Below are 1,153,433 nucleotides of genomic sequence, written 5' to 3'. Positions count from 1 at the left end.
AGGAAGATGGACATGGATGTTAGTTCAGGGCCAGGCTTCCTCAGCAAAAAGAGGAGGATTGGCAGCATTTAGCTCAGGGCTAATCTTCCTCAAAAAGAAAAAAGCACCTCTTTAAAAAAAAAAGAAAATGCTTTGAGACAAATGAACTCTGAAACATAGTATACCAAAACCTATAGTTGTAGCAAAAGCAGTGCTCAGAAGGAAATTCATAGCTTCAAAAGTTTGCATTAAGAAAGAAAAAAGATCTCAAACTAATAACCTAACTTTTCACCTTAAGGAATTATTAAAAGAAGGGTAAGGTAAACATAAAGGTAGTAGAAGGATGGAAATAAGATTAGAGTAGAGACCAATGAAACAGAATATAAAAACAATGGAGAATTGATGAAAGCAAGAGTCAGTTCTTTGAAAAGATCAACAAAACTGACAAAACTTTAGCTAGACTGACAAACAGAAAAAGAGAGATGACACAAATAACTAAAATAAGAAAAAAATAGAGACATTACTACCAACCTTACAAAAATGAAAAGGATTATAAGAGAACATTATGAACAGTTATATGCTAACAAATTACATAAACTAGATGAAATGGACAAATTCCTGGAAACACTCAAACTATCAAAATTGACTCAAGAATAAATACAAAATTTGAACAGGCCAACAACATGTAAAAAGATTGAATCAGTAGTCAAAGACCTGCCCAGAAAGAGAATTCCAGGACCAGTGGCTTGCTTGGTGAATTCTACCAAACATTTAACCAATTAGCACCAACCCTGCTCAAACATTTTAAAAACACGGAAGATGATAGAATGCTTGCTAACACATTCGATGAGGTCAGCATTATGCTGATACCAAAAACAGATAAAGACACCACAAGAAAAGAGAGCTATAGAACAATACGCATTGTGAATATAGATGTGAAACTCCTCAACAAAATACTAGAAAGTCAAATCCCATAGCATGCTAAAAGGATCATATACTATGACTAAATGGGATTTATTTCAGGAATACAAGGGTGCTTCAACATAAGAATATCCATCAATGTAATATGCCACATTATTAGAATGAAGAAAAAAACCACATGATCATCTCAACTGATGCAGAAAAAGCATTTGACAAATCCAAACCATCGGAAAATTTAAAGAAAGTACTCAACAAACTAGGGATAGAAGGTAACTTCCTCAATGTCATACAGGACATTTACTAAAAACCCACATCTAACAGGTATTCAAATGAAAGACCGTATTCAAATGTATTCAATGTATTAAAATGTATTCAGTGAAAGACTGAAATCTTCCTGTCTATGATCAGGTACAAGACAAAGATGCCCACTTTCTACTTGTATTCAAAATTGTACTGGAAGTTTTAGCCTGAGTAATTAGGCAAAAAAAAAAAAAACGAAAGAAAGAAAGAAATTAAATGTTTTCAAATTGGAAATAAGAAGTAAAATTACCTCTGTTAGTGCGTGATATGATCTTATATAGAGAAAATTCTTTAAAAAACCCATATTTTTAAAAATATAAACATTTATAAATGAATTCAGCAAAGTTGCAGGATACAAGATAAATATGCAAAAATCAGTTTTATTTCTATACACTAACAGTGAACAATCCTAAAAGGAAATTTACAAACAATTCTATTTAAAGTTGCATAAAAAATAAAATACTCAGGAATAAACTTAGCCAAGGAGGTGCAAGACATGAACACTGAAACTACAAAACATTGCTGAAAGAAATTAAGGAAGATCTGAATAAATGGAAGACATACTGTGTTCATGCATTAGAAGACTTAGCATCGTTAAGATGGTAATACCGCCTAAGGCAATCTACAGATTCAATTCAATCACTATCAAAATCTCAATGACCTTTTTGCATAAATGGAAAAACTGATCCTAAAATGCATTAATATGAATAGAGGACATCACCAAGATGGCAACACAAAAGACTCCTAAATTTCCCTTCTCCCATGGATGCATCAAATATACAGTTATACACTGGTCAATTTCCTTTGAGACAAATACAGAAACTAGTTCATGCCTACACATTGGGTGACTGAGAAAATGCCCACATCAAATTGGTAAGAAAAGCTGAGACACACTCTCAAAACCCATCCCAAGCAAAGCACCTTACAATCATCAGGCAACCCCCAACTACCAGCTTCTCCCTCAGGAGAGAAAGGTTTAGACCACATGTCTCACATCTCAACTTTTAAGGCTGCCATCTGAGGGATGAGCCTCAAAATCATCTATCATCTCTAAGAGCCAATGGGGATAGCATTCACAAGTCCCACAGGACCACAGGAAACAAAAAAGCTGTTGTTAAATGGGCAGAGAAGCACTTGCCACAGCTATTTCCTGAAGTTCAGCACAGAGGGAGCAGACAAAAAGCCTACCTTCCAGTTTTTCCCTAGGACTTTGATGATATAGTTTCCTAGCTCTCTCAGCAGCTGGGAGCAGCTGCTCCCTGGCTCCTAATTAACCTGTATCTAGCTGTTGACTAGGATCCTCCTCAGAGCCAGAAGAGCCACTGGGAACTTCCCCCACCTTCTCCCTCCAGGGTGCTCCAACAATAAAACCAAATCACTACCTGTACCCTAGAAAGAACTTGTCCACAAACCTAATACCTCAAGTTTTACAGCTACCAAACCCGAGGGACTGGCTCCCAAATCACCTAACTCTGACAGCCAATGGTGCTTGCATTCAGAAGTCCCACAGGACTATAGTAAAGAAGCAGTTTTTACATGGGCACACAAACATTCCCTGAGGCTCTACATCTTGTCTCAGCACAGAAGGAACAGGCAAAAATATTCATCTCCTAGTTTCTCCCTGGAAGGGGTTTGACTACATATTTTCTCAACTGCTGCCTGAGAGTCCAGCTTCTAATCAGCATGCATCAAGGTGCCGACTGTGGTCCTCCTGGGAGCCTGAACAAACTGGTAGGCATTTCTCCTGCATTTTTACTCCGGTTCACTCTGAAAATAAAATCAAGTCTCCAGCTTCTCCCTAGAAGGAGCTTGTCCACCGATCTACTACCCCAAATTTTGTGGCTGCCACCTGAGGAATGGGCCTTCAAATCACTTAGCTCTGATAGTCAACAAGACTTGGCATTCATGAGTCCCACAAGACCACATTAAACAAAAAAAGACTTTTTCAAGTGAGTGCACAAACACTTCCTGCATCTATCCCCACTTTGAGCTCAGTGAAGAGGGAAAGGCAAAAACAGTCATCTTCCAGTTTCTCCCTGAAAGAGATTTGACTGCATACTTTCCTAGCTTCTGCCTGAGATTCATATTTCTAATCACCCTATATGTGAAAGCTGACTGGGGTCCCCCTGGGAGACCTATAGAGCAGGTGGCACATCCTCCACTGTCTCCGCTGGCTCACGCCAACAGTAAAACCAAGTCTCCAGCTTCTCCCTAGAAAGAGCTTGTCCACACATCTAGCACCCCAACTGTCATGAGAGACTGGATCTAAAATCACCTAGCTCTGGGGGCTGTGAGGGTTTGGCATTCATGAGTTTCCTCAGACCACACAGAACAAAGACGAAGTTGTATTTGGTTGCACAAGGACTCCTAGTGACTATTCCTCTTGGTTCAGCACAGAATAAGCAAAAACACCCAGCTCCAGTTTATCCCTGATAGAGGCTAGACTAATTTTCCTAGCTGCTGCCTAAATGTTGGGCTTCCAATTATCCTGCATCAAGGAGGTGAAGGGGCATGCAATGTGTAGTCCTCTAGTAGGCTTAACAGGTGTATAAGCATTTCCCGTGCCTTAGAGAAACTGAAAACTTGGCACACACTCAAATACAGGGAGCCACTAAGAACAAAGCGGTTAGCTTCGCAAAAGTTTGAGAAGAAAACAAGAGCTTGAGCTGGGCTGACTGACAAGGTTCATCTTCCACATGAGGCTAGTCTGTCAAGACTGGAAGAGGTAACTGGTTTATCTAATGTGCAGTACCAAGACAGAGAGTCAAGGAAAAGAAAGAAACAGGGGAATATGTTCCAAACCAAAGAACAAAATACATCTCCAGAAACTCACCTTAATGAAAGGGAGATAAGTGATTTACCTGATAAAGAGTTTAAAATAATGGTCATAATGTTACTCATCAAGGTCAGGAAAGCAATGCATGAACAAAGTGAGAATTTCAATAAGGAGATATAAAATATTTTTAAATACCAAACAGAAATTAGAGCTGAAGAAAACAACAACTGAACTAAAAATTTCAATAGAGGGGTTCAGCAGCAGAAGAAAGAATCAACAAATTTGAAGACAGGGCAGTGGAGATGATCCAATGAGAGTAACAAAAAGAAAAAAGGATAAAAAAGAGTGAGATAGCTTTAAGGACTTAGAAGACACCATTAAGTGGACCTATATATGCATTATAAATTTTCTTGAAAGTGCAGAGAGAGAGAAAGGGTCAGAAAGCTTATTCAAAAAAAATAATAGCTGAAAACTCATCAAGATCCAGGAAGCCTAAAAAACACCCAACAAGATGAATCAAAATAGAGCCACACTGAGATAGAGTATAATTAAACAGTCAAAAGTAAAAGACAAAGAGAGAATCTTAAAAGCAGCAAGAGAAAAGCAACTTGCAACACTCAAGGGAACCTTCTTAAGACTATTAGTGCATTTTCCACAGAAACTTTGCAGGCCAGAAAGGAACATGACGTTATACTTGAAGTGCTGAAAGAAAAGAAAACTGCCGACCAAGAATATTCTACCCAGCAAAGTTGTCCTTCAGAACTGAGGGAAAGATAAAGAGTTTCCCAGACACACAAAAGTTGAAAGACTTCATTCCCACTAGACTGGCCTTACAAGAAATGTTAAAGGGAATTCCTCAAGCTGAAATGAAAGGATGATAATTATTAACATTAAAACATATGAAAGTCCAAATCTTACCAGTAAAGGTAAATATGAAACTAAGTTGAGAATACTCTAATATTGCAGTGATGGAGAGTACAATAGTTATAACCCTAGCATAAAAGTTAAAGTGAAAAGTATTCAAAGTAACTATAACTACAATAATTTGTTAATGCATACACAATATAAAAAGATGTAAATTGTAACATCAAAAATACTAAATGTAGGGGCAAAGGAATGTAAAAATGTAGAGCTTTTGTATGCATTAAAAGTTAAGTTGCTATTGGCTTAAAATATTATAAATATAAGATATTTTATGCAAGCGTCCTGGTAACCATAAGGAAAAAACTTATAGTAGACACATAAAAAATTATGATAAAAGAGTCAAAACATACTACTATGAAAATTCATCAAATCAAGAAAGAAGACAGCAAGAGATGAAAGGATCTCCAAAACAATACAAAAATATTTAACAAAATAGCAATAGTAAGTCCTTCCCTATCAAGAATTACTTTCACCACTAATGGATTAAGGTCTCCAATCAAAGCACATGGAATATCTGAATGGATTTTTAAAAAGATACAATGATATGCTGCCTAGAAAATACTAACTTTTAGCTTTAAGGACACATGCTGACTGAGAGTGAAGAGATGGAAAAATATATTCCATGCAAATAGAAACCAAAAGAAAGCAGAAGTAACTGCACTTATATCAGACAAAGTAGACTTTAGGCCAAAAACTGTAACAAGAGGCAAAGAGGATCATTATATAATGATAAAGGGATCAACTTATCAGAACAATATATCAATTGTAAATATCTATGCACCTGTTATCAGAGCTCCTAAATAAAGCAAATATTTACAGATCTGAAATTAGAAAGAGCAAAACAATAATAGTAGGGAGAAAGTCAAATGCAGTATGACCTCACTCATGAGCAGGAGGTGAAAACAGCAACAAACAATCACATAAAGACAAAGACTGGATTGGTGGTTACCAGAGGGGAATGGGGGAGGGGGGAGGGCAAAAGGGGTGGTTAGGCACATGTGTGTAGTGATGGATTGTAATTAGTCTTTGGGTGGTGAAAATGAGGTAATCTACACAGGAATCGAAATATAATGATGTACACCAGAACTTTATATAATGTTATAAACCAATGCTACCACAGTAAACAAAAAATAGTAGGGGACTTCAGTACCCCACTTTCAACAAAATCAATAATGAACATTGGACGTCTACTACACATTAGACCATAATGAAGGTCATATATGACAAACTTACAGCTAACATCATACTCAATGGTGAAAAACTGAAAGCTATCGCTCTAAGAACAGGAAGAAGACAAGGATGCCCACTGTCGCCACTCTTATTCAACATAGTGTTAGAAGTTCCAGCCAGAGAAATTAGGAAATAAAAAGAAAGAAAACATATCCAAATTGGAAAGGAATATTAAAAGTGTCAGATGGCATCATTTCATACATGGAGAGCCCTAAAGAATCCACCAAAAAATATATAAAAAATAATCAATGAATACAGTAATGTTGCAGGGCATAAAATCAACATACAAAAATCAGCTTCATTGGTATATACTAGTAAAAAACTACCATAAAGTGAAATAAAAACTACAATCCCACTTATAATCCCAACAAAAAGAATAAAATGCCTAGGAATACATTCAACCAAGGAGGTGAAAGACCCGTACATTAAGAACTATAAGACACCACTATAGAAAGCAGTATGGAGTATCCTCAGAAAATTAAGAATAGATCTACCATATGATTCAGCTATCCCACTGTTAGGTATTTATCCAAAGAACTTGAAAACACAAAGGCATAAAGATACATGTGCCGCTATGTTCATTGCAGCATTATTCACAATAGCCAAGACTTGGAAGCAACCTAGGTGCCCATCAAGGGACGAATGGATAAAGAAGATGTGGTATTTATACACGATTGACTACTACTCAGCCATAAGAAATTATGAAATCTGGCCATTTGTGACAACATGGATGGACCTTGACGGTTTTATGCTAAGTGAAATAAGTCAGAGGGAGAAAGTCCAATACCATATGATCTCACTCATAAGTAGAAGATAAAAACAACAACAAACAAACACATAGTAACGGAGATTGGATTGGTCGCTACCATAGGAGAAGGGGGGAGAGGGTAGGGCAAAAGGGGTGATTAGGCTCACATGTGAGGGGATGGACTATAATTAGTTTTTGGGTGGTGAACATGATATAATGTACACAGAATTGGAAATATTTTACAATGTAAATCTGAAAGCTATATGATGGTATAATGCAATGTTACTGCAATAAAATAAAAAAATAAAATAAAAACCTCCCAAAACTATAAGACATTGTTGAAAAAAGTTGAAGACACAAAGAAATGGAAAGATATTCCCTGCTTGGATTGGAACAATTAACATGGTTAAGTGATACAAATTATCTAAAGCAATCTACATATTCAGTGCAATCCCTAACAGAATCTCAACAGCATTTTTCATGGACATAGAATCCCAAAATTGATGTGGAACAACAAAATACCCAGAATAGCCAAAGAAATTCTGAGAAAAAAGAGCAAAGCTGGAGGTATCACACTCCCTTACTTCAAAATATACTACAAAGCTGTAGTATTCGAAACAGCATGGTACTGGCAGAAAAAGATGCACACAAATCAGTGGAACAAAATGGAGTGTGCAGAAATTAACCCACCTATTTATAGACAGCTACTTTTTGACAAAGGAGCCAAGGGCATACAATAGAGAGGGGAAAGTCTCTTCAATAAATGCTGTTGGGAAAACTGGACAGCCAAATGCAAAAGAATGAAATTAGACCATTATTTTACACCATGCCAAAAATTAACTCAAAATGGATGAAATACTTGAATGTAAGACCTGAAACCATAAAAGTCCTAGAAGAAAACAAGGCGATAAGCTCTTTGACATAAGTTGTGCCAGTATATTTGTGAATATGTCTCATTAGGCAAGGGAAACAAAAGAAAAAATAAACAAACGGGACTACATCAAACTAAAACACTTCTGCACAGCAAAGGAAATCATCAACAAAATGTAAAGACAGCCTAACAATGGGGAGAAGATATTTGCAAATCATATATCCAATAAGGGGTTAATATCCACAATATATAAAGAACTCATACAACTTAAAAACAAACAAGACAATCAAAAAAGGGGCAGAGGATCTGAACAGACATTTTTCCAAAGAAGATATACAGATAGCAATAGGCACATGAAAAGATGATCAACAACACTAATTATTAGAAAAATGCAAATAAAAACCACACTATATTACCTTGTGCCCATCAGAATGGCTATTATTAAGAAATAACAAGTGTCGGAGAGGATGTGGAGAAAAGAGAACCGCTGTACAATGCTGATGAGAATGTAAATTAGTGTAGCTGCTCTGGAAAACAGAATGGAGATTCCTCAAAAGATTAAGAATAGAACTGCCACATGACCCAGCTATTCCACTTCTGGATATTTATCCAAAGAGCATGGAAACACTAATTCGAAAAGAGATATGCACCCTATGTTCATTGCAACATTATTCGCAATGGTCAAGACTTGGAAACAACTTAAGTGTCTATCAACAGATGAATGGATAAAGAAGATGTGGTACGTATGTGTGTGTATATATAATGGAATACTATTCAGCCATAAAAATTGAAAACTAACCATTTGTGACAACACAGTTGGAACTTGAAGGTATTATTCTAAATGAAATAAGTCAGATGGAGAAAGACGAATATCATATGAATTCACTTATATGTGAACAAGCAAGCACATAGATATAGAGAACAGATTGGTGGTTACCAGAGGAGTAGGGGAGTGGGGTGGGGGAAGGTGTAAAGGGGAAAATGGGCATAGGTATACAGTGACTGACAGCAACTAGACTTTTGGAGGTGAGCATGATGTAGTCAATACAGCAGTCGAAATATAATGATGCATACCTAAAATTTATAGAATGTTATAAACCAATGTTACCTCAATAAAAATAATTAATTACTTTATTAAGACAAAAAAGTCAATATACAAAAATCAATTGCATTTGTATACACTAAAAACAAACTATGAGAAAGGGAAATTAAGAAAACAGTCACATTCACAATAGCATCAAAAGAACAATATACTTAGTAACAAATTTAACCAAGGAAGTGAAATAGCTGTACACTGAAAACCAGAAAACATTGATAAAAGAAAAGAAACTGAAGAGGACACAAATTAATGGAAAGATATCCTGAGTTCATGGATTGGGAGAATTAATATTGTTAAAACATCTGTACTATCTAGAGTGATATTCAATACAATCCCTATCAAAATTCCAATGGCATTCTTCACATAAATAGAAAAAACAATGTTAAATTCATATACAACTACAAAAGACCCGGAATAAGAAAAGCAGTCTTGTGAAAGAAGAACACAGCTGGAGACATCACATGTCCTGTCTTCAAACCATATTACAATGCTATTGTAATCAAAACAGTATGATATTGTCATAAAAACAGACACATAGATCAATGGAGCAAAATAGAGAACCCAGAAATAAACCGATGCATATATGGTCAATTAATTTTTTACAAAGGGCCAAAAATATACAATGGGAAATTGATAGTCTCTTCAATAAATGGTGTTGGGAAAACTGGATGCCTATCTTACACCATACATAAAAATCAACTCAAAATGGATTAAAGATTTGAATGTAAAGACTTGAATGAAACTGTAAAACTCCTAGAAGAAAACAGAGGATAAGCTCCTTGACATTGGTCTTGGCAATGATTTTTTGGGTTTGACACCTAAAGCAAAGGCAAAAAAAGCAAAAATAAACAAGTGGGACTACATCAAACTAAAAAGCTTCTGCACAGTAAAGGAAACTATCAATGAAATAAAAAGGCAACCTATGGAATGGGATTAAAATATTTTCAAACCACGTATCTGAAGACAAGGGTTTAATATCCAAAATATACAAGTAACTCATACAACTCACTAGTCAAAAAGCAAATAACCCAGTTAAAAGATAGACAAAGGATCCGAATAGACATATTTCCAAAAAAGACATACAAATAGCCAACAGGTCAAAGGTATTTAACATCACTAATCATCAGGGAAATACAAATCAAAACTACAATGAGATATTATTGCACACATGTTAGGATGTCTATTTTCAAAAAGACATGACATAACAAATGCTAGCAAGGATGTGGAGAAAAAGGAACCCTTGTATACTGTTGGTGGGAATGTAAACACTGGTACAGTCAATACGGAAAACAGTATGGAGGCTCTTCAAGAAATTAAAACTAGAATTATCATATGATCTAGCAATCCCAATTCTGGGCATGTATTGAAAGGAAATGAATTCATTATCTTGAAGAGATATTTATACTCTCATGTTAATTGCAGCATTCTTAACAATAGTGAAGGTATGGAAACAACCTAAGTGCCCATCGATAGATGAATGGATAAAGAATATGTGGTGTATATATATATATACACACACATACACACAATGGAATATTATTCAGCCTTAAAAAGAAGGTAATCCTTACATTTGTAACAATGTGGGTGATCTTTGAGGGCATTGCACTAAGTGAAATAATTTGACAGAGCAAGACAGATACTGTGTGGTGTTACTTATATGTGGAATCTTAAAAAAATGTTGAACTCATAGAGACAAATAGAATGGTGGTCGCCGGCAGCTGGGAGGTAGGGGAAATGGAGAGAGGTTGGTAAAAGGGTATAACGAGTTATGGATGAATAAAGTTTTAGGATGTAATGTATACCATGGTGACCATAGTTGATAATACTGTATTGTATAATTGAAACTTGCTAAGAGAATAGAACTTAAGTGTTCCCACAAAAAAAGGTAAACACATGAGGTGATGGATGTTTTAACTTGAGTGTGGGAATCCTTTCACAATGTATATGTATATCAAATCACTAAGTTGCACACTTTAAAGATATTACAATTTTATTTGTCAATTATACCTCACTAAAGCAGGAAAAAAAGGATCAATATGGATCCCTATGGAATTGCAGAGGACCCCAAATAACAAAAATGATCTTGAAGAAGAAAGGCAAAATTGGAGGAATCATATTTCCTGATTTCAAAACTTACTACAAAGCTACAGTTATCAAAAAAAAATGTGGTACTAGTATAAGGATAGACATATAGATCAGTGGAATACAACTGAGAGTCCAGAAATAAACCCATATATCTTTGGTCACTGATTTTCAACAAGGCTGCCATGACCATTACATGGGGAAAAAAAGTCCCTTCAACTAATGGTGGTGGGACAACTAGATAGCCACATACAAAAGAATAAAATTGGACACCTACCTTACATCATACACAAAAGTTTACTCAACAATAAAGACATCAGGAATATGGTGGCATAGGAATTTCTATTGCTCATCTCCTCCTAGAAGCATCAATGTGAACAGTTATCTGCTCACAAAAATACCTTCACAAGAGCCAAGGATTCCAGGTGAAAGACTACATGGGTGAGGGATTTCTGGGTAAAGCACAGAAATAATAAAGGATGCTTTGAGGAGGGTAGGAAAGATAGATTTGCACTACCCAAGTACTCTTCCCTCGCTCCTGGGCAGCCCAGCACTCAGAGAGACAGCTTCCACATGGGAGAAAGATAGTAACAGGAGTGCCTGACTTCATGTGGACCCCAGAGTGGATTTGAACCCATCACCCAACTCCTTGTCCAGGAATGAGCCACCACACCAAACTGCTTAATTTAAATGACATGTTAGAAAGAACTTCCTGAAAAGGGCAATCCAAGATGCTTATTGATTCTTCCTCCCAAGAAAAGTGTAGGCCCTAGAGACAGCCCCTGTTTGTTGGGATGTAGTCTCCACAGCCATGACCTCTGCTACCAGTCCCACCTCTTAAGAAGGCCAAAGTCCAGTGCTGTGGAGGCATGAATTCCCTGGGTCTTTGTGAAATGAAAGCTGGCTCTTGGAAATGAGGGAATTATTACTATAATTTTTTTTCTTTTTGTATTGAAAAAATCATCTCTAAGAGCTTTAAAGAAAATATATTTATAACAATACAAATGGAAGTGTCTCATAATCCCACCACCCTAATACCGCTGTTTATATTTGTTTATTCTTTCCCACATGCATACATGTTTTAAACGGGCTGCAGCCAGTATGACTGGGACATTTGGTGCATGATATTTTTATTTACCATTCTAGCATAAGCATTCTGCCACATACTTTTGCTACTATTGCAGTCTTCCTAATTATGTTTTCTCAAGGTTGCGTAATGTTCCATTCTGTTGATGCACCAACATTAAGTCATTCCCCTAATGGTAGACCATTTTGTTTCCATTTCTTTACCAATAAGGCTACAATAACCACCCCTATGCGCATAGCTCTTCTGTGCCATTTGGGCTCATTCCTTGAGACAAATTTCTGTGGATTAGAATTCCTGGGTCATAGAGTTTGAGCTTGTTTATGGCTTTTCCTGAATATTCCCATAATGCTTTGCCAAAGAATACAAAAAATCATTTCCAAGGTTTCTAACAGTATGTGAGTATTCCTGTTTCTCCTTTTTTTTTTTAAAGAAGATTAGCCCTGAGCTAAAATCTGTGCCAATCTTCTTCTGTTTTACATGTTGGATGCCTGCCATGGCATGGCTTGATAAGTGGTGTGTAGGTCCACACCACATTGGAACCAGTGAACCTTCCACCACCAAAGCAGAATGTGCACACTTAACCACTGTACCACTGGGTTGGCCCCTGAGTATGCCTGTTTCTAGACAACTTTACCAGCACCAGATATTATTACTTAGAACTTTTTTTTGCTCCTGAAGTCTTACTAATATGCTAAGCTTTCCTAATTTGGAGTGTAGTGGTGGCATAGTTGTTAAGATCACAGGTTCTAGAGACAGGCTGCCTGGGTTTGTACCCTGGTTCCAGCACAATACAAGATGTGAGACCTGAGGAAAGTTATTTAACTTCTCTGTGATTCCATTTCCTTACTGGAAGATGAGAGTGATATTAATATCTAGCTTATAAGGCTTTTGTAATAATTAAATGAATATATGTAAAATGCTTAGAATACTGCCCTATACACCATAAAGCACTATGTGTTTATATTACTATTATTATTTATTTTAGCAATGTATCCTGGCTCAGGATTGGGCTCTGTATATTCGGGGGGACCAATAACTCTGCTTGATTTCTTCCTTCACAAATTGATGTGCATGGAAGCTTTTCTTTTTTTGCTAAAGAAATAAGGTGGAGTTTTGTGCTGGACCACCACCAGAAACAGAAGAAGAGGCAAACAGGAAGACAGAGGGAAATGACAGTATCTGCCCCTAGCCCCTTGGGTTGCTTTTTAAAACTATTTTATGAGATACTTAAAGCAATTCTGGGCCCTCCAAGCAACAGGCATGGTATGTCTTATAATTGGAGAGAGAGCCATTTTGCCAATCTCTGCCAAGAACACAAAACTACTTTGGTATTTGAGGATGGGTGGTTTGAAGAACATTAGAGGACAAACTTGGCATAGATTTGTGATTTCATGGAAAGAATTGGTAGCATAAGCCACAATTAAGTGTCACGATTCAGAATATGGAGTAGAAAAACTTGAGTTCGTATGTTTCTGAACCCACTTGAGACAATACCCTGATGAAAAGACAATATTATTAGCGGAAACTTTGAGGGATGCTTAATTCTTGCATAAGCAGCTGTGAGCTAAGAGCCCCCATCAACTGTCCCTAATGTTAACATGACTTTATTGTACTCACAGACTCTTGAGGCCAGCAAGATGGTCAAATCTTTTTTCCAAGTGCTTGGTTATTATTTGCATTTATTCTGGTATGAATTATTTGTTCATGTCATTTACATGTTTATCCATCAGATTTTTCTTGTAAGTTGGAACTTGTTTTATTTTTTATTGCTTGTGAGGAAGATGGGCCCTAAGCTAACATCTGTTGCCAATCTTCCTCTTTTTCTCTGAGGAATATCATTGCTGAACTACTATCTGTGTCAATATTCCTCTCTTTTGTATGTGGGATGCCACCACAGCATGGCTTGATGAGCAGTGTGTAGGTCCATGTTGGGGATCTGAACTGGTGAACCCCAGGCCGTTGATGCAGAGTGTGTGAACTTAACCACTATGCCACCAGGCCAGCCCTGGAACTTGGTTTTTATGCAGCATAATTGTCTTTATATGATATAAGAGGAGCAGACTTCAAGAGAGGTTGAAATTAATCCCCTCCACTCAGTGTCTCAGACCTCAGAAGGCAGCAGTCTGGAGAGAAGAAGCTGGTAAGTCATTATTGTCAGGCCAGGATGAACTATTCCCAAGCAAGATAGGGGAAAACAAAGTCAAAACCTTGCTCTGAATTTCAGAGTTTGGCTAGGCAAAGGCAGGAAATATGATGTTACACAAAACCATGGTAGTACTAGGGTGGTGTCTGGCATGTGATCCAAAGGAGCTGACATTTGAATGGCTTTAAGCTAAAAAGAAATTTTACACTAAGGGCCCAAGCATGCAATATCAAACTTTTCTGAGCCTATTAAAGTCATTCCAGTAGACTTAAGAACTATCCTAACTGGTAAATATGCCAGGTTTACTCAGGTCTGTCATGATTAATGCTCTGATCTCCTTTCTGCCTTTCTAAATATCCAAATGATACCTTAATTATCAATACCTTTAATTGACAGCTAATACTTCAACTAACAGTCAAGAACTATAGAAATGGGAGAAAGGATCAATATGGGGCAAAGGGAAAGGAAGATACACTGGTTTTCAGATTTTAGGTTTGCAAATTTAGAATGATAGAATCATAGGTTTTAGGAACTAAAATTCTGGTTTTCACATTATTATATATCTGGAGAAGCATTTAGTACAACCTTCTCTAACCCGCCTCCTGCAGAATTTTACAAATGAGGAAAATGAGAACTGACTGATTAAAAGCCACATAATTGCTAAGTGGTAGAGGAGAAATGAAGGGATGAGACTTTGCCTATGTCACAATTTTTCTAGGGTCTGTGACCTTGATTCTCTGCATTCAATTTGAATGAATGACTTTTAAATAACATTGTTATTTACATTTTCATTCATTTTTGTACATCATTAGGAGGAGGTTTGGGCTGCAGGAAGAGACAGAGGACGAGAACAGCCAGCTTTCCCTTTGACCCTGTAGTGTTCTGGCTTGTGCCTCTGCTTCTATAGTAAGGGGAATCTGAAAACATATGAGTCCTCTTCCCACTAGGCTTTTGAGCAGTGTCCCACCCTCATGAAGGGGCCCCACATCTACTTGAATAGTCTTCAAAAGCCTAGGAACACAGCTGTGTCAGTAGTGTCTTGGGACATAGGAGGAACGGAATACACTTAGGTAGACATAATCACCCTATTTACATTCCCCCAATCTAGAGCCTCTGCTGGGCTGAAGGCAACTACAAAAACCAGGTTAAGAGAAGGCATAGTGCCTGCTTGCCAGGAGGCCCTTTCACCTCCAATATACACACAGGATAAGATCGAGGAAACTTAAGTAGAAGAAACCTAAGGCAGGATGATACTGGAAAAACATCTACTCTGGGAATCATGGGACCTAGGCTCTAAGCTGTGCTGTGCTACAGCCTGACTGTGTGATCTCAGGCAATTCTCCTCCCTGCTTTCAGCCTCAGTCTCCTCATATGTTTTAAAATATAGAAATATCTTTGCTTCTTCTTGGTCTGACATACATAAAACAGCCAGTAAAATGTATATCACAATAATAGCCAGAACAATGCCTGGCACAATAATTATTTCCTTATCTGTCCTCCATCTTTATTTCCTATCTAGGATGTGAGTCCCTTGCTTCTTGCACCTACCTAATACCTTCTCTCTTTAGGCTTGGAGCCCTGCCTTACACTCACGAGTCTTGTGCCAAGGGCCTCAGTCCAAATTGTGGCTTTGAGAGTGGATCAAGTGATCCCCAAATTCCCTTTGAGTTCTAACAATCTGGTTCTCTGTGGAATTGAGTCTCTTTGATTTATGGCCCATTTAGTGCCTCTGGCACTTCTCTGCCACAAGATAGGCTCATTTCTCTCTTCTTTATATTTCCCTCCCAGGACAGTTTACCTTTCTCTGAGCCAGCCTGGTCAGTCCACTAAAGGCCAGGTCACAGTCCACAGGCCCCAGGACTCAGGTGATAGTTATCTTGTGCCTGAGTACTACGGAAAGACCTCCAGTCTAAGTTACCTGTCCGCCTCAAGCAGTCACTTCAAGATCAGAGTCCCCTGGTCCCAGCATTTCCAACATGTATCCCTGGCCTGGGGCAAGACTGTCAACTTGGCCAAGACTTTGGCCCCCAGCTTCAAGGTCTGTACAGGCATACCTCAGAGATATCACAGGTTTGGTTAAAAAACACCACAGTAAAACAAATAGTGCAATAAAGCAAGTCACACAAAATTTTTTGTTCCCTAAGTGAATATAAAGTTATGATTACACTATACTGTAGTCTATTAGTTATGCAATAGCATTACGTCTTTTAAAAACTATGTATATACCTTAATTAAAAAACACTTTATTGCTAAAAAAATGCTAACCATCATCTGAGCCTTCAGCAATTCATAATCATTTTGTTGGTGGAGGGTCTTGCCTCGATGTTGATGGCTGATGACCAGTCAGGGTGGTGATTGCTGAAGGTTGGGGTGGCTGTGAACATTTCTTAAAATAAGACAACAATGAAGTTTGCCACATTGATTGACTCTTCCTTTCATGAACCATTTCTCTGTGGCATGAGATGCTGTTTGATAAATTTTACCCATAGTAGAACTTCTTTTCAAAATTGGAGTCAATCTTCTCAAACTCTGCCAATGCTTTATCAACTAAATTGATGTAATATTCTAAATTCTTTATTGTAATTTCAGCAGTATTCACAGCATCTTCACAGGGGTACGTTCCATCTCAAGAAACCACTTTCTTTGCTCATCCATCAGAAACAGCTCCTCATCCATTCAAGTTTTATCATGAGATTGCAACAATTCAGCCACATCATCAGGCTCCACTTCTAATTCTAATTCTCTTGCTATTTCCACCACATCTGCAGTTACTTCCTCCACTGAAATCTTGAACCCCTCAAACTCATCCATGAGAGTTGGAGTCAACTTCTTCCAAACTCCTGTTAATGATGATATTTTGACCTCTTCCCATGAATCACGATTATTATTAATAGAATCTACAATGGCGGATCCTTTCCAAAAGGTTTTCAATTTACTTTGCCCGGATCCATCAGAGGATTCACTATCTATGACAGCTATAGCCTTACAAAATGTATTTCTTAGATAGTAAGACTTGAACATCTAAATTACTCCTTGATCCATGGGACGCAGAATGGATGTTGTGTTAGCAGGCATTAAGGGACATTAATCTCATTGTACATCTCCATCAGAGCTCTTGGGTAACCAAGTGCATTGTCAATGAGCAGTAATATTTTGAGAGGAACTTTTTTTTTCTGAGCAGTAGGTCGCAACAGTGAGCTTAAAATATTCAATAAACCACGTTGTAAACAGATGTGCTGCCATCTGGGCTTTGTTGTTCCATTTATAGAACATAGGTAGAATAGATTTAGCCTAATTATTAATGTCCCTAGGATTTTCAGAATGGCAAATGAGCATTGGCTTCAACTTAATGTCACCAGCTGCATTAGCTCCTAAACAAGAGAGTCATCCTGTCCTTTGAATCTTTGAAGCCAGGTATTGACTTTCTCTCTAGCTATGGAAGCCCTAGATGGCATCTTCTTTCAATATAAGGCTATTTCATCTACATTGCAAATCTTCTCTTCACTAAATATCCTAGCTAGATCTTCTGGATAACTTGCTGCAGCTTCTACATCAATACTTGCTGCCTCGCTTGGCACTTTTACATTATGGAGATGGTGTCGTTCCTCAAACTTCATGAACCAACCTCTGATAGCTTCAAACTTTTCTTATGCAGCTTCCTCACCTCTCTCAGCCTTCATAGAATTGAAGAGAGTTAGGGCTATGCTCTGGATTATCTTTTGGTTTAAGGGAATGTTGTAGTTGGTTTGATCTTCTATCCAGACCACTAAAACTTTCTCCACATCAGCAATAAGACCGTTTTGTTTTCTTATCATTCATGCGTTCACTGGAGTAGGACTTTCAATTTCCTTCAAGAACTTTACCTTTGCATTCACAAGGTGGCTAATTATTTGGCACAAGAGGCTTAGCTTTTGACCTATCTCAGGTTTCAACATGCCTTCCTAACTAAGCTTAATCATTTGTAGCTTTTGATTTAAAGTGAGAGACGTGCAACTCTTCCTTTCACTTGAACACTTAGAGGCTGTTGTAGAGTTATTAACTGGCCTAATTTCAATATTGTGTCACAGGAAATAGGGAGACGTGAGGAGAAGGAGAGAGATACAGAAATGGCCAGTTGGTGGAGCAGTCAGAATACACATTTATCAATTAAGTTCGCCATCTTATATGGGCACCGCTTGTGGTGCTCAAAGCAATTACAATAGTAACATCAAAAATCACTGATCACAGATCACCATAACAAATACAATAATAATGGAAAAGTTTGAAATATTGCAAGAATCACTAACCTATGACACAGAGACACAAAATGAGCTAATGCTCTTGGACAAGTGGTGCTGACAGACTTGTTCAATGCAGGGCTGCCACAAACCTTCAATTTGTAAAAAACACAAGAAAATGAGGTATCCCTGTACTTTCCCTCACCTCAATATCAGGATTTGCTCCCCACCTCCAGTTCTAAGTACTCAAGAGTCTCCCACTCTTTCTCTCCAATTCCTTAGGAAAACCTGAGCTAAAGAAGGAATCAAAACTCATTCACACTGAAGCAGTAGTAGCTATTAACATCTATAAGTGAGAAAGGAAAGAGAAAGGAGTGCTACCTTCAATCAGTAATTAAAGCCTTTCTTAATTTAACAACTCACAGGATAGAAATAAATAAAATATGGTTGTAGTGAAGATGAGGTGGTAGGGGAAGACTCAATGTCACAGAGAAAAAGATCAGCAGTGACTGTTTAAATCATTTGTGTCCCAGTGAAGAGAAAATATTTTTCCAATGTTACACAGCATTTCACCCAACATTTATCGTGTCTGTACTGTTCTATATTTAGCACTGTGCCAGGCACTGCGGGGTTCTTGAGCTAATTTAGATACAAGGAGCTTACAGTGTAGTAGGAGATGCAGTCACTAGGCTGAATTAATAGTTACATTAACAAGTTTGGATAAATTGTTATGTTCATATAGAGAAAACAGATAGTTATTTCAACTTAGGAATTGGAAAGTTTTTGGGAGTATGACATTTTCACTGGGCCCTTTAAGGATTTTAACAGTTCAAGACATTCACTTTTGGCACTTCAGAAAGGGGCAACAATGTGAGTAAAGGAACACATTACTCATTAATAGAGGATTTATTTAGGGAATGAGAAGTAGCTCAATGTGTTTGAAGGAAGGGTTGTATGTCATGAGGTATAATGATAGCTATGGCTGAGAAAGAAGGAAGGCCCCAAAGCTGGAGGCTCTAAAGGGTTGGTCCAAAGGGCCTCAACTTAATTTGGTAGGCAATGGGAAACCATCGATCCAGGAAGCCATATAATCAGAAATTTTAAAAATACTAGTTAAATCTATACCCAGTCCTGATGGTCTAGTGGTTGAGATATGGCTCTGTCACCACCGCAGTTCAGGTTCACTTCCTGGTCAAGGAACTATACCACCCTTCTGTTGATTGTCATACTGTAGTGGTTGTGCATTGCTGTGATGCTGAAAGCTATGCCGCCAGTATTTCAAATACCAGCAGGGTCTCCCATTGGTGGACAGATTTCAGCAGAGCTTCCAGACTAAGATAGACCAGGAAGAAGGACCCAGCTACCCAATTCTAAAATATTTGACCATGAAAACCCTATGAATAGCAGTGAAGCATTGTCTGAAATAGTGCCAGAAGGTGAGAGGATGGTACAAAAACAATGGACGTGATTACAATCTGCTGTATACAGTGCCATTATGAGTCAGAATCAACTCAATGGTGCTAACAACAAAGCCAAACCCATTGCTTCCTATGTTTTTTCCTCTTGGTCATAACACAACTATTCATGTAATTGCTTAAGCCAGAAAATGGTGAGTCATCCTTGCTTCTTCCATCTCCTTTATTATCCTCATCCAACATAGTAGCAAGTCCTGACAATTCTATCTTACAACATCTCAAGTCTGTCTTCCTCTTGCCATCTCCATTGTTACTTACCTAGTTCAAGCCAGCATTATTTTCCCCCAGATTACTGCAATAGCCTCCTCACTGATCTCTCCACTCTACATCTCACACCATCCAATCAACTTTCCACACAACAGCCAGAGAAGACTTAGAATTCACATTAGATATGCCACTCCCCAGCTTAAACCTCTCCAATGGTTTCCCATTGCAGTTAGGATAAAATAAAAAAAAAATTACTCCATGATCTTTAAAGCCCTGAATGGTGTGGCTGCTTCTAAACTCAATGACTATCCTACAATGCTCATTCACCCAGTCCTCCTTTAGTTCCTCAAACAGACCAAGCTCTTTTGAATCTCAGGTCTTCACACTACCAAAAAAGCTATTCTCCCTTCTATGCCTTGCTGGTTCATCCTCATCCTTCAGGTGTAAGATTGAATGTGATGCCTGTGCCTTCTGTCTTGCAAAACAGCTCTTGAAATAATTCATTGATTTGACTAATAGTTATTTTATTCTTTTCTGGACCTCAAATGAACAACTTCGAACTAATAATATTCTGAAGTTCAAGGCATATTTCTATTATTAATCCTTATGAGAGTCCCCTCTTATTTCATTTTATTTCATGAAGTTTCTTCACCCTCTATCCCCACTCACATTCCCCTCCACTTGATAGGTATTCACTTCAATGTGTGCAATATATGTCCTTAGATATATTTATATCCTTATAAATTTTGTATATTCCATATATATATATTTATTCTTAATTTACGTAAACAAAATTGTGCTACAGATCCTGTTCCGTTTTTTATTTTTTAAACTCAACATTATGATTTTTAGTATCTATCCATTTTGCTTTAGGTAAATACATTTAATTTATTCTCACAGCTGCACCATAACCTACTTATTCTCCAAGTGGTGGATAATTAAGTTGCCTCCAAACGCCTGCTACCACAATGTTATGATGATCATATGTGTGTTTCCTTACAAGTGTTTACTAAAGTTTCTCTGGACATATACCTAGGAATAGAATTGCTGAACTATAAGCTATACACACACTTTCAATTTTAGATTGTCATTTCTGACAGTATGGCAGACTAGATATCCTGACTTATTCTTCCAAATGAAACAACTAAAATGCTTTAGAATATTTTTTAAATATTTTAAATGTATTTTGAGGCTGGCAAAAAATAAGGAAACCACAGAGGTCAAAAGTAAAATAAAAACATGAACCCTGGGAGGTAAACAAATGCCAAAACTGGCATCTGCTTGAGGGTTACTATTAAACCCTGGTTACATAGGGACAGAGAAAGTAAATTCTATGGCCTATCTGTAGTAGGAAGTCTAACAAGAGGCCCTTGCATAAAACTAGGACACCAAACGATGAATGAAAATAAATCCATTGTGTAGAAGAGAACAGAAAGAAAACTTGATTGTCTCGATCTTGGCACTGTGTGGAATGATTTGAAAATTTTCCTCAGTAATTTCATAGCCATAAGCTGGCTTTCATAGAACTTTGATGTCTGAATTCATGCTATCTGAGTATCCCAAAAAGTCTCAAGCAAAAATTTAATTTGAAGTGTTCCTGAATTGGAAGTGTCCCATATATCTGGCAGGAACTGATTTCAACTCAAATCCTCTCTGGAGAAATGCCTCAAAGAATTTCCAGAGACAAAATTCCCAGGATAATGAGACTCTCTCAGGCCATGAGTAGAAATAATAAAAAGCACAGTTAGATCTCTCACGTTTTTAGATGCTGGAATTGTCAGACACAGTGTATAAAATAACTAAAATGATTTAATGTTTAAGAGATAAAAGAGAAACTTGAAAATGTAAGTAAGGAATAAGGGACCATAAAAATTATACAAGAAGTTTTGAAAAAAATCCGATATAACTTATAGAAACAAAAAACATAAAAAATTGGGGGCCAGCCTGGTGGCATAGTGGGTAAGTTCATGCCCTCTGCTTTGGTGGCCTGGGGTTCACGGGTTCAGATCCTGGGCGCGGACCTATGCACTGCCCATCAAGCCATGCGGTGGCAGCATCCCATATACAAAATAGAGGAAGATGGGCACTGATGTTAGCTGAGGGCTAATCTTCCTCAGGAAAAGAGGAAGATTGGAAATGGATTGGCAATGGATGTTAGCTAAGGGTCAGTCTTCCTTACCAAAAAAAATCCCCTAAACATTGACATTAAAAATTTAATGAACAGGGGCTAGCCCCAAGGCCAAGTGGATAAAGTTCTGCGTGCTCCACTTCAACAGCCCAGGTTTGCTGGTTTTGGTCCCTGGTATGGACCTGCTCCACTCATCCATCATGCTGTGGAGGCATCCCACATACAAAAAATAGAGGAATATTGGCACAGGTGTTAGCTCAGGCATAATCTTCCTCAAGCAAAGAAAAAAAAAGGAAAGATTGGGAACAGATGTTAGCTCAGGGAAAACATTCCTGATGAAAAAAAATAATAATAATGAACAGATTAAATCAGCGATTGGGCATAACTGAAGAGAGAATTTATGAACTGGGAGATATTTCAAAACAAATCATCTAGACCACAATACAGAGTGATAAGCAATTAGAAACTATGAATGATGGGTTAACAGACATGGAAGAAAGAATGAGCTAGACTAACATATGTCTAACTGAAGGCACAGAAGCAGGTAATAAAGACAATAAAATGAAGCAACATTTGAATGCAAGAAACTGTACATTTTCAAGAATTGTTGAAAGATACCAATACTCAGAACCAAGAAGCCCAAAAATCTCCACCAGGATAAATAGAAAGAAATCTATATCTAGAAACATCATAATAAAACTAAGAAACCCACCCTCCCTCAAAAAGATAAATCTCAAAAGCAACCAAAGAATAAAGACAGAGACTACAAAGAAATAGAAGTTAGACTGATGGGGGACTGCTCAAAAGCAACAATGGAAGCCAGAAAACAGTAGAACAGCTCCAAAGTGCTAAAAAAAATCAATCATCAGTCTAGAATTATACATCCATCAAAACTAAATCTCAAGATCAAAGGTGACTTAAAGACATTTTCAGACAAATAAAAACAAAGGGTTTACTACCAACAGACATTTTCTAAAGAATGAAATTTAGGTGGATGGAATGTAAACCTAGATGAAAGATATGAGATGAAAGAAAGAATGATGAGCACACATTGGCAAATATTGAGGTAAATCTAAACATGAATTGATTGTATAAAACAAAACAATAATGTCTAATATAAGGGGGTAAAATAAGATTGAACTAAAATACTTAATAGAAATAGCATATAAGTTAAGACTGGATGGCTGGAGTTAAAGTATTCTAAGATCCTTTTATTTTTTAGCAGGAGGGTCAAAACATGAACTAAAAATAGAATTTGGTTAAGTATGCACGTTAAAATAGCCCAAGTAAACACTAAAAGATTAAACAGAACATATAACTGTCAAATGACAGAGGGAGAAAAAGTAGAGTAAGGAGGAAAATCTCCAATCATTCCAAAATATAGTAATAAAGTCAAGGGAAAAGGAGAAACAGAATAAATGGGACAAATAATAAATGCATATAAATAAACAAAAATTATCAGCAATCATAGTAAATGTAAATACATAAATTTATCTTATTAAAAGACAAAGGTCATCAGACTATTTTTTAAACCCTGCTATAAGCAGTTCAAAAGAGATAGCCCTAAAACATAAGGGCACAGAAAAGGTAAATGTCAAAGTACAGAAAAAGATGTAACAGGCAAATACTAACAACAAACAACAAATGTTGGTGTGGCTATATTAATATCAGTCAACATAGACTATAAAGCAAAAAAAATTAGTGGAGATAATGATGGTCATTACATAGTGACAAAGGGATCAATTCACCATTAAGATATAATAATTCTAAACTTATATATATCTAACAATATATGCTCAAAATTTATGAAGAAAAAATAAAATGATAAGAAGAAATTGACAAATTACACCATCACTGTGGGAAATTGAACACATCCCTTTCAGTATTGATCAAGCAGACAGAGTCAGTAAAGATACAGAGGCCTTGAACAACATCATGAACAAATTTGAACTACTGGATTTATATAGAACTTTGCACCAAGCAATCGGAGAATGCATATTATTTTCAAGCATCCATGAACATTTATGAAAATTGACCATGTGTTAGGCCATAAGACTAACCTTAACAAATTTCAAAGGATTGGCACCCTGCAGCTCAACAAAATGCAACTAGTTTAGAAACCAATAGGAAAAAGATAATTCAAGATACATTTAGAAATGGAAAAACATCCCACTAAACAACTCACTCATGAGTCAAAGAAGAAATCAAGGAGGAATTTGAAAATATTTAGAACTGAAAAATAATGAAGATACTTATAGAAAAACTAAAGCAGTACCTATAAGGAAATTTTTAGCTATAAATATTTACATCAAGAAAGAAGAAAAGATGGACAGCTAATCTTCAAAAAATGAGCTAAGAGCATACAATGGAGAAAGCAAAGTCTCTTCAATAAATGGTTTTGGGAAAACGAGAGCCACAAGCAAAAGAATGAAAGTAGACCATTCTCTTTCACTATATGCAAAATTTAACTCAAAATGGACCAAAGACTTAAGGATAAGAATTGAAACTATAAAACTCCTAGAAGAAGTATAGACAGTACACTCTCTGACATCGGGCTTGGAAGGATCATTTTGAATACCATGTCTACTCTGGCAAGAGAAACAAAAGAAAAAATAAACAAGTGGGAGTTCATCAGACTAAAGAGCTTCTACAAGGCAAGGGAAACTAGGATCAAAATGAAAAGATAACCCACGAATTGGGAGAAAACATTTGCAAATCATATATTCGACAAAGAGATTAATCTCCGTAGTATATAAAGAACTCACACAACTCAACAGCAAAAGAAAACAAACAACCTGATCAAAAAACGGGCAGAGGATATGAACAGACATTTCTGCAAAGAAGATATACAGATAGCCAATAGGTACCTGAAAAGATGCTCAACATCACTAATCATTAAGGAAATGCAAATCAAAAGTACACTAAGATACCACCTTACACCCATTAGAATGACTATAATAACCAAGGCTAAAAATAACAAATGTTGGAGTGGTTGTGGAGAAAAAGGAACCTTCATGTACTGCTGGTGGGAATGCAAACTGGTGCAGCCACTATGGAAAACAGCACGGAGATTTCTCCAAAAACTAAAACTGGAAATACCATATGACTCAGCTATCCCTCTACTGGGTATCTATCCAAAGAACTTGAACAATTAAAAGAGACTTATGCACCCCTGTGTCCACTGCAGCATTATTCACAATAGCCAAGGCATGGAAGTAACCCAAGTGACCACTGAGTGATGATTGCACAAAGAAGATGTGGTGTATATATATATATATATATATATATATATATATACACAATGGAATACTACTCAGCCACAAAAAAGACAAAATTGTCCTGTTTGCAACAACATGGACGGACCTTGAAGGTATTATGTTAAGCTAAACAAGCTAGATAGAGAAAGACAAACACTGTATGATTTCACTCATATGTGGAAGGTAAACAGATGGACAAAGAGAATAGATTAGTGATTACCAGGGGAAAGGGGGGTGTGGGGTGGTCATAAAGGGTGAAAGGGCACACATAAGGGTGACTGACAAATAATAATGTATAACAGAAATTTCATAACGTTGTAAACTATCATAACCTCGGTAAAAAAAAAGGAAAGAAAAGAAGAAAGGCTCAAATTTAATGATTTAAGCACTCAACTTACGTTAGAAAAGGAAAAAGTAGAGTAAGTTGAAAGAGAGTAGGGAAGGAGGAATAAAGCACACGTAATTTCATGAAGTATTGCCAGATTGTTCTCCAGTTTACACTCTGACAAGTAGTGTGTGAGTATTCCTATTTCCTCATATGCTCATCAATACTTAGTGTTTTCCGCCTTACTAATGTTTGTCACTTTTATCTGTACAAAGTGGTGGTTCATTATCTATTCACCAAATAAACTGAATGTCTTTTCATATACCAATGAGCCATTCAGGTTTGTCTTTTTGTGAATTATTTTATTCTATAATTTTCCATTTTTCTATTTGATTTTGAGAGATATATAAGAGAATCACAAGACTGGTGACTGGATGTGGGGGATTAAGGGAGAGAGGAGTCAAGGATGAGGATATCAATTTGGACTTCTCTGAGTTATTGCTTCTTCTCACTAAACAGCCCTAGTTCTACTCTCCATGGGTTATGATATCCAGCTCATTCATAATTTGACTTTTTGTCCTCTGAACAAGTTCTGGTTTGCTAATATCCTTCTAAAAGAGTAAGCAAAGCTCTCCAGGTCACCTTCTCATTATAGACTTCTATAAATTCAGATTTAATATAGCCATATCATTAAATGTGGATTAACAAAGCAACTAGAACACACCAATACAATGGAGAAATGGTAGAATTTTCTCTATTTGAAGTCCGTAGTATTCTTCTTTTACAAACTGATCTTAAGTATCTTTTGGGCTGTGCATAACACCACTCTCCCTCACTACTTAGAACCTCTAGTCTACACAGCAGCTGGCCACTAATTCTGAAAATATTTTATGAGGCATATCGTCTGGATTATGAGTAGAACACAGATTAGTGAGACCAGGAGATGGGTTACTTCTTCCTAGGAAGCAGGTAGATTCCAAAAGAGAGAATTTGGTTCCCCAAACATGGACTACACTTCTTTCCATTCATCTATTTCAGAGATGTTTGCCATCAGTCATAATACACTGCTGCTTATGAAGACCACCCCTTTCCCTTGGGATGCAAGTCAAATTATATGCTCTACCCATGGTGAGTCAAAAGAATCCTTCAAGAAAGACAGCATAAAGTAGTAATTATGAGCCAGGCTCTCAGGTCAGTCAGACATATGGATTTGAATCCTGTTTCCATAACTTGCTATCTATGAAATCTTGGGCAAATTATTTAACTTCTCTGAGCCTCAGTTTTCTCACCTGGAAAATAGCACCAATTTCTTTGGAATGTTCTGAAGAGTAAATGAGGTATTGTGTGTATTAAGATCTTTGAACAAAATTAGTCCTCCATGAGCATTAACAACTTTATACTATTGTTATTCATTGATATAATAGTGCATGAACATAAAGCAGAAGTAAATTAGGCAAGAAGAATAATGAAGTAGAAGGAACACTGGTCTGGAGTTAGTAGACCTGGGTTCAAGTCCCGGCTCTACCACTAAAACCGAGTATAGAAATATAGACATGAAGGACATGTTTCAACAAGGATGAAGAGTACAATATCTGGAGCATAGGTTTTGTGGAAGAACATGGTAGGATGGTGATCTCATGGAGAGTCTTTAATGCCAAGTTTGGGGCTTTGTAAGAAGTCAGGACGTGACTGGTTTTGTGCTTTAGGATTGTATTCTTTAAGCAAACTGGAGGCTGAATCTGCAACCAAGTTTCTTTACCTTGTTGAACTTTCTACAGCTTATTGTAGTCTTTAGTTTGTCTTGTTACTCACCATTTTAGCCATGCATGCATCTACACATTCATGCCCAATACAGTCTTCTTCTCTTTCCTCTGTAGATGAAACTCCAGCCCGGAGCCGGATCCACTCATGTTCATACAACTTTCCTAGACTGGATGAATGAAAAAGTTCCAAGGTTATAGTTAGTTTCTCCACATCCCAGAAAGAAAGATTCTCTATCCCAGGATAGTGTCTTTCCCTGGCTGCCCTGTCCTGGCCTGGGCTCCACCTGCCATCCTGAACATCTATCTAATCAGGGCCCAGGAGAGCTCATAAATAAGGTCCTAGATCCTAAACTTTTTCATACTGAAATGTTTGGTTCTGTTATCACAGTGTAGAGTTGATTCCTCCTGTCTGTTGCCACCTCCCTCTTCCCAATGTAAGGGAAGTAGAGAAAGAAAAGGCCACTGGGAGCTACTCTCCAAGTGGGTATGAGAAGTCCAACCATGGAAGTTGCCCAGAAAATCCCCATTATCTTTCATTTTATTTAATACAGTTCTTTAATTGGAAAAAACAAATTTTTATTTCTGTTATATTTTTGACATTTTTATTCCACTGGAGCTACCAGGGCCTGAAAGGGGTCCAAGGAGACTGAAGTGATACTCATAGCAACCAATCACTTCATTGGTTGCCAAGGAAACACACTTTGTTGATAAAGGCCTGATAGAGAATCAACTTCATAGTCAGAGAAGGTGCACCTTGCACAAAGCTGACAGCTAGTTCCCAGGAGGCCATGGGGCTCAGGCTACAGTAATCCTACTTCTTTCAGTTTCAGAAGAAAAAAGAAACAAATAGACAATTTCTCTCAGAAAGACAGAAAAACACTGTGACTGTGGACCCTTGGAGTCTCCTCCAGGCTAATCAGAGATTCTTACCACATGATTGCTGTCTTTTCAGGACCTTGTTCACTGTGCAATTCATAAGGCTTGGCTCCTGCTCTTAAAAGAGTCCTAGAACATAAGTACATGCCATTTTTGGAACTGAACCTAATTTCACAGAGGCTCTATGGGCATGTGGGAAGAGTAATTAACTAGGAGTCAATAGTCTCAGCTGATAGTGACAATTTGTGAGACTCTTGGTCCAGACTCTCTTTGGGAGTAAGTCTCTCCATCTGACAAATGAAAGAAAAGGGAATTGAATTAGGTGATCTCTGAGGACCCTTTGAACTCTGATGTTTTCTCAGTCAATAATGTCTCATTAATACCCATCCATCCTGAGGTTAGCTTTGGTGTTCTAACAGAAATGAGAAGGGAGAACAACAAACCAGTCCCTCCTTCACATGGACTGTATGTACATTTCCACCTCTGATGTGCATTTCTACCCCTTCAAATAAGCTGACTTGCCATTCTTTGTAGAATCAGGTCTCCCAACTTTGGCTGAAAAAATGTAAAGAGAGTGGGGGTGGGGGCCATCCCATGAAAAGAAAGCAAGAGTTTTCCATGAAATGAGCAAGGAAGCGGGAAATTGTTAAGCTACGGAAGTGATTTTGCTTGCTACTGACCACCCCCTAGGTCCCTTTCAAAGTTTATGGGGAAGGAGGAAGGAGGAGGAGTGGGAGCCAGAATAAGGGATGCAGAACAGTTCTGAGGATGAACTCCTGCCATAGTGACTCTGAGATTTAGGGAAAATTCTGAGGAATCAACTTTCTAATGGGCTTTCATCCTTTCATGCAGTATATAGAGGGTACCCTAAGCTCCACAAAGCTGGGGAGACCAGTTATTGACATTAGGTTTATGTAAAAGCAGCTAAGCATTTTCAGCATTGCAAAGGGCTTGTTCTCCATTATCTCACCAGATTCCTGCTACTAGCTTTCCTGAGAGATTAACAATTTCAAACCTCCATAGCTTAAAGTGGAAAAACTGAGGCTCAGGAAAGGGGAGTGATTTTCCCAAGGTCTGGAGCAGGGGCTAGGCTCTAGATTCACCTTCCAATACACTATGCTGCTTATGGTCCTTGAACCAGCCAACTCTATCTCTTCCTTTTAATATTCCTCAGTCACCAACTTGTCACTAATATCTAAGGCCTCAAGCTACAAAGCTCTCCGTAGCATTCTATTGTCCCCTGACCCAGTGCCCCCAATGGGCGGGGCTCCCAGAAGTCTGGGGAGTGAGGCTGACCTAGGTGTCAGGAGAGGGAGAGAGAAGGCCGTACACAGGAGTTAGAGGTGAGAGGTTCTCGAATACAAAAAGAATATCACTGAATTTAGGATGTGCAGGCTGGAATTTAGGACGTGTGCCTAGAGACCATCCAGCCAAGAGTTCTCATGAAATGCCCAAAATGTCTAAGGGGATTCATAATATTCCCAGCAGTAGAGGGTAAGAGGTGGTAGGAACAGAGTATAGGGTCAATTATTCACAATAAGTAGTGCATCAGAATCACATGGTGAAGTGGAGAAAAACAGTACAGCTGCATGCTCAAGGGAATTTGGTTTCTAGAGTTAGCACTTAAAAGAAAAATTAAGACTAGGCAAAATTCCCGTAAAAATCCCTTAAATCACCAGGACCTAGGTGGGCACTTAGAGCTCCAAAAGCAAGGTTTAACTTCTGTTTGTTTCTCTGTACATTTTGGTGTAGCCTCTCTTCCTTCCCTGGGTCAGTGGAGACCAGTTTAAATTGGGAAAAGGGTGACAGTGTAAATAAAGCATCTTGTCTCCCTTTGCCAAGTGATATACAACTAAATTCCCATAAGTTAAATGTGTGGATGATGTAACAGCACTATAAGAAGGGGAACTTCTCCCCCTACTCCACCTCCACATACACTGGCCCTGACCACAGCCCTCCCTGGGGTTGGCCCAACCAGAAGAGGCCCCAATATCATGCACATTCCTTTCACCTCTCCTCTCACTTTTCCTGATATCTATCACAATCAACCACACAGAAAGTCTATTGTGCCTGTGCTCGGTCCTGGGCCCAAGATCTCATTAAATTTGCATCTTGCAACAGCCCTGTAGTAGCCTGATCATGACTCATTACCCTTATGTTACAAAGGAAGAGACTGAAGCCAAAGTCACACAATGCCAGTGGCAGAGCTGTCTTGGTTTCCATTTATTTCAGGGCTTTTTTTTTTTTTTTTTTTTACCTACTATTCTCTCTCTGGACATGTAGAAGAAAAAGAATAGCTGCAAATGTATGGAGCACTTATTCTTCGCCAACCTCTGTTCCAAGCAATTTACATTCATTAGCTCAAATGAGAGGATAGTTGATGGTATATGCAGAATGAATTGTAGAAAAGACTAGGGCAGAGGGCATCAGATAGAACGCTGCTGCAATTGGTTAGATGGAATAAAAGTATGTAGTAGGAAACTGGTGGTGGAAATGGAAAGGAAAACAGAAGTAAGTGGGAGAGACTTCCATTGGATTAGCTGGAAAACAGCAAGATCCTAAGGATACAGGACACATAAGTTTTGATGGATGAAAAGAGAAATAAATGCGTCCTCTAAAGAAAGGTTCTGCCCAAATTGCTATCCAGCATCTGTGAAGGCTATCCAGCATCTGTGAAGCTAGCTAGTTTCTGGAAGAATCTCAGGCTAGTGTAGAAACACTTCAGTCACCATACTCCGGTCTATTTCTCCCTAAAGGTGGAACTTCTCTCAGATGTGGGTATTCATTGGAAGCTCCAAATGCATCTCACTCCCGTCCATCTGCTGGCCATAAATCCTGCTCCACAGTCCCTCAAAATTCCATCAGTTTTCTCTTCTGCAATGGGTGTGTCTTGGGGAAAGAGGGAGTTTGGCAGGATCTCTTGCAGGATTCTGGCTCTGCGTAATCTAAGTGAGGAGGTCCCCCTAGCGTATCCAGCTCCATCATATCTTCCAAATGCAAATTTACATGTACATCTCAAGTTCAACATGTTTAAAACTTGCCCTTGATTCAACTTCCTTGAGTTTCTTGTTTCTATGGACAGTCTCTCCATTCTCCAACCCTCTCCTCAAACTCTAAGCCTTGGAATCATCCCAGACTTCTATTTCCCTCTGGTCCCCCACATCAAATCAATCACAGAGCCCTGTCAATTATCCTGCTGCAGCAGAACTGACATCAATGTGTGTCTTTTCATCTGCACTGCCCAAGTTAAAGCGCTCATTACCACTGATCTGGATTATTATAACTGCTCTTCCTGCCACCTCTCTCTCACGCTTTTGATATATCCTGCACCAAACATCCACCTACTTATTGAACCCTTATGATGGCCTGTATACTAAACTAGTCATGGAGACACAGAATTAACAACAACCTTGCCCTTAAGAACCTTACAATCTAGTTAAGGAATATGGGTGTAAAATCAATGCAAAAATAAGCCCCTAAAAGTGTTACATTGGAAGCGTGAATGAAAATGCTGTAGAAACATAAAAGAAGGAAATAGAGGTAATATTTCTGTTGTGGTTGTTGAAGAAAAATACTTGAAAGGAAGGCTTCATAGAGGAAGTGACACTTGAGTAAGATCTTAAGGTTATGTAGTCGACCTGCTGGAGGAGGGGGGGCAAAGCATTGTAGGCAAAGGCAAGAACATGCATTATGATATGAAGTGGCAATACTGGGACTGTTGAGCAGCCTGTGTGGTCAAAACACAGAGGCCTTGCCAGTATGGCAGGGGATAAGACTCAGCTGGACCAGGCAGAAACAGAAGCCCCTCCTCGAGGAAGTGGGGGTGGGGAGAGGACTACACAGTCTCCTCATACAAGATTCAGGCTCAGGGGGCTGTCCAAATGGAAGTTTGTTTCCTGGCAACAGAATGAGAGACCAAAAAGTGTGTCCAGGGGTCTGCCAGAGCGAGATTCTCATTAAGCAGCCATTTGAGTAGTGAGCCTAGCTAATTGTGCCTTGCCCTTTCCCCCAGGGGCACAGTCAGGATTGGCTTCAGTCCTCTTCCCACCAAGATCTACCATCAGTTAGCTCTGCCTGCCTTTCCACCTGCATCTCCAAAACTTCCTCATCTCTACCCTGTGCTTCCCAGGACCTGCCTGAGCTTTACCCCAAGGGAATATCTGGCCACTTTCTCCTCCAGATTTCCTCAGCATTTGGCAAGGTACAGATCCAGAGCACACCAAATTCTTTGCTTTTACTCTCTCATCCCAAAGTACTCTCCCTCGGCTGAAGCCCCTTAGCCTTGCTGGCTCATTTTGTGTTGTGTGTGTGTGGTGTGATATTTCCACTAGCTTCTTCAGAGCAGAGTCTCTGTGCTTTCACCACTTGGATTCTCCATAGTACTCAGCACAAGGTCTTAAAGATTAGAAAGATCCAGTGATGTTTGTCAGCAAATGACAATGGGACTGAACTCTCAACCCAAATCATTGCTGCTTGCTCTTCCCCATGTCCTTGGAATATAATGCCTATCACTGCAAATGGGCCAGAAATTCTCCCAAAGCTTACCAACCCATGCCCTCATCTCTCAGTGGTCCCCTCCCTCATTCCCCATTCCCTTCAGAATCACTTAGCTGGAGATCTTTCCTTGCCTTGAATTTTCCTCTTTGCTGAGGATACACAGCCTCTGTCTGTCTTCCTTAGGGTGCCCTAGCTCCTGCCTATCTCTCTACAGTGGCCCCAACCCAGCCCCGACCCCCATCCTGGTCACCTCCCAGCCCCCTTCTCTGCAGCCTTTTTCTCTAGAGCCTTTTCTGCAGCCCCTCCCTCCCGACCTCTCCCAACCTCGTCGTTGCCCTGTTGGAACTATGCCAAATTCCCTCCCTTCCCCTTGGAAGCTCTCCTGTAGCCCATCCTCAGGACCATCTTAGGGCTGGAGGCTCTCCCCAGCGCAGCCCTGTCCAATCCATCACAGTCCGATTCAGCCCGCCCTCCCGAGATTCATTCCCTTATTTATTAGGCAAGGAGGAGCTTAGTTCGGTGGCCAGCGGGCAGGCTACAAGGAGGTTCGAAACCCTCCAGCAGGCAAGACAACACAATCTCTGATCACTGGGCTGCTCCGCGCCCTTCACGCCAAAGAGGCGGAGCTCTAACTCCTGTGTAAGGCCTTCTCTCTCCCTCTCCTGACACCTAGGTCAGCCTCACTCCCCAGACTTCTGGGAGCCCCGCCCATCGGGGGCACTGGGTCAGGGGACAATAGAATGCCACGGAGAGCTTTGTAGCTGTGGCAGCCCCGCCACAGCTCTCGCTGCAGCCGGCTTCTCACAGGCTAGAACTGCAACCCAGCAGCCCATTCCTCCTCCATCCGTTGGGCAAAGGCAGTGCAGTACAAGCCCCACTGCTTGCCACCCATGCTCCAGATCCGGCCAGCCTTGGTGCTTGGCTGCCTGCAACAAGGATCAGCGCAAGGTAAGTAGTTGAGGACTGGAGAAGGAACAGGTGACCATTGCTCTCTACAACGTGGTCAGGTTCCCCATGGGAGGATGCACATAGGGGTGTTGTGGGGGTCAGAGTGAGAGAGGGAGCGTCCCAACGCCGACTCCACCTCCAGTAGCTTCGAAGCCCCACAAAGCCAAAGCCCTGCTCTCCCACCATAAACTTGGAGGTATGGACATCACTTTCGAGGTGTGAAAACCGCTTCTTTCTTACCGGACTCACTGAGAGTACGTGCTGGGGAGTCAGATCCTGAAGGTGTAGAGTGCCGCCGTGGGGCTCTGCAGGGCTGGGTTCACCGCAGTTGAAGAAGTGCTGCATGGCCAGAGGCGAGCCCCTCCTGGATGATTCCCCAGCCCCGCTAAGTACTCAGAGAGGGCATGAATTTTGCTTTGCTCCCTCCAGTTCCAGAAGCTTTTCTCCACTAAGCCACAGTTTATTCATCAGTTAAATGAGGCTACCAAAGTCCACTCAGAGTGCTACTGTAAGGATCACAGGAGGTAATGTATGTGAAAAAGCACCGCACAGCTCTTAACACACTATAGTCACTCACTTTTATTTCGCTTTCCTCTTGACCCTTGAACCTTTGAATAATAGAAATCTGGCACATTTTCTGTGGGGTCAGATTCTTGACCTCCTAGGCACAAATCATGCTGGAATTAGCTACCTCAGAGACAGAGGCTTGCAGACAAGTGAAGGTGCGCTGGAAAGCTCCAGAAGAAAGGGAGAACCTGCCAGTGAGAGGAGAAACTCAGGTGACTCAAGAATTCCAAGAAGAGGAAGAGTCCTGGAAAGGAGGAGATGCCAGCAGGGAGATAAAACCTGAGAAAGAAGTGGAATCCCAGGGACTTGAATAGGCTCCCCTATAGTGCCTTGCCCTTGGAATTCCAGGAAAGAGGATGAGGCCCCAGGAGAAAAAATAGACCCCAGAAAAAAAGGGTGAAGCCTCCGGGATTTAGAAAGGATACTGAAAAAAAAAGGTGCCACAGAGACATAGTGGACAGTGAATCACAAAAGACTAAGAAACCCCAGAAACCCAGGAGAAGGATAAGATTGCAGAAAAGTGGTGAAGCCCCAAGGATGCCAAGAAGAGAGCATACGAGAGAGATGGGATTTCAGAAAATAGGTGGGGCCCCAGTGATGCAGGGAAGTTGCAAATCTATCTCTATATAATTGAGATATTGAGTCTCCAGGGACATAGAGAGCATATCCTGGGAGAAAGTTAGGACTCTATAAAAGAGGAAGATGACTGCTAACAAATATAGGGTTTATTTTTGGGGTGATGAGAGTGTTCTACAAGTGATTATTTTGGTGATAGTTACACAATTCTGTGATCATGCTAAAAAACATTGAAGTGCACACTTTAAATGGGTGAATTTTGTGGTATCTGAATGATGATGTAGGGAAAAAAGAAATTTTCTTCTACCCTTCTAGGTTCATTTGGCTGGTCTAGGAGTTAAATTGACATGAGACAGATTAATAGGAGAAAATCAAATTTAATTGCATTCATACAGGAACCCCACATACATGAGAGGGCCAGAAACCTCACATACATGAGAAGTTTTGAGACAAAAAGGTAAAATGAGGTACATAAGCCATCTTGAGCTAAGGAATGGGATAGGGGCCTGAGGTTTCAGAGAGGAGGAGGGTAATTCACAGGACAATAAGAAGAGCAGATGTTCAGTAATTAGAGATTTGTTCTGCCATACAGAGAGGTCATAAAAATGTATTTCTGGTAATAACTCTTATTATGGGCAACTCCCTCAATTTAAATTATTTGAAAGTGAGGTAAAAGTTTCTCCAGTCCACAGTGTCTTGATTGCCTTCTTGCTCAAAATATTCCACATGCCAAAGTGGCACATCTTGGAAAGGCTTGTTCTGAACCTCTTCAATATCTCAATTATATAGAGATAGATAGATAGATAGATAGATAGATAGATATTACAGAGCGAGAGAGAAAGAAAGATATGAAGACAGACAGATTTAGGGACGTAGTAAGGAGAGCCCCAGAAAGAATTTGGGCCCTCAAAACGACGGCCCAAGATATAGAGTAAAAAGACACTAGGAGGGATAAAGGACCCCAGAAAAAAGGTGCCCTGCAAAATTGATGGGACACAAAATGGGTAACTCCAGTAATTTGTGGCAAGTAAGTTGAAAAAAGAACTACAGAAAAGGGATGAACTCACAGAGATGTAAGGAGGGGTTTCTAGGCAAGAAACAAAACTACCTAGGGTACTGGCCCTGTGGCTGAGTGGTCAAGGTCACGTGCTCCACTTTGGTGGCCCAGGGTTTTGCCGGTTCGGATCCTGGGTGTGGACCTAGCACCGCTCTTCGAGGCATGCTAAGTTGGCATCCCAAGTAACTCAACTAGAAGGACCTACAACTAGAATGTACGACTATGTACTGGGGGCGGGGGGGGGTGCTTTGGGGAGAATAAGAAGGAAAACAGAGAAGATTGGCAACAGATGCTAGCTCAGGTACCAATCTTTTAAAAAATTTTTTAAAAACTGCCTAAAAGTGGGGGAGCCCCAGAGCTGCAGGGAGGGGACCCTAGGAGAGAGATAAATTTTCCAATAAGAGTTGAAATTCCAATGATTTGGGAATGGAATTCCAGGAAAGAGGATGAATCTCAGAGACCTGCGGACTGTGACTCTAAGATGGTTATAGATAGGACTTCAGAAAATGGCAATAGCACTAGAGATTTCTTAAAGGTATTATTTAAAATAAAAAAAGAAACACTCAGGACAAGAAGGAGTACATCATAAAAGTCTGGGGTGCCAGGGACTTGGGAAAGAAAGTAACTTCAAGAGAGAGATCAGTGCCCAGAACAAAATTAGATGCCTGGGAAGGAAGAGCAATTCAGCAAGCAAAGTGGGCCCCTGGGACTTAGGGATTGAGACCCAGAAGAACAATGTGGCCATTGAAGAAGAGGCTTTCAGAGAAGGAGTTTCACAGCAGAAGAGGGGTGAAATCCCAGCCTGGTCTCCAAATTTTACCATTTTTTCCCCCAGCCAGCTGGACTGAGTTGTCTGTAGTTTAAGGCTGTGATAGATAAGGAGATCCTTAAAGAGGGGATTGGGCTAAGCCGCAACCCCCAGCCTCAGGATCTTTATTAAAACCTTCCCTGTCCCCACCTCCTCTCTTCCCTTACCTCAGGTACCCACCCTGGACTTAATCTCAAAGGGCTTATTGACCACTGTATTTTAAGTGATATTTGAGCACAGGGGCCTTCTTGCTTTGTTCAGATTTCAGCTGCTTAGCTACTAGCCTGAGGTTTTTTACTCCCTTCTCATTTAAGGTTCATTTTATTTCTGTTTTAGCTATTTCATTAATGTATCATTATTATTATCATTACAATTACCATTGTCAGCACACACTAGATGTGTTTATATTTAAAACCTTCTAAGGAGAAGTGACATCATGTAATAAGACAAAGTTAAAAGTGGTGCATTATCTAGTTCTGTGTTGAATTTGGGTGTTCTGGAATAATTCACTTTTCCAATATGGGTCTCAATCTCTTCATCTGAAATTTTCTATATTATTCTGTGATTCTATAAATCAATTTCTGGGCAGTGAATTTACTCATCTACCTCGGGTGCCAATTAGAGGAGTCAAGGTAACTGCTGGCACTCAGGGCAGCCTATTCTCCCTAGTAGAATCCCAAGAGCTCCCCAGGTAGCCTTACTGCCAAATCATACTAGCATTTCAGGCTGGGTCACCAGGGTCTCCTGAGAATCCAAGCTTTGGTGTAGGTGCAAGAAGATTCTGCTTCCACATTGGGCTTGGTGGTCTCAGTCACTGATGCCTCCTCTCTGTATTATGTCAGTGAGTGAGACAAGTGGCTGTTTGGTTGCTTATACCTGCTGGTCTCCACTCAGAAGAAAGATAATGTGTCTGGGAGGCAAACTCTGGGGTGTCTTGGGTACCCCATTATGTCCAGTCCTGAACTCATAGCCAAGTGACTTTAGGTGGAGGACCAGGAGAACCCCGAGGGTCTTCAATTAGTTTGCCCAGAATATCTCTCCTGGAGGATTACACTTCAGAGATGCAATGCCCTCTCAGTTGCTCCCATCCCACAGGAATCCTAATTTGTTAAATTGGTCAGCTCAGCCAGAATTGTTTACAGAGGATGCTGGGTAAATTCCTCCTCCCTTTCTTCTCTCTCTGCCCTACCCAGAAACTGTACATTTGGTGGTGGTTGCTAAGGAATATTGGCCCCTGTGGGGGACTGCATTGCTGCACACAAACTCAGAGAAAGAGACCCCGAAGGCCTAAGGTTTGTTGATGGATTTTATTGGAGACCTAAAAGTCTAGGAATTATTTGGGTAAAATTTTAAAACTAGTACTACTATTTAGTTTATGGTAAATGCCCTGTGTATGAACATTCTGAGCTTGACTGATCCCTGGGCACACTCTTTAGCTCAGGACAGGGCTATCCTTAACCAAAGGAATGAACCTACCAGATACCTTCTAGGGTATCTGGTATCAATAATAGGTTGAGAGAGATGGGAGTAGGGTGAGTGGAGTGGGGCAGGGTGGGAGGGGGCCCAGGGAGCAGGAATATGGACAATGTCTTCATTTTGATTTCGATTTATAAAGCCCACCCAGATCATATATGACCCCTTCCATCACGGGTAGTTAACTTTGAACCTCCCCTCCTGTTCCCCACTCCACAAAGCCCTCCTCCTGAAGCTATTCCTAAGACAGCTAGCCCAGACAGGAGTGAAATGAAAAAGGACCAAGGTAAAAACACAAACTATTTTTATCATTCAGTGGTGCTGAACCACCCTTTGCTATCTAAGCTTTTATTATGGAAAGTGGGGTTTTTAAGAAGACTCCATTTTATTTGGAGGCTTCTTTTATTTGGAGAAGGCTTTATTTTATTTATTTGGCCTCTGGGCCGCATTTTTCTCCCTGGAAATGAGTTGTTTTCCTCTGGAGTTATGATACTGTGGGCTGCCCACTTAGTCTTCTTCATCAGACAATGCTTAGGTGCTGGACAAAGAAACAAGTAATAAAACGTTGGAGCTTCTGGGGTTTTTTAGAGGAAGAGGGGTGGTATGTATGAAGGGGATCTATTTATAGATACTGGTTTTCAGAATCCCTTTTAGGCCCTGACTTCTGGTCCATTGTGCATGTCATCTTGGAAATCCTCTACCCTGGGAACAGGAATAGGGAGGCCAGTCATCTTTGTCCAGGCCACAAAGCTGGCAGCTGGCCACACAGGCTGCTTGGCTGCTGTTTGTTTTGGCAGAAGTCATTCTACTTCCAAGGACCTAGGGGCAGGTGACTCTTCAGAGGCCAATAGGCATTTGAGGGTGGTGGAGCAGTGATAGAGGCTGGAGAGACTGAGGGTTCTCTCTAGGGACAAAGAAACAACTGGGGATGGTTGTGAACCAGTTTGCCTAAGCCTGTCTAAATTTTTTCTCCACCCCCTGTGAGAGAAGCACTCCCTCTTCCTTAGAGATAGATGTGGGAGCCAGCCGATGAGACTGGTGGGAGCCAGGAGATGCAGGCCCAGTCCTCTCTGATGATGCTCACGAGTCACATCACCTGAATCCAGGGTCCCCCGCTGGGCCCTGGGCCCCGTCAACCTACCTCACAGGGTTGTTGTGAGGATGCTACCAGATCATGTGCCCAATACAGAGGAGGGCTCAATAAATGTCTCTTGAGCAGATCCATACATATGATAGTGCTTTGCAAACTAAAAAGCTCCATACCAAATGGTAGAGAGAGTCAGGTCACTCTGTTGTGCAGCCACATAAAAGATGTGATTTTTGCCACCCATTCTCGCCCTTAACTCAAGATTAAGGCATGGGAGGGAAATGCAGAGAATAGGAAAAGTTGGAAACAGTAAATAAAGGAATAAGAGAACAGTAAATAAAAGGACTTAGGGCCAGATGACTCTCCAAGGGCCAGTAGGTATTTGAGAGTGGCAGTGAGAGTACAGGTGGGAAGGACTCAGAGCTCTTTCTAGGGACAGAAGAACAGAATTCAAATGAAGCTTAGGTATTTACTTCAAGGCCCCAGCTTCTGTTTACACACTTCCAATGATGGGTAACTGTTTTCCTCCCAAGGCAGCTTGTTCTAATCATAATCAGCTCTAACTGTTAGAAAGTACTTCCTTGTATTAAGCTGATATCTGCTTTAAGTTCTACCCTTTGGTGCCATATAGAAAAACGCTAATGCCTTGACACCAAGTGAGCATTTATAAGTGTCTGTTGACTGACATATGAGCAGGTGCTAAGGAGGAATAAACTATCTCCTGTGTTTTCAGGAGCCAGTCAGCACAGCCTTAGGTTTACTGAAGGCTTGATAAATATGTGTTGAATAAAAGAATGAATGACCACCCCAGGGTAGGCATCACTGCTACAAACTCTTAGGTTGAAATGATCCATTCAAGATCATCTGAATCTTTCAACCTATCTCTCAAGGAACTCTAAGCCATCCCATAGGATCCTGAGTCTTCACTATAACCACTTATTTGTTCAGTGCCTTTGGGTTACATTGTAGTCTTATAGCAGGAAGAGTAATCTTCTATTGATCCACCCTCATTCTCTTCCACATTCCAAGGCTATGATGAAGCAAAATACAATAAAAACTGGCAGTCTAGAGTGGAAGATGACACTTAAATCCAATGTGTAACAAATGCTCAAATATAGAGTGTTGTGGGAGCCCAAAGCCAGGAGTATTTGAGTCCACTTGGCTGGGAGAGGCTGGAGGAGGAGATTCTAAAGCTGAGTCTTGAAAGATAAAGGAACTTCACATATAAATGAGGTGAGAGGAGTGGGTGTTAAGGGGGCAGGCAGTCCAAATAGAAGGAATATCACGGAGTCCTGAACATACATTCATGAGAAGTGGAAGGAGATTGCAAAATGCCTAAGTCTTCCTAAATGGGGTCCTGCAATTTGGTTGGGGGAGGAGCAAATAATCACTGCTAATTCAGTTTGATTCTGGAGGTGATCCAAAGATATATCCCACTTTGACAATTATTTCACAGGCAGCAGAGCATAACAGTTAAGAGTGTGGGTCCTAATGTCAAATAACCTGGGTTTGAATCCTATCATACTGTGGTATAACTTTGGGAAAATTACTTAGCCTCTCTCATTCTGTTTTTTCATCTATAAAACAGAACTAATGATAGTACCTACCACATAGAATTGTGAGAACCCAGTGAGTTAGTGTATTTAAAGTGCTTAACACAGTTCCTGGCACATAATATGTGCCCAATAAATTTTTTAAACCATAGCTGAGCCAATCTGGCCTTTACAGAGCACTTATCCTATGCCAGATACAGTGATAGGCTATGCTGTCAGGGGAGAAAGATTGGAGTCAGATGTGGATTAAATCTTTAAATTGTTCACACATGGGGTGAGGCATGGGGTGAGGAGGGCTTATTACAGAGTATGAAACAAAATGCAACTAATCAATAACATATGAAAGAAAAAAATCAAGTTGTGTCATGGAAAATTAAGTATTCAATAAGGATCTTGAAAGACAGATAAGATCAAGAGACGTGGAAGTATACCAGATTGAAGGAATCCCATGGGCAAAAAAGTAGAAATGGAAAATACAAGACACACTGAAGAAATGAGTGTTTCAGTTTGATTGGAGAAAGGGATTTTTGGAATAGAGAAAGATAAGACTGACCTGTGAAACAAAGACCTATGTGTAGAAAAGAAATTCCTGGAAATGGAATTCAGCAATATATTAACAGTGACTGTATTTGAGCATTAGTACTCTAAGTAATTTCTTTCTTTTTTATATTTTCCAGGATAAGCATGCATCACCTTCATACCAAACAAAACAAACCTCCAAGACTATATATTTTATTTTTTTCTTAAAGAAAGGAGAATTGTGTCAGGTTATCAAGGGAGATTTGAAGGGACATGTAAGTTGGTATAGTAGAGGCCTGGGTGTCTCATAACCACCAACCCCACAAATCTGCCACTTTGGGTAAATCTGTGCTTCAGTTTCCACATGTGTAAAATTCATTCATTCATTCAACAAATGTTTATTGAGCACCAGCTATGGGCCAGGTATTCTTCTAGGTGTTGGGGATATAGCAGTGAACAAAACAGAGAAAAATCCCTACTCTGCTTATATTCTAAGCTTTAAGATAAGGGTCTTCTCATTTTCACCATGTGAAATCTTCAATACGCACCCCCTTCCTTGGATTCCATAAGGCCCATTGGGGTGCTTTATTCTCCATAGGCCCCAATGAGGAACCGATGTGTTCGTCCCTATGCCTGTCTGCACACCCCTAAAAGGTTCCTATTGACACTTCCTCAGCTGCTCACACTTTCAATGATACCTACCCTCTTCCTTCACTCTAAGCATTACTTTCTAAAACAACCAACAAACACACCTTCATTTCCCCAACTCTTCCCAAGAGATCAGGTCACAGGGAGGAGGGTCCAAGGCTTATCTTCACCTGTCGTGGGCACATGCCCTATTGCCCTTGGTGACCTTTCTCAAATGCAGCTTGGGACTTAGCTGAGCACCTGTGACAGGCACAGTATTTGACTGCCTGGTAAAACCACTACAAAGAGCTGGAGTTGTAGATGGGCAGCTTTGCCCTCACTACAGATCCCCAAGTTTCAGAGAAACAAGCTAATAACAAAGTTTGTCTCTCAATTCATAAGAAGCTTCTGAAAGGAAGGCCTGGATCCTAATTTTAATTCTCTCATTGTTTCCTTATTTCAAAGTTGAAAGTGTTGATAAGAGGGAGTATCTCAGCTAACGAGGAGTTTCCTGGGAATATCCCAGGGTGCAAAGGCTTAAGGTGGCCAGAGAACTCTAAGTCTACAGTGAACATTCCTATACTTGTATCCCAAAACCTAGAGCAGAGCTCAGTAACCTTCAAACCCTATGGGTAATCTCAGACTTGCCATCATAGTGATGGTAGGTGATGGGGAGGCGGATGGTCAGAGAAAGGAGAACTACAGGTGTAGCCCAATGTAGGGTTCTCCCTGCTGTCACTGAGGGCGATGCCCTGAACCTAAGTGACTTGCTGAGAACAAGGAACTAATCATCTCAACATTCAGCCAAGGTTTGCTTCTTTTCTTCCACACCATGCCCTTCCTTAGCCCTTTCCACAAGAATCTAAGACCAAGGACAGTCTTATTGTCCTACATTCCACCCCAGCTACTTAACCTTTCTGTTTCTCAGCATCCTTAACTGTAAAATGGAAGTAGTAATGGTAACAATTCCACAGAGTTAAAGAGAAGATTACACGTGTTAATCTAAGTCAGTGTCTAGTGCATTGTATTAGCTATTATCATTATTGTCATCAATATTCTAGTGAGTGGGATTTAATGAGTCCAAGCTAAGTTTTGAGACTCAAGGGGTATCTGAGGATAGAATGTTACTTTAAGGAAAGTATACCGCCTCAACCTCTGAGAGAAAGAGATTTCTCTAGGCCTTAGGAGTGGCAAAATATCATCCCACAAGAAAAAGTTCAATATTCCCTCTTTGGAGCATCTACCATCTTTCCTAATTGGCAAATAACCCATACCTGTCTAGACAGGAGAGAGGAGAGCAAAAAGAACACCAGACTTCACCCTGATGCCACCCATGACAAGGTGGGACCTTAATCTCTCTGGGCTTCAGTTTTCTCAGATATCATATAGAATAACGATACTAGCTTCACTGGGTTGTGGAGAATATCATGGGATATAACAGAGGTGAAAATGGTTTTCAATGATAATGCATGCCCCAAACATAAGGTCTTAACGGGGGCAGAAACTAACCGCTCCTGCAGCAAGAAGGATTTAAGCCATACTTAAGGAAGAACTTCCTGATACCTCAGGAAGTCTATCATTGCAATGGGTTAGGGGGAGTGGAGAAAAAAGAGGCAATGAAAGCCTTTGTAATCAGAAGCCCTTCAGCTCTGGCTGTCTTGGCTCTAGTATAATCTTTTCTCCCAACAGGAGAAACATCTGATTTCTGACAATCACTTCCACATTGAAGATCCCAGCTCTCTTTGGTTGCTAGACAGCCTAACACTATCACACCCAGCTTATGTTTGCAATCAACCTAATGTGTTCCCCCTTTCCTTCCTTCTTTCCTTCCTTCCTCCCTCCTTCCCTCCCTCACTCCCTTCCTTCTTTCCTTTCTTCCTTTCTCTTTCCCTCCCTCCATTCCTTTCTTTGTAAAAGTTTTGTATTATTCCCTGATAGACATCAAAGACTGCAATCCTGTATGGTAAACTGTAAAAGTCAATCACCTCTCCTTCTCCTCAGAACCTCCTTCCTGCCCTGTCTCAACACTCCTCGTCACGTCCCTTCATATCATTCTCTAGGTCCCTCTCTTGGAAGATGGATTAAACTTTGATGGTGGTTTCAGATTTGAAATTTTATTGAATCTTCTCAGGGGATGGGGGAACATCATCCTCAGCCCTCTAGCTCCCAACAGCCTGCATGGACTTCACCAAGGCTAGACTATTCCTTGAAGGTGAAGGAAGAAACTTTGGGAACTTCGTGTAACAGGGAATAGGAAGGTGCAAGCTTTTAATGGCCTTCAGTCATGGCAGGAGCAGGTAGCATGAGATCTAGCGTTTAGTCCTGCTAAAAGGCCACTGACTTGCTAGGTGACTTTGAGACAAATTGCTTATCCTCTCTGGACCTCAGCTTCTCACTTAATAAAACACTCCTACATTTCAGAAAAAGTTGTCTTTGCTCTGCCTTCAGATAGCTAGTGAGTTTTTGTTTCTCTCCTTTGGATACATCTAGAGACTAATTGAACTTTACCATCCTGTGCCTTTAAGGTGAGGGAAAGAGGGACAAAAAGGAGAAATAATGCTTTTTGAGCACCTACTATATGCTAGGTAGTTCATGTGGTTAGGATTATTATTGGTCCCGTTTTACAGAGGAGAAAATGGAGGTTTTGAGAGCACATAGTAAGTACAAGAATAGGAATTGATACCCAGAGCTACATGATTTTCCAGCCCAAACAGGCAGTGGTCAATATAGAAACTGGTATCACAAATGGCTGCTCTGACCACTAGATGAAAATAATTTTGTATGTGATTTTGGTCAAGTCACTTCCCCTCTCAGCTTCATCTTCTTCATCTGTATAATGGTGGTTGAGTTGGGTTGGATTGGGGAAGGGGAAGAAAATGTGTTGGGCCACATTATATCAAAGATTTTGTGAAGCATTGACATTTTCTAAGTCTCAGGTGTTATGAATATATTCCCCATGCTCAGGTCCTTTAGGATGCTTGGTGCTGAAGGATATAGGCAGTGAGAAAGGTCACCTTCCAGGAAGACATATGGTTTCTTTCTCTCCAGACATCTAAGCTGAGAGCAGGTTGTCAACCAGATCAGAGAGTGGATGTAGGGCTCTGGGCTAGGTGCCAGGTGGGGAATTGCACAATAAGGGGCATCAATCATGGGGCAGGCAAACTGGGTACATTTTTTCTCTCAAAATGTCTTGTTTCAGGCAGTATTTACAAAACTTGTCTAATCTTTGCAATCATTGGAGTGGGAGTTCTTCAACTTACAGACTTCAAGACATCTCCCTCGAATATTCTGAGCCAACAGATTTGAGGTAGGAGTGATTCCCACAACTCTGAATGGTCCCTTGTACATGGAACAGACCTCCTTCCACAGGGTCCTCAGCTAAGACTGACTAACAGTCATCAAAAGGGATATTAATAAATCCAAAATAATAGAAGGGAAATCACTACAGAAATCACAAAAAGCAATAAAAAAGCCAAGTTTCTTAAGTGTAAGGTTTTGTTTTATTGCGGTAACATTGGTTCATAACATTATATAAATTTCAGGTGTACATCGTTATATTTCAATTACTGTGTAGATTACATCATGTTCACAACCCAAAGACTAATTACAATCCATCACTACACACATGTGCCTAAACACCCCTTTCACCGTTCTCCCTCTTCTCTTCCCCTCTGGTAACCACCAATCCAATCTCTGTTTCTATGTGAGTGTTGCTGTTTTTATCTTCTGCTTATGAGTGAGATAATATAGTATTTGACTTTCTCCCTCTGACTTATTTCACTCAGCATAATACACTCAAGGTCCATCCATGTTGTCACAAATGGCCAGATTTCATCATTTCTTATGGCTCAGTAGTATTCCACTGTGTATATATACCACATCTTCTTTATCCATTCATCCCTTGATGGGCACCTAGGTTGCTTCCAAGTCTTGGCTATTGTGAATGATGGTGCAATGAACATAGAGGTGCATGTATCTTTATGCAGTCGTGTTTTCATGTTCTTTGGATCAAAATCCAGCAGTGGAATAGCTGGATCATATGGTAGTGCTATTCTTAATTTTCTGATAAAAATTCATACTGTTTCCCAGAGTGGCTGCACCAGTTTGCAGTCCCACCTGCAGTGTATGAGAGTTCCCTTCTATCCACATACTCTCCAAGACGTTTTATTCTTTGTCTTGTTTATTATAGCCATTCTGACTGGAAGGAGGTGATATCTCATTGTGTTTTGATTTGCATTTCCCTAATAGTTAATGATGTTGAACATCTTTTCATGTGCCTGTTGGCCATCTGTACATGTTCTTTGGAAAAATATCTTTTCAGGTATCTGTTCAGATCTTTTGTACATTTTGTACTTGGGTTGTTGGTTTTTTTTATTATTGAGATGTATGAGTTCTTTATATAATTCTGATGTTAACCCCTTATCAGATATATGGTTGGAAATATCTTCTCTCAATTGTTAGGTTGTCTTTTCGTTTTGTTGATGACTTCCTTTGCTGTACAGAAGCTTTTGAGTTTGATGAAGTCACATTTATTTCTTCTATTGTTTCCTTTGCCCAGTCAGACATCGTACTTGAAAATATGCTGCTAAGACTGATGTTGAAGAGCATACTGCCTATGTTTTCTTCTATAAGTTTCATGGTTTCAGGTCTTATGTCTAAGTCTTTAATTCATTTTGAGTTAATTTTTGTGTATAGTCTACTTTCATTCTTTTCCATGTGGCTGTCCAGTTTTCCAAATAACATTTATTGAAGAGACTTTCCTTTCTCCATTGCATGTTCTTGACATCATTTTTGAAAATTAGCTGTTCATAGATGTGTGAGTTTATTTCTGGGCTCTCAATTCTGTTCCACCGATCTATGTGTCTGTTTTTGTGCGAGTACTATGCTTCTTTGGTTACTATAACTTTGTAGTATATTTTGAAATCAGGGAGTGTGATACCTCCAGCTTTGTTCTTTTTTCTCAGGATTGCTTTAGCTATTCTGGGTCTTTTGTTGTTCCATACAAATTTTAGGATTCTTTGTTCTATTTCTGTGAAAAATGTTTTTGTAACTTTGATAGGGATTGTATTGAATCTGTAGATTGCCTTAGGAAGTATGGACATTTTAACTATGTTAATCTTCCTATCCAAGAGTATGGAATATCTTTCCATTGCTTTGTGTCTTCTTCAATTTCTTTCAACATTATTTTGTACTTTTCAGTGTACAGATCTTTCACCTCTTTGGTTAACTTTATTACGAGGTATTTTATTGTTTTTATTGTGATTGTCAATGGGGTTATGTTTCTAACTCCTCTTTCTACTAGTTCATTGCTAGTATATAGAAATGCAACTGATTTTTGTATGTTGATATTATACCCTGAAACTTTACTATATTCATTTATTATTTCTAAAAGGTTTTTACAAAATTCTTTAGGGTTTTCTATCTATAAAATCATGTCACCTGCAAATAGTGACAGTTTCAATTCTTCTTTTCCAATTTGGATCTCGTTTATTTATTTTTCTTGGCTTATTGCTTTGGCTAGGACTTCCAATAGTACGTTAAATAGGAGTGCTGAAAGTGGACATCCTTGTCTAGTTCCTGTTCTTTGAGGGACAGCTTTCACTTTTGCTCCACTGAGAATGATATTAGCTGTGGGTTTGTCATATATGGTCTTTCTTATATTGAGGTACTTTCCTTCTATACCCATTTTATTCAGAGTTTTTACCATAAATGGACAATGTTTCTTGTCAAATGCTTTCTCTGCATCTATTGAGATGATCATGAAATTTTTATTCTTCACTTTGTTAATGTGGTGTATCATGTCAATTGATTTGCAGATGTTGAACCATCCCTGCATCCCTGGAATAAGTCCCACTTGATCATGGTGTATGATCATTGTAATGTATTATTGTATTCGATTTGTTAGCATTTTGTTGGTGATTTTTGCAGCAATGTTCAGCAGTGATATTGACCTGTAACTTTCATTTTTTGTGTTGTCCTTGTCCGGTTTTGAAATCAGTGTAATGTTGGCTTCATAGAACGAGTTAGGAAGCTTACGCTCCTCTTCAATTTTTTGGAAGCGTTTTAGAAAGATAGGTATTAAGTATTCTTTGAATATTTTGTAGAATTCACCTTGGAATCTGCCTGGTCCTGGACTTTTCTGATCTGGGAGAGCTTTGATTACTGTTTCAATCTCCTTACTGTTGATTGCTCTATTCAAATTCTCTATTTCTTCTTGATGCAGCACTGGAAGGTTGTGTGAATTTATCCTTTTCTTCTAGATTACCCAATTTATGGGCATGTAGCTTTTTGTAGTATTCTCTTATAATTTTTTGTATTTCTGAGGTGTCATAATTTCTTCTCTTTTGTTTCTGATTTTATTTATTTAAACCTTTCCTTTTTTTCTTAGTGAGTCTGGCTAAAGGTTTGTCAATTTTGTTTGTCTTTTCACAGAACCAGCTCTTAGTTTCATTGATTTTTTCTATTGTCTTTTTAGTCTCTGGTTCATTTATTTTTTTACTATCTCCTTCCTTCTACTGATTTTGGGCTTTGTCTGTTCTTCCTTTTCCAGTTATTTTAGGTACACTGTTAGATTGTTAATTTGAGATTTTTCTTGTTTCTGGAGGTAGGCATGTATTGCTGTAAACTTCCCTCTTAGAACTGCTTTGCTATATCCCATAGATTTTGGCATTTAGATTTTCATTTGACTCCAGGTATTTTTTATTTCTCCTTTGATTTCTTCATTGACTCAATCATTGTTCAGTAGCATTTTGTTTAATCTCCATATATTTGTGGCTTTCCTGATTTTCTTTCTGTGGTTGATTTCTAGTTTCATACCTTTGTGGTCAGAAAAGATGCTTGGTGTTATTTCAATCTTCTTAAATTTATTAAGACTTGTTTTGAGGCCTAATATGTGATCAAGGCTGGAGAACATTCGATGTGCATTTGAAAAGAATGTGCATTCTGCAGTATTTGGATGGAATGTTATGTATATGTCTACTAACTCCATCTGGTCTAATGTGTCATTTAAGACCAACATTTCCTTATTGATCTGTTTGGATGATCTATCCGTTGGTGTAAGTGGAATGTGAAAGTCCCCTACTGTTATTGTGGTACTGTCTATTTCTATTTTTATGCCTGTTAATAATTATTTTATGTGTTTAGGTGCTCCTATGTTGGGTACATAGATATTTACAAATGTTATATCTTCTTGTTGGATTGTTCCCTTTATCATTATATCGTGCCCTTCTCTGTCTCTTGTTATGTTTTTTTTAAGTCTATTCTGGTTGATATCAATATTGCCACCCCAGCCTTCTTTTCATTGCCATTTGCATGAAGTATCTTTTTCTGTCCTTTTGCTTTCAGTTTGTGAGTGTCTTTAGGTCTGAAGTGTGTCTCTTGTATGCAGTATGTATATAGGTCTTGTTTTTTTTATCCAATCAGCCACTGTATGCCTTTAGATTGGCACATTTAGTCCATTGACATTTAAAGTAGCTATTGATAGGTATGTACTTCTTGCCATTTTTTTACTTTTTTTTCTGGGTGTTGTAGTAGTTCTTCACTGTTCCTTTCTTCTTCTCTTTCTCTCTTCTCTTGTGGTTTGATGGCTTGCATTAGTATTATGTTTTACTTCCTGTCTCTAGATTTTTTGTTCATTTATTATAGGTTTCTGGTTTGTGATTACCATGAGGTTCATATATAATAACCTACATATATAGCAATCTATCTATCTATCATATCTAACCTCTTTTGTGTGTGTATGTGTATCTGTTACCCTCTTATCATGAAAGTAGGTAATTTTAGTACTTTTGTCTCTTGACCTTCATACTATCTTCACAGGTGGTTGATCTGCTACCTTTACTGTATTTTTGCCTTTACCAATGATTTTATTGCTGTTTTTGATGATTTTCTTATGCTTATTTGTGTTCTTCTCTTTCCCGCTTAAATAAGTCCCTTTATCATTCTATGTAATATTGGTTTCTAGCTGATAAACTCCTTTAATTTTTGCTTGTCTTGGAAACTCTTTATCTCTTCTTCCATTCTGAATGTTAACCTTGCCGGATAGAGTATTCTTGGCTGTAGGTTTTTTCTTTTTCAACACTTTAAATATATCATGCCACACTAAGGTTTCTGCTGAGATGTCAGCTGATAGCCTTATGGGGTTTCCTTTGTATGTAACTGGTTGCCTTTCTCTTGCAGCCTTTAGGATTCTCTCCCTATATTTAATTCTTGACATTTTAATTATAATGTGTCTGGATGTGGAACTCTTTGGGTTTATCTTGTTTGGCTGCCTCTGTGCTTCCTGTACCTGGATATCTGTTTCCTCCCTTAAGTGAGCAAAGTTTTTCATCTATTATTTCTTCAAATAGATTCTCTGCCCCTTTGTCTCTCTCTTCTCTCTCTGGGAAACCTATAATATGAATGTTAGTGCACTTGATGTTGTCCCAGAGTTCCGTCAGACAGTTCTTGCTCTTTTTAATTCTTTTTTCTTTTATCTGTTCAGCTTGGGCAATTTCCTCTAGTCTTTCATCCAGTTTGCTGATCTGTTCTTCTGTATCATCTACTCTGCTATTGAGTCCCTCTAGTGAATTTTTCATTTCCAGTATTGTATTCTTCATTTCTGATTGTGTCTTTTTCCCATTCTTTGTTGAAGTTCTCACTGAGTTTGTTCATTCTTCTCCCAAAATCAGTGAGCATCCTTATGGCTTTTTGTTTGAACTCTTTGTCCATTAGATTGATTATTTTGTTTCATTTCATTCTTTTTCTGGGATTTTGTCCTGTTCCCTTACTTAGAACGTATTCCTTTGCCTCCTCATTTTGCCTCTTTCTCTGTGCTTATATTATATCTATGTACTAGGTAGGTCAGCTACATCTCCTGATCTTGGAGAGGTGGCCTTATGTAAGAGATGCCTTATGAGGTCCAGCAATGTGCTTCTTTCTCATCGCCAGATCCAAATATTCCAGGGGTGTCCCCTGTGTGGGCTATAGGTGTCCTTCTGTTGTGGCATGGTTGTTCTTGCCGTAGTTGTGCAGGGATGCTAGGCTATCCCCCTGGCTGGCTGGTTGTAATGCTCAGCTGTGTGTGGCTGTTATGGACACTTCAGTCACTTGATTGGTCATGGGGAGCCCAAGCAGAGTTTGCTGCAAGGTCTAATAGCACATACCTACTGCAGATTTTCTGTTAAGGGAGTAGGCCCTCAGCATGGCTGATTGGTAGGCTCAGAGGCTCACAGTTGTTGTAAGGCTCCAGCCTGCAAGGATATTTTCAGCTCTTTCAGGATTGCAGCTGAGTGGGGCTGGCCCCAGGCATGGGAGCACTCAATTGTTTCAGGCTTTGCAAGGTGGGCCTCAGCTCCTATGTGGCTGTTTGAGAATCACAAGTCTTCTGCAGCTGACAAGGCCCACCACCCACAGGGATGCACATAACATCAACACAGTCCTGCCCCATGCATTCACCATGACCCCCCCAAAGCTGACCCTCTACCCCACTGCAGAGGCCCCACACACTCCACCAATGCCACACACACTCCACCTGCTCCTGATGCACACCTTGCCCTGCTGAGACAGACCCATTTGCCTGGCTGCAGGGGAGCCAGGCACCCAGTTTATGCAGGCCCACAAGTTGCCTGAGGGCTTGCTGTTTGATGGGGACAGTCTGCCTGCCCAGGCTGATCTGGATTAAATTGGTGCTCTAGTGGGTGGGGCAGACCCTGGGCCAACAGGCCAGGGGAAGAGCTCCAATGGCCTCTGCCAGCATTTGTGTTAGCACATTTGTACTAGGTCACAGTAATGGCTGCTGCCAATGTCTCAGTCCTTGGAGAGGTCTCACCTCTCACCAAGATGCACCCAGAGCCTATCAGCTGAATCTTTTTTCACCAAAGGACTGTATACCTTTCTTTCCGGTGATTTTAGATTGCTTTCTGAAATGGGTTAATTTGCGCATGAGCCCTTTAAGAGCTGGCTTTTTTCCCTTATGTCCAATAGCTTTTCTGGGCATATTCCCCATTGTTTTTAGTAGCCTGCACAGCCAGATATGACACTTATCTCAGTTGTGCTGAGTTCAAAAGATGTTTATAGCAGTAATGCTCCCCTACTCAGGTCTTCCACTCCTCCAGGGAAGGTTGCATAGCTTAGGATTGCTCCAAGCTGGCCATGAAGCACCACATCTTGTGAAGGTGGCTTTTTTTCTCTCCAGAAAGGAATTTCTTCCTCATCCACCTCAGTCAGGACTGTCCTGTGTTGTGGGGGTTCTTTTATTCCAGTTTTAATTTCTCTCTCATGGGTAATTGTTCCAAGAGTAGTTGTAAATCGGTTGTGTCTGTGGGAGGAGGTGAGTTTAGAGTCTGCCTATGCCACCATCTTGATGCCAACTCCCCTAAGTGTAGGTTTCTAAACTTACAAATCTTAATAAAAATGTCACAAGCCCTCAAACTCCTGCCCAAATTGCTTACCTCTATCCCCATCAATAGGTAGGGATAACTTTCCTGGCACCTTTTCTCTGAGCTCTAAGTTAGTCTACATAGCAAGCACCACTTTACTTCCTACTTCATAGGAATGGTCTTTTCCTAAGACCAACTCAAAAAAGTCACTTCAGATTTTCCAGATCTCAGGCCCCTTCCTGAAACTTCTGCTTTCATGTCTGAGAACAAATTCTAAGTAGCTAGTGATTGAGCTCTAGTGATTGATCCTCTTGAACCCCAGTGGAGGAATCTGTCCTTTCCAAGATTAGGTATATGCCTCCCTCACCTTTGAAACCTTCTAGGAACCTGACTTGAGTGAAGTTCTTCCTTCTTCATACTCCCACCACCAGCTCCACCACCACCCCAAAGGTTCTTTCCAAAGTCCACAGGACTCACATTATAATAATCTTAGAGAAAACAATTTGCTTATTAATTCAAGCTCATCAGCATGTTCAGCTTTTGGTTTATGCTTTTGTGACTTTACTTAGGAAGTCCTTTCCTGCCCCTTGGTCACAAAGATATTCTCCTAATATTTTGTTAACTTTACAGGTTTTTATTAACTTCACAGCTTTAATTGTTAATATTTAGAAGTTTAATCCATTTAGAATCCATCTGTGTATGTAGCACTAGCTATGGATTGGGTTTTATTTTTCTTAATATAGTGAGCCAGTTTTCCCAACATCATCTATTAAATAACTCATTCTCTCCCCATTCCTTTTGTTACAATCTTTATTGTATACTAGGTTTCCATTTGTAAACAGATCTATTCCTGAGCTCTCTCTTCTGTTCTATTGGTCCATCTGTATGCTCTTGAGCTAATATTACACTATTTACATTACTATGGCCTTGTGGTATGTTTTTATATCTCGTAAAGCAAGCTTCTTACTTTTTACTGTTCTTTTTTAAGGTTGATTTAGTTGTTCACCTTTATTCCCCACATGAATTTTAAAATACACTTATTGACTTTCTCACAAAATGTAACTGGAATTTTGATTGAGATTTTATTGACTTTTAGATTAATTTGAGGATAATTTGGAAAGAATTGGGAGGGTATGGGTGTTTATTTTTTAAATTATCTTCTATTGTCCCTTATTAGAGTTTTAAAGTTTTGTAAAACATAGAGGTTTTATGTTAATTCTTAGATAATTCATAGTTTTGTTGGTATTGTAAATGGTATTTTTATTACATTTTTGGGTTAGTTATTGCTAGTATAGAGAAATGCTATTGATTTTTTTTAGGTTGGCCTTATAGCTAGAAAATTTACTGAATGCTTTTATTGGTTCTAATAGCATGTCTACTGATTTTGATGGTTTTTCTAACAAGACAATTATATCTGTTACAAAAATGACATTTTATTTCTTCCTTTCCAATTCTTTTACTTCTTGTTGATTTTTCGTTCCTTCTACTGTTAGCCAGGATTTCTAGCAGTATATTAAACATTCTGAGTAATAGTGAACCTTCTTGTCCTATTCCTCATATTAAAGACAATATGTCTACTAGAATTTATTCATTAAGTATAGCGTTTGCTGTAGGTTTTTGTTGTATAGGCTTTATCAGGTTAAAGAAGTTTCTTTCTATTCCTGGTTAGCTAAGGATTTTTAAAAAAAATCATCAACACGTACTGAGCTATCTCAAATGCTCTCTTCTACGTCTATCATGATTATGGTTTTTCTCTATTAATATGGTGGAATACATTGATAAGTTTTCAGATATCGAACTATCTGTATTTCACAGTTAAATCTTACTTGACATGATGTACTTTTTAATATGTCATTGGACTTGTTTAACTAACATTTTGTTTAGGATTTTTGTGTATATGCTTACAAGTAAAATGAGCTTATAACTTTCTTTTCTTGTTTTGTCCTTATCTTGCTTTAGAATCAAGATCACTTGAGCATTATAAGAGACTGGGAAGCTTTAATTCTTTTTCCATTTTCTGGAACAATTTGTATAACATAGGAATTGCTCCTTAAAATGTTGGTAGAACTTACCAATAACTGTCTGGAACTAAGATATTTGTGTGTGTGTGGCAGGAATGTCTTTGACTATCATTTTATTTTTTTTTAATTCTTGGTCTAAAAGTTTTCTATCTCTTCTTGACCAATTGAGTCATGTTATATGTTTCTAAAAGTTCGTCTGTTTTATTTAGGTTTTTAAAATTTATCAGCACACTGTTCATAATACACTTTTATTTTTTCAATCTCTGTTGTTTTCAATATGTATTCCCCCTTTTGTTTATATTTTATTTATTTGTATTTTCTCTTTTTTTCTGATCAGTCCTGCTAAAGATATGACGTTTCAAATAAATTTTATCAAAGCACTAAGTTTTGGTTTTATTAATATTCTTTATTTTTAAATGGAATTGTTCTCTGTTTCATTCCTTTCTGCTCTTATATTTATTATTTTACATGTTTATTAGGTTTTATTTGTTGCTTTTCGGGGGGAGGCAGCTTCGTGTTTTGAATGATTAGGTCATTTATGTTTATTTGTATTATTTCATATTTTTTTCTATGATATAAGTTTTTAAGAAATTCCATGTAAGAATTATTTAAAGCTTCAGATGAAAGTGATAATATAATGAATTTAATATATTGACAACCCAAAAGAAAAAAATTATCATGGTTCAGTTTTTTTTACTAGAGAAGAACTAATTTTGAAAGCAATGTTTATATATTTCACTGTCACCATGGTTCCAAGAAGTATGTGAATTGTAATAAGGGATTTTGTTTTTAACTTTTCTTGTTTCCAGAGAAATGCATTTATAGTTATAAATGTCTCTAATGTTTTAGCTGTGTTCCACAAATCTTCAAATGTAGCTTTTTGTTGTTGTTGTTATTAGGTTCTAAGTATAGAACCAAGTTTCTATACATATGGGATTTTGTTGTATGTTTTTGTAATTTTAAATTTTATTGACTACATGTGGACAGCATATATCCTGTATTTTATTAATTCTTTCAAATTCATTGAGGACCCCTTTGTGGCTTAAAAGTAGTCTGTTTTTCATCAATATTCCATGTGATCAAAAAGAAAGTATATTTTCTGTTTGTGGGGTGTAGAGTACAAGCTTAATAACCACACTGTTTATGTCTTAATAGCTCTGCTTGCTTATTTATTTTTTAAACAGCTTTAATGACATAGTATTAATATATATACTATACAATTAACACACATACAAAGCAAATAACATACATACCATAAAAACTACCATTTTAAAGTGTACAGTTTAGTGATTTGTAGACTTGTACGTCCATCACCAATACCAAATTTTAGAATATTTTCATTACCAAAGAAGAAACTCCATGTCCATTAGCCATCATTCTGCATCTCTCCCCTATTTCCCTCAGCCCTAGGCTACCACTAATCTACCTTCTGTCTCTATGGATTTGCCTAATTAAGACATTTCATATAAATGGAATCTTTAGTGACTGACATCTTTCACCTACCATAAGTTTAATCAGTGTAGCATGGGACATTATTTCATTCCTATTTATGGTCGCATAAAATTTTGTTGTATGGATATACCACATTTTATTTATTGATTCATCAGTTAATAGGCATTTTAGTTGTTTCTACTTTGAGGCTATTATGAATAATGCTGTTATGAACATTCCTGTAGAAGTTTCTGTGTGGATGTATGTTTTCATGTCTTTTGAGTATACACCTAGGAGTGGAATTGCTAGGCCATATGGTGACTCTATGTTTAAACTTTCAGAACGTGCCAGGCTGTTTTCCAAAGTGGCTACACCATTTTACATTCCCACCATCAGTGTATATGTGTTCCAGTTTCTCCACATCTTTGCCAATGCTTGTTATTAACTGTTTTTTAAAAATTATAACTGGGCTTTTGGTTTGCATTTTCCTGATAGTTAATGAGGTTGAGCATATTTACACGTGCTTATTGGCTATTTGTATACTTTTTTTAGAAATATCTATTCAAATCCTTTGCCCATTTTTAACTGAATTATTTGTCTTTTTATTGTTGAGTTGTAAGTGCTCCTTCTATATTCTGGATACAAATTGCTTATCATATATGTAATTTGCATCATATTTTGATGTGCTTGTTGTAGAAGTTTCTGAGAGGGATATTTTTACATCTCAAACTAAAATTGTTGATTTATCTATTTTACCTTGCAGTTCTGTCAGTTGCTTAGTATGTTTTAAGCCTATATGGTCGCAAGCCCCTATTTAAAAACTTCTTCATTCCGCTTAAATCAATGAATTTACTTCTCCTCTTACTTCCAACATGTAGCCTTACTTCCTATCTCATAGAAGAAATAGGAGCTATCAGATGGGAATTTTCTGCTACTAAACATCCCTACAACTACATGCATACTCATCTTGTCTCTCCATCCATCCTTTCACCATGGAAGAGGGGCCTTTCTTTCCATTCAAGGTTGAATTTTCCACTTGGGATCTAGATCCTAATCCCTCCCACCTTCTCATAAACTTTCCTCTAAAAATCATGCCCTCTTTCTCTTGTCTGTGGTTTCAACACTTTCCTCTCTACCAGATCTTTTTTTCCAGCCTCTGAACATGCTCAGGTCTCTATTATATTAAAAAAAATTCTTAATTCCATGTGTCTCTTCAGCTACCACCTTATTTTTCCTTCTGAATCAAACCTCCCAAAGAAAATGTCTACACTCTGTTTTCACTTCGTTGGCCAGTCACTTCTCAATCCACTCTAGTCAGTCTTCTGTACTCAATACGCTACTACAACTGCTGACACCAAGGTGAACAATGACTGATTTTGTTCTAAATTCAGTGGAGAGCTTTCAGAACCATTTTTTTTACTTCTCTGCAGCAATTAACCTCTTGTCTTCTCCCTCCTTTTTAAAACATTCTTTTACCTTGGTGTCAGTCATATTGAACTGATTTGCGTGCCCCAAGTATGCCTTCCTTATTTACGTTTAGGTCTCTGAATATAATATGCCTTTTGCTTTGAATATTTTTCACTTACTCCCACCCAAAACTTCTCTTCACTCACCCTATACCTGGATAATTCTACCTGTCCTTTTGGTCTCACCTTAAGCATCACTTTCTATGGGAGTTAGAATTAGCATGACACTCCTCTGGGATCTTCTAGAAACTTGTACTTTCCTCCTTTCTCCTAACTCAGTACTCATAATACTAAATAGTAGTCATCTTCTTTCTTATCTGCTTCCCTCAGATAGCAAGAGCTACCTGAGGGGAGAGTGGGCAGAGCAAAATGGCGGGGTGAGCTGACCCGGATTCTCTCCCCTCCAAAATACAACAAAAGATTGGAAGAACTGAATTTCAGAGAATAAACATAATGCCAGCTCATTAGAGACCTACAATACCAAGAAGGTGGAGATCATAAACCTTGCAGACGGCCTCAGAGGCACTGGAACGGTAGGAGAGAACATCGCTCCCTCCCCTAGAGTCTGCGATTTCTGCGGCGCGGGTCGGGAAGGAGCGGGGGAGGGGCCGTGTGACCGGGGGATCATCCAGGACTCCTGCCGCTGATTCAATGGAGACCCGCTGCCGGGGGGAAAGCTTCCATCCACAGGGACCCTATAAATCAAGGGCCTTGGGAGACCAGAGAACAGAACTGATATGAACCCAGACCAGCGCGTGTGAGTAACAGCCCCTCCCCCACAGCAAAGCCAGTGGGCGCAGCCATCTTGCCCCAAGGCGGAGAGCTAACGTGCCGCTCTCGACCTCCATCTAGTGGCGACAGGCTGTAACTGCAACCAAATTCTACCACCATGAGAAAAAACCGCTCCTCTACCATCCAGCAATTTATAAAAGCCCCAGACCAGAAGGAAAACAATAAAAACACAGAATTAAGTCCTGAGGACTTGGAATTAGGTAAGCTAAGTGATAATGAATTCAGAGCAGCTATAATCAAAAAACTCAATGAGGTAGAGAGAAAGATAGAGAAACAAGCTGAGTTCTGGAGTTACTTCACAAAAGAGATTGAAATCATAAAGAAGAATCAAACAGAATTACTTGAGATGAAAAACACAATGGACCAGATAAAACAGAATACGGATTCCCTGAATGCCCGTGTAGACAACATAAAGGAGAAAATCAGCATAATCGAGGACAGACAGGCTGAATGGCGCCAGACAGAGGAAGAAAGAGAACTAAGAATTAAAAAAAAATGAGGAAAATCTCCGAGAGATAATGGATTCAATGAGGAGTAAGAACATAAGGATCATAGGAATTCCTGAGAATATGGAAAAGGAAAATGGAGCAGAAAGTGTGCTTAACGAAATTATTGAAGAGAACTTCCCAAATCTAGGGATCAATGGAGAAATGTGTGTAGAGGAGGGTTTTAGATCTCCTAGATTTGTCAATGTAAAAAGACCAACCGCAAGGCACATAATAGTAAAGTTGGCAAATAGGAATGATAAGGAAAGAATACTCAGGGAAGTAAGAAAAAAAAAGAGAATAACCAATAAAGGAGCCCCTATCAGACTGTCAGTGGATTTCTCTACAGAAACCCTACAAGCTAGGAGAGAATGGAGTGATATATTCAAAGCTTTAAAGGATAAAAACCTTCAGCCAAGAATATTCTATCCAGCAAGAATTTCCTTCAGCTATGAGGGAGAAATTAAATCTTTTCCAGACAAACAAAAGTTAACGGAATTTGTAACTAAAAGCCCTCCATTACAAGAAATCCTCAAGAAGGCTCTCATACTTGAAAAAAGAAAAAAGGGAGAAAGGGGACACAATCCACAGACTAGGGAGACCGATGGATAGAACCAGAACAGGATAGCAAATATTCAACTATAGCATTAGGGTAAAAATAAGGAAACTACCAAAACAAGGACGATCTTAGCACTCTAACTACAAATTAATAAGACTAGTTGGAATAAAAAATGAAAGTAATTATTTAGGAGGGGAAGAGCAAAGGGTCTAAATCAGTATTGGTCGAGTAAGTGAGAGACCACCAGAGAATAGACTATATTATACACGAGATTCTAAATACAAACTTCAGGGTAGACACTAAAATAAAGTACAGAACAGAGTCACAAATCATAAATAAGGAAAAATCTAAGAAACCCAGCATAAGAAATTGCAGTATTAAATGGGTAGTCTAAAGCACACAGGAAAAGAAACAAGGTAATGACCGACAGATTGACAGCATTAAGTCCACATGCATCAATAATCACTCTCAATGTGAACGGATTGAACTCTCCAATAAAAAGACACAGAGTAGCAAAATGGATTAAAGAACAAGATCCAACAATTTCTTGCCTCCAGGAAACACACCTCAGCCCCAAGGACAAACACAGGCTCAGAGTGAAGGGATGGAGGACAATACTTCAAGCTAATAGCAAGGAAAAAAAGGCAGGTGTTGCAATTCTCATATCAGACCAAGTGGATTTCAAAATAAGACAGGTAAAGAGAGACACAGAGGGACAATATATAATGATCAAAGGGACACTTCATCAAGAAGAAATAACGCTTATAAATATCTATGCACCCAACACAGGAGCACCAAGATTCATAAAGCAACTATTAACAGACCTAAAGGAAGATGTTAAAAACAACACAATAATAGTAGGGGACCTCAACACCCCACTCACATCAATGGACAGATCATCCAGACAGAAAATCAACAAGGAAATAGTGGAGCTGAATGAAAAACTAAAACAATTGGACTTAATAGACATATATAGATCACTCCACCCTGAAGGAGCTGAATACACCTTCTTCTCAAGTGCACATGGAACATTCTCAAGGATAGACCATATGTTGGGAAACAAGGCAAGCCTCTACAAATTTAAAAAAATTGAAATAATAACAAGCATCTTCTCAGATCATAGTTCTATAAGGCTAGAAATTAATTACAAGAAAAAAGCTGAGAAAGGCACAAAGATGTGGAGACTAAACAACACACTACTGAACAAGCAATGGATCATTGAAGAAATTAAAGAAGAAATAAAAAAATACTTGGAAACAAATGAAAATGATAGCATGCCATACCAACTCATATGGCATACAGCAAAAGCTGTATTAAGAGGAAAATTCATTGCAATACAGGCACATCTTAACAAACAAGAAAAATCCCAAATAAGCAACCTTAAAGCACACCTAACTGAACTAGAGAAAAAAGAACAAATGAAGCCCAAAGTCAGCAGAAGGAGAGAAATAATAAAAATCAGAGCAGAAATAAATACTATTGAAACGAAAAAGGCAGTAGAAAGGATCAATGAGACAAAGAGCTGGTTTTTTGAGAAGATAAATAAAATTGACAAACCACTAGCCAGACTTACAAAGAAAAAAAGGGAGAAAGCTCAAATAAACAAAATCAGAAATGAGCGAGGAGAAATAACAACAGACTCTGCAGAAATACAACAGATTATAAGAGAATACTACAAAAAACTATATGCCAACACAATGGATAACCTAGAGGAAATGGATAAATTCTTGGACTCCTACAATCTCCCAAAGCTCACTCAAGAAGAGGCAGACAATTTGAACAGACCAATCACAAGGAAAGAGATTGAAACAGCAATCAAAAACATCCCAAAGAATAAAACCCCAGGACCAGATGGCTTTCCTGGGGAATTCTACCAAACTTTCAGAGAGGATTTAATACCTATCCTTTTCAAACTATTCCAAAAAATTAGGGAAGATGGAACACTTCCTAACACATTCTATGAGGCCAACATCACGCTGCTACCAAAACCTGACAAGGACACCACGAAAAAAGCGAACGACAGGCCAATATCACTGATGAACATACATGCTAAAATTCTAAACAAAATTTTGGCAACCAGAATTCAGCAATTCATCAAAAGAATCATACATCAGGATCAGGTGGGATTCATACCAGGGACACAGGGATGGTTCAACATCCACAAATCAATCAACGTGATACACCACATCAACAAACTGAGGAATAAAAACCACATGATCATCTCAATAGATGCAGAGAAGGCATTTGACAAGATCCAACAGCCATTTATGATAAAAACTCTGAACAAAATGGGCATAGAAGGGAAATACCTCAACATAATAAAGGCCATATACGACAAACCCGTAGCCAACATCATACTCAATGGGCAAAAACTGAACCCCATCCCCCTGAAAACAGGAACGAGACAAGGATGCCCTCTATCACTACTCTTATTTAACATAGTACTGGAGGTCCTGGCCAGAGCAATCAGGCAAGAAAAAGGAATAAAAGGAATCCAAATAGGGAGGGAAGAAGTGAAACTCTCGCTGTTTGCAGACGACATGATCTTATATATAGAAAACCCCAAAGAATCCATTGGAAAACTGTTAGAAGTAATCAACAACTACAGCAAAGTTGCAGGGTATAAAATCAATTTGCATAAATCAGTAGCATTTCTATACTCCAGTAATGAACCAACAGAAAAAGAACTCAAGAATACAATACCATTCACAATCGCAACAAAAAGAATAAAATACCTTGGGGTAAATTTAACTAAGGAAGTGAAGGACCTATATAATGAAAATTACAAGACCTTTCTGGCAGAATTGGATGACGATATAAGGAGATGGAAAGACATTCCATGTACATGGATTGGAAGAATAAACATAGTTAAAATGTCCATTCTACCTAAAGCAATCTACAGATTCAACGCCATCCCAATCAGAATCCCAATGACATTCTTTACAGAATTAGAACAAAGAATCCTAAAATTCATATGGGGCAACAAAAGACCCCGAATTTCTAAAGCAATCCTGAGAAAAAACAACAAAATGGGAGGCATCACAATCCCTGACTTCAAAACATACTACAAAGCTACAGTAATCAAAACAGCATGGTATTGGTACAAAAACAGGTGCACAGATCAATGGAACAAAATTGAAAGCCCAGAAATAAAACCACACATCTATGGACAGCTTATCTTTGACAAAGGAGCTGAGGGCATACAATGGAGAAAAGAATGTCTTGTCAACAAATTGTGCTGGGAAAACTGGAAAGCCACATGTAAAAGAATGAAAATTGACCATTCTTTTTCACCATTCACCAAAATAAACTCAAAATGGATTAAAGACCTAAAGGTGAGACCTGAAACCATAAGGCTTCTGGAAGAAAACGTAGGCAGTACACTCTTTGACATCAGTATTAAAAGGATCTTTTCGGACACCATGCCTTCTCAGAGAAGGGAAACAATAGAAAGAATAAACAAATGGGACTTCATCAGATTAAAGTGCTTCTTCAAGGCAAATGAAAACAGGATTGAAACAAAAAAACAACCCACTAACTGGGAAAAAATATTTGCAAGTCATATATCTGACAAAGGCTTAATACCCTTAATATATAAAGAACTCTCACAACTCAACCACAAAACATCAAACAACCCAATCAAAAAATGGGCTGGAGACATGAACAGACATTTCTCCAAAGAAGATATGCTGATGGCCAATAGGCACATGAAAAGATGCTCATCATCGCTGATCATCAGGGAAATGCAAATCAAAACTACACTAAGATATCACCTTACACCCGTTAGAATGACAAAAATATCTAAAACTAATAGTAACAAATGTTGGAGAGGTTGCGGAGAAAAAGGAACCCTCATACACTGCTGGTGGGAATGCAAACTGGTGCAGCCACTATGGAAAACAGTATGGAGATTCCTCAAAAAACTAAAAATAGAACTACCATACGATCCAGCCATCCCACTACTGGGTATTTATCCAGAGAGCCTGAAGTCAGCAATCCCAAAAGTCCTGTGCACCCCAATGTTTACTGCAGCACTGTTTACAATAGCCAAGATGTGGAAGCAACCTAAGTGCCCATCAACAGACGAATGGATAAAGAAGATGTGGTACATATATACAATGGAATACTACTCAGCTGCAAAATAGAACAAAATCATTCCATTTGCAATAACATGGATGGACCTTGAGAGAATTATGTTAAGTGAAATAAGCCAGCGAGAGAAAGATAATCTGTGTATGACTCCACTCATATGAGGAATTTAAAACTATGGACCAAGAACAGTTTAGTGGATACCAGGGGAAAGGTGGGGTGGGGGTGGGCACAAAGGGTGAAGTGGTGCACCTACAACATGACTGACAAACATTAATGTACAATTGAAATTTCACAAGATTGTAACCTATCAATAACTCAATAAAAAAAATAATAAAAAACAACAGCTACCTGAGGGCAGGGACTATCTACCTTGTATGCTCAGCAGCTACTACAGTGCCTGGTGTGCAATGAGTTTTCCAGAAATAATCTCCTGATTAAAACAATGAATGAATGCAGTAGCCATAATATTTATTATAAGCATATTTATTTGCCACGACTTGGGGTAAAATATGTTCAGCTTTAAAAAGAACAATTATGTCTCATATATTTTACAATATACTCTAAAAAAATGACCCCATTGTCTCTGCGGCTAGCTCGAGATCTGTTTGAGGAAGGGCACACTGAAGAAAATAAAATAATTCATCATTAATCCATTTCACAAACATTTCCTAAATACCTTCCATGTAACAGGTCCTGTGCAAGCTATTTAACATGCATTATTTCATTTAATTAAAATTGAGTTGTAAAAATTAGAATGTGTCTGAGGGCATTTACATCTCTGATAACTCAAGTTTATGAAATGTGGATAGTGTGGTAATGGGCATTGGTTTCCAAATTCTTTTGGTAGCTGATCTATTTTTATTTTTTAATGAATCTTTAAGCAAACCCTAATAGATAAAAGGACCAAAAGAAATAAATGGATTCTTCAAGCCATTTAAATCTTCTCTCTTTGGTTGATTGTAACACATCCCTGAGAAGCCTCAGGCTCTGAGGAGCACAACATGAAAACCACTGCAGTGGGCAACTGAGAGCTCCAGGTTCCAATGATTCACAGAACTAAAATACTGGGGTGGGCCACCTATACTACTATTTTCCATTGTCCTGATTCATTGCAGTTTTCCAGAACAGCATTGTTTCTTCAAATCCTGGGGCTCCAGTGACTTCTGTCCATCCCTAAATTGCTTATCTCTTTTTTAAATCTTTGGTAAAACATAGATAACATAAGATTTACCATTTTAACCATTTTTAAGAGCACAGCTCAGTGGCATTAAGTATATTAACTTTGTTATGCAACCATTACCACCATCCATCTCCGGAAATTTTTCATCGTCCCAAATTGAAACTCCATACTCATTAAATAATAACTCCTAATTCTTCCCTCCCACTAGCCCCTGCCAGCCACTATTCTACTTTCTGTCTCTATAAATTTGACTACTCTAGGGACCTCATATAAGTGGAATCATACAATATTGGTCCTTTTGTGATTGACTTATTTCACTAAGCATAATGTCCTCAAGGTTATCCTTGTTGTGACGTTTATCAGAATTTCCCCTCTTTTTAAGGCTGAATAATATTCAATTGCATGTGTATACCACGTTTTGTTTATCCATGCATCCGTTGATAGACATTTGGGTTGCTTTCATCTCTTGGCTATTGTGAATAATGCTACTGTGAACATGGGTATATAAATATCTGTTCAAGTCCCTGCTTTCAATTCCTTTGGGTATGTATCCAGAAATGGAATTGGTGGATAATATAAGTCTATGCTAGTCTTTTTGAAGAACCATCATACTATTTTCCACAGGAGCTGTAAAATTTTATATTCCCATCAGCAATGCACAAGAATTCCAATTTCTCCACATTATTGCCAACACTTTTAATTTTCTGATTTTTTATAACCATCTGAATGGGTGTGAGGTGGTATCTCATTGCAGTTTTGAATTGCATTTCTCTAATGATTAGTGACATTGGGCTTCTTTTCATGTGCTTATTGACTATTTATATACCTTTTATGGAGAAACGTCTATTCAAATCCTTTGCCCATTTTTTAATCAGGTCATTTGTTTTGTTGTTGAGTTGTAGGAATTTGTTATACATTGTTGATATTAATTCCTAATCAGATATATGATTTGCAAATATTTTCTCCCATTCCATATGTTGCCTTTTCACTCTGTTAATAACGTCTTTTGAGGCACAGAAGTTCTTAATTTTGATGAAGTTCAACTTGTCTATTTTTTCTTTTGATTCTCATGCTTTTGGTGTCATAGCTAAGAATCTATTGCCAAACCCAAAGTCATGAACATTTACTCCTATGTTTTCTTTTAAGGGTTTTATAGTTTTAGCTCTTATGTTTAAGTCTTTAATACATTTCAGTTAATTTTTGCACATGGTATGAGGTAGGGACCGAATTTCATTCTTTTGCATGTGGCTATCCAGTTGTCTCAGCACAATTTGTTGAAGAGAACATTCTTTCCCCATTGAATGGTCTGAGTGGGATTGTTGAAAATCAATGGCAGAAGATATATGGGTTCATTTCTGGACTTTCAATTATATTTCAATGATCTGTCTGTCTATCCTTATACCAGTACCACAGTTTGACTTCTGTAGCTTTTTAGTAAGTTTTGAAATTGAGAAGTGTGAGTCCTCCAATTTTGTTTTTCTTTTTCAAGATTGTTTTAGCTAATTGGAGTCCCTTGAGATTCCATGTGAATCTTCTGATGAACTTTTTTATGTCTGTAAAAAAATATCTTTAGGATTTTAATGATATTGTATTGACTCTGTAGATCACTTTCAGTATTATTGACTTCTTAGCAATATTAAGTTTTCAAATGCATGAACACAGATGGTTTTTCCATTTATTTGTGTCTTCTATAATTTCTTTTATCAACATTTTGTAGTTTACACTATACAAGTTTTTCACCTCCTTGGTTAAGTTTAATCCTAATCATTTTCATCAATTTGAAATGTTTTCAGTTCTTACACTTTTGCTGTATCAAGTAGAATCACTTGTTTTTCACAATGTACATAGCTTTTTAAATATATTTTTGACTTTGTATTTCTTTGTATTTGACTTTGTATTTGACTTTGTATTGTGTTTCTAGCAGTTACCAAATTTTTCCTCTTCTAGAAGGTGGGTGGTGGCACTCCCAATGCTACTCTTGGCTCTCATATCAGTTCTGCCATGGATATCCTGTGTGGTCTCACGCAAGTCCCTTCTACTCTCCAGGTATCTGTTTCCCCATGTAACATTAGGAGGTGAGGGGCAGATGAGAACAGTGGTTTTCAAAATGTGTTTCAATGTTCCCAGGAGGTGCTTCTGAGAATATAGAGGCCATAGTGGGAAGATAAAACAGAAGGTTTGCTTTTACTGTTTAATATATTGGATTTCTGCATAACACTTTGTTTAAATAAATTATTTTTTTCTTTGAAATTGGGAAAGATAGTTAAAATTGAAAGGCCCTTATATCTCTGCAATTCTATGTTCCTAAGTCAGTACGTGTGATGAGGAGATTATAAATTGGATGAAGGGCAAATACTTTTGTGGAAGAAGGAGAGAGATGAGGCAAGGCAAGGAAAATCAAGCTAACATACTTCTTTGGAGCTTCCCCCGCCCCCTTTTAACACTCAGAAAGTTTCCAGGCCCCTGGAAGCTATTCCATGGCTCAGGAAGCAAGGCCTTAGCCCTCAGAAATTCCCATGACCACTTTTTCTTCTGGAGAACCCCACCCCTCTAGTGGCCCCTATTATCAGTGACTGACTCTAGTGCTTGACTGAGGAGGTAGCTCGCTGGAAGGCAAGCTGCTACTGAACTCTTGTCTTTGGCCTGAGGACTTGGACTGGGTGTCTCTTAGGAAATAAACTCATCCTAGGCATCCTCTTGCCCTCAAACGTACCTCAGAAACTGACCACAGGCCTGAAAAGTCCCTGGATTGGCCTTCAGCACAATAAGCAAAAAGCAGGACAAGAAAATAGACGTGGGCAGCAGTACTATTCTGAGGAGGCTTTTTAACCAATGCCTTCTCATGTACTCTTGCATAGCACATATATCCATCCTTACATATGCTCACACACATACACACTTGTAGATGCACATGCCTCTGTTCCTACACACTAATTCATATATACCCACTTATACCTAGGTTTGTACATTATTCCCACAACAACACATATCCCTAAACATACCTTACTACTACACTGACACACACATGCTCATGCATCAACACCTATACACATAACTACCCACATGCACATGCAATCATGTATACAATCCCTGAGCTCATATACACACTGTGTACCTCCATACCCAAGGTCACACACACTCACATTTCATGCTCACACAGATATTCATACACCTGCTCACACACACACACACATACCTGTATTCATAAGCACAGACACACTCTAGCTCCAAGCCACACCCATGCACGTGAGCTCACATACCACTTTTATCACATCTCCTACATCTGTACATACCTATGCTCATATACACACTCACATCTGAGTTCTCCCTATCACACACACACATTTCCATGCACATAAACACTCATATGGTTACTTCTACACATACACTCTTGCCCAAGGTTTCCCTTTTATTTCCTTTCTTATAAAGAAGTAATGAACTCAAAAGAGGTGAGTCACTCAAGACCCCTCATGTTGCCCCTTCTAAATATCCATTCTGTGTTTTTTTGGTTGTTATTGTCCTTAGTGCCTTAGAAACAAAAGAGTGCTGGTCTTCAGCTCTGAGCTGGTGAGATGTTTCTTCTCCCTATTCTCAGTCCCTCCCTCAAGTTGGTCCCAGAGTAGGATTGGGCAGGCCAAATGCCCTCCATTGCAGGCCTCTGAGTGGCCCATTACTTCTCTGATCTAGGCAATCTCATAGGATCTTCAACTAGAAAGCCAGGAAAGTCTTTGCAATCCCTCTCTCTGTTCAAGTTAGCCTTGGATGTATTATTTAAGGAAAGAGAAATTGATGTTGACCTTTTAGGGTCTCTGTAAAAGATTATTTCACAGCCTCCTACAGAGTTTAACATCCCTCACTCTCAGGAGGTTTATTCTCAAGTCTGACTCAAAGCCTCACACTGCAGCCAAAGTCCATTTCTTTTCTAACAGTGTCTGTAGAGAAGGAAACTAGTTGCCAACTTCCTCTATATAAACACAATAGACTAAAACACTCTTAATCTTTTGGCCTGGCCTTCACTGAGTAAAATATTGGAAATGGCAGATTCCAGGTGATTTGTGGGATAAGATGCAAAGAGAGACCTCTTAGCCAGAGAAAAGCTTCAATTTGAACCTTCACTCTGAAACATGAGAGATACACCTCTTCCAGGTTTTTGCTCTAAGGATTTGCATTATCCAAGAGGAGTCCACATAGGTCAGGGCATAAACCAAGAACTGATGTTCAGGTGTGAGATGGATGGGATTTGAGAAGCAACAGGCCTTCCTTATCCCACACAAACCCCTCCATTTTGATTAGCTCCATGTGGCCCTTGGTCAGCATTGCTAAGTCCCTACTTTCTTCATTCCCATCCTCCACTCCCATCTTTCGCCCACCTCTTCTCACAGTAACATCCAAGAACCGAATCAAAATGATTTTTCAAAGAATGTGACTCTTAGGATCTTGCTGATGGAGATTGACTAACCCACCTCAGCAAGTTTCACTGACCATCTACCCATGAATGCCCCAGAAGAGCAGGTTGGTAGGCAGGGGATTTAGAGTCCCTGGAGATGCCTTCAGGTAATGCATGCCTAGCTAACAACCCCACTGCCTTCCCAAGTCTTCCAGTTCCTGCTGGTATATTATCAGCACCAAAGGGCTCCAATTCTGACATTCATGAAGATGGCATTGGGATGTTTTCTGAGCTGATAATACCTGTTTCTCACCTTGAGCCAGGTTTCACCAGAAGGCCTTACACAGGAGAACATTAGCTATTTTAAGTCCATTATCAGCTTATGATTTCTCCACTTAAGAAATTATCTTGTCCTGATTGCCCCCTGGTCCTTCCCATTGGCCCCTGTGCTTGAGGAAGGCCAGTGCTCAGTCTGTGGGGCTCCAGGCATCTCAATGCATGCCATTATCCAGCCCCAGGGAAAACATGGCAGTGGGGCTAGCTAACATGGCTGACCTGGCACTTCACTTGCTCCCTCTCCTGAGTTTATGGCTTAATCCTACCACTCTCAATGTGCTCTCTTCATTCGGGCCACTCTCATAACCATGTCCAACACTGAGACCACAAAGAAGTTCATAAAGAGGGCAGTATATCACCTTGGACTTTCTGTAGGCAGACATTTGTTTCAGTAAATTATTCCCAATGTTAAACAAGCACCTCTGATGTGCTAGGCACTGTGCCAGAAGCTGGGGTGGGTGGCATATAGAGAAATCACTGGCCCTGGTCTGTGCTCCTTAGGACCTTTTTGGAAAGGGAGGGAGATAAACCAAGTCCACATAGAACACAGGACAAGATAGCAAGTGATCAGTCCCCTCAGAAAGGCCAAGATTAACCATTGTGGCAGGTTGGAAAAGGGAGACCTCACTCTCAGTTTGGAATCAGGGGTAGCAAGAGGGAGGGTAAATCAGGGAGAGCTTCCTGAAGGAGGCAGCATTTGAGCAGATCCTTGAAAGATGGGGAGAATTTCTTCAGGAATAAAGGGAGGGGAGGGCATTCTGTGTAGAGCGAGCAACTTAAGCAGTGGGATAGAGTTGAAGAAGTATGGGAAGTAAAAATGAATAACAAGTCGACTCGGAGTGTTACTACATGTTCCAGAGTTGCAAGAGCTAAGGCCAGAGAGATGTTTTGAGACCAGATCAAAAAGGGGATCTGAATGCCAGATTGAAGAATTTAGACTTGATCCTCCAGACAATGAAGTGCCACTGCTTTTTGAAAAGGAGAGTGACGTGATTGGAGTCGCACCTTGGAAGGGCCTCTAATGGCTGGGAGTTGGCATTCAGAGACAATGAGAAAGGGTTAGGTTAAGTCTAAACCCTGTATCTATGGCTGCCTTATAAATTTCCTTTGTAATCAATTTCATGGGCCCAAAGCAGTTTACATACCTCATTAGGAAACCCTGGTGTGTATGTGTGTGCATGAGGAGTTGTATGCATATGCATGTACAAACCTCCATATGCGTATATGTGCATATTTGCTAGTATATGTGTATGTATGTGTACATAAGCATGCACTTGCGTGTCCTGTATGCTAGCTTATCAATGTGCATGCATGTATAAATAGAATGCCCAGATCTCCATGCTTGCTTGTATGTGTGTGTGTGTGTGCACCTATATAGGGATATGTGGGAGGATCTATGTAGGAAGATATGTGTATGTATTTCTGTGTGAATATGTCTTACAAATGTCTGTCTTCACGTGCATGTTGGTATCTGCATCTGTGTGCATATACTCATGTGTATGTGAATATGTATCTTGACACATGGTTAAGTTTTGATTATCTGCATAGTAGCCCCTTTTGTATTACACAGGATGGATTTTCAGCTGCTTTCCCAAGTGGGGAATGCCGGTCTTCACACCACCCAGCACTCTCATGACCCATCTCTGTCCACTGCCATCTGCTGAGGGAATGTACATCCTTTTTAGTATTTGCTTCCACAAAACAAAACTGGAAAGTTAAAACACCCTAGGGTCCACTCTAGAGACTGAGACCTTGTTCTGGGATCTCCAAGCCCATTGGGGAACTAAGGCTTGATTAATTTAGGTTGCAGAAAGGACCAGACCAATGCTGGGTACTGTGAGAGGCAGTCAGGGGGCAAGGCCTACTGATTCTGTTAACTATGACATGGGAGGACATGATAGGAAGCTCTTGATAAAAATGGGGAAAATCCAATGTGGGGTTCAGCCCTGATTGGAAGAGAAAGCCACAAGCCTCAGCATTTAGCATGCTCTCCCTTGGGCAATGGTTATTGGCTCCCACTCACCAGTAACCCCAAGCTGCCAGTGTTTGGGCCCTATACACTTAACCTCTCCTCCCTTAGATTTGTCCCTCACCTCAATATTGTCACAGCCTTGACTCTCAGCATTGCCTCAGCTCCTTTCCTCTCAGCACTCCCACACCACCCATGTGGTAGACAGGATGATGGCGTCTCTAAGAGATCCACGTCCAAACCTTATAATGTTCCCTTATGTGGACAAAGGGACTTTGCATGTGTGATTAAGTTAAGGATCTTGAGATGGGGTGATTATCCTAGATTATCTGCATTAGCCCAATCTAATCATAATGTATCTGGTCATTATAAGAGGGAGGCAAGAGGGTCAAAGTAAGATAAAAGGTAATTTAATGATGAAAGGAGAGTTTGAGAGAGAGAGAGAGAGAGAAAAAATGGAAGATTGGAATATGCTATGATGCTGGCTTTGAAGGGAAAGTAGGCATTTTCTAGAGGCTTAAAAAGGCAAGGAAACAGATTCTCCCCTAGAGCCTCCAAAAGGAATGCAGCCCTGCTGACCCATTTTAAACTTCTGACCTCTAGAACTGTAAAAGAATAAATTTTTGTTGTTTCAAGTCACTGAATTTGTGGTAATTTGTTAGACCAGCAATAGAAAACTAAAACAAACTCCTTCAATATTGCCTGGGCTTTCTCTGCCAAGAATTTCCCCAGACTCTCCCCTCTTAGTGTTGTCTGAGCTCCTTCCCCCTCAGTGTTGTTCTTGCCCCTTTCCTTTAGCATTGCCCTAATCCTACTGCCCCAACCCCTCCCTGCTCAGCACTGCCCTACACTTGCCTTGGTTTCCTTAGTGGCCCCTGCCCTCAACCCTAATTCTCTCTGGCTGTCTTGACTCAGTGTCCTTCCTACAGACCCCTGCAGTCTGCAGAGCTTCGTGAGGAAGGATGTGGAAGGAACAGGACTGCTTTTCTCAGTCACCACCAGGGCCTATCAAGGTTGATGGAAGGTGAGGAAAGGGCAGTCCTGCCAGGCCCCAGCCTGATCTGTTTACACCTGCCTCTTCTTCACACCACTGCCCTGCTCTTAACTTTCCTTGGGGCCAAGCCAGTGATTTCCTACTGTGAGTGAACTCATCAAAGGAGGCCCTGTCCCAGCCACTCATTGTGAAGGTCTCTGGGTTCTCTGAGGGCTTGAGCAAGGTTCCATCCTGGCCTGAGGACCTTGGCAGCCTGGCGTCTATGTTCTGTGGACTCCTGGCTGCAAGAGTCACTGGCTTAACCATGAGAAAGGGGCTCAGGAAGGGAAGGTCACAAGAGAAACAAACAGATCACAGGAAATACAGGGAGAACTGAGGTTCACTCAGTGGGTGTCTAAAAGATTGGGAAACCAAGTTCAGGGCAAAGAGATATGGGTTTACATTGTAGTATCAGGGGTTGAAGAGATCCATCCAGAAGACTTCATGACCAGTAAGATTGTTCAAAATCAGTGTTTCCCAAGCCAATTTCCAAAGAATGAATTCCTGTAGATGTTATCTGTTATTTTGTGGGGGGAAAGGTGGTTGTCCAGTGGCCAAGTAAATTGGGAAGTATTGGTTTAAGAAAGTGAAATGAGTTTCTTTACTGTAGAATTTCTCTAAGCCATGAATATATTATGTATGACAAAGGGATCAGTATTGAATGCAATACTTCCCAATTTATTGATCTTTGAGAACCCTGGGGGCTACTACTGTTGCTATGTCATTAAACAAAGATCTTCAGAATACAATTTTGGCAATAATCTTTTAAACTTTTGAAATCAAAATGACATGAAAAGGAATTAATCTTCTCTCCTCATTCCAGAAGGCCAAATTATGGTATCTACCAATAAGGTTCTTGAATTACCTACATGCTAGCTGACTGTATAGTTATAGTTTCCAAATGTCCATGAAAGGGAAATTAAGGAAAAACAAGAGAACAGAAAGCCTGATAAACAAACTTCCTTGCCTTAAACTACTCTGAACCGAGCTGAATAATCTCAGCTACTTTAGCCTCCCTTGTGGGATTCCATGAACATATCATTCTCAATGGTCTCTGTTTGTCATTTCTATAGGTAGATGCCACTGGGATATCTCCTACAGCTTGCTACTAACTGATTGATAGTCTTAAGGATATGAAAGGGAACCTTGGATCCAGAAAGGTTAATACACATGTTTTCACTATACAAGGAATTGAAGGCCAGGATCGCCTTAGAACCTACACTTTATGAAGGTCCTTTTTAAGCCCTTAGACCTGAAATGGCAGATAATGCAGTATGAATTCCCATGTCCCATACCCATGGCACATATCACAAATCAATCATAATACTGTCTCCCTCTGATTTTACACACAGCTTTAGAATCCTTCTCCACACAACCTCCAGGTAGCTGCTACCCAGTGATCAGAGCTTGCAAATGAAGGTAAATCTTTCAGCCAATTCTGCCCTAGACAGAGCCCTGTCACTAATGTTTTAATTGGGTAGGGAAGACATCCGAAAGGAGAATGAGCAGCCAAGTACTGAGTACCCTACTGCTGGGGCAAAAGGTAAATGTCTCCCCTTCCCTTCTAGGCCATGAGAGCCTGTACAGTATGGTCCAAACCAATCTGCACAATCTACCCCAGTACGCTACCCCCAGGACCACTGAGGACTGCCTTGACCCCACATCTCTGAGTCAGGTGTCCAAGAACAAGCAATATAAATTCACCTTAAAGCACAAGAGCAAAGTAACCAGTGTACTGGAGAGAGGTGAGGGTTGGGTCCCTGGTGCTAGATTCTGTGTGACCCCTAGGAATCCAGAGACAATATGTGGGCCCTTTGCTCCAGCCACCCCCACTTGTCTTATCCATTTGGTATCTCTAGCCTCTGCCTCTATCCCCACAGTGCTCCCCTGCCACCAGTATTCCTCTGACTGCCATCCACCTCGTCCAACTTCTTTTGGGGGAATGCCAATCCTATGTATCCTGACTGTGACTCTTGCCCACCTTCCCACCCATAGAACTTAGTGAGAAGAGAAATCTGAAGAAAAGGAAGTCTTTGTTGTATTTGGCCCTGTGGAAAACCCTAATCTAACCTTAGAAAGCTCCATGGTACAATCACTAGAGGAAGAGAATGATCACAAGCCCTGTACCCTGGATCTGTCTACACTGTGCCTAACAAGCCACCTGCCCAAGCCTACCTTGGTAAATCACATTTGGCCACAGTCATAGAAGTTGTGGCCTAAAGGTTGGGCCTAGGTGACCCCAAAGATTCCAAAGCTATTTTAGATTAAGGCTCAGCCCCCTCAGTCAACTTCTCTCTGCCTTACTATAAGGCATCCCAATGAGACATCCATAATTTCCATACATCCCACTCTAGGGGCTTACCCAATGACCTGGCTCCAGTGGACTATACACATCTTCTCAGGCAAGAGTTCTTCAGCCTGACCTAGCACTCGACCAATACTTAGATAGACGTGACAGGCAACTGTTTACAGGAGGTGATTTGATGGAATTTGCCAATGCCTCCTGCCCACCACACAACCCTTTATACCATCACAATGTCTGGCCTGTTACCTTTAAGGTCATCTGGCCAAGCTAAGACTGAGTACCCTATCTGGTATATTAGAGAGTAGAGTTTTGCATCAAGTAAAAGACTGGTCTAGGAGAATCTATAAATAAAGGAGACATATGGGTACCTGGGGAATTGGAAGGCAAGTATGCTTTCATGCCCCAGAAAACCTTGGGAATTGGGTTACAGGGCACTAAGGAATCTGCTCAGAAATCTTAGGATCTTCCCAGGACATATTGATGTTGCTGTTCAATGAGGGCCCAACCACTGCTGGCATTTTCCGCTGCTCAGCGAATGCTGAGACATGCAAGGAGATAAAGGAGAAGCTGAATTCTGGGACCCAGGTGTCCATAGCTGGAATGTCAGTGTTGTGGCTGCATCTGTCTTGACTGTGTCTGCCTGTGAACATGTGATCTACTTCAAGGACCACAAGAATGCCAGGAATAAAACAAGACCCCTATTCCATCCCTACCCCAGGCACGTGGCCCTGAACTATGTCAACCTCAGCTTCCCCAGAGCTGCTAATGTGGGCAGAGAGCCAAACTCATCATTGTGTGAACCAAGTCTCAGATCCTCAAGTGGCAGGGAGTGGGGATGCTAGACAGTCCTAGGGCAGAGGGCAGCATAGGTGAGAGAGGCATCCATTTTTCCATCAACTGTCCCTCTAGCATGGGCCTAGGCCCAGGAGATGTGTATTTCATAAGAATGAATTTGATTTAGGAATTCCTGTGCAATATTCCTGACAGTGTGCTGTCCTTGGGCATATACAGCAAGTGTATGACAACCACGGAAGGGTGCATTACCAGGAGAATATCTCGTCCCAACAGAGGTTAGGTCATTTATCCCTGGTTCATCCCTGGGACTTGGAGATGGGGAGGAAAGAGTTCTACAGATGAAGAAAAAAGTAAAAAAGAGGGAGGGAATGTCAGTTGTCAGTAGTTCAGATATTCTCCAACCAAGGTTCTTCATGCAGCATGTATAGTTCTATTTCAAGCTCTGCACCAAACTGGATGTGTGCCCTTGGACAAGTGCCTTGCCTCCTCTATTCTCAATGTCCCCCCACCATTGTACATTAAGAACAGGTGAGGAGATTCTCCAAGATTCCAGACAGCACTAGTGGTCTGATATTAGCCAAAAAACAGGGGAAAGGAGTGTTAGCTGGCCCTTCTTCCCTACTCCCCACAAAGACCCCACAAACGCACACATTAAATTGACCTTCCTCTTTCCTGGATTGTCCTCCATTCTCTGGACATCATCTCCCACTGACTGTCCAGATTGGTAGTTCAGCAGCCTGAAGGCAACTGCCTGCTGCTAAAATACCTCCTGAAGTGGCCTCCTGAGCCACATCATGGCCAACTCTGAGGAGAACCAGATGACAGTCTTCAACCTAGCCCGGTATGTTGCACCCAACATGCTGTGGTTGCACAACCCCAAAAGTCCAGAGAATGAGAGCCAGACCATGGACAAGGTAAGGAGCTCACTGTTTCTTCCCCCATTGGATCCTGCAAGCCACCTCTCCTCTCTACAGAGCCTCCTGCTCTTAGTCATGAAAAAAGCACAAGTTTGGCCTGGGGTCAATCCCAGCATTGCTGCCTCACTAGCTGTATGAATTCTGACACATTGTGTGACTTCACTGAACTTTAATTTCCTCATCTCTAAAATGGAACTTATAATAGAGTCCCTTGGAGAGAGAAAACATGGTAGATGTAGAAGGACTTTGAAACTCTAAAGCTGTCCAAACAAAAGTACAAGTGATTTTTTTGTCTCTCCTGCCAGACAATGAATTTCCTGAAACCAGGGACCTTCCTTTATTTCTTTGGGTCGTCACACTCTCACGTGGCATCAGACACAGAGCAGGCACATCTTAATGGATATTTGAGAAATTAAGGAATAAATGTTGTATAGAAAAATGAGTCAGTCATTGATTATGTGAACTTGGATAAGTCATTTTACCTTTATCTCTCCATTTTCTTTTTCTTTGTCACCCTCTGCTTTTATTTATTTACTTTTAGTTTTTTATTATTTTTTTAATTGCAGTAACATTGGATTATAACAATATATAGCTTTCAGATGTAAATCATAATATATTTCGAATTCTGTGTAGATTACATCATGTTCACCACCCAAAAACTAATTATAGTTCATCCCCTCCCATGTGAGCCTAATCACCCCTTTTGCCCTCCCCTTTCCCCCTTCCCCTATGGTAACCACCAATCCAACCTCCATTACTATGTACTTGTTTGTCATTGTTTTTATCTTCTACTTATGAGTGAGATCATACGGTACTTGACTTTCTCCCTCTGACTTATTTCACTCAGCATAATACCCTGAAGGACAATCCATGTTGTCACAAATGGCCAGATTTAATCATTTCTTATGGCTGAGTAGTATTCCATTGTGTATATATACTACATCTTCTTTATCCATTCATCCCTTGATGGGCACCTAGGTTGCTCCCAAGTCTTGGTTATTGTGAATAATGCTGCTATGAATATAGGGGTGCATGTATCTTTATGCCTTTGTGTTTTCAATTTCTTTGGATAAATACCCAGCAGTGGGATAGCTGAATCATATAGTAGATCTATTCTTAATTTTCTGAGGATACTCCACATTGCTTTCCATAGTGGCTGCACCAGTTTGCAGCAGTGTACGAGGGTTCCCTTCCCTCCACATTCTCTCCGACATTTGTTAATTTCCTGTCTTGTTCACTGTAGCCATTCTGCCTGGAATGAAGAGATAGCTCATTGTAGTTTTGATTTGCATTTCCCTGATAGCTAATGATGTCGAACACATTTTCATATGCCTGTTGGAGTGGAAAAAAAGAGAATTATGAAGTGAGGGAGCTTCCAGGAGAGGGGGCTGAAGCTCATCTTGAGTATGGACATGGATGTGGGAAAGGAGTATGGGTACAGTGGGAGATTTCTTTGTGGTCTCATCCTTACACTGTGATGCCCAGATAGTCATTACCCTCTATTTTCTTTCCTGGCACATTATTCAGAACATGGCTTTGTCTTGAATTCCAGCTCTGAAACTTCTTGGCTACGTCACCTTGAGCAAGTGGCATCACCACACTGAGCCTCAGCATGCCTGTGAATGAGACTTGAGCTGAAGTATTGGTGAGGGCTTTTAATGGAATGAATATAAGGTGACTGGTATAGTGTTGGACTACTGGGAGGGGCTTAGTAAAATGGTAGATCTTTCAGAGGGGATTCTGGGCTCCCATCCCTACTTCCTCTCCTATCTTTTTTGTGTATTCAACCTTCTGGAAGACTAAACAACGGTTTGGGCTGGTTGAAAAAAAGAGACATCCAGGGGCTGGGCTGGTGGCATTGCAGTTAAGTTCGTGCACTTCGCTTCAGTGGCCCAGGGTTAACTGGTTCAGATCCTGGGCACAGACCTACACATCCCTTATCAAACCATGCTGTGGCAGGCGTCTCATATATAAAATACAGGAAGATGAGCACAGATGTTATCTCAGGGCCAATCTTCCTCAGCAAAAAGAGAAGGATTGGCAGTAGATGTTAGCTCAGGGCTAATCTTCCTCAAAAAGAAAAAGACAGCCACCCACAGATTCCAAACAAAGAAAGCCCTGCAAAGAGTTAAAGCCTATGCCTCATGGATCTACTGTTACAAAAAACTTCAAAGCTGGAATCTTTACAGTTCCTAGTCCACCCTCCCCAAGTTACAGCTGGACCTCAAGAGAGGCAGCTTTCTGCCTGAAGTAACAGCAAATAAATGGCAGAGTTGGTTCCAGAGCCCAGGAAATGCTGTCCCATAAGCTCACAATACATGTCCCACTGCCTCCTGGGAGAAGATGACCATGTTCCTCATGGTGTCTATATCCCTTCTCCATTCCCTCCTATCCTGTCTTAAGATTTATAGCATACACTTAGCTCTGGGAGGGAGGTCCAGGTCACAGAGGCCAGAAGCGGGGAGGGCATGCACTGTACCCATACTCCTTCCCCGCATCCATGTCCATACTCAAGATGAGCTTCAGCCCCCTCTCCTGGGAGCTCCCTCACTTCATAATTCTCTTTTTTCCACTCCATCTTAGCCATGCCTCCTGGTTTCTAGAAGACTTTCAGGCTTCACCAGTACCCCATGATGAGCCCCATGTTAGCTAGTGAGAAAAGTATCAGCAATATCCTTGATTTTCCCTGTGCCTTTGGGTAAATCTGTTCCCCTTCTCTGAATTGAATTTTGCTCATCTGGAGCCTGAAATTAATCATCTCTTTCCTTCCCAGTACATATGAATAGTGAGAGTTGAGTTCAAGCCAAGAAACATTTAATAAGACCTGTCTATAATGTGTCAGGTATCAGGGACATAGAAGTAAAATAAACATTTTCCCTCCCCTCAAGAAGCTCACAGTTTAGTTGGAGGATTAAGCAAAAGAGAGTCATAAAGGCAGAACACTGTGGAGTTTGGGTAGGTGAGGCTTCTGAAAATTTCTGAAGTTTCTGGAAGGTGGTGAGAGAAAGAAAGGAGTAGAAGCTGCCATTAGGAAGATTTATTCTCCACTTCCTGCTTCCCAGACAGCTTGAAAGCAGGTTCCCTTGGCCCAAAGTTCTTTCACAGCTAGGAGTTGGTAGGGGACAAACAGATGGAGGTAGCACATGGGGCTCACTAAGTGCCCAAGCTTTGGCCTGTACATTGCAGATCTGGAAGATCACATTGTCTATAGCCTCAGTCATGTCTAACTGACAGGTGAAGCATGATCTGCTGACAAAAAGCAGTGTGGTTGAAGGGAGAGAGCACTGAACTGAGGAGATGGACACCTGGGTACTAGACCTAACTCTTTCCCTATAGTGGTTCAACTGTCTCTGGGGTTCAGAGGTCCCCATCTGTATCATCAGCAGGGAGGGCAGGTTGAGCTAGGGTTCTTCATTTTTTGTGTAGTGTGTGTGTTGTTTTTTTTATTAAGGTTATGAAGGTTAACATCCTTGTGAAATTACAGTTGTACATCATTATTAGTCTTGTTGTAGGTACACCACTTCACCCCTAGTGCCCTCCCCCCACCCCCCTTTCCCCTGGCAACCACCGATCAGTTCTCTTTGTCCATATGTTAACTACCACCTATGAGTGGAGTCATACAGAGTTCGTCTTTCTCTGTCTGGCTTTTTTCACTCAACATAGTACCCTCAAGGCCTATCCATGTTGTTGTGAATGGGACGACTTTGTCCTTTTTTATGGCTGAGTAGTATTCCATTGTATATATATATATATATATATACCACATCTTCTTTATCCAATCATCAGTTGCTGGGCACTTAGGTTGGTTCCATGACTTGGCTATTGTGAAGAATGCTGCGATGAACATAGGGGTGCATGGAATTTTTGGAATTGCTGATTTCATGTTCTTAGGATAGATACCCAGTAGTGGGATGGCTGGGTCATAAGGTATATCTATTCTTAGCTTTTTGAGGAATCTCCATACAGTTTTCCATAGTGACTGCACCAGTTTGCATTCCCACCAACAGTGTATGAGGGTTCCCTTTTCTCCACAGCCTCTCCAACATTTGTCACTCTCGGTTTTGGATATTTTTGCCATTCTAACAGGTGTAAGGTGATATCTTAGGGTGGTTTTGATTTGCGTTTCCCAGATGATTAGTGATGATGAGCATCTTTTCATGCGTCTATTGGCCATCCGTATATCTTCTTTGGAGAAAAGTCTGTTCATGTCCCCTGCCTATTTTGTAATTGGGTTGTTTGATTTTTTATTGTTGAGTTGTGTGAGTTCTTTGTATATTATGGAGATTAACCCTTTGTCAGATAAATAACGTGAATATTTTTTCCCAATTAGTGGGCTGTTTTTTTGTTTCAATCCTGTTTTCATTTGCCTGGAAGAAGCTCTTTAGTCTGATGAAGTCCCATTTGTTTATTCTTTCTATTGTTTCCCTCATGTGAGGGGTTATGGTGTCCGAAAAGATTCTTTTGAAGCTGATGTCAAAGAGTGTACTGCCGATATTCTCTTCTAGAAGACTTAGTGTTTCAGGCCTAATCTTTAGGTCTTTGATCCATTTTGAGTTTATTTTAGTAAATGGTGAAAAAGAATGGTTGATTTTCATTCTTTTACATGTGGCTGTCCAGTTTTCCCAGCACCATTTGTTGAAGAGACTTTCTTTCCTCCATTGTAGGCCCTCAGCTCCTTTGTCAAAGATTAGCTCTCCATAGATGTGTGGCTTTATTTCTGGGCTTTCAATTCTGTTCCATTGATCTGTGCATCTGTTTTTGTACCAGTACCATGCTGTTTTGATTACTGTAGCTTTGTAGTATGTTTTGAAGTCAGGGATTGTGATGCCTCCAGCTTTGTTCTTCTTTCTCAGGATTGCTTTAGCAATTCCGGGTCTTTTGTTGCCCCATATGAACTTTAGGATTCTTTGTTCAATTTCTGTAAAGAATGACATTGGAATTCTGATTGGGATAGTGTTGAAGCTGTAGATTGCTTTAGGTAGTATGGACATTTTAACTATGTTTATTCTTCCAATCCATGTGCATGGAATGTCTTTCCATCTCTTTATGTCGTCGTCGATTTCTTTCAAGAAGGTCTTGTAGTTTTCGTTGTATAGATCTTTCACTTCCTTGGTTAAATTTATCCCAGGGTATTTTATTCTTTTTGTTGCGATCATGAATGGGACTGAGTTCTTGAGATCTTTTTCTGTTAGCTCATTGTTAGCATATAGAAATGCTACTGATTTATGTATGTTGATTTTATACCCTGCAACTTTGCTGTAGTTATTGATTGCTTCTAGTAGTTTTTCTATGGATTCTTTGGGGTTTTCTATATATAAAATCATGTCGTCTGCAAACAGCGAGAGTTTCACTTCTTTATTGCCCATTTGGGTTCCTTTTATTTCTTTTTTCTGCCGAATTGTTCTGGCCAAAACCTCCAGTACTATGTTGAATAAGAGTGGTGAAAGTGGGCACCCTTGTCTTGCTCCTGTTCTGAGAGGGATGGGTTTCAGTTTTTGTCCGTTGAGTATGATGTTGGCTGTGGGTTTGTCATATATGGCCTTTATTATGTTGAGGTACTTTCCTTCTATACCTATTTTATTGAGGGTTTTTATCATAAATGGATGTTGGATCTTGTCAAATGCTTTCTCTGCATCTATTGAGATTATCATGTGGTTTTTGTTTCTCATTTTGTTAATGTAGTGAATCACGTTGATTGACTTTCGGATGTTGAACCATCCCTGTGTCCCTGGTATAAATCCCACTTGATCATGGTGTATAATCTTTTTGATATATTGCTGTGTTCGGTTTGCCAAAATTTTGTTGAGGATTTTTGCATCTGTGTTCATCAGTGATATTGGCCTGTAGTTTTCCTTCTTTGTGTTGTCCTTGTCAGGTTTGGGGATCAGGGTGATGTTGGCTTCATAGAATGTATTAGGGAGTGCTCCATCTTCCTCTATTTTCTAGAATAGTTTGAGGATAGGTATTAAATCTTCTTTGAATGTTTGGTAGAATTCTCCAGAGAAGCCGTCTTGCCCTGGACTCTTATTTTTGGGGAGGTTTTGATTACTGTTTCTATTTCTTTACTTGTGATTGGTCTATTCAGATTCTCTATTTCTTCCTGATTCAGTTTGGGAAGGTTGTATGAGTCTAGGAATTTATCCATTTCTTCTAGGTTGTTCAATTTGTTGGCATGTAGTTTTTCATAGTATTCTCTTATGATCCTTTGTAATTTTTCAGTATTTATTGTGATTTCTCCTCTCTCGTTTCTAATTTTATTTATTTGAGACTTCTCTCCTTTTTTTTTTTAGTGCAGTTGGCTAAGGGTTTGGCGATTTTGTTAATTTTTTGGAAGAACCAACTCTTTGTTTCATTGATCCTTTCTACTGGCTTTTTTGTTTCAATATCATTTATTTCTGCTCTAATTTTTATTATTTCCCTCCTTCTACTGACTTTCTGCTTTGTTTATTCTTCTTTTTCTAATTCCGTTAGGTGTCATTTGAGGTTGTTTATGTAAGATTTTTCTTGCTTATTGAGGTGAGCCTGTATTGCAATGAATTTCTCTCTTAGAACTGCCTTTGCTGTATCCCAAATAATTTGGTATGGTGTGTTTTCATTTTCGTTTGTCTCCAGATAATATTTGATTTCTTCTTTAGTGTCTTCAATAATCCATTGTTTGTTCAGTAGCATGTTGTTTAGTCTCCACATTTTTGGCCCTTTCCCAGTTTTATTCTTGTAGTTGATTTCTAGTTTCATAGCATTATGATCAGAAAAGATGCTTGACATTGTTTCAACCCTCTTGAACTTATTGATGCTTGCTTTGTTTCCCAAGATATGATCTATCCTTGAGAATGTTCCATGCGTGCTTGAGAAGAATGTGTAACCTGCTGTTTTGGGATGAAGTGTCCTATATATAACTATTAGGCCCATCTGATCTAATTTTTCATTTAATTCTATAATTTCCTTGTTGATTTTCTGTCTGGATGATCTGTCCATTGGTGTTAATGGGGTGTTGAGATCCCCTACTATTATTGTATTGCTATTGATGCCTCCTTTTAGTTTTGTTAATAGTTTCTTTATGAATTTTGGTGCTCCTGTGTTAGGTGTGTATATATTTATAAGTGTTATGTCATCTTGGTGGAGTGTCCCTTTTATCATTATATACTGCCCCCTTTGTCTTTCTTTATCTGTTTTGCTTTGAAGTCTACTTTGTCTGACATAAGTATGGCAACACCTGCTTTCTTTTGTTCATTATTAGCTTGGAGTATTGTCTTCCATCCCTTCACTTTGAGTCTGTGTTTGTCTTTGGGGCTGAGGTATGTTTCCTGGAGGCAGCATGTTATTGGATCTTGTTCTTTGATCCATCCTGCCACTCTGTGCCTTTTGATTGGAGAGTTCAATCCATTCACGTTTAGAGTGATTATTGAAACGTGGGGGCCTACTGTTGCCATTTTATCACTTGTTTTCCGGTTCTTTTGCATTTTGTCCTGATGGAGAGCTGTTACTTTGTGTTATTGTCCTTCTGCTTATCTACTTCGTTCTGGATTTTGTAGCCCCTTTCCTTTTATTGATTTTTCAGGAATGAGGTTCTTCCTGAGCATTTCTTGAAGAGGAGGTTTTGTGGTGATGAACTCCCTTAACTTTTGTTTATCTGGGAAAGTTTTTATTTCTCCATCGTATTTGAAGGATATTTTCACTGGGTAGAGTATTCTTGGCTGCAGGTTTTTGTCCTTCAGAGTTTTGAATATTTCATTCCAATCTCTTCTAGCCTGTAAGGTCTCTCCTGAGAAATCTGCTGATAGCCTTATGGGGTTTCCTTTGTAAGTTATTTTCTTCTGCCTGGCTGCCCTTAGTATTTCTCTTTGTCATTGACTTTTGCTAGTTTCACTACTATATGCCTTGGGGTTGGTCTTCTTGCATTAATAAAGTTTGGAGATCTATTGGCTTCTGTCACATGATGTTCCATCTCTCTTCCCAAGTTTGGAAAGTTCTCAGCTATTATTTCTTTGAACAGGCCTTCTGCCCCCCTCTCCTTCTCTTCTCCCTCTGGTATACCTATAATCCTTATGTTGCATCTCCTAATTGAGTCGGATAATTCTCGGAGAGTTTCTTCATTTCTTTTTAGTCTTAGTTCTCTCTCCTCCTCTGTCTGCAGCATTTCTATGTTCCTATCCTCCAAATTGCTAATTCTGTCCTCCATATGATTGACCCTACTGTTCAGAGAGTCCAGATTTTTCTTAATCTCCTCCGTTGTGTTCTTCATCACCAGTATTTCTTGTTGTTTCTTCTTTATAGTGTCAAGCTCTTTTGTGACATAGCTCCTGAACTCATTGAGTTGTCTATCTGAATTCTCTTTTAACTCGTTGAGTTTTTTAATAATGACGGTTTTGAAATCATTGTCATTTATGTTATAGATTTCATTGTCTTTGGGATTGTTTTCTGGGTGCTTATCATTTTCCTTCTGTTCTGGAGATTTAATATATTTTTGCATACTGCTTGATGGTGTGGATTTGTGCCTCTGCATAGAGATAGAGTTTAGTCGCTGCTTCCACTTGTTGTGACTGGTGTGCGGGGGGCAGCTGTTTAGACTGCACCAACCAGGAACCCTGTCAGCTGTTACTGACTGGACCTGGACCCCTCCTCATAGTCACAGTGGTCCTGTGGGGTCCCTTGTCGGTTGTGGGGGCAATCACAAGGGAGCCTCAGGCTGCTGGTGCCTACTGTTGCAGCCCACTTAGATGCACTCCCTCCTTGTGGTTTGCAGTGGTGTTGTGGGCTTTCCCAGCAGCCAGTAGCAGGATCACCTATAATCGCCGCTTTGTCCCTAACAGAGCCCATAAGATCACACTTGTCCACTATAGGTCCCAGCAGAGCTATGGGTATCTTCTGCAGTCTGTCGTTAGCTCACCTAGCTGTGCTACTTTTGCCCCAGGGCCTTCCCGCCTTGTGACTGTCAGTCAGGACCTCTCCACTAGTGCTGTGCAGAGGCTTTCACTGAGGCTGCTGTAGGAACCTGGGCTACATAGCCATTTCACTGGAGCTCCACTCTGCCCTACTCCACTCTCACGGGATCTCTGGGAGCCCTTTGCCTCATCTGGGACACAGCCAGAGTCCGTGGGCCTGGCGGTGGCTTGTAAGCTGCTGCCTTGTTGGGAATTCTGCTCTAGGGAGCTTCTTGGTGTTCCGAATGCTGGGCGGGGCCTTCCTGCCAATGGTGAGCAGAGGCCCTCTCTGCTGGGGGGGGTGACCCTGGAGTGTCCCCCAGGCCGAAGAGCTGGGTGTTGGAGCTCCACCCAGTCCCCAAGCACATCCACGGGAAGTCCGGGCACCCCCTGCACTGACCCATGCACTGAAGACCATGGACCCAGCAGCAGCTTGTGGTCTGGTGCCATGCCGGGGAATCCACCCACAAGGAGCTTCCCTTTGTCCTGGATTCTGGGCATGGCCTCCCTGCTAATGGCAAGCAGAGGCTTTCCCTGCCAGGGAGGTGCGGGCCCCAGAGCCTCCCCCTGGGCCACAGAGCCGGGCACTGGAGCTCCAACCGTGTCCCCAAGCACGTCTACGGGAAGTCCAGGCACCCCTGCACCAACCCGTGTGCTGGAGACCATGAGCCCAGCAGCAGCTTGTGGTCTGGTGCCATGCTGGGGAATCCACCTGCTGGGAGCTTCCCTTTGTTCTGGATTCTGGGTGGAGCCTCCCTGCTAATGGCGAGCGGAGGCCTTCCCTGCCGGTGGGTGCAGGACCCTGGGGATTCCCCCTGGGCTTAGGTGTAATTGTGGGGGGCTTGGGTAGGGCTGTTGTCACCTGTTTCCACCGTCGCTCCGCTGGTGAGTGCATACTCCCGCCCTTGGTGTGTGGCGATGCTATGGGGGAGTCCACTGGAAGAGAGCCTCCTGCAGGAACTGGGCTGTCTGGGGGCCAGGGGTCGGGGGTTGGAGAGTTTTCACCTATTTCCACCTCCTCCCAGGGGGAAGTCCGTCCACCTTCCGATGTATAGTAGCACGAGACTCTTAGGCGTCTTGAGATGCTATCTGGATATCCTTTGCTAATCGGTGAATGTCCAGTTAGTTGTGGATCTGACAGGGGAGAGACAAAGAAGACCACTCACTCTGCCATCTTGGTCCCGCCCCCTAGGGTTCTTCATTTTTAAACTGTGCTTTCAGTACGCTGGAGTTCTCGGTGGTAGCTTAAGCAGAGTGAGGGGTTGATAGGGAAGTAAGCAGATGGTTGTCTGGACTGAGGTCTTTAACCTTAATAATCCTGCTTTGAGTTGCTTTCATAGGCATCCATGTATGATATCATTGGAAGAAGAGTTTCTGAGGCTGTACAAATTGAAAAGTATTGGGCTAGGAATGACTTTTGAAGATGCTTCTTTTTGGTTTTACTGCACTATGGGTTTAATTCTCTCTGTGTAAACTTGAGTAGATTCCATAACCATTCTGAGTGGGTCTGTGGCTATCATTTCCTCTTCACAAGGGGAAAGGTTGGCACACACCTGCAGACCCCAACCTCTTCACCACCCAAGACACTATCATCATTTTTCCTCCACTGGGATTCATGTTTAAGAAGATTTTGTCTGTCAAACACGCTGAATTTATTAATAATCCAACTTCCCACTTTTTTATTACTCAAAGATACGTATAACTGCCAGTCAGAGCCTCTGATCAGCATGAGATAATCTGTCCTTCTGAGCCAAAAAAAAGGATCGATATATGAGTGAAACTCATGATGTAGCCTTATTGTGGGCAAATATGCAATTTCCACTTGTTCTCTTGCAATATTGGAAATTGCTCTCCACTACCCATTGCTCTCTTCGAGAGTCTGGGTTGGGATTCACCAATGAGGAAGAGATGGTTTCTAAGATACATTTCCAAGCTTTGCAATGCCTAAAGGAGTGGTGGAAGGGACTCTGGGGGAAGAGTTTAATACTGCCTACATGGGGATAAATGGTGCCAAAAGGAGAAAGAATATGGGGGTTCAGGCAGAGTCAGCCTCCACTATTTCATAGTGAACAGCCAAGCCAACATGGCTCCTCTCTTCCTTCCCATCTGCTGCCTCCTCCTTCCTACTTGCTCATCGTGCTTGAATCACCATTTGCAGTGCTGAACACCATCAAAGGATTTTATGAGCTTCAGCTTCAGGAAGACAAAGACAAATAAGTAGAAGCCAAGAAGGAGACTGAACTGGAGGCCCAGCCCATCCAGGTAGAGGCAGAGGCCAAGCCCTTCCAGGAGAAGACCAAGGAGTAGGCTCAGCCAGCAGACACAGACTGAACTTGCCCAGGAACAGGCCAGTGTACAAGCCTAATCCATTGAAGCACAGACTGAACCAGTTGATGTAAACACTATCCTGGCCCAGGTGCAGGCCAAGCTGGCCAAGGAAAAGGCCCAGACAGCCAAGGAAAATGACAAGGCAAAGGCAAATGCAAAGATGACCCTGGCACTAGCAGAACTAGTTGAGGTATAAGGCAAACTGCCTAAGGTTAAAGTAAAGCTGGCTCTGGCACATCCTGAACTTCCCGAAGTGTAGTCCAAGTCACACAAGGCAAAGGGAAACTGGTCCTGGCACTGACTGAACCAGTTAAGGTACAAGCAAAAATATCCAAGGCAAAAGCCAAGATAGCCCTGGCAGTGACTGAACCAGCTAAGGCACAAGTAAAGGCTGCTAAAGTGCAGGCTGAACACACTGAGATGTGGTCCAAACTATTGGAGGTGCAGGCTGAGGCACAAGCTGAAGTGGCCAAGGAGCAGGACAAAGCATATGAGAAGCAAGCTCAACTAGCTGAGGAGCAGCCTTAGGTCACAGGCCAAAAAAGCTGAAGAGCAAGCCAAGTTACAGGCTGAGGCATAGGTGGAACCTGCCAAGAAAGGAGCAGGACCTTTCAGGGAACAGGCCAAATCAGCCCAAGATCCAGATAAGTAACAGGTTATGGCAAGCCAGGTCAGCAAAGAAGGAATTCAAAACTGCCAATGAACAGACTGAGCTACAAGCCAAACCATCCAAGGTGCAAGCTGAGCCCACTGAGGTCTGGTCTGTACCATCCCAGATGCAAGCTGACGCATAGGCTGAAGCAGCCAAGGGGAAAGCTGAACTAACCAAAATGCAGACTGATGCACAGACCAAACCAGTTGGAGAGCAGGCTGAAACAGGTGAAACAAGCTGAATGGCAGGATCAACTAGCCAAGAATCAGGCTGAGCCAGATGAAGAGCAGCCTGAGGCATAAGTTGAACTAGCCAGTGTAGGTTCAAGTAGCCAAAGAGCAGGCTGAGCCAGATGAAGGGCAGGCTGAGGCACAGACCAAACCAGCCGAGGAACAGGCTCAACCATCCAAAATGGAAACTAATCCAGATGAGAAACAGGCGGGGGTGCAGGTCAAGCTGATTGAAGTTCAGGCAAAGGATCAGGCTGAACTAGCCAGGATTCAGGATAAACTAGATGAGATACAGGCTGAGCTTGGCCAGGCACAGGCCAAGTCAGCTGAAGAAAAGGTCAGAGAGCATGCTGAGATGCAGACCAAAGTAGCTAAGGCACCAACTGAGTTGACTGAGGTTCAGGCCAAGCCAGCTGAGGAGCAGAGCAAAGAACAGCCTGGACTTGGTGATCCAACCAAGGCAGCAGACCAAGCCATCTGAAAAGCAGCCTGAGAAGCCAAGGCACAACCTGAGCCAGCCACCACTGCCCTCTCACGATCAGAGCCTGTTGTTCATCCCAAGGAATCAAGCCAGGCAGCACTAAAACACAAACAGCTACATTGCCATCACCTGACAAGTCAATCAAGCATGTCCAATTTATCCTCAGAGATGGGTCTGAGGCACCAAAAAGCCTCCTTCTCTAAGATGAGGTTGTAGATGGAATAGGCCAGGGAGCCCTCACAGGCACGTGCTCAAGAGCTGAGCACGAGAGAGTACAAGTTGATGCCTGAGTGCAGGGTTTGCCTGTTCCACTCTGCTTCTCAATGGTGGCCTTCTAAGCAATCCCAAACCCCAACTGACCACAAAGGCCCTGAGAGGGCCTCACAGCCCATTATTCCCTTAAGATAAGTGGTTAGGTAGATAACGCCACCACAGTCTATTCAATTCCCTAAGCAAGTTATAGGTCTCAACCATCTTCATTCCAATCTTCCTTGACCCTCATCCTTCTCCCTCCAGACTGCCTCCTTCCCATATTGCTTGACCTATATCCTCATTCCTATTCCCAAGCTACCTGCCCACTCACTCCTCATCTACCAAAAGAAGGAAAGTTGAAATTATGCTCATGATTACCTGAAGCATGTTCTGGCCTTTGCTTGTTAGCAATGTGATCCTCTTCCCTAAATGGTTAACAGATTTTACTTTCAATGATTTGGCCAAGCTGATGCAGGGAGTGAGAACAGGAAAGAAAAAAGCACATTCTTTCTCTCAGGTCTCCCTTCCTTCATCATCACCGCATCATCAAAACCCATCATCACTTCAAGACCACTTTTAACTCCCCAGGGCACCCCCTTCCACATGTATGACCTGGACTTCAAAGTGACCCGTTCTGATTTACATCTCACTTGCATGAATTTAATTTTTTTTACTGAGGTATAATTGATATAGAAAATTATATTAGTTCAGGTGTACAATATAATGATTCAATATTTGTATATACTGTGAACTGATCACGATAAGTCTAGATAACATCTGTCACCACCCATAGTTACAATTTTTCTTCTTGTGATAACTAAGATTTATTCTCTTAGCAACTTTAAAATATACAATACAGTATTAACTATAGTCATCATGTGTGTACATTACATGCCAAGGACTTATTTATTTTATAACTTGAAGTTTGTACCTTTTGATTGCCTTCACCCATTTCACCCATTCCCCATCCTCCACCTCTGGCAACCATCAATCTGTTCTCTGTATCTAGGCGTTTGGGTTTTTTTTCCTCTTTTCCTTAGATTCCACATATAAATGAGATCATATGGTATTTATGTTTCTCTGTCTGACTTATTTCACTTAGCATTATAGCCTCAAGGTCCACCCATGTTGTTGCAAATGGCAAAATTTCCTTCTTTTATGGCAGAATAATATTCTGTTGTCACATTTTATTTATCCATTCATCCATCCATGGACAGTTAGGTTGTTTTCATGTCTTGGCTATTGTAAATAATGCTGCAATGAACATGGAAGTGCATATATATTTTCAAATTAGTGTTTCGGTTTTCTTTGGATAAATACCCAGAAGTGAAAGAGCTGGATCATATGATAGTCCTATTTTTAATTTTTTGAGGAACTTCCATACTGTTTTCAATAGTGGCTGCACCAATTTACATTCCCACTAGCAATGCAAAAGGATTTGCTGTTCTTCACATCTTTGCCAACACTTGTTATTTCTTGTCTTTTTGTTAATAGCCCTTGTAACAGGTGTGAGGTGATATTTCATTGTGGTTTTGATTTGCATTTTCCTGATGATTAGTGATGTTGAGCATCTTTTCATATGCCCATTGGCCATCTGTATGTCTTCTTGGGGAAAATGTCTATTGAGATTCTCCACCCATTTTTAAATCAGATTGATTTGTTTTGTTCTGTTGCTATTGAGTTGTATGAGTTCTTTATATATTTTGGATGTTAATCACTTATCAGATATATTATTTGCAAATATTTTCTCCCATTTGTTATGTTGCCTTTTCATTTTTTTTTTTTTGATAGTTTCCTTTGCTGTGCAAAAGGGTTTTGGTTTGATGCAGTCACACTTGTTTATTTTTGCTTTTGTTGCCTTTGCTTTTGGTGTCAAATCCAAGATATCTGCCAAGACCATTGTCAAGGAGCTTTTCCTCTAGGAGTTTTATGGTTTCAGATCTTATGTTCAAGTTTTTAAACCATTTTGAGTTAATTTTTGTGTATGGTGTAAGATAGTGGTCCAGTATCATTCTTTTGCGTGTGGCTGTACAGTTTCCCCAGCACCATTTATTGAAGAGACTATGCTTTCTCCATCATATATTCTTGGCTCCTTTGTCATAAATTAATTGACCCTATATGCATGGGTTTATTTCTGGCCTCTCAGTCCTGTTCCATTGATCTATGTGTCTGTTTTTATGCCAATACAATACTGTTTTGATGACTACATCTTTGTAATATAGTTTGAAATCAGGAAGCATGATGCCTCCAACTTTGTTCTTCTTTCTCAAGATGCTTTGCCTATTGAGAGTTTTCTGTGGATCCATACAAATTTTAGGGTTGTTTGTTATATTTATGTGAAAAATGCCATTGGAATTTTGATAAGGATTGCATTAAATCTGCATATTGCTTTGGGTAGCATGAACATTTTAATAATGTTAATTATTGCAACCCATAAGCACACAATATCTTTCCATTTATTTGTGTCTTCCTTTTCTTTCATTAATGTCTTACAGTTTTCAGCTTAAAGGTCTTTCACATTCTTGGTTAAATTTGTTCCTATATATTTTATTATTTTTGATGCAACTGTAAATGGAATTGGTTTACTAATTTCTCTTTCTGATAGTTTGTTATTAGTGCATAAAACACAAAGATTTTTGTATACTGCAACTTTACTGAATTCATTTTATTAGTCCTCACAGTTTTTTGGTGGAGTCTTTAAGGTTTTCTATATATAATATCATGTCCTCTGCAAATAGTGACAGTTTTACGTCTTCCTTTCTGTTTTGGATGACTTTTATTTGTTTTTCTTCCCTAATTTCTCTGACTAGGATTTCCAATACTATGCTGAATAAAAGTGGTGAGAGTCGGCATCCTTGTCTTGTTCTTGATCTTAGAGGAAAAGCTTTCAGCTTTTGCCAGTGGAGTATGATGGTAGCTATAGGTTTGTCATGTATGGCCTTTATTATGTTGAAGTATGTTCCCTCTGTATTAACCTTCTTGAGCATTTTTAATCAGGAAACTATGTTGAATTTTGCTAATTGATTTTTCTGCACCTATTGAGATACTCATATAATTTTTATCCTTCATTTTGTTAATGCGGTGTATCACATTGATAGATTTGCAGATGTTGAACCATCCTTGCAGCCCGGGAATAAGTCTCAGTTGATTATGGTATATTATCCTTTTAATGTATTATTGAATTTGGTTTGCTAATATGTTGTTGAGGATTTTTGCATCTATGTTCATCAGGAATATTGGCCTATAATTTTCTTTTCGTGACATCTCTGGTGTCAGGGTAATGCTGGCCTCATAAAGTGAGTTTGGAAGTGTTCCCTCCTCATCTATTTTTCAGAAGAGTTTGAGAAGGATTGTTATTAATTCTTTAAATGTTTGATAGAAGTCACCAGCTAAATTATCTGTCCTGTACTTTTGTTTGTTGAGAGGTTTTTGATTACTGATTCAATCTTTTTGCTAGTAATTCGTCTGTTCAGATTTTCTATTTTCATGATTCAGTCTTGGTAGGTTGTATGTTTCTAGGGATTCTTCCAGGTTATCAAATTTGTTGGCATATACTTTTTCATAGTAGTGTCTTATGGTCCTTTGTATTTCTGTGGTATCAATTCTTATATACCTTTCATTTCTGATTTTATTTATTTGAGTTCGCTCTCTATTTTTCTTGGTCAGTCTAGCTAAATCTTTGTCAATTTTGTTCATCTTTACAAAGAACCAACTCTTAGTTTCGTTGATCTTTTCTATTGTCTTTTTCGTCTCTATTTCATTTATTTCCCCTCTGATCTTTGTTATTTTCTTCCTTTTACTAACTTTGGGCCTTTTTTGTTCTTCTTTTTCTAGTTCCTTGGTGTGAATTTCATTTATAGTTTTAAAAAACCAACTCCTCCTACCCCCAAGTCCAAGGAATATTAGTTAGCTCAGGTCCCAAAGTCAACTCAAGAGCCCTCCAGGTACACTTTCCTTACACACAGTACCTCAGTCCACCCAAAAGTGAGCCTGACCAGTGCTGTCAATGGTTTTTGTGTCTTGGCATCCCTTTTGATAATGTAAAGAGCAAGGTGTCCCCGACCAGTTGACCTTAACCAACAGGTCATATTGACACTGCCTCCAAAATAACTCTTATATTAATCTTTTCCTCCCTGACTCCATAGTCCTCTTTCTGATCTATATTGTCTGTACTCTCAACTATTGCCACAGCCTACTCACTGTCTCTCCAGCCCCATTTTGGTGTCACTGTTGTCTGTATTGGCATCAGATAATCTCTGGATAATAGAGCCACCCACAGAGACTTGGAATTGGCTAAAGTAAATAAAATCTACGTTCTTTCGTGATTCAATTTTAAACTTAGCTGTACCTCATTTTGGACTTCCAAGATACACCAGATCTTTTATGCATATATACATCCACTCACCCCCTTCCTCCTCTTGGAAAAAAATATGTTTTCCTCTGTCAGATCCTATCTCCACTGTGAAGCCTTTCCTCTACCCACTCAAATAGAGATAGCCACTACCTTTCCACTCTCCATTGTGTCCTCGCCCCTGGAACAGAAGTTGTTATTTGGTATTAAATGAGTCGTGTGTATATTGCTGTCTTGAAACTTATTTTTTATGACAACTTCATTTACCTGTGAACTCCCAGTACCTATTGCTGGGCATGTAGAACAATCTAATAAATGTGTTCAGAAAATGAAGAACCCCTTGTCAATCTTTAAGACCAAGTAAGCTGGTGGAAACAGGGGAAGGGAAGTGCTCCTTCAGAGTGGGTTACCATGGGAGTAAGGAGAGATCTTTTATAGGACAATGTTCTCTGGTGGGGCTCTAGTGCAATTTGTTATCTATCCGTGAGGGTAGAAGAATGGTTTTTTCCCCTATTCCTCAATATATTCCAGACCTACCAGCCCCACTCTCACTCAAGAGAAGCCCACCAAACAGGAATGTGGGTATGAGTGGGATGAGTTGTTACTTTTCTACCAGTGCTGAAGGCCATAGCTAAGATACAGTATAATTACAATGGGATATAGGAGAGGAAGCAAACAGGCAGAGCCTTGGACTTATTGGAAGATCCCAGGCCTTTGACATACCCTACCCAGTACTCCCCCCAGAAGTAACTCAACAATCATAAAAGAATTGTGAAAGTCAGAAAGAAGGCAGACTGACTAGGGGCCTCAGGTCCTGATGAATGACAATATGGTGAATTACTTGAATTTTCTTTTTATTTCTCATATATCCCAGACTAGGCACTGCAACCAAGAACTGCCAACAAGCATAAACAAAAAAAAAATGGATTCAAAAAAAGTCTATTCTCTCTGGTCAAATGGAAGGGAAAGGGGCAGCAGAGAAGGACAGAAACCATTTTATTGTATTTTTTTACAATACCAACCATACAACAGCCAACACCATGGACAATCCCCTCTTCCCTGCAGTGCTAGCAGAGACCAAGTAGGGAGTCTCATTTCACACTCTTCACTCAGTGTCAACAGGCAGGCCTTGGTAAGCTCTTTCTGCCCCCACTGATGATGCCAGCAGAGACAAAGCAGGGAGTCCTAAATCCTGCTCTCCACCTAGTGGCAGCAGGTGGGCTCAGGTAAGCGTCTTCCTCCCATACTGGCAGTGTCAATAGAGACAGAACAAGAAGTCCGTCTCCTGCCCCCTACCTGGCAGCAGTAGATGACCCAGGGTGGCACTCCACATCCCTACTAACTCATCAGAGGAGACAGAAGGAGTTTAGACTCCTCCCTCTGCTCAGTGGTGGTAGGAAGTACCTCTCATTCTTACAACTAGAGAGTAGAAGGAGAATCTAGGAAAAGAGAGATAGAAAAGGAAATTCATTAAACTTGTGTAGGAAATACTGGGCAGACATCTAACAGATCTCAACATGAAACTGACGAGAATCAACATCCAAAAGTTTTAAGAACAGATCTAAAGTATGGAATTTCACTCAGAGGACTCTAAATGGCATACAAACTAAGAAGACTCAAAAAGAACTGAAAAGTCTTTGAAATCTAAATCATCATTGAAGCCACGGTTCAAAAAAGTTGGAAAGAGAGGGGTTTTGGAAGATGGTGGCATAGAAGGATCCTGAGCTTGCCTCCACCTATGGACACAAGAAACCTATGACTGCATGTAGAATAATTTCCTCTGAACGAGATCTGGAAACTGGATGAAAAGAACCTCCACAACAAGGGACAACACAAAGAGGGGTGGAAGAGGCAGAGACAAGTTCTGCTGAGGAAAAAACCATACCTTCTTGCTGCACTTCCTGGTCAAGAGCAATCTCAAAGGTGCAGAGCTTTTCCCAGAGGAGTGAGGAATTTGAGCTCCACCTTAGGCACCCCAGCCCTTAGATCCAACGTAAGATAGATGAGATCCCAGAACACTTGGCTTTGAAAATCAATAGGAAATATGCCTAGGAAAATTATAGAACTTTAGGGAAAGGAAAACCTGCTCTTAAAGGGCCCATGCACAGACTCACTTGACCCAGAAAACAGCACTAAAATATCAGATAGGAAAGTGCATAGTTCATTGGCAAAAGAGACTCACTTTACTAAGCTAGGAGCACATCCCAGAGAGGCAGGAGGCAATTGGAGCCCACGCCAGGGACAGAGACACCAGTGGTAGCCATTTTTGTGACCTAATTTAGATGCTGGCAGGCACCATTTTGGACTCCTTCCCCTGGCCTGTTAGCAGAGGCCTGTTCCACACACTAGAGTACCCCCAGGCAATCATGCACAGCCAGGCAGCACATGCAACAACCACAAGGACCTGCCCCACCTACCAGCAATTCTGCAGCAGACTTCCTCCACCAGGCCTCACAACCAGCCACACAGGGAATCTTCCCTGCACACCAACATGCCTGGGGCTGAGGCAGCTGTATGTCACCAGTGAGTACAGCTTGCCTGCACCAGAGGCCTTCCCCACCCACCAGTGAGCAAGCAACAGCCACACACCACTGAGTCACAAACCCAGCCTCACTAGGGACATCCCCTACCTACCAGTGAGCTAGCAGCAGTTGCAGGCCCTACAGCCAGCTGCACCACCAGCCACACCACTGCCCTGTGCCACCCACCAGTATGCCTGATTGACTTGAGTGCCACAGGGCCACACACCCAGCCACATCAGAGGTCTGCAACAATACCAAACCCCTTGGCCTAGCAACCAGACACACCAGGGGCCTGCCCCACCCACCAGCAAGCCTCCAAAAACTGTATGATTCTGGACCACACAACCAGCCTTGTTAGGAGTCTGACTCACTCACCAGTGAGCCTGCAGCAGTTGTGTGCCACCAGGCCTATGCAGCAAGCCATGCTGTGGTACTGAACTACTCAATAGCATGCCCGCAGCAGCCACATGTGACCAGGCCTTGCAACAAGCCAGCCAGAGGACTAGCTCTGCCTACCCATGTGCCCATAGCAGTAGCAGCCCCACCACAACAGAACAGCATATGCAGCCCCCACAGAGAACACCCCTGGAGCATTTGGCATAAATGAAGAAAGGAGAACACACTTCTGGGCCCCATAAAACATACCCTACATAAGGCCTCATTTCCAAGATCAAGAGATGTACCTAATCTACCTAATACATAGAAACAAGCACAAAGAAGTAGGCAAAATGAAAAGACAGAGAAATATGTTCCAAATAAAACAAGAGGAGAAATCTTCAGAAAAAAATTAAACAAAACAGAAATAAATAATCTATTTGATAAAGAGAACAAGGAATGCTCACTGAACTCAGAAGGATAAATTAACACAATAAGAACTTCAACAAAGAATTAGAAAATATAAAAAAGAACCAATCAGAGCTGAATAATACAATAATAGAAATGAAAAATTTGCTAGAGGGAATCAACAACATAGTAGAAGACACAGAAAAATGGATCAGCAAACTGGATGAAAGAGTAGAGGAAATCAGGGGCTGGCCCAGTGGCATAATGGTTAAGTTCATGCACTCTACTTCAGCAGCTCAAGGTTCAGAGATTCAGATCCAAGGTGCAGACCTACACACTGCTCATCAAGTCATGCTGTGGTGGCATCCCACATACAAAATAGAGGAGGATTGAGACCAATGTTAGCTCAGCAACAATCATCCTTAAGCAAAAAGCAGAAGATTCGCAATAGATGTTAGCCCAGGGCCAACCTTTCTCAGCAAAAAAAAAAAAAAAAAAAGGAAAAAAGAAAAAAGGAGGTAATCACCCAGGCTGAACTGGAAAAAGAGTTAAAAGAATTAAAAAGAATGAGGACAGTTTAAGGGACTTCTGGGAAATCATCAAGTATGCTAACATTCACATTGTAGGTGTCGCAGAAGGAGAGAGAGACAAAGGGGCAGAGAAATTATTTGAAGAAATAATGGCTGAAAACTTTCCAAACCTAGGGAAGGAAACAGATATTCAGGTATAGGAAGCCCAGAGATTATCAAACAAGAAGAATCCAAAGAGGTCCACACTAAGACACATTATCATTAAAACATCAATGATTAAAGATAAAGACAGAAACTTAAAAGCTGCAAGAAAAACCAACAAGTTATGTACAAGGGAAACCCCATAAGGCTGAATTTTCAGCAAGAACCTTACAGGCTAGAAGAGAGTGGCATGATATACTCAAAGTGCTGAAAGGCAGAAAAACACAAGCAACAATGATCTACCTGGCAAGGTAATCATTCAGAATGGAAGGAGCGATAAAGAGTTTTCCAAGCAAACAAAAACTATAAGAGTTTATCACCACTAAACTAGCCTTACAAAACATGTTAAAGGGACTTCTGTAAGTGGAAAAGAAGAGTCTACAAATAGAAATAAGAAAATTATCAAAAAAATTACTGGTAAAGGCAAATATATATTAAAGATAGTGGATCAACCAACTATAAAGCTACTATGAATGTCTAAAGAAAACGTACTAAAATCATCTATATCTGCAACAAAAGGTTAAGGGACATGCAAAATTAAAAGAGGCAAAATATGGTCTCAAAAACATAAAATTGGGGGATTGAATAATGTAAAGCTTTGAGTTTGAGGTCAAACTAAAGAGACCATAAACATAATGTAGATTGCTATATAAATAGGTTGTTATATATAAACCTCATGGAAACAAAGAAGAAAAACCTATAATAAACATGCAAAAAATAAACAAAAAGAAACCCAAACATAACACTAAGAAAGTTATCAAATTGCAAGGGAAGAGAACAAGAGAAGAAGAAAAGAACAGAGAAGAACTACAAAAACATAAAAAAGTAACAAAATGGCAATACGTACATGCCTATCAATAATTACTTTAAACATACATGGACTATATACTCCAATCAAAAGACACAGGGTGGCTGAATTGATAAAAAGCAAGACATGCATATATGGTGCATACAAGAGATACCCTTCAGACCTCAAGAAACTCACAAAGTGAAAGTGGAGGGGTGGAAAAGAAGCTCATGCAAATGTTAATGAAATGAAAGCTGGGGTAACAACAGTTTTATCAGACAAAATAGAATTTAAAAACAAAATCTGTAACAGGAGACAAAGAGGGACACTACATAATGTTAAAGGGAACAATCCAGGGGCCAGCCCAGTGGTGCAGCAGTTCAGTTCGCATGTTCCACTTCTCAGTGGCTGGGGGTTCTCTGGTTCAGATCCCAGGTGCAGACATGGCACTACTTGGCAAAAAGCCATGCTGTGGTAGGCATCCCACATATAAGGTAGAGGAAGATGGGCATGGATGTTAGCTGAGGGCCAGTCTTCCTCCACAAATAGAGGAAGATTGGCAGGAGTTAGCTCAGGGTTAATCTTCCTTAAAAAAAAGGGAACAATCCAACAAGAGGACAGAACAATTATAAATATCTATGCACCCAACATAGGAGCATCTAAATATGTAAAGCAGTTGTTAAGAGACATAAAAGGAAAAATTGACAGTAACATAATAATAGTAAGGGACTTCAAAACTCCACTGACTTCAATGGATAGATCATCCAAACAGAAGAGAAATAGGAAAACATTGGCCTTAAATGACACATTAGATCACATAGATTTAGTACATATATTCAGAACATTCCATCCAGAAACTGCAGAATACACCTTCTTTTCAAATTCACATGGAACATTTTGCAGGATAGATCACATATTAGGCCACAAAACAACTCTGGATGAATTTAGAAGATGAAATAATACCAAGTATCTTTTCTGACCACAAAAGCTGAAAACTAGAAATCAACAAGAAGAAAATTTGAAAAGACCACAAATATGCAGAGATTAAACAAAATGTTACTGAACAAATATTGGGTGAATGAATAAACCAAAGGAGAAATTAAAAAATACTTGGTGATAAATGAAAAGAAAAATACAACATACCAAAAATTTTGGACTACAGCAAGGATGGCACAAAGAGGGAAGTTTATAGCAATACAGGGCTACCTCAACAAAAAAAAAAAAAAAGAAAAGAAAAATCTCAAAAAAACAATCCGACAGCACAACTAAAGGAACTAGAAAAAGAACAAATGAAGCCCAAAGTGATAAGAAGGAAGGAAATAATAAAAATCAGAGTGGAAATAAATGAAATAGAAGATAAAAAAATAATAAAAAATCAATGAAACTAAGAACTGGTTCTTTGAAAAGATTAAAAAATCCTGACAAATCTTTAGCTATACTCACCTAGAAAAAAAAAAAGAAGGCTCAAATAAAATCAGAAATGAAAAAGGAGAAATTATAATAGACACCACAGAAATATAAAAGATTATAAGAGAATACTATGAAAACCTATATGCCCACAAATTGGATAACCTAGAATGGTCAATAGGCACATGTAAAGATATTCAGTGTCACTAATTATTAGGGTAATGCAAATCAAAACAACAATGCATCACCTCACACCTTTCACAATGGCTATAATTAAGAAGACAAGAAATAAGTGTTGGAAAGGATGTGGAGAAAAGGGAACCCTCATACACTGCTAGTGGGAGTGAAAACTGGTACAACCACTATGGAAAACAGTATGGAGTTTCTCAAAAAGTTAAAAACAGAAATACCATATGATCCAGCTATTTCAATACTGGGTATTTATCCAAAGAACATGAAATCAACAATTCAAAGGGTTTTATGCACCCCTATGTTCATTGCAGCATTATTCACAATAGTCAAGATTTGAAGCAACCCAAGCTCCCATCACCTGTTGAATGGATAAAGAAGATGTGGTATGTGTATACAATGGAATACTACTCAGCCATAAAGAAGACAAAAATCATGCCATTCATGACAACATGGATGGACTTTAAAGGCATTATGCTAAACAAAATAAGTCAGACAGAGAAAGACAAATACTATATGATTTCACTCATATGGAAGATAAACACATGGATAAGGAGAATAGATCAGTGATTGCCAGAGGAGAAGGGAGTTGGGGGAGGGTGAAAGGTATAAAGGGGTACATATGTTTGTGACAGATAAAATCTAGACAATTTGTGGTGACCATGATGCAGTCTATACAAAAAATGAAATCTATTAATATAACCTGGAATTTACAAAATATTATAAGCCAATATGAGAACTCTAAGATGTTGCATTTGTAGGAAGCTGCTTTCACTCTTAGGGATGGGAAATAAACAGAAGAAGTTAGAACTATTACAACTTAAAACCAAAAAACATGATGAGATTGACATCAGCGTCATGACAGAGTGATCTGTTCCCTTAGTCTCTTCCCTCTAAGCTACAACCAAATGGACATTCATTAACCAACAAAGGATTCCCTACAAAAGCACAATAAGATGTCTGAGAGGTCCACATAGCCATACATCTGAAGGTGGGGGTATGGATCCCCAGGAAGAAGTGGAAGGAGGTGAGCAGATCCCTTCCCCCACCCCAGTGGAAGCAATCTAGGCCACAGGTCCTCACACATCAGCTGGTGCCAAATTGTAAGAGGAAGCAGGGGTGCATGACTGCTTCTGCTTTCAGAGATGCAGCTTGGCCCATGGGAATACTCTACACTGAGTGGCATGGCTCAGCTCCTTCATAGGTGCCCCCACCAAGTGCAGCAGCCCAGGTGAACTGCCTGTGAGCACAGAGTGGGTCTGCATGCATGAAAGAAAGTGTCCCTCCCCTCCCACCTAGTGGAGCAGCTGAGCCAGTCCCAGCAAAAGCAGCGATTCTGCACCAGAGCATCTGCACATGCAAGTGTGACCTACCAAATGGCTGCAGCCAGCAGGCAAACACAGATAAATCCTATTGGCACAACTTCAAGCATACATGGTGGGATCAGAAAACACAGCTCCTATGCCCCCAAGAGGTGGCAGGTGCAATCTGTGACCTGATACTACCACTATGCACCAGCAAAGGAACACTTCATCAAAAACCATGAATAACTACATTAAGACTCTAGAGCAGAAGGAAAATGACAAGGCTCCAGAAACCAATCCTAAATTCACAAAAATGTACAATCTAAATGACAGAGAATTCAAAATAGCTGTCATAAATAAACTCAATGCATTACAAGAAAACTCAAAAAGTTCAATAAACTCAGGAATAAAATTAATGAGCAGAAGGAATTCTTCACCAAAGAGACTGAAACTCTTAAAAAAAACCAACGAGAGATTCAGGATATGAAAAACAAAATAAGAGATATAAAACAATCTAGAAACCTTAAAAAACAGAGCCGACATTTTGGAGGACAGAGTTAGTCATTTAGAGGACAGAAATATAAAAATGCTTCAGGTGGAGGAGGAGAGAGAATTAAAGCTTTTAAAAAATGAAGAAACTCTTTGAGAAATATCCAATTCAATTAGAAAATGCGACATAAGGATTATAGGAATTCAAGAGGAAGAAGAGCAGGTGAAAGGAGCAAAGAGCTTGTTCAGAGAAATAATAGCTGAGAACTTCCCAAGCCTGGGTAAGAAACTGAACTTAGAAGTATATTAAGTTAATAGAACTCATAATTACATCAATGCAAAAAGACCTCCTCCAAGGCATATAATAGTAAAACTGGAATAAGTCAATGACAAAGGAAATATATTAAGGGAAGCAAGGCAGAAGAGAATAATCTACAAAGGAACCCCTATCAGGCTTTCAGAAGATTTCTCAGCAGAAACCTTATAGGTTAGGAGACATTAGAATGACATGTTCAAAATACTGAAAGACAAAAACTTTCAGCCAAGACTACACAATCCACTGAAACTATCCTTCAGACATGATGGAGAAATAAAAGCTTTTCCAGACAAAATCTGAGGGAGTTCATCACCACTAGACCTCCCTTACAAGAAATGATCAAGGATGCCCTCATACCTGAAACAAAAAGGCAAAGGTTTACAAAGCCTTGAGCAAGGAGATAAATAGACAAAATCAGAGAATTGCAGCTCTCTATCAGAACAGATTAGCAAACACAATTATAACATAAAAGATAAATGGAAGGAAAGCATCACAGATAACTATAAAAACTTCATTTTAATTGCAAACTCACAACACAAGACAGAATAATTTGTGACAACTTAAAGGGGAAGAGGAAAAGGGTGGAACAGGCTTAGGCTGAAAGAGATAAGAAGCTGTCAGAAAATGGAATATCTCATCTAGAAGATCTTTTATACAAATCTCCTGGTAACTACTAAACAAAAAAATTAGAGCAGAGACACAAATCACAATAAAGAGAAAACTGAGAAAACAATCACAGAAAACCACCAAACTAAAATGGCAGTCAGAAATACAAAGGAAGAGAAACAAGGGAAATATATAATAAATGGAAAACAAGAGATAAAATGTCAGTATTAAGCCCTCATATATCAATAATCACTCTAAATGTAAATGGATTGGATTATCCACTCAAAAGCACAGAATGGCTGGATGGATTAAAAAACAAGGTCCAACAATATGTTGCCTTCAGGAAACACATCTCAGCTCTAAATACAAACAAAGGCTCAGAGTGAAGGAATGGAAGACAATACTCCAAGCAAATGGCAAGCAAAAGAAAGCAGATGTTTCCATACTCATATCAGAAAAAGCAGACTTCAAGATAAAAAGACCAATGAGAGAAACAGGGCCAGTACACAATGATAAAAGGGACTTTTAACCAAGAGGCCATGACACTTATTTATATATATACGTCTAACACAGGAGCACCAAAGTATATACAGCAACTATTAACAGACCTAAATGGACAAATTGACAGCAACACAATAATAGTACGGGACCCCACAATCCCACTTATATCAATGGACAGATCATCCAGACAAAAGTCAACAAGAAAATAGTGGATTTAAATGAAATACTTGAACAGATGGACTTAATAGATATAAATAGAACATTCCATCCACAAACAGTCAAATACACATTCTTCTTAAGTGCACATAGAACATTCTCAAAGATAGACCATATGTTGGGAAACAAGGCAAGCCTCAATAAATTTAAGATGATTGAAATCATATCAAGCATCTTTTCTGACCACAATGCTATGAAACTAGAAATCAACTACAAGAAAAAATCTGGGAAAGTCACAAATATGTGGAGACTAAACAACATGCTGCTGAACAACCATTGGATCAATGATGAAATCAAAGGAGAAATAAAAAAATAGGTGGAGACAAACGAAAATGAAAATACATCATACCAACTCCTATGGAAGGCAGCAAAAGCAGTCATAAGAGGGAAATTCATACCAATACAGGCCCACATCAACAAACAAGAAAAATCTCAAATAAGTAATCTTAAACTACACCTAACAGAAGTAGAAAAAGAAGAAAAACACCAAAGTCAGCAGAAGGAGGGAAATAATAAAAATCAGAGCAGAAATAAAGGAAACAGAAACTAAAAACAACAGTAGAAAGGATCAATGAAACCAAGAGCTGGTTCTTTGAGAAGATAAACAAAATTGACAAACCCTTAGCCAGACTCATTAAGAAAAGAGAGAGAAAGCTCAAGTAAATAAAATTAGAAATGAAAGAGGTTAAATTACAATGGATACCACAGAAATACAAAGAATTATAAGAGAATACTATGACAAACTATATGCCAAAATATTGGATAACCTAGAAGAAATGAATAAATTCTTAGTCTCATACAACCTCCCAAAACTGAATCAGAAGAAATAGAGACTATGAATAGACCAATCACAAGTAAAGAAATTGAAAGAATAATCAAAAACCTCCCAAAAAACAAAAGTCCAGGACAAGATGGCTTCTCTGGAGAATTCTACCAAACATTCAAAGATTTCATACCTATCCTTCTCAAACTATTCCAAAAAATAGAAGAAAACAGAACTCTTCCTAACCCATTCTATGAAACCAACATCACCCTGATACCAAAATCAGACAAGGAGAAGACAAAGAAGGAAAATTACAGGCCAATATTGCTGATGAACATAGATGCAAATATCCTCAACAAAAAATTGGCAAACTGAAAATAGCAACACATTAAAAGGATCATACACCATAATGAAGTGGGATTTATACTATGGTTGCAGGGATGGTTCAACATCTGCAAATCAATCATGGTGATACACCACATTAGCAAAATGAGGAATAAAAGCCACATGATCATCTCAACAGATGCAGAGAAAGCATTTGACAAGATCCGACATCCATTTGTGGTAAAAACTCTCAATAAAATGGGTGTAGAAAGAAAGTACCTCACCATAATAAAGGCCATATAGGACAAACCCACAGCCAACATCACACACATATGGGGAAAAACTGAAAGCCATTCCTCTGAAAACATTAAGAAGAAAAGAGTGCTCACTCTCACTGTTCCTATTTGACATTATACTGGAGGTTTAGGCCAGAGCAAGTAGACAAGAAATGCAGGTATCCACATTGGAAAGCAAGAATGAAACTCTCACTGTTTGCAGATGACATGACCCTATATAGAAAACCCTAAAGAATTCACCAGAAAACTATTAGAATAGTCAACAACCCTGCCAAGTTGCAGGGTACAAAATCAACCGATAAAAATCAATTGCATTTCTATACACTAATGATTAACTAGCAGAAAGAGATGTCAAGAATACAATCCGATTTTCAATTGCAACAAAAAGAATAAAATATCTAGGAATAAATTTAACCAAAGAGGTGAAAGATCTATGCACTTAAAACTATAAGACGGTATGGAAAGAAATCAAAGATGACATAAAGAAATGGAAAGACATTCCATGCACACGAATTGGAAGAAAGAACATAGTCAAAATGTCCACACTACCTAAAGCAATCTACAGATTGAATGCAATCCCAATGACAGTCTTCACCGAAACAGATCAAGGAATCCTAAAATTTATATGAAACGACAAAAGATCACAAATAGCTAAAGCAGTCCTGAGGAAAAAGAACAATGCTGGAGACATCACACTCCCTGACTTAAAAACGTGCTACAAAGCTATAGTAATCAAAACAGCATTGTACTGGCACAAAAACAGACACACAGATCGATGGAACAGAATTGAAAACCTGGGAATAAAACCACACAACTATGGACAGCTAATCTTCAACAAAGGAGCCAAGAACATACAATGGAGAAAGGAAACTGTCTTCAATAAACGGTGTTTGGAAAACTGGACAGCCACATGCCAAAGAATGCAAGTAGACCATTATCTTACACTATATACAAAAATTAACTCAAAATGACTAAAGGCTTGAATGTAAGACCTGAAACCATAAAACTCCTAGAAAGAAATATAGGCAGTACACTCTTTGACAAAAGTCTTAGCAGCAGCTTTTCAAATACCATGTCTACTCAGTCATGGGAAACAACAACAAAAAATAAACCAACGGGACTACATCAGACTAAAAAGCTTCTGCAATGCAAAGGAAATCATGGACCAAATGAAAAGAGAACTCATACACTGGGAGAAAATATTTGCAAATCACATATCAAACAAGAGGTTAATTTCCAAAATATGTAAAGAACTCATACCACTCAACAACAACAGCAAAACAACCCAATCGAAAAATGAGCAGAGGATATAAACAGGCGTTTTTCCAAAGAAGATACACAGATGGACAATGGGAGCATAAAAAGATATTCCACATCACTAATCATTAGGGAAATGCAAATCAAAACCATAATAAGATATCACCTTAGACCTGTCAGAATGCTATAATTACCAAGACAAAAAACAAAAAATGTTGGAGAGAATGTGGAGAAAAGGGAACCCTCATACACTGCTGGTGAGAGTGCAAACTGGTGCAGCCACTATGGAAAAAAACAGTATGGAGAATTCTCAAAAAATTAAAAGTAGAAATAATATAGGAACCAGCTGTCTCACTACTGTGTATTTATCCAAAGAACTTGAAATCAACAATTCAAAGAGATTTATGCACCCCTATGTTCATTGCAGCATTATTCACAATGGCCAAGATGTAGAAGCAACCCAAGCTCCCATCAACTGATGAATGGATAAAGAAGATGTGGTAGACACATACAATGGAATACTACTCAGTCATGAAAAAGACAAAATTGTCCCATTTGCAACAGCAAGGATGGACCTTGAGGATATGATGTTAAGCAAAATAAGTCAGACAGAGAAAGACAAACTGCATTATTTCCTTTGTATGTGGAAGAAAAACAAACATACGGATAAAGAGAACAGATTAGTGGTTACCAGAGGAGAAGGGGTTTGGGGTTGAGTGAAAGGGTTAAAGGGGCACATATATATGGTGACAGATAAAAATTAAACTATTGGTGGTGAACATGATGCAGTCTATACAGAAATGGATAAGTAATAATCTACACCTGAAATTTTACAATGTCATAAACTATTATGACCTCAATAAAATAATAATAATAATAATAATAAAAGAAGTGTGGAAAAAACAAAAAAAAAATGATTAAAAGCTTGAAGGTAGTACTTGTGGAGTTGAAACTCAAATATTTCAGGAGGGGATGCTTCTTGGCTGGTGCTAGTGTCTCTGAGCTTAGAGGAGGGCTGTTGGGGCAGGGACACAACCCCTGAGGAAGGGATACTGTTGGCTAACACAAGTGTTCCTGAGGAGATTCTAATGAAATGAGTTCCTCTACTGCTGGAAAAACTGTAACTGGACTCAATCCCTGCTTTGGAAATAAACCAAGGTTGCTGAGGTGAACAGTGTGGTTTGATGTTGCTCACAGGCACAGTGAGGAGAGAGGAAGCCCACAAACTGCAAACAGGAAGGAGCAAGTAATTCCCTTTTTCCTCCTCCAGACTTGCAATCTCAGTCTAGTGCTCTCTAATGGCAGAGCTGGAAAAAAAGAAATGTAGTTTGCAGAGCCCCAGCTCCTGTATCATACAGAGAATAGATAGGTACTTTAGAGCTAAAAGATAATACAGCACATGTAGTTACTTCTATAACTTATATATAGCTTACACAGTACATGTAGTTAGTTAGAAATTATTACAATTCAATTAGGATCATAGGGTTTTTGAATGTTAAGGTAAATTACAAATCATCTCATAGAGTTTCCCTACTTTTGAAAGTCTCATATACTGGAAAATTAACTAATTAGCTCAAGATCATAAAAGAAATATATGGAAGATCCAAATCTAGAATGTAGATTGACAGACTCTTGGTCCTTTGTTGTATTCTGTCATTTTAGATATTTCCTCAGTTGCTAAGTCCCATGTCTCCTTTGGACTGCTAATTTTTCCCTGACATCCACCATTATGTCATGCACCATGTATCTTGAATGCCTATTTGTCGAATAACAGAATTTCAACAAATGTTCATGTATGATTTTCACTTAATAAATATATTCAGCCCTGAAAAAACCAAAAGCACAAAAAAACACATAGGAGAAAATCTTGCTATCTAGGGCAAAAAGTTCTTGAACTCGATGCCAAAAGCCCAGTCCATAAAATGAAAAATTAATAAATTGAACTTCATCAAAATTCAAAACTTTTGGTCTATAAAAGTCCTCATTAAAAGGATGAAAATACAACCTACATATTGGGAAAAGATATTTGCAAAAAACATATCCAACAGAAGAATAGTGTCTAGAATATATAAAGCACTCCTAAAATTCAACATTTAAAAAATCCAATTAGAAAATAGGCTAAAGACATGAAAAGACATTTCATCAAAGAAGATACACTAAGTTAAAATAATCACATGAAAAGACATTTGACATCACTAGCCACTCGGGAAATGAAAGTTAAGGCAAGATATCACTACACACCTATCAGAATGGCTAAAATAAAAATATTGACAATAGCAAATGCTGAAAGGGATACAGTTAAACTGGATCATTCAAGGGAAGAGAAATGGTACAACCATTCTGGAAAACAGTTTGGCAGTTTCTTGTAAGACTAAACATGCAACTACCATATGACTCAACAATTTCACTTTTGAGCATTTATCCCAGAGTAACAAAAATGCATATTCACACAAAAACCTGCACACAAATATTCATAGCAGCTTTGTTTGTAATAACAAAAACTGGAATTAGTGTATATGTCCTTTAAGAGGAGAATGGTTAAACAAACTGTGATACCATGGAATAGTACTCAGCAGTAAAATGAACAAACTATTGATACACATAACAACTTGGATTCCCTTGAGGAATTATGGTGATTGAAAAATAGTCAATTCCAAAATGTTGCCTACTCTGTGATTCCGTTTATACAACTTTTTTTTTTCTGGTGAGAAAGATTGGCCCTGAGCTAACACCTGTTGCCAATATCCTCTTTTTGCTTGCGGAAGATTGTCACTGAACTAACATCTGTGCCAATATTCCTCTATTTTATGTGGGATAACATCACAGTGTAGCTTGATGAGTGGTGCTAAGTCCAGTCCTTGGATCCGAACCATTAACCCCAGGCCGCCAAAGCAGAGAACACAAACTTAACCACTATGCCACTGGGTCAGCCCCTATACAACATTTTTAATGATAAAACTTTAGAAATAGAGGATAGATTAGTGATTTCCAGGTTTTAGGGACCTAGGAAGTGCAGGAAGGAGGTGGATAAGATTATAAAAAGGCAACATGAGGGATCTGCATGGTTTTAGAACTGTTTACTATCTGTGGTGGTGGATATATAAACCTACACAGGTGATACAATTGAATAGAACTTAAGACACACACATATGGATATACACACACAAATAAGTACAACTAAGGAAATCTAAAAAGATTGACAGATTGTATCCATGCTAATATCCTTCTTGTGATATTATACTGTAATTTTACAGAATAGTATCATTGGGGAAAAGGGCAAATATTTTAACAAAAGAACTCTCTGAATTATTTCTTATAATTGTGTATGAATCTACAATTATCTCAATAAAAATTCAATTTAAAATAGACTGTCTAGAAGAGTTGGCCCAGTGGCATAGAGGTTAAGTTCATGCACTCCACTTTGGTGTCCCTGGGTTTGCTGCTTCAGATCCTGGGCACGGACCTATGCATTGCTTATCAAGCCATGCTGTGGCAGGTGTCCCACATATAAAATAGAGAAAGACGGGCAGAGATGTTAGCTCAGGGCTAATCTTCCTCAAAAAAAAAAAGAAGTAAATTTTATAGAATAGACTATCTAGAGACAATTGACATAAATTCAATAGGGTTTGAAGGTTAGAAAGTAGTACATGTATCATGATTAATATCCTGATTTTGATGATTGTATTGAAATTATATAAAATGTCTTTGTTTATGGAAAACACAAAAATAATTGAGGGATGATGGGGTTCAGATTGGCAACTCACTATCAAATGATTTAGAGGAAAAGCTATTTGCAATTTTTCTCTATGTTTCATATTGCCTGTAAGCAATACAATTTAAAGACACTGTATATTAATGAAGCAGAAGACTTAATACTGTTTAAATCTATAAGTTCCAACCTTTATACAATTACTACCTTGTTGTTAAAACCTCAGTCAACCCAGAACAAATGCTGTGCTGCTGAACCAGAGCTTAAGTGTTCTAAATTGATGAGATTATCACATTTTTTGCATAAAACTTTTGGTGCCACTGGGTTGTCCACCTAAGTAGTCACACAAATTAGCCATCCCATTATGAAAGTTCTGATAGTATTATGATCTAGATTTAGAGATCTAATTTATGATTTAAAATTTCTGGAAGCTGCAGAGGAAAATTATTTATTTATATAGTGTTTGTGATGTATCCCATAGCTTCTAGAACAGTACCTGACACATAGTAGGCATGAAATAAGTATTCATTTAATAGATGAATGAGTCAAGCCTCTGAGAGAGGGTAAATAATGTAAAAGCGCAAGAGCAGTGTCCCTTCTAGTATACATTCTCTGGTTTTAAACAGGATGGAAACATTTTCATTTTATTAAGCCATGAAGTTGTTGAGAATTTGGTTTGCTTGATGAGAGGACTCTGCTATTTTATTAATGTTAATCCTCAGTATCCAAAATCCCATTCTAAATAAATACTTAACATCACAACAGCACAAAGGTCTATGTAAAGTAAATATTCCAAAGTCCTTCAGGGGTTAAATAAGAATCAAAAAATAATTATCATATTGTGAAAAAGAATAACATATGGAAAACGTAAGCAATGGGGTTGGGGAACTGCTGCTTCTTTAGCAGGTATTTATTTTTTCAATTTTTATTGAAAAATAATGTTTTACTGAATGATCCTAAAAGGTAAAACCAAAAAACTATTTCATATCTAGAATTATTTTTGTTTCACTTTTTTATCATTTAAAATTACTCAATTGCATTACTAAATTGTATTTAACATTTTAAAAGGCTACACACTGTATGCTTACATTTATGTGTCATCAAGGAAAATGCAAAACCAAAGGGATAGAAAACAGATCTGTGGTTGCCAGAGCTTAATGGTAGGGAGAGCTGTGACTGCAAAGGGGTACTAGGGAACTTTTTGGAGGATGATGGAATTGTTCTGCATCTTGGTTGTGGAGGTGGTTATACAACTTTATGCATTTGTCAAAACTCATAGATTTCAGAAAACATGAATTTTAAAAAATATGGGGGCACAGAAACAAAATTATATGCTTTGCAAGAACATAAACAAAATAGAAAGATTGTCTACTGCAGGGGAGAGGTGTGCAGGGGAATAGGAATAGTGATGGAGATAAAGAGAAGCAAATAAATACCATGAGAGGGACTTAGTTCAGATGAATTAATTATGGTGTAACCAAACTGAGGTGTTTGATTAACTCAACCATCTATACCTGAGGTACAAAAGAATATAACAACAACAGCAACAACAAATCTCATCAGGTTATTTTGGCAGGCCGTTCCTGGCTCCCAAAAGCTGTCCCTCTTCTCACCAAACACCTCTGACTGAATCTCTAATATCAAACTTGACTTTTGCCAGGAGAGATTGAATAGCCCTAGCCCTGCCCACTGGTATGCAACATCATATTTACTTTGCTGCTGAATTTTATGCTCCCAAGTGCTAAGGCTGTGTCTCTCAAAACTGGGTTTGCAAGTAGTGGTACCCCCATCACACATGGCTCAAGAGCTCAGACATCAAGAATCCCAGACACAGACACAATCATGAAGAGGTGGTCAATTTACCCCTGTGCAGGCCCCAGTCAGGTTGTGGGAGTGTAAACTGCATATCTGAGTATGAAGCTGAAAAGATTTAAATAAAGTTCAATCATATTCTAGGTTCTATTCTATGTGACTCTTAAAGTCCTTATTTGTGATTGAGATTCCCTAAACAACTCCAACAATACTCCTACCCCCAATAGCCTGGATATTTGGATTCTACTGCCTTTAGGCAGTCTTTCAGAAAGTATGAGCCTCAAAACTCTATTCCTTACTCCTGCAGAGTGTCCTGGAACCCAAGCACCCCTACTGCAGGTCTAGATACTTTCAGAGTAAAAGGAGAAAGAAATCACAGGTCCTAAGCTTCCCAGTGCCAGATATTCATCACTTGAACTGGACTCTACCTTAGTTTTCCTGCAAGTTTCCCAGTCTCTTGGGATTTTAACACATCTCTGAACTCTGGTCTGCTTTGCTGGGACTCTGACACCCAGCCTCATCCTTGCCAGTCCTTTTCCAGAGTCTGGAATCTGCTGCCTGTGCCCTTAACCAATGATTGGTATCTTAGTCCTCTGGAAACTTACTACTCAGTCTATGCCTTCACACCTTTGGTTTTATTTGATCTTCACACCAGTCCTTGGAAGACCAAGGATGATCCTCTATCCCCAATATACAGGTAAAGAAACTGAGGCACTGGAAGTTCAAGTGATTTGCCCAAGAACACACAACTAGGAAGTGGAGAGAAGAGAGGCTTAGTGAGCTCATACCTAGTAGTGGTTTTTTTTCCCCATGAAAGTAGAGTTGAAATCCCCATTTGTACTTGTGAGATTAGGTGATGTGGATGGGGATTTGAGAAAAAAAGTGCAATTTTGAAATAACAATTCTAAAGCATGGAAAGGGATCAGATGAAGAATGATTAAAAGAATATCTGAATAGCATCTAGGGTCCTGCTGAAGTTGAAAGTACTCCCAGGGCTGGGGAGTTAGTCCTTCTGACATACTACCACCACCTCAGCCAGCATGAGTTGTGGCGGTCATATGTTTATCAAAGGAAAGAGGAGTTACAGGTTCCCAGTTTTCCAGAAGGGTAAAAACAATACAATTAGAAAAAATCAGCTATATAAATTCTGAAATATGTCACAACTGCATTTATTAGGAGACAATAAAGAAAAAAATCACTTTTCCAACAAGAAGGAAAATTTTAAAGTTGAGAATTTTGTTATAATTCAAGTAATAGCTCCACTTCAATTATTTCCCATTTAACAGGTTTTACTCACAATTCATAAGCCTCACTTTTTCAAAAGTTTCTCTTCAGTGCTTTTGACACTTGATGTAGAATAACAATGTTTCTGACTCTGAAAAACTTTTGGCATTTTCATAGATATCAAAATTGCAAATTAGTCTCCTATTATGATCTATTATAGTTCAAGCCCAAATTTCTATTCAGTCAAGACTCAACTTTATTCATATCCAGTAGTTCTTTTTGTGCAGTGGGGATTGCATTTATCCATAATTGCCTCTGCTGGTTCTTTTTATCAACTACTTAGGAAACTTTATGAGAATCAATGCCAGTTATAATATATATATATATATATATATATATATATATATATATGTCTTTCAATGCTTGTTATGGGCTAAATTGTGTGCCCACCCAAATTCACATGTTTAAGCCCTAACCCCCACTACCTCACAATATGGCTGCATTTGGATATAAGATCTTTAAAGAGGTGAAGTTAAAATAAGACTGTTATGGTGGGCTGTACTCTAATCTGGCTGGTGCCCTTATAAGAAGAGAAAATTACTTCATGATATATGTAAATCAAACCATCATGCTGTATGCCTTAAACTTATACAGTGATATATGTAAATTATTTCTCAATAAAATTGGGGGAAACATTTAAAATAAAAAAGAAGAGGAAATTTGGACATGCAAAGTAGCATCAGGCATGCATGCACACAGGGGAAAGACCATGTGAGGACACAGCAAGAAGGCAGGTATCAGCAAGCCAAGAAGAGGGACCTCAGGAGGAATCAAACCTGCCAACAGCTTGACATTGGACTTTCTAGCCTCTAGAACTGTGAGAAATAAATTTATCTTGTTTAAGACTTCTAGTCTGTGGTATTTTGTTATGACAGCCCTAGAATATTAATATAGTTTTAATTACTATAGCCTGATAAAGAGTTCTGTTCACAGTGAGTGCATAATAAATGTCATTAACTGCCATTTCAGAATGTAACTCAGTAAGAATAGAGTTAGAATATGGATCCTTTAAAATGATTATTAAGGTACCGGCCTGGTGGCATAGTGGTTAAGTTTGCGTGCTCCACTTCGGTGGCCCAGGTTCATGGGTTCTAACACAAATGTAGACACTGCTCATTAAGCCAAGCTGTGGTGGCATCCCACATACAAAAAATACAGGAAGATTGGCAACAGATGGTGGCTCAGGGCCAATCTTCCTCACCCCCACGAAAGAAAAAAAGAGATCATTAAAAGATACCAGAGGGCCAGCCTGGTGATGCAGTGGTTAAGTTTGCACATTCCATTTCAGTGGCCCGGGGTTTGCCAGTTAGGATGCTGAGTGTGGACCTACGCACCACTTGTCAAGCCATGCCACAGTAGGAATCCCACATACAAAGTAGAGGAAGATGAGCATGGATGTTAGCTCAGGGCTAATCTTCCTCAAAAAAAAAAAAAGATACCAGTTATTGTTCACCTCCTCCCTTCTTTTTTATCAGTTGTAAAATTATGAAGTATAAAGTTGTCTTAAGTTGGGTTCCCACAGAACAGAGACAAGGATATGAATGCAAATAATTTGTTTTGGAGAGGTGATTCCAAGAATCACTGATAGGGAAGTGGGTAAAGTGAGACAGGGAAGAGAATAGAGCCAATAAAAGTTAAGCTATTGAACAGGTTACTGTTCTGTGCTCAATCTGGCACTCAATTATTTTGAGGAACTCTGGGAGACAGTGTATTTCATGCTTCAGAGTGATCCTACCATAAACTGATTATCTATCCTTGGTTGAGGGCAGCTTCCAAGAGCATTAACTCTCCAGCATTTCCAGCCTCCCCTGCATATAAACCAATTGTGCTCTCATGGGAAAACAAAAATACTGTCAGAGACTTTGCAGTAAACAGCCTTTAATGTGAAAAGGTGGGTGCCCAAAGGACATGGTGAGAGCACTGACAATATCTGCTGCTATCATACATACAGATTAATATATAAAATATATATAAGTTAAGAATAATTATAAAGCTAACGTGTAATAAAGTTAAGAAACAACATTGCAGGCACGTTAGTTTATTTTTGAATTCTACATCAATGAAATAACTTCCAAGGTATTATTTTGTATCTGGCTTCTATCACTGAACATTATTCTTATGAGATTCATCCATGTTGCATTTAGCTATAGTTTGTTCACTTTCAATTAGGCATAATATTCCATTGTATAAATATGTATCAATTTATTTACCCATGAATATTTTAGTTGGAACCAGTCTTTTCCTATAAACAAGCTATTATGCAAATTCTTGTACATGAGTTCTGATCCATATATGCAAGAGTTTCTCTAAGGTACAAACATAAAAATGGCACTGCTGGGTTACAGAAAATGGGCAAGTACAACTTAACTAGATAATGCCAAAGCTTTTCCCCTAAAGCGGTTGTTTCAATTTGCATATCCACCAATCAGTAGTGTATGAGAGTTCGTATCATTGCACATTCTTGTCAACACTAGGTTTTGTCCATTTTCTACATTTTGGCATTTCCCTGATAACTAATGAGGTCAAGAATTTTTTATTGATCACGTTTGTTTCCTCTTCTGTGAAGTGCCCATTTTAAAATAACATTGTTTGTCATTTTCTGATTAACTTTTAGGTGTCTTTGATATCTTATGGATACTGGCCCACTGGTGCTTATTTGTGTTTCAAATATTTTCTCCCAATGTGTGGCTTGCATTTTCATCTTCTTTATTGGATCTGTTGATGAGAAGTTCTTAATTTTCATGTAATTGAATTTAACAATATTTTCCCCTATATGGTTTAGTCTTATTTTTTCCTGCTTAAAAAATCCTTCTCTACTCCAAGTCACAAAAACATGTCCTTATATTATACTCAAAAAGCTTTATTTTATAATTCACACTTGAGTATTTATGCAGAACTTATTTTTGTAAATGATATAAGATAGGTGGTGCAATTTAATTTTTTCCATGAGGATATTCAACTGCTCTCACATCATTTATTTAAAAGTGCATATCCACAGATATGCCAAAAATGTAGGAACATATTGAAAGAAAAACAATATCAACCTATAATATACACCCATAGAAATATCATTCAAAAATGAAGACAAAATTGGGACTGACCACATCGCATAGTGGTTAAGTTTGGCTCACTCCACTTCAGCAGCCTGGATTCAAGGGTTCAGATCCCAGGTGCAGACCTACACCAGTCATCAGGCATGTTGTGGTGGAGATCCATATATAAAGTAGAGGAAGACTGGCATAGATGTTAGCTCAGGGCTAATCTTCCTTAGCAAGAAAAAAATGAAGGCAAAATGAAGACTTTTTCAGATATAAAAGCTGAAAGAATTCAACACAAGTAGGCCTGCATCACAACAAGTGTTAAAGGAAATTTCTTAGGCATAAGAAAAATGATGCCAGATGAAAATCTGGATTTACAGAAAGAAATAAATATCATTAAAATGCTATTTGTAAATATGAATAGAAATGATAAATATGCAAGTAAATACAAAATATTCTTTTGTATTTTAAAATCTCTTTAAAAGATCACTGCCAGAGTGACATCACACAAAATGGCATAATAGTAATCTCTAAAGCCCAGTCCTTCCACCAAAGCAACATCTGAGCTCAAAAGACAGATTGGAATAAACTAATTCAGAAAACTGGAACCTAAATAGAGACTTATAACAAGTAGGGAAATATCGGATGAAGGGAGAGGTTGGCACTCTTAGTTAAGAAACACATGCATAAACAACCCAGCATTCCCCATTCCTCAGTCCCATTGTGGCTCTATAGAGAGTAGCCCACAATCTTGAAGCAGTTGGCTGTTGCCAGAGCAGGTAGTGTACATTGTACTCCAAAAATTGAGGGTTGTGTGCTTTGGTTTGTCTGGTTGTGTCCTGAGTGACTTGTACAATTGTTTGCCTTGGTTATTGCCCTTTCCTCAGAAGCAGCTTTACCCTGCAACATCTACCAGAAAATTTAAAGTGTGCCTTTCCCCCCATATTTGAATCCAAACATTTAAAAAACATCTTTGTCAGGTCAGTAGCTGACCACAGAGGTAATGGAAGAGAAACTTCAGTGACTATACACAAAAAGGAATACATATTTTGCAAAAATAGTTTAGAAAAATCACAATGGATGGCTCAAGCCGTCAACAAGCAGAAATAAACAATCCCTGAGGAGATGAAAAATCAGATTTCCAGAGAGAGCACATTATACTACTCAAAATGTCCAGTTCTCAACAACAACAAAATATTAAAAAGCATAAAAGAAACAGAAAAGTATGGTCCATTCACAGAAAGAAAAGAATTTGACAAAAACTGTCCCTCGGACATTTGAGCTACTCATTAAAGATGTTGTCAACTGTCTCATTTATATTCAATGAGATAAAGGAAAAGGGGAAACAAACCAAAAGAAAACAGAAAAATAGTGTATGGATAACACAAGAGTATGAAGAAAGAGAAAGAAATTATAAAGTGGAACCAACCAGAAATTCTGGGCATAAACAGTACAATTACTGGAAGGAAAAAATCACTAGAGATGTTCAACAGTAGATATGAGCAGGCAGAAGACAGTCAGTGAACTTGAAGAAAGGGCAATTAAAATCATCAAGTCTGAAGAACAGAAAAAGAAGAATGAGGGGCCAGCCTGGTGGTGTAGTGTTTAAGTTTGTGTGCACTGCTTCAGTGGCCTTGGGTTCATGGGTTCAAATCCGAAGTGTGGACCTACACCCTGGTCATCAGACCATGCTGTGGCAACATCCCACATACAAAAAATAGAGGAAGATTGGCACAGATGTTAGCTGAGAAACGATCTTCTTCAAGCAAATAGAGGAAGATTGGCAGCAAATGTTACCTCAGGGCCAATCTTCCTCACCAAAAAAAAGAAAGAAAAGAAAAAAATGACGAAAACTGAAATAGAGCCTGAGGGACATATGGGATGCCATGAGGTGTACCGACATACACATCATAAGAGTTCCATAAGGATATGAAAGAGAGAAAAAGTGGCAGAAAATCTATTTGAAGAAATAATGGTCAAAAATTTGCCAAATCTAATGACAGAAAAGAACACAAATCCAGGAATCTCACTGAACAACAAACATGATAAGGCCAAAGAGATCCACATCAAGACATATTATAGTCAAATTGTCAAAACCCAAAGAAAGAGAGAGAATTCTAAGTGCAGAAAGAGAAGCAAGTGGTCATGTACAAGGGCTCCTCAATACAATAACAGTTGATTTCTCATCAAAACAATAGAGGACAGATGGCAGTGGAATGAAATGTTTAAAATCTTAACAGAAAAAAAACCCCAAGAATTCTATAATAGGCAAAGCTATCATTCAAAAGTGGAGAAATTAGGACATTTCCACATAAGCAAAAGCTGAGAGAATTCATTACTAGTAGATCTTCTTTCCAAGAAATACTAAAGAGAGTCCTTCAGCCTAAAATGAAAGGACATCAGACGGTAACATGAAGCTATAAGAATAAAGAACACTAGTAAAGGTAACAATATAGGCAAATATAAAGGTCAATATTATTGTGCTTTTGATTTGTAACTCCTCTTTTTTCTTATATGATTTAAAAGGCAAATGCATAAAACAATAATTTTAAATCTATTTGAAAGACCACACAATATATAAAGATGCAACCTGTGACAAGAACAACATAAAGAAGAAGAAACAGACATGTATAGGAGCCGAGTATTTGTATACTATTGAGACTAAGCTGGTATTATACAAAGTAGGTTGTCATAAATTCAAGATGTTAATTGTAATCCCCAAGGCAACCACTAGGAAAATAACTTAACAAAATATAGAAAAGATAGAAGGGAATAAAAATGTATGCTATGAGAATTCAACTAAATACAAAAGAAGCAGTAATGGAGGAAATGAGGAACCAACAACCTATAGCATATACAGAAAACAAATAGCTAAATGGTAGATGTAAATCCTCCCTTATAAGTAATTACTTTAGATGCAAATGGATTAAATTCTCCTACTAAAAGTTAGAAATTAGCACATTGGATAAAAATACGTGATTCATCTATATGCTATCTATAAGATACAAAGACACAAAGAGGTTGAAAGTAAAACAATGAGAACAGATAGTCCATGCAAATAATAACCAAAAGAGAGCTGTAGCAGCTATATCATTATCAGACAAAATAAACTTTAAGTGAAAAATGGTTACAACAGACAAAGAGGGCATTATATATTGATAAAAGGGTCATTCCATCCAGAAGATTATAACATTACATATTATAAAATATACATGTCTAACAACTGAGCCCCAAAATATATAAAGCAAAAATTGAAAGACTTGAAGGGAGAAATAGAACTACAATAATAGTTGGAGACCTCAACATCCACTTTCAACTATGGATAGAATAATCAGACAGAAGGTCAATAGACCAAATAGAGCTAACAGACATACACCGAACACGTCACCCACAACAGGAGAATATACATTCTTCCCAAGTGCACATGACACATTCCCTAAGATAAAAAATATCTTAGGCCACAAAACAAGTATTAATAAATTTTAAAATATTTAAATCATACAAAATATCTTTTCTGATCACAATATTCATTGAAATGAACAAAAACACAATACACAAAAATTTATGGGATGTAGAGAAAGCAGTACTAACAGGGAAATTTATAGCTATAAATGCCTATATTCAAAAAGCTTAAGCTCTCAAATCAGTAACCTAACTGTACACCTTAAGGAATTAGAAATAGAAGAGTACACTAAATCCAAAGCTAGCAGAAGAAAGTAAATAATAAAAATTAGAGGGGAGATAAAATAGAGTATAGAAAAATAATAGAATCAATCAAATTGAAGTTGATATTTTGGGAAGATGTAAAAAATTGATAAATATTTAAAGAAAAAACAAAAAAGACACAATTAAAATTAGAAATGAAAGTGGAGACATTACTATCAACCTTACAGAAATAAAACGGATTATAAAAGAATATTACGGACAATTATAGGCTGACAAATTGGATAACCTAGATGAAATGGACAAAATCTGAGAAATATGAAAATTATCAAAGCTTAAGAATAAATCAATCTATAACAAGGGGATTAATGTAGTAATCAAAAACCTCCCAACACAGAAGAGCCCAGCACCAGATGGTTTCACTGGTAAATTCTACCAAGCATTTAAATAAGAATCATAACCAATTTTTCTCAAACTCTTCCAAAACTTTGAAGTGGAGAACATTATCCAACTAATTTTATGAGGCCCACATTACCTTTATACCAATGCCAAATGAAAACATCACAAAAAAAGAAAGCTATGGGTCAATATCCCTGATGAATAAAGATGCAAAACGCTCAAGAAAATACTACCAAACAAAAGCCAGTAGCATATTTAAAAGATTATACATAATGACCAAGAGTGTTTTCTCCTAGGAATGCAAGGGTAGTTCAACATACAAAGACTAATTAATATTATAAACTATATTAATAGAATGAGGGAAAAAATACATGATCACATCAATTGATGCACAAAAATCATTTGACAAGATCCATCACCCTTTCACCTTTTTCAAAAAAGAAAAGTACTTAATAAATTAGGAATAGAACTTCCTCAACATGAAAAAGTCCATATATGAAGAACCCACATCTTATATTAGACTCAATGGTGAAAGACTGAAAAGTTTTCCCTCAAGATCAAGAACAAGGCAAGACTGGGCACTATCACTACTTCTTTACAAGAGTATTGAAAGTTTAGCCAAAGCAATTAGGCAAGAAAAAGAAATAAAAGGCATCCAAATTGGAAAGGAACAAGTAAAGTTATGTGTCTGCAGATGACATGATCCTATTTGTAGAAAACTCTAAAGAATTCACAAATAAATTGTAAAAGCAAATAAATATCAGCAATGTTTAAGGATATACAGTCAACATGCAAAAGCCCATTATATGTGTATATGCTAGCAATGTACAATCTGAAAAGGAAATGAAGAAAAAAATTCCCATTTTCACTTTTTGAGAAATCTCCATACTGTTTTTTCCCATAGTGGTTGCACCAGTTTGTATTCCCACCAGCAATCTATGTCTGTTTACAGACGGCTATATACTTGCATCATCATGTAGTAGAGACAGACAGAGAGAGAGCAAGCTCTCTAGTCTCTTCTTAGAACTAATCCCATCATAGGGGCTTCACTGTCATGACCTCATTTAAACCTAATTACTTCCCAAAGGTCTCACTTCCAAATATCATCACATTAGGATTAGGGCTTCAACATATAAATTTTAGGAGAATACAAACTTTTAGTCCATAGCATGTATCAAAAGTAAAAGAATAGTAAAAGAAACACAACAACAACACTAATTAAAAGGAAACTGGAGAGGCTATATGATATGAGACAAAGTAAATTTCAGGCCAAAGATTATTGGCAAGGACAAAAGGAGGCATTTCATAATAATAAAGAGATCAACTTATTAAAAAGTTCATAAATTTTTATGCATCTAATAAGAGAGCTTCAAAACACATGAACCAAAACCTGATAAACCCAAAAGGAGAAATAGAAAAATCCACAATTATAGTTGGAGATTTCAATACCTCTCTGTTAATAATTAGTAGTACAGATAGACAGAAAATCCATAAAGGTATAAAATATGAGAATACCACTATCAACCAAAATTGGTCTAATTCACATTTATGGAACACTCCACACTACAAACACAAATATATACTCTTTTTCAAGGGCACAGAGAACATTTCCCAAGATAGACCATATTCTCAGCCATAAACAAATTTGATAAGTATAAAAGGATACAAATTATACAAAGTGTGTTATCTGACAACAACAGATTAATTTTTAAATTAATGAGACAAATATAGGAATAAATCTCCCAAATATTTGGAAACTACATAAGCACACTTTTAAATAAGTTTTGAGTGAAAGAGGAAGTAGAAACAGAAATTAGAAAGCTTTTTGAACTGAGAGAAAATAAAAATACAACATATTAAAATCTGTGGATTATTGCTAAAACTGTGCTTAGAGGGTAATTTTTAGCACTAAGCATTATTAGAAAAAAAGATCTCAAATTAATACTATAAGCTTCCACCTTAAATAGAAAAACAAATTAAATCCAAAACAAGTAAAAGCAATAAAATCTTAAATATAACTGCAGAAATCAATAAAACTGAAAACAGAAAAAATAGATAAAATCAATGAAACTTAATAGTTCAATGTCTTTGATGACCCTATTGTAAGATCAAGAAAAAGAGAGAGAAGATACAAATTACCAATATTGGGAATGAAAGAGGGGACAGCACTACAGATCCTACAGATATTAAAAGAATAATAAAAAAGTATTATAAACAACTTTGTGCCTTTAAACAAATTGAACCAGTTCCTTGAGAGACAAACTAATAAGCTCACTCCAGAAGGAACAAATAAATTGCATAAGCCACTAGCTATTAAAGAAATTGAATTTGTAGTTAAAAAATCTTCAAAGAAAGCTTCAGGCCTAGATCTCTTCACAAGTGAATTCTATCAAACATTCAAGGAAAGGTTAATACCAATTCTATTCCATCACTTCCAGAAAATAGAAGAGAAGAGAACACTTTTCAAATCATATCACGAGACCAGCATTGCCCTGGTACGGAAACCAGACAAAAATGTTACAGAAGAAAAGGAGGAGGAAGACAAAGAGGAAGAGGAAGAGGAAAAGGAGGCTATGGCAGCTACAGACAAATATCTTTTGTGAACACAGACATAAAGATTTCCTCAAAAAATAATAGCAAATTGAATCCAGCAATACATAAAAATGATAGTATATCTTGACGAAGTGGGATTTATCCCCAAAATGTAACTCTGGTTCAACATTGAAAAGTGTTTCATCAGTATGCCTGGTAATTTTGTGTGTTTGCTTGGTGTTTTTATGTGTGTGTGGGCTTCTCATTTTCCTTGGAATTGTTTTTGTAAAATTCTTTTAGGTTAGATCAAAATTCTATTCTTTCAGAGAATATTTGTATTTGCTACTGCCAGGTGCTGGGGACTCAATTATTCTGTGGCCACTATAAAATAAATTCAAGGCTTGCATTTTTTCTTCCTGGGTAATGTAAATTTGGTCTGAAAAGCCACGTGAAGGTCAAGTTTGGTTACAATTTATCAGGAACCCCTCGCCACTTCATACCAAGCCCCTTTCAGTCCCGTAAGCGTGGGATATATCAGATTCATTTCTGGTTCACCTTCACTATAAGAGGAGTATAATATGATTATCAGGCTTCCTGTTAGATTCTTCACCTTGGATGGTTCTTGGATATGTCTTCCATCTCCAGTTTCTGGTACTAGGAGCTGTGAAATCAATGCTTAACGTTTGGCATGTACCATTAGGTCAAAAGCAGCTTCAGTGTTGTGTCCTTCCTTCACTTACAGTTTTGGACTGAGAAACCTGTACCCCTTGTCAGCTTCTCCAGACTTTTAAAGCAAGTTTTTAAAAAATATTTTTAAGGTTTTAGTAGGAGTCATCCTATATTCTAAGTCAGCTACTTTACTGGCAGCAGAAATCTCCCTTTCTCGTTTTTATCTATGCCTAGCTTGTGGTCTTATGTGGCAAAACAGACAATGAGGAAGTGGAACCACAATTTATTCTTTTCAACACTTGCCCAGCTTTATATTGTTTGAAATGCTGTCTTAATTTCTTTGAGTTTCTCACTGTTTTGGTTGTAGGTCTTCACTTAGTAACTGGATATTTGAAAACTATGTCAAAACAAACAATTTCATTTTTTATTCCTGGCCATCTCTTGGTGCCTATAACTGCTTCTCCAAAAATGTTTGTCTATTTCTTGTTCTTTCTTTTTCTCCATCCAAATCTCCTTTTTATTTTCTTTCATGTCACTACTTCTCCCCTCATATGGTTGATAATTCCAAGGAAATGTTGGTCTTGAGTAGGCCATGTCCCCAAGCTTAGAAGACTGCTATGAGAGTTGAAGATGTGGGTAGTTCCCAAGGTATGGCTAAAGCAGATCCAGCATCAGTCCGGCTTCCCTGATACCTGGGAAAAGAGATCTTCTTAAGATATGATAAGACTAACAGCCTTAATTCTCCCACCACTCACACCAGAAGGCCCACCTTCCAACCAGTAGAATCTCAAATAGGTGAAGTCAATCCCCACCAGACATCAGGAAATAAAAGCCAATATTACAATAATAATTACTTACAAAACTAATATTAACATAAGCATTTACTGCATGCCAGTTATTTTCCATGCACTAATCCTCATAACAGTCTTATGAGGTACGTATTTTCTCCACTTTACAGTGATATTTAGAGAAAGGAATGAGCATGCTTAGGGTCAGACTGATATCTGCACCAAGTTTACCTGATTTGTAAGCTCATCCTCTTTTTAGTTTTCTTCTGAAAACTGTTAAATAAAGGGAAAGAATTATCCTGCCTTTCATGTATAAAGTGCACCATGGGGTAACTAAAAAGTAGATAAGGGGAAGTGTCTCTTTATAAAAGTATTGAAACTAACAACAAAAGAATGATTTAATTGGGGACAAAGATTGCTAAACATTTTCTCTTACAGGCCAGTTAGTAAATATTTTAGGTTTCATGAGCCATAGAGTCTCTGTTGCTAACACTCAGCTCTGCCACTGCACCACAAAAGCAGCCATAGACAGTAAATAAAAGAATGACCATGACTATGTTTCAATAAAACTTTATCTGGCACTGATATTTGTCTGAGGCAGTGATAGTAGTTGTGAAAGCAAGATTCTGAACAAAAACATTAAAAGAATAAATGAAGAATAAGATGTCCATAGGGGGCTTGGGGGAAGTTCTGACAAATTCTTAAGAATCTAGAGGGTCGTGTGCATGTGTAGGGCTATGCATATGTCCATGAAAGATTTCACAATGCCCTAATATCTCACCTATGATTGATCTTGCCCCTCAACAAGGGATGGAAAAATTATAGGTTCAAGGCATTTCAAGAAATCTCTGTCCAATCTTAGCTAACTGCTTAATCAACTGAGCAGAGATTTTAGTGGCTACACACAACAAAGAATACAGACTTTACATAATTATTTCAGAAAAGTTAATAGACAATGACAATAACAACAAACAGTAACAACAAACCCTATAGAGAGAATTGGGAAATCTAATTTCCAGAGTTGACACATTTTATTTTTTAAAAATCCAATTTGGGGCAAAAATTATGAAACATTCAAATAAACAAGACAGCCTGGCTAATACACAGGAAAAAAGTCAATCAATAGAAACTGTCCCTGCAGAAGCCTGGAAGTTGGACTTACTAAACAAAGGTATTAAGTCAGCTACTAAAAATATGTTCAAAGAACTAAACTATGTCTAAAGACTAAAGAAAAGTGCCATGATAATCTCACACAAAATAGAGAATATCAGAAAAGAGACAGAAATTAAAAAAAAATAAAATAGAAGTTCTGGAGTTGAAAAGTATAATAGCTGAAAGGAAAACTTCACTAAGAGAGGTGCAGCAGAAGATTCAAACAGGGAGAAGATAAAATCAGCAAACTTGGATAAAGGTCCATTGAGATTATACATGTTTAAAAGCAGAAAGAAAAAAGAATTAAACAAAAGATAAACAGAGTTTTACAGACCTGTGAGACACCATCCAGTATACCAACATATGCATAATGAGAATCACAGAAGGAGAGGAAAAAGAGAAATGGCAGGAAGATTATTTGAAGAAACAAAGGCCAAAAGATTCCTAAATTTAATTAGAAACAATAATCTACACATCCAAGAATCTCAACAAATTCTAGCTAAATTTAAAAAGACCTACACCTAGACCTATCATAGTCAAACTATTGAAAGCCAAAGTAAAAGAGAGAATCTAGAAAGCAGCAAGAGACAAATGACTTATCACATAAAAGGTATCCTGAATAAAATTAACAGCTGCCTTCCCAACAGAAACCAGAGAAGAATAAGCAATGGTATGACATATTCAAAGTGCTGAAAGAAGATGCCAACCAAAAATTCAATATCTAGTAAAAATATCCTGCAATAACAAAGGAGAAATTAAGATATTCCCAGAAAGCAAAAACCGAGAGAATTCAATGCTTGTAAACCTTCTATACAAGAAATACTAAGTGAAATCTTTCAGGCTGAAATGAAAAGACACTAGATAGTAACTAGAATCTACACAAAGAAATAAAGAGCATTGTAGAAATCTAATACATGAATAGATATAAATGAGGATATAAATATATTTTGTTTATAGTATTTTTCCTATATTATTTATGAGACAACTGAATAAACCAATAATTATAAAGCTGTCTTGATGGGCTTATAATGTATAAAGATGTAATTTGCATGACAATAACAGCACAAAAGAGAGACAAGGGAACGGAGCTATATACGAGCTAATACTTCATAAGCTATTGAAATTAAGTTAGTATTAATCTGAACAAGATTGGTTTAAATTAAGATGTTTATTTTAATCCCCAGGACAACAATTAAGAAAATAAAAGACACAGTAAAAGAAACAGGGGAATTACAATGGTGCATTTAGAAATATGTATTTAACACAAAACAAGGCACTAATGGATGAATGTAGGAACAAAAGCCACATAAGACATAGAGATAAATAGTAAAATGGCAGATATAAATTTTACCTTATTAGTCATTACACTAAATATAAATGCACTAAACACTACAATCAAAAGGCAGAGCTTGGCATATTGGACACACACGCCATGATCCTACAATATGGTGTGCAAAAGAGACATATTTAAGGTTCAAAGACACAAATAGGATTAATGTAAAAGGATGGAAAAATACGCCATGCAAACAGCAACCAAAAGAAAGCTTGAGGAGCTATATTAGTATCAGACAAAATAGGCATTAGGATGAAAATTAGAAATTAATAACAGAGGAAATTTGGGAAATTCATACATATATGGAATTAAACAACACGCTCATAAATAACCAATAAATTAATTAAGAAATCATAGAAATTGGAGAGTATTTTGAGATAAATGGAAATGAAAACATAACACATCAAAAATTCTGAGATGCAGCTAAAGTAGTGGTTAGAGGGAAATTTATAGCTGTAACTGCCTATATTTACAAAAAGAAAAATTTCAAATCAATAACCTAATCTTCAATATTGAAAAACTCAAATAAGAAGAATAAAATAAAAACAAAGGAAACAGAAGTAAAGAAATAACAGTAAATATTAGAAAGGAAAAAATGAGATAGAGAATAGAAAAACAATAGAGAAAATCAACAAGAGCAAAATTTGGTTCTTTGAAAAGATCAACAAAATTGGCAGCCTTTAGCTACATTGCCAAGAAAAAAGAGAGAAGGCTCAAATTACTAAAATCAACTATGAAAGAAAGGACATTACTACTGATCTTATGGAAACAATAAAGACTATGAGGGAACTCTATGAACAATTGTATGCGAACAAATTAGGTAACTTAGTTTATCTCTGGACAATTTCATAGTAAGACACAAACTATCAAAACTGACTCAAGAAGAAATAGAAATATGACTATACCCACAACAAGTAAAAAGATTAAATTAGTAATAGAATATCTTTCCATAAAGGACCATCCAGGATTACATGTCTTCACTGATGAATTCAACTAAACATTTAAAGAATTAACAAGAATCCTTCACAAACTTTCCCAACAAGTCAAAGAGGAGTAAATACTCCATGAATCATTATACGATTAGTATTGCTCTGATTCCAAAACCAGACAAAGATATCACAAGAAAAGAAAATTACAGACCAATATCCCTTATGAATATAGACACAAAATTCCTTAACAAAATACTAGCAAAGTGAACCAGCAACATAGAAGGATCATACACCATGACCAAAGGAGATTTTGTCCAGGAATGCAAGGTTTTTTGAACTTATGAAAATCAATCAATGTAATACATTACATCACTGGATTAAAGGACAATACCCACATGGTTATCTAGACAAATGCAGAAAAATCTTTTGACAAAACCAAGCACCCTTTCATGTAATTAAAAAAAACTCAACAAACTAATAATTGAGGAGAACTTTTATGAAAATCTCACAGCAACCATAACCGTGAAAAACTGAAAATTATCTCTCAGGATCAGGAAGGGGACAAGAATATCAACCCTCACAACTTCTTTTCAACATTGTACTAGAATTTCTAGCCAAGGAAATTAAGCAAGAAAAAATAAATAAAAGGCATCCAGACGGGAAATGAATATGTAAAACTATTCCTATGCGCAGATGACAATATCTTAATGAGAAAACCCTAAGTGACCTATAAGAAACTATAGAGCTAACAAATGAGTTCAGCAAGATTTCAGGATACAAGATCAATATGCAAAAATCCATTGTATTTCTACATACTGTAGCAGCAAACAATAAAAAACGGAATCATTTACATAGCATCCAAAAGAACAAAATACTTAAGAAAAAATTAATAAAATAAATGCAAATTTTTGCACTGAAAATTACAAAACATCATTGAAAGATATTCAAATAAATGGAAAGATATTGATGTTAATAGATCAGAAGATGTATATTGTTAAGATGGCAATATTCCCCAAATTGACCTAAAGATTTAATTCAATCGCTATCAGAATCCCAGAAGACCTCTCTGCAGAAATTCACATGCTGATCAACCCTAAAATTCATATGGAAATACAAAGGAATCAGAAAAGCCAAAACAATCTTGAAAAATAAGAATGAAGTTGGAGAAATCACACTTCCAGATTTCAAAACTTATTACAAAGCTGCAATGATCAAGATTATGTGGTCAAGATGGCAGCATAGGCAGACTCTGAACTCACCTCTTCCCAAAAATGTCACCGGGTAACAGCTATTCTTGGAAAAGTTACCCTGGAGAGAACACTGAAAACTGGATAAAAAGAACTCCCACAACAAGGGGCAGTCCTAACTGAGGCGGAAGAGGCAGAAATTCCTTCTGGAGAGAAAAAAGCCACCTTTGTGAGCCATGAACCATGACAACTGGCCAGGTGGGAGCCACTCTAAGGTATGCAGCCATCCCTGGAGAAGTGGGGAACTTAGCGGGGGCACATTACAGCTATAAGCATCCTTCAGACTCAGCACAGCTGAGACGAGTGTCCTACTATCTGGCTTCACTGGCTATTAACTGCAATGGGGTAATATCCCCTGAAAAGCTAGCAGAGGAAAGCCCAAAAAACCTGGCTCTTAAGGGGCCCATGTACAAATTCACTCATCTCAGAGAGCAACCTAAAGTCGCCAAAAAGAGAGCTGCACAGTCCTTTGGTGAAAAGAGACTCACCTGGTACACTTTGGGTGGCCCTTAGTGAGAGGTGATACCTCTCTAGAGGCTCAGACTTTGGTGGCAGCCATTGCTCTGACCTAGCACAGGTGTGCTGACACAGATGCTGGCAGATGCCATTGAAGTTCTTCCCTGGGCCTGATAGCCCAGGGATCTGCCACATCCACTAGAGCAGAGATTTAAGCCAGTTCAACCAGGGCAGGAAACCCACCCTAAAGACAGGCCCCAGCCAACAGCAAGCCTTCAGGCTACTTGTTGGCCTGCATAGACTGGGGGCCTGGATTCACTACAGGGAGGGAAACATTTCTGCCTCTGTGGTGCAGGGCCTGTGTCAGGATGAGGCGAACTGTGGGGGGCATCGGTGGAGAGTGTGGGGGCCTTTGCAGTGGGGTGACTGGGTATGCCCCAGGGGGCCAGGAAGTGTGCATAGACCAGGGCTGTGTTGACAGTGTGTGTGGACCTGTGGGGAATGGGGTTTATCAGCCACAAAGAGAATTAACGCCACCTTCCAAACTCTGAAACAATTGGGTACTTCCATGCATAGGGTCAGTCCTACACAGCTGCAATCCTAAGAGAGCTGACAACAGCCTTGCAGGCCTAAGGCCTAGAGCAACTGTAAGCCCCTGAGCCTAGCAACCAGCTACACTGGGTGCCTACTCAAATAACAGGAAAAATGCAACTGGAATGTGCTATTACATCTTGCAGCAAACAGTTCTGGGGCTCCCCAAACCCAATTTACAAACAGCTGGCCAGGGAGGGAAAGACTAGACTCCCTGGGTAACTGCAGTAAGAGCAACCCTGCCACAGCAGGACACAAGTAACCCAAATGGGGTCATTCATGGATCATTCGGACTGGTGATGAGAGGGAAGCACACTACTAAGCCTCAAAAGGCATCTCTTACATAATGCCACTTCTCCAAGCTCAGAACATAGCTGACTCACCCAATACATACATGTAAGCACAGAGAAAGAAGGATAATGAGGAGGCAAAGGAATACATTCCAAACAAGGGAACAGGACAAAAACTCAGAAAAATAACTAAATGAAACAGAAATAAGCAATTTACCTGAGAAAGAGTTCAAATAAAAACTCATAAGGATGCTTACTGATCTTGAGAGAAGACTGGATGAACACAGTGTGAACATCAACAAAGTATTGGAAAATATAAAAAAGAACCAATAAGAAATGAAGGATAAAATACTGGACATGAAAAATTCACTGGAGGAACTCAATGGCAGAATAGGTGATACAGAAGAACAGATCAGCAAGCTGGAGGTAAGACTAGAAGAACTCACCCAAGCACAACAGAAAAAAGACAAAAGGATTAGACAGAATGAGAACAGTCTAAGGGAACTATGGGACAATATCAAGTAACTAACATTCGTATTATAGGTGTCCCAGAAGGAGAAGAGAGAGGCAAAGGGGTAGAGAATCTATTTGAAGGAATAATAGCTGAAAATTTTCCTAACCTAAAAAGGAAATAGACATCTGAGTTTAGGAAGCACAGAGAGGTCCAAACAAGATAAGCCCAAGAGGCCCACACCAAGACACATTATAATTAAAATGTCCAAAATTAAAGATAAAGAAAGAATCCTAAAAGCTGCAAGAGAAAGGCAACAAGTGAAATATGTAGGAAAGCCCATAGGGGCCAGTGGACTTCTCAGTCAAAACCCTACAGGCGAGAAGAGAATGACATGACATATTTAAAGTGCTAAAAGGAAAAAAACCTACAGCCAAGAATACTCTATCCGTCAAGGTTGTCATTCAGAACAGGAGAGATAAAGAGCTTCCCAGACAAGCAAAAATTAAAGGAGTTTATCACCAAGAAACCAGTTCTACAAGAAATGCTTGAAGGGACTTATTTAAGTGGGAAGTGATGACCACAAATAGGGATAAAAAACCGTCAAACCCTCCCCCCCAAAATAACCCAGCCAATAAAATCACTGGTAAAAGTAAAAACATGGTAAAGGTAGAAGATCAATCACTTGTGGAGATAATATGAAGGTTAAAAGACAAAAGTACTAAAATTACCTATTTCAATGATAAGAGGGCAATGGATACACACACAAAACAAGAGATTAGACATGACTTCAAAAACATAAAATGTGGGAGGAGGGGAGTGAAAAAGTAGAGTTTTTAGAAAGAGGTAAAGCTAAAGAGTCTATCAACTCAATGTAGACTGTTATATACATAGAGATTATATAGGATCCTCATGGTAATCACAAATCAGAAACAATACATAAGAAAATAAGTAAGACAAAAGAAATAAAACATATTATTAAAGAAAGCCATCAACCCACAAGGGAAAAGAGCAAGAGAAAAAGAAAGGAACAGAGAAGAACTACTAAAACATGCAGGAAAAAAATTAACCAAATGGCAATAAATACATATTTATCAATAGCTACTTTAAATGTCAATGGACTAAATGCTCCTATCAAAAGGCATAGGGTGGCCAATTGGATAAAAATCTAAGACCCATATATATGCTGCATACAAGAGACACATTTCAGACCTAAAGGCACTCACAAACTGAAAGTGAAAGGATGGAAAAGATATTCCATGCAAAAGGCAAAGAAAAGAAAGTGAGGGTAGCAATCCCTATATCAGACAAAACAGACTTTGAAACAAAAACTGCAACAAGAGACAAAGAAGGACACTACATAATGATAAAGGGAGCAATCCAACAGCAAGATGTAACACTTGTAAATATCTATGCACCCAACATAGGAGCACCTAAATATATAAAGCAATTACCAACAGACATAAAAGGAGAAATAGACAGTAACACAATAATATTAGGGGACTTTAACACTCCACTTACAACAATGGATAGATCATCCAAACAGAAGATCCATAAGGGAACACTGGCCTTAAACGACACATTTGACCAGATGGACTTAGTATATGTATATGTAGAACATTCCATTCAAAAACCACAGAATACACATTCTTTTCAAATGCCCATGGAATATTCTCCAGGATTGATCACATATTAGGCCACAAAACAAGTCTCAATTAATTTAAGAAGATTGAAATAATACCACGCATCTTTTCTTACCACAAAGTTATGAAACTAGAAATCAACTACAGGAAGAAAATCAGAAAAGCCCCAAAAAGATGGAGATTAAATAAAATGCTACTGAACAACGATTAGGTCAGTGAGTAAATCAAAGGAGAAATCAAAAGATTCCTGGAGACAAGTGAAAATGAAAATACAACATGCCAAAATCTATGGGATGTAGCAAAAGTGGTTCTAAGAGGGAAGTTTAGAGTAATTCAGGCCTACCTCAACAAAGAAGAAAAATCCCAAATAAACAGTCTAACAGTGCCTCTAAAGGTACTGGAAAAAGAACAACAAACAAATCCCAAAATCAGCAGAAGGAAGGAAATAAAAATCAGAGCAGAAATAAATGAAATAGAAACTGAAAAAACAATACAAAAATTAATGAAACCAAGAGCTGGTTATTTGAAAAGATACACAAAATTGATAAACCCTTAGCTAGACTCACCAAGAAAAAAAGAGAGAAGGCTCAAATAAATAAAATCTGAAATGAAAGAGAAGAAATTACAATGGACACCTCAGAAATACAAAAGATAAAACAATACTATGTAAAGCTATATGCCAACAAATTGGATAATCTAGAAGAAATGGATAAACTCTTAGAAACATACAACCTTCCAAAACTGGACGAAGAAGAAGTAGAGAAGTAGACTAGACCAATCACCAGTATGGAGATCGAAAGAGTAATCAAAAACCTCCAAAAAAATAAAAGTCCAGGACCAGATGGCTTCCCTGGTGAATTCTACCAAACATTCAAAGAAGACTTAATACCTATCCTTCTCAAACTCTTCCAAAATGTTGAAGAGGAGGGAAGGCTTACTAATTAATTCTATGAAGCCAACATTATCCTGATACCAAAACCAGACATGGACAACACAACCAACGAAAATTACAGGCCTACATCACTGATAATGATCAATGCAGAAATCCTCATCAAAATACTAGCAAATCGAATACAACAATACATTAAAAAGATCATACACCATGATCAAGTGGGTTTCTTTTTGTTTGTTTGTTTGTTAAAGATTGGCACCTGGGTTAACAACTGTTGCCGATCTTCCTTTTTTTTTTTTTTTTGCCCAAAGATTGGCACCTGGGCTAACAACTGTTGTCAATCTTTTTTTTTTTTCTGCTTTTATCTCCCGAAACCCACCCCCCCCATACACAGTTGTATATCTTAGTTGCACATCCTTCTAGTTTTGGGATGTGGGACACCGCCTGGCCTGATGAGCAGTGCCATGTCTACGCCCAGGATACGAACCCTGGGCCGCCGCAGCGGAGTGCGTGAACTTAACCACTCAGCCACGGAGCCAGCCCCTCAAGTGGGTTTCATTTCAGGGATGCAGGTATGGTTCAACATCTGCAAATCTATCAATGTGATACACCACATTAACAAAATGAAGAATAAAAATCACATGATCATCTCAACAGACGCAGAGATGCAGAAAAAAACATTTGATAAGATACAGCACCCATTAAGATAAAAACTCTAAATAAAATGGGTATAGAAGGAAAATGCCTCAACATGATAAAGGCCATAAATGAGAAACTCACAGCAAATATGATCCTCAGTGGAGAAAAACTGAAAGCTATCCCTCTAAGAATAGCAACAAGACAAGGATGCCCACTGTCACCACTCTTATTTAACATAATATTGGAAGCCCTAGCCAGAGCAATCAGGCAAGAAAAAGAAATAAAAGGAATACATATTGGAAAAGAAGACGTGAAACTGTCACTCTTTGCGGATCACATGATTTTATATCTAGAAAATCCTAAAGAATACACTAAAAAAATTTTAGAAATAACAAATGAATAAAGTCAAGTCACGGGATATAAATCAACATATAAAAATCGGTTGTATTTCCATACATTAACAATGAAGTAGCAGAAAGAGAAATTAAGAACACAATGCCATTGACAATTGCAACAAAAGAATAAAATACCTAGGAATAAACTTAACCAAAGAGGTGAAAGATCTGTACACCGAAAAGTATAAAACATTGTTGAAAGAAATCGAAGAAGACACAAAGAAATGGAAAGACATTTCGTGCTCTTGGATTGGAAGAATTAACATAGTTAAAATGTCCATACTTTCTACTGCAATCTATAGATTCAACGCAATCCCTTTCAAAGTTCTAACAACATTTTTCACAGAAATAGAACAAAGAATCCTAAAATTTATGTGGAACAACAAAAGACTCCGAATAGCCAAAGGATTCCTGAGAAAAAAGAACAAAGCTGGAGGTATCACACTCCCTAATTTCAAAATATACTACAAAGCCATAGTAACGAAAACAGCGTGGTATTGGCACAAAACCAGACATACAGATCAATGGAACAGAATCAAGAGCCCAGAAAAAACCCACACATCCTTGGACACCTAATATTCAACAAGGGAGCCAAGGGCATACAATGGAGAAAGGAGAGTGTCTTCAACAGATGGTGTTTGGAAAACTGGACAGCCACATGCAAAAGAATGAAAGTAGACCATTCCCTTACACCATGCACAAAAATCAACTCAAAATGGATTAAAGACCTGAATGTAAGACCCAAAACCATGAGACTTCTAGAAGAAAACATAGGCAGTACACTCTTTGACATTGGTCTGAGCAGCATATTTTCAAGTACCATGTCTAACCAGGCAAGGGAAACAAAAGAAAAAATGAACAAATGGGACTACATCAAACTAAACAGCTTATGCACAGCAAAGGAAACCATCAAGACGAAAAGACAACTAACAATGGGGAGGAGATATTTGCAAACCGTATATCAAATAAGGGGTTAATATCCAAAATATGCAAAGAGCTCACACATCTCAACAAAAAAAACCCCAACAACCCATTTAAAAAATGGGCAAAACATCTGAACAGAGATTTCTCCAAAGAAAATATACAGATGGCCAACAGGCATATGAAAAGATGTTCAACATCAGCTATCAGGGAAATGCAAATCAAAACTACAATAGGGTATCACCTCACTCTGGTCAGAATGGCTATAGTGAACAAGACAGGAAACAACAGGTGTCAGAGAGGATGTGGAGAGAAGGGAACACTTGTATACTGTCAGTGGGAGTGCAAGCTGGTGCTGCCACTATGGAAAGCAGTATGGAGTATCTTCACAAAATTAAGAATAGATCTACCATATGATCCAGCTATCTCACTGCTGGGTATTTCTCCAAAGAACTTTAAAACACAAATACATAAAGATACATGTACCCCTATGTTCATTGCAGCATTATTCACAATAGCCAAGACTTGGAAGCAACTAGGTGCCCATCAAGGGACGAATGGATAAAGCAGATGTGGTATATATACATAATGGAGTACTACTCAGCCATAAGAAATGATGAATTCCGGCCATTTGTGACAATATGGATTGTCCTTGAGGGTATTTTGCTGAGTGAAATAAGTCAGAGGGAGAAAGTCAAGTATGGTATGATCTCACTCATAAGTAGAAGATAAAAACAATGACAAACAAAAACATAGTAATGGAGATTGGATTGGTGGTTACCATAGGGGAAGGGGGACGGGGGAGGGCAAAAGGGGTGATTAGGCTCACATGTGAGGGGATGGGCTATAATTAGTTTTTGGGTGGTGAACATGATGTAATCTACACAGAATTCGAAATATATTATGATGTACATCTGAAAGCTATATAATGTTATAATCCAATGTTACTGTAATTAAAAAAAAGCAATTGAAGGGACTTGACATCTATTGTGTGCTAGGTACTGGGTTTATGTCCTTTCTGTAAATGAGCACTTTTAATGTAGATTAATGTCAGTCTGGGCAATTAGATCCAGATCCAGAAAAGAAAAGACTAGAACAGAGCAGTAGCATATGTGTAATCAACCTGGGGTTCTCCTTGTTCTTTCTTGAATTTACCAAGCACGTGCCTGCTGCAGAGCTTTTGTACAAGCTATTTCTTATGCCCGGAATGTTCTTCCCCCAGATATCTTAATGGATCATCCCTTCATTTCTTTCATGATTCAAACGCCACCACCTCAGAGAGGCCTTCCCTGACCACTTGATATAAAACAGCATAGGGGCTGGCCCCATGGCATAGTGGTTAAGTTCACATGCTCTGCCTCAGCAGTCTGGGGTTCTCCAGTTCACATCCTGGGCGTGGACCTACACACCACTCATCAAGCCATGCTGCAGTGACATCCCTCATAGAAGAACTAGACGGACTTACAACTAGTATATATAACTATGTACTGGGGCTTTGGGGAGAAAAAAAAAAGAGGAAGATTGGCAACAGATGTTAGCTCAGGCCCAATATTCCTGACCAAAAAAAAGAGAGAAAAAACAGCATATATTTGCCCCTTCCTCTGTATCCCTTTGTCCTGCATTGTATTTTTTTACCGCGGTTACAACAACATGATGTACTATATACGCATTTATTTGTTTACTGTCTATATCCCCACTAGAGTGTGAGTTCCACGAGAGCAGGGACTTTATTTTGTTTACTGCTGAATCTCTAGTGCCTGGAACATAGTAGGACTTCAATAAATATTAACTGGAAGAATGAGTGTTTTCACTGACTACACATCATGGCTAGGAAAACAGAAATTGTCAACTTATGCAATAGGAATATAATAATCATGAAGAGGATGATGACAGTCCCTTTCTACTCAGTGCTGATCCTATTGCATTGTACTGTATGCTATATTTGTGTCCCAGAGACCCTGGGTCAATGTCTAGAGGGTATTGAGCAACTAGAGAGACAGCTAGAACCCCGGTCTCGGAAGTAACAATTGAAAGAGCTGGAGTTGTTAGACCTGGAGAAGACTCAGTGGGCATGTTTCTATTTTAGATCTGTTACAGAACTACGAGAGCAGAGAGGGTCTGTGTGGTCTCTGGGAGCAGAGGAAAGACTAGCAGATTGAGCAATTTCAACTTAACGGAGGAAAAATATCATGATGTCTATGGATGGAATGAGCTGTCTTGAGAGAGTGAGAATCTCGTTACTGGATGTGTGCAAGCTGAGGCCCAATGTTGTGGATGCAGTTGATTGTCCCCAAGCATCCATTCTCCTCTTTTTCCTTTTAGTAACAGAACAATCGGTACTTTTGTGTACTTTAACTGGGTACACATATAGCTGCACAGTTCCAGACTACATTTTCCAGCCTCCTTTGAAGCTACATGTGGCCAGGAAACTAAATTCAAGCTGATGGAAAGAGAGCGGAATTGATGTGAACAACTTCCATGTCATTTCCTTAGTTTAGTTTCTATCTGCCTTATATGTGCATGTGTGTATGCTGTAGTTATGTGTCTGTATATGAGATATGCGTGTGTGGCTGTGTAGGAGGAGTGAACACATTGCCATGACCACGAAAGTGTGTGTGTGTGTATTTGAGGGCATGTGAAGGTATGGGCAGATATATGTGCTGTTGATATGTCTGTGTTTGTATATGAAAGATCTATGAGTTTACTACTGTGTGTGCGCATGTGTTGGCAGTGTGGATGTAAGTTGTGTGTGTGTACGTATGATATGTAAGAATCTCGTCGGTGTACAAGGGTCTGTATGCATGTGGTTTATATTCCTGCATCTAGATATATATAGGTATGTATTATGGATATGCATGTGTGTGTGTTTGTCATAAGGATCTTTATGGATCAGCATGCCCATGAAGTTTCCCTTCTCACACTTTTTTCCTAGAAGACCTAGGCTTCAGAACCCTGCCCTTCTATCATCTCCACACATCCATGCCCCACCCCAGGGTTTTTCCCATCCTAGTTCAGGCTGACAGGATAGTGGATTCAGAGTTAATTGAACTAAATCATACCTAAATCTTCTACATTGCAGCAAATCATATGTGTATGAAGGTCCACATGTTGACATGGCTCTAGGTGGGTATGTGTGCATTGGTGCACGTATGGGAATAAGTCACTATGAAAGAGGGTAAATAGTAAAGGTCTGCCTTTATGGATGCATGATATAGGGTATGCGGTAATTAACAAGGGTATGAACTCTGGAGTCAGACTGCCTGTGATCAAATCCTGGCTCTTCTACATACTAATGAAGTAATGGACAAGTGAATTAACCTATACATGCCTTGTTTTCCTCATTCACAAAATAATAATAAAAGTACCTACCTTTTGGGTTCCTGTCACAACTGACTGAATTATAGATGTAATAGAAAGCATTTAGAATGATATCTTGCACAAAATAAGCACTGAAAAACTATTGTGTATTACTACTACTACTATTTAGATGAATGTAAGGCATCAAAAGTTCACAGAATCCCAGAGGAGGCAGGGTCCATGAAGACTATCTAATCCAAAGCACAACCCAATGTCTGCATTCCCTCTGAAACATCACTACCAAGGGTTATTGACAGGAGATGATAGACCTTAGTGAATGTAATAACCTAGTGAATATGAGTTCAGGTTCTAGAGTCAAAGAGCCTGAGTTTGAAACCTAGCTCTCATCCTATCCCATGACTTTGAATGTGATAGTATATTTATCCTCATGTGGCTGGAACCATCTGGTTATTTAAGCCTTAACTCAAAAGTCATGTCCTCAGAGATGTCTTCCATTGGTCATCATACCTAAGGAGGTCCCAAACCCTCTCTCCAGGTACTCTCAATCACATTCCTCACAGCACTTATAATTATTTAATACTTATTTATTATGTGTCTCTCCCACTAGAATATAAATTCATGAGGTCAGGGACCTTGCAGCATTTTAAAAATATGGCTCCAAAATTCTTTGACAGTACTCACATTGAGAGATGGAGTCTATGTCCCTTCCCCTTGAAGCTGGGCTCTGTGATTGCCTGAGTATCAAAATAGCAAAACTGTAACTGCTTAAGTTTGGGGGCTTATAGCCTAAGAAGCTAGCAGTTTCTACTTCCTATCTCTTACAATAAAAAGAGTAAAAAATCCAATTGTCCATCAATGGATGAATGGATAAACAAAATGTGATGTATTCATATAATGGAATATTTTTCAGCCATAAAAATCAAGGAAGTATTGCTACATGCTACAACATGAATAAACCTCAAAAACAGTATGCTAAATGAAATAAGCCTGACACAAAAGGTCACATCGTGTATGATTCCATTTATATGAAATATACAGAGTAGATAAATCCATAGAGATATGAAAAGGATTGATGGTTGCCAGAAGATGGAAGAAAGCAGTAAGAGGAAGCGACTGCTTAATGGGTATGTGGTAGTTTTCATTTGAGGTGATAAAAATGTTTTGTAACTAAATAGAGATTGTTGTTGCCCATTGTGAATGTACTAAATGCCTCTGAATTTAACACTTTTAAAAGGTTAATTTTATGTTGTGTGAATTTTGCTTCAATTTTTAAATTAAAAAATAGAAAATAAACAATTCAATTAAAAAGTGGGCAAAATATATAAACAGATGTCTTATCAAAGAATGTATACAGATGCCAAATATATACAGATAGCATGTGGAAAGGTGCTCAACACCATTTGGGGCTAGGTAAATGCAAATTCAAACAATGAGTTGCCGCTACTCATCAAATCCAAAATCCAAAAAACTGACAATACCAATTGCTGGTGAAGATGCAAGACAATAGGAAGTCTCACTTCTGGTGAAAATCTAAAATAGTACAGCCACTTTAGGAGACAATTCGTCAATTTCTTACAAAGTTAGTCTTACCATACAATTCAGCAACTGAGCTCCCAATGGCTAAAGCTGGAATAATTTCAGCAACAAAATAAGGCAGTATTGAGTCATCATCCAAATTTAAAATAAATATCCATGAGTAAATATTGATATAAATAATTGATTGAATAATAAATGAGGGAGAATAAACAAATCCCTCATACTAAAGGATTCCAAATAAAGATAACTCCCCAATCCTTCAGAGTGGCAATGAATACTGACTTCCTTCCATAGAGTATAATATGGAAAGGGGGAGAAAAAGAGTAAATTCACAGTGAAGAAACCTAAAAAGTTTTGACATTATGTCCTGTGTCTTTTTTGACATAGCCCATCATTTGTGGGCCTTTCTCTTGAGCACATCTTTACTTTCTGACAATACGTGCTCCAGGTTCATCTTGTATATTTCTTGCCCCAGTCCTAGAATCAGTCACTTCTTTGATTATTAAGGAATTTATTTTTTTTTTGAGGAAGATTAGCCCTGAGCTAACATCTGCTGCCAATCCTCCTCTTTTTGCTGAGGAAGACTGGCCCTGAGCTAACATCCGTGCCCATCTTCCTCTGCTTTTATACGTGGGATGCCTGCCACAGCATGGCTTGCCAAGCAGTGCCATGTCCGCACCTGGGATCCTAACCGGCAAACCCCAGGCCACCAAAGTGGAAGATGTGAACCTAACCACTGTGCCACTGGGCCAGCCCCGAATCGGCCATTTCTTAAAGGAACCTTGCTTCCTTTCATAAAAGAGTGGTTTAGAAACAAAGATCTGGGTGCTTGTGCTATTTGCTACTGGGGTGTTGTTGCTCCTAGGCACTCTCAGCTGATAGTAAAAGGAGATATATGTGTGTTTACCACTTCTACCACACATCTATAAGTATTTCTATATGCATTCATCTGTATATATATTAATCTAAACATAAGATCATATTATCTCCAACTTTAATTCATTACCACATGGATCATTTTAGCCTTTTCCTCTTGCTTATCTGTAATCTCCCGCTCTAACAGTGGGAAATCTGCCTCCCATCATCTGCCACACATTTGCTAAATTGTTTGATTGTAGTATACAGGTCATCAGAATTGTAACCCATACCCCTGTGGGACACAGCTTTATCAACTAGAGTACAGTGTTTATATGAAATTTCTTTTTCCTTTAGTCTTGTAGATTGCACTCATTTGAAAAATGACTTAGGTCAGTAAATTTTTTCTTACCCCATTCAGTAAGATTGTTTCAAACCTTGTAATAGAATAGATTGTTTTGTCATATTTTGAATGCTATCCTTGTATCTTCTGAACTCATAAAGATATTTACTATTTTACATAAACTAAGGTTTATTCTTTCTGTAGTAGAGATTTACAATATTTGATAAAAACTGTCATGTGTCCACCAGTACAGTATCATATAGCACAGTTTCACTGCTTTTATAAATTCCCATGTACTTCACTTATTTACCTATCTACCATCTTCTGAACCCCTGGCAATCATAGATCTGTTTACCAGTTCTATAATTTTGCATTTTCCAGAATGTCATGTAATTGGAACCATACAGTATGTGGACAACACAGACTGACTTCTTTCACTTAGGAATATGCATTTAACATTCATCCATACCTTTGCATGGCTTGATAGTTCATTCCATTTTATCACTTAATAGCATACCAATTTATGACTGTACCACAATTTGTTTATCCATTTACCCAAAGAGCATCTTAATTGCTTTCATATTTTGGTACTTATGAATAAGTCTGCTATAAATATTTGTGTACAGGGTTTTGTGTAACTTATCACAGCTGATTTTAGTCTTAATAAACTGGCAGAGGTAGTACCTAAAATATGTACTGTTGATAGTATGTACCATTAATAAGACATGATGAGAATGAGACTTTAACTCTTTTATATTCCTCCCCAAAACCTGTAATGCCAATCTAATTATGAAAAAAACATAAGATGCATCTCAATTGAGGGAAATTCTGAAAAATACCTGACCAGTACTCCTCAAAACTGTCCAGGTCATCAAAAACCAGGAATGTCTGAAAAACTGCCACAGTCAAGAGGAACCTAAAAAGACATGATGACTAAATGTATTTTGGTGTCCGTGGTGGTATCCTATAAAAGAGAAATGACATTAGGTAGAAACTAAGGAAATCTAAATAAAGTATGTATTTCAGTTAATGATAATATATCAATGTTGGCTCACTAATTATGATATGTGTATCATACCAATATAAAATATTAATAATAAGGGAAGCTTGGTGCTGCTTATATGGGAACTCTCTGCACTATCTTCATAATTTTTTGTTACTTTTTTGTAACTATTCTGTGAACCCGAAACTATTCTAAAACTAAAAATTTATTTTAAAATCTTTGGAATACAAAGGGTTGTCACCTAGAATTTTAAAAGTACATTTGTGTTTTAATATTCTCATATATATTTGAGAGGATTGGCAAGAAAATAAAGTGTCATAATGCTAAATGATTGTCAAAAATTAAAGTCTTAGACACAAAGCTTGTAAAAATATACTTATTAAATAATATAAAAGTAGAAGAAAGAAAGATGTTAAAGATCATAAATGAATAAGATTAAAACACAATGGAAAAGATCAAAACAGCCAGAAGTTGGTTCTTTGAAGATACTAATAAATCACACAAACCTCTAGCAAGGCTGACCAACAAAGATAAGAAAGCACAAACAAATTTTATGAATGAAAAAGGGCATAACCATGGATATAGTAGAGATTTAAAAATCACACTTGTATGAACATTTTATGCCAATAAACTTGAAACAGATATTTTCCTAGAAAAATATAGTTTACAAAAAATGACAATAATAAATAGAAAACATGAATGTAACCATAGTTATAAAAGAAATTGACTCAGTTGTTAAGGCTTAACACATACACAGTTTTACAAACTAATTCTACTAAACTGCCAAAGAGTAAACCCAGTTATATAGATACTTTTCAAGAAAAGTGAAATAAAATGAATAAACCCTAATTGATCTCAGAATGCTAGTATAATCCTGGAAAAATCAGGCAAAGACATAATGAGAAAGAAAATTTACAGGTCAATTTAAGCTGTAAACTGGATATAAGACTCCAAAACCAGATATTAACAAATCAAATCCTGCAATGTATATATCTTAATAAATAATAACTAATTTTTTATTATTCCCATAATTGCATCATGATTTAACTTTTTAACTTTTGTGTTTGCACGTAATTCACTTTAGTAGATTGAAGGTGTATAGGGGTGTGTGTGTGTATCCATCTCAATTGATAAAAGCATTCTATCAAGTTTTATACCAATTCATGATCAAAGTTTTTAGCAAACTAGGGATAGAATAAAACTTCTTAACCATATAAATGATATCTGTGCTAAAATGCTACAGCAGACTTCATACTTAATGGGGAAATGATAGAGGCATTCTCTGTATAATCATAAATTAGACTGGATATTCACTGTCACTACTTCGACATTGTACTGGAGGACAAGAAAATGCAACATAGCAGTGAAAGAAGGAGAAAAATAATTCTATTTATACATAGTATAGTAAAAATAAAAGCAATGGAATGGTAAACTCAAATTCAGCTACCTTTAGGGCATGCATTTTCACAGAGTGATATCGCCCCCAAGAGGCAAAAATTGATTTGGGGGTGTGAAAATATTTTAGTCTGGTAAAGTGAAATACTTTTTCACACTATTTTGTAGGTAGCTTGACTCTGTGATTTAGTTCTAACCAATGAGATCTAAATAGATGTCATCTGGGACAGAGGTGTTCTGTGACGCTTTTTCTGTACTAATTAAAGTAGATAAACACGGCTGGCCCCACTCTTGGACCTTTACTTTTCCTTCCCAGTACTAAAGAGATGGCCTCTTATGACCACAAGGCAACAATCCAACATGCCAGGGATGGCCCAGCAGAAACATCAAGGGGCCCGCCCAGTGGTGCAGCGGTTAAGTGCGCACGTTCCGCTTCTCGGTGGCCCAGGGTTCACCGGTTTGGATCCTGGGTGTGGACATGGCACCGCTTGGCACACCATGCTGTGGTAGGCGTCCCACATATAAAGTAGAGGAAGATGGGCACGGATGTTAGCTCAGGGCCAGGCTTCCTCAGCAAAAATAGGAGGACTGGCAGTAGTTAGCTCAGGGGTAATCTTCCTCAAAAAAAAAAAAAGAAAAAGAAACATAAAGATGATCTGATCCCTGATGACATCATTGAGTAGCAACTACCTCCCTCTAGATTTCTTGTTATGTGAAAAAAAGGGTCTTCTATTTTCTTTAAGCTACTGTAAGTTATTCTGTAATTTTCTGCAAAATGCACTATTTTTCACAAGTTATTTTAGGATATAACTATAAGAAATTTGAAAAATACAAAATATAAAGAATCTCCATATAACCTTCATCAGTTTCCCAAAATATTAACATTTTACCATGTTTGCCTTTTCACTCTCATTCTCTCTCACTTGTGCACTCTTTGTCTCTCTCTCTCTGTGTATATATGTATATATTTTTTAATATAATTCATGTTTTTTTTCCTAAAAACAAGGACATTCTCAAATCACCACAGTATAGTAATTAAAATCAGGAAATAGTAATTAAAATCAGTTAAAATTAAACTTTCCTGATTTTATCGCATTGATATAATACTATTTTCTAATCCAGGGGTCAGCAAACTAATGCCTATTGGCCAGCTGCCTGTTTTTGTAAATAAAGTTTTATTGGAACATAGCCACATCCATTCATTTATGTCTAATATTCGACTGCTTTCACACTATAATTACAGAATTGGGTAGTTGCAACAGAAACCATATGGCTGGGCCAGCCTAGTGGCACAGCAGTTAAGTGCACACGTTCTGCTTCGGTGGCCCCGGGTTCGCTGGTTCGGATCCCGGGTGTGGACACAGCACCACTTGGCAGCCCATGCTGTGGTAGGCGTCCCACGTGTAAAGTAGAAGATGGACACAGATGTTACCTCAGGGCCAGTCTTCCTCAACAAAAAGAGGAGGATTGGCAGCAGATGTTAGCTTAGGGCTAATCTTCCTCAAAGAAAAAAAAAAAACCATATGGCCCTCAAAATCTAAAATATTTACTATCTGGCCCTTTAAGAAAATGTTTTCAGACCCCCAATAATCTGTAAACCTTATTTAAATTTCACCAACTATCCTAAATGTCTTTTACAGCAAGGAAAAAAAAGGGAATTTTTTTTCTGGTCCAAGATCCAATCCATTGACACACATCACATTTAATTGTAATGTCTCTTTAATCTTTTTGATCTGGAACAGTTCCTCAATCTTTGACTTTTGTACCTTAGTATTTTGAAATGTATAGGCCAGTAATTCTGTAGATTTTACCTCAATTTGTGTTTGTCTTATGTTTCCTTCTAGTTAGATTGACTACATTTTTGGCAGAAATACTGCAGAATTAATGTTGTGCCCTTCTCAGTGTACCATATCAGGAGGCAAACGATTTGTTCCATTAATCACGATATTAAGTTTGATCACTTGGTTAAGGTGGTGTCTGCCAGATTTTTCCACTGTCATGTTACTGTATTTCTCTTTGTAATTAATAAATATCTAATGGAAAGATAACTTGAGACTATGTAAATATCCACTTTCTAATCATACATTCACTCACTGATATTAGTATTCATTGATAATTCTTGCCTGAAATGATTATTAGTATGATGATGGCCAATTTTTCATTTTTCCAAATCAATCTTTCCTTCTACATTTTATAGTTAAAATTATTTTTGGGTTTTTTTAAAACTACTATATTGAGATATGATTGATATGTAAAAAGTTGTACATATTTAATGTGTACAACTCAATGAGTTTAAGTTCAGACCCATGAAACCATCACCATGAAGGCCATAGACATATGCATCACCTTCCAATGTTTCCTCCTGTCTCTTTTATTATTATTTTTGTGTATATAATAACATAATAGCTGCAATTCTATTGTAAAGCTGTTTCATTTCTCTACTATTTATTTACTTGTTTACCAAAGTGTGGACTCATGGATTCTAATCTTATTGTATGAGTTATAATCTATTACTTTAATTATTTATTTTTATGCTCAAAATATCCTATATTTCTCCAGTAGGAGCCCTTTTATTTATTTAGCCTTTTCAGATAGGTATCTTTTAAATTATTTTATTGGGGTCACATTGGCTTACAATGTTGTGTAATTTCAGGTGTACATCAGTATATTTCAGTTTCCGTATAGACTGTGTCATGTTCACCACCAACAGTCCAGTTTTGTCCAACATACACATGTGCCCCTTTACCCCTTTCACCCTCCTCCCACCCACTTGTCCTCTGGTGACCACTAACCTGTTGTCCTTATCTATGTGTTTGTTTATCGTGCATATATGACTGAAATCATACGGTATTTGTCTTTCTCTGTCTGACTTATTTCGCTCAGCATAATACCCTCAAGGTCCATCCATGTTGTCGCAAATGGCATGATTTTCTTTTTTTTATAGCTGAGTATTAGTCCATTGTATGTATATACCACATCTTCTTTATCCATTCTTCTGTTGATAGGCACTTGCGTTGTTTCTACATCTTGGCTGTTGTGAATAATGCTGCTGTGAACGTAGGGGTGCATATACCTTTTTGAACTTTTGCTTTCATGTTCTTTGGATAAATACTCAGTAGTGGGAGAGCTGGATCATATAGCATTTCTATTTTTAATTTTTTTGAGAAATCTCCATACTGTTTTCCATAGTGGCTGCATCAGTTTGCATTCCCAAGGGCAGTGTGTGAGGGTTCCCTTTATTTCAAATGCTCTCCAACACTTGTTTCTTTTCTTGTTAAGTATAGCTATTCTGATGGGTGTGAGGTCATATCTCATTGTAGTTTTTATTTGCATTTCCCTAATGATTAATGACGTTGAACATCTTTTCAGGTGCCTGTTGCTCATCCGTATACATTCTTTGGAAAAATGTCTGTTCATATCCTCTGCCCATTTGTGATCAGGTTGTTCATTTTTTTGTTGATGAGTTGAATGATTTCTTTATAAGTTTGGAACTTAGCCCCTTGTTAGATATGGGATTTGCAATTATTTTGTTCTAGTTGGTGGGTTGTTTTTTCGTTTTGTTGATAGTTTCCTTTGCCTTGCAGACGCTTTTTAGTGTGATATAGTCTAATTTGTTTTTTTTTCTTCTGTTTCTCTTGCCTGAGTAGACATGGTATTTGCAAAAGATACTCCTAAGACCGATGTTAAAAAGTGTACCACCTGTATTTCCTTCCAGGAGTTTTATGATCTCAGGTCTCACTTTCCAGTCTTTAATCCACTTTGAATTAATATTTTTTATAGTGTAAGATAGTGGTCTACTTTCATTCTTTTGCACGTGGCTGACCAGTTTTCCCAACACCATTTACTGAAGAGATGTTCCTTCCTCCATTGTATGTTCTTGGCTCCTTTGTCGCAGATTAGCTGTCCATAGACATGTGCTTTTATTTCTGGGCTTTGAATTCTGTTCCATTGATCTGTGTGTCTGTTTTTGTGCCAGTACCATGCTGTTTTGATTAGAGCTTTGTAGTATATTTTGAAGCCAAGAAGGCTGATACCTCCAACTTTATTCTTTTTTCTCAGGATTGCTTTGGCTATTCGGGTTCTTTTGTTATTTCATATAAATTTTAGAGTACTTTGCTCTATTTCTATGAAGAATGTCATTGGGATTTGGATTGGGGTTGCATTAAATCTGTAGATGGCTTTAGGTAACATGGACATTTTAACTATGTTTATAGTTACAATCCATGAGCATGGAATGTCTTTCCATTTGTTTATGTCTTCTTCAATTCCTTTTGATAATTCTTATAGTTTTCAGTGTACAGGTCTTTCATTTCCTTGGTTAAATTTATTCCTAGGCATTTTATTCTTTTTGTTGTGGTTGTAAATGGGGTTGTATTCTTCATTTCTTTTTCTGCTCATTTGCTGTTAGTGTATAGAAAGCTATTGATTTTTGTATGTTGATTCTGTACCCTGAAACTTTACTGTGTTCGTTGATTATTTCTAATAGCTTTTTGGAAGATTCTCTAGGGTTTTCTATATATAGACTCATGTCATCTACAAATAGTGACAATTTTACTTCTTCATTTCCTATTTGGATTTTTTAAATATCTTTTCTTTTATTGAGGTCATAATGGTTTATAACATTGTGTAATTTCAAGTGTACATTATTTTTTATCAGTTTCTATATAGACTGAATCATGCTCATCAACAAGCGTCTAATTTTTATCCATCACCATAAATATGTGCCCCTTTATCCCTTTTGCCCACCTTGCCAATCTCCTTCCCCTATGGTAACCATTAATCTGTTCTCTTTATCCACGTGTTTGTTTATCTTCCACATAAAAGTGAAATCATGCAGTGTTTGTCTATCTCTCTCTGGCTTAAGTTTGCTTAACATCATACCCTCAAGGTCCATCCATCTTGCTGTAAATGGAGAATTTTGTCTTTTTTAATCACTGAGTAGTAGTCTATTGTATATATACCACATCTCTTTATCCATTCTTCAGTTGAAGGATATTTGGGTTGCTTCCACTTCGTGGCTACTGTGAATAATGCTGCTATGAACATAGGGATGCATAAATCTCTTTGGATTTTTGATTTCAAGTTCTTTGGCTAAATCCACAGTATTAGGGTAGGTGAATCAAATTGTATTTCTATATTTAGTTTTTTGAGAAATCTCCATACTGCTTTCCATAGTGGCTGCAACAGTTTGCATTCCCACTCTCCACGTCCTCTCCAACATTTGTTATTTTTTGTCTTGGTAATTACAGCCATTCTGCCAGGTACAAGGTGATATTTCATTGTAGTTTTCATTTTCTTTTCCCTAATGATTAGTGTTGTTGAACATCTTTTCAAGTGCCTGTTGGCCATCCATATAGCTTCTTTGGAAAAATGTTCATATCCTCTGCCCATTTTTTGATTGGGTTGTTCGTTTTTTGGTGGTTGGGTTGTATGAGTTTATGTCTTTTGGAAATTAACCCCTTGTCAGATATGTGATTTGCAAATACATTTTCCCAGTTGGTGGATTGTCTTTTTGTTTTGTTCATGGTTTCCTTTGCCTTGAAGAAGTTTTTAGTCTGATGTAGTCTGATTTGTTTATTTTTTCTTTTGTCTCCTTTGCCTGAGTAGACATGGTATTTGAGAAGATGCTGCTGAGACTAATGTCAAGGAGTGTACTGCCTATATTTTCTTCTAGGAGTTTTATGGTTTCAGGTCTTACCTTCAAGTCTTTAATCCATTTTTGAGTTAATTTTTGTGTATGGTGTGAGATAATGATCTACTTTCATTCTTTTGCATGTGGCTGTCCAGTTTTCCCAACACCATGCACTGAGGAGAATTTCCTTTCTCCATGGTATATTCTTGGATCCTTTGTCAAAGGTTGGCTCTCCATAGGCATGTGCTTTTATTTCTGTTCCACTGATCTGTGTGCCTGTTTTTGTGCCAGTACCACTCTGCTTTGATTACCAGAGCTTTGCAGTATATTTTGAAGTCAGGGACTGTGATGCCTCCTGCTTTTTCTTTTTTCTTAGCATTGTTTTAGCTATTTGGGGTCTTTTGTTGTTCCACATAAATTTTAGAATTCTCCTTCTGTTCTGCTATGTTACTGTAATTCTTCATGGTGCTTCATGAATTAATCCTCTGCTGGTAATTTTGTCATAATAACTACCTTTCTCATTTGGGTATAGCTTTGGTTACTTTTGGTTTTGTGCTGCTTCTGGTTGTATTTGAAAGCCTACATTTTCCTCTCTCCACTGCCTCTGCCAGGGGCGTCATCTGTCCTTTCCTTGTGCTGCTTGTGCCTCCAGGGCTGCTGGTGCCTTTGCTTTAGTCTGTAGTGTCGCGACTGTAGTCACCAGGCTACAAGCACTTCTACTGCTTCCAGGGTCACCTGGGTCTCATGTTCCTCCATTGGATTTCTGCAGGCTCTCCCGGGGCTTGAATGCTGTTTCCCCATGCACCAGCTGTGCTCTGATCCTGCGTAGCCTGGGGTTCTGGTTGTGCTGCTGCTAGGTGTGCTAGATTCACAAGTGTCACTGTCACTGCCGGGTGCCTGGGGACCCAGGGAATTGTGTGCAGCCCCCACTGCTGGTGCAGCTGGTGTTGGGGATGCCGCCACTGGGGGCTGGGTCACTTGGTTCTGCTGTGGTTCCTGAAACCTCTGGTCATAGCTGCCACCACTAGGGAGGTGCAGGGGCTAAGCAGGGAGAATTTTTCGTCATTATTGGCTGTGCAGCCTCTGGTCTCTAGTACAAGCCGGTATGTTTTTAAAATTCAAGTCAGAGCATCCCACCCCAGCCAGGAAAATCCATGTTTTTATACTATCCCCACTGTTAGAATGACCTGGCTATTGCTGGGGAGGGGGGATGGTGCATTCTGGATCTGCTGGTAGTCAGACAGGGAGCAATCTGATCGCCCTCTCCAACCCCACTGGGACTGTTCACAGGCACATAGGCTAAGTCCTCTGGCAGATGGGCAGGGAGCAAGCCAGATGCCTCCTCCATCCCTGCTGGACGACTCAAGCAAGCTGTGCCTGTTTTCTTGATGGCATGTGGGCCAGTGTGGGGATCTGTGCACTGGATCGCTGCCGCTAGGGGAGGGGGAACGGGGCTGCTCCCACAGTTCCACTACCTTCCAGAGGTCCAATCCACCCACTTTCAGTTGTATAGATGCTTGGATCTCTTGTGTGTCTTGTTGTGCTGTGTAGGGAATCCTCTGTTAGTCAATGGAGTTCCCATTAGTTGTAACTTAGAGGGGAGAGATATCACCCTGCCATGATGATGATGTCACTTTCCAGTGGGAGACCTTTAATACTGGTTCCTTTATCCTTTTGACAGACACTTATCATTCTTTGAAAACTGCTTACTTTCGAGCACAAAAAGATGTTCTAGGATCATGTTGTATTTTTTCTATTCTAGCATTGGAACCAACCATTTCTACAAGGAGCCCTGGTTCCATTTAGTGGGGAATAGTATATAGAAGCAAGATCTGGGTGCTAGGTATGCTATTGCTACTCGAGTGTCAATGCTTCTAGGTACTCTCAGTGGGAAGACCTATCATACACACACACACGCACACACATATATATTTCATAAACCATATATTCATACTTATGTATCCAATTCCAATCCAACACCATGAGGTTCATTCTAGTCTTCTCTATTTCCATATTTATAATTCTCTTCTCTAAAATGAAAAACCTATCCCCAATTACCCATAATATATTTGCAAAGTAATTTGAATATACATAAATTGATTTTGGAGTGTTAACCCATAAATTTGAAAAAAAAACCTATTAACTGAAGTTCAATGTTTGTCTACACTACTTTTGTATTTATCCTGAGAGAATACAGTCAAAATACTGTGTTTGAAACTTATTTGGATTAGTCCTTTTTCTCCCTGTTCAGTCTGGTTATGTTATCCATTCTTTTATTATAGTAAGAACATTTAACATAAGATCTACACTCAACAAATTTTTAAGTGTACAATACAGTATTGTTAATTATTCATTTGAAATACCTTTAGATTCATTTGTTCCTGTTTATATTCCATTTTTAAACCTCCATCTTTGTTAATTTTGTTTCATTTTTTGAATATGTGAAATATTAACATGGTTTGAAAAATCAGAACTATACAAAAAAGTACATTCAGAGTAATGCCCCGCATTTTTTCTACCCTATTCTCATTCCCCAATCCATTACACCCTATTACCACCTCCCCCCCATAGTAACCGCTCTCATTAATCTCTGTTTTACCCTTACCGTGTTTAATTTTGCACAAGTGAAGAGATGCATGTATATTTTCTTATTTCTCCTTTTTTCTTGTATAATAGGTAACATACTATGGATTTTATTTTGCATTTTGTCTTTTTTTTCAGTTAACTATATGCTCTGGAATTGCTCCATAAGGGTTCATACAAATATTCCTCCTTCTTTTTCTTTTACAGATGTAATACTCCATTTTGCGGATGTACTATAGTTCATTCAACATTTTCCTATGTATGGTCACTTAGGCTGTTTCCAATATTTTCAACTGCAAATAAAGCTAAAATAAATAACATTATGCATACGTATTTTTAACTTACTGGAAGTATATGCCTAGAAGTGGGTTTTTATATCAAAAGTCAAATGCATATACAATTTTCTTAGATATCATCAAAATCAACTTAAAAAGGTTTGTACCAATTTGTGGTCCCATTAGCAATGTTTGAGACTGTTTTTCTACAGCTTTACCAATTGACTGTGTGTATATATATGGTAACAGTTTTATTGATGTATAATTCACATATCTGCCAACGCACAGTGAACTATTCAATGGTTTTTATTATATTCACAGAGTTGTGTAAACATCACCACTTTCTAAATCCAGAACACTTTCAACACCCCAGAAACTACCTACACTTTACATATACCTTAGTTGTCCCATCCAACCCCATCCCTAGGCAACCACTAATCTTTCTGTCTCTATAGATTTTCCTATGCAAGACATCTCATTACAAATGGAATCATATAATATGTGGCGTATTGTGATGGGCATCTCTCATGTAACATAATGTTTTCAAGGTTCATCCATGTTGTCTCATTAGCCTTACTTCATGTCTGTTTATGGCCAAAGGATATTCCACAATTTATTTATCCATTGATCAGTTGACAGACATTTGGGGGTTTTGCCTCTTTTAGGCATTAAGAATAATGTTGCTATGAACATTTGTGCACAAGTGTTGGTGTGGACATATGTTTTCATTTCTCTTGGCTATACACATAGCAGTAGAAATGATGGGTCAAAGGGTAACTCTGTTGAACTTTCTGAGGAACTGCCAGGCATTTTGGTATCAAAGTAATACTGGTCTCCTAGTTGGGAAGTGTTCCTTCTTATTCTATTTATTAGATGAGTTTGTGATCAATTGGTGTTAATTCTTCTTTAAATGTTTGGTATAACTAAACATAAAGCTATTTGGACCTTGGCTTTTCTTTGTGGGAAAATCTTTTATTATTAATTCAATCTCTTTACTTCTTATAGGTCTATTTAGATTTTCTATTACTTCCTGAGTCAGTTTCAGTATTTTGTGTCTTTCTAGGTATATTCCCACTTCACTTAAGTCCTCTAATTTATTGGCATACAATTGTTCATAGTATTCCTTTATGACTCTTCCTATTTCTGTAAGGTAAGAGGTAATGTCCCCTTTTTCACTATTGATTTTAAGTAACTTAAGTCTTCTCTCTTTTTCTCTTGGTCAGTCTAGCTAAAGGTTTGTCAACTTTGTTGATCTTTACAAAGAACCAACTTTAGGTTTTCATTGATTTTTCTCTACAGTTTTCTATTCCTTATTACATTCATTTCCACTGTAATATTTATTATCTCCTTCCATTGGGTCGCTTTAGGTTTCATTTGCTCTTCTTTTTCCACTGTATTACAGTGAAATATATTTAGGTTACTGATCTGAGATCTTTCTTCTTTTTTAATATAGGCATTTAGAGCTATAAATTGCACTCTAAGCACTTCTTCAGCAGCATCCCATTAATTTTGGTGTATTCTGTCTACATTTTCATTCATATCAATATATTTTCTAATTTTCCTTGTGATTTCTTCTTTGACCCATTGGTTATTTGTGGCTGTCTTGGTTAATTTCCACATATTTGTGAATTTCCCAAATATAACTTCTGTTAATGATTTCTAATTTCATTCCATTATAGTTTCAGAACAAATTTTGTATTGCTTCAAACTTTTAAATTTATTGAGGTTTGTTTTGTGGTCTAGCATCTAATCTATGCTGGAAAATATTCCATATGGATGTGGAAAGCATACATAGTCTGCTGTTGTTGGGTTGGAACGTCTATAGATGTTTGTTAGGTCTAGTTGATTCATAATGTTGTTCAAATCTCCTATATCCTTGCTTATCTTCTGTCTAGTTGTTCTTACTGTTATTGAAAATGATGTGTCTCCAATAATTATTGGTGCATTGTCTATTTCTGCCTTAATTTTTGTCAGATTTTGCTTCATATACTTTGGGGCTCTGTTGTTAGATGAATATATGTTTATAATTATTATATCTTCCTAATGGATTGATCTTTTATCATTATAAAATGTCCCTATTTATCTCTAGCAACATTTTTGCTTTAAAGTCTATTTTGTCTGATATTAGCGTAGCCACTCCAGCTTTCTTATGGTTGCTGTTTACAGACATTTCTTTTGCCATCCTTTTACTGTCAATCTATTTTATCTTTGAATCTAAATTGCATCTCCTGTAGATAGCATATAGGTGGATCTTGTTTTTTACCCAGTCTGACAATCTCTGTCTTTTGATTGTATCATTTAATCCACTCCCATTTAATATTATAATTGATATCTGCCAATTTACTTTTTTTATATGTTTCACATTTTTTATGTTCTTCTGTTCATTCTTTAATGCTTTCAATTAGGTGAATATTTTCTAACGTAAAATTTTAATTTCTTTAATTATTTTATCAACTTCTCCTTTTCTTAGTTATTTCCATAGGGATTGCTTTAGGGCTTACAATATATACTTTAGCTTATCAGAATCTATTCCTATATAATTCTATTCCGTTTTCCCCAATTTTGTGCTATTATTGTTGTACATATTATAGCAATATATAACAATTCATTGCCTTATTTATTAGTTTATATAATTTATGCCTTTTAAAGTATGTATTTATGGATGTTGATATTTACCATTTTTGGTTCTATTCATTCATTCATGTGTATTTATGTTATCATTTCATTATTCCAATACAACTTTACTTCCACCTACTATCCTTTAAAAATAATTTTACCACTTTATTGACATATTCTATTTGATAAAACACTCTCATCATACCTTCTTTTACTACTTTAACCACGATTTTCTTTAGTTCTTTGAATATATTCATAATGGCTACCTGGAAGGCTTTGTCTGTTAAATCTAACATGTGGTCACTCATAGACAATTACTGTTAATCGGTCTGATTTCTTTATATAAGTCCTACTGTCCAGTTTATTTTCATGTCTTATAATTTTTTTTGGAAACCAGACAGTTTTGATAACATGTTGTAGCATCTCTGGGTACTGGACACTCCCATTAGGGCTTGTTATTTTTATTTGCTGTTTTACTTGTTTAGTAACTGAATAGTTTCAGTGAAGTCTATTCCAAACATGCACAATGTGAAGTCTATGATGTTTCTCCTCAGGGCATACAACCTTGGGTATGCCCACAGTCACTCTGGAATGACAGTGGTTTTGACAGGGTTCTCTCTGTCTCTCTTCATGACTACACTCAGTTGTTAAGCCCCACTAATTTCCAGTTGATGGCTCTATTGTTTTCAACAAAGTCCTGGGGCATAAATTGCTTCATAGATTAATCCAATCAAATTTTGGCTCCTTGTGAAGGGACAGTTCCTGAGGTTTGTGTTTGAGGTATCTTCTGACCCCATGAAGGCTCTTTCCAGCTATCTTTCCTGTTTCTCTCCAATACACTAGCGAGCTTACAGTTTAGGCAAGTTTTGTATTGTGTTAATGTCATTAGCCCAGCCATAGCTTATTGGACCGGGAAAATATGCCTGACCCAAAGATGGATTTTTACAACTTCAGTGCCATTGACAGTTGAAGTTTCATGGCATTAGAGTTCTGCTCAACAAGGGCATCCCAGACTGTATGTAAACTAAATAATTCTCTTAAATCTTCTCTCTTGAGGACATAAGAGAGAAACAATCTCCAGAATTTAGCATATTAAGGAAACTCAGAGATACATACCAAATGAAGGAGGAAGAAAACTCCAAAGAAAGAGAAGTAATGTGTTTGATAGTAACTGCATCATAATGGCAGATTACTAGAACAGAGAGCAATAGATGCTTCCTGCTGAGTGGACAAGATATCATCATGCAAGCTATGATGTTTCAGTTATCCTGAGTAGCATTCCAGTCTCCATGAGGCCTACCTGTTCAGAGGCTGAGACTTGCTGATTTCCTCACTTCCCTATTCATGGTCACAATAAATACTCATTAATTAAGATAATTTAAAAAGCTTAATTATGATGGCCAAGCATGACTGGAAGAAATTTGACAGTGATGACTGAACTATGGCATCTACATATGGAATGTTCCTGATTTGTGATAGCTATTGTTACTTATGTTAGGCAGAAGGGGAAAAAAGTACAATGGATAGAAAAGGTGAGATTTAGAAAAGGAGAGTGAGAGTAGTACAAGCTGTTTAAAGAGATAGAAGAAGTAGCAGAGTATTGGCATAAGTCTTGGGCATAAGTCAGACAGAACCTGGAGAAGTCATATTAGAGTAGTGATCTGTGGAAGTTTGAACAGGCAGAATAAAAAAGTACTCTTTCTGTGACTTTGTCCAAGGTTAGAGATTCAGTGTTACTTCTCATCTTCAAAGAAAATCTTTAAAGGAAAAAGCAGAAATCAATTGAAGAGATGGAACTTATGGTTTAAAAACTACTGTGGAAAAAAGAGGAAGAAAAAAATAAATAATGTTGGTGTGCTCATTTCATTTTCTGTAACATTTATGAATGGAGGAGAGGGGAAAGGAAAATGGAAAATACATGAGAAATATTCAAGTGGAGCTTTCCAATAAAGATTTCTTATCATATAGAATATGTGTGTAGGTCTGGGGGAAGAAAGAAAGTGTTGGGAACCCTGATTTATCATATCAGCTAGCATGAATCTGAGAGACCTGTTTGCAGTAATTCTTGGAAATATAGAAAAATATATGCCCTTTAACCAGTCAGAGATAGAGCTTACTTAGAAATGTTTCAAGAGAAAGATGACCAGGAATGAGGAAACTTTAAGAAAAGGATTCTACTGAGTAGGCCAAAGGCAAAGACCATGCTCATCATCTTAAAAAATAAAGTAGTATCTTAATGTTGTGAAGTATTAGAGCAGAAAATGCTTTAGCGGCCATCACATCCAATCCCCTTCTTTTTTGTATATGGGAAAACTAAATTCCAGTGAGGTAATATGACATAGAAAAAAGCCATATAGTGAATTAGAGGCAGAACAATAACTAGGACCCAGGCTTCCTGACTGCTTGCCTGGTTTTCTTCCCAATGTTCCATAATGCCTACCTACATGTTAGGAGACTTTGTGACTTGGCTAAGAAGTAATATAAAGCAGTTAACAGTCTTAATAAAAGTTGTCCAGATTAGACTTTAGATTGAACAATATAATTAAAACTAATAAAAATAAAAATGTAGCAAAGGGAAACTACCAGGTGCTTCTAATTTAAGAAAAAAGCAGAGTTGCAGCTGGTATGGGATCCATGTGTTATGATGTGACTCAAGAGGCTTTTGGAGTACAATAGGTCATCATATAGAGTGAAGCTGTAAAAGAGAATAAGGAATCTTAGTGCATTATGAGAGACGAGTCTGGAAGATGAGTTGTTAAAAAGAAAGAAAACATTTAAACCAGTTGTCCAAGGTCAATTCAGGTCACACAAAAGGGAAATAGGCACAACTGGACCAGGTTTATGACCCAAAATAAACAGACAAATTACACAACTAAGAACAAACTGAACAAATGGAAGAGAAGAAACTACTAGACGTTCTAAGAGAAAGAGAACGCAATTCAACAACAGCAGCAGAAAGCTTCAAAATGAAACAGAGGACTTGTGATTCTGGCCAAGATAAAGTAGCCCCTCCTCCAGGTACTCCTTCTTACAAGTAGAAAACCCTGAAGATAGCACAACAAACAAGCATAGAAGAGTCTGAAAGGTGGAAAGAAAGATAGGATACCTAGGGACCTTGAGACTTGAAGAACACCATGGTGGGTTTCTGAATTGCCTAGTTGTGTAACAGACAGCACTGTAGAAGCCACCATCCCAGAACCACCAACAAACAAAGATTTAAAAAAAGTTCCAGGAAAACCTGTTTCCTTTACTCAAAAGATTGGGGACAGGGTAGCCTAACAGAATAAAAAAGCATTTTGGCAATACCCACCCACTACAGTCAAACACCAACAGAAAAATTGATCTCACCCACTGAAACTTCAATGGAACAGTGCAAGTAGCCTGTTGAAATTCCAATTTCCCTGCCCAATGTGTTGGCAGGACCCAGCTGATCTTCCTTCCTCCACCTGGCAGAAACAGGTAGTGCTCTGATTCCCCTGCCCAGTGGTGTTGAGAGGCTGAGCATGGAGTTGATTCTTCATCTCCTGTCCTGCAGGGCAGGTGCCTAATTTTTATGCTGGGTAGTGTTGGTGAGGCAGAGCAGGCATCCTTGTCTTCTTCCTGATTTTAGGGAGAAAGCTTTCAGGTTTTTGTCATTGAGTATAATGTTAGCTGTCTTTTTTCTGTGGGTTTTTTATAAATATTTTCTTTTTGAGGATGTTTTCATATTGAGGATGTTCCCTATTTATATTCCTAGTTTGTTGAACGTTTCTATCATGAAAGAGTGTTGTATCTTGGCAAATGCTTTTACTGCATCAATTGGGATGACCCTTTTTTTTTCCATCATTTTATTAATGTAGTATATTACACTGGTTGTTTTTTATGTGCCACCCTTGCATTCCTTGGGTAAATTACACTTGCTCATTACGTATAATCTTAATGTGCTGCTGGATTCAGTTTGACAGTATTTTGTTGAGAACTTTTGCATCTATATTCATAAAGGATATTGATATTTAGTTGTCTTTTCTTGTGGTGTCTTGTCTAGCTTTGTTATCAGGGTAATGCTGGCCACATGGAATGCATTAGGAAGTATACCCTCCTCTTCTACATTTGGAAGAGTTTGAGAAGGGTTGGTGTGAATTCTTCCTTAAATGTTTGATTAGATTCCACAGTGAAGCTATCTAGTCCTAGGATTTCCTTTGTTGGAAGATTTTTTTTTACTAACTCAATCTCTTCACTTGTTATATATCTGTTAAGATTTTCTGTTTCCTCTTGAATCAGTAATAATACTGGCTTTTTATTTGCCTGTATAGATATCCTTATTGTTGTTCTTTACTTCTTTGTATAATTTTGGGTTCTGTCCAACATCCTTTCATTTAGACCTGAATAATTCCCTTATCAGTTCTTGTAGGGTTGGTCTACTAGTGATGAACTCCCTCAGTTTTTCGTTCTCTAGGAATGTCTTAATCTCACCTTCTTTTTTGAAGTATAGTTTTGCTGAACATAGAACTCTTGTTTGACAGGTTTTTTTTTTCTTTCAGCACTTCAAATATGCCACCCTACCACTTTCTGGAGTCCATGGTTTCTGAAGATAAATTGGCTGTTTCCTATTGAAGATCACTTGTGTGTGATAAGTCACTTCTCTCTTGCTGCTTTAAAGATTCTCTTTTTGTCTTTGGCTTTTTACACTTTTGTAAAATTTATTATTTTTTCCAAACTAGAAATACAGGGGAAATTCCTCAACTTGATGAAGAGCATCCACATTGTATCCACAGCTGACATGATATTTAATGGTTAAAGACTGAATGCTTTCCCATAACATCGGGAACAAGTTAAGGATGTTCCCTCTTACCACTCTTCTTAAACATAGTAAAGGACGTAATAGTAACATTACATAGTAATCACAGTAGGGCAAGAAAAAGAAACAAAAGCATACAGAATGTGAAGTAAAGAATAAGGCCATCTTTATTGATATATGACATGATAGCTTACATAGAAAATCCCAAGAGATCCACAAAAAACCTCTTAGAATTGACAAGGAAGAGCTCACCAAAGTCAAAGAACACAGTATTAATGCACAAAACTCATTTTCATTTGTACATAGTAAAATGACGGTGTCAAAATCAAAATTAAACACATGATACCATTTACAATCACTCAAAAGAAAATGAAATAGTTATAAATGTAACAAAACATGTATAGAAACTGTAGGCTGAAAATTACAAGTGCTGATGAAAGAAAGCAATGAAGACCTAAATAAATGGAAAGACATTCCATATTCATGGATTGGAAGACTTACTATTGTTAAGATGGTAGTACTTTCCAAATTGATCTACAAATTCGATGTAATCCCTATCAGAATCCCAGCTGACTGACTGTAGAAAGTGACAAGCTGACCCTAAAATTCATATGGAAATTCAGGGGACCCAGAATAGCCAAACTAATCTTGAAAGAGAAGAATGAAAATGGAGGGTTCACCCTTTGGTTTCAAATTTTACTATGAAGCCACAGTAATCAAGACAATGTGGTACTGGCATAAGAATAGATATATAGAATTGAGAATCCAGAAACAAACCCTCACCTTTACAGACAATTAACTTTCAACAAGGATGCCAAAGAAGGGGGAAAGAATAGCCTTTTCAACAAATGGTGCTGGGAAAACTGGATATACACATGCAAAAAAATGAGCTTGGACCAGCCACACCTCACATCATATACAAAAGTTAACTCAAAATGGATCAAAGACCTAAATGTTAGAGCTAAAACTATAAAATTCTTAGAAGAAAGTAAAGGGGAAAATCTTTGTGTTCTTGGATTAGGCAATGATTTCCTAAATATGACACCACAGGCAAAAGCAAAAGCAAAAAAAGATAAACTAGATATCATCAAAGTTAAAAATTTTTATGCTTCAGAGGACACTATCAAGAAAGTAAAAAGACAACCCACAGAATAGAAGAAAATATTTTTAAATTGTATACCTGGTAAGGGACTTGTACCTAAAATGTATAAGGAAAATTTTAATCTTATTAATAAAAAGATAAATAAGCCAATTAAAAATGGGTAAAGAATCTGAATACATATTTCTCCAAAGAAGATATCCAAATGGCCAATAGGCACTTGAAAATATGCTCAACATTGTTTGTTATTAGGGTAGTGCAAATGAAATCACAATTAGATAGTACTTCACACCAACTGGGATGGCTATAATTAAAAAAAGATAAAAATAAATGTTGGCAAGCATGTGAAGAAATTGGAACCCTCATACATTGCTTCCAGGATTGTAAGATAGTTCAGCCATTTATTTGTCTATTTATTTATTTATTGCTGAGGAAGAGTCTCCCTGAGCTAACATGCATGCCAATCTTCTTCTATTTTTTACTATGTGAGCACTAGCACAGCTTGGCCACTAACAGAGGGGTTGTAGGTCTGCACATAGGAACCGAACATGAGCTGCCGAAGTGTAGCATGCCAAACTTAACCACTAGGCCACCAGGGCTGGCCCAGTTCAGCCATTTTTGAAAACTGTTTGGCAGTTCCTCAAAATGATAAACATAGATTAACCATATGACTCAGCAGTTTTATTCCTTGGTTTACATCTAAGAAAATTTTAATTATAGGTTTACACAAAAATTTTTACACAAATAATACTGCAGCATTATTCATATAGCCAAAAAGTAGAAACAACCCAAATATCCATCAACTGATGAATGGGTAAACAAAATGTAGTATATCTATACAATAGAATATTATTCAGCTATAAAAAGAAATAAAGTACTGATGTGTGCTACAATATGAGTGAATCTTGAAAATACGCTAAGTGAAGGAAGCCAGACACAAAAGGTCACATAGCGTATGATCCCATTTATATGAAATGTCTAGAAGAGATAAATTTATACAGAGAGTAGATTAGTGATTTCCTAGTGTGTGTGTGGGGGGGGCGGTGGGGAAGTGACCTTGGATTAGACAGTGGTCTGTTAGATAAGTGTGCAGAGTTTCTTTTGGGGGGTAATGAAAATGTTCTAAAATTGATTGTGGTGATGGATGCACAGCTTTGTGAATATATACTAAAAGCCGTTGAGCTTTACACTTCAAATGAGCAATGGTGTGAAGCATGAATTATATTTCAATAAAGTTGTTTTTTTAAGAAAAACTAAACATGCAGCCACCATAGACATAGCAATTGCACTTCTGGGCATTTATGCAGATAAATAAAATTTATGTTCACAAACAAATTCTGTACATGAAGGTGAATAACAGCTTTATTCATAATAGCCAAAAATTGGACTCAGTCCAGATGTTCTTTGATGGGTGAGTAAACAAACTGTGGTACATCCATACCATGGAATATTACTCAGCAATAAAAATGATGAACTATTGGTACATGAATGGATGAATCTCAAGGGAATTATACTGTGTTTAAAAGCCAAACCTAAAATGTTACATATTATATGATTACATTCATTTAACATTTTAAGAAACACAAAAGTTTGGAATGGAGAGCAGATTAATGGTTGCCAGGTTTTCAGGACTGGGACATGAGGGAAATGGGTGTATAAAAGGGATATAAAAATAAAAGGGATATAAGGGCAACATAAGGAATCCTTGTAGTGATGGAACTATTCTGTATCTTGGCTGTGGTTGTGAGCATACAAATTTACATATGCAATACAAATGTATAAAACCAAATACACACACAGAAATGAGTACAAATAAAATGGCAAAGTCTAAATAAGATCTGTAGATTGTATCAATGTCGGTATCCTAATATCAGCCATGGATGTGATTTCCTGAGAGACAGCCCTGCCTCTCTCCCCTGTCCAGTCCCAGCCCTTTGACTACATCTCCTTAATTTACAGGGCTATATGCTTCCTTGAAGGACAAGTGTAGTGGGGATGAGGGGAAGCTAGAATGGCCTTTCTGGTTAACATCAAATAGCTTTCTTGTGCTTCATTGTTTGTTTGTTATAGAGGATGCACTGTTTTGAAAGATGTCCCTGCCTGGCACCAATGGGCCCTGCTGATTGACCCACTTGGCTTTGAATCCTTAGGTGAAGGTAAACACAGACTTCAGCTCTGAGATGAAGCTGGAGCCTTTGAGGGCTGAACTGCCTCATGTTTGTACTTACTCAACTGGACAGCTTGTCACCCCCTCTCCCACAAGTAAGCAGTAGAAGGGCACACATTTTTTCATAGCTCTGATGGCTGGTTCTGCATGTAGGGCCTAGTATGTGTTCCCCAGCTGCTGTCCGTGCACTTGGAAGTAACTTCATCTAGAGAAAGGAGTTGGCAAAAATAGGTGCACAACACCCTGCCTTCTGTGATTTCCAGGTTGTGGCAGATGCCTCACCTTACCCTTCTTGGTCATCCAGGCAGCTTTATTTATCCAAGTCCCCCTCTCCTTCTCCTCTCGTTCCTCCTCTTCTCACTCGTCCTTAGTGACACTCATAATGATTCTTGGATCATAATGAGTCGATGCATGTTGGCACAGACTAAGGGAGACCACATGAATGCCAATGACATCAAGGACATACAGACAGCTGGATAGAAAATATTCAACCACCACTGTGAGAATAGAAAGAAAATATATATAATAAGTCACATGCAGGTTAAGGTCATGTGAAAAATATCTTCCTTGATTCATTCCACTGAATTCTTCAATTCAAATTACACTATTTCCTAGTTTTTACTCCATTATTTCAGACTTCATTTTAATGAAACATTTATTGAGTCCCCACTATTTGCCAGGTCCTCTGCTAGACATTGTGTAAGATAAAAGGAAACCTGATTTCTATTCTTGAGGCACAAACAATTGCAAAGGCTACACTTCAATTTAAATTAAGAAACGAATCTGTAGATTTGACTAGATAAAAAAAAGAAAATCTTCTGTGTGCTTAAGTTTGTATGCACATGTGCACACACATACACCATAAACAAAGCTGACAAAAGGGAGGGAGGGATAATCAAATTATCTATAAAAAAGGATTCATTTTGTTATCATGAAAAAAAGGCCAATTCTCCAATTTAAAAAATGGCAAGGGACACGAAAAGGCAATACAAATAAGAAGAAACACCAGTAAACATAAGAAAAATGGTCATTGATACTCAAAAAAGTTAATATTAAAATACTTCATTCATTAATCCAATATGTAATAAAATAAAAGAAGATTGCTAGAATTAACCAAGTGGAAATATAAATTAATACAGCCTTTTTGGAGTGCAGTTTGGGAATATGCATTAAAACTTTAAATATACATTCCCTTGAATTAGTATTCTCTTTCCTAGGAATTTATCCTAAAAACATAATAAAACTATACCTATGAGGTTGTTCAACATCGGATTGTTTGAAATAGTAAAAAATTGGAAACAACTCAAGTAGCCCTTAGTCAAGAGTCAAATAAATAAATTATATGTGGAATTCTATACAATCATTTTTAAAAAATCAAACACAGTAACTAATTTCCCTATTACATAAACTTCTTATAAATCAGTAAGTAAAAGACCAACAACCAAATAGAAAAAGGAGAGTAGAGAAAAGTTTCATGGGAAAAGAAATACAAATACACATTAAACATATTGAAAAGATGCTTATTCCCACTCAATTGTAGAACAACAAAGCACTATTTCCTCCAATCAGATTGGTAAAATGGAAATGTTTGATAATGGGCAGTGTTGACAAGGAGTAAGGAAACACTTTCATATATTGTTACTGAAAGCATAGATGACAAAAATTCTTTGGAGGACAATTTGATAATCTCTCAACATTTATGATGCCCATACCCTTTGATGTAGCAATTCCATTTCCAGGTGTCTATCCTGTAGATGTACCTGCACAAGTGCACAAAGATGCACATACAAGATTAGTAATTGTAGAATTGTGCGCATTGGCAAAAGACTAGATATACCTAAATGTCCACCAATAGTAGACTATTTAGTATCTTATAGTACATCATACAATGGAATATTATATACTCATGAACAAGAATGAGGCTATTCTCTATCTGCTGAAATATGGATATGTACACAATATTCCTGAAAAGATTAATAAAATCTTGTTGATTCTAGGGAAGTGATTGGGATTTGAAGTCTGAGATAGGAAGAGACTTTTTATTGTTTGCAGTGTTTACATTTTTAAAATTGTACACAGTTTTAATCAATGTAAAAGACAAAGTTATAGATCTTTATATATCAATATTCAAAGATAAACAAAAAGTATTAAATTAAAAAACAAATTATTCCACAGTTTGAGTCAATATTTTTAAATATACACACACACAACTAAAAGTGATTAGGTACATAGAATAAAAGCTTAAAAGGATAAAATATTGACAGAAGTTAACTCAGTGATTAAGATATGGGTAACTTTAACTTTCTTCTTTGTTTTTCTTTTGAATTTCTATAACTTTATATAATGAGCATGCATTAAATTTATGAGTAAAAGCAATATGTACTAAAAGAAGAGAGATTAGACAAACTTGGGGAAACAATGAGAAAATAATGCAAGACATGACAATAGTCCTTCCTTTGGCTTGAAAAGCATATCATTATCTCCACTGTATTGATGAGAATGTGGGGACTCAGCAAGGTGAATTAATCAGGGTTTACCTGAGGAAGACTTGACCATAACCCGAACTAATGGACAATTTGTGCTTTCTGGCTTTGGGTTCATCTTTCCTGGGAGAGGTCAGTATGCAGCTCACATCTTCTATACAAATTCTGGGGCCAGACACCAGAGAAATATGACCTCTAGGGTTCCTCTAAGGAGCATGGGCTGGTGGAGAGCTCCTAATGATCTGCAAGGCATTTTTACATAGGATGAGGAGAAACAAAACTCCAGCCAGGGCTGCTGCTAGCATATATGGCAGCTTTGATCAAATTAGATAAAGCCACCCCTTCCTCAAGTAAAACCTTTTTTAGTTAGGAAATTATTGCACACCCTGAACAATGCTACAATTTTCCAAAGCCCTGGTGGCGGCACCCTGGCTGTGGATACACACATTCCCCACACTCTTACCTGTTCACACATCTCCTGAATGTTGAGTCTCATATGCCATTGGTCATGCATACACTCATCATCACCTTCCATCCCCTATTCTTGAAGTGAGATGACTCTGACAGGATTCCAAGTTGGGAGGGGGCAGGAATTAGATCTCTGTGAGTATCAGTCAGCAGAAAGAAGTCATCTCAGGAAATGCAGCAGAGATAAAGCACAGCTGTTGCAAGTGTGAGGGTCAAGGGCTGGCATGGGTTCTGAAAATAAGGGCAGCTCATGGTCAATTCTTATACCTCCTTCATTTTTCTTGCTTCTTAATTGGTCAAGATGTACTCTACAATATTTAATAGAAACAGTAATAGAATAGAAACAGTATCCTTTTCTTGTTCCTGGGTTTCATGAAAAGGCTTCTAAAGTCTCACCATTAGGTATGATATCATGCTTATATTATAGATTTTTATTTTTTATTTTATTTTGTGTATATCTTTTAATATTTCATTCTATTCCTAAATGCTTAAGTTTTTTAAAAATCATGAATGAGTATTGACTTTTATCAAGCACTTTTTTGCTCCCTTGAGATCATTATAGAGTTTTCTCCTTTAATCTGTTAATCTGGTGTTTTATCAGATTTTTCTGATGTGGAACCATCCTTGCATTCTTAGAATAAACTCCTTCTGCCATTTTTCATACACCAGTGAATTGAATTTGTTAATATTTTACTTAAGGGATTTTTTAAATTTATGTTCATAAGTTTAGTGTCCTATTGTCCTTATAAAATAATTTAGGTGGCTTTCTTCTTTTCTGAAACAATTACTAGAGATAAGATATAACCTTTTCACTAAAATCTTTGTAAAATTCTCCTGTTCAACTGTCTGGACCTTCGATCTTTCTTAGAGGGAGGAGGTTTCTGATTACTGGTTGAATTTCTTTAATGACTATTGGTTTATTCAGGTTGTCTTTAGCTTTTTGAGTAAATTTAGCAAATTTTTTTTTTAAAGATTGACACCTGAGCTAACATCTGTTGTCAATCTTTTTTTTTTCTTCTTCTTCTTCATCCCAAAGCCCCACTAGTAAATAGTTGTACATTCTAGTTGTAGGTCCTTCTGTTTGTGCTATGTGGGATGCCACCTCAGCATGGCTTGATGAGTGGTGCCATGTCTGTGCCCAGGATCTGAACTGGCAAAACCCTGGGCTGGGGAAGCAGAGCATGCGAACTTAGCCACTCAGCCACAGGGCCTGCCCCGCAAATTATCTTTTTCTAGGAAATGATCCATTTCTTCTCAGTTTTCAAATTTATTGGCATGAAGTTTTTGTAGTATTTTCTTATTTAAAAAATCTCCAATCTATCTTTAGTTATGATGTCTTCATCTTTCCTAAGACTGCTTTATTTATTCCTTTATATTTTGTCTTGATTTGTATTGCCTATGGTTTATCTACTTTATTAGTTTTTTTTCAAAAAAACTAGATTTTGGTTTAGCAGGTGATGTCTAATTTTTTAGAGAGCTAAAAAACATTTTTTTAATTATTTAACTGCTTCTATTCCCTTTCAACCCACTCCTATCTGGCTATTCTAACCACTGTCGTCCTCAAACTGCTATTGTCAAGGTCACAAGCAATTTTCATGTGGCCAAATTAAATGAACACTTTTATCTTCCTATCTCACCCAGTTACTCAGCAGCAATCAACCAATTTAGCAACCTCTCCCCGATTTGTCTCTCCACAGAAGTAACCACTTTAAAATCTTCCAGTGGATTAATTTGGTATTAATATCAAATCACCTCTGTAAATATTATACTTACATTGCTATTTTTAAATTGTTCCTATTAACATTATCTATTGGTTTTCTCCTATGGAAGATAATAATTTAGCTCTCCTTCCTATCCCCGCCCACAGACATACACACTTGTCATCCCTCCTCCCTTTTTCGTTAGATCGGTAATACCATGCGTTATTTTGACCATGTGTGTTATTTAGAGAGGAGTTATGGAGTGACTTATGTCTACCTTTTCATTTCTGCACAACTTTTTGTTTTCTCTGGAGTTGATAATTGTTTGGGGTTTCGTCTTCTTGTACTATCACTATTTCATCCCAAACTCCCTGCCAGTTGTTTACATCTCTTCTTAATATGTTTAGACACACAAGGAATTTGATCAATTCATCTTCTTGAAAAAAATTCCCTGGGAGCCTTCTGATCTGCTTTTATATGGAATGGTTGTCCTCTATGCCCGTTGCATACCTGTCATCCTAAGATATCTTTTTATCAACAGGATTTCGTTCACTATTCTGCTGTGTTGGGCATCTTCTTTTCTACATTCCCTGTCTTTGTTTATTCTGTTTGTTTATTCAGTGGACCACATCCTCCAGTACCTTCCTGAGAAAAGGTGTGTTGGAGGAAAATTATTTGAGACCTTTCATATCTAAAAATGGCTGTTTTCTTAACATCACATTTGACGGACAAGTTTTCTGGGTAGAGAATTCTATTTTTGGAAATCATTTTTTCCTATAAATTTGAAAGCACTGATCTTGAGAAGTTTGAATCCAATTTTATTCCTGATCCTTCCAAGTGATCTTGTTTTCTTCTCTGGACACTTGTAAGACACTTTTGTCCTCGTGTTCTAAAATTTCACAATGATATTCTTTGCTGTGGATCTGTTTTTATTCATTAAGCTAGGAACTTAGTAGGCCCTTTCAATCTGGAAACTTGTGTCTTTTAGTTGAAATTTTCTTCATTTATTTACTCAAAAGTGTCTTCCTGTTTTCTCTGTTCTCTCATTCTAGAATTCCTTTTATGTAAATGATAGTCCTCTGAAATGAGTTTTCTAATATCCATAAGATCTCCTATTTTCCATTTGTGTCTTTGCTCTTCTTTCTGAGAATTTTCCCCAACATTATTTTTCAACCCTTGCATTAAGTCTATAAAAGTTTTATCGTCTTTTTAATTTCCAAAATTCTTGGGATTATTTTATTTTCTGAATGTTTCTTTTATACCATATTTATTCTTGTCACGTAAATGCAATGTTTTCTCTTAATAATGCTCTCTTTTTGTCTTCCTGCATAATGTCTATTTCTGCCAAACTGCTTTCTCCTGTTTGTGTTGGTCTCTATCTTTCATGCTCAAGGCTTTCCTCAGATGTGTGTGATCCTTGCCATCCATATTTAAGAATGTGGCAATAAAATGCTGATTAGAAATTCAGAATACATGGATGGGGCTTGTCAACTGTGAGCTTTAGTCCAGGCTAATCTGGCTGGGATTTTTATTGGGGACCTTCTGTTGATGATATACTTAAGTCTTTCTTCTTGGCTGGTCTAATTTCCAGGGGAAGACTCCTCTAATCTCCCACCTTGAAGGGTGAGGGTATGCCCACTAGCATTCTGGGAGCAAGCTGAATAGGGGAAGAGTGCTAGGGATGGGGTGGAGCTTCAGCATTGAGTATGCATAGCTTCACTTAATCACCTTGTTTTCAGTAAAGCACTCTCATCCTCAGCTGTGCCTCTCATGCTCCAGTATAGAGACCCTCTGTTTTGCCATCTCCAGAGAATCACCCTCCAGTTTTCTGTTTGGATGGGGAAGAGATAGCTCTCTCAGAGGCGTGGACTTAGGGAGAGGAATCTAGGGATCTGAGTGTTTCTTAGTCTTCCATTAATACTTCTCATGTTTTCCCTACCCCCACTTTTAAAGATACCTAGAGCCTCCAATTTCTGCTTCAGCAGTGTAAATGGGGTTGGTCCTTATCTCTCCTCACTGCTGGCTTGGAATTCATCTTTCTCAGATCTTCTATTTTTCACTCATCCATCTGCTTTGCAGCCTACCAAAACTTTTGTTTTCTTTTATCCAGTTCTCCTACTCCTGGTGAGTGTATGCCTTTAAAAATCTATTTATTATGGATATTGAGATTTGAGGAAGGAGGTAAAAATAGATGCATGTATTCAATATGCCATCTTCACCTGAAAGCTGCTTCCTACTTCAGTTTTATTTTCTGGCTCTTCCTACTTTAACTTGTCTTCAAATGGAACTATCCGAAGCTGGGTGCTAGCCCCTTTTCTCTATATATGCATTTTTTCTGGGTTATCTCATCCAGACTTGCAGCTTGAATTTATATATTGGTAATGCCCAAATTTCTATCTCTAACTCAGACCTTTAACTTAGAAGCTTATCTAATATGTTGATAGGTAATGGTAGATTGTGTTAACTATTTTGGGGCTCACATGTGTATTAATAGGGATCCTTTGGAGGTGATGCCTTAATTTAAAAGGGGAACCTTAATGAAGAAATGTTCAAACACTATGGTAGTATAGTAGGGGGAAATTTAAGACATGGTAAAGTCCTCTTGCACCTCTCAAGTCACATCATGTGGGCAACCAATTACCCAGAGTTAAATGAAAATTTGTTGAGTGTCTACTATTTGTGAATCACAATGCCAGAATCTAAATGGTGGTATAAAACTGTGGAGGAAGGATGACCAAGAAAAGCTAACTCTTCAAGGCACTCCAATATATTACAAGAGACAGATAAATAAGTTATAATAAGTTTCAAGGAATTATAATACAACACAGGCACTAAGTAGGTTTTCAATGTTTGCTGAATGAATGAAAGAGTAAGTGTTCTTTGTGTGTATAATAGTCAGTATAGACAAGGTTATGCTGCCTGGAAGCATAGCCTGGAAGTGACACATTGCACTTCCACACACATTGTATTGCCTATAAAAAGTCACACAACCCCAACCTAATTACAAAGGAAGCTAGAAACACATATATTTGATAATTTTTGCCTTGTTGGGGTATGTGAACTAAGTGTTGTGGGAGTACAAAGTACAAAGGAGGGTAAAACTCATTCTACCTGAGCAGGCACATCAGGGAAGGATCCAAGTAGAACCTTAGTGTTTGATTAGGATTTGGACAGATAGGGGTCAGAGTTAAAGTGTTCTAAGCAGTGGAAAAAACATAGCAAGCATAAATATGAAGATGCTCCTTACATGCTCATTCTGTGTTAAATGTGGGGAAGGGACATTAGATGATACTCAGGAGATGTATAAACAGGAGAAGAAGATATTGTTGACTTCCAGTTTAGAAATTCTGGAATGACTGAGCCAGCAAGCCCCAAGGAGACCATATAATACACCCGTTTAACCTCACACATCAGAGAGACTGAGGCCCAGAGAGCAGAAAGGACTTGCTTAAATTGTTGCAATCACTTGTTGACTGATCAGGTATTAGAATCCAAATATCTTCACCCCAAATTTCCTTAACTCAAAAGGAAACAGAATGGCCAGCACTTGTGTTCTGTTCTGTATATCATAATATACGTCTCTCATCCTGGAAGCAGGAAGCATCCAGAGTAGTCCCACTATACCTAGAAAAATCATTTTTCAAGCCAATCTGGCTACTGAAATGTCAGGAAATTTCCATAATCATGATAAATTGATTTATTATATACCGTGTGCTCCCATGCTGTCAGATGTCCCTTCTCACCTTTGGTGGTTCAGTGCCACTGGATTTTGAATATTTATTTGTTCAGACCTGGCTTTGGATCATATTTTGTTTTGCTGAGTAGATCTCTCCCTATGTTGCTGAGTGGAGAGCTGCCAGGGTGTTTGAAGCCACCTCACCATCTGTTCCAACTTTCACTCCTATGTTATCAGAGAGTGAGGAAAAGGCCAAAGGTGCCATTGTGCCCTCAGAGATGTGGAAGCAGAGTGGGATCACTTGACTGCTGCCAAGTCTGATGCCAAACAACCAGAAGCATTAAAGCCAGGTAGTTTTCACCCCCGTCCCGGAAAAAAAAAAGCTTTAATTCAGAGGCAGTGAACTTATATAGCCCCTGACATTGTCTGAGACAGGAAAATGGCATTAGAGATGTGGGGGACTAATTGGATGAGGAAAGACTTTGGGAATTCTAGGCCTCTGGTTCGGTTTCATGTCTACCTGGTGTCAGCTTCTGCTAGCTTTCCTTTGTTTCTCCTAGTTAGAGTCACCAATATCCACTCATCTTCCCAATCTGCTGTCCTACTTTTTGTTTTAAAACAAAAAGCATATTTTTATTGTGGTAAATTATATACAATATAAAATTTACCATTCTAAACATTTTTAAGTATTCAATTCAATGGCACTAAGCACATTCACAATGTCGTATAACCATCACTATTATCCATCATTCCAAACAGGTACTTTGTAACCATTAAGCAATCATTCTTCATTCTTCCCTACACTTAGACTCTGATAACCTCAATTTTACTTTTTGTCTATATTAATTCACCTATTTTAGATATGTCATATAATTGGAATCAGTGGAATCATACAATATATTTCCTTTTGTATCTGGCTTATATCACTTACTGTAATGTTTTCAGTGCTCATCCATGTTGTTGCATGTATCAGAACTTTATTTCTTTTTATGGCTGAATAATATTCCATTGCATGTATATACTACATTTTGTTTATTCAGCCATCTGTTGATGAATCTTTGGACTGTTTCTACCTTTTGGTTTTTGTGAATAATGCTGCTATGAACATTGGTGTACATATCCCATTCTTGAACAAGTCCCAACCTGGACTGAAGGTGGTGAGTCAGTGGCTTCCGATAGTAGGACTGTGGCTTAGTTTGCACATGTTATTGGAGCAAATTCTGAGAAACTTGGAAGTGTCTGAGTCACAACTACCTTCTCTCCATTGGCTCATACTAGGCATCTGCCTCAGTGTCTGTCTTGGCATGTTTTCAAGGTGGTAGGCAAGTGTTGTAAACAATTAGAAATATTAAAAGCACAGGGCACCAACAATCAGAAAGCAAGCTGATCATAAAACTGGAGGAGGGTAATGAAAGTCTTCTGGCTGGCCTAGGTATAAATCTTTTAGTTGCTGGGGTGTGAGAAAATCTAGGGAGTCCTGGAAAAGGGGCTGGAGTGGCCATGATGGGAAGGAAGACTAAAGACCCTGGACATTTCCCTACTGGCATTGAAGTGTTTCAGTATTTTAACAGCTGGTATGGCTGTACTAGTAAATTGTGTCTAAATACAAGTTTGGGCATGTCCATCCTGGACACCCAACCTAACCTGGCCCTATTCACAAACTCTTCCAAAAATAGAGGAGGGTACAGTCCCAAACTCATTATATGAGGCCAACATTACTGTGATAACAAAATCAGACAAAAATATCACTAGAAAAAGAAAGCTAGAGATCAATATCATTGATGAATATTGATGCAAAAAACCTCAGCAAAATACTAGCAAACTGAACCACCAACATGTAAAAAGAATTATACACCATGAACAAGTGAGATTTGTTCCAGGAATGCAAGGTCAATTCAGCATATGAAAATAAACCAATGTAATACACAATATTAATAGAACAAAGAAACAAACCACGTATCATCTCAATAGATTCAGATAAAACGTTTGCCAAAATACAACACCCTTTCATGATAGAAACATGGAACAAACTAGGAATAGAAGAGAACTTCCTCAGACATCTACAAAAAACCCACAGCTAACATCATACTTCATCGTGAAAGAGTGAAAGCCTTCACCCTAAGATTAGTAACAAGACAAGGAAGTCACCTTTTGCCGCTTCAATTTAGCATTGTGCTTGAGGTTCTAGCCAGGGAAATCAGGCAAGAAAAAGAAATGAAGTCTATCTAGGTTGAATAGTAAGAAGTAAAACTATATTTGCAAATGACATGATCTTGCATATAGAAAATTCTAAGAATTACCCCCAAATTTAAACATAATATTACCATATGATCCACCAATTCCACTCCAAGAGAAATAAAAGCATGCTCATACAAAAATTTGTACAGGGAGATCTCGTCAAGATGACGGTGTGAGCAGACGTTGAACTTGTCTCCTCCCACGAACACAACCAGGTTACAACTATTTTTGGAAAAATTACCCTGGATCGAAAACTGAAAACTGGATAAAAAGAACCCCAACAACAAGGGACAGTCCTGACAAAGGCAGAGGAGGCAGAAATTCCTGCTGGAGAGGAAAAAAGCCACCTTGGGAGCAGCGGAGCTTCTCAGCTGCCCAGGCGGGAGCCAACCTAAGGTAAGCAACCCTCCCTGGAGGAGTGAGGTCCGGAGCGGGGGTGATGCTGCTATAAGCATCCTTCAGACTCAGCCCAACTGAGATGGAGGTCTTACTGTCTGGCTTTGCTGGCTATTAACTGCAACGAGGATACCCCCAGAAAAGCTATTGGCCAAAAGCTGAAAAGACCTGGGTCATCAAGGACCCATGCACAAACTCACTCATTGTAGCAACCTAAAATCACCAGAAAGAAGGCTGACAGTCCTTTGGGCTCTGGGGGCATCTTGGTGAGAGGAGGGACCTCTCCAGAGACTGAGACATTGGTGGGGGCCATTGTTCTGAGCTGGTCCATGTGTGCTGACACAGACCCCAGTGGGTGCCATTGAGGTTCATCCCTTGGCCTGTTAGCCTAGGGGTCTGCCACGCCCACTAGAGCACAAATTTAATCCAGTTCAGCCAGGGCAGGCAGCCTGCCCTAGGGATCGGCCCCACCAAACAGCAAGCCCTCAGGCTACCCTTCAGCCTGCAATGACTGGGTGCCTTGATCCTCTACGGGCAGGCAAGGGTGACTGCCTTTGTGGGGCAGGGCCTGTGTGAGGACCAGGTGAACTGTGGGGGGACATTGTTGGAGAGGTGGGAGCCTCTGCAGTGTGGCGTTGGGGTACGCTCCTGGGGGTTGAGAAGGGTACACAGACCAGGATTGTGTTGACGGTGTATGTGGTCCTGTGGGAGGTGAGGCTAATCAGTGGCAGAAGCCCTGTGCTTCACAAATAGCCAGAAAAAGGATCAGCCCTACCTTCCAAAGCCAGAAACAATTGAGTACCACCGTGCCTAGGGCCAGGCCCACTCAGCTACACTCCTAAGAGAACTGACAACAGCCTTGTAGGCCTGAGGTCTATCACCACTGTAAGCCCCTGAGCCTAGCAATAAGCTACACTGGATACCAACCCAATTAAGAGGAAAATTGCAATAGGAGTGTGCTGAAAGACTTAGTAGTGAACAGTGCTGAGGCTCCCCAAACCAGGTTTACAAACAGCTGGCCAGGGAAGGAAAGACTAGACTCCCTGGGTAACTGCAGTGGGAGCAACCCTGCCACAGCAGAAGGACACAAGTAACCCACAAAGGAGTCACTCCTGGTTCTTATGGACTTGTGATGAGAGGGAAGCATGCTGCTGGCCCTCATAAGGCATCTCATACATAAGACCACTTCTCCAAGATCAGGAGACATAGCCGACGCACCTAATACATAGAAATAAGCACAGAGAAAGAGGGATAATGAGGAGACAAAGGAATACTTTCAAATCAAGGGAACAGTACAAAACCCCAGAAAAAGGACTAAATGAAACAGAAACAAGCGACCAAATTGACAAAGTGTTCAAACAAAATATTATGAGGATGCTCACAGATATGGGGAGAAGAAGGGATGAACATAGTGAGCACATCAGCAAAGAACTGGAAAATATTTAAAAAAACAATCAGAAATGAAGAATACAATACTGGAAATGAGAAATTCACTAGAGTGACTCAGTAGCAGAGTAGAGGAGGCAGAAGAATGGATCAGTGAGCTAGAGGAAAGACTAGAGGAAATCACCCAAGCAGAACAGAAAAGAGAAAAAGAATTAGACAGAATGAGAACAGTCTAAGGGAACTCTGGGACAACATCAAGCATGCTATCATTTGGATTATAGGTGTCCCAGAAGGAGAAGAGAGAGACAAAGGGGCAGAAAATTTATTTGTAGAAATAGTAGATGAAAATTTTCCTAACCTTAGGCAGGAAACAGTCATCCAAGTTCAGGAAGCACAGACAGCTCCAAACAAGATAAGCTGAAAGAGGCCCCCACCAAGACATATTATAATTAAAATGTCCAAAATTACAGACAAAGAGGAATCCTAAAAGCAGCAAGAGAAAGTCCACAAGTGACATACAAAAGGGAAGCCTATCAGGCTATCAGCGGACTTCTCAGCCAAGACACTACAGGCGAGAAGAGAATGGCACGATGTATTTAAAGTGCTAAAAGGAAAAAACCTACAGCCAAGAATACTCTATCCATCAAGGTTGTCATTCAGAATGGAAGGAGAGATAAAGTGCTTCCCAGACAAGCAAAAATTAAAGGAGTTTATCACCAAGAAACCAGTTCTGCAAGAAATGCTGAAGGGACTTATTTAACTGGGAAAGCAATGACCACAAATAGAGATAAAAAAATTATCAAAAAAAACAAAACAGCATAACAAAAAACAAGGCAATAAGATCACTTGTAAGGTAAAAATATAGTAAAGGTAGCAGATCGACTACCTGTGAAGATAATATGAAGGTTAAAAGACAAATGTATTAAAATCACCAATTTCAATGATAAGAGGGGAATAGATAGACACACACTAAACAAGAGACTATATATGATTTGAAAAAAAAATGTGGGAGGAGGGGAGTGAAAAAGTAGAGCTTTTAGAAAGAGGTCATGCTAAAGAGTCTATCTACTCAATTTAGACTGTTATATGCATAGAATATTAAATAGGACCCTCATGGTAATCACAAATCAAAAACTTATAACAAGCAAGAAAAAAAGTAACACAAAAGAAATCAAACACATTACTAAAGATAGCCATCAAACAACAAGTGAAGAGAGCAAGAGAAAAAGAAAGGAACAGAGAAGAACTACTAAAACAGCCAGAAAAAAAAGGGACAAAATCTCAACAAATACATATTATTCAATAGCTACTTTAAATGTCAATGGAATAAATGCTCCCATCAAATGCCATAGGGTGGCCAATTGGATTTAAAAACAAGACCCATGTATATGCTGCATACAAGAGACACACTTCAGTCCTAAAGACACTCACAAACTGAAAGTGAAAGGATGGAAAAAGATATTCCATGCAAATGGCAAAGAAAAGAAAGAGAGGGTAGCAATTCTTATATCAGAGAAAATAGACTTTAAAACAAAAACTGTAACAAGAGACAAAGAAGGACACTACATAATGATAAAGGGAACAATCCAACAAGAAAATATAACACTTGTAAATATCTATGCACCCAACATAGGAGCACCTAAATATATAAAGCAATTATTAACAGACATAAAAGGAGAAATAGACAGTAACACAATAATAGTAGGGGACTTTAACACTCCACTTACACCAATGGATAGATCATCCAAACAGAAGACCAATAGGGGAACACTGGCCTAAAGGACACATTAGACCAGATGGACTTAGTAGATGTATACAGAACATTCCATCCAAACACCAAAGAATACACATTCTTTTCAAATGCACGTGGAACATTGTCCAGGATTGATCACATATTAGGCCACAAAAAAGTCTCAATAAATATAAGAAGATCGAAATAATAGCATGCATCTTTTCTGACCACGAAGTTATGAAACTAGAAATCAACTACAGAAAACCAGAAAAGCCACAAAAATGTGGAGATTAAACAAAATGCTACTGAACAACGATTGGGTCAATGAAGAAATCAAAGAAGAAATCAAAAAGTTTCTGGAGACAAATGAAAATGAAAATACGACATGCCAAAATCTGTGGGATACAGCAAAAGCTGTTCTAAGAGGGAAGTTTACAGCAATTCAGGCCTACCTCAAGAAAGAAGAAAAGTCCAAAATAGACAATCTAAATGCTCCTCTAAAGGTGCTGGAAAAAGAACAACAAACAAAGCCCCAAATCAGCAGAAGGAAGGAAATAACACAAAACAGAGCAGAAATAAGCAAAATAGAGACTAAAAAAATAGAAAAAATTAATGAAACCAAGAGCTCTTTCTTTGAAAAGATAAACAAAATTGATGAACCCTTAGCTAGACTCACCAAGAAAAACAGAGAGAAGGCTCAAATAAAATCTGAAATGAAAGAGAAGAAATTACAATGGACACCAGAAATGCAAAAGATAAAACAATACTATGAAAAGCTATATGCCAACAAATTGGTTAATCTAGAAGAAATGGATAAACTCTTAGAAACATACAATCTTCCAAAACTGGACCAAAAAGAAGTAGAAAATTTGAATAGACTGGTCACCAGTAAGGAGATCGAAACAGCAATCAAAAACCTCCCAAAACACAAAAGTCCAGGACCAGATGGCTTCCCTGGTGAATTCTACTAAAAATTCAAAGAAACTTAATACCTATCCTTCTCAAACTCTTCCAAAAAATTGAAGAGGAGGGGAGGCTTCCTAATTAATTCTACAATGCCAACATTTCCCTAATACCAAAATCAGACAAGGACACCACAAAAAAAGAAAATTACAGGCCAATATCATTGATGAACATCGATGCAAAAATCCTCAACAAAATACTAGCAACTCGAATACAACAATATATTAAAAAGATCATACATCATGATCAAGTGGATTTCATTCCAGGGATGCAGGGATGGTTCAACATCCACAAATCTATCAACGTGATTCACTACATTAACAAAATGAAGAATAAAAATCACATGATCATCTCAATAGATGGAGAGAAAGCATTTGACAAGATACAGCATCCATTTATGATAAAAACTCTAAATAAAATGGGTATAGAAGGAAAATGCCTCAACATGATAAAGGCCATATATGACAAACCCACAGCAAATATTGTTCTCAATGGAGAAAAACTGAAAGCTGCCCCTCTAAGAACAGGAGCCAGACAGGGATGCCCACTGTCACCACTCTTATTTAACATAATATTGGAAGCCCTAGCCAGAGCAATCAGGCAAGAAAAAGAAATAAAGGAGATCCACATTGGAAAAGAAGTGAAACTGTCCCTCTTTGCAGATGACATGATTTTATATCTATAAAAACCTAAAGATTCCACTAAAAAACTTTTAGAAACAATAAGGGAATACAGTCAAGTCACAGGACACAAAATCAACATATAAAAATAGGTTGCGTTTCTATACACTAACAATGAATTAGCAGAAAGAGAAATTAAGAATACAATCCCATTTACAATCGTAACAAAAAGAATAAAATACCTAGGAATAAACTTCACCAAAAAGGTGAAATATCTGTACACTGAAAACTATAAAACATTGCTGAAAGAAATCAAAGAAGACACAAAGAAATGGAAAGATATTCCATGCTCTTGGATTGGAAGAATTAACATCATTAAAATATCCATACTTCCTAAAGCAATCTATAGATTCAACGCAATCCTTACCAAAGTTCCAACAACATTTTTCACAGAAATAGAACAAAGAATCCTAAAATTTATGTGGAAGACAAAAGATCCCAAATAGCCAATGGATTCCTGATAAAAAAGAACAAAACTGGAGGTATCACCCTCCCTGATTTCAAAATATACTACAAAGCCATAGTCACCAAAACAGCATGGTACTGGCACAAAAACAGACACACAGATCAATGGAACAGAACTGAGAGCCCAGAAGTAAACCCACACATTTATGGACACCTAATATTAGACAAGGAAGCCAAGGCCATATGATGGAGAAAGGAGAGTATCTTCAATAAATTGTGTTGGGAAAACTGGACAGCCACATGCAAAAGAATGAAAGTAGACCATTCCCTTACACCATGCACAAAAATCAACTCAAAATGGATTAAAGACTTGAAGGTAAGACCCGAAACCATGAAACTTCTAGAAGAAAACATAGGCAGTACGCTCTTTGACATCAGTCTGAGAAGCATATTTTCAAGTCCCGTGTCTGACTGGGCAAGGGAAACAAAAGAAAAAATAAACAAATGGGACTACATCAAACTAAAAAGTTTCTGCACAGCAAAGGAAACCATCAACAAAACGAAAAGACAACCTAACAAGTGGGAGAATATATTTGCAAACCATGTATCTGATAAGGGATTAATACCCCAAATATGCAAAGAACTCATACAGCGCAACAACAAAAAAACCAACAATCCAATTAAAAAACGGGCAAAATATCTGAACAGAGATTTCTCCAAAGAAGATATACGGATGGCCAACAGGCATGTGAATACATGCTCAACATCATTAGCTATCAGGGAAATGCAAATCAAAACTACAATGAGGTGTCACCTCACTCCGGTCAGAATGGCTATATTTAACAAGACAGGAAACGAAAAATGTTGGAGAGGATGTGGAGAGAAGGGAACCCTTTTTCACTGCTGGTGGGAGTGCAAACTCGTGCAGCCACTATGGAAAGGAGTATGGAGTGTCCTCAGAAAATTAAGGATAGATCTACCATATGATCCAGCTATCCCACTGCTTGGTATTTCTCCAAAGGACTTGAAAACACAAAGGCATAAAGATACTTGCACCCCTGTGTTCATTGCAGCATTATACACATTAGCCAAGACTTGGAAGCAACCTAGGTGCCCATCAAGGGTCGAATGGATAAATAAGATGTGGTATTTATACACGATGGACTACTACTCAGCCATAAGAAATTATGAAATCCGGCCATTTGTGACAACATGGATGGACCTGGAGGGTATTTTGCTGAGTGAAATAAGTCAGAGGGAGAAAGTCAAATACCATGTGAATGCACTCATACATAGAAGATACAAACAACAAGAAACAAACACATAGCATTGGAGATTGGATTGGTGGTTACCATAGGGGAAGGGGGGAGGGGGGAAGGCAAAAGGGGTGATTAGGCTCACATGTGAGGGGATGCACTATAATTAGTTTTCGGGTGGTGATCATGATGTAATCTACACAGAATTCAAAATATATTATGATGTACATCTGAAAATAAATAAATAAATTATAAAAAATTTGTACAGGAATATTGATAGTAGCATTATAATAGCCAAAAAGTGGAAACAACTCAAATTTCCATCAACTGATGATTAGATAAATGAAATGCATTATAGCAATAAAATGAATTATTCAGTCATAAAAAGGGTGAAATACTGATTCATATTACAATATGTATGAACCTTGAAAAAATTATCCTGAGTGAATGAAGCCAGATAAAAAAGGCCACATATTATGTAATTTCATTTATATAAAATGTCCAGAATAGGCAAATCCATAAAGACAGAAAATAGATTAGTGGTTGTAAGAGCTTGTGGGAACCAGAAACGATGGTAGAGAGTGACTGTTAATGAATAAGAGGTTTCTTTCAGGGATAATGAAAATGTTCTTGAATTAGTGGTAATGTTTGTACAACCTTGTGAATATATTAAAATCCACTGAATTATGTACTTTAAAATGGTGAAGTTTATGTTATGTGAATTTTATCTCAACATAAAAAAGGAAATAAAAGAAACTATGATGATGATGCCTTATCAAACAGAGAATATTATGAAGGGATGTAAATTATAAAAAAAGAACCAAATGGAAATTCTAAGGTTAAAAAATAATAACTTGCAGCTTCTGTGAAAAATGACAGAGTGGTTCCTCGAAAAATTAAACATATTATGACCACACAATCCAGTAGTTCCACTTCTAGATATATACCCAAATGACTGAAACAGAGGCTCAAACAGATATTTTTACATTAGTCTTCATAGCAACATTATTCACAATAGCCCAAAGGTGGAAACAATACAAATGTTCATCAACAGATGAATGTATAAACAAAATGTGGTATATACATACAATGGAATATTATTCAGCTTTAAAAAGGAATGAAATTCTGATATATGCTACAACATGAATGACCCTTGAAGACATTGTGCTAAGTAAAATAAGCCAGACACAAAAAGACAAGTGCACGCTTACCTCATTTTATTGTGCTTTGCTTTATTGAACTTCAAGATACTGCATTTTTTACAAGACCCTCTGCCAGCAAAAAGTTATGACTTGCTGAAAGCTCAGATGGTGGTTAGCATTTTTTAGCAAAAAAGTAATTTTTTTAATTAAGGTATGTACATTGTTTCTTTAGACATAATGATATTGCACACTTCATAGACTACAGTATAGTGTAAACATAACTTTTTTTAAAGAGATTTTATTCCAAAACTACTCACAGCAGGGAAAAGAGCTGAGTTATATTCTTTTCCCCCTCTCCTGCTCCCACAGGGAAGGATTGGCCCTGAGCTAACGTCTTTTGCTGATCTTCCTCTTTTTTTCTATTCCCCAAAGGACTAGTGCATGGTCGTATATCCTAGTTGTAAGTTGTTCTAGTTCTTCTATGTGAGCCACTGCCACAGCATGACAACTGATACATGGGTGGTGTCATTCCATGACTGGGAGATGAACCTGTGCTGTCAAGGTAGAGAGCATGGAACTTTAACCACTAGACCATCAGGGCTGGCCCAGATATAACTTTTATATGCACTGGAAAACAAAAAAAATTCATGTGACTTGCTTTGTTGTGGTATTTGTTTTATTGCAGTGATCTGGAACTGAACCCACAATATCTCCAAGGTGTGCCTTTATTGTATGATTCTACTTATATGAGGCACCTGGAATTGTCAAACTCATAGAAATTGAAAGTAAAATACTGGTTACCAGGGTTGGGAGGAGGAGATAATGAAGAGTTACTGTTTAATGGATACAGAGTTTTAGTTTGAGATGATGAAAAATTTCTGGAGATAGATAGTGGTGATGGTTGTACCACAAAGTGAATGTACTCAATACAACTGAACTGTATGCTTAAAAATTGTTGTGCTATGTAGGGAATCCTCTGTTGGTTAATGGATGTCTGTTTAGTTGTAACTTAGAGAGGAGAAAGAAAGGGAACAACTCACTCCGCCATGATGCTGACACTACTCCATAAATTGTTAAAATAGTTGTTTTATGTTATGTGCATTTTACTGCAGTAAAAGAAAAACAACTGAAGTGAAAAATTCACAAGAGGTGCATAACACTAGGTGTGAACTGGCAATGAAAGAGTAAGTAAACTTGAAAATAGACTGATAGATATTATGTAATCCAAAGAACAAAGAGAAGGGGGAAGGGGCAGAGCAAAATGGTGTGGTGAGCTGACCCGGGATTCTCTCCCCTCCAAAGTACAACAAAGGATCGGAAAAACTGAATTTCAGAGAATAAATCTAATGCCAACACGTTAGAGACCTACAATACCAACAAGGCGGAGAACATAGACCTTGCTGACGGCCTCGGAGGCGCTGGAACGGGTAGGAGAGAACGTCGCTCCCTCCCCTAGAGTCTCCAATCCCTGCTGCGCGGGTCTTGGAAGGAGCAAGGGAGGGACCGCGTGACCAAGGGATCATCCAGGACTCCTGCCACTGGTTCAGTGGAAACCCACTGGCGGGGGAAAGCTTCCGTGCGTGGGGACCCCATAAACTCAGGGCCTTGGGAGACCAGAGAACAGAACTGATCTGAATCCAGATTGGTGAGAATAGCAGCCCCTCCCTCACGGAAAAGTGCACTGGGTGCTGCCATCTTGCCGGAAGCCAGAGAGCTCAGAACATGTGGCTCTCGCCCTCCATCTAGTGGCGACAGGCTGTAACTGCAACCAAATTCTACCACCATGCGAAAAAACCGCTCCTCTACCATCCAGCAATTTATAAAAGCCCCGGACCAGAAGGAAAACAATAAAAACATAGAATTAAGTCCTGAGGACTTGGAATTAGGTAAACTAAGTGATAATGAGTTCAGAGCAGCTATAATCAAAAAACTCAATGAGGTAGAGAGAAAGATAGAGAAACAAGCCAATGATCTCTGGAGTTACTTCACAAAAGAGATTGAAATTATAAAGAAGAATCAAACAGAATTACTAGAGATGAAAAACACATTGGACCAGATAAAACAGAATACGGATTCCCTGAATGCCCATGTAGACACCATAGAAGAGCAAATTAACATAATTGAAGATAGACAGGCTGAATGGCTCCAGACAGAGGAAGAAAGAGAACTAAGAATTAAAACAAAACGAGGAAAATCTCCGAGAGATAGTGGATTCAATGAGGAGTAAGAACTTAAGGATCATAGGAATTCCTAAGAACGTGGAAAAGGAAAATGGAGCAGAAAGTGTGCTTAACGAAATTATTGAAGAGAACTTCCCAAATCTAGGGATTGATGGAGAAATGTGTGTAGAGGAAGCTTTCAGATCTCCTAGATTTGTCAATGTAAAATGACCTACTGCAAGGCACATAGTAGTACAATTGGCAAGAAGGAAAGAAAAAGAAAGAATACTCAGGGAAGTAAGAAAAAAGAATAACCTACAAAGGAGCTCCTATCAGACTTTCAGCAGATTTCTCTACAGAAACTTTACAAGCTAGGAGAGAATGGAGTGACATATTCAAAGCTTTAAAAGATAAGAATCTTCAGCCAAGAATACTCTATTCAGCAAGAATTTCCTTCAGCTATGAGGGAGAAATTAAATCTTTTCCAGACAAACAAAAGTTAAGGGAATTTGTAATTAAAAGCCCTCCATTACAAGAAATCCTCAAGAAGGCTCTCATACCTGAAAAAAGAAAAAAGGGAGAAAGGGGTCACAAACCACAGACTAGGGAGACCGATGGATAGAACCAGAACAGGATAGCAAATATTCAACTATAGCATTAGGGTAAAGGTAAGGAAACTACCAAAGCAAGGACGATCTTATCACTCTAACTACAAATTCATAACACGAGTTGGAATAAGAAATGAAAATAATTATTTAGGAGGGGAAGAGCAAAGGGTCTAAATTAGTATAGGCCAAGTAAGTAAGAGACCACCAGAGAATAGACTACATTATACACGAGATTCTAAATACAAACTTCAAGGTAGACACTAAAATAAAATACAGAACAGAGTCACAAATCATAAATAAGGAAAAATCTAAGAAACCCAGCATAAGAAATTGCAGTATTAAATTGGTAGGCTAAAGCACACAGGAAAAGAAATGCAGGAAAACAAGATAATGAGTGACAGATTGACAGCATTAAGTCCACATGCATCAATAATCACTCTCAATGTAAACGGATTGAATTCTCCAATAAAAAGACACAGAGTGGCAAAATGGATTAAAGAACAAGATCCAACAATTTGTTGCCTCCAGGAAACACACCTCAGCCCCAAGGACAAACACAGGCTCAGAGTGAAGGGATGGAGGACAATACTTCAAGCTAATAGCAAGGAAAAAAAGGCAGGTGTTGCAATTCTCATATCAGACCAAGTGGATTTCAAAATAAGACAGGTAAAGAGAGACACAGAGGGACAATATATAATGATCAAAGGGACACTTCATCAAGAAGAAATAATGCTTATAAATATCTATGCACCCAACACAGGAGCACCAAGATTCATAAAGCAACTATTAACAGACCTAAAGGAAGATGTTAAAAACAACACAATAATAGTAGGGGACCTCAACACCCCACTCACATCAATGGACAGATCATCCAGACAGAAAATCAACAAGGAAATAGTGGAGCTGAATGAAAAACTAAAACAATTGGACTTAATAGACATATATAGATCACTCCACCCTGAAGGAGCTGAATACACCTTCTTCTCAAGTGCACATGGAACATTCTCAAGGATAGACCATATGTTGGGAAACAAGGCAAGCCTCTACAAATTTAAAAAAATTGAAATAATAACAAGCATCTTCTCCGATCATAATGCTATAAGGCTAGAAATTAATTACAAGAAAAAAGCTGAGAAAGGCACAAAGATGTGGAGACTAAACAACACATTACTGAACAAGCAATGGATCATTGAAGAAATTAAAGATGAAATAAAAAAATACCTGGAAACAAATGAAAATGATAGCATGCCATACCAACTCATATGGCATACAGCAAAAGCTGTATTAAGAGGAAAATTCATCGCAATACAGGCACAACTTAACAAACAAGAAAAATCCCAAATAAGCAATCTTAAACTACACCTAACTGAACTAGAGAAAGAAGAACAAATAAAGCCCAAAGTCAGCAGAAGGAGAGAAATAATAAAAATCAGAGCAGAAACAAATCCTATTGAAACGAAAAAGGAAGTAGAAAGGATCAATGAAACAAAGAGCTGATTTTTTGAGAAGATAAACAAAATTGACAAACCCCTAGCCAGACTTACAAAGAAAAAAAGGGAGAAAGCTCAAATAAACAAAATCAGAAATGAGTGAGGAGAAATAACAACAGACTCTGCAGAAATACAGCGGATTATAAGAGAATACTACGAAAAACTATATGCCAACAGAATGGATAACCTAGAGGAAATGGATAAATTCTTGGACTCCTACAATCTCCCAAAGCTCACTCAAGAAGAGGCAGACAATTTGAACAGACCAATCACAAGGAAAGAGACTGAAACAGCAATCAAAAACATCCCAAAGAATAAAACCCCAGGACCAGATGGCTTTCCTGGGGAATTCTACCAAACTTTCAGAGAGGATTTAATACCTATCCTTTTCAAGCTATTCCAAAAAATTAGGGAAGATGGAACACTTCCTAACACATTCTATGAGGCCACCATCATGCTGATACTAAAACCTGACAAGGACACCACGAAAAAAGCGAACGACAGGCCAATATCACTGATGAACATAGATGCTAAAATTCTAAACAAAATTTTGGCAACCAGAATTCAGCAATTCATCAAAAGAATCATACATCAGGATCAGGTGGGATTCATACCAGGGACACAGGGATGGTTCAACATCCACAAATCAATCAACGTGATACACCACATCAACAAACTGAGGAATAAAAACCACATGATCATCTCAATAGATGCAGAGAAGGCATTTGACAAGATCCAACAGCCATTTATGATAAAAACTCTGTTCAAAATGGGCATAGAAGGAAACTACCTAAACATAATAAAGGCCATATATGACAAACCCATAGCCAACATCATACTCAATGGGCAAAAACTAAACGCCATCCCCCTGAAAACAGGAACGAGACAAGGATGCCCTCTATCACCGCTCTTATTTAACATAGTACTGGAGGTCCTGGCCAGAGCAATCAGGCAAGAAAAAGGAATCCAAATAGGGAGGGAAGAAGTGAAACTCTCACTGTTTGCAGACAACATAGAAAACCCCAAAGAATCCATTGGAAAACTCTTAGAAGTAATCAACAACTACAGCAAAGTTGCAGGGTACAAAATAAATTTGCATAAATCAGTAGCATTTCTATACTCTAATAACAAACTAACAGAAAAAGAACTCAAGAACACAATACCATTCACAATCGCAACAAAAAGAATAAAATACCTTGGGGTAAATTTAACTAAGGAAGTGAAGGACCTATATAATGAAAATTACAAGGCCTTTCTGAGAGAATTGGATGACGACATAAGGAGATGGAAAGACATTCCATGTACATGGATTGGAAGAATAAAAATAGTTAAAATGTCCATTCTACCTAAAGCAATCTACAGATTCAACGCCATCCCAATCAGAATCCCAATGGCATTCTTTACAGAATTAGAACAAAGAATCCTAAAATTCATATGGCGCAACAAAAGACCCCGAATTTCTAAAGCAATCCTGAGAAAAAACAACAAAATGGGAGGCATCACAATCCCTGACTTCAAAACATACTACAAAGCTACAGTAATCAAAACAGCATGGTACTGGTACAAAAACAGGTGCACAGATCAATGGAACAGAATTGAAAGCCCAGAAATAAAACCACACATCTATGGACAGCTTATCTTCGACAAAGGAGCTGAGGGCATACAATGGAGAAAAGAAAGTCTTTTCAACAAATGGTGCTGGGAAAACTGGAAAGCCACATGTAAAAGAATGAAGATTGACCATTCTTTTTCACCATTCACCAAAATAAACTCAAAATGGATCAAAGACATAAAGGTGAGACATGAAACCATCAGTCTTCTAGAAGAAAACATAGGCAGTACACTCTTTGACATCAGTATTAAAAGGATCTTTTCAGACACCATGCCTTCTCAGAGAAGGGAAACAGTAGAAAGAATAAACAAATGGGACTTATCAGACTAAAGAGCTTCTTCAAGGCAAATGAAAACAGGATTGAAGCAAAAAAACAACCCACTAACTGGGAAAAAATATTTGAAAGTCATATATCTGACAAAGGCTGAATTATCCATAATATATAAAGAACTCTCACAACTCAACAACAAAAAATCAAACAAGCCAATGTAAAAATGGGCTGGAGACATGAACAGACATTTCTCCAAAGAAGATATATGGATGGCCAATAGGCACATGAAAAGATGCTCATCATCGCTGATCATCAGGGAAATGCAAATCAAAACTACACTAAGATATCACCTTACACCCATTAGAATGACAAAAATATCTAAAATTAATAGTAACAAATTTTGGAGAGGTTGTGGAGAAAAAGGAACCCTCATACACTGCTGGTGGGAATGCAAACTGGTGCAGCCACTATGGAAAACAGTATGGAGATTCCTCAAAAAATTAAAAATAGAACTACCATACGATCCAGCCATCCCACTACTGGGTATTTATCCAAAGAGCTTGAAGTCAGCAATCCCAAAAGTCCTATGTACCCCAATGTTCATTGCAGCATTATTTACAATAGCCAAGACATGGAAGCAACCTAAGTGCCCATCAACAGATGAATGGATAAAGAAGATGTGGTACATATATACAATGGAATACTACTCAGCTGCAAAACAGAACAAAATCATTCCATTTGCAATAACATGGATGGACCTTGAGGGAATTATGTTAAGTGAAATAAGCCAGCTAGAGAAGGATAATCTGTGTATGACTCCACTCATATGAGGAATTTAAAAATGTGGACTAAGAACAGTTTAGTGGATAGCAGGGGAAAGGTGGGGTGGGGGTTGGGCACAAAGGGTGAAGTGGTGCACCTGCAACATGAATGACAAACATTAATGTACAACTGAAATTTCACAAGATTGTAACCTATCATTAATTCAATTAAAAAAAAGAACAAAGAGAAATAAAAAATGAAAAAAAATTGAAGAGTCTTAGAAAAATGTGGGACACCATTAAGCCACCAACCTATACATAATGAGAGTACCAAAAGGAAAAGAGGGAAAAGAGCAGGAAAAGTATTTGAAGAAATAATGACTGAAAACTTGCCAAATTTAATGATAAAGGGTTAATCTATACATCTAACAATCTCAACCAACTCCAGGTAGGATAAGCACAGATACTCTCTCGCACATATACAACATTGTAAAAATGCTGAAAGACAAAGAGAAAATCTTGACAGCAACAAGGGGAAACCTACTTGTCACATACAAGGGATTCTCAATATGCTTAACAGCTGACTTCTCATCAGCAACAATGGGAGACAGAAGGCAGTAGGATGACATATTCAAAGTGCTACAAGAAATTTTAAAAAAATCAAAGCTGTCAACCAAGAATCTTATATCTAGTAAAATTGTCTTTCAAAAATTAAGGTGCCAGGACTAAAAGCTGGAAAGGATATGGAACCACAGGAACTCTCATACATTGCAGGTGGGAAAGCAAAATGGTCCCTCCGCTTTGGAAGATAGTTTGGCAGTTTCTTATAAAACTCAATATAATCTTACCATATGATATAGCTATCATGTTCCTTGGTATTTAGCCAAAGGAGTTGAAAACTTATGTCTACACAAAAACCTGCACACAGATGTTTATAGCAGCTTTATTTATAATTGTCAATGCTTGGAAGCAACCAAGATGTCCTTCAGCAAGCAAATGAATAAACTGTGGTACAACCAGACAATGGGATATTATTCATCACTAAAAAGAAATGAGCTATGAAGCCATGAAAAGCCATGGAGGAAACTCAAGTGCATATTACTAAGTGAAAGAAGCCAATCCGAAAAGCTTACGTATTGTATAATTCCAACTATATGACATTCTGGAAAAGGCAAAACTATAAAGATGAGAAAAATATCAGTGGTTATCAGAAGTGGAGTGGGGGTAGAGATGAATAATCAGAACACAGAGGATCTTTATTGTGGTGAAAATACTCTGTATGATATTATAAGGACGGATGTATGTCATTATAGTTTTGTCCAAAACCACAGAATGTACACCATGAGTGAACTTTAAGGTAAACTTTGGACTTTGGGTGACTACAGTGTGTCAATGTAGGTTCATTGTTGGTAAAAAAAAAAAAAAAAAGGGCACCATTTTGCTGAGTGATGTTGATAGTGAGGGAGGCTATGCATGTGTAGGCGCAGGGGGGTATATGAGAAATCTCTATACCATCCTGTCAAATTTTTCATAAACCTAAAACTGCTCTAAAAATAAAGTTTTTTAAAATATAAAGATATTCCCATATAAACAAAAACTTAGAGAATTTGTTGATAGACAGGCTCATCTTACAAGAAATACTAAAGAAAGTTCTTCATGCTGAAAGAAAGTGATTCCAGACAGTAATGTGAATCCACACATAGAAACAAAGAGCACTATTAAAGTTAATTTTATAATAAAAGATAGTATAAATGCATATTTCTTCTCCTTTTTCCTCTTAACTGATTTAAAAGGCAACTGTATAAAACAATATGCATATAATTTTATTGTTGGGCCTATAATATATAGAAATGTAATATATTTGACATATGTGACAATATATTGTTGACCCGAAGGAGGTGGATAGCAGCAAAGTTGTATTAAAGAAAAAAAAACAGATGGCAACTTGAATGCATATGAATAAATGAAAAATTTATGGAGCTGTCTAAATTTTAGATAATTTGTCACAAGCCTATTTCTATTTGGGAAAGACCGAATTCTGCCACTGCTAACAAGTCCCCTACCCTCCCTTCTCCTCAGGAATGCAGATCTGCTCTGAAGAGTTTTTCACTTGCCTTAGAACAGCAAGTTAAGTGGCAGCTCAACCAGCCTTTTGCCAGGTTTTTCTATTTACATAGACCCAAAACCCACCAAAGAGAGCCCTGGACCAAAGAAGGTAAGGGAGAAAGTTGGGCTCACAGAGAGAAGCAAGGCAAGGGGCCTGGGTTAAGTCAGAAGTTTCCCTAAAGAGATCAACGGACATAGAAAAATAGTGAGTGGAATTGACACTTCCTAAACTCCTTTGACAAGATCCAAACCAAGGACTATAAGAAAAATTAAGGGTGCCAGCCTGGTGGCATAGTGGTTAAGTTGACATGCTCTACTTTGCATAGGCCTGCGGTTCGTGGGTTTGGATCCTGGGTGCAGACCTGCACACTGCTCATAAAGCCAGGCTCTGGCAGATTCCCACATACAAAATAGAGGAGGATTGGCAACAGATGTTAGCTCCAGGCCAATCTTCCTCACCAAAACAAAAAAAAAAAAAAGAAAAGAAAAATTAAGTTATCCTGGGAATAGGAGACTTTCTGTTATGAATGAGTAAACTGGCTGGGAGACAGAAAACAAAAGGTCAGCATAATAATGTTTTTTTGAGAGTAAATGCTACCAGAGCATTTACATTTACAGCACATGAGTCTGTAATTTCGCATGGTTATAAATGTTCTGAAGAGCCAGGTAATGTATTTAGTGAAATTGAGCTGCTAATTCATACAGCAAGTATTTATGTAGAACCTATGTACTGAGCTTGGTCTGGCAATGGAAGAATCCAAGATGAGAAAGACATAGCCCCTGTCTGGAGGGATTGTACAGTCAGGTTGGGAAGACACAACACAGATGCTCATATGAATGACTGCTACTCAGTGTAAGACCAGTCTTGAGCTGGAGTCAGGGGAGGAGGAGACAATATGGTACATGAGTGAGGAGGAGAGGGCAGGCAGGAGGCTTATGAGGGAAAGGGAGACTGAAGCTGGTTCTCGAAGATTAGATGTTGGAATTGATGGGGTACACAACATACTCCTCCAAAATATGGCACCTTCGCACGTTAAATATCTTAAACTGAAGGAATTTTAAAAATGGCCATGCAACTTTAGGAAAGTTGTTTAACTTCTCTGTGCTTAGTTTCCTTCACCATCTATAATAAGGGGTAATAACAATATTTACCTCATAGAAGCATAGTGAGGATGATTTAAAATATATAAAGTGTTTAGAACAGTATCTTACACATTATAAGCCATAAGTGTTAGTTATTATAGGCGTGCATTTGTGTGTTTGTGAGGTGGAGACGACTTTAGACAGGGTGGTAAGGGAAGGCCTCTATGAGCTGGGATCTGAATGATGAAGAGCCATGGGAAATTCTCTGGAAAGAGCATTCCAGACAGTGGGACAGTTAAAGGCCCTGATACTAGAATGAACTTCGGATATTAATGGAACAGAAAGAAGGACCAGGACCAACCTGGTAGGAGAAGCTGAGCAAAGAGGGTAGGAAATGGGTAGGGATTTCTGGCAGGCGACTAGCAGCAGAGGGTAGAAAGACCAGAGATCTAGTGAAGAGGCCATGACAATGGTCTCAGCAGCAGAGGAGGAATAAAGTAGATGTGGCACTAAAAAGCTATTTAGGAAATAGAATGGAAGACAGGAGGATTGGGAACAGGGACAGGGTGAGGGGAGAGGGAATTGTCAAGGAAAAATATCCAGGTTCTTATTTTGGGAAAATTAGTAAGTAGTGGTGCCACCAAGTGGGGGGTGGACATAAAAGGATGAGCAGAGTGGGATGAGAATAGAGAGAATACATTTGCTTATTAGACTTTCTGAATTTGAGGCTCTAAGAAACATTAAAATCTTGCCTGTCACTCCAAACTGTGTAACCTTGGGCAAGTTACTTACCCTCTCTGGGCCTTAGCTTCCTCATCTGTAATAACTGCCCTTACCCCAGAGATGTTGTGAAGATAACATGAGGTAATAACTCTAAAGCACATTGAACAGTGTCTGGCATAGAGTAAGTGCTTCGTAAATGTTAATTATAATTATTATTACAAAAGCATGTAGGCATGAGCAAGCTTGAGATGTTGAGGGGCTGGCAAGGGTCTACTATGCCTGGAATGTAAACTGCTGGGGGGAGATAGATCATGATGAATAGAGGAAGATAAGGCAAGTCAAATTGTGAAGAATCATAAATATTCTCTAGGCTAAGGAAGGGAATAGATGTTCTGAGAAAGCAACAGGGTTGGAGCCCTGCATTTTAGCTCTAGAAAGAGATCTAGAAGTAGTGTGGCCTGTTTCCTTAAGATCCTGACTAAAGACTTCAGGAAACATCACCTGTGCACAGACATGTAAATAGTAGGACAGGGAACTTTCTTTAGGAAGAAGATGGGAAGCAAAACAGCTAAGACAGTAAGGGTGACCCATAGTAGACTGTGTATAGGTCTGGGGCAGAGGCAGGAGATAGTTCAAGGCCAAGTCCTGCCACTGTGACTGTAGACAAGTGCCCTTGATTCTTGGGCCTCAGTTTCTCACTCTGTAAAGTGGGGACAAAGGATTGGATCCAGGAATCTCTCTGGTCCCTTCCTGCTCAGACATTGTAATTAAGGGATATAGGAAAGCACACAATGGAACGCTACTGAATGGCAGAGAAGGCCTGACCCAGGCCTTGAAGGCCCATGGAAGAGTCAGGAAGCAAGTTCTAGGCCCATATCTGCCCGACTGCTTGTGTGACCTTAGATAAGTCCCTTCTCTCTCTGGGACTCCATCTGTACCAGGAAAGTGTTGGTCTATTGTAGCTTCTAGAGCAGTGACTCTCCAAATGTGGTCCCTGGAATAGCAGCATCAGCATCCCCTGGAAACTTGTTAGAAATGCAAATTTTCAGGCTCCACTTCAGACCTACTGAACCAGAGACTCTGGAGATGAAGCCCAGTAATCTGTTTTAAGAAACCCACAAAGTGACTCTCATACACACTAAAATTTGAGAACCATTGTTGTAGGTGTTTTCAAAATGTTGCAGTGAGGGAGCCCCTCCTTTTTTCAAGTTGTAGTCTATATACAACTTGATGAATTTTTACATGTTTATACCCTGTAACTACCACCCAAACCAAGCATATTTCCATAACCCCAGGTTTCCTTGTGCTCCTTTCCAGTCAATTCTTCCTACCCCAGCTCCAGACCATTCCTGCTCTAGAACTTCATACAAATGGATTATATGATATTTTCTCTTTTGTCTCTGCCCTCTTTTGTACAACATAATGCCTGTGAGATTCATCCATATTGTTCCATGCATCAGTAGTTTATTTCTATTGCTGAGCAATATGCCATTATATAAATATACTATAGTTTCATCCATTCTCTAGTTGATGGATATTTGGGTTGCTTCCAGGTTGGAGTTATTGCAAATAGTACTGCTATGTCTTTTGGTGGACAGAAGCACTCATTGCTCTTGCATAAATACTCAGGAACACCACCTTCCCCTTTTTTTTAAATTAAATCTTTGTGTGTGTGTGTGTGTGAGGAAGATTGGCCCTGAGCTAATTAATACCTGTTGCCAATCCTCTTCTTTTTGCTTGAGGAAGGCTGTCACTGAGCTAACATCTGTGCAATCTTGCTCTATTTTATGTAGGATGCCTTCACAGCATGGCTTCATGAGCAGCGCTAGGTCTGCACCCGGGATCCAAACCTGTGAACCCCAGGCCGCTGAAGTGGAGTGTGCGAACTTAATCACTATGCCACCAGGCCGGCCCCAAATCTTTTTATTTTGAGATCATTGTAGATCCACATACAATTATAGGAAATAACACAGAGAGATCTCATGTACCATTTACTCACTTTCCCCCCCTCGTAACATCCTGCAAACAATATTACAATATCACAACCAAGATAGTGACATTGACACAGTCAAGATAGAGTATCATGTCGCAAGGATCCTTCATGTTGCTCTCTTATAGACAAAGCTACTTCTCACAGGCCCCTCTCCCTTTCCTTAACTTATGGCAACCTGTTCTGTTCTCCATTTCTATAACATTGTCATTTCAAGAACGGAGAATTTTGAGAAATGGGTAACAATACTATAGTGCCTTAAAAGAGCACAAATTTATTACCTTACAGTTCTAGAAGCCAGATAGAAGTCCAAAATGGGTTTCAGTGGACTTAAACCAAAGTGTTGGCAGGGCTGCATTCCTTTTGGAGGTTCCGGGGGAGCATCTGTTTCTTTTCCTTTCCTTTCCTAGTTTGTAGTGGCCACCTGCATTCTTTGGCTTGTGGCCCCCTCCTCCATCTTCAAAAGCGAGACACATAGCATCTTCAACTCTCTCTCACTTTGAGCCTCTTCCATTTCTTAAGGACTCTTGTGATTACATTGGGCCTACCTAGATAATCCAGTATCATCTCCCTATCTTAAAATCCTTAACTTAATCACACCCTCAAGTCCCTTTTGCCACATAAGGTAATACATTCACAGGTTCCATGGACATTTTTGGGGGGGCCATTATCGTGCCTACCACATCCATGTTCTTGGAAGAAGAAATCCACCTGTCTTCCTCTTTTTTAGAGAATTATTTATATGTATGCAACACAATATACAAAGCATATGAAAGCAGACATCTTCTGGTTGAGGTTGGAGGACACCTAGATCTCCTTCATTCTTCAAGGCAACAACAATTGGGACTATCATTAGCAGAAATTCCTAAGGCTCCCTCTGATACTGATGTTCTCTAGGTCCCTAGAACTCTATTTGCTACCTTAGAATTGAGGCTGGGCAAGTATCTCCTCTTCTCAGTACGTGTCTGTTCTCCCACAGGCCCCCGGTGGGAATGGTAGGGAGAAGGTATAGTATAATAGTTAAGAGCACAGGCTCATGAACTAGATTCCCTGTGTTCATATCCTGGCTCTACTACTTCTAATCTTTGTGACCTTGGACAAATTAATTCATCTTGTTGAGCCTCAGTTTCTCCATCTGTAAAATGGGATAAAACAGTATATCCTCAGGGTAGTGGTTCCCAAATTTGTCTGTACATTGGAATCATTAAATATACTGATGCCTGTGTCCCACTACTAGAGATTATAATTTGATCTGAGGATATGGTCTGGGCTTTGGAATCTTTAAGATTCTAATGTGCAGACAAGTTTAGGAATCACTGCCTCAAAGAGTTGTTGTAAGGATTTAAAGCTCACAGCATACATAACTTACTTTTCCTTGCAAGTATTGGCTGACCAAGAAGGGAGCTGGTAAGCGAAAGAAAAGGCCAGATCCAAGACAACCTGGAAGGCTTATTTGGGTCTTAGTTTCCTTATCTGTAAAAAACGGATAACCATATCTAGGCTACAATATTGACATGCTTTATAAACCATAAAGTGTCACCCAAAAGCTTTTGTACATACTCTCCATCCTCACTCCATACTCCACTCCCCACCACCTTTTGCAACAGGGATCAAGGTAATTTCTTTGACCTTCGTTGGCACTGCAGTAAGTAAGGGTAATAGGAAGTAGGCAGCAATCCTGAAGGCTTCCTGACAAAGAGGCGGGACAGGGCCTGACCACTTCAGGAGGAGTCTAGAGACACAAACCACCCTTCACAAGCAGCCCCAAAGCCCGACGGCCAAGTGAGCCCAGGAGCATCACACGGTCAATGCAGGGCCCACCTACACTGGAAAGATTGGTCTGGAGCTGTGTAAAGGACATAGGCTATTAAGTTAGACAGTCCTGTGCCAATGGACAGTTATTCTACTTTTTCAAGCCCATTTCTTCCTGTATAAAATGAAGACAGTCATATCCACTCCCCATGGGACTGAAGTGAGAATGAAATGAGACCAGAGATGGGAAGGTGGCCTATAGAGTGGAAATTACAGTGAAGTTATCTTACAGCCACCCACTCATGCCACAAAAAAAGATCAAGTCACAGTAAAGTCTTCCTAAATTTTATTGGCACTGAAATAGAACATGAGTTGAGCATAAACCCCTCCAAAACAATTTTTAAAAACCCAAAAAATACACACAAAATAACCTGAATACAAAATCTAACTTTCCCCCCCCCGCCTCCCTGGGGGTAGCCCTTAAGGCAGCTACATTACCCTAAATTCCAGGTTTGAATTTAGCCAGTATAGGGCACATCACCAAGAGAGTGTCAATATAATTCACAGCAATGCACGTAAGACTCCCCAAGGTCATGCAGGGGGTGGGGGAAGGAGAGAGGGATCGAAGCCATAGTCTCTGGGCTAGGGATATTGCATAGAGGGACAATATGGCCCCTTGAGGACTGAACTCTGGGGAGAAGGAAAAAGAGAAAAGTAAAAATAAAACCAAATACCAAGTAATTTAAGAATGGATTGTATGACCTATAGTGACAGGTGACATCACCAATACTGAAAGCTTCTTACGTTAATGTTTCTGGCAACATATGCTTTTATAGCATAGTATATGCCTCCCAGGTGTGGGGGTAGTACGGGAATGAGGCCAAAATGATCCTGCTCCAAGACTAATATCTTCTAAGGGTGCATTAGCAAGAAACACAGAAATCAATATTGAGTTAGATGCCACTAGAATATATAATACTGGTAGAAGGAAAAAGAGCCCACACATGAGACAGAACGAGGAGGCCGCTCCTGGGTTGAGAGCAAGGAGTGGGGGTATGGAAGGGACCAGGCCAGAGTCGCCAACAGCTCTCTGGTTTACAACTCCAAGGGACAGGACAGTTGGTGGCAAGACCTGGGCTAGAGATTTGTCAAACAGGCAGGGCCCAGTCACCACCTTGGAGCGGGGAGATGGGAAGGGGCTATTAGGCACCTGAGGGGGTCAAGTAAACTGTGGGATCTGGGCCACGGGCTTCTCTCACCATACTCAGCTTCTTCTACCCACTCACCATTGAACCAACTGACATCAAGCTCCAAGGCTCAACATACTAAGGCCTGGATGGCCCCGAAGCAAGAGTTGTGGCCCAAGTGGCTCTGATGGGAGAAGTGGCCTGGAACCTCTGGCAGGGAAAATACTGAAGCCAGGTGTGAATATTTCCTCCCTTTGGCAAGAATCCTGGATGGGCCTGGCTGGGTTTTTGGGTAACCATCCCTACTGTTCCAGCTGGAGGGCATTTGAGGATTGGAGTGGGGAGGGGCAGATCCCAAGAAGGGAGGAGGAACCCAGAATAATAAGTAAGGGATACCTCTGCCATTGAGCTCACTTGGAACAAGCCTAGCCTCCCATAAAGCATTGGGGCAGGATCTTCTACCTAGCCTTGCCTGAACAGAAGGGCCAATGTCCTTCTAAGATGTTGGTGAAGCCTCTTGAAGACATTATCTCCCCCATCTCACCTTAGGGAGAAACTGAGTCCCTGAACTCAGGGACAAGGCTTATTTAGGACTCAGTTTGTAACAGGCCCAATCTAGGAGGTAGAGAGAAGAATAACTCAATAACTTTTTAGCCTCCAATCATTACAAAGTCTAGATAACACTATAAAGAATGGGCATTGGGAGGCCTAATCCTAGGTCAGTCGACATCCTAGAGCATATAGCCAGGGCCCTGCCTCCTTCCCTAAATCCTGTGATGTTCCAGTTCTGCAAATCACAGGACCCTGAAGAGGAAGGCAGTAGTGGGGAAGGGGTTAGGGCTAGTTTTCAACTTACTCCACACTTGACCCTGGCAGAACAATAATAAATGTGGGGATGATTCCCCAATCAAGTGGAAAGTGCCTCTGAGCTGGGGAAGTGGTCTCTTCTAGAATGCTAGGTTGAATGGGACAAAGAGGGAAAAGAGGGTCCCATTGGCACCAAGTGGGCCATTTCTTTGCTCAGTGAGGGCTGAGGGGCTAGGTTTGGTCCCATGGCTACACTCAATGCTTGGCATGACTCCAGGGCTGCTCTAGTTAGTGGCTCCAGCACAGGGTGAGTTAGGTGAGAGTGTAAGAGTGTGGGAGCAAGGAAGAAGGGAGGAGGGGTCCCTAGAGGCTGGGTGCCCATTACATGGACTCAAACTCATCGATGCGCTGCTTGGTGTTGCCCTGCCGAATCTGGCGCAGGGTCTTGTATTTGTCTCGGCCCAGTCTCATGTTCTCAGCATGGATCATGTCATTGGCAGTCTTCTTGGACTCATCGCGGGCGTTGGCCAGCTCTGAAGTGAGGGCCTGTGAGGATGCAAGGGGATGAGGGGTTAATGACTTCCTCTCATTTTACCTCCCCTTATTTAACTAGATCTTTCTTTCTCACTTGTTTTCTCTTTCTTTCTCTTCTTTCTTCTTTCCTTTCTCTCTCTCTCTCTCTTTCTTTCTCCCTCTCCCTCTCTCTCTCCACCCCCACTTACCCCTCCTTTACACACACACACACACGCTTTTTTTCTTTTTTTGGTGAGGAAGATTGGCCCTTAGCTAATATCTGTTGCCAATCTTCCTCTTTTTCATGTGGGATGCCACCATAGCATGGCTCAATGAGTGGTGCTAGGTCTGTGCCTGAGATCCGAACTTGTGAACCCTGGGCTGCTGAAGCAGAGTGTGCAACTTAACTATTATGCCACTAGGCTGGCCCACACACACACATTTTTTGAGAGCCATTTCTACCAGCCCTGTTAGGACTGCAGTGGGGCAAGAATAAAACAAACAACACAAACTTAGGGAACCAATTAATGACAGGTATTCCCTGAGAGTAGAACAATGTATCAACAATTCAGGTAGGAATTGTGTCAGCTAAGTATTTTCTGAATATAAGAGGTAAATGGAATATGGATGGATGATGGGGCAAAAAAAATGGGGAAGAGGTGGCCTAGGATCTAACTGATAAGAGAGGGGTGCCTACCCTTAAAGCTCCCACTTGAAAAAGGCTCAGGATCCCATACAGCACGGAGATAGGCTCCTCTACCTATCTCCTCATGGTGATCTAGGGAAGGCCATGGGCTACTAAGTCAATGCACATGGTCTCCTTGACTCTTTGGCCCTGCCTGGATACCTTCAGGTGCTTCTGGACACGCTCATTCTTCTCCGCCTCAGTGGTACGTTCCTCCTCACTGCGGTCTTTGGCCATAGCGTCAGCCCGCAGGTCAGCGCTGGCCTCTGCCCCATTCTCATCCTGCTCATCCTGGTCATTCTCAGCAGGCTCTGCCACATGAGGCGTACTCATGGCAGTCTTCAGCTCAGCCCGGGTCTTCTCCAGGTCTTCTTGTACCATCTGAGCCTGTCAGTAACAGAGGGAGAAAAGGACTGGCAGTCAGACCAGGCTAACTTGTGGCATCCTATGTGTGCCTAGAACAGCCCAGCAGGAGGCAAGCACCAGGCAGGCCATGTCACTTCATCTGCCTGATCCTTAGTTTCATCAGCTGTACAATAGTAGCAATTGTACCAAGTTTCCTGGGGCAGTGGAGAATTCTGGGAAGTATTTGAGAAAGCCTGACCTCCTTCTTCCATGATGCCCACTGTCAAGGAAGGATGGAAGGTGGAAGGAACCCAAACCTAAGGAATCCAAAGAACTGAAATATATATATTCCCACAATGCTTTGCTCTGAGCACTGTGTCTTACCTTCTGCTGCCATTCCACAGCCTCACTCTCTTTCTTCTGTCGGGCCACCTCCAGCTGGGAGATCCGAGCTGTCAGCTCCGCCATTTCCAAGGCCTATGGATAAATTGGAAGCTTGTGAGAGCTGGGCCTTCTGATCCTCAGGGCCCAGGTGTCTTCAACCCCAGTTCCCTTGGAAAACCAACAGGGAACCTGCTGCTCCCTTGCTTGCTGTCCTGGAGGCTTTTTTTACCACACCTCCTCCAGGAAGCCTGGAGGACCACTCCTATTCTCAGATCTACTATCGCACTCGATTAAATCCAAATCATTTCCTTGTAAATCAGAGCTCCCCAGCTAGACTATAGACCTACTGAAGACAAAGAACATGTCATCTCTGTCTCCCCCTCACTTCTCTCCCTCTTCCTTTCCCTCATTTCTCTTCCTCTCCCTCATTTCTCCCCGTCTTCCTTTCCCTCTTTTCTCTCCCTCACTTCTCCCTTTCTCCCTCATCCTCATTTCTCTCTCTCATTTCTCTCCCTTTCCCCTCTCCCTCTCCCTCTCTCAGTATTGCCCACTGCACAGTTAGGGCCTCAGTAAGGCTTTTGAAATCACTATGTCAATGCCTGAATTCGTAGACCCTTCTCTGTTATCCTAGAATGCTCAGGGCCACTAAGACTTCCCAGGACGAACATAGGAAAGATGCTCAAGTATCACAATGTGATCTAAACAAGGGAAAAATGCTTATGCACACCCTCACTTGGGCAAATCTCCCAGAGGAACCTTCCCCTGAGAACTAGGTCTTAGTTTGCTGCACTCCCACTCCAAACAGTACAGAGACAGAGCATATGTCAAGGAATTTGGGCCACAGGTTCTTCAATTCTGAGTCACAGAACCCTTGGAAATTGTGATGACAGTACAATGCTCACCTTCCTCCCCTGAAAAATGTATAGGCACATAGTTTTACATGATTTTAGGGAGCAAACCCTTCAAAAAAGAGACAGAAATGGGTTCTCATCCTTACTTAGCCCTAAGTGTGTAATCTCTGGCAAGTCTCTTAAACTTCTCTAACCCCTGATTTCTTTATCTGGGCATATTATCCCATATGGGTTAATCCCATAGGGTTATTGGGAAGAAGAAATAAAGTAAGCAAAAGGGAGAAGTTGCTAGCATAGCTTGTAATGCACAGTAGGTAGTCAACCAAGCGTGAAGCTCTTTCTTTCCTCCCTCCCTTTCCTTTGTCAGGTCATCAGCTCAGATCCCCAAGGACTAAGAAAGCAGAATAAAAGTAAAGGTTAGGGAAGACTGTTTATAAAGGCCTCTGGGCCACACCAGTAACTTCTCAGTTTGCTTCTGAATGAGCTATCTGCTAGAGGCCTGTAGGGTGGTACCCTGCTGGAAAGAGCCAGCCCTGCTGGCAGAGGTAGCTGTGAATAGGTAGGCAGAGAGGGGAGAAAACTTAGGTCCCACAATCCTGGCCCATTTTGTAGCTTTACCAGCTGTTCCTGGGTCTTCTTCTGGTCCTGGGAGGCCTGCAACAGGGCCTCCTTGGCCTCTTCAGCTTCTTGACGCTCTTTGGCCAGTTTTTCAGCCTCGCTCTGGGCACGCTTCCGCTCCTGTTCAAGTTCCAGAGCCCTGCGGGTCTGTTCTTCCAGTTCTGAGAAGAGAAGGAGCGGAAATGTAGTGAAGAGTGCAGAGATGAAGAAAGGACACCTAGCTTCCTTCCTGGAAGTGCTTCACCCCAGGGCACAACTGGCAGAAAGCTCTGAGCACTCTTCCTCTCGGCTTACTTCATCTATTCTATAGCCACGTCTGGATTATATGGCCTGAGTCTGCAGCTGAGGTAGAAGGGTCTCCAGCTCATAGAGTCAGGCTCTGGGATAACCCAGTCTCCAAGGTGACTGCAAGCCTCACCTTGCTGAGCCTTCTTAGTCTGCTCCTCAATCTGCTTCAGCCTCTCCATCAGTTCTTCCTTCTCCCGTTCAATCTTCTCCTTCTCCTTTTCTGCCATCTCACGCTTCTTCTTCTCATTTTCCAGTAGAGCACTAAGAAAGGAGAAGAAGTGATCGAAGATGATAGCAAGGCCACATGGAAGCACTGGGATCTCCAATGCTTCCTGGCCCTGGACCCTCAGCCCCAACTCATCCAACACACTCAGGGCTTCTGAGTTGGGACTACTTTGCCTTATCTCCACATCTTTGTCCTCATATTATAGCCCCACATGGGCCAGTATGCTCAGGGCCCGGTCAGCTTGTCCCAGAGTGAGGACATCCAACCTGGATTCCCAGTTCTGCCACTAACCAGTGAGTAACCAGTAAGTGACCTTAGCTATGTCATTTCTTTGCTCCCCTGGGCCTAGTAAGTCCTGCCCTATCTCATGGACTTATAGGGAGACAAATTTTGGCTCTATGCTGGGATACTGAGCTTCAAGTCTGCTGATCTCTATGGCTAAAGCATCAGTCCTTAGGCCTAACTCTGCCTGCCCTCTGAAGCCCAGCTCTAGAATCCTTCTTCCCAGAATTTGTTGCAAACCTAAAATAAGTACTTGCTTTTTCTTGCCCCAACACCTCTTCCAGGAGGTCTTCTTTTCTCCATTGGCTAGATGTCTTTTCTCTTTCTAAGGCCTCAGGATACTTGGCCTGTCTTTCTCCATAAAACTTCTTACCACCTCACATACTGTATAATTTGCTTATTTGTTCTGTCTGTCTCTTCCCACTAGAATGACAGCTTCATGCGAGCAGGGATTTTGTCTACTTTTTTCACTGCTCAATAAACTCTTGAGTGAATGAATGACACAGCTTTTGTACCTTGAACAGTTTTATATGTATATGCTGTTTTTCCTTTTTCTCCTACTAGATTGTGAGGTCCTTGAGGGTAGGTTTCTGCCAGATTTAGTTCTGCAAACTGCCCCCAATCTCAGAAAACATTTTCTGAATAAATATGAACCTTGGTGTCTAAACTCTCATACATGGAATCATTTTCCAGTCTACTACCAGAAGCCTCCTCCAAATTCTTTGTGACAAACTACAACGCTCTCAAACCTTAACATATATAGAAATCACTTGAGATCTTATTTATTAAATAACTCATTGAGGTGAAATTCACATAATATAAAATTAACCATTTTAAAGCAAACAATTCAATGGCATTTAGTACATTCACAATGTTGTGCAACCACCATATCTATCTAGTTCCAAAATATTTCCATCACTCCAAAGTAAAACCCCATACACGTTAAGCAGTTTTTCCCTATCTCCCCTCCCCCAAGGCCCTGACGACCACCAATCTGCATTCTGTCTCTATAGATTTATCTATTCTGGATATTTCATATAAATGGTATCATACAATATGTGATCTTTCGTGTCTGGTTTATTTCACTCAGCATGACGTTTTAGAGGTTCATACACATTGTAGTATGTATCAGTACTTTATTCCTTTTTATGGCTGAATAATATCCCACTGTATGGCTACACAATTTGTTTATCCATTCACCCACTGATGGACGTTTGGGCTGTTTCCACCTTTTGGCTATTATAAATAGCACTGCTATGAACATGTGTGTACCCGTACTTGTTTGAACACCTGTTTCCAATTCTTTTGTGTATATACCTAGGAGTGGAATTGTGGGATCATATGGTAATTCTGCCTTTAACTTTTTGAGGAACCACCAAACTGTTTTCCACAGCAGCTGAACTGTTTTACATTCCCACCAGCAATGTACATGAGTTCCAATTTCTCCACATCCTTGCAAAGATCCGTTATTTCTGTTTTTATTTATTATACCCATATTAGTAAGTATGAAGTGGTATCTCACTGTGGTTTTGATTTCCATTTCCCTAATGACTAAGGATGTTTCCATGTGCCTGCTGTCCATTTGCGTATCTTCTTTGGAGAAATCACCTGGGATCTTAAGATGTACATTATGAATCAGTAGGTCTGAGGTAGGGTCTCACATCCTGCCTTTCTAACAAGTTCTCAAGTTGATGCTGATGCTGCTGAGCCTTGCTGCACTTTGAGTAGCAAGGGGCTACAGTGCATAGAAGCTTCGTAGGGAAAATTCTGGTAGCTTTGCCCAATTCTACTCAAAAAACCCTACAGAGCCAAGGTTTAAATGTGCATGGAGCCTTCTACTGCCACTATACTGGTCACATTGCCTGGAGCATCTCAGAGTCCGCCTACAAGTAATGGCATGAGAATCACAGAAAATGGAGAATTATGAAATGCCCCTCCCTCCTATAAGCCTCTGAAATCCTAGGCTTCTGATGCCTATTTCCTGGGGATGGGGATGCCTGAGACTTACTGTCATCCCTGTACAGCTCTCTCTCTCTCTCCCCTTAGTCCTGGGATGGCTTCATGTCCTGCCTTTAGCAGGCTTGGAACCTTTGAGAAGCTTCCTTGCCATGGCCCTGGTCCTACTCCAGCTTCACAGCACCTACCGCTCCATCTGCTTCTGGTGCTTCTCCTCCCGGGCCTGTGCCTTCATCTGCTGCACCTCGATGGTATCAGGCTTGCGGCGGCGCATGTATAGCTCGTGGTTCCCCATGCACAGGGCCAAAATCCGTTTGTTAATCCTCAGCCGGGGAGCATAGAAGACAAAATCCTGTTGGGAAACCAGCAATCAGAAAGAGTTTGGAGGGACAGATGAAGGTGAGCATCTGCCTTCTGACAAGCTAAATCCAAAAGCACTGGAAAGATTATTTAGCCCAATTTTCTCACGTTACAGATAGAAAGACTAATTATCAGAGTGGTGAACTGACTTGCTCAGGGTCAGACAGCAGATTAGTGACAAACCCAGGACTAGAACCCAGGCTGCTTGACTCTGAAACCAGCGCTCTTTCCATCAAACTACAATTTCTTTCAACCTTTGCTTATGAAAAGCATCCTAAAATATCCTCAACCCAGTTGAAAGACAGGAACTGACTTTATCTGTTAATTAGGGATCTGCTAGGTCTCAGGGGTCTCTCTTAGAGGCCCAACAATCCCTGTATAATATAGCCTGGTGAGTGCAGTATGGGTGGCTGGACTGTTTCTGCAATCTCCTGAAAGCATATATTAGACCTAGCCCTTTAAATCCTTTTTGGAGTAAGGCAAGTTGTAAATACATAAGTGAATACATAAATCTTCTGAACATCTATTGTCCTGGTGGTTGTTGTTTTTTAAATAAGCCCTTGATCTCGCTGGCTTTGTTACTCACCTTTTTCTGATGAAAGTTGAGCAGAGCAGCAGTTAAACACACACACACACACACACACACACACACAAATCCAGGGAATTTGAGTTTGTTACTACAAATACCACTGGACGAAGGCCATCAGCTGATAGACTAACCACCAGCTCCTCTGTCACTGAACCCAAACTGCTACCATCTCATATAGCTTGGGGTTCAGAGGAAGAAACACAAGCTCTAGAAGTCAAATGACCTAGATATAAATCCCAGCTCTAGCATTTTTAGCTGTGTGATCTTGGGCAAATCACTCCATCACTCTGAACCTCAATTTCATCAGTTATAAAATGGGTATACTACTACCTACCTGACAATGCTGTTGAGGGTTTAAGGAGAAAACATACATAAAGTGCCTAGCAGAAGTTCAGATACCTCAGGGTTGGAGAAGAATGGTTGAGGACTCATGAGAAGGGTCTGGCTGAGCATAGCCATTGGCCCTTGTTGGACACAAGGTACACCAGAAGAAGAGACCCTCATCTCAACTTTCTAACTTACTCCCAATCACTAGCTTTCTGGTCTTATCAGCCACAGGCAACTGAGTAGGTGAGAAGTGTGGCAAGCATGTTAGAGGAATGACTGGACCCAAAGCACTTTTTTGTTCTTGGGTTGCTTTGGAGAAAAGTCTTGAGAAGACAGCAGCAAAGTTATACCAAAAAGCAAGTTTGGGGGATCATGTCTGGATCTGGACTTCTATTGCCTCTTTCCTTTCTCCACAATTAAAGATAAATCAAGTACACGAACAGTTTCTACTTTCTGGGGCCTAGGGGCTTTAAAAGATAAGATGCACTCTGTTTCCACTCCAGAGCTTCAGGGCATCAGAAGACAGTGGCTAAGAGGCAGCACTTAGACTGCATGTGGCTCTCCCTCATCCACGCGTCTCCTGAGACACAGGTAGCAGGGTGGCGCCAGGTATAGGATGTCTCCCTGGTCATTTTTGGCATCAACATCCCCTTCCATCACCAATCTCCTTTTGTGTCTCCTATTCCCACTTACATCAAAAACAAAACAAAACAGAAAAGGGAGAGAAAAATACAATATGATTGCTCCTAGCATTATCCCAGTCTTGGCAAGTACCCATCTTGGCCAGTGGGAGGAGTCACTTACCGGGGCTTTTTTGTCAATGGGCTTGATGACAAATTTCTTGTCATTGAAAGAGATGTTCCTGATTTCACTCCAGGGGAAGCCTATCTTGGGAGTCAGTCTGTAGAAATTGAGACCACGAACATCAGGACAAAGGCAAGACAAGAAGGACAAAGAGGGTTGAAGCCTTGCCCTACTCCCCATCAACTTCTCCCTTAAGGAGGTAGATTCATTGCCATCTCAGCCAGTGTCATCACATGCCATCAGGTCAGTTGCCAGCATTGAGGGTGCACAAAGAACCTCTTCATACCACAACCAAATTATTATCCTTTGTCCCAATCTCTGAGGTTTGTTTTACTGTATTTTTTTCTGAGGCATGAACCTTGAAACAATCTCTCACAAGAATTTCCAGCCCTATTTAACTGGGACTCTTCCATCTAAGGTTGTAAAAGTTGGGGAGAAGGTAAATAATGTGCTCCAAGATTCAGAAATTACATGGAACAATAATCTACTTATCTCCATCCTCACCAAGAGCAGACCAAGGAAAATAAATAAGCAAGTGAGATAAGGCTGCAGCAAGAGGGATTATAGGTCAAACAGCACTTAATCATCACATGGAAGTGGGATTAATTACAACTCTTGACAAGGTAGGTTCTAGGCCAGTGCTGTCCAATAGAAATATAATGAGAGCCACACATGCAATTTTAAATTTTCTAGTAGCCACATGAAAATAAGTAAAAAGGAATAGGTGGAATTAACTATAATAACAGCTCATTTAACCCAGGATATCCAAAATACTATCATTTGAACATGTAAATCGATATTTTTAAAAATACTAATGAGACCTCTTATATTCTATTTTTCACATTAAATCTTTAAAGTCTGGTGTGTAGTTTACACTCATAGCACACCTAAACTCAGAGTAGCCATATCTCAAGTGGTCAATAGCCACATGTGGCCAGTGGCAACTATAGTGGGCAGTGCAAGTGTAGTCAATGCAAGATTTAGAGGCCTGAGGGAGGTTGTGCAATCATCTGGACTGGTCTAAACTAGGCAGGAAAAAAAACTACCCAGGTGGGACCTAGGAGGTACATTCCTACTACACGGTGAGAGCTAGGCGTCAGAGTGGCCCAAGTAAACTAAGAGAATTCTGAGCTATACCTGTCATTCTGCTCATAAATGTTGAGACCCAGGGCATCCACCCCCAGCCACAGTTCTGAGCCTTTCTTGTTCTTGATGCTGAAGTAGTTCACACCATACATCTCCAGATCCTGGGCAATCTTCAGATACTCCAGGACAGCATCCTCCCTAAAGAACAGAGTGGAGGGTTATAGAGGAGAGCCTGTGAATCAGACTCAGGGAGATAAAAAGCCTATCTGCTCTGCACTTCTGACAAGGATCTTGCCATGAGGGGTGGGAAAGGGGATGGAAGGTGAGCCGATGGTGGCAAACAGAGCACAACACAACTTTTGCCAAGAAAAATTTGCTGGCAGGAGCCTAAGGTTTGAGGTTCCCAAGGGGAATAGGGATGGGCTGACCCTTGCTGGCTTTTGACATGTTAGCTATCATAGAAGCCTCTTATACAGGAACATTTTTAGCACAGCCCAGATGGGGTGGTGACAGCAAAATGATAAGATTTGTTGCTCAACTAGACAACCTCCCAATGGTTTGCCATGTTTAGAGTTTCTTCCCCATTTACTTTTTTGAGGAGGAGCCCCTGGGTGGTCCAGAAGCTCCCTAGGGATCCTAAGGTCCCCTCTATTTCTTTATGGTCAAAACTGTTTGGACTATCAGTCACCATCATTTGCAAAAACTAAAGCTTTATAATGATCCTGATTTGCTTTCTATCTCTAATTTCCTCTGTAAACTACCTTCCTGTCCCTCTCTCTCCAACATGCTCCAGTGTCCGTAGTCCTTTGCCTCTTCTCTTCCCAGAACCAATTCTCATTCTCCCTGCAAGAGCCCACATTTGGTAGGACGGGCTTACCTCAGCATGCCTCGGTGCTCCTCATGCCACACCTGGATCCGCTCCTCCCACTGGTCCTTGTTGAGTTTGTGTTGCTCCAGAACCCTAGAAAGAAAATGGGTAGTTAGTAGTTTAAAACACAAAGTCCAAATGCAAGGGTAAAGGGAAGCCCACTTAGCTCTCTAAGGGCTTGACGCAAAGAGGAATGTGCAGTCAGCCCAGTGAGGTCAGACTGAAATTACAGCAGGAGGTATTAATTAGACATAGGGAACTGCATGAGAAGTAGGAGAGATACAAGAATGGGTGACCAAGAAAGACAATGGGAACACCTTCCTTGTACTTTTAACCAGAAAATCCAATAACGTGCTATGGTCTCCAAGCAGAGCAGTAACGTATCAAATCTGTGCTGACTTGTGGGGCTAAGAGTAGGTGTGGGCCTCACAGAGGCATGGAAACTTTCTCCTAGATCCGTGTGGGACCAACAGTTTGTGTTTGTGAGAATATTGCTCAGGGATGAGATTACAGTCTGTGGCTACAGAACAAGAACTGAGCCCAAACGGCTTTGGGAGAAACTAACTGGTTCAGTCTCCCAGATCTACTAGATCATAAGGCTTGCTTCAAATATGTCATCTCAGACATAACAGCAGTGACTCAGGTAGAGTCCCAGGGCACAATCACTATCCCTAATACCTCTAGGTGAGTTGTGCATATAACACAGTTCCAATGGGACTGAGTCTCCCAGAATGAAGCAGAACTTTTCCTTCCAATCCAAAAGCCTATGAAAATGGTCACTGGACACAATGGGGAAAAACCTAGGGTTAAAAAAATCAAGAGACTAGGGTTCCAGATCTGGCTCTGCCTCAAATGAGCTGTGTAAGATTGGGCAAGTCAGAGCGAACACCTCTGTACCTCTATTTCCTTAGCCAGGAAATAAGGATAATGCCCACTTTATTCATTTTGTGTGTTGTCATCATGCTAAGACAAAAATAATGAGTGTTTGAGAGAGCTCAACTTTGAAGTTTACAAAAGCAGAAAGCTCTGTACACTGGTTGTCAATATTAAAAGGCTGTTTGAGTTCCCCATATCCCTGGCTTGTGTATTTCTCTTTCTCTCTCTCTCCTGTGAACTTCTGATATAAGAGGTCTAAATCAGTGAAAAAGATTGACAAAATAGAACAGGGGAGGGGAGAAATCCATCCATCTCTGGTTCTCTGGTTTATAAGCATCTGTTTCCAGGGTAATGAAGTTCTATAATCAGGCAAACAGAGGGGGGAAAAAAGCTTTATATATTGAAAGTCAGAGAAACAACAATAGAGTATGGTGCCATAGGCGAATGTCTCTCTAAGCAGTATAACATGGTCTTCAGACAGATCCTAGTGGAGAGGAACAGATCCGGCAGACTCTGTGTAACAGATATCGGTCAGCCTTGGGGTGCAGTCCCCTATAGCCAGGATAGATGGCCTGGGCACCACCTTACCTCTGCGGCAGCAACTTGTCCCCAGCCAAGTAACCAGACTTGTGGACTTCCTTATTGAAGTCACCATACTTGGACTGGACAGCATAGGAGGCCAGCAGCACAGCAGTCTCAGGTGGACAGTAAATATCATCATTGAGAATGCCCTCCTTCACTTGCAGGAAGAACAGGCGCTGTGTGATGTCCTGGATCAATTCCTCGGATACATCCTCTGGGTAGAACTTGGCACGGAACTTGAAGAGCAGGGGGCTTTCCTTCCGCACATCCTGGGCAGTCACCTGGGAGCAGCAGGAGTTATGGGTTCTCAAAAAATAGACTTTGTAGGTGGGGGAATGGCTGCAGGGTGGGGAGAAGACACTAAAAAGTCATTAATTTGGGTAACCCCAAAGAGCAGGGTGGCAACTCTCCTGGTAATTCAGAAAAAAGACATGTTACTTTAATTGGGGACCCAATCCCATGTCCATAATTGCTTCCTATTGGGGATTTCTTCCTGAAATGACCTAATACCCACTGATGATCATAAGCCCTCAAGCCACCATCACCTGACAATATATCCAAATGCCCCCAATTCTGAGGCTAGGCTTAAGAAAGCTCCTCTTTTAAGGCTCCCCTAACTCCATAAATTAGCAAAGTAAAAATCAGGATGTATGACTGAGGCCTGGGAATTGGCTAGGCAAGAGCACAAACTAGATTGTTTTTCAAGGCCTGAAATTGGCTCCTAACAGCCCACATTTATCCAGCAAAAGTCTCCACTCTTTGGGAAAACAAGACTTTGCTAGCAGAAGGTAGGGCACTAATCACCTAAACACAATCAGGAAAACAAGCCACAGGACAGTATGAAGACCTCCAAGGACAAAATAATCCAGTTTAAGTATACTCAGATGGAGGACTGCCATGTTCCTGCAGACAAGCTGCTTGGAGATAGAGAGCTTGAATGGACCTATACTCAAACTATCCCATTTGGAGTTCAATTGAGATAGAAAATCAAGAAAGAAGGAATCATCTGTGTGGTGTTCAGGTATCAGTTGAAGGTAGGGGAAGGGACAAGACAAGATCATGAGACCTTCAAGTCTTTCCGGATCAAGAGTCTGTGACTCTCATTTTAACAAATCTCCTAAAGCCCTTGAGTTTAGAAAGAAAAAAAAGATACCAAGCCCCTCTTGAAGAACCACTAATGGCTGTGGTCTAAAATAAGTCAAAGTTCAAGACAGAGCTCCCAGTAGGGTCCCTTCTTCCTTGGACCCTAGCCATTCTTGCTGTTAGAAGTCAAAGTGGAGACAGAGCTAGAGCTTCACCTTGGCTGAGTCCTCTGTCCTTATTCTCATCTAGTGATCAACAGACTGCCCAGTGAAAAACATAGCTCTAGGTGTCCTGGATTTGCCAGCTAGCACGTTACCCTCCTGAGCAAAATCTGGTGGAAGAATGAATTCCAAACCCAACAGTAGGGTAAGCAGTTACCTTCTTATTGAGTTTCAGCCAAGTGGAGAAACCCTTAGTGTCCTGGTATTGCAGACCAAAGAACCAAACTTCCCTCAGGCCAATAGTTTTCACCACCTAGAAGGGAAAACATAAACCAATCATTGATTGAATGGCTGTCTTGTGCCAGGCACAGAGAACACAAAAGTGAAGCCAACGTGGTCCCTGACCTTAAAGGACATAAGGTACCCAGGGTCTGGCAAGAAAATACACCTGGGCAGCAGTCAAGAAGTGATGTCAACATCTCTCTGCACAAAGTACTTCTGATAAAGTAGGGAACAAATCTATTACTGATGAGCACTACCACACACCAATAACTTTATATCCATTATCTCCTATTTTCACAATAGCTCTACTATATAATTACAACTAAGCTCATTTTACAGATAGTGAAAGTTAAGGCTCAGAGAAGTGAACATTCAGGTAGTGAGTAGCAGAATCAGGTATATTTAACTCTAAACCCATTCAAATCCAGTGCTTTCTGCCACCTCCCTCCCTCTATTATGCCATGCAGCTTCCCACTCCCAGGATGGATTAAAGGCTGAAGATTGTTAGCTTAACTCCTGCATCTTGTTCTCCTGGGTTTCTCCTTTATCTGTAGCAACTAGGAATAATGCCCACACCCTTCAGACTGAGTACCATTTACGATGCCCCAAGAAAGAATGTTTGAGGACACAGAACAGGGACTATGGTATCTATACACCCCAAAGCTGTGCTGTGCCTGGGGGCTGCGAAGCCTCTCTCCTGCCCTGATGAGAGCCCAGTCATGATTCCCCTTACTACTTACACAGGTTGAGAGTGGGGATGAGGGTGGAAACAGGGTGAGTACCTTAGTGTAGTAGCTGAAGGGCCCCCTGGTATTCTGGGTCTCTTGGCTGAGCAGTGGGCAAGAAAGGGAGGCCAGCCAGGAGAAGACAGATGGGATCTGTTTTCCAGTCCCTGACGTTAGCATGTTAATGGTTCTGGCTGGTGGCTCATCTCCAGCATGCCCACCACTGGGGATGGAGGCAATGCAGCTGAGCCACACCCTAATGAGGTCATGCCGGCATCAGGCAGTCTTCTTTATCTTTACTTTTTTGGGAGGTAGGAAGTGGGTTGGAAGTGGGGGAATGAGGTGAAGAAATTTACCTAGAGACAGAAACATAGAAACAGGGAACAAGAACTCAGTGTTACTCATGTCCTTCCTTGCAAATAAATCATTATCTCCCCTCAACACATACATACCCCTCCACTGAATCCATGAAGTTTCTACTATGTATCCAAAGCCAGGCCCCATAGTCACTCACAGAACTTACTCTGAATCTAGAGCTTCAGAGGCCCCAAGGAAAAAGTAGCTCATACTTATTATCTATTATGTGTCAGGTACTGAACACTGAACAACCCTGAGATAGCTATTATCTCCATTTTATAAATGAGGAAACTAAGGCTTAGATAGGCAACCTTCCTAAAACTGTAGTGTCTACACTAAAATCCTGATGGGTATGACTCCAACACCTGTACCCTTTCTTCTCTAGCATGCTATCTCCCAATGCCAAGGGCTCATAGGAGCTTAGGAGCCCAGGGGTTCTCAAGTGACTAACTGCCTTGTCTCTGTTGGCCAAGATATCCCAGCCAAATAATGAACTTTGGCCACCTCTGCATCTAAATATGATTCCTGGCTCTCCCACTAAGTTCAGTCAACAATCGCTCTGGAGAGAAGGCATATCCCCAAGTCATCAACCTTCATTGCTTACTGGGGTATGCACGGCAGTCACCCTTCTTCCATAGTTTGAATCAGGTACCAGGAAATCTGAGTGGAAGTCTCACTTTTGTCTCCAATTTGTTGTGCGATCTTAAGGCAGCACAGTTCTCTTTCTGCGCCTCAGCTTCCCCATCTATCCAGATTCCCCATCTACTATAAGTGGTATGGCTCAAATGGCCTCTTTTTTCTCTCAGGTTCTATCATTCTACTAATTAGGTTATTTGTAAATGACTAAGAAATACAATCCCATTTCCCACCTATCTCTTGCTGACTTGGGTAACTAGTAACATATTTAGAAGAGATAAATGGGGTGCGGGTGTGAGGAAAGATCAAAAGACTTCCAGGATTCAGTAAAAAAGGTGAGTCCCTGAGTCTAAGTCAATAGGCAGTAGGAATTGCCAGCAGGTTTTAGATGGAGAATATAAAACGCTCATGTTGAAATGCGATACTGGCTTTTGCAGAGGACAGAGGGGGAGGGTACAGACAGGAAAGATTTTTTAAAGCACCTCTTATCTCATCCCAGATCTAACATAGGGCCCAATTAACAGTTCTAATAACTTTCCACAGAGTTGCAGAAGACTAGTGTGCCCAGATACAATTGGTGGGGAGAAGTAAGTTGCAAGAAACAATTCAGTCATAGGAGAGAAATAGATCCATTGAAGATGCTGAAGATGGACCATTAAGGCACAGCTAATGTGGGAGTCCGACTGGGAACAGAGCTGGTAGAGCAGCAACTGGCCTTTGCCTGTAAACAACAGCCCAGTTGTAGAGGCTCAGAGACCCAAGGGAATGAAGCAGGCACAGACTATGCAGCCAGTCCCAGAGGTTCCAGGAGTGAGCTCCTTAGCCTCTTTTTGCACCACATTGTCTGTTTCACTAATGGGATGGGTAGGGGTGTAATGAAAGGAGGATCATGGGAACCAAAATAGTTTACAGGATCTGGAGTATCTGAGAAGTTGGACAAAGTAACAGCTAAAGCGATATCAAAAGAAAGATTTCAGGATCGGTAGGGAATTTTAATCTCTCTGAGTACTGCCTCTTTCCTTATAAACAGAGAGAAATCAGATGCATATAAATTTTCCACTTCCTTAGGGTCCAGGGCTTGGAGAGATGAGGAATGTCTCTAAGCCTCCACTGACGTCCCAAAGTGAGGAAGTGAGGGTGTAGGGGGAGGAAATATGGTCTGAAGTCAGAATTGAGACTGAAAAAGAACAAAGAGTAAAACAGATGACCCCCGGAACCCAGGCTATAAGGAAATCTCCAGTTAAGGTCCACAGGGTGCTGGGAATTATTTCATCAGGCAACTCTTGGCCCCATTTCCAACTTGGAAATGGGGCCAAGCTTTGCTTGCTTCCAGCTTTGCTTCCAGCTGAGACATCCACTCCAGAGTAAGGAGAAACTTCAGTTTCTAGTGAGACAGAGTATCTAGGTCCTGGTTCCAGGAACAACATCTGTAGCTCCAGTGACTAGGATCCTTACCATTCCACTCAGAAATGACTCTATGCCTGAGAAAAAAATTCTTTCTTGGCTCCCTTTGACCCCAGACAACTCATTTGGCCTGACCTAGTTATTTCTCAAAGCTGTCTTGGAAGAAATCCTTCAGCAGCAGAAAATAATGAATGCATATACTCAGGGGAAATGGGGGGAGATACAAGTAGATGGCTGGAAGCCAAAATTTCTTTGAAGCCCCAGGTTTAATTTTAATCATTTGTGTAAATTTTATATTCTACTCCTTAAGTATCTATGTTTTAATAATGAAATAGATAACATCTACAAGTAAAATTGATGCTCCAAGATACTAAATCACATTCATCCCACAGCTCTGTGTACCTCCTAGAACCTGCCACATAGATCTAGAGGGACCAGGACCTCAGTTTATAAGATACTGGTTGTGGATTCTATTCAGCCATACAATACAAACCCCCAAAACAGACTGTGGTGTATTTTAGGGTCCAAGAAGCATAAACTGGAAAACTGGGGTCCAGTGAGGGGAAGAGATTTGCCTCTGAGAAAATCCTTACTAACTGCCAGAGGCATCTGGATATAAGGAAGAACCCCCCTTTGCCTCTCTTTTGCATGTGAAGGCTGCATACATCTGAGGTCTGTGGAGGGGAGGGGAGATCAGGTCAATTCCAGAGCTCAGAGCTCCCCTCCTCATATCCCCATACATCTATCTGAGTAAAACAAACTAGTGACATAATCAGCCACTTCAGAAACCCAAAGCAGGATTGGGAAGCAAGGCTGGAGTCTCAAGAGGAAAACTGCATGAGAAATTATGTGCAAAAGTGCATCAAAGCCCAAACACTTGTGGCCCACTGAGATCCCATTACAGGCTTGGCAGCAGCTATGTCAACCACCCACCTGAAAGCAAATCACTGCACAACTGGAAAGTTTTAGGGGGGACTGCAACCATCACTGCTTCTGCTACTCCACTGCCTGTGCTTATGTGGCTATTTGCTCTATAGCACAGAACATACTCAGCTAGGGTTCTAAGTTTAGGGACCAAACTTTCTTCCACTCAGAATGTGAAGAGGCAAAGAAAGAGGAGGTCACAGAGGACACAGCTGATACAAGGCACTGGGAAAATTGGAAATGCTATATGCCTTGGTTCAAGCCACTATACTACTTCGTAGCTATCTGACCTTAAACAGGTCTTTTCCCCTCTCTAAGCCTCAGTCCCTCATCTATAAGATAGGGATGCTACTTTTACAATAATAGATGTTAGTTATTTTATAAAATAAAAATGGAAAAGAAGAAAAGGTTGCTACCTTCAATGCAGAGTCCACAAATTCTAAGGACTTTACTGAGCCAGAAAAGCTTCCTGATTTCATGGCTCCCTTATCTGAACTCCCAGGGCAATTTCCACCTACTTATTTAGCCCTTAATAGGAACAACCAACATTAGAATGCCTGCTATGTACCAGGATTTTTACTTTACTTATTTGAGGATTAAGTAAAACCAGAAAATCTCTGAGATTAGTGTGATTACCATTTTACTGAGGAAAGTAAAGTCCTAAGAGGCTAAATGAGTCATCCAAGGTCACACAGCTAAATAGAAGGACAGAATTTGAACCCAAGGCTGACACCAAATTCTATGCTCTATACACTACCTCCATAACCAACATGAGCCTCGAGGGCATTTCTTTCACTCTTTGTGGGAGGAGAGTTGCATGTACTTTTTTTATACTTCCACAGGTAAGGAACTTCAAGTTCCTTAAGAGCAGAGATGGTATTTGATAGGTCTAGAGACTCTCCTCAAGACACAGTAGAACTTTAGTCAATATTGAGTCAGTCAAGGAATACATGAATGAATGGATGCTCTGAAATTTCACCTTTCTTCCAGAGCTCAAAGACTGTGAGGGGAGGGGGCAGATAAAGCTAGACTAGAACTAGAGCTAGACATCCTAGCTGGGGAGGAGCCAGGCAGAGGGTTCTCAAAGTGGAATGCATCGCGCTGACACCACCCCCTAGTGGCACCTAGGTAATCAAGAGCCTTCTGAAGAACCTCAGGCTTTAGAAGTAGGGGTAAGTGACAGAATCACTGTAGCAAAAGAGTTCTCTCCCCTCCCTAGCTGTGAGCACACTCACAAGAAATAAAAGTAAACCGGAGGAATTCTGGGCCCCACTTCCCTTTCCCACAAGGCCTTGGACCTCCTCAAGCTATGAGTTCCCATTGTTGCCTGTTATTTATCACTGGTGCCAAGGAGAGTGCTTCCTCTCTAGTTGGCTTCCTCTCTGGTCATCACCCAGACTTCTGGGTTCCAGGATGGCCCCAGAGCTTTTGTCAATTCCTCTCAAGGAGTCCAACTCTTCCCTCCTATGGCCCAGTTCCACCAGGAGGGCCTCCTTGAATGATGGGTCTCAAACGCCAGACAGAATGGATGTCCTCCCTTATGCCTCATCAAGTTCGAGAGAGGAGATTATATCCCTCAATGGCCTATGAATATGTACCTCTGCAGATTCTCATCCAGACTTGCCTTGGCCTTGAGAGTGCCAAAAGCTCAATTCCTTGTCTGAGCTCAAAACTTTTTTCCTTATACTTTTCACCTATGGGGTCCCAGCTCTGTCCCTTCTGACCTCACAGAACGTGACTGCCCCCTGCTTCCTATGACAGCCCCTCAGAGACCTCAAGACAGAGGACATATCTTCTCTTGAGCCTTCTCCAAGCCAAAAAGCTTCATTCACCCCAAGCAGAGTAGTGCAGTGGGGAAAAGTATAGTTTTCCAGTCAGAGCTGTATTTGAAACTCCATATCACAACTTCCTAACTACATAACCTAGGTTGTTTCACTTCTCATACGCAGGATCACTGTGAGGATTAAAGCACCTAGCCAGGGCTACTTCATAGTATACGCCAAATAAAGGATATTTCTCAAAACAAAACTGATCTTCTGGATGGGAAGTCATAAACTTCTTAGTTTTCTCCTTTTCCTCTCCCCAAGAAGTATGAAAGTTTCAAGTCTTTCAAGGGCTTTGTTCTGAAGCAGTAGCTTTGAGAACTAGCATAGCAAACTGGCCAGGGCTCCCTACCATCTGGGCTTCCCTTAGAACCACACTCATAGAATGCAAACCAAACCAACACTAACAAAGAATTACCAGGCCTTGTGGCTTTTCAAAGTTAATAAATCTCTTTGCTTAAGGATTTTTCATAATTTTTCATAATTTTTCTAAATTATGCCTTACTCACCCTCCACAGCTATTCCCTTCCAATGCAAATGGACGAAGTCCCCAGTGTTAAGGGCAGGGGATGGCATCATTTGGCCTGAGAGGGGTGGGGTTTAGAACCAGGGCTCTGGGAAGGAACTCAGGTAGAGGCCAAAGGAGACTCTGGGTCCCAGTTGAACCATAAAATCCACACTGGTTGATATTCTCCCCCAGAATGATATTGCTGTCTGAAGCAAAGGGCGTAACAGCCTACATAGCACATGGATACCTTCCCCCTTATGTCCCAGAGACAGTAAGAAGCCTGTGCAGAAAGAGATGTCCTCCCTGCTAGATAGTTCCCCTCCACTCTGGCATTTGCCAACTACTAATTATACTCAAATGAGGCATTTACCTCCTTTTTACAGAAAGGAGTTATCTGAAATCCAAATAGTGGGGTTAAAAATGGGAAAGAAAGAGGTATGAAACACAGAAATAAATGCCAGAGATAAATCTGGTTATGTCTCAACAATTTAAGAGATCGGTTAGACATTGTACAGATAGGGAAACTAAAGCCTAAAGAGGGGAAAGGTTTGTATAAGGAGAATTAGTGGTGGAGCCAGCCCTAGTGCCCAAGATTTCTAAGTTTCTATCTAGGTGCCCTTTTGACTTCACCAGGCTCTCCTTTTAAAAGCTCTCCAATTAAAAACCTGCATGCAAAGGGAGAATGCAAAACCTTAATATAATCAAAATGCTGTCATTCCAGACTAGCATTATAATCAATGAAAGCTGTATGAATGTTGGCACATTAATTGTAGTAAATGTGTGTTTAAATGTTCCTCTGGCTAATTTGTACTTTCACAAATTAAATATCAATGACTACTTATACCATTTAAAACAAAACAAACTCCAGAGAAGAAGCAAGTTCCACCTAAATCCAAAGTTAGATACTCTGAGGATCTTAAGTCCATCTCCCAACTCTAGGTGATTAACAAGACAGGAAGTGTCATGCATTTGGGACCTATTATTTATTACATCTCTATTATGTGCTGGATGCTTCACATAACACTCACTTCCCTATTGGTATTTTCTTATGGTCTTTCTCACCTGTTTCTAATTTATCCTTTTGGATTTTGTATCCTTATAAACCACTGTAACAAGCTTTTTATGAATAAGAAATGAGATATAAATAATACACTCTTTCATAACCCCACATAAAGCCTGTAAGGTAGGTGTCAGACCCACTTTTTTTTCTTTTTTGGATGAGAATACCAACCCAGAGAGATTCAATAACTTTTCTAAGGCCTAGCTAAGAAAATGAAGATTTTGTTTTCTCATCTGTTCAATAGAGCCAGTACTAATTCCAGCACTCACAGGGCTTTGAGATAGTCAAATGATATAGTATACAAAATGCCTGTCACAGTACCTGGCATACAGTTAGTGCTAGATAAATGTTAACTCTCATCTGTATTAGTCCCAGACAACAATTTTCCCACTCTATCATATGACATCAGAGACTCGGGGACATGCCAAAGCTGTCCTCAAATTTATAGCCATCCTTTTCCTTCCTTTTACATGGAGATCTGAATAGAAAACATCCTCCCCACCATCCCCATCTCCATTCTCTCCTTGTTTTTCCCCTTGTGAGTCAGGAGTACTCTTAGGAATAGAATTATCTCATTTGAATATAACCTCTTTCGTCTTTTTTCCTTCCTCTTCCCAACTCCAGCAAAGTTCTCAGACAGTAGAGGGACTCACAGAGCAAAAGAGAAAGAGAAGCAAGAGGGCCTGAAAAATTCATCAAGGTGCCATGTGGTCCCAACATCCTTTACAATGTCAGACTCCCACCTCAGCAGAGGGCTGGTGGGGAAATGGGATAATGGCCCACTTGGAGGGATCCCAGTCTCTGGAAATGGGAGCCCCATTTTCATTCCTGGAAGTTTGGTCACGGATGGCATATTCTCTTGGCTCCTGGAGAGTCTTTGAATGCTGAAAGATTCTGTGGCCCCCATCTGGCTATTATATTGTATAACACATCCTTTCTGATAATGGTGATTCACAGTGAAGGGACCTTTGGGTTTGAAATGGGAATGACCACTTCAGCATTACCTCCATGGCATGACTACAGGAGATAAAGTACCCTCCTACTGTATTCCTCACCCTCAGTCATGTCCTAAGTCCCAAAATTCCTTTGAGGGAAAGGTACACAGAGCACACTACCTCAGGGAGAATAAGTTGGTTTCTTTCTACTAGGAAACAACAAAAAAAAATGTGACAGAGGCCATGTGGTACAGTGACAAGAATGTGGGGTTCAAATCCCAGCCAGATACCAACTGGGTGAAATTAAGTTATTTAATTTCTGAGCCTCCTCATTAAAATGGAGAAGAGATCACTTACATCTTTCAGGATTTAGAGGAAGGCTCCATGTGCTAATATTTTTAGAGTATCTAACATAGAGTTATACCTTGCTCACTTCTCTTTTCTCCCATGTTCAGGACCAGGGATAGTATTAGTCAGGACAACCCAAAGTACAGGCTGCCAAAGTTAACTTTTGCCTCCTTTGTTATTAAGGCTGGGGTCAGCCTTTGTTTTGACCTATCTCAGAGGAGCAAGTAGGAGAAGAGATTCCCAAGAAGCAGTCATTGTGGTGGGAGCCACTAGGAGAAGTGGAAGAGGCTAAAGAACAATGAGTTCCTCTCTTACCTGGTCAAACAGCTGCTTGCCAGTGGTGTTGGGCTGGATGGCAAACTCCAGCTCTGCATCCATTGTGGTCACACGCACATTGATCTAGGATGAGATCAAAGAAGGCAAATTAGTGTCTGGCTCTGTGCTCAGCAGAGCGTGGGACAAGTGTCTCTGTTCAACAAGAGAAGAGAGAACTAGGATGCTAAGAACTGGAGCAACTTAGATATTGGTGGAAAGGAAGGGAGAATATTGAAACAAATAAACAATAACCAAGCCCTGGTCTCAACCAGCTTACTGAAAATAAAAAACATAGGCAGAGAGTAATGCTTACCAAGGGGCAAACACATGAATGCTAATCAGCCTACTATCAAGAGGAAGTAAGTGCTGACTGTACTTCTTCCAGGAAGCCTTCCCCACCTACATTAGCCAGCTCCAGGCCCACAGCATTCTCTCACCTCTGATCTATAGCCTGGATTATCGACAGCACTGCTCTTTGCAGAAGCAAGTTAAGAGCACGATATAGAACACTGGGTTCCAGACTTAGCACTGTAACTGGCTCAGTCTATAACCTTGGATAAGTCTTCTCTCTTTCCTGGGCCTTAGTTCCCCTCATCTGTTCAAGGGTAGTAATGGGAGAGGGGTCAACTACACTAGTTGATCTCCAAGGACCATTTCAGTGCTGACATCCATGGTTCTATATATCAACTTGCATTGTTAATGCTTCCTGTATTTATGTCTCATTGGTGCCCCTAGGCACAAGAGAGGAAGGGGGCCTCAGGAGAGGTAGGTGTGGGCAGCACAGAGGTGTACCAAAGCCAAGTCAGGAGAGGGATAAGGGACAGGGACAGGCCCAGATGAAAATAACAGGTAGCCACAACCAGGATTTCACAGGCACTAGAAAAAGCACCCTCCACCCTCCACCTTTACGAATAGATCCCCTAGCCCAGGTCAACGATAGCTGAAATTTCATCACTAGAGATTTGTTCCATTGGCTGAAAACTTGGTAGTGGTGGTAATAGTAGTAATAGCAACAATAAGCAGCAGCTTTCACATATGGAGACTTACTACTTAGTAGGCACTTCATATGCACTACCCCCATTTAATATCAACAATCACCCTGTGAAGTAGAGAGTATTATCTCCACATTGAGGATGAAGAAATAGATATTTGCCTAAAGTCACATCACTAGTAAGAGGGGAAGACAAGGTTTGAATTCAGATCTAAATCCAAACCTCACAATTTAAACCAATGTGCTAAGCTCCTCTTACATTGAAATGCAAAATGTCTCCCATTAAAATAAATCAAAAATTAATTTTTTAATTGTTGGACATTTTGATTAAGTAATCTATATGGTTTAGCCACAATATGGCTTATTATATGGTCATATAAAATATTTATGAAGAGTATTTCATGCCCAGGGAAAATAGTTCAGTAATATTAAGTAAGGAAGACTAAGCAACAAGATTGCATGAGATCAATTTTGTAAAAAGTATGCATACAGAGAAGATTGGAATCATGCCCAAGTGTTAGTCAAGTCAGGCTTTGTTTTTGGATGGTGATCTTATAAGTGCATTCTCCCTTCTTTAAATTAAAAAAAAAAAAAAGCACTAATCTACATTTTCTAGGATGTTCACATACTACCTATACTATTGGGGGAGAGACTAAAAATAGAATTGTCAAAGAGGCAAATCCCCATGAAATTATCAGTCTTTGATACCTCTGGGCCTTTCCTGAGCACAGGGGTCAGTTAGTGGGGAAGAGGAGGCCAGACAGCCATTTTGCCAGCTAAATAATTCTGATGAGGACCAGGCCCGGGGAACAGCTTTGTAAATAAATCCCACCAGGGAGCCAGGGAGGAAATCTATTTCAGGATTGACAATGGGACAGGAAAGGCCCTGAAGGCAGGAACATGTAAGGCAAGTACCCCAGTGGGAGACAACGGGCAAGGTTAGCCACCTTGACTCAGTGTTACCCTAGGCTCCCTGCCAATCCAGTGACCTCCATAGAATGGGCCCTCATAAGGTAGGGAGAATAAGGCCCAATGGGCCAAAATTTGGCCTCAACATCTAGCCTCAAATCACCCTTGAGCTGGGTCAGGGGAGACCTCAAAACACCAATGACTGAGGGGATAGGAAAGAGTGGAAAAGAGACAGTGGGCTTTTTAGTACACTGGACTTTATTCTCACCTTGGGGTTTCTGTCTTACTTAGAGTTACCTCTCCAGCACCCAAGACTCAGTGGGTAATCACAAGATGTTGGCTAAATGAACAGTACTAAGTAAGGGGATATAAGAAATAGACAGATATAGCATAGTATACAGATTCAGAGGTGGGAACATTTTACATCTTGATCTTTTGTGCCATGGACCCCTCTGCACAATCTGGTCAAGTCCATGGACCCCGTCTCAGAATATTTGTAAAAGCATGAAATAAAGTAGACACAAATAGACCAATTATATTGAAATAGTTATCAAAAGTTAATGTCTTTATTATATTAATAAATTACCTAGCACTGGGTCTTATTAGTTATTACTACTGTAATTTCAACATTGTGCTGAGCATAAATGATATTTCGAGAAATCTACCATAGCTAAATTTTAATATAAAAATATCTTAGATTTCCATTGGTGACAAAGTCACAGGTACTGCCATTGTGACTGCTTTTATTTTGCGTACATTCATAATTGAGAGAGGACGTAAATTCCAGTGAGAGTTTAGTGAAAACTAATATGTAATTTTCCTCCATCCAAGTTCATAGATCCTTCCTACTTTAAATTATATCCATGGACTTCAGGGAGGCCCGAGAACTCTAGGTTAAGGAGATTCCTATAAATTTATTTCCGTTCACCCAACATTAATGGAACACTATGTTTAAGGAACTATGGTCAGAGTAGAGCTGTAGGATCAATCCCTGAACCCAGGAGGGGGTCAGACCCCTCCCCAACAAAGGAAACCTTTTGTGGAAATAAGAAACCAGAGTTCAAAGGGGGTATTTGTACTGGTCTCTAAGGATAAGTTAGAGTTGAAAAAGGGAAACGGTAGGAGTTGGGGGAAGAGCATCCAAGTGCCCCAGATAGGGAAAGCAGCACATGTGATGGCCCAGAAGGAGAGACGGATGCAGATGGCTGTTTAGAAGCAAGCATGCAGCCCTACTCCAGGGTGAATGAGGCCCTCAGAGTGAAGAGCGAGCGGAGAAGCTGGGAAGGTAGGGGGAGGGGCTTCAAGGCTATGCTAGAAAGCTGGGCCTTAATCCTGTCAGCAATGGCTTAGCCAGCCTGGAAGTTGTGAGTAGGGTGCAGGAAGGATCAGAACAGGGGTTATGGGAAGAAAGTGCCCAGGGATGAAATTGAGTTAAAGGGTGGGACTCTAGGGAAACATTTTACAGTCTGGGAGTTCCCTTTATTTCACACTATTGAGAAGAATTTTCAGAGGAAATAAACCAGTATCTCTTGCAGATCATGTCAATCACAGGTCACGTCAATCTAGCATCTTCAGGGTCTGGCCCACAGGCCCAAATATGTAACTCAAATATTTGTTAAAGAATGTTTCTTAAATAAATCAATTGGTAGAAAAAGGACCCAGCCTGGGTTAGGAATAAGCATGTCAGACAGACTGGTGTTGTTCACGCTTCCTCCCTCCTAGAGAGGGCTCTCCTAAAATCTGAAGATGTCCAGTTGGAACATACTTCTCCAGAATCCCTGCTCAAGGTTTCTGCCATTCCACTGTGGCTACTTCTCCAGGGAGAGCAGCCTGAGGTTTCCTGAACTTCACTGTGGAGACAAATAATCTTAGGTTTAAAAAAAGAATTAGAAAGAAAAGCAAACACAAAGGGACTTCTATTCTTGCCACCACTTAACTCATTAGAAAATGTGAGTCATGAGGAGAAGGTCCTGGGTCTGTGCTCTCCTGTTTTCTGTATGTCAGAGGCAGGAGAGAGAAAGGGTACTAACACAACTGGGGCCTAAAGGTGACAGGTAGAGCAGGAGTCTTGATCAAAGATCTCTTGTTCTTCCTTAGACTAATCTGGGACCTAAGTGTGTAAGATGAGCTTCAGGCCCAGACCTACTGCCACACAGGGCCCAGTGGATGCCCACCCTAGTGGGCACCCACTGCCCTCCTTTTAGGCTTGGCCTCTGCAATCTCAATGGGAAGAAGAGGATGGTCTAGTTTTGGAGGCAAGAACCTGAAAATAAAGCCTCCAAAGTCAGCAGAAAGCTCCTAGGCAGCCCCTCAGCTTGGCAGGAGTGGAGGAGTTGGCCTGGGTAGGGTAGCATTTCATGATGTAGTCCCTAGCAGAGAGCTAAATTCCTGCCTAAGCCTGTCCCTGAGGATCCAGGCACAGTCTGAGGTCAAAGACTGTGTCTCTGGAAAACATTAAGGGTTTAAGGAACAAAAAAATGTCTGGGTGTGGCAGAGAGGGTCACCCTCTCATACACACCAGCCCTCCCACCCTTACCCCAAGAACAATAAACCCACTGTTATTTATTGAACAATTGAACACAGACACTTCCCACACCAAGCCCTTCAGTGGACACTAACAAGTCCATCTCAGTGGTCTCCCATCCAAGGCCCTCAACAAAGTGGGATCTCTCCTGTGTCACCAGATGGCTAGCCTGAGAAACAAAAATAACGAGGCCAGATGCTACCTCTGCTTTGGCTGCAGCAGCTAGGGTACTTTGGTCTTTGGGCCTGGCCAGCTTCAAATAAGGGACACTCTCTTTCCCTAGAGACACGCGCACCCAGGTGAGTAGCAGCCAGGCAATAGTGAAAAGATCAGGTCAATGTTTCTCCTCACTTGCCCCATGTCACTGAAGTACAAGGTAGCTTTTTCCTGGAGAGGAGTTTAGGGGAACAGAGGAGAAAACAGAGAGAGTCAAATAATCACAAGTAACTTGCCTGAAGCACAGACCTGTAAGACTGTGGAACTGGCATTACTGGCCCCACTTAACGTATGAAGAAACTGAAGTGCACAGAGGCATGTGAGAGAAGGATGGAAATGAATACTGAACACTGAAGTTACTGAGTACCAACTATGTGCCAAGCCCTATCATCCACAGTCTTATTTAACATCACTGAAGTCCCATTTACTCAGCCAGTAAGTGGTGAAAATGGGTCTTCTGGATATTCCTGGAATTCCTTCCACAACTCCACCTACCTCTCTGATCATGCTGATTGCACTGCTATCTTCAGACACCACCTTGGCAACTATTTTGGCCAAGGCCAAAACATTTTGGCATAGAAAGCTTGGGCACATCTGGGAAGCACTTCTTGGGAAGGCCCCCTCACTTGGGCAGAGCTTGTGAGTCAGCCAGCTGAGTCTGAGCTCAATGACCTCACCCCCTCACCTGCCACCTCCCCATTCTCCTCAAGGGGCCACCCCCTCTGGGCTTTCAGTGGAGCTGCTGGTATGGAGAAGGCAAAGGTAAGAGAAGGAGAGGGGCCAGAGGTAGGACAAGCCCTACACGGGCAATCTCAGAACTTCAGTCTCTTCTTTGGACAGAGAACAGTCACCACGGTGTCACACAAACTGCCTATCTCCATTATTTAGGCTCCAGTACCCACCATTTCCTGCTATCAGAACTGGGGCCAGGGCAGGGCAGCACCTGGTCTGTCTTGCCTCTCGTGATGACAGCACTGCCTCAAGCAGCCTTTTTCCATAAGGGGGAAAACAAGAGTTGCTTTGAATCTATAGCCTAGGAAGCATTCTTCTCCTACCCCTCCTTCTGACTCACTCACTTCCCAGCAACTCTGCCTCTTCCCTGTTGACTTGGAAGTAGTACCTGGTACAATTATCTGCTCTGACTTCTTCCTGACTATTTCCAGACCCTTAACACTGCCCAGCCTGCAAGCCCTGCCTGGGGTTAACCCTTCCTATGCCTTCCTATGTGCCTTTTCCTGGTAATTTCTAGAAAGGAGAACCACAGCCAACTCCACACACACCCATAATTTAATGGATCAGCAGTAATTCTTCAACCACTCCAACTGCTGCAAAGGACATGAGAAGTAAGTGTCCCCTTTCACATGCTTTGGCCCAGTCCTGCCCTCCAAAAGCTCCCCAAGGACCATTTCAACTGAGAGACAAGGGCATATTGGAGACTGGGTATTACTCACCCAGTTATCATATATTTGGGGGAATAACCCCAAACATAACTAACCCCTCTTAGCAATGAGAACATAACTACCTTGTCGCTATGGGAGGAGAGCTCAGGGCAGAGGCCAAAGCTGAAAAGGTCAGAAATAGGTTACCTTAGCAAACTGCAGCTTCCCTATTAATCCAGCCTTAATTGCACACAGCCTTCTGCTCAACCCCAGGCTGAGGTAGAGTCCCCCTCTTCCCGTCAACACACGAAAAGTCATGAAGGAAACTGGCTCCCCACTGTTTTCACCTAACTCCAGGACTTACTTTCAAAATCAGCTCAGCCAAACCATACCCCAGGAGAAAACAACACCCACTCTCCTACCCGCTACTCCAGCCCATCTCTCCTTCCTAAGGTAGGTACAGAGGCTGCCCCACCAGCTCCTTAGCATAGCCGTTTCACCTCTTTACACTTTCTCAAGATTTCAATCCACGCATCCTAAAATCTCATCTGGCTCCTCCAGAATAACACCATTCTGAACTTCTCATCCCTGCTCTTCAAGAGAATAAACAGTCCAGAATCCAAAAACTGTCAGACCTGGAAGGGACCTCAGAGATCATTTGATTCAAACTGCAATATACTGCTTGGAAAACTGAGGTCCAGAGAAGGGGAGGCACTGGCCCAGGGTCATACAGCTGCTAGGCAGTGTGAGAACAAGGACTGAAAATTTGCCTCTTGGTCCACTGGCCTATTTAATAAGCCATAGAACCACTCTGGCACTTAGAAAATAGTAGACACTTGAGACAAACTATTGTTGATCTGGAAAGACTATGTGGAGGAGGCTGGACCAGCTGGCTTCCATGAAAAACTGCAAGCTGGCTCTGCTTGGAAGTCTAGCTTTTGACAGAAGGCAGGCCTAACTTTCAGGCTCTGAGACACTCACCACCACTCATTCTAAGGAATAACAACATGGAAGGAAACTCAAAGATTCCTTGTTTCTAAAATTATTTTGCAAAAACTTGGATAGCAACAGATTGGGAAGGTCCCCAATAGCAGGCACAGCTAAGACCCAAGCTGGAGGTTGGAGGAGGGGGAATGCAGCAGGAAAAGAGGCAGGGAATTTAAGGAATGGATTTATATCCAGGTAGCCAAGAACAACACATTCTTCAATCTCCATAAAACTTTGAAGATGCTGAAATAAAAGAGGAGAGGGCCCATCATTAATAAAGAAAATCTCCCAAGCAGGTGAAGCCCCTCTCTGGGGCCACACCCAACTGGGCTTCAGTCTTTCCTATCAATTTCCTGCTTGGCCTGGCTTCCTGCCTGCAAGTTTCATAGGAAGTATTTGGAGACTGGAAACACAGACCATTTTGCAGCTGCCTGGAGATGCCAATTCTGCACAGAGTACTAGAAGAGAGCTTTACTCTCCCTGCTCAGGAACACATCCCAGCAACCTCTAGCATCACAGCTCTGGAGCACACTGGAGCTGATCCAAACCTCAGCTTGGGTTCCAACCATTGCTCATGGGATTTTTGCCCTGTCCTGTGCTCCTGGGTGTTAAAATCACTGAAGCCAGGATCAGTCAACTATGCATGGGCAGGGAGAGGCTTCCAGGCCAAGTCAAAAAGCTCTGTTTTCAACCCCAGAGCTAGGCTAAGGTCAGCTTCCTGCCAACCTTGCTGGTAAGCCAACGGCCAAACCTGGTACCTGGGGAACCTACAAAATTAGAGCCCTCATCCCAGAAATAATGGTCTCATCTCTTTGAAGAGCAAAACATGGTACAGTAGAAAGAGGTTTTGGAGCCTCTTTGACCTTCCTCTTTCTGAAACTCAGTTTCCGAATTTATAAAACGGGTCTAATAATATTAACCTCAGAACAGGCTTATTGGGAGACTTAAGTTAAAATACTAGACATGAAAGTACTTGGCACATCATAAGCAGAATGTGATGATTGCTAACCCCTCCTTTTTAAGCCATATTATTACACATATCTTACCTCTTAGTAATGATTTAAAACAAAAACATGTTGGACTACAGAGGGCTAGGGGCTGCCCAAAAAGACCTCCAGAGACCCCTTCCAGCATAAAGGTCACTTTCACTTTGGCAGCAAACTCTAAACTGTGATTAGATTTCTAGATGGTTAGACAGTGTGAAGCCATGCACATCAGGTAGACACATATATATCCTTGCATTATGGTAAATTCTTTCTCTCTTCGGAGAGATGGGGATTTCCCCCAAGAAGCAAAGCCCTGGGGGGAAGCAGAACACAACAGAGTGCTTACGCTACCTTGTCCTTTTCAAAGGCTGCCTGATCTTCCGTCCTCATTCTGGGCTCTTCCTCGCCATTTTCTCCAATCATGTCTCACCAACATCCACAAGTCCCCACCCCCTCAACACAACCCATCAGGACCTCCAAATTCCTTCGGCTAGTATCCAGAAAAATCACAAACTAGGTCTGAAAACTGACTCATCAGAATCACCCAGGGAAATTTTTAAAATACAGATTCCCTGGCCTCACCCACAGAGATTCTGATTTATTATATAAGAAGCAGGGCCCAAGCATCAGCAGTTAAGACCTTCAGATAATTCTAAGGCCCAGCCAGATTTGGGAACCTCTGGCACGGAATACGGTTCCCTGAACCAAACAGCCTCTCAAGGCTAGAGAGATGCTTGATAGAAGAGAAACATAGCAAACAGACAGCAACTGCTGAGACATCTGGGCCACTGGACCTGGTGAATGGCTCTCCAGAGTTGAACACAGCCCACTTCCACAAAAGATCAGGGATGCAATCAATCCTGCTACTGCCCCCGAACCCCTCTGCAGCCTGGTCTTCCTATTTGTAAAGTAAGGCAAGGATTATCCTTGCCCCTCCCTATCTAATAACATCATTCCTCACCACCACAGACACTTTTGTGCACTAAAGCAATATTTCTGTTGTAGGAGGAACACAGCTTTGTATTCGGAAAACCTGAGTGCAAGATCCAGCTCCACCAATAATAAGCCATGTGCTCTCCATCTTCCCATAGAGAAACGGGCACAATGATGCCAACCTGGCAGAGTGTTGTGCAATGCTAACGTGGTGTTTCCCAAACTTAACTAATCATAAGAATCATTTGGGGCACTGATTTAAAAACCCAGATTCCTGCATCCACTCCAAACTCTCTCTCCAGACTCTCAGACAAACAGACTCTCCAGAGGAGCTTGGGAAGTAGTAGTTTTGCCCCAGGTGATTCTTATCCTCTGGGAAGCTTAAAAAAAAAAATCAGCTGGCACAGATGCTGTTGTGATGAGATGAGAGGTAGGACCAGAGGTCTGGTCCTCCAAAATGCTTTCGAGCCCAGAGATCCTCATGCAGGGACATTGAGGTTAGGACCCAGCAGAACAGGCTCTGGACCAGGCAGGAGAGGGAAGAGAAGACCTTGGAATTCCAATCAGAAAGCTAAGTGCTTTCTAGAATGGCCAAATCCTCCGTCCATTGTCCAGAGTCTTCCACCATCCTCTCATCTGGTTAAAAATCAGATAGTGGGAGGAAACAGCAGGTACAGATCCCTCACCAGCCAAAACACATTGATGAAAGTGCTCTAATTAGAGCCCCTAATCAAAATGCCTTCTTGAGTTCTCCGCCCCTTAAACGTTCCACAGTCACTCTTTCCCTGGGAGAACTTTCAGGCAAAGAGCAGACCTTAAATGACACTCTCTCTTTCCCGGATGCTCTGGGAACTTGGAGAACAGAAGAGACGTGGTGAGAGGATGCTGTAATTGCATACAGATGTGAGCATGTTGAGCATGAGTGAGGGTGGGAGTCTAAGATGGGTGTGATTAATTAACTGGTCAATTAGCTGGTTCCAGTGCACTGGAACTAGCTCACACTAGGGCTGATGATATACATCTCTTCATAACTGTTCCTTCAAGGACCTCATGTTGGTAGGTTGAAATCAGCCATGGTGAGAATATTTACACCTCAGGGATGCATAAACAGTGCAATCTTGGCTTCACCAAAAAAGTTCGTTGTTAAACATTTACCAGCCATGAGACACATGTGATGTAAACATCCTTAGGCCCATCTTACAAATGGGAAAACTGAGTCTCAATGAAGGGAAACAACTGCCATCTTCTAGCTGCACGATCTTGACCAAGAGCTAGATCTGTCTGACTAGCAACAAATCTCCGGCTCTCCCTAACAGCACCCCAGGGGAAGAGAAAGCCCATCTTGTCAACAAAAAAGTGGCTGACCCAAAGGGCTCCTCCATCAGCTAAAAGCCAAATAAGGCCACCTAAGTGTGCCTGGTATACCACCAAGGAAAGCTGGGGATAAAGAGCCCAGGACTGAGACATGAAGGCAACAATAGACAGTCCCATCCTAACCAGAGGAGGGAGGCTGGAGTCGGGCAGGGAATAAGTTGGAAAGCCCCTGTAAAAACCACAACACATTCTTAAGGTCCCTTCACAAATATCTGACAGACAGTGTGGGCTCTGGAGGGAGGTTCTGGGGCACTGCAAGTCCCTAGACCTCCTGAAGCCTTAGTTTCCCTATAAATAGACCGAGAGTAATAATGCCTAGCTCACACAATTGTTGTGAGGACAACATTATCTCCTTTACTTATAGGAAAGAACCTGGCTTGCCACCTAGCATGTATTAAATGTTTAATTTTAGTTCCTTTCTCTTGCAAACTCATTATCCAATCCAGATTCTTCCAGGGCCACTGGCTCACCCTTATACAATAATAATCCTAGCCTCATGTGCACAGTGCTTTACAGTTTAAAAGACACTTGTCCACATGCACCGTCGCACTAAATTCAACTCTGTATGAAAGGCAGGGCAGAGACAAGCACCATTTTACAGAAGGGAGAAATGGAGGCTCAGTGAGGTAAATAGCAATTTGCTCAAGTGTGAAGGAAACAGCACTAGAACCCAGGTCTCCTCAATTACTAGTACACTGTCCTTTGCCCTTCCAAGTTTCTGTTATTTAAGGATACAAGAGGGTCCTTCCAATGGCTTACTTATCATTTATTGCATCCAAGAAACCTACTGGCCTCTGGCCTCTAGCTCTATCTCAGGATACTATAAGAGGGTCTCTCTTTGGGATGGGAGAAGATCAAGGAAGCACAGGGTGGAGACAGTCTTTCTTGTGGTAGAGGGAGACACACCATTAGCTGGGGACAACCAGCCAAGAACAGTGGGCCAGAAATTGATTCTGGGTCTAGTTCCAGTAGCTTTGGGATAGTCCCTTCCCTCTCTAGGTCTGAGTGTCCCCAACTATACTGGGTAGGTCTTGATCAGTGCTTTTCAATTTTATGACTTTTTTAAGCAGCTTCCTGTCTCTTCACTCTCCCAAACAGAAAATCACATGAAATTTCAAAAAATGAAGTACATAAAAGTAGAACTGTTCTGGCTGAAGGAGGGCTACAGCTCCCCAGGCAGCTTAGCCAAATACAGTTTGCAAACCACTGGACTAGCAGCTTGGGGGAAGGGAGAGAGCACCAGGTCTAACTTGCTAGAATTCATCCTAAGTCCGCCTCTGATTCCTTATAGGACTTAAAGGACCCTCTGGGCTTTAGTTTCCCCATCTGTAACATGAGGTAGTTGGACAAGTTGGACTCTAAAGGCCCCTTCAGCATTGTGATTCCAGGAAAAGGGAACCCAGCAATCCCCACAGTAGAGAATTGTGAAGAGTCCAACAAGAGTAAAGCCCCATCCCTACGCCCTGGAGAGACCCTCAGACTCTAGTGACTCTGAACTTAACTCTTCAGGCAGTTCCTCAACCACTGGGTAAATGGCGGCTGGGTGAGTGGGCACACAGGCAGGAAGGCGGGCGCCCCACCCTCCCTTGCACAGGAAGCTAGCTACATCCTCTTTTCCCCACCCCAGGCAGTACATCTCCAAAGGTCCCCAGCAGAAGTAGTGGGGGCAGGGAGAAGAAGAGGATGGGGCCTGAAAGGAAACTGAGCATGCAAATCACCTCAGCATGCTAGGGAGCCATCTGGGGGGAGGGGAATGACTAGGGCCCTGGGAAAGAGCAAGAAAGAAGCCCCATTCTCTACTGGGGCCCAGCTTCCCTGACAAAACCTTGCCAAAATGGCCTATGGCTGCAGGAGTCATATGGCACGGGCTGGTACAGTAGGGAGCCTGGGCCCACCCCCTCCTTGCCATTGAGTTTCTCCAGCCTGAAGAGCTGGGCCTCATTCACAGGTGTTTACAGTTCTTTCTTAGATAAGAACACAGACATGTCGTGGGAGGGTAGGTGTACACATGAGAGAACACTCGAGAATACAGGGGCTTTTCATGCCTCTCAAAGCCAAGGAGGCAGGCAACAACCTGCATGGCCACACCACCAGCCCTCTTTCCCGAGCCTACCCCCATACCCTGTGACTGGGGCCCAGCCCTCCCCACATCCTGTTCTCAGAGAACACGTGGCTGCCTGGGGAAAGATAATGTCATTACCACACTTCCCCTCCCTGGAGGAGGCTATGGTAGGCTAGGGAGGGGAGATGGAGTTCTCTGCTTGATCAGGCTAAATAATCTGCAGTAAATCTCCCAGTTTTACAGACACGGACAGGAGGGGCGACCAGCTAACACTGGGAGGACTTTCCACAGTGGAGGATCCATGCCTCGAGACAGATGGTAATGGTCCAAAGTACCTCTGAAAAAATGAATTTTCTGGAAAAAACACAAATTGGCAACTTTTCCTACATTTGGAGACTGGAAGACAATATGCCAATGCTCTTCCTTGATTAGTGAACGAGAAGATGCAAAAATACAATAAACTAATTTTTTAAAAAGGCTCCCAAACACCACTCAAGTCTCATTACACATGGGTTTTAGATACCAGTATCAGCATATCTGCTAAAGCAGCATGATTTGAAGACAGTCTTAATGGGCCTAGAGTGGCTTTGGCCACTCCAAAACAGAAAATGACTTTAGACCCATAGGAACAGCTCCCCCAACAAACTCAGAGGAAGAGATGGTGTGGGGGTAGCACAGCCTGAGCCCACTCATTGCTCAATTTTCCTTCACTCCTCTCAGATCAGCTGACTCCGTGGCTCCTTCTTGTCTTCCCTTGCCAGACTATAAGTAGCAAAGAATGTGGCTGAGCATTCCATCTGAATATTCAGGGAGGCCCTCCCTCATCCATGGGGAGAAGTCAGAAGGCAGATGCCATTCCACAGCATTGCCTCACTAAGGAGGCACTGCCTCCACATCACTGCCACACACCTTCTGTGTGGCATGATCCTTGGCTAGGCTTGTATGGGGGACCTTGGCTGACCACCCCTAAACAGGATATCCCCAGTCCCACCCAGCCTGCTTCTCCCCCACACCTAATCTTACAGTCCAATCTAACTCTTGCCCCCATCAAGGAAGGAGGTTTATCACATAGGCCTTAAGAAAATACCAACTCTTAACTCCCGCCTCCAGTAGATGTACTGAAGGCTGAAGAGTGGCCTCATACCTGCCCTAGGTATCTGTTTGTAGCCACTAGCTCAGTCTTCATTTTTGTCATGGTCCTGGAAGCAGAGGTATAGAGCACCCAAAAAAATGCCTTGAGGTCTGTAGAGCTATGATTGTTTAGGAAAACTCTCCAGGAGGGGAGAGGAGTCGGTAAGAGAACAGGAACATGACATCCAGCTTATTAGTTTATTAATTTTGGTCCCTACATTGATTGATATAACTTCTCTAAAAGCTGGCTTTGTATTGTTTTGAGTTGATAAAGCCACATCTTGCCCTCCAAACCACAAGCTCAGCTACCAATTTACTGAGACCAGTAAAAACTGTTTAACCTATCCAGCCTACAATACCAGGGTGTTTAGCACCCCTACCACCACAAACATATAATCTTCACACCCCCTAATGCTGAGGTGAATATGCATAAAACCACTCACCCCTACACACATATACACATCAGAGTTCTCTGGGTGGAGTAAGAAGGCTTTCCTCCACTGTCCTAATTTGGTCTATTTTCTTCAGAGAGCAGCAGGAAAGAGGCCTACCAGAATCTCTATAGAAATTACCCAGCAGCCTCCCCAGTGGCCCAGCAATAGACATTGTTTCATAATCGAAAGTTTACCCTAAAATTTTACCTACAATTCTAGTAAGACCTAGAAAAGCAAATAGAGCCACCTCTTACCTACCTCAAATATTTTATAAAGGACCCGGACACAGTCACATATACACACATGCCGGTTTCATATACCACCAAGTTATCAGACATCCTGTATGGACCAGGCCTCGGGATGATTCTAATTCTTGCACATGTGCCTACATGAAAGAGAGTGAGTAAGCAAGTGTGTGAGATTAGTTTTTGTTGGGGGGAGTGACATGAAGACAAGTGAATGGGTGATTACCATTCTGTACTGCACGGGCAATGATAGAGGTAATCAGAGGGAACTGTGGAAACCTAAAGGGGTACCCAGGCCATAATGGAGAAGGTAGAAAGACAGAAGGTTTCTAAATGAAGAGCTGACCTGTCCTGAAGGATAAATAAGATTATCACAGGAGAAATATGTTAAAGGGAAAGGGAAGTTCATGGTATTCCAAGTAGAGAAACAGCACGTACAAGGACACAGAGACAAGAAACAGGATGTATGCCCTTCAAATACCACACAGAAATATTCAACATGCGAAAACCCTCCAAAAGCACAAAGTTAAGGATCAAGGCCTTCTTTCCCAGCTCCTTGACCCTCTTCCCAGAATCTATCAGAAGAGAATAAATTAGAAACTTTTCCACCACACCACAGTATTTGGTGCTAGCTCACCAGATTTGGGGAAGAGGTGTGCCACAGGCAGAAACAGAAATCCCTGAAGACAAACCCAGACAAGGTGGCCTAATATACAAGATATAGACAGGAAGCTAATTCTGTTCTGCACAGCCCCACCGAAGCACCAGCTTAGCTTAATGAGTACTCCCTACCCTAGCTCCCACGAACCTCGAGGGAACTGCTCTTCAGACCTCAAGGGAGCCTACTACAACCCACTTTCAGTCCACATGGAAAACCTATCTACCTACAGATAGACCTGGAAGGGTGACCAGACTAAGATCTCCCCTGTACCCACACCCCACCACCACACACACACACACACACAAAGAGGAAGTGAAAGCTACAAGCACAGCAAGGGCTTGGGGTGGGCCTCAGCCACAGCTGCCTGGTTTCTGCAAAGGGGCGGGGACCCATTGATTTCACAAACTGTTTTGCCCTCTTAAGCAAGGGTTCCTCTAATCATTTTCTCCTCTGCACATCCTCTATTCTTCCCACCCCATAACCATCTTGTTTAACCTGGGTCTCATATACCTCTTCTCCTTTTCCCCTACTCCCTCATCCTGGGACTTTCAAGGCTCCCCAGAACTGGAGTTCCTCTTCACCAAGCAACAGACACACCCATGCAGATTCTCAGACTATTTCCCCACAACAAGCTGCAGCGGAAGGCACAATGGGGCTTGCCATAAACTACGCCAGTCATTGGCATCACTATTTCAAATATCAGTTTCCTCATGCATTAAAAAGAAAAATCAGATCGTGCAGTTCAGGAAGCACACTTATAAATTAGAGGCAAAGCCTAACTAGGGTCCTAAAATTCTTCGATCTCAAATACTTAAAGAGGATGAAATACAATGAAAGAAATTAAGAGAACTGGGGCATTTATCAAGCACCTTCAATACGCCAGGCACCCTTCTAGGTGTACTTTCACAGTCGTGAGCTCTTTTCTCTCTCATAAATCTCTATGAAGTGGCTATCATTATTGTCCCCATTTTAAAGATGGAAAACTAAGATTCAGAAAGGTTAAATGCCTTACCCAAGGTCATACAGCTATAAATAATTGTTGAAAATGATTCTACGTAATTGGCCTACTTCATTTATCTTATGGCTACCACCCTCCTTTCTCTCAAGTCACCTTGAACAGTGCTGACTAGACCCCCAACCAAAAAAGTCATGGGACAACCTGAGACGACTCTACTTGGAATGCTCACCACTAATTGTCACCGTAAAACCATTTAAGCTAACCTCACTCACTGAATAGCCACAAATTTGCTTCAGTCCTTAAGGGTCAGAAACATCTTTGCATATTCTACAAGCCTTCTATACCATTGGGGAGGTACAGGGCTTTGAGGACATTAGGGAAGGGGAGAGGAAGAGCAGCCCTGGTAAGTGCTATTTACCCCCTTGTGCTCTGGTTATCCTTGGTCAGGAAGCATAGTAATGGAGTCTCCCAGGCCTAGTAGCCTAAGAGTTGAGTGGGCATCTACGATCCTAGGTGTGTTCAGAGAAGGGTAGGCACAGCAGAAGGGAGAAAAGAAGGCATTCCAGAGCAGATCTGGCACAACTCCTCTTAGAACCCTGACCTTTCCAAGAGAGTGACTCAGCCTTGGCACCATGCTCTCTCCATTCCAGGATTCCCAAAGACTAGACATGAATGAGCTTGGGTGCCCAAATAAGCATGTACCCACATAAACACAGAACAGCTAACATAGTGCAAACCCCCAAAACTGGGTGTAACACTACAGATGGAGCTGGGAATGCCTTCCTGTCTAGGTAAGCCTATCATTAGAGCTATACTTTAGTATCACCCCTACAACTCCAAACAGGTTCAGTGTCTTGCTCCAAAAGTACCCAGGATTCCTTCTGTTCAGGCATGGTCTCTCAAGAACACAAAAGAGGCAGCTTCTCAAAAAGCCAGGCCTGATTTTAGGAGGCTAAACAAAGCCAGGGATGAAGTGTGGGGGAAGGAACAGGGAGAGCTAGCCCCAACTCCGGAATTCCCTGTTGAGTACAGCTTTGGACTTCTGTGTTTTTGTTTTCAAATCTCCCTAATTACTACCAACAGCAGCTGAGTACTTAACAGATTTGTGGCCATCTGGGATGTAAAACTGTCTTACATAGGAACAGTGAGGTGCAGGAAAGCATCATCTATCAGGTTCTTTCCACTCCAAGAAGGATACAATTTTAATTCTAACCCCTGGTGACTGTAAGCCCAAGTGTACGCAAGAAAGAAACAGAGTGGTCTGGTTAGTTAGTAACCAACATGGAAGGGCTGGCTACAAGCAGCCCAATCATAAACCAGGATTCAAAGGCCTACCATGTGCTTGGTTCAGGAAAGAGGTGACTATAAAGGAGTCATGAGTTTATAACAAATTGGCATACAATGAATTGATAGTATAAAGCATGGATTAGCCAGCCCTAGTGATCTAGTGGTTAAGATTCGGCACTCTCAGTGCTACAGCCCAAATCCATTTCTTGGTCAGGCAAGCATACCACCCATCTGTTGGTTGTCATACCGTGGTGGCTGTGTGTTGCTGTGATGCTGAAAGCTATGCCACGGGTATTTCAAATACCAGCAGGGTCACCCATGGTGGACAGGTTTCAGCGGAGCTTCCAGACTAAGACAGACGAGAAAGGAGGACCTGGCCACCCACTTCTGAAAAAATTGGCCATGGAAATCCTATGAACAGCAGTGGAGCATTGTCTGATATAGTGCCAGAAGGTGAGATGATGGTGCAAAAAGACCAGGCAGGGTTCCACTCTGCTATACACAGGGTAGCTAGGAGTCAGAATCAACTCGATAGCACTAACAACATAAAAAGCATAGACTACCAGGGGTTGGCAAACTATTTCTGTGGGCCACATATAGTCTCTGTTGCATATTCCTCTTTTTTTCATTTTAACAATGCTTTTTAAAATGTCAAACCTATTCTTACAATACATACAAAAACAGACCTCACAGGCAAGTCTACCAATTTCTAGACCAGACCAAACTGTCAGGCTAGTAATTACACTATCTGCAAGCCCTCAAACCTGGACTAACAGCTCTCTTCACATTCTACTTTCCATAGAAGATGCACAGCAATGGTCTTATCTGAAAGTTAGCCAAAGATAACTGGCCCAGACAATCATACACAGTAGCCTATTCCCTTCCCAAGTAAGGGCATTGGGAAAAAAAAATAGGCAATAAGTTTGGACCACTATCCATCTTTCACAAAGGTTCATTCATATACTGGAAAGGCCCTGGATCAAGTTGATCTAGCAGGCCCCAGGTCAGGGGCTGAGCTATAGATTGCCTGGCCCCTAGGCTTCTGGCTCAAACCTCTGGCCTTGAAGAGCAAGGGGCATGCATGAAGAAGTAAGAAGGGGCCCTTCCCAGCTGGCCTATTAAGGGCTCAAGAAACAGCCCTTATCTATCCCCTTAGAAAAAGTGTGGAAAATAAAAGAAAATAAAGTTGGAGATTGCAAACTCAGTGGGAGAGGGAGCTAAGAATGAAACTAATGCCAACCAAAAAGCTCCAAGGCTAAAGAACTCCGTCAGTGGCCAAGACTGTACATGAGCCTTTCTCCTCTGGACTAGGTTTAGGATCCTCCAGGTCCAGTTAGAACTACTCTCACAAGGGAGTGGTGAGAAGAGCGGGCATTCAGGAGTGCTCACCATCTAACCCCCCACTTCATACCCTGGCACCTCACACTTGTCCCTTCTATAGAAAAAAAGAAAGAAAAGAAAAACATATGTGTGAAAGCATGTGTACCCTAAATGTCAACTACTACTCAGAACTGTGGGCTTCTGGATACAAGGGGTGCCACCGGACAGCCAAGGTTCAAATGCAGCCCTTTCCTCCCCATTAGTTTCCAGATTCTTCCCCCAGGAGATCGAAGGCTTCTAGGGAATCTAGTCTGACTCCAGGGAGTGAACAGAAGAAGAAATGCCTTCAAACCAATTCAGCAGTTATTGAGCACTTGCAAAGTGTAGGGCAGGGTAACAGGCACTGAGAACACACAGATTATGATAAGCTCTTACTTAAAGGGTTCCCCACCTAGAAGTGAAGAGATATAATTATCAGGTCCCACAGAATGCAGTGTGGTCTATAGCCACCCTAAAGCTCCCAGTCACCTTTCTCCCCAAATAAAAAGTTCCTTTGGAGGCTGGTGTGAGAAAAGAAACTAAGATGTCCTCTTGGTGCTGCCCAGTTCTCCACATTAAGCACCTTGTTGTGCTCCTAGGAGAACTTGGAACAAAGTTCCCTTTGGTACCATAGAAGGAGCTTATTCTCTAATTGAAGTACCACACACAAAACCATGTGAAAATAAACAAAGACTACACTGTGATATGGTGCCAGGGCTTGTGAGAGAGCTTGGTGAACTCTGAAGGTACAGGAGCAGCAGGGGCTGGGGCCCAGTCAGGTGTAAAGGCCACCCAGCTGAAGCAAGAAGCAGAGAACAAGCAATCTTCAGTTCCAAAGCATCTTGCCTTGGACACAGAGGAGGGCCCTAGCTAAGCAGTTCTATATGGAGCTGAGGAATGAGGTCACATGGTCCTTAGGCTCTTACTCACCAACTCCCTATAACGTTCCCACTAACTGAATGCCTTGGTGCCCACAACATTACTCACTTCCCATCCTATCCTATCCTTTCTCCTCTGCCACCATTGGCCTGTACAGGTCCAGTCAACTCATGCTCTGAAGAGAGCTGCTTACCTCCTTTGGGTCCAGTTAGTTAATCTGAACCCCATTCCTTCCACCAACACTTGTAGGAGGGGAAGCGCATAACTCCCATCTCATCCAGGCCCAATAACCAAATTTAGAGCCTACCAAACTGAGCTGTCACGGCCACATTCACCTCCAGCTACGAGAGTGGAGTGGGAAGAGCCCTAGACAAAGTCTCAGATCAGCTCAGCTGTATCCATGCTGTACGGGCATTGGCTAGGTCTCCCCTTTCCCAGGCTCAGTTTTCACAAATGTAACATGGAGAGGCTTCGATTAGGGGATGTAGTTATCTACCCTGGCCCAACATTAGAATATCCAAGGGGAGCTCTTAAAAAATGCTGGTGCTTGGGGCCGGCCCCATGGCCAAGTGGTTAAGTTCGCGTGCTCCCGTTCGGGAGCCCAGGGTTTCACCAGTTCGAAAACTGGGTGCGGACACAGGGCCGCTCATCAAGCCATGCTGAGGCGGCGTCCCACATGCCACAACTAGAAGGACCCACAACTAAAAATACACAACTATGTACTGGGGGGCTTTGGGGAGAAAAAGGAAAAATAAAATCTTAAAAAAAAATACTGATGCCCAAAGCCCTAAGCCAGAGCAATTAATCAGTCTACACGTGCTTCCACAAGCTGGCCAAGACCAATTGCATAGGCAAGCTGGACTTCCCCAGTGGATGAGAAAGCAAGGAGCCTAGCTGGCCCCATGCAAAACTCAGCCCTCTGCCTTAAGAAGGGCAGCTCTAACAGTTAAATTCCACCTTCATTCTGACCGCTAGGGCCACTAGGATCATGAGTTCAAACTTCCCCCTTTTCCCAACCTTGCTTCAAAACTACAAGAAAAAAAATTAAAATGTATCAGCACTAGTAAATTCAATCTCACATGCTTTGACATCAAGCGAGCATTATGACTTTTCCTTCTTCTAAAGGACCAGGCATATCTGCCATTATGCACTGGGTTTTTCCATTTGCCCTGTCTGGTCTCAATGGCCCAACTTTAAGGACCTCACACCCTACTTAGAGGAGATGGTGACAAGGGAGAGCTGCTTTTCCTGCTTCCACAGCCTTTGGCTGCTCTAATGACACATTCTCATGTGATGGTGTCACATTCCTGAGAGGTTACCAATTACTTACGACCAGGGACTATCTGGCCGGAGACTACACTAAACCATCTACATCATGATGTCATCTTATAACCTTTCTTCCCCAAGAAATACCTTTCCAGAGCATCTCTTCCCTCCTCACCCAAATCAGGCCTGGACTGACGCTTGCCACCCTCACCTGCCTACCCCTCTACCCAGTTACGCTCCTCAACATTCCCAAGGCCCTTCTGTGAAGGTCTCCCCTCCAAAAGCCAGGCATATCTGACCACTCTCAACCTCTCAGGGCTAACAGAATTGCCATTTGGCCCAGTTACCCACAGAATTGAGAACATTTCTGAGATGTGTGCCACCATCCCCTTACCCAAGGCGCAGCAGACCAGCTTCCACTGTTTGGGGAATGTAACATTTCTGAATAAATGACAGATTTTCAGAGCAGAAATGACTCTCATAGATTAGCCAAACCAACCCCTTGTACAACAGACTACCACCTCCAAAGGGGCAAGAGCTTGGCCAAGTTTGCCCTGGGACTCTAGCAGAGCCCAGACTAAACTCCAGCTCTCTTCAAGTCCAGAAGAGTGTTCTTTTCCCCAATACCTCCTCCATTCAACAACATGTTGGACCAATGTTCATGCTCCTGCCAAGGTACAAACAAGACCCTATGTTATTAGCTAGGTCTAAGCATTCCCCAAACAATTCTTACTTCCTAACAAGAAACACCTATGTGTCCAGGAGCAAGGCAAAGCCAAGTAAGTTATTGGCTCAACCAGGTTGGAAGCTCAACTAGTCTTGAAGGCAGTAGTCTGACACTAGCAAGAAGGGTTACACAGGAAGCCAGCTGCAGAACAAGAGTCAAGCCAGGTCCCAAGCAGGCACAACACAAACAACATGACAGGCGGACGTTCCAACATAGACCCCAAACTACTAGAATTCTCTCTAAACCTTATTCTTGACACATGATATTTTAGAAGAGACTGAAGGGAGGTTGGGCAACCATTGGACCAGGGGAAGGACCTGATGTTTAAAGCTGAAACTTCCTTTATAGCCTCAGAATTCTGGCCTAACCATGACTAGAGCTTAAGTCCAGGCATTTATGAAACAATACTTGTCTCCCCTTTGCATACCCCACCCTATGCAGAGTCTAAAACCAAAGTCTTCTCTCCCACTCAAGTCCTGTCTCCCTTATTCATTAGCTGAGTAATTTTTGCAGAGTCACTTAACCTCTTTGAGCCTCAGTTTCCCCATATGAAAAAATGGGGATAATAATTCCTAACCTGTTAACTGGAGAGAGTTAATGAATATCAAATGACATAATAATATGGTAAAAAGGACTTTGAAAATTATCATGCATATCATAAATGTAGAGAATTATCAGTATTTGTGTCGGGGACCTTTTTTTTTTTTTTGTCCAGACGTGGGGTGCAAAAAGCTAGGAACATTGGAAAATAACTGCATGGCAATGCCAGCCAACCTATAAAGGAATTCCTTTAATTCACATCAGACAAGGCTGTTTTAAACAGGGAACTACTTGGAAAACAGGCAGCTACCCCTAAACTTATAGGAAACTCTCAGCTTCCTAACCCTAGTATTCCCTTTTCTGGGCTGATCAAAAGCTAGAAGTTCCAGAGGAACTTGCCCAGAGAGGTCTCTAATAGCTCTTTCAAGATTTATTCAGTCTTGGCTCTTTCTTCAAAGGCTGAATCCCAGTGGAGTGAGGGGAAGGGAGAACTGTTCAAACCCTTCCTGGAATAACAGTCCATGTAGGGTAATCTTATACATGGTCTTTTCTACCTCCACTCTTTGAAGGACTGCCTCCCTCCCAATCCGAGACTCATAAATTTTTCACCCCTACCTGAGTTCACAGCCTGGAGGGACGGTCAGTGAGGGCATAAATGACCTGGGAAGTAGAAGCCCATCACTTTTCTAGCTCCAGAGGCCAAACTTCACCATTTTCCTTGTGGTTAAGGTCAGTTATCCATATCAACATAAGAGTAATACACTATGGATAACTCAGCAGTACCAATCTAACCACTTTACTTTGGGAGTTTTTTAGAAATATTTACCTAACTAATTACATCTTGTTTGGATTATCAGAAAAGCCAAGGGAGTTTACACTCCCTGGGCTCACATGGCTCAGGACAGGCAGTCCACAGGTAGCTAGGAGAAGAAACTTTTGTTATGGATAGTTGAGAGCTGATTATATGGCAACGAATCATTGGTCCCAAATGGTCTATATATGAGCTGTTACACAGAAGTGAACTTTTCCTGATAACTGAGGCTTACCCTTTTAAAGCTCATAACCATTCTTAATGGTGAGGTGAAAGTCTTTCATCCACTGACACACACTACTGCCTTTGTCAACAGAGGCTGTTAAAACATGATTTAAGCTTCTCTGAGGACTTGAATCCTGTATGCTTGATTTTCTACAGAACTAATATTAGACGGCTTTCCAATGTTATCTTATCCAAGTTTCCCATCAATTCTAGCTAATAAAGCTAGCATTATCATCTCCACTTTACCAATGAAGAATGGGAGGCTCAGGGAGATTAAAGTACTTCCCCAAGGTCACACAGCCAATAAGTGTTGAAACACACATCTTCCTACAAGCCTGACCTACAATAAAAGCCTGGAGATACTTTGGATCCAAGCCTTCTCAAGTAGCCAAAAAATTATTTAAAATGTCCTTTCCTTTCTTTTTCTGGAGTCTGACCTCAGAGCTTTGCTCTCCCTGCCCCACAAGGATTCAGAAAGCTCCAATCACTCAGAATCTGCAGGCAGCTTCCTGTTTGTCTAAAGGGGAAGACAATAATGCCTGCAGTGGCCTATAGGTCTGGCCTAGCCAAGGGCAATCTTTGGTGGAAGAGGCTCCAGAAACTCTGCTTCACCCACTGTGAAAGCCTGGGAACTAAGAAGACAAGAGAAGGGCAGGGCATGCCATGAGTGGGGAGAAGAGAGCCTGCATTTCTGGTAATTCTGCTTCTTCTTGCCTGGCCTGTCTCCTTCAACGTGATCAATATCGCAAGCTAGCAACCTTCTAAGACCAGAAGCAGCCACTGGGCTAGAATTTGTTTCCAAAATACATTATTTATTTATTTGCATTCCACAAATCACTATCTTCCTCAACTCTTCAGCTGGATGGTTCAGCCACATCTGAGCTCTCTGCAAGATTCCACTTTCCTGCAACCTGGACTAGATCCCTGGTAAGTATGAAGGGGGGATTCTAATCCAGCTTCACTGCTTTTCTCTGGGGAAGACTGAAAAGGCATGTGCCCACCAGCACTAACACACACGCACACACATACACTTACACAACTTCTTTCCTTAACCGCAGATAGCTATGGTAGCCAGAGGTCTTCTGAGGAACAGGGTTCTCAGTTAGGTACCGTTTGGAATCAAACTACCCCACACAGGCAAAACCACAGAAGAGGGAGGGGGCCACATTAAGCACAGGAAAGTGGTTTACCCTACCGCCAATTACTCCACTAAGGTCATTTAGGCACAGGTGAAATCACAGCAATCTCTTGGTGTAGGGCCTACTGAGCTTGAAAAGGGGAGCAGCTTTCATTATCCTATCCTTCATCCCAACAGAAGGGTCCACCACTCCCACCCTCTCCAGAAAGCCTTCTCTCTCAGGCAGGCAAGCCCTTTTACAATGTGCTTTTTATTTTCCACTCAAAAAAGAATATAGGACTTTTCATTTGTGTAGATTTTAAGTGTTCCACTCATTTGATAATTTGCTTATTAATGAGCCCATACAGACATTAAAATCAACAGGAAAATATGGCCATCACATAGTTAAAAAACAACAAGTTGCAGAACAGTATGGATTTGTGTTATGTGTGTGTTTAAAGTTACATAAGTCTAAATGCATTAAAAAGTCTTAGTTCACATAACTAACTGGTTAATAGCGGTTCCCTCAGAGAATAGAGTCGGGGCAGAAGACAGGGGATTTTATATTTCTCAGTGTCATTTCATTTCTTACAGCAGATATGTATCAGTTTCATAATAAAAAAACACAAACCAAAAATTGTAAAATAAGTAAAGTCTGTCCTTATTTAAGTTTGCTCTACCAAACAGCATAGAATGTGTCTGTTAACATTCCTTGTACAGTGTCTAGCTCAGCACTATAAGAACAAATGGAAAAAGACCTTTAAAGACAACATGACCTTCGGAGGTTCTCACTATTTTAGGGCACTCAACCCTAACTAGTAGGCCTAAACCTATATCTCTCAAATGCGAGCCACACCCCTCTCTCTGGAATGGGTGAGAGGAAGGGTACCTCCTATTGCTCCCGAAATTAGTCTGCCTTGACTAAAATATGCCCAAATCTACAAAGATATGTAGCTCTGGGCCCTAAGGCAGCCTGGGTGATGGTGGTGGTGGTGATGCCAACAGCAGGAGAACACAGCTGCTAAGTGCCCTGACATGATGTTCTACAGGACTTCCCTGCTGTCCTCCCTGATCTCTGCCTGACTCTGCCCATCCCTGAGCACAAGAGCCAACTCAATGCCTAAACCTCAGGAGCACAAACCTCTCAAGATTATATTACACAATGCAGTCCTGCCTGCTGGCCATGCCACAATGAGCAACGTACATACAAAAAACTTAAAAGACTAGGTAATGCTTCAAATATGTACTATAGGGTCAAACTCCAGATTGCTTCAAAGCCAGATAGAAATGCTTGCAAGGCTGCCTGTTAGAATCCACTAAAAACTCTGATTCGAATATTCCCCCTCAGCATGAACATTGCCATATTATATGAAGATATGGGAAAAGAGAGTAGAAATTGGCTGTGAACAAGCTGGCCACCCACAGCTAAACAGGCTCTCCAAGGTGCACAAGAAGGACAATTCCTCCCCATTCCTTGGCACTACTCAGCTCCATTCTGCCAGGGCCCAGCTGGGTCCACAATACATAATTTCCAGTGGGCCACTAGAATTGTTGTTTGGCTTCTAGTGGACATAGCCAAGGAAGTCTATTGAAGACAATTCCCACTTGACAATAGTAGCTGTCAATGTATCTATTCAACAAATATTTGTTGAGCACCTCCTCTATGCCAGGCACTGTGCTAGGTACGGGGGATACAATGGGTAGAGGGAAACTGTTCCTATTCTCATGAAGCTTACGTGCTTAGTGGGCTAGGGTGATAGAATGGAAATAACACACTCCGGAAGAGTTTTGGCTTCAACTCATGCTTCTGCCCCTGACTCATGACTTTGAGCAAGTCCCTTCCCCTTGTTACTTTATAGTTGACCAGCAGATCTTCCACATATTCAGGTAATTTGCTTCCTTTATAAAACATGAAATCCTAGGATGGATTGAGGGTTTTCAAATGGCCAGGACAACAGCAAGAAGCCATGAGTAGCATGTGGAGAAAACAAAAAGCACACTAGATGGAGGAGTATCCCCATCCAAAGACCTTGAATCTGGCTTGAATGGTTCCTCATAAGCTGTTTGCCCAAGACAGGTGGGATGGGCAGGCCTTTAAAGAACATATAGTTAGCGATGGACACAGAGACTTGTCCTTCTAACAGTGCATGGTGGACTTTTGGCCAGAAAGCCTGAAAGGTGCTCAGTTTTACTGCAGCTTCTATAAATACTTCCATCTCCAGCTGAAGGAATGTTAGGAAACCCTCTACTCTAGTGCCATTCATTTGATGCTAAAGAGCCCAGGAGAAAGTGGCTCCTCCCTCCCCAGCCACTTGCGGCCATTCTTGAGTAGGCCTGTGCTGGGCCAGTTGGAGCCTATTACTCTTACCATTTTACAGATGGAAAACTGAGATCTGGAATGATTTAAAAAGCTTGTATTGGTGGGTCAAGGCCAGCAAGACTTTCTCTCAGGTCTCTCCTCCCTATAGATGCTAACGCACCCTTCCCTTCTCCAAGATGTATTTTTCTATTACTAGGGCCTAGTATGTCCTACCAGGTGTTCATCTAACACTGTTGGATCCCTTGCATATATTACTGCTGCTTCTCCCTCTCCACGGTCACTGACTATGCGCTCTTCAAAGGCCTCCCCATCCCTAACCACCTCCACCTAGACAACAGCTCCTTCTTGAGGCAGGGGGAGTTAGAAACTTTCATATCTACAAGTTTACTGAAGGAGAAAGCCTGGGAGCTCAGATGGCAGCAATAAGATGTGATAAGTATCATAACAGAAATTCTGACAAAGTACAGAGGGCACACAGAAAATGCCACAACTAATACTACCTGAAAGTATTAAAGAAAGCTTCTAGTGAAGATGACATGGAGTGGGGGGAGGTAAAGAAGACACATTTGACATTTCAAGCTGAAAGAAAAAGCATATACTAGAGCTGAAGGATATAAAAGGTATGCCTTACTTGGGGAACCTTGATCCCACAAAGCTACAGAATAGCGTACATGTGGGGACAAGTGAGAACTGAGTCTGGAGACGGAGCGAGGATGGAGCCAAGTATCAAAGGGTTCTCACTATATACCATGCTAAGGGGTTTAGATTTTTTCTTGTTCACATTCACTGCAGTGTTTGAAGTACTGGGAAATGCTGGGAGTAATCTAAATGCGCCCCGACCCCCAAAAGAGGAATGGTTAAGTAAATTATGACACAGCCATTGGATGGATTCTTGTAAAGCCATTAAAATGTTCATTTTTTGAAACTAAATAGCATTTACCTAAGTTTTTAGTGACATGTTAAGTAGGGATAAAGAATTAGGATTTTTTTTACGTACACTGATTGCACGATGGAAAATTAAGGTACATATGAGATGTGACAAGAAATACACATAGACAATAATTGCTATGTTAAATGGTGGGTTTATGGGAGATTTTTCCCTCTATTTGCTGAACTTTGTCATATGCCATTTGGGTTTTATAAAAAGAGGAAATATAAAAATAAAGAACCACTGTTCTTCCATTTCACTCCTCTTTCCTTCCTTCTCCCTTTCTCCCTCCTCCATCTGCTTGCCTACTCTCCCTCACCAATAGCCATTCTAATCTACTACCAATAAATGGAATCCTTAACAAGCCATGTGAGGCCCCTAGGAAGGAAAGGCTGCCAGCAAGGCCGCTACTCTCAGGAGCAAGCTTCTTCGTGACCCAGAGGCCATTCCAGCTCCATGGCTGGGGAAGAATCTTCCACTCAAAAGCATTGCCCAGCTCTATCCAACTAAGCTTTCTCTGGTTAAACTGCCCCAGGAACTTGTTCCCAAAGGAAGGCAGATGCCAAGAAAACTTCTATCTTGCTCTCCCTCCAGGGGCCTCTGGGAAGGTGAAGATCATGTTCATGGCCAACTCCTAGGTGGCTGAGATACAGCCTACAATCCTTGATTCACAAGCAAGCACTGTACAAAATGTCAGTAAGGAGGAAGAAGAAGGGTGAACACAGATCCTGCCAAGGGTATACCATCTCCAGGAACTTGCTTATGCCCCATCAGCCCATCAGGCCCTCATGGGAAATTCAGAAATCCATCTCCTTTGATCTACAGGTATAACACCAAAAGAAACCATATTCACAAAATGCAGGATCAACTGAAGGCTGAGCCCCAGGCATGTGGCAATGTCCCTCACTAGAAATTCCTCCCCTGCACTCCACCCAAGACAACATCACCTAGTTCTCCCCATCCAAGTGCAACATAGACATCAGTGACTCAGAAAGAGGAAGGGGAAGGGGAGCATAGCAATTTAAGACTCGGCCAAAAGCAATTTCATAGCCCTCAGGAGACGGATGTTATGGGGGAAGGGGGTAGAGGAAGTCAAATCTCATTTGCATTCAGTTTTGGTTTGTTTCTTGGTCTTCCCCTTCCCTGCTGGAACAATGACCAATTCAAGGGTCTTCTATTCTTCCTGGAGTCACCAATGACCCAAAATAGGCAGTAACGGTAGTTTGCAGGCTGGACTCCAAGGCCCCACCCAAGGCACTCAGTCAACAATTGTCTCTCCAAGCCAAGATGCCCAAAGCAAGCTCTGTGGTAGGTGGATCCAATACCTCTAAGCAGAGCTCATTGAAATAGAGAGGGCTACTTACACATTGATAGCTGGGCAAAAAAAACCAACACTCCCAACGCCATGAGGAGAGGACAATTTCTCCAAATAGTCATTGCTCTCTGTTCTGTTACACTCTTTCTAAGAATCCCTTACTATCTTCTTTAAGACTGAGCACAAATAATCAGAATGTCAAGAAAATCCAATGTTCTCATTTTACAGATATAAAAACTAAGGCCCATAAAAGTGACTTGCCCAAGGTCACACAGGCAGAGACTAAAAACCAGATATCCTGATTTGGTCCACTATTCTTTTCATTGTACCATTTCTACTAAACAGCATTTTTTAAAAACCATCTAGACAGGTGTCCCAAGGTATAAGTGTCAAAAGCTCAGCTCTTCTAACCTAGGGCTTGACAGCTCAGGACGGGATGGGAAACAGAGGGACACTGGACCCAGCCCACTCAGGAAAGCCAAATAAGAAGCCTAGGCATAAAAAAAGGCATACACAAAGAACTTACTAACTGGAAGGTTTTACCTACTCCAAAGGAATAGTTTCAGATGCTGAGAGCCCCAGCCCGGCCCCACCCCACCCCACCCCACCCCACCCCCACACTCTGAGCCTTTTCAGGCCAAACAAGACTACTCCTAGGCTATCAGAGATCTGGGTAAGAAGCTAGAGGGGGTGACCAGGCAGGGTCAAGAGGGCAAGGAAAGATAAGAAAGCAGGGTGGAGAAATCACAATCATTCCAGAGCTCTCCCTTCTTCCTCTCTCCTCTCCCACTCCTCCCCACTCCCATCAAAGAGCCTCACCTCCTGCTTTAATCTAAAAATGCCCTAAACGAGGAGAAAATAAAAGCTTGCAGGTGGCACTATAAAAACTTGAGGAAGGTGTTCCCTGTACAAAATGACAAAAGGGGACTAGCTGAGGTGGTGAAGGGCATTTGAGGGGGGAGAAAACAGCCAAATAAGGCATACTTGACTGGTAGGGGATCATCAGGAAAAGTTCCAGAAGCTGACGTCGTAGGGAGGAAGGCTTTAGTCATTGGTTTCCTCTGGCAACTGGCCTAAGGCCAGGAGGCAAACTTCCAACTTTAAGAAAATGCCCAGGCTATGGCAGAAAGAAAGGCAACCAGGCTATATTTTCCCCAGGCCCACCTCAGACCCTGCTGGAGCAGCTCTCCAAGTACCAGCAGAAAGGTGTAGTATAACCCTGAAGCAAAATGGCAGATGTTCTCACCAAGAATATGCTAGATACCCCATGGCCCAGGTGCCAAGAAGAGTAAGGAACCTGGAGACGGGGGCTTTGCTCTATTCCAGTTACATATTTCAGATATTTTCATGTTAGTGACAAGAAAATTTCAAAGGTGAGGAGGCTAACTGACTTTTGTTCTCAGCAAGGGAATTTCTGTGGGTTAGTCAATTTCTCAGGAGTATCCTGTGAGGATGTTTGGAGAGGAGTTTAGCTCACTTAAAACCCTTGAAGATAGCAAAGATTTGTACAACTTAACTAATGACACCCAAATTGGCTGTTACCCTGACCCCCACCCTCCAAACTCCATGGAAACATGAAGGAAGGACTCTCTCACATACCTACTAAGGCAACAAAGACAACAAAATTTGTTTTAGTTAGTTCATCCAATTCTGGAAAACTCAAGGTACAGTCTCCCCCAACAAACTCCTTCAGAAGCTTTGCCAGTTGAGACAGGACTGTCGGCTCTAACTTCCCCCAGAAAGGGCAACTTCATCTATGCTCCTGTACTCTGTGGGCTTCCTTCATTTCAGACAAACTCACTTTCAAAAGAGCACTGGCCTAGGGCCACCTGGTTTACACGATATACCAAAGGCTCTACCACCCAGAACGGCCACTGCCCGAAAGTGTATACATCCTTCAAGGCCCTGTTCATACCCCCCTTCTCAAAATCTAAAGAAAATGCCATGTAAAGTACATATTTTTCTCAAACTGTTTTTAAGTGAGTTAAACAGGAGATCTATGAAGGCAGTAATTGTATCCTCCATCCATTTATTTGTATCCCTTAAAGTAAATAGTACTTAATAACCACTCAATAAATGGTGAGAATGCAGCTGCCTGCCTTCTTTCTTACCCATCCTACCTAGCACAGGGTTGGGAGTATTGCAGTTCCATAAATAATTATGATAACTAATATTTGCATAGCACTTATTAGATGCTAGGCACAGTTCTAAGCACTTTACACAAATTGCCTCATTTAATCCTCACAACAAGCCCATGAGATAGGTACTATTATTATCTTTGCTTTACAGTTGAAGAAAATGAAGCACAGAAGTAACTTGCCCAAGGCTACACGACTAGTTGGTCACAAAGCTGGGATTTGAGCACAAGCAGTCTGGTTCCAGAGTCTGTGCTTTCCCACCACTACTCTATACTCCTCGTCTATGAAGGCCTGAAAAGTCCTTTTTTGGCTAGCTACCTGCCCCGGGGTTGGCCTACAACACCTAGAGGTGAGTAGTGAAGGCTGAGGCCAGGAGACTCCAGTCTTTATTCAAATGTTTGCTACAGCAGCAAATATATTCTGCAAAGTGGAAAGGAAAGTAACATAATGTTCTCCTAACTCAAGGAACAAGTCAAGCTGGAGCATTATGTCAGAATACAAAGAGCTCAAAATTTAAAATGGCAAAGACAGAGCAGGTAATTTGGGTGCAGGGTGAGCAGGAAGAGAAAAAAGTCATTCTTAGGCCCCAGAATCACTAAGTCACCCAGTGACTGAAACCTGCTACAGCAGAAGATATTTAGGGGAACTCCACTGCAGCCATATTGTTAACGTAATCACCACAGAGCCAATTCTCTGGAAGTCTCTGTCCCCTGGGTAAAAAGAGTCATCGTTCCAAGATGGGCAAGTCCAGTGAGAGGCCACTAACTTGGGAATCGGGAACATCAAGTTCTCCTTTCAATACTATTACCAACTTAATGTGATCTTGAACAAGCTGGCTGACCCCTCTAGCTATGAATACAAAAAAGAAATAACTCTACTCCATAAGGACTCTTAGGATAGTGAGGCCTAATCTCAAGCAGAACATGGCTGGTCTCCTCTCCTTATCTCTCTTCAGTGCAATGATCTGCCTTCCACCACCCTTCACAGCCAAAGCAGAACACTCACCTTCCTTAGAAGCGCTACAGAGCCTCAGAGGCAAGGTCAGAGCCTGAGCCATCTGCACAGAAAGCAAGCTCTGAGGCCAGCTCTCCACACTTAGAAGGGCTTGCCCTTTCCATGACCATAACAACACTACGGTCAAGTAACCCCCAGCACAGAGGGAAAAAACAATGAGTACCCTGCAGCAAGTGCCATTTAGAAAGCAGATATTCAAAGTTCCTCTCCTACACTGGGGGTTAGGCAAGTTGGATTTTAGTTCCAGCCCTATTACCAGTTCAGTCAAATCACTTCCCTTTTCTAGGCTTTAGTGCTCCTATCTAAAGAATAAAGGTTGAACTAAAAAGATTTTTTTGTTTGTTGTTGTTCTTTTGTGAGGAAGATTGGCTCTGAGCTAACATCTGTTGCCAATCTTCCTCTTTTTGCATGAGGAAGACTGTCCTTGAGCTAACATCTGTGCCAATCTTCCTCTATTTTGTATGTGGGATGCCTCCACAGCATGGCTTGATGAGTGGTGCATACATCCACGCCCAGGATCCAAACCCATGACCCCAGGCCGCCAAAGCAGAGTGTGCAAACCCAACCACCTCGCCACCAGGCCAGCCGCTGAACTAAAAAGTTTAAGCCCAGCTCAGTTGCTCTGTGGTTCAAAACACTCTTGTGAGAAACCTAGACCACCCAGAATGATCAGCTAAAGGGAAGCTTAAGGCTGAGGAAGTCCTGGGTCATCTTAAAAGCAGATGCATTTGAAATGCTGCAGCCCACAACAGTTAGCCTTCTGCTCACCAGTGGTAGATACCTTAGGAGGTGGTTTATGCCTACCAGCTCCTCAGTGTCTACCAATATATCTAACTACCACACTCATGAGGTTAAAAAGAAATCTGAAACATAATCTCTAGCTTCCTGGCCTTTTGGCAGAACTACAGGGGGTCTATGCTGCTGGCAGGCCGTGAGAAGAAAGAGAGGGAAACCTATGAAGTGTTTGTCTGATGCTCTTCAGTCAACCCACAACCTTCACAATATAGTCTCATTTGGTTTCTTTCTTGTTCTTCAGCAAGGGAAGACATATCCCTTTCCCCTCCATAGACTCAAGAAGAAATGACCAGGAACAATCATGCTTGTGTTCTTGTCAGAGCTACTAATGAAACAAACCAAATCCCAAGCTAGAAACTCTCCATTCTGAACTCAGTACCCAGGAAGAAACATCACTCCAGAGGTGTAGGGGGACAAGAAGATACATTTTAGCAAGTAGTGTTCAATTTTGTATTCCCAGCATAACCAAGCACTCAACCTAGCCTGTTACACAGAAGGCACTCAAATTTTGAGGAAAGAATGTCTGACAGAGTAAACATACAGATGAGAGGCTTGAGGCTGTACCATGGAATCTCTCAAGAATGTCAGTGCTGGAAGGGTCACTAGAGTGTGCCTAGTACTAATACAGTTGCCTGATGACAACCCAGAGAGACTAAGGGCCCGAAGAAAGGACTTGCATAAAGGTGCACTTCATTTGGATCATTTTATTGAGGACAGGAAAGATGTTCTTCTTACAGGGAAAGAGAAGAAGAAAAATCTTCAGGTCAGAGTTACTTGCCGTTTCCCAACACCCACCTTCCAAATCAGTGGAGTCCTGAGCTAACCCTCCAAGTGACTGTTCTTGTACCACAAATCAGAACCTGGAATTGAAAAGTTTTTCAGCACTGTCAGGCAAGAAATGAGAGGAAGGATGAACAGCAAAGCCAGTCAATTACGACAAGACTACCTCCTTCACTTGACCAATGGACTGCCCCAGTGGAGAGCACCTTTGTACTCTGTTTTTCCTTTTGGGGCAGAAGAGTAGGGTGAAGCAGCAGGGAGAAAAGATTGTGAGTTGAGAAAGATGTACATGATAAACTCAGTTCCATCTTTGAAAGATCAGAAACAGACAGTTCCAACCTGTAATGATACCAATTTTCAGCCACTCTAGCCATGAAAAGCCCAACCCTGGTAGTGTTGGTAGCCAGATCGTCTCCCCTCTGAGGGCCTTAAGTCTAGAAATTTCAATGAGGGGCACTCCCAGGAAGATACAAAGGGACCTAGACAGACTGTTGCCAAGCAACACTAAGAGATCAGAGTTCAGATTAAATGTAGCTGCCATCTCATCTCATCCAGAAAGAATTGGATTTAAAGTCAGGGAGACAGACCAGAAGAACTCTAAATGTTCCTTCTACTTCCATCATTCACTAAAGCAGTCTCCTGAGAGGAGGAAGAGAGAGAAAAGGAGGAACACCCTTAAAATAAGCTATTGTTATAGGCAGCTAGAGAATAATGAAGAGTTAGCAGACTAGTGGTCTACTACACCATCTCTGTGACCCACTCACAGAGCAACCTTCCTCTCTCCAAGCTAACATGAGAGATATACAGATTAGTTGGTTCCTTTACGGGTCTCATGAAGGCCCTCCTGCCCCACCAGCCCCAGAGGGCTATTCAAGGAGAAGCTTAAAGGAAATCCTCAAGATGGTTTCTATTCTGTCTCTATTATTTACACTTTCACAATGGGCCGAGTGAACTGGAGAACCAAAGAAGTGAAGAGATGCAGGATCCAAAGAGTCACCCTCTCTCATATAACCTCCATTCCTGACCCCTTGCCCAACCCTGAAGTCTGTGGCAGGACTGGTTCAAGGGTTAAAAGACTGAGATTCTTCCTCCTATTTACCAAGTACCACTTTAGTGCCACTCGAGTGGCTTAAGCAATGCTAGGAACGGCAGGAAAATAAACAGTCCACACAACCCCTGTTAAAGTTTAGCTGAATGCAGACCCAGAAGCCTTCAAATACCTCAAGGAGCTGGGCTCTACATTTGCTCACATGGATGGTCTCACCAATGACCACTTGATCACCTTTCCCCTGACCTGTTGATCCAGGGCTAAAACCCCAGAAAACCAAAGAGGTTTTACCAAGACTGACCCTCTGAGACCTAGATTCAAGTCCTAGCTTTGCTACTGACATGCTGCATCATTCTATGTCAGTCCCTCCTGATCTGTGGGTCTCAGTTTCTCCATCTGTACAATGAGAAGGGTTGGACTTGATAGTTGTGAAGAGCCTTTTCAACTCTAACAAACCAAAAACCCAAGAAAACCTTGAAAATTCAAAACAATCTTTTTAGGGAATCCAAGAGAGCCCCAAAGACTTTGTGATCTAAATAAAGTTAAAGAGGGTAGGGAGAGGGAAAGATTTTTTTTTAACAACTGTCTTATCATTATCAGAAAGTGTAGATGGCAGTTAATAAGCTTCTCCATTCTAGCAACTGAAACAGACTCAGGAAACCGGCAACTAGAAGCAGAAACCATGAATTGGTGGGGAGGGGGGTGGGAAAGGAGCATATTTCAACAGATTTAAGAGAGGCTGGGCTGACTAATGGAGACAATTGATTGTAAAAGTGAAACCAACCCCGGACAGACTGCAGAAATGGTTCATATGAATGAACGGATTTGATTCTTCCACTACCCTTCCCTATCTGTCATACTCCAGAAATAGCCTAAAGCACACTAGTGAAAAAGCAGAGAAGAATAAGGGAATTTTCTCCCTTCATCAAAGTTACTAGTTGGTATGCAGTGAACTAGAGTGTGCCCCTAGATACCTCACCATTGGGTTGAGGAGTTGGAAAAGTGAGAGGAGGTAGCCTCAACTCTCACCAGGAGACCACACAAATACCAATGTTGGTTACTTTGCCCAAATTATCCACTTTCTTTTATCTGAGGACCAGGAAGGCCTGAGAACAAGGTACAATATGCTTTGGGAAAGAGAGGGGACTCAACTTCAAGAACCCAATCATTGAATCGGAATAGAAGGTCAATGGAATGAGCATCAAAAGCCTGGGACCCCAATCTTGGTTCTGTCATCCTGTGTCCTTAGGTAGGTCCTTTCCTATAGGCCTAAATATCTTCACTAGTTAAAAAAAAAGAGAGAGTTGTACTAGAGAGTCTCTGAGGTCTCTTTCAGGTTAAGATTCCGTGGTCTTAACAGACTTGATACAGTTATTTCTCCTAAAAGTTGACCATTCCTTAAGCCAAACAGCATGGCAAATTCTCCAAAGCTTCTGGTCTATCAAAATTCAGCCCTTGCCTTCCAATTTGATTCAAATTTCAGTCAATCTGCAAAAAAATACCTTCAGTATTCAGGTACCATCAGTACCCTAGGCCTGACCTCAAAGAGCTCTTACTCCAGTCTCTTTCCTTAACCAGGAAAAGGATCATCATGCTGTCTTCTTGCTACTTTTCACTGAAATGGGATCGTTAAGGCAATTTTGGAACAACTTCCAGGCCCATCAAGTTGCATTTAAAGGTGAGATATCTCATAATTGAGGATGAGAGATGCCATTAGAGAAGAGAGGTCATGAGGCAGAGTCTGTTTTCAGAAATCCACCCACCTATTTAGGCAAAGCCACACCTTAAGAGGAGTCAAGGAGTCAACCACAGAGAGAGAAACCCAAAGAGAGGCTCCTGGAAGAATCTTTATAATCCTCTGTGTTAGCAGAGACCATGGGGGTCTTTTTCCCCTCTCTCTTTTCAAAACCATTCTCTCACTTTGTGTGTGTGTGGGGGGGGGGCAGGGGGAGGGACAAGTGTGGAAAAGCCCCACGTCATAAAACCTTGAGCAATTTAAAAGAGAGATGGTAGAAGCATATACTTGTTGAAAACTTGGTGTTTCTGAAGGACAGGAAAGGCAAGAATCACTTGGCAATAAGGCCGGAATACAGCAACGTGGCAACCAAAGCTCAGCACACCCCCAAAGAACTGGGCCCCCCACCCCTCCTCCAGGGATTCTCAGCCCTTCTCAAGGCTACTAGTCACTACCTCAGCTCTACAAGGCTCAGGTAGTCCTAGGGAGAAGGGTCGGGAGCACTGCTCAGCCTAGGCCAGCGAAACAAGCCACTTGGCTTAAGGGACTCAAGCCAGAGGGGTCACCAGGCCTTCCGGAGCAAGGGAAGGGCCCCAGCAGCCATTTGTCATGACTTGCACAAAAGCAAGCAGGGCTCATTATTCAGGCACACCCCTCCCCCGTCCCCCCCTCCTGGGCATCCGGCCCTCCTAGGCCCTACTCCCAGGAGGCTTCTGCTCTTCTCACAACAGCCAGTGGAGTGGAGACCAATCCTAGAAGCTACCACCACTCTGCAAAGGCGTGGCCCCACAGGAGAGAATCCACACATCACAGAACAGTCCGGCGGGGATAAGAGACACAGAGCCATTAAGTAATGGGAAGGGCAGGGATTTGGTGAGTGGAGAGGAGGAACTAGTCTTCTCCCCTAGGAAGTAGAGCCGACCTCTCCTAAGTCTGGCGCCTAGTGAAATGTTAGCACTCCTTGGTTAAAGCAAGCAGCTTGGATGAGTCCCTCCACAACTTTCTCCTCCTATCCTAGTGAGAAACAGCTGGAGCCGCCTGCGGAGGCTGTGGGAAAGGTGAGTGGGGGTGCGGGATCCGCCCTGAGCAGCTCCCTCCCTCCTCCGTGCTTCTTGGTTCCCATGGCCCCTCCAGGACAGTGACAGCCTTCCCCCAGAAAGGCGCCAATTCCTGGACTGGGGGAAGTGTTCTCCTCCGGACCAGAGTCCTCTCCCCTGTGCCCATGACCCGTCAGGGGCAAGAGGAGAGCTCCGGCTCCCGAGGAAGCCTTCCCTACTCTCGCATCCCAGACGCAGGGAACTGGAATTTGAGAAAGAGGCCGGCCCCGCCCCGTCCACACTTCTACCCGGAGACTCCCTCACCCACGAGGGAGCGCCAGACCAGTACTGCACTCACGCCCCTCCCCACACCAGGCCTCAGCGGAGGGCGCGGCGTCCCGAGCCAGCGGGTGGCTGGCCAAGCCCCCAGCCATCAGCAAGGGGCTACAAGGGTCAACTAGAGGCCCCGGGCCCGGCAGCACCCACCCCCAGCACTCACCGTCTTGGGCATGGTGGCTGCAAAGGCAGTGGAGTTGGCGAAGTTTGGCTGGTTGCTGTCGGGCAGCGGTGAGCACGCAGTACACACGGCTTGGACTCCGGGGGCTGGGGACACGGATCGGGTCCCTCGCTAGCGTCGGGGCGACTGCTCGGCTTCCTGCTAACGGACCACGACTTCACAAACCCCACCCAGGAAAGAGCCGCCCCCGTCGCGCCACCCGCTCCTTTATGTGGCTGGGCTTCTGCGCCGCTCCCCGCCCTCGCGCCCGCCTCCTTGCCGGCCGCCAGCCTCGCCCCGCCCAGCCCAGCCCAGCCCAGCCCAGCCCAGCTCAGCTTCAGCTCAGCCAGGCCACACCAGCCACGTGGGGGCCGGCCTGGGCCTGGGCGCACCAAAGGAGCTTCCACCCCTGACCCAGGCCCACCCTGACCGTCTCCCACCCCCTTCACAGCCCCTAGCCCTCCCAGCCATCCAGCCCCACTCCCAAGCAAGGCCAGACCCTGGGCTGCATGCTGGCAAAGGTTTAAGCAGCCCCAGTCAGCAACTTTCCACTGATGGGGAGCTCACTATCTATTAAAACAGGCCGTTCCCTCTCAAGACAGCTCTGACTCTTAGAAAGTTCTTCCCGTGTGTATCTGAACTACTTTTCTCTGTGGCTTCTGCCCGTGGATCTCAGCTCTGCTGCCAGGGCTACAGGAATCCCCTGCTGTCCCTAACAACTCCTCAAAGGTCTGAAGATCTGATGTCCCCCTGAAACTTTACTTCTCGTGGCTACAGTGCCTCAGGTCCTCCAGCATTTCATCCGTTCTCTTCTGTAGGACTCTATATCCCTTTTCCCACCAAATTTCTTCCCCATCCTTGCTCAACCCTTATTTTCATCAGAATTGGGCTCCTTTTCCCCATATCTGTACTCACTTTCCTTCCTTCAAATCCCAGTCTCCATCTTCTTCAAATTAGTGCCCTCATCCTTTAGCCCCTCCACCAACACATTCACTCATTTATGTGATTCACTTTTCGATAAGGCTATAATTCCCCCAGGTTAGATGTACCCCCAGTCCACTCCCTTGGGATGTGTCTGCCGGCACCCTTTCTACTTCTTGTCAGGGCCACAGAATTCCAGAATAGCAATATTCTAGACTGTAGCAGTTATCTGTTAAGTTTGAGTTTTCGTTTGAAAGTGACTGGCCATAGTCATTTTTTCTCCTATCCACTAGCAACTGTGCAGAGGCATGATTGGAGCATCCTTTGTGAGATAGGGCACCACATACCTCAGGGATGATGAGCCAACTTGGGGCAGTGAAAAGGATATTTGAGAGGGGTGATCTAGACACCTGGCTCTGATCACCATAGCTTTGCCATTAACTTACCCTGTGACCAGTATGTGGGTTTGGTAAGTCCCTTCCCCTCTCTGGGCTTGAGTTTCCCTTCTGTAACAAGAAAGGGTTGGACTCCTGGGCTTCCAAGGTTCTTTCCCACTCTGACATTATAAAAGGATAAGAAAGGAAGTAGACTCCCTAGGACAATAGATGAGTGTAGCAGGGTTGCATAAGGACTAGCCTTCCATTTGCACTCAGCAATGAGCAGTCCTGCTCCCTGTCATCTGCTTTCCTAGCTCAACAGTGTCCATGAGTCAGTGTGCCTCAGTTTCTCTCACTGCTGCCAAGATTCATTGATGTGTGCTAGGGTAAACAAAGGTGCCTACCCAACCCATTTACTCGAGCTGAGCAGTTGGCTCGAGGAATAGCAGCACTCCCCAGAAAGCCTTAGCAGCAAGGGTAGCAATGGATGCCAATCATGTTCCTTGACATTGCTATGGTCCTTTTCTCCAAGAAGTTCAAAGAACTCAGTGATTTCCTCATTCCTGTTCTCCTAGGGTCCAAAGGGGCCTGAAACTAGGATAAGTGCCTAAAGGGGGAGGGAAAGTTGCTTAGAGACTCCAACTTTCATTATCTATTCTGGAAAGTGGAAAGCCCCTGTGTGTCATTCCCATGTGTCCATGCCAGTATCTTCCTCCCCCCAACAAACACACAAGAGAGCTGGTTAGGGAGTGTCAGTTAGAGATGAATGCACTATTTAAAAGGGAAAAGGGGCACAGGAGTCCAAGTGAAGAAAGGGAGGTTAGAGGGTGGGGAAGCTAAGGAAGTTGATGGAAAGAGAGGCCAAGAGAGGATGGGTTTAGCCCCCTGGGGAGGAGAAGAGTGGAAAATGGTAGGAAAGCATAGACTATCAGAGGTGGCTTAGTCCAGCCCCCATTCAAGTCAAGAGAACTGAGGATCAGGAAGAGGAAAGGACTTACCCAAGATCTGGCAACCAGTGTGGAGAATGGATTCAGGGAGTAATAGAGAAGACGAAGAGCTCAGTTAAACTGTTGCGATTATACAAGCAAGACATTTTGAAGGCTAGAACCAGGGAAGTAGCGCCAACCCTCCCCTCCCCACCCCCCAGCAGACAGCAGCTGATTATGGTGATTATGGTCAAGCTTCTGGGCATTGCTTGAAGGTTAGACATCAAACCCCTGACTAGCATGGACCCATCTCAATTAGCCCCCTGTCTCCAGAGCAGAGCAGAGGCAGCTGAGCTGCTCTCTTGTTCTTCAAGTTGGCCAGCGAAACACTCCTTTGTTTCCTACCACTTTGTAAAACACTTTATGCCTATATGGCCACAACTTCTGATACCACCCCCTACCCCCTACCCCCTACCCCCTACCATGATCACATGTGAATTGAGAGTTAGCTCAATCTTTCTGGGGCCAGAGTAATCCCCACAATTAGGTTAACATATGATGAAGTTTATCCCAGTGTTTGTAGAGAGAAGACAAGGGAATAAGGGTTAAGCATTCCCACATGTGTTGGCTACCCTGGATGAGGGAAGTAGGAAGTATGAAGACACTTGTGTTTTTAGAAGAGCTGAATTTGGAAAGTTCAAGGAAAAACAGGCAAGTATTTTTCAAGCAGTAAAGCTAGGTGAGGGCCAATATGCACAAGAGTTGTACAGGGACATTCTGGAGCTGGAGTCCAAGGAAGCTGGAAGCATCTGAGTCAGGGGTTAAGAGATGCAAGAGGAGATTTGACCTGGGCTTTGGGCCAAACATGGGGTCTAGATGGAAAGGCTCAGGATTCCTAGGGGGCTTGGACTGTTCTGGAACTGCAGTAAGTCTTGATGTCAAAGCCAAGGGAATGGCAAGCAGGAACTGCATAAAGCTGATTTATGTGAAAGCCTATGCCAAGCTCAAGAGAGAAATGAGATTGGACTTGTAATCACCTCCCACCCAAGATCTAAGTTCACTGCAATAAAGAAGCTTCTGCATTCTAATTGTCGTTCCTTCTTAGGAGGACACAATAGTGCAGGAGAGGTAATACCAGAGAAGAACTAGGTAGGAAACAATCTTGAATCCCAGGGATAATTTGGATAAAGAAGCACCCCCACCCCAATCCTTGGGATGGTAGCAGTTGAAAGTTTCCTATCACTCAGAACTTTCTGAGGGCTCCTTTTCATTTTCTTCACTGTTGGAAAGTCCTTATTTACATTTAAATTAGATATCTTTTGCTTCACTCAGCACAATTTGCTCTTGGCTGATGCTTCGGGAAGGAATTAACTAAGCCTCAGAGGTTGCTCTTCTCCTTTATTCATAGAAGAGAAATGTGGCAGAGAGATGAGGACAAACATCAGCTTGAGGCCACACATTCTGAGGCTTTCTCTCTTCCTTCCCCTGGGCCAGTAGCCCAAGCACTAAGCTAGCTGTGCCCTTTACACAAACACGAAAATAGGCAGAAGAATATACTTCTGTCTCCTCAAAGGGAAGAGGTCTTCTCTGATGCGAGCTCGGGGAGCCAAGGAGTGAAAAGAAAGATTTCTTGGACTCTCAAGGTCTGGCAGTAGTGCTCTTTTATTTAGAGAATAGCACAGGGACAGGACCCATGGGCAGTGAAGAACTGCTGGCATGTTGACAGGACCCACCGTCAGTAAAGAGCTGCAATGGGTTGAAGGTAAGGCTAAATTTATAAGGCATAGGCATGTGAATTATTTCTTTACAAGACAAAGGAAAGATCATGAAAAAAATCATTAAAATGATATCAGTGCAGGGGGGTCTGGTTATTGGGTGGTCCAATAACTTTGGATAGGAATCAGGTCAGATGAGGTCAGGACATCCTATGCTTCCCCGAGGATGATATAGATCGGTATATAGGACAGGACGCCTTGGACTTCTCTCCCTGGGGCAGCCTTGATCCTCATCATTCTTGGTACAATATGGTGAAAGTACAAATTGAAGCAGTAGGGAAATCTTGCTTTTAACCATCCTCAATCTTCCACCCATTTCTTGGGAACAAAAGCTAGGGTTTGGGTGAAAGGGAGAAGATAACATTAATGAGGTACTTATCATGTGCTGAGTGGTGGAGAGACCATTTCAATATCCAACAAGAACCTTGAGAGGTAGAAATGAGGAAATTGAGGCTCTGAGGAATGAAGTGACTTATGCAAAAGTCACATGGTTTGTTGATGGTGGGACAGGGATTCGGGCCCAGGTCTTGTGAGTCCAAAGTCCACCTTCTTTCCACCAACCTGACCTGTGAGCTTCTCAGTCCCCAGCTGTAACCAGACAAACCTGAGGAAGGAGATGCCTTTTAAGATTCGTATCACCCCTGCGTCTCAGTGGTCAGACTAGACAGCTTGAAATAGCGGGTGCGTAATAACAAACAGCAGTGATACGGCGTCTTGCCAGTATCAAGTGCCTGGGAATATTTATTATTAATCATACTAATGGGCCACAGTGGGAGAGAAGAGAGTTTCCTCTCTGGCTTTTCCTCCAATAAGGCTGAAAGCTTTTCAAGAGTTTCCCCCATCCAGCCAGTATCAATTCAATTTGAGCCAGTGTCCTCTTGGAATATGAAAGCCCTACAGAAAGGGTCTCCCAGCCCAGACCCCAGTAACCAGCAACCAATGACCAGAGACCACACAGATGTGGCCAGTCTGCCTGCAGGGCCCAGAGAGAAAACAGCCCACTGAGCATATGGCCCCTCCATGAGCGGCCCACAGTTCAAACTCAATACACCTAGAAGGAAACCATCCATCTGTCCACCCCACCCATGACTCCCCCAGTGACCAGGTGCCTGCTAGGTGCCTGGTTCTACGTGAGGCTCTGCGAGGGGTGCTCACCCTCTGCCTCCCCAGGAGCTCTCCTTCCCAACGGCTCTGTATCTCTTGGTGGTTTTGCTGTTAGCACCGTCCTTTGTGTGCACCATGTCATCACCTTTAACTCTCCTCTGCCTAACCCCTGTCATCTGGCCACCAAGCCCTGTTCTTTGTCTGTCTGTCCTTCACAGCTTCCCTCCCACCCACCTCCACTGCCAGTGCCCTAGGTCAGCCCTGACCAACTCTTCCTGGTCTCCCTACCTCCAGGCTGCCCCATCCAGGCCATCCTCCACATGGCCACCCTCCACACGGACACCATGGTGATCTTCAGAAACGCAGCCTTCACCTGCGCTCAGAGTTGTCAAGTGACCCCCTCTGCCCGACACACACTTAACCTTTGCAGCTTTTGCTTCCTCCCACAGCTCCTCAGCGCAACATTTCCCTTTGAGCCAGGCTACTCCCACCATGTGCACACAGCACGGTGTGCTCACTCTTGTCTCTGCACAAAGCCCTCTCTTGATCTCTCCTGCCCTCCTTTGCTCTCTGCCTCCCCCCAGCTCCTGTACTGCCTGAGGTCTGCAGTGCTCATCTGGCCTCCTTCCCACATCCTGCTTTGTCTTGTCACTTGCTGCTTTTTGTTTTTTCCCTTTTCCTCCATCCCAGTCTGAGCTGTAGTTGCTCCTGGAAAGGGATCAGACTGTCTTCCACGCAGAAGGAGCCCAGCACACTTCCAGGCATGTCTTTAGAGCTCAGGACAAGTTGTTCAGCTAGGCCAGAGGAAGAGAGGGATCTGCCATTCTCATGTCAAGCCCTGTGGGTCTATCAACTTGTATTATGTCCAGTTCTCTCAGAGCCCAAGTTCCCTCTTACATTGCCTCAATTCTCTGGTTAGGAGACAAGACCAATGGAACAGAGCCTCCTAATCCTATTTCATTACTCCTTCTCCTCCAACTCACAACTCACTGTCTCTCTCTCTCTTTCTCTCTGTCACTTCCTGTGTGTGTCTATGTTTGTATGTGTGCCAGCTCTGCTGCCAGTCTACCTTAGAGAAACATTCTACTGTGCACAAAGAGGTATTTACAAGGATGTTCACTGCAATACTATAATAATTAAGGGAAACAACCTAAACATCCATCACTAGGGGATTGATTATATACATTATGGTATATCCATACAACGGGATGCTGTTCAGCCTTTTAAAAGCATGAACTACCATGAAAAGCACTTTTTTAATCTACTATGGAGTCACAGAACAATATGAATAGTATGATACCACTTATGAATTAAAATGCCATGTCTTTGTACACATTTGTAAGTCCCCAGAAAAGGGGAAAGATGCGCAACAAACTGATATCAGTTGTTATCTCTGGAGAGGGGACTGGGATTAGAGAGGAGAGAAAAGGGAGAATTTTTACTTCTTAATGTATATATTTCTGTATTATTTAATTTTTTTAAATAAGGCTGAATTACTTTTGCAATTATATAAAATGTTTTAAAAAAAGAAATATGAGTAGGAGAAGGAAGAATAGGAATAAGAGATGGTAAAGGAGAAAAAAGGAGGAAAAAGGAATCTGGGAGAGAATGTAGATAGGTTGGGCAACAAAATCAGGATCCAAAGTTTATGGCAAGCCCAAATGATGGTAAAGCTTAAAAGTAGAACAAATGTAAAGATTGTGCTTGAGTCCAAATAGTCAACCTCATGAAGAAAATATGAGAAAGATGTGACTTAGCAGTAGCATGGCTAAAAAGACCTCTGAGGTTTTACTTGATAATAAACTCCGTAGATGTTAGCAGTGACCTGTGGCTGCTAGGAGACTTAATTCAAACCTAGAGAGCTAACATCTAGGATGAAGGGGCAGTCCTGCCTTCTTTCCTGGTCAGACCACATTTGAAGGACTATATCCTGCTGTGTTCCCCCCTTTAAGGGGGAGACACAACACTGGGGTATAGCCATAGGAGAGTGAGCTAGCTGAGGATGGGACTGGGATCTAGGACACATGAGGAACAAGTGGAGGATATGAGGTTGTTTGAGAAGATTCAGGGGGATGCTGTCTATGTCTTTGACTTCTGAATGGCCACCTTAAGAAAGAGGGAACAGATGGTCTTTATATGACCCCAAAGGGCAGATCTGAGAGAAAACTATAATAGGATGCAAGGAAGAAGTTCCTAATGGTCATATCTGTCCAAAACTGGAGAGAGTCACTCAATGAGTATGGAAGTCATAATTGGAGGTGTGTGAGCAAAGGCTGTATGATCCCACACTCTGAGATGTTGAAGAGGAGATTCCTATACTCTGAGTCTATGAAACCAATATGGTAACAACCCTTAAGTGAAAACAAGGCCACTTTAAAATCATTATCTCATTCACTCCTACGAAGAACTTAGGTACAGAGTAGGTATCAATCTTTATTTTCTAGATGAGGTAACTGAGGTTCAAAGAAGTGAGATCACTTGGCCGTGATCATACTACAAGTGGGGACTTGAAATTAAGTCACTTGACTTTATTATTCATCCAGCCATTCATTTTATTCATTCAGAAAATGTGTGTGTGTGTGTGTGTGTGTGTGTGGTATGTGCTTACTATATGCAAGGCACTGTACTAGGCCCCAGGGATACAGACATGAAAAGATAGAAGTCCCTACTCTCACAGAGCTCACTGGCTGGTGGGAGAGACAAAAAAGAAACGTATTATGGAAATGTGTTCTTTCCACCACTCCCCACATCCTAAGTGTTGAGCTATGGGGATCAAAGGCTTCATCTCAGCAAGGCTAATTGAAATCATTGGCCCAGCGTGGAAAGCTCCCATTTCCAACACTCTGAAAAAGCAGCCCATAGGAGAATGGACAAGAGACAGAAGGGAGGATGACTCAGGGGTTTGAGCAGACCCCTCCCCCTATTACTGAGACCTCCATAAGAACACTGTTCAACACCTTCTGCTGTTGGCTAGAGGTGTATATGCTTTATTCATATGCATATGCATTTATGTATATGCAGCAAGATAGCTGCATGATTTTTTGGTATGTGTATGACGGAGAGAAAGTGCCATTTGGAATGCAGCATGAGACAGTATAAAGAGCACTGAATTTGAAACCAGAAAACCTGGTCTTAGTCTCAGTTTTGCCATTTACTAGTTTGATAAATTTAGACAAATCAATTGATTAACCCCAAGCCTCAGTTTTCTCATCTGTAAAAATTGAGGTAATAATAATTGATACTTCCCAGGATTGTTGTTAGAAGGATATATAAGGTTGAACATGAGAAGTCTTTTTGCAACCCATAAAGTACTTGCATATGGAGAAAGGATGATCATACCTATGTGTATTTAGGGTGGAAATGTAGATCCCAGGGTCTTCCTGGGCCCAGATATGCCTCTGTTTGGCCATACATATATTGTTTATATGCTCCCATGCTTGCCTTTTTATGTGTCCATTTACATGTGTGTGTGTTGATGGGCCTAATGTGTATTTCCAAGTCGCAGATATGTGGATTCATTTTCCTGAAATACTTTTTCTCATTCCTTAACCCCTAGACTCAGACCAGAACATATTCTTTTATCTGAGAAATGCAGGTCTCAAACATCCCTAACTATGTTTTGAGAGCCCTTCTCCTTCTTCCACCCCCCCACCCCCCGCCAAAGGAACTTCACCTTTGTTCAACCCAGCCATGCGTGTACATGCAGATGAGAGCCCATATGCAGATGTATCTCAGCAGGAAAAATGCAGGGCCTTCCTCTGGGTTCGACGTGCCCCTCAGAACCAACCACATCATGTGTTCGTGGACCTCCCCAGTAGCTCCAGAGGAAGTGCTGCTGGCTGGTGGGTATAATGCCTCAGTGGAAGAGGAGGAGCTGTTCTCCACTTCCCCTCACACACATACCACTCCCTGACTCCCTCAGCCTCTACTTTTCCAAGGCTTTGGGATTGGGGGCCAAGAGGTCTGGCTCTGCTTTCCTCAGATCAACAAAGCCTTAAATGTGCTGCCAGATGACTGGATCCAAAGATATCCAGCCAATTATTCTGAGTGTCAGAATGTTTGAAAGAAAAGAGAGAGCCCTGTATTTAACTTATGGAAACACTGAATCTTAGAGCTAGCCTGGACCTTCATCACTGCCTAACCCCACCTCTGCCATAGGTGAAAGGGTGAATACAGAAATCAGAATCCTAGAATATCACACATTTAACATCATCTAGGCTACATGTCTCTGTTTTATATGTGAGGAAACTAAGGCCAAAAGAAGCAAATGGACTTGCTCAGGGAAAAACCTAGCTCTCCTGACTCTCAGGCCAGTGTTCTTTCTGCTGGGTCTCCAGATTCAAGAGCAATAAGGGTCAAGCAAGTCAGTGAAAAAGAGAGATGGTCCTATAGTTCTGTTGCTTTGGGGATATCTCCTGAAAATAGAAGCTAAGTGGTTCTTAGGGAGGGGAATACAGGTACAGAGACTGGCTGGTAGGTCTCTCTGCTGAGAGCAAACCTTGACAGAGTACCTACTATGGCTCAGGGCAGGATCTGAGATGCAGGAAAAAGGCAGGCTTCTCTTGTCCAACAACTGATCTGGAAACTGAGGAGGTCTTGTTCCTTCTGCAGACAAGAGTTCCAGATCTCCAACAAAAGCTCCTGAAGTCAAAGGTTGTGGTTTGCATTCTCTCCTCACCTCCCAGAAACTTCCCCAATTCTAGGCATCCTGATTGATGATGCTTGCCATAGAGATGAGATCATCCTGGCTTCTTGGGCAAAGGCCTCTATCTGGATCCACCCACTAGCTGGCTCTGTCCCTGTGCTACAAGTGCACCAGCCCTCTGGTGCTCCACATTTTGGTTGTCTCCAATCTTCTGGGGAGCTGGATCAGCACAGTACACCCAGGGGTTATGGGGTTGCCTGCTGGTTTAGTGGCAACTGCTTCCCATCCCTAAGGCTCTGACCTCATAGACTATATGGGGAATGGAAGTGGAGGTAATGAAACCCCTTCACCTCATCTCATTTACTCCTTTATCATCTCATTTACTTCTACAAGGTGTTCCGCTCCTATCTGCGCTCTCCCACTCCCTAGACAAGGCTGAACGTGGACTGCTTCCACTTCCTGTTCAGTACCATACTTTTTCCCACTTTAAGATCTTTGCAGATGCTGGTCCTTCCTCTTGGTACACTCTTCCTGGAACACTCTTACTCTGGCTATCTGCATGGCTGGCTCCTTCCCTTCCTTTCAGTCTCAGCTTAAATATAACTCCTTTCCTTGCCCATTCTTTTTAAAATAGAATGCCCTCTACCCGTCCCCCCACAAAAAAAGCCCTTTAATCTCAATTTCAGAGATTTTTTTCCTTCACAGTACTTGCTATAGTTTGCAATAATGTATTTTATCTATGTATTTACTTGTTTAATGTCTACCTCCCTGCAATGGATAGAATGACAGAATAATGCACCCCCCCAAAGGTGTCCACATCCTAATCCCCAGAACCTGTGAATATGTTATATTACATGACAAAGAGGAATTAAGGTTTCAGGTGGAATTAAAATTGCTAATCAGCTAACCTTGAAATGAGGAGATTATCCTGGATTATCCGGGTGAACCCAGTGTCATCACATGGTTCCTTATAAGTAGATGAGTGGAAAAAGGAGGCATGAAAGGAGATCAGAATGATGTGATGAGGATTCAACCTGCCATTGCTGACTTTGAAGATGGGGGACTCAAGAAACTGGAAAAGTCAAGGAAGTGGATTCTCTCCTAGAGTCTCTGGAAAGAATGCAGCCCTCCTGACCTGTTTTAGACTTCTGACCTCCAGAACTGTAAGAAATAAATTAGTGTTGCTTTAAGCCACTAAGTTTTTAGTAATTTGTTACAGTAGCCATAGAAAACTATTATACTCCCCATTTGACCATGATTTTGATGAGGGCAGAAACTATGTTCTGCTCGCTATTGTAGCCCCAGCATGCAGTATAGTGCCTGGCACAGAGTAGGATATCAATTAATATTGATTCATTTTAGATAAATGAATGAAACCTGAGCATGCCTTACATATAATCCCTCCATAATGTCCCTAAGTGTGCGGTGGTCTTCCACGTAAGGGGCTGAGTCCAAAAGAGGCCAATACCTTCTCAGCCAGTGCTTGGTAGGAGAAAGAAGCTAGAAGCCTTGGAACACCTACATCTTTTATTTCTCAAAAAAAAGAGCCCTGTGGACTCTATATCAAGCCACTTGTCTGTCCACACAGCAATATACAGGTGTTCTTTTTCACACTTCCATATATACAGATGCTGATTTACATCCAAGAACCTTTTCTGGAGCATCTACTATGTCCCATGTGCAATGTTAGGAGCTTGCTCATATGTTATTTGTGGATAGTGGTGGTGATGGTCTGTTTTCCCACATGTTATGTCTTATTATCTCATTTACTCCTTGCTTTGTCAAGGTAGAGATTCCTAGCCCTCCTATGAAAAGGCTCAGGGAAGTTATGAGCTCAGCCCAAGGCCACACAACCAGTGAGTATAAGAGCTGGAACTAGAATCCAGCTCTTCAGACACCAAACCCAGTAATAATTTTGTTTTTTAAACTACCACCTACTTCTACTGCTCCCTTACACACAATCTCCCATACACTGGACCTATCTTCTTTCTTCCCTTAGACCACATCCTGAACATTCCACCTTCTCCCTCCTGAAGTGATATACCCTGCCTTTTAGCAGCCACTTCGTCTCTACTTTCCTCCTAGTGAGAGGAAGCAGTAAGCTGAGTAGAAAAGTCATAGGATTTGGCATCCCAGCCTAGGTTTGAGTGCTCACTTGGCGACTTATGGACAGTGTGATCTTTAGCACTCTCTCCTCATCTACAGGATGAGGCCCTACCTTTCATTTCCAGCCTCATCTCTCTCTTTGATTTTTTCCTTTTTTTCCTCCCCTAAACCCCGGCACATAACTGTATATTCTAGCTATAAGTCCTTCTAGTTCTTCTATGTGAACCGCTGCTACAACATGGCTACTGACAGGTGAGTAGTGTGATTCTGTGCCCGGGAACTGAACTCAGGCTGCCAGAGCGGAGTTCACCGAACTTTAATCACTAGGCCATCAGGGCTGGTTCTCATCTCTCTCTTTCAATGTAGCTGGATTTATCTAGTCAGGCTGGTTGTCTTCATTTGCCCATGTCTACCCCTACCCCCCCACACACACACAAACACTCAACAATAATAACTATGGTCAATAGTTACTGAGTGCTTATTGTGTGTCAGGCACCTTGCTAAGTACTTGATACACATTATTATCTCAGTTAGTCCTCACAACAACTTGAAATCATAGGTATTATTATCTCCAAGTTATAGATGAGGAAGCTGAAGCTAAGAGAGATTGAGTAACTTGACTAAAGTCATTGGCACCTGAACATGACAAGATATAAGCCCAGGTGCTCTGATACAGAACTCACACTTTTAACTACTAAGCTCACTCCATTATTCTATATTCACACACATACACACACACACACACGCACACCCTGGACATTTATACCTTAGAGACTTTCCTCTAGATACTCCTTCCTCCTGCAAAGTGGATATGGGGAGGAGGAGTAATAAAAGTGGCACATCAGACAGAAGGAACAGAAAGATCACAGAAATTTAGAGATCTGCAAGCAGATTGATGAGGCTGGAGCACTAGGTCATGTGGCAAAAAGGCTCTACCTCACAGATGCCTCCAACTCAACATTTTAAAAAACACTTCTGATCTTTCCTCTCAAACTTGTCCTCCTCTAGAAATCTAAGAGTCATCCTTAATATCTCCTTCTTCCTCACTCTCCCTCCCATTTCAGTCCATTGCCAAGTCCTATCGATAGGCCTCCTAAATAGCTCTCAAATCTGCCCACTTCTCTCCGTCTCCACAGCTACTACTTTGGTCTCAGCCAAATTGAATGGACAACTGCAGCAGGTTTCTAACTGATCTCCCCACATCCTTTGTGGCTCTGCTCCAATCTATTCTCCACAAAGCAGCCAGAGGAATCCTTTCAATATGCAAATCTGGTCATGTCACTCTCCAGCTTAAAAGCCTACAAGGGCTTCTTTCCTTTGCTCTTGTTATGAAGAATAGAATCTTTGTCATGGCCTTTAAAGGCCCTTTATGGTCTGGCTCCTGCTTACCTTTCCAGCCTCTTAACCAACCCTCCCTGTTGCTATTAGCATCCCAGCCAAACTGGCCTTCTTTCTGTTTCTAAAATATATCATGCTTTCTCCAATCCATCCCCCACAAAGATCTTTGCATCCTATTTATTCTGCAGGGGGAACATGCTTCCCTACCCCCACAATTTACCTAGTTAATGCCAACTCAATCCTTCCTTCAGATAAAATATCACATCTTTCTAAAACTTAGTCAAGCTCCCTGCCATATGTCCTCAGAGAACTAGCCAACCTTCCTCCAGAAAACTTACCACAGTTTGTAAGAATACATTTATTTGAGTCTTCAGTTGATTATTGTCTGTCTCCCCAAGTAGACCATAAGTTCCATGAGGGCAGGAACAGTGTCTATTTTTGATCAGTACTGAATACCAGTGCCTAGCACAGTGTTTGACACATAGTATAATTGGTACTCAATAAGTACAAATAAATGAGAAGTGGTAAGTTCACAAAGGGCCTTGCACCTCATGCTAGAGGCCTTTAATGTTATCCTTATGGCAATGAGGAACTACTGATGGTTTTAAAGCAGGGGAGTGACTTGATCAGGTTTTGCTTTTGGAAAGGATAATGTTGCAGGCCAGAAGAAGACAGATTGGAGGGGAAGAGGTAGGATGTGGAATATAGAACTCAGTTTGGAAGGCATTGTAATAGTTCAGGCAAAAATAATGAGGATCTGGACTATTTTATGGCCTGTGGGCCATGTCTCAACTCATTTCACAAATGATATGAGGTAACTTACCACAGAAAAGTAATAAAATTATGAAAATATAAAATTTTTAAATCAGAGTGGTAGATATCAGAATAGGAAGTCAAAACTGAGGAACCCTGTTGATGATGGTGAGAGAGAAGGAGAAATTAGTAAGAATAGAGCATAGACATGGAAATCACTAGAGCTCATACAGTTAAGCTGTGAATTTGGCTCTAAGCATCCTGGACTCCATGTGAAAGGGAGACATAATCAGTCACATAGTTTTCATTGTAGAAAAAGAAAAAGCCGATTCGTTCTTTAGTTCTGGACTAGGATGATAGTATTAGGAATGGAGAGAAAAGGACAAATGTTAAGATGAGCAGTCTCATCTTAACATTCCCTCCCCCATTCCTTGCCCTCCTTGACCCCACCATGCATTTCCTCTATGTTGCAACCACACCTAATCATCCCCAGGTAGGTTCAAAACTGTTTTCCTTTGAGCCTACTGTTCCCTCAGTTTTATTTTTTATTTTTTTCCCCTCAGTTTTATAGTCCTTCTCCACCTGACCAACACCTCATCCTCACAACCCAAGCCATATGTAATTTTCTCTGGGAAGCTGCTGCAACCCCAAGAGAAATTCCTTTCCTTCTCTGTGCTCCTGCTATGCTTCGGACACCCAACTCTCCCACTGTCCTATAATTACTTTGTCTGATTTCCCTGCTAGGCTATCAGCTAAGGAACATGCTTCAAGGAGGCTCCATGGGGGAGAGAGAAAGAGAAGAGAGAACCCTGTGCTATGCAGGCCTGAGAGTGGGAGAGGTCATTACGTGAAGCCCAGAAGACAGGTGGGGAAAACTTCCCCAAAGCAGATTGGAACAAGAACCAGAGCAGAGATCCTGTAGGATGCATTGCAAGGAGGCAGTACATGCCAGGAGTAGAGGGACCTGGGGCCCCTGGCTCCAGAGCAACCTTGGAAGCACACTCTGGGAGGAACGGTCTGAAGGCCTGCCAGCCTGGACCCAGAGTCTGCCTGACTCAGCCTAGACTCAGCCCAGACAGGGGAGGGTGGAGCTGAACCTCCACACAGGAGCTAGGCCTCCTCCCAGCCCCACATCCCAGGGATGAGTCAGGGCTAGGCGTCAACTCCATTACTTGGCAGTTTGGGCCAGGAAAGTGAGTGTTAGTCTTGTTCTGAGATTGAGGATAGCTCTAACTTTCGCATTGTTTTTGTTAATCCTTCTTTATTTGCCCTGGAGTTACAAGTGGTTAAAGAGAGCTAAATATCTGACCCAAGCTTAAAATCCTTCAGTGGTGTTCTGATATCTACAGGCTGAAGTCCAAACTCCTTAGCAGGGCATATTTGACCTGACTCATCTGTTCAGCTACCCATCATCCTGCTCTCTAGTCGTACCAACCAGTGGACTAGATTGGAAAGCCATGTTTTCTGAGTCCTCTGGGCCATTGGGCATGCTATTCTCACTGCCTAAAATGCCCTTTCCTTGCTGGCTCCCCCACCACCACGATTTACCTGAAGAACTATTAATTTTCTTCTAGTCTCAGCTCACCTCATCTGAGAGGTCATCCCTGACCATAGCCACTTTCCCAGGCTGAATTTGGTTCCCCTACCCTGAGCTCCTACAGTCCCTTCAGCTTCCTTTCTCTTTGTAATCAGACAGTGTTTGTGGGAGAAATTAAATACAATGCCCCCAGAAAGGACATATGGACTTATGAGAGTGAGGGAGGTGGTTGGGAAATATTGTATAACTCTGGAATGAAGGGTTTGGGCATCAAGGTGTGCTGAGTTTGAGTCCCAGCTCTGCTACTAATGAGCTGTATGGTCTTGGATCAGTTATTTTATCTCTCTAGGCCTCCATCTTTCCATCTATTTGATGGTGGTATTATAGTACTGAAAGGTATCAGTGGTCCCTTTCTGCTCTGATATCCTAGGATTTTTTAAATGTTGGAGGAAGAGGTAAATGAACCAATGGAAGAGTAGAAAAGGATAAATGAGAGTTAGCCTGCCACCACAAAGGATGTTACAGATTTAACTGGCAAGGATCCTGCGATCTTTTCAACCTGGCAGGTACTGTTTATTATTTATGACATACCATCCAGTAGTGTGTGCACTGCTTTACAGATCACTGAACCATATCACTAATGTTATTCCATTTTACAACAGTCAGTGAGAGAGGCAAAACAAGCATTTAAAGGCTATCCCTGTTTTACAGAGGGGAAAATTGAGGGAGAGAAAGCAGTGGTTATTCCATCAGTGCTCAAATATTTAAGGTTTAAATTCTTGCAGTCACCTTTTGTAGGGTGACCAACCTTTCCAGTTTGCCAAGGATGTGAGACTTTCAGTTTTAAAACCAGAAAAGTCCCAGGCAAACCAGAAAGTTTGGTCATCTACACAAGTAACTAGCCCCCCTGCTCCTAATCACCCTTGAGGCAAAGGGCTGTAGTTGGAGAGCAGAGGGGTAATACCATCTCTTCCCCATAGTCCTGCCCTATTGGGACCAGGAGGCTAATCTAGCCCTGTTTGTTCTCCTCCAAGCTGGATTACATCCGACTGGACTTCTCTTGGATTAGTGGTTCACTGCCCTGGCTGCAAGTTAGAATCACTTAGGGAGATTTGCAAAACTAACTATGCCTGGACCCCACCCTAGACCAATTAAATCAGAATCTTCTGGCTTGTGTGAAGTCTGGGCATCAGTATTTTTAAAAGCTCTCTGGCTGATTCTAATGTGCAGCTGGGCCTAGGAACTACTGAGTCTAGCTGTTCTAAGCTTTAACCATAGAGTAGGTTGGGCCCCTGGATAGAAAAACTACTCCCCAAAGGTCTGCTCCCCTTTTTTCCCTTCTCTGTCTCCCAGCATACAAAACTTCCTCTAGACACTTAGAAGAGGCCCTCTGCAGAAAGCAGAAGCCCTTCCCCACCCCTCCCCTTTTCCTGGCAGCTTAAGGTGATCCCCTTCCTGAAATTATTGGCATTTTTGCAAAGGAATTTTGGAAAGCATTCAATATTTGGAGGACAAAGCACTAATAGTGAAAAATCAGACATTGAGGAGGTCTCCTAAAACTGGGGGATTTGTCTAGGGCCTTTGGAGCCACACTAACTAGGTAACCGCCTACCTATCCAGCGGAATAATGGAGCCCATTTAAACTCTGATCCAGAAGGAGGGAAGAGCTGTGGGAGTTCCAATCTCCTTGCTGGAAGCCCTGCAGCTCCCACAGGTCAAATGCAATGGGAGAAGGGAGGGACTGGTGGGGCAGGGAGGCCAGGCAAGGGAAGAGATCTCTCTGAGGGGCTGGGGGTGGGAAGCCAGGCTGACTGTGGTCTTTGCTTTAACTCACTGCAGGTCCCACTAGGCTTTATTCCCAGGGGCCACTGTCCTTGCCTTTCCCATTAGCCCCAGGCAGGCAGTGCAGGTCCACAACATTTGTCAAGTCTGTGACTCAAAAACTAGAAGGGAAGTGACTTGGAGGGCATCTAACTGTTTCCTTGACCCTCTCTTCACAGACCTCCAGTGGTGAGACTCTTACTTCTCATACCTAGTTAGACAACCTACTCAATCACAAGAGAACTAGGGCATTTGAAAAGCTTCTTAAGCCAAAATTCGTTTCCGTGGAATTTTTATCCTCTCTGGAAAGAGGTTCCAGCTCCTTCAACCATTTCCCTGAGTTAGGTCCACTCCCTCCTAGCCTACTTACTTCCTTCTGAACAGACTCCAGTTTGTCATTTGTCTGTGTGACCAATAACATGCCACGCCCAAAGCTGGACCCTGGAGAACTCTGTCCAATATAGAGATGAACGTATTCTAGAAATGATATTTCTATTAATATAGTCCACATACATACACACACAAACACACCAACCATAATTTACACTGTCTACATGCTGATATATAATCTGCTGTTTTCACTCAACTGTATTTCATAGGTATCTTTGTATGTCAACTGATATAAGTCTATTTCACCATGTTAAGTGGCTGCATAATGTTTCATTGCATGGATGTACCATAGTTTATTTAACTATTTAGCTATCAAAGGACATTTGGGTTGTTTTCAATTTTGTACGATCAAACATTGTAATGGATAACCTTATGCATATATCTCTACACACTGGTGGGTCAAAAGGTAAGCAAATTTTAAGTTTTGGTACATGTCACCAAACAATCCTCAGAGAGATTGTTCTAATTTCCATTTCCATGAAGAGTGCATGCAAGTGCTTTTATCCCCACATGCCCACAAGCACTGGGTATCAGTCATTTTAATCTTTGCTAATATGCTAGACCAAAAAAAAAAATCCCCTTTGTCTTTGTTTCATTTATTTAATTACTAGTGAGGTTGAGCATCTTTTCACATTGTTAGTCATTTATATTTCTTCTTTTATAAACTATTGATTCACATCCTAGGTTCCATTTTTCATGAAGTGTTCTCTTTTTATTATTGATTTATAAAATTTCTTTATATTTTAAGGCTGTCAGGCCCTTGTATGTCAAATATCTTGCAAATATGTCCCCAGTTTGTCCTTTGTCTTTTGACTTTAATTTTTGCAACACAATTTTTTTTTAATTTTTATGTTATCAACCTTATCAATATTCATTTTGTTATTTCTGTCTTGTCCTGCCAAGGTTATAAAAATTTTAATCCATATTTACTTCTAATACATTTAGGCCCTCATTCCAGTTACTATACCTTTCCTCTTCCCTCTTGTACCCTCCATCAGAACTCACCATGTGGTACCAATTCTCCTCTGCTTCATGCTAGGTGACTGCTAGATTAGAGACCATAAACTGAGATATGCTAATAGTTGCCTATGTGTCCTCAAGCTCCCAGTTATGCTGTCCTGACATGTTGATAGGGAATTCTTGGAAGCAAGTGTTACCTCACAGGAATACTTCTCTCATGGTGTCATTTTGAGCATTAAGACAGGTAGGTAAAGGAAATGATTTGGAGGCAAGAGGTTCATGGAAGTAGGTGGTATAGTAGAAAGAATACCAGATTTAAAGTTAAACAAATCCGCATTTTGCATATCAGAACTAGCTGTGTGTTGTGGTCAATTCATATCCCCTCTCTCAGACCCAGTTTCCTCATCTATAAAATGAGAAGACTACCATGTATTCTTTATAGTTATTGCCTATTTGCTATCTTTGTCCTCTCCATCTAGTTTTGTTCACTGTTGTACTCCCAGCATCCAGCATAGCATCTGACAAACAGTAGGCACTCAGTAAATGTTTATCACCTGAATGAATGGACACATGGTAAAGTGTGTGCTGGCAAACAGTAAGCAGTATGTACAGTGGTTCCCCTGCTCTCCTTCCCTCTCAGAATCCCACCAGAGCAGGCCCAGCCATCAGCTGCTCCTCATGAAAGAAAACTCTTACATTTTTTCTCCCTCCAACCTCAGACAGTAAGGAACTGCCTCCTGCTCCCTGATTAAGAAAATGAGGTAGCCAAGAAACCCTGAACTAAGAAGGAGCTCAGGGCAAAGGGGAACTGCTCTCTATTTCCCTCAATTGGGCAGAGCAGGCTGACAAAGAGGCGACAATCTTCTCTGAGGGCTGTACACCATACCCCCATGCTAGCTTAGGAGCCGGGAGCCATGGAGTCTATAACCTTCCTACTTCTCGGAGAGCAAGTTTCCATGCTGGGAGATTCAGATTAGGGTCCTGGCTCTGCCATTTATTTATCCTGTAACCTTGGAAAATTCACTTTCACTTCTCCTTGTCTGTGAAAAATGGAGCTCATAATACTTGCCCTACCTCCCCATGAGAAGCAAATGAGATAACTAGAGGCCCACATATTTGTTATAGCACTCTGTGTGTGCACAGGTATTTCATTGCATCCTCACCACAACTCCACGTGGTGAGTATCATAATGCCTGTATAACAGGCTATGAAACTGAGACTCAAAAGGGTGAAGTAACTTGCCCAAGATCACACAGCTATGAAGTGCCAGAGTTGGATTCAAATTCAGGTCTGTCTGATTAAAGCTGCTCCTACTGAATGCCAGGCACTATGCTAGGCACTAGGAATACCATCATCAATAAGTCCTGGTTCCTCAGGGTACTTATATTTAGTAGGAGGGGCAGATGTGTAAATAGATGATCAAGGCGTAGGGTGATAAATACAATGTCAGAGAGACCATGGGAGAATGGAGAAGGGGTATCTAATCCAGCCTCGCAGAAGCAGAAAAAATGTTACCAAAAAATGGAGCTTGAGCTGAGACTTAAGAGTAAGCAAGAGTTCTCGACACAGACCAGTCAGGGGGAAACTCATGTGAGGCAGAGGGAACTGCATGTAGAGAAGCCAAAAGTGTGAGAGCACACATCAACCACAAAAAATCCTACAGTAATTAAAGCAGTTTGGTACCAAAAGAAAGAACAAACAAATCAGTTGATCAGAATAGAGTCTAGACACAGTCTCAAATACACAAGAGGATATATGGTTATCATCTGTTAATTTCATTCAATGAATATTTTATTGAAAACCTGTGATATGACCGACATTCTATTAGGTGCTAGGAGTACAGCTGTGGTAAAAAAAACCACTGCCCTTATGAACTTACATAACTTACATTCTAGCGGGAGAAACAGACAATAAACAAGTAAATCAGTCTAATATGTAATAAATTAGACGGTAATAAGTGCTAAATAATAAAACAGGGAAGGAAATTGGAGACGTGGGGCCAGTTGCAAATTTAGATAAGGGACATCAGTGAAGGCCTCACTGAGAAGGTGACAATTAAGCAGCAACGTGAAGAAACTGAGGAAACAAGCAGGATATCTGGGTAAAGAGCATTCCAAGCAGATGGATTAGCAAGAGCAAAGGTCCTGATGTGGGAGCTCAGATGTTCTAGGAACAATGAGGAGACCTTTATGGGTGGATCAGAATGAGAGGGGAAGAATAACAGGGAATTAGTTCAGAGAGAATGTCCAGTTAGCAGAATGTGGAGAATGGCAGAGAGTTTTGAAGAATCCAAAGGGAAATATTGCAAGTAAGAGAAGAATTCGGAAAGGTAAGCAGGGGCCCAATCACAAACAGGCTTAGGCATGTGTGTCAGGCTAAGGGCTTTTGGACTTTAACCAATAGGTACTGGGCAGCTAGTGAAGGCTTTAAGCAGAAGTGACACAATCAGAGCTGGCTCTCCACTCCCACCCCAACCCCAAAATATGATAGGTTCCTCTGGCCTATATGAAGGCTAGATTGCCCAAGGAGAATCTGGAAGCAGAAAAACCAAGCTATGGCAATAATCCATGCCAGAGACAGTAAACTAGGGGCAGAGGTGAAGGAGATGGATCTAAGAGACTGTTTTTTCTCCCTTCCTATTTAAGAGGTATTAATAGCACCCTCTCCAGTCTTCCCCACATATACATATTGAGGGAATATGACTAGCTGACCTCTAGGATCACTTCCAGCTAGGACACTTTGGGGTCTTGGGATTTGAGGCTCTTTATTCACCTCCTTCCAGCTCTCTAGCTGGCTCATCAACTGCTGCCAATACTTCCCTCTCTCTCCATGATGCCCCACTCTGGGGCAGTGTTACTATTGTTTTCTCAGGGCTGGTGGGAACTGAAGAAGAATAGAGGGAAGGCCTCAGTTCTTCTATCTTCAACGAATCCTCTGGCATCCTTGGCTGATGGAGGGGGTAGGAACATTCTGGGATATTTTGAAAGCTTCCAAAAATAGCCTCAAGGACTTAGTCAGAGAGCCTTGGACACTGACTGAACATTGGAACTCGCAGTCTTTGCCAAGTTCCCACCCCAGTCTCCATCCTCTTAATGAATAAGCTAGTTTTCCCTCCTTTCTTAGCTGTCTCCTTGGAGGACCCCGCCCAAGCCTGCAAAGTTCAAATTTAGCCCTAAGTCTCCATCCTTAACTCCTCTGGAGAGAGAGCCCAGGGTATAGCAGCTTATTCTCTTTAAAAGTCCTTGTGGGTTCTTGGATGGGAAAGAAAATAAGACAAAGATGAGGAGAGATTGAGACCAAGACACATGCCCACAGAGGTCAAGAAGCAAAGGAAGAGACACTGGGATATGAGGAAAATAAAGAAAGAAAGATAGAATGACAAGGAGAGAAACAGAAAGGATAAGAAAGGAAGAAACAGAGGAAAAAGGAGAAACAGAGTCTGAAAGACTAGAGCAAAGAAGGAGAGAGTCAAAACCTCTCCTTTGGGGGTTGTAAGGACCAGTAAGGGAAAGCAAAGTGGTTTGGCTGAGAAGGTAAAGGAGTGGCTGGTCTGGTGGTAAGGCATTGGACCATATAGATTTAAGATCCAAATCTACCCCTGAAAAGCTGTGTGACATTGGCACTGACTTGACCTTTCTAAAACTCAGCCTCTTTAATAACACAGAACTAATACTTATCAGGCTGAAGTTTTCATGAGGTTTTCAGGAGAATAAGCTATTAGAAACTTTAAGTGTGAGAAGAGTTCCTATTATTACAAATAGCTTTAGAGAATGTCTGACCATTAAGGCTAACACTCCTGGTACAGATGAGACAATCGAGGCACTCTGTACTTTACTAGGTCAGGAACAGGAAGAAAGAGCAAGAAAGCCTGAGAGAGGCCTTGGGAAAAACAGGGGAAACTGGAGCAGGGAATTAAAGAATGGAAATCTGAGTTTATTGTCTTAATAAGATCTGAGATGTGATTAATTTTTTATAGCCATGTTTGGGGTTTGATGGGTGATAGAGAGCAAGTGTAAATATGTCTAGTATGTAAAGAGATTTTTATAACAGAAATCCTTGAAAAGGGAGCATTGCCAGTCCATCAGGGACCCAGGAAGTAGCCACCTCCTTGCCAACAGAAGTCTGGGAAGGAAGCCCTACAAGAGGAAAGGCATCATGAAGTCTCCAACCGGGCCAAATGTCACTCTTGGGGATTCCATGGCTCCCCAGGGCCTATGAGGTTAAGCCTAAGCTCCTTTTTGTAGTATGTAAGTCCTTGCCTTATCCCTCACCATCCCCTCCTCAGCCTCATCTCTGGCTTCACTCCACCCTATTCCCTGACCTACAGCCATATTAAACTTCTGGCCGCTGTGCCGTATATGTACTCTCTCCCTGAGATGTATCCATGTCACCTCTCTCTTTGCTTACCCAAGCTAACTTACTCTTCAAGTCTTAGCTAAAGATCACCTTTCCTGGGAAATCTTCCCTAACCATCCTCCATCCTCAGTCCTGGATCCCATAATTTCTGGTTCATGCTTCCTCCATTTAGCAACCTAGGTTGACATTATTTGTTTCCATGTCTTTGTCTTCCATAAGATAATGATTACTTTGAGAGTGCAGACCATCTATTCTCCATCTTTGTAATAAGAATCATAGCTAACATTTATCTAGCTGTACCAGACACTTTACACACATGAACTCTCACATGAACACCATGGAGGTGGATACTATCAAATAGCTCAGGTCATACAATAAGGTATCATTATACACCCATCAGAATATCTAAAATAAAAAACAGTGACAACATGAAATTCTGATAATGGTATGAAGAAACTGAGTAACGCGTACATTGCTGGTGGGAATGCAAAATGGCGTAGCTCTGAAAACAGTTTGGCAGTTTCTTAAAAAACTAAAACTGTAACTACCATATGACGCAGCAATTGTACTCTTCAGCATTTATCCCAGATAAATGAAGTTTTCTGTCCACACACACACCTATACATGAATGTTCATAAAAGCTTTCTTCATAATATCCAAAAACTGGAAACTACCCAAATGTCCTTCGATGGGTGAATGGTTAAACAAACTGTGGTGCATCCATAACATGGAATAATATTCAGAAATAAAAAGGGAATAAACTATTAAGACACACAACAATTTGAACGGACCTCAAAAGAATTACACTGAGTGAACACAGTCAATCCCAAAAGTTACATATTGTAAAATTACATTCATATAACATTCTTGAAATGATAAAATTATGTATATGGAAAACAGATTAGTGGTTGCTGAGGGTTAAGGAGGGAGTTGGGGGCAGGTGACTGTGGCTATAATAGGAACACGAGAGATCCTTGTAGTGATGGAAATGTTCTGTATTTTGACTGTATTAATGTCAATATCCTGGTTGTGATATTGTACTACAGTTGTGCAAGATGTTATCATTACAGGTAACTGGGAAAAATTGCAGTGGATACCCCTGTGTTATTTCCTACAACTGCATGTGAATCTACCATTATCTCAAAATTGAGTTTATTTTTTTTAAAGAATGAAGTCCTGATACATGTTATGACATGGATGAACTATGCAAAAATTATACTAAGTGAAAAAAGTCAATAACAAAAGACCACACAGTGTATTGATCCATTTATATAAAATATTCAGAAAAGACAAATCCATAGAGACAGAAAGTAGACTAGTGGTTGCCTTCGGCTGGGAGAGGGGGACTCATGTGGGGATGAGAAGCAACTAATAAAGTATACAGGGTTTCTTTTCTTTATAGAAATGATGAAATTTTGAAGCATCCACTGTAATTTTTTTTTGTTTTTTCCTCTTTGCTGAGGAACATTTGCCCTGAGATAACATCTGCTGCCAATCTTCCTCTTTTTGTATGTGAGCCACCACCACAGCATGGCCACTAACAGATGAGTGGTGTAGGTCCATGCCTGGGAACTGAACCTGGGCTGGTGAAGTAGAGTACACTGAACTTAACCATTAGGCCACCAGGGCTAGCTCAGGGTTTCTTTTTATGGTGGTGAAAATGTCCTAAATTTTGATAATGGTTATCATTGCACAACTCTGAATATACTAAAACCCACTTAATTGTACATTTTAAAAGGGTGAAGTTTATGGTATGTGAATTATATTTCAATAAAGCTATTATTTTAAAATGATAAATTCTGTAGCAAAATGGCAGAGTAGACAATTTCAAGCTCTCATTGCTCCACAGAAACATCAAAAAACAAGGAGAAACTTGTCTTTGAACCAACTTTTTTCAGAACTCTGGAAAACAGTCCAATGTTTACATCAGTCAAGTGAACACTAGGTCAAGACAAAAGGTAACTAAAAATGGTAAGAGAGCTTTGTGTGCATATACTTACCCTTGCTTCACCCCTTCGTGAGTATAGCAGCAGTCTTAAAGTGGTGGCAGCCCATGTTCCCAGTGAGGGCATTGGTCTTTGGTTCCAGAGAAAGCAGAGAAGACCTTATTTGCAACATTGTGTTTGTCTGTTCTAAGTTCTTTGGGAGCTATCTGAAGGACTAATGCAAGGAACTTGTCTCTATTTTGCCTAACTCAGAACTCAGACCACCCTAAACTTTCACATCAGGCTAAGTGCAAGCCTGGCTAAGTGTTGGATTGCCCCAGCACAGAGCCAATCTTCAAATACTGGGAGAGGTGTTTGGGTTTTTTTTTGAGGGAGTATGATGATTTTCTTTTGTTGTTGTTTGTTAATGTTTGTTTTTGTTTTTAGTTATTGGCATTCAAGGAAATATCTGTCAAAACACTGGCCAAACATGAACTAAAGGTGTAGAGACGTCAGATACCATACAGGACAAGGAATATGGTATTTGCAAAAATAGTTTGAATACTTACTAAACATACAGACTACTACAGTCTTCAACAATCAACAAAATAGCAAGCCCTGAGGAAGGAGGAGAATCTGATTTCCAGTGTTACCACATTATAATATTCAAATGTCCTGTTTGTCTTGTGTATATCACAAGATATACAAAGAAATGGGAATGTATGGCCCATGCAAAGGAGTAAAATAAATGGACAGGAATCACCCCAGATAAAGTCTAGACATGAGACTTACTAGACAAAGACTTCAAAACAACTATATTAAATATGCTCAAAATGGTAAAGGAAAACATGGAGAAAGAACTAAAAAAAATCACGAAGAAGATGTATGAAAAAAATTTGAGTATCAATAAAGAGATAGAAATCATAAAAAATAACCAAGTGGAAATTCTGGAGCTAGAAAGTATAGTAACCAAAAGTAAAAATTCAACAGAGGGATTCAAAAGCATATTTAAGCAGGGAGAAGTAAGAATCAGTGAATGTGATGACAGGCCAATTGAAATTATCAAGTATAAGAAGCAGCAAGAAAAAAGAATAATTAAAACTGGGTAGAACCTAAGGGACCTGTGGTAAATTATCAAGTGGACCAACATACACATTATGGGAATCTTAGAGGGAGAAAAGAGAGACAAAGGGGAAGAAAGAATATATGAAGAAATAATAGCCCAAAACTTCCCAAATCTAATGAAATACATGAATCTATAAATCCAAAAACCTCAACAAATACCAACTAGAGTAAATTAAAAGAGATCCATATCAAAACACGTGATCAAACTGTTAAAAGACAGAGAATCTTGAAAGCAATAAGAGAGAAGTGATTCATCACGTACAAGAGATCCTGAATAAGATTAACAGCCAAGTAGTCATCAAAAACCGTTGAAGCCAGAAGACAATGGAATGATATATTTAAAGTGCTAAAAGAAAAAAACTGTAAACCAAGAATTCTATATCTGGCAAAACTTTTCTTCAAAACTAAGGATGAAATTGAGGCATTCCCAGATAAACAATAGCTGAGGGAATTCATTAACATTAGACCTGCCATACAAGAAATGCTAAAGAGAGTATTTTAGGTTGAGATGAAAGAACACTAGACAGTTAATAGAAGTCACATGAAGAAATAAGGATCTTTGACAAAGGTCTATAGATGGGTAAACAAAAGCCAAGATTTTTGTATTTTTTATTTTTAACTCCATTTTTTATTTCCTACATTATTGAAAAGACATATGCATAAAAATAATTTAAAAATCTATGTTATTGGGCACGCAACATATGAAGTTGTAATTTGTGAAAAGAATAACATAAATGGACTGAGCTGTACAGCAGCAGGGTGTTTGTAGGCTATTGAACTTAAGTTGGAACAATTCAAATTAGATTGTTATAAATTTAGGATGTTAAATATAATCCCCATGATAACCACAAAGAAAATATCTAAAGAATATACAGAGAAGGAAAAGAGAAGGGACTCAAATGGTTCACCTCAAAAAAACCCAACTGAACACAAAACTAGATGGTAATGGAAAAAAGAAGACACAAAAAATGGATACAAAATACAAATAGCAAAAGGGTAAAGTAAATCTTTATCAGTAATTACTTTGAATTTAAATGGATTAAACTATTCAATCAAAAGAGAGAGATGGACACAATGGTTTGAAAAACATGACCCAACAATATGCTGTCTACAAGATCCTCACTTTATATCCAAAGATATAAATAGATTGAAAATGGAAGGGTGGAAAAAGATTTTCCATGCAAATAGTAACGAAAGGATAGCTGGGTGGCTATATGAATATCAGATAAAATAGACTTTAAGTTGAAATCTATTATGAGAGACAAAGAAGGAAATTATATATTGGTAAAGAGTCAATTCATCAAGAGCATATAATAGGGGCCAGCCCGGCGGCACAGTGGTTAAGTTCACACATTCCGTTTCTTGGTGGCCCAGGGTTCGCTGGTTAGGATCCCAGGTGCAGACATGGCACCACTTGGCAAAAGCCATGCTGTGGTAGACATCCCCCATATAAAGCAGAGGAAGATGGGCATAGATGTTAGCTCAGGGCCAGTCTTCCTCAGCAAAAAGAGGAGGATTGGCAGTAATTAGCTCAGGGCTAATCTTCCTCAAAAACATAAAATAAAATAAAATAAATTAATTATTTAATTTAAAAAAAGAACATATAATAATTCTAAACATATACGCACAAAACAATTGAGCCCCCAAAATATGAGCAAACCTTGACAAAATTGAAGGGAGAAATAGACAAATGTACAAAAATAGTGGAAAACTCAATACCAAATATTGAAAGTGGGGTAGCACTTTCAATAATAAATAGAACATCTAGACAAAAGATAATAAAGAAATAGAGGATTTGAACAGCACTGTAGACAAGCTAGACTTAACAGACATATATAGAACACTCCACCCAACAGCAGCAGAATATACATTCTTCTCAAGTGCACATTGAGCATTCTTCAGGACAGACCATATGTTAAGTCACAAAATAAGTCCCAATAAGCTTTAAAAAGATTGAAATCATACAAAGTGTCTTCTCCAAACACAATGGAGTAAAGCCAGTAATCAATAACAAAAGGAAAATGGAAATGTCACAAATATGTGGAAATAAAACAACATACTCTTAAACAACCAATGAATCAAAGAATAAATCACAGGGGAAATTAGAATATACTTAAATGAAAATAAAAATACAACATACCAAAATTATTAGGATGAAGTGAAGACAGTGGTCAGAGGGAAATTTATAGGTGTCAATACCTACCTATAAAAGAAGACAGATCTCAAATCAATACCCTATCTTTATACTTCAAGGAACCATAAAAAGAAGAGCATACTAAACCCAAGCTAGTAGAAGGAATGATAAAGATTAGAATGGAGATAAATACAAGAGAGAATGGAAAAACAATAGAGAGAATCAATGAAACTAAAACTTGGTTCTTCAACAACATCAACAAAATTGACAAACCTTTAGCTAGGACAATAAAGAAAGAGAGAGAAGACACATAACTAAAATGAGAAATGACAGTGGAGACACTGCTACTGAACTTACAGAAATAAAAAGGATAAAAAAGAATGCTACGAAAACTCGTATACCAACAAATTAGATAGATGAAATAGACAAATGCCTAGAAATATACAAATTACCTGACTCAAGAAGAAATAACCTTAGCAGACCTATAACAAGTAAAGAGATTAAATCAGTAGTCAAAAACCTCCTGACAAAGGAAAATCCAGGACCAGACAGCTTCACTGATGAATTGTACCAAAGATTTAAAGAATTATCACCAATTCTTTCCAAACTCTTCCAAAAAACAGAAAAGGAGAGAACATTTCCTAACTTATTCTGTGAGGGCACCATTACTCTGATGCTAAAGTCAGAAAATGACATCCAAAGAAAAGAAAATTACATACCAATATCCCTTATGAATATGGATGCAAAAATCCTCAACTAGATACTATCAAACTAGATCCAACAGCATATTAAGAAAACTATACATCATGACAAGGTGGGATTTATCCCAGGAATTTAAGGGTCATTAAAGGTAAAAAAATTAATAAATGAAATACATCAGTTTAATAGAACAAATAGAAAAAATGATCATTTTAATTGAGGCAGAAAAGTCATTTGATAAAATGCACACCCTTTCATGATAAAACATTCAGAAAACTAGGAATAGAAGGGAACTTTCTCAATATGACAAGGGACATTTATGAAAAACTCACAGCTGACATCATACTCAGTTTTGAGAGACTGGAAGCTTTCCACTTAAGATCAGTAACAAGACAAAGATGCCTGCTTTTATGGCTGCTATTCAACATTGTACTGGAAGTTCTAGCTAGAGCAATAAGAAAAAGAATAGAAATAAAAAGCATCCACATTAGAAAAAAAAGGTAAAACTATCCTTATTCACAGATGGTGTGATCCTATATATAGGAAATCCCAAAGAATCCACAAGAAAGCTATTAGAGCTAATAAACAAATTCAGCTAAGTTGCAAGGTATAATATCAACACACAAAATCATTTGTATTTCTATTCACCAGCAATGAATAATCCAAACAAGGAAATCAAGAAATCAATTCCACTTACAATAGCATGTAAAAGAATAAAATACCTAGGAATAAATTTAACCAATGAGATGAAATACTTGTACACTGAAACTACAAAACGTTGCTGAAAGAAAATTAAGATCTAAATAAATGGAAAGCATCCCATGTTAATTGATATGGACTTAATATTGTTAAGATGTCAATCTTACTACTCCAACAGTCTACAGATTCAGTTTAATCCCTATCAAATTCCAACAGCATTTTTTGCAGAAATGGAAAGCCAATCCTCAAATTCATATAGAATTGTAAGGGGCCCAAAATAGCCAAAACAATCTTGAAAAAGAAGAAGAAAGCTGGAGGAATTTTTTCCCAATTTTGAAACTTACTACAAAGGTACAGTAATCAAAACAGTGTGGCAATAGCAAAAGTATAGACATAAAGACCAAGGGAATATAATTGAAAGTCCAGAAATAAATGCATACATCTATGGCCAATTGATTTTTTGACAAGGGTTCCAAGACCATTAAATGGGGAAAAATATTCTTTTCAATGGATGATGCTGCTACAATTGGACTTTTCTACATGCAATAGAATGAAGTTGGACCCTGATCTCACACCATATACAAAAATCAAGTCAAAAGTATGACCTAAATAGAGGGGCCAGCCCAGTGGTATAATGGTTAAGTTTGTGCACTCTGCTTCAGTGACCCTGGGTTTGTGGATTTGGAACCTGTGCACAGACCTACATATTGCTCATTGAGCATGCTGTGGTGGTGTCCCATATACAAAGTGGGGGAGGATTAGCACAGATGTTGGCTCAGGGACAATCTTCCTCGAGCAAAAGAGGAAGATTGGCAGCAGAAGTTAGCTTAGGACCAATCTTCCCCACCAAAAAAAAGTATGACCTAAATATAAAAGCTAAAACTATAGAACCCTTAGAAGAAAAGATAGGAGTGAATCTTCATGATCTTGGATTTGATGTTCTTAGATATGATACCAAAAGCAACAAAAGAAAAAGTAGATAAATTGGACTTCATCAAAATTAAAAACTTTTGTACATCAAAGGACATTATCAAGAAACTGAAAAGACAACCTACATAATGAGGGAGAACATTTGCAAATTATATATATGAGAAGGGTTTAATATCCAGAATATATATAGAACTCTTGCAACTCAACAACAGGACAAAAAAAGTAAATTGAAAAAAATGGGCAAAAGATTTGAATGCACATTTCTCCAAAGAAGATTTAAAATGTCAATAAACACATGAAAATATTCTCAACATCATTAGTCATTAGGAAAATGTGAGTCAAGAACACAATGAGATATCACTTAATACCTATTAGGATGGCTACAATACAAAAAAGAATGAATGCTGGTGAGGATATGGAGAACTCACAACCCTTGTGTTCTGTTGGTGGGAATATAAAACAGTATATAGCTGCTATGGAGAACAGTATGACAGTTCCTCAAAAAATTAAAAATAGAATTACCATTTGATGCAGCAATTTCATTTCTGGGTATATACCCAAAAGAATTGAAAGAAGGATCTCAAAGAGATATTTGTACACCCATGTTCACAGCAGCATTGTTCACAATAACCAAAAGGTAGAAGCAACCCAAGGGCCCACCATCAGATGAATGGATAAGTGAAATGTAGTATATGCACACAATGCAATATTATTTAGCCTTAAAAAAGGGAAATTCTGACACATGCTATATAACATGGATGAAACTTGAAGACATTCTGCTAAGTGAAATAAGCCAGTCACAAAAAGACAAATACTTTATGATTCCACATATATAAGTGGTGTGGAGTAGTCAAACTCATTGAGACAGAAAATAGAATGATCTTTTCCATGGTCTGGGGGAAAGGGAAAATAGGAAATTGTTGTTTAGTGGCTATAGAGTTTCAGTTTTGCAAGAGGAAAAGAGTTCTAGAGACTGTTTTCACAACAATGTAAATGTACTTAACACTACTGAACTGTACACTTAAAAATTGTTAAGATGGTAAATTTTATGGTATGAGAATTTTGCCACAATTGAAAATAAAATAAATAGGGGCTGACCTGGTGGTGCAGAGGTTAAGTTTGCATGTTCCGCTTCGGCAGCCCAGGGTTTGCCAGTTCAGATCCTGGGTGTAGACCTATGCACTACTTGTCAAGCCATGCTGTGGCAGGCGTCCCACATATAAAGTAGAGGAAGATGGGCATGGATGTTAGCTCAAGGCCAGAATTCATCAGCAAAAAGAGGAGGATTGGTGGCAAATGTTAGCTCAGGGTTAATCTTCCTAAGAAAAATAAAATTAAATAAATAAATATCAGAAGCTTAGAAAAAAGAATGGAAAGTAAATGTCGGCAAAGTTGTGGAGAAATTCGAACCTTCATACATTACTGGTAGGAATGTTAAATGGTGCAGCCAATGTGGAAAACAATTTGGTAATTCCTCAAAAAGCTAAACATAGAATTACATATGACCCAGCAATTCCACTCCTATGTATATACCCAAAAGAATTGAAAACAGGTCAAACAGATACTCGTATGCTAATGTTCATTGCAGCATTATCCACAATAGCCCAAATGTGGAAACAACCCAAGTGCCCATGAACAAATAAACAGGTAAATAAAATGGGTATACACATACAATGCAATATTATTCCGCCACTAAAAGGAGTAAAGTTCTGATACATGCCACAACATAGATGAACCTTGAAAACATTATGCTAAGTGAAATAAACCAGAAACTGAAAAACAAATATTGTATGATTCCACTTATATGAAATATCCAGAATAGGTAAATTCAGAGACAGAAAGTAGCTTGGGGGTTACCAGGGGCTTGGGGGAGAGGGAGAGCAGAGAGTTATTGCTTAATGGTTACATAGTTTCTGTTCGGAATGATGGAAAATTTCAGAGATAGTTAAGTGGTGATGATTTTGCAACACTGAATGTAACTAATGCCACTGAATTATACACTTAAAATGGTTAAATTGGTAAATTTTATGTTATATGCATTTTACCACAATATAAAATACAAAAAAGAGAGAAAAAGTGATAATAATAGCTACAAGTACTACTCTTATTGCTGTCTTCTAGTGTAACCACATGTGAAGTACCTGCTCCATGCAGGTACTATTTTAGGTACTTGGGAAACAGTGAAGAACATTTTAGTGAGAGGAGATAGACAATATACTAACAAATAAGGAATAAGGAAACCTAATTTATAGCCTCAACACTGTCGTGGCCCTGGCACTATGTGGCTTCTGTTGCCTGTGATTGCTTGATGAGCCCCTGCCTTGGGTCAGGCCCTGGAGACCTAACTCGTAGAACTATGTTTTCCGTATGATCAAGTCCATGGCAATGGGCAACTCCTCTGCAAGCAGTGTTTACCCCTCCGTTCCCTCTGCTCTCTGGATGGCCAATTTTGCCTTGTCCTGAATGAGGTTGAGCATCAAACTCAAGAGCTGCCTTGGAATAACAGAGCCCAGGCCAGGCATGGAGAACTTTGAAGTTTCTGATCCTTTACAATATTCCCTTGGGTCCTGGCACCTCATTGCCTTCATCTTTCCTTGACTCAGTTCCTTGAGTGTGTGGAGAGCTCCTGGTACTGTCTTTCCCCTGCTTTTTATCCAGGACTGGCTGATTGGCTTTCCAACCATCTCCTCCCTTCCCTACCTCACCCCTCATGGACTTTGAAAGTCCAGGGCTCCAGCTCCTGGACTCTCAGCATAGACAAAGTAATGGGCCAATTCAAGCCCCAGTTTAGTTATTCACTGAATATTTGGTGTCAAACAAGCAAAATCAAACGAAACAAGTCATTCATTCCTCAATTTGGCAAACATTTAATAAGTCCCTGCTCTGACCTAGGTGTCAGTAACTTCACTTTGCAGCCAGAATAATGGTAAAAACCATTTCTTGAGCACCTACTGGGGGGAAGACACTTCCCATGGAATATCTCACTGAATTTCCATACAACTCTGTGTAGGGGTGGGGCTTCTCCCCATTTTTCAGCAGAGAAGCTGGGGTTCAGAGAGACATGGCTAAAGTCACTGAGGGGCCCAATGTACCTAGACCATTCCACAGCTTGTGTATACTCCACACAGCCAATGTACCATACACTCTGCCAACACTTTACTTCAATGTACACACCGCACACTTCACCCTATGTTCTGCTTGCACACCTCACATATAACATCTCCCTCTGACATACTGTCTATATCTGGTGTTCCTTGAATACCACACAGAAACTGACATGTACATCCCGACAGACAGACTTTACAAAGACACTGAAACAACTCCTCCCCTGACACTTCACACACATACACACATGCCTGCAAACGCCACACATATGATAAGCCATGCCTCTCATCCACCCACTCAAGGGTCAACATGCCTCTCAGAAATACAGAGTCATACTGTGTTATGGCAATAAAACTAAGCACAGAGACTCTTCGCCCTTTCTGCCACATCCCCCTTCATATATCCCCCCCTCCCAGACCTGCCCAGTCTCCATGCCAAGCTGTCTTCATTTCACCCACATGCAGACTCCACACACAGTCTCATACTCACTTACAGGCCCAGCCCAGGCCACATCCAGGAATTGCTACCTCCTCCTCCTCTTCCCTTGTCTGTCTCCCCAACACGGTGGTATTTGGAGTCACTTAGCAGAAGGTGGCTGTGCAAACAGAGGTCTGCCCTGGACCTTAGAGAACACTAGTTGGTAGGGCAATGCCCCCTTTCACTTGTCCTTGCACCTTGCTCCCGTTTTGATATTGGAGCTTTCCCATATATTTGCCTTTATGGTGGGAGAGGGTGAACCACAGATCCATCTCCTGTGCCTCCTATGTTCCAGATACTCAGCTCAGCGTAGGGAGGAATTGGAGGTGAGGGTTCATATAAAGAAATGGAAGCAGGGTCTTCTCCAGGAGTTCAGGCTTTAGAATGACAATCGAGTACCTGTTCTAAAGCTACTGCTGCCCTCCCCCTTCCTGGAGTTAACCTCCAGTGCCCTGTTCTATGGTCCCTTAAATACAAGGGTACCAGGGTCTTTCTTCACTGCCAGTATGCCTTTAGATGACTCTCTCCTTGACTCTATGTCTCTATTTCTCCCATCTGTCAAATAAAAACCAATTGTGAGTTCTACCTTATCACTATGAAAGATGGAGAATGCAAGGGAGGCCATATCGGGTCTGGTCTAGGCTGGGAGCTTTCTGTGTGGCTGTATCTTCTCAAGGAATCCCTCTCACTCAGAGGCCCTGAAGGGGTTCCTGTGTGTCATTTCTAACACAGACTGATGTGTCGAAAGCAGCGTGTTGTAGTATGATGAATAAACTAGCCGGCTTTGTGGTCATATTACCTGCACTTGCCTCCTTACTAGTTGTGTGACCTAAGGTGAGTTTCTAAATCTCTCTGACCTCAGTTACTCAGTCGTAGAAATGTGGTTAATAATGTTATCTTTTTCACAGAGTTGTTTCAAGGATTAAATGAGAGGCTGCAGGAGTTCCTGGTTCATTGAGAATACTCAATAGATGTTTGCTCAACAAATGAATAAACCAAATAATACCGTTCTACTCAGGCTCAGGATCACAGATCCAGTAAATATCAAATATAATACCTGGTATTCACTGTGTGTCCCACTGGAATGTAAGCTCCGTGAGGGCAAGGGCTTTGTGTCTGTTTTGCACCTCAAGCTCCTAGAATAGTGCCTCGAAAATAGTAAGTACTTAATAAATATTTCTTGAATAAATGAATGAGCAAATTAATGAATACTATATTCCAGACATTGTGTAAGGCATGTGGGACAGAGTTCTAAGACAGACAATACTTGTCTTTATGGAGCTTACAGTCTAGTCATTAAATTGATAATGACTCCAATAATCAAACCTGGGGTGAATGCTGTGAAAAAAGGGGGGAGGATGCTGTGAGAGTGACACCACAAAAGGAATTTCCCAGTCTGAGAGACAGTCTCCCAGAGCCAGTGACCATCTGAGTCTGAAGAAGGAATGAATCAAGTGACAAATAAGTAGAGAAAGTGGCAATGAACTTGGACTATTCAAAGATCAGAAAATGATCAGCATGGTTGGATTGTGCTGAGAAAGGGAATGAGTAGTAGGAAGTGGGATTGGAGAGAGTGGCAGGCCCCAGATCATGTAAGGCCTTGGGAGCCATGGTAAAGAATTTAGCTTGTTGTCCTCATGTAATGAGAAGACCATGGAAGGTTTTGAGCAAGGGAATGGCATGATCTATGTTTTACAAAGGTTATTCTGACTTCCTTGTAGACAATGGGTTGTAGGGGACTAGGGTAGAAGCAGGGAGACATGTTAGGAGGCTAGGGTAGTTGTCCAGGTGAGAAATGATGGACACTCAGACCTAATTGGTGGGAAGTAAATGAGGAGAGAGGTGAATGTATTAGAGATATATTCTAAGTGTAGGAAGACTTGCTGATAGAGTAGATAGTGAGGGAGTGATAGAGAAAGGGGAGACAAAGATAACTCAGGTTTCTGACTTGCTACCTTGGTATATGGTGATGCCATCTTTCTTTAATAAGGAATATTGTGAAGGAACAGGCTTTGGGGTAGAGGGAAACAGAAGTTCTGTTTTAGTTGTCTTTGGTTTATCAGCAAGACATCCAAATGGGGGCGTCAAACATGAGTCTGGAGCCCAGGAGAGAGGCTGGGCCATCTTCAATAGAATTATAAATCCTAGTGTGCTTGGGGAGCCATGGGCCAGCTGTGAGTAGAGAAGTGACATGAACTAACTTTTGTTTTAGCATGATCATTCTGGATGCAAGGTTTAGAATTGACTGTAAGAAGGCAAGGATGGAAGCACAGAGACCAGGAAGGAGGCTCCTTCAGTCATATAAGCAAAAAGTGATGGTAGCTTGGCCCAGGGCAGTGGTGGTGGAGATGGGGAAAAGAGGTTAAGTTCAGTATATATTTTGGAAAAAGAGCCAAGAGATCTTGGTAATAGATTGGATATAAGAGGCAAAGGAAGTGGAAAGGTCAGAGATGACCCCCTTTTGAGGTTTGCCCAATTGTGTTGATGGTGGAGCCATAGTCTGAGCTAGAGACCATTGGGGAAGAGCAGGTTTGGGGAAAAGGTGTTACCCCAGGGGAGCCCAGGGAATATTCCCCCAGAGGGGGAAAGGTTCAGTTTTTTTCTCTTCCCTCCTTGCTCCTTTTACTTCTTCTTGACAATCTGCAGCAACCTTCAAAAGGAGCCTATGCATTGTACATAAAATTCCACTATCAGAGACTCTCTCCTTCATGTTAAAACATAGTGTTTTCTGACCTCTGTTAACACCACACCTTTCCTCTGGGAGATCACATCTACCCTTGGGACTTCAATTGCCATTATTATTCTGATGACTTCCAACGTTCTGTCTCTATCCCTGTACTATTTTCTGAGCTCCAAACCCACATGCCCAACCGTCTACTGGATATCTTTCTCTAGACATCCACATGCACCCCAATCCTACCATGAACCAAATCAAAGTCCTCATATTGCTCCTGTACATCTATTCCTCTGCCCCAGTGCTTCGCAGTTGCATGAATTACAGTCCTGCTATATATTCAGAGTTCCCTGACCAAGGAACACGTAAGAAATCTTTGACTGCTCTTAGTCGCCACATCTAGCCCAACACTGAGTCTCACAGATCTACCTTCTGCACAGTATAGAGTAGTGGTTAAGAGATTGGGTTCTAAAGCCAGCTTTCCCTGGCTTATATCCTAACTCTGCAACTTACTAGTCACTTAAACTTTCTGTGCATCAGTGCCCTCACCTGAAAAATGGGAATGATAATAATAGTACCTGTACCTACTTCATAAGGTTTTTGAGGGATCGAATGAATTAATGCAAGTATAGCACTTAGAACAGTTGCCTAGCACATAGTAAGTACTTAATACCTGTTAGCTGTCTATGATAATGTTGATGATGATAATGATCTCTCAAATATGTTCCCCTCTGTCCCTCCTGACTGTGTCTGCCATAGTGTAGACTCCCATCTTGCCTAAATCACAAGAGCTCCCTAACTTAGCTGCATTTGAACATAATAGATGTTCCATGCACCATCCAGGGCACTGACATGACACAAAAGTTTATTAGATATAATTCCTGTCCTCCTAGAGTCTGGAGAAGCAGTATAATATACAGATACTCTGTCCAACATGGTAGCCACTAGCTTCAAGTGGTTATTAAACTTTAACTTTAGATTCATTAAAATAAAATCATATTAAAAATTAAGTTTCTTAGTCACAGTAACCACATTTCAAGTGCTCATCAGCTTGGAGTCAGGCTACTTAGATTGATATCCTGTTCCTGTTATTTCCAGCTGTGTGACCTTTGGCAAATTACATAACCTATCCGAGTCTATCTTTTCATCTATCAAATGGGACTAATACTAGCAACTACCTTAAAGAGTTGTTGTAAGGATGAAATGAGTTAATACTTGTAAAGTGTTCAGACCAGCGCCTGGCACATAATAATACTCAATGAATTTTACTACTGTAGTTTAGCAGCAGTAATACTAGGAGTATCTCACAGACAGCGGAATTGTGTGTGCACTCACATTTGTGCACACACACACACACGCACACACTCAGAAAAATGTAACATTACCAGTTGATGAATCCTAAGGGCTAAGGATTTGGTCTAGCAGTTGGTGCCATGTGAGTTCAGCATGGTGCAGTGGAACCATTTCTTGGATAGGATTCTGGAGAATCCTAGTTCTAGTTCTAGTAGTGATTCTAGCCATGGCTCTGGAATTCATTTGTTGTGTAACCTGGGGCACATTGTTTCCCCTCACTGGCCTCAGCGGGGTGGTTGAACTGCTCTGGATGGTGTCTCTGCCCTACCAGTTACAGTACCCTTTAAGGGAAAGGGTCCTGTTTCAGATGGCGTAAAGGAGTTAAGATAGAAAAGCACATGGCACATCTGAGGGATTGTAATTAGAGCTGCCATTTATCAAGTGCTAATTCTCCACCGGGCACCACACATTATTTTGTTTAATTCTCACAACAGCCCTATGAGGTAGTCATTATCCTCATTTTGCCAATGAAGAAACTGAGGCTAGAGAAATAGGAGTTTGGAAAGGCAAAGCCACTGCCTACTTTCAGACAACCAACGGTGAGTGGTAGGGTAAATATTCAAATCCAGCTCTGCTCTGTACCAAGACCACATTCTGAACCACCCTGTCATACTGCCTAGGAGGCTTGATGGGAGAGAGTGGGGCTGGAGACATGGGTCAGAGTCACCCTAGTATAATTATCGAGGAACACGGGAAGAGGAGAGACTGGAAACAGGGATACCCACTAAGAGACTGTTGCATGAAGGTGGGAAGTGATGAGGGTCCTGAAGTGAGGTAACAACCTTGGGGATGAAGAGAACAGAACAGATGGAGGACATCCCATGCCACTCTTTCACTCTATTGTCAATTCCTTGAAGGTAAGAACTGTCTTTTTCATCTTTATGTCCCACCACTGCATGTGTTGTCTACCCACACAGACACACACATAGCACAACACAGCACTTTGCGCACAAATCCACTATTGATTAAATGGATTCAATTAAACTGCATTCACAAGACTCAGTGGCTGATTTTCTCTAAGGAGAAGACCAAGATGGCTTCCAGGTTTAGAAGTTGAGTCTTCGGTAGAATTCTAAAGTTGCTTTCCACGGAGTAGTACAGTGCTCAGAGCATGTCTTAACTATCTTGCTTCCTCTACCCTAAGATCTGTCCTTGGCAGGGCCCCAGCTAGAGTAAAGCTGGCCTTCCCTCCCAATCATCTGGCCCTCTGGGCTGGGAATGGGGTTGTTTCTCCTGGGGGCCTCCCTTCCGCTTTTCCTGGCCTGGGCAGTGAGTGCTTCTTCATAGTACTTGAATCAGAGGAAACAGATAGACTGAGGAAGTGAAGAAAAAACAGGCTGCCTGGGCTCTGCAAGCCAATGTAAACACTCAGTGTTTTCCTGTTGTTGCAGCCCAAAGAGTCCCATGACATCATTCCTGGCCTTTCCAGAACACACTGGCTTGGCTCAGCCTGCCAACACGCCCAGGGCTGAGCCCCCCTTCCCAACTAGGGTTAGATCCTCCGGAACTGGAAAACTTCTCTGGGCAAATCATTCCCCTACTGCCCAGCCAGCCACTTAGACCTTTCTGGCCCTATATGGCATAGGAGACTGAAGGCCAGACATGCTGTCCCACTTCCCAGAGGCCGAGTGGCTGATGGGTCAGAGCAAGATTTCCCATACCGGAAAAGTTATTTTACTTCTTTAATGGAGATTTGGAGTCCAGAGAGGGAGAAGAGGGTGTGACACACAGGCCGTAACTGTTTTCTCCCTTCTCTACCCCACCCAAAGGCATACAGGTTCATGTTCTCAGTGTTGGTCACAAATTCCTAGAAACAGAATTTTAAGGGGCCTTTCAAGACCTTGTAGTCTAATCTTCCCATGGCACGGATGAGAGCACTGAGGTCCAGAGAGGGGGAAGGGACTGGTGCCAGTCACATAGTTGGTCAGTGCCAGAGATCTGAACCTGAGCTGTCTCGAGGCAGGATGATATAATTACAAGAGCTCTTGACAGGAAATTCAGAAACCAGGGTTCAAGCTCTAATTCCTCTTTGAGAACTTCAATAAATTCCTCCTTTTCTCTGAGTCCTGGTTTAGATGGGTATAATTCAATTCAAGGCAACAAATATTTATTGAGAGCCTACTGTGCTTAGTAGAGCTGGTGTCTCCTGGGGATGAGAAGAAAGCATGATGAGAGCATTCTCCATTTCACAGGTTGGAATGGAGAGAAAATGAGAGATGGTCTGAATTCCATAAGATACCTAAAGCCTGTGTGAACTCCATGCCTCTGTCTCTAGGCAGAGTCAAACCATAATCAGGGGTCAGGGGTTCTTCAGAGCTGCAGCCCACTCCCCATTCCCTTCACAAGGCAGCAGAGAGCTCTCATTGGGCCAGAGATTTGTTTGCAGAAAAGTTTCCCATTTCTAGTCTCATTTAGCTGGGAAGATTTGCATAGAGAGGTGGTGAGGTCTTAAGTTATAGTCTAGAAAATCAAGCCAAACACATTATGGTAATGCCTATAGCCGGCAGTAATTGGATTTCAAGTCATAGCTGTGTCATGGAGCACCGGCAATTTGAAATAGCTCTAAGTTCATCACAGCCTAGATTAGCAAGTAGAATTCAGAGGCACATTTAGGGAAAAGGATGCCTATTCCTGCACCCAAAGACACACAAGGTAATGTGAAGTCATTCCATTCGCCAATCAATTTAACCACAGCATGGGTCAGAAGAAACACACACAGAAAATATAGACGCATTTAGATACCTGGAGACATACATCCATACACAGATGAAGAAGGCTGCCTACGCACATTGGGAGACACAAAGTAACACACAAACACACACTCTCAGAACATCAGACACATACACACACAAAAAGACACACACACCATCCAACCAGAAGCTAGGAAAAGACAGTTAGCTGTCTGGGAATTCCAGGGGACTACTTTCTGATCTCTCTTCTCATCTTTCTCCTTCCACCCCCGACAATCTTCATGATTCAAATCGTATATTTTTTCTACAGAAGCCTTAGAAAGCCACTCCCCTACCCACCACATCCATACCTACTCCCACTCCCCCACATCAGACTCTCGTTACCTGTCGTTATCTGTTGCTTGGACTACAGCAAAGATCTATCGGGGCTGCCTGATGTCAATATCTTTCCATTAATCCATCTTCCATGAAGCTGCCTGCCAGAGAGAATCTTTCAAGAGCACAGCCATGTTCTTGCCTCATTCCTGCTCACAATCTTTCCTTTCCTCTCTACTGTTGGGCACAAGCCAACCCAGACACCTGGCATTCATCGGGTGACCAAAACCTGGGGGGTCCTTGCCCCTGTTTATGCCCTCTGCGGTCCAGAAAGCAGATAGCACCTTGCCCAGCTCCCTACCCATGCTCACCCTAAGCTCTTCTGCCCCCTGTTCTATTCCCTTGAGCTAGAACCACTCTCTTCTATACTTATCAAAATCTTACCCATGTTATATTTTCCTGCATTGTTTGAATTTTTTAGAAGGCTGACTACATCTTTTGCCATTAAAAATTTTTTTGATGTTTTCGTCCTTCAAGACCCAACCCTAAAGTTACCTCCTCCATGAAATGTGCCTCTAATCTCCCAAAAGTACTGTATTAGAGAACTGAACTTACCCCATTCAGCCTTCACAGATATGTGTGTCTCAGTGCTCAGAGGAAAGTTGATGGGGGAAAAGGATGGGACTCTCTGATGCTAGTGCCTCTTCTGGGGCAGACACTGGCGCTTTTGTGCTGGCACTCTTTTTGTGCTACTGCATTTCCTATAGTTCTGAAAAGACAGACTGACAAAGCCTAGGCCTCTGGACTCTTGGGCCAGCCTTTTTTGAGCTACCCTATTCTAGTCATGGGTTTGAGTCCTGGCACTGCCACAAGCTTGCTGTGTGACTATAAGCAAGTCTCAACCCCTCTCCAGCCTCAATTTTTTCAAGGATCCTTCTAGTTCTGGATTCTATTATTATAAGATGTGAGATTTTATGCAGCTCCTCCTATGAGGATGTCTGATGCTGAGTATGTCCACTATCATTATCACTCTCTCTCTCTCTTTCTCTCTCTCTCCTCCCTGTCTCTCTTTCAACTCTTCTTTCCCTGTTTCCCTCTCTTTTCTGTCTCTCTCTTTTTCCCTTTCTCTCTCTCCTTCTTCTGTGACCTTCTATCTCTCCTCCCTCTTTATCTGTTTCTCTGCCTCTTCCTTTCTGTCTCTCTCTCTTATATGTGTCTCTGTCTCTGATTCTCTCTCTCTGTCTCTGCCCCACCTCCAAGCCCAGGAGGTGAATCTGGCTGAATAACTTCCAACCCAAAACAGCTCTGAAGCTTCCTGAGTGTTGCTGATAAGTAGAGGTAGAAATGAGGTCCTTCTGAGGGCCTCAGGAAGCTCAAATCTACCCCTCTTCTAGGAAGGGCTCACAGAGCTAAAGAAGAAGGCAGCAGGATGAAGAGTCCCATAGCAGGGCCAGATGGCTCTTACCCTCTAGCCTTGCACCCAACAAGAGGGCATTGCCCACAGATCACAAAGGATCTCCATCTCCTAGATGATCTGAGCCAGAGGTTCTTAACAACCATGCATTCCCTCTTCCCACTCCCTCTCCATCATCTTACAGATGTGAAAACTGAGGCCCACAGGCAGGAAACGAATGGCCCACTGCTCCACAGTGAAAAAATGGAAGAACTTGAACTAGAATGCTGATCTCCTGACTCCTAATAAAATGCTCTGAAAATACTAAAAAATCGATTTCAACATCATCAGTTGAAAATCACTTTTCAGAACATTGTGCTAGGAGAAGAGAAGGCTAAGGATAGTGACGGGTGGGGTGGAGACTTGATAGACATCCAGATTGTGAACACTCAAAGACAGAGTCCAAGTCTCCTTCTCTCCAAGGAAAGCCCAATACAGTGTTTGGCCCCAGCTCAGTGATGAATAAATGAGGGAAGGAGCTGCCATCAGGACACTTGGGGGACACTGATGCTTCCTCTGGGTATTTATGTGGAACACTCCAGAAACTTGGAAACCAAAGAATCAAGGGATTTAGTCTCAGTCTGTTCTAAACTTTCTCAATCAAGAGTTCCTCTATCACCAACCCTCATGAATCACTTTCCTCTTCATAAAAGGAATAATGATATCTGCCTCATCTGGTTCCCTGGTGCTTGGAGCAGTTACAATGAAAAAAAGAAGAGGATAGGAAAGAGCTTTGACAAAAACAAGACAATGCTCTGTAAATGTGATGGTTGGGTGCTATGGTGATGTCTCAGCTGGCAATTATGTTCTTGGTGGTGGTGACTGTGGGCGCTGAGTGAGTCATCCTTGTACTCTCAAAGCTGGAGGCCTTGAAAGGGGATAAATGAGGTGAGTCTTCAGTTAAGAGTTTTTTCCATGAAAGGGGGCCAGAACAGGGGTGGACAGAGCCCCCCCCCCCCCACACACACACACATGCACACTATGCCTCCAGATTCCAGCCTCCTAGGGACTAAACAGCCAGCTTAAGCAAGGACTGCATCCCCTCCTCTGCTATTTAATTCTGAGATACGACGTCCCCAAGCCATTGGGGTTTCTGAGGGGCTAGAAATTAGAATCCCAATTTTCTATTCAGTCCAAGTTCTACAGCCAGCCTTAGACTCTAGTTCTGACTATAACTAATTTACTCTGACACTTCAGGCAAATTGCATTGCCTCTCTAAGCCCTTTTCATCTATAGCATTCAGAATGATCTAGACATCTAACATCTTTCAAGAGTCTTGGACTCCTGGGTCCAAGTCTAGAATACCTGGGTTCAAGTCCTAGCTCCATCACAGCAACTGCATGACCTTAGACAAGTTCCTTCCTGGGCGTCAGTTTCTGCAATTGCAAAATGAGGTGTTTGGATTAGATGCTTAGCACTGTGTTTCAAGAGTTCTGGACTGAGATTCAAGAAATCTGAGTTCTAGCTCTAACTGCCACAGAATGAATCATTGTCTAAATTTAGACTGGTGTCATCCCTTCTATGGGCCTCAATTTCCCTATCAGTATCATGAGGGAATCTGAATAAAAGTTATTTAAACACACTCTCTGATTCTAACATCCTGTGGTTCTAGAATTTTATAGGCACTGAAAAGGAAGTGAAGGGAGGGAGAGGCCACACCCAGAATTTCTCATAAACTAGCAGTGGTTGCCCTCTATAGGTTTGACCTGAAAGTGCAGGCCCAGCTAGACTTGACTTGCTGATGTAACTGCTGAAGAGCTGAGGCAGGAGTGGGACACAGAAGACAACTGGATGCTTCACCAGATAGAGCCAGACACATAGACTAGGGTTGACCTACAGACTTCCAGACCCCTCCCTAATGAGAGGGATCCAAATCAAATGTGTGCTGGGAGATTGCATCTTCTCTCCTAGCCACCAGTAGCAAGAAGGGCTTTCCAGGGCTCTACGGAGGGCATGGCCAGTGGAATATTTGCCATGAGTAAAGTAAGTAGGTTTAGGGGGATGTAGATGAATGTTTGGGGGTAGAGTGTGACTGTGCTGTGAGGGTGTGTATGAGAATGAGTTAGTTCCAGGGCTGCGAAGCTTTCACATGTGAGGCAAAGAACTCTTCTTAACATATATCAGGAGCTGCCCAAATTAGATGTTTTTCAGCATCTGCATCTACTCCATGCCCTCCCCAGAGTAAAAGCAATCCGTGCCTGGCCAGAAGACCCAGTATGACCTTAGTATGGAAGTAAGAACCTAAATCAGGAGAACAAGAATAAATACTGGAGAGTGCTCAGTATTCAGGGAAGGCCCTAAGGTCTAGGGGATTTGTGGGCTCAGTCTTGGAGTATCACTAAATTAGGGGCAACCTGTGGACTCATTCTTGCAGGGCATTATGTCCTAGAGGCTTAGGATACATTCAGATATAGGGTTCTGTTACAGAAATAGGGACATACTAAGCCTTTTATTGCTATTGTTCTATAATGTTTCATTATAGAAGTACTAGGCATGTCATGAAACTGTGTACTCCCCTCCACCTTCTCTACTTCTTGCTTAAAAAGTCTGACAATCCCACCCAGATGCAAGAGTGAAGACAAAGGAAGACAGTGTTCCTTCTCGTGTGATAGAGGTGGTTGCAGCTCTAGTTCTGCTCCTGACTCACTATATAATGCAGGTAAAGTCCTTGCCCCTCTCTGGGCCTCAGTTTCTCCACCTGAGACAGAAAGGAGTTGGACTTGAGCTCTCAGGCTTCTCCCAGCCCTGACATTCTACCTGGTTCTTTTTATAATGTTCTGTGATGTTCTCCCTCTACCCAAACGGGGCCCAGCCATTCCCTAAGGTCCTTTCAACCCTAAGGTCCTACCCTACTCATTCAAGCTTACAAGGCTCTTCATAATATCTTAGCCCCATACCCACCCCCTCATCACTGACATCACTGTCATTGCTGACTGCAATGGTATACAGTCTTCTCTACTTTTGGTTGGAAATTCTAATCATCCATTTCTGATGCTGGTGAGTTGACAAAGATTGATATAGTACTCCTCTGAAGTGACAAAACTCCCAGCTCTGCCACTACCACAGTGTGGCCTTGAGAAAATCCCCTCCTTTTGCTATACCTCATTTTTCCCATGTTTAAATTAAGGGCAGTGGGCTAGAATGGTCTCTGAAAGCAGAAAATTGTTCCAACGTCTTTCACTTCTAGGCAATGAGAAGGTGTAGATTGTCTTGGATGTTTTGCCATAATCTTGATCTTTCAGTGCTTCTTAAATGGAAACCTGTCCCCCCACAACCTCCCACCTCTGAAAAGTGCCACAGATTTCCACCACTATACCCTAAATAAGAAAGCCACACTTCCATTCTACTTTCGCAACTCCTGAGCCTGTCTCCTTTACCTCCCCACCAGGTTCCCACCACAAACAAAAAGTTCTTCTTTCCTAATCAAGGATAAGTGTGAGTGATAATAGTTTATCATGAGGAACAGATGCAATAAAGACAACAAATTGCTTTTTATCTTATTAAATGATTTGTCCACACAATTTGTCATTAGTTTGTTATACCACCCCTATCCCTGCTCATGACCATAAGCCTCTCCCAGGAAAACCACAGACAGATCTTGAAATGGAGATGTAAAAGGATATTTTTACTTAGAAGTTTTGTAAACAGAATTATTCTCACAGCTTCAACAACAGTGAGAATTAAATTCAACCTCTTAGCTCAGCCCAGTTGCCTGGGGCACTTCATCAAATACCCCAGTGGCTTGACTTAAAGTCAGACCTCAGGATGTCCCTTCTTTCCCTCTTGGAAGTCAGTTCCAAGAGAGGTGTATGGTGGTAGGCACTACAGAAAAAGCCAGGAGGACAGAGCATGCAGATAGTAGAAGGAGGAGGAGAAAGAGGAGAAGAGTGATGGGGTCCAGGGCAGGCCTCCCCAAGATGCCACTCTGGTGTGCAGATTATTTTGAGCTGAAGCCAATAAAGGCTCAGACTCAGCAAGAACATTCGACCTTTCCCCCCAACTGCCTAAAAGAAATTTAAAATAAAGGGCTGTCCCCAGGACAGGCCATCACCATAGAGAACTTTGGGTTCTGGTAAGGTTCTGGGAGGATCCTTGCTGAGCCCACTCTTATTGAAGTTCTATTTACCAAGCATTTGCTTTTCCACTTCCATGTGGGTTGCCTTCCTCCCCTTTGAAGCCCCAAATCACTACCCCAAATGTCCTCCTTGTCTGTAGCTGAAGATACTTAAACAGGCAGCTCTCGGCCAGTTGGCTGAGTTACTCAGTTTCCCCTGAGTTTCTCCCATCTATACATGCTATTAAACTTTGTTTGATTTTCTCCTGCTAACCTGTCTTCTTAATTATTTTATCCATCAAAAGAACCTTTAGGAAAAGCGGGGAGGGGGAATTCTCCCACTTCCTTGACAAGAGCAAAGAGAAGAGGAGGTGGCAAGGTGGGAATATTCAATAGCAGCGAGGATTGGAGATAGACCTGTTGTGGGTACTGAAAAGTGTTTGGAAAAAGTTACAAGAGAATTGTAAATGAGTAAAATCCAAAAATATGTTAAAAAAAAATTCTGGAAGAGGAAATCACTTGACTATTCTTGCCAACAAATCCAATTTCCTCCTTCCCAATTATGCAGTGTGTGACAATAACATTTCATGTCTATTAGTGACTACATATTGTTAGCATAGCTGAGATAGTGTTGCTAATACTGACTAATATGTTGTGGTTAATGATAGTTAATGCTATATCTAAAATATTATGAAAAAATCACAGAGACAGAAAGGAGAGGGGAGGAATGGGAAAGGATAAAATGGGATGAATAGGAGGTCATGGAGTTAGAGTTCCTCTCTGGGTTCAGACCTGCCTGACCTGTATCTATTTGGAATCTCTGAGAATCTTCAAAGGCCTCCTTATGGCTCTGAAATCTTTAGTCCCAGGAGCAGTATAGGGAGCAATGCTACAATCTGGCTATACCTTGGCACTGCTGGTACTGATTGCCACCAATACTCATAACCAGCTACTGTCAGATATCCATAGACAATTGTTATCGATACTCACAGCCAATCACAACTGATATCTATAGGTGACTGATGTTGATATCTTATCGGTGCCATCACTCAAAAGTCACCCATTTATACTATGGTGAGGGAATGGGAGAGGAGAAGTGGTTGAGAGGGGAACATAGCACCAATCCATGAAGAACTATCCTCTATCTATCCTGGTGACTCCAGGATTAAGAGAAAGGCCCATGGTGTGGCAGGGGGAAACTGATGTCTAGCTGGCCTTGCCCCTAAGCCCCTTCCTTCAAGGTGCCCTATAATGATGGGGCAGAGTCTACCCTTCAGGCCATGACTAGCTGATCCCGAGTAGCAGGGATTGCCATGATCTGGGACTACTCTTGAAGGACTCTTTGCCAAAGCTGAAGCCATAAATCTTTATCTGTAACCAAAAATTGGCATCAGGAAGGAACAGAAGGTGGGGTCCACCCCTCTTGACCTATGGGATCATTATAGTATCCCATTAGGTCTTAGTTTCTGGCGAGCCAGGGCTACAGCATAATAGCGCTGGAAGTGGACCAGGAGAACAAGCACCAGCAAGACACCGGTGCACATGCTCACAGTGGCTGTGACAGCAGCAGTGAGCTTCCTCATAGCAGAGAGGGGGTAGACATCTCTACAGCTAACAGTGGTGAGAGTTATGATAGTCCACCAGAGACGTGTAAAGATGTCTCCAAAGTGGAGCTCACCCTGACTTGGGGTGGACATGCCCAAGAGCTTCCCATAGAAGAAAAGTGAGCCAAAGAACAAGAACTCAGCCACACAAATCAGGAGAAAGGCACACACCTCCTTCCAGGAGGAATGGAGGATATGAACCAGGACTCTTATGGCCAGGAACTTTTCAAGGAAGCCCAGGAAACCAACCAGCTTGAGGACAGAAAGAGAATGACTGGTCCTGAGCATTAGATCAAGATTGGGTTGCTATTCAGCCTTGACAGACACCGCCAATTCTACCAGCATAGGGAACAGACAGAAGATGGTGGCTAGATTGAGAGGGCTACACAGGAAGCACACCTTATCTGGGCAGGAAATGGCCTGAACAAAGAGCTGAGTTCTAAACCAAAGGGCACAGAGCTGTTCCAGGTAGAGCAGATAGGGGGGTACAGCAGTAAACAAGAACATTTTTCTGCTGCTGCTGTTTTTCCCCTACTCCCACCCCATGTCCCATAGGAGTGAAGTTGTCAGAGAAGTAATCCAGCTGAACTTCCATCTCCTGAAAGAAGATGACCAGAGCACACAGAGCAAAGAGTTTGGAGATCAGAGAAAGGCACTGGGGAAAAAGAGGCATGTCAGAAGTACCCCCATTTACCAGCTACCCTCATGTCTCTAACTAGACTCCCACCTTTCTTTGCCTTCTTTTTGGGGGGGATACCTTCAAATTTTCCTGGATGGCTGTAGATTCAGGGCCCAAGCACCATGCCAAGTGTGTGGACATTTTGGCACTTTGGCATGGCACTTTGGGAGTAAGAATGTCTAGTATGGTGCCAGACACTGTTAATGAGTTACCTTGACCCCTAGGGAAGACCGGTGCTGGTCAAGAAGCACTCAGAGCCATGGCTTCCAAGCATTCTGCAGTCCCTGGTCTTCAATGGGGTTCAGCAGAAGGTGCTTATCCATGTGGACATCTTCACAGGCCTCCCAAGACAGGAAGTCCTTGCAAGTCTCCTTGCAGCACTTCCACCAGGCCCCAATAAGCCAACTCCTCCTCTACAACATCCTGACAAATGTCTGCAGGGCAGTGCAGCTGCCAAGTATGGTAGTAGCCCAGCATATAGACAAAGAGCTCAGGATTTCAGTCAAAGAAAAACTTTCAAACTGGTAGACCGTGAGAAGATAGGGTACCAGGTGGGGGTGGTTCAGTCAGCTTGTAGAGGTGGATGCCTGGAAAGGCTTGCATGGTGCTGATATAAGTCTTGTGGTGCATGCCCCACCATGTTCAGGATCACTTTATCGTCCAAGCCCTCCATGGCAAACCCTGAGCCTGCTTCTCTGCTGGCTCAGATCCATCGGCAAGAGGAGGGATGACAGCGGTTATGAAGGGGTCTTCCTGCCTTCCTCTCCCCTCCAAGCCTTGGTCAGGGCAGTGAGGGGACTGAGGGCCACAGAAGTGATGTGGTAGCCCAGGTACCCAAGGCAGGCCATCCCAGGCAGGAAGCTGGGGGTGTCTCTTCCTCCTGGGTCTTCAAGAATCAGAAGGACTGCCAGTTTTCGGGTGTGGTCATAGTGAATAGCCAGAGTCTTTCCTGGGCCCAGCAATTCTAGGTGAAAAAGCAGACTAGCCTGGAAACAGATGTCTTTCAGGGGCCCTTGGGAGATACCTGGTAACTCTGAGACAACAATTGTGCCACGGTATACAGCAGAGGAAGTTACAGACAGGTAACCGCAGACTAAATGGCCAAGATGGGAACAGAGACCTCTCTTAATTCTGTTTGTCACTTTGAAAACTTGGAATGGGAGGGGACAAAAAGAGGAGATGCCAATGAAGGCTAAGTACAGAAGAAGGGGGTGATAGGGGAAGCTGGAGGGCCTTAGAGATCCTTAGGCCTCCACAGGGAGTAGGAGGTGCCTGACTTGAGAAACTGGCTGGGGGTTGGTAGACCTGATAGCAATGATTTTTGACTCCAACTCCCCTGGAACCCGGTCCAGGGCACTCATCAGCAGCACCAGCAGCACCAGCAGCCTCTGTGGATCTCTCTACCGGACACCCTAAAATTGCTTTGGGCTTAATAAGTTCCTTGCCTGAGAATAGAAAGAGGTAAGAACAGAGTGGAGGGGGTGGAAGATAGAACGAGGGTGGGAGGAGCACAGAAAGGCAAACCAGGGAAGTCAAAATGTCACCAACTAGTCACCCCTAGGAACTCAAGGGTGAGTTGGATATTTTAACTGTTTTTCCAAATTGCTCTTTTTCCATTTGTTGTGTTAAGAAAATGCAATTGCCAACCACCCTGAACCACATCAAGCCTCACCAGGAGACCTACGCTTATGACCTTTGCCTTATTTTTATTTCATTTTTATTACTATTTTTTCTTTTCTTATTTATGTTTTTATTGTGGTAACACGGGTTTATAAAATTATATAAATTTCAGCTATGCATCATAATACATTTCCAATTCTGTGTAGATTACATCATGTTCACCACCCAAAGACTAATTACAATCCATCACCACACACATGTGCCTAATCACCCCTTTTGCTCTCCTCCCTCCCCTCTTCCCCTCTGGTAACCACTGATCCAATCTCTCTTGCTGTGCATTAGTTTGTCATTGTTTTTATCTTCTACTTATGAATGGGATCATACAGTATTTGATTTCCTCCCTCTGACATGTTTCACATAGCATAATACCCTCAAGGTCCATCCATGTTGGCCCAAATGGTTGGATTTCATCGTTTCTTATGGTTGAGTAGTATTCTATTGTGTGTATATACCACATCTTTTTTATCCATCCATCCCTTGATGGACACCTGCTTCCAAGTCTTGGCTATTGTGAATAATGCTGCAGTGAACATAGGGGTGCATGTATCTTTATGTGTTTGTGTTTTTAAGTTCTTTGGATAAATACCCAGCAGTGGGGTAGCTGGATCATATGGTAGATCTATTCTTAATTTTCTGAGTAAACTCCATACTGTTTTCCGCAGTGGCTGCACCAGTTTGCACTCCCACCAGCAGTATAGGAGGGTTCCCTTCTGTCCACATCCTCTCCAATACTTATTGTTTCCTGTCTTGGTAATTATAGCCATTCTGATGGGACCGAGGTGATATCTCATTGTAGTTTTGATGTGTGTTTCCTTGGTAGTTAATGATGTTGAACATCATTTCATGTGCCTGTTGGTCATCTGTATATCTTCTTCGGAGAAATGTCTGTTCAGGGCTTTTGCCCAGTTTTTAATTAGGTTGTTAGTTCTTTGTTGTTGACATGTATGAGTTCTTTGTATATTAACCAAATATCCAAATGGTTTTGCAAATATCTTCTCCCAATTGTTAGGGTGTCTTTTTGTTTTGTTGATGGTTTCCTTTGCTGTGCAGAAACTTTTTAGTTTGATGTAGTCCCGTTTATTTTTTCTATTGTTTCCCTTGCCCGGTCAGACATGGTACTTGAAAATATGCTTCCAAGACGAATGTCGAAGAGCATATTGCCTATGTTTTCGTCTAGAAGTTTCAAGGTTTCGGGTCTTACATTCAAGTCTTTAATCCACTTTGAGTTGATTTTTGTGCATGGTGTAAGGGAATGGTCTACTTTCATTCTTTTGCATGTGGCCGTCCAGTTTCCCTAACACCATTATCGAAGAGTCTTTCCTTTCTCCATTGTATGCTGTTGGCTCCCTTGTCAAAAATTAGCTGTCCGGGGCCAGCCCGGTGATGCAGCGATTAAGTTCGCACATTCCACTTCTCAGCGGCCCAGGGTTCGCCAGTTCGGATCCTGGGTGTGGACATGTCACTGCTTGGCACGCCGTGCTGTGGTAGGCGTCTCACATATAAAGTAGAGGAAGATGGGCACGGATGTTAGCTCAGGGCCAGGCTTCCTCAGCAAAAAAGAGGAGGACTGGCAGTAGTTAGCTCAGGGCTAATCTTCCTCAAAGACAAAACAAAACAAAACAAACAAAAATTAGCTGTCCACATATGCATGGGTTTATTTCTGGGCTCTCGATTCTGTTCCATTGATCTGTGTGTCTGTTTTTGTGTCAATACCGTGCTATTTTGGTTACTATAGCTTTGTAGTACATTTTGAAATCAGGGAGTGTGATACCTCCAGGTTGTTCTTTTTTCTTAGGATTCTTTTGGCTATTCGGGATCTTTTGTTGTTCCATATAAATTTTAGGATTCTTTGTTCTATTTCTGTGAAAAATGTTGTTGGAACTTTGATAGGGATTGCATGGAATCTATAGATTACTTTAGGAAATATGGACATTTTAACTTTGTTAATTCTTCCAATCCAAGAGCACAGAATATCTTTCCATTTCTTTGTGTCTTCTTCAATTTCTTTCAACAATATTTTATAGTTTTTGGTGTACAAATCTTTCACCTCTTTGGTTAATTTTATCCCTAGGTATTTTATCCTTTTTGTTGCAATTGTTAATGGGATTGTATTCCTAATTTCTCCTTCTGCTACTTCATTGTTAGTGTATGGAAACACAACTGATTTTTGTTTGTTGATTTTGTATCCTGTGACTGGCTGTATTCATTTATTATTTCTAAAACTTTTTAGTGGAATCTTTAGGGTTTTCTATATATAAAATCATGTCATCTGCAAAGAGTGACAGTTTCAAACCTTCTTTTCCAATATGGATCCCTTTATTTCTTTTTCTTGCCTGAGTGCTCTGGCTTGGACTTCCAATACTATGTTAAATAGAAGTGGTGAAAGTGGACATCCTCATCTGGTTCCTGTTCTTTGAGGGATAGCTTTCAGTTTTTCTCCATTGAGAATGATATTAGCTGTGGGTTTATCATATATGGACTTTATTATGTTGGAGTATTTTCCTTCTAAACCCATTTTATTTAGAGTTTTTATCATAAATGGATGCTGTATCTTATCAAATGCTTTCTCTGCATCTATTGAATTATCATGTGATTTTCATTCTTTACTTTGTCAATGTGATGTATCACGTTGATTGATTTGCAGATGTTGAACCATCTCTGCCTCCCTGGAATAAATGCCACTTGATTATGGTGTATGGTCTTTTTAATGTATTGCTGTATTCAATTTGCTACTATTTTGTCGAAGACTTTTGCATCAATGTTCATCAGTGATATTGGCCTGTAATTTTCTTTTCTTGTGTTGTCCTTGTCTGGTTTTGGTATCAGGGTAATGTTGACTTCATAGAATGATTTAGGAAGCTTCCCCTCCTCCTCAATTTTTTAGAACACTTTGAGAAGGATAGATATAAAGTCTTCTTTGAATGTTTGATAGACTTCATCACAGAAGCTGTCTGGTCCTGGACTTTTATTTTTGGGAGGTTTTTGATTACTGTTGTGATCTCTTTACTGGTGATTGGTCTATTAAAATTCTCCATTTCTTCTTGATGCTGTATTGGAAGGTTTTATGATTCTAAGAATTTATCAATTTCTTCTAGATTATCCAATTTTTTGGCATATACCTTTTTGGAGTATTCTCTTATAATCTTTTGTATTTCTGAGGTATCCGTTGTAATTTCTCCTCTTTAATTTCTGATTTTATTTATCTGAGCCTTCTCTCTTTTGTTCTTGGTGAGTCTAGCTAAAGGTCTATCAATTTTTTTTATCTTTTCAAAGAACCAACTCTTGGTTTCATTGATTTTTTTTCTATTTTTTTGTCTCTATTTCATTTATTTCTGCTCTGATTTTTATTATTTCCTTCCTTCTACTGATTTTGGGCTTTGTTTATTCTTCTTTTTCCAATTCCTTTAGGTGCAATGTTAGATTGTTTATTCAGGATTTTTCTTGTTTGCTGAGGTAGGCTTGAGTTGCTATAAACTTCCATCTTAGAACCGCTTTTGCTGTATCTCATACACTTTGGTATATTGTATTTTAATTTTCATTTGTCCCCAGGTATTTTTTGGTTTCTCATTGACCCAATTATTGTTCAGTAGCATTTTGTTTAATCTGTACATTTTTGTGGCTTTTCTGATTTTCTTCCTGTAGTTGATTTCTAGTTTCATACCTTTGTAGTCAAAAAAGATGCTTGATGTTATTCCGATCTTCTTAAATTTATTGAGACTTATTTTGCAGCCTAATATGTGATCAATCCTGGATAATGTTCCATGAGCATTTGAAAAGAATGTGTATTCTGCAGTTTTTGGATGGAATGTTCTGTAGATATCTACTAAGTCCATCTGATCTAATGTCTCACTTAAGGCCAATGTTTTGGTATAGATCTTCTGTTTGGATGATCTATCTGTTGGTGTAAGTGGAGTGTTAAAGTCCCCTACTATTTCTCCTTTTATGTCTGTTAATAATTGCTTTATATATTTAGGTGCTCCAATGTTGGGTGCATAGATATTAACAACTGCTATATACTCTTGTTGGATTGTTCCCTTTATCATTATGTAGTGGCCTTCTTTGTCTCTTGTTACAGTTTTTGTTTTAAAGTCTCTTTTGTCTGACATAAGTATTGCTATGCCAGGTTTCTTTTCTTTGCCATTTGCATGGAGTATCTTTTTCTATCCCTTCGCTTTAAGTTTGTGAGTGTCTTTAGGTCTGAAGTGTGTTTCTTGTATGCAGCATATAAATAGGTCTTGTTCTTTTCATCCAATCAGCCGCCTTATGCTCTTTGATTGGAACATTTAGCCCATTGACATTTAAAGCAGCTATTGATAAATATTTATTTATTGACATTTTGTTAAAATTTTGTGGGTGTTTTAGTAGTTTTTGTCTGTTCCCATCTTCTTCTCTTGCTCTCTTCCCTTGTGGTTTGATGACTTTCTTTAGTAATATGTTTGATTTCCTTTTTCTTACTTATTTGTGGATTCATTATAAGACTCTGCTTTGTGATTACCATGAGGTTCATATATAATATTATATGTATGCAGCAATCAGGATCGAGTTGATAGTCTCTTTAGTTTGACCTGTTCCTAAAACTCTACTCTTTTACTCCTCTTCTTCCACATTTTATGGTTTAGAAATCATTTCTAACCTCTTATTTTATATGTGTCTATCCATTACTGTTTTATGATTGAAATAGGTAATTTTAGTACTTTTGTCTTTTAACCTTCATATTATCTTCATAGGTGGTTGATCTGCTACCTTTACTGCATTTTTGCCTCTACTAGTGATTTTATTGCCTGTTTTATTTCCTGATAATTTTCTTGTTCTTATTTGTGGTCTTCTCCATCCCACTTAAATCAGTCCCTTTAGTATTTCTTGTAGAACTGGTTTCTTGGTGATAAACTCCTTTAATTTTTGCTTGTCTGGGAAACTTTTCTGTCTCCTTCCATTCTGAATGATAACTTGCCAGGTAGAGTATTCTTTGCTGTAGGTTTTTTCCTTTCAGCACTTTAAATATGTCATGCCACTCTCTTCTAACCTGCAATGTTTCTGCTGAGAAGTCAGCTGATAGCCTTATGGGGTTTCCTTTGTATGTCACTTGTTGCCTTTCTCTTGCAGCTTTTAGGATTCTCTCTTTATCTTTAATTTTGGTCGTTTTAATTATAAAGTGTCTTGGTGTGGGCCTCTTTGGGTTTATCTTGTTTGGAGCTCTCTGTGCTTCCTGTACTGGGGTGTCTGTTTCCTTCCATAGGTTAAGAAATTTTTCAGCTATTATTTCTTCAAATGGATTCTCTGCCCCTTTGTCTCTCTCTTCTCCTTCTGGGACACCTCTAATACAAATGTTAGTGTGCTAGATATTGTCCCAGAGTTGCCTTACACTGTTCTTGTTCTTTTTAACTCTTTTTTCTATCTTTTCAGCTTGGGTGATTTCCTCTAGTCTTTTATCCAGCTTGCTGGTCTGTTCTTCTGTATCATCTACTGTGCTATTGAGTCCCTTCAGTGAATTTTTCATTTCCAGTATTGTATTCTTCATTTCCGATTAGTTCTTTTTTAAATTTTCCAAGTCTTTGTTGACATTCTCACTGTGTTCATCCAATCTTCTCTCAAAATCAGTGAGCATCTTTATGAGTGGTTGTTTGAATTCTTTGTCAGGTAGGTCGCTTATTTCTGTTTCATTTAGTTCTTTTTCTGGGGTTGTGTCCTGTTCTCTTGCTTGGAACATATTCCTTTGCCTCCTCATTATGCCTGTTTCTCTGTGCTTATATCTGTGTATTAGGTGAGTCAGCTATGTCTCCTGAGCTAGGAGAAGTGGCTTTATGGAAGAGATGCCTTTTGAGGCCCTGCAGTATGCTTCGCACTCATCATCAGTCCAGGTGTTCCAGGAGTGACCCCTGTGTGGGCTACAAGTGTACTACTGCAGCCAGGTTGCTCTTACTGCAGGTGCCCAAGGAGACTAGGCTTTCCCTCCCTGGCCAGCTGTTTGTAAATCAGGTTAGGTGTTCCCTAGTGATGAGGATTTTAGGCTGGTTAATTTTAAAACTGCAGATGAGAAGCAGGCTCTGAGGACTGGAATTTGCTTGCCCTTTGAGAGACGTTTACATTTGTAAAGGAAATCTCCATCTGTGGGGGTTGTATCCCTCTGCACCAGGAGGAAGGTGGGATGGTCTTATCTCTGGAAACTCTTAATGGGGAAGGCAATGACTTAAGTTGGTTACTGTCTGGCAACCTCATGTAACTGACCCCCCCCAACCCCCCCCCCCCCGCAACATCCTCCTTTGTCTTTAGCTGAAGATAGTATTTAGGGTGGTGGGTCTGGCATTTACTTAATCCGATTTGATTCTTCTCTAAAAGTTATAGGACCACCCAATAGCCAGACCCCACCTGCACTGATACCATTTTAACTCTTTTTACATAGTCTTTCCTTTGTCTTTTAAAGACATAACTCACATACCTATGCCTTAAATTTAGCCCTACTCTCCACCCATGTTTGCAGCAGCAGCTCCGCATGCCAGCAGCAGCTCTGACTGCCCATGGGTCCTGTCCCCATGCTATTCCACACTATTCTCTAAATAAAAGAGCACTACTGGCAGATCTTGAGAGTCCAAGAAATCTTTCTTTTGATTCCTTGGCTCACTGACCCCACATCACTAGCACAGTTGTACACTCTGTTGCAGTTTTTCTGTTAAGTGAGTAGGCCCCTAGCATGGTTGGTTGCTAAGCTCAGGGCCTTACAATTGCTGTAGGCTTCAGGCCTGCAAGGCTGTTGTCAGCTGTCTCAGGATTGCAGCTGAGTAGGGATGGCCCCAGACACAGGAGTGCCCAATTGTTTGAGGCTTTGGCAGGCAGGGCTTATCCCTTATCCGGATATTTGTGAATCACAGATCTTCTGCCACTGATAGGCCCCACTCCCCACAGGTCTACATATGCCATCAACACAGTCCTGTCTCATGCACGTGTTCCAGCCCCCAGGATCATACCCAGCTGCCCCACTGCAGAGGACCCCACATTCTCCACCAATGCCCCCCTCACTCCACTTGCTCCTCACACAGGCCCTGCCCCTCACAGGCAGACATACTCACTTGCCTGCAGAGGATGGAGGGCACCCAGTTTATGCAGACTGAATATTAGCCTGAGGGCTTGCTGTTGGGTGGGGCCAGTCTGTAGGTCAGACTGCCTGCCCTGGCTGAGCTGGATTAAATTGGTGCTCTAGTGAGTGTTGCAGACCCCTGGGCTAACAGTCCAGGGGAAGAACTCAAATGGCCTCTACTAGTGTCTGTGTTAGCATGCATGTACTAGGTTACAATAATGGTTGCTGACAATGTCTCAGTTTCTGGAGAGGTCTCACCACTCACTGAGATGCACCCAGATCTTACCAGGTGAGTTTCTTTTCACCAAAAGACTGTACACTTGCTTTCTGGTGATTTTAGGTTGTTTTTTGAGATGAGTGAATTTGCACATGGGCGCTTTAAGAGGTGGGCTTTTCAGTTTAGTTTTTCTGAGGGTATTCCCCATTGTAGTTAATAGTCAGCAAAGGCAAATATTACGACACTCTTCTTAGATGTGCTGAGTCCAAAGTATCCTTACAGCAGTAGCGTGCCCCTGCTCAGGTCATTACTCCTCCAGGGAGGGCTGTGTATCTTAGGGTTGCTCCTGCCTGGCCAGCTGTGAAGCTCTACAGCTCACAAGGTCGGCATTTTTCTCTCCAGAGAGGAATTTCTGCCTCTTCCACCTCAGTCAGGACTGTCCCTTGTTGTGAAAGTTCTTTTTATCCAGTTTTCAGTTCTCTCTCAGAGGTAATTTTTCCAAGAATAGTTGTGACCTTGTTATGTTCATGGGAGGAGGTGAGTTCAGAGTCTGCCTATGCTGCCATCTTGACAAGATCTCCCCTTTTGCTCTATTTTTAATGCTAAGGTCTCTCCAGCAAGAGCTTAGGCCTTATTACTGTAACCTGCAGTGTATGTGGAAGCGTTTTCCAACTGAGTCTGCACAAGAGAATACCCAGCTCTCCCTTTTGAATATTCATTCCCCGTCCAAAGTAAATTTCCCTGCTTCCCTTTGTTCGGGGACACCATGACTCTGGAAATGATCCCTCATGGTCTCCTATATGCTGCAAATATACTTTACTTTGTGAGACAACTACTTCTGGTGTAGAGTCTGATTTAACTCACCAGGAGGGAACCCACTTTGGTTCAGTAACAAAAACACCTACCCAGATCAAAATTTCACTTTCCTCTACCCTCTGACAGGCAACCTGCCCAGGCTCCCATGTTTGTCCCTGAGTATAAAAAAGGATGAGGACACAAGCAACCACCTCCCGTCTGGGAACCTCATATCCCCCACCCCCTACTCCTCCTACCACTCAGCCAGTCCTTGCTAACTCACTTGGTTGTTTTGCCTGGTCCACAAACACTGGCAGTAAAAGGACCAGTGGCTGGCTGGGCATTGAGGTGAGAGGTGGTGGCATGTGTGGCATGCCTGGCATTGCTGCTGCCTCTGGATTTTATGACTGCTCCTACATAGAGAGATCTCAGGCCCCAGGACCAGGGTGTGCTTATGGAAGAGCTGGCGAGAAGCTGAGGTTTACCAGGACCCTCTTCTTCCTTCTGTGGCTCGAGGAACAAGTGCCGAGAGGCAACAATCTGACTCAGGGCTATATGTGTTCCCACCTGCTTGTTTAGGGAGGCTGTCTTTGCCCCTGGACATCAGAGAATCAGACAAGAGCCTCCGGCCAATTTTGCCACTCCTCCTTCCTCCCCTGGCTCAGTTCCAGCCCAGAGTGGAGGGAGGGGAAGAGGCAGCTGGAGGAAAAACAGAAAGTTAGGTGGTCAGCCTCTAGCCAAGAGGCCATCTCACAAGACCAGTCAATATTTCGAAGACCTCTCTCCCCCCACCCACCCCCAGTCAGCCCCACTCTAATTCCCCATTCTGCCCTCAGCTCCGTTACAGTCCTCCTATCAGAAGCCTGCAAAGGAGGGAGGGATATGGTGGGGAGGGAGAAGTGAGGACCAGAAGATAGCCTGGGAGGCCAGATGTGCTCCTGGTTATGTCCAGCTGTTTCTGCCCACTCATTTTTCTTCCGTTTTCTCCAGAGGCCTTGGTGCCAAGGATAAGGGTAGGAATGGGAGAAGGGAAGGGGCAGGGGAACAAGCTGCCTCAGAGAGAAGACTTCTTGCCAGTGGCCTATGCCAAGATTGGCAGACTCCAGCCCCTTAAGACAAGCCATATCCCCTCCTCTCCCTCTTCCTAAACATCTGCCTCCAAGATCCTTCCCTGGGAATTGGGCCAGTCTCCTATTTTGTCACTGATGAGAGCTTATTAGTGGAGCACCCAGATCATCCTAAATTTCAAGATAGCCTCCAGCCCCATCCCCATCCTGGGCCCAGCCCCCATGCCTCCCTCCCATCACCAGACCAGAAATTTCTGGGAGCCATGAAGATTCCCGCCACAATTCAACACCCTCCCCAACTCTTTGGGGGGGACATTATTCTACCTACTGCACCCATCTCAACTGTAAATTTCCCAATCAGAACCATGTCTGATTTATCTTTGCAACCCTCCTTCTTGCACTCCTCCCTCCAGCCATGTGTCTGGCAGAGAGTGGGCACTCATCAGTGATTGAATAAGCAAATGTTAAAACCTCTCAAGGCTATCAGATCTCTGAGTTCTCAGAGAACAGACTTCTTCCTTCCACAAGTCTAACCTAAATCCCATCTGCTTTGTTATCTTAATTGGGCGGATGCCAGATCCCGTGGTAACTCAACCTTTTGCTGTTTGCCCCTGGCTAGTGAGGTCTATCTGGAAACAAACTGATAACTAACCCTGCCAATGCAGCCATAGCAGGGGCAGTTAGCCAGGTCTCCTAGGATGATTATCCCATTCTTGAGGCAGGGCTTCTTCCTGTTCCTCATAGGTGAGATCTTTAAAGCCTCTACCATCTGGGTTGCAGAAGAAAGTGGGAGAGTGAATATCCCTTGCAAAAAGACCACCCTCCCTCAGAATGCCCTCCCAGGGCCCCCCTCCTTTAATCTAGTCAGGCCTGCCTGCCCCATTCACCTTAACTGTTCTCTGGTAGTCTTCTATATGTGTGAGGGAGTGGGTCTTGCCCTCCCCAAGCTGGGGAACTAGAAGCCTATCCGAATCTTTGGAGTTTGTTCCCTACACACTGTACAGAGTTGGGCATGTGAAAAGGGCACTGTAAACCCAGAATCTGGCCCCATACCATTTTTGCAAACTCTTATCCCTCTCCATTCCTACTGCTCCCTAATCTCTCAAAACAGCATAAGTGCACCTATCCCCCTGTCTTTCCTTAAACCATTCCTTCTACCAAGAATGTCTGTTTTTTCTTTCCCCTCCTGTCCTCCATTTCTCCAAATCATACACACACACACACACACACACCCTACATCTGTACATCTTTCAAAGCCCAGCTAAAATGGTTCCTCCTCTGTGAGACCTTCCTTACCATCCTGTTAGAATTTATCCCTCCTTCCTCCCCATCACTGCCCAGCAGTTTGTACTTTTATTTAGCACCGACTCCCTTGTGTGCTGGTTGTTTGCTTACTCATATACTTCCCCACTGACTAGTAAATACCTTTGGGGCTTATTCGCCTTGGTGTCCCACCCACCATCCACTCCACTCCCACTCACCACTGCAGCCTTACCTCCATCACACAGTGCCTAGCATCAAGTTTATGGTCAGTCAGTGTTTTACTCACCAAATGAATGGCTCCTGCATCTTTTCCCTAGTCCATAGAAGGCTCTGGAGAAATCTTGGTCCATGTGTTGCAAAGTCTTCTTGCTTCCATGACCCTCATCCTCCTCACCCCCAACTCTACACACATACCTTGTCTCTTGTACTTTTTTCTATATTTATCTTCTGTGGCCCAAAATCCTAACATTGTATCACTTAGATGACTGTTGGAGTACACTTATGTACTTGCAGAATGGTAAAGCTGGAAAAGACTTTAGGGACCCTCATCTGCTTCCCAGTTCACAAAATGAGGAACTGAGACTCACAGAGGGCAAGGGATTTGCTTAAGCACCCTCACCATATTCGTAACCAAGTCAAAACTAAATCCCTGAAAAGTTTTCAGATTTTTAAATTCAGTTTGCTTTGCACAGAGCCACCACCCATTAACTTTGCATAGAAAAGTGGGCAAATGGTGCCACACAGTGACTGAGAGGCTTAGCTTCGTGTACCAGCCTTGTTCCTTGAAAGTGGAATTCCCAGCCATACCCTGCTGTCTCTCTATCCTCTGAAAGAAGAGGGTACAGGGAGGTCACCTTCCAGGAATAATCCACAAGATATTCACATAGCCTCACAATCTGCAAGCAGGAAACAGGACCCACCCATGTTATCTCACATCTTCACCAAGAAAGGTGGGGGAGTAGAGATGGCAGGCGGCTTGGTAGCTAGAGAGTTGGGTTTCCTGAAGGGACTTGGAAGAGGGGATTCAGACCTTACGTCTCTGAACCAACTCTGAAAGCTGTTCCCTGAGCCTGTGCTGTTAGGCTGGCTGTTTACTGAATGTTTCTTTGCTATGTCTGGCCTGTGAAGTTCTGGCTTCACATCCTGGCAAAGGCCTCTTTTGTCAGAATATGCAGATCTGAAGACCTGGTACTCAGGGCCGGAGAGATGGACATTCTCAGATTCTTTCCACAGAGGTTTTAACAAGCTAGTTTGGAGGTTAAGAAGCTGGACCTTTCTCCCTTTGACCATAGAACTGCATTCTGGTTGACCTCCCAAAGCCTCCTTGGTCAAGCTGCTAGCAGGAATCTTCTACATTGTAGGTCAGAGGAAAGGGGGGTTTAGTTTCAGGCAGAAAAGGGAAAGGGCGGCAGGTTTTGTGTCATCTGCCAAAAACTGACACCCTGCCCCATTTGGGAATAAAGATTCTTGGAAGTTCCGGAGAAAACAAGATGCACCCTAGGTCTAAACTTAGGTCAGGGCCACCTGTGTGGCACCTCCAATGAGCCATCATCTTTGATCCTCAGCTGGCCTATGGCTGGATGCCTGGGTAGAAGAAAAGGTGGGGAGGAGTTGCGCTGCTGGGATAATGAGGCTAGGCCCTAGCCCAGTTCTGGAATGAATTTGGAGGCAGATGACTATAAATCAGGCAGGGCTCAATGACAAATCAAGGAAAAGTCCTGGGATAAATGAATCTTTCTTCATTCTTCTCCCATCTGGCTTTTGAGTTCCAGGAATATGTCCAAAGTATGTGTCTCTCAGTGAGCTGGTTGCTGGCAGGCTAGGGAGGGGAAGGGATGCTTAGAAAGCTGGATGAGGAGAGGAAAGGATGATAACGGCATGGAAAATGGAGAGCACTGGAAGATGACAGGGACTTAGGCATGGGGCTGAAGCATATTTTGTGGGCTTGAGTGGAAGTTATGCAGCCAAATGATGTTTAAATGAAATGATCTTAAAAACTGATTTCCTGGTTGGCATAGAACTCCTAGGAACACCCTTCCCCAAGCCAAGGTCTCAGACTACAATTTCTTCCATCTACCCACCTACTCAGGCTCAGAAAACATGATGCCATTGTCCCCTGGAGTTGTCCCTGCACCTAGAGGGGTGCTGAATCTGGAGATGGGATGACTCTAACACTCATTGTCTAAGCCTTTCATGTACATGGAATATTGCATACACTTCAACTACTTTTCAACATCTAACACTCAGAATACAGGGGCAATTCGGCCATGATAGGTTACCACCTAGATGGCCATCTAATTAGAATCCCATAGCTCTATGAGGTTGACAGGACAGGGAGTTATCTCCATTTTACAGATAAGGAAATTGAGGCTCAGACAGATGAAGCTAGAATCCCAGTGCTAGAGGGATCTAAGATCGCTCTAGTCAAAATCATCTTTTGATGCTCAAGTCCCAGTACCTTCCACCCCCTAACGCTTATGTCCAGTGACTAAGTAGCAGCACTTGAACAACTCCAGCAGCTTGGAAATCATTATTTTCTGAGACAGGCTTTGTCCAAAACCCTCAACCTATTAAGTATGGGGCCTTAACTAGGAATCCAGGGTTCAGGATGAATTTGGAGAAGAGCTGGTACCTGATGTTGAGATGCTTACTATTTCCTAAGTTGGGGGCTCTTATGTCGTTTTAGCTGGTTTGCATCAGACATCTTCTTATGTTGTAGCAAGATCAAGACTCAAGGGAGGAGAGAGACAAAACCACCTAAGCAAAGGGGAGAAACAACAACCCATGGAGTGCTGAACATAAGCCTTTATTCTAGAAAGGCATCTAGGCCAGGATGAAGATGGGAGGGGTGAGGTGAAGCTGGGATGGGAAGGAAAGGGGAAGTCTAGCCAACTCCATGGAACCCAGAAAACTTGAAGGATATCTAGCCAACCTGAGATTAGGAGTTTGGGTGCTGATCAAAGTGGCAGCATGGGGGTCTGATTCCAATTTGAGATGCTACACCAGTTGGTGCGCATTGTAAAGACCATTCTGGTTAGCAGCTGCCACATTGTGGATAAATATCTCATCCTTTGCCAGTGATAAACAAATGGCAAGCAATAGGATATATGGGAGTATATGAGGAAGCCATTTGGTGTAAATCTAATTCAGCCTGACCTTGTTTTTCCAAAAGGGCCTGATGTGGCCATTGAGCATGCATTGTATATCTGCTTTAAGCATTTGCTATGGCCCAAAGCCAAGATCAAATGCCCTTAAGATAAAGATGTAACTTCCTCCACATTGAATTTCCTTAAGGATAAGCGTCTCTCACTAGGTTAGAAATTGATTGCTACGCCCACCCCATGACCACCCAGCTCAAGACAGCAGACTTATTACTTGCTGTGTGAATTGCTGTACCAGCTATGGAATCTCATGACTGTTATAAAAGGGACATTCCAATTATATGTGATACATGCTCTTTGAGGGTATATAACCACACTGCACACCCAACTTCTTTGGTGCCCTTCTTTCCTTGGGAAAGGAAGGCCCCAGGATAAATGGTCTTCAGATCTGGCTCATGATAAGCTCACCCAAATTTTGATTTATAGATTGTTTGTGGATCATTTGCATCAACACCAGAATGTCAAAAACTGAAATAGAAAAGAGAAATTCAGCTCCTTTCTAGCTTTGAGCTAGTTTTGGAAATGAGAGTGGGGATGGGGGAATAGAACCACAGAAGCTAGCCCTAGAAATAATGTTGTCAGTGTTGTTATTATATAACTAATAGTCACCATACATAGAACTATTATTAACAGGAAAACTTGGGCCCAGGGAGAAGTTATGGTCTATATGACATTAAAACTAAGTAGACTATTTGGTCATTTTTGGTCAGCTTGATTCACCTGATTGATTCAGTGGAAGACAATCAGCCAGCAGACCTTCTTGGCATGAAGCTGACCAAAGAAACACTTTCTCTGACTCCAGTTTTTGCTTTCCCACCCTTTATTTTTGATTCATGAAGTCACTATGTCTGGGCCTGACTTGGTTTTCTGGTGTTCTCAACTCACCTGGATGCTCAGAGCACAGAGGACTGAGGCACGTCTGTGCCCAGCTCATGCCCACAGCTGTTCTTTCTGCTGATCCTGCCCTTGCCAAGTCTGGACCTCACCTCCAAACAAGAACAAGAAGCTGTGAGAAATAGCTTCGAGCCTACTTTCTCTCTCTCTTTCTCTCTCAGTCCTCCTCTCTTCCCCCCTCTCTTCCTCCCTTCATCCCTCCATAACTCTCTTCTATGGGCTTATGAAGGGCTCTGGACTCCTAACCCAGGGCCCAGCCCTCTATACACTGCTTCCCCTCTGTTATCGGGGGCTCCATCTTATCCATCCCACTTGCTCATCACCTACTCACTGATTTTGGCAGTAACCATCTGTTCCCAAGGTGACCCAAGGAAGCAATGGGAATGGAATTATTTTTCTTTCCTTCTGTGGACTTAGGGAAGCACTGGGGGAGGGGAGAGCTATTTCCATGCTGAGAACAGCAGTTCTCTAGTTCCTGTCAATTTACAAAAACAGAGACTATTTTAAGAGGCAAAATGTTTATTTGGGATAAAATAACTGTAATTCAGGGAGCATAGATTCAGGTAAAAACCCAGATAGTGTCCCACTAGGGAGTAAAAGTCAGGGGTTTTTAAGGGCAAAGAAGGGAGGTTGTATTACTGTCGATGAAAATAATCCATAACCAATCTATAAATGAAAATTTGGGTGAGTTTATTCTGAGCTGAAATCTGAGGACCATGGCCCGGGGCCTTTCTTCCCAAAGGAAGAAAGGGCACCAAAGAAGTGGGGTGCACAGAGTGGTTATATACCCCCAGAGAGGATGTTTCACATAGGATTGAAATGTTCCTTTTACAATAGTCGCGAGACTGCTCTGTCGGCACAGCGATTGATGAAACAGCAGGTAGGTCTGCTGTCTCAGTGAACACAGCAGGGTGGCTGGTCTGTTGTCTCCAGCTGAGTGGTCACAGGTGAGCTGGGTGGTCAAAGGTGAGTGCAGCAATCAGTTCCTAGCCTAAGCAAAGATGCTTATCCCTAAGGAAATGCCAATGTGGGAGGGGGAGGGAAGTTGGACCTTTATCTCAAGGGCCTTTGTTCTGGCCATAGGAAATGTCTAAGCACATATACAGTGTGTGCTCAATAGCCACAGTCAGGCTCTTTTGGAAAAAACAAAGTCAGGCCGAATTAGGTTTATACCAAATGGCTTCCTCATATACTCCAATATATCCTATTGCTTGCCATTTTTATTTGTCATTACAAAGAATTTTAATTGGAGTTGGAGGCAAAGAGCTAGTCTTGGCTAAACATTGATTGAATATTGATTCTATCTTCAAAAAATCCACAATCATCCATCTTTGTGATCAGGATGTCCATTCTCCTGCTGACTTATCAAACAATTGCTTATAAAACAATTAGCATTTTGGCCCAGTCCACAGGTTTGACCCAATTCAAGGTTCAAGAAAGCAGAGCAGTTTCTCTGGAAAGGCAATTCTGCTTCCATTTTAAAATGGCTCCACTAAAAACAATTTTGACTTTTCCTTAGACTACTCCCCTCTTGGAAGGCAGCCCCTGGCGAAGGGGCCTTTGTTGAATTTAAAGGAAAGCAAAGGACTTTCTAAGGAGCAAGGAGAGGGAAATGAAAGGAAGGGAAGGGAAAAGAAAGGTGGCAGGGTCTTTTGCAACTGAGGTTGGCTAACTTGATCCCTAGATTCTTACTAGGACCTCAGCTGAGTTCTGGAGGCCCTAGGGACAGTGAATTGCTGTACCATATCTGCATTCTGTTCATCTTCCTTGGTTTTCCGCCAGGATTTAGAGAGCCATCTTTTGTATAGCTAATGCAATTGAATGCATTTGTGAGTACTCATTTTGGATGCTTGTGGCCAGGGAGTGGCAGACAGGAAGCCAAACATAAAAGAATGGTGGGGAGGGCTGTTGGGGAAGGAGAGGAGTGGGTGACAATTAAGGGACAAAAGAAGCTAAGAAAAAAAAGAGAGGAGGTTGTGCAGAGGAAGCCAAAAGAACAGCATAGGGCTGAACCCATAGCAGAGCGCCCCACCTCTTGTGAGGCTGCCATCTAGTCTAACTAAAGGATGCCACCTATGGTGGATCAGAATTGGCCACCTCAAAATACATCGCTTTGCGTTGATTATTTTCAAGAACAAAAGACTCTGAAAGAAACTTTGACCTCCCCGCTAACTGCCTGAGAGAAATTTAAGATAAAAGGCCTATCGCCAGGACAGGCCATCACCATAGGTAACTGTAGGTATCAGTCGACTGGAGGATCCTTGCTAAGCCCAATCTTATCAAAGTTCTGTTTGCCAAACATTTGCTTTTCAGTTTGCATGTGAATTGCCTTCCTCCTCTTTGAAGTCCCAAACCACTACCCCCAACATCTTCCTTTGTTATTAGCTGAAGATGATATTTAAGCTGGCTGCTCGGCCATTCTGGCAAGTTATGCAATTTTCCTGGGTTTCTCCCATGTATACACATTATAAAGCTTTGCTTGATTTTCTCCTGTTATTCTATCTCATGTCAATTTAATTCTTCGGCCAGCCAGAGGGACCTAGAGAGGGTAAAGGATTTGTCTTCCTCCTCTACACTCCTCAACAACTAAATAGATAGGGCCTGGCTCCTCAGTGAGTAGGAGGCCAAAATGCGAAGACTTTTTTCCAATTTCCATGAAAATATTCCACCAAGAAGGCACCTAGAAGGTACCTATTGAATACGGCCCTGCTTAAGTATGAATTAGTGAGGTAGACTCTTATAGCTAGAAGAAGGAATCTCAGAACCCATCTAGGCCACTGCCCCTTTCTACTCTCCACCACCACCACCTTGGAGCTGAAGAAACCTAAAGGGAAGGTACAACAGCAAGTTAGTCACAGTTATATTCCCCTGACTTGGGGTAAGGTAGAAAAAGGCTGCCTGCACCTTCCCTAACCATGAATCCTTAACACAAAGGAACATTTTCTAAGGGTGGATTTTTGGGCACTCTGGTAGGCTAGAAGGGAATAGATTAGGGATAAAAAGCCCCTTCAATTTTCCTCTAGCCACATCAGAGGATGCTGGAGTAGACAGCTTTAGAGTACAAAACCCCAACTTTTCAAGGGGATCCTGAAAAATGCAAGCTCCCTTACCCCCATCCCAGCAATACAGATCACTCACTGCTCAGGCCTTAACATCAAACAAGAAGACTGCACCATTTTTACCCAGAATCCTGGAAACAGCATATGACAGCAAGCTGACAGTGTGTTCTGAAAAGAAACAAAAAAAAAAAAAGGAAAGGTAATGGTTTAGGGAGGATCTTGGCTAGTCATTTTCCTCCAATCCAGAGGTTCCTGGGTGTTGCTTGAGCAACAAGAGCCAGCTCCAAAAGCCCAAAAGAATTCAATAACTATTTGAGAAGGTGCTTAGAGCTAGAGATTTCTCTAAGGAGGTAATGTGCTGTGAGCAGAGCTGTATGGAATATTTCAAAAATCAACTGTGCTGTGAGCTCAAGACCAGGGCACTCATTTGCACATTGTTCTGCAAGTATATCCACCATCAAACACATTGTTCAGGGCTCTGATTTCCATACTTTAATTTCTCTAAGAAATTGTCGACGAAAGTAATCTATAACCAATCTATAAGTGAAAATTTGGGTGAGTTTATTCTGAGCTAAAATGTGAGGACCATGGCCTTGGGCCTTTCTTCCCAAAGGAAGAAAGGGCACCAAAGAAGTGGGGCATACAGAGTGGTTATATACCCCCAAAGAGGATGTTTCACATATGATTGAAATGTCCCTTTTACAATAGTCACGAGACTGCTCTGTTGGCACAACAATTGATGGACACAGCAGGTCGGTCTGCTGTCTCAAGCTGGGTGGTCACAGATGAGCTGGGTGGTCAAAAGTGAGCACAGCAATCAGTTCCTAGCCTAAAGAAAGATGCTTATCCCTAAGGAAATGCCAATGTGGGGGGAAGTTGCACCTTTATCTTAAGGCCATTTGCTCTTGCCATAGGAAATGTTTAAAGCAGATATACAATGCATGCTCAATGGCCACATCAGGCCTTTTTGGAAAAAGCGAAGTCAGGCCGAATTAGGTTTACACCAAATGGCTTCCTCATATACTCCAATACGTCCTATTGCTTGCCATTTCTATTTGTCAAAATCATGCTTATACATCATCTAGCTTACTTTGCATGCAGACATGCCTATATGCAACCTTCAAAGACCCTCTCCTTCCAACTGCTCTGGCTTGCAGAGAGTAAGGCAAGTTACAATAAATCAGTTTTATAGCTGGAGGAAACTGAGGCCAGCGTGGCAAAGAGACTTGTCTTAGGTGGCAGTATTGGAAATGATCAAACCTAAATTTTCCAAACTCCTAAGCCAGTGCTCTATCCCCTATATTTTCACTCCTAGTGTAGAGGTTGGGGAACATGAGACCATCCAAAACTTGGAGGCTACCCAAAGAATAGGAGAAGGAGGGTTGTGAATATCAGGATCTGAAAGGTAGAGGTGATGTAAAGAAGGAAACCCTCAGGCCTGTGTTCCAATATACAGGGCTACAGCTTCAGGTAAATTCAGCTGCTTGCAATGGATATAGTTGATAGCCTAGGAGAGGAAGACATCCACTTTGCAGAACATGTTCTTTATCTACAAGAAGGGGACAAGATAAGCTTGCGCTAAAGCTTTATCCAGGGCTAAATCTCAGCTGCCTTTGGACCAAGCGAGGGTGCAAGCTGCCATGCCATAGGTCCCTGGCATGAGCCCCAGGGAGCCAGAGAGGTGTAAGAGAATCCAAAACATAGGCTCTTACCCAAAGCCTCGTCCAATCTCAACCATTAAATCCACATTACAAAGTACTTCCAGACATTTTGCAGAGCCCACAGATCCACATCCCAGGCATCCTAGTGAAAGAGCTTCTGGAACTCTGACCTCTAGAGGAAATTGGTCCAGTTAAAGGAGGTGAGTTTGGCATTCTGTAGAACAAGAAAAGAGAGCAAAAATAAGGGAGCCAGGCAACTGCTTCTGCCCTAGGCTATGAGATTCCTGAAACAACCTTTCTCTCCCTAGATACACACTGATTTCTTCCCCCATTTTCTGGGAGGATGAGGTAGAGTGGGCCTCTGGTCAAGGCCTAACCAGGGCAACTGAGAAAGGCAGAGAAGAAAAGGATTAGGATGGGACAGGAGGCCTTCAGGTCCTAGAGGAAAGAAGTGTTGATGCAATTAAGTGGGCCTCAGATGACTTAGGTTTTCACTAAGGAATTTACCTAACAGGCTGAGCCCCAGGAGGAGGGGTGTGTACTTCCTGGGCTTCTTCCTTACCCTCCACCAGCTTCTCTGCTTATAGAAACAGACCTCAGGCCACCACAGGGAACAAAGCATCCAGTTGCTCTGGAGGCCAACTTGGAGCTTCCTGCTAATAGACACTGGGGGTGCTGATAGGCAGAGAAGCAGGTAGGGAAAGGGGATCATAGGGGAAATTAGTTAAAGGTTGTGAGCTCACCTTCACCCTTCACCACTCCTTTATTCTTGTTTATGAAGGGGAAGAGCAAGGGAATGAGGCTGCATAAAATCTGATTGCAGAGGAAAATAATTTTCCTCTTGTCCTCTAGACTACCCACCAAGTTTCCAAACAGAATGATGGCTCTTGCACAAACACCATCTCACTCCTGTGGGAGATGATAGATGTGTGTCCAGGAGCTTTGTGAGCCTCAGCCCCAGCACACCATGCTAGCCCATTTCCATAGCACTCAACCTCTGCCCACAAGCCCAGAGGAACAGGACATAGTACCCTTAGACTCATGGCCCTGAGTGACTCACCACTCTCCTGGCACGCACACACATTGAGTCATCCAAATTTATCATTACATACTGTTGAAAAACAAAATTCAAACAAGTAAATTTGAACATCACATTGGTTTTATTAAATGATTCATGAATCAGGCAGCATCCCATCTAGCAACAAGAAGGGGGCTCCAAGGAGTTGTACAAAATGGCAGGTTTTTATAGACAGATGGAAGGTGGGGTAAGAAGGTATCAGCAAAAGAAAAGAAATGATTATATTGGGGCAGGACATCTCTTTTTAGGGAGAAGAGAATGATAAAAATCTTATCACACAGATTTCCTCTTCCTCTGGAAGATGGGGATGGCCCACGTGACACATTACTTCACCATTGCTAACCAGAAAATTCCAGACTAGTTAATTAAGACTGCATTTCTGGGGAAGGTCAAAACTACAATTAGATCAGATATTAAATCTCGTTTTATTGTCATGGGCTTTAGCACAAGTGATATCATTTTGGACCTGCGTTTTTTCTCTTCAACGATTCCCTCTTTTGATAAGACTGAAGATTGACTGAGAGATGTGATCCAAATTTAAGGCATTAGCACCACTCTCAGCTACCATTCTGTAATTCTTGCAACTTTGTTGATCATTAGTGTGGGATTCATAGGTCATGATATTTTGCTTAATCCTCATGACATTCACAGGTCATGGTTCCAGGTTCATAATCCTTAAATTGGTTATCCTCTTGATTCTTTTCTAACTTTCCAATCTTAGAGAGATCATTTGCCTGGTGGGTAGTGGGTGCAAAAATGCATTTGAAGCTTGAGAGAATGCAATACACCAGTGGGATTTTTATGATAACTACAGACAGGATAATTCCCAATGTGTGGAGTTCACTTCAGAGATATGGTCTCCAAGACCTAAACCAATCAAGATCAAATAAGCCAAAGAAGACCGCATTGAAGAAGTCATCTTTGTAAACCAAATAGCTTCCTCAGTGATCTTATGTAACTGAGTTTCAACTCCTCCAGAAGTGTCAATCCAGGTATAGCCGATAGTGTTGACAACAGCAGACACCTCCTCACTCAAGTAAAAGATAATTAAGGGCATTGTATAATTGATAATCAGGATTATCAAGGACAACTTTGGCCAGAGTCTAAGAATTTTCAGTGGATTCTGCAATATTTTCAAGAACTAAGGAGAGTTTCCTAACCATAGACTCATTCATATTTATTCCTGAGCAGGGAAGTAGGGTACCGCCAAAGAAAGTGAATCCTTAATCATGAAAGCCTCTTGCTAGGTCCTTTCTAAAACAGTTAGGAGTGTAGTTAGATAACCTAAGAGGCATTGCCCAGCTATGCATCAGCCATCTAGACATTCATAGGCCCAAGGAGAATGTTAATTACTACAGATAAAGATAAATCCTATTGGGGCACAAACCACTTCCACTAAGGTGGCACTGTTAATGGATTCATTCACAGGAATTGTTGCATTTGTCTGTTCAAGCCAGGGATGAGTTACATTTTCTCCTAGCCTGAAATAAAAAGTTATTCTAAGTTGCAGAGGTTGTCGCCCTTAGTGATGGCCTGGGAGGTACAGATGATGGCATTATCTTTCCTGGCCAATTCCAGAGTAAAGGAAAGGAAGGAAGGAAAGATAGAGGTAAGAAAAGAAAGAAGGGAAGCAAGGAAGAAAGAAAAGAAGAAAGAGTTTTGTTTAAAGTCAAAAGTCTTTAACTGTCATCTTGGGTGGAAGCAGTTGACCTTGATGTCAGCTACTTCTCTTCCTTGTCAACTTGATTTGGACATCTCCAGCATCTGTACAGGATCAGACGTCAGGTGGAGCCTTCTTTAGCTGTGAGATGTACATCCAAGATTCAAGTCCCTGAAGTTGTGCTGCCACCTGGCTAGTGAGGAGGACCTGGAACAATCCCTTCCAAGGAGATTTAAGCACATTCTTTGTTATTAGTGATTCCAAATCAGAAGAGTGAGAGGAGATTGGAAATAGTTTGGCACAAGGAAGTCAGCTATTTGAGGAAAGTACAAGAATTCAGGATTCAGTCCAGTTTACAGGTATATAACAAAACCCCAAAGACAATTAACAGGACTAAAATCTAATGTCCACAAAGGTGCAAATGTAATTTTTTTCTCTACAATTACCCCTGTGAACATCATAAATGAAACCTCATCTAAAATGGAGTCTGGAGTCCAGAAGAGAGGACTCACGCACATCCCACTCAATGCACAATATAGAACCCTACAGGAAGAGACATATCTTGCATCTCTGAGAGGAAGTGATACTACTTACCACCCCAGCATAAGGAAGAAATTCCTCCTTGCCCAGTAACAGCTCAGCCAATGAGAGACTGCCATGCCTCAACCAATGAAAACTCACTACACTTCCAACTCCCCATCTCCTCAAATGGAATCTTTGTTTACACAACCCCTCACAACTTTATAAAAGAGTATTCCACTCCTTTGTTTCTCCAGACTTGCTTGTGGTTCACCACAGACCACACATCCTGAATTGCAATTCTTTGCCGTCCTTGGATAAATCCATTCTGCTGGTAAAAATAACTCACTGTTTATTTGTTTTAAGTCAACACCTCCAATTTTTTTTACCAAAGATACTCACAGTAAAGCTAAATTTGTTTGCATTAACCTTGGCCTGATTATTTATATAAGTGCACCAGGAATAGTGATTGACCATATAAGTTCTTTTTAAGAATGCTTTGCTGGAATATTGTAAGCAAGGTACCAGGTTGATTTTTCTAAGCAGTTCCTTGAAGCTGCCTGGTCTTATCTGAGTCTATGCACATCTCTCTCAAATATGACATTCCAGTCAAAGCCTTGGAAATATAGCTAATGCTTCCAATTATATCCTGTTACAAGGACAACAGACTCTTCTTGAGCTTGTACAAATAAATATGTTGTCATGTAAATAAGAATACTCACTGACAGTTTCTGAATTCTGGAGGGATCAGGAAGGTCCTGATCTGGAGAACAGTAAATGTTTTATCTTTGTTCACAAAAGTATACGTTACCTAATTGTTGACAGCTTAGGAAAAAAATATTTATTTAAATTTGGAAAAAAAATTGGAGCATCCTCTTTAGCTCATGCACTCCCATGTAATTAATACTTGTGCTGCTTGAATTCAGTTTTTCCATTAGTTCTCTCAACCTTGCCTGATGATTGTGGATGATAGGGACAGTGATAATTCCAAGAAGTTTGAAAGATTTTCATTAAGGCTCATACGATCTGCCCAGGGAAGTGGATGCCTTGGTCACTGGAGATTGTGAAAGGTATAGCCCAAGCTAGAAACACATTTTCTAACAGTTTCTTTGCCACTGTGAGAGCATCAGCCTTCTGGCAGGGGAAGGCTTCAACCCATCTGGAAAATGTACACACAAGAACAAGTACATATTGATAACCCATACTAAGTGGCAGTTGAATGGAGTCCAGCTGCAGCTGTTCAAAGGGTTCAGAGGGAGGAGGTTTGAGGTGTAGGGGAGGAAGACATTTCCTCTTCCCAAATGTGGGCTCGTCTGGCTGGAGAACGAATTAAATTCACATGAGACAGAATAGCAAGAGAAAATTAAACAAAGCTTTATGAGGAACCATGGTCCAGGGCCTTTCTTCCCGAAGGAAGAAAGGGCACCAAAGAAGTGGGGTGCACATAGTGGTTATATACCCCCAAACAGGGTGTTTCACATGTGATTGAAATGTCCCTCCCACAAAAGTCACAAGATTGCCCCGTCGGCACAGCGCTTGATGGACACAGCAGGTAATGGTCTGCTATCTCGGTGGGTGTAGCAGGAGGCAAGTCCAATTGTCTGAAGCTGGGCCGGTCACAGGTGAGCGCAGCAATCAGTTCCTAGCCTAAGGAAAGATGCTTAATCCTTACAGAAATGCCAAAGTTGGGAGGGGGAGGGAAGTCAGTTACAGGAGGTTGCCAGAGAAGCACAACAAAATGCAGATTTAAGTCCTTGCCTTTGGTATTGATTAAGAGTTTCTAGAGAGAAGGTCATCTCTCTTCTTCCTGGTACAGAGAGGGAGGCACCTTTTACAGATAGAGATTTACCTTACAAATGTAAATGTGTCCTAAGGAAGGGCAAGTTCCATTCCTCAGAGCCTCCTTCCCTGTCCCAGTTTATCAAAAGCAATCAGCCTCAAATAATCCTGATGCCAAAGAGACATATCTTGGGGTGGCCAATTTCAGGTCCCTACAGAGGCCTCTGGGGATAAAGGTAGTTTTCCCAAGGTTATGGACCTGACAGGTCAGAAGTTGCTGGTAGACTGTTTTTGAAATTTTATACTAACATATATTCATAATTTGAGTCATCTTAAATCCACTATGATGGTTGAAGGAATGTAAACACTGAAAATGGGGTTTTCTAGAGAGCTGGGAAGAACTAAGTAGCTATTTTGGGTTTCCCATAGCCCTGACTGTTCATTTATTTTACAGCAAATGTTTACCCATCTTAATTTCTCTGATTCAGGAGTAGACTATTGCCATGTTACAAGGACATCAGGGTGGCAAAAATCTGGCAACAAGGAGTCATTTTTTTTGCAGAAACAGAATGGGCTTCACCCACATGTCCCAGAATCTTTATAGATTCAGTTGCTGTTGCCTTTGCATGAAAGTCAACTGGTGCATTTTCCCAACACTCAGATTCAGTCCTTTTAGTGTGAGCTTCAATTTTGATGGTAAACAACATTTTATACCAGGACATATCATATTTCTAGGAATTTCATACAATTTCCAGAACACTTATATACCTATGCAAATACAGCATAAAGAAGGTTGCTAAGCCTTACTTTTTATTTGACAATGTTTCCCATGTCACTTAATATATCAAGTAAGCCTAATTAGTTTAACAAATCTTTTGGAACGTTCCAGGGACCCACTGGAAAAAACCCAAAGTTTCTTCCAGGTCAAAAATGATGAGGACTTTTAGGCTGGTTACTTTTAAAACTGCAGATGAGAAGCAAGCTCCGAGGACTGGAATTTTGCTTGCCCTTTTGAGACATTTGTGTTTGTGAAAGAAGGGGGGGTGACCTTGTAGGGACCCGAAATTGGCCACCCCAGGAGATGTCTCTTTGGCATCAGGATTGTTTTGGGCTGATTGCTTTCGATAAACTGGGACAGGGAAGGAGGCTCTGGGGAATGGAACTTGCCCTTGTTGTGACACATTTACATTTGTAAGGTAAATCTCTATCTGTAAAAGGTGCCTCCCTCTCTGTACCAAGAAGAAGAGGAGAGATGACCTTATCCCTAGAAACTCTTAATGGGGAAGGCAAGAACTTAAGTTGGTTGCTGTCTGGCAATCTCATGTAACTGGTTTAGGGTGGTGGCGACTAACCTTTCTAACCTTTACTTAATCCGATTTGATTCTTATCTAAAAGTTGTGGGACCACCCAATGGCCAGACCCCACCTGCACTGATACCATTTTAACTTTTTTTCATGTTCTTTCCTTTGTCTTGTAAAGAGATGATTCACATACCCATGCCTTATAAAATTAGCCCTAACCCTCAACTCGGGGAGCTCTGACTGCCCGTGGGTCCTGTCCCCACGCACCAGCTCTGCCTGCCCATGGGTCCTGTCCCCATGCCAGTGGGGGCAGCAGAAGCGGCAGCAGCAGAAGCTCTGACTGCCCGTGGGTCCTGTCCCCACGCACCAGATCTGCCTGCCCATGGGTCCTGTCCCCATGCCAGCGGGGGCAGCAGCAGCAGCTCTGCCTGCCCATGGGCTCTGTCCCCATGCCAGCGGGGGCAGCAGAAGCAGCAGCAGCAGAAGCTCTGACTGCCCATGGGTCCTGTCCCCATGCTATTCTATACTATTCTCTAAATAAAAGAGCAGTACTGCCAGATCTTAAGAGTCTAAGAAATCTTTCTTTCGACTCCTCGGCTCACCGACCCCGCATCAAAAAATATTTCATTTTTAGAATTTGCTTTTGGGAAGTATGTTAAAGACATCAAAAGGTTTGAAAATTTGACTAAACAGAATCACAAAAAAATATGTAATAATTCTTAATTATCTATTAGCAAAACTTAGTTCTTTTAATATTAAGAAGACTCAATTTTCCTAAGTAATCAAAGACCTTATAAAGATAGCAAACACAGGAGATTATTTTTACAAAACAAAATCTTTGCTTTCCTTTCATAATCTCTTATAAGGAGCAGACTGATAGTCTAAGAAAACTTTGTCCTTTTAACAGATGAAAGAAAACTAAGTTTAGTTTTACTTAAGCATAAGTATGTTATTGATATTAAAGCTTAATTTTAAAAACTCTTGCTCTCAACAAATTGTTTAGATTACTCAGGAAAACTTCACTAAACATTAGACAAAATCAACCATCATGCTAGGTTATTTTTTGCTGGCAAATTTTGCAACACAGATAACATAATTTGAATAATAAACACCTGTAGAAGTTGTTTTTCTGCATTATATTTAATGTTGATAACTTTAAAAACTCGTCTGTTTTTAATTAAACCAATCAACTTAATATAGCTTTTATTTATTGAAGATTATCCCAGATCACATAAACTTGAAAAGCATTTGAGGTAGTTTCTATATTTTTGAGAATTTTAGGATGCCAATCCTTACAAGTGCTTGATCTTTAACCTATTTAAATAGAGCTATAAGTTAATTTTAGTAATATGATCCAGAGGTAAAAGAAAATATCACATATCCACAATGTACACATACAGACACAGCAGGTAATGGTCTGCTAGCAGATGCAAGCAGAAACCTTATAGTTAATATTTGTGGAGAAGACACTTAAGACTTTTCAAAGTATGTCCAAATACTCTCTCTCTCTTTTTTTACTGCAGATGAGAAACTTCCCCCTAAACTTCGCATTTCAAAGAATGGCTCTTAGTTCCCAGAGAAGATGGGGGTAGAAAATCTACATTGCAAAAGAAAGAATCCAAGTTTTATCCAAGATGGAGTTTTGGGGGCATATTTGCCTATTATCAGAGGTCTAGGGTAATTTAAATATTTTCCTCCCCTAAATGCAAGACAATTCTGTTTCTAACACCCCAATATCTACAAGCTTGTTGAGATGAATAGGGAAGGTTGTGGGATTAGCAAAAAGAGCAGGTGAACTTTAACCACTCTTTAGAGCCAAACCTCTGGCCCTGTAGAGTTTTGAAAGGTTAAAACAGTTGTTTCCAATTTCCTGAAGAACTGGGTTGCTATCTAAATGATATCAAAGGACTGTGACACACCCATCCACCTATTGTTGGAATGTTTCTTTCCCTCTGGGTACATTTAGCTTAGGAGAGAAGGCCTACAAAAATTCCTAGCAGGTTCTGAATATCAGCTTCCAAAGTGGCCAAATTTCTGATCAAAAGGTTATTAAATCCTTTTAAATATCTTGTCAGGTTTCAGCTGAGACAAACAGTAACTATTTCTGGCAGTATTGAACAACACTATTAATTTTGTTGTTGTTGAGGTCATAATAGTTTATAACATTGTGAAATTTCATTTGTACATTATTTGTCAATCACCATATATATGTACCACTTTACCCTTTATGCCCACCCCCCCCCAAACCCCTTCCCCTCTGGTAAGCACTTTACCCGTGTCTTTGTTTATCTTCCACATATGAGTGAAATCATATGTTGTTTGCCTTTCCCTGTCTGGATTACTTTGCTTAACACAATACCCTCAAGTTGCATACATATTGTTGCAAATGGAACAATTTTGTATTTTTTTATGGCTGAGTAGTGTTCCATTGTATACATATACCACATCTGCTTTATCCATTCTTCAGTTAATGGGTACTTGGGTTGCTTCAACATCTTGACTATTGTGAAAGATGCTGCAATGAACATAGGGGTGCATAAGTCTCTTTGAGCTGTTGATTTCAAGTTCTTTGGATAAAGACCCAGCAGTGGGATAGTTGTGTCATGTGGTATTTCTATTTTTAATTTTTTGAGGAATCTCCATACTGTTTTCCATAGGCTGCACCAGTTTGCATTACCACCAGCAGTGTATGGGGGTTCCCTTTTCTTCACATCCTCTCCAACACTTTTTGTTTTTTGTCTTGGTAATTATAGCCATTCTAACAGGTGTAAAGTAATATCTCATTGTAGTTTTGACTTGCATTTCCCTGATGATTAGTGATGTTGAACATCTTTTCATGTGCCTGTTGTCCATCTGCATATCTTCTTTGCAACATCATTAATTTTAGTTTCCCTTTGGCTGTTTAAGGGAATAATGTAGCAGTTTTCCATAAAATCCCTCAGCATCTCATCAACTTTGGGAGAGAGTCATATGGGAGCCCTCCTTTGAAGGTAGGTGTAAGGGCTTAAGAGGATAAGTATAAACTTTGTGAGTGTAGCTGATGTGCATGTACAGGTTTAGTCGAGTGTATACATAGGTAGTTATGTGAGAGTTTGTATGTCCAGGGGTATATAATTGTGGATATTTTATGATAGCATGTGTATGCACATATTATAGACACACACACACTCACACATCTGGGGGATGTGTGTGTCTGATCAAGGAGTAGGTTGAAAGTGTGTATGTAATGGTAGAAATATTGTTAAAGAGAAAAACCACAGGCTCAAAATGGTATCACTTGTACTAAAACCCATGATACCAATCCTAGATTTAATACCTGAACTAATTGCAGTTTCAACTGTGGGGGATGAGAATTAGCCAACCCCAAATGTGTCTATTTGTCAAGAGGATTATTTTTGGCTACTTACTTTTAAGAAACTGCAGACTAGGGAGAAACTCTGAAAAATAGAAGTGACCCTTTGTAAGAGATATTTACATTTGTAAGGGAAATCTCCATTTGTAAAGGTATCTCGCTCTCTGTACCAGGAAGATGGGGATGACCTTATCTCTAGAAACTCTTATCAATGCAGAAGGCCAGGACTGAAATCTGCATAATAACCTTACTCTTGTTTACTGTCATTTTCTGGTAATCTCCTGTAACTGATTCCCCCCACTCACAACATCCTCCTTTGTCTTTACCTGAAGATAGTATTTAGGGTAACAGCTTCCACCATTTTGGCAAGTTGCTTGGTTTTCCTAGTCTCTCCCATGTATGCATGTTATGAAACTTTGATTTTCTCCTGTTATTTTGTCTCATATCAATTTAATTAAGAGCCCAGCCAAAAGGACCCAGAGGGTAGACGATTTTTCTTCCTCCCCTACACAGCCTTCCCCAGGAATGTAATCTTAGTCAACCAGCTTGGAATTTTCGGGTTAGTATCCATGAAGTGATCTGCCACAAGGGCCCTCTACATCCCCCTAAGAGGGAGAGGAAGCAATCTGCATGACAAAACCATTGCCATTCCCTTCCCCAAAAAGAGAAGAAGTCCTGGCCCAAAATAATCCTTTCTTTTCTTTTGCTAATACCTTCTTGCCCTACCTTCCTTCTGCCTATAAAAACCTTCCATTTTGTACAACTTCTTGGAGTTCCTTTTCAGTTTCTAGATGAAATGCAGCCCAATTCATGAATTGTTTAATAAAGCCAAGCTAATAGGTTTATAGCTACAACAGCTCCAAGGCCAGAGGTCCAAAATAACTCCTGGGCCTCCCCTATTATACCCTCTTATGGATCTGTTATCAAAATACTGGCCCAGAAACCAATGCCTCAACTGTAATCAACTGGGACACTGGAAAAGAGATTCCCAAGGTTGCACAAACAATTGGTGGAACCAGAATCTAGGTGTCCTGAGTCTTGAAGTAAAGTGCTAGGCATCTAGTGCAAACTCTTTGCAGATGGGAAAAGTTCCAGGGAGACGAAGAGACTTGCTCAGAGTCACACTGCATGTTAGGGACAGATCTGGGACAAGAATCCAGGGCAGCTGAATCCCAGACAAGGGTTCTTTCAAAACAGTGCTAAGCATCCAACCCAATGCCCAGAAAGAGGCCTATCTAAGCTCATCCAGGTCTTAAGGGAAAAGCCAGAGCTCTTTCCATTAAGGCATACTGCCTATCATGGGGCACAATAGTGCCTTCCCACCAAAGGGAGGAGTGATAAGAAACCTGCCCGTCCTAGCCTCCCATTTCCAGAGGATGGCCTATGCCAATGGTGGTTTAGGGTAGTGGTGCCAGAGCATTCTTCCCTTCCTTCCTCTGTTCTGCTCCCACTCCACATGTGGGTCTCTGCATTCACCTTCTCTAGGGTATGGAAGACATTGCTGAAGCCATGCAGGCTAACACCCTTACCATCATGCTCTTATCAGAGCTTCCTTTATGCAGGTAGCTCAACTCCAAGTCTTGAAGCAACAGCTTGGACACCCGAGAGCTTCAAAAAAGCTGGAAGATACAGTCCCTGAGGTCTTTGGCTCCATTGCCACTCCCACCGGTTTCCTTAATTCAGCCCTCTCTTCCTGCCCTGATTTTTAATTTTCACCCAGGAGACATGGACCTCAACTTAGATTGGAAAATCAGGCAGTGCAGTGTGGGAGTGTGAAAGTGTGTAGTTCAGGTCTTCTCTGAATAGAGGGCCATGGGAACAAGAAAAGAGAACTAGTCTTAGAGTCAGGGGACATGAATTCTAGTCCAGACTCTGCCACTGAGTCCCTCAATGATCTGAACAAGCCTCCTTCCTTCTCTGGGGCTTAACCCTGACCTTCAGGAAACATCTTCCTCCCTCTACCCCACAATCTTACTTTGGTGTCCACTGACCAGGCAATTGGCCACTAAGTCTCTCATCCTACCTGTAAGGTCAAGCACACAATTCTGGGAAATCAATGAAGTCCTTCAGAGAGAGGAAGCTATGCAGTATGTTGAGCTCAAAGGCATAATGGATTTGGGTAGTCAAAGATTTTGTGGGTGTACACAGCTTTCATGGCTTCTTGGTACCCTGGGACAAAGAGCATCTCAAACATGATGTTCATGGCCTGCAAGAGACAGATGATAAGAAAGATAAGGTAGAGATGGCTCACATTACCACTGGTCTGCAGACCACACTTTGAGTAGCAAAGGTTTAGACAAGGAAATATGGATAGAGTAAGATGGGAGATAATTGATGTCAAGATGGTGGCTTAGGCAGACACTGAACTCAGCTCATCCCATGGACACAACCAATTTACAACTAGTCTTGGAAAAATTACCCCTGAGAGAGAACCAAAAACTAGATAAAAAGAACCCCCACAACAAGGGACAGCCCTGACTAAGGTGGAAGAGACAGAAATTCCTTTCTGGAGAGAAAAAAGCCACCTTCACAAGTACCAGCACTTCATGGCTGGACAGGAGAAATATTAAGGTATGCAGCCTTTCCTGGAGGAGAGAAGGACCTGAACAGGGGAGTGTTACTGCTATAAGCATCTTTTGGACTCAGCACAACTGAGATGAGTGCCATAATATCTGGTGTTGTTGATTATTAACTACAATGGGAAATATCCCAAGAAAAGTTATTAGATACAAGCAGAAAAAAGCCAGCTCTTAAAGGACCCACATACAAATTCACCCATTTTTGGAAAGCAACCTAAAATCACCAGAAAGAAAGGTAGACAGTCCTTTCTTGAAAAGAAACTCACCTGATAGGCTCTGGGAGCATCTTGGTGAAAGACAAGACTTCTCCAGGAACTGACACATTGGCAGCAGTGATTATTGTGACTAAGTACAGACATGCTGACACAGATGCTGGCAGATGCCATTGGAGTTCTTCCCTGGCCTGTTATCCCAGGTTCAACACCACCCACTAGAGCACCAAATTAATCCAGCTCAGCCAGGGCAGGCAGCCCACCCTAGGGACTGACCCCATCCAACAGCAAGCCCTTGGGAAACTTGTGGGTGTACATAGAGTGGGTGCCTGGATCCTCTGGAGGCAGGCAAGTGGGTCCACCTCTGCAGGGCAGAGCATGCGCAAGGAGCAGGTAGAGTGTGTGTGGTGTTGGTGCAGTGAGTGGGGGCCTCTGCAGTGGGGTGACTGTGTCAGTTTCAGGGGGTCAGGACATGTGCAGAGGCCAGGACTGTGTTGATGGTGTATGTAAACCTGTGGGCCATAAGCCTTGTCAGCTGCAGAAGATTGCGCTTCTCAAACAGCCACATAGGAGATCAGCCCCACCTTCCAAAGCCAAAAACAATTGGGTGCTCCCATGCCTGGGGCCAGCCCCCCTCTGCTGCAATTCTGAAAGAGCTGACAACAGACTTGCAGGCTGGAGGCCTACAGAAATTTTAATCCCTTGAGCCTACCAACAAGCCATGCTGGGGGCCTACTCACTTATCAGAAAAAGTGCAAGAAGAATGTGCTACTAGACTTTGCAGCTAACTGTGCTGGGGCTCCCCAAACCTAATAAAGTGACTGAAGAGTTAAGACTGAAGGGTCTCAGCCACACACAGCTGAGAATTGCAACCAGCCAGGCAGGGTGACAACCTAGCCTCCCTGGGCACCTGCAGCAAGAGCAACACTGCCACAATAGAAGGACACATGGCTTGTACAGGGGTCACTTCTGGAACATTTGAATCTGGTGATGACAGGGAAACACACTTCAGGACCTCATAAGGCAACTCTTACATAAGGCCACCTCTCTAAGATAAGGAAACATAGCTGACCCACAAAATACATAGATATAAGCACAGAGAAAGAGGCAAAATGAGAAGGCAAAGGAATATGTTCCAAGCAAGGGAACAGGAGAAAACTGCAGAAAAAGAACTAAAGAAACAGAAATGAACACTATACCTGACAAAGAGTTCAAACAAAAAATCATAAGGATGCTCACTGATCTTGGGAGAATAGCTGAATGCTGTGAGAAAACAAAGAATTGAAAACTATAAAAAAGAACAAATCAGAAATGAAGAATACAACACTGGAAATGAAAAATTCACTAGAGGGACTCAATAGCTGAGTAGATGATTCAGAAGAACAGATCAGTATAGCTGAGTAGATGATTCAGAAGAACAGATCAGTGACCTGGATGAAAGATTAGAGGAAAACACCCATGCTGAATAAATAAAAGAATAAAGGATTAAAAAGAACAAGAGCAGTCTACGGGAACTGTGGGACAACATCAAATGCACTAACATACATATTATAGATGTCTCAGAAGGAGAAGAGAGAGACAAAAGGGCAGAGAATCTATTTGAAGAAATGATAACTGAAAAATTTCCTGACCTAAGAAGAGAAACACACATCCAGGTAGAGGAATTACAGAGAGCACTATGTAAGATAAACCCAAAGAGATCCACGCCAAGACACATTATAATTAAAATATCCAAAATTAAAGATAGAGAATCCTAAAAGCCACAAGAGAAAGCTCCATAAGGCTATCAGCTGACTTCTCAGCAGAAACCTTACAGGCTAGAAGGGAGTGGCCCCGTGCGAAAAGGAAAAAATTTACAGCAAATGATACTCTACCCAGCAAGGTTATCATTCAGAATGGAAGGAGAGTTAAAGAGATTTCAGGAGAAGAAAAATTAAAGTAGTTTATCACCAAGAAACTAGTTTTAAACTGGTTTAACCAGGTTAAAGGGGCTTATTTAAGGGGGAAAGAGAAGAGCACAAATATGAATAAGAAAATTATAAGAAGAAAGGGAATAAGATCACTGGTAAAGGCAAAAATACTCTAAAGGTAGCAGATCAACCACATATGAACATAATATGAAGGTCAAAAGACAAAAGTACTCCAGCTCTGCAACCCGGAGGGGAAGCCTCGGAGTTCCGCCCGGGCAGCAGACAAAACTCTCTGTCTGCCATTAGCAGAGGGGTCACGCCCACCATTCACGGCTCCGGGAGAGGCACGGAGAGAATCCCAGAGGGCGGGGCGACCCCCAGCTGCCGTTGCCCGCCCTGTGGGACTAGGGATTGCTGGAGACCTCGGAGAGGACCGGGGCTGGGGGAGGTTTCAAAGGCCGGCTCTGCGACCCGGAGGGGAAGCTCCAGAGTTCCGCCTGGGCAGCAGACAAAACTCTCTGTCTGCCATTAGCAGAGGGGCTACGCCCAGCATTCACGGCTCCGGGAGAGTCCTGGAGAGAATCCCAGAGGTCGGGGTGACCCCCAGCTGCCGTTGCCCACCCCGTGGGACTAGGGATAGCCAGAGATCTCGGAGAGGACTGGGGCTGGGGGGAGTTCCAGAGTCCCAGCTTCGTAGCCTAGGGGGAAACCCTACAGGCTCACAGCAGCCTTAGGGAAAGCCTCTGCACAGCACCAGTAGAAGGCACCCAGCCGCCAGCCACAAGGCTGGAAGACCCCAGGGCAAAAGCAGCATAGCTAGGTGAACTAACCACAGACTGTAGAAGATGCCAATAGCTCTCCTGCGACCCATAGAGGACAAGTGAGATTTTGTGGGTGCCGACAGCAACGGAGCGACAAATATAAGTGATCCCATCCCTGGCCGCTGGAAAAGCCCATAACACCGTTGCAGACCCCAAGGAGAGAGCACATCTAGGTGGGCTGCAACAGTAGGCACCAGCAGCCTGAAGCCCCCCTGTGATGGCCCCCACGGCAGAGGAGGGAATACAAAGGGCCACTGTGGCTACGAGGAGGGGCCCAGGCCCAGTTAGCAACTGCGGACAGGGTTCCTGGTTGGTGCAGTATAAACAGCTGCTCCCCCACCACAGCAGCTGAAACAAGTGAAAGGAGCAACTAAACTCTATCTCCATGCGGAGGCACAAATCAACAACATCAAGCAATATGAAAAAATACATTAAATCTGCAGAACAGAAAGAAAGTAACAAATACACAGAAAACAATCCCAAAGAAAATGAGATATATAACCTAAATGATGATGACTTCAAAACAGCCATCATTAAAATTCTCAATGAGTTAAGAGAGAATTCTGACCGACAACTCAACGAGTTCAGGAGCTATGTCACAAAAGAGTTTGATACGATAAAGAAGAACCAAACAGAAATATTGGAAATGAAGAACACAATAGAGGAGATTAAGAAAAATCTAGATGCTCTGAACAGTAGGGCTGATAATATGGAGGAAAGAATTAGCAATTTGGAAGATGGCAATATAGAATTGCTGCAGGCAGAGGAGGAGAGAGAAGCAAGACTAAAAAGAAATGAAGAAACTCTCCGAGAATTATCAGACACAATTAGGAGATGCAACGTAAGGATTATAGGTATACCAGAGGGAGAAGAGAAGGAGAAAGGGGCAGAAAGCCTATTCAAAGAAATAATGGCTGAGAACTTCCCAAATCTGGTGAGAGAGATGGATCTTCAGGTGACAGAAGCCAATAGATCTCCAAACTTTATCAATGCAAGAAGACCAACTCCACGGCATATAGTAGTGAAGCTAGCAAAAGTCAACGACAAGGAGAAAATACTAAGGACAGCCAGGCAAAAGAAACTAACCTACAAAGGAACCCCCATCAGGCTATCAGCAGATTTCTCAGCAGAAACTTTACAGGCTAGAAGAGAGTGGAATGATATATTCAAAAATCTGAAGGACAAAAATCTACAGCCGAGAATTCTCTACCCAGCGAAAATATCCTTCAAATATGATGGAGAAATAAAAACTTTCCCAGATAAACAAAAATTAAGGGAGTTCATTGCCACAAAACCTCCTCTTCAGGAAATCCTCAAGAAAACCCTCATTCCTGAAAAATCCAAAAAAGGAAAGGGGCTACAAAACCAAGAGCAGAGGAGATAAGTAGAAGGACAACAACAGAGAGTAGCAGCTCTACATCAGAACAGATTAAACCATGGGACGAGAAACAAAGGAAACTGAAGAAAACCGGAAAACAAGACACAAAATGGTAGTGGTAGGCCCCCACATCTCAATAATCACTCTAAATGTAAATGGATTGAACTCCCCAATCAAAAGACACAGAGTGGCAGGATGGATCAAAGAACAAGATCCAACAATATGCTGCCTCCAGGAAACACACCTCAGCCCCAAAGACAAACACAGACTCAGAGTGAAGGGATGGAGAACAATACTCCAAGCTAATAATGAACAAAAGAAAGCAGGTGTCGCTATACTAATATCAGACAAGGTAGATTTCAAAGCAAAACAGATAAAGAAAGATAAAGAGGGACAGTATATAATGATAAAAGGGACTCTCCACCAAGAAGACATAACACTTATAAATATATATGCACCCAACACAGGAGCACCAAAATTTGTAAAGCAACTCTTAATAGAACTAAAAGAAGACATCAACAACAATACAATAATAGTAGGGGACCTCAACACACCATTAACACCAATGGACAGAACATCCAGACAGAAAATCAACAAGGAAATAATAGAATTAAATGAAAAATTAGACCAGATACACTTAATAGATATATATAGAACACTTCATCCAAAAACAGCAGGTTACACATTCTTCTCAGTGCACATGGAACATTCTCAAGGATTGACCATATTTTGGGAACCAAAGCAAACATCAATAAATACAAGAGAGTTGAAATAATATCAAGCATCTTTTCTGATCATAATGCTGTGAAACTAGAAATCAACTACAAGAAAAAAGCAGAGAAAGGTGCAAAAATGTGGAGACTAAACAACACGCTTCTGAACAAACAATGGATCATTGAAGAAATTAAAGAAGAAATCAAATATTATCTGGAGACAAATGAAAATGAGAACAGGACATACCAAACCATTTGGGATGCAGCAAAAGCAGTCCTAAGAGGGAAATTCATTGCAATACAGGCTCACCTCACTAAACAAGAAAAAGCTCACATAAGCAACCTCAAACGACACCTAACAGAACTAGAAAAAGAAGAACAAACAAAGCCCAGAGTCAGTAGAAGGAGGGAAATAATAAAAATAAGAGCAGAAATAAACGATATTGAAACAAAAAAGACAATAGAAAGGATCAATGAAACAAAGAGTTGGTTCTTCAAAAGAATTAACAAAATTGACAAACCTCTAGCCAGACTCACCAAGAAAAGAAGAGAGAAATCGCAAATTAATAAAATTAGGAATGACAGAGGAGAAATCACAACAGATACCAATGAAATACAAGAGATCATAAGAGAATACTATGAAAAACTATATGCCAACAAATTGAACAACCTGGAAGAAATGGACAAATTCCTAGACTCCTACAATCTCCCCAAAGTGAATCAGGAAGAAATGGAGAATCTGAATAGGCCAATCACAAGTAAGGAAATAGAAACGGTAATCAAAAACCTCCCCAAAAATAAGAGTCCAGGACCAGACGGCTTCTCTGGAGAATTCTACCAAACATTCAAAGAAGACTTAATACCTATTCTCCTCAAACTGTTCCAGAAAATTGAGAAAGATGGAGAACTCCCTAACACATTCTATGAAGCCAACATCACCCTTATCCCCAAACCTGACAAGGACAACACAAAGAAGGAGAACTACAGGCCGATATCACTGATGAACATAGATGCAAAAATCCTCAACAAAATTTTGGCAAACTGATTACAGCAATACATCAAAAAGATTATACACCATGATCAAGTGGGATTTATACCAGGGACACAGGGATGGTTCAACATCCGCAAGTCAATCAACGTGATACACTACATCAACAAAATGAAAAACAAAAACCACATGATCATCTCAATAGATGCAGAGAAAGAATTCGACAAGATCCAACACCCATTTATGATAAAAACCCTCAGTAAAATGGGTATAGAAGGAAAGTACCTCAACATAATAAAGGCCATATATGATAGACCCACAGCCAACATCATACTCAATGGATAAAAACTGAAAGCCATCCCTCTGAGGACAGGAACAAGACAAGGGTGCCCACTTTCACCACTCCTATTCAACATAGTACTGGAGGTGCTGGCCAGAGCAATTCGGCAGGAAAAAGAAATAAAAGGAATCCAAAGAGGTAACGAAGAAGTAAAACTCTCATTGTTTGCAGACGACATGATCTTATATATAGAAAACCCCAAAGAATCCACAGAAAAACTATTAGAAATAATCAAAAACTACAGCAAAGTAGCAGGGTATAAAATTAACGTGCATAAATCAGTAGCATTTCTATACACTAACAATGAACTAACAGAAAAAGAACTCAAGAACTCAATCCCATTCACAATCACAACGAAAAGAATAAAATACCTTGGGATAAACTTAACCAAGGAACTGAAGGATCTATACAATGAAAACTACAAGACTTTCTTGAAAGAAATTGACGATGACATAAAGAGATGGAAAGACATTCCTTGCACATGGATTGGAAGAATAAACATAGTTAAAATGTCCATACTACCTAAAGCAATATACAGATTCAATGCTATCCCAATCAGAATCCCAAGAACATTCTTCACAGAAATTGAACAAACAATCCTAAAATTCATATGGGGCAACAAAAGACCGCGAATTGCTAAAGCAATCCTGAGCAAGAAAAACAAAGCCAGCGGAATCACAATCCCCGATTTCAAAACATACTACAAAGCTACAGTGATCAAAACAGCATGGTACTGGTACAAAAACAGGTCCACAGATCAATGGAACAGAATTGAAAGCCCAGAGATAAAACCACACATCTATGGACAGCTAATCTTCGACAAAGGAGCAGAGGGCCTACAATGGAGAAAAGAAAGTCTCTTCAACAAATGGTGCTGGGAAAACTGGACAGCCACATGCAAAAGATTGAAAATTGACCAGTCTTTTTCACCACACACCAAAATAAACTCAAAATGGATCAAAGACCTAAAGATTAGGCCTGAGACAATAAGTCTTTTGGAAGAGAATATAGGCAGTACACTCTTTGACATCAGTTTCAAAAGAATCTTTTCGGACACTATAACTCCTCAGTTGAGGGAAACAATAGAAAAAATAAACAAATGGGACTTCATCAGACTAAAGAGCTTCTTCAAGTCAAGGGAAAACAGGATTGAAACAAAAAAACAGCTCACTAATTGGGAAAAAATATTCACAAGCCACTTATCCGACAAAGGGTTAATCTCCATAATATACAAAGAACTCACACTGCTTAACAACAAAAAAACAAGCAACCCGATCAAAAAATGGGCAGAGGACATGAACAGACATTTCTCAAAAGAAGATATGAATATGGCCAATAGACACATGAAAAGATGTTCATCATCGCTAATCATCAGGGAAATACAAATCAAAACTACACTAAGATATCACCTTACACCCGTTAGATTGGCAAAAACATCCAAAACCAAGAGTGACAAATGTTGGAGAGGTTGTGGAGAAAAAGGAACCCTCATGCACTGTTGGTGGGAATGCAAACTGGTACAGCCACTATGGAAAACAGTATGGAGATTTCTCAAAAAGTTAAAAATAGAAATACCCTATGACCCAGCCATCCCATTACTGGGTATCTATCCTAAGAACCTGATATCAGAAATCTCAAGAGTCCGTTGCACCCCTATGTTCATCACAGCATTATTTACAATAGCCAAGATGTGGAACCAGCCTACATGCCCAGAAACTGATGATTGGATAAAGAAGATGTGGTATATATACACAATGGAATACTACTCAGCCATTAAAAAAGACAAAATTGGCCCATTCACAACAACGTGGATGGACCTCGAGGGTATTATGTTAAGAGAAATAAGCCAGTCAGAGAAAGACGAACTCTATATGACTCCACTCATGGGTGGAAATTAGTATATTGATAAGGAGATCTGATCGGTGGTTACCAGGGAAAAGGGGGGGTGGGGGGAGGGCACAGAGGGGGAAGTGGTGTACCCACAACATGACTAACAATAATGTACAACTGAAATCTCACAAGGTTGTAATCTATCATAACATTAATAAAAAATAAAAATAAAAAAATAAAAAAAAGAGAAAAGTACTAAAATTACCTATTTCAATGATAAGAGGGTAATGGATAGACATACACCCAAACAGAGGTTAGATACGATTTCAAAAACATAAAATGTGGGAGTAGAGGAGTAAAAGAGTAGAGCTTTTAGAAAGATTTCAAACTAAAGAGACCTTCAATTCAATACAGATTGCTACATACTTAGGTTATCATATATAAACCTCATATTAATCACAAACCAGAAACCTGTATCAAATCCACAAATAATTAAGGGAAAGGAACTGAAATATAATACTAAAGAAAGCCATCAAAGCACAAGGGAAGAGAGCAAGAGAAGAAGAAAGGAACAGAGAAGAACTACCAAAACATACAGAAATAAGTAATAAAATGGCAATAAGTATAGACTATCAATAGCTACTTTAAATATAAATGGACTAAATGCTCCAATCAAAGGCATAGGGTGGCTGATTGGATGAAAAAAGCAAGATCCATATATATGTTGCATACAGGAGACACACTTCAGACCCAAAGACACTCACAAACTGAAAGTGAAGGGATGGAAAAAGATACTTCATGCAAATGGCAAAGAAAGCTGTGGTAGCAATCCTGATATCAGATAAAATAGATTTTAAAACAAAAACTGTAACAAGAGACAAAGAAGGGCACCATATTATGATAAAAGGAACAATGTGACAAGATGATATAACACTTGTGAATATCTATGCCCCAATATAGGAGCACCTAAATACATAAAACAATTATTAACAGACATAAAAGGAGAAATCAACAGTAACACAATAATAGTAGGGAACTTTAACACTCCGCCTACACCAGTGGATAGATTATCAAAACAGAAGGTCAATGAGGAAAGATTGGCTTTAAACGACACATTAGACCAGATGGACTTAGTAGATATATACAGAACATTCCATCCAGAAACTGCAGAAAACAAATTCTTTTCAAATGCACATGGAATATTCTCCAGGATTGATCACATATTAGGCCACAAAACTAGTCTCAGTGAATTTATGAGGACTGAAATAATACCAAACATCTTTTCTGACCACAAAGTTGTGAACCTAGAAATTAATTTCAGGAAGAAAATCGGAAAAGCCACATATATGTGGAGATTAAACAAAATGCTACTGAACAACGATTGGGTCAATGAAGAAACCAAAGGAGAAATCAAAAAGTACCTGGAGACAAATGAAAATGAAAATATAATATGCCAAAATCTATGGGATGCCCCAAAAGTGGTTCTAATGGGGAAATTTATAGTAATACTGGCCTACTTCAACAAAAAAGGAAAATCTCAAATAAACAATCTAACAGTTCACCCAAAGGAACTGGAAAAAGAAGAACAAAGACCAAAATCAGTAGAAGGAAGGAAATAATAAAAATCAGAGCAGAAATAAATGAAATAGAGATTAAAAAAGCAATAGAGGGGGCCGGCTCCGTGGTCGAGTTGTTAAGTTCGTGCGCTCCACTGTGGCGGCCCAGGGTTCGGATCCTGGGTGCAGACATGGCACTGCTCATCAGGCCACCTTGAGGCAGTGTCCCACATCCCACAACTAGAAGGACCTGCAACTAAGATATACAACTGTGTACGCGGCGGGGGGGGGGGGGCGTTGGGGAGATAAAAAGCAGAAAAAAGAAAAAGATTGGCAACAGTTGTTAGCCCAGGTGCCAATCTTAACGGAAAAAAAAAACAATAGAAAAAAATCAATGAAACCAAGAGATAGTTTTTTAAAATGATAAACAAAATTGACAAATCTTTAGGTAGACCCACCAGCGAAAAAAGAGAGAAGGTTCAAATAAATAAAATCTGAAATGAAAGGGGAGAAATGACAACAGACATCTCAGATATACAAAAGATTATAAGAGAATACTACGAAAAGCTTTATGCCGACAAATCAGATAATCTAGAAGAAATGGATAAATTCTTAGAATCATACAACCTTCCAATACTGCATCAAGATGCAATAGAGAGGGGCCGGCCCGGTGGCACAGTTGTTATGTTCGCACATTCCACTTTGGTGGCCTGAGGTTTGCTGGTTCAGATACTGGGTATGGACATGGCACCACTTGGCAAGCAACGCTGTGGTAGGCATCCCACATATAAAGTAGATGAAGATGGGCACAGATCTTAGCTCAGGGCCAGTCTTCCTCAGCAAAAAAGGGGAAGATTCACAGCAGATGTTAGCTCAGGGCTAATTTTCCTCAAAAAAAAAAGTGAATTTTAATAGACCAATCACCAGTAAGGAGATCGAAACAGTAATCAAAAACCTCCCAAAAAACAAAAGTCCAGGACCAGATGGCTTCCATGGTGAATTCTACAAAACATTCAAAGAAGATTTCATACCTATCCTTCTCAAACTCTCCCAAAAAATTGAAGAGGAGAGGAAGCTTCCTGACTCATTCTACGAAGCCAACATTTCCCTAATACCAAAACCAGACGAGGACAACACAAAAAAAGAGAATTATAGGCCAATATCACTGATGAACATCGATGCAAAAATCCTCAACAAAATACTAGCAAATCCAATACAACAATACATTAAAAAATCATACACCAGAATCAAGTGGGATTTATGCCTTGGATGCAGGGATGGTTCAACATCCTCAAATAAATCAATGTGATCTGCCACATTAACAAAATGAAGAATAAAAATCACATGAACTTTTCCAATAGATGCAGAGAAAACATTTGACAAGATACAGCATCCATTTATTATAAAAATTCTGAATAAAATGGGTATAGAAGGAAAGTACCTCAACATAGTAAAGTCCATATATGACAAACCCACAACTAATATCATTCTCAATGGAGAAAAACTGAAAGCTATCCCTCGAAGAACAAGAACCAGACAAGGATGTCCACTTTCACCACTCCTATTTAACATAGTATTGGAAGCCCTAGCAATGAGGCAAGAAAAAGAAATAAATGGGATCCAAATTGGAAAGGAAGAAGTGACACTGTCACTATTTGCAGATGTCGTGATTTTATATAGAGAAAACCCTAAAGAATTTACTAAAAAAACTTTTAGAAATAAAGAATATGGCAAATTTGCAAGACACAAAATCAACATACAAAAATCAGTTGCATTTCTATACACTAACAATGAAGTAGCTGAAAGAGAAATTAAGAATACAGTCTCATTTACAATTGCAACAAAAAGAATAAAGTACTTAGGAATAAAGTTAACTGAAGAGATGAAAGATCTGTACACCAAAAACTATAAAACATTGTTAAAAGAAATTGAAGAAGACATAGAGAAATGGAAAGATATTCCATGCTCTTGGATTTGAAGAATTAACATAGTTAAAATGTCCATACTTCCTAAAGCAATCCAAAGATTCAATGCAATCCCTATAAAAGTCCCAGTGACATTTTCCAGGGAAATAGAGTGAGGAATAATAAAATTTATATGGAACAACAAAATACAATGAATAGCTAGGGGAATCCTGAGAAGAAAGAACAAAGCTGGAGGTATCACACTCCCTGATTTCAAAGTATACTACAAAGCTATAGTAACGAAAACAGCATGCTACTGGCACACAAACAGATACACAGATCAATGGAACAGAATCGAGAGCCCAGAAATAAACCCACACATCTATGGACAGCTAATTTTTGACAAGGGAACCAAGAACATACAATGGAGAAGGGAAAGTCTCTTCAATAAATGGTGTTGGCAAAACTGGACAGCCACATGCAAAAGAATGAAAGTAGACCATTATCTTACACCATACATAAAAATTAAGTCAGAATGGATTAAAGACTTGAATGTAAGACCTGAAACCATGGAACTTCTAGAAGAAAACATAGGCAGTATGCTCTTTGACATTGGTCTTGGAAGCATATTTTCAAGTACCATGTCTGACCCGACAAGGGAAACAATAGAAAAAATAAACAAACGGGACTACATCAAACTAAAAAGTTTCTGCACAGCAAAGGAAACCATCAATAAAACAAAAAGATGAAGATATTTCCAAACCACATATCTGATAAGGGATTAATTTCCAATAGAACTCATACATCTCAACAACAAAATCTAACAACCCAATTAAAAACTGGGCAAAAGCTCTGAACAGACATTTCTCCAAAGAAGATATGCAGATGGCAAACAGGCACATGAAAAGATTTTCAGCATCATTAACTATCAGGGAAATGTAAATCAGAGCTACAATGAGATATCACCTCACTCTCGTCAGAATGGATATAATTAACAAGACAGGAAACAACAAGTGTTGGAGAGGATGTGGTGAGAAATCTCATACACTGCTGGTGGGAGTGCAAACTGGTGCAGCCACTATGGAAAACAGCATGGATGTTCTTCAAAAAATTAAGCATAGAACTACCATATGATCCAGCTATTTCACTGCTGAAAACAAGAAAACACAAATGCATAAAGTTACATGCACCCTTATGTTCATCACAGCACTGTTCACAATAGCCAAGACTTGGAAGCAGCCTAGGTGCCCATCAAGGGGCAAATGGATAAAGATGTGGTATATACACACAATGGAATACTACTCAGCCATAAGAAATGATGAAATCCGGCCTTTTTTGACAACATGGATGGAACTTGAGGGTATTATGCTAAGTGAAATAAATCATAGGGAGGAAGTCAAATACCATATGATCTCATTCATAAAACAATGACAAACTAACACACAGCAAGAGAGATTGGATCAGTGGTTACCAGAGGAGAAGGGGGGGAGGGAGGAGGGCAAAATGGGTAATCAAGCACATGTGTGTGGTAATGGATTATAATTAGTCTTTGGGTGGTGAACATGATGTAATCTACACAGAAATCAAAATATAATGATGTACACCTGAAATTTATATAATGTTATAAACCAACATTACCACAATAAAAATTAAAAAATTAAAAAACAAAAAAAATAAAAAAGAAGTATAAGGCAGTCCCCCTGACTGAGTGGGGTTAGGGCTTCCTGGGCTTGGAAGCAGAAGGATAGGTGGTATTTCCATGGGCTGCATGACTTTGGGCAAGACACCTCATCTCTCTGTTCCTTTCTGTATCCAGGAAGAGTAGTTGCTGCCCACCATGCCCTGGCTCCCCAGGTTCTTAGCAGAGTAGAGAAATGACATCTGTGAGGAGCTCAGTGTTCAGGTAAGGGAAAGTCTGGCTGGTACAAGAGGAGGTGGCAGATGCAGGATCTTCCTTCCATCAGAGACTCCCTGGCTCCTGTGTTGAGCTCAAATATCTTTCTCCTCCACCAACTTTTATCCCACAGGAGTTAACACTTATTGCCAAGACCCTCATTAGTTTGGTGAAGAGAGCAGTGATGGCAACTCAGCTAGTGACTCTGAGTAGGGACTGTTAGCCTCCTAGATTTCCTCCAGGGATAGCCTCTTCTCCAGTTTCTCCAGCAGCAGCTGGATGGACCTTGGAGGAGACCGAGGAATTGGCACCCACTCCCTTTTCCAGCTGTGCCTACAGTCACCCTGGGGGCCAGCAGAACCCTCTAGGGAACACAGGCCAGGTCCAATGAGCACTCAGGAACACACACAGGCTGTAGGACACTAGTTCATTTTTTCGTTCATCCATCCCACAAACATTCTCAGAGCTCCCACTCTGAGCCAGACACTATATCCAGCATCAAGAACACTGGTGACTAAGACTCAGTCTCTACAATAAAAGTGCTGTAATACACGAACAAATTATCATACGACTCTCTGTATCATTGTCACACATCTCTTTTAAAATGTGACAGTGTTTAAATTAATAGATACTATATGGACTATACATATGTAAATATGTGCTCTGTTAGGGGGATGTACAGAGTGCTAGCAGAATTTGAAATAGGGAAAGCATACCAAGTCTCAAAGACAAGGGGATATTTGAACTGGGTCTTAAATGACGAGTAGTTTTTCAGGCAAAGGGGATAAAGGGAAGTCCACGTGGAAGAAATGCCATGTGCAAAAGCAGGGGCACAAAAGGGCATGGTGGTTTCCAGAATAGTGAAGAGTTCCATGGAGCTAAAATGTGAGGGAGACTTGAGAAATAGGAACTACTTTCAGTCATATCCCCAGACCTCCAGGGAGAGGAGAGGGGCTAGAGTTTGAATTGATCGGCCAATGGCCAATGTTTTGATCAATCATGCCTACATAATGAATCCTCCATAAAAACCCAAAAGGATGGAGTTCAGAGAACTTCCAGGTAGTTGAACACTTTTATAATAAACTGATAATCTAGTAAGTAAAATGTTTCTCCAAGATCTGTGAGCCATCCTAACAAATTAATCAAATCCAAGGAGAGGATCATGGGAACCTCCGATCTAATGCCAGAAGCACAGGTGACAACCTGGACTTGCAGACTTGCAATTGGCATTTGAAGTGAGGGAGGATAGTCTTTAGGTCTGGGCCTTTAACCTGTAAGACCTGATGCTATCTCCAGGTAGACAGTGTCAGAACTGAGTTGAATTGTAGGACACTCCACTGATGTTGGAGAATTGCTTGGTGGTATGGGAAAAAAAGCACACATCACAGGTGGGTTTATCCCAAAGCACTCTTGTTGCTCCAGGATGTCTAGTGATGGCAGTGCAAGAAACCTCTGGAGGCACTAAGCCAGAGTTCTGTCTTCTCTTCATCGTCCAGACAGGGCTTGAGTTTGCAGGAAAAGGACACTTGTGACCAGTAAGGAGGAGCAATTGAGGAGAACAGGTAGAAGGCAGCCGAAGCTGGGGTGAGGGGGAAGCAAAGGGATGTAGAGAGGAAAGGAGGCCTGCTCCCAGGAGCAAAGTAGGGAAAAAACAGTCACAGCCTGAGCCCCTAGGCCTGGACTCTGTGGCCTGACCTCTGAAGAATGGGCCCAGCCAGCCTGGGGAAGGGTATTCCACCCTAACCAGGTGTCTGACTGAGAAGTACTTCTCATTTCAATTTGAGGGCTTCTAGCTTAGAGCTGGGAGCCTGCTTACCTAGGGGAGGAATACCTCCTTCTTGGGCACTGCCCCCAAGTCTCCTTTCTGTTGTTAAAGCTCAAGGCAGCAAAAAAAGCCCTCAGAGCAGGAAGGAAGAAAGGAGAAGGGCCTCCTGCTTCAAGAGCAATGCGGTGGGGGATTACCCAGGTGCAGCAATGGCAAGGGAGGCCTCTTGAAGATTTGAGGTACTCAAGATATTTTGAGGCTCCTCTTCCATCATCATCTGTAAGAACCAATGTGGGAAGAGGATCCAGACTAGAGAAAGGGTGATGTCTGTGTCCAAGGCCTTCTAGGCAAAGGATTTCATAGGCTCCTCAGCTCTTATGTCTTGACTGAAATCTTCCCCAATAGTAAATTGTCTTACAGCCAACAGCAGCTGTTGATGTGGCATAAAAGACAAGATTAGACTCAAGAAGAAAAGGAAAGGGAAGGAAATACACATTTAATGAGCTCCTACTGTAAGGCACTAAAATCAGAGATTCACCAATGAGGACACACAGGTATCAAAGGCAAGCAAATGGAGTGGTTAAAGTGTGACCTTTGGAGCCAAACTTGCTGGGGTCAAATCCTAGCTCTCCCACTTGCTAGCTGAGTGACTTCAGACAACTGACTTGCCCTCTCAGTGCCTTTACTCTCCTTATCTGTAAAGTGGAGATAACAATAACATGTACCTTAAAAGAGTGCTGTAAAATTTAAATAAGTTAAGGGGGCTCCTCAAGATGGCACTGAGGAGACGTTGAACTCGCCTCCTCCCACAAACACAACCAGGTTACAACAATTTTAGGAAGAATCACCCTGGATTGAAAACTGAAAACTGGATAAAAAGAACCCCCACAACAAGGGACAGTCCTGATGAAAGCAGAAGAGGCAGTAACTCCGGCCAGAGAGGAAAAAAGCCACCTTTGGGAGCAGCGGAGCTTCTCAGCTGGCCAGGTGGGAGCCAACCTAAGGTACGCAGCCCTCCCTGGAGGAGTGAGGTCTGGAGCAAGGGCAATACTGCTATAACCATCCTTCGGACTCAGCCCAACTGAGAGGGGGGGTCTTACTGTCTGGCTTTGCTGGCTATTAACTGCAGCAAGGACACCCCAGAAATGCTATCAGCCGAAAGCCGAAAAGATCCGCGTCTTAAAGGGCCCATGCACAAACTCACTCATTGCAGCAATCTAAAATCACCAGAGAGAAGGCTAACTGTCCTTTGGTGAAACAAGACTCACCTGGTGGGCTCTGGGGGCATCTTGGTGAGAGGAGGATCCTCTCCGGAGACTGAGACATTGGTGGGGGCCATTGTTCTGAGCTGGTCCAGGCGTGCTGATATGGACACAGGTGGGGGCCATTGAGGTGCGTCCCTTGGGCTGTTAGCCCAGGGGTCTGCCACACCCACTAGAGCACAGATTTAATCCAGTTCAGCCAGGGCAGGCAACCCGCCCTAGGTACTGGCCGTACCTAACAGCAAGCCCTCAGGCTACGTTTCAGCCTGCATTGACTGAATGCCTTGATCATCTACAGGCAGGCAAAGGTGTCTGCCTCTGTGGGGCAGGGCTTGTGTGAGGACCTAGTGAACTGTGGGAGGCATTGGGGCAGCGGTGGTGGCCTCTGCAGTGTGGTGGTGGGTTACGCTCCAGGGGGTTGAGAAGTGTGCATGGACCAGGACTGTGTTGACAGTGTATGTGGTCCAGGGGTGGTGAGGCTTATCAGCAGCAGAAGACTTGTGTTTCACAAATAGCCATAAAAAGGATCAGCCTCACCTTCCAAAGCCTGAAACAACTGAGTGCCTCCATGCCAAGGGCTAGCCCTACTCAGCTGCACTCCTAAGATAACTGACATCAGCCTTGTTGGCCTCAGGCCTATCACAACTGTATGCCCCTGAGCCTAGCAACCAGCTACACTGGATACCAACCCAATTAAGAGGACAATTGCAATAAGAGTGTGCTAATAGGCGGGACCAAGATGGTGGAGTGAGTGGTCTTCTTTGTCTCTCTCCCATCATATCTACAACTAATTGGACATTCGCCAATTAACAAAGGATATCCAGATAGCATCTCAAGATGCCTAAGAGTCTCGTACTACTATACATCGAAAGGCAGACGGACTTCCCCCCAGGAGGAGGTGGAAATAGGTGAAAATTCTCTGACCCCCAACTCCCGACCCCTGGACAGCCTAGTTCCTGCAGGAGGCTCTCTTCCAGCGGACTCCCCCATAGTATCGCCACACACCAAGGGCAGGAGTGTGCACTCACCAGCAGAGCGATGGTGGAAACACGTGACAACAGCCCTACTCAAGCCCCCTGTGATTACACCTAAGCCCAGGGGGAATCCCCAGGGTCCCGCACCCACTGGCAGGGAAGGCCTCCCCTTGCCATTAGCAAGGAGGCCCTTCCCAGAATCCAGAACAAAGGGAAGCTCCGGGCAGTTGGATTCCCCGGCACACCTACCTGGCAGGGAAAGCCTCTGCTTGCCATTAGCAGGGAGGCCATGCCCAGAATCCAGGACAAAGGGAAGCTCCCGGCGGGCAGATTCCCCGGCATGGCACCAGACCACAAGCTGCTGCTGGGCCCACGGTCTCCGGCGCACGGGTTGGTGCAGGGGGCACCTGGACTTCCCATAGACACGCTTGGGGACATGGTGGGAGCTCCAGCGCCCGGCTCTGTGACCTGGGGGGAGGCTCTGGAGTCCCGCACCTCCCTGGCAGGGAAAGCCTCTGCTCACCATTAGCAGGGAGGCCCCTCCCAGAATCCAGAACAAACGGAAGCTCCTGGCAGGCGGATTCCCTGGCACTGCCCCAGACCGCCAGCTGCTGCTGGGCCCACAGTCTCCGGTGCAAGGGTCGGTGCAGGGGGTGCCCAGACTTCCTGTGGACATGCTTGGGGACTGGGTGGAGCTCCAACACCCGGCTCTGTGACCCGGGGGGACGCTCCAGGGTCCCACACCCCCCCAGCAGGGATGACCTCTGCTCGCCATTGGCAGGGAGGCCCCACCCAGCATTCAGAACACCAGTAAGCTCCCTAGAGCAGAATTCCCCACAAAGCAGCAGCTTACAAGCCACCGCCAGGCCCACGGACTCTGGCTGTGTCCCAGATGAGGCAAGGGGCTCCCAGAGATCCCATGAGAGTGGAGTGGGGCAGAGTGGAGCTCCGGTGAAATGGCTACATAGCCCAGGGGGGAACTCCAGGTTCCTACAGCAGCCTCAGTGAAAGCCTCTGCACAGCACTAGTGGAGAGGTCTCGACTGGCAATCACAAGGTGGGAAGGCCCTGGGGCAAAAGTAGCACAGCTAGGTGAGCTAACGACAGACTGCAGAAGATACCCATAGCTCTGCTAGGACCTATAGTGGACAAGTGTGATCTTGTGGGCTCTGTTAGGGACAAAGTGGTGATTATAGGTGATCCTGCTCCTGGCTGCTGGGAAAGCCCACAACACTGCTGCAGACCACAAGGAGGGAGCACGTCTAAGTGGGCTGCAACAGTAGGCACCAGCAGCCTGAGGGCCCCTTGCAATTGCCCCCACAACCGACAAGGGACCCCACAGGACCACTGTGACTACGAGGAGGGGTCCAGGTCCAGTCAGTAACAGCTGACAGGGTTCCTGGTTGGTGCAGTCTAAACAACTGCCCACCCCCACACCAGTCACAACAAGTGGAAGAAGCAACTAAACTCTGTCTCTATGTCTCTAGGCACAAATCCACACAATCAAGCAGTATGCAAAAATATATTAAATCTCCAGAACAGAAGGAAAATGATAAGCACCCAGAAAACAATCCCAAAGACAATGAAATCTATAACCTAAATGATGATGATTTCAAAACTGCCATTATTAAAAAACTCAAAGAGTTAAAAGAGAATTCAGATAGACAACTCAATGAGTTCAGGAACTATGTCACAAAAGAGCTTGACACTATAAAGAAGAAACAACCAGAAATACTGGAGATGAAGAACACAATGGAGCAGATTAAGAAAAATCTGGACTCTCTGAACAGTAGGGTGGATAATACGGAGGACAGAATTAGCAATTTGGAGGATAGGAATATAGAAATGCTGCAGACAGAGGAGGAGAGAGAACTAAGACTAAAAAGAAATGAAGAAACTCTCCGAGAATTATCTGACTCAATTAGAAGATGCAACATAAGGATTATAGGTATACCAGAGGGAGAAGAGAAGGAGAAGGGGGCAGAAGGCCTGTTCAAAGAAATAATAGCTGAGAACTTTCCAAACTTGGGAAGAGAGATGGAACATCATGTGACAGAAGCCAATAGATCTCCAAACTTTATTAATGCAAGAAGACCAACCCCAAGTCATATAGTAGTGAAACTAGCAAAAGTCAATGACAAAGACAAAATACTAAGGGCAGCCAGGCAGAAGAAAATAACTTACAAAGGAAACCCCATAAGGCTATCAGCAGATTTCTCAGGAGAGACCTTACAGTCTAGAAAAGATTGGAATGAAATATTTGAAACTCTGAAGGACAAAAACCTGCAGCCAAGAATACTCTACCCAGCGAAAATATCCTTCAAATACGATGGAGAAATAAAAACTTTTCCAGATAAACAAAAGTTAAGGGAGTTCATCACCACAAAACCTCCTCTTCAAGAAATGCTCAGGAAGAACCTCATTCCTGAAAAATCAAAAAAGGGAAAGGGGTTACAAAATCCAGAACAAAGGAGATAAGCAGAAGGACAATAACACAAAGTAACAGCTCTCCATCAGGACAAAATGCAAAAGAACCAGAAGACAAGTGATAAAATGGCAACAGTAGGCCCCAACATTTCGATAATCACTCTAAACGTGAATGGATTGAACTCTCCAATCAAAAGGCACAGAGTGGCAGGATGGATCAAAGAACAAGATCCAACAATATGCTGCCTCCAGGAAACACACCTCAGCCCCAAAGACAAAGACTCAGAGTGAAGGGATGGAAGACAATACTCCAAGCTAATAATGAACAAAAGAAAGCAGGTGTTGCCATAGTTATATCAGACAAAGTAGACTTCAAAGCAAAACAGATAAAGAAAGACAAAGAGGGGCAGTATATAATGATAAAAGGGACGCTCCACCAAGATGACATAACACTTATAAATATATATGCACCTAACACAGGAGCACCAAAATTCGTAAAGAAACTATTAACAAAACTAAAAGGAGACATCAACAGCAATACAATAATATTAGGGGACCTCAACACCCCATTAACACCAATGGACAGATCATCCAGACAGAAAATCAACAAGGAAATTATAGAATTAAATGACAAATTAGATCAGATGGACCTAATAGATATATATAGGACACTTCATCGAAAAACAGCAGGTTACACATTCTTCTCAAGTGCGCATGGAACATGCTCAAGGATAGACCATATCTTGGGAAACAAAGCAAGCATCAATAAGTTCAAGAGGGTTGAAACAATATCGAGCATCTTTTCTGATCATAATGCTATGAAACTAGAAATCAACTACAAGAATAAAGCTGGGAAAGGGCCAAAAATGTGGAGACTAAACAACATGCTACTGAACAAACAATGGATTATTGAAGAAATTAAAGAAGAAATCAAGCATTATCTGGAGACAAATGAAAATGAAAACACACCGTACCAAATGATTTGGGATGCAGCAAAGGCAGTCCTAAGAGGGAAATTCATTGCAATACAGGCTCACCTCAATAAGCAAGAAAAATCTTACATAAACAACCTCAAATGACACCTAATGGGATTAGAAAAAGAAGAACAAACAAAGCCCAAAGTCAGTAGAAGGAGGGAGATAATAAAAATTAGAGCAGAAATAAATGATATTGAATCAAAAAAGTCAGTAGAAAGGATCTATGAAACAAAGAGTTGGTTCTTCAAAAAAATTAACAAAATCGACAAACCCTTAGCCAGACTCACTAAAAAAAAAGAGAGAAGTCCCAAATCAATAAAATTAGAAATGAGAGAGGAGAAATCACAACAGATGCCGAAGAAATACAAAGGATCATAAGAGAATACTATGAAAAAGTATATGCCAACAAACTGAACAACCTAGAAGACATGGCTAAATTCCTAGACTCATACAACCTACCCAAACTGAATCAGGAAGAAATAGAGAATCTGAATAGACCAATCACAAGTAAAGAAATAGAAACAGTAATCAAAAACCTCCCCAAAAATAAGAGTCCAGGACCAGACGGCTTCTCTGGAGAATTCCACCAAACATTCAAAGAAGATTTAATACCTATCCTTCTCAAACTATTCCAGAAAATAGAGGAAGATGGAGCACTCCCTAACACATTCTATGAAGCCAACATCACCCTGATCCCCAAACCTGACAAGGACAACACAAAGAAGGAAAACTACAGGCCAATATCACTGATGAAAATAGATGCAAAAATCATCAACAAAATTTTGGCAAACCGAACACAGCAATATATCAAAAAGATTATACACCATGATCAAGTGGGATTTATACCAGGGACACAGGGATGGTTCAACATCCGCAAGTCAATCAACATGACTCATTACATTAACAAAATGAGAAACAAAAACCACATGATCGTCTATAGATGCAGAGAAAGCAATTGACAAGATCAAACATCCATTTATGATAAAAACCCTCAATAAAATAGATATAGAAGGAAAGTACCTCAACATAATAAAGGCCATATATGACAAACCCACAGCCAACATCATACTCAACAGACAGAAACTGAAACCCGTCCCTCTCAGAACAGGAGCAAGACAAGGGTGCCCACTTTCACCACTCTTATTCAACATAGTACTGGAGGTTTTGGCCAGAACAATTCGGCAGGAAAAAGAAATAAAAGGAATCCAAATAGGCAACGAAGAAGTAAAACTCTCGCTGTTTGCAGACGACATGATCTTATATATAGAAAACCCCAAAGAATCCATAGAAAAACTATTAGAAACAATCAACAACTACAGCAAAGTTTCAGGGTATAAAATCAACATACATAACTTAGTAGCATTTCTATATTCTAACAATGAACTAACAGAAAAAGATCTCAAGAACTCAATCCCATTCACGATTTCAACAAAAAGAATAAAATACCTTGGGATAAATTTAACCAAGGAAGTGAAAGATCTATACAACGAAAACTACAAGACCTTCTTGAAAGAAATCGATGACGACATAAAGAGATGGAAAGACATTCCATGCACATGGATTGGAAGAATAAACATAGTTAAAATGTCCATACTACCTAAAGCAATCTACAGCTTCAACACTATCCCAATCAGAATTCCAATGTCATTCTTTACAGAAATTGAACAAAGAATCCTAAAATTCATATGGGCAACAAAAGACCCCGAATTGCTAAAGCAATCCTGAGCAAGAAAAACAAAGCCGGCGGAATCACAATCCCCGATTTCAAAACATACTACAAAGCTACAGTGATCAAAACAGCATGGTACTGGTACAAAAACAGGTCCACAGATCAATGGAACAGAATTGAAAGCCCAGAGATAAAACCACACATCTATGGACAGCTAATCTTTGACAAAGGAGCTGAGGGCCTACAATGGAGGAAAGAAAGTCTCTTCAACAAATGGTGCTGGGAAAACTGGACAGCCACATGTAAAAGAATGAAAATCTTCCATTCTTTTTCACCATTTACTAAAATAAACTCAAAATGGATCAAAGACCTAAAGATTAGGCCTGAAACACTAAGTCTTCTAGAAGAGAATATCGGCAGTACACTCTTTGACATCAGCTTCAAAAGAATCTTTTTGGACACCATAACCCCTCACATGAGGGAAACAATAGAAAGAATAAACAAATGGGACTTCATCAGACTAAAGAGCTTCTTCAAGGCAAGGGAAAACAGGATTGAAACAAAAGAACAGCCCACTAATTGAGAAAAAATATTCACAAGTTATTTATCTGACAAAGGGTTAATCTCCATAATATACAAAGAACTCACACAACTCAACAATAAAAAATCAAACAACCCAATTACAAAATGGCAAGGGCACATGAACAGACATTTCTCCAAAGAAGATATACGGATGGCCAATAGACGCATGAAAAGATGCTCATCATCACTAATCATCAGGGAAATGCAAATCAAAACTACACTAAGATATCACCTTACACCTGTTAGAATGGCAAAAATATCCAAGACCAAGAGTGACAAATGTTGGAGAGGCTGTGGAGAAAAGGGAACCCTCATACACTGTTGGTGGGAATGCAAACTGGCGCAGTCACTATGGAAGACAGTATGGAGATTCCTCAAAAAGTTAGGAATAGAAATACCTTATGACCCAGCCATCCCACTACTGGGTATCTATCCTAAGAACCTGAAATCAGCAATTCCAAAAGTTCCATGCACCCCTATGTTCATCACAGCATTTTTCATAATAGCCAAGTCATGGAACCAACCTAAGTGCCCAGCAACTGATGATTGGATAAAGAAGATGTGGTATATATATACAATGGAATACTACTCTGCCATAAAAAAGGACAAAGTCGTCCCATTCACAACAACATGGATAGACCTTGAGGGTATGATGTTGAGTGAAATAAGCCAGACAGAGAAAGACGAACTCTGTATGACTCCACTCATAGGTGGTAGTTAACATATGGACAAAGAGAACTGATCGGTGGTTGCCAGGGGAAAGGGGGGTGGGGGGAGGGCACTAGGGGTGAAGTGGTGTACCTACAACAAGACTAATAATGATGTACAACTGTAATTTCACAAGGATGTTAACTTTCATAACCTTAATAAAAAAATTTAAATAAGTTAAGATGCCTTCAACATTTAAAAAGGTGTCTGGCACACAGTAACCACCTACTAAAGAGTAGCCATCATTTTCATACATCGTGTGCCAGGTAGGTTTCTGTAAAATCAAACAATAAACATAGTGCATCTTTCTGGAAGACTAATTTTCTTCCATGGCAAATAATTGTAAAACATTATTTTAATCTTAAAAAATATTTTAGAGTAGAAAATTTTTATGAATCTTTAAGCTAAAACAAGATGTTTAAGTAAATCTAGGGCTTGCCACAGAAAAGTCCCTCAAACTCCCTCAGACCTTGTCTGCTTGTTCGGTACTGTGTGTGCTCAGGGCCAAGCATGGATCTTGTCACTTAGAAGGCACTTTATAAATATTTGTGGAATGATTGAATGAATCAATATGCACCTATCTGTGTCTAGCTGAAAAGTTTTGAGGAACATTATTTGTGAAGGCTTTGGTTACTTTGGTTCTGAGCTGCTTCTGGTTGTATTTGAGAGCATGCACTTTCCACCCTCCACTGCCTCTGCTAGAGGTGTTATCAGTGCCCTCCTTGTGCTGCTCATGTCTCTGAGATTGCTGGTGCCTTACTGCTTATGATGTTGCTGCAGTTTCAGGTGTTGCCACTGGACTGCAAGCACTTCTGCTGCTTCCAGGGTCACCTGGGTCTCATGTTACTCCACTGGCTCCCTATGGTCTCTCCACAGGCTTGGATGCTGCTGCCCCGTGTACCACCTGCATTGCTGCTCCCTGGTTGTCTTGAGGTGCTGACTGCACCACTGCCAGGGGTGATGGGTTCCCGGGTGTTGCTGTCACTGTCGTGGGCCTGGGAACCCAGGGACTTGTATGCAGCCCCCGCTGTTGGTAGAGCCAGTGTCTGAGGTGCCACAACTGCAGGCTGGGTCATTAATTCTGGGGTGGTTCTCTAAGATTCTGGCCACAGGTTCCACCTGTCACTACTGGTGTAGGGGCATGGGCTAGGCAGGGAGAGATTTCTCGTTGCCACTCACTCTTGCAGCCTGTGGTCTCTGGCATGAGTCAGTATCTTTTCAAAATTCAGGCCAGGGCACTATGCCCAGCAGGGAAAATCCAAGTTTTGTATGCTGTCCCTACTGTTGGAAAGATGGGGCCAATGACAATGGAGGGGGTGGGGGCTGGGTCACTCTGCTCTGTGTCCTGAATTCTCAGGGCATGTGTGCTACCCACCAGTACTAGGCAGGGGTGGGGTGGGGTGGCGCAGGCAGGGGTGCTGCTCCCCTAGTTACACTGCCTCCCAGAGGTCCACTCCACCCACCTTCAGATGTATAGATACATGGATCTCCCAGGTATCCTGTTGTGCTGCGTCAGGAGTCCTTTGTTGATCAATGGTTGGTTGTAACTTTGAGGGGAGAGACAAAGGGAATAACTCACTCTGCCATGATGCTCACGTCACTCTCTCAGTTTTGAGGAATATTAAATCCTCACAATAGGCCTGCAAAATATTATATATTGTAATTATCCCTACTTTAAATATTGGGAAAACAAAACTGGCAAATAGCTAGAACTGAGGTTCAAACCTAAAAGAGGATTTTTGTCTAGCACTGGATCCTAGAACAAGTGTCAGAGAGACAGCAAAGCCCAGGACTCTCTCAGTAGAGAAAAGATGCTCATTTGTCCAGTTCTGGACCCAGACGAAAGCAAGAGGAGAGAGATGACGACTCCACTCTCCAGAATTCTGTCCCAAGGGTCTAGAAGCCCCCTTTTCCCTTCCCCAGGTCCTGAAGGGAACTAAAGAATGAATGGTGGGGTCTGAGTCACAAAGGATTGACCTTTCAGAAGCATGAAGCCTTCCCACCAGTGTAGGGATGAGATGAGGTGGGGCCACTGGTGATATGTTGCCCTGGAAAGGACTCCTACATGGGGAATCAGACTACTGCCAGTCAGTTCTGGGTTTGCCACTTACTAGTTGTGTAGCCACAGACAAATTGGTTTATCTCATGGCATCTCACCTATAAAATACTGACCCAAATAAAACTTTCTCTCTCAACCTTTAAGGGTTGTTCAGAGGATCTAAGCTGCTACACTATAAAAACACTGTACTGTAAAGGGGCTGAGCAAGTATGAGAGAGAGTTATTCACAAAGGTAAGTTAGGAGAACCCTGAATGCCAAAGTCATTATCATTCTTCACCTTGAGACACTGGATGAGTTGTAGTTTCTGGAGCAACAAGCAGCTCTCAGCTTCCTCATTGCTATAAATGGCTGTGAGAAGCATTAGAGTGAATGTCAAGAAACCTTTCTTCAGATGTTCATCCCAGGACCACCAGAGAGGGAGAGGTGACTTAAGAAAGGGGTTAGGGGTCATATCATCATGAGAGAAAGAAGAAGTGAGGTCCCAGCAAGGGCAAGCAACACTTGGCTTTGAAAAAGCCCAAATAGGCAGACTCTTTGGATTTCTATCTAGTCCTAGAACTCCAACTCCCACAATGAGTGCCCCCAAATCTGGCTGCCATCCTTGTTGCCCTCATCCTTTCTACCACCCCTTTCACTTTCACATGCTTCCCCTCAGGTCATCTGGGGAAGGAAAAGGGAGATGCTGAAGGAGGCCTTACCTCAGACACAGAAAGCTAAGTCAGAAGACTTGTTTTCAAATCCCAGTTTTGCCACTTACTAGTTAGACAGTCTTGGGCAAGTCACTTTACCTCTCTGAGCCTCTGTTCCTTCCTTGTAAAGTGGGTAGAATAAGGTCTGCATTTGCTGTTTCAAAACGTTTTGAAGGACAAATAAAATGATGGATTGGAAAGTGGTTTGTCAATGGCCACATGCTTCAAACAAGTGAGAGAAACCAGCATTGTCATTGAGACAGAGGCTTGACCAGCTCAAAGTACAGGCCATACATTTGTCTGAATCCCCCTAATGGCCACCAAATGCTCAATGGTGCCATGTTCTCTTTGGAAGTCCCTTCTCTTTTCAAACCATTCAGCAGTACTCCAATTTTGACCATGGACTATCTAACCAAACTTATTATCTACTCATCCACAAAATTTTCTCTATCTGGCTCCCATCCCCATTTTGGTGAATGCCATCACTAGCCAAAAAATTGGCCATAGGAGATACTGCAAAATCATCTTCGGTATTAGGTAATATTAAGTAATTATTGTTAATTTTCTTTATTGTAATTAAATGTCTGATGGTTATGGAAAAATTCATATTTAGAGACACATAATGAGATATTTATGAGTAAAATGACAAGATATCTGGGATTTTCTTTAAAATGTCCCTGCCATAACACACAAAAAAAATGTTACTGACAAAAAAAGGGAGAGAGGCAACTGAAACAAGATGGTCAAAATGTTGATAACTGTTAAAGGTGGGTGATGGGTAAATGGGGATCCATTATACTCTAGTTTTCACTTTGTGTGTGAAATTTTAAAGATTAAAAAGTAAAAAATCATTCTTTATATCTCCCTTCCTTTCCTCCCCACATCTAATTGGGTGTGGTAGGCTGAATAATGCCCCCTTCCCACAAAGATGTCCACATCATAACCCCTGGAGACTGAGTGGCAAATGGGATTTGCAGTTCTGATTAAGTTAAGGATCGTGAGCTGGGGAGATGATTATTCTAGATTATCTGGATGGCCTTAATGTAATTACAAGGCATCTTATGAGAGGAATACAGGAGGGTAGGGTGAGAGAGAGATTTGAAGATTCTATGCTGCTGGCTTTGAAGATGGGGGAAGGAACCAAGAAGCCAAGGAACACAGGCATCTACTAGAAGCTGGAAAAGGTATGAAACAGATTCTTCCCTGAAGCCTCCAGAAGGAACACAACCCTGGCAATACCTTGATTGTAGAATTCTGACCTCCAGAACTGCAAGAGAATAAATTTGTGTTGTGTTTAGCTGAAGGGGAGTAGAATATGACACCCCAAAATGTCCCCCTTCGGAATGTGGATTATTCTGAGCTGAAAGCAATCAAGGCTCAGCAGACTCAGGAAAAGCTTTATACCTAGGCTTTAGCCACTTTAAATAATTTAGATAGGGAAGCTGTACCAGGAAGAAAGCTATTACCAGAGCTAATAATATCTGACATCAGTATGGCAAGACAAACACCTGATTACTAAACATCTGACCTTCTCATCTTCCTGTGAATTGCCTTCCTCCCCTTTGAAACCCCAGGCCCATCCCATTCCTTAGCTCAGATGGTATATAAGCCTGACTGCCTTTGAGCCTCACATCTCTGTGGGGCTCCTGTACAGAAGTAAGAAATTAAATTTGTTTTACTCCTGTTAATCTATCTTTTTATTATAGGGGCGCTCTCAGTCAAGAACCTAGAAGGGTAGATGGAAAATTATTTTTCCTCCCCTACAGGACCACTAATTTTGTGGTAATTGCAAGCAGCAGTAGGAAACAAATACAGTGGTAGTTTCGCATATTTTGCTTTCTGAACACCTTTCTGATCTTTCCAACCTCTCCTCTCCTTTCCATCCCTACTGACAATGCATTGGGCCAGGCAGTTTTCACCTCCTAATCCGTTTTTCTACATCCTCTCTTTTTCTAGTCCATCTTCCTTCACTGCTACCAGACTTCCTTTTGGGAAACACATATTTGATCATGTAACAACTTTTTTTATATAATTAAGAGATTTTTGTTTTTGTTGTTGTTTTTTAATCAAAGATCTCCCAGTAATGGAGCCACATGTTATGTTGTAACTGGCTATATTATAGTCCTTTATGTCACCATTTTTTTTACCTTTTTCTATTTTATTTTTCGTTGAGGTTATGATAGTTTACAATCTTCTGAAATTTCAGTTGTACATTATTATTTGTCAGTCATTGTGGGTGCACCACATCACCCTTTGTGCCCACCTTCCACTCCCACTTTCCCCTGGTAACCACTAATCTGTCTCCCTTGTCCACATGTTTAACTTCCACATATGAGTCAAGTCATACAGAGATTGCCTTTCTCTGTCTGGCTTATTTCACTTAACATAATACCTTCAAGGTCCATCCATGTTGTTGTGAATGGGAAGATTTTATCCCTTTTGATGGCTGAGTAGCATTCCATATAATATACCATACCTTCTTTATCCAATCATCAGTCGATGGGCACTTAGCTTGCTTCCACGTCTTGGCTATTGTGAATAATGCTGCAATGAACATAGGTATGCATGGGTCTCTTTGAATTGCTGATTTAAAGTTCTTTGCATAGATACCCAGTAGTGGGATGGCTGGGTCATAAGGTATTTCTATTTTTAACTTTTTGAGAAATCTCCATACTGTTTTCCATAGTGTCTGCACCAGTCTGCATTCCCACCAGCAGTGTATGAGGGTTCATTTTTCTCCACAACCTCTCCAACATTTTTTATTTTTTCTTTTGGTTATTTTAGCCATTCTAACAGGTGTAAGGTGATATCTTAGTGTAGTTTTGATTTACATTTCCCTCACTGATCATGTAACAACTTTTGCTTAAAAACTATCAATGGTTCCCCACTTAGGGGATATCAAATTCACAGCAGCCTAGCCTAGAATTACCTGACTAGCCTCATCTCCCACCACTCCCGTCCTCCAGCCAACAGGCATGAGGCTTCAGCCACAACCAGCTATTCCACATTCCCCAGGCACACATGCCCATCCAGGCCTTGGAACCTTGGCACTAGCTTTTCTTTTAGACATTATTGCCCATCATCCCACTCTTATCCCACTGAGCTGACTCATGCTCATCCTTCTAGGTCCAGCTCAAATGTCATTTCTTCTGAGAAACCATCTTAATCAGCCTCTCTTCTGTCCCCAACAGAGTTATTTGTCCTTCCTGCTACTTTCACAGGCCTCTATATTTGTCATGATCACACTACTATTTAATCACACTGCAGTGAAGTTCCCTGTTTGTCTACCTTACTACAATTGTGTGAGCTCCCTGAGGACGGGGATTGTGTCTGATTGACCTCCCTGTCCCCAGAGTCTGTATAGCACTGGGCATGTGATGAACCTCAATAAGTGTTTGTTGAATGAATCTTTTTGAATAAATGAATATTACTGTTCCAGTTTTACAGTCCTGGCCTGGGAATATAAAACCTACTGAGATAGAGGTACAAGGGGTCTCTGCTGTTTAACCAAGGCCAGGAGAAGGAAGAGAGATTGCCAATTCAGAGTGGGTCTATGTTGGGGTGCCCATTAGACAGATAGAAAACTGAGTCCCAGAGAAAAACCCAGGATTTCTGGCTCTTCAATCTCTTGCAACCCAGAGGAATGGGGAAGGGAAGAGTGGAGAAGAGAAAGAGGAGAAGGAACAAGGTACCCAATGGCTGTTCTGAAAGTAAAACACAACACAGGAGGCAAGGTGGTCAGCCAATACCGAGAAGTTGTCCTGGAGGTTTGAGGCCATTTGGCCATAGCAGAACAGCAGGGTGCAGCCTGCCTACTTCTGCTGAAGGTCACTGAGGCTCTGTGGGGACAGGCCCTAGTGAAAGTCACAATGCCCACTCCTGGGCTCATGGCCACAGCAGCGGGCATGCTGGATGGCAAGAAGGTCAGTACCCTCTCCCCTACAACCTCCTCTCAGCCTTTCCCCATGGATATGTCCAGGGAGGGCTGCATAACTCACACCAAAAGGAAACCTGGGTCACAAGACAGAGTGAGTGAATGAGTGTTAGTTTCTATGAGTGCTTGGAAGACCCATTTCCTCAGATAAGAAGAAGGTCAAGGGCCTCAGACCTACATGCCTGTCCCTAAAAGCTGGCAATTCATAGAGACAGAGAAACTGTGTAGCCCTTAAGCATTCCTCAGACCCCAGTACCTGCTAAGCCACCTTCACCTCCTAAGTGAGTGCTATGGCTGGATGGCAGACTATCTTTCCCTTAAGAGGAGCAAGGAGGCCATTGCAAAGACCCTTTTAATGGGATAGAACTAGATGGTAGATGGGGAAAACTCAAGTGGTCCCCACCTCCCACTAACCTAATGGCAGCCCTCTTTGGGAATAGCTCCAGGACAGGCCTAAGTGAAGATGGGAGGTAGAGACTGGAAGGCGAACAGGGGGGTTGTCTCCAGACATTAGTTGTCCACCAACTCTCCTCCCCGTGGGAATAGCGTACACTGTGAATTGACCTAGTTTAGAATGTTGCTGCCAAATTCTTCTAGCAGAGCACAGGTTAGATCCAGATATGGAGAAGTTGCCAATCCCACAGTGAGGGCAATGCTTTAGATGGCAACGAGGGAAGGCAATGAAATGGAGGCATGGAAAAAAGTTAGCTTTTGCTTTCCTCTCCCTCCTTGCCTCTCATGGTGGGACAAAAGGCAAGCACCCTGTGTTTGAGACCCACATCTGCCCAATGGTTTGCCCCAGGGGCCTCTGTTTCCTCAGCTATAAAATAAGGGAGAAGATTCTTTGCTTAGGATATCTGTAGAGATCAAGAGAGGTGTGTGAGAAACTTTGTAAACAGTTAAAGCAAGGTACACATATGAAAATTACGATTTGCTTATAAACGCACGAGTTTATTGTTATACAGAGTGGGCTAGTGGAGCTGTTCAAAGACCTATATCAAGTGTAGCAGGGGGCTTTCCATGGGGCTGAGGGACCCAGCTAGGGGAGGCTGTCCTTTCTCTGGGGCCAGGCTGGGTCAGATAGGGAGGAGAGGAAGGAAGCTTTGGTTAAACTGTGTTGCTAGAAGTGAAGAGAGCTGGCCTGGGGACCATCTACCCTGCAGTGGACAGGGATTAAGCCTCCTGACTCTCCCAGGCCTTGTATCCTGTGGTGTTCCTTAGCCTTGCCCTTTCTCTCCTATGTCCCAAAGGGGCCCAGGACTGACTTTTTGGTAAACCTTTGCTCAGGCAGCAGTTTTTCCTCATTCCCTGGCATCCTAGACTCAGCCACCTTCCTAAGGGCACTTGGACCTGCTGCTGATCCAGTGCCCTTCTTGGTGACTTCAACTGCATAGCACAGAAGTTAAGAGAGTAGGCTCTGAAATCAGACTGCCTGGGTTTGAAGCCCACCACCAAAACTTGCAAAGTGTGTGATCTTTGGAAAGTGGTCTACCTGCTTTGAACTTCATTTCCTCCATTTGTAAAATGGTTATAATTATAGTCTTTACCTCATAGGGTTGTTATGAGGAATAAATTGTAGTGTATATAATAATATCTAATTTTTTAAATGTCAAGCACTGTGCTCAGCACTTCTTATTTATCTCAAGTTACAAATGAGAGAAATTGAGGCTCAGAGAGGTTAAGTCACTTGCCCAAGGTCACACAACTAGCAAGTGGCAAAGCTAGATTCCAATCCAGATCATCTGGTTCCAGAGCCCAAGCTCGTATCTGCTCTGCTGGTTTGGTGAATGTCCAGTGTTCAATAAATGACAGTGATTATTATTACTCTTAATAATCATAATAATTTCTGACGGGACAGAATCCCAGAGGAGCTAAAATCAGACACGAGAATGGTGACAAAATTTTAATGCTGATAGAGACCTCAGGGATCATGTGAGGCAATCCTTGCATTGTACAGAAAAGAAAAGTCAGCCCCAGGAAGGTGGAGTGCTTGCCCAAAGACATGCAGCAATTACGGGAAGAGCTAGGGTACATTCCTGTTCTGTTGACCCCCAAGCCCATGCCCTTTATATCCTCCCAGGTCTTTTCCCCCAGCCCCCGGGCCCAGGGACCATTGATAGAGTATGGAGTAGGGATGCAGAGGTGTTCCAGAAGGTACAGCAGACTAGGGTCCCCCAACTCTTCTCCTGAGTCCTCACTTCTCACTGGCACACCTATTGGTGAGATATCTCCAGTAGGCTGCTTCTGGTGTTCCTATACCAGGGGGATACCCTCAGGACAATCCAACAGTACATACAAAGCCTAGCCTAAAAAGATACCAGAACTGTAATATGAGCCTGGGGGGATGGAGAGGGAGGAGCAGTCCACCAGCAGACAGAGGGGGATCTCAAGACTCAAGGAGAAACTGGAAAGATGAGGCACTCTACAAACAAGTTCCCACAGCCAGCAAGATGCCAGCCCTCCTCAATTGCTCAGCTCACTACTACACACAAAGACACCATGTGGGCAGGCAACACTCTGGCTGAGGACAGCCTGGATGCACAGCCCTGGCCTCAGTCCTCAAAGAAGCCCCAAAGATGCAAGAAAGCGCAGTCACAAGTCCAAGTTTTAGGGGCAACATGGAAAGTCATGGGAAATATAACGAACCTAGTGTCAGAAGCCCCGGGTTTGCCTATCTACCCTTGACTCCCGCACCATGGACCCATTGCATGACCTTAGGCAAACTATCTAACCTAGCTGAGCCACAGATATCTTATCTGTAAAATAGACTGATGATCATCTTCCTCCCAGGGCCAGAGAGAGGTTTAAATCAGATAATGCTTATGAAAGCCTTTAAACATTATAAAGTGATCTATAAATCCAAAGACACAATACTAGTGAAACATGCCAGTCTCAGGTGAAAAACAAACAAATTTCAGATTTTGTTTTCTCAAGAAGTAATTTCAACTCTGCCTGCAAGCTTGAAGTCCCCAAAGGGAAGCAGGGTGGTGAGATGAAAGGAGTATGAGAGCCAGGGTGACCACCTGTTCTGGTCTGCCCAGGGCCAAGGGGTGTTCCCAGGACTCAGGACTTTCAATATTAAAACTGGGAAAATCCCGGGGAAACCAGAACATGGTAGTCACCCTAAAAAGAACCCTGGCCAGAAAGAAAGAAGAAAGGAGATGAACATTTGAGTTCTTACTCTGTGCTGGGCACTGTCTAGGGATTTTTCCTCACACTCAAATCCCAGATCTGACATTAACTTACGTTTGGACAAGTCTCTGGGTCTCAGGTAGGATAGGATCTCTGAAGTCCATCTCAATTTGAACATTCTGGGAATCCTTTCATTCAAACTCAGGCGGCATTTAAGGCCCAGGGAGGTAAAGCCCACCCAGCAGACGGGAGGCAGATGAACATGGCCATGCCTCCCCATACCACCCCCAACCCATCCCACTCCCTCTGCTCCCCTATCCCACCCTTCTCTAAGGACTCTGGTAGAACTATATCTACACTTGCTGAACTCCTAGCAGAGTACTGTCATCTGGATTTTCTCCATGAGCATCTGCAGGAACATTTCATCAATCTGAGAAAACATGCTTAGATCTCAGGGATCAAGGCAGGCTAGAGAAGGCCTCACAGGTGTGTGGGTCAGCTTCTTGCAGTACAGTGTGGGCCTGGAACCTGCGGCTGATGTGTGGTGAGGAGGAGGCTTATTTTGAGTCCTAGCTTAGCTCAACTGGGAGCAGTTTCAAAGGCCTCCAGTTTAGGGCAAGGATTGAAATACCAGGACTGGGTGTCTAAGGGCAGAGGCAGAGCACAGGTGGGGTTGTCTCAGGAACAATGGCTGCCCTAGGCACAGGAGTTGGAGATAACCTGAAGTGGCCCAGAATACCTTCAGAATTGTCTGGACAGGGGCCTCAGGGGGAGCTCTTGCTTTCTCCCAGTTTACTGGTCTAGGACTAGCTCAACCTTCTGCAAAGTGAATTCCTCTCCCCCTACTCCCAGTGGAAATGACCCCAGGACCCCCTGGGCATAACTTTTCTCCCTCTTCTCCCTCTGGGCTGGCAGATCCAAGGCCCTCCCTGTCTCAGCTCCCTGTCCACTACCATCCCTACTCCCCAAACAAAGTTCCAGGGGCCAAGAGTAAAGAGGGGGCAGAGTTGGGCAGTTTTCCTGGGAACATTATACCCCTAGGAGCGGGGATGGCAATTTAGGCTTTCTCTGAGAGGACTGGGCTCGGGGAGTAAGGGATAGACAGCAGCAAAAGCCCAGGCTTTGGAGTTAGAAAACCTGGGCCAAAGGCCCAGTCCTGCCATTTACTTATTGGCTGTGTGGACTTGGGCAAATCACTTGTACCTCTTTAAGTCTCAATTTCTTCCTCAGAAAATGGGAGAAATGACAATCTATTAGCCTCAGAGTGTTGGTGTGGACAACAAATGTGTAGCAGACATGGATTTTGTAAATTGTCACAGTCTCTACATATGTTTGCCATTTATTTAATTCTCCTTTATAAGTCAATTGAACAGAACACATTGATTGAGTGCCCACTATGTGCCAGGCACTGTAGGGACTACGAAGATGAAGAATACACGATTTCTGAAGACACACAAAAGCCAAATGTTGCTATGACAAGGTCATAGAAATATGGATATTTTTTTCCTTCTTTTCTACATTTTTTTCCGTAATGTGGTTGTTATTTTTCATAAACAAATGATAAGTTAATATTGGTTGAATATCTACTGTAGGGCAGCAGAATTTGCACCCCAAAATGTGTCTCTTTGGCTTGATTATTTTTAAGAACAAAAGACTCAGGAAGAAACTCTGACCTTCTCTCTAACTGCCTAAAAGAATTTAAGACAGAGGGCCTGTTTCAGGAAGGAGCTATCACCATAGATAACTATAATATAATATGAACTAGGTGTGGTAGACAGGGAGGAACCTAGCAACGCCCATTTGATGAGTCCTCTCCATGTCTCATTGTCTTTGCAAGGCATGGGAAATATTTGTTCACCAAACATTTGCTTTTCCATCTCCATGTAAATTGCCTTCCCCTCCTTTGAATTCCAAAACCACTACCCCCAACATCCTCTTTTGTCTTGGGCTGAAAATTAAGGTGGTGGCTTCAGTCATTTTAGTGAGTTACTCAGTTTTCCTGGTTTTCTCCCATGTATATGGGGTCATTAAATTTGTTTGATTTTCTCCTGTTATTCTGTCTTGTGTCAATTTAATTCTTAGACCAGCCAGAAGGACCTACAGGGTTATTTCTTCTTCCCCAACAGTACTATGTACCAAGCATCATACTGGGCACTTTGCATACATTATCTTATTTAATCCTTGTGACAATTCTATACTGCTCCCCTTATAGGATTAAATGAGATGTTTATAAATCTTTTACATGATTTTACAAATACAGATATTGGACTCAAGAGGTTAAGCCACTTGCTGAAGATTATACAGCCAATAAGTGAGTAGTAGAGCCAGAGGTTCAATCCAGACCTGTCAGATTCCAAAGCCAGCACTCCAAAGCCAAAACCTCCCTCCAGGAGAAATTGCCCTTAACGGGTAACTGAAATACACAGCACACTGTACTCTAAGACAGACTATGTTAAGTTCCAGAATAAAGAGGGAAATTTCTTTATTTTATTTTTTAAAATTTATTTATGTATTTTGTGTGAGGAGGATTGGCCCTGAGTTAACATCCATTGCCAATCTTCTTTTTCTCTCTCTCTCTTTCTTTCTTTTTATTGCCGTAACATTGGTTTATAACATTATATAAATTTCAGGTGTACATTGTTATGTATTTTAATTTCTGTGTAGATTAAAGGTGGAAATTTATGTGCACACAAAGAAGAATGGTAAGTAAACTCAAATGGGACGGGCGTGGCAAAAAAAGAAGCTTCTCAAAACAGCTTGGAACCAACCCTCTTACCAGAAACATCTGGGACTCTGGGTATACAGAGGGTGATCTAAGGAGAGAGGTGGGTCATCTTACAATCAGAAAGAGTTTGAGTGCTCAGTCCTTAGCATCTAGGGGCTCATTAATCTGTTAATTTATTTAAATACTCCTTGAGCACCTGCTCTGCTGTAGGTTTAAAGCTAGTCCCTGGGGAATCAAAAAGAATTAAGACAGTTTTTGACCTCATTTAAAGACTAATTGGACAGACACAGTCACACAAACAGATAATTATAAAACAATGCAAAAAAGCAGAGGTAAAGATACATAGCCACGATATTAACAAAGTACCCAGGCTAGTAGAGGACAAGGAGAACTTTTAATCTCTATGCTTCTCTTTTAGCTTAGCCACACCCAAAAATTGATTGTGGACTACAGAAGAGGACATGGGTGGGGGAGCTGGGACAGGGCTTATGGGGATGGGGTACGGCTTCCCAGATTAGTGGCTGCAATATACCTTGGGGTCCCAAGGTTCTTAACAGAACATAACATAACATTTGATGTTAATAGACCCTATTGGCTGAGCACACATTCAGCATATGTGTGAGACTCTAAGCTAGGTACTTTACCTACATCATCTCATATAATCCTCCCAACAACCCACTGAAGTGAGTATGATAGTCCTCATTTTGCAGCTAGAGAAATCAAGTCTCAGAAAGATTAAGCAACTAGCCCATGTTTATGCAGTTAGTTCAAACTTGGCCTGGAATCCTCATCTGTTAGTCTCCAAAGTTCCTGCTCTTTATTTGATTCTTGAAAACCATGAAAAATATTTCCCAACAGACAAGATATCATACACATGTGTCTAAAATCACAACCCACAGCACACATGTCCAGGGGAAAAAAAAAACAAAACGAGAAGATACTCAAACCCTTCATCTTAACAGGTGCTGCTGACTTGGGGCAGTGTTTAACAAAGATTTATGGAAGCAAAAAAAACATAAATAGAGAAAAAGTCAATTCTTTAACTTAATTATGCCAAGCTAGGCAAATAAATTACAGCCAGGATCACACTTGGCAGTGGGAGCCACTGAGACACTGGTCACCCCACCAATCCCTCTGATGATCTGGCTTCCTCACTTCCCACTCGAAGGCTATCCTGCCAGGACTGGGCATTTGGGTGAGGACACTGAACTTACAAGGAACAGGGTCTCAGCCGACTGCTCTTCAGCTCAAGGTATTATATAGTCAGACTCCTGGCTAGTACTTCCAACCTCTTCATCTGCACCAGGGCTAGGACAGTATTCAGAAAGTAAGAAGTCTTCTGAACAATAATTTAGATTCCAGCAGCTGTGGATTCTAGTGCCAGGCTCAGTCCTTAACTCCCTGAGTGACCTTGGGCTAAGCCATTGGCCTTTCTGGTCATCACTACCCCCTTTTCTCTAAGCTTAGGGAGATAAACTGGCTGGTCTTCTGAAGGTGTTTCCAGCTCCAATAGTCCCCGCTTCTAGGAGAGTTTGCCTTAGAAGTTTTAAGCATAAGAGTGGATCCGTGTGAGCATGCTTCCTCACCACTCCTTCTGAAGTTTCTCTGGCTGGCCAGAGACCAGGAGGTGGAAGTTGCGGGGGATACATCAAAGAACATTATTCTCCGACAGCCTTCGACTTAGAGAGAAACAGGTAAAACTGTGATGAGAGTGGTCAGTTCCTGTTAAGCAAACAGTAGCACTAATAAATCCTGGCCTTTGATCAAAAAGATACTCATGGGAAAGAAGTGAGCAGCTCATAGATTCCACTGTGGGTACTAGGAGCAAATGCAAGTTTGTTTTCAAGTTGCTAAAGTTAAGCAAGGATAGCTGTTTAGGACATCAAAATGCAAGCAGGAAGGAGAGCAAAAGAGATAGATAGACAGCATATTTTCCAGCAATTAACAGAGAAAGTGCCAGACTTCCCTAAAGAAAATTCCTCATCCTGGGAAAGACAGCTTCCTTCCAAAAGGCCCGGCAAGGGCTTGTGATGCTAGACCATTGGGCAGAGTTTTCCAAGGGCAAAACTTTTTTTTTTTTGGTAGGAGTTGGGGTGGAGTGTTGAGGACTCCTAGGAAATGATGGTGCACTGAGGAAATGTGAGCTCCACAATGGCACAGTGGATTTGCTGTCTCTGTTCTGCCCCAAGTCACCGCACTCACCTCCTCCTACTTAAGGACAATGCCCCAAAAGGAGACAAGACAATCTTGCAGATGCATCTTCCTGGGACTCCCCCTTTCCTCATGACCATCTCCTTACCCTTGAAGATGATTTTGCTGACATAGAGCATACTCTGAGGAGGCTTACTCCAGCCCACTTCATGGTGAAGGCTTTGGACATAATACATTCAGAATTGTGCATCCATATTGTCACCAGCAAGTCACTGGCTGTATTCTGGTAGGCCTCCTCTGCATCTTGAGCCAAGAACAGAGGGAGAGGAAGACACAGAGTACAGTAGAAAGTAATCTGTATCATTCCACTGGGTTTTCGGAAGGCCTGAAACCATCCCACCTCCTTTGAGTGGACTTCACAAATGCCTGTGGCTAGATCATCCTATTACACTGAGTCTCAGCTGCCTATACAAGGAAATAAAGATATTACTTTTGTCACAGGCTTATTGCCAGGATTGAACAATATGCGTAAAGTGTTATGCACAATGCCTGGCATACAGTACATACTGGAGTTGCCTTTTTTGACTAGAGTGACATCCCAATTTGCCCAGGACATTCCTGGTTTTAGCACTATAAGTCTCATATATTGGGAAACTCCCTGAGTTCTGGCAGACCAGAATGGTTGGTCATCCTATTTTGGATCCTCTCTTCTCAACTCTCCAATTGAAGGCACATTCTAACCATTTCACACCATCATTTGTTTGACTCACAAACCAATCTACTTCTGTATTTTTCTAATCAAAATCCTAAAAATTTATAAAAAGTACATAGGTCCAACAAATTGCAATGTACTTCTAATGTGCATTCCTCTCAATAACGCTGTGTTCTAGGGCAGTGTTTCTCAACCGAGGTGATTTTACCCACAGGAGACATTTGGCAATGTCTGGAGGCATTTTTTGTTGTCACAGCCTTGTGAGGAGAATGCTACTGGCCTCTAGTTATTAGGGGCCAGGGATGCTACTAAAATCCCATAATGCACAAGAAAACTCCAACAATGAATTATTTGTATCAAAATGTCAATAGTGCTGAAGTTGAGAAATCTTGATCTAATGGATATTATTAGCTCAATAGATGCTACAAAGAAAACTCTGAGGCTGAGTGACATAAGCAGCTCAAGGTCAAAGAGCTGAAAAGTGGCCCAGATAGGATTCAAACCCAAACTGGTTGACTCTGGATCCAGTTCTTTTATTAAAATATTGAAATGTTCTGAGAAATGTTTTGTTTGTCGCCTCATTTGGGTTTATTGCATCCCTGGCATGATAAAACACAGTCTGTGTTAGAGAAGGAAAGATGGAGTCTCCTAAATTCATGTTGTTAGCTTCTCAATCCATCTTAGCCTTGTACCCTGCAGCCTACCCCACCTGCCTCACACACACACACACACATACACACAGGGCACAGGGTATGATGGCAATGAGGATTTGGTCATTGGCTGGGGACCCTGAGAGGCCCGGAGGTGAGTGACAGCTGGGGATCAGGGTGGCGGTGGAGAGGAAGAGTGGAAAGTCCAACCCTTCCAAGATGGAAGTGAGTTATAGAGAGGCAGCAAGCCGATCCCTCCAGGCTCTTGGCATCCACAAGAATGTCTCCAGCCATTGATTCCAAAACCAGCCCCCAAGAGAGGTCACATCTTGCCTTGTAGAGCTCATAGAAATGGCCTGTTGATATAATCTAGCCCAAAGCTCTCATTTTACAGATAAAGAAAATGAAGCCTAGAGAAGGGTCTGGCTCACTCTCTTGATGGGGAAGAGGGACAGGAATACTAGGGTGTCCTGCCAGTGAGTGCAGAGCTCATGTCACCACATTCTCTGTAGTCTCAGGCTTGCAAGCCAAGCAGGCCCTTCCACATTAGTGCTGAATGCAGGCCAATACACCTCCTCACACCTCTCTACCCTTAGTTCTTACCCAGCAGGCTCGCTTAATATCCTGAAATTTGAGGATCCTGAAGCAGATGTTAAGGTGTGGAGGAGGAGAAATATTAGAAAGGAGGAGACTATAGATCCTCCCCCTTCTCCTTTTGACATCTGCTTTACACTGTGCTTCTGGACTGTTGACTCTCTCATTTCAACTCCATCTCCTAGCTTCACTGCCTAGCTCCTATTCCCCCAAAGCCCTTGACCTTGATCAATTTGTCCTCTCTAAAGCTTATAAACAACAAAGCAAAGGAATTAATCTTAAATGTAACATTTTCTACACTCCAGCTAGCCACTGCACATAATTCTGTTACCTCCCAGGCCCCAATAAGCATCTGAGTTTGGGACTCCACTTTACCCTGAGCCCTTACTCCCTAAGAAAGGCAGTTTAATTGAGTATTCCAGCCATCTACTTCCTGCTTACAGAGAAAATGCCTAGTTTACTCTATACCAGTGGGTCTCAAAAGGCTGTCTCTAAATCAACAATGTCACCACCATCTGGGAACTTGTTAGAAATGCAAAATATCAGGCCTCACCCCAGACCTACAGAGTCAGATACTCTGAGGGTAAAGTCCAATAATCCTGGTTTTAACCAGCACCCTAGTTGATTCTGCTATATGCTAAACTTTGACAACTTCTGCCCTGTACTCTTAGGTTAGCCTTACAAAGAAGCAAAATGGTATCATTTTAGAGGTACTAGGAAGTAGAGCCACCAAGAACAGCAGTGCTTTACCCCACTCCAGAGGCCATCCTTCATGTAGATGTGAATGGTGCCGTGTAGAGCTGTGCAGCACAGACCTGCCAGTAAGGGTGCTGTTCCTTTTCCTGCCAATGAAAGAAGAAAGAAACAAATAAAAGCCAAGAACAGAACACCGCATTTCCTATTAGTCCTCACAGTGATGTTCTGGAGCTGGTTCGTACACACCAGAGCCAATTATGTGCATCTCTTTCCAGTTCTTCATTCAGTGATTTCACATTGATAGCTTGAAATCAGCTATGATGAAAGCATTTAAACCTTGGAAGCTGGCAAACAGTACACATCAGAGTTTAAAAAAAATTTTTTTATGAGCCCGTTTATCCTTCCTAGCAGGGCCACCAGGTATATCCAATGTGAGTTGTGTACTGCAACACTGCTTCTCCAGCAAATCTGTACAAAAGTATTATTGCATCATAGTTCTTAGTGGTAAAAAGCTGGTAACAGAGTGAATGCCCAGCAATAGAGAATGGTTGAAAGGATTACAGTATATTCCTTCCAGAGAATATTATGCAACCATTAAAAAGAAATAATTGCAGATGTACCATATGACTTGAAGGGGCTTTAATGAGATTTTGTTGAAGGCAACACGTAGAAAAGTCTTTATGATATGACCCCTTTTTGGAAAACAAACTATGTGCATTTAAACATGCGAATATTTAGTTATGTGCAGAGAAAATATATAATAGCATATCAACATGGCTTATGGGAATGATAAGAAGGAGGATCCTCACAAAAAAGACAGTTCAAAATATCCCCAATATGGTCAGATTTAAGTAGTTAATGACAACTTACATATTCTATAAATCTAAAACTGTTTGGAAGAATATAATTAAAACAATATGAAATTGGGGGGTGGTAAGTTGACAGTAGGCATGGCAGTAGTATCGAGGATTCATCTGGTGTTACACTTCCTCTAGTGGAGCAGTCCCCCAACCCCAGTCAGTAGAGGATCAGAATTTAACAATTCTCAATTCCTTGATGCCCAGTCCACAAGCTCTAGCTTTCCAATCTGATATAGAGGTCAACTGATAAGCAACATAGGGCACAGCTGGGTCACTGGACAGATGAAAACTGAGACACAGAAAGGTGGTCAACCAAAAAGCAACTGTGCTGTTTCAACTCTAAAAGCACCAGCACAGACAGGAGGAAGCTGGATGCTTCCGAAAGGTCCTTGGGCTTGTGCCAAGATTAGACTCCTGAGCCCTAATCCTTTAGGATTTAGCCCTCCAAAACCCTGTATTTATCCTCTTCTATTAGTAGGGGTAAGGGCAGGGGTTTTGACACTTTTCACTTGAGCAATTATCTCCCTTATCTTTGGCACTTTCCTCCAATATCCAGTAAATAACATACATTTCTAGTATTTAATCCCCTTTTCTTGTTACTTCCTTGTCTCCATTTCCAGTGTTTCACGCTCTAGATCGAACCCATTCTTTAGAAGCCTTCCTTGAACTCCTTGTTACTCTCTTATTCCAGTACCTATTTCTTTTTTTTTTTCATAGCTCTTATCATTACATGAAATCACATCACACAGTACTTGTTTTCTTGTAGGTTGTCTCTCTCTTTTCAGTAGAATGTAGGCTCCCTGAGGGCCAGAACTTTGTTATGTTCACTGCTGCATCCTCAGTACCTAGAATAGTGCCTGATTCTTATGGGTGCTCAATTAATATTTATTCAATGAATTATTGATACACAAACACCACTTAGTCCTTATATTTCTTCTATGCCCTTAGGATATTAGAAATTCTTTCACCAGGGTAACAGAAGGCTCTAAAGAAACGTGTCTCTGCTGGAGCTTTGGAGTAACATTCACTCTCCACTATCCTTATAATAACTGCAGCCATGATTCAGATTTTTAGAACAGGTTGTTTTTTGAGAGTTTTTTCCCCATATCTGTGTGGTAAAATTCATTTAAAACTTATTTGGGAAATTTCCAAACACAGGGAAAAATAGCTTTAACAATTGTCAACATAGGACCACTCTTGTTGTATCTGTGCCCTCTACTCTTATCCACCCCTTTTATTAATTTTTCATAGCTTTAATGGGGTATAATTTTTATACAATAATCTGCATATATTTTGATATATGTATAGACGCATGAAACCATTGCCACAACCAATATAATGAACATATCAATCACCCTAAAAGTTAGAACAGTGTTTTGTAAACTGTAGGTTGCAACCCGATAGTCATTTGTGGAATCACTCATGGGGTGACTCATGAAAGACAAATCTGGACAGCCCTATAGCCTCATTTCCTTCCCCCTTTCAGTTGCTTAGCTAAGAGCTGGCTGTGCTGTACTGAGTTAGCTGTGGAAAGACAATACATTTGGCTGATATCAGCATTCCTGGCAGGGAAGGCTCTTTCTAGGGTCCTTGGCATGCAGACCGTGGCCCTGGACATGCACACTCCCTAGCATTGTTTCTGATCTGGGAGATCATTGATACATTTCTTGTTACTTAGAGAAACTAGGTGTTGCCTTAGCACCTTTTCCCAATGTGGAGGCAGAGCTTCTGTTCTCTTGGAATGTTCATAGTGGCACAGTCAGCCTGCTGCCCAAGCAGGCCCCTCTTTGCTGAGACTTCATTCTTAGTGCATATAGAACATCTGTGACTGGACTATGAAATGGAATGAAGAGAGTTTGGGAAACCGTGTGTGCTCTGTTAATTCTCAGCTTGCTTGTAAGTTTTCCCCCAGTAAACGCCTTGTTGTATCTGTACTCAGTGGCACGTCAAAAGCTGGCTCCTCAAATATTACCAACACAGCCTGTTGATAAAACCAAGCTGAGTTTATTGCTTACCAGAGTGGAGGAGAACACCAGTTCTGCAAGGCTTTGGCAGAGGTGTCTCAGAGGGAGGGAAGGCAAGGTTAGAACTTGAGAACTGGAAGTTTAGTTGGAGGTAGCTCTTTCAATGCAGGGACTTGATTAGAATTAAGTAAGGATCATAATAACAGTCCAGGATTGGTGGAAACAGCAAGACAAGGATTTCAAGGTGAGAGATTTAAAGAATTTTAGGGCATTTCAAACTCTCTGTTGATGCTTTCCATTGAAGAGTTAATTGTTGGGTTTATGGGGATGTCCCTGTAATGAACCATTTGCCTGGGCAGGGGAGTCCTGGAAAAGTAAAAGCATGCTAATGAAGACAGTAGAATAGCAAAATCATGTTAATGTAGACAGTAAAGTCTGGTTTCCACTCTCAATGTCCAGGCTAAATATAGGGATAGAAGGTATGGTTCTCAGGTGTTAGTGGCATAGGTCCATGACCCACTTACATGACAGTGATGACCAGCATTTTTCAAAAAATGAACCCAAAAAAACTAGAGTTGAATTTCATTTAGTAAGGGTAAGTATTGTTTTGTGGAAATTTTGTTTCAGCTATACATACGTACACGAAATGAGTTATGAAGTAAAACCTATTTCTTATAATGCATCTGGATCCAGAAATGTTCAAAAGCTACTGCCTTAGAGATATGCCAATAGACCCCTAAAAGTGATGATCCCCTCTCTCAGCCAGTTTGCACTGCTCCAATCTAAACTTCCATGCTAGTAGTAGAGGAGTGTTTGCCTTCGTTAGGGAAAAATATATAATCTCAGAATTGGAACAGAGGCCCTGTTCAGGTAGATTAAGAGTTGAGTGGGGACTTTGAATCTATATGACTGCCTGCCATTTCGGCAGAGAGCTGAAAGAAGTCATGTTGCTACTACAGCACAAAAGATGGAAGCTAGACACAAATAACAACTTCCTACTGTGAGGACTGTTAGAGTCTAAAATAAAACCTTAAGAAAGTAGAGGTTCCCATGTGACTGAGAGACAATCTACTTAGTCAGGGGACTGGATAGGATGACCTCTGGGGCCCCCTCCATTGGGAAGATATTATGATTCTAGAGAGGATCCTGCAACAGAAACAAGCAGTTAACCTGAGATGTGTTATCTGACTATCACCTCCCAGCACTTGATTCTGAGGTATTGCTGGATAGAATAATAATGTGACACAATGGTCAAAGAAGAGCTTCCATTGTCAAGTGGGTCATCTACTTCTCTGAGGAAATTCTGCCAGTTTAGGGCTTTAGAAGGCTTGAGGTTTTAGAAGGACATTAGCGTCTCCCTGACACCAGGCCTGAAACTCCTCAGAGGGCCCCATTTCTTTGGATAAGGCACTATTTTCTCTATTTAAAATGTAAACTCTCCTTTGGCTCAGAATTTCAGCCTTTCATGTTTGTTTTTCTTACTTATCAAAAAGAAGATTGGGTTAAGAAGAAAGTTTGAGAAACAACGCAACACTACCTTAGTGGGAGTTGATATGGTTTGTTCAGGAATTCATTCAGCAAATAAGGATTAAGACTAATTGGAGCCCTGGATGTCTCTGCTTTTGAAGCTTTCATGGTCTGAAGCTGACCTGTCAAGAGGTAAATCTCAGCCCACGTCTGAGGGTTGTGCAAAGAGCCTTGGCTTTAGAGCCACACAAACCTGGGAGGGAATGGCCTAATGGTGCCATCTTTGGCCATGTAGCTGAGCTTCAGTTTTCTCATCTGTAAACTGATGAGAACAAAACCAACTTCACAGAATTGTGAGGACCATGTGAAAGACAAAATACACCAAGCAATAGAGGAGATGATTTTATTCAGGCTATAGCCATAGGGAGAATATTCAAAGAAAAGAAAGGAAAGTTAGGGTTTTACAGAGGCAGGTAAACAAAGGAGCCATCACTTCTTATGGGAGTCATGAGGAAGTATGGAGAGGATCTTATCTTGGAATATGCCAGAGCAATGTGGTCCTTTACAATTAGCTGTTTTTTGGAACACAAAAGGATGGAGGAGTTTCTCAATTGTGGCTTCTTTCTTGGAGCCCAGGACTCAGATAAAGTTCAATGCTGTCAAGCATTTTACATAGCACCTAGCACATAGCCTGGCCCATGGTAGGCATCCAGCAAGTTTTTCTTTCCCTCCCTTCCTCCAATAGAAGGATGTACAAGTGGTATGAGAGTTCAGAGAAGAGCTTGACAGATTTACTCTGTTGGGGGGGGACTGATTTTGACAAAGGATCCTGAATCTTAAAGGACGAATAGTGGTTTGCCAGAAAGAGGGAAGAAAGGAGAGTACTCTAGAGAGTTGCTAACATAATAGACAAAGGCACAGAGGCTTACAAGAGGTGTGCATATTTAGAGCCCAGCTGTAACTTCAATGTGGTACAGGGAGTAATTAGACGTGAGGTAGGATTGAGCCAAATTGTAAAAACCCTTGAAAATCCATTTAATGCTTACTGTTTCAGGAAAACAGTTCAGGAATTTATGATTTTAACAAGATGAGATTCCATTTTATGAGAACTCTTCCCTGCTGTGTTAAAGGATAGAAGCAAGGAGACCAGTTAGGAAGGTAGTACATGATCCAGAGAAGACCAAGGCCTGAACTAGAACAGTGGCCATGAGGATGCCAAGGATAGGACTGATTAAAAAGATAGCAAGTAGAATTTACTAGACAGATTATGTAGTTGTGGGGAGGGGCAGCATGGAGGTGAGGGAGAAGGTGGATAGTAGAGGATGATAGTGTTGGTAACAGTATAGGGTAATATTTCAAGTGCTTACAATATGCCATGCACAGTTCTAAGAGCTCTACACTTATCTTTTTAAACCTACACAATGTCCTATGAGGTAAATCCTTCTTTTTCTCCATTTTAAGATGAAGAAAATGAGGCATAGAGAAGTTAAATAACTTGCTCAAGTTTTCACAGACAGTGATGAAGCCAAAATTCAAGCCCAAGCTGTCTGAGTGCAGAGTGTGCAATTTGGATGACTGTGTGGATAGTGTTGCCATTTATTAGGACTGAAGGATTAGGGAGCACAGATTTACGGGAAAAGTATTTTAGTTTTGGATAGGTTAATATTGAGCGTAGCAGGAAGTTGATTAAATGAATCTGGAGCTTCAGAGAAAGATTAGGACCAGAGCTGGAGTCTTAAAGGGCATCAGCATATAGGTATGTGCTCAGTAGGGGCCTTGGGACTGCCTTATGTGAGTGGGATGGGCAAAAGTGGGAGTGGGGAGTTAGAGGGAGGGGAATGGTGAAACAAACAAGGGGAGGCAGGATCTTGAAAATAAATTTGATCGACTTCAAGATTTCACAGGCAATGCATTAGGCTTGGAGAACACTTGTTTAATTCAAGACCAATGGTACAACTGTAGATGTCCTGCAGCACCACCTAAGAATCCCTTAGTCTAAGCCTAGGGACTCTTAGGATTCTTGAGGATGCACCAGGATGGATTCCATAGTTCCTGTGGTAGGCTGAAAATAATTGCACCCACCCCCTCATCAAAGACATCCATATGCTAATCCCTGGACCCTGCGAATGTTACTTTATATGGTAAAATAAATAAATAAAATAAAATAATGCTACTTTATATGGTAAAATAAATTTAACTGAAGATATAATTAAATTGAAGATCTTGAAATGGGGAGATTATCCTGGATTATCCAGATGAGCCCTAAATGTGATCACATGTAGTAGAGGGAGGCAGAGGGAGATCTTACACAAACAGAGAAAAGGTGAAGTGAAGACAGAGCAGAGACATTTGAAGATGCTGGCCTTGAAGACTGGAGTGATATGGCTACAAGCCAAGGAATGCCAGTAGCCATTTGAAGCTGGAAAAGACAAGAAACAGATTCTCCTCTAGAGCACCCAAAGGGACTAAGCCCCTGTCAGCACCTTGATTTCAGCCAAATTATACTGATTTTGGACTTCAGACTTCCAGAACTATGAGATCAAAACTTCCTGTTGTTTTAAGCCACCAAGTTTGTAGAAATTTGTCATGGCAGCCACAGGAAATTAATATAATGCCTCCTCAAAGCTATCACTACTTAACATACTTGATCCACTAATCCCTAATTCTCAATAGGTCTCAGGCCTCATTTGCCACATATTAGACATGGTGCTCTTGTTACATGCTTTCGTCAAGTTTTCTTGGAACACGTGGAATAGGGAGACCTTCAGCTTCATGGGGAAAGGGAAGGGAAGGATAGGGGTCTTTACCTGAAAAGGACTAGTCTCTAACCCCCCACCCCCACCCCAAAATGTTCATGAATGATTCCTGCAGACCTGGCAGCCCCTTTGACTGGACTGGATCTTGTGGGGTCATATAAGGGGTCTTCCTGTCTTTGCCTGCACATAGCCAAGATCCCAAAGGTGAAAGGGTATCTGGTTTATGGCAGACACCTGGCCTACTGATTGGCATGGCTACTTAGGACAGAGTAACTGTAATTCAAGAACCATGGGCAGACTACATCTTAGGAGAAGCTGGCTGGAGAAAGAAGCACATATGGAGAATGGATTAGAATTTGTCGCTGTAAAATCAAAAAGAGCTACTCACAGTAACATTGTTAAGATTGCTAGCAACAGTTCTCTCTCAAGTGTTAGTTTGGAAAATAACTTTTGTGATGATAAACAAATGGCAAGTGATAGAATATATTGGAGTATCTGAGGAAGCCACTAGTACAAAACTAATTCAGCCTGACCTTGTTTCTCCAAAACGGCCTGCCATTGAGCATGCACTATATATTTGCTTTAAGTATTTTCTATGTCCCAAATACAATATCAAATGCTCTTAAGATAAAGATGCAACTTACCCCACATTGGCATTTCCTTAAGGATAAGCATCTCTCCCTAGGTTAGGAATTGATTGCTGTGCCCACCCTGTGACCACCCAGCTTGAGACAACAGACCTGCTACCTGCTGTGTGAATCACTGTACTGGCCAGGCAATCTCACAACTGTTATAAAAGGGACATTCCAATCACATGTGATACATGCTCTTTAGGGTATATAACCACTCTGTACACCCCACTTCTTTGGTGTCCTTCTTTCCTTGGGAAAGGAAGGACCCAGACTATATGGTCCTCAGATCTGGCTCTTAATAAACTCACCCCAATTTTGATTTATAGATTGGTTATGGATTATTTATGTTGACATTTCTTGGCATAGCCAGTAGAATTTCAGAGAAACCCACTGGAGACCACCTGGAATCTACACTGAACTGGCATTAGGTATCAATAAGGGCCCAATGAGCCCCCCTGGACCACTGCATTCTTCAGGTGATCCTGGTGAGTTCTCCTGAAACCCAGACCTCCTTATTTTAAGTTGATGGTCCAGAGTTTAAATGAGCTGTTTCAAACCTTAAGACTAATTGTCTTAAGGAGGTACCAGTACATACCCTAGGTAAGAGGAACATAGGGGGAATTTCCCAGGCCAAGGGAGCCTAGGGGGAATTTTCCAGTGAATGATGCAGGCTGACCTTTTTAATTTGGCTTTAAATTGGGAAGAATTGTGTTTATATAAAGTCTGAACAAACTGCTTGATAGAGAAATGAGAGATTGGACATGTTCGGCTCCGAAGAAAAGGGACACTGCTCCTCCTGGCTGAAAGGCATTCTCAGGTGACCGAGAACCTCAGCAGGAGTGTTGGAGGATGGAATGCCTTATGACACGTAGTGTTCCCATAGGGAACTGCACTATCATTCATGTTAATTAATTATAGGCTCATCATGGGAAGCTTATATGAGGGTTGGTCACCCAAGCTCTGAGCTCCCATTGAGGTTTTAGGCTGCTGGTGGGAGAAACCAAGGCACATTAGAGAGTGTTTATAACCTTGCTTTAGGGAGTAACACTCACAAGAAGCACACTTCTGACCCACTACACTGTCCTTAGAAGTTGTTCAGATTTTATAACAAAACTAAAAGAAAAGTGGGAAATCGAGCTTCTAAAAAAAGCCCAAGCATTTCCCCAATGGGTGGCCTCCCTCCAAATTCCAGTTGGCTTCATGCTGTGACTTGCAAGTACTTAACGAAAGGGGACTATTCCCACCCCAGATTCCTAAGACAGAAAGAAGGAAAGAAAAAAAATGGGAAAAGAAGATTTTGCAGATGCAGTCTGCTATGAAAACACCCTTGTCCAAAAATCTAAGGAAAAATTTTAAAACAGAGGCTATAAAATCTTCATTGTATCTGTTTATGTGTGCGTCTATATATGTATGTTATAAATGTGATATTTTACCTCTGGATGGTATAATTTCTAAAGAGTTCTATTCAATTGACAAAGTAAGAGCTTACAAAATTTTTTTCTAAAAGCTACTAACCTAAAGGTCTTTCAAGTTAATGTGATTTGAAATAACAAAAGCTTGTTTAAGTTTGTTGGTTTGATGAAAATAGACACATCCTCAAAGTTATCAGCATTGGATATGATGCAGACATGTACCCTTTATTCTATGTTTATTGGTCAAATAAACTGATGTCATCTTTATTACAAAACTGGTTAACAAAAATAACTTCAAATGATGGCTAATTTTGTCTAATGTCTCATGAAGTCTTATAGGCAATCTAAATAATTATTGAGAACAAATAACTAAACAGATGTAAAAAGATGAGTGTTGGGTGAACTTTTAACAATAATTATGTGTTATGGTGCATGTACTTCAAATGGCTTCCAAAATCTCTTTGATAACTTTAAACTTTGAAGTTTTACTACGTTATTTTAATTGATAAAAATTCATTGAATATCTAGATTATCTCTAAATAAGATAAAATATTAGACATCAATTATTAAATACAAGTTTATCTACTCATGGCTTCTTATTACAGAAAAACTAAAAGGTGTTTGGGTCTATTAGTAAACATGTCTTGTATTTTATTAAAAGGTTGTACTATGAAGTAACATGCTTTTAGAAATTATAAAAGGTATTTATAAATTTACCAAGCCATGGAATGTTAATGTAAAAGACAGTTTATAATTACTTACTTCTTAGTTTTCACTGAAAGTTAAAGTTTCTAAGGGTTAAAATTTCTAATATGTGATTAAAGCTACCAGAAATTAAGGAAAATATATTTGTATTCAAGGAAAGGTGTATGTTTTCAGTAAAGAAGGTATAAAGAATGGAAATATTTTGTTGAGAAAGATAAATTTGTCCCAAAGTACTAGGAGGAAAAAAGAAAGGTATAGGACAAATTCTGAATGTAAAAAGAAAGTGACAGAAGGTCGAGGGAAGTAAAACCCTGAGTTTTGTACAGGTCAAGTTGGCTGAGATTGAAATGAATCTAATTAAGTAAATGAGTTTTAATATAAAAAGTAAGCTGGTACAAGAATTAGAATTTAGCTTTCTCTTTTAAAAGGGATAATTTTCTTAAACTCTCAGTCTGCTCTTGATGAAGCAGTTACAAAAGGTTTTTTTGTATTTTTGAGTAAGTTTACCTAAAAGCTAGAAGATCTATGTTTTGTTAAAGTAATTTCCTATGTTCAAAAAGACTGGTCTCTCTATTAAGGTTTTCAGACTGTTTAACTCTCTGCTCTTGACTGTTTCTGTTGTCAATTTGGTTAAATGGATAACTAAGCATTGTTTTACAGTGACCCTTGTTTCACAGCAACCAGATAGCAACCCCTTGATCTTGTTTGAACAAGTGTTTTAAAATCTTTTGATGTTTTTGACAAGCTCCCCATAATTCATATCCTAAATAAAGGATTTATTTTGACCTTATTTGAGAATTTTCAGAGGGGCCCTTGGACTTCTCAAAGAAATTTGTTCTCTCTTCCTATAAAGGAGGGGATACTAATTAGGTTTGTTTGGTATGCTAAATTGCATGGGAAGCATTGTCAAGTAAATGATGATAAACCTTCTTAGGTTATACTATGTAAATAAATATTATTCACTATTTTAACCCTGCTATCTTGCTTCCAACATCACAAGGGGAGAAGATCACAACTGCATTCTGTTATTTTATTTGGTTTACAGATGAGTCTTATTCAAATGATAAGCAAAGATATTACCAAGCTGGATATGCTGTCCAGCCTCAAGAATGCCCACTACATTCTATTAACTCTGCTAACCCAGTAAAAGATTTCCTTCTATAAGCTAAAGAAATTGCCATGGAAGAAAAGAAATAAAGGTGGCAACAAAGGGAGGAAAATTATACTTTTGGAAACTTTCTCACACAGTGGCTCATAAAGCCTATGCTCGTTGTGCTATATGCCAAAAACATAATCTAGGGAAACTATCTCATGACTCACAAGGCCACTTTCCCCTTCCTAAAGGACCCCTTTGAGGTATGGCAATTGGATTTTGTCCAAATGCCACCATCTCAAGGATAAATATATCTCGTAATGATCTGTATGTTCTCACATTGGGTTGAGGCCTTTCCTTCAGAAGAGCAATGACTTTAGGTAAATTATTATTGAAAAGGGTAATTTCTGTTTGGGGAATTCCTACTGAGTTACACAGTGACTAGGGAACTCATTTCATCAGACAAATAATTAAATCTATTTGCAACATTTGGCCAATAATACAGCATTTGCACTGCTCTTACCATCCCTAGTCCTCAGGACTGGTGGAAAGAATTAACGACACAGTTGACAATTGGCAAAGATTCAGAAGCATTTACTCTCTCATGGCCAAAAGCTCTTCAGCTAGTGCTTCTTAATCTTAAATCTACACCTTTTGGTAAACATTGGCTGTCTCCTTTTGAAATAATAGGACAGCCTATGCAATTAGATGAGGAAATATATGAACCAACTTTGCTTAAGAGAGATATATTACATTGTTGTTCAGGGTCTCATTGAGATGCTTAAAAGAAATGAAAGGTTGGTAGTTGGTTCTTTTCTCAGAGAGCTCCCAGACCTTAAGGATCATGGACTATAATCTGGAGAACTTATTTATCAGAAGAGGCATCAAATAAAAGACTTTTTGAAGCCCTGTTGGAAAGGACCACACCAGGATGAGAAGAAGACAGCATCTGTTGTAGACAGCTGTCCCAAGACTCCAGACCAGGCCTGTATTCCCAACCTTATATGCCTTCATTTAAACCTTTGTTATGCTTAAACTGTATACCTATTTTATAATTGTTCCATTTAAGGTTTCAAAATACTATCATACTTAAAGTGATTGATTTGGAACAGACTGGTCTCAAAGGCCAGGCGTTTATTGGGCGGCTCCTAGTGGAATTCGGTGGCTATGCGGAACAAATCTCTGGCCTTGTTTACTGCCTGGATGGCTAAACCACTGCACCCTGAGTTTAGCTTGGAAGCAGGGAAGGATTCACACTGAACTAACACCTGTTCCCAATCTCCCTCTCTTTAAGGCCAGATGGGCTCATTCAGTGCTCCACTGGTACGGCCACCAAGCAGCTATATTTGCTCCTTTGGGGCTAAAAGATGTCATTATCACATAGAAGCTCTAAATTTACTCAACACACCCTTAACCATAGTCAAGCAAGAATAGCCTTATTAAATACTAAAATGTCTTTAATGAAAAAGGCTGTCCTTCAAAATAGAATGGCTTTAGATATTTTAACTGCATCCCAAGGTTGTACATATACAATCACTCAAACCGAATGCTGTGGTTTTATATGTGATGAATCTTCCAATGTGTCGTCTCTCCTAAAGCACATGAAAAAACAGGTGAATGCCTTAAGCGATCCTACACCCAGTCTTGATTTGTGTGGCTGGCTCCCTTCCAGTATCAGTTCCCTTTTTTGATCCAGATTGCAATTCCTATTTCTATTACTTCTTGGAATTCTTGTACTAGTTATAATATTCAAATTAATTGCTGTTTTCTTTACTCAGTGTTGTAAGACTGGCATAGAAGCTAGAGGAATGGTTGTTCAGTGACTTGAGATGGTCAATCGATCCTATAACCCTGGACAAATTTCCTTTTCTGATAAGGACTATGCCTAAGAACTCATTTTAAACTAATGTTTTCCAATATGTTGAATTATTATCACTGTTAGTGCACTTGTTCTATAATTGTGAACAACATAAACATAGAAGTCATAGAAAAGCTCCATACGTTTATGCAACAATCTAAAATTAACTGAAAATTATATAACCTATGAAATGCTTCCTCTGTTAATATATATACCACTGTGCTTGTCTGACTATTTCCACCCAACATGGACAAGTGGGCAAATAAATGAGATAAAAGCCTAGCACCCAGTTACATGATGGACCCAGGGCAGGCTGCAACCACCCTGGCGCCGAGGCAAAATATTTTGATCATCAATGCTTTCTATTAAAAGATTATAGATCAAAAGGTGTAAAATGATAAACAAATGGCAAACAATAGGATATATTGGATTATATGAGGAAGCTATTTGTTGTAAAACTATTTCAGCCTGACCTTGTTTTTCCAAAAGGGCCAGACATGGCCATTGAGCATGCACTGTCTATCCACTTTAAGCATTTGTTATGCCCCAAAGACAAGAACAAATGTCCTTAAGATAAAGATGCAACTTTCCCCACATTGGCATTTCCTTAAGGATAAGCATCTCTCCCTATGCTAGGAATTGATTGCTGTGCCTTCCCGTGACCACCCAGCTTGAGACAGCAGACCTGCTACCTGCTGTGTGAATTGCTGTGTTGGCTAGGCAGTCTTGTGACTGTTATAAAAGGGACATTCCAATCACATGTGATACATGCTCTTTGACGGAATATAACCAATCTATACACCCCACTTATTTGGTGCCCCAGGCTATATGGTCCTCAGATCTGGCTGATAATAAACTCACCCCAATTTTGATTTATAGATTGGTTACAGATTATTTGCATTGATGGTGAGAAGGATTGGGGCAGAGTTCTGAACACATTTTAGCCAATGTGTAAAATCAGAAAGCCTTCAAAATATTGCTTTCCCACCAGAACTCTAGAATCCCAAGGAATTATGCAGAAAACTTAAGCATATCTTTGCAGATACTGAAACCAACCAAGCAGTGGAATTCTGGCAGAGAAAAATCCTACAATTTTCAGCTATGGAAGAGAACCTAGAGATCACCCAGTCCAAGCCCCTCACTGTACATTTGTGAAAACTCAGCAGATTCTTCAGCCCAACTTCAGAAATCTAGATATTAGATATCTGCTCTGTAGTCTTGTTTCAGTGTCCACAGTGTTTTACTGGATCAGGCGCTGATTCATACCAATAAAAACATAAGCGCGTTTCCAGTATACACTGGATGATCACAATCCATCCCCTAGCCGCCAAGGGGCGCAAACTAGCATTCCTCCTGCAGTCCAGACAACATCCCTCACGGCCTGGGACAGAAACCCGTCAGCAATCAGGAAACTACCGGAACCTTGAGGCAGAATGCTTGCAGTTGCTACGGTTGCTTTGAGAAAAGAACACTTCCGGCCAGCGAGGACGTAGTCCCAACTTGTTTGATCGGCCCCCTGCTCTTGCGTTCCGATTTGCCACGCTAATACTGGGAGGCGGGCTTGCGTCGTGGTTTCGCTCTCCCCATTGGCTGCTGGTGCAGCAGCGGTTTAGAGTGAGGGTGGCACGTTGGGCTGCGAGCTGTGTGGAGTGCCGTGGCACGAGCTGCATCGAGCCCAGTGTCTGGAGGGAATCCGGGGCCGGGCAATTTCTGGGTCCCCGGGTGATGGATCGCGTGTGGAGTGCGTGGTGCGGGAAGTGCGTCCAAGAGAGAGGGACGTCGCCACTCTGGGCCCAGCGTATCGTGGTCGCCTGGCTCAGTAAGGCCGAGTGGGATCAGGTGACGGTGTATCTGTTCTCTGACGACCATAAATTGCAGCGGTACGCGCTGAACCGCATCACCGTGTGGAGGAGCAGGTAAGGCGGCAGGTTCAGCCCTCCTGCCTGCGTGCTGGTGGCGCCTTACCTCTTCCTTTGTAGAATTCCTGTAAGGCCATATTCTCCAGTCTTCCCCTAAATTGTCTAATGGTGTCCCTGTGAGAGGTTTGGGCGTTGCCCCTCTCCCAAGTGCCTGGGGGAAAGTCACAGCCTAGCTCTTGGACTAATCCCGTTTGCAGAAAGAATGGGAGTGTGGGGGCCGGCTCCGTGGCCGAGTGGTTGAGTTTGCGCGCTCCGCTGCGGCGGCCCAGGGTTCGGATCCTGGGCGCGGATATGGCACCGCTCGTCAGGCCACGTCGAGGCGGCGTTCCACATCCCACAACTAGAAGGACGTGCAGCCAAGATATACAACTGTGTACAGGGGTGGTTAAAAAATAAAGAAAGAAAGAAAGAAAGAAAAAGAAAGAGAATGTGCCTCCACAGCCCTCTTGTAAAATCTTTGAGCTTTAACTCTTACCTTCTTCCATCTTGGGGAGGGTGCGGGAGGACCATTGTGGCTGAGCCAGCGGTTGAGTAGTAGGTTAGTACCCTTGGGTGGATTTCCAATTCAAATTGTCGCGGGGGGGGAGGTTGCCTACAAAATCGTGTTCGAATGGGGTTCCTCAGTCCAGTTGGTAAGATTGAGTTAGGAGGAGATAAGAGATAAGGGTCTTCTCCAGCTGAATGAGTTGAGGGTTTCGGGGTGAAAGAAAGGGGTATGTCCACCACACTTAATTGTTGGTTGATTGTGGAGCAGTTAGACGTCCTGTGTATACCCTAGACAGCCTCTCATGCCCTGTGTACTATTGGATCCCAGGGACATTATCCTCTCTCTTCCCACCTTCTTGATTTGTGTCTGTTCATGAACTCTTGAGCCAATATATAATCAGAATAGCTTACAGCAACCTAGGTTCTGAGGTGGGTGGTGGATGAGTGTAAGGGACCTTTATGATGGTGCTGGACTGTGGCCTTTTAGGTTAGGCAACGAACTCCCCCTGGCAGTGGCTTCTACTGCTGACCTGGTACGCTGTAAGCTCATGGATGTAACTGGTGGCTTGGGCACTGATGAACTTAGACTGCTCTATGGCATGGCATTGGTCAGGTAAGACCTACATGGGTAGGAGTGGGGGGTGGTTTTGGGAGTGGGGTCTGGGGTGGGAGTAGCATATAATAAGCAAAGCTTGGGTCACCCCATGATTGCTTGACTCGACAACTTTTGGTACCCCCTGTCAACACACATTCCTCTTTTTCCTTTCCCTAGAGCCTTCTCTTTTCTTGGAATGTGAGGTGGGGGTGGCTCAGACCGAGAGATCTCTATGGGTCTCGTCCAGCTTTGACAGTTTGATTTTTTTCCTTCCCCTTTAACTCTTGTCACCCAGAGGAACTTTTCTGAATGGTTACATGTTCTTGGCCAAAATTTAATGTGGATTTTCCAACCTTCCCCCCATTTATACTTAGGAACACTCTTCCCCCTTCTCTCCACGAACACGGAAAGATTGCTGAGTTGTGGAAGTGGAGATGTGGGCCAGTAGTTCCTGACTTAGCAAGTGACACAGAGTGGTTCTAGCAGCCTCATGCACACTGGGAAAAAGGCTGCCACTGAGTTTTCTCATCTGTGAAAGTCCTTGCTCATCTCATACTGTTCCCTTTATCTGCCTGGAGGTCCTCTCTAGCTCTTCTTACCTTCTCCATCATTTAGCTGTGCTCCCCTTCATCATTTGATGTAGTCCTTTGTCCTAGTATTTATAACATATAATGTTCTAGCATAATGTTATGTTATGTTATGATTATCCTAGGCTGAATTCTTCAAGGCCAGAGCAGTGTCTTATTCATCTATATGGCTTCAGCACAGGGCAGACTCTCAGTAAATGTTGGACTGGATGGAAGTTTACCTGCTCTGGCTGACACCAACCATAAGAACAGGACAGAACAGTCAGTGGAAAGGTTGTAGAAATGGGAAGCGTCAGTAACTCAGCAAGGTGTTTTGAAGCCCCACTGGTTTGAGTAAAACAGTTACTTGGGCTGTGCCACTTATTTCTGCCCCAATCCCAGGTTTGTGAATCTTATCTCGGAAAGGAAAACGAAGTTTGTCAAGCTCCCCCTCAAGTTCCTGGCTCAGGAGGTACGTATGATAAGGTGGCCTTGCTCAATTCTCTCTCCCCAGGAGGGCTCAGTAAATGGGGCATGGGGTGTTGTGGGCACACAGTCAGACTAGCTCATCCCACCACTACCGGCCAGGCAAAGCCCAATAAGAACCCCAGAGCCTCACCCTCCAGTTGAAAGAAGCAGACTTACTCTCTTGCTCATGGCTGCCATCTTCAGTGGGCTTTACTGCCTAGCTTGCTGGGAGTGGCCTGGTGAAGCTAAGGCGGCCGAATGCACCACTGAGTGGGGACAGGAAATAGGTGGCAGTCACAGTGCCTGCCCTCTGGGAGCTGACAATCTGAGGGAGGAGACATGCTCAGCCAAGCAGCATGAAAATGCCAGACATTCCTGCCCTGAGTGAGTATGTGAGACATGTAGAGGACCAGAGGGCAGGCAAGTTCTCAGCCATCAAAAGAAGCTTCCTGGAGGAGGTGTGGGAAGGAGGGAGGAAGGGAGGAAGAAGGGGTAAAGGGTACGCAGGGACAGGGACTGGTATAGATAAGGCAGAGGGAGGCTGGAGAAGGTGATTGCTAATGCTCATTCACAGGAACCTCTTTGTTGGAGGAGGGTGGTTGGTGGCTGGGTGAGGCAAATGGCTTTTCTGATTTTCAAGAACACCTTCACAGAGTAGTGAAAAGAATCGGGAGACCTGGTTTATAATCTTGGCTCTACTACTAAGACTGGAACCTCCTCTTGGGACCTCAATTTCTCTATCTGTAAGATGAGGGAAGGCTAAGCTAATTCATGTCTGTGGTCCCTTCTAGCTTTAATATTTTCTAATTTCTACACTCAATATCCTCCCCAACAATCAGGTGAACATTCCGGATTGGATTGTTGAACTTCGCCATGAGTTGACCCATAAGAAAATGCCCCATATAAATGACTGCCGCAGAGGTGAGTCCCCAGGGAGTGCAACTGCCATAGTTAACTGCCTGGGCTGGGTGGCACTGTGGGTAGAGGAAGAGGTTAGGAAGGTCTCCACCTGGGGTCAGAGCCAGGACTAGAGTGAGGCAAGTGAGGCCCTCGCCTTGGGCACAAACTTTAAGGGTTCATCAGAACTCAGTAATCAAGATAAATAACATTTTAATGTGGAAAAACCCACGATGAACAAATACCAAATTTAAGTGAAGACAGGATTGGTATTACTGATTTTTCCTTTTGTAATAAGGCTTGGCAAGGCACTGTTCTGATCCTATTTTGGTATATTGATTATTGAAACTCATCCCTTAGCATTTGTGCCTGAGGAGGGGAGTGGTGGGGGGCAGGTTGAGAGGTGTGAGCCATCAAGTGTTATGAACCCAGGGGTTCTTTGGACACCTCATCCCAACTAAGAACCCCTGCTTCAGCCTAGACCTTTTGTGTGGGGGAAGCAGATCTAGAAAAGATCTCGGGCCAAGGCCATGTAACTAGCTAGTGGGGCTTGGGTCCCTGTTCTCCCACTTTCCAAGCCTGTGCCATTTTTGGCATCCCACATCCAAGTCTAGTTTTAGTTTTTTCTAGGAAAGGTACTGGTGAGCAGGAGAAAGCAAAGAACAGAGGGATAACCCAGAGCAAGAGCGGCCACTTCTGGATATTTGAGATTTGTGCCTTCTAGGAGCCACGCCTCTTCCCTGGGGCCTTCCCATAAGGCTCACAAGATGAGGCTGGGGGCCTGCTAGGAGCTGCTTGCCTGTGGCTGCTCCTATGGCACTGCCTTTCTTCCTCTCCTCCTTTAGGCTGCTACTTTGTCCTGGATTGGCTCCAGAAGACGTACTGGTGCCGCCAACTGGAGAACAGCCTGAGAGAGACCTGGGAGTTGGAGGAGGACAGGGAAGAGACAGATGAAGAGGACCAAGAGGATGATAAAAACATTGTTGTTGAGGATGTCACAGAACAGAGACCAGAGCCTAAGGATGAGGCGAAAGGTGCAGAGCTGGATGTCAGGGCTGATGGAGACAGCGAAGGAAACAAAGAGGTTGATTCGCATTGGGAAAAGACTCTGAGACATAAAGAGCTATATGGTAGGTGTCCTTGCAGGGGCAGAAAGGGGCCCATGAGCCTGGAAGACTCAGGCTTAGGGTTGACACCGGTTGTTTCCCTGGCTCAGCATTTCCTCTGGGGTTGTGGTGAGTGTTAGCTTAAAAAAATTACTGTCACAAGCCATCTTCCTTGATCCCTGTGAAGTAGGAGAGGCAAGAATTCTAGTTCCCAATTTCCAACTCAAGAAATGAGGTGAGAATGGCTCAGAATCCCATCAGGAGCAGGGGGCTGGGCTAGCTGCCCTATCTGTTTCCCTATTCTGTTTTCAGAAAGAGCCCGGGAACTGCTGGTATCATATGAAGAGGAGCAGTTTAAGGTAAGAAAGTGCTCTTGACTTGGCATGTTCTCTCCTGCCTAGGCCATTTCTTCCTTCTTGCCAGCTACCTTAGAGAAGTCCTAAGAAGGAATTTGAAAGAAAAGTGGCAAAGCTTGAGGGAACTTCTCAGAAACAAGAGAAGCAGAGTCCAGTTGGCTGACCCTCCACACCCATGGAGTGGGGAGACGATGGAAGTTTGTGGATAATCTGCCCTACTGGGTGATAGGGAACAACTGGGCATAGGTGGTTGCATAGCCCTGCAGTACTGCAACTGATCAGCAGATGATGTCCAGGAACTTTCCTAGATCAGGTGAGCTTGAGGGGAGCTGTTTTAGCAGGAAGGGAGGTAGCTTAGAAACTATTCAGCTCAATTCTTCCTTTTCACAGATAAAAAAATTGAAGCCATGGATGAGTGAAGGGACTGGCTCAAGGTCACATATGCAGTTAATGATAGAACCTGGATTAGAACCCGGGTTTCCTGATTCCCTTTATTCCTTAGCCCATTGCTTCCCTTCACCCGTTGGCCCTAGGATCTCTGCCCAACTCCAGCAAAATTCCCCCACTGGATATCTTAGCATTGGGGTATCTGGTGATTGGGAGCCACAGGGAATTCAGGGTGAGAGGGAGGAGGAGGAAGAGAAGAAAGTCTGGCATTTGAGGGTCAGGATATTTTTAGTTGCAAGACCAATAGGGGAGTTATGGGCCCACCCCTGCATGTTCTGCCCTATCCCCTGAAGGGAGGTGCTGAGAGGTCCTATGGGAAGGGATCCTGGAGGGGTGGAAGAGGGTTGCCTGGCTGAACCAGCCTTCTGATGGGACCCTCTTTGCTGGCAGGTACTGGAGAAATTTAGGCATTTACCTCAGGCCATTAAGGCATGGAATAACCTGTCCCCACCTGTAGAATGCATCCTGGCTGAGCTCAAGGGCATCACATGGGAGAACAGGTTTGTAACTAGGTAATCAGGGGCTGCCTACTCTCTTGGCTAGAGCATATTAGCCTCACTGAAGTCGGTTTCCACATCCCAGCTTGCCAACCTCTAGGAAATCCCAGAGATAATCTTGATCCCCCATGGTGTGACCCTGCATTCTGTATGACCGTCTTCCCCTGGCCCTGCCAGCTACCAAGTGGGGGTTGCCTGCTCTGAGTCACTAAAATGGCCAAAGGCAGGATTGTGTACTGTCATCCATAACCTGGCCAGCTTTTTTCCTCTCTGTCCAGTGGTATGTGGAGTTCTTGGGAACTAGGAGAAGCCCTTACCCTACCACCTCACTGCCTAGCCCTTGTCCAAGTTTGAGGTAAAAGATATATGGTGGGCACTGCTTGTCTTTTTCTTTTGATCTGCTGTTAGAGAGTATCACTATCCACTGGATAGCTGTGGTTGGGGAGACCAAGGAGGCACCTTCCCAGGGCCTGGCTCCTCAAAACACTAAGACCTTCCCCACTTAGTATGGCCATGAGCCTCTTTTTCCCAAAAAATAATGCTCAGTTCAATCCAGAGCAGACAAACAGTATCTATTCATTCCTCTCCTCCCTAGTTCTTGGGGGCTTGCTACTTAAATTCAGCTGGAAAGATCTTTGGGGAACCCTCCACTAAGAACCTATGAAGGCAGAGCTAGACATTCCCAGCTAGGGAGAGGTTAGAAGGAATCTGGGATGGAGCAGAGAGTATAGGAAGGTGGTGTAGGTGGCAGAGTGGGCTTGGGTGGGCGCCTACAGTGCACGTTGGGATTACCCCTGGAGTCGTCTTCATTGCCAGGATATTAGTAGTTCCAAAGGTGTTTATCAATGTCTGCCCAGCATAGGCTTCTTGGCTGCACCCTTCAGCAAAGGGGTGGGTGGTAACCTCCCCAGCAGCTGGGAAAACTGTCCTTGTGCCCCTAGACAGTAGTGTCTTCCTGGTTGTGCTTAGCAGGCAGCTGGCTGGCTGCTTTAAGTGCTTTTCCTGGATACTGACCTCAGGAGATGGGAGATGGATGGAAGGACAACTCTTTCCTCCTCGAGCCTGGTAGAGGTGGGGATCTGAGCATAATAGCCCTTCAGGCATTGAGACACTTTGGGAGCTCTTGTTCCCCCTCTAGGCCTTGTCACCTGGGAGAGCCTCTCAGGGAACTGCTAAGCTCTGGAGGAGACAGCTGGCTGTTGCTGGTTTCGATTTGAGCTGGATGAGGTTGAGGGATTACCCCTATAGCCTACGCTTTCAACCTCTATAACTTAGTTCTGGGTTCTTGGGGTCCATAGGAATAAGGATCATATTTGGTCCATATTTGATTCCCCAGAGTTTCTGCATCTAGGATCTGAAAGAGGCAACTAGGTAGAGGGAGAGGGGTAGGAGACCAGAAGACTGTCAAGAGAAACAAAAAGACTGAGCAGGAACTAAAGTCTAAAAGCCCTGTGACCCCAGGCATTTAACTCCTCTGTGGGCCTGGGACTTCTCACCATCTGTGTTTTCAGTCTTGTTCAGCTGCTGCTGCCCTCATTATGGGCCTTAGATCAGCATTTGTTTGGTAAATGCTTGTTCAAAACCCACTGATCAGTCTCTGGTCCAGCACCTTCCCCAGGAGGCTGAGGCCTGAGATCCACCTGTAAACTGCCTTCCTTTTCCCCCGTGCTGCTTTAGCCACTTGAGTCAGAGGCTTTACCTGCCTTGGGAGTGGGTAGGGGAGTAGAACAGGGTCTTCTGCCTGCTTCAGTTTGTTTAATTAAATATCCTCTTGCTCCAGGGAGGCTGTGCTGGATGCTTTTCTGGATGACGGCTTTCTCATCCCCACATTTGAGCAGTTGGCAGCTTTACAGATAGACTATGAAGGTAGGGTCCTAGGGCTCACTGCAGCCTTAGGGTTCTGTATTTCTTGGGCAAGAACACCAGGGGTGGCCAGGGTGGCCCTGGACTGGGCATCAAGGGCTGTTTCCTGCCATTCTATAGCCTCTGGAAGCCCCTCTCACCTGAGCAGAACAGGTAGCCCCACTGATAAGTAGTCACTGGGCTATTCTTACACGGCCTGGAATTGGGTGGGGTGGGGTGGAGTGAGGGGAGTCTTCATATTGTGCTATGTTAACTGTGATTTGGCCGCTTCCTAGAGAGCTAGAACAGCAGAACTGGAAGGGCCTTGTGAGGTCATCTAGTCCAACATCCTCATGTTACAGATGGGCAGACTGAGGTCCAGAGAGGGGAAGGTACTGACCCAAAGTCACACAGTGAGTTATTGACAAAGCTGAAAGCTAGAACCAGAGTTCTTTTTCTTTTATACTCTGTTTTGAGTCAGTTGTTGGTTGCCAGATACTAACTAGTTTCTCTCCCCGCTGTTCTGCTCTCCTCTTTCCTCTTATTCTGTGGTGGCAACTCTGTTGTTGTTGGTGATGGGGCTCCCTCTCCTTCTCTCTCACTCTCTCCTTCCCTCCCTCTCCCTCTTCTGTCCCTCTCTCCTCTCCTCCCTCTCTCCCTCCCTTCCTTCTTCCCTTTCCCTCTTTCCTCGTCAATGGGTGTCCCTCACAAACCAGAAAATGTGGACTTGAATGACATCCTGGTGCCAAAGCCATTCTCTCAATTCTGGCAGCCCCTGCTCAGGGGCCTGCACTCCCAGACCTTCACGCAGGCCCTGCTGGAGAGGATGCTCTCTGAGCTGCCAGCCTTGGGGGACAGCGGGATCCGGCCCACCTACATCCTCAGATGGACCCTTGAACTGATCGTGGCTAACACCAAGACTGGTGAGGGAGACTAGCCCTAGCCCCAGGGCCTAATGCGGCCAAGGCAGAAGCATCTACCACTGTCCTCAGCTCTCAGCTGAATAGCATCAGGTGGACACATCCCTTCTTGAAGGTTTAGGTTTGCCCAAGAGGGCCCAGCGGCAGCAGTGGACAAATCTTCCTCCACCATGTTTTTTCTCAGAGCCAACTAAACTGGGCAGGGGCAAAGGGCCCTGAATGCTTTGAGCAATTGGGAGGTGTAGAGTGGGGAGGCTGGGGGGATGAGGGGGGACAGAGTCAAACTTTACAAAGTACAAGATTGGGTGCGGGCTTAATGGTTCCTTCTCCTCAGGCCCTCTCTTCTCTCTCAGGTCGGAATGCCCGCCGATTTTCTGCAAGCCAGTGGGAAGCGAGAAGGAGCTGGAGGCTATTCAACTGCTCTGCCTCCCTTGACTGGCCCCGGGTGGTTGAGTCCTGCTTGGGCTCACCTTGCTGGGCCAGCCCCCAACTCCTTCAGCTGTAAGTCTCTTGAATTCCATCTGATAGGAGGGTGAGGCCTTATAGACCTCAGGGCTGCCCAGCCCTAGAATGGCAGAATTGGACCAGCCCTTGCAAAGACACCTAGTTCCATCCCCTTCCTACTAACAGATGGGAGAACTGAGTCCCAAAGACGAGAGGGGTAGGGTATTCTTGCTTAAGACCGTGCAGCTTAAGACCTGGCTGAACTGAGTCCAGTATGAGAACAAATGAGACAACCCCCTTAGAGTGCTTAGCACAGTGGCCTGTACAGAGTAAGTGCACAGTAAATTGTAGCTGCTGTTTATTATCGAACCCAGTCTTCTGACTCTAAGTCCAGTGCTGTCTCCTCTATTATCTTCCCAAAGTATACTTCTCTATTACATAGGTGCTCAGCAACCTTCAGTGGCTGGCTCCCTATTGCCTTCCTGATGAAGTCTAGGCTTCTTAGCCTGACGTTCAAAGATCTTTCTGATTCTTCCCCAACCTATTATTGGTCACCATACCTCCTGTGGTTTCCCTTTACCCAGTCCACCCTGGGTTCTGTGGTCAAGCTGAATATTGCACTGGTTCCTGTAAATACCTGTGGTTGTCTCCCTTTCCTTTTCTCTGTCATTTTCTGACCTTAAGCCACTTCCCTCATACTCGTGGAAGCCTTTAGCACCTGATTATCTTCCTGCTTTCTGGAGCAATACCTGTTTCATCTGAGTGACCCATCTGACACTCTGCAGCTGCTTAGCACCAATGGCCTTCATTCTCCACTACGCTCAGCTACCTATTTCCATCACTCAGAGCTGTTCCACCTCTGAAAGCTGACATCCCAGCATCCCACTTGGGATCACCACCTCTTGTCCTTCCAGTTCTCACACTCACATCCTGTGACATCTGCTCCTTGCCAGCATCCAGATCTCCATCCCTCCATTTCCTACCTCCCTCAACCTTGCTTCCCCTCGATCCTGTCTGTGGTTGATTACTTCAGGCACTCATTAGCACCCTCAGCTCTGCTCATCCTTGGCATATCTGACTTGCAAAGCCCCAAGCTGGGATTGATCTTCCCCGCTCTGCTTCCCCCACTCCTCAGCCTGGCCAGCTGAGCTCTGCTGGAGAAAACCACATAGCCGTGCAGATTGCTGCCACTGCAGAGGTATGATTTTTAATTTTGGGTCAGGCCTCAGTTCTTTTTGTCTGAACTTTTTCTTGTTTTCTGCCCACTTTCTCTCCCATTTTCTGAGTGTTCTAAACCCCTACCACTCACCTTAAGCACCTCCCCCTCTCCCATTTCACCTTAGCTTCTTCAAGCACATGGAGGCATCTGACAGGGCCCCCTTGACCTGGGGTCCAGCCCTCATGAACTGATATGCAGCTACACTCAACCTTCTCACCAGTCTCAGGATGAGGTGGCCTTGCTCTGTGCCTGTGCTCTGGAGCCACCTCCACCAGCATCACTGGGCCTCATCCCATCCCTTCCCTTGCTCTGCTGGCTTTTGCTCCTCAACCTATGAACATGTCTGAGTTTTTCTCATCTTAAAACTAAGCAACAATAACAACAACACAAGCAAAATCTCCTTTGACCTAGCATCCCTCTGTGGGGTTATCATGAGCTTATCACTCCTTCCTCTCCCATCAAAACATCTGAAAAGAGTAGTCTACACTCAACAATCTTGATTTCCTCACTACCCTCTTACTTCCTCAACTTGCTGCAATTTGGCATTCACCCCTAGAGCTGCTTTGACCTCCTAATTACCAAATCGAGTGGATCCTTGTCCATCGTTGTGTCTGCTGCCTTGACGCTGTTTACCACTCCCTCCTTGAAATGCCTGTGCTTTTTTATTAGTTCCTGTTAAGTGCCAAGGCTTAAATCTTATCTAGCTCAGGCATCTCCAAGATTCAGCTCCTATGTTGGACTGCATATCAGACATCTCCCCTTGGAAGGCCCATAGGCACCTTACTGTGATCAAAAGGGAATTGGTCATCTTACTCCCCACCCCAACCCCGAAGTGATCTTCCTCCTCTGCTCCCTATCTCACTTGGTGGCAGCACCATCTATCCTGTCATGTTGACTCTCTCAAGTACTTCCCAAATCGGAGATTTTGTGTTTTTGTGTCTACTTCCCCTAGTGTCTCCTTCTCTCTATTAGACTAAGCTTTTCAAGCACAAGGGCTCTGCGTTAGCCCTCTGCTGCAGCACACCACATAAGCCCAGGTCCCAAATGGGCCTCAGGAAATATTGAACTAAACTATGCTCTGCTGTCTCATTGACAGCAGTTCTGTCTTAGGTGGGAACTGACTCTGTGCCTGGGCAATAAATGAAATAGGAGTCTGGATGCCAGTACCCTCTTAGTCCCCTGATGCCCCTCATAAAGTCAGAAAGTCTTTCTTGAACCCTGATCGGGTTGAAACCTTTGGGGCACCGTAGTGGCTTTTAAGTAGCTTATAAAAGAAAAGGGTAGCCTGCAGACAGAGTCAGTCAGGGCAAGACCTCCAGGAGATGAGACTGAACCAAACAGCCAAATCTCCAGATTTGTGTGCTCTAGACTAGAAGTGATATGGATGGGTGGGAAATTGGGAGGAGAACCAAAAAGGCCTGGAGAGGTCAGGAAAGCATCACAGACATTTAAGCAACCGAGCAGGAGAAAGAATAGAGGAAGTTTCGAAGTCCAGAAGGAACATGGCATGTGTATGTAATGGGGGGAGGGAGTGAAAAGAGCAGCATGGAGAGGTTTGGATAGGTGGCCTTCAAGGTACTTTCCAATCCTAAGTGCCTGCAGAGTGGAAGCTGCTGGTCTTGGAGAAGCCTGGACCACAGAGATGTTCTCCCAACCCAAGCATACCAGAGGGATGCGACACATGCCAGCAGTAACAGCGGCTCACATGGGTACGATTCCTTGTGCACAGATCCTGCCTTTATCAGATAATCAGTGACTCTACTTCTAATCATCCCATTACAGAGACTGGGAAATAGGATTTCCCTAGGTGTTATACTGCAAGTCTGCAAGTCAGAGCACAGAGCTGGGGCCAGAATCCGGATATCCTGTCCTTACTCCTGTGCTCTTGCCATAGTACTCCATTAGATTGCACCCTTGCAAAAAGCATGTGTTATCAGGCACACACAGAACTTGGTTTTCATTTTCCCCAGAGGAAAAATAAAAGATACAACTAGAAATTAAGTGTGAAGCATGGTGCTGTGTTTTTTGTAGAAGTTATTTCATTTCATTTGACACAGCAGTCTTTGAAAGTAGAATATTAAATCCTTATTTGAGAGATGAGAGACACTGAGGCTCTGAGGAATGAAGTGACTTATGCAAAAGTCACATGGTTTGTTGATGGTGGGACAGGGATTCGGGCCCAGGTCTTGTGAGTCCAAAGTCCACCTTCTTTCCACCAACCTGACCTGTGAGCTTCTCAGTCCCCAGCTGTAACCAGACAAACCTGAGGAAGGAGATGCCTTTTAAGATTCGTATCACCCCTGCGTCTCAGTGGTCAGACTAGACAGCTTGAAATAGCGGGTGCGTAATAACAAACAGCAGTGATACGGCGTCTTGCCAGTATCAAGTGCCTGGGAATATTTATTATTAATCATACTAATGGGCCACAGTGGGAGAGAAGAGAGTTTCCTCTCTGGCTTTTCCTCCAATAAGGCTGAAAGCTTTTCAAGAGTTTCCCCCATCCAGCCAGTATCAATTCAATTTGAGCCAGTGTCCTCTTGGAATATGAAAGCCCTACAGAAAGGGTCTCCCAGCCCAGACCCCAGTAACCAGCAACCAATGACCAGAGACCACACAGATGTGGCCAGTCTGCCTGCAGGGCCCAGAGAGAAAACAGCCCACTGAGCATATGGCCCCTCCATGAGCGGCCCACAGTTCAAACTCAATACACCTAGAAGGAAACCATCCATCTGTCCACCCCACCCATGACTCCCACAGTGACCAGGTGCCTGCTAGGTGCCTGGTTCTACGTGAGGCTCTGCGAGGGGTGCTCACCCTCTGCCTCCCCAGGAGCTCTCCTTCCCAACGGCTCTGTATCTCTTGGTGGTTTTGCTGTTAGCACCGTCCTTTGTGTGCACCATGTCATCACCTTTAACTCTCCTCTGCCTAACCCCTGTCATCTGGCCACCAAGCCCTGTTCTTTGTCTGTCTGTCCTTCACAGCTTCCCTCCCACCCACCTCCACTGCCAGTGCCCTAGGTCAGCCCTGACCAACTCTTCCTGGTCTCCCTACCTCCAGGCTGCCCCATCCAGGCCATCCTCCACATGGCCACCCTCCACACGGACACCATGGTGATCTTCAGAAACGCAGCCTTCACCTGCGCTCAGAGTTGTCAAGTGACCCCCTCTGCCCGACACACACTTAACCTTTGCAGCTTTTGCTTCCTCCCACAGCTCCTCAGCGCAACACTTCCCTTTGAGCCAGGCTACTCCCACCATGTGCACACAGCACGGTGTGCTCACTCTTGTCTCTGCACAAAGCCCTCTCTTGATCTCTCCTGCCCTCCTTTGCTCTCTGCCTCCCCCCAGCTCCTGTACTGCCTGAGGTCTGCAGTGCTCATCTGGCCTCCTTCCCACATCCTGCTTTGTCTTGTCACTTGCTGCTTTTTGTTTTTTCCCTTTTCCTCCATCCCAGTCTGAGCTGTAGTTGCTCCTGGAAAGGGATCAGACTGTCTTCCACGCAGAAGGAGCCCAGTACACTTCCAGGCATGTCTTTAGAGCTCAGGACAAGTTGTTCAGCTAGGCCAGAGGAAGAGAGGGATCTGCCATTCTCATGTCAAGCCCTGTGGGTCTATTTGCTAGTTTGTACATTTACATAGCATTTCATTACAGACTAATAGCTATCATTTATTGCATGCCCACTGTGTGCCAGGCATTGTATGTGAGCTATCTTATTTACTACTCTCAACAACCCTCTAAGTCCGGTGCCATTATTGTCCTCATTTTACTGAGAATGGAAGTGAGCCACAGAGATGAATCACAGAGCTTGTTTAGGGTCCATGGGCCTGTTGTTTCTGTGTTCTGTCTGCTCTACTCACTGCCTTTCAGAGGCAAGTCTGGAGGCTCAGAGACCAAGTTCAAACTGGAGTGTTGGGGTATGAAGTGACTTGAGATTTTAAATCTTTCTTACCTCATCCCTCCCTTTGCTCAGCGTCTTCAAAGCCATGGGGCAGGTCTTGCCAGATGGGGAGCAGGAGAAGCTGCTGCGTATCTGTTCCATTTATAACCAGAGTGGAGAAAACAGCCTGGTGCAGGAGGGCTCAGAGGCCTCCCCGATTGGGAAGTCTCCATACACACTGGACAACCTGTATTGGAGCCTCAAACCAGATGGTGCCAGCTCTGGGCCTGAAGGTGAAGCCCAGCAGCAGGAGGAGCAGGGCAGCCTTAATGATGTTAAGAAAGCTGAGGAGGAGGAGAAAGAGGTCTTGGAAGACCAGGTGGAGGAGGAGGAAGAGGAAAATGATGACCAAGAGAAGTGGAAGGAGGAGACGGAGGATGAAGAAGAAGAAGAAGAAGATGATGACGATGACGACGATGACGATGATGATGACATAGACGATGAGGAAGACAGAATGGAGGTGGGGCCTTTCTCTATGGGGGAGGAGTCCCCCACTGCTGAGAATGCTAGGCTCCTGGCCCAGAAAAGAGGAGCTTTGCAGGGCTCTGCATGGCAAGTTAGCTCAGGTAAGAAGCCTGATACCCATTTTCTCTCCATACCAATCTTCCCTCTCTGGCTAGCTCTTGAGGCTTCCCTCTACGCTAGAGAAGAGATGGAAAGTAGCAGGTGATAGCCAGTGTGAGGCAAGCCTGGGAGGCAGCCTGGTATGTGGATGACAGCTGGCTTCCCTCCCTCTTAGGATGAAGTGTGTAAGTGCTAGGGGCCTAAGCACTGTCATGCTACCCGCTGCTTCATTCAGAGAACACATTTAGAGGGATAGTATGGGTGTGAGCACTGAGCAGCAAAACACAGAAGAGAAAGTGAGAGGTAGGGGGTTGATATGTGTATGATTCTGCATGTGTTTTTTGCATGCAGTGATCTAGGGTCAGGGAGACAAAAAAAGAGCGCTTTCTGCGATTATGTGAATGTATATGTACCCATGGAGGCTGTGTGTGTGAAAAAGAAGGAACCCAGGGGCATTAAGTCAGAGAAAGTGGAAGTAAGATCAGAAGAGTGAGAATAAGGAGTGGTGAGGTTAGTGAGACAAAGCCAAGACGGGGCAAGGAGGGTCGGGCAATAGGAAAGTGGGAGACACATGAATCTGTTCCTGCTGAGGGTGGTCTTTTGATTGCCCTCATTTAGGTTAGGGGGCAGGAAGCTTAAGGCAGGGAGACTCTGAAGGAATGAGCAGTCTGGTGTGTGTCGAGGGGGCATGTGTGTATGCCTGCACACTGAAGGTAGGGGTGGACGTGGGGGCACAGCCTGTGTGATGGAGCCTGAGGGACAGAGGGCAAAGAACTAAGACTGGGTGTGGTGTATTGTGGGCATGGTGAGGAACAATAGCGAGTGAGAGGGAAGGCAGTGAAGGAACTTAGGGGGAAAGGTGGAGCCTTTGCCCTTGTGTGGACATGTGTGTGGAAGGGCTGGGTCATAAAGGCCCTGTGCTTTTATGTGGTGGGTGAGTGCTAGGAGTGGGAGAACATGTTGATGTCTGTGTGTGTGTGAATGGGTGTGTGCCTACACGTGATGGACAAACCAAGGCACAGTGACAGAGAAATCTCTTAGGGCTAAGAGGGCTGTTTGGAGATCTTCGTAAATATTGAAAGGGAGGGGCATTGACATGGGCAAAATTGTGTGTGTGTGTGTGTGTGTGTGTGTGAGAGAGAGAGAGAGAGAGAGAATAGGGGCTGTGAAAAGAGAAGTCATTGTGAAGAAGGCTATATGTGCATCTGTGCGTACATGCACACATGGTCATGCATGTTTTTGGAAGAGGAGACAGGGTTGCTGAGACCATGGGGGACAGGAGGTATCTGAATGAGGGAGAGGACTGGCAGCAGTGAGAGGTGGGGGTATGTGCAAGGGCGTGAGAATAGACAGTGAGACAGTTATTCAGAGATGGGCTCTGTGTGTCCATGCTGTCACTGAGGGGACATGTACAAGGGTGCAGGCTAGAGAGGTAGGGGCAGTTATGTAGGCATGTTTGGGGAAATTAGTGATGGGGAGAGAGGTCAGTGACAGACATTGTGGGGGGTCCCTGTGTATGAAGGTACTTTTGTATGCATAGGGCAATGCAGGGCATTAAGACAGACACAACTTCCTTATAAAAGAGCCAGAGGTCAGGCGATGGGCAGGCAGAGGAAAAGACCCTCCTGAAGGGGGTTCTATGGCTAACATAAAAAGCTAGTCCAGGATTGATACCTTCCAGAAAGCCAAGGACATTATGACAGGGAGAATTCTTTGGGTACCAGGGAGATGTGGGAGGCCAGAAACTGAATCTGTTTGGAGGAGCTCACCAGTTAAGTCTTCACTGGAAAACATTGGATACATTGGTGTAAGAATGGGGATGGGGATTTAATATAAACTGTGTGGAGGGTGTTTAACTGATAGAACAGAGCTGGTGGGTAGTGCCTGACATGGTCCGTTCTAGACTGGGGTATCTCTGTGGGGAGAGGGGCTGGGGAGTGGTTTGTGAATGTGGAAAGGCTAGGGCATTAAAATCTTTCCCTTGCTCCCTTACCATTGCTTCCTTTGTGTGTGCATACACATATGTGGGGATGCAGGGATGGTAAGACTTCTGGTTTGTGTGCCTGTGAATGAGAGATGTGGGAGACAGGGAGTGAAACTGGGAACATTTGTTAAATGGAGGGCTTGGTCTGTGTGCTTATGTCTGTATACTTAGGCGGCGGTAGGGGGTGGGATATACAGTGAGACAGCCCTTCCCCACAGAAGGGATGTTCTTTGTGTATGCATCAGAGGGCAATAAGACCTTGCAGGGGGAGCATAATACCTCTGAAAAAGAGTCTACCCTGAAGTAGTGTGTGGGTGTGTATATCTCTCAAGGCAAAGCCACTAAGAAATGATGTGACATTCAAGAACGCTGGGGGTGTCTGTGTGTAGATGTGTAGGAAATCTAGATCATTCAGATACTCAGTTATCTGTGGGTTTGGGGAGGAGGTGCAATGGGAATTCTGGGGCATCTAGACTTTTCCATATATGTGTGTGTGGAAATAGGGGTGAGGGTGAGAGGTTGAGGGAGTGATACAGCCAGGTACAAAAAAGATGTTGTCCTCTGTATCTGTGAGGACATGTCTGGGGAAGTGGGAGAAAAGCAGAGAGGAACAAAAATGTCTGTAGATGTGTGCATGGTATGTGGTGTGTGGGGTGGTTGTGGTGGAGTGTGTTTGTGAACACATAGAGGGAAAGAAGGTCCATAAAAAGTATATGGGGAAGTGTGGAAGGGGTGGGGAGTACTAAGGTGGAGAGGAGCTCATGAGAAGTGATGCAGAGAGGAGTGAGGCTGGAGATACACAGAGATCCCATGCTAAGCAGGCTAATTGAGGTGGGTGGGTGGACAGGGTAGTTGGGCCTGTGCATCAGTCCGAGAACTAATGCTCTTGCCTCCTCCCTTTCCTCCACAGAAGATGTGCGATGGGACATCTTCCCCTTAGGCCGAATGCCAGGTCAGACCGAGGACCCAGCAGAGCTTATGCTGGAGAATTATGACACCATGTATCTTTTGGACCAGCCTGTGCTAGAGCAGCGGCTGGAACCCCCAACATGCAAGACTGGGTGAGTACCCATGGCAGCAGGATTTCTTACCCCTTTCTCTGCCTCCTGCAGTGGGGAAGGAGGGAGCGTAGGATGGAGGGGGGAAGGGAGGGAGAGAAGGACACAAAGTGGGGTGGGTGGGGGAGATAGCTGTCCCCAGTCAGGGCCTAAATGAGGGACATATAAATTCCAGTCCCTGGCTGAACCCTTGGCAGAACTCCCAGCCCCTAGTGGGGGGAGCCAATGAGGCAGCCATGCAGAACTGGCTTGGCACCCCTCTCAGATTGCATCCAGTTTGTGTGTGTGTGTGTGTGTGTGTGTGTATGTGTGTGTGTGCACATTTTGGGAAGAGAGAGGTCCACAGCCGCCAACAGTTTCACTAAAGGGTCCACCATTCCCAAAAGGTCAAGAACAGATGCTCTAATCCAACTTCTTCATGTCCCTGAGGAGAAAACTGAGGCCCAGAAAGGGGAAGGGATTTGTCCAAAGGTGCACAGAGTAATCAGTAGGCCTCCCCGCACTATCCAGGCATCTTGGTAGCAAGGCCTGCGCAGGGCTCCATGCTCTCCCTCGAAACTCGCCTCTGGATCACAGGCGTGGGAGCCCTTGGGTCATCAGGGAGCCAGGAACCAAGCAGCCCTTGCTGAGGGGCTCTGCTGGTAACACAAAGGAGCCCGTCCAGAGGGCGTGTACATTCCGGAATGCGGGGCCATTGTGACCAGGAGAATCCTGTGAGTACCAGAGAGAGACCTCTGTGGGCCCCTGAAACTGAGAGTCTATCCCTCTGCTTCCTGCCCACTCCCTGGGAGATGAGCCTCTCTTCCTCTGGACATTTGGGGAGAGGGCTAGTAGAACCCAGGGGCCCCAGAAGCAGACCAGGCCCAAGGCAGTGCCATGAACTCTGTCCTAGGCTAGGGAGCAGCAGGCCTCTTGGAGAGGAGAGGAGGCAGCTGGGGAAGCCAGGTGTTCTGTAGCTGGGAGTGGGGCCCACAGTCTGAGAGAGAAAGAGACCACCTCTTCCCTTGGGTGAGACTGGCTTGATGAGCACCAGGGTATCAAGGGTGAAGTGTGGGCAGGTGGAGATGTTAAATCCAGAAGGATGCTGATTCGGCCCAGCTCTCACACCCATGTAGTGAGGAGGCTTCCTCTGCTGGAGCGGTCATGCCTACCCCTGTTCCTTGTCTCAGCTCCACTCCTGACGTGTCTATGTGGCCTTGAGCAAATCCCTTTTCATCTCTGGGCCTCAGTTCCAGGACTAGATCATCTCTAAGGGTTTTTTCAGCTGCAGTAGTGTAACCATGGATCTGCCTGAGGGGAAGGATGATGACTTTGCTCTCAGCTGTCACCCTCATCTACCTGGAAGGACCTTTGACCTGCAGGAAGCAGGGGAAGCAAGAGCGTTCAGAGCAGGGTCAGGGATGGGGAGGATAGGAGCTCGGCCTAGCCCTGCAGTGCAAGCCTTGCTTTGTGCTCCCTAACCAGCTGTTGGGAGTGGGAGGGATCTAGCCCAGCATCCTCTGGGCGCCCAAGCTCTAGGGCCTTGGAAGAAGGCCTGTTAAGGCAGCCACTTTTAATATCTTCCTGGAGGTGGGGTGGTGTGTGTTCCCCTCTTCTACCTCAAGCCAAATAGCTATGCTTTAATCTGGTTTATATACTAGGACTCTGCATAGAGTCTCATTTAAAAAGTTCTGCTCCTTCCCTGCCTCCCTCAACTGAGGGGAGGGCAGAGCCACCCCTGCGGCCCATCTGAAGTAGTTTCTCAGATTTGCTCCAGTTTTTTCTTTGTAAAGCCAGGCAGGAGGGTGGGCCCTTCCCCTAGACACACACACATCAAGCACGCTTAGCCCTTCCAGAGCCTAGAGCTGCCTCCTTCCCTGACTGACCGCACCCCCTCTCTCCACAGCACCCTGGGCCTGAGCTGTGGCATTGGCAGTGGCAACTGTAGCAACGGCAGCAGCAACTTGGAGGGCCTTCTCTGGAGCCAGGGCCAGCTGCATGGGCTCAAAACTGGCCTGCAGCTCTTCTGATGCCCACCTTGGTGCAAGTGTTCATCCAGCCCTGCTGGGGCAACAGCCTTCCCCCCAAACCTCCCACCCCCGATGCTCAATGAAACAACCTGGGAGACAGCCTGCATCAACTCAGCTTTCTACCACAGAGGAATTTTTAATGTTTTAGATTTTGTTTTGTTTTGTTTTGTTTTATAAAACAATAAACAGGAAACTGTTGTTTTAGTGTTTATGAGATGAGGGTGTGTGTGCTGGGGTAGACCAGTGTAGTTCTCCCTTTATTCTGGGGGTTCCACAGAAGGTAGGATCATAACAGGGCTTTGAGTAGGAGCTGGGTCCTGAGGCCCCTTGGGCCCACTGCCCCTGATTGTTTCCACCACCAGACCCCACTCATACCTTCTTCGATTCATTCTATTTTCCCTCCCCTGAGCTATAGTATGGGGCTGGGTCACTCTGAAGCATCAGGCCCCAAAAGATAGGTGTTGGTGGCCATAGAGCCCAACAGCATCAGAGGAATCTGCTCAGAACCTCCCTGACAGCAGGAAGACGCAGGCCTTCCTGATGCTACCCAGCAGGCTTCTGGCTCATTTCCTGCCTGCCCTTGCTGGACACCGAACAGTAGTTGAAAGCCAGAGAGAGAGAAACCTTTCTTTGTCACTTATCCACTCCTTTGCCCTAGAAAAGATACAGACTTCCCTGTGGTGGACATTGGAGCCAGAGAAATGTCTTAGGGACTGACCCAGAGCTCTTCTATGGTCATCCAATTCTCTCAGACACTCCGAGTGCCTACCCTGTATCAGCCCTGAGCTGCCAAGAGACAGGGATGAATAAACCATGTTCTTACCCCCAGAGCCCTCTGCCTTGGGAGAGAGGACAAAGTCATCACTTGTGATAACCTGATGCCTCTGCTAAGTGCCTTAAGGGAGCTCTGGTGTACCACAAGTTCTGTTTTTGTCAGAGATATTTCCAGGGTGGTGTTTGACTGAGGTCAAGTCTAGCTACAGTATTCCCCATCCCCACTCTGGCAAGAGGGATAGCTGGGTGAGTGGGCATCTCTGTGGGGCCACATTTGGGCCCAGACAAGGGGAAGCAAGAGACAGAACCAGGCATCATTACAGCCACAAAACTGGCCCACGAAGTGGCAGAGCCAAGGAATGAAAGAAAAGTGAGGGCTTATGCTATGAAAGTGCCAAGGAGGAATTTAGTGGAAATGTTATGCTAGAGCCCAAAAGTTTTAACAAGTTGCGACCCCTACGGAGTCCCCAACACCTCATAAAGGATATCCTGAATATCTTTGTGGGTATGAGTATATAATCATTTTTCTAGAGCTAATCCACAGAGCTAATCAGATTACCAAAGGGATCCATAAGCCCAGTAGGCCAACAGGGTTAAGATTTCCTCCCCTGTGTGGACCCAAGCATTAGGCGTGGGCAGAGCAGTCTCCTACATGGGTTAATGCAAAATCAATTTCCCTCCAATTCTTCCCTCCTGCCACAATAGCATATGCTAACTTTTTTAGCATCCTGGAATATCAGGGCTGAATGAGCCCTCAAAGAGCATCTAGGGGCCACATCTAGTCAAGGGATTTGCAAACATGTACTCTAGGATGTAGCTCAGCACCTGCTCTGTGGGGAGATGGGTGCTGCAAGCTCTTGGTTCTCCACCACCTCTTTAGAACAGCCTGGATTTTATTTATTGTGTATGTATTCATATCCTATGTAGATTTTTTTTTCAAAATGGGTTTTGCTGCTAAAAAAGCTTGGAAATCAAAGTTCTAGTCTAGCCCCCTCATTTTATGCCTTGAGACACTAAGGCAGACAAAAAGGGGAGGGATTTGCCCAAAGGCACAGAACAAGTTAATAGTTTGGTGTAGATCCACATTTCTTGCAACATCAGTATCACCTGGGTACTTGTTAGAAATGCAACTTATTGAATCCAGGCCTTAATTAGAAAGGTTGAAGGTGGGCAGCAATCTGATTTTACAAGCTCTTCAGGTGATTCTGATGCACACTAAAGTTTAAGATGCACTGGTATGGAGAAAAAACTACCCAAAGACGTAGGTTCCAGACAAGTTCCCTCATTTAATGGGAGCAACCTTGGTCAAATCATGCTACAGTTTCTTAATTTACAGAAGGGGGATAATATTTGCCTGGCAGGCTTGTTATAAGGATCAAAAAAGATAATAGATGTGAAAAGTGCTCTCTAAAACTTATCACGCTTTGTATGTGTGAGTGGTATGGATTCATGCTAGGGTTGGTGGGCCTTGAACTCAGGACTCTGGTCTCCACGTATCCTAGGACAAAGTGCTTTCCCTTGGCCCTCAAAGACTGACCTAATGATGAGCAGGCTGAGCTCATTTCTAGTCCAGGTCCAAGGAGAGTAAGAGCCAAGGGTCCTTGTTGGCTGGAGTCCTCTTGAAACCTGGGATTTATGAGACCAGGTCCCTGGGAAGGGCTGCTTCAAATGGTGGGAGCAAGCGTGGTGGTTGGGGGGTGAGGGAGGCAGGTGGGGGAGGATCGGCCAGGAAGCAACCTTAGCCCAGTGCCCTTGGACCTTTTCCTTCTGACTAGAGATCAGAGACTGATTAGAAAAAGTCTTGGAACTGCACGCATTTAACTGGGGGACAGGATTGAGGGTCAAGGGAAGGGAGCATAGATTATACGGTTATTCAAGAACAGTAATTAAAAGTCACTCTTTCTGATAGGAGATAATTCATTGGTGATGAAGAACATGATTTCTGTCCCTATGGAACTCCCTGTTTTGTACGGGAGTCTGCATGCAAACATAATTATAACAGAGTGACAAGTGCTAAGACAGAGGTATTGTTCAAGATACCTGGAAGACTCCCTAGGGGCAAGGACTAATAATGTCTGGACAAGCAGGTGGGACCGCTTAATGCAGCAGTGAATCTCTAAAGGCAAGACTTTACTAGTCAGAACAAGGAGAAGAAGGAAGGTAAAAGTCTGGAGGGGATAAAAAAGAGTATGGCATGTTGGGGCACCAGAGAAGTGTCCAGGATAATTAGAACTTGGGTTGTGTGAAGAACATGGTAGGTCCTGAGGCCAGAGAGGTAAGCTAAAGAGGGATATGGTCAGACTAGCTGATTTTCCACCTATCATTAGGGAGAAGCATTGGACATTCAATTATCCTCTCTTGGAATTCTAACTATTCCTATCACTCCCCCTAACCTCATGCTGCCACTCTCCTCCAACGAAGTCTTAATTTATTTAAGTGTGCTTTATTTCCTCACTAGAGTGCAAGTTCCAGAAGACAGAAACTCTTTCCTCCTTTTCTGTCCCTCGCTAGCCAAATACAGGCCAGGCCCCTAGTTGGTACTCAGTAAGAACTTGATGCCAGCCCTGGTGATCTAGTGGTTAAGATTTGGTGCTCTCACCACCATGGCCCAGGTCCGTTTACCAATCAGGGAGCCACACCACCTGTCTGTTGATTGTCATACTGTGGTGGGTGTGTGTTGCTGTGATGCTGAAAGCTATATCACTGATACTTCAAATGCCGGCAGGGAGACCCATGGTGGACAGGTTTTAGTGGAGCTTCCAGATTAAGACAGACTAGGAAGACCTGGCCACCCACTTATGAAAAAATTGGCCATGAAAACTCTGAATAGCAGCAGAGCACTGTCTGATATAGTGCCAGAAGGGGAGAGAATGGCACAAAAATACCAGGCAGGGTTCTGCTCTGCTGTATACAGGGTCTCCAGGTGTTGGAATTGACTTGAGGACACTAACAACAACAACAAAGAACTTGATACATATATGCCTGAGAAATGTGGGAGGCAGGAAGAGTAAAGAGACAGAAGAAGAAAAGGGTGGGGAGAGATGAGCACTCTTAGTTCCAAGAAGGATGATAAAAGAAAAAAAGATATTTTCAGAGTAGCACCTTCCAAATAGCCCCTTCCAAAGGCTCCTAGGCTGGGCTCTCCTGTGGCCATTGTGGCTGTCTCAGCCTTTATATGAGACTGGCTTGTGGAGGGGGGGTTGGGGGGGGGTGAGTAGGAGGTCCCAGAGAGGCCTGAGGGAAGAGCAGACACCACTGTGATAAAGGGCTCACAGTGGCCTGGGAGCAATGAGGCCTGGGATTCCAGTCTCGGGGACTCCCTGTTCAGCCTTGGTCAAATCTCTTCAGTTCTTGGAACCTCAGTTCCCACACCTAAAACCTGATGGAGTTGATGCAGCTGAGCATTTCCTAAGTGACTTCTCTGTGAAGTGTAGGGTGCCAGGCCACTTCTAGTTCTGATATTCTGGCTAAGGCCCAGCAGATGATGTCTCTGTGGCCCTGAAGCTATTCAGGGGAGAAATTATAGATTGTTTACACAAAGAAGCCTGGGCCCTGAACCCTCCACTTGGTTCTGAACCACCAGTAGAGGCCCAGCCAAGCCCAGCCCTGTGAGAAACAGCAGTTGACTAGTATTTAGAGCTGTGTTAGTACAGATATGTGTCGCCTAATGACGTTTTGGTCAACGACGGACCACATATGCAACAGTGGTCCCATAAGATTAATACCATATAGCCTAGGTGTATAGTAGGCTATACCATCTAGGTTTGTGTAAGTGTACTCTTTGATGTTTGCACAATGACAAAATCACCTAACAAGACATTTCTCAGAATGTATCCCTATTGTTAAGTGACGTATGACTATATACAAAAATAAGAAGGCATATGCTTACTGTGATAAAATTCAGATGAACTCATTTGGAGAGATCGCTCCCTTTATAGCTTATCTCAAGATGCAAGTCCCAAGGAAGGTAGTTGAATCTTTTAGGAGCGAAGTAGGGTGTGTATATATGTAGATGTGGTATGGCTTTGGTTGTTGATGTTCTTAAAGAAACAGAGCCATTAGTGGTTAGTAGACAAATAGTTTATACAATAAATAAATTTAGTTACAGTTCATTGTTGCCGATGATACAGCATCATGATTATAGGTAAAACAAATTAAAACCTCATGAAGTAGTCATAGCACATTCATGCTAGTGAAAACATATTGCAAAGCACTGCACGTGCATTATAGGGCCAGACAAAACTGGGGACAGGATATATTTTCACTTACCTCTGTTTGGCTTTGTGTATTTTGTCATTGAGACTTACATTATATTTGGGTCAAACAAAAAACCCAAAGAGGTTTTATAAAAGTTTACAACCATTAAACAATATTGTTTAATCCCACAAATGGATAAAGCAAACTACTATAGCTCAATGATACACAAAACAGGATTAAAAATAGTCAATCTGCCTATGTATATAGCTAGCTACAACATGATAGATATTGAATATGCTGAGTCTTTCCAAAAGCATCGACAACTTTAGACAAGCAGCTTCCTGAAATATACTGGTTTGGTTTCCATTGAAAACTAACTGTAGTGCCATTTCAGTTGAAGACTATGCACTCCTCAGTGTCAGACATAAAGAGAAGCAAACTAGGGGAAGGCAGAGAAGGGTTAGGAGGAGACCGGAGAAGTGCTCTTTGCACAGTTTGACATTACTTTCCCTGTGTAGCTCCAGACCTGGTTCGCAGAATAAAACAAAGTGTATTGAAATTCTTGGCCCACAAAAAGGGTGTTTGTACAAAGTCTCATACTTAGAGCAGAGATTAACTGTCACTGAGTGCCTCTTCAAATGAACTCTTCTATGTTAGAAGAAAACTCAGTGCCAAAGGTTAATGGATATCAATGTTTGAATTACTGTATAAATATAATTTATTCTAAAGTAGAAAAAATGGGTTTTAGAAGTATTCTCCTGGAAACTACCAGAGAGGGGAGGGGAGAGAATATACACATATTCAACATATATATATATACACACACACACACACGTGTGTGTGTGTGTATGTGTTTCATTATTTAGAAGAAGAAAAGTTTTATAGGCCATTTCCATAAGGCCTCCGTCATTCTCCCTTCTATACCTTGCACCTTGAGATGTTACCTTTGAAAAGTCTCCTTTTCCTTTTAGCTGTCTTACAGAAACAGTGCCCTTGATTGACCATGCCACTCCAGAGTCACACTTCTTTAGGTCAAAATAAAAACAACAACAAAATCACAACAAGAAAGAAATCATAAAATCTAAGGCCTGAAAAGGCATAGACTTGCTATGAGTTCAAAAACTCAGTGAAAGAATTAAAATTACAAAGCATCTCCTATAAAAGATAATGCTTCTTGAAAACCACACAAAACACTGTGCAGTAATCCCTGCTGAGTGCTTGGAGGTAAGCATACTGAAGGACACACCCTTAACCCCAGGAAAGGAAGCTTGCTTTTATTATCAAGGGAGCCCAGTGAGTCCCAATGCTTCTTTGTATTTGCTGTTTTATAATTACAGACAAAATGGAAAAGTCAAAAAATGTGCAGACCTCAATATAAAGAAGATGTTTCTCTAATAACTTTACTAAGAACCAAGCTGGATTTAAGCATTCATAATTGTACAGCTCCATTTGTAGATTCTTGCAGATGATTCACTAACATTGACACTTTTTACACAAAATACCTTTTGCAAGGACATATTAAATTTAATAGGCTAAAGAGAACTTATGTAATATAATGCTTGAAACTGTACACATAATAGCTGTGCACATAGTAATAAAAAGGCCTTGAAAAATTGTCTATAAACTACTACTGCCCTTTGGAAATAAAAGCTCCTTCATGACCCCCGGGCTACTTCCTTGTGACACACAGTGCCACAAACATCATGGTGAAAAGAATGTACCAAACCTAGTTTCAGATGAGTTTTGTACATTTGTTTCTATACAATCGGGGAAAAAAGGAGATACAATTTGTATCAACAAAAGGTCATTTCTGGTTATTTGAGGCATTGCTCCTAGCTGCTTTGTTTCATATACATTTTATGAGAAGAGAGGAATGACAATGGTTACAGGAAATAAGAAATACATACACTGCCTTAAAAATTATTTCCTGTATTGAGAGGAACTTAGAATTTTTTTAATACTAAACATGAACATGTTCAAGATGAATTGCAGTTGACAAGATTAATCTTGTGCTTCTCTGTAAATTGTACAGCTACTGGATACTGTGGTGCCATTGATGACTTTGATAGGAGGTATGAACTAACTGGCACAAAGGCAGAGTCATCTAAGATTGTCAAATACCCTGATTTAGACATGGGACAAATTTAGAAGATCCAAGAAGTTGAAGGTATGAAATGGCATTTGTGTGAAATGGCAAGCACTTCAGTGGCAACTGTCACTCTCTATGGTCACTGGTAGAAAATACTTTTACACCTCAGTATGTTGCGGGATGGAAAAATCATAGGGTAGGAGATAAATGTGAAGCTATGGTTAACTAGAGAAAAACATTAATTGAGATGCAGTTTTTATCAATTAAGACAGAGACAGAAAGCCAGAAAAGCAGCATGCAAGCCATTATCAAACTGCCAGAAACAACCCTGACTACAGCCTAGCATTGGGAGTGTTTCACAGTAAGAAACATTTATAGGTAGTGTCACACCTTCTTATGAAGAAACAAAAGGCCAAGACCAGGCCTTCTCAACTTTCATGAAAAACTACCATAGAAATTAGCAAGTTCCAGCTCAAGAAATAGTGAGCTGGTCATGGTTCAAAATGTTGAAATATACAATGGGCTCAAAAAGGGGGTTTATTTAGTGCAGCTTAAAAAGAACCAAAAACAATAAATGCCTCTTCTGGAGGCATCTAGCTACAAAGGTTCCCACCCTGAGCAAGATACAAGTTGAACAAATGGCTCTGCTCAACCCAAAGTCCTGCCATCTTTAGTAATGCGTTATCCAAGGGCAAGTGCACCCTCTTTGCATGGATTTGAAGTGCATAACTAAGCCAGCTATTAGCGAAGATGTAACATCCCCTTTTGGAAGCTGCATCCCCTTTTGGAGGATGCCTTTTTCCACATAGAAAATCCCCTGGTTTTGTTTCCTAAAAATATTCTGCTGCACCAATGATCGACCTTATTGCCCAAAGGGTGGATTGCAAGACAAAGTGGATTGCATGGCTATGCCCTGTCCTGCATTACGTTTCATCCTGTGATGTTGAATACTGCGTAGGTCAGAAGTCCAAAGAGCATCCATTAGACCCTCCTTGAGTGCAGCTTTTGTGTTCATCATTTAATGCTTCATGAGTTTGGCCATCTCTATTGGGATAAGGGAAACCAACTGTGGTAGTAAATCCCCTGGTCCTGGTCAAATACTTCTGCGCTAATCTAGCACACAGCTACTATGCCTGGAACTTGAGCTTATCCATCAGCTTCTCTGCGGAAGAAGGCTGCAATCTTATCCCTAACTTGCTGAGGTGAAGAGAGTGAAAAGCTAAGAACTGTCAATAAATCTTGACAAGTAAAAAGTGCAAGGGACATAGAGCTAGCTTGCTGTGGTGACTAAGAAAGCAATATTCAAATATTGGCATGTAATTTCACTTTCAAAACTAGTTGAAATTATGAAATGTGACATAAATCATCCAGTCAGATTTGTGATCTATACAGCTGTAGACTAAGGACTGTGCTGAGACCATCTTCTTATCACCACCATATAAAAGATTATACAGAGATACACATCTTGACTAAATACATACAGTCATACATGCAATATAACTGCTAATAATAGGTTTAAAATGTAGCTCTAGAAGCTTCGATGTGACCCTATAGCTTGGTTAACAAAGATATTGAATGGTCAGATATCCATGCAATAAAGTGTGCATTTACTTTTAAATAGCTTTAAATATTCCTATTAAAAATCTTAAAAGGTTAATTCAACATATGATCCGATCTTGATGCTCTTGCTCTCTAAATTAGATGTATCATTCTTACTCTGTAATATAGAATGTGTGACTAAGAAAACACTGGTAATGGAAGCCCTGGGGTTTCTTGCATTTAGGCCTCTCCCCCTGGGTTTTGTCCTCCATTACCTGCACAGTGCCGTGCAAAAGGGCATGGAACTTGGAGTCAGAGGACTTGGATAAGAGTCCTGACTTGGTCCTTTGCTAGCGGTGTGACCTTGGCAAGTCACTTAATTTCACTGAGCTTCAATTTCCTTGTCTATAAAACAAGACATTAGTAAGACTTACCTCACAGGGTTGTTATGCACTTCAATGACATAAATACTCCGTAACTTGTAAAGCGCAACACAAAATTATTAGTTACTATTATCATAGTATTAGTGCATTATTAGTATTAATATTTATATTTATAGGAATAAGTTCTATGTTACGTCAACGTGCAGCCCTAAGCTTAGAAACAATCAAGGCTGCCAGTTGCTGGGCATCTGCTGTATGGGGATTCTTCTCCATTACTGCAAGGACGATGTTTGAAGGGAAAATATTGCAGAGGTTCTTGTAGGTCTGATACTGGTGCTCTGGGATCATATGCTCCCTGGAATCATTGCACATTCCAACCCAAGGATTCCTCCAAAGCTGCTCCATTTTTTCAGGCATGCTCCGTACCATGACTGGCTCATAGCATGGTTGCATGAGGCTGTTACTCAAGGGATAGGAGTGGTAGCCATAAGAGTCAGTTGCACAGGGCAGTGGGTCCCAGCTGGCATGTTGTTCCCGGCAAAGAGGAGGTCGTCTTTGTCTCATGGGGTTGCTCTCATACAGGCGAGAGTCAGAAATGCTGTCCATCCGAGTCATCACCAGGGCACGTCCTGGCTGTGGGGTTGCCCCAGGGTGGATAGTGGGAGGCATGGGGTAGTCTCCAGGACAGCTGGAGCGTGTCCCAGTTGCTGGGTGCTGGGCATGCAGAACTAAATGGGGAACTGACTGCTTGTTGGGGGCTTGCTTAGAATCCTCTGGGCCATAGCTCTGCACTCTTGTTAAGGCTTCATGGTAACCATGAGGAAAAGGCTGAAGACGGTTCTGAGATGCTGAGCGATGCAGCTTCAAACTGCCTTCAGGATGGGTATCAGCTACAGGCAAGTATAGGTTGTTGTAAGAGGAATAGTTGTCATTTCTGGTATGGCTCATATGACTGTCAGAACACAGGTTGGGATTCCGGGCATACACCCCCCGGTCTGCTTCAGTCATGTAGTACTCTCGATTATGCATGCTGTTGATATTCAGTTTGGAGAAGTCGCCTAACATTGAATAATAGCTGTGGTCCCCCAAGGACTCAAACTTTGGGTATTGCTCAGCATAGTTAATAGAGGTCCCATGGCTGTTGGTAACCAGGATGGGGGGATACTGCATGCTGGGCATGTGCTCTAACGAAGCCTTCTGGTGGGGGAAATGAGAAGATCCTGGCACTGGGCTGCTGGCTGAACGGGTATTGAGTGCACCTACTGCATGGCTTTTGGGGGGTGGGATTGTGGGGACACTTAGGGCGGTCACAAGTGAGGGGACAGAGCTGGCCTCAGGCTTACGGGCAATGGACAGCCATTCCTCAGGCTCCACAGCCACGGACCGAATGCTGGGATCTGATTGGCGCTTGGGGGCCACACGTTTGACTTCTGAGGTTATCTCACCTTTGGCACTAGACAGCCCTGTGCCACACTTGGCTAAGGTGCCTTCGCTCATGGTTTTCACTGTGGACAGTTTGGCACTGATGCGGAGCTCATCAGCCACCGAACGCTGGGGTTGGTTGGCCCGCTCCGGATGGTAGTATTTGCACTTGTGGCCGTAGGTACATTTTTTGCCTGAAAAATAATGCCTTGGGGTAAGACTCTCTCTCATAGTGGTGCAACTCTGTGCCAGAAACTGTTGTATCTGGTCACTCAGGTTATAATTTTACCATTTGGGGTTAAAGGCAGAAAATTAACTGTCCATAAAGATGAGAGACAGACAACACCAAGGAGGCATCACACACTGTGAGGGGAGAGGAAGGAAGTGGAAAGCTGGGGAGGAAACTGCAGTGTGAAAACTAAGAGCTGAACAGCTGAACAGCTTTCATTTCCTGAAATTCACAACTTTGCCTAGGCATAACCTGAATATTAAGGCAGTGTAGAGCAGCAGCAGGCAGTATGATGCGAGTGCAAAGAGCACAGGCTTGGAGGCCAGTCAGACCTGAGTTTCAATTCCAGCTGTGCCACTTACTAGCTGTGTGACTTTGGTAAGTGACTTTACTTTCTGAGCCTCATTTTCCTCTTCTGTAAACAAGGTTCATAATCATGCTTATATTATAGGGTCATTGTGAAGATTAAATGAAGATAATGAACATGAAAACACTCTATGATTTAAATAAATGTTAATCAAACAAAAAACAAGACGTGTGATAAATGATTATCCAAAAAGAGTGAACATCCAAACTAGCCTCAGACCAGGCAGCCCACGTTGCACTGTTAGGCTCACAAACTTTATATCAGACAGACTTGTGTAAGATCATGAATGTACTCTAGAAAACTATATTTTAAAAAAGCAAATAAAAATGAAGTTTGGAAGCAAACTGGAAAGTACAGATGGGAAGAAAAGGGTATTATTAGTTAGAGGGCGCAGTCACCTGCCTGAGAGACACGTCCTTCTTGGGGCCAAATCCAATTTGGCCTTGCCCTTTCTGCTTCTGTGGACCCACGTGGACATTTCTCTGCCCCCAGCAACACTGCTCAGGATGGAAGCAGCTAGCACACATGCACCATTTTAACAAGTGACAACTAATCTTCCCTTCAATTCTAGTTACCTTGTCCTCATGCAGTTTCTAGAATGTTTCTTTAAACAATTAACTGAGAATACAGGAAGACACAGACTAACTCACAGAAAGTGAACAAGCTAGGATTTTCCATTTGAAAGATAAATTTTGAAGAGAAAAGTATTCATAGAGTCCTTATGTTTCCCTTAATACAGAACTCAGTTCTGCACATAGGTACTCACCATAAGGGCATGGTTGTTTCTTGTGCTCAGGAACAACGGGTCTCTTTCTTAAGAAATTTTCAAGGCTTGGGCCATGGCGCCCTAAAGGATCATCTGGAGGCATAAATCTAAAAGCAAGCAAGCAAGAGATAAATGCTTTCCCTTCTGTCCCTACTATCCCTTATCAGGAGTTCAGACCTTCATTACCTCTTGCTTATACTGTTGTCACAGCTTTTTAATTGCCCTTCCTGCCTCAAGTCTATCTTTTGCTAAGCCAGCAGTCCTTCTCTCTGTTCCCAGTTGATAGCAAGAAAAGGATAATTTCTCCTGTGTGTCATTTTTCCATGGACTATATGTTCCAGTCATACTGGCATGCCTGCTGGTTCCCCCAATATGCAACCCACTTTCACATCTTTATAGCTTTATTCATGATGTCCCCTTTACCTCTAATGCCCAACAACTCCCTTTCCTCTGTCTCTAAACTTCATCTCAAATGTCATCTCCTCTGTGAAGCTTTTCCCTATCCTTTTTCATCAACAAAGCAATTTAAGAAATTCTAACCACAGCACTTATCACAACACATTGTGGTTGTCTCTTTCCACCACACTTTGAGCCTCTTAAGACTAAGTCTTGTCTCTTACTCAGCCTTTTGTCCCTATGGAAACTAGCATAATGCACAGTACACAGTAAGTGTTCAGTAGATGTTTATTGAAATGAAATGAAATCTGTTCCTAGTGGTAACTTGGATTTAGGCTATTTAGAGCCTATTGGAAAGAAACGTACTTGTCATTCACGAAAGAATACATCAGCAACCGCTCCTCTATAAACTTCTTCCATTCTGGCTTTTCTACTTGAAGGTCCCGGTAGTTATCATTGGAGACAATGATGCCATCAGAATCAAAAGCCAGTTTGACTATGAACCGGTCATCATAGCAGACGACTCTCCTGCCCTGAACCCTTCTGGATGGCGTGAAGACAAGAATCTTTTCCTTTTCCAGTTTACGTAGGATATCTTGATCTGTTGAAATATGAATTATATGCCACAGAGTAGAGATCATCTTTGGAAATTAACAGCTCTACCTCCATATTACAAATACAAAAGTCGGTACTAGATGAATATATTATTTGCCCTTAGAGAGAAAGTAGCCTCTATTCTTGGCTATGGTAGTAATTTGGATTGTCACTTTTGGCAAGTCAACTTCCCCTTTGAACTTCAGTTTTCTTTTTGATAAAATGAAGGAACAGGATTCAATAACATCTAAGTTTTTAAAACTACCATGAAGAGTGAGAAATAACACTGATATACTAGTATTCTTTTTTTTTTTTTTGAGGAAGATTAGCCCTGAGCTAACTGTTGCCAATCCTCCTCTTTTTGCTCAGGAAGACTGGCCCTGAGCTAACATCTATGCCCACTTCCTCTACTTTATATGTGGGACGTCTACCACAGCATGGCGTGCAAAGCAGCACCATGTCCACACCCGGGATCTGAACCAGCGAACCCCGGGCCACTAAAGTGGAACGTGTGCACTTAACCGCTGCACCACCTGGCCGGCCCCTATACTAGCTTTCTTGATGCTTGTTTTGCCCTTTGGCTGAAGCACCAGCTTTTGACTGCTGAAGAAAACAGGGCAGTGTGCTGAGGATGTGTCTGCCAGGAGGAGAGTAAAGCATCACTCCTAGGGACTTACATTTTTGCCCTCTGCCTGATGGAAGGCCACAACTAAGAGAAAACATCAAGCTGTAGCATGTGAGTATTGACGTCCTTTTTTTGGCTTCTTACTTGCTGAGGAAAGAAAGCTTACAGGCTGGGTTTGAGCAAGGCCAGGATCCACTCTCAGACTGAGGCTGAGGGCCTGTTCAGCAGCTAGCAGACAGCTCCATGGCACAGCTCTGACAGCCATTCACTGGACTTTCTCATTTGGCACATCAGGCAACAGCTGATACTCAGAGGACTGGGTCTATATGCTCTCCAATGCTGTAAAGAGCTAGCTTCACATACTGTTGTAAGTGAATGTAGTGATCCTACTGCCATTAGGGCCACATCATGACTTTTGTGGACCTTAGGCACTTTTGCCTTCATGGGCCCCTTCTTCCATAAAGAAATATTTAAAATTCACTTTACAACTGCATTGGTATAAAGACAAATAATCTAGTTAGATATATTATTACACATTGTTATTTTATTCAATTTTTCCTTCTGATATTAAAAGAAAATAATAAAATTAAAACATTTCCATGGGACCCTAAAAGTTTTATAGGCCCTAGGCACTGGTCCTACTGTGCCTCATGGATAACTTGGCTCTGACTGCCATGGGACATTGCTTTCTCTCTACTCTGCCTCCTAATTTGCAAATCCCACAATAACTTCTATGGTACAGAATGAGATCCACTGTCTACCATGGTTTCTTTAGTCATTTGGAAAACTTAGTCACATTCATAACCAGATTCATCCCACTTTAGTCTGAAGTCTATGCTCAAATAAGAAAGCACTCCTAATTTTCAATTGTTTGCTTTATTCTTTGCCAAAGTGAAGTTGCCTGTATTTAACTGCCATAGGCCACAATACAATGATGGTATTATTTGGGTAAGGAAAAACATGCTTAAAAATATACTTAATATAAAATATTTTAAGTATACTTAATAAACTTAGAAAAATATATAAATTGGGCCCATCAACCTCTACCAAAACTATCTTGCTAGCTTTGCCTCTGGATGAGAAAAAACATCTTATTTGAAATAGTACCTGTAATTGGTGCATCAGGGCGGGATTGCTCCTTTCTCCATGCAGGCACAAATACAGTAATATCTTTATGGCCTTTATCTAAAAACCAATCCACAGCAAGTTGTATTCCTCTACAGGAGAACTCTTCTTTATTCCCATGGCTTTAGAAAGATAAAGAATGAGAGGATAGAGGATTGACAACAGGTAGCAAAGAATTACTCCAAACAGGGTTTTTCTTTGTACCAAGACATTAACAACAGACGTGCTAATTTTGATGGTGCCAAAAATATATTTTTAAAAATAGCAAATCAAATTCTTTTTTATTCAATCACTACAAATATTGCCATTATTATTAAACCTTCACTCAAGGCCACAGATGATTAATAACAGCTCCCAACTTATAGCAGCCCTGGTGGCTATTTCCTATCACTACTTCCATTTTCTCTCTTCTCTTTCTGTTTCCACCACCACTTTCTTTTCAAAGATTCAGATATTCACAATAGATGAAAAAAGAAGAGGTGCCACCAGAGGTCTAGATAAAGTTTATATGGAGGATTAGTTCGAGATGAGTCTTAAGCTCTTATATTAAGCTTAAAAAATAACAGTAACAGCAAGAAAGACACACATAAATGCTGACTGAAAATAGTTATCACATTTAACTAAATATAGCACACCAACAAAAATCACATTCTTGAAAATTTTAAGATGTGGGAAATGATCACAATATAATGCTAAAAGAGAAAAAGGATACAAACTATATACAATGCAAACTGAATTTTGTAGAAGAAAGTCTATGTGTAAGGTTAGAAAAATACGAGAAAACAGATACATCAAAATATTAATAAAAATTCTTCTATGTGAGAGGGTTATAAATGACTTATTTTCTTTCTTTAATTCAAAAATTTCCCCCCAAAAATGAGTATTCTTTTTATAATTAGAACATGATGTTTTTACAGAAGACGTTTTTAGAGAAGATGTTCTATCACAATTAATTGTAGGAATAAACATTGTAAAAACTTAAAAAACCAAACAAAATTCATTTGATTGGAAATTGGAAGAGGGAAAATTAGCAGATGAATTGGGGGAAAATATATTGATTGTCATCATCTTTTTTTTTTTAAGATTTTATTTCATTTTATTCATTTATTTATTTATTTTGAGGAAGATTAGCCCTGAGCTAACTGCCGCCAATCCTCTTATTTTTGCTGAGGGAGGCTGGCCCTGAGCTAACATCTGTGCCCATCTTCCTCTACTTTATATTTGGGATGCCTACCACAGCATGGCTTGTCAAGCAGTACCATGTTGGTACCTGGGATCCGAACCAGTGAATACCGGGCTGCTGAAGCGGAACGTGCACAGTTAACCGCTGTGCCATTGGGCCAGCTCCTTAAAGATTTTATTTTTCCTTCTTCTACCCATAGCCCCCAAGTGAATAGCTGTTATTCTCATCATCTTAAAAACTCACAAAAGATGTACTAGATTTGTGCGTAGTTTGGTCGTGAAAATTCTGTTCTCTTAGCATGGAATCTGGTGCTCTGACACATGTATAAGCCACACTAAATTACAGTTAATTAAACAGCTTGGATGGTAAAAGAACTTGGCATACATGTATCAATTCTATTACAATAAACTGGATATTGCCTGTCAAACAAGACTGATCAAAAGAGAACCATTTTGCTAGAAGGTTAATTAAGACAATGTGATAGGGGCTCTCTTTTTACATTCCTCACTTTCTCATTGGTACTCATTCACTCAACCATAAGAGAAATTAGCTCCAATTATATTATTTCTTTTGGGTGAATTTATACACAATCTCAGGGGCCCCATTAATACCTGCACCGCAAGACTTCCCAGTGTCTTATCACTTTTGAGGCACATGACAAAAATTTATTAGATGCCTTTATTAACATTTCCAAACACATGTTAATCATGTTCAAAAGTTTCCAGTGAGTACCATAAAGCAATTTTACTACTCTAATAAAAGTCAAAGCACTTAAGAAAAAAAAGAAAGGAAAATATATTTAATTGCCAATATACTCCAAGGTAGCCTTAGAGACAGCTACCACTGATTGCTTCTAAAAAGTTGAACAATGGGTAAATTGGGCAAGTCCATGGCTGGTAAAGGATTAAAATTAGATGACCTCAGCATAAAATAGGTGGGAGGAGATGACCAGCTGTAACTTTTCCCGCTGCTATAGTGCTGGTAAGTATAAAATGAACTCAGGAAAATCATCAGAATTGTCATTAGAGGGGGAATTTGGAGGAAGGAGAAGGGATTTCATTTCACTTGGTTCTGTGGTGCTATAAAGTGTGTCCTCCCTAACACAGTTTAAGACTAGAAATAAATATAAGAGTAACATTTACATCGGATACCCTAATTTTATATTGTATACTGGCAAATTCATTGTTTAAAAATATTTTTCATCATTATAAAAGTAATATATACTTATAGTATAAAATGTGGAAAATACACAAAATATAAAGAAAAAACGCTGCACAATAGGGTTTAATACCACCCAGAGATAAACACTGTTAATATTTTGATGCATCTGTATCCTGATATCGATTTTTTAGCATACCGAGAATTATCACGTTAAGAAAAACTGTTAAATACATATAGCATTCCAGTGAAAATATATTAAAATCATGCCATTGGAGTGTTCCATGAAGTGCACCAAATGCCTAGTAGGAATCAGAATTCACATTCAACATTTATCAAGGTGGCAGTGAAGTCCTACATAAGGGCCCGGAATGCAAAGTTTAGCTCTCAATAAATATTTAAGGAAAGAATAAATTTTTAAAAAGTGGAAAATAAAGCTTGGAAGATGACCTGTTTTAGCCCAAACCCACAAAATGTCCTTTTCCAATCTAAAAAATGCTAGGACCTAAGAGACTATCTAAAAAATCTAAAGCCTAGACTTGTAAGTCATAGGATGTCTTGGTGACACTACAGCTCACTTTGTCCTGTAAACTGGCTCACATACATATTATGATCCAGGTTCCAAGCCAAATTCTACCTAGCAGATGGGTCACCGGCCTCTCCCTCTTCACTTTTTTTTTTTGCAGTGTTCAAATATTTGGGCTTCTCCCAGACTTAACAAGTAATATGGCAGCATTTACATTTTAAAGACTTAATTCCCCTGAAATAGATTTTTCCTCCCAAAGGAGACGGCTTTCAGAATGAACATACCCTTTAGGATCTTACCATATATCAGTATGTGAATCACAGGTACATCACTACTGCAAATGTTAAACAAATGCTGTTGATGACAAACAAAGCATCATGATTTCAATGCAGGCTCATTCAACATGCTGAGGAACAACAGATGTTAATATGTAGTTTGTCTAAGAAGTACCAATCTCATGACAAAGTTACAGCTAACCAATGGGGAAACAAACTGAATTTAGATTAAAGGAACTAACAAATTCATAGGCAGACCATGGCACTGAACTTTGACTGTGTGAAATGTGATTGCAGAATAAACGGGACTCATCAGTAACTTACCTAGTCAGACAAGGGAAGAGATGCTAACAAGGACACAGTTGGCAATTTAAAAAAATCACGTGGTCCACTATGCATTATTTTAATACGCTCCTAAAAATAAGGTTGAGTGCTGATTTTTTTTTGCTTTATTTAAATTGTGTGAGGTATCTTTAATTTAGTAAAGCAACTCCTACAAAAGACAAAAGTTCATCTTCCTATTAGTATGACAGTTTGCTACTGGCATAGACTAGATATGTTGAAATGAATTACCTTGGTAATTAATCTCTTCATTATTTCTTACAAAGTAAAAGGGCCATAGAGTGTCCTTCGTAACTCAGCAACCCTTGAATAGAAGTCCAAAAACAAGGAAGATCTTATATCACCATGAAGTCAAAGTCCTCAAAGAAGTCCTGAGTTCTCATCTTCATCTCCCAAACACAACACCCTTATAGAAGGGTAGGCTTTGGGAAATAGGTCTAATCTAAGGTGTTTTGGGTAGTCTGGTCTGGTAAGTGATTGAGTTTGGCAGATGCCATATCTCTTCCCCTCAAGAATCACTCTGGTATACATTATAGTATACTATTAAGAGGGGAGCAGAGTTACTTTCGGTCCTTTGAACATAAAAATCGCTCTCTCCTTTTCACTGGCCCACTGCATCGTTCTGATTACTGTAGTATTGTGTACAGGTCATTTAACTTTCTTGTTACTGTACTTCTAGTTTCCCCTCATTAAAACAGGAGAGATGCCTCGCCTGCTTTACTCACTTTGTGATGATGCTGTCATGATTTAAAAGATTTGAAAAAGGAAATCTGAAAATATATTTTCTGTTACTAGGAAGGATGTCAAATATTCTTAATAACAGTAATAGATACATACTATTGCATGATATTGTCGAAGGAGCATTGGAGTCAGATTCAAGTTTTAATACAAGCTTTGCCATTTATTATTTGTGTAACCTTGGGCAGTTACTCTATCTCTCTGAACCTGTCTCCTCACATGCAAAAATGAACCTAATTAGTCCATTCTTGTAGATTTTTTAGTGAGGATTAAATCACATTGTGCAAAAGCATCTGGCACAGAATAGAGATTTATACAGAATAGAGATTTATAAATGTTAGTTTCATTTCATCCATTTGAAGCCAGAATACAAGTTTAAGTCCTCACTTTACTACTTACTAGCTATAAAAAGTAACCTCAAAGAAGTCATTTAACCTTGCTGAGCTCTAGTTTTCTCATCTGTAAAGTAAAGTTGCTATAAAGATTAAATAGAATTTTATATTAAAATGTACCTCCAGATAGCCTGCAAGCAACTCCTGCATACAGCAATGGTATGGTTCATAAGACTTGCCCCTATCCCCGCTCCCTCATATCTCTGTGGGAGCATCAAATACTCTTCTGTGTGCTGTGGGGAAAACCAGAGAGGCATAAAACAAAGTCCCTGCCTTCAAAGACAATGGGGTAATCAAATGAAAGACATACTAGTCTAAAGCTTTTTACTTAGTTCTGATTGTGTACAGTCTAAGAATTCTAGTGAGTTCATCAAGCAGTGGTGGACTCAATAGGAAACAGGCTCCTGATCACTAGGAAGTTTTAAGCCAAAGCTGGATAATAACTCATTTGAAAAATAGAAGAAGGGATTCCTAAGGCTCTCTGACATGAGATAAAAAGTTATTTGAGAGAGTATGGAATAAAGTATAAAGGCACTGTTAGTTATGTATTACTTTTCTATTGCTACTGTAACAGATTACTGCACATTCAGTAACTTAAAATAACACCAATTTATTCCCTTATAGTTCAGGAGGTCAGAAGTCTAAAATCAAGGTGTTGGCAAGGCTGTGTTCTTTCTTCAGACTTCAGGGAAGAATTCGTCTCCTTGCCTTTTTCAGCTTCTGGAGGGTGACCACATTCCTTGGCTCATGGCCCCTTTCTTACATCACCCCAATCTCCTGTTTCTGTCATCACATCTCCTACTACTCATTCTGATCCTGCTGCCTCCCTCTCTCTTACAAAGACCCTTATGATTACATTGAGCCCATCTTGATAATCCAGGATAATCCATTTTAAGATCCTTATCTTAATCACATCTGCAAAGTTCCTTTTACCATGTAAGATAACATATTCACAGATCCTAGGAATCAAGATGTGTACATCTTTAGTGGGCTATTATTCAGCCTACCATAGGTACTGAAGCTCAGAGACAATCATTGGGATCAGAAAAGTCAGGATGGTGTTTGTGGAGGGTATGAATATAAGGAGGAGGTTACTCCTAAGTTGGGAAATTACATGAACACAAGTAAGGTGGATAAAAATCAGCATAATTTACATGGAGACTGTTAAAGAGACTGATGTAAATGCAGTAAGTGTGAGAGATGCAATCACATGGGAGGAGGGAAAGGTCAGATCACAAAGCCAGGCAAAGGGATCCAAATTTGGTAGAACGGCAATTGGGAGTTACTGCAAGTTCTCAAGTAAGCCCCCAAGTAACATTATAAAGCCAGGATTTTCAGGATGATTGGCCTAGCCAAGTAGAAGTGGGAGAGGGGACGCCAAGAGGAGCAAAGGCTGAATGGTTATGTCTCCTCTGAAGCATCACTGATGTCTAAGCTGCTTTCAGAATACCCGAAAAGACTCTGGCAACAATTTCAAAGGAGACAGAAAAGTCTACAGCCAGATCATTTTAGCCTCTGTCTACCTAGAGGAGTACAAGCCACAGACAACAACGAAAGCCCTCTCAAAGTGCTTTGCAAAGACAATTTCTATGAGTTCAGGGCAGTTTTTAAAAAACAGAGAAAATATACCAGTCTTACCTCATTGCCACATTACTTCCATCAATGACAACTGGCCTCAAATTGTCACTGTTGTCTATTACATCTTCAAGAGACAGTTCAGGGCTTGCAATCTCTCTGGAGCTGGGCCCCCGAGGCACTAACAGACTCAAGTTGACCTGCCCTTCCGAATCACCTTTGTTCCCAAGTCTGACAAGCTCTGCCAATACATCATTAATAAGTGATTCTGGGCCGAGCTTGTTCAGCACTGATTGAATCTGTTCCTCTGCATAGCCCAGCTTTAGAGCAAAATCCATCTTGGCTTGGTATTCCTTTTCCAAGTCAAGCTTCCCATCCTGTAGAATGCTGCTCTGGGAGAAGCTTGGACGATCTAGGCAGGGTGATCTACAGAGCTGGCGGTGTGGCTTGGAGGGAATTTCCTTTTTCTTCAATTGAGCATCTCCAGGTTGGAAGCTGTTGTCATTGATGTTGACACTCTTAAGGCTCATCTGTTCAGGGTCACTCTCAGAACTTATCCACTCTTCAGAATCAGCACAGCCCTGCTCTGTGCTGTCCTCCTTAGGCTGCTGCTTCTCTTCCTTAGAAGCACTCTTCTCCATTTTTGGTGTCTCCACGGCAGCCGTGGCTGTCATCCCGTTCAGTGGGCAGTCTGAAATCGAATCAGCTCTTTTCCTTTTTAGCCTGCTTGGAATCCACGTACAGTGGCATTCTTTTGTGGTAAAACGTGGTGGTAGTGTTGGTGCAACAGTTTGCTTGTTTGGTTTGTTATGTTCAGATGTTACCAGTCCCTACAAATAGATACACATATCATAATTATGTTTATTAAAATTCTTGGGAAAGCATTTTAGAACACAGAGGTTTCTTCCTAAGAAACTACAGGTTGTCTGACATTTTATTTTTCTGACTAAAATCGTTGGACTCACCTTACATTAAAAATATAGAGAGTCTCTAATTCTCTAATAATTCTAGATATGAAAATTTCAGAGTTGGCAACAATGCTGTAATTCACACACACACACACACAGAAGTTAACTGTTAAAATCACAGCTCAAGTTAACAGCTTAATGCAACAACTTTGAGAAAAAGAAGCATGGCATTTCAACAGGGTGCATGAATATATACATCCTTGAAAGGACTATCTCTCTTCCTTTCTGCCAGGTAAGTTTTCCAAATCCTATGCCAGGTCTTTTTTGCTAAAGCTGAACTCCACTCCTGAAGAGCACAACCTCTCCAGTACTACTCTTTACAAAATATCAGGGAACCCCATCTACTGGGGAGACAGGAAAACCATTAAAATTGCTTTCAAGCAATTGAAACAGGCTATAAGGGTAAACAAGTAGAGAACTGTGTGCTCCAGATAAGTTAAGAGGTTTGTGCATACTCATGAATTGTATCTGCAGCCTCTTTTATTTATTGTAATTGGTAAATAAAAGGAGAAAATCAACTCAACTTGCATGAGAGACCAGAACATTTAAAAATATATTGATAACTCCTCACTTACTTCATCTGTGCCCACAGGTTTGAGTTCTAACCTGGCCAAAGTGTTTCCTTCAATTTGAGCCTCAGTTTCCTCATATGTAAAATGAGGACATTGATAGTTACCTCACAGGGTGAGGATTACATAAGATGAAGTAAGGAAAGTGCTTTGAAAAGTGAACAGAATATAGTAGGTTCTCAATATAGGTAAAGGGTTCAACAGATATCACCAGGTGTTCAGTTTAAAAAGAAAAAGACTGACAGCGAGGCAAGGCTATAGACCTGTGAGCACTGATAAACTCTTTAGATAGCAGCTGTGCTCACTAATGTAAAACCAGAGTGTCTATGTAATCAGTGTCCTAGGGTTTTCCACTTATATTTGAATACTATTTGTACAAACAAGAAGAAAAGCCAACAATAGCTATATCTAAGAATAATATGCATAACTGCATGCTCACTTTAAGAGAGCCATGTTTGAAAACATCGCATGCACACAGAACTGACATCTCATAACTGATATTCAGGCAGCATGTAATGACTTCTTTAATGATGATCCTATCACTTATGATTTCAGAATTTTCCCTTAACGAATCAGCCAACAGACAGACATCCATTTCACTTTCACTTCTCCATTAATCTTTGTTATTCAAATTTTAAAGCCTATTTCCTTTATAAATTTCACATTTACTATCTGACTTACATTTTATTCTCTTCAAAATAATTTCTAGTGCACACAGGGCATTGAGATTGTCCTCCCTGCATGTATTCAAAGCTCCAAAGTCACTTAAAAACAACTTTTTATAAGACTAAATGTATATTTTATTGACACATCAGAGGTACCTGGAAAAGATAAATTTGACTACTCTTACCTTGTGGATCATAGAATGTTTTTCTCCTTCTCTACTATATGATATTTTTCTCTGTCCAAATTGACGTTGGTGTGAGCACTGTTACCATGTTTACGTAGATATACAATAGTAAATTTAAACTCAGGGAAAATCTCACTACATAGGAAACCCTCATTGAAATTGCTAGTTATTATTGTGAAAGTTTCCTATTCAGTAAGCTAAAGCAGAAGAGAAATAAATGACCTAGCAAATACAAATTTGGATTTGCATTTCAAAGCCTTAAGCAAGAAGATTTTAGGAAAAATGTTGGTTGTTTGTCCTAAAACCTATGTAGGTGTGTAGGTGTCATGTGTTTCTTGTGTTTATTTTACAATGCATATTTCTTGAAGCAAAGACAGAGGAATGTCTTTTCATTCAAAAGGACAGTCACTGAGCGCCAGACACTGTGATAAACCCCGGGTCAAGGAAGAGAAACCAGAACTGAACCTGTTCTCAAAGAACTCGAAAACGAATAAAAAACTAGGAATAGCCCTAGGAAATGCTGAAACATAATTCTATAGAGAGCGACCATCTCAATTATAGTCCAAGCTGGGACACTTTTGAGGATAAAAGGAACATTACTAATAATTATGTCAGAACAATAGGCATAAACTGAGGATGTCTCAGGCAAACCTGAATGTATGGTTGGTCCTTCAAGTTGCTTGAAAATTTCCATTGACATACAGAAGAGGGAATGTTCAATTCTGTCAGTGGGGTGTGAGATGGGAGTGGTGGTTGAAAGGATTAGGAAATAATTCAAGAAGGATATAACATTTGATGTTATTTTCTGACTCATTAATTAATTAATTAATTAATATTTGGTTAGTGCCAACTATGTGCCAGGAAACATGTTAGGGGCTGGGGATATAGAAACAGATGTGGATTCTGATCTCAAGGTGCTTATAGTGGTGGTGGTGGTAGGGGGGAGACAGACAATAATCAAATAATTATGTAATTCATAGTTACAAACTGTGGAAAGTGATTCAGTGTTAAGAAATATAGGGAGATGTGAGTTGAGCCTTAAAGGAAAGAGCATCAATTTGCTCAGTAGAGAAGAATTTTTAAAATTATAGGTATATGAATATTAATATGATATTGTGCCTTAGTCAACACCTCATGCCTAATATTACTGGTGAGGAGTGATAAATGAAAGCATTAAGAATGGCTAAAGGAAAATATTTTTTCCCAAAAAGGAAGATGAGTAGGGAGAAAAGTTTCAAAGATAATGTTCTAGCTGCTACTTATGACAGGTGTTCAAAATAGTTTTTATCTTTCATTGTTATTGACTGAAAAAATTCACAAATGAGGGTATTAAAGAGTGACGTACTTTGGAAAATCATGTAGTCAGATGAAATTATAGAACTGGATGTAATTTGTTTTAAGAAGGTAAGAGCTTTGTCACCAGATAGCCACATCTTATAGGTACAGAACTCGCTTACAATTTGCTTAAGAATATTATTAAGCAAATGATGACAAATTTGCATTTGAATCTAAACAAGCAAAGAAACATAAGCAGACAAAAGCTGCCAATAGTGACCTCAAGGAATTTCCATGAAGAAAAAAACAACAGTCTTCTCTAATGAGAAGACTGGTCAGCCTAAGTTCTTCCTTCACCCCCTCCTCCCATCCTTTTACTATGAAATACAATTCATTCATTTTGCATTTGCATAGAGCAATTTTCCAAGATCAATCTACAAACTCCACTTCATCTTTTCCAAAATCTGCCAAACAATATCAGATATGGAGACAGAAACATCTGGCCATGTTTACTGAACTAAATCCATTGGTTTAAATGTTCAAAAAAGCCCAATAGCCGCATAGGACAAAGCTATCCAGCCAAGTCAAGAACAGAATAGTAAATTCTCAATGATCTACATGTGGCTAAGCCACTTTATTATTTGTGGTGTTGTTAAATCTCAAGCTGTGCTCTGGGAAGGCATATTTTGTGAGAGACTTAGGGACACCTAATTAGACAATTGCCCTTCCCTTTCTCTTCTAGCAATTTTTTTTCATAATAGGTATCCTCAAAGAAAAGACACATATCAAAAATTATCTACTGTGTTGGATTTTTGGTGGGGCCCAGATAATTGAAAAGTGACTATAGTTCAGTTATCATAAGAACACTAAGCTCTTTTCTTGGTTTCTACTCTCTGAACTATACCCTGGTTTTAGAGTTAGTTAAAAAGAACAAATCCAAATCTTTATTGTATCAAGCCATCATATTTTACTTCAAAAAGGGCAAAGAAAACAAAAGTTATTATGGAACTTTAGTAATAGTAATAAAATACAAACAAACATTTACATTTGCATTGCATATTAGAGTTGCTTAAGTGCTTTCACATACACACTCCCAATCAATAGGGCCACATCATTATGTATCCAACTCAGATTTCGTTTGTTATGACTATAAAGCCCACCTTTAGTTCTCTGTGTCAAGCACATCAACTAAAGAAATGCACAAATCCCAGGGAGAAACAAGTGTAAGCTTTCTCAATGCTTGGGAAGCAAAGGGGGTTGAAAACTTTACTGATTCTCAAAACGAAAAAGTTTCACATGAAGGCAATCTGAGAAAATCCAAAGTCCTCTTCCCATTTTCATTCATATTAAATCAATTACATACAGCAATTATATCATAAAGGAGATAAAGACTTGCTTCACTGCTTCCTCAACCTCCAACTATACCCACTTGTTCATGTGCTCTCGAATGGTTTATAGGTTGTAAGACTTAGCAAAGAAATAAGTATAAGAAATAGCATACTTTCTGTGATTTGTAAAAATGGGATTCTCCTCAAGCAATGAGAACATGATTGTCAGCCTGTTTTTTCACTACTCTCTAAAACAAAATTGGCTTTTCCTTTCTGTTTTTTTTTTAAACTTGTGTTTATCTTCAATGTATTCTCAATGTGATGCATGTCACAGTAAAATTTGTCAAGGTCAGAGCTAAGAATAAATGAACCATTCAAAATTTAGAATTTCATTTCAAAGTTTTGCATGATTAAATGGCCTCAATTCTTGTCTCCTCCCCCAAAACAAATGTTAAAGATTTAGACAAAATGTTCATAGGAAAGTAACAGTTTTTTGACTTTTATTATCCATTCATTCTTCTAGGATTGCAAACATAATAAACACACAATGATTTGATTTCAAAACACTTTATCCCTAGGTTTGAAACTGGGGCTCATTTTCTTGCTACCTTCCACTGCCACTTATTCCATTAGGAAGGACGTTTGTCTGCAGCACATCTAAAACACCTTGCACTACGCACACTCTGTTGCCCAAATTAATGAAAACGACATTGGTAAATGTAACCTTAATTTATATTGGATTTAATCTCCTAAGCAAAAAGCATTTCTAGTGTTCAATTCTCCAGAATAACAAGGAAGCTGTAGGTTATATACTTACTATTTTCTTCTTTCTATATAAAGAACATTTAGAGAAGGATCAGTTGAAATTCATGTGGAGAAGCTGCATCATACACTACAGGAGACGATCTCTGTTAGAGTAACTGTGCAGTGAATGTGTGTTCTCTGGCCACTAGTGATGACTGGTGAGCTGTTATGAAAGTAGTTTCTCCAGAGAACATTCCCACTTCCATGACTCTGGCGAAGTTTCTTATATTTCTTTCTTTCTCTTCTCCCCTCTCTTCCCTTTTCTTTCCTTCCTCTCCATTCTCTTTTTCTCTCTGTGCCACACATTCCCGCCCACAGGACTCTTTTGGTCAAAACCTATAGGAAAATGTGGCTGTGTCATCCTTTACTTAAAGTAAATTGAAAAAAAATAGTGCCTGTATTATGACTTTAATAGCAATAAACATATCTTGAGCATCCCATTCAGTTAATAATACTGAACTTGATCTTTCTTGATTCTCTCAAATTCAATTGGTTTGAAAAATGAGTGGAATAGAGTATATCCTACTTTCTTTCCTCATACTCAAATAATTAGACTAAAATTAGAAAGGACTCAATGATCGGGACAATTCTGAGGGGTAGCTGCAGTATTGCAGCCACAATATCATCAGTTTCAGTCTGGTTATCCCCAAAGATCTCCAAAAGGAAACTTGAAGTGTATTGGAAGGCAAATGGGATTAGGAGGGAAAGTGGGGAGTGGAATAGTCTTGGAGGTTATTAGATTCTCATAAGTCTTAATTCTTCTTATTTCAACTAATGCACTATTTGTTTTCACTTCCTTCCTCAGATAGTTATGTATTGTTTTTTTCAATAGCTATTCTGTTCTATCTAAGCAGTAGCTGCACTTTTGTGGCCAGTGAAGTTCATAAGAAACGGTTTCAAAAATATTTCATAGGCTTTCAGAGTAAGGAACGCTTAATAATGCAATATATGTTATACTAAGTAATATGTCAACCATTTTATGACATAGGCACTCTCCTGGCTGTCCTATGAGCCTAGGGTGCTAGTGATCCTTGAAGGACTCATGCAGGAACAGCCATAGGGGACCTGAATATAGTGAGAAGCCTTCTGCTTTTGGAGCTGGAGTGATATGATCTGGGTTCAGATCTTGCTTTTACCACTTACTAGAGTTGTGTGACTTAATGCAGTCATCTCACCTATGAGTTATGAGTCTGTTTCCTCAACTGGAAAATAGGGATGCTCTTATCTGTCTGCTGAGAGGACTGTTATGAGGATCAAACAAGAAAATGGATGTTGAAAGTATATTATAAACTGTAAAATTGTATAAATGTAAGCTATTGTTACTATTGGTCACAGCAGAGAGAGGCATGAACCAATTAATAAACAGTGACTATTGTAGCAAATTAAGAGTCAGGAGACTTAAGTGTTAGTCCCAACTGTACCACGACTAATTGTGTGATGTTAGGCAAATTATATTACCTCTCTGAGCCATAGTTTCCTCACCTGTAAAAAGAGAATGTTGATGGCACCTATTTCATAGGGTTTTGTAAGGATTAAATGCAAAACAGATATGAAAGCTGTTTATAAACTGTAAAGTTTTATATCATTTGTCCATCTAACCTATTTTCATGTCCCCAGACTTGGTAGGTTGCTTCACCACCAAGTATACTGTTGAAACATGATGTCAAAGTGGTATTTCTCTTGGATTTGCATTCCTCTTTTATCCACACATTACCACTAGGAGGATATCCAAAAACTGCCCTTCCACATTATAAAATCACTATGCCAGTTTCGATCTTTGAAGCTGGGAAGTTCTAATTTTTCACTCCCTCTCTTCATACTATGTGCCCAGCACTGTTCCAGGTGCTGGGGGGTTCTAAAACAAATATGACACAGTCCCTATACGGTGCTCACATTCTAGTAGGTAAGACAAACATGTAAACAAATAGTTATGAACAATATACTGTGCTCTCATAAGGTTGTTTATAAATGCTAAGGGAACACCAAGGAAGGAATAAAAAATTCTGCTATCTGAGGCAAGGGAAGTGAAATTTGAGCTCTCTTTGAGGATTCATCAGGGAAAGGGTAAGGAAATTGTAGAAGACACGCTAGGCAGATGCAATAGCATATGAAAGGGCATGGAGGTGTGAAAGGCCATGGTGGGGTCAAGACTAGTGAGTAATGCTCTCCACACTCTGGATTCTCTCCCCTCTACATCTTCCACTTCACTCCCTCCCTCATTTGTTACAAATCTGTCTCTCTCCCTCACTAGACTATGAATTCCATTAAAGGCAAGAACCATTCACATTCATGTTTGTATCTCTGCTTCCCCCAATCCCAAAACTTACATATTGCTTTGCAAATGGTAAGTCTTCAATAAATATTTTATCAAATGCTTCATCTTTGTACTGTTGTAGCCTCTTACATATTCACAGAAGCCTGCAGCCAGGTTCAGCTGATCAAAATTATAAAAACCATTTGACTTTATATCACTTATATATAATTCTGACTTGTACCTAAATGATGGTGAGGTGGGTTAAAATGATTTCTTGTGAGTCACTTATTATGTAGGGGCAATTTCCTTAAAAATCTGTCTATAATTGACTTTGTATTTAATATTTAATATTAGTTGTTTGGAAAGCACTTTTTTCACAGTAGAGACTAAAAATAGTGAAAAAATGCACAACAACAACTCTCCAAATGTCCAAAAGTTTATGTAATTACCTTTATGCCATGAAATCTTCTGACAGTTATGTAACTTTAAATACTAGTTATGGATGATGTCAACAGGAATGGCACAAAAAAGACCTCCAAAAATCTGCTTGTCAATAAAAGCAATGAGAACACTAACAAAAAATCTTAAAATCAACTTTTACAGAATTCTGGAAATTAACCAAAGCCTTACAATAATCCAAAAAGTGTCTATTCTAAAACCAAAACCAGAACAAAAACAAAAAACAACAAATAACTGGCTGAACCTTGGTAAGAACAGAAAATGTGGCATTTTAATTTGCCCTATTCCCATCTCCCCTCCCCAGATCCATGGTGGCCTTGAAGGCCAACAGCCTCACAACCATAGTAGCCATGAGAACCAGCAACCTAGAAGCCAATAGAGGAATCGGAATGAGTTTAGAGTTCCCCAAAAGTCACATCCCCATAGAATTATCACTATCTGATCTGTTTGGCAGTTCCTTGGAAAACTCGATTCTCAGGCCTTGTCTTTATTTGACCTGACTTAGAGCTTGGGCATATGAACAAATTTTTCCCCAAGGATATTTATCAAAAACAATTGGGGGCCACCAGGTGGCTCAGTGGTTAAGTTCACGTGCTCCACCTCAGCAGCCCAGGGTTTCTCTGGTTTGGATCCTGGGCACGGACATGGCACTGCTCATCAGGCCATGCTGAGGTGGCATCCTACATAGCACAACCAGAAGGACCTACAGCTAGCATATACAGCTATGTACTGGAGGGCTTTGGGGAGAAGAAGAATGGAAAAAAAAAGGGGAGATTGGCATCTGTTGTTAGCTCAGGTGCCAATCTTTTAAAAAAAAAATTAGAGGCAAGTGTTTAACATCACAGCTGCCTTAGGTTGTACTAACAGTTGGAGCAAACAAGAAACTGACCAAAAAACTTAAAAGGAAAAGCTGTGAACTAGATGTCCACAGGGGACATTGAAAATCTCCCACATATTCCTGGGGATCTAGAAGCACATGTGCATGTGCAGGGCTGTGCCTATGCTCAGGAAAGGTATAGAAAGGCATAATCTCTCACCTCTGGCTGACCTTAAGGCTCTGTGTGGCCAGAAGTGAAGGCTAAGGCAAAGTTATCAAATGCCTTCCAGAGTGTTGAAAGTGTGTCCCAACATACAGACAAACTCCCTCGGCAAAGGGAGGGAAGTGTATTGGTTTGAGGCATTTAAGGAAATCTTTGTTGAGCCATTAGCTGAGAACTAAGCTATTCTGAGCAGAGAATTCTGTGGTCACACACAACAAATAATACGGACTTTACAAAAATTACTTCAGACATCACTAAATAACAACTACAACAACAAACACTGGGGAGAGGAGGGAACCTGATTTCCAGAGTTTCCACATTATATAAATAATAAATGTCCAGTTAAATAAAAATGTCCAGTTTTCAACAAAAAATTATGGGACATGCAAAGAAACAAGAAAGTAGGGCTCAGGTGACACTGGAAAGATGGTAGAACAAGAGATTCCCTGTTTGTATCCTCCCTCACCAACAATCATTTGATAGCCATCCATGAACAAAAGTGCCCTTGTGGGAGCTTTGGGATCCAGATAGAAGACTGTGAAAACTTAGTGGAGCCCAAGACCGATGAGTGCCATTTTGAAAAGGTAGGACCATACCCACATGGCTGACTCACCAAATGTGGTACCAGCTACAGACCTGGAAACAGCTCTGTCTCCCTGTGGACTCAGCTATAGACTTGTTTGGCTGTGGTCCAACCACCAGTGCCATACGCCAAAGGACTCAGGAGGAGTCACACCTGCCTATGTCTCAACTATTAGGTCCACTAGCCTCAGTCCCAGCTGTGGATCCTGAAGTAGCCTGTGATCTGGCTCCAGCCCCTCTCAGCCATGGTCCAGGAACCCTTAGAGGCAAGCCCACTGAACTCAGTCCAACTGTAGCTTCTGAAGCAGCCCTGTAACTTGGCTCCAGCCCCTCCCAGCAGCAGTCTGCAAGTAGTCTTCCCAGGAACCTATGGGGAGAAATGCTCATCTGTGCTTCCAAAGATTCTGAAATGGTCCTAAAACTTGGCTCCAGCCCCTCCCAGCTGCAGCCTGGGAGTCCTGCCAGTCCAGAAACCCAGCAGAAGACACGCTAGTCTGTGAGCCCAGAGATCCTAAAACAGCCTTGTAACTTGGCTCCAGCCCCTCCCAGCCATGGTCAGGAAGCATTCCTGCCTGCTCAGGGTCATGCTGGGAGAGATACCCATTGGAGTACCTGGATGCAGACCAACCAAACTTGATCCAACAGCAAATCCTGAAACAGTCCTCTGATTCAGCTCCCACCCCTCCCAACTGCACTCCATGAGTAATCTTGCCTTCCCAGAGACCTACCAGGAGACATACCTGAATATGCACCCAGAGGGAAGCTCATGGACTACAGTCCAACTGCACATCCTGAAAAGGCCCTGTAACTCAGCTCCAGCCCCTCCCAATAGCAGTCAGGGAACACTCCTGCTTTCCCAGGGACCTGGTGAGAGACATATTCATCTGTGCCTCTGGAGCCAGGTCTGTAGACCTCAGCCCTAGCTGTAGACACTGAAGTAGTTCTGGGACTCATTTAGCCCCATCAGCTACAGTCCAGCCAGTCCTGCCTGCCCAGGAATCCACCCAATGACCTAGCAGGAATCCTGCCAGAGATCTGGTGAGAGCCAAACCCATCCATGGTAATAGGCACACTGTTTATGGACCCAATTGTGGAGCCTAAAATGGACGCTTGTACCAGCACCAGACTTACTGAACAAGATCTTGGAGGCAGTTCTATCTACCCAAGGGCCAGACAGGATCCATGCCCAGTTAAGCCTCTGGTAATAGGCCCCCAACTAGAAACCCCATTGTGGACTCAGCAACAGCCACATGACCCAACTCCAATCCAGCTCAATTGCAATTCTGGAGGTAATCCCATCAACCCAGAGAACTAACAGGAAAAGGTCCTTATCTGCCAAAACCAGTCTGTAAAGACCAGAAGAGGTATTTGCTTCTTCAAATGCAAATGTATTCAGGGATCACAAAGAATCAGGCAAATATGACATCACCAAAGGAAACAAAAAAAAGCTCCAGTAACTGACCTTCCCAATGGAACCTATAAATTGCCTGACAAAGAAATAAAAATAATCATTTTAAAGAAACTCAATGCAATGCAAGACAACACAGACAACTAAATGAAATGAAGAAGACAATGATTGAATAAAAAGAAAAGTTTAGTAAAGAAATAGAAACCATCATAAATAACTAAACATAATTCCTGGAGTTGGAGAATACAATGACAGAACTGAAAAATTCAATAGAAAGCTTCAGTCACAGCCTCAATCATGCAGAAGAAACAATAAGCTAACTCAAAGACAGGTTATTTGAAATTACCCAGTTAGAGGGAAAAAAAGAGTGAAGAAAGACTACTTGAATTATGTGACACCATCAAGCAAATGAATATTCGTATCATGGGAGTCCCAGAAGGAGAAGCAAGAAAAGGGGCAGAGAGTTTATTTAAAGAAATAATAGCTTAAAAGTTCCCAAATCTTGAGAGAGAGATGCACACTCAGGTACACGAAGCTCAAAGGACTGCAAGCAAGATCAACCCAAAGATGATTACTCTGAGACACATTATAATCAAATTGTTAAAAGTCAAAAACAAAGAGAGAATTTTGAAAACAGCACGAGAAAAATGACTGATCATATACAAAGGAATCTCAAAAGGTTATGAGCAAATTTCTCAAAAGAAAACTTGCATGCTGGGAGGGAGTGGGATGATATATTCAAAGTACTGAAAGAAAAACACTGCCAATCGAGAATACTATAACCAGCAAAACCATCATTTAGAAATCAAAGGGAGGTGAAGATATACCCAGACAAACAAAAGCTGAGGGAGTTCATCACTAGTAGATCTGCTTTACAAGAAATACAAAGGCAGATCTTCAAGTTGAAATGAAAGGACACTAAGTAACAACATGAAAACATATGAAAGTATACAAACACACTGGTAAGGGTAAATACGTAATCAAATTCAGAATACTCTAATAATGTAATGGTGGTACATAAATCACTTTTTATCTCTAGCATAAAAGTTAAAAGTCAATAGTATTAAAAATAACTATAGCTACAATAATTTGTTAATGGATGCACAATATAAAAAGATGTAGTGTGACATCAATAGCATAAAATGTGGGGAGAGGAGAAGTAAAAGTGTACAGTTTTTGTATGTGGTTGAAGTTAAGTTGTTAGCTTAAAATAGACTGTTGCAACTGTAAGATCATTTACATAAGACTCATGGTAACCATAAGGAAAATCCTCTAGTAGATACAAAAAAAGATAAAGAGAAGGGAATTATGGTATACTACTACAAAAAAAATAAATCACAATAGAAGACAGCAAGAGTGGAAGAAAGGAAAAAAGGAACTACAAAACAGGAAATAATGAAGAAAACGGCCATAGTAAGTTCTTATCTATCAATAATTACTTTGAATGTAAATAGATTAAATTCTCCAATCAAAAAACATAGAGTAGTGGAATAAATATAAAAACAAGATCCAACAATATGCTACCTACAAGAGATTCACTAAAGAACACACATAAGCTGAAAGTGAAAGGATAGAAAAATAATTTCCATGCAAATGGTAACAAAAAGAAAGCAGGAGTAGCTATACTCGGATAAGGTAGATTTTCAGTCAAAATCAGCTGCAAGTTGGGGCTAGCCCAGTGGTGTGGTGGTTAAGTTCACACGTTCCACTTCCATGGTCTGGGTTGCACTGGTTCAGATCCCAGGTGCAGACCTACACACTGCTTGTCAATCCATGCTGTGGCAGGCATCCCACATATAAAGTAGAGGAAGATGGGCACAGATATTAGCTTAGGGCCGGTCTTCCTCAGCAAAAGAGGAGGATTGGCGGCAGATGTTAGCTCAGGGCTAATCTTCCTCAAAAAAATAACCAGTGGGAAAAAAAAGAAGATCACTATATAGAGAAAAAGGGGTCAATTCATCAAAAGAATATAATGATTTAAAATATATATGTCCCCAACATTGGAGCACTTAAATATTTAAAGAAAATATAAACAGAACTAAAGAAAGAAATAGGCAACAATACTATTGTTGGGGATTTCAATACTGCACTTTCAACATTGGATAGATTATTCAGACAGAAAATCAACAAGGAAACAGTGGATTTGAATAACACTATAGACCAAAAGAACCTAACAAACATACACATAACATTTCACCCAACACAAGCAGGATACACATTCTTCTCAAACACACACAAAACATTCTCAAAGATAGATCATGTGATGGGTCTCAAAGCAAGTCTTAACAATTTTAGGAAGATTGAAATCATATCAAGTATGTTTTCTGATCACAATGATGTGAAACAAAAAGTGAATAACAGGAGGCAAATTGGAAAATTCACAAATGTGTGGAAATTAAACAACACGGTCTTGAAAAACTAATGAGACAAAGAAGAAATCAAAAGGGAAATCAAAAAGTATCTGAGAAAAATAAAAATGAAAATACAACATACCAAAACATAGGATGCAGCAAAAGTAATTCTGAGAGGGAAGTTTATAGAGATAAATCAAGAAAAAAGAAAGATCTCAAATAAACACACTAATTTTACACCTCAAAAAACTAGAAAAAGAAGAACAAACTGAGCCCAATGTTAGCAGAAGGAGGGAAACAATAAAGATTAGAGCAGAAATAAATGAAATAGAGACTAAAAAGATAATAGAAAAAAATAAGTGAAATTGACAATTGGTGGTTTGAGAAGATAAACAATTTGACAAACCTTTACATAGAATAACCAAAAAGAGAAGACTCAAATAAAAAAAATTATAAATGAGAGAGGAGACATCACAAATGATACCATAAAAATACAAAGGGTCATGAGACTACTATGAATAATTACACACTGAAAACTGGATAACCCAGAAGCAATGGATTAATTTTGAGAAACATATAACCTACCAAGATTAATCATGATGAAATAGAAAATCTGAACAGACCAATAACAAGTAAGGAGATTAAAGCAGTAATCAAAAACCTACCAACAAAGGACTAGATGGTTCCACTTGTAAATTTTAGCAAAGATTTAAAAAATATTAGTACCAATCCATTTTAAACTTTTCCCAAAAATTGAAGAGGAGGGAATACTTCTAGTCATTTTATGAGGTCAGCATCACTCAGTTAGACAAGGACATTACAAGAAAAGAAAATTACAAGCCAATATCCCTGATGAACATAGATGCAAAAATTCTAAAAAGAAAAAACATTAGCAGACTGAATTCAAGATCACATTAAAAAAATCATACACCATGATCAAGTGGGATTTATCACTGATATTCAGGAATGATTTGACATATGTAAATCAACAAATGTGATACACCACCTTAACAGAATGAAGGGAAAAATCATAAGACCATCTCAGTGATGCAGAGAAATCATTTAACAAAATTCATTCTTTCATGATAAGAAATAAATTAGGTATAGAAGAAATGTACCTCAACATAATAAAGGTCACATATGACAAGTCTACAGCTAACATCATACTCAATGGTGAAAAATTGAAAGCTTTTCCTCCAGGATTAGGAACATGATCCCTCTCTCACCACTTCCATTCAACATAGTACTGGAAGTCTTAGCCAGAGCAACTAGGCAAGAAAAAGAAATGAAAGACATCCAAGTCAGAAAGAAAGAAGTACAATTATCTGTTTGTAGATGACATGATCTTATATTTAGAAAAGCTGAAAGATTTCACAAAAACTGTTAGAAGTAACAAATGAATTCAGTAAAGTTGAAGGACACAAAATTAACATACAAAAATCAGTTGTTTGTATATAGTAACAATGAACTATCTGATAAAGAAAATAAAGAAAGCAATCCCATTTACAATAGCATCAAAAACAATAAAATACTTAGGCACAAACTTAACCAATGAGGTAAAAGATCTGTATACTGAAAACTATAAAACACTGATGAAAGAAATTCAAGAACATACAAATAAATGGAAAGATAGCCTATGTTCTTAGATTGGAAGAACGAATATTATGAAAATTTCCATACCATTCAAAGTGATTTACAGATTCAACAGAATCCCTACCAAAGTTCCAATGGCAATTTTCACAGAAATATTAAAAAAAAATCCTAAAATTCATATGGAATCACATAAGACCCCAAATAGCCAAAGCAATCTTAAGAAAAGATAAAACAGGGGGGCATGATACTTCCTATTTTAAAACGATATTACAAAGCTAGAGTAATCAAAACGCTATGATATTGGCATAAAAATAGACATATAGACCAATGGATCAGAATAGAGAGCCCAGAAACAAACCCATGGATACAGACAACTGATCTCTGACAAGAGTGCCAAGAATACACAATTGGTAAAGGGCTGTCTCTTCAATAAATAGAGTTTGGAAAATTGTATATCCACATGCAAGAGAATGAAATTGGACCCTTATATTACACCATATACAACAATCAACCCAGAATGGATTAAAGACATAACCATAACACCTAAAATCGTCAAATTCCTAGAAGAAAACATAGAAAAATCTCCTTGTCATTGGTCTTGGCAATGACTTTTTTTGGATATGACACCAAAAGCACAGGCAACAGAAGCTAAAATAAGCAAGTGGGACTACATCAAACTAAAAATCTTATTTACAGGAAAGAATGGAGTCCAGAAGAATGAAAAGGCAACCTAAATAATAGGGGAAAATATTTGCAAACCAGACACCTGATAAGGGATTAATTTCCAAAATATATGAGGACCACATACAACTCAATAGCACAAAAAGAAATAATCTGATTAGAAAATGGGCAAAGGACCCGAATAGATATTTTTCCAAAGAAGACATGCAAATGGCCAACAGGTATATAAAAAGATTTTCAACATTATTAATCATCAGTGAAATGCAAATCAAAACCACAATGAAATATCACCTCACACCTCTTGGAATGGCTTTTATCAAAAAGATAAGAAATTGCAAGTCTTGGAGAGGATGTGGAGAAAATGGAACACTTGTGCACTGTTTGTGGGACTGTAAATTGGTGCAGCCGCTATCAAAAATGGTACAGAGCTTCTTCCTCAAAAAGTTAAAAATAGAACTACCAAATGATCCAGCAGTTCCACTTCTGGGTGTTTATCCAAAGAAAACACAAATAATAATTTGAAAAGATACATGCACCCCAATGTTTATTGCAGTATTATTTACAAAATCAACTATATGGAAATAATCTAAGTGTCCATAAATAGATGAATGGATAAAGAAATTGTGGTATATATATATGTTGGTATATGTATATAAGATAATGTGTATATATATATATATATATATATATATATATAAAATGGAATATTGTTTAGCCCTTAAAAGAATGAAATCTTGCCATTTGTGACAACATGGAAAAACCTTGAGGGCATTATGCTATATGAAATAAGTTAAATAGAGACAGATAGATACCATTTGACTTATTTGTGAAATCTAAAAAAAAACCCCAAACCAAGCTCATAGATACAGAGAACAAATTGGTGGTTGCAAGAGGTAGGGGTGGAGAATGGGACAAATGGGTGAACTGTTTTCTTTTTTAAGTTTAAGTAAGTTGAATAAAAATTTTAAAAATTACAAAGCTTCTTTTGAAGAAAATGACCAGCTAATCTTAACATTTATATGGAGATGCAAGCCTGAATAGCCAAAACCAATATGAAAGAGAACAAAGTTGGAAGACTTTACTACAAAGCTATAGTCTTAATTATACTTACTAGCTATTGTACTCTGAGAAATTTACTTAACCTCTCTGAGCTTCAATTTTAACATCTGTAAAGTGGAAATATGCTATTTGATCATATTAAAGATTAAATAAGGCAATAAATGTAATGCACTTTGTAAATGACAGTTCAGTTGAAAAGTCCAATAAGTATTTATGAAATACTTGCTATAAGCCAGCCATTATTTGTGATACAAAGTTATACAAATAGTTCATGACCTCAAAGAGTTTACAAAATTAGTGAGTCACGATAAGTGGTGTAGCATAATGGAAACAGCACAGACACTGTAGTCAGAGACCTATGTTCAAGTATTATCTCTGCTACTTTTCAGCCAAAGGATCTTTGAATTCCCACAAATTCATTGCACTTTAGTTTCCTGATGTTAGGTGGAGATAATGATATTTGCCCTACATTACAAAACGATTTTTGGGAGGATAAGATGATATAAACTATAATAAAACTATCTTTATTATGAAAGTTAGGCAACATATGGAATGTTCTGGGCTCATCTACAGCACACTCAAACTGTCACTGTGTCTTCACATAAAGAAAAGCAGTAGGTGCAGGTGTTGGTATGGACACTGAATATTCCATCTTTCTTAAAAAAAACAGCTTTATTGAGTTATAATTCACATACCATACAATTCATCCATTCGGTGTTCAATTCAATGGTTTTGGTATATTCACAGATATGTGCAACCATCCACAGTCAATTTTAGAATATTTCATCACTTCAAAAGGAGATCCCACATGTTCATAGATTGGAAAACTTAATATTATTAAGATGTCAATACTCCCCAAAGTGATCTACACATTTAATACAACATCTATTAAAATCCCTATGGTGTTGGGAAATAGAAAAATCCACCCTAAAATTCATATGGACTCTTAAGGTACCCAGAATAGCCAAAACAATTTTGAGAAAGAATAAACTTGGAGCCCTCACACTGCCTGATTTCAAAATTTATTATAAAGTTATAGCAATAAAAACAGTGTGGTTGACATAAACACATAAAGACCAATGAAATACAGCAGAAAGCCCATAAACAAACCCTCACATATATGGTTAAATGATTTTTTATAAGGGTGCCAAGACCATTCAATGGGGAGAAGACAGTCTTTTCATCAAATGGTATTAGGAAAACTGGATATCCACATACAAAGGAATCAATTGGTACTCTTACCTTATGACATATACAAAAATTAGCTCAAAATGGACCTAAAAGTAAGAATGAAAACTATAAATTTGTTAGAAGAAAACATACGGGAAAAGCTTCATGACACTGGATTGAACAACGATTTCTTGGATATGACACCAAAAGAACAGGCAACAAAAGTAAAAATAGGTAAATTGGACATCAAAATTAAAAATTTCTGAGCATCAAGAACACAGTTGAGATGGCAGCATAGGCAGACTCTGAACTCATTTCCTCCCATGAACACAACCAGGTTACAACTATTTTTGGAAAAATCACCCTGGATAGAAAACTTAAAAGTGGATAAAAATAACCCCCACAACAAGGGACAGTCTTGACTAAGGCAGAAGAGGCAGAAATTCCATCTGGAGAGAAAAAAAAGCCACCTTCAGGAGCAGTGGAGATTCGCAGTGGAGTTTCACAGCTGGCCAGGCAGGAGCCACCCTAAGGTATGTAGCCCTCCCTGGAGGAGTGAGGTCCTGAGTGGGGGCCCAATACTGCTATAAGCATCCTTCAGATTCAGCACAACTGAGATGAGGGTCTTACTATCTGGCTTTGCTGGCTATTAACTGCAGCAGGGAATACCCCCAGAAAAGCTATTGTACAAAAGCTGAAAAAACCTGGGTCTTAAAGGGCCCATGCACAAACTCACCTGTCTCAGAGAGCAACCTAAAATCACCAGAAAGAAGGCTGACAGTCCTTTGGAGAAAAAAGACTCACCTGGTAGCCTCTGAGTGCATCTTGGTGAGAGGAGAGACCTCTCCAGAGACTGAGACATTGGTAGTGGCCATTGTTGTCTCCTAGTCCAGGCATGCTGACACAGACCCCAGCAGACACCATTGCAGTTCTTCCCCTGGTCTGTTATCCCAGGGGTCTGCCAAACCCACTAGAGTTCAGATTCAATTTAGTTCAGCCAGGGCAGGCAGCCTGCCCTATGGACCAGCCCCACCCAACAGCAAGCCTTCAGGCTACCTCTCTGCCTGCATTGACTGGGTGCCTTGATCCTCTACAGGCAGGCAAGGGTGTCTGCCTCTGTGGGGCAGGGCCTGTGTGAGGACAAGGTGAACTGTGGGGAGCACTGGTGGAGAGGTGGGGACCTCTGTAGTGGGGTGTCAGGTTATGCTCCAGGGGGTTGGGAAATGTGCACAGGCCAGGACTGTGTTGATGGTGTGTGTGGTCCTGTAGGGGGTGAGGCTTACCAGTGGCAGAAGACCTGTGCTTCATAAATAGCTCCACATTCCAAAGCCTAAACAATTGAGTGCTCCTGTGCCTAGGGCCAGCCCCACTCAGCTGCACACCTAAGAGAACTGACAACAGCCTTGCAGGTCTGAGGTCTATAGCAACTGTAAGCCCCTGAGCCTAGCAACCAGCTACACTGGGTACCTAACCAATTAACAGGAAAACTGCAATGGGAGTGTGCTGTTAGACCTTTTAGCCAATGGTGCTGAGGCTCCCCAAACTGGATTTACAAATGGCTGGCCAGGGAAGGAAAGACTAGACTCCCTGTATACCTGCATTAAGAGCAACACTGCCACAGCAGAAAGACACAAATAGCCCACAAAGGGGTCACTCCTGGATCATTTGGACTGGTGATGAGAGGGAAGCACACTGCTGGGCATCAAAAGGTATCTCTTACATAAGGTCACTTCACGAAGAACAGGAGACATAGCTGACTCACCTAATACATAGATATAAGCACAGAGGAAGAAGCATAATGAGGAGACAAAGGACTACATTCCAAGCAAGGGAACAGGGCAAAACACCAGGGAAAGGACTAAATAAAATAAAAATAAGCAACCTACCTGACAAAGAGTTCAAACAAAAACTCAAGAGGATGCTCACAGATATTTGGAGAAGACTGGATGAACACAGTGAGCTTGTCAACACAGAATTGGAAAATATAAAACAGAATAAACCATAAATGAAGAATACAATACTGGAAATGAAAAATTCCCTAGAGGGACTTGATAACAGAGTAGATGATAAGAAGAACGGATCAGTGAGCTAAGTGAAAGACTAGAGGAAATCGCTCAAGCTGAACAGATGAAAGAAAAAAGAATCAGACAGAATGAGAACAGTCTAAGGGGACTCTGGGACAATATCAAGCACACTAACATTCATATTATAGGTGTCCCAGAAGGAGAAGAGAGACAAACGGGCAGAAAATCTATTTGAAGAAATAATAGCTGAAAACTTTCCTAACCTAAGGAAGAAAACAGACATCCATGTACAGGAAGCAAAGAGAGCTTCAAACAAGATAAGCCCAAAAAGGCCCACACCAAGACACGTTATAATTAAAATGTCCAAAATTAAAGAAAAAGAGAGAATCCTAAAAGCTGCAAGAGAAAGGCAACAAGTGACATACAAAGGAAACCCCTTAAGGCTGTCAACTGACTTCTCAGCAGAAACATTGCAGGTGAGAAGAGAGTGGCATGACATATTTAAAGTCTTGAAAGGAAAAAATATACTCCCAAGAATAGTCTACCCAGCAAGGTTGTCATTCAGAATGGAAGGAGAGATAAATAGCTACCCAGACAAGCAAAAATTAAAGGAGTTTATCACCAAGAAACCAGCTCTACAAGAATTGTTGAAAGGACTTATTTAAATGAGAAGGCAATGACCACAAATAGAGATACAAAAAGTTATCAACCCTCCCCCCCAAAAGAAACAGACAATAGAATCACCGGTAAAGGTAAAAATATAGTAAAGGTAGTAGATCAACCACCTATGAAGATAATATGAAGGTTAAATGACAAAAGTACTAAAATTACCTATTTCAATGATACGATAATGGATAGACACGCACAAAACAAGAGATTAGATGAAATTTCAAAAACATAAAATGTGGGAGGAAGGGAGTGAAATAGCAGAGTTTTTAGAAAGAGGTCAAGCAAAAGAGTCTATCAATTGAATATAGATGGCTATATACATAGAATATTATATAGTATCCTCATGGCAATCACAAACCAGAAACCTATAATAAGTAAGCAAATAAGTAAGATGAAAGAAAAGAAATCAAACATATTACTAAAGAAAGCCATCAAAACACAAGGGAAGAGAGCGAGAGCAAAAGAAAGAAACAGAGAACTACTAAAACACCCAGAAAAAAGGTAACAAAATGGCAATAAATACATATTTATCAAAAGGTACTTTAAAAGTCAATAGAGTAAATGCTCCAATCAAAAGACATAGGGTGGCCAATTGGATAAAAAAAAGACCCATAATTGCTATATACAAGAGACACACTTCAGACCTAAAGACACTCACAAACTGAAAATGAAAGGATGGAAAATAATACTCCATGCAAATGGAAAAGAAAAGAAAGCAGGGGCAGCAATGCTTATATCATACAAAATAGACTTTGAAACAAAAACTGAACCAAGAGACAAAGAAGGGCACTACATAATGATATAGGGAACAATCCCACAAGAAGATATAACACGTGTAAATATCTATGCACCCAACATAGGAGCACCTAAATATATAAAGCAATTATTAACAGACATAAAAGGAGTAATAGACAGTAACACAATAATATTAGGGGACTTTAACACTCCACTTACACCAATGGATAGATCATCCAAACAGAAGATCAATAAGGAAACACTGGCCTTAAATGACACATTTGATCAGATAGACTTAGTAGATATATATAGAACATTCTATCCAAAAACCACAGAATACACATTCTTTTCAAATGCACATGAAACATTCTCCAGGATTGATCACATATTAGGCCACAAAATAAGTCTCAATAAATTTAAAAAGATCGAAATAATGCCATGCATCTTCTCTGACCACAAAGGTATGAAACTAGAAATCAACTACAGAAGGAAGATCAGAAAAGCCACAAAAATGTGGAGACAAGAAAATGCTACTGAACAACGATTGAGTCAATGAAGAAATCAAAGAAGAAATCAAAAAATTCCTGGAGACAAATGAAAATGAAAACACGATATGCCAAAATCTATGGGATACAGCAAAAGTGGTGCTAAGAGGGAAGTCTATAGCACTTCAGGCCTACCTCAACAAAGAAGGAAAGTCCCAAATAAACAATTTAAAAGTGTGTCTAAATAAACTGGAAAAAGAACAAACAAAGCCCTAAATCAGCAGACAGAAGGAAATAATAAAAATCAGAACAGAAATAAATGAAGTAGAGACTGAAAAAACAATAGAAAAAATGAATGAAACCAAGAGCTGGTTCTTTGAAAAGATATACAAAATTGATAAACCCTTAGCTAGAGTCACCAGAAAAAAAGAGAGAAGGCTCAAAAATAAAATCAGAAATGAAAGAGAATAAATTACAATGGACATCTCAGAAATACAAAAGATAAGAGAATACTATGAAAAGCTATACGCCAATAAATTGGATAATCTAGAAGAAATGGATAAATTCTTAGAAACAGACAACCTTCCAAAACTGGACCAAGAACATGTAGAAAATTTGAATAGACTGATCACCAGTAAAGAGATCGAAACAGCAATCAAAAACGTCCCCAAAAATAAAAGTCCAGGACCAGATAGCTTCCCTGGTGAATTCTACCAATCATTCAAAGAAGACAATACCTATCCTCCTCAAACTCTTCCAAAAAAATTAAAGAGGAGAGGAGGCTTCCTAACTCATTCTACGAAGCCAACATTATCCTGATACGAAAACCAGACAAGGACAACACACAAAAAAGAAAATTACAGGGCAATATCACTGATGAACATCGATGTAAAAATCTCCAACAAAATACTAGCAAATCGAATACAACAATACATTAAAAAGATCATATATCATTATCAAGTGTATTTCATTCCAGGGATGTAGGGATGGTTCAACATCTGCAAATCTATCAACATGACACACCACATTAACACAATGAAGAATAAAAATCCATGATCATCTCAATAGATGCAGGGAAAGCATTTGACAAGATACACCATCCATTTATGATAAAAACTCTAAATAAAATGGATATAGAAGGAAAACACCTCAACATAATAAAGGTCATATATGACAAACCCACAGCAAATATCATTCTCAATGGAGAAAAACTGAAAGCTATCCCTCTAGGAAAAGGAACCAGACAGGGATGCCCACTGTCATCACTCTTATTTAACATAGTATTGGATGTCCTAGCGAGCGCATCAGGCGAGAAAATGAAATCAAAGGGATACAAACTGGAAAAGAAGTGAAACTGTCACTCTTTGCAAACGACCTGATTTATATATAGAAAACCACAAAGAATCCACGAAAAAACTTTTAGAAATAGTAAATGAATACATTTAAGTCGCAGGATACAAAATCAACATACAAAAATCGGTTGCATTTCTATACACTAACAACGAAGTAGCAGAAAGAGAAATTAAGAATACAATGCCATTGGCAATTGTAACAAAAAGAATAAAATAGGAATAAACTTAACCAAAGAGGTGAAAGATCTGTACACTGAAAAATATAAAACACTGTTGAAAGAAATTGAAGACACAAAGAAATGGACAGATATTCTATGCTCTTGGATTGGAAGACTTAACATAGTTAAAAAGTCCATACTTCCCAAAGCAATCTATAGATTCAATGCAATGCCTATCAAATTTCCAACAACATTTTTCACAGAAATAGAACAAAGAATCCTAAAATTTGTATGGAACAACAAAAGACTTTGAATAGCCAAAGGAATCCTGATGAAAAAGAACAAAGGTGGAGGTATCACACTCCCAGACTTCAAAATATACTACAAAGCTATAGTAACCAAACCAGCGTGGCACTGGAACAAATGCAGACACACAGATCAATGGAACAGAATGCAGAGCCCAGACATAAACCCACACATTTATGGACAGCTAATATTCAAAAGGGAGCCAAGAGCATACGATGGAGAAAGGAGAGTCTCTTCAATAAATGGTGTTGGGAAAACTGGACAGCCACATGCAAATGAATCAAAGTAGACCATTCCCTTACACCATGCACAAAAATCAACTCAAAATGGATTAAAGACTTGAATGTAAGATCTGAAACCATGAAACTTCTAGAAGAAAACATAGGCAGTACACTCTTTGACATCGGTCTTAGCAGCATATTTTCAAGTACCATGTCTGACCAGGCAGGGGAAACAAGAGAATAAATGAACAAATGGGACTACATCAAACTAAAAACTTTCTGCACAGCAAAGGAAATCATCAACAAAATGAAAAGACCAACTAACAAGTGGGAGAAGATATTTGCAAACCGTATATCAGATAAGGGGTTAATATTCAAAATATACAAAGAACTCATACATCTCAACAACAACACAAAACAACAACCCAAGTAAAAAATGGGCAAAAGATCTGAACAGAGATTTCTCCAAAGAAGATATATGTATGGCCAACAGGCATATGAAAAGATGTTCAACATCATTAGCTATCAGGGGAATGCAAATCAAAACTCCAACATGATATCACCTCACTCTGGTCAGAATGGCTATAATTAACAAGACAGGAAACAACAAATGTTGTAGAGGATGTGGAGAGAAGGGAACACTTGTACACTGCTGGCGGGAGTGCAAACTGTTGCAGCCACTATGGAAAGCAGTATGGCGTATCCTCAGAAAATTCAGAGTAGGTCTACCATATGATCCAGCTATTCCACTGCTGGGTATTTATCCAAAGAACTTGAAAACACAAAGATACATACACCCCTATGTTCATTGCAGCAGTATTCACAACAGCCAAGACTTGAAAGCAACCTAGGTGCCCATCGAGGGATGAATGGATAAAGAAGATGTGGCATATACACACAATGAAATACTACTCAGCCATAAGAAATGAAGAAATCCGGCCATTTGTGACAACATGGATGGAGCTTGAGGGTATTATGCTGAGTGAAATAACTCAGAGGGAGAAAGTCAAATACCATATGATCTCACTCATAAGTAGGAGATAAAAACAACGACAAACACACACACAGCAATGGAGATCGGATTGGTGGTTACCATAGGGGAAGAGGGGAGAGGGGAAGAGAAAAGGGGGGATTAGGCTCACATGTGTGGTGACGGACTATAATTAGTTTTTTGGTGGTGAACATGACGTAATCCACAAAGATTTGAAATATATTACGATGCACAACTGAAAGCCATATAATGTTATAATCCAATGTTACTGCAATAAAAACAAAATAATATAAAGAAAATATAACAGTCAACAGAGTAAAAAGGCAACCTATGGAATGGGAGATAATATTTGCAAAACGTATATCTGAAAAGAGGTTAATAGCCAGAATACAGAAAGAATTCCCAAAACTCGACAAAAAGAAAAAAACAATTAAAAAATAGACGAATGTTGTGAATGTGCATTTCTCCAAAGAAGACATACAAATGGCCATTAAGCACATGAAAAGATGCTCAACATCACTAATCATTAGGGAAATGCAAACCAAAACCACAATGAGATACCACCTCCCACTCATTAGGAAGTCTAACAGCCAAAAAATCCAGAAAAAAACAAGAGTTGGCAAGGATGTGGAGAAATTTGAACCCTTGTGCACTGTTGCTGTGAATGTAAAATGGTGTAGCCATCACGGAAAACAGTATGGAGGCTCATCAGAAAAATCAAAAACAGAATTATCATATGATGCAGTAATTTCACTTCTGGTTATATACCCAAAAGAACTGAAAGCAGAGCCTCGAAGACATATTTTTACAACCATGTCCATTGAAGCATCCTGGCATCCCTTGGAGTAATTGTGGGTTTGGTTCCAGACCACTATCATAAAACAAATATAGCAGTAAATTGAGTCACAAAAAATTTTTGGCTTTCTGGGGCATATAAAAGTTATGTTTACACTATACTGTAGTCTATTAAGTGCGAAGTAGAATTATGTCTTAAAAAACGATGTACATACCTTAATTAAAAAACATGTTATTGCTAAAAATGCTGACCATCACCTGAGCCTTCATCAAGTCATAACTTTTTTGCTGGTAGAAGGTGTCATAAAAAATACAATATCTGCGAGGCACAATAAAGCCAAGCACAGTAAAATGAGATACGCCTGTATTCACAATAGCCAAAAGGTGGGGGCAACGCAAGTGTCCATCAATGGATGAATGGATAAACAAATTGTGCTATATACAGTCATGTGTTGATTAACAATAATGGTACATTCCGAGAAATACACTGTTAGGTAATTCTGTCATTGTAAAACATCAGAGTGTGCTTATACAAACCTACATGGTATAACCTGCTATGTACCTAGGCTATATGATAGTAATCTTATGGAACCACTATCATATGTGCAGTCTGTCATTGACTGAAATGTTATGCAGTGCATGACTGTACATACAATGGAATATTCAGCCTTAAAAAGGAAGAAAGTTCTGACAACTGCTACAGCAGAGATGAACCTTGAGGACATCATGTTAAGTGAAATAAGCCAGTTACAAAAAGACAAATACTGCATGATTCCACTTATATAAAGTATCTAAAATAGAAAAATTCTTAGAAATGAAAAGTAGAATGGTGGTTGCCAGGATTGGGAGAAAGGGGTAAAGGGAGTTATTCAATGGATATAGAGTTTCAGTTTTTCAAGATAAAAAACTTCTACAGCTCTATTGCACAATAATGTGTATCTAGTAACAGGACTGTATTGTATACCTAAAAGTCGGTAAGATGGTAAATTTTACATGTTTTTACAATAAATAAACAAATAAATATTTCCAGTGCACATGGCTTGGTGTGACAGGATGAGAAGGAGATAACATGTTTAAACTGAAAAAAATGATCAAGATGATAAATTTTATGTTACGGGCACTTAACCACAACCAAACATAAAAGATGATGCCCTGAAACCTTTAGCTTTCACACACCTATCCCCACATCCTCACTCCAAACCTTAGGCGATCATTAATGCACTGTCTTTCTCTATAGACTTTCCTATTCTGGACTTTCATATGAATGGAATCATACAGTATGTGGTCATTTGCGACTAACTTCTTTAACTTAGTGTATTGTTTTCCAGATTCATCCATGCCATAGCATGTATCAATACTTCATTCTTTTTATTGTTGAATAATATTTCATTTATGGATATAACACATTTTGCTTATTCATTCATCTGCTGATGGACATGGGTTATTACCTAATGGCTATTAAAAATAATGCTGCTATAAATATTCATGTATAAGCATGTGAGTGAACACGTTTTCATTTCTCTTGGGTATAAATGTATCAGTGGAATTGCAGAATTATGTGGTAATTCTATGTTTAATCACATAAGGAACTACCATACTGTCTTTCATAGTAGCTGCACTATTTGACATTTCTACTGGCAGTGCATGAGGGTTCTGATTCCTCCAAATCTTTGTCAACACTCGCTATCTGATTTTTCTTTAATTCTAGCCATCCTTGTGGGTGTAAAGTGGTATCTCATTGTGGTTTTGAGTCACATTTCCCTGATGAATAATGATGCCAAGCATCTTTTCATGTGCTTATTGGCTATTTGCATATTCTTCTTTTGAGAAATGTCTATTCAGATCCTTTATCCATTTTTAAATTTGGTTGTCTTTTTATTGTGGAGTTGTAAGAGTTCTTTATATATTTTAAATAAAAGTTTATTGAGAGATATGATTTTCAAATATTTTCTGCCATATAGAATTGGTTGTCTTTCTACTTTTTTGATGTATTCTTTGGAAGTACAAAAGTTTTTAACTCTGATGAAGTCCAATTTATCTATTGTCATTTGTTCCTTGTGTTTTTTTGCCATATCTAAAAATCTTTTATCAAAAATCCCAGGTTGTGGGGGCTGGCCCCGTGGCTGAGTGGTTAAGTTTGCGCGCTCCGCTTCAGGCAGCCCAGTGGTTTGTTGGTTTGAATCCTGGGCGCGGACATGGCACTGCTCATCAAACCACACTGAGGCAGCATCCCACATGCTGCAACTAGAAGGACCCACAACGAAGAATATACAACTATGTACTAGGGGGCTTTGGGGTTAAAAGAAAAAAAATAAAATCTTAAAAAAAATTTCTTAATAAAAAAAATGTCCCAGGTTGTGAATATTTACCCCTATGTTTTCCTCTAAGGGTTTTTAAAAACGTTTTTCCTCTTACATTTATGTTTTTAATCCATTTTGAGTTAATTTATGTATATGATGTGAGTCAAGGCTCCAACTTCATTCTCTTATTCATGATTATCCAGTTGTGCCAGTACTATTTTTTGAAAAGACTATTATTTCCTCCATTGAATGATCTTAGCATCCTTATCACAAGTCAGTTGGCCATAAGTGTATGGGCTTATTTCTGGATGTTCAATTCTATTATATTTATCTATATGTCTATCCTTTTGCCAGTAACACACTGTCTTGATTATTGTTGCTACTTGATTATTGTAAGCTCTGAAATCACAGAGTGTGAAGTCTTCTAAATTTACTCTTTTTCAGGATTGTTTTGGCTATTCTGGGTCTCTTGCTGTTCCATATGAATTAAGAATCAGCTATTCCATTTCTATAAAAAAGTTAGTTGGAAGACTATTAGGGATTGCATTGAATCTGTGGATCAGTTTGGGGAATGTTGCTATCTTAACAATGTTAAGCCTTTTGATTCATGAACATAGGATGTTTTTCCATTTATTTAGATCTTCTTTAATTTCTTTCCACAATATATTGTATTTTTAAGATTATAGGTTTGTACTTCTTTTGTCAAATTTATTCCTATGTATTTTATTCTTTTTGATGTTATTGTGAATGAAATTGTTTTATTAATTTACTTTCTAATTGAAATTGTGTTGGAACACAATTGATTTTTCCATGTTGAATTTGTATTCTGGAACCTTACTGAACCTGTTAATTAATTCTAAGATTTTTTAGCGGACTCTTTAGAATTTTTTATGTATGAAATCCTTTCAGCTACCATAGAGATTTTACTTCTTTCTTTCCAATATAAATGCATTTTATTTCTTTTTCTTGCCTAATCATCTGACTAGAACCTCAAGCACTATGTTGAATGGAAGTGGCAAGAGCAAACATCCTTGTCTTGTTCCAGATTTTAGGAGGAAAGCATCCAGTCTTTTACCATTAAGTATGATGTTAGCTGGATTTTTTTGATGCCCTTTATCAGATTGAGGAGTTTCCCTTTTATTTAAAGTTTGTTCAGTGTTTCTTTTATCAAGAAAGGTGTTGGACTTTGTCAAATGCTTTTCCTTTGTCTATTAAGATGGTCATGTGATTTTCGCTTTTTATTTTGTTGATATGATGTATAACATTAATTGACATTGAATGTTAAGCCAACCTTGCACCCCTGGGATAAATCTCAATGAATCATGGTGTATAATTCTTTTTAAATGTTTCTGGACTTGGCTAGTATTGCGTTGAGAACTTTTGTACCCATGTTCATAAGAGATATTGGTCTGCAGTTTCCTTGTGATGTCTTCATTTGGTTTTGGCATCAGGATAATACGGCTTTATAAAATGGGCTATAAAGTATTCCCTCCTTTTCCGTTTTTTGGAGAGAGCTTGTGAAGAATGGGTGTTAATTCTTTTTTGAGTGTTTGATAAAATCTAGCCATGAAGCCATCTGGGTCTGGGCTTTGCTTCATGGGTAGTTATTATTACTATTGGTATTATTATTACTATTGCTGAGTAATTCTCTTCATTTGGTATGCCTATTTAGATGGTCTATTTCTTCCTGAGCCAATTTCAGTAGTTTACGTCTTTCTATGAATTTGTCCATTTTATCCGTTATCTAATTTCTTGGAGTATAACTGTCATAGTATTCCTTTATAAGCCATTTTATTTCTGTAAATTTGACAGTAACATCTCCTCTTTCATCTTTGATTCTAGTAATCTCAGTATTTCTAATGGGTTGTTGATCTTTTCAAAGAACCAGCTTTTGGTCTCATTGATTTTGGTTTCAAGAATACTATTGTTATCATATTCTTTATTTCATTAATTTCCACTCAAGTCTTAATTATTTTCTTTCTTCTGCTTGGTTTTGGTTTAGTTTGCTGTTTTTTTCTCCAGTGTCTTAGGTGGAAGGTTAGATTAATGATATGAGATTGTTTTTCTCTTTCTTACTATCGGCATTTACAGCTATAAATTTTTCTCTAAACACTGTTTTAGCTGCATCTCATAAGTTTTGGTATGTTGTGTTCTCATTTTCACTCATCTCAAAGTATTTTCCGATTTCCCTTTTGATTTGTTCTTTCATTCATTGGTTGTTTAAGAGCGTGTTGTTTAATTTCCACATATTTGCTGGTTTTCCAATTTTTTCTTATTATTGGCTCCTAATTTCATTTCTTTGTGGTTAGAGAAAATACATTGTACTATTGATTTATGGCCTCACATATAATCTATTCTTAAGATTGTTGCACGTGCACTTGAGAAAAATGTGCATTATGTTGTTGTTGGGTGAGTATTCTATAAATGTTAGATATTGTTTGTTATTGTATTGTTCAAGTCTTCTATTTCCTTATTGATCTTATGTCTAGTTATTCTATCCTTACTGAGAGTAAGGATCTATTTCTACTTTCATGTCTATCTATTTCTGCTACATGTATACTTGTGCTCTGTTGTTAGATGCATATGTTTATAATTGTTATATATTCCTAATGGATTGACCCTTTTATCATTATAAAATGTTCCTCTTTGTCTCTATTAACTCTTTTTTAAACAGTCTATTTTTCTGAATATTATTATAGCCACTCTAGTTTTCCAGTGGTGCTGTTTACATGAGATATCTTTTTACGTCCTTTTACTTCCAAACTATTTGTGTCTTTGAATTTAAAGTGTATTTCCTGTTGTCAACAATAGTTGGATCATGCTTTTTTATCTGATCACCTCTGCTTTTCTATGGAATTGCTTAATACATATAAATTTAATGCTGTTAATGGTATAGTTTTGTTTACATCTGCCATTTTACTTTTTATTTTCTATATGTCTCATGTCTTTTTGCTTCCTCTCTTCCTCCTTTACTGCTTTCTTTTGCATTTATTGACTATTTTAAAATATCATTAATGATTTGCCAGTATTTTTTGATTTATATTTTTAGTGGTTGTTCTAGGACTTAAGACATACATCTTAACTTATCAGAATAACCTTTGTATTTAAGTTAGCTTAATTCTAGTGATATATAGAAATTTTACTCCTATATAGCTCTATTCCCTTTTTCTCCTTTTTTTAGTATCCTTGTCATATGTATTATATCTATAAATGTTACAAACTCTAGAATATACTGCTACAATTATTACTTTACTATCTGTATTAATTTCCTTTTTTCCCACTCATTTCCTTTGTACTATTATTGGCAAATATTTTACATATATATTATATTTTTATTTGTTATAGGCCCAATAATACATTCTATACATATTATTTATACTTTTAAATTTGAATTTAACTTTTTTTAATGCTTTTACAATTTAAATCAGCTGTGAGAACAAAGAAAAATTTATAGGGTCTTTTATAACTACATAATTGATGCTCTTTGTTCCAATTTACCTTCTGGAATCATTTGCTTTCAGCCTGAAGAACTTCCTTTGTATTTCTTGTAAGGTTAGTCTGCTAGCAAACTCTCTCAGTTTTTGTTTATCTGATAAAGTTTTTATTTTGCCTTCATTTTTGAGTGACAGCTTTGCAGGATATAAGATTCTTGATAGTTTTTTCTTTGACCAATTTAAATATGTGATACCACTGCCTTCCAGCCACCACTGTTTCTGTTGAGAAATCAGTCGTAAATCTTATTTAAGTTCTTTTATTCATAATATGTCACTTTTCTCTTGTTCTTTTCAACATTTTCTCTTTGTCTTTGACATTCAACAATTTTAGTGCGATGTATTAGTTTGTGGGTCTCTTTGTGTTTCTCATTCTTGGAGCTTATTGAGCTTCTTGGATTTGTAGATTATTTCAACAAATCTGGACCGTTTGCAGCCATCATTTCTTTAAATATTTTATCTTCTCCTTTCTGTCTCCTCTCTTTCTGTTACTCCCATTATATTTTTATTGGTGTGCTTAATGGTGTCCCACAACTCTTTGAGAGTCTGTTCATTTTTCTTCATTCTTATTGCTCTTTAAGCTTACATAATCTATATTGATCTATTATCAAGTTTGCTAATTCTTTCTTCTGCTAATTCAAATCTACTGCTGTGCCCTCTTAGTACATTTATTTGAATTATTGTACTTATTAACTCCATGCTTTCTATTTGATTCTTTTTTATATTTTCTATGTCATTGATATTCTCTATTTGATGTAATATTTTCACTATATTTTCCTTCTTTAATCATGCTCTACTTCTGTAAACACATTTATATTGATGTATTATTTTCCTAGGGCTGCTGAAACAAATTAGCATAAACTGAGTCACTTAAACAATAGAAGTTTATAGTTTATGGTTCTGGAGGTTAGAAGTCTTAGAATAAGGTGTCAGCAGGGCCATGCTTCTTCTGAAGGTGTTATTGATGGATCTGCTCCAGGCCCTTCTCCTAGCTTCTGGTAGATCCTTGGTTTGTGACAGCATAACTCCAATCTTCACATGGCATTCTTCTTGTGTACCTGTCTCTGTTCAAATTTCCCCTTTTAACAAGGACATGAGTCATATTAGATTTGGGGCCTACCCTATTCCAGCATGATCTCATCTTAAGTAATTTAATCATCAATGACCTTTTTCCCAAATAAAGTGACATTATGAGGTCTGAGAATTAAGACTTCAGCATATGAATTTTGGGGGGAACTTATTCAACTCATAACAAATGGTTACTTTGAAATCTTTTTCTGTTAAATCCAATATCTGATTGCTCTCACTGTCAGTTTCTGTTTCTTGATTTTTTTTTTCTTTTTGGTGTTTGGGTCATACTTTTCTGCTTCTTTGTATGCTTCATAATTTTTTGTGGGTAACTGAACATTTTAAATAATATATTGTACCAACTTGGGATACTGGTCCCTTCCCCAAGTACTTGTTATTGTTATTTCCTTGTTTATTTGTATATTGACTGGGTAGATTATTTTACTGAAGTCTATTCCCCTACTCCCAGTGTTAAGACTCTGATATCATTCTTCAGGAAGGCACAGCTTTTGGTACATCCATAGTCACCCTGGGATGACAAGAGTAGTAGCAGAATTCTCTTCTCCTCTTTCCCCAGTCACACTCAGCTGTTGGACTCCACTAGTTGCTGGCTCATTGTCCTATTATTTTCAACAGGGTCCTGGGGCATAAGTTGCTTTACAAAGTAATCAAATCAAATTGTAGCTCCTTTGATCGAATAGTTTCTGAGGTCAGTGTTTGATTTTTTTTCTCACCCTAGCAGGCCTCCTCTTATCTGTCTTTCTGCCTGGTTCCCTCCTGTGGGCTTGCCAGCCTACAGTCTAGGTTGTATTTTCATTAGATCTACAAATGTCTTCCCAATTGTCTTTCACCAATTTCCACTGTTCTTGAGTGCACTCTCAGGTTTAAACTTCTCCTTACTTTGTTGCAAACAAAGTCAGTTCCTTTGGGAAACTATTGGGAACTATCTGTTTTATGGCAAAATCTCTGTTCCAGAGCTCTGGATCTGGGGTACATAGAATGACAAACTTCTTTCTGAAAGACATTCTCACTCTAGAACCTGAGTTCTTGGTGTGTGTGGGGGGGTGCAGTAACCAGAGGTCCTTTTGGTTTGCCTCGCCTGGTGTGGAACCACTGCCTTATAAGCTGGGGAAGGGCTATCAAGCCCCAATATTCTCAGTGCACCATGTCCAAGGTAAAGCCACTGTTTCATGAGTATGCGTTGGGTAGAAGAAGGTGTCACTGGCTAATTACCCTGAGGAAATCAAGGAAGGTTTCAGAAACATTTAACTGTTTTTCCAAATTGTTTTCTTTTGTTATGTTAAGAGATGCAATCACCAACTACTCTGAACCAGACTGAACCCCATTGCAAGAGATTAACTGAGAGATGCCAAATGAGCCTACACAAGTGAATACCCACCTCTCCCTTTTGAATAGTCATTCCCTACCTCAAATAAAAGGCACCTGTTTTCCTGTGCTTGAGGAGAGCCATGACTTTGAAGTGATTCCACATAGTCTCCTACTTGCTGCAAATATACCCTACTTTGTGTGACAACTGCTTTTGGTGGAGAGTCTGATTTTAACTCACCAGGAGGCCAACACACTTTGGTTCAGTAACAAAAATTGGTGACCCAGATGGAACATACCCCTTCTTGGTGCTTGTGCCACTGACTTGACATTGCTGCCCCATCAGGAGACCCAGCAGCTACCCTGAAAGTTATTTTAAAGTTATCTCACAAAGTATGTTTAAGTCTGGCTCTGTCTTTTGGAGGCTTGAGGCCCCTCTGGAATAATTAAGGGATTGCACAACCTGGTCATTAGAGAGGTCCAATGCTTTGGATCTGGCAAAACAGGAGTGATCTGGCCCTTGGCTAGTCATGAATGGGGTTTGAGTAGCCTCTAAAGTTTGAGCCTCCTTTGGAGTGATGAAGTGGGGATTCAAGACTCCCCTGAAGTCACTGAGTCTATCTTTTAGGTGTTTGAGGCCCCCATGGGGTCTCTGAGTCTGTCTTTTTGGGGTTCAAGTTGCTCCTGTAGTCACTGAGTCTGTCATATGTGGGCTTGAGTGCCCTCTGGAACTTCTGAATTTGTGTACTTTGTGTCTGTGTCTGTGACAAAAGGAGGGTCCCCTTAGGTGAGGTTAAACTCCCTCTGGAGGTGTTGACTCTATCTTTGCGGTTGGGTACACCTGACATTGATCACTGAGAGTGGGTTCTAGCCCCTCTTATGTTTATGTTGTGTCTGTGACAGGATGGGTTCCCTTAGGTGTGGTTAAATTCCCTTTGGAGATTTAGTTACTTGACTTGGATCTGATTTCAGGTTACTAGGGTGCTAAACCTTCTCTGGGTAAAATCTTGATAAGAAGCCCCTGGGAGGTTGGAAACAGACCATAATAAAAGACCCAAGAATGCAGGGGAGGCTCTCCCAAGTGCTTTACACCATTCTCCAGACTGTCTCTGGCCATGACACCCTTGGCTGGCAGGAATGGCAGTGGTGCAGAGGGGAAGGCATTCAGGATGTGGTGTGGGGCAGGCCGGTGCACTCTTCCTTATCACAACAGCAGTGGAGGGTCCCCAGCTATGGTAGCAACTGTAGCAGTGGGAGGGGCTGGGCAGGTGCCTGGGTGCAGGGGCTCTGTACTCAGCCAGCTTTGGCTCAGCCCAGGGGTCATGAACAGCAGCGATGGTGGTCGAAGAGGCTTGGTGCCCAGTTGCTTCACTGTGGGCTTGGCACTGAGACTAGGCTGGAGTCAGAATAGCTGTCAGTATTACTCTAGTACACACAGTCTTCTAAGCCAGGGATGGTGCTAGCCCTTTCATTTACAGTTGGAAAGCACACACTAGAGGATTGAGGGCTGACCCAGAGGAATTCATAAACCTGACAAAGGGCCTTTTAACTTTCCTCTACTCCAAAAGTAAAGGAAAAGTCAGCCATTCTGTTAAAAGCCAGGAAACAAGCAGATGATGAATATGTCCCCAGGTCAGAAATTCACAGGCTTAGTGAACAGGTTGTGTCAGGGACTAACCCTGGGTAGAATCCCAATGACACTGATGATCAATAAAAGATAGGACATTTTTATGGTCTGCTTTTGAAAGCCATGCAAACAGTAATCCAGCCACCCATTAACTGGTCTAAATTAAGAGAGGTCCAACAAGCCCCTGAAGAAAATCCCTCCAAACTTTTTTTCAGAGGCTGTGGGACTGCTTCAGGCGATATGCAAGTTGGGACCCTGAGGCCCAGGGAAGAACAATGGCTCTTAATACCTATTACATATCTCGAAGTGTTCCAGACATCATGGGAAATTTTAAAAGTTGGCTATTGGTCCTGATACTAATTCTGCACAGCTAGTAGAGGCAGCTTTCAGGGTGTTCAACAACCAGGATGAAGCTGAGGAAAAGAAGGATAAAAAGATGCAGAGACAGGTGTATTTGCTTATAGTAGCCCTTCAGACTGTTCAAGATAACCCAAGGGAGAGGAAGAAGATGCCATGGGTGAGTGATCCTGGCCCCCATCCAGAGACCAGAAGGCCACCAACAAAGTTGTGGGCTAGCCAATGTGCATACTGCTAACAGGAAGGACTTTGGTGGCAGGACTGTCCAAACTGTCCTCAGAGAGGGAAGGGATAGAACAGGTCTGAGTCATGCCAACATCCCTTGACTACAGATGAGATGTGATGGGCCCATGGGGGTCTTTAGTTGGCTCTAGACAACCAAAGCCTTGTCTCCCCCAAGGAGCCCCAGGTGACCTTGACAGTAGGAGGAGAGCATGTTGAGTTCTTGCTCAATACCAGAGCCACATTTTTGGTGTTGAACACCCAAAAGGGAAACCTTTCCAATAAAAAGTGTGACATATAAGGGGTATCAGGAAATAGACCAAAAGGCTTCTGGAGCCCTTGACCTGGGAAATAGGATAAAAAAATGCTGAAGCATTCTTTTCTGCATGTACCAGAATGCCCTGTTCTCCTTCTGGTGTGGGGGGCATACTGTCTGAGTTAGGGGCCTCAGTAAGCTAGGAGCAAGATAAAATATAGATCCACAGCCCTAAAAGTCGGGGAGTTGAGGACACAGCCCTATTGCAAGATACATCAGCACCTGAGAAGGAAGAGATTCCTCTAAATGTCTCAAGCAGAGTTAAATCAGAAGTATGGCCATGAGGACAGGTGGGATGAGCAGCCAGTGCCATGCCAGTAAAGGTAAAATTGAAGCAGATTGATCATTGGCCTTGGGTAAAACAATACCCCTTGAAGCCAGAATCCATAAGAGGAATCTTTCCTGTAATCAATAGGCTTTTAGAACAGGGATTGGTTAGCCCATGGAGATTCCCATAGGACACTTCCATTTTACCCATTAAAAGCCTGGAAACAGGAGAATATATATTTGTTCAAAACCTTAGGGCTGTCAATGCTGGACAGGGAGGGATTTAAAGGATACTTTTGGATCTTCATCCCCCACCACTCCCCAGGTGATGTCTAATCATTCTGTCCTGCCTTCAGCAGGAATCCTGTTAGGTCGGTGTGATATTGTGATTTATAATAATAAATATCTTCATTTCGTTTCTGGCACCGAGCTCACAAAACCCTTGTAATTTCTGATACAATAGGCATGGGGACATCTTTTGCTATAATAGTTACTTTTGCCCTCAGTTCCTGAAATAACTCCAAAGCAACAAAGGTGAAAAGGGAGTCTGTCTTTTGTTATTCATAACAATCCCCTTTCAACCACACTTGAATTTATGTTAATAAGGTGACTTTTGGAGAGCACTTAGGGTGGGGGTTGGTTGCCAGGGGAACCAATTATGTGATTACAGGGTTGGAACTTTCAGCCTATCTCCCTCCCCACACCTCCAGAGTGGGGAGAGGGGCTGAAGATTGAGCTCAATCACCAACATCCAATGATTTAATCAACCATGCCTATGTAATGAAGCCTCCATTAAAATCAAAAAGGATGAGGTTCAGAGAGCTTCTGGGTTGGTGAATGTGTGGAGATTTGGGGAGAGTGGCACGCCCAGAAAGAGCGTGGGAGCTCCACATCCCTTTCCCACATATCTTGTTCTATGCATCTCTTCCATCTGGCTGTTAAATAAGATGTTTTCCTGAGTTCTGTGAGCTGCTCTATCAAATTAATCAAACCCAAAGGAGGAGGTTGTAAGAACCTCTGGTCTGTGGCTGGTTGGTCTGAAGCACAAGTGACAACCTGGACTTGCAATTGGCATCTAAAATGGGAAGCTAAGGGTAATCTTGTGGGATTTGATGCTATCTCCAGTTAAATAGTGTTAGAATTGAGTTAAATATGTTGAACTTCTTAGCCAGTAAGGGATATAAAGTGTCTAAAGAGAAGGCACAAATATCTAAAGAGACTGTAAAGTATTTGGGGTGTAGCATTTCAAGAGGGCAACACAACTTTTCTCAAGAGAGAGAAATGGTAATATGTCAACTTGCTTCACCAAAAATTCATAGGAAGCTCTTGTACCAGCTTCTTTTAAAGCAGGCTTGGATCTCAAGGATCATGTAGTTAGGGGTAGAGGTAGAAGATGAGAAAGCAGGTCTAGATGCTCTGTCTTGTGCCCTTGGTAGCTGAACATAATGCCTGGTAAACAGCAATGACTAGATTGTGCATGCTTCAGAGTTTATGATCCACTTTTATGTATATTATCTCATGTGATCTTCAAAACAATCCTGGAAAAGGGCCTGAGCAGTGTACTATTATTTTCACTTCATGGATGAGGAAACTGTACTTCAAATCTCCAACATGGAGGTGAAATAACTCACATGGTTATTTTTATCTATACTATCTCATGTGATCTTCATAATAATCCTGGAAGGGGGTATAGACAGTTTGCTATTATTTTTGCTTCACAAATGACAAAACTACAACTCAAATCTACTACATGAACATAAAAAGATTTACATAGTTGTCTGACTTAAATCTCCTGTTTTTTCCATTACACCAGGCTTCAAATGAGGTGCCCAAGTTGGAGCACAAACACTCAACCTTAAGATTAAGAGTCTCACATTCTACTAATAATGTCAACATTAATTCAGAGGCATAAACTGAACTAGAAAACTTGAGACTTGGGGCAAAATTTTTAAACCATATTTTCACCCTAGACCCTGACACTTTGGACCTGATTCTTGCCTCTTCTTTCCTTTCATCCTCCTCCCTGATTGATATTCAAGACCTTTCTGTGTCTCATTTGTTACATAATAGTAGAGTCAGTGAGGCAGTTGCAGCAGTGGGAGATTGATGTCAAGTCAGAAAACATGCTCTGAGCTTCTTGATGATCCCTACTTGAGCCACCTCACTGGTCCCTAAGCCCTTTATTTACCTGGAGAACCAAAATATTAAAATATACTATAGTCAGCAAAAAAATCTTGGGATTCAGTATATTTTCTTTGAAATGTCAGACAAAAAAACTGTGTGAATATAGTGTAAAGGAAGATGGCAGCTTGAACTTAATCAGTTAAATATATTTCTTACTTTTATCGCACCTTGCTATACAACCAAATAGTAACAGTCAGTTCGAGACATGCTTTAAAAGAAAAACTACAAATGGCTGTGTAAAAAATTAATCCAAGCTGTCACATACACATGGATTATTTTTTTCTCTAACTCAAGATTTGAAGTGCTTTGAATCATATAGATCCTGGTTAAAACTTTGACTATGCCACTTGCTAGTTGTGAGACCTGTAGCTTTATGCTCCTCATCTGCAAATGGAAATAAAAAACTTACATCAAAGTGTTCTTCTGAGAAGAAAATGAGATAGTGTATATGAAGGAACATTGACTAGAACACAATAGACACTCAGTAGATATTCTTTTTCTTCTTTTTCTTTTACAACCACAACAAGGAAATTAGTAACCATGAAGCTGTCAGAGAAAACTTCAGTCTATTTTGTGGTATTTATTCTATGTAGGGAAAGCTCAGAAAAGACAGACTAGACAGGCTTCAGGTACACATCTAGAGGCTATGAGGTGCTTTCAGGGAATTTCATCTTTGCCCTCTCCCTCTGTCTCACTACAGCCAATTGGTACTCCCAGAAAGTAGCTTATACACTCATCTGGACCCCTGATTTTTGCAAACATCATCCAGGGGACACCTCCTGACTGCTTGGCTCTCATTGCCAGTAGGCCTTATGGTTGAAGTCCCACAGGACTCTATATATTTGGATTCTTTGAAAAACACTGCCTGAGGGCCTGGCCTCCAATCAGCCTGAATCTATGTCCTGACTGAGATCCTCTGCTTTCAGACACTGACTGGTCTTGGAATACCCTCAAGAGCTGCTTGTGAAGCTATTAAAAATAAAATAAGGGCCAGCCCTGTGGCCAAGTGGTTAAGTTTGTGCACTCTGCTTTGGTGGCCCATGGTTTTGCTGGTTTGGATCCTGGGCATGGACATGGCACTGCTCATCAGGCCATGCTGAGGTGGTGTCCCACATGCCACAACCAGAGGCACTCACAACTAGAATATAAAACTATGTACTGGGGGGATTTGGGAAGAAGAAGAACAAAAAAAAGAAGATTGGCAATAGATGTTAGCTCAGGTGCGAATCTTTAAAAAACAATAAAAAGCAAGTTAGTATCACTTGCAATGAGACATCATTTAAAAAAATAAAATAAAATAGGCTACTTGGACAATCACAAAGGCTTGAGAGATAGCCAAGGGCTAGGGCAGGGATAAATAATAAGGTTCATCTCTTACAACAAGCTCCACCTTTCAAGACTGGGAGAAGTGGCTGTTTCATCTAATGCATAGAAACCAACACAGAGAATCAAGCAAAATGAAGAAACAAAGGAATATATTCAAAATGAATGAACAAGATAAAACCTCAGAAAAAACCTTAATGAAATGGAAATAAGTAATTTATCCAATAAAGTGTTTGAAGTAATGGTTATAAAGATGCTCACCAAACTCAAGAGAAGAATAGATGAACATAGTGAGAACTTCAACAAAAATATAGAAAATATAAGAAAATACCAAACAGAAGTCACAGAGCTGAAGAATACAGTAACTTAACTGAAAAAATACACTAGAGGGGTTCAATATCAAACTAGATGAAGCAGAAGAAAGGATGAGTGAACTCAAAGACAAGGCAGAGGAACACACCCAATCAGAGCAGCAAAAAAATAAATAAAAGGAAAAGAAAAAAGTGAAGATAGCTTAATGGACTTATGGGACAACATCAAACAAACTAAAAGTTTCATTATAGGAGTCCCAGAATGAGAAGAGAGAAAGGGACAGGAAATTTACTTGAATAAATATTGGCTGAAAACTTCCCTAACCTAGGGAAGAAAACAGATATACAGATCCAGGAAGACCAGAGAATTACAAATAAGATGAACCAAAAAAGACCCAAATTATAACACATTATAACTAAAATCTCAAAAGTTAAAGACAAAGAGAAAATCTTAAAAGTAGCAAGAGAAAAACAACTTGTTACATAGAGGGAAACCCCCATAAGACCATTAGCAGATTTTTCAGCAGAAAATTGCAGACCAGAAGGTAATGGCACAATATACTTTGAAGTGTTGAAAGAAAAAAATCTTCAAATGAAGAATACTCTACCCCAAAAAGTTATCATCACTCAGAATTGAAGGAGAGATAAAGAGTTTTCCAGACAAGCAAAAACTAAAGGAATTCATTACCACTAAACCAGCCTTTCAAGAAATGTTAAAGGGACTTCTTTAAGCTGAAAAGAAAGGGTGATAATTAGTAACAAGAAAATATATGAAGAATAAATTTCACTGGTAAAGGTAAATATATAGTAAAGATAGTGGATTAATCACTTATAAAGCTAGTATATACATTAAAAGACAAAAGCAGTAAAAATAATTATAACTACAGTAATTAGATAAGAGATACAAAATATAAAAAGATGCAAAATGTGACACCAAAAACATAAAATGTTGGGGGGATTAAAAATATAGAGGTTTAGAATGTGTCCAAACTGAAATTGTTAACTTATAATAGACTGTTATAAATATAAGTTGTTATATGCAAGCCTCATGGAAACCACAAAGCAAAAATCTATGGTAGATACACAAAAGATAATGAGAAAGGCATCTAAGTATACCACTAAATAAAATCATTAAACCACAAAGGAATAGAGCAAGAGAAGAAGAAAAATACCAGAACTACAAGACAGCCAGGAAATAACTAACAAAACAGCAATAAGCACACACACTATAAACAGTTACTTTAAATGTAAATGGACTAAATTCTCCAATCAAAATACAGGGAGTGGCTGAATGGATAAAAAAAGAAGACCCATCTATATGCTGCCTACAAGAGACTCACTTCAGACCTAAAGGCAAACACAGACTGAAAGTGAAGGGATGGAAAAAGATATTCCATGCAAATAGAAATGAAAAGAAAGCAGAGGTAGCAATACTTACATCAGACAAAATAGACGTAAAAACAAAGATTGCAATAAGAGACAAAGAAGGGCATTACATAATAATAAGTGCATGAATCCAACAACAGGACGTAACACTTGTAAATATTTATGCACTCAACACAGGAGCAAGTTAGTATATAAAGCAAATATTAACGACCTAAAGGGAGAAATAGACAGCAAAACAATAATAGTAGGGGACTTTAATACCACACTTACTTCAACAGATAGATCATCCAGACAGAAAATCAATAAGAAAACGTTGGCCTTAAAAGATACATTAGACTAGACAGACTTAACAGATATATGTAGAACATTCCATCCAAAAGCAGCAGAATATACATTCTTCTCAAGTGTACATGGAACATTCTCCAGGATAGGTCACATGCTAGGACACAAGACAAATCTTAACAAATTTAAGAAGGTTGAAATCATATCAAGCATCTTTTCTCACCACAATGGTATGAAACTAGAAATCAATGACAAGATAACTAGAAAATTCACAATATGTGGAGATTAAACAACATGCTACTGAACAATAACGGGTCAATACAGAAATCAAAAGAGAAATAAAAAAATAACATGAGACAAATAAAAATGGAAACAAAACATACGAAAACTTATGGTATAGAGCAAAAGTAGTTCTAAGAGAGAAGCTCATATCAATAAATGCCTACATCAAGAAACAAGAAAAATCTCAAGTAAACAACTTAAATGTATACAATAAGCAACTAGAAAACAAAGAACAAATGAAACTCAATGTTAGTAAAAGGAGAGAAATAACAAAGATTGCAACACAGATAAATGAAATGCAAATTAAGAGGCAATAAAAAAGATCAATGAAACTAAGAACTGGTACTTTGAAAGAAAAAAATAGAAAAAAATTTAGCCCGACTCACCAGGAAAAAAAGAGAGAGGACTCAAATAAATAAAATTAGAAAGGAAAGAGGAGACATTACAACTCATACCACAGAAATACAAAGGATCATGAGAGACTACTAAGAACAATTATACACCAACAAATTGGAGAATCTAGAAGAAATGGATAAATTCCAAGAAACATATAACCTTCCAAAACTGAGTCATAAAGAAATAGAAAATCTCAACAGACTGACTGTTAGTAAGGAATTTTAATTGGCAATCTAAAACCTCCCAACAAATAAAAGTTCATGGCCAGACAATTTCACTGGTAAATTCTATCCAATATTCAAAGAATAATACAAATCCTTCTCAAACTCTTCCAAAAAATAGAAAAGGAGGAAACTTCCAAAGTCATTTTATGAGGCCAGCATTACCATGATAGGAAAATCAGACAAGGATACCACAAGCAAAGAAAACTACAGGCCAATATCCCTGATTGCATATCTTTCCAAAAATCCTCAATAAAATATTAACAAACTGATTTCAACAATATATTAAAAGGATCATACACCATGATCAAGTGTGATTTATTCAAGAGATGAGAGGATAGTTCAACATCCACAAATCAATCAACATGACATACCACATTAACAAAATGAATGATAAAAAGTGATATAATCATCCCAATAGATGCAAAAAAGGATTTGGAAAAATTCAACAGTCATTTATAGTAAAATCTCTCAAGAAAGTGGGTATAGAGAGAACATCCTAAACATAATAAAGGTCATATATGACCAGCCCACAGCTCACATCATCCTCAATGGTAAAAAACTGAAAGCTTTTCCTTTAAGATCAGAAAGACAAAGATTCCCACTCCTACCACTTTTGTTCAACATAGATTTGGAATTCCTAGCCATAGTAATTAGGCAAGAAAAAGAAATAAAAGACATCCAAATTGGAAATGTAGAAGTAAAACTATCATTATTTGTAGATGATGTGATATTATATATAAAAAAACAATAAAGACTCCACCAAAAAACAGTTAGAACTAATAAACAAATTCAGTAAAGTTACAGGATATAAAATCAATTTACAAAAATCTGTTGTGTTTCCATACACTAATAATGAAATATCAGAAAAAGAAATTAAGGTTCTCATCAAGATGGCACTGTGAGCAGACGTTGAACTAGCCTCCTCCCATGAACACAACCAGGTTACAACAATTTTAGGAAGAATCACCCTGGATTGAAAACTGAAAACTGGATAAAAAGAACCCCCACAACAAGGGACAGTCCTGATGAAAGCAGAAGAGGCTGTAACTCCGGCCAGAGAGGAAAAAAACCCACCTTTGGGAGCAGCGGAGCTTCTCAGCTGGCCAGGCAGGAGCCAACCTAAGGTACCCAGCCCTCCCTGGAGGAGTGAGGTCCGGATCGGGGGCAATAGTGCTATAATCGTCCTTCGGACTCAGCCCAGCTGAGATGGGGGTCTTACTGTCTGGCTTTGCTGGCTATTAACTGCAGCAAGGACACCCCAGAAAAGCTATCAGCTGAAAGCCAAGAAGATCCACATCTTAAAGGGCCCACGCACAAACTCACTCATTGCAGCAACCTAAAATCACCAGAGAGAAGGCTCACTGTGCTTTGGTGAAACAAGACTCACCTGGTGGGCTCTGGGGGCATCTTGGTGAGAGGAGGATCCTCTCCGGAGACTGAGACTTTGGTGGAGGCTGTTGTTCTGAGCTGGTCCAGGCATGCTGATACGGACACAGGTGGGGGCCATTGAGGTGCATCCCTTGGGCTGTTAGCCCAGGGGTCTGCCACACCCACTAGAGCACAGATTTAATCCAGTTCAGCCAGGGCAGGCAACTGGCCCTAGGGACAGGCCCCACCTGACAGCAAGCCCTCAGGCTACTTTTCAGCCTGCATTGACTGAGTGCCTTGATCCTCTATGGCAGGCAAAGGTGTCTGCCTCTGTGGGGCAGGGCTTGTGTGAGGACCAGGTGAACTGTGGGGGGCATTGGGGCAGAGGTGGGGGCCTCTGCAGTGTGGCAGTGGGGTATGCTCCAGGGGGTTGAGAAGTGTGCACGGACCAGGACTGTGCTGACAGTGTATGTGGTCCAGAGGGTGGTGAGGCTTATCAGCGGCAGAAGACTTGTGTTTCACAAATAGCCATAAGAAGGATCAGCCCCACTTTCCAAAGCCTGAAGCAATTGAGTGCCTCCATGCCAAGAGCTAGTCCTACTCATCTGCACTCCTAAGATAACTGACATCAGCCTTGTTGGCCTCAGGCCTATCACAACTGTATGCCCCTGAGCCTAGCAACCAGCTACACTGGGTACCAACCCAATTAAGAGGACAATTGCAATAAGAGTGTGCTAATAGACTTTGTAGCCAACAGTGCTGAGGCCCCTCCAAACAAGATTTACAAACAGCTGGCCAGGGAAGGAAAGATCAGACTCCCTGGGTACCTGCATTGGGAGCAACCCTGCCGCAGCAGAAGAACACAAGTAGCCCACAAAGGGGTCACTCCTGGTTCTTATGGTCTGGTGACGAGCGGGAAGCACACTGCTGGGCCTCATAAGGCATCTCATACATAAGGCCACTTCTCCAAGATCAGGAGACATAGCCAACTCACCTAGTACAAAGAAAATAGCACAGAGAAAGAGGCATAATGAGGAGGCAAAGGAATACTTTCCAAGCAAGGGAACAGTACAAAACACCAGAAAAAGAACTAAGTGAAACAGAATCTAGCCAACTCCTTGACAAAGAATTCGAACAAAATATAATGAGGGTGCTCACAGATATGCAGAGAAGAATGGATGAACACAGTGAGCACATCAGCAAAGAATTGCAAGATATAAAAAAGAACCAATCAGAAATGAAGAATACAATACTCAAATGAGAAATTCACTAGAGGGACTCAATAGCAGAGTAGAGGAAGAAGAAGAATGGATCAGCAAGCTAGATGAAAGATTAGAGGAAATCACCCAAGCAGAACAGAAAAGAGAAAAAAGAATTAGACAGAATGAGAACAGTGTAAGGGAACTCTGGGACAATATCAAGCATGCTAACATTCGGATTATAGGGGTCCCAGAAGGAGAAGAGAGAGACAAAGGGGCAGAAAATTTATTTGTTGAAATAATAGAGGAAAATTTTCCTCACCTGAGGAAGGAAACAGACATCCAAGTTCAGGAAGAACTCACAGAGAGCTCCAAACAAGAGAAGCCCAAAGAGGCCCACATCAAGACATATCGTAATCAAAATGTCTAAAATTAAAGACAAAGAGAGAATCCTAAAAGCTGCAAGAGAAAGGCCACAAGTGACATATAAAGGGAAGCCCATTCAGGCTGTCAGTGGACTTCTCAGTCGAGACCCTACAGGTGAGAAGAGAATGGCATGACGTATTTGAGGTGCTAAAAGGAAAAAACCTACAACCAAGAATACTCTATCCATCAAGGCTGTCATTCAGAATGGAAGGAGAGATAAAGAGCTTCCCAGACAAGCAAAAAATAAAGGAGTTTATCATCAAGAAACCAGTTCTACAAGAAATGCTGAAGGGACTTATTTAAGTGGGAAAGCAATGACCGCAAATAGAGATAAAAGAAAAAAATTATCAAAAAAACACAAAACACCAAGAAGAAAAAACAGGCAATAACATCACTTGTAAGGTAAAAGTATAGTAAAGGCAGCAGATCAACTACCTGTGAACATAATATGAAGGTTAAAAGACAAATGTACTAAAATCACTTATTTCAATGATAAGATGGTAATGAATAGACACACACTAAACAAGAGACTATATATGATGTGAAAAACATATAACGTGGGAGGAGGGAAGTGAAAAAGTAGAGCTTTTAGAAAGAGGTCAATAGACTGTTATATGCATAGTATATTAAATAAGATCCTCATGGTAACCACAAACCAGAAACCTATAACAAGCAGGAAAAAAAGTAAGACAAAAGACATCAAACATATTACTAAAGATAGCCATCAAACCACAGGTGAAGAGAGCAAGAGAAAAAGAAAGGAACTGAGAAGAACTACTAAAACACCCAAAAAAAAGAAAAAGTGACAAAATGGCAATAAATACATATTTATCAATAGCTACTTTAAATGTCAATGGACTAAATGCTCCAATCAAATGCCATAGGGTGGCCAACTGGATAAAAAAACAAGATCCATGTATATGCTGCATACAAGAGACATACTTCAGACCTACAGACACTCACAAACTGAAAGTGAAAGGATGGAAAAAGATATCTCATGCAAATGGCAAAGAAAAGAAAGCGGGGGTAGCAATGCTTATATCAGACAAAATAGACTTTAAATCAAAAACTGTAATAAGAGACAAAGATGAGCACTACATAATGATAAAGGGAACAATCCAACAAGAAAATATAACACTTGTAAATATCTATGCACCCAACATAGGAGCACCTAAATATATAAAGCAATTATTAACAGACATAAGAGGAGAAATAGACAGTAACACAATAATAGGAGGGGACTTTATCACTCCACTTACACCAATGGATAGATCATCCAAACAGAAGATCAATAAAGAAACACTCGCCTTAAAGGACACATTAGACCAGATGGACTTAGTAGATATATACAGAACATTCCATCCAAAAACCGCAGAATACACATTCTTTTCAAATGCCCATAGAACATTATCCAGGTTTGATCACATATTAGGCCACAAAACAAGTCTCAAAATTTAAAAAGATCAAAATAATACCATGCATCTTTTCTGACCACAAAGGTATGAAACTGGAAATCAACTACAGAAAGAACACCAGAAAAGCCATAAAAATGTGGAGATTGAACAAAATGCTACTGAACAATGATTGGGTCAATGAAGAAATGAAAGAAGAAATGCAAAAATTCATGGAGACAAATGAAAATGAAATCACGACATGCCAAAATCTGTGGGATACAGCAAAAGTGGTTCTATGAGGGAAGTTTATAGCAATTCAGGCCTACCTCAACAAAGAAGAAAAATCCCAAATAGACAATCTAAAAGTGCACCTAAAGGTACTGGAAAAAGAACAACAAAAAACCCCCAAAATCAGCAGAAGGAAGGAAATAATAAAAATCAGAGCAGAAACATAGAGACTAAAAAAACAATAGAAAAAATTAATGAAACCAAGAGCTGGTTCTTCAAAAAGATAAACAAAATTGACAAGCCCTTAGCTAGACTCACCAAGAAAAAAAGAGAGAAGGCTCAAATAAATAAAATCAGAAATGAAAGAGGAGAGATTACAACGGACACCTCAGAAATACAAAAGATAATAAGAGAATACTATGAAAAGCTATACGCTAACAAATTGGATAATCTAGAGGAAATGGATAAATTCTTAGAAACATACAACCTTCCAAAACTGGGCCAAGAACATGTAGAAAATTGGAATAGACTGATCACCAGTAAAGAGATCAAAACAGCAATTAAAAACCTCCCAAAAAATAAAAGTCCAGGAACAGATGGCTTCCCTGGTGAATTCTACCAAACATTCAAAGAAGACATAATACCCATCCTTCTCAAACTCTTCCAAAAAATTGAAGAGTAGGGGAGGCTTCCTAACTCCTTCTACAAAGCAAACATTATCCTGATACCAAAACCAGACAAGAACACACAAAAAAAGAAAATTACAGGCCAATATCACTGATGAACATTGAAGCAAAAATCCTCAACAAAATACTAGGAAATCGAATACAACAATTTATTAAAAAGATCATACATCATGATCAAGTGGGTTTCATTCCGGGGATGCAGGGATGGTTCAACATCCACAAATCTATCAACGTGATACACTACATTAACAAAATGAAGAATAAAAATCACATGATCATCTCAATAGATGCAGAGAAAGCATTTGACAAGATACAGCATCGATTTATTATAAAAACTTTGAATAAAATGGGTATAGAAGGAAAATACCTCAACATAATAAAGGCCATATATGACTAACCCACAGCAAATATCATTCTCAATGGAGAAAAACTGAAAGCTATCCCTCTAAGAACAGGAACCAGACAAGAATGCCCACTGTCACCACTCTTATTTAACATAATATTATAAGTCCTAGCCAGAGCAATCAGGCAAGAAAAAGAAATAAAAGGGATCCACATTGGAAAAGAAGTGAAACTATCACTCTTTGCAGACGACATGATTTTATATCTAGAAAACCCTAAAGAGTCCACTAAAAAACTTTTAGAAATAAGAAAGGATTACAGTCAAGTTGTGGGATACAAAATCAATGTACAAAAATCGGTTGTGTTTCTATACACTAACAACGAAGTAGCAGAAAGAGAAATTAAGAATACAATCCCATTTACAACTGCAACAAAAAGAATAAAATAACTAGGAATATACTTAACAAAAGAGGTGAAAGACCTGTACACTGAAAACTATAAGACATTGTTGAAAGAAATAGAAGAAGACACAAAGAAATGGAAAAATATTCTGTGCTCTTGGATTGGAAGAATTAATATTGTTAAAATGTCCATACTTCCTAAAGCAATCTATAGATTCAATGCAATCTCTATCAAAGTTCCAACAACATTTTTTACAAAAATAGAGCAAAGAATCCTAAAATTTATATGGAACAACAAAAGACCCCAAATAGCCAAAGGATTCTGGAGAAAAGAGAACAAAGCTGGAGGTATCACACTCCCCTATTTCAAATTATACTACAAAGCCATAGTAACCAAAACAGCATGGTACTGGCACAAAAACAGACACACAGATCAATGGAACAAAATTGAGAGCCCAGAAGTAAACCCACACGTTTATGGACAGCTAATATTCGACAAGGGAGCCAAGAGCATACGATCGAGAAAGGAGAGTCTCTTCAATAAATGGTGTTGGGAAAACTGGACAGCCACATGCAAAAGAATGAAAGTAGACCATTCCCTTACACCATGCACAAAAATCAATTCAAAATGGGTTAATACTTGAATGTAAGACCTGAAACCATGAGACTTCTAGAAGAAAACATAGGTAGTATGCTCTATGACATTGGTCTGAGCAGCATATTTTCAAGTCCCATGTCTGACCAGGCAAGGGAAACAAAAGAAAAAATGAACAAATGGGACTACATCAAGCTAAAAAGCTTCTTCACAGCAAAGGAAACCATCAACAAAACGAAAAGAAAACCTAACAATTGGGAGAAGATATTTGCAAACCACATATCAGATAAGGGGTTAATATCCAAAATATACAAAGAACTCATACAGCTCAACAACAAAAAAACCAACAATCCAATTAGAAAATGGGCAAAAGATCTGAACAGAGATTTCTCCAAAGAAGATATACAGATGGCCAACAGGCATATGAAAAGATGCTCAACGTCATTAGCTATCAGAGAAATGCAAATCAAAACTACAATGAGGTATCACCTCACTTTGGTCAGAATGGCTATAATTAACAAGACAGGAAACAACAAATGTTGGAGAGGGTGTGGAGAGAAGGGAACACTTGTTCAGTGCTGGTGGCAGTGCAAACTGGTGCAGCCACTATGGAAAGCAGTTTGGAGTAGCCTCAGAAAATTAAGGATAGATATTCCATATGATCCAGCTATTCCACTGCTGGGTATTTATCCAAAGAACTTGAAAACACAAAGGCATAAAGATACTTGCACCCCTATGTTCATTGCGGCATTATACACAATAGCCAAGACTTGGAAGCAACCTAGGTGCCCATCAAGGGACGAATGGATAAAGAAGATGTGGTATATATACACGATGGACTACTACTCAGCCATAAGAAATGACGAAATCTGGCCATTTGTGACAACATGGATGGACCTTAAGAGTATTATGCTGAGCAAAATAAGTCAGAGGGAGAAAGTCAAATACCATATGATCTCACTTATAAGTAGAAGAGAAAAACAACAAAAAAACCCACATAGCATTGGAGATTGGACTGGTGGTTACCATTGGGGAAGGGGGGGAGGGCAAAAGGGGTGATTAGGGTCACATGTGAGGGGATGCACTATAATTAGTGTTCGGGTGGTGAACCTGATGTAATGTATACAGAATTTGAAATATGATGTACTCCAAAAAATATAAAAATTAAAACAAAAACAAAGAGAAATTAAGAAAACAATCCCCTTTACAATTGCATGAAAAGGGGTAAAACACCTAGGAATAAATTTAACCAAGGAGATGAAAGACCTGTACACTGAAAACTATGACATTGCTGAAAGAAATTTAAGACGCAAATAAATGGAAAGATATTCTGTACTCATGATTGGAAGAACTAATAGCATTAAAATGTCCATACTACACAAAGCAATCTACAGATCAATGAAATCGCTATTAAATTCCAATGGATTTTTTTCACAGAAATAAAACAAACAATCCAACCACATTTCAAGATTTACAAAGCTATAGTAATCGAAGCGGTATGGTATTGATATAAAAACAGTTATATAAATCAATGGAACATAATAGACAGCACAGAAATAAACTCATGCATATACAGTCAATTACTTGATGACAAAGGAGCCAAGAATGCACAATGGGGAAGGGAAAATCTCTTCAATAAATGGTGTGAGAAGAACTGGACAGTCACATGTAAAGAAATAAAATTGGACAACTGTCTTACACAATACACAAAAGTTAACTCAAAATGGATTATAGACTTGAATGTAAGACCTGAAACCTTAAAATGCCTAGAAGAAAAAAGGCAGTAAGCTCCTTGACATCAGCCTTGGCAATGCTTTTTTGGATTTGACACCAAAAGCAAAGGTGACAAAACTAAAAATAAACAAGTGTTACTACATTAAACTAAAAAACTTCTCCACAGTAAAGGAAACCAACAAAATGAAAAGGCAACCTACAAAATTGGAGAAAACATTTGTAAATCATGTATCTGATTAGGAATTAATATCCAAAATATATAAAGAATTCAGGACCCAACACCATGGCCAAGTGGTTAAGTTCACTTGCTCTGCTTCAGCAGCCTGGGGTTTTTCCACTTCAGATCCTGTGTGCAGACATGGAACTGCTCATCAAGCCATGCTGAGACAGTGTCCCACATAGCAGAACCAGAAGGACCTGCAACTAGAATACACAACTATGTACTGAGGGGACTTTGGGGAGAAGAAGAAGAAAAAAAGAAGATTGGCAACAGATGTTAGTACAGGTGCCAATCTTAAAAAAAGAAAAAGAATTCATAAAACTCAATAGCAAGAAAACAATCAAATTAAAAAATGGGCAGAGGATATGAATAGACATTTTATCAAAGAAGACACACAGATGGGCAACAGGTGCATGAAAAGATGTTCAACACCACTAATTATTAAGGAAATGTAAATTAAAACCATAATATGATACCATCTCACACCTGTTAGAATGGCTACTATCAAAAAGATAAGGAATAAATGTTGACAAGGATGTGGAGAAAAGAGAACACTTGTGCATTTTTGATGGGAATGTAAATTGGTGCAACCACTATGGAAAACATTATGGAAGTTACTCAAAATATTAAAAAATAAAACTACCAGGTCATCCAGCAATTCCACTTCTGTATATTTATCCAAAGAAAGCAAAAACACTAACTCAAAAATATATATGCCCTCCCATGATCATTTCAGCATTATTTTCAATGGCCGAGATATGGAAACAACCTAAGTATCCATCAATGGATGAATGGATAAAGAAAATGTGGTATATATACATAATTAAATATTATTCACCCATAAAAAATGATGAAATCTTGCCATTTGTGACAACATGGATGGACCATAAGGGCATTATGCTAAGTGAAATAAATTAGATAGAGAAAGATAAACACTGAGTGATCTTGCTTATATCTGCAAACCAAAAAAAATAAAAAACTATAAAACCAAACTCATCAATACAGAGAACAGACTGGTGGTTGCTAGATGGGGTGGGGGGAGTGGGAAAAATAGGTGAAGAGAGTAAAAAATTACAAACTTCCATTTATAAAACAAGTAAGTCAAGGGATGTAATATATAGCATGAGCACTGTAGTTAACAATACTGTTTTGCGTATTTGAAAGTTGCTAAGAGTAAATACTAAAAATTATCATTACAAGAATAAAAATTTTGTAGCTATGTATAATAACAGATGTTAACTAGAGTTATTGTGGTGATCATTTTGCAATATATACAAATATCAAATGATTATGCTGTATACCTGAAACTAACATAATGTATGTCAATTTTACCTCAACACCAACAACAAAAATATTATAGCTGAGACATAAAATAGAATTTCTAAAGTCTGGGAGGAAAATCTAGGAAGAAATTGTCTTTGGGAAATTAGGGCTACCAAAAATGTCTATGTACTCTGGAGAATTTTCAAATTTCCAAACATGCCCAGGGTAGGATACGTGCTCAGAAAACACCTTAGGAGACCCAAAGCTTTCAACTTTGGTTGATCTTTGGCCTCAGTGTAAGGAGAAAGGAAAGGATAAGGCAAAGTTGTATATAGCCTGGCTAACTGCTGAAGGAGTGCCCTGTACAAAACCAATCTGCAAAGACCGGGAGAGGTGGTTTACCTTTGTTTTGTTTTTTTAGCTTTTGGAACTAAAGGAATTCCCTGCTCAAACTCAAGCTAAACATAAGCTATAGTAAGAGAGAGTTTAGTGACCACACATGACAAGGAATACAGTCTTTGCAAAAATTGTCTGGAAAATTCACTAAACAAATAGACAAGTGCAGCATTCAACAGTCAAAAACAGCAAACCCTGTGTAAAGGAGAAAATTTTGATTTCCAGAGTTAGTATATTATAATATGTAAATTTTACAGGAAAGTATGATGTATTCACTGGGAAAAAATGGACAAAAACCATCCATAAGTCCAGTGATAGGACTTACTAGACAAATGTTTTAAATCAACTGTCTGAAGTATGCTTAAAAAGCTAAAGGGCAACTATGTATAAAGAACTAAAAGGAATCAGGGAATTGTATATTAAAAAAGTGAGAGTAACAATAAAGAGTGAGAAATTATAAAAAAAGAACAAAATAGAAGCTCTGGCGGTAAAAATAAAACTGAAAGAAAAAATCCACCAGAGGTGTTCATCAACACATTTGAGTAGGCAGAAGAAAGAATTGGCAAACATGAAGATAGGAAAATTAAAGTTATTGATTCTGATTACCACAAAGTAAAAAGAATGAAGAAAACTGAACAGAGCCTAAGGGATCTATGTGATACCATCAAGAACACCAACATACACATTATGGGAGTCCCAGGAGAAGAAAAAGAGACATGGGCAGAAAGAATATGTGCACAAATACTTGGTGAAATTTTACCAAATTTGATGAAATATATGACTCTACACACCCAAGCTTAACAAACACTAAGAAAGGCAAACTTAAAGAGATCCATACTGAGACATTATAATCAAATTGTTGAAAGACAAAGATAAAGAGAATCTTAAAAGCAACAAAAGACATACAACTTATCACATACAGGGTCCTTCATAAGATTAACAGCCAATTCCTCATCAGAAACTATGGAAGTAGAAGATATTGAGATGACATATTTGAAGTACTGAATGAAAAAACGACCTGTCAACAAAGAATTCTATAGGTGGCAAAACTATCCTTCAAAAATGAAGGAGAAATTAAGACATTCTAGATAATAAAAATCTGAAAAAGTTTGTTACCAGTAGACTGTTACACAAGAAATGATAAAGACAGTCCTCCAGGTTGAAATGAAAGGACAGTAGAAATAATGATATCCATTAAACATAATCACGTAGGTAAATATAAAAGCCAGTAGTATTTCAATTTTGGTTCGTAACTTCACTTTGCATTTCCTACATATTTACAAGACAAATACTTAAAAGTAATTATCAACCTAAGTTATTGAGCACACAAGTATAAAGAAATAGTTTGTGTCAACAACAATGTAAAAATGGGGCTGAGCTGTATAGGAGCATATTTTCTAAATGCTATTGAGGCTAAGCTGGCACCAATTGTTATAAATTTAGAATATCAATTATAGTCTCCATGGCAACCACTAATACCTAAAGAAAGACAAAAAAGGAAATGAGAAGTGAATAATAATGATACACTGTAAAAACTCAACCAAACACAAAAGAAGGCAGTAATGAAGGAAATTCGGGACAAAAAGGTGTAAATACACAAAAAGAAAAGAGGAAAATGACACAAGTAAGTCCTTCCTTATGAGTAATTATTTTTAAATGCAAACAATCAAATGGCAGAGATTGGCATATTAGATAAAAAGGCATGACCCAGCTATATCTTTTCTGCAAGAGATTCACTTTAGATCCAAAGACACAAAGAGACTTTAAATGGAAAGAATGGAAGAAGGTATTTTATGCAAATAGTAACAAAAATACAGTTGATGTGGCTATGTTAATATCAAACAAAATAGACTCTATGTCAAAACCTGTTACAAGAGACAAGGAAGGAAATTATATACTGATAAAATAGTCAACTCTTCAAGAAGATATATTTATAAACATATATGCACCAACTAACAGGGCTCCATAATATATGAAGCAAACATTGACAGAGTTGAAAGGAGAAATAAACAATTCTACAATAATAGGAGGAGACTTCAAGATTCCACTTTCCATAATGGATAGAACTAGATAGATGATCAATAAGTAAATAGAGGACTTGAACAACACTACTAAAAAACCCTGATCTGGGGCCCACCCAGTGGTGTAGTAGTTAAGTTCACATGATCTGCTTTGGTGGTCTGGGGTCCACAGGTTTGGATTCTGGGTGTGGACCTAGCACTGCTTGTCCAGCCACACTGTGATGGCATCTCACATAAAATAGAAGAAGATTGGCACAGATGTTAGCTCGGTGACAATCTTCCTCAAGCAAAAAGAGAAAGATTGGCAACTGATGTTAGCTCCGGGCCAATCTTCCTTACACACACACACACACACACACAAACAGATCTAATAGACATATACAGAACGTTTTCAACAAAGTCCAGGATCAGATGGCTTCAATGGTGAAATGCACCAAACATTCAAAGAAGAAATAACAGGAACATTTCTCAAACTCTTCAAAAAAATAGAAGAGAGAACACTTCCTAATGTATTCTATGAGTCTAGTATACCCTGCCACAAAAGTCTGATGAAACATTACAAGAAAAGAAAATTACACAACAATATCCCTTATCAATATAAATACAAAAAATCTGAAAAAATACTAGCAAATCAAATACAACAACATAAAAAATTATGGCAGCAATGAACAATATGAAAAATAAATTAATAGAACAATTCCATTTACAATAGCATTGGAATTAATAAAATACATATGAATAAATTTAACCAAGGAGGTGAAATACTTGTATACTGGAAACTACAAAACACTGCTGAAAGTAATTAAAGATGGCCTAAATAAACAGAACAATATCCTGTGTTCTTGGAACGGAAGACTATGTTAAGATGGCAATACTACCCAAAGTGATCCACAGATTCAATGGAATGTCTATCAAAATTCCAACAGTCATTTTTGCAGATATGAAAAACCTGATTCTCAAATTCATACAGAGCTGCAAGTGGTCCCAAATAGTCACAACATTCTGAAAATAGAACAAATATCCATTGACAGATGAATGGATAAAAAAATGTGGTATATAAATACAATGGAATATTATTTATCCTTCAAAAAGAAGGAAATTCTTCCATTTACAACAGCATGAATGAAGCTGGAGAATATTATGCTAACTGAAATAAGCCAGTCACAGAAGGACAAATACTGCATGACTCCACTTACATGATGTGTCTAAAATAGTCAAACTCATAGAAGCAGAGAATATAATGGTAGTTGCCAGGGGCTGAGGGAGAGAGGAAATATGAAATTGTTTTTCAACGGGTATGAAGTCTCTGTTATGGAGGATCAATAAGTTCTAGAGATTTACTGTACAACATAGTACCTATTGTTAACAATAAAGTATTGTGCACTTTAAAATATGTTAAGAGAATAGATCTCATGTTAAGTGTTCTTATCACAAAAAAAAACCCAACAACTCACAAAAGAACACAAGGAAATTTTTGGAGGTGATGGATATGTTTAGTAACTTGAGGTGTAGTGATCATATGCTTATGTCCAAACACATCAAGATATACACATTAAATGTATTAATTTTTTTGTATATCAATTATACCTCAATAAAGCTAAGAAAAAAAGACACACACATATAAAGAACTCACACATCCTTATTTCAAATCTTAATACAAAGATACAGTTATCAAAGCACTGTGGTAATGGCATAAGGCTAAACATATTGATCAACAAAATAGAAATGAAAATCCAAAAATAAACTCATAAATCTCTGGTCAATTAATTTTTGACAAGGGTGCCAAGACTATTCAATGGGAAAAAATAGTCTCTTCAATAAATGCTGCTGGGACAACTGAATATCATCATGCAAAAGAAGGAAGTTTGGCTTATACTTCACACCATATAAAAAAATTAACTAAATTTTGTTCAATGATCTAAATATAAGAATAAAAATCATAAAACTCAGAATAAAACAGAGAGATAAATCTTCATGACCTTGGATTTAGCAACAGATTTTAGATATGACACCAAATGCACAAGTAACAACAACAAACAAATGGATTAACTGGACTTCATGAAAATTAAAACATTTTGTGTATCAATGGGCATGATCAATCAAGTGAAAAGACAACCTACAGAATGAGAGAAAATATTTGCAAATCATATATCTGATAAGGGTCTAGCATCTAGAATATATAAAGAACTTTTAAAACTTAACAAAAAAAGGACAACTCAATTTTTACAAAATGGGTAAAGGATTTGAATAGATGTTTCTCTGAATAAGATATAAAAAGGCCAACAAGCACTTGAAAAGGTGCTCAACATAATTAGTCATCAGTGAAATGCAAATCAAAACCACAATGAAGTATTACTCATTCACTAGGATACCTATAGTAATAAGTGAAAATAACTATTGGTGAGGATGTGGAGAAATTGGAACCCACATGCTTTGCTGATGGGAACATAAAATGGCTCAGTCACTGTGGAAAACAGTTTAGCAATCTCTCAAACAATTAAACATAGAATTACCTTATGACCTTGCAGCTCCAGTCCTAGGATATAACCCCAAATAACTGGAAACGTACTCAAACAAGTGCGTGTCACACATGTTCGTTGCAGCATTATTTACAATAGCGGAAAGGTGGAAACAGCCAAAATGTTCACCAAAGGATTAATAGATAAATAAATGAATATTATTCAATCATAAAAATGAATGAAGTTCTGATACATGCTATAATGCGTATGAATCTCAAAACATTACACCAAGTGAAAGAAGTGAAATATTCATGAAATATTCATAATATACATGAAATATTTAGTATAGATAAATCCGTAGAGAAGAACACAGATTGGTAGTTGTCAGGAGCTAAGGGCAGAGGGGAATTAGAGAAACTGCTTAATGCGAAGGGGTTTTACCTTGGAGGGATGGAAATGTTTTCCAACTAGATAGAGGTAGTTGCACGACATTGTGAGTGTGCTAAATGATACTGAATTGCTCAACTTTAAAATTATTAGTATTATGTTAAGTGAATTTCACCTTAAAAATTATTTTTAAATGATATATTTATTACATGCTTGCTGTAGAAAAATTGGAAAACAGAGAAGCATATAAAGAAGAAAATAAATATCACTTGTATTTTCTCTATCTAAAGATATTTACTTTTAATGTTTTAACTATCATTATAATATTATTTCCTTGGAAAGTATGTTTAGAATTACAGAAAAATGACTAACATTACCTTTGGAATTAACTCATATATACCGAGGACTGCCTTGAAATGATTACCTACTATAAAGTCCAACCTGATTAAAATTAGTGGCAAAGTCTTCCCTGAGATGAATTAGCATCCAGGTAGAGATTCGCATCCAGATTAAGTGAACTGAAAGATGAAGCTGTGGATTCTCATCTCCCTTTTCTGTGCTTTGGGTTAGAACATTTCCCCCAGGGAGTCAGGGTTCTTTATGTAGGAATGCAAAGACCCTCAACTCTGCTTTTAGGAGCATGATTCAGAAACAATGAGTAGAACTAAGCAGACTGCCTTCCTATCTTCCAGTTCCTATATTTTTGGAAGATGGTAATTAGAAGAACAAAGAAGAGTCTGCCTTGAAATAAATATAACACTTTTACTTCAATCAACATTATTAAAATCTTTAAAAGGAAAAGAATAGGTGAATTCAAGTCAATTTATAAGATTGATGAAAAAAACTGCAGCACTATAGTCTAAAATTAACAGAATTTGGGAGGGAAATGATTATGCCATGATACAGATAAGTTCCCTTAATAGACACCAGAACTTTTTCTACTCCAGATTCCTTTTTAACAAGTGCTAGATGGTGGTTAAATAAGATGACCTTTGAGGTCCTTTTCTACCTCGAGATTTTTTAATTCTCTTAGTTGGTAGTGGGAGAGGTGTCCATACTTAAACCAGTATCTTCACTGTCAACTCTATGTACACACATCACATGCATTCACACTTTCATACCTTAGTAATAATAACAGTTTACATTGTTTAATATTTTTTAATTTACTAAGTGCTTTTACATATGCCATCTCATTGAATCCTAGCAATGGTACTGTGGGATGGATGGCACCATCCTTGTTTTATAAATGAGGAAACAGACTCAGAGAGAGGATTATTCACTTCCCTCTTTTCTCTACTTAGACACTTTACAAGACCCACCTTAGGTACTATATCCTTCATGAGGAAGACAGGGACTGATTAAGATCCAACTTGAATTCATATCACCCTTCCCTGAATTCCAATTGCACTTAAAATGTTTTATTTATTTTACTACTAAAGTGTTATTTCTTCTTTGTCTGTCTTGTTCTGTGTGTTGTACAAAGAACTGTATAGATTTCACAGTTGATGGGTTTGAATCCTGACCTTGCCACATACTAGCTATGTGGCTTTGGGCAAGTTGCCTAAATTCTTTGAACCTGAGTTCCCCTATCTGTGAAATGAGGATGACAATCTCCTCACAAGCTAGTTTTGCATATCAAATAAGATAACAGATGTAAGGTATCTTTCCATACCTCCCATCAGGCTTTAAGCCCCAGGTGGGCAGTGGCCATATCTTAAATCTCTGTTGCCTCTCCAGCAGAGTTGGGTTCTTAGTAAATATTTGATACCTACTTTTTCATGGACTGGAAAGACTTGGAACGCTTGTTTTTGGAAGAGTAGGATTCTTCATAATGCATATAGGCTCATCATCAAGAATCTTTCAATCTAATGTACCTAAATCTCTTTTGCTGGATCTGATTAAAACTTTAACATGCTAATAAGCAAGTTAATGCCTTCCACATTCACAAACCATTTATTTGTCAGAGAAATGGAGTTTCTTTAATTTTAATGCATAGGCTTCCCAGAAACTACACATTTTCTGAAATCATTAATAATGATTTTAGGCAAACTCTCCATTGGTGGCTTTTGTTGTTGCTATGACATCAATAACAAGCAGCTACTTCATTCATTGATGAGATAACTCATTTTAAACTCCTTAAAGCCTGCAATTATATTTATTGGAGGGGCAATTAAAGAAGCATGGGGAAGGAAAAGTAGGGAGCACAGCAGTTGCCACAAAAGTCTATGCTAACACAGTGAATGTGATAAATGATCCCCAGATAAATGGATACCTTCTTATATACCATCCTTTATTATTACTCTTTCTATTGCATGCCTGAGGGTGATAGCTTCAAATATTCTATTTTCTTCCAATGATATTAAAGTGTGTTACAAATACCACTTCTTATATCTTTCATAATCTATGGAGCTCTGAAAGATGTGTTTATATTCTATTTGTGCAATGGCTTGAATGTGGTTAGCAATTTCAGTCTCAAATATGAAGACTTTTTAAAGGAATATAAAAAAGTTGTCTTTATTCATTACTTTTAACATATGTATAAAACAGTAACTCTTTTCTTTTAGATGAGTTACACTTATTCTAAGCCTGGATAAAATCCCTTAGGCAGCTTGGAGTAGTGGAAAAAACATTAGGCTTAAAGACAGACCATAGTTGGATTTCTGGCTGTGTTATACTAGCTATGTGACTTTCTGCAAACCTTTGAGCCTCGGTTTCTTAATTTATTATGAGATTCTTAATTTATTATAAATTCTTTGAGCCTTACTTTCTTAATTTATTACGTGAGGATAAATGATGAAATCTCATTATTTTGAGACTCAAATGAGATGTTAGATGTTAAAATACTTTGAAAATATAAAAGATTATGTTAATTATACCACAATGAAGCTATTATTGCAAGTGAATGTTTATTATGACACAATGCATAAACAATTTGCGTATTTTTTTTCTTTTTTCCTTTTGGGGTGTAAAATGGCATCCTAAAATCTAGACAATTTGAATATTTTTATTATAATTAAAAATAGGAAGGTAAGATGTTGGGGGTGGGCACAGGGGGTGAAGGGGAGCACTTATGTGGCGATCGACAAGAAATAATGTACAACTGAAATTTCACAATGATGTAAACTACTATGAACTCAATAAAAAAAATAGGATCACAGAATGTTGATGCTGGAATAGACCTTGGAGATAATCTAGTTCATCTCACATCACTGTATAGAGGGGAATCTTGAGGCCAAGAAGGAAATGGGGCATGCTTTAGGTTATGCAATTAGTCAGTAGTGAAACTAAGATGGAACTCCTCTTTTTTCCAGTCCCGTGCCTTTCCTACTGTACCACAACACCTCATTGCAATGGTCCTTTTTTTTTTTTTTTAAAGATTTTATTTTTTCCTTTTTCTCCCCAAAGCCCCCCAGTACATAGTTGTATATTCTTCATTGTGGGTCCCTCTAGTTGTGGCATGTGGGACGCTGCCCCAGCATGGCCTGATGAGCAGTGCCATGTCCGCATCCAGGACTTGAACCAACGAAACACCGGGCCGCCTGCAGCGGAGCACGCAAACTTAACCACTCGGCCATGGGGCCAGCCCCTTGCAATGGTCCTTTTTGGATTTTGCTATGAAACTACTGTCCATCCCCAACTTTCCCTTCATTGCCCTAAACGAATATATTAATATGCATTGTTAAGAAGGCTTCTCCTTGAGGAGAGATCACTTTACATGAAGAGAATAACCTAGGAGGCAGTTCTTTCATATATTTTTACCTTCTTGCCAGTATCTTGTCTATTACTGAGTGGCTCCTGGTGCAATAGGTAGGAGAGCCAGGAAATGTGACACAATGGGGGGCATACCATTCTTTCTCAGGAATATGCAGGCCTTGGTCTTGCAAGGAGAAACAAAGAAAAAATGTTACCAACAGTGGTAAGTGTTCCCTTAGTGTTTATTTGATTCCCTTTCGTCTTGCATTGAGATACAATTTTATTGTCTACAAAGTACATTCAATTTATTATCTTAAGTTACTCTCACAACAACCATATGAGGTAGTGATTATTATGCCCATATTATAAATGAAAAACTGAGGCTCATAGAGATTAATTGAATTACCTCAATTTACCTAGTCAGTAAATAAGAGGCAGAGTTGAAATTTCAATTCAGATTCTTTGACTTCAAATCAAGGGATCTTGTCGTTGTACCATGGTTACCTATAATTTTGACATAGTTAATGAATTCTGAAAAATTCATTAATTAATAGTTAATAATTAAAAAGTTAATAAATGTCATGTGGAATAAGCTCTAAAGGATGTAACAATAAAAATAGACTAATATTTCCACCTTTCTTTGAAACCGCCAAAACATTTCTAAATTGTAAAAATAAAAGAGGCTTAAATTCCTTAGACTGAAAAGTGTCCAAGAAGTATGTACATGAGTCTAGAATCACTCAGAATAAACCTTGTGTTGCTGCTTTAGCTAAATAAATTAGATCTTAAAACAGAAGTCTTCATTTCTACATTTACAAAAGATATACCTGCCCTGGAAAATTTGGTTTCCACTTACACAATATATGGAAAAATGAAGAATAAGGAAAAAGAAAAAAAGTCAGAACCATAGCTGTTTCATTGCTGAGAATAGTTGCTTCTTTCTCTAGTTCTAGTTTTTCTTCAGTTGTATATATTGGGATTGCTGAAGCATTTTCTGAATATACTGTGTGAAAAACTTTCCTCAGAAAACTAAAATGAAGTAGAGGTACAATTCTTCATAAGAAAACCATGAAATGATATAGTCATAGTTTTCTCTTAGATAATTAGTCCTCTCTAAGCACAGTGTTAGAAGTCAGAGAGACCTGGATCTAAAACACAACTCTGAGGGGCCGGCCCGATGGCGCAGCAGTTAAGTTCGCACGTTCCGCTTCTCGGCGGCCCGGGGTTCACTGGTTCCGATCCCGGGTGTGGACATGGCACTGTTTGGCAGCCATGCTGTGGTAGGCGTCCCACGTATAAACTAGAGGAAGATGGGCATGGATGTTAGCTCAGAGCCAGGCTTCCTCAGCAAAAAGAGGAGGACTGGCAGTAGTTAGCTGAGGGCTAATCTTCCTCCCAAAAACAAAACAAAACAAAACAAAAAACAAACAAAAAAACACAACTCTGAACTTAATGGCTTTATGACCTTAGGAGAGTTAAATGACCTGTTCAGGACTGTTTTCTATGTGTAAAATGGATTTGATAACAGTACATACATCATAGGCTTGTTATGAGGATTAAATGGGATAACACATGTAAAACTCTTGGTACTTGATTAGTAAAGCTCAATAAATGATAGTTCCTTTTCTTTCACTCCCTCTGAGGCTGATTTCCTGTTACAAATGCCTACGTTCTTTTCAACCTAAGAAGATAATCTTGTTAGTTGTCTTTTTCAGATTTTCACTACTGTTTTGATGAATCAATTTTTCTGAAAGAAAGCTTAACTTTCTTATAAAAGTAGCCTCAGCTTTTCTTATTATAAAATTAATGAGAATCTTCTTATTATAGTCTACACTTTCCAACACACACATGCACGCACAAACACACACACACATCCCCCTCAACAACAAGCAGCAAAGTACTCATCTTTTAACATCACAGACTTTTCCACTACCTGGCACAGAACCTCAACAAGGTCAATTCTTCTTTGGAGGCCTGTAGTTTACACCTGTATTCCTTACTTGTGTGGCTTTTTCATCACATCATGGCTTTTATCTTCTCTTGCTGAGGCAGAAATGTCAAAAAGAGTCCAAAGCCTTGGGGAAGGGAGATTCCAATAAAGTTGCATGAGCGGAAAGCAAACCTATGGTGAAAACTCAATAAATAATCCTCTGAAAGACATTTTACCCATTTAAAGTTCAGTACTATAGTCAGGGCAGTGAGAGATTTGGATCTCAAAGGTTGATAGTTCTTTTCAATAACCGTTCTAATCTGAGGTGTAGCACTTCTTTAGTCTCTTATATGTAGTCACACTCAGAATCTTCCACGGGCCTAAGAGAACATATCTCATGACTGTGGATAAGACTCATCTAAAAGAACAGTAGCACACACACACCCCAACATGCATTTAAAAAATGGATAAACAATGAATTTAAGGAGGGCCAATTTATCTAGACTTTTTATAAAGTAGCAGAATGTTTCCAGTTAGGTCCTATGTACAATTTGCACATTAGGTATGACTATTTCCTTTTGTTGATCTTCTATGTAAAACAAAATAAGATCATAAATCTTAAAAGACCACAATTTAGAATGATGGAATAAATGAGAAGCAATAAAGAAAGTTAATATATTGAGGTATATGAGAAAGTCATTTTGGCTTAAAACTAATTCAGCTTGAACCTTTTTCCAGAATGGCCCAATGTGGCCTGTCTAGCATACATTGTGCATCTGCTTTAAATGTTAAACAATATCCCAAAGCAAAGAATGCTGCCTTTAAAGATAGGGATGAATACCTCCCCCTCATATCAGCATTTCTTTAAAGATAAGCATTCCTTCCCAGAAACCCGGGTCAGATTGACCTGCTGTAGATAGCAAAACATCTTGTGACTGTAATAAAAAGAAAAAAAGTATTCCTGCCATATTTGATGTATGTTTATTGTTCCAAAAAAGTATATAACCAAGCTGCACACCTCACTTTTCTGGAGTTCTTCCTTCCATGGTGGAGGTTGCTCTCCCAGGCTGTAGTTCTCAGAATTGGCTCATATATTAAACTAACATCAATTTTGATCTATAGATTGATTATTGGTTATTTACATTGACATTTCTAAGTGTAATTTGGCAGAATTTCAGAGAAGCCCACCTGAGACCACCTGGAATCTACTTTGAACTGGTGCTTGGTACCAGCACAGGCCCATTGAGCTCCCTAGTTTCATTGCATTCTTCAAGTGCTCCTGAAACCTGGACCTCCTTATTTAAGTCAAAGGTCCAGAGTTTTATATGATCTGTTTTAAGTCTTAAGACTGGATGTCTTAAGGGGATACTGGTACATATCCTAGATAAGAGGAATCTAGGGGGAATTTTCTAGGAAAGATGAAACTAGGGGCAATTTCCTAGGCTGGGGGAGCCTAGGGGGAAATTTGGAGTGAATGGGGCAGGCTCACCTTTTAAATTTAGCTTTAAATTGGAAAGAATGTTATCTACAAGGTCTGAACAAACTGCTTGACAATGAAATGAGAGTTTGAACTTGTTTAACTCCAAAAAGAAGGGACATCAGCTCCTTCTAACTGAAAGGCATTCTCAGGTGACTGAGAACCTAGTGAATGTGTCAGAGGATTGATCCTAGTGATGTGTAGTGGTCCCATAGGGAATTCCATTGTGATCATTCACATTAATTAATTAGAGGCTCATCCAGGGATGTGAGCATTAGGATTGGTTGTCTGGTGCTCTGAGCCTCCGTGGTAATTTTAAACTGCCAATGGGAGGTTGTTCATGGCCTTTGTAGGAAGTGATGCTCACAAGCACTGTCCTTAGAAATTGTTCAGATTTTATGCCTTTGTGTTTTCAAGTTCGTTGGATAAATACCCAGCAGTGAAATAGCTGGATCATATGGTAGATCTATCCTTAATTTTCTGATGATACTCCAAACTGCTTTCCATAGTGGCTGCACCAGTTTGCACTGCCACCAGCACTGAACAAGTGTTCCCTTCTCTCCACACCCTCTCCAACATTTGTTGTTTCCTGTCTTGTTAATTATAGCCATTATAGTAAAACAAAATTAAAGGAAAATAGGAAATTGTGATTCTAAAAGCTAACCAGCTCCTGAATGGGGAGCCTACCCTTGGAACTCTGGCTGCCTTCATGTAGAATATGTATGGAGGTGATACTTGCAAGTGCGTAACAAAATGGGGATAACTGTAAATGGCTGGATCTTTGGATCAACATAACCTGGGATAATTTAAAATAACAGTTGCCACTTTGGGGCTCCTTTGAGCCTCTAAAACTTGTCTTTTGCACACTAGATTTATTAACAGAGATTAAATGCAATCTTTAATCTCTAAAGAGTCAAGCATGCCACCTTCTGGCACAATTGCTCAAAAACTAAAGGTTCCAGAAGTTATAAATATTTACAAAGAACAGCAAAATCTCACTAAGCTTGTTCTGTGTCATGAGAGCTTGGCTTGATAATTGTCAGGCTGGGGGGCCCAAAATAAGGTCATACAAAAATGTAATTGCACCCAATTTGTAGTCAGAGATGGTCCAACAGACATATGGGTTGCAGTCCATTTGTGGTTAAGGTCCTACCAAACTGCTGCTAGCCCCAGGGGAAGTACATTAGCCATTAGAAGGAACATTCCAATTAGATAAGATCATTTAAGAAGTGCCCTTAAAAGCAAAGGCTTCAAAATTCCAAAAAACCTTATTGAAAGTTTTGTTGCAAAAAGCTAATAAAAAAAATTAATTAAAGGGACCAGCCCAGTGGTGTAGTGGTTAAATTTGCACTATCCATTTCAGTAGCTCAGGGTTTGCAGGTTTGGGTGCTGGGCACAGACCTACACACTGCTCATCAAGCCATGCTATGATGGCATCCCACAGACAAAATAGAGGAGTATTGGCACAGATGTTAGCTCATTGGCAATCTTCCTTAAGCAAAAAGAGGGAGATTGGCAACAGATGTTAGCTCAGGGCCAATCTTCCTCAAACACACACACAAAAATTTACAAGAAGTACTTAAAAGAAAACTCTATTAAGTCATAGCTTTACAGACATCCCTGTAAGCTACCTTCAAAGGAGGGAGCAATATGAGCCCCTCCTGGAGTTATGAGACTCTCAGTTTTCTGGGAAACTGCTGTGTTATTCCTTTAAACTGTCAAGAGAAAACTAAAATTAAAAATTAATGGAGTTGGTCAATGCTGCCAGGTATAGTTACTGTTTGTCCCAGCTGAAACCTGACAAGGTTTATGAAAGGATTTAGTGATTTATTATCATATTTTTGACCAAATTGGAAGCTGATATTCAAAGCCTGATAGAATTTTTTATAGGCTTTCCTCCCTAAGTTAAAATAAAACTAAGTACCCATAGGGAAAGAAGAAAATTAGGGATGTGTAGTTGGACAGATAGATCAACCTATAATGTCATTTAAATTACAAGCTAATTTCTGAGGAATTAAGGGCAACTGTCCTTATCTTACAAACCTTTGCAAAATTGGAAATGCAGCTCTAGAGTCAGTTCAAATTTCACCCATTCCTTTCACAAACCTCCCTTATTTATTTTAAAAGATTGAGGGCCAGCCTGGTGGTGCAGCAGTTAAGTGTGCCTGTTCTGCTTCAGTGGCCCAGGGTTTGTTGGTTCAGATCCCGGGTGCAGACATGGCACCACTTGTCAAGCCATGCTGTGGTAGGTGTCCCACATATAAAGTGGAGGAAGATGGGCATGGATGTTAGCTCAGGGTCAGTCTTCCTCAGCAAAAAAGGAGGATTGGCAGCAGTTAGCTCAGGGCTAATCTTCCTCAAAAAAAAAAAGTAAAAAAAAATCTTAAAAGGTTGTAATCTCTCCAGGAGCAATTATTTAGAGCATTGTAAATTCCTAAGACTGAACAAAAAAAGGGAAAGAGAAAAGAAAAATGGCTATAGATGTGCCTTTTCCAAAAATCTAGCATCTTAAGTGTCTTATCCACAAATATTAATAGAAAATACCTTTAGCCATCTAAGCAGATAACCTTAATTTATTCCACCTGCCAGAAACAAAATTTAGACTCAATTATTCTTTCATAACTAGTGAGCTTTGTATTAATGTACCTGATTCATGGCAGTAATTTTAAAACAATAGCTATGGAGTCTTTATGTATGTGTGTCTATATGTGTTATATGTATATATCTTCCTACGTCTGGCTGGTATAATTTCTAAAAGAGCTCTATTTAATTTGCTTAAAGTAAGCACTTATATTAAATATTTCTCAATGTAATAGACTGTAACCCAAATGTCTTTCAAGTTAATGTGATATAAAAAAATCTTTGGTAAGTGAAAGCTTATTTAAGGTTGTTGATTTGATTGAAATAAACATGTTTCCAGAGTTATCAGCATTGGAGGTGACACAGACATGATACCTGTTACAAAATTTTTCAATAAAAAAATAACTGACAATAATAGCTGATTTTGCCTAATGTCTCATGAAGTTTTCTGGGCAATATAAATATAATTATTGTGAATAAGTAAACTAAATAGATGTGAAAAAGATAAAAGCTTTTGCATAAAGAGTGTCATCAGCATCTTGGTGGAGTGAGCTTGCCCGAGACTCTCTCCCCTCCAACATACAACCAAAAGGGGCAACAACATTCCAACAGAAAATATCCTAATAGCACAGGAATCCTTGGAGAGTCACAGCAGCCAAAAGACGGAGGGTGGAGAGGGTGGATACCCCCACGGAGGAGCTGGAATGTGGTAAGAGAGAACTTGGTTCACTCCCCTAAAGACTGAGATCACTGCTGTGGGACATTCCATGAGGGAAGGAGTGGGGGAAGGTAAGTGCTTGCAGGATCACCCAGGACTCCCTAGCTCCCTTGAAGCCTAGAGGGAAGCCCTTTACTGGGGCAAAAGCTTTCAGGTGAGGTGACCTAATCAAGCCAAGACCCCAGGAGACCAGATAGCAGAGCTGATTGGGAAACCCAGGTCTGTGTGCAAAAGAAAGGGCTCACTCAAACTGCACTGTGCCAGGCCATCTCAGCTGAAGGCAGAGGGCTCAGAATATGCAGATCTCAACCCCATCTAGTGGTGATAGGCTGTAACTGCAACTGAATAATATCATAATGGGGAAAACCCATACTTCCAGCATCAGGCAATTCATCAAAACTCTAGACCAGAGGGAAAACAATAAATACCCAGAATTATTTCCAGAGGACTCAGAAATAAGTAAACTAAACAACAATGAATTCAGAATAGCTATCATCAAAAAACTCAATAAGGTATAAGAGAATATAGGGAAACAATTCAACAAGTTCAGGAGCTGCTTCAAAAATGAGATTGGAACTATAAAGAAGAATCAATCAGAAATACTAGAGATGAAAGACACAATGGAAGAGATGAAAGACACAATGGAAGAGATGAAACAAAATACAGATTCCATGAATACTTGTGTGGACACCGTAGAGGAGCAAATCAGCATAATCGAAGATGGACATGTTGAAGTGCTCCAGACAGAGGAGGAGAGAGAACTGAGACTAAAAGAAATGGAGAAAATCTCCGAGAAATATCTGACTCAATGAGGAAATGCAACATAAGAATTATAGGTATCCAAGAAGGTAAAGAGAAGGAGAATGGAGCAGAAAGCATGCTCAAAGAATAGCAGAGAACTTCCCAAATCTAGGGAATGAGAGAGAAATGTGTGTGGAGGAAGCTTTCAGATCTCCTAGATTTGTCAATGTAAAAAGACCTACCACAAGGCATGTAGTAGTAAAACTGGAAAAATGAAGGACAAAGAAAGAATACTCAGGGCAGCAAGGCAGAAGAAAACCTACAAAGGAACCCCCATCAAACTTTCAGCAGATTTCTCTGTAGAAACATTACAAGCTAGGAGAGAATGGAATGAAATATTCAAAACTTTAAAAGATAAAAATCTTCAACCAAGAATACTCTATCCAGCAAAAATATCCTTCAGATATGAGGGAGAGATTAAATCTTTCCCAGACAAACAAAAACTAAGCAACTTTGCAGCCACAGGGACCCCCTGCAAGAAATCCTCAAGAAGACCCTCATACCTGAAAAAAGAAAAAAGGAAGAAAGCAGTCACAAAACACAGAACAAGGAGACAAATAGAATCAGAATAGGATAACAAATATTCAACTATAACATTAGGATAAAGGGAAGGAAAACACCAAAAACAAAGACAATCTTGTCACTTTAACCACAAACTCACAACACACGTTGGAATAAGATATGAAAATAATAACTTTGGAGGGGAGGAGTAAAGAGATTGAATCAGTTTAGACTAAGGACATAAGAGGCCATCAGAAAATGGACTATATTATGCACAAGATTCTGAATACAAACTACAGGGTAGCCACTAAACTAAAAAGAAGATCATAGACACAAAGAATAAATAAGGAAAAAACTAAGAAACACAGCCTAAGTAACTGCAGAAATCAATGGGTAGACCAAAATACACAGGATGAGAAACAAAGGAAACACATGAGAGACAAAATGACAGCATTAAGCCCTCATACATCAATAATCACCATCAATGTAAATGAATTGAACTCTCCAATAAAAAGACTCCGAGTGGCAAGATGGATTAATGAACAAGATCCAACAATTTGTTGCCTCCAGGAAACACATCTCAGCTCCAATGACAAGTACAAGCTCAGAATGGAGGGGTAAGAAGATGATACTCCAAGCTAATGGCAAACAAAAGAAAGCAGGTATCACAATACTTACATTAGACAAAGTAGATTTCAAGATAAGGCAGGTAAAGAGAGATAAAGGGGCAATATATAATGATCAAAGGGACACTCCATCAAGAAGAAATAATGAGGGGGCTAGCCCAGTGGCACACTGGTTAAGTTCACACATTCCACTTCTCTGCAGCCTGTGGTTCACTGGTTCAGACATGGCACCACTTGGCAAAAAGCCATGCTGTGGTAGGTGTCTCACGTATAAAGTAGAAGAAGATTTATATGAATGCTAGCTCAGGGCCAGTCTTCCTCAGCAAAAGAGGAGGATTGGCAGTAGTTAGCTCAGGGCTAATCTTCCTCAGAAAAAAAGAAGAAATAAAACTTATAAATATCTATGCACCCAACACAGGAGCACCAAAGTTCATAAAGCAACTCTTAACAAACCTAAAAGAAGATATCAAAAATAACACAATAGTAGTAGGGGACCTCAACATCCCACTCACAACATTGGACAGATCATCCAGACAGAAAATCAGCAAGGAAACAGTGGAATTAAACAAAAAGCTAAACCAGTTGGACTTTATAGACATATACAGAACATTCCATCCAAAAACAGCAGAATACACATTCTTTTCAAGTGTACACGGAACATTGTCAAGGATAGACCATATGTTGGGAAACCAGGCAAGCCTATATAAATTTTTAAAAGTTGAAATAATAACAAGCATCTTCTCTGATCATAATGCTATAATTACAAGAAAAAAGCTGAGAAAGAGACAAAGGTGTGGAGACTAAACAATATGCTATTGAACAAGCAATGGATCATTGAAGAAATTAAAGAAGGAATCAAAAAATATCCAGAGAAAAATGAAAATTAAAATGATATCATGCCATACCAACTCATATGGGATACAGCAAAAGCTGTATTAAGACAGAAATTCATTGCAATACAGGCACACCTTAACAAACAGGAAAAATCCCAAATAAGCCATCTCAAATTACACCTAACTGAATTGGAAAAGGAAGAACAAATGAAGCCCAAAGTCAGCAGAAGCAGAGAAATAATAAAAATCAGAGCAGAAATAAGTGCTATTGAAACACAAAAGGCAGTAGAAAGGATCAATGAACCAAAGAGCCGGTTCTTTGAGAAGATAAATAAAATTGACAAACCCCTAGCCTGACTTGCAAAGAACAAAAGAGAGAAAGCTCAGATAAGCAAAATCAGAAATGAAAGAGGAGAAATAACAACAGACTCCATAGAAATACAATGGATTATAAGAGAATACTACAAAAAACTATAAGCTAACAAAATGGATAACCTAGAGGAAATGGATAAGTTCTTAGACTCTTACAACCTCCCAAAGCTAAATCAAGAAAAAACAGACAATCTGAACAGACCAATCACAAGGAAAGAGATTGAAACAGGAAGCAAAAGCATCCCAAAGAATAAAAGCCCAGGACCAGATGGCTTTCCTGGGGAATTCTACCAACCTTTCAGAGAGGATTCAATATCTATCCTTTTCAAGCTATTCCAAAACATTAGGGCAGATGGAACAATTCCTAACACATTCTACAGGGCCAACATCACTATGATATCAAAGCCCGACAAGGACAGCACAAAAAATAGATCTACAGGGGCTGGTCCCATGGCCAAGTGGTTAAGTTTGCACGCTCCGCTGCAGGCGGCCCAGTGTTTCATTGGTTCGAATCCTGGGTGTGGACATGGCACTGCTCATCAAACCACGCTGAGGCAGCATCCCACATGCCACAACTAGAAGGACCCACAATGAAGAATATACAACTATGTACCGGGGGGCTTTGGGGAGAAAAAGGATAAAAGAAAATCTTTAAAAAAAAGAGAGGGATCAGGGGCTGGCCCCGTGGCCGAGTGGTTAGGTTCGCACGCTCCGCTGCAGGCGTCCCAGTGTTTCGTTGGTTCAAGTCCTGGGCGCGGACATGGCACTGCTCGTCAGACCACGCTGAGGCAGCGTCCCACGTGCCACAACTAGAAGAACCCACAACGAGAAATATACAACTATGTACTGGGGGGCTTTGGGGAGAAAAAGGAAAAAATAAAATCTTTAAAAAAAAAAAGAGGGATCTACATGCCAATATCACTGATGAACATAGATGCAAAAATCCTCAACATAATTTTGGCAACCTGAATTCAGCAATACATCAAAAGGATCATACATCATGATCAAGTGAAATTCATACCAGGGACACAGGGATAGTTCAACATCCACAAATCAATCAACGTGATACACCACATCAACAAATTGAGGAATAAAAACCTTATGATGACCTCAATAGATGCAGAGAAAGCAATCGAAAAGATCCAACAGCCATGTATGATAAAAACTCTGAATAAAACTGGGATAGAAGGAAATTACCTCAACATAATAAAGGCCATGTATGACAAACCCACAGCCAACATCATACTCAATGGGCAAAAACTGAACGCCATCCCCCTGAGAACAGGAACGAGACAAGGATGCCCTCTATCACCACTCTTATTCAACATAGTACTGGAGGATTTAGCCAGAGCAATTAGGAAAGAGAAAGGAATAAAAGGAATCCAAATAGGGAGTGAAGAAGTGAAACTCTCACTGTTTGCAGATGACATGATCTTATATATACAAAATGTCAAAGAATCCATTGGAAAACTTTTAGAAATAATCAACAGCTAAAGCAAAGTTGCAGGGTATAAAATCAAGTTACATAAATCAGTAGCATTTCTACACTCTAATAGTGAACTACCAGAAAAATAACTCACGATCCCAATACCATTCACAGTTGCAACAAAAAGAATAAAACACCTTGGGGTGAATTTAACTGAGGAAGTGAAAGACATATACAATGAAAACTACAAGACTTTCCTGAAAGAAATTGATGACAACATAGAGATGGAAAGACATTCCATGCACATGAATTGGAAGAATAAACATAGCTAAAATGTCCATAATACCTAAAGCAATTTACAGGTTCAACACAATCTCAATCAGAATCCCAATGACATTCTTTACAGAAATAGAACAAAGAATCCTAAAATTCATATGGGGCAACAAAAGACCCCGAATTGCTAAAGCAATCCTGAGAAAAAAGAACCAAGCCGCAGGCATCACAATCTCTGACTTCAAAACATTCTACAAAGCTACAGTAATCAAGACAGCATGGTACTGGTACAAAAACAGGTGCAGAGATCAATGGAACAGAATTGAAAGTCCAGAAATAACACCACACATCTATGGACAGCTAATCTTCAACAAAGGAGCTGAAGGCATACAATGTAGAAAAGAATGTCTTTTCATCAAATGGTGCTGGGTAAACTGGAAAGTCACATATAAAAGAATGAAAATTGACCATTCTTTTTCACCATTCACAAAAATAAACTCAAAATGGATCAAAGACATAAAGGTAAGACCTGAAACCATAAGGCTTCTAGGAGAAAATTTAGGCAGTACACTCCTTGACATCAGTATTAAAAGGATCTTTTCGGACACCATGTCTTCTCAGAGAAGGGAAACAATAGAAAGAATAAACAAATGGGACTTCATCAGACTAAAGAGCTTCCTCAAGGCAAAAGAAAAGAGGATTGAAACAAAAAAATCAACCCACTAATTGGGAAAAAATATTTGCAATTCATATATCCAACAAAGGGGTAATCTCCATAATATATAAAGAACTCACACAACTCAATAAGAAAACATCAAACAACCCAATCAAAAAATAGGCAGGGGACAGAACAGACATTTCTCCAAAGAAGATATATGGATGGCCAATAGGCACATGCAAAGATGTTCATCATCACTGATCATCAGGGAAATGCAAATCTAAACTACACTATCACTTTACACCAATTAGAATGGCAAAAATAACCAAAACAAAAAGTAACAAATGTTGGAGAGGTTATGGAGAACAAGGAACCCTCATACACTGATGGTGGAAATGCAAGCTGGTGCAGCCACTGTGGAAAACAGTATGGAGATTCCTCAAAAAATTAAAAATAGAACTACCATATGACCCAGCTATCCCACTACTGGGTATCTATCCAAAGAGCTTGAAGTCAGCAATTCCAAAAGTCCTATGCACCCCTATGTTCATTGCAGCATTATTTTACAATAGCCAAGATGTGGAAGCAACCTAAGTGCCCATCGACTGATGAATGGATAAAGAAGATATGGTATAAATATATAATGGAATACTACTCAGCCATAAAAAAGGATAAAATCGTCCCATTCACAACAACATGGATGGACCTTGAGGGTATTATGTTAAGTGAAGTAAGCCAGATAGAGAAAGACAACCTCTGTATGACTCCACTCATATGTGGAAGTTAAACATGTAGACAAAGAGAACAGATTAGTGGCTACCAGGGGAAAGGGGGGTTGGTTGATGGGCACAAAGGGTGAAGTGGTGTACCTACAATACGACTGACAAACAATAATGTACACCTGAAATTTCACAAGCTTTTAAACTATCATAATCTCTATAAAAATTCAAAAGAAAAAAGTTTTTCCATAAACTTTTTAACAATAATTATGTATTATGCTATATGCACTTAAAATAACTTCAAAACCTTTTGATAACTTGAAACTTTAGAGTTTTACTAAAGTAAGTTAAATGATAAAAATTTGCATTGTCTCTAGGTCATTTCCACACAAGATAAAATGTTAGAATTACTAATCAGATTAATCCACCTTTGGCTTAATATTTCAGAGTAACTGGAAAAAAGTTGGGATAATTAATAAACAGTATCTTGTGGCATACTGAGAAATTTCCTATGAGAAAGCACAGGTTTCTAGACAGTCTATATACAAAAGAAGTAGGATGTAGGTTTTCAGTAAAGAAGGCATAAGGAATAGAGACATTTTTGTTTTATTAATAGATAAAGCTGTCCTAAAGTACTAGGAAAGAAAGAAGGTATGGGACAAATTCTGAATGTAAAAAGAAGGTTATAGAAGTTTTGTAGAAGAGGAACCCTGAGGAAAGAGTTTTGTGCATGGTCAAGTTGGCTAAGATTAATATTAATTTAATTAAGTGAATAAGTTTTAATATCAAAAGTGAACTGCTGCAAAAATCAGAATTGCATTTTCTTTCTCTTAAAAGGATAATTTTCTCAGAATTTTAGTCTGCTCTTGATAAAGAGATTATGAAATGTTTTTTCTTTACCTTTGAGTAGTCTAGCAGAAGGGCAGGGATTTTATATTTTATCAAAATAAATTTCCTGTATTGTTTTTATCAGGTCTTTAATCACAGGAGCTAAGGCTTTTCTTATGACTCTCTAATTTTTGATATTTGCCAGAAAATCTGTAATTCTCATCATGGATAATTAAGCATTGTTTCACAGTGACTTATGATACTGTTTAATCAAGTATTTTAAAGCCTTTTGATATTTTTGACAAGCTTCCCCTAAATTCAAATCCTAAAGAAATTCATTCTTTTGACCTGAAAGTAACTTCAAGAATTTCCAGCGGGTCACTGGGACATCACAAATAATTTGTTCTCTCTTCCTATAAAGAGGGAGATAGTAAACCCATTAGGTTTATTTGGTATATTAAATAGCATGGAAAGCATCATGAAGTAAATGATGACAAAACATCTCAGGTTGTATTGTGTGGGTATATGTTAATATAAGTGTTCCAAGAATTATATACATTTTTTAAAAAATCTATGTCCTGGCATAATTCTAGTCACTATATTAACCCTGCTACCTTGCTTCTAGCACCACAGGAGGAAAGTGACCGTGGCTACATTTTATGATCTATTTTGGTTTACAAATGGGTTCTATTTAAAAGATGAACAAAGACATTATGGGGTTGGATATGCAATAACATCCTCAGTGGACATAATTGAGAGTTCTTATTTACTACAAATAAAATAAGCATAGCAAGCCAAATTAATTGCTTTAACTTGAGCTTGTCATTGGCTAAATATCAGGTGAAAAATATTTATAGTGACAATCATTATGCTTTTGGAGTAGCACATGACTTTGGAATGCTGTGGAAACAAGAAGAGTTTTTTAACCTCTTCAGGATAATGTATAAAGAATGGGAAACAGGTTGTAGAATTGTTAAACACTATACAGTTACCAAAACAATTAGCAATTATTAAAATACCAAGGGCATTCCATATCTGATACTTTGGAAGCTAAAGATACAGTTGATAAGCAATCAGCTTTGAAGGCTTAAGGTATCCAGCCTTGAGAACATCTGCTACTTTCTATTAACTCTGCTAACCTAGTAAAAGATTTCCTTCTATAGGCTCAAGAAATTGCCACAGAGGAGAAACAAACATGGCAACTAAAAGGGGGAATTTTTGACATGAGCACACAGAATTGATATGGACCCAATAAAAAAAGCCCATAGTGCCTATTGGACCGCAATTTCCATGCTACAGTATGTACATCAATTAACCAATGGGCATCTGAAAATACGATTTTATGGGGAAAACTATTTTTGGAAACTTTTCTCACAGTGGCTCATAAAACCTATGCTCATTGTGCTATATGCCCAAAGTATAATCCAGGGAAACCACTTCATGGGTCACTAGGTCACATTCTCCTTCCTCAGGGACCCTTTGAGGTATGGCAATTGGACTTTGCTCAAATGCCACCATCTCAAGGATATAAATATATCCTAGTAATATTTTGTATGTTTTTCACATTGGATTGAGGCCTTTCCTTGCAGAAGAGCAATGGCTTTGACAGTAGGTAAATTATTATTGGATGGGGTAATTCCTGTTTGGGGAAGTCCTATCTAGTTACACAGTGACTGGGAAACTCATTTCACCTGACAATAATTAAATCCATCTGTGACATTTGGCCAATAATGTAACACTTTCACTGTGCTTGTATCCCCTGTTCCTGGGACTAGTGGAAAGAACTAACAGCACTATCAAAATTCAATTAGCAAAACCTTCAGAACCATTTAATCTCTCATGGTCAAAAGCTCTTCTGCTAGTGCGCCTCCATCTTAGATCTACTCCCTTTGGTAAACATTAGCTGTCTCTTTTTGAAATAATAACTGTACTACCTATGTAATTAGATGAAGGAATGTATGAGCCAACTTTCCTTGAGGGAAATATCTTACATTATTGTCAGTGTCATTGAGGTGCTTAAAAGGAATGAAAGATTGGTAGCTGATTCCTCTCACAGTGAGCTCCTAGGGGACAAAAACCTTAAGGACCATGGACTATAACCTGGAGAGTTTGTTTATTGGAAGAGACATCAGATAAAAGACTCTTTGCGCCCCAGTTGGAAAGGACCATACTAGGTACTATTAATCAATCCATGTGCTGCAAAATTAAAAGGCATAGACTCACAGATGCACATTCCTTGTTAAAAAAAGAAAAAAGCTTCTCCACCTGAGTGGCTTTCAACTCCCATTTCTGACACTCAACTTTGGCCAATACAAATACCTCCAAACCAGGATGAGAAGATGGCCTCTGTTGTAAATAGGTGTCCCAAGTCTCTTGACCAAGCCTGTATTTCCAAACATTTAAACCCTTGTAATGCTTAAACTATAAACCCATTTTGTAATTGCTACAATAATAAATTTCTAGGTTGCCTTCTTGGTACTTTTTGACTATTTTTCTTATCTACCCAAATACTTCATTTTCTTCCCTCTAACTCTATAAGACAGATTAGAATCTAATTACGAATCCTTTTAATTAACCACAAAAATGCCATTTGAGATTTTTCCTCATATTCTGATTGTTTTTCCAATCCACATCTGAATGGGCCTCTGATGAAACTGTCTTTTTACAATGAGCTTATTCCTTTGCTTCACACAAACATCAGTCCAATTGTTGGATATGTGGCCAACTGCCCCCTTTTAGTACATCTTGGTTACCTTGATGGGTTTCTCCTTTTCAAGGTACATTTTGGAAAGCTTGAAAGCAATTTATTACCATGGAAAGATCTAGTGCCAGTGTTCAGAGTTCATCCAATATTATTAATTATGATTCCGAAAACACAGCAAATAGCTCACAGTATTAATGATATAGAACATAGCTATTCTTTTTCTGTTACTCAGACCATCCAATTATCCACAATATTTGGAATGAAACAAAAGAACCCAGATAGTACTGTGAGAACTATGGAAGGTTTCACACAAATCTGGGATGGATGTGTTTGTTTTACTCCTAACCATAGATCTTTAAGCATACCAGCACCTTTATGCTGGTAACAAAAAAACATTCCAAACAAAATCTATCAGATTTCACTCAAAATATAGGATAGATATCCCTTGAGTCATGTCAAAATACTACCATACTTAAAGAAACTGATTGGTGTGGAACAGACTGATCTTGAAGGCCAGGCATTTATTGCGTGGCTCCTAATGGAACTCAATGGTTATGTGGAACAAATCTCTGGCCTTGGCTACTGTCTGAATAGCTAGGATGCTACACCCTGGGTTTCCTTTGGATGCAGGGAAGCATTATCCCTGAGCTAACAACTGTTGTCAATATTTCTCTCCTTAAGGCCGGATGGACTCGTTCAGTGTTCCACTGGTACAACCACCTAGTGGTTATATTTGTTCCTTCCTTGGAGTTAGAAGATGTCATATCACATATAGAAGCCCTGACTAAGTTTACTCAACAAGCCTTTAATGACAGTCAAGCAGGAATAGCCTTATTAAATACTGAAATGTCTTTAATGAGAAAGGCTGCCCTTCAAAACAGAATAACCTTAGATATTCTAATTGCATCCCAAGGGGTACATGTGCAATCATTCAAACTGAATGTCATTTTTTTATACCTGATGAATCTTCCAGTGGATCATCTCTGTTAAAGCATATGAAAAAGCAGGTGACTGCCTTAAGCAATCCTACACCTAGTCTTGATTTCTTTAGTTGGCTCCCTTCATGTATTGGCTCCCTTTCACAATCTGGATTGCAGTTCTTATTTCCATAGTCCTTGGAATTCTTGTATTAATCCTAATGTTCAAACTAATCACTGTTTTCTTTACTCAGTGTTGTAAGACTGGCATGCCGGCTAGAATGATGATTGCTCAATAACTTGAGATGGTTGATTGATCTTATAACTCTGGACAAATTTCTTTCCCTGATAAAGACTATGCCTAAATTCATTCTTCTAAAGTAATCATTTCAAGTATTAACTTCTTACCAATATTGCTATATCTGTACTATAATTATAAACAATATAACCACAAGAAGTCATGTAAAAGCACATGTACAATGTTTGTGCAAAAAGCTAAAATTAATTGAAAAATTACATTACTTATGAAATGCTTCCCATGTCAATATATACCTCTATGCTTGTCCACTGTATCCAACTACTTCCCCCCAATGTGGATAAATGGGCAAATCAATGAAATAAAAGCCTAGCACTGAGGGACATGATAGACCCAGGGCAGGCAGCAGCCACCCTGCTGCTGAGGAACAATATTTTGATCATCAATGATTTCTGTCAAAAGATTATCAATCAAAAGAGGAAAGTGATGGAACAAATGAAAAACAATAAGGAAAGTTAATGAAGTGAAGTACATGAGGAAGACTTTTTGGTTTAAAACTGATTTGGCCTCAATTTTTTTTCCAGAATGGCCTGATGTGACCTATCAAGCATGCATTGTACATCTACTTCAAATGTTAAACAGTATCCCAAAGCAGAAAATGTTGCCTTTAAAGATAGGGATGAATGCCTCCCTCGCATATCAGCATTTCTTTTAAGATAAGCATTCTTCCCCAGAACCCAGGGTCAGATTGACCTGCTGTATGTAGCAAAACATCTTGTAACTGTACTAAAAAGAAAAAAAAGTATTCCTGTCATATTTGATGTTCCTTTTCCAAAACAGTATATAACCAGGCTGCACACCTCACTTTTCTGGAGTGCTTCCTTCTCTGATGGAGGTTGCTCTCTGTGGCTATAGTCCTCAGAAATGGCTCATATATTAAACTCAACTCAGTTTTGATCTATATATCAATTATTGGTTACTTGCATTGACAAGAGTAAACAATAATTTCCTGATGACTTGAAATGTATCAGATTTCCACCCTGAAGAGAATTTTTTATTAGCTCGCTCATGTTCCAGTTAACTACAAAGTCACACATGCAGTTTAAAATGTTGGCAGAAACAAGAAAAAAACTTGGATAAGATTAGCTTTGAACCCTCTGCTTATTCCCTTCTACCTCACTCTAAAATAAACAAATGAATCATCTTTTTGTAAAATTTAAAATGCTAAATCATTCCACTGAAAACCTATTACCATTTTTAAATTTTAGGTGGTTCAAAACATGTTTCCCATACAGAAGTTAAAGCATTAAACCATGGTCAGGAACAAAGTGTGGCCTAACAAAAATTTGTGGAGGTCCTTATCATTGTCCCTATTCCCTAGCTTTGGGTATTTTACCAGTCTCTGAATATTACTTTTAGTAGTGTGGTGACTATATTTTCCAAACTCCAAATCAGGCCATTAGACCTGATAAATGAGGTTTCTGTGTTGCTTATTGGTGAAAAGTGCAATTCAGGAGATGTAACTTGGATGTTGAAAAAACTGGGACTTCTGGGACACTCTGATGGTTTGGAAGGATAATAGGAGAGAATGCCTGAAATTTAAAATGTCCTGGAAAATTTGGTTACTGTATGAATAGGACATCTGAGTCAATGATATTGGATAGGTGAAAAAAATCAGTTAAAAGTCAAACAGGAAAAATTGGCAATAATATTTAACCTGAAATCATTAGAAAATATATTCCATGGTTCATTTATACATAGATGAATTTCAAGAAAATGGCAAGTAGCATTATGCAAATACATCCCAGACCCTCTATTTGATGTGAAACATGTTCAAGAGTAAGATAATCTTCTGGAGTTGATACCCCATGCATATACTATCAAGATTTTAGGATTACTGCTCAACCTGGCATCACCAATCTGTGGGGATATATATTCCCATGAGGCACTAGCATCTGGGCTGGCCATATCAGCAAATATGTTGTTAGTTGTAGCTCCTTGTTGCCACAGCTATCATGATGAAAGTGTCAACCTCATTTACCTCCATCTACTCCTGAGAGATCCCCTTCTGATTCTATAGTTTTAGTGATTTTATAGATGCAATAATACTGCGTTTGTGGGTAGACAAGAAAAGGATCACAATCTGCCTCTAGAGTCTAGAAGTACATAGAATGAGTCACAGGGTGAGTCTTATTCATCTTTAAGTCCCCTATGCTAAGCCTCACATATAGTAGATGTTCCACAAATATCTGATAAATGGCTTATAAGATCGTCAAGGAAGGACGCATTTTCCTGACCTTCCAAGTTTTTCTTTTTGTCTTTATCACTGAATAGTAGATGTTTCCTTCAGTTGACTGTCATCTTATAGGCAAGCACGATGGGGAGCAATGTTTTGAAGCAGGGGATAAAATTATTCACAGAATGGTTCAAATGTGGATGTGTGTCTTGGAGGAGCTGCTACTCACCTACCTTCCTGTGTGCCCAGGAAGAAGATGGGTGGTCATTATCTCTCTTTCCAAGTGCCACCTATGAAACTCCTGGTCCTTAAAAGAAGCATTAGTATCTTGTAACTTGGCTATTTAGGCTACTTCCTTGTAGAGGGTAATAAGAAGCACAATAGGTGACTATTAACCTTATTTCTCCCTTAGAGTGAAATCTTGCCAGAATATAGAAGGTAGCAAAGAGCGTTAAGAAACTGTGTCAGTCTTCATCAGCTTTCCAGAAATCTAATCGTCACAATGGTCTGACTGAACAGAGAGAAATAGAGAGAGAGAGAAAGGGAGAAAAGCAAATTAAAACAAACGTGATGTAGCAATAGCAAAGAACAAATCCATATCCGACAGGATCCCAAGAATTTTCTAAATTTCATGAGCAAGTTAAAGGGCTACCTATCAGTCTCTGTCATCTGAGGACAGCAGAAACAAGTCTCTATTAGAAGAAGCTGCCAAATCAGTAAAATTGTTTCCTACCTCTACCAGTTGGAAAGAAGAATCATGTCCCTTTGTACAGCTGACAAATCACAAACCATTTTTTCCTTTAATGGAAAAAAAAATCCCTTTGCTCTTGCTCTTGTATATATATATTTATTAATTTTTCATCCTGTATATACCAAGGAATACATGATTGCAATAGACAGTTCATATGTAGTAAATCATTAATGTAGGTTAAGCCAATAAAAGCCAAACAAATCCAAATTGAGACTATTAAGCAGTCTAATGCTGTGTACTAGTCCAATGATTGACTTACTTTGTATATTTTTTGGTGGACTTAGCTTCATACAGCTTTGTTTTATGTTCTCATACAAATATTGCTTTAAGAGGGTCACTAAACCAAAGATAAAAAATGTGCACAATTTTGGAGCCCAATTTGCATATGTATGCAGCAATCATGTTTTTGCATAATAAAATGTCCCATTTGGAAGATTTTATTTGAGTTTGGCCATGTAAGAATAACAGATGGACTGGATATTTTAGTGCCCCAAATCTCTTATTGAATCCAGACAAGCAATAGAATTCAAAGACCTAACATAAATATTGTTGCTGTGCTAAAAGGTAAACAGTGGTGATGATATTCTTGCCACCCCTTATCAAAAACAAATCAACTTTCCAAGAATGTAGAAATGTATTAATTATTACTTAGGACTTAAAGAAGGAGCCCTCAGGCTATAGCCTTCTTTAACATGAGAAAACATGAGAATAAAATTAAAATTTCAGAAAATATATTTTCATAGATTTAATCAGGAAAAGAAACTAAAAGACCAATAAAAATGTGATAGTAATTATAGTTTAAAAGGCAATTCCATATATTTTCCTAATGTGAATTTTAGAACAAACATATGAAACAAACAAGGTAAATACTATTTCCCTCATTAGTTAAATGAGGAAACTGAGGCCCTGAAATATTATGTGACATTCCATGTCATGAAATTTCACACTGATAGAGCTAGAACTGGAATATAGGTCTTCTGAACCATAGTACACTTTTTCTTCTGCCTTCTAGACCATTACTGAGTAGTATTTCTCTGTATGGATATACTACAATCTGTTTATTCATGCACCAGTTGATGAAATTTTGGGTTATTTCAGTTTTACAAATAAAGCTGTTATAAATATTTGCATACAAATCTTTATATGGACATTAGTTTCATTACTCATGATTAAATAAGAGGGTAATGACTGGTTCATATAGTAGTTCTATGTTTAACTTTTTAAGAAACTGCCTAACTGTTTTCCAAAGGAGTTTTATCAATTTACATTCTCACCAGCTCTGTATTTATGAGTTCTGGTTTTTCCACGTCCTTGCTAACATTTAGTGGTCAGCTTATTTTCAAAATTTTAGTCATTCTGATAGGTATGTAGTAGTATCTCATTATGGTTTTAATTTGCATTTCTCTAATCATTAATGATATTGGACATCTTTTCCTGTGGTTATGTGCAATTGCTGTCTCTCTATTTTTTAGTAATCATTAAACTGGTTTATTGATTAAATTGCAATACCAAAGTTAAATATTTAGCTCTCATTTTTGAGAAAAAAAGAATAAGGCATAATTTCATATCTGGTAAAAATATAAATAACATAATTTTTCCTTTGTTAGACCAAATCTAAGAAGACAGGCAAAACTTGCATTCCTAAAAGAGCATGTTACTTTAGTTATAAATTAAATAACTAGGTGGGATTCATCTCCCATTTGACATTTAGTGATTAAGGGGCTCAGATATACTGGCTCACTCATGCCTTGCACAAAGTCATCAGATGATAATTTCGATTTTTATGGGGAAATTAGAGAATTTAGGGTCAGGCTCTGTACCCCATCACACTTATTTTGCCCTCTACCCTTTTTAATTTTTTGTATTTATTTAATTAGTTTTTTTATTGCAGTAACATTGGTTATGACTTTCAGGTGTACAACATAATATATTTTGAATTCTGTGTAGATTAAATCATATTCACCACCCAAAGACTAATTATAATCTATCAGCACAGTCATGTGCCTAATCACCTCTTTAACCTTTCTCCCTCCCTACTTCCCCTTTGGTAACCACTCATCCAATCTCTGTTGCTGTGTGTTTGTTTGGTGTTGTTTTTATCTTCTACTTATGAGTGAGATCATATGGTATTTGACTTTCTCCCTCTGACTTATTTCAGTTAGCATAATACCCTCAAGGTCGATCCATGTTGTCACAAATGGCTGGATTTCATCGTTTCTTATGGCTGAGTAGTATTCCATTGGGTATACCACGTCTTTATCCATTCATCCTTTGATGGGCACCTATGTTGCTTCCAAGTCTTGGATATTGTGAATGATGTTGTGATGAACATAGGAGTGCATGTATCTTTATGCATTTGTGTTTTCAAGTTCTTTGGATAAATACCCAGCAGTGGAATAGATGGACCATATGGTAGATCTATTCTTAACATTTGGAGGAAACTCCATACTGTTTTCCACAGTGGCTGCACCAGTTGCACTACCACCAGCAGTGTATGAGGCTTCCCTTCTCCCCACACCCTCTCCAACACTTACTGCTTCCTGTCTTGTTAATTGTAGGCATTTTGATGGGAGTGAGGTGATATCTCATTGTAGTTTTGATTTGCATTTCCCTGATAGTTAATGATGTTGAAAATGTTTTCATGTGCCTGTTGGCCATCTGTGTATCTTCTTTGGAGAAACTTCTGTTCAGATCTTTTGCCTAGTTTTTAATTGTGTTGTTAGTTTTTTGGTTATTGAGATGTATGTGTTCTTTGTATATTTTGGATATTAACCCCTTATCTGTTACATGGTTTGAAAATATCTTCTCCCTATTGTTAGATTGTATTTTTGTTTTGTTGATGGTTTCCTTTGCTGTGCACAAGCTTTTTAGTTTGATGTACTCCCATTTGTTTATTTTTTCTATTGTTTCCCTTGCCCAGTTAGAAATGGTGTTTGAAAAAATGCTGCTAAGACCGAAGTGGAAGAGCATATTGCCTATGTATTCTTCTAGAAATTTCATGGTTTCAGATCTTACCAGGAAAAAATCTTAAAGACTCTTTCAACTCTAATTTATTTTGAGTTGATTTTTGTGCATGGTGTAAGACAAAGATCTACTTTCACTCTTTTGCATGTAGTTGTCCAGTTTTGCCAACACCATTTATGAAGAGACTCTCCTTTCTCCAGTGTACGTTCTTGGCTCCCTTTGTTGCAAATTAGCTGTCCATAGATGTGTGGATTCATTTCTGCACTCTTGATTCTGTTCCACTGATCTGTGTGTCTGTTTTTGTGCCAGTACAATGCTGTTTTATTTATTATAGCTTTGTAGTACATTTTGAAATCAGGGAGTGTGATACCTCCAGGTTTGTTCCTTTTTTCTCAGGATTCCTTTGACAATTCGGAGTCTTTGTTTTTCCATATAAATTTTAGGAGTCTTCGTTCTATTTCTGTGAAAAACATCATTGGACCTTTGATAGAGATTGTACTGAATCTGTAGATTACTTTAGGAAGTATGGACATTTTAACTAGGTTAATTCTTCCAATCCAAGAGCACAGAATATCTTTCCATTACTTTGTGTCTTTTTCAATTTCTTTCAACAGTTTTATAGTTTTTGGTGTACAGATCTTTCACCTCTTTGGTTAAGATTATTTCTAAGTATTTTATTCTTTTTGTTGCAATTGTAAATGGGATTGTATTCTTAATTTCTCTTTCTGTTAACTTCCTTTTAGTGTATAGAAATGCAACTGATTTTTGTATGTTGATCTTGTATCCTGCAACTTGATTGTATTAATTTATTATTTCTAAAAGATTTTTATTGGATTATTTCGGGTTTTCTATATATAAAATCATGTCATCTGCAAATGGTGACAATTTCACTTCTTCTTTTCCAATTGTCATCCGTTTTAATTCTTATTCTTGCCTGATTGCCCTGGATAAAACTTCGCATAGTATATCAAGAGTGGTGACAGTGGGCATCCTTGTCTGGTTCATGTTATTTGAGGGATAGCTTTCAGTTTTTCTTTGCTGAGAATATTTGCTGTGGGTTTGTCATACATGGCCTTTATTATGTAGAGGTATTTTCTTTCTATACTCATTTTGTAAGATTTTTTTTATCATAAATGAATGATGTAGCTTGTCAATGCTTTCTCTGCATCTATTGGAAAGGTTCATGTGATATTTATTCTTCATTTTGTTAATGTGGTGTATCACGTTGATTTATTTGCAGATTTTTAACCATCTCTGAATCCCTGGAATAAATCCCACTTGATCATGGTGTATGATCTTTTTAATGTATTGTTGTATTTGATTTCCTAGTAGTTTGTTGAGTATTTTTGCATTGATGTTCATCAATGATATTGGCCTGCAATCTCCTTTTTGTCTGTGTTGTCCTTGCTTTTGGTGTCGGGATAATGTTGGATTTGTACAATGAGTTAGGAAGCTTTCCCTCCTCTTCAGTTTTTTGGAACAGTTTGAGAAGGATAGATATTAAGATTTCTTTGAATGTTTTGTAGGATTCACCAGGGAAGCCCTCTGGTCCTGGACTTTTGTTTTTTGGGAGGTTTTTGATTATCGTTTCAATCTCCTTACTGGTGATTGGTCTATTCCACTTCTCTACTTCTTTTTGATTCAGTTTTGGAAGGTTGTATGACTCTAAGAATTTCTCCATTTCTTCTAGATTATCCAATTTTTTGGTGTATAGCTTTTCATAGAATTTTCTTATAATCTTTTGTATTTCTAAGGTATCTGTTGTGATTTCTACTGTTTCTGAAGTTATTTATTTCAGCCTTCTTTTTTTCTTGGTGAGTTTCACTGAAGGGTTGTCAATTTTGTTTGTTTTTTTCAAAGAACCAGCTCTTGATTTCATTGATATTTTGTATTTTTTAACTCTCTATTTCATGTATTTCACCTCTGATTTTTATCATTTTCTCCCTTCTGCTGCTTTTGGGCTTTGTTTCTTCTTCTTTATCCAGTTCCTTTAGATGTACTGTTAGATTGCTTAATTGGGATTTTCTTGTTTGTTGGGGTATGTCTGAATTCCTATAAATTTCACTTTTAAAGATGTTTTTGCTGTATCTCAAATATTTTCTAGTTTTGTATTTTCATTTTCATTTGTCTCCAGGTATTTTTTGATTTCTCCTTTGATTTCTTCAATAACCCAATCATAGCATTTTGTTTAATCTCCACATATTTCTGGCTTTTGTGATTTTCTGCCTGTATTTGATTTCTAGTTTCATACTTTTATGGTCAGAAAAGATGTTTGGTATTATCTGTATCTTCTTAAATTTATTGAGAATTATTTTGTGGCCTAATATGTGATCAATCCTGGAGAATGTTCCATGTGCATTTGAAAAGAATGTTTCAGGATGGAATGTTTTTAGGATGGAATTTTCCATATACATCTACTAAGTCCATCTGGTCTAGTGTGTCATTTAAGGCTGATGTTTCCTTATTGATCTTCTGTTTAGATGATCTATCCATTGGTGTCAGTGGAGTGTTAAATTCCCCTATTATTGTGGTGCTGTCTATGTCTCCTTTTATGTCTGTTAATAATTGCTTTATATATTTATGTGTTCCTACGTTGAGTGCATAGACACTTAAAAATGTCATATCCTCTTGTTGGATTGTCCCATTTGTCATTTGCAGTGCCCTTCTTTGTCTCTTGTTACAGTTTTTGTTTTAAATTCTCTTTTGTCTGATATAAGTATTGCTAACCCAGCTTTCTTTTCATTGCCATTAGCATGCAGTATCTTTTTCCATCCTCTCACTTTCAGTTTGTGAGTTTCTTTATTTCTGGAGTGTGTCTTGTGTCTGCAGCATATATATGGGTCTTGTTTTTTTATCCACTGAGCCACACTATGCCTTTTGATTGGAACATTCAGTGTATGGACATTTAAACCAGCTATTGATAAACATATACTTATTGCCATTTTGTTAGTTTTTTTCTGGGTGTTTACATGTTCTTCTCTGTTCCTTTCTTTTGCTCTTTCTCTCTTCCCTTGTGGTTTGATGGCTTTCTTTAGTATTATGTTTGGGTTCTTTTCTCTTACTTATTCATATATTTATTATAGGGTTCTGATTTGTGAGTACCAGGAGATTCATATATAATAATCTACAAATATAGCAATCTATATTAAGTAGATGGTCTCTTTAGATTGATCTCTTTGTACAAGCTCTACTCTTTTATTCCCCTTCTCTCACATTTTGCGTTTTTGATATCAAATACAATGTCTTATTTTGTGTGTGTCTATCCATTACCCTCAACATTGAAATAGCTAATGTTAGTACCTTTGTCTTTTAACCTTAATATTATGTTAATAGGTGGTTGATCTGCTACTTTTACTGCATTTTTTTCCTTTATCAGTGAACTTATTGCCTTTTTTTGGATCATTTTCTTATTCCTATTTGTGGTCTTCTCCATCCCACTTAAATAAGTCCCTTCGGCATTTCTTGTAGAACTGGTTGCTTGATGATAAACTTCTTTAAATTTTGCTTGTCTGGGAAACTTTTCTGTCTCCTTCCATTCTGAATGATAACCTTGACAGGTAGAGTATTCTTTGCTATGGGGTTTTTCCTTTTGAGACTTTAAATATGTCATGCCACTCTCTTCTAACATGGAATGTTTCTGCTGAGACGTCAGCTGATAGCCTTATGGGGTTTCCTTTGTATGTCACTTGTTGCCTTTCTCTTGCAGCTTTCAAGATTCTATCTTTATCTTTAATTTTGACATTTTAAATATAACGTGTCTTAGTGTGGGCCTCTTTGGGTTTATCTTGTTTGGAGCTCTCTGTGCTTCCTGTACTGGGGTGTCTGTTTCCTTCCTTAGGTTAAGAGAGTTTTCAGCAATTATTTCTTCAAATAGATTCTCTGCCTTTTTGTCTCTCTCTTCTCCTTCTGGGACACCTCTAATACAAACATTAGTGTGCTAGATATTGTCCCAGAGTTGCTTTACACTGTTCTCGTTCTTTTTAATTCCTTTTTCTTTTATCCTATCAGCTTGGGTGATTTCCTCTAGTCTTTTGTCCAGCTTGTTCATCTGTTCTTCTGTATCATCTACTGTGCTATTGAGTCCCTCCAGTGAATTTTTCATTTCCAGTATAGCATTCTTCATTTCTGATTGGTTCTTTTTTATATTTTCCAATTCTTTGTTGACATTTTCACTGTGTTCATCCAGTCTTCTCTCAAAGTCAGTGAGCATCTCTATGAGTGGTTGTTTGAACTCTTTGTCAGGTAGATTGCTTATTTCTGTTTCATTTAATTCTTTTTCTGGGGTCATGTCCTGTTCCCTTGCTTGGAACATATTCCTTTGCATCCTCATTATGCCTGTTTCTCTGTGCTTATATCTATGTATTAGATGAGTCAGCTATGTCTCCTGTGCTTGGAGAAGTGGCTTTACGTAAGAGATGCCTTTTGAGGCCCTGCAGTATACTTCCCTCTCATCTTCAGTCCAAGTGTTCCAGGAGTGACCCCTGTGTGGGCTATGAGTGTACCGCTGCAGCTGGGTTGCTCTTACTGCAGGTACCCAAGGAGACTAGGCTTTCCCTCCCTCACCAGCTGTTTGTAAATCGGAATTGGGGTTCCCTAGCATGGTTGTACACTCTGTTGCAGTTTTTCTGTTAAATGAGTAGGCTTCCAGCATGGTTGGTTGTTAGGCTCAGGGGTTTATAATTGCTTGCAGCCTCAGGCCTGCAAGACTGTTGTCAGAGCTCTTAGGATTTCAGCTGATTGTGGCTTGCCCAAGACATGAGAGCACCCAACTGTTTCAGGCTTTGGAAAGTAGGGCTGATCCCCTTTGTAGCTGTTTGTGAAGGACAGTTCTTTGGCCACTGATAAGCCCCACTCCCCACACGTCCACACATACCGTCAACACAGTTCTGGCCTGTACACACTTCCTGACCCATGGAGCATAACTAATTTCCCACTGCAGAGGACCCCACACTTTCCACCCCCCCCCCACAGTTCCCATGCTCCTCACACAGGCCCTGCTCCACAGAGGTGGATACATGTGCCTGACTGCAGAAGATTGAGGCCAACAAGGAGCCTGAGGGCTTGAGGTTGCGTGGGGCCAGTCTCTAGGGTGGGCTTCCTGCCCTGGCTGAGCTGGATTAAATTTGAGCTCTAGTTATTGTGGTTGACCCCTGGGCTAACAGGCCAGGGTAAGAACTCCAATGGCATCTGCCAGCATTTGTGTCAGCATACCTGTACTATGTCACAACAATGGCTGTTGCCAATGCCTCTGTCTCTGGAGGTCTCACCTCTCAATGAGATGCATCCAGAGTCTACCAGGTGAATCTCTTTTCACCAAAGGACTGTAAACCTTTCTTTCTGATGATTTTAGTTTGCTTCTTGAGATGGATGAGTTTCTGCATTGGCCCTTTAAGAGCTGGCTTTTTTTTGGCTTATGTCCAGTAGCTTTTCTGGGGGTATTCCTTCTTTCAGTTTATAGCCAGGGGAACCAGATATTGTGAGACTTGTCTCAGTTGTGCTGAGTCTGAAGGATGCTTATAGTGGTAACACACTCAGGTCCCGACTTCTCCAGGGAGGGCTGCATACCTTAGGGTGGCTCCTTCCTGGCTGGCTATGAAGCTCTGCAGCTCACAAAGGTGAATTTTTCTCTCCAGAAGGAATTTCTGCATCTTCTGCCTCAGTCAGGACTGTGCCCTGTGGGAGTTATTTTTATCCAGTTTTCAACTCTTTTTCCAGGGTAATTTTTCCAAGATTTGTTGTAACCTGGTTGTGTTTGTTGGAGGGCGTGAGGTCAGAGTCTGCTTACATCACCATCTTGATGAGATCTCACCTGCTATCTCTTTTATGGTAAAGTGTCTATTCAAATATTTTGCCCTTTTAAATTTGGTGGTTTGTTTTCTTATAAGTGAGTTTTAAGTTTTATTTATTTATTTTTTAGGGCAAAAATAAATCATACTGTAATTCAGGGATTTTACAAACCAGAGAAGTATGAATCTAATACTATTACTATAGAAAATATCAACTATGCATTAGAAGAATCTCAATTTATACATGAGGAAATCAAATGATAATAATAACAATGAAAGCAAACCAAAAATTTTCATGAAAACTCAAAGTGAGCAAAACTGTTTTTGGTTTGTGTATAAAAATAAATATGTTCAAAAAGGCATTCACAGATATTAATCATGATAAAGGACCAAGTTGGAAATGATTGGAGTTAACTTATAAATATATCCTCCCTACTCCCAAATCAGTATAGAATCTGAGCTTACTTTTGCTGCTGAAGGAAATAAAATCACAGAAACACATTCTTGACTCAATAATGAAACATTTTGTTTCTTAAGATAGCACATTGCAAAAAAATATTATTTTGCTTTCATTTGTGATAATTAACTTTTCTCTATTTTACACAATATTCAGTTTATATTTTGAATAGCACTATATTTTCATTGACTGGATATGCTAAAGATTTAAATCAGACTGAAAATATGCATTAAGGGGCCAGCCTGGTGCTGCAGTGGTTAAGTTTCCACATTCTGCTTCAGCAGCCTGGGGTTCACCAGTTGGATCCTGGGTGCAGAACTATGCACCAGTTATCAAGCCATGCTTTGGAAGGTGCCCCACATATAAAGTAGAGGAAGGTGGGTAGGAATGTTAGCTCAGGGCCAGTCTTCCTCAGCAAAAGGAGGATTAACAGCAGATGTTAGCTCAAGGGTAATCTTCCTCAAAAAACAGAAAATATGCATTTAGCATTTATATATTATATAAATTCATTTTTGTTTATGTTTCATATGATGAAACACTCTAATGTTTGAACTATATTCAATATTTAGTTTCATAAAGTTTTTAAGAATTATGAATTATGAACACTAAGAAACTGCTGTTGGGGCTGGCCCAGTGGTGTAGTGGTTAAGTTCACATGACCTGCTTCAGCAGCCCAGGGTTTCTGGGTTCAGATCCCAGGCGTGGACCTACATACCACTCATCAAGCCATGCTGTGGCAGCACCCCACATATAAAAGATGGGCACAGATGTTAGCTCAGTCACAATCTTCCTCAAGCAAAATGAGGAAGATTGGTAACAAATGTTAGCTCAGGGCCAATCTTCACCACCAAAAAGAAAAGAAAATACTGTTATAAATACAAAAAGAATGAGAAATAAATATAGAAATAGTGAGATTTTAAAAAATAGCTTTATTGAGATATAACTCACATACCATGCAATTCACCCACTTAAAGTATAAAATTCAGTGTTTTATAGTATTTATAGTTGTACAACAATTATCACTATCTAACTTCAAAAAAAAATCATCATCACCCCAGAAAACCCAGTACACATTAAGTGCCACTTCCCTTATTATTGAATTTTGATAATTATTTATATATTCCATATCCAAGTCCTTTATCAGATATGTGATTTGTAAATACTTCTCCCAAGTCTGTGTGGCTTGTCTTTTCATTATCTTCACAGTGTCATTTGAAGAGCAGTTCTTAATTTTAATGAAGTCCAATTCATCATTTTTTGTCTTTTATAGATTGAGCTTTTGGTGTTGTTTCTAAGAAATATTTCCTTAACTCAAAGTCTCAAAGATTTTCTCCTCTGTTTTCTTGTTAAAATCTTATAGGTTTAGACTTTACATTCAGATCTATGATCAATTTTTGAGTTAATTTTTGTTAATGGTGTGAGGTAAGGGTCCAGAGTCAACGTTCTTTTTTGGGGTTTTCTTTTTGCATACGGATGTTCAATTGGTCCAGTGCCACTTGTTGAGAGATTATCCTTTTTCAGTTAAGTGGACTTTGCATGTTAACCAAAAATCAATTAACCATATATGTGTAGGTCTATTTTTGGACTCTCTAATCTGTCCATTGATTTATATGTCTATACTTTCACCAGTACCACACTGTATTGCTTACTGAAGCTTTATAGTAAGCCTTGAAATCAGCTAGTGAGTTCTCCAGCTGTTTTAAATTGTATCCGTGTTGATATATGTAGATCTATTTTGTTCTTCAATCTTTTGCATGTAGCACGTTTTATTTAATCATTCTCCTGCTGATTGTTTTTTGGTAATACTTGCTAGGTTTTTAAATAGGAGCTCATAAACACTTCCAAATTAGTTTATCTTTTATACTATCCAAATGAGTGAATGAACCTAAAGAGAAGAGTTTTGTTTTTAATTCTTTTGTAGTTCCAAATTACTCACCAAAGTGCTAACCATACAATAAGCGCTTACTTAACACTTCTTGAACGATTGAACAAATTAAATAAAAATTAAGGAGATGCATATGGTAGAGCTTAGCTCAGTGACTTTTCAGAGTACATACACAGAAGAGCTGGGGCATCTTGTACTTCAAATTGAAAAACAACTCTGGTTATTGGATGGAGCCTCAGACTTACTTTTAAAAGATGTTAATTTAGCTATACTATCTTATTTATGTAGCAAGGCCAAGTTATTTAACCTTCTGAGACTCAGCTTTTTCCTTTGTGAAACAAAGAGAATCAGAGTTGGCTAATGGGTTAGACTAGTTAGGTGTTAAATGGGGTACACATATAAAGTATGCTAAATCGCTAGAGATATATTGAGGCAGAAACAGTTACATTCTCCAACCTTTCTTCTCAGAGAGAGGCTTTAAGGCTAGACCTGAAGTGCCTGTAACATTAAAAGTAATTGAGTTCTAGAATTCAAGCTATATATGCCCTATGAAGACAGGGACTTGTGCCTAGAACAGCAGTTGGCCCACAGTAGGTACTCAATATATCTGAATGAATGAATAAATGCATGCTTCTAGCAGTCTTTCTCTTACTCTCATACAGCTTTCATTCTCACCTATAAATAAACATTAAACAAGTATTTAAAAATAAGATTGGAGGCATGCCCTATTATAAGTCTACTAATACATCTCCATCTGAACCTGGAGCTAAAAATACTTATTTTACAGGGCTCTTGAGAAAACAAAAGACATAATACATAAGAAAGTGGCCGTCTCAGTGCCCAATACATTGTCGGCATTCAATAATTGTTAGTTGCCTTCCATCCTGTTCTAGAAGAATTATCTATTCAGTTCCTCAGCAAGAACATACATTTCCTCACTCTGGCCCTTATAACTGCAACTTCACCCTAATCTCTAGAAAATCTTGTAGGAGTAAGAAGAGAATAGCAGTTTGTCCCATATTTCCTTCTTTCAAGCAGAGACAGTGATTGTTTGGGTCTTCCTGAACAATTACCCACTTCAGCTCTCAATCTCCCAGGCCCAGGGAAACCACATCAATTTGGACTAGTTTTAATGTAAGCTCTGGGCAGTTCCATAGATTATTCATTCCTTGGTGTTACAATTAATGTGTGCGTAGGGATTAGCAAGAATACGAGTCCCAATTTTTTCATTCGTCATGAGCTATTTATTTGATTTGTCTTAATAACTTGATTCTTTTCCAGAACCATATTATATCTGTCTAAATTACTGGCCAAAGTAATTTATGAGGATAAAAACAATCTGGAAATTGTAGAAAGGAGCAAAGAAACTGCAGATAGCTACATTTACAAATTATTTTGAAACTAAAAATCTCACAAAGAACATAGGCTAGGAGAAACTTGGTAGTCTCCTAACTCTTTATGGAAAGTGCCACTGGATTTAATTTTCACGTGCAAAACCTACCGAAAAACAGCAGGAAACAACTTGAACTCAAACCATGTTCAAATGACTATAACCCCAGCTCACAGAACAGGAAATATGAACTTAATTCCCAGCTGCCTGGAAATTACTTACAATGTTGTTCAGTTTAACCACACAAAAATCTTAGCTTTTCTTTAGAAACTAACCAGCATGAAGAACTGTAAACAACAGCTGATATGAATAGTTAAGAAAACTACATTTTAGGGAGAGACTTACTTCACAAAGTGGAAAATTTACAACCAGAATATTTTATGAAATAACAAAGGAAAATTCTTTATATTTAAGTCTAGAAGTATCCATGATTTTAAAAAATTGCTTTTAAGAAGCTTAAATAACCTTTGATGGCTGATAATCTACTTCAGGACAACATGAAGACATTTGAATAATAGATTCTTAATCTGATTGCTTACTCTACCTGTAATAACTATTCTTACACTCTCTGTTTAGTGGGAAAGAACTTATCAACTTACTAAGAAACATAATTTATTACATATTTATCATACAACCTTTCACAAATCTCATATACATGTACTCAATTGCTATGCTGAGCTAAGAAAGCATTTACTATTTTAGACTAAGATTGATGACATAAAACTAGACGGTACATGGTGCTTGTTTCCATGTATTCTTTTTGTTGCAGGGATAAACTGCAAGTAAAACAGAAAACAACATTAAAAGTGTTATAAGTACACTAAAAATTTCATTAGATTAGACTTTACTAATGAGCACTAGTGACAAAAAGTAATAAGGCTTTGCTTTAATTATTAATCGGGACAGAAAGAATCTCTTTTAATATAAACAAAAGAAACACGGTATCATACAAGAGAACAATTCTTTTGTTGGTTAACTGTTGGTTAGAAAAGTGGTTTCCAAAGTGGGGTATAAAATGCAATCCACTGGGATACAGAAAGATTTATAACATAATTTTTTATATTTACATTTTATCTCATCCTTTGAATATTTATATTTTGCATATGTGTTATAATGTACATAATATACCAGCATAGTAGTGTATGTTTATAATTTATAAATGAATAAACACACACGTATTTTGTAAACATATAAGTATTCAGCAGCCGGCCCGGTGGCCGAGTGGTTAAGTTTGTGTGCTCCACTTTGGCGGTCCAGGGTTTTGCTGGTTCGGATCCTGGGCATGGACATGGCACCACTTATCAAGCCACGCTGAGGAGGCATCCCACATGCCACAACTAGAAGTACCCACAACTAAAAATATACAGCTATGTACAGGGGGCACTTTAGGGAGAAAAAGGAAAAATAAAATCGTAAAAAAAGATATGTATATAAATATTCATGAATATTTATAAATACACATGAATAAGTAAATGTTAGGGCAGATGCTAAAAGTCTTTTTCTAGTATTTTATTTTAACAACTTTATTGAAATATCTTTGATATATAAAAATTGTATACATTTATCCCACCATTTGTGACAACATGGATGAACCTGGAGGACATTATGCTAAGTGAAATAATCCAGACACAGAATGATAAATACTGCATGATCTCACTTATATGTGGAATCTGAAATAGTCAAATTCAGTTTTTAATTTTATTACTTGTGCCTTCTCTCTTCTTTTCTTAGTGAGTCTAGCTAAGAGTTTGTCAATTTTCTTTATTTTCTCAAAGAAAATAGTTTCATCGATCTTTTCAATTGTTTTTTCAGTCTCTATTTATTTCTGCTCTAATTTTTATTATTTCCCTCCTTCTGTTGACCTTGGGCTTTGTTTGTTCTTGTTTTTCTGCTTCTGTTAGGTGTAGTTTAAAATTATTTATTTGAGATTTTTCTTGTTTGTTGATGTAGGCCTATATAGCTATAAATTTCCCTCTTAGCTCTGATTTTCCTGCATCCCATAAGACTTTGTATGTTGCGTTTTCATTTTCATTTGTCTCCAGGTAGTTTTTCATTTCTTCTTTGATTTCTTCATTGAGCCAACAGTTGTTCAGTACAGTGTTCTTTAGTCTTCACATATTTGTGCCTTTCATAGCTTTTTTCTTGTAATTGATTTCTAGTTTCATAGCACTGTGGTTGGAAAAGATGCTTGATATGATGTCAATCTTCTTAAATTTACTGAGGCTTGCCTTGTTTCCCAACATGTGGTCTATCTTTGAGATACTGGACAGTAATATAATCTTTACAGAGGAGGGAAAGCAAGTCTTCTTATTTAAAAAACTAAACTGATAATAAAATGAGAGGTGGATAATAGGGAAAAACACCTCAAAAAATTGACCTCAGGCTTTCAAGTTAAATACTTGGTATTTCAGGTTAAAAATCCTCCAACTCCCCCAAGATCCAACTGAAAGTAAAACACGGAACTAGATCCAGGAAGGTCAGACAAATGTGGAATTGTTTTCAACCACAGAATTCCACATAGAAAAACTACATATGGAAAGTTTGGGCAAATGTTGATAAAGAATGTGTGGGAAGATATTGTTTTGGTTTTTTAGGTCACATATATGGTTTTTATTTGGAATTATTGGGGTAGATATGCACAAAGAAAATTTGTACATTGGGTCACTGAAAAATTCCATCTTATTTAACTAGAAAGAGTGTGTTTCTTTTAACTAAAAAAGAAAAGACAGACTGCAAAAAATGGAACAGGAACTTGTTAAAAATTCAGGAGTGGTCTTTGGTAAAATCTATATAATTAAAGCAATGAAGTTTTAATAATCTAAAGGGGAACACATATCTAAGCTTAGTACATTTACTGCTATGTTATTTCAATATTTTATACCTAGCATAAATCAATTTTATAGTAACAAACACCTTGCCAACTAATATTGGAAGAAAAAAATTACATGTTTTTAAAAAACACTAATTTTGTGAAAGCTTTTAAGTCATAGTAGTGGGCAATGGCTTTTATCAAAATCATCATATTGGGGTCTCAACTGTCAGCCCACTCTCTACCTTCTCTGCCAGTCAGCATGGGTTAGGCCTAAACTGAGTGTTGTTTGTAATTTAATGCTGTCAGAAGTTGATCACTTGTATAATTCTATTTTAATTTGGCATTTTTGCATTTTTTTCAAGTAGCAGTACAAAGTGAGCTGTCATTATCCAGTTACCAATGTATTTTTGAATCCCTAAAGTCCCCCTGTAAATACTGAAGATTGTCATGAAAAAGGAGAATGTGAGTAGTGGCAGAGTACTAGAATATTTCCATGTTCCCAGAAGCTGTTTAATACATTTTTCTGGATTATGTAAATGATGATATCTGCTACAATTTTTTATTTTGGTGAGGAAGATTGCCCCTGAGCTAACATCTGTGCCAATATTCCTCTATTTTGTATGTGGGATGCTTCCAAAGCATGGGTTGATGAGCCCTGTGTAAGTTCATACCCAGGATCCAAACCCACAAACCCCAGGCTGCCAAAGCAGAGTGTGCAAACCTAACCACTACACCACCAGGCAAGCCGCAGATACAATTTTAAGAAGGTCCCTTTATCTCTTCCTCCAACTTTAGAATAACTTTTGTGCTAGAGAATCATGCATGTTACCAATACCATACTAGTCAATTTTCCCTGAAATATTCCACAGATATCAAGAAATAGCCATGGTGAAAAGCTAAGTATGGTTTATTATATACTTAGCGAAATTCAGAGCTCAAAAAGTGGGTGATTACCATTAACTTTCCACAATTAACAGTAGAAAACACATTTTACTATTTGGTCCTGGAATCGTCCATCATCTCTCACAACTCCACTCCAAGTACCTTACCCTTTAATCACATTTTACTTTTCACAGCTCCTCAAAAATATCATGTCTTATCAAGATTTCCTGCTTTTGAATATTCTATTCCCTCTGAATTGTCCATCTCTCAAACATTCCCCATTTAGAAAACTGCACATCCTTCAAGTCCAAGTTCAAAGTCACTTCTTCAGTGACTCTTTCTGTGGTTCTCTCCAGATAGAGTTAATAACTCATTCCCCTGTTTTCTCACAGTATTTTGCTCCTACTTCTCCTAGAGCGCATATTATATTGGGCTGAGAGGTATAGGTGGGCTAAGTAAATCCAGACATAAAAAGTGGAAGAGAACACTGACCCCACAGACCCGAACCTTTCATTCACTGCCCTGGTATTAGCAGTGTTTCCCTGCATGACAGTGAGGGAGGAATCAGTAGCAGTTGTGCTCAAGAAATAGGGACCTTGGGTTTTCCCACTAGGCTATAGCCCTACATTCTGATTCATAATACAGTCAATCCTCTTTATTTGAGGATTCTGTGTTTTTTAATTTGCCTAATCACTAAAATTTATTTGTAGTCCCCAATTCAAGATTTGCAGCACTTTTGCAGTCATTTTCAGATATGTGCAGACCAGCAAAAAATTTGTGATCTGTAAATAGCCAGTTTTACTTCTCTCTTTCCAAGTTGGATCTTTTTATTTCTTTTTCTTTCCTGATTGTTCTGGCTAGGACTTCCAATACTATGTTAAATAAGAGTGGCAAAATTGGGCATCCCTGTCTTGTTTCTGTTCTTAAAAAGATAGCTTTTAATTTTTCACCATTGAGTATGACCTTAGATGTGGGTTTGTCATACATGCCCTTTATTATATTGAAGTACTTTTCTTCTGTACCCATTTTATTCAGAGTTTTTATCATAAATAGATGCTGTATCTTGTTGAATGCTTTCTCTGAATCTCTTGAGATGACCATGTGATTTTTAGTTTTCATTTCCTTAATGTGGTATAGCACATTGGCAGATGTTGAACCATTCCAGCATCCCTGGAATAAATACCATTTGGTCATCATGTGCGATATTTTTGATGTGTTGTAGTATTTGATTTGCTAGTATTTTGTTGAGGATTTTTCATCTATGTTCATCAGTGATATTGACCTGTAATATTCTTTTGTTGTGTTTTCCTCATCTGTTTTAGTATCAGGCTAATGACGGCTTCATAGAATGAGTTAGGAAGTGTCCCATCCTCTTCAAGTTTTTGGAAGAGTTTGATAAGGAAAGGTATTAGGTATTCTTGGAATGTTTACCTGGGAAGTCATCTGGTCCTGAAATCTTATTTCTTGGGAGGGTTTTGATAACTATTTCGATATCCTCACTAGTAAGCAATTTATTCAGATTCTATGAGTCTAAGATTTTATCTATTTCTTCTAGATTATCCACTTTTTGGTGTATAGCTTTTCATAGTATTCTTTTATAATCTTTTGTATTTCTGTGTTGTCTGCTCTAATCTCTCCTCTTACAGTTCTGATTTTATTTATTTGAGCCTTCTGTTTTTTTCTTGGTGAATCTAGCTAAATGTTTGTCAACTTTGTTTTCCAAAAAAGAGCTCTTATTTTCATTGATTTATTGTTTTTTTAGTATCTATTTCATTTATTTCTGCTTTGATTTTTATTATTTCCATCTTTCTACTGATTTTGGGCTTGGTTCTTCTTTTTCTAGTTCCTTTAGATGTACCATTAAGTTATTTATTTGAGATTTTTCTTGTTTTTTGAGGTAGGCCTGTATTGCTATAAAATTCCCTCTTTGTACCACTTTTGCTGTATCCCATAAATTTTGTATGTCATATTTTCATTTTCATTTGTCTCCAGGTATTTTTTTTTGATTTCTCCATTGACCCAATAGTTGTTCAGTAGCATTTATTTAATCTCCACATATTTGTGGTTTTTCCAGTTTTCTTCTTGTAGCTGAATTCTAGTTTCATACCATGGTAGTCAGAAAAGGCACTTGGTATTATTTCAATCTTCTTAAATTTATTAAGACTTGTTTTGGGGCCTAATATGTGATTTGTACTGAAGAATGTTCCATGTGCATTTGATAAGAATGTGCGCTCTGCAGCTTTTGGATGGAATGTTCTGTATATATCTACTAAGTCCATCTGGTCTAATATGTAACTTAAGGACAATGTTTTCTGTTGATCCTCTGTTTGGATGATCTATTCATTGATGTAAGTGGAGTGTTAAAGTCCCCTACTATTATTGTGGTATTGTCTATTTGTCTTCTTTTATGTCTCTTAATAATTGCTTCATATATTTAGGTGCTCCTATGTTGGGTACATGGATATTCCCAAGTGTCATGTCCTCTTGTTGGATTATTCCCTTTATCTTTATGTAGTGCCCTTCTTTGTCTCTTGTTACAGTTTTTGTTTCAAATCCTATTTTGTCAGATTTAACTACTGCTACCCCAGCTTTCTTTTAATTTCCATTTGCATGGAGTCTATTTCTTCTTGATTCAATTTTGGGAGGTTGTATAATTCTAAGAATTTGTCCATTTTTTCTAGGTTATCCAATATGTTAGCATATAGGTTTTCACAGTATTCTCTTATAATCCTTTGTATTTCTGTAGTATCCTTTGTAATTTCTCCTCTTTCAGTTCTGATTTTTTTTATTTGAGCCTTCTCTTTTGTTTCTTCATGAGTATAGCTAAGGCTTTGCTAATTTTGTTTATCTTTTCAAAGAATCAGCTTTTAGTTTCATTGATCTTTTCTATTGTCTTTTTAGTCTTATTTCATTTACTTTCTGATATTTATTATTTCCTTTCTTCAATTGACTTTGGGCTTTGTGATTTTCTTTCTAGTTCTTTTAGGCTTAGTGTTATATTGCTTATTTGAGATTTTTCTTATTTCTTGAGGTAAGCCTGTATTGCTATACACTTGCCCCTTATTACCACTTTGGCTGCATCCTCTATGTTTTGGTATATTTTGTTTTCATTTGTCTGCAAGGATTTTTTTATTTCTCCTTTGATTTCTTCATTGATCCAATTGTTGTTCAGTAACATGTTGTGTAGTGTCCACATATTTTTGACTTACAACTACAGCTTTCTTGATTTCTAGTTTCATACAATTGTGGTCAGAAAAATGCTTGTTATGATTTCAACTTTCTTAAATGTATTGAGATTTATTTCCCAAAGTATAGTCTATCTTTGAGAATGTTCCATGTGTACTTGAGAACAATGTGTATTCCACTTCTTCTGGATGGAATTATATATATATATATATATAAAGTTCATCTGGTCTAGTTATTCATTTAAGGCCAATGTTTCCTTGTTGATCTCTGTCTGTATGACCTATCCATTGATGTTAGTGAGGTATTAAAGTCCCCCATTATTATTGTGTTGGTTTCAATTTTTCCCTTTAGGTCTATTAAGGGTTGCTTTATATACTTTGGTGCTCCTATGTTAGGTGGATATATACTAATAAATGTGGTATATTCTTGGTGGAATGTCTATTTTCTCATTATGTGCTGTCTACCCTTGTCTCATTATCTTTTTTGGTTTGAAGTCATATAAATATGGATACACCTGTTTCATTTGGTTGCCATTTTCTTGGAGTATCATTTTCCACCCCTTCACTCTGAGCCTATGTCTTTAGAGCTGAGATGAATCTGCTGGAGGCAGCACATTGTTGGGTCTTGTTTTTTAATCCATCCAGGAATGATGTGTCTTTTCTTTTCTGCATGAAAGGAAGGCTGTCCGTGAGCTAACATCTGTGCCAATCTTCCTCCACTTTGTATATGTGATGCTGCCACAGCATGGCCTGATGAGTGGTGTATAGGTCCATGCCCATGATCTGAACCTGCGACCCCAGGGTGCCAAAACAGAGCATGCACATCCAACCACTATGCCACTGGGCTAGCCCCCACTCTGTATCTTTCGATCGGGGAATTCAACCCATCTACATTTATAGTGGTTATTGACAAATGAGGGCTTAATCCTGCCATTTTACCTTTTGTTTTCTGGTTCTTCTATATTTCCATTTTTTTCCTTGTGCTTGTCTACCATTTCATTTTGGTGCCTTTCTGTGACATGATTCTCAGTTTCCTCTGTTTTATGTTTTGTGACACTGCTATAGTGTTTTTCATTTTGGTTACCATGAGGTTTCTATAGAAGATCTCAAAGATTAGATAATTCTTTTTCTGCTGATAACATCTTATCTCTAACTGTCTATACAGGTTCTGTCCTTTTGTTTTTCATCTTCTGTGTTTTTGTTGTCACAAGTTATATCTTTCTGTATTGTGAGTTTTTTACTAAATTGAAGTGATTACAGTTATTTTTGATGCTTTATTTCTCTTTAGCCTTTATGCTATAATTAAGTGCTCACTAACCTATTCTGGTACAGAGTTTCAATTTACTGATTCTATTTATCTCATTGCTCAAATCTTTGTATACCTTTGCCTTTTTATTTCTGGTAGGAGGGTTCCTTTCAACATTTCTTGTAAGGCCAGTCTAATGGTGATGAAATCCCTCAGCTTTTGTTTGTAGGGGAAAGCCTTTATTTCTCTGTCATATCTAAAGGATAACTTTGCTGGATATAGTATTCTTGGCTGAATTTTTTATTTTTCAATATTTTGAATATGTCATTCCACTCTCTCATAGCATGTCATGTTTCTGCTGAGAAATCTTCTGACACCCTAATGGGGGTTCCGTTGTAAGTTATTTTCTTCTCTCTGGACACTCAATAGTCTTTATTTGTCATTGCCTTTTGACAGTTTTAATATAACATGTTTTGGAGAAGGTCTTTATGCATTGAGATAATTAGTTGTCCTATTGGCTTCATTTACTTGTATATCCAGTTCATTCTCGAGCTTTGGGAATTTCTCAGCTATTATTTCTTTAAATAAGCTCTTTGCTTCTTTCTCCCTCTCTTCTTTTCCCAGGATACCCATTAACCTTATATTGCTTTTCCTAATTGAGTCAGATATTTTTCTTAGTATTTCTCCATTTAAAAAAAAATTTATTTCTCTCTCCTCTTCCACATGAATCGTTTCTAGATTGCTATCTTTGAGCTTGATGATACTCTATTTTATATGGTGTGATCTATTTCCAATGCTTTCTACTTTATTTTTCATCTCATTACTTGTGTTCTTCAGCTCCAGGATTTGTTTGTTTTTTTTAAGTTTCAATCTCTTTGGCAAAGTACTCCTTCTTTCCATTAATTTTATTCCTGAGCTCTTTGAACTGTCTTTGTGAGTTTTCTTGTTACTCATTGAGTTTCTTCATGACACCTACTTTGAATTTCCCAACAGTCAGATCACAGTCTTCTGTGACTTCAAGATTGGTTTTTGGAGAATTGTCTTTTCTTTTTGTGTTCACGTTATAGTATCTTTTCATGGTGCTTGGTGATTTATTCCTCTGTCAGCACATTTGTGGTAGCAATCACTTTTCTTATTTGGGTAAGGCTTTTGTTACTCTTATTCTGAGCTCCTTCTGGTTGTATTTGATAGCCTGCACTTTCCACCCTCCACTGCCTCTGCCTGAGGCATTGTCAGTGCCCTCCTTGTGTTGTTTCTGCCTCTGTGGTTGCTGGTGCCTTTTTGCTTATGGTGTCATCAGTGTTGCCACTGAGTCACTGGGCTGACAGGAACTCTGCTGTTTCCAGGGTCATCTTGGCAACATATTTTGCTACTGTATCAGAGGGGAGGGGGAGTGTGGGTGAGAGCCAGGGTCCTGGGGACCTCCACCATGTCTGGGCTTGTTGGGTCTTCAGGCACCGCTGCTACAGGCCGAGGGGATAAATTACAGGTGCCTCTGTAGCTGGGGAGAACTGGAGTCATTGACTCTGTTGCCATTGTTATTTGGTTCTTGCTGAGATCTCTACAGGTTTGGGTGCTGCTGCTCCTGAGTTATCTGGGGGTATGGCAATGCTGCTGTCAGAAAATCTGGGTTCATTGTTGCCACTGCTGCTGGGGGCACAGTCTCTTGAATGCAGCTCTTGCTGCTGGTGGGGCAAGTGTTCATAATGATTGATGTTGCTCTTGAGTTCACTTACATCCTTACTGATTTTATGCCTGCTGGATCTGTCTGATCTATTTCTGAGAAGGGTGTTAAAGCCTCCAACTCCAATCGTTTCTTTTAGCAATCCTATTAGTTTCTGCCTTTGTTGTTAGGCACATACATGTTAAGGATGATGTCTTGGAGAATTGACATCTTTATCATTATATGATGACCTTCTTTATCTCTGATAACTTTTCTTACTTTGAAGTCTTCTTTCCTCTGAAAATAATATAGCTACACTGGCCCTTCCAGCAGCAGGGGCTGCATTCAAGATCTCGATAGCCCTAGCAGCAGCAGCAGTGCCCGTGACCTGAGATTCCAGGAATCAGGTAGGTCCCTGGGACCAGAGGCTGCAGGAGTTTCAGCGGCATTTGTGGCTCAGCCCCTACCCTTCACCAAGCAGTGGTAGGGGGTGCCTGAAACCTGAGCCCTCAGGAGCCATGGTGGTGCCCATGACCCATCCCCCAGCAGTGGCATTCTCCACACTGATTAGTGTTAGCATGGTTTATTTTCCTCCACCCATTTACTTTTAATCTAAGTGTGTTTTATATTTAAAGTAGGTTTCTTGTAGACAACATATAATTGGGTCTTGTTTCTTGATCCACTCTGACAATCTCTGCCTTATAATTGGTGCATTTAGATCAGTGAGTTTCAAGGCAATTATTGATGTAGTTGGATTAATATCTACCACATCCACTACTGTTTTCTATTTGTTGCCTTGTTCTTTGCTCTTATTTTTGTCTTCCACTCATTTTCTGCTTTTTGTGGTTTTAATTGAGCACTTTATAGGATTCTACTTATCCTCTTTCTTAGCTTATCAGTTATACTTTTATTATTTTTCTGGTAGATGTGTTAGAGTTCGCAATATACATTTACAACTAATCCAAATTTGCTTTCAGATAACACTTTACTACTTCATAGTGTGAGTACCTTATAATAACAAAATAATCCAATTCCTCCTTCCCATCTCTTCTATCATTGCTGTCATTCATTTCACTTGTAAATAAGCACACATAAATAATATATGTGTATATATATCATTTATATATATGCTATATACATAAGCACACAATCAAATACATTTTTTCCATTATTATTTTGAACAAACTATTATCTGTTAGCTCAATTAAGAATTAGAAAAATAAAAGTTTTATTTTACCTCCACTTATTCCTTCTTTGATGCTCTTCCTTACTCTATGTACATCCAAGTTTCTGACCTATATAATTTTCTTCCCCTCTAAAGAATTTCTTTTAACATTTTTTGACAGGCTGATCTACAGGCAAAAAATCCATTGAATTTTTGTTTGTCTGAGAAAATCTTTAATTCCCCTTCACTTTTGAAGGATAATTTCACAGGGTACAGATTTCTAGGTTGACAGCTTTTTCTCAACACTTAAAATATTTCACTTCACTCTCTTCTTGGTTGTATTGTTTCTGAGGAGAAGTTGGATGTAATTTTTATCTTTGTTCCTTTATAGGCAAGGTGTTTGTATCCTTCTGGCTTGTTTCAGGATTTTTTAAAAAAATTTTATTTTCTTAAGTCAAAAATGATATGCCTAGATGTACTGTTTTTATTTTGGTGAGGAAGATTGGCCCTGAGCTAAGATCTGTTGTCATTCTTCTTATTTTTGTTTGAGGAAGATTGTCCCTGAGCTAACATCTGTGCAAATCTTCCTCTATTTTGTATGTGGGACGTTGCCACAGTATGGCTTGATGAGCAGTGTGTAGGTCCATGCGCAGGATCCAAACCCATGAACACTGGGCTGATGAAGTGGAGAACCTGAACTTAACCAATGCACCACTGGGTCAGCTCCTAGATGTAGTTTTTTGGCATTAATCCTGCTTGATGTTCTCTGATCTTCCTGGATCTGCTATTTAGTGTATGACATTGATGAGGAGAAATTCTCAGACATTATTGTCTCAAATATTTCTTCTGTTCCTTCATCTCTTTCTTCTCCTTCAAGAATTCCCATTTTATGTATGTTATAACTTTTGTAGTTGTCCCACAGTCTTTTGGTATTCCGTTTTAATTTTTTTTCAGTATTTATTCTCTTTAGTTTTTGGTCTTCAAAGACTATTGATATATCCTCTGGCTAAGCAGACTTTCCTTAGCTTTGTTCAGTCTACTAATAAGCCCATCAAAGACACTCTTCATTTCTGTTTATGTTTTTTTATCTCTAGTATTTCTTCTTGTTTCTTTCTTAATATTTCCATCTTTCTGCTTACATTGCCCATCTGTTTTTTTCCTGCTGTATTCTTTATCCATTAGAGCCTTAGCATATAAATCAGTTGTGTTAACTTTCTAGTCTGATAATTCTAACATCTCTATCATGTAGGATTCTGATGCTTGCTCTGTCTCTTTAACTATTGGTTTCTGGCTGGCATGTATTTTTTCTCAATAGTCAGACATAATGCACTAGGTAAAAGGAAGTGCTATAAAGAAGCCTTTAGTAATCTAGTAAGGTGTGCAAGGTAGGAGAAGCATTCTATAGCCCTATGATTAATTCTCAGTCTTTTAGGGAGCCTATGCATCTGAACTTTGAACTTTATAAGACTTTTTGTTTTTTCTTTCCCCTTAGGGGGGACCAAATGGCTAGAATGAGCTTGGAATAGAGTATTTCCCTCTTTCACACTAAAGGCAAGAACTGGCTGAAGTCAGGTATTTCCCTTCCCCCAGGTCAGTTAGGCTGTGATAATACCCCAGCAAGTTAGGCTGTGATTAACAGGTTTCCCCTAGGGCAGGCCTTGTTAAGAAGAATAGAGGCTCTAGTATATTTCAAAATTACTTATTTTTCTCTCTCCCCTGCTAAAATACACGAGAGGATTTTTCTGATATTTACTGAGGAAACATGGCCAAGCTCCTGGAGGTAAATCTCACAATATTGTTGGAGCCTTGATATGGCTGGTTATTTTTGGCATTTGTCCACATTGAGCTTCTAGCAATTAGTGAATTACATTTCAGGTTTTCCTACCCTGGCAGTTTCCACTCATGAGTCTCTGCTCCAGGAAGTTATGGCTTGCTATATTTGCCTGTCTGTCTCTCCAGTCTTGGAAGCAGTGATTTTCCTTGTGTCCTCCTCTGATGGATATGAAGTTATTGATTTTTCAGTCACTTCATCTTTTTACTTGTTGTTAGGACAGAGTGGTGATTTTCAAACTCCTTACACGTGGAACTAGAAGTCTCTACTGCAGCACTTGAAAGATACTGTTTCACTTTTTGACCTTCATGGTTTCTGATGAGAAATAAGCAGTAATTTGGATCATTATTTACTGTATGTAATGTGTCATTTTCCTCTGGCTGCTTTCCAAATGGTTTCTTCAACTATGGTTTTCCAGCAATTTGGTTATGGTGTGTCTGGATGTGGTTTTCTTTGTATTTCTCCTGAGTTTCTCAAATCTGTAAACTTAAGTATTTAAGCAATTTTGGGTAAATTTCAGCCATCATTTCTTCAAATATTATTTTTCTCTGTGCTCATATTTTTCTCTCCAGCAGGGACACCATTGATATGAATGCTAGATCTTTTGATAATATTCCACAGGGCTTTGAGTTTCAGTTTATCTTTTTCAATCTTTTCTCTCTATGTTCTTCAGATGGCATAATTTCTATTGCTTTATCTTCAAGTTCATTGACAATTTCTTCTGTTATCTCGATTCTGCTATTGAGTCCATCCAGTGAGTTTTTGTCATTTCAGGTGTTGTCTTTTTTCAGTTCTAAGATTCTTTTGGTTATTTTTTCATGATTTCTATTTCTTTTCTAAGGATTGCTATTTTTCTATTTATTTCAAAAGCATTCACCTTGGCCTCATGGAGCATGGTTATAATAGCTGCTTTAAAATCTGTGTCTTATAATTCCATCATCTGAATCATCTCAAGCTTGGCATCTGCTGATCATCTTTTCTCTTAAGAATTGGTCAGCTTTTTCTGGTTCTTTCTATGGAAATAGTTTTGGATTATATCATTGATATTTTAATATCATGCTGTGAAACTCTGGGTCTTATTAAAATCCTCTGAGGAGTATTTACTTTTTATTTTAGAAGGCAATTGACATGGTTAGATGCATACTACAAATTCTGTTTCATTTGATGGGTGGTTGTTACAATGTCATTTAAGTTTTCAAAGCCCTAGTTAAGCTGTTTGTGTCTGCCCTTTCCATGTGCCAATTAGGGGTTTGCCTGAGGCTTAGGCACTGGTTGATATTATACTTCAGTTCTTAAAACATTTGCTATACATCTTTGGGTACGTTCAGTCCATCCACAACTTACAGATGAGCCTGGAGTTGTGCTGGTTCACAAATAGAACTAGGAAATCCCTTCCCTAGCTCTCTCTTCTCTAGAATTTCCTGCAAATTATCTGGATCCTAGTAGCCATTTTCCTGTTTTGTCTGGCTAGAAATCCATGTTGATGGTTTCTTTAGATGAATGATAGGATTCTCTTAGAATTTTATCCTCCACACTTATGCAAGCAGGACTATCCTTAGAGTGAAGTAGTGAGAGAAAACAGGGAAAAAATAATGGCAGGATTCTCCCATTTTTTGCACAACAGTGTCCCTTTCCTGTTTCCTTTGTCCAAAGAGATGGATTTTCTCTCATAGTTTTTAGTGTTTGTGCTGCCACCACAGTGGTGCAGATTTATTATTGTGGTTGTCCTTGGAGAGGGTTTAGAAGAAAAAAGAGAAAAAGAAAACTCAGTTATTCCTATCACACTGTCCATTTTGCAAAATCTTCTATTCCTAATCCTCTGGCCAGGAAGATGGGCTTCTCTCAGAGATGTTGTCTGTTCCTATTATTCAGTTCCCCATTTCAACCTGCATTTGGGTCAAATTTGGGAGACAGAAGAAGAGAAAAGCAAAGAAATTCACTATTATTGCATTGGTTGGTTCTCCAAGTTTTATTTCACTCCCAAATCTGCCTGCTTTTAATTACTTTCCAGTCCTCAGATAGTGGATTTTGTATTTATTCCAGAGGTTTTAGTTCTAATCACTGGGAAGGATATGCTGTAGTGGGCCTCTTCCATCTTTCTCTAGCAGCGGAAGTCTTTATTATTTTTCAAAGAAATAAAAACCTGTGACACAAAAGCCTTTTATATTTACCCACATAATTACCATTTCTGGAACTCTCTGTTATTTTGTTTAGATCCAAGTTCTCATCTGGTGTAATTTTTGTTCATTTGGAAGAACTTTCTTTAACATATCTTGTAGTTCAGGTGTGTTAGAGAAATTTCTACAGTTTTTATTTGACCAAAAATATATTTACTTTACTTTGTTTATTAAGGTTATTTTTGGTGCATATAGGAATTCAAATATGACAGTTTTGCTTTCTTTTGGAGCTTTAAAGATGGCATTCCATTGTCTTTTGGTTTGCATTGTTCCTTACAAGAAATTAGTTGATTTATATCTTTGTTCCATATAAGCAATGTGCTTTTTTCTGCTGACTCCTTTAAATGTTTCTCTTTATCACTGGTTTCACCAATTTGATGATAGTCATTTCAGTGTGTAGCTTTCATGTTTATTCTTCTTGAGCTTTGCTGAACTTCTTGGATCTGTGAACATCATTTATTCAAATAATGCCTGTACTGTCTCACCCTCCAAATTCACACATATTAGACTGCTTGATATTGTATCACAGATCACTAAGAGTCTGTTCAGTTTTTTCAGGATTATTTTAGTCTTCTATGATTCTTTATGGATTGTTTCTACTGCTATGTTTGCAATTTGATCATTTTTTCTTCATTGTGTAATCTGATGCAGAGCCCATCAACTTTTTTATTTCAGATATTGTATTTTCTTAGCTCCCAAAGTTTCTTCAGGTTTCTTTTACAGTGTCCATTTCTCTGAACATAAAGTTCATGTTTTCCTTTATATCTTTGAGAATATTTGTAGCAGCTGTTTTAAAGTCTTTGTCTGAGAATTCTACAATCTAAGTCACTTCAGGGTGCTTTTATATTGACTGATTTTTCTTCCAATTCATAGTCACGTATTTCTGCTTTTCATGTCGGATTGTTTTCTTTTTTTGCTAAGGAAGATTCACCCTGAGCTAACATCTGTGCCATCTTCCTCTGTTTTGTATGTGGGTTGCCACCACAGCATAGCCATTGATGAGTAGTGTAGGTCCATGTCTGGGAACTGAACCCAAGCCACCAAAGCAGAGTATGCTGAACTTAACCATTAGGCCGTGGGGCCAGCCCCCAGGTCTAACAATTTTGATTGATTAGAAGACATTATGTGTTACATTGTTCAGTATCCTGATTTTGTTGTATTACTTTAAAGAATGTCAATGATTTTTAAAGAGCTTGACAGATATAAGAACATACAATAAACTACACATATTTAAAGTGTACAATTTGATGTTTTAATATATATGTGCTCATGATACTATCACTACAATAAACAAAGTTAATATATCCATTACCCTCAACAGTTTTTGCATGCTTCTTTGTTGTCCATCCTTCTTGTCTTTCCTCATATTCCATCTCCAAGCAACCACTTATTTGTTTTCTGTCATGATAGATGAGTTTTCTAGAATTTCGTTAAATGTAATCACATAGAAAATACTCTATTTTGTCTAACTTCCTTTTCTCAGCATAATTAGTTGAGATTCATTCACTCTGTGGTATGTATTAATAGTAATTCCTTTTTATTGCTGAGTGGTATTCCATTGCATGGACATACAACAATTTTCTTATTCATTCGCCTGTTGATGGATCTTTGGATTATTTCCAGTTTTACAATTACAGCTACCATGAATATTTGTAAACAAATCTTTGTATGGGCATAAGCTTTCATTTCTATTGTGTAAATATCTAGAAACAGAATAGCTAGATCAAAGTAAGTGTACACTTAACACTAAAAAGCCCACCAAACTTTTCTCCAAAGTGTAGTACCAGTTGCATTCCAACTAGAAGTGTATAAGCTTTCTAGTTCCTCCACAACCTTGCCAGTGGCTCTTAAGATCAATTTTTAAATTTGATACAGTTTAACAGGTGTGTGGTGGTATCTCGTGGTTTTAATATCATTTCTCTAATAATCAATGATGTTATTTTGTTCAATTGCAACCATGTGTCCAATTGCTATTTGTGTATCATCTTTAGTAACATATTTGTTCAAATATTTTGCCTATCATATGTTTGGTGCTTTGTTTACTTATTATTGAGTTTTGAGAGTTTTATACAGTTTATTCTGTTTCCAAGTCCTTTATCACATATGTGAGTCATACTTTCTCCCAGTCTGTAGTTTGTCTTTACATTCTCTTTAAAATGTCTTTCAAGTAGCAGAAGACCTTAATTTGATGAAGTCCAATTTATCAATTTTTTCCTTTATGAATCATTCCTTGGGTCTCCTATCTAATAAATTTTGGTCTAACTTAAGGACATAAAGATTATCTCCTCTGTTTTCTTCTAGAACTGTATATTTTAATTTTAGGTTTCACATTTAGTTTTATGATCCTTTTGAGTTAACTTTTGTATCCAGTGTGATATGGGTCAACGTTCATTTTGTGTGTGTGTGTGTGGGGGGGTGTGTATCCAACTGTTCCAGCACCATTTGTTGAAGAGAATATTTCTTCTCCACTAAATTTAGGACTTGTTGAAAATCAATCGACCATATGTATGTGGGCCTATTTCTGGATTCTTGATGATCTTCCTTTGATGAATTCATCTAGATTAATGCAATTATCACACTTTCTTGAACAAGTTGTAATAAAGACAGTGTAAGTTTTCCATCTTTACTCTTCATTTTCAATGTTTTGGCTATTGTAGGTAATTTGTAATTCCAAATAAATCTCAAAATCATTTAATCAATTTCTACAAAAAAGCCTGATTGGAATTGCGTTGAATTTATATATTGATTTAGCAAGAACTGACATTTTAACAAAATTGAGTCTTCAAATCCATGAACATTGTATATTTCTCCATTTTATTTAGGACTATTTTAATTTTTTCTCAGAAATCTTGTCATTTTTACTGTAGAGGTTTTGTACATCTTTTGTCAGATTCATCCATCCCTACGTATTTGGTATTTTTAAATGCTATTGCAAATAGTATTGATTTTTCAAATTCTAACTGCTCTTTGCTAGAGTGTAGAAGTACACTTGACATTTTTAAACTGACATAACATCCATCAAACTTTCATGCTTTATTGTATTGACTAGATCCTTTGGTGCAATGCTAATTGAAGTGCTGGGGTGGAAATTTTACCTTGGTGCTGATCTTTGTGGGAAAATATTCAGTGTTTCATCATTAAGTATTATATTAGCTGTATATTTTTTATAGAAGGCAGAGGAAGCCCCCTTCTACTCTTAGATTGCTGAGAGATTTTATTAGAAATGTATGATGGCCTTATCAAGTGCTTTTTCTGCATCCCTTGAGATAATCACATGCTTTTTTCTTTTTAGTCTAATATAGTGAACTACATTGTTTGATTTGCAAACGTTAAACCAACTTTACATTCTTGGGGAAACCTCCACTTTGTCACTATGTAGTAGTCTTTTCATATATTTTTGGATCTGATTTCCTAAAGTTTTATAAATAATTTTTACATTCATGATCACAAAGAATATTTACTTGTAATTTACTTACTATGAGTCGTTTCTCTGATCCTGGTATCAGAATAATGCTGTCCCTATAGCATGAGTTGGCATGCATTTGCTACTCTTCAATATTTTCAAAGTGTTTGTTGAGAATGTATATTATTTATTTCTTACGTGTTTAGTAGAATTCAGCAGTGAAGCTATCTAGGTCTGGAGTTCTCCTCATGGGAGTTTTTTTTAAAATAGACTATTTTCAGGAAATTTTTAGGTTCACAGCAAAATTGAGAGGTAAGTACAGAGAATTCCTGTATACTCTCTGTCTCCACACATGCACAATCTCCCCCAGTATTAACTTCCTATACCAGAGTTGTACATTTGTTATAATCAATGAACTTACACTGACATGTCATTATCACTCACAGTCCATAGTTTACATTAGGGTTCACTCTTGGTGTTGTACATTCTGTGGGTTTGGGGAAATGAATAATGACATGTATTCACCATTATAGTATCACACAGCATAGTTTCACTGCCCTAAAGATCCTCTATGTTCTGCATATTCAAGTCTTCCTCCTCCCTAACTTCCTGGCAAGCACTGATATTTTGATTGTCTCCATAGTTTTGCCTTTTTCATAACGTCATATAGTTGGAATCAAACAGTATACAGCCTTTTCAGATTGGCTTCTTTCACTTAGTAATATGCATTTAAAGTTCCTCCATGCCTTTCATTGCTTGACAGCTAATTTGTTTTTAGTACTAAATAATATTCCATTTATCTTGATATACCACAGTTTATCCATTCACCTACTAAAGGATATCTTGGTTTCTTCCAAGTCTTGACAATTCTAAATAAAGCTGCTATAAACATCCATGTGCAGGTTTTAGTGTAGACATAAGTTTTCAAATCCTTAAGATAAATACCAAAGAGTATGATTGTTGGTCTGTATGGCAAGAATGTATTTAGTTTTTTAAGAAACTGCCAAACTGTTTTCCACAGTTGTGGTAACATTTTGCATTCCCATAAACAATGTATGAGAATTCTTATTGCTCCACATCCTTGTCAGCATTTGGTACTGTCTGTGTTCTAGATTTTGGCCATTCTAATAGATGTCTAGTTGTATATCATCGTTTTAACTTCTTCATATTTCAAGTAGAATTTTGCCAGATTAGAATTCCAGTTGACTTTTTTTCTTACACACTTAAAATACATCATACAACTTCTTTCTGGCCTCTATCATGTCTGAATAAAAGTTGGCTGTTAATATTATTGAGGACCCTTGTATGTGATGTCACTTCTCTTTTGCTGTTTTTAAGATCCTTTCTTTGTCTTTTGATAATTTGACTATAATGTCTTAAGTGGATTTCTGAATTTATCCTGCTTGCAATTTGTTGAACTTCTTAGATGTGTTGATTTATGTCTTCCATCAATCTTGGGAGGTTTTTGGGCATAATTTATTCAGATATCCTCTCTGGTGCCTCATCTCTTTCTTCTCGATCTGGGACTCCAATTATATGCATATTGGTATGCTTTCTGGTGTTCCACAGGTTTCTTGGGCTTTGTTCACTTTTCTTTCTCCTTTTCTCTGTCTGCTCCTCAGACTGGATATTCTCAATTGATCTATGTTCAAATTCATGGACTCTATCTTCTGCTTGTTCAAACCTACTGTTGAACCCCTTTAGTAATTTTTCTGTTTTAGTTACTGTAATTTTCAGCTCAAAAATACCTATTTAGTTCTTTTTCATACTTTATTGATATTCTCTCTTTGGTGAGACATTGTTCTCATGGCTCCCTTTAGGTTTTTGTGCATGGTTTCCTTTAGCTTTTACTTAACATAGTTGATTTAAAGTCTTTGTGTAAGTCCAATATCTGGGCTTCCTTATGGACAGTTTCTTTTTTTTCTCTATATGGACCATACTTTCTTGTTCCTTAGTGCCTCATAATATTTTGTCAAAACCTGGAAATTTTGAATATTATAATGTAGCATCTCCAGAAATCAGGTTATCTACCTTTTCCAGGGTTTGTTTTTGCTGCTTGTTGTTAATTACTTTTCTAAACTAATTTTGTAGTCTGCATTCTTTTTTATGTGTGGCTAGTGAAGTCTGTAATTTGTTAGCTTAGTGTCCAGGTAGTCTTTTGATTCAGTTTCCTTAAACAGTTATAGCCAAAATAAATAAATAAATAAAAGGAAAATATACTCTCCTAGGTTTTGCAGATTGGCTCTGTATTAGGGCACTCCTTCATTGCTTCACTAGGTCATTCACAGGAGGTAAAATCTTAGGGTCTTCTTAGGCCTTTTCTGAGCATATGTCCAGCCTTAGGCATACACATAGCCTTCTTGATTTCCCAGGGAGCTTTTAAAAGTACTTATTCCTCATGTATCTCTTTTCACGGCCTCTTCCTTCCCGGGCTTTTCCTTTTGTCTATTGTTTGTTCTGACTGCTGTCCTTTAACCAAGACTTCTGTGGCCAATCATTGTGCCTTTAAATACTTTTGGAAAATGCTACTTTTGAAGTCTCCACAGCCATTGAAATTTTCTGATTTGGCTGAAACAAATGAAAGCCCTTGTGCTTCAAGGAGCTGACAGAGGTTGAAACTCAAGAACACAATTCTTTGAGAATATGGTCTGTAGTACTTTCTCAGGTACTGGCAACCTGCATTAGGAGTGTGGGCTGTTGTCCTCATGGCCACTGCTCACTAGAGTGTACAGGATGGTAGTCAACAATTTAACATACCACAGCACTCTTTTACTCTAAGAAGCAGCAGCAGCCTATTTCTCCAATAAGCCTCTTTCAAATTGTTGTAAGTTTTTGACTAAATTCCAGAGTTCTGCCAAAGTTGATTCTGGCAGTGTCTGCCAGCTTAGTAGTTGCTTTTCTGGAGGGATAGGGGCCTGGAGTTCTATAATTTGCCATTTTTAGTGAAGTTAGTCCCCTCTAGGCTTGTTCTAAAGCTTTGTTAGGCCAGGCCTGGAACAACCTTTGTTCTAGGACTAGTTTGGCACTACTACTAAGACTTAACTCTTTTGAATACGAGTATGTAACAAGGATATCTCCACTCTAGCTATCAGAATGATAGCTATTTAATGCCTCATAGCTTTGTGTGAGTTCTGAGAAATAGTCATATTACAGATCCTGGTAGGTTTGTTTACTGGGCATGGTTGAACTTTACTCTCCACATGTGCAGCTTTATATTCATTCAAAAATTCAAAAGGACCCTTGACATATTTTCTGAAGCTCTTTATCCCAGTAATTATTTCCTCTTTAGTAATCTTCTCCAGAAATTCCAGTCATTTCATCCTCCCTAAACCCTGATCCCTGGCTTCTCAACTCAGGGAGACCATTGTGCCATGGTTGGGTTATCTCTCTCTGGGGCATAGCTTGGAAAGTGCTTCCATATAAAATTGGGGTGAATATTTTGCTCACCTGATTCTTTTACCTTCTTTCATGGATCACAGTCCTATGTGTTCTGTTGCCCAATGTCTGAAATAGATTTTACTAAGCTCCCCCACTGCTGGTTTTCTTTTTTTATGGTAACAAGGCAAGTTCAATTCCAATTACTTTGTCATGGCCAGAAGCAGAAGGTGACTGTCATTTTTCACTCTTTCTATTTTGTTTGAACTAAGCAACAGCAATAACAACAACAATAACAACAAATGATGTTTTCATGTAATACCTTTGACATAAAAATAATTTAAATTGATTAAGACTTTAGAGGAGTGGAAAACACTGTGATAACAATGTAGCTATAGTATGTGGGAAATTGGAAATATTATAAATGGTTTATATACCTTTTTTGATAAATTATGAAATATTTACCAGCTTTTCCTAAGCTCAGGAGATGGCACTTCTAATGGCAGTGATGGCTGCCATAATCAGATATTTAAATTTCACTAAAATTCCCAGAGACCTGACAGGTAGTAGCAAGGACTGCCAACCGGTTTCCAGTAGGCTGGATATGGCTCACCGATTAATTTTGTTTGAGCAGTACACGGATTCAAAAAGTTGAATTTCAATGTCTTTAGGTGGGCCATACACTCTCCAGTTCCCCTTAATTCTCTATTTTGTTAGATCCCTTGTATCACATATTTGTGTTACCTCACTGTTTTCTGAATTTGAAGTTAGGCTGCCTAGGTTAAAATCTTGATTTCCTACCTTCTTACTTCTATTCTTGTGCAAGTTAACTAATCTCTCTGAGCGTCAATTTTCTCTGTAAAGGCAGGCAGATAATATCACCTATCTCAAAGGTACATACATACATAAAATGCAAAGTACAGTACATGAGGTCTAATATTTGTTAGTAATCATAATTATTATGCCTAGAGAAGGTTTTGCTTAAAGCTAACCTAGCAGCTTAGGAGAGAGAATCCGCAGTCCTAAATTCTAGTCCTGCACCTTTCTTGCCACATGACTGTAGGCAAGTCACTTCTCCTTAAGCCTCAGTTTCCCATCCACACACTGGATGATCTCATACTACATCTAATATTTACATTCTATGATTCTATTTATTTGTGGGCCTCCTTGACTAATATGAGTGAGTAGGAACATTATTTCTACAAATAACAATGATTCTACCTTGATCACAGCTACTTTGGTGGAAGGTACACAGGAATTTTGATTCAGAAAATGTGGACACAAGTTATGTACAAGCCTGTATAACCTCCAGCAAGACACTTCTCTGAGTTCCAGTTTCCTCATCTGTCAAATGAGAATAGTATTTCCTGCCTTCTTCACAAAGTGGTTGGCAGGACTAAATGATACAATGAATATGAACATATTCAGTAAACAGTAAAATGCTTAATAAATACCATTGATTACTTAAAATAAACTCTTTTTGATCTTCATGTCACTCATTTCGCTTCTGGTGTTGAAATGAAATATGGATCAATTCTGCATAGGTCAAACATGCACAGAAAACTAAAAATATATAAAATTCAGTGCAGAATTTCTGCATAAAAATTTAAAGAAATGACAAATTCAAAGTAACCAAAATAAAATTTTAACTTGAAAATTAATTATAAATGCATTAGACACGTCTTCATTTCCATTACATTTCAAACACAGACTTTGAGGTGTTTATCCCAGAACTTACTTCACTCACATTGGCTACATATTAAAAATCTCAATATCTATTATTCTACTTTTAAACCATAATCTCCTATCCTTCTAATTCTCTCACTACAATTAGCCTTTGACCTTATAGAGACCTCTAGTTTCCTAGTGCATTTCTCCAAGTAGCCCTGATTTAACCATGCATTTTTAGAATTTGAGACATTTTCTCATGCTGTTTGCTCTACCTTTTGTCTGCCCAATCATCCTTTAAGTCCCAGCTAACATTTACTTTTTCTATGAGACTTTCACTATCTATACTAGGCACAATTAAGCATACCTCTTCTGTGATCTCAAAAATGTTTCAAAACAGCCCTAATCACGATGTACTATAATTATATATATGTCTGTTGCCTCTGTTAGTCTGTGAGTTGCTCAATAATAGCTAATAATAACTCCATTTATCAAGTGATTATCTGCCAACCACTGTACAAAAGAGCCTTATACATATTATTCCATTTATTTTTTGACTCACAAAAGCTTTATGAGAAATAATATTATCCCCATTTTAAAGATGAGAGAATAAAAGCTTAGTGAAGTTAACTTGCCCAAAGTCAGTTAGTAAGAGTTGGAACCCGAATTCAGGTTTATATGACTTCAAAAGTGGTGCTCTTGACCACTGTGCAATACTTCATCAAGTATATGAACTATGTTTTAATTTTATTCCTTATTATACATATATATGTACATATATATATTCCTTATTACGTATATAAATAGTATGTAGCACACAGTAGATATTTAATATATATTTGCTGAATGAATGAAAATAATGCATGAAAATTAATAAATATACTGGAACACTTAATGAGAAAAAAATGATCCTAGTAATTAGCATTGTGACCATGGACAAGTTATTTCACCTCTTGGAGCTTGTGTCTTCAACTACAAAAAGATAACGGATATTTATTTTACAGTGTTACTGTGAGGATTAGAAAAAATAATGTAAAAAAATAACTAGCATCTAGTCCCCTTCTTCCATTCTCTGTCTGTCATGGTAGTACTAGGAATTTGTTTTTATAGCAAGGAGATGGTAACAAATTATTTTTTATTCCCACCACTAGTAAAGCATCAAGCAAACTACCCCAGCATCACTCAAACTGATCAAAATGATTAAATTTCAAACATTGAAGGGTCAAAAAATAGAGAATCACTGAAGTCAAAACTAAGTCTGCCAGGGTCTGCTGCTGCCGGAAGCTGCCTATTTACAGGGAAACATGACCTCAGAAGACAAAATTACATTCCTTTCAGATGTTGCTGTTAAAATTAATTTTTCCATCAGCTTCATCCCTTAAATTAGTCTTAAGATCTATACATAGGTGCTAACTCCATATAAATGTGGCCAAATGAATGACTCAGAAAACTGAGACAGCCTCTCAGTTATAAAAAAACCCTGGGTTCCAGAACAATTAATTATCCTAAGTTGATTATGTGCTGGGTTGTATTTTGCAAAAAGGAAAGGGATGGCCCTTCCTCTCAAATAAGTCTACTTCCAACCCCAGAATTAACATGACTTTAAAAGGCCTGTAAAAAGGAGCCTATAACAAAAGAGGATGGCAGTAGAAACAAATCCCATAAAATCTACTAAGGCTACATGAACTCATCAAAGACAAGACTGAGAGGGCAGAAAGGTGGGCTATAATAAATTATATTTAGGGAATCAAACCTAAGATACATACTAAGTATCTGCACTTTTGGCTACTTTTTCATTTAGATGGATGATTCCTACATTTCAGTTATTTCGAACCATCTTCACAAATTTTGACATATCTAGGTACCGGCAGTATAATAATTTACTTTTTAAAAAATTGACTCACATTTTTACTTAGCCTTTTCTTAAGCAATGCATTAATGAAATTAAAGGTTCAATGTGATTAGGTAGGTAATGTTTTCCTAATAAATATTAAAATAAATACATAACTATCAAAATTAAAAATATCCATCTAAATACCACTTTAAATCATCTTGGGTGGTATGGATATACACTACATTTTGGGCAACATTACCTTAGGTTAAGTGAGACCACTGTAAGTCTACAAATTTGGCCAATTAACTCACAATCTTACAGAATCACCTTTGGAAGATGTACTTTAATGTTATGCCTAAATAACATTATAGAGGGCTATTCCTAGAATTAGCCACATGAAATGACTAGATACAAAAATTGCTATTGCCATGAAAAGGTTAAAGACATTGCTGATTATCTTGTTTAATATCTACATAAGGTTCCAAAGGAAAATTTACTTTCAAATTTAGTGCCAAAATACTTGGTTACCTCTGTTCTCTTTGATAATGAGAGCTCTGTTATTATGTGCCCCTTTTTGTCGTGGTTGCTAAGGAGCTCAAAGATTCATTTGATGCTCAGCCTTAGCAAATATGATAATATTTATGGCTAGTATGCTGATCCTTTTTTCACTTTACTTGGTTCTGATTTCCTAATTATATTTAATGAATTTTATTTTCATGCTCTATTTTAAACATCTGAAATCATTTTTATAAAGGAAAGTGATGAAAAGTAGAGGGAGGAAACAATATTTCTTGAATGTGTATAACAATCACTGTTATGGGGCTTTATATTATTTACCTTATTTGCCTAAAATGACTGTGAATTACACACTATTTTCTTAAATCTATAGATGAGAAATCCAAGGTTCAGGTAATTTTCTTTTTTCTTTTTTTTTTTGAGGAAGATTAGCTCTGAGCTAACTACTGCCAATCCTCCTCTTTTTGCTGAAGAAGACTGGCCCTGAGCTAACATCCATGCCCATCTTCCTCTACTTTATACGTGGGATGCCTACCACAGCATGGCTTTTGCCAAGTGGTGCCATGTCCACACCTGGGATCCAAACCAGCAAACCCTAGGCCACTGAGAAGCAGAACATTCTAACTTAACCACTGCGCCACCGGGCAGGCCCATCAGGTAATTTTCTAACTTGCCCAAGGTCAAACAGTTAATAAGAGGCACAATTATGAATTGAGACCAGTCTATTTATTTCAACTTCATATTCTTTATACTATACCCTGCTAACATCCACCAAAAGAGATAAGACATCAACTATACAATTAAGAAAAGAAAATAATTTTATTTTCATTTGGGAGACAAATTGGCTACCATAAATACTTTAGTTTCTTGCCTCAAAACTCTAATTTCTTAATCAATTTATTAATTTATTGCTGCTCTACATATACATCTACTTTCTTACATAATCCAAAAAGAGCATAAATCAAGGGCAAGACAAACATCTTTCAGATGCTACCTGTATTTTCTCATGTAGTTTCAAGGTCTAACGAAATAATATTCTTACTCACAACATTCTTTTATTCACGAGGAACTTACCATGTAAAGTTATGTAACTGATGATATACCCACAATAGTTTTCTAAGCTCTCCTCCAAAACACATACACTTAATGCTACAGGATATTTTTTGTTATCTATAAAAATCCTTATATACTAACAAGGAAAAATACCCAACAGATATTAGTACTGTATCTAATTAGAGCTATTCTGATGGCCAATTAAAAAATTGACTAGTATTAATTTGAGAGGCTAAATGGAGAGGTGAAAAACTAACTATAATGCTACAAGTGCTGATTCCAGGAGCAGGCTGGCTGAATTCACTACTCAAGTCTACAACTTTGTTACTGTTTGACCTCAGAGAAGTCCCTTAAGTTTTCTCTGCTTTGGTTCCTTCATCTGTAAAAGGGGGATAATAAAAATTACATCATAGGGTTTTTGTGAGGATTAAATTAGTTAATACATGTAAAGTGCTTAGAATAGTGCCTCTCCCAATGTAAGACTTATATAAATGTTGGTCATTATTGTTAATATGGTAAGTTAAATACAAGCACATTGCATGAAGACTAGATCAAAAGTCTCAAAAACATCTCAATTACAAACTTTCATAAAATCTGACATTTTTCAATATTTGGCTACAATGAATAAAAGCAGAGGAAATATTCTTCATTACTGGTAGCACTATTTTTTTTCTTTATTTTGTTTTTAAAATGCTAATGTCAAATTACTTGGATTAATACCAGGCAAGGTAGGAAAGTTTAGCCTTTTATATAACTCAAGAAATGAATCTAAATAAAATAAAATAACATCTCTGCTTCTTTTAGCTTATAAATGATTGCGTGAGTAGCTGAGCTGTCTGATTTTTCCCTACGAGATCTATGATATGTGAAAATTCAAGGTTGTCTTCCAGTTTCAGTAATTTAATCATTGTCCTCTGAAGAGGCAGACAAGTGTTTATTCTAACCATATTTTCTTTTTATTTAAATTATTTTATTGAAGTAATATTGGCTTATAGAACTGTGTAAGTTTCAAGTGTACATTATTACATATCAGTTTCTGTATAGATTGCATTTTGTTCACCACCAATAGTCTAGTTTTTATCTGTTATCATACATATGTGCCCCTTATCCCCCTTCCCTTCCCCTCTGGTAACCACCAATCTGTTCTCTTTTACCTATGTGTTTGTTTACCTTGCACATATGAATGAAATCATGCAGTGTTTGTCTTTGTCTGCTAATTTTGCTTAGCATAATACCCTCAAAGTCCATCCATGTTTCAAATGGCAAAATTTTGTCTTTTTAATGGCTGAGTAGTATTCCATTGTATATATACACCATACCTTCTTTTTCCAATCATCCATTGATCAGCACTTGGGTTGCTTCCAAATCTTGGCTATTGTGAATAACACTGCAATGAACATTGGGATGCACATATATCTTTGAATTGTTGATTTCATGTTCTTTGGATAAATACCCAGTAGTTGGATAGCTGGAATATATGGTATCTCTAATTTTAAGTTTTTGAGAAATCTCCATACTGTTTTCCACAGTGGCTGCACCAATTTGCATTCCCACCAACACTGTATGAGGCTTCTCTTGTCTCCATATCCTTCCCCAAATTTCTTATTTTTCTTGTTAATTATAGCCATTCTAACGGGTGTGAGGTGATATCTCATTATAGTTTTGATTTGCATTTCTCCAATAACTAGTGATGTTGAACATCTTTTCACGTGCCTATTGGCCATCTGTATATCTTTTTTGGAAATATGTCTCTTCATATCCTCTGCCCATTTTTGATAAGGTTGTTCATTTTTGTTGTTGTTCAGTCGTATGTGTTCATTATATATTTTGGAAATTAACCCCTTGTTGGATATGTGATTTACAAATATTTTCTCCCAGTTGGTGGTTGTCTTTTAGTTTTGTTGATGGTTTCCTTTTCCCTGCAGAAACATTTCAGTCTGATGTAGTCAATTTCATTATTTTTTCTTTTGTTTCCCTTGCGTGAGGAGACATGGTATTTGAAAAGTTCCTGATAAGACTTATATCAAAGAGCATACTGCCTATATTTTCCTCTAGGAGTTTTACGGTTTCAGGACCTACATTCAAGTCTTTAATCCCTTTTGAGTTAATTTTTGCATATAGTGTAAGATAATGGTCTACTTTCATTCTTTAGCATGTGGCTGTCCAGTTTTCCCAACACCATTTACTGAAGAGACTTTCCTTTCTCCATTGTATGTTCTTGGCTTTTTTCTTGAAATTTGGTTGTCCATAGATGCGTGGGTAAATTTCTGGGATTTCCACTCTGTTCCATTGCTCTGTGTGTCTATTTCCTGCCAGTAACATGCTGTGTTGATTACTATACATTTCTAGTATATTTTGAATTCATGGAGTATGACACCTCCAACTGTGTTCTTTTTCTCAGACTTGTTTTGGCTATTTGGGGTATTTTGTTTTTCAATATAAATTTTAGGATTCTTTGGTCTATTTCTGTGGAGAAAGTAATTGGGATTCTGATTGGGATTGCATTGAATCTGTAGTTGCTTTAGGTAATGTGGACATTTTAACTACGTTTATTCTTCCAATCAATAAGCATGAAATATCTTTCCATTTCTTTATGTCTTCTTCATTTTCTTTCAATCATGTCTTATAGTTTTCAGTATACCAATCTTTTAACTCCTTGGTTAAATTTCTTCCTAGGTATTTTATCCTTTTTGTTGTGATTGTAAATGAGATTGTATTCTTGATTTACTTTTCTGATATTTCATTGTTAATGTATAGAAACACAACTGACTTTTCTATGTTGATTTTCTGACCTGCAACTTTGCTGTATTTGTTGATTATTTCTAATAGATTTCTGGTGGATTTTTTAGGGTTTTCTATATATAGAATCATGTCATCCACAAATAGTAAGAATTTTACTTCTTCCTTTCCAATTTGGATAGTTTTCATTTCTTTTCCTTGCCTAATTGCTCTGGCTAAAACTTCCACTACTGTGTTGACTAAGACTGGTGAGAGTAGGCATCCTTCTCTATTTCCTGTTCTAAGAGAAATAGCATTTAGTTTTTCACTAAGGACTATGATTTTAGCCGTCAGCTTGTGATATTTGCCCTTTATTATGCTGAGGTACTTTCCTTGCATACTCATTATATTGAGTTTTTTTTAAATCATAAATGGATGTTGAATCTTGTCAAATGTTTTCTCTGCTTCTATTGGGACGATCATGTGATTTTTTCTTCTTCGTTTTGTTTATGTGGTGTATCACAATGATTGATTTGCAAATACTGAACCATCCCTGCATCCCTGGGATAAATCTTACTTGATCGTGGTGGAAGATCATTTTAACATACAGTTGTAGTTGATTTGATAATATTTGTTTTGCATTTATGTCCCTCGGTAATATTGGCTTGTAACATTCCTTTTTTTGATGTCCTTTTCTGGTTTTGATATGAGGGTAATATTGCCCCCATAGAATGAGTTAGAAAGTGTCCCATCTTCTTCAATATCGTGGAATAGTTTGAGAAGGATAAGAATTAAATTTTCTCTGAATGTTTGATAGAATTCACCAGAGAAGTCATCTGGTCCTGGACTTTGGTTTTCTGGGATGTTTTTGATTACTGTTTCAATCTCTTTACTTGTGATTGGTCTATTCAGATTATCTATTTCTTTTTGTATGATTGTATGGTTGTTTGATTCTAAGAATTTATCCATTTCTTCTAGGTTATCATGTTTGTTGGTGTATAGCTTTCAATAGTATTCTCTTATAACTCTGAATTTTTGTAGTGTCTGTTGTAGTTTCTCCTTTTTTACTTCTGATTTTATTTATTTGAGTCTTTCATTTTTTTCTTAGTGAGTCTGACTATGAGTTTGTCAATTTTATCTTCTCAAAAAACCAGCTCTTAGTTTCATTGATCTTTTCTTTTGTTTTCCTGGTCACTATTTTGTTTATTTCTGCTTTGATTTTCTTATTTCTCTCCTTCTACTGACTTTGGGCTTTGTTCATTCTTCTTTTTTTAGTTTGTTTAGGTATAGTGTAAGCTTGTTTATCTGAGATTTTTGTTGTTTGTTGAGGTAGGCCTATATTGCTATAAATTTCATTCTTAGTACCACTTTTGCTGCATCCCAAAAGAGTTGGTATGTTGCACTTTCATTTTCATTTGTCTCTAGGTATTTTTTAACTTCTCCTTTGATTTCTTCATTGATTCAATAGTTGTTCTGTACCATGTTGTTTAGTCTCCACATATTTGTGATTTTCCCAGCTTTTTTCTTGTATTTGATTTCTAGTTTCACAGCATTGTGGTTGGACAAGATGCTTGATATGATTTAAATCTTAAATTTACTGAGGCTAGCTTTGTTTCCCAACATATGGTCTATTTTTGCAAATGTTCCATGTGCACTCGAGAAGAATTCTGTTGTTTTGTGATAGAATGTTCTCTATTTATCTACTGAGTCCATCTGGTGTAGTGTTTCATTTAAGGCCACTGTTTCCTTGTTGACTTTCTGTCTGGATGATCTATCCATTGACATAAGTAGAGTCTTAAGGTCCCCCACTGTTGCTGTCAATTTCTCCATTTAGGTTTGTTAATAGTTGTTTTATATACCTTGGTGTTCCTGTGTTAGGTGCATATGACTTTTTATGTTTTATGTTTATGTTTTATGACTTCCTGGTGGAATGTCCCTTTTATCATTATAAAATGCCCATCTTTGTCTCTTGTTATCTTTTTTATCTTGAAATCAGCTTTATCTGATATACATATGACTACAGCCATGTTCTTTAGCTTCACATATGCTTGGAGTATCATCTTCCATTCCTTCACCTTTTTTTGTGAGCATCCTTCACTTTTTTTTTGGTCTTTAGAGCTGAGATGTGTTTCCTGGAGGCAGCATATTGTTGGATCTTGTTGTTAATACATCTGTGTTCTTTTGGTTGGTGAATTCAATCCATTTACATTTAGAGTGATTACTGATATATGAGAGCTTAATACTGCCATTTTTATCTTTTTTTTTCCTCTGGCTGTTCTATATTTTCATTGTTTCTTTTCCCCCGTATTTCTGTTTGCCTTTTCTGTTTCCTGTTTTTCTCAGTTTTCTCTTTATTTATGACTTGTGAATCTCTTCTGATTTTTCGTTTTGTGGTTACCATGAGGTTTGTATAAATGGTCTCATAGATGATAGTCCTTTTTTGATCTATGATAGTCTCTTATCTCCATTAGCCTATGCAGTTTCCATCCTTTTACTCTTCACTTTCTACATTTTTGTTTTCACAAATTAGTCTTTTTTGCGTTGTGAATTTGTGATCCAATTGAAATGTTAATAGTTATTTTTTATGCTTTCTTTCCCTTTATCCTTGATGTTATAATTGTTTGCCAACCTATTGTGATATAGAGGTGTAATTTTCTGATTCTGTCTGTCTATTTATCTCCTTGCTCCAAACTTTACAAATGTTTACCTATTTGTTTTAGTTAGGAGTGCTCCCTTCAACATTCCTTGCAGGGAAGGTCTAGTGGTAATGAACTCCCTCAGTTTTTGCTTCTCTGGGAAAGCATTTATTTCTGTCACATCTGAAGGATAATTTCAATAGATAGAGTATTCTTGGCTGATGATTTTTGTCTTTCAGTATTTTGGGTATATCATTCCAATCTCTCTAGCCAGTAAGGATTCTGTTGAGAAATCTACTAAAAGCCTGATGGGGTTTCCTTTGTAGGTTATTTTCTTCTCTCTAGCTGCCCTTAATATATTTTCCTTGTCATTGACTTTTGACAGTTTTAATATTATATGCCTTGGAGAACATCCTTTTGCATTGAGGTAATTAGGAGTTCTATTAGCTTCATGTACTTGCATGCCGAACTCCTTCTCCAGGTTTGGGGAGTTCTCAGATATTTCTTTGAATAAACTCTCTGCTCCTTTCTCCTTCTCTTATCCCTGTGGGATACCTATAATCCCTATGTTACTTTTCCTAATTGAGTTGGATATTTCTTGAAGAATTTCTTCCCTTTTTAAAAAAATCTTAGTTTGCTCTCCTCCTCCACCTGAATTATTTCTAGATTTCTATCTTTGAGGTCACGAATTCTTGCCTCCATAAGGTCTACTCTATTTTTTATGCTTTCATTTTTTTTTCTTAAAGATTGGCACCTGAGCTAGCAACTGTTGACAATATTCTTTTCTTTTCTGCTTTTTATTCCCCAATCCCCCCAACACACAGTTATATATTTTAGTTTTGGGTCCTTCTAGTTGTGGCATGTGGGGCACCACCTCAGCATGGCCTAATGAGCAGTGCCATAGCTACACCCAGGTTCTGAACCAGCGAAACCCTGGGCAGTTGAAGTAGAGCACACAAACTTAACCACTTGGCCATGGGGCCGGCTCTTATGCTTTCTACATTATTTTTTATCTCATTAGTCGTTTTCTTCATATCCAGAATTTCTGTTTGGTTTTGTTTTCTAGAGCTTCAATCTCTTTGGTGAACTATTCCTTCTGTTTGTTATTTTTATTCCTGAGCTCACTGATCTATCTTTCTGAGTTTTCTTGTAACTCATTGAGTTTCTTTATGATAGCTGTTCTGAATTCTCTATCAGCTAGAATGTAGTCTTTTGTGACTTCAGGTTTGGTTTCATTTTCCTTCTGTTCTGCTTTGTTACTGTAGTTCTTCATTGTATTTGATGAATTGATCGTATCCCAGTGCATTTGTGGTATTAGTTACCTTTTCTTATTTGGGTACCACTTTGGTTACTTTAGTTCTGGTCACCTGGGTCACACATTCCTCCACTGGCTCTCCATGGGCTCAGATGCTGCTGTCCTGTGCACCATGTGTTCTGCTGTTCCTGGTTGTCTTGTGTTGCTAGTTGCCATGCTGCCAGGAATTCTGGGTTTATGGGTGTTACTTTCACTGGTGGTGGCCTGGGGAACTGGGGAGTTGTATTCATCCTCATTGCTGGTGGAGCTGGTTTCATGATTGCCATCACTGGGGGATAGATCACCACTTCTGCTGGAGTTCTGATGCTTCTAGTCATGGATTCCCCCTGCCACTGCTGGCAGGGGGTCAGAGGCTTTTTTTTCTGTTGCCACCCCGTCTGCTTCTAGTTGTGCCCATTGACTGCTCTGCATTCATGTGGGCCAGACTACAGCTGCTTGGTGGCATGCCTTTTTACAGGCAGGGCCACTAACCTGGGTGGACAGGTTGAACTTATTTGTGTGGGGCTCCTCCTCAGGCAAGGAGAATTTGTGTGTTAGTGGGGCTGCTGCAGCATAGTGGGCACTCCCATTGGCCAGGCTAGTGACACTCTGCAAGTGCTCAAGCATGGGTCAGGCTGCCCTTCCCTCCATTCACAATCACACTGGTTGCTGTGTGAGGATCCACATCCTGGATCACTGTCACTGGGGAGATAGAGGAGTCCACTCCCCTATTTTCACTGTTTCCCAGGGGTCCAGTTCACCCATTTTCAGATGTATAGCTGCATAGATCTCTAAGCTGTCCTGTTGTGCTTTGTAGGGAATCCTCTGTTGGTTAATGGATGTCTGTTTAGTTGTAACTTATAGGGGAGAGATAAATGGAAAAACTCACTCTGCCATGATGCTGATGTAACGTCTAGCAAGTGTTTATTCTATATACTAAGGTTCACAAAAAGTTCTGTGTAGTTATTGGCGTTATGTGGATATATAAAATGAGGGTCAAGACAGATTCATTCATTCATTTGTAGTTGGAGTCAATTCAGAGCAAAACTTGAACCACAATGAGATATAACCTTACACCTGTTAGAATGGCTATCATCAAGAACAAAGTGATAATGTGTTGGTGAGGATGTGGAGAAAAGGGAATGTTTGTACACTCTTGGTGAGAATGCAAATTCGTTAAACAATATGGAATTTCCTCAAAAAATTAAAAATAGATCTACCATATGATTCAGCAATTCCATTTCTGAGTATATACTCAAAGGAAATGAAAATAGGATATTGAGACATATGCAATCTCATATTTATTGTAGCATTATTCACAATAGCCAAGATATGGAAACAACCTAATTGCCCATCAATGAATGAATGGATAAAGAAGATGGCAAGTCTAGATATCCACATCCTCATCAACATCTGTTACCTCTTGTCATTTTGCTGATAGACATCCTAATGTGTGTGAGGTAATATCATTGTCATTTTAATTCAATTTCCTTGGTAATTAATGATCTTGAGCACTTTGTCATCCACCTATTGGCCAACTGAATGTCTTTGGAAAAATGTCTATTCAGGTCCTTTGCTCATTTTTAAATTGGATCATCTGTCTTTTTGCTATTGAGTCGTATGAGTTATTTATATATTTTGGATATTAACCTCTTGTCAGATAGACAGTTTGAAAATATTTTCTCCTGCTATGTAGGTCATCTTTTCAATTTATTGATTGCTTCTTTTGCTGTGCAAAATCTCTTTAGTTTGATGTAGTCCCACTTGTTTATCTTTGGTGTCTTATCCAAGAAATCATTGCCAAGACCAATGTCAAGGATCTCTTTCCCTATGTTTTCTTTTAGTAGTTTCATGGTTTCAGGTCTTACATTAAGCCTTTGATCAATTTTGAGTTAATTTTTGTGAGTGATGTAAAATAGGAATCCAGTTTCATTCTTACACGTGTGGGTATCCAGTTTCCCCAACACCATTTATTGAAGAAACTATTGGTTCCTATTGTGTGTTCTTGGCACCTTTGTCAAAAATTAGTTGACCATATATGTGTGGGTTTATGTCTGGGCTCTCTAATCTGATGCATTGGTCTATGTGCCTGCTTTTGTGCAAGTAACATTCTGTTTTGATTACTATAGCTTCATAATATAGTTTGAATTCTGAAAATGTGATGCCTACAGCTTTGTTCTTTTTCACGATTGTTTTGGCTATTTGGGGTCTTTTATGGTTCCATAAAATTTTAGAATAGCTTTTCTATTTCTGAGGAAAACGTCATTAAAATTTTGATAGGGATTGCATTGAATCTGTAGGTAAGTTTAAGCAGCTAGTATAGATACACTCATTGTATTAATTCTTCCAATCAAAGAACATGAATATATTTCCACTTATGTGTGTCATCTTCAATTTATTTCATCAATGTTTTACAGTTTTCAGTGTACAGGTCTTTCACTTCCTTGGTTAAATTTATTCCTAAGTATTTTATTGTTTTTGATGCTATTGTAAATGGGATTGATTGCTTAATTTCTCTTTCAGATAGTTCATTGTTAGTGTATAGAAACACAACTGATGCTTGTGAGTTGAGTTTGTATCTTGTTACTTCACTGAATTCACTTATTCATTCCAGCAGTTTTTTTTGTCAAGTCTTTAAGGTTTTCTGGATATGAGATCATGTGATCTGCAGAGCTAATTTTACTTCTTCCTTTCCAATTTTGATGCCTTTTCTTTCTTTTTCTTGCCTAATCACTATGGCTAGGACTTCCAGTACTATGTTGAATAGAGATAGCAACAGTCTTGTTCCTGATCTTAGAAAAACGGCTTTTAACTTTTCACCATTGAGTATGATTTTAGCTGTGGACTTGTCATACATGGCCTTTATTATGTTCATGTATACTCCTTGTGTACTAATTTGTTGAGTGTTTTTATCATGAAAGTATGTTGAATTTTGTCAAATGCTTTTTGTGCCTCTATGAAGATGATCATAAAATATTTTATCATTCATTATGTTAATGTGGTGTGTTATATTTATTGATTTGCTTGTTGAACCATCCTTACATCCAAGAGATAAAATTCCACTTGATTGTAGTGTATGATTCACCTAATGTGCTCTTGAACTTGGTTTGAAAGTAGTTTTTGAGGACTTTTGTATCTATGTTCATCAGGGATATTGACTTACAATTCTTTTTCCTGTAGTGTTCTTCTCTGGCTTCAGTATCAGTGTAATACTGGTGCTGTAAAATAAATTTGGAAATGTTCCTTTCTCTTAAAATTTTTGGAAGAGTTTGAGAAGCATTGGTACTAATTATTCTTTAAGTATTTCGTAGAATTCATCTGTGATGCCATCTGGTCCTGGGCTTTTATTTGTTGGGAGATTTTTGATTGTGGATTTAATCTCCTTGCTTATTATTGGTTTGTTCAGAATTTCTGCTATTCGTGAATCAGCCTTAGTTATTTGTATGTTTCTAGGAATTTATCCATTTCTTCTAAATTATATAACATTAGCTTATAACTGTTCACAGTATTCTCTTATGATCCTATGTACTTCTGTGATACTAGTTGTAATACTTCCTCTTTTATTATAATTTTATTAATTTGAGTCATCTCTTTTTCTCTTAGTTTATCTAAAGGCATGCAAATTTTATCTTTTAAAAAATGAACTCAGTTTTGTTGCTCTTTTCTATTGTGTCTTAAGTCTGGATTTCATTTATTTCTGCTCTGTTATTATTTACTTCCTTATGCTAACATTGGAATTTGTTTTTCCTTTTCTAGTTCCTTGAGGTATAGGGTTATGTTGTTTAGTTGATTTCTTTACTTTCTTAATGTAGGCATTTATCACTATAAAGTTTCCTCCTAGCACTGCTTTTGCTGCCTTAAGTTTTGGTATGTTGTGTTTTCATTTTTGTTTGTGATATTTTCTGATTTTCCTTTTGATTTCTTCTTTGACCCACTGGTTATTCAGAGTTATGTTGTTTAGTTTCTACACATTTGTGAATTTTACAGATTTCCTCCTGTTATTGATTTCTAGTTTCATATCACTGTAGTTGAAAAAGATACCTGATATGATTTCAGTCTTCTTAAATTCGTTAAGACTTTTATTGTGATGTAATAAATGAAATGAACTGTCCTGGAGAATGTTCCACGTTTGCTTGCAAAGAATGTGTATTCTGCTGCTGTTGCATGAAATGTTCTGTGTATGTCTGTTAGGTCCATTTGATCTAAAGTATAGTTCAAGTACATTATTTCCTTGTTGATTTTCTGTCTGGATGATCGATCCATTATTGAAAGTGGGGTATGAAGTTCCCTAGTTTTATTGTCTTGATGTCACTTTTTTTGCCTTCAGGAGTGTTAATTTTTTAATATATTTAGATGCTCCAGTATTGGGTGTGTATATATTTACAATTTTTATATCATCATGATGAATTGACTCCTTTAACATTATATATTGATCTCCTTCATCTTGTTACAGCTTCTGACTCAATGTTTATTTTGTCTGACATAAGAACAGCTACCTCTGCCTCTTTTGGTTTCCATTTGCATGGAATATCTTTTTCCCATCGATTCACTTTCAGCTTACGATCATCCTTAAAGCTTAAGTGAGTCTCTTGTAGGTAGCATATAGATAGGTATTATATTTTTATTCATTCAGCCACTCTTTCTTTGTCTCTTAATTGCAGAATTTAAACTATTTACAATTAAAGTAATTATTGATAGGTAAGGACTTAATATTGACATTTGATCAATTGCTTTCTGATTGTTTTGCAGCTCCTTTGTTCCTTTCCTCCTCTCTCCCTGTTGTTCATTGTGAATTGATGATGTTTGGTAGTAGTATGCTTAATTCTTCTCTTATCATTTGTGTATCTATTATAGGCTTTTGCTTTGTGATTACAATGAGGTGTTCATAATATATCTTACAGACACAACAGTCTATTTTAAGCTGATAACAAATTAACTTTAATTGTATAAAAAAGTTCTAAACATTTACTTGATCCCCTATTTTACTTTGTTAGTGCTCCAAGTTACATTTTTTATATAGTGTATACATTAACAATATATTGTAGGTATAGTTATTTTAAACACTTTTTTCTTTTAACCTGTATTCTAGAGTTCAAAGTGATTTACACACCACCATTTCAGTATTACAGCATTTTGAATTTGACTATATATTTACCTTTACCAGTGAATTTTACACTTTCATATGCTGTCATGTTACTATTAGTGACCTTTTGCTTCAGCTTGATGAACTTCTTTTAGCATTTCTTGTAAAGCAGGTCTAGTGTTAATAAATTCCTTCAGCTTTTGTTTGTCTGGGAAAGTTTTTATCTCTCCTTCATTTTTGAAGGATAACTTTTCTGGGTAAAGTATTCTTGGTTGACAATTTTTTTCTTTGAGCACTTTGTACATATCATCTCGCTCTCTCCTGGCTTGTAAAGTTTCTCCTGAGAAATCCACTGACAGTCTTATCAGGGTTCACTTATATGTGATGAGTCTTTTCTCTTGATGCTTTCAAAATTCTCCTTGTCTTTTATTTTTGAGAGCTTAATTACAATGTGTCTAGTTTAAGATTACATTAAGTTGAAGGTGTTTGGGGATCTATAAGCTTCATGTACCTGTGGGTCATATCTCTCCTCAGTTTGGAGATGTTTTCAACCATTATTTCTTAAATAACTTTTCTGTTCCTTTCTCTCTTTTCTCCTTCTGGGACTCTCATAATGCAAACATTGTTTCATTTTATAGTGTTCAATAATTTATGTAGGATTTCTTCACTCTTTTTCATTATTTCTTTTTTCTCCTCTGATTGGATAATATCAAGGGATCTGTCTTCAAGTTTGCAGATTCTTTCTCCTGATTGATTCAGCCTGATACTGAAGATGTCTACTGCATTTTTTATTTCATTCGTTGTATTCTTCAGTTTCAGAATTCCTGTTTGTTTCTTTTATATTGTTTCTATGTCTTTGTTGAGCTTCTTGTTTTGTCCATTTGTTGTTTTCCTGAGTTCATTGAAGTATCTATCTGGGTTCTGTTAAATTTTGCTGAGCTACATTAAAATAATTACTTTCAGTTCTTTTACAGGTAACTCACAGATCTCCATTTCTGTGGTGTTAGTTAATGAAAAATTGTGTTCCTTCAGTGGTGTAATGTTTCCTTGCATTTTCAAATTTCTGATAACTTTGAATTGATGTATGCTCATTATAGAAAGCACTTGTTTCTTCCAGCATTGTGGACTCGCTTTCATGAAGAAAGTCTTTCACCTGAAGCTGGCTGTGAAGGCACCGGCTGGGTGGGGTGCAGTGTATTTCATCCTGGGAAGGCAGAGAAGCATAGTCTCTGTGCAGCTCCATCAGATGAAATCAACATTGGCAACGAATACAAGGATCTTCTATGCCCAAGACTGTGGAGGTTCTGCAGTGGCAGTGACAATAGGGCTGTTGGAGTCCTTGGAGGCAAAGACTACTGGGAATCTCCATTTTTGTCCATAGGTATAAGTTTTAGCCAGTAGAGATCCCTCTTGGTGCCAGGTTTGGTGAGTTGGCACTCAGAGCAGGAGTGGAGCCAGGGTCTTGAGGCACAGGTATATTTGTTGTGGCAGTGGTGCTGGTGTCTGAGGTAAGGGCATGTTCAGATCTCCTATGGAACCAGAGTCTGGGCCCCTGGGTCTCACCACAGTGACTTGGACTGAGGGGTGGGACACAGTAGTGGCAGGGGCTTTGGGATAACAGAGTGCAGTGGTGGTCTGGCCCCAAGGGGTAAGGTGCAGTAGCAGCATGGCCTGGGGATGGTGGGTCAAAATCCCAACTCTGGCCCAAGGGGGCAGTCACAGAACAGCAGCATGTGCCTAATGATGGCCCATTAAAGCTGCATGCTGAGACCTAGGGAGCATGATGCAGAGTACTAGCAGCTTTGCTCCAGCAGTGGCAGGTAAAAGCCATGACCTGAACTGGAAGGTTGGCCTCAGAGCAGGGCTGTGTAGCCCCCACAATGACAGATAAAAGCTGTGACCTGGGACCCAGGAGCAGGGCTCAAAGCAGCAGTAGCAAAGCCTGGTAATGGAGGATCAAAATCATGACCTGGGATTCCAGGGATTTGGCTCAGAGCAGTTGCAGGTCCAATTCCATAGGTGGCAAGGTGTTATGGTGTCTCAATCCTTGAGAGCATGGCACAGTAGAGATCAGAGCCCCTAGGGGGAGGCCTCACTGCAGTGACAACTCCAGCCCCAGGGAGGAGACATAGTGGTGGAGACTCTGGGAAGCTCTGCCAGCAGGGATCAGCACTGGTGAAGACTGTGGGAGTCCTCAGTAGCTGTGAAGGCTAAAAATGTCCACAGTAGTTTGCCTTGCTAGTGTTTTCTTGCTCCTTTTTCCCCTATGAGATGAAATCTATCCAAAAGGATCCCTCCTGGCAGTGAGCTGATCTGGATCAGGGGATGAGGTTATGCAGGTAAAATGCTTCCTATGCTTTTCTATGCGGCCATCCTCAGTTTCTGAGCTCTGCAGAGTTTCTGCTGCTTCTTCATTATAATTCAAAGCTTTCAGAGCTTTCATCAGTTTAGAGTTGTTTATTTATTGTTTCTGTGGGAGTAACAATTGTTGGGATCTCCTAGCTCTCCATCTTGCTGACATCACTCTAGGGGAATTTTTAATCAAGAATACAATATTTCGATCTCAGTAAGAGAGTTTTGTGGCATTTAAACTTACCCTTGCCTGATCCCCTGTGACCCAGCTTGGTGGCGACTTTGATGACAACAACCTATATTCTTGGTATATGTTCCTAGAACCGTGGGGGTCAAAACACATCTTATTCTCAAAGAGTTGTGGTCATTACTTTTGACCTGTCTTATGGCTCCTTGAAGGTCCAGCTCAAAGGGCTTGCCTTTATTTTGTGTAACTTGGAATTCTACCAGGCCTTAGGCAGTTACCCAGGGGGCATTCATCTAAACCATTTAAAGGCAAATGCATTAGCTGCTGCTTCTTGAAGCAAAGGAGGATAGCTGAGGCCACCAATACAAAAAAAATAAAATACTTGAGAGGAAAGGCTGGGGAATGAAACAGTTTGTGGAATAAAGACTTTAAATAGCTCGCATATACTCCTGGAAATATAAAAGGCCACAAGCATGCCCAGAGCTAGGTGCCTGATCAGAAAAGACATACAAAGGCCCTAAGCACACACCTATGGCTGACATTCAAGCTCCAAGCAAGAAGTAAAAGCTAAGAAGAATTATAAGCTGCCTAGCTGAGTATTTAAGATGTGTGCTAACACATACACAGAGCCCACCTGCAAAGACTGGGAGATTTTTAAAATTTTTGGTTTCAGGCATTTAAGGAAATCACCACTGAATCACCAACTGACTTCACATGGCCACACATGACAAACCAGAGACTTTGTAAAAATTGTTCAGAAAAGTCTCCTAGGAAAATCTGCTACAACATGAAGCAACAACAAACTTTGGGGAGGAGGAAAATTATACAGTTATTCCTTGGTATAAGTATCCATGAGGGGTTAGATCCAGGACCCCCTGTGGATACCAAAATCCAAGGATGCTGATGTCCCTTAAATAAAATGGCTTGGTATTTGCATATAACTTACACACATCCTCTCATATACTTCAAATCATCTCAAGATTACTTATAATACCTAATACAATGTAAATAGTTGCTATACTGTATTGTTGAGGGAATAATGACAAGGAAAAAGAGCCTGTGCATGTTCAGAACAGACATAACTACCGTAGGACTTTTGATCTGCAGTTGGTTGAATCCATGGATGTGGAACATGTGGATATGAAGGGCCAACTGTAATGGCAACAATTGCCATATTACAATATAAAAACCTTTAGTTTTCAACAAAAAATTATAAGGCATGCAAAGAAGAAAGAAAGTATGGCCTATACATGAGAAAATAAAGAAATTAATAGAAACCATCCCTGTGGAAGCCTAAACATTGGACTTGCCAAACGAAAACTTTAAATGAACTATTTAAATATGCACAAGGAGCTAAATAAAACCATGTACAAATAAGTGAAGGAAACCACAAAAACTTTATGCCATAAAATAGAAAATATCAATAAAAATACAAATTGTAAAAAGGAACACAACAGAATTTATAGAGATGAGAAAACCGTAACTGTAATTAAAATATCAATAGAGACTCAGCAGATTTGAGCAGGCAGAAAAAAGAATCAGCAAACATGAAGATGGGTCAATTCAGATTATCTAGTTTGAGGAGCAGAAAGAAAAAGAATGAATAAAAATGGACAGAGCCAGAGACTTGTAGGATACTATCAGGCATAGCAACATAAGACATATTTGGAGTCCCAGAAGGAGAGAAGAGAGAGAAAGGATTAGAAAGAGAATATTTCAATGAATAATGGACAAAGCTTTCCAAATGTAATAAAATACATGATTCTACATGTCCAAATAGCTTAATGGACTCTAAGCAGAATAAAAATCAAAGAAATTTACATGAAACATATTATAGTCAAATTGTTGAAGGCCAAACACAAAGAATTTTGACAGCAGAGAGAAGTGACTCATTATATGTAAGTGGCCCTCAATAAGTTTATTGGCCAACCTCTCTTCAGACATGGTGGAGGCCAGAAGGAAGTGGAATGACATATTTAAAGTACTGAAAGAAATAAATTGTCAAACAAGAATCCTTTTTCCTTTCTTTCTTCTTCTTCTCCCCAAAGCCCCCCAGTACATAGTTGTATATTCTAGTTGTGAGTGTTTCCGATTGTGCAATGTGGGACGCCACCTCAGCATGGCCTGATGAGTGGTGCCAGGCCCATGCCCAGGATCCAAACTGGTGAAACCCCAGGCCGCCAAAGCAGAGTGCATGAGCTTAACCACTCGGACATGGGGCTGACCCCAAGAATTTTATATCTGGGAAAAACTTCATTGAAAATTGAAGGAAAAATTAAGGCATTCCCAGATAAACCAAAACTTGACAGGGGGAGTTCATCACCAGTAATAGACCTACCCTACAAAAATTTCTAAAAGGAGTTATTCAGGTTGGAACAAAAGGATAATATAGAATAACTCAACACTAAATGATAAAATTAAGAAAAACAGTAAATGTAGCTACAAAGGTAAATATAAAATTCAGTAGTATTTCATTTTTAGTTTGTAACTCTTCTTTTTGTTCCTATATAATTTAAAAGGCCAATGCATAAAACAATAGTTCTAAATCTATGTTAGTGGGCACACAATATATAATCATGTTATTCAGGACAATAACAATGTAAAGAGGAAGAGGATGAAGATGTACAGGAGTAGATATTTTGTATACAATTGAAGAAAAGTTGGTATTAATTTAAGGTTGATAGCTATAATTTAAGGTGTTAATTTTAATTCTGAGGCTATACGCTAAGAAAAAATATATATACACAAGAGGAAATAAGAAGGGAATACAACAAGCAGCATGCTTGAAAAGAAAAACACAAAAGAAGGCAGTAATAGAAAAACTGAGGAGAAAAGTTAGACATTTAGTAAACAGTAAAATGACAGAATTTTTTTTATATCAATAGTTACTTTGTGAATGGAGCAAACTCTCCAATTAAAAGGCACAGATTGATGGAACAGATAAAAACATCATGATCAACTATATGCCATCTATAAGAACCTCAGTTTAGATTTTAAGACATAAATACATTGACATTTAAAGCATGGGCAAAGATAGTCTCTGTAAATAGTAACCAAAAGAGTGCTGGGATAGCTATAATATTATGAGAAAAAATAGACTGTAAGACAAAAATTATTATAAGAGAAAAAAAGGACATTATATATTGATAAAAGGGTCAATTCTTCAATAATAGATCATAATTATAAACATATGTGCATCTAGGATGAGAGTCTCCAAAATATATGAAGCAAAACCCAACATAATTGAGAGGAGAAACACAGTTTTATAATATCATATTTGAAGACTTCATAGACAACTTTCCCTAATGGATAGAACTAGACAGAAGGCTGATAAGAAAATGGAAGACTTGAACAACACTATAAACCAATTAAACAAATATATATAAAACATTTGACAAAAAACAGTAGAATATACATTCTTATGTGCACATGGAACATTCTCTGTGATACACCATATGGTAGGCATAAAACAAATCTCAGGAAATCAAATTTACAAGATTAAAATCATACAAAATATTTTCTCAGAACTCAATGAAATGAAACTAGAAACAAATAATAGAAGGAAAACTGGGAAATTCACAAATATATGGAAATTAAACAACATACTATTAAATAACCAATATGACAAAGAAGAAATGAAAAGGAAAATTACAAAATACTTTGAGAGGAGTGAAAACTAAAGCTGAGCATAAAACTTATGGGATGCAGTGAAAGCAGTGCTCAGAAGGAAATTTATAAATGTAATCTCCTACATTAAAAAAGAAGAAAGAGGGGCTGGCCTAGTGGCACAGCAGTTAAGTTCACACCTTCTGCTTCAGCAGCCCGGGGTTTGCCGGTCCAGATCCTGGGTGTGGATCGACGCACTGCTTGTCGAGCCATGCTGTGGTAGGCATCCCACATATAAAATAGAGGAAGATGCGCATGGACGTTTGCTCAAGGACAGTCTTCCTCAGCAAAAAAGAGGAGGATTGATGGCAGATGTTAGCTCATGGCTAATCTTCCTCAAAAAAAAAAAGAAAAAGAAAAAAGTGGGGTCGGCCAGGTGGCATAGTAGTTAAGTTCACGCAGTCCATTTTGGTGGCCCAGGGTTTGCAGTTTTTGATCCTGGGCATAGACCTACTCATGGCTCATCAAGCCATGCTGTGGTGACATCCCATATACACAGTAGAGGAAGATTGGCATGGATGTTAGCTCAGGGACCATCTTCCTCAAGCAAAAAGAGGAAGAGTGGCAATAGATGTTATCTCAGGGCCAATCTCCCTCACACATACAAAAAGAGAAAGATTGTGATTCAATAACCTAAATTTACACCTAAGGAACTAGAAAAAGGATAGCAAACTAAACCTGAGCTAGTAGAATAAAGGAAATAATAGAGTAGAAATAAATAAAACAGAGAATATAAAAACAATACAGAGAATGAATGACAGTAAAATTTGGTTTTTTGAAAAGGTCAACAAAAGTGACAAATCTTTAGCTAGATTGACAAAGAAACGTAGAAAGAAGATTCAAACTACTAAAATCAGAAATGAAAGTGGGGACATTAGTATTGACCAGACACAATAAAAAGAGTAAGAGGATATGAACAACTATACACCAACTAATTTGATAATCTAGTTGAAATTGGCAAATTGCTAAAACATGCTAACTACCTAAGCTGACTCAAGAAGAAATAGAAAATACGAACAGATCTATAACAAAGAGACTGAATCAGTAACTAAAAACTGCTCAACAAAGAAAAGCCTAGGTCCAAATGAGATCACTGTTGAATTCTGCCAAACATTTAAAGAAGAGTTAACACCAATATTTCTCAAACTCTTCCAAAAAAAGAAGAGGATAGAATACTTCCTAATTCATTCTATCAGACAAGAATGACCCTGATACAAAAGATAGACAAAGGCCCCACAAGAAAGAAGATTATGGAATAACATCCCTTACAAAGATAGGTGCAAAAAAGTGCTGAAAAAAATACTAGCAAACTGAAGCCTGCAGCATACCAAAATGATTATACACCATGATCAAGCGGGATTTATCCCAGGAATTTAAGATTTCTTCAACATAAAAAAATCAGTCAAAATAATAAATTACAATAATAGAATGAAGGGGAAAAAACCACAAGATCATCTCAACACAGAAAAGGCATTTGAAGAAACCCAGCACCCTTTCATGATAAAAACGCTCAGAAAACTAGTGATATAATGGAACTTCCTTAACATTATAAAGAGAATTATGAAAAACCTGCAACTAACATGATACTCAATGGTGAAAGACTGAAAGCTTTTCCTCTATGATCAAGAACAAGACTAGGATGTCTGATTTTCCCATAGCTATTCAACGTTGTTTTGGGAGTCCCAACCAGAGCAGTTAGGCAAGAAAAAGAAATAAATGACATCCAAATTGGAAAAGAAGTAAAACACTACATATGTTTTCATGTAACATGATCTTACATGTAGAAAACCCTAAAGAATCCACAAAAATAATCTTGACTAGAGCTAATACATGAATTCAGCATTGTTATGAGGCATAAAATTAAAAGAGACACACAAAAAGCCAAAAATCAGTTGTGTTTCTATACAGTAGCAATAAACAAACCAAAAATGATATTAAGAAAACTATTTCATTTACAATAGCATCAAAAGATATAAATAGTTAGGAATAAACTTGACCAAGGCATTGTAAAACTTGTACATTGAAAACTTTAAAATATTCTTGAAAAAATTAGAGAAGACACAAATAAATAGAAGTACATCTTGGATTCATGGATTAGAAGACTTAATATTGTTAAGAAGTCAATACTACCCAAAGCAGTCTGCACATTTAATGCAATCTCTATCAAAATTCCATAGGCATTTTTTTTGCAGAAATAGAAAAATATCCTAAAATTCATATAGAAACTCAAGGGACTCTAATAGCCAAAATAATCTTGAAAACACAAAACAGAGTTCTATGTCTCACACTTCCTGATTTCAAAACTTATTACAAAGCTTCAGTAATCAAATGCTGTGTTATTGGCAAAAAGACAGACATACAGATAAATGGAATAAAATAAAGAGCCCAGAAATAAACCCTTGTATATGTGGTCAAATGATTTTTGTCAAGGAAGCAAAAATCATTCAATGAGAAAAAGATAGTCTTTTCAAGAAATGGAGCTGGAAAAACTGGTTATCTATATGAAAAGAATGAGCGTAGGTCCTTGCCTTATACCATATACAAAATTTAACTCAAAGTGAGTCAAAGACCTAAAAGTAATGCCTAAAACTATAAAACTCTTAGAAAGAAACATAGGGGAAAAGCTTCATGATGTTTGATTTGGCAATAACTTCTTGACTATGACACTAAAAGCACAGGCAACAAAAGAACAAATAAATTGAATTTCATCAAAATTCTGCATCAAGGGACACTATTAACAGAGTGAGAAGGCAACCCATAGAATGGGAGAAAATATTTGCAACTTGCATATCTGATAAGGGATTAATATCCAGAAAATATAGAGAACTCCTACAACTCAACAACAGCATAAAAACCAAACAACTTATATAAAAGAATGGGCAAAGGACTTGAACATTTTCCCAAAGAAGTTACACAAATGACCAATAAGCACATGATGCTCAATATCACTAACCATTAGAGAAATGCAAATCAAAACCACAATGAAATACCACTTCACACCCATTAGGATGGCTACTATAAAAAAATAAAACAAAGTAAGTGTTGATGAGGATGTGGAGAAATTGAAATCCTTGTACATTTGGGAATGTAAAATGGTGTATTATGGAAACTGTGATGGTGATTCCCCTCAAAATTAAATATAGAATTACTATATGATTCAACAATTTTACTTCTAGGTATATACCCAAAAGTTGAAAGCAGGGACTCAAAAATATACTTGTAAACCAATATTGATAGCAGCATTATTCGCAATAGCCAAAAAGTGGAAGGAAGCAATCTAAGTGTTAATCAATGAGTAGATAAACAAAATGTTGTAGACATATTATTACTCAATTATTACTTTTATTATTATTAGATATTATTTTGCAGGCAAAATATTATTCAATCTTAAAAAGGAATGAAATCCTGATACATGCTACAACATGGGTGAACTCTGAAGACAGTAAGCTAAGTGAAATCAGCCATACTGAAAAGGACAAATATTGTATGATATGATGTACCTAAAGTAGTCAAATTCACAGGGACAGAAAGTAGAACAATGGTTATCAAGGGTTGGGGGAAAGGGGAATGAGGAATTATAGTTTAATGGGTACAGAGTTTCAATATGGAATGATGAAAAAGTTCTGGAAATGGATAGTGTTGACAGTTGCAAAACAATGTGAACATAATGCCACTGAACTATACACTAAAAAATGGTTAAAATAGTAAATTTGATATTATGTACATTTTACTACAATTTAAAAAGTTAAAATTTAAAAATTTATCATGGAATAAAGGATAAATTCCACTTTAGGTATGTATAATCTGTGGTGTCAATGAAACATCCAGAAAGATATCAATCAGGAAATTGGAAATACAAGACTGGAAATGTCCTGGGGTTTGGGAAAAAGATCGGACCTAGTGAATGTCTGTCACATATAGATGGTTATTAAAGTCATGGAATAAAAGATATTGCTAAAGAAGAAAGAGAGGAGAAAGAAAAGAATGTTGGAAAATTGCCCTGGATCTTATTTATCTCTGTATCCCAAATAGTTACCATAAAGCATCATATATTTTAAGGGCTTAGTAGATGGATGTTAAATAAATGACTAAAAAGATAGAGCTTAATTCAGGGTATAGAAAGTGGGAAAAAGACAGAAAAAGGATTACCACAGATGAAGGAGAATGTGGCAATATTTTCTGTATTCTTTAGTTTCCTTGATGCTAAATTCTACATAATGTTCTCAAAATTTGACTTATGAGCTGCATTGAAAATGTTTATATAGTTCTTTAAATTAATGAAAATTCGAGGGCACAAAAGATGCATTAGAGTATCCCTGAATTACTACTGAAATACAAGTGGATGTTATTTAAATGAGGAAATCCACTCTGCAACTAATAGGTTGTAAGCTGATTTGGGGGTTAAAATGGATTATATTTCTATACCACCAACATATTTATTTTTTATTATGTTTTACTTACCATAGTAATCACTCATCTCATCTCTTAAACTCCATCTACCTTAAAAGACATTTACACATTTTAAAAAGGTAAATGTGGTTCTATTACATAAGGAAATCTCCAAAGAAAAATATCAAAAAATACTTAAAATATCTTTAATTAAAATTTAAAAAATAGTTCAATTCAGTGTTCTCAATATGGATTAGGCAAACATCTCAAACATAGAACAAGAATAATAAGAATATTGTCCTTCAACTTGTCTTCAACTTTTATCTATTCACGATAAAACATAGGTAAATACTTTGGTTTCATTAAATACTTTTGTTACCACGTCATATTTTGCAAAGAGAAGTAAATTCAGATACGTAGTTCTAGCACATTAAAACCAGACTTATTTTTATTAAAAATGAAGAGTTTCTTGGCGCTGGCCCTGTGGCAGAGTGGTTAAGTTTGCGTGCTCTGCTGCAGGCGGCCCAGTGTTTCCTTGGTTCGAATCCTGGGCGCGGACATGGCACTGCTCATCAAACCACGCTGAGGCAGCATCCCACATGCCACAACTAGAAGGACCCACAACGAAGAATATACAACTATGTATGGGGGGGGGGGGCTTTGGGGAGAAAAAGGAAAAAATAAAATCTTTAAAAAAATAAAATAAAATAAAGAGTTTCTTTATGTGTACTCAGCCTTTTCTAAAACTCTGCTACTCCATGCAATAATATTAACCTTACTTCAAAGCCATGTTTTTAATTGAGGTAAAACTAACGTAACCTAAAATTCACCATTTTAGCTACTTCAAAGTATACAATTTAGTGACTCTTAATACATTCACAATGTTGTGCAACCATACCACCATCTAATCCCACAACAGTTTATTACCTAAAAATGCAATCTCATACACATTAAGTAGTCAATCCCCATTGCTGTGTCCTGCCAGCCCTATCTAATCACTAATTTCCTTTCTGTCTCTATGGATTGGCCTATTCTAGAATTTCCATAAAAATAGAATTATACCAGACCTTTTGTGTCTGGCTTCTTTTATTTAACATAAGGTTTTCAAGGTTTGTACATGTTGTAGTATGTATCAGTATTTTATTCCTGTTTAATGTTTGAATAACATTCCACTTAATGGATAGATGACATTTTGCTTATCAATTCATCCATTGATGGGTCCATTGATGGACAAACGGAGTCTACAGTTTATGTTGAAAGTCAAAAGACACATAATCCCAATACAATACTGAAAAAGAATAAAGTTGGAGAACTGACACTACCCAACCTCAAGACTTACAAAAAACTACAGTGATCAGAACAGTGTGGTATTGGAAATAGAATAGACAAATATTTCAATGGAATACAATAGAAAGCCCCAAAATACAGTGACATAAATATAGTTCATTGGTCATTAACAAAAGAGCAAAGGTAGTTCAATGAAGAAAAGAAATGTCAGTGGAAAAGACTGTTTAACAAGTGGTGCTAGAATAAGTGGACATCAGCATGCAAAGAAATGAATCAAGACACAGACCTTACACCTTTCACAAAAATTAACTAAAACTGCATCATAGACGTAAGTGTAAACACAAAACTATACAACTTCTAGAAGGTAATAGGAGAATACCTAGGTGACCATGAACCATGCAATGACTTTTTGGATACGATAGCAATAACATGATCTATGAAAGAGAAAATTTAAGGTTGGACTTCAATAAAATTACAAACTTGTGCTCTGTGATAGATACTGTTAATAAAATGAAAAAACAAGTCACATACTGAGAAAAATTTTGCAAATCTCATATATGATAAAGGACTGGTATTCAAAATATAGAAAGAACTCTAAAGTAATCAACCAAAAAACAAACAACCTAACTACAAAATGGTCAAAAGATCTGGACACTGCATCAAGAAGATATATAGATTGCAAATAAGCTGATCATGGTCAGATATATGGTCAGCATTATACATCATTAGGGAACTGCCAATTTGAAGCAACAATGAGATACCACTACACACTTATTAGAATGTCTAAAATGCAAAACACGGAAAATGCCAAATGCTAGCAAGGATGTGGAGCAAGAGTAACTCTCATTCATTGATGGTATGAATGCAAAATGGTAGAGCCAAATTTGGAAGACTGTCAGTTTCTTACAAAGCCAAACATAGGCTTACCATATGATCCAGGAATCCCATTGTTAGGTATTTACTCAAATAAGTCAAAAACTTATATCCACACAAAAATTTGCATACAAATGTTTCTAGCTACTTTTTTCATAATTGCCAAAACTTGGAAGCAACCAAGATGTCTTTCAACAGGTTAATTTTAAGAACAACTTGTACATGCATAAAATGGAGTATTACTTAGTGATAAAAATAAGTGAACTACAAAAAGACATGGAGGAACCTTAAAAGCATTTTGCTTAGTCAAAGAAGCCAGTCTGAAAAAGCTACATAATGGATGAATCCAACTATATGTCATTCTGGAAAAAGGAAATTGCAGACAGGGAAAAGATCAGTGATTGCCAGGGCTCAGGAGAAAGGGGAGAGGGATGAATAGGTGGGCCAAGGGGTGTTTTAGGACAGTTAAACTCTTCTGCATGATACTGTACTGGTAGATGACATTTGTCAAAACCCACAGAATTGTATAACACAAAGAGAGAATCCTAGCCTGAAGTAGAGACTTCAGAGCAATTAATAATGTATAAATATTTTAAAATTAATTATTACAAATGAACCACATTAAAAATAGAAAGAACTATGTGCAGGGACAGGAGATGTATGAGAACTTTGTATTTTTAAAACATATTTATTGAGGACATACTGGCTTATAACATTGTGTAAAGTTCAGGTGTACATTATTATATTTTAGTTTTTGTGTAGACTGAATCATGTTCACCAGCAATAGTCTAGTTTTTATCAGTCACCATACATATGTGCCCTTTTATCCCTTCTACCCTCCCCCTAGTCAAGTCTCCTCTGATAACCACTAATCTGTTCTCTGTATCTATGTGTTTATCTTCCACATATGAGTGAAACCATGTGGTGTTATGTTTCTCTGTCTGACTCATTTCACTTAAAATAATACCATTAAGGTCCATCCATGTTGTTGCAAATTGGACGATTTTGTCCTTTTTATGGCTGAGTAGTGTTCCAATATATACGTACACACCAGATCTTCTTTATCCATTCATCTATTGATGGGTGCTTGGGTTGCTTCTACATCTTGGCTATTTTGAATAATGCTGCAGTGAACATAGGATGCATAAGTCTCTTTGAACTATTGATTTCATGTTCTTTGGATAAATACCCAGTAGTGGGATAGCTGGAATATATAGCATGCCTATTTTTACATTTTTGAGAAATCTCCAGACTATTTTTCATAATGGCTGCACCATTTTGCATTCCCACCAGCAGTGTATGAGGGTTCCCTTTTCTCCATATCCTCTGCAACATTTATTTCTTGTATTGTTAATTAGAGCCATTCTGACTAGCGTGAGGTGATATCTTATTGTAGTTTTGATTTGCATTTCCTTAATGATTAGTGATGTTGAACATCTTTTCATGTGCCTGTTGGCCATCTGTATATCTTCTTTGGAAAAATGTCTGTTCATATCTTCGGCCAATTTTTTTTCTGAGGAAGATTCGCCCTGAGCTAGTATCTGTTGCCAATCTTCCTCTTTTTTCACTTTAAGAACATTAGGCCTGAGCTAAGATCTGTACCAATCTTACTCCACGTTATATGTGGGTCCCCACCACAGCATGACTGACGAGTGGTGGAGGTCCACACCCGAGATCTGAACCTGTGAACCTGGGCTGTCAAAGCAGAGCATGCCGAACTCAACCACTATGCTACAGGGTCAGCCCCCTCCTCTGCCCATTTTTTAATTGTTTTCTTATTTTGTTCTTGAGTTGTATGAGTTCTTTATGTTTTGGAAATTAATCCTTTGTCAGATATATGATTTGCAAATATTTTCTCCCAGATGGTGGGTCGTCTTTTCCTTTTTTTGATGGTTTCCTTTGCCTTGCATAAGCATTTTAATCTGATGCCGTTCCATTTGTTTATTTTTTCTTATGTTTCCTTTGCCTGAAAAGACATGGTATTTGAAAAGATACTGCTAAGACTGATGTCAAAGAGTGTACTACCTATATTTTCTTCTAGGAGTTTTCTGGTTTCAGGTCTTTCATTCAAGGCTTTAATCAATTTTGAATTACTCTTTGTGTATGGTGTAAGATAATAGTCTACTTTCATTCTTTAGCATGTGGCTGTCCAGTTTTCCCAACACCATTTATTGAAGAGACTTTCCTTTCTCCATTGTATGTTCTTGGTTCCTTTGTTAAAGATTAGCTGTCCATAGACATGTCGTTTTATTTCTGGGCTCTCAATTCTGTTCCATTGATCTGGGTGTCACTTTTTCTGCCAGTACCATGGAGTCTCAATTACTAGAGCTTTGTAGTGTATTTTGAAGTCAGGTATTGTGATGCCTCCAGCTTTGTTCTTTTTTCTCAGGATGGCTTTGGCTGTTTGGGGCCTTTTGTTGTTCCACATAAATTTTAGGATTCTTCTATTTTCATGAAGAACGTCATTGGGATTACACTGAATATGTAGATTGCTTTAGGTAATATGGACATTTTAACTATGTTTATTCATCTAATCTGTGAGCATGGAATATTTTTCCATTTGTTTATGTCTTCTTTGATTTCTTTCAATAATGTCTTATGGTTTTCAGTGTATAGGTCTTTTACCACCTTGTTTAAATTTATTCCTAGGTATTTTAAGAGAACTCTCTACATTTTTACAGAATTTTTATGTAACCTTAAAACTGCTCTAAAAAAAGTCTAGTAAAAAGAAACCCTCCTGCTCTTTGCAATACACTGCTATGAAAATGAAATAACAATCCATGAACTGGGGCAAAAATGTGCAGAACACATGTCTCATAAAGTGTTTGTACTTAGACTATATACAGAACTCTCAAAATGCAATAATAAAAAAGAAAACAGCATTGAAAAATGAGCAAAAGTTTTGAACAATTTACCAAAGAATATATGCAAATGGAAATTAAGCTCACAAAAAGATGTTCAACATCACTGATGTTTAGGGCAATGCAAACAAGAATTCAATGAAATTCCGTTGCATCACTATTAGAGTGACTAAAATAAAAAGCACTGATATAATTAGAGTTTGGCAAGAATGCAGAATAACTGGAACTCTCACACATTGCTGTTGTGAATATGAAATGGTTCAGTCATTTTAGAAAACAGTTTGGAAGTATTTTTATAAAGTTCAACATACACTTACCTCATAATCCTACTCCTAGATATTTACCTAAGAGAAATGAAGACACTTATCCTTATAAAACTCTATATGTGGATGATTACAGCAGCTTTCCTCATAATCACCAAAATTTAGAAATAGTCCAAATGTCCCTCAATTGGTGAATAGAGAAACAAATTGGGATATATCCACACAATAAAATACTACTCATCAATAAAAAGGAAGAATAAACTACTAATACTTGAAACAACACAAGTGAATCTCAAAAGCATGAGCCAAAGTAAAAGAAGCCAGACTCAAAAAACTACACCCTATATGCTTCCAGTTATATGACATTCTGGAAATGACAAAATTGTAGTACTGGAGAAAAGATTGGTGGTTTCTAGGGGATGGGGGTAAAGTGATGAGATGAATACAAAGTGGCATGAGGACACTTTTGGAAGTGACATAACTAATTTACACCTTGATTATGGTGGCCATTGCACCACTGTGTGTTTTTTTATAATTCATAGAACTGTATACCTAAAATGGGCAAATTTCAGTATATATAAATTATACCTCAATAAAACAAAAAGTTATTGAGTGCAAAAGAATAAGTACAGCAAATATTGTTTACATAATTTTAAATAGCAAAATAAAATGGTATGTTTTGTGATTATGTAAGTAAATATACAAAGGAAACTATTTATATAATACATGGGGGAACGTGCTCAAAAGAAGGTGGGAAAAGTGAATAAGACAGGAGATGACAAATAAAAGGGATATGCAAAGATATGCACAAAATGAGGGAAGTGTTTGAATTGACAAGGGTGATTAATCATACCAAGCTATGCCCATCTGAGTTATAAAAATAAAAATGAGACCACAGTCCAAGAACACAAAAAGGAGTGGATATGAATACTGATTAACTTAGTACAGTGTAGAAAAAATATAAGTGCATTCCTATGACCCAACAGTTTCACTTAATGCTATCTACCTTAGGGAAACACTGAAACATAAGCAAAAGCAATCCTACAAAATGATACTCACTGGAGCAGTACTTGATATTGTGAAAAATTACAAACCAAAAGTCCACAATGGGAAATGGAAAAATCAACTATGGTATCTCCATGTTATGGAAAATTAAGTAATAGTTTAAAAATAATTAAGTAAAATTATCTGTGCTGGATAGACAAAATAAAGACATATTGCTGTGTAAAAGACAAAATGGAAAATGATATTTTCAGTATGATCTTAGTCATATACTACTAATGCATAAAATGATAATATACATTTTTACAGGTATACATGCATTTAAAAACGCATGAGTAAAAGTCTGAAACGATATACACTAAACTATTAACAGTGGTTTCCTCTGGGGAAGGGACTAGAATTGTGGGTGATGGTGTAGGAAACTTTACCTTTATCCTTAATGCCTGAATTTTTGTAAAAGTGTATTTCTACAGTCCTTTGTAATTAAAACAATAAAATTTTAACATAAAATTTGCTGAGTTTCATTGATACATTTAAGACTCAAAAGTAAAGCTATTACTCAAAAATAAACTTGTGTTAAATAAACTTTGTTTATTAGAGTTAAAGTCAATTTTTAAGTTGATTGCAACTGTGGTAGGCAGAATTGTAAGTTGGCTCCCAGATTTATGCACCTGGTGTAAATGTCCAGTATAATCCCCTTTTCTTGATTGTGGACAGGTCCAGTGAATATGATGTATGCCCTTCCCATGATTAGGTTATATCATATGGCAAAAGTGAAGGGATATTTTCAGATATCTCTAAAGTCCCTAATCAGTTGACTTTGAGTTAATTAAAAGAGAGACACTCTGGGTGGGCCTTACCTAATCAGGTGTTCTTTAAAATAGGATCTAGAGGTCAGAGACTTAAAGGATCAAAGACATTCCTTCCTGCTGGTTTTGAAGAAGCAATCTTCCATGAGTTCTACAGGTGCAAAGAAATTAACTCTGCTAACAATCACATAAGCTTAGAAGAGGGTGCTGAGCCTCAGAAGAGACCACAGCCCCAGCAGACAGCTTGATTGCAGCCTTGTGAGACCTTAAGCAGAGCACTCTGCTAAGCTATGGCCAGATTCCTGACCCATGGAAACTGTAAGATAATACATGTGTGCTGTTTTAAGCTGCTAAATTTGTGCTAATTACTTACACAGCAATAGAAAACTAATACAGAGCTCTACAGTTATTTATGTGTTTACCTACCCACTAAATTGTAAATGTGGAGTTTATATTTAGAATGGGGCAGTGTCTTATTTATCTTTTATCCATGGCATTTAGTATTGTTCTGATACATATTACGCACTCAGTAAATGTTTGCTGAATGAATATTTGTTCTTATGTACTAAGTTAAGTAGTTTAAAACTAAAGTTTGTATATGTTCTGATCTACTTAACTTCTTCAATACAGAAGATTTTTAGGAAATTAATAAAGTATAAGCACTTTCTAATCTACAACTACTATTTAGAGACAGCATTTGGGTTCTGTCAAGCATGTTAGGCTAGGATTTAGGAGACATATTCTAGTCCCAGACCTGCAATAAATAACTATGTTACCAAGGAAATGACTTCTTCAGCTGTGTGACTTCTTTGGGCCTCAGCTTACTCATTTATAATAGAAAAAGGCCAGGCTGGAAGATCTTAACTCCCTAACAATCCATAGATCCTAAGCAGGTTAACCCCTTTAAGGTTCAGGTCTCTCAGTAAACAAAAAGAGGTCAGAAAAACTTCCCTACCTTCCTTAGGTGTTGTGAGGTTGAAATCAAACTAGATACTGAATATGAAAATTATATAAATTATAAATTATATAAAAAGGGTAAGTATTATTGTAACAATCTTACAGATTCAGAAAACCTATTCATGAGGTGACAGAAAGGTGAAGACAGTATTTTTAAACATACATACCTACAATGAAGGAAAATGCCAAGCATATTCAGGACACTATACTGAATAATTCCTGAAATAATTTGTATCCATAAACTTTATATATTAAATCATCAAAAGACATTGAAAAAACTGTTTCCACTTATTCAAATTTGAACTCAAGCTTTCAAACACAGGCTCATGCTGTCAAATTAGAATTTTGATTGTATTGGATTATTATTATAATTTAAATAATGAAAAATATACCTTATAAATTTAAGAGTTAAAGCTTTTGATACTCACTGCTTAGCAATCAGGACTTCTTGCCTAAAAACTTCTTTTCGGGAGAGTCACGACTGAATGATAGGACAGAAAACATGATTCAGAAGAGAGCAAGTGTTGAAAATACCTGTATTTTGTAAAAAAAAAAAAAATGTTTACCTCAGAGAATGAAGAACATCTAGAAATATCAAACAAGTTATCTGTAAACTTGGAATATTTTTATAAGTAGGTTAAAAGCAGTTATTCTATTATTTTAAAAAATATTTCAGTTATTATGATCACATGGAACAAATTTGTCATATTTTGGTATACAAAACACCCCACTCTTATACTAAGAATTTTACTATGCACTGATACTGATATTTTTGAAGATTTAAACCACTGTTGACTTAAGTTTCCTAAGAGACTTCTAATTTTAGTATTTTTATTGTGGAAAAATATATACAACAAAAATTACTATTTTAATTGTTTTTTTCTAATACAGTTTTTTTTTCTGGGAAAGATTCACCCTGAGCTAACATCTTCTGCAAATCTTCCTCTTTTTTTTCTCTTTCTCCCCAAAGCCATAGTACATAGCTGTATATCCTACTTGTAAGTCCTTCTAGTTCTTCAATGTAAGCCGCTGCCACAGCATGGCTACTGACTGATGAGTGCTGTGGTTCTGCACCCAGGAACTGAACCTGGGCCACTGAAGCAGAGTGTGCTGAACTTTAACCACTAGGAAATCAGATTGGCTCTCATTTTTATCATTTTTAAGAGTACAGTTCAGTCACATTAAGTACATTCACATTATTGTGAAACTATCAACACTATTCATTTCCAGAAACTTTTCACCATTCCATACTGAAACTCTGTGTCCATTAAACAATAACTCTCCATTCATCTCTTCCTCAACCCTTGGTAACCACCATTCTACTTCTGTCCCTATGAATTTGACTCCTCTGTGTACCTCATATAAGTAGAATCATACAATATCTGTCTTTTTGGGTCTGGCTGATTTCACTTAGCTTATTTTCTTCAAAGTTCATCCATATTGTAACATGTATCAGAATTTCATTCTTTGTTTTAAAAAGTGATATATTTTTAAATAAGAATTGTATATATTTAAGGTGTACAACATGATTATTTGATATACATATCCACAGTGAAATGATTACTACAGTCTAATATATCTCACATAATTACCATTTTTTGTGATGAGATCATCTGGAATCTACTCTCTTAGCATATTTCCAGTATTCAACATAGTATTATTAAATATAATCATCATTTCTGTACATTAGTTCACTAGACTTAATGATCCTACATAACCACAACTTTGCACCCTTTGACCAACATCTTTCCAGTTCCCCTACCTCCTCCCAGTCTGTAGTAACCACCAGTCTAATATTTGCTTCTATGAGTTCAACTTTTTAATTTTTTTTTATAGATTCTACATGTAAGTGAGATCATATAGTACCTGACTTTCTCTGTCTGCCTTATTTCACTTAGCATAACATCCTCCAGGATCATCCAGGTTGTTGCAAATGACAGGATTTCCTTCTTTCTCATGGCTGAATAGTATTCCATTGTATATATATATACACCAAATCTTCTTTATCCATTCATCTGTCAACAGACACTTGAGTTGTTTCCATATCCTGGCTATTGTGAATAAGCTGCAATAAACATGAAAGTGCAGATATCTCTTCAAGATACTAATTTGATTTCATTTGGATACATACACAGCAGTGGGATTGATGGATCATAAGATAATTTTACTTTTAATTTTTTTAATTGAGATATAAGTGACATACCCCACTGTGTAAGTTTAAGTGTACAGAATAATGACTTGATCTACATATATTGAGAAATGATTACCACAATAAGTTAACATCCATCACCTAATTTAGTTACCAAAAAGATGTTTTTCCCTTGTGATGAGAACTTTTAGGATTTAGTTGTAGCAACTTTCAAATATCCATACAGCAGTGTTAACTATAGTTATGTTGTTTTTTTCTCAAGGTTGCTTTGGCTTTTTGTAGTCTTTTGTGGCTCCATATAAATTTTAGGATTTTTAAAAATATTTCTGTCAAAAATCCCATTGGAATTTAGTAGAGATTGCATTGATTCATAGATTATTTTTAATAGTATGGGCATTTAAACAATATTAATTCTTCTGATCCATGAACACAGGATATCTTTCCACTTGTTTGTGTCTTCTTCAATTTCCTTCATCAATGTTTTATAGTTTTCAGGGTACAGATCTTTCATTTCCTTGGTTAAATTGATTCCTATTTTATTGTTTTTATGCTATTGTAAATGGAATTGTTTTCATAATTTCTTTTTCAAATAGTTTGTTGTTAATGTATAGAAATATAACTGAATTTTGCATGTTGATTTTGTATCCTGCAACTTTACTGAACAAGTTTATTGTAGCAGTTTTTTGGGAGGAGTATTTGGGGATTTTTATCTATGAGATCATGTCATCTACAAAGAGAGACAATTTTACTTCGATTTGGATTTGGATGACTTTTAGTTATTTTTCTCACCTAATTGCTCTGGTTAAAATTCCACTACTACACTGAATAGAAGTTGTGAGAGTGGGGATTCTTGTCTTGTTCCTGGTGTTAGAGGAAAAGTTTTCAGTTTTACACTATTGAGTATGATGTTAGTTGTGGGCTAGTCATATATGACCCTTATTATGTTGAAGTACGTTCCCTTTATGCCCACTTTGTTGAGAGCTTTTATCATAAATGGATGTTGAATTTTGTCAAATGCTTTTTCTGAATTGATTGAGTTGATCATCTGATTTTTATCCTTCATTCTTATCATGTGGTATATCACATTTACTGATTTGTGTATGTTGAGCCATCCTTGCATCCCAGGGATAAATCCCACCATTGATCATGATGTATGATGTTATTAATGTACTATTGTATTCGGTTTGCTAGTCTTTTGTTGAGGATTTTTTCACCAATGTTTATAAGAGTTTTGGCCTGTAATTTTCTTTTCCTGTAGTGTCTTTGTTTGGCTTTGGTATGAGAATAATTCTGACCTTTAAAATGAGTTTGGAAGTGTTCCCTCCTCTTCAATTTTTGGAAGAGTTTAAGAAGTACTTTTATTGGTGTTAATTCCCCTTTAAATGTTTGGTAGAATTCAAGAGTAAAGTCATCATCTGCTGGGATTTTATTTATTGGGAGATTTTTGATTGCTGATTAAATCTCCTTACTCTTTATTGGTCTGTTCAGAGTTTCTATTTTTCTATAATTAATTCTTGAAAAATAGGTTGTATATTTCTAGGAGCATATCATTTTTTATATGTTATCCAATTTGTTGGCATATACACATTCATAGTAGTTTCTTATGATCCCTTGTAATTCTTTAGTATCAGATATAATGTCTGTTTTCATTTCTAATTTTATTTATCTGAGTCTTCTCTCTTTTTTCTTAGTCTAACTTTATAAAGCTTTGCCAATTTTATCTTTTCAAAACCTGACCCTTATTTTCATTGATTTTTCTAGTTTCTATTTCATGTATTTCTGCTCTGATCTTTATAATTGCCTTTTTTCTGCCAACTTTAAGTTTAGTTTTTCTGGTCCTTGGGGTTTAAAGTTAGGTTGTTCATTTGAGATGGTTCTTTTCTCATCATATAGGCATTTATTGCTATAAACTTACTCTCAAAACTGCTTCTAACACATCACATAAGTTTTGGCATATTGGGTTTCCACTTTCATTTGTCTCAAGATAATTTTTTATTTTTCTTTTGATCTCTTCTGGGGCATATCCCAAGTGCACTTGAGAAGAATGCATATTCTACTACTGTTGGATGGAATGATCTGTATATATCTTTTAGGTCTATTCTATATTGAATGAATCTTCTACATTGAATAAATGTTCTATATTGAATCTTCATTATTTCTTTAAATAAGATTTTTGCCCCTTTTCTCTTTCTCTGCTCCTTCTGGGACTCCTATAATGCATATATTGTTTCTGTTTATGATATCTCATAAGTCCCATAGGTTTTCTTCATTCTTTCTTGTTCAAATCTGCTGTTTCCTTATTGATTTTCTGTCTAGATGATAAATCCATTGTTGAAGTTGGATCCTCCACTATTATTGTATTGCTATTTCTCCCTTCAGTCCTGGAACATTTCCTTTAAATATTTAGGTGCACTGATATTGGGTGCATTTATATTTACAATATTTACATCTTGTTTATGAATTAACCCCTTTATCATAAAATAGTAACATTATTTAACTCTTTTGACAGTTTTTAACTTAAAGTCTATTTTGTCTGATATAAATATAGCCACCCATGCTCTCTTTTGGTCATTATTTGCATGAAATATCTTTTTCTATTTCAACCTACATGTGTCCTTAAACAGAGTCTCTTGTGGGCAGACTATTGTTGGATCTTGTTTTCATTTCAATTAGTAACCTTGTGTATTTTGATTGGATAATTTAATCCATTTATATTTAAAGTAATTATTGATAAGTAAGGATTTACTACTGTCATTTTGTTAATCTTTTTTCCAATTGTTTTGACATTATTTTGTTTCTTCTTCACTAGCTGTGTTCCTCTTTGATTTACTTTTTGGAATGGTACCTTTCTCTTTATGTTATGTTTATCTTTTCCAGGTCGTTTGAAATTTGTGGTTAAAATGAGGCTAACATAAAACATGTTATAGTTATAACATTCTATTTTAAGATGATAGATAACAGCTTAAAATCAACTACATACAAAACTCTACACTTTAACTTCCCCTCCTCTCATATTTTGTTATTGTTGTCACAATTTACATCTTTCATATACGTTATATACATTAAAAAACATTGTAGCTATAGTTATTTTTAATACTTTTGGGTTTTAACTTTTATACCAGAGTAAAAGGTGATTTACTCACCACCATTACAGTATTAGAGTATTCTGAATTTGACTATATCCTTACCTTGACAGTGAGTTTTATACTTTCACATGTTTTCATGTTGTTAGCATCCTTTCATTTCAACTTGAATAACTCTCTTTAGTATTTCTTGTAAGGCAGGTCTAGTGGTGATGAAATTACACATTTTTTCTTTGTCTGGGAAAGTTATTCTCTCTCTTTCATTTCTGAACGCAGTCTTGGCAGCTGTAGTTTCTTGGTTGGCAGTTTTTTTTTCTTTTGGCACTTTGAATATATCATCTGTCTCTGCTGGCCTGCAAGATTTCTGTTGAAAAATCTCATGATAATCTTATCGGGGTTCCTTTGTTTATGACAAGTTGCTTTACTCTTGCTGTTTTCAAAATTCTCCCCTTACTTTTGCCTATTGAGAAATTGATTATATTTCTTGGTTAATATCTCTTTGTATTTCATCTATTTGGAGTTCTTTGGGCCTTATGAATCTGGACGTTCATTTCCATTTCCAGATTAGGGAAGTTTTCTGTCATTATTTCTTTAAATAAGTTTTCTTCCCTGTTTCTCTTTCTCTGCTCCTTCTGGGACTCCCATAATGCATATACTCTTTCTGTTTATGGTATCTCATAAGTCCCACAGGCTTTCTTTATTCTTTTTTCTTTTTGTTCTTCTAACTGGGTAATTTCAAATGATCTGTCTTTGAGCTCACTGATTCTTCCTTCTGCTTGATCAAGCTTTCTGCTGAAGCTGTGTAAAAATTTTTCAGTTCCATCATTGTGTTTTTCAGCTCCAGAAATTTCTGTTTTATTCTGTTCTATGGTTCCTCTTTGTTAAACTTCACATTTTGTTCATGTATTGTTCTCGTGATTTCATTTAGTCATCTATCTGTATTTTTCTGAGGCTCACTGGGCTTCTTTAAGAGGATTATTTTGAATTTTTTGTCAGGCAGTTAGTAGATCTCCATTTCTATAGGGTTGGTTATTCTTGTTTTATTGATCAGTTTTGGTGGTGTTGTGTTTCTTTAATTATTCATGATCCATATGGCTTTGTGTTAGTGTCAGAATATTTCAAGATGTAGGCACCTCTCCTAGTCTTTACAGACTCACTTTGGCAGGTAAAGGCCTTCACCAGTCACCCTGACCAGATTCTGGGTGGGCCACCTTGTCTGTAGGTGGGCTTGATGCTGGAATCCTTGGCCTGGCCAGTCTTGTGTTTGGGTCAGTAGGTGGTCAGATCTAGTGCCTGAGTCTGCAGAGGTGATCCTGGAGCCTGGGTCCATGAAGCTGGTCCTATCACCTGAGCCCACTGGCAGGCCTGGTGCTTGAGTTTGTGGTGTTGGGCCTGGGACCTGGGTCTGCCTGGGTGGGCCTGAATCCTTGATCCATGGGAATTGACTAGGCACCAGGGACCACTGGAGTAGGCCTGGAAACTGAGTCTGTGGGGACAGGACTAGTGCCTTTGTTCACAGGGGTGGGCCTGGAGCCTGGGTCCACTGGGGACAGGCTTGGTGCTTGCACCCACAAAGGCAGGCCTAGTGTGGAACTGTGGTGTTGAGCCTGAAGCCTAGGACCCGAGGGGGTGCTTAGATCCTGGGCCAGCCTGATGCTGAAGTGGGCCTTGAGTTTCAGTCCATGGCAGCAGTCCTGAATCATGGTTCCATAGCGGCAGGCCTGGTGTTGAGGTCTACTGGGGCAAGCCTGGGCTCTGGGTCTACTGGAGCGGGCATGGAACCTTGTTCTACTGGAAGCTGGGTCCACAGGGGCAAGTATGGCAATGGTGTGAGCCAGGAGTTTGGGGATGCAGGGGCTGTCCTGGAGAGTCTGTGCACTGGCCTTGCACCTGGTGCCACAGGGGCTGGCTTAGTGCTGGTGTGGGGATGAAGCCTAGGACTTCAGGGGCTGGTCTGGAGCCTTGGGCCACAAGTGCCAGCCTGAAGCCTGGTGTCATGGAGGCTGAACTGGCATTAGGTCAGACGACCAGGTGCCTGAGTCTACAGGGGCCAGCCTGGGGACTGGGTCCATGGGAGTTGGCCTGGCATTGGTGCAGGCCTGAATATTGGGACTGTAGAGGCCAGTATGGAGCTTGAGGCTATGGGGATTTTCCTGTCCCTGAGTCAGGCCAGGAGTCTGGGAATATGGGTACCAGCCTGCAGCTTGTGGCAAGTCAGGAGCCTGGGGCCCTGGGAGCCAGCCTAGAGCCTAGGTTCATGGGAGCTGGCCTGGAGTCTCGGTCTGCAGGAGATGGCCTGTAGGTTGAGTCCACAGGGGCAGACCTGGTATTGATGCAAGCTAGTAGCCTGGGACAGCAGGGACTGACATGATCCTAGGGTGGGCCTAGAGGCTGGGTCCATGGGTGCCTGTGGCTGCAGGGCCAGCATGGCACTGCAATTCACTGGATTGGGCTTGGTGCTAAGTTCTGCAGTGAAGTCAAATGCTCACTTCACTCTCATTCCCCTGTGGGGAGTGCATCTCTCTTTACATTGGGCTGCCTGGACTTGGTGAAGGGGTATGGGGGTAATATGAAACCATCCTTTCTATCCTCTTCAATGCAGATTTTCTTATTTCTGTGCTCCATCCAGGTGCTGTAATCTCTCATGTGGAATCCTTAGTTCTTGTGAAGGTATTTTTGTACATGGATCATTGTTCAAATCAATGTTTCTGTCAGAAGAAGAGCACTGGAAACTTCTATACCACCATCTTGCTGACATCATTCTGTGATTTCCTTCCTTTTTAGTGCTGAACAAAATTCCATTGAATGTATATATCATATTTTATTTATCCATACTTCCACCAATGGACAGTTGGATTGTATCCATCTTTTGGCTATTGTGGATGGTGCTGCTATGAACATTGATAGACAAGTATCTGTTTGAGCCCTTGCTTTCAATTCTTTTGAGTATATACCTAGGAGTAGAATTGTGGAATCATACAGTAATTCTATATTTAATGTTTTGGGAGAACTGCCATATCATTTTCCATAATGTACCATTTTTCATCCCCACCAGCAATGCACAAGGGTTTTAATTTATCCACATTCTCATCAATATGTGTTATTTTCTTTTTTTCTGTTCTTTTTATTTTTTGATAATAGCCATCCTAATGGGTATGAAGTGATATCTCATTGTGGTTTTGATTTGTGTCTCCCTAATAATTAGTGACATTGAACATATTTTCATGTATTGCTTGGCCATTTGAATATCTTCTTTGGATAAATGTCTATTCAAGTCCTTTGCCCATTTTTGAATTGGGTTATTTACTTACTGTGTTGTTGAGTTGTAGGAGTTCTCTATGAATTCTGAATATTAATCTCTTATCAGATATGTGATTTGCAATTATTTTCTCCCATTCTATGGGTTGTCTTTTTATTCTGTTGATAGTGTCTGTTGATGAATGAAAGTTTTTATTTTGATGAAGTCCAATTTGTCAATTTTTACTTTTATTGCTTGTGCTTTTGGTGTCATATCTAAGAAATTATTGCTAAGTCCAAATTTCCACTATGTTTTCTTCTAAGAGTTTTATAGTTTTAGGTCTTTCACTTAGGTTTTTCATCCATTTTTAGTTAATTTTTGTACATGGTATTAGGTGAGGGTCTAATTGTATTCTTTTCTTTGTGGATATCCAGCACCATTTATTGAAAACACTGTCCTTTCCCCATTGAATGATCTTGGCACCCTTATTGATAATCATTTGACCATATATGTAAGGGTTTATTTCTGGGCTTTCTATTCTAGTCTGTTGGTCTATATGTGTGTCCAAAGAGATTTTAAATGATAAGGAATTATTTGTACTCTAATTAGAAAGTCATGAGAAGTAACAAACAAAGGATTGCGCCTATCCTTACATTTTAAGTACTTAATAAATAACTGAGAATTAAAAGTGAAATATTATGAATCCCCAATGGAGTTGTTTACTCTTTTGCAGGAACACAGAAAGTTACACACTCGAGGAGTCTTGCCACTTTCCATTTTGATTCTTCTGTTAAATCAGCCCATTTCCTCCCTGCAAATCTCCTGAGTTCACCTTAGCGAAGGTATCCTTCCTTCCATCTCTACCTTCAGCACTCTTGTAAAATGCCACATCCTCTTCCAGAAAACAAAACTGAATAGTGAGTTCACATCCACTCTAAGCAACAGTCAATACCTTTACAGGAAATAACTAGAACTTTTTTAAAGGACGCAAAAGCTAAACAATCTATCAGCTTTCCTTTCTAACACCTTTACTCTTCTGCTCTTTCAAGCTAGAAACCTTGGAGTCTTGTTTTATAAGCTGAGTTGTTTTATTGATTTTGTAAAAATGATACTTTTTTATTGATTTTGTAAAAATGATACAGAAATACTATCATTGCAGGAATCTCTCTATGTATATATGTAAATAGTGTCAATGGAAGATGGATGGATTGATGGATAAATAGACAAGCATGTAAAATAATTCTATTTAAGGGGATTGTTTTATGTATTTTCCTTAAAAGTATCATGTCTTAATTTCAGACATTATTAATTAATCCCTGGCTTGAATGATAAGGATATTAACATTCTTACATTTACTACTACTGCCCTTCACCCATCTCCTGATTTTGGTTACCTATATTACTATTTTTAGGTTTCCAAGTTTTACAAGATTTTCATTCATTTCTTTAAACAGTAATTTTCACATTTGTTTAGTTAATTTAAAAATGTTCAATGCTCATATTCAGTCATTTATATATTAGTTCTCAAATCCTTAGTTTACTTCTATGCATACCATATTTGGCTTGATTTCACCTTCAAGTAGTTTTTTCTAGAATTTCTCAAAGATATTATGCTCCATGAATTTGTGCATGCTGAGAGAGTTTGCTTATTGTCTTTAAACTCAAAGAAATACGTGACTAGGTAAAAAAGTAGGCCAGTTTTTACATATGTATATATCCATGAAATCAAAACAAAAACCAAGATGATGAACATATTAATTATTACCATCTTCATTACACCCCTTTGTAATTTTTCCCTACCGCTACCTCTGTCCTCAGGAAACAGCTGCTCTGTTTTCAGTCACTATAAAGTAGATTAAGTTTTCTAGAATTTTATAAAAATAGATTTATACACTATGTGCACTTCTTTGCTTTCTTTTGCTCAGAATAATTATTTGTAGATTCATCCATGTTGTTGCATGCACTGGTAATTCATCCTATTTCTACAAAAAATTAATATCTTTGTTAATATACAATCCACATACCAGACAATTCACCCATTTAAAGTGTAAAATTCTATGTTGTTTAGAAAGAAAGATATCCCATACCCATTAGCAGTTAGTACCCATTCTCCCACTGCTGCACCTACTTCACTCTAGGCAACTACAAATTATTTTCTGTTTCTATAGATTTGCTTATTCTGGACATTTCTTAAAAATTGAATCACATAATATGTAGTCTTTTGTGACTGGCTACTTTCACTCAGCATAAAGTTTTAAGGTTCATCCGTGTTGTAGTATGTACCAGTACTGGATTCGTTTTTATTGCCAAACATTTTTTCATTGTTTGGGTGTACCATATTTTATTTATCAATTTATTAACCAATGAACATTTGGATTGTTTCTACTTCATGACTATTATAAACAATGCTCCTATGAACATGTGTATACAATGTTTTTGAACAACTGATTTTAATTTTGCGTCTATACTTATGAAGGGAAGTACTGGATCATATAGTAATTCTATGTTTAGTTCTTTGTGGAACTGCCAAATTGTTTTCCACAGCGGTTGATCTGTTTTACATTCCCAGAAGCAATGGATGAGGTTTCTAATTTCTCCAAATTCTTGCCAACATGTTGTTTTTTCAAATTATAGCTCTCCTAGCAGTCAAAAAGTGGTATTTCATTGTGGTTTTGTTTTCATTTCCCTAATGGCTAATGATGTTAAGCATCTTTTCATATGCTTGTTGGTCAATTGTATGCCTTTTTTCAAGAAATGTCTATTCTAATTTTTTCCTATCATTTAATTGGGTTGTTTGTCTTTTTGTTGTTAAGTTGTAAGAGTATTTTATATATTCTGGATAGCAGACCCTTTTAAGACATATGATTTGCAAATACAGGCATACCTAGTTTTATTGTGCTCTATTGCACTTCACAGATATTGCATTTTTTAAAAATTGAAGGCTTGTGACAACTCTATGTTGAGCAAGTCTATTGGCACCATTTTTTCAACAACATTTGCAGTTTTTAGCAATAATTTTTTTTTTCTTTTTGCTGAAGATTAACCCTGAGCTAACATCTGTGTCAATCTCCCTCTATTTTATATGTGGGTCACCACCACAGCACGTCTGATGAGAGGTGTAGGTCTGTGCCCAAGATCCAAACCCACGAACTAGGCTGTCAAAGCAAAGTGCACTGAACTTAACCTCTAGACCACAGGGCAGCCTCGGCAATAAAGTATTTTTAAATTGAGGTATGTACATTGTTTTTTTAGACATAATACTATTGCACACTTAATACACTACAATATAGTATAAACATAACTTTTATATGTACTGGGAAACCCCAAAAGTTGTGTGACTCTCTTTATTGTGATATTTGCTTTATTGTGGAGGTCTGGAACCAAACCCACAATATCTCCAAGGTATGCCTGTATAGGCTCTAATTATAGGGGTTGTCCTTTCACCTTCTGATGGTATCATTGCAGCACAAACGTTTTAAATTTTGATTTAGCCCACAATATATCTATCTTTTCTTTTTTGGCAAATGCCTTTGAAGTCATAATAAGAAACTGTTGTCTGACCCAGGATCATAAAAATTTACTCCTATATTTTCTTCTAACAGTTTTATAGTTTAGCTCTTACATTTAGATTGATGATACATTTTGGGTTAATTTTTGTGTACAGTGAATAGTAGGGGCCCAATTTCAAAGTTTGTTCTCTGAATATTTTATGATTCCATTTTATCTCCTTTGTGGGTTTGCCAGCTAAAAGTTTGTTTTCTATATGTGTCTGTATTTGTTTAGAGATTGATTTAGGGCTTGTTTAATACATCTTTAACTTAATACAGTCTACATTCAAGTAATATTATATCAATACACACATAGTATAAGACCTTACAAAACTGTACATTTGTTTCTCCCTTCCAAGCCTTTGTGCTACTCTTGTCATATTTAGTTTTATATACATCATAAACTATGGAAAATATTATTGTCGTTTATGCTTAAAACAGACAATTATCTTTTACAGAGGCTTAAATAAAAATAAAATAAAACTTATATTTATGCACTTAGTTAGAATTTCTGGTGCTGTTTATTCTTTTCTGTAGGTCCAGGTTCTATCTGCTATCATTTTACTTATTCTGGAAGGAATGCCTTCAATATTTCTTATAGCATGGGTCTGCTACTTATAAATTATTTTAGTTTATATATATCTGAAAAAAATAGTCACCTTCAATTTTGAAAGATTTTTTGCTGGGTACAAAGTTCTAGGTTGATAGTTTGACTCCTCTAGTATTTTAAAGATGTTTGCCAATATTTTCTTGCTCACATTGTTTTTGATGAGCAGTCTGCCATCATTATTTGTTCTTTTGTATTTAATGTCTTTTTAATTGCCTGTTTTTAAGAATTTTTCTTTATTTCTAGCTTTAAGTAATTTGATTATTATGAGCTTTAGTGTAGTTTCTTTCATGCTGCCTCTGCTTGAGGTTCATAGAACATCACTGGATCCATGGCTGTATTGTTTCATCAAACTTGAAAACCTTCTGGCCATTGCTTCTTCAAATTCTTTTTTTTCCTTTCCATCCTCTCTCTCTTCCAATTTTTATTTCTTCTGGGACTCCATTTACACAAGCATTAGGTTGTCGGAAGTTGTCTTGCAGTTCATTGATACTCCATTCTTTTTTTTTTTCAGTCTTTTTACTCTCTGTTTTTCATTTTGCATTGCTATATCTTCAAGTTCATTAATAATTTCTCCTGCAATGTCTAATATGATGTTAATTTCATCCAGTGTACTTTTCATCTCAGATGTTTGTTTTAATCTCTAGAAGATTGATTTTAATCATTTTACAGCTTCAAAGTCAATACTCACCATGTTCAGTATATTTCTAGCTTCCTGAATATAAGTGATATAGTTATAATTGTTTTAATCTCCTTAAAAATAATACTATAATCTCTAATTATGTGTAAGTTTTAATTTTTCCCCTCATTATATATCATATTTTCTAGCCTCTTTCTAAAACTTATAATTTTTTATTGGATGCAGACACTGAATTTTACTTTGTTGGTTGTTAATATTTTTTATTCTTACAAATATTCTTCATCTTTATTAAAGAATCTTTTATTTATTTACTTGTTTTATTTTTTATTCTCTCTCCTTTTTAAGGAAGATTAGCCTTGAGCTAACATCTGCTGCCAATCCTCCTCTTTTTGCTGAGGAAGATTGACCCTGAGCTAACATCTGTGTCCATTTTCCTCTATTTTATATGTGGGACACTTGCCACAGCATGGTTTGTTAAGCAGTGCTAGGTTTGTGCCCAGCATCAGAACCAGTGAAACCTAGGCCGCCAAAGCAGAGTGCATGAACTTACCCTCTATGCCCCTGGGCTGGCCCCCAGGAATGCTTTCTTGTTACCTGGAAATGGTTATACTTTTATGTCTTAATGTTATCTTTGTTAGGAAGGACTAGAGCAGCATTTGGTCTATGGTTCATTTTTTTCATGACGAAGGCAATACCCTTTTCTACACAATGTCTTATGTGTTATAGAAGTTCCACTCTAGCTGGTGGGAGAAGGCACACTTACATGAACTGTATAAACTACAGTCATTATTCTCTCCTTTTAAGTAGTTCTTTCCCTAATCTTGCAAGGTTTCCTCTCACTCTTGTGCTGACCAGTCCTTAGCTAAATAATCAAGTGAAACCCTCTGAAGATCTCTGTATCTACAGATTCAGAGTTAACCTACTCTCTGGTCCCACGAGGAACCACAGAATCAGTGATGGCCTTTAAAGGTCATCTAATTCATCATTAATATTTTTCAAACAGAAAAACTGAGTCTAGGAGAAATTAAGCAACTTGATTAAGTTTTTTCTTATATTCTCTGGCAGAGCTAGAACTAAGAATGGATTTCTTAAATATTAGTATAGTGTTGTTTTAATTAATTTCCACCATGTTTCATTCAAGATATTTCTAAAATTTGTCCTTTTTCATCTCTAAATTCAAACTATTCTTTAAAGTCAGGTCTAAGGTCTACTTGAAAGGAGAATCTCACTGAATGCAGGGGAGACTTCAGAAAGAAAGACATGCTTTGTAGATGCTGAAGGATGGGTACATATTCATGCAGGCAGATAGGAGTACAAAGGAATGCTCACAAAGGAAATGATATTCACAAAAGCATTGTGGCTTGAAACTACATGGTGAATTCTGGGGAACTATAAGTACCTTGGTATGGATGGAGCAATGGCTATGATAGAGTTCAATTTTCATTTTGTAGGAAATGATTCACTAAAGCTTGAGAATAGATCAGATTTTTATTTAGATAGATCACTCTGGAGTCAGTATGAAGGAGAGATTGAAGAGGATGGAAAAGTTGGGGAGAGTGTAGATCCAGAAACTACTTAGGTGACTACAGCAATCATCCAGGCAAGAGATACCGAGGACTTAAATTAAAGGAGTAAAGGTGTATCAATGGGGAGGGTATAAAAAGAGACTGATATCTATATTAAAATATCTATATCTACCTATATGTTGAGTATTAGATTGTTAGCTCTTAGGATGAACTAAATGTGGAGGTTGGGAAGAGGAATTACCTGGAATGATTATGATTCCCAGATTTCTGACCCCTTTTGGTAATTTGATAAATGATAATATCATTAACTAGAAACAGAAATTTAAGAGGATGAGTAATTTTGAAAGAGAAATATTATGAGTTCAGCATTAGATATTCTAAATTTAAGAAACCAAAGGAAATTTCCAAGTTACGAAGTCAGGTAAGCAGTTAAATATATGTGTGGACCTCATGCAGGAGATATGATCGAGATATATAAATTTAGCATCTATAAGTATGTAGTTTATAGTGGAAGCTGTGGGTGTGACTGAGAACACGCCAGAGAAAAATAACTTTTAGGTGTGGATGGAGAATACAGATGTCACAATAAGACAGTTAGTGAGTCATAATAGTGATTGCTCAAAAGCTAAGCAAAAATTTTAAAGAAGAAAACAGTATAGTATAAAATATGTAGAAAAGTCAAGTCAAAGACTTGATTTTATCTGCATCCTAGCACTAAGGTAGGCACAAGGCAGACGGTTCAGCCATCTTCTAAAATAGCAAAATAAAATATGGTGCATTCTGTCTGATGCATATCACTGCTCTGAATTTAGCATACTATGAACAAAAAAACTATTGATGTTGCTGTGGCAAACCATTAAATAGCTCAATTTACTGTGGAGATACAAGGTCAATGTCAGTTTGTGAAACATTATAGCTTAGTGTTTCCTTCAGGTCAACTTATAATTACACCACTGTATGACTAAACAAATTGAGAGACAAATAATCTTTGAGAATCCTTCTAGCTTTAAATCCTGTGATTTTATCCCTTTGATATTAAGAAACTGGAAAACATGCATGAAATAAACTTTTGCCAACCTCAGAGGTGGAATGAACCATAAAGCAATCTAGTTCAATAGTACACATGATACTTGAATATTCTCTACAACAGTCTTGACAAGTGGGTATGAAGCCTCTGCTTGGATGACTATGGAAACTTAGTTCAGGGACATGCTTCTATAAAAAGAATCAGCTGATTTTAATACACAAGCTCTAAGTAGTTAAAATTTTTAACCTTATATTCATAAGAAAATCCACAAAAAAGTCAAGTCAAAAAATGGACAATGAAAAACCTTTAAAGCAAAAAGGTGCTCACAAAACAGAAATACAAAGAATACAGTTATCCACTGTTATTAGAGTCAACAGATGTAACAAATATTGGAATTCACATCCTAGAAATTCCTGAGAATAGAGCAATGTAAAATGGTTTTTAAAATAAATAATGCTTTAAAACATTCAAAGAGATTTTAAAAAGAAATAGAATTCATAAGGAAATAACAGGTTATTACAAAAAATAAGAGAGGTGGATTTGGAAAAGAAGCAAATATAAATACTAGAAATGAAAAATATGATCATTAAAAAATTCAAAAAAAGTTAAACAGAAGACAAGACACAGCTGAAGACAGAATTAGTGAACTGAAAGCTAGATTTAGTGAAATTAACCAGAATTAAGTAAAAACAGATTAAAAGATAAAAAATATGGAGGAAATGTTAAGAGAAAAAGAAGGATAGAATGAGAAATTCCTTCATATGCTTAAAAATATTGAATAGAGATAATTAGAGAGAGGAAGCATTGACAATTTTGCCAAACAAGACAGTCAGTAGCCCTCCAGTAAAAAATAAGCAGGTGTAAAACATTTAAAAAATAAGTCAAATTCACACCTAGATGCACTGTTTTGAAACTGAAAAACATCAAATATAAAGATAAAAATATTGAGTGATGTCAGCATCATGGCTGTGTAAGGTGTTCCTCTTCTCTTTGCCTTTTTAAACAAATAATTAGACATACATAATCAAGCAAAACCGCCTCCACACCTTATACTAAGAGACCTAAGAGGTTTCTAGCCCACTTAGGCATCCAAAAAAAACAAAGAAGACTTCCTTTAGTAAAGGCTGCAGATTCAAGGGAGTTGGCAAGCCTACCCTACCACCACTTGCAATGATCAGAAAAATATATCTGGAGAGTACAAAACTGGGCAGATATCCATGTGTGAGAGAGAATTTGTAGCACTTCGGCCTGCCTCAGGGGAGATTCCAGCAGTACCACTGGAGTGGGAGAGATGAGTTTGGACACAGAGAAGAGGGAGAAACTCACCAAAGCTGCCCCCCCTTCCAGGGCAACACTGCAAGCGGCTAAACTTTTGGTGTTGGCAGCAGCAACCTCTCCTGTAGAAGAGGTGAAAAGCGGCTACCTCTCCCATGGAGGAGGAAGAAAATGAATGTGGTGAGTGCCTGGCTATCCCAGTTGTGCGGGTTATGGCTGGGGAAAGCTGTTTCTCTCCAGCAGCCTGCAGATTTCTGAGGAGGTACCTCCATGTTTGGGAAGGAGGAGAAAAGGAAGGAAGCAGATAAGAATATCAAAGGACATTAAAGGAATGCATTTCCAGCTGTCAACTTCAGGACTACAGCCGGAAGTCCACACACAAACCTCTGGGAATACCCGACTTGAGGATCTCCCCAGTTCCTGAATGTATCTGCAAGAGTGAGGTCCAGGAGACACAGAGGGCTCTCAGAAAATAGGTCAAGATGGTGGGCAAAGCACAAACCACAAACTTGAGCTATAGCGCCACCTTCAGGAATACGAAAGAAAGGGTTCTCGTAGCCAGACTGTTGAATGCTAAGAATCAAAGAAAACATAAAATAGCTTAATTTAGGAGGTGTCTGCTACTTCAAATGCAAAAGCAGAAGCGAACACCTACAAACAGTATGAAAAATCAAGGAAATATGGTGTCACAAAAAGAAATGATAATTCTCCAACAACTCAAAGGCATAAAATATTGTGATCTAACTGATGAACAATTCAAAATAGCTGTTATGGAGATATTAAAAGAGCCACAAGAAAACTCAGAACAGTTTAATGAAATCAGGAATAAAGTTAATGAACAGGAGTTCTTTACCAAAGAGATTAAAATTATAAACAAGAACTAAACAAAAATTTTAGAGTTAAGAAATCAATGGATGAATGAAGAATGCAATATAGAGAGTATCAGTAACAGGGCAAATTGATGGAAGAAAAAATATGACTCCTAAGATAGGAATATAGAAATAATTCACTTAAAAGAGGAGAGAGAAATAAGATTTGAAAAACGTGAAGACATCCTATGAGAGCTACCAGATTCTATCAGAAATGAATATATTAGAATAATTGGGATTCCAGAAGGAGAAGAGAGGGTGAAAGGGGCAAAGAGTTTAATTAAAGAATAACAGCTGAGAATTTCCCAAACCTGGGGAAGAATGTGGACATACAAGTCCAGGTAGCTAATAAAACACCCTATTATCTCAATGCAAAAAGACCTCCAAGACATATTATAATGAATCTGTAAAAATCAATGATAAGGAATCTTAAATACAGAGAAAAAAAGAAAGTAACCTACAAAGGAACACCTCCTTCCTTTAGGCTATCAGTAGATTTCTCAGCAGAAACTCTCTAGGTCAGGAGAGAGTGGAATGACAAATTCAAGATAGTAAATGATAAAAATTGGCAGCCAAGAATACTTTATCCAGCAAAATGATCCTTCAGAAATGAGGGAGAAATAAAGGCTTTCCCAGACAAACAAAAGCTGATGGAGTTCATTGCCACTAGACCTGCCTTGCAAAAAGTGCTGAAAGGAGTTCTTCAAGCTAAAATGAAAATATGCTAATCGGCAACATAAAAACATATGAAAGTACACAACACACTGGTTAAGGTGAAAAATAGCCAGAATTAGAAAACTGTAACTCTATATTAGGATGGTGTGTAACTACTTAACTATAGTATAAAGGTTAAAGGAAACAAGTATTAAAAATAACTATAGCTACTATAATTTGTTAATGAATACACAGCAAAAAAGGAGGCAAATTGTGATGCCAAAAATATAAAAGAGGAGGAGTAAGACATTGGAGCTTTATTTTCTAAGATGAATGAAGGCAAGTTGCTATCAGCATAAAATGGATTGTTTTATCTATAAGATGTTTTATGTAGATTCATATTAAACACAAGGCAAAAATCTAGAGTAGATTCATAAAACATCAATAAAAGGAAAACAGAGCATACCACCATGTAAAGCCACTGATTTACAAGGTAGGCAGAAACAGAGAGAAAAAATAAACAATGGAAATACAAAAAAAGTAAACAATAAGTTGGCAGTAGTAAGTCCTTACATATCAGTAATCACTCTAAATGTAAATAGATTGAATTAATCAATCAAAAGACACAGAATGGCTAGATGGACAAAAAGAACAAGACCCAACTATATGCTACCCACAAGAGACTCATTTCAGCTCTAAAGACACACATAGGCTCAAAGTGAAGGGATGGAAGAAGATATTCCAAGCAAGTGGAAACCAAAAGAAAGTGAGGATTGTCATGCTTATATCAGACAAAATAAACTTTAAGCCAAAAATGGCAACAAGAGATAAGGTAACTATATAATGATAAACGGGTCAATATTGGCAGATAATATAACAATCATAAACATATATGCATCCAATATCAGAGCACCTAAATATATTAAGCAAACACTAACAAATCTGAACGGAGAAACAGACAACAATTTAATAATGGCAGAGGACTTCAATACCCCAGTGTCAACAATGGATCACAGAGAAAATAATCTACACAGAAAATCAATAAGGAAATGTTGGAATCGAACCATAATTTAGACCAAATGGACTTATATATACAACATTTCATCTAACAGCAGCAGAATGAATGCACATTCTTCTCAAGTGCATGTGGAACATTCCCCAGGATAGATCATATGAAAGGACACAAAACAAATTTTAGCAAATTTAAGAATAAAATCATACCAACCATCTTTTCTGACTACAATGGTGTTAAACTAGAAATCAACAACAAGAGGAAAGGTGGAAAACCTATAAATATGTGGAAACTAAATAACAAACTTCTGAACAATCAATGGATCAAAGAAGAAATCAAAAGAGAAATATAAAAGTATCTCAAAATAAGTAAAAATTGAAATATAGCAAATCTTATGAGATGCTACAAAAGCAGTTCTGAGAGGAAAGTTTATATTGATAAATACATATATTAAGAAATTATAATGATATCAAAAAACAACCTTGGGGCCAGCCCCATGGCTCGGTGGTTAAGTTCGTGCACTCCAGCTCTGGCAGCCCAGGGTTTCCCCAGTTTGGATCCTGGGTGTGGAACTAGCATCACTCATCAGGCCATGCTAAGGTGGCATCCCATATAGCACAGCTGGAAGGACCTACAACTAGCATATACAACTATGTACTGTGCAGCTGTGGGGAGAATAATAAAAACGATTGGCAACAGATGTTAGCTCAGGTGTCAATCTTTAAAAAAAAACACCTAACTTTATACTTCAAGGAATTATTAAAAAAAAACAACAAATTAAGAACAAAATTAGCAGAAGTAAGGACATAATAAAGATCAGAGTGGAGATAAATGATACAAAGACCACAACAACTACAGAAAAGATCAATAAAATGAAGACGTGATTCTTTAAAAAGGTAAACAAAATTGACAAACCTTTAGCTAGACTAAGAGAGAAGACTCAAACATATACAATTAGAAAGTAAAAAGGAGACATTACAACTGATACCACAGAAATCCATAGGATCATAAGAAACTACTATTAACAATTATTTGACAACAAATTTGGTAACCGAGAATAAATGGATAAATTCCTAAAAACACACACTCAGAAAAAAATGGAATCAGGAAGAAACAGAAAATCTGAACAGACCAGTAATGAGTAAAGGAATTGAATCAGAAATCGAAAACCTACCAGCACAGAAAACTCCAGGACCAGAAGCCTTTGTTGGAAAATTCTACCTAATATATAAAGAATAATTAACACTAATTCTTCACAAATTCTTCCAAAATATTGAGGAGGAGGGAACACTTCCATACTCATTCTACAAGTCCGGCATTACCCTGATATCAAAGCCAGATAAGGACACTACAAGAAAACTATATACCTATATCCCTAATAAATATAGATGCAAACATTTAAAAAATAGAAATTCCAATTTGAGAACACATTAACAGGATTATACACAATGTGCAAGTAGGATTTATCCCTGGGATGCAAGGATGCTTGAACATATGCAAATCAATAAATGTAATACATCACATTAATAGAATGAAAGATAAAAATTATGTAATCTACTTAATGGATGCATAAAAAGCTTTTTGACAAAGTACAACATTCCTTCATGATTAAAACCCTCAACAGATTGGGTATAGAAGGAACATGCCTCAACATAATAAAGGCCATATACTACAAACTCACAGCCAACATTGTAGTCAATGGTGAAAACTTTAAAGTTTTTTCTCCAAGATAGGAAAAAAAGTGTTCCCACTCTCACCACTCTTATTCAATATAGTACTTGAAATCTTACCTAGAGCAATCAGGCAAGACAAAGAAATAAAAGACATCCACATCAGAAAGGAAGAAGTAACATTGTAGCATTTGCAGATCATATGATTTTGTGTAGAGAAAATCCCCAAAACTCAACCAAAACACTGTTGGAACTAATTAGAAAATTCACTAAAGTAGCAGGATATAATATCGACGTAGAGAAATCAGTTGCATTTCCATACACCAAAAATAAAACATCTGAAAAGGAAATAAAGAAAACTATCTCATTCAGAACATCAAAAACATAAAATATCTAGGAATACATTTAACCAAGGAAGTGAACGATCAGTATAATGAAAACTAGAAAACTTTCTTGAAAGAAATTGAAGAAGACATAAACAAATGGAAAGACATTCTGTGTTCATGGATCAGAAGACTTAGTATTGTTAAAGTGTCCATACAACCCAAAGCTATCTATAGATTCAATGCAATTTCCATCAAAATTACAATGGTACTTTTTACAGAAATAGAAATAATAACCATAAAGTGTGTGTAAAGCCACAAAAGACTGCAGATATACAAAATATCCTGAGAAAGAATAACAAAGCCAGGAGTATCACACTTTCTGATTTCAAACTATGCTACAAAGCTATAGTTATTAAAACAGTAGGGAACTGGCATAAAAATAGAATCATAGAGCGATGGAACAGAATCAAGAGTCCAGAATTAAACCCTTGCATATACAGTTAACTAATATTTAACAAGGGAGCCAAGTCACCCAGTAGGGAAAGGATAGTCTCTTCAACAAACGGTGTTAGGAAAACCAGATACACACATGAAGAACAATGAAATTGAGCCCCTATCTTATATCACCCACAAAAATTAACTTGAAATTGATCAAATACTTAAACATAAGACCTGAAACCATAAAACTCCTAGCAGAAAATGTAGAAAAGAAGGTCCCTGACATTGGTCTCAGCAGTAATTTTTTGGATATGACACCAAAAGCACAAATAACAAAAGCAAAAATGAACAAGTGAGACTACATAAAATTTCAAAGCTTCTGCACAAAACAAGAAACAATCAACAAAATGAAAAGGCAACCCATAGAATGAGAGAAGATGTTTGCAAATCATATATTGGATAAGGGGTTAATATACAAAATATATAATGAACTCATACAACTCATAACAAAAAATCCCCCAAAATTCAATGAAAAATTGGACAGAGGAACTAAACAGACATTTTTCTAAAGAAAACATACAAATGGACAACAGGTACATAAAAAGATGCTCAACATTACTAATGATCAAGAAAATGCAAATCAAAACTACAGTGAGACATAATCTCAAACCTGTTAGATTGGCTATCATCAAGATGATGAGAGATAACAAGTGTTGGCAAGGATGTGGAGAAAAGGGAACTCTTGTACACTGTTGGTGGGAATGTAAATTTGTTCAACCACTATGGAAAACAATGTGGAAATTCCTCAAAAAATTAAAAATAGACATAACATATGATCCAGCAATTCCACTTCTGGGTATATACCCAAGGGAAATGAAAACAGAAAACAGATTATTGAAGAGATTATGCACTCTCATGTGTATTGCACTATTATGCACAAAGGCAAGATATGGAAACAACATAAATGACCATCAACAGATTAATGGATAAAGAAGATGTGATATCTATAGATATATATAGATATATAAATCTCTCTCTCTATATATATATATGAATAGCATTCAGCTATGAGAAAGAAGAACATTCTGCCATTTGAGACAACATGAATGGACCTTGAGGACATTATGCTAAGTGAGATAAATCAGACAGAGAGAAACAAATACTGTATAATATCACTATATGTGGAATCTAAAAAAGCCAGACTTTTAAAAACAGAGAGTAAAATTGTGGTTACCAGGGGATGGCAATGAGGGGATAGATTGGGCAGATATTGTTTAAGGATGAAAACTTGCAATGAGCAGGAAATAAGTCCTAGAGACCTAATATACAGTACAGTTAACATAGACAACAGTATCATATTATGATCATCAAACTTGCTATGAGACTAGATCATAATTATCCCAACCACTAAAAGGAAGGGGTAATTGTGTGATGTGATAGAGGTGACAATGACAATCATATTACAATATATAAATGTATCAAATTAACATATTGTACACCTCAAGTTTAAACTATATGTCAAATACGTTTCAATTTAAAAAAGAGAAAAATATTAAATGCTATGAGAAGGAAAAGACAGATCGTCTGTAAAGAGATAGCAATTAGACTGACAGCAAACTTTTCATTAGCAACAATAGCTACAGAAAAAGTGGATTATCTTCTAAGTGTTGAGGAAAAAGAACTTTAAGCATAGAATCCTATAGTCAGTCTAATTCAAGAGTGAGGTAACATTCAAAACTTTTCAGATATGTAAAGTCTATTTAAGCTTATCACCAACTGACCTACACTCAAGGAATTACTAAAGGATATTACTTCAGCGGAAGAAAAGAGTAGATAAAAATTAATAAAATGCATTGATAAATATAAACAAGTATAGAATTAAAAATAATTTGAGGAGACTTCAAAGCAAAGTGGAGCTAAAAGGCTACACATAGATAACATTAAAGATGAGAAACCAGGAGGTCAGAGAAAAGTAAAAGCATTCTAGGAAGCTTTTCTTATTCAGGAGGAGGATAAAAATACGAATTTACTTTAGACTTTGTTAGAAACACATGTTAAAATTTAAGTGTAAATGCTAAAAAGAAAAAATGGCATGTATAACTTCCAAACTGAGAGCATAAACAGGGAATGAATAAAACTTGATCAGGCCAGCAGAATCAGGAAATGGAGGGAAATAAAAGGTGTGGTAAATAGAAAATACAAAACAAAATGTTAGAAAAGTAAACAAATACATCAGTAATTATAATAAATGAATATATGTTAAACTCACCTATGAAAAGACTGTGAATAAATTTTTAATTTTGTTATTTTGAAATAATTGTAAATTCACATGAAGTTCCAAAAATATTTAGAGGGAGTTACTGTGTACCCTTCACACGGTTTTCTCCAATAGGAACATAACTGTAGTATAACATCAAAACTAGAAAACTAACATTGATACAATCCAGAGAATTTATTCAGGTTTCACAAATTTCACATTTGTGTGTATAAAATATAATTCTGTACAATGTATTCATATGTGTAGATTCATGTATCCATCACCACAAGCTAGTTATGAAAGCATTTGATCACCACAAGTATCCCTCAAGCTACCCCTTTATACTAAATTCACCACATCCCCTGCCACTCCTAGCCTGGAGACCACTAATTTAGTCTCAATCTCTATAATTTTGTTATTGCAATAAATGTAATTGAATGGAATATACAGTATTTAACCTTTGGAGATTTTTTTCACTTAGCATAATTCCTGTGAGATCCATGCAAGTGGTTGCACCTATCACTAATGTTTTTTTTATTGCTGAATTGTAGTCTATAGCATGGATGTACCACACTTTGTCTAATTATTCACTTGTTGAAGGACATTTGAGATGTTTTACACCTTTTGGATGGAATACAGCTGTTATACATGTTGGGAACATTTTTTATTATATAGATCAGATGGTAAGTGTATGTATATTTTAAAAAGAATCTGTCATACATTTCTCTAGAGTGGCTGTACTATTTTACATTCCTGTCAGCAAGGTATGAGCAATTCATTTTTTCTACATTCGTGCTGCTATTTGGTATTATCACTATATTTTATTTTAGCCATTCTGATAGGCCCCAGAGTGATATCTCATAACTATTTTAATTTGCACTTCCCTGAAGGTCAGTGATCAACACATTTTCACGGGTTCATTGCCATCCACAAATCCTCTTTTGTGAAATGTCTGTTCATATCTCTTTTCCATTTTCTAATTGAATTATTTGTTTTTTTACTGTTGAGTTTTGAGAGTTCTTTCTATATTCTATATACAAATACTTTGCTAAATATGTGGATTATGACTCTTTTATCCTATTCTGTAGCTTGTCTTTTTATCATTTTATCAGAGTCTGTCACAAAGCAGAAGTTTTTCACTTTTATGAAGTCTAATTTACAAATTTATCTTTTTATGGATCGTGTTTTTGGAGTCAAGTTTAAGAAATCTTCTCTTAGACTTAGATCACAAAGATTTTCTCCTATGTTTTCTTCCAAAAGTTTTACAGTTTTTTATTTAAATCTGTCATCCATTTTGAGTTAAATTTTGTATAAGGTTTGAGGTTTAGATAAAGGATCATGTTTATTTGTTTTTTTGTGTGTTTTTTTGCCTGTGGATGTCCAATTGCTCAGTTACATTTGTTAAAACGTTATCTTCCTCCACTGGATTGCTACCGTAGCTTTCTCAAAAATCAGTTGGGCATATTGGTGTAGGCCTGTTTGTGACTCCTCTGTTTTGATCTATTAATCTATATGTCTGTCCTCTGCTAATACCACATTTCTTATTTATTACACCTATATAGCAAGCTATAATATGAGGGAGAGTGATACCTTCCATATTATTCTTTTTCCAAAATTGTTTTACTTATTTTAGTAATTTTGCCATTCCATATACATTTTAAAATAAGCTTGTCTATGTCTGCAAAAAAACTTGCTGGGGTTTTGAAAGAAATTTTATTTATTCTACATAGAAATTTTAGGAGAACTGACACCTTTAGTATGTTGACTGCACATCCAACAACACAGTATCTATTTTAATTTATTTGTGTCTTCACTGAAGTTTTCATCATCATTTTTTGATTTTTAGCATAAACATTCTGCCCGTATTTTGTTGGATTTATCCATAAGTGTTTGATTTTCTTTGGAGCGATTTTAAACAGGACTTTAAAAATTTCAGTTTCTATGTGTTTGTTGTTAGTGTATAGACATGTATTGATTCTTCTTTGTTGAATACTGGGAACTTGCATAATAAACATTAGTTCTAGGAGGGGTTTTTTGGTAGATTTCTTGGGATTTTCCAAGTAGATTATCATGTCATCCACAAACGGAGGAGTTTCATTTCTTTCTTTACAATCTGAAAGCTTTTGTTTGTTTTGTCTTATAGCACTGGTTAGAACATCTAGTAATATGTTCAGTAAGAGTGGTGAGAGCAAAATTACTTCCCTTATTTCTGATCTTAAAGGGAAAGCTCAGTCTTTCACCATTATGTATGAAGTGGGATTAGCTGTGGGATTTTTGTAGAATCTCTTTATAAAGTTAAAGAAGTTTCCCTTTATTGATAGTGTGCTAACAGGTTTTATCATGAATCAGTGTTGGATTTAGTCATAGGCTTTTTTCTCTGTCAATTGATAGGATAATGATTTTACCTTAGTCTATTGATATAGTGGATTACAATAATTTTTTTACAGAGTTATTGAGATATAATTGACATAAAATTGTGTAAATTTAGGGTGTACAATGTGTTGATTTGATACACATATAATGCAAAATGATTACCGCTATAGCACTAGTTAACACCTCCATCCCAACACATAATTACCTTTTTTTTGTCGTGAGAATATTTAAGATTTACTCTCTTAGCAACTTTCAAGTATATAAAACAGCATTATTAGCTATAATCACCATTCTATACATTAGATCCCCAGAACTTGTTAATTTTATAACTGAAAGTTTGTTCCCTTTGATCAATATCTCCCCATTTCTCCCACCTCCCAGCCCCAGGTAACCACCATTCTACTCTGTTTCTTTGAGTTCAGATTTTTAGATTACACATATAGGTGATATCATACAGCATTGTCTTTCTCTGTCTGACTAGTTTTACTTAGCATAATGCTTTCAAGGTTCATCCAAGTTGTCAAAAATGACAGGATTTCCTTCTTTCTCCTGGCTGAATAATATTCCATTGTGTATATATACCACATCTTCTTTATCCATTCATCCATTGATGGACATATAGATTGTTTCCATATTTTGGCTATTGTGAATAATGCTGCAATGAACATGCAGGTGCAGGTATCTACTCAAGGTCCTGTTTTCATTTCCTTTGGATATGTACCAAGAAGTAGGATTTCTGGATCATATGATAGTTCTATTTATTAATTTTTGAGAAATCTCCATACTGTTTTGCATAGTGGCTGCATCAATTTACATTCCCAGCAACAGTGCACACAAGTGCCCTTTTCTCCACATCCTCACCAATGCTTGTTATCTCTTGTCATTTTCATTATATCTATCCTAACAGGTTTGAGGTGATATCTCATTATGGTTTTAATTTGCATTCCCCTGATGATTAGTAATCTTGAGCACCTCTTCATATACCTGTTGTCCATTTGTATGTCTTCTTTTGAAAAATGTCTATTTACTTCCTCTGCCCATTTTTTAATTGGCTTTGGTTTTTTTTTTCTTGCTACTGCATTGTATAAGTTCTTCATATATTTAGGATATTAAGACCTTATCAGATATATGGTTTTCAAATATTTTTATTTGGTTGATTCTTTTTGCTCTGGAGAAGTTTTTAAGTTTGATGTAGCTCCATTTATTTATTTTTTCTTTTGTTGCTTATGCTTTTGCTGTCATCCAGAAATTTTTGGCAAAAGCAATGTCAAGGAGCTTTTTCCCTATATTTTTTTACTAGAAATTTTACAGTTATAGGTCTTATATTTAAGTCTTTAATCCATTTTGAGTTAATTTTTGTAAGTGTTGTAAAATAAGGGTCCAATTTAATCCTCCTGCATGTGGCTATCCAATTTTCTCAACACCATTTATTAAAGAGACTATCTTTTCGCCATTTAGTATTCTTGGCTCCTTTGTCAAATATTAGTTGATCATATACATGAGAGTTTATTTATGAGTTCTCAATTCTGTTCCATTGGTATATGTGTCTACTATTATGCCAGTACAGTAGTATTTTGATTACTGTGTAGTATAGTTTGAAATCTGCAAGTGTGATGCCTCCAGCATTGATCTGCATTTTCAGGATTGCTTTAGATATTCAACGTCTTTTGTGGTTCCATACAAATTTCAAGATTGTTTTTTCTATTTCTATAAAAAATATTTTTGGAATTTTGATAGGGATTGCATTGAATCTATAGGTGGCTTCAGGTAGTATGGCAAATAGTAACAAAATTATTTCTGATCCAGAAACACTTGATATCTTTCCATTTCTTTGTGTCTTCTTCAATTTATTTCATCAATGTCTTCTAGTTTTCAGTGTATAGATCATTCACCTCCTTGATTAAATTTATTCCTAAGTATTTTACTGTTTTTGATGCTTTTGTCAATGGGATTGTTTTATTTCTTTTTCAGATGTTTTGTTATTAGTGTGTAGAAACACATCAGAGTTTTATATGTTGATTTTGTATCCTACAAGTTTACTGAATTCATTGATTAATTCTAAGAGTGTTTTGTGGTCTATAGAATTTTCTATATATAAAATCATATCATCTGTAAATAAAGACAATTTTATTTCTTCCTCCCTCATATGGATGCCTTTTATTTCTTTTTCTTTCCTGTTTGCTCTGGCTAGGATATCCAGTACTATGTTAAATAGGAGTGGTGATTGTGGGCACCCATGTCTTGTTCCTGATCTTAGAGGAAGTGTTCAACCTTTCACCACTGAGTATGATGTTGGCTGTGGGTTTGTCATACATGGCCTTTATTGTGTTGAGTTTTGTCCCTTCTATACTCAATGTGTTCTGCAGTTTTAGCATGGAAGGATGTTATATTTTGTCAAATGTTTTTCCTGCATCTATTGAGATGATAATGTAATTTTTATCTTTCATTCTATTAATGTAGTGTACCATATTTACTGATTTGCATATGTTGAATCATTTTTGCATACCAGGGATAAATTCCACTAGGATACTTTTAACGTGCTGCTGAATTCAGTTTTCTAATATTTTCTTGAGTATTTTTGCATCTATATTCACGAAGGATATTGGCCTGTAATTCTCTTTTCTTATAAAGTCCTTTTGTGTCTTTGGTATAAAGGTAATGCCAGCCTCCTAAATGAGTTGGCAGTGTTCTCACCTAATCAATTTTTTTAGACTTTGGAAAGGATTGGCATTAATTCTTCTTTTAATGTTTCAGAGAATTCATGAGTGAAACCATCTGGTCCTAGGATTTTCTGTGTTGAGAGGATTTTGATTACTGATTCAATTTCCTTACTTGTTATTGGTCTATTCAGATTTTCTATTTCCTCATGATTTAGTCTTGGTTAGTTGTATGTTTCTAGGAATTTATCCATTTCTTCTGTTATCCAATTTGTTGTATAATTGTTCATAATAGTCTCTTATGATCCTTTTTTCCGTGGTATCAGTTGTAATGTCTCCTCTTTCATTTCTGATTATACTAATTTGAGTCATCTTTTTTCTGAGTTAGACTAACAAAAGTTTTGTCAATTTTGTTTATCTTTAAATAATCAACTCTTAGTTTTGCTGATCTTTTCAATTTGTGTTTCTTGTATCTATTTCACTTATTTCTGCTCTGATCTTTGTTATTTTCTTCCTTCTGCTAACTTTGGGCTTATTTTGTTATTCTTTTTCTATTTCCTTGACATATAAAGTTAGGTTGATCATTTTAAATATTCCTTTTTTCCTAATGAAGGTGTTTATCACTATAAACTTCCTTATTGGAACTGATTTTACAATATTTAATAAGTTTCAATATGCTGTGCTTCCACCTTCATTTGTTTTAAAATATTTCTTGATTTCCCTTTTGATTTCTTCATTTATCCATTGGTTGTTCAGCAGTGTGTTTTTTAATCTACACATATCTGTGAATTTTCAGCTTTCCTCCTGTTACTGATTTCTAGTTTCATAACATTGAGGTCCAAAAAGATAATCGGTATGATTTCAATCTTCTTCAATTTGCTAAATTTGTTTTTGATCTAGTATATGATCCATCCTGGACAATGCTCTGTATATGCTTGAGAAAATGTGTAATCTACTGCTGTTAGATGGAATATCTGTAGACATATGTTAAATCCATTTGGTCTAAAGTATGGTTCAAGTCCAATGTTTCCTTATAGATTTTCTGTTTTGCTCATCTATCCATTGTTGAAAGTAGGGTATTGGAGTCCCCATCTACTACTGTATTGTTTTCTATTTCTACCTTCAGATCTGTTAATATTTGCTTAATTTATTTAGGTGCTCTGATGTTGAGTGCGTATATGTTTATGATCGTTACATATTCTTGATGAATTCAACTCCAAATCATTATTTAATGACCATCTTTGTCTCTTGTTATCATTTTTGGCTTAAAGTCTATTTCGTCTGAAATAAGTATAGCTATTCCTTCTCTCTTTTAATTTCTACTTGCATAGAATATCTTTTGCCATTCCTTCACTTTAAGCCTATGTGTGTCCTTAAAGCTGAGGTGAGTCTCCTGTAGGCAGCATACAATGGATCTTATTTTTTTTATCCATCCTGCCACTCTATGGATTTTGAGTGGAGAATTCAATATATTCAAATTTAGAGTAATTATTTATATTTAAGGACTTAGTGATGCCATCTTATTAAAAGTTTTATGTCTGTTTTGTAGTTCCCTTGTTCCTTCCTTACTCTCTTGCTGCCTTCCTTTGTGAATTAATGATTTCCTGCAGATGTATGCTTTAATTTCTTTTCTTTATCTTTTGTGAATCTACTTTAGGTCTTTGTTTTGTGGTTACCATGAGGCTTGCATAACACAACATATATATGTATATTATATATATTATATATATATATAAGTCAATTTTATGCTGACAATTTAACTTGGATTACATAGAAGACTATCCATTTACTCACCTTCATTTTGTTTTTCGTATTATCATTTACATTTTTTATACTGTCTAGTAATAAATTGCTGAAGCTATAGCTATCTTTAAAACTTTGTTCTTTAATCTTTATACTAGAGTTAAGTAGTTAGCATACCCCAATATTACAGTATTATTCTGAATCCTGTATTCTTATCTTTACAAGTTTGTTGTACATTTTCATGTTACAAATTAGTGTCCTTATGTTTCAGCTTGAAGAACCCCTTTCAGCATTTCTTGTAAGGCAGTTTTACTGGTAATGGATTCCCTCAGCTTTTACTTATTAGGGAAAATCTTTATCTTGCTTTCATTTCTGAAGGACAATTTGATGGAAAGTATTCTTGGTTGGCAATATTCTTCTTTCAGCACTTTGAATATATCATCTCATTCTCTCTTTAAGTGCAAGGTCTCTGCTGAGAAATCTGCTATTAGCCTTATGGATTTTCTATATTGTTAATCTGTTCTCAATTTCATTGATTTCTGAAGTGGGAGCTTACATTATTGATTTTAGACATTCTCTATTTTCTCATGTATACATTTAGTGCTATATATTTTCCTGACATAGTGTCTTTTTTTTGGTTTAGTTCTTTGTATTTTTCAATCATTTGATTCATCTTCTTTGATTCATAGATTACTTGTAAATACGTTTATTTGTGCCCAGGAATTTGGTTATCTTCTACTTTTCTCCATTTTAAAATGATATAAAATAATTGTTTAGTAATTCTTAATTTCTTTTGTTCCTCCATAGCACATTTGACAATTTTTAAATTTAACTAACAGAAAACTAATCAAGTTTAATCTGTGTAAAGAAAATGCATTGGGTATATATTTTAACCCATAGAGTTATGATAAACACAGAAGAAAAGGTGAGCAAAGAAGATAGAGTTGAGAAGCAATACAGCCCAGGCAAAAAACAGAATGGAGCATATAAGTCAGAGGTATGGTGTTACTTTGCCATCAGCTAATTTTGGTGAATTAAGTTTTTCTTTTTTGACTTTAGTTTCCTCATTTGTCAAATAAGAATAACACCTGCCATATACTACCCTCAGGTAAGCATAAGGTAAACAGATGTGACACATTTTACAAGACCAACATTAGCCTGACACCAAAACCAGATGAGGAAAACAAAAAAGGAAAATCCCAGGTCAATAAGGCTGATGAACATAGATGCAAAAATATCAACAATATGTTAGCAAATGGAATATAATACATTAAAAGGATCATCCACCACAATCAAGGAGGATTTATTCCAAGGATTCAGGGATGGTTCAACATCCACAAATCAATCAATGTGATATACCACATTAATAAAATGAAGAATAAAAATCACATTATCATCTCAATCGACACATAGAAAGCATTTTACAAGATTCCAAAACCATTTAAGGGGCTGGACCCATGGACAAGTGGTTAAGTTCACATGCTCCATTTCAGGGTTTTGCTGGTTTGTATCCTGAGTGTGGACTTGGCACCACCCATCAAGCCATGCTGAGGCAGCATCCCACATAGCACAACCAGAAGCACCTACAACTAGAATATACAACTATGTACTGGGGGGCTTTGGGGGAAAGAAGAATAAAAGATTGACAACAGGTGTTGGCTGAGGCGCCAAACTTTAAAAAAAAAGAGGTCTACCAGGTGCTACTGAAAAATAGCTGTCTGATGTAGATGATTTAAAAAGAACCACTTAAGGCAAAATCTATCAATAAAATGGGTATGAAGGAAAGTACCTCAATATAATAAAGTCCACACATGACAACTCAATGGTGAAAAACTGAAAGCTATTTCTCTAAGAACAGGCTTAAGACAAGGATGCCCAGTCTCCCCACTCTTACTCAAGATAGTAGTGGAAGTCCTAGACAGAGCAATTAGACAAGAAAAAGAAATAAAAGTGATCCAAATTGGAAAGGAAGAAGAAAAACTGTCACTATTTGCAGATGACATGATTGTATATGTAGAAAACCATAAAGAATCCACTAAAAATCTATTAGGAATAATTAACTAATGCAGTAAAGTTGCAGGGTACAAAATCAACATACAAAATTGGTAGCATTTCTATACACTAACGATGAACCAGCAGGAAGAGAAATCAAGATACACATTCCCATTGGCAATCACAAGAAAAAGAATAAATTTAAACAAGGAGGTGAAAGACCTGTATACTGACAACTGTAAGATATTGTTGAAAGAAATTGAAGACACAAAAAAATAGAAAGATGTTCCCTGCTTATGGATTGAACAATTAACACAGTTAAAATGTTCACATTACTTAAAGCAATCTACAGATTCAGTGCAATCTCAATCAGTCTCCATGACATTTTTCATGAAAATACAACAAAGAATCCTAAAATTTATATGGATCAATAAAAAAACCCCAACTAGTCAATGAAATCCTGAGAAAAAAAGAACAAAGCTGCAGGAAAACAGTCCCCAATTTCAAAACACACTACAAAGTTATAGTAATCAAAACAGTATGGTACTGACAGAAAAACAGACATACAAATAAATGAAATAGAATTGATAGCCCAGAAATAAACCCACATATCTATGGACAGCTAATTTTTTTTTTTACAAGGGAGCCATAAAGATACAGTGCAAAAAGGAAAGTCTCGTCCAAAAAATTGGAAAGCCACAAAAGAATGAAAGTAGATCATTATCTTACACCATACACAAAAATTGACTCAAAATGGATTAAAGACTTGAACTTAAGCCCCCAAATCAGAAAACTCTTAGAAGAAAACATAGGCAATGTGCTCTTTGACAGTGGTCTCAGCAGTATCTTTTTGAATATCTTGCTCCTCAGGCAAGAAAAACAAAAGGAAAAACAAACAAACTGGACTACATCAAACTAAAAACTTCTGCACAGCAAAGTAAACCAACAAAAAAAGGAAAGTACACCCTAGCACCTGGGTGACTATATTTGCAAATCACGCATCTGGTAAGGAGTTAATATTCAAAATATATAAAGAACTCATACAATTCAACAAGAAAAAAGTGAACAACCCAATCAAAAGATCAGCAGAGGATATGAACAGACATTTTTTCAAAGAAATACACAAATGGCAAACAGGCACATAATAAGATGCTCAACATCACTAATTCTTCGAGACATGCAAATCAAAACTGCAATGATCACACTCATCAGAATGGCTAATATTAAAAATACAAAAAATAACAACTGCTGGAGAGGATATGGAGTAAAAGGAGCCCTCACACATTGCTGATGGGAATATAACCTGGTGCACCCACTATGGAAAACAGTATAGAGATTTCTCAAAAAACTAAAATTAGATATACCATATGATCCAGCTATTTAACTTCTGAGTATTTATCCAAAGAATATGAAAACACTAATTTGAAAATATTTTTGCACCCCTATGTTCATTGCTGCATTATTCACAATAGTCAAGACTTGGAAGCAATCTAAGTATCCATCAATGGATGAATGGATGAAGAAGATGTATGTTTATATAATGGAAAAATACTCAGCCATAACAAATACGGCGTCTCATCATTTGCAACAACATGGATGGACTTTGAAGGTATTATGCTAAGTGAAACAAGTCAGACAGAGAAAGATAATTAGTATATTACTTCACTTATATGTGCAAGACAAAGAAACACACAGATACAACGATCAGATTGGTGGTTACCAGAGGAGAAGGGGGTAGGCAGAGGGTGAAAGGGGGCAAAAGCATACATGCATACAGTGATAGATGGCAACTAGACTTTTGGCAGTCAACAGGATGCAGTCCATACAGAAGTTGAAATATAATGATGTACACCTGAAATTTATACAATGTTATAAACCAATGTGACCTCAATAAAAAAGTAAATAAATAAGATAAAATAAAAAGATGTGAAATATACAATGGAATATTAATCAGCCATGAGAAAGAATGAAATCAAGCTATTGCAATAACATGGATAGACCTTGAGGGAATTATGCTAAATGAGATAAGTCAGACAGAGAAACCAAATACTGTATGATAATGCTTATGTGTGGAATCTAAAAAGCCAAACTTGTAGAAACAGAGAGTAGAGTTGTCATTATCAGGGATTGGAGTGTCAGAATTGGGGGTAGATGTTGGTCAAAGTGTAGAAATTCGCAGTCAGGATATGAATAAGTTCTGGAGATCTAATGCACAGCTTTGTGATTATAATTAACAATACTGTAATATGTATTTCATAGCTGGTGAGAATAGATCTTTACTGTTCTTTTCACAAAGAAGAAATGGCAATTACATTATGTGATGGAGGTTTAAGTTAACACTACATTGGTAATCGTACTTAATATGTAAGCGTTATCAAATTAACACATTGTACACCTTAAACTTTTAAAATGCTATGTTGGGGCCAGCCTGGTAGTGCAGCAGTTAAGTTTGTGTGCTCCACTTCAGCAGCTCAGGGTTCTCCAGTTCAAATCCTGGGCATGAACCTATGCACCACTTATCAAGCCATGCTGTGGCAAGCATACCACATATAAAGTAGAGGAAGAGGGGCACAGATGTCAGCTCAGGCCCAATCTTCCTCAGCAAAAAGAGGAGGATTGGTGGTGGATGTTAGCTCAGGGCTAATCTTCCTCACAAAAAATATTATGTCAATTATATCACAACAAAGAAAAGGAGTTGAGAAAGACATACCACGCCAAGAAAAATCAAAAGAAAGCTGGAGTAGCTACGTTAACTTCAGACAAAGCACACTGCAGAATGAAGACAATTATAAAGATAAAGAGAGGCATCACATAATAATTAAGGAGTCAATTTTTCAAGAACACATAACAATCCTGAACATGTAGCATCTAACAACACAGCATCCAAATAACTGAGAGAAAACTGATAGATCTACAAGAAGAAATAGACAAATCCATTATAAGTGGAAACATAAATACCCTTGTATAAGTAGGTCAAAAATCAGTAAGGACATAATTAAACTGAGCAGCACCACTAGTCAACTGCATCTAATAGTCATCTGTAGCATACTTAATCTAACAACAGCAGGATACACGTTATTCTCAAGGTTACACAGAATGTTCACCAAGATGAGTCATATACTGCTTTCAGACCACCATGAAATTAAACTAGAAGTCATTAACAGAAAGATAATTGAAGAACCCTCAAATACTTGAAAATTAAACAACATAATTCTAAATAACACATAGGTAAAAAATACAGAAGTCTCAAGAGAAATTTTAAAATACTTTGACCTAAAAGAAAATGAAAATATAACATCAAAATTTGTGGCATAGTGTGAAAGCAGTACTTAGAAGGAAATTTACAGCACTGAGTGCACATATGAAAAAAGAATAAAGATCAAAAAGTAAATAATATAAGCTTCCAATTTATGAAAATAGAAAAAGAAGAAATTAAATCTAAAGTTAGCAAGAGAGGAATAAAAAATAGAGCAAAAATAAGTAAAATTAAAAACATGAAATCAATAGAAAAAAATCACTGAAACCAAAATCTGCTTTTTTGAAAAGGTCAATAAAATTGAAAAACCTCCACCCAAGTTAACTAAGAAAAAATAGAGAAGATACAATAATTAGTATCAGAAATCAAAGAGGGGCCATCACCAGTGATTCCTTGCATTGGAAGAATAATAGTGATATATTATGAATAGGTCTATACTCACAAATTTGTTCTCCTAAATGAAACTGACCAATTTCTTGAAAGAGACAATCAACTAAAACTCACACAAGAAATAAGTAGATAATCTGAATGTGTCTATATCTATTAAGGCAATTGAATCAATAGTTAATAACTTTTCAAAACAGAAAGCACCAGGCCCACATAGGTTCACTCGAGAATTATATCAAATATTAACAGAAGAAATTATACAAGTTCTTTACAATATCTTCTAAAAATAGATGCAGAAGAAACACTTCCTAGCTTGCTCTTCGAAGTCAGCATTTGCCTAGTGTGAACACTAAACAAAGATATTATAAAAAAGGAAAATTGCAGAGAAGTATTTCTCATGAACATAGATACAAAAATATCAACAAAATATTAGCAAATCAAATTCAACAATGTATAAAAAGAATTATACTCCACTACTAAGTAAGATTTTTTTTCCAGGAATGTAAGGCTGCTTGAACATTGAAAAATCAATCAATGTAATCCATCTTATCACCAGACTAAAGAAGAAAAGTCATATGATCATATCAATAGATGCATAAAAAGTGTCTGACAAAATCCAAAACCAATTAATGATAAAAATCTCTTAGCAAGGTATTAACAGAAGGGAACTTCCTCAATCTGATAATAAACATCTACAAAATTTGATGTTTTCTCCCTAAGATGGGAAAAAGACAAGAAAGTCTCCTCTCACCACTACTATTCAACAGTATGCTAGAAGTCCTAGATAATTCAAGAAGCCAAGAAAAAGAAAGAAAAGGCATACATATTCAGAAGGGAAAATTAAACTGTCTTTATTTTGAGATGACATGATGGTCATAGAAAATACCAAAGATTCAGCAACAACAAAAACCTGAGGGAGAGTGATGCTAGCATCATGGCAGAGTGACTTGTTTCCTTAGTCTTTCCCTTCTAAGACACTATGAAAATGATATTCATTAGCCAACAGAGGACATCCACACAACACAATAGACACCTGACAGATACATGCAGCCATACATCTGAAGGTGAGGGTACTGGATTCCCGGGGAAGCAGTGGAAGGAGGTAATTGGAACCCCTCCCCTTCCCCAGAAGCAGTGATCTAGGGCATGGGACCTCATGCAGCATCAAGCATGTGACTCTGAGAGGAGGTGCGGGAAGGACACACCTCTACAGGAAAGCTTTCACTCTCAGAGTTGCTTCCCAGTCCACGAGAAAGCTCCACACCAAGAGGGTTCAGTTACCACAAGGTTGCCCTAACCAAGCCGAGCAGCACAGGTGGGCCACCAGTGAGTGTTATGGGGGAGTGTGGGCAGGAAAGAAAGTGCTCCATCCCACCATCCCACCTGACACACCAGCTTGGCTGGTTGGCCAGGGCAAGGGATCCCTTCCAGACTGCCTGCATCTGAGTGTGTGAAGCAGCAGAAGCCAGATGCAGAGAACCCTATCAGCACAACCCCAAAAGGACAGGCACAACTGCCAGGGAACAGGCACAACTGCCAGGAAAACACTAGCTCCTGTCCCCCACAGGTGGTGGCAGGTGGAATCTGCAATCAGACACTACCACTATGTGCCAGCCAATGCCCACTCCATCAAACAACATGAAGAAATACATTAACACTCCAGACCAGAAGTAAAATGAGAAGACCAAGAAACCAACTCTGAAGTCACAGAAATTTATGATTTAAATGACAGAGAATTCAAAATGTGTATCATAAAGAAACTCAACGAATTATAAGAAAACTCAGAAAGACAGTTCAATGACCTCAGGAATAAAATTAATGAACAGAGGTAATTCTTCACACAAGAGATTGAAACTGTAAAAAAATAAGAAATGTTGGAGATGAAGAACACAATGAATGAGACTAAGAAAATCTGGAGTCCTTTAAAACAGAGTTGATATTATGGGGAGCAGAATTAGTAATTTAGAGGACAGAAAAATAAAATTGCTTCAGGTTGCAGAGGGGAGAGAATTAAGGCTAAAAAGAAATGAAAGAATTCTCCAAGAAATATCCAGCACAATTAGGAAATGCAATCTAAGGATAATAGATATTCCAGAAGGAGAGGAAATGGACAAAGGACCAGAAAGCTTGTTCAAAGAAATAATAGCTGAGAACTTCCCAAACCTGGGCAAGGAGCTGGAATTACATGTAAATGAAGGTAATAAAACTCCTAATTACATCAATGTAAAAAGACCTTCTCCAAGGCATATATTTGCAAAACAAGCAAAAGTCAATGACAAAGGAAAAATATTAAGGGCAGCAAGGCAGAAAAAAATAACCTACAAAGGAACCCCAATCAGTGGATTTCTCAGTAGAAAGCTAACAGGCTAAGAGACAGTGGAATTAAACATTCAAAATCAGAAAGACAAAAACTTTCAGCCAAGAATATTCTATCATGTGAAACTACCCACAATGGAGAAATAAAAACTTTCCCAGGTAAACAAAAGCTGAGGGAGTTCATCGCCACAAGACCCATCCCTGGTACAAGAATTGATCAAGAAGGCCCTCAAACCTGAAAAAAAAAAGGAAAGAGTTTACAAGGCCTTGAGCAAGTAGATAAATAGACAAAATCAGAAAATTGCAGCTCTCAGAACAGGTTAGCAAACAATTACAACATAAAAGACAAAGGGAAGGAAAACATAAAAAAATAAGTATAATCACTTCACTTTAATTACAAACTCACAACACAAAACAGAACAATTTGTGAGAACAATAATTTAGACAGTGAAGAGGAAAGGGATGGAAACTGCTCAGGCTAAGGAGATAAGAGGTTATCAGAAAATGGACTATCTCGTCTATGAGATCTTTTATAAAAATCTCATGGTAGCAATGAAACAAAAATTAGAACAGAGACACAAATGATAAAGTGAAAACTGAGAAAAACATCATAGAAAATCACCAAACTGAAATGGCAGTCAGAAATACATGGGACAAAAAACAAGGGAAACACAGAACAACCAGAAAACAAGAGAGAAAATGGCAGTATTGAGCCCTCATATACCAATAATCACTCTAAATGTAAATAGATTGAATTCTTCAATCAAAAGACACAGAGTGGCTGGACAGATTAAAAACCAAGACCCAACAATATGCTGCCTATAGGAAACATGTTTTGGATGTAAAGACAAACACAGGCTCAGAGTAAAGGGATGGTAGATGATACTCCAAGCTAATGGCAAACTAAACAAAGCAGGTGTTGCTGCATTTACATCAGATAAAGTAGACTTCAAGATAAAAAAGGCAATGAGAGACAAAGAAGGACCATTGATAAATGGGACATTCCACCAAGGGGACATAGTGCATATAAATATATATGCACCAAACACAGGAGCACAAAAGTACATAAAGCAACTATTAACAGACCTAAGGGGAGAAATTAACAGCAACACAATAATAGTGGGGGATGTCAACACCCCACTTACATCAATTGATAGATCATCCAGACAGAAAGTCAACAAAGAAATAGTGGAATTAAATGAAAAACTAGACCAGATGGACTTAAGAGATATATATAAAACACTCCATACAAAAAAGCTGAATTCACATTCTTCTCAACTGCACATGGAACACTCCCAAAGATAGACCCTGTGTTTGGAAACATTGTAAGCCTCAAGAAATTTAATAAGATTTGACATCACATAAAGCATCTTTTCCAAACACGATGTTATGAAACTGGAAATCAACTATAAGAAAAAAGCTGGGAAAATGACAAATATGTGGAGTTTAAACAACACGCTACTGAACAATGAATGGATCAATGAAGAAATTAAGGAGAAACCAAAAAATATCTGGAGAGAAATGAAAATGAAAACGCATCATACAAACTCATATGGGATGCAATAAAAGTGGTCCTAAGAGGGAAATTCATAGAAATACAGGCCCATCTTAACAAACAAGAAAACTCTCAAATAAATAATCTTAAAATATACCCAACAGAATCAGAAAAAGAAAAACAAAGCCCAAAGTGAGCAAAAGGAGGGAAATAAAAATTAGAGCAGAAATAAATGAAATAAAAACCAAGAAAAAGCAGTAGAAAGGATCAATGAAACTAAGACTTGGTTCTTTGAGAATATAAACAAATTGACAAGCCCTTAGCCAGACTTACTAAGAGAGAAAAAGGAGAAGGCTGAAGTAAATAAAATTAAAGATGAAAGAGTAGAAATTACAACAGGTATCGCAGAAATACAAAAGATTATAAGAGAACACTACGAAAATGTATATACCAACAAATTGGACAATATGGAAGAAATGGATAAGTTCTTAGCCTCATACAACCTCCCAAAACTGAATCAAGAAGAAATAGACAATCTGAATAGACCAAGCACAAGTAAAGAGATTGAAACAGTACTCAAAAATCTCCCAAAAAACAAAAGTTCAGGATAAGATCATTTCTCAGGAGAATTCTACCAAACATTAAAAGAAGATTTAATACCTACACTTCTCAAACTATTCTAAAAAGCTGAAGAAGATGGAACGTTTTGCAACTCATTCGATGAGGCCAACATCACCCTGATCCAAAAGCCAGACAAGGACTTCAGAAAAAACGAAAATTAAAGGCCAATATCTCTGATGAACATAGATGCAATAATCCTCAACACAATATTGGGAAATCAAAGACAGCAATACATTAAAAGGGTCAGAAACGATGATCAAGTGAGACTTATACCAGTGACACAGGGATAGTTTAACATCTGGAAATCAATGTGATACACCACATTAACAAAAAGGAATAAAACCCCCATGATCATCTCAATAGATGCAGAGAAAGTATTTGCCAAGATCCAACATTCATTTATGATAAAAGCTCTCAATAAAATGGGTATAGAAGGAAAGTACCTCAACATAATAAAGGCCATATATAGAAAATCCACAGACAACATCATGCGCAATGGTGAAAATATGAAAGGCATCCCTCTGGGAATAGGAACAAGATAAAGGTGTCCCCTCTCACCCCTCTTATTCAACATAGTACTGGAGGTTTTGGTAAGAGCAATTAGGCAACAAAAAGAAATAAAAAGCATCCAAGTTGGCAAAGAAAAAGTGAAAGTCTCACTGTTTGCAGACCACATGATTCTATATATAGAAAATGCTAAAGAATCCACCAGAAAACTGTTAGAAATAATCAACAACTACAGCACAGTTGCAGGGTATAAAAATCAACATAAAAAATAAGTTGCATTTCTATACTCTAATTACAAACTCACAGAAAGCGAACTCAAGAGTACAATCCCATTTACAATCACATCAAAAAGAATAAAATACCTAGGAATAAACTAGAGCAAGGAGGTGATGACTGATACAATGAAAATTATAAGACATTATTGAAAGAGACTGATGATGAAATAAAGAAATGGAATGAGATTCTGTGCACACGGATTGGAAGAATAAACATATTTAAAATGTCCATAAGAGGGGATCTCGTCAAGATGGCGGTGTGAGCAGATGTTGAACTTGCCACCTCCCACGAACACAACCAGGTTACAGAAATGTTTGGAAGAATTACCCTGGATTGAAAACTGAAAACTGGATAAAAAGAACCCCCACGACAAGGGACAGTCCTGATGAAGGCAGAAGAGGCAGTAATTCTGGCCAGAGAGGAAAAAAGCCACCTTTGGGAGCAGCGGAGCTTCTCAGCTGGTCAGGCAGGAGCTACCCTAAGGTACGCAGCCCTCCCTGGAGGATTGAGGTCCGGAGCAGGGGCGATACTGCTATAAGCATCCTTCGGACTCAGCCCAACTGAGATGGGGGTCTTACTGTCCGGCTTTGCTGGCTATTAACTGCAGCAAGGACACCCCCAGAAAAGCTATGGGATGAAAGCTGAAAAGACCCGGGTCTTAAAAGGCCCATGCACAAACTCACTCATTGCAGCAACCTAAAATCAACAGAGAGAAGGCTGACAGTCCTTTGGTGAAACAAGACTCACCTGGTGGGCTCTGGGGGCATCTTGGTAAGAGGAGGGCCTCTCCAGAGACTGAGACATTAGTGGGGGCCATTGTTCTGAGCTGGTCCAAGCATGCTGCTACCACCGGTGGGGGCCATTGAGGTGCATCCTTTGGGCTGTTAGCCCAGGGGTCTGCCACACCCACTAGAGCACAGATTTAATCCAGTTCAGCCAGGGCAGGCAACCCACCCTAGGGACTTGCCCCACTTAACAGCAAGCCCTCAGGCTACTTTTCAGCCTGCGTTGACTGGGTGCCTTGATCCTCTACAGGCAGGCAAGAGTGTCTGCCTGTGGGGCAGGGACTGTGTGAGGACCAGGTGAACGGTGGGGGGTATTGGGGGAGAGGTGGGAGCCTCTGCAGTGTGGCATTGGGGTACACTCCAGGGGGTTGAGAAGTGTGCATGGACCAGACTGTGTTGACAGTGTATGTGGTCCTGTGCGGGGTGAGGCTTATCAGTGGCAGAAGACTTGTGCTTCATACGTAGACATACAAAGGATCAGACTCATCTTCCAAAGCCTGAAACAATTGAGTGCCCCCATGCCAAGGGCTAGCCCCACTCAGCTGCACTCCTAAGAGAACTGACAACAGCCTTGTTGGCCTCAGGCCTATCACAACTGTACGCCCCTGAGCCTAGCAACCAACTACAGTGGGTACCAACACAATTAAGAGGACAATGGTAATAAGAGTGTGCTGATACACTTTGTAGACAACAGTGCTGAGGCCTCTCCAAAACGGATTTTCAAACAGCTGTCCAGGGAAGGAAAGATCAGACTCCCTGGGTACCTGCGGTGGGAGCAACCTTGCCGCAGCAGAAGGACACAAGTAGCCCACAAAGGGGTCACTCCTGGTTCTTATGGACTCGTGACGAGAGGGAAGCACACTGCTGGGCCTCATAAGGCATCTCATACCTAAGACCACTTCTCCAAGATCAGGAGACATACCGACTCACCTAATATGACGAAAATAGCACAGATAAAGAGGCATAATGAGGATGCAAAGGAATACTGTCCAAGCAAGGGAACAGTACAAAACCCCAGAAAAAACTAAGTGAAACAGAAATTAACAACCTACTTGACAAAGAATTTGAACAAAATATCATGAGGATGCTCACAGATATGCAGAAAAGAATGGATGAACACAGTGAGCACATCAGCAAAGAACTGGAAGATATAAAAAAAAATCAGAAATTAAGAACACAATACTTGAAATGAGAAATTCACTAGAGGGACTCAATAGCAGAGTAGAGGAAGAAGAAGAACAGATCAGTGAGCTAGATGAAAGACTAGAGGAAATCACCCAAGCAGAACAGAAAAGAGGAAAAGAATTAAACAGAATGAGAACAGTGTAAGGGAACTCTGGGACAATATCAAGCATGCTAGCATTTGGATTGTAGGGGTACCAGAAGGAGAAGAGAGAGACAAAGGGGCAGAAAATTTATTTGTCAAGATAAATGTCGATAAGACCTAAAGCCTTCTACAGAGTCAATGCAATTCCCATAAGAATCACAAGGACATTCTTCACAGAAATAGAACAAAGAATACTAAAATTCATATGGGGCAACAAAAGACCCTGAATAGCTAAAGGAATCCTGAGAAAAAAGAACAATGCTGGAGGCATCACAATCCCTACCTTCACAAGATACTGCAAAGCTATAGTAATCAAAACAGCATGGTACTGGCACCAAAAAACCCACACAAATCAATGGAACAGAATTGAAAGCCCAGAAATAAAACCACACATCAATGGACAGCTAATCTTTGACAAAGGAGCCAAGAACATACAATGGAGAAAGTAAAGTCTCTTCCATAAATGGTGTCGGGAAAACTAGACAGCCACATACAAAAGAATGAAAGTAGACCATTATCTTTTGCTATACAAAATAACTCAAAGTGGACTAAAGACTTGAAGGTAAGACGTGAAACCCTAAAACTCCTAGAAGAAACTATATGCAGTACACTCTTTGACATCAGTCTTAGAAGCATCGTTTTGAATACAATGTCTACTCAGGCAAGGGAAAAAAAAGCAAAGATAAACAAATGGAACTACATCAGACTAAAGAGCTTCTGTAAAGGAAAGGAAACCAGGAATAAAATGAAGACAATCCAACAACTGGGAGAAAATATTTGCAAATCATATATCTGACAAGGGGTTAATCTACAAAATATATAAAGAACTCATACAACTCAATAACAACAAAAAAACCACCCGATTAGAAAATGGGCAGAGGATATGAACAGACATTTTTCCAAAGAAGACATACTGATGGCAAACAGGAATATGGAAAGATGTTCAACATCACTAATCATTAGAGAAATACAAATCAAAACTACACTGAGATATCACCTCACAGTAGTCAGAATGGCTATAATTACCAAGACAAATCATAGCAAATGTTAGTGAGCATGTGGAGAAAAGGGAACCCTCATACAGTGCTGGTGGGAATGAAAAATGGTGCAGCCACTATGGAAAACATTACAAAGATTTCTAAAAAAATTAAAAATAGAAATACCATACAACCCAGCTACCCTCATACTGGGTATTTTATTCAAAGGACTTGAAATCAACAGTTCAAGGAGACTTATGCACCTCTATGTTCATTAGAGCATTATTCACAATAGCCAAAATGTGCAAGCAACGCAAGTACCCATCAACTGAAGAATGGATAAAGAAGATGTAGTATGTATATATATGCATGCATTGCATGATGGAATACTATTCAGCCATAAAAAAGACAAAATTGTCCTATTTGCAACAACATGGATGGACCTTGAGGGTATTATGTTAAATGAAATAAGCCAGACAGAGAAAGACAAACACCACATGGTTTCACTCAAATGCAGAAGATAAAGAAACACATGGACAAAGAGAACAGATTAGTGGTTACCAGAGGGGAAGGGGGTTGGGGGGTGGGTATAAGGGGTAAAGGGGCACACATATATGGTGACTGACAAATAATGAGGTACACCAGAAATTTCACAGTTATAAACTATTATGATCTCAAGAAAAAAAATTGAAAATAAGCGATTATAGCAAGGTTTCAGGATACAAAGTTAATGTGCAAAATTCAATTGCTTTCCTAAATACCAGTAATGAATAAGAATTTGAAATTTCAAACACAATGTAATTTACACTACCACCCAAAATGAAATACCAAGGTATAAATCTAACTGCATATGTACCAAATCTATATGAGGAATACTACAAAGTTCTGATAAGAGAAATCAAGATCTAAATAAATGGAGAGATATTCCATGTTCGTGAATAGGAAGAATCAATATTAACATGTCAGTTCTTCCCAACTTGATCTATAGATTCAATGTAATCCCTATCAAATTCTCAGCAAGTTATTTGTATATATCAACCAACTCACTCTAAAGTTTATATGGAAATACAAAAGACCCTGAATAGCCAAAATAGTATTGAAGGAAAAAACGTCAGAAGACTGACACTGTCTGACTTCAAGACTTACTATAAGATTATAGGAATCAAGACAGTGTGATATTGACAACGAAGTAGACAAATAGATCAATGTAACAAAATAGAGACCCAGAAATAGATCCACAAAAATATTATCTTAGACTGCTCTTTGACATAGGAACAAAGGCAACTCAATGGGGGAAAGAATAGTATATTTAACAAATGGTGCTAGAAAAACTGGACATCTACATGCAAAGGATTAAACTATCACAGACCTTATAACTTTCACAAAATTAACTAAAAATGGATTATACACCGAGATGCAGAACACAAGCTATAAAACTCCTTGCAGGCAAAAATACAGGTGACCTTTGATTTGGTGATGAATTTTTAGATACACCAAAAGCATAATCTACAAAAGAAAAAAATTGATGAGTTGGACTTCATTAAAATTAAAAACTTATGCTCTGTGAAAGCCACTGTTAAGAGAATGAAAAGATGTCAAAGACTAATAAAAAATTTTTGCAAAACACGTCTAATAAAAGACATCTGATATGTACAAATAACTCTAAAACTCAACAATAACAAAACAGAAAATCCAATTACAAAATGACCAAAGATGTGAACAGACCTCTCACCAAACAAACTATACAGATGGCAAGTTACTATATGAAAAGATGCTCAAAATCATATGTCATTAGGGAGTTGAAGATGAAAACAATAAGATACTCTTACACATCTAGTAGAATGGTAAAATCCAAAACACTGACAACACCAAATACTGGTGAGGATGCACAGCATAGGCACTCTCATTCATTGCTGGTAGGGATGCAAATTGAACAGCCACTTTGGAAGAGAGTTTCTTACAAAATTAAACACTCTTACAAACAATTCAGCAATCACACTCCCTGGTACTTATCCAAATGAGTTGAAAACTTGTGTCCACATAGAAACCTGTACACAAATGTTTCTAGCTGATTTATTCATAACTGCCAAAATTTGAAAGCAATCCGGATGTTTTTCAATAGGTGAACGGATAACAAATCTGTGGTACATCCGTACAGTGGAATATTATTTGGCCCTAAAAGTAAATGAGCTAGCAAACCATGAAAAGACATGGAGGAGCCTTAAATGTATATTGCTAAGTGAAAGAAGGCAATCTTAAAAGGCTACCTGCCATATTATTTCAATTATATGGCATCTAGAAAAGGCAAAGCTGTGGTGACATAAAAAAATCATGGGTTGGCAGAGGTTCAGTGGGAGGGAGGAATCAGTGAAGCACAGGGGTTATTTAGACCAGTGAACATATTCCAAATGATACTGTAATGGTGGATACATATCATTATACACTTGTCAAACTCCACAGAATGTACAACACAAAAAATGAACTCAACTTACTCTATGAACTTTAGTTAATGTATCACTATTGGTTCATCAGTTGTAACAAATGTACCACAATAATGCAAGATGGTAAGAATAAGGGAAACTGTGTAGGCAAGGAGAAGGGGGAATGTGGCCATTCTCTGTAGCAAAAAATAAGCTAAGAAAAGTGGAGTGGGTATTCAAGACAAGGAGAATGGTATGTTCAAGGGCACAATATGTGTTCTGGGGACTGGAGGGTTTATGTATACCAAAGTAATAATCAGAGAGAATATTAGACAGGTAGTTTGGGGCCAGATTGTGGAAGCCTTCAAAACTGGGAAAAGGGAATGCAAAGTTTATTTAGCAGGTGTTAGGGATTTACAAAGAATACTTTGTCATTATAACTTTCTTCTGTGAGGTGATCTTTCCTTTGAAATCTCAAACTCTTTAATTTAGATTACTTTCTCCAAAGAATATCAAAAGGATTGACAAAAACATAAAACATGACTTTACATTTTTTTAAATATGTAAAACAAGGCTACTAAGAAACTATCTAATGTTTTTCCAAAGCCTAAAAATAAAGCTCTACTTGGATCATCTGTGAGCTCAGAATTTCCCAGTGAAATGGCTGTGAACAATTTCTATTTTTAAAAGTAACAAATTTCATGAAACATTGTTGCTGCTGTTTTTAACAATCTTATTTAACTTTTCCACAGCCTGTGCAATGATAAAAGTTAGCTCAATGCAGATCCTTATTTTATAGTATACTCTACTTGATCCTCAATATAACATATGATGACCTTCTGTTTTAGCCTCAGTTTACCATAAGATATCCCTCAAACATTTCATGACAATTTTGGTTAACCAGTAATTTTAAAGTGTTTCCTTCAAGCCCAGGTTTGTTTGTCCATTCCTTCATATTCTCCATTCCCACCCTATGCTTCTGCTTGGTCCAACCTAGGTCACCAGCTCAATACTAATCAGTGTGGCCAGGAGAACAGAGTACTGTGATCAGACATTTGCATCAAATATATACTGGCTGAGGGGAAAATGGGATGAGCTCTACCAAGCCATATGGAAAATTTCAGTTTTTTATGGGAGATGATGTTAGTTAGGTGACCAAAACTACAGCTTTCTATGGAAAATAAAGAATTAAATGTCCTTATGATGAGTAAGTTTAATTTAATTTAGCTATTTAGAGAATAATGTTAAATAAGGAAGTCAAGATTATAGGGTCAATCATTATCATAGCGCAATTCATTGACATAAATATTTCACTATTCAAAATGGTCATTCAAAAAATAGCTATTGAGAACCTACTGTATTCAGAGAACTGCCATAATCAGTATGAAGAAGCCTAAAGGAATAAATAAGACAAAGCTTGCTTTCACACAGTGCATAATTTAGCTGAAGGAGAAGCATACATATTTGCTACAACAAAAAATAACTCATTTGGAACTAAGCACACAATAACATAATACAAACTCTGTATAGCTTTGCCATACTTTGCTCACTAGTTATGTTCTTGGGTCATTACACATGCTACAATATTTTCATATTGAGTCTTATTGTCAGTTGACTTCTATTGGGATTTCAGAGATGTATGTTCGCACAAAAACTTTGGCTTCAGCACACACACACACATGAATCAGAAGAATTTAGCCATAAAGTACAGTGGTGTTCCATCATGGCTGTACATTAGAAGCAGCAGGGGAGCACGTAGGACAATACTAGATGTCTGGACCCCGTTCCCAGAGATTCTGACTTAACTGGCATGGGGTGGCCTTGGAATTATTTTAAATGATCCCCAAGTGATTCCAACGTATAGTAGAGTTGAGACTACTGATCTAATCTAGCCACTTCATGTTGCAATTGAAGAAAGTGAGGTTCAGAGAAAATATGTAACTTGCCCAAGGTAATATTGATAGAGTCCAATCTCCTGTTTCCTAGTTCAGATCTTTTGTGGATACTTCTATTTTTCTCCTTTTAATGTATAGACATTAAATTCTGTGACACTATCTTTTGCAAGAAATAGAAGTCAGATAGGCAAGCAATTCATAGGATCTTGTACACATATTAAAATAAAGTACATAATAAATTATTTCATTGGAAGTAACCTAATGACTCCATTAGACTCAAACAGCTATACTGTACTACTTCTCCTAGTATTTAACAGAATTCAATAGCTAAGAACAGTACTCTTGTTAGGACAGAGCTCAGACTACTTGAATAATTATAATGAAGTTCTAAGGCTCTCATAGTATTTGATAGTGTTGGGTGAGTTAACAGGAATATTTTAAGAGGGGAGGGATGGAAGAACTTCAGATGTGCAATGAAGTATTAGATATGCAAATCACTACCTACTGAGATTTATTAAGAGTCTAGGTATACTATGCCAATTTGAACAAAGCAATGTTGAACAGTTTATAATGAACAGAGGAATTACAGATAAGGAATTACTGGAATGGATGAGGTTGGTCTAGAGATGAGTTTTGAGGAAAATCTCCTTGGAGGGATATATGTGAACAGACAGAGAAAAGCAAAGGGCATTAGAATTTATGGTAGAAGGAAAGTGTAAGTGAAAATCGGGCAGGGGACAACAAAGAGAACTGATATATACCACTGTTTCTCTCCAATAAACCATCATAGAGTAGAGGGAGTTTACTGAAATGTAATAACTGAGAACAGAGTCATTAGAGAAGAAAATATGTGTGTTTCAGAGGGTCTGTCTTCCACTTTCTTCTCTCAATGCACACTCTAAGTAATCCCGTCTTTGCTCATGGCTTCAGTTACCACATATATGCCAACGAATCATAAATCTCTAGCTGAATAGTCCTCTGACAAAAACTCTAGTGTATGTAACAATTGGTGGTATATATACCAGTGGTTCTGACTCAGAGGTGATTTTGTCCCCACAAAGGACATTTAGAAATGTCTGGAGATATTTCTGGATATCACAACTCAGAGAGGTGTAACTGACATCTAGTGGATCAAGGCCAAGGATGCTGTGAAAAATCATACAATGCACAGGAAAGCCCCACACAATGAAATATTATCTGGTCAGAGAAGGTCAACAGTGCTGAAGTTGAGAAGCCTGAGCTATACCAAGCTAAAATTCCCACAAACTCATCAAACGCAACATGCCCCAATTTTATCTCATCCCACAACACCTGTTCTTCCACCTGGAATGGTTTTCTTAATTTCATTTTGGATTATTCATTGCTGCTGCCACCTTTATATCCTCAATAATTCTTAAACTTTCCTCTCCACTCTAGGCCTAATGACTTCCTTGACCAAGCTTTTTTCACATCTTGCCTGGACTATTAGTCTACTAGTGGGTATGCAGTACAAGCACTTCATGATCTGGCCCTTGGCTATCTTTGCAGGCTTATCTCCTGTGACCCCAGCCACTACCCTTTGCTTCAGGCATTCAAACTGCATATAATTCTCCCAAAGGGTTGCTATATTTCTTGGCTCCAAACTTTTAACAATCTCTTCTTTCTGCCTGAAATGCTCATTCCCTTCTCACCCTCATACTCCCACTTTACCTACTCATTCTTTAAGCTCAAATGTTACGTCTTCTGAGAAAACATCCTTACTTCCCTACATCTGAGAAGATTTAACTACTTTTCTCCTCTTGTTCCCCGTGATACATCTCCCTTACCTTCCTACATCACAATACTCTGCTATTGGTTGTTTATGCATCTGACTTCCCCATTATATTATGAGTACCATGATGGCAGGATATATATATATATATATATATATATGTAAACATAAAAGACGAAAACAGCTATGGAGAAGGATGGTGGTGATGGTTGCACAACATTATGAATGTAGTTAACACAACGAAACTGTGCACATAAAAATGGTTAAGATGGTAAATTTTATGTGTATTTTACAACAATAAAAACACATATCATCTACCTATTAACACATTTGTGTGTGTGTGTGTGAGGAAGATTGGCCCTCAGTTAACATCTGTTGCCAATCCTCATCTTTTTGCTTGAGGAATATTTTCACTGAGCTAACATCTCTGTCAATCTTCCTCTATTTTATGTGGGATGCCACCACAGCATGACTTCACGAGTGGTGCTAGGTCCTCACCTGGGATCTGAACCTTCAAACCCCAGGCCACCAAAGCACAGCACATGAACTTAACTACTATACCACTGGGCTGGCCCCAAAGTATATAGTACAATATTGTTAATTCTATGCATAATGTTGTACAACAGATCTCTCGAACTTTTTCATTTTACATGACTGAAACTTTATACTCATTCAACAGCAACTCCCCATTTCTCCTTCCTCCCATTCTACTTTCTTCTCTGATGAGTTTGACTACTTTGGATACCTCATATAAATGGAATCATGCAGTATCTGCCCTTCTATGAGTGTATAATTTCACATAGAGTAATGTTCGCAAAGTTTGACCATGTTGTAAGATACGTCAAGATTTCTTTTTATATGGCTAAATAATATTCCATTTCATGTATATCACATTTGCTGTACCCATTCATCTGTCAATTGATATTTAAGCTATTTCCACTTCTTGGTTATTGTTAACCATACTTCAATGAACATGAGGCTGCAGATATCTCTTTGAGATGCTGATTACAATACTTTTGGCTAAATAACCAGAAGTGAGATTGCTGCATCATATGGTAGTTCTGCTTTTAATTTTTTGAGAAATCATCATATTGTTCTCCATGGTGACTGTGCCATTTTATATTACTATCAAGAATGCAGAAGGGTTCCAATTCCTTCATATCCTCGCCAATACTTATTTTTTGTTATTTTTTTTATAATGTCCACCCTGATAGGTGTAAGGTGGTATCTACTTGTGCTTTTAATTTGCATTTCCCTCATTTTTAGTGGTGTTTGCCCTCTTTTCATATACCTGTGTGGGAAGCATTCCCCCAATCTAGCTGCCATTGTATTGTGACAAGGTCTGGCAATGGAAGGAGAATCTTGTAAGGCACTTCTCCAGGGAACATAATTCTTTAAGCAGAATCCTTTGTCCTCCTTTCTAAAGCCTATTACTGATTAACGTCTTCCCTCTGTCCTGGAAGCCTTGTAAACACAGGCAGAACTAGCAATAAACGTATCTCAAAGAACAAACAGCAGCCCCCAAGGATGAGGGGGTCTATATTCCGTTAATTATATACTTGCTGCCCTCCTAACTTCTTTGAAGACCCTGAAACTATGTAACCTCTTCCTAAACAATTGATGTGTATGCTGCACATCTGGTATGTAGATAACCACCTTTGATTATCACCTTTAGTCACGCACTGCCCCTCACCTATTGTTCCCATGACGACGATAGTTAGACCACCTCGTGTGATTTTTTCCTATGTAAGTGTACCCTGTCCCCGAAATAAATTGGACTTGCTTGCAACTGCATCGAGTCTCACGTCTAGCACTTCAACTTTCGCCGACGCCGTCTCTCCCGCGGGAACCTGGACTCTGCCGAGGCTGGACCCCGGCATACCTGTTTTCCATTTGTAAGTCCTCTTTGGAGAAATGTGTAGTCAACCTTTTTAGCCATATTTTAATCAGGTTGTTAGCTTATTTTTCTGTTGAGTTTAGGAGTTACATATATATTTTGGATATTAACCCCTTTTCAGATATATGGTTTATAAATATTCTCTCCCATTCTATAATTTGTCTTTGCAGACTTTTGATTGTTTCCATTGCTGTGATTTTTGGTTTTAAGTAGTCCCACTTATATATTTTTGCTTTTGTTGCTTGTGTTTTGGGGTCATATGTAAGAAATCATTGCCAAGACCAACGTTTTTATGGGCTAAATATGTCCCCCCATTTTCCCCATGTTGAAGCTCTAAGCCCCAATGTGATGGTATTTTGAATTTGTTCCTTTGTGAGGTAATTAAGTTTAGATTAGGTCATGAAGGTGAGACCCTCAAGATGGGGCTAGTGCCCCTATATGAAGACAAAGACAGAGATATCAGATATATCCCTTTCTCTTTGTCCCTCTGCCTCTCTTTCTCCCTCTATGTCTCTCTACACACATGCACTGAGGATAAGCCATGAGAACACCCAGCAAAAGGGCAGGCATCTGTAAGCCAGGAAGCAGTCCTTACAAAAAACTGAATCTGCAAGTACCCTGATGTTGGACTTCCCAGCCTCCAAAAGTGTGAGAAATAAATACTTGTTTATGACACTCAGTCTATGGCATTTTGTTATACCCCGAGCTGACTATGATAGTAATTGGTATGAAGATGTGGGGTGCTGATGTAACAAATATCAAAAAATTTGGAATTGGTTTTGGAACTGGGTAATGCATAGAGGCTGGAAGAATATGAAGTGTATGTTAGAAAAAACAAGATTGCTGTGAAGGGACTGCTAAAGGCAATTCTAGTGAGGGCTTAGAAGGAAAAGAGTAGAGTTGGTGAGAAAGCCTCCATTTCCCTAGAGAATACATACATAATCATGAACAGAATGTTGGTAGAAATATGGATGATAATGTCTCAGAATGAAATGAGGAACAATGAAGAAAAGGCAATACTTGTTACAAAGTAGCAAAAAGAACTGGCTGAATTGTGTTGATGTTGTAGTGTTTTTGGAAGGAAAAACTTACACTCAATGAAACTGGATATTTAGCTGAAGAAATTTCTATGCATAATGTTGAAGGAACAGCTAAGTTCCTCCTGATTGATTATGGTAAAATGAGAGATGAGGAGAACGAATTAAAGAAGAAATTGTTAAGTGAAAGTAAATTGGAACTGATGAGAGATTTTCACCTATTGAGGTACATGGGGTAACTCTCTGGGTTCACAATTGATTTGGCTTAAACTAAAGAAACCTGACTTATGGCCTATGAAACATACATTGTACACCTGCTTCAACCACTAAAGAATGCACTCTCTTAAGAATGCATAATTCCCCTCCTACACCCTATTGGTAACTCCCTATTGGTAATGCCCATATTAGTCCCTTTCCCAAAATCAGGGTCATATTGACCTGCTAATTTGTAAGTGAATACCTCTTTTAAACCTTGATGAATGGGTATCCTGGGCATGTTTAATGTATGATTCTTTGTTCTAAAACGGTATAAGAAGGTACTGAAAACCATGCTTCTCCAAAAGAACCATGCTTTTTCCTCCCTGGAAAAGCCTTACCCAGGTCATAATCCTCAGTTTGGCTCAAGTAAAACTCACCTATCTCTCTTATCTATAGAATGGTCATTGGTTATTTTGCATTAACATTTATTTGCATAGTGCAGCAGAATTTTAGAGAAACCCACCAGAGACAACCTGGAATCTACTTTGAAATATTTATTGGTACCACATGGGTCCATTGAGCCCTTCTGGCTTTCTGGCACTCTTCAGGTGCTGCAGTGAGTTTCTCCTGAAGCCTGCACCTCATTACTTGAGTTGTAGGTTCTGACTTTTAGTTGACCTGTTTCAAGTCTTAAGACTAAGTGTCCAGGGGGTACCAGTAGATTTCCTAGGTAAGAGAAACCTAGGGGGGATTTCCAGGCCAGGGGAGCCTAGAGGGAACTTTGGAGCGAATGGAGCAGGTTAATCTCTTTAATTTGGCTTTAAATTGTAAAGAATTGTGTCTATAAAGTCTTAACAAATTGTCCAGTGCTCTGAGCCTCCACAGAAGCTTTAGACTTCTGGTGGGAGAAACTGAGACATGTAAGAGAGTATTCATGGCCTTTTGGAAGTGACACTCACATGCAGCACACTTATGACCCACTACACAGTCCCTGGAAATTGTTCAGACTTTATAATAAAATGAAACTAAAAGAAAATGGGAACAAACACTTCTAAGGCCAACAAGCCCCAGGATGGGGAGCCTCCTCCAGGAACTCTGGCTGGCTTCCTGCACAGTGTGTGTTGGGCAGACACTTACAAGTGCTAAACAAAATGGGAATAACTGTAAATGGTTGGATCTTTGGATCAAGATAACCTGGGATAGGGGGCTGGCCCAGTAGCTGAGTGGTTAAGTTCACATGCTCTGTTTTGGTGGCCCAGGGCTTTGCTGGTTTGGATCCTGGGTGCAGACAAGGCACCGCTCATTATGCCACGCTGAGGTGGCATCCCACATAGCACAACCAGAGGAACTGACAACAAGAATATACAACTCTGTATGGGGAGGCTTTGGGGAGAAGAGGAAGGAAAAAAAAAAGATTGGCAACATATGTTAGCTCAGGTGCCAAGCTTTAAAAAAAAAAGGTCAATAGTACCAAAAGATACATTAAAAGGAAAAAAGATAACCTGGGATAAATGAAAATTACAGTGACCACTTTGGGGCTCCGTTGAGCCTCCAAAACTTGTACACTGGCAATTAGAAGGGAAACTCCAATTAGATAAGATCTTTTAAGAAGTGAATTTATTAAGTCACAGCTTTACAGACACCCTCATAATCTACCTTCAAAGGAAGACTCAATCTGAGCCTCTCGCAGACTTAATAAGACTAAAAGAGATTTTCTGGGAAACTGCTACCCTTAAACAGCCAAGGGGAAACTAAAATTAAAAAATTAATGGAGTTGTTTAATGCTTCCAGGAATAGTTACTGTTTGTCCTGGCTGAAACTTGACAAGATATTGGAAAGGATTTAGTAACTTATGATCAGAAATTTGGCCAAACTGGAAGCTGAAATTCAGTCTGATAGGATTTCTTTTTAGGCCTTTTTCCCTAAATTAAGATACAACTATGCACCCTGAGAGAAACAAGCAAATTAAGGGTAATATAACTGTATGGGCATGTCAGTCTTTTGATAAGTAACTAACCTCCTGTTAATCTCAAAAACTTGTGACCTCTCTGGGAGCTATTATTTAGACTTAGACCACTCCAGATTCATAAGACTAAAGGAAAGGGAAAAAATGGGAAAAGAAACTTTTGGAGATGTAGGTTGCTATGAAAGCACCCTTGCCCAAAAATCTAAGGAAAATTTAAAAAAATGGAAGGTATAAAATCTTTGTTGCATCTCTCTGTGTCTTTACGTCTGTGCCTATATATATATTATATATGTGATATTTTTCTACCTCAGGATGGTATAATTTCAAAGAGCTGTATTTGGCTTAAAGTAAGCACTTACATAAATTATTTCTAAGTGTAATAGAAAGTAACTCAAATGGGTTTCAAGTTAGCGTGAAATAAAATAATCTTTGGTAAATGAAAGCTTACTTAGGTTTGTTGGTTTGATTCAAATAAGCATGCCTTCAAAGTTACCAGTATTGGATATGATGCAGACATGCAACCTTCATTCCATTTGGGTTTATTAGTCAAATAATCTCATGTTATCTCTGTTACAAAGATTGTCAGCAAAATAAATTAGAATGATAGCTGATTTTGTCTAATGTCTCATGAAGTTTTTGTGGGTATTCTAAACATAATTTTGAGGAGGAAATGATTTAGGTAGATATAAATGAGATGAGGATTTACCGATCAACTTTTTATCATTAGTTATATTTTATGGCACATGTACTTAAAATAGCTTCTAAAATCTCTTTGGCAACTTAAAACTTTAGACTTTTTCTAGGTTAAATTAAATGATGGAAAATTCATTGGATACATTATTTTCAAATAATAAAATACCAAACTATTAATTGCTAAACAAGTCTAAGTTTACCAATTACATCTTATTATTATAAAGTAAAGATGTTTGGATCTATTAGTAAACACGTCATGCTTTATTGAAAGATTGTACTATGGAGTAGCATATGTTTTTAGAAACTATGAAAAATATTTATAAATAAGCCAAACCACAAAATGCTAATGTAAAAGACAGTCTATGGTTGTTTACTTCTTTATTTTTCATTAGAAATGAAAGATTATAAGGGTTAAAAATTCAGATTAAAGTATGTAATTAAAACTACTAAAATAATAAAGAAAATATCTTAATACACAAGGAAATTAAAATGTTTTTGGTAAAATATATATACTTGCATGGAATATATATACATACATATATGAAATGTAAATGCACTCTGTTAAAGGAAAAAAGGGGAAAAGCATAGGACAAAATCTGAATGCAAAAAGAAAGTTATAGAAGGTTTGTGGAAGAGGAACCCTGAGGGGAGAATTTTGTGAATGGTCAAGCTGACTAATATTGGAATAAATTTAATTAAGTAAATGAGTTTTAAAATCAAAACTAAGCTGGAGCAAATTTAGAATTTGGTTTCCTCTCTCTTAAAAGGATCATTTTCCTGGACTTTTAGTTTGATCTTGATAATGAGATCATAAAAGGTTTTCTTTATTTTTCAGTAAATCCACCTAAAAGACAGAAATTCCATGTTTTGTCAAAATAATTTCCTATGTCCTAAAAGGCTGAAATCTCTCCATTAAAAGAAGTAAAGGTATTTTTAAACTATTTGCTCTTAGTATATTCTGCTGTCACTTTGGTTAAATGTACAACTAAGCATAATTTCACAGCATCCACTGTTTCACAGTGACACAAGATCAGCAAACACTTGATCTTGTTTGACCAAGTGTTCTAAAACCTTTTGATATTTTTGACAAGCTTGCTCAAAATTCGAATCCTAAATGAACTCCTTCTTTTGACTTAAAAATTTCTCTGAGGAACTGTCATCAGTATCACGGTGGAGTGCACTTGCCTGGGACTCTCTCCCCTCCAACATACAATGAAAAGGGGAATCCTCCAACAGAGGACATCCTAACACAACAAAAAATATCAGAGAGACATGCAGGCTTATGACAGAGGGTGGAGAGGCTGGAAACCCCCTCAGAGGAGCTGGAATTGGCTCCCTCCCCTAAAGACTGTGATCTGAAAATCCAGGAGGCTCTGTGAGGGAAGGGATGGGGGAGGGGAAGTTCATTCATGGGAACATCAAGGAGCCATGAGGCCCCATGCAGCCTAGAAGGAAAACTCCTACTGGGGGTGTTAAGAGCTTTCATGGTGGATGATCTCATCAAGGCAACACCCCAGGAGACCAGATAGTAAGAGCACAGAGAGAAAGCCCAGAGAGCATGCAGGAGAAAGTGCCCCTCTCCCCACCCACTCTACACCCACTCCACTGCCTGGGATCTTGGCTGAAGGCAGAGGGCTCAAAATACCTGGTTCATGACCAGCACTGAGTGGTGATAGGCAGTAACTCCAATCAAATAATATCAGGATGTGTAATATCTGACACACCTCCTAGAGTGATATCAAACACTATCTCAAGTCTCTAAACCAGAAAGAAAACGACAAGTACCCAGAATTCAGTCCTGAGGACACAGAAATATGCAAGCTAAATGACAATGAATTCAAAATAGCTATCATAAAAAAACTTAAGGAGGTAAAAGAGAATGTAGAGAAACAATTCCATGGATTCAGGAGCTACTGCACAAAAGAGATTGAAACCATAAAGAAGAATCATAAGAAATATTAGACATGAAAGACACACTGGAAAAGATAAAACAAAATACATATTCTCTGAATGCTCCAGTGGACATCATACAGGAGCATATCAGCTTAATTGAAGATAGACATATTGAAATGCTCTAGACAGAGGAGGAGAGAGAACTAAGACAAAAGAAATGAAGAAATTCTCTGAGAAATATCTGACTCAATTAGGAAATGCAACATAAGAATGATAGGTATTCAAGAAGGAGAATGTAGTAGAAATCACAACCAGAGAAATAATAGCAGAGAACTTCCCAAATCTAGGGAAAGAGAGGGAAATCTGGAAGAGGTTTCCAGATTTCCTAGACATGTCAACGTAAAAAGACCTACTGCAAGGCATATAGTAGTAAAACTGGCAAAAATGAATGACAAAGAAAGAATACTAAGGGCAGCGAGGCAGAAGAAAATAACCTACAAAGGAATCCGTAATAGGCTTTCAGCGGATTTCTCTGCAGAAACCTTACAAGCTAGGAGAGAATTGAATGACAGATTCAAATGTTTAAAATACAAAAATTTTCAGCCAGGAATCCTCTATCCAGCAAAAATATCCTTCAGATACGAGGGAGAAATAAAACACTTTCACAGACAAACCAAAGCTAAGGGAGTTTGTAGCCATGAGATGCCCCCTACAAGAAATCCTCAAGAAGGCCCAAATACCTGAAAAAAATGGGGGAAAGGGGTCACAAAACACAGAGTAAGGCGATTAATAGGTAGACAGAATCAGAACAGGAAGCAAATACTCAAGTATAGCATTAAGCTAAAGGAAAGGAAAACACCAAAAATAAAGATAATTCTGTCATTTTAACTACAAATTCACAACACAAGATGGAATAAGTTGTAAGAAAAACAATTTAGGAGGGGAGGATGAAAAGGATTGAATTGGTTTGGAATAAGGAAATAAAAGATCTTCGGAAAATGGACTATCTTATACACAAGATTCTGAACACAAACCTCAGGGTAACCACTAAACTAAAAAGCAAAAAAGAGACACAAGTAATAAATGAGGAGAAAACAGAGAAACACATCATAAAAAACTACATAATTCAATGGGTAGACCAAAACACACAGGACGAGATACAAAGGAAAGGTAGGAAAACCAGAAAATGAGAGATATAGTGACAGCAATAATCCCAGCAATAATAATCATAAACATAAATGGATTTAATTCTCCAATAAAAAGACACCAAGTGGGGTGACAGATTAAAGAACCAGACCCAACTATATGCTGCCTCCAGGAAACACATCTCAGATCCAATGACAAACACAGGCTCAGAGTGAAGGGATGGAAGATGATACTCTAAGCTGATGGCAAACAAAAGAAAGCAGGTGTCACAATACTTACATCAGACAAAGTAGACTTCAAGATAAGACAGGTAAAGACAGATAAGGAGAGGCAGTATACAATGATCAAAGAGACACTCCATCAAGAAGAAATAACAAATAAATACCTACGCACCCAACAAAGGAGCACCAAAGTTCATAAAGCAACTACTAACAAAAAAAGAAGATATTAATAATAACAAAATAGTAGTAGGGGATCTTAACACTCCACTCACATCACTGGATAGATCATGCAAACAGAAAGTCAACAAGGAAACGCTGGAATTAAATGAAAAGCTAAACCAGTTGATTGAATAGAAACATATAGAACACTCCATCCAAAAACAGCAGAAGAAATATTCTTAGCAAGTGTGCATGGAACATTCTGAAGGATAGACCATATGTTGGGAAACAAGGCAAGCCTCAATAAATTTAAGAAAATTGAAATAACAACAAGCATCTTTTCTGATCACAATGCTATAAAGCTAGAAATTAATTACAAGAAAAAAGCTGAGAAAGGGACAAAGATGGGGAGACTAAACAACATGCTATTGAACAAACAATGGATCATTGATGAAATTAAAGGAGAAATTTAAAAAATACCTGGAGACAAATGAAAATAATAACATACCAGACCAACTCCTATGGGATGCAGCAAAAGGCATATTAAAGGGGAAATTCATTGCAATACAGGCACACCTTAACCAACAAGAAAAATCCCACATAAGCAATTTCAAATTACACCTAACTGAATTAGCAAAAGAACAACAAACAAACCTTAAAGTCAGCAGAAGGAGAGAAATAAAAATCAGAGCACAAATAAATGCTATTGAAACAAAAAAGGCAGTAGAAAGGATCAATGAAACAAAGAGCTGGTTCTTTGAGAAGATAAATACAACTGACAAACCTCCAGCCAGACATACAAAGCAAAAAGAGAGAAAGCTCAGATAAACAAACTTAGAAATGAAAGAGGAGAAATAACAAGAAAAACCACAGAAACACAATAGATTATAAGTGAATGCTATGAAATCTACATGCAAACAAAATGGATAATCTAGAGGAAATGGATAAATTCTTAGACTCTTACAACCTCCCAAAGCTGAATCAAGAAGAAATAGATAATCCAAATAGAACAATGACAAGGAAAGAGATTGAAACCGTACTCAAAAGCATCCCAAAGAATAAAACCCCAGGATCAGATGACTTCCCTGGGGAATTCTACCAAACTTTCAGAGAGGATTTAATACCTATCCTTCTCAAGCTATTCCAAAAATTTAGGGAAGATGGAACACTTCCTAACACATTCTGCAAGGCCAACATCACTCTGATATCAAAACCCGATAAGAACAACACAAAAAAGGCAAACTATAGGCCAATATTGCCGATGAACATAGACGTGAAAATCCTCAAAAAATTTTGGCAACCCGAATTCAGCAATACATCAAAAAGATCATACATCACGATCAAGTGGGATTTATACCAGGGACACAGGGATGGTTCAATATCCACAAATCAATCAACGTGATACACCACATCAACAAATCCAGGAATAAAAACCACATGATCATCTCAATAGATGCAGAGAAGGCATTTGACAAGATACAACAGCCAATTATGATAAAAACTCAACAATTGGGGATAGAAGGAAATTACCTCAACATAATAAAGGCAATATATGACAAACCCACAGTCAACATCATACACAATGGGCAAAACCTGCATACCATCCCCCGGATAACAGGAACAAGACAAGGATGCACACTATTACCACTCTTAATCAACATAGTACTGGGGGATTTGGCCAGAGAAATTAGGCAAGAGAAAGGAATAAAACGAATACAAATATGGAGTGAAGAAGTGAAACTCTCGTTGTTTGCATACAACATGATCTTACATATAGAAAACCCCAAAGAATCTCTCGGAAAACTAATAGAAATTATTAACAACTACAGTAAAGTTGCAGGGTACAAAATCAACGTACAAAAAGCAGTTGCTTTTCTATACTCTAATAACGAACTTACAGAAAGAGAACTCAAGAATACAATTCCATTTGCAATCACACCTAAAAGAATAAAGCAGCTAGGAATAAATTTAACCAAGGAGGTGAAGGACTTACACAATGAAAACTATAAGACATTACAGAAAGAAATAGATGATGACAAAAAGAAATGGAAAGATATTCCATGCACATGGGTTGTTTGAGTAAACATAGTTCAAATGTCCATACTACCAAAGCAATCTACAGATTCAATGCAATTCTAATCAGAATCTCAATGGCATTCTTCATGGATATAGAGCAAAGAATCCTAAAATTCATATGGACAACCAAAGACCTCGAATTGCTAAGACAATCCTGAGAAAAAAGCACAAAGCACATCAATAGAACAGAATTGAAACCCCAGAAATAAAATTGCACATCTATGGAAAGCTAATCTTTGACAAAGGTGCCAGGAACATACAATGGAGAAAAGATAGTCTCTTCAATAAATGGTGTTGGGAAAACTGGACAACCACATGCAAAAGAAAAAAGGTAGACCATCATGTCATGCCATATGCAAAAATAAACTCAAAATTGATCAAAAACTTGAACATAAGTCCTGAAACCATAAAGTTCCTGGAAGATAATATTGGTAGTACACTCTTTGACATCAAACTAAAAAGGATCTTTTCGAATACCATGTCTTCTCAGACAAGGGAAGCAAAAGAAAAAACAAACAAGTGGGAGTTAGTTAGACTAAAGAACTGCAAGGCAAAAGAAACTAAAATCAAAACAAAGAGACAAGCCACCAATTGGGAGAAAATATTTGCAAATCACATATCTGACAAGGGGTTCATCTCCATAATATATAAGGAACTCACACAACTGAACAATAAAAAAAATACAGCCCTATCAAAAAATGGGCAAACGATATGAACATTTTTCCAAAGAAGATAATACAGATGTGAAATAAACACATGAAGTGATGTTCAACATCACTAAGCATCAGGGAAATGCAAGTCAAAACTACACTAAGATACTACCTTATACCTCTTAAAATGGCTATAATCAATAAGACTAAAAATAACAAATGTTGGAGAGGGTGTGGAGAAAAGGGAACCAACATACACTGCTGGTGGGAATGCAAACTGGTGCAGCCACTGTGGAAAACAGAAAGGATATTCCTCAAGAAACTAAAAATAGAACTACCAAATGACCCAGCTATTCCACTACTGGGTATCTACCCAAACAAAGTGAAATCATGAATCCAAAGCTACATATGCACCCCTATGTTCATTGCAGCACTATTCACAATAGCCAACACATGCAAACAATCCAAGTGTGCCCGACTGATGATTGGATAAAGCATATGTGGTAGATATATACAATGGAATACTACCCAGCCATAAAAAAGACAAATCTATCCCATTTGCAACAACATGGAAGGAGCTGGAGGGAATTATGCTAAGTGAAATAAGACAGACTGAGAAAGACAAACACTGGATGATTTCACTGATATGTGGAATATGAACAAACATATGGACAAAGAAAACAGTTCACTGTTTCCCAGGGGAACATGGGTGGGGCGTGGGCACAGGGGGTGAAGGTGAGCACTTATGTGGTGACAGTCAAGAAATAATGTACAACTGAAATCTCACATTGATGTAAACTATTATGAACCCAATAAAAAAATTAAAAATAAATTTGTGAGAATTTTCAGAGGGCCCCTTGGACTTCTAGAAATTTGTTCTCTTCCTGTAATGAGGCAGATACTAATTAGGCTTGCTTGGTGTGCTAAATTGCATGGGAAGCATTGTCAAGTTAATGATGATAAACCTTGTTGGTTTATATTGCATAGGTGCATAGGTGTTAATCATTACCTGCTACCTTGCTTTCAGCACCACAAGAGGAAAATGACCATGACTACACTCTATGATCTTATTTTGGTTTACAGATGAGTCTTAAAGGATAAGCAAGGGCATTAACAAGCTGGATATGCTGTCCATCTTCGAGAATGCCTACTACTTTCTATTAACTCTACTAACCCAGTAGGGGGTTTCCTTCTATGGGCTCAAGAAATCACCACAGAAGAAGAGAGACAAAGGCAGCAACAAAAGGGGGATTTTTGACACCACTACACAGGTGTGGTTTGGGATCAATAGCAAACCATAGTTCTTATTGGAGTGCAATTTCCACTTTTCCTGTATATTCATTAATTAACCCATTAGGCATATGAAAAGATAATTTTATGGGAGAACAATATTGTTGGAAACTTTCTCCCACAGTAGCTCTTAAAGCATATGCTCATTGTACTATATGTCTTAAATATAATCCTGGATAATCATGGGCCACAAGGTCACTTTCCCCCTCCTAAGGGACCCTTTGAGCTATGGCAATTGTGCTTTGCTCAAATGCCACCACCTCAAGGATATAAATATATCTTGGTAATGATTTGTATGTTTTCACATTGGGTTGAGGCCTTTCCTTGCTGAAGAGCAACAGCTCTAACAGTAGGTAAATTATTATTTGAAAGGATAATTCCTGTTTGGGGGATTCCTACCAAGTCATTCAGTGACTGGAGAACTCATTCCACTGGACAAATAATTAAATCTTTTTGGAACATTTGGCCAATAATGCAACATTTTAACTAATAGTACAATCAAAACTCAATTGTCAAAGCTTTCAGTAGCATTTAATCTCTCATGGCCAAAAGCTCTTCTGCTAGTACTTCTCAATCTTAGATCTATGTCTTTTGGTAAACATCAGCTGTCTCCTTTTGAAATAATAACTGGATGGCCTATGCGTTAGATGAGTAAATGTATGAAGCAACTTTACTTAAGGGAGATATACTACATTGTTGTCAGAGTTTCACTGAGTGCTTAAAAGAAATGGAAGATTGGTAGCTGATTCTTTTCACAGTGAGTTCCCAGAAGACAAAGACCTTAAGGATCATGGATTACAACCTGGAGAATTTATCTACTAGAAGAGACATCAAATTAAAGACTCTCTTCAGTTCCATTGGAAAGACCAGTAACAGGTACTTTTAACTAATCCATGCAGTGCAAAATTAAAGGGCATAGACTCATGGATTCACATTTCTCATTAAAAAAGTCTCCTCCATCTGGGTGTATTTCAACTCCTGTTTGACACCTGACTTCGACTAACCAAGATGAATACCTCCAAACCAGGATGAAAAGAAGATGGCATCTGTTGTAGACAGCTGTCCCAAGACTCCAGACCAGGCCTGATTCCCAATTTCCCAATCTTATACCTCCCAATTTAGACTCTTACAATGCTTAATCCCATTTTATGCTTGTTCTATTTAAGGTTTTCAGAATAATATCATACTTAAAGAAAGTGATTGCTTTGGAACAGACTGGTCTTGAAGGCAAGGCATTTATTGAGTGGTTCCTAATGGGACTAAATGGCTATGTGGAACAACTGCTGGCCTTGGCTATCACCAGATAGGTAAGATGATCATCCTGGGTTTTCCTTGGCTGCAGGGAAGGATTCACCCTGAACTAGCAACTGTTGCCAATCTTCCTCTTCATAAGGACAGATGGGCTCATTCAGCGTCCCATTGGTATGACCACCTAGCAGATATATTTGTCCTTCTATGGGGCTAGAAGATGTCATATCATATATAGAAGCCTTCACCAAATTTACTCAACAAGCCTTTAAGAGTCAAGAGGAATAACCTTATTAAATATTGAAATGTCTTTAATGAGAAAGGCTGACCTTCAAAGTAGAATGGCCTTAGATAATTAAGTGCATCCCAAGATGATACGTGTGCAATCATTCAAACTGAGTGCTGTGTTTTTATACCTGGTGAATCTTCCAATGTGTCATCTCTGCTAAAGCATATGAAAAAACAGGTGAATGTTCTAAGCGACCCTACACCTAGTCTTGATTTGTTTAGTTGGCCCCCTTCTGGTATTGTCTCCCTTTTGTGATTTGGATTGCAATTCCTATTTCTATTACTCCTTGGAGTTCTTGTATTAGTCATACTATTAAAACTAATTACAGGTTTTGTAACTCAGTATTGTAAGACTGGCATGCAGGCTAGAGTAATGATTGCTCAGTGACTTGAGATGGTCAATTGATCTCACAACCCTGGATGAATTTCCTTTTCTGATAAAGATTATGCCTAAGAACTCACTCTTAGGGTAATCATTTCAAGTATTGAATTATCTGTTCAATATTTGTTATAAACAATCTAACTATAGGAAGTCATGTAAAAGCACATGTACAATGCTTGTGTGATAATCTAAAAATAATTGACAAATTATATAACCTATGAAACGCTTCCCCTGTTAATATATACCTCTATGCTTGTCCACTATATCTGACTATGTCCCCCAACGTGGATAACTGGGCAAATCAATGAAACAAAAGCCTACCACTGAGGGACACGATGTACCCAGGGCAGGCAGCAACCACCCTGGCACCAAGTGACAATATTTTGATCAGGAATGCTTTCTATTGAAAGATTATTGATCAAAAGGGGTAAATGACAAGAGTTTTTCACATATTGAGGTACATGGGGTAACTCTCCAGGTTCAAAACTGATTCAGCTTAAAAAGCCTGACTTATGACCTACTCAACATACATTGTATATCTCTTTTAACCATTAAAGAATGCATTCTCTTAAGAATGCGTACTTCTCCTCCAATGTCCTATTGATAATGCCCATATTAGTTCCTTTCCCAAGATTAGGCTCATGTTGACCTACTAACTTGCAACTGAATACCTCTTTGAAACTTTGATGAATATGTATCCTGGGCATGTTTAACATATGATGCTTTGTTCTAAAAAGTTATAAGAGCGTACTGAAAGTCGTGCTTTTCTGGAATGCTTTCTTCCTTCCTGGAAAATGCCTTCCTAGGTTATAATCCTCAGCTTGGCTCAAGTAAAACTCCCCTATTTCTTATCTATAGAATGGTTATTCGTTATTTTGTGCCAAAAGAACTAAAGATGTGATAATCAATTCTCAGCCTGTCCCTAATGCAAAAATGAGAAAGGTGTTTAGGAGAAGCCAAGAATGGGGCCGACCATTTGATAAAGAGATTAGTGTGGGTGTAAACCGCACACCTAATCAGCCACATAAATAGAGGCCAGTGGCATTATATCAGAAAAGACATTGGTAGTTTGAACTAAAGGTGATAGAGAAAGTGGGAAAAAATTAAGGAAGGCTGTCAAACTTCTTAGATCATAAAACACCAGACGATAGAACTATTGGGCTTCAAACATGTGCTATTCTTCAAGATAAGGGAAGAATGACCCCAAAGGCAATTCAGAGATCATCAGGGCTCCCTCTTCAATTTCAAAGTGTGTGTTGGGGGAGAAATCACCTGGACTGGGCAGGTGTGGGCCTCCTGGAGCCTCAGGAGATGGAGCCATTTTGCAGAGAATCAGGGGGTGTGGGCTGCTCAGCAAAATCTGTTAGGGTGCAAATCCTTCCCAGAAAAGCCATGAGGGAAGGGCACAACCCCCAACCCAGTATGTTATGAAGGCTAGACCACTGCCCCAGTGGGTCCAGAGGGCGGAGCATCAAATCAAAGAGATTTATACTTGAGCCTGAAACCTCATGGAATTTGCCTTGCTAAGTTTTAGACTTGATTGCAACCCCTTTCTTCTTGTTCATTGTTCCCTTTTGGAATTAGAATATCTATCCTATGCCTGTCCCACCATTGTATTTTCTAGCTACATTATTTATCTTGTTTCACAAGTTCACATCTTGAGAGAAAGTTTTCCTCAGGATAAATGCTACCTCAAACCTTACCAAGACCTGATTTAGATGATATTTAGATGAGACTTTAGAATTTAGAGTGGATGATAGAACGAATTAAGAATTTTGGGGCTTTGGGGATGGAATGAATGAATTTGCATATGAAATGGACATGAGATTTGGGTGGTCAGGAGCAGAATGTTATGGGCTTTATCTTATGTCCCCCCAAAGTCACATGTGGAAGCCCTAACTTCCAATGTGATTGTAGTTGGAGATGGGGCTTTTGAGAGGTAATTAGGTTTCAATTAATGTTCATGAGAGTGGGACCCCTATAGTGAGATTAGTGCCCTTATAAGAAGAGGATGACAGAGAAAGATCTCTTTTTCCACACGCATGCAAAGAGAAGAGGACATGTGAGCATACAGCTAGAAGGTGGCTGTCTACAAGCCAGGAAGTAGGCTCTTTCCAGAATATGAATCTGCTGGCACCTTGATCTTGGATTTCCCAGCCTCTAGAACTATGAGAAATAAATGTTGTTTAAGCCACCCAGTCTATGGTATTTTGTTAGTGTAGTCTGAGCTAAGAATAACGTCATGAAGCTTTTCCCTACATTTTCTTCTAGGAGTTTTACAGTTTCAAGTCTTGTGTCTAAATCTTTAATACATTTTGAGTTGACTTTAGTGTCTGGTGTAAGACAAGGGTCCAAATTCATTACTTTGCATGTGGATACCCAGTTTTTCTAACATCATTTGTTGAAGAGATCGTCCTTTCCCTATTGTGTATCCTGACACCCTTGACAAATATTGGTTCACTCTAAATGTGTGAATATATTTCTGGGCTATTTTGCTCCATAGGTCTATGTATCTATTTTTGTGCCAGTACCACACTACTTTGATTATTGTAGCTACATAATGTGTTTTGAAAACAGAAGTGTGAGACTTCCAGCTTTTGTTCTTAACATTATGTTGGCTATTTGGGTTCCTTTGTGGTTTCATGCAAATTTTAGGATTTTTTCTATTTCTGTAAAAAAAATGCCACTGGAATTTTGATATGGATTGAATTGAATCTCTATACCATTTGGGTAGTATGGAAATTCTAAGACCATTCAGTCTTGCAATCCATGAACATGGGATATCTGTCCATTTGTCATCTTTACTTTCCTTCATCAATGTTTTGTAGTCTCCAGTGTACAAGACTTTTGCCTCCATGGTCAAGCTTATTCCTAAATCATTATTCTTTTTTGTAAAGACTTTACTTTTTAGAGCAGTTATTGGTTCAGAGAAAATTGAGAAGAAGATACAGAGATTTCCCATATACCCCTTACCCCTACACATGCAAAGTCTCCCTCATTATCAACATCACTCAAAAAACATAACTCACCAAGAGAGTACATTTTTCATCAAGGATGAACTTGCATTGACACATTATAATCACTTAAAGTCTGTAGTTTACATTACGATTCATTCTTGGCCTTGTACATTCTATAGGCTTGGACAAATGTATAATGGTATATATCCATCATTATAATATCATATAGAGTATTTTCACTGCCTAAAAATCCCCTGTGCTCTGCCCATTCATCCCTTCCCCTCCACAAACCACCACGGACCTTTTACTGTCCTAATAGTTTTGCCTTTTCCAGAGGGTCATAAAGTCGGAATCATACAGTATGTAGACTTTTCAGATTGGCCTCTTTCACTTGGGAATATGGATTTACGTTCCTTCACGTCTTTTCATTGATAGCTCATTTACTTTTAACATTTAATAATATTCCATTGTCTGGATGTACCACAGTTTATTTATCCATTCACTACTGAAGGGCATCTTGGTTACTTCCAAGTTTTGGCATTTATGAATACAGCTGTTATAAACATCTGTGTGCAGGTTTTCGTGTGGACCTAACATTTCAATTCCTTTGGGTAAATACCAAGGAATGTGATTGCTGGATTGTATGATAAAAATACGTTTAGTTTTGAAGGAAACCATCAAACTGTCTTGCAATGTGGCTATACCATTTTACATTCCCACCAGCAGTGTATGAGAGTTACAGTTGCTCCAAATCCTCACCAGCATTTGTTGTTGTCAGTGATGCAGATTTTGGCCATTCTAATAGGTGTTTAGTGGTATCTCATTTTTTCAATTTACATTTCCCTGATGGCAGGTGACGTGAAGCATCTTTTCATATGCTTATTTGCCATCTGTATATCTTCTTTGGTGGAGTATCTGTTAAGGTCTTTGGCCCATTTTTTAACTGATTTATTTGTTTTCTTATTGTTGAGTTTTAAGAGTTCTTTGTGGATTTTGGATAACAGTCCTTTAGTAGATGCGTCTTTTGTAAATAGTTTCCTCCAGACTGTTGCTTGTCTTCTAATTCTCTTGATATTGCCTTTTGTGGATCATAAAATTTTAATTTTAATGAATTCCAGCTTACCAGTTATTGCTTTCGTGGCTCTTGTCTTTGGTGTTGCATCTAAAAAGTCATGACCATACCCAAGTTAGTCAGATTCTCTCCTACATTATCTTCTAGAAGTTTTATAGTTTTGTGTTTTACACTTAGGTCTATGATCCATCTTGAGTTAACGTTTGTGAACATTGTAAGGTCAGTGTCTAGATTCACTTTTCTGCATGTGGATGCCCATTTGTTCCAGCAACATCTGTTGAAGAGACTATCTTTGCTCCATTGTATTGTCTTTCTTCTATTGTCAAAAATCAGTTGACTATATTTATAAGAGTTTATTTCTGGGTTCTCTCTTCTGTATAACTGATCTATTTGTCTATTCTTTTGCCAATACACAATTTTCATTACTGTAGCTTTACAGGAAGTGTTGAAGTCGGGTGGCAACAGTCTTCCAACTTTGTCCTTCCTCAGTATTGTATTGGCTACTCTGAGTCTTTTACCTCTCTGCATAAACTTTAGAATCAGTTTATTGATATTCATAAAATAACTTGCTGGGATTTTGATTGGGAAGCATTAAATCTGCAGATCAAGTTGGGAAGATTGACATTTTGGCCATATTCAGTCTTCCTATCCATGAATATGGAATCTTTCCATTTACTTCATTCTGCTTTGATTTCATTCATAAGAACTTTGCAGTTTTACTCATGCAGATCTTGTACATAATTTGTTATATTTATATCTAAGTATTTCCTTTTTGGGAGTGCTAATGTAAATGGTATTTTGTTTTAATTTCAAATTCCACTTGTTCATTATCAGTATATCAAAAAGCAATTGACTTATGTATATTAACCTTGTATCCTGCAATCTTGCTATAATTGCTAATTAGTTCCAGATTTTTGGTTGATTCTTTTGGATTTTCTACATAGATGATCACGTCATCTGTGAACAAAAATAGTTTTATGTTTTTCTTCCCAATCTGTATACATTTTACTTCCTTTGGTTGTCTTATTGCATTAGCAAGAACTTCCAGTATGATGTTGAAAAGGAGTGGTGAGAGAGGATATCCTTTCCTTATACCTGATCTTAGTGGGAAAGCTTCAAGTTTCTCACTATTAAGTATAATATGAACCGTAGATTTTTGTAGATAGTCTTTATCAAGTTGAAAAAGTTCCCTTATGTTCCAAGTTCACTGAGAGGTTTATCATGAATGGGTGTTGGATTTTCTCCCATTCTTTTTCTGCTGCTGTTGATATGATCATGTTACTTTTCTTTTTAAGTCTGCTGAGTTGATGGTTTACACTAATTAATTTTTGAATGCTGAACCATCCTTGCACCCCAGGGATAAATCCCAGTTGGTTTTGGTGCATGATCCTTTTAATGCACTGATTTGATTTGCTAGTACTTTGTTGCAGATTCCTTCAACTATGTTCATGAGAGATATTGGTGTGTAATTTTATTTTCTTGTAATGTCTTTGTTTTATTTTGGCATTAAGGTAATGCTGGCCTCATAAGATGAATTAGGAAATAGTCCCTCTGCTTCGATCCTCTAAAAGAGAGATTGTAGGGAATTGGTATAATTTCTTCCTTTAATGTTTAGTAGTCTTTTATTCTTTTGATGCTATTATAAATGAGATTACTTTGTTAATTTCTATTTTTGGAATTTTTTTTGTTAGTGTATATAAAGGTAAGCAATTTCTGTATGATGATATTTTATCCTGCAATGCCACTGAGTTCAATTATTAATTCTAACGGGGGTTTTTTTGTGTGTGAAATCTTCAGAGATTTCTACATATAAGATCATGTCATCTGAGAACAGACATAATATTACTTCGTCCTTTCCTATTTGCATGTTTTTCACTTCTTTTTCTTGTCTGATTGTTCTTGCTAGGACTTTGAATATCATGTTGAATAGAAGTGGCCTTGTTCCTGATCACTTACAGGAAAAGCTTTCAGTCTTCAGAATTGAGTATGATGTTAGCTGTAGACTTTTCACCTATGGTCTTTATGATTTTGAGGTAATCTATTCCTAGTTTGTTGAGTGCTTTTATCATAAAAGGGTTTTGACTTTTGTCAAATGCTTTTCCTGTATATATCAAGATGATAATGTAATTATCTTTTGTTCTGTTAATGTAGTGTATCACATTGATTGATTTTCATATATCAAGTCATAATGGCATCCTAGGGGAAAATTTTGCTTGGTCATGGTATGTGGTCCATTTAATGCGCTGTTGAAATCAGTTTGTTAGAATTTTTTGAGTATTTTTGCATCTATATTCATCAGGGATATTGACCTGTAGATTTCTTTTCTTGTAGTGTCTTTGTCTGGCTTTAGTATCAGTATAATGCTGGGCTCATAAAATGAGTTTGTAACTGCTCCTTCCTGTTAAATTTTTTAGAATAGTTGAAAAGTATAGGTGTTGAAACCTTATACACTCTTGAATTTTTTTAATTTAATTTTTATAACATCAGTTTCCAAGGAAAAAAGGTATATAAACCATAAGAAAGAAGTTTTTCATGTAAAGTATTTCTTTAGCAAGATTTTTTTTTGCCTTTCTGCAGATATTTTAGGGAAGAAAATGTAAAATCAATATAAAATTCTGATAGATCTTCGATGAACACCTTACATAAATTTCTAATGACTTTCTGGAGAACTACGTATAACCTATTTGATCTGAAATTTGGATTTATAGTTTTTACTACTTTCCAATTTATCAACATTTTAAATATGATAATATATACTTTGTAATAAATTCAAATTAAACAGAATATTGAAAGTTAAAACTAAAAGATCCCTGTCACTTTTCTACAATTCTGCTACTAAAGAATAATCAGTGTTAGTGGCTTCAGGGGTGTAGTTCCAGAAATTTTTCATGCTTACAAGGACATTGTTTTCATGTAGCACAATATCTTTTCTCAAATTTTCTTCTTTTAGTCAATAATATATCACAAACATCATTCTATAAACCTACATTTATACTTGATATTTTTAATTTAACTTACATTATATAGACCTACATTTACATTAATTTATGTATTAATTAAATTTAATTTATATTCCCTGGATTAATTCAGATTTACATCACATTTTAACTTACTCTAGTTAAATGTACTAAAAGTTATTTAAGCAATTCTCATAACATTTCATTGTTTTGAATTTACCACTATTATAAATAATGCTGAAATGAAGATTTAAGTGCATACTGTTGTGTCTATATCACAGTATATTTGTGGGATGGGTTTCTGGAACAGAGCTAATTGAGTCAATTCATAAACATTTAAATATGCAATAACTACAGTTGCTTCTATAAATTTGGCAGGGATCAAATGGTACTTCAGTGGAACATGTTTAGAAAATGTACATTCGACTTTTAGGAGCATTTGGAAAGCCTTAACTTGGCCAGAAACATAGCGAAGTTTTCTATTCTTGAATAATTTGCAAAAATGTTAAGTTTCTTATGAATTATAATTGCATATAAAGATGCTGCACTTACATTTTCCTTAAATTTATGGCTATGTTATTTATATGCCTTCCTATTCTCAGTATAATTACTAGGTAAACAGTTTCAACACGTCATATGAGTATTAGTGTTAAATAATTCTGAGTTCTAAGAATGTACAATGTATAGCAATATCGTAGCTGAGAGATTTTCAGGTTATAAAACTTCTACCTGAGAGCAGTTATCTTGATTTTCAAAATGTAATGTCAAATGTCAAGGACAGATTATTCACTATTGAATTCTCATTGTGTAAGTCTGTAAGGAAACTTAATAAGAAAAAATAGGGTATCTACCATAGAAAAAATTATAACAACAGATTTCAATGCTATTATCCTTTACTCAGTCATGATTAATTTTTACAACTTTGGGTAAGGTTATTATACATACATATTTTTAAATCCTATCATATTTGTATTAATGTCCAAATCTAAATAGTGTATTTCCTTCCTGTACGGGTTTAAAAACACTTAAAATAAATCTTTACAAACATACACACATTCACACACAAGCATTCACACACATATATACTTTATCTATGTCTATCTATATGATTCATATACATATGTGTGTCTCATATTTTATGTTAACATATTGAAAAAATATTTTGTGCAATATTAACAAAATAAATGTCAAAGGTACTTTGAATAAACATAATTGACTAAATGACGCATAAAAAATAAAGTAAAGACTTGTCAATGGTTTTAGCACCCACAGCACAGAAAGACAAAATTTGAGAAACTCCAATAAATGAGCAATAAATTAATTAAAATGTGGAGATTGACATGGGGGAGTGAGAGGTTCCCTTTGTCTCTCCCCTCTAAATTACAACCAAACAGACATCCACTGACCAACAGAGGATCCCCTACACAGCACAATAGGATGTCTAAGAGATCCAGGCAGCTATATATCTGCAGCTGAGTGGAGTGGACCCTGGGAAGCAGTGGAACTAGGGGAGCAGCCCCCACCCCAAACCTGGTGGCAGCAATCCAAGACACAGATCCACATGCAGCAGCCTATGTGACTGTGAGTGGAGGCAAGGGCAACCCAGCCCCACACACCTGAATGCCAGTGGGATGGTTGCAGTCCTGTGTGTATGAACACCCAGAAGGTGTAAACAGCGACTAGCAGTGAACCTACACACACATGAATGCCTGAAGACAGGAAGCAGCAGCCAACAGCAGCCCTGCATGTGCACAAATGTTTGAGGAGCAGAGGTAGCAGCCAGCAGTGGTGCCATGCATGGGTGAACATCCCCAGGAAGTCAGTGACAGCTGGTGCAGTCCCACACACATGCAAACATGCAAACGTCCCACAACTGGCAGCCCTGTGTGTGGGAAGACACACCAGGGGCATTTGGTGGTGGCAGACCGATGTAGCCCCATATACACAAGAATGCCTAAGGGGCAGTGGCCACTACAAAGTGGCGGCCTTGCTCTGAAATGGTCAATGGAGCAGTGGTAGAGGCAGCAACCTGGCCCACACAACTGTGAGCACACAGGGCAGCAGGACCCAGTCCCCAGTGGCAGCACCCCAACATCAACTCCACCTGCAACAGAGGCTGCATACAAGTTCCCAGGATGCCAGGCCTCCACCAGAAACAGTGCCATCCATGGACCCAGCACCCCTGGAAGCAGTGCAACCAGCATACCCTGACAACTGTGGAACAGAAACACAGATAGTGAACAGGACAACAACATCTGAGCCTGCAGAGAGCCAGTGGAGGAACATAATACCCAGGAGACCAGAAACAAAGTAACCAAAGCCATACCAAAGAAGAGAAGGTGATTGCTAACACAAATTCACTGACACAGGACCAATTCATCAAATACCATGAACAACTACAGTAACAATGCAAAACAGAAGGAAAATAACTGTTCAGAAACCAAATCTGAAGTCACAAAAGTTTACAATCTAACTAACAGAATTCAAAAGAGCAGTCACAAAGAAAATCAACAGGATACAAGAAAACTCAGAAGGACAGTTCAATTAGCTCAAGAATAAAATTAATAAACTAGAAGCAATACTTCAACAAAGAGATTGCAGCTCTAAAAAGAAAAAAACAAATTCTGGAGATGAGGAACACAATTAATGAGATAAAAACGTAAGGTAGAAATCATAAAAAATAAAGCATACCTTATGCAGGAGATAATTAGTAACCTTGAGGATAGAAAGCTAGAAATGATTCAGGCAAAGGAGGAGAGAGAACTAAGATTTTTTTAAAAAATGAAGAAATTCTTTGAGAAATATTCAACTCAATTAGGAAAAGTAATATAAGGAAAATAGGTATCCCACAAGGAGAAGAGAGAGAGAAGGGAAGAGAGAGCTTATTCAAAGAAATAATAGCTGAGAAATTCCCAAATCTGGGGAAAGAACTGGACATGCAAGTACACGAAGCTATCAGAAATCCTAATTACACCAATCCAAAAGGACCTTATCCAAGGCATATAATGTTAAAACTGGGGCTGGCCCCATGGCTGAGAGCTTAAATTCACAGGCTCCATTTTGGCAGCACAGGGTTTCACCAGTTCAGATCCTGGTGCAGACATGGCACCACTCATCAGGCCATGCTGAGGCAGTGTCCCACATGCCACAACTGGAAGGACCCACAACTGAAATATGCAACTATGTGCTGGGGGGATTTGGGGAGAAAAAAAGCAGGAAAAAAAATATTGGCAACAGTTGTTAGCTCAGGTGCCAATGTTTGAAAAAACTGTCAAAAGTCCTCGAAACAAAATATTAAAAGCAAGAAGACAGAAGAAAATAATCTACAAAAGAACCCCCAACAGGCTTTCAGCAGATTCCTGATTAGAAAGCTTACAGGCTAGGAAAGAGTGGAATGATGTATTCGACATACTGAAAAACAAAAAGTATCAGCCAAGAATACTCTAAACAGAGAAATTACCGTACAGATATGATGGAGAAATAAAAGCTTTCTCAGGCAAACAAAAGAGGAGGGAGTTCATTGCCATTAGACCTGCCCTACAAGATATCTTTAAGGGAGCCCTCCTACCTGAAACAAAAAGCCATATGCACATGACAGAGGAGCACCAAAGTATATAAAACAACTAGTAACAGAAGTAAAGGGAGAAATTGACACCAACACAATAATAGTAGGGGAATTTCACACCCTACTTACATCAAGGGATAGATCATCCAGACAGAAAGGTAACAAGGAATAAGTGACCTTAAAGGAAACACTAGACCAGATGGGCTTAATAGACATATATAGAAAATTGGACTCCAAAAGAGCAGAATACACATTCTTCTCAAGTGGACAGGGCATGTATTAAAAGGTAGACCATATGTTGGAAAACAAAGACTCAATGAATTTAATAAGACTGCAATCATATCAAGCATCATTTCTGACCACAGTACTATGAAACTAGAAATCAACTACAAGAAAAAAGCTGGGAAAGCCACAAATATGTGGAAACTAAACAACATGCTACTGAACAACCATTGGGTTAGTGAAGAAATCAAATGAGAAATCTAAAAATATCTGGAGACAAATGAAAATGAAAACACAACATACTAAATCTCAGAGATGCAGCAAAAGCAGTCCTAAGGGAAATTCTTAGCAATGCAGGGCTACCTCAACAAACGAGAAAAATCCCAAAGAAGTAATCTTAAACTACACCTGACAAAACTAGAAAAAGAACAAACAAAGCTCAAAGGCAGTAGAAGGGGGGAAATAAAAATCAGAGTAGAAATAAATGAGATGGAGACTAAAAAAACCAATAGAATAGATCAATGAAACTAACAGAAGGTTTTTTGAGAAGATAAACAAAACTGACAAACCCTTAGCCAGATTCACTAAGAAAAAAAGAGATAAGACTCAAATAAATAGAATCAGAAATGAAAGAGAAGAAATTACAATGGATACCACAGAAAGAAAACGGATTATAAGAGAATACAATGAAAAACTATATGCTAACAAATTAGATAACATAGAAGAAATGGATAAATTCATACAATCATACAAGTTCCAAAAACAGAATCAAGAAATAGGCAATCTGAATAGGTCAATTAAAAGTAAGAGATTGAAACAATAATAAAAATACCTTTCAAAAAACAAAAGTCCAGGACCAGATAGATGGCTTCTCTGGAGAATTCTACCAAACATTAAAAAAAAAAATATTTAACACCTATCCTTCTCAATCATTCTGAAATATTGAAGATGACAGGCTCTTTCTAACTCATTTTATGAGGCCAATATTACCCTGATATTAAAACCAGACAGTGACAACACAAAAAAAGTAAAATTACAGGCCAATACTGCTGATGAACATAGATGGAAAATTGAACAAAATATTAGCAAATTGAATACAACCATAAATAAAAAGTGTCATAAACCATCATCAAGTTGGATTTATTCCAGGGATGCAGAGATGGTTCAACATCCACAAATTAATCAATGTGATATACCACATTAACAAAATGAAGGAAAAAAACACATGATCATCTCAATAAATGTGAAGAAAGCATTTGACAAGATCCAATATCCATTTATGATAAAAACTCTAAAAAAATGAGTATAGAAGGAAAGTACCTCAACATAATAGAGGCCATATATAACAAAACTACAGCCAACATCACAGTCGTGAAAAACTGAAAGGTATGCCTCTGAGAAGAGGAACAAGACAAGGATGCACACTCTCATCATACTTATTCAATGTAGTACTTGAAGCTTTGTCCAGAGCAATTAGGCAAGAAAAACAAATAAAAGAGGGGCACAACCAAGATGGCGGAGTGAGTAGTCTTCTTTGTCTCTCCCCCTTCAAATCTACAACTAATTGGACATTCATCGCTTAACAAAGGATATCCATAAAGAATCTCAAGATGCCTGAGAGACCTGTGCTGCTATACATTGGAAGGTGGATGGACTTCCCCCTGGGAGGAGGTGGAGATAGGTGAAAACTCTCTGACCCTCAACCCCCGGACAGCCTAGTACCTGCAAGAGGCTCTCTTCCAGCAGACTCCCCCATAGCATCGTCACACACCAAGGGCAGGAGTGTGCACTCACTGGTGGAGCAACAGTGGAAACAGGTGACTACAGCCCTACCTAAGCCCCCCGCAATTACACCTAAGCCCAGGGCGAAACTCTAGGGTCCCACACCACCGGCAGGGAAAGCCTCTGCTTGCCATTAGCAGAGAGGCTCCTCCCAGCATTCAGAACACTGGGAAGCTCCCAAAGAACAGAATTCCTGGCAAGGCAGCAGCCTGCCAGCCGCTGCCAGGCCCACGGACTCCAGCTCTGCCCCAGATGGTGCAAGACGCACCCAGAGATCCCATGGGCATGCTTGGGGTCTGGGTGGAGCTCCAGTGCCTGGCTCCATGGCCCAGGGGGAAACTCCAGGGTCCCGCACTGCCAGCAAGGAAAGCCTCTGCTCGCCATTAGCAGAGAGGCACCACCCAACATTCAGAACACCAGGAAGCTCCCAAAGAGCAGAATTCCCGGCAAGGCAGCGGCCTACCAGCCACTGCCGGGCCCATGGACTGTGGCTGTGTCCCAGATGGTGCAAGAGGCACCCAGAGATCCCGTGGATGTGCTTGGGGGCTGGGTGGAGCTCCAGCGCCTGGCTCTGCAGCCCAGGGGGAAACACCAGGGTCCTGCGCTACCAGCAGGGAAAGCCTCTGCTTGCCATTAGCAGAGAGGCCCTGCCCATCATTCAGAACACCAGGAGGCTCCCAAAGAGCAGAATTCTTGGCAAGGCAGCAGCCCGCCAGCCACTACTGGGCCCACAGACTCCGGCTGTGCCCCAGATGGTGAAAGAGGCACCCAGAGTCCCTGTGGGCATGCTTGGTGGTCGAGTGGAGCTCCAGCACCCAGCTCCGTGGCCCAGGGGGAAACTCCAGGGTCCCACACCACTGGCAGGGAAAGCCTCTGCTTGCCATTAGCAGAGAGACACTGCCCAGCATTCAGAACACCGGGAACCTCCCAAAGAGCAGAATTCCTGGCAAGGCAGTAGCCTGCCAGCCGCTGACAGGCACACAGACTCCAGCTGTGCCTCAGACGGTGCAAGGGGCACCCAGAGATTCCGTGGGCATGCTTGGGGGTCGGGTGGAGCTGCAGCACCCAGCTGCATGGCCCAGCAGGAAACTCCAGGGTCCTGCACCACCAGCAGGGAAAGCCTCTGCTCGCCATTAGCAGAGAGGCACCACCCAGCATTCAGAATGGTGGGAAGCTCCCAAAGAGCAGAATTCCCTGCAAGGCAGCAGCCCGCCAGCTGCTGCCAGGCTCACGGACTCCAGCTGTGCCCCAGATGGTGCAAGAGGCACCCAGAGATACTGTGGATGTGCTTGGGGGCTGAGTGGAGCTCCAGCGCCTGGCTCTGCAGCCCAGGGGGAAACACCAGGGTCCCACACCACCGGCAGGGAATGCCTCTGCTCCCCATTAGCAGAGAGTCCCCGCCCAGCATTCAGAATGCTGGGAGGCTCCCAAAGAGCAGGATACTGGGAAGGGCAGCAGCCTGCCAACTGCCACCAGCCTCATGGACTCCAGCTGTGTACCAGATGGGGCAAGGGGCTCCCAGAGATTCCGTGGGAGTGGTCTGGGGCTGGGTGGAGCTCCAGCGGACTGGCTCCGTGGCCCAGGGTGGAACTCCAGGTTCCCATGGCAGCCTCAGCAAAAGCATCTGCACAGCACTAGTGGAGAGGCCCTGACTAGCAATCACAAGGCTGGAAGGCCCTGGGGCAAAAGTAGCACAGCTAGGTGAGCTAACCACAGACTGCAGAAGATACCCATGGCTCTGCTGGGACCTACAGTGGAAAAGTGAGATCTTGGGGGCTCTGACAGTGACAGAGCTGCGATTATAGGTGGTCCTGCTCCTGGCTGCAGGGAAAGCCCATTACACCACTGCAGACCCCAAGGAGGGAGCACGTCTAGGTGGTCTGCAACAGTAGGCACCAGCAGCCTGAAGCCCCCTTGCGATTGCCCCCACAACTGATGAGGGACCCCACAGGACCACTGTGACTATGAGGAGGGGTCGAGGTCCAGTCAGTAACAGCTGAAAGGGTTCATGGTCAGTGCAGTTTTAACAGCTGCTCCCCCCCTAGACCAGTTGAAACAAGTGGAAGCAGTAACTAAACTCTATCTCTAGGCAGAGGCACAAATCCACATCACCAAGCAGTATGAAAAAATATGTTAAATCTCCAGAACAGAAGGAAAATGACAAATACCCAGAAAACAATCCTAAAGACAATGAAATCTATAACCTAAATGACAATGAATTCAAAACAGCCATTATTAAAAAACTCAAAGAGTTAAAAGAGAATTCAGATAGACAACTCAACGAGTTCAGGAGCTATGTCACAAAAGAGGTTGATACTATAAAGAAGAACCAATTAGAAATATTGGAGATAAAGAACACAATGGAGGAGATTAAGAAAAATCTGGACTCTCTGAACAGTAGGGTCGATAATATGGTGGACAGAATTAGCAATTTGGAGGATAGGAATATAGAAATGCTGCAGACAAAGGAGCAGAGAGAACTAAGACAAAAAAGAAATGAAGAAACTCTCCAAGAATTATCCCACTCAATTAGGAGATGCAACATAAAGATTATCGGTATACCAGAGGGAGAAGAGAAGGAGAAGGGGGCAAAAGGCCAGTTCAAAGAAATAATGGCTGAGAACTTTCCAAACTTGGGGAGAGAGATGGAACTCCATGTGACAGAAGCCAATAGATCTCCAAACTTTATCAATGTAAGAAGACCAACCCCAAGGCATATAGTAGTGAAGCTAGCAAAAGTCAATGACAAAGAGAAAATACTAAGGACAGCTAGGCAGGAGAAAATAACCTACCAGGGAACCCCCATAAGGTTATCAGCAGATTTCTCAGGAGATACCTTACAGGCTAGAAGAGAATGGAATGATATATTCAAAACTCTGAAGGACAAAAACCTGCAGCCAAGAATACTCTACCCAGCGAAAATATCCTTCAAATACGATGGAGAAATAAAAACTTTCCCAGATAAACAAAAGTTAAGGGAGTTCATTGCCACAAGATATCCTCTTCTAGAAATGCTCAGGAAGAACCTCATACCTGAAAAATCAAAAAACAGAAAGGGCTTACAAAAACCAGAGCAAAGGAGATAAGCAGAAGGACAATAACAGAAAGTAGCAGCTCTCCATGAGAACAGGTTAGCAATAGTTAAATAAAACATTAAAGATAAATGGAAGGGAAACACCAAGAATAAATATAACCTTGTCATTTAAACCACAAACTCACAACACAAGAAGGAAAAGGAAAAAAAAATCTGACAATAACAACCTAGAAGAGGAAGAGAAAATGGATGGAGCATTTTGATTTAAGGACATAAGAGGCTATCAGAAAAAGGACTATCTCATCTACGAGATGTGTTATACAAGAAAGCCAATACAGAAATTTACCTACCTGAATTAGGAATCCAAAAATCATTGGACGAGAAACAAAGGAAATGCAAAAGAACCAGAAAACAAGCAATAAAATGGCAGCAGTAGGCCCCCACGTTTCAATAATCACTCTAAATGTAAATGTATTGAACTCTCCAATCAAAAGACACAGAGTGGCAGGACAGATCAAAGAACAAGATCCAACAATATGCTGCCTCCAGGAAACACACCTCAGCCCCAAAGACAAAGACTCAGAGTGAAGGGATGGAAGACAATACTCCAAGCTAATAATGAACAAAAGAAAGCAGGTGTTGCCATACTTATATCAGACAAAGTAGACTGCAAAGCAAAACAGATAAAGAAAGACAAAGAGGGGCATTACATAATGATAAAAGGGACACTCCACCAAGATGACATAACCTTATAAATATATATGCAACCAACACAGGAGCACCAAAAATGTAAAGCAACTATTAACAAAACTAAAAGGAGACATCAACAACAATATGATAATAGTAGGGGACCTAAACACCCCATTAACACCAATGGATAGATCATCCAGACAGAAAATCAACAAGGAAATTATAGAATTAAATGAAAAATTAGACCAGATGGACTTAATAGATATATATAGAACACTTCATCCAAAACCAGCACGTTACACATTCTTCTCAAGTGTGGATGGAACATTCTCAAGGATAGACCATATCTTGGGAAACAAAGCAAGCATCAATAAATTCAAGAGGGTTGAAATAATATTGAGCATCTTTTCAGATCATAATGCTATGAAACTAGAAATCAACTACAAGAATAAAGCTGGGAAAGGGGCAAAAATGTGGAGACTAAACAACATGCTACTGAACAAACAATGGATTATTGAAGAAATTAAAGAAGATATCAAATACTATCTGCAGACAAATGAAAATGAAAACACGCCATACCAACTTATCTGGGACACAGCAAAAGCAGTCCTAAGAGGGAAATTCATTGCAATACAGGCTCACCTCAATAAGCAAGAAAAATCTTACATAAACAACTTCAAACGACACCTAACAGAATTAGAAAAATAAGAACAAACAAAGCCCAAAGTCAGTAGAAGGAGGGAAATAATAAAAATTATAGCAGAAATAAATGATATTGAAACAAAAAAGACAGTAGAAAGATAAATGAAACAAAGAATTGGTTCTTCAAAAAAAGCAACAAAATCGAAAAACAAATAAAACAGATCAAAATGGGAAAGGAGGAAGTAAAACTCTTGCTGTTTGTGGAAAATATGATTCTGCATATAGACAACCCTAAAGAACACACTGGAAAACTATTACAAGTAATCAACACCTACAGTAAAGTTGTAGGGTACAAAATCAACTTACAAAAATCAGTTGCATTCCTATACACTAATAACAACCCACCAGAAAGAAAAGTCAAGAATACAATGCCATTTACAATCACCACAAAAAGAATAAAATATCTAGGAATAATTTTAACCAAGAGGTGAAAAACCCATACACTGAAAACTATAAGACATTATTGAAAGAAATTGAAGAGATAAAGAAATGGAAAGATATTACATGTTCATGGATTGGAAGAATAAACATATTTAAAATGTCCATATTACATAAGAAATATACAGTTTCCATGTAATCCCAGTCTGAATCCTAATGACATTCTTCATAGAAATAGAACAAAGAATCCTAAAATTTATATGCACCCAAAGCAATCCTGAGAAAAAATAACAGAGTTGGAGTAATCACAATCCCTGACTTAAAAATACACTACAAAGCTATAGCAATCAAAACAACATGGTACTAGCAGAAAAACAGACACATAGATCAATGGAACAGAATTGAAAACGCAGAAGCAAAACCACACATCTATGGATACCTAACCTTTGACAAAGGAGCCAAGAACATACAACGGAGAAAGGAAAGTCTGTTTAATAAATGGTGTTGGGAAAACTGGACAGCCACATGCAAAAGAATGAAAATAGACCATTATTTGACATAATACACAAAAATTAACTCAAAATGGACTAAAGACGTGAAAGCAAGACGTGAAACCATAAAAATCCTAGAAGAAAGTACAGGCAGTACACTCTTTGATGTCAGTGTCAGCAGTATCTTTCCAAATACCATGTGTACTCAAGCAAGGGAAACAAAAGAAAAAATAAGCAGATGGGACTATATCAGATTAAAATGCTTCTGCAAAGCAAAGGAAACCAGGAACAAAGCAAAAAGACAACTTATCAAGTGGGAGAAAATAATTGCAAATCATATATCCAATAAGGGGTTAACTTCTAAAATAGATAAAGAACTCATACAACTCATCAACAAGAAAACAACCCAATCAAAAAATTGGCAGAGGGTGAAAACAGACATTTTTCCAAAGAAGATATACAGATGGCCAATAGGCACATGTAAAGATGTTCAACATCAGTAATTATTAGGGAAATGCAAAGCAAAAGTACAATGAGATATCACCTCACACTTGTCAGAACAGCTAAGAGATGGAAACAAGCAAATATCCGTCAACTGATGAATGGATAAACAAAAAGTGCTATAGCCATACAGTGGAATATTATTCAGCAGTGAAAAGGAATGAAGTAATGATATATGCTATAGCATGAATGAATGTTGAAAATGTTATACTAAGTGAAAGAAGCCAGACACAAAAGGTCACATATTGTATGAGTCCATTTATATGAACTGTCCATGGGGAAATCTATATAGAGAGAAGACAGAAAGTAGTGGTTGTTGCATGTTGTTGGGAGGGAAGAATGGAGATTATCTCCTTCATATATTGGGGCTTTCCTTTTGGGATGTTAGAAATGTTTGTCATTAGATAGACGTGATGTTTGGATAATGTTGTGAATGTCGTAAATGCCACTAATCTGTATGTGTTAAAATGATTAATGCCATGTGGAGTTTACCTCAATTAAAAAAATGTCATTTCTGTTATGATTTTATTAATAATGTTTTTATAGTGATAAATAATAGCAACATTAAAGTTATTTCCTAATATCTAAAATTAGATTAAGCAAAATAGTATGTGCAAACAAACAAATTTTTAAATTATTTTATTGAGGTCATACTGGCTTATAACATTGTGTAGATTTCAGGTGTACCTTATTATACATCGGTTTCTGTATAGACCATATTGTGTTAACCACCAAAAACCTATTTTTTATCTGTCATCATCCATATGTGCCCCTGTACCCCTTTCACACTCCCCCAACCCCTTCCCCTATGGTAACAACTAATCTGTTCTCCTTATTTTCCATATATGAGTGAAATCATACTGTGTTTGCCTTTCTCTGTCTGGCTTATTTTGCTTAGTGTAATACCCCAAAGGTCCATCCATGTTGTTGCAAATGGCAAGATGTCATCATTTTTTTTGAATGTTTGGTAAAATTCACTAGTGAAGCCATCTGTGTCTTGGTTCTTTCCTTGAGGGGAGTTTTGTTTTGTTTTTATTTTTTTTTTTTACTACTGATTCAATTTCTACTTGTTATAGGTCTGTTCAGATGTTCTATTTATTCATGAGTCAGTTTTGGCAGTTGATATGTTTCTAGTAATTGGTGCATGTTATGTAGGTTATCTAATCCATTGGTTCATAGTATTCTCTTATAATCATTTTTATATCTGTAAGGGTTGTAGTAATATCCCCACATTGGGGATTTTAATGTACCTTCCCTTTTTTCTTTGTAAGTTGAGCTAAATGTTTGTCAATTTTATCGATCTTTTCAAATAACCTACTTTTTAGTTTCCTTGATTTCTCTTTTGTTTTTTATCCTAGATTTCATTTATTTCTGTTCTAATCTTTACCATTTCCTTCCTTCTCTAAGATTTGGGTTTAGCTTCTTTGTGCATCTCTAGTCCCATAACATGTAAAGTTAGGTCATTGATTTAAGATCCTTCCACTTCTTTTTTTATTTTTGTGAGGAATATTGTTCCTGAGCTAAAATCTATTGCCAGTCTTCCTCTTTTTGCTTGAGGAAGATTGTTGCTGAGCTAACAGCTGTGCCAATCTTCCTCTATTTTATGTGAGATGCTGCCACAGCATGGCTTGATGAGCAGTGCTAAGTCTGCACCCAGGATCCAAATCTGTGAACCCTGGGACATGGAAGCAGAGCATGTGAACTTAACCACTATACCACTGGGCCAGCCTCTTCTTCTTCCTTTTGACTTTAAATATTTACAGCTATAAAGTTCACTCTGAGTACTACCTTCATTATAGCCCATAAGTTTTATGTTGTATTTTCACTTTCATTGATCTCAAAGAATTCCCTAATTTCCCTGTGAATTCTTCTTTGACACATTTGTTGCTCAAGAGTGTGTTGTTTCATTTCCACAATTTACTAGTTTTCCTTCTGCTGTTGATTTTAATTAGAAATTTTTCCATTACTACTATCTTTTACAATTAGTTGATTTTTTATCGTTTACTGTTTTGATACCCTGGATGACTTTTTTCTAGATATTTTTAGTTCTTTTCCTTTCTGTTTACCCTGGGGATTACAATTAACATATTATATTTATAACAATCAAGTTTGAATTGATATGAATTAGTATAGAAATACTCTACTTACTCCTTTAGAGCTCCATTTCGATTCACGTTATTATTGTCACAAATTACATCTTTACATATTGTGACCATAAAGATGAATTTATAACTATTGTTATCTACTATTGAGCCCCTCTAATAAATTTTTCCTTTCAAGTTACTGTAATTTTTAGCTCCACAATTTCTCTGTATTGATATTCTCATTTTGTTTATACATTTTCCTAGTTTCCTTTCATTCTTTGTCCACAGTTTCCTTTAGCTGTTTTAGCATATTTTTAAGACAGATGATTTAAAGTCTTTATCTATAAGTTCAATGTGTGGGCTTCCTCAAAGATAGTTTCTATTGATCTCTTTTATTGCACTATGAATGGGTATACTTTCTTGATTTTTTGCATGGCTTGTAATTTTTGTTGAAAACTGAGCTTTTTTATTATCATAATGTGGTAATTCTGGACATCATATTCTCTCCCCTCCCTGGAGTGCGTTGCTGCCATTTGTTGTGGGTTGTAATCGTTTGCATGCTTGGTGAGTTTTCAAAATTTTTTTCTAAAGTCTGTATTTTTTGTTGTGTATAGCCACTGTAGACTGTGTTCCATTAGATTAGTGGTCAGCTAGTGTTCTGACAACATTTCCTAAAATGCTCAAGGAAAAAAAAAGGAAAAGAGAAAAATTAAAAATTAGCTCAGTCTTTGCAGATTGGCTTTGCTGAGGCACACTTTCAACACTTAGCTTGGCCATTTTCAATTATGTCTTAGTCTTTATTTCCTGCTTGTGCAAAGCCTGAACGGTAGCCAGAAGTAAAGACTTATGGTCTTCTTAGGTATTTTCTAAGCATGCCTCCAGCTCTGCAGATGCATGTAGCCTCCTAGATTCCCTGGCATAAACAACAGCTTTGAAATTCCATTATCCCTTGAGCATCTCCTTTCATAATCTCTTCTTTCCCAGGATTTTCAGTCTGTATATTACTTGTCTCAACCATTGTCCCTTGCAGCCAGGTTGCTGCAACTAATACTTGTGCATTTAAATACTTTCCGTAAACACTGCCCAGGAAGCCACTCCTGCCCTGGAACTGCTCTGAGTAGAGCACAACAAAAGCATCCCATTGCCCTATCCTTTCAGGGAGCTTCTAAATAGGTCAAAACCTAAACCACAATTCCTTGAGAATAAAGTCTATAGTGCTTCTTTTGGCACTACAAATGTACATCAAAAGTGCAGGCTGCTCATGGTCACCACTAATCTGGAGTGTGGGAAATGGGAGATGGACAATTTAAAATACTGCAGCACTCTTTTACTGAAATGCAAAAGCTTCTTTCTTCACCAAGCCAGCCCCTCACTGTTGTAAATTGTTTACTACATTCCAGAGTTCTGCAGAAGTTGACTCTGATTTTTTTCCAGCTCATTAGTTGCTTTTGAGGAGGGGCCAGACTCTGGATTTCCCTAGTTTGCTATTTTCAGTTACATCTGAATTGTCAATGTTTTAATCATAGTTCAAGCCAAGAAATAAAACCTTAAAATTTGAAGTAATAATGCACACAGACTTTATTCAAAGAGTAAAATAATGAGCTTTCCTTGGAGGAAATGGAATGTTTGATTTATATCTACTTTTATATCCACTTTTATATCTTTCTTTCATCAGCCTCTAAAAGTATCAATCCATATGACAATAGTAGCTTAAGAACCAGCCCCAGAAGAGTAGTCTAGTCCAGTGTTATGCAAAACCAAACATTTATTGAGCTCTGTTTTGGACAGTGGAAAACAAATATGTAGTTCTAGCTTCTATAAAGAACTGAGCTCTCAGTGGGAAAACAACAACTATGTTGAGTTTTTGATCAACTTTATTGATACAACTTATATTTAGTAAATTGCGTCCATTTAAAGTATGCCATTTGATGCATTATGATATGTATGTACCCATGCAACCAGCATGACAATCAAGATAGAGAACATTGTCATCACCTTCAAAAGTTTCCTCACATCCCTTCACAGTTCATCCCTCTCTTGATACCTGGGTTTTGGCAACCACTGATCTGGCTTTTTGTAACTATTAATTGGTTTATGTTTTCTAGAACTTTAGAAATCAAATGAGATCACACAGTATGTATTCTTTTGATGCTGGCTTCTTTCTCTTAGGTTTTTGGGATTCATCCTTCTGGCTGCATTTATCAGTAGTTTATTCCTTTTTATTGCCAAATAATATTTCATTATATGGATATACAAAAATGTATACAAATTCATCTGTTGAAGTACATTTGGTTTCCAGTTTCTGGCTATGCCAAATAATGTTGCTATGAACATTTGTGTAAAAGTCCATGTGAACATATGTTGTCACTTCTCTTGAATAAATATGTAGGAGTGGAAAGGCTGGGCCATATGGAATGTAGATGTTTAACTTTTAAAGAAACTAACAGAGTCATCCAAAGTTACTGTAACGTTTTGCATTTCCAAAAGCAGCTTATGAAATTTCCAATTGCTCCAAATCTTTGTCAACACTTGGTACTGTCAATCTTAAATTTTGGCCATTCCAGACCAACATGTTTTTACCAAACCAAAAAACCATAAAATTAATGAATAAATAAATAGAGTGCTAAAAAGCCTGCTAACCAAAATTAGTGCTAAAAGTTTACTTTATCTTTCTTTATAATCTTCAGTTCAACTCTCTACCTTTTATAGTTATTCAGACCTAGTGAGCTACATGCAAATATTGGTAAGTGAAAATTCCAGTGGCAGTTCTTTTACTGACTTGTCATATGGTCTGTAATTTTCTTTAGTTTTCTTTGTGGTCAATAAATAAGTTGGTCTTTGCAGCAATGAACCTCTCAGAATCTGAAACCTGAATTGTCATCACTCTTAAATGTTGGTGTTCTGAAGTATTCTATCCTTGATTCTCTTCTTTCCTCATTGTGCCTATCCTACTTGGATGCAGTACAGTATCATTAACTGTTTGTGTTCTGTAGCCAAACTCCCTAGGTTTGAATCTTACCTCTGCCAAAGCTATCCGTATGATATTTGACTCCATGTCTCAATTTACTCATTTGAAAATTGAGTACCTACCTGATAAGTATGCTGGTAAGGATTAATTGAGTTCATACATGAAAAGTGTTTAAACAGTACCTGGAACATGTGTTTTAAATATATCAATAGCTGTTATTATTCCCATATTATTATATGCAAAATCTCTATTTCCAGAGATATTATCTTTCTTTTGAGCACCAGACCTTTATTTCCATTTGCATAATACAAATGGAGTCCAAATTTTACATTCTCAAAACTGAACTCAGAAAGTCCACTTATGGCCAAGATGGAATAACAAAGACTGGATTTACCCTACTGTCTGAATCAACCAAGAAAGAAAGTATAATACACAAAACAATGATTTACAAGATGCTGGAATCAGGCAACAAACAAAACTTGATGCCTAAAAGAATGGAAACAAATGAGATGAGCCCTAAATTTGTCCAAGTTTACTGTCTTGAGAGAGTTTCCAGGTCTTGGATCAGGGAGGGAGAATGAAAGTAGAGTCTGATGGACTCTCTGAGTTGAGAAGACAGAGCTTAGAGTCCAGGGAAAACAAAGTGGTTAGAGTTCACAGGGTAGAGTAAAAGAGAGAAGAGAGCTCCACAGAGAAAGAAACCCAGTGAACTGCAGAGAGTTCCACTAGAGTATTGAACAGAATACTTGTAGACAAATCCATGTGAGAAAACTACATGAGGCAGGGGAAAGAACCACCTAAAATGAAGTGCCTAATACACATGCAAGGCCAAGAATAATGCCTGTTACCACCAGCCAGACAGGAAAACTTCATAATCCCTGAAGTATTGGGTAGAGTGCTCTGAGTGGTCTTATCTTAGCTGTAAGAAATAAGTATCCATTGACTGATTACCACTGTAGTCCCATCTTTAAAAAGTCTCAAAAGCAAGTCCCAAAAGGATTAAACTATTTCCAAGTAACTTAACTGTGTCCTATAACAAAGCTAAAGAATATTTCTAGGCATACAAAAATATCCAGCAACCAACAATGTAAAATTCACAAGATTTGACACCCCACAAAAAGTTAACAGACATAGAAAGAAGCAGGAAAATATTACTTATAAGGAGGGCAAAAATCAATCATTAGAAACTGATTGAGAATTGACACGGATGTTATATGTTCCAGGCAAGGAACTTAAGTTCAACAAGTTAAATAGAGTTGTGGAAAGTATAGAAAAGGCCTAAGTCAAACTGCAAGAGTAAAACCATGGTGTCTGAGATTTAAAAATTTACTATTTTGGGGTCAATGGCATACTATACACTGCTGAAGAAAAGCTTAGTGAACGTGAACACATGGCAAAAGTAACTATCCAAAATGAAACAGAGAGAAAATAATTTTCATAATTAAGATAACATCAGTGATATATGGTGAAACCTTCAATGAACTTAATATATATGTTATTGGAGTCCAAAAACAGAGCAGAGAGGGAGATGAAAAAATATTTGAGGATTAAAAGGGAGCTGCTGGCCAGAGAGGTGATGTCAGCAACATGGTGGAGTGAGCTCACCTGGGACTCTCTCCCCTCCAAACTACAACCAAAATGGAATAACTGAATTTCAACTAATACAGAGATTGTCAGAGAACCAAAGAAGCCATATGACGATGGAGGGCGGAGGCTGGAGCCACCCTTGGAGGAGCTGGAATGGGGTAAGAGAGAATTTTGCTCCCTCCCCTAGAGACTGGGATCACTGCCATGGTGGAGGGCCTGTGCGTCCGCGGGATCATCCAGGACTCCCACCAGCCGTGCAGTGGAAATTCGCTAATGGGGGAAAGCTTTTGCATGTAGGGACCTCATAAAGCCAGACCTCGGGAAACCAGAGAGCAAGAGCTGATCGGAATCCAGGTCGGCGCACGAGAGAAATTGCCCCTCCTCCCCCAAGCCGTGCTGAGTGCTGCCATCATGGCTGAAGGCAGAGGGCTCAGAACACACGGCTCTCGACCCCCATCTACTGGTGACAGGCTGTAACTGCAACTGAATAATACCATCATGAGAAAAAACCACTCCTCTACCATTCGGCCATTTATAAAAGCTCAAGACCAGAAGGAAAACAATAAAACCACAGAATTAAGGGGGCTGGCCCCGTGGCCGAGTGGTTAAGTTCGCGTGCTCCGCTGCAGGCGGCCCAGTGTTTCGTTAGTTCGAATCCTGGGCGTGGACATGGCACTGCTCATCAGACCACGCTGAGGCAGCGTCCCACATGCCACAACTAGAAGAACCCACAACGAAGAATACACAACTATGTACTGGGGGGGCTTTGGGGAGAAAAAGGAAAAAATAAAAAAAAATCTTTAAAAAAAAACACAGAATTAAGTCCTGAGGACTTGGAAATAGGTAAACGAAGTGAAAATGACTTCAGAGTAGCTATAATAAAAAAAATCAATGAAGTAAAGTGAAATACAGAGCAACAAGTCAACTAGTTCTGGAGTTACTGCACAAAAGACAATGAAAGTATAAAGAAGAATTAATCAGAAATACTAGAGATGAAGAATACAATGGACCAGATAAAACAATACGGATTCCCTGAATGCATGTGTAGACACCATAGAGGAGCAAATTAGCATAATCGAAGATAGACAGGCTGAATGGCTCCAGTCAGAGGAAGAAAGAGAACTAAGAATTAAAAAGAATGAAGAAAATCTCAGAGAAATAGCTGATTCAATGAGAAAATCCAATTTAAGAATTATTGGAATCCCTGAGGGTGTGGAAAAGAAAAGTGGAGCAGAAAGTGTGCTTAATGAAATTATAGACCAGAACTTCCCAAATCTAGGGATTGAGGGAGAAATGTGTGTGGAGGAAGCTTTCAGATCTCCTAAATTTGTCAATGTAAAAAGACCTACTGCAAGGCATATAGTAGTAAAAATGGCAAAAATGAATGACAAAGAAAGAATACTCAGGGCAGCAAGACAGAAGAAAATAACCTACAAAGGAACTCCTATCAGACTTTCAGTGGATTTCTCAACAGAAACCTTACAAGCTAGGAGAGAATGGCATGACATATTCAAAACATTACAGGATTAAAATCTTCAGCAAAGAATACTCTATTCAGCAAAAATATCCTTTGGATATGAGGGAGGGAATGAATCTTTTCCAGACAAATGAAAGCTAAGGGAATTTGTAAAAAAAAAAAAAAAAAGAGAGAGATCTCCACTACAAGAAATCCTCAAGAAGCTTCTCATACCTGAAAAAAGGGTCACAAACCACAGAGTAGGGAGACAAATAGATAGAATCAGAATAGGATAGCAAATATTCAACTATAACATTAGGATAAAGGGAAGGAAACCACCAAAGCAAAGATGATCTATCACTCTAACCACAAACTCATAACACGAGTTGGAATAAGAGATGAAAATAATAATTTAGGGCGGGAAGAGGAAAGGGACTAAATCAGTCTAGGCCAAGTAAGTGAGAGACCACCAGAACATGAACTATATTATACATGAGATTCTAAATACAAACTTCAGGGTAGCCACTAAACTAAAAAACAGAACAGAAACACAAAACATAAATAAGGAAAAATCTATGAAACCCAGCATGAGAAATTGCAGAAGTCAATGGGTAGGCTAAAACACACAGGACGAGAAACAAAGGTAATGCAGGAAAATGGGATAACAAGTGACAGAATGGCAGCATTAAGCCCTCATGCATTAATAATCACCCTCAATGTAAACGGATTGAATTCTCCAATAAAAAGACACAGAGTGGCAAAATGGATTAAAGAACAAGATCCAACAATCTGTTGCCTCCAGGAAACACACCTCAGTCCCAAGGACAAACACAGGCTTAGAGTGAAGGGGTGGAAAACAGTACTCCAAGCTAATAGCAAACAAAAGAAAGCAGGTGTTGCAATACTTATATCAGACAAAATGGATTTCAAAATAAGGCGGGTAAAGAGAGACACAGACGGACAACATATAATGATCAAAGGGACACTTCATCAAGAAGAAATAATGCTGGTAAATATCTATGCACCTAACACAGGAGCACCAAAGTTTATAAAGCAAGCATTAACAGACCAAAAGGAAGATGTTAAAAATAACAAAATAATAGTAGGGGAACCTCAACACCCCACTCACATCAATGGACAGATCATCCAGACAGAAAATCAACAAGGAAATAGTGGAGCTAAATGAAAAACTAAAACAACTGGACTTAATAGACATATATAGAACACTCCACCCAAAAACAGCAGAATACACATTCTTCTCAAGTGCGCATGGAACATTCTCAAGGATAGACCATATGTTGGGAAACAAGGCAAGCCTCCACAAATTTAAAAAAATGAAATAATAACAAGCATCTTCTCTGATCATAATGCTATAAAGCTAGAAATTAATTACAAGAAAAAAGCTGAGAACAGCACAAAGATGTGGAGACCAAACAATACGCTATTGAACAAGCAATGAATCATTGAAGAAATTAAAGAAGGAATCAAAATATACCAGGAGACAAATGAAAATGATAATATGCCACATCAACTCATATGTGATACAGCAAAAGCTGTATTAAGAGAAAATTCATCACAATACAGATAAATCTTAACAAACAACAAAAATCCCAAATAAGTAATCTTAAACTACACCTAACTGAATTAGAGAAAGAAGAACAAACAAAGCCCAACGTCAGCAAAAGGAGAGAAATAATAAAAATCAGAGCAGAAATAAATGCTGTTGAAATGAAAAAGGCAGTAGAAAGGAAAAAGGAAACAAAGAGCTGGTTCTTTGAGAAGATAAATAAAATTGACAAACCCCTAGCCAGACTTACAAAGAAAAAAAGGGAGAAAGCTCAAATAAACAAAATCAGAAATGAAAGAGGAGAAATAACGACAGACTCCGCAGAAGTACAACAGATTATAAGAGAATACTACCAAAAACTATATGCTAACAAAATGGATAACCTAGAGGAAATGGATAAATTCTTGGACTCCTACAATCTCCCAAAGCTCACTCAAGAAGAAGCAGACAATCCGAACAGACCAATCACAAGGAAAGAGACTGAAACAGCAATCAAAAGCATCCCAAAGAATAAAACCCCAGGACCAGATGGCTTTCCTGGGGATTCTACCAAACTTTCAGAGAGGATTTAATACCTATCCTTTTCAAGCTATTCCAAAAGGTTAGGGAGGATGGAACACTTCCTAACACATTCTACGAGGCCAACATCACACTGATACCAAAGCCTGACAAGGACAGCATGAAAAAAGAACTGCAGGCCAATATCACTGATGAACATAGATGCAAAAATTCTAAACAAAATTTGGGCAACCAGAATACAGCAATTCATCAAAAGGATCATGTGGGATTCATACCAGGGACACAGGGATGGTTCAACATCTGCAAATCAATCAACATGATAAACCACATCAACAAACTAAGGGAAAAAACCACATGATCATCTCAATAGATGCAGAGAAAGCATTTGACAAGATCCAACAGCCATTTATGATAAAAACTCTGAACAAAATAGGCATAGAAAGGAACTACCTCAACATAATAAAGGCCATATATGACAACCCCCCAGCCAACATCATACTCAATGGGCAAAAACTGAGGGCCATCCCCCTTTAAACAAGAATGAGACAAGGATGCCCTCTATCACCACTCTTATTTAACATAGTACTGGAGGTCCTGGCCAAAGCAATCAGGCAAGAAAAAGGAATAAAAGGAATCCAAATAGGGAGGGAAGAAGTGAAACTCTCACTGTTTGCAGATGACATGATCTTATATATAGAAAACCCCAAAGAATCCACTGGAAAACTTTTAGAAGTAATCAACAACTACAGCAAAGTTGCAGGGTATAAAGTCAATTCACATAAATCAGTAGAATTTCTATATTCTAATAATGAACTAACAGAAAAAGAACTCAAGAACACAATATCATTCAATCGTAACAAAAAGAATAAAATACGTTGGGGTGAATTTAACTAAGGACATGAAAGACCTATACAATGAAAATGACAAAGTCTTTCTGAAAGAAATGGATGATGACATAAAAAGATGGAAAGAAATTCCATGTACGTGGATTGGAAGAATAACCATGGTTAAAATGTCCATTCTACCTAAAGCAATCTACAGATTCAACACTATCCCAATCAGAATCCCAATGACATTCTTTACAGAAATAGAACAAAGAATCCTAAAATTCATATGGCGCAACAAAAGACCCCAAATTGCTAAAGCAATCCTGAGAAAGAAGAACAAAGCTGGAGGCATCACAATCCCTGACTTCAAAACATACTACAAAGCTACAGTAATCAAAACAGCATGGTACTGGTACAAAAACAGGTGCACAGATCAATGGAACAGAATTGAAAGCCCAGAAATAAAACCACACATTTATGGACATCTTATCTTCAACAAAGGAGCTGAGGGCATACAATGGAGAAAAGAAAGTCTTTTCAACAAATGGTGCTAGGAAAACTGGAAAGCCACATGTAAAAGAATGAAAATTGACCATTCTTTCTCACCATTCATCAAAATAAACTCAAAATGGATCAAAGACCTAAAGGTGAGATCTGAAACCATAAGGCTTCTAGAAGAAAATGTAGGCAGTACACTCTTTGACATCAGTGTTAAAGGGATCTTTTTGGACACCGTGTCTTCTCAGAGAAGGGAAACAATAGAAAGAGTAAACAAATGGGATTTCATCAGACTAAAGAGCTTCTTCAAGGCAAATGAAAAAAGGATTGAAACAAAAAAACAACCCACTAACTGGGAAAAAATATTCACAAGTCATACATCCAACAAAGGCTTAATATTCATAATATATAAAGAACTCACACAACTCAAAAACAAAAAATCAACCTGATCAAAAAATGGGCAGGAGACATGAACAGACATTTCTCCAAAGAAGATATACGGATGGTTAATAGGCACATGAAAAGATATTCATCATCACTGATCATCAGGGAAATGCAAATCAAAACTACACTAAGATATCACCTTATATCCATTAGAATGCCAAAAATATCTAAAACTAATAGTAACAAATGTTGGAGACGTTGTGGAGAAAAAGGAACCCTCATACACTGCTGGTGGGAATGCAAACTGGTGCAGCCACTATGGAAAGCAGTATAAAGATTCCTCAAAAAATTAAAAATAGAACTACCACACGACCCAGCTATCCCACTATTGGGTATCTATCCAAAGAGCTTAAAGTCAGCAATTCCAAAAGTCCTATGCACTCCAATGTTTATTGCAGCATTATTTACAATAGCCAAGATGTGGAAGCAACCTAAGTGCCCATCAACAGATGATTGGATAAATAAGATGTGGTATATATATATATATATATACACACACACACATTCACACAATGGAATACTACTCAGCCGTAAAAAAGAACAAAATCGTCCCATTTGCAACAACATGGATAGACCTTGTGGGAATTATGTTAAGTGAAATAAGCCAGATAGAGAAGGACAATCTTGTATGACTCCACTCATATGAGGAATTTAAAAATGTAGAGAAAGAGAACAGATTAGTGGTTCCCAGGGGAAAGGTGTGGTGGGGGGTGGGCACTAAGAGTGAAGGGGTGTACCTATAACATGACTTACAAACAATAATGTACAAGTGAAATTTCACAAGATTGTAACCTATCATTAACTCAACAATAATTTAAAAAATAAATAAAACATTTGAATAAGTGATGGCCAAATGTTTCCAAATTAGATGAAATCTATAAAACTACAGATCCAAAAAGTTTGTGTTTGTGGTTGGTACCACAAACACAAGTAATATGCAGAAAAATATACCAAGGCACATCACAATGAAATAGTGCAAAACCAGTGATGAAATAAAAACTTTAAAGCAGTGAGAGAAAAAAGATACATTATGTAGAGAGGAACAAAAATAATGATGAAAGCATATTAGAAAAACTTCAAACAAGAAGACAGTAGAGAGACATTTTAAAGAATAGGAAAAAATATTGTCAACCTACAATTCTAAACCCAGTAAAAATATTTTTTAACAAAGAAGGTGAAATACTTTTTTAAACATACAAATCAACATAAATCATCATTAGCAGAATATACTTTAACAATGTTAAAGAAAATCCTTCAGCCTGAAGGAAAATAATACCAGATGAAAATGTGGATTTACACAAAGGAATGAAGAACACTGGGAATGATGACTATAAGGGAAATTTTATTATATTTTCTTATCATATAAATATCATAGAAGATAACTGACCATTTAAACAAAAATAATAATGTAGTGTGAGGTTTATAACATTTGTTGAATGGCAAGAGGGAAAAATAGGGGGATACTATCATAGCGTTCTAATGCTATATATGAAGTGGTGGAACATAAGTTGAATTTAGACAGTGATAACTTAAAGATGTATACTACAAACTCAAAATCAAGTATTAAAATAATAAAACAAAGACTTATAGCTAATAATCCAAAAGAGGAGAAACAATGAAATAATAATAGTAAATGCTCAATGTATAAGGAGGCAAAGAAAGGGCAAAAGGAAACAAAGAATACATAGGACAAATAGAAAAAAGATAGGAAGATGACAGACTCAAATGTAAAACATATCAATAATAACAGTAAAAGTAAATGACTTCAACAAAGTACTAGAAAACCAAGTTCAACAGCACATTAAAAGAATTATACAATACGAAAAGTGGGTTTTATGCCTGAATGCAAGGATCGTTCACATTAAAAAATCAACGTAATACACAAAACTAACAGAATGAAGGGAAAAACACATGATCCTCTTAATTGATGCATAAAAAGGATTTGACAAAATTCAAGAACTTTCATGATAAAAACAGTCAACAAACTAGGAATAAAAGGAAACTACCTCAAGACAATAAAGGCCATTTTTTAAAAGCCCACAGCTAACATCATATTCAATGATGAAAGGTTGAAAGCTTTTCCTCTAGGATCAGGAACAAGGCAAGGATTCCCAATCTTGCCATGCCTATTCAATATAGTACTGAAAGTCCTAGCAAGAGCAATTAGGCAGAAAAAAAATAAAATGCACCCAAATTAGAAAGAAAGAAGTAAAATTGTCACTGTTCATAACCCACATGATCTGATATGTAGCAAACACTACAGATTTCACAAAAAAAACTATTAGAATAAACAAATTCAGCAAAGTTTTAGAATACAAAATTAACATGCAAAAATCAGTTGAATTTCTATTCACTAACAATGAATAATTTGAAAAGGAGATTAAGAAAACAATTCCACTTACAATAGCATCAAAAAGAATAAAATAGGAATAAACCTAATCAAGGAGATGAAAGATCTGTAAACTGAAAACTACAAAACACTGCTGAAAAACTTTAAAGAAGAAAAAAATAAATGGAAAGACATCCCACTTTCATGGATTAGAAGACAATATTTTTAAGATGTACATACCACCCAAAGTGATCTATAGATTCAATGCAATTCCTATCAAAATTCCAATGGCATTTCTTGCAAAAATAGAAAAACCACCGTAAAATTCAAGGAATCCAAGGAACCTACAAATAGTCAAAACAACTTTGAAAATGTAGAGCAAATTTGGAGGACTCACACTTTCTGATTTCAAAACATATTACAAAGCTACAGAAATGAAAACAGTGTGGTACTCGCATAAAGACAAACAAATAGACCAATCAAACAGAATAGATAGCTCTCCTGTATAAGGTCAAATGATCCTCTATAAGGGTGTCAAGACCACTCAATGGGAAAAAGACAGTCTTTTCAACAAACAGTGCTAGGAAAACTGGATATCCACATGCAAAAGAATAAAGTTGGCCCCTTACTTTAAACCATATACGAAAAACTCAAAATAGATTAAAGACCTAAACATAAGACCTAAAACTATAAAACTCCTAGAAGAAAACATAGGGGAAAAAATTCATGGCATTGAATTTGGCAATGACTTTTAGAATACGATACCACAAGCACAGGAAACAAAAAGAAAAATAGATAAATGGGACTACATTTGACTTAAAAATTTGTGCACATAAATCAACAGAGTGAAAGACAACCTACAGAATGGGAGAAAATATTTGCAAATTATATATCTCATAAGGGGTTAATATCCAGAATATATAAGGAACTCCTACAACTTAACAATGAAAAGAGTCAAATATCTCAATTAAAAAAATGGTCAATTGACTGGAATAGATATTTCTCCAAAAATATTTACAAATGGAAAACAAACGTGAAAGATTTTCAACATCACTAATTATCAGAGAAATGTAAATCAAAATTACAAGATAGCATCCCAAACCCATTACAATGGCTATTATAGAAAGAAACACTGAACATAACAATGTTGGCAAGGATATGGAGAAATTGCAGCCATTGTGTGCTGACGGTGGAATTGTAAAATGGTGCAACTGCTATGGAAAATATTATGGAAGTTCCTCAAAAGATTAAAAATAGAACTATTGTATGATCCAGAAATTACACTTCTGAGTATATATCCACAAAATTAAAAGTAGGATTTCAAAGAGATATCTGCACGCACATCCATGTTCATAGCAGCATATGCATATTAGCCAAAAGGTATAAACACCCCAAATGTCCATCAACAGATGAATGAACAAAATGTAGTATATATATATACAATGGAATATTAATCAGCTTTAAAATGAACGAAATCCTGTCATTTGCTACACCATAGATAAACCTTAAAGGCATTAGGCTGAGTGAAATAAGCCAGTTACAAAAAGACAAATACTGCATGATCCCACTTATGTGAGGTTTATAAAGTAGTCAAATTCATAGAAACAGAAAGTAGAAAGGTAGTTCTCAGAGGCTAATGGGAGGGGTATATAGCGAGCTGTTATTAATTGATATAGAGTTTCAGATTTGCAAGATGAAAAAGTTCTGGAAACTGGTTGCCTAACAATGTGAATATAGCTAACACAACTGTATGCTTAAAAATGGTTAAGATGATAAATTTTGTTGATTTTTTAACATAATGAAAAAAAGTAAATGATCTGAACACCCTCCTCCCTTAAATGGTAGAGATTTTCAAATTGGTCCAGCAATTCCACTTCCCGGTATTTATCCAAAGGAAATAAAAACACTAACTCCAAAAGATATAAACCCACTCATGTTCATTGCAGCATTATTTACAATAGCCAAGACATGGAGCAACCTAAGTGTCCATCGATGGATAAATGGATCAAGAAAATGTGTATGTATATACAATGGAAGGTTGTTTAGCCATATAAAGAAACAAATCTTGCCATTTAGAACAACATGGATAGACTTTAAATGCATTATAATAAGTGAAATAAGTCAGACAGAGAAAGACAAATTCTGTATGATTTCATTTCTATGTGGAATCTAAAAAATAAAGCAAACACACAAACAAAAAAATCTCCAAACTCATAGATACAGACAAGAGACTGGTGGTTGCCAGAGGCAGGAGGTGATGGGTGGGTGAAATGGGTGAATTTGGTTAAAGAGTACAAACTTCCATTACAAAGTAAATAAGTACTTTAGATGTCATGTACAGTATGTTGACTACAGTTAATAATACTGTATTGTATATTTGATAGTTGCTAGGAGAGTGGATTTAACAAGTTATCATCACCAAGAAAAAAACTGTAACTCCATAAGATGATGGATGTTAACTAGATTTATTGTGGTGATCATTTCACAATGTACACAAATATCAAATTATTAAGACATAAATTTTTTAAAATGTGAAACAATGGAAAACTACATCATAGCAATAATAATCAAAGGGAAGCTGAATGGCTATACTAATATCAGACAAAGTAGATTTCAGAGGAAAAAATATTACCAGGGAAAAAGAAAGTCATTTCATAATGATAACATGGTCAATTCATGAAGAGGACACAACAATCCTAAAAGTTTACACATCTAATAACATAGCTTGAAAATACATTAAGTAAAAACTGATTGAACAGCAAGAAGAAATAAGCAAGCCTACAATTGTATCTGGAGCTTTTAATACTGTACTCTCAATAATTGACAGATCAAGTAGGGAGAATATCAGCAAGAACAAAGAATTCTTGAGCAATTCTATGTGACATTAAAAAACACTTCACCCAACAGCAGAACAGAATTCTTTTCAAATGCACACGGAACCAAGACAGACCATACTCTGAGGCATAAAACAAATATCAATCAATTTAAAAGGGTTCAAGCCATACAAAGTGTATTCTCTGACCACAGTGGAATTAAATTAGATAACGATAACAGAAATATTTCCAGAAAATTTCTAATATTTAAAAACTGAATAACACATTTCTAAATAATTCAAGGGTAAAAGAAAAATCGAAGAGGAAAACATAAAGTATTTCAACCTGAATGACAATGAAAACACAATATCAACATTTCCGTGATGCCACAATAAAGGTTAAGGGGAAATCAATGAAATAAATAATAAAAAATGGAGGAAAACAATAAAACCAAAGTTGGTCTTATAAGAAAATCAATAATATTGGTAAACCTCTATTTGCAGTGATTAGGACAACTAGAAGATGCAAATAATGAAAATCAGAAGAGAAAATACATTATTATATATTCTACAGATATTAAAAGGAAAGAGGCAGTACAAAGAGGCAAGAAGAAACTTTTGAGGTGATGGATATGTTAATTAACTTCATTTTAGTGATTTTTAATGTGTGTATACATATGTTAAAATTTAGCAAATTATGTGCTTTAAGCAATTTATCACATGCCAATTATTCCTCAATAAAGCTGTTTAAAAAACTGAATTCAATTATCTTCTTTCTTCCATCCCTTCTAAACCAAGAAACTCTTTCCCTTATGTACCCTAATCTGGATAGTGGAGATAACATCAAACTACCTTCCTGAATTGGAAGCTTCGAAGACATCATTTCTTCTTCTGTCTTTGTAACATCCCGCATCTAACTAGTCACCACGTCTCATTGATTCTACATCAGAGATATCTCTTGATTTGGGACCTTACTCTCCATCCTTCACTAAGACTCCAATCCTCTGGATTATTAAAGCAATCTTCAGAGTGGTCTCCTTGCCAAAAATCTTTCAATAGTTCATTTCATCTTCCATACTTGACTATGATTGACTTTTAAAAATGTGATTCTCGAGCAATGTCAGTGAAAATGGCAGAGTAAAGCACTCCAAATTCTGCTTTTCCATAAAAGCAATGAAAAAATAGGCAAAAATTTCAGAAGCAACTTTTTAGGAACTCTGGAATTTAACCAAAGGCTTGAATAAATCCTTGAAAGGCTTGAAATGTTTATCCCATGAACTAACTGCCTAAGCCTTTCATGTTATGACAACCATGCTCACACTCAAGCTTAGAGGTTCTACCAAAAGTTCCCACCTTTATTTTCCCAGGGCACCTTTCGAAATGACCACTCAAAGTTAAGCTCATGAAAATTAGTGACTGTTGCCCAAACCACCTTATAAGTAATAGGTGCTTGGTACCCTGCCCTCCTCCTGCTGCTCACTGGTGACCTGGGATGGAGGACTATTCTTTCCCTGGCTCCTTTGCACTCTTGTTTGGGAATGTAAGTAATAAACTTTGTAACTCTACTTCCTTTATGTAGATATATTGAAACTGCGCCTTCAATCAACCTCAGGGTTTTCACTACCTCAAAAATGGGAGCTTGGCTGCTGGGGGCACCAACTGCCAGCCCATGAAGCTGGCTTTGCACTTCCTCATTCAGTAGGTCATAATTTGCATAATCTTAACACACTAGGTCTGGGGTTTCCAACACAATTGGCAAAGAGGATGGGAATTTTTATGCAGTTTGTATCCTCATATAATGCCTTTTAGCTCACTAACTTCCTCTCCCAGACTGCTCAATCTCTCTAAGAAGGAACCACTGCTTGCTGGTGGTCTATTGTGTTGCTTTGTGCTACTGTGCATTGCTGCTCCCAGGTGTTGCCACAGATCCCTACCCTAAGTTCTTGGTGCTATAGAAAGTCAGACTCCCCTGCAGAGACCAAACTGTAGGCCCTAGTCTGAGGTGAGTGTGTTTCCCATTAGTTTCTGAACAAGACCCAACTAGGTGTCAGGTCTTGTGGTGACTGTCTACAATTACATGTAAAAGTCTTGGCATTAAGCCAAGGTGAGCTAACTGTGATGGGAGGGCTCTGCCTTTTCCCTCCAGGCAAGGACCAAGGGCACAAGGCTACCAAATCCGGAGAGCCAAGGAGAGTTCTCCTAGATTAGTGTTGGAAGGGAAGACCAGCTGCTGGGCCCACTGCATTGGTAGTCAGGACCAGGATGTTGAGCTTGGAGAGTGGGCTTTAACCCAGGAGAGATGCAACTCTACCAGGGGCATCATGACACCCCAAGTGAGCAAATGCTGCCAAGGCAAGTGCCTCCTATGTTGCTGCATTCCTTGCTGCTGTGGAAAATCACCCCCAACCCCATGGGATATCAGGAGTCCCAACCCTGGTGCAGTGCAGGAAAATGGATTCTTGCTAGATGAGGGACACCAGAGCATGTGATACCAGCTACCCCTAAGTCCCCAGAAGAGGTAAAAAAACTACTAGACACTTCTAAGACCCCTGCTCAGTAGGGCTTGGGGCCTATTGAGTGTGGTGGCATATCAACATGCCAAATCACTGGTACTAGATTCTCAGGGATTGGGAGCTTTCCAAAATACGTTAGCTAACATCACACTGGTGGAGTTGGACCCTGATCCCTAGGAGGTTTATCGGGACACCCTAGAATGAGAGGTGGCAGCATATGAGTTGGAGAAGAGGCAACCTCTTCCCAGGTGTTCCTCATCACTACCCATATACCAAAACATCCAACAACAACAACCAATGTGAATGGGAAACAAAGACATATAACTATACCATGATAGAAATGCAAAATTTTGTCCGAAAGGAGAGGGAGTAGGGTGTCAATTGGCTTTTACAGGTCTTTGGAACTGGCTCTGAGCTGCCACTTGCAGTGGCTGAGATGCACCAGGTGGCTGGAGTAGCCAAATACTCCCAAATTCATAATGTGCTGAAGAACTTCCAGGTGTTGAGGGTCCTTAGTCACAGTGAGGGTGCTCTTGAATGCATTGGGCCACTAGGGCAGGAAATGCAGACAAAGTGATAGAGGGGACTGGCTCTGAGGAAGCGACACCCCACACCTCCAAAGCCCACAGGGATAAGGAGAAAGAAGCTCTGCCCCTCCCAACCTGGAATTTTATGGCTTGGTTCTGGGCCCATCTGCCTGTTATGGTTATTACACATAAGGCTCAATGCAAGCAGAAAACCCTGGATGAAGTGTGCCTCCTCCTACCCCAAATTGGGATGATTGAATGGGTATATCATTTTGCTGAACATGATTCTCCCACAGACCTCCTGACCATTTCTAACCCAGAGGAGGCACCCTTGGGGCTAGAATCTAAAGAGATTTTCTTAAAGGACACTCCCCCTAACTATAAGGCCATGCTGTTACAATTTATAGAACTGTTAGATATAGTACAGCAGGAATTAGACCTAATTGATGTCATAGTTAGACATGAAAAATATAATTTTCCTGAAGACCAAATCTTGCTTGACAGTAGAGGTGAAGAAGCTCCACTGTCCCCTCAGCCAGGAACCTGATGGAGGGGCCCTAGGGGAGATGGGGGCTTTCAGGTCCCTTAACAGTCCTCATTGAGAGGTGGCACCTCAAACTAGCCCTTTCCTTCATGAGATGACCCACAGACGTCTCTATATTGGCAACTCTGGAGATTGTGAGTCCCTAATGACTTAATCTCAGGACAGCTCAAACACAAGTTGAAAATCTTTGTTCAGGCACTGTGAGCTCAAGAGACTGCCTGCCCTACTTCCATTGGCTAATGATGCCAACTCCCAAAGTACCTCAGCCCAGACTGTGGGATCTCGAGTTCTGTACCCTGACCTCTGAGAGTGGCAGCTGTCAAAGCCCCTGCTCTAAGGACACTCCTCTGGAGACAATCGCCCATACACTTCTTTAATTATCAAGTGGGATACACATTAATATTTTATGGCCTCATTGACAATAGAGCCCAAATTACAGTGCTTCCTGAGAACCCCTCTAAACATAAACAAGGGTCACCATTAAATTACTAGGTAGAGAAGTTGAAGGCCTTCAACTTCCATTGGATGTCACTACTGGAACAATCTTTATTAAAAATCTTCTAGTGGTTGTGGCCCCCTTGGCCTTACCTTTTCTTGTTATAGGTACAGAGGCCCTGATGCACTGCCATGTCACTTGGAACAAGCCCAAATTCCTGGCCTTCCTGGTGGGAGCTGCACATTGCGAGCCTGTGAGACTGCCACCTCTGGTTAAAACAGTAGATATTCCCAATATTATTTACAACAGGGAACTGAGGGACTGCAGCCAATAATTCAAAATTTATCAAAGGAAGGAGTCATTAAATACACCATTTCTCCTTTCAATTCTTCCATTTGGCCAGTAATGAAACCCAATACTAATGAGTGGCACCTTACAGCTAACTACCAAATCTTGAATGCTCAGGTGCCCCCTATTAATGTTCCCATTCCCAATATTTTCAAGTTAATTGAAGACATTCAACAGACTCCAGGGGACTACATCACTGTGATATATCTAGTCAATGTGTTCTATTCAATATTGATTGCTGAGGAGTCACAGCCATAGTATGCTTTCACTTTCAAAGGCATATCATACACCTTTACCTGGCTGCCTATGAGTTATCTCAACAACCTGGCTATTGCCCACAATTTTTGCTAACAAGACTTAGATGCAGTTAAAGTGTCTCCTTGCACTGTTTGGCACTATATTGATGACATTTAATCCGGGGCCCCCTGTGGGATGCACCTGGTGACCCATCTACAACAGAAGTTGGGCTATGGCTCCATGTAAAATTCAAGGGCCAACCACAACTGTTAAATTTCTGGTCATTAACAGGTCCTCTAAAGCCCAGGAACTTCCACACGCAGTCAAACATCAATTGTTAACTATTCAGCCTCTCACCACTTTACGGCAAGCCCAATATGTCTTAGGCCTCTTCACATTTTGGCGACAAAACATGCCACACTTATCCATCATTCTTAGACCCATTTATGCAGTTATACATAAATCCTACACATTTTATTGGCAACAAGCTTTATAGATGGCACAAAGATCAATTCATTAAGCCCTCCTCTTCCCCTGACCCCTCCTGGGTTGAAGCACTGGCCACCATGGACTATGTGTCATAGAGCCTATGGACTAAGCATAGCTCCTCCTAGTTGCCCATGAGCTTCTGGATCAGATGGATGCCCCCTACAGTTGCCCATTATAACCCATTAGAATGTCAAATTCTGGCTTCTTATTGGGCTTTGTTAGAAACAGAGGCCCTCATGGGAATGGATCCTGTTCTCCTGTGTACCCACATTTCTACTATGTCATGGATAAAGGATGCTTCCCGAAAGTGGCTAGGCATGGCCATGACCAGCTCCTTGTTGAAATGGAAATGATACCTTAAGGAATGGGATAAACTTGACATGGCAGGTCTTTCCTACTACAGAAAGATGTGGCTTCCTTGCTCCTCAGCCCCTTACCCAAGGACCTTGAGGAACTGGTGACAATGCCCCCATTGCCCAAGCCTCTAGAAACCTGGGATAGCCCCTGGGAATAACTGGTGGAATGAGAAAGGGAGTCCGTGTACTTCACAGATGGCAATGCCACCACTGTATGTGGTGGAGACAGTTGGAGAGCTGCACTGTACCATCCTGCCAGCAGCAACACTCATTTTTCTGTTTTTTTTTTATTTTACTGAGGTCATATTTATTTAGAATATTGTATAATTTCAGGTGTACATTATTACATATCAGTTTCTGTATAGATTGCATTGTGCTCACTACCAATAGTCTAGCTTTTATCCATCACCATACATATGTGCCACTTTACCCCTTTCGACCACCCTCCCTTCCCCTCTAGTAACCACTAATCTGTTCTCTTTACCCATGTGTTTGTTTATCTTCCACATGTGATTGAAATAATATAGTGTTTGCTTTCTGTGTCTAGTTTATTTTGCTTAATATAATACACTCAAGCTCCATCCACGTTGTTGCAAATGGGATGATTTTGTCTTTTTTGTGGCTGAGTAGTATTCCATTGTACATATATAGCACCTCTTAATGGATTCATCAGTTGATGGGTTACTTTCATATCTTTGCTATTGTAAATAATGCTGCAATGAATATAGGGGTGCATAAGTCTCTTTGTATTGTTGATTTCATGTTCTTTGGATAAATAACCACTAGTGGGATAGCTGGATTGTATGGTATTTCCATTTTTAATGTTTTGAGAAATCTCCATACTGTTTTCCATAGTGGCTGCACCAGCTTGCATTCCCACTAGCAGTGTATGAGGGCTACCTTTTCTCCACATCCTCTCCAACACTTTCTATTTCTCATCTTGTTAATTATAGCCATTCTGATGGGTGTAAAGTGATATCTCACTGTAGTTTTGATTTGTACTTCCCTAATAATTAGTGACATTGAATATCTTTTCAGGTGCATATTGGCCATTTGTATGTCTTCTTTTGAAAAATGTCTGTTTACATCCTCTGCCCATTTTTTGATCAGGTTGTGTTTTTGTTGTTGAGTTGTATGAGTTCTTTATCTATTCTAGAAATTAACCCCTTATTGGATATATGATTTGCAATTATTTTCTCCCACTTGATAAGTTGTCTTTTTGCTTTGTTCCTGGTTTCCTTTGCTTTGCAGAAGCATTTTAATCTGATATAGTCCCATCTGCTTATTTTTTCTTTTGTTTCCCTTGCTTGAGTACACATGGTATTTGGAAAGATACTGCTGACACTGACATCAAAGAGTGTACTGTCTCTGTATTTTCTTCTAGGATTTTTATGGTTTCATGTCTTACCTTCAAGTCTTTAGTCCATTTTGAGTTAATTTTTGTGTATGGTGTAAGATAATGGTTTACTTTCATTCTTTTGCATGTGGCTGTCCAGTTTTCCCAACACCACTTATTAAAGAGACTTTCCTTTCTCCATTGTATGTTCTGGCCTCCTTTGTCAAAGATTAGCTGTCCATAGATGTGTGGTTTTACTTCTGGGTTTTCAATTCTGTTCCATTGTTCTGTGTCTCTGTTTTTCTGCCAGTACCATGCTGTTTTGATTACTATAGCTTTATAGTATATTTTGAAGTCAAAGATTGTGATGCCTCCAGCCTTGTTGTTTTTTCTTGGGATTGCTTTGGCTATTCAGCATCTTTTGTTGTTCCATATAAATTTTAGGATTCTTTATTCTATTCCTGTGAAGAATTTCATTGGGATTCAGATTGGGATTGCATGGAATCTGTAGATTGCTTTAGGTAATATGGACATTTTAACTATGTTTATTCTTTCAATCCATGAGCATGGAATATCTTTCCATTTATTTATGCATTATTTGATTTCTTTCAATAATGTCTTATAGTTTTCAGTGTATAGGTTTTTCACTTCCTTGGTTAAAATTACTCCTAGGTATTTTTGTGGTGATTGTAAATGGGATTGTATTCTTGACTTTTCTTTCTGCTAGGTCGTTATAAGTGTATGCAAATGCAACTGATTTTTGTAAGTTGATTTTGTACCCTGAAACTTTGTTGTAGTTGTTGATTATTTCTAACAGTTTTCCAGTGGATTATTTAAGGTTTTCTATATATATAATCATGTCATCTGCAAACAGTGAGAGTTTCACTTCTTCCTGTACAATTTGGGTTCCTTTTATTTCTTTTTCTTGTCTAATTGCTCTGGCCAAAACCTCCAGTACTATTTTGAATAGGAGTTGTGAGAGTGGGCACCTTTGTCTTGTTCCTGTTCTCAGAGGGATGGCTTTCAGTTCTTCACCCTTAAGTATGACGTTGGCTGTGGGTTTATCATATATGGTCTTTATTATGTTCAAATACTTTCCTTCTATACCCATTTTATTGAGAATTTTTATCATAAATGATGTTGGATCTTGTCAAATGCTTTCTCTGTATCTATTGAGACGATCATGTGATTCTTATTCCTCATTTTTTAAATGTGATGTATCACATCAGTTGATTTGCAGATGTTGAACCATCCCTGCATCCCTGGTATAAATCCCACCTGATCATGGTGTATGATCCTTTTAATGTATTACTGTATTTGATTTGCCAATATTTTATTGAGGATTTTTTCATCTATGTTCATTAGAGATGTTAGCAGCACCCCTCTTATCAAAGATTGTAAATCAGTGTTGGCTCTGCTTGCTGAACTTGTGGGAGTACAAACGGCTGTGGAGAGAGCCCAGGACATGCCTCTTGCCCATATTTTTACTGACTCATTGGTAGTTGCTAACAGTCTAGCAGTTGGGTCAGGTCAATGGCAGTAGGACAATTTTCATTGTCAAATCCATCCCATTTGGCGTGCCCCGGTTTGTAGGGACATTGCCCAGGCACCAGTAATAATCAAGGTTACACATGTTTCAGCACACGCAAACACCACCGCTCCAAAGGCCGTCTCTAACCATAACATGGATGCCCTCACCTGAAACCAGGTGACCACCTGTTTCAGGGTCTCAACTGCTGACCCTTTACCAACAACTGCATTGGTTCCACCCACCACCAAAGAACTGCAACTTCCTGCTACTGCCCATCAATCAATCCTGAACTCTGCCATTCTACCCTTTCTTCATCACCACTCCCATACCTTTAATCTCTGGCTGAATGGTCCCATATTTCTTTGGGTCAGCGGGTGTTGCTGCCACATTGACCTGGACTTGTCACTGGGGGGTTCCACTTATAGCAGCCCTTGCCAAACAAATTGTCTTATGTTTCAAATTATGTTCCATCAGGTCTCAGTTCCGAGTGGTGACTGCCCTTTTAGTCAGTGGCAGGTTGATTTTATAGGTCCACTTCCTCTGTCTGTGGGCACTATTCATTTTTCCATTATGTGTTTGGATACTTTAACTGGCCTACTGCTTGCTGTACCCACCAGGAACACCACTGCTAAGCAGGTAATCGCTTTCTTTACTAAATACATCTTGCCTCCATTCAGCCTCCTGACATTATTTGCTCAGATCAAGGATCTCATTTTACTACCTGTGTGACACAACACTGGGCTCTTCACAGGGAATCTAAGGGAACTTTCATCTCCCATATCAGTCACAGGCCTCTGGCATTATTGAATGACACAATGGTCTTTTGAAATCCTTGTTGCTTAAGTTGCAGGGTGATAAATGGACCCTTAAGTGGACTTCTCTTCTGCCAGAGGCACTTTCTACCTTAAACTCTAGGCCATATGGCCACCACTCTCCTCATACCAACTGGGCTCACCCAGCCATGCTATGATTGCTATCACGAGAGAATCTGATGCTTTCACCTTGTGGAACAATATTATTTACAATTTTCCCAACAATTTTGAGTTCCCTTACATATTTAAAATGTTGATCGTTTCACCTTCTAATATTCATTGGTGACCCGATCGGGAACAGGTGGTTAGGTTATAGATAGTTTCAGTCCATTAAAAGAACACAAACCCACTATGCTGCTGCTGGACCACACTTACCAGCTTGATATGCAAATTCCAGCTGGGATTCTAATGTATAGTGGCTTTAGTGGATGACATTTCTCCTAACCGTACTTCCCCATAGGAAGTAGAAATATTAGCACCCAGGCCCACCAAAAGCACAGTGTGGATCTCTAACTCAGATTGGTTGACATCACCAATTAGATGATGGCAACATGGCAATACAATTACAAAACTTGGCCCTACCCTTCTTTGGAGGAGGCCACCAATGAGCTGCTGAGCCACAATGGCCTCCTATAATACATGTTCATATGGGGCAGCCAGCAGGCAGATGCAAAATTATAAAATTCAGATGCCCACTACTCTTAGGCTTACTCTGTGCCTTTTTGAGACATCTGGGTCATAGGGTCATAGGTTCTCCTTGACACCAGGGAGGCAACACTGGAAAGTTGCCCACAATTCCACCCCAGAATAGGGGAATGGTGCTTGTTGGAAGTCAGTCCTGGAGGGGTTGTGCCTGAAATGCCACCAGGTGTGGATATGAGCCAGGTGATTGAATCCCTCTATCTCAAATGGAACCAGTGGCACAAATGCTTAAAGGCCACCAGTCTAGCCCAAACACTCATCGATATCCTGTTCTCTGGGCCCTGGCCATCAAACTGCCCTAATTTTAACCTTAATTGGCTTATAGGCTATGCAGTTCAGAACTGTCTCTGGGAACAGAGGGCCAAACATTAGATTGCTGGGAGCATATAACCAAATTTTCTTTAAAGCAAAGCTCCACATGTGCTCCCAACCTTTATCAGTTACAGATGGAGACCCCCCTATGCCTTGGAGGAAAGCACTGCTTGATTTGCCAGGTGCACCCCTGAGGACCCCTAAAACTTACTGAAAATCTGTGACACTAGTAGCTGCTCCTGACAGTGCAACTTAACCAGGGCATCCTAAATCTATGTGATCCTGTTAGATCCCTTGGCCCCTCAGCTTCCCTCCTGGGTGGCTACTTGGGAAGGTAACCTTCCTCTAGGATGGCCCTTCCACCTGCAAGAATGGTGGAGATGACTATGTCCCAGCCTACAATGCTGCAGAACACAACTTCATTCCAATTGCTGCCACTGCAACCTTCTACTACAGCGGAAGTGACACCCTGGAAGTCATGGCAGCTTATGATAGTGAGCACTCCCTGGGACTGAATACTTGTTTATCTAAATTACCTGGTGACTGGTGGTTTTCAGAGTTAACAATGTGTTTATCATAGGACCCTCTTTATTACTACAATACTACCATACCTCAAGTGTGAGGTGGTACTATGACTGCCAGGCTGCTCTCTGCTGCACCTTTGAGCTTTGGAAGGGCAAGGTATGTCCCAAGTCTCAACCTTACAGGGGCCCCTTTAAACGCTTCAACTTGTTACTTGCCCTCATAACGCCCATTAGACTGGTCCATGTTATGCATCCTACTGGGGGTTAGTGAATTTAATTTCTGTTGGGAGGACACCTCCCAACTGTGGTTGCTACCACCACAGAAACCCCTCACTACACCCTCCAGGACCATGACAGCCACAGGGTAACCTCTTTACACCATCCTGAGGGGACCCTTTCCCACTGTCACCACTCAGGGATCCACAACCCTCTCATTTAAACCTTCCAATATTCTTAATATTTTTGGACAGTGGGCAGAAACTGGAGCTCACTTTTTGGCCACCATAATTAATGGGCATGTTACCAGGATCAAGAGAGGATTTTTCCTGAGTTGGTGGTCTACCCAGCTGATGTATTGATCCTGTCCTGGTCTTCCCAACAGAAGGCACCCTACAGGTCTCTGTGGCTTGCCCAAGACTCTACAGTACTCAATTGCTCCCATACAGGATACATTGCCATATAGTATGTGAAACCTGGCAGGAGCCCTCATATGCCCTTTATAGTCCTCCATATCTGCCCAGGCACTAACACCACATGGATTGAAGGCAGCTATGCTCATCACTATACCACGAATGCCACCACATAGATGAATATGACCTACACCTCATCCCAAGGAATACAATCCTCACGATCTTGGGCCTTGTGGCCCAGCCACCTAGAGTGAATCCCAACTTACTTCAGCTTCCCTAATAAAACAGTTGGTGCCCACTGTGTGTCTGGTGCCCTGGGGTCATCACACATACATGGCTCTCCATATGTGTACTTCTTCTCTCAACTTCCAACCCATCTGCCTCCTTGCCAGCCCTGGGGGAGTTCCAATTGTTGTTACCAATGTACTTTAGTATCCCTGAGACTACCCTTACAAATCACTGAACAGGACACCCAATCCATCTCTCTTTCTGCCCCTTCATGTTACAAGCATGTGATATTCATCCCCATTATGTTAGGAATAGGTCTAGAACTATCCCTCAAGGGAACTGGGTTAGGCGCTGCCACAACAGGCACAAAACAACAAATTATTAAAGCAAACACCAACCTGTCAGCCACCCTGGCTAAAACATTGGGCTGCTACGTCAAAGCCTAGCCTTAACACAACAACAACATGATTCTTCATCGCTGGTGCTTTTGGATAACTGTTTAGTTTTAGATTACTTATTGGCCAAAGAAGGAGGTGTTTGCACTATAAAGGGCATCACCTGCTGCATATATTTTAATAATTCTAAACGAATTCAGGCAAACTTACAGAAGATGGCCCAATAGGTACAAATATTTCATAATCTCATCCAAGTTTTTAACCAAACACATACCTTAACCTTATCCAAATGCTTTGATTTATTCTCTTTGCTGAACCCTAACAAATGGGGAAGTTGGTTACAGATGGGATTTCAAACCATCATTTGTTTATTGATATTAATTGGTATTATTGTTTTACTTAAATGCTTTATGTGATGGGTGACCAAAACCCTGCCAGTGACTTTTAATTTCTCAATCCAGACAGCAATCATGATTTTCCCTAAGACTCATGCCTAGGCATCACAGGGTCAGTTGCGATGAGAAAACAGACATCTTGAGTAGCTGCCTAGGCACTTTATGTTATGACAACCCTGCACCCAAAGTGTGGACACTTAGATAGGAACCCAAGATTATGGTTCCCACCATAAGTTCCCACCTTGTTTTTCCCGAGACATCTTTCAAAACGACCACTCAAAGTCAAGCTCATGAAAATTAATGACTACCACCCCAACTACTCTATAAGTAATGGATGCTTGTTACCTTGCCCTCACTCTTGCTGTTCACTGTTGACCTGAGTTAGAGGACTGCTCTTTCCTTGGCTCATTTGTACTCCCACTGGGGACTTCTAAGTAATAAACGTTGTGATTTTATTTTGTTTGTGTGGGTGTACTGAAACTACATCTTCAATTAAACAACCCAGAGTTTTCACTACCTCAAAAGTGGGAGTTTGGTTGCTTGGGGGGTGCCACCTGCCAACCCCATGTGGGTGGCTTTACGTTTTCTCATTTGGTAGGTCAAAATCTGCATATTCTTAACACACTATCTCTGGGCTTTCCAACACACCTAGGTACAGACTCAGAAACAGCTCTGTGCCCCTGTGGACACAGCTATAGCCCCATTTGGCTGTGGTCCTGACACCAGCACCATATACCAGGGATCCAGGAAGAGTCATGCCCACTTGTGGTTGGAGTCCAGGCCCATGGTTCTCGGTCCCAGCTGTGGGCCTTGAAGTGGCCTGTGGCCCAGCTCCAATACCTTTGGCTGTGGTCCAGGAGCCCCTAGAGGTAAACTTGCTAAACCTGGTCTGAAACAGCCCTGTAATGACTCCAGTCCCTCCCAGCTGCAGTCTGAGAGCAGTCCCTGCTGTCCGAAGGACTCAGCAAGAGATACTCCCATCTGTGCCCCTGGAGATCCTGAAAGGGCCCTATACTCAGCTCCAGCCCCTCTCAGTGGCACTCCAGGAGCAGTCCCACAGGCACAGGGATGCAGCAGGAGACACCTTGTCTGTGCCACCAGAGATTCTGAAAGGGCCCTATACTCGGTGAGCAGTCCTGTGGGCCCATGGATCCTGTGGAAGACACACCCATCTGCACCCCTGGAGATCCTTAAACCACTCTACACTGGGTTCCTGTCTCTGCCAGCTGCAGTCAATGAGCAGTCCTGATGGCCCAGGGTCCCACCAGGAAACAAGCCTGTTAGTGCCTGAGGAAGTAGGCCAGCCAACACCGGTATGACAGCAGATCTAGAAACAGACCTGTGACTCAGATCCAACCCCTTCCAGCTGTGGTCCACAAGTAGTTCTGCCCACCCAGAGACCCACCAGGAGACACACCCATCTGTGCCTGAAGGTAAGTCCATCAACCTCATTCTGACTGCAGATCCTGAAACAACCCAGTAACTCTACTCCAGCCCTTCTCAGGCATGGTCAGGCAGCAGTCCTGCCCACCCAGGAACCTGACAGGAGATATGCGCATCCATGCCTCCAGAGCCAGGTCTTCAGACCTCAATCTTGGCTGTGGACCCTGAAGCAGACTTGAGACTTGGTCCTAGCCCCTCTCAGCCACAGCCTGGGGCCAATCATACCTGCTCAGGGACCCACCTAGTGACTTGTAGCAGCCCTCACAGGGACCTGGTGGCAGCTACACCCATCCACACATTTGGTAACAGGACCACTGTCTAAGCATCCAACTGTGGACACTGAACTGGACTCTTGTCCCAATGCCATGTTACCGAACAAAGTCCTGGAGGAAGTCCTGTCCACCCAGGGACCAGTCAGGCTCTATGCCTAATCAAGTCCCTGGTAACTAGTCCACCAACCACAGACCTCACTATGGACCAAGCAATAGCCTCATGACCTGGCTCCAACAAAGCATGACTGCAATTCCAGAGGCAATCCAATCAGCCTGGGGAACTGAGAGGAGAAGTCTTTTACCTGCGAAAATCAGTTTGTAAAGACTGAAAAAGGTGTTTGATCCTTCAAATGCACAGGCACCAATGCAAGGCACAAATAAATGGAAAGATATCCTGTGTTCTCAGGTTGGAAGAATTAATATTCTGAAAATGTATATACTACAGAAATTGATCTACACATTCAATGCAATCCCTATCAAAATTCCAATGGTGTTTTTTCACAGAAATCCAAAAAAATCCTTAAATTCATACAGAATCACAAAAGACCCCCAAATAGCCAAAGCAATCTTGAAAAAGAAAATTAATGCTAGAGGCATCACAATTCCTGATTTCAAACTATACTACAAAGATATAGTAAGCAAAACAGTAGGGTACTGGCATAAAAACAGATATACAGATCAATGGAACAGAATAGAGAGCACAGAGGTAAATCCACACATATACGAACAACTTATCTATGACAAGGGTGCCAAGAATATATAACAGGGAAAGGATAATCTCTTGAATAAATGGTGCTTGGAAAACTAGTATCCACATGCAAAACAATGAAATTGGACCTTTTCCTCATACCATATAAAAAATCAACTCAAAGCAGATGAAAGACAAACATAAGATCTGAAACTGTAAAACTCCTAGGAGAAAACATAGGAGAAAAGCTCCTTGATGTCGGCCTCGGCAGTGATTTTTTGGATATGGCACCAAAAGCACAGGCAACAAAAGCATAAATAAACTAGTGGGACTACATCAAACTAAAAAGTTTCTGCACAGCAAAAGAAACAATCAACAAAATAGAAACACAACCTACGGAATGGGAGAAAACATTTGCCAATCATATTCTGATAAGGGGTTAATATAAAAAATACATAAGGAACTCACAACTCAATAGCAAAAAAACAAATAACCTGATTAAAAAATGGAAAGTTACTTGAACATTTTTTGTAACAAAGACATACAAGTGACCAACAAGTACATGAAAAGGTGTTCAATATCACTAATCATCAGGGAAATGTAAATCAAAACCACAAGGAGATATCACCTAACACCTGTTAGAATGGCTAGTAGTATAATGATAAGAGATAACAAGTGTTGGTGAAGGTATGGAAAAAAGGGAATCCTTGTATACAGTTGGTGGTAATGTAAATTGTTATTAATATTATGGAAAACAGTATGGAGGCTCCTGAAAAAATTAAAATAGAAGTACCTTACAATTCAGCAATCCTACTTCTGGGTATATGTCCAAAAGAAATGAAATCAGTATCTTGAAGAGATATTTGCACTCTCATGTTCATGTCAGTATTATTCCCAGTAGCCAAGATATGAAAACAGCCTAAGTGTTTGTCAATGGATAAATGGATAAGGAAAATGTGGGAGATGTACATATACATATGTGTGTGTATATATATAAAATTATACATAATGGAATATTATTCAGCCACAAAAGAGAAGGAAATCCTGCCATTTGCAACAACATGAATGAACCTGGAAGACATTATGCTAGGTGAAATTAGCCAGACAAAGGAAAATACTTTATAGTATCACTTATGCATGGAATCTAAAAAAGTCGAACTCATGGAAGCAGAGAGCAGGATGGTGGTTACTAGGGGCTAGAGGGTGGGGAAAATGAGGAGAAATTGGTCAAAGTGTACAAACTTTCAGTTACAAGATAAGTAATTTCTAGGGATCTAATGTACAGCATGGTGACTATAGTTAATGATACTGTATTGTGTACTTGAAATTTGCTGTGTTCTCACTATACCAAAAGAAAAGGTAATTGTGAGCTGATAGATATGTTAATTAACTTGACCATGGTAATTATTTCACAACATATATGTATATCAAACCATGATGTTGTACACCTTAAATATATACAATTTTTATGTCAATTATACCTCAATAAAGCTGGAACAAACAAACAAAAATCTTAAATCAATAACCTAACCTTCCACTTTAGGAACTAGAATAAGAAAAGCAAAATATACCAAAAGCAAAAAGAAGGAAGGAAATAATTAATATTAGAGTATAGATAAACAAAATAGAGCAGAGAAAAACAAAAGAGAGAATCAGGAAACCAAAAGTTGGTCCTTTGAAAATATCAAAAAATGAACACAACTTAGCTATACCAACCAGGAAAAAAAAGAGAAGACCCAAATGACTAAAATCAGATTGAAAAAGGAGAGATTATTACTGATCTTACAGAAATAAAAAAAAAATGTAAGGGAATACTATGAACATTTGTACCAACATATTAAATAACCTAAATAGCCTGCACAAATTCCTAGAAACACACAAACTACCAACACTGACTCAAGAAGAAATAAAAAAATCATAACAGACTTATAAGAAGAGATTGAATCAGTAATCAAAAAAACCTCCCAACAAAGAAAAGTCCACAACCATATGGCTTCACTGTAGAATTCTACCAAGCATTTAAAGAATTAACATCAATCCTTCTCAAACTCCTCCACAACATAGAAAAGGAGGAAAACAGAGAATACTAACTCATTCTACGAGGCCAACTTTAGCCTGCTACCAAAGCCAGACAAGTAATTGCAAGAAAGAAACCACAGACCTAATGATATAGACAGAAAAATCCTCAACAAAATACCAGTAAATTGAACCTAGTAGCTCATGAATATACATCATGATCAATTGAGATTTGTATGATTAATGTAAGAGTGGTTCAACATAACAAAAATCAATCAAGGTAATACACTATGTTAATAGAATAAAGAAAAAAATGATCTTTTTAATAAAAACAGAAAAATAATTTGACAGAATCCAACATGCTTTCATGACAAAAAAAAAAAACACCCTCAAGAAACCAAGGATAGAAGGGAAATTCTCCAACATGATAAAGGATATTTATAAAAATCTCACAGCTAACATCTATGAAAAACTCACAGCTTACATAATACTTAATGGTGAAAGACTGGATAATTTCACCCTAAGATCAGGAACAAGACTTTTCTTTATGAAAGTTATAGCCAGAGAATTAGACAAGAAAGAGAAATGAAAGGTATCCAAATTGAAAGGAAAAAGTAAAACTAACTCAATTTACACAAACAGAAAACCATAGGGGCCAGCCCCATGGCTGAGTGGTTAAGTTTGCATGCTCTGCTTCAGTGGCCTGGGGTTCACCAGTTTAGATCCTGGGCATTGACCTACACACTGCTCATCAAACCATGCTGTGGCAGCATCCCACATAGAAGGACTAGAATGACTTACAACTAGGATATGCAATTATGTATTGGGGCTTTGGGGAGAAATGAAATAAACAAGGAAGATTGGCAACAGATACTAGCTCAGGGCCAATCTTCCTCACCAAAAAGCATACATTAAAAAAAAAGGAAAAACCATAAAAAATCTACCAAAAACACCTATTAGAACAAATAAGAGAGTTGAGCAAAGTTGCAGGATACAAGATCAAGACATAAAATATTCATTGCATTCCTACACACTAGCAATGAAAAAATAAAAATTTAAAAGCTGTCACACTTATAAGAACATCAAAACAATGAAATACTTAGGACTGAATTTAATCAAAGAAATGCAAGACTTGTACACTGAAAACTACAAAATACCATTGAAAGCAATTAAAGAAGACCTAAATGAATGAAAGACATCCTTTGTACATGGATTGGATTACTTAATATTGTTAAGATAGCAATACTACCTAAAGTGATCTATAGATTCTGTACCATCCCTGTCAAAATCCCAACTGCCTTATTTTGCAAAGAAAAAATTGATCCTAAAATTCATAGGAAATTGGAGGGGACCCAGAATAGCAAAAAACAATCTTGAAAAGGAACAAAAATGTTGGAGGACTCAGACCTCCCAATTTCAAAACTTAATACAAAGCTACAGTAATCAAGAAAGTGTGGTACCAGCATAAAGATAGAAATATAGATCAATGGAACAGAACTGGATGATCAGAAATAAACCAATACATCTATGGCCAATTGATTTTCAACAGGGGTGTCAAAGTCATTCAATGTGGAAAGAATAGTCTTTTCACTAATGGTGCTGACGCAAATGGATATCCACATGCAAAAGAATGAATTGGACTCTTACTTCATTCCATATACAAAAATTAACTCAAAATGCATCAAATGCCTAAATGTAAGATAGAAACTATAAAAATCTTTAAATAAAACATCAGGAAAATCCTTGTGACTTGGATTTTGGAACAGTTCTTTAGATATGACACCAAGAGCAAAAGCCATAAAAGTAAAAATTAGATAAGTTTGACTTCATAATTTAAAGAAAAAGAAAAATTTTTGTGCACCAAAGGACACTAAGAAGAAAGTGAAAAGACAACTCACAGAATGAGAGAAATATTTTCCAAAGATTTATCTGATAAGGGTCTAGAATCCAGAATATATAAACAACTCTTACAACTCAACAATAAAAAATACAAACCAAGTAAAAGCTGGGCAAAAAATTTAAAGACATCTTTCCAAAGAAGATATACAAATGGCCAACAAGCACGCGAAATGATTCTCTATATCATTAGTCTTTAGGAAAATTCAAATCAAAACCACAATGAGATACAACTTCACATCTATTAAAAAGTACAGGAAATAAGTTTTGGTGAGGATGTGGAGAAACTGGAACCCTATGCATTGCAAGTGGGAATATAAATGATGCAGCCACTGTGGAAAGCAGTTTAGCAGTTCCACAAATAGTGAAACATGGAGTTACCATATGACCTATCAATTCCACTCCCAGGTATATACCCAAGAGAATTTAAAACATGTGTTCACACAAAACTTGTACATGAATGTTCATAGCAGCATCATTCATAATAGCCAAAAAGTAGAAATAATCCAAATGTGCATCAACTGATGAATGGATAAACAAAATCTGGTATATCAATACAATGGAAAATTATCCAACCATCAAAGGGAATGAAGTACTATTATATGGCACAATATGGATAAATGTTGAAAACATAAAAAGTGAAAGAAGCTATACACAAAAGGCCACATAATATATGGTTCCATTTATATGAAATGTCCAGAATACGTAACTCCATAGAGACTAAAAGTAGATTAGTGGTTGTCAGCGAGGTGGAAGAGAGTGGGGAATTAGGACTAACTGCTGATAACTATGGGATTCCTTTCTAGGGTGATGGAAATGTTCTGAATTAGTGTTGATGATTGCCTAACAGTTAATATACTAAAAACCACTTAAGTATATACTTGAAAATGGTGAAGTTTATGTTATGAAAAGTATGTCTCAATCTTCTAAATACTAAATTAAAAACATATATGATTGTGCTACTTCCTTCTTTAAAAATTTCTGCTTCCTTCTAAGGGAAAAAATAAAAACTCTTTAGCTTGATATAGAAGGCCCTTCCCTATATTGTCCCAATCTGTTTCTGGATTTATCTGCCTCCTCTCTTCAATAACTCAGAACACATAATATCATAGAATATTTGACACTTCTGTGCTTTTGGACATGCCCTTTCCTAACAAGTAAATTTCTTCTTATTCTTTACATTTCAATGTCAGTGCTCCCTCTTCTGGGAATTTTTTCTTCATTGTTCTGACAGACTTAGTCATTTCTGCCTCTGCTTTCCCAGCACTTTGTACATGGTTCTATTTTAGCACTGATCACATTACAATGTACTTATCTGTTTATATACCTGTCTGTGAACTCCTCAAGAAGAGAGAGTATGTTTTATCAACTCTCTATACCCCATTGTTTAGTGCAGTGTTTGGCACAGAATAAACATACAATAAATAGATGAGTGATGAATGGAGAATGATAGTGGTAAGTCTCAATACACAACAGATAAAATAAGACATCTGCATAAATTCTCCATCTAAAAGATATTTGGGAAATGTCTAAGTAAAACAAGGTGACCTGGATGTTTTCTCAGAACTTGTATTTACCAGAAAAATATAATAATCTAATCAACTACATGTAACCTAATTAGAAAAGAAACTGTTGTCAGAAGTCAAATGCTCTGAATGGACTCTAGGTAAAAAGAAAAACAAAGTGTAGTATTTTATTAGAATGTTGGAAGATACTCCAAATTATTCAACATTAAAATGTAAGTGTGATTGTTAGGAATAGTGCTATGAGAGATACAGGTGCACAAAGCCAATATAGCTTTATGACACTAGCCATTGAGATTATCTAATTCAGTGGTTCCCCAAAGCTGGTCTGCAGATAGGCTGCATCTGAATCACCTGAGAAAGTTTCTGTAAAGTAAAGATTGCTGGACTTCATCACCAGAGTTTCTGATCCACTAATTCTGAGATGTAACCCAGGAATCCGAATTTTTTAAAGCTTCCCCAAATAATTCTGTCATACACACAGGTTTGGGAACAACTTCCTTGCCATGAGTCCAGGCATACCCAGTAGCTATGCGATAGTAATTTGGCTTTCCATGTATATTTTCTTACAAGAAGGAAAATGTGCTGACCAGCAGAGTTAAATAATTGGTCTGCTTGGCAGTTGTTACTGTTTTCATTCTAAATTAGCAACTTTACTTTTAATTCTCCCTCGCCTTTACTTATCTATTAAAATTTTCTACTTCATAACATTTTCTGACACTTACCTCTTCATTTTCTCCTAAAAAATGAGAGTAATGGACAATTTAGTCTCAAGTATTATTCAGAGGAGAGGATTAGTTAATTCTAGACACTTGTTTTAACTATTTAAACTAAAATAACACTTGAATCAAGAAGAATAATTCACCAGGATATCTGTAGTTCCAAGTAAAAACTGAGGCATGCAGGTCACCAAAACATCAGTGTTAAATTTTTTTATTCAGAGTTTTTATCATAAATTGATGCTGTATCTTGTCAAATACTCTCTCAGCATCTACTGAGATGATCATGTGATTTTTATTCCTCATTCTGTTAATGTGGTGTATCACAGTGATTGATTTGCAGATGTTGAAACATCCCTGCATCCCTGGAATAAATCCCACTTGATTGTGGCATATGATTTTTTAAAGTGTTGTTGTATTCAGTTTGTTATTAGTTTGTTGAGGATTTTTGCATTGATTTTCATTAGTGATATTGGCCTGAAACTTTCTTTTTTTGTGTTGTCCTTGTCTCATTTTGGTATCGAGGTAATATTGGCTTTGTAGAAAATGAGTTAGGAAGCTTCTCCTCCTCTTCAATTTTTTGCAAGAGTTTCAGAAGGAGACGCATTAAGTCTTCTTTGAATGTTTGGTAGAATTCACCAGGGAAGCTGTCTGGTTCTGGGCTTTTATTTTTCAGGAGTTTTTTGATTACTGTTTCGAGTTCCCTACTGGTGACTTGTCTGTGAAAATTCTCTATTTCTTCTAGACTCAGTTTTGGAAGGTTGTATGATTCTAAGAATTTATCCATTGCTTCTAGATTATCTAATTTGTTAGTCTATGGCTTTTTGTAGTATTCTCTTATAATCTTTTGTATTTCTGAGGTGGCTGCTGTAATTTCTCCTCTTTCATTTCTGATTTTATTTGAGAATTATCTGTTTTATTCTTGGTGAGTTTAGACAAAGGTTTGTCACTTTTGTTTATCTTTTCAAAGAACAAGCCTTAGTTTGATTGATTTTTTTAGTCTCTAATTCATTTATTTTTGCTCTACTTATTATTTCCTCCTTTCTACTGATTTTGGGCTTTATTTGTTCTTCTTTTTCCAGTTCCTTTAGGTGCAGTGGGAGATTTATTTGATATTTTTCTTGTTTGTTGAGGTAGGCCTGTATTGCTATAAACTTCCCTCTTGGAACTGCTTTTTCTATATCCCATAAATTTTGGCATGTCATATTGCCATTTTCATTTGTCTCCAGGTATTTTTGATTCCTCCTTTGATTTCTTCATTGACCAATCATTGTTCAGTAGCATTTTGCTTAATCTCTACATATCTGTGGCTTTTCCAGTTTTCTTCCTGTAGTTGATTTCTAATTTGACATCGTTGTGGTCAGAAAAGATGCTTAGTATTATTTCAATCTGCTGAAATTTATTGAGACTTGATTTTTTTTTAGGAAGATTAGCCCTGAGCTAACATCCACTGCCAATCCTCCTCTTTTTGCTGAGGAAGATTGGCCCTGAGCTAACATCCTTTCCCATCCTCCTCTAGTTTATATGCGGGATGCATGACACAGCATGGCTTCACAAGCAGTGTGTATGTCCACACTGAGGCTCCAAACCAGAGAACCTCAGGCCGCCAAAGCAGAGCATGCAAACGTAACTGCTGCACCACTGGGCCGGCCACTATTGAGACTTGTTTTGTGACCTAATATGTGATCTATCCTGGAGAATGTTCCTTGTGCATTTGAAAAGAATGCATTTTTGGCAGTTTGGGGTGGAATATTCTGTACATATCTACTAAGTCTATCTGGTCTAATATGTCACTTAAGGTCAATGTTTCCTTACTGATTTTCTGTTTGGAAGACCTACCTAGAGCAATCAGTCAAGAAGAAGAAATAAAAGGGATCCAAATTGGAAAGGAAGAAGTGAAACTGTCACTATGTGCAGATGACATGATTTTATATAGAGAAAACCCTAAAGGATCCACCAAAAAACTTTCAGAAATAATAAATGAATAAGGTAAAGCTGCAGGATACTAAATCAATATACAGGAATAAGTTGCTTTTCTACACCCTAACAATGAAGTAGCAGAAAGAGATATTGAGAATACTAACACATTTGTAAATGCAACAAAAAGGAATAAAATACCTAGGAAAAAATTTAGCCAAAGAGGTGAAAGACTTGTACACTTAAAACTATAAGACACTGTTGAAAGAAATTGAAGACACAAAGAAATGGAAAGCTATTCCGTGCTCTTGGATTCAAAGAATTAACATAGCTAAAATGTGCATACTTCCTAAAGCAATCTACAGATTCAATGCAATCCCTATCAAAGTTGCAAAGAAATTTTCCCAGAAATAGAACAATGAATCCTAAAATTTATATGGAACAACAAAAGAAGCTGGGGATATCACACTCCCTGATTTCGAAATATACTACAAAGCTGTAGTAATCAAAACAGCATGGTACTGGCACAAAAACAGACACTCAGATCAATGGAACAGAATGAAGAGCCTAGAAATAAACTCACACATCTATGGACAGCCGAGTTTTGACAAGGGAGCCATGAACATACAATGGAGAAAGGAAAGTCTCTTTGATAAATGGTGTTGGGAAAACTGGATAGCCACATGCCAAAGAATGAAAGTAGACCATTATCTCACACCATACACAAAAAGTAACTCGAAGTGGATTAAATACATGAATGTAAGACCCAAAACCATGAAACTTCTAGAAGAAAATATAGGCAGTACAGTCTTCGACATTGGTCTTTGCAGCATATTTTCAAGTACCATGTCTGACTGGGCAAGGGTAACAATAGAATAAAAAGGAATGGCACTACCACAAACTAAAAACCTTCTGCACAGCAAAGGAAATCATTAACAAAATGAGAAGACAACCTAACAATCAGGAGAACATATTTGCAAACCATATATCTGATAAGTGGTTAATATTCAAAATATATAAAGAACTCATACATCTCAACAACAAAAAAGCTAACAACCCAATTAAAAAATGGGCAAAAGCCCTGAATAGACATTTTTCCAAAGAAGATACACAGATGGACAACAGGCACATGAAAAGATGTTCAACACCACTATTAGGGAAATGCAAATCAAAACTACGATGAGATATCACCTCACACCCCTCAGAATGGCTATAATGAACAAGACAAGAAATAACAAGTGTTGGAGAGGATGTGGAGAAAAGGCAACTCTTATACACTGCTGGTGGGAGTGCAAACTGGTGCAGCCACTATGAAAAACAGTATGGAGATTCCTCAAAGAATTACGAATACAACTACCATACAATCCAGCTATTCCACTGCTGGGTATTTATCCAAAGAACTTGAAAATAAAAATGCATAAAGATATATGCACTCCTATGCTCACTGCAGATTTACTCACAAGAGGCAAGACTTGGAAGCAACCTAGGTGCACATCAAGGGACAAATGTATAAAAAAGATGTGGTATATATACACAATGGGATACAACTCAGCCATAAAAAAGGATGAAATCTGGCCTTTGTGAGAGCATGGATGGACCTTGAGGGTATTACACCAAGTGCAATAAATCAGAGGAATAAAGTCAAATATCATATGATCTCACTCATAAATAGAAGATTAGAACAACAAGGAAACACATAGAGACAGAGATTGGATTGGTGGTTTCAAGAAGGGAAGAGGGGAAGAGGAGGGTAAAAGTGGTGATTCAGCACCTGTGTATGATAATGGATTGTAATTAGTCTTTGGGTGGTTAACATGATGTAATCTACACAGAAATCGAAATGTAATGATGTACATGTCAAATTTATATGTTATAAACTAATGTTACCACAATTAAAAAAAGAATTAAAAATAAATACATAAATAGATTTTTAGGCTAAATTGGAAATAAAAATATGAAAGTACAATAGTCACAAAAAGGCAAGAAAAAAAAGTAACTCATTGTAAATAGGCAAAGCAATCAAAAGGACCAGACTCATAAAAGACTCAGGCATTCAGACTATCAGAAAGGAAATTCAAAATAAATATAATAAATATGTTGAAGGATCCAGCAGAAATGGTGGACAACATGTATGAACAGATGGGAATTTCAGCAAAGAGATGGAAACAATAAAAAATAGTGAAATAGAATGCAAGAAATAAAAACATGGTAATGAAGATGAATAATGCCTTCAAAGGACATATTAGTTTTCTATTGCTGCTGTAACAAATTGCCACAAGATTAGCAGCTAAAAACAACACAAATTTATGATCTTACACTTATGTAGTTTGAAGGTATGACACAAGTCTCAGTAGACTAAAATGAAGGTGTTAGCATGGCTGTGATCCTTTCCAGAGCTCTAGGGAATAATCCATTTCCTTACGCTTTTTCTCTTCTTGAGCTGCCCACATTCCTTGGCTCATGACCTCATTCCTCCATCTTCAAAGCAAGTAATGCATATCATTGACTTTTCTTCCATAGTTATATCTCTCTCTTATTCTCCTCTTATGCTTCTCTTTTCTACTTTTAAGGACACTTGTGATTATATAGAACCCACCTGGACAATCCAGGATAATCTCCCCAACTCAAAGTCCACAGCTTACCAATCTTAATTCCATATGCAACTTCATTTTTTCTTTGCCATTTAACAACATATTGACAATTTCCAAGGATTAGGAATGTTAACATCTCTGGGGAGCCATTATCCTGCCTACTACGAAGTGCTATATCAATTGACTTGATACATCAAAGCAAAGAATCACTGAATTTGAAGATAAGAAAATAGAAATTGTAGAAAATGAGATACAATGATTTAAAAAAAAGAGTGGACAAAAACATAAGATAGCATTCAAGAACTGTGGGACAATATCAAATGATCAAATGTATGTGGAACTGACATACCAGAAGGAGAAGAGAGAGAGAAAATTGAGAAGAAATATTAGAAATAATATAGGTCAAAAATTTTCCAAAAATAATGAAAGAATTAAATCACAGATCCAAAATCTAAAAAGGATAAATACCAAACAAAACAAACAAAAATACTAATCCTAGACAGGTCATCTTAAAAGTAATAAAACCCAAAGATAAAGAGAATATCTTGAAAGCAGAGAAAAAAGACAGAGTAACAAAGATAAAAAGTATACCAGTTTATCATCAGACAGTATGCAAACCACACCACAATCTTGATGAAAGGAAAGATATGAAAAAATGACCATCTTTTCATGATAAAAAGAATCTACAAACTAGGAATAGAAGGGAACTTCCCTAATTACATAAAAGGAATATATAAAAACCCCACAACTAACATTATACTTAATGGTAAAAGACTAAAAGCTTTCCCCCAAGACAGGCAAAACATAAGAATATCCCTTTTGCCACTTCTATTTAATATTGTAAAGGAGGTTGCAGCCAGGTATTTAGGCCAGAAAAAGAAAACAAGTCATCAAGATTGGAAAGAAATTAGTAAAAGTAACTTTGCTTACCAATTACATGATCTTACATATAGAAAACTCTAAAGAATAAAAACAAGCTAATAAATGAATTTAGCAAGATTGCAGGATACAAGATCAATAAACAAAAACCAGTAGTATTTCTACATACCTGCAACAAAAAATTAAAAAATTAAATTAAGAAAACAATTCCATCTACAATAGTCTCAAATGAAATAAAATATTTAGGAGTAAATTTAACCAAACAAATGCAATGTTCTGAACAGCATTTTAAGTGAAATAGGACAGGCACAGAAAGACAAATACTGCATAATTTCAATTATATGTGAAATTTAAAATGGTCAAACTAATAGAAGCAGAGAGTAGAATGGTGGTTACCAGGGGCTGGGGCTACACGTAAATGGGGATATGTTGGTCAAAGGGTCCAAAGCATCAGTTATGGAATATGAATAAGTTCTGAAGATCTAATGTACAGCAATGAGAATATACTCAACAATACTGTGCTGTATACTTGAAATTATATACTTGACATTTAAGTGAGTAGATCTTAAGTGTTCTTATCACACACACACAAAAAGATGATTATGTGAAGTGATTAATAGATTAATTAGCTGATTGTGATTATCTCACAATGTGTATGTACCACAGAACATCAAGTTGTACACATCAAATAAATACAGTTTTTATTTGTCAATTATACCTCAATAAAGAAATAAAAACTCGTACACTGGGATGTCAGCAACATGGCAGAGTGAGCAGTTTTCTTTTTCTCCCCCACTTTGAACTACAGCTAACTGGACATTCATTGATCAACAGAGAATACTCACACAGCACTGCAGGATGCCTGAGAGACCTGTGCTGCTATACATCAAAATGTGGATGGACTACCCCTGGGGAGGAGGTGGGGATAGGTGAGAACTCTCCAGTCCCAAGACAGCCCAGTAACTGTGAGCAACAATCTCCTAGCTGAAGTGCTCATGGCACTGCTGTGGCACTGAGGGTGGGCATGCACATTGGCATGACTGAGGAAACAGGTGACTACAGCCCTAAGCCCCCCGTGATTGCTCTTTGGACCAGTGGGAAAATCCACAGTCCCATTGCAGCCCCAGGGAGTGACTCAGGCTCAGACTCTGAAGGGAGGCCCTGCACACCAAGCACAAAGGCTGGGTGCACAAGAGCAGACGCAGCATGGCTGGGCGAGCTAAATGTCAGCTTCATTCAATGCAAATAGCTCTGCTGTGGCCCTGAGGGGGAAAATGAGATCCAGCAGGACAGTGTGAGCATGCGGTGACAATCCAGAGCCCCAGAATGATCGCTCTTTGGATAGTGGGAAAATCCATGCTCCCACAGTGGAGGCAGGGAGAGTCTTGGCTCAGCCCTGGTGGAGAGGCCCCGCCCACCAAGCATAAGGGCTAGGCAACCCAGCAGCAGATGTAGCACAGCTGGGTGAGCTAACCACTGGCTGCATTAAATGGATATAGCTCTGTTGCAGCACCAAGTGGGCAAGTGAGATCTAGCAGGACCATGCTAGTGAGTAGTGACAATCTGGAGCCCCAGCATGATCACTCCTTAGTCCATTGGGAAAATCCAAGGTCCCACTGTGGAACCACAGAGGGTCTCAGCTCAGCCCTAGTGGAGAGGCCCTGCCCACCAAGCACAAATGGTGGTCGACCTAGAAGCAGACATGGCATGGCTGGGTGAGCTAAACACTGACTGCATTAAATGCACATATCTCTGCTGTGGCCCTGAGGGGGTAAGTGAGATGCAATAGGACCAGATGGCAGCAAAGCTGCGAGACTGGGTGAATAAGATCCTGGCTGCCCCAAAGGGCTATAACATAGCTTCAGTCCATAAGGAGGGAGTGTGTCTAGGCAGGTCTGTGGGAGCAGTCAGCAGCAACCCGAAGCCCACATATGATTGTTCCCAGAGTTGACAGGAGACCCTACAAGGCTACTGTGACCACAAGGAGTAGCCCAGGATTGGTCAGGAACAGCTGAAGGGGATCCTGGTGGGTGCAGATTACACAGCTCCTGCTCCCTCCCCACAGTGGCAGCAAGTGGGAGCAGTAACCAAACTCTATCTCTATGCAGAAGCACAAATCCATACCATCAAGCAGTATGGAAAAATATATTAAGTCTCCAGAACAGAAGGAAAATGACAAGTACCCAGAAAACAATCCCAAAGACACAGAAATCTATAACCTAAATGGCAAAGAATTCAAAACAGCTATCATTAAAAAACTCAATGAGTTAAAAGAGAATACAGATAGACAATGAGTTCAGGAGCTACGTTACAAAAGAGCTGGATACTATAGAGAAGAAACAATCAGAAACGTTGGAGATGAAAAACATAAGGGATGAGATTAAGAAAAATCTAGACTCCCTGAACAGTAGGGCTGATAACATGAAGGATTAAATTAGCTGTCTGGAGGACAGGAATATAGAAATGCTTCAGATAGAGGAGGAGAGAGAACTAAGACTAAAAAGAAATGAAGAAACTCTCCAAGTAATATCTGACTAAATTAGGAAATGCAACATAAGGATTATAGGTATCCCAGAGGGAAAGGGAAAGAAAATGGAACAGAAGGCTTGTGCAAAAAAATAGCTGAGAACTTCCAAAACCTGGGGAGAGAGCTGGAAATCCATGTGACGGAAGCCAATAGATCTCCAAACTTTATCAATGTAAAAAGTTCAACTCTGAGGCATATAGTAGTAAAGCTGGCAAAAGTCAATGACAAAGAAAAAATATTAATGGCAGAAAGGCAGAACAAAATAACCTACAAAGGAACCCCTATCAGGCTTTCAGAAGATTTCTCAGCAGAAACCTTACAGGCTAGGAGACAGTGGAATGATGTATTCAAAATTCTGAAAGACAAAATCTTTCAGCAAAGAATACTCTATCTAGAGAAAATATCCTTCAAGTATGATGGGGAAAGAAAAACTTTCCCAGATAAACAAAAGTTAAGGGAGTTTATCTCCACAAGAACCCTCCTACAAGAAATCCTCAGGAAGGCTCTCATACTGGAAAAAACAAAAAAGGAAAGGGGCTACAAAACCCTAAGCAAGGAGGTGAGTAGAAAGACAAAATCAGAAAACTGCAGCTCTCCATAAGAACAGGCTAGCAAATGGTTAAGTATAACATTCAAGATAAAGGGAAGGGAAACACCAAGATTAAATATAATCTTGTCATTTTACCCACAAACTCACAACACAAGAAAAAGATATGCCAATAACAACCAAGAAGGGGAAGAGGAAAGAGATGGAACCAGCTTAGTCTAAGGAAATAGGCCATCAGAAAATGGACTGTCTTATTTATGAGATGTTTTACACAAACCACATGATAACCACTAAACAAATCATTAGAACAGAGACAAAAATTACAAATAAGGAGAAAAGTAAGAAAACCAGCATAGAAAACAACCTAACTGAAGTGGTAGTCTGAAACACATGGAAGGAGAAACAAAGGAAATGCAGTAGAACTGGAAAACGAGTGATAAAATGGCAGCATTAGGCCCCTAAATTTCAATAATCACTCTAAATGTAAATGGGTTGAATTCTCCAATCAAAAGACACAGAGTGGCAGGATGGATTAAAAAACAACACCCAACAATATGCTGCCTCCAGAAAACACACCCCAGCCCCAAAGACAAACACAGTCTCACAGTGAAGGGATGGAAGATGATACTCCAAACTAACAGTGAACAAAAGGTAGCAGGTGTCACCATACTTATATCACACAAAGTAGACTTCAGGACAAAGCAGGTAAAGAGAGAATAAGAGGGGAAGTATATAATGGTAAAAGGGGCACTCCACCAAGAAGACATAACACTTATAAATATATATGCACCCAATACAGGAGCACCAAAGTACACAAAGCAACCATTAACAAAACTAAAAGGAGATATCAACAACAATTCAATAGTAGGAGACCTCAACACCCCACTAACACCAATGGATAGATCATCCTGACAGAAAGTCAAAAAGGAAATTGTAGAATTAAATGAAAACCTTGGCCAGATGGACTTAATAGATACATATGGAACACTCCATCCAAAAACAGCATGTTACACGTTCCTCTCAAGTGTGCACTTAACATTCTGAAGGATAGATCATCTACTGGGAAACAAAACTCCTCAATTTACGAGAGTTGAAATAACATCAAGCATTTATCTGACCATAATGCTATGAAACAAGAAATCAATGATAAGAAAACAGCTGGGAAAGAGGTAAAGATGTGGAGATTAAACAAGATGCTACTGAACGACCAATGGATCATTGAAGAAGACAAAGGAGAAATCAAATATTATCTTGAGACAAATGAAAATGGAAACACACCATACCAACTCATTTGGGATGCAGCAAAAGCAGTTCTAAGAGGGAAATTCATTGCACTACATGCTCACCTTAACAAACAAGAAAAATCTCAAATAAGCAATCTCAAAGTACAACTAAGAGAACGAAAAAAAGAAGAACAAACAAAGCCCAAAGTCAGCAGAAGGAGACAAATTATAAAAATTACAGTGGAAATAAATGAAATTGGAACAAAAAAGACAATTGAAAGGATCAATGACACAAAGAGCTGGTTATTTGAGAAAATAAACAAAATTGACCAACCCACAGCCAGGCTCACTAAGAAAAAAAGAGAGAAGACTCAAATAAATAAAATCAGAAATGAAAGAGGAGAAATGACAAGCGATACCACAGAAATACAAAAGATTATAAAAGAATACTATGAAGAACTATATGCCAACAAATTGGACAACCTAGAACAAATGGATAAATTACTAGAATCTTACAACCTCCCAAAACTGAATAAAGAAGAAATAGAGAGATTAAAACAGTAATCAAAAACACACCGCAAAATAAAAGTCCAGGACTACATGGCTTCTCTGGAAAATTTTACTAAACATTCAAAGAACGTTTAATATCTATCCTTCTCAAACTATTCCAGAAAACTGAGGAAGATGGAGCACTTCCTAACACATTCTCTGAGGCCAACATCACCCTCATACCAAAACCAGACAAGGACAACACAAAGAAGGAAAACTACAGGCCAGTATCACTGATGAACATAGATTCAAAAATCCTCAACAAAATTTTGGCAAACAGAATACAGCAATACAATAAAAAGATCAAATAGCATGATCAAGTTGGATTTATACCAGGGACACAGGGATGGTTCGACATCCGCAAGTCAATCAATGTGATACATCACATTAACGAAATGAGGAAGAGAAACCACATGATCATCTCAATAGCTGCAGAGAAAACATTCCACAAGATCCAACATTCATTTATTATAAAAACTCTCAGTAAAATGGGTAAAGAAGGAAAGTACCTCAAAATAATAAAGTCCATATATTGACAAACCCACAGCCAACATCATACTCAATGGGGAAAAACTGAAAGCCATCCCTCTGAGAACAGGAACAAGACAAGGGTGTCCACTCTCACCACTCTTATTCAACACAGTACTGGAGGTTTTGGCCAGAGCAATTAGGTAAGAAAAAGAAATAAAAGGAATCAAAATAGGCAATGAAGAAGACAAACTCTTGCTGTTTGCTGATGACATGATTTTATATAGAGAAAACCCTAAAAAAATCCATTGGAAAGCTACCAGAAGTAATCACCAATTACAGCAAAGTTGCAGGGTACAAAATCAACTTACATAAATCAGGTGCATTTCTATACTGTAATAACGAACCAGCAGAAAGAGAATTCAAGAACACAATCCCATTCACAATCACAAGAAAAAGAATAAAGTATCTTGGAATAAATTTAACCAAGGAAGTGAAAGACCTATACAAGGAAAACTACAAGACTTTCCTGGAAGAAATCGATGACTACATAAAGAGATGGAAAGACATTCCATGCACACGTATTGGAAGAATAAACACAGTTAAAATATCCATTTAACTACATAAAGTGATCTAAAGATTCAATGAAATCCCTATCAGAATCCCAATGGCATTCTTTAAAGAAATAGAACAAAGAATCCTAAAATTCAGATGGGGCAACAAAAGACCTCGAATTGCTAAAGCAATCCTGAGAAAAAAGAACAAAGCTGGAGGCATCACAATCTCTGACTTCAAAATATACTACAAAGCTATAGTAATCAGAACAGCGTGGTAGGGGTACAAAAGCAGGCCACACAGATCAACGGAAGAGAATTGAACGCCCAGAAATAAAACCACACTTGTATGGACAGCTGATCTTTGACAAAGGAGCTGAGAACATACAATGGAAAAAGGAAAGTCTCTTCAACAAATGGTGTTGGGAAAACTGGAAAGCCACATGTAAAACAATGAAAACAGGCCATTCTCTTATGCCATTCACCAAAATAAACTTAAAATGGATCAAACACTGAAGATCTGAAACCATAAGACTTCTAGAAGAAAATATAGGCAGTGCACTCTTTGACATCAGTCTTAGGATCTTTTCAGATAGCATGTCTCCTTGGACAAGGGAAACAATAGAAAGAATAAACAAGTGGCAATTCATCAGACTAAAGAGCTTCTACAAGGCAAGGGAAAACAGTATTGAAATGAAAAGACAACCCACTAACTGGAAAAGAATATTTGCAAGATCATACCTGACAAAGGGTTAATCACCATAATATATGAAGAACTCACACAACTCAACAACAAAAACCAAACAACCCGATCAAACAGAGGGCAGGGGATATGAACAGACATTTCTCCAAAGATGATATATGGGGGAATAGGCACTTGAAAAGATGCTCATCCTCACTGTTCATCAGGTAAATGCAAATCAAAACAACACTAAGATATCACCTTATACCCATTAGAAGGGCTGTAATAACCAAGACAAAAATTAACAAATGTTGGAGAGGTTGTGGGAAAAAAGGAACCTCATACACTGCTGGTGGGAATACAAACTGGTGCAGCCACTATGGAAAACAGTATGGAGATTTCTCAAAAAATTAAGAATAGAAATACCATATGACCCAGCCATCCCACTACTGGGTATCTATCCAAAGAACTTGAAATCAACAATTCAAAGAGACCTATGTACCCCTATGTTCATTGCAGTATTATTCACAATAGCCAAGACATAGAAGCAACATAAGTGCCCATCAACTGATGACGGGATAAAGAAGATATGGTGTATATATATACAATGGAATACCACTCAGCCATAAAAAGGATAAAATCATCCCATTCACAACAACATGGCTAGACCTTGAGGATATTATATTAAGTTAAATAAGCCAGATAAAGAAAGACAAAACTCTGTATGATTCCACTCATATTTGGAAGATAAACAAACACATGGACAGGGGCTGGCCCTGTGGCCAAGTAGTTAAGTTCACGTGCTCTGCTTTGGCAGCCCAGAGTTTCACAGGTTCAGATCCTGGGTGCAGACATGGCACCACTCATTAGGCCATGCTGAGGTGGTATCACACATGCCACAACTAGAGGGACCCACAACTAAAATATACAACTATGTGCTGGGGGGATTTGGGGAGAAAAAAGCAGAAAAAAAAAGAAGATTGGCAACAGTTGTTAGCTCATGTGTCACTCTTAAAAAAAAACACACGGACAAAGAGAACAGTTGCCAGGGGGAAGGGTGTTGGGGGTGGGCACAAAGGGTGAAGGGGCACACCTATAAGATGACTGACAAATAATAATGTACAACTGAAATTTCACAATGATGTAGGCTATTATAACCTCAATAACAAACTTTTTTTTTTTTTAAAGATTTTATTTTTTTCCTTTTTCTCCCCAAAGCCCCCCCGGTACATAGTTGTGTATTCTTCGTTGTTCTTCGTTGTGGGTTCTTCTAGTTGTGGCATGTGGGATGCTGCCTCAGCGTGGTCTGATGAGCAGTGCCATGTCCGTGCCCAGGATTCAAACTAACGAAACACTGGGCCGCCTGCAGCGGAGAGCGCGAACTTAAACACTCAGCCACGGGGCCAGCCCCTCAATAACAAACTTTTAAAAAAATAAGAAAAAATAAAACCTCATACCCTTAAAAGTATAAGACATCTCTGAAAGAAACTGAAGAACTAAATAAATGTAAAGACATCTCATGAACATAGATTGGAAGACTTTAAATTGTCAAATGGCAATACTCCCCAAATTGATCTACACATTCAACACAATCCCTATCAAAATTCCAACTACTTTTTATACAGAAACAGACAAGTTGAGCGCAAAATTCTTATAGAATTGCAAGGACCCCTAATAGCCAAAACAATCTTGAAAGAAAAGACAAAGTTGGAGGACTCACATTTCCCAATTTAAGAACCCACTACAAAGATATAGTATTCAAGAAAAAGTGGCACTGGCATAAGGATACATATTTAGATCAATGGAATAGAAGTGAGAGTCCAGAAATAATCTCACACATCTGTGGTCAGTCTATTTTCAACAAGGGTGCAAAGACCATACAATGGCTTAAATAATAGTCATTTCAATAAATCATGTTAGGACAACTGGATATCCACACGCAAAGGAGTATTGAATATGGACCCCCTACTTCACAACATATACAAAAATTAACTCAAAATGGATCAAAGATCTAAATGTAAGAGAGAAAATGATAAAACTTACAAGGAAACAAAGATGTAAACCTTTGTGACCTTGGATTGGGAAATGGTTTCTGAGATACAACACCAAAAACACAAGCAAGTAAAGAAACATACATAAATTGGACTGCATCAAAATAAAAAACTTGTGTGCTTCAAAGAACACTATAAAGAAAGCGAAAAGAAACCTAGAGAAAGGAGAAAAAAAATTTAGCCAGATACCCTATTGGGGCCTAGTATCCAGAATATACAAAGAATTATTATAACTCAACAATAAAGAGACAAAAACCTAAATTAACAAATAGGCAATGGATTTGAATAAACATTTCTCTAAGAAGGATATGCAAATGGCCAATACGCACATGAAAATAGGCTCAATATCATTAGTTATTAGGACAATGCATATCTAAACCATAATGCAATACTACCTCTCACTCATTAGTATATCTATAATCAAAAAGATGGAAAGTAAGTCTTGGGAAGGTTGTGGAGAAACTGAAGCTCTTGTACATTGCTGGTGGGAATGTAAATTGATACAGCCATTGTGGAAAAAGAGTTAGCTGTTCCTAAAAAAATTAAACATAGAATTACCATATGATCTAGTAATTTCACTCCTAGATATATATCCAGAAAAATTTAAAACTATCGCTCAAAAATATGCATGCACATGTATGTTCACAGCAGCACTATTAACAATATCCAAAAGGTGGAAACAACCCAAATAATCACCAGAAGATGAATGGATAAACAAATTGTAATATTTACATACAATGGAATATCATTCAGCCATAAAAAGGAATGAAGCACTGATATATACTACAATGTGGATAAATCTTAAAAACATCATGCTAAGTGAAAGAAGACAGACACAAATGATTACATATTGTATGATTCCACTTGAATGAAATATTCAGAATAGGTAAATTCATAGAGACAGAATGCAGATTAGTGGTTGCCAGGGCCTACGGGAGATATGGGAATAAGGGGCAATTGCTTAATTGGTACAGGGTTTCCTTTTGGGGTGATAAAATTGTTTCGTAACTAAATAGAAGTGGTGGTTATGCAACAATGTAAGTGCCCGAAATACCACTGAACTGTTCACTTTAAGGTGGTTAATTTTCATTACATAAATTTCACCTCAATTACAAAAAGCATAGTGAGATGACACTTTCACATCCACTAGGATGGTTATAACAATTCTTTTAAAGGGTTGGTGAGGATGTGGAGAAACTGAAAACATCATATAATTGCTGGTGGGAATGTAAAATAGTGCAGCCACTGTAGAAAATAGTTTGACAGTTCTTCAGAGACTTCCAAGCCTTCAGAACTGTGAGAAATAAATTTATGTTGTTTAAACCACCCAGTCTATAGCATTCAGTTATAGCAGCCTGAACTAAGAAATTGGTACCAGGAAGTAGGATGCTGCTGTAAAAAAAATACCTTAAAATGTGGAAGCTGCTTGGGAACTAAGTAATTGGTAAAGTCTGGAATAGTTTTGAGGTGCATACTAGAAAAAGCCAATATTGCCATGAAGGGGATTCTGAAGGCAATTCTGGTGAGAGTTCAGAAAGAAAAGAGGACATGTGGAGAGAAAGCTCCCAGCTTCTTAAAAAATACACACATAGTCATGTATGGAATGCTGGTAGAAATATGGATGGTAAAGGCCATTCTGATGAAGTCTCATATGGAAATGGGGAACATTTTACTAGACAATGGAGAAAAGGTAACCCTTTTTACAAAGTGAGAAAGAACTTGGCTGAATTTTGTTCATGTTCTAGTGTTTTGTGGAAGGTAGAACTTGCAAGTGGTAAACTGGATATTTAGCTGAGGAGATTTCTAAGCAAAGTGTTGAAGGAGCAGCTTGGTTTCCCCTGACTGCTTGTAGTAAAATTTAAGAAAAGAGAAATGAGTTGAAGAAGGAATTGTTAAACAAAAAGGAGCCAGAATTTAAAGATTTGGAAAATTCCAAGCCTACCCATATTGCAAAAAATGAGAAAGTATGTTGCGAAAAGAGTACTAAGTGTGTGGCCAAGCAAACACTTGATAAGGAGGTTAGTATGGGTATGACAACATACTTAATCAGCCATCTCAGCAGGAACACTGCCAGTTTGAACTGAGAGGAAGATGGACAGAATAAAGTAAGTCTGTTGGACTTCTTATATTCCACAGGACAGGATGATAAAGCTATTTGGCTGTGCCATTCTTGTGTCATTCTTCGAGAAATAGGAAGAATGACCCCAAAGGAGACTCACAGATCACCAGGCCATTGCCTAGGTTTCAACAGGGTAGACAGCCTCCAACAGAAGCTGTGAGGGTGGGACCCCTCCTGGCAGAGCTGTGGCATGGGTGGGGCTGCCACAGAAAGCCTAGACATGAGCAGAGCCCCACTGACTCAAGGGAGTGATGTTGCCTCATGAGTGGCTTGGAGAGCCCATTGAAACAAAGAGGATTAGTCTCAAGCCTTCAGATCTAATGGACTTTGCTTTGCTAGGTTTTACGCTTGTGTGGGACCCATCACTCCTTTCTTCCTTCTTATCTCTCCCTATTGGAATGGGAACATCAATCTCATGCTTGGTCCACCATTGTGTTTTAGAAGCACATAACTTTTTTGGTTTTACAGGTCACAACTAAAGAGGGATTTTGCTGAGGATGAACTGTATCTCCAGTTTCATCCATATCTGACTTAGATGATATTTATATGAGAATTTGGAGTTGATGCTGGAACAAGTCAAGACTTTTAGGCTGTTGGAATGGAATGGATGTATTTTGCACATGAGAAGGACATGAATTTTAGGGGGGCAAGGGTGGAATAGCCAACCCTGGTGGTCTAGTGGTTAAGATTTGGCTCTCACCACCACGGCTCAAGTTTGTTTCCCAGTCAGGGAACCACACCACCCATCCATAAGTTGTCTTACTGTGGTGGCTTCATGTTGCTGTGATGCTGAAAGTTATGTCACTAGTATTTCAAACACTAGCAGGGTCATCCATGAAGGACAGGTTTCAGTGGAGCTTCCAGACTAAGATAAACTAGGAAAAAAGACCTGGTCACCCAATTCTGGCCATGAAAGCCCTATGAACAGCAGCGGAGCATTGTCTAATATAGTGCTGGAAGGTAAGAGAATTGCACAAAAGGCTGGGAAGGGTTCTACTCTGCTGTACACAGGGTCTCTAGGAGTCAGAATTGACTCAATGGCACTAACAACAAGGGGTGGACTGCTATGGAATGAAAGTTTGTACCCCCTCAAAAGTTCCTATGTTGAAACCCTAATCCCCAAAGTAATGGTAATTGGAGATGGGGGCCTTTGGGATGTAATTAGGTCATGAGGGTAGAGTCCTAGTGATGGTATTAGTGCCTTTTTAAGAAGAGATACAAGAAAGCTTCTTTCTGTCTCTGTTGCTCTGTCTCTCTCGGCTGTATGAGGATACAACAAGAAGGTAGCTATCCACAAGCCAAGAAGCAGGCCTTTACCAGACACCAGATCTTCCAGCAACTTGATCATGGTCTTCCCAGTCTACTGAACTGTGAAAAATAAATTTATATTGTTTAAGCCACCTAGTCTATTAATAGCAGCCTGAACTAAGACAGAGGTCAAAGTTACCATATGAGTCAGCAATTACAGTCCTAAATATGTACCTGAAAGAATTGAACACACATGGTTATACAAAGTCTTATACACAAATATTCATAGCAGCATTATACATAATAACCAAAAAGCATAAACAACCCTAATGACCATCAAATGATTAATGAATACATAAAATTTGGTATATCCATACAATGAAATATTATTTGTCCACAAAGAGGAATAAAGTATTGATACATGCTACAACATGGATGAATCTTGAAAACATTACACTAAGTGAAAGGAACCCATCAGAAAAGGTCACAAATTATATTTTTTCATTTATATGAAATGTCCACAATAGGGAAATCCATATACTCAGAATATAGACTAGTGACTGCCAGCGGGTAGGAGAAGGGAAGCAGGGAGTGACTACTAATGGGTATAGGGTTTCTTTTGGGGTGATGAAAATATTCTGTAATTAAATAGTGGTGATGGTCACACTACACTATGAGTTGACTAAAACTACTTAATTGTACACGTTAAAATGGTGAGCCTCAATAAAAAGTGAGATCATTGTATATCTCAATAAAAATAAGTAAATAAATGGAAACACTGGAAGAAAAAAGTCAACCAAGAATTCTACACCTAGCAAAAATCACCTTTCAAAAGTGGAGAAAGAATGACATTTTAAGACAAACAAAAGCTCTTCCAGCAGCTTCATTACCAGTAGACCTATACTAAATGAAGCATAAAGAAAGTTCTTCAGTCAAATAGAATATAATATCTGACAAAAACCTGGATTTACACAAAGAAGTGAAAATTGCCAGAAATGATTAATATGAAGATAAATTTAAAAGATTTTTTAAAATTATTTTCACAGCTTCTAAAACAAAATTGACCAAACAAAGCAAATATAGTAGCAATGCACTGTGGGTTTATAGCATATGTAAAAGTAAAATCGATGACAACACTTGCACAAAAGATGGGAAGGAAGAATTGAGAGTATAATTTTATAAGGTTCTTGCACTATACATGAAGTAGTATGATATTATTTGAGGCTAGACTGTGATTGAAGATGTATATTAGAAATCCCAGGGCAACCACTTATTTTTTTTAAAAGAGAGTATAAATAATTACACATTAAAGTAAAGGGCCTAAAATAAATCAGTGGAATACAATAGAGAGTCCACAAATAAATCTGCATCTGTACAGATAACTGATTTTTGACAAATGCACCAAGACAATATAGTAGAGAAAGGATAGCCTTTTCACTAAATGATGCTGAAACAATTATATATCCACATGCAAAAAATTGGACTGGGATCCACACTATATATAAAAATTAAAACAAAATGGATCATAGACTTAAACATAAAACCTAAAACTATAAAACTTTTATAAATCTTTGTGACATTGGGATAGGCAAAGACTTTTTAGATATGTTAAAGAGAAATTATTCTGACACTTGTTAAAAATGGCAAGGAAGACTTTATTCAAGAATATTGCTATAGAAGAAAGAGATTAAACTCAGTATCAAATATAACGGGGGCAGCTTGAGATTAATAGCCAATAGGTAGAGTGAGGAAAAGGATAGAAAATTACTATGAGGAGCCTGGTTAGGTGTCAAGGGTGGGGAAAGAGGAATTTGATTAGATATCAATGTCGGGAGAGGAGACACCTGATTGGATATCAGGGTGTAGAGATTCTCAATAAACTAGCTTAGCAGATTCTTGCTAACACTGGGCTCAGTAGGCCAAGGATGAGGCCTATTCAAGAAGAGAGCTCAAAGAGGCCTGACTAAAGTTTTGTCAGGGGAGGAGAAATTGTGTGTCCTTACTTGTGTTCAAGGAAAGAACAGACATTATTCTTTCCTCTAAACAATATAAGTCCATTTCTTGTTTGGCTGCCTTTTGCTCAGTAAGGACCAGCTGAACCATCTGTTGAGACTTGGTAGAAGAGGACATTTGCTGGATGGTGTGACCATCAGGCATTTAATGAAGGGAATCCCTATGAAAAGAAAAAGAAAAACAATGATTAATGGTTTTCGCAGACTATAAACCCAGTTTCTGAGTCCAGAGGGCAACCAGTTAAGAAGATTTCTAGATGTTGTGCTCGAAGAATCTTTAGATAGTGAAGTGAGGACAGCAGTGGCAATCTTATAGATTTCCAAGTTTGCATTTTGAATGTTTTCAGTGATAGCATAGACATCAGAGAGGTTTTGATAAGACTGTCCACAGTCGTTACTTTCTGGAAGAGAGCATGGAAGATGTGACAGTTCAGTAAACTTCCTGAGTGACAAACACAGCAGCAGCTCCAGGCATGAAGTTTGCCCATACATGATCTTCTGTGGTAATGAGTCCTTTGAAATGTATATCAAGTAGTCTAGCTTCAGCTCTTAGTGCTTCTTTAGCTTGTGATGAGGGTGTGGGAAGGCCAGCTACAAGACAACCTAGAGTCCCAATAAGGGTCTGGACAGTCAAGTTTTAGTTCTCAGTGACGTGAAATCAGGAAGGTGGGAGAAAAATTGGAAACTTTAGTTTGGAGAGGTGTAGACAGATATTGAAAGAAACTATAAGAATTGAAAATTTGGTAAGGACTGACAAAATGTGCAAGAGAGCAGGATCCAGTCCAATTTTTAAGTAGGTAACAAAATAAAAACTAAAATGTAGTATATGAAGAAGTGAAAAATAGCTCAAAGACAATGAACAAGACTAGAATCAGATAACCCACAAGAGTGGGCTATAGTTTTCTATTGAAACATAATTTTTTTTCCTAAGGTCGATCCCCCTTTTGATCAAAGATAATCAAAGTAAGATTATCTTTATTTACAAAATAAGTTTGGTCTTATTAGATCTGGCTTGATTATTTACATAGGTGGAGCAAGAAGGATGATTGACCTTTTTAAATTCACTTTGCTGGAAGTTGAGATAGGGCTTTGTAAGTTTGTTTTGCTGGAAGTTCCCATAAGTAATCTCAAATTGGAGTTTTAAAAGCCTCTGGAGACTAGGAAGCCAAGCCATAAACTCATTATCAGATTTCACCTACAATACCTATAGATTTGGGTAAATTCCAATCTTTTTGAGGTCCCTAAAATATTCTAAGGTTCTTGGGGCTGCCGGGAAGTGACCTTCCTCCCCATCTGTATAGCTGAAAACCCTGTAAGTCAAGTACCAGGCCAGTTTTCCCAAGAGGGCTTTGTAGGGATTGGTTCCACAAGGTCAACCTTAGTTCTTTAAAACTGTCTGGTCATATTTGATTCTATGTACATCATTCTTAAATATGATATTTAAGTCAGAGCTTTGGTTATATAAGCAATGTTTCCAAGTATGTCTTGTTACAAGGAGGACAGATTCTTATTGAATCTATGTGAGGAATACATTGCCATAAAAATAAGAATATTCAAGAAGAGTTTCTAAATTCTGAAGTGATCAGGCAAGGAGAAAAGAGAAATGCTTTATTTATGTTTACAAAAATATAATCTACTAAATTGTTATGAGTTATAGACAGCTTAAGAGAAAAGGGTTCCTTATATCCAGAAAATAGCCCATTAAAGTATCAGTAATATTCCAAACAAAAGGCACAATCATCCTTCATTGGTTCATTCAGTCCCATGTAATTCTTGCTCTGCTTGATCCTGGGTTAGCAGCTTTATGAACTCATCAGCATCTGTAGTAGAGTTCCAGAAATCCTGACTCAGTCCAGTGGTATGGTCTCAAAGTTATTCAAGCAATGTCTTCAGAAACCTGTGCCCCAGAGTACCTGGCATGATCCTTTCCAAGAGTCTCTTAGTCCCTTCTTGTTGGAGACAAGCACTCTGGCCTGTAGCTGATTGCAAGAACTTTCAGAGAAACATCAGAGTGAAATGAAAGCTATCTATGGATGACAAAAGGCTTAAAATGGCCATAGTTAAAGATTTGATGAAAGTTTATTGTAAATGAAATTGACAAGGAAATTTGGTTGTTTCTGTGGCATATAACATTTTAAAATAATAACTGGAATTAAGAATGATAAAATTATACTGTTGCCCATTATCAAGTAAAGTAACACCAGGAAATATCATGGACAGTGAGAGTATTAAAAATTTCAAGGAAATTAATACAGTTTTGAAAAGATTTATATTAATAACATTTTACCCATCTAAATATAACCTAAGGAAGGTTAAACATCTCTTATTTGACAGTTTCCCATGCAATTCATCATATCGAATTCCCTAATAATTTTTGACATTTCTCTTTTAACAATATGAGAGAACAAATCCTTTGAGATTTTCAAGTTAGTTTAAGATCAATATTATATTTAGGATTTGATTTGGAGAAGGCAAAAGATCAAAAGTTGTGAAAAATGTCAAAAAAAAATGTTAACATTTAGCTAAGTAGAATCGTAGATCACTGTGAAACAACACTTAGCAACCTATTTAACCAGAACAACAATAAGAAATTTCAAAAGTAAATATAGAAGGTAACATGATTGTAAAAACACTAACTTTTTTAAAAACGAAGAGACTTGGTTCTCAAATAATCAAGGACACAGTATGGTTAACACAAAGAACAGAAAATTACTCTGACAAGACACAGAATCTTTGTTTTCTAGGCATATTACTGAAGTAAAGAAAAACTTTTACAATCTCTTATTAAGAGCAGACCAATAATCCAAGAAAACCTTGTCATTTTAATACAGAGAAAACTAAACTCTAGTTTTGCATCAGTACACTATAGATACTAAAGTTCATTTAAAAAAATTATAAATAAACCCATGCAACCTTAGCCAGCTTTGACCACAAGATAAGATTTCCACTAGTCATTTCCACAAAACTTTAACAACTATCCATCTTCATTCAGGTTTTGTCTTATTCTGCTCTTTCTCATTTTGGAACAACCTGTCATTTTACTTTAGGACAAAAATGGTCTCTTTTTCCTTAACAAAAGCACATCCTACATACCTTGCATACTTTTCATACAAAGTTATTTCCCTTTCCCTTTATTGTTTGTAGTCGTTTCATTTACATAAGTTGATTACTATTTTTAATCATTAATAACCTTTATATTACAGAGAAAACTATGAATTAGACCATTGTGAATTATCTGTAATATTCTGCAGCTGCCCAACAAGGCTTATGAGTATATCATCTCACATTTTTATGGGTATGTTTCTTTGTACTACAATTTTTCAATGTGGCAAAAAAAGAAGGTGTTTATTTAATAGACCTAAATATGTTTGGCCTCTCTATATCATATAAGAAGTCAAAGCATATAAACGAATTTATGCTTAGTAATAAATGTTTCAGTAGTTTATCTTAGAAATGATCTAGATATTTAATGAATATCTTTTGCTTAATTTAGCATAGGTCAAAGTTTGCAAATTACCAAAAAGATTTTATAAACTACTTTTAAGCAGACATATTAAAAAATATAATCATCGGGTCAGCTCCGGTGGCCTAGTAGTTAAGTTTGTCACACTCTGCTTTGCAGCCTGGGTTCAGTTCCCAGGCATGGACCTACACCACTCATCTCAGTGGCCATACTGTGGCAGCAGCTCACTTACAAAAAGAGGAAGATTGGCAACAGATGTTAGCTCAGGACAAATCTTCCTCAGCAAAATAATAGATATATAATTGTTGAAATAAACTTTGTCAGAATAATGACCCACTTTGATTAAAATCAAATTATAATTTTTATGATCCTAAGTATTCAGTAGATAGAATATTAGCTTATTTGAATAGTAAACCCAATTGGAACAAAAATATATGTTCATATTATACTTAGTGCTGAAAAATCAGAAGATACGGCTGTTCTTATAAAACCAACAATATTAAATTGTCTTACTTGCTAAAGATTTATGCTATGTGAATTTTAATTTTTTAAATGTTTAAGCTACTTTTTATAAAAATACGTTTTTAAATATTTGAATTACTAGAAGTTCTGGTTTTTTATTTCTGAGAATTTTAGTAATAATTTATGTAAGTACTTATTTATCTCTAAGCCAATTAAAATAAAGCTACTTTAAGAAATTTTATGAATTAATTTGGTCATACTATCTGGAGGTAGAAAAATGTTGCATATACATAACATACACACAGAAACATACAGACAGATGCAAATAGAGATCATAAAGCTTTCATTCTAAAATTTTAGCTGTGAGTCAGGAATAAACACAGTAATATAAAACTCACTGGTTTTATAAAAGAGTTGGCTCTCATCATTGCCCCATTTTATATTTTTATCTGAATTGTGTTTCTGGCAGATGGAAGAAGTTAAGGTTACCTGCTCAGTATGAGGGCTAGAGCTTCCCAATAATATATGTGGAGGAGACTGTTAAGATTTTATTTTTCCCTGAAATTTAATCTTATGGAAGCTGTGGACTAAATTTTGGGTGAGGGACTAAGAAGACACCAAACACCTGTCTGGGTTTCTCCAAAGCTCATCTGAGGGGATAAAGTGTCCAGTCTATTTCTAATTAGTCTTTTAACCCTCGGGTGGTTACTTTTGGGGTTCCTTTGTCCCTCAAGAACCCCTGATGCGGGTAGGGGACCTAAAGCTTAGGGAGTGAGGGATAGAATATGAAGGAAAAATTCTGGCACGGGTGGATAGAGGGATGGGGGTTAAGGATTCTGAAGAGGAACATATAAAAGGATTTAAGGGAGCTGAAGAGAAAATCAAAGGTCGTAAAAGGTGGAAGGAGGAGTGGAGGTGATGGAAAAGCATAGGTCTTAAATCAGTCAATTTAAGAAGATCTAAAGCTTCCTAAAGAGGCCACCGAAATTCCAAACTATCTTTAAGCATATAGTCTGCTGCAGTTGGGGAAGGCAGATTTCAGTAAACTGAAAGTTACCCATGGGAGGAGCAGGATCAAGAGAGAAATGGGCCAGATACAAAAAAAGTCAGTTTCATGCACAATCCTGTCTGGGAGCCAAAGGGTTTCTTCTATGCAATTTCCCTTAAGGAGCCAAACGAATGGCTCTATACCATCCCTAGACAAGGAGTCAAAACAAAGAGACTTCACAAAATAGCCAGTTCTGCTGAAGTGTCAGGGAGTAAATATCCACTTGAAAAGAGCAAAGAAGACTTCCATCAAGGATGATTCTCCTTTGAAACAGAACAGAAGCAGGCATCTTCAGAGGAGCAGAATCAAAAGAGTGAGAATTTCCCATGGGGAAGGGATGTGCCAAAGTAACAGCAACAAAGAAAGAAAATAGAAATGAGATCTATACAAAGAAGGAATATTCTAAATACTAAACAACTGAAGTTCAACCTAATGAGATCTCAGTAAGAATTTCCCCTATTCTACATCAATGGCACCTTTCAAACAAAGAAGTCTGGGACTCTAACCCAGCCTCAGGTGTATACACAGAATCCTAAGAATCAAAATCTGTCCTTACCATGCTTCAGTGGACTGTCTGGAGCACTGTATCAGCAGTCAAACTCACCAACTGATCCCTGATCAATCAGTCAGGAGTGAAGACAAAGGTTTGGAAGGTGTACACTGGGTGAGAGGTCCAGGGGTCCAGTGATAAATCCGATCATATCCCAGTTACAGCACCAGAACTGTTACAGAGAAATTATTATGACACTTGCCAAAGACTTTATTCAAGACTATTGCAACAGAGGAAAATCTATTGCAATAATAGAGAGAGATGGAACTCAACTCTGAATACAACAGAGCAGCTGGAGATTTATAGCCAACAGGCATAGTGAGGAAGACGATGGGAAATTACTATGAGAAATTTGGTTAGGTATCAAGAGTTGAGAGGAAGAGGAATATGATTATATATAAAGGGTGGGGATTATGAAACTTCACTAAATACCAAGGGTAGAATAGTCGCCATAAACTGGCTTAGCAGGTCTTATGAGCTAAATTGTGTCCCCATGAAATTCATATGTTGAAGTCCCAAACCCAAGTAACTCAGAATATGACTATTTTAGGAAATAGGGTCTTTAAAGAGGTAATTAAGTTCAAATGAGGTCATTAGGGTGCACTTTCAACCAGTATGACTGGTGTCCTCATAATAAGAGGAAATTAGGACACAGACATACACAGAGGGAAGGTCACATAAAGACACGGAGAATCTGGCCATCTATAAGCCAAGAAGAGAGACCTCAGAAGAAAGCAAATTACCAATACCTTGATCTCAGACTTCTAGGCTCCATGATTGCAAGAAAATAAATTTCTGTTGTTTAAGCCAGGCAGTCTGTGGTACTTTATTATATCAGCCCTACCAAACTAATACAGCAGGATTCTTGCTAAAACTGGGTTTGGCAGGCTAAAGATGAAGCCTGGTCAAAAAGAGGGCTCAAAGGAGCCAGACTAAAGTTTAGTCAAGAAGGGAGTCTTTGTCAAACACAAGATCAAAAGCACAATCCACAAAAAAATGATAGATTGGACTTCAAGATTAAAAACTTCTGTTCTTCAAAAAAAACAAGCAACAGACTTGGAGAAAATATTTGCAAAGCATATATCTGATAAAAGACTTCTACCCAGAATACATAAAGAACTCACAAAACTCAACAATTAGAAGAAAAAAATCTAATTTTTAAAAGTGGACAAAGATTTGAACAAACACATCACCAAAGAAGAGTTAGAGATGACAAGTAGGCAAGTGTCTTTAGTCAGTTCGAGCTGCTATAACAAACATACCATGGAGTGAGCTTAAAAGACAAACATTTATTTCTCACAGTTCTGGAGAATGATAAGTCTTAGATTAAGATACCAGCAGATCCCACAACTGGTAAGGGCCTGCTTCCTGGCTTGTAGACAGCTGCCTTCTCACTGTATCCTCACTTGGATGACAGAGAAAGATCATCCTCTCATGTCTCTTCTTATAAGGGCACTAATCTCATTCATGAGGGCTCCACCTTTATGAACGAATTACCTCCTGAAGGCCCTACCCTAAATACCATCCCGTCAGAAATTAGGGCTTCAACATATGAATTGTGAGGGGACACAATCATTCAGTCCATACCATTCCACCCCTGGCTCCCCCAAATTCATGTCCTCCTCACATGCAAAATACATTCATTCAATGTCAACAGCCCTAAAAGTCTACTCTTTTCAGCATCAACTCTAGAGTCTAAAGACCAAAGTCTCATCTAAATCAGATATGGATGAGGCTTGAGGTATGATTCATCCTGAGGCAAAATTTCTCTCCAGTTATGAACTGATGAAACCAAACAAGCTATGTGCTGCCAAAATACAATGGTAGGATAGGCAGAGCCTAGACATTCCTATTCCAAAAGAGAGACATAAGAGAGAAGGAAGAGGTGAGAGGGTCCAAGCAAGTCCAAAACCTAGCAATGAAAATCCCATTAGATCTTAAGGCATGAGAATATTTCTCTTTGGCTCAGTGCTCTGTCTTCTAGGCCCACAGGGGTGTCGATGTCAACCCCACTGGCACCACCCACACCATGGCTCTCTTCAGGGACCCAGCTCATGGCTCAACTCTGCCAAGCAGGAATGATGTCTGGTGAGGGTCAATGCCCCCACGACCCTGCCGGACAGAGGTCTCACTCCCATGGCTTTGATTGGAGGTTGTCTGGTTTGTTGAAACCAAGGTGGTGCCCCTAATGATCTCTGAAACACTTTCAGGTTCATTGTTCTATTGTCTTGAAGAACAGTACATGTTCACAGCCAAATAGCTCTATGATCCTGTACTGTACAGTTCAAGAAGTCTGACAGCCTTCCTTCATTTCATCCTTTCTCTGTCCTTTTCAGTTCAAAATGCCAGTATTCCTCCTGGTGGCTGATTAGGTTCCTGGTTCATACTCATACTAATCTTTATCACATGGAATATCAGCCCCACCCTTGGTGTTCTCTGTAAAACACACTTTCTAATTTTTTTTAACATGGACAGGCTGAGAGTTTTCCAAATCTTTAAGTTCTGATTCCTTTTTGCTTAGCAATTTCTTCTTCATTTCTCTCTTCTTACATTTTACTATAGGCAGTCAGGGAAACCAAGCTGCTCCTTCAACATTTTGCTTAGAAATCTCCTCAGCTAAATATCCAATTTACCACTTGCGAATTCTACCTTTCACAAAACACTAGAACATGAACAAAATTCAGCCAAGTTCTTCCCCACTTTATAAAAAGGATTACCTTTTCTCCATTGTCCAATAACATGTTCCTCATTTCCACCTGAGACCTCATCAGAATGGCCTTTACCACCCATATTTCCACTAATATTCCATATATGATTATGTATGTATTCTCTGAGATGATGAAAGCTTTCTCTCCAACTTTCCTTTTTTCCTTCTGAGCTCTCACAAGATTTGCTTTTAGCATTCCCTTCATGGAAATCTTGGCTTTTTCTAACATGCACCTCAAAACTCTTCCAGTCTCTACCCATTATTTAGTTCCAAAGCTGCTTCCATATTTTTTTTACAGCAGCACCCCATTTCTCAGTACAAAATTCTGTCTTACTCAGTTTATGTTACTATTACAAAAATACCATAGATTGAGTGGCTTAAACAACAGAAATTTATTTCTCATAGTTTGTAAGCTGGAAAGTTAAAAATCAAGACACCAGAAGATCTTGTGTCTGGTGAAGCTTGTAGACAGCTTCCTTCTCACTATCATCACATGACCAAGAGAGAAAGGGAAAGAATGAGGGAGAGACACAGAGAGAGAGAGAGAGAGAGAGAGAGAGAGAGAGAGAAAGCTTTCTTATGTCTCTTCTTATAAAGGCACTAATATCATCATAAAGGCTCCATTCCCATGACCTAATTATTTCTCAAAGGCCCCATAGACCTTCACATTGAGGAGTAGGGCTTCAACATACGAATCCGGGGTGGGGGACACAAACATTCAGTCCATAGCAGCATGTGAAAAGATGCTCAACATCATTAGTCATTAGGGAAATGCAATTTAAAACCACAATGAAATAGCACAACACACTTATTACATAGGCTAAAATGTAAAAGTTCAGCTATATAAAGTGTTGGTGAGGATGCAGAGGAACTGGAATTCTTATATGCTGCTGGTAGAAACATAAAATGGTACAATCACTTTGGAAAACAGTTTGGCAATTTCTTAAAAATTTAAACACACAGCTACCATATGATCCAGCTATTCCACTTCTAGGGATATCTCCAAGAGAAGGAACAGAACTGTTCATATAACGACTCGTACATTCATATTCATATCAGTTTTATTTATAATAGCCAAAACCTGAGAATAACCTAAATGTCCATCAATAGATGAGTGGATACACAAATTGTAATTTATCCATACAATAGAATAGTACTTAGCAATAAAAGGGAATGAACTAATGTTACAATCTATAGCACGGACGAATTTAAAATACATTATGCAGTGTGAAAGATGCCAGATCCAAAGGCTGCAAGCTTTCTGATTTTTTATATATAAAACTTTAGAAAATAAAACTAATCTATAATAATCAAAACCAGATGAGCAGTTGCTTGGGAATTGTTGGGGATACACAGTGTGGGGTGTAAGGCAAGGACTACAAATGGGCATATGGAAAATTTTGGAGTGAGGAATATATTCACTATCTTGATAATGATGATGGGTTCCTGGGTATATACATGATAGAGTAACAGCTCAGTCATAACACCAACCTTACATATATCCACATAAGCCATGCAAGAAAAGTCTTGAATCACAGTTATTCTGTATCTTTGTAATATGTCCTGTGATCCTCCTGGAACATAAAAGGATGGAAGGCCTGTGAAGAGCTGCTCCAAATTCATCCTGCAGAAGCCTCCCTACTGTCCTTGGGAGGCTGTCATTAGAGTCTCTCATCACCTCCTGTGTTCCAATGAGGTATAAGGCTTTTGCTCCACTCTCTTCAGAATAGAGCTTCAGACTATAAAACAGGTTAGCTGCAGTCTAGAATTGGCTGCTCAGCAACGGGGCATCCCACAACTTTCATTTCAGTCATCTGTTCCCTTTTGTTTTGGTGCCATCCTTTTTAGTGAGTGTACAAAGATCATGGGGAGCTAGCACATTTGGCTACTCTTCTTTTCCCTGTACATATAAGTCATCAATAGTCTGAATCTAAATGTGTCTCACTCTATTTTTACCAGTTGAATCAACAGGCCTTGGCCTTGACCTTGACTTATCTTGTGTATGCTTGATACTTAACAGTGGTGATGGCTTCACAGGTGTATGTATATGTCACAAGTTATCAAATTGTACACTTTAAACATGTGCAGCTTATTGTTTGTCTGTTATACCTAAAGTTAAGAACAAGCCTATGATGTCCATGCTTACCACTTCTACTCTACATCATACTGGAGATTCTAACACATCCAGTAAGACAAGAAAAACAAATAAAAGGCATACAGATGGGAAAGGAAGAAATAAAACTTTCTTTATCCTCAGACAGCTTAGAAAATTGCAAATAATCTACATAAATAGTACTAGAACTAATAAACAGTTTCATTAATGTCACAGAATTCAAGATCAATACATAAAAATCAAATATATTTTTACATACTAACAATGACCCACTAGAATGTTAGATACAAACAAAACAGTACCATTTACAATAGCATCAAAATTCATGAAATACTTAGTTACAAATCTAACAAAATATGTGCAACGTCTGTATACTGAAAATTAAGAAACATGATAAAAGAAATCAAAGACGGCCTAAATAAATGGAGAGATATACTGTTTTTGTGGATTGGAAGCCTCAATATTGTTAAGATATCAATTCTCCAAATTATTTATAAATTTAACATAATCCCAATCAACATCCCAGAACCGTTTATAGAAATCCACAAGTACATCCTAAAATGAATACGTAAAAGGAAAAAAGCTAACAGAATCAAAACAACTTTTTAGAAGACTAGGCAAGTTGGAGAACTCACATTACATTATTTCAAAACAATATAAACCTACAGTAATCAAGACAATGCAGTATTGTTAAAAACACAGACACATAGAATAATGGAACAAAATACATAGTACAGAAACAGATCCCTACATACATGGTAAACTGAGGTTTGACAGCAGTATAAAGGAAATTCAATGAAGAAAGAATATTATTTTAAACAAAAAGTGCTGAAAAAGTTAGACATACAATGCAACAAAATGAACCTCAACCCATACCTCATATCATATAGAGAAATTAACTCAAAATGAGTCATACCTAAGCATAAAACCCAAAATTCTAAAACTTCTGGAAGAAAACATAGGAGAACAATCTTAGTGACCTTGGATCAGGCAAAAATATGTTAAATACAACACCAAAAGCATAAACCATAAAAGAAAAAATTATAAATTGGACTCCATCAAAATTAAATCTTTTGCTCTTTGAATGACACTGTAAAATTAAATAAGACAAACCAAAGACTGGAAGAAAATATTTGAAAACACATATTTGGCAAAGGGCTTGTGTGTCAGTGGTCCCCAAAACTACACCGAGGTTTGATGATTCACTAGGAGGACTCATAATACTCAGCATATAGTTGTACTCGCATCTTGACTTATCACAGTAAAGGGATAAAGAGTAAAATCAGCCAAAGAAAAGGCATGTGGGGCAAAGTGCAGAGGAAACCAGATGCAAGCTTCCAAAAGTTCTCTCCAGGTAACGTTACATTTAATTCCTCCAAGCAACAAGCTGTGACAACACATGTGAGATACTGTCTACCAGGTAAGCTCATTTGAGACTTGGTTCCCTTTTGGGGGATGTTTGGGAGGTGGGGGTGGGGAGGAGCTGGGCACATAGGCACCCACAGCCTAGCATGTACCATAATTCCAGACTCCCAGAAGAAAAGCAGGTGTTCAGCACAAACCATATTGTTTCTATAAACAGTTTAGACACAGTGAGTCATTCTTATAAAGGAATTATGGGACCCCTCCCAAAATCCAAGTTCTCAGATGCTAGTCAAGGGACAACCTTATAAGCAGACTTTTTTAAGGATGGCAGTCTTAGGTCTACTACGTTAATTTTTTCTACATAACTTGTATCCAAAATACATAAAGAACTTTTTAAAACTCACTAATATAAAAACAACCTAATACAAAATGGAAAAAAGATCTGAACAGACACATTACCAAAAAAGATATAAGGACGGTAACTAAGCACATGAAAAAATGCTTAAAATCATTACTCATTTGGGAAATGCAAATTAAAATCACAGGCCCAGATGGCTTCAATGGTAAATTCTACCAAACATTTAAGGAAGAAATATTACCAAATCTATATAAACTCTTACAAATTGAAGATAAGGGCATATTTCCTAACTCATTCTATCAGGCATGCATTATTGTCATGCCAAAGTCAAAGACATTAAAAGAAAACTACAGACCAATATCTGTCATGAAGATAGAACCCTTTGTCACATGTTAGAACGTTTTTTTATACCAGTTTTTCTTATAACTTTGGATACTTTTTGCCATAAAGGAATTTTTAAAAAAAACAGTCAACATGCATAAGAGGAAAGTCTGAAGTCTCCTAGTACATACCTAATACTGACTGCTAGCAGTACTGTACGTCAGTAATGCCTGTCATTCATGCATTTTTTGAACTAACATTTATTGGGCCCCTCTCATATTCCAGGCACTGTATAAGGTTCTGGGAACATAAATCTAGTCTGTACTCTTGAAAAGCAGTTCTGTCAAACACAATTCAGCCACTCATTAGCTGAGTAATCTTTGGAAAGTTACTTAACTTTCCTAAGCTCCAGTTTCCTTATCAGTAAGATGGAGATAATAATATCACATACTTCATATAGTAACTCATGTGAGAGGTGAGAAAGTTGTACCTTATCTGAGCCCTTTGTTCCCTGAGGAGCAATCCTTTTATGTTGTGAGAAAGAGCTAACCTACCCAAAAAAGGACCTCCCTGCTCTTACATATTCCAAGATAAGGAATCCTTTCCTCCCTTCCTCAATGACTATGACTCCCTTGCTTACCTGCTTTTATAAAACCAAGAACACCCTTCCTTTTCTTTGAGATGATCCCCATTAGTGAATGTTATTCCTATCGCAATAGCCTGAATAAAAATCATTTCCTTAACTGCCTGATGTATTTCATCTTTCACAAAGGATTATATAAAATATGTGTAAAATACTGAAGGTGTGTCTGACACAAGTAAGGTTTCAATAAAGGTTTTAATGTTAATATGCAAAAGTTAAATCATAATGATATACCATTAAACACCTATTGGAATGACTAAAATCAAACAAACTAACAAGTCCAAACACTTGCAGGAACATAGAGTCTCATACATTACTAGTGGAATGCCAAATGCTGGAAAACACTGGTAGTTTCTTACAAAGTTAAACATACACTTACCCTATAACCCAGCAATCTCGCTCCTAGGTATGTAAACTATGTTCACACAAAAATCTGTACCCTGATTTTTATGGTAACTTTATTCACAATCACCAAAATCTAGAAATAACTCACATGCCCTTTAACTTGTGAATGGATAAACAAAATGTAGTACATCCATAAAATGGAATATTACTCAGCAATCAAAAGAACTAGTGTTACACACTATGGCATGGATAAGGTTGAAATGGATTATGGAAAGTGAAAAAAGTCAAACTCTAAAGGCTGCATACTATATGATTTCATTTATATGACATTATTAAAAATGCAAAAGTATATATAGAGAAAACAGATTAGTGGCTGCTGGGAGCTGAGATTGCAGTAAAGAGACGAAAAGGCAGATGAGGGAATTTTTTAAGGTGATGGGACTTTTCTATATCTTGATTTTAGTGGTAGTTGCAAGACTATGCATTTGTGAAAATTCATAGAACTATATACAAGAAAGGGTGATTTTTTCTATATGTAAATTATATCTCAATAAATCTAACCCCTAAAAAAGAGATAGTCCTTTCTCCATGCAAGAATATGTAGCAGAGGGGCTGGCCTGGTGGTGCAGTGGTTAAGTGCACACGTTCCACTATGGTGGCCCAGGGTTCGCTGGTTCAGATCCCAGGTGTGGACATGGCACCACTTGGCAAGCCATGTTGTGGTATGCATCCCACATATAAAGTAGAGGAAGATGGGCACAGATGTTAACTCAGGGCCAGCCTTCCTCAGCAAAAAGAGGAGGATTGGTGGTAGTTAGCTCAGGGCTAATCTTCCTCAAAAAAAAAAAATATGTAGCAGAAACCTTTTCATTGTAAGGCAACAGATGCCCCTCCAGACCTGCCCCCATCACCTCTATTGGCTTCCAGCCTAATAATTAGCGTCAAATCACGCTAGGACTGAAAAAGGGAAGAAAGAGATTATACTCTCAAAGATCAGTAAGGATTAGCTAACATACACTGGCAAGAGCCAGAGGGGTAAAAGCTAATGATGTTGAACATCTTTTCATGGACTTCTCTGATATCTGGATATCCTATTCAGTGAAATGTCTGTTCACAATGTTTTGCTCATTTTCTAATTAGATTTAATGTTTTTTATTGTTTGATTTTTAGAGCTCTTTATATATTTTAGATCTATATGCCTTGCTGGTGTGTTATCACTTTTATTAGGTAATGTCTCTCTCTGTTTAATTTTCTTTGCTCTGAAGTATACTTAATCTGAAATTAATATAGCCACTCCTGCTATTTTTTGATTAATGTTTGCATGGTATATCTTTTTCCAACCTCTTACTTTCAACCCAACTATGCTGTTGTATATGAAGTGAATTTCTTCTTGACAGCATAATGTTATATCATTTTCTTTTAATGCAGCTGTCAATCTCTGTCTTTTAAATAATGCATTTAGGTCATTTATATTTAAAGTAATTAGTGATATGGTAGAACACTGTCATTTTACTATTCATTTGCTGTTTGTTTCCCCGGGTTCTCATTTCTCTATTCTCTTTTCTTACCTTCCTGTAGGTTATTTGGACACTTAGAGGGATTCCAACTTGATTTATTTGTAGTGTTTTAGAGTATATCACTTTGTATAGTATCTTTACTTGTTGCTCTATGCATTACAAGATACATGTGTAACTTATCACAGTCAGCTGGCATCAACATTTTACCACTTCAAGTGTTGAAGCCTTACTTCCATTTATGTCCCTTTAGCCTCCCCACTTTTCAAATATAATTGTCTTGAGAATTTCTTCTACATATTTTGAGCATCATGCCAAATGGTGCTAAGAGTTTTGCTTTCAATCATCAAACATGATTTTTAAAACTCATGAGGATAGTCTATTGTATTTAGCTCTATGTTTATCCATTCTGATGTCTTTCCTTTCTGAAATTCAAAGTCTTCTTTTGTTATCATTTCCTTTTTGTTTAGAGAGCTTCCTTTAGTAATTTTTTTGAGTTGGTTTACTAGCAACAAATTCTTACTTTTCCTTAATTTGAAAATTTCCCTTCATTCCAGAATGATAATCTTCCAGATATAGGACTTGCAGTTAGCAGTTCTTTTCTTTCAGCACTTGAAAAATGTTGTGCCGCTTCCTTCTAGCATCTATGTTTTTTGTTGAGAAATCCAATGTCATCAGAAATTGCTTTTCCCCTATAGGTAAAGTGACATTGTTCTCTCACTGTTTTCAAGAATTTTTCTTTGTAAAGAGATTTCAGAAATTTTATTTTGATGTGTCTTGGTGTGGATTTTGTTTTAGGTTTGTGCTATTTGAGATTTATGTAGCTTCTTGAATCTGTAGGTTTACCTTTGGCCAAATTGGAAACTTTTCAGCCATTACTTCTTCTTTTTTTTCCAGGTCTATTGAGGTATAATTGACAAACAACATTGTGTAAGTTTAAGATGTACACATTGTCATGATTTGATATTCATGTACATTGTGAAATGATTACCACAAGGTTATTTAACACATCCCTCATCTCACATAGTTACCTTTTCTGTGTTTGTGGTGAGAACATTTAAGATCTACTCTCTTAGCAAATTCCAAGTATACAATACAGTATTGTTAGCTATAGTCACCATGCTATATATTACATCCCCAGAACTTGCCCATCTTATAACTGAAAGTTTGCATTCTTTGACTAATGAATCCCTGTTTCTCCCACCCCTCAGCCCCTGGCAAGCACAAATCTACTCTTCTATGAGTTTGACTTCTTAGGTTGCATGTATAAGTGAGATCTTTGTATGTGTCTTTCTCTGTCTGACTTATTTCACTTAGCATAATGACCTCAAAGTTCCTCAATGCTGTCACAAATGACCGGATTTCTTTCTTTTCAGGGCTGAATAATATTCTATTGTGTAATTAAATATATATATTAAATCTATCTATCTATCTATCTATATATCTATCTATCTATATAACATTTTCAGTATCTGTTCATCCATCAACAGACACTTAGGTTGTTTCCATGTTTTGGCTACATTATTTCTTCATAATATGTTTTGAGCCCTACTCTCCTCCTCTAGTTCTGGAACTCTAAAGATAGAAATGTTAAATCTTTTGTTATTTTCCCACAGGTCTCTGTGGCTTTGTTAATTTTTCTTGGTTTATTTCCTTTTATTGTTCAGATTGAGTAAATTCTAATAACCTTTCCTCAAGTTCACTGATTGTATCCTCTATCATCTCTACTCTTGATTCCATCTAGCAGAGGTTTTTGATGTTGTATTTTTCAGTTCTATAATTTCTATTTGACTTCTTTTTATAATTTTTATTTTTTGCAGAGATTTTCTAGTTTTATTTTGCTTCAAGAGAATTCATAATTGCTTGATGAGCACTTTTTATGATGGCTGCTTTAAAATCCTTGTCAAATATTTCCAACATTTGATTCATCTCAGTGTTGGTATCCATTGATTGTTTTTACTCATTTGATTCATGAATTTCCTAGTTCTTGGTATGACGAATGATTTTTCCTTGTACCCAGGATAATTTGGATATTATATTACGAGACTGTAGATCCTATTTAATCTTAGTTTTTAGCAGTCAGTCTCCCTGTTGATGTGTAGTATGACATCTTGGTGGGTATGTACATGGAGCTTTCTGCTGGGCTCCACTGACACCACTCCAGCAAAACCAGAATGTTGACGCCCACTGCCTTGTTTCAGACAGTTGGGGTGGAAGTTCAGCAATCCTCTTGGTCTCATTGACGCCTTCCTGGAAAAAGTAGGGACACCCTCCTGACATGCATCACCTAATTACCTCTGAGTGGGGGTATAAGTAGGGGAGGAGGAGTTGAGAGTGATTCAAACCACTTTGCTGCTCCAAGGTAGAAGTGAAAGTTCAGCTTCCTACTGGACCCCACTGACACTGGGGGGGGGGGGCAAATATAAAGCAAACTAGACCCACCTCCCACCACCTCATTCCTCCTTGCTGATGTTGAGTAGAGACAGAGGCTCGGATTTCTGTTGGGTCCCACTGACACCAAGTGTAAAAGAAAAGGGCAGAACGCATAATATCAACTAGGATGACTCATATCACTTCATTTTGCTTCACTGATGCCATAGAGGGGTCAGGGCTCAGCTCCCCACTGGGCACCACTGACACCACTTATATATTGTTACTAAAATTAAAATCTTTTCCTATGCAGTTTCAATAATTATTCATCTATACTTTCTTTTAGATTGCTATAATTTCATCTTAAACATTTAATGCCCTAATTCACCTAGTTTGATGTAAGAAGTGAGAGTTTAACATTTTTTCTGTCTAAATAATTAATTGAACTAACACCATTTGTTAGTGTACTCCTTGCTTTTCTCCCAATTCTTTATGAAGCATTTTCCCACAATTTTTCACAAATACATGCATATTTATCTAAGTCATATAGTAAATGTATATATATATATATATATAACATATCAAAGAAAAATGTGCATTTATGTATAGCATATGTGCCACTAGAACATAGGCTCCATGAAAGTAGGAATTTTGTTTCGCTCACTGCTCTTTTTCTAGTGCCTTAAACTGGTTGTATGGTAAGTACTGAAAAATTATTTGGTGAACTGATATACTAGGGTTTCTTTCTGGGTTAAATATTCTATCCATTGACTAGCCTATCAGTTATTATTTCAGAACTACATTATTTTGAGTAGTCTAGCTTTAAAATTTATTTTAATATCTGATAAGGGAAGCTCTCCTCATTATTCTTCTTTTCTAAAATGTTCTTGGCTAATCCTGCCTATTTATTCTTCCAAAAAGAATTTTAGAACAATTTTGTTAAGTTCCAAAAACATTTTTAAATATGTCTTTCATTATATATTGTTAAGGTGTGTTAAGAACTACAAAACAGACAAAAATAAAAGTATAATATACACTCTACCTATTGGAAGGTCAGATTTCAGGCAACTCTAATCAACAGTAAAGAGAAAAAAGGCACCTAATTAAGCCCCTGAGATAGCAATCCTAATGACACAACTTTGTAACAAAATCAGATAGCATGGTACAACAATAAAAAAGCTTTTTCGTCATTCATTAATCAAAAATTTGTGATAACTATTAGAAATTATAATCTGGACTATATTTAAGGAACTCCCATAAATCAGCAAAAAAGATGAACTCCAATAGAATAATTGGCAAATATGAACAGGTATTTCACAAAAGAAAAACTCTCCCAAACTGAAAACATATGAAAAGATGTTCAAACTCATTAGCAATTTGAGAAATACACACCAAAACAATGAGATATTACTTCATAGTAATCTGATTAGCAAAAATTAGAAAATTGGATAGAGACAAATCTTAGGGGGAACTTGGGGGAGATAGGAGCCCTCATTCACTGCTGATGAAGCCATCCTGGAGAATAATCTGGCACCACTTACTCAAATTAAATTAATATACACATATGGACCCAGTGATCCCACTCTAAGGTGTGTATATAAGACATATGTATATATATGAACATATATCTATATGTATACATATATATATATATTAGAGAAATTTTCACACAGTAGGGAGACATGTATAAGGATGTTCATTGCAGTGTTTGTGGTGTTGGGGTGTTAGAAGAAAACTAGGTATCTAATACAGAGGGAGTGAATAAAGTGTAGTATATGCAGAGTATGGAATATTAGGCAGCAGAGAAAACAAAGGACTAGGTATACCCATGAAAACATGGACAGATCTTAAAAACATGCTGAGTAGAAAAAATAAACAGAATAAGATACATATTTTCTTCTAGATTGTTATAGTTTTGTTTTGCTCACCGCTGTCTCTAGTACTTTAAATATTGGTTGCATGGTAAGCACTGAATAAATATGGTACAATACTGTTTATATAAATTTAAAAATAGATGTACACAGAAAAAAATTTACAAGAACTCATACATAAAAAAGAAAACATCAGACAAATTAGAATGGTATCCCATAGAGAGTGGGGAAGAGAGTAGAGAATGGACACAAAAGAGAATAAGTAAAAGTTAACAAAAACAAGTGATAGTCCTTACACAGATCAATGATTATAATATGCCACAAACTAAGTGTGATTAATTCAATCCTCTGGTTGGACTTTGTTGTCATTCATTAATTCATCAAATATATATAGACTATCTAGTGCATGATAGATGCTGTAGATACAATGTTGAGCAAACAGATATTGTCAATGCTCTCATAGAGCTTATAGTGTAGTTGGGGAAGACACACATTAAGCAAATAATCATACTAATATATACATATTATATAAATATACATGTATGAATGATTTCAAGTTGTTAGACCAGCTGATGTTTGAAATCCAGATCTATCATTTACTAGCTATGTGACTTTGAGCAAGTCACTTAATCTTTCTGGACCTCAGTTTCTCTATCTATGAGATGGGAATAGGAAAACCTATCTCACAGGGCTATTGAGAAGATTAAGTAATATAATGTATTTATAGCATTTGGCATGGTGACTGGAAGATAGTAAGTGCTCAGTAAATGGCAACTATTATTATTATTAATACAGAGGAGACCTTTGACTCTCATTCAAGCCTATTAAATTCTATTAATACACAACTGTTTTTTAAATTTTGGTTACTCTCTTTTCCTGGTAAGTGCTAGATTAGATAAAACAAACTACAAGTGGGTAGAGGACAATAACAAGTGATAGCTATGAAACAAGAGAGAAACCAGAAAAGACAGATAACGCATCCTAATAATGATAATGCTACTGAACAAGAAAGAGTCAAAATATATTTGGTGTTTCCCGTTTAAAACATCTAAGACTTTAACAGCCAGCCTTCAACAATTGTTAGAATATTTTTTTCCCCATGAAGTGAAAATCTTCAGTTCCTAAAATATATTCTTATATAGAACAACTTATTTTATAATACGACTAGACAAATAATGGATTACTGTAAGTTTTAAGGCTGAAAAAATAGTAGTTGGGAACAACTGTGAAATACTAAGATTAAACTGCCTTAAAAAGTAGATTTTGCACCTTCCCAAAAGCCTGCATACAGAAGCTGCAGACCAAATGGAGCAAGAAATGAGCAACAGATAACAGCTTGCTGATGGTTACTCAAATTCAAATATAAGGACAATGCGGTGAAACAGAACTAGGAAATAAAGAAGGAAAACGGATATTTCAGAATATGTTCTTTCAGCTAATTTTGTTAACATCGACTATGCATGTCTATTTTAGAAACTGAGCTCTTTCTATAACCAGGAAAACATCTCTCAAAAGTTTAGGCTGCCATTTGGTAACTTAAATCCTAACTATATGTTGCCCACCCATCTTAAGTTTTCCTTTGCTTACAAGCCAGGGCAAACAACATCCACAGTTTGCTTACATGAATTTGTGCTTTGTCTTTAAGAGTATTTTAAAGCTAAAGTTCTAGAAAGAAGGAAAATGGAATTTTCTCTGTCAATAATAATGCTTATTTTATAATAAATACTAACCCTCATTGTTACTATGATTTTAAAAAAAGACAAGCATGGTAGAAAGAACAGGAAATAAAAATTCTAGTTCAATCTAAACTGCCTCTCCCCAAATCTCTAATTTACCTATTTAAAAATAAAATAATTCTACAATCATTCTACCATAGACTTGACTAGAAAATAATGTCCAAACTACTTTTTCTACTCTTTGGTGGATATTATTCTCTCTTAAATAATCTTCTCTTTAACTAGAAACGTATGTATTTTCTCATCATACAGTTATAGAGTCTTCTATCATTAGAAAATTAAATAAATAATCTCTGAATAGTTTTATAGTTTTTAATTTGAAAGTATATTTATATACAAATTTAAAAAATTATAATTTTTCAGTTATCTAGGGAGTGTTAACCTAAGGCCTGTAAGCACTGATACTATTACCCATAAAAGCTGAGCGAGATCAACAACTATCTTCTAGCTTTCTCCCATTGTCTAGTAACATGTCCACCAATGAGAATGCTAATTAGCTAACTTCCCACCTTAACAGGTTGGAGGATAAAAGGAAAGACAGAACAGAAATAGAAGTTATTATGAAACTGAGGAAGGCTAAGAAAGACGACCTGATGCTGAAAAGAAGAAATAAATGTAAGCTCTTTTCCAGATGCTGCTACTTCCCCACTACAGGAAAATCATAGCAACCAGGGCTTTATATGTTGTTCTGTTGATGACACTGTGAAAGACACAAATAACAATAATTTTGGAAGTCAACTACAAGCTACCCAAGTTGTTAAAAAACTTCTTTTTATGGGAAAAAAGCCTTCCAAAGACAATATAATCCAGGTTGGTTTGATTCAAAAACGTGTGCCTTTCTCTGATTGTAGTTCTATTGAATTTTAATCTCCTTAGGTATGCCCACTAATACCGATTTTGGGAAATCAGAATAGACAAAAGTTGTAGTAGATGGAGGTGCTATATCAGCATTCATTGCTCTGTTAGCATCTTTCCATTCACATATCCGTGAATAAGCTGTATGGGCTCTAGGAAATAATGCAGGTAATGGTTCACTTCCAATGATTTGGTTATCAAGTGTAATAAATACTTTATTAATTCTACTTGCAGTTCCTGATTAGTAATCTTTAGAATATGGTTATTTACATAGTCTTACCTGGACACTTTCAAATCTTTGTTGTAAAAAGAATCCCATTCCCTCATTTGATGCTGTTAAGCAAATTCTTCCTACTTTAGTTTATCTCCTGCATCGTGACTATCTAAAAGTATTTAGAGATATTTGCTGAGCTATGTCTTACCTTATTGATGGTCCAAATGAACCAGATGATATCTTGTAAAAATGAGAGTTTTGCCACAGCTTGTAAAGCTTCTAGGAGCTACCGAGTTGCCAACTATGACTGAAGCTCTCTTAAGGCTGCATAGGAAATACTGTCACTAGAACAGATGAATAAACTTGTGTTGTAGTAAATGTAGGAGCACTTTTAGTTTTTCCCAGCCTGCTAACTAAAGCCAAAATTAATATTCGAAAGAAGATTGCATGGAGAATGTCGACAACCACAGCTACCTGTCAGCAACAAAGACAGCAAGTCCCATTTCTTGCTATATCCATTCCTTGTTGGCCTTGTTGACCTTCTCTTGAAGGCAGATTTGAAGATACACAAAAACGTATGATTAGTCACCAAACACAGAAGTGAAGGAAAAATTTAACAGATTGTATACCATATCCAGGTGACATGACAGAACCACTAATGAACCACTTCACAAGATATCATGATTGTCCTGGTTATTCTGGATACCATTTCAAATACCTTTATGGCTGCTGAGAAACTAGCTAAAACTGAACAAAAAATTCTTAGTATATTGATTGAAGAGTGTGAAGACCTAGATAAAATTGAAGTTCTTCAATATTGTGAAAACAATTCTATGTACAAAATTTCATTATGCTTGACTGAGAAGTATTTTTCTGTAGAGGAAGAGAAGGATAAGAATGCCATGCCAAAATCTCCCTCTGATGGCTACAGTTCAGGATTGTACTCCTGGGACTTTTCAGTTTTAGATTTTACAACTGAAGTCATTTGTTGCATACCATGCTGAGTATAAATCTGTCCTACTGTTTCTTTAGTAAGATCTCTCTTTAGAAGCGATTTGCAATGCAGCACTTTTTACCACTCAAGTATACTTAAACAGTTCCAAACTAGACATACTGTTCAAAACCTCTCTCTCTGATGGGATTCTTATTTTTATGTGGAATTTGAACTAGGTGGACTCTGCAATGTCCTGGAAATAAAGACTAAATTCTACTCTTTACATAAAAATGTGTCATTGTCAAATGCAATCTAGGTTGTTGGAAATGGTTTTGGGTTCATAGTCAAGAAGTCTGGGCTCATTAACTAAATAAAAACATATTTATTGAAAGTACACTATATATCAAGCATGGTTCTAAGTGTCAGACATATAGAGGCAAACAAAATAGATGTTTTCCTTACCTTCTAAAGCTTACAGTCTAGTGGGGGAGACAGAACTTAAGCAGATAATTGAACAAAGAAATATAAACTTATAAAACGTGGTAAGTACTTTGAGGGAAAAGGAAAGGAACAGGAGGACTACATTAGATTGGAAGGAAGTGACACGTAAGCAGAGAAGTGAGGGATACATAGGAGTTAAGCAAAGAGCTAGATTTGAGGAACTGAAAGAGTGGCTGAACCATAGTGGACAAGAAGAAGAAGGAGACCAAAGGGAAGACTGTAGCACTTGGCAGGGAGCAGATCATGGATGGTCCTGTAAAATGTATTATTATGAGATTGAATTTTACCCTAAGTGCAGTGGAAAGCTAGTGAAGGATCTTAACCAGGGGAGTAACATGATCGAGCTGTATTTTTAAAATATGGCTGTTGTATAGAGAATGGATCAGAATGGGGGAAAGGAGGAAGGAGTTATTGTCCTATAGCTCATCTCTTCTTTAATATGCTAGCAATATAAAATTTAACATTTAAAAACCCAAATTCATTTAATCCTTTTTCTAGTTTCTTTTCTCAATTTATATATTACTTGTTAAAAGATTCTGGCATCTACTGGCATTGTCTCTGACTCACTTTACTAGTCTACCAATTCCATCCATCATAAGATCCACCTTCCATAATATCTCACAGATTCAGTCAGTTGGTGTGAATTGAGGTCTACCACCTAGCAAGATTTTGAGTTCAGTTCATCCACTTGCGTGCTGTGAAACCTAGAACATACCATTAAATCTTTCTGAGCTCCAGTTTTGTTACCTATCAAAAGCTCATAATAATACTTATGATGTTAAGATTATGACGTTCTAACAAGATAATTCATATAAAAGGACTTTGTAATTACAAAACACTATACACAAATTCACTTACATTGCTATTGTCATTATTATTGTGTCAAAGAGGGAGGGGAGTTGAGAATGCAAAAGAAATATAAGACATGGTCTATGTTATCAAGAAGTATACAATCTGGAAATACTGAGATAATACACCTTAAATAAGTAAATGATAAAATGCCTCATGCTATCAGGGGTGGGGGAAGGAGGCAACTACTATTTATTTAAGGCCTACTACGTGCCAATGTGTTGAATGCTTTACATATGTTGTATGAATAGGAGTTCAAAATGGAAAGTTCGACCTCACCTGGGCTTCAAAAAATTCTGGAAAGTACTTTTACTTCCAATTTTCATTCTTCACAGAGGTTGACTTTAAAACTCCCCTACCCACCACCTTCATTTACCCACAGACTGCCTCTTTTTCTACTTTAAAATGTAGCAGAAAGCATTAGTTAAAAACTCCTCCACATTCCTTCCTTTCTAACTGCCAACTTGTCTATAAATATTCACTCATTCAACCAAAAAATGTATGCATTTACTATATGCTAGATAATAATTCCAGCACTGAGGATTCAACAGTGAACAATACAGACAAGCTCCTTATATATTCTAGTGGGAGAGATGGATACTAAATAAATATACCTGTAACTGTAAATCCATCTTTATCACCTTCATTTCCATAAGGATAGGACATGTAGCCCCTCCGCAATAAGGCTAACTTCTCCAAATGTTATCTTGTTTCCACACCCATAAGACTGATCTCTGTCAATGATTTACTCCCTCTAGTATCTTTCATTTTTCTCTCTCAACCAGATCCTCTTTCTAAGCTTATAACATATTCAGGTCTAGCCAAGTCTAAAATAAAAGTATCCCATTGATTCTACCTTTTCCACATGCTATTGTTCCACCTCCCTTGTATGATTCATCACAAACCTTCTTGAAATACAGTTCTACATTCACTGCATTAATCTTTTCAATCATCATTGTTGTCTCAAACCACTCAATTTGGCTTCCACTACCATTTTTCCACTGACACTGTTTTCATTAAGGATATCAGATTACCATATTGTTGGGATACAAATAATAAACAAGACAAATCAGTAAATATATAGTATGTCAGATGGAGACAAGGATTAAGAGGATGGAGAGTGCTGAAGGATGGGTTTGCAATTTTAAATTAAGCACATAGTTAAAAAGTCCGCTGACATTTTTCTATCTGTGCCCATTCTTACCATCTTCTTTCCAACCTGAAACAGAAATGTCCCTCCTAGTGTATAAGGCCTATGCTTCCACTTCTGAATACTTCTGAGTAGCATGTCTTCCAATATCCTTTAAAGACTTTGCTCAGTTATCTCCTGTTTTTCCTTTTTTCCCCATCTTTTCTCTATTTGGGAAGCAGTATAGCTTAATGATGATGAGTATAGGATAAATAATGGGACTGTTCAGTTTCAAATCCTACTACTTATCACTCATGCAATCTCAGAAATGTCACTTTATCTCTGTCTTTCTCATAGAGTTGTTGCAATGCTTAAAGAAGATAATATATGCCCTGCACATAGCAGAGTTCCTGACACAGAGTAAGCATTCAATAATATTAGCATTACTATTACTTTTATTACTGGATCTTTCTTCAAAGCATGTAAACATGGACAATTGTCTGCCATCTTAAAACAAGCTAAAATATACAGAGTGGGAGAATGGACGAGGGGAGAGTGAGCGAGAGTGAGAGAAACCTCTTCCCACCCCTGGATCCTACCTACATCTATTATTCCTTCCCATTCATAGTCATTGTTTCTCCAAGAGTCTACTCTCACAGTCTCTACTTCCTCACTTCATGTTCATTTTTCAAATAAATGCAAGCTGGCTTTCTTTCACAACATATCACTAAAAATGATCTAAGGTCATCAATGGCCTCTTAGTTTTCAAATCTAATAACTACTTTTCAGACTTTATCTTACTTAACTTGCCAATGGTAATGGATAATGTAGTCCCTCCCTACTCCTTAAAACTCTTTATACCATTAGCTTTAAGACTAGCTATTCTAATTCCCATTCTACCTCTGGCTAATCCCTTTTAAGTCTCCTTCATGGGATCCTCTTCTTCCTCCTGCATCTTAAATGTTGTTACATCATAGAGTTCTGTTCCTAGTTTCCTTCTTGTCAAACTCTCTACAACTTCTGTGTAGGAGATCTAATCCACATCCATAGCTTCCAATTCCACCTCTACTCTGCCAACTCTCAAATATATTTCTCCACATTATCCTCTTCTCTGGGTCCTAGATTCATACATATACTGTCCATTTTCCACTGGAAAATTCTATCTGAGGAATGATAGGTGATATCTAAGTTTTTATCATTCAAGTCCCCACAAATCTTATCTCTTAGTATCTTAATCAGTTTGAGCTACTATAATAAAATAACAGAGACTACATGGCTTATCAACAACAAACACTTATTTCTTACTGTTCTGAAGACTGGGAAGTCCAGGATAATGGTGCTGGAAGATTTGGTGTCTGGTGAGGGCCCGCTTCCTAGATGGCCATCGTTTCATTGTAAACTCACATGGCAGAAGAAGAAAGATAGCTCTCTGTGGTCTCTTTTATAATGGCACTAATCTCAATCATGAGGGCTCCACCTTCATGACCTAATCACCTTTCAAAGGCCCTATTTCCTAATATGATCACCTTGGGGATTAAGATTTCACCATATGAATTTGGGGAGGGGGCATACATTCAGACCACAACAGTTAGTAAACCCTTCTGCTTTCTCTACCGAACTATTCTTGGTGGCACTCTCAATATATTTTGCTCAGTCTCACTCCATATCTCAGCTCATGCTATTTCTTTAAAGACTACTCTCCTACTGTATGCCAAAACCACTAGATCAGTGTTTCTCAAATTTTAATGCACATGCTAATCATCTAGGGATATTTCTAAAATGCATATTCAGGAAGCCTAGGGTTGGGCCTAAAAATCTGAATTTCTAACAAGCTCCCATGTAATGCTGCGAGTTTATGGCCTACACCTTTCATAGCAAAAGTCATTCTAGAAAAAGTTTTATGAAGGCAAGGAATTATATTTTGCTCACTACTGTACTCCAGTGTCTAGAACAGTGCCTGGCATGTAGTAATTGCCCAAAAATATTTGTTGAATTAATGAATAAAATAATCATGACTTCATCTAATACATGCTTCAAGACTCACCTCCTCCTAAAAATTTTATACTCTGGAGTCATATCAGCATCATGGCAGAGGGAGCTGCTCCCTTTGTCTCTCCCTTCTAAGTTACAACTAAACACATCCATTAACTGAAAGAGGATTCCCTAAACAGCACAACAGAACCCCTGAAAGATCTCTACAGCTATCTGAAGGTGGTGGACTGGACCCCAGGGAAACAGTAGAACTAAGGGAGTGCCACACTCCTCCTCCCTGGCAGCAGTGATCCAAGACAGGATACTCACACAGAGGCCACTGTGACTGTGAGTGGAGGCGGGGGCATCCTGGGCCACACATGAAGGCTTACAGAGCAGTGGTAGCCTGGCCTACAGAAGCGTCCACAGTGCCATAGTGGCCCTGCCCATGTGAACACTCCCTGCTGAGTGGTAGTGCCAATGTGAAGGCACCCCATTGAGTAGCTGTGGCTTGGCCTGCACAAATGTGTAGTGGCTGACAAGCACAACTGTGAGGAGAAGGGGTGGGAACATAAAAAACAGTCACTTCAGCCCCCCCCCCACAGTGGCAAGTGGAATGTGCAACCAGAAGGAACAGGAACCCAACAGAACTGGTGACCCAGCTGCCAGTGGCAGAAACCCCAACACCAGCTTGACCAGCAGTGGGTGCTGTATACAAATTCCTGGGTCCCCAGGGCCCCATCAGTGATAGTGATAAGCATGAACGCAGCACCACAGGCAATGATGCAACCTGAAGGCAACCCAGCAACAGCAGGACAGGTGGTGCACAGGACAGCAGCATACAAGACCACACAGGCTGAGTGGAGGAACATGACACCCAGTTGACCAAAATCAAAGTAACCCAAGCAGTACCAAAGTAAGAAAAGGTAATTACTACCACCAGTGTGCTGGGAGAGGATCAATTCATCAAATACCATGAAGAACTATAGTAACACTGTAAAAGAGAAGGAAAATGACAACACTGCAGAAAACATACCTGAAGTCACAGAAGGTTACAATGTAACTGACAGAGAATTCAAAATAGCTATCATAAAGCAACTCAATGAGTTTAAAAAAACATCTCGAAAATACAGTTCAATAAGCTCAGGAATAAAATTAATGAGATAAAAAATAATGTAGAAAGCACAAAAATAGATTAGAACTTATATAAGAGAGAATTAATGACCTTGAAGATAGAAATCTAGAAATGCTTCAGGTGGGGCAGGAGAGTGCTAAGATTCAAAGCAAAAGAAATAAATTCTTCAAGGAATATTTGACAATTAGGAAAAGTAACATAAGGATTATAGGTATCCTAAAAGGAGAAGAGAGAGAGAAAGGAGCAGAGAACTTGTTCAAAGAAGTAATAGCTGGGAACTTCCAAAACCCAGGGAAAGAACTGAACATACAAGTACATGAAGACAATAGCACTCCTAATTACATCAATGCAAAAAGACCTTCTCCAAGGCATATAATATTAAAAGTATCAAAAGTAAATGATAAAGAAAAATATTAAGGGCAGCAAGAGAGAGGAAAATAACCTAAAATGGAATCCTCATCAGGCTGTCAGCAGATTTCTCAGAGGAAACCTTACAGGCTAGGAGAGAATGGAATGATATATTCAAAATACTGAAAGACAAAAACTATCAGCCAAGTATACCCTATCCAGCAAAATTACTCCACAGACATGACACAGAAAAAGAAGCTTTCCCAAATAAACAAAAACTGAGAGAGTTCATTGCCATCAGACTTTACCTTGAAGAAATGTTGAAGGGAGCCCTCCTACCTTCACAAAGGTAGGTTTCAACAAAAAGGCAAAGGTTTACAAAGCTTTGAGCAAGGAGATAAATAGAAAAACCCAGAAAACTGCAGCTCTCTATGAGAATAGGTTAGCAAACATTTAATTATAGCACAAAAGATAAAGGGAAAGAAAGCATCAAAAATAACTATAAACACTTCAATTCAGTCACAAAACAAAAAATAACAATTTGTGACAAAAAAACACAGAAGGGGAAGAGAAAAGGGATGGAAACAGCATAAGCTAATGGAGATAAAAGGCTATCAGAGAATGGACTATCTCAGCTGTGAGATCTTGTATACAAACTACCACAATACAAAACATCAGAGCAGAGTGACAGATCATAAATAAAGAGAAAATTGAGAAAAACATCACAAAAAACCACCAAATTGAAATGGCAGTCAGAAATACAAGGAAAAGGAACAATGGAAATATAGAACAACCAAAAACCAAAAGATAGAATGGCAGTAGTAAGCCCTCATATATAATTAATCACTCTAAAAGTAAATGGATTGAATTCACTAATCAAAAGACACAGAGTGGCTGGAATGATTGACAAACAAGAACTAACAATCTACAGATTCAATGCAATCACAATCAGAATCAGAAGGACATTCTTCACAGAAATACAACAAAAAAATCCTAAAATTCATATGGAACAACAAAATACCCCAAAGACTCAAAACAATTCTTAGATAAAAAGAACAAAGCTGGAGATATCACAATCCCTGACTCCAAAATATACTACAAGACTATTGTAATCAAAACAGCATGGTACTGGCACAAAAACAGACACAGATCAATGGAACAGAACTGAATTACCAGAAAAAACCCACACATCTGTGGACAGCTAATCTGTGACAAAGGAGCCAAGAATATGCAATGGAGAAAGGAAAATCTCTTCAATAAATGATGCTGGGAAAACTGGGCAGCTACATGCAAAAGAATGAAAGTAGACTATTATCTTACACCATAAACAAAAATAACTCAAAATGAATTAAAGGTTTGAATTTAAGACCTGGAGCCATAAAATTCCCAGAAGAAAATATAGGCAGTACACTCTTTGGCATTGGTCTTAGCAGTATCTTTTTGAGTATCATGTGTACTTAAGTAAGGGAAACAAAAGAAAAAATAAACAAATGGGACTACATCAGACTAAAAACCTTCTGCAAGGCAAAAGAAACCATGAATAAAATGAAAAGACAACACACCTACTGTGAGAAAATATTTGGAAATCATACATTTGACAAGGGGTTAATTTCTAAAATACATAAGGAACTCATACAACTAAAGATCAAAAAGACAACTCAATCAAAAAATGGGCAGAGGATACAAACAGACATTTTTCCAAATAAGATATACAGATGGTCAAAAGGAACATGAAAAGATGTTCAACAACACTAATTATTAGGTAAATGCAAATCAAAACTACAATGAGATATTACCTCACATCAGTCAGAATGGCTATAATTAACAAGACAAGAAATAACAAGTGTTGGAGAGGATGTGGAGAAAAGGGAAACCTCATACACTGTTAGTGGGAACGCAAACTGGTGCAGCCACTGTGGTAAACAGTATGGATACTTCTCAAACAATTAAAAAGAGAAATACCATATGACCCAGCTACCCCACTATGGGTTATTTATCCAAAGACCATGAAACCAACAATCGAAATAAGTTTATGCATCACTATGTTCATTGCAGCATTATTTGCAATAGCCAAGATGTGAAAGTAACCCAAGTGCCCATCAATGGATGAATGGACAAAGAATATGTGGTATATATACAATGGGCTACTACTCAACCATAAAAACACCAAAACTGTGCCATTTGGAACAACATGGATGGACCTCCAGGGTATTATTATGCTAAGTGAAACAAGCCAGACAAAGACAAACTCAGTATGATTTCACTCATATGTGGAAGATAAACACATGGATAAAGAGAACAGGCTAGTGGTTACCAGAGAGGAAGGGGTTGGGGGAACATGAAAGGGGTAAAGGGGCACATATTTATGGTGATGGATAAAAACTGGACTATTAGTGGTGAACACAATGCATTCTATACAGAAACAAATGTATAATAATGTACATCTGAAACTTACAGAATGTTATAAGCCAATATGATCTCAATAAAATAATTTCAAAAAAATTTACCTCTGACCTGAATCTATAATAATCAGTTCTTTATATTTTTGCTCACTCTTGCATTACTTCTTTCTCTCTTAAGGACAACAGTGGTTTACAATAACACTTTTTATCATCACAATTTTGTTAATATAGTTAGAGATAATATCAAGAGCTTAAGGATTTTTGCTTCCAGCATGGCTTTCCTCACTACCTCAGTATTGAGTGCTCTTGTAGGGCTTTGCCTTTTGATTTTCTTTCTGTGGTTTTGGGGTTCTAGAATAAATACGTTAAAAGTTATGTCAGGGAAAAATGAGCAAAGAACACAAAAAATTCACAAAACAGGGAATATAAATGGCTAATAACTGTTTGAAAATGATTTAACCTCTAATGATTACATGCATTGTTGGTGGGAGTGTAAACTTATACAATATATTTGGAAAGCAATTCAGTGATAGATATCACAAAGTTAAATCTACTTGGGATCTATTCTAAAGTGGCATACAAAATGTAAAGATTTATGCCAAAAACTGTCACAGCTTTATTTATAAGAGCAAAATAAACAATGACTGGCCTAAATGTCTAACCAAAGGAAAGTGATTAAGTAAATCATAGTATAGCCATTAAATTGGTTCTTATGCAGGGATCAAAAGTGTTTACAAACAGGGGCTGGCACAGAGGCATTGTGGTTAAGTTCACATGTTCTGCTTTGGTGGCCCAGGGTTCTTGGGTTCAGATACTGGGCGTGGACCTACACCACTCATCAAGTCACGCTATGGCAGCAACCCACATACAAAACAGAGTAAGACTGGCACAGATGTTAGCTCAGGGATAATCTTCCTCAAGCAAAAAAGAGGACGATTGGCAACAGATTTTAGCTCAGGGCCAATCCTCCTCAACAAAAAATAAATGTGTTTACAAATAATTTTAATGACACGGGGAAAATGTTTAAATAAAAAGAATCGTAATGAAAAATGGAGAATAAAGTTATTTATCAGTATGATCTCAATTAATGTAGAGCAATATCAAGAGAAGGAACGAAATTCACCAAAATGATAATGATAGTTATCTTGGGCATTGGGGAGGAGTTATTAATGATTTATTTATTTTCTTCTTTATATTTTTTGAAGTTTTCTACAACAAATATTTTTCCTTTTACTTTCATAGTTAGACTAGTACTTTGTTTAGATAACTTCATTCTCTTTAATTAAGGTGTTGCTATGTTCTCTATTTTTTTCTTATAAATTTTTCTCATCTCCCTCTCCAACTAAACTGTAAAAAGCCCAAGGACAAATATTATATGATTGTTTTTTGATGTATCTGACAAACTTTGGTATGGGTCTCTTGCTGAAATTTTTCTAGAAAGTTTTTTAATCCTGTGTTACAATGATTCCAAAGCATACTACAAGTACATAAATATTCATGCAGGGCTACTTTTGAGGGGTCTTTATCCTAGGACCCCTTTCTCAGAGTTATATAAGCCAGACCAACAGTCTGAAATCTCTTCATGATAGATGTCAATATCTAGTTTTTAACAAAGCAGAATAAATTGAATGTTTAAATGACGTAAAATATTTACATGCATTTTAAATTTACCTATGTAGTAAAAGGCATCTTATATTCTCTATATGCTTTTCTTGAATCAGTGTATCACTTCCTACTTGCCTTGAATCTGATACAAAAAACTTATTGTACAATCTATTTCAATGATGAAAAGCCGTTAAAGAGAAAGGAAATGGAAAACAGGGAAGTTTAGTATTTATTAGTTTATGATATTTGTAATTAAATGGTATACTCCACTGCACCTTTCCCCCAAAATTCTACTTGGTCTGAGGAGGACTAAATGGAATGGTGATAGGAGTTCAGTGTGAACTGTTCTCCTCTCTCATGTTATCCTTTTCTCATACAGTTTAATCTGGGAGGTGATGAGATAAATTTATCCATCCTTTTCTTAAAATAAAGAAAAACTAGGAATGAAAACTACAATAATGGAAACACAAAGTATGTAGGTAACTGTTTTATACTTATATTTATGAGAACTATAGGTGTTATGCTACAAAGTTAAATAATTTAGATATTTAATATCCTTATGGATACATATTAAAATGTACTACTTAATAAATGATGAAATCCAGCCATTTGTGACAAGATTGATGGACCTTGAGAGTATTATGCTGAGTGAAATAAGTCAGAGGGAGAAAATCAAATGCCATATTATCTCAATCATAAGTAGAAGATAAAAACAAGGACAAACAAACACATAGCATTGGAGATTGGATTGGTGGTTACCACAGGGGAAGGGGTGAGGGGGGAGGGCAAAAGGGGTGATTATGCTCACATGTGAGGGGATGGACTATAATTAGTTTTTGGGTGGTGAACATGATGTAATGTACACAGAATTCAAAATATGATGTACATCCGAAAATAAATAAATTAATTAAAATATATATATATAATTGGTTGGGTGTTTAAAAATTAAATGCAAATAAGATGTAAATAATTTTAATATTAATAGGGAGGTACTACAGGGGAAATGCCTTCTGATATTTTTGTTTTTTACAAAAAGAGCACTGGTTCTTAAGTAATATAGTAATTTATAGATTAAACATCAGAATAAAGGTGTTTTTCATATGTTGGTTAAATAAAACATCATCTCTTCATACTCTGTCTTTAAAACAATACTACTTTTAGAATATTAATTTACCAGTGTGGGTGGGAGTCTTTAGAAGCAGCTGCCCATGAATCCTTTCCACTTGTCAGGTTACTAGTATACAGGTTAATTATGTGTAAAATATCAGAGGTAAAGGAAAATACTTTGTCTTGGCTTATACAACACATTTCTTAGAAGCATATGTAATTTCATAATTACATGAAATTTTATAAGATTCACTTATGTAATAATAGCTTAAAAGTAGTGTTTATAAGATGTAATATTTAAATTACAATAGTGGACTATGGGAGTTTGTGGGGAAATATTCCTCAAAATGATAAAACCAATTTGCAGTATAATCAGTCATAGTTTATTTCTTTATTAAATATTTTTGATGCTTGAGAAAATAAGAATGTGAGGAAACATTTAGAAGGTAGCCTCCTGGGCAGGGCAGAGGCCTCAAGAGATGAATGTCAGCCCATCTGGAGGACCATAGAGTTGTGGAAAATACCCTCTTGAGACTACGATATTATTCTTCTCAATCTGCTCCTCAGGTTCCCAAGCTGAGAAGCTTTGTGGAAGAATGAATCAGTGTGCCCTTGGCACTTAGGAAGATCTAAGGAAAGCTAAAGAAAATTATCTGGGAATAATCCAAAGTCTGCTGCAACCTATTTATAAAACTGAGAGTTATGCGACTGTGATAAAAAAATGCTAATTAAGTAGAAATTATAAACTTTAATATTTTTGAAGTTTCAGGACTTGAAATTATTTTTATATACATTCTTAACTTGAAAATCACGCCCAAATATTTAAGTATGGAAATCTATTTTTCATTTAAAAATAAATATAATATGTAAAAATGACAGATGATTCTAGTTCAAGCAAATTATTACCTTTGGGAATAGAAGGGTAAATGGAGTCTTGACTCATTTTTTTTACAATTTTTTCTCATGTGACATAATTTGTTATCCACAATTGTATTTCTGAATCTTTTACTTTGCTTGAAACACAGAATATTTTTTAATTCTAGATTATTTCCCATTATTCTCAGTCTCAACAATATAACTTCATAATGAAGAAATGTTCAAATAATATGTCAAGGTCAGAAATAGCGAAGGATAAGCATAAGTCTTCTCTCATATAGGTGACATTGTAGTCTTAGTAAATTTCCCCTTATATTCATAATGTAATTCTTTTTCCTCAAAGCCTAAAAACTGCTTTGATATAGAAGTGAATACTAACATCTCTAAATTTAAAATCAAAATAAATTATTTGTGTCTCTCTTAAACAGGTATATTAAGACTTTTCAATTTGAAAATATTATTAAAAAATCGATTGTGTTTTTGTACATTAATAAAGACTTCTAAATACACCTGCAATATATATTAGTAGGAAGTATAATTAAATAAAAATGTGCTAAATTTGGTACTAATTTTTAAATGGAAATAATCTAAATAGTTAATGACGTAAAGTTGTTTCATTAAATTGTATTGAATTAAAGTGGGTTTTTTTAATTAACACTTTTTTCCTGAACAAATTGGTAAAACATCAGGTCTGAGGCTATGGAGAGATAAACTTTAGATTTTGTAATAACATAGAATGTGAGAAATAGGACGGATTTTTAAATCATGCACTGTATTTTCTGCTTCTGGGAAGATGGAGAAGATATAATTTTTTCTGTTTCTCCTGCTCAGTACACTAAAAACCCCAGGTGCTATATATAAAACAAACATGAGAAGACCCTGAAAGGTAAAGAGAAGACAGCAGAACAGCTTGGGACTTTGGGACTTAAGGAACAACATGGCAGTAATTTCCTCAGGTTTTCACTTTCCCTCATATATCCCAGACTTCATCTGAATAAACCAGCATCCCAGAAATGCCAATAGGTAGAGACATTAAAAACCCCAAGAAAAGCCTGTTCTCTGTAGCCAAAGGAAAGGGGTAACCTAGCAAGACAAAAACACTTTTAAGAAACAACAGCTTTGGGGCTGGCCCAGGGGCTCAGTGGTTAATTTCAGACATTCTACTTTGGGCAGCCCAGGGTTCACTGGTTCAGAACTCAGGTGCGGACCTATGCATCACTTGTGAAGCCATGCTGTGGCAGGCATCCGACACATAAAGTGTAGGAAGATGGGCACGGATGTTAGCTCAGGGTCAGTCTTCCTCAGCAAAAATGAGGAGGATTGGCAGCAGATGTTAGCTCAGGGCTAATCTTCCTCAAGAAAATAAAAACAACTGCTTTATTCCAGCAAAACACCACAGACAATACTGTGGGACAATTCTCACCCATGCAAGCAAAGGCCAAGTAGAAAGCTTAGACTTCCACTCTGGGAGGGCTGTAACAAGGAGCCCTAACACCCCCACCAAGGTGGTACCAGAGAAGGCCAAGTAGGGAGCCAAGACTTTCATCCCCATTATCCAGTAACGAACCACACCCCCTTACCACAGTCTTAGTAGAGATTATGTAGGGAGCCAGAACTCCCACTACTACCCAGGAGTAGTGAAAAGTCTTCCCCATTTGGTATCCACAGAGGCTGAGTGTGGAACCTGGACTTCTATCTCCACTGGGATGTAATGAGGTAGTTCCCTCCTTAGCCACTGGAGCAGTGTCAGAGGAAGTTAGTTACAACAGAAAGCTTAACTAAGATACACAGTCTCATAACATAATGCAAAAATGTTAAGGTAACAATTAAAAATCACTCATCATACAAGGACCAGGAAGGCATCAAACAGAATTTTAAAAAATAATCAACAGTTGACCAAAGCAAGAACAAAAGGAAATTAGAATAATCTGACAAATGTTTTAAAGCACATATGATAGAAATGCTCCAGTGAACAATTATGAAGACACTTGAAACAAATGGAAATTGACAGCCTGAGCAAAGAAATAGAAAATCTCAGGAAAGAAAAAAACATATAAAGGATAATCCAATGGAAATCTTAAAACTGAACAATAAAATAATAAATAAAAATCTCACTGCATGGGCTCAATAGCAGAATAAAGAGAGGAGATTAAAAACCTGGAGAATAGAACAATAGAAATTATTCAATCTAAACAACAGAAAACACACAGACAAAAAAAAGAATAGAGCCAGAGAGAAGAGCCAAGATGGCGCCGTGAGTAGTCCTCTTTGTCTCTCGCCCTTCGAGTCTACAATTATTTGGACACTTATCGCTTGACAAAGGATATCCAGACAGCATCTCAGGACGTCTGAGACACCCACGCGACTATACATCGGAAGGCGGATGGACTTTCCTCCGGGAGGATGTGGAAATAGGTGAAAACTCTCCGACCCCGATGGGCAGCCTAGTACCCGCAAGCGGCTTTCTTCCAACGGACGCCCCCAGAGGATCCACACACATCTAGGGCAGGAGCGAGAACACAACAGAGGAGCGACGGTGGAAACAGGTGACCAGAACCCTACCTAAACCCCCTGCAATTACTCCTAAACGCAGAGGGAAACTTTGGAGTTGCACACCTGAGCCCGCGGGGAGAGTCTCTCCCCAACATTGGCGGGGAGATCCAGCCTGGTGCTTGGGGCGCCCGGAGGGTCCCAGAGAGAGACACGGAGGGCACGGAGATCTCCCAGCTGCCATTGCCCGCCCCGTGGGACTAGGGATTGCCGGAGATCTCGGAGAGGACCGGGGCCGGGGGAACTTTCAAAGGCCGGTTCTGCGACCCGGAGGGGAAGCGCCGGACCTCCGCCCGGGCAGCAGACAAAACTCTCTGTCTGCCGTTAGCAGAGGGGCCACGCTGAGCATTCACGGCTCCGGGAGAGGCCCGGAGAGAATCCCAGAGGGAGGGGCGACCCCCAGCTGCCGTTGCCCACCCCGTGAGGCTAGGGATTGCCGGAGATCTCAGAGAGGACTGGGGCTGGAGAGAGTTCCAGAGACCCAGCTTAGTAGCCTAGGGGGAAACCCTACAGGCTCACAGCAGCCTTAGGGAAAGCCTCTGCACAGCACCAGTAGAAGGCACCCAGCCGCCAGCCACAAGGCTGGAAGACCCCAGGGCAAAAGCAGCATAGCTAGGTGTACTAACCACAGACTGTAGAAGATGCCAATAGCTCTCCTGCGACCCATAGAGGACAAGTGAGATTTGGTGGGTCCCGACAGCAACGGAGTGACAAATATAAGTGATCCCACCCCTGGCCGCTGGAAAAGCCCATAACACCGTTGCAGACCCCAAGGAGAGAGCACATCTAGGTGGGCTGCAACAGTAGGCACCTGCAGCCTGAAGCCCCCCTGTGACGGCCCCCACGGCAGAGGAGGGAATCCAAAGGGCCACTGTGGCTACGAAGAGGGGCCCAGGCCCAGTTAGCAACTACGGACAGGGTTCCTGGTTGGTGAAGTATAAACAGCTGCTCCCCCCACCGCAGCAGCTGAAACAAGTGAAAGGAGCAACTAAACTCTATCTCCATGCGGAGGCACAAATCAACAACATCAAGCAATATGAAAAAATACATTAAATCTCCAGAACAGAAAGAAAGCAACAAATACACAGAAAACAATCCCAAAGAAAATGAGATATATAACCTAAATGACGATGACTTCAAAACAGCCATCATTAAGATTCTCAATGAGTTAAGAGAGAATTCTGACCGACAACTCAACGAGTTCAGGAGCTATGTCACAAAAGAGTTTGATACGATAAAGAAGAACCAAACAGAAATATTGGAAATGAAGAACACAATAGAGGAGATTAAGAAAAATCTAGATGCTCTGAACAGTAGGGCCGATAATATGGAGGAAAGAATTAGCAATTTGGAAGATGGCAATATAGAATTGTTGCAGGCAGAGGAGGAGAGAGAAGCAAGACTTAAAAGAAATGAAGAAACTCTCCAAGAATTATCAGACACAATTAGGAGATGCAACGTAAGGATTATAGGTATACCAGAGGGAGAAGAGAAGGAGAAAGGGGCAGAAAACCTATTCAAAGAAATAATGGCTGAGAACTTCCCAAATCTGGTGAGGGAGATGGATCTTCAGGTGACAGAAGCCAATAGATCTCCAAACTTTATCAATGCAAGAAGACCAACTCCACGGCGTATAGTAGTGAAGCTAGCAAAAGTCAACGACAAGGAGAAAATATTAAGGACAGCCAGGCAAAAGAAACTAACCTACAAAGGAACCCCCATCAGGCTATCAGCAGATTTCTCAGCAGAAACTTTACAGGCTAGAAGAGAGTGGAATGATATATTCAAAAATCTGAAGGACAAAAATCTACAGCCGAGAATTCTCTACCCAGCGAAAATATCCTTCAAATACGATGGAGAAATAAAAACTTTCCCAGATAAACAAAAATTAAGGCAGTTCATTGCCACAAAACCTCCTCTTCAGGAAATCCTCAGGAAAACCCTCATTCCTGAAAAATCCAAAAAAGGAAAGGGGCTACAAAACCAAGAGCAGAGGAGATAAGTAGAAGGACAACAACAGAGAGTAGCAGCTCTACATCAGAACAGATTAAACCATGGGACGAGAAACAAAGGAAACTGAAGAAAACCGGAAAACAAGACACAAAATGGGAGTGGTAGGCCCCCATGTCTCAATAATCACTCTAAATGTAAATGGATTGAACTCCCCAATCAAAAGACACAGAGTGGCAGGATGGATCAAAGAACAAGATCCAACAATATGCTGCCTCCAGGAAACACACCTCAGCCCCAAAGACAAACACAGACTCAGAGTGAAGGGATGGAGAACAATACTCCAAGCTAATAATGAACAAAAGAAAGCAGGAGTCGCTATACTAATATCAGACAAGGTAGATTTCAAAGCAAAACAGATGAAGGAAGATAAAGAGGGACAGTATATAATGATAAAAGGGACTCTCCACCAAGAAGACATAACACTTATAAATATATACGCACCCAACACAGGAGCACCAAAATTTGTAAAGAAACTCTTAATAGAACTAAAAGAAGACATCAACAACAATACAATAATATTAGGGGACCTCAACACACCATTAACACCAATGGACAGAACATCCAGACAGAAAATCAACAGGGAAATAATAGAATTAAATGAAAAATTAGACCAGATGGACTTAATAGATATATATAGAACACTTCATCCAAAAACAGCAGGTTACACATTCTTCTCAAGTGCACATGGAACATTCTCAAGGATTGACCATATTTTGGGAACCAAAGCAAACATCAATAAATACAAGAGAGTTGAAATAATATCAAGCATCTTTTCTGATCATAACGCTATTAAACTAGAAATCAACTACAAGAAAAAAGCAGAGAAAGGTGCAAAAATGTGGAGACTAAACAACACGCTTCTCAACAAACAATGGATCATTGAAGAAATTAAAGAAGAAATCAAATATTATCTGGAGACAAATGAAAATGAGAACACGACATACCAAATCATTTGGGATGCAGCAAAAGCAGTCCTAAGAGGGAAATTCATCGCAATACAGGCTCACCTCACTAAACAAGAAAAAGCTCACGTAAGCAACCTCAAACGACACCTAACGGAACTAGAAAAAGAAGAACAAACAAAGCCCAGAGTCAGTAGAAGGAGGGAAATAATAAAAATAAGAGCAGAAATAAACGATATTGAAACAAAAAAGACAATAGAAAGGATCAATGAAACAAAGAGTTGGTTCTTCGAAAGAATTAACAAAATTGACAAACCCCTAGCCAGACTCACCAAGAAAAGAAGAGAGAAAGCGCAAATTAATAAAATCAGGAATGACAGAGGAGAAATCACAACAGATACCAATGAAATACAAGAGATCATAAGAGAATACTATGAAAAACTATATGCCAACAAATTGAACAACTTGGAAGAAATGGACAAATTCCTAGACTCCTACAATCTCCCCAAACTGAATCAGGAAGAAATGGAGAATCTGAATAGACCAATCACAAGTAAGGAAATAGAAACGGTAATCAAAAACCTCCCCAAAAACAAGAGTCCAGGACCAGACGGCTTCTCTGGAGAATTCTACCAAACATTCAAAGAAGACTTAATACCTATTCTCCTCAAACTGTTCCAGAAAATTGAGAAAGATGGAGAACTCCCTAACACATTCTATGAAGCCAACATCACTCTGATCCCCAAACCTGACAAGGACAACACAAAGAAGGAGAACTACAGGCCGATATCACTGATGAACATAGATGCAAAAATCCTCAACAAAATTTTGGCAAACCGATTACAGCAATACATCAAAAAGATTATACACCATGATCAAGTGGGATTTATACCAGGGACACAGGGATGGTTCAACATCCGCAAGTCAATCAACGTGATACACTACATCAACAAAATGAAAAACAAAAACCACATGATCATCTCAATAGACGCAGAGAAAGCATTCGACAAGATCCAACACCCATTTATGATAAAAACCCTCAGTAAAATGAGTATAGAAGGAAAGTACCTCAACATAATAAAGGCCATATATGATAGACCCACAGCCAACATCATACTCAACGGACAAAAGCTGAAAGCCATCCCTCTGAGGACAGGAACAAGACAAGGGTGCCCACTTTCACCACTCCTATTCAATATAGTACTGGAGGTGCTGGCCAGAGCAATTCGGCAGGAAAAAAAAATAAAAGGAATCCAAATAGGTAACGAAGAAGTAAAACTCGCGTTGTTTGCAGACGACATGATCTTATACATAGAAAACCCCAAAGAATCCACAGAAAAAGTATTAGAAATAATCAACAACTACAGCAAAGTAGCAGGGTATAAAATTAACGTGCATAAATCAGTAGCATTTCTATACACTAACAATAAACTAACAGAAAAAGAACTCAAGAACTCTATCCCATTCATAATCGCAACGAAAAGAATAAAATACCTTGGGATAAACTTAACCAAGGAAGTGAAGGATCTATACAATGAAAACTACAAGACTTTCTTGAAAGAAATAGGCGATGACATAAAGAGATGGAAAAACATTCCTTGCACATGGATTGGAAGAATAAACATAGTTAAAATGTCCATACTGCCTAAAGCAATATACAGATTCAATGCTATCCCAATCAGAATCCCAAGATCATTCTTCACAGAAATTGAACAAACAATCCTAAAATTCATATGGGGGAACAAAAGACCACGAATTGCTAAAGCAATCCTGAGCAAGAAAAACAAAGCCGGCGGAATCACAATCCCCGATTTCAAAGCATACTACAAAGCTACAGTGATCAAAACAGCATGGTACTGGTACAAAAACAGGTCCTCAGATCAATGGAACAGAATTGAAAGCCCAGAGATAAAACCACACATCTATGGACAGCTAATCTTCGACAAAGGAGCAGAGGGCCTACAATGGAGAAAAGAAAGTCTCTTCAACAAATGGTGCTGGGAAAACTGGACAGCCACATGCAAAAGATTGAAAATTGACCAGTCTTTTTCACCACACACCAAAATAAACTCAAAATGGATCAAAGACCTAAAGATTAGGCCTGAGACAATAAGTCTTTTGGAAGAGAATATAGGCAGTACACTCTTTGACATCAGTTTCAAAAGAATCTTTTCAGACACTGTAACTCCTCAGTTGAGGGAAACAATAGAAAGAATAAACAAATGGGACTTCATCAGACTAAAGAGCTTCTTCAAGGCAAGGGAAAAAAGAATTGAAACAAAAAAACAGCTCACTAATTGGGAAAAAATATTTACAAGCCACTTATCCGACAAAGGGTTAATCTCCATAATATACAAAGAACTCACACTGCTTAACAACAAAAAAACAAACAACCCGATCAAAAAATGGGCAGAGGACATGAACAGACATTTCTCAAAAGAAGATATGAATATGGCCAATAGACACATGAAAAGATGTTCATCATCGCTAATCATCAGGGAAATGCAAATCAAAACTACACTAAGATATCACCTTACCCCCGTTAGATTGGCAAAAACATCCAAAACCAAGAACGACAAATGTTGGAGAGGTTGTGGAGAAAGAGGAACCCTCATACACTGTTGGTGGGAATGCAAACTGGTACAGCCACTATGGAAAACAGTATGGAGATTTCTCAAAAAGTTAAAAATAGAAATACCCTATGACCCAGCCATCCCATTACTGGGTATCTATCCTAAGAACCTGATATCAGATATCTCAAGAGTCCGTTGCACCCCTATGTTCATCGCAGCATTATTTACAATAGCCAAGACGTGGAACCAGCCTACATGCCCAGAAACTGATGATTGGATAAAGAAGATGTGGTATATATACACAATGGAATACTACTCAGCCATAAAAAAAGACGAAATTGGCCCATTCACAACAATGTGGATGGACCTCGAGGGCATTATGTTAAGCGAAATAAGTCAGTCAGAGAAAGACGAACTCTATATGACTCCACTCATAGGTGGAAATTAGTATATTGAGAAGGAGATCTGATCGGTGGTTACCAGGGAAAAGGGGGGGTGGGGGGAGGGTACGGAGGGGGAAGTGGTGTACCCACAATATGACTAACAAAAATGTACAACTGAAATTTCACAAGCTTGTAATCCATCATAACATTAATAATAAAAAAAAAGAATAGAGCCTCAGAGACATGTAGAACTATATAAACATATCTAACAAATATTTCTGTGATTACAGTCTAAAATGTAGAGAATAAAAATGGTGAGGCTGAACAAGTACTCAAAGAAATAACTGGCTATTGTGAAAGGATTTCAATTGAAAATGAAACCAGAGGATAGAAAATGGAGAATCTCAGAAGTCATCAAATGGCAGCATGAGAAGGTCCTTTGGACTCTTGTCTTCAACCTACAGTGAATAAAACATCCATAACCCAACAAAGGCTACAATGCACAACACACCAGGACACCAGAAAGATCCCTGCACCATTACATGTACAAGGTGAGTGAACTGGAGCACATAGAGGAGGCCAAACAGGGGAACAGCAAAGGCAGAGCCCAGGATTCTGGATCCTGGTAGCAACAGCTGAGCCAGCCACCCCAAGTGCCAGAGAACTCAGTGGGCAGCAGCAGAGGCACTTGTGTGACTCCAGCCAGCCAGCTGCAGCCAGGAGAAGTAAAGCAGCAGGAGAGGCAGAGCCCTGTGATCATGGGCCCACTGACCTTTACTCAGAGCCTGGTAGCAGCAGCAGAGGTGTGCCATGAACTCTAACATCCCAACTGCAGCAGTGCCTATGACCACAAGGAAACAGGCAACAGCTGAGATGGTGTCCACATACCATGGTGCTTCCCCATGCTCCCTCACCAACTTCCCTCTTCCCACCATGATGGCAGAGCTTCCAACACAGGTGATTTTGGATGCAGCTTAAGCATCAACCATCCCTATGCCCCCCGTGGCAAGCCAGTGACTGTAGAAACAGCAAGGCATCAGTGACCCACAGAAGCACAGGTGGCAATGACAAGAGGACTGGCCACACTACAAATAGAGGTGGTGGAGGGCAGAACACTCAGATCCTCAAATATCGCCAGAGGCAGCTAAGGTAAGAGATACCAACAGCTAGCACTATAGCACCATCTATTGAAAACAAAAGAAAAGCTTGTAATCTCCAAAGAGTTGAAAAGTTTGAATCAAAACAAAGCTATACAAAACTAAAACTTGTTTGCTACAACAAATGAGCCAGCAGAGGAATAACTCAGCAAGCACCACGAAAAGTCACTGTACCATGGAACTACAAAAAGAAAACAATTCTCCAGAATTGAACCATAAAGTAATGGAAGATTGTGACCTAACTAATAAAGAATAGAAAATAACTATCATGAAAACCTCAACAAGCTACAAGAAAACTCAGTAAGGCAGTTCAATGAGCTAAGGAATAAAATCAATAAACAGGAGGAATACTTTACCAAAGACATTAAAACTATAAAAAAGAAACAAATTCTGGAGCTGAAGAACTCCATAAATGAGATGAAAAATGCATTAGCAAGCACTGGAAATAGGGAAGATTATATGGAAGATAAAATTAGTGATCTAGAAGATAGCAACCTAGAAATGAAGCAAGTAGAAGAGGACAGAGAACTAAGGCTGAAAAAAATGTTGAAATTCTTTGCAATAGAAAAGGCAACATAAGGGAAATGGGAATCCCAGAAGAAGAAAGGAAGGACCAGAGAGCTTATTTAAAGAAATAAGAGATGAGAACTTTCCAAACCTCAGAAGGAACTGGATATACAAGTACAGGAAGTTAATAGAAAAGCCAATTATCTCAATGCTAAAAGACCGTCCTCAAGACACATGATAATAAAACTGTCAAAACTAAATGACAAAGAATATTTAAAGTAGCTAGGGAGAAAAAAAATAACCTACAAGGGAATCCCCGTTAGGATATCAACAGATTTCTCAGCAGAAATCTTAAAGGCCGGGAAAGTGGAAAGATATATCCAAAATATTGAAAGATAAAAACTGCTAGCCAAGAATACTCTATTCAGCAAGGTTATCTTTCAGATAAAAGGAGAAATAAGGGCTTTACTAGACAAATGAAAGGTTAGGGAGTTCACCACAACAACATCTGTCTTACAAGAAATGTTGAAAGGAGCCATCCTACCTGAAATGAAAAGGCAAAGGTACACATATCATTGAGTAAGATGATAAATAGACACATGGAATCAGAAAACTCTTAATCTTTATCAGAATAAGATAGAATATACTTAATTTTAACATAAAAATTAAAGGGAAAGAAGGTATTAATAATAACTATATCCACTTCAGTTTGTTAATAAGTTCACAGTATGAAAAGTGATAATTTGTGATGACAACAAAAACATAGAAGGGGAAGAGGAAAGGATGGAACCTGCATAGGCAAATGAAGATAAGAGGCTATCAGCAGAAAAGGGACTATCTTATCTATAAGACCTTCTATATAAACCACATGGTAACCTCAAAACAAAAATTCAGAGCAGAGTCACAAAACGTAAAAAAAGAAGAAACTGAGAAACACATCACAGAAAACCACCAAACTGAAATTACAGACAGGAATACAAGACAAAAGAAACAATGGAAATATAGAGTAACCAAAAAACAAAAGCTAAAATGGAAGTATTAAATCCTCACATATCAATAGTCACCCTAAATGTAAAGAGACTAAACTCACCAATTGAAAGGCACAGAGTGCCTAGATGGATTAAAAAACAAAAGCCAACAATATGCTGCCTCCAGGAGACCCATCTTAACTCAAAAGACAAACATAGGCTCAAAGTGAAGGCATGAAAGATGATACTCCAAGCAAACAGCAACCAAAAGAAAGTGAGTGTAGCCATACTTATATCAGAAAAATAGACTTCAAGCCAAAAAAAAAGATAACGAGACAAAGATGCACATTATATAATAACAAAGAGGACAATCCATCAAGAAGAAATAACACTTATTAATATATATGCATATAAAATAGGAAGACCAAAGTATATAAAGCAATTATTAACAGGCCTAAAAGGAGAAATTTAGAGCAACAGAATAATAGTAGGGGACTTTAATACCCTACTCACAAAAATGGACAGATTATCCAGGTAGAAAGGCAACAAGGAAACATTGGCCATAAATGAAACATTAGACCAGATGAGCCTAACAGATATATATATATAGAACATTCCATCAAAAGGCAGCAAAATACACATTCTTCTCAAGTGCACATGAACATTCTCAAAGATAGACCATATGCTGAAAATCAGAACAAGTCTCAATAAATTCTAGAAGACTAAAATCACATCAAGCATCTTTTCCTACCACAATGATATGAAAACAGAAATAAACCACAAGGAAGCTGAAAATGTCACAAACATGTGGAGACTAAACAGCATGCTACTGAACTACTAGATCTACAGAGAAATCAAAGGAGAAATCAAAAGATACCTGGAGACAAATGAAAACAAAAACACAACATACCAAAATCTATGGGACGCAGTAGAAGTGGTACTAAGTGGGAAGTTTAAAACAATACTGGCCTACCTCAATTAACAAGCAAAATCACAAATAAACAATCTAACATTACACCTAAAGGAATCAAAAAAGGAAAAGAAAACAAAGTCCCAAATCAGTAAAAGGAAGGAAATAATAAAAATTAGAGATGAAATAGAGACTAAAAAGACAATAGAAAGAATCAATAAAACTAAGAGCTGGTTCTTTGAAAAGATAAACAAAGTCTTTGTCTAGACTCACCAAGAAAAAGAGAAGGCTGAAATAAATAAAATCAGAAAAAAAGAAAAAAATTGAAATGGATACCACAGAAAAACAAAAAAACTATAAGAGAATACAATGAAAAGCTATACACCAAGAAATTGGATAACCTATAAGAAATGGATAAATCCCTAGAATCATACAACTTTCAAAAACCGAATCAAGAAGAAATAGAGAGTGAATAGACTGTAAGGAGGTTAAAACAGTAATCAGAAAACCTCAAGAAAAACAAAAATCTAGCACCAGACAGCTTCTCTGGTCAATTCTACTAAACATTCAACGAAGATCTAATATCTATCCTTCTCAAACTCTTCCAAAAATCTGCAGAGGAAGGATGCTTCCTAACTCATTTTACCAGGCCAAAATTACCCTAATACCAACATGAGACAAAAACAAGATTAAAAAAAGCCAACTACAGGTGTGCAGTAGGCTATATCATCCAGGTTTGTGTAAGTCCCGTAAGAGAGAAAGGAATTTTCCTATACCCTTTTAGGTTCCTCTGGGTGGTCTAAGAACTAAATTTACATAAGACAGGTCAACAGGAGAAAAACAAACAAGTTTAATAATATGTATACACGGAAGAAACCCAGAAAACCAAGTAACTTTTCAAAATGGCCAAAGCACTCACCTTAAATATCATCTTCAGCTAAAGACAAAAGGAGACATTAGGGGTGTTTGAGTCAGGGACTTCAAAGGGAAGGAAAGCAATTCACAGGTAGCTGAAAAGCAGCAAATGTTTAGAAAACAAGTGTTTGTTGGGCCACATAGAAACAGAAGAACACAGACAGGAGCCCAAGAAACAGGCTTTCCTAGGTTCCTCCCTGCCTACTACCTAGTTGATGTAATGCTAAGGTGATATCTCATTTCTTGAGACAGTTTTTTTTTTAAAAATCTGAGTTATTTTAGGCAATTAAGGGGGACGTAAGAAGAAAAACTTTCTGAGCCTTCTGTTTATGAAAAATAATGAGCCTAAAATAATCCTCATGTTAAGGAGAAAGATTTTGAGGCAGCAAATTTTGATTCCATTCAGTACATTCTATGATGTTAGCACAAGGAGGAAATTGCCTAACAATGCATTTCTCGAAATACATCCCTGTCATTAAGTGACATGTGACTGTAAATGTGATACATTGCATTAATACCATGAAAGATAAGAACCATATAGTCATCTGAACAAATGCAAAAAGTCAACTGACAAAAATTCAACATCCGTTCATGATAAAAAATCTCAACAAATTGGGTGTAGAAAGAACGTATCTCAAAATAATGAAGACCATATATGAGAAGCCCAGAGCAAATATCATACTGAACAGTGAAAGTTTGAAAGCATTTCCTCTATAATCAGGAATAAGTCAAGGGTTTCCACTCTCCCCACTCTTATTCAACACTGTACTGGAAGTCCTAGCCAGAGCAATCAGTCAAGAAAAAATAAATACAAGAATCCAAATGAGGAACGGAGAAGTAAAATCAGTAGCATTTCTATATGATAACAACAAATTATCTGAAAATGAAATAAAGAAACAATCTCAACTGCAGTAGCATTAAAAATAAGGAAATACTTATGAATAAATCTAATGAAGGAGGTAAAACAGCTGTACACTGTAAACAATTAAGACTGATGAAAGAAACTGAGGGAGACACAAATAAATGCAAAAACATCTTATGTTCACGGACTGGAAGAAATATTGTTAAAATGTCTCTACTACCCAAAGTCACCTACAGATTAAATGGAATCACTATCAAAATTCCAATATCATTTTTTACAAAAATAGAAAAACAATCTTAAAATTTATTTGCAACTACAAAAGATCCTGAACAGTGAAAGAAATCCTGAGAAATAAGAACAAAGCTGAAGGCATCACACTTCCTGATTTCAAACTATGTTACAAATCTATAGTAATCAAAACATTATAGTACCCACATAAAAATAAACACAGAGACCAATGAAATAGAATTGAGAGCCCAGAAGTAAACCCATGTATATAAAGTCAACTATTTGACAAGAAGGCCAAGAAAACTCCCTGGAGAAAAATAAATCTCTTCAATAAATGGTAACAAGAAAATTGGATAGTCACATGAAAAAGAATGAAACTAGACCTTTATCTTATGCTACTCAGAAAAATTCACTCCAAGTGGATTAACGACCTAAATGTAATACATGAAACCATAAAACTCCTAGAAAAAATCATACGGAAAATGTTTCTTGACAATGGTGTTGTTAATGATTATTTGGGTATGACACCTAAAGCACAAGCAACAAAATCAAAAGTAAACAAGTGGGGCTACATTAAAGTGAAAATCTTCTGGACAACAAAAGTAACATTTGAAAAATGAAATGACATCTACTGAATGGGGAAAAATATTTGCAAACTCCAGATATGATAAGTGGCTAATATCCAAAATATATACAAAACTCATATAACACAATAACAAATAATAATAATGATAATCTATTAAAAGTGGGCAAAGGACCTGAATAAACATTTTTCCAAAGAAGATATTCAAATGAAAACAGGTACATGAAAAGGTACTCAACATCAGTAATAATCAGGGAAATGTAAATAAAAATCACAATGAGATATCATCCCAAACCTGTTAGAATGCCTGTTATAAAAAAGACAAGAGATAACAAGCACTAGCAAGGATGTAGAGAAATGAGAACCCTTGCAAACTGTTGGTGAGAATGTATAAATTTGTACAGGAACTATGGAAAACAGCATGGATATTCCTTAAAAAATTAAAAATAGAACTACCATATGATCCAGCAATTACACTTCTGGGTATTTACTGAAGCAAATGAAATCACTATTTAAAGAGCAAACCCATGTTCACTGCAGCATTATTTACAATAGCCAAGACATGGAAATATGGAAACAACCTACATGTCCATTGACAGATGAATGAATAAATGTGCTATATATAAATGGAATATTACTCAGTCACAAAAATAAGGAAATGTTGACACTTGCAACAACATATATAAACTTTGAGGGTATTATGCTAAGTGAAATAAGTCAGATAGAGAAACCAGGCAAATGCTATCTGAGCTCACTTATATATCCTTATCAGAGGCAGGGGCTGGGGATGTAGGAAATGGTGAAGGTGGTCAAAAGGTAAAAACTTCCAGGTAGAAAATAAGTAAGTTCTGACAATGTAATATACAGCATGATGAATATAGTTAACAATATTTTATTTTATATTTGAAAGTTGCTGAGGGAGTAAATCTTAAATGTTTTCATCACAAGGAAAATATTGTAATTATGTGAGGGGATGAATGTTAACTAAATAGTATGGTAACCATTTAGCAATTTATACACTTATCAAATCATTATGCTGTAGACCTTAAACTTATACAATATTAAATGTTAATTACATCTCAATAAAACTGGGGGGGGAAGGTGACTAAGTTCTGGAGATATATAGCACAGTGACTATAGTTAATAAAACTATATTTTGTACATAAACGTTACTATGACAATAGAGCTTTAACTTTTGCAGCATAACAAGAACAAAATGGTAAGTATATGAGATGAAGGATGTGCTAGCTCCTTTATTTCGGTAAATATTTTGTGATGTATATGTGTATGAAATCATCACAGTATATACCTTAAAACATACATAATGTTAGATATGTCAATTATATTTCAATAAAGCTGGAAAGGAATATATTATTAAGCTACAGTATCAAAACAGTACTGTACTGGCATGACAGACATAGACCAATAGAACAGAACAGAGAGCCCAGAAATAAGTCTACACATCCATAGTCAATTGAACTTCGATAAGGATGCCAAGAATACAAAATGTGGGAAGATAGTTTCTTCAACAAATGGCTTTGGGAAAACTGGATATCCACATGAAAAAGAATGAAATTGGACCCTTCTCTTATACCATACACAAAAAATCAACTCAAAATGGATTAAAGACTGAAACATAAAACCAGAAACTGTAAAACTCCTAGCAGAAAACATAGAGGAAAAGCTTCATGACATTGGCCTTGGCAATAATTTTTTTTTTTTGATATAACAGAAAAAGCACAGGGAACAAAAACAAAAATAGACAAGTGAGACTACATCAAACTAAATGTCTTCCACACAGGAAAGTAAACAATCAACAGAGTGAAAAGGTAACCTTTGGAACAGGAGAAAATATTTGCAAACTGTAAATCTGATACAAGATTAATCTCAAAAATATATAAGGAACTTCTAAAACTCAGTAACACACAAAAATACTAATAACTCAATTTAAAATGGGCCAAGGACATGAATAGATATTTCTGCAAAGAAGATATACAAATGGAGAATGGGGACATTAAAAAGTGCTCATCATCATTAACCATCAAGCAAATGCAAAACAAAACCACAATGAGATATCACCTCACACATGTGAGGATGGTTATTATAAAAAATAAAAAGACAACAAATGTTGGCGAAGATGTGGTGAAATTGGAACACTTGCATGCTGTTGGTGGGAATGAAAAATGGTACAACCACTACGGAAAGCAGCATAGAAGATCCTCAGAAAATTAAAAACAGAATTACCATATGATCCAGCAATCCCACTTTTGGGTACTTATTTAAAAAATTGAAATCAGAATCTCGAAGAGAAATTAGTTCTCTCACGTTCATTGCAGCATTAGCTACAATAAGTTAGGTGTGGAAACAACCTAAATATCCATAGACTGATGAATGGATAAAGAAAATGTGGTATATACATACAGTGAAATACTGCTCAGCCTTAAAACAAAGTTAATTCTGTAATATGCAACAACATGGATAGATCTTGAGGACATTATGTGAAGTGAAGTAAAACATACAAAGAAAGACAAATATTGCATAATTCTACTTATATGAGGTATCTAAAATAGTCAAATATATAAAATCAAAGACTGGAATGGTAGTTACCAGGGGCTGAGGGTAGGGGCAAAGGGGAGTTATTATTCAACAGACATAAAGTTTCAGTTAAGTAAGATCAACAAGCTCTAGAGATATGCTCATACAATATTATACCTACAGTCAACAATAACATATTGTACACTTAAAGCTTAAGAGTATATCTTATGTTAAGTGTTATCACAAGGAAATTTAAAAGTTTATAAACCTCAAGAATGAATGATAAAGATAAAACCCACAAATTACCAATATCAAGGATGAAACGAGGTATACCACTACAGACACTGAAGATATCAAAAGGATAATAAGGTATTATATATGACAAATTCTATAAGCATAAATTTCACAACTTAAACGAAATGAAAAAATTAATTTAAAAAAACTACCATAACTCACTCAATACATTGGTAGAATAGTCCCAGAACTATTAAGAAAATTGAATTCATAATTTTAAAAATCCAAAAAAAGAAATGTCCAATCTAAGATGATTTCACTAGAGAATTCTACCAAATGTTTAAAGAACTAACACTAATTCTTCACAGTCTCTTTTAGAAAGTAAAGGGCACTTTACTTTATGAAGGTAGTATTGCCCTGACACAAAATCTAGACAAAACCAATACAATAAAAGACAACTACAGACCAATATCCCTCATGAACTTAGTCACAAAAACCCTTCCCAAACTATTAGCAAGTAGAATTCAGCAGTATATAAAAAGAATTATATACCACGACCAAGTGGGGTTTATTCAAGAGATGAAAGGCTGGCTCGATATTAAAAAATAAATTAATGTAACTCACCATATTAACAGGCTAAATAAGAAAAAATATAATTATAGCCACCGATGCAGAAAACCATTTGCCAAAATTCAACAAGCATTCATGAGAAAATCTCTCAGAAAATAAAACTAGAGGGGAATCTCCTCAACTTAATAAAGAACATTTACAAAATACCTGCAGCTAACATTATACTTAGTGACAAAGACCAAATGCTTTCTTTGTCCAATCGGGAACACAGCAAGGATGGCTGATCTCACTACTATTACTCAACATAGTGCTAGAACTCCCAGACAGTCCAATGAGGCAAGAAAAGGAAATATAGTTTGGAAATGAAAAAATAAAACTACCCCATTAAGAGATGTCATGATTGTCAATGTAGAAAATCCCAAGAAATCTACAAAAAAAAAACTTTCAGAACTAAAAAACGAGTTCAGTAAAATCTCAAGATACAAGACCAAAATAAAATCAAAAGAATTTCTATATACAAGCAATGAACATGTGAACACCAAAATTAAAATATAAAATACCTCTACAATTGATCAAAGGACTGAAATATTTAGGTGTAAATCTAATAAAACATATACAGCAGTTGTATGTTGAACTACACAATGCTGAGGACAAATAACAAAGAAGATCTAAATAAATGGAGAGACAAATTCATGGATTGGAACACTTAGAGTAAATATTTCAATTCTCCTAAAATTATTGTATAGATTTAACACAATTCCTATCAAAATCATAGCATGTGTTTTGGCATATTTTAGCAAATTATAAAATTTATATGGAAAGGCAAAGGAACTAAAATAGCTAAAACAATTTTGAAAAGTTTAATGCAGGAAAATTACTATGCTCAATTTGAACAGTTGTACAGCTACAGTAAACAAGATTGCATGGAATTGGTGCAGGGATACACAGGTCAGTGGAAGAGAAATAGATCCACATGAATATGCCCAACTAATTTTTTTCAAGTTATTTTATTGAGAGCATAATTGCTTGTAACATTGTATAGTTTCGAGTGCACATTATTACTTATCAATTTCTGAATAGACTTCATTGTGCTCACCATCAGTAGCCTAATTTTTATCCACCACCACACATATGTGCCCCTTTGTCCCTTTTGCCCACCCCCCAATCCCCTTCTCCTCTGGTAACCATTAATCTGTTCTCTTTACCCATGTATTTATCTTCCACGTATGAGTGAAACCATGCAGCATTTGTCATTCTATGCCCAGCTTATTTCACTTAACATCATACCCTTAAGCTTCATCCATATTGTTTCAAATGGGACAATTTTGTCTTTTTTATGACTAAGTAGTGTTCCATTGTATATATATATATATATATACCATATCTTCTTTATCCATTCATCCATAGAAGGACACTTGGGTTGCTTCCATATCTGGATTATTATGAATAATACTGCAATGAATATAGGAGTGCATAAGTCTCTGAATTGCTGATTTCAAGTTCTTTGCCTAAATACTCAGGGAGCAGGATAGTTGGATCATATGTTATTTCCATTTTTAACTTTTTGAGATCTGCACACTGTTTTCCATACTAGCTGTACCAGACTGCATTCCCACCAGCAGTGTATGAGGGTTGCCTTTACTCCACATCCTCTTCAAAAGTTGTTTTTTGTCTTGGTAATTACAGCCATTATGATGGGTGTAAGGTGACATCTCATTGTAGTTTTGATTTGCATTTCCCTGACAATTAGTGATGTTGAGCATCGTTTCATGTGTCTGTTGGCCATGTCTTCTCTGGAAAAATGTTCATATCCTCTGCCCATTTTTTGATTGGGTTGTTTGTTTTGTTGTTGTTGTTGAGTTATATGAGTTCTTTATATATTTTGGAGATCAACCACTAGTCAGATAAATGATTTAAAATATTTTCTCCCAGTTCGTGCGTTGTCTTTTCATGTTATTCATGGATTCCTTTGCTTTGTAGAAGCTTTTTAGTCTGCTGTAACCCCATTTGTTAACTTGTCTTTTGTTTCCTTTGCCTGAGTAAACATGGTATTCGAAAAGATGTTGCTAAGACCAATGTCAAAGAGTATACTGCCTATATTTTATTCTAGTAGATTTACGGTCTCAGGTCTTACATTCAAATATTTAAGCCATTTTGACTTAATACTTGTGTATGGCAAAAGATGGTCTACTTTCATTCTTTTGCATGTTGCTGTCCAGTTTTCCCAAAACCATTTATTGAAGAGACATTCCTTTCTCTATTGTATGTTCCTGGCTCCTTTGTCAAAGATTAACTGTCCATTGATATGTGGCTTTATTTCTGGGTTTTTACTTCTGTTCCATTGATCTGTCTGTTTTTGTGCCAGTACCATGCTGTCTTGATTACTATAGCTTTGTAGTATGTTTTGAAGTCAAAGATTGTGATGCCTCCAGCTTTTTTCTTTTTTCTCAGGATTGCTTTGGCTATCTGGGGTCTTTTGTTGTCCATATAGATTTTAGGATTCTTTGTTGTATTTCTGTGAAAAATGTTGTTGGAACTTTGATAGGGATTGCATTGAATCTATACATTGCTTTAGGAACTGTGTACATTTTAACTATGTTAATTCTTCCAATCTAAGAGCATGGAATATTTTTCCATTTCTTTGTGTCTTCTTCAATTCCTTTCAACAATGTTTTTGGTGTACAGATCTTTCACCTCTTTGGTTAAGGTTATTCCTGGGCATTTTATTATTTTTGTTGCAATTGCAAATGGGATTGTATTCTTAATTTCTCTTTCTCCTACTTCATTGTTAGTGTATAGAAACACAACTGACTTTTGTATTTTGATTTTGTATCCTGAAACTTGACTGTATTCATTTATTATTTCTAACAGTTGTTTAGTGGATTTATGGTTTTCTATATATAAAATCGTGTCATCTGCAAATAGTGACAGTTTCACTTCTTCTTTTCCAATGTGGATCTCTTTTATTTCTTTTTCTTACCTGATTGCTCTGGGTAGGACTTCCAATACCATGTTAAATAAGAGTGGTGACAGTGGGCATCCTTTCTGGTTCCTATTCTTAGAGGGATAGCATTCAGCTTTTTGCCATTGAGAATGATATTAGCTGTGGGTTTGTTATATATGGCCTTTATTATGTTGAGGTATTTTCCTTCTATACCCATTTTGAGTTTTTATCATAAATGGATGCTGTATGTCATCAAATGCTTTCTCTGCATCTATTGAGACGATCATGTGATTTTTATTCTTCATTTTGTTAATGTGGTGTATCACATTGATTGATTTGCAGATGTTGAACCATCCCTGCATCCCTGGAATAAAACCCACTTGATCATGATGTATGATCTTTGTAATGTATTGCTGTATTCAATTTGCTTGTATTTTGTTTAGGATTTTTGCATCAATGTTCCTTGGTGATATTGGCCTGTAATTTTCTTTTTTTTGTTGTCCTTGTCTGGTTTTGGTATCAGGATAATGTTGGCTTCATAGAATGAGTTATGAAGGCTCCCCTCCTCTTCAATTTTTTGGAAGACTTTGAGAAGGATAGGTATTAAGTCTTGTTTGAATGTTTGGTAGAATTCACCGGGAAAGCCATCTGGTCCTGGACTTTTATTTTTTGGGAGGTTTTTGACTACTGTTTCAATCTCCTTACTGGTGATTGGTCTATTCAAGTTCTCTACTTCTTCTTGATCCAGTTTTGGAAGCTGGTATGATTCTAAGAATTTATCCATTTCTTCTAGATTATCCAATTTGTTGGCATCTAGCTTTACATAGTATGCTCTTACAATCTTTTGTATTTCTGAGGTGTCTATGGCAATTTCTCCTCTTTCATTTCAGATTTTATTTATTTCAGCTTTCTCTCTTTTCTTCTTGGTGAGTCTAGCTAAAAGTTTGTCAATTTTGTTTATCTTTTCATAGAACCAGCTCTTGCTTTTATTAATTTTTTCTATTTTTTTTTAGTCTCTACTTCATTTATTTCTGCTCTGATTTTTATATTTTTTTCCTTCTGCTGATTTGCGGCTTTGTTCGTTCTTTTTTTCCAGTTCTTTAGGTGCACTGTTAGATTGTTTATTTGGGATTTTTCTTCTTTGTTGAGGTAGGCCTGAATTGCTATAAACTTCCATCTTAGAACCGCTTTTGCTGTATCCCATAGATTTTGGCATGTCATATTTTCTTTTTCATTTGTTTCCAGGTATTTTTTGATTTCTCCTTTGATTTCTTCATTGAACCAATAGTTGTTCAGTAGCATTTTGTTTAATCTCCACATTTTTATGGTTTTTCTGATTTTCTTCCCATAGTTGATTTCTCTTTTCATAACTTTGTGGTCAGAAAAGATTCTTGATATTATGGCCATCTTTTTAAATTCATTGAGAAGTGTTTTGTGGCCTAATATGTGATAAATCCTGGAGAATTTTCCACGTACATTTGAAATGAATGCGTATTCTGTGGTTTTTGGATGGAATGTTCCATATATATCTACTAAGTCCATCTTGTTCAATGTGTCATCTAAGGCCAATGTTTCCTTATTGATCTTCTGTTTGGATGATCTATCCACTGGTGTAAGCAGACTGTTAAAGTCCTCTACTATTATTGTGTTACTAGTTCTCCTTTTATGTCTGTTAGTAATTGCTGTATGTACTTAGGTGTTCCTATGTTGACTGCATAGATATTTACAAGTGTTATGTCCTCTGGTTGGATTGTTCCCTTTATCATTATGTAGTGCCCTTCCTTGTCTATTGTTACAGTTTTTGTTTTAAAGTCTATTTTGGCTTATATAATTATTGCTACCCCCACTTTCTTTTCTTTGACATTTACATGGAGTATCTTTTTCCATCCTTTCACTTTCAGTTTGTGAGTGTCTTTAGGTCTGACGTGTGTCTGTTGTATGCAGCATACATATGCGTCTTTTTAAAATCCAATTGGCCACCCTATGTCTTTTGATTGGAGCATTTAGTCCATTGACATTTAAAGTAGCTATTGCTAAGTATGTATTTATTTCCATTTTGTAACTTTTTTTCTGGGTGTCTACTTCTTCTCTGTTCCTTTCTTCTTCTCTTGCTCTCTTCCCTTGTGGCTTTCTTTAGTAACATGTTTGATTTCTTTCCTCTTACTCATTTGTTTACTTATTATAGGTACCTGGTTTCTGATTACAATGAGATTCCTATATAATATTCTATGTATATAGCAATCTATATTGAGCTGATAGTCTCTTTAGCTTGACCAGTTTCTAAAAGCTCTACTCTTTTACACCCATCTTCCCACATTTTATGCTTTTGAAATCATATCTAATCTCTTATTTTGGGTATTTTTATCCATTACTCAATTATCATCGAAATAGGTAATTTTAGTACTTTTGTCTTTTAACCTATATATGATCTTCATAGGTGGTTGATCTGCTACCTTTATGGTACTTTCGCCTTTACCAGTGATTTTATTGCCTGCTTGTTGTTTTGGGGGTTTTTTGATAATTTTTTTATCCCTGTTTGTGGTCTCCTCTTTCCCACTTAAATAAATCCCTTCAGCATTTCTCGTAGAACTGGTTTCTTGTGGATGAACTCCTTTAATTTTTGTTTGTCTGGGAAGCACTTGATCTCTCCTTCCATTCTGAATGATAACCTTGCTGGATAGAGTATTCTTGGCTGTACGTTTTTTTCCTTTCAGCACTTTAAACATGTCATGCCACCCTCTTTTAGCCTAAAGGGTTTCAACCGAGAAGTCCACTAATAGCCTTATGGGCTTTCCTTTGTATGTCATTTGTTGCCCTTCTCTTGATGCTTTTAGGATTCTCTCATTATCTTTAATTTTGAATATTTTAATTATAATGTGTCTTGGTGTGGGCCTCTTAGTGTTCCCCTTGTTTGGTGCTCTCTTTGCAACCTCTACTTGGATGTCTGTTTCCTTCCTCAGGTTAGGAAACTTTTCAGCTATTACTTCTTTAAATAGATTCTTTGCCCCCTTGTGTCTCTCTTTTCCTTCTAGGACACCTATAATAGGAATGTTAGTGCACTTGATAGTGTCCCAGAGCTCCCTTATACTGTTCTCATTCTAATTCTTTTTTCTTTTATCTGTTCAGCTTGGGTGATTTCCTCTACTCTTTCTTCCAGCTCACTGATCCATTCTTCTGTAACATCTACTCTGCTATTGAGTCTCTCTATTGAATTTTTCATTTCCAGTATTACACTCTTCATTTCTTATTGATTCTTTTTATATTTTTCCAATTCTTTATTGATGTTATCACCATGTTCATCCAGTCTTCTCCCAATATCAGTGAGCATCCTTATGAGTTTTTGTTTGAACTCTTTGTCAGATAGGTTGTTTATTACTGTTTCATTTAGTTCTTTTTCTGGGGTTTTGTCCTGTTCCCTTGCTTGGAATATATTCCTTTGCCTCCTCATTATGCCTCTTGCTCTGTGCTTATATCTATGTATTAAGTGAGTCAGCTATGTCTCCTGATCTTGGAGAAGTGGCCTTATGTAAGAGATGCCTTTTGAAGCCCAGTCAAGTGCTTCCCACTTGTCACCAGTCCAAATGATTCAAGAGTGACCCTGTGTGGGCTACTTGTGTTCTTCTGCTGTGGCAGGGCTGCTCTTACTGCAGGTACCCAAGGAGTCTATTATTTCCCTCTCTGGCCAGCTTTTTGTAAATCGGGTTTGAGGAGCTCAAGCACTGTTGTCTACAAGGTCTAACAGCACACTCCTTTTGCAGTTTTACTGTTAGTTGAGTAGATACCCAGTATAGCTGGTTGCTAGGCTCAGGGGCTTACAGTTGCTGTAGGCCTTAGGCCTGCAAGGCTGTTGTCAGCTCTCTTAGGATTGCAGCTGAGTGGGGCTGGCCCTAGGCACAGGAGCACCTAATTGTTCCAGTCTTTGGAAGAAGGGGTTGATCCTCTTTGTGAAGCACAGATCTTCTGCCACTGATAAGCCCCACCCTCCAAAGGTCCTCACACACTATCAACACAGCCCTGGTCCATGCACACTTCCCACCCCTTGGAGTATACTCAGTGGTCCCACTGCAGAGGTCCCCATCTTTCTACCAATGCCCCCCACAGTTCACCTGGTCCTCACACGGGCCCTGCCCCACAGAGGCAGACATATTTGCTTGCCTGTAGAGGATCAAGGCACCCAGTCTATGCAGGGTGAAAAGAAGCCTGAGTGCTTGCTGTTGGGTGGGGCTGATCCCTAGGGCAGGCTGCTTGCCCAGGCTGAATTGAATCAATTTGGTGCTCTGTTGGATGTGGCACACTCCTGGGATAACAGGCCAAGGGAAGAACTTTAATGGTGCCTGCCAGGGTCTGTCAGCACTGCTTCTCTAGGTCACAACAATGACCACCACTGATGTCTCAGTCTCTGAAGAGGCCTTACCTCTCACTGAGATGCACCCAGAGCCTACCAGGTGAGTTTCTTTTCACCAAAGGACTGGGCATCTTTCTTTTTGGTGATTTTAGGTTGCTCTCTGAGTTGGGTGAATTTGTGCATGGGCCTTTTAAGAGCTGGGTTTTCTCAGCTTTCATCAGATAGCTTTTCTGGGGATATCCTGCATTGCAGTTAATAGCCAGTGAAGCCAGATAGCGATGAGTGTCCCACTGAGTCTGAAGGATGCTTATAGCAGTAATGTGCCCCTGCTAAGGTCCCCACTTCTCCAATGAGGGCTGTGTACCTTAGGGTGGCTCCCACCTGGCTTGCTGTGAAGCTCTGCCACCTGTGAAGGTGGCTTTCTTTCTTCCCAGAAGGAATTTCTTCCTCTTCCACCTCAGTCAGGACTGTCCATTGTTGTGGGGGTTCTTTTCATCCAGTTTTCAGTTTTTTCTCCAGGGTAATTTTTCCAAGAATAGTTGTAACCTGGTTGTGTTCATGGAAGGAGGTGAGTTCAGAGTCTGCCTATGCCACCATCTTGACGAGATCTCCAATCATGTGATTCTTATTTCTCATTTTAATGTGGTGTATTACACTGATTGATTTATGGCATGCCTAATTTTTCACAGAAATGCGGAAGGAATTATGCTTTTCAACATATGTTGCTGTAGCAATTGAACATGCATAGGCTATAAAATTAACCTCCATCTACATTTCATACTCAAAACGGGTAACATTCTTAAATGTAAAACATAAAACTTTTAGAAAAAAACAGAAGAAGTTATTTAGGATCTAATGCTAGGCAGAGTTCTTAGTCATGACATGAAAAGCACAATCTATAAAGGAAAAATCGATAAATTGGGTTTCATCAAAATTTAAGACTTTTGCTCTGCAAAATATTCTGCTTAGAGGATGAAAAGACAAGCTACAGACTGGGAAAAAACTATTTGAAACCACATAGCCAATAAAGAACTAGTATCTAGATATAGAAAGTACCCTTAAAAGTCAAGTGTATATAGATTTAAAATAACTCATTGAAATGCTGCTTAGACTATATTCTGTCTACATGAATCCAATGTGAAATATGCTAAATTTATGAAAGGACATTTGAATGCAAGATAAAGAATCCTCATCTTTGTGCTTTTATTACTAAAAATACAACTCCAGGTAGATGCTCGAAAATGACCAGGGAAAGCAATTAAAATATAATGAGCATGCCAAATTACAGACACATTGAGATGTTTACAATTAAGAATATCAAATTTTCTAAGGAAATGAAATAGAATAAGTGATTACCACTGTTAATGTATACTAGACTAGAAAAAGAAAACAAAACAAACCTAGAAGCTTTTTGAATTAAAATATTGGGAGGATAATTTTAGCGAAATTAAAAGATTAAAACATTCCTTTCAGTATACCAGAACTACAAAATTTCTAAGAGAAATAATCTAGAGAAATTTTTTAGGCTCAACAGAAGAAATTGAAAACTATAATGAAATTATGAGATAAAAAGCTCAAACTACTTCCTGCTTACTTATTCCTCTATCAGCATTCTGACTCATGAGAGATTTAGTAAGCAGGAATAGTGAGTCATTCCATTCTTACCAGAATGGATACTATGCTCTTCTGTATTAGTTGCATACGTTGAAGTTCAAAAAGTGTTAGAAATATATTTAATGCATACAATGAAGCTCTAAATGAAGATAAATAAAACGACACATTACGTTAAAAAAACAAACAGAAACAAAAAACTCGATTAAAAAAACAATTAAAACATGAATAAAAGACATGATCAGACCTTTTAGTGAATATACAAATGGCAAATAAGCACATGAAATGATGTTCAAGAGCACTAGTCACTAGAGAAATGCAAATTAAAAGCACAATGAGATATCACTACACACATATGAGAGGGTTAAAATAAAAAGTACTCTGATAAAGACATGAAAATATTCTTAGCATCATTAGTCATAAGGGAAATGCAAATCAAAACCACAGTGAGATACCACTTCACACCCACTAGGGTGGCTATTTAGCAAAATGACAGAATATAACAAGTGTTGATGAAGATGTGAAGAAATTGGAAACCTTATGCATTGCTAGAGGGAATATAAAATGGGCTTTGGAAAACAGTCTGGCAATTCTTCAATGAGTTAAATATAGAGTTGCCATGTGATCTAGAAATTCTACTCTTAGGTACATACTCAGGAGAAATGAAAACATACGTTGAAACAATTTGTACATAAATGTTCATAGCAGCATTATTCATAATAGCCAAAAGGCAGAAACAACTCAAATGTCCATCACCTAATGAATGGATAAACAAAATTAGGTATAGTCATACAATGGAATATTATCCAGCCATAAAAAGGAATGAAATACTGATACATGTTACAACATGGATGAACCTTGAAGATATTATATTAAGTGAAACATCCAGTCACAAAGAACCACAAATTTTATGATTCCATTTCTATGACATGTCTAGAATAGGCAACTCTTTCAAGATAGGAAGTGGATTAGTGGTTGCCTAGGGCTGGGGGGGTGGTATGGGATAATTGGGGGATGCGGGCTAAGTGGTGTGGAATTCCTTTTGGAGGTAATGAAAATGTTCTAAAATTGATTGTGGTGATGGACTCAGTACTCTGACTATACTAAAAGCCACTGACTTATACACTTAAAATGGGTGAGTTGTATGATATGTGCATTATATCTCAGTAAAGCTGTTTCAAAAGTAAAATACTATGGTGAAATCAACAATAATCTTGTGGTAATAAAAGTGTTTTAGTCAGTATGTTCTCTATGAATCTTCTGAAGGAGGGAGTTTAGTTTTAATTATACTAGCACCTTGATTAACTAGGACCCTGAAGCCTGAAGTAGTGGCACCATGATGAAACTGGAAGTTACAGGCAAAAGCTGGGGAAAATCCAGAAAACTTTGAGATATATACTCAAAAGCTACACATCTGATGCCTACAGACCTTTTCTATCTGGCCTCTTTGCTACCACCCACCTAGATTCTTACCACCTTATAATGGACTGCTAAGATTTCCCAATTGGTCTTTTTCCTTTTAACTTCTGCCTCACAATGATTCAAACTACATTTACAGCCATATTTGCATACCCCTACCTCGTGTCTTCATGATTTAAAAGTTCTAGCGGCACTCTATTCTTAACAGCTAAAGTCTAAACCTCCAAGCCTGGCATTAAGGTCCTTCCTAATCTGGCCACCACTTATCTTTTGGCACCCTCTTAATCTACACCGTAGGTGATCTCATTCACTTATTGTTTTAGCTACCACCTAAGCTACTAATGGCATCCATATCTAGACCTTAAGTCTCAACCTCTATTCTGAGTATAATGATCTTCATTTGAATATCTTCCATAAGTACTTCACGGGCTCTGGAACCACACTGTGTGTATTTGAATCTCAGCTTTAACCTTTGATGTCTGTGTGACCCGGGAAAAATTATGCAATCTCATCTGAAAATGGGGATAATAATAATTGTACCTACCTCATTGGGTTGTTGTGAGAATTAAATTAATCAATACAAGTAAATTGCTTAGGTTAGTACCTGTTATGTGGTAAGTGCTCAATAACTGCTATTAGCTAAAATAGTAATTATCATTCACCAAACTGAATGAATCATCTTCCTATCTGACTTGGTCCTTCTCTTGTGTTCCTTGCCCATCATCCAGATAGCTGCTATAATCAAAAAGTCGGGACACATAATTGCCTCATTCATTTTCTTTTTAATACATATTAAATCAAGATTCAAGACCTGATGATTTTACCCCTGTATAATTCTTAGTTCTACTTTTCCTCTCTTTTCTTATTACCTATATACTGTTTCAGGCCTTCTTCTAAGAACTATAATAGCCTCCTACATAATTTCTCTTCCTCTGATTTTTTCTTTTCAAATCCATCCCTTAAATTACCACTGGAGAAGTATATATATAAAAGATAAATTAAAGTAAATAAATATAATGCAAATCTAACCAAATCATGCCCCTAACTCTGGATACGGCAATCTGTCACCATCTACTAAAGACCTTAGATCCAAGGCCAATGCCCATAACATCCCTTTCTACTTATCTAGTTCATTAATATCTACTAATTTACTTATCTAATTTCCTTTCAAAGCTATCAGTGATTAGTGAATGCCTATGAGACTTACTATAACATTTGTGCAATCCTTGGCCTATATTACCTTGAAATTAATTTGTTTATGAAAATATCCTACTTCCCCAATTGGGCTTTATGCTCCTCAAAATCAAGGACCATAGCTTAATCTTTTTGTATGCTCTACTCCATTATTTTTTAGACAGATCACAACCAGTGAATTCAATTAAGTGAGCTGCAACCAGCATTCTTAAAAAAGTAAAATAGATGGGCTGGCCTGGTGGCACAGTGGTTACTTTTGCACGTTCCACTTCTCTGTGGCCCGGGGCTCACCAGTTTGGATCCCAGGTGTGGACACGGCACTGCTTGGCAAAAAGCCATGCTGTGGTAGGCCTCCCACATATAAAGTAGAGGAAGATGTGAATGGATGTTAGCTCAGGGCCAGTCTTCCTCAGCAAAAAGAGGAGGATTGGCAGTAGTTAGCTCAGGGCTAATCTTCCTCGAAAAAAAAACAAGTAAAATAGAAAATATCAGAGAACAGTGCACATAGTAAGAGTAAAGTGCCAGTTATCAATTCATTGCCTTCAGCTTAAACAGCTCTTCTCAGTTGGCTCCTCCAGAGCATGGTGACCAGCACATGCAGCACCTCCCCAAGGCAAGCTTCCTCCTGGCACCCCCTTAGGTATAGAGTGTCGATACTGTGGTTCTTCCCTGTAAAAGGCTTCCCTAACATTCCCAAGCAGTTTTCCAGTAAGTGCTGCTGGCATGGCATCTCCCTATGGATGGCTTTCTCTGTTATGTCCTCATGCAGTTTTGCCATGAATTTTAAGGTACTACACCTCTTCATGGATAACTTCCCCTAGCATTCCAGAGAATACTTTTCTCAGCTTCCCTGAGTCACTCCAATGTGGCACCTCAGCTAAGTTCTCCACCACACAGTGAGCCACAGCCATGTCCTTTCCAACAAGGTCTGGATCTCCGTCCAGGGGCAGGGCGAAGGAGGGTCTTCCAGATTTGTTTCTTCCTTGGGTGTAGTAGCTGCTCCCTATATCTGCTATTTCTACATTCATAAGAGTTCTCTTTGTCCTTTACTAGCCAATTATCCACTACTCCAATCCTTTGTTCTAACTAATAATTCTTTATACCAAACGTCCCTGTTCAATTTCAGTTTTTCGTCTCTTGATTGGGCCCTGATTTACACAAGTATTGTTTTGTGGAACTTTTGTTTCAGTTGTGTATGTGTACTAAGTCATAATCACAAAATTCATTTTGAAAGTTCTACCTCATGCATAATGAGTACTCAATAAATGAAGTGAAATCAGGTTCTAAAAGTTCGTTTAAGAAGGATAGGCATTTCTCAAAAGCAAAATTTTGACAAAATAATTTAAAAGGATCCTGATAAGAAAGAAAAGCATGTTTAAATAAGCCATTATAACCAAGTAAATAGCTCTTTAAGCTCTTTAATGAAGTTACATTTAAGAAGATGTATAAAAGATGGAAGAGAGGGCATTTGAAAAGGACAAGAATACAAAAACCACAGCACAATAACTCTAAGAATTGTACCAAGAAGATTAAAGCCCATAGTGAAATAGGGGTTACAAAAAATGCTAATAGCAATACAAAATGTTTTTTTAAGGTAGGATCAGAACAAAAAACATGTAAATAATGGGTTCACTCTTTCAGGCATAAGGTATCACGTTATCAGATAGGAAAGCAGAACTACTCAATTTCTATTTTGTTCCATTTTCTTTTCAAAGAATGATTATCAGACTAGATAGGATAGACAAACATGGTTATGAGAGAACTGAAGAGCCTTATGATAGGTGAGTAAAGAGTAAGACAACAACCAGCTGTTCTAAAATAAGTCAAACTTCCCAAACCAGATACATTATAAAGTGGGACACTGAAAGAAACTGCTACTAGTTGAAAATAGGAGAAGTGCCAAATTAAACTCTATTGGTTGGGTTATTATACTGAAAGATAAAATGGATGCTAGAAATATAGTGTATCTTGCTCAGTTAAATACTTGACAAATTTATCATGATACCGCAAAGATAGAGCAGTTAGCTGGATTTGTAACTGGTAGAATTCAAAGAAAGGGATAAAATTAATAAAGTGATATCAACTTAGAAAAATTATCTAGGAATACACCAGTTAGAGCTCCATTCTTGGCCTTTCCCATCAGTAATTTTAATAATTTATGGACAAAGAAGGGATGCTTACCAAATCTGGTTTGGATGACTAGAAGGATGCATAAGGCAACATATATAGTACAATGGTTCTCAATATATTTGGGACTGGTTCTACAATATTTTGTAAAGGGTCCCTTTACACTTTTGAAAGGTTTAGAGGACCTCAGAACTTTTACTTATGTGGATTCTATCAATATTAACCATATCAGAACTGAAGAATTTTAAAAATATTTTTAATATATTTAAAATAACAATAATAAACCCTATTACATGCTAGTATAACATTCATTGTACAATCTTGGACAAATCACTTTATCATTCTGAACCTCAGTGTTCTCACCTATATAATGGGGTTAATATTTAAATAAAGCATCATCAAAAGGATTAGAGATACTCTTTGTAACATTACCTTGCATTATACCTTGTACATAGTTAGTATTCAACATCTAAAAAAGCAAAAGCTTTACCTAAAATACAATGATCTTGACAGGCTAGAATAATGGACTAAAAAATAACAAGATGAAGCATAATATGTATGTATTAGTATCCTATGGCTGCTGAAATAAATTACCACAAACTTGGTGGTTTAAACAAAACATATTTATTCTCTTACAGTTTTGGAGGCCAGAAATTCAAAATCTAGTTCACTTGGTCAAAATCATGTGTTACCAGGGCCACACTCTCTCCAGTCTACTGCCTTTTCTAGCTTCTAGAGCTACATTCCTTTCATTCCTTAGCTTATGACACTTTCCTAGATCTTCAAAGCCAGAGGCATAGCATTTTGTTTCAGTTGTCACATTGCCTTCTTCTCAGGTCACATCTCCCTTATCCTCTCTTTTAAAAGGACATTTATGATGCCAGTTAGGGCCCACTCAGATAATTCAGGATAATGTCTCCATCTCAAGATCCTTAATTGAACCAAATCTGCAGAGTCACTTTTACCAGAAAGGCAACATTCACAGGATCCAGAGATTAGAACTAGATATCTTTAGGAACCATTATCCAGCTTACCACAGGTATAAATGTAAAGTTGGCAACTAGGTTCAAAAAACCAACTATTTCAAGTTCAGCATAGGGAAGACACCTGGACCAACAGTGGTTCACTTGAAAACATTAGTTGATATAATCAATGTGATCATCGGTGTGACTTGCATACCAAAAAATAAAGTACTATATTTCAATTTTATGTTGCATCAAATGAAGGAGAGGGTTCAGAACGAGAGACAACAACCTTAGTCAGATCACACTTGGATTATTAAATTTTGTTATAAATCCCACAGTTTACAAAAAAAGACAATGAAAAACATACATATGCAGAGGAAAATTAATCCAGAGAGAATTAAAAAGTCTGTTCCATAATAAACAGCTAATATCTACTCTACCTACTATATGCCAAGCACTGTCTAAACAAATTACTTAGCTCATTTAATTCTTTCAACAACTCAATGAAGTAAATAATATTTGTTAAATGCCCCCATTTTCCAAGCACAAATTAAGTAACTTTCTCAGAATCACATATGCTAGTAAACTACTAGGCCAGATTCAAACTCAGGCAACGTGGCTCTGGGGCCTAAAATTTAAGCAATACACTATATTGTCATTCTAAGGCACCATAAAATAGAAGAATCATTTCAGGAGGTGAGAAAAACTGTCCTTAAATAACTAAAGGATTATCAGATAGAAGAGAAATTAGATTTGGTCTGTGTCATCATAGAAATAGAACGCTAGAGCAAGACTAAGGGATGAAAATTACACCATTTGAAGGAGTTCAATAGATTCATCCTGAATCTGCTTTATGAGATTGTGAGTCTCCCATTAATAGAAATGATTAGGCAGAAGCTAAACACCTGTCAAACATATTCTAGAACCTGGATGGAGTGCTGAGGATTACAACTCACTAAGAAAAGCTCACTACTGCCGTCATGGTTGAAAGGAGACCTGTGTACTTTACAAAAGCCCCACCAGGGGAAATCTTCCATTACTACCCCACAGGGCACTCTTCTTACCTCCCTCTTGAGAATCACTATCATAGATGCTTTAGAAAGAGAGGTTATAAGATTCAGCAGTAACTTGGAAAGACTTTATGAGTGTTAATTTTATCTAACAGCCTGAGACACTCCCACAGGCTAATTCAAACCTTGCCACCATTATTACTTCCACAATATATCTGTCACCTGGTGGCCACAGACTAGATTAAAACAGTGGTCTCCAAATATTTTCAACCATGAGCCAAAATAACAAATATATTTTACATCATTACTAAGTGCAAAAGAACTTCATAAATAATATTTGCCTTACATACACTCTGATATTTTCTATTCTTGCCTATTTCATTTTTTTTTAAATTGCTGATCATAACTCATGAAATTAATTTCATGATTCCACCAATGGAATCTCACAGTATAAAAACCTTTAAGACTACTATTTATCTGTTGTTTCTCAAGTATTGCTGAAGTTTTCTACTGCTATATATTCACTGACATAAACAACAGTTTTCTGTACTCTCAGATCCTCGATTGACTGCTTCACCTATTTCACTTTCCTCCACTTTACTTCAATGACTCTGTCCCATGGTCAGATCTTAGAGCTTTATCTATAATGATACTACTTCTACAAATCTCATTTTCAAGCACAATACTCTCTGCCCATCACCCTTATCTTTACTGATTCTCTAGAAAACTACTATTCCTGAACTCCTTTGATTGCACATCCAGTCTGTTCACCTCACCACCTCTGACTGTTTATTGCCTACCTATGTATTTATGCAGCTTAGATTCCACACTCCATCATCATAATCATCCCTTGTATATATCCCCTCAACTCCTTTGCCACTCTCTCCCTTTGTCATACTTCCTCAGTAAACCACCAAGTCTAGTTAAATTCAATTACCTCTTTCCTTTTCTCACACAACTCAGTCCTAAAGTCATTAATCAGGATAAAGTAAGCGTGAGAAAAGTGTTGAAAGTGGAGGGGGTTAGCTATGGTGACTTGGCATGGGGTGACAGGTCCCCAACAGGGCAAGAAGGGCATCCACACAAAGGGCATCATGGTGTGGGGTATCAGAACCCAATGGGGTGAGGAGGGCATCCATGATGATGGGGAGGACACTTGTTGTGGGATATCAGAGCTCAAATGTAATAAGTGAGGTGTCCATTAGACTCAGAGAGGAGAATCAGAGCCTGAGTGTGGTGGGGAAGGGGGTCCACATGGAACGGTGGCCAGGCTATGAAAGTCAAAGCAGGATAAGGGAGGCATCCATGCTGGGGGGTAGCCTGGCATGGAATGTTAGAGTCCGAGCAGGGTGAGGTGGGTGCCTACATGTGTGTGGGAGGAGTAGCCTGGAATGGGGATTCAGAGCCTCAGCAAGATTATAAGATCATCTCCATGAGGAAGGTAGTGGCGGCAAAATGGGAGATTGGTTACAAGGGGATTGCTCAAAGAAGTAAATGTACTAAGGATAATGAGCTAGGTTTCCTACTGTTATAAATAAAGGGAAAAAACTAGAACAAATCCTGTAGCACTGAATTGTCTTTAGAATTCACATGTTTTAATATTTATAGATACAGAAATAAATATAGATGTAAATAACTGTGTATTCTTCAAAAGTGTCAAAGTCATAAAAGTCAAGGAAAGAGTAGGGAATTGTTCCAGACGGAAGAAGACTAAAGATACAAGACAGTTAATTGCAACACATGATTCCGAACTGGATCATTTTCCCATTAAGAACAATATTGAGGCCATTGGTAGAACATGAATGAGTTCTAAAGATTTGATAGTACTGTTTATCATTGCTAATATTTTTTTATTTTGTTGGATGCTTGGTGGTCATGTAGGAGAATGTTTGTAGGAAACATACATTAAAGTATTCAGGGGTGACGGGTATCAGGTCAGCAACTCACTCTCAAATGGTAGTTTAAAATTTTCTTCGTACTATATGTCCAACTTTTCTCTAAATATATGATAGGTTTCAAAATTTTAAGAATGAAAAGAAAATCCACAAACCCACGGTGATTTCGTTTCATTTTAAATTTATAACCACAAGCTGAAGTGGACAATCAGTGCTGTCCAACAGTCCTACTCTATTTCCCTAGTTGGTTCACTCTCCCACTTGTTAAGATTGCTCCTTCACATCTTCTCTCCTCAAATATTCAACACCTCTTCCCCTTCTCACTCTAAGTTGATGACGTTGCTTCTAGTTTCAGAAAAAAACAAAAGCCATTAAAAGAGAACTTCCCTATCCCTTTCACCACAAAATTTATATGCTACTTGAATCTATGCTGATATACTCTGCCTCCCGTGCTACAATGGATGAGTTGTTCCTCTTCCCCTTCACTTACACACCAGATCCCATTCTTCTTGCTCCTGTATCATCAATACTTTTCCTCTCTATTAAGTAATTCCCACCAGCATACAAATATACTCTACTATCTCCCATCAAAAAGTAAAATAAAACGAACCTACAGCTAATGTCCATTTCTTCACTCCCACTTTATAGAAAATTCCTCCAAAGAATTCTATTCTCCCTGACTCCACCTCCTTGACTGTCACACTTTTGCACCCACCTAAATCTTTTGAGCTTAGGGTTCCACTAAAATCTCTCTCACTAAGGTCACCAATAATCTTCATATTACCAAATCCTCAGTCCTCATCTTGATCTCTCAGCAACATTTCTGACAATTGATCACACACCCTCTTTATGGAAACATTTGTTTGTTTCACTTGGCTTTCATGACAACAAACTGTCCTTATTTTCCTCCTAACACACTGGTTGCTTCTTCTGTCTTCTTTATTAGATTCTTGACTTCCCTAACACTAAACATTGGAATGTGCCAGGGCTGGTCTTTGGACTTCTTCTCTATCTACAGTCATTCCCTAAGTGATTTTATTCCGTCTTATGGTTTTAAATATCATTTCTAATCTGATGACTATCAAATTCACATCTCTATCTCTGAATACAAATTTGTAAATCGAACTGTGTACTAGATATTGTCACTTTAATATCTGAAATTTAACGTATCTACAACAGAACTCTTAATTCCCAGCCCCACGAAATCTGGTCCTCCCCATGTCTCCCTTCTCAGTGGATGGTGCTACAATTCACTTTGTTGATCAGGCTAAAAGCCTTGGAACCACTCTTCATTCTTTCTCTCAAACCTGAAACAATCCATCAGGAAACCTTGTTAACTTGATGTTTAAAATATATCCAGAACCTCTGGAACAAGATAGTATAGACTCACTTTTCCCTGTTCCTTCACTCTAAATATGACAAAGTACTCTGGAATTAATTAACAGACAAGCTAAAAGGATTCTGTAATATGGAAAGATGGTGGATGATGTTGTTCCTCAAAATCTGACAAACAATTCTGTAAGTTCCCAAAGTTTTCTTTTCATCTCCTAAACATCCCAGACTGGGCACCAGGAAGCCTGCAATTCAGAACTGCCAACGTGTATAGGAAAAGAAAAAAAGCAAAGACAGCTTTCTTTGGCCAAAGTACTGAGAAAAGGGAAGCCAATAGAGACCTAGTGGGGATCCCCGACCCCTGCTCCCTCCTCCACTAGACAATGATCTAATTGGCACAAGGAGGCAGCAGCAAAGCCCCTGGTAGCCTCAACTTCTACTCCACAACCAGAACATGAACATGTGGGCTGATCCGCCCATAGTAGGAGCTTCAAAATCCCAGTAGATCATCCCACCTCCTGCTTCACAGACAGGGCACTGGTGGCCCACAGTGGCAGCAGCAAAGCCCAAGCAGGCCAACCCAACCCCAGCTCAACACCAGTGGCAACTGCATGCTGGACTTCCTGCAGTGGAAGCAGTAAAGCACTGGGCTAACCAAATTTCTATTGCATACCTGGGCACCACCATTTCCCAGTTCTCTATCCAATGGTATGAGAAGACCCAGTCACAGTGGCTTCTGCCCTAACCTCTGCAAGAGAAAGTGGTCCAATGGCACTAGGCAAACTAGGAAAGAGTTTAGTGGCAGGTGGCAACAACAGGGAATGAGCAAAAGCCACAGCAGCATCAGAAAAAAAAAAACCAGATCAGAATAACATTGAAATAACTGAAAACCAAAATGTTAAGGAGGCAAGGACCTACATTCTAAATCTAAAAAGGATGACTGCTTGCTAAAATAAAAGATTTAAATAGGATAAAAAGACTCCTAAAATAGTAACCAAAATGTCCAGGATGCAATAAATAATCTCTCCTCATACCAAGAACCAGGAAAACCACAAGTTGAATTTAAAAAGACAACTGAGTGACGTCAGCATCATGGGGGAGTGAACTTGCCCAAGACTCTCTCCTCTCCAACATACAACAAAAAGGGGTAACCATACTCCAACAGAGAACATCCTAACAACACAAAAACTTCAGAGAGACATGCAACTATAGAACAGAGGGCAGAGAGGCTGAAGGCCCCTCCGAGGAGCTGGAACAGGGTAAGAAGAGAACTTCACTACCTCTCCTAAAGACTGCATTCATGCCCACAGGAGGATCTATAAGGGAAGGAACAGGGGAGGAGTTGCTCATTTGTGGGATTACCAAGGACTCCTTAGGGTCCTTGAAGCCCAGAGGGAAGCCCTCTAATGAGGTGAAAGCTTTCATGGGGGTGATCTCATCAAGTCAACACCTCAGGAGACCAGATAGCCAGAGCTGATCAAGAAAGCCCAGAGTGCTCACAAGAGAAAGCGCCCTTGCCACCACTCGCCCAGCACAGCTCCACTACCTGGGATCTCAGCTAAAGCAGAGGGCTCAGAATACATGGTTCTCAACCCCCACCCAGTGGCAATAGGTGGTAACTGCAACTGAATAATATCAAAATGCGTAAGACCCAATCTTCCAATATCAGACACTAAATCAAATCTCCAGACCAGAGAGATAATTACAAGCACCCAGAACTCAGTGCTGAGGACACAGAAATATGTAAACTGAATGACAATGAGTTCAAAATAGCTATCACCAAAAAACTCAACAAGGTAAAAGAAAATGTAGAGAAACAATTCAATGAGCTCAGGAGCTACTTCACAAAAGTGATTGAAACTATAAAGAAGAATCAATCAGAAATATTAGAGATGAAAGACTCAATGGAAGAGATAAAACAAAATACAGATTCCCTGAAAGCTCAAGTGGACATCATAAAGGAGCGTATCAGCATAATCAAAGATAGACATGTTGAAATGCTCCAGACAGAGGAGGAGAGAGAACTAAGACTAAAAAGAAATGAAGAAAGTAATGGATGACAAAGAAAAAATACTAAGGGCAGTGAGGCAGAAGAAAACAACCTACAAAGGAACCCCTATCAGGCTGTGAGCAGATTTCTCTGCAGAAACGGTACAAGCTAGGAGAGAATGGAATGGCATATTCAAATCTTTAAAAGACAAAAATCTTCAGCCAATAATACTCTATCCAGCAAAAATATCCCTCATATACGAGGGAGAAATTAAAACTTTCCCAGACAAACAAAACCTAAGGGACTACATAGCCACAAGACCCTCCCTTAAAAAAAATCCTCAAGAAGGCCCTCATACCTGCAAAAACAAAGAGAGAAGACAGACACAGAACCAGAATAAGATAGCAAATATTTAACCATAGCATTAAGCAAGAGGGAAGGAAAACACCAGAAACAAATATAATCTTGTCATTTTAACCAGAAACTCCCAACACAGGATGGAATAAGATATGAGAAAAAGAACTTAGGTGGGGAAGAAAAAAGGGACTGAATTGGTTTAGACTAAGGAAATAGGAGGCCATCAGAAAATGGACTGTCTTATACACGAGATTCTGAATACAAACCTCAGGTTAACCACAAAATAAAAAGCAGAACAGAGACACAATGAATAAATAAGGAGAAAGCAAAGAAAAACATCATAAAAAACTACATAATTCAATGGGTAAACCAAAACACACAGGACAAGAAACAAAGGAAATGCAGGAAAACCAGAAAATGAGTGGTAAAATGACAGCATTAAGCCCTCATACATTCACTAATTTCCCTAAATGTAAATGGATTGAATTCTCCAATAAAATGATACAGAGTGGCTAGATGGATTAAAGAACAAGATCCATCACTAGGCTTCTTCCAGGAAACACATCTCAGCTCCAATGACAAACACAGGCTCAGAGTGAAGGGGTGGAAGACAGTACTCCAAGCTAATGGGAAACAAAAGAAAGCAGGTGTTTCAATACTTATATCAGACAAAGTACATATCAAGATAAACAAGTAAAGAGAGACAAAGAGGGGCAGTATATAATGATGAAAGGGAAACTCCATCAAGAAGAAATAACACTTATAAATATCTATGCACCCAACACAGGAGCACCAACTTTGATAAAGCAACTATTAACAAACCTAAAAGAAGATATTAATAATAACACAATAATAGTAGGGGACCTCAACATTCCACTCACATCAATGGACAGATCATGAAGACAGAAAATCAACAAGCATCAGTGGAATTAAATTAAAAGCTAAACCAGTTGGACTTAATAGACAAATATAGAACACTCCATCCAACAACAGCAAAAGAAACATTCTTAGCAAGTGAGCATGGATAATTCTCAAGGACAGACCATATATTGGGAAACAATCAAACCTCAATAAATTTAAGAAAATTGAAATAATAACAAGCTTCTTTTCTGATCATAATGCTATAAAGCTAGAAATCAATTACAAGGAAAATGCTGAGAAAGGGACAAAGATGTGGAGACTAAACAACATGTTATTGAACAAGTAATGGATCATTGATGAAATTAAAGGAGAAATAAAAAAATATCTGGATAGAAATGAAAACGATAACCTTCCATACCACCTCATATGAGATGTAGCAAAAGCTGTATTAAGAGGGAAATTCATCACAATACAGGCACACCTTAACAGACAAGCAAAATCCCAAATAAGCAATCTCAAATTACAACTAACTGAATTAGAAAAAGAACAAACAAAGCCAAAAGTCAGCAGAAGGAGAGAAATAAAAATAATAATCAGAGCACAAATAAATTCTATTGAAACAAAAAAGGCCGGAGAAAGGATCATTGAAAGAAAGAGCTGGTTCTTTGAGAAGATAAATAAAATTGGCAAACCCCTAGTCAGACTTACAAAGAAAAGAAGAGAGAAAGCTCAGATAAACAAAATTAGAAATGAAAGAGGAGGAATAACGACAAACACCACAGAAATACAATGGATTCTAAGAGAATACTATGTCAACAAAATGGATAATCTAGAAGAAATGGGTAAATTCTCAGACTATTACAACCTCCCAAAGCTGAATCAAGAAGAAACAGACAATGTGAATAGACCAATCACAAGGAAAGACATCGAAACAGTACTCAAAAGCATCTCAAAGAATAAAACCCCAGGACCAGATGGCTTCCCTGAGGAATTCCACCAAACTTTCAGAGAGGATTTAATACTTATCCTTCTCAAGCTATTCTAAAAAGTTAGCGAAGATGGACTGCTTCCTAACACATTCTATAAGGCCAACATCACTCTGATATCAAAGCATGACAAGGACAACACAAAAAAAGAAAACTAAAGGCCAATATTGATGATGAACACAGATGCAAAAATTCTCAGCAAAATTTTACCAACCTGAATTCAGCAACAGATCAAAAGGATCATACATCATGATCAAGTGGGATTTATCCCAGGGATACAGGATATTTCAACATCCAAAAATCAATCAACATGATACACCACATCAAAAAATTGAGGAATAAAATCCACATGATCATCTCAATAGATGCAGAGAAGGCATGTGACAAGATCCAACAGCGATTTATGATAAAAACTCTTAACAAAATGGTGATAGAAGGAACGTACCTCAGCATAATAAAGGCCATATATGACAAACCCAAAGACAACATCATACATAATGGGCAAAAACTGAAAGCCATCCCCTGAGAACAGGAACAAGACAAGGATGCCCACTATCAACACTCTTATTCAACATAGTACTGGAGGTCTTGACCAGAGCAATTAGACAAGAGGAAGGAATAAAAGGAATCGAAATAGGGAGTGAAGAAGTGAAACTTTTGCTGTTTGCAGATGACATGATCTTATATATAGAAAACCACAAAGAATCCATCAGAAAACTAATAGAAATTATTAATAACTATGGTAAAGTTGCAGGGTACAGAATCAACTACAAAAATCAGTTGCTTTTTTATGCTCCAATAATGAACTTACAGAAAGAGAACTCAAGAATACAACCCCATTTGCAATTGCAACTAAAAGAATAAAGTACCTAGAAATAAATTTAACCAAGGAGGTGAAGGACTTACACAATGAAAACTCTGACATTACTGAAAGAAATTGAAAATGACATAAAGAGATGGAAAGAGATTCCATGCACATGGCTTGGAAGAATAAACATAGTTCAAATGTCCATACTACCCAAAGCAATCTACAAATTCGATGCAATCCCAATCAGCATCCCAATGACATTCTTCAAGGAAACAGAGCAAAGAATCCTAAAATTCACATGGGGCAACCAAAGACCTCAAATTGCTAAGGCAATCCTGAAAAAAAATAACAAAGCTGGAGGTATCACAATGTATGACTTCAAAATGTACTTCAAAACCATAGTGATCAAAATAGCATGGTACTGGTACAAAAACAGGCACACAGATCAGTGGAACAGAACTGAAAGTGCAGAAATAAATCCACACATCTACGGACAGCTAATATTCAACAAAGGTGCCAAGAACATAAAGTGGAGAAAATATAGTCTCTTCAATAAATGTTGTTGGGAAAACTGGACAGCCACATGCAAAAGAATGAAAGTAGACAACTATCTCATGCCATACACAAAAATAAACTCAAAATGGATCAAAGAATTGAAGATAAGTCTTGAAACTGTAAAACTCCTGGAAGATAATATAGGTAGTACACTCACATCAAACTAAAAAGGATCCTTTCGAATATCATGTCTTCTCAGACAAGGGAAGCAAAGAAAAACTAAACAAGTGCGAGTTCATTGGACTAAAGAGCTTCTGCAAGGCAAAAGAAACCAGAAGCAAAACAAAGTGACAACCCATCAAATGGGAGAAAGTATTTTCAAATCATATATCTGACAAGGGGTTAATCTCCATAATACATAAGGAACTCACACAACTGAACAATAAAAAAAAAAAAGTCTGATCAAAAAATGTGCAGTGGATATGAACAGACATTTTTCCAAAGAAGATATACAGACGGCCATTAAACACATGAAAAGATGTTCAACATCACTAATAATTAGGGAAATGCAGGTCAAAACTGTACTAAGATACCACCTTATGCCTGGTAAAATGACTATAATCACTAAGACTAAAAATAACAAATGTTGGAGAGGGTGTGGAGAAAAGGCAACCCTCATACATTGCTGGTGGGAATGCAAGCTGGTGCAGCCCCTATGGGAATCAATATGGAGATTCCTCAAGAAATTAAAAATAGAACTACCATACGGCCCAGCTATCCCACTACTGGGTATGTACCCAAACAATTTGAAATCAACAATCCAAAGTAACATATGTACCCCTAGGTTCATAGCAGCACTACTCACAATAGCCATGACATGGAAACAATCCAAGGGCCCATCGACTTTGGAATTCTACTCAGCAATAAGAAAAGAGAAATTCATCCCATTTACAATAACATGGGAGGATGTGGAGGGAATTATGCTAAGCAAAATAAGCCAGACTGAGAATGTCAATCACCATATGATTTCCCTCATATGTGGAATATAAACATCCACATGGACAAAGAAAACAGTTCAGTGGTTACCAGAGGAAGGGGGTATGGCAGGGGGCACAGGGGGTGAAGGATAGGTGACAGACAAGAAATAATGTACAAATGAAATCTCACATCGATGTAAACTATTATGAACTCAATTAAAAAAGACAACTGACACCAATACCAAGATGACTTAGTTGCTGGAGTTATCTGACAATGATTTTAAAGCTGCTATCATAAAAATGCCTCATTAAACAATCAAAAATTCACTTGAAACAAATGCAAAAATAGAAAATCTCAGCAAAGAGAAAGGACTTTTTAAAAAAAACTGAATGAAAACTACAAAACTGAAAAAATGCCATGGCCAAAATTTTTAAAAACTGCTAGATGGATTCAATACTAAAGTAGAGATGAGAGAGACTAGAATTAGTGAAGACAGATCATTAGAATTGACCCAATCTGAACAAAGAGAGAAAATAGAGTGGAAAAAAAGCATGAGAAACTTATGTATCTGTGGAACAATAACAAATGATCTAAGATCTATATCACTGGAGACCCAGAAGGAGATGATAAAAAATCTGGTATTTTAAAAGGTACTTGAAGAGGAAGGAAAAATGGAACAAACAGAAACAGAAAACAAATAATAAAGTGGAGACTGGTGCTGTCAGCAGGATGGTGGAATAGGAAACCCTAGATCCTCATTCTCAAACACAGAGTTACCAATTCAAAAATACATAGATACATACCCTTTTTGAGAAATCAAGAAACCAGTTAAAAGGCTCCAGTTGAGTGTGAAACCAGTTACATCAAAGCCAGTAGAAAAATTTGAGGCACTTATTTACCATAGTCCCTCTCCCTGGCTCAGGGTGATGTAATCAGGGAAAAATTCCCAGCTTCTGGCTTCTTCCTTGGGAGGAAAAGAAGACTGAAGCATATGTCCAATGTGCAGACTTTTAAGGGACTCACCCGAGGGACTGGTTTCTGTCTTGCTGACTGGGCACTGGTAGGAATGGGCATCAGGTTGGGGGCTGCAGAGAACAAGGGTCAAGTTTGGACTAGCATGCACTCACTTGCCAACTCTCCCCCCAGCTGAACATGGAACAAAGGGAAGAAAATCCTAAATTCCCAGCTTCTCCATGGGAAGCGAAAGATGTGGAGCATGTGTCTAACATTCAGGCTTTTCAGGGGGCTGGTTGCTAGTTCACCTGCCCTGGAATGCTCACAGGACCCAGCACACTCTAGATGCCTGGAGGCTACTGAGAACAAAAAAGAACTGGGTGGCTTGCTGCTGCTCCAGAGGACCCACAGTACAGCAGACAGAGGTTGTTACAGCTCAGAGGCCCTGCCCCAGGGGAGGGGCAGGGAGAGAAGCTTGGAGCACACAACATTTTGGCTTTTGGGGGGGACAACCTGAGGGACTGGTTTCCGTCTCAGCAGACTTGCACAGTACTGGGACCCAGCATACTCTAGAAGCCTGAGGACCACTAAGAACAAAAGAGAGCTGGATAGCTTACTGCAGTTCTAGAGAACCTGCAGTACCACAGACAGGCATTAGCAGGAGTAAGAAATTATGATCTCCTGGAAACTAAATCCAGTAAATTTCTCTAATAGGGAATTTACACATACAAGTCTAGAGAAAGACATCTACAGAAAAGATTTGAGAGAAAACCAGAATCTCCAGCTGGGCTGATCGGTGATCTTTCATTGTATGAAGCCTATCAGTAAAGACTTGGAGAGGTGGTTGTTTTTTCAAATGTGTATATCTCAATACAAAGTTACAAGGCACACCAAGAAACAGGGAAACATAGCTCAATAAAATGGAAAAAAAATCCCAGAAGTTGACTCTAAAGAAGAAGTTACATGAATTAACTGACAAGGAATTCAAAATAAGCATCACAAAGATGCTCAACAAGCTCAGGAAAAGGATACAGAAACAAAATGAGAATATCAACAAAAAGAAAATACAAAAGAGAACTAAACAAACATTTTGGAGCTAAAGAATATCTGAACTAAAAAAATCACTATAGGGGTTCAACAGCAGGCTTGATCAAGCAGAACAAAGAATTAGCAAATCAAAAAGAAATCACTTAAAATTATCCAGTCAGAGGATCATAAAGAAAAAACAGTGAAGAAAGCCTAACAGACTTATATGATAACAATAAGTGAACTCATATATGCATTATGGGAGTCCCAGAAGGAGAAGAAGGAGAGAAAGGGGCAGAAAGCTTATTTGAAGAAATAATGGCAAAACCCCAAATCTAAGGAAGGAAATGCACATCTAGATTCAGAAGCCCAGTGAATTCCAATCATGATGAATCCAAAGTAATCCACAGTGAGATTAATTAAAGTCAAATTGCCAAATATCCAAAAAGACAAAGAGAGATTTCAAAACCATCAAGAGAAAAGAGGCCTGTCAGGTAAAGAGAGCCCTCATAATACTGTCAGGGATTTGTCAGCAGAAACCTTGCTGGACAAAAGGGAGTGGGATTATATATTCAAAGTGCTCAAAAGCTGAAAGGCAAAAACTGTCAACCAAGAATACTACCTCTGGAAAAACAGTCTTCAAAGAGGAAGGATAAATAAAGATTTTCCTGGATAAATAAAGACTGAGGGAGTTCATTACCACTCGACCTGCCTTAGAACAAATGATAAAGGGAGTCTTTCAATATGAAATGCAAGGACACTGGAAAGCACTACAAAAGCATATGAAAGTATAAAGTTCACTGGTAAAGGTAAATATACAGACAAGACAGAATACTATAATACTCAATGGTGGTATGTAAGTCATTTAATCCTAGTGGAGAAGTTAAAAGACAAAAGTATTTAAAAAACTAGAAAAATATGTTAATGAATACAGAATATAAATGATGTAATTTATGACATCAATAACAGAGTGTGGGGAAAGAAGAAGCAAAAGAGTAGAGCTTTTATATGCAATTGAAATTAAATTACTATTGGCTTAAAATGGATTGTTATAACTGTAAGATATTTTATATAATCCCCATGGCAATCACAAAAAGATACCTATGAAGGACACAAAAGAAAATGAGAAAAGAATGAAAGCATGTCACCATAAAAGAAATCAAGGAAACACAAATTAAGACAGCAAAAGAGGAAAAGAGGGACAATAGAACTACAAAATTGACAGAAAACAACAAAATGGCAATTCTAAGTCCTTCCCTATCAATCGTTACTTTAAACATAAACGGATTTAGCTCTCCAATCAAAATATATACAATGGCTGAATGCATTAAAATAATAACCCAACTATACGATGTCTATGAGAGACTCATTTTAGATGTAAGGCCTAACGTAAGGTGAAAGTGAAATGGTGGGAAAAGATATTCCATGCAAATGGTAATGAAAAGGGTAGAGGTGGCCATATTTATATCAAACAAAATAGACTTTAAGTCAAAAACACAAGAGACATAGTCACAAGAGACAAAGAAGGTCATTTATAATGATAAAAAGGTCAACTCAACAGGAATATATGACAATTATAAATATATATGCACTCGACATCAGAGCACCCAAATATATGAAGCTAAACGTTGATAGAACTAAAAGGAGAAATAGACAAAAACACAATAGAATATTTCAATACTTCAATAATCGATAGAACATCCATACAGAAGATCAATAAATAAACAGAGAACTTGAACACTATAGACAACTTTAGAACACTATGGACCTGATGGACATATATAAAACCCAAAAGCAGCAGAATATTTATTCTTCATAAGTGCACATGGAAAATTCTCTATGATAAATCACATAAGTCATAAAATAAGTCTTAACAAATTTAAGAAGATTAAAATCATACCAAGTATCTATTCTGACCAAAATAGAATGAAATTAGAGACGAACAGAAGAAAAACTGGAAAATTCACAAACATGTGGACATTAAACAACACATTCTTTAATAATCAATGTATGAAAGAATAAATCAAAAGGGAAATAAGAGAATCACAGTGGCGTAAAACATTCTTCTTTTTTATCTCCCCCTTTATCCCTTTCTAACAACATATTAGACCTCCATCCATGAACAAAACTACCATTGTGGGATCCTAGCACCATATATCAAGAGACCCAGGAAGAGTCTCGCCCATCTATGCATATCTGGTAACAGGCAGACAGACCTCAGCACAGGCTTTGAAACCTGTGGAGCCAGCAAACCTGTCCAGACTTCTCTCACTGTAGTTGGGAAAAAACGTGGAGACTGCTGACCTGGAGAGTTCAGTTGCAGAAGAGGTGGCAGTAAGAGAAATTTTCCCAGCAGCAGTCCCCCAAGGATATACTGCCCTGCCAGGGCTGATTTATATGACAGCAGTGACTGAGAGAGCAATGAGTGAGTTCCTGGTTATCTCACTGTGCAGAATGCAGCTAGTGAAACCCATTTTTCTCCAGCAACACCCAGAGTACTGAGGTGAAACCTCCATGACTAGGGGGGAGAAAGGATATTGAGAAAAAGGCAGATAAGAATTTTGAGTGGCATTAAAGGGATTTCACTCAGCAGGAAGTCTACCCATGAGACTTTGAGAGTACCATACCCAGAGATCTCCTTCCAGGTTCACGGGCATCCCCAAGACCCACAGTACTAAACACACACTTCCTCCCACTCTGAGGCCAGCTCTTTGTGGGCACCTCTGTGTGCAGCACACAATAGAAAACTCTAGTAGATAGGGAGCTCACACAGAAAACAGGCCAGCCTATGGGCAAGCACTATTTGAGCTACAGCACCAGTTTCTGGAAAACAAAAGAGAGGTTTCCAGTAGCCAGCCTGGTGAGTTGTAAGAACCAGAGAAGATATAAAAGCATAAGAATTCTGCCATGAGAGAGTAAGAAAGGTGGAACAGGTGTAGCAATATAAAGACAGTGAAAACCCCAAATAATAACACCATCATTGGGCAGAATACCCTATCTGAAGGTAACTAGCAAATATTTAAGGAGATGTCTGTTACTTCAAATGCAAGAGTAGAACACAAAATTACAAGGAATGCGAAAAATCAATGAAATATACTGTCATGAAAAAAGTAATTATCTAATAACTGAGCTGAAAGGCACAGAATTTTGTGATCTAGCTGACGAAGAATTCAAAATTGCTGTTTCAAAGAAACTCAATGAGCCACAAGAAAACTCAGAAAGACAATTCAAAAAAATCTTGAAAAAAATACTTGCTCAATAAGATTTTTACCAAAGAGATAGAAATCATAAAAAAAAGGATGAGACAAATTCTGCAGCTGAAGACCTCAATGAATGAAATGAAAAAGAAAATGCAATAGAAACCATGTGTAGTAGAGTAGAGCAAATGGAAGGTAGAATAAGTGAGCTAGAGAACAGAAATTTTGAAGTAACCCAGTTAGAGTTGAACAAAGAAAAAAAGAATGAAAATGAGCAAAGACAGCATATATGATATGTGGGATTCCAATAAAAGAACAAACATTAGAATAATAGGGAATCCTAAGGAGAACAGAGCAAAAAATTTACCTAAAGAAGTAATAGCTGATAAATTCCCAAACCTGGGGAGAGAACTGGATATCCAAATACAGGAAGCTAATAGATCACCTTATTATCTCAATGTAAAAAGACCTTCTCCAAGACATACTATAATGAATCTGTCAAAAATCAAGGACATAGAAAGAATTCTAAAAGCAGTTAGGAAAAAAAAATGGTAACATACAAAAGGAACTCCCATTAGGCTATCAGCGGATTTCTCAGCAGAAACCTTTCAGGCCAGAGAGTGGAATGATATATTCAAAGTGATGAAAGATAAAAAATGCCAGCCAAGAATACTCCTATCTGACAGAATTATCCTTCAGATATGGAGAAGTAAAGACTTTCATAGACAAACAGAAGCTGAGAGAGTTCATCACAACTATACATGCCTTGGAAGAAATGCTAAAAGGAGTTCCTCAAGTTGAAATTAAAAGATGCTAATTAGTGACATTAAAACATACAAGAGTATATGACATACTGGTAAAGGTAAATATATACACTCAGAACTAGAAAACTCTAAACATGTAATAGGATAGTGTGTTTACCACTTTAGCACAAACGTCAAAGGAAAAGAGTATCAAAAATAATTATAATCACTATAATGACTAATGAATACACAATATAAGAAGATGTAAATAAGGACATGAAAAATATAAAAAGATGGGAGTAAAAGAGTGAAGTTTATGTGCATGATCAAAGTTAAGTTGCCATCAGCTTAAAATGAACTGCCTTGTCTATAAGATGGCTTCTGTAAGTCTCAAAGTATCTACAAAGTAAATACCTAGATGCATCAAAGGTAAACATAGGGGAAATAGAGCAAACCACCATGGAAAATCATCAATTTACAAAGATAGGTGTAAAGAGAGAGAAAAAGAAGCAATGGAGATACCAAAAAAATAAGAAAACAATTAACAAGATGGAGTTAGTAAGTCCTCACATATCAATAATAACTCTAAATGTAAATGGAATGAATTCACCAATCAAAAGGCACAGACTGACTAAATCAAAAGGCTGGACTGATTAAAAGAAAAGAAACAAGACCTAACCATATGCTGACTAGAAGAGATTCACTTCAGCTTCAGTGACAGAAATAGGCTCAAAGTGAAGGGGTGGAAAAAGACATTCCATGCAAGTGGAAACCTAAAGAAAGCAGAGGCAGCTATAATTAGATCAGGCAAAATAGACTTTAAGCTAAAAAAAAGTAAGAAGGGACAAAGAAGGTCATTATATAATGATAAATGGGTCAATTTATCAATAAGATATAACAATTGTAAATATATCTGCACATAATATTGGAGCACCTAAATACAGTAAACAAATACTAACAGATCTGAAGGGAGAAGTAGAAAACAACACACTAATAGTAGGAGACTTCAATACCCCACTGTCCACAATGGATAGATCATCTAGACAGAAAATAAACAAGAAACCAATGGATTTGGACTATATATTGGACCAAATGGACCTAAGAGAAATATATAGAACATTTCATCCAACAGAAGCAGAATACATGTTCTTCTCAACTACACACAGAGCATTCTCTAGGATACCCATATAAGAGGATAAAAAACAAGTCTCAGAAAAGTTAAGAAGATTGAAATCATACCAAGTATCTTTTCTGACTGCAATGGCATGAAACTAGAAATTAACAACAAAAGAAAAGCTGGAAAATCTACAAATATGTGAAAATTAAATAACACACTTCTGAAAAACAAATGGATCAAAGAAATCAAAAGTCAAATCAAAAAATATCTCAAAACAAATGAAAATAGAAACACAACATACCAAACCTACGTGATGCTACAAAAGCAGTTTTGAGAGGTAAGTTTATAGTGATAAATGCCTACATTAGGAAAATAGAAAGAGGCCAGCCTAGTGATATATTGGTTAAAGTTCACACACTCCACTTTGGTGGCCAGGGTTCACAGGTTCAGATCCTGGGCACATACCTACTCACTGCTCATCAAACCATGCTGTGGAGGCATCCCACATAGAAAATAGAGCAAGACTGGCACAGGTGTTAGTTCAGGGACAATCTTCCTCAAACAAAATGGGCAAGGTTGGCAACAGATGATAGCTCAGGGCCAATCTTCCTCACCAAAAAAAAAAACAAAATAGTTCACAAATAAACAACTTAACTTTACACCTCAAGAAACTAGAAAAAGAAACTAAGCCAAGAGTTAGCAGAAAGAAATAAAGATCAGAGCAGAAATAAATAAAACAGACCAGAAGACAATGAAAAAAAAATCAAAGAAACTAAGAGCTAGTCTTTGAAAAGATAAACAAAATTGACAAACTTTTAGCTAGACTAAGAAAAAAAGGGAGAAGAAACTACTATGAATAATATATGCCAACACATTGGATAACCTAGAAGAAATGGAAACATATAACCTATGAAGAAATAGAAAATGAAAACAGACCAATAATGAGTAAGAAGACTGAATCAGTAATCAAAAACATCCCAACACAGAAAAGCACAGGAACAGATGGCTTCACTGCTGAATTCTACCAAATGTTTAAAAAACAAATAAAACCAATCCTTTTCAAACTCTTCCAAAAAATTGAAGAGGAGGGAACACTTCCAAATTCATTTTACAAGGCCAGCATTACCCTGATACCAAAGCCAGATTAGGATTCTACAAGGAAAGAAAACTATAGACCAATACCCCTGATAAACATAGACACAAAAATTCTCAACAAAATATTAGCAAACTAATCTCAATAACACATTAATCATACATTATGATCAAGTGGGATTTATCCCTAGAATGCAAGGATGGTTCAACATATGTAAATCAATAAATGTGATACACCCTAGTAAAAAAAAAACAAAAGATAAAATTATATGATTATCTCAAAGGATGCAGAAAAAGCATTTGTCAAACTACAACATCCTTTTATGATTAAAACCCTCAACAAATTAAGTATAGAAGGAACATATCTCAGTATAATAAAGGTCATATATTACAAACCCACACATAACATTATACTCAATGGTGAAAAATTGGAAGCTTTTCCTCTAAGATCAGGAAAAAAACCAAGAGTGTGCACTCAGATCATTCTTATTCAACATAGTACTGGAAGTCCTAGCTAGATCAATTAGGCAAGACAAAGAAATAAACGGCATCCAAATTGGAAAAGAAGAAGTAAAACTGTCATTATTGGTACACGATATGATCTTTTTTTAATGCAGGAAATAGTGCAGCCATTTTATTTTATTTTATTTTATTTATTTATTTGAGGAAGATTAGCCCTGAGCTAACTGCTGCCAATCCTCCTCTTTTTGTCGAGGAAGACTGGCCTCGAGCTAACATCCATGCCCATCTTCCTCTACTTTATATGTGGGACGCCTACCACAGCATGACATGCCAAGTGGTGCCATGTCTGCACTCGGTATCCGAACCGGCGAATCCTGGGCCGCCAGAAGCAGAACGTGTGCACTTAACCTCTGCGCCACCTGGCTGGCCCCAATGATATGATCTTATATTTAGAAAATCCTAAAACTCAACCAAGAAACAGTTGGAACTAATCAACAAATTCTGTAAAACTGCAGGATATAAAAGCAACATACAGAAATCAGTTGCATTTCCATAAGCTCAGAACGAAACATCTCAAAAAAAAAGAGAGAAAACTACCCCATTCACAATAGCATCAAAAACAATAAAAGACTTACATTTATCAAAAGAGGTTAAAGCTCTGTACAATGAAAACTACAAGACCTTGATGAAAGTAATTGAAGAAGACACAAATGAAAAGATACCCTGTGTTCGTGGATCAGAGGAACTAATAGTTAAAATGTCCATACTATCCAAAGCCATCTACAGATTAGATGCAATCCCTATCAAAATTCCAAAGGTATTATGTTACAGAAATGAAAAAAAAATCCTACAATTTGCATGGAACCACAAAAGACCCCAAATAGCCAAAGCAATCATGAGAAAAGAACAAGGCTGGAAGCATCACACTTCCTGATTTCAAACAATACCACAAAGTTACAGCAATCAAAACAGTATGGTACTGGCATAAAATAGAGCAATGGAGCATAACTGAGAGCCCAGAAATAACCCCCCATATATAGTCAACTAATACATGACAAAGGAGCCAAGAATATTCAATGGGGAAAGAACAGTTTCTTCAACAAGTGGTGCTGGGAAAACTGGATAACCAGACACAGAAAAGTTAAATTAGATCCCTATTTTACACCACTCACAAAAATTAGGTCAAATGGATTAAAAACTTAAACATAAGACCTGATACCATTAAACTCCTAGAGGAAAACATAGGGAAGAACCTCCTTAACATTGGACTGGGCAATGATTTTTGGATATGATACCAAAAGCACAAGCAACAAAAGCAAAAATCAACAAGTGGAACTACATCAAACTAAAAAGCTGCAGAGCAAAACTAACAATCAAAAATAAATAAATAAAAAGGCAACCTATGGAATGGGAGAAAATATTTGCAAACCACATATCACATAAGGAGTTAATAGCCAAAATATATGAAGAACTCATACAACTCAATAACAGAAAAGTAAACAATCCTATTTTAAAAATGGGCAGAAGGGGCTGGTCTAGTGGCATAGTGGTTAAGTTCACGCACTCTGCTTTGGCAGCCCAGAGTTCACAGGTTAGGATCCTGGTCATGGACCTACACATCGCTTGTCAGGCCATGCTGTGGCAGCATGCCACAAAAAAAATAGCAGAATATTAGCTCAGGGACAAGCTTCCTCAAGCAAAAAAGGACGGAGAAACTAAATAGATATTTTTCCATAGAAGACATCCAAATGGACAACAGGTACATGAAAAGATGCTCAATATTACTAATCCTCAGGGAAATGCAAATCAAAACCACAATGAGCAATCACCTCACACCTGATAGAATGGTTACCATCAAGAAGACAAGCAAGGGCCGGCCTGGTGGCGCAGTGGTTAAGTGCACACGTTCCGCTTCTGGCAGCCCGGGGTTCACCAGTTCGGATGCCTGGTGTGGACAGAGCACTGCTTGGCACGCCATGCTGTGGTAGGTGTCTCATATATAAAGTAGAGGAAGATGGGCATGGATGTTGGCTCAGGGCCAGCCTTCCTCAGCACAAAGAGGAGGATTGGCAGCAGTTAGCTCAGGGCTAATCTTCCTCAAAAAAAAAGAAGACAAGCAATAAGAAGTGTTGGTGAGGATGTGGAGAAAAGGGAACTCTTTTACACTGTTCTTGGGAACACAAATTAGTTCAGCCACTATGGAAAACAGTACAAAGGTTCCTCAGAAAATTAAAAATAGAACTACCATATGATCCATCAATTCCACTTCTAGGTATATGTTCAAAGGAAATCAAAACACTATATTGATGAGATATATGCACTCCCATGTTTATTGCAGCATTATTCACAACAGCCAAGATATGGACACAACTTAAGCGTCTCTCAACACATGAATGGATATAGAAGTTGTGATATATACACATAAAATGGAATATTATTCAGCCATTATTATCCTGACATTTACAACAATATGGATGGACCTTGATGACATTATGTTAAGTGAGATAAGTCACACAAAGAAAGGCAGATATTGTATGATATCACCCTTATGCGCTATCTAAAAGAGCTGACTCATAGAAACAGAGTAGAATGGTGGTTACCAGAGGTTGGGCAGTGAGGGAATCAGGGATATATTATTTAAGGGTACAAACTGGGAACTAGGAGATAAATAAGTCCTAGAGAGCTAATGCACAGCACAGCGGTTAAAGTCAATAATATTGTATTATAATCTTCCAAGGTGCTAAGAGACTAGATCTTAATTGTTCCCACCACCAAAGAGAAATGCTAATTATGTGATACAATAGCGGTGTCAGCTAACACTATGGTAGAATCATTATTGCAACATATAAACATATCAAATCAACAGGTTGTACACCTGAAAGTTATACAGTATTACATGTCAATTATATTTCAATTTTTTAAAAATTTAATAAAAGTGGTTATGAGTGAAAAAAAAGGAAATAAGAAAATATCTTGAAACAAACGAAAATGAGAACACATCATACCAAAACATATGAGATGCAGCAAAAACAGTAATAAGAGAAAATTTTATAGCAGTATACATCTACATTAAAAAAGAAGAAAGATTTCAAATAATCAGTGTAACTTTATATTTCAGGGAGCTAGAAAAAGAACAAACTATGCTCAAAGTTAGAAGGAAGGAAATAATAAATATCAGAGCAGAAATAAATGAAATAGAGATTAGAAAAAAACAAGAAACTAAGAGTTGGTTCTGTTGAAATGAAAACAAAATTGAAAAACCTTTAGTGAGATAAACTAGGGAAAATAGAAGATTCAAATAAATTTTAAAAAGTGCAAGAGGGAACGTTACAATTGATGTTACATAAACTAAAAGAATTATAAGAGACTACTATGAACAATTACTTACCAACAAATTGATAATCTTGAAAAAAATAGATAAATTCCTAGAAACATACAACTTACCAAGTCAGGAATAAACTGAAACTCTGAACAGACCTCTAACTAATAAGGAGATTGAATGAGGAATCAAAAATGTTTCAACAAAGAAAAGCCCAGGACCAAATGGTTTCATGGGTGAATTCTACCAAATATGAAAGAAGAACTAACATCCATCCTTCTAACTCCTTCAAAAAATCAAAGAGATTCCTCACTTCCAAATTCATTTTATGAGGCAGCATTACCCTGATACTAAAGCCATAAAAAGATACTAAAAGGAAAACTACAGGCCAATATTCCTGATGAATACAGATGCAAAAATTTTGAACAAAGTACTAGGAAACCAAATTCAATAGCACATGAAAAGTATCACACACCATGAACGAGTGTAACTTATCCCTGGGATTCAAGAACAGTTCAACAGATCAAAATCAATCAATGTGGTAAACCTAATTAACAAAACAAAGGAAAAATTATATGATTATCTCAGATGTAGAAAAAGCACTCGACAAATTTCAATACCCTTTTATGATAAAAATATTTAACAAATTAGGAATGGAAGGACATTACCTTAACAAAAGGCCATACATAAAAAGCCCACAGTTAACATCAGACTCAGTGGTAAAAAACGAACAGTTTTTTATTTAAGATCAGGAACAAGGCAAGGATGCCCACTCTCACTACTTCTATTCAACACAGTACTGAAGACTATTGCTAGCCAGAGCAATTAGGCAAGTAAAAGAAATTAAAAAGGCATCCAAATTAGAACATAAGTAAAATTATCTTTGTTCATAAATGACATGTAGAAAACCCTAAAGATTCCACACACACACAACAAATACTTGTTAGAACTAGTAAATGAATTCAGTACAGTTCAGGATACAAAATCCACACACAAAAATCAGTTGTATTTCCATACACTAACAATGAACAATCTGATAGAAAATTAAGAACATAATCATGATTAAAATAGCATCAAAAAGAATAAAATAATTAGGAATAAACTTAATCAAGGAAGCTAAAGATTTGTACACTAACAACTACAAATTGTTGCTGAAGACATTAAGGAAAAGAGGGATAATTAGAAAGACATCCCTTGTTTATAGATTGGAATACTTAATATTGTCAAAATGTCCATACTACCCAAAGCAATCTAGAGATTCAATGCAATTCATATCAAAATCTCAATAGCATCTCACACTTCCAGTTTGCAAAGCATATTACAAAGCCATAGTAATTTAAACAATATGGTACTAGTGTAAAGACAGACATATAGACCTATGGAACAGAGTAGAGCGCCCAGAAATAAAGCCATGCATACATGGTCAACTGATCTTTGACAGGGTACCAAGAATACACAAAGGGAAAAGGACAGTTTCGCCAATAAATAGTGTTGGAAAACTGAATATCCACAAGCAAAAGAATGAAATTGAACCCTTATCTTATACCATATACAAAAATCAACTAAAAATGGATTAAAGACTTAGAAGTAAGTCTTGAAACAGTAGATCTCCTAGAATAAAATACAGAGGAAAACCTGCATAACATTGGTCTTGGCAATGATTTCTTGCGTATGACATTAAAAGTAAAGGCAACAAAAGCAAAAATAGACAAATTGGACTATAGCAAACTAAAGCACATCTGCACAGCAAAATAGATCATCAACAAAATGAAAAGACAACCTATGGAATGGGAGAAAATATCTATGAACCATATTTCTGATAAGGGGTTAATTTCCAAAATATATAAGGAATACCTACAACTCAATAGTAAAAACAAACAAACAAACAAATAACCCGATAAAGAACAAGGAAATGACTTGAACAAACATTTTTCCAAGGAAGACATACAAATGGCCAACAGGTATATGAAAAGATTTTCAACATCACTAATTATCAGAGAAATGCAAACCAAAACCACAAGGAGATATTACCTCACACCTGTTAGGATGGCCATTATCAAAAAATAAGAAAACAAGAAGTGTTGACAAGAATGTTTAGAAACTAGAACCCTGTTGCCATGTTGGTGGGAATGTAAAAGGGTGAAGCTGCTATGGAAAACAGCATGGAGGTGCCTCAAATAATTTTTTAAAAATTGCCATATGATCCAACAATCCCACTTCTTGGTATTTATCCAAAAGTATTGAAAATAGGATGTCTAGGAGATATCTGCACTCCCATGTTCATTGCAGCATTATTTACAATAGCCAAGAGGTGGGAACAACCTAAATGCCCACTGACAGATAGGTAGATAAAGAAAATGTGGTAGATACATACAATGAAACATCATTCAGCCTTAAAAAAGAATAAAATTCTGTTATATATTACAACATGGATAAACCTTGAAGACATTATGCTAAGTGAAATAAGCCAGTCACAGAATAAGAAATACTGCATAATTCCACTTATATGAAGTATCTAAATTAGTCAGACTCATAGAAGCAGAAAGTAGAACGGTGGTTTCCAAGAACTGGGGGGAATGGTAAATAGGAAGTTACTGTTCAATGGGTATAGAGTTTCAGTCATGCAAGATGAAGTTGTTTTAGAGATCTGCTGTACAACAACACAGTCATGCGCTGCATAACATTTTGTTCAACAAAAGACCACATAAACGATGGTGGTCTCATAAGATAGTGCCAGATAGCCCAGGTGTATAGTAGGCTATACCATGTAGGCCTGTATAAGTACGTTCTATGATATTCCCACAATGACAAAATTCCCTAACAATACATTTCTTAGAACATATCACTGTCTTTAAGTGATGCATGCCTGTATTCTACTGAACACTTAAAATTTTAAGAGGATAGATCTCGTGTTTTATACCACAATAAAAAAATGGAAGATGTAGCCTTAGTATCTCAATAATTATTTTAATATCTAAATAGTCTACAAGTATCCACTAAAAGACAGATTGGCAGAGTAGATAAAAAACATGGTCCAGTACATGCCGTCTACAAGAAATTCACTTCAAACATAAAGACACATAGGTTGAAAATAAATGAACTGCAAAACACCACTGAAACACAAATTTTTTTAAAAAGCACTTTCACATAAAGTAAACTTCAGAGCAAAGAAAATTACTAAGGATAAAGAATATTACACAACTTTCATGAAATAACATAATTATAGAGATAAAGAGCAGATCAGAGGTCAGGGATTAGGGAAGGGAGAAAAGGAGGTATGTCTTTATAAAGGGTTAGAATGAGAGAGCCTTGTGATAGTACAGTTAAGTACTTTGATGTCAGGGTGATTGCATGAAGCTATATATACATATACACACGTAAGAGCTTATATAAGTGAGGAAATCTGAATAAGATCAATGTTAATTTTATGTGTTTTGATATTATACAATAGTTATAAACCATAACATTGGGGAAGGCCAGGTGAAGAGTACACAAGATCTCCCCGTACATTTATGCGACTTTCTATGTATCTAAAATTATTTCAAAAATTACATATAAGCATACATGTGTGTCTGTAACATGTGTGTGTATCTTCAGAATCTGACTACTTTTCACTTCTCCCACTACTACCACCCTAATCCAACCATTTTCTCTCACCTGAATTACTGTAACATCCTTCTTACCAGTCTCCCTGCTTCTTCTTGATAAATAAACGATAGGCAATAGGATACATTGGAGTACATGAGGAAGCCATTTCGGTTAAAACTAATTCAGCCTGAACTTGCTTTTCCAAAAGAGCCTGAAATGGCCTGTTGAACATGCATTGTACATCTGCTTTAAGTATTTACTATGTCCCAAAGACAAGAATGATGCCCCCTAAAGACAGGGATGTAACTTTCCAACATATTGGCATTTCTTTAAGGGTAAGCATCTCTTCCTGGAAACTAAGGATTAATTACTGCTGTGCTCACCTTATGACCACCCACCTGCTGACCATCAATCTGTTGTGCCAGCAAAGCAATCTCGTGACTGTTGTAAAAGGGACATTCCTGTCACATGTGATGCATGCTCTTTGTTCCAAGACGGTATATAACCACTCTGTACACCCCACTTATTTGTGCCCTTCCTTTCATGGGGAAGGAAGGCCCTGGGCTAGTCCTCAGATGTGGCTCATAATAAACTCACCCCAGTTTTTATTTATAGATTGTGGATTATTTGCATCGACATTCTCTTTCCCTCTTAAAGTTTATTCTCCACACAGCAGCCAGAATATTCTCTTTACATATAAATCAAATCAAGTCTCTGTTCTCCCAATTTCCCAATGCCTTCCCATCACCGAGTAAAATCCCAAACTCCTATTTTGTCCTAAAAGGCTTACACAATTTAGCCTCTGAATACATCTCTGACATTTTCTACCACTGTCTCCCTCGCTCTTGACACTCTAGTTACATTGGCCTCCTTGCTGTTCCTTGAACATGCCAAGCAAGTTCCCACCTCAGGGTCTTGGCATGCCTGAAATGCTCTTCCTCTAGATATTCACATGTCCTGCTCTCTTGCTTCATTCAGGTCTCTGCTCAATGTCACATCATGAGAGATACCTTCTCTGACCACTGTTATCTAAAATAGCACTATTTATTATTCTTTGTCCCCTTATCTTGGTTTATCAGCCTCACAGCACTTATCACTATCTTACATTATATATTACACATTATTTGTTTATTCCCTGCCTGCATCATCCTCTAGAATGCAAACTCCATGAGCGCAGGAACTTTGTTCTGTTCACCACTGTATCCTCAGTGCCTAAAATAGGGGTGGGCACATAGCTGACAATAAATAAATATTGAATGAATGCACATATCAAAAGGGGAAAAACAGATTCAGTTTATAATCTACGTTTCCTAGTAGCCAAAATGTATTTATATGACTGGTTCTCACTTATGCCACACGATCCTACCCCTCCAGCCATAGATAATCAGATCCTGGGTTGACATCTGGTCCAAATTGGGTCAATCAGAATTGGGAATTGGGATTCAGAAATGCTAAGGAGTCTCTGCTGATTGCCTGAATTTAGAATATGTAAACTTGAGAGCTCTAGGGTAAGCCGTGTTTGGCTATCTCTTGAGGAAGCGAGAAGAATAAAGCAGATAAGCTGAAAGGAACAGAGATAAAACAGGAGACCCTATTGCCCTGGGTGGAGAGGGAGGAGAGAAAGAGGGAGGAAAGCTTCCTTGAGCCATTGACAGCTTTTCATTCCATGTTATGCTCCCTCATGTGCCTGGGCTATATTTTCTGCCCTTAGGTTCCATGAGAACCTCTCATACATATCCTTAATACAAATTCCTTTTTTGCTTTCATTTAGTTTGAAGTAGACATTTACTATCTGCAACCAAAAATCCTTAATCAAGACAGACACAATTGGGTCAGTGCTCAACAAACAAAATTATGCACAACTTAAAACTCTAGACATCTTATGCAAAGCATCCTTGCCCCAGTTTCATTATATACTTGGATTAATCTTTAATTAGAAAATTCATTAACCAAGATATTTTATTCAATAGGCTTTTTTAGTTAAGTGAGTCTCTAGGACTACCTAGATTTAAAAAATTCATATTCAAACATAAATACAAAAATTACCTTTCAAAATTAGACGATTTAAATTTCTTTTCTAAACTTCTGACCCCCTCTGTTAGCGTAGACTACTAAGAATAAAATAGATTTCACTAATTCGTATTCTGCATTGGATGTTTAGCTATGAGAAAAGTGTTACATGAATACTCAATCTCTCTTCCTCTCATCAATAAATGTCAAAGGGGGTGGGAGATAGTAGAGTTCTAACTAGTTAAAAAATTACAGAGAGCTAAATTTGTATTCTGGTTGATCCAATGACCTCTGTGTTACTTCTTCTTTCACTCTACTTCGAAGATCTACAAGAGAAGAGCCATGAGTTACACAATAGAGGCAGATTATCATTACTGTAAAAGGCATGAAGCAAAGAACTAGCTTTTTTTGCCTCCTAAAAGAGTATCAATAGTAAATAACAAGTCTCTAGTAACCCTATTATTAGGCGTAGCTGTGCTCTGTCCTGGTTAACTTTGACATTCATTCCAGTTTCTTGTTAGAAGAATTTTATTCCCTAAGGCCAGAAATACTGGTTTTTAGAGCTTATTGCATCATAACATAAATAAAACAAATCTGTAAAAATATGCATGCATGAATTATATGATTAATTCAAAACTGAAGAAGGAGGTTCTGAAGTTTTACTACTTTCAGAGCTGTTGCAACACCATTAACATATTAAGACTACTGGGTGAAATTTTAAATGCACACTTTACTTTCTTACTCTGATGAATTGATAAGAAGAATTTGTAAGTGCATGGAATTTACATGCAAATAATATTGCTACTGCAGTTTTTAGAACATCTGAAAGCCGTTCACCATAACTATTGTCCCAATTTTGTTTAAACTGTTAACTGATGCTCAACGCCCTTTTCTTGTAAACAGCCCAATGCAATTAATATCCTAATTCTCATATACTCAATAGAGCTCCTGGAAGATGTCTTTAAATACATAAAACCTAGATGTTCCTGCCTTCACCCCTCTTAGCACTTATTTTAATTCAGTATCAGCGCTTTGATAGCCAGTAAAGAAACTCTGATATTTCCTCTGGTAGGACTCTAGCTGCTTCTCCTGTGGAGTGTAATCTGTCACCAGCATGGGGTCAGCACTCTACAGAAGATATTTTTGTCATGATTACTATATCCAGGCTATAACAAATTTTTGATTAGTGGGGCCTGGATTAAGGAAATTTTGTGGTACTGTAATTTGGACCCCACTAATTTAGAATTTGTGATAATTCAGACAGGGCTGAGATTAAATTGACTTTAGTATTATTTATGAACAAAGAGTTTGCTAAGCAAACTTAATAGCGTAAACAAGATAGTAGAGAAGATATTGAAACGACTTAAAAGGAATAATTCTTCCAAGCACATTTAAAATACTTATATTTAAGTGAAATACCTCTTCACATATAATTCATTGATATATTAACTATAAACCAGTCTCATCTATTTATTAAAGCAAGATCCCTAAGGGTAATACTTTGTTAATCTAGTTCTGGTTACTACATATACAAGGAAGCCATAAAAACTGCAGTTCATAAAAAATATTCCAAAACTCAAAACTTCAACCATTTTAGACCTATTCTACCAAAGTTATTGCAAATTAAGAAAAATGTGAAATATACAAAATCTGGCATCCATTTTTCTTATACCCCTACATTTTCTCTTCTCATATGGAATTTCAGGTCTCTGTACCAATTTGGCAGCAATAACAATACAATCTGTGATAATTAAATCCACTGATGACAAGCAAAAACAACCTCATTAATAATGATAGCCTTGAAAGCACACAGGAATAAAAACAGAATGTAAGGATCTATGTGCACATTTAGAGATTAAACTCAGCAAGAACAATTAAACATATTAGTATATGAAATATGCCTAGCCCTGCAAACGGTAAGGAGCAACTAATAAGTAATGAGACTGGCTTATGTACGACCTGTGTAATCAAACTTATTACTTATGTCACATCTCATATGTCAACTAGTTTTCAATTTGAAAGAAAAATAAAAGTAGTTTTGATTTTGGTGGTTTTGGACGGTAAGAAACGTCACAGAGTGTAAAAAAGAACACTTTGAATTTCTCAGTTGAAAGACGCACTATAAACATAAAGTATAGCAATAAAACAGAATGGAAAAATAGAGAAGATATTCCTTTTTATTCTAAAATGAAAAAAAACCCATAAGTATAAATATATAAAGTTTAGATATCAAAATGTACTGAAGAACTCTGAATTGATCTGAATGCAAGGATCTCTACTTTCATCCCAGAAGTACCTAACTTCTGACATTTTACTACCTACTATAAAGAAAATAATTATTTTGAAGTAAAAATAAAGTGATTAAAAAATTGCCTTACTTAGAGTGTTTTAAAAGAATTTGGGTTAGTCTTCTTCTTGTTGCTACTCACCCGGTTTCCACTGCAGTTTATCTGATATGGATCCAGGTTTTAGATTATGACAGAAAATCTTTCTTGAATAACTTTTGTGTGTGTGTGTGTGTGTGTGCGTGAGGAAGATTGGCCCTGAGCTAACATCTGTGCCAATTTTCTTCTATTTTATGTGGGATGCTGCCACAGCGTGGCTTGATGAGCAGTGCTAGGTCCATGCCAGAGATCCGAAGCTGTGAACCGGGGGCCACCGAAACAGAGCATGCAAACTTAATCACTATACCACCTGGCCAGCCTCCTGAATAACTTTTTAAAAACATAAATGTATCTTGTAAAACTCAATTAGGGGCAGCAGAAGTAGCTCAGAGGCGACAGTGAGAACAAACCAATATCCACAATGGTTAGGAAAAGTGGAAATGAGGTATAGAAAGTACACATAATGAGGAACTATCTAATTCATGGCTGTGAAAGGTTATGGAGATACTTACTGTACAATAGTTTTAATAAAGATTGTTAGAAAATGTCCATTTTCCTCATTATTAATCACATCATAATTCAATTTCAGGTTTTCATTTAATATTTATTGCATTTAAAAATTGCTACAAAAGCCTTCTATTTCAGTAACAAAATCTCGCCTTCAAATCCCTGAGGTGCATTTGTCATTAGGAAACTAGGAATGAATCAGACCACAGGGGAACTTCTGGGTGCCGACGGTCCAAAGATAGTCAACAATTCGTAATACAAAATAGGATATTAAGAAAATGATAACTGTACGTAAGACAGTTCCTGTAAATACTAGTTTACAACTTATATATGAAGGTTTTGTTTTGTTTATTTTGTTTGTAGGTACCATACTTTAAGAAGGGATTTTCTCTCCAGTTTTCTTACTACATTGAATTGGCTGTGGGTATTTTTCACTTAGTGGAAAAGGTTATGTTCCAGGAAAATATACTCCAAAAAGAACTGTTGGGTAAAAGCCATTTTCCCCATAAACTCCCATAATAAAATCTAGAGATGTGCTCAGCTGGGAATATTTTCAATCCATTGACATAATAGACATCATACTTAAGAATATGATAACACTCTTAAAACTACATATTTAAAGAAAATTATAACTTATGGATACATCATTGGTACTCAGTGTAATGCTGCTCTACCTCCAGATTCAGTAATATGGTAAAAATATTGAGAGTTACCTATGACATAGTAATAGAAACTGACAATTCCTTACCCTATTTCACACGCTGCCGCCACTGAGATTTGACAATTTACTTAAGATGTGTACCTGCCTTAACCCACTATAGTACTTAGAACTTGACATATAAGGTAATTTTAATTTTCTCAGCAGTTTCCCCATCACTGGAATTCACCAGTTCTCTTTCCAAAGATCTTCCCTTTTGATACCAGCATAAGCAGCTAAGAACAGAAATGTGTAATACTGGCTTACCAAAGGGGACTAACCCCAATGCCTTCTGAGTACATTTGCTGTTTACTGGTTAATTTCCAACAATAAGCAAATATTCATTGTCTGGTCTGTGTGGACCATTTTGTTCTCTAACTAAGAACTTGTTTATTTAACTAATAGGTTACGTCCTAAGTAGATGATGCTCAAAACAACAATTATATTTGTTGAAACTATTAGCTATCATGACTTAAAGTTTATTAGTAATAACTATAATCAGAGAAGACTATTGCTGGCAGCAAAAGATACCAAATTAAGGGTATAAGATGGTGTCTACAAGCCTAAAAAATCTCGTTTGGGTACAGTGTTCCTTAGAGTAAATCTGTGAATTAACTCAAGAATTCTTTTTATTTGGAATTCAAATATGCGAATTTCTGTTGGGGGGCATACCTATATTTTGATGTAACAATTTTGGTATATTTTCTCATTGCTATTTTTTGATATACAAACAACAACTCACCCTCCTTTGTCTTCAGAAATAATAGAAATAGTACTACTAATTAAATCTAAGCTATCATATATTTTAATAGACCAAAATTTATGTTCCTTTTGGAATTTCCCTAATTTACTTTATCAAGAAATAGTCTTTGGAGCTTATTAATAATCTAAAGTTGTACTAATCACATCAGTCTTGTACAAAAAACTTAGATCATAACTGATTTAGGAGATAGTGAAAAATATACACATTATAAAACCATGTGAACTTAATACTCTGTTTATATCTGCTTAGAAAACATTCTCACTTGCCCCAGGAAATAGGATGATTATTTTAAGTCTGACTTCTATAGTATGTACATTTGAAAAATTATTTATATTTATTAGTTTAGTATGTAATTTATCATAAAAAACTAGGCCACTACAAAGGAGTTAATTGCCACTGAGAGTCCCTGCCCCCTTAGGTGTATCCAGGAGAGTAATATTCATAAAGACTAGAGAATCAAGTGCCTTACCTCATGCTATGCTGAACTCTCCTCCTTGCAATAAAGTCTATACTTATATCAAGAACAAAATCAAGTCTGACTTTTCTACAAAGCTTTCTCAGATGAACACCAGCCTCGAAAGATCTCCCTTTACTCTTAATTTTTTTTAACTATTTTGTGTTCTTCTGTGTTCCACTTGTTGACCATAATGTCTCATTTATGTATTTTCTTTCTCCAGTGGGTCAGCAATTTAATTCCAGGGACCTGTTTCTGTTCTATTCTCCACAGTACCTAGTATAATGGGCACCTGGTGAAGCTATAAAATAAGAGTTTGTTGGAAGTCAATTTAAAAAAAAATCTAACTCATTCCAGAGTTCACTGGTCAAGTGCCTTAACTGCACTTGCAAAATGAACTATTAATATTATCTTATAATATGGTCATGACACTCTAGGTAAATGATCTTGAGTATGTGGCACCTTCATAGCCTTCTCATTACAATACAATTCTAAATTGGATCCAAATTACTGCCTGGTTCTAAAAGTATGTGAAGATGAACAGTAAACAGCCACATGGAACATTATTATTTCAAATAATTCAGACCTGAATTCACTAAGAGCTTTTCCAAAATAAAAACATCTCTACCTTTGGAATCTACCAACTAAAAGCATGTCAGTTAGCCAATTCACAAAACAAACAATACTTACTGAGGTCCAAGATTATTTTTGAATGATACTAGAATTATACTGTGCTTTAAACCATACCCAAGAGAACCTCAAACAACATGAAAAGCGCCAAAGCAAAGTATTTTACCAAAAACTATCATAGAGTTGTCAGTCATGACCGATTCACTAGACACAGTTATCTAATCATAAATGGCATCTATACCCTTTTTGAAAATCTTTAGCTTAAAAGCCTTTACCCAAAACTAGATTTAGCTTTTCCATTATTGCACTTCTTTTTCACTTCTTTCTTCTTTTTTGAATAAAAGAAACCTGAAATGGCTTTAAAAACAGGAGTGAGGGAAGATAGCCAAATAAAAGAAGGAACCCATCTTTCATTGTTTGCGTACAGAAGTACCTTAAAATCAAAACTACTGGTTAATCTAGATTCAACCCACTTTTTTTTTTAAGATTTTATTTTTTCCTCCCTCTCCCCAAAGCCCCCCAGTACACAGTTGTATATTCTTTGTTGTGGGTCCTTCTAGTTGTGGCATGTGGGAGGCTGCCTCAGCGTGGTTTGATGAGCAGTCCCATGTCCGCACCCAGGATTCGAACAGATGAAACACTGGGCCGCCTGCAGCAGAGAGAGCGAACCCAACCACTCGGCCGGGGCCAGCCCCTCCATCCACTTTTGCAAGGGGTCAACTGAGAACTGTAATTTTTTTTTCAACCACTTGCTTTTATAGAAAAACTTCACTCTTCAAAGATAATATTGTTAGTTTTCAAAAAGCACCTTGCAACTTTAGATTTTCATCAAATCACCCTGTCCAAAATATCACTTCAGGTCACTCATGCCAATGTTTTTTGGAAGCAACTATTCTCAACTACAGGCTATCCTGGGAAGGATAGATAGATCATAACACATCCTCGCTTTTATTAGGGACATTTTAGGTTTCATCACCATATTTATTTAAAAAGAAGTATGTCATTCTAGATGAAGAGTAGTTAGTTTGTAAAACCTGTTTCCCCTGTTATCAATCAGCCACTCTTTGCCTACTTCTCTTTGCGTTTGATGCCACCTTGGAAGTGGAGTGTATGTATGTTCGCTAGTTTGTTTTATTATTACTACTGAAGTACTCTCTTCCTAACTCTTACATGTCAGAAGTCAGAAGCCAGGCACACGGCTTTCAGAAGCTCTCCGCACACAAGTGACAAGAAAACTGAAAAGTAAGGGACTATGCCAGCTGCCTGTTCAAGCCTTGAGGCATGGAGCGACAGCAGCGTGAGACTAGGCTTTTGAGAAGACTGCGATCAGGCTGAGCCTCCTGAGAGCAAGAGCGAGGGAAAAGGGGTGAGCACGGCACTGGGAAAGTCTGTCCCCGAATCAGTGACCAGGCTGCGTGATTGTACGTAGAATTATCAGCGTCTATGGCATCTAAGAACCAAAGCTAGGCCTTAAGCACCAACCCCGCGTTCCTAGACGCCGGAGTTGAGACCAGAGAGTGGTGGTTCTGAGAAGGAAAAGTACCTCAAAAGGAAGAGAGAACCGCAAGCAGATGTAGGAGAGGCGTCAGAAGCTTCTGCAGGAGAAAGCAGCGCTTCGGTCGCCTCCCGGGGCCCCGGAGGCCGGAAAGGCTCCCCAGCACCGGGCGAGTGCGGTGCCACTACTCACCCCTACTCTCCTACGGTCCCCGTCGTCGCCCTGCTCGACACAGTCCCTGCAAGGGGAGCCCCTCCCCCGCCCGCCGCCTGGGGTGGGCTCAGCGGTCGAGAGGAGTCGGCGGCGCAGGTGTCCGTGAGCCGGGGCCAGAGATGCGCCCCAGGAGGAGCTGGGTGCAAGGGAGGCAGCCTGGTGCCCTGCGCTCCCTGGCGCCGCCAACTTCACCACCATCGACGTGGAGGGGCGAGGGGAGGCAATGGAGGGAGGCCCTCGCCCAGCGGCCCGGACCCTCCCGGGATACTAGGCCCGAGCTTGGGGGTTGGGGGGACCGCCGTACCCGGTCCCCTCAGCGACGCGACCCCCAGGCCTGATTCCCGTCCCTCAGCCCCCGCGGCCACAGAGCAGCGGCGACTCCCTCTCGGGGCCGCGGTAGCAGCTGCATCCTCGTGCTCCTCCTCCTCTGGCGCCGCTGCCTACACACACAGCCCCACCGCCGTTACAGCCCCGGCGCCCTGACCGCCGTCGCCTAGCAACCGCGCGCATGCGCCCCACCCCCGCCAGCTACCGCCGCCGCTGCTGGCGCCGCTGTCCGGGCTCAGTTGTCGACCTAGAAAAGTACGCAAAAGCCTGCTTCCTAGGGCGTGGATGGAGCGACGTCAAGGTAGAGGTGGGGCGGGGGCGAGAGGTGCAGGATGCTCAGCAAATCGAAAGAGGCTGGATGAGTTAGGATACGACCATCTCCCGGCCCCTCGACCGGCACCCCCGTGTTTGAGAGTGACAGTCCCATAATAAGTCTTCTAACTTATTTTTTAGTCTTGCCTCCTCCAATCCATCCTTCGCAACGGCTTCCAAGAGGAACTTTCTAAATAACTTCTCTGACCATGTCATTCATCTGCGTTAACTCTAGTGGTTAAAGGACAGCTCCCTTAATAGGGCCTAACAGTTCTTGACTATTGCGACAGCATCCTCCCTGGTCTCCCTGCCTTTAGACTTGTCTCGCTGCAATCTGTTCTCATATTTCTACCAGAGCAATCTTTGTAAAACCTAAGTCTCCTACTCTCACTTCCCTCTGATTTAGAATATGAGGTTTGGAGTTAGAGCCAGTTTTGAATTTCTGCCCCACTACCGAGTAGTTATGTTTCCTTGAGCTAGGATGCTTAACCTCTCTGAATGTTTCCTCATCTGTAAAATGGGGATATTATAGTACCTATAGAATAATTATGAGGGTTAAATGAGAGAGTGCATGCAAAGACCTTAACATACATAACTTACTCTGACACAGAGTAAGCACTCAGTAAAAAATGAGAGCTATTTTTCAGTAGATCTTATTGCTTATAATGAAAGATAAACTATAAACTCCCTAGCTTAGCATTCAAGGTGCTCTAAGATCTTGCCTCTATTTTTCTAGCCCTAGCTCCTTTCCACTCTCCCATGGGCAGCCGGCCACAGACCAATCCTTGTGGCTTTTGAGATACATCTAGATCTATAAAGTGCTTAGATATATTTCCTCAAGGTTTATCTGGGGAAGAATTCTATATCAACCCTGAAATTAATGACATGTATGTATCCAGTGATCCTTCCCAAACTATACATGTTAATTTTAGAATGTTGACACTGAGAATTGACATGTAAGTACAAAAATTGTGTGGTTTTCTGGGGGCTTATTTACTTGATTTTTTTAAAATTAGGCTTAGACTTTCTGTAATGTGTAATGATAAAAATATGCCACTAATTTTGAACTTAATACAATGCATAAATGTATTTACAAACATCATGTGCCCTGCTGGATGTTTATTTAATAAAAGAGTTAAACATTTTAGGAAGTGTAAAAATAGCTGTACCATGTGTAAGAGCTCTGAGAGGCCCTAGAAGAATTGCTGTTGAAACATTAGTGGAGAGTTCAAATGGAATGTAAGACTAAAATGAAACTTTATGAGGCCCAGACAGCTAGAAAATATAGAAGAAAGAAAAGAACAATTGGAAAGGTGAAAAGGAGTGAATCACCCTGAGACTAATTAAGTAGAAGTACCAGATGGAAATAATCAACAAACTATAATCAACAGGGAAGATCATAACATAGGGAATATGTATTACCCCTGTGAATATGGCAGTGAGGTTGGATAGAGTTCTCACACAGATCATACCTTTCCTTTCATACGATACAGACATGCCTTTTAGGTTCAAAGGAAGACAATTCCTTAGTGTTCAGCCTTTTCCAAGGGCCATCAACAACTCAAAGGGACAGACTTCTAACAGAATTTGCTTATATCTTATAAAATCTGTATTTAGTCACATAAAATCTGTATTCTCTGTTCACTTATTGAACTCATTACATTCTATAGCACATGCTATTATGTTTACAGTGGAACAGAGGAATAAATATATAAAATCCAGCTAGTCACCTTTAATTCTTCCTTATCCCTTTCTGTATACGGAGCTGTGTCACTGCTGCACTTAAACTCCTTCAATATTTTTCCTGGGGTTTCAATATAAAATCTGAGCTCCTTTGCACACATCAGTGTATCTGCCTCTACTATGTTGGTGGAGTAAAAACCCCTATCAGCAAAAAGAGACCTATCCACATCAATATGGAAAGAAAGAAAACATTTGTTATTGAGTAAGCACAACACAGTACATGCATATAGGTAGCCTTCAAGAGCAAAGTCAGGATAAAATTCCATAGGACTTGTACAGTAAAGCAGATACGAAGTTCACTTGGAAATTGAGGTGGCTTTTTGTTTAGTTAATTGACTTCCTCCTAAAGAATAATAAAACTTCTCTTATCTCCCAAAAAGACACCTTGAATCTTCGTGAAAGACAAATGGTTATACCTGGAAATGGGCTCCCACATTAAGTCTGTAGGTGTGTCTTTACATTTCACAGGGGAATATGGTTCATGACCTTGGAAACATGTCTACATTATAAAACTGGAGACTGAGGTTTTCTAGTCCCTGGAGAGATTACATTCCAAAAGTTAGAGAAAGGATTCAGGCCCACTATGCACCCCAAAAGACACTCTAAGAAGTAAAAGGGAGGAAAATAGTCTTTTTCTCCTTTACTCACTTTTACCTTTACAATTCAATGAGTTCTTCAAAATCAGAGCTCTGCTGGCACAGTAGATGGCATCTAGTAGATCATGAGGAAGTCTTTCTTAAATAAATCAGAAAGTCATAAAAGAGGTGGCATTACTCTGAGTGTTGGCAGATGAGTAGGGGTTTTATAGAAGGGGGTAAGAATATTCCATCCAAAAGAAAAAATATGTTTAAGGTCCAGAAAATGTGAAAGTGCATGGTGTGTTCAGTGAAAGTAGAAAAGTTTGACTTACACATACTGTATCTGTATTTAGGGGCTTAGCAGCATAAGGGTGTAATGGAGTTGAGTAGTAGGTAGGAGTAGGTAGTAGGAGGAGGAAATGTAGGTTGGAGATAGATTGTAAAATGCCTTTAATGCCATGCTAAAGAGTTTTTAAAGGGTCTATATCTGATTGCTAAAATAGGGTGACGTACTAATACTTGTTTGAGGGTCTGGCACAAATATTGGACAGTGCCCTAGCCCCAAAGAGCTTATAATCTAGTGGATGCAAGAAGATAAAAAATAGTTAACATAAATGAAATACTGTAAGTTTACAGCTGTATTTGAGGGGGAGGATATAGGATTGGGGATAGACTTTGGGTAAAATTTCCAAGAAAATTCCTTGGATGATTTCATCTTGACTTATAATGTAAAGGGTCTCCATAATTGGAGTAGTTCCTGGAATTCAAATTCTTGAACCATGTGTTTCCATATACTGTAGTTCTTTCCCACTTTCTTCTCTGTTTCCATTCCAGCTCTTCTAAAGAAAATCACTCTGATCATTTAATGCAAATTAGTGTCACCACACATTTAGTTTCTCATCTCACCATTTGGCACCAGTTGGTATTTTTTCACTTTTTCTTGATCAGTGCATCTCCAACTCTCCTCAGCTATTATTTCAAACCTTAACCTTTCTCCACTATGACTGATGACTTCATCACTCACCTGTCAAACCCAACACCCAACTGATTACTTCGTCACCTACCTTCCTTAAAAAAATCTGAAGCCATCAGGCATTTTTCTCACCTATAATCTGCCTCTGCTCGTGTATTATACTTCGATCCCTTCAGCCTTACATAGACTTTGTAAAACTAAATCTTCCATCTGAGCTCCTGATGCTTGTCTCACCCAGCCCCTCGGAGATCTTGCTCTATCACTTTTTCTTTCTGTCTTCAATACCTTACACCTCTCCCTTTCTACTGACTCATTTTCTTCAGCTTGTAAACATACTCAAGGATCTTCCATCCTTAAAATAAACACTTTCTTTTTGTCCTGGAGCCTCCTCTGGTTTCCTTGAAGTGTCTCTTGTTACCCTATTGTCTTTCCTTCTTACCCAGAGATCTCAAAAGTGGTATAGATAACCACCGTACCAATATATTTCTATATTTACTCCCTCTATTCCTTTGCTCCTTGTTTACCTTTCAACCATTGTAATAGAGTTTTCACATACTTCTCTCCATTGAGACCTCTTTTGTTAAGAACACCAATTACCAACAAATTTCTCTATGCAATGGGCACTTTTAAGCCCCTTTCTTATTGGACCTCACTTCTGCATATGATGGTGTTGATTAATGTGTTTTGCTTGAAATTCTCTACTCGCTTGACTTCCAGACACACATTCTCTTTGTTCTTTTTCCTTCCTCTTTAGCTTTTTCATTTATGTAACTTTCATGGATTCCTCTTCTTCTACCTACCTGTGAAATGTTTGTGTTCTACCATGGTTCTGTCCATGGCCTATTTCTTTTGTTCTACTCTCCATGTTCTATTGCCTATACATGGGTGACCTTCAAATATATGTTGCTAGTTCAGACCTCCCTCCTGATATCTAGATCAGTAGATCCAACTGTCTACTAGACATCCTCACTGGATACTCCTCAAGCAATTCAAATTCTTTTCGACTGTAACTAAACTCATCATCTTCCCATGCTAATGTGTTCTTTTTCCTTGTTGAGGAAGATCCCCAAAAAACTCACCAAGGGGAGACCCTGTTGTCATCACACAATAATTTCACCTCCCCACAGAAACAGATGAAATAACTAGATTATGACCATTTTATGTGAGTTATGTCAAGACTGCTGTACATTTTACTGAAAATTAGGCTGCCTATATGCACCAAGGAAGAATAAGCTGTGTCACACAAATGGAAGCTCCATGAAGATAGGAATTTTTTTTTGTTTTGTTCACTACTGTATCTCCAGTACTTAGAATAGTACCTGGCACATAGTAAACCCTCAATAAATGAATGAATCTGTATACCCTCTGCTTAAAGAGCCTTCCTTTAGGAATTCTTCAAGATTGTAACAGAATAAATTTATTTATAGATTAGAGAAGAATGTGTCCTTTTTATATCTGAAATAAGGTGAAAGGAAATTGTAACTGCATTCACCCAGATTTCTGCCCATGGGAAGTAAAGAGAAAGGATCGGGGGAATAAAAACACTTCACCTATCTTTTAGAACAGTCAATTGGTAGTTAGTTCTTCCAGGGGCTCAGATGTCTGCTATAGACAAAACTCCTCTGACGTTTGCGTCTAGTCCCTGAGTGGGCAGTGCCAGCTCCACTTCAGGAAGAAGGTTGGAAGGATTGTGGGTAATATCTGGATCTTATTTGGCATTGTATTCAATAGTGAGTAGCAAGCATGTGAAATCCTTTGCCCTGTCTCCCAAGCCAGAAACTTGGAAGTCACCTTAGATTCTCTTTTTTGCCCCCTGCCCCTCACACCTAATTAAGTTAAGAAGCCCTGTTGATTCTCTCTGCTAAATCTCTCTCATATCCATCTTTCCTTTATACTTGCACTGCCACCAATTTTGCCTTAGTTTAAGACCTCATCTTTTTTTAGGACTATTTCAACAACTTCCTAATTGGGCTCTTTGCCGTCATTCTTACCTCTCCTCCAAACCATCTTCTACACTGCTGCTTGAATGAGTTATCTAAAATACAAACCTTACCAAATTTTCCCCTGCTTAAAAACATTTCAAACCTACTCTCCAGTGCCTACTAAATACACTTGAAGCTACATAATACTCTTTATAACCTTTCTCTTCTTCGACCTTATCTCCTACCATTCTCTGTATTCCACTTCATGCTCAGAAATATACTAGTTGTAATTCTCCTTTGATGAACATCCTACTTCTTCTGGGAGCTTCCCTTTCCACCAACTCCATCCCAATGTCACTCTAGAAGTTTTCATGTTATCTGACCCCTTGGCCACATTGACCACTCTGGGTCTATCATAGTCCTTCCTTAAGAAATTTACAATCTGGACTAAAAGATTTTAGCCCACTCAGGCTGCTTTCTTGTGCTGAGTAGTGTACACTTCAGAGCTGTTGGCAGCAGCCATTTTTATGCCATATGGTCTGGGAAAGAGAAAAAGCTGGTCTGCAATGAAAGATGAAGCAGTTACACCGAGAGATGTAGAGATGAGAAAGGGAGTTTCCAGATAGCAGTTGAGTCCCTGGCTCCGGCTTATTCCTTTAAGCTCACTTGCTTTATTGTTCTTGGTTTCCATAAGACACTATCCTCATGCTAAATTTCTTTTGTTGCTCAAGCTAGTTTGAATTGAATTTCTCTTCCTTGCAAAAAAACCATACTGCTCTCCCACATCTTGCTGTTTAACACTCTGTGTCTTTGCCCTTTCTCTTCCCTTTAACTGCAAAACTGTAGCTCCCTCTACCACCATTTTGCCTGAATAATTCCTGTTTTAGTGGAGAAGATAGCACTCAGGCCCTCTGTCTGTACCAGGAAGGTACCTGCCTTTCTACCACCCTTTCCTCCCAAGAAAAGAGAATCCCCATACTATAGGTCACATGACATGACCACGATTGAGTCGTATTTAATAACAGGTAGGATTATTGTCTGCAAGTAAGTTTCATGCCCATGCATGGCCCTTCCTTTCCTATTCCTCCTCTGTCTCTGTTGTGAATATTGTAAGAGGACCAGAGCCTTCTTTACAGCAGCAGTTCCAGCTATGCTTGTCTCTGTCTCTCTCTTGCTCTCTCTCTCTCTCCCTCTAAGAGTACTGGCATTAATTCAGATTCCTATGCCTTGTGGCTGGCCAGAAAACAGCAACATTGGATTTGACCTTGGGAACAGGAGTGCCGTTAAGGAACCTCGCATATTTTAAATGAACTATGTTTCAACCACGCTTTCCCATTACTCTACACCAGGGAATGTTTTGTGCAGCCCCCTATATTTAGTAATCAGAGTTGCAGCTGGTATTAGAAGGAAAAGAGATTCTGTCTTGAAGTAGGAGATCCTTTAGGGAATGTAGACTGAAGAGGCAGCTGCACGTCTGCTGAAGCTAGATTAGAAGGCAGAGTCCCACATGAAGAAAGGAAAATTCTCCTATGGCCAGCCAGGAAAGGACCTTTGTTAGATAGAAAAAAATTTGGTGCATGTGCTTTTAGGCATTTATTGGAAGACCAGTGTCTTGCTCTCCCCCACCCTCCCACCCCTCCTTATCTCTCACTTGAAGTTGAGTAATGGTATATTTCTTCAAGACAGGTCATATCCTGCTGTGGCAGGAAGATTTAGATGGCAGAAGAAAATTTGTGTTGCTATTTAGGTAACCAAGGCCTGGGGAATTCAAAAGCTGAGGGAAAACAATACTGCCATGGATTCATGTTTGGTAAGTGCCAATAGTAGCAGCACAGAGCTAATAAATATTTGAGATTCCACAAGGCTTTTAGAAGATAAATATGGAAGCACACTTGATCTCTTGACAGTTTCTCTCAGTTTATTTAATAAGCTACAGACACTGCACAGTTAGCACAAATTCATAGTCATATACATGAAGTTAAAACCAAGATTTTGGCTTTTTTTTCTGTCCACCCTCTATTCTTGTTCCCTGAGCAGTAGGACTGGTAACAGTAACACGGGAACATTATTTTTGCTTAATATTGTCATAAGCACTTGGTCCTACATTTTATGAGTGTAGAACTGAAATTTGAGAAAAGTGAGACCCAGGGGAGACTTGAAGTCTTATCAATCCAACTTCAGAAGTGTTAGAACAGTTACAATCCTAGTGAAAAGGAGCCAAGTCTGTAGTTGCTGAAGGAAACCAGACTCCACCCAGGCATCTGGGTGACACCTCCTCTGGCTAAGATAAAGAAAAATAAGAAATTGGGAATAAGATAATTTTTGGCTTTAATTTCTTTGGAAATTTAATTTCTACAAGAGAAGAAGGTTTCCATATGGGACTTTATCTTTTCAGAAACTTAATCTTCACGGGTTTCATATTGTTCAAATGTAGGACATTATATTGCTGGGCTAGTGTTGCATTATCTGGACTGTGTTACCATGTAGTACTCATTGAACCAGGTTGGACAATTGTAGATAAGCATAATTTGACAAAGGAAATAAAATAGTGGGTAAATTTTTGCCCTCTATGTAGCTGTGGTCCTGGGAGGATAAATAAAAGAATGATGAATATCAGGGAGATGGTATCACAAAAAGAGGAGCAGAACTTCCCCAATATTCCATAGGTCTTCTCCCACAAGGGAGATGATTACCTTCTTAGCTGGCTACCAACTTGACTATTAAGCCCAAAGGGTTAAGAGAGAATGAAATGTAAAGGAGTATAAGAGGAGGGGAGTTTCTGGTCCCTCTCCTCACATCAGAAAATTCTCTAACAGATGGTTTCCATACCTTTTCCTACCCTTTTATTCCCTCTTCCTAAAGAGAAGGGAACACCAAACTGATAGATCAGGTGGAAAGACACTGCCTGGGCCACATTTACATATACCTGAGGAATGGGGTCACTAGACTAAAGACCAGGCAGCTGGGCGTGACCTTGTTCTTGGCTGCTCCTCCTTCCATTCTGCTGGGATCATTGAAGTTCTTTCTCTTCACTTAAGGTTCCTGTGCCCTGCAGGTGATAAAATGGTGGTAATATTTTTATTCATGCTGCTTTGGGGAGGTAGAAGCCGCTCTTAGGCCTCAAGCCATGCCATACACTTCAAATCAGGTTTACCAGAACTCTATATTGGACATATTGGGCCCAGATCCAACTAATAATAACATGGTGCTCTGTTTACCATTTTTTATTGCCCTGCTCTCAGGGAACAATTGAGGAGGAAGAGTAAGGCAGAATTTAGGCATTCCTGGGCATTCTAGCCAATACCAGCAAAATCTCTTCACATCCTCAATACTATTTATCTTCTAACTTTGTTGTATTAGGTATCTATGGGATTATCTACCCAGAAACTGTCTCTAGGAATTCTGCTCCCCTTATCCTGTCCCTCCACCCCACCATCTACATAGTTGCAATAACACCTGCCATGTTATTACAATATAATCATATAACCCTTAACCATAGTTGATTGGACCAGGGTTGAGCACATTATTTAAAGTGGGCCTTTTCCCTAGGGTAAGAAGGTAGCACCAGATGCATCTATCTCTTTTATTAGAAGAACAAAAGCTTCCCTTGAAGCCCCCCAAGCCGATTTTCTTTAATGATCATTGGTAAAAACTGGATGCTTGGCCACCTTGACTTTAAGGAAGCTGGAAAAATGAGGATCTCACATGGGGCTGATCACATTGCTTCCAAGAACAAACTTATGGTTCTGTTGGAAAGAAAAACGGGTCAATGGGTACTGGGAAAGCAATTAACATGGCCTGCCACACTAATACATTTATTTGTAGATATAATACCAAAAAAATTGCTAAATATAAACCTAACTGCCTTGCGAGGAAAGTGATCCATTTAAAAGGGAGGCTCTTTGTTTGGTTGCATATTGTTTATGGGTTGAGGTAGGTAAGCTGGTAGAGAGGAGCTAGGGAGGACAGAAGAACTCTGAAAAGTAGAAGAGAAAGTGTTTGGAACTATGAGAGCAACCTGGGAGGGAGGAAGATAAGAGAAGAGATGAGAGAAGAAGAAAGAAGTTGGTGGAAAGGCACATGATCCATGTTCTGAGCTTTTACCTCCAAATCACAAGTAGAGTCTAGAACTCATGAAAAGGTTATTGTAAATAGATTTATTGTGAAAACTGTTGAAGGGTTGTTCTCTATGTATAAATTGTATTGGAGTAAAACACAGACAGAATGTGTAGATACAGGAGCCATAGGCCAGAGCCCAAGGAAAGCAAGGAGGTGTATATCCCACAGATGATCATAGAAATCATGAGGAGAGTCAAGAGTTCATATATATCGTGGAATGGTAGAGGCCAAAACCAATTATTCCAAGATTTCTGAGAAGTAAGGCAGACCCAGCCAACATCTGAGTTGTATATGTTTCTTTTCCCCACTAAGTGGTAAGCTCTTTCAGAACTAGAATAACATCTTATTCATCATTGCATCCCAGCACTTAGCCAGATGCCTAGAACATAGTAGTCTATAAATATTTCTTGAATTAAATTGAACTAACCTGCCCTATGTTGTAATTCTCAATATACCTATCTTAATTCCTTTAGTAAATTGGAATCTCCATTAATACTGTGTCTGATTCATCTTTTTATTAAATAAGGTGCCTTGAACATATTAGGTGCTGAAAGGGCCAATTTTCAGAGCCCTGTTTTCATGGAAAGAGATAAAGTCTCAGGTAGCCTGAATCCCATGTCTGGTGTGCTGTAGAATGTAGGCTCTGATCTTTTGGCAGCCGGTTTCCCTTAGGCCAATATGAAAATGAATTTTTATTCCCAAGAAAATATCAATTGATGGCAGGGGAGGGTAGCACAGACACATATTGTGTGACAGAGGGGAACCAGCTTAGGATTTTAATTTGCCACCGATCATCCACAAAATAGACAGTCAAGCAGATAATCAAGAGTTGGCAGCATATAATCATTACTCACAATTAGAAACTGTAGTTCATTTATTATAAGTATAACTGGGTGTAGAAAAAACACTGGAATGATAAGAACTATAATGTTGAGTGTGAAAATCTTTCTGAAGTGAAATTATGGGTGTTTTTTTCTTCATCCTTTTATGCAACTTGTAAAATGCAGGATATGTTCATAAATGATTTTTAAAATAAATTCAGTTCACTTTTGTCAATAATAATAGAATTAACATTTATTGAATGCCTATTATGTGTCGAGCACTACACTGGGCACTTTATAAATGTTACATCACTTAATCCTTGATATGCCTTATTCAGCCAATTTTATGGATGATGTAATAGGTTCCAGAGAAGCAAAGTGATTTCCGCCAGAATACAGCCAGAAAGTTCAAGTGTAAAGATTTAAACCCAGTTTTGTCTGAACAACTTGGTGAAACACTGATTGCTGGGTCCCACCCCCAGAGTTTCTGATGAAGTAAGTTTAAGTTAGGGCTGAGAATTTGCATTCTAACAAGTTCTTAGGTTATGCTTACCCTGCTGTTGTGGGGATCACACTGTGAAAACCATTGCTGTGGAGAATCTAAGTATTGTAAAAGCCTAGTCTTGAGCTTCCAAGTCAGTGGACTAAAGCACAGTGGTGTGCCATGAATGAATGATAGGTGTGCAGAAGTATTGAATCCCTTTTGCCTTTAGAATGGTTGGGTGGGACCTGGAGTAATTGATCGCCTTAGACCACAGGAAGCCTTATTGTTTATTCCCAGTGCCATAAAAATATTATTTTATATAATGTGAAAAGAGTTAGGAAGTACTGATCTGGCCCCACCACTCGTATGATGACTGAATCCTTTCTACAAAATCTCTAACAGATGGTCATATAGCTTTTGCTTGAATACCTCCAGAGATGGGGAACTCATTCCCCTATTTTTTATTCGGTTCCATTTTTAGACTTCTTTAACCTAAATATTAGAAAGTTTTCCCTCTACACAAGCAGACAGCTGGAGTAAGGGAGAGTAGAACAGAAAATATCTGAATCATGAGTTGTCAGTTCATGGCAGAAATTTTGATGTTCTGGCGATGTCCATCCTTTCCTTCCTGTATCATTTTTTGCTGCAAAACAAATTTCCCTTAAAATCTAGCAGCTTAAAACAGGTCACATTTATTATCTCATAGTTTCTATAGGTCAGGAATCCAAGCAGAGCTTGATTGGGCCTACCACTTCATGGTCTCTCACAGGCAATTATCAAGGTATTGGCTGAGCTATAGTCATCTCAATGCTTAACTTTGGAAAAATCTACTTCCAAACTTAAATGGTTGTTGGCAGGATTCAATTACGTGTGGATTATTGGAATGGGGGGTACCTCAGTTCCTTGCTAGCTGTTGGCCAGAGACTGCTTTCATTTCCTTGCTACATAAAGCTCTTCAACATAGCAACATATTTCATCACAGCTGCAAGATAAGAAGTTGGTAGAGTCTGCTAGTAAGATGGAAGTCACAGACTTTTGTAACCCAGTCTTGGAAGAGATATCTCATGACTTTGACCATATTCTGTTCATCAAAAGCAAGTCAATTGGCCAAGCCCACACTCAACGGGAGGAAATTATACAAGAAAATGGATACCAGGAGGCAAGGATCATTGGGGGTCCCCTTAGAAGTTTACCTACTACACAGACTGTTCTGTATTTCTTCTTAAAGAAGCCACAGCCCAAACAAGGAAGCTATTATCACTATGTTCCCTCATTTCCCTGGGTTAGACAATGTCTTAAATTAGGCTAAACAGAGACTGGGTTGCTTGCTGCAGGGAGCTGAGCTGGCAGGTCATTGTAGCACAGACCTTTAGCTGCCAATAAAGTACCTATTTTTATAGTCTTCCTTGCTAGAAGACCTGAAATTTTATTCAGGGAAACAATGTTCCTATTTCACTTTCTCTGCCCTCTTTGTAGCTAGGGGTGGGCATAAGACTTAGTTCTGGCCAATAAAATGTAAGGGAAAATTTGATAAGCATTTCTTGGAATGCTTTGCTTTCCTGATAAAACGGGACAAAAACAGCTAGCACTTTTTTCCCTTTCCTCCTTTTTCCTGCCGTGAGCATGGCTATGGTGGCTGGAGTTCAAGCAGCCATCTTGCAACCATGTGAGGAAGGTCACTGAAATACTACTTCTAACATCATTGAACTGTTATCAACACCAGTAACGCTTTACATCTATACTTATTAAATGAGAAAAATCATTATTTTTTTAAGTCATTGTAGTTGATTTTCTTGTTTATTGCTGCTGAAATCATGCCTACTTGGTGCGGTCATGTAGACTGTAGGGCTAAAACTTCCTTTTTTTTTTTTTTTTGAGGGAGATTAGCCCTGAGCTAACATCCACTGCCAATCCTCCTCTTTTATTTTTTGGCTTGAGGAAGATTAGCCCTGAGCTAACATCTGTGCCAATCTTCCTCTATTTTATATGTGGGACACCTGTACAGCATGGCTGATGAGTGGAGTAGGTTTGCACCGGAGATCTGGACTTGCAAACCTGGGCCGACAAAGTAGAGCATGCAGAACTTTAACTACTCAGACACAAGCCAGGCCCCTCAATGTCTGCCTTTTTATTGAAGGTTTAATTAATTTATATTTTATGTAATTACTGATAAAGAAGGACTTACTTCTGTCATTTTATTATTTGTTTTCTGTATGTCTTATACTTTTTTTTGTCTCTCATTACATCCATAACTGCCTTCTTTTGTGTTTAGTTGACTTTTATAGTATACCGTTTTGATTTCTCATTTCCTTTTGTTTCTATTTTCAGATATTCTTTGCTGTTACCATGAGGATTACATTTTCATCATAAATTTATAACAATCTAGTTTGAATTGATAAGAACTTAACTTTAATAGCATGCAAAAGCTGCTTCTATACATCTTTGCCCCTTACTTTATGTTATTGTCAAAAATTATAACTTTATGTATTGTGTTCCCAATAGCATAGATTTATACTTATTTTCTGTCATTTGTCTTTCACATCCTGTAGAAAATAAAAAAGTGGAGTTACAAACCAAAAATATAATAATTCTGGCTTTTAGATTTGCTCATGCAGTTACCTTTATCAGAAATCTTTATACGGCTTTGAGCTACTGCCCAATGTCCTTTCATTTCAACCCAAAGCATTTTAACCCTTTAGCATTTCTTATAGGGTAGGTGTATTGGTAGCAAACTCTTTCAACTTTTGTTTTTCTGTATGTCTCAATATCTCCCTTATTCTTGAAGGACAGTTTTGCTGAATATAGAATTCTTGGTTGAAAGTTTGGGTTGCTTTCAGCATTCTAAGTATGTCATCCCACTGCCTTCTGGCTTCCATGGTTTCAGATAAGAATCAGCTGTTTATCTTAATGAGAATCCTTTGCAGGTGACAAGCTGCTGCTTTCTTGCTGCTTTCAAGTTTCTCTTTGTCTTTGTCTTTTAACAGTTTGATTATAATGTGTCTCAACGTGGATCACATTGAGTTTATCCTACTTGGAATTCATTGAGTTTATTGGATATAGGGTATTGTCTTTCATCAAATTTGGATGGTTTTCAGGCATTATTTTGTCAAATGTTCTTTTTTGCTCCTTTCTCTTTCTCTCTCTCTCTCATCTCTTTTTGGGACTCCCATAATATTTGTGTTGGTCTGCTTGATGGCATTTATTCTTTTTTTCTTTATGCTTCTCTCAATAGATAATTCAATTATCTTATCTTTAAGTTCACTGATTCTGTCTTATGCCTGCTCAAATTTGCTGTTGAACACTTGTAGTGATTTTTTTTTTGAGGAAGATTAGTCCTGAGCTAACTACTGCCAGTCCTCCTCTTTTTTGCTGAGGAAGCCTGGCCTTGAGCTAACATCGTGCCCATCTTCCTCTACTTTATACGTGGGACACCTACCACAGCATGGCGTGACAAGCAGTGCCATGTCCACACCCGGGATCTGAACCGGCGAACCCCGGGCTGCTGAGAAGCGGAATGTGCGAACTTAACCACGGCACCACTGGGCTGGCCCCTGTAGTGATTTCTTTTTATTTTGGTTGTTGTACTTGTCGAATGCACAACCTGTTTGATTCCTTTTTGTAATTTCTATTTCTATGTTCATATTCTCATATTGTTCATACATCATTTTCCTGATTGATAAAGAACCTTTAGTTCTTTATGGTTTTCTGTAGTTCTTTTAGCATATTTAAGACAGCTGTTTTGAAGTCTTTGTTTAGAAAGTTCAGTGTCTGGGTTTGTCCAAGGAGGGGTTCTGTCAATTTATTTGGTTTTATGAATGGGCCTTTTTTTTCCTGTTTCTTTGTATGCCTTGTGATTTTTTTCTTGTTGTTCTTGAATACTGGATATTTGAATATTATAATATATTAACTCTGGAAATATGATTATTCTTCTTCCCCACAGTTTGCTGTTGTGTTTTTATAAAAGCTGTATAGCCTTTCTAGTGACTTTGACTAACTATTTTTGCAGAGACTATATTTCTTGTTGCAGGTGGCCACTGATGTTTCTGTTTGTTTGCTTGTGTCCACCTAATGGGAACATATTTCTGTAAATTCCAGGAGCTAAACATGCAAAGAAACCAAAAATCCACCTTCCCCTGTCTTTGCCTGTGTGCTGGGCCCTTCCTTCAACACGTAGCCTGAACTTAGCCTTTAGCATTGAGCTGAAGGCTCAGCCCAAAGTGAAAGCTTAATGTCTTCTCGAGTTTTTTGTGAGTATGTATCTGCCCTATGTACATGTGTGGCTTTCTCAATTCTTTCACATACACAGGTACTTTTGAATGCCCTAATTTCCCAGGGAAACTACCCCAGTTTTTTCTCCCAGGCTTCAGGAGGTCTATTGCATATCTCAACAGTAGTCTTTTGCTCCAGGTAGCTGTAGGTTGTTCATCTTTCTTGCCTTACAATGTTTTCAAGTAACGTCCACCAGTTTTCTGGCCTGGTGAATTCCAAGTTAGGAAAAACAGAGATGAGTACCATGGTTCAGTCCTTAAGTTAGCTCCCAGATAGGTTATAACAGACCTATATAATAATTTGCAAATAAGGTCTGCTGTGTTATTCTGGAAGCATGGACCAGGGTCCCACTCTCAGAATGCAGTTGCCATTTCAAGACAATTGCCAAGCTGGGGAGGGTGTGAGATAAGGGCAAGTAAAAACACCATAAGCTTTCCTATAATAATTTCCCATAAGAATTTCTTGATTGAAGTTCTCTTGGTTGCTATAAACATTTGACTGTTTTCCAGAGTTCTGACAAACTTGATTCTGACAGTTTTTACTTGTTTTTTAATGTCTCTTTAAGGGGATGGGAGTGAAGCTGTCTGCTCTGCCATTTTTCTGATGTCACCTTGAATCAATTTTTTAAAGACAAGGTAATCCTGAGAAACTCATTTGCTTCTTTCCCCCTATGAATCCTATGAAAAGCACGATTGATTTTGTAATATCATTCTGACTCTGGCTGCTAAGAAACTCAGAGATAGGTTTGTGTCTCCCACTAGCAATTAAGCCAGAATTTCTTTTTTGTCCCTACTCCTGGCTTTATCTTATTTTATATATTTATTTGCCATTTGTTCCTATTTCCTCTTTCACTTTATTTCTTGTTTTTGCAATATGTATATCTCTGTAAACTTCATGAAATTCTTTTTGTGGAAGAAAGTGATATATAAAGAAGTAAATATGATTAAAATTCCAATATTTTCACTTACTACTTGGCCACCTTAAAACTGGAAAAGAATTCATCTTAAGTATCTATTGTAATCCTACTGCTTTCACCTATATCATTGCTTCAGTGAAAAAATCCAAGCAGATCATGAAAGCATATCACAGCTAATAATTCATGATTGTGAAATGAGTTCCTGAGCCTGCCTTTTGATCATGAAGCCCATAAGCTGAAAATGAAGGTAACTGAAACAAATCAGCAATACAAAAGAGTACAAGGTTTCTGAAAATTGATTAACATAAAGGAAAATTTGTTTTGAATCCCTAAGAACACCCTGATTTGAATAACACAGATCTAATAAAGTTTTATTTAACTTATTTATATAGAATATTGCATAGTGTTAAGCAAATGAACTCTCCAGCAAGGTTGCCTAGGTTTAATCCTAGATGTGTCACCTATTAAGTAGGTGACCTTGGGCTAGTTGCATTACCTCTCTCTGACTTTGTTTCTGCAGCTTTAAAATGAGAATAACAATAATGCCTAATTCATACAGTTGTTGTGAGACTCAAACTAATTAATACATGTAAAGGATTAACATAGTGCCTAGGTTATAGTAAATACTCAATAAATGTTGAATCTTCATGCAAAATGTGAAGTTGTGTTTCTTTAACTGGCAACACAAATATTTGAGTTAATTTTTTTTATAAGATTTTATTTTTTTCCTTTTTCTCCCCAAAGCCCCCCGGTACATAGTTGTATATTTTTAGTTGTGGGTCCTTCTAGTTGTGGCATGTGGGACGCCACCTCAGTGTGGCTTGACGAGCAGTGCCATGTCCGCGCCCAGGATTTGAACCGACGAAACACTGGGCCGCCTGCAGCGGAGTGCGCGAACTTAGCCACTCGGCCACAGGACCAGCCCCTTGAGTTAATTTTTAAAATGGAAACACAAAATTTTAAAAATTCTGATATAGACTCCTTTTTTTTTTTTTAGGAAAATTACCCCTGAACTAACTGCTGACAATCCTCCTCTTTTTTCTGAGGAAGACTGGCCCTGAGCTAACATCCGTGCCTATCTTCCTCTACTTTATATGTGGGACACCTACTACAGCATGGCTTGCCAAGCAGTGCCATGTCCGTACCCGGGATCCGAACTGGCGATCCCCGGGCCGCCGAAGAGGAACATGCGCACTGAACCGCTGTGCCACCAAGGCTGGCTCCTGATATAGATTCCTTTTAATTGGAAACAATTATCTTAGAAACATAAAAATAAATATGAATATGATCCTGGCTTTGCCATTTAGTAAGTGGCTTTGGGTAAATTCATTTCACTTATTTGCACCTGAGATTCCTCATCTGTAAAATGGGAGTTGAGATAACTGTTTTGCAGATGAAATGAAAGACTACAGCTAAAACCTCCAGCACGGTGGTTGGCACATAAGTGCTCAAATGGCTCTTATTCTGGAATAAAGAATAAGCAGGTTTAAAATGGAGAGGAGAGGAGGCTCTAGGAGATCAGAAAAGAGGAGGACCCTTAGCAAATACAAGGAAGCCTGGGATTAAGAATGAAAATCAATCAATCAGGCAGCACATTGGGGCAGGGTGGTGACACCAAGATAGGGAGCTTAAAGAGATGGAATAGCTAAGCTGATGCCAACTCAAATGGGGGCAAGGTTGCCAAATAAAATACACGATGCCCAGTTAAATTTGATTCTCAGATAAACAAGAAAGATAGTATGTCTGAAATATCACTTGGGACATACTAAAGAAGTATTTGTTGTTTATCTGAAATTTGAATTTAACTGGATGTCCTGTACTTTATTTGCTAAATCTAGTAATCCTATCTGGGTGATGCAATAGCCCCATTTGCAGAGGTTGGCTATGGAGAGCACAGTTAACTGGTCCAGGACCAGGGCGTGATTCCTGAAATGGCAGCACTGACTTAAACCTTGTAGTGGGTGGGTCAGACAGTCAAGGATCCAGACTCTTGCAAAACACTCAGCAATCAGCAGGGAGGTAGCACGTGGGATTCTGTTCTAGGATGCAATCAGTGGGCTGGAAGTGGGGGGTCAGATCTGTCCCAAGTAAAGGTACTGGCAGGTAGTGAAAGCAGGATGGAGAATGATGAGCCATGGTAGTGCTTTGTATCTGTCGGAAATAAAGAGGGAGTGGAACTTGGAAATATCAACCACAGTAATCATCAGCACGAAAATGGAAGAATAGCAGAAACTTAGCCCTGCAGACCTGTGCACAAGTGGGGCAGAGCAGGCAAATTGGAGAGTTAGGGAATGACAGCACTGACATGACCAGGTCTGGTCCCTGAGACCATTGAGTGCTGGGTATGCTTGTGAGAAAGGAGACTTGGGGAGTTCAGCTATTGTGAAGGGACACCCAACCCCAAGTTTGAGAATTTGAATAAATTCTAAACCCCACAATGCCCAGGAGTGCAATTACTGGGTTGTATGGTAGTTGCATGTTTCTTTTTTTGAAAGAAATTTCCAAACCATTTTCCAGAGTAGCCATACCATTTTACGTGGTCACCAGCAATATATGAGTGATCCAGTGTCCTTGCCAGTATTCGGTATTGCACTATTTTTTATTTTAGCTTTTATGATAGGTGTATAGCAATATCTCATTGTGGTCTTAATTTGTACTTCTCAAATAGCTAATGATGGTGAACATTTTTTCATGTACTTGATTGCCATCTGTATATCCTCTTCTGTGAAATGTTTCTTCATATCTTTTGCCCATTTTCTAAATGGATTGTTTGTTTTTACTGTTGAAGTTTGAGGGTCCTTTATATATTCTAGATACTAGTTCTTTGCTGAATATGTGGTTTTCAAATCTTTTCTCGCAGTCTATAGCTTGCTTTTTCATCTTCTTTCACAGAGCAAAAGTTTTAAATTTTGATAAAGTCCAATTTATCAATTTATCCTTTAGTGGATTATGCTTTTGGTGTGAATCTAAGAATTATTTGCCTGGCCATAGATCCCGAAAATTTTCTCATACTTTTTAATGAAATTTTTATAGTTTTACAGTTTTCATTTAAGTTCATCATCAATTTTGAGTTAATTTTTGCATAAGATGTGAGGTTTAGGTCAAGACTCATTTTTTTGCCAATGGATATCCACTTATTCCAGCATCATTTATTGAAAAGATCATCTTTCCTTTATTGAATTGCTTTTGCACCTTTGCCAAAAATCAGTTGGGCATATTTGTGTGGGTCTATTTCTGGGTTCTCTATTCTATTCCATTAATCTATGTGTCTATCCCCCCACCAATACCACATAGTCTTGATTACCGTAGCTATCAAATAAGTGTTTAAATAGGTTACAGTGATTCGTCCCACTTTATTCTTCTCTTTCAAAATTATTTCTAGCTATTCCAGTTCCTTTGCTTTTATGTCAATTTTAGAATTATCTTGTCTCTATCTACCAAAAATCTTTCTGGATTTTTATATCAGTTGCATTAAATCTATATATCAATTTGGGGAGAATTGTCCCAGTTCTGATCGTTAGGCTTGTGCCTTGTTCCCTATGCCTTGATTTGCTGCCCAGGTTATGGAGCCCTCTAAAACAGAGACCTGTTTTTATTTCACTGGAGAGTCCATCTACCTTCCTCCATTGCTTCCATCTCAGAAACTAACTGAAGTCTGATGGCTAGAGCCCTTGTCTCTATGGTCACACAATCTTGGAGCCAGCTGCCTGCGAGGATCTTCCAAACATAGACTCCCTTTGAGCCATCTTGCTCTGCATCTCCTGCCTGTTGGGATACTCCTGTTAATTTACATCACACTCCAACTGACTCTCTGTTCTGTGGCTTGTCAGTTAATGTACCTAGTCCAGCCTTCTACCTGGGGCCCGAGTCTTCCCCAAGCACTCATCTATCTCCAGTGTGAATATGTGATAGTAGGGGAATGGAGGAATGCTTGGTCCTGGATTCTGGCCCCCTCCACCCTGACCTGGCCTTCCACTACTAATAAGGCCATGTCTTGAAATATGGCAGGCGGGACTTCTATCTTGGGACTGGATGACTTATAAACTAAAAAGACAGTTTGGCAAAGCTGACTTTGACAAGTAAAGGATAAACATGTGTGTCTTAAGCACTTGTTTTCTCGTTGCATTTCTTTGGTCTTTGGCCAAGTTATGCTTGCTCTGATCCTCAATTTCCCTATTTTAAAATAAGGACAAGTAGGACTAAATTACTGGTTTTCAAATTTTTGTTGTTATTGCTGTTGTTTTTATTATTTTACTGAAGGCATAGTAGTTTATAAAATTGTGAAATTTCAGTTGTACTTTATTATTTGTCAGTCCCCATATATGTGCCCCTTTACCCCTTATGTCCATCCCCCAACCCCCTTCCCCTCTGGTAACCACTAATCTGTACTCTTTGTCCATGTGTTTGTTTATCTTCCACATATGAGTGAAATGATGCAGTGTTTGTTTTTCTCTGTCTGGCTTATTTTGCTTAATGTAATACCCTCAGAATCCACCCATGTTGTTGCAAATGAGACAGTTTTGTCCTTTTATGGCTTAATAGTATTCCACCGTATGTGTGTGTGTATGTGTGTGTGTGTATATATATACACATCATCTTCTTTATCAATTCATCAGTTGATGGGCACTTGGGTTGCTTCCATGTCTTGGCTATTGTGAAAAGTGCTGCAATGAACATTGGGGTGCATAAGTCTCTTTGAACTGTTGATTTCAAGTTCTTTTGATAAATACCCAATAGTGGGATAGCTGGGTTTTATGGTATTTCTATTTTTAAATTTTTGAGAAATCCTCATACTGTTGTCCATAGTGGCTGCACCAGTTTGCATTCCCACCAGCAGTGTATGAGGGTTCCCTTTTCTCCACATCCTCTCCAACACTTGTTATCTTTTGTCTTGGTAATTATAGCCATTCTAATTGGTGTAAGGTGATATCTCATTGTAGTTTTGATTTGCATTTCCCTAATCATTGGTGATGTTTAACATCTTTTCATGTGCCTATTTGCCATCTGTATATCTTCTTTGGAAAAATGTCCGTTCATATCCTCTGCCCATTTTTTGATTGGGTCATTTGGTTTTCTGTTGTTGAGTTGTATGAGTTCTTTATATATTTTGGAGATTAACCCCTTTTCAGATATATGATTTGCAAATATTTTCTTCCAGTTGGTGGGTTATCTTGTCATTTTGTTCTTGACTTCCTTTGCCATGCAGAAGCTCTTTAGTCTGATGCAGTTCCATTTGTTTATTTTTTTTCTTTTGTTTCCCTTGCCCTAGTATACATGGTATTAGAAAATATGCTTCTAAGACTGATGTCAAAGAGTGTACTGCCTATATTTTCTTCTAGGAGTTTTATGGTTTCATGTCTTACTTTCAAGTCTTTAATCCATTTTGTCTTATTTTTTGTGTATGGTGAAAGATAATGGTCTACTTTCATTCTTTTGCATATGGCTATCCAATTTTCCCAGCACCATTTATTGAAGAGACTTTCCTTTCTCCATTGTATGTTGTTAGCACATTTCAAAGATCAGTTGTCCATAGGTGTGTGGTTTTGTTTCTGGGCTTTCAATTCTGTTCCATTTATCTGTGTGTTTGTTTTTGTACCAGTACCATGCTGGTTTGATTATTATAATTTTTCAGTATACTTTGAGGTCAGAGATTGTGATGCCTCCAGCTTTGTTCTTTGTTCTCAGGATTGCTTTAGCTATTCAGGGTCTTTTGTTGCCCCATATGAATTTTAGAATTCTTTGTTCTATTTCCATGAAGAATGTCTTTGGGATTCTGATTGGGATTGCATTGAATCTGTAGATTGCTTTGGGCGGTATGGACATTTTAACTATGTTTATTCTTCCAATCCATGTGCATGGAATATCCTTCCATTTCTTTATGTCATCATCTATTTCTTTCAGTAATGGCTTATAGTTTATATTGTATACATCTTTCACCTCCATGTTTAGATTTATTCCTAGACATTTTATTATTTGTTGCGATTGCAAATGGGATTGTATTCTTGAGTTCTCCTTCTGTTAGTTCATTATTAGAGTATAGAAATGCAACTGATTTTTGTAAGTTCATTTTGTACTCTGCAACTTTGCTAGTAGTTGTTGATTATTTCTAATAGTTTTCCAATGGATTCTTTAGTGTTTTCTATATATAGAATCATGTCGTCCTCAAACCACAAGAGTTCCACTTCTTCCTTGCAAATTTGGAGACCTTTTATTTCTTTTTCTTGCCTAATTGCTCTAGCCAAAACCTCCAGTACTACATTGAATAAGAGTTCTGAGAGTGGGCACCCTTGTCTTGTTCCTGATCTTACAGGGATGGCTTTCAGCTTTTCACCATTGAGTATGATGTTGCCTGTGGGTTTCTCATATATGACCTTTATTATGTTGAGATAGTTTCCTTCTACACCCATTTTATTGAGAATTTTTATCATAATTGGATATTGGATCTCGTCAAATGCATTATCTACATCTATTGATACGATCATGTTATTTTTATTCCTCATTTTGTTAATGTGGTGTATCACATTGATTGATTTGCAGATGTTGAACCATCCCTGCATCCCTAGTATAAGTCCCACTTGATCATGGTGTATGATCCTTTTAATATATGGCTGTATTCGTTTTGCCAATATTTTTTGAGGATTTTTGCATCTATGTTCATCAGTGATATTGGTGTGTAATTTTCACCTTTGTGCTGTCCTTTTCTGGCTTTGGGATCAGGGTGATGTTGTCCTCATAGAATGAGTTAGGAATTGTTCTGTCTTCTTTAATTTTTTGGAGTAGTTTCAGGCTAGGTATTAAATCTTCTTTTAAGGTTTGGTAGAATTCTCCAGAGAAGCCATCTGGTCCAGGACTTTTATTTTTTTGGAGGTTTTGATTACTGTTTCAATCTCTTTACTTGCGATTACTCACACAGATTATCTATTTCTTCTTGATTCAGTTTTGGAAGGTTGTATGAGTCTTAGGAATTTGTCCATTTCTTCTATATTGTCCCTTTTGTTATTATGTAGTTTTTCATGGTGTTCTCTTATAATCTTTTGTGTTTCTGTGGTATCCATTGTAATTTCCCCTGTTTCATTTATAATTTTGTTTATTTCAGCCCTCTCTGTTTTTTTTCTTAGTGAGTCTGCCTGAGGTTTGTCGATTTTGTTTATCTCCCCAAAGGATCAGCTCTTACTTTCATTGATCCTTTCCACTGTTTTTTTGGTTTCTATTTCATTTATTTCTGCTCTAATTTTTATTATTTCCCTCCATCTGCTCACTTTGGGCTTTGTTTGTTCTTCTTTTTCTAGTTCTGTTAGGTGTAGTTTAAGACTACTTATTTGAGAGTTTTCTTGTTTGTTAAGGTGGGCCTGCATTGCTATGAATTTCCCTCTTGGGACCATGTTTGCTGTATCCCACATGAGTTGGTATGATGTATTTTCATTTTCATTTGTCTCCAGATATTTTTTGATTTCTCCTTTAATGTCTTCATTGATCCATTCATTGTTCAGTAACATGTTTTTAGTCTCCACATATTTGTCACTTTCCCAGCTTTTTTCTTGTAGTTGATTTCCAGATTCACAACATTATGGTCAGAAAAGATGCTTGATATGATTTCAATTTTCTTAAAGTTATTGAGGCTTGCTTTGTTTCACAACATATGATCTATCTTTGAGAATGTTCCATGTCCACTTGAGAAGAATGTGTATTCTGCTGGTTTTGGATGGAGTGTTGTATATATGTATCTATTAAGTCCAACTTGTCTAGTTTCTTGTTTAATTCCACTATTTCCTTGTTGACTTTCTGTCTTGATGATCTATCCATTGATGTAAGTTGGGGGTTGACTTCACTTACTATTATTGTGTTGCTATTAATTTGTCATTTTAGATCTGTTAATAGTTGCTTTATGTACCTTGGTGTTCCTGTGTTAGTGTGTCCCTTTTATCACTATATACTGCCCCTCTTTGTCTCTCATTGTCTTTTTTATCTTGAAGTCTATTTTGTCTGGTATAATTATGGCAACAACTGCTTTCTTTTGTTTGCCATTGGCTTGCAGTGTCATCCTTCCATTCCTTCACTCTGAGCCTGTGTTTGTCTTTAGAGTTGAGATGTGTTTCCTGGAAGCAGCATATTGTTGGATCTTGGTTTTTAATCCATCCAGCCACTCCATGTCTTTTGATTGGAGAATTCAATCCATTTACATTTAGAGTGATTATTGATATATGAGGACTTAATACTGCCATTTTATCACTTGTTTTCTGGTTGTTCTACATTTCCCTTGTTTCTCATCCCATGTAGTTCTGACTGCCTATTCAGTTTGGTGATTCTCTCTGGTGGTTTGCTCAGTTTTCTCTTTATTTATCATTTGTATCTCTGTTCAGATTTTTTGTTCAGTGGTTACCATGAGGTTTGTATAAAAGATCTCATAGATGAGATAGTCCATTTTCTGATAGCCTCTTATCTCCTTAGCCTAAGTAGGTTCCATCCCTTTGCTTTCCCTATCTAAGTTAATTGTCACAACTTATTCCATTTTGTGATGTGAGTTTGTGATTACAATGAAGTGATTATATTATTTTTGATGCTTTCCTTCCCTTTATCTTTTATGTCATAATTTTTTGCTAACATGCTTGGATAGCTGAAATTTTCTGATTTTGTCTATTTATCTCCTTGCTCAAGGTTTTGTAAACTCTTTCCCTTTTTTTCAGGTTTGAGGTCCTTTTTGATCATTTCTTGTGTGTGTGTGTGGCAGGGGTCTTGTGGTGATGAACTCCCTCAGCTTTTGTTTACCTGGGAAAGATTTTATTTCTTCATCATATCTGAAGGATAATTTTGCTGGATAGAGTATTCTTGGCTGAAAGTTTTGTCTTTCAGAATTTTTAATATATCATTCCACTCTCTCCTAGCCTGTAAAGTTTCTGCTGAGAAATCCACTGAAAGCCTGATTGTGGTTCCTTTGTAGGTTATTTTCTTCTGCTTTCCTGCTCTTAATGTTTTTTTTTTTTTTGACTTTTGCCAGTTTTATTACTATATGCCTTGGAGAAGGTCCTTTTACATTGGTGTAATTAGGAGTTCTATTACCTTCATTGACATGTAATTCTATCTCCTTCCCCAGGTTTGGAAAGTTCTCAGCTATTGTTTCCTTGAGCAAGCTCTCTGCTCCTTTCTCCCTCTGGAATACCTATAATCCTTATGTTGCATTTCCTAATTGTGTTGGATATTTATTGGAGAATTTCTTCATTCTTTTTTAGTCTTAGTTCTCTCTCCTCCTTCACCTGAAGCATTTCTATATTTCTGTCTTCTAAATTACTGTTTCCGTCCCCCATAATATCAGCTCTGTTTTTTTAAGGACTCCAGATATTTCTTTATCTCATTCATTGTGTTCTTCACCTCCAACATTTCTGATTGTTCTTTTTATAGTTTCAATCTCTTGTGTGAAGAGTTCCCTATGTTCATTAATTTTATTCCTGAGGTCATTGAACTTGCTTTCTGAGTTTTCTTGTAACTCATTGAGATATTTTATGATAAGCTTTTTGAATTATCTGTCATTTAAATTTTAATTTCTGTGACTTCAAGATTGATTTCTGGGGACTTGTCATTTTCCTTCTGGTCTGGAGTGTTTGAACACTTCTTTTTCCTCTTTGATGGTATGGACTTTTGCCATCGCATAGTGGTAGCAGCTGTCACAGATTCCACCTGCCATCACTGGGCAGGGCAGGAACTGTGTTTTCTGAGCCTTCTGTGACCCCTGGAAGTTGTTCCTGTCCATTGGAAGCTGTGCCAACAGGGCCTGTCTACATTTGTCCCTGGCCACTGCCTGGTGGGCCACACACGTATGCACAGGTGCTCTGGCAGGGCTCCCCTGATTTCTTTGGCTGGCCAAGCTGGTGCACCAGGTGGGAGGGGGCAGGAGCTTTCTTTCATGTGCATCATACTATCCACCACTGTCTGCCTGTCTGGGCTGCTCAGCTTGGTGGGGATGCCCCTGCAATTGCTTAGCTGCCTCAGTGTGGAGCATTCCTGTGGACTCTGAGAGTGAAATTCTTCCCTTGGAGGGCTGCCTTTTCCTATTTCTCCTCTGAGTTGCATGCTGACCTTTGCATGAGGTCCCACACCCTAGATTATTGCCACTGGGGAGGGAGAGATCTGCTTACCTCCTTGCACTGCCTCCTGGGGTGTTCCAGCTCCATCTTCAGAAGTATGGCTGCATAAATCTCTCAGATGTCTGTTGTGTTGTGTGAATGTCCTCTGTTGGTTTATGAATGTCCTTTTCATTGTATCTTAGAGGAAAGAGACTAAGGGAAGAGCTCACTCTGCCATGATGCTGACATCACTCTCAAATATTATTTAAGCAACAGAGCACTATGGTGAAAAATCTCTTCCATGAAAACTTCAAATATGAAAATGATATGAGTTGAACTCTATTTGAAGCAGGAATGCGGGTGGCTCACCTTCACTCTGAAATTTTAGGGCTCTATCAAACCCAGTTTGAAAACCGTTGATCTAGCTGACTCCTGAGAGGCCTTTCCAGTGATACTCACTAGTCTTTGTAGCTTTAAATAAACCAAGGAAGTAAGGGGGTCAAGAAGAGAAATGTTGAGTCATCTTTATTCAAGATGTGTTGGTTTGCATGGGTATGGGCTCAAGGAATCTGCATACTTTTGCCTGCCCCAGGGAAATTCATTCAGACTTTTCAATGGTGACTGTAACAGACCTAGTTCTCATAATACATGTCTGGGAAACCCTTCCTGATTCTTCCATGTGGAGGTCCTCAGTCTTTTCTCTGTGAACTGGTAGTGTTCTGTTCACCCCTCCATTATAACACAACTCACAATGTATTTCTATTGCTTATTGACCAACCCATCTACAATTAGGCTATGAGATTCTTGAAAGTAGGAACTGTTCTTATTTCTCTGGACCTCCAGCCCCTAGAACAACACTCAAAATAGACCAGTTATTCAATAAAAATGTGTAGAAGTCGAATGTAGGATCAAGCATTTGTTTCTTGAATTCCTTTGCTCCTTTAGTTCCTTTTTTCCCCCAAGAAACCCAAATCATCCAAATCATTACCCAAAAAGCTTGTATAAATTTTTAAAAGGTAAAACTATTTTAATTAAATGTTTGAATAGTATTGAATAGAACTAGGATATTAATTTTTATCTGTTTTATGATATAGTTGTGATGTATTTTTATGTGCTAATTTGCTATATGTAGGATTTTTCTGACATTATTTGATTAATATGAATATTAGATTATGTAATCAATGTGTATAGTAAATTTATGGCCATTTTATAGGACTGGGAATATGATTTTCCTATTTTTAAATGATGTCAGAGGTTTAAATTTTTTGTATCCTCAATTTTATGACAGATTGGTGATCATATCAATGATGGACTTATTTGGTATTTTCATTTGTAAGCACATAGGCACAATCCTTCCTTTCAGTCCTTAGGATTTAGAGGATAATGAGAACCTGCTTGGTGGAGAAGCTAGGTTTCCAATGGTGGAAAACTAGGAGGTGACATGAAAGTTTATTGAAGAATATCCATCTTAAAAATAATAGTAAATATTTCTATAGTTCTTACTATGCCAGTAATTAGCTACTGTAATGAATTACAGTAATTACTGTAAAGAAGTAATTAAGCTACTTCTAACTATTATCTCAATTTAATTCTAAGTGCAACTGTCATCCCCATTTTCCAGATGAAAAGACTAAAACTCTAGAATAGAAATGCTTTGTCCATGAGTCAAACAGCTAAAAATATTAGAGCTCAGATATGAACCCAGGCAGCCTGACTGCAATCTGGGTGCCTCACCACTCTGCATACTGCCACCTGTGCTGGAAAGGAAGGGATATCTGTGGTAGTAAAGATGGGCAATTATATGAGGCCTATCCAATGGGATTTTGAATGTTCAGGGAAGGGACATTTGCCTTCTCACTCATCTCCCAATCCATTCACTTGCTGATGCCTGATGTTTCTTTCATTGAGATTCATTCCTTTGACTTAAGATTTGGTCCACTCTTTATAATGCAACCAACTCCTGGGTGAGGTAACACTAAGACTTAGAAGTTATTTTTATTTTCCCAGTCTGTTTTCATCTTTCTTTTATCAGTGTCACTTTTCATTGTACAGTTTCAATCTTTATAAAGTTGAATTCTTCCATATTTTCCTTTGGGGTTTCTTATCTGTCACCATGGCTTTTCAAGTTATCATCTCTCCAAGCCTCTACTATAATTAAGGCTGTTTTTGCCGTGGACTCAGGGGAGACGATGGCTCCAATCTTCGTATCATATGCTGTCCTGTCCATTTTGAGATCTCTAAATTAAATCTCTATTGTTGTCTTCTCAAGCATAAATAAAGACAACTTGTTTATAATTTCTCATGCTTTGCTTCTGTTTCTGTTGACTGAATTCTCTCCAAATTTGCAGGCACACAACAACTCTGAGAATTAGGGGAAGTGGAGAGGAGGATGAAAGGTATTAACTGAATGCTAATTTTATTTAAGCGATTGTGTTAGGTGCTTTTTCACACCTTATCTCTTTTCATTTAATCCTTAAGCAGCTCTATGAGGGGGAGGAGGGACCTGTGTGGGGTTCCAAGGTACACCAGACTGGGAAAGATAGGAGGGGCCCCTGGCAAGACTCAGCACTTGTAGGAACCCAGCTCCATATTCAGTCTTGGTGATACAGAGCAGGCAGGTAGAAATGAGGATGTGAAGGTCATTGGAGCTATACATACAGTTTGGTCATCCTCAAAGAGGTAAGAATTGAAGGAAGGAAGAGGGAGGGGGTGCTGTCACTTCCCTGAGGGAGGAAGCAGAAGAAAAGAAGAGGTTTAATGTAATTACCTTGTGGATTGCTTCTATTTTGAAGTCAGGAGAAAGAAAAGGAGTTAAAAGAAGGAGAAATGCACTCAGAGAAGAAGGCAGTAGGGCAGTACTGTGGCTTGAAAGCCAAAGGAAGGAACTCCATTTCAGTATGATGTCACCCTGGGACCATGACTTTGACCATCTTCCTGGGCTGCAACACAGACAGAGCCCAGCAGCCAGCCTGCTGCTCTGCTATCATAGGTGCCAATGAGAACTAGGACAGGTTGCAGCAAAAATGAAACATAGGTGAAAGCATTTGATGAACAGCAAACATATTCACACTTAGGTGAACACATGTCTTAGAAAATCCTTCTAACCATTACCAGCTTATATGTTTGTGGGGAGGGAAATATCCAAGGGGTCAGAAACGTTGCAAAGATAGTTATCCAGCCCTTTTGGCTGTCCGGAAACCCTAAATGATACCCAATTAAAGCATCATAGAATCCCAAAATGACTGAGCAAGAATACCAGAGCAGCTAGTCCATCCCCTTTGTCTTAGAAATGTGGGAACAGGAGCCCAGAGAAGGGAACATACTTGCACAAGATCAAACAGGAATTTAATGGCAAAGCTAGACAGAGAACCCAGGTCTCCTGCCTCCTCCTCCTCCTGTTTGAGTGATTCTGAGTAAATGAGAAATGAATAACAAAAGAATTGGTGGCAAATGTTCCTAGTAAGTTGATGAATTTTTAAAAGCATAACTGGCAAAAAAATAGAATCTCAGAATGTCAGCACTAGAGCAGACCCTAGAGTTCCATCGCCTGCTGTGATGTTATTTTACAAATGAGGAAACTGAGAACCAGGAAGTTCTTGGCTAGCTACTGGTGGAGCCAGTCCCTCCACACAGCTCTTCTGCTCCTTTAGCCTGCCTCTTCCTGCAAGCTGATCTGTACAGATTTAGAAAACCTACATACATTTATTTAAGAAATAAATACAACACAAGCAGTTGTCCACATGATTTCTCATCTCTCCTGAGGAGAATGTAACTGCTATGGGAACAAGCACATAAGAGAAAATTTAAGGAAATGAGAGAATGACTGCATCCTTTAGAACAGGATAAATAGCAAAGGACAAGGTCAGATGGGTGAAATGACTCACATCTACTGGGGCTTAGAGTGACACAGGGAAACAAACCAGAGAGGTTCCTAAGTTCACATCTTGTTGGGCTTAGAAAATGTGGCTTTTATGAATGTATCCTCTGTTAGATATTTTCTTTTAAGTTCCAGGGGACATTAGAGAGTTCCATCCTATTGTTTTACAGATGGGAAGATTGAGACCTAGTAGGGGAAGGGACTTTCCCAAGGACACACAGGGAAGCAGTGTCAGAGCTGGCATTTGAATCCAAGGTCCTGGATTCACAGTCAGTGTGTCTTCTCCTCCCTTGAGTTCTGGAGGAAGCTGGTAAATGTTTACTAATAAAATTTAGTAGATGTACACTAGCCTACTTTTATAATATGTTTTTTTACAACAGGGTTTACAGACTTGGAGTGGGGCACCCATACTCTGCCAGCTCTTTATACCCTGCACTTTGCATATGGGGCATCTAGATCAGTGACATTAAGTAAGTGAGAAAGGACAGAGGAGTGAGAAAGTACAGTGACTCAAAGACATCCCCCAAAACAAGAATCTCAGCTGAAACATTGCCTGAAAATACCTTACACAATCTGTGTAGGCAGATGCAAATTATATGCTAATCACCCACAATTCCCATCTACTAGGGGAATCTTGGGTAAGGCTTCAATTACTTCCCCCCCCACACACACACACATTATAAGAATTATTAGACTAGATTAATTGAAGGGATAGAGAACATGAAAGTTTCTGGAAGAGTGTAAAAGTGGGATTACCTATCTCTGCCCCTAACTCACTGGTTGACTCCAGGAGGGTCCGTTACCATTTCTGATATTTAGTTTTTCCATGTGCCACATGTGGGGGGCATTCCAACCCTAACATCCTATGGTTCTCTTCCAGTCTCTCCTGTCTCAGTGAATGGCACTACCCTATTGCCCAAGCCAGAAATCCAGGAGTCATTTTAGATGTCTTATCTTTCCCTTTGTATCTCCTCATCACATCTGTGAGCTAATCATATCAGTTCTGCATCCAATAATATGATTCCATTCAGTCTATTTTTTTTCATAACCACTGTTCCTACTCCAATCCAAGCCACCATCATCTATTTCCTAGATAACTGCAATAGCCTCCTTGCTGGTTACCTGCTTCCATTCTTGCCCCAGTGCAATCTATTCTCCTCACAGCAGTCAGCAGTCAGAGCGATCTTTAAAACTAGATCATGTTACTCCCCTACTTAAAACCCTCAATGACTGCCTATTGTTATTAGGATAAAATCAAAACTCCTCATCATGGTTTACAAGATCCTGTTTGTCTCTGCCTACCTCATTAATCTACTACTGTTCCCCTCATTCAGCTAGAGCCCTACCTACTTTCTTTCACAGGCCAAGCATGTTCCTGCCTCAGGATCATTGCACTGTCTATTCCCTCTGCCTAGAATACTCTTTCTCCAGATCATTGCATGGCTGACTCCTTCTCAGATCTCTACTCCAATGTCATCTCTGAAGAAAATCCTTCCCTGACCATCCTACCTAAAAAATTCTCCCTTCTGCCACTACTCTATTCCATTATCCTCTTTTAGTATATTTATTGGCCTTATCTCCACCTAAAATTGGTGTATTTCTTTGTTTTTTCTTTTCTGTGATTATTATCTGGCTTCTCCCACTAGAATGTAAACTTCATGAGGACAAGAATCTTAGGGAAACAACAGAACATAGTGTTTAAGAGCATGGCTTCCAGAGCCAGACTGTCTGAATTTAAATCCCAGTTCTGCCATTTATTAACTGAGTGACTCTGTGAAAGTTACTGAACTTCTCTGTGCCTCAGCTTCCTCTTCTGTAAAATGGGAATAATAATAGTAATAGTTTATAGGGTCATTGCAAGGATTCAATTGACTTAATACATGCAAAGCATTATAGCCCCAGCACCTAGAAGAGTGTCTGGCATGTAGTAGGTACCCAAGAAATATTTGATGGCTGATTGCATGAATGAATCCTTGATACCTCTTGCTCCTTCCCTCCTTTCCTACCTAGTTTCCCCTCAGGACGCTTTGCTCAGGAAAGTTGTCCCTGACTGTTCCCTTGCCCACTGCCCAGGACTAAGTTTGTTCTCCTGTTAGGCTTGCTCACAGAACCTAGACTTCTTCCAATCCCTAATTGTTGGATATAGCTAAATATTTATGTGTGTGATCTTTGTAATAACTGGTCTCTCCAACTAAACTGCAGGCTTGGTGAGGGCAGGGCCTACATCTGTCATATTTACTATGGGATCTCTTTTGCCTATTGTAGTGCCTGACATAATAGGTACACAACAAATATTTCTTGCCTGGGATGATCCAAAAACTTTGGCTCGTTTTTCTCTTAGCAATGCCAATTAAGAGACATGACTTGAGAAATTTAGTGAGTATTTTGTAGCACCTTTTGAAAGGCAATTTAGATTGAAAGCTGTTGTTTCATCTCTGCCTCTTCTCTTAGTTCAGTTCATTATTGAAGCACAGGGAAAGATATATGAATTCAAACATTCTGGCCTCCACTCTTTAAATCTTGATCTATTCTCTGAAAGTATCGTGTCAACAAGCAACTGGCTGGCTTTCCCTTTGCTAATTCCTTGAATTTTAATGGTATTCACCCCAACATACCCTGGCCTCCTTACCTGTAAGGACAATGTTTATCCTAATAAGAGTAAGATTTTTTATTCTCACCACTTCAAATAAGTCAGTTTTTCTAATAAAATAATGCATTAGAACTCATTGCTAGCACAACTTCTAAATATTTTATCATCAATTACAGACTTCTGATCAATTGAGAGTTTTTGAACACTTACTGTAAGAAGGCTACCAGCTTGGCTTAAAGGTATTGTTTTAAGTACTGATTCAGGAGAAGGGGCAGAAGGCTATGGTTTCCTTCTACTCTCTTCTCTTTATCTGTAGTATTTACCTTCCTCTCATTGCTATCCTGGTTTCTTACAACTCAGCAAGGATCAGGTGAAACACCTGTTATTAAAGAGGTCAAGAAGCCAAGAAAACGAATGGAAGCTAAGAATCTTATGGACCTTTTTCTTTATTGAATACCTTAATTGTTACAAATAGCATAAACCTTCTTCCAAGCTCCAGGTGTCCCAACGCCCCTTCTCTAGATTAACTGTCATCTCCCTTTAATGTCCATAGATTGGGAGCATGTGACATACTTGACCCTCTGCAGACTCCCCATATTGGAGTGTACCATCTGGCTGAAGTAACAGAAGCATTTGGATTCCATGAGGGCAGCAGCAGTTTGATGCTGGTCATGTGAGGCCATGGGAAGAGCACAAGGCCCTGAGTCAGGAGTCCTGTTTCTGTGTAATCTTGAATTAGTCTTTTGCCTCTCTTGGCCTGTTTCCTCATTTGTGAAATAAGGTTTTGGAGAGGCTTGAAAGAAAGGTATTTGCTGAATTATTTTGAAAATCCCACTGTAAAGCTATTAACAGATGCAATTTAATTTAAACAGATGCAAAACCACATCTAGACCCTTACCAGGCATGTGAATATAGTGAGAGGTAAAGATTTTAAGAGGAAGTGGATGGTGGAAGAGACATTAGTTTTAAAACCTCAAAGGCCATTCCTAAATTGCTTCCCACACATCCCCTTACACACCCTCCATTTCTCCTCAAACCAGAGTTAACTCATATTATAAAGTAATTTATCTTTGAAATATCTACATCTAAGATCCCATCTTACTTCTGGTCTCCATATTTTTTTCATAGATATTCCCTTCCTTAATCTGCAAGTAACTTGGTCCAACCAGAGGTCAGGCTCTAGTTTTGTAACTTACTGTATGGCTTTGGACAAGCCACTTTCCCTATCTGAGTCAGTTTTCTTCCTTGTAAAAGGGAATGAATCTACTTACCCCCTTCACAGTGGTTGTGAGAATGAGATGAGGGACTGTACATATAGCTCTCAGCACAGTATCTGATACATGCCATGCCTTACATGGACTTGTTTTATTTCCCTTCCTCTTATAGGACAGGGCTAGGGACAGTTCTTGGCTCTTGACTCTTTGGTAGGGTAGCTCAGACCCACAGTCTTTGTGCCCAACCAACTCAATGGTCTTCACATGCCTATTAGTGGCACCATAAGATAGGGATTTTCAAGACCATCAGGAAATTGTTAGGTTAGACAACAAGGAGAATTTCCTGTTTGTGGAAGTTATTATGTCTGGGATCCAAAGAAGAGAACGGCTTCAATTCCTTCCCTGGAGAACTCTTCAAATCAGTGTGGACACCCAGAGTATCCTGAGATTCATGTTCCACTAACTTTTCTCCAGCTCCTAAAAAATATCAAGCCTTGTGTTCAGCACCATATGGGGATAATCTTATTGAGTACTCACAACAAGCCTTTGAGGTGAGGTTAACTGAGTCCATTTTTCAGATGAGGAAACTGAGGCCCAGTAAAAGAAATGGTAAGCTCAGTCAGAGATAGCTCCAACTCACCTTTACGTGGGAGTGACTCAAAGTCCTCCTTTTGTCCAAAGCCCAGCTCTCTGGTCCTGTCCATGCTCTCTGAGTAACTACCTCTTACATGCTCTCATCTCCTCTAAATCATTCTCCACTTTGTCTGGAGTCACCTCCCTAAGACATCCATCCAAATTAATCACGTCTGTGCTTTGAAACATAAAATAACTTGGCATTATTTGGCACACAGTAAACACTTTAATGTGTATTGGATGAATGTGTACCTATACGATTAAGTCCAAACTCTTTAGTATGACATTCAAGGTCTTTCACAATCTGGCTCCAACCTACCTTTTCTAGATACATCTCCCACTTCTCTTTCCTACCTCCACACCTCATATATGAACCTTATGCTCCAGACAGCTTGGCCCACTTGTCCTTTCCTTTCTATATATGTTGTACCCTCTCCTGTAAAGTCCATCCTCCTCAATGGTCTGGCAAATTCTCAGTCACCTTTTGAGACCTATTTACATCTTCTCTGCTCAGGTTACACTTTATCTATCCATTCCTGTATTACGACAGCACACTGCACTGTAATTAATGGGTTATCTTTTAGTCTTTCCTGCTCCTCAAAGGCAAGGACTTGCTTTTATTTATCTTTGCCTCCCCCAGTGGCTCCCCAAGTACCTCCTTCATTGACTGGCAAAGTTTGAGCTCAGTAACTGTTTGTAGAATGGATGGGGGGCTGGAAGGAAGGAGGTCATCCCCCCTCAACATCCCCCAGCTTTAGCTTCTGCTCCCTCCTTCCTTCCTCCTCTTCTCCACTGCCGCCTCATTTCCATCTGAATGCCAACGCCACTAATTCCCTGGCAGCAGCCAGAACACTCATTATCTCAGAAGCAAATTCCCGTGCAGGGTTTCTCTCCTGCCCCAAAGTGTCAAGTAATTAGCGACTCCTGGTAACCTTTTGGGGATGGGTAGGAGTGAGGGCCCCCGGAGGGGTGTGAATGAGTCTGTCTCCCATCTCTTCAGTTGCCTTCTGAGGTATTTTTCCCCATTTTTTCCAAGCACAAGCCAGGCATTGTATTCCTCACAACCTTTGACATAATTATCTGTGACAGTGATTTAAAGTACGACTGCGGGAAGAGAAACAGACATGTCTTGCTTGGCCTTCTGGGAGTTGTAGTCTTGCCGGCCCCAAGGCTGCCTGGCTGGCCCTAGAGCTGCGGACTACAGCTCCCAGGCCTTCTCCAAGTCCACACCGCACAGGCTCAGAGCTCCATGCCCGGAGGAGGTGGTTACATTGTGTCTATTGTATCCCGGGGCTTGTGTGTTTGTACATTTCTTAGGACGTGAAATTGAGAGTGAAAAGCATGGCAGATGAGCAAGAAATCATGTGCAAATTGGAAAGCATTAAAGAGATCAGGTAAGTGGAACGTTGCAGCGCCCCCTGAGGCCCCCTCAAAGCCCCCAAAATCTCTTGCTGCCGGAGAGGACTGAGTTACGTAGGGAAAGTATCTATTGTTGGGCTACTTGCGGAGGGGGGTGGGAAAGGAGCCCATTCAACACGGGAATCAGGAATGGGAAGAATGTTGGGGATAGTCGGAACTGAGACTAGTAGAGAGAGACAGAAAAACAGAGAGACTGACCAAGGGAGACCTCTTGCCAGATGTGGCTGAGAATGCCAGATGGAGACACACCGGGGGCGGCGGTGTTGGTCCCAAGATAGCTTTATTCTTCTTGAGGTGGGAGTTGGAGGACGGCATTCTTAGACCTATTATTTTTTTAAGTGTTTGTTGGCTCAAAGGTGTATTTCGCTCCTTGCTGTTTAGGAGTCGAGATTTTCTTTTTTATTCTCACATTCAACTTCCAGACCTGGAGCTAAGGCAAGCCTTTTAAAAGCAGAGTCTAGCGCGTCCGGGCTGCTGGCGGTTGCCAGGGACTGCGGGCTGGCGGGGGAGTCAGGGCGCGGTGCGGAGGAATCCCGGCAGGCCGGGTCTGTGAGGAAAGAGAGCGCGCGTATGTATTTTTTGGTTTCACTCCCTCACCACTTTCTTCCTCTTGTAGCCCCGTGCTTGGGAAGGGGATGGGAGCGATGGAGACTGGGGAGGCAGACACCCCGCCCGGTGGTGGGATTACAACAGTTGCTCTGAGCCGCCAGAGGTGAAGGGTGGTCTAGCAAAGTGGGAGTTGCCTGCGTCCTGACCCCTTCGCTCTGGGAGCGGCTATGGCAAGGCGATGACGGTTGTCCTCGCTTAGAACACAATAGCGCCTTGCAAGTGGACTGCCTGGGCCAGCACCAGGCCTCCCTGCCCTGGCTTCCACCCTCATTCTGAGGGTGGCCAGGATCCAGCTGTTTCCCTTTAGTGTTATCCAGGAACCTGGAGAACAAGAAGGGAAGATATCAAGCGTGTCCCTTTAAGAAATAAGACTTTGACCAAGAGATTTAACCCTTGGAGTGAATGCCTCCAGTGAGACTTATACATGATGGTGATGGTAGGAAGCACCTTGGCTTCTTAGTCCTTTGAAGGGGTTGCATCTCTACTTACTTGGGGAAGTGAAAGGAAGGGAACTATTATTACTGAGCCCCTGTTGTGCCAAGCCCTTTGACCTGTTATCCTCATTTCAGCAAGAGTCCTGAGAGCTTCCTACACCTCCTTTACAGCTGGGAAAATGGAGGCTCAGAAAATTTAACTAACTTTTCTAGAGCCAAACAGCTTGGAAATGCCAAATTTTGACAGGAATCCAGTCAATCTGCGTGCAGAGGCTCTGGTCTTCTCGCCCTATCCCACGGACGGTCTGGGAAAGTGTGGAGGGGGGCGAGTAGGTTGCGATTTTTTTCTGCAAAGGCGTTAAGAGATAGGAAGTAGGATATCTTGGTGTAGGAAAAGGCCAGCTGTCATAATAACAACGCATCTAATAAGAAGCTTAGGCCAGCAAGTGGAGAGGCTAGACTTCTACTCTTACTGGACTTTAATGGGACCTCTGCCCAACTCCAGGAGAAGGAACAGTTGGGAGGAAGAAAAAGTGACCACGCCCAGTGGAGACCACATGGGAGGCCATCACTTCTACCCTCAACGGTGGTAATCCAGGCATTCCTACCACTACTAGTTTAGATGGGATCATCAGAGACCTGGAGACAGGGCTGAACTTCCAAGCTCAACCAGCAGTAACAAGGAGCCCCTCCCCAACCTGGATGTCAAGCAGAGACCCAGTGGAAAACCTGGACTTCTACTGCCCCCCTTCCTTGCAAAAGGAGGATGTCAGAAAGGTCTACAAAAACAAAAGATTTAAAAGAGATCCAGAGTGTCCACATTTAATTGAAAAATTTACTTGCCATACAAGATTATCAACTTAAATGAGTAGAAAAAGTAAACATGCCAGCATTGAGATGACACAGATAGAATTATCTGACAAGGACTTTTGCAGCCATCGTAAAAATGTTTCAAGGAGCAATTACAACACACTTGAAACAAATAGTAAATTAGAAAATCTCTGCATATAAATAGAAAGTCTCAACAAAGAAATATAAAACATAAAAAAGAACCAAATGGAAATTTGAGAACTGAAAAATGCACTAGCCAAAAATACTCTAAAAACTCAGTGGATGAGCTCAACTGCGAGATGGAGAAGACAGAGGAAAGAATCAGACAACTTAAATACAGAACAATAGAAATCACCCAATCTGAACAACAGAGAGAAATTAGATTCAAAAGAAGAAAACAGAAAGAATTGAGCAGAGCCTCTGGACCTGTGGGACTATAACAAAAGATCTAACATTCATGTCAACAGAATTTCAGAGAGGAGAAAGAGGGCAGGACTGGAAAGCACTTGAAGAAATAGTGGCTAAAAACTTCCCAAACTGAGCAAAGGGCATAACCCTCCAGACTTGAGAAGCTAAGCAAACTCCATCAGGATAACCACCTCGCAAATCACACCAAGACACATCATAGTCAACCTTCTGAAAACAAAAGGCAAAGAAAAGATCTAGAAAGCCAGCGAGAAACAACACCTTACCTATACCTGCAGGGGAAAAGAATTTAGAATGACAGTAGATTTCTCATCAGAAACTGACGAGGTCCTACTGGGAAGTGGCACAACATTTTTCAAGTGCTGAAGGAAAAGAATTGTCAACCCCAAATCCCATGTTCAGTGATAATGTCCTTCAGGAATAAAGGGATAATCAAGACATTCTCAGGTGAAAGAAAACAGGGAATTTATCAGAAGGAGGTCTACCTTATAAGAATGACTAAAGTCAGTTCTTGAAACAGAAAAGAAACAACAAAAGAAAACTTTGGAAGAAAGAACACAGTAAGCAAAAACATGGGTAAACACAGCAGAAGTTATTTTCCTCTTGAGTTGTCTGAAGTATGTTTGATGATTGGGTCAAAATTTATCACACTATCTCGTGATTCTGAATATATGTAGAGAAAATATTTAAGACATTTGTTATAAACGGGACTGTAAAGGGGTGTAAAAGGGAGGTATATGAACTGGTAAAATGATGACATCAGAAGACTGATAAATTATATATCTGCCTATCTATGTATATTTATAATGTAATAGTGACAACAAACACTAGAAAAGCTATACAAAGAGATGCACTCAAAAACATTATAGATAAATCAAGATGGAATTCAAAAAAAAATTGAAGTCACCTACAGGAAGGCAGGACAAAGAAAACAGAAAAACTAAAAACAGAGAGAACAAACAGATAACAAAAAATAATACGGCAGACTTAGCCTTAACATATCAATAATTATGTTGAATATAAATGGTCTAAATACACCAATTAAAAGAGTGGATTTAAAAAACATGGCCTAACTATATTCTGTCTACTAGAAATGCATTTCAAATATAATGATATAGGTAGGTTGAGAGTAAAAGGATGGAAAAGGATACCAGGCAAATATCAATTGAAAGAAAGCAGGGGTGGCTATATTAGTATCAGATAAAGCAGATTTCATAGCAAAAGAAAATTCCCAGGGTCAGAGTGGAACATTACAATATGAGAAGGGATCAATCCATCAAGAACACATAACAAATCTAGATGTGTATGCACCAAAAGTGATTTAAATTAGCCTGTTTTTGACAATTTTAGAATAATATAGAAAGCTTACATCACTTGATTTAACAATTTAAAATGGAGAAAGTATAACAAATACACACTTGATGTTCACAAATGGACAGGTAAACGTGTGGGAGGTGGAAAGAAGGAAGGAGCAAACAAAAGGGTAGAAGGAACTGGAGAAAGGAACTAAGGTTTGTTGAACACCCACTAATTTCAAAACTCTTGGCTCATTTAATACAGTAATCTTCCTAATGGAAATCTGTGGTAGGAATTATTATCCCAATTTTACAGATAAGCATACTAAGGCTCAGAGAGGTTAGGTAACCTATCTATGGTCACACAGCTAGGAAAGGAAGAGAGAATATATCTTTCAATTCGCATGGCATATGCATTTCAGCAAATGTGGGTAGTCTGCTTAGCCATTATTCACACTTCTTCAACTGTTTTAATCCTAAATCTCTTAAAGGTATGAGCAGAGAGCCTATTTCTGCTAAAAAACAAAAACAAAACGTTGCTTCTGGGCTGAAGTAGTGGTGATGATGGCAATATCACCTAAAGACCTGATTAAGTCAAGCTGAAAGCCAGACACACCCCCTAGGCACAGGCCCCAAAATATACACATTCATAGTCAGTGCTCATGCGTACCAATGGCAGAATTTGAAGTGGTAAATGTCTCAGGAATGAATTCTCCCATCACAGACCATTCCTGACTTTTGATTCTGACTACATGCTGAGCCCTGTCTTTCCTCCCAATCCCAACCACACTCCAACACCATGCTCTAGACTTAAGCCCCCCCAAATCCCACACTAGTCTATTTTGTCCATCCATTCCTTGGGCTTTCAAATGTTGATGAAGGAGCATGTGGATATGTGGAAAAGGGAAGAGAAGAATGGAATAAAAGAAGTGAGATGGAAAAGAGGGAAGAAAAGGAAAAGAAGCCATGAGGCAGAGAAGGTGAGTGCAGCCACCACTAGATGAACCAGAGCCCTTCACCAGCTCCCCAAATGCATACTAATGTCTCTATAACATGCACAGGCCATCCATACACACTGCACATACACATACCCCGATTCACACATATCCGTGCACAATGAGCTTTCCTCACTTAAGAAAGGAAAAACTCATTTTGGAAGTAAATATTGTGGTGTCAAGTAGACCCTCTTAAATTTCTGCCCTGGATCCTCTCTTTTTCTCTCTACACATTCTCCTGGGTGACTTTCTGTACTCCCATGGCATCGAATATTATCTCCAAATCCTCAGTCTCTACTCCCTACCTTCCTTCCAAGCTTCAGCCCAATATATCCCACATCCCACCACAGACACAGCTCAAGTTGGCCAACTCTTAAGACTTTTTCTCTTCCTGCCCCAATCCAGCTCCTCTCACTAAACCTCTGCTTTAATGCCATATTCTCTGCACAGTTACCTCAGATTGAAACCTGAATGTCAATATTGATTACCCTTTCTTTTTTATAGCTCACCTCTGATCACTTAGCAAGTCCTACTATTTCTACCCTCAACATCTGGCTCAAATTCCTGCCCCACTCTCCACTTCCACACTCACTGCCACATTTTAGGCCTTCATCATGACTGGCCTGGGTATTTGTAATGTTGTATCCATTTCCTGTCTTCATCCCCCTCCTCCCATCTTGAACGCCCCCCGCACCACTATGAGAACTACCTTCCTAAAGCACTGGTGTTATTATGTTATTCCTCGAACACATTCACTGATTTCCCATTGCCTATAGCAGTATTTTTCAAAAATAGGTCATGAAACATTAGTAGATCATGAAATGCATTAGTCAGTTGCTGGTAGCGTTTGCAAAAAAAATTTTTTAAAGAACAAAATAAGATAGAAAATATCAGCATACATTGCTTGAGAAATGATAGGTATTCTTTGCAGAAACTTTTGTTTCAGTTTTATATATGTGTATGTGTATATTGGGTTACAGTGTGAAATTCGTTTCTCACTGGAGGTCATTTCTTACTGTATGTCTATTGGACAAGACATTTGACTGTAATTTTTGCCATGGTATTCATGCCCCTCTCTTCCATAAGTCTGACCCAGACCCACCTTTCCAATATTATCTGCTACTACTTTTCATTCACCCGATCCTTTATCCACACAGAAGTTCCTCACTGTTTCATATACTTCCACTCCTGTAGGCCTTTGCCAACACTGATCCCTCGTTATTGAATATCCTACCCTCATTCCAAGTCTGTAAATCCTACTCATTCTTCAAGGAAGACCCAGAACAAATACCACCTTTTGTCCAAAACCGTCTCAAATTTCCCAGCCCAAATGAATCACTAGCCCTTTGGGCTCCCACAGAGAAAATTATTATAGCACTCAAATTATTCTACCTTATGATAAAGTTTTGAATTGACATGTCTTCTTCCTTCCTTCCTTCCTTCAGTCATTGCTGGGGCAGCTTCAGCAGGTTCCTCTGTCACCTGGCTTGAGAACTGACTCAGCCCCAGTGCTACACAACAGCAAGTCACAGGACAGCTGGGACCTCTGGGACTTAGGAATGAGCAAGTCAAGGCATACGATGCTGACCGCAGGAGAGAGAATGGAAAGGACTTGACATTTGGTAGTGAGCTATAAGAAAGTCTTCAAGGCAAACTCTTCTAAGAAACCTGCTTTGCTGGCAGTAGTTGTTTTTCCAGATGAGCGAGTAAACATTAAATGGAAGAACACTTGGTACTTAGGCAGTGTTCTCTCCAGAGTAGGCAGAAAAAGCTGGCTCCTTTTTCTTCATTCGGTGATATTTGTCAAGCACCTGTTCTGGGCCATAGACAGGGCTGGGACATTCTGTGAGGACCACTAAAATGAATTAGACCTGTTGTCGAGGATCTTAGAATCAAGGTGAATATCCCTGAGTTCCAGACTCACATATCGAACTTCCCAGTTAACCAACCCCACTGGAAGTATCACTGGCATCTCAAACAAGCCCCAACAGAACTCTCAATTCCATCCCCACCCTCACTCCCAATCATTCTCCTTTCCTAGTCTTCCCCATCAGTAGTAAATGTCCCTCCATCCCATGATCTGGAATCATTCTTCATTCCTCCCTCTCTCTGAACCCCTGTATCCAAAACAGTAGCACAGTGGTTATCAAACTTGAACATACATTAGGCTCCAGCTGGAGGGCTGTCGAAACATAGACTGCTGAGTTTAATCACCAGAGTCTCTGATTCAGTAGATCTCGGATGGGGCTTGAGAATTTGCATTTCTAGTAAGTTCCTAGGCAATGCTGTTGCTCCTGGTTTAGGGACCACACTTGTAAAAACCAATGTATTAGTAAGACCTGGCAGGTTATACCTATGTAATATATTCTGGATCTGTCTACTTCTCACCATTCTCTTAGCTTATCAACAAACGTGAACAGGTTTCCATCCATCTCCATTAGCCACTGTCTTCACTTGATCTGCTCATCCTTAAGTCCTACAGGTCCCAGCTGTACTGCCCTGCTTTTTGAGTGACTGTTGGGGCTAAGTCACCTCTGAAGCTAGGTGACAGATGAACCTGCCAAGTTTGTCCCAGGTATGGATGATCCATTGCCCTATAACCTCTCCTCTCCACCCTTCCTCCATGTTAGCCAGCAAGAGTCATTGTTAACCAGAAGTTAGCCAGCTAAATATTTTTATCTTGGTCCAGGACTCTGTTTGGAGAGGCTGTGGCCTAGGGAAGTCAGAAATCCTGGCTCAACAGTAAGGTATGACTGGCCCCAGTGAGTGTGTAAGACCCTAAGGAAGTAAGTGTCTTGTGGTTTTCCTGGTATTCTGTGGCCACTTGGGAGGATTTCATTATGAAATTTCCACATAAAATCAGATCTTGAATGATTTGGATACTTTCTACACTTGGAGCACCAAACATTCCACAGCTTCCATCTCATGGAGTCATCCAACAACTCTGTGCAGGGCTACACTGAGTCCTACTTCTCAGGTAGAATTTTTAAGGTTCCAAGAGGTTCCATAATGTACCCTATTTCATCCTGAAAATTGGTGACTGAGCCAGGACAAGCCATTGGCTTGTTTTCCGTGGCTTGAAATCTATCATATGAGGAAAGTTTCTTGGCACTATAGACAGGTTATTAGGCTCAGCATGCTGGATTCTCCACTTCCTGGCTTTGTGATCTTGGGCAAATCACTTTACTTTTCTCAGCCTCAAATTTTTCATCTGTAAAAATGAAGCTAATGTCATGAGGTCGTGATGAGGATTAAATTAGATAGCGTATAAGGTGCCTAGCACAGTTGCTGGAACATAGTAGGCACCAAAAAGAATAATAATAGTAGCTATTATTGTTAAATAAAGCCTTTCTTAACACCCATTTCCTTCTCAGTTCTGGCACCTACAGACTCTTAATAAATGTTTACTGAATGAATGAAAACCCCCCACCTATGGTAATGTCTTTCTTTCTCTTAGGCTACTGAAATTACAGTCAGTACCCTGGACTTACCACCTATTTGAATCCATTTTTGTCACACTCCAGATGTAATTGTTGAACCCTGCTTATGGCCAAAGCAGTGTGATAGCTGATGTGGAGTTGACAGAAATATGGTATAGTGCCAGTCTCTAGAAAGCGCTTGCATATATAAGTGTCTGGATTTCAAATTGCTTCATGTGTAAGTCTGTATATTTAGAAGACGCAGAGGACCATAACTGTATGCTCTTGTACTAGACATTTGTTTCTTCATCTCTGAAATGGAGAGGATGGATTTGATTAGTGGCTTTGAAATAAGGTCCTGAGGAGCCCTGGGAGTTCCAGGGAGGTGTATCAAGGGATACTCTGGTAGAGTCAGGTGAGGTTGGATTTGAAGAGAGAATAAGGACCCTGGGGGTCCCACTTCCACTTCAACCATAAAGTATTATGATTTGGCTTATTTTTCTATGTTGAATCACAATCACTTATTCTATTTGAAGGAAGGGGTCTTCTCATCAATCACCCACAGGATCCAGAACACTGTTGGGTAAATGGTACTTGCTTAATAATTTTTTTTGTCCACTTGATTGATAGAAGATTTAAAGAGAAGTAAGCTATTGTGTGTGTGCATTTAAGCAGTGGCTGACATGATGCCCACTATATAGATTTGAGAAATGAAGGACATTTTACTTATATTTAATCTTAACCCAAACTACCTAGTTGGTGGACAGAACATGGAAGGGTGGGCTTTAGATACTAAGCCTGAAGAGCATAGTAAAGGCAATCAACCACAAGGGTAACAAGTCCCTATTTCTTTTTTTCATCATTAACACCCCTTCCCCTTCCTCCTGGGTACCTCAATCAACCAACTCCATTAAAAATGTATTTCCTCTACAGAAACCTTTTGACAAGTCATTTATTTTCCTGGGAAAACTCGAGCAGAGGAGTAGAAACAGTTTAGAATTAGGGTTCAGACCATGTTGTGGGTTTATATTTGATTCTGAGTGAAGTAAGAAGCCATTGGAGGATATATTTTTAAAAGCTTTACTGAGTTGTAATTTACATACTGTAGAAACCATCCACTTTTAGGTGTAAAACTCAGTGACTTAGTAAATTTACAGAGTTGGGCAACTATCAACACCATACAATTTTAGAACATTTCCATCATCCCAAAAAGAGCCCTTATGCTCAATTTCAGTCAGTTTCTGTTCCCACCCACAGCCCCAGGCAACCAGTAATATACTCTCTGTCTCTATAGATTTGCCTTTTCAGGATATCGCATGTAGCTTAGCATATTGTTTTTGATGCTCTTACACGTTGTAGCATTTATCAGTATTTCTTTCCTTTTATTGACAAATAGTATTCCACTCTGTGAATATACCACATTTTGTTTCTTCACTCAGCAGGTGATGAACATTTGGGTTGTTTCCACCTTTTGGCTGTTGTAAATAATGCTGCATGTAAGTCTTTGTGTGGAAATATGTTTTCATTTCTTCTGGTTAGATTCCTAGGAGTGAAATTTTTGGGTCATATGATAAGCATGCATATAACTTTTTAAGATACTGCAAAACTGTTTTCCAAAGTGATTGTGCCAATTTCCATCCCCAGAAGCAGTGTATGAAAGTTTCAGTTTCTCTATATCCTCTACAACACTTGTTATTGTGTGTTTACAAAAGACATTATAGGCATCATAGTGGTGTGAAGTGGCAGTTCTTTGTAGTTTTAAATTGCATTTCCCTAATGACTAATCCTGTTGAGCTTCTTCATGGGTTTACTTGCCACCCATATATCTTCTTTGGTGAAGTGTCTATTCAATTCTTTTGCCCATTTTTCAGTTGAGTTGTTTGTTTTCTTACTGTGAATTTTCAGTGTTCTTTAAATATTCAAAATACAAGTCCTTCATCAGATACCTGCTTTGCAAAGATTTTCTCCTAGTCTCTTTCTTGTCTTTTAATTCTTAGTGTCTTTTGAATTGCAGACATTTTAAATGTTGATGAAGAAGTCCAGTTCATCAGTATTTTCTTTTATGGATTGTGATTTTTGTATCGTATAAGAGAAATCTTTCCCTAAGCCAAAGTCACAAAGATTTTTTCCTATGTTTTCTTCCAGAAATTTTATTTTTAGGTTTTACATATAGGGCTATGATGCATTTTCACTTCATTTTTGTATATGATACAAGTATAAGTTGAAGTTTATTTATTTTTTACATGTGCATATCCAGTTGTTTCAGGACAATTGGGTGAAAAGACCATCCTTTCTCCACAGCATTGCCTTTGCACCTTTGTCAAAAATAAGTTGTGGGTATATTTGTAGGTTTATTTCTGGACTCTGTATTCTGCTCTGTAGGTCTATTTGTGTATCTTTATGCCAATACCTCACTGTTTTGATTACTGCAGCTATATAATAATTCTTGAAATCAGGCAGTGTAATTTCTCCAACTTTGTTATTCTTCTGCAGAGTTGTTTTGGCTACTCTAGGCCCTTTGCATTTCTGTCTGGATTTTAGATTCCACTTATCAATTTCTTCAAAAATGTCTGCTGAAATTTTGATAGGATTGCACTGGTTGTATAGATTAATTTGTTGTATTTCACCAGTGTTTCAAATAATGTCCTTTATGTGTTCTAGGATGCAATCCAAGATACCCCACTGCATTTAGCCAGGTTTCTGTTGAATAGTGTTAGCATGGTGTATCTCCTTCCATCCTGTGACTTGTTTCTTTATATTTAAAGTGAGATTTTTTTAGGTAGCCCATGATTTGGTCCTTTTTATTTTAATCCAATCTGACAATCTGCTTTTTAATTGGAGATGTTTAGACTATTTATATTTGAGGTGCTTGTTGATACGGTTAGGTTTAAATCTGCCACCTTATTATTTTCTATTTATCTCATCTGTTTTTTGTTTCCTATTCCCTCCCTTCCTGCCTTCTTTTGGTTTAAGTATATTTTATGGTTCCATTTGATCTCTTTTTCTAACTTATTAGCTATGATTCTGTTTTGTTATTTTAGTAGTTGCCTTAGGGTCTGTTATATATATCTTTAACTTGTCACAATTTATCTTCAATTGGTCTTATACTGCTGCAGACATAGTATACGAAACTAGTATACAACATAGTATACAACATTACACCTTTATTTCTCTATTTCTGGCCTCTGTGCTATTACATTGATGTATTTCTTGGCTTAAATGGTTGATTATCTTTTTAAGTAATTTAAATAATGAGAAAAAGAGTCATCATATTTTTTTCATGTTCGGTGCTCAATATTCCTCTGCTATCATTTTCCTTCTGCTTCAAGGACACTTTTAACGTTTATAGAGAGAGGGTTTGCTGGTGATGTAGCATTCCAGCTTTTCTATGTCTGAAAAAGGTCTTTATTTCGCCTTTGTTTTTAGAAGTTATTTTCACTATGTAAAGAACTCTATATTAGCAAGTTTTTTTTTTTCAGTACTTTAAAAATGATCTGCCACTGTCATCTTGCTTCCATTGTTATTTGTTCCTCCTTAGGCAATGTGCCTTTTTTCCTTTGGCTGCTGCTAAGATTTTCTCTTTATCATGGTTTTGAGCAATTTGATTGTGATATGACGTGGTGTAGTTTTCTTCATGCTTTCTGTGCTTGAGGTTTGTTGAACTTTTTGGATCAGTGATATATAGTTTTCACCAAATTTGAAACATTTTGGTCATTAATTCTTCAAGTATTTTTCTTTTCTCCCTCCTTCTTTATCTCTAGTTACCTGTCTTTTTAGCCACTTGAAGTTGTCCCACAGTTTGCTGATGCTGTTTATTTTTTTTTAAATCTTTTATCTCTGTATATTTTGTTTGGGGAAACTTCTATTGCTATGTCTTTATGTTCATGTATCTTTTCTCCTTTATTGTCTGAATCAATTAATGTAGATTTCATCTTCGACATTGTAGTTTTCATCTGTAGATATTTTATTTGGGTCTTCTTCATCTCCCCCATGAATCTATTTAATGTGGCCAGTATTTCCTCAAGCTTTGTGAACATATGAAATGAGCTCATAATAACTATTAGTGTCCTTGGCTACTAGTTTTATCTACCATTTCATTTCTTGGTCAGTTTTGACTTATTATTCTCTACATTATAGGTTGTATTTTTCCTGCTAAATTGCACACCTGGCAAGGTTTGATTGGATGCCAGGCATTGTGAATTTTACCTTGTTAATTTTGCATATTTTTTCCTTCCTATAAGTATTCTTCAGCTTTGTTCTGGCTCATGTCATTAAGATGCTTGGAATCAGTTCTATCCTTCTGGACCTTGCATTTCAGCTTAGCTAAGTGGAATCATAGCAGCATTTAGTGTAGAGCTCTTTTTTCCCCAGTAGTGGTACAAAACTTTTCTTTGTACTTTAATGCTTTTGTGAATTGTGAAGTTTTTCCACCTTGGCTATTTGGAACAGTCACTATTCCCTTCCCTTTGTGGGCTCTGATCACTGTTCACTCAAATCCTTCTGGGTGGTTCATTCCCTGGCCTCAGGTAGTTTCCTTACACACATGTGCTGGTCAATACTTAACTGAATACTTGAGAGGGATCCTCTGAATATTGTAAGCATTCTCTCTCTACACAGGTCTCCCCTCTCCAAAACTCTTGCCTGCAAACTTCAGATGCCTTGGCTTCCCCAGACTCATAGCTCCATTTCCTCAATTGAGAAAGACTGCCAGACTCTGTCTGAGTTCTCTGTCCCTGCCTTGAATCCTAGTATATTTCTCTAGGCATTAAGATGGGGCAATCTTTGGGCTTATCCAAGCTTTCCCATCTCTCAGAGATCACTGACCTTACTCGCCTAATGTCTAATGAGCACTGTTGTTTCATATGTTTTTTTCCCTTGTGTTTTTGTTTGTTTGTTTTGTTTTAGTTATTTTGCATGGGAGGGTAAATCTTTTCCCTGTTACTCTATCTTGACCAGAAGTGGAAATCAAGGTTATTCCCCAAATTTGGCATTAAAAGATCAGATTTAACCATTTAAGACACACATATTTTATATTTTAAAAAACCTAAAGTCAAGATGTGTCTTAAATACAATGCTGCCTTACAATTGCTCTTGGCCAAGAGGTCATTGTGTTGTTGTCAGTGTATGAACACACACAAACTTGGCCATGGCTGTTTATATTATCATCCCTTCAAGTGACTTATGTGCATGATTGCCACTGTATGTGTTGAGTTTAATTGCCATTTAAAATGTCTTCAAAAAGATTTCATCATGGTTCTCCCTTGAAATGAAAAGTTTTTGTGTGTGAGGAATGATTCCGACTAGAAAAGTCTGATAAAAAATAGTGTCTTAAATAAGTCTACAAGAGCTCTTTCAGCAAGTATTAAATTGACATTTAAGTTATAAGAAAACATTTTGAAAAAAAACAAAGAAAACATTTTGTCGTAATTTAATTGGTAACTCTTTTTTAGTAATATAGAATAATGTGTACTTACATTCAGTGGCATCTTAGATTCAATTAAGTGCAAAAACCAATTAGCCAAGTTGTTGGTAAAGCTAATCCAACTCGGTTCCAACATAACAGTGGTTGAAACAAGACAGAAATTCATTTCTCTCTGACATTATCAGTCTTGGAACAAACTATCTGTGGTTTGTGTGGTTACTTAGTGTTGGGGATTCAGGCTCTTTTTATCTTGTTGCTTCACCACATACAAGGTGTTGCCCTCATCTACATGGTTCAGGATGGCTCGATGTTGTGTGCACATTTTAGGCAGTGGGAAGAGGGCAACAGGGGACGTGAATGACATGCTTCTTTCCTTTAGGGTCACAGCCTAGAAGTTGCACATATCACGTATGTTTTCACCCCATTAGCTGGAACATTGTCACATGACCAGAAACAACTGCAAAGGAGACAGGGAAATATAGTCTTTATTCTAGACATCACATGCCCAGATGAAAACCAGAGATTCTGTTACTGTGGAAGGAGGGAAGAATGAATTTTGGGGGACAGGAGCATTTGTGTTTTGTGTGACCTTAGGGTTTTCAAATTGTTGGAGTTGCCTATAGATGGAATGGATTATCTAGAGAAGTAGCAACAACTCTACAACTAAATTGTTCATGGAAAGCGTAATTGAACACTTGGCATTAATGTTATAGAGGAACACTTAAGCAGTGTTTGGGAGGGGGCAATAGATGCCTTCAAAGGTCCTTCCCAGCCTGGAGATTCACATATGCTCAGGTCCTACCCACATTGGTCTGGTAGTCCCTGGAACCACTTGCTGTATGTGAATCACTTGGCTGCTGTCAGTGCCCAGCATTGCTTCGTGTTTTTCTTCACTGTAAATGCCCAAATAAATACAGTCACCTTCATATAAATTTCTCATTTAACCCCCAGAGATCAGGGACTGGGGAAGGCCAGAGCAGGAATAACTAAGCAAAGCTCTTAATCAGATCTTGATGGTAGTGGGGTAGAGGTACAAGGTGGGTTGAGCACAGGTTAAGAGAGAAATGAGACAAAATCAGGGTGCATTCTGTTATAGGTCTCCGATTGGGTGGATCCCCCAAGCTTCCCCATGGCTCCTGCTTCCTGAGTACAAATACAGATACAGGAGCCCTCATGCACTACTGGTAGGAGTGTGAACTGGTGTAACCATCCTGGAGAAGAAATTGACACCACTTAGATGAAATAATATATATTACCTGTGTCCCAAAATTCCCACTCCTGGGATATATACCCCTAAATTTACTCAGACAGGAAAAAGAATATTCACTAAAGTGTTGTTTGTGGAGGGGTGAGATGGAAGCAAACTGAGAGTCTTTCCTTGGAAGAGTGGGCAGGTAAAGTATGGTGGATGGCCACACCTAGGAGGAAGGAATCCTGGATTTTTTTTTTTTTTGAGGAAGATTAGCCCTGAGCTAACTACTGCCAATCCTCCTCTTTTTGCTGAGGAAGACTGGCCTTGAGCTAACATCTGTGCCGATCTTCCTCTACTTTATACATGGGACTCCTACCACAGCATGGTGTGCCAAATGGTGCCATGTCCACACCCGGCATCTGAACTGGCAAACCCTGGGCCGCCGAGAAGCGGAACGTGCAAACTTAACTGCTGTGCCACTGGGCTGGCCCAGAATCCTGGATCTTAACATCAGAGTGCTGCTTGAAAACTAGATAGTATCATTAGTCTATAATATATATATATATATATATATATATATATATATATATATATGTATGTATGTATTTGTCTGCTTTCTGCCACACTGTAATACCACATTCTGGGTGGCTTAAACAACAGACATTTACTTTCTCACAATGTTAGAGGCTAGAAGTCCATGATATAGGTACAAGCAATTTTCTTTTCTTGCAAGGGCTCTCTTTCTGTCTTGTTGATGGCCGCTTCTTTCCTGTGTCCTCACATGGCCTTTCCTCTGTTCTTGTGTGGAGATAGAGCTCACATGTCCCTTCCAGTACTTATAAGGCTACCTACTATAGAGTTGGGCCCTACTGTGATGACCTTACTTAATCTTATACCTCCCTGAAAGTCCTCTCTTCAAATATAGTCACTTTGTTGATTAGGGCTTGAACATATGTATTTTAGGGGGACATAATACATTCCATAACATTCCACCCTATGCCTCTCCCAAATGCATGTCCTTCGTGCATGTAAAGTTGGTTCATCCCATCCCAAGAGCCCCAAATATCTTAACCCATTCCAGCATCAATGCCTAGTTCAAAGTCTCATCTAAATATCGTCTAAATTAGCTTTGAGTGAGACTTGAGATATGATTCATCCAGAGGCAAAATCCTCTCCAGCTGTGAAACCAGACAAATTATCTGCTTCCCAAGTGTAATGGTGGGACAGGCATAGGATAGAAATTGCCTTTTTAAAAAGGAGAAATCAGAAAGAAGATAGGGATGAGGGATCCCAAGCAAGTGCAAAACCTAACAAGGAAAATTCCATTAGATTTCTCAAGCATGAAAATGCTCTTCTTTGGCTGGATGCTTTGGGCAGTGTCACCCCCACAACTCTTCGTGGCATCCCCACTCCTGCAGCTCTTTGCAGTCACCCTTCTCCTGAGACACTAGAGGAATCCTGGCCCACTGAAACTGGGGAGGGGACCCACTCTCTGAAACTGAGGAGGAAACAGCCTTTACCCCTGGATCTGTTAGATCTGGGTTTATGGTGGGAGTGGCAGCCCTGATGATATCTGAATCACCTTGGCATCATTTTTCCCTTTACTTGAAGGATAAAGCATATTTGCAGCCAAATAACTCTATTGTCCTGTCCTGTTGAGTCCCAGAATTCCAAAAACTTTCCTTTACTTCATCCTCTTTCTTCTCCCCTTGGTCTGTACTGACAGTGTCTGTGCTTGTATAATCCCATCTCTATTCTTAGCTTCTGCTGAGATACCTGATTAAAATCATAAGTAATATCCTCATAGAGTGATTTTCCATCCAGACCCTTGGTGTTCTCTCAGAACATGTTTTATCATTTTTTACAATATGGATAGAATGAGAATTTTCCAAGTCTTCACGTTCTGGTTCCTTTTTGCTTAATGGCTGTTTCGATTTATCTCTTTTTTCTTGCATTTTACTGTAAGCAGCAAGGAGAAGCCAGACCTCACCTTCAACACTTAGCTTAAAAATATCCTCAGCTAAATTGCTAATTTTATTGCTCACAAGTTCTACCTTCCACAAAACACTAGAAAAAAAAATCAACCAAATTATTTGCTACTTTATAACAAGGATTACCTTTCCTTCAGTTTCCAATAGCATGTTCCTATTTTGTTTTTGAGATCTCCCCAGAAGTACCTTTAATGTATGTATTTCTACCAGTAGTCCCTTGGATGCAATATAGACTTTTTCAAGCATGAACCTCAAAACTCTTCCAGCCTCTACTCATCACCCAGTTCCAAAGCCACTTCCACATTTTTAGGTATTTATTAAAGTAGCACCCCACTTCAGAGTAGCAAAATTTATATTAAGCTGCTCAGTCTTCCACAACAAAATACCACAGGCTGGGTGGCATAAGCAATAGACATTTATTTTCTCACAGTACTGGAGGCTAGAAGCCCATGGTCAAATTGTTAGCAAATCTGCTTTCTGTTAAGGGCTCTCTTTCTGGCTTGTAGTCAACCACCCGCTAGCTATGTCCTCACATGGCCTTTTCTCTGTGCATGCAGAGAGACAGAGCAATCTCTGATGTCTCTTCCTCTTACAATAAGGGCAACAGCCCAATTGAATTAGGGTCCTGCATTTATGACCTCATTAACTTTAATTACCACTCTAAAGGCCCTGTCTCCAAATACATTAACATTGGGGGTTAGGGATTCAACATGCATTTTGAAGGAGCACGATTCAGTCCATAAGCTTGCTCGTTCACTCTTGTTCTCTCTCTGTCTCTCTCTCTCTATATATAAGTTAATATATATTATATATTAATATAAATAATTTCATATGAAACAATAATAAACACTTCGGAAGAACACATGCAGCACAAAGAGTAGACGTTAAATACTTTTGAATGGTTGCCTATGGTGGGGGAGGTAAAAGGTGTAGGGAATGGACCCAGAATTCTATATGTAGCAAAAATATCCATCAAGAATGAGGAAGAAATTAAGACATTCTCAGATGAAGGAAAACTAAGAGAATTTGTCACTAGTAGATTTACCCTAAAATAATAGCTAAAGGAATTTATCTTAAAGGAGACAATAAAAGAAGAAAATATGGAATATTAAGAAGAAAGAAAAACCAACAGAAAGAATAAAAATATGATTAAAGTACAGTACATTTTCCTTTTCCTATTTAGTTTTCTAAATCATTTCTGATTGTTGATGCAATAATATAGTGCTGTCTAATGTGATTCTCAATATATGTAGAAGAAATATATCAGATAATTATATTTTATGTGGTGGAAGGTAAAGGGACATAAAGGGAGGTAGCATTTCTACTCTTCACTCACACTAATAAAATGATGACACAGTAAACTATGATAAATTATGAAATGTAATACCTAGAGCAACCACTAAAAAACTATATAAAGAGATGTACTTAAAAACACTGTAGATAAAATGTAATTCTAAAAAATGTTCAATTAACAGGAAGGCAGCAAAAAGAAAACAGAAAATCAAATGAAAGATCAAATAGTAACAAAAAATAAAATGTACACTTAAGGCCTAACTTATCAATAAGTACACTGAGTATAAATAGCCTAAATACTGCAATTAAAATACTGATTAGCCAAGAGAATTAAAAAGCATGACCCATCTATATGCTGTCTACAAGAATCTCACTTCAAATATAAAGATATAAGTATGTTGAAAATACAACAATGGAAGATATACCATGGAAACATTAAATAAAGGAAAGCAGCGGGACCGGCCCGGTGGCGCAGTGGTTAAGTTCGCACGTTCTGCTTCTCGGCTGCCTGGGGTTCACTGGTTCAGATCCTGGGTGTGGACATGGCACCGCTTGGCATGCCAGGCTGTGGTAGGCGTCCCACATATAAAGTAGAGGAAGATAGGCATGGATGTTAGCTCAGGGCCAGGCTTCCTCAGCAAAAAGAGGAGGACTGGCAGTAGTTAGCTGAGGGCTAATCTTCCTCAAAAACAAAACAAAAAAAAAAAAACAAAAAAAAAGGAAAGCAGGAATGGATATATTAATATCAGATAAAGTAGACTTCAGAGCAAAGACAATTACTATGTACAGAGAGGTACATTACATAATGATGAAAGTGTCAATCCAAGAAGACATAGTAATCCTAAATGGGTATACACCAAACAACAGAACTGCAGAATACGTGAAGCAAATCTGATAGAACTGAAGGAAGAAATAGGCAAATCAACAATTACAGTTGTAATCTTTAACATGCCTCTATCATTTGATAGAACTAGACAGAAAATCATCAAGGGTATAGGACTCCACAATACCATCAACAACAGGATCTAATTAATATTTATAGAACATTCCACCCAAAAACAGGATACACATGCTTTTCAAGTGCCCATGGAACATATGCCAAGATAGACCCTATCCTGGGATACAAAATAATCCTCAACAAATTTAAAATAATGGAGATACAGAGTGTGTTCATTGACATTAATAAAATCAAACTAGAAATCAAGAAATCAAAAAAGAAAATACCAGGAAAAATCAACAAACATTTGTACAGTAAATAACATATATCTAAAATAATGAATGTTTCAAAGATGAAGTCTCAAGGAAAGTAAAAATACATTGAACATAGTGAGATTGAAAATATAATGTATCAAAATTTGTGGGATGCTGCAAAAGCAGTGGTGAGAGGGAAATTTATAGCACTAAATGCTTAATTTAGAACAGAGGAAATGCCTTGAATTAATAGTCTAAGCTCCCACCTCAAGAAATTAGAAAAAGAAGAGTAAAATAAACCCAAGACAAGCAGAAAACGGGAAATAATACAAATATCAGAAATCAATGAAATTAAAAACAGAAAAACAGTAAAGAAATCAACGAAGTAAAAAGCTGATTATTTGAAAAAGAAATAAAATTGGAAAACCTCTAGCAACACTATCAAAGAAAGAAGAGAAGACACAAATTAATGACATCAGGAATGAAAGAGGATATTGCTACAGACTCCACAAACTTCAAAAGGATAGCAAGGGAACACTATGAATGACTTTACTTGTGTAAATTGGACAAATTATATGAAATTGACTGATTCTCAAAAAACAAACTACCACAACATACCCAACGTGAAATAGATAATTTGAATAAACCTTTAACTATTTAGGAAATTGAATTTGTAATTTAATAACTCTCAAAACCAAAATCTCCACTCCCATATGGTTTCACTGGAGAATTCTACCAAATAGTCAAAAAAGAATTAACACTAATTCTTTTTTTTATTGAGATCATATTCACATATAACATTGTGTATTTTTCAGGTGTACGTTGTTATATTTCAGTTTCTGTGTAGACTGCGTCATGTTCACCACCAATCGTTTAGTTTTTATCCATCACCATACCTATGTGTCCCTTTATCACTGTCGCCCTCCCTCCACTCCTTCCTCCTTTGATAACCACTAGTCTGTTCTCCTTATCTATGTGTCTGTTTATCTCCCATATATTAGTGAAATCATACAGCATTTGTCTTTCTCTGTTTGAGTTATTTCGCTTAACACAATACCCTCAAGGTCCATCCATGTTGTTGCAAATGGTACAATGTTGTCTTTTTTATGGCTGAGTAGTATTCCATTGTATTTCTATATACCACATCTTCTTTATGCACTCATCTGTTGATGGACACTTGCTTTGCTTCCACATCTTGGCTATTGTGAATAATGCTGTGATGAACATAGGGATGCATAAATCTCTTTGAATTGTTGATTTCATGTTCTTTGGATAAATACCCAGTAGTGGGAGCTGGATCATGTGGTATTTCTATTTTTAAGATTTTGAGAAATCTCCATATTATTTTCCATGGTGGCTATATCGGTTTGCATTCCTACTAGCAGTGTGTGAGGGTTCCCTTTTCTCCACATCCTCTCCAACACTTGTTATTTCTTGTCTTTTAATGCCAATTCTTAACAATCTCTCCAGAAAGTAAAAGTAGAAACAGCACTTCCCACTTCATTTTATGAAGCCCTTAATACCCTGATACCAAATTCCAGGCAAAGACAATACAAGAAAACTAGAAACTAATATCCCTCATGAATATAGATGTAAACATTTTTATCAAATTATTAGCAAATAGAATTCAGCAATATATAAAAAAACTTATACATCATGAGCAAGTGGGGTTTATTCCAGAGATGCAAGGCTGGTTTGTAATTCAAAAATCAATGAATCTTACTCATCATATTAACAGGCTAAAGAAGAAAAATATCACATGATCATGTCAAGTGATACAGATAAAGCATTTGACAAAATTCAATAAATATTTATGATAAAATCTCTTAGAAAACTAGGAATATGGGGGAATTTTCTCAGCTTGATAAAGTACATCTACAAAAACCCTGCAGCTATCTAACATTACACTTAATTGCAAAAGAATGAATGCTATCCCTGTAAGATCAGGAACAAGGCAATGATGTCCACTCTCAGTACTGCTAGTCAATATGGCACTAGAGGTTCTAGATAGGACAATTGAGTAAGCAAGTAAATAAAGGCATATAGATGGAAAGGGAAAAAATAAAACTGTCCTTGTTTGCAGATAACATAATTGTCTATGTAGGAAATCTCAATAAATTGAAAACAAAACAGAAAACTTCTAGATCTAATAAGAGTCAGCAAGGTTGCAGGATATAAGATTAACAGAAAAAATAGCAATAAGCATATAGAAACTACAATTAAAAATACAAAACAATTTATAATTACTCAAAAACATGAATACCTAAGTGTAACAAAGATTTAACAAAACATGTACAGGACTTTTATGCTGAAAACTACAAAATGCTAATGAAAGAAATCAAAGGAGATCTAAATAAATAAAGAGACATGCTGTATTCATGGTTTGGAAAACTCAGTATAGTAAAGATATCAATCCCCCCAAATTGACATACAAATTTAATGAAATTCCCATCAAAATCCCAGAAAGATTTTTGGTAGATATAGACAAGATTATTCTATATGGCAAAATTTATATGGCAAGGCAAAAGAACAAGAATAGCTAAAAGAATTTTGAACTATAAAAATGAAGTGGGAGGAATCACTCTTCCCGATTTCAAAACTTATATAGCTACAGTAATCAAGACTGTGTGGTATTGACAAAGGGACAGACACATAGATAAGTGGAACAAAATTGAGAACCCAGTAATTGACCCACACGAGTATGTAATCCAGCTGATTTTTGTCAGAGGTACAAAAGTTATCCAATGAAGGAAGGATAGTCTTTACAACAAAGGCTGCTGGAGCAATTGGATATCCATAAGCAAAAAAATGACTCTCAGCCCAAACCTCACACTTTATGTGAAAATTAACTCAGAATGGATTGTAGGTATAAATGTAACTATAAAACTTTTAGAAAACTATGTAGGAGAAAATCTGCAGACCCCAGAGCTTGGCGAAGAGTCTTAGACATGACACCAAAGCATTATCCATAAAAGAAAAATTTGACAAATTGGAATTCATCAAAAACATTTTTAGATGTTCTGGTAAAGACCTGGTTAAGAGGATGAAAAGACAAGCTACTGACTGGGAGAAAATATTTGTAAACCAGATATCTGGCAAAGAACTCATATCTAGGATATATAAAGAACTCTCAAAACTCAACTGTGAGAGAAGAAATAATCCAGTTAGAAAATGGGCCAAAGACATGCACGGACAGTTCATGGAAAAGGATATACAGATGACAAATAAAAAAATGTACTACATCACTAGCCATTAGGGAAATGCAAATTAAAATCACTTTGAGGTATACTACTTCTTAAAACACTTCAAGTAAAATGGCTGGCCAGGTGGAGGAACTGGATTACCCATACATTGTTGGTGGGCTTGTGAAATGGTACAGCCTCTCTGGAAAACAGTTTGGCAGTTTATTGAAAAATTAAACGTGCAATTACCGTACAATCCAGCAATTGTAGTTTTGATCATTTATCCTAGAGAAATGAAAACTTATGGTCACATTAAAACTTGTACATGGATATTCCTAGCAGCTTTACTCATAATTGCTAAAAACTAGGATCAGCCCAGATGTCCTTCAGTGGACATTGTTTAGAATTTTCAGTGCACAGTGATAGTAAAGAGCAAACCAACTTTAGTTGGTTCTATTAATATTTTTTAATTCTTTACACACAATGTGCCCCCTTTTTGTCTGCATCCAGCGTGGACTGCTTCCACTGCCCTGCCCTTAGTATGCCACTGCTGAGAGGTGACAGTAGTACCATCAAAGACTGCAGTGACACTGCTGTCCCTCCACTAAGGCATGGGCCAGGCTCTTCCCAGAGAAACAAATAGAGGCTATTTCTGCAATCTATCTTCACAACTCTGTTTTCTTTCCCCAACCAGAAGTCTTGGCCCTTCTCTCCCTTAGTCAGGGTCTCTAGTCCTTGCTATTTCTTCCCAGAGTGGACAATTGAAAAGGCTCCAAAACACCTTTGATAGAGGCAGACATTGTGGCTACCCTGGGTTTCCTACCCAAAGGACAAAGCTGCCATTTTGCTGGTGACAGCCCTCCTCCCCAGGGAGAGGAAATACCACTGGTTCTTTGAGAAAGGCTTTATGCCTTTGATTTTCCAATTCCAGGCAGCACTTGACTGTTAACCCACAAGGTGAAAAGCCTTTGGTTTATTTTGATTTAATGTGGGATTGCAGTGATTCCTGCCTGACAACATAGGGCTGTGTAAGTAGATTAGGCACAGAGGGAGAAGGGAGGATTAGATAAAAGGAATTCATTTAAACAGGGAAAGATGTACTATGCTGATTTCTATGAAGTATCAGTGAGAGACTTCTCACCTGATTTTATTTAGTAGTAGTTGATGACATCTTAATTGAATTGGTTACAAATTAGGAAGGCTTGGCCCAGCACTATAAAATATAAAAAAAAATTAATATTATGAAGTGGCTTACGCTAATGATTATTGTTATAACCTTAGTAACTGGTAATATACCTTGCCACTCATGCTAGTACATATACACACATCCATGTACACACAAGCACACACACACACCCTACTCACTGTAGGATCTTTATAACAAAGGTCAAACCATTGTGGTAAAGGAGATGACCTTTACCAGAAGTCAGAAGAGTTGGGCAGAGTGAGAAGGGAAGGGTACTATCATTTGTTGACTGCCCACCATGTGCCACATACTCATAACCTGCAAAGTAGGTGTCTTTTATTATTCCTGTGTTACTGATGAGGAAGCCAAGGCTGAGAGAAGTGAACTGAGATAATCAGATTATGTCACTCTCCTGCTGCTTAAAATTCTATCATTTCCCCTTCCCATGAGGATAAAATTCCCACTTCATCACAATCTCCCAGCTGTATTCTGGCAACCTCCCTAGTTTCATCTCAGGCCCCCTCCCTCTTGCAGTAGATGCTCCAGTCACACTGACCTTTGTTCAGTTCCTCTAATGTGCCATATTCTTTTCTGCTCCAGGGCCATTGCTCATGCTCTTCTCACTGCCTGAACTGCTCTCCTCTGTGTCTACTTGCACTCACTAGCTACCTCCTACTCATTCTCCAGGTCTTAACTTAGATGTCACTTCCTCAGGTTCTCAGGGAAGCTTCCCCTGACTCCCCCCTTGAATCTACAATGTTCCTCAGACTGTGTTAGATCCCTTTGTTGTACCCTTCCACTGCATTCTGCATCTCATCCCTACTACTCATCACATAGATTTGCAGGTAACAGTGTGTTAACGGTCTATTTTCCTCATTCGATGAAGGTTTCTGTCCACAGACTGTCCTGTTCTCTCTTCTATCCTAGCACCTAGTAAGTGCCTGGCACATGATAGATGTTCTATAAATATTTGTTGAATAAATATATATTTAAACTCTCTATAATTGGTACATTTAGGTGCTCAATATAGTTAAACTATAAATATAGTTATTATTATTATTGTCTAAGGGCAAATAGCTAGTGAGAGGCAGAACCAGGATTTATACCCAGGTCTGAATCTAAAGCCCATGTTTCTTTCACAATATGGTTCTGCCTGCAGAAATGGGTTCTAGGCCCAGCATTGCCAAATACTGGCTATATGATTTAAGGTAAGACACTGTATCAGTTTTCCCATCTGTAAATTGGGGTATGCATAGGCAAAGTTCAAAGTGCTCTGCTGCATGTAATCTAGAGGAGGAAAATAGAAGTGTATATAGGAGGGGCTCTAAATAGTTAATTAATTGACCAATACAAATCAGTATGATCCTTCTGCAAGATAGTCGAACAGGTATACCAGGAACTCTAGATGTGTTTATGCCCTTTAGCCTGGGTAACCCAACTCAGGCAGTGTGGAGTAATGGGTGGTATTAGAGTGCCCTGGGTTTAAATCCTAACATCCCACTTAATAGCTCTGTAGTATTGGTGAAGTTACTACCCTGAACCTCAATTTCCTTCTTTACAAATGGGATAATAATACCTATCATTTTACCCTTTTCAAAGGTAAAAACAATGTAATAACATGAAAAAAAGTTTTTGAATATAGAAAGAAAAATTTTTCCCATCATCCTACCCATCTAACACAATTCTTTCTGTGGTTCTGTGCCATTGAGGGCCACAGGCAGGAGCCACAGGCAATGTTGATAAAGGAGAGAAAGACTGAAGACAGCAGCAGGCTGAGGTCAAGGTTGTGGAGCAAGAGCACCCATGGGATTGGCTGGGACAGAACAGAAAGCCAGCTACTGAAGCAGAAGAAAGGAGATGTCAAATCTGAGTAATGGATAATGGCTAGGCAGGACCTGAGAACTAGAGAGTACAGAGCCAGTGGGAAGATAATGTGCCCTAGAGGGGCCTGCTTCCAAAGTTTTGATGGCCCTTTCACTTAAGCAGGCTTCAAATGGTCTTAAAGATCCTTGAAACTGTACCCTTGCTGGTTGCTTTTCTTTAGGCACATGCACGTACATTTTGAAATTACAAAATAATGTGTATACTTTTTCATTGAGTATCATATCCTTAACATTTTCCATGTCATAAGTCTTCATAGTGATTCTTTTTAATGGCTGTCAAATATTCAAATTTTGCCCACAGCCCAGAAAACGCATTGCTGTGTATCAACCTTTTTTCGCTTCCTTGAATTATTTCCTTAGAATAAATTCCCAGGTGTAGGATTACTGAGCCAGAGGGTATGCAATTGGAATTTAAGCAGAAACAGGTTTTATTTTTCTAAAAAAAGAAATGAGCTGCCATTCTTTAACTTTCCCCTTCCTCTTCTGGAACTGATGAGTGGACCCTATAGAGCTATGCTATCCAATATGGGAGCCATTAACCACATGTGGCTGTTTAAAGTTCAAGTAACTAAAATTAAATTCAAAATTCAGTTCCTCAGTTGCACTAGCCACATTTCAAGTGCTCAGTAGCTACATGTCCCTAGTGGCTACTGTATTGAAAAGCATAAATATAGAATATTTCCATCATTGTAGAAAATTTATTGGACAGTGCTGCTCTGGAGTTTCTCAAGAGGTCACAGTTGGCATCTTGGGTGGGAGTTATCTGTGGTATGGGACTTCCCTGTGAATTGAGAGGCTGTTTAGCATCTCTGGCCCATGTCAGCTAAATGCTAGTAGTGCTCTCCCTTAAATCATATAACAGCTGAAACCTGTCCCACATTTGCAAATGCCCCATAAGAGAACAAAATTGTCCCCATTTGAGACCCACTGAGCTTTTATCTTAGAAGAATCTCCTAACTTTTTTGAGATGGCTTCAGATTGGCTCTGCCTAGAGAGAGGAAAGCTTAGAAAGATGGTTTAGAAAGGTATCCCTAGCTCAGGGCCTAACTCTGTACCCCATTCCCATTTTCTTCCTTTCTCCTGCTGGTCTGTTTTCTGCTTTATTGGAATTGCAGGAACAAGACCCTGCAGATGGAGAAGATCAAGGCCCGTTTGAAGGCTGAGTTTGAGGCTCTTGAGTCAGAAGAGAGGCACCTGAAGGAATACAAGCAGGAAATGGACCTCTTGCTACAGGAGAAGATGGCCCACGTGGAGGAACTCCGACTGATCCATGCTGACATCAATGTGGTACGTGACTGGCTCCCTGAAGTCTTCCTCTGGGCCGTTTGAGGAATAGGCAGTAGTGAGTGCTGTGACCTCTCCTTGAGATGTGGCTGTCACCAACTTGTGAAAGTAAGCATCAGGCTGTGGTGGAGTAGAAGAATCTAGAAGTTCTGCGATCCAGTCCTGGCTCTGTCACTGATTGACTATATATCACTGAACATCCCCCTTCTTCTCTCTTGGCCTCATTTTCCCTGTCTGTATTATGAGAGGGATTCAGTCACCTCTAAGGTCTCTTTCAGCTCTGATATGCTCTTATTCTAGGAGTCTGGGAGTTGAGAGCTAGCCTTGCAGAAAAGCAGAGCAGGCAGCTACCTCTGAGGTCTAGCTTAAAGGGTTCTAAAGCTTCCAACTAGGCCAAACAAATCATCCCTGCTGGCCTACCAAAGTGGGGCTCTGTCATTAGAGTCTCTTTTGAAGACTCTTCGAACATGGGGAATGAACTACCTGCTAAGTTGGTAAGCTTCCCACTTTTTGGAATTATGCAAGCAGAGTCTGAATTATCACCTGTCTGGGCTGCAGTATTGATGGTTCTTTCACCAGGAGAGAGGTTGGAGGTGCTGACCTGTAAGGTCCTTTCCAACCCTTAGAGCATATGACAATGAGACATATTTTTTTTTAAATTACATTTGAAGGAGTTAAGTTTCTATTATTGGAAAACTCATTTCTGTGGCAATACTTATTTCCTGATATTGCCAGGCTTAGGATCTTAAAGGGAATATAAATGCAATTTGGACAGTAGGTACTTGGGATTTTCTGTGGCACAAGATCATAGGGTTTTAGGATCTTATGAGGAGTTGGCAGTTCTGCTGCCAGCTAACCAAGGATACAGAGCCAATGAAATGAAGAAGATATTAGCCACAGAGGGGCTGAAAATCTAGGCCCGTGGATCTCAAACTTGAACATGCATCAGAGTCACATGGAGGGCCTGTTAAAACACAGGCTGTTGGACTCCACCCCAGAGTTTCTGATTCCGTATGTCTGGGGTAATGCCTGAGAATTTGCATTCCTAATGAGATCCCAGGAGATGCTGATGCTGCTGATCTGGTGACCACATTTTGAGAACCACTGATTTAGAAGAAAGGCTACTGGCCTAGGAGGCAGAAGCCCTGAGTCTTTATCTAGGCTTTGCCTGTAAGAAGTATTTCTCTGAGGAAGTTCCTTCTTCTTTCTGAACCTCAATTCTATGATATGTAAAATCATGGTGGGGTAGACTAAATGAACTCTAACATCCATTCCAGTTCTAAGACGCTATATTTGATTAATGCTATATTTGATTAATGTCTACCATTTATTGAGCCTTTACTCTGTCTTAGCCTCTGTACCGAGAGCTTTATATGAATTCCATCATTGAACCTTCACCAAGATTATATGAGGTAGGCACTAGTATTGTCATTATCATACAGATGAAGAAACTGAGGTTTGACAAGAATCACACAGAATACATGGTGGATTGAAGACTTGACCATAGATTGTTCTGGCTCTGGAGCCATTCAGCTGTAGAGCCTCACTGAGAATCTTTGGGTCTTTTCTGTGTCTACTTCACTCTATGTTCCAGATGGAAAATACCATCAAACAGTCTGAGAATGATCTAAACAAGCTGCTAGAATCTACCCGGCGGCTACATGATGAGTATAAACCACTGAAGGAACATGTGGATGCCCTGCGCATGACTTTGGGTCTGCAGAGGCTCCCTGACCTATGTGAAGAGGAAGAGAAGCTCTCCTTGGAGTAAGCTGCCAGCCCCTTGTCCCTGTTACATACATACCATACACACACACACACACACACACACACACATATATGCACAGGCTTATGTACACACATAAAACCTGGTCTGAAAGTCAGGGTACACAGTGTTAGCCCCAGGCCTGTCAGTGGCTAATCCACTGCATGACCTTGGGCAAGTCTCTGTGCTGGGCTGTTACACTAAAAGAAGGATAATTAGACTGGAATTACTAGATGGCTTTTAAAATTCTTTGAGCAATTTTGACAATACAAGACTATGTGTATGACTCTGTGTGTGTCTGTGTCTATGGCTTTTAAGAGGTCAATTCCCAAGTCAACGGCTAGAAGGAGTGTCCAGAAACCTTTGAAAACACAGAAGGCTGAGCTTTCATGGTCTCTAGGGGCTAGCCTGGAACTTCACCTTAAGACCCAGAGTTAAAGAACTAGGCTTGCCTTACAGAGAGACAGAGTTCAGTTCAGTAGAAGCAAGCATACTTCCTTAAGGTAAAGCAGTCTGCCTATGGAAGTGGTGAGCTTCTTCTTCCTAGAGCTATGTCAGCAGAGACCTGAAGACACTTAATAGGAATACTACAAAGGAACATGAGATGGAAGGTAGATGAATGTCCTTTGAGGACTTTGCTAGCCCTTGGATTTCTTGATTTTCTGGGTCTGTCAGAGCTAAGGAGCAGGAGGATTACCTTTCTGATCAGACAATGGGCCTGGTACCCAGGGAGAAGAACCTGTGCTGGGGAGGTTGCAAGAACTTTCTATAGTGAGCCACAGCCCAACCCCCTTGGTTCTGTGGCAGGGAGTCCTTAAGATGGGCAAGGTTCTGCTTGCTTTCAGAATGATCCAGCTAATGTAATGTCTCTCATCTTCAAAGTTACTTTGAAAAGCAGAAAGCAGAATGGCAGACAGAGCCTCAGGAGCCCCCCATCCCTGAGTCCCTGGCCGCTGCAGCCGCTGCCGCCCAACAACTCCAAGTGGCTAGGAAGCAGGACACTCGGCAAACAGCCACCTTCAGGCAGCAACCCCCACCAATGAAGGTGAGTGAGCTGGGTAAGAGCTATGGAGGAAGCAAGGCATCCTCAAGAAGCCCCATAGAAGGCTAGGTCTGCAGCTTTGGCCTTACGTATTTGGGACCTTCCTAAAACAGCTTTTGCTTGGGACACAGAAGAAGGGATGGTGTGTGTGTGCTGTAGTGGACCTACTGTTTTTGTTACCTCACTTTCCCAGAGGGGTTAGAATGCAGGGAGATTGGCAGGCTCTGCCAACATATAATTGTCAAAAACTTCGAAACGTGACTCAAACAAATATATAGTGAGCATATGTCATTAATGAGGGAGCTAGCAGGATTACAAAGCTGGTTCTAAAAGCATTTGAAGAACAGATGATTATATAGCCAGGAAAGGAGAGGAATAGTGAAATAAGTTTGCAAAGTTAAATACAGGAATGGTTAATATCCTACAGGGCAATAAAACTAACCTTTGTGATTATCTTTTCTTCGGAACAGAAATAATCTGCATCTCTACTGGGCAAAAACCATTTGCAGCTTATAAGCATAAATCACAGAGTCCGGGTCCTTATCAATGATAAATAGTCAAACAAAAGGACAGTTTTCTAGAGTAGGGGTCAGAAAACTAGAGCCCACAGGCCAAGTCTGACCTGTTTCCTGTTTTCGTAAATAAAGTTTCATTGGCTCACTTCCATGCCTTTGTTTAGGTATTATCTATAGCTTCTTTCATGTAAAATAGAATTGACTTGTTGTCACTAAGATCATATGACCTGAAAAGTCTAAAATATTTACTATCTTGGCCTTTATAGAGAAAGTTTACTGATACCTGTCCTAGAGAAAGAAATAATCCTTGAGTGGGCCTGTTGGACTATCTTCTAGTATAATACTAAATGGATGTACAATTCTCATTTTGCCTTATTTTCAAGTTTTGGATATTTTTCCTCAATACCCCTATTTGATCTTCACTCCCTTATATCTTTTATGTCCCTTACATCCAGCACTGATCTCTCTACTTGGGTCTCTCTCACTTGTTACTGCTCCTTCCTGTTGGGAAATCACAATTGCTTTCTGGACCCCTGGGGATCAGAAGGCTGAATCATGCCCTAGAAGAATCTGACCACTAACTTTTTGTGTCCTGTGCCCCCCACCAGGCCTGCTTGTCATGTCATCAGCAGATTCACCGGAATGCACCTATATGCCCTCTGTGCAAAGCCAAGAGTCGGTCCCGAAACCCCAAAAAGCCGAAACGGAAGCAGGATGAATGAAGAGAGAGAGAACACATAGAGTTCTGCTGCTCATAACCCCTCCCCTTGGCCAGAGTAATTGATGTCCTGATGTGAAACAACCCTTCCCCACCTCTACCAAGTCTCCTATTTAATGTGATGGAAGCACAACCCCTGTCTCACTTTGCTCTTACTTCTTTTTCTTCTTGGGGTTTTTGATTTAGGAAGAGATGTGGTTCAGGTGCTATTGACAGTGTCTCTGATGATCCCTTCTCTCCCACCCACATTTCAACCCATGCCATTGTTTGGAACTGAGGGAAGGGCAGAAGGCACAGATGTGATTCTCTGTCTCCTGTGTCTGAGGGCTGGAGGAGGCCCATATCTTATTTCAGGTGCAGGCTCCAGTGTGCCCCCTCCCTGTACTTTTGCCTTAGGCTCTGAAGGGATAACAGTCTTCTTGCTGGACTTTCCAATAGGCTTGGTGCATGTATGTCCCCCAGCCACCTCTCACTCTTATCTCATCTTCAAGGCCAAGAGGTAGCTTAGACAAGCCCTCCTTTTCATATTCATTTTGGAGGCCTGGCTGTTTATTATTGAGTTCACACCCCTCCTCGCCAGTCTCCCATATATACTAAAGTTCTCAGGTACCAGGCTATTTGTCTGAGGGTTCTGAGATCTGTGGGCCTTTCCCCCATGACCCTAGTTTTAGCAAATCAGTAGTAGACGTTCTCCACAGTGAGATCAGGGAGCCAAACCCACTCCTCAAGTCCTGCCTAACTCTGCTGCCTAAGTCATTGGGCTGAGGGCTCTACTGTAGGGGTACCTTAGGCTGAGATGGTCCCCAAGCTTATATCTGCATTACCTTTTGTTCAAAACCATTACTCTGGCACTTACTCAGTGGGATATTTTAGGGGTCAGGGGAGTGAGTTGAGATTCAAGTGAGTGCCAATCCCTTTACACACGCAGGGACTTTCTCTCCATTCCCTCCCTCTCTTGGATCTCCCCTCTTCTATAAGGCAGCCTCAGCTCAGGTCATCTGCTTGGCCACCCCCTTTTCTGTAGATTGTGCAGGTGGCCTTCCCTCCCAAAAGAAAAGGCACCGCGCTCCCCAAGCCCTACAGCTCTCCCCTGCACCAAAGCCAGATCTCTAGTCAAACCACGCTCAGACTTATGGGACAGGGATGGGGGTTTTTCAGCTGACTGAAAAAGTTTTTGCTACAGGTCACAGCCCCTGGCTGTGGGGAGGGGGGCATATTTTTCCTTCCTTCCTTAATTGTAGTTTTAAGTTTCCACAGTGTCTGTGTGTTCATAATATAAAAAGTTCCTCTGCTCTTTGAAAGTAAGAGTGCTATGTCTGTACAAATCCTTTTAAATAAACATTTGTTCATTGGAGTAAATGCTGACTGAGTGCCTACATGTACCAGGTCATAGGAAAAATGTAATGTCTTTGCCCTTCTGGGTAGTTCTTCTTCACTTTTATTCACTCCACCCGACAAATTAGAAAACCAGGCATATTGCACCACAATAATATACCCTATTATAATAATAATTTCCATTTATTCAGTACCTACTTTGTGTCAGGTCTCTATGCAAGATGCTTTATATAAATGACTGTATTTGATTTTCAAAACAACCTTTCAAACTACTCATTCTTATTGCCATTTTTCAAAAAAGTAAAGTGAAGCTCAGAGAAGTTAAATAACTTGTCCAGAGTTAACAAACAGCTAGTAAGAGAAGTTTCAGGATTTGAACCCAGGTTTGTCTGGTTCCAGAGTCCATATTTTTTCTACTTTTTCTCCATGATTTTTTTTTCTTTAAGCTTTTTTCCTTTTTGGAATGGCTTGATGTTAGGAATAGTTGACATAATGCTGAACTAGAAATCAAGGACTGGGAATCCAATGACTGGTACAGGAATATAAAGGCCTGGTGCCCTACAGGGAACAACTCTACAAGGCCATCACAGCTTCAAAGCTCCCCCATAGGGTGGACTCAGGTCTCCCTTAGAACTGCGTTGTAGTTCAACAGCTCCCTCTGTCCAATCCTGCCTCCTTCTCTTCCCTTCTATAAGTGTTAATCCCAAAGACGCCCTAATTAATATCCTATACATTAAACATTCCCAGTGATTCCCAGGAACCCAGCAGCTGACAAAAACTTCTCTATGCCTCAGAGTCTTCATCTGGAAAATGAGAAAAATAATAGTACCTACTTCTGGGGCTGTTGTGAGCAATGCCAGGCCCATAGTAAGCACTCAATAAGTGTTAATTTTCCTTCTTTCCTTTGTGTCTCTGGCATCACCTAGATTGAATGACTAGTCAAAAAAAAGTACTATTTGCCTTACCTGACATTACTCTATCAACCAAGATTTTGTTCAGCTACAAGCTTTCTTTTGAGGTGGCCCAGGCTCACTCCAGGCAAAGGGAGGACACCCGACTGTGTGACTTGGAATACACCTTAACCTGTATAAGCCTCAGTAGGTCCCTGTAAAGTATAGGAGTAGCCATTGCTCTGCATCCTTGGAACACTGGGGGGTCAGATCTCTCATTTTGGTGGTAGCACCACTAGCAGATCAGCCATTTCCCAGGGACACTTCTGAATGGGAAGGGAACAATCATGCTGAGCACCTACATCTGCCAACCACTGGATGGGATGCTGCTATCTCATTTAGTTTTCCTGGTTCATTTATCTATTGTGAGAAACAAACCACCCCAAAACATAGTGGCTTAAAACAACCACCATTTATTTGCTCATGACTTAGCAATTTGAGCAGGGCTTTCTGGGAATGATGTATTTCTATTCCACATGGTGTTGTCTCAGACAGCTTGACTGGGGCTGGAGGATCTAAGATGTTTGCACTCTCATATGTGGCACCTAAGCTGGGATGGATGGAACAGCTGTGAGCTGGCTGACGCCCACCCCACCTCCCTTTGTATTATTTTATCCTCCAGGGCCTCTCTTTCTCCATTTGGCCTCTCTAAGTAAAACAGACTGTTTTTTTACCTGGCAGCAGGCTTTCAAGAGGGTGAAAACCAAAGCTGCAAGGTCTTTTGTGGCGTAAGACCAGATGTCATACAGCAACAGTGCTGTTGTATGCTATTGGTCAAAGCAAGTCACAGAGTCAGCCTAAATTTAAGGAGTGGGGAAAAGAGATTCTACCTTTTGATGGAAGGAGCTGCATGCATATCAGAGATGAGAGGAATTATTGGACATGTTTGCAGACAGTCTACCACATCTTCCAACAACAACCTTGCCAGTAAGGTGTTATGTGTGTCCACTTTTACAGATGATAAAACTGAGGCTCAAAAAGGGTAAAGTGATTGCCCAACAAACAACTTGGAAGGGGCAAAGCCAAGAATCAGATCCAGGCCTCTAAAGCCTGTGATCCTTCTGCCTAAGTGTAGTGTTGCAGGTAAGTCCAAGACCTGGTTAAGGGAGAATACAGAAGGAAAGAGAAGTAACAAAAATAGAGTGAAAGAAGAAAAGGGAGATGCAGGAGAGAGAGAAGGAGGAGGAAGAGGAGAGTAAGGGAAGTTGTTGTGTTGGTAAAATGCTCTACACTTAAAGCACCTTCTTTAACATTCTCATCTGATGCTCATGTTAGTAACCCTGTACTGTTAGTAGAGAATGCATTATTATCATCTGCATTTTACAGCTGAGACTCAGAGAGGGAAACTGACTTGCCCAAGATCACATAGCAAAATAAGAGCAATGTCGCGTGAATAGAACCCAGGCCTTCCAATATGGGAATAACCAAGTTTTGGGCCCTCTTTACATGTTTGACAGTGGGGATTAAGTATGCGTGATTTGTGCCAGAGGTTGCTTTTACTATTATGCCCTCAGCTTTCCCATAGCAACTATGAGCATCTTTGCAATGTCTAACATCTCCTAAGGCGAACTCTGAGAAGGCTGTTAACTCAGGGCCAGGTGTCCTTAGGCCAAGTGTCCTCTGAGCCTCCACTTTCTCATATGTGAGGCAGGAATAGTAGTAGCGCTCTCCTCATAGCATTGTTGTGAAGATTAAACAAGCCAATATATGTAAACTGCCTAAAACAGCACCTGAGAAGCATTCAGTAAATGGTAACTATGAGGAAGAAAGTGATAATGATTATGACTGTCTCCCTGAGAGGCCAAAGATGAGGAGGAGGTGAAAGAGGAGAAGGAAGGATAAGGAAGAGGGAGGGTAAGGGAGAGGGTTAGTGGTAGGGGGAAGGGAAGGGGGAGGAAGAAGGTACAAGAGAGAAGGGATTGCCCCATGTAAGGCCTCCCACAGAGGGAAAGCTGATAGCTGAGAGTCATGGTTCCTTTCCTGGAGCTTGATGAGGCTCTGAGGCCCTGCTGCCACCTGCCATTGAGTCTGTTTAATGGTTGTAAAAGACAGGACCCTCCTGGCAACTAGGCAGAAGCCCTTCTTTCTACCACTTTCTTTTCTGCTTGTGGCTGGGGAGGGAAGACCATCCCCACACAAGAATTCCCAGTAGGTGGTCTAGGATCATGTGTACCTCAGTAGTTTTTGTACTGCAAAGTACAGGGAAATGACGCTGACCCAGGAGTCAGTTGTTCCTGGGTTAAAATCCCAAATCCTTCATTTATCAGCAGTGCACTTGTAACCAAGTTATTAAACTTCTCCGACATCCAGTTTCCTCATCTGTAAACTGGAGATAATACCTGCTGTGTGGGATTGCAGTGAAAATTTTAACAATGAAGATCACCATTAACTGGATGCCCATAATTTAGTGGGCACTGTGCTAAGTGTTCACATATCATATATTGGAGGTAGTATGGTGTAGTAGCTAAGAACATAGATTTTAAAGGCAGAGAGTTTGGATTAAATTCTCAGCAATGCCATTTTTAACTGTGTGACTTTCAGTGAGCTCATTAACTTTACAATGGAGGTAATAATAGAGTTTACCTCATTGGATTGTTATGAGGATTAAATGAGATAAAATTTATAAAGTGCACATAGGAAGCATTATTTGAAAGTTTGTTAAACAGGTAAACAAATCAAATCTTCCTAGCAAAACTAAGTGTCATCAACTTAGAGATGAGAAAATTGAGGCTGGTAGAGGTTAAGAGCCTTCAACAAAGTGCCTTCAATAAAGTGCCTTCACTAAACCACAAAAACATCTGGAAGAGTGTATTGATGTCTGCAATTTATTTTGAAATGCATCAAAAGTTAGGTGGATTGACGGACACATAGAAGAATAGAGATGTGATAAAATGAGTCTAGTAAAGTGCTAATTATAGAATCTATGTGGAGGCATACGGGTATTACTTATAAAATTGGCTGTATCTTTAAAATTTTATATTTTAAAGTTTTTCATAATAAAATATTGGGGAGATAAAACATCTATCTGGTAATGTTACTCCTTTGCGTAAAACCCTTGGTTTTTCCCCCAGCATTCTTATTTTATAATTTGACCTCTTGTATAATCAGCATACCTTTCACTGACCCCAGTGGAATTGGCAGAGCACCGAGGAGAACAGATGATAATGGAGGGAGAGTGACAGCTCTGCGTGCCACTTAGGAGGACCATCTTGTCCCAGTTTTCCAAAGACTGTTCTGCTTTTAAAACTGAAAGTCCTACATCCTGGAAAACCCCTTAGTCCTAGGCAAACTGAAGTAGTTGGTCACCCTACTTCACCTTTGGACCTGGCTGTGCTGTGAGCCTTCTTTTTTCTGGTAGTGCTAAGGGCAGCTGTCACCTATTGTTTCTAATCTATGTCATAGTATGCTCAGGGGCTCTGGGAAGACAGTTTGAGGTCTGGCCCTGATCCACTCACTCTGCCATCTGGGAAGATGCTGCCCTGTGCTGGTGATGGGGTGCACCTGTTACAGAACCTCCCCCACATTGCTGTGCACACCCAGTGCAGCAGCAGTTATGCCTGCTCCTTTCTCCTCCACACATCACTGAAATCCTAGCCTTTTAAGCTTGAAATATTATAACCCTGACATCTCCAAGGGCACTGAGACACTGTCCTTGATCTCTTGATCCTCCTGCCAACCCTGGCTCCAGACATTCTTCTACATCTTGACCAAGTAACAACACTGCCCACCAGGAGGCTTCTGGCTTCCATCTAGAGAGCAGAAGGGATGCCTCCATAGCAGGCAGGTGGCTATATTTATCCAAAAGGAGCAAGGAAGAGATGCCTACAAGTGGCAGCACCTGGAAAAAATGAAAAACTAGCCTAGGAGACCCAAAGATACAAATGGCTGCTTACGTGTTCCCAAGAGAGAAACCTACAGAGAAGTGCACTCCTGCCTAATGCTACTCTGACAGAGCACCATATCCTTTAAAAAAAATATGACTTGCCAGGACTTTTGATGACTCTGCATTTCGCCTGATGCCTTCTAATATATTTCCCTTTATGAAACATGCATTGGGGTGAAGACAGATCTCAAAGAACCAAAGTATAGTAGGTTTTCTTTATTGAGTGAGAATTTACTGTGGTCTAGCCACTGAACTATGTACTTCACGTAATGCTCGCATTTAACCCTCACAGCAGTCCAAAAATATATGCGCTATTATTATTCCCATTTTACAAAAATCTGAAGCACCAAGTGGTTATGTTTCGTGCCTGAGGTCATGCAGTAATTTACAGAGCTGGGACTCAAACCTAAGAAATTAAACCCCCAAACTCAAGTGAATAACCAGTCTCCCAAAGAGATCTATCACTTTATTTTCATTGGAAGTGCTCCTGGACATAATTGCCATGAACTTCATAACAGACTTGAGTGTCCTCCGAAACCAGCAGGATTAGGCGGTGATAATACAGTGGAAAGTATTGTTTAGTGCCCTCTCCATCTCCATCTTTCTAGCCTATGAACTACAACTCAGGAATAGTCAGAGCCTGGAAAGAGAGTACCTCAGCTGTTACACTTCTTACTGACGGTAAGCTTGGTCAACCTACCTCACCATTGCTGAAACTGCGAGTATAACTAGCTTTTGTTCTCCATTCAGCCCTAATGGTGGCATTTACCCTTGCTATGACTCCACCGAACAGCACGCTACCAGCAGTCTGCCAGTACTTGTATGAGCAGCATAGCCTCAAAAATTTCTATAGGACCTACTTTGGTTTACAGGGGAATAGTGTAAAACCAACACTCAACCCTAAGCAGCAGACAAGACAATCTCCCTACAGAGGTCATCTTTATCATCCCCACCCCTTCAAAAAACTGGAAAACAGTTACCAAGGAAATAAACCCCATGGCATTCTGTTTCCAGCTGCCAATGTCTATGCAGATTCACTTATCTGCTACTGGAGCTACTCCACTTGGCCTGCCTAGAGCACATCCCACATCTATTAGCCTTGTGTCCAACCCCAGCTAATTGAGATGGAGAACTGGGGAGAAGAATGGAACAAGTCTGAACATCCATTAGCACCATAGTCACCCCCAATTTCTGGTGCAGTAAAGGGTTAGGGGCCAGATGAAAGCTTGTGAAAAGCCATCTTCTATCTCAAGAACCCATTACACCCAAGAACCCATTAGATTCTTTCACCAATAAATCCAGGGAAGTCCAGGGCCATCCCCTACCAGGGAATAGCATGTATGTGTTGGAGATAAGGATACTTCATCTTTGCTCTGGCCATTTAAGCCAACTAGATAAATACACAAACTAGGCATCCCATGCCTCTAAATGCCTCAAGGCTGTTTATGCCAAGCCTCTGTGGCATCCTCGTACTTGTCCCTGACCTACATTTGCTCCAATTCCATCCTTTTGAGATGCACAATCTTGGTTCTTGACCTTGATTCCACCTCTGGTCCTCCTTAGGTCTTGGGATTTGGAGTGTTTAAGCAATTCTGGGTCCTCAGTTCACCCCCTAGAATGCTGCCTTGGCGCTTTGTGCTTTGCTTATGGCCTCTCTGAATATAACTTTGACCTTAGTCACTGGATTTTCTAGACTAGCTGGGCCAGTCTTGGCCCTATCTTATGAGGGGAGAGGTAATCAGACACCTGTTCATTTCCACCTCCTTTACCCTGCCTCCCATCATACCATGCACTGCTCCAGCCAAACAGTGGTACAGCTCTGGCTGGAAATGCCCAATATCTCTCAACCATTCCCCTGTCTGATTCTCTGCTTTGGCAATAAGTGGCAGGAGGATAGAAGCTGGTAGACATCTAGTTTGATTCCATGTCTTGCCTTGGAGATTTTTTTCCCTCTGAACCCAAGTAGGCAATTCTAGAAACCTATAAACTCCCTTTGAATTTCCCTAGAAGCATTCTGCAGGATTGGTCATTATCAGCCACAAGCATGAGGGAGCTGTTGAGTGGGATGGGAGGACCTAAGGCTACGATGGAATGCCAACAGAAGGGTGATTACTGGAAGATTAATGAGGTTTCCTGATGCATCTATTAGTCATCTTCTAAATGTCAGTTTAGACACACTCATCCTTCTCTTGCTAAGTTCAGGGCTGGAGGAGGGAGGGAAAACGAAAACTCAGTTTTAGTTCTGTCTGAGAATCCAAGAATATGATAGGTATTCAGCCAGCCTAGGGCTCTTAGCAGCCTCTATTCTGTTATCCAACCAGCTTGATTAACTTCAGTATAAAGAAACTCAGCAGCTCTTCCCAGTCAACCAGGGGAGCAAACCTAAGCACACCCTAACACTTCAAAAACTATTTCAATAATCCCCGTTGACTCCATTCAAATCAGTTTAATAACTTGCCAGATCCCATTCCTTATATAGCTGATCCCTTGTTAGATTCAAGCCTAGGAATTTAGAGCTGGAAAGGTACTTGGAGTCATTTAGTCTAGTTCATCTTTGTATTAATGGGAACATTAACCGCAGAGAAATGAAGTGGCTGGCACAAAGTCACAAATTGGTCCACTACATAGGCAGAACTAGAACCGAGTCTCCTCCTGAGTTGCAACTTATTCCAGCTCTGTGATACCACCTTTGTCCTGATTCATCTAAACAGTCAGATGTCCTGCTACTGAATCTCTCTTCTCTGGGTCATCCTGAAATGGTCCTATCCTCAACATGACCAAAGGAAGCCTCTTGCCATTGTTATTGCATGTCAGTGAGCTGTGATGAGGAGTTTGGCACAACGGAGCTCAGCCTCATGGGACAAGCCAACAATGTTTTGGGGAAAATACAACCTCATATATCATCTAGGAAGACTGAAGTTGAACCCCTTCCAGGGACAAGACGATCTTTACTTCCTGAGTCTCATCTCTTAAGAGAAGGCATTGGTTTCCTCCAGTTATCGACAAAAGCCTGTTGAACCTTCATCACTGCTCCATCTCAACTCCCAATTCCCAGATCTGTCCATAGCCAAAAGGGTTCTACTTCTAAAATCTTATGACTCCATGTCCCCTTTCTGCCCCTTACACTACTACCATGTTTCCCAGTCTCCCTTCTCTTACCTTTAGTTCCTCCTGCCCACCTACTCCTGGACCTTACAGAGGCCTCGGGGCTGAGACTGTCTCCTGGTCCATCCACCCTATCCTGTCTTTCTTCTCCAGCCTGGACCTCCTGGTCCATTGCTCCAATACTTCACTTGCCAATATCTTCAGCTCTCCTTGTCTCTGTTATTCCTCCATACTGCCTGGAAAACCTCAAATCAAGAATAATTGCTGCTGTTGTCCTGGGAAGCCATGTGCTTCTGGGAATACCTTCCAGCCCTGTGTAGCCCAACCCTGCTTAACATTCGTGGTCTCTAAACTCATCTATGCCTTTCACATTATGCAGTTAGCCCATGCTCACCTTCCTTTTCTGTTCTCTCAGTGAAGAGAAGTGATGGCTGTCACTGAGGCCACATGGATGCTCAGAATTGCATATGTTAAGGCAACATAGGTAGGCAGCTAACGATTAGGTTGATCTGAGTTTGAATCTTGTATCTTCCACTTATTGGTTGTATGAACTTAGGCAAATCAATAATCTCTCTTAAGTCTTCTTTTCCTCTTCTGTAAAGTGGAAAATAGTGTCGTGAGGAATTCATTTAAGGGCTTAGAAGAATACTTGGCAGATTGAAAGTGCTCAACAAATGGCAGCTGTTATTCCCTAGTGCCCTGGGAAGCACTCTGATTGGCAATACAGCTTAATTCCAAGTCTGATTGCATAGCAGGAAGAAGCTGTTGACTGAGTTATTACCCTGATGAGTACTGGCTCAGGACATGTGATGGGCTTGAGCCTGTAGGTGGACACATGAGGGGTTTAGGGAAGACATGGATGGGGGACCCAAGGATGTAAAGAGTCTGGGGTCAGACATATCTGAAACCTTTGTGACTTAGAATAAGCCACTTTGCCTTTCTGAGCCTCAGTTTGCTCATGTTTAAGATGGAGATAATATTTATTGCTCAGTGCACCTCTCAGGGCTTTGGGGAGGATCCAATGGCATAATGGATGATAAAGTGCTTTTGTAAATTATAATTAACAAACTTCTCATGTTAGTTGTGTGTGTGCGTGTGTGTGTGTGTGTTCATTCTCTCAAAAGGGCTATGTTTTTTAACCCTGACTCAGAAGGTGGCAGGAGACAGCATTGGGGTGACCATCCTAGATGTCACTCTCAGCAAGATCTTCCTCGGAAGAACAAACTGCAAGATCAGCCAGATTGCGGTTAACCTGACTTTTCTTTTTTCTATTCTGGTAGCAGTTTAGGGTGAAGGACTTGAAACCTTTTTCCAAGACTGAGGCTACCCTATGAGATAAATATTGAGTCATCTAAGAAGCTGATTATGTGAGCTCTGCTTCAAGAGCTAGACTAAATGACGTTTTGAGGGTCCATCTAGCCCCAGGATCTGGCAGTCTAATGAACTTTAAATCAGAATAGTAGTCTCATTTCTGCCACTAACTTCCTGTGAGAGTTTGTGTGGATCCCATCTTCTGTTTGGACTTCGATATTCCTACCTACAGCATAATAGGAGTCAGACAAGATTAGTGGTCTCTAAATGCTGGTATATGACTGGATGTCTCAGAATCACCTAGGAAAGGAAGAAAACTCAACATCTATGAAGTAGCTGTGTTGATAAGTTGAACCTGAATCTGATCAAGTCTCTAGATCTAATTACCAGTTTACAGGAAGTACAGGGGACAGAGGAATATGTTCAATGACACCAAAAAGATACAATCAGCAAATCAGAGTGTAGGAAATTCTGTAGGAGAAATGTGGTTTCACCAAGAAATAAATGTAAAGAAAGAAAAAAGGTAGGAGAATTAATTGGTTTTTAATTTGCTGCTGTAACAAATTACCACAAACCTGATGGGTTAAAACAACACAAATTTATTATTTTACAGTTCTGTAAGACAAAGGTCCAACACAGGTATCACTGGGCTAAAACCAAAGTGTTGGCAGAGCTATTTTTCCTTCTGAAGCTTCTATGGAATGATCCATTTCCTTGTCCTTTCTAGTTTCTAGAGGCTACCTACATTCTTTGGCTCATGGCTACCTTCCTCCATCTTCAAAGCCAGAAATGTTGAATCCCTCTGATATTATTCTGTAGTCACATCTCCCTCTGACTCTCCTCTCCTCTCTTCCTCTTCCACTTTTCAGGATCCTTGGGTAGACATTGGGTCCACCCAAATAATCCAGGATACTCTCCTCATTAATATCATCTAATTAGCAACTTTAATTCTACCTGTAGCCTTAATTTCCCTTTGCCATGTAACCTAAAATATTCACAGCTTTTGAAGATTTGGTTGTGGACGTCTTTAGGGACCCATTATTCTACCTGTCACTGAAAATTTATAGGTTAAAAGAGAATTAAGATAGAAATCAACAAAATGCAATGTCTGTATCTTGGATTGGATCCCAATTCAAGCTAATTGTAAAATATGACGAAAATCAGGGAAATATGAACACTAATTGAATATTTAATGTCATTAAGGAATTGTTAACTTTTTAAGCTGTGATAATGATACCATGGTAATGTTGGGGAAAAAAGAGGACTTGTCTTTTAGAAATACATACTGGAGTGTTTTAGGCTGGAAATAAATGATGTTTGGGATTTGTATAAAATAATCCAGCGAGGAGATGAGTGAAGGGGGGTATCCAGTGACTATGTGCAGAAAAATGTTAAACCTGGGAGATGGGTACAGGAGGGTTGATCATACTATTCTCTATTTGTGTATATTTAAAATTTTTCGTTATAAAATGATATGGGGAAAATTGAGTCACAATAAACAGTAACAATTTTTTTCCTAGCTATACCAAGACTCTTTCAGTGGAAACTCTGGCACACTGAAGTGCCTCCTAAAAAGATCTGGGAATCCTCAGAAGGTTCTCTGGTAATATATTCTTTCTGGTTACCACAGGGTGTCAGTCATTTTGCTTAATTTATTTCAGGATCCCTGGTGTGATGTCTTCTTTCTCTGTGTGATTCTTGAATCACTTGGTCAGTTTTATGAGGAAAAGTACACTCTACTCTCACTAGTTCCATGTAACACAAGCAAAGATTCTAGTGAAATCTCCAAGCCTCTTTCTCTGATACTTAGGAATGAGTTCTCAGAGACTGGGCAAATGTGATTGGCAGACCCAATACTCTACTCAAAATCCTTCCACCAAACACTGGACCATTATTCTTGACTCTCTTATTCTTTAGGGTAACTGTTCTTCCAGAAGGCTCCTTGCTTTCATATGAAAACAGGATCCTGCTGAGTTGAAGGGGTCATCCTATTGGCATTTCAGTTCTGTGTGATTTCCAGGGTGAACACAGCTGGAATATCTTTTTTTTTTAAAGAATTTTATTTTTTTCCTTTTTCTCCCCAAAGCCCCCCGGTACATAGTTGTATATTCTTGGTTGTGGGTCCTTCTAGTTGTGGCATGTGGGATGCTGCCTCAGCGTGGTTTGATGAGCAGTGCCATGTCCGCGCCCAGGATTCGAACCAACGAAACACTGGGCCACCTGCAGCGGAGCGCGTGAACTCAACCACTCAGCCACGGGGCCAGCCCCTGGAATATCTTTTATACTCATAACAACTATTTTAGTTATGCATTAGTAGCTCCACTTTACTAATGAAGGAACTAAGAATCAGATTTTAAGTAATTTGCCTAAAGTCACAATACCAGTAAATGACAGTGCTGCGATTTGAGCCCAAGCAGACTGGTTTCAAGGTCTGTGCTTTTTCCCTTTCCCCACACTACTATACCAACATTGGGCTTAATTTTATCTGCTAACTGCTTTCCTTTTTCAAATGATACAAATGTTGACACGTTGGCGGGAGTGAAGAGAATGGCCTGAGGCTAATGAAAGGTCTATATTAGGAAAGAGTAAGAAGTAAAATTGAATAGGTGCAATGGGCCTGATTACAGGTGGCCTGGAATGCCAGGCCGAAGAGGATGAATTTGAGACTAGTGAGATCTAGTGATATCTGGAATAAGGTTGAACGTGATGAAAAAAAACTCCCAAGAATGTAAAGAGGCTGAGGAAAATAGAATAGATTCTTTATCGTTTTAGTTGTTGTCTCAAGTGTCATACAGAAGGCTTAAACTACAGGACCAGTTCAACTGACTCCATCTTATCAACAGAGTAATTAAGAGTTTTCTTTCAGGAACTGAGACCCCTTGTCCAGTTCAGGCCAGTGGAGACCACCAAACCATCAAATGGGCCTGTGCAAATGCTCAATAAGTGAACTTTTTGACATCAAGGAGCTAAAAACTCTACCCCCAGATCATGGTAACATTGCCATTTTGTGAACACGTGTCCTATGAAGAGGGATGAAGCTTGACTATGCTTGCACAGATCATCGGTTAGCTCACTTCTCCTTATCACCAATCATCTATCTCCACAATTCAGACCACCCTGCTCTTCATCCCATAAATTATGCCCCAAGCCCTGGATTGGGGAGACAGATCTTAGGACCCATACCCCCTGTATCCTTGTAGATGTAACACATAAACTAAAGCTACATGTCTTTTCCCAAAAGCTGATGCCATAATAATTGCTTTTTTAATGCACATAAAGCAAGAGAACCCCAATTTTTGCCATAATAGATCCCAAAGAAGTCGGATTATAAATAGAAAACAGTTTCTGAGCAATAAATAACTTTCATTCATGTATCTACTTCACATACACTGCCACTTCCTTCCAAAACAGGCTCCAGGGAGCAAATTAAAAACTTAACTGTAAGAGGAAAATATGCTCCTGGGGATTGTAGGGGAGAAAAAATAAGTTTTTTTCCTCTACCATTCTGAATTCTCAGCTGGAGCCCCTGTAACAAAGGAAAGATTAACAAGAGAATAACAAACAGAAATTTATTAAAATGTATGTTTCATGTATACATGGGGGATACCCAGGATAAATAGATGACTCTAAAAAAGATGACTTAGAATTCAAACGTAAGTTCTCATCACAACAAAACAACAATAACAAAATGGCAATTATGTGAGATGAAGGATGTGTTAAGTAATCTTATTGTGGTAAACATTTCACAATATATACATTAATCAAATCATTATATTGTACACCTTAAACTTACAGAATGTTATATATGTCAATAATATCTCAAGAAAGCTGGAAAAAAGAATTCAGGCTTAAATACCATCTTCAGCTAAAACAATGAAATGATGTGGAGAGGACAGTTATGGGGAGGTGAAAAGCACTGTTAAGAAAAGAGAGATTTGTTATAGAGATTTAAGTAGTACCTTCTCCATTGATAAGATTCTTTTGTTACTTAGAGTCATTCTTCTTTTCCTGGTACAGAGAATGAGACACCCTTACAAATGGAGATTTCCTTTATAAATTTAAATTTGCCTTAAAAAAGAGTAAATTCTACTTTGTTTTCAGAACTTCTCTTGTGTCTGCTGTTTCTCAAAATAATCCTTATGTCAAAGAGGCATATTTTTGGGTGGCAAATTCTGCCAGCCTTCAGTATTATTAAGTGTTCAGTGCGCATAGGAACATGGAACATTAAATTCAGAAGAGAATTCTACTATCTTGCTCCCAAAACATGCAACCCCTATGCAGTAGCTCTAAAAGGGGTTCTCACTTCCTGTCACACCACAATGCAACATGGAGCAGTTAGGGAGATAGAAAGCTATATTCTTAAAATGAACTGAAATCTTACCCTGGTAGCTTTTCCTGAGTTTGTTATGAGTCTTTCTTGTTATACTCCCTGAATCTAGATGGAATCCATCAGCAAAGTCTTCTATGTAGTAGCCTTCCATGTTTGAAGACAGTTCCTGCTGCCATTGGCTACCACGTACATCACCCATTCATGCCAAAGAAAAATTAAATATTGTCTTTTATTTTGCCAAATGGCAACAAAAAAAGTATAGGCTAGATTTCTCGTGGAAATATAATTATGTACTTATCCAAAAATGATTTCTTCTGAAAATGTTACCACACAAAGGGCATGATCCGCTTGCCACAAGACAAAAGCCAATCATCAAGAGGCAAGGTGGTGGCAGAGAAAAGGCATTTTATTACAGCTTGCTAGCAAGAGGGAAGATGGCTGACTAATGTCCAAAAGAACCATCTTAAGGGGGGGGTGGGGCACAGAATCTTGAAGCAGTTATGTAAGGCCAGTGGGTTACAGGGGAGTGGTTTAGAAATGTTCACCTTCTGGTGTTACAGACGGGGAGTGGCCACACCAGATATAATTTCTCTCCAGGTGTCATTGCATTCCCAAGGAACTCAAAAGAACAAAGTTATCATTTTATCACAGCTGGGAGGTACCTGCACATGCAGGGGTCATAAAATCTACAGAGCAGTTAGATTTCCTGGAGGGTGCATATCCAGCTGAGTTAGTCAGAGGTCAGTCAAAGTTACAATATAGTTTCTTTTCCACAATATAGCTTCTCTCATGTCAACCTTGCATTGAGCCAGCAGGAATTCCCCCCTTTAGTTTTTTGTTTCTCAATTTTGAGGGAAACCCTGTTGATGAGGGGCAGAGGTTGTTCCATCTCATTGAACCAGTCTCTTAGTAAGACAGTGATGCAGGTGGGCTCCCAAAGTTAGGCCTATATTGTGTAAACAAGTAACCAGGTATTTAATAAGAAGCATTTCTAGAGAGACAAAAGAAAAACAAGGTTAATGGTGGGAGCAAATTATAAACCAGTTTCTGAGCCCAGGTGGCAGCCAGTTAAAAGGATTTCTAGATGTCAGAGTTGAAGCATCTTTTTCAGTTTCAAATATCTCTGATGACGTCATCAGGTATCTTACAGAGCAGCAAACATGAATATCTCTTAAGTTTATACCAAGTCAACCAGCTTCAGTTTGCAAGGCTTCAGGGAAAAGGGAAGCTTCAGTTCTCAATGATTCCAAATTAAAATGATGGAAAAAATGTTAGTTTGGAGATTTGTAGCCAGATATTTCAAGAGACTAGGAGAATTAAGGACCCAGTCCAGTTAACAGATACAAAACAAAACCCTGAAAGATAATTAACAGAACTAGAATCTAATATCCATTAATGTGTACTATAGTTTTTACCAACACACAATTTTTCTCTCTAAAATAACCCTCAATTTTTATAAAAGATAGCCAAATTAAGACTAACTAGTTTGCAAAATAAGTCTAGTTCCAATAAAAATTAATTCAGTTATTTACGTAAGTACAGAAAGAATAGCCATTGATCATATAGGCTCTTTCAAATCTACTTTGCTGGTATTTTTTATAGGGAATTTCAGATGGAACTTTAAAGGCCTCTTGAGGCCAGAAAACCCAAGCCAAGTATTTGTAATCAGTCTTCACCTGCAACACCTTAGATTTAGGTGAATTCCTCTCTTCTCTTGAGGTCCCCCCAAATATTGACGTTCCTTGCACCTTCCAGATAAGTGACTTTCCTTACTCCCCTGGTAAGCTTGCTAGAAAACAAGGTACAAGGCCAATATTTCCAAGTGGCTTTATTCCAGAAAGGCAACATTTATTCCTCAAAAGCTGTCTTGTCATATCTGAGTCAGCATGTTTCCTTCAAATATGATATTCCAGTCAAGCCTTGGTAATATAACCAATATTTCCAATTGCGTCCCGTTATAAGGATAACAGATTCTTATTGAAATTATGCAAATAACTATATTGCCATGAAAACAATACTCACTCACTAAGAGTTTCCAAATGCTGGAGGGATCAGGTAGGGAGAAAAAAATAAATGTTTCAATTCTGCTTACAAAGGTATAATTTACTAAATTGCTGTAAGTCATAGTTGGCTTGAGAGAAAAGAGATAAAGATTTCCATAAATCTGAAAAACACACAAACATTAAAAAAATCAGTACTATTTCAAACAAAAGTCATAAAAATTATGCTCATCCTCATCAGTTCATTCAGTCCTGTGTAATTGGTTCTTGATCTTAATCTTCTGTCAGCAGTTTCTGAAGTCATCCGTTTCTCTGTTAGAGTTCTGTAATTTCTTAGCCTGTTCAGTTTTATAATCTGAAAGTTTGTCAGAAACCTGTATTCTAGACTGTCAGAGTCATTTCCATGAATTTCTCTGAAGATGAAACATATTTTCCAAAAGCTCCAGAGTAAAACAATAACTATCTGTAAACAACAAGGCTTCAAAATGGCAATAAAGAAATTTGGTTAATTTTATGACATACAACACTTTAAAGTAGTAACCAGAATTATGCTGACAACCAGGACAGACCAGAGTCTTAGGAATGTTAATAATTTTAGAACATATATATCAATAACATTTACCCACATAACACCACCTAGGAATGTTTTTCATCACTTATTTGACAATGCTTCCCATGTAATTTAACATACCAAATAAGCCTAATTAGTTTAGTATCTTTTTCTTTACAAGAAGAGAGAGAACAAATTTCTTTGAGTAGTCCTGAGTGTCCTCTGACAAATTCTCAAAGAAAAAATTTTTCCTTTCATGTTAAAAGAAAGACTTCATTTAGTATTTGAGTTTTGGTGGAAGCTTGTCAAAAATATCACGAGGATTTTAAACACTTGGTCAAATATGAAGCAACAATCACTGTGAAAAAATGCTCAGTTATCCATTCAATCAAAGTGACAACAGAAACAGTAAAAAAATGCTTAATAGTCTTCTGAATATAGGAAATTATTTTAACAAAACATAGATCTTCTATTATTTTCTGTAGACTTACTCACAAATAAAGAAAAACCTTTTATAATCTCTTTATCAAGACCATACTAAAATTCCAGGAAAATTAGCTTTTAAGAAAGAGAAAACCCAATTAAGTTTTGTACCAGTTTACTTCTGATATTAAAACGTATTCATGTAATTAAACTTATTTTAATCTTAGCCAACTTGATCATGCACAAAATTCTTTCTTAGGGTTTTTCTTCCACAAACCTTCTATAACTTTTTTTTTACATTCAGAATTTCTCCCGAGTATTTTTTTCCTTTTTCCTTTCCTAGTACTTTAGGACAAATTTATCCTTTTTTTAAAAAAAAAACAAAACAAAAAATCTCTATTTTTATACCTTCTCTACTGAAAACATATATCCTACTTCCCTTGAGTTACAAAGATGTATTCCTCATTAGTTTTTAGTAGCTTTAATGACATATATTAAGTTAAATTTTTAACCCTTACAGACTCTAGTAAAAACTAAAAAGAAATTATGAACTATCTTTTATATTAACATTCTGTGGTTTGGCAAATTCATAAATAGTTTTAATAATTTCTAGAAACATGATACTTCATAGAACAATCTTTAATAAAATAGAAGACATGTTTACTAGTAGATTCAAAAATTTTTAGTTTCTCTGTAATAAGAAGCCACAAGTAGGTAACCAGATTTTATAATTAATCTCTAATATTCTATCGTATTTGGAAATGATCTAGATACTCAATGAATTTTTATCTTTTATCATTCAGTCTAACCTAGCAAAACTTCAATGTTTCATGTTATTGACGAGATTTTGGAAGCTATTTTAAGTACTCATGTCATAAACTATAATTATTGCTAAAAGTTTACCTATAAACTCCTATCTCACTTACATCCAGACCATTTGTTTGTTAACAATCATATTTAGATGAGTAATATAAATTTCATGCAACACTAAAGCAGTTAGCCATCATCTTAAGTTGTTTTAAGTACATACATCATAACATATAGTCATTGTTAAAAAATCCCTAAAAATTTTCACCCTTTTTGCATTTATTCAGTTCACCTGTTTCCAATAATTACTTAGATTGCCTACAAAACTTCATGAGACATTAAACAAAATTAGTCATCATTTTAAGTTATTGTCTTTGCTAACCAGTTCTGTGGTAGACATAACATCAGCATATTTGACAAATAAATGTAGAATAAAGGCTGCATGTCTGGGTCATAGCCAATGCTGAGAACTTTGAGAACATGTCTATTTTAATTAAACCAACAATCTTAATAAGTTTTCAGTTACCAAAGAGTAACTTACATTATGTTAACTTGAAAGACATTTGTATTAGTTTCTATTGCATTTATATAAGCACTTATTTTAAGCAAATTGGATAGAGGTCTTTAGAAATTATAACATCTGGAGGTACAATATCACATATATAACATACATACAGACACACATACACAGAGACTGCACAGCTGTTGTTTTAAAATTACTCCCATGAATCAGGTATAAGACTCCCTAGTTATGAATCCAAATTTTGCTTTAAGACTATTTTACTAATTTTTGTAGAGAAGACACTCAAGATGCTAGATTTTTGGCGAGGGTGCTCTTAGGCAGTTTTTCTTGCTTTTTCCTTTTTCCCCTTCAGTCTTAGGAATTAGTAATGGGCTAGATGACAGTTTCTCAAGAAGTGGATGATGATAATCCTTTTTGAGATAAAGGAACTGGGTGGAATCTGAACTGCCTCTGGAGCTGCTTTTCTAGTCTTGCAAGGATTTTCTAAGGACAGTTGCTCTTGATTTTTCAGAAATTGTGTTGTAACTCAAATGACATTATAGCTTAGTGTACCTGTCCAACTACATCATAAAGGAACAGAGAAACCACTCAAGTTTTCTCCAAGATGGAGTTTCTGGGTCATATTTGCCTTATCAGTTTTTAGCATCCAAATACCTATGAGCACTTATGGCTTAACTATGTATGCAAGAGGCATCCCCAGAAGAGGGTTCAAAAGAAGCAGCCCTCAGAAGACCCAGAAAATTCACTCCCAAAAATAGGCCAAGAAAGCAAAGGCTGCTGCTGCACAGGTGGTAGTGCACTAACAAACAATAAAGGTTGAGATGACAAAGGCCCCAGATGGACTGGGACCCCTCATGACCAAAGAGGTCACAAAGCCAAGCTATCAATACATAGCACTAGACAAAAAGAAAAAAAAAAAACCTCAACTTATATGCACATTAACAGTTTTAGCTATGCTTTGGGTCTCACTGAGCCAGACCTATAACTGCAGGGAGGTGCTGTGGGATTGGGGATTGTGTATGAGACATCTTGAGGTGGTGAGCGCTCTAATGGCTCTTAACTACTAAACCCAACCTCATCAATATTGTGGCTTTTTTGGCTTCCAAGATGCCCTTAGCAACAGCTTCCCCTTTATGTGCATACTTCATAGGCAAGCCCTACAGCAAAGCCTCCTGTGGGCCTGCCCAGACAATAGGCTTATGGAGTGCCTGCACTTGCTCTATAGTTTTTCCTTTTTATGACAAATGAAATACACACACACACACACACACACAAGGAAAAATAGTGGCTTTCTCTGGGAGGAGAAGGATACATACAATGAGTACTCAATAGCTCGTACTACTTACTTATAGCTAAAAGTTGCCCAATACCGGAGAATGCAGCCTAGGGGGCTACAGGTTGGGATCGAATTAGCATTTCCCATTGTTTCAGAATTGAGACACCACTGATCAAAAGTATATTTATACTGCAGCTAGAATCAGATCGTGAAAATTTCAAGCATCCCTGAAATCAAGACCCTTACAATGAAGGCCCAGATAAGGCTTTCTTCTAATGGCAAATGTAACTCCCCTGAGGCTGACTGCAGCTTGGTAAGACTCTTAGCCACAAGCAGGAGTGCAACTCATATTTCTGTCTGACTGTCTCTTACTGCAAAATGGGATGCAACCATATTTTTGTCCAACCATTTTTTGGTAACCCCTCAACCTGACAATTATCAAGCCAAGCTCTCAGGACATAAAACAAACTTGGTAAGATTCTACTGTTCTCTGTAAATGTTTACAGCTTCTGGAAAATTTCAGTTGAAAGGCAGAGCACTTAACTCTTTAACAGATTAAAGATTTTTCCTTGTTCCTTGGTTTGGAGGCTCAAAAAGAGCTGCAAATGGCTACAGTAATTTAAAATTATCCCAGGTTATCTAGCCAGCAGTTTACAGTTATCCCCATTTTAAGGGGCTCTCCCCAATGTGGCCACAGCAAACAAGGTAATTTTTAAAGAGTTTGTTACGATCACTGAGAAACTCATCCCAAAACAGCCAATTTTAATAAATAGAACAGTCAGATATAGACAAATATGAACAGACACCAAAATCCAATACTTCTGGGACTCTAACCCAGGGTACTCTGGGACTCTAACTCAGAGGTTGGGACTCTAACCGGATCCTTTTGAGTCCCCCAGTAGCTGTAACCCTTTTATATTGTCTCCCCAAATCCTAACCTTGGGACTTTAACCCAGCAACCAAATATCACCAGTGGGGCATCTAACCCAATATCCTGATAGATATTAGACAATTTTAGGCACAGGCGTGTTTTAATGTGGTCACTCACCCAGAAGACGTCTAATCTTGAAACTCTTTACAGACACAGACACAGAAAAACCAGACACCATTGAACTGGTTCCTAGATTTTTTGTTTGTTTGTTTGTTTTTTTTCTTTTTTTTTTATTAATGTTATGATAGATTACAACCTTTTGAAATTTCAGTTGTACATTTTTGTTAGTCATATTGTGGGTACACCACTTCCCCCTCCGTACCCTCCCCCCCACCCCCCCTTTTCCCTGGTAACCACCGATCAGATCTCCTTCTCAATATACTAATTTCCACCTATGAGTGGAGTCATATAGAGTTCGTCTTTCTCTGACTGACTTATTTCGCTTAACATAATGCCCTCGAGGTCCATCCACGTTGTTGTGAATGGGCCAATTTCGTCTTTTTTTATGGCTGAGTAGTATTCCATTGTGTATATATACCACATCTTCTTTATCCAATCATCAGTTTCTGGGCATGTAGGCTGGTTCCACGTCTTGGCTATTGTAAATAATGCTGCGATGAACATAGGGGTGCAACGGACTCTTGAGATATCTGATATCAGGTTCTTAGGATAGATACCCAGTAATGGGATGGCTGGGTCATAGGGTATTTCTATTTTTAACTTTTTGAGAAATCTCCATACTGTTTTCCATAGTGGCTGTACCAGTTTGCATTCCCACCAACAGTGTATGAGGGTTCCTCTTTCTCCACAACCTCTCCAACATTTGTCGTTCTTGGTTTTGGATGTTTTTGCCAATCTAACGGGGGTAAGGTGATATCTTAGTGTAGTTTTGATTTGCATTTCCCTGATGATTAGCGATGATGAACATCTTTTCATGTGGCTATTGGCCATATTCATATCTTCTTTTGAGAAATGTCTGTTCATGTCCTCTGCCCATTTTTTGATCGGGTTGTTTGTTTTTTTGTTGTTAAGCAGTGTGAGTTCTTTGTATATTATGGAGATTAACCCTTTGTCGGATAAGTGGCTTGTAAACATTTTTTCCCAATTAGTGAGCTGTTTTTTTGTTTCAATTCTTTTTTCCCTTGCCTTGAAGAAGCTCTTTAGTCTGATGAAGTCCCATTTGTTTATTCTTTCTATTGTTTCCCTCAACTGAGGAGTTACAGTGTCCGAAAAGATTCTTTTGAAACTGATGTCAAAGAGTGTACTGCCTATATTCTCTTCCAAAAGACTTATTGTCTCAGGCCTAATCTTTAGGTCTTTGATCCATTTTGAGTTTATTTTGGTGTGTGGTGAAAAAGAATGGTCGATTTTCAATCTTTTGCATGTGGCTGACCAGTTTTCCCAGCACCATTTGTTGAAGAGACTTTCTTTTCTCCATTGTAGGCCCTCTGCTCCTTTGTCGAAGATTAGCTGTCCATAGATGTGTGGTTTTATCTCTGGGCTTTCAATTCTGTTCCATTGATCTGTGGACCTGTTTTTGTACCAGTACCATGCTGTTTTGATCACTGTAGCTTTGTAGTATGCTTTGAAATCTGGGATTGTGATTCCGCCGGCTTTGTTTTTCTTGCTCAGGATTGCTTTAGCAATTCGCGGTCTTTTGTTGCCCCATATGAATTTTAGGATTGTTTGTTCAATTTCTGTGAAGAATGCTCTTGGGATTCTGATTGGGATAGCATTGAATCTGTATATTGCTTTAGGTAGTATGGACATTTTAACTATGTTTATTCTTCCAATCCATGTGCAAGGAATGTCTTTCCATCTCTTTATGTCATCGTCAATTTCTTTCAAGAAAGTCTTGTAGTTTTCATTGTATAGATCCTTCACTTCCTTGGTTAAGTTTATCCCAAGGTATTTTATTCTTTTCGTTTCGATTGTGAATGGGATAGAGTTCTTGAGTTCTTTTTCTGTTAGTTTATTGTTAGTGTATAGAAATGCTACTGATTTATGCACGTTAATTTTATACCCTGCTACTTTGCTGTAGTTGTTGATTATTTCTAATAGTTTTTCTGTGGATTCTTTGGGGTTTTCTATGTATAAGATCATGTCGTCTGCAAACAACGAGAGTTTTACTTCTTCGTTACCTATTTGGATTCCCTTTATTTCTTTTTCCTGCCGAATTGCTCTGGCCAGCACCTCCAGTACTATGTTGAATAGGAGTGGTGAAAGTGGGCACCCTTGTCTTGTTCCTGTCCTCAGAGGGATGGCTTTCAGCTTTTGTCCGTTGAGTATGATGTTGGCTGTGGGTCTATCATATATGGCTTTTATTATGTTGAGGTACTTTCCTTCTATACCCATTTTACTGAGGGTCTTTATCATAAATGGGTGTTGGATCTTGTCGAATGCTTTCTCTGCATCTATTGAGATGATCATGTGGTTTTTGTTTTTCATTTTGTTGATGTAGTGTATCACATTGATTGACTTGCGGATGTTGAACCATCCCTGTGTCCCTGGTATAAATCCCACTTGATCATGGTGTATAATCTTTTTGATGTATTGCTGTAATCGGTTTGCCAAAATTTTGTTGAGGATTTTTGCATCTATGTTCATCAGTGATATCGGCCTGTAGTTCTCCTTCTTTGTGTTGTCCTTGTCAGGTTTGGGGATCAGAGTGATGTTGGCTTCATAGAATGTGTTAGGGAGTTCTCCATCTTTCTCAATTTTCTGGAACAGTTTGAGGAGAATGGGTATTAAGTCTTCTTTGAATGTTTGGTAGAATTCTCCAGAGAAGCCGTCTGGTCCTGGACTCTTGTTTTTGGGGAGGTTTTTGATTACCGTTTCTATTTCCTTACTTGTGATTGGTCTATTCAGATTCTCCATTTCTTCCTGATTCAGTTTGGGGAGATTGTAGGAGTCTAGGAATTTGTCCATTTCTTCCAAGTTGTTCAATTTGTTGGCATATAGTTTTTCATAGTATTCTCTTATGATCTCTTGTATTTCATTGGTATCTGTTGTGATTTCTCCTCTGTCATTCCTGATTTTATTAATTTGCGCTTTCTCTCTTCTTTTCTTGGTGAGTCTGGCTAGGGGTTTGTCAATTTTGTTAATTCTTTCGAAGAACCAACTCTTTGTTTCATTGATCCTTTCTATTGTCTTTTTTGTTTCAATATCGTTTATTTCTGCTCTTATTTTTATTATTTCCCTCCTTCTACTGACTCTGGGCTTTGTTTGTTCTTCTTTTTCTAGTTCCGTTAGGTGTCGTTTGAGGTTGCTTACGTGAGCTTTTTCTTGTTTAGTGAGGTGAGCCTGTATTGCGATGAATTTCCCTCTTAGGACTGCTTTTGCTGCATCCCAAATGATTTGGTATGTCGTGTTCTCATTTTCATTTGTCTCCAGATAATATTTGATTTCTTCTTTAATTTCTTCAATGATCCATTGTTTGTTGAGAAGCGTGTTGTTTAGTCTCCACATTTTTGCACCTTTCTCTGCTTTTTTCTTGTAGTTGATTTCTAGTTTAATAGCGTTATGATCAGAAAAGATGCTTGATATTATTTCAACTCTCTTGTATTTATTGATGTTTGCTTTGGTTCCCAAAATATGGTCAATCCTTGAGAATGTTCCATGTGCACTTGAGAAGAATGTGTAACCTGCTGTTTTTGGATGAAGTGTTCTATATATATCTATTAAGTCCATCTGGTCTAATTTTTCATTTAATTCTATTATTTCCCTGTTGATTTTCTGTCTGGATGTTCTGTCCATTGGTGTTAATGGTGTGTTGAGGTCCCCTAATATTATTGTATTGTTGTTGATGTCTTCTTTTAATTCTATTAAGAGTTGCTTTACAAATTTTGGTGCTCCTGTGTTGGGTGCGTATATATTTATAAGTGTTATGTCTTCTTGGTGGAGAGTCCCTTTTATCATTATATACTGTCCCTCTTTATCTTTCTTTATCTGTTTTGCTTTGAAATCTACCTTGTCTGATATTAGTATAGCGACACCTGCTTTCTTTTGTTCATTATTAGCTTGGAGTATTGTTCTCCATCCCTTCACTCTGAGTCTGTGTTTGTCTTTGGGGCTGAGGTGTGTTTCCTGGAGGCAGCATATTGTTGGATCTTGTTCTTTGATCCATCCTGCCACTCTGTGTCTTTTGATTGGGGAGTTCAATCCATTTACATTTAGAGTGATTATTGAGACGTGGGGGCCTTCCACTCCCATTTTGTGTCTTGTTTTCTGGTTTTCTTCAGTTTCCTTTGTTTCTCGTCCCATGGTTTAATCTGTTCTGATGTAGAGCTGCTACTCTCTGTTGTTGTCCTTCTACTTATCTCCTCTGCTCTTGGTTTTGTAGCCCCTTTCCTTTTTTGGATTTTTCAGGAATGAGGGTTTTCCTGAGGATTTCCTGAAGAGGAGTTTTTGTGGCAATGAACTCCCTTAATTTTTGTTTATCTGGGAAAGTTTTTATTTCTCCATCATATTTGAAGGATATTTTCGCTGGGTAGAGAATTCTCGGCTGTAGATTTTTGTCCTTCAGATTTTTGAATATATCATTCCACTCTCTTCTAGCCTGTAAAGTTTCTGCTGAGAAATCTGCTGATAGCCTGATGGGGGTTCCTTTGTAGGTTAGTTTCTTTTGCCTGGCTGTCCTTAATATTTTCTCCTTGTTGTTGACTTTTGCTAGCTTCACTACTATATGCCGTGGAGTTGGTCTTCTTGCATTGATAAAGTTTGGAGATCTATTGGCTTCTGTCACCTGAAGATCCATCTCCCTCAGCAGATTTGGGAAGTTCTCAGCCATTATTTCTTTGAATAGGTTTTCTGCCCCTTTCTCCTTCTCTTCTCCCTCTGGTATACCTATAATCCTTACGTTGCATCTCCTAATTGTGTCTGATAATTCTCGGAGAGTTTCTTCATTTCTTTTAAGTCTTGCTTCTCTCTCCTCCTCTGCCTGCAGCAATTCTATATTGCCATCTTCCAAATTGCTAATTCTTTCCTCCATATTATCGGCCCTACTGTTCAGAGCATCTAGATTTTTCTTATTCTCTTCTATTGTGTTCTTCATTTCCAATATTTCTGTTTGGTTCTTCTTTATCGTATCAAACTCTTTTGTGACATAGCTCCTGAACTCGTTGAGTTGTCGGTCAGAATTCTCTCTTAACTCATTGAGAATCTTAATGATGGCTGTTTTGAAGTCGCCATCATTTAGGTTATATATCTCATTTTCTTTGGGATTGTTTTCTGTGTAGTTGTTACCTTCTTTCTGTTCTGGAGATTTAATGTATTTTTTCATATTGCTTGATGTTGTTGATTTGTGCCTCCGCATGGAGATAGAGTTTAGTTGCTCCTTTCACTTGTTTCAGCTGCTGTGGTGGGGGGAGCCGCTGTTTATACTTCACCAACCAGGAACCCTGTCCGTAGTTGCTAACTGGGCCTGGGCCCCTCTTCGTAGCCACAGTGGCCCTTTGTATTCCCTCCTCTGCCGTGGGGGCCGTCACAGGGGGGCTTCAGGCTGCAGGTGCCTACTGTTGCAGCCCACCTAGATGTGCTCTCTCCTTGGGGTCTGCAACGGTGTTATGGGCTTTTCCAGTGGCCAGGGGTGGTATCACTTATATTTGTTGCTCCGTTGCTCTCTGCACCCACCAAAACTCACTTGTCCTCTATGGGTCGCAGGAGAGCTATTGGCATCTTCTACAGTCTGTAGTTAGTACACCTAGCTATGCTGCTTTTGCCCTGGGGTCTTCCAGCCTTGTGGCTGGTGGCTGGGTGCCTTCTACTGGTGCTGTGCAGAGGCTTTCCCTAAGGCTGCTGTGAACCTGTAGGGTTTCCCCCTAGGCTACTAAGCTGGGTCTCTGGAACTCTCTCCAGCCCCAGTCCTCTCCAAGATCTCCGGCAATCCCTAGCCTCACGGGGCGGGCAACGGCAGCTGGGGCTCGCCCCGCCCTCAGGGCTTCTCTCCGGGCCTCTGCCGGGAGCCCTGAATGCTGGGCGTGGCCCCTCTGCTAATGGCAGACAGAGAGTTTTGTCTGCTGCCTGGCGGAGCTCCGGCGCTTCCCCTCCAGGTCGCAGGACCGGCCTTTGAAAGTTCCCCCCGCCCCGGTCCTCTCCGAGATCTCCGGCAATCCCTAGCCCCACGGGGCGGGCAACGGCAGCTAGGGGTCGCCGCGCTCTCTGGGATTCTCTCCGGGCCTCTCCCGGAGCCGTGAATGCTCAGCGTGGCCCCTCTGCTAACGGCAGACAGAGAGTTTTGTCTGCTGCCTGGGCAGAGCTCCGGCGCTTCCCCTCCGGGTCGCAGCACCGGCCTTTGAAACTTCCCCCCGCCCCGGTCCTCTCCGAGATCTCCGGCAATCCCTAGACCCACGGGGCGGGCAACGGCAGCTGGGAGACCTCCGTGCCCTCCGTGTCTCTCTCTGGGACCCTCCGGGCGCCCCGAGCACCAGGCTGGGTCTCCCCGCCAATGGCGGGGAGAGACTCTCCCCGCGGGCTCAGGTGTGTAACTCCAAAGTTTCCCTCTGCGTTTAGGAGTAATTGCAGGGGGTTTAGGTAGGGTTCTGGTCACCTGTTTCCACCGTCGCTCCTCTGTTGTGTTCTCGCTCCTGCCCTAGATGTGTGTGGATCCTCTGGGGGCGTCCGTTGGAAGAAAGCCGCTTGCGGGTACTAGGCTGCCCATCGGGGTCGGAGAGTTTTCACCTATTTCCACATCCTCCCGGAGGAAAGTCCATCCACCTTCCGATGTATAGTCGCGTGGGTGTCTCAGACGTCCTGAGATGTTGTCTGGATATCCTTTGTCAAGCGATAAGTGTCCAAATAATTGTAGACTCGAAGGGCGAGAGACAAAGAGGACTACTCACGGCACCATCTTGGATCTATAGCCCTGGTTCCTAGATTTTGAGTGAAGTCCTGTACCTCTTCCCACTCCAGCAAGGCGCCCTATTAACCACATGGTCCCCCTCTCAAAGAGGGGTCCCTGGATGGAGGGGAAGGAAAGTTCTTGGTGGTTCACTCACGAAGCAACTTACCCTACTCCAGATGTGAGCCCATCGACCCACCAGAAGTAGCCATTTCTCATTCCATCATATGGAGCATTAAGAAGCAGCCAGCATCAGCATGGGAGAGCAGGAAGGGCATATCCCTGAGACAAAAGGAGTGCCTGTTAGGGACTTACCCAACAGGTTGCCCATCCAAGGTCCACTAGCCACAAGCAGAACTTAGAGTCCCTTCATAGTCGCCAGATTTTTGTTACCACACAAAGGGCATGATCTGCTCACCATGAGACAAAAGCCAATTGTCAAGAGGCAAGATGGTGGCAGAGAAAGGGTATTTTATTGCAGCTTTCTAGCAAGAGGGAAGATGGCTGACTAATGTCCAAAAGAACCATTTTAAGGGGGGCACAGAATCTTGAAGCAGTTATACAGGACAGTGGGTTACAGGGGAGTGGTTTAGGAATGTTGACCATCTGGTGTTACAGAGTGGGAGTGGCCACACCAGATAGACTTTCTCTCCAGGTGTCATTGCATTCCTAAGAAACTCAAAAGAACAAAGTTATTGTCTTATTGCAGCTGGGAGGTACCTGAGCAAGCAAGGGTCATGAAATCTACAAAGCAGTTAGATCTTCTGGAGGGTGCATATCCAGCTGAGTTAGTTAGTCAGAGGTAACTCAAAGTTACAATATGGTTTATTTTCTACGATATGGCTTCCCTTGTGTCAACCTTGTGTTGATCTGGTATCAAAAATTTCACTCACAGATGCACACACACACACACACACACATGCACACTCTGCACACATAGCTCACAATTATCATAGATTGGTGAGTGGATTTGGTGAAAGGGAGAAGGATTTGGTTACATTTTCAATAGGAATTTGCATTTCTGTGGGCTTTGCTGAACAAGCCTCCTTATAAGTAGAAACACTGTGTGCAGCTCTGATTCTTTCTCTGGTGAAGTTTAGTGCATATCTGGTCTTGATGGAATATTCCAGGTAGTTTATCATATTTGAGAGGGTGGATAAATCAATTATGGCTTTGTTGTTCTCATAATCTTTGGTAATGTTCTGCTCATACGTCTGTGGATCAATGTCCTTTAAGAAACAAGCTTTTTGAAATTCTTATTTGATCCGGCCTATTCCCTTGCCAAGGTACACAAGTCACATAATGGTATTCATGGTAGCATTGAAAACTAACAGTTTAACAACCTTGGTAGGTGTGAAAACAAGCAGCCTAGTAGACTGCGTTTGGAATTCCTCAAAAAATTCCTCCCCAGAAAGTTGTCATTTGGCCAGTTGGAAATTTCCCTAGATAAACACCATTCATGGGGCTTGTCATTATTTCACTTGACTCAGAGCGTTGGCTCACTAGGCAAAGTTGTATCTCCAAGGCATTTTTTCATATCAATCACTGGCAATTGTTTAACATTGCCTGAGGAAATTACACTACTTGGGTCAAACGAGAGGTGGGCCAAAATATTTAATAAAATCTGTGTATTAAGGTGTCCACAGTGGGCTTTGAAGAGCTTCAATATATTCCTAGGAATCTAGAAGGACATGCATATGTTCAGAGCTGTGTATGTGCTGTTAAAAAAACAAAATTCAAACTAGTAGATTTGAATATCTAATTGGCTTGATTAAATGATTCATGAATTGGGCAGCACTCAATCTAGCAAACAGAAGGTAGCTCCAAGGAGCTGTACAAAATGGCAGGCTTTAATAGGAAGAAGGGGGGTGGGAAAGGAAATGAAAGAAAGGAACATATCAAGCAAGGTCATCTTTCCTTAGGTGCAGGGAATGACAGGGGTCTTATCAGGCATATTACCCCACTAGTCTTGATCAGGAAGTTCCATATTGATTGGTTTAAAATTCCTCTCGTGGAAGAGACTGAAACTACAATTAAGTCTTGGTTCACTGATATGAGGCTAAGCACAAGTGACTCCACTTTGGGCTTGTTATTTGTTTTTTAACAATTTAGCCCTTTTGATCAGTCTCTCAGCTTAACTGGTGGCATAGTGGTTAAGTTCACACACTCCACTTTGGTGGCCTGGCATTCATGGGTTTGGATCCCAGGCACAGACCTACACACACTGTTCATCATGCCATGCTGTGTTGGTGTCCCACATACAAAATAGAGGAAGATTGGCACAGATGTTAGCTCAGGGACAATATTCCTCAAGGAAAAAGAAGAATATTAGCAACAGATATTAGCTCAGGGCCAATATTCCTCACCAAAAGAAGACAAAACAAGATGCTCACTAACTCAGGAGAAGAATGGATGAACACAGTGAGAGCTCAACAAAGACCTAAAAAACATTATAAAGTACAATCAGAGCTCAAGAATACAATAGCTGAAGTGAAAAATACAGTAGATGGAATTGACAGCAGAGTAGATGATACAAAAGAAAGGATTAGTAATTTCAAAGACAGGGTAGTGGAAATACCCCAATCAGAAGAGAAGAAGAAAGAGCTAAGAAAAATTAGAATAATTTAAGGGACCTCTGTGACATGAAGTGTATTAACATTCATATTGTAGGAATTCTGAAAAAGGAGAGAGAGAGGAAGGGGCAGAAAACTTGTTTGAAGAAATAATGGCTGAAAACTTCCCTAACCCGGGAAAAAAACCCAGATATCCAGGTCCATAAAGCACAGAGTCCCAAACAAGATGAACCCAAAGAGATCCACCCCAAGACATATTATAATTAAAATGTCAAAAAATAAAGATAAAGAATCTTAAAATTAGACAAAAAAAACCCAAGTAGTTACATTCAAGGGAACCCCCAGACTATCACTGGATTATTCGCCAGAACCTGACAGACCAGAAGGGAATGGTATGATATAATCAAAGTGCTGAAAGAAAAAAACTTCTAACCAGAATACTTTACTTGGCAAGGTTATTTCTCAGAATTGAAGGTGAGATAAAGAGCATTCCAAACTATCAGAGGCCAAAGGAGTTCATCACCACTAAACTGGCATTACAAGAAATGTTAAAGGGACTTCCTTAAGCAGAAAATAAAAGGTCATAGCTTGAAATAAGGAAACATATGAAAGAGACAACCTCACTAGAAAAGGCAAATATATAATAAAGATAGTGGATCAATCACGTATAAAGATAGTATGAAGGTTAAAAAAAGGAGTAAAATCAACAATAACTTCAATAATTAGTTAAGGGATACACAAAATAAAAAGATGTAAAATATGACATCAAAAACATAACACATGGGCAGGGGGTAAAAATGTACAGATCTTAGAATGGGTTTGAACTTAAGTGACCATCAAGTTTAAATAGACTGCTATACATATATAGGTTGTTGTATATGAACCTTATGGTAACCACAAGCCGAAAACCTAAATAGACACAATAAATAAAAAGAAAAGTATCCAAACTTAACACTAAAAGTTATCAAACCACAAGGGAAAAGAGCAAGAGAAGAAGAAACAGGGAAGAACTACAAATACAACCAGTAAACAATTAACAAAATGGCAATAAGTACATACTTATAAATAATTACTTAAAATATGAATGGACTAAATGCTTCCATCAAAAGACATAGGATTGCTGAACAAATAAAAAGAAAACAAGACCTATCTCTATGCTGCCCACATGAGACTCATTTCAGATCTAAAGACACAAACAGACTGAAAGTGAAGGGATGGAAAAAGGTATTCTGTGCAAATGGAAATGAAAAGAAAGCTGGAGTAGCAATACTTACATCAGACAAAATAGACTTTAAAAGATTGTAACAAAAGACAAAGAAGGGTGTTACATAATGACAAGTTGATCCAACAAAAGGATATAACATTTGTAAATAATGATGCACCAAACAAAGGAGCACCTAAATATGTAAAGCAGATATTAACAGATGTAAGGGAGAAATTGACAGTAGTACAATAACAGTAGGGTACTTTAATACCCTACTTACATCAATGGGTAGATCATCTAGACAGAAAATCAATAAAGGAAGATTGGCCTCAAATGATACTTTAGATCAGATGAACTTAATACATATATACAGAAAATTCCATCCAAAAACAGCAGAATGCACATTCTTTTCAAGTGAATATGGAACATTCTCCACTTTAGATCACATGTTAGGACACAATACAAATGTCAATAAATTTGAGAAGATTTAAATCATATGATGCATCTTTTCTGATCACAATGGTATGAAACTAGAAATCAATTATGAGAAGAAAACTGGAAAAACACAAACACATGGAGACTAAACAACATGCTACTAAAGAACAAATGGGTCAGTGAAGAAATCAAAGAGGATATAAATATACCTTGAGACAAATGTAAATGGAAACAACATTCTATAATCTATGGGATGCAGCAAAAGCATTTCTATCATTAGTTTTTGGGTGGTGAACATGATGTAATCTACACAGAATTCGAAATACATTATGATGTACATCTGAAAAAACAAACAAACAAACAAACAAAAAACAAGAGAACTACCTCATAGGATATTGTGAGACTAAATGCATTAGAGTATGTAAAATATTTCAAATGTCATCCAGCACATAAAAAGCATGATATTTTATCAATAAAAAAATAAAAAAATAAAAGGGAGGTTCATAACAATACAGCCCTACCTCAAGAAACAAGGAAAATCTCAATAACAATGTGATCTTACACCTAGAGGAGCTAGAAAAGAACAAAGACTAAAGTTAGTAGAGGAAAGGAAATAATAAAGATCAGTGCAGAAATAAATGCAAAAGAGACTAAAAAATACTCAACAAAGATTAATGAAACTAAACTGGTTCTTTGAAAAGATAAACAAAATTCACAAATCTTTAGCCAGATTAATCAAGAAAAGAAGAGAGAGAGTCCAAATAAATAAAATCAGAAATGAAAGTGGAGAAATTACAACACATACCATAGAAATACAGAAATAAATACTATCTTAAGAAACTATTAAGAACAACTATACACCAACAAATTGGACAACCCAGAAGAAATGAATAAACTTCTGGAAACATACAATCTTCCAAGATTGAATCAAGAAGAAATAGAAAATTCAATGGACTGATTACTATCAATGAAATTGAATCAGTAATCAAAAAACTCTAAACAAACAAAAGTCCAGGGCCACACAGATTCAGAAGTGAATTCTACAAAATATTTAAAGAAGAGTTAATACCTATCCCTCTCAAATTATCTCAAAAAATTAAAGAGGAAGTAATGCTTCCAAATCCATTTTAAAAGGCCAGAATTACCCTGATCCTAAAAGTAGACAAAGACACTACAAAAAAGGAAAATTGCAGGCATATATTGTTGATGAACAAAAATGCAAAAATCCTCAAAAACATTAGCAAACTGAATTCAAAAATACATTAAAAGAATTGTACACCATGATCAAGTGGGATTTATTCCAGGGATGCAAGGATGGTTCAACATCCTTAAATCAATCAACAGGGTACACTAGATTAACAAAATGCAGAATAAAAATCACATGATCATCTCAATAGGACAGAGAAAGCATTTGACAAAATTCAGCATATGTTTTATCCTAAAAACTCTCAACAAAATGAGTATAAAAGGAAAGTACCTCAACATAATAAATGTTGTAGATGACAAACCTACAGGTAATATACTCAACAGTGAAAAACTGAAAGTCTTTCTTTTAAGATCACGAACAAGACAAAGATGTCCACTCTCACCACTTTTATTTACCAGAGTATTGGAAATCACAGCCACAGTAATTAGGCAAGAAAAAGAAATAAAAGTCATCTAAATAGGAAAGAAAGAAGTAAAACTGTCACTATTTGCAGATAACATGATACTATATATAGAAAACCCTAAAGACTCCACCAAAAAGCTATTGAATGTAATAAATGATTTCAGTAAAGTTTCAGGATACCAAATTATTATACAGAAATCTACTGTGTTTCTATACATGAATAACAAACTATAAGAAAAGGAAATTAGGAAAACAATCGCATTTACAATTGTATCAAAAAGAATGAAATACCTAAGAATAAATTTAACCAAGAAGGTGAAAGTCCTGCAACATAAAAACAATAATACATTGATGAAATTGAAGACAGCACAATTAAATTAAAAGATAGATTGTGCTCATGGATTGGAGAAATTAATATTGTTAATATGTCCATACTACCCAAAGTAATCTACAGATTCAATATGATCCCTATCAAAACAACAATGACATTTTTCACAGAAGTAGAACAAACAATCCTAAAATTTATATGGAACTACAAGGGACTCCAAATAGCCAAAGCAATTTGAGAAAAAAGAAAAAACTGGAAGTATCACACCCCCTAATTTCAAACTATACTGCAAAGATATAGTAATCAAAACAGTATAGTACTGACAAAAAAAAGAGACACATAGGTCAATGGAATAGAATAGACAGCCCAGAAATAAACCCATGAGTATATGGTCAATTAATCTTCAACAAAGGAGGCAAGAATATACAATAGGGAAATGACAGTCTTATCAATAAATGATTTTGGAAAAACTGTACAACTCTATGTAAAGGAATAACAGTGAACCACTGTCTTACACCATATACAAAAATAAACTCAAGATAGATGAAAGACTTGAATGTAAGACTTAAAACCATAAAACTCATAGAAGAAAATATAGGCAGTCATCTTTTTGACATTGGTCCTAGGAATATCTTTTCAGATATATCTCTTGAGGCAAGGGCAACACAAGCAAAAATACAGAAATGGGACTACATAAAACTAAAAAGTCTTACACAGTGAAGGAAACCATCAACAAAATGAAAATGTAACCTACTGAATGGGAGAAAATATTTGAAAATCATGGACCTGAAAAGGAGTTAATATCCAAAATAAATAAAGAACTCATACAAATTAATATCAAAAAAACCCAAAAACCTAATTAAAAAATGGGCAGAGGGCCTCAATAGACATTTTTCCAAAGATGACATATAGATGGCCAACAGGCATACATGAAAAGATGCTCACTATCACTAATAATCAGGGAAATGCAAATCAAAACCACAGTGAGATATCACCTCATGCCTCTAAATTGGTGCAGCTACTATGGGAAACAGTATAGAGGTTCCTGAAAAAAATTTAAAATATATCTACCATACAATCCAGCAATTACACTTCTGCATATTTACCCAAAGAAAACAGAAGAACAGAAGTCCTAATTCTGAAAGTTTTATGCACCCCTATGTTCATTGCAGCATTATTTACAACAGCCAAAGTGTGGAAGCAGCCTAATTGTTCATCAACAGATGAATAGAGAACTCATATATATATGCATACACATATACACAACGGAATATAACTCAACCATGGATGGAACTAGAAGGTATAATGTTAAATGAAGTGGCAGACAGAGAAAGACAAATACTGTTTGATTTCACTTATATGTGGAATCTAAAAAATACAACAAATAAAACAGAAACAGACTCATAGATACAGAGAAGAAACCGGTGGTTTCCAGATGAGTGGGGTGTGGGAAGTTGGGTGAAATAGGTAAAGGGGATTAAGAGGTACAAACTTTGGTACCTAGTTTACTAATTGTAAACTAACATAATGCTGCATATCAGTAATACTTCAATAATAAAAAGAAAATTGGAAATGCTAGTTTGGAGTGTCATAGCCAGATGTTTGAGGAAACTAGAAGAATTCAGGATCCAGTTCAGTTTACAGGTATATAACACAACCTGAAAGATAATTAACAGGACTACGATCTAATATCGGGGTCCAACGATAATCACAGTAAAACTAATTTGTTTGCTTTAGACTTAGTCTCATTATTTACATAAGTGTAGCAAGAATAGTGACTTGACCATATAAGCTCTTTTTAAGACTGCTTTCATGGAAACTTGTAAGCAAAGTATCAGGTCAATTTTTACCAGGGGGCTTTATTGGTTCTGTAAAGTCAGCCCTAGTTCCTTAAAACCGTTTAGTCATATCTGAGTCTATGCACATCTCTCTCAAATATAATAATCCAGTCAAAGCCTTTATAATATAGCCAATATTTCTAATTGTGTCCTGTTACAAGGAGAATATATTCTTATCGAATTTACACAAATAACTAACTATATTGCCATGAAAAGAATACTCAAGTGTTTCTGAATTCTGGAAAGATCAGGTAGGGATAAAGATAAATGTTTCATTTTTGTTTACAAAGATGCATTTTACCAAATTGCTGTAAGTCATAGAAAGCTTAAGAGAAAAGCCTCCTTTAAATCTGGACAAGCAAAACATTAGAGAACCAACAACATTCCATAAAAATTATAAAAATCCTCCTCAGTTCATTCAGTCTCATACTATTAATTCTTGTTCTGCTTGAATCCAATTTTTCCGTTAGTTCTGGAAAGTATTACCCAGTTCAGTGTGTTTTGGGGGGCCATTTTTGGTTTAGGAAGATTTGCCCTGAGCTAGCATCTGTTGGCAATCTTCCTCGTTTATTTGCTTGAGGAAAATTAGCCCTGAGTTAACATCCATGCCAATATTCCTTCACTTTAAATGTGGGTTGCCACTTCAGTGTGGCTGACAAGTGGTCTAGGTCCGCACCTGGGATCCAAACTCACAAACCTGGACCACCAAAGCAGAGCATGCCAAACTTATCCACTATGCCACGATGCAGAACCCCTAATCCAGTTTTATGATCTTAAAGGTATCAGAAATTTGTGTTTGCAGGAGAATGCTTTTCATGGATCTCATTGAAGATGAAGTACGTCGGCAGGAAAACTTTTGTAAAGCATCAGAATCAAGCAATAACTCTCTGTAAATGACAAAAAATTTAAAAATGCCCATTACTGAAGATATGAGAGTTTATTATAATGAAATTGACAAGGGACTTTTGTTATTTCTGTGACATACACATTTTAAGATAAGGAGAATTACAAGTGATAACATTATACCAGGACATATCAGATTTCTAAGAATTTCATACAATTTCTAGAACACTTATATCAATCACATTCACCCCTACAATAGAACCTAAAGTTTATCCCCGCTTATTTGCCAATGCTTTCCACATAAATTAATATAGCAAATAAGCCTAATTAGTGTAACTTCTCTCTTTTTATGAGGGAGAGAACAAATCTTTTGAGATGTTTCAAGGACTCTCTGGAGAATCCCAAAGTTAGTTCAAGGTCAAAACGACTTTATTTGGAATTTGGTTCTTGGGAAGTTTGCCAAAAAAGTCAAAATTTTTAAAACACTTGATGAAATAGGATCATAGGTCACTGTGAAACAATTCTTAGGTGTCTATTTAACCAAAGTAACAATTAAAGACTTCACAGGCAAATATAGAATGTTACATAGTTTGAGGCAAAATTTAGCTCTTTTAATATCAAGAAGATTATATTTACTTAAGTCATCAAAGACCTGATAAAGATAGCAAACAGGAAATTATTTTGATAAAACACAAAACCCTTGTTTTCTAGGCAGATTACTTAAGAGGTAAAAAGAAAAAAACCTTTCGTTTACAATATTTTATGAGAAGCAGACCAATAGTCCAAGAAAACTTTTTCCTTTCATCAGATGAAAGAAAATTAAGGTTTAGTTTTACATAAATACACTATTTGTATTAAAGCTTATTCTATTTAAAACCTTTATAACAAATTCATTTAGCTTAATCATGCATAAAATTCCTTTCTTGAGATGCCTTTTAGCTAACCTTCCACAACTTTCTTTTTTACATTCAGATTTTGTCCTACATTTTCCCTCTTTCCCATTTTAAAATAACTAGCCCCTCTTTAGGACAAAATTACTTTCTTTTCCATCAACAAAATGCATTTCCACTCCCCATATCTTCTTTTACTGAAGACACACCTCTTATTTTCCTTGCATTTGGAGATGTTTCTCTTATTAATTCTTGTGTCTTGAATTACAATATTAGAATTTTTAACCCTTAAAAACCTTAATAAAGAAGTAAACAACTGTGAACTGTCTTTTATATCTCCATTCTGTGGCTTAGCAAATTTATAAATACATTGTATAACTTTTGGAAAAATATGTTTTCTCATAATAAATTTCTTAGTGTGGCACAAAATATTTTTAGTAATAGACCCAAATATCTTTAATTTACTATGTAAACACAAGAGCGAATAAAGCTATGTTCAGTAATTAATGTTTAAATATATTATTTTATTTGGAAATAATCTAGATATTCAATGAATTTAACTTAACTCATAATTTAATTTACCTTCACAATATTTTAAAGTTTCAGATTACAAAAAGATTTGGGAAACTATTTAAAAAGTTCTCCTAACAACTTTTTATGCTAGTTACATCTATTCAATTTACTTGTTCTTAACAATTTATGTTTAGATCACTCACAAAAAGTTCATGAGATATTATACAAAGTCAACCATCATCCCAAGATATTTTTCTTGCTGAAAAATTTTGTATCAGAGATAGCAAACTTATTTGATTAGTAAACCCAGATAAAATAAAAAGTTTTATATTTAATGCTGATAACTTAAAGACATGCTTTAAACTAGCTTTTATCTACTAAAGGCTAATCCTAGATCATGTGCACTTAAAAACATTTGGGTTGGTTTCTATATTTCTGAGGATTTAATTTATATAAGTGTGTAATTTTCTTTAAGCCAATTAAATAGAGCTCTTTTATAAATTAATTTTGGCAATACATCCAGAGGTAGAAAATGTCACACACCTACAACATATATAGACACAGATAAACATAAACAAAGATGCAAAGAGAGACTCTATAGCTTGCATTTTTAAAGTTACTGCCATGAGATGGGTATGACAATGCAAACTCACTAGTTAATAAAAGAAGTTGAATCTGTTCAAATGATCTCTCCTCCTCTCATTCTCCTTCTGATAAGAATTACCTCCCTGAAGTTTGTATTTTAAAGAGATGGCATAGATAAGAGTTGCATTTTCATCTCAAAGGCACAGGGAAAGAATGCAAGTAAATCCAAGAAGGACTTTGGCTTCCTAAGGCTAATATTTACAAGACTTTTGAGATAGGTGAAGTTTTGAGATTGTTAAAAGAAAATCAGTGGACTTTGAATTGTTTCTGGAGTCACACTGCTGGTCCCATAAAGACTAGATTTATAAAACAAGGACAGCCATTTTTATTTTCTCAAAGATTTGGGTTGCTACCTAAATGGTATCAAAGGAATGGCACACTCATCCAGCTGTGTTGAAATGTTTCTCTTTCCCTCTGGGTATATTTAGCTTAGGAGAGAAGATCTAAAAAATTTCTATCAGACTCTGAATATCACTTCAACTTGGGCCAAATTTCTGGTGATAAAGTTATTAAACCATTTCAAATATATCATCAGGCTTCCGCCAGGCTTCAGTAAATATTCCTGGCAGTATTAAACAATCCTATGGACTTAAGAGGTGTCCTCAAGGAGGGTGCAAAAGATATTATATTCACAAGACCTAGAGTCACTTTCAAACATAGCCAAAAGAAAGAACCAATAACCTGCATGTCCCAGGAAGGCAGAAAGACAAGTCAAGTTCTTAGAACATGAAATAAGACAAACGAGAAGAGAATAGCTATCTTTGGGAGAGAAAGGATCAATAACCAATTGGTCTGGATTTGGAATGGAAGGGACACTGTAAACTTTTATTTTTTTCTCACAACTTGGCTCAGGAGGTAATCTATTCACAAAAAGTTTTGAGGATCCTCCTGGGGTTTAGTAAATTCTTTAACTATGGCCCTTAGTTTGGCCTTTGACCAAGGAATGAAAGATACCTGAAGAGGATTGCCTGTAGCCTTGGATAGTCTTATTTAAAAGGTAACTGTTTCGGACACCACGCCTTCTCAGAGAAGGGAAACAATAGAAAGAATAAACAAATGGGACTTCATCAGATTAAAGAGCTTCTTCAAGGCAAATGAAAACAGGATTGAAACAAAAAAACAACCCACTAACTGGGAAAAAATATTTGCAAGTCATATATCTGACAAAGGCTTAATATCCATAATATATAAAGAACTCTCGCAACTCTACCACAAAACATCAAACAACCCAATCAAAAAATGGGCTGGAGACATGAACAGACATTTCTCCAAAGAAGATACACTGATGGCCAATAGGCACATGAAAAGATGCTCATCATCGCTGATCATCAGGGAAATGCAAATCAAAACTACACTAAGATATCACCTTACACCCGTTAGAATGACAAAAAATATCTAAAACTAATAGCAACAAATGTTGGAGAGGTTGCGGAGAAAAAGGAACCCTCATACACTGCTGGTGGGAATGCAAACTGGTGCAGCCACTATGGAAAACAGTATGGAGATTCCTCAAAAAACTAAAAATAGAACTACCATATGATCCAGCCATCCCACTACTGGGTATTTATCCAAAGAGCTTGAAGTCAGCAATCCCAAAAGTCCTGTGCACCCCAATGTTTATTGCAGCACTGTTTACAATAGCCAAGACGTGGAAGCAACCTAAGTGTCCAGCAACAGACGAATGGATAAAGAAGATGTGGTACATATATACAATGGAATACTACTCAGCTGCAAAACAGAACAAAATCATTCCATTTGCAATAACATGGGTGGACCTTGAGAGAATTATGTTAAGTGAAATAAGCCAGCGAGAGAAAGATAATCTGTGTATGACTCCACTCATATGAGGAATTTAAAACTATGGACCAAGAACAGTTTAGTGGATACCAGGGGAAAGGTGGGGTGGGGGGTGGGCACAAAGGGTGAAGTGGTGCACCTACAACATGACTGGCAAACATTAATGTACAATTGAAATTTCACAAGATTGTAACCTATCAATAACTCAATAAAAAAAGGTAAATGTTAAATGGTCTCTTCAGAGTTAAAGGCAGCTCAGACAGAGGATTACTAGCAAGTACCCAAATAAAGGAGGATGGGGGAGAAGTGGGAGTTACATCCATCTTATATTTCAGTCTTATAGTCTTTTGTTTTAGGTACCTTTTATCTCTTTAATTTTTCATTAGCTTTTTGCAATGAATCTTTCAATAAAAATATTTTAACTTTAAAGCCTTTTGGAGGCTTCTGCATGCCAATTAAAATAGATATCCCATTCTGTTTGTTAGATTTGGGAGCCCTTGCTTTCGAGCGCACTTCTTAAATGATATTATCTAATTGGAATTTTCCTTATAATGGCCATTGTAATTCTAGGTTGTCTTTATTAAGATTTTGGCATTTTTGTAAATATTTACAAAGTCCAGGAGCACAGTTCTTAGATATAAAAAAAAATAGTAGGGCCAAAGGTGGCATGCTTAACTTTTTAGATTTAAAATATCCCATTTTTTAGCTAAGCCTTTTGGGTCACCGAATACCTAATAGGGATATGCCTTGGGGTTGGAGATTGTGTTATATTTTAGTGTACCTCATTGCACAGAGGTTTTCATGATTAACAGGTGACTTAGTGTCAATCTAACTCATTCCATTACCAACTTATCCTAACATGGAAGTCTTGGGGTTAGGTAGTGAGTGCCCTAACAGCTTTTAAATGCTTGATTCATGCCTGCCAATTTTTGCAGCATTTTGACTTCTGAGATTCCCATTAGCAATAGCCTGTACTTGAAACAAAATTTTACTCACCCAAGGCTTCACACTGAACGGAGTCCAGCTTAAATCAGACCCAATTTGATCCCACACCCAGTTTGGTTCTTAAATCGGACACAATCTGATTCCAGACCTAGTCCATTTTTCTAGTAGGACCTAGTCTGACTCTGGCCTGTAACAGCCAGCTGTTACTAACATGAAAGCTGGGGATTGGGGAAAGCACTGAAACAGCAGGCCCCAAAGCATGGGGATGAAGACTGATTTCAAACAAATGGGGAACTGCAGCTGCCACCAGTAGTTCCTAACATGGAATCTGGGCTTTGGGGGACATAACTAAGGGCTGGAGTTTCCAGTAAAATAGGGATCTGTGGAAAGTCAGTTAGATTGGGGGCTCAATGCAAAGTGTGTAGAACTGAGGACCAAGAGGAACTTACTCGTGGTCCTCAGAAATGGTGAGAAAGACAGAGAACTCAAAGGCTCATCAGATACCACACCTGTGTTTCTCATCATGTCTGAATGCTGTCAGAAGTTGGCTTCAGATCCTTTCACTGCCAACAAATCTGTTTAAAAAAATTAATTGGCTTTATTAAATGATTCCTGAATCATGCAGCATCCTATCTAGCAAATAGAAGGGAGCTCCAAGAAGCTGTACAAAATGAAAGGTTTTTATAGGTGTAAGGGGGGAGTGGGTCAAGGAAACAAAAGAAAGGATTATTTCAGGCAAGGCCACCTTCCACTGGGTGCCAGGGACAGTAGGGGTCTTATCAGGCAAATTACCTCACTAGTGTTGATCAGGAAATTTCGGATTAATTGCTTTAAAATTCCACACCAGGGAGACGCTGAAAGTGCAATTAAGTCTTTTTTTTTTTTTTGAGGAAGATTAGCCCTGAGCTAACTACTGCCAATACTCTTCTTTTTGCTGAGGAAGACTGGCCCTGAGCTAACATCCATTCTCATCTCCCTCTGCTTTATATGTGGGACGCCTACCACAGCATGGCTTTTGCCAAGTGGTGCCATGTCCACACCTGTGGTCTGAACTGGCAAACCCCGGGCCGTCGAGAAGTGGAATGTGTGCACTTAACCACTGTGCCACTGGGCTGGCCCCACAATTAAGTCTTGATTCACAGATGTGGGGTTTAGCACAAGTGACTCCACTTTGGACCTGTTTTCTCTTTTTAACAGTGCCCAGAAAGACCTGAGAAGACCCTAATCTATCACCTCTGGCTGACCTTGAGGGTCTGCAGAAGCAGGAAGTGAAGCCTAAGACTGAATTGTTAACTGCTACCAGAACACTCAATGTGTGCCCAAAATCACAAATAGAACTCCTCAGCAAAAGATGATAGGCTTGTTCTTTCAGGAAATTTAAGGAAATCTCTAATTGCTAACTGAACAGAGACTGCAGTGCTTACACATGACAGAGAATGCAGACTTTACAGAATTAGTCAAGGAAAGTCACTAAACAAACAAAGAGCAACAACAATATCAATAACAACAGCAACAATAACAAATCAGCAATAACAAAAAACCCTGAGGGGTGGGAGGAGTATGATATCTAGAGTTACTATATTATATTATGCAAAATGTCCAGTTTTCAACAAAAATTATGATATGGGCTCCCTTCTGTCTTCTTCTGTTTCTGTGTGGACAAACACTTGTTTTCCAAATGTTTGCTCTTCTTCACCTTCTTGTGAATTGCCTTCTTTCCCTTTGAAGTCCCTGATCCCTACCCTCAACATCTTATTTTGTGTTTAGCTGAGGATGGTATTTCCAGTGAGGGCTTCAGACATTTTGACAAGTTACTCAGTTTTCCGAGGTTTCTCCCATATATACACGTTATTAAACTTTTGTTTGTTTTTCTCCTGTTAATCTAGCTCAAGACAATTTAATTCTTAGACCAGCCAGAAGAACCTAGAAGGGAAGAGGAAAATTTCTTCCTTTTCTAGAGTACTTGCAAAAACTATATAAGTTTATAGTCTCTTTAGTTTGATCTCTTTATAAAAGCTCTATTCTTTTATTCCTCTCCTTCCACATTTTATGTTTTTGATATCAAATCTAACCTCTTATTTTGGGTGTCTATCCATTACCCTCTTATCATTTAAATAGGTAATTTTAGTCCTTTTGTCTTTAAACTTCATATTATCTCAATATGTGTTTGATCTGCTACGTTTACTGCATTTTTGCCTTTATCAGTGATTTTATTGCCTGGCTTTTTTGTTTGTTTATTTATCATTTTCTTATTCCTATTTGTGCTCTTCTCCTTCCCACTTAAATAAGACCCTTTAGAATTTCTTGTAGAACTGGTTTCTTGGTGATAAACTCCTTTAATTTTCAGTGGTCTGGGAAAGTTTTCTGTCTCCTTCCATTCTAATGATAATCTTGCCAGGTAGACGATTCTTTGCTGTAGGAGTTTTCCTTTCAACACTTTAAATATGTCATTCCACTCTCTTCTAACCTGCAATGTTTCTGCTGAGAAGTCAGCTGATAGCCTTATGGGGTTTCCTTTGTATGTCACTTGTTGCCTTTCTCTTGCAGCTTTTAGGATTCTCTCTTTATCTTTAATTTTCAACATTTTAATTATAATGTGTCTTGGTGTGGGCCTCTTTGGGTTTATCTTGTTTGGTGCTCTCTGTGTCCAGGTCGCTGATTCCTTCTTCTGTATCATCTACTGTGCTATTGAGTCTCTCCAGTGAAATTTTCATTTCCAGTATTGTATTCTTCATTTCTGATTGGTTATTTTTTATATTTTCCAATTCTTTGTTGATGTTCTCACTGTGTTAATCCAGTCTTCTCCCAATATCAGTGAGCATCCTTATGAGTGGTTCTTTGAACTCTTTGTCAGGTAGATTTCTTATTTCTGTTTCATGTAGTTCTTTTTCTGCATTTTTCTCCTGTTCCCTTGCTTGGAATATATTCCTTTGCCTCCTCATTATGCTTCTTTCTCTGTGGTTATATCTATGTATTAGGTGAGTAATCTATGTCTCCTGAGCTTGGAGAAGTGGTCTTATGTAAAAGATGCCTTTTGAGCCTCAGCAGTATGCTTTCCTCTTGTTACCCAGTCCAAATGATCCAGGAGTGACCCCTGTGTAGGCTTGTGGTGTGTCCATATGTCCTTCTGCTGTGGCACTCTTGCTGTTAATTCAGGAACCCAGGAAGTCTAGTCTTTCCCTCCCTGTCCAGCTATTTGTAAATTGGATTTGGGGAGCCCCAGCACTGTTGGCTGCAAGGTCCAATAGGAAACTCCTGTTGCAGTTTTCCTGTTAATTGAGTATGTACCCAGTGTAGCTAGTTCCTAGGCTCAGGGGCTTAGAGTTGCTGTCAGGCCTGCAAGGCTGTTGTCAGATCTCTTAGGATTACAGCTGAGTAGGGCTGGCCCTAGGTATGGAATACCCAATTGTTTGAAGCTTTGGAAAGTGGATTCAATCCTCTTTGTGGCTGATTGTGAAGCACAGATCTTCTGCCACCAATAAGCCCCACCCCCCACAGGTCCACACATACTGTCAACAGATCCCTGGTCTCTGCACACTTCCCGACCCCCTAGAGCATATCCAGTTGCCCATCTGCAGAGGCTCCCACTTCTCCACCAACGCCCCCCACATTTCACCTGGTCCTCACACAGGCCCTGCCCCACAGAGGTGGACACACACACACGCCTGTAGAGGATCAAGGCACCCAGTCTATGCAGGTTGACAAAAAGCCTGAGGCCTTGCAGTTGGATAAGGCTGGTCTCTAGGGTGGGCACACTGCCTTGGCTGAACTGGAGTAAATCTGTGTTCTGGTAGGTGTGGCAGACCCCTGGGCTATCAGGCCAGGGGAAGAACTTCAATGGCATCTACCAGTGTCTGTGTCAGCATGCCTGTACTAGGTATGTACAAGTGGCTGCCACCAAATTCTCAGTCTCTGGAGAGGTCTCATCTCTCACCAAGATGCACCCAGAGCCTACCAGGTGAGTCTCTTTTCACCAAAGGACCGAGCAGCTGTCTTTTTGTTGATTTTTGGTTGCTCTCTGAGACAGGTAAATTTGTGTGTGGGCCCTTTAAGAGCCAGGTTTCTTCTGCTTTCATCCAACAGCTTTTCTGGGGTTATTCCTCACCACAGTTAATAGCTAGTGAAACCAGATAGTAAGACAGTTGTCTCGGTTGTGCTGAGTCTGAAGGATGCTTATAGTGATAATGTACTCCCTCTAAGATCCCCACTTCTCCAGGGAGTGCTGCCTACCTTAGGGTGGCTCCCACCAGCCTTCTGTGAAGATCTGTGGCTTGCAAAGTTGATTTTTTCCTCTCCACAGGGAATTTCTGCCTCTTCTGCCTCAGTCAGGACTGTCTCTTATTGTGTTGGTTCCTTTTATCCAGTTTTCAGTTTTCTCTCCAGGGTAAATTTTCCAAGAATAGTTGTAACCTGGTTGTGTTTGTGGGAGGAGGTGAATTCAGAGTCTTCCTATGCTGCCATCTTGATGAGATCCGCTGAAAAAATAGTTTGATATGAATTTAAATGAAAACACAAGAAACCAAAACATGTGGAATGCAGTAAAGCAGTGCTTAGAGGGAAACTTATATTAATAAAGGTCTGAGACCAACCAACTAGACTTTCAGCTTAGAAACTAGAAAAAGAAAACCACACTAAACCCAAAGCAAGAGAAGGAAGAAAATAATAAAGATTAGAGCAGAAATAAATGAAATAGACAATAGAAAACTAATGGAGAAAATCAATGAAACCAAACATTAATTCTTTGAAAAGATAACAAAATGGACACACCGTAACTATAGCAGCCAAGAAAAAAAAGAGAGAGAGAAGACTCAAATTACTAAAATCAAGTATAAAAGAAGGTCATTACTATTAGCCTTATAGACATAAAAAGGATTATAAGGGAATACTATCAACACCTTCATGCCTACAATTTAGATAGGCTAGATTAAATGACAACTTCCTAGAAAGACATAAATACATTGCAGATAAGAATATAAAATGGTGCAGCCACTTTGGAAAACTGTCTTGCTGTTACTCAAAATGTTAATCTTAGAGTTATCATATGATCTAGCAATTCCACTCTAAGGTATATACCCAAGAGAAATGAAAATATATGTCCACACAAAAACTATTCATAATAGTCAAAAAGTGTAAACAACCCAAATATCTATCAACTGATGAATGCATAAATCAAATGTGGTATATCCATATAATGGAATATTATTTTCAATGAAAGGAATAAAGTACTGATGCATGCTGCAACATGGGTGAACCTTGAAAACATTATGTTAAGTGAAAAAAGTCAGTTACAAAAGGCTACATACTATATGATTCCATTTGTATGAAATATCCAGAATAGGCAAGTCCGTAGAGAAAGAAAGTTGATTATTGGTTGACAAGAGCTGTTGGAGGGTGGGGGAATTGGGAGTGACAGCTAATATACACCAGGTTTCTTTTTGTGGTGATGGAAATTTTCCAAAATTAGATAGTAGCGATTACATAACTTTGTGAATATACTAATCACCACTAAATCTTACACTTTAAAAGGCTTAAATATATGGTATACAAATTATATTTCAATAAATTGAAAAATATGTAAATAAAAAAAGGAGAGAGGCAAGCGATGGGTGTTAGAACTGGAGGGCAATGAACACATACTCTGAGGAGCTGGGTCAACGAAGGCAACAGGCCTGGGAGAAAATAACTGCCATGACCCTGCTCCAAGTCTGACCATCAATAGCTGAAGTTTCCTTGGTAAACGCTGTTTAAATCAGTCAGGGAGAGACAGATGAGCTCCACTGCACCTCAAAGGCCTCCCGGACGTCTGACTGTGGACGCATGGGAAATCAGTCAGAAGCTGAAAATGAATCGATTAAATTTGGCACCTCCTACCTATTCCCATTGGGTCTTACTGCTGTATCACAAGTGGGAGCAGGGCAGGGTGGTGGAGGTTGGGGTGAGTGGGAAGTGAGGAGAGAATGAAGGAAGAATGGATGGCATTGGAGGCAGTTGCCACAAGCTGCATTCTTGGAGCCTCCGCAGACACTCCTAGGATTATGGTGGGGATGTAAGGTGGTTAGGGAAGAAGTTCAGACAGGCTCTGCCTTGCCACACTAATACTGAGGTGCCATGGCTGAGACTCAGTTAACTGCAAAATTATTCCCAAATCATCCCTTCCCTCTCACGTGCATAGTCTGCCTACAGATTGGAAGCAACTCTCCACCCTCCCAGTGCTCTCCTTGCTCTAGAGAAGACACTGCCAACTGTCAATGCTGTTTGGCCCTTCAGGGTGAAGGCTTTGAGTTTTTGCTTAAAAAGTTATTGAACTCCTACTATAGACCAGGCATTGTAGGGGAGGTTTTCGCATACTCCATTTAATTTTTAAAAGAGTAGGCCAACATGATAAGTGTTATTATCCCTCTTTTAAAAATTCATATATTCAGGGGTACAGGCCCCATGGCCGAGTGTTTAAGTTTGCTTGAGATCTGCTTCGGCGGCCCAGGGTTTCACCAGTTCGAATCCTGGGCGCAGACATGGTGCAGGTCATGAGGCCACATTGAGGCGGCATCCCACATGCCACAACTAGAAGGACCTACAACTAAAATATACAACTATGTATTGGGGAGATAGGGGAAAAAACAGAAAAAAAAGGAGATTGGCAACAGTTGTTAGCTCAGGTGCCAATCTTTAGAAAAAAATTCATTTATTCAGATGAGGTCCTTGTTATATCTTTCACTTATTTAAATCAGGCAACAAATATTTACTGAGCACTCATTACATGGCAGGCACCTCTTTCAGGTGCTGAGAAAACAACAATAAACGAAACAGACAAAACCCCTATCCTTTGTGGTGTCCTGTTATAGAAGAGGAGACAAATAAATAGACAGACAAGTAAATATATAATGTGTATATGTGAGCAGTGCTGTGAAGAGAAGTAGAGCTGGGTGAGGGGAAAGAGTGACTGAGAGATGGTATTTTAGACAGGGAAGTTAGGAAAGGCCTCTCTAAGGAGGTGGCGTTTGAGCAGAGACTTGAATGAAGTTAGTGAAGGAGGGAGTTATGCAGAGAGCTGGTGGAAAGCATTCTTGGCAGAGGGAGCAAATGCAAAAGCCCTAAGAGGGGAATGTGCCTAGTGTGTTCAGGAAACTGCAAAAAGGCCAGCATGGATGGAGTGCAGTGAGTGAGGGGGAAAGAATTAGGGGATGTCAGCGAAGAAACACGGGGCCTTGGTGAGCCACTGGAAAAACTGCTTTTACTTTATTTTTACTCAGAGATGAGAGTCACTGGAAGGATTTGAGCAGGGGAGTAACATGATCTGACGTATTTTAACAGGACAAGTTAAACTGTTGTTCTAAGAGTTTGGCATGTGTCTCAGAAGCCAACGGTCTTGGGAAACAGGATTCCCATCGCATTTGTTTCCAAGAGGACTGCAAAATCAAATGACCACTACTGATTCTATATCTGAAGACCATAGAAGGGCAATGAAATCCTGTGCAGTTTTAAAAAGCCCCGGAGAAGCTTCTGATAATGGAGTGATCTGCAGGATATATTGTTAAGGGAAAAGAGTAAAATGTAGAACAGTGCGATGGTATGCTCTCATTTGGGTAAAAAGATTACACATACACACACTACACACGTGTGCACACACACACAGTGTAAGTGCCTGACAGTAAGCTTGTTTTTTCTATTGAGGTCATAATAGTTTACAACATTGTGAAATTTCAGCTATACCTTATTTGTCTGACACCATATAAGTGCTCCCTTTCACTCTTTGTGACTACCCCCTAGACTCCTTCCCCCTGGTAACCACTGCACTGTTCTCTTTGTCCGTGTGATTGTTTATCTTCCACATATGAGTGAAATCATATGGTGTTTGTCTTTCTCTGTCTGGCTTATTTTGGTTAACATAATACCCTCAACGTCCATGCATGTTGCAAATGGGGCGATTTTGTCTGTTTTTATGGCTGAATAGTATTCTATTGTATATATATATTCCACATCTTCTTTATCCAATCATCAGTCGATGGGCACTTGGGCTGCATGCAAGTCTTGGCTATTGTGAAAAGTGCTGCAATGAACATACGGGTGCATAAGTCTCTTTGAACTGTTGATTTCAAGTTCTTTGGGTAAATACCAAGTAGTGGGATAGCTGGGTCACATGGTATTTCTATTCTTAACTTTTTGAGAAACCTCCATACTGTTTTCCATAGTGGCTACACTAGTTTGCATTCCGACCACCAGTGTGTGAAGGTTCCCTTTTCTCCACAACCTCTCCAACAATTGTTGCTTTTTATCTTGGTGATTATAGCCATTTTAGCAGGTGTAAGGTGATATCTTAGTGTTGTTTTGATTTGCATTTCCCTAATGATTAGTGATGTTAACTTCTTTTTATGTGCCTATTGGCCATCTGTATATCTTCTTTGGAGAAATCTCTGTTCATATCCTCTGCTCATCTTTTGATTGGGTGGTTTGTTTTTTTGTTGTTGAGTTGTGTGAGTTCTTTATATATTATGGAGATTAGCCACTTGTTGGACATATGATTTGCAAATATTTTCTCCAAGTTGGTGAGTTGTCTTTTTGTTTTGATCCTAATTTCCTTTGCCTTGCAGAAGCTCTTTAGTCTGATGAAGTCCTACTTCTTTAGTTTTGCTTTTGTTTCCCTTGTCCGAGAAGACATGGTATTCAAAAAGACTCTTTTAAGATTGATATCAAAGAGTGTAGTACCTATATTTTCTTCTGGACGTTTTATGGTTTCAGGTCTTACCTTCAAGTCTTTGATCCATTTTGAGTTTATTTTTGTGTATGACAAAAGATAATCATCTACTTTCATTTTTTTTGCATGTGGCTGTCCAGTTTCCCCAATGCCATTTATTGAAGAGATTTTCCTTTCTCCATTATATGTTCTTAGCCCCTTTGTCAAAGATTAGCTGTCCACGATGTGTGGTTTTATTTCTGGGCTTTCAATTCTGTTCCATTGATCTATGTGCCTGTTTTTGTACCAGTACCACACTGTTTTGATTACTATAGCTTTGTAATACATTTTGAAGTCAGGGATTGTGATGCCTCCAGCTTTGTTCTTTTTTCTCAGGATTGCTTTAGCTATTCGGGGTCATCTGGGTTGCCCCATATGAATTTAAGGATTCTTTGTTCTATTTCCGCAAAGAATGTCATTGGTTTCCTTTTATTCCCTTTTTCTTGCCTAATTGCTCTGGCCAAAACCTCCAGTACTATGTTGAATAAGAATGGAGAGAGTGGGCACCCTTGTCTTGCTCCTGTTCTCAGAAGAATGGCCTTCAGTTTTCCCCATTGAGTTTGATGTTGGCTGTGGGTTTTTCATATACGACCTTTATTATGTTGAGGTACTTTCCTTCTATCCCCATTTTGTGAAGAGTTTTTGTCATAAAAGGATGTTGGATATTGTCAAATGTTTCCTCTGCATCTATTGAGATGATCACGTGGCTTTTATTCCTCATTTTGTTAATGTGGTGTATAACCGATTGATTTGCAGATCTTGAACCATTCCTATGTCCCTGGTATAAATCCAACTTGATTGTGGTGTATGATCTTTTTGATGTATTGCTGTTCTCCATTTGCCAATATTTTGTTGAGGATTTTTGCATCTATGTTCATCAGTGATATTGTCCTGTAGTTTTCCTTTTTGTGTTTCCTTTGTCAGGCTTTTGTATCAGCGTGAGGTTGGCCTCGTAGGGTATGTTAGGATGTGTTTCATCTTCCACAATTTTTTGAATAGTTTGAGAAAGATAGGTATTAAATCCTCTTTGAATGTTTGGTAGAAGCCTCCAGGGAAGCCATCTGGTCCTGGACTTTTGTTTTTGGGAGGTTTTTGATTATTGTTTCAATCTCTTTCTTTGTGATCGGTCTACTCAGATTATCTATTTATTCTTGATTCAGCTTTGGGAGGTTGTAAGACTCTAAGAATTTCTCCATTTCTTCTAGGTTGTCCAATTAGTTGGCATATAGTTTTTCACAGAATTCTTTTACAATCTTTTGTATTTCTGTGGTATTTGTTGTAATTTCTCCACTTTCATTTCTGATTTTATTTATTTGAGCTTTCTCTCTTTTTCTCTTTGTGAGTCTGGCCAAGGGTTTGTCAATTTTGTTTATCTTCTCAGAGATGCAGCTCTTTTTTTCATTGATCCTTTCTACTGTCTTTTTCGTTTCAATTTCATTTATTTATGCTCTGATTTTTATTATTTCCCTCCTTCTGCTGACTTTGGGCTTTGTTTGTTCTTCTTTTTCTAATTCTGTTAGGTGTGACTTGGGATTGCTTACTTGGGATTTTTCTTGTTTGTTAAAATGAGGCTGCTTTGTGATGAATTTCCCTCTTAGGACCATTTTGCTGCATCCCATATGAGTTGGCATGGTATATTTTCTTTATCATTTGTCTCCAGACATGTTTTGATTTCTCTTTTAATTTCTTCAGTGATCCATTGGTTGTTCAGTAGCATGTTTTTTAGTCTCCACATCTTTGTTTTTTCCTCAGATTTTTTGTTGTAGTTAATTTCTAGTTTCATAGCATTACGGCATATACATGAATGACAAAATTGTGAATGTTAGTCTATCAACATTGCAGAATTTTATAAAGATACCAAGCATCCCATTGTTTCTGTAGTTTGTGTATAAATATCAAACATTGCAATAAGAAGAGGACTTTGAGTTGCTTAGGTTTGGATTATCTGATGTTTCATTTAAAAACAATAAAGCATATAAGGTCATAAGTGTTATACGGTTACCAAGAAAATAGCAGTTGCCTTAAGTTATTTGGTTCTAGAATAAGACAGTATTTCATTTAACAAGAATTTCCTGTAAGTCGAGTTAGATGGGAAACCAAATGTGCGTGTTGCCTTTACTTGGCTTGAGGGATGAGTATGGCGCATAGGAAGCTGATTTGTTTAAATTGCCCTGAAATCAGTCAGCCGTTTCATAACACCTAAGTATAAATTGGTAACCAGATGGCTATGGCATGGAGGCTCTGTGGTGAAGTGAAAATCATTTCTCTATTTCTCCAGGAATTATTTTTCGAAGAGATATTTTGTTTGACCTATATATAAAAAAATCCTTCAACAATTTATTTTTATGGCGTACGATTTTTTTTTTTTTTTCATTCACGGAGGTGCAAAGGAAGCAAACCTTATGTGGGGGACGGAGTGAAATGAGTCAATTGAAAGCTAAAATTAGGTCATCTACTGCGAAGGAAAAAAATAAAGCCTTTTAAAATTAAGCCTTTCTAAGAATTTTATCATGAGCACTTTTCATCTCTCTAACCCTTCCCCTCACCCCTCCTCCCTGCACAAATAAGTTTAGGAGTCCTGATTTTTATCCTTGGAGTCCTGATTTATATCTTGAGTAGGCAAGGTTTCTAAGACGTGATGGATAATCCATATATTTGCTTGTAATTTAATACTGCTTTTAATTTTCAGCCATGTTTGCCTTTTGAAGTAGTCTAGTCATATATCAGCCCAGGACAGGGAGGCAAAGCCACATCATGTTAATGCAAAGTGTGTGCTTTGTACTTATTATCACATTTTATCTTCCCATTTTCTCTTTATAGAAGGTGGAGCATAGTTTGATCTCCCCCTTCACAGATGGGAAGGTGAGCCACAGAGCAGTGGAATGCCTCGAGTATAGTCTAATAAAAAGAATACCAGACTATGACATAGAAGATATGGGTTTAAATCCCACTTCTATCGCTATCTAGCTTTGTGGCCTTGAATGAGTCCATTAACTTTTCTGAGCCTCATTTTCTTCGTTGGGAATACTTACTCTGCTGATAGCAATGGTGATACTGGATGGGAATGCCGTTTAGTAATGTGTATGATCCTACTAAGACTCAGGTGTTCTTTTTCTATGTGGCAAGGTTCAATTCTAATAGGTCATCTCCTAGTAACCTGGTATGGGCCTTGGGGCAGACTACTGGCCTTATCACCTATAAAATGCACATTAAAAAATGCTAGTCATCAGATAAAAGAATTGTTTTGTGAAATTAGTGTAGCATTAAACTTAGGGAAAATGCTGCATGGCTCTCAGAGGTACTGCTTACCCTGTGGTCTGTGCATCTTTAAGGCCTCCGAGCAGGAACAGCATTAGCTTCGAGGTTTGGAACCACAGAGAGTGCAGACATGGTGCTCAGTAAATATTAAGTACTAGTCCCAAATGCTCTTCTCCTCCATGCCTCCATCAAACACGAGAGAATAACGTCTGTTTATTTCTGCATGCACTACTTCCTCGTAGATGAGAATAAAATTATGTCTTATCAGCCTCTCTAAACTATTATCGGCCCATATATATTACGATGGCTTCGCCCACACTTTCCAGTGTCCCAGCAATGATATGTATGCTGCAAGTGAGAACCTTTTGTCTCTGAGCACCATAGCTCTCCAGCTCCCAGATCGTTTCCTTCCTTTCTAGTCTGGTGGAAAGCACTGAAACTTAAAACCCTCAGCCTGGAGCCTTAAGTCAATCACCTATACTTATTATCTAGAAAACATAAATAGACTTGAGGGAGTGATGATTTGCAGGAGATGGTATGATAGGGGTTGGCAAACTACGACCTGTGGGCCAAATCTGGCTTGCCACCTGTTTTTATATATAAAGCTGTGTGGAATGCCCATTCCCCTACACATTGTCTATCGCTGCTTTCACACTACAATGGCAAAGCTGAGCAGTTTTGACAGAGATGGTATGACCCACAAAGCTTAAATATGTATTATCTGGCCCATTTGTGTACCATAATTACAAGTCCCATGGGGGAGAAAGGTTGTTCAAGAAAGGGAATGTAATTATGGTACACAAAAGGCCTCAGCTGTAGATAACATTTACATAGTTATGATAACAGCAATATATTAAAAGGAGGGGAAGGGGAAATGGGAAGTGACTGAGAGCAAGAGTCTCAATTGTCCAGAAATTACCTATAAAACTAAAAAAAACTTAAAGAAATAGCACTATAGGTATGTTATTTAGAAGTGTGGAGGTAAATACCAGAAGAAAGAGCTAAAAAACATATTGAAAGTTGTCGCCTCTGAGGAGAGGAAACTGAGAGTGGGGTTGAGAATAGGGAAGGGAAGGGCAAAAGACGGCTGTTGTTTGGAGCAAGCCTTGTTATACTATTTGACTTTTTAAAATTATGTATTTAACTACAGTGCTAAAAATGGAAATTGGAGTTTTAAAAATCTTGCCTTTAGTTACCATCTCTACTTGCTGGGAGATGTAGTTAGGGGAACCAAGGCAGGCTTCACAGAGAAGGTTGTTTGTTGAGCCGGTCCTTATTAAAGGAGTGGATACAGTTTGGACGTCTAGAGAAAAGAAGGAAAAAGTCATTTCAGTCAGAGGGAAGATTTCATCATTTTCCAGTTGGCAGACTCCTATTCATCCTTCTTTCCCTGACCCCTGACCCCAGACTGAGTGTGCGTATTCATTCATTCGTTAAACAAACATTACTGAGCACCTAATATGGATAAGGAACTGTGCTTGGCTCTGGGGATATAGCGGTAAACAAAACAGACATGGTCCTCTGCCTTCCAAGAACACACACTATGATGGGAAAGATAGCAACCAGTTATACCTGTGATGATTTTACGACAATAGTGATAAGCACTACAGAGAGATACAAAGTAATAGGAATATGTAACAGAGGACCATGACCTAATCTGGAGGGTAAAGGGTCTTCCTGAAGATGTGCTGTTTACTCTAAGATCTGAAAGGTGGCTAAGTGGAGCTAGGTGAAGAGGAAGTAGGAAGACCTTTCAGGCAGAGAGAACATTTTTGAAGGTACAGAGGCAGGAAGGAGCATGGCTCTTTCAAGGACCTGAAAAAAGGCAAGTGCTAAATAAGGGTAGATCAAGTAAAATGTCAAGGTCCACCTCCTCAGGAGACCTCGCCGAACACTTTGATGTGTGTTCTTCCAGTCTTTAACAAAAATCTATTTCTTCACTTGTATGTTAATGCTTGTTTCTTTCTTTGTTCTCTTTCTTTCTTGCTTGCTTGCTTGCTTTCTCTCTCTTTCTTTTTCTTTCTTTCTCTCTCTCTCTCCGTCTGTCTGTCTGTCTCTCTTTCTCCTTCTTTATCTTTCTCTCTCTTGCACTCGCTCTCTCTGTTTATCATAAGCACTTGCTCTTCCTTCTGCCAGGAAGGCTCTTCCTCCAGATACCTGCAAAGAGTTATTCATTTCATTAAAATGTCAACTTCTCAGAAACTTCTCTAGCTAGTTTATCTAAAATATCACTCCCCGATCACTCTTATCCCCTTACCTTGCTTAATTTTTCTTCAAAGCATTTGTTACCAGCCGACAAATTACGTATTTATTTGTTTATTGTCTACCTTGCCCCATCTACCTCGTTAGAATATTAGTTCCACAAGAACAGGAAGTCTCTCTGTTCACTGCTCTGGCTCCAGTGTTCAACAAGTGCCCAACCCAAAGCAAACAATAAATATTTGTTGAATAAATGGATGCTTGGATGAATTATACAAAAGGGTATCTTATTCTTTTTGATGGCTCCATGCTATTACATTATGTAGAAGTAGCATAATTTATTTAATGAGTATCCTACCCGTGGACACGTGCTGTTTCCAAATTTTTGCCTTATGAAGTTGCAGTGGACATACGTCTTTGCAAACACGTGAAAGTATTTCTCTGTTCTTGGTATTGCTGAGTCAAAGATAATAGGTATTTTAAATTTCGATAGTTACTGTCACCTTTCCCACCCAAAAAGTGTTGCTAATCTATATCCCTGTCAAGAATTTATGACAATACTCATCACCAGCATCTTCATGAACACTGGATACTATCAAATTTTTTAAATTTTAATTTTGCAGACACCGCATTATTGTTTTAATTTGAATTGCCCTAATCACTATTGAGGTGGGGCATCTTTTTACATGCTCCTTAGCCTGCTGTCTTCTGTAAATTGTTTATTCATATCTTTTTCCAATTTTTCTGTTAGCAGAAAAATTTCTTCTTACTGATCTGTAGAAGGATGTGTAGTGTTTTATATCTGTTGCATAAATTTTCTCTCAATCTTTCTTTTGTCTTCACTTTTCTAATGGTGTCTTTTGTTTTGCAAAAACTTTTACATTTTGATGTAGTCCAATCTGTCAACCTTTTTCCTTATGAATTCTAAACTTTGTAGTTTGCCTAGGAAGGCCTTCTCCATCGAAATTACTAAAAACATTCTCCCATATTTTCCTTGAGGACTGTTACAGTTTTGTTCTTGTGTTTAGTTCTTTATCTTTCTGGAATTTGTCTTGGGGTATATCGTGAGTCATCAGGTAGGGCTCTTTGGTGTCAAGCAGCATAAACTGACTTTGCTTAACTGAAACCAAAAAGAATTGTTTCAGAAGGTACAGGATTGATGTGGATTAAGGCTGCCCCAGCTAGAGAAGCCCAAGGTGACCTGGACTACATGCCAAACTATACGACCCAGTGGACTTTTTTTTATGGTATGAATTAGGACCGCCCCAGGGAGAGAAGCCCAGGGCATCCTCACCTACATGCCGATCTATATGGCCAGATTCGTATCTACAGTTATATGACCGCACAATAACCAGACCCCATCTGTGCTGAAATCATTTAATGACTTTTTACATCATCTTTTCTTTTCTCCAGTAAAAATAAGTCACGTACCCATGCCTTATAAAATTAGCCCTAACCCTCAACTCAGGGCAGCAGCAGGAGCTCTGACCGCTCGTGGGTCCTGTCCCCACGCACCAGCTCTGCCTGTCCATGGGTCCTGTCCCCATGCCAGCGGGGGCAGCAGCAGCTGCTCTGCCTGCCCATGGGCCCTGTCCCCATGCCAGCGGGGGCAGCAGAAGCGGCAGCAGCAGAGCTCTGACTGCCCATGGGTCCTGTCCCCATGCAGCAGCAGCAGGAGCTCTGACTGCCCATGGGTCCTGTCCCCATGCAGCAGCAGCAGGAGCTCTGACTGCCCATGGGTCCTGTCCCCATGCAGCAGCAGCAGGAGCACTGACCGCCCGTGGGTCCTGTCCCCATGCACCAGCTCTGCCTGCCCATGGGTCCTGTCCCCATGCCAGCGGGGGCAGCAGCAGCTGCTCTGCCTGCCCATGGGCCCTGTCCCCATGCCAGCGGGGGCAGCAGAAGCGGCGGCAGCCGGAGCTCTGACTGCCCATGGGTCCTGTCCCCATGCTATTCCACACTATTCTCTAAATAAAAGAGCACTACTGCCAGATCTTGAGAGTCTAAGAAATCTTTCTTTCGACTCCTCGGCTCACCGACCGCGCATAAGGATCACTCCAGAATTGACTGAAAAGCTGGACAGTCAGGTCTCAGGAAGCACAGGAACTAGGGCAACTTCAGGGATCTCATTAGCAAGGAAGGTAATATAAGTACAATCATTTTTCTGTAACAAATCACAAGGCCAAGGCTAATACTTACGATACCTCCCCCCTCCTCCATCACCCGTTACATGTTGCCTTTGCCTTTGTTCAACACCTCAGCTAATCAGTGTTCTGATTGGTGGGGTGGCCCAAGCTTTCATTTCTTAGGAGTCTGATTTCTTGGTTGTCCTGCCTGAATAGGGTTTCAATAGTCTTTCATTGCCCTCTATCACTAGACATATCAAAGGACAAAGAGTAAGGAGACACTCTAGCGATTCTCAAGGTTTTTTCCATACTCCTCCTTGCTGCCAGCGTATTTCTGGAAAACCTATTACTCCTTGAAGGTCAGAGTCAATGATCTCAGCTAACATAGTAACCCTCTCTTTTTTGCATGAGGATCCCCAAACAGCCAAGTGGCAATTTAAATTTTCCATTCAATGTAATAATTATTGTGTCCCCTGCAGGAAGCATTCTCCCCTTGGGTACTTAAACCCCTAACCCAGCAACTCTCAGAGCATCAGGGAAAAGAAAGCAACATTTTTGCAAGTGGATAATGATAGGGGTGCCACTCCAACTTCCACCCTCTGTTCCCAGAGTGGTTTTCTGCCTTTGGGACAAAAAGCACGTACACTGGCCAATGATTCAGAAATACAATGGGCATTTTTGGTGGTTATCTACCCCTTCTCCCTTCCTAACAGTGCCAATGTTTTCATTCATGATTTTTGGAAGATCCCACCCCTAGCTCTAGAAGTGGGTTCCGGTTGGTCTCAGCTCAATCAGGGTGATCTTCATCCCCCTTACTACAATTATTGGTTCAGGTAACCCAGGCCTAAGCCAGTCAGCATTCTCAGGACGCAGATTAGTGTCCATGAATATGTGACCCAATTTTGCACAATGAGATTTAAGAGTTCCTGGAAAAGAGGCCTTGCCACTCTTTGGAGAGACCAGGAATTTGCTCACGTTGGGCTTAGAAGTGCTGTGGTCATTGCACCACAATTAGGAAAACCAGCTGCCACCACAAAAGGCAGAGCTGAGGGACAAAACAAAAATTGGACTTCTCATTACAACATTGAACCTGTGAATCGGCCTGTTTGCCCTTTTTAATCGGAGCAACCACCCCAGCCAACAGAGTTCATACCCCCTTTGCCTTTTCTTAGCCTGTTGTTTTGGTGACATGAGATGACCGGGAGGCAAGCTCAACTTCCAGATCATTGTTACATTCCCTGGTAGAAGCATTCCTCCCTTGGGAACCAAAAGCTCTAAACTATTAGAGCACAGGGTCACGTAGACAGGAAACAAAAATTTGCAAGCGTGTCATTTGGCGTAACAATGAGAGGGATCACTTATTTTTTCCCAAGCCATGTATTCTCTCTATAAGTGGGATACTGTATATTGATTGCTGATTCAGAAGATATACTACATCCTGTAGGACAGCACCCCAACATTGCAAGATGTCTCCCAGTTGGCACCATAGCCAATTCCACTATTCATGAGGCCTGTTGCTTATGGATGGTGGGATGCAAGGGAATGGCTCACTGGTTAATTTCTCTCAACATGGGTGTCTATGGGTGGTGTGTTTGCAGAGTGTTATGTGCAGTGTTCCAGCTGCCATTGCTATGTAAGAAACTACCCCAATATTTAGTGGCACAAAAGAGCTATTTTATTATGCTAATACATTCTGTGGGTCAAAAATTCGGACAGGACGCAGCAAATATGCTTGTCTCAACTATGTCTGGGGCCTCAGCTGAGATAACTCAAAGGCTGGTAGTGATTAAACAGCTGGGGGCTGAAATCATCTGGAGGGTCCTTCATCTCACATGTCTGTTGCCTAGACTAGGATGACTCACATGCTGAGTTCACTTGGGAGTGTCAACCAGAGCATCTACATGTAGCCTTTGCGTGTGGCATCCTCACAACCTGGAGGCCTCAATCTACTTGAACTACATACACAACGGCTGAGGCCTCCTGCATGGATGTTTCAGCACACAAGGCAGAAGCTGCATCACCTTTTATGACTTAGCCTCAGAATTCAAACACTATCACTCCTTCCATACTCTATTGGCTAAAGCAGTCACAATCCCACCCATATGCAAGGAGGAAGGGAGACGTAGACCTCCTCCCCCACCTCTCAATGGGAGGCATGTCAAAGAAATTTGCAGCCATTTTAGCTATATCCTCCACAGGAAGGAACAGCAAATCTAAATCCAAAATGTGAGGACAAATTGCCGATGCCTCCATGATATAATATACAAGGTAATCAATATGCCGTCAGGTAATTGCCTGGTTCCTTTGAGGTATGGTACTATAATGGGGCTCACAGTTGGTCACTGCTTCCGTCACATTGGATATTTAACAGTAGTAGCAGTCAGCTCAACCTGAAAGAGTGGAAGCCCATGTTGTTGAATCAGCCCGATTGCTCATGAACCATTGAACAAGAATTGGGCTTGCTGGGGAAGCTGCTTGATGGAAACTCACAGAGCAGGTCATCCTGTCCCCCTGATTTTGTTTCTCTCCTTAGTTCTTTCATTCTTTTCTTTGTCCTTTCCTTCCTTCCTTCATTTCTTCTTCCTTCCTTCCCTCCATTTTCTGAAATATAACTCATATAACGTAAAGTTTACTCTTTTAAAGTGTAAAATTTGGTGGTTTCCAGTGCATTCACAAAGTGTACTACCATCACCAGTATCTAATTCCAGAAAATTTTCATCACTTCAAAAAGAGACCCCACATGCATTAGCAGTCACTCCCAACGCTCCTGTCCCCCCAGCCCACAACAACCAAGTCATGTATCCACTTTCTGTTTCCGTGGATTTGGCAATGCTGGACATTTCATATAAATGGAATCATACAAAATTTGATCTTTTGTGTTTCGCTTCTTTCCCGTAGCATACTGTTTTCAAGACTGATCCATGTTGTACTATCAACCGGTACTTGATTCTTTTTTATGGCTGAATAATATTCCATTGAATGGATGTACCATATTTTGTTTATCCACTCATCAATTGATGGCCATTTGAGCTATTTCCACTTTGGGACTACTATGAATAGTGCTGCTATGAATACTTGTGCACAAGTTTTTGTGGGGACATGTTTTCAGTTCTCTTGGAGTGGAAATGCTGGGTCGTGTGGTGACTCTGTTAACTTTTTTGGGAATTGCCAAACTTTTCCAAAGAAGCTGAACCATGTTACATCTCAAACAATGTATTTCCAACAATGTATAAGGGTTTGTTTTAGCCATCCTAGTGGGTGTGAACTGGCATCACATCGTAGTTTTGATTTGCAGTGATGTTGAGCTTCTTTTCATCTGTAGATCAATTTGGGGAGTATTAATAACATTAAGCCTTGAGGCCCAGGAGCCCGGGGGTGTCTCTCCATTCTTTAGGTCCCCCTTAATTTTTTCAGTGACGTTTTGCAATGTTCAATGTAAAAGTCCTGTATTTCTTTTAAGTTTATTCCTAAGTATTTTATTCTTTTTGATGCTATTGTAAATGGAATAGTTTCCTTAATTTCCTTTTTGGATACTTTATTGTTAGCGTATAGAAAGACAACTGATTTTCATGTGTTGATTTTGTATCCTGCAACTTTACTTAATTCTAATAGTTTGTCTTTCTTATGTGGAGCCTTTAGGGTTTTCTACGTGTAAGTTCATGTCGTCCGCAAGCAGAGATACATTTACTTTCTTCCTTTTGAATTTGGATGCCTTTTATTTCCTTGTCTTGCCTAATTGCTCTGGCTAGGACTGCTAGTACTATGATGAATAGAGGTGGTGAGGGTGGGCATTCTTGTCTTCTTCCTAATCTTAGAGGAAAAAATTTCAGCTTTTCACCATTGAGTGTGATCTTGGCTGTGGACTTTTCATATACGGCCTTTATTGCGTTGAGATAAATTCCTTCTATACCTAGTTTGTTGAGAGTTTTTATCATGAAAGGATGTTGAACTTTGTCAAATGCTTTTTCTGCATCTACTGAGATATTCATGTGATTTTTATCCTTCATTCTGTTACTGTGGCATATCACATGGATTTATTTGCAGATGTTGAATGCATCCCAGGGGTAAATCCCACTTGCTTATGGTGTATGACCCTTTTAATGTGCTGTTGGATTTGGTTTGCTTGTATTTTGTTGAGGAATTTTGTGTCTATGCTCATCAGGGATATTGGCCTGTAGGTTCCATGCAATCCCTATCAAAATCTCAATGGCATTTTTTACAGAAATAGAAAAAGTAATCCTAAAATTCATATGGAACCACAAAAGACCTTGAAGAGCCAAAGCAATCTGGGAAAAGAAGAACAAAGCTGGAGGCATGACACTTCCTGATTTCAAAATATATTACAAAGCTACAGTAATTTAAAAAGTATGGTACGGGCATAAAAGCAGACATAGACCAATGGGACAGAATATAGAGCCCAGAAATGAATCCACACATATAAGGTCAACTGATCTTTGACGAGGGTGCCAAGAGTACACAGTGGGAAAAGGGTACTCTCTTTAACAAATGGTGTTGGGAAAACTGGATATCCACATGCAAAAGAATGAAATTGGACCATTACCTTACATCATACACAAAATCAACTCAAAATGGATTAAAGATTTAAATGTAAGACCTGCAGTTGTAAAACTCCTAGAGGAAAACATAGGGAAAAAGTTTCATGACATTGGTCTAGACAATGATTTCTTGGGTATGATATCAAAAGCACATGCAACCAAAGCAAAAATAGACAAGTGGGAATATATTAAGCTAAAAGAACTTCTGCACAGCAAAGGAAGCAATTAACGGAGTGACAAGGCAACCCATGGAATGGGAGAAAATATTTGTGAGCCACATATCTGATAAGGGGTTAATATCCAAAGGATATAAGGAACTCCTTCAACTCAATAGCAAAAAAGCAAACAACCTGATTTTTCTTTTTTTTAAGATGGAGAAAGGACTTGAATAGACATTTCCCCAAAGAAGATGCACAAATAGCCAACAGATGTATGAAAAGATGCTCAACACCACTAATCAAGAGGGAAATGCAAATCAAAAGCATAATGAGATATCACCTCACACCTGTTATGATGGCTATTATAGAAAAGAAAAGAAAAGAAAAGAAACCCAAAAGATAACAAATGTGGGTGAGGAAGTGGAGAAATTGAAATCCTTGTACACTGTTGGTGGGAATGTAAAATGGTGCAGCCTCTATGGAAAACAGTATGGAGGTTCCTCAAAAAATTAAAAAATGGAACCACCATACGGTCCAGTAATCTTACTTCTGGGTATATACACAAAAGAACTGAAATCAGGATCTGGAAGAGAGATCTGCACTCCCGTGTTCATTGCAGCATTATTCACAGTAGCCGAGATACGGAAACAACCTAAATGTCCATTGCCAGATGAATGGATAAGGATAATGTCGTATATACATGCAATAGAATATTATTCAGCCTTAAAAATAAGCAGGAAATTCTGCCATATGTGGCAACATGGATAAACCTGGAGGACATCATGCTACATGGAATAAGTCAGTCACAGAAGGACAAATTCTGTGTGATTCCACTTACATGAGCTATCTTGAATAGTCAAATTCACAGAAACAGAGAGTAGAATGGTGGTTGCCAGGGACTCGGGGAAGGAAGAAATGGGAGTTGCTGTTCAACACGTACAAAGTTTCAGTTACACAAGATGAATAAATTCTAGAGATCTGCTTTACAACATTGTGCCTGTAGTTAACAATACTGCAGTATGCACATAACAATATGTTTAAAAGGGTACATTTCACGTTAAGTGTTCTGATCACATTTAAAAAAAAAAAAAAAGAAGTGTTGAGAGTAGACACCCTTGTCTTTTTCCTGATCTTAAGGGGAAATGGTTCAGCCTTTCACCATTAAGGATGACGTGAGATGTGGGTTTTTCCTGTTTGTCCATTATTGGGGTTGAGGAAGTTTCCTTCTATTGCTAGTTTGTTGAGTATTTTCATCATGAAAAGACTGCTGGGTTTTGTCAAATGTTTTTCCGTGCCTATTGAGATGATCATGTGGTTCTTGTCCTTTATTCTGTTAATACCTTATACTACACTGATTGATTGGTTTTAAGTTATTTTATTGAGGTCATATTGGCTTATAACATTGTGTAAATTTCAGGTGTACATTATTATATTTCAGCTTCTACATAGGCTGCATCGTATTCACCACCAACAGTCTAGTTTTTATCCATCACCATACCCATGTGCCCTTTTACCGCTTTTTCCCTCCCAGAAACCCCTTCCCCTCTGGTAATCACCAATCTGTTCTCCTTATCTGTGTGTTTGTTTATCTTCCACATATGAGTGAAATCATACAGTATTTGTCTATTTCTGTCTGAGTTATTTCACTTATCATAGTACCCTTAAGGTCCATCCATGTTGTCACAAATGGCACAATTTTGCCTTTTTATGGCTGAGTGGTATTCTGTTGTATATGTATATACCACATCTTCTTTATCTATTCATCCTTTGGTGGGCACTTGGGTTGCTTCCAAGTCTTGGTTATTGCGAATAATGCTGTGGTGAACATAGGGGAGCATATGTCTTTTTGAATTAGTGATTTTATGTTCTTTGGATAAATACCCAGAAGTGGAATAGCTGGATCACCTGGTATTTCTATTTTCAATTTTTTGAGAAATCTCCAAACTGTTTTGCGTGGTGACTGCACCAGTTTGCAATCCCTGTTGGGGGAATGTGTGAGGGTACCCTTTTCTCCACATCCTCTCCGAAACTTATTATTTCTTGTCTTGTTAATTATAGCCATTCTGACGGGTGAGAGGTGATATTTCATTGTAGTTTTGATTTGCATTTCCCTAAGAACTAGTGATGTCGAACATCTTTTCATGTGCCTGTTGGCCATCTGTATATCTTCTTTGGAAAAATGTCTGTTCACATCCCCTGCCCATTTTGTGATCAAGTTGTTCATTTTTTTTGGTTGTTGAGTTGTGTGGATTCTTCATATATTTTGGAAATTTACCCCTTGTCGGATATATGATTTGCAAGTATTTTCTCCCAGTTGGTGGGTTGTCTTTTTGTTTTGTTGGTGGTTTCCCTTGCTGTGCAGGAGTTTTCTAGTTTTCTTTTATTTCCCTTGCCTGAATAGACATGGTATTCAAAAAGATACTGCTCAGACCGATGTCAAAGAGCGTACTGCCTATGTTTTCTTCCAGGAGTTTTACGGTTTCAGGCCTTACATGCAAGTCTCTCATCCTTTTTGAGTTAATTTTGTGTATGGTATAAGACAGTGGCCTACTTTCATTCTTTTGCATGTTGGCTGTCCAGTATTTCCCCAACACCATTTATTGAAGAGACTTTCCTTTTCTCCATTGTATGTTCTTGGGTCCTTTGTGGAAGATCAGCTGTCCAAAGACGTGCGGTTTTATTTCTGGGCTCTCAATTCTGTTCCATTGATCTGTGCATTTGTTTTTCTGCCAGTACCATGCCGTTTTGTTTACAAGAACTTTGTAGCGTATTTTGAAGTCAGGGAGTGTGATACATCCAGCTTTGTTCTTTTGTCTCAGGATTGCTTTGTCTATTCGGGGCCTTTTGTTGTTCCGTATAAATTTTAGGATGCTTTGTTCTATTTCCGTGAAGAATGTCATTGGGACTCTGATTGGGATTGCATTGAATCTGTAGATTGCTTTAGGTAATACGGACTTTTTAACTATGTTTATTCTTCCAATCCATGAGCATGGAATATCTTTCCATTTCTTTATGTCTTCTTCGATTTCTTTCAACAATGTCTTATAGTTTCCAGTGTACAGGTCTTTCACCTCCTTGTTTAAATCTATTCCTGGGTATTTTATTCTTTTTGTTGTGATTGTAAATAAGATTGTATTCATGATTTCTCTTCCTGCTAGTCCATTGCAACTGATTTTTCTATGTTGGTTTTGTACCTTGCAACTTGACTGTGTTCGTTGACTATTTCCAATAGGTACTTTTTGTGCATTCTTTAGGGTTTTCTATATACAGAATCATGTCATCTGCAAATAGGGACAGTTTTACTTCTTCCTTTCCAATTTGGATGCCTTTTGTTTCTTTTTCTTGCCTAACTGGTCTGGCTAAAACTTCCAGTAGTGTGTTGAATGAGAGTGGCATCCTTGTCTTGCTCCTGTTCTCAGAGGAATAGCTTTCAGTTTTCCCCCATCGAATATGATGTTGGCTGTGGGTTTGTCATATATGGCCTTTATTATGTTGAGGTACTTCCCTTCTATACCCATTTTATTGAGAGTGTTTCATCGTAAATTGATGTTAGATCTTGTCAAATGCTTTCTCTGCGTCTATTGAGCTGACCATGTGATTTTTTAGTCTTCATTTTGTTAATGTGGTGTAGCACATTGATTGATTTGTGGGTGTTGAACCATTCCTGCATCCCTGGAATAAATTCCACTTGATCGTGGTGTGTGATCCTTTTCATGTATTTTTGTACTCGACTTGCTAATATTTTGTTGAGGATTTGGGCATCTGTTTTCGTCAGTGGTATTGACCTGTAATTTTCTATTTTTGTGTTGTCCTTGTCTGGTTTTGGTATCAGGGATCTTGGCCTTGTAAAATGATTTAGGAAGGGTCCCTTCATCTTCAATTTTTCAGAAGAGTTTGAGAAGAAGAGATATTAAGTCTTCTTTGAGTGTTTGGTAGAATTAACCAGAGAAGCAGTCTGGTCCTGGATTTTTGTTTTCTGGAAGGTTTTTGATTACTGTTTCAATTTCCTTCCTTATAATTGGTCCATGCAGATTTTCTATTTTCATGAGTCAGTTTGGGGAGGTTGTATGATTCTAAGAATTTACCCGTTTCTTCTAGGTTACCCACTTTGTTGGCATATAGCTTTTCATAATATTCTCTTATAATCCTTTGTATTTCTGTGGTGTCCGTTGTAATTTCTCCTCTTTCATTTCTGATTTTATTTGAGCCTTCTCTCTTTTTTTCCTAGTGAGTCTGGCTAAGGGTTTGTCAATTTTGTTTATCTTCTCAAAGAAGCAGGTCTTAGTTTCATTCATCCTTTCTACTATTTTTTTTTAGTCTCTATTTTGTTTATTTCTGCTCTGATTTTTATTATTTCCTTCCTTTTACTGACTTTGGGCTTTGTTTCTTCTTCTTTTTCTGGTTCTTTTAGGTATAGTGTTAGAATGTTTATCTGAGATTTTTTCTTGTTTCTTGAGGTAGGCCTCAACACGTACAAAGTTTCAGTTACACAAGTTTGCTATAAACTTCCCTCTTAGTGCTGCTTTTGCTGCATCCCATAAGTTTTGGTATGTTCTGTTTTCATTTTCATTTGTGTCCAGGTATTTTTTTATTTCTCTTTTAATTTATTCATTGATCCAACAGTTGTTCAGTAGCATGTTGATCAGTCTCCATGTTTGTGACTTTTTCTTGTAGCTGATTTCTAGGTTCATAGCGTTGTGGTTGGAAAAGATGCTTGATACAATTTCAATCTTCTTAAATCTATTGAGGCTTACTTTGTCTCCCAACATAAGGTCTATCTTTGAGAATGTTCCATGTGCACTTGAGAAGAAGGTGTGTTCTGCTGTTTTTGGATGGAATGTTCTCTATATAGCTATTAAGTCCATCTGGTCTAGTGCTTCATTTAAGGCCACTATTTCCTTGTTGACATTCTGTCTGGATGATCTATCCATTGATGTAAGTGAGGTATTAAAGTCCCCCACTATTATCATGTTGCTGTCAATTTCTCCTTTTAGGTCTGTTAATGGTTGCTGTATATACCTTGGTGCTCCTCTGTTCGGTGCACATGCATTTATAAGTGTTATGTCTTCTTGGTGGAATGTCCCTTTTATCATTATATAATGTCCGTCTTGGTCTCTTGTCATCTTTTTCGTCTTGAAGTCTGTTTTTTCTGGTATAAGTATGGCTACACCCACTTTCTTTTCTTTTTTTTTTTTTTATAAGATTTTATTTTTTCCTTTTTCTCCCCAAAGCCCCACCGGTACATAGTTGTGTATTCTTCATTGTGGGTTCTTCTAGTTGTGGCATGTGGGACGCTGCCTCAGCGTGGTCTGATGAGCAGTGCCATGTCCGCGCCCAGGATTGGAACTAACGAAACACTGGGCTGCCTGCAGCGGAGCGCGAGAACTTAACCACTCGGCCACGGGGCCAGCCCCAGCTACACCCACTTTCTTTTGCTTGCCATTTGCTTGGAGTATCATCTTCCATCCCTTCACTTTGAGCCTACGTTTGTCTTTAGAGCTGAGATGTGCCTCCTGGAGGGAGCATGTAGTTTGGTCTTTTTTAATCCATCCAGCCCCTCTGTATCTTTTGATTGATGAATTCAATCCGTTTACATTTAGAGTGATTATTGATATATGAGGGCTTAATACTGCCATTTAATCTTTTGTTTTCTGGTTGTTCTATACTTCTGTTATTTCTTTTTCCTTGTATTTCTGTCTGCCATTTCAGTTTGGTCATTTTCCGTGACTTTTTCTCAGTTTTACCTTTATTTATGATTTGTGGCTCTGCTCTGATTTTTTATTTTGTGTTTACCGTGGGGTTTGTATAAAAGACCCTGTAGACGAGCTAGTCCTTTTACTGACAGCCTCTTATCTCCATTAGCCTATGTAGGTTCCGTCCTTTTCCTCTTCCCCTGCTATGTTTTTGTTGTCACAAATTATTCTGTTTTGTGTTGTGAGTGGTTGTAGTTATTTTTGATGCTTTCTTTCCCTTTATCCTTTATGTTATAATTAAGTGTTTGCTAACCTATTCTGATATAGAGCTGCATTTTTCTGATTCTGTCTGTCAATTTATCACCTTGGTCAAAGCTTTGTAAACCGTTGCCTTTTTGTTTCCGGTAGGAGGGCTCCCCTCATCATTTCTTGTAAGGCAGGTCTAGTGGTGATGAACTCCTTCAGCTTTTGTTTGTCTGGGAAAGCTTTTATTTCTCCATCATATCTGAAGGATAATTTTGCTGGACAGAGTATTCTTGGCTGATAGTTTTTGTTTTTCAGTATTTTGAATATATCATTCCTCTCTTTCTTAGTTTGTAGGGTTTCTGCTGCAAAATCCACTGAAAGCCTGATGGGGCTTCCTTGGTAGGTTATTTTCTTCCCTCTGGCTGCCCTTCATATTCTTTCGTTGTCATGGACTTTTGACAGTTTTAGTATTATATGCCTTTGAGAAGGTCTTTTTGCATTGAGATAATAATTAGGAGTTCTATTAGTTCATGCCCTTGCATGTCTGCTCCCTTCCCCAGGTTTGGGAAGTTCTCAGCTATTATTTCTTTGAGTAAGCTCTCTGGTCCTTTCTCCCTCTCTTCTCCTTCCGGGGTACCTATTATCCATATGTTACTTTTCCTAATTGCATCAGATATTCCTCATAGAATTTCTTCATTTTTTTTTAAATCTTAGGTCTCTCTCCTCCTCCACCTGAATCATTTCTAGATTTCTATCTGTGAGCTCACTAATTCTCTCTTTCATATGGTCTGCTCTATTTTTAATGCTCTCTACTCTATTTCTCATCTCATGAATTATGTTCTTCATCTCCAGAATTTCTGTCTGGGTGTTTTTTAGAGTTTCAATCTTTTTGGCGAAGTACTCCATCTGTTCATTAATTTTATTCCTGAGCTCATTGAAATATATTTCTGAGTTTTCTTGTAACTCATTGAGTCTCTTCCTGACAGCTATTTTGAATTCTCTGCCAGTTAGATTGTAATCTTCTGTGACTTCAAGTTTGGTTTCTGGAGAGTTGTCATTCTTTCTCTGTTCTGCCATGTTACTGTAGTTTTGCATGGTGCTTGATGAATTGATCCTCTGCTGGTGCATTTGTGGTAGTAACCTCCTTTCTTATTCAGGTAAGGCTTTAGTTACGTTGTTTCTGAGATGCTTCTGCTTGCATTTGAGAGCTTGCACTTTCTACCCTCCACTGCCTCCAATAGAGGTGTTGTCAGTGCCCTCCTTGTGCTGCTTGTGCCTCTGAGGTTACTAGTGCCTTGATGCTTATGATGTCACTGCAGTCTCAGTTGTCACCACCAGGGTCACCAGGCTTCTGCTGCTTCTGGGGTACCTGGGTCTCGCATTTCCCCACTGGCTCTCTGCAGGCTCCAATGTTACTGCCTCATGCACCACTTGTGCTGCTGCTACCAGGTTGTCTGGGGGTTCTGGCTGCACCACTGCCTGGGGTGCTAGGCTCATGGGTGTTGCTGTCACTGCCGGGGGCCCAGGGACCTAGGGACTTGTATGCAGCCCCCGCTGCTGGTAGAGCAGGCATTGGGGGTGCCGCCACTGGTGGCTGGGTCACCAGTTCTGCTGTGGCTCCTGAAGCCTCTGTTCACATGTTCCACCTGCCACCACAGGGGGAGGCAGCAGCTAAGCAGGGAGAGATTGTCATTGCTGCTCACTCATGCAGCTTCTGGTCTCTGACACTGGCTGGTGGGTTTGGAAAACCCAAGTCAGGGCCTCCCACCCCAGCTTGGAAAATCTGAGTTTTGAATACTGTCCCCACTGTTGGAAAGACCAGGCCACTGGCAGGGGAGTGGGAGGTGGCTGGGTCACTGGCTCCGCTTTGTGTTCTGAATTCTCAGAGTTTGTCCTACCTGCCAATGCAGGGTGGGGAGGGGTAGGGACTAAGCCGTGCCTGTTGTCTCAGCCCCTGCAGTGTCTGTTTGTCTGTTTGCAGGTGTATGTGCTAGGTCCACTGGGGGATGGACAGGGACTAAACCATGCCTGTTGTTTCTGCCCCTGCAGCATCTGTTTACAGGCACATGCACCGGTATGACGATCCGTGCCTTGGGTCACTGCTGCTGGGGGTAGAGGAAGGGTCTTCTCCCTTAGTCTCACTGCCTCCGAGGTGTCCAGTCTACCCACCTTCAGATGTATGGATTATGGATCTCTTAGGTGTCCTGTTGTGCTGTTTAGGGAGTCCTGTGTTGGTCAGTGGATGTCCAATTCATTGTAACTTATAGAGGATAAACAAAGGGAATAATTCACTCTGCTGTGATGTTAACATCACTCTACATCAATTGATTTTTGTATGTTGAACCAACCTTGCATTTCTGGGATAAATCCCACTTGGTCGTAGTGTATGATCTCTTTTATATGTTGCTGGGTTTGGTTAGGTAGCATTTTGTTGAGGATTTTTGTGTCTGTATGCCCAGAGGATATCAGTGTGTAGTTTTCTTTTCTTCTAATCTCTTTGCCTAGTTTTGCCATCAGGGTAACACTGGCCTCATAGAATAAGTGGAGAAGTATTCCTCCCTCTTCTATTTTTTGGAAGACTTTGTGAAGGATTAGTGTCAGTTCTTCACTAAACATTTGGTAGAATTCACCAGTGAAGCCATATGGTCTTGGGCTTTTCTTTTTGGGAAATATTTTGACTTTGAATTCAGTCTCTCTCCTCATTGTAGGTCTGTTCAGATTTTCTATTTCTTGTTTAGGCAGTGTGTGTCTTTCTAGGAATTTGTCCATTTTGTCTATGTATCCTAATTTGTTGGTGTAGAATTGTCCATAGTGTTCCCATAAACAGTCATGTGCCCCATAATGACATTTCGGTCAATGATGGACCGCACATATGATGATGCTCCCATAAGATTAGTACCATATAGCCTAGGTGTATAGTCAGCTATACCACCTAGGTCTGTGTGTGTACATTCTAAGACGTTTGCACAATGACAAAATCACCTAACAATGCATTTCTCAGAACATATCTTCACCGTTAAGTGATGTATGACTGTAATTTTCTTTTATTTCTGTAAGGTCGGTAGTAATGTCTCCTTTTTCTTTCCTGCCTTTAGTGATTTGAGTCATCTCTCTCCCTCTCTCCCACTCTCACTCTTGCTCTCACTCTCCCTTTTGTCAGTTTAGCTAAAAGTTTGTCAATTTTGTTGATTTTTCAAAGAAACGATCTTTGGTTTTGTTGATTTTCTCTATTTTTTTGTCTCTTTCTTTTATTTCCACTCCAATCATTATTATTCCCTTCCTTCTGCTTAAACTCTCCTTGATAGAGTGGCAGTGCATATCCCACTTTATCAATAGGTGGATCAAAGAACATTCAAATCATGATTGGCAGCTTGATTCATGTGGTCCCTGTTAGCCTATGGTGAGGCATGCACTCTCCCCTAGGGTCTTATACACGACAGAGGGCCGTTTATCAAAAGGAAAATTGTTACTTGTTGAGAAGGGCATGATTTTGGCCAAAACCCTAGGGTCTTGAGCTCAAAACTCCTCCTATTGGGGCCTTGTCACAGGCTCTATTCATCATTGCAATCTGTCCTGTCATAAAGGCCAAGTGGCAGGACCACTTGCACTGAAGTCTAGACTAGTTGGAGAGCACTCTCTTCTTATGGGCATAGCTCAAACCTGGCATCTCTACCAAACCATCCAGTAAATGGGTCTGAGCAAGACTCCTGAATCCAAAATCCAAAGGGGTCCACCGAGTCTTCTGCCATCTTTATATTGATAGCCAGCACTTTGGAGGAGACAGCCCAAGTTATTCCTGACCACTGGACCAAAAGAAACATTTTCCTGAAGTATCAGGCACCTCTAGTTTCCCAGTATTTTTCTCCTGCCTTCTGACACACATATGTCTTACTAAGGTATCTAGGGTACCTGTAACTCCCTGCTGTCCTTGTTCCAGAAGTGCAGTGTCATCAATGTAGTGGACCAATATGGTGTCCTCTTAATGATGAGATAGTCAAAGTTCTTTCGATCTGAAGTGTGACACAGAACCACAGAGGTGATCTATCTCTGAGGCAAGATGGTAAAATACGCTCTTCTCACCACCAGGTGAACTGTTTATGGTATTCTCTGTTTATTTGAATAGAGAAAGTATATTTTCCAGAGTGATATTGCATACCAGAGGCCTGGAGTTTTGTTAATTTACTCCAGGAAAAAGCCTACTCCTAGGACGGCAGTTTTAGTTGGAGTCATGGCATGAATGAGCTTACAATAATCTACCAAAATATTTTAATATTTTGGCCATCTTCACTGGACAAATTGGGGAAATGGATGGTCAGAGGAAATTACCTGTGAGGCCATAGATGTAAATTCAGGTTGAGGGAGAAGTGAGAGTATTGCAAGAGTAGTCACACTGGGAGTGTGAATCACTTGCTTGTGCAACTTACTTGTGCTCTCAAGGCTTGCTCTGGTCCAGTCGCGTGCACACTTCTTTCACTTGATGATGGAGTGGTACAAGACTCCTCTGAGTTTATGGCTAGGTAGGTCACAAAGTGTTCAGATCATGACGGACGTGCACCTCTCCTGCAACTTTCAAGCTTTTGATGGTACTACTGTGGTCCTCAATTCCTCAGGGATGTGTTGCAGCGTCCACTTGTTTTTTCCTGCGATAATAGTCCATATGTCAGAGAACTGATGGGTTTGTGCCTATTACTGAAAAAATACTCAAAAACATAGGCTGAGTTTGTGGCCCCAGTGGCCTGCCACGAAGAGGACTTGCGTCAAAGCTCCATTTATCACCTGCCCCCCATGAGCCTCCATTCTGACCACAATGGCATTCTAGGTCCACACATTTGGGTATTTTTCTTTCCCCAGGGTTCAGTTACCTGTGTCAATGACTCCATCTGTCTTCAGAGATACATAGGAGTAACAGGAACAGGATGCGCTTGTGATATTTTAGCCGAGTACTTCTTCAGGGGCATCAGGCCCCTCCTTCAGTCATGATGCTCTGAGAACTGGGTGAGGACCCATGGCTTTCTGGTATGGCTCAAGCCAGACTTCCGTTCAACCATATCGAGAAGAACGGTTGTTGTCTTTGTTGTTATTGTTTTTGTTGTTAAATAAACAACAAATCTGTAAGGTCTTAAGCATCCTGTTGATTTCATTCATAGTGGAACCCCAGCAATGTATGTAAGCCGGAGACCTCACCACAACACCCACTTTCCTGCTCATTATCGCTCTTTGTGGCAGTTAAGTCCTGCCATATGGGCTCTGAAACCTTGGGATCCTTCTATTCCCACAATAGCCTGTAGCTTTTTGTTTGTTTGTTTTAAAGATTTTATTTTTTCCTTTTTCTCCCCAACGCCCCCCGGTACATAGTTGTGTATTCTTCGTTGTGGGTTCCTCCAGTTGTGGCATGTGGGACGCCACCTCAGCGTGGTCCGATGAGCAGCGCCATGTCGGCGCCCAGGATTCGAACCAACGAAACACTGGGCCGTCTGCAGCGGAGCGCGCGAACTCAACCACTCGGCCACGGGGCCAGCCCCTGTTTGTTTGTTTTTTTAAGATTCTAGTACTTCCTTCAACAACTTCCTCAAGGTCTTGGGTGAAGAGGGTAATTCAAATCTTGTTAGGAGAAGGCAGGAAGGACTTGCAACATAAATCCTATCCAGCATTCTGGTCTCCCTAAATCTTTTATTTTCTTTTTCTACATTGTACCAAGGGATTTTGAGCCTTTTGCAACTTGTAGTATGAGTTAACCTTGTATCCAAGCTTGCACTGGCCAACCCAAAAAAGTTTAAGAGCTGACGGCCAATGCCTGGACTAGTACTTTTAATACAGAATTTCTAATAATGGTGCCCATGCCATTAAGCTCAGTCAAATCCAAAATTATACTTCAACCTCCTTAGTCAAGAAAACCTCCAAATATATTTCTACAAATATTTCCCAAACTTTATATGATAGCTTCAAAAACTCCTATAGTTCCATATGATTATAACCCTTTCCTTCCCTACTATCATTCTCCATTTCATCTCCTAGACCATATTGGGTCTTGACTCCGGTTACCAACAGAGCAACAATGGCGCATCTTTAAAATTTTTATATAAGTTGTATAATTTGAAATAAGTGTTGGAACTTGTTTTTCTTACTCAACATTATGCTTGTGGGATCTGTCTCTGCTTTTAAGAGTAGCTCTGATTCATTCATTTTGACTGCTGTATGGTAACCCATCAAGTGACTATATGGCAATTTATTCATCCAGTTCGGTTCCTCTGTTGGTGGATACTTACATTGTTTCCAATTCTTTCACCATTTCAAACAATGCTGCTCTCAACATCTTTGCACGTGTCTTCTTGTACACATGTGCAAGAGTTTCTCTAGGGCATTGCCAACTTCACTAGATGATGCCAGGCTGCTCTCCCAATTGGCTTACCGTTATGTACTCCAACCAGCAGTGTCTGAGAATACCCATTTTCTGAACATCCTCACCGTATGTGGTGTTCCAGGACTTTTCAATGCTTGCCAACCCAGCAGGGTGCGAGGTTAATGCACTATGGTTTTAATGTGCCTTTCCCTGATTACTACTGAGTTTGGGTATCTTTCTTATATTTATTGGACATTCATGATTCTTCCTCTCTTAATTGCCTATCCATTTCAGTTGTCCATTTTTCTATTGCACTGAATTTTTTTTTATTGATTTGCATTAATTTTTAGCATTCTGGATACTAGTCTTTTGTTGGCTATGTGTATTGGAAATATCTTCTTCCAGTCTATGGAGTGTCCTGGGACTTTTTTCATTTTCCAGCACAGAAAGTTTTGATTTTAAGGTTGTTGAATTTATCAATCTTCTCCTCTATATGCCTTGTAGTTTTTATTTCTCGTTTAAGTAGTTCTTTCCTCACCTGGAAGTCAGGACGGTAGTTTCCTATATTTTGCTCTAAAATCTTTAAAGTTTGTCTTTTCATATTTAGATCTGTACTTGGGGTGTGGGTGTGTGTGTGTGTGTGTGTGTGTGTGTGTGTGTGTGTGTGTTCTGGGAAGTAGAGTTTCAATTTTATGTTCTTGCCATAGAGAAATTGTCTTGGCATCATTTAGTGGAAACTCCATCACCTCCCCACCGTTCTTCAATGCCACTTCTGTCATGTATTAATGGTCCATGTGTGCAATGCATTGGTTCTGGGCTCCCTATTCTGTTCCATTGGTCTCTCTGTCTATTCTTAAACAATACTCCGCTACCTTAATTACTATACGTTTAAACTAAATGTTGATTATCTAATAGAGCAAGTCTTCCCACTTTGATCTTCTTCATGGGTGTTGTTTTAGTTATCTCTTGCTGCATAAAAAAGCACTCCAAAACTTAGTGGCTTAAAACAACAACTTTTATTATCTCCATTGACTTAGTGAGTGAGTCATTTGAGCAGGGCTCGTGTGGCCAATTCCTTTGCTCTATTGATGTTGACTGGGGTCACTCAGTGGTATTCTGTTGGTAGTTAGGCTGCACTGGAGGGTCCAAGATAGCTTCATTCATATGTCTGGTGCCTTGGAGGAGACCTGTGGAGGGCTGGGCTCAACTGAGTCCCTGTCCCTTTCCATGTAGCCCCAGGGCCAGCCCACCGGTTTCTCCAACAGAATAGTCAGAATTTTGACGTGGTGGCCCAGGGTGAGAGTTGCCAGGTTTAGCAAATAAAAATAGGGAATCTCCAGAAAAAAAATTGCTATTCACATAAACAACAAATATTTTTTAGTATAAGTATGTCCACACAAGATTTGCAACATACTCATGCTAAAATTTATTTGCTGTTTTTCTGAAATTCAAATTTAACTGGACGACCTATATTTTACCCGGCAATCTTACTCAGGGCTCCAAGAGACACTCTTAAAGTTTAAGAAGCCATACGCCCTCTTAAAGTTTAAGCCCAGAATGAGTATAACATCACTTCCATTAGTCAAAGGAATCACACAACAGCCCAGATTCAAGGGGAGGGGACATAGACCCACCTCCCAACAGCAGAGGTATAAAGGACTTTGCAGCTGTCTTTCATCTACCACAGTGTTTTGGATATGCTAAGCCCTTTGCTCTCCTGTATAAATATCAAAATCTGCCTGATAAGTCCCATTTTCCATGAAAATAAATGAGGTTTTTTTTTTTCTGAAATGACATCGAATGTGGAGATTAACTTTGGGATAATTAACATTTTTACAAGATTGAATCTTCCTATCCGTGAGCATGGTGTATTCCCCATTTATTTGGGTCTTCCCTATTATATTTCAGTGAAGTTTTATAGTTTTTATTAAAGTTTTGTAATTTTCTCAGTAAAGATCATGCACATCCTTTGATAGATTTATATCTAGAGACCTTATAGAGTTTGCTTCCGTATGTGTTAGAGTCTTTAAAACTACATTATCTGTTTCTTGCTGGTGCGTGAGAAAAAACTTGAATTTTGTATATTGATTCTATATCCAGCAAACATGCTGACCCTTCATTAGTTCTCTTGATAATATATATAATCTATAGATTACCTTTGGTTTTCTATCTAGTCAATCACATAGCATCCATTTAAAAAAGTAAAAAACAGCTGGGGGCTGTTCCTTTCCCAACCCTATCCATAGTTTTTGCCTTACTGTGCTGGTTAGGACCCCAAGAACAATGTTGAATAGAGACAGTGGTAACAAGTATCCTAGCCTTATGCTTCATTTTAAAAGGAATGCTTCTAATGTTTAACCATTAAAAATGATACATGCTGTAGGTTTTAAGAAGATACCCTTTATTCAATGAAAGAAGTTTCCTTCTATTACTAGTTTGCTAATTAATCATGAATTGGTATGGAATTTTATCAAATGCTTTTCTTCATTCGTTGAGATACTTCACGGGGAAATTGTTTGTGCACTGTAAGGCACTAAAAGGGAAAAGGGGATTGTTTCACACTGAGACAATTCTCAGCATCAAAATATCGTTCATGTGTTCTTAACGCTTTGCATATGTGGGCTCCCATATAAAACGACTTCCAAAATCAAGAGTGTAATTATGGACAAAGGAGAAGTCATTGTGTAGGTGATAAAACTAACCTACAGAAATCACTTCTGAAAGGCAAAAAAGTAGATTTGTTCCCGTTTATTCAAATCCAGTTATCCCAACACATATGCTGTTGTATAGGACAGCTCAACAGCATACATCTGAAAAAACATACAAGCAAGAATAGCCAGAAAAATACTGAAAAACAAAAAAAGAGTGCAAGGTCAGGGGAGGAGGGTGGCTACCACTACCAGGTATTTAAAAATAGAGGTATTTAAAATGAGGTATCGGTGTATGACTGGGCAAACAGACCAATGGAACAAAATAGAAAAACCAAAGAGAGAGACTCAATCAGATATGTGAATTTAGTATACAATTAAAATAGCTCTCGACTCATTGGAGAAATGTGGACTTCCTAATAAACGTTATTGGGATAACTGCATAGTTATTTGGAAAAGGATACAATTTGATCCATTGCATGATAAAAATTCCAAATGGATCAGCTATTTAAATGTAGAAATTTGAAATCATATGATTATCAGTAGAAAGCCTATATGAATTCCTGTTATATAATTCATGTTATGTTATAACATGGGTGTGGGGAAATCTTTCCCAAATATACTCAAAATTCAGAATCCAAAAGAGGAAGGGCGTTTAGATTTGATTATATAATAAAGGCCATATATGACAAACTCACAGCAAATATCATTCTCAATGGAGAAAAACTGAAAGCTATCCCTCTAAGAACAGGAACCAGACAAGGATGCCCACTGTCACCACTCTTATTTAACATAGTATTGGAAGTCCTAGCCAGAGCAATCAGGCAAGAAAAAGAAATAAAAGGGATCCACATTGGAAAAGAAGAAGTGAAACTGTCACTCTTTGCAGATGACATGATTTTATGTCTAGAAAACCCTAAAGAGTCCACTAAAAAACTTTTAGAAATAATAAAGAAATGATTATACAATAATACAATTTAAAATCTTTGCATGACAAAGTCCCCATAAAGAAAATTAGGTCTGGCGACAAACTGGGAAAATATTTACAACTTTTTCCATAGACCAAGGGTTAACATATTTAACATAAAAGTAGAAACTCTAAAACCAGTGAAAAAAAGTACAAACAAGCTTATAGAAAAATAGGCTCGAGATACGGTCAGACAGTTCACAGGAAAAGAAATGCATCTAGCTCAACCCCGCTCGTAAGAAAGTGAAGGCAAAGTAAAGTTACACTGAGATGCTCTTCCTCAAATAGTAGATTGGGGAAAAACCAAAATCACATCCGTGCAGCATAGTATTATTGCACGTTAAAGAAAACACGAGGGGCATCCTTACACACTACCATGGAGTGATTTCCAATATATATCATTCAGTAGAAAAAACAAGGTGCAAAACACTGCGTCTAGTATGCTACCATTTATCTAAGAAAAGGGTGAAGGGATAGGAATATAAGCATAAATATATATGTGTAATATATATGTTATATATAACAAATAACATATTATCATAATTACATACTATGTTATATGTTATATAGTATATAATATATACAACATATATTAATATATCTAATGTATTATATATGTATAATATTGCGTATAATATACTGTGTACATAGCTTATATATAAGATTATGTATTATTATATGTGCATACTAGATTATTTATATATAATAATTAGATTATACATATAATAATATATAATATATGTAACAGCCATATATATGCTTATATTTTAAAAATTAATAATAGGAGGATAATCCATAACATCTAAAAAAAAAGATTGCCAACAAATGGAGGTGGAGAATAGGGTGGAGAGGACAGGGATAGATGGTAGACTTTTTATGGATTTGAATTTAGGCTATATAAAAATTTCATATAATCACAATACGAAATTAAACTTAAAAAAAAAACTTTAAACAATATCTAAGAGCTTAGAATAAACATATGAACTTAAATGTGTATCCAGTTTGGTGGCAAAACCCAGAGAACGAAACTATTCCAAGTGACCTTACCACAAAATACTTTGACTGTAAATCTCTGCTGAGATATGCCCAAAAGACAGACAGAGCTGCAATTATAGCAAATGATCAGAAACCGTGTTCTATCCAGTAGCAATGAGTATCACTCGCACCCAAGTTGTGGTCTTCAACTACTATTTTCCACTAAAAGGGAACAAGACTCCTTGGAGAAATGGATGACTCCAGGTCTGGGTCTGAAAACTTACAAAATGGACCGGCAACATCTTATCATATGCCACAGCAGGGAAATTTTCAGAGACTGCTAGGGTTCTGTCAAAAGGACTCGGGAGCCAACCTGAAGAGGCTCTCACTGGCCAAAGATGGGGCAATGTGAGTGACAATAAGGATCAGAGCTGCAAAGAATTAAACAAATCAAATGTTTAAATGTGGCAAATTAAAGGAAAGAATCAAGCATTTATCCTGCTTTTTCTAAACGAGTGGTACTGCTGGATAACCAAATAGTGAGATGAGAGAAGTTTTATTTATAGAAGAATGCTACCTAATAAATGAATAAGAAATGGAAGAATTTGAATAAAATCATTTTGCATGCCCTAATGAGTTAGTGGATCTAGGCATTGATCATCAGGGGTGCCTAACATCACAGAAAGAGAGACGATCAGACACTCTGTGCCTCCTGATGGAAGTGCACACCACCATAAAGTTGAACTTGAATCTGACCAAGCTTCTAAATTTAACCACCAATTTATAGGACATGCGGAGGACAGAGGAACATGTTAAATACACCACAAGAATGCAAGATCCAGGCTGTAGGAAATGCTACAGGGCAAATCACCCAGTTACTTCAACAAATAAATTACGAGGTGGGGGAGGGAGGAGAGAGAGAGGAGAGAGACAGAGACAGAGAGACTGATTAAGAAAGAGATTGATTAAGGGCCAGCCTATAGAATAAATGGAATATAGGAGACATATCAAGTCATTTACTCTGCCTAAAATGCCTTTACCCCCTCCCTTTCCCTGGCTAACTCCTTATCAATTGAGACTTAGTTCAGGTGTCAACGCCTCTAGGAAGGCTTTCTTGAAGTCCCAGATTGAGTTAAAAGCCCCTCTTCAGTGTATACCCTGTGCAGGGACTGCATCTCCTCAAGATCTAACGCAATGTTTGGCATGTGTAGTAAATGCTTAGAAAAGGCTTGTTCATTTCACACACTGTTGGTGATAGTGAAAATTAGCACATATCCATCCAGGTCATTTTGACAATCTCTGACAAAGTTTAAAATGTATTACTTTGACCCAGGCGGTCTGCTTCTAGGAAATTATTTTTACAGATATAATGACTTGCTTCAAAAATGCCCTTTGTACAAGGTTATTCATTGCAGCACTGTTCATAATAGCAAACAATGGAAAAGGACTTCAGTGTCCATAAAAAGGGACTGGTTAACTAAATGATGGCACATAAAAAGATTGACGAATCACTTCATGTACTGTTATGAAAGTGTCATGGTCCAAGATGGCTGCTGGAGTCATCTGCTGGACGTCCGTCATGTCCTAGTCCCTGCCTGAAAGCAGGAGGAAGGGAAGAGGGAAGGGCAAAATGGGCACATGCCAGCTGTTTGTCTCCCTCTTAGAGAGATTTCTCAGAAGTCCCACTCAACAATCTTCTGCATACATCTCTTTGGACATTCCTAGCTTCAAGTGAGGCTGAGGAATACAATCTTTCAGCAGGGCACATTGCCTCAAGGGATAAATAATGGCCCTGTTACTAAGGAATGAGGCAATCTAGGTACTGGGTAGGCAGCCAGCAGTCTCTGCCTACACAATCCTTCAAACACAAGTTTGAATGTTACCTCTTCCATGAAGTCTTCACTCATATACCTTTACTCCGTGTCCCGCAGCCTTTCCTCTGGCACCCCTCATATGATGCACATTTTTTCCACCTTGTAATAGAGGTGTTTGTACCCATGTATTAGCCACCCCCATCACCAGACTGTAAACAAAAGGTAATGGTGGAAAGAGTAGGGACATTGGAGCCAGACATCCTGGAGTTCAAAGCACGGCTTCACGACAAATTGACACATTACTTGCTCTTCCGAGCCTGTTTCTTCGCCTATAAAATGGGATCATAGCACCTATCTCATAGAGTCAGAGTGAAGATGAATGGAGATAATGTATTTGAATTACTCAGCACACTGTCTGGCATATAGTAGGTACTAAATAAGTCTGTCTGCCCTCCCTCCCTCCTTCCCTCCTTCTTACCTTTGTCTTGAAACCAGGAACACCGTGTTCCCAATCTTGGTATCTTCCACAGAGCCTAACACAGTCCTAGGCTTATCATATGTGTGCAAGAAATATTTGAGGAAAGACTGAGTGAGCTTCAAGCCCAACTTTGAACTTTTATAAAAAGTGGAAGCTCTTTCATCTTTTATTTCTTTTTGGTGTGTATGTGGTGGTGGGGGTGGGACAATTTCTCCTTAATTTACCCAAATAGTGTTGCTGACGACCGAAAAAGATGAAAATACTATGCACAGTCTGCTTTTCCTTCTCTGGCGATCTTTAACATGGCATCTTAAGACCAAATAAAAGGACTTATTGGTGGAAGATGGAAGAGTCTTAGGAATCTGAGCTGCCGGGAAGTGAGCTGCTGAGAGGTGAAGACGCTTGCCCCAGGTCACACAGCCAGTAGATGACTGAGTTGGGATTCCATTCCTGGTTTCTGATGCTGAGCTCCACACTTTTCCCATTCCAACAGACTGCTTGAGAATTAAGCACACTTGAATGTGACTGGGAATGGCCCCAAATTAGGCAGTACTGTGTAAATCAAGGTCGCAAACAGATTTTGATGAGAAGTTTTGGACAGGCTTCTCCTTGAGTAGGGATTAGCTGAGATGAACTCGCTCCATAATGTGGACAGAATAACACGGCAGGCAGCCTTTCCAGATAACAATGTCCTTCCACCACAGCCTTACTTGGCTCTGGCTGCCCTCCCTGGAGCCCTAAACTGGACTCCAGTTTACAACTGGCCGGGGCAGCAAGTGTCTCTGTCAGGGAAAGCAGTCCTCGTACGTAGCTCACACAGGTACTTTGCCTGGCCCTCAGACCAGGAGAATGGGAGCTGTAATGTTGTGCAGAGTCTGAAGAGGCCAGAATCAGGGGGAGGGCAGGGAAGCAGTGAGAGGGCACACTGCTAGAGGGCACCGTGGGAAGAGAGCAGACTCCACGTCTGTGTCAGGGAATGGTAAAGCTCTGTCCGGCTTCTCCTGCCCTGTGCAGTGGAAGAGTGGAAGAAGCGTGGCTACTGATCCACCGAGGAATAGCCTTATGGCCTTTGAGGAAAGAATCTGATATGGCTGCATCTGTGAGTGGAAGAGCCCCCTTCCTTCTGCTCTTAGAGTCAGGAAAACTGGGCTCAGTCTCATTCCAGCCACATTATAGCAGTGTGCCCGTGGGCAAATCCCTGAACCTCTCTGGACCTCAGTTTCTTATCCTCTGCGGTAGAAATAACAATAACTGCTGCATTTACCTCATGGGTTTGTTGTGAGGATCAAACAGGAGAATGAACATGAAAGCACCTTGTAAAGCACACATACAAACATAAGGGATTATTATCTCATAGAAGAAAATGATAAATGAATATGAGGATGGGGGGGCATCAGGATGGAGGCAAGCCATATGGTACACAGAACTGAATTATGCCACCTCCTCATAGCTAGTGCTAGGAAAATAAATTGGACCCTTGAATGGAAAAGCCGTACTACACTGTTCACTTTTAAAATCTCACTGCATACTGATAGGAGAGACAAGATACAGGGACTTGGGTGTGTGGTTATGTGGTTCAAATGATGAAGAATGAAAAACAGTTGTAATGGTTGCTTTCAAACCAACTGACTTAGGTGAAGAAAGTACCTGTTGGGTAGGCAAGCTCTTGGCCATAAACTGGGCCATAAGCTAAGTTAGAAGAAAACACAAACTGTTGTCACTGATACTTCTATTTATTGGGACTTTTACAGAATGCAAAATGATTTTGAAACTGTATATTATCACTAAAAGAGTACGTATTCGAGACCTGTGCTTCCTTTGATATTTCTGTTGTTAAGCTTAGTTTGTTAGTTTAAGTAAAGTCTTCTGTATGAGCAAATAAAAGTGCCGGCTAAATCTAGCTCCCTGGTAACACTTGTATACCCCCAACCTACTCTCGTTTACCAACGGTCACTGAGAAGGCATAGCTTCTGTTTAAATAGGCAAGGGACTAACCCTGAGAACAGAAGCACAAGCATAAGTAGAATGCAGAATGTTAGTTTTTGTTCTTCCCTGGTACAGACGTTGCACAGCGTTCAGGTGTTTAGCTGAGGTGTATAGGAGGTGCAGACCATGTTCTCCAAGAGTTTCTGCAGAGCATTTGAGACATGAAGACTCTGTCATTGGAATCAATGAGACACTCACGTCACCCTGGGCACCGCTCAGCATATTTTGTGGCTTCGCTGCTGATTTTTAGACTCATCAGTTGCACCAGAGTGTTGAGGAAAATAGCAAATGTGGTTCAAAACAAAATTCGCTTCCAAATACTCCATCTAGAAACATATCCTTCAGCCTAGTCAAGTACCACAGAAATTAATACAAATTCAGGAAATTACAGGGCACATGACAAATCTGGGAGCTTTCCAGGCTGAGATGGAGCACATCTCACAGTGAAACAGGCTCCTGAAAAACAAAAATCCCTAGGGTTTGGCGGGCCTCGCTTCAGAATAAGCCTTCAGAACCACACAGAAGTGACCACTACAATGCAGTATACTGGCGAGAGAGCTGGACTGTGAGTCAGCATGAGGCTCCACTTTGCCCCTTGGCCTAACTGCCTGGCCCCTTGGGCAAGTCCAATGCCCTCACTGAGACTCTGCTGGCTGCCTGGTAGGATCATACATGGGCCTTCACAAGGTTGCTATGAAGCAAATGAGATCCAGCGTGGGAAGTGTTTTGTAAACCATAAATCACTAAAGGGAAACGAGGGATTGTTTCACCTGATGGATGACACTCTTACAGTTTTCTGCTTTAACAATATTGTTCTCCTGATCACTATTTGAGTTCTTAGGTCTTTGCATATACTCAGTCTCATAGCTCTTCTTTATGTGACGCTGACTTCCAAAACCTAGTGTACATCCCACCTGAGGGTTGTCTCCATGGAGTGAAAGAGGTTCCAAGGAGTCAGTCAGGGTCACAGCTAAGCTGGATGTGGCTATGCATCCAGGATCCCTAGGGTTTGGGTCTTTTTCCAGATTGCACAGTAGGTCAAGCCAATACTGTCTTTGAAAACTAAGCCCCTGCAGGTTGGAATCTTCCCTCCCCACACCACCCGAGGCCATCTGCATGTGTGACCTGGCAGTAGAATCTGGGGACCAGGAGAACCCTGCTGTTCCAACATCCTCATGGAGAGGATGTCTGTCAGGATGGGGAGAAGCAGGGGAACCATGAAGGAAAATGTGCCCTGCTGAGGGTGGCAGGTGATGGCAGCAAAGACCAGGAACAGTTGGGCCTACCTCGGGCTCTGCTCCTTCCACCGTCTCCTGACTTTCCTCCTGCCCTGAAGGTGCCTCCAACAGTTCATCAGCCAACCCTACCGGGCTGGACCAGTGACTCAGTCATGGATTGCTCCCTCTGAGGCGAAGGGCAGCTATGGGTTGGAAAGACAACAGAAGCAGGCTGGGAGCGGGGGCAGCCTGATTTCTTTGGAGTTCCCACCAATTTCTTTCAGACTCAGCCTGAGTAGGTAAAGCTGGGCTGATTTCCATGCCTCCTCTCTTTCGTTTGTTTGTTTACTCCAAGATGATCTGAAACGTCAGAGAGGCTAGTTAGTGGCCCACATGGCAAGAGGTCATAAGTGAACCCACTACAGAAGAGGAGGTCTCCCAGTAAACAGAGCCAGAAGGAAGCTCTCTTCCTTCCCTGCTCCCAACCCTGCAGCAGTTGTCAGGGTCCAGGTAGCTGAAAGGGAAAATGATGGGCAGAATATAGTCTTGCTGGCCCATCCTGAGCCTGGCCGCATAGCATCTTCTTTTGTACAACCACACAGTGTCTTTCAAAGAAGCTGGTGAATGTCTGTACGCCAATGCAAGGCCTCCGCCCATGTGACCTCCACCCTGCCACATCCCATGGTCAGTTCTCAGTCTTCATCTCATCCTACCTCTCAGCAGTAATTGACACCAAAGCTCATTCCCTCCTCCTTGAAAGTCTCTTCACTTGGCTTCCAGGACTCGACCCTCCTGTTTTCTTTTCTCTTACCTTACTGAATGCCCCTTCTTCTTTTTCTTTGCTGATTCCTCTTTCTCGTCTCTCTCTTTTTCTTAAGGTGTGCTTTTGTTGTTGGTGGTGGTGGTGAGGAAAGTTGGCCCTGAGCTAACACCTGTTGCCAATCTTCCTCTTTTTTAAAATTTTTTTCTCCCCAAAGCCACAGGACATGGTTGTATATCCTAGTTGTAAGTCCTTCTAGGTCTTCTATATGGGATGCTGCCACAGCATGGCTTGATGAGCGGTGCATAGGTCCGCACCCAGGATCCGAACTGGCGAACGCCAGGCCACCGAGGCAGAGCATGCGAAATTAAGCATTCAGCCACGGGGTCGGCCCCTCTTTCTCATCTCTTTGACCTTTCATTATTCAAGTGACAAAGGGTCTTGTCTTTGGATCTCTTTTTTATCCAGAGTCATTCCCTTGCTAATCTCCTCCCACCTAATATCTTTAAATACCAGCTCTTTCTCTATGATTTCCAAATTTATATCTGCAGCCAGAACCTCATCTCAGTAAATCTACCCAGTTACTCAGGCTAAAAATCTAGGAGCTATCCTTTTCTCTTTTCTTTGCCTCACACCCAACTATTAACACATCTTGTGAGTTCTACCTTCAAGATATTCCCCAATCCTCCATTTCTCCTGCCTCCACTATTACCATCCTCCATTAACAACCAAATCTCCATCATATCTTGCCCTGCCTAGTGCAATAGCATCTATTCCCCACTCTATCTATCTATCTATCTATCTATCTATCTATATCTATCTATCTCATCACCAATCATCTATCTATCTTCCATCCACCCACCTATCCAATCTATCTCTATATCTTCTTTTGTCACCATTTAATATGCATCTTTTTGTTTCTTTGTGTTCCTGCAAAAGGTTATTGTTTTGTTTTATATGCATGTCTTTTTAATTTAATTAATTTTATTACACATGGTATTGTATTGTATATCTCATCTCATCCTGTTTCTTGCTGATTTTACTCAGCACTATTTTAAAGATTGCTCCATATTGCTTATGTTACTTCTGTTGCGAGGTACTCATATTCCCCACAATTTACCTTTCTGCTCTTCCACTGATGAACTTACAGATTGCCTCCTACTTCTTGCCGCCAAAATATTAGTCCTCATATACACCCCCGTATGGATCTGCGTGAGCATTTTTGGGGGAGACAGACACAGGAGTGAAATTGCCTGGTTTCATATAGTATGCCCTGCTCCACTGAATGGCCCTCCCTGTCTCCACTTTCATCACTGTAGTGAATGAGGGCACCTCTGTTCCCTCACTTCCACCAGTCTTTGTTATATATGACATCTCTAATATTTGCCGGTGTAATATGTATCAAATGAAATTTCATTTTTGTTTTAATTGGCATTTCTCCAATTACTTATGAGTTTGAGCATCTCTTCACGGCTTGTTAGCCTTTTGGCTCTTCTTCTCCCCCTCTTTCTCCTCCTTCTCATTATCTTTTTCCTCCTCTTCCTTCCTCCTTTCTTCTGTCCTCTTCCCTCCTTTCTCCCCCTTCCCTCTCTCTCCCCCTCGGATTCCTCTTCTCCCCTCTCTCCCTCTGTCCTCTTCCCCCTCTCCTCCTCCTTGTCTTCTTCTCCTTGCATGTTCATGTCCTTTTCCCACTTTTCTACTGGGGTGCCTGTTTTGTTTCTTTTTAATGTGTGAATCTTTTTTGTATATTTAGGTATTGCTCACTAGTCAATTTTAGAAATTGCAAATACCTTCTCCAAGTGTTTCATCTGTCTATTATCTTTGTCTTTAGTGTCCACTATTGAATAGAATACCTTAATTTTGATGTCAATCCAATTCCTGCTATTTTTTTTTTTTTAGCTTTATGGTTTGTGCTTTTGAAGTTTAAGGATATCCTTTCCTGTTCCTAAGAATCAGAGATAATCTTTTATAATCTTTCCTATTATCGTTATGGTTTTACCTTTTACACTTTGATATTTAACCCATCTGGCGCCCACTTTTTTTTATGGAATGTTAAGTAGGATTCCAGTTTTACTTTTCTCTACACAGTGAGCTAGTTTTCTCAACCCTATCTACTGATAAATCCATCTTTTACCATCAATTTGTGATGGTATCATATTAACTTCTCATGTAGAGATGGTTCTGTGTCTGCACTTTCTCTTCTGTTTGTCTCTTCTTGCCATAATGCCATACTAGCTTTATTATTATGGGTTTGCATGGGTGATTTCCCCCACTTTACTCTTGTTTTAAAGGTTGTTTTAGCTATTCATAAGCCTTTATTCTTTCATAATTTTAGAATAAGTTTGTTGAGTCTCACAAAGAATCCAATTGTAATTTTGTTTAGGAATGCAGTGAAATTATAGATTAATTGGGGAGAGAATTGACATCTGTAGGCAGAATAATGCCCCCCCCCCAAAGATGTCTATCTTCTTGTCCTTGGAAACTGTGACTATGTTAGTTACATGGCAAAGGGGAATTAAGGCTCTTAATCAGCTGATCTTAAAATAGATTATCCTGGAGTATCCAGGTGGCCCAATACAATCACAATGGTCCTTTAAAGTAGAAGAGGGAGGCAGAAGAGGAAGTCCAAGTGATGTAATGTGGGAAGAACTTGACCTGCTGTTGCAGGCTTTGAAGATGGAGGAAGGCCATGAGCCAAGGAATGTGGACGACCTCTAGAACCTGAAAAGTGCAAGGAAGTGGATTCTTCCCTAGAACCTTCAGGAAAGAACATGGCCCTGCCTGACGCCTTGATTTTATCCCAGGGAGACTCATTTTGGACCTTTGAACTACAGAACTGTGAGATAATAAGTGTGTATTGTTTAGGCACTAAGTTTGTGGTAATTTGTTATAACAGCAATAGACAACTAATACCACGTCTTTATAACATTGATTCATTTCATCTAAGAGCATGAGATGTCTTCATCTATTCCGATCATCTTTATGCCCTTTATTAGAGCTTTAACATCCTGTCCACAGAGGTCCTGCGTATTCCTGGTTAACATCCTAGCTACTTTTGTTGCTATTCTGAATTGTAGAAAAGAATTCTATTGAGTTTGTCCGTTTGTCTGAGGGGGAGAGTTCTGAGGGTGTGACCTTGTGTCTGTGGGTTTCACTGAATTTTCTTGTTAGTTGTCTGTTATTTCTTGTTTTTTCCTAGGTCAATGATCATATCATCTGTATAAAGGCAACTTTATGTTCTCTCTTATGATCCTTCTACCTTGTATTACTTTTTTCCCCTTCTTTCTGCTTTGGCCAGGATGTCCAATCATACAGTAAATGACAGTAGTGATAGAGGGCATCTTTCTCTCATTTCTGATCTTAAAGTAAGTGCATCTAAAGTTTATCCATTACTGTGATAGACAGACTCTAAGATGGCACCTCATGATCCTTGCCTCCTGGTGTTCACCAGGATTTGTGTAATCCTCTCCCCTTGAGTATGGGCAAGAACTCCGACTTTCTTTTAATCAGTAGGATATGTCAAAGGCAATAGGATGTCACTCCTGTGATTATTTTATGTCTTGCTAGCAAACTTGCCCTAGAGACTGTCCTTGCTGGCTTGATGAAGTGGTCATGTTGAGGAAGCCCACGTTGCAAAGAGCTGTGGGCGGGCCTCTAGGAGCTGTGGGAGGCCTCCAGCCAACAGCCAGAATGAAGCCTGGGCCCTCAGTCCTAAAGTCACAAGAGAATGAATTCTGTAGTGGATTCTTCTTCATTCACACTTCCAGATGAGACTGCAGCCCAGAAGGCACCTTGACTCAGCCTTGTGAGAACCTAAGCAGAGGACCCAGTTAAGTCATGTCCAGACTCCTGACCCACAGAAGCTGCGAGATAACAAATGTGTGTTGTTTTAAGCTGCTGAACTTGTGGTAATTTGTCACAGGGCAATAGATAGCTAACACAATTGAGTATAATGTTTGTTCTACATTGTTAGTATGTATCATTTCCAGATTGAGGAAGTTCCTTTCTGTCTCTAGTTAGCTAAGAATTTTTATCAAAAGTAGGAATTAGACTTTATAAAGTCCTTTTTCTACATTGATTGGAGAAACATAAGTTTTCTCATTTAGTTGGTCAATGTAACAAATTACACTTGGAGATTTTCTGATGTTGAACACCATCAGATGTTGTATTTCTGGGTTAAATCCTACCTGATCATGAAATGTACCTTTGAATACTATGTTGGATTTAGCCAGCTAACATTTTAGGTAGAATTTTTGCATCTATGTCCATATTTTCTTTCCTTGAATTATCCTTATCTGGTCTTAGAACCACACTTTTACTAGCCTCATAAAACGAGCTGAGCAGTGAATTATATCTCAATTTTTAAAAAAGGAACTGAGCAACTTTCTCTCTTTGTCTATTTTCTAGAGACATGTATATGACATAGGAATGAATTGTCTTTTAAACGTTTGGTAGAACTGACATGTAAAGCATTTGGGGTCGATTGGTTTTTCAGGGTAAATCTTTGACCACAGCTTTAATTTCTTAAATACTTATTGGTCTAGGTAGTTTCTCTCTCTCTTTTTGCTAATTTTGGCATTTTTGCATTTCCTAGAAAGTTATCAATTTATTATAGATTATCAAATGTGTTAACATATAGTTACCCATAATACCTTTTTAAGAATTTGCATTGTGGTAGTACTTACATCCCCTTTTTTGTTGTATATATTGTTTCTGTCATCATCCTTCCCCCTTGCTCTTTCTAGATTAGTCTTGCCAAAGTGCCATCTTTTACTTTTATTGTTCTTTTACATTGCTTTGTTTTTGTTGTAGTTTTGTTGTTCTTTGTTTCACTGATTTTCACATTCATCTTTATTTCCTTTCTTCCTGTTTCTTTGAGTTTGCCCAGTTGTTCTTTTTTCTAACCTCTTGAGTTGAAGGTTTATCTCTTTTATTTTTAGTCTTTCTTATTTCCCAGTCAATGTATTTCCTCTAAGTACTGCTGCAGCTGTGTGCCTGAAATTTTGACACAAAATGCTTCCATTCTCATTCAGTTCTAGATCTTTCTTACATTCTTTTATTATTTCCTTTTTTAAACATCTTTCTGAATGTGCTTTTGCATTTTCAAACACATGATAATATGTTTTTTATTTTATTTTTCCAGCTTTATTCTGGTATAATTGACAAATGAATACCGTACATATTCAAGATGTACAACTTGATGTTTTGATATAGGTATGCATTGTGAACTAATCGCCACAATCAAGCTAACTAACACATCTATCACAACACATAATTGCCATTTTCTTTCTTTGTGTGTGCGTGTGCGCGCGCGCACGTGTGTGTGTGTGTGTGCGTGTGGTGAGAACATTTAAGATCTGCCTCTTAGCAAATTTCAAGCATACAACGCAGTATTGTTAACTACAGTCACATTGCTGTATATTAGATGTCCAGAACTTATTCATCTTGCATAACTGAAACTTTGTCCCCTTTGAACAACATCTCCCCATTTCTCCCTCCCCGCAGCCCCTGACAACCACCATTCTATCTCTGCTTCTATGAGTTTGACTCTTAGATGCCACGTACTCTAATTTTATTGCATTGCGGTTTGTGTCCCCTCCAAATTCATATGTTGAAATTCTACACTCCAACGTGATGGTAGAGGCAAGGCCCTTGGGAGATCATTAGCTCATGAGGGTGGAGCCCTCATGAATGGGATTAGTGCCTTCATACAAGAGGCCCAAGAAAGCTCCCTTGCCCCCTCCACCACGTGAGTTTACAGCAAAAAGACTGCTGTCTAGGAAGCGGCACCTTGATCTTAGACTTCCCAGCCTCTGGAACTGTGAGAAATAAATTTCTGTTGTGTAGAAGCCATCCAGTTTATGGCATTTTTGTTGTGGCCGCCCAAACAGACTAAGACATGGTTAGAGAACACAGTCTACAGGATATTGGTCTCTTTGAATATATTGAGGTTTCTTTTATGTTTTAAACACGGTCTGCTGGGCCGGCCGGTGGCACAGAGGTTAAGTGCGCACATTCCACCTTGGCGGCACGGGGTTCACCAGTTAGGATCCCGGGTGTGGAGATGGCACCGCGTGGCCAGCCATGCTGTGGTGGGCGTCCCACATGTAAAGTAGAGGAAGATGGGCACGGATGTTAGCTCAGGGACAGTCTTCCTCAGAAAAACGAGGAGGATTGGCAGATGTTAGCTCAGGGCTAATCTTCCTCAGGAAAAAAATAATAATAAAAATAAATAAACATCGTCTGCGTTTGTAAATGTCTTTACGTGCCCAAAATACATGTGCATCCTCTGTTTATAGTTTCTTTATATAGTTTGATATATATTGTTTGTTGCTATACATTTTGACATTAATTTTATTGGTCATATCTTTGATGTCTCTGTTTATTTCTTGTTTTATCCTTTGCTTGATCCATCAGCTTCTGAGAAGGGTAAGTTAAAAACTTCAGCCACAATTGTTGATTTATTTTTCCCTGTAGTTCTGGCAGCTGTTGCTTAGTGTCTTTTCAGTTTCTATTGGTAAGCGCATATATGCTTATAGTTCCTTCCTCCTTTCTTCTTTGGCTCTGATATTATTTTTGCCTGAAATTTTAATTTCTTGAGTATTACGATTGCTAACCCAGGTTTCTTCTATTTACATTACCCTGTTATATCCTTTTCCATCCTTTTATTCTTGACCTTTCCATATCTTTATGTTTTAAGTCTGTCTTTTCAGACCACATAGCAGTTGGATGTTTTTAAATCTAACATGAAATTCTCTGCCTTGTAAGTGACAAATTTAATGATTTATGTTTATTGTCATTAGTTTCTTATTAGGACTATTTCTGTCATCCTATACCTTGTTTTTCAAATGCAAAATGTTTGTTTCTCCTTGTTTGCTTTCCGTTGAATAGATTGAGTTTTCTCTTCTGTATGTATCCTATTGTGTTTCTTATGGTTATGGTTATTTCCCTTAACTTAAGATCCATGCTCATGTTTATTTAGTCCTGTTGATTTCTGAAACCTATCAGTAGCTATATGTTGCCTCTAATGAGACAAGTACTTTAACGCATTTTCATGGCTCTTTGCCCTCACCCCCGCCTCACTCCCTGCCTGCCAGCACCACCATGCTGATTCTGTATAGAATTTTAGTTTGGGTTTGTTACAGTAGGCAGAAAACAATTAACACAGCAGGCCTGATATTGCTTCAGTCCTCACATAACTTTAGGACGCCCTGCTTGTGGGGTTGACCATTGACTGGCATCTTGGAACTTATCTTTTGAAATTTTGCCTGTGTTACTAACTGAAAAGGCTAATTTGTACACCTGGAGCACTGAACCCTGTTGTACCAGCTTGCCTAGATTGTTTGTGTAAACAATGTGATTTATGATGAACACCTGATTTCCTTCTGAGAGTATGGAATTTTGGAAATTGTGGCCGGTTGTGCAGGCGGAGAGTGCCTGAATGATGAGCCCCCAATCAAATAAATAAATAAATAGAAATATAACTCTGGACTCTGATTCTTAAGTGGGCTTCCCTTGCCAAAAACACCGTGAACATGTTGCCATGGTTCATTACTGGAAACAGAAGCTTGGTCTGTGTGATTCCCTGTCCTGACCCCTATCTCCTTGCCCTGTGAAAGAGAACTTAAAAAGTTTACAGCAGTACAGCCGATCTCTCTGGACTCTGTCTGCTGCATCTTTCTCCCTTACTGGTCCTGCTTTGCATCCTTTCACTGTAATAAGCCATAGCCATGAGTACAACTGTCTCTGAGTCCTATGAGTCCTTCTCCTGAATTCTCAAATGTAGGTCGTATGATACCCCCCAAACATACGGATCTATAGTTCTCTCTCTCTCTCTCTCTCTCTCTCTCTCTCTCCTTCTCTCACTCTTCTTTCTCTTCATAATTTTAAGGCAGCAATAAATTTTACCAAGATTATCCTTACTTTCCATATCTCTGCCATTGCTTACTGGATTTGTTTTTCTTATCATTTGAGCGCTTTCTCCAAGAATGTTTACAATGTGAGTCTTTGCAGGACAAAATTTTTGAGGCCTTGTATATCCTCACATTTGAATGACATTTTGGCTGAATGTAAAATTCTAGGTTCAAAGCTCTTTTGCTTCAATGTTATAAAAATATTATAGTCATTTCTTCTTGTCACTGAAAAGTTTGATATAAGTCTAATTTTTGTTTTCCTTGTAAGCAATCTGCCCTTTTTGCCTGAAAGTGCTTAGAATTTTCTCTTTGTCTTTGATGTGCTTAAATTTCACTATAATGTGTTTAGGCCATAATTTGTTACCGCAGTAATAGACAATTAATACAACAGCTTTATAATATTAAGTCATTCCATCTAGGAACATGGTACCCTATGATCCTTTTCAATGCAAGGCCTTTAATTTGAGGAAATTTACCTCCATTATTTCTTCAAATATTCCTTTCTGTCCATTTTTTTATCTCTCTTTTCGGGACCCTTATTATCCAAATACTAGCATTTCTGTTTTTACCTTCCATATTGCTGTCCATTCTGCTGCCTCCATGGAGAAGTACAACTCGTTGATTCATTCTACAGCTGTATCTGATTGACCTACCTATTGTGCTCTTCATTCTAACTATGATATTTTTCATACCTAATATTCCTATAAGATTCTTTTTATAATTTCTTATTGTTTTTTAATACTAATAACTTCTTTTATCTCTTTAAGCACATCTATCATGCTTATTTTAAATTAAATTAAATTGAATTGAATCCAATCCATTTTTCATCTAACATCATAATTCTGTGTTAAATGGCATTTGGGTGTTCAGGTTTTTTTGGTCTCTATTTTATAGTGAATGTGTCTAAGATTTAGTTATTTCAGAGGTATTGAGAAGGGGGTGAAGGCAGACCCTAGACCACGTAAGCAGTCTTCCCAGTTCTTCCCAAGGAAGGAAGTCATCTGCCTTGTTGTGAGCTGCCCCATGGAGGGGCCCACAAAGCAAGGAACTGAGAGAAGCTTCAAACCAATAGCCCGTGAGGAACTGAATCGTGTCAACAACCATGAGATTAGAAGATCTTCTCCAGTTGAGGCTTCAGCTGAGGCCTTCTTTCTGGCCAACAGCTTGACTATAGCCTCATGAGAGACCTTGAGTCAGAGGCACCCAGCTAAGATGTCCCAGGATTCCTGACCCACAGAAACTGTGACATAATAAATGTTTATGGTTATAACTTGCTAAATTTTAGGATAATTTGTCACACAGCAGTAGATAACTAGTACACATTTTGGCACAAGAAATGGAGTGCCGCCATAACAAACACCTAAAATATGGGAGTGGCTTTGGAACCAGGCAGTGGGAAGAGGCTGGGAAGACTTTCAGGAGCATGTTAAAGAATGCTTAAGGTGCTTTGAATGCACTGTTCACAGAAATTTGGATTTTGAGGAGGCTGCCGCATAGGGCTTAAAGAAAAGTGCATAAAATCTTATTGGATACTGGAGTAAAGGGGATACTTGTTATGTAGTGGCAGAAATTTTAGCAACACTGTTGCCTGCAGTAACATGAAATGTAGAAAATGTGCATAATGAACTGGGTGAGCTAGCTTATAAGATTTCTAAGTCAAGTTCTGGAAGGTGCTGCCTGGCTTCTCCTTGGTGCTTCTAGTAAAATGGGAGAGGAGAGAGATGAATTGAGGGAAGGACTGTTAAACAGAAGGAGCCAGGATGCCACGGTTTTGAAAAATTTACAGACTCTTCAGCCAGCAAACAATAGCAAAAGTAAGAAATGGCTTCTGAGTCAAGTCCAAATCCAAGGTACTGTCAGGAAAACAGGATCTGAAAATGACCAAGGAGGTGACTAGGTGACTTTAAAAAGAACTTTTGTTAAGACCTCAGAAAAAACCAAGGTGGTGCTTCCAAGTACTTTACAGTCAGATAAAAGGCCCTTTAGTGAGATTAAGGGTGTGCCTCCCACATCCTTTCAATAAAACCTTAGGGTCTCTAGGAAGTTTAAGGGCCTGTCTCAAAGAAGTTTTGGGTGTAGCTTTTGTATAATTGAGTGAAGCCCAATGAGAGTCACAGGAGGCCCACAAAGTCTTTAAGAGAATTATATCAGCAGAAATACCACTAACTTGGACTGAAAAGGACAGAGACAAAAGGACTGAGGGGACAAATTCAATTGACCCTCAAAATTCTACTGGCAGGAGCAGGCTGAGAATGGTACTCAGCTGAAAACAAGTGTTGCCTTTCATGAAAAAGCAAGGGTAACTCAGAGGGCAGAACCAAGTGTCCAAAAGGCAGAACCAACAGCCATGGGGAACTACTCTCGGTCCTTGAGGTCTAATCAAGGAGCTTCCAACAATTGCCCTGCTGGATTTCAAAATTGTTATGGCACAGTGACTCCTTTGTGCCTCCGATCTTCCTTCATTTTGAACAGGAGTATCTATAATGGTTATCCTACACTTAGCCCACCATTGTATGTTGGGCATATGGGGGCAGATAACTTGTTTCCTTAGTTTCACAGGTCTACAAATTGAGAAGATCTCTACTTGAAGAACTGCGTTTAAGAAATTACACCCAAGGAACCTCATCCACCCCTGGACCTGATTCAGATGAGATTCCGGACTTTGAGCTGATGATCCCTATTACAATGGGATGAGACATTTATGCACCACAGGAGTAAGTGAGCGTATTTATATGTAGGAAGGATGTCAATCATCATCAGGGGGCCAGGGGGAAGACTGTGGTAGGCAGCCTCTAAGATGGTCCCCAACCATCCCCACTTCCTGGTGTTCACACCCTTGTGTGATACCTTCCCCTTGAATGTGGGTTGGATTTAGCAACTCATTTCCAGTGAATAGAATTGACAGTGGTGATTGGATGCCATTTCCAAACTTAGGTTACAAAAAGACTGTGGCTTCCATCTTTGGTGCTCACTCTCACTCTCTTGTTCACTCACTCACGACTAGCTGCTATGCTGTAAGCTGCTCTACAGAGAGGTCCATGCGGAATGGAACTGAGGGAGGCCTCTTGCCATTAGCCAGTGAAGAACTGAGGTGCTCAGTCCACAAACCCTTAAGGAACTGAATCCTGCATTCACATGAATGAACTTGGAAGGAGATCCTCCTGAAGCCGTGGCTTCACATGACATCGCAGCTCTGCCCTGTATGGTGACTGCAACTTTGTGTGAGACCTTGAGCCAGAGATACATAGCTAAGTTGCACCTGGATTCCTGACCCACAACAATAGATAAAAAATATGGATGGCTTCCATTTTCTATGTGAAGCAGGGGGCATTCTTACCTCTGAAGCTTTACCTTCTGTAAATGTTCACCCTCCCCTTCACTTTCTAGCCATACCAGATTTCCGTCAATTCTTTCAACATGTTGAGCTTTTTCTTGCCCCAAGACCTTCGCACCTGCAGTTTCCTCTGTCTGGACTGCCTTCCTGCCCGCTCCCAAACTCATATTCATTTGACCAACTCCTAGACTAGATTCAGTCCCTCATTATGTACTCCCATAGCAATCCATGATTCCCCTTTTGTAGTATATATTGCATTTGTAACTTCTTGTTCAATGTCTTCCTTCTCTGCAAGACTGTAATCTCCATGAGGGTAGGGACCATATTAGTGTTTTTCGCTGCTCTATCTCTGGCTTCTAACACTGTGCTTGGTATATAATAACCTCTCAATACATATTTATTGAATTGAACAGAATTGGTTTCCCCTCATGCACCTGAAACTGACTCACTTCCTTCCGTTTGTCCAAATTATACCTTTCAAAGCCCAGCTCCTGTATCCACCCCTCCATTCAGAAGACTCTCTTGGCTTCAGCTCACAGTTTCATATGCATTGGTTTTATAGTCCCAGCTAAAGACTAATCTACCTGAGGGTCAGAGTCACATCTTAAACTTCCTGTGTAGCCTGCGTGCTCTCCATACCCGGAGAGTGTTTCTTGATTACTTGGGCTTCAGTTACTTGCTATCCTTCACTACTCGTTTCAGTCCTTCTCCAAGTGTTGCTGATTCTTTTTATATGGTGTCTCTTCCAGCTTGCATCCTATTTCCTGCCTCCATGGCCATCGCTCATGTATAGCTAGGTCCTTAAGCTTCCTCGAGCCTGGCTTGCTACGATAGCCTCCCAGCCAGTTTAACTGCTCCCAGTCTTACCCTTTCAGCCAATACTTGTAAACTGGTTTCTATTCTGATTTGTAAAAAATGTGCCCCGTCTTGTGTAACTCACGCAAAACCTGTTTGAAAGTATGTGTGGGTATAAATACGTGAGTAAATCCTATATTGATTTATTGAAACTCTTAAACATCATTTCATCATCACACCCTTGCTTAGGAAGCTAACAGTGATTTTCTCTTGCATCAAATTTAAAAGCTGTACCCGGTTTTATCTCTTCCTCTCCTATCATTCTCATTATTCTGCAATATTATTCCTTGGCCAGAAACAAAAAGCCTAACTGACCCATTCCTTCTTCTATTTTTCATCCAGCAAAAAGAACTGCAGCTTTTACCTCCAAGCCATTGTGTGACAGAACATTGTGGCAGGACATTGTGTGGCTGTCCTCTAAAATCTCTTCTCCCATGTGCCATAGTTAGCTAGGCATACAGCTGCCGAGCTACACTACCGGCTTCCCTGTGGTTAGGTTGGCTATATGACCAAGTTCTTTCCAATGGAATGTTGGCAGGAGTGATAGGTGCCACTTCAAGGACTTGCTCACTAAATCCTCTATATGTACTCTCCATTACTCTTTTCCACCTTTTGTGTACTGAAATGGCCACTGTGATAACCTAAGCAACTTTGAAGGTCATGTGCTGAAGACGGCAGTTCCACCATTAGCCTGAATCCATGGATGTCTTATAGAGCAAAGCCCATGGTACCCTCATCCTACCACCACCAGCCAACTTGGAACTTCTGCACTGGACTGTTACACAAAAGAGAACTAAAACTCTTGTTTGTTTGAATGAGTACATTTTCGTTTTATTTGTTACAGCTGTTTACACACATGGGAAGCATGCAAAAAGCTGCTGAGGGTAACATCACTTGACCCGAAGGTTGGCCTGAGACTGACTTCCCACCTATTCACTCAACTTGCTCTTCCCAGTTCTCACTAATTTCCCAGGCTGTTTGATCTGCTTAAGTCTTCCTTTCCTCTCTTGGGTGCCTCATGTAGATGCCCTTCTCTGGCTTAAAGACCTAGGCCACCTCTTGTCCCTCAGCTCAGCTTGTCTACCTTTCAGTTTCACCCGCCACCGTGGATAAGCCACATCCATAGCAAAGCCCTCATGCCCCTCAGGAACCCCAGCAGCAGGCTGAACATCTCCTTGCCTCAGGAAAGGAGAGGGCTTTCAAATATTTAAAGCTTTTCAAATGTCATTATCTCACTGGAAACTCTAATCCTCTTTTTTCTATTCCTCTTCACCACATTGCATTCTTCCCTTCCTTCACAGTTTGATTCAAAAATCCTTCTATGGGAATAAAATTCCTATAAACCCATACCGCCTCTTAGATGACTCTTACTCCCCACACCCTTTTGTATCTTGAACTACCATAACAGCTTGTTTTGGGGTGGGGGTGGGGTGCGGAGATAGTTTGGCTAGTACCTCTCCTACTTCCTGTCTAGTGCCTGTTTATACTTAGTGATATTGGAAGGAGACAGAGGAATTCGTTTTGTAACTGAGGAAAGGAAGGAGAAGATGGGTCTCAGGAGAGATGAGGAGCCAGATTCAAGGGAGAGAGTGCATGGTGTTTTTTCTCAATTCTGTCCCTTGGATGGTTTTGAGCCTCGGGTGTTTTGGAGGGGGACAGAATAATTTTGTTGAGGGCCTGGGAACTAGCGATGTTCTTTTGGAATCCAGGTGACAAAGTCTGGCACAGAATTGGGGAAAAGTCTTTCTCTTCAGTTCTATATGGAACTTCACACTATTCTAGCACCCCAAGGAGTGGTGGTTTGTAAGAATTGGGAGACAGCATCACTGGCACAGACCTGGCTTCCAAATAATGGGCATCATCTTCAAGGGTTAACAGTGAGGCTCCTTGCAGCAGCTTTGCAGGTAGCAGATGTTGCCAAATGGGAAGCAAAGCATGAGAGAAAGAACACGCAGTGAGTATGTAGCGACTATAGCTGAAATATTGATTGTAAACATCATTGCCCCCCTCCCTGTACCCCACCCCTGCACTTTGGAGACTCCTAGTGAAGTTGCAAGGGAGGTTGGCGGTCCTGTGTTAGCAAGTGGGGGTGGGAACAAGAACTTTAGGTTCTTGATGTTACCAGACTGTGTATGTATCCACAGGCTGGTGATGCCTAAGAGGCATCTGGGTTACCTATATGTATTTGAAATGTTGTAAATGTTCTTAGCTCTTTTCCTAAGTACTCCTAAGTTTGAGTCTGATTCTATGTTCCTTGAGAACAGAGACCATGCGTTTTTATCTCTATAAATGTTTTTGCTCTCTGAGACCTTAAAACCCTGTTTGTCCTTTAGAAATAAATCCCTTTGCTTCAATTTTACTCCATCTCCTTCTCTTTTAAGACATCTTCTGATGTGCAGACATTGTTCTCCACCAGCCTCAACCCCCGGCCCTTCTCTACCTTTAACCCAGGACAACTTTAACCCGAGACAATTGCTTTGTCAGCTTCCCAAAACTAGCATTTTATTTTTAATACATAGATTTATTGAGTCACAAAGTGTGACTGCTTGCTTGCTTTCATAGCCAATAACTGGTAAGCTCCACAATACATTCTGTAATACATCTATGTCATTTAATAGATTTCATTTACAACATCCAAGAAAATTTCATATTGTAATTGTCAGCACCACTTGAATAACACATACTCTTTAAAATGGTCTCATTCATATTATAATGGCCACTTTGTTTTACCAAAACTAGTATACATACAGCACTATCACCAGAAAAGAATTCTGCTTCAAACGTATGCAACATTAATTAATATTAATCTCAAGCAAGCCATAACTGAAGCAAGACTTCAGGGGGTTGGGATAATTGGTTTCTTGGGAGTTGGTTTTCTTTTTGTTTTTCCTCCTCTTCAAAAAACACACACTGCCTACATTTCAACACATTTACTTATTTTGTTACTTTCAGTACTTAAAATATCAGCTGCATGTGCTACAATTGTAGAGTCTTTCTTTTTCTTATCTTCATGACAAATATTACCAGCCAAGAAATAAACTACCACGTTATAAGCCTGATGCTAAACAAAATTCCTGTCTGTGTATTCAGCTGCCCACCCTTGACAAGTAAATGAGCAGTGCAGAACTTCTATTTGCTCACATCCGTCACCAAATCAAAGGTCAAGAGCAAATAAAATGTAGATGTAAAATATGTGATGGCTTTGCCTTCACTTTACACCAAGAACAAAACAAAACAGGACAAAAAGAAACCTCCTGCCAAGTTGCTCATAACCTGTAACAAAACTGTAGGGAACGTTCAAACAATGAACAGCTTGGTTAACAGATCGGCTACAATATGAACTCTTGCTTCCAGAATTCATTGTACGATTGTCATTCTTCTCTCCTTTCATTTCATGTTGTTTTCCAGTGTATTTTGTTGCCCGTAGTTTTACTTCATGTTATTTCACTCGCTATTGTCTCATGCCCAATGTTTGCTGAAGTCACTTCTTGAAGGCCATAGTCACACTTCTATGGGCAGCACCAAGATTAGAACCCAGGGTGTCCTGACTTAGCCTGCTTCTCCTAACATCACTGTTCATCATCAGTGGCTAATGCAGCAGCTATGTGAACCACTTTGCCAGATACATTCAGAAACAAAGACTCAGGAATAATTAAACCAATGTGAATTTCATTAAGTATTGCATTAGTGTCTCAAGACACTGCAGAATCTCCCTCCATGGAAGTCTTGTCAAACCTGAGGGCCTCCAGTAGTCTCAGAAAACATAAGTTTGAAAAGGTACAAGTGACATGGACCCAGGCTGGCTTCCAGAGAAAGGATTATAGGCTATAAGGGCGTGATGTTTGGAATGCTTTGGATATCTGCACCCCCATTTGCTAAACCTTAAGAGTAATAGATGAATGTAATTAAGCTTGGGATTCCTTACCATCTCAAATCTTCAGCTTCTCTATTGCACAAAGATGAAGAGATGACTTTCTCATCATTCCCACTCCATCAAAGAGCAGGAAGCTCTTTGACAAGATCTTTTCCTTTTGTATTGAGGAGCTTCATCTACTAAAGCTGTCTCCTTCCTTAAATTAGGGGCTTGTCCGTGCATCTTTGTAAGGACAATGTTTTGAGATATTTAGAGACAAGCAAGTTAGGAGCCTCCTTAGAATCTGAGCATTAGCGAACCCTGCTGGGTGTGTGAGGAAATAAAGGAATTGAGGTTGCCGGTTTGGGCTGTGAGTTGTCCTTCTGTAAGCTCAAGATGTTGGAGCCCTTGAACTCTGGGTCTGCTTTAATTCTGATCGCCTGTGGCTCTGTCTCAGTCCTGATGGACAAAGAGAAAGACAGAAAGTGCTTCAGGACCATGATGTGCTTCCCTGGTGCCTCATTTCACCGGAGCCTGTTTATCTCTGCGTCCCAACGCAGAATCCCTCAGGAATTTGACACTACTCAGAGTAACAGGAAGGGAATGGGCAACTCCGGGGGTGAGGCTTGGGTTAAGTTCAGAGAAGCAGAGAGGTACAGGATAGCAAAGACTCTGATAGTAGGCTCACAAACCCGCAAGGGACGTCGTCCAGAGCTCACAGCCAGAGGGCACCTCTGCTGTAAATTTCCTCCAATCCAATCAGCAGTTACCTAGTGCCTCCTCTGTGCCAAGCACCGACCTAGACGCTAGGACAAAATGATCAATAAGGCTAGGGCTCCCGTTGTTAAGGTTGTGGGGACCTGGAATTGGCCACCCCAAGATATGTCACTTTGGCGTCAGGATTATTTGAGGCTGATTGCTTTTGATAAACTGGGACAGGGAAGGAGGCTCTGAGGAATGGAACTTGCCCTTCCTTAGGACACATTTACATTTGTAAGGTAAATCTCTATCTGTAAAAGCTGCCTCCCTCTCTGTACTAGGAAGAAGAAAAGAGATGACCTTTTCTCTAAAAACTCTTAATCAATACCAAAGGCAATGACTTAAAATCTGCATTTTATTGTGCTAGTCTGGTGACCTCCTGTAACTGACTTCCCTCCCCCTCCCAAGTTTGGCATTCCTTAAAGATTAAGCATCTTTCTTTAGGCTGGGAACCCATTGCAGTGCTCATCTGTGACACCCCCCAGCCCGAGGCAACACACCTGCCACCCTGCGGAGCTCACTGAGACAGCAGACCTATCTGCCATTTCCATCAAGCGCTGTGCTGACAGAGCAGCCTCGTGACTATTGTAAAAGGGACTTTTCAATCACATGTGAAACACCCCGTTTGGGGGCTATGTAACCACTATGTGCACCCCACTTCTTCGGTGCCCTTTCTTCCTTCGGGAAGAAAGGCCCCGGGCCATGGTTCCTCATAAAGCTTTGTTTAATTTTCTCTTGCTATTCTGTCTCATGTGAATTTAATTCGTTCTCCAGATAGAAGAACCCCCATTTGGGGAGAGGAAATGTCATCCTCCCCTACAAGGTCCACCCAGATAAGGTGTGCCTCTCCAGAGCCCGGAGCTGGGCAACCGGTTCTTGCTCGAATCTCAACTTGCCTCTCCACTTCCTAATGGGCAAAAGCCTGGAATAAATCAGTCTCCCTCACCCGGCTTGGAGTCGATGCGTGGCTTCTGGGCTACGAATGGTGGGGAGGCAGAGGCAGGGCAGATGGGGCCTGAATGCCATGACCTGATTTTCTTCTCCACGTTTCTCCATTCGTGTGTGCACGCACATGACCACCTTCCCCTAAATAAAGTTGAACAGTTCTAGGCTGTGCTCAGTTTCTGAGGGAGGCAGCACCAACAGTGGGCTTCTTTAGCTGCAGCAGTCCGCTGCTGTCACCCCTGCCCCCATACATACACACACACACAGCACTGCTCTGTACCCTTGGAACAGCGGCATCATCCAGAGCACAGCTCAGTGCTGAGTACGTGAATCGCACAGGTAGGGGACCAGCTCACCCGTCCAGTGAAATGGTGGATAGGTGGGTGGAGGGCTTTGGCACTGGTGAACGGAGTTCAGCTGGGGGAATGTGGAGTCAAAAGAGAGAGAAAGAGCTCCATGTGTGAGAAAATACTTGCAAGGACGGGTGCGGTTTGTGCTTATTGGTCCTGAAGAGCGCGCGAGGCTTTGGGGAAGTGGCATTGCACCCTGTATTGAAAAAGTGCGGTGGACTGGGAGTCCAGAAACCTGAGGTTGCTCCCCAACTCAGCCTTAACCTGGCAGCGTAACTTTGAGCAAGGAGGCCTTCTTAACCTCTCCAAACCTCAGTTTCCATATTTGCAAGAACCAGGCTCCGACTCCCGCCCATTCCGGCTAGTATTGCAGCTATGGGAGCAGAAGAGAAAACGGTGGAAAGCGTGCTGCACCTGTGCCGCGGACCGCGGTCTTGAGGCACTGGGACTGGGCCTGCTCCACCGGGGAGGAGGCCTCCACAAGAATGGGTATGGAATATGTGGGGGCGGGGCCAGGGCGCTCAGTTCAGGGGCGCTCACCCCCGCGTGCGATCCAGCTGCAACTGTGGACAGAGCTGAGGGACAGGGGACCTCCCCTTCCCCAGGGCTGCTACCTCCTTCCAATTGGGCTGGCGTCCAATCCGGATTCCAGTGCCCTAGCTGTGGCAGTGGGACCCTGACTTGCCAGATATGGCTCCCCAGAATGCCTAGGCTGCTTCCTGGCCACCCCCTCCCCAAGATGCTCCTGCTCTGGGATCACTGCAGGAAAAAGAGGGGCTGAGGAAGAGAGAGTGGGAACAGACAGGGAGGAAAAGAGTGTCTGTGTGTGTGGTGGTTTTCGGGGGAATACCCTGGGAGAATTCTCAGTGGTCCAGCCTATGCCAAGGACGCGATCTGAAACCCCAAGCCTCCATTCTCAATTCAGGTGGGTCCCCTAACACAACACTGTTCTTTGAGGTAACAGCTGAGAAACCATGCCTCATCTGGAAAGGGTGGGCAAACAGAAGGATCATCCTCCTTGAGTCCAGAGGTGATGATCCTCCAGTCCAAACCTGAGAGTGCTTTTGAGACACACAGGTTTCATCCCACTTTGAGGGAGGAGGGAAGGAAAGGGTAGAGTGGGGTGGAGTAGAGTGAGCACACATATTGACCTAGGCAGAGGATGGCCCCCATTCATTCTGGATCTTTATCTGGCTGCTCCCTCTGACAACAATGGCAGCTGCATCGACCACATGAATGGTCAAGAAGATGGAAGCCTGAAGGAGAGAAAATTGCCCTCAGTGTGGGCCTCCTGCATTTGGACCTCCAAATCCCCTGGGAAAGGATGGAGCCAGGGAAGGGCATAAGCCCCCAGCCCTTTCCTTCTTTTGAATCCTAGACTGTGGTCCCCCACCTTTGCTGGGCAAAAACACGCTAGTGCTCCTATCTTGAAAACAAATATCTTGTTCTACTCATGCTAGTAATGCACTTTGAACTTCCCTGACTTTTGACTGCTAATAATTTTCCTCTCACAGCACTCACCACCTCCCATTCCTGTCAATAAGTAACTATGAGGACTCTAACACTTTGCAGGACCTGAGATGGGATTCAAAGAAATGACCCTCAGCAGACTGGTCTGGTGGGGCAGAGAGGCAACCAGTACAGTGATGGAGCCACTCCCCCCTCAGTTTCTACTCCTGTATAAGGTGGGGTTTAGGTTAGCCAGAAGCCACACAGCTCAGTGTTCATAGGAGACACACACACACTCATGAACTGACAACTCATGGTATATTTAAAAGCTAAATTGTGTGATAGAGCTTAAGGTGTCAGCCATCACTCCTCACTCTCTATGTCACTTAATATATTACTTTTTCACCTGATTTCCCATCCCGCAGACAGATAAAAATGGAAATCAGTGTACACTAGCCAGCAACCCTGATGGGGGGCGGGGAGTAATCTGCTAAAGCAATATATCTCAACTCAGGCAGAGAAATAGGTATACAGATTGTTGTGGGGGAATAAAGAAATGATAGTAATTTTCAATGTGTGGTTTTTAAACATGGTGCTTAAGCATGTCCAGACCTGCAATGCAACTCTGGCTGTCCAATCTTCCTTTCCAGTGGCTCTAAGTGGAGACAAATTCAGCATCAGACTAAGGAAGTGGGTAGTGTGCTGGTGCCTGCCTCTCCTTAGCAGCACAGCTTCAGATAGCAGTGAGGTGCCTTAAAGTTAGCCCAGGAACTGTAACAGCCTCAGGAAATTTGCCTGGGGACTTAGTGCTTTAGTGCTAGGCAGCTTTAAGGGTAGTGGTGTTTTTTGTTTTTGTTTATTTGAAAACGTTTTTAGACCCAGATTAGATGGAAGATATTTTTTATTACCACCTATACTAAAGTCAGATTAAAACACACACATACAACAGCCACCAGCTACTCTTACAAATGTATACAAAAGAGAAAATTTTAGACCATGGAGTCTCTATTTCTGTTTCTGGGTTCCTTTTTTTGCATGTCTACTGAAGTAAAATGCATTAACAGTATGGGAGATGTTTTTCATTGGGAAGGGATCAGAGGGGATAGAGGAGGGGTATGAGAGGAGAGAGTGAAGACCAGAGCAGATCCTCAGAGAGAGTGGTAAGTTGTCAATTTGAGTTAGTTTTACCAAGTTCCTGGAAACTCTTCAGATGTTGAATTTCAGGAATGAGAGAAGAAAAAGCTAATACACTTGAACATGTGACACCAACACTAGTAAGACTCAGGCTTTCATGATGGCACCTGAGGCAGGGTACTGAAGCAAGGAGGCTGGAGGCCTTATATGTATCTGTCGCCGAGTCCCTCCCCTCTGTACACACCACACACACACATACGCACACTTTAGTTTCACGAATTTTTGTTGAATTCACTTGAAAATCAAGGAATAAGTGCCTAGAATTGATGTAGGAATGATTCCACCTGGAGACTTCCATCACCTCCACTATTCCCTGTTCCTCTGAATTTCTCCTTATAGCTTAAACTAGACTACACAGAGGTGACAAATAAAAATAGCAAGCAATAGGATATATTGGAGTATATGAGGAAGCCATTTGGTATAAACCTAATTCGGCCTGACTTCTCTTTTTTTCCTCCAAAAGGGCCTGACTGGCTATTGAGCACGCATTGCATATCTGCTTAGACATTTCTAAGGCCAGAACAAAGGCCCTTGTGATAAAGATGCAACTTCCCCCCCACATTAGCATTTTTCCTTAGGCTAGGAACTGATTGCTGCACTCACCTCCCAGCTCACCTGTGACCACCCAGCTGGAGACAAGAGACTGCCACCCTGCTGTGTTCACCGAGACAGAAGACCTACCTGCTATTTCCATCAATCGGCTGTGCCGACAGAGTAGTCTCGCGACTATTGTAAAAGGGACATTCCAATCATATGTGAAACATCCTCTTTGAGGGTATATAACGACCCTGTATACCCCCCCACCTCTTTGGAGTGCTCTGTTCTTTTGTGGAAAGACTCTCCCGGGTTATAATCCTCAGATTTAAGCTCAGAATAAACTCACCCAAATTTTCATTTATAGATTGGATATGGATTATTTTCGTCGACAGAGGAAATGGAACAGGGCATTGTAAAGACTCAATGAAATCACTAATTGGCTCATTTAAAGCATCGTTTTATGTGTCCTTTGTTATTCAAAAACAAATCTGTACTTTTAGTGAGTGACTTGTATGGCTAATTGTGAAAGCCCCTTCTAATGTAAGTAATTGTGCATTCATGTGTTTGACAGTGGCAAGGACAGGAGAAGGAACTCCAGGTTTATTTTCCTTCTCTGGGCCACTCAATTACATTAATAAGATTCCAGTTTTGGAGGGCAAAGATGGGGTGGGGGTGGGGCAGATAGCTGAATGGAGACAGTTTTAAAGTTTCTTTGGAAAGGAGTTTGCCAAAGCACACTACTTGCGGTGGTTGCCACTTGCCTTGGTTGCTGAGGCCAGCTCAACAACAGCTCTTTGACCCAGACAAGCGCCTCACACTGAATCTTTAATCCATGACTAACTGGCATCGAGAACTTGGTATTTCATTCTCTGCTGCAGGCAGTATATTACTTTGAAAATGACAAACATGTTTCCCATCTTCCTAGTTGGACTCTTAGACTTTTAAAGTGAAAAATAAGGGAACAGGATGAAACTGTTCAAAGCCCCTGCCAGCTATGACAGTCTAGGATTTGATAAAACTTCAAGATATACCTCCAACTACATGGGTCCTTTTAATGAAGCCAGAAAACAGATCTGAAAGGGGGGGGGGTGATATTCTCTAAAGAATTATTTGGCCTTTTGGGGGAAGAGCATGCAAAAGGTCTGCAATATACTCTGCCCTCTAGTATCTGCAGAAGCCAAGCAAAGATAAATGCAAGACTTCCATTTTCCCTGCCTTGCTTTACCAGGATACATGGCTCACTTTAAAACCAGCAGCTACAAGGTAGGAGCTGTTGAAATGTAATCAAATGGAACTCCAGCTCCTCTCTTGAAAGATAAGCTTACTTTGTCATTTTTATGTTCACTTTTCTGTTCTTTTATCCGAAAAGATTTACACAATAGAATGGTCATTAGAATCTTTGGATGTGACTGAAATAAAACCACCACACATGCATTAAGGGACTGTCAGAAGCTGTGTTTTTCAAATGGCACCCACCAAAAAGAATAAATTGCTCAAAATAGGGAGTATTCTGAACTGAATCTTGGAATCATTGATGGGAGGATCTTTCTGCAGCACTTCTGTGCTGTGTCATGAATTTTGGGAAGTAGGACATAATGTTTACTGCCTATATCATGGATTTCAACCTTTCACTATATTTTGTTTACATTTTCATAATTTCATATCCCTGTTTTATTTTTCAGATGTGCACCCCTAAATCTGCTATCCTTTTTATCAAGGCACACTCTATTTCCTGCCCTGAAGCTTCTCTAAAATCCAGCATTTAAACTCTCTTGGAAGTTAACATGCTGTAGGAGCATATGTGCTTCTGATTAGGGAGAAAAGCTAATTTGCATATTTTAATAATAATAGTATGCCAATTTATAGTAAACAAGAGTGTGTTAGAATTGGAAAGTGCTTGACAACACAGTTAATTAGTAATCAGGCACTCAGTTCCCCATTGCAGGGAGGGCTAGGCTACAGACTCTCATTAAGAAATTAATTACAATTATGGTATATGTTATTATTCCCAAAACAAAGGCTACCACTCAGAATTCCCAAAATGCAGATAGAGCCACAGAGCAGTTTTTGGGCCAAAGATAGATGGTAGTTATGAAAATAACAGTATATAGGCAAGTCTTTTGAAAAGTACAAAGTATTTTCTAAGCATAAATTATCTTAAGATTTGTTCTTATTCTAGATTAACTCTATTACCAGTGCTCTTGTACTGAAACCAGCCAATAACTACTTTAGAATGGAGGTTGAAAATAATACTGTGCCATTATATGCCACAGGTTACATGAGTTGGTGTGTTTACAAAATTACTATTTCACCTTGGCTTTCAGATGATGTGGTCTTTTAAATAGAATTAAAATGCTTACCAAATACATGTTATTTTGGACTAGGTTATTTTTCTATGTTCCCAATTTTCGACAATTTTAGAAAATGCTTAACTTTTCATTAAAAAACACATCAAGGAAAGTGCTTGTTGCCAAAGGGTGTGAGTACTAAAATCAAAGAGAAGGACAACAAGGTTCTGTTGATATCTCCCTTCAAACATTATGAATATACCCTGCCATACCCATTCAATGAACTATTTCTGTCTGGTATATGCTGCATTCACTCTTGGGGTTTTAAAACTTTAATTTAACTTCAGTAACCCAGTATTAGTGGAAAGCTAACTCCACTCTCTTCAAAACCAGCTCCTTAGACTGCCTAGTGGAGATTGCTGCCATTTTCCTGAAGACAGAATTCAAGTCCACTCTTGTTCAGCCATCTTCAAGCCAGGGACCTGTAAGAGGAACAACTTCATCCTTGGCTTTTCATGCAATAAGATTTTACGCTTCAACTTAGGATTCATACCTGCCTTCTGGACTTTTAAGGCATATGAGAATGTTAATAAGCTAAATGAAACTATAAAAGCTGAAGCAACCCATCTAGAGGCCCCCCCTCCTCCACAGTGGCCTTGATAATAGTGCTGATAATTATTTTCTCATTGGTAATGACCTCCTTTGTAACAGACTGTTTCCATAAGTAGAGGCTGAAGGGTCACAAGCTGCAGAGAGCCCAGGAAAAGTATGAAAGAGATCAGGAGAAAAATATATTTCAGAGCCCACCTAATCTCATTTCCTAAGAATGCAGTAAACTGACAAGTGATGTGAACCTTCTGCGATGAGGCAACAAACATGATGCAGTAAAAAATTTAAAAAACGAAATAAGAAGAAAAGAGGAAATTGGACATGAGACAATAGCGAGTGAAATAACATGAAGTAAAACTACGGGCAACAAAATACACTGGAAAACAACATGAAATGAAAGGAGAGAAGAATGACAATCGTACAATGAATTCTGGAAGCAAGAGTTCATATTGTAGCCGATCTGTTAACCAAGCTGTTCATTGTTTGAACGTTCCCTACAGTTTTGTTACAGGTTATGAGCAACTTGGCAGGAGGTTTCTTTTTGTCCTGTTTTGTTTTGTTCTTGGTGTAAAGTGAAGGCAAAGCCATCACATATTTTACATCTACATTTTATTTGCTCTTGACCTTTGATTTGGTGACGGATGTGAGCAAATAGAAGTTCTGCACTGCTCATTTACTTGTCAAGGGTGGGCAGCTGAATACACAGACAGGAATTTTGTTTAGCATCAGGCTTATAACGTGGTAGTTTATTTCTTGGCTGGTAATATTTGTCATGAAGATAAGAAAAAGAAAGACTCTACAATTGTAGCACATGCAGCTGATATTTTAAGTACTGAAAGTAACAAAATAAGTAAATGTGTTGAAATGTAGGCAGTGTGTGTTTTTTGAAGAGGAGGAAAAACAAAAAGAAAACCAACTCCCAAGAAACCAATTATCCCAACCCCCTGAAGTCTTGCTTCAGTTATGGCTTGCTTGAGATTAATATTAATTAATGTTGCATACGTTTGAAGCAGAATTCTTTTCTGGTGATAGTGCTGTATGTATACTAGTTTTGGTAAAACAAAGTGGCCATTATAATATGAATGAGACCATTTTAAAGAGTATGTGTTATTCAAGTGGTGCTGACAATTACAATATGAAATTTTCTTGGATGTTGTAAATGAAATCTATTAAATGACATAGATGTATTACAGAATGTATTGTGGAGCTTACCAGTTATTGGCTATGAAAGCAAGCAAGCAGTCACACTTTGTGACTCAATAAATCTATGTATTAAAAATAAAATGCTAGTTTTGGGAAGCTGACAAAGCAATTGTCTCGGGTTAAAGTTGTCCTGGGTTAAAGGTAGAGAAGGGCCGGGGGTTGAGGCTGGTGGAGAACAATGTCTGCACATCAGAAGATGTCTTAAAAGAGAAGGAGATGGAGTAAAATTGAAGCAAAGGGATTTATTTCTAAAGGACAAACAGGGTTTTAAGGTCTCAGAGAGCAAAAACATTTATAGAGATAAAAACGCATGGTCTCTGTTCTCAAGGAACATAGAATCAGACTCAAACTTAGGAGTACTTAGGAAAAGAGCTAAGAACATTTACAACATTTCAAATACATATAGGTAACCCAGATGCCTCTTAGGCATCACCAGCCTGTGGATACATACACAGTCTGGTAACATCAAGAACCTAAAGTTCTTGTTCCCACCCCCACTTGCTAACACAGGACCGCCAACCTCCCTTGCAACTTCACTAGGAGTCTCCAAAGTGCAGGGGTGGGGTACAGGGAGGGGGGCAATGATGTTTACAATCAATATTTCAGCTATAGTCGCTACATACTCACTGCGTGTTCTTTCTCTCATGCTTTGCTTCCCATTTGGCAACATCTGCTACCTGCAAAGCTGCTGCAAGGAGCCTCACTGTTAACCCTTGAAGATGATGCCCATTATTTGGAAGCCAGGTCTGTGCCAGTGATGCTGTCTCCCAATTCTTACAAACCACCACTCCTTGGGGTGCTAGAATAGTGTGAAGTTCCATATAGAACTGAAGAGAAAGACTTTTCCCCAATTCTGTGCCAGACTTTGTCACCTGGATTCCAAAAGAACATCGCTAGTTCCCAGGCCCTCAACAAAATTATTCTGTCCCCCTCCAAAACACCCGAGGCTCAAAACCATCCAAGGGACAGAATTGAGAAAAAACACCATGCACTCTCTCCCTTGAATCTGGCTCCTCATCTCTCCTGAGACCCATCTTCTCCTTCCTTTCCTCAGTTACAAAACGAATTCCTCTGTCTCCTTCCAATATCACTAAGTATAAACAGGCACTAGACAGGAAGTAGGAGAGGTACTAGCCAAACTATCTCCGCACCCCACCCCCACCCCAAAACAAGCTGTTATGGTAGTTCAAGATACAAAAGGGTGTGGGGAGTAAGAGTCATCTAAGAGGCGGTATGGGTTTATAGGAATTTTATTCCCATAGAAGGATTTTTGAATCAAACTGTGAAGGAAGGGAAGAATGCAATGTGGTGAAGAGGAATAGAAAAAAGAGGATTAGAGTTTCCAGTGAGATAATGACATTTGAAAAGCTTTAAATATTTGAAAGCCCTCTCCTTTCCTGAGGCAAGGAGATGTTCAGCCTGCTGCTGGGGTTCCTGAGGGGCATGAGGGCTTTGCTATGGATGTGGCTTATCCACGGTGGCGGGTGAAACTGAAAGGTAGACAAGCTGAGCTGAGGGACAAGAGGTGGCCTAGGTCTTTAAGCCAGAGAAGGGCATCTACATGAGGCACCCAAGAGAGGAAAGGAAGACTTAAGCAGATCAAACAGCCTGGGAAATTAGTGAGAACTGGGAAGAGCAAGTTGAGTGAATAGGTGGGAAGTCAGTCTCAGGCCAACCTTCGGGTCAAGTGATGTTACCCTCAGCAGCTTTTTGCATGCTTCCCATGTGTGTAAACAGCTGTAACAAATAAAACGAAAATGTACTCATTCAAACAAACAAGAGTTTTAGTTCTCTTTTGTGTAACAGTCCAGTGCAGAAGTTCCAAGTTGGCTGGTGGTGGTAGGATGAGGGTACCATGGGCTTTGCTCTATAAGACATCCATGGATTCAGGCTAATGGTGGAACTGCCGTCTTCAGCACATGACCTTCAAAGTTGCTTAGGTTATCACAGTGGCCATTTCAGTACACAAAAGGTGGAAAAGAGTAATGGAGAGTACATATAGAGGATTTAGTGAGCAAGTCCTTGAAGTGGCACCTATCACTCCTGCCAACATTCCATTGGAAAGAACTTGGTCATATAGCCAACCTAACCACAGGGAAGCTGGTAGTGTAGCTCGGCAGCTGTATGCCTAGCTAACTATGGCACATGGGAGAAGAGATTTTAGAGGACAGCCACACAATGTCCTGCCACAATGTTCTGTCACACAATGGCTTGGAGGTAAAAGCTGCAGTTCTTTTTGCTGGATGAAAAATAGAAGAAGGAATGGGTCAGTTAGGCTTTTTGTTTCTGGCCAAGGAATAATATTGCAGAATAATGAGAATGATAGGAGAGGAAGAGATAAAACCGGGTACAGCTTTTAAATTTGATGCAAGAGAAAATCACTGTTAGCTTCCTAAGCAAGGGTGTGATGATGAAATGATGTTTAAGAGTTTCAATAAATCAATATAGGATTTACTCACGTATTTATACCCACACATACTTTCAAACAGGTTTTGCGTGAGTTACACAAGACGGGGCACATTTTTTACAAATCAGAATAGAAACCAGTTTACAAGTATTGGCTGAAAGGGTAAGACTGGGAGCAGTTAAACTGGCTGGGAGGCTATCGTAGCAAGCCAGGCTCGAGGAAGCTTAAGGACCTAGCTATACATGAGCGATGGCCATGGAGGCAGGAAATAGGATGCAAGCTGGAAGAGACACCATATAAAAAGAATCAGCAACACTTGGAGAAGGACTGAAACGAGTAGTGAAGGATAGCAAGTAACTGAAGCCCAAGTAATCAAGAAACACTCTCCGGGTATGGAGAGCACGCAGGCTACACAGGAAGTTTAAGATGTGACTCTGACCCTCAGGTAGATTAGTCTTTAGCTGGGACTATAAAACCAATGCATATGAAACTGTGAGCTGAAGCCAAGAGAGTCTTCTGAATGGAGGGGTGGATACAGGAGCTGGGCTTTGAAAGGTATAATTTGGACAAACGGAAGGAAGTGAGTCAGTTTCAGGTGCATGAGGGGAAACCAATTCTGTTCAATTCAATAAATATGTATTGAGAGGTTATTATATACCAAGCACAGTGTTAGAAGCCAGAGATAGAGCAGCGAAAAACACTAATATGGTCCCTACCCTCATGGAGATTACAGTCTTGCAGAGAAGGAAGACATTGAACAAGAAGTTACAAATGCAATATATACTACAAAAGGGGAATCATGGATTGCTATGGGAGTACATAATGAGGGACTGAATCTAGTCTAGGAGTTGGTCAAATGAATATGAGTTTGGGAGCGGGCAGGAAGGCAGTCCAGACAGAGGAAACTGCAGGTGCGAAGGTCTTGGGGCAAGAAAAAGCTCAACATGTTGAAAGAATTGACGGAAATCTGGTATGGCTAGAAAGTGAAGGGGAGGGTGAACATTTACAGAAGGTAAAGCTTCAGAGGTAAGAATGCCCCCTGCTTCACATAGAAAATGGAAGCCATCCATATTTTTTATCTATTGTTGTGGGTCAGGAATCCAGGTGCAACTTAGCTATGTATCTCTGGCTCAAGGTCTCACACAAAGTTGCAGTCACCATACAGGGCAGAGCTGCGATGTCATGTGAAGCCACGGCTTCAGGAGGATCTCCTTCCAAGTTCATTCATGTGAATGCAGGATTCAGTTCCTTAAGGGTTTGTGGACTGAGCACCTCAGTTCTTCACTGGCTAATGGCAAGAGGCCTCCCTCAGTTCCATTCCGCATGGACCTCTCTGTAGAGCAGCTTACAGCATAGCAGCTAGTCGTGAGTGAGTGAACAAGAGAGTGAGAGTGAGCACCAAAGATGGAAGCCACAGTCTTTTTGTAACCTAAGTTTGGAAATGGCATCCAATCACCACTGTCAATTCTATTCACTGGAAATGAGTTGCTAAATCCAACCCACATTCAAGGGGAAGGTATCACACAAGGGTGTGAACACCAGGAAGTGGGGATGGTTGGGGACCATCTTAGAGGCTGCCTACCACAGTCTTCCCCCTGGCCCCCTGATGATGATTGACATCCTTCCTACATATAAATACGCTCACTTACTCCTGTGGTGCATAAATGTCTCATCCCATTGTAATAGGGATCATCAGCTCAAAGTCCGGAATCTCATCTGAATCAGGTCCAGGGGTGGATGAGGTTCCTTGGGTGTAATTTCTTAAACGCAGTTCTTCAAGTAGAGATCTTCTCAATTTGTAGACCTGTGAAACTAAGGAAACAAGTTATCTGCCCCCATATGCCCAACATACAATGGTGGGCTAAGTGTAGGATAACCATTATAGATACTCCTGTTCAAAATGAAGGAAGATCGGAGGCACAAAGGAGTCACTGTGCCATTACAATTTTGAAATCCAGCAGGGCAATTGTTGGAAGCTCCTTGATTAGACCTCAAGGACCGAGAGTAGTTCCCCATGGCTGTTGGTTCTGCCTTTTGGACACTTGGTTCTGCCCTCTGAGTTACCCTTGCTTTTTCATGAAAGGCAACACTTGTTTTCAGCTGAGTACCATTCTCAGCCTGCTCCTGCCAGTAGAATTTTGAGGGTCAATTGAATTTGTCCCCTCAGTCCTTTTGTCTCTGTCCTTTTCAGTCCAAGTTAGTGGTATTTCTGCTGATATAATTCTCTTAAAGACTTTGTGGGCCTCCTGTGACTCTCATTGGGCTTCACTCAATTATACAAAAGCTACACCCAAAACTTCTTTGAGACAGGCCCTTAAACTTCCTAGAGACCCTAAGGTTTTATTGAAAGGATGTGGGAGGCACACCCTTAATCTCACTAAAGGGCCTTTTATCTGACTGTAAAGTACTTGGAAGCACCACCTTGGTTTTTTCTGAGGTCTTAACAAAAGTTCTTTTTAAAGTCACCTAGTCACCTCCTTGGTCATTTTCAGATCCTGTTTTCCTGACAGTACCTTGGATTTGGACTTGACTCAGAAGCCATTTCTTACTTTTGCTATTGTTTGCTGGCTGAAGAGTCTGTAAATTTTTCAAAACCGTGGCATCCTGGCTCCTTCTGTTTAACAGTCCTTCCCTCAATTCATCTCTCTCCTCTCCCATTTTACTAGAAGCACCAAGGAGAAGCCAGGCAGCACCTTCCAGAACTTGACTTAGAAATCTTATAAGCTAGCTCACCCAGTTCATTATGCACATTTTCTACATTTCATGTTACTGCAGGCAACAGTGTTGCTAAAATTTCTGCCACTACATAACAAGTATCCCCTTTACTCCAGTATCCAATAAGATTTTATGCACTTTTCTTTAAGCCCTATGCGGCAGCCTCCTCAAAATCCAAATTTCTGTGAACAGTGCATTCAAAGCACCTTAAGCATTCTTTAACATGCTCCTGAAAGTCTTCCCAGCCTCTTCCCACTGCCTGGTTCCAAAGCCACTCCCATATTTTAGGTGTTTGTTATGGCGGCACTCCATTTCTTGTGCCAAAATGTGTACTAGTTATCTACTGCTGTGTGACAAATTATCCTAAAATTTAGCAAGTTATAACCATAAACATTTATTATGTCACAGTTTCTGTGGGTCAGGAATCCTGGGACATCTTAGCTGGGTGCCTCTGACTCAAGGTCTCTCATGAGGCTATAGTCAAGCTGTTGGCCAGAAAGAAGGCCTCAGCTGAAGCCTCAACTGGAGAAGATCTTCTAATCTCATGGTTGTTGACACGATTCAGTTCCTCACGGGCTATTGGTTTGAAGCTTCTCTCAGTTCCTTGCTTTGTGGGCCCCTCCATGGGGCAGCTCACAACAAGGCAGATGACTTCCTTCCTTGGGAAGAACTGGGAAGACTGCTTACGTGGTCTAGGGTCTGCCTTCACCCCCTTCTCAATACCTCTGAAATAACTAAATCTTAGACACATTCACTATAAAATAGAGACCAAAAAAACCTGAACACCCAAATGCCATTTAACACAGAATTATGATGTTAGATGAAAAATGGATTGGATTCAATTCAATTTAATTTAATTTAAAATAAGCATGATAGATGTGCTTAAAGAGATAAAAGAAGTTATTAGTATTAAAAAACAATAAGAAATTATAAAAAGAATCTTATAGGAATATTAGGTATGAAAAATATCATAGTTAGAATGAAGAGCACAATAGGTAGGTCAATCAGATACAGCTGTAGAATGAATCAACGAGTTGTACTTCTCCATGGAGGCAGCAGAATGGACAGCAATATGGAAGGTAAAAACAGAAATGCTAGTATTTGGATAATAAGGGTCCCGAAAAGAGAGATAAAAAAATGGACAGAAAGGAATATTTGAAGAAATAATGGAGGTAAATTTCCTCAAATTAAAGGCCTTGCATTGAAAAGGATCATAGGGTACCATGTTCCTAGATGGAATGACTTAATATTATAAAGCTGTTGTATTAATTGTCTATTACTGCGGTAACAAATTATGGCCTAAACACATTATAGTGAAATTTAAGCACATCAAAGACAAAGAGAAAATTCTAAGCACTTTCAGGCAAAAAGGGCAGATTGCTTACAAGGAAAACAAAAATTAGACTTATATCAAACTTTTCAGTGACAAGAAGAAATGACTATAATATTTTTATAACATTGAAGCAAAAGAGCTTTGAACCTAGAATTTTACATTCAGCCAAAATGTCATTCAAATGTGAGGATATACAAGGCCTCAAAAATTTTGTCCTGCAAAGACTCACATTGTAAACATTCTTGGAGAAAGCGCTCAAATGATAAGAAAAACAAATCCAGTAAGCAATGGCAGAGATATGGAAAGTAAGGATAATCTTGGTAAAATTTATTGCTGCCTTAAAATTATGAAGAGAAAGAAGAGTGAGAGAAGGAGAGAGAGAGAGAGAGAGAGAGAGAGAGAGAGAACTATAGATCCGTATGTTTGGGGGGTATCATACGACCTACATTTGAGAATTCAGGAGAAGGACTCATAGGACTCAGAGACAGTTGTACTCATGGCTATGGCTTATTACAGTGAAAGGATGCAAAGCAGGACCAGTAAGGGAGAAAGATGCAGCAGACAGAGTCCAGAGAGATCGGCTGTACTGCTGTAAACTTTTTAAGTTCTCTTTCACAGGGCAAGGAGATAGGGGTCAGGACAGGGAATCACACAGACCAAGCTTCTGTTTCCAGTAATGAACCATGGCAACATGTTCACGGTGTTTTTGGCAAGGGAAGCCCACTTAAGAATCAGAGTCCAGAGTTATATTTCTATTTATTTATTTATTTGATTGGGGGCTCATCATTCAGGCACTCTCCGCCTGCACAACCGGCCACAATTTCCAAAATTCCATACTCTCAGAAGGAAATCAGGTGTTCATCATAAATCACATTGTTTACACAAACAATCTAGGCAAGCTGGTACAACAGGGTTCAGTGCTCCAGGTGTACAAATTAGCCTTTTCAGTTAGTAACACAGGCAAAATTTCAAAAGATAAGTTCCAAGATGCCAGTCAATGGTCAACCCCACAAGCAGGGCGTCCTAAAGTTATGTGAGGACTGAAGCAATATCAGGCCTGCTGTGTTAATTGTTTTCTGCCTACTGTAACAAACCCAAACTAAAATTCTATACAGAATCAGCATGGTGGTGCTGGCAGGCAGGGAGTGAGGCGGGGGTGAGGGCAAAGAGCCATGAAAATGCGTTAAAGTACTTGTCTCATTAGAGGCAACATATAGCTACTGATAGGTTTCAGAAATCAACAGGACTAAATAAACATGAGCATGGATCTTAAGTTAAGGGAAATAACCATAACCATAAGAAACACAATAGGATACATACAGAAGAGAAAACTCAATCTATTCAACGGAAAGCAAACAAGGAGAAACAAACATTTTGCATTTGAAAAACAAGGTATAGGATGACAGAAATAGTCCTAATAAGAAACTAATGACAATAAACATAAATCATTAAATTTGTCACTTACAAGGCAGAGAATTTCATGTTAGATTTAAAAACATCCAACTGCTATGTGGTCTGAAAAGACAGACTTAAAACATAAAGATATGGAAAGGTCAAGAATAAAAGGATGGAAAAGGATATAACAGGGTAATGTAAATAGAAGAAACCTGGGTTAGCAATCGTAATACTCAAGAAATTAAAATTTCAGGCAAAAATAATATCAGAGCCAAAGAAGAAAGGAGGAAGGAACTATAAGCATATATGCGCTTACCAATAGAAACTGAAAAGACACTAAGCAACAGCTGCCAGAACTACAGGGAAAAATAAATCAACAATTGTGGCTGAAGTTTTTAACTTACCCTTCTCAGAAGCTGATGGATCAAGCAAAGGATAAAACAAGAAATAAACAGAGACATCAAAGATATGACCAATAAAATTAATGTCAAAATGTATAGCAACAAACAATATATATCAAACTATATAAAGAAACTATAAACAGAGGATGCACATGTATTTTGGGCACGTAAAGACATTTACAAACGCAGACGATGTTTATTTATTTTTATTATTATTTTTTTCCTGAGGAAGATTAGCCCTGAGCTAACATCTGCCAATCCTCCTCGTTTTTCTGAGGAAGACTGTCCCTGAGCTAACATCCGTGCCCATCTTCCTCTACTTTACATGTGGGACGCCCACCACAGCATGGCTGGCCACGCGGTGCCATCTCCACACCCGGGATCCTAACTGGTGAACCCCGTGCCGCCAAGGTGGAATGTGCGCACTTAACCTCTGTGCCACCGGCCGGCCCAGCAGACCGTGTTTAAAACATAAAAGAAACCTCAATATATTCAAAGAGACCAATATCCTGTAGACTGTGTTCTCTAACCATGTCTTAGTCTGTTTGGGCGGCCACAACAAAAATGCCATAAACTGGATGGCTTCTACACAACAGAAATTTATTTCTCACAGTTCCAGAGGCTGGGAAGTCTAAGATCAAGGTGCCGCTTCCTAGACAGCAGTCTTTTTGCTGTAAACTCACGTGGTGGAGGGGGCAAGGGAGCTTTCTTGGGCCTCTTGTATGAAGGCACTAATCCCATTCATGAGGGCTCCACCCTCATGAGCTAATGATCTCCCAAGGGCCTTGCCTCTACCATCACGTTGGAGTGTAGAATTTCAACATATGAATTTGGAGGGGACACAAACCGCAATGCAATAAAATTAGAGTACGTGGCATCTAAGAGTCAAACTCATAGAAGCAGAGATAGAATGGTGGTTGTCAGGGGCTGCGGGGAGGGAGAAATGGGGAGATGTTGTTCAAAGGGGACAAAGTTTCAGTTATGCAAGATGAATAAGTTCTGGACATCTAATATACAGCAATGTGACTGTAGTTAACAATACTGCGTTGTATGCTTGAAATTTGCTAAGAGGCAGATCTTAAATGTTCTCACCACACGCACACACACACACACACGTGCGCGCGCGCACACGCACACACAAAGAAAGAAAATGGCAATTATGTGTTGTGATAGATGTGTTAGTTAGCTTGATTGTGGCGATTAGTTCACAATGCATACCTATATCAAAACATCAAGTTGTACATCTTGAATATGTACGGTATTCATTTGTCAATTATACCAGAATAAAGCTGGAAAAATAAAATAAAAAACATATTATCATGTGTTTGAAAATGCAAAAGCACATTCAGAAAGATGTTTAAAAAAGGAAATAATAAAAGAATGTAAGAAAGATCTAGAACTGAATGAGAATGGAAGCATTTTGTGTCAAAATTTCAGGCACACAGCTGCAGCAGTACTTAGAGGAAATACATTGACTGGGAAATAAGAAAGACTAAAAATAAAAGAGATAAACCTTCAACTCAAGAGGTTAGAAAAAAGAACAACTGGGCAAACTCAAAGAAACAGGAAGAAAGGAAATAAAGATGAATGTGAAAATCAGTGAAACAAAGAACAACAAAACTACAACAAAAACAAAGCAATGTAAAAGAACAATAAAAGTAAAAGATGGCACTTTGGCAAGACTAATCTAGAAAGAGCAAGGGGGAAGGATGATGACAGAAACAATATATACAACAAAAAAGGGGATGTAAGTACTACCACAATGCAAATTCTTAAAAAGGTATTATGGGTAACTATATGTTAACACATTTGATAATCTATAATAAATTGATAACTTTCTAGGAAATGCAAAAATGCCAAAATTAGCAAAAAGAGAGAGAGAAACTACCTAGACCAATAAGTATTTAAGAAATTAAAGCTGTGGTCAAAGATTTACCCTGAAAAACCAATCGACCCCAAATGCTTTACATGTCAGTTCTACCAAACGTTTAAAAGACAATTCATTCCTATGTCATATACATGTCTCTAGAAAATAGACAAAGAGAGAAAGTTGCTCAGTTCCTTTTTTAAAAATTGAGATATAATTCACTGCTCAGCTCGTTTTATGAGGCTAGTAAAAGTGTGGTTCTAAGACCAGATAAGGATAATTCAAGGAAAGAAAATATGGACATAGATGCAAAAATTCTACCTAAAATGTTAGCTGGCTAAATCCAACATAGTATTCAAAGGTACATTTCATGATCAGGTAGGATTTAACCCAGAAATACAACATCTGATGGTGTTCAACATCAGAAAATCTCCAAGTGTAATTTGTTACATTGACCAACTAAATGAGAAAACTTATGTTTCTCCAATCAATGTAGAAAAAGGACTTTATAAAGTCTAATTCCTACTTTTGATAAAAATTCTTAGCTAACTAGAGACAGAAAGGAACTTCCTCAATCTGGAAATGATACATACTAACAATGTAGAACAAACATTATACTCAATTGTGTTAGCTATCTATTGCCCTGTGACAAATTACCACAAGTTCAGCAGCTTAAAACAACACACATTTGTTATCTCGCAGCTTCTGTGGGTCAGGAGTCTGGACATGACTTAACTGGGTCCTCTGCTTAGGTTCTCACAAGGCTGAGTCAAGGTGCCTTCTGGGCTGCAGTCTCATCTGGAAGTGTGAATGAAGAAGAATCCACTACAGAATTCATTCTCTTGTGACTTTAGGACTGAGGGCCCAGGCTTCATTCTGGCTGTTGGCTGGAGGCCTCCCACAGCTCCTAGAGGCCCGCCCACAGCTCTTTGCAACGTGGGCTTCCTCAACATGACCACTTCATCAAGCCAGCAAGGACAGTCTCTAGGGCAAGTTTGCTAGCAAGACATAAAATAATCACAGGAGTGACATCCTATTGCCTTTGACATATCCTACTGATTAAAAGAAAGTCGGAGTTCTTGCCCATACTCAAGGGGAGAGGATTACACAAATCCTGGTGAACACCAGGAGGCAAGGATCATGAGGTGCCATCTTAGAGTCTGTCTATCACAGTAATGGATAAACTTTAGATGCACTTACTTTAAGATCAGAAATGAGAGAAAGATGCCCTCTATCACTACTGTCATTTACTGTATGATTGGACATCCTGGCCAAAGCAGAAAGAAGGGGAAAAAAGTAATACAAGGTAGAAGGATCATAAGAGAGAACATAAAGTTGCCTTTATACAGATGATATGATCATTGACCTAGGAAAAAACAAGAAATAACAGACAACTAACAAGAAAATTCAGTGAAACCCACAGACACAAGGTCACACCCTCAGAACTCTCCCCCTCAGACAAACGGACAAACTCAATAGAATTCTTTTCTACAATTCAGAATAGCAACAAAAGTAGCTAGGATGTTAACCAGGAATACGCAGGACCTCTGTGGACAGGATGTTAAAGCTCTAATAAAGGGCATAAAGATGATCGGAATAGATGAAGACATCTCATGCTCTTAGATGAAATGAATCAATGTTATAAAGACGTGGTATTAGTTGTCTATTGCTGTTATAACAAATTACCACAAACTTAGTGCCTAAACAATACACACTTATTATCTCACAGTTCTGTAGTTCAAAGGTCCAAAATGAGTCTCCCTGGGATAAAATCAAGGCGTCAGGCAGGGCCATGTTCTTTCCTGAAGGTTCTAGGGAAGAATCCACTTCCTTGCACTTTTCAGGTTCTAGAGGTCGTCCACATTCCTTGGCTCATGGCCTTCCTCCATCTTCAAAGCCTGCAACAGCAGGTCAAGTTCTTCCCACATTACATCACTTGGACTTCCTCTTCTGCCTCCCTCTTCTACTTTAAAGGACCATTGTGATTGTATTGGGCCACCTGGATACTCCAGGATAATCTATTTTAAGATCAGCTGATTAAGAGCCTTAATTCCCCTTTGCCATGTAACTAACATAGTCACAGTTTCCAAGGACAAGAAGATAGACATCTTTGGGGGGGGGGCATTATTCTGCCTACAGATGTCAATTCTCTCCCCAATTAATCTATAATTTCACTGCATTCCTAAACAAAATTACAATTGGATTCTTTGTGAGACTCAACAAACTTATTCTAAAATTATGAAAGAATAAAGGCTTATGAATAGCTAAAACAAGCTTTAAAACAAGAGTAAAGTGGGGGAAATCACCCATGCAAACCCATAATAATAAAGCTAGTATGGCATTATGGCAAGAAGAGACAAACAGAAGAGAAAGTGCAGACACAGAACCATCTCTACATGAGAAGTTAATATGATACCATCACAAATTGATGGTAAAAGATGGATTTATCAGTAGATAGGGTTGAGAAAACTAGCTCACTGTGTAGAGAAAAGTAAAACTGGAATCCTACTTAACATTCCATAAAAAAAAGTGGGCGCCAGATGGGTTAAATATCAAAGTGTAAAAGGTAAAACCATAACGATAATAGGAAAGATTATAAAAGATTATCTCTGATTCTTAGGAACAGGAAAGGATATCCTTAAACTTCAAAAGCACAAACCATAAAGCTAAAAAAAAAAAAATAGCAGGAATTGGATTGACATCAAAATTAAGGTATTCTATTCAATAGTGGACACTAAAGACAAAGATAATAGACAGATGAAACACTTGGAGAAGGTATTTGCAATTTCTAAAATTGACTAGTGAGCAATACCTAAATATACAAAAAAGATTCACACATTAAAAAGAAACAAAACAGGCACCCCAGTAGAAAAGTGGGAAAAGGACATGAACATGCAAGGAGAAGAAGACAAGGAGGAGGAGAGGGGGAAGAGGACAGAGGGAGAGAGGGGAGAAGAGGAATCCGAGGGGGAGAGAGAGGGAAGGGGGAGAAAGGAGGGAAGAGGACAGAAGAAAGGAGGAAGGAAGAGGAGGAAAAAGATAATGAGAAGGAGGAGAAAGAGGGGGAGAAGAAGAGCCAAAAGGCTAACAAGCCGTGAAGAGATGCTCAAACTCATAAGTAATTGGAGAAATGCCAATTAAAACAAAAATGAAATTTCATTTGATACATATTACACCGGCAAATATTAGAGATGTCATATATAACAAAGACTGGTGGAAGTGAGGGAACAGAGGTGCCCTCATTCACTACAGTGATGAAAGTGGAGACAGGGAGGGCCATTCAGTGGAGCAGGGCATACTATATGAAACCAGGCAATTTCACTCCTGTGTCTGTCTCCCCCAAAAATGCTCACGCAGATCCATACGGGGGTGTATATGAGGACTAATATTTTGGCGGCAAGAAGTAGGAGGCAATCTGTAAGTTCATCAGTGGAAGAGCAGAAAGGTAAATTGTGGGGAATATGAGTACCTCGCAACAGAAGTAACATAAGCAATATGGAGCAATCTTTAAAATAGTGCTGAGTAAAATCAGCAAGAAACAGGATGAGATGAGATATACAATACAATACCATGTGTAATAAAATTAATTAAATTAAAAAGACATGCATATAAAACAAAACAATAACCTTTTGCAGGAACACAAAGAAACAAAAAGATGCATATTAAATGGTGACAAAAGAAGATATAGAGATAGATTGGATAGGTGGGTGGATGGAAGATAGATAGATGATTGGTGATGAGATAGATAGATATAGATAGATAGATAGATAGATAGATAGATAGAGTGGGGAATAGATGCTATTGCACTAGGCAGGGCAAGATATGATGGAGATTTGGTTGTTAATGGAGGATGGTAATAGTGGAGGCAGGAGAAATGGAGGATTGGGGAATATCTTGAAGGTAGAACTCACAAGATGTGTTAATAGTTGGGTGTGAGGCAAAGAAAAGAGAAAAGGATAGCTCCTAGATTTTTAGCCTGAGTAACTGGGTAGATTTACTGAGATGAGGTTCTGGCTGCAGATATAAATTTGGAAATCATAGAGAAAGAGCTGGTATTTAAAGATATTAGGTGGGAGGAGATTAGCAAGGGAATGACTCTGGATAAAAAAGAGATCCAAAGACAAGACCCTTTGTCACTTGAATAATGAAAGGTCAAAGAGATGAGAAAGAGGGGCCGACCCCGTGGCTGAATGCTTAATTTCGCATGCTCTGCCTCGGTGGCCTGGCGTTCGCCAGTTCGGATCCTGGGTGCGGACCTATGCACCGCTCATCAAGCCATGCTGTGGCAGCATCCCATATAGAAGACCTAGAAGGACTTACAACTAGGATATACAACCATGTCCTGTGGCTTTGGGGAGAAAAAAATTTTAAAAAAGAGGAAGATTGGCAACAGGTGTTAGCTCAGGGCCAACTTTCCTCACCACCACCACCAACAACAAAAGCACACCTTAAGAAAAAGAGAGAGACGAGAAAGAGGAATCAGCAAAGAAAAAGAAGAAGGGGCATTCAGTAAGGTAAGAGAAAAGAAAACAGGAGGGTCGAGTCCTGGAAGCCAAGTGAAGAGACTTTCAAGGAGGAGGGAATGAGCTTTGGTGTCAATTACTGCTGAGAGGTAGGATGAGATGAAGACTGAGAACTGACCATGGGATGTGGCAGGGTGGAGGTCACATGGGCGGAGGCCTTGCATTGGCGTACAGACATTCACCAGCTTCTTTGAAAGACACTGTGTGGTTGTACAAAAGAAGATGCTATGCGGCCAGGCTCAGGATGGGCCAGCAAGACTATATTCTGCCCATCATTTTCCCTTTCAGCTACCTGGACCCTGACAACTGCTGCAGGGTTGGGAGCAGGGAAGGAAGAGAGCTTCCTTCTGGCTCTGTTTACTGGGAGACCTCCTCTTCTGTAGTGGGTTCACTTATGACCTCTTGCCATGTGGGCCACTAACTAGCCTCTCTGACGTTTCAGATCATCTTGGAGTAAACAAACAAACGAAAGAGAGGAGGCATGGAAATCAGCCCAGCTTTACCTACTCAGGCTGAGTCTGAAAGAAATTGGTGGGAACTCCAAAGAAATCAGGCTGCCCCCGCTCCCAGCCTGCTTCTGTTGTCTTTCCAACCCATAGCTGCCCTTCGCCTCAGAGGGAGCAATCCATGACTGAGTCACTGGTCCAGCCCGGTAGGGTTGGCTGATGAACTGTTGGAGGCACCTTCAGGGCAGGAGGAAAGTCAGGAGACGGTGGAAGGAGCAGAGCCCGAGGTAGGCCCAACTGTTCCTGGTCTTTGCTGCCATCACCTGCCACCCTCAGCAGGGCACATTTTCCTTCATGGTTCCCCTGCTTCTCCCCATCCTGACAGACATCCTCTCCATGAGGATGTTGGAACAGTAGGGTTCTCCTGGTCCCCAGATTCTACTGCCAGGTCACACATGCAGATGGCCTCGGGTGGTGTGGGGAGGGAAGATTCCAACCTGCAGGGGCTTAGTTTTCAAAGACAGTATTGGCTTGACCTACTGTGCAATCTGGAAAAAGACCCAAACCCTAGGGATCCTGGATGCATAGCCACATCCAGCTTAGCTGTGACCCTGACTGACTCCTTGGAACCTCTTTCACTCCATGGAGACAACCCTCAGGTGGGATGTACACTAGGTTTTGGAAGTCAGCGTCACATAAAGAAGAGCTATGAGACTGAGTATATGCAAAGACCTAAGAACTCAAATAGTGATCAGGAGAACAATATTGTTAAAGCAGAAAACTGTAAGAGTGTCATCCATCAGGTGAAACAATCCCTCGTTTCCCTTTAGTGATTTATGGTTTACAAAACACTTCCCACGCTGGATCTCATTTGCTTCATAGCAACCTTGTGAAGGCCCATGTATGATCCTACCAGGCAGCCAGCAGAGTCTCAGTGAGGGCATTGGACTTGCCCAAGGGGCCAGGCAGTTAGGCCAAGGGGCAAAGTGGAGCCTCATGCTGACTCACAGTCCAGCTCTCTCGCCAGTATACTGCATTGTAGTGGTCACTTCTGTGTGGTTCTGAAGGCTTATTCTGAAGCGAGGCCCGCCAAACCCTAGGGATTTTTGTTTTTCAGGAGCCTGTTTCACTGTGAGATGTGCTCCATCTCAGCCTGGAAAGCTCCCAGATTTGTCATGTGCCCTGTAATTTCCTGAATTTGTATTAATTTCTGTGGTACTTGACTAGGCTGAAGGATATGTTTCTAGATGGAGTATTTGGAAGCGAATTTTGTTTTGAACCACATTTGCTATTTTCCTCAACACTCTGGTGCAACTGATGAGTCTAAAAATCAGCAGCGAAGCCACAAAATATGCTGAGCGGTGCCCAGGGTGACGTGAGTGTCTCATTGATTCCAATGACAGAGTCTTCATGTCTCAAATGCTCTGCAGAAACTCTTGGAGAACATGGTCTGCACCTCCTATACACCTCAGCTAAACACCTGAACGCTGTGCAACGTCTGTACCAGGGAAGAACAAAAACTAACATTCTGCATTCTACTTATGCTTGTGCTTCTGTTCTCAGGGTTAGTCCCTTGCCTATTTAAACAGAAGCTATGCCTTCTCAGTGACCGTTGGTAAACGAGAGTAGGTTGGGGGTATACAAGTGTTACCAGGGAGCTAGATTTAGCCGGCACTTTTATTTGCTCATACAGAAGACTTTACTTAAACTAACAAACTAAGCTTAACAACAGAAATATCAAAGGAAGCACAGGTCTCGAATACGTACTCTTTTAGTGATAATATACAGTTTCAAAATCATTTTGCATTCTGTAAAAGTCCCAATAAATAGAAGTATCAGTGACAACAGTTTGTGTTTTCTTCTAACTTAGCTTATGGCCCAGTTTATGGCCAAGAGCTTGCCTACCCAACAGGTACTTTCTTCACCTAAGTCAGTTGGTTTGAAAGCAACCATTACAACTGTTTTTCATTCTTCATCATTTGAACCACATAACCACACACCCAAGTCCCTGTATCTTGTCTCTCCTATCAGTATGCAGTGAGATTTTAAAAGTGAACAGTGTAGTACGGCTTTTCCATTCAAGGGTCCAATTTATTTTCCTAGCACTAGCTATGAGGAGGTGGCATAATTCAGTTCTGTGTACCATATGGCTTGCCTCCATCCTGATGCCCCCCCATCCTCATATTCATTTATCATTTTCTTCTATGAGATAATAATCCCTTATGTTTGTATGTGTGCTTTACAAGGTGCTTTCATGTTCATTCTCCTGTTTGATCCTCACAACAAACCCATGAGGTAAATGCAGCAGTTATTGTTATTTCTACCGCAGAGGATAAGAAACTGAGGTCCAGAGAGGTTCAGGGATTTGCCCACGGGCACACTGCTATAATGTGGCTGGAATGAGACTGAGCCCAGTTTTCCTGACTCTAAGAGCAGAAGGAAGGGGGCTCTTCCACTCACAGATGCAGCCATATCAGATTCTTTCCTCAAAGGCCATAAGGCTATTCCTCGGTGGATCAGTAGCCACGCTTCTTCCACTCTTCCACTGCACAGGGCAGGAGAAGCCGGACAGAGCTTTACCATTCCCTGACACAGACGTGGAGTCTGCTCTCTTCCCACGGTGCCCTCTAGCAGTGTGCCCTCTCACTGCTTCCCTGCCCTCCCCCTGATTCTGGCCTCTTCAGACTCTGCACAACATTACAGCTCCCATTCTCCTGGTCTGAGGGCCAGGCAAAGTACCTGTGTGAGCTACGTACGAGGACTGCTTTCCCTGACAGAGACACTTGCTGCCCCGGCCAGTTGTAAACTGGAGTCCAGTTTAGGGCTCCAGGGAGGGCAGCCAGAGCCAAGTAAGGCTGTGGTGGAAGGACATTGTTATCTGGAAAGGCTGCCTGCCGTGTTATTCTGTCCACATTATGGAGCGAGTTCATCTCAGCTAATCCCTACTCAAGGAGAAGCCTGTCCAAAACTTCTCATCAAAATCTGTTTGCGACCTTGATTTACACAGTACTGCCTAATTTGGGGCCATTCCCAGTCACATTCAAGTGTGCTTAATTCTCAAGCAGTCTGTTGGAATGGGAAAAGTGTGGAGCTCAGCATCAGAAACCAGGAATGGAATCCCAACTCAGTCATCTACTGGCTGTGTGACCTGGGGCAAGCGTCTTCACCTCTCAGCAGCTCACTTCCCGGCAGCTCAGATTCCTAAGACTCTTCCATCTTCCACCAATAAGTCCTTTTATTTGGTCTTAAGATGCCATGTTAAAGATCGCCAGAGAAGGAAAAGCAGACTGTGCATAGTATTTTCATCTTTTTCGGTCGTCAGCAACACTATTTGGGTAAATTAAGGAGAAATTGTCCCACCCCCACCACCACATACACACCAAAAAGAAATAAAAGATGAAAGAGCTTCCACTTTTTATAAAAGTTCAAAGTTGGGCTTGAAGCTCACTCAGTCTTTCCTCAAATATTTCTTGCACACATATGATAAGCCTAGGACTGTGTTAGGCTCTGTGGAAGATACCAAGATTGGGAACACGGTGTTCCTGGTTTCAAGACAAAGGTAAGAAGGAGGGAAGGAGGGAGGGAGGGCAGACAGACTTATTTAGTACCTACTATATGCCAGACAGTGTGCTGAGTAATTCAAATACATTATCTCCATTCATCTTCACTCTGACTCTATGAGATAGGTGCTATGATCCCATTTTATAGGCGAAGAAACAGGCTCGGAAGAGCAAGTAATGTGTCAATTTGTCGTGAAGCCGTGCTTTGAACTCCAGGATGTCTGGCTCCAATGTCCCTACTCTTTCCACCATTACCTTTTGTTTACAGTCTGGTGATGGGGGTGGCTAATACATGGGTACAAACACCTCTATTACAAGGTGGAAAAAATGTGCATCATATGAGGGGTGCCAGAGGAAAGGCTGCGGGACACGGAGTAAAGGTATATGAGTGAAGACTTCATGGAAGAGGTAACATTCAAACTTGTGTTTGAAGGATTGTGTAGGCAGAGACTGCTGGCTGCCTACCCAGTACCTAGATTGCCTCATTCCTTAGTAACAGGGCCATTATTTATCCCTTGAGGCAATGTGCCCTGCTGAAAGATTGTATTCCTCAGCCTCACTTGAAGCTAGGAATGTCCAAAGAGATGTATGCAGAAGATTGTTGAGTGGGACTTCTGAGAAATCTCTCTAAGAGGGAGACAAACAGCTGGCATGTGCCCATTTTGCCCTTCCCTCTTCCCTTCCTCCTGCTTTCAGGCAGGGACTAGGACATGACGGACGTCCAGCAGATGACTCCAGCAGCCATCTTGGACCATGACACTTTCATAACAGTACATGAAGTGATTCGTCAATCTTTTTATGTGCCATCATTTAGTTAACCAGTCCCTTTTTATGGACACTGAAGTCCTTTTCCATTGTTTGCTATTATGAACAGTGCTGCAATGAATAACCTTGTACAAAGGGCATTTTTGAAGCAAGTCATTATATCTGTAAAAATAATTTCCTAGAAGCAGACCGCCTGGGTCAAAGTAATACATTTTAAACTTTGTCAGAGATTGTCAAAATGACCTGGATGGATATGTGCTAATTTTCACTATCACCAACAGTGTGTGAAATGAACAAGCCTTTTCTAAGCATTTACTACACATGCCAAACATTGCGTTAGATCTTGAGGAGATGCAGTCCCTGCACAGGGTATACACTGAAGAGGGGCTTTTAACTCAATCTGGGACTTCAAGAAAGCCTTCCTAGAGGCGTTGACACCTGAACTAAGTCTCAATTGATAAGGAGTTAGCCAGGGAAAGGGAGGGGGTAAAGGCATTTTAGGCAGAGTAAATGACTTGATATGTCTCCTATATTCCATTTATTCTATAGGCTGGCCCTTAATCAATCTCTTTCTTAATCAGTCTCTCTGTCTCTGTCTCTCTCCTCTCTCTCTCCTCCCTCCCCCACCTCGTAATTTATTTGTTGAAGTAACTGGGTGATTTGCCCTGTAGCATTTCCTACAGCCTGGATCTTGCATTCTTGTGGTGTATTTAACATGTTCCTCTGTCCTCCGCATGTCCTATAAATTGGTGGTTAAATTTAGAAGCTTGGTCAGATTCAAGTTCAACTTTATGGTGGTGTGCACTTCCATCAGGAGGCACAGAGTGTCTGATCGTCTCTCTTTCTGTGATGTTAGGCACCCCTGATGATCAATGCCTAGATCCACTAACTCATTAGGGCATGCAAAATGATTTTATTCAAATTCTTCCATTTCTTATTCATTTATTAGGTAGCATTCTTCTATAAATAAAACTTCTCTCATCTCACTATTTGGTTATCCAGCAGTACCACTCGTTTAGAAAAAGCAGGATAAATGCTTGATTCTTTCCTTTAATTTGCCACATTTAAACATTTGATTTGTTTAATTCTTTGCAGCTCTGATCCTTATTGTCACTCACATTGCCCCATCTTTGGCCAGTGAGAGCCTCTTCAGGTTGGCTCCCGAGTCCTTTTGACAGAACCCTAGCAGTCTCTGAAAATTTCCCTGCTGTGGCATATGATAAGATGTTGCCGGTCCATTTTGTAAGTTTTCAGACCCAGACCTGGAGTCATCCATTTCTCCAAGGAGTCTTGTTCCCTTTTAGTGGAAAATAGTAGTTGAAGACCACAACTTGGGTGCGAGTGATACTCATTGCTACTGGATAGAACACGGTTTCTGATCATTTGCTATAATTGCAGCTCTGTCTGTCTTTTGGGCATATCTCAGCAGAGATTTACAGTCAAAGTATTTTGTGGTAAGGTCACTTGGAATAGTTTCGTTCTCTGGGTTTTGCCACCAAACTGGATACACATTTAAGTTCATATGTTTATTCTAAGCTCTTAGATATTGTTTAAAGTTTTTTTTTTAAGTTTAATTTCGTATTGTGATTATATGAAATTTTTATATAGCCTAAATTCAAATCCATAAAAAGTCTACCATCTATCCCTGTCCTCTCCACCCTATTCTCCACCTCCATTTGTTGGCAATCTTTTTTTTTAGATGTTATGGATTATCCTCCTATTATTAATTTTTAAAATATAAGCATATATATGGCTGTTACATATATTATATATTATTATATGTATAATCTAATTATTATATATAAATAATCTAGTATGCACATATAATAATACATAATCTTATATATAAGCTATGTACACAGTATATTATACGCAATATTATACATATATAATACATTAGATATATTAATATATGTTGTATATATTATATACTATATAACATATAACATAGTATGTAATTATGATAATATGTTATTTGTTATATATAACATATATATTACACATATATATTTATGCTTATATTCCTATCCCTTCACCCTTTTCTTAGATAAATGGTAGCATACTAGACGCAGTGTTTTGCACCTTGTTTTTTCTACTGAATGATATATATTGGAAATCACTCCATGGTAGTGTGTAAGGATGCCCCTCGTGTTTTCTTTAACGTGCAATAATACTATGCTGCACGGATGTGATTTTGGTTTTTCCCCAATCTACTATTTGAGGAAGAGCATCTCAGTGTAACTTTACTTTGCCTTCACTTTCTTACGAGCGGGGTTGAGCTAGATGCATTTCTTTTCCTGTGAACTGTCTGACCGTATCTCGAGCCTATTTTTCTATAAGCTTGTTTGTACTTTTTTTCACTGGTTTTAGAGTTTCTACTTTTATGTTAAATATGTTAACCCTTGGTCTATGGAAAAAGTTGTAAATATTTTCCCAGTTTGTCGCCAGACCTAATTTTCTTTATGGGGACTTTGTCATGCAAAGATTTTAAATTGTATTATTGTATAATCATTTCTTTATTATTTCTAAAAGTTTTTTAGTGGACTCTTTAGGGTTTTCTAGACATAAAATCATGTCATCTGCAAAGAGTGACAGTTTCACTTCTTCTTTTCCAATGTGGATCCCTTTTATTTCTTTTTCTTGCCTGATTGCTCTGGCTAGGACTTCCAATACTATGTTAAATAAGAGTGGTGACAGTGGGCATCCTTGTCTGGTTCCTGTTCTTAGAGGGATAGCTTTCAGTTTTTCTCCATTGAGAATGATATTTGCTGTGAGTTTGTCATATATGGCCTTTATTATATAATCAAATCTAAACGCCCTTCCTCTTTTGGATTCTGAATTTTGAGTATATTTGGGAAAGATTTCCCCACACCCATGTTATAACATAACATGAATTATATAACAGGAATTCATATAGGCTTTCTACTGATAATCATATGATTTCAAATTTCTACATTTAAATAGCTGATCCATTTGGAATTTTTATCATGCAATGGATCAAATTGTATCCTTTTCCAAATAACTATGCAGTTATCCCAATAACGTTTATTAGGAAGTCCACATTTCTCCAATGAGTCGAGAGCTATTTTAATTGTATACTAAATTCACATATCTGATTGAGTCTCTCTCTTTGGTTTTTCTATTTTGTTCCATTGGTCTGTTTGCCCAGTCATACACCGATACCTCATTTTAAATACCTCTATTTTTAAATACCTGGTAGTGGTAGCCACCCTCCTCCCCTGACCTTGCACTCTTTTTTTGTTTTTCAGTATTTTTCTGGCTATTCTTGCTTGTATGTTTTTTCAGATGTATGCTGTTGAGCTGTCCTATACAACAGCATATGTGTTGGGATAACTGGATTTGAATAAACGGGAACAAATCTACTTTTTTGCCTTTCAGAAGTGATTTCTGTAGGTTAGTTTTATCACCTACACAGTGACTTCTCCTTTGTCCATAATTACACTCTTGATTTTGGAAGTCGTTTTATATGGGAGCCCACATATGCAAAGCGTTAAGAACACATGAACGATATTTTGATGCTGAGAATTGTCTCAGTGTGAAACAATCCCCTTTTCCCTTTTAGTGCCTTACAGTGCACAAACAATTTCCCCGTGAAGTATCTCAACGAATGAAGAAAAGCATTTGATAAAATTCCATACCAATTCATGATTAATTAGCAAACTAGTAATAGAAGGAAACTTCTTTCATTGAATAAAGGGTATCTTCTTAAAACCTACAGCATGTATCATTTTTAATGGTTAAACATTAGAAGCATTCCTTTTAAAATGAAGCATAAGGCTAGGATACTTGTTACCACTGTCTCTATTCAACATTGTTCTTGGGGTCCTAACCAGCACAGTAAGGCAAAAACTATGGATAGGGTTGGGAAAGGAACAGCCCCCAGCTGTTTTTTACTTTTTTAAATGGATGCTATGTGATTGACTAGATAGAAAACCAAAGGTAATCTATAGATTATATATATTATCAAGAGAACTAATGAAGGGTCAGCATGTTTGCTGGATATAGAATCAATATACAAAATTCAAGTTTTTTCTCACGCACCAGCAAGAAACAGATAATGTAGTTTTAAAGACTCTAACACATACGGAAGCAAACTCTATAAGGTCTCTAGATATAAATCTATCAAAGGATGTGCATGATCTTTACTGAGAAAATTACAAAACTTTAATAAAAACTATAAAACTTCACTGAAATATAATAGGGAAGACCCAAATAAATGGGGAATACACCATGCTCACGGATAGGAAGATTCAATCTTGTAAAAATGTTAATTATCCCAAAGTTAATCTCCACATTCGATGTCATTTCAGAAAAAAAAAAACCTCATTTATTTTCATGGAAAATGGGACTTATCAGGCAGATTTTGATATTTATACAGGAGAGCAAAGGGCTTAGCATATCCAAAACACTGTGGTAGATGAAAGACAGCTGCAAAGTCCTTTATACCTCTGCTGTTGGGAGGTGGGTCTATGTCCCCTCCCCTTGAATCTGGGCTGTTGTGTGATTCCTTTGACTAATGGAAGTGATGTTATACTCATTCTGGGCTTAAACTTTAAGAGGGCGTATGGCTTCTTAAACTTTAAGAGTGTCTCTTGGAGCCCTGAGTAAGATTGCCGGGTAAAATATAGGTCGTCCAGTTAAATTTGAATTTCAGAAAAACAGCAAATAAATTTTAGCATGAGTATGTTGCAAATCTTGTGTGGACATACTTATACTAAAAAATATTTGTTGTTTATGTGAATAGCAATTTTTTTTCTGGAGATTCCCTATTTTTATTTGCTAAACCTGGCAACTCTCACCCTGGGCCACCACGTCAAAATTCTGACTATTCTGTTGGAGAAACCGGTGGGCTGGCCCTGGGGCTACATGGAAAGGGACAGGGACTCAGTTGAGCCCAGCCCTCCACAGGTCTCCTCCAAGGCACCAGACATATGAATGAAGCTATCTTGGACCCTCCAGTGCAGCCTAACTACCAACAGAATACCACTGAGTGACCCCAGTCAACATCAATAGAGCAAAGGAATTGGCCACACGAGCCCTGCTCAAATGACTCACTCACTAAGTCAATGGAGATAATAAAAGTTGTTGTTTTAAGCCACTAAGTTTTGGAGTGCTTTTTTATGCAGCAAGAGATAACTAAAACAACACCCATGAAGAAGATCAAAGTGGGAAGACTTGCTCTATTAGATAATCAACATTTAGTTTAAACGTATAGTAATTAAGGTAGCGGAGTATTGTTTAAGAATAGACAGAGAGACCAATGGAACAGAATAGGGAGCCCAGAACCAATGCATTGCACACATGGACCATTAATACATGACAGAAGTGGCATTGAAGAACGGTGGGGAGGTGATGGAGTTTCCACTAAATGATGCCAAGACAATTTCTCTATGGCAAGAACATAAAATTGAAACTCTACTTCCCAGAACACACACACACACACACACACACACACACACACACACCCACACCCCAAGTACAGATCTAAATATGAAAAGACAAACTTTAAAGATTTTAGAGCAAAATATAGGAAACTACCGTCCTGACTTCCAGGTGAGGAAAGAACTACTTAAACGAGAAATAAAAACTACAAGGCATATAGAGGAGAAGATTGATAAATTCAACAACCTTAAAATCAAAACTTTCTGTGCTGGAAAATGAAAAAAGTCCCAGGACACTCCATAGACTGGAAGAAGATATTTCCAATACACATAGCCAACAAAAGACTAGTATCCAGAATGCTAAAAATTAATGCAAATCAATAAAAAAAAATTCAGTGCAATAGAAAAATGGACAACTGAAATGGATAGGCAATTAAGAGAGGAAGAATCATGAATGTCCAATAAATATAAGAAAGATACCCAAACTCAGTAGTAATCAGGGAAAGGCACATTAAAACCATAGTGCATTAACCTCGCACCCTGCTGGGTTGGCAAGCATTGAAAAGTCCTGGAACACCACATACGGTGAGGATGTTCAGAAAATGGGTATTCTCAGACACTGCTGGTTGGAGTACATAACGGTAAGCCAATTGGGAGAGCAGCCTGGCATCATCTAGTGAAGTTGGCAATGCCCTAGAGAAACTCTTGCACATGTGTACAAGAAGACACGTGCAAAGATGTTGAGAGCAGCATTGTTTGAAATGGTGAAAGAATTGGAAACAATGTAAGTATCCACCAACAGAGGAACCGAACTGGATGAATAAATTGCCATATAGTCACTTGATGGGTTACCATACAGCAGTCAAAATGAATGAATCAGAGCTACTCTTAAAAGCAGAGACAGATCCCACAAGCATAATGTTGAGTAAGAAAAACAAGTTCCAACACTTATTTCAAATTATACAACTTATATAAAAATTTTAAAGATGCGCCATTGTTGCTCTGTTGGTAACCGGAGTCAAGACCCAATATGGTCTAGGAGATGAAATGGAGAATGATAGTAGGGAAGGAAAGGGTTATAATCATATGGAACTATAGGAGTTTTTGAAGCTATCATATAAAGTTTGGGAAATATTTGTAGAAATATATTTGGAGGTTTTCTTGACTAAGGAGGTTGAAGTATAATTTTGGATTTGACTGAGCTTAATGGCATGGGCACCATTATTAGAAATTCTGTATTAAAAGTACTAGTCCAGGCATTGGCCGTCAGCTCTTAAACTTTTTTGGGTTGGCCAGTGCAAGCTTGGATACAAGGTTAACTCATACTACAAGTTGCAAAAGGCTCAAAATCCCTTGGTACAATGTAGAAAAAGAAAATAAAAGATTTAGGGAGACCAGAATGCTGGATAGGATTTATGTTGCAAGTCCTTCCTGCCTTCTCCTAACAAGATTTGAATTACCCTCTTCACCCAAGACCTTGAGGAAGTTGTTGAAGGAAGTACTAGAATCTTAAAAAAACAAACAAACAGGGGCTGGCCCCGTGGCCGAGTGGTTGAGTTCGCGCGCTCCGCTGCAGACGGCCCAGTGTTTCGTTGGTTCGAATCCTGGGCGCCGACATGGCGCTGCTCATCGGACCACGCTGAGGTGGCGTCCCACATGCCACAACTGGAGGAACCCACAACGAAGAATACACAACTATGTACCGGGGGGCGTTGGGGAGAAAAAGGAAAAAATAAAATCTTTAAAACAAACAAACAAAAAGCTACAGGCTATTGTGGGAATAGAAGGATCCCAAGGTTTCAGAGCCCATATGGCAGGACTTAACTGCCACAAAGAGCGATAATGAGCAGGAAAGTGGGTGTTGTGGTGAGGTCTCCGGCTTACATACATTGCTGGGGTTCCACTATGAATGAAATCAACAGGATGCTTAAGACCTTACAGATTTGTTGTTTATTTAACAACAAAAACAATAACAACAAAGACAACAACCGTTCTTCTCGATATGGTTGAACGGAAGTCTGGCTTGAGCCATACCAGAAAGCCATGGGTCCTCACCCAGTTCTCAGAGCATCATGACTGAAGGAGGGGCCTGATGCCCCTGAAGAAGTACTCGGCTAAAATATCACAAGCGCATCCTGTTCCTGTTACTCCTATGTATCTCTGAAGACAGATGGAGTCATTGACACAGGTAACTGAACCCTGGGGAAAGAAAAATACCCAAATGTGTGGACCTAGAATGCCATTGTGGTCAGAATGGAGGCTCATGGGGGGCAGGTGATAAATGGAGCTTTGACGCAAGTCCTCTTCGTGGCAGGCCACTGGGGCCACAAACTCAGCCTATGTTTTTGAGTATTTTTTCAGTAATAGGCACAAACCCATCAGTTCTCTGACATATGGACTATTATCGCAGGAAAAAACAAGTGGACGCTGCAACACATCCCTGAGGAATTGAGGACCACAGTAGTACCATCAAAAGCTTGAAAGTTGCAGGAGAGGTGCACGTCCGTCATGATCTGAACACTTTGTGACCTACCTAGCCATAAACTCAGAGGAGTCTTGTACCACTCCATCATCAAGTGAAAGAAGTGTGCACGCGACTGGACCAGAGCAAGCCTTGAGAGCACAAGTAAGTTGCACAAGCAAGTGATTCACACTCCCAGTGTGACTACTCTTGCAATACTCTCACTTCTCCCTCAACCTGAATTTACATCTATGGCCTCACAGGTAATTTCCTCTGACCATCCATTTCCCCAATTTGTCCAGTGAAGATGGCCAAAATATTAAAATATTTTGGTAGATTATTGTAAGCTCATTCATGCCATGACTCCAACTAAAACTGCCGTCCTAGGAGTAGGCTTTTTCCTGGAGTAAATTAACAAAACTCCAGGCCTCTGGTATGCAATATCACTCTGGAAAATATACTTTCTCTATTCAAATAAACAGAGAATACCATAAACAGTTCACCTGGTGGTGAGAAGAGCGTATTTTACCATCTTGCCTCAGAGATAGATCACCTCTGTGGTTCTGTGTCACACTTCAGATCGAAAGAACTTTGACTATCTCATCATTAAGAGGACACCATATTGGTCCACTACATTGATGACACTGCACTTCTGGAACAAGGACAGCAGGGAGTTACAGGTACCCTAGATACCTTAGTAAGACATATGTGTGTCAGAAGGCAGGAGAAAAATACTGGGAAACTAGAGGTGCCTGATACTTCAGGAAAATGTTTCTTTTGGTCCAGTGGTCAGGAATAACTTGGGCTGTCTCCTCCAAAGTGCTGGCTATCAATATAAAGATGGCAGAAGACTCGGTGGACCCCTTTGGATTTTGGATTCAGGAGTCTTGCTCAGACCCATTTACTGGATGGTTTGGTAGAGATGCCAGGTTTGAGCTATGCCCATAAGAAGAGAGTGCTCTCCAACTAGTCTAGACTTCAGTGCAAGTGGTCCTGCCACTTGGCCTTTATGACAGGACAGATTGCAATGATGAATAGAGCCTGTGACAAGGCCCCAATAGGAGGAGTTTTGAGCTCAAGACCCTAGGGTTTTGGCCAAAATCATGCCCTTCTCAACAAGTAACAATTTTCCTTTTGATAAACGGCCCTCTGTCGTGTATAAGACCCTAGGGGAGAGTGCATGCCTCACCATAGGCTAACAGGGACCACATGAATCAAGCTGCCAATCATGATTTGAATGTTCTTTGATCCACCTATTGATAAAGTGGGATATGCACTGCCACTCTATCAAGGAGAGTTTAAGCAGAAGGAAGGGAATAATAATGATTGGAGTGGAAATAAAAGAAAGAGACAAAAAAATAGAGAAAATCAACAAAACCAAAGATCGTTTCTTTGAAAAATCAACAAAATTGACAAACTTTTAGCTAAACTGACAAAAGGGAGAGTGAGAGCAAGAGTGAGAGTGGGAGAGAGGGAGAGAGATGACTCAAATCACTAAAGGCAGGAAAGAAAAAGGAGACATTACTACCGACCTTACAGAAATAAAAGAAAATTACAGTCATACATCACTTAACGGTGAAGATATGTTCTGAGAAATGCATTGTTAGGTGATTTTGTCATTGTGCAAACGTCTTAGAATGTACACACACAGACCTAGGTGGTATAGCTGACTATACACCTAGGCTATATGGTACTAATCTTATGGGAGCATCATCATATGTGCGGTCCATCATTGACCGAAATGTCATTATGGGGCACATGACTGTTTATGGGAACACTATGGACAATTCTACACCAACAAATTAGGATACATAGACAAAATGGACAAATTCCTAGAAAGACACACACTGCCTAAACAAGAAATAGAAAATCTGAACAGACCTACAATGAGGAGAGAGACTGAATTCAAAGTCAAAATATTTCCCAAAAAGAAAAGCCCAAGACAATATGGCTTCACTGGTGAATTCTACCAAATGTTTAGTGAAGAACTGACACTAATCCTTCACAAAGTCTTCCAAAAAATAGAAGAGGGAGGAATACTTCTCCACTTATTCTATGAGGCCAGTGTTACCCTGATGGCAAAACTAGGCAAAGAGATTAGAAGAAAAGAAAACTACACACTGATATCCTCTGGGCATACAGACACAAAAATCCTCAACAAAATGCTACCTAACCAAACCCAGCAACATATAAAAGAGATCATACACTACGACCAAGTGGGATTTATCCCAGAAATGCAAGGTTGGTTCAACATACAAAAATCAATTGATGTAGAGTGATGTTAGCATCACAGCAGAGTGAATTATTCCCTTTGTTTATCCTCTATAAGTTACAATGAATTGGACATCCACTGACCAACACAGGACTCCCTAAACAGCACAACAGGACACCTAAGAGATCCATAATCCATACATCTGAAGGTGGGTAGACTGGACACCTCGGAGGCAGTGAGACTAAGGGAGAAGACCCTTCCTCTACCCCCAGCAGCAGTGACCCAAGGCACGGATCGTCATACCGGTGCATGTGCCTGTAAACAGATGCTGCAGGGGCAGAAACAACAGGCATGGTTTAGTCCCTGTCCATCCCCCAGTGGACCTAGCACATACACCTGCAAACAGACAAACAGACACTGCAGGGGCTGAGACAACAGGCACGGCTTAGTCCCTACCCCTCCCCACCCTGCATTGGCAGGTAGGACAAACTCTGAGAATTCAGAACACAAAGCGGAGCCAGTGACCCAGCCACCTCCCACTCCCCTGCCAGTGGCCTGGTCTTTCCAACAGTGGGGACAGTATTCAAAACTCAGATTTTCCAAGCTGGGGTGGGAGGCCCTGACTTGGGTTTTCCAAACCCACCAGCCAGTGTCAGAGACCAGAAGCTGCATGAGTGAGCAGCAATGACAATCTCTCCCTGCTTAGCTGCTGCCTCCCCCTGTGGTGGCAGGTGGAACATGTGAACAGAGGCTTCAGGAGCCACAGCAGAACTGGTGACCCAGCCACCAGTGGCGGCACCCCCAATGCCTGCTCTACCAGCAGCGGGGGCTGCATACAAGTCCCTAGGTCCCTGGGCCCCCGGCAGTGACAGCAACACCCATGAGCCTAGCACCCCAGGCAGTGGTGCAGCCAGAACCCCCAGACAACCTGGTAGCAGCAGCACAAGTGGTGCATGAGGCAGTAACATTGGAGCCTGCAGAGAGCCAGTGGGGAAATGCGAGACCCAGGTACCCCAGAAGCAGCAGAAGCCTGGTGACCCTGGTGGTGACAACTGAGACTGCAGTGACATCATAAGCATCAAGGCACTAGTAACCTCAGAGGCACAAGCAGCACAAGGAGGGCACTGACAACACCTCTATTGGAGGCAGTGGAGGGTAGAAAGTGCAAGCTCTCAAATGCAAGCAGAAGCATCTCAGAAACAACGTAACTAAAGCCTTACCTGAATAAGAAAGGAGGTTACTACCACAAATGCACCAGCAGAGGATCAATTCATCAAGCACCATGCAAAACTACAGTAACATGGCAGAACAGAGAAAGAATGACAACTCTCCAGAAACCAAACTTGAAGTCACAGAAGATTACAATCTAACTGGCAGAGAATTCAAAATAGCTGTCAGGAAGAGACTCAATGAGTTACAAGAAAACTCAGAAATATATTTCAATGAGCTCAGGAATAAAATTAATGAACAGATGGAGTACTTCGCCAAAAAGATTGAAACTCTAAAAAACACCCAGACAGAAATTCTGGAGATGAAGAACATAATTCATGAGATGAGAAATAGAGTAGAGAGCATTAAAAATAGAGCAGACCATATGAAAGAGAGAATTAGTGAGCTCACAGATAGAAATCTAGAAATGATTCAGGTGGAGGAGGAGAGAGACCTAAGATTTAAAAAAAAATGAAGAAATTCTATGAGGAATATCTGATGCAATTAGGAAAAGTAACATATGGATAATAGGTACCCCGGAAGGAGAAGAGAGGGAGAAAGGACCAGAGAGCTTACTCAAAGAAATAATAGCTGAGAACTTCCCAAACCTGGGGAAGGGAGCAGACATGCAAGGGCATGAACTAATAGAACTCCTAATTATTATCTCAATGCAAAAAGACCTTCTCAAAGGCATATAATACTAAAACTGTCAAAAGTCCATGACAACGAAAGAATATGAAGGGCAGCCAGAGGGAAGAAAATAACCTACCAAGGAAGCCCCATCAGGCTTTCAGTGGATTTTGCAGCAGAAACCCTACAAACTAAGAAAGAGAGGAATGATATATTCAAAATACTGAAAAACAAAAACTATCAGCCAAGAATACTCTGTCCAGCAAAATTATCCTTCAGATATGATGGAGAAATAAAAGCTTTCCCAGACAAACAAAAGCTGAAGGAGTTCATCACCACTAGACCTGCCTTACAAGAAATGATGAGGGGAGCCCTCCTACCGGAAACAAAAAGGCAACGGTTTACAAAGCTTTGACCAAGGTGATAAATTGACAGACAGAATCAGAAAAATGCAGCTCTATATCAGAATAGGTTAGCAAACACTTAATTATAACATAAAGGATAAAGGGAAAGAAAGCATCAAAAATAACTACAACCACTCACAACACAAAACAGAATAATTTGTGACAACAAAAACATAGCAGGGGAAGAGGAAAAGGACGGAACCTACATAGGCTAATGGAGATAAGAGGCTGTCAGTAAAAGGACTAGCTCGTCTACAGGGTCTTTTATACAAACCCCACGGTAAACACAAAATAAAAAATCAGAGCAGAGCCACAAATCATAAATAAAGGTAAAACTGAGAAAAAGTCACGGAAAATGACCAAACTGAAATGGCAGACAGAAATACAAGGAAAAAGAAATAACAGAAGTATAGAACAACCAGAAAACAAAAGATTAAATGGCAGTATTAAGCCCTCATATATCAATAATCACTCTAAATGTAAACGGATTGAATTCATCAATCAAAAGATACAGAGGGGCTGGATGGATTAAAAAAGACCAAACTACATGCTCCCTCCAGGAGGCACATCTCAGCTCTAAAGACAAACGTAGGCTCAAAGTGAAGGGATGGAAGATGATACTCCAAGCAAATGGCAAGCAAAAGAAAGTGGGTGTAGCTGGGGCTGGCCCCGTGGCCGAGTGGTTAAGTTCTCGCGCTCCGCTGCAGGCAGCCCAGTGTTTCGTTAGTTCCAATCCTGGGCGCGGACATGGCACTGCTCATCAGACCACGCTGAGGCAGCGTCCCACATGCCACAACTAGAAGAACCCACAATGAAGAATACACAACTATGTACCGGTGGGGCTTTGGGGAGAAAAAGGAAAAAATAAAATCTTATAAAAAAAAAAAAAGAAAAGAAAGTGGGTGTAGCCATACTTATACCAGAAAAAACAGACTTCAAGACGAAAAAGATGACAAGAGACCAAGACGGACATTATATAATGATAAAAGGGACATTCCACCAAGAAGACATAACACTTATAAATGCATGTGCACCGAACAGAGGAGCACCAAGGTATATACAGCAACCATTAACAGACCTAAAAGGAGAAATTGACAGCAACATGATAATAGTGGGGGACTTTAATACCTCACTTACATCAATGGATAGATCATCCAGACAGAATGTCAACAAGGAAATAGTGGCCTTAAATGAAGCACTAGACCAGATGGACTTAATAGCTATATAGAGAACATTCCATCCAAAAACAGCAGAACACACCTTCTTCTCAAGTGCACATGGAACATTCTCAAAGATAGACCTTATGTTGGGAGACAAAGTAAGCCTCAATAGATTTAAGAAGATTGAAATTGTATCAAGCATCTTTTCCAACCACAACGCTATGAACCTAGAAATCAGCTACAAGAAAAAGTCACAAACATGGAGACTGATCAACATGCTACTGAACAACTGTTGGATCAATGAATAAATTAAAAGAGAAATAAAAACATACCTGGACACAAATGAAAATGAAAACAGAACATACCAAAACTTATGGGATGCAGCAAAAGCAGCACTAAGAGGGAAGTTTATAGCAAACTTGTGTAACTGAAACTTTGTACGTGTTGAGGCCTACCTCAAGAAACAAGAAAAAATCTCAGATAAACATTCTAACACTATACCTAAAAGAACCAGAAAAAGAAGAAGAAACAAAGCCCAAAGTCAGTAAAAGGAAGGAAATAATAAAAATCAGAGCAGAAATAAACAAAATAGAGACTAAAAAAAAATAGTAGAAAGGATGAATGAAACTAAGACCTGCTTCTTTGAGAAGATAAACAAAATTGACAAACCCTTAGCCAGACTCACTAGGAAAAAAAGAGAGAAGGCTCAAATAAAATCAGAAATGAAAGAGGAGAAATTACAACGGACACCACAGAAATACAAAGGATTATAAGAGAATATTATGAAAAGCTATATGCCAACAAAGTGGGTAACCTAGAAGAAACGGGTAAATTCTTAGAATCATACAACCTCCCCAAACTGACTCATGAAAATAGAAAATCTGCATGGACCAATTATAAGGAAGGAAATTGAAACAGTAATCAAAAACCTTCCAGAAAACAAAAATCCAGGACCAGACTGCTTCTCTGGTTAATTCTACCAAACACTCAAAGAAGACTTAATATCTCTTCTTCTCAAACTCTTCTGAAAAATTGAAGATGAAGGGACCCTTCCTAAATCATTTTACAAGGCCAAGATCCCTGATACCAAAACCAGACAAGGACAACACAAAAATAGAAAATTACAGGTCAATACCACTGACGAAAACAGATGCCCAAATCCTCAACAAAATATTAGCAAGTCGAGTACAAAAATACATGAAAAGGATCACACACCACGATCAAGTGGAATTTATTCCAGGGATGCAGGAATGGTTCAACACCCACAAATCAATCAATGTGCTACACCACATTAACAAAATGAAGACTAAAAAATCACATGGTCAGCTCAATAGACGCAGAGAAAGCATTTGACAAGATCTAACATCAATTTACGATGAAACACTCTCAATAAAATGGGTATAGAAGGGAAGTACCTCAACATAATAAAGGCCATATATGACAAACCCACAGCCAACATCATATTCGATGGGGGAAAACTGAAAGCTATTCCTCTGAGAACAGGAGCAAGACAAGGATGCCACTCTCATTCAACACACTACTGGAAGTTTTAGCCAGACCAGTTAGGCAAGAAAAAGAAACAAAAGGCATCCAAATTGGAAAGGAAGAAGTAAAACTGTCCCTATTTGCAGATGACATGATTCTGTATATAGAAAACCCTAAAGAATGCACAAAAAGTACCTATTGGAAATAGTCAACGAACACAGTCAAGTTGCAAGGTACAAAACCAACATAGAAAAATCAGTTGCAATGGACTAGCAGGAAGAGAAATCATGAATACAATCTTATTTACAATCACAACAAAAAGAATAAAATACCCAGGAATAGATTTAAACAAGGAGGTGAAAGACCTGTACACTGGAAACTATAAGACATTGTTGAAAGAAATCGAAGAAGACATAAAGAAATGGAAAGATATTCCATGCTCATGGATTGGAAGAATAAACATAGTTAAAAAGTCCGTATTACCTAAAGCAATCTACAGATTCAATGCAATCCCAATCAGAGTCCCAATGACATTCTTCACGGAAATAGAACAAAGCATCCTAAAATTTATACGGAACAACAAAAGGCCCCGAATAGACAAAGCAATCCTGAGACAAAAGAACAAAGCTGGATGTATCACACTCCCTGACTTCAAAATACGCTACAAAGTTCTTGTAAACAAAACGGCATGGTACTGGCAGAAAAACAAATGCACAGATCAATGGAACAGAATTGAGAGCCCAGAAATAAAACCGCACGTCTTTGGACAGCTGATCTTCCACAAAGGACCCAAGAACATACAATGGAGAAAAGGAAAGTCTCTTCAATAAATGGTGTTGGGGAAATACTGGACAGCCAACATGCAAAAGAATGAAAGTAGGCCACTGTCTTATACCATACACAAAATTAACTCAAAAAGGATGAGAGACTTGCATGTAAGGCCTGAAACCGTAAAACTCCTGGAAGAAAACATAGGCAGTACGCTCTTTGACATCGGTCTGAGCAGTATCTTTTTGAATACCATGTCTACTCAGGCAAGGGAAATAAAAGAAAACTAGAAAACTCCTGCACAGCAAGGGAAACCACCAACAAAACAAAAAGACAACCCACCAACTGGGAGAAAATACTTGCAAATCATATATCCGACAAGGGGTAAATTTCCAAAATATATGAAGAATCCACACAACTCAACAACCAAAAAAAATGAACAACTTGATCACAAAATGGGCAGGGGATGTGAACAGACATTTTTCCAAAGAAGATATACAGATGGCCAACAGGCACATGAAAAGATGTTCGACATCACTAGTTCTTAGGGAAATGCAAATCAAAACTACAATGAAATATCACCTCTCACCCGTCAGAATGGCTATAATTAACAAGACAAGAAATAATAAGTTTCGGAGAGGATGTGGAGAAAAGGGTACCCTCACACATTCCCCCAACAGGGATTGCAAACTGGTGCAGTCACCACGCAAAACAGTTTGGAGATTTCTCAAAAAATTGAAAATAGAAATACCAGGTGATCCAGCTATTCCACTTCTGGGTATTTATCCAAAGAACATAAAATCACTAATTCAAAAAGACATATGCTCCCCTATGTTCACCACAGCAGTATTCGCAATAACCAAGACTTGGAAGCAACCCAAGTGCCCACCAAAGGATGAATAGATAAAGAAGATGTGGTATATACATATACAACAGAATACCACTCAGCCATAAAAAGGCAAAATTGTGCCATTTGTGACAACATGGATGGACCTTAAGGGTACTATGATAAGTGAAATAACTCAGACAGAAATAGACAAATACTGTATGATTTCACTCATATGTGGAAGATAAACAAACACACAGATAAGGAGAACAGATTGGTGATTACCAGAGGGGAAGGGGTTTCTGGGAGGGAAAAAGCGGTAAAAGGGCACATGGGTATGGTGATGGATAAAAACTAGACTGTTGGTGGTGAATACGATGCAGCCTATGTAGAAGCTGAAATATAATAATGTACACCTGAAATTTACACAATGTTATAAGCCAATATGACCTCAATAAAATAACTTAAAACCAATCAATCAGTGTAGTATAAGGTATTAACAGAATAAAGGACAAGAACCACATGATCATCTCAATAGGCACGGAAAAACATTTGACAAAACCCAGCAGTTTTTTCATGATGAAAATACTCAACAAACTAGCAATAGAAGGAAACTTCCTCAACCCCAATAATGGACAAACAGGAAAAACCCACATCTCACGTCATCCTTAATGGTGAAAGGCTGAACCATTTCCCCTTAAGATCAGGAAAAAGACAAGGGTGTCTACTCTCAACACTTCTTTTTTTTTTTTTTTAAATGTGATCAGAACACTTAACGTGAAATGTACCCTTTTAAACATATTGTTATGTGCATACTGCAGTATTGTTAACTACAGGCACAATGTTGTAAAGCAGATCTCTAGAATTTATTCATCTTGTGTAACTGAAACTTTGTACGTGTTGAACAGCAACTCCCATTTCTTCCTTCCCCGAGTCCCTGGCAACCACCATTCTACTCTCTGTTTCTGTGAATTTGACTATTCAAGATAGCTCATGTAAGTGGAATCACACAGAATTTGTCCTTCTGTGACTGACTTATTCCATGTAGCATGATGTCCTCCAGGTTTATCCATGTTGCCACATATGGCAGAATTTCCTGCTTATTTTTAAGGCTGAATAATATTCTATTGCATGTATATACGACATTATCCTTATCCATTCATCTGGCAATGGACATTTAGGTTGTTTCCGTATCTCGGCTACTGTGAATAATGCTGCAATGAACACGGGAGTGCAGATCTCTCTTCCAGATCCTGATTTCAGTTCTTTTGTGTATATACCCAGAAGTAAGATTACTGGACCGTATGGTGGTTCCATTTTTTAATTTTTTGAGGAACCTCCATACTGTTTTCCATAGAGGCTGCACCATTTTACATTCCCACCAACAGTGTACAAGGATTTCAATTTCTCCACTTCCTCACCCACATTTGTTATCTTTTGGGTTTCTTTTCTTTTCTTTTCTTTTCTATAATAGCCATCATAACAGGTGTGAGGTGATATCTCATTATGCTTTTGATTTGCATTTCCCTCTTGATTAGTGGTGTTGAGCATCTTTTCATACATCTGTTGGCTATTTGTGCATCTTCTTTGGGGAAATGTCTATTCAAGTCCTTTCTCCATCTTAAAAAAAAGAAAAATCAGGTTGTTTGCTTTTTTGCTATTGAGTTGAAGGAGTTCCTTATATCCTTTGGATATTAACCCCTTATCAGATATGTGGCTCACAAATATTTTCTCCCATTCCATGGGTTGCCTTGTCACTCCGTTAATTGCTTCCTTTGCTGTGCAGAAGTTCTTTTAGCTTAATATATTCCCACTTGTCTATTTTTGCTTTGGTTGCATGTGCTTTTGATATCATACCCAAGAAATCATTGTCTAGACCAATGTCATGAAACTTTTTCCCTATGTTTTCCTCTAGGAGTTTTACAACTGCAGGTCTTACATTTAAATCTTTAATCCATTTTGAGTTGATTTTGTGTATGATGTAAGGTAATGGTCCAATTTCATTCTTTTGCATGTGGATATCCAGTTTTCCCAACACCATTTGTTAAAGAGAGTACCCTTTTCCCACTGTGTACTCTTGGCACCCTCGTCAAAGATCAGTTGACCTTATATGTGTGGATTCATTTCTGGGCTCTATATTCTGTCCCATTGGTCTATGTCTGCTTTTATGCCCGTACCATACTTTTTAAATTACTGTAGCTTTGTAATATATTTTGAAATCAGGAAGTGTCATGCCTCCAGCTTTGTTCTTCTTTTCCCAGATTGCTTTGGCTCTTCAAGGTCTTTTGTGGTTCCATATGAATTTTAGGATTACTTTTTCTATTTCTGTAAAAAATGCCATTGAGATTTTGATAGGGATTGCATGGAACCTACAGGCCAATATCCCTGATGAGCATAGACACAAAATTCCTCAACAAAATACAAGCAAACCAAATCCAACAGCACATTAAAAGGGTCATACACCATAAGCAAGTGGGATTTACCCCTGGGATGCATTCAACATCTGCAAATAAATCCATGTGATATGCCACAGTAACAGAATGAAGGATAAAAATCACATGAATATCTCAGTAGATGCAGAAAAAGCATTTGACAAAGTTCAACATCCTTTCATGATAAAAACTCTCAACAAACTAGGTATAGAAGGAATTTATCTCAACGCAATAAAGGCCGTATATGAAAAGTCCACAGCCAAGATCACACTCAATGGTGAAAAGCTGAAATTTTTTCCTCTAAGATTAGGAAGAAGACAAGAATGCCCACCCTCACCACCTCTATTCATCATAGTACTAGCAGTCCTAGCCAGAGCAATTAGGCAAGACAAGGAAATAAAAGGCATCCAAATTCAAAAGGAAGAAAGTAAATGTATCTCTGCTTGCGGACGACATGAACTTACACGTAGAAAACCCTAAAGGCTCCACATAAGAAAGACAAACTATTAGAATTAAGTAAAGTTGCAGGATACAAAATCAACACATGAAAATCAGTTGTCTTTCTATACGCTAACAATAAAGTATCCAAAAAGGAAATTAAGGAAACTATTCCATTTACAATAGCATCAAAAAGAATAAAATACTTAGGAATAAACTTAAAAGAAATACAGGACTTTTACATTGAACATTGCAAAACGTCACTGAAAAAATTAAGGGGGACCTAAAGAATGGAGAGACACCCCCGGGCTCCTGGGCCTCAAGGCTTAATGTTATTAATACTCCCCAAATTGATCTACAGATGAAAAGAAGCTCAACATCACTGCAAATCAAAACTACGATGTGATGCCAGTTCACACCCACTAGGATGGCTAAAACAAACCCTTATACATTGTTGGAAATACATTGTTTGAGATGTAACATGGTTCAGCTTCTTTGGAAAAGTTTGGCAATTCCCAAAAAAGTTAACAGAGTCACCACACGACCCAGCATTTCCACTCCAAGAGAACTGAAAACATGTCCCCACAAAAACTTGTGCACAAGTATTCATAGCAGCACTATTCATAGTAGTCCCAAAGTGGAAATAGCTCAAATGGCCATCAATTGATGAGTGGATAAACAAAATATGGTACATCCATTCAATGGAATATTATTCAGCCATAAAAAAGAATCAAGTACCGGTTGATAGTACAACATGGATCAGTCTTGAAAACAGTATGCTACGGGAAAGAAGCGAAACACAAAAGATCAAATTTTGTATGATTCCATTTATATGAAATGTCCAGCATTGCCAAATCCACGGAAACAGAAAGTGGATACATGACTTGGTTGTTGTGGGCTGGGGGGACAGGAGCGTTGGGAGTGACTGCTAATGCATGTGGGGTCTCTTTTTGAAGTGATGAAAATTTTCTGGAATTAGATACTGGTGATGGTAGTACACTTTGTGAATGCACTGGAAACCACCAAATTTTACACTTTAAAAGAGTAAACTTTACGTTATATGAGTTATATTTCAGAAAATGGAGGGAAGGAAGGAAGAAGAAATGAAGGAAGGAAGGAAAGGACAAAGAAAAGAATGAAAGAACTAAGGAGAGAAACAAAATCAGGGGGACAGGATGACCTGCTCTGTGAGTTTCCATCAAGCAGCTTCCCCAGCAAGCCCAATTCTTGTTCAATGGTTCATGAGCAATCGGGCTGATTCAACAACATGGGCTTCCACTCTTTCAGGTTGAGCTGACTGCTACTACTGTTAAATATCCAATGTGACGGAAGCAGTGACCAACTGTGAGCCCCATTATAGTACCATACCTCAAAGGAACCAGGCAATTACCTGACGGCATATTGATTACCTTGTATATTATATCATGGAGGCATCGGCAATTTGTCCTCACATTTTGGATTTAGATTTGCTGTTCCTTCCTGTGGAGGATATAGCTAAAATGGCTGCAAATTTCTTTGACATGCCTCCCATTGAGAGGTGGGGGAGGAGGTCTACGTCTCCCTTCCTCCTTGCATATGGGTGGGATTGTGACTGCTTTAGCCAATAGAGTATGGAAGGAGTGATAGTGTTTGAATTCTGAGGCTAAGTCATAAAAGGTGATGCAGCTTCTGCCTTGTGTGCTGAAACATCCATGCAGGAGGCCTCAGCCGTTGTGTATGTAGTTCAAGTAGATTGAGGCCTCCAGGTTGTGAGGATGCCACACGCAAAGGCTACATGTAGATGCTCTGGTTGACACTCCCAAGTGAACTCAGCATGTGAGTCATCCTAGTCTAGGCAACAGACATGTGAGATGAAGGACCCTCCAGATGATTTCAGCCCCCAGCTGTTTAATCACTACCAGCCTTTGAGTTATCTCAGCTGAGGCCCCAGACATAGTTGAGACAAGCATATTTGCTGCGTCCTGTCCGAATTTTTGACCCACAGAATGTATTAGCATAATAAAATAGCTCTTTTGTGCCACTAAATATTGGGGTAGTTTCTTACATAGCAATGGCAGCTGGAACACTGCACATAACACTCTGCAAACACACCACCCATAGACACCCATGTTGAGAGAAATTAACCAGTGAGCCATTCCCTTGCATCCCACCATCCATAAGCAACAGGCCTCATGAATAGTGGAATTGGCTATGGTGCCAACTGGGAGACATCTTGCAATGTTGGGGTGCTGTCCTACAGGATGTAGTATATCTTCTGAATCAGCAATCAATATACAGTATCCCACTTATAGAGAGAATACATGGCTTGGGAAAAAATAAGTGATCCCTCTCATTGTTACGCCAAATGACACGCTTGCAAATTTTTGTTTCCTGTCTACGTGACCCTGTGCTCTAATAGTTTAGAGCTTTTGGTTCCCAAGGGAGGAATGCTTCTACCAGGGAATGTAACAATGATCTGGAAGTTGAGCTTGCCTCCCGGTCATCTCATGTCACCAAAACAACAGGCTAAGAAAAGGCAAAGGGGGTATGAACTCTGTTGGCTGGGGTGGTTGCTCCGATTAAAAAGGGCAAACAGGCCGATTCACAGGTTCAATGTTGTAATGAGAAGTCCAATTTTTGTTTTGTCCCTCAGCTCTGCCTTTTGTGGTGGCAGCTGGTTTTCCTAATTGTGGTGCAATGACCACAGCACTTCTAAGCCCAACGTGAGCAAATTCCTGGTCTCTCCAAAGAGTGGCAAGGCCTCTTTTCCAGGAACTCTTAAATCTCATTGTGCAAAATTGGGTCACATATTCATGGACACTAATCTGCGTCCTGAGAATGCTGACTGGCTTAGGCCTGGGTTACCTGAACCAATAATTGTAGTAAGGGGGATGAAGATCACCCTGATTGAGCTGAGACCAACCGGAACCCACTTCTAGAGCTAGGGGTGGGATCTTCCAAAAATCATGAATGAAAACATTGGCACTGTTAGGAAGGGAGAAGGGGTAGATAACCACCAAAAATGCCCATTGTATTTCTGAATCATTGGCCAGTGTACGTGCTTTTTGTCCCAAAGGCAGAAAACCACTCTGGGAACAGAGGGTGGAAGTTGGAGTGGCACCCCTATCATTATCCACTTGCAAAAATGTTGCTTTCTTTTCCCTGATGCTCTGAGAGTTGCTGGGTTAGGGGTTTAAGTACCCAAGGGGAGAATGCTTCCTGCAGGGGACACAATAATTATTACATTGAATGGAAAATTTAAATTGCCACTTGGCTGTTTGGGGATCCTCATGCAAAAAAGAGAGGGTTACTATGTTAGCTGAGATCATTGACTCTGACCTTCAAGGAGTAATAGGTTTTCCAGAAATACGCTGGCAGCAAGGAGGAGTATGGAAAAAACCTTGAGAATCGCTAGAGTGTCTCCTTACTCTTTGTCCTTTGATATGTCTAGTGATAGAGGGCAATGAAAGACTATTGAAACCCTATTCAGGCAGGACAACCAAGAAATCAGACTCCTAAGAAATGAAAGCTTGGGCCACCCCACCAATCAGAACACTGATTAGCTGAGGTGTTGAACAAAGGCAAAGGCAACATGTAACGGGTGATGGAGGAGGGGGGAGGTATCGTAAGTATTAGCCTTGGCCTTGTGATTTGTTACAGAAAAATGATTGTACTTATATTACCTTCCTTGCTAATGAGATCCCTGAAGTTGCCCTAGTTCCTGTGCTTCCTGAGACCTGACTGTCCAGCTTTTCAGTCAATTCTGGAGTGATCCTTATGCGCGGTCGGTGAGCCGAGGAGTCGAAAGAAAGATTTCTTAGACTCTCAAGATCTGGCAGTAGTGCTCTTTTATTTAGAGAATAGTGTGGAATAGCATGGGGACAGGACCCATGGGCAGTCAGAGCTCCGGCTGCCGCCGCTTCTGCTGCCCCCGCTGGCATGGGGACAGGGCCCATGGGCAGGCAGAGCAGCTGCTGCTGCCCCCGCTGGCATGGGGACAGGACCCATGGGCAGGCAGAGCTGGTGCATGGGGACAGGACCCACGGGCGGTCAGTGCTCCTGCTGCTGCTGCATGGGGACAGGACCCATGGGCAGTCAGAGCTCCTGCTGCTGCTGCATGGGGACAGGACCCATGGGCAGTCAGAGCTCCTGCTGCTGCTGCATGGGGACAGGACCCATGGGCAGTCAGAGCTCTGCTGCTGCCGCTTCTGCTGCCCCCGCTGGCATGGGGACGGGGCCCATGGGCAGGCAGAGCAGCTGCTGCTGCCCCCGCTGGCATGGGGACAGGACCCATGGACAGGCAGAGCTGGTGCGTGGGGACAGGACCCACGAGCGGTCAGAGCTCCTGCTGCTGCCCTGAGTTGAGGGTTAGGGCTAATTTTATAAGGCATGGGTACGTGACTTATTTTTACTGGAGAAAAGAAAAGATGATGTAAAAAGTCATTAAATGATTTCAGCACAGATGGGGTCTGGTTATTGTGCGGTCATATAACTGTAGATACGAATCTGGCCATATAGATCGGCATGTAGGTGAGGATGCCCTGGGCTTCTCTCCCTGGGGCGGTCCTAATTCATACCATAAAAAAAAGTCCACTGGGTCGTATAGTTTGGCATGTAGTCCAGGTCACCTTGGGCTTCTCTAGCTGGGGCAGCCTTAATCCACATCAATCCTGTACCTTCTGAAACAATTCTTTTTGGTTTCAGTTAAGCAAAGTCAGTTTATGCTGCTTGACACCAAAGAGCCCTACCTGATGACTCACGATATACCCCAAGACAAATTCCAGAAAGATAAAGAACTAAACACAAGAACAAAACTGTAACAGTCCTCAAGGAAAATATGGGAGAATGTTTTTAGTAATTTCGATGGAGAAGGCCTTCCTAGGCAAACTACAAAGTTTAGAATTCATAAGGAAAAAGGTTGACAGATTGGACTACATCAAAATGTAAAAGTTTTTGCAAAACAAAAGACACCATTAGAAAAGTGAAGACAAAAGAAAGATTGAGAGAAAATTTATGCAACAGATATAAAACACTACACATCCTTCTACAGATCAGTAAGAAGAAATTTTTCTGCTAACAGAAAAATTGGAAAAAGATATGAATAAACAATTTACAGAAGACAGCAGGCTAAGGAGCATGTAAAAAGATGCCCCACCTCAATAGTGATTAGGGCAATTCAAATTAAAACAATAATGCGGTGTCTGCAAAATTAAAATTTAAAAAATTTGATAGTATCCAGTGTTCATGAAGATGCTGGTGATGAGTATTGTCATAAATTCTTGACAGGGATATAGATTAGCAACACTTTTTGGGTGGGAAAGGTGACAGTAACTATCGAAATTTAAAATACCTATTATCTTTGACTCAGCAATACCAAGAACAGAGAAATACTTTCACGTGTTTGCAAAGACGTATGTCCACTGCAACTTCATAAGGCAAAAATTTGGAAACAGCACGTGTCCACGGGTAGGATACTCATTAAATAAATTATGCTACTTCTACATAATGTAATAGCATGGAGCCATCAAAAAGAATAAGATACCCTTTTGTATAATTCATCCAAGCATCCATTTATTCAACAAATATTTATTGTTTGCTTTGGGTTGGGCACTTGTTGAACACTGGAGCCAGAGCAGTGAACAGAGAGACTTCCTGTTCTTGTGGAACTAATATTCTAACGAGGTAGATGGGGCAAGGTAGACAATAAACAAATAAATACGTAATTTGTCGGCTGGTAACAAATGCTTTGAAGAAAAATTAAGCAAGGTAAGGGGATAAGAGTGATCGGGGAGTGATATTTTAGATAAACTAGCTAGAGAAGTTTCTGAGAAGTTGACATTTTAATGAAATGAATAACTCTTTGCAGGTATCTGGAGGAAGAGCCTTCCTGGCAGAAGGAAGAGCAAGTGCTTATGATAAACAGAGAGAGCGAGTGCAAGAGAGAGAAAGATAAAGAAGGAGAAAGAGAGACAGACAGACAGACGGAGAGAGAGAGAGAAAGAAAGAAAAAGAAAGAGAGAGAAAGCAAGCAAGCAAGCAAGAAAGAAAGAGAACAAAGAAAGAAACAAGCATTAACATACAAGTGAAGAAATAGATTTTTGTTAAAGACTGGAAGAACACACATCAAAGTGTTCGGCGAGGTCTCCTGAGGAGGTGGACCTTGACATTTTACTTGATCTACCCTTATTTAGCACTTGCCTTTTTTCAGGTCCTTGAAAGAGCCATGCTCCTTCCTGCCTCTGTACCTTCAAAAATGTTCTCTCTGCCTGAAAGGTCTTCCTACTTCCTCTTCACCTAGCTCCACTTAGCCACCTTTCAGATCTTAGAGTAAACGGCACATCTTCAGGAAGACCCTTTACCCTCCAGATTAGGTCATGGTCCTCTGTTACATATTCCTATTACTTTGTATCTCTCTGTAGTGCTTATCACTATTGTCGTAAAATCATCACAGGTATAACTGGTTGCTATCTTTCCCATCATAGTGTGTGTTCTTGGAAGGCAGAGGACCATGTCTGTTTTGTTTACCGCTATATCCCCAGAGCCAAGCACAGTTCCTTATCCATATTAGGTGCTCAGTAATGTTTGTTTAACGAATGAATGAATACGCACACTCAGTCTGGGGTCAGGGGTCAGGGAAAGAAGGATGAATAGGAGTCTGCCAACTGGAAAATGATGAAATCTTCCCTCTGACTGAAATGACTTTTTCCTTCTTTTCTCTAGACGTCCAAACTGTATCCACTCCTTTAATAAGGACCGGCTCAACAAACAACCTTCTCTGTGAAGCCTGCCTTGGTTCCCCTAACTACATCTCCCAGCAAGTAGAGATGGTAACTAAAGGCAAGATTTTTAAAACTCCAATTTCCATTTTTAGCACTGTAGTTAAATACATAATTTTAAAAAGTCAAATAGTATAACAAGGCTTGCTCCAAACAACAGCCGTCTTTTGCCCTTCCCTTCCCTATTCTCAACCCCACTCTCAGTTTCCTCTCCTCAGAGGCGACAACTTTCAATATGTTTTTTAGCTCTTTCTTCTGGTATTTACCTCCACACTTCTAAATAACATACCTATAGTGCTATTTCTTTAAGTTTTTTTTAGTTTTATAGGTAATTTCTGGACAATTGAGACTCTTGCTCTCAGTCACTTCCCATTTCCCCTTCCCCTCCTTTTAATATATTGCTGTTATCATAACTATGTAAATGTTATCTACAGCTGAGGCCTTTTGTGTACCATAATTACATTCCCTTTCTTGAACAACCTTTCTCCCCCATGGGACTTGTAATTATGGTACACAAATGGGCCAGATAATACATATTTAAGCTTTGTGGGTCATACCATCTCTGTCAAAACTGCTCAGCTTTGCCATTGTAGTGTGAAAGCAGCGATAGACAATGTGTAGGGGAATGGGCATTCCACACAGCTTTATATATAAAAACAGGTGGCAAGCCAGATTTGGCCCACAGGTCGTAGTTTGCCAACCCCTATCATACCATCTCCTGCAAATCATCACTCCCTCAAGTCTATTTATGTTTTCTAGATAATAAGTATAGGTGATTGACTTAAGGCTCCAGGCTGAGGGTTTTAAGTTTCAGTGCTTTCCACCAGACTAGAAAGGAAGGAAACGATCTGGGAGCTGGAGAGCTATGGTGCTCAGAGACAAAAGGTTCTCACTTGCAGCATACATATCATTGCTGGGACACTGGAAAGTGTGGGCGAAGCCATCGTAATATATATGGGCCGATAATAGTTTAGAGAGGCTGATAAGACATAATTTTATTCTCATCTACGAGGAAGTAGTGCATGCAGAAATAAACAGACGTTATTCTCTCGTGTTTGATGGAGGCATGGAGGAGAAGAGCATTTGGGACTAGTACTTAATATTTACTGAGCACCATGTCTGCACTCTCTGTGGTTCCAAACCTCGAAGCTAATGCTGTTCCTGCTCGGAGGCCTTAAAGATGCACAGACCACAGGGTAAGCAGTACCTCTGAGAGCCATGCAGCATTTTCCCTAAGTTTAATGCTACACTAATTTCACAAAACAATTCTTTTATCTGATGACTAGCATTTTTTAATGTGCATTTTATAGGTGATAAGGCCAGTAGTCTGCCCCAAGGCCCATACCAGGTTACTAGGAGATGACCTATTAGAATTGAACCTTGCCACATAGAAAAAGAACACCTGAGTCTTAGTAGGATCATACACATTACTAAACGGCATTCCCATCCAGTATCACCATTGCTATCAGCAGAGTAAGTATTCCCAACGAAGAAAATGAGGCTCAGAAAAGTTAATGGACTCATTCAAGGCCACAAAGCTAGATAGCGATAGAAGTGGGATTTAAACCCATATCTTCTATGTCATAGTCTGGTATTCTTTTTATTAGACTATACTCGAGGCATTCCACTGCTCTGTGGCTCACCTTCCCATCTGTGAAGGGGGAGATCAAACTATGCTCCACCTTCTATAAAGAGAAAATGGGAAGATAAAATGTGATAATAAGTACAAAGCACACACTTTGCATTAACATGATGTGGCTTTGCCTCCCTGTCCTGGGCTGATATATGACTAGACTACTTCAAAAGGCAAACATGGCTGAAAATTAAAAGCAGTATTAAATTACAAGCAAATATATGGATTATCCATCACGTCTTAGAAACCTTGCCTACTCAAGATATAAATCAGGACTCCAAGGATAAAAATCAGGACTCCTAAACTTATTTGTGCAGGGAGGAGGGGTGAGGGGAAGGGTTAGAGAGATGAAAAGTGCTCATGATAAAATTCTTAGAAAGGCTTAATTTTAAAAGGCTTTATTTTTTTCCTTCGCAGTAGATGACCTAATTTTAGCTTTCAATTGACTCATTTCACTCCGTCCCCCACATAAGGTTTGCTTCCTTTGCACCTCCGTGAATGAAAAAAAAAAAAAAATCGTACGCCATAAAAATAAATTGTTGAAGGATTTTTTTATATATAGGTCAAACAAAATATCTCTTCGAAAAATAATTCCTGGAGAAATAGAGAAATGATTTTCACTTCACCACAGAGCCTCCATGCCATAGCCATCTGGTTACCAATTTATACTTAGGTGTTATGAAACGGCTGACTGATTTCAGGGCAATTTAAACAAATCAGCTTCCTATGCGCCATACTCATCCCTCAAGCCAAGTAAAGGCAACACGCACATTTGGTTTCCCATCTAACTCGACTTACAGGAAATTCTTGTTAAATGAAATACTGTCTTATTCTAGAACCAAATAACTTAAGGCAACTGCTATTTTCTTGGTAACCGTATAACACTTATGACCTTATATGCTTTATTGTTTTTAAATGAAACATCAGATAATCCAAACCTAAGCAACTCAAAGTCCTCTTCTTATTGCAATGTTTGATATTTATACACAAACTACAGAAACAATGGGATGCTTGGTATCTTTATAAAATTCTGCAATGTTGATAGACTAACATTCACAATTTTGTCATTCATGTATATGCCGTAATGCTATGAAACTAGAAATTAACTACAACAAAAAATCTGAGGAAAAAACAAAGATGTGGAGACTAAAAAACATGCTACTGAACAACCAATGGATCACTGAAGAAATTAAAAGAGAAATCAAAACATGTCTGGAGACAAATGATAAAGAAAATATACCATGCCAACTCATATGGGATGCAGCAAAATGGTCCTAAGAGGGAAATTCATCACAAAGCAGCCTCATTTTAACAAACAAGAAAAATCCCAAGTAAGCAATCCCAAGTCACACCTAACAGAATTAGAAAAAGAAGAACAAACAAAGCCCAAAGTCAGCAGAAGGAGGGAAATAATAAAAATCAGAGCATAAATAAATGAAATTGAAACGAAAAAGACAGTAGAAAGGATCAATGAAAAAAAGAGCTGCATCTCTGAGAAGATAAACAAAATTGACAAACCCTTGGCCAGACTCACAAAGAGAAAAAGAGAGAAAGCTCAAATAAATAAAATCAGAAATGAAAGTGGAGAAATTACAACAAATACCACAGAAATACAAAAGATTGTAAAAGAATTCTGTGAAAAACTATATGCCAACTAATTGGACAACCTAGAAGAAATGGAGAAATTCTTAGAGTCTTACAACCTCCCAAAGCTGAATCAAGAATAAATAGATAATCTGAGTAGACCGATCACAAAGAAAGAGATTGAAACAATAATCAAAAACCTCCCAAAAACAAAAGTCCAGGACCAGATGGCTTCCCTGGAGGCTTCTACCAAACATTCAAAGAGGATTTAATACCTATCTTTCTCAAACTATTCAAAAAATTGTGGAAGATGAAACACATCCTAACATACCCTACGAGGCCAACCTCACGCTGATACAAAAGCCTGACAAAGGAAACACAAAAAGGAAAACTACAGGACAATATCACTGATGAACATAGATGCAAAAATCCTCAACAAAATATTGGCAAATGGAGAACAGCAATACATCAAAAAGATCATACACCACAATCAAGTTGGATTTATACCAGGGACATAGGAATGGTTCAAGATCTGCAAATCAATCGGTTATACACCACATTAACAAAATGAGGAATAAAAGCCACGTGATCATCTCAATAGATGCAGAGGAAACATTTGACAATATCCAACATCCTTTTATGACAAAAACTCTTCACAAAATGGGGATAGAAGGAAAGTACCTCAACATAATAAAGGTCGTATATGAAAAACCCACAGCCAACATCAAACTCAATGGGGAAAACTGAAGGCCATTCTTCTGAGAACAGGAGCAAGACAAGGGTGCCCACTCTCTCCATTCTTATTCAACATAGTACTGGAGGTTTTGGCCAGAGCAATTAGGCAAGAAAAAGGGAATAAAAGGAAACCAATGACATTCTTTGCGGAAATAGAACAAAGAATCCTTAAATTCATATGGGGCAACCCAGATGACCCCGAATAGCTAAAGCAATCCTGAGAAAAAAGAACAAAGCTGGAGGCATCACAATCCCTGACTTCAAAATGTATTACAAAGCTATAGTAATCAAAACAGTGTGGTACTGGTACAAAAACAGGCACATAGATCAATGGAACAGAATTGAAAGCCCAGAAATAAAACCACACATCGTGGACAGCTAATCTTTGACAAAGGGGCTAAGAACATATAATGGAGAAAGGAAAATCTCTTCAATAAATGGCATTGGGGAAACTGGACAGCCACATGCAAAAAAAATGAAAGTAGATGATTATCTTTTGTCATACACAAAAATAAACTCAAAATGGATCAAAGACTTGAAGGTAAGACCTGAAACCATAAAACGTCCAGAAGAAAATATAGGTACTACACTCTTTGATATCAATCTTAAAAGAGTCTTTTTGAATACCATGTCTTCTCGGACAAGGGAAACAAAAGCAAAACTAAAGAAGTAGGACTTCATCAGACTAAAGAGCTTCTGCAAGGCAAAGGAAATTAGGATCAAAACAAAAAGACAACTCACCAACTTGGAGAAAATATTTGCAAATCATATGTCCAACAAGTGGCTAATCTCCATAATATATAAAGAACTCACACAACTCAACAACAAAAAAACAAACCACCCAATCAAAAGATGAGCAGAGGATATGAACAGAGATTTCTCCAAAGAAGATATACAGATGGCCAATAGGCACATAAAAAGAAGTTAACATCACTAATCATTAGGGAAATGCAAATCAAAACAACACTAAGATATCACCTTACACCTGCTAAAATGGCTATAATCACCAAGATAAAAAGCAACAATTGTTGGAGAGGTTGTGGAGAAAAGGGAACCTTCACACACTGGTGGTCGGAATGCAAACTAGTGTAGCCACTATGGAAAACAGTATGGAGGTTTCTCAAAAAGTTAAGAATAGAAATACCATGTGACCCAGCTATCCCACTACTTGGTATTTACCCAAAGAACTTGAAATCAACAGTTCAAAGAGACTTATGCACCCGTATGTTCATTGCAGCACTTTTCACAATAGCCAAGACTTGCATGCAGCCCAAGTGCCCATCGACTGATGATTGGATAAAGAAGATGTGGAATATATATATACAATAGAATACTATTCAGCCATAAAAACAGACAAAATCGCCCCATTTGCAACATGCATGGACGTTGAGGGTATTATGTTAACCAAAATAAGCCAGACAGAGAAAGACAAACACCATATGATTTCACTCATATGTGGAAGATAAACAATCACACGGACAAAGAGAACAGTGCAGTGGTTACCAGGGGGAAGGAGTCTAGGGGGTAGTCACAAAGAGTGAAAGGGAGCACTTATATGGTGTCAGACAAATAAGGTATAGCTGAAATTTCACAATGTTGTAAACTATTATGACCTCAATAGAAAAAACAAGCTTACTGTCAGGCACTTACACTGTGTGTGTGTGCACGCGTGTGTAGTGTGTGTATGTGTAATCTTTTTACCCAAATGAGAGCATACCATCGCACTGTTCTACATTTTACTCTTTTCCCTTAACAATATATCCTGCAGATCACTCCATTATCAGAAGCTTCTCCGGGGCTTTTTAAAACTGCACAGGATTTCATTGCCCTTCTATGGTCTTCAGATATAGAATCAGTAGTGGTCATTTGATTTTGCAGTCCTCTTGGAAACAAATGCGATGGGAATCCTGTTTCCCAAGACCGTTGGCTTCTGAGACACATGCCAAACTATCCAGAGTAGAAGTTTCAGAACACAGTCATCAAGAATCTTTCATAAGTGGGATGTCACCATTTTAATACTTTTCTTCTAGTGTCAGGGTAGGGGGAGGGTCTGTATGTGTGTATGTCTGTGAGAGGGGTTGATAATTACAATATTTAAGAATTAGACAGCATAGACACTGACCAATCAGAAAAGATACCTGACATGAAAAATTCATCTGGTAGTACCAGTATATGCCAGACAGAAAATAGCCCATATATGTATATACGTACTCATGTGTGTTTACAGATGCATATATGTAAATTTGTGTTTATTTGTGTCTATGAATATTTCTGTACGTGAATTAGTGTCTGCCTGCATATGCATGTATTTGTTCCTGGATATATAATACTACGTGTTGCATATCTGTGTGCGTATATGTGTGGGTCTGGGTGCTTATGTTGGTGTATTGTATATCTATGTGTATATGTGCCTGCTTGAATGTGCCTTTCTATTGGGCCCTGTGTGTGTTATGACTGTCTGAGTGTAATTGTATGTGGGATACATCTGTGTCAGTGGGTGACCTCACCAATTCTCTCTAGGAAGAGAACAGGAGAAAATAATCCCACTAGTTCTAATTCCTGCAATAATGTCCTTCCTGCTTCTATTGTTGCCCCTTGCAGTCTGTTAAACTGTGTGTATGTGTAATCTTTTTACCCAAATGAGAGCATACCATCGCACTGTTCTACATTTTACTCTTTTCCCTTAACAATATATCCTGCAGATCACTCCATTATCAGAAGCTTCTCCGGGGCTTTTTAAAACTGCACAGGATTTCATTGCCCTTCTATGGTCTTCAGATATAGAATCAGTAGTGGTCATTTGATTTTGCAGTCCTCTTGGAAACAAATGCGATGGGAATCCTGTTTCCCAAGACCGTTGGCTTCTGAGACACATGCCAAACTCTTAGAACAACAGTTTAACTTGCCCTGTTAAAATACGTCAGATCATGTTACTCCCCTGCTCAAATCCTTCCAGTGACTCTCATCTCTGAGTAAAAATAAAGTAAAAGCAGTTTTTCCAGTGGCTCACCAAGGCCCCGTGTTTCTTCGCTGACATCCCCTAATTCTTTCCCCCTCACTCACTGCACTCCATCCATGCTGGCCTTTTTGCAGTTTCCTGAACACACTAGGCACATTCCCCTCTTAGGGCTTTTGCATTTGCTCCCTCTGCCAAGAATGCTTTCCACCAGCTCTCTGCATAACTCCCTCCTTCACTAACTTCATTCAAGTCTCTGCTCAAACGCCACCTCCTTAGAGAGGCCTTTCCTAACTTCCCTGTCTAAAATACCATCTCTCAGTCACTCTTTCCCCTCACCCAGCTCTACTTCTCTTCACAGCACTGCTCACATATACACATTATATATTTACTTGTCTGTCTATTTATTTGTCTCCTCTTCTATAACAGGACACCACAAAGGATAGGGGTTTTGTCTGTTTCGTTTATTGTTGTTTTCTCAGCACCTGAAAGAGGTGCCTGCCATGTAATGAGTGCTCAGTAAATATTTGTTGCCTGATTTAAATAAGTGAAAGATATAACAAGGACCTGAGCTAACAACTGTTGTCAATCTTCTTTTTTTTCTGCTTTTTTCCCCCAAATCTTCCCAATACATAGTTGTATATTTTAGTTGTGATTATAAGACTTGGTGCATGATGGCTGGAGTAAAAACCCTGCTTCTAAAAACGAATGGCAAATATTTCCTGTTCCATTTAAGGACAAAATATGGAGTATGATTCTAAAACCTCCAGTGCAAAGAATTTCAAAAGGATACTTCCAACGTATAATGTGCATTTATGAAACACAAGCAAAAAGAGAAAAATGACTGGCTTTGGACTACACCGTTTGGCATTGTGATAATGGCAGAATTAACCTAAATGCAAAGCTTTTATCAAAATTTGCTTAAACTTGACACACAGAATATGAATACCATCGTAATAACCTAGATCCATTACATTCGATCTTGGTTTCACCAAGCGTTATTTGAAGTTTTGTTAAAGCAAACAAAAAAAATGTTCTAAAAACTACTGATTGGGACTTCTGGTTTCTGGTCCAACGTGTAAAGAGCTTAGATGTCACCACTCCACCCTAACAACAGGTAAACAATGGACCAAACTGAAAAATCAAGTACTTTTCTTAGATCTATCAGAGAAGTGAAGTCGCAGGGCCAAGTGCTGCCCCCCAAATTCGAAAGATATGCAGATATAGGGACTCACAACTCACCAGAGCAGAAACCCACAAGCAGAAACCTCTGCAGGAGCTAGTGTTGTCGTAGGAAAACCTACACTGTAATTAATTAATTGCTGGAGGCTCAATGTGGACAAGTCTGAGAGTTAGAAAACTCCAGGTTGCCCAGTCATGGGGAGGGGTCCCCACACTTGTGAGTTTTACCTCCAGGAGCTCTACCAGGTCCTCACAGTGAAAGTATTAGAGAAAATCCCCTCATGCCCCCAGCAGGTTAAATTAAAAAAAAATACACCCAGGCAATCATATCATATGCAAACTTCAGAAAGCAAAGATAAAGAAAAAATCTTGAAGGAAGCCAGAGAGGTGACGAAAAGACCTTTCATATGGAGGAGGAAAGATTAAGATTACATCTAATTTCTCCACAGAAACCACAGAAGCAAGAAGAGAATGGAGTGAAATATTTAAAGTATTGAGAAAAAAACCCAAAACATCAACCTAGATTACTGTACCCTGTGAAATTATCTTTTGACATGAAGGAAAAATAAAGAGTTTTTCAGACAAACAAAATTTGAAGGGAATTTGTTGCCAGTACACCTTCCTTTCAAGAAGTCTTGAAAGAAGTCCTTCAGAGAGAAACAAAATGACATATGTCAGAAATTTGGATCTACATAAAGACAGAGAGAGCATCAGAGAATGAATAAATGAAAGTAAAATAAAAGCCTTCACTTTTTTCTTATTCCTAATGGATCCAACAGATAACTATTTGTCCAATAATAACAGCAACAATGTAGTTGATTTGTATACTTATGAGTTATGTATCCATATACATATAGACACACATATATATACATATATACACATGTGCTTGTGTATAAGTGAAGAATGACAGCAATGATACAAGGGATGAGAAAGAAGAATTAGGAATATTTTGTTATTATAAGGTACTTTACACTACCTGTGGAACAGAATGGTGTTAGTTGAAAGTGGACTTGGGTTAGTTATAAATGCAAACTCTATGGCATCCACAAAAAACGTTTTTCAAAAAGAAGTATAATGGACATGCTAAGAAAGGAGGGAAAATAGAATTCTACAAAATGCTCAATTAAAACAATAAAATGCAGAAACAGTGTGGAAGACAGGAAAAAACAACAAGAGCAACAAATAGAAAACAGTAACAAATATGGTAGATAGCAATCCAACTATATCAATAATCTCTTCAAACATCAATGGCCTAAATACACCAAATAAAAGACAGAGCTTGTGAGAGTAGATCAAAAAACAAGACCCAACTCTATGTTGTCTACAGGAAACCTACTTTAATATAAATATACACTAAAAACAAAGACATAGAGAAAGGTATAGCACATTAACACTAATAAAAAGAAAGGGGGAGTAGCTATATTAATTTCAGACAGAGCAGACTTCAAAGCAAAGAAAATTATCAGGGGTATAGAAGTGTAGTACATAATGATAAAGATGTCAACACTCCAAGAAGACATAAAAATCCTTAATGTGTATGTCCCTGACAACAGAGCATCAAAATACATGGGGCAAAACCTTAGAGAACTGAAAGGAGAAATAAATGAACCCACTAATATAGTTGGAGATTTTAACAATCCTTTATCAGAAATGGACAGATCCAGCAGACAGCAAATCAGTAAGGACAGAGTTGAACTCAGGAGCACCATCAATTGTCCGCATATAATTGACATCCACAGACTACTTCATCCAACAACAGCAGGTTACACATTCTTCTCAAACTCACATGGAATGTTCACCAAGGCAGATCACATTCTGGGTCATAAAACATACCTTAAGAAATTTAAAAGAATAGAAATCAAACAATGTCTGTTCTCAGATCACAGTGGACTGAAATTAGAAATCAATAACAGAAAGATAGCTGGAAAATCCCAAAATACTTAGAGATTAAACAGGTGAGTGATAATACATGAGTCAAAGAGGAAATCTCAAGAGAAATTAAAAAGTATTTTGGGCTAAATAAAAATGAAAATACAACTTATCAAAATTATTGAGATGTGGCAGAAGCAGTTGTTAGAGGGAGATATATAGCACTGAATACATATATTAGAAAAGAAAAAAGATCTAAAATCAGTAATGTAAGTTCCCACCTTAGGAAACTAGAGAGAAATGAGTAAATTAAATCCAAAGAAAGCATAAGAAAAGAAATAAGAAAACTTAAAGCAGAAATAAAGGAAATTGGAAACTGGAAGTCAATAGAGAAAATTTTTTAAATGACCATAAAGTCTGCTGGAATTATTATGCGATAAAAGTAAGATTGCAGGACACAAGGTCAATATACAAAAGTTGATTGCTTTCCTATATACCAGTAATGAACAAGTGGGTTTTTTAAAAACACAATGCCATTTACATTATCACCTCAAAAAATGAAATGCTTAGATATAAATCTAACAAAATATGTACAAGATCTATATAAGAAAAATACAAAACTCTGACGAAAGATAATCAAAGAAGAGCTAAACAAAAGGAGAGATATTCCATGTTTATCGATAGGAAGACAATATGTTCAAGATGTCAGTTATGCCCAACTTGATCTATAGATTCAACACAACCCCAATCAAAATTCCAGCAAGGTTTTTTTGTGTGTGTGTATCAACAAACTCATTCTAAAGGTTATATGGAGAGGCAAAAGATCCAGAATAACCAACTCAATATTGAGGGAGAAGAACAACATCAGAAGACTGACTACCCAACTTCAAGATGACAGTAATCAAGGCAGTGTGGTATTGGTGAAAGAATAGACAGATCAATGGAACAGAATAGAGAGCCCAGAAATGGATCCACATAAATATAGTCAACTGATCTTTGACAACAGAGTAAAAGGAATGCAATGGAGCAAAGATAATCTTTCCAACAATGGTGCTAGATCATGCAAGAACAAATAGACATGCAAAAAAGTAAATTTGATCTAGTCATGGACTTTACACTCTTCACAAAAACTAACTCAAAATAGATCGTAGACCTAAATGTAGAACACAAAGCTATAAAATTTCTAGAAAATAACACAGGACAAAACCTAGATGACTGATGACTGGGTATGGCAATGACTTTTTAGATACAACACCACCAATGGCACAAACCATGAAGGAAACAATAGCCAACACTTGATAAAAGATTTTTTGTGAAGACAAAACTTGACAAAGTGGACTTTATTAAAGTTAGAAACTTCTGCTGTGTGAAAGATCATGTCAAGAGAATGAGAAGACAAGCTACAGACGGGGAGAAAATATTTGGAAAAAAACACATCCGATAAAGTTCTGTTATCCAAAATATACAAAGAACTCTTAAAACTCAACAGTAAGAAAACAAAAAATGTGACTAAAAAATATGTGAAAGTCCTGAATGGATACTTCATTCACCAAAGTAGATATACAGATAGCAAGTAAGCATGTGAAAAAATGTTCAGCATTATATGTCACCAGGAAATGCACATTAAAACAACGATGTGATACCATTACACCTCTATTAGAAAGGCCAAAATCCAAAACACTAACCAACATCAAATTCTGATGAGGATGTGGAACAACAGAAACCCTCATCCATTGCTGATGGGAATGTGAAATGGTACAGCCACTTTGGAAGACAGTTTGGCAGTTTCTTACAAAAGCACACATACTCTTACCTTACAATGCAGCAACTTCACTCCTTGGTAGTTTTCCAAATGAATTGAAAACTTATGTCCACACAAACCTTTAACACAGGTACTTACACCAGCTTTATTCATAATTGCCAAAATGTGGAAGCAGCCATGAAGTCCTACACTACATGAGTAGATAAATTAACGGAAGTACATCCAGAAAATGGCTGTATTCAGTGATAAAATTAAATGAGCTATCAAGCCATGAAAAGACATGGAAGAACCTTAAAATGCATATTACTAAGTGAAAGAAGCCAATCTGAAAGAGCTACATACTATATGATCCCAACAAATATGACATTCTGGAAAAGGCAAAGCTATGGAGACAGTAAAAACATCAGTGGTTGCCAGAGCATGGGGAGAGGGAAATATGAATAGACAGAACACAGAGGATTTTTAGGGCAGCGAAAATACTCTGTATGGTACTTGAATAGTGGGTATATGTTAGTGTACATTTGTCCAAACCCATAGAATGCACAACACTAAAGTGAACCTTAATGTAAATGATGGACTTTGGGTGATGTAGGTTCAAAGTGGCTTCATTTATTATAACAAGTGTAAGTAGTGGGTGAAGTGGTGAATAACAGGCACTCTCTGCAGTACAGGGTGTTAACAGTGGGGAAGATTTTGCGTGTGTGGAGACAGGAGGTATATGAGAAATCTCTGTACTTTATGCTTAATTTTGCTGTGAACCAAAAACTACTCTAAAAATAAACTTTATTAATTAAAAGTATTAGTACATTCCTCTTGTTTTACAGATGAGGATACTGATGGCTAGACCATGAAATGACTTGCTGACGGTCACATATATAGTTAGACAGAGCTAGATCTAGAACCCAGGTCTCCTAGCCTTCGAGTCCCATGATCTTTCCAATGCACTGCAGTGCTTTTTATGCTACATTCTTACAAAGCTGAACATAATTGATGGAGAATCAGAGGTGAGAAATCTCAGCATGTGACTTCCTTTACTATGCCCACTTGTTCCTTTTTATTTATCCTTTGCCAAGAAAAACAGATCCTATCTTCTTCCCACTTCTCCTTCCCCTGATATTTGCCCCATTGGCAGTAATATCCTTATCTCTGCTCTCTATTCTTCATGCTTGTTGCTCTTTGCACAGACTTTTTACTTCTGTTGCTTCTTCCCTTGAAATCTATCTCATCTAATCCACAGCCACTACTCACACAACCTTAATATCCTTCCCTCTGCTAACACTTCTACTTTATTTCATGTCCGTGGAACTCATTGTGGACAAGCTCCCCTTTGTGTTTGATTAACGTGTTTTTAAATCTATTCCTCCTATTCCTTAATTTTTGTAGAATGAGAATCCCAACCCCCCCCACACACAACCTCAGAGAAACATTAAAGTCATCAAAGTTCCCTCTACTCTATTCAGTAAGAGAGGAGAGTGAATCAACCCATATGATGAGCTCAAGTGGCATTGTGGTACTATGCTGTTTCAGAGCATTATAAAATTCTGTCATTTAACTATATAACATCCTCTGAAGATCACCACTTCCATTGACTAATGCCTCCAATGGCACATTTTTACTTCCATAGACAAGTCCGAAAATTGGGTTAGGCTGGGTTGTTACCTCCCCTTTCCCCCACCATCTATGTGGTTTTAACAATTCTCTACATTTGGGTGAACTTGTGTTTTTTTATGAAGATGATGGTGGCCAACTCCTGCTTACTTTTTCAGTTTACAAAGCACTTACATGCACCAGATGCTTGAAACTGCTCTTTGGTGTAGGTATTTTATTGATGAATAAAATGGGGCTCAGAGAGAGGTTACTTTTCCATGAACATGTTGCTGGTATAAGAGAGAGTCTCATCTCTAACCTAGTGTTTTTTATTTCAAGTGCAGTGCTATTCCCGCTTTGCCTCATCTATGTCCAAATTGATGATTTCTTTTAACCTCCCTACTCTTAATATTCAGTGACAAGTAAATTGAGCACAGGGGAGGTGGAGTGGTAGAAAGAGGTCCCCAAGGGAGTCTTACACAGGCCAGGCATCATGTACATCCTACTTAAATGCTGAGCCCTCTCACCCTCAAGGGGCCTGGGAATGAAGCAGGATGAGGTGAGTGAGTGGGGAAGAAAGAAAGAAGATGATGATGAAAGTGCAAAGGCGTTAGTGCCCCTATAGTTATCAACAAAGTTTTGCTATTAAAAAATTTGAATTTGGGTATTGATGGTGAAGAAGATGAGAGAAAGGATAGGAGGATAACACCAAAAGTAACAGAGAGAACTGGGATCAGTATGAATCCTGTCAGGGTGAGTGTGACTCGTGTGTATGTGTGTGTATGTGTGTGGGTGACAGAGAGAGACAGATAGACAGAAACAGAGACACAAAGACAGAGAGACAGAGACAGGGACAGAGAGTTAGGGGCTAGAAATGATAGTACAAAAGATTATTGCATTTACAGTTTAGAAATCCCAGGTAGCATGTGATCACTTTGACAAAATTGGCATTCATGTGAATATAGTTTGAACTCTGGGTAGCACTAGCTTGGCCATAGGTCACTATCTTTGAAACATGTCTGGGCTCTGATGTCTGTGGGATATGAACACTCTGCTCTCCTTCAGATGTTCTTCTCAAAGTATAGGGACCACTTACTCTTGTGGCTTTCTGGGGCAAAAACAATAGCATACAAAAGAGTAGCTGTGGACACCTAGTTATGATTCCTATCTGGTTTAATGACTTTCTTTAGATAGTTGATTAATGAATCCATATCCACCTGGAGAGATCTCTAATAGCATGATGCAGGACTCTAGCTTTGGTACAGTCCATTTTAATTTTTTATATCAGACTTGAATAAGCACACTGAATTTTGATCAAATCTCCATGACACAAAGCTTGAAGGGAGAGCAAATAAATGGATACCTATATCCTAAAAGATGTTGACTTAACATCTTAACATCTGAAGCACAGATGAGGAGGATGTGGCTTACCAGGTATATGTGTGAAAAAGAACTGATTATAAGCTCAATCTCTGTCATTAATGTAATGTTCTTGACCAAAAACTCTGTTTTAGAAGACATTATTCAAAGTGATCAGAATGATCAACTTTGCTCCTCACTGGTCGGGATCAAACTGCTGTAACAGCATTCAGCATTGGTCACTACACTTAAGGAATGATATGAGGGATGTTCACTAGAGAAAGAGACTAAGCTGATGAGGGGACATGAAATCATTTCATAGGATTAATAGTTTAAGCCATTGTGGATGTTTATCCTGAAGTATAGAAATCCAATGGCACATTTCAGCCTATATCTTACTTGTTCTTCATATTACATTTGATACTGTTTTCTACTCATTTCTTGAAAGTTCTTTCTCTTTTATCATCAGTGACACCACTACCTCTTGGCTTTTCTCTGTAACTCTTTGATCATTCCATCTCAGTCTTATTATTATCTTATTATTATCCCTAAACTGTTGATGCATCACCAGTGTACTGTCCTTAGTCTACTGCTTCTCTTTCTCAGTCTCTCTCTCTTTCTCTAGCTGTATCTCTCTTCATGGTTTCCTGAGACAGTCTCACTTTTAAGTATCACCTCTAGGCTTATGACTCTCAGAATGCTACATTTATCCCTTTCCTCTCCACTGGGCTTCACTGTCATATATCATATGTGTACTGGAGAGAGCCACTTGGAATCTCACAAACACTCCCATTTATTCATGTCCCACACAAAACTCTATATTTTCTCCAGGAACATCTGCTCTTCCTTCTAGGTTCCTAAATTATGTTAAGGGTAGTACTATCTATAAAACTATTCATGTCACATTTAGAAGTAATGAGATTATCTTGGCTGATAAAGCCACTGCTACATAGAAACTGCTGAACTGGGGATACTTAGACTAGAAGAGAAAACATTTGGCTAGAGAGAGATGGATAACATAACTGCAGTAGTCACACACATAAAGGGTTTTTACATGGGAGTGAGTGAAAGGAGACCTGTTCTGTTTGGTACAAGAGGGCAGAATTAGGGCCAACAGATAAAAGTTATAGGGATGAAAATTTTAACTCAAACTATGATATAATTTTCTAAGAATTAAAGCTGTCCAAAACTGAAGCAGCTTGCATTGTGAGGTTGTGAACAAAAGTTCAAGCAGACATATAATACTTGTATGATAAATTCCTCCTTTTGCCTGGATGAAAATTTATTTTTCAAAAGTTGTATTTAGTATTTTAATCAGGGGGTGAAAATTATATAATTTAATGTGTCCTTCCTTCTACCTTTTTGTTTTGCTGGGATGCCAGGAAAATCAGTGCCAAATTTATTGCTCAATTATAGTATCCAGTTTTCTCAGGTGCCCAACATTTTTATCTCCTCTTAATTAGTTTCTGCTCTGTCTTTCCTCCTACCCCATTTTAGTGATTCTGTTTTATGTGTATAGTAATAGAATCAAAACCTTTGTGGAAGCTAATGTTGTATAAATAATACATTAATAACACTAGGAATAGATTTTCCAATTCTAAAATTGGATATTTTGATGGATGATATTTGAATATCATTTTGAATATAGAAAAAGTGAAGTAGTATCACAAAGGTAGATTATCTTTTTCGTAACTTCTCTCTCTAGAATTAACAGAGGTACCATTTGAACAAATTATATATCACCTGCTGCTCAACTTATCACTCTGGATAGGTTAATATATTTTTTCTATAAAATTTAATCTTTAAATATAACTTGTAGACATGGTAGTTTGTGCTTAGGTACTGAGATCCTAAGATGTGGGCAAGTTTTGATTAATAATGTACTTAGTAAACAAAATTATGCATAGAAATACAATAACAAGGTAAAGAAAAGGTTATGGAAGGTAACTACATATATAATTATCTGTGAGACACAGGAGCTACTTCAAGTGACTGTCTATTTAAAGAACAGTCATATCACCTGTGGGGATGATCCAGGTTCAAGTTCAAATTATCAGTAAACTAGCTGTGTGACTGTGAACAAGCCATTTCTTCTTCTCTGGGCCTTACTTCCCTTAACTATGGAACAGAGATGATAACATCAACCTTGCCGCCTGAAAGTTAGGCTTCTAATTTAACACACATCTAGTGGCTGACTGCAGTCCTCTGTGGAGACTTGGGAGGCTGGTGGGCACCATCTTTGCATTCTCTCTACACCACTCCAGATTGCTGGTGTCTCCCTGAAAGGAACTTGTGTACATGGCTTGCATCCAAGCTTTTGTAGCTATCACTCAGAGGGTACATCCCTTGATAGCCTGGCACTAGTGGCCAACAAGGCTTTAATTTGTGGGTTCAACATTACTGTGGCAAACAAAGAAACAGTTCCTAACAGGCTATCTTTCCAGGGCTCAGCACAGAGGGAGTAGACAAAAATGCCTAGTTCCTAGTCTTTCACTGAAAGAGGTCTACTTGCATACTTTAAAAGCTAATGCCTGAAGGTCTAGCTTCCAATCAGCCTGAAACTAGATGCTGACTGAGATCTTCCCCTTTAGGACAATGACAGGCTTGGGCACACTCTCAACTATGTAGAGCTACTAAGAACAAAGAAGGTGGCTTGAAAATATCATAAAGGGTTGAGATATAAGCAAGAACTGGGGCTGAGCTGAAAAATAAGTTTCATCTCCTACAACAGATTACTCCTTCAAAATTTGGAGAGATGACTGTTTTATCTAATACATAGAAATTGACAGAGAGAGTCAAGGAAAATGAAAACAGAGAAATATGTTCCAAACAAAAGAACAAGATAAAACTCCAGAAACAGACTTTAGTGAAGTGGAGATAAGTGATATGCCTGAATAAGAATTTAAAATAATGGTCAAAAAGATGCTCACTAAGATGAGGAGAACAATGAATGAACAAAGTGAGAATTTCAACAAAGAGATAGAAAATATGAGAAAGTACCAAACAGAAATCAGAGAGCTGAAGAATCTAATAATTGAACTAAAATGTTAAATAGAGAGGTTGAAAAGTAGACTAGATCAAGTGGAAGAAAGGATCAGTGATCTCAAAGACAGGGCAATGGAATTTATCCAGTCAGAGGAGCAAAAAGAAAAAAGAATACAAAATGGTGAAGATGGCTTAAGAAACTTATGGGGCACTATCAAGTGGACAGACATTTGCATTATAGGGGTCCCAGAAGGAGGAGAGAGAGAGAAAGGGACAGAAAGCTTATTCAAAGAAATAATTGATGAAAATTTCCATAATTTGAAGAAGGAAACAGACATACAGACCCAGGAAGCCTAAACTATTCCTTCTCTCTCAAGATTGCTTTGGCTATTTGGGGTCTTTTGTAGTTCCACACAAATTTTAGAATTATTTGTTCTATTTCTGTGAAAAATACCATTGGAATTTTAATAAGAATTTCATTGACTCTTTAGATTGCTTTGGGTATTATGGACATTTTAACATCAATTTTTCCAATCTGTAAGCATGGAATATCTCTGTGTTTATTTGTGCCTTTTTCAATTTCTTTCATTAATGCTTTATAGTCTTCAGTGTATAGGCCTTTAACCGCTGTTAAATTTATTTCTAGGTATTTTATTCTTTTTGATGCAATATTAAATGGAATTGTTTTCTTAATTTCTCTTTCTAATAGTTCATTATTAATGGATAGAAGTGCAACAGATTTCTGTATATTGATTTTGAAAAAGTTCCAAATAAATTGACTCCAAAGATGCCCACACAAAGATACATTATAACCAAACTCAAAAGTTAAAGACAAGGAGAGAATCTTAAAAGCAGCAAGAAGAAAACAATTTGTTACTTAAAAAGGAAGCTGCATAAGACTATCAATATATTTTCCAGCATATACTTTGGAGGCCAGAGGGAATTACCATTATATATTCAAAGTGCTGAAAGAAAAAAACCCTGCTGACTAAGAATACTCTACCTGGCAAAGTTGTCCTTAAAAACTCAAGGAGAGGGGCTGGCACAGTGGCACAGTGGTTAAGTTCACATGTTGTGCTTTGGTGGCCCGGAGTTTGCCAGTTCAGATCCTGGGTGCAGACCTACGCACCACTTGTCGAACCATACTGTGGCAGGCATCCCACATATAAAGTAGAGGAAGATGAGCATGGATGTTAGCTCTGGGCCAGTCTTCATCAGCAAAACGAGGAGGATTGGCAGTAGATTTAAGCTCAGGGCTAATCTTCCTCAGGAAAAAAAACTGAAGGAGAGAGAAAATTTTCCAGACAAGCAAAACCTGAAGGAGTTCATCACCACTAGACCAGACTCATAAAATATGTAAAAGGGAATTCTTCAAGCTGACCGAAAGGATGATAATTAGTAGCAGAAAAACATATGAAAGTATAAAAGTCACTGGTAAATCTCAAAGGTAAATATATAGTTAAAATCAGAATACTCTGATGTTGTAATGGTGGTGGGTAAATCACTTATAACTCTAGTCTAGAGGTTAAAAGACAAGTAAAATTAACTATAAATATACTAAATTGATAATGTAAACACAGTGTAGACATAAATTATCACATCAGGCTAGGAGTGACATCACCAAGATGGCAAAATAGGTCATTCCTGACTTTACTCCCCCTCACAAGAAGAACAAATAACAGCTATTCAGGAACAAGACACAACTGAGAGAAACTTAAAATATGAGGATGAGGCTGAAGCACCACCCTGCACCACAGAGACCAAGACTGACAGCATTAGAATGATAGGAGAAGCAGCTACATGTTGAACACATTGCCCCTCTCCCAGGCCAGTGCAGCACCAATTGGAGAGGTGTCCCCTGAGCCTCTGGTTCCTCTAGTGGGAAAAGAGAACCCAGGGGTGACATTCAGCATTGTAGGTCACTTTGCCAGAGCCTCTATTTCATTCATGTTCCATGGGGATTGCAGGGGAATCTGCAGGGCTCAAATACTTGGAATCTGACTGTCATGGCAAATAAGGGAGGGGCTTGCAACAATGAGCACATGGATTTTGGCAGACCAAATTCATACCTTCAGTGCCCAAGCAGTAACCCCAACCAGCAGCTTTGATCATGTGCAGAACCAAGTCACTGGCACATTCTGATCAGGGAACTCAGTGGGGTGCAGATCTGCCTGCTTCAGATCTCCAAAGAAGGAGCTTTGCTGGCCCTAGAGCCTGGTTTTCCCACCTCCAGGCAAGGAGCTGAATCACAGCCCCACTGACTGTGGAGAGTGTCTTCTGGCTACATCTGATCAGAGCGGCTGGCAGGAACACCTGGAAGCTTGTGTATCCCAGCAATGCTCAAGCTAAGAAGCAGGCAAGTAGAGCTAATTGCTTGCAGTGTAAAGCCAGTACTGGGCATGGATACTTCCGCTGCTACATATAGACAACAGGATTAATTCATACCCAAAGCTGAGGGTAAATCCAAGATCTTCCCAACTGGAGAGCCTATATGGGAAATTGAAAGTTGCCTAGAGTAGCCCCTCTCATTCCCAGTCAGACAAGGGACATGAGAAAGTCCCACTCAGTAGGACTCCAGGCCCCATCTGACCAGAAAGCCTGGCAAGAACATCAGGAAATTGTGCAGCTCAGCAGTGCTCCAGCCAATAGGTGGTTAGGCAGAGATGATTGTCCACAGAACAAAGCAAACGGCAGGTATGGAGAGTTCCTCTGCTATATACCAGTAGGGGGATTAATTCACAGCCAAGGCTGAGGGTAGCTCCCAGCCCCTCTCAACCTGTTTGGAAAATATTGAGAGTTACCTGGAGCAGCCTCTTTACTTCTTGCCTAAGCAAGGGAGCTGAAACATAACCTCACCCACTGTAGCTCTCAGCCCCATCTGACCAGAAAGCCTGGCAAGAACACCAGGGAACTGTGTAGCCCAATGGTGCTCAATTTGAGAGAAGAGCAGGCCCAGCCAATAGTATGAAGAGCAAAGCCAGTAGACCTGTTCAGCTAGGGAACTTAGGACATGGGTCAGCTTGAGCTACGACAACAAACAAAGAGGTTTACAGGCTTTATGGCTTCTTCTCCCACTGTGCTCAAATAGGGAAAATAATTCAAAGCCTCATTTATTTCTGAACACAACCTCCAGTCTGCCAAACCAGGGAACCTAACCAGAGCACACAAGAAGCTGTGTAGCCCATCCAAAAGCTCTGCTTACAGTGGCACTTCAACAGAGAGCAGAGCCCATGCCTTTCCCCATCTGCATAGCAAAGCCGTTGGCCTCATCTAATCAGGATATTCAATGCACATACTTACCTGATTTGGACTCCCAAACAATGAGCCTTACAGGTCCTGGATCCTGTCCTGTGACCCTGCCAAGACAGGGAAGATAATTCATAGCTCCATCTAATGTGGAATATAGTACCCAGTTCCAAGCATCTAGTAAGCCTGACAAGAGAATCCAGGCAATCTTGGGGCCCATTTGACAGACTCACTTAGATAGGGAACCAAGACAGCAGTCCTATGCAACTGTTCACAGCCAGTGGCACACTCCCACATCCATGATCTCAGAACTCAATCATTTGACTCACCCCAAAATAGACCATGATAGTAGGCCCCAACAGCCCAAAAATACGACCAGAAGACATGCCCCAAAACTCACACTGAGTTGACTGGTGAAGCTCTGTCTCTGCCAAAGCAAATTTGTGAAGTCTAGAAGAAGAACCTGATTACTCAATGTACATATATCAATGTAGGAAATCAAGGATCATGAAAAGTCATGTAAATATGATGCCACCAAGGAAACTAATAAAGCTCTACTAACTAATCTCAAAGAAATGGAGATCTGTGAACTGTCAGGCAAAAAAATTGGAATAATCCTCTTAAAGAAGTTTAGTGAACAACAGGAACACACAGACAGACAACTAAATGAAATTAGGAAAACAATGCATGAACAAAACAAGAAGTTTGACAAAGCAGTAGAAACCATCAAAAAGCAAACATAAATCCTAGAGTTAAAAAATACAATAACTAAACTGAAGAAATCAATAGAGAGTTTCAAAAGTAGATTAAACCATGCAGAAGAAATAATCAGCAACTTGCAGGATAGAACATTAGGAATTTTCAAGGAGGAGGAGCAAAAAGAAGAAAGAAAAGAAAAGAAAAGAGTGAAGAAATCCTGAGACTTATGGAATACAATGAAAAGAAACAATATATTCATTATGGGAATTCCAGAAGGAGAAGAGAAAGATAAACGTATGGCAAATATATTTAAAGCAATAATGGCCGGATACTTACTGAACCTGAGGAAAGAAATGGACATCCAGATCCGTGGGGCTGAAAAGACCCCAAATAGGTCAAAGTCAAATACAACTACACTGAGACACATTATAATTAAATTGTCAAAGGTCAAAGAGAAAGAAAGAATTTTTTTCTATTTTTTTTTTTTGCTGAAGTTATGATAGTTTACAACCTTGTGAAATTTCAGTTGTACATCATTATTTGTCAGTCATATTGTAGGTGCACCACTTCACCCTTTGGGCACACACCCCAATCCCCCGCCCCTTCCCCTGGTAACCACTAATCTGTTCTCTCTGTCCACGTGTTGAACTTCCACATATGAGTGGAGTCATACAGAGATTGTCTTTCTCTATCTGGTTTATTTCACTTAACATAATACCCTCAAGGTCCATCCATGTTGTTGTGAATGGGATGATTTTATCCTTTTTTATGGCTAAGTTTTCCATTCAATATATATACCATATCTTCTTTATCCAATCATGAGTCAGTCAATGGGCACTTAGGTTGCTTCCACATCTTGGTTATTATTAATAATGTTGCAATGAACATAGGAGTGCATGGGTGTCTTTGAATTGCTGATTTCAAGTTCTTTGGATACATAGCCAGTAGTGGGATACCTGGGTCATACGGTATTTCTATTTTTAACTTTTTTGAGATATCTTCATACTGTTTTCCATAGTGGCTGCACCAGTTTGCATTTCCACCAGCAGTGTATGAGGGTTCCTTTTTCTCCACAACCTCTACAGCATTTGTTATTTTTTGTTTTTGTCATTTCAGCCATTCTAACGGGTGTAAGGTGATATCTTAGTGTAGTTTTGATTAGCATTTCCCTGATGATTAGTGAGGATGAGCATCTTTTCATGTGCCGATTGGCCATCCATATATCTTCTTTGGAGAAGTGTCTGTTCATATGCCTTGCCCATTTCTTGAGTTATTTGATTTTTTGTTGTTGAGTTGCACGAGTTCTTTATATATTTTGGAGATTAACCCTTTGTGGGATATACGATTTGCAAACATTTTTTCCCAATTAGTGGGTTGTGTTTATGTTTAAATCCTGTTTTTCCTCGCCTTGTAGAAGTTCTTTAGTCTGATGAAGTCCCATTTGTTTATTCTTTCTATTTTTTCCCTTGTCTTAGAAGATACAGTGTCTGAAAAGATCCTTTTAAGACTGCTTATATTTTCTTCTAGAAGTCTTATGGTTTCAGGTCTTACCTTTAAGTCTTTGATCCCTTTTGCATTTATTTTTGTGGATGATGTAAAAGAATGGTCTATTTTCATTCTTTTGCTTGTGGCTGTCCAGTTTTCCCAACATAATTTGTTGAAGAGACTTTCTTTTCTCCAATGTATGTTCTCAGCTCCTTTGTCAAAGATTAGCTGTCCATAGATGAGTGGTTTTATTTCTGGGCTTTCAATTCTGTTCCATTGATCTGTGTCCCTGTTTTTGTAACAGTACCATACTGTTTTGATTACTGTAGCTTTGTAGTATATTTTGAAGTCAAGGAATGTGATGCCTCCAGCTTTGTTCTTTTTTCTCAAGATTGCTTTAGCAATTCTGGGTCTTTTCTTGCCCCATAGGAATTTTAGGATTCTTTGTTCTATTTCTGTGAAGAATGTCATTGGGATTCTCATTGGGATTGTGTTGAAACTATAGATTGCTTTGGGTAGTATGGACATTTTAACTATTTATTTTTCCAATCCATGTGCATGGATTGTCTTTGCATCCTTTATGTCATCATCCATTTCTTTCAGGAAAGTCTTGTAGTTTTCATTGTATAGGTCTTTAACTTCCTAGGTTAAGTTTATTCCCATATATTTTATTCCTTTTGTTGTGAGTGTGAATGGGATTGTGTTCTTGAGTTCTCTTTCTGTTAGTTCATTATTAGAATATAAAAATGCTACTGATTTATGTAAGTTGATTTTGTACCCTGCAACTTTGTTGTAATTGTTGATTACTTCTAGTAGCTTTCTAATGGATTTTTTAGGTTTTTCTATATATAAGAAGATCATGTCATCAGCAAACAGCTAGAGTTTCACTTCATTGCCTATTTGGATTCCTTTTGTTTCTTTCCCCTGTCTAATGGCTCTGGCCAAAACCTCCAGTACTGCGTTGAATACGTGTGGTGAGAGTGGGCATCCTTGTCTTCTTCCTGTTCTCAGAAGGATGGCTTTCAGTTTTTCCCCATTGAGTATGATGTTGGCTGTGGGTTTGTCATATATGGCCTTATTATGTTGAGGTACTTTCCTTCTATACCCATTTTACAGAGAGGTTATTTTTTAATCATAAATGGATGTTGGATCTTGTCAAATGTTTTCTCTGCATCTATTGAGATGATCATGTGGTTTTTGTTTCTCATTTTGTTAAAGTGGTGTATCACATTGATTGACTTGCGGATGTAGAACCATTCCTGTGTCCCTGGTATAAATCCCACTTGATCACGGGTATGATCTTTTTAATATATTCCTGTATTTGGTTTGCCAATATTTTGTTGAGGATTTTTGCACCTATGTTCATCAGTGATATTGGCTTGTAGTTTTCCTTATTTTGTTTTGTCCTTGTCTGGTTTTGGGATCAGGGTGGTATTGACTTTCTAGAATGTGTTAGGAAGTGTTCCATCTTACTTAATTTTCTGGAATAGTTTGAGAAGGATAGGTATTAAATCTTTGAATGTTTCATAGAATTCTCCAGAGAAGCCACCTGGTCCTGGACTTTTGTTTTGGGGTAGGTTTTGATTACTGTTTCAAACTCTTTACTTGTGATTGGTCTATTTAGATTCTCTATTTCTTCTTGACTCAGTTTTGGGAGGTTGTAGGAGTCTAAGAATTTATTCAAGTCTTCTAGGTTGTCCAATTTGTTGGCATATAGTTTTTCATAGTATTCTCTGATAATCTTATGTGTTTCTGTGGTATCTGACGTGATTTCTCATTTTTCATTTCTATTATTTTTATTTGAGTCTTCACTCTTTTTTTTCTTGATGAGCCTGTCTAAAGTTTGTCAATTTTGTTTATTTTCTCGAAGAACCAGCTCTTTGTTTCATTGATCCTTTCTACTGTCTTTTTAGTTTCAATTTCATTTATTTCTGCTCTAATTTTTATTATTTCCCTCCTACTGACTTTAAGCTTTGTTTATTCTTCTTTTTATAATTCTGTTAGGTGTAATTTGAGATTGCTTATCTGAGATTTTTCTTGTTTACTGAGGTGAGCCTGTATTGTGGTGAATTTCCCTCTTAGGACGGCTTTTGCTGCATCCCAAATGAGTTGTTTGGGCATGTTTTCATTTTCATTTGCCTCCAGATAATATTTTGTTTCTCCTTTAATTTCTTCAATGACCCACTGGTTGTTCAGTAGTCTGTTGTTTAATCTCCACATCTTTGTCCCTTTCCCAGCTTTATTCTTGTAATTGATTCTAGTTTCATAGCATTATGGTTGGAAAAGATGTTTGATATTATTTAAGTCCTCTTGAATTTGTTGAGACTTGTTTTGTTTCCCAGCATATGGTCTATGCTTGAGAATGTTCCATGCACCCTAGAGAAGAATGTGTAACCTGCTGTTTTTGGATGAAGTGTTCTATATATATCTATTAAGTCCATCTGGTTTAGGCTTTCATTTAAATCTACAATATCCTTGTTGACTTTCTGTCTGGATGACCTATCCATTGGTATTTGATGGGTGTTGAGGTCCCCTACTATTATCATATTGTTGTTGATATATCCTTTTAGTTTTGTTAATAGTTGCTTTATGCACTTTGGTGCTCCTGTGTTGGATGCATATATGCTTATAAGTGTTATGTCTTATTGGTGGAATGTCCCTTTTATCATTATAAACTGCCCCTATTTGTCTCTCTTTACCCATTTTTCCTTGAAGTCTACTTTGTCCGATATAAGTATGGTGACACCTGCTTTCTTATGTTCACTATTAGATCGGAGTATCATCTTCCATCCCTTCACTCTGAGTCTGTGTTTGTCTTTGAGGCTGAGGTATGTTCCCTGGAGGCAGCATATTGTTGGGTCTTGTTCTTTAATACAGCCTGCCACTCTGTGTCTTTTTATCAGAGAGGTCAATCCATTTACCTTTAGAGTTATTATTGAAATGTGGTGGCCTAATGCTGGCATTTTGTCACTCGTTTTCAGCTCTCCTGCATTTCCTTTGTTTCTCATTCCATGAATTTTGGACTACCAATTCAGGTAGGTAGTTTTCTATGTTGGTTTTATTCTTATTTGTAATTTGTATCTCTGTTCTAGTTATTTGTTTAGTGGTTACTATGTCGTTTGTATAACACATCTCATAGATGAGGTAGTCTATTTTCTGATAGCCTGTTATTTCTTTAGACTAAGCAGGCTCCATCACTTTCCTCTTCCCCTTCTAGGTTGTTATTGTTAGATTTTTTTTTTCTTCTTGTGTTATGAGTTTGTGATTAAAATGACAAGATTGTATTTATTCTTTGTGCTTCCCTTCCTTTTATCTTTAATGTTATACATAAGCATTTGCTAACCTGTTCTTATAGAGAGCTGCAATTTTCTGATTTTGTCTTTCTACTTATCTCCTTTGCTCAGGGTTTTGTAACCCCTTTCTTCTTTTTTTTTTTTTTAGGTATGAGGGTCGTCCTGAGCATTTCTTGTAGGGGGGCCTTGTGGTGATCAACTCCTTTAACTTTTGTTTATCTGGGAAAGTTTTTATTTTTCCATAATATTTGAAGGATATTTTCTCTGGATAGAGTATTCCTTGCTGAAAGTTTTTGTCTTTCTGAGTTTTGAATATATCATTCCACTCTCTCCTAGCATGTAAGGTATCTGCTGAGAAATGTGCTGACAGACTGATGTGGGTTCCTTTGTAGGTTATTTGCTTCTTCCTTGCTGACATTAAGGTTTACTCTTTGTCGTTGACTTTTGCAAGCTTCACTACTATATGCCTTGGGGTTGGTCTTTTTATGTTGATAGACTTTGGAGATCTATTAGCTTCTATCACATGGGTTTCCAGCTCTCCCCCAAGATTTGGAAATTTCTCTGATATTATTTCTTCAAACAAGCTTTGTGTCCCATTCTCCTTCTCTTCTCCCTATGGGATACCTATAATACTTATGTTGTATTTCCTAATCGACTCCAATATTTCTAAGAGAGTTTCTTCATTTCTTTTTCATCTTAGTTCTCTCTCCTCCTCTATCTGAAGCATTTCTATATTCCTCTCCTCCAAATTGCTAATGCTGTCCTCCATATTATCAGCCCTACTCTTCAGAGAGTCTAGATTTTTCTTAACCTCCTCCAATGTGTTTTTCATCTCAAACAATTCTGATTGATTCTTCTTCATAGTATCAAGCTCTTTTGTGACAGAGCTCCTGAACTCCCTTAGTTGTCTATCTTTATTCTCTTTTAACGAATTGAATATTTTGATGATAGCTGTTTTGAATTCTTTGTCACTTAGGTTTTAGGTTTATGTGTCTTCGAGACTGTTTTCTAGGTACTTGTCATTTTCCTTCTGTTCTGGAGATTTAATGTATTTTTTAATACTGCCTGATGGTGTGGATTTGTTCCTCCTCATAGAGATAGAGTTTGGTTACTGCTTCCACTTGTTGCCACTGGGGGTTAGGGGCAGCAGCTGTGTAATCTGCACCAACTAGGATCCCTGTCAGCTGTTCTTGACCAAGGCTGGGCCCCTCCTTGGGATTGCAGTGGTCCTGTGAGGTCTCCCATCAGTTGTGGGAACAATCACATGGGGGCTTCAGGTTACTGGTGTCTGCTCTCACAGGCCCATGTAACACACTCCCTCCTTAGGTTCTGCAGTGGTGTTGTGGGCTTTTGAAGCAGCCAGGAGCTGATTCACCTAGACTCACAGCTCTACCACCATCTGGTCCCACAGGACCTCACTTGCCCACTTTGGGCCACAGCAGAGCTATGGGCACCTAACACAGCTAGTGGTTAACTCACTCAGCTGTGCCACTTCTGCTCTTCAGTTGTCAGTCCCTTGTGCTTGTTGGGTGGAGCCTCTCCACTAAGGCTGAGGAGTAGAGGCTCTCCCTGTGGCTGGTGTGGGACCATGGATTTTCCCACTGGGCCAAGGAACAGTCACGCTGGAGCTCTGGATTGTCTCTGCCTGCTCACATGGTCACACTGGGTCTCACTTGCTCCCTCAGGGCCACAGTAGTGCTGTGAGTGTTTAATGCAGCTGGCTGGTAGCTCATCTGGCTAAACCACTTATGCCCCAGGGCCTCCCAGCCTTTGTGTTTGGAGGGAAGGGCCTCTCCACCAGGGTCAACCAGAGATTTTCCCTGCAGCCACTGTGAGACCATGGGTTTTCCCCCTGGAGCAAGTAGTAGTTATGCTAGGGCTCCAGATTGTCACAGCCCACTTGCACAGTCCCACTGGGTCTCTTTTGACCCTTCATGGCTGCAGCAGGGCTGTGGGTGTTTAATGCAGCTGGTGGGTAGTTCACCCAGTGTCTGAGCCACTTCTGCCCCAAGACCTCCCAGTCATTGTTTTTGGTGGGTGGGGCCTCTCCACTAGGGCTGGCCAGAGACTTTCCCTGCAGCTGCTGTGGAATGGTGGATTTTCCCCCTGGACTAAGGAGCAATCACAGAGGGCTTAGGGCCACAGTCACCTGTTTCCACTTTTGCACTGCTGATATGCATGCCCACTGTCAGTGCCATGGTGATGCTATGAGTGTGTAAGCTGGGGGAGAGTTGTTTGCAGATAATAGGCTCTCTGGGGGCCTGGGGAGTTTTCACCTATCTCCACCTCCCCCCTGGGGGTAGTCCATCCACCTTCTGATGTATAGCAGTGTGGGTCTCTCAGGTGTCCTGAGCTACTGTGTGAGTATCCTCCATTGATCAATGAATGTTCAATTAGTTGTAGTCTGAAGCGGGAGAGACAAAGAAAATTGCTCACTGTGCCATGTTTCTGACATCTCAAAGAAAGAATTTTAAAAGCAGAAAGAGAAAAAGAAGATGTTTCATACAAGGGAACCCCCATAAGATAACTGGCATATTTCTAAACAGAAAATTTTCAGGCCAGAAGAGAATGGCATGACATATTCAAAATATTGAAAGAGAAAAACTGTCAAACAAAATACTATACCCAGTGAAACTGTCCTTCAGAACAGTTAAAGGACAGATAAAAAGTTTCTGTGTAAGAAACAAACACTGGGGAAGTTCATTACTGATAGACCTGCCTTACAAGAAATGCTAAAGGGAGTTCTTTGCATAAAAGTAAAAGCACATCAATTAATATTATAAAAACAGAAAAAGGTAGCATAAATCTCACTAGTAATGTAAATATATAGTCAAAATCAGATTCTATAATCTGTTATTGGTGGTGCATAATTCACTTACAACTCTAGTTTAAAATTTAAAAAATAAACATGGTAAAAATAACAATAACTGAAATAATCTGTTATTAATTATACAATATGAAAAATATGTAAATTGTAACATCAATAACTTAAAATGTGAGGGGAAGGTAAAGTAAAAGCATATAATTTAGGAATTCTTTTGAAGTTAATTTGTTAGGTTAAAATAGGGTGTTAAACTTTTAAGATATTTTACGTAAGCCTCATGCTAACCACAAGGAAAAAACGTAGCAATTACACAAAGGAACACAATAAATAAGTCAAAACATACTAATACCAAAACGAGAAAAGACAGGGTAAAACGAGGAACAATGGATCTATAAAACAACCAGAAAACAATTAAAATGGCAACAGTAAGTCCTTACCCGTCAATAATTACTTTAATTGTAAACAGGTTAAATTCTCCAGTCAAAAGACATAAAATGGCTGAATGGATGAAACAAGAAGATTCAATGACATGCTGCCTACAAGAGACTCACTTTAGCCTTAAAGATACATGTAGACTGAGAGTGAAGGAATAGAAAAATCTTTTCAAGCAAAAGGTAAACAAAAAAAGGCAGAGGTAGATATACCTATATTTGACAAAATAGATTTTAAATCCTATTTAGGATTAAAAGAGACAAGAAGTTCACTACATAATAATAGAGAGGTCAAGCCATCAAGAAGATATAGCAATTGTAAGTATTTATCCACTCAAGCTAGAGGCACCTAAATATGTAAAGCAAAAACTAATAAAGGAAAAAGGAGAAATAAACAGCAATATAACCACAGTTGGGGACTTTAATACTTCACTATCAACAGTGGATATATCATCCAGATAATCAACAAGGAAACAGTAGATTTGAAAAACACTTTAGACCTAATGGAACTAAGAGACATGTACAGAACATTCTTTCCAACACATTCTTCTCAAGTGCACATGGAACACTTTCTAGGATAGACCATATGTTAGGCCACAAAACAAGTCTTAGCAAATTCAAGACGATTGAAATCATACCAAGTATCTTCTCTGCCCACAATGGCATGAAAATAGAATTCAATAACAAAAGGAAAAGTGGAAAATTCATGAATACATGGAGATTAAACAACACTCTCCCAGACAGCCAGTGGATAAAAGCAGAAATTAAAGGAGAAATGAAAAAAATTTCTAGAGATAAACAAAAATGGGAACACAACATACCAGGATTTATGGGATGCAGCAAAAGCAGATTTAAGGGGAAAGTTTACAGCAATAAATGCCTACATTAAGAAACAAGAAAGATGTCAAAAAGCCCGATAACTTTACACGTTAAGGAGCTTTAGAAAAAGAAGAACTGAGCCCAGAGTTAGCAGAAAAAAGTAATGATAAATAGAGCAGAGACAAATGAAATAGAGAACAGAAAAACAGTAGGAAAGATTAGCCAAACTAGTTTGATCTTTGAAAAGATAAACAAAATTGACAAACACTTGACTGAGAAAAAAAAGAGATGACCCAAATCAACAAAATTATAAATGAAAAAGGAGACATTGTATGTGATATCACAGAAATACAAAGGATCATAACAGGCTACTGTGAACAATTATACACCAACAAAATGGACAACCTAAAAGAAATGAAAAATTCTTGGAAACAAACTATTAAGACTGAATCAGGAAGAAATGGAAAATCTAAATATACCAAGTACTAGTAAGGAGATTGAATCAGAAATCAAAGATCTCTCAAAGAAAATCTCAGGACCAGATGGCTTCACTGGTGAATTCATCAAACATTTAAAGAAGAATTAACAATCCTTCCCATACACTTCCAAAAAAGTTGAAGAGGAGGGAAAACTCCAAACTCATTTTATGAGGCCAGCATTATCCTGATACCAAACCCAGAAAAGGACACTACTGGAAAACTACAGGCCAATATCTCTAATGAAAATAGATGCAAAAATTCTAGCAAACCTAATTCACCAGCACATTAAAAGGATCATTCACCATGATCAAGTGGGATTTATCCCTAGGATGCAAGGATGTTTCAAGGATGTTCAACATATGCAAATCAATTAATGTGATATATTGCATTGATGGAATGAAAAAAGTGAATCATATGATCATCTTAATAGATGTAGAAAAAGCACTTGAGAAAATTCAACATCCATTCATGGTAAAACTCTTAATAAATTAGGCATAGAAGGAACATATCTCAACATGATAAAGGCCATATATGACAAGCCCACAGCTAACATCATACTCAATCATGAAAGTTTGAAAGCTTTTCCTCAGATCAGGAATAAGACAAAGGTTCCCACCTTCACTGCTCTTATTCAACATAGTACTGGGAGTAATAGCTAGAGCAATCAGGCAATAAAAAAGAAATAAAAGTTATCAGAATAGGAAAGGGAGAAATAAAATTGTCTCTATTTGCAGATGACAATAATATTTATCATTGGCGTATAATTGACATGCAATTTTCTATTAGTTTCAGGTGTACATCATAGTGATTCAATATTTATATACATTATGAAATGATAATCATGATATGTCTAGTTACTGTCACCATACAAAGCTATTATGATATTATTAACTATATTTTGTTTGCTGTACATTACCTAACCATGATTTATTTATTTTATAGCTGGAAGTTTGTATCTCTTAATCCTTTTCACCTATTTTGCCTGCCCCCCCATGCCTCCCTCCTCTGGCGTCCACTAGTTTGTTTCCTGTATCCATGAGTCTGGTTCTGTTTAGTTTTGTTTGTTTTGTTTATTAGATTCCACATATAAGTAAAATCATATGTGGTTTGTCTTTCTCTGTCTGGCTTCACTTACCATGTTCCTTTCTATGTCTCTCCATGTTGTCACAAATGGAAAGATCCCATTCTATTTTATGGCTAAGTAATATTTCATTGTATATATATACCCCATCTTATTTATCCATTCATCTATTGATGGACAGTAAGCTTCCTTCCATGTCTTTTCTACTGTAAATAATTCTGCAATGAACGAAGTGATGAATATAACTCTTCAAATTAGTGTTTTTGCTTTCTTCTGACAAACACTCAGAAGTGGAATTGCTGGATCATATAGTAATTCTATTTTTAATTTTTTGAGGAAATGATATCATTTTCCATAGTGGCTGCACCAATTTACATTCCCTCAAATAGTTTATGAGGGTTCCTTTTCTCCATATCTTCACCAATGCTTGTTATTTTTTTGTCTTTTTGATAATAGCCATTTTGAGAGGTGTGAGGTGGTATCTCATTTGGTTTTGACCTGTATTTCCCTGATCATTAGTAATGTTGGGCATCTTTTCATATGCCTGTTGTCCATCTGTATGCTTTCTTTGGAAAAATATCTATTCATATCCTCTGCCCATTTTTTAATTGAATTGTTTATTTTTTGATATTAATTTGTGCAAGTTCTTTATATATTTTGGATATTAACTCCTTGTAAGGTGTCTGATTTGCAAATATCTTCTCCCATTCAGTAGGTTGCCTTTTCCTTTTGTAGATGGTTTCCTTTGCCATGTAAGAGGTTTTTAGTTTGACGTAATCCTACTTATTTATTTTTACTTTTATTGCTCCTGCTTGAGGAGACTGGTCCAAAAGTATATTGCTAAGACTGATGTCAACGAGATGTTGCCTATGATTTTGTCTAGAAATTATATGGTCTCAGGTCTTACATTCAAATCTTTAATCCATTTTGAATTTAGTTTTGTATATGGTGCAAGATAGTGGTCCAGTTTTATTCTTTTGCATGTCGCTGTCCAGTATTCCCAACATCATTTATTGAAGAGACTGTCTCTTTTCTCCAATGTACATTTTTGGCTCCCTTGTCAAAAATGAATTGACCATGTATGAATAGGTTTATTTCTGGCCTCTCTATTCTATTCCATTGATCTCTGTGTCTGTTTTTGTGCCAGTACCATACTGTTTAAATTTTTGCAACTGTGTAGTATAGTTTGAAATGGGGCAGCATGATACCTCCAGTTTTGTTCCTCTTTTTCAAGATTACTTTGGCTATTTGAAGTCTTTTGTGGTTTTATACAAATTTTTGTATTTTTTGTTCTAGTTCTCTGAAAAATGCCATTGGTATTTAGTTAGGGATTGCATTGAATCTGTAGGTTGCTTTGGGTGGTATGGACATTTTAACAATAGTAATTCTTCCAATACATGAGCATGGCATATCTTTCCATTTATTTGTGTCATATTCAATCTCTTTCATCAATGTCTTATAGTTTTCAGAGTACAGATCTTTTGCCTTCTTGGTTAGATTTGTTCCAAGTTATTTTATTCTTTTTGATGCAGCTTAAATTAAATTTTTAAAAATTTCTCTTTACAATGGCTCATTATTAGTATATAGCAATTTGCTTGATTTCTGTATATTGATTTTGCATCCTACAACTTTACTGAATTCATTTATTAGTTCTGATAGTTTTTTAGTGAAGTCTTTAGGTTTTTTTCTATATAGTATTATGTCATCTGCAAAGAGTGACAGTTTTAATTCTTTTCTATTTGGATGCCTTTTATTTCTTTTTCTTTTATAATTGTTGTGGCTAGGACTTCCAATACTATGCTGAATAAAAGTGGTGAGAATGGGCATCACTGTCTTATTTCTGATCTCAGAGAAAAAACTTTCAGCTTTTCACCATTGAGTATGATGTTAGCTGTGGGCTTGTCATATATGGCCTTTCTTATGTTGAGGTGTGTTCCTTCTATACCGACGTTGTCGAATTTTTATCATAAATGGATGTTGAATTTTGTCAAATGCTTTTCTACATCTATTGAGATGATCATATGATTTTTATCCTCCATTTTGTTAATGTGGTGTGTCACTTCCATTGATTTGCAGTTGTTGAACCATCCTTGCATCCCAGAAATCAGTCTCACTTGAACATGGTGTATGATCCTTTTAACGTATTATTGAATTCAGTTTGCTACTATTAGGTTGAGGACTTTTGCATCTATATTCATTAAGGATATTGTGCTCTAATTTTTTTTTGTGCTGTCTTTATCTGGTTTTGGTATCAGGGTAATACTGGCCTTGTAAAATGTTTAGAAGCATTCTTTCCTCTTCAAGTTTTTGCAATAAATTCACATGGATAAATGTAAACTCTTCTTTAAATGTTTGGTACAATTCACCTAGGAAGCTGTGTGGTCCTTGGCTTTCAAATGTTGGGAGATTTTAAATTACTGATTCAATTTCATTACCTCTATCTATTCACATTTTCAATTTTTTTCTTGATTCAATCTTCACAGCTTGTTTGTATCTAGAAATTTATCCATTTCTTCTATGTTTTCCAATTTTTTGCTGAATAATTTTTGTTAGTAATCTCTTATGGTACTTTGTATTTCTGAGAAGTGAGCTGTAACTTCTCTTTTATTTCTGGTTTTATTTATTTAGGCCCTGTCTCTTTTCTTTCTGATGAGTCTGGATAAAAGTTTATCAATTTTGTTTATCTTTTCAAAGAACCAGCTTTTACTTTACCAACTTTTAATTTATTTTTTGACTATTTTATTTATTTCCACTTTGGTCTTTATTATTTCATTTTTTCTAGAAATTTTGGTTTTTGTTTGTTTTTCTTTTCTTAGTTCCTTTAAGTGTAAATTTTGATTGAATACTTGAGACTTTTTTGTCACTTGAAATAGCCCTGTATCGCTATGAACTTCCTTTTTACAACTGCTTTTGCTGTGTCTCATAGATTTTGAAAAGTTGTGTTTCCATTTTCTTTTGCATAAAGGTTTTTTGATTTCCTCTTTTATTTCTTCCTTGACCCATTGGTTGTTTAGTAGCATGATATTTAGCCTCCACATGTTTGTGGGTTATTTTAGTTTTCTTCTTGTAATTGATTTCTAGTTTTATACTGTCATTGTCAGAAAAATGCTTGATATGATTTCAATCTTCTTAAATACACTGACACTAGTTTTGTGGCCTAATGTGTGATCTTGATGGATGATGGATCTTGAAGAATGTTCCATGTGCACTTGAAAATAATGTGTATTATGAGATATGGGGTGGACTTATCTATTAAGTCCATCTGGCCAGATGTGTCATTTAAAGCCAATGTTTCCTTATTGATTTTCTCTCTGGATGATCTATTCCTTGATGTAAGAGGAATGTTAAAGTCCTCTACTAACACCATATTACTGTCAATTTCTCCTTCTATGTCTGCTAATATTTGCTTTATATACTTAGTCGTTGCTATGTTGGGTTCATAAATATTTATGAATGTTACATTCTCTTTTTAGATTGACCCATTTTATTATGTAATGCCCTTTGTCCTTTGTTTCAAAGTCTCTTTTGTCTGATATGAGTGTTGCTACCTCAAGATTCCTTTTGTTTCCATTTGAATAGAATATCTTTTTCCAGCCCTTAACTTTCACAATGTGTGTGTCTTTAGATCTGAAGTGAATTTCTTGTCAGGAGCATTTAAATGGGTCTTGATTTTTATCCATTCGCCAACCCTATGTCTTTTTGATTGGAGCATTTAGTCTGTTTACACTTAAAGTTATTATTGATATGTATGTACTCACTTCCATTTTCTGAGTTGTTTTCTGGTTGTTTTTGTACTTCTTCTCTGTTCCCTTCTTCTCTTGGCCGCCTTCCTTGTGGTCTTCTGACTTTCTTTAGTGTTGTGTTTAGATTATTTTCTCTTTATGTTTTGTGTATCTATTATAGGTTTTTGGTTTGTGCCTACCAAGATGTTCATAAATATCTACCTACATATATAGCAGTCTATTTTCAGGTGATATTTGCTTAAGTTCAAACACATTCTAAAAGCACTACATCTTTACTCCCCCACTGATGTGTTATGTTTTTGATGTCATATTTTACATCTTTTTATTTTGTATACCCTTTAACTCTTTATTGTAGTTATAGTTTATTTTACAACTTTTGTCTTTTAACCTTCATCCTAGCTTTTTAAGTGGCTGATCCATTGCCTTTACTAAATATTTGCCATTACCAGTGAATTTTTTTGTTTCATGCATCTTCTTATTTCTAGTTATGACTTTTATTTGCTGATAAAAAAAGACCTTTTAACATTTCTTTAAGTCCAGTTTAGTGGTGATGAACTCCTTTAGTTTTTTCTTGACTGGGAAACTCTTTATCTCTCCTTCAATTCTGAATGGTACTTGCCAGGTAGAGTAATCTTGGTTGTAAGGTTTTTTTCCTTTCAGTACTTTAAATATATCATGTTACTCCCTTCTGACCTTATAGTCTTATGGGGGTTCTTTTATCTGACTTGCTGTTTTTCTCTTGCTGCTTTTAACATTCCCTATCTTTAACTTTTGTCATTTTAATTTTAATGTTTCTTGGTGTGGGCCTCTTTGAGATCACCTTGTTTGGGGTTCTGTTCTTCCTGGAAGTGTATTTCTGTTTCCTTCCCACGTTTAGGAAAGTTTCTAGCTATTATTTCTTCAAAGACATGACTTTATATATAAAAATCCTAATGACTCCAACAAAAACCTGTTGGATCTGATCCAGGAATTCAGCAAAGTTTCAGATTACAAAATTAACATACAAAAATCAGTAGCATTTCTATCCACTAACAACAAAGTTTTTGAAAAATAAATAAAGAAATCAATCTCATTTACAATACCATCTAAAACAATAAGATACTTAGGAATAAATTTAACAATGAGATGAAAGATCTCTACTATGAAACCTACAATATGCTGATAAAAGAAATCAAAGAAACACAAATAAATAGAAAGGTATCCCATGTTCATCGATTGGATGAATGAATATTGTAATGTTAACACAATGAGTGAATATTGTGATGTTAACACATGAATGAATATTGTGATGTTATTGTGATCCAAACCATATACGGATTCAAGGCAATCCATATCAAGATTTCAATGTCATTTTTTACCAAAGTAGAAAAAACACTCTTAAAATTCATATGGAATGACAAAAGATTCTGAATAACCAAGGTAATTCTGAGAAGAAGACTAAAGCAGGAGGCATCACACATTTTTTCAAGGTATACTATAAAGCTATAGTAATTAAAAAAGTATGGCACAGGCACAAAAACAGACAATTAGGTCAATGGAGCACAATTGGGAGCCCAGAAATAAACCCAAGTATATACAGTCAGTTAATGTTTGACGAGGGAGCCAAGAATACTCCATGGAGAAAAATCAGTCTTTTCAATAAATCATGCTGGGATAATTGGATATTCACATGTAAAAGAATGAAACTGTACCCCTATCTTATATCACTCACAGAACTTAACTTAAAATGAATTAAAAATGTAGATTTAAGACCTGAAACCATGAAATTTCCATAGGAAAACATAGGAAGAAAGTTGCTTGACATGGATCTTGGTAATTATTTTTCGTATATGATACCTAATGCATAAGCAACAAAATAAACAAGTGGGACTTCATTAAACTCAAAAGCTTTTGTATGGAAAAATAAACCATCAACGACCTGAAAAGACAAACTATGGAATTGGAAAAATTTGCAAACCATATATCTGATAAGGGGTTAATATCCAAGATATGTAAAGAACTCATACAACTCAATAGCAAAAAACTTCCCTAATAACCCAATTAAAAAATGAGCTAGGCACCTGAATAGACAGTTTTCAAACAAGATATTCAAAAGACCAACAGCTACATGAAAAGACCCTCAACATCACCAGTCATTAGGAAATGCAAATTAAAACCACAATGAGATATTTCATATCTGTTAGAATGGTTATCATGAAAAAGACAAGGGATAATTGTTGATGTGGATTTGGAGAAAAGAAAATCCTTGTACACTCTTGGTTGGATTTAAAATTGGAATAGCTACTATGGAAAACATTATGAAGTATCCTCAAAAACTAAAATTAGAACTACCATATGATCTAGCAATTCCAATTCTGGTTATAAAGGAAACAAAAACACTAAATTGAAAAATTATCTGCACCCCCATGTTCATTGCAGCAATTTACAATAGGCAAGACTTGGAAACAACCTAAATATCCATCAATGAATGAATGGATGAAGGAGTTGTGGTATATATACATACAAGGGAATATTATTCAGCCATAAAAGTGAGGAAAACCTACCATTTGTGACAACATGGATGGCTTTTAAGACATTATTCTCAGTGAACTCAGAAAAACACAAATACTGTACAATCTCAATGTGGAATCTAAAAAAAGGAAAACCAAACTCATAGAAAAAGAGATCTAACTTGTGGTTACCAGAGGCAGGGAGTACGGGGAGGGAGAATTGGAGGAAAGTGGTCAAAGGTACAAACTTCCAGTTACAAGAGAAATAAGTATTAGGGATATCATGTATAACATGATGATTATACCTAACAGAGCTGTATGATATATAGGGAAGTTGCTAAGAGAGTAAATCCTAGTATTCATCACAAAGAGAGGGTTTTTTTCCCTTTTACTCTGTACTTCATTCTTTATTTTTTAATGCGTTTTTATAAGACGATGGATGTTAGCTGGACCTATTGTGGTAATTACTTCACATTATATGTAAATCAAACTATCATGCTATATGCCTTGAATATTTTTTTAATCTTATCAAGGTCTTTTTTAGTGAGGCAACATTGAGTTATAACATTATATAAGTTTCAGGTGTATATCATTATATGATTTCTGTATAGGCTAGATCACGTCTACCACCCAAAGACTAAATATCATCCATCACCATACATATGTGCCCTGTGACCCTTTCACATTCCTCCCTCCCTAGTTCCCCTCTGGTAACCACCAACCTAAAATCTGTATCTATGTGTTTGTTTCTTATTGTCGTTATTTTTATCTTCTATTTATGAGTGAAATCATATGGTATTTGACTTTCTCCATCTGACTTATTTTGCTTAGCATAATCCCCTCAAGGTCCATCCATGTTGTCGCAAATGGAAGATTTCATGATTTTTTATAGATGAGTAGTGTTCCATTGTGTGTATATACATCACATCTTCTTTAACCACTCATCCATTGATGAACACTTAGGTTGTTTCCATGACTTGGCTATTGACATAGGGGTGAACATTGCAATGAACATGAGGTGCATATATCTTTTCATGCTCTTTGGATAAATATCCAGAAGTGGAATAGCTGGATCACACGGTAGTTCTATTCTTGATTTTTTGAGGAATCTCTAAATTGTTTTCCATAGTGCCTGCACCAGTTTACATTCCCACTAGCAGTGTACAAGAGTTTCCTTTTCTCCACATCCTCTAAAACTTGTTATGTCTTGTCTTCTTAATTATAGCCATTCTAACAGACATTAGTTGCTAACTCATTGTAGCTTTGATTTTCATTTCCCCAACAATTAGTGATGTTGAACAACTTTTCATGTGCATGTTGGCCATCTGTATATCTTCTTTGGAACTGTGTCTGTTCAGATCTTTTGCCCATTTTTTAGTTGGGTTGTTTTGTTGTTGTTGTTGAGATGTATGAATTCTTTATATACTTTTGGTATTAACTCCTTATCAGATTTATGGTTTGCAAATATCGTCTCCCAATTGTTAGGTTATCTCCTCATTTTGCTGACGGTTTCCTTTCCTGTGAAGAAGACTTTTAGTTTGATGTAGTCCCATTTGTTTACTTTTTGTTTCACTTGCCTGGTGAGATGTGGTATTCGAAAAGATGCTGTTAGACTGATGTTGAAGAGTGTACTGTGTATGTTTTCTTCTAGAAGTTTCATGGTTTCAGCTCTTACGTTTAAGTCTTTAATCCATTTTGAATTAATTTTTGCGTGGTATAAGATAATGATCTGCTTTCATTCTTTTGCATGTGGCTGTCCAGTTTTCCCAATACCGTTTATTGAAGAGACTTTCCTCTCTCTATTGTATGTTCTTGGCTCTCTTGTTGAAAATTAGGTGTTCATAGATGTGTGGGCTTATTGCTGGGATCTCACTTCTGTTCCATTGACCTGTGTGTCTGGTTTTGTGCAAGTACCATGCTGTTTTGATCATTATAGCTTTGTAGTACATTTTAAAATCAGAGAGTGTGATACCTTTAGCTTTTCTCTTTTTTCTCAGGATTCCTCTAGCTAATCATGATCTTTTATTGTTCCATATAAATTTTAGGATTCTTCACTCTATTTCCCTGAAAAATGTCACTGGGACTTTTGTAGAGTCTGTGTCGTATCTAGATTGCTTTAGGAAATATGCACATTTTAACCATGTTAATTCTTCCAATCCATGAACATGAAATATCTTTCCATTTCTTTGTGTCTTCTTTGATTTCTTTCAAAAATATGTTATGATTTTCAGGGTATAGGTCTTTCACCTCTTTTGTTAAATTTATTCCTAGGTATTTTATTCTTTCTGTTGCAACTGTAAATGGGATAGTGTTCTTATTTTCTCTTTCTTCTATTTCGTTGTTAGTGTATAGAAACACAAATGATTTTTGTAAATTGTTTCTGTATCTTGCAACTTTCCTGTATTCGTTTATTATTTCTAAGAGTTTTTTGGTGGATTCTTTAGGGTTTTCTCTATATAAAGTCATATCATCTGCAAATACTGATAGTTTTACCTCTTCCTTTCCAATTTGGGTCACTTTTATTTATTTATTTTGCCTGATTTCTCTGGCAAGAACTTCCAATTCTATGTCAAATAAGAGTGGTGAAAGTGAGCATCATTGTCTGGTTCCTGTTCTTAAAAGGATAGCTTTCAGTTTTTCACCATTGAATATGGTTTAGCTTTGGGTTTGTCATATAAGACCTTAATTATGTTGAGGTACTTTCTTTCTGTACACATTTTATTCAGAGCTTTTATCATAAGTAGATGCTGTATCTTTTCAAATGTTTTCCGTGCATCTGTTGAGATGATTATGTGACTTTTATCCTTCATTTTGTTACAGTGATTTTTCATGTTGATTAATCTGTGGATGTTGCACCATCTTTGCATCCCTGGTATAAATCCTAGTTTATCATGCTGTACTATCTTTTTAATGTTTTGTTATATCCAATTTGCTAGTATTTTGTTGAGGATTTTGCATCTATGTTCATCAGTGATATTGATCTATTTTCTTCTTCTTTTTTATAGTCCTTGTCCGGTTTTGGTATCAGGGTAACGTTAGCCTCATACAATGAGTTAGGAAGCTTGCCTTCCTTTTCAATTTTTCAGAAGATTTTGAGAAGAATGAGTATAAAATCTTCTTTAAAGGTTTTGTAGTATTCACAGGGGAAGCCATCCAGTCCTGGACTTTTACTTTTTGGGAGGTTTTTGATTAGTTTAATATCTTTATTGTTGTTATTGGTCTATTCAATTTCTCTATTTCTTCTTGATTCAGTTTTGGCATCTGTGCCTTTCTTCTAGATTATCCAATTATTCGGTGTATAGCTTTTTGTAATATTCTCTTATAATCCTTTGCATTTCTGAAATATCCATTGCAATTTCTCCTCTTTCATTTCTGATTTTATTTATTTGAGCAGTCTCTCTTTTTTTTTGGTGAGTCTAGCTAAAGGTTTCTCAAATTTGCTTATGTTTTCATTTTTTTTTCTATTTTCTTGGTCTCATTTATTTCTGCTGTGATTTTTGTGATTTCCTTCCTTCTACTGATTTTGGGGGTTCTTTGTTCTTCTCTTTCTAGTTCCTTTAGGTATACTGTTAGGTTGTTTATTTGAGATTTTCCTCTTTTTTTGTGGTAGGCCTGTATTGCTGTGAACTTCCCTCTTAGTACTGCTTTTGATGTATCCTGTAAATTTTGGCATGTCTTACTTTCACTTTCTTTTGTCTCCAGGTGTTTTTGATTTCTCATTTGATTTCTTCATTGACCGGATCACTGTTCAGTAGCATTTTCTTTGGTCTCAAAATATTTGTGGCTTTTCCAGGTTTCTTCTTATAGTTGATTTCTAGTTTCATACCGTTGTGGTCATAAAAGATTCTAGGTATTATTTCAATCTTCTTAAATTTAGTGAAACTTGCTTTGTGGCCTCAGATGCGATCTCTCCTGGAGAATTTTCCATGTGCACTTGAAAAGAATGCCTATTCTGCAGTTTTTGCATGGAATGTTCTGTATATGTCTACTAAGTTCGTTTGTTCTGATGTGTCATTTAAGGCCAATCTTTCCTTGTTAGCTTTCTGTCTGTATGATCTATCCATAGATGTTAGTGAAGTGACAAGGTCCCCTGTTACTGTCTATTTCTGATTTTATGTCTGTTAATAATTACTTTATATATTTAGGTGCTCCTATTTTGGATGCATAGATATTATAATTGTTATATCCTCTTGTTTGATTGTTCCCTTTATCATTATCTAGTACCCTTCTTTGTGTCTTGTTACAGTTTTTGTTTTAGTGTCTATTTTGGCTGATATTAGTATTGCTGCCTCAGCTTTCTTTTCATTGTCGTTTGCATGAAGTATGTTTTTCCATCCCTTCACTTTCAGTTGGTGAGTGTCTTTAGGTCTGAAGTGTGTCTCTTGTCAGCAGCATATATATAAGTGTTGTTTTTTAAATCCATTTAGCCACCCTATGTCTTTCGATTGGAGCATTTAGTCTATTGACATTTAAAGTAGCTATTGATAAGTATGTATTTATTGCCATTTTGTTATTTTTTTCCTGGGTGTTTTAGTAGTTCTTCTCTGTTTCTTTCTTCTCTTGCTCTCTTCCTTTGTGATTTGATGGCTTTTTTTAGTATTACATTTGGGTTCTTTTCTCTTTATGTTTTGTGTATTTATTATAGGTTCTGGTTTGTGATTGCCATGAGGTTCACATATAATAAACTATGTACATAGCAATCTGTATTGTTTATGATCTCTTAAGTTTGACCCATTACTGAGTCCTATACTTTTACTACCCTCCCCCTACAATTTCTGTTTTTCACATTATATTTAACTTCTTTTCTTCTGTGTGTATATCCCTCAACCTATTATCATGGAAATCGAAGATTTCAGTACTTTTGTCTTTTGACCTTCGTACTAGCTTTGTAGGTGGTTGATCTGCTACCTTTACTGTATACTTGCCTTTACCAGTGATTCTTTTTTCTTTGACAATTGTTTTTCCTATTTGTGGTCGTTTCTTTTCTTCTTAAATAAATCCCTTTAACATTTCTTATAAGGTTGGTTTAGGGTGAGAAACCCCTTTAGTGATTTGCTTGTCTAGAAAACTATTTCTCCTTCCAATCTAAATGATAACGTATCTAGGTAGATATCCTTGACTGTAGATTTTTTTTCCTTTCAAGACTTTGAATATATCATTCCACTCCTTTCTAGCCCGGAAAATTTCTACTGAGAAGTCAGCTGATAGCCTTATGGGATTTCTTTTTTATGTAACTTGTTGCCTTTCTCTTGCAACTTTTAGGATTCTCTCTTTATCTTTAATTCTTGACATTTTAATTATGATCTGTCTTGGTGTGGGCCTCTTTGAGTTCATCTTCCTTGGTGCTGTCTGTGCTTTCTGTACCTGGGTGTCTCCTTCCTTAGATTAGGAAAGTTTTCAGCTATTATTTCTTCAAATAGATTCTCTGCCCCTTTGTCTCTCTCTTCTCTTTCTGGGACACCTATAATATGGATATTAGCATGCTTGATTATGTCCCAGCGGTCCCTTATGCTGTCCTCGTTCTTCTTAATTCTTTTGTCTTTAGTCTATTTAGCTTGGATGATTTCCTCTACTCTTTCATCCAACTCACTGATCCATTTTTCTTTGTCATCTACTCTGCTGTTGATTCCCTCTAGTGAATTTTTCATTTCTATCATTATATTCCTCAGTTCCGATTGGCTCTTTTTTTATATTTTCCAATTCTTTGTTTAATTGGAACAATTCATTGTGTTCACCTATTCTTCTTCCAAGATCAGTGAGCATCCTTATGACTATTAGTTTGTACTCTTTATCTGGAAGATTTTTTTTTTATCACTGTTTAGTTCTTTTTCTGAGGATTTTTCCTCTTCCCTTATTTGGAACATATTCCTTTATCTCATTTTGCCTACTTTTCTGTGCTTATATTTATGTATTAGGTAGACCAGCTACATCTCCCAGTCTTGGAGTTGTGATCTTATGTGAGAGATGCCTCATAGGGCCCAGCAATGTGCTTCCCTCTTGTAACCAGTTCTAAATATTCCAGGAGTGTCCCCTGTGTGGGCTACTTGTGTTCCTCTCTTTTGGTGGGGTTGTTTTTGCTGTCGGTGCATAGGTAGGCTATGCTGGGCCTTGGGCCAGCTCATTGTAAGGCTCAGCTGCTTGTGGATGCTACAGTCTCTTTAGTCACTTTAGTGGGGTGAGCCCAAGCATAGCTGGCTGCAAGGTCTAATAGCACACACACCTGCTGCTGTTTTGCTGTTAAGTGAGTCAGGCCCCCAGCGTGGCTGGTTTCCAGGCTGAAAATTGCTGTATGCCTCCAGCCTAGGAGGCTGTTGGCAGCTCTTTCAGAAGCATAGCTGGGTGGGGCCAGCCCCAGGTGTGGCAGCACAAAATTGTTTCAGGCATTGGAAGGTGGGGCTGATCCCCTCTGTGGCTGTTTGGGAAGGCCAGTGACACAAGTCTGCTACAGCTGACTATCACAGCCCTATCACCTGTGGCCAACAACCCCTGCCAACACAGTCTTGTTCTGGATGCATGATGTCCCATACACCCCATCTATGCAGGCCCACAAGTTCCCTAAGAGCTTGCTGGTGTGTGTGGGCAGTCCCAAGTGTGAGCTGCCTTCCCTGGTTCAGCTGGATTAAATCAGTGCTCTAGTGGGGGTGGCAAACCCCTGCTCTAACAGTGCAGAAGAAGAAATCCAATGGCTTCTGCGAGGGTCTGTGTCAGTACATCTGTACCAGGTCACAATAATGGCTGCCTCCAATGTTTCAGTCCTGGGGAGGTGGGCCCAGCCACATCTTGCCACTCTGAGATTCACTCAGGGCCTATCAAGTATGTCTCTTTCACCAAAGGACTGTGTACCTTTATTTCTGGTGATTTTGTGTTAATTTATGGAATGGGTGAAACTCTGCATAGGCCCTTTAAGAGCAGGCTTTTCTGGGGATATTCTTATTGGTTTAAATAGCCAGTGAAGCCAGGCATTATGGTGCTCATCTCAGTTGTGCTGAAATTAAAAGCCTGATTATTGTGGCATAGCTCTCCCGCTCAGATCCCCTGCTCCTCCGGGATAAGCTTCGTACTTTAAGATTGCTCCCGGCCATGATATGCTGCAGCTACAACGTGGTTTTCTCCTCAGCAGAAAGTTATTTCTGCCTCTTCCACCTCTATCAGTGTTGTCCCTTGTTGTGGCAGTTCTTTTTACCAAGTTTCCAATCCTCTCTCAGAGGTAATTGTTCCACGGGTACTTCTAAATTTGTTGTGTCTGTGGGAGGAGGTGAGTTCAGAATCCTCCTACACCACCATCTTCCCAGTAATCTTATATGCCTTAAACTTGTACAGTGATGCATATCAATAATTTCTCAATAAAACTGGATCAAAAAGATGGCCCCTGCTGAATTTATCAAGGCAGATGGAGGGAGGGACAATGGCAGCCTATTGGCCTCTGTCTTTGGAGTGTACTCCAGCAGGCCCCAGCCCCTCATACCAACACTTTAAAATTATCAAGTGAGCCTCTTTCACATAAAGCATTGGTGCTTTTCAAAGGGCTGCATTTGTGCTGGTCTCTGGGACAAATGAGTCTGTGTTTGAGCTCTCAAAAAGCTATTTGTCAATCTGCTACAGACCTTCGGTCTTGTGGGTGTGAGCCTTGCTGGTTTTTAAATCTAGATTTTTTGTGTGCTCATCTCTTAGATGCCGATCTTGAAAGTTGTGCTGTCTGATGTGTAGTATGAACATTTTGCTCCTCAGGGAGAAGCTCTGTGTTTTGAGTTCTCTCCTGATTATGGGTCACATTGCTGGCAGTGGAATTTATGGAGAGATTGTGTCTCAGTCTTTCTTATCCAGAATTTTGTCTGTATTTTTTAGTTTTTTTTCAGAGGAAATTGTTCCATATGTAGCTATAGATTCAACGCGTCTGTGAGAGTGAGTTCAGGATCTTCCTATGTTACCACCTTGAACTGGAACTCCGGATATGTCTTTTTCAAATATTTTTCACCAGTATATGTCTTGCCTTCTCCTTCTCTTGAAGTTCATCTCTTATCATGACATTACCCAGCAGGGGAATCAGAGTGCTGCCTGGTTTTGTCAGTAAGTGGATGGAAGATTAGCTTACTGCTCAGTCCTGGACCCTCAGTGAGAGAATTAGAATGTGCCATCTGCTTCTAGAGGACAGAAAGTCTGGTGGAAGATTAACTTTTGCTTAGCCCCATTGAAACCTTGGGCAAGAAAGAGGTGGTCAGTTTTTTCTTTGAAATTTGTCTTGAGTGATGCAGTATTGACAAAAAGTTTTCTGTTATTAGGCCACCCATTCCCTGGTCCTTTTGTTAAGCTTGAAGCTTTTATTTTCTCTCTGCCTGTTGGCAGTTCTGTATTGAAGTTTTCTGCAATATGCTGTCTGGAATATATGGAAGGCAATAAGTACACTCAGGGAACTCATTCAAATCTTAAGGTCACTAGGCAACCTGCCTTTTTTTCACCTTTCAGAATCTTCCTATGCTTCTTTGTTGTCATATTCAGGGTTTTTTTTTTTATTGTAAGGGAGAGGACCTGGTAGGAATGGGGCTACTGTATATTGGTGAAGGTAGAAGTTCCATGTGTTTTTTAAAGGCGAGAAAAACTTTAAGTAGATATGTACTATGTGGAAAATATACATATGCGTAAGAAAATATACATACACAAGAAGTTAGGGAGAAAGTTGTAATGCTGGAGGAAGTCTTATTTTTCATTTTGTAATCTTCTGTGCTAGTGTATTTACTATATTTATGTCTTATTTCTATATTTACAAAGGTGAACAACGTGGTAAAATTATGGCCCTCCTTTTGTTTTTCCTTTTTCTTAAAGAAAACTAATAAAAGTGCTGTTATTTTTACTTTTTTGTGTTATTGAAATATATTTGACATATAATGTTGCAGAAATTTTAAGCTATAAAGCATGTTAATTGATACATTTATGTATTGTGATATGATTGCCATTGTAGCAATAATTAGCATCCCTACCACATGACATAATTATAATTTATTTTTAGTGGTTAAATTAAGTTCTAGTCCCCTAGCAAATTTGAAGATTACAATACAACATTGTTCTCTATATTTCCTATACTGTGTGTTAGATCTCTAGAACTTAATTACTACTTGTAGCAAGTGTGTACCCTTAAACTACATCTGTTCTATTCCACCACCTCCATCCCCTGTAACCACCATTTTACTCTCTGATTTTACAAGTTTGGCTTTTTCATGTTCCACATATAAGTGATGTCATAGAGTACTTGTCTTCCCCTGACTTATCTCACCTGGCATGATGTGCTCAAGGCTTTTCCCTGTTGTTGCAAATGGTAGGATGTTTTTACTTCTCACAGTTTGATGGGCACTTAGGATGTTTCCATATCTTAACTATTGTGAATAATGCTATAATAAATGTGGGAGTACATATCCATTTTTTTGATATCCTGTTTTCATTTCTTTTGTGTATATACCAAGAAGTAGAATTGCTGGATCATATGGTATATCTATTTTTAATTTTTTGAAAATCCTCCATAATGCTTTTCATAGTGGCTATACCAATTTTAAATCTCACCAACAGTGCACAAGAGTTCTTTTTTCTCCACATCCTTGCCAACACTTATCTATTATCTTTTTGATGATAGCCATTCTAACAGGTGTGAGGTGATATTTCATTGTGGTTTTGATTGGCATTTCCTTGATGATTACTGATATTGAGCATCTTTTCATGTACCTGTTGGCTATTTAAATGTCTTCCTTGGAAAAATGTTTATTTAGTTCCTCTGTTCATTTGTTTTTCTTCTGTTCATTTTTTAATTAGATTATTTGTTTTTTCTTCATTGAGTCATATGAGTTCTTTATATATTTTGGATATTAACCCCTTAACCAATATATAGTTTGCAAAAATTTTCTCCCATTCTGTAGATTGCCTGTTTATTTTGTTGATTGTTTCTTTTTCTGTGAAGAAGCTTTTAAGTTTGGTGTCATCCCATTTGTTGATTTTTGGTCTTGTTGTTTGTGCTTTTGGTGTCATATCCAAAAAATCCTTGCCAAGGCCAGTGTCAAGGAGCTTCTTTCCTGTGTTTTCTTCTAGGAATCATATGGTTTCAGGTCTGATGTTTAATCTTTGATCCATTTTGAGTTAGTTTTTGTAAGTTGTGTAAAATAGGGGTCAAATTTCATTGTTCTTCACATGTTTATCCAGTTTTCCCATCACCATGTGTTGAAGATGCTATCGTTTTCCTATTGGATGTTCTTGGCTCCCTTTCTGAATATTAGCTGATAGTATGTGTTGGGGGTTAATTCTGGGGTCTCTATTCTGCTCCTTCGGTCTATTTGTTTATATTTATGCAAGTGCCATGTTTTGTTTTGTTTTGTTTTTTTACTTTAGCTTTGCAGTATAGTTTGAAATTAGGAAGTGTGATGCCTCTGGCTTTGTTCTTTCTCAGAGTTAGTTTGGCTTAGGGATATTTTGTGGTTCTGTACTAATTTTAGGGTTCTTTTTATATTTCTGTGAAGAATGTCATTGGAATTTTGATAAGAATTGTGTTGAATCTACAGATAGCTTTGGGTAGTTTGGACATTTTAACAATATTAATTCTTCTAATCTATGAATTTGGGATGTCTTTCCACTTGTTTCTGTCTTCTCCAATTTCTTTCACCAAAGTCTTTTAGTTTTTGATGTACAGCTCTTTCACTCCCTTGGTTAAAATTATTTCTATGTATTTTATTGTTTTTGAAGTCATTGTAAATGGGATAGTTTTCTCTCTTTTTCAGATGTTTCATTATTAGTGTATGAAAGTATAACTGATTTCTGTATGTTGATTTTATATCCTGCAACTTTACTGAAGTTTTTGATTAGTTCCAACAATTTTTTGGTTAAGTCTTTGGAATTTTTCTATATACAAAATCATATCGTTTGCAAATAGTAACAATTTTACTTCTTCCTTTCTGATTTGGATACATTTGATTTCTTTTTCTTGCCTAATTGCCTTAGCTAGGACTTCCAGAGCTATATTGAATAAGTGTGTTGAGAGTGGCATCCTTGTCTTCTTTCTCTTCTCAGAAGAAAAGTTTTAAATTTTTCTCTATTGAGTATAATGTTAGCTGTGGGTTTGTTGTATATGGCCTTTATTAGGTTAAATTATGTTGCTTCCATACCTAAACTGTTAAATATTTTTATCATCAAAGGATGTCTTATTTTGTCAATCTTTTTTCTTCATCTATTGGGATGATCATGTGATCTTTATCTCTTTCTTCTATTAATCTGATGCATTACATTTATTGATTTGTGCATGTTGAAACATCCTTGCATAATAGGGATAAATCCCACATCATCATGGTGTATAATCTTCTTAATGAGTTCTTTAATTCAGTTTGCTAATATTTTGTTGAGGGTTTTGACATCTATATGTATCAGGGATACTGGATTTCATATAGTTTCCTTATCTGGCTTTGGCATCAAGGTAGTGCTGCCTGGTAGAATAAAGTTTGGAAGTATTCCCTTCTTTTCAATATTTTGGAAGAATTTGGGAAGGATTGGCATTAACTTGTCTATAAACATTTGGTAGAATTCATCAATGAAGCCATCCAGTTATGGAGTTTTCTGTGTTGGGATAGTTTCCCTTATTGATTCAATCTCTTTACTCAATATTAGTGTGTTCAGATTTTGTGTTTCTTCCTGATTAAGTCTTGGTATGTTGTGTATTTCTGGGAATTTATCTATTACTTCTAGGCTATCTAATTTGTTGACATAGAATTGTTCATAGTAGTCTTTTATTGTACTATGCATTTCTGTAGTATCAAGTTGAAAGCCTTTCATTTTTAATTTTATTTATTTGAATCTTCTCTCTTTTTTCTTAATTAGTCTATCTAATTAATCTAGCTTGTCAATTTTGTTTACCTTTTTGAAAAATCAATGGCTTGTTTCATTGATCCTTTCTATTATTTTTCTGGTCTCCATTTAATTTATTTCTACTCTGATCTTTATTTTTTCCTTCCTTCTGCTAACTTTGGGCTTAATTTGTTCTTCTTCTAGTTTGCTGAGATGTAAAATTAGGTTGAGATCTTCTGATTTCTTAATATATGTATTTATTGCTATAAACTTTCCTTTTTGAACTGCTTTTGCAGTACTACATAGGATTTTATATGTTGTATAGCCATTTTCATTTGTTTTGAGATAATTTTTATTTCCCTTTGATTTCTCTTTTTGACCCATTGGTTGTTCAGAAATTTGTTTTTTAGTTTCTATATATTTATAGATTTTCCAACTCTTGTTGACTCCATTGAGCTCTAGTTTCACACCATAATACTCAGAAAAGACGGTATATTCAATCTTCTTAAACATTCTAAGGACTTTTTTGTGTGTCCTATCATATCATCTATCCCAAAGAATGTTCTGTGTGCACTTGAGAAAAATGTATATCCTGCTGCTGTACGGTGAAATTTCTATCTATATATAAGTCCATTATGTCTACTTGATTTAAAGTATGATTCAATTCCAACATTTTATGATTGATTTCCTATCTCAATGACTTACCCATTGTGGCAGCTGGATTCCAAAATCCCCTACAATTATTGTATTATTGTCTATTTCTCCCTTCAGATCTGTTAGTATTTGCTTAATATTTAAGTGTTCCATTGTTGGGTTTATATATATTCAAAATTATTATATCTTCTTAATGTATTGACCCCTTTATTATTATATAATAACCTTCTTTGTCTCTTGTTACTATTTTTGGCTTGAAGTCTATTTTGTCTGATATAAGTATGGCTACTCTCACTTTACTTTGGTTTCCACTTACATGGAATATGTTTTTCCATCCCTTTGCTTTGAGCCTCTGTGCATCTTTAAAGTTGAAATGAGTCTCCTGTAGGCAGCACGTAGTTGGGTTTTGTTTTTGCAATCCATCCGTTCACTCTGTGCCTTTTGATTGATGAATTCAATCCATTTATATTTACAGTGATTATTGATATGTAAAGAATTACTACTGACATCTTACTTTTTGAGTTCTGGTTGTTTTGTATCTCCATTGCTTCTTTTTCCTATTTCTGCCTTCCATGAAAATTGCTGGTTTTCCACGATGGTATGCTCAGTCTCCCCTTTTTTATATTTTGTGAATCTCCTCTAGATTTTTGCTTTGATGCTACCATGAGGCTTACATAAAATATCTTATAGATAAAATAGTCCATTTTATGCTGATAACTACTTATCTTCAGTTGCCCCTAGAAGATCCATTCTTTTGCTCCCCCTTTAATATTTTAATGTAAAATTTACCTCTTTTTATGCTATGTATTCATTAAAAAATTAACGTAGTAATAGTTATTTTAATACTCTTTTCCTTCAATCTTTATGCTATAGTTAAGTGATTAACCTACCATTCTAATATAGAGTTATAGTTTTCTAATTCTGACCATTAATTTTTCACTTTTACCTGAGTGTTGTGTATTTTCATGTGTTTTCATGTTGATTATTAGTGTCTTTCATTTCAGCTTGAAGAATTCCTTTCAGCATTTCCTGTAAAGCAGGTTTAGGGATGGTGAACTACCTCAGCTTTTAGTTTTCTGGGAAAGCCTTTATCTCCTTCATATCTGAAAGATCATTGTCACATACAGTATTCTTGGCTGGTAATTTTTATCTTTAAACACATTGAATATGTCATTCCACTCTCTCCTGGAATGTAGAGTTTCTGCTGAGGAATTTGCTGGCAGCCTAATGAGAATTATTTTGTAGGTTGCTTTCTTTTTTCCCTTGACTACCTTTAAGATACTTTCTTTATTGATGATTTTTGATAGTTTCATTATAATGTTACTTAGAGAAGGTCTGTTTACATTGAGATAATACAGTGTTCTATTAGCTTTGTGCCCTTTTATGTCCAATTCCTCCCGTAGGTTTGAGACAATCTCAGCTATTATTTCTTTAAATAAATTCTCTGCCCCTTTCTCTCTCTCTTCTCCTTCTGGTAGACTAAGTATTCTTATATTTGCCTTTCTGACCAAATCTGACAGTTCTCACAGGGTTTCTTCATTTTTTTCAAATCTTAGTTCTCTCTCCTCTTTTAACTGAATATTTCTATATTCATATCCTCGAAGTCATTTATTCTTTCTTCCACTTGATCTGCTGTTACCAACACACTATATGGCATTCTTCATCTCATTAATTGAATTCTTCAGTGCCAGAATTTCTGTTTGGTTCTTTTTAGTAATTTCAATCTCTTTGGTAAAGAACTGCTTCTTTTCATAATTTTATTCCTCAGTTCATTGAATTGCCTTTCTTAGTTTTGCTGTAGCTCATTAATTTTCTTCATAACAGCTATTCTGAAATTTTTATCAGTCAGATTGTAATATTCAATGCTTTTGAGTTTGGTTGATGGAGAATTATTATTTTTTGTGGTACATTTTCTTGATTTTTTTATAGTGTTTGAAGGTGTGCACTTCTGCTTCCACATTTGAAGTAGCAGACATCTTCCTTAATTAAAGTTTTATGTCTGCTTTGGTTCTTACAATTCAAGAGGCTGGCTTTCAGAATTCTTTCTTTTGTATTCCAGAAGGTGGCACTACAGCTCCAGTTTGTGTTTTCTCCTACTGGAGCTCGAGCTCGTGGATGCACTCAGGACCTTGCACAAGGAACCAGCAGCAGGAGTGGGCTGAGCACCTAAGGCTTTGTGTGTACCCATAGACTTGGTGGGGCAATCCTTGAGTGGGCACTCCCAGAGGTCCATGGGCAGACTTGCTGAAGTTCCAAAGCAGATAGCAGGAAATGTGCTCCTTTAATGCCTTTGATATTCATATCTGCCTCCTTCCTTTTCCTCTCTCCCCCCCATACCCAGATTTCCCTCCTCATAAATCCTGGTCTTGCTGGAGAGAGATGGGTCCTTGCAGCCACAACCCACACAACTGGGGCAGATAATCAGTCAACCATCACTTTTGCTTTTCACCTCCTCCATGGGAGAGATCAGGACTTTCCACCTCCTCTGCTGGAGAGGTCACTCCTGATGCCATGAAAAGCCCAGCCTCTTGTAGTATTTCCCTGGGGTGGGGAATAACCTTGGTGAATTCTCCTCTGCCTCCAAGCTCATCTGTATCCTGCTCCAGTGGCATGCCAGATTCTCCTGTCAAGCAGGTTTGTCTTCCACAAATTCTATGTTACCCATGGGCTGTTGCTAAGTTTTGCACTCTGCAGATTCTCTTTTTCTCAATTGTGGCAAGTGGGGCTGGGGCAGGCTCACTGACTACCTTTGATCTACAGCCTCTACGGAGGTCCTGTTTTTCCACTTTCAGATGCACAGATGGGTTGAATCAGCCAGAGTTCCTGGTATATTGTGCAGAGGCACTTTTGTTTGATTATGCATTTCTAGTTAGTTGTTAACCAATGGGGAGAGAAAAAAGGAATGACTCACACTGCCATGATGCTGATGTCCTCCAAAGTACTATTGTTTTTAAAAGAATGTGATAAATCTGAATGAACATCTTTCCATATCAATATAAAAATATATTAAGTAAAAAAAAGCAAGTTAGAAAGCTAGTTTGTATGTATTGATAAATAAATGAAAAGCAATAGTATATACTGGAATATATGAGGAAACCATTTAGTGTAAAACTAATTTAACCTGACCTTGTTTTTCCAAAAGAGCCTGACATGTCCTATTGAGTATGTGTTGTACATCTCCTTCAAACACTACTATGTCCCAAAGACAAGAATGATGTCCTTAAAGATAGGGATGTAGCTTCCCCCCATATTGGCATTTCTTTAAGGATAAACATCTCTTCCTGGAAACCAAGGATTAACTACTGACATGCTGTTCTCACCTTGTGACCACTGATTTGCTGACCACTGACCTCCTGTGCAAGCTAAGCATCTCATGATAGTAGAAAAAGAGATATTCCTGTCATATGTGACAAGATGCTCTTTGTTCCAAGACAGTGTATAATAATTCTGTACAACCCGCTCCTTTGGTGCCTTTCCTTCCTTTGGAAAGAGGGCCCAAGGCTATAGTCCTCAAAAATGGCTCATAAGAAACTCACCTTAATTTTGATTTATAGGTTGATTATGGATTACTTGCATTGGCATTTCTTGGTACAGTCATGGCAGCATTTCAGAGAAACACAACACCAGAGACCACCTGGAATCTACACTGAACCTGTGTTCAGTACAAATAAGGGCCAATTGAGCCACCCCAGATCATTGCATTCTTCAAGTAACACAGGTGAGTTCTCCTGAAACCCAGACTTCCTTATTTTATGTCAATGGCCTAGAGTTTATATGAGCTGTTTCAAGCCTTAAGACTAGGTATCATAAGGTAGTACCAGCACATACCCTAGGTAAGATGAACCTAGGGGGAATTCCTAGGAAAGAGAAACCTAGGGGTAATTTCCTAGGCCAGGGGAGGTTAGGGGGAACTTTGGAGCGGATGGGGCAGGCTGACCTTTTAATTTGTCTTTCAATTGGAAAGAATTGTGTTCATAAAGACTGAACAAACTGCTTGATAGAGAAATAAAAGTCCCAATTTTTTCAGCTCTGAAGAGAAGGAACACCAGCTCTTCCTAGCTCTATGGCACTCTCAGGCAACTTAGAACCTAGTAGGAGTGTCTGGCATTGAGCCTTGAGATGTGCAGTGGTCCCATAGGGAATTCCATCATGATCATTCATTTGAAGTAATTGATGATTCATCTGGGGACACACATATGAGGCTTGGTCTTCCATGTGCTCTGAGCCCTCACTAGTTTTAGCTTGCTGGTGGGAGAATCCGAGACATATAAGAGATTGCTTATGACCTTTCTCTAGGGAGTAACACTCACAAGCAGCACATTTCTAACCCATTACACTGTCCCTAGAAATTGTTCAGACTGTATAGTAAAATGAAGCTAAAAGGAAGATGAGAAATCGAGCTTCTAAATGCCAACCAGCTCCTGAATGGGCAGCATCCCCTTGGAACTCTGGCTGGCTTCATGCTGAATCTTGCAAGTGCTTAACAAAATGAGGAAAACTGTAAATGGCTGGCAAGATAACCAAGGATAATTTAAAATTACACTGGCCACTGTGGGAGTCCTTTTTAAGAGCCACATAATAGAAAAATTTTTAAAGGGTTGAGCACACCAACTTCTGGCACAATTGCTGAAACTAAAGATTCTGGAAGCTGTAAATATTTACAAAAAACAACAACAATAAAATCTTACCAAGCTTGTTTTGAGTCCTGAGGGCCTGGCTTAATAATCATCAGGTTGGAGGTCTCAAAATATGGTCACACAAAAATGTAGTTGCACGCCATTTTTCAGTCAGATAGAAATGTGTGCTGCACTCCATTCTTGGCTAAGGGTCTTACCAAACTGCCACAAGCCTCAGGAGAATTAAATTGGCCATTAGAAGGAACATGCCGATTACATAAGATTATTCAAGAAGTGCACTTAAAAACATAGATTTCAAAATTCCAAAATAACCTTATTGACAGTTTCATTGCAAAACGCTAATAAGAAATTTTTATAATAGGTAGTTAAAGGAAAATATATTAGAGCATGGCTTTACCAACATAACTGCTAATCTAGTCCCAGAGTTAATGAGACTCTGAGAGATTTTCTGGGAAACTGCTACATTAAAGATTACTGGAATTGTTCACTACCTCCAGGCAGTTACTCTTTGTCTTGGCTGAAACTTGACAAGATATTTGAAAGGATTTAGCAACTTATAATCAGAAATACAGCCAAACTTGTAGCCAATATTCAGAGCTTCATAAAACTTCTCAGGTCTTCTTACCTAAGTTAAAATAAAACTGAGCACCCAGAAAGAACGAAGCAAATTACAGTAATGTAGTTGGACAGGTTGCTTGACCTATAATGTCATTTAAGTTACAACCCAAATTTCAGAGAGATTAAGAACAACTGTCTTCAACTTACAAACCTGTGCAAAAGTGGAAAGCAGCTTTAGAGACAGTTCAGATTCCACCCATTTCCTTTATCTCAAAAAGGCTTATCACCTCGCCTCTCCAAGAACTGTTATCTACCTCATCACCAATTCCTAAGACTGAAGAAACAAAAAAGGAAAAAAAGACAAGAAAAATGACCATAAGAGTACCTCTCCAAAAATCTAGCATCTTGTGTGTCTTCACCACCAATATTAGTGGAAAAAGCTTAAAACTAAATTCAGATTCAATTATTCTTTCATACCTATTGAGCCTTATATTTACTGTACCTGATTCATGGGAGTAATTTTATTTAGCCAGTTTTCTTTTTAAAGATTGGCACCTGATGAGAGACAGCAAGATGGTAGAGTGAGTTCTACTGGTGATATCTCCCCTCCACAATACAATGAAAAAGACTTTTATACTCCAACAGAGGACATCCACACAACACAAAAGACGTTTTAAAGACCCACGCAGCCATACATTGGAGGGCAGAGAGGCTGGAGCCCCCCTCAGAGGAGGCAGACGGGACAAGAGAAAACTTCACTACCTCCCCAAAAGACTGTGATCTGGGACTGTGTGTGACCTCTGAGAGGAGGATGTGGGCAGAGATCACCAGTTATTGGGAACATCAAAGATCCAAGAGTTCCCTCACAGCCTGGTGGAAAGCCGCCTACCAAGGTGAAAACTATTGCAGGGGTGACTTCATCAATCCAATACCCCAAGAAAGTGGACAGTGGAGGCAGAGTGAGTAAACCCATGAGACCATGTGGAAGAAAGTGTCCCCTGCACCCACCCACTGCTAGCACCAGCACTTGGGATCCTGACAGAACAGAGAGGGCTCAGAATACCCAACTCTTGACACCCACTCAGTGGTGATAGGTAGTAATGGTGATCAATAGTATCAGGATGTGGAAAAACAGAGCCATGCCCTCTAGCAGTATCAAAAATTATATTAAATCTCCAGACCAGAGAGAAAACAAGTACCCAGAAATCAGTCCTGAAGACACAGAAATAATTCAAAATAGCTGTCATCAAAAAACTCAACAAGTCTAAAGAGAATGTAGAGAAAGAATTCAACGAGTTCAGGAGCTACTTCACAAAAGTGATTGAAACTATGAAGAAGAACCAATCAGAAATATTGGAGATGAAAGATACAATGGATGAGATAAAACAAAATATGGATTCCCTGAATGCCCAAACAGACATCATAGAGGAGTGAATCAGTATAATCAAGGATAGACATGTTGAAATGCTCCAGATAGAGGAGGAGAGAGAACTAAGACTAAAAAGAAATGCAGAAAGTCTGCGAGAAATATCACACTCAATTAGGTAATGCAACATAAGAATTACAGGTATTATAGAGGGAGAAGAGAAGGATAATGGAGCAGAAAGCTTGTTCAAAAAAATAATAGCAAAGAACTTCCCAAACCTGGGGAAAGAGATGGGAATACATGTGAAAGAGGCTATCAGATCTCCTAAATATGTCAAGGTAAAAAGACGTACTGCAAGGCATATAGTAGTGAAACTGGCAAAAGGGAATGACAAAGAAAATACTAAGGGCAGTAAGGCAAAAGAAAATAACCTACAAAGGAATCCCTAGCAGGCTTTCAGTGGATTTTTCTGTAGAAACCTTACAGGATAAGAGAGACTGGAATGGCATATTCAAATCTTTGAAGGACAAAAACTTTCAGCCAAGAATACTCTATCCAGCGAAAATAGCCTTCATATATGATGGGGAAATAAAAACTTTCTGAGATAAACAAAAGCTAAGGGATTTCTTAGCCAAAAGAACCTCCCTACAAGAAATCCTCAAGAAGGCTCTCATACCTGAAAAAAAGGGGAGAAAGAGGTTATAAAGAGCAGAGTAGGAATACAAATAGGTAGACAAAATCAGAAAATTGTAGCTATACAGGTTAGTAAATACTCAAGAATAACATTAAAGAAAACGGGGAGGAAAACACCAAAACCAAAGATAATCTTGTCATTTTAACCACAAACTCACAACACAAGATGCAATAAGTTGTGACAAAAACAACAAAGGAGGGGAAAAGGAAGGGGTCTGAATTGGTTTAGTCTAAGAGAATAAGAAGGCATCAGAAAATGGATGATACTATCTATGAGATTTTGCATACAAACCACATAGTAACCACTAAAGAAAAAAGCAGATCAGAGACACAAATAGCAAATAAGGAGAAAACAAAGAAACACAACATAAAAACCTACATATCTCAATTGGTAGACTGAAACACATGGGACGAAACACAAAGGAAATACAGGAGAATCAGAAAATGAGTGACAAAATGGCAGCATTAAGCCATCATATATTGATAATCACTCTAAATGTAAATGGATTGAATTCTCCAATAAAAAGACACAGAGTGGTGAGAAAAATTAAAAAACAAGACCCAACAATATGCTGCCTCCAGGAAACACATCTTAGCTCCAATGACAAACACAGGGACAGGGATGGAAGATGATACTCCAAGCTAATGGCAAAAAAAAGGAAAGCAGGTACTACAATACTTCAAGTATTAAAAGTACACTTCAAGATAACACCCGTAAAGAGAGACAAAGAGGGGCATTATATAATGATCAAAGGGACACTCCAAATAAAATGGGTATAGAAGGAAACTAGCTGAACATAATAAAGGACATATATGACAAACCCACAGCAAATATCATTCTCAATGGAGAAAAACTGAAAGCTATCCCTCTAAGAACAGGAACCAGACAAGGATGCCCACTGTCACCACTCTTATTTAACATAGTATTGGAAGTCCTAGCCAGAGCAATCAGGCAAGAAAAAGAAATAAAAGGGATCCACATTGGAAAAGAAGAAGTGAAACTGTCACTCTTTGCAGATGACATGATTTTATGTCTAGAAAACCCTAAAGAGTCCGCTAAAAAACTTTTAGAAATAATAAAGGATTACAGTCAAGTTGCGGGATACAAAATCAATGTACAAAAATCGGTTGCATTTGTATACACTAACAAACGAAGTAGCAGAAAGAGAAATTAACAATACAATCCCATTTACAACTGCAAGAAAAAGAATAATGTGCTTAGGAATATACTTAACAAAAGAGGTGAAAGACCTGTACACTGAAAACTATAAGACATTGTTGAAAGAAATCGAAGAAGACACAAAGAAATGGAAAAATATTCTGTGCTCTTGGATTGGAAGAATTAATATTGTTAAAATGTCCATACTTCCTAAAGCAATCTATAGATTCAACGCAATCCCTATCAAAGTTCCAACAACATTTTCTACAGAAATAGAACAAAGAATCCTAAAATTTATATGGAACAACAAAAGAACGCGAATAGCCAAGGGTTCCTGAGAAAAAAGAACAAAACTGGAGGTATCACACTCCCCGATTTCAAATTATACTACAAAAGCCATAGTAACCAAAACAGCATGGTACTGGCACAAAAACAGACACACAGATTAATGGAACAAAATTGAGAGCCCAGAAGTAAACCCACACGTTTATGGACAGCTAACATTCGACAAGGGAGCCAAGAGAATACTATGGAGAAAGGAGAGTCTCTTCAATAAATGGTGTTGGGAAAACTGGACAGCCACATGCAAAAGGATGAAAGTAGACCATTCCCTTACACCATGCACAAAAATCAACTCAAAATGGATTAAAGACTTGAATGTAAGACTCGAAACCATGAGACTTCTAGAAGAAAACATAGGCAGTACGCTCTATGACATTGGTCTGAGCAGCATATTTTCAAGTCCCATGTCTGACCGGGCAAGGGAAACAAAAGAAAAAATGAACAAATGGGACTACATCAAACTAAAAGCTTCTGCACAGTAAAGGAAACCATCAGCAAGACGAAAAGACAACCTAACAATTGGGAGAAGATATTTGCAAACCACATATCAGATATGGGGTTAATATCCAAAATATACAAAGAACTCATACAGCTCAACAACAAAAACCCAACAATCCAATTAGAAAATGGGGAAAAGATCTGAACAGAGATTTCTCCAAAGAAGATATACAGATGGCCAACAGGCATATGAAAAGATGCTCAACGTCATTAGCTATCAGGGAAATGCAAATCTACACTACAATGAGGTATCACCTCACTCCAGTCAGAATGGCTATAATTAACAAGACAGGGAACAACAAGTGTTGGAGAAGCTGTGGAGAGAAGGGAACCCTCATACACTGCTGGTGGCAGTGCAAACTGGTACAGCCACTATGCAAAGCAGTTTGGAGTATCCTCAGAAAATTAAGGATAGATCTACCTTATGATCCAGCTATTCCACTGCTGGGTATTTATCCAAAGAACTTGAAAACACAAAGGCATATACTTGAACCTCTATGTTCATCGCAGCATTATACGCAATAGCCAAGACTTGGAAGCAACCTAGGTGCCCATCAAGGGACGAATGGATAAAGAAGATGTGGTATTTATACACGATGGACTACTACTCAGCCATAAGAAATGATGAAATCTGGCCATTTGTGACAACATGGATGGACCTTGAGGGTATTATGCTGAGTGAAATAAGTCAGAGGGAGAAAGTCAAATGCCATATGATCTCACTCATAAGTAGAAGATAAAAACGACAAAAAAAACCCACATAGCATTGGAGATTGGACTGGTGGTTACCATTGGGGAAGGGGGGAGGGGGAGGGCAAAGGGCGTCATTAGGGTCACATGTGAGGGGATGCACTATAATTAGTGTTCGGGTGGCGAGCATGATGTAATGTATACAGAATTTGAAATATGATGTACATCCGAAAAAAATAAAAATTAAAAAAAAGGGACACTCCACCAAGAAGACATAACACTAATAAATATCTATGCAACCAACACAAGAACATCAAGGTACATAAAGAACTATTAACAAACCTAAAAGGCGACATTAGCAACAAAACAATAATAGTAAGGGACCTCAACACTCCACTCACATCAATTGATACCTCATCCAGACAGAAGCCAATAAGGAAACTGTGGAATTAAGTGAAAGACTAGACAAGGTAGACTTAATAGATGTATAGAACACTTCATCCAAAAACAGCAGAACACGCATTCTTCTCAAGTGCACATAGAACATTTTCAAGGATAGACCATATGTTGGAAAACAAGACAATCTTCAGTAAATTTAAGAAGATTGTAATAATGAACACCATCTTTTCTGATCACAATGCTATGAAGCTAGAAATTAATTACAAGACAGAAGCTGAGAAAGGGACAAAGACATGGAGACTAAACAACATGCTATTGAACAACCAATGGATCGTTGAAGAAATTAGAGAAATAAAAAAAATCTGGAGACAAATGAAAATGAAAACGTACCATATTAATTCATATGGGATGCAGTAAAAGTGGCACTAAGAGGGAAATTCAATGCAGTACAAGCTCACCTTAACAAACAAGAAAAATCACAAATAAGGAATCTCTAATTACACCTAACTGAATTAGAAAAAGAGGAATAAACGAAGCCTAAAGTTAGCATAAGGAGAGAAATAATAAAAATCAGAGCAGAAGTAAATGCAATTGAAACAAAAAAGACAGTATAAAGGACCAATAAAACAAAGAGCTGGTTCTTTGAGAAGATAAACAAATTTGACAAACCCATAGCCAGACTTGCAAAGAAAAATGTGAAAGCTCAGATAAATAAAATTAGAAATAGGAGAAATAACAACGGATACCTTAGAAATACAAGGATCATAACAGGATACTACAAAAAGCCATATACCAACAAAATGGACAATCTAGAAGAAATGGATAAATTATTAGACACTTACAACCTCCCAAAGCTGATTCAACAAGAAATAGATAATCTGAACAGACCAATCACAAGTAAAGAGATTGAAACAGTAATAAAAAGCACCCTAAAAAATAAAAGCCCAGCACCAGACTGCTTCTCTGGAGAATTCTACCAAACATTCAAAGAACATCTATTACCTATGCTTCTCAAAACATTCCAAAAAATTGAGAAAGATGGAGCACTTCCAAACACATTCTATGAGGCCAACATAACTCTGATACCAAAGCCTGACAGGACAACACAAAAAAGGAAAACTACAGACCAATATTGCTGATAAACATAGATGAAAAAGTCCTCAATAAAATATTGGCAATCCGAATACAGCAATATATCAAAAAGATCATCCATCATGATCAAGTGGGATTTATATCATGGGCACAGGGATGGTTCAACAGCCTCAAGTCAATCAATGTGATACACCACATTAACAAAATGAGGAATAAAATCCACATGATCATCTCAATAGAGGCAGAGAAATAATTTGACAAAATCCAACCCCCATTTATGATAAAAACTCTTAACAAAATGGGGATAGAAGGAAATTACCTTAACATAATAAAGGTCATATATGACAAACCCACGGCCAACATCATCCTTAATGGGGAAAACAGAGTGCCATCCCTCTGAGAACTGGAAAAAAAGAAGGAAGCCCACTATCACCACTCTTATTCAACATAGTACCATAGGTTTTGGCCAGAGCAATTAGACAAGAGAAAGGAATTAAAGGAATCCAAGTAGAGAGTGAAGAAGTGAAACTCTCGCTGTTTGCAGATGACATGATCTTATGTATAGAAAACACTAAAGAATGCTCCAGAAAACTACTAGAAATAACTCACAACTACAGTAAACTTGGTGAGTACAAAATCAATTTACAAAAATCATTGCATGTCTATACTCTAATAACAGACTTACAGATAGAGAACTCAAGAACACAATTCGATTTACAATCACACAAAAAGAATAAAATATCTCGGAATAAATTTAGCCAAGGAGGTGAAGGACTTATGCAATGAAAACTCTAAGACATTATTGAAAGAAATAGATGATGACATAAAGAGATGGAAAGAGATTCCCTGCACATGGATTGGAAGAATAAACATCATTAAAATGTTGATACTACCCAAAGCAATCTACAGATGCAATGCAATCCCAATCAGAATCCCAATGACATTCTTCATGGAAATAGAACAAAGAATCCTAAAATTCATATGGGGCAACCAAAGACCCTGAATTGCTAAAGCAATCTTGAGGAAAAAGAACAAAGCTGGAGGTATCACAATCCTCGATTTCAAATTATACTACAAAGTCATAGTAATCAAAACAGCATGGTACTGGTACAAAGACAGGCACACAGATCAATGGAACAGAACTGAAAGCGCAGAAATAAAACCACACACCTACTGACAGCTAATCTTCAACAAAGGTCCTAAGAACATACAATGAAGAAAAGATAGTCTCCTCAATAAATGTTGTTGGGAAAACTGGACAGCCACATGCAAAAGAATGAAGGTAGGCAACTATCTCATGCCATACACAAAAATAAACTCAAAATGAATCAAAGACTTGAAGGTACGTCCTGAAACTATTAAACACCTGGAAGATAATAGAGGTAGTACGCTCTTTGACATCAAGCTCAAAAGGATCTTTTCAAATACTGTGTCTTCTCAGACAAGGGAAACAAAAGAAAAAATAAACAAATGGGTGTTCATCAGACTAAAGAGCTTCTTCAAGGCAAAAGAAACTAGGAGCACAACAAAAAGACAACCCACCAACTGGGAGAAAACATTTCAAATCATATATTCATCAAGGAGTTTATCTCCATAATATATAAGGAACTCACACAACTGACCAACAAAAAGATAAAGAGCCCAATCAAAAAATGAGCAGAGGATATGAACAGACGTTTTTCCAAAGAAGATATACAATTGGCCAATAAGCACATGAAAAGATGTTCAACATCACTAATCATCAGGGAAATGCAAATTAAAACTACACTAAGATATCACTTTACACCTATTAAAATGGATATAATCACTAGGACTAAAAATAACAAATGTTGGAGAGGATGTGGAGAAAAGGGAACCCTCTTACACTGCTCATTGGAATGCAAACTGGTGCAGCCACTATGGAAAACAGTATGGAGATTCCTCAAAAAGCTACAAACAGAAATAGCATATGACCCAGCCATTTCACTACTTGGTGTCACCCAAACAACTTGAAATCAACAATGCAAAGTGACATATGTACCCCTATGTTCATTGCAGCACTATTTACAATAGCCAAGACATGGAATTAATCCAAGTGCCCATCAACTAATGATTGGATAAAGAAGATGTGGTATAAATATACAATGGAATACTCCTAGCCATAAAAATGACAAACTTACCCTATTTACAACAACATGGATGGTCTTTGAGGGTATTATACTAAGCGAAATAAGCCAGAATGAGAAGGACAAACACCATATGATTTCATTCATGAGTGGAATATAAACATGTAAATATATCTTAGTAATGATCTATATGTTCTCACATTGATTTCAGGTCTTTCCCTGCAGAAGAGTGATGGCTTCAGGTAAACTATTGCTGGAAGAGATAATTCCTGTTTGAGGAATTCCTATTGAGTTACACAGTGACCAGGGAACTCATTTTACCAGAAAAATAATTAAATCTATTTGTCACATTTTGAAAATAGTGCAACATTTTAAGTAATGGCACAATCAAAACTCAATTTACAAAGCTTTCAGAAGCCTTTAATCTTTCATGGCCAAAAGCGATTTGCTAAGTGCTCGTAAATCTTAGAACTACATCCTTTGGTAAATATAAATATAATCAAACTTGAGGTAATCAAAAACATCAGGTTTGAGATAATAACTGGATGGCCTATGCAATTAGATGAAGTAATGTATGAACCAAACTTTGCTTAATAGAGATATCTTATGTTACCGTCAAGGTCTCACTGAGATATTTTTAAAAAATAAGAGGTTGGTAGCTGATTATTTTCACGGTGAGCTCCCAGGAGATGAAGACCTTATGGATCTTGGACTTCAACCTGGAGATTTGTTTATTGGAGAAGACATCAGATAAAAGACTCTTTGCACCCCTGTTGGAAACGACCATATTAGGTACTTTTAACCAATTTATGCACTGCAGAATAAAAAGGCATAGACTCATGGATTCACATTTCTTGTTTAAAAAAGATGTCTCCACCTGAGTGGATTTTAGTTGCTATTTCTGATACACGAGTTCAACTGACCAATGCAAATATCTCCAAACCAGGATGAGAAGAAGACAGCATCTGTTGCAGACAACTGTCCCAAGACTCTGGACCAGTGTTGTAAGACTGGCATGCAGACTGGAGTAATGGCTACTCAGCAACTTGAGATGACTGATGAATCTTATAACCCTGGAAGCCCTTTTCTGTTTAAGACTATGCCAAAGAACTCACTTTAAAGCTAATCTTTTTCTAATATTGAATTGTCATCATTGTTACTGTACCCATTCTATAATTGTAAACAAGGTGTACAACCTAAAATTAACTGAAAAGTTATATAACCTATGAAATGCTTCCTCTGTTAATCTATACCCTTGTGCTTGTCTGACTATTTCCCCACAATGTGGATAACTTCACAAATAAATGAGATGAAAGCCTAGCACTAAGGGACATGATGGACCCAGGATATGCAGCAACTACTCTGGCACCGAGCGACAATATTTTGATCATCAGTGCCTTCTATCAAAAGACTAGTGATCAAAGGGCGAGAATGATAAATAAGTGACAAGAAACAGGGTATATTGGAGTATATGAGGAAGCCATTTACTGTAAAATTAATTTGGTGTGATCTTGTTTTTCCACAAGGGACTGACGTGGTCTGTTGAGCATGCATTGTACATTTGCTTTAAATATTTACTGTGTTCCAAAGACAAGAATGATGCCCTTAAATATAGGGATGTAGCTTCCCCCCATATTGGCATTTCTTTAAGGATAAGCATCTCTTCATGGAAACTAAGGGTTAATTACTGACCTGCTGTGTTCAACTTGTGACCACTGACCTGCTAACCCCTGACCTCATGTGCCAGCTCAGTGTCTTGTGACAGTAGTAAAAGAGATATTCTTGTCATATGTGACATATGCTCTTTGTTCCAAGATGGTATATAACCACTCTGTACACCCCACTTCTTTGGTGCCCTTCCTTCCTTGGAAAGGAAGGCCCCACGTTATAGTCCTCAAACCTGGTTCATAAGAAACTTAGCCCAATTTTGATTTGTAGATTGATTGTGGATTATTTGTGTCAACAGTATACTATGAATCAATTTTTAGAAATTTAAATCAAACATGCATATACACACGTATGGTTTGCTTATATGCATATGTACATTTGTAGTGTTATATACAGTAAAGTGTTAATAGTGGTTTTTCTCAGAATACGGAATCATGGATTACTTTACTTTCTAAGTTATACATTTCTATATAATCTAAATTTTTTATGACTTTAATCTGAAATTTTAAAAGGTAAATAAAACATGAATGAGGTATATCCATAAGCTCTTTGACAGAAGGATCTTCAAGTTGTATTGTCCAGAGAAAAATGGAAGCTGAGGATATATATGTATGTACTTGCAAATGCAAAGAATAGGACCTAGATGGTTACAAAACATTTATAACAATGGTTACCTCCTGAGGAAGGAAGTTGAGGGAGGGGAAGTAGAAGAGGGCATTTGCTTTGTGTGATTTGTTTTAATTTTTCACAAGAATTTATTTATGCATTAGCTGTATAATTAAAAAATTAGATCATCTAACATTAAAAAGGAAACTACTTCACTATACGTACACAAAGGTTGTGCATATAGCAAAATGATATAGCCAAATAGTATTAAATTATAACATGTGTCCATTAGAAATATAGTAGTAATATTCTATAACTGAGGATATGTCAATGAATTAAGACTAATTAGGCCCACAGCTCATGTTAAATTTAAGCTCTGTAAAATGTTCAAGTGTTTAATATTTCTATCTGATAGTCACTTTGCCACTATCTATGGTCACAGATTTGATTAGTGTGGTACCCATGTTAAAGAAAAAAAATATTCAATGGCACTTGTTAAAGATAGTAAGGAAGACTTTGTTCAAGGGGAGGAGACTATTAAAATAGGCATAGGGACCACTGCAATGGGATTTTGCACTGGGGGAGAGAGAATGAGTGCAACTTCAAATACAGCATGGGCAAAAGAGATTTTTTAGCCAAGGAGCAGTGTGGGTAAGTGGATGGAAACCAGGGGTATGAGAGATTCTGGCTAAGCCACTCCAACAGGTTTCTTGCTGAAGACAGGTCAATGTTATCAGACATCACCTGTGGGATAGTGTTGGACTGATCAGATATCAAGGGTGATCAGATATTCAGGGTGGGAAGTTTCCTGCTAAACTGACTTAGCAAGGTTCTTGCTAAAACTAGATTTTATAAGGAAGTGCACAGATGGACATAGGAAAAGGTCCAAGAGCCTATTAAAGTTGGTCAAGCAAAGCATTTTTGTCATCACAAGGCTATCATTTTAATTAAATTACCTTAAAATCATAAGAAGTGGAATTTATATTAATAAACAGACTCTGGAAAGAGTAAGCAGCATGCTTTATGTAAAGCATATTAGATTGGACTATCACCATCAGAACTAAGCTATTTCTTTGTTGAAACCTTTAAAAAAAGACATGTTATCCAACTGTAAATTATTTAGAGGAGTGTTATGACATAGTTTTAATTTGCATTGATCACCACTTTTTTTTAAGATTTTATTTTTTTCCCTTTTTCTCCCCAAAGCCCCCCCAGTACATAGTTGTATATTCTTAGTTGTGGGTCCTTCTAGTTGGGGCATGTGGGATGCCGCCTTAGCGTGGCTTGATGAGCAGTGCGATGTCCGTGCCCAGGATTCAAACTCAATGAAACACTGGGCCCCCTGCAGCAGAGTGCATGAACTTAACCACTTGGCCAAGGGGCCAGCCCGCCTTTATAATTTTATTTAGCAGAGTCTCTCACACTGCTCTCAATATCTTAAAATATTAGAATTGGAAGGATTGTGAAAAATAACATAATTCACCCTCCCACGGCATTTTTCAGAGAGGGTAACTGAAGTCTGGAGAGATTGTGTCTTGCCCAAGATCAGATGTGTCTTTTGGAGAAAGGTATCTGTTGGATGATTGAAGGTGGCTAGTTTCCTTGCTTAATTCAGTAGGTAGTTTTTGGGCTTGTTGAATTGAATCCTGAATAAGCTTCTTACTCTTTATATTGGGAGTTCCAAGGAAGTAGGTATAATGCAAGACCCAGGCAAAACTTTTAGGGGACACTGATTCTTCAACAGATCTCAGAAATTATCTAAGATATTTCTTTGCTTCTTGCATGTATGCAGTGAACTCATATAAGGGTATGGTAAACCACCCTTGTTCTTAAAGATCTACAGATGTTACTGTCCCTGGCCTACATAGTTCATCTATTTCAGGGTTAAATCATTTTTCTTTTTAAGACCTTCTTCCTGCAAAGTAAATCCTGTTATATTTGTTCTGTCCTTGGTGAGTGTAAAAAGAGTTAGATCCTGTCCCTCTCATATGATAATGCCTCAAAGGAAGGTTTAAAGTACCTAAGAACTCTGTCTAAGGTATTAGAATAGATAGCTGTGTAACAGTATCCATCAAGCCATCATTGGCTCTCATTTTAAATAACACAGCATTAAAGATTAACATTTCTGAACACTTGGTTAACTAGCAACTTATTTATTTAGTAGAGGGAAGATACATTTCCTGCTATTTGACATTTAGCATCTACTCTGCCTGTACAACTGCCTTCTGCTTGAGTTCTCGGTGTTTGAGCCCAGATGCTTAATAGGAAGAGGCCACTGTTTGCTGAACTTGTTGACATGCTCTGGTGGAATAGCATTAGTTTGATGTATACAGCCATTGCACCCTAATTGATATACTCATCTCTTTGATTCAAGAGTTTAAATAGGACTCACACCTATCATCTATTCTGCATTAGGCCAAATATTTACTCCAGAGCTAACTCCGTTTGTGATTCATACTGAGAGTCACATTTCATATAAAACCATGGAATAACAAATAGGAAATTGCCACATGCTATGGTAGTTCGATTTATGCAGATGAAAGCTTTGGCCACAGCTCTTAATTTCTACCTCTGAAGAGGTTGCTTGGTTCCTCTTACTGTGTAGTATTGTGCTGTGGAAAGTGATATCTTGACCCAAGCTTACTATAAATCAGCTGTTTTCCCACAACTCAATAATTGATATTTGTCATTGTATTCACATATGGGTGAAATAGCCTTTTAATAACACCTTTTAAAGATTTTCTGCCCACTCATCTTTTGAAGGTGGGAGGGAAGGAAACTCACTTAAAAAGAAATAACTTTGGGCCTAATTTCCTGTTCTTCATCCATGACTGGATGATTTGCACATAAATATGAAATCAAAGCATTATAGGCCTGGAAGACACCTCAAGGATTATGTAAGTCAAACCTCTTGTTTACTTGTGATTAAACTGAAGACTGAAGAGGTTACATGACTTGTTTAAAATCACATAGTTAGCTAAGGACAGAGCTGGAAGTAAAACTAAGGTCTACTAATGCTTGAATTATTTCCCATGGTACCATGAGACAAATATCTGTCACACAAATATCTTGAGATTATTGAAGACAATGAGGGCAGCCGAAGGAGAACAATTAACTGTTTTTTCTATCTCTTAAGTCAGGAGAAAAGAAACAACTTAGGTTTTGGTCAAATGGATAAAGTCAGTTATATGGTGGAACGTTTTGATAAATACCTTTCTTTATAATCAATACCTTAAAAAGTAGGTCAAGCACCCAACCATTCTGAATAAGTTTGGTGGAAGCCCTTATGAAAGAAAAAAACAACGCTCAGCTTAAAGACTTATTTCTACATAAGAGCACTCAGGCTTCTTGTGTTTGCTTTCGAGTTGATTCTTAGGTTTGTATGAAACATATGAACTTGAATTCATGTGAAATGAAACTTAGTTTTTTTTACAGTCTCACAAGGAATACATCAGGTACCTTTAAAATCCCAATCTCTTTTACTTCTTTAGCTGTTGTCTTCTTGTAGCTTCCCATTTGCAGATTTTCTCTGCAGACCTATTTGCTACTTTGATTTTCTCCCAGGAAAAGGTACACAGTAAATAATCTGAAAAGAAAAAACTAGGTGTGGATGACTAATGTTATGGTATAGGAAGTTTTAATTCACTTCAATTATTACCTTGCATTTACACAATATCTTCCTCTGAAATTCTCTGGTGATAGATATTTTCAAATATTTTACAATAGACTTTTAATATTTGTCATTCTTATGATTTATCCAGCATAAACATGCTATTGTTTGTACAGTTTCTCCATCCATAGGACAGACCCTCCTTTGCTGGTTTTAGTGATTGAATCCATGTGTGATGTCCCATTTTGGAACATACTGTTTTTAATTGTTTCCTCAGCATTTACATCCCTGTTTAAAGTCTTAGTAACAAGCCTGGCTATTAACCAAGTAGTTTTCTGCATTTTACTAACACTGAGTTGCTTTGTCCCCTAGCAAAGATATTTAACCTTGAATAGTTCATTTCACCATTTTCTCTCATGTTTCTGATTTCATAGCATGACTTTCTTTATATACACATGTAAACACATACATATATACACATATATATCCCTAAGAAGGTTGTGTAAGTCATACAAATGCTGAAAATGCATCAAATCAACAATTTAATCTCTGGCTGAAAAATTCAGATAAACACTCATAACCTAATTTGGGCAAGGCTTGAGGTTTCCGTCTTAGAACTATGATCAACGATACGAACCTATAATTCCTGAAAGAGCATTTGGCTGGGAGTCAGAAGACAAGAACTTGAGTTTGTGTTCTGCTTCATACTAATCATGTGACATTGAATGAGTCACTTCTTTTGAGACTAAGTTTTAATATCTATGTATTAGTAGAGGAGGGAGGAGACACAATTAGATAATTTCTGAAGTATATCTTTCCAGGGAAGGCAGGCAGTGGATCAGGTTACCATTTTAACATGTGGTGATTTTTGCTTATCATACCTAGAATACATGGTTTAGCTCTGTTATATAATGCTTTGATTAAAGTTTACTAGTATATTTTTAGGATATCATAAACAGTATTGCAATAATAAATTAACTTGATAGGTTTTTGTTGATTACATATATGTGCATAAATTGTCTGTCTTTGTGTAGGGATAACAGAAAAATGTCTTGGGAATGAAAGAGGCTGCAACGTCAAGAATCTTGTGACATATAGAAGTGTCAATATATCCTGTTCAATTTTTAGGTAAAAATCACAGAATTTAGATTTGAAAAGAGCCAATTAGCTCTTCTAGTTATCCACTCCCCAAGGAAGAACTATAGAATGTCTTAGACAATGGGCCAAGAAAGTTGAAATAGAAAAAAATAATTGCAGAGACAGAAATAATCACTTACATTTCATTTGTTCCTTTCCTCTATTTAACTCAAACTCACCTGGAAAGTAGAAAAATGGAGGTTTTTTTCCTACTTTTTGGCGAGGAGAAACAAGACCACAAATGTTTAAGTAATTTATCTAATTACACAGTCTGTCCATGGCAAAGGCAAAATTTGAACCATTGTCTTTTTTTTTTAAAGATTTTATTTTTTTTCCTTTTTCTCCCCAAAGTCCCCCAGCACATAGTTGTATATTCTTCGTTGTGGGTCCTTCTAGTTGTGGCATGTGGGACGCTGCCTCAGCGTGCTTTGATGAGCAGCGCCATGTCTGCGCCCAGGATTCAAACCAACGAAACACTGGGCCGCCTGCAGCGGAGCGCGTGAACTCAACCACTCGGCCACGGGGCCAGCCCCTGAACCATTGTCTTTTGCCTTCCCTGCTCCCTAAAATATTGTGGTATGTGAGTTAGAGTGACTATCTCCAGCTTTGCAATAGAGACAGACCTGTTTGAAAGTGACATTATACAAATCCATTAGATAATTTTCATAATGTGTATTAATAGAAAGTTGCATAATTTCAAAATGCTTGCAATACGTTATCTCATTTTATCTTCACAACAATCCTGTTGTGGTAATATCTGAAATAATTTGAATTTTGTTGTGAGAGATTGTGGACAAAGGCAAATACTTTAGAATTAGGCCATTGTAACCAAACACTTGCTTCTCATGATTAGTGCTTCTTTATTCTGCTTCTGCCAATAGCACAAAGCTTCCAAGTTACTTCATTGCCTATCATTACTCAGTCCAGGAAGGTATAATTTCATTTCCTGTCCCTCCTATGTCTATCGTCTTGCCATTTCCCCCAACACCTTTACCTCTTCCCTTATTCAGGCATTTATACATTCAGTATATATTCAACAATTCTCTGTGCCAAATACAATGCTAAATACTGAGGGTTAAAAGTGAATGAAGCTACAGACCAATATCTCTCATGATTAAACATGCAAAGATGTTCAACAAAATATCAGAAAATTGAATACAACAATGTATAAAAATAGTTATACACCATACCTAAATGGGATGTATCCAAGATATACAAGGCTGGTTCAATATTTGAAAATTAATATAATCCATCACATCAACAGGCTAAAAAGAAAATTCAGATGATCATATCAAAGTATTAATAGATGCAGAAAAACATATCAGAAAATCCAACACCAATTCATGATAAAAACTCTTAGTAAACTAGGAATAGAGGGGAGCATCCTCAACTTGTTAAAGAATATCTACAAAACTCCTACAGCTAACGTCATACTTAGTGGTGAGAAACTGGAAGCTTTCCCACTGAGATCATGAACAATGCAAGGATATCTCCCTCACCACTCTTTTTCAACATTTCACTGGCAGTACTAGCTAATGCAATAAGACAAGAAAAGTAAATAAAAGGTATACAGATTGGGAAGGAAGAAATAAAACTGCCTTTCTTCACAGATGACACAAAGATGACATGATCATCTTTGTAGAAAATTAAAAAGAATCAACAAAAAACTCCTAGAATTAATAAATGATAATATCAAGATTGCGGGACACAAGGTTAAAATATAAAAGTCTATTGCTTTCCTATATATCAGCAGGGGATGAGTAGAATTTGAAATTAAACACAATACCATTTATCTTGGCACCCCAAAAACTGAAGTACTTAGGTATAAGTCTAAGAAAATGTGTACAAGATCTATATGAAGAAAACTACAAAACTCTGATAAACAAAATCAAAGAAGTAAATAAATGGAGAAATATTCAATGTTCATGGATAGGAAGACTCAAGATGTCAGTTCTTCCAAGCTTGATCTATAGGTTCAATGCAATATCAACCAAGATCCCAGAAAGTAAATTTCTGAATATTAACAAGCTGATTTTAAAGTTTGTATGGAGAGGCAAAAGACCCAGAATAACCAACTCAATATTGAAAGAGAAGAACGACATTTGAAGACTCACACTATCCGACTTCAAGACTTACATAAGGCTATAGTAATCAACACAGTGTGATATTGGTGAAAGAATAGACAATTAGATCAACTGAACAGAGTGGAGAGCCCAGAAATAGGCCCTCAGAAATACAGTCAACTTATCTTTGACAAAGGAACAAAGGTAATACAATGAAGCAAATATCATCTTTTTAACAAATTGTATTGGAACAACTGGAAATCCACATGTAAAAAATGAATTTAGGCACACACCTAACACCCCTCATAAAAATTAACTCAAAATGGATCATAGAACTAAATGTAAAACAAAAACCCATAAAATACCTAGAAGATAACCTAGGAGAAAACCTAGATGACCTTAGGTTTGGTAATGACTTTTTAGATACAACACCAAAGGCACAATCCATGAAAGAAATAATTGATAAACTGGAGTTAATGAAAATTAAAACTTTTATTCTGAGAGAAACCCTTTTAAGAGAATGAGAAGACAAGTCACAGACTGGAAAAGATATTTATAAAAGACACATCTAATAAAGAATTCACCCAAAACGTACAAAGAACTTTTAAAATTCAACAGCAAGAAGCAAACAACCTGATTTAAAAACAGTCTAGAGATTGTAACAGATACCTCACCAAAGAAGATATACAGATAACAAACAAGCATATGAAAAGATGCTTTGCATCATATGCCATCAGAGAAATGAAAATTAAGGCAACAATGAAATACCACTACACATCTATTAGAATGGCCAAAAACTGGAACACTGGCAAGAACAAATTCTGGTAAGGATGTGGAGAAACAGGAACTCTCATTGATTGATGGTTGGAATGAAAAATAGTACAGCCACTTTGGAAGAGAGTCTCGTGGTATCTTACCAAAGTAAACATACCCTTCTATAAGGTCCAGCAGTCATGCACCTTGATATTTACCCAAAAAGTTGAAAATGTATGTCTACACAAAAACCTGTGCTTGGGTGTTTATAGCAGCTTTATTCATAATTGCCAAAACTTGGAAGCAACCAATACGTCCTTCAGTAGGTGAATGGATAAATAAACTGTGGTACATCTAGACAACGGAGGGACATTAAATGCACATTACTAAGTGAAAGAAGCCAATCTGAAAAGACTACATACATGCTGTATGACTCCAATGATATGAAGATGTGGAAAAGGCAAAACTATGGAGACAGTAAAAAGATGAGTAGTTGCCATGAGTTGAGATAAATAGGTAGGGATATTTTAGATCAGTGAAAATAGTATATATGATTCTATAATGATGGATACATGTATTTATCCATTTGTCCAAATCCATAGAATGCACAATACCAAGAGTGAATCCTAAGGTAAACTATGGACTTTGAGTGATTATGATGTGTCAATGTGTGTTCATCAATTGTAACAAATGTACCACTCTGGTGGGAGATGTTGATTATGAGGGAGGCTATGCAGGCCACGGGGCAGGGGATATATGGTAACTCTTTGTACCATCTTCTTAATTTTGCTGTGAACCTGAAACTGCCCTACAAAATCTTTATTTTTAAGAAAGTGAATAATATGAATAAGGTTCTAAGATGAGTAAGTCCCTGTTTGGGAATAACAGGCAGTCCAGTGGAAGAGACAGAATTAACAACTGTTTAGTGTGACAAGTATTATAATACTGAGTGCTATCGAACATACAAAGGAGGAAAAAATTAACTTTAGTTTTAGGCAATGAGAAAGGCTTCCTTCAAAAATTAAAACCAGACCAAGAAGGAAGGGAATTCCTAGCGCAAGAAATGGCATCCTCTCATAGGTAGGTGTATATTTTGCACTACAGCATAAACGAATGCTATGGGCTGTGAGTTATGCCTAATACCCTGGGCACCAACTGGAACTCTACTCCTTCATCCTACACTGAACAAAGGCTAGCAGAATGCAAGTGAGGTTGATGTTACTATAACTGTGAGTTTCTCCAGTTTATTTTTCAAAGTAAGTCATTTGGGAAATGTCAAAACTTTATTATCAGAGCAAAATTGCTTGTGGAGTACCTCACAACTAATCATGACACACTGGTAGTTTACATCTGTTGACCTAGCACAGTGGTCATCATACTTTGTGATACTGGAATTATGCATCCCTATCAGTGGATAATTTTTGAGCAGGCATTTTCATACATATTTCTTCACTTATAAATTATATACTATGGTATGAATATTACATACATTGTAATAAAATACACAAAAGATGACAATTTTTAAAGATGAGATGAAAATGACAATATTGAAAATTTTAATTTGTATTTGTTGATGATAAATAATAATGGTTTTTCTCACTACAAAATGATTGGTGATAGCAATGTCATCGAATAGACTTTATTTATTTATTTATTTTTATTATTTTTTTTTTAAAGATTTTATTTTTTCCTTTTTCTCGCCAAAGCCCCCCGGTACATAGTTTTATATTCTTAGTTGTGGCATGTGGGACACTGCCTCAGCGTGGTTTGATGAGCAGTGCCATGTCCGCGCCCAGGATTCGAACCAACGAAACACTGGGCCGCCTGCAGCAGAGCGCGCGAACTTAACCCCTCGGCCACGGGGCTGGTCCCGAATAGACTTTTATTTTTAAAAATGTTGGTATGTAACATTTAATACAACAATTCAAAGTTGTGATTATAAATTCAGTTTATTTCAATACTTAGTTGATTATTTTAGTATTTATTTCACAAAGACTAAAGACAGTTTATTGTAATGAATATTAGATATGAATCTACATACCATATCCCTGTCTCACTCATTTTAAACTTTTTGGCCAACTTTATCAAATCTGTTTGGATCAGTATCAGTTTTTTCATTTGTTTGTTTTTGCTAGTAATGTGACTGAAAAGCTCATACGTAGGAGTAAGAGAAGTGTTAGCTCTGCCATTTTCCTGTTACTATTACTATTATCTTCAATCACTTTTTTTAAAAGGGTGGCAAAATTATGCTATTAATAAAAATGATATTCTAAAATTTTTATTTCACACTATTAACAGACTTCCAATTATTGTCTTTATGTCTATAAACATCTAGTACAGTGTTATTCATTCTGCTGTTTTAATTTTTCTTCTCATTGTTCACTTTATCCAGTTGTTTTCTAGTACAGTATTTCAATATCTTAATTCTGTAGTGTTTTTCCAATTTTTATTGTGAACTAATCCTACATAATAAAAGAATTTACAACATGTATGTACAGTTCAAAGAATAGTAATAAAATGAACACTGTATACTTACTACCCAGGCTAGGAAATAGAACATTGCTAGTCAATTTTTTTTCTTTTTTATTAAGATTATGATAGTTTACAACCTTGTGAAATTTCAGTTGTACGTTATTGTTAGTCATGTTGTAGGTACACCACTTCACTCTTTGTTCCCTTCCCCCAACCCCCCTTTCCTCTGGTAACCACCAATCAGTTCTCTTTGTCTATATGTTTAACTTCCACCTATGAATGGAGTCATACAGAGTTCATCTTTCTCTATCTGGCTTATTTCACTTAACATAATACCCTCAAGGTCCATCCACGTTGTGAATGGGAGGATTTTATCCTTTTTTATGGCTGAGTAGTATTCCATTGTATAGATATACCATATCTTCTTTATCCAATCATCATTTGATGGGCACTTAGGTTGCTTCCACATCTTGGCTATTATAAATAATGCTGCAATGAACATAGGGGTGCATGGGACTTTTAGAATTGCTGATTTCAAGTTCTTTGGCTAGATACCCAGTAGTGGGATAGCTGGGTCATAAAGTATTTCTATTTTTAATTTTTTTGAGAAATCTCCATACTGTTTTCCATAGTGGCTGCACCAGTTTGCATTCCCACCAACAGTGTATGAGGGTTCCTTTTTCTCGACAACCTCTCCAACATTTGTCACTTTTGGTTTGGGATATTTTTGCCATTCTAACAGGTGTAAGGTGATATCTTAGTGTAGTTTTGATTTGCATTTCCCTGATGATTAGTGATGATGAACATCTTTTCATGTGTCTATTTGCCATCTGTATATCTTCTTTGGAGAAATGTCTGTTCATGTCCCCTGCCCATTTTTTGATCTGGTTGTTTGAGTTTTTGTTGTTGAGCTGTGTGAGTTATTTATATATTATGAGATTAACCCTTAGTCATTGCTAGTCAATTTTAAAAAAAGAGAGAAGAGTTGGTGAAGATATATATGATTTTGGAGGTGGTAGAGGACAAAGTTATGGGAGTTGAAACCTGTCTTTCCTTCGTTAGACTGAAAATTAAGTTATTTCCTTACAGGAGAGGGTAGGAGACTTAAGGATTGTGACGGTATAGAAAAATTGCAGTGAAGAAAAAGAAAGGTGTCTAGTGAAAAAGGATTGTTGAACAGCACTTAGGGCTTAACTGAAGTTGGAGCTAATCCAATTTGAGTATAGTCTGGGAGTCAGAATGGAATAGAGGAAATGGACTACTGGTTTCTTCCAAGGGTGGGAATTTACAGTACTAAGCTAAGAGATCAAAGGAATGGATAGTGCCTCTGAGATTGCAATTACAGTTTTTGTCCCTGAAGTCCGGGCTAGGTAGGGAAAAAAGTGAAACCAGGAGGGGACCTGATAGCTCAGGAGAATAGGCAGGGATTGAGGAAAAAATATAAACTCCTGGTAATAAAGTGGCAAATTTTGAACCAGACTCTGAATATGACAGCAGATGTGAGAAAGTGACCTAGGTATTTACAGATGACAGCAGTGAGGATGAGAAGGTGGTAATATTGGAAAGAAAAAGGAGAGAGAAACAAAGAATAATGAAGGAAGTTGGCTCAGATCGTAGTTTGAACTTTGTGGTTCTGCTGACCCTGTAACTAAAATCCATTCAGGAAACTCTCCCAACCCTGTTGATAATCCTAGCCTCCATAATCTTGTGAGAATAGAGTGAAGGAAGAGTAATTATGTGGGATTAGGATGCAAATGGAGAAATTCTAATAGAAGAAATAGGAATGGCCCAATATTTGTAGGCTGGAATCTGAGACATGGAGGCTTTTAAGAGCTGTTTGGTTGTACCATAATTTTCCAGGGATAGATCTTATGCAACACTGGTGGGAATGTAGATTTGAAAGGCAATTTGGCAATAACTAATAAAGTTTGAGAGGCACACATTCTATGACTCAGCAATCTAATACAAGATATATGCCCTAGAGAAACTCTTGCACTCATGCATAGGAGACATGCAAGATTGTTCATTGCAGCATTCTTTGTAACAGTGAAAAACTGGAAACAACTCAAGTGGCCATCAGCAGGATAATGGATAAATAAACTGTGGTATAGTTACACAACATGGGTAAAAATTAAAAGTTGAGTAAAAAAACCAAATATCAGAAATACAAGTGCATATGGTGCCATTTACATAGAAGTTTAACTCCGTGCAAAAGAATGCCATTTTGTAGATATTTATACATGTAGTAAAAGTATAAAAACAGTCATGGGAATAATAAACACCAAATGCAAGATACAGTAATTACTTCTGAGGTGTAGGAAGGATGCAATAAGGAGATATACAAGACTTCAAGTGTAGGTTAAAATCAAAAACAAACAGAGACCAGCCTTGAAAATTCCCTGAGCAGACAAAACCAGCTTAGTCATACAAGCAAAGCTTAATTTAGTTTATTTTGCAAGACTTGCTTGACCTGGGTCATTTTTTGCTTATGTCTCTGATAATCATAAACAAAACTTGAACTGTTTCTTGAGGTTGATGTGAAGTAATCACTGAAATTCTATTATAATCACTGTGAAGAATAAACACTCACTGCTTTTTCACTCTATAAGCTGCTTTATAACAGTATACCCCTGAGGTTCATTCCATGTTTCAATCTCAGTGTTCCAGGTTTGCAAACTGGCTTTTTAGTGTACATACAATAAACTTTCACTAATTGCTACTTCAGCGATTCATTGATTTTACTTTGGGTGTTTCTGAACCTTTGACATGTATTTGCAATGTTTTACTTTTTTAAGCTGGGTGGTAGGTACACAGTTTTTTGCTACGTTATTTTTTACACTATTTCTATGGCTGAAATATTTCATAACAGATTTTTTCAAAACAACCATACAGAAAGGTCTACGTGAAATGATAATATCTGACAGTTATATAATTACTATCTTCTATTTGCCTGATGAGCAGAGGCTGTTGGACTGATGAACATCAAGGAAGACTCTTGCAGAGAGGATGCAAAAAGGGAGAATCTGATCCTCCATCTTCTCTAGGGGCACCATGCACCACTATCTTTGTGTTCCTTGTTCCCCTTACTTCCAGTAGCTATACTTTTTCTCAAAGTGCTACAAAGATTTCTGTGGATTTGAGGCCAGTTGAAGCAGCAATAGTCAGATCTCCACATCTTATAGATAAATAATTTGAGGCCCATAGAAGCGAGTTTATTGGCTCAAGTCACATAGCTAGATGAGATGTAACTGGTCTTAAACCCAAGACTTCTGAGTTAGTAGCCTTTCTGCTATACCACTGTGACTTCTATATACTCTATACATTTGATATATTGCCCTCCACAATTGCCCTCCACAACAGGGTCCCCTCACCCATCTAGTATCATCACTCATTTTCTAACCACCCATTTCTTCATTCTTACTGTGGTAATTCTGCCTCCTGAGTCATTGATTTATATTGATCCCCTCTTGTCCTCCTCTGCTTTAAGCCTTAGCCATCTTTTAAGATGTAGTCCAAGTCCTGCGAGGTCTAGGAAACTATTTCATAATACTGCAGCTCCTGCTCTGTAAGATCGCATGGAATTTATAGTCATTACCACCTACTTTACCTCTTAATTGCTCTCTAAATATTTCAAGTGTATCTATTTTCTTTTCATACTTAAGGATGTGAGAAACCTATTATATTTTATCATATTCCCCTTAGTGCTTAGCATAGTTCTGGGTATAGTTTGCATTAATGAGGAGTTATTGATTGATTTATTAGCTGCAGCCCCAGGGATTTCTCTCTACCATCAGTGGAGCTTCCCATATATTAAAGCACAAACATTTTACATTACAGAGTGTAGTTACTATATTTCCATCTGGACATGGTTCACACAAATAGAGTACTGATTACACAAGCAGGCATTATGGTCCACTCATTGCTGTCTCTTATTTCACTAGCATCCTTTCATGAGTTCTCTGGTTTCATGTTATGCAAACTCTCACTTTGGATGAATCACCAAAGCCAACTGCTCCGTAGGTTATGGCTTGATTAGCACAGAAACAAACAAGCACATAAAACAACAACCCTATCTTTGCCTTTGCAACACAATTGGATTGGTCATTGATTACCTCAGAAGTAATTTCACACTGTTTGTTTCATAAGACGAGCAGGACTCTGAATTCCAAGTTCTCTAGAAGACCTTTCCTATGAATGCTTGAAATAGCTGTTATTTTCTAGGTAACAGGATTGACTTCCAGTTTCTTTCAGAGGTATAATGTCTGCTAGGAATTATCTTCATCTCCTCTGTCTTCAGCTCTTTGGAAGCCCAGTTGTTTCCCGTCTTGTTCTGTTTAACTTGCTCACCTTGTAATGTCCCAGTGGACTATCTGCTTGTACTGAAAAGGAAAGATAAGTATGAGTCCTGGCTAGCAGAATAAAAATAGAAAGGATATATCCTTCCTTTATAATGAGTAAGATATCTGTCCTTTCCCTCCTAATCATCTCAGGCCAGATGAATATCATTCCATTCTCCTGCTCCTACATTCCAGGCTGGAAGCTGAGTGTACCTTCTTTTCTAGAGTCTCCCTATCCAAATGTAATATATCTAGCACAGCACTTCCAGGTTAATCTTTGCACAAACTAACCTCTACTGAAAAGTTTTAAGTGGATTCCCTACTGCCTATAAATGAATATCCAAACTCCTTTGTTGGATATTATTATTTAAAGCACTCTGCGATCTTATCCCCTTTCCTAACCACATCTCTCACTACTCTTCAGCATTCTCCTATTGCTTTTTACTGGCTTTCTACTGCTCTCTAAACACATTATGCACTTTTCTGAATCTCTTTTCTTGCCTCTGTTCCCCATATATCCAAATGCCTTAAAGCCCAACTCCAATCTCGCCTCCTCTGTTAAGCTTTTTATGATCACCACAGCCTATAGAAGTGATTCTCTAATAGAGGTAATTTTGCCCCGCAACCAGGGCACATTTGGCAGTGTTGAAGACATTTTTGGTTTTCACATACTGCAGGGAAGAGGGAGTGCTACTGGCACCTAGTGGGTAGGGGCTTAGGAGTGCTGTTAAATGTCTGCAATGCACAGGACAGCTCCCCACAACAGAGTATTATACATCCCAAAATGTCAATAGAACGACAGTTAAGAAATCCTAGCTTACAATTCCTTCCCCCTTCTTAGAGCTCCATAACCAATAGCACTACACTATTGTCCCTGCCAACCTGGCCCTCAGCACAGACTGCCTAGTGATTTGTCTAGCCCTGTTTTGCTTTCTTATAGGTCACTCTTGTTTCCCCAACTATAGTGTTACATAAAGAGAATAGCATGTACAAAAGAAGAGAGGAATGTAAAATCAAGAGATTTGGGGAAAATGGTGAGAATTTTTCATTCATTCATATTTCTCCCATTGGGAGGGTAGGCAGGAAAATCACTTCTGTGGAGTATTGATCTGCAAGGAATGATTTAATTTATTTTTCTAGACCAACAGACTCCTGTAGCTCGGTATCTTTTCCCTTGCAAAACTGTTCTTCACACTAGTTTCTTAATCCTGTTAATATCACCACTATCCATTCAGTTGCCCCAAGCAGAACTCTCAAAGTGATTCTCTTCTACTTCCTTTATCCCTCATCTAGTCACCAAACTCTTACACTTCAACTTTATAACTCTGGAATCCATCTATTGTCTTCCATCTCCATCATTGCTGCTTTGGTTGAGACCTCCGTCACCTTTTTCCAGGGCTACTGCAAGAGCGGTCATTTGATTCATGCCTAGCTGTCCCATTAGATTGGCAAAGCTCTACAAGGGCACATACCAAGCCATATTTTGCTTAGTATTATATCTCCAGTGCCTAGCACAATGCCTGACCCACAGTAAGGGCGCAGTGGATATTTGCTGAATTAATGGGCAAGAAGTCTACTTTAATCTATCTCTCTCTCCTTCACATTACCACTGAAATTATTTTTTAAGCTCAAATAAGATATCACTCCTTAATTCAGAAAATTCCTTTGTGGTCCCACTAGCTTTTAGAATAAATTAAAGCTCCCAATATGGATTATAATGCTCATCTTGAGTGACTCCAGTTTACCTTCTTTGCTTCAATTCCTGTATCTTCTCTGCACTACCTTCCATTCTCAAGCCAGTCACACCAAAATTCTTGCCATTCTACAAATATGCCATCCTCTTTCATTTCTCTTCTCCTTTTCAGATGCTATTCCCATCATCTGAAAGGATTTCTCCCTCTTCTCCAAACAGCAAAGGCCTATTCATCATTCACGGTGTATCTGTTTTTACCTCTCTGTGAAGCTTTTTCCCACTTCCATCTCAGTAAGCTGAATATATCATTTTCTTTTCTGTAATCACAGAGAACTTTGCACTTACCTTTTTTTAGAATACTTATTACATTTCTTGATAAATACTTGCTTTTCTGTTATCTCTTCCTTCCCCCAAGACTTTGCTCCTTGAGTACAGATGCCAATATTACTCTTTTATGATCTGGCCTGGTACATAATGTAATTATGTGACTGTATGTTTGCTTGCTTGCCTAATGGAGACTCAGAGAAAATGCCACTGCATATGTTCAGTGTTTGCATGGCTAAGTCAAAAGAGTTTAAAAAATACTTTATTAAGTAGTTGGGACTTGAAGTTTGAAGTCTAGAGAAGTAGGGTGGAGGAAAAGGTAGTGAAAGTGATGAATTTGATTTTAAAGAGATTGAATTTGTAATGACAGCAAAATATAGAAATTTAAATGTCCCAAAGGCAGTTGGAAATATGACACTGGAATACAAACGAGAGGTCAGAGTTAAATATATAGTCATTCCTCAATTTACAGATTGATTGTATTCAAAAGTTTGTAAGTTTGATGTTGGAACCTAGAATGCAGTTTTCCAAAAAAGCAATGCTATAAATGGTGATTATTTCTACTAGCTAACAAATCTCTGTTCAATCTTGTTATGCAGCTAAAAAGCCATATATCTGAAATAAAAAAGTAGTTGAAAATAATATGGTTGCAATTCTAGTAATTAAAACAGTAAAAACAGTAAAGTTGAGTAAGAAAAATGTTCTCTGTGATGAATACTAGTACTTGGGAGGATAGTAGGTTTAAATGCAGGAAATTGCACAATCATATGGAGAGTTTTGTGCAGATTCTGTGAGAGATTTGTAGGCAATTTTAAAATCTTTAAGTTTTGTGATATAGTGTTTTTTTAATTACTAATTTTAGTTAAAAGCTCAGGATTTTGCATCACTAGAACTACCCTTGCTTCCCAGCCTTGACTGGAGTCCTTTGGGGCTCATAAATAGAAATAAAGGAGGGATGATGATCAAGAAAGAGATTGAGAGCATCCCCAAAGGTCACTGAGCCAGGATAGGAAAAAAGAAGGGGCCTAATCTTCCAGAAAGGTGTGTGTAAGAAATTGTTTGAGGAGGAATTACCCTGTCATCAGTGAGGGACACAGGAGGTTTAACATGTGCATACATTCGTTAAACAAACAAACATGATCCCCTTGAAGGGAAATAAATGAGGATAAATTGGCAGTAATGTTCCTTGATTACTTGGAGGAGTCATCAGCCCAGGAGAACTTGGTTGTTACCCAGAGTGAGTATGAGAGGGGAAAGTAGCGTGTAATTATCCAGTGGGGATGGGAGGGGAAAGCAGTATAACAGCTATAGATATGCAAGGGATATTTTTAAAGGTTGCTATTTGTGACTAGGGAAGTATTTATAGGGTCACCTCCTGGTGATGCTAAATATCCAGTGCCTAGATCATGAAGGTCTCTGATCCTCTTTCTTTTGCTCTCTTACTCCAATCTTAGAGCCCATTTCACCATGCCTCCCTTATAATGCAGAGGAAATCAAAAGAAAGGAAACTTGAACAGTTAATTTTCTCATCTGAGCAGCTCCAGGAAGAAGCCTCACAGTATCTTTATCTTGTGTAATCTAGGGTAGGTTGGCCTGAGCACAAAGAATCTTAACACGAGAGACACCTAAGAAGTGTTGGTAGAGCAAGCTTGAACTGCATGGAAGGGGAAAAGTCATGGAAAGAGAAATTATACTCAATTTATCTTGAGCCATGTGGAATTTAACAAGACTCACCCACTGATTTGAGAGAGCAAGAAGAGCATGCTTAATATTTCATAGTTCTTTCGGCAGATGAGGAGAAAAAAACAGTACATAGTTAAAACACACACACACATAGATACATCCTTTGAGACTCTGGTATTTTACTAGCATGGTTTAAGCCAACATTTTCTTTCCTCAAATCCTTTGTTTTTAGCATACCTCTTCTCGCGTTTAAAGTTCTTTGATGGTGCAAAGGGCTATGGTAAGGACAAGTAATTTTATTCAGCTGTAGAGTTCATTTAACTAAACATGACAGCTCTTGTTTAGATGGTAATTGGGTCACCATAACACAAACTCATCCTGGATGCTAGCTGAATTATAGTTTTAATAATGTTTCCCTATCTAATGTGATTGTAATTTCCTTCTCATAGTGATTGTTTTATTGATCATTTTGTTGTTATTATTGTTTTTGGGTTAGAAGGTGCCTCAGTATGCTCTGTGGTTTTTGGAGATGGTTTCTTCTTGCCCGTGAACCATATTTTAACTATTTGACTGCTTCTCTGTGTTTTTCTTCTCCCAGGAGACAGTGGATGTGAGTGAACATGAGCCCAGAACATCTGAGGCACCCTAGAGCACCTAGGTCATCCAGAGAGCCGCTCTAAATTATCATCTTGCTTCAGTGAGATTGTCCTTGGACTCTCCCCCAACTATTACTAAGAGGACACAAAGAAAAGGATAAAAAATGAGATGTCTTGGAGGAAACCTCCTCCAGTTAGTGTGGGCACCTAGTTCATGTTGGTGGTTTGTTAGAAGAAGCTTTTTAAAAAATTGGAGTTTACCAAAAATTTTCCCGGTGACTTTCTTGCTAGTTTCAGTGACCATTTCTCAACATTCTTCGTTCTGTGCAACTCAGCACCATTTGGCACTAATATACACCTCACTCTCCTAAAACTCTGCTCCTTTGTTCTCTGTAGCTCTTTTGCTTCTTCCCTACTTGTCAACTGTTTTCCTCCTTCTTCTCTCCCCTGATCATGGGCCTCTGTTCATCTACTCTCACCACTTCAAGCCTCACTTTTATACTAAGTCTCTGATTGATATAATCACACTCCAAGTTAGCATAAAATATAACTTGTGAATGCCTCATACCTATAAAAACCAAATTTCACTTTCCTTCTCCCATTCTGTATCACCCCTTCTGCCTGGGAAAATGACCAGCACTTATAACATTGCTTTCAATCAATCTGATTACCACAAACATTAATTGAGAAACTAATTTGTTTCAGGAACTTTCATTTAGGGTATTTCATTGAATATTCTCACAGCAACCATATTGAAATAGTTTTTATCCCCAGTTAATAGTTCAGGAATCCCATCTCCAAAAAGTTAAGTAACTTACCCAGAGTTGTTCATATATAAAATGATAGAACAAAAATTCTTTGGGCACACCAAGCTATCTCTACATTCATTTGACATTTTATTGGTCAGCAAACAGTATACCAGGTGCTACAGATATCAAAACAAACAAAAATTAAACAGGGTCATTTCCTTCAAGAATTCATCACCTTTAAGAGTGAAAAAACAGATCTATAAAGAAGTAATTACAATGCAATGTTATAAGTAATAGAGACATGTACAAAATGTTGTAGGAGTATAATGGAAGTTCTGCCTGACCTGCAGGAGTCAAGAAAAGCTTTGAGGTGAGTTAATGTCTGAAATGGATCCTAAACAGTTGAGTAGAACTTTTTAAACCTCTTACGGGAAAGTATGGTTGAATTCCAAAAACTGATACAAAATCACATTTTTTGTTAGTTAGGCACAGCCACTACTTCATTTAAACCATCAGAAATAGAATGAGAATAAACCTGTCAATACTCCTAAATTTTATAGGAGTCTCCTGGAATTACCCACAAACTCCTGTCTCCCTGGAATTTTTTCTCTGGGGTAAAATTGTACATATGTAGATATTGATTCCTTTAGGGAGTGTGCCTTGGAACTATATCTTTCCAAGCATTCCAAATTAAAGTAGGATATAATCACTCCCCCAAGTATGGGGCAATGTGGGAGCCCAGCAGTAAGGGATTAGGTCCCAAATCTATTATAAGTATAGGTCCCAGATCTATTATATAAGTAAGTATAGGTCCCAGATCTATTATATAAGATGAGACAATTTCAAGCCCCAGTGGGCTGTGGGACTGAAACTGTTGATCAATCTGAATGCCATCCTGAGCTTGGGTCAGGATTGATTCAGAATGTTAGTGGGCCAGGAATAGTCTACCAGTTAACCCAGCTGTGAGGCACCAAGGAAATGAAGTTGTGCAGATGAGTGACCAGAATCCGGAATTAACTGAGGCTGAGAAAGAAGATTCAGGGGGAGTATGATCTGTGCCTTAAGACATCTGAAAGTTGCTGTGGGAGAGAGGACACAGGCTTATTCCACTGTGACTCCAGGAGACAGAGTGCAGACCAATGGGTGGAAAATCCAAGGAGACATCACAAAATGCTTTCCATTAACGCTAACCAACAATGGCCTGGGCTTTCTCAGTAGAGATAAGGCTAGATAACCTCTAAAGTCTCTTCATAGGTCTGATATTCTATGATCTATTCCAGTCAAAATGTTCCATTTTAAATTAGGACATGAATTAAACCACCCAAAAGCAATAGGGGCAAGTGCTTGAGTTCTGAAAGTCAAATACTGCTTTTCTGCACCACAAAACAAACACCAGTGAGAACTTGCAGCCATCATTTTTCACCTCAAGCCTGGTAAATGCAGTCATGACTTTGATTCTTTCCCATTATGGTTGCCTAATGAAGCAAGCAGTTTGCTGAGATACAGCTGTTGCTTCCAGACTCCTTATTTTTGTGGTTAACTCTGATGCATATACCTTCTATCCCTTTTTGTGTATGTCATTACACCTTTTCCATGCCAAACAAGAACAGGGCCCTGGGAACATGGTAGCTTGGTATAGTGTAAAATCAATCACTTTTATTTTAAAAAAGGACAATTTCACTTGAATCTTCCATCTAAAAAACACGTTATCAAAAGTTGAATAATACATAATAGTAGCCCATGGCCTAAGCACAAGCCAAAAAACTACTAATATAGACATGCATGAAGAGGAATGTGGTATAGTACTGCCAATATGCTATCATGCATGTAACTTCTTTTGATCAAATCACTAATTACATCTGTTTACGCCTGCTCAGAAGTCAAAAACCCAACGTCTAGTAATGTAGCTGTGCCACTTACTGGCTATTTGATCTTGGATGAGTCAATTCGCTTCTCTGAAACTTGTTGTTGTCACCTGCAAAATGGGACATCTGTAACAAGTGGGTACCAAGATTGTCAAGAGGCTCACGTGATACAATGGAAGGGAAAGTGCACATGGAGTGCTAAACATGTGTCATTGCCTTACCCCCAGGAAATTCCAGTCACAGGAGTCAAGCTACAAAGTGATCATTCTCCAGGAGAAAAGCACTGCGACTGCACTGCAACCCAGAAGGTAATTCATTTCTCTATATGTGCTACTCACTGCCATTAGTCCCAGAAGGAAGACAACTTCTCCCCCCCGACTTCCCTGAGTCCATTCATTCCTGGCCTATGCAAATGACAGCCATGTGCTGAGCAAATATCCAGGTTTTGGAAGCCTATTATGATGCAGTGACAGCTCTTGTTAGAGAAGAGTTGTTAGGGACTGGTAGAGATGCATAGAGATGCATCACCATGGGATTCCAACTTCTCTGGGGTTTTCTCCTCTAACTCAGGTTGGGAGGATTCTCCTTTCAAACCTGGTAGCAGCAAAACCACTTTTTCAGTGAGCTGGGATAGTGGAGCTACTTGGGACTTCATTTTCCTTCTCTAAATCTGCCCAAGTTCCCATGCCCCCCTCAGCCAAGGAGCACATAAATGCCTGTTCCACAGAAAAGATTCCCAAGGATTCTGATATGGAATATATCCTGCTCTTTCCTTCATCTTATGGGCTGGCATCCTGAAATACAATTTCATTCGGATGATGGCTTTTCCCCAGCTGATTAGTTTCTTCATCCAGATGGTGCCTCAGATTTCTGGCTTCCTTACAAAGACCACTGGTTTTCTAGTAGAGAAGGAATCCAGCTGTCCAGTTCATGCTCCCTTCTCACAAGTATGAGTCTGCATTAAAATGTACACATTGAAATTGAAGAAAGGCAGTATGGTAGAAAAGAAAGTTCATTGGACTTGCCATTGGTCAGACCTATAGTCCCACTAAATGCAAGTAATTTAGTCTGTGTCTGTGTCCTCTTCTGTTTCAATAGAGATAGTGATCCCAACCTCATGGACTTGTTTAAATTAAATGAGGTAACATTTGGAACACCCAGTACATTTAGGTGCACAAACATATTGACCATATTTTATATCACTACAAAATGTGGTCATCAATACCAAACAGTGTGCTTCTAACTTAGCAGTAATTTTTCACAACACAGATTTTGTGTGCAATACTCATTTTTGATGCCATAGCAACCCTAATCCAGGGAGGAAAAGTGAAAAGTAAAATTAATTCTAAATAATAAAGAATTAAAGTGTTCACCAAGAGACAACTCAGACTTTTTAAAAAAATTATTATTTTTTTTAGGAAGATTAGCTGCCAATCCTCCTCTTTTTGCTGAAGAAAAGTGACCCCGAGCTAACATCCGTGCCCATCTTCCCCTACTTTATATGTGGGATGCCTTGCCAGAGCATGGCTTGCCAAGAGGTGCATAGGTCCACACCCGGGATCTGAACAGGCGAACCCCAGGTCACCAAAGCGGAACGTGTGAACTTACCTGCTGCACCACTGGGCCAGCCCCATAACTCAGACTTTATAAATAAAGGGCTGCTCTTCTGATCATAGCCTCCCTATTTTACCCTTTGCTTACTTTAAAAATGTTTTTACATATAGTGTTTCCAGCGACCTCTTCTCTGTTTCCAAATCCTTACTCAACCAAAATCTAGCCTTCCCTACCTCATTGGTCTCCTTATGTTTCTCAGAACCCAGCATTTGCCTACACCCTTGTAGTCAGAGGTCCTGTGCCTCTGAGACTTGAAGGCCCCAAGACACTAATACCTAAGGGGTTGTAAAATAGAGACAGACGCCTATTGTTTGATTTTTTTATATTAAGTGTCATATCCAATTTCTTTACGACCATGCACTTGCTATCAGTGAAATTGGTGCTCATTAAATGTATGTTGTTCATGATGATGATAATGATAAAGAAATAAACTGGACCAGTAGCAGCCTGTACTGTGGAGCTAAGCAATCGAGAACATTTAAAAACCGAATAGGCATTGAAAACTATAGTCTCATTTGTTCTTACACAGATCTACATAAAATCAAAGACTCTTAAAGGAGCCCTGAAGATCTATTCCAAACTCCCAGTCAGTACAGAAACCTCCTGTACAGGACCCCAGATAGGTTTCCATACAGCCTCTGCTTAAATACCTCCAGTACAAGGAACTCGGTATTCCTACTGAAAGGAAGCTAATTACATTAACAGGCAATTCTCATTGTCAGGCAGTTCTTCTTTGTAATCCATTAAAGTCAGATTCTACTCATTGTTTCTAGGTGTCTTCTCGAGAGCAACACAGGAAAGGTGAATTTCCCTTCCTTACATTAGCCTTCTAAATATTCGAAGGCAGTGATCATCTCCTCTAGAGTATTCTCTTCTCTGAAGTATGTCTAGTTTCTTTAATCGTTGCCTCTGCTAGACTCTTCACCCTCTAGGGTGTCTCTTGCTAAATGTACTCCAGTTTGAATATCTCTCTGAATGCAAAGGATCCAGAACTGAATTTAGCACTCTACTTATACTGACTACAATACCTGTATAGTTGTCCTAGTTTTGTGACCAATTTAAGAGTTAGCATCTGCGACATTGAAATATCCCATAGTTTGAATTTGTTTTCTCATTACAAGGGTAACACTGCCAATCAGATCCCTAGCAAAGGTCAACAGTATAAGCAATGATGATGACCACCACCAACACCACCCCTACCCCAGCCTTGGCTTCTGTGACTCTACTTCTTGAGCATTTCTTCCTTACCTATCCCTTCAATGTTGCTCTTTCCCACTATCCCATCCCCCTTTTTTCCATTTCTGTGCGTATTTAACTACCAGGATTTCCTAAAGCCACTACCAATATACTAACTACTCCAAAATCTATATTCCCCAGGCCAGTCCTCCTCTCCTGGGTTCAGACCCACATTTCCAGCTGCCAACTGGACATCTCCACCTGTATAGGTCCTAGGAATTTCATTCTCATCATGTTTGCAGAGGAACTCATTACCCCTCTGCACTGTACCCCCTTTTCTTCCTCTTGTGTCCCATGGCTCAGAGAACAGTACCACTCTTCACTCAAAAACCCAAATTTTCCTTGATTACTCCATCCCCCTTCTTCTCACCACCCTCACATTCAATTAGCTATGACAGCACGTCAATTATCTACCTAATTACCTCTTCTATCTACCTTTCTTTCTTCATCCTCACTGCCAACAATTTAATTCAGGCCCTTATTTTATTTTACCTGGACTAGTGAAATAGTCTCCCAGCTGGTCCCTCTGCCTTTCTAGTTCATTTTCCCTCCCAAGTCCTCCTCCACACTGTCACCAGAGAACATGCAAATCTGATATTACTTTCCTGCTTAAAATACTTCAATGACCCTCCTTTGCCTACAGGATAAAATCTAAACTCCTTCACCACATATAGTACTCTGCACAATCTGGGTCCTGCCAGCTTCCAACTTTATTGCCCACTACACACCACCTTGTATCCAAAGGGTTATTTCTAGTTCCTTAAATACTTTATGATTTTCCATTCTTAGTGCCTTTGCGTATGCCATTTCCTCTCTTTGGAATGCATTTCCCCTTTTCTGCCCTTTTCCAATGGATTCATACTTTGCCTTCAATACTTGGGTGTGTCCTGTGTCCATCCCTAGGTACAATTAGTTGCCCTATTCTCAGTAGACCTTACTACTCTTGTAAATATCTCTGTTCAGATCCTTCTGACTTTGTAGTTGCTCATTTTCATATTTGACTGTCCCATAAAGGCAGTTGTATCTTGCTTATCTTAATCTGTGTACGATGTAACACTAAGCCTGGCCCAGAGTAAAGTGCCCATAAATGTTTGAATGAAGAAACAAATGAATGAGTGAATTAATAAATGAAGGCATGCATGCATACTGTTGGTGCACCAGGATGGCTCTATTTTATTTATATAGTTTTAAATTAAAATTGTATATATTCAATATGTATAACATGATTTGATATACATATTGATAGTGAAATGATTACTATAGTCAAGCTAATTAACATATCTCCTCACATGGATATAATTTTTATGTAAGTACCTTAAATCTGTTCTCTAGCACATTTCAAGTGTTCAATTCAGTATTATTAAGGGTAGTCATCATGCCTGTATATTAGATTTCTAGACTTATTCGTCCTGCATCACTGAAACTTTGCATTATTTGACCAGCATTTCCCCATTCCTCACACTATCCCTGGTAAACACCATTTTAGTCTCTACTTCTATGCATTTAACTTTTTTTTTTTTTCAGATTCCACCTATAAGTGAGATTACACACTATTTGTCTATCTCTGTCTGGTTTATTTCACTTAGCATAATGGTCTCCAGGTTCATCCATGTTGTCCCAAGCGGCAGGATTTCCTTCTTTCTCATGGCTGAAAATATTCCATTGTATACATATATAAAACATCTTCTTTACCTATTCATCTATTTTCGGACATTTGGGTTGTTTCTTGTCTTGGCTACTGTGAATAATACTGCAACTAACATGGGAGTGCAGATAGGTCTTCAATATCTCGATTTCCTTTCCTTTGATATACATCCAAAAGTGGGATTGCTGGATGATATGGGAAGGTCTATTTTTATTCTTTGAGGAATCTCCCTATCGTTTTCCATAATGACTGTACCAATTTACAAACTCACCAACAGTGTACAATGGCTACCTTTTCTCCACATCCTCACCAGAATTTGTTATCCCTTGTCTTTTTGTAAGTAGACATCCTAACATGTATGAGGTAATATCTCATTGTGATTTTGATTTTCATTTCCCTGATGATTAGTGATGTTGAACACAAAACATCACTTTTTGCCCTTTGCATGCCTTCTTTTGAGAAATGTTTATGCAGGTTCTTTGCTAATTTTTTAATCAGGCTGTTTGTTTTCTTGCTATTGAATTATTTGAGTTTCTTAAATATTTTTGATATTAACCCCTTATCACATGTATGGTTTGCAAATATTTTCTCCCACTTTGAAGGTTGTCTTTTCATTCTGTTGATTATTTCCTTTCTTTGCAGAAGACTTTTAGTTTTATGCAATCCCATTGGTCTATTTTTGCTTTTGTTGCCTGTTTGGGGTTATATCAAAAATATCATTGCCTGGATCAATGTTAAGAAGCTTTGTCTCAATGTTTTCTTGTAATGGTTTTATGATTTCAGATCTTATATTTAAGTCTTTTACTCCGTTTTGAGTTGAATTTTGTATATTGAATGAGATAATGGTTCAATTTTATTCTTCTGCCTGTGGAAAACTGATTTTCCCAGCACCATTTATTGAAGAAACTGTACTTTCACCATTGTGTATTTTTGACAACTTTGTTAAAGATAAATTGACTATGAATACATGAATTTATTTCTGCGATCTCTATTCTGTTCTGTTGATCTATATGTCCATTGATCTTTATGCCAGTACCATGTTGTTTTGATTATTATAGCTTTGTAGTATATTTTGAAATCAGATAGTGTGATGCCTCTAACTTTGTTCTTTTTGCTCATAAGTACTTTGACTTTTTGTGGTCTTTTGTGGTTCCATGTGAATTTTAGGATTGTTTTTTCTATTTTTGTAAAAAATGCTATTAGAATTTTGACGGGAATTGCATTGAATCTGTAGATTTCTTTGGGTAGTATGGACAATTTAACCATATTAATTCTTCTAATCCATGGACATGGCATATCTTTCCCTTTATTTGTGTTTTCTTCAATTTCTTTTGTCAGTGTTTTATAGTTTTCAATGAACAGATTTTTCACCTCCTTGATTAAATATATTCCTAAGTACTTTTTTGATGCTATTATAAATGGTATTTTCTTCTTCAGATCTTTTTTGGGTAGTTCATTGTTAGTATATAGAAATGCAACTGATTTTTGTATGTTGATTTTTTATTCAGCAGCTTTACTGAACATGTTTATTGGTTCTGACAGTTTTTTGGTGGAGTTTTTAGGGTTTTTTAAATATATAAGATCATGTAATCTGCAAACAGAGATAATTGTACTTTTCCCTTCCCAGTTTCAATGCCCTTCTTTTCTTTTCCTTGCCTAATTTCTCTGGCTGAGCCTTCCAATACTATATTCAATGGAAATGGCAAGAGTGGGCATTCTTGTCTTGTTTCCGATCTTAGAGGAAAAACTTTCAACTTTTCACCCTTGATTATGTTGTTAGCTGTGAGCTTGTCAAATTTGGCCTTTATTATCTGGAAGTGCATTCCACCTATACCTAATTCATTGAGAGTTTTTAATCGTGAAAGGATGTTGAATTTTCTCAAATGCTTTTTCTGCATCTATTGAGATAATCATAGGATATTTGTCCTTCATTCTGTTAATGTGGTGTATCACATTTAATGATTTGTGTATGTCAAACCATCCTTGCATCCCAGGGATAAATTCCACTTGAATATGGTGTAGGATCCTTTAAATGTGTTACTGAATTCAGTTTGCTAATATTTTGTTAGGTGTTTTTGCATGTATGTTCATCAGGAATATTGGTCTGTAATTACCTTTTCTTGTACTGTCCTTGTCTGGCTTTGGAGTTAGAGTAATGCTGGCCTTTTAAAACGAGTTTGGAAGTGTTCTCTCCTCTTTAACCTTTTGGAAGACTTTAAGAAGGATTGGTGTTAGTTTAAATGTTTGATAGAATTTACCAGTGAAGCTATCAGGTCTTGGGCTGTTCTTTGCTGGGAGGTTTTTGATTACTGCTTCAATCTCCTTACTCCTTATTGGTCTGCTCAGATTTTCTTTGTTGATAATTCAGTCTTGGTAGGTTGTATGTTTCTAGGATCTTGTCCATTTCTTCTAGGTTTTCCAATTTATTGCTTTTAAATGTTTTTAGTAGTCTTATATGATCCTTTGTACTTCTGTGTTATCAATGGTAGTGTGTCCTCTTTTATGTATCATTTTGTTTATTTGAGTCTTCTCCCTTTTTCTTAGTCTAGCTAAAGGTTTGTCAATTTTATTTATCTTTTCAAAAAAGCAATTCTTAGTTTCATTAATCTTTTCTACTGTTTTTCTGTTCTCTATTTTATTTATTTCTGCCCTGATATTTATTACTTTCTTCTTTCTGTTAACTTTTGTTCATTTGTTCATGTTTTTCTAGTTCCTTAGGATGCAAAGTTAGGTTTTTATTTGAGATCTTTCTTTTTTATAATATATTCCCTGAGTGCTATAAATTTCCCTCTTAAAACTGCTTTCACTGCATCCAATAAGTTTTGGTATGTTGTCTTTCCACTTTCATTTGTCTCCAGATATTTCTTTATTTCCCTTTTGATGTCTTCTTTGACCAAAAGTTTGTTCAGAAATGTCTTGTTTAACTTCCATGTATTTATGAATTTTCCAATTTACTTCTGTTATTGCTTTCTAGTTTCACACCATTGTTGTCAGGAAAGACACTTGGTATGACTTCAATAGACTGGTTTTGTGGCCTAATATACAATCTATCCTGGAGAATATTTCATGAGCACTTGAAAAAAATATGTATTCTGCTGTTATTGAATGGAATGTTCTGTACTTGTCTCTTAAGTCCACTCAGTCTACAGTATTGTTCAAGTCCACTGTTTCCTTATTGATTTTCTTCCTGGATGATCTATACATTGTTGAAAGGGGGGCTATTGAAACTCCTACTAGTACTGTATTACTGTCTATTTCTCCCTTCAGTTCTTTTAGTACATGCTTTGTATATTTAGGTTGTCATGTTTAGTGCATATCTATTTACAATTCTTATATCTTCTTGATGAAATGATCTGTTTATTTTTGTATAGTGACTTTCTTTGTCTCTTTTGACAGTTCTTGTCTTAAAGTCTATTTTGTCTGATATAAGTATAGTCACACATTCTCCTTTGGTTTCCATTTGCATGGAATATCTTTTTCCATCCCTTCACTTTAAGCCAATATGTGTCCTTAAAGCTAAAGCGAGTCTGTTGTGGCAGCATATTGCTCAACTCTGTCTTATTATCCATTCAGCCACTCCATCTTTTGATTGGCAAATTCAATCCATTTACCTTTTTTTTCTCCCCAAAGCCTCAGTACATAGTTGTATATCCTAGTTGTAGGTTATTCTAGTTCTTCTATGTGGGATGCTGCCACAGAATGGCTTGATGAACAGTGTGTAGGTCTGCACCCAGGATCCAAACTGGCGAACCCCAAGCTGCTAAAGCAGAGCACATGAACTTAACCACTCAGCCACGGGTCCAGGCCCCTCCATTTCCCTTTAAAGTAATTATTGATAGGTAAATATTTACTATTGCCATTTTTAATTATCTTCTGAATGTTTTGTAATTCTTTTCTTCCTTTCTTCCTCTCTTGCTGTCTTCATTTGTGATTTGATAATTTATTTGTACTAGTATGCTTTGATTCTTTTCTCTTTATTTCTTTTCTGCCTCCTGCAGGTTTTTTATTTGTGGTTACCATGAGTCTTACATAAAACATATTATAGATATAACAGTCTATTTTAAGCTAACAACTTAACTGAACCACACACAAAAGTTCTACATATCAATTTCTCCTCTTCTCACATTTTACATTATTGACATCACATTTTTCATCTTTTATATGTAGTGTATCCTTTAACACATTATTGTAACCATAGTTATTTTTAATACTTTTATCTTTACCTTTTATACCAGAGTTAAAGTTATTTACATACTACCATTACAATATTAAAGTATTCTGAATTTGACTATATTCTTATCTTTATAGAAGTTTTGTACTTTCATATGTTTTCATGTTGTTAGCTTCCTTTCGTTTCAACTTGAAAACCTCCCTTTAGCATTTCTTGGGAGACAAGTCTAGTGGTGATGAACTCCCACAGCTTTTCTTTGTCTCGGAAAATCTTTATTTCTCCTTCATTTCTGAAGGACAACTTTGCTGCGTAAGGTATTCTTGGTTAGCAAGTTTTTTCTTTCAGCGCTTTGAACACATTATCCCAATCTATCCTAGCCTGCCATGTTTCTGCTGAAAAATTCACTGATAGGCTTCTGGGAGTTCCCTTGTTTATGAGGATATTTTTTCTCTTGCTGCTTTTACAATTCCCTCTATATTTGATTTTAGATATTTTATTATAGTGTATCTTGGAGAAAATCATTTTTGGTTCAAATTTTGGGGTCCTATGAGCTTCATGAACGTGAATGTCCAGATATCTCCTCAGATTTAGGAAGCTCTCAGGAATTAGTTCTTTAAGTAATATTTCTGCTCCTTTCT

At 39.0% G+C, this 1,153,433-nt stretch overlaps 4 protein-coding genes and 1 pseudogene across 10 annotated transcripts; 3 read left to right on the top strand and 2 right to left on the bottom strand.

The window, feature by feature from the left end:
- Window positions 1-195,787: 195,787 nt before the first annotated feature.
- Window positions 195,788-257,570, bottom strand: MSN (moesin). Its single transcript, XM_014850201.3, has 13 exons — window positions 257,270-257,570; window positions 219,660-219,743; window positions 210,560-210,655; window positions 209,105-209,379; window positions 207,650-207,733; window positions 206,824-206,970; window positions 205,687-205,783; window positions 203,795-203,958; window positions 201,273-201,403; window positions 200,855-201,015; window positions 199,386-199,478; window positions 198,819-199,043; window positions 195,788-198,004 (listed from the first exon to the last, which is right to left on the bottom strand). The coding sequence occupies exons 1-13, from the start codon at window positions 257,279-257,281 to the stop codon at window positions 197,840-197,842; spliced, it is 1,734 nt and encodes a 577-aa protein (XP_014705687.1). The 5' UTR covers window positions 257,282-257,570; the 3' UTR covers window positions 195,788-197,839.
- A 137,348-nt stretch (window positions 257,571-394,918) lies between these two features.
- Window positions 394,919-414,833, top strand: LAS1L (LAS1 like ribosome biogenesis factor). Of its 3 annotated transcripts, XM_044763535.2 has the most exons (14): window positions 396,024-396,345; window positions 397,296-397,365; window positions 398,201-398,282; window positions 399,104-399,388; window positions 399,677-399,723; window positions 400,558-400,679; window positions 402,445-402,530; window positions 402,869-402,919; window positions 403,223-403,429; window positions 403,780-403,927; window positions 409,059-409,591; window positions 412,484-412,634; window positions 413,142-413,344; window positions 414,517-414,833. In XM_044763535.2, the coding sequence occupies exons 1-13, from the start codon at window positions 396,173-396,175 to the stop codon at window positions 413,329-413,331; spliced, it is 2,145 nt and encodes a 714-aa protein (XP_044619470.2). In that variant the 5' UTR covers window positions 396,024-396,172; the 3' UTR covers window positions 413,332-413,344; window positions 414,517-414,833. The 3 variants fall into 3 exon arrangements, with proteins under 3 accessions (XP_044619467.1, XP_070358421.1, XP_044619470.2); XM_044763532.2 differs by lacking the exons at window positions 402,869-402,919; window positions 413,142-413,344 and adding an exon at window positions 394,919-395,243 and having other exon boundaries at window positions 396,220-396,345; XM_070502320.1 differs by lacking the exons at window positions 402,869-402,919; window positions 413,142-413,344 and adding an exon at window positions 394,920-395,243 and having other exon boundaries at window positions 396,220-396,345; window positions 400,558-400,667.
- A 4,648-nt stretch (window positions 414,834-419,481) lies between these two features.
- On the bottom strand, window positions 419,482-832,997 carry ZC3H12B (zinc finger CCCH-type containing 12B). Of its 3 annotated transcripts, none has more exons than XM_070502317.1 (8): window positions 832,785-832,997; window positions 589,778-589,976; window positions 588,340-588,445; window positions 435,399-436,165; window positions 429,129-429,268; window positions 427,169-427,403; window positions 426,407-426,513; window positions 419,482-425,238 (listed from the first exon to the last, which is right to left on the bottom strand). In XM_070502317.1, the coding sequence occupies exons 4-8, from the start codon at window positions 436,007-436,009 to the stop codon at window positions 423,818-423,820; spliced, it is 2,514 nt and encodes an 837-aa protein (XP_070358418.1). In that variant the 5' UTR covers window positions 436,010-436,165; window positions 588,340-588,445; window positions 589,778-589,976; window positions 832,785-832,997; the 3' UTR covers window positions 419,482-423,817. The 3 variants fall into 3 exon arrangements, with proteins under 3 accessions (XP_070358418.1, XP_070358416.1, XP_070358417.1); XM_070502315.1 differs by having other exon boundaries at window positions 832,460-832,969; XM_070502316.1 differs by lacking the exon at window positions 589,778-589,976 and having other exon boundaries at window positions 832,460-832,970.
- Window positions 751,167-758,230, top strand: LOC106825911 (importin subunit alpha-1 pseudogene; annotated as a pseudogene).
- Window positions 832,998-833,025: 28 nt separating the features above from the next.
- ZC4H2 (zinc finger C4H2-type containing) lies at window positions 833,026-900,639 on the top strand. 3 transcript variants are annotated; one of them, XM_070502318.1, is made up of 5 exons: window positions 833,026-833,108; window positions 895,200-895,371; window positions 896,963-897,135; window positions 898,016-898,178; window positions 899,299-900,639. In XM_070502318.1, the coding sequence occupies exons 2-5, from the start codon at window positions 895,216-895,218 to the stop codon at window positions 899,410-899,412; spliced, it is 606 nt and encodes a 201-aa protein (XP_070358419.1). In that variant the 5' UTR covers window positions 833,026-833,108; window positions 895,200-895,215; the 3' UTR covers window positions 899,413-900,639. The 3 variants fall into 3 exon arrangements, with proteins under 3 accessions (XP_070358419.1, XP_014688444.1, XP_014688445.1); XM_014832958.3 differs by lacking the exon at window positions 833,026-833,108 and adding an exon at window positions 868,502-868,710; XM_014832959.3 differs by lacking the exons at window positions 833,026-833,108; window positions 898,016-898,178 and adding an exon at window positions 868,514-868,710.
- The last annotated feature ends 252,794 nt before the right edge of the window (window positions 900,640-1,153,433 follow it).

The sequence above is a fragment of the Equus asinus genome, chromosome X (assembly GCF_041296235.1).
Source record: "Equus asinus isolate D_3611 breed Donkey chromosome X, EquAss-T2T_v2, whole genome shotgun sequence".
In the NCBI taxonomy this organism is placed as follows: Eukaryota; Metazoa; Chordata; class Mammalia; order Perissodactyla; family Equidae; genus Equus; species Equus asinus.
The sequence above is the reverse complement of the archived record's forward strand: the minus strand, read 5'-3'. Positions and strand labels throughout refer to the sequence as shown.

Excerpts from the sequence above, each read along its gene's own strand:
- ZC3H12B (XM_070502317.1), bottom strand. The coding sequence starts at position 436,009 with ATGACAGCCACGGCTGCCGTGGAGACACCAAAAATGGAGAAGAGTGCT. Across the intron at positions 427,404-429,128 it reads CCCTGATGCACCAATTACAG|ATCAAGATATCCTACGTAAA; the intron begins GTACTATTTCAA and ends ATATTTCAACAG. Across the intron at positions 426,514-427,168 it reads TATTCTTTCGTGAATGACAA|ATTTATGCCTCCAGATGATC; the intron begins GTACGTTTCTTT and ends GCTTGCTTTTAG.
- MSN (XM_014850201.3), bottom strand. Across the intron at positions 209,380-210,559 it reads GGCTGAAACTCAATAAGAAG|GTGACTGCCCAGGATGTGCG; the intron begins GTAACTGCTTAC and ends TGCTGCTCCCAG. Across the intron at positions 206,971-207,649 it reads GAGCACCGAGGCATGCTGAG|GGAGGATGCTGTCCTGGAGT; the intron begins GTAAGCCCGTCC and ends TCTGTTCTTTAG.
- LAS1L (XM_044763532.2), top strand. The coding sequence starts at position 395,053 with ATGGATCGCGTGTGGAGTGCGTGGTGCGGGAAGTGCGTCCAAGAGAGA. Across the intron at positions 397,366-398,200 it reads TCAAGTTCCTGGCTCAGGAG|GTGAACATTCCGGATTGGAT; the intron begins GTACGTATGATA and ends CCCAACAATCAG. Across the intron at positions 412,635-414,516 it reads CCCCCAACATGCAAGACTGG|CACCCTGGGCCTGAGCTGTG; the intron begins GTGAGTACCCAT and ends CTCTCTCCACAG.
- ZC4H2 (XM_014832958.3), top strand. The coding sequence starts at position 868,658 with ATGGCAGATGAGCAAGAAATCATGTGCAAATTGGAAAGCATTAAAGAG. Across the intron at positions 868,711-895,199 it reads GAAAGCATTAAAGAGATCAG|GAACAAGACCCTGCAGATGG; the intron begins GTAAGTGGAACG and ends TTGGAATTGCAG. Across the intron at positions 898,179-899,298 it reads AGCAACCCCCACCAATGAAG|GCCTGCTTGTCATGTCATCA; the intron begins GTGAGTGAGCTG and ends GCCCCCCACCAG.